Raw genomic sequence first — 1,153,433 nt, forward strand, 5'->3', positions numbered from 1 at the left:
ACGAGCAAGAGCACTCCTGTTATGAACACATTTCTGATCTACCCATGGCATCCATCTTAGATCACGGAAGCCATTTTGTGTTTCTTGCCCTCACGTAGACAATGGACACGCAGTGACCCCTATCACCTAAGGACACGTAGGCTTTAGCCGGAGATTCACCTTGCTAGCGACACGTGCACCTTAGAACAGAACACGCCATGGCCGCATGACTCAACAGAAGTGGCCTCCTCTGCCTGAGGCCAGTCCTGCTATACTGGTTCTCGTGTTCGTTGGCCTGATCATGATTAGGCGGCCGAATCTGGTAGCCTTGCCCATTTACGACCCACAAACATCTCTAATCCTGCTCTGCTCCTTTCCTTCTGGGCCTTTATTAGGGGGAGGTAACGAAATTTACGATGAGGCGGTCCGGGTCTTGAATGAAAAGTCGACATGGGATTATGATGGAATAGTGGGAACCCCTCGTTCGTAATGTTTTGACATCAGATATTGTTGACGATTCCTGTGCAAACGCCAAATATTTATTGTTTAAGATACAAAGGTTTTGGACTGTGCTAACATGTAAAGAATTTGCCTGAAGCCCAATATTCAGTATATAAGGAGCAACCCTCTTTGTACAAATCGAACAGGCTCCTAGACACTGCCCGTGTGTAGTTTCTGTGACTTCTGTGTCCCTGCAGTAATAAACCTTTGGTCTTTGACGCCACCATCGAGAAGCCCGTGTTTCTGTTTATTTGTGCACCGAGACAGGTAGAACTCCGGGGTCTTTGGGTGTTATCCCTGACACCTCTGGACGGAACCAAAAAGTCCAGAACTCCAATTGGCGCCCAACGTGGGGCGACGTCATTCGGTACCGGTCCAAAAGCCTGAAGAGTTCGAGAAGCTTCGTGTGAAGACTCCTGAGGGAGGCGCCCCACTTCATCGATCCCGGCATATCGCAAAAGTGGCCCGACGTTCTCTTCCACGAGGGTTCCCGTTCAGACGGCTGCAGTGGTCCGTTGCCTTGGCCGTCGCCCTGTCTTGGACCCGAGGTGCAGTCCTTAGTACGGCGAGACGAGATGGGTTTCTCCTTGGTGACGTCTTCAGTGCCTCAGTTAAGTATTAAGTGGTTGCTAGTTGGTTACTTCGTAAGGGTTGTTCCTGTTAGGATAAAATCCTTTTTCAGTTCTTGGTTTGGTTTGGTTTCGTAAGATTATCACTGGTTGTTCTAGTTACGATAATCATTTGGTTTAGTTTGGGTATCGATACATTTGTTCGCTTTGGTAGGCCTAAGTTCTTGGTTCGAGTGCGCACCTTTGTTCGTGTTTTTTGTTTGTTCTGTGTTCCGGGTTATAAAATGGTAAGTCGGAAAAATTGTATGTTGTCATGTTTTGGTTGCAACAGTGATTCCCGGTTGGAGGACTCATGTCTGGTTCCTCCGATTGGGACTCCTCTTTATGATCTGTATTGTAAGTTTGGAGTGGGTCCTATATCTTATAATGAGGTATGGGTCCGATATACGCAGAAAGACGGTGTCCTTAGTTGGCCACTGCATGGTAGTTTTGAACCCCAAGTTCTTGATAATTTAGAAACGAAATTGTTCAAGAAGAAAGCCCGGCCGGCAATGTTTGATTCTCTTCGTTATTGGCGAAAAGAATCTAAACAGAGAGAAATTAAAAAGTTGAAGAAAGAACAGAAAGAGCAAGAGTTGACTTTAGAACAGGTTGCTAAACAGCTGCAACTCAACGAGTCTGAGAAAGCAATGGAGGTGGCCAACAGAGAGCGTAATTTTGCAATAGACAAGTGCTATCCTGCCTTGCCATCAAGTACAGCTAAGATAGTAGAGGACCCTGAAAACGATCCTCTGTTGTCTTACTTGTTACGGTCACCCCCACCGTATGCACAGGGTGCTACGGCTCCACCTTTACCTAATGTTCAATTACCGGTTGCTGGACAACCTGGTGCTCCTGCTCCCCTGAATCAAGCTCCTGTACCTCCTGTAGTCAATATTAATGTTCCTTCGGCACCCCCTCTTCCAGGGTTGCCGGCTTCTTTACCTATACCTGTATCACTTACACAAGCTAGTTCACAGGCTACTTTGCCCGCTACTCCTACTGATCCTGTTCTATCTGTCCCAACTGCTACTTTATTCTCTGTTTCTGCTAGTGTTATGACTCCGCTTTCTGTTCGTCGGAGAATCACTGATTCTGTCTCTAATATTCTATCTCCCTTCTATAAAACTCTGATTAAGACTCCTACCTCTGACTCTGTGCAGAGACGTAGTCAGCTTCCCAGTGCTGAAGAACGGGGAATATTAGATTTCACAGCTCTTAGATGGATTTCAAAAAGTGGAAGATATAGTACTAGAGATGTATTAGATACATTTATGCAATGGAAAGAACCGACACAACGATATGTGTTCGATGAAATGTGCTCCCTTTTACGTGAGGAATTGGAAGAGGATGACTCTGAATCAAATCTAGACGAATTAATTAATGTTCAGAAAGAGTTTGCTGCAGGTACGATAGTTGGTCAAAATATAAAAGAAGCGATGGAACTGATTTTAAGTTATAGGAATGACCCATCCCTTCGTTCACCGAGGGAGTTAGAAAAACGTAGTACGAAGCAGAATCGCCAATATCCGATGAGGGAGGTTCCTCCAATTTGGCGCGAAGCTGTGCAAGCTGATGTACCGAATGGTATTGTTGCCGCTCCGGCCCAATTCCAGAGAGTGTGGATACACATTCCGTGGAAGCGAGCTGAAGTATTAGCAGTAAAGCAGGCCTTGCCTGATCCGCGTAAAAACCCAGCCGGATATTACAAGGAGTTAGCACAGACAGTTGAGGCTTGTGTGATGAATCTAGCGGACATTGACATGTTATTTGGGAATGTAGTTCCGCAACCAATTTGGGCTAAAATTCGTAAAGAGAATCATCCAGTTGCCCTAGGTGGTGATTGGGCAGCCATAATTGCAGCGGATGGTCAGCAAATAGGTGGTTCCAAACCCGAACCTCAAATTGCTAATTTACCCGGTAGAATAATTGAATTAATGAAGACTCTGATGCCAGCATTGCGCGTTAACTGGGACAAGTTGTCCGCATGCAGGCAAAAGAAGGACGAAAGTGTTTCCGACTTTTTCACAAGGTTCGAAGAGACTTTTGTGGATCATAGTGGTCAGGATATGAGCACAGAAGGAGGACAGAGACTATTCGTTGATAAATTTGTACACAATTTGTTGCCCGAACTTAGTAATAAATTGAAAGATTCCGAGAGTGCATGGGCTGTCTCTACGACTGCGCAAATACTTGCCACTGCCCAGTACTATGAAAATAGGGATAAGGAGGAGAAGGAAAAATCAGAGAAGAAGACAAAAGATTTAAAAACTAAAGTTCTTTTACAGCAAGCATATCCGCCTCGCACGAATCAGACTAATACGCAGCAAGGTTCATATCAAAGGACAGATTATGGTTCTCAGAGACCGCAATACCAGTGGAACCAGTGTGCATACTGTAAGAAGGAAGGCCATTATAAGAATGAGTGTCCAGTCTTAGCGCAGAATAATGCTGCGGCAGCTCAGAGAGGTCGTGGTGGTTATATACAAAATTCTAGGGGTCGAGGACGAGGTGCTATGCCTCCACAAACGAACGATCGCCCTTCTAACCATTTTGATCAGCGATATAGTCAGTCTGCTCAGCAAAATAGATCTCAGCAGTATCATGTTGAAGACTATTGTGAAACTGATGAAGGATTTCAGCAAAATGAGAACTAGGACAGCCAAGGACAAAGAGAGGGAGTAGTATCAGTTCCAGTAGATCAGAGTGGGCCTTATGTCGCAGTAGCAACATCAGGTGTAGTCGAACAGTTTCTGTTGGATACTGGTGCAGCAAAAAGTTCTATCATACATGAGAAACTCCCTGGCGCACCTTTGTCTGGCTTAACAAATGTTTCAGTAGGTTTTTCAGGCGCCCCTGTTTACAACCCCGTATCTGGTCCTTTGTCTATTTCTGTTGGACCCCGTCAATTGAAAGCTCCCTTGATTTTGACGACAGGTTGTAATGAAAATCTGCTTGGTTTAGACTTGTTAAAACGCCTATATGCGACCTTGCACTGTTCTCCGGAAGGAGTACAGCTTACATTGGGTAAAAGAATCACCTCTCTAATGTACTTGTCGATGGATGCGCTCCCACCAGAGCTGCGTTCTCTCCCTGATACTCTTTGGGCGACTGGTCCTAATGATGTAGGTCTTTTAGAAATTCCACCATATGTAGTTACTTTGAAAGCGAATGTAAAATTTCCACGAATTCCACAATACAGAATCTCTAGTGAAGGTGAACGCGCACTTTTATTAATTGTGCAAGATTTGATCGATAAAGGTGTAGTAGAAGAAACTAGAGGGAATGTCTGTAACAGTCCTGTCTTGCCAATTCTGAAACGTACAGATCCTTCAAAACCTCCAGTATATAGGTTTGTAATAGATCTTAGGGAGGTTAACAAGATTGTGATTCCACAGTTCCCTGTAGTTCCAGACATAACTGCATTGTTAACGTTGATTCCTGCTACAGCCACATGGTTTTCAGTTATCGACTTGAAGAATGCCTTTTTCAGCATTCCGATAGCCGAGGAAAGCAGGGATATTTTCGGCTTCTCTTTAGGAGGTCGAAGCTTCAGGTTTAAACGTGCTCCACAAGGGTATTGTGAGAGTCCGTCCATTTACAGTCAGGCATTAAAAAGTCAGTTAGATTCCTTTGTACTTCCTCCTGGTTCTGCTTTAGTGCAGTATGTAGATGATCTTCTAGTAGCTGCCGATGACAAGGAAACTTGCAAAACAGCTACAATTTCGTTATTGCATCATTTGTCTAATTTGAATCACAAGGTGTCACCTTCGAAAATGCAATATTGTTGCCAAGAAGTGACCTACCTAGGTCATCTCTTGTCAAAGGAGGGAAGGAAGTTGACCCCAGAGAGAATAAAATTAATTACACAGATGAATGTTCCTAGCACACAGAGAGAAGTACGTGCCTTTTTAGGTATTACCTCATACTGTAGGCAGTGGATCCCAAATTTTTCTCTTTTGGCAAAACCGTTGGTAGCTTTGACTGGGAAAAATGTTCCGAGTCCAGTGCCATGGTCTGCCGAATGTCAGGAGAGTTTTTCTGAGTTACGAAATGCACTGTGTTCAGCTCCTGTGTTGGGTACTCCTGACTACAGTAAGCCATTTACGCTCTATGTTCACGAGAGAGAAGGTTGCGCGTTGAGTGTTCTGACACAGAAATTTGGTGATAAACAACGCCCTTGTGCGTATTTTTCATCAATATTAGATCCGGTAGCTAGAGCGTTGCCTAGTTGTTTGAGAGCTACAGCGGCAGCTGCGGCTTCCATTCGACAATCTGCTGGTTTGGTCATGAACAACATGCTAGTGGTTATGGTTCCTCATGCTGTGGACACACTCATGAACCGAACTAAGACGCAACACCTTACCAGTGCTAGATTATCTGGCTATGAGCTGACACTGCTAGCGAGTCATATTCAGATCAAAAGATGCAATGTATTGAATCCAGCAACATTGTTGCCGACTAGTCAAGAGTCGAGTGATTCCGAACCACATGACTGTTGCTTTAGAACCGAGGAAGAGACAAAAGGACGAATTGATCTTAAAGACACTCCGTTGTCAGATCCGGATGGCACGTTGTATGTTGATGGGTCTTGCTTTAAATTGGAGAACGGTGATGTAACTGCTGCCTATGCAGTAACGACTTTGAGTACGATTGTGGAGACTGCAAGAGTGAGTCAGAATTCTGCCCAAGCTGCGGAATTAATTGCGCTAACGAGAGCGTGTGTTTTATCTAAGGGAAAGAGAGTGAATGTGTTCACAGATAGTCAGTACGCGTTCGGCGTGGCCCATAGTTTTGGCCGTTTGTGGAAAGAGAGAGGTTTCATTACGTCCCATGGGACTAAGATTCAACATGGTCAGCTAGTTAATGACTTGTTGGAATCTCTAACCTTGCCGACTGAAGTTGCAATTGTGAAGTGCAGCGCTCATAAAGCAATCACGGATGATGTTGGTCGTGGGAATGCTTTTGCTGATGAGACTGCTAAACAGACAGCTAGAAATATGATGAGTAGAATGTATGTTGCAACATCTGCAAGATGGATTTCTGAGTCTGGAATGTGTGAGAACACAGTGGAAAGCGTGAAAGAAATTCAGAAAGAGGCGATTGAGGAGGAAAAGCTTGCATGGAAGGAGAGCACGGGTAAATTGGACTCGAGTGGGTGTTGGCTTGACTTATCGGAACAACAGCGTTGGATGTTGCCTGATGCGTATGTGCTTGCAGTAGTAACGATGGCACATGGAGCAGCGCATATCAGTTCTAAAGGGATTTGTAAGATGTTGGCTCCAGTCTGGAAGAATGATGGGATTAGTAAGTGTGCAGAGAGAGTGGTGAGAAATTGTATGGTATGCCTGATGCATAATCCGGGCAAGGGAATCCCCACACCTGCAGGTCACTTTGCTCCTCCATCTTGCCCCTTTGAAGTGATTCAGTTAGACTTCATTCACATGGATCGTTGCAACAATCTAAAGTACGTCCTAGTGGTAGTTTGTGCTTTCTCCAGATGGATCGAAGCATATCCACTGAAGGACAATACTGCTTTGTCCACTGCCAAAATTCTTCTCAAAGAATACTTCCCTAGGTATGGCATGCCACGGATTGTATGGTCAGATAACGGAAGTGAGTTCGTAGGGAAAGTTATGCAGAGTGTGTGTGCCGGTTTAGGGATAAAACAAAAGTTCCACAGTGCGAACCATCCCCAGTCTGCTGGTTTAGTTGAGGGTTACAATGGCACCCTCAAGCTGAAACTCGCTAAAATACAGGCATCCACAGGTTTGTCCTGGCCAGATGCACTACCCTTGGCTTTGTTATCAACGAGAGCAACTGTACATTCTAGAGTAGGGCTTAGTCCATACGAAATAGTTTTTGGTCGTCCCGCCAATGTGTGGGGGGTGCCTAGGCCAAAAGAATTTAGACAGCTGGAATATCCAATGTTGATTGATTACCTTTTCGACTTGACTGCTAAATTGAGCCTTATTCACCAACAGGTTTTCGATGCATTGCCAAAGCCACCGGAGAGTCCAGGTCATCAGCTGAAACCTGGGGATCAAGTCGTCATTAGAAATTTTGCAAGAACGAAAAATCTTCAGCCCAGATTCGTTGGCCCCTTCCAGGTGTTATTGACGACGAGAACTGCTATTCGTGTGGCCGGACGGAAGAATTGGATACACACGACACACGTCAAACGTGTGCCCCTGCCACTTCCTTACGACAACTGGGTGAAGAAAGGAATCGGTGCCTCTGAAGCAGAACAAATACCCAGTTTCATCCCTTTCAGCGATGCAGAACGGATCACTGATACATCAAACTCTGGCTCTCCTCCTGAAACTGCTCTTTTGAACCCTGAACATTTGCCATCTGCATCAAAAGAACATTTGCCATCTGCGAATGTGAACATTGCAACGTCGGCTGAAAATACATTGTTTCCAGATCAGACAGCTCCTGCAAAACTGAGATACAATTTACGATCTCGCAATATGGACAAATAAAGCAGAAAACTGCCTATTTTCACATTTGAATTTTTTGATACATTGCCTCCAGCCAGGAAGTTTGCTATTGTTTTGTTGTTTTAAAATTGCCTTGCCGTCTGGGTAGCCGTAGGGTCGTGGCTGTGTGCCTAGTTGAATCTGCGGGGGTCAGACACAAGGTCGATCTTTCTGTTAGTTCTGGGAACTCCCAGGGCTGATAGAGGCATTTTCATCTACGTACACATCATCAGTGGTCGCGAGCGGATTGTAGAAGATGGAGCTTCCTGAGCTGCAACGAGAGAATGTAATTTATGTCCGCAGAAATAGACTGTACAGAATACTTCACAGCAAATGCTTTCTAATGCAATGTGCAGTTACGTTTTTAATTGTTTTGATAACGTTGGTGGGTGGAATCGTCTTTGGTGTGCATTTGATTTTTATGCCGGTAACTACAGTACCCCCCCTTGATCCTGCTACTTCTACTGTTTCTTCTAGGCATTCTTTTCACTCGTTTCCTGAACACGAACAAGCTCGACGCTCAGAATTTATTAACAATACATTTGTACAGCTCTTGCATCAACACCAACTGATGGTTAATACTACAGACTGCTGGGTGTGTGGTTTGATACCCCACACTATGGATAAAGGCATTCCCTATCTAGTCTTGCCTTTTAGCTATAATGGATCATTTCAGGCCTTTCAGACCATTTTTTCCTATGCCCTTGAGACCTATCCTCCGCGTCCACCACGTTCCACTAAATACAACTCAGCCAACAAAGCTTTAGTCCAGGGAATTATTGACATGATTAAAGACGTCAATAATACTCCATCTTACCCTAGAGATGAATTACGGGTATATTTGAGTTGGAACTCTACAGAGTATCGCCTTAGTTTGGGAGAAAGCAAGCGTAAAAGCTCCACTCCAGTCTGGGTCGTGCCTCACCGAGGTCAGGTCTGTTTGCAAGGAAATGGGAGAAATCCGAGAGCTCAGCTAGGGAGGAGTGAGTGCATTGAGACTTACGTGTTTCCTTCTAACTCTTCCCCTGCCTTCCTTACTGCTAGGGGTACTTACTTCATCTGTCAAGACAGAGCGTATACATGGCTGCCTGCTGACTTCTCAGGTTCATGCTATATTGCTCGATTGTTGCCTCCGACATACACTGCTTCTTCAGATTATCACAAGACCAGAGTAGCAAGAGGTGTCTTCAGCAAGGAAGATACCGCTGGTCAGGAAGCTGGAGACTTCTTCAAAGGTTTCCTTCCGTTTTGGGGGCCTATGGCCAATAGTAGAAATCTACGTCAGCTAACACGGGTAGTTGAATCTACTATTACAGAAACTGCTGGTGCCCTTAGTAACTTGACAGCTGAGCTTCAGGCGGATCGTCTCATGACGTTGCAGAACCGTATGGTTCTAGACGTAATACTTGCAGATCGAGGTGGGGTATGCAGAATGATCCAATCGAGCTGCTGTGTTTTTATTCCCAATAATGCTCCAACCGTCTATGAAGCGATCTCTAAGCTACACAAGATTTCCGACTCTATATACGTAGACAAGGGAAACTGGTCCTTCATGGAGTGGTTTTGGACTCTGTTATCAGCGTGGGGATGGAAGGTTCTGATGGTCATTGGTGTCATCCTAGTATTTCTGTTCCCATGCTGCCTGATTATCCAGTGTGGTCCCGCTTTGTGTAGTCTTTGTGCTGCAACATGTTTCAGAAAACCACCTGCGTTTGGAGAAAAGGCGCGAGAAAGAATGATGATGCAACAACATGTCACGGACCTAATGAGCATAGAGATAGACTTGGACATAGAGTAATTGCCTACGTAAGGGCAAAAGGAGGGTCTGAGGTTCCGTGACAATTTGAACCCGTGTTTTCAACATTGTCGTAAATACATAATTTTGGTATCAGTGAACCGCAAATGATCCATTTAGCATATCCTGGTGTTTTCGCTATGCTACGAGCAAGAGCACTCCTGTTATGAACACATTTCTGATCTACCCATGGCATCCATCTTAGATCACGGAAGCCATTTTGTGTTTCTTGCCCTCACGTAGACAATGGACACGCAGTGACCCCTATCACCTAAGGACACGTAGGCTTTAGCCGGAGATTCACCTTGCTAGCGACACGTGCACCTTAGAACAGAACACGCCATGGCCGCATGACTCAACAGAAGTGGCCTCCTCTGCCTGAGGCCAGTCCTGCTATACTGGTTCTCGTGTTCGTTGGCCTGATCATGATTAGGCGGCCGAATCTGGTAGCCTTGCCCATTTACGACCCACAAACATCTCTTATCCTGCTTTTCTATCTTCTGCACCTGGCTCTGCTCCTTTCCTTCTGGGCCTTTATTAGGGGGAGGTAACAAAATTTACGATGAGGCGGTCCGGGTCTTGAATGAAAAGTCGACATGGGATTATGATGGAATAGTGGGAACCCCTCGTTCGTAATGTTTTGACATCAGATATTGTTGACGATTCCTGTGCAAACGCCAAATATTTATTGTTTAAGATACAAAGGTTTTGGACTGTGCTAACATGTAAAGAATTTGCCTGAAGCCCAATATTCAGTATATAAGGAGCAACCCTCTTTGTACAAATCGAACAGGCTCCTAGACACTGCCCGTGTGTAGTTTCTGTGACTTCTGTGTCCCTGCAGTAATAAACCTTTGGTCTTTGACGCCACCATCGAGAAGCCCGTGTTTCTGTTTATTTGTGCACCGAGACAGGTAGAATTCCGGGGTCTTTGGGTGTTATCCCTGACACCTCTGGACGGAACCAAAAAGTCCAGAACTCCAGCCCCCTTTCCTGCAAACCAGCCGAGGGTACGGGTGCTGGGGCCAGGGGTCCACTGGGGCCCAGCGAGGCTCTCCCCAACTTGATTTGGGTTTGGAAGATGGTACCAGGCCCAGCGCTTGAGCTCTCTCCGGCGGGCTCGGGGTGTGGGAGTCCCCCACCCTGCAAGCTATCCGGAGGTCTGGGCGTAGGGGATGGGGGTCCATCGGGACCTGGGTAGGCTCTGTCTGGGCTGTCTAGGGTTCAGAAGCTGGGACTGGGCCCAGAGCTGCAAGCCAGCCGAGGGTCCGGGCGCTGGGGATGGTAGTCCATCGGGGCCCGGGGAGGCTCTCCCCGGCCTGGCTAGGGTTCAGGCTGGAACTGGGTCCGGGGCTTGAGCTCCTTCTGGCGGACCCCGGGTGTGGGTGTCCACCTTCCTGTAAGGTCCAGGCGCTGGAGATGGGGATCAGGGCCAGGGGAGGCTCTCACCAGCCTGGCTAGGGTTCGAAGCTGGGATCGGGTCCAGGGCCTGAGGTCTGTCTGGGGGGACCTGGGGTGCGGGAGCCCCCTGTCCTGCAAGCCAGCCTAGGGTACGGGTGCTGGGGACAGGGGTCCACTGGGGACCGGCGAGGCTCTTCCAGTCCTGGCTAAGGTTTGGAAGCTGGGACCGGGCCCGAGGCTTGAGCTCCGTCTGGCGGGCCCGGGGGTGCTTGAGTCCCCTGTCCTGCAAGCCAGCAGACTGTCCGAACGCTGGGGACGGGGGTCCACAGATGCCTGGGGAGGCTCTCCCCGGCCTGGCTAGGGTTCGGAAGCTGGGACCGGACCTGAGGCTTGAACTCAGTCCTGCTGGTCCTGGGGTGTTGGAGTCCCCCATCCTGCAAGCCATCCGAGGGTCCAGGCTCTGGGGACAGGGGTACATCAGGGTCCGGGGAGAGCTGGCTAGGGTTTGGAAGCTGGGACCGGGCCCAGAGCTTGAGCTCTGTCCGGCAGTCCCTGGGGTGCAGGAGCCCCCCCATCCTACAAGCCAGCCGAGGGTCCGGGCACTGGGGAGAGAGGTCCATCAGTTCCCGGGGAGGCTCTCCCTGGCCTGGCTAGGGTTCAGAAGCTCGAAACAGGCCCAGGGCTTGAGCGCCATCCGGCGGGCCCCGAGGTGTGGGATCCCTGGTACTGTAAGCCAGCTGAGGGTCCGGGCGCTGGGGATGGGGGTCCACCAGGGCCCAGGGAGCCTGGCTAGTGTTTGGAAGCTAGGACCGTGCCCAGGGCTTGAGCTCTGTCCGGTGGGACCTGGGGTGCGGAGCCCCCCGTCCTGCAAGCCAGCCAAGGGTCCGGGTGCTGGGGACGGAGGTCCTTGGGGGCCCGGGGAGGCTCTCCCCTGCCTGGCTAGGGTTCTGAAGCTGGGACCAGGCCCGGGGCCTGAGGTCTGTCCAGCGGGCCCCGGGGTGCAGCAGCCTTCCGTCCTGCAAGCCAGCCGAGGGTCCGGGCGCTGGAGCCTGGGGTCTACCGGGGCCAGGGGAGGCTTTCCCCAGCCTGGCTAGGGATTGGAAGCTGGGAACAGGCCCAGAGCTTGAGCTCCATCCGGTGTGCCCCGGGGTGCAGGAGCCCCACATCCTGCAAGCCAGCTGAGAGTCCAGGTGATGGCGATGGGGGTCCATTGGGGCCCGGGGAGGCTCTACCCGGCCGGCTAGGGTTCGGAAGGTGGGACCATGCCCAGGGCTTGAGCTCCGTCTGGTGGGCCCTGGCGTGCAGGAGTCCCCCATCCTGCAAGCCATCCGGGGGTTCAGGGGCTGGGGACATGGGTCCATCAGGGCTTGGGGAGGGCTGGCTAGGGTTCGGAAGCGAAGCTGGAACCAGTCCCGGGGCTTGAGCTCCATCCGGCTGGCCCCGGAGTGCGGGAGCCCTCTTCCTGTAAGTCACCGAAGGTCCATGCGCAGGGGACGGGGGTCCATCGGGGTCCGTGAAGGTGAAGAACCTCAAAGGAGGATTCCGGAAAAAACAAGAGAGGAAAGACAGCGACGTAAGACAGCACAGGTCAGAGAGAGGAAGGAAACTAAAGAAAGGTTTAAGAATAACAAAACACGTACCTGTGCACCTTTTTCTTTTCACAGAGGGCTCTGGTCCAAGGAAGTGCTGCACCTGTGGAAAAGAGGAGAAGCTACTGAAAGTACAATACTAGGAAGTTTTTAAAAAAAAACTAATATTCTGGCCTCTTACACTCAAAATAAATCTCTGCAGTAACACTTTATTAAAAGGACCTCGAAAGTTGTATAATCATTTCTTCCCTCCGTTACTCTTGCGCTTGTCTAAGACCACCCTTCTGGTTGAAGTTCACAACCCACTGAGTGAACTGTTGAGGGCCTCAGGTCTTTCCCACAGAAGCAGCAGAAGCCACACGCATTATCATACAGGCAGGCAAAACATGGACAGGCGCTGAGCAGAGCAACAATTGTGTCCAAAAATAACTGAAACTGCTATACAGATCTGAAAAAATACTTCCGGCCACTCTATCCACTCTACTGTCGTCCACCTTTTTCCCAGTTCAGGCAGTCTACAATAGCCACCTCAGTAAATTTGTTTTGAGATTTAGACAGAAGCGGCCACTGTCGTTGCAGGCACCAAACCACATCCCCACATAGTGCCTTTGGAGTTTCGAATCAGTGACTTAGATGGATCTCGTCCAAATCCTTTCCAAACTGATTGCCAGAGTAAAGGATGACCAACAAGTTGACCTTGTGAAGATGTTGCCAAGACTATTTCAAGACATTGGAAAACTCAAGGACTGATATATTTGTCTACACATTGGCGAAATAATTCAACACTTTTGAGCCATAACTTAATATTCAACAATAATCAATAATCTTCTCCAGTAATATATTAAACAGTCAATTGAGAGGCCTACAAAATGTGCATATGTGTGGACATTCGGTGTTCAAACTTAGCCATACAGGGCAAGTAAAATAATGCACTGCAAGTGTTTCCTCAGCTGCTCATGGTTTACAGGGAGAAATTTGTCATACAGGGCATCCTGAAAATTGGGACGAGTCGCTCATAACGATCTGTCACATGATGTGTGCAGCAAACCTGATGCTTAATAAAGACAAAAAATAAATTTGGAAAGACACCTCTGAAGCTTGCTTCAAATGGCTGTTTCTTTACTTGTGAAGGTGTGAATGCACCCTGATCTAGATAAAATTGCATCCTTCACCTCATACTCTGCACCCAGCAATGAATCATATCTTCTCTCCTTTCTAGGTCTGGCTATCTATTGTGCCGGATATATCCTTAATTTTGGCACAATCAGAGCACTGTTGATACAGCTCACAAACCTAGAAGTAATCTTAAATTGGTGAAGAAGTGAGAGAATTTGTAAGAATGTCATGCAGCAGTAAACCTGGCCTATTTCAATACATCCTTGCAAGGGATCTTCTCCTATTTTTGTAGCAACTAAGTATAGCTACTCGACCCTGAAAACAAGTTAGGGTATGGAATATTTAGTAGGAAACACCACTGCTACATTTCCAAAGTGAATTCTAAGGGAAGAAGTCAGACCAATTCAGAGCAGATTTCCTCTGTTCTCCAATATTGGGGGGAGTACAGATGTGGCAAGCAGGTGAGTTTAATACAAAAGGAAACAAATAAACACTGTCAGACTAATAACACCAAATGGTCACTTCCAGTTGACTCGTCTGTGTGTGCATGTATAGGATTTATGTAATGTTAAGCTAGCAACGAAACGCTTTTACACAATAGGGGTCAGAGAAGATAGACACATGAAGGAGGGAGGGGGAAGACACATGAAGGAGGGAGGGGGAAGCCAATCTTACCTTCCACCCAACCCAGTGCACAAGTTGGGGTTGGACGCGGGTGGACAGATTCCACCAATTAATTTTAGAGTCCCCTTAACTCAAAGCTGAGTAAAGCTCAGTGTTCTCCTTCTTAATGTGAAGATGCACACTGACAACTCATGCTCTGTTTTTGTTCTCCTGTCCCATCAAACACATTATTACCACAGTTACAAAGCCTGATAAGAGGAGGGATTGTGTGGTGCTTGGTCTGGAGACCCAAACCTCCATAGACTCCTACTGTTCTTGAAAGTTTGCATCTCCATTAGTATCAGAGTAGTGCTGAAGTGCACTCTTTAGCAGTGCAATGCCAGCATTTGCGCTGGAAATGCTGCCCCCGCCTCATCCCTTTTGCCTAATAAACTAGCATTGGCATAGCCAATAGGTCTCGCTTTTCTTACCTTATAAGTATTTAGTTATGCAACACAATATTCTTTGTGCAACAACAAACTGTTGCATGGCTAAACACTTATAAGGTCCCAAAGGCGAGACTTATTGGCTATGCCAATGCTTGTTTTGTTTGCAGTGGAGTGCTATTGCTGTTTTTATGACCTTGTGGCACTGTAGAACTAGTAATGGGAAATAGGTTACGTGGGAGGTGAGGTGAAAAATAAGTGACACCAGTGGAAAGAGGAATTAAAAAATAGGGAAGGAGTTGTGGATAATGAGTAGCAGGAGAGAGCGTAATACCAGAGGAGGATATGTGTCCGAGAGACAGAGCGAAAGAGGATTTAGAGAGAAGTGTGCACGAGTGACAGGGAGAAAGGTGTGGGTAGAGATGAATGGGACAGGGGAGAAGGAATATGAGAGGGAGTGGGAAACGGGGCAGCTGGGAGTTTGTGAAGAAGAGATTAGAGCAGAATGGATGGAAGAGCTAAGGTGAGTGTCACTGGAAGGATTCTTGGAGGGAAAGAGGACCCTGATCTCACAAAACAGGTTTTTATCCTGGAACCAGAGACAAAACAATAGATGCGAGTTGTGTACAGCACTGATAAACTGGCCCTGAAGCAACAAATACTTTAACTTCACGATCTGCCTGTAGGCTCGAACTAGTATAAATATCAACAGCAGTACAGTGCGCTCATCACATTATGTACTGTGGTCTCATCTGAGGTAGACACACATTACGCTGTATCTACAGAACAGTTCCTGCAGGTTGGTTAAGTTCACAAAAGCACTTTTGCAACCAGGGAGCTTTCACTCAAAAACCATAAATAAGCTATTGCTATTTGTTTAAGGCCTTGAGGTCATTTCTGAAGGCAAGTTGATAGTAATAACGAGGCATGAAAAACATGAAATTCATGTAATTTAAGACCTCCTAAGAAACGAATTGCAAGAGCCAAAATGTCGCATAAATAGATGGAAACTTGGAGAAAGAGCAATGCATTCAGGAACTTTGTAAGTGAAAGACAGCTAATGAATGCGTATTGAATCTGCATGTCTTTTGCATGAAACCCGACGTTACTGGGGGTGGGAGGTTTGGTGCGTGTTACATATTATAATACATTATTAAAGAAAATAAATGTGGACAAAATATTTGGGTATTTTAACCTTGTCCTGTTAGCATACTCGTCTGAAACTAAAAAATGCAGTTTTCGTAAAACCTAAAATCAGACCACCTAAAGAAATATGGTGAAAATGCACAATGTGTAAACTGCACAGAACCCAAACACTAGCGTAAAGAAAGCATTTTGTCTGCACTGTATCAGGCTGTACCGAGAAGGGGAGCTGTAGCTGGGGCCTTACCTCCATATACAGGGACCACCTGTGCAGGGCATATTGTGCTTCATGGCATGGGCCAAGGAGAGGGAGGTAGAAAGGGACAGTCTCTGCTGCGGCTGCAGCCAGGCTCCAGCCTCATCCAGCCACCCTGCTATCACAAACAAGCAGCTCTGATAAGAGAACGACAAGGGAAGTGCATGATAATGAAGGAGGGCTGGGGAGATGAAAGGCTTGGACAGAAGAATGAGTTAAATGCAGATAGAATAAAAAAAAATGCAGGGGCAAAGAAACAAGTAGCTGCACCGCTCCTGTGACCCATTACCCCCACCCTTCGCCCATGCAGATCGAAGCTAGATGGCTAAAAAGAAACAGGCATTGACCTTGGAGGGTTGGTGGGGGCAGAACACACTAGTTTATTAAAAATGTTATCTAGTCTAAGGACAACAAGCCCAGGAGTTGTGTGCTAACGAGCGCTCATATAAAATTTTTAAAAAGCACGCGATCGGCAGCAAAAGTGAAACAAGCTGCAGCGTCACGCCTGGTGAGTGGTGTGCAATGTGCACGCACCATGACGAGACAGAAAAGCCAGATGGCGCCTCTGCTCATCACTGTGCGCATTACCGCAGGCTCTATGTCAGACAAAAAGCTGTGGTCGGCTTTTCAAAGCCCACTCACTAAATGTCTCGCCAGAGTAGCGCATGCCTGTCTCAGGCGAGACTTAAAAAGTAATTGCCTCACTCTTCACAACAATCAGTCATGTTAGAGTAGGGGCCACACTCTTAGGGCAGTCTGTACATCTGAAGCACTGTAACAGAGGCAGTCAGCAGCTGTTATCTGGAATATTTTTCGTTTTTCATTTCAAAATTACAAAAAAATGTTTTACCTTATTTTTTGCCCCACTAAAATGCACACATTGCAGTTGGTGGTAGAGAAAAGAAAACAGTTAGAAAGAATAACCACAAATTCACTTTTTTTTACTGGTTACACCACAGCCAAGCAGCACCAAGTCTTATGTTGTATTACATTAGGGTAAGTAATAGTGACATGAAATGACTTTAAAGTTTTGTTTTCACACGCGATGATATTTTTAAATAATTACGAGGGAATACCTGATTTGCGAGGCACTCCCCCCTGATTCTTACTTCCGGCTCACTTCCCCGGTCCACCGCGGGTCCCAATCCCAATTGTGTGGAGGGAAGCAAGTGCCGGTTGGCAGTCTAGTCATTTACTGATTGACACATAAAAAGGCAAGCAGAGCGGAGCACGTAGCAGATGTGCGCAGCGGGCGCGCCGGCGGTGCACCGAAGGCGCGCCAAAGGCAAGCCCGTCTGAGCCCGTCCACGCCAGACCGAGCCTTGGGCCCAGAACCCCTGCCTCTCTGCTCCTCTCCAATACTCACGAGACAGACTTCTTCAATTCAGAAAAACCCCTACTTCAACATGTAAACATTCCATCATTCTAGAGAACATGCAGCAGAAATGTTCCTATTGCCCTTATGAACTATCCTTAAAGACAGGAAACAAATTGAAGGGTGAGAATTCGTTGAACATGGGACTGCTTAATTGTAGATCCATGCCAAAGCACACCACAGAAATCGCCATGCTACTACAAGATAACGCACCTGATGTGCTATTCCTCACGGAAACTTGGTTGGTACCTAGCTCAGACCCAGATGTAGTTGAAGCGCTTCCCCCGGGCTATCTGATTCAGCGTGTCGATAGAATAGGTAGGAAAAGGGGGAGGGATCGCCATAATCTACAAAAACCACCTAGTATGCCGCATTCTGGGCAACCCCCTCTCAGATTGCAAAAATGCCCATTTTTCCATCACGCTCACCCCCTCTGTCACATTTACCGGTATTCTCCTCTACCACCCCCCGGGAGCCCTGGGACAATTCTGTAGCTCGTTGCTTGAATCAGTGGTAAACTTAGCCAGCACTACTTCTAAATTTTTTTTTTTTAAAACAGGTTTTATTTGTCATGGTTCACATAAACTGCATAGCTCCATAACCCGGAGACTACTGCACACATCAATCATGCAATAAAAATGACATTGACATTTCTGAAAATGAATGAACCACATTAGAACACACACCCCCAAAATGCCCCCCTCCCCCCGATTACGCCGATGTCACCAGAGAAAAGTACAATACCTCCGGAGCGAAACAACAAACCCTTCCGCCACCCAACACAGTCCGGAGTCCACACACCCATCAATCCGGCAAGCGAACATCCTTCTCCAGAGGCGGATCTAAATCTAGTCCCCGGTAGTCTGCCCACCTTTTCCAAAATTTATATAGTGCTTGCGGGGGCACCCCCTGGCAAGAAAGACCGGCTGCTCGAGCCCCATACAAAAATCCACCCCATTCCTTCACGCAGCCAATGACGGGGCCAGAGGCGCCTTTCAAGCCCTGGCAATGTCCCTCTTTGCCAAAGTGAGACCTAATAACAAGAGGTGAGGCTTATATCTATTGCCCCTAACTTCCTCCAGAACTTGCAGCAGGGCTAGGCACAGTGCGTAGGGAAGCTTGCGGCCCAATACCTCTGTCAGGCAGGAGAACACCCCTCTCCAGAAGCGATGCAGTGAGAGGCAACTCCAGACTGTGTGCAAAAGCGCACCATCCTCCCGCCGACACCAGAAACACTTGGGGGATTCGATCATTCCTGCCCTCCACAACCGCATTTTAGTGAAATATACTCTATGCAGTTATTTAAATTGTATCAACCGCATGCGCGTGTCTATTGTCACCCCCGTGGGCTTGCTAAAGCCTCTGCCCAGTCCTCCTCCTCCAGTTCACCTACGTCCTCCACCCATGCTGTCTTTAGCCTCTGCAGATTCGTGGAGCAGTGAATAACCAACGTCTGATATATGCGAGAGATCTTGCTGTCCAGTAGTTCCCCCATGAAGACCTTCGCTTCTTTGGGGCTAAAACCAGGGAGAGACTCCAGACCCTCCAGACAAGGTGCCAGGGCATGTCGGAACTGCAAGTATCGAATGAACTGGGATAGTGGCATCCCATATTAGTCCTGCAACTCCTGGAACATAACGTCCCCCACAGCCGAAATACCTATAGAGTCCAATCCCCTGAAGCCCTGCAAGGCTGCCAACTGAGGCAAACGCCCATTGCCCCAAAGAGGAGTCTCCCGGGTCAAGACATTTCACCACCCCATCCTGCCCTGAACTTGCCTCAAGACATGGAACACCACTTGCGTGGCCGGGGGCAGAATCTTACGAAGCGGTGCAGAATATAATAGCGTGTGCAGAGATTTGGTGTACATAAGATGCTGCTCAACCGCGTAGGCTGGGTCCCCCCTATACCCGTATCACCAGTCATTGAGGACCAACAGATGTACGGCTTGGTAATAGGAGAGAACATCCGAGTAGCAAAACCACCGGTGTAGGTAGATAAAAAACAGGTGCGTAGGGCCACCCTCACTGCGCCCCCTTCCCACAAAAACCCTCCCAGTGTTGAGTTAACCTGCCGGAACCATCGAGGTGAAATCATGGGGGTATGGTTCTGTAGTTGATACAGGAGAGGGGGAAGCACCACCATCTTGAAGATGGCCGACCTGCTGTAGATGGCGAAGGGCATGCGGGACCACACCTTAAGGTCTTCCCGAGTTCGATCCCACATCGTGACCAGATTGCGTTCCCCGGACACTGCCGGTACGTCTGACAAAAAAAAATAAAAATACGCACCCCCCAGAATCCACAATGTGGAGTTGCATGGGTTTATGTACAATCCAGAGGTCTCCTCGAAGAGTTGTAGGATACGCAACAGCCATGGCCCAGACCTGTCCAGAGCAGTAAAAAAGAACAAGACATCGTCTGCGTAAAGTGCTATTATGTCTGTGACACCCGGCGCCCATTCAAACCCCCGGAGTTGGGCATCGATGCGCACCCAGGCCGCCAGCGGCTCCATTGTGAGCGCAAAAAGATAAGGAGAGAGGGTACAGCCCTGGCGCGTGCCCCTCTGGATGGAGAACGAGCGAGAAATCGCCCCTCCCACCCGCACCGAAGACGTTAGATCAGTGTAGAGCAGCTGCAAATAGGCCAAAAAGCACGGGCCAAAATTGAGTTTCCTCAGCAGAGCAAACAAGTACACCCAGCTCAGGGAATCGAAGGCTCTATCCATGTCGGCCAGCAGTAACGCTACTGGCTCTCCTCAACTTGCGCGCGCCTGATATTATGGCGAGTCGCCCTATGAGGCATAAATCCGGCCTGGTCTGGGTGTACCAGTGCGGTGATGTGTGGCCTAAGCCGATTGCCCAACGCCTTGGCTAAAACCTTAGCGTCCACATTGAGGAGGGAGATTGGGCGGTATGACGTATGCAGCTCCAGGGGTCTACCCGGCTTGAGCAACACCACCACCTCCGCGTGTCTCCAATCTGGGGGAAGCAGGCCGCGATCCGCGCCTCCTCCACCACCGGCTGAAAATGTGGGGCCAGCTGTACAAAAAACTGTTTAAAAATACTCACTGGGAAAGCCATTGGGGCCAGGAGCCTTCCCAGGATTCAGCTCTCACAGAGCCGTACCCAACTCGTCATCCGACAGGGGCCTATCTAGTTGGTCCCGCACCTCATCCGAGACCGCAGCTGCGAGACATTCTTTTGGCGTGTACAGGTCCTCATAATATGCCGCAAAGCTTTCTGCAATAGCAGGGGGCTCGAGAATCAGCACTCCCACAGGATCACTTGTCAGAGGCTGGGCGTGCAAGGTGCCTTGGCAGAGGCGGTGGAGCATCTTGCTCGATTTATCCCCCCATTGATAGTCCCTACTAGGCGTTGCCAGCCAAGCCTGACGGACCTCATCCAGCAGAAGGGCGGCATATTGGTGCTGAGCCAACACTACTAGCTGTCTGGCCGGGCCGCTGTCTGTCTCTCTACCTTTATGTTCCAGTGCCTCCACTTCCGCCTCTCGATGCACCAGTTTCCTCTGTCGCTCCCGCCGCGCCGTCACACTCCATGAGATATCTACCCCCGCAGCGTGGGTTTTAAAGCCTCCCACAGCACCGCTGGAGATTCGACCGACCCCACATTTGTCACCAGATAATTATCTATCTCTTTGGTCAAATGTTCCCTGTAGTCCTCCTTCTGCAGCTGCCACCCCGACATACGCCATCTAAGTGGTGCCTCCCTGGGCCAATCTGGAATGTAAGGACAATGGGCAAATGATCCGACAGGCCTCTGGGCATAATATCAGCTGACAACACTCTGTGTACTAGCCCCCTGTGGATAAATATGTAATCCAACCTCGAGAAGGAACCATGTGTCGTAGAGAAGTATGTGTAGGCCCGGCTAAGGCCATGTAGGTATCGCCATGTATCCACCCAATCTAGCCCTGTCACCAGGGAGTGTAACTTGGTGGGGGATCCTCACACCCCGTCTGCATCCCCACTCCTCCATCTATCCCGACCCAACTCCATCACATCATTCCAGTCTCCCCCCACAACAGAAAGTGTATCTGGCATAACCTCCCATAGAGTCAGAAGTAATTCCACTAAGGACCATTGTACCAGCGGTGGAGCATACACACTGTCCAGCGTCAAAGTATACTCCCCAATTGTACCCAGTACGAAGACATATCTTCCCTGCGTATCCGACCAAAATCTCTCATGTGCATAGGGGACCCTGCGACGGATTAATATCGCCACACCCCTAGAGGCCCTTGTGAAGCCTGAATAAAATACATGGTGATATCAATACCGCTGTAGACATAGGGCTTTAGTACCCAGCAAGTGTGTTTCCTGTAGCAGGAGCACGCCGGCCCTCGCTCGTTTGGCATAGTTAAGAATGGCCCCTCGCTTTACCTTGTCCAGTGCCCTACGAACATTCCAGCTAACTATGCGCAGGGAACCAGACATTCCAAATGACTTATACCTTTGTGGCATGCGTATGTGTTCCCCGGTGTGTGCGATAAGCTGCAAGCTACCAACATGGACGTGCAATCAAACAAATAGAACAAACCTCCACCCAACAACCCCCCCACCCCATACCTCATGAACATGTAAGTATCTGTCGCGGCCGGATAGGAACCAAGCCCCCAACCGGGGATATGAGCCATACCTCCCAATGGATCCCCAACTGGCCACCCATAGCCCTCGGGCCTTACCCCGTCCTGCCCATCACTGTGTGACCAGGTGCCCAGCCCATAACATTGTGCCTGTTTGAACATCAAACTACAGTCTCCAGATTCTCAGCCCCTGCCAGTTCCATGGATCAGTCCGCCAAGGCCTGTCCTCTGGTGTCAATTCCCTCTGCCGGAGGGAGGTGACGGTCAGCGAATGACGCCTGGACCTCAATCTCCTGTTACCCCTCTGTTGGCCTTGGAGGCCCCCCCGGGCCACCTCGCTCGACGATGAGTCCGATTCCCTGCCTGGTGGCGTGTGAACTCGCACCTTCACAGTCTCCTCATTCCATTTAAAGATTTCCTCCGGAGAGTCAAAGAAATGCGTGCGAGATTGGTTAACTACTTTCAGGTGGGCCGGAAACAGCAATGCATATTGGAGTTTAAGGTCCCGGAGGCGAGCTTTGGCCACCAGAAAGGATTGTCGCTGCTGCTGCACCAGACATGTGTAGTCTGGGAATAGGAGGATACATGCGTTATCACAGGTCAGGGATTCCTTAGCTCTGGCCTGCTTCAGGATATCGTCGCACGTCCATATAATTTAGGAACTTGGCAATGATTGACCACGGGCGGGCCCCCTGCGGGGGATTCTGCATTAGGGCTCTATGAGCCCGCTCCACCACGAAGCAGCGAGAGAGGGCATCTGGGGGAGCCAGCCCTCCAGCCACAGAGTCAGGAAGTGCTCCATGCTGTCTCCCTTGCAGCCCTCCGGAAATCTCATGAAGCGAAGGTTGTTTGGCTGGGCCCACCCTACAGCATCCTCAGTCCGCAGCGCCAGACCTTTCTGAATCTTCTCCATGGCCTCGACTTTTTTCTTTAAGGTCGTGAAGTCATCCTCCACCTCCGATATGCGGGTCTCGGTCGCCGTAATACGTTCCACTGCAGTCCTGCCTCAACAGCATGACATCAGAGCCCACGGCCCCGATCTTAGCGTCCAGCATATCTCTGGGCTGGGTAATGGCCGCCAGGAGTACCGCATTGTCTGGTACCTGGACCTGAGTCCCCGCAGTCCCTGCAGCAGCAGTTTTCCACTGCCTCAAATGCTCCACTGGGCGGCTCGTCCGGGGGCAGCACGCACCCCTATCACCAGGCGGCACCGGGACTCCCGGTATCCCAGAGCAGGTGTCAGATCATACGAGTGCCTTGGGGCGCCGCCCCTCCACCACCACCGCCGCGGCCTGGCGTGACCGCCGAGAATAGGATGTCCGCAGGGGCAGGTAGGAATAATGTGAGGAGAGTTATGCAGGTGCCCCCAGAGCTGCCGCCAAAGCTCCCGGGTCCGCCAGGCTGCCCGCGGCTGCCTGGAGCTCCACAATATTGCTGCCGTCTCTCCTCTGCCTCTTACACCCGGGGACTCCGCCGCCACAGTCCGGATCCGCCACCAGTGCTCACCTCCTCTCCCTGCTGGCCGCCATGTCCCAGCGTCCCCCAGCACTGCAATCCCGGGGGTGGTCCACCGCCCGAGCAGGAATCCGGGCTCCGACCCTCCTACGGCACTCCCACCTGCCACGCCCTCCTCCAGTCCCCTCCTCGGGGCGGGCTGAGCACGGGATCCCCCGGCTTCACCTGGGATGTCACGCCGCTAGGCCGCTGCCGCTCGCAGCCCTCCGGTCGCCACCTCCGCACCTCCTGCAGCTCCCTCGCACATGTCAGAGAACCCCTTGGACGCTCTAGGGTTCTCCGGTGCAGGGCACATCAAGGCTGGTGTCCATAGGCAGGATATTTGTAAAGGATATTAGCGGGCTGGTCGGAGTGCGATAAAGCCGCGACCGCCATCTTCGCCAGCGAAGCCACGTCCCCCACTTCTTCTAATTTTAATCTTCTAGGAGACTTTAATCTGCATTTCAATAGCCCCCAGGACACAATAGCCAACAACCTTGCCCATGACCTTGCAGCATACGAAATGGTGCTAAAGGTCCATCAAGCCACCCACACTAAAGGGCACCTCCTGGATCCAATTTTCTCAAATATTACAGAACTAAAAGGAAAGAAACCCGCCCCCTCCCCTGGTCAGACCATTTCCTAATCCCTTTCGAATGGCAGTAAGTGTCTCCTTGCCTAACTGTGCTAATCTACCGTACCCAAGCCCGCCAATGGTCTAAATTAAGTTCAGAGGATTGGACACAGGAATTGCAAGCCACCGTACCTCTGCATCACCCTGACCTCGTAACAGCTAATCAAGAGTTCCACACATGGATCGAGAACTCATTAGACATAGTACTACCTAGAAGATTCATCATACAAAAAGAAGGTTCAAACAACTCTTCCTGGTTTAAACCTGAACTCCGTAAACTAAAACAGCGATGCAAAAGACTCGAAAGAATATGGTGGGAAGACTTCTCAATGGATAAGAAATCTGACTATATGGCATCTATCATTACCTATAAAGCCGCACTTAAAACAGCACAGGCATCTTACTATGAAGAAAAAATATCATCCTCCTCCAATGCACCCAAAGAAATCTTCAGGATCGTAAAAAAACTCATGAAAATCCCAGATCCCCCCTGGCTCCCGACCCCTCAGGCCTCCGTTGTGAGGAGCTTGCAGACTTTTTTCTCCACCAAGATTCAGCTTATATTGAACGCCCTCTGACCTGCGGATAAGGAACATCTCACCGGGCAGTTCGGATTAGAACCCCAGAAAAATGCCCCCAATATCGAATCCTTCGTCCCACTCACGGAGGAACTTCTTCCCCCATTTTTAACATGATCAAGAGCGGCTCCCCGTTAGACCCGCCCCATTTGACATTCTAAAGACCGCCATGCCCGCTTTAACCCTTCCCACTGTCAATCTAATCAACACCTCTCTAGAATCGGGCTTAGTCCCCCAGGACTGGAAGATTGCGATGGTCAAAGGCTTGCTGAAGAAATTCCATCTAGATCCCAGGGAGTTTGCCAACTACCGTACCATCTCCCTTCTCCCTGGTATCAGTAAGGTCGTGGAAAGACATGTGAACCGCCAACTCTCTGCTTATCTTGAAACCTACAAATGACTCTATTACTCCCAGACGGGTTTTCGTCCAGGCCAGGGCATGGAGACTGCACTAGTGGCAGTGGTGGAGGAGTCCAGAAAGATCTTGGACACCGGAGGGTCCGTAGCCATCATCCTCCTAGACCTCAGTGCAGCCTTCGACACGGTGAATCACTGTAACCTGACATACCGGTTCGAAAGACTAGAAGTGACAGGGAGGGCCCTTTCCTGGTTTAAGTCGTTCCTCGAGGGAAGATACTTCCAGGTGTTTGAAGGTAGCACCTATTCCCGCACACTACCTCTGCAATGTGGGGTTCCCCAGGGCTCCTCCCTGAGCCCTACACTTTTTAACATGTACATGTCCCCGCTGGCTTAGATAGTCTCACCCTTTGGCATTCCGCTTATCAGCTGTGCTGACGACACGCAGCTCGTGGTGGCACTGAACCAGGCGGAGCAAGATCCACAAACTTGAGCTCCTGTCTCAAAGAAGTCGCCAGCTGGATGACTGCGTCCCATCTTAAACTCAATGGCAACAAGACAGAGCTCATGCTGCTGGGTAACCAAGCAATCTTCAACCCACACACGCTGTGGCCATCATGCATGGGACCCGCCCCAATCCCTAAAAAGGAAATAAAGAGCCTGGGCTTCTGGCTTGACAACGAGCTCACTTTTAGAGTCCAAGCCAAAAAAACAGCTGCCAGCTGCTTCGGCCTCCTGAGGTCAACGTGCAGAATACTGCCCCTCCTACTCTAGAGCTCCAAAAAAATCCTAATCCAAGCTCTCATTTTGTCGAGATTGGACTATGGAAATGTCCTTTATTTAGGTGCCCCCACCTCAGTGATCTGCAAACTTCAGGTAGTACAAAACTCGACAGCGAGACTACTTACAGGTACTAACAACCGCTCCACAGCCAAACAAGCCCTAAAAACACTCCAATGGCTCCTGATGCAAGAGCGAATACACTTTAAAGCTCTCTGCATCATTCACAAAAATCTGCAGGGAAAGGTCCCCCCATCCTCAACAACCTCATCAAACCCCATAACGCATCCAGGAGCCTTCGCTCCAATGATCTATATTTAGCTGAGGTCCCCAGAGTCAGGAAGTCCCGCACCTGAGGACTCCTTTTCTCCTACAACACTTCCAAACTTTGGAACTCCATGCCTCTTCCCATCCGCCAGGAAATCAACCACCTCTCATTCCGCAAACAACTGAAAACATGGGTCTTCCCATAATACTCCATCTGTTTCTCACCATACGTCCGCAGCACTGGGATGCCCCCGGGTAGCCATGCGCAATATAAGAGCATATCCATATCCATAATTTACCACAGACCATTACCAAAGAAAAGTATCCTTCTTGGATATATTAGAATTATTCACAGCATCACACTTCAGCTGTCAACAGCAGTAAGGGAATTAAGCACAACATTATACTTTAATTTTAACTCGGCCGTACACTAGAACAACTTGGCTGTACATTTGAACTTTATACTTTAACTTTTTTAACTCTGCCGTACACTAGAACTTGGCCGTACATTTGTACTTGGCCGTCTCAGCCACCAATGTTCCACTCCACTGCGCACATTGTGCCGGTAGGCCCCAATGCGCTACATCCAACACCTGCACTACTTGACATCCAGGGCACCCCTTACTGCACCGGCCCACTGGGGTACCTGAACACAGGCAGCCTCCCCAAGATTCTACTCAGTCCATACGTTGTGGGTTAGGGCAGTAGAGTCCAGGACTACCAGCAGGTCAGTCCGTTCTCCCCGCCGACCCACTGCCCATGTGGAATCTACCCTCTCCTGGGCTCCCTCGAATGGCAGGACCTCCATTGTTGTGCATCCCTCTTTGTTGTTAACTGTCAGTGATCCTCCTCCGTGCAGTCTTGCTCTTCTGCCGGGTGGTTGGTGGTTGAGGATGCACCTGTCGCCAGGCTTGTGGTCCGAGGTGACAAACAGAAAGAAACCCCCCAGGGCACAGCCTTAAATACCCGCTAAGTTTTGTTTCTGCTAAGTTTCATTTCTCCATTTTTATTTTTGTGGAAAACCTTAGGTTCTAGCAGGAGAGAGTTGGTACTCCACAACGATCTGCATCCATGCGATAATTTTAGCTTTTGTGCCAAATAACTAGGGGTATTGAAATTTTAGCCATTATGAGTTATGCACTCAATTTTTATTTGTATTTTTACCTCATAAGGGAGCCAGTTCAGGGATTTCATGTCCTGGGCGTATGTGCGTGTTCCTTTTTGTTCTTGTGACGAGTCTGACAGCAGAGATGATAGAAGCCTTAGAGGGGCCAGCTTGTGTCTAGGCAAGCCACAGAGTGTAGCACTTCCATAATCCAGCCTGGGCAAGATGAGAGTTTGGACATCAGATTTAAAGTCGTCCTCGGGGAGCAAAGGTTTTAGTTACCTTAAAATGCTCATCTGATAATTCGCTCCTTTGGTGGCAGTAATTCTCAAAGATCCCGCAGAGTCTATAATGTGAGGAGAACAGTTGAGGGACGTTAGATGCTTCAGCCTTAGGTCAATGATGAGATTGTAGTTAATTGGGGTAGTAAAGAGGAATTGCATTTTGGCAGCATTGAGTTTGAGATGGTTGAAAGTGAGCCAAGTCTGGGTATTTTGTAGAATAGTGTTGAGGGACATGATATCTTCTGGGGAGGAGATTTTCAGATACAATTGCATATATGTAATAATGAATGTTAAAGGATGTCAAGGAGTTTGCTAGAGGTTTCATGAACAAGTCAAAGAGAGTGGGTGAGAGGGCAGATCCCTGTGGGACCCCAAGGGTGAATACAGGGGGCTTGGGCAAGAATTAATTAACCATGACTCTTTTATGAAGGAATGAGGTAAACCAGTATAGGGCGGACGCTGAGAAACCCATCCTCCACTCAAGTAGATTTAGTAGACTGTCGTGTTTGACAGTATTGAATGCAGACAATAAGTCAAGGAGGATAAGAAGACACAATTTATTCAGGACCAGCATTTGGAATTTGTCATCCACTATGTGAGTGAGAGTTTATTCTGTGTTGTGACCTTGATGGAAGCCGGATTGACATTGGTCAAGGAGTTGGAAATGAGCTATGTGGTCACAGAGTTGGATCTGGAAACATTTTTCAAGAAGCCATGCCAGAGTGGGAATGTTGGACATTGGGCGGAAATTGTTAACGCCTTAACCGCGGCGGCAATTCTGCTGCTGCGCAGGCTTTCATAAGGGTCGGCGGGGCTGGGACGGCCAACGGTCGTTCGCAGCACCAGGTAGGGAGTGCTCCCGTCAGCTGTTGGCCAACGGGAGCATGGAAGGGGTTAAGGTCTGAGTGATCTTCATTTGTTTTTTCAAAATAGGGGTTGTTGGCCCTACTTTTAGACAGTTAAGGATAGTGCCTTGGAGGAGCAAGGCATTGACGATCTTGGTCCTTAAAGGAAGAATAGACTATTTGATCTCTTTGAAGATATTCAGAGGTAAAGGGTTGATGAAGCGCTATAAGCATGTAAATGTCAACTTCATTGAGGGGTGTGAATGTGTGGCAGGAGGCATTGTTTTTGGGGAATACCCATGGTGAACAGCAGGATCAGCAGTCTGTGAGGGATGCGGCAAGAGTTGTGAGATAGCCGGCAGGATCTCACTTGCTGAATGCCAATCATTTTTAAATATTTCTGTTTTACCCAAGAAAAAGGAAGCAGGCTTCGCAGTTTGGGAGCATGTTGGCCCAGGTGCCAAGAGGGTTTGCTAGGTTAAGCGATTGTTGCCGACAATTACAAAAACAATGTGGGCCAATTTCAAGCTTGGTCAAGCTGGGTTCTAAAGAAGTTGACTTTAGAGCTTCTGATTCTTTTGTTATATGTGTTTCTCACTGATCTTAAGTGTTTTAGGTGATCCATGGAAGGGGAAGATCTCCATCTTCTTTCAGCTACTCTCAGATTGCGTCTCTCAGTGTTAAGGTTGTCATTGAACCAAGGTTTGGAGACTTTGATGGATGTGTTTTTTAGCTGAAGGGGGGCGTTCGAGTCAAGGATGTTTAAAATAGAGGTATTGTCGTGCTCTGTGAGGTTGTGAACATCTACCATGTCAATCTGGGGAGTCATGGAGTTGTAACTGAGGATAGATAAGTCATTAGGGTTTATGTTCCATAAACTTTTTCCATTTTTTGGGTTTTGATAGTTGAGCTCTTTCAGGATCACATCCGCATTGATGAAGAAGGTGTTACGGTAGTGGTCTGTGCAGTCAAAAGGTACAGTGGAATCCAATGTAATGTTATCCGTTTTTGCAATGATAAGGTCTAAAGTCTCCCCTGTTACAGATTTGGCTCAGCTCAAGGTTGGATAGAAAGGATTTGAAGTTGTACACTGCATGGTAATTGCAGAAGATATGTGGCACAATATGTTTGGAGCAGGTGCTTAATTCAGCTAAATGAATATATGAGTAAATGAATGAGTGGATATGAGGGTGTTGCCACTTTCACTCATGTTTCATTTCATTTCCAAATGCTTACAGACAGGCAAACACTCTTGATAATAAGTATAACAACTGCCCATTACACTGCTTAGGTAAATTTTCCAGCAGCGAAAGTCCTTTGGCATTATCATTCAATGCCCCCCACCCCACCCCAAAAAAACCTGTTCTGGCTAGCCATTGGGAGACAAGGTAAATTGACTGTGCCGCTCTTGGTACTTAAGCCTTGCCATGGGAATATGCTACTATAATGGTGAGAGCTGATGGCAATATTTGAACTTTGAGGATTTTTTTCTGAGTAAACATAAGTTCATGGTTTATATAGAAGCTGATCACAATTCATCTGAAACAGACTTATTAAAAGGGTGGTCTGGCAACTTAATTCTGATATTTAGATCTGATGAATGCTTGCTCACCTGCACATTCAAATTATAAACCAATAATTTAGGAACTGCAAGATGTCCTTATATATGAAGCAGGGCTACTAAATGGCACAACAGCATTTTATTTTCTTCAAAACACTTATTGGCGGTTTATGAACACAGAAATGATGTGTTTTTGTTGGCTTGAAGGTCTCTCATGGATCTAAGTTTAATTGATGCTGTGATATAATATTTACTGTGTTTATCAACTCTACAATCAGCATTTGGTTCTTATAAATGAATATGTATTAATCAGTGGCGGCTCACCGAGGAAGTGCTGCGGGGTGGTCGGGCGGGGCCGGGGGAGGGCATGGTGGGGCGGTAGTGGAGTTCGATATATGGCAGACAGGAGTAAGGTAGGTAATGAAATAAATAAAACAATTTACCTTGCACGTGCTGCATGGCCTAGTTGGCCTCGACAGAAGCAACTGGCTGTGACTTCCTCAAGGATTTATAAAAAAACTGTGGTGTTAAGGTTTATCATCTTACCCAATAGAGAATTGATCTAAGAGCAATAGTTTCTGATATAGGGCTAAAATTAAACTCTGTGTACAGTGTTATGTTATGTTAGTGGCATTTGTAAAGCACAATCTGTTACCCGAAGGTGCCCTGGCGCTATCAACAATCCTTCCACTGAAGCGTACTTAAGAAAAGGGAAACTATACCCCAAAAAGTAAGGTATTTAAAGCTTTCCTAAATGTCAGTAAGTCTGTACTATTTCTAAGATTGAATTGGAGGGCATTCCATGCCTTGGCTGCACCATCCAAAAAACTCCTACCTCCCCAGCTGGCTTTTTTTGAAGAAGGGACTGTTACTAACTTTGCTCTCAGGGAATGAAGTGGTCTTTTAGGGACATACCACTGGAACTGCCACTTCAGGTGGTCAGGACCTAAACCCTGAAGGGCCTTTTAGACAGTACAAAGTGATTTGAACTGCACCCGTTTCTTGACGGGTAGCCAGTGTAGTCTTCTAATATCCCCGGAGACAGAGGCAAATTTAGCAGTCCTAGTAAGCAGTCTAGCGGCCGCATTCTGAAGAAGTTGGAGTCTATGCAGAAACTGCTCCTGCATTTCAGGTAAAGGCTGTTACAATAGTTCAGCCTTGACATTGTTAGAGCGGTGACTACTGTCAGTTGACTATCCTTAAGTGGCAACAGTATCATTTTATTACATGTTCTAAGAACAAATGACGTGGCTGAAACTACTGCATTGACTTGGTCACCAAAACTGAGTTTGTCATCAATCAAGAATCCTAAGTTTTTTACTTTCCTAGTGGGGATCGGAAGTGAACCTAGAGAATCCGGCCACCAACTTGGGTTCCAAAACTTGAGGTCATTGCCAAACAGGATGACCTCCGTTTCGCTGGAGTTAAGTTTTAGACAATTTTGGGACAACCATTTACTCACTGCTTCCATGCAGCCATGGAACCGTTTTGCCGTCCTCATTTCCTGCCCTGGTAGCAGTGACACTACAAATTGAGTGTCATCTGCATACAATTTCAGAAGAAACCCAAAGGATTTGATCAGGGGGGCAAAGGAGGACACATAAACATTAAAAGCTTGGGGCTCAGGAAGGAGCCCTGAGGAACTTCACAAGGCAAAGAGAAGGGTTTGGCACAGAATTCACCAAGTGAGACTGTTTGCACTCTGTCCGAGAGGAAGGAGTTCCCATGCTTTACCCCAGACTCCACACCCCCACAACCGGTCCATCAGCAAATCATGATGGACCATGTCAAAGGCCATGGACAAATCCAACAGAATCATGGTGGCCTTACCTCCAATGTCAAGTACACCCCTGATCTCTTCTGTTGATTTTAAGAGAGCGGACTCCGTACTGGCCCCTCTCTGAACCCATATTGCGTAGGATCCAGTACTTGCGCTTCTCGTAGATATGTACTTAATTGTGCATTCATAGTTTCTCTACCAGCTTAGCTGGGAGAGGGAGACGCGAGACGGGCCAGAAATATTACGATCCTTAGGGTCCAGACTGGGCTTTTTAAGCAGTGGTAGTATTAATGCGATTTTCCAGGCTTTAGGGAAATAACCTTTCACAAACATCGCATTCATCATGGAAGTAAATGTCAGAACAATAGGTTCAGGGGCCAGTTTTAATACTGCAATCGGACATGGATCGTAAGGGGAGCTTACTTTAGTTGACATCAAGGACTTATGAATATCCATGGTGGATAAGGGTGCGAACTCTTCAAAAGCAGGATGGGGGCAAGACCCAGGCTTATATCTCTCCATGATGTCCAGTGTCCCATCCGTTATTGGACCATTGAATGTGGCGAAAATGGCCTCCACTTTATTAAAGAAGAACCCGGCTATTTCATCACAGAGACCCTGATTCAAGGAAATACTAGGTGCACCAGGGTGCACCAAGCTAGTAACTGTTTTAAAGACTTCTTTGGCTGAGTTTATCGCAAAGTTAATGCTGTTAGTGAAGAACTCTTGCTTGGTTTTAAGAAGTAACTGTTTATAGACCATCAGGCTTTGTTTATATGCTTCTTTTTCTGCGCCCTTATACTCTTTCCTCCACTTCCTCTCTAAGTGTTTACACTTTAATTTTTGATCTATAATTTCCTGTGACTACCAAGGGGCGGAAGGCTGTGCCCTGTTAGAATATAAATCTTTCTTGGGAGCTAACTTATTGCCGGCTGCCTCCAGTCAGTTCGTATATAGAGTAGTCTCCTCCTCTATATCTATGGGCATTTGAAATAACATAGAGTTCAACAATTCTTCTAACTCTTTGACCTCAAATGTATTCCATGCTCTAGAAACCCTCTGTTTCTTAGCTAGCTTACCCACCTCATGATAGTAAGATGCGGCTAGCTTGAAGCAAACTGTTGCATGATCTGACCAGGCAAGGGGTAGCAGACATGTCAAGGAAAGGTGCGAGCTGTTGAAATAAATACCATCCAACGTGTGCCCTGCCAAATGAGTAGGCCCCACAACTTGCTGCTTATGATTTACACTAATCAATAACTCTAATAGAATGGCCATTTCTGGGTCTGAGTGTGCCTCCAGATGGGAATTAAAATCACCCAGTATAGTATAGGAGCTGGCACAGAGTCGCTTTTCCAACAAATTTCCCAACAATGTAAAAAATTAGCTCCTAAGGCCAGGTGGCCTGTAAAGGGAGTGCTCTTGAAGGTGAGATGATGGTAGTAATGGAGGCTAAAGTCCAGTGCCTCACAATCTATATTTGATGCTGTACCAAAGGTCACATTTACTGTAGTATGATAAGTGACTGCTAGTCCTCCCCCTTTTCTATATGGCCATTTAGAGTATGACAGGAATAACCTGGGGGCGTGGCCTTGACTAAGTCTGGACCAGAAGCTTAGTCAGTCCATGTTTTTGTAATAAAAGCAACTTTTATTTCCTACTCCTCAATTAATCTAGCATACTCAACACTGTGCTTCACCAAAGATCTAGCATTCAGCGAAATACACTTTAACCCCTGTGATTGTGATGTGCCTTTCCTGTTCATACTAGGTTGCTCTTGAGTCTTAATTGATTGATCCAATAGTTCTGGTAGCATAGAGTTACACTTAGGGCATGATACCCTGGTGGTAGAAGTCCTAGTGCCAGGACTAATGCTTAGACACCCAGCCGTTCTACCTGTCCCATTAAGACTTTGTACCAAATTCACTGGTGTAACGTAATATGCTTGCTTAATCTGCTCCAAAACGGGCAGGGGTGCGAGCGCTGAGTGCGGGACGAGCGCGGACGGGCACAGACGGGCTTGTCTTTAGCACGCCACGGGCGCGCCCGCTACGCACGTCTGCTGCGCGTTTGTGCCAGCCTCTCTAAATATACATTCAGGGGCGAAAACACTAGCCCGCTGACCGTACTTTCCCCAAAATGGCGGCCCCGCTATGCCCGGTGCGGACCCACGGTCTTGACGGGAATATAACTTCAGGTAGTGCAAAGTGCAACTAGCTTCACAATTTTAAAATCATATAACAATTTTTAAAAAGATGAATGCGCAACAAGCAGCTCATGTGCAAAATGGCAGGTTTAGCAGAATTCATAAACGTCACTCGCGGCTCAAGCCTCAGGAGAATGTAGAGTTACATGCTCGTGCCGACCTCTCTAAATGTACAGTCAGGGGTGAAAACACTAGCCCACTGACTGGTCTTCCCCCAAAATGGCGGCTCCGCTTTGCCGGTGCGGACCCCCGGTCTTGGCGGGAATTTAACTCCAGGTAATGCAGAGTGCTAGAGGGGTACCTGGCCCGAGCTCCAGCAAATTACGGAGGAAATTATTCTCAACTACTTGGAGTGGGCGGGCATTCCCAAAATCCCATGGGTCTGCACCATACATTCTGGCTGGCACTGCCCTTTGCATATATATTTTTAAAATAGCACTAATACTTCTGGCACCAGCCTGATGTCTAAACTTTAAAACTACTCCAGCCAATTGTCTCAACACTAGCATGGCCTTCTATATTTGGCTGCCTCATTGCAAATTCTCTGTAAATCGAATACCCAGGGGGCTTGGCCGAGATGGCGGCGAGGTAGGATGCTTCTTGCTGTCTCTCCTGCACGCCGCCTCCACAAAGCACAATATCTGAGCACTGCACAGTCCCTGACTCACTGGAACATAGAGATCCTGGTATTGCACTGCTACAGGGGGCTGCAGAGCTTTGGAGCGGCAATCGGTGGTTCCGTGATAGTTGGCGGCGGTCCACGGTCGTGTGGCTGCAGGGTTGGGCTCCCGGAAGCCGCCCTTGCTCCCGAGGAGCTCGACGGTCACTGGAAGCACCGGGCGGAGGCCTAGCAGAGGAGCGGTGCAGCACGAGACATTGGTGGCACCCCCCCCCCGTGGCCCAGCTGTGACTACCAAAGCGGAGGTGGAAGTTGGAAAACAAAAACCACCAGAGGGCAGTGTGAGCCTTGTCATGGGATTGGGAGGCCTCTACTGCAGCGTAAGCCCTGAGGGATGTCCTTGCTGCACCGAGCAGCAAAGTTTCTGTCGGTCCGGTAGCGAGGAGAGCACTGGAGCGTGGTGATCCCCGGATGGCAGCAAGCCTTAGTGATTGAAGGAGATAGAAGGCAGTGGGGTCAGAGCAGCGGAGGCCTAGCTAGACCTGGGTCATCAAGAGAGGCAGGTGGGCTAGACAGAGGGCCCTGGAGTGCTGCCTCAAAGAGCTCCAATCACAGCGCAGATAGAGTGGAAGACACTGGAGGATAGCGGGAGACCGGCAGCGGGCCTGAGACTATACAGGCCGGCCCACGTAAGTTTTGTTTGTCCTGGTTGCAGGAACATATGGTGCACAGATCAGAGGGGCGAGCTTCCGGCTCCTGGGATCCCAGACCAGTGGTGATTGCCTACAACAGAGCAGAGCAAGAGTGAAAGAGTGGTGGAGAAGCAGCAGCCCTGCAGGGCCTGCAGTACCGAGGCCCCAAGCATAGAGGCGGGCCTAGCCGAGGATCGTGGAACTGCAGCGCAACTCTCAAGACAGGCAGGGGAGAGTCTGCACCAGCTCGAGGTGCATCAGGCCCCATAGAGCAGATAAGGCTTGGCGGTGCCGGACACACCCGGGGTGGCCCCAACTGAGGCCAGAGGGAGGCATCTCGAATTATAGCAGGCGCATTGACACTTGTGGCAGGGTCCTAAGCTGTGGAGAACAACTGACCCTCAGTGATGGGAGTGCAGCCTAGAGACCTGAAGTAGGTGATATCGCTGATTCAGTGCCACATTTCAACGTCACGGCAAGGGAGAGACTACTGGCAATGGGGGCCCCACCCTGAGTCCCGGACACAGGAACACTAGGAACAGCACAATCCCGCAAGGAAGGAAGAGGAGCCGGACCCCAGCCTAGCCTGAAGTGGATGAAAGTGCACAGCAATGGCTGCGGGTAGGGGGAAGAAAGACCGCTCTCTAAAGGACATGCGAACGGGGCCCGTAGGCACCCCAATAACAGACCAGCAATCAATGGAAGACACTCCACACATCCCAGGACCTACTTCAGCAGAAGAGCCAGTAACCAGAGCGTTCCAGGAGTCCCTCTTCTCGTCACTCAAGAAGGATCTCCAAACCGTCAAAAAGGATCTAACATTAGAAATCAAGGAGATCAGAAGAGATACAGATGACCTGGGAGATAGAGTGGTGATGCTAGAAGATAAAGGAGACACCTGGGAGGAAAAGGCAGAGTCCATGCGACAGGAGATCATTCGCCTCCAAGAGCAACATGTCGATCTAAAAGCACATCTAGAGGATCTTGAAAATCGTTCCAGAAGGAATAACGTTCGGATCCGAGGAGTGGCATCAAAGGCAGAGGGAAGTGACCTCTTTGGATTTGTGAGAGACTTCTTCAACCACATACTTGGTAACCCATATGACACTGGTCTCAAAATGGACAGAGCACATAGAGTGGGTGCCCCCCAGCTCAGACAAAGCGCCTCCGGCAGACATTCTGGTCTGTGTGCATAATTGTCAGATAAAGCAAGACAAAATACGCAAAGAACGGGCGATGCACCCCTTCTCATTTTGAGACCAAGCCCCTACACTATTTCAAGATCTATATGCATTAACACTGCAAAGGTGCAGAGATTTTCGCCCAGTGACTACGTACCTGGGGAACCAGAATATTGCTTACTCATGGGGCCACCCCTTCAGACTCATTTTCCGCCGGGAGGGAAGACTTTGACAGCTGCGTTCATTGAAAGAGACGTGCCGGCTGCTGGAACTGGCAACGCCAGAAGAATACAGAGACAGGAAGCAGGGATCCCAGACCCGCAGAGAGCAGAGGCCGTGCTATCAGAGACAGAGGTGCCGCCGCAACTTGAGCAAGCCGGACTTAGCTGAAATAGCAAAGGGACAACAAGTAACTCTAGTATCTATCCCGTCTGCTCTGGCAAAAGCCAAGGATAATTGAGCGCACACAGTGTTGGTCTCCCCATGGAGTCTTCTTTTGCTACAGCGGGTGGCGGAGGGAGCGGTGAGAACTTGGCCACACTATGGTCCCCATGTATTACACGTACTTGATAGAATGATGGTCTTGGGTACAGCTCACTGACAGTCGAGTAGAGAAAGGGAGCTCAGATTGACAGCAGGTTTTACCTCTACTTATGCAGTCCTCTAAACTTAAGATTCTCTCACTCAACAATCCGATTAAACGCCAAGCTGTGTTATCATATTTGGAGCAGACAAAAGCGGACATTTACCTGTTATAAGAAACCCACCTTCTAGCCAGAGACTGTTACAGACTCAAAATAAAGGCATTCCACACACAGTTGTTCTCTTCTAATATAACCAAAACAGGGGGAGTAGCCATCTTAGTTTCAAAAGATTTTAAAGGTAGGGTGATCCAGAAGGATGCCGAGATCAACATCAGTTTACTTACTTATCGCTAAGCAAACTTCCTCAGAAACAACCAAACATGGACGGTGCGCTTGCCCGTTGCACCAACTTGGCTGAGTTCTTCCACCAGAAAATACAAAATATATACTTGACTTTTCCTTCTACTCACAACCAACAAAATGTTGCTCCTTTTACTGTACCAGTGTATGGTACCCAAACAGTACTGGAGCTAATTCCCCAATTGGATCTTGAAACAATAGACACCATCATGGCTCGGGTAAAATCGGGCTCCCCAAGAGACCCAGTGCCTCCCTGTGCTCTGTCCTCAGTCACCGGAAATATCCTTCCAGCAGTCCTTCATCTGGTCAATACCTCTGTCTCCTCTGGAGTGGTCCCCACCTGTATGGAAATGCGCAATGGTGAAGGCTCTTCTAAAAACAACTAACCTAGACCAGGATAACTTAGGGAATTATCGCCCCATTTCCCTCCTCCCAAGGCTGATTAAGATCTTGGAGAAGCATGTCAACTCAGTTCTGGTAGAGTTTTTAGAATCTATCAATTTACTTCACCCCTCGCAGACTGGCTCCCGTCCCCAACATGGAACTGAAAGCGCCCTATTAGCAGTGACCGAGGAGTCCAGGAGGCACAGCAGCAATCATTCTCCTGGACCTCAGTGCTGCATTCAACACCGTTAACCACGATACACTGATCCTCAGACTCAAGCGTCTGGGAGTGACAGGTGGTGTCATCAGCTGGATTCAGTCTTTTCCAGGAGAACGATCCTTCCAGGTCTTTGAAGTAGACATTGTATCCAAACGCATGTTCCTCAGTTGTGGTGTGCCTTAGGGATTTTCCCTGGACCCCACACTGTTTAATGTCTATATGAGTCCTATGGCAGAGATTTTCCATCCATTTGGCATAAAAATTGTTACCTACGCTGATGACACTCAGCTTGTGGTGGCATTAAACCATCCAGAGAAGTCATCCAGTGACCTTGGAGGCTGCCTAGAGGAGGTAGCCAAATAGATGGAACTCTCTTGCCTAAAACTCAATGGGGACTCGCCATCTTTTAATTCCGAGCGGCTTTGGCCCAACTGTCTTGACCCTGCCTCAAAACCAAAAAAACAGATCAAAAGCCTAGGCATTTGGCTGTACCGCACCCTGAGCTTTAATTACCAGGCAGCAAAACTATTGGCCACTTGTTATGACCTGCTAAGGATGTTATGTAAAATACTCCCTCTCCTCCCATTTCAGCCAAGAAGAATTATGGTCCAGGCTCTCATTCTTTCTCGCCTGGACTATGGGAACGCCCTTTATTTAGGAGCCCCCCCCCCACTCCACTACCTACAAGCTACAGATCCTCCAAAACTGTGCAGCTCGCTAGCCCTTCCACATCTTGCAGTGATTATCATGAGCTTCAAAGTGCGAGGTCTTCATTCGCCCGCAAAGCGGTGTGCGCTTCTTGCCTTGTTGAAGGAAGCCAGGTGTGATGTTTGTCTACTGCAGGAGGCTCACATCATGCAGGCGGACTGGAAGCGACTCCGATCCCAGTGGTTTGACAGGGAATATTTTATTGGGCAGGTAAAGAAAGCAGGAGTGGCGATTCTTTTGGCTGTGCACTTTTAGGGGAAAGTGGTGAGAACTCACAGGGAGATTGCAGGCCGCCTCTAGGTTTTGAGGGTGCTAATGTAAGAGAGGGTACAAACATGATAGCCTCGGTCTACAGCCCCAACGAACATCAAGAGGCCTTCTTGTGAGACACTATAAGCTTGATTCTGGAGTCTCCCAATGAGGACCTCGTAATTAGGGGATTTCAACCTGGTTCATGTTGCGGAACAAGATAGATCGACGCTACACACAATGGTACACACGGGCTTGATCTCTGACACGATGCTTCAGAGACTGAGGGCGGCGGGTCTCACACACGCCTGGCACCATCGCTTCCAGACAGCACAGGAGTACACCTTTTTTCTCTGCGGCCCATCAAACGTACAGTGCATCAACCTTTTTTGGACTTCACCTCAGGTTACAGCGTCCACTGACAATGTCTCTATTGGAGTGGCAGCGCTCTCGGACCGTTCGCCAGTTATCTTGACATTGCTTCTCCTTGGCGGTGCCTCGCAGCAGAGCTCGTGGCACTTAAATCATAAACTACTTACCTACGCCGCTAATATTACTGGACTCCGAGGCACTATCAAAACATACCTGGATGTAAACAACGTGGGCTCGGTGGGGATTGATGTGCTCTGGGATGCCCTGAAGGCTGTCATCCCCGGACGCTGCTTCGCTATCGCTGCGGGCCTGAATAAGGACCGCAAGGTCAAGAGGGGGGAATTGGAGGACCAAATCCAGGAACCAGAAGAGGTGCATCGCTGTTTGGGGGCGGTCCAGACCCGGCGCATACTCATACAGATGAGGAAGCAACTGCGGGCACTAGACCTTGACCGCGCCGAGTGCGTCCTGCTCCATACCAAACAGCGATATTACAAAGGAGGAAACAAGGCGGGGAGACTCCTTGCACATGCCCTGCGGGCTGAGACGGCAACACGTTGAGTCACGGAACTCATGACTGAACTTGGTGAGATCCTGCATGCAGATGGAGACATAGCGTCTGCATTTGAGGCCTTCTATGAGGCTCTTTACACAGCCGATAGCCTGGATCCCACTGTTGCCAGGGAATACGCGCAAGAGGCGCTAGTGACCTAGCCTGTGTACTCGGTTGCATCCAACTTGGAAGTGGACATTAGCCCAGATTAAGTTTTGCGGGCCATCCAGGGCCTCCCGGAAGGTAAAGCACCGGGTAAGGATGGCTTTTCGGTCGACTTTTATAAAATCTTTGTGTCAGACCTCTCCTCTCTCCTGGCACGGTTATTCAACACCTTTAGCGCTTCTGGGAAACTCACCCCGTCGATGTACATGGTGGAGATAGTGGTCCTCCCCAAACCGTGAAAGGACCCTGCTCAACGTGGATCTGAAGATCTTCACCAGTATTTTGGCATCCAGACTCACTCCTCATATGCAGGGCCTGGTGGACCCCGACCAATCGGTCTTCATCCCGGACAGCAGTTGCGAAGATGGGACTCGATGACTTTGCCATGTACTGGACAAAAAGCAACGTACCCAGATCCCAGTGATACTTCTCTCGGTGGATGCCAAAAAGGCCTTTGACCAGGTCCACTGGACTTATTTGCAACAAGGGACAGATTCCGGAGCTGGGTGAATTGTGTGCACCACGGTCCACAAGCCCGCATCCGGGTCAATTGGGTTGTCTCCTGCCCCTTCAGGGTCAGACGTGGCACGCGGCAGGGGTGTCCCCTTTCCCCCCTCCTTTTTGCACTCTATATAGAGCCATTCGCTGAAAGGGTCCGTCAACTCCCTACGGTCACTGGGATCCGGAAGGGGTGCAGGGAACACAAGCTCTCCCTATACGCGGACGACGTGCTCCTTTTCTTATCGCATCCAATTGCTCTCTCTTCCCCCTCTGCTGGCAGTGGTTGAGGTTTTCAGCATGGCGTCTGGATTTAAAATTCTCTTGAAAAAGACTCAGGCTTTGAGTCTCACGTTTCCAGCGGCGGATCGACACCACCTATCGCTTCACTTCCCATTTACTTGGGCGGCTACTGATATCACATACCTGGGGCTCTGGGTTTTCTCCACCACCGCGAAGACTGCTCAGGTGAATTATATGGAGGCCCTGAGCAAACTGCGCCACGACCTGAATAGTTGGAAAAACCAAGCCCTCTCTTGGTTGGGCAAGATTGCGGCCGTCAAAATGACGACTTTGTCCCGTCTGCTTTACATCATGCAGAAGCTCCCCCTCTGCCCACCGCCCATGACGCTGGTTCAAATGCAGCAACTTATCAAAGGCTTCATTTGGGGGAGAAAGAAACCGCGCATGGCTCGACATCTCACGTATCTGAGGCAGGATGAGGGTGGACTCGGAGTTCCACATCGAAGATGCTACTACGAAGAGGTGCAATTGCGATGGATGATCGAATGGTATCAACTAGAGTCAGAAAAACTCTGGTGGTTTATGGACAGGGTGGTCGCAGGGATCCACATTTGGAAGGTCCCATGGATACCCAGACGTCATCAACCGCTGGGTGCGTACCTCTCCCCAGTCCTGTGAGCCACCATGCAGGTGTGGGACAGTGTCCAAGAGAAGTGTTGGCTGTCCTCGGCTATCTCACCCTTGACCCTTTTTATTGGGAAATCAGATTCCCCCCCCCGGCACTTGTGGGAAATGCCTACCTGAAATGGCAAGATGCAAACTGTAAGCGTGTAGACGACCTTTTTGACGAACGGGGAATCCTGGCTTTCCCCAGGTTAGTGTCTCATTATGGGATCCTGAAGGACGCGCACTGGCAGTGCATGGCGCTGCGCCATTTGGTCACTCAATCCCAGGTCTGTTTGCATGCTAGTCGGCTCCTCATAACATTTTAGATTTGATACATCACCCGCACCTCCAACAAATGTCTTCTGTCAGATATTTACGGCTTTCTCAACAAGGCAGGAACCCAGGCCAAGTCCTCGGCGCAGAGTAGGTGGGAGGCGGAACTGAGTCAGGAGTTTTCCCCCAAGGAGTGGGCAGATATTTTTCACAGGGCCCGGGCATCCTCGTGCAGCACCTCAGGGAAGGAAATGCTCCTGAAAATTGCACATTATTGGTATTACAACCCGGTGAGGGTCGCTCAATGGAAGCCCTGTTGCAGTAACCTCTGTTGGCTTAACTGCGGGCAGGAGGGTACACCGTACCATATTCTATGGTCTTGCCTGAATATACAGGCATTCTGGGAGACTATTCAGCCCATAGTCGATCAGGTATACCAGCAGAACTCCCCATATTCCCTACTAATATCTTGCTGGGGCTACCCAATCCTCTCACACACTCTCTCCAGTCTTGTAGGGGCAGGGTGATCACTTTAGCACTAGGGGCAGCCAAGCAGGTACTCCTGGAAAAATGGGGTTCGACCGCCATCCTGAACAAGTTAGATTGGCTGCGCAAATTGTGGGACGTTGTGAGGATGGAACGGATTTCAGCAGGGATCAACCACACACTGCCCAAATTCAACAAAACCTGGTGGTCCACGGTAGCTTACCTATCCTCAGACTTCATAGAGCTTACCTGCCCTCGCTATCTATGTGTCCTGAGATTCCCCACACCACACATAAGGGACCCGCCGCCTCCTCTGAAGGTCACTCAGCCCTAGATCCCTACCGAGTCACATCATAAGATTTGGGCGGATACCTGTCCTCTATCCTCTCCGTCTGTCTCAGTATTCTCTTTGCTTTTTTCACTTTCTCTTTGCTTCTTTCTTGTTCTCTTTAATAAAGTTTGCTTTTGATTAAGACGTTTCCCCACCAGCCGGTGGTTGTAGGTGGGTGTAATGTTTAAGATTGCAGCGTACTCAATAAAACGATTTAAACCATAAAACGAAGGAGTTGGTCCTCCAGAGGGCGCGAGCCCTTGACAAAGTGTCATTCCAGAATGCATCATGTTCGCTATACCAAGATGTAGCCCAAGCCACACTTGCTCAGCGCCAGCAGTTCCGACCAGTCACGCCAGCTTTAAGAGACCCCAGGGTGAAATACCCATGGACTTACCCCTTTTGTTTAGCTTTTTCACTTGACAACAAGAACTATCACTGCACGGAATTGTAAGAGACAGCGGATATACTGGGGATCGAGGTGCCCACCCAGACGAAGGCGGTGGCATAGAGAGTTGCGGAAGCTTATGCAAGCTCGAGGAAACAGGGGGGCCCTGGCTACAGCAGCGGAGGGCAGGCAAGAACACTACGGGATGATGTCCTGGATCTCTGTTATTCGCCAGCTTTGTTTCGCCCAGGGAACCCGGATAGACTTGCGGATTGTGGGCCTTTGTAGGGCCCTTAGGAACTTGCCAGTCTGGCATCGGCCACCCTGACTCTTACAATGAGGCTGCGGGGGGAAAGGTTCACAGTTATCAAGCCATCAATAACACTTAAAGTTATTGTCAGCTAATATTTTATTTGTGCTGAAGTGGCTGTTCTATGGGCCTTGGAGGCAGAATTTGGACAACCCCAGATATTGCTCCAAATGAGGTTCTCCTCCGTGCTTGAGAACCCCCAAGCTCAAAGTTATGGTTTGTATATGTTAATGTTCATTTTGTTTTGGTTTTGCAGTACTTTCTGTGCTTATTTTACGTTGCTTTGGTGGCATGGGGGAGGGGGAAGGGTACTGAGGGTAACGATCCCAGGGGCAAAGTTGACAAGTTTTGTGGTGACTGATTGGGATTAACTGCTTAATGTGGAACGTAAAGGGTCTTAACTTCCCTAACAACGGATCTGGAAATTCCTAATTGACCACCAGATTAAAATAGCTGCCCTGCAAGAGACACACCTCCCACGTAAAGTGGAACAACGGCTGAAACATAGGGCCTACCCACAGATCTTTCATTCCTCGGCACACACTAAACACAATGCGGTGGTGCTTCTTTTTCACTCATGAATCCCATTTCTCCACCACGACACTAAAATGGACAAAGAGGGGAGGTTCCTGATGGTCAGGGGTGAAATACGGGGTAGATTGTGCATCATTGCCACAATTTATGCACCCAACGCAGGGCAATATGATTTCCTGCGCTCTTTCTTAACCTTGCTGGAGGGATTCGCAAGGGGCAAAATCTTATTGATCAGAGACTTCAACCTGATATGGAATCTGGCCCTTGGCACTACACACTCCCATAGAGCAGCGGGTGGGGCGGTTTAGCAAACCACTTAAGGCAGCATTGCAGGGGCTGGGGCTACTAGATGCTTAGAGGGTTGCCCATCCCGCGACTCCGGACTATTCCTTCTTCTCGCATTCACTTAAGACATACTCTAGGATCGATCCTGCATTCATTAGTCAGTCCCTTCTCCACACAATAGCAGGATCCCAGTTCCATCTGATCTATCTGACCATGCTCCCCTAGAGCTGTCCTTGATTGGGCCGCCCGTGCTCTGAGCTTGTCAGGTGGTATTTTCCCAACTTCATTTGCAGAGACCGGCTTCTCAGGGATGAGTTGAGAAAGGCAATCACAGAGTATTTTGACTTTAACGACCTGGAGCAAACTTCCCTGGCCAACAATTGTGATGCCTTCAAGGCACATATACGGGGAAGTATATCAAGCTAGACGCCACCCTAAAAAAATAATGCAAGGGGGAACATCTTCTCTTCGAGGGGAAGCTCCGAAAGGCCGAGAATGACCACACGTCTATTCCCTCAATCCAAACCCTCAGTAAGATTGTGCAGGTTAAGGGGAAGCTTCAGGCTATTTACACTAATGGGGCTGAAAAGACCCTCTTGCGATTGCAGGCTCAGTTAGGAGGGGGAAACAAGGTGGGATCCTTATTGGCACGCCAACTACGAGTGAGACAGGAAAATTAGTACATTAAGCACATAATGGGAAGGGAAGGGAATTAGGGAAAGCCAAGGCTTTTGGGAAATTCTATCGTTCTTTGTATACATCAAATCCGTTAGACGCAAAAGTTCAGGACCAATGCCTAGAGGCTCTGGACCTACCCCAGGTCCCAGCCTCCACAAACGAAGACTTAAGTAGATCGATTTCTGCAGAAGAGGTCCAAAAGGCAATATACTCTCTAAAGCTCCAAAGCGCCCTGTGCACTGATGGTCTATGTAGGAGAGTAGGATCTGCTTACTATGATGACCCCCACTTTTTTGCTGGTGTTTCACTGTTTTTCGACTTTAGTCTGGCTGGGGCCCTGCTAACCAGGACCCCGGCCTAGCTGCTTCCTCTCTAAATTGATTGCATGTACTATAGGTACACTCCAGTTTGGTTACTGGGGTACCTTTGCGAGTCCCTTGTATATGGTACACTAGGTACTAAGGGCATAGGTACCCCAGACACCTACCAGGGGCTGCAGCATGTATTATGCCACCCCTGGTAAGCTTTCCAAAATGACACCACACAACTGCTACTGCAGCCTGAGTAAGGTGGTGTGTGCACCCCTTACTAAGATATAGGTTACCTATATCTACCTTATTTTTTTGTAATTTTTTTTTATTGGCAGTCAAGTTCGAAATTAGTACAGTACAAAGGAGAAAACAATGCTGTTTTAGCCGACATGTCAGGATAACACTACAGTTCCGACAAGACGCCTTTTATATAGAACATTCCCCCAAACCGGTCCCTCCCCGTGACCCACCCCCCTAGTCAGTGTGCCGTAGTCTTCTCTCTCAAGTATCCGAGTGCTAACATAGTCACCTCCCTGATAGGAACCGTAGTAAAAGGTAAGTAGTGCATATCAATGGGGGATCCGATCTCTCAGAACCTCTATCGTTACTTGTAGTTAGTGTGTGCCTCACTGGAAGCGGGGTACCCCTTAAAACAGTACCCCTATCGCGTCGCCACTCCCTCATCCTCGCTCAGTGCGCTCTCAGGCTGCTGGAGCGCAACCACCAGGGCCTCCCACGTTCTAGCCACCTCCAATGCCTTGTCATTATCTAGGTTCCTGGCCTGTCGCAGCCGCAAAGTGCTCTCCGCTTTCGCCCACCGCTCCAAAGTGGTCCACCAACGCAAGTAGCTGGGTCCCTGGCTAGATTTCCAGTGCATGGTGATCTCTCGTTTGGCTAGTATCAAGCCCAAATCGTAAAATTTACTGGTAACGCGAGTACGGGGGGTGTGAGGGAACCATAACAATAGGCAGGCGCCCATTTCGGCGTTGATCTGCCGGTCCGTGACAGCATTCAGGCAGGTCATCATCGCCTCCCAGTAACCAGCCAGCTCACGGCAGGTCCAAAACATGTGCGCGAAGTCTGCTTCCGCTGTCTTACATCTAGGACAGAGCGAAGATGCACCTTCAAAATATTGCGAAATCTTAACCGGCGTTAGGTATGCTCGGTGTAGGGTGAAAAACTGGATCAACTGGAACCTGGCGTTCCTAGTGCCCTTCCATGCCCGCCGCAACAGCTGTGGCCATGTCGCCTCAGGGATCGGTCGCCCGATATCCCCTTCCCACATGACTCTCAGCCCATCCAGGGGCCGCAGGGTTACAGTCAACAACCTCCGGTAAAGGCAGGTGACGGCCTTGTAAGTGCCAGCAGCCATGACCACATATTGACAGCACTCTGAGGTCGGCAGCTCGGTGAGCCCACTCTTCCAGTGTCGTCGTATACCGGCCACTAATGAGGCGTGTAGTAGATAGTCACCTCTCGGGAGATCGTAGGTGTCCCGCAACTCCTGAAACGTGAGCAGTGACCCATCTTTGTAAAGGTCACCGAGCATCTGCAAGCCAAGCTCCTCCCATGTCGCCAGTGCAGACCAGTCGCCGCCGTGTGGAAAGGCCGTGCTCATCCCTAGCGGGATTTCAGGGGCATAAGGGCGAGTGGTACCGGAGCGCCTATGGCAACGAAACCAGCAGCTACGAATCGTACGTTCCTCCAGTGTGAGCTGGGTGAGGTCCAATTTCTGGCCTAGGATTATAAAGGAGATGACATGTCTCGGGAATAGTCTGCCTCTGGACCTCGGAATTCTAAAGCCACTGCCTGGGTGAGCCACTGCAGTTGCGCCGCCAAGTAGTACCATTGGGAATCCGGTGCCGCATGTCCCCCGTCTGCCCTGGGGCGCATCAACGTGGCCAGGGCAACTCGCCGTCTGCCCGACCCCCAGATGAACCCAGAGGTTAGGGAGCGGAGTCTGTTAAAAACCGACGCAGGGATCCAGATCGGCAGAGTGCGGAACAGATATAGCAATCGGGGAAGTGCTACCATCTTCAGTAACGCCACTCGTCCCGCGACCGAAAGCGGCAGCGTCCGCCAGAATCCCATGCAGCCCTGCAAACTCCGAATTGCTCTGTTGACGTTACCCTCCAAGAGTGCCAACGGCGAATGGTAGATGTGCGTACCTAGATAAGGGAGGCAATGGTATTCCCATCGTAGTTCGCCCTCCGGTTTCTGAGTCATCTGTCCCCGGCGCCAGCGGGAAGAGGCAAGATTTCCCCCAGTTGACTCTCAGTCCTGAAAGGTGGCCAAAATCCGACAGCAAGTGCTCGGCCCCACGCAGGGAACCGCCTGTGTCCGCCAAAAACAGCAAACAGTCGTCTGCATAGAGAGAGATGTAGTGGGTGTCGGCTCTCAGAGGAAAGCCTGCATACGCTCGACCCATACGGGCGTGAGCTGCCAGTGGCTCAATAGCGAGCGCAAATAACAGGGGGGACAGGGAGCATCCCTGTCGAGTCCCCCGACCTACCGTGTAAGGGGCAGAGATGGTGGCCCCCGTCTTGACTCGGGCAGTGGCCGCGGCATAAAGCAACGCAGTCCACTTTACAAAGCGCTCACCCAGTCCAAAGGCCTCCAGTACCCGGAGCAGGTACGGCCACTCAACGCTGTCAAATGCTTTCTCGATGTCACTCGAAAGGACAGCGGCACCCGGGCGAGCAGCGGCATCGCCCCCCATGATCCGAAGCAGCCGGCGCACACAGGTGGCGGTGGTGTGCTGGGGGGAATAAAACCCGCCTGGTTGCAGTGTACCAAGGTGTGCATGTGGGCCAGAAGCCGCGTCGCAAGGACCTTGCTCTTATAGTCCGTTGTGAGCATGGAGAGAGGGCGGTAGGCCGAACGGCAGCCCGCATCGCCGGCACGCTTCAGTAAGGGTACCACCAAAGCCTCGCGAGTAGTCGCCGGTAAGACCCCGGTGTCCCAGGCCTCCCGATAAACCGCCTGCAATCGCGGCATCAGTACATCCGCGTAGGCTGCATAAAATTCAATCGGCAGCCCATCTGTGCCAGGGGTCTTGCGGCGGGCCATGTGTTTGATGGCCACTCGGATCTCTCCTTCAGAAATATCCCCGCCCAGGCGGTCCGCGTGTTCCGGGTTGAGCCGGGGCAGCTGCGCTGCTAACAGGAACTCTTCCAGCTCCACCGGGGCACCCGGCATCCTGCTCCTATAAAGGTGCGCATAATACGTGAGGAATTGATCGTTGATCTCCGACTGAGTATAAACCATGTGTCCCTCCGGGGCGGCCAGCGCCACAATCGGAGTGCCACGGGTCCCAGGGCTGGCCAGCCACGCCAGCAGTGAGCCCACCTTGTCACGCTCAGCATGCGCTCGAACAAGAAACTCCTTATAGTCAAAGCAGCGCAGCTTTTCCATTGCTGACGCCACTTCCTCCCGTGCGGCCGAAACCGCTCCGTGAGCCTCAGGAGTTACGTTACCGCGCCGTTCCTCCTCGCGTAAGCGATCCTCGCTTCGCGCAACATCCTGCAGGAGGGTCTTACGCATTCCCGCGGTAGCCGAAATACAGACGCCCCGAAATACCGCCTTAAAGGCGTCCCACTCCAGTGCCCTACTGGAAGCTGTGCCCACATTAGCATCGAAATAGCCTTCCACCCCAATGCGTACATCGGCCTTAAAGGCCGGGTCCTCCAACGCCAATGGGTTTAACCGCCATGTCGGGATAGCTTGACGTCGCCTCATCCATTGGACCACTACCAAGCAAAGGTTATGGTCGGATATCGTTCTAGCCAAATATTCGCGGTGGCGGACCAAGCACTGGGCATCCGGTGAGCAGAGAATGCTGTCAAGGCGAACATGCAGATCGTGCGGGGGGGAGTAAAAGGAAAAATCCCTCTCTGTAGGGTGTTGGGTCCACCATGCATCAACTAGGCCCCAGCTACTTTGCCACTCTCTCCTACTCTTCGTTAGTCTGTGAGCTGCCGCCTGCGCCAGTGGTGGGTGAGATCTATCTAATTCCACATCCAGTACAGAGTTAAAATCCCCCCCCAGCAGGACCGTGTTGGCTAGGACTGTTGCCAATTTCCCAGACAATCGCGCAAAGAAGGCAGGTTGTTCCACATTCGGGGCGTAGACGCTGCAAAGCGTCACGTCCCTCCCATCTAGGCGGCCCTGTACAGCCACAAACCTCCCCTCAGGGTCGACCACAGTTACCAAAGGCTGGAAGGGAACCCCTACCCGTACCCAAATCAAAACCCCCCTTGCAAAGGCCGAGTATATTGTGTAAAACAGTTGTCCCCGCCATCTGCGCTGCAGAGCCCGCCCCTCTGTTTGGTCAATGTGGGTTTCCTGCAAGAAGGCAACCTGAATCCCCCTACGAACAAGATAGGCATGCACCTTATGACGTTTCAGCATGGAATTCAGTCCCCTCACATTCCAGGTCACACACTTCAGCTCAGGTAAGGTCCCCATTCACAGTAACAAGTACAGTTCCGAATAAAGAAAAAATCTTAGGCACACTGACAACACCCCAAAACCAGAACCCAGAGACCACCCAACAGTCCCGCATCCCACCCATCCCCAGAATAGGTCCCAAACAATAGAAACCCATCCAAATATCTAAATCCCAAAAAGAACAGTCCCTGGTAACTACCAGAGTCCCACAATAGGTGTGAGATAGGGGGGTGGCCTGTTGCTATTTCCAACGGACCGCAAGCTACACATACCTCCCGATCGGCCCTCCCCAGCGCGCCCTAGGCTCCCCACATCCCCACCCTATCTCTGGCAGGAGCCATTGCATAAGGTAGCCGCCCAACAACAGTTCCCCGCCCGCCCGGGTGACATGTCCCCACCCCAAACAGAAATCAGGAACACAGCAGCCTATACAATACCACTTCGGTGGGGGCATTAGGATCATTGGTCCAGCAAATCATCAGCAGTTCCAGGTGTGACATGGGGCGGCTCGGGGCCACCAGCACCCGACTCCTCCAAGGCCGCCTCGTCAGTACCCCCACGGGAGCCCGATTCCACCGCAGACGTCGATCCCACTGTCTTGGAAATGGTAGAGACCGCCCGGAGGGCATCCCTGCGTTCCAGCTCAGTCTGTGAGAGAGAGGGTGTCCGAGCGTTCGGCGGTCGTCTCTTGGGTCTCCTGTTCCGCCTAGGTCTCGGTGCCGCCCTCCGCTGTTCCCCAGACATCAGATGAGCATCCGCGCCGGTCCTGTACAATTCCAGCCAGTCCCATACTTCGTCGGGAGAATCGTAGAAGGAAGATTTACCGTCCATCATGATCCGCATGCGGGCTGGGAACAAGAGAGAGTAGCGGATACCCTCCTCCCGAAGAGCCTTCTTGACCACCAGAAAGGTTGACCGCTGCCTCTGAACCTCCAAGGAATAGTCCGGAAAAATGGAAACCTGGGCGTTGTCCACCTTATAGGGCCCCAGTGCTCGCGCCTTTTGCAGGATGAGATCACGATCCCTGTAGTGCAGCAAGCCTGCCACCACCGGCCGAGGGGGCCGACCCTCAGCCGGGGGCCGAGCCGGCACCCGGTGGGCACGTTCCAGAGTGTAGAACGGCGTCAGACCCTCCGGGACCACCACGTCACGCAGCCAGGACTCCAGATAGCCCAGCATGTCTGCCCCTTCAATCTTTTCCGGCAGGCCTACCACGCGTATATTATTGCGGCAGTTGCGTCCTTCTGCATACTCCGCCCTCTGTTCCAGCAGATGCACCCGTTGCTGCAGCTCCCCCAGTGAGGCCTCCGTCGCCTTGGCCGCGGGCTCCAGGGCGTCCATCCGAATCTCGGCCCGCTTGACCCGGTCTGCCAGTTTGCCGTGGTCCGCACGCAGAAGTCCCAGATTCGTGGATACCTGGCCGATGTCATGGTGCAAGGCCTCCCTGGTGTCGGCGATGGCCTCCAAGATCTGCTCCAGTTGGCCCTGCGGCAGGCCCGTCGCCGATCCAGTGTCCGTTGTGGAGTCCTGACTGCTCGCCGCTCCCCCTGCAGCGTCCAGGGGAGGTTTTAGGCGCTTCCCCATGATGGTAACCGGTCTCGTCTCTCCCCGATATCAGGTGCAGTGCGTCCCCCCAGGTAGGTCTGTCGAGGGTGCACGCCAGCGCCGGCTGTCCAGCACACAAGCTCGCAAGCCCAAGGGACATTCCTCGTGGCACACACGTGCTGGCGCCGAGGGCCTCCAAGATCAGCAGCCCACCGCTAGCACCGGGCCAACGTGCTCCTCAGCCCAAAACAACAGCCGTGAGGAGCCCCCCAGGGCGAGCCGCCCCTCTGAGTCCAGGAGCGATGCGCCCGGCAGGCGGCAGTCAGTATGTCCACTGCAGTACGGCGGCGTCAGTGGCAGGCAGCCTTGGCCCCAGCCACGAGAGGGCCGAGGATAAGCGCACCAGGCGAGAGCTGCTCCTGGGATGCGGGCCCCGCTATGTCCACAGGCCCCCAGATCGGGCCCCAGCTCCCCACGTCAGTAGCAGCCAGCAGGGCCCCAAAGGATCGGGCCACCTCGGGGGTCTGCAGCGCCGGCCCATCAGGCCTCCCGTTGTCGGCAGGGCACTCCGGCGTCCAAGGGCAAGTGTCCAGTGCCGGCAAAGCACTCTCTGACAAGGCCGTGCAGGTTTGTGCCCTCCCCGATCCCGCGTCCCGCGTCTGGCGCCCGGCAGGCCCTCGGGGCCTCAGGATGTGTCCAGCCCTCTCACCTGTGGGCGTTACTAGTCCGGCCCCTCCGGGCACCACTGCAAGGCAGCCCAGGTTCCGCCGCCGCTGAATGCCCGCGATTCCGGGGCTCTGACCTCCTTGTTGGCCGGCGGCCGGCCGGCCCCCACCACAGGCCGGCCTCCTGCGCAATAGAGGTCGGGGATGCGGCCGATCACACAGGCCGCAGAAGATGGCTGGCGCCGCCCACGAGATCCCGTGCGTGGCGCAGCTCCACACGGCTGCAGGGTCGACCCCTCCACCACCGATCAGGCCACACTGTCCGCGGGAGGAGACGCGGGTAACCCCAGGGCCCCAGGGTCGTCAGGATAAGCACTAGCAGGATTATTAGGGGAGGCCGCCTCGGAGCTCAGAGCTCACCCGTCCATTTTCTTCGGCAGCCAAGCCACGCCCCCACCTATATCTACCTTAAATCACTGCCCATAGAAACCTATCAGTCACCCCATGGCAGGCCTTATCAATCCTGAAGGCAGGGTGCTTGGTTTCGTGGGAGAGGGTGCCCATGCATGAGTGGGGCCCATCTGCAGCCTTCGGAGTCTATCCTCTGGGGCTGTTCTGTGATGCAGACAGACCATATACTCTTAAGTGCATTATAACCTTGCTGTAAATGCTAACTTTGGAATGGCTGCATGGAAACGTGTCGAGTTTGGTGTCAAACACTTTGGAATCCTACCCCCTCACCAGATCTCGCGGCGGGGGTAGAATTCCCCCCTTCTAGAGGGAAAGACATGGACTCACTGGTCTACCCAGCAATAGTTTAAAAGAACCCGGGCATCACAAAATGGATGCTGCAGCCACAGAAACTGCAGCAGGGGAGGCCTGGCCAGAGAGTTCCTGTTACAGGAAGGTGTAACCACCTCCCAGACAGACTTTAGTGTATTGGGGCTGGGTGGGTGCACTCTGAGAGTGCTTTGAAGTCTGCACTGGGGGCACATTTGGTGTACCTGTGCATAGCCAGTTTAAACCAGTTGCAGGGGCTACCAGCCCCTGCTCTGGCGCGAAACTGGAAAAAGGAAATGGGTGAAGCCACCCCTCTTTCCAGACCCTCCCATAGGTGGGTCTCCAGAGTATGTCCAACCTCTTTCTTAGGTATAAGTAAGGAACCCCTGGCAACAGGACTTTAGATTAGACGTGGACAAAATTCTGCTACAGAAATCCCGGAACTTCAACGCTCTACTAAAGACTAGAGGACGGAAGAATCTCCCTTGGGGTCAAGGAGTGACTCCCCTGCTTGGCAGGCACCAACAAAGCATTTGCCAGTCTGCATCTCCAAAGCTCCCAACAGACTCCGAAGTACTTGCAAACCAGGAAGAGGATTTCCAGACTTCTCAGAGGCTGACCCAAGTCCCCAGCAAAGGTGAGACCCGCAGCCCTTGTGAGTGATGGGAAACCGGAACTCCTCAACATCTCTTGAAGTTGTGCTTTGGGTTACTTGTAGCCCAATCCCTGAGCACCATCTGCACCGAAGATTGTGGGCCTGCACTCCATGAGTGTTCTGTGAGTCCGCTTCTTGTATTTTTGCTCGAGGCTCCTTTACGATCATTAGTCCATTGACTGGTGGGTCCCTGTGAAGGCAACTCTGATTTTCCTTGGGCTTCTCTGGTTGCTCCAGATGTGCCCTCACTCCCCACCATGTGGTGAGTTTCTCGGGCCCTGCTGGTCCACACAGAAGTATTTCTTTACTTTCTACATGAGTGGCTGTTGCCAAGGCTTGTTGCCTCCAATACGGGCACCAACATCTCAGCACTCGACATCCTTTGTGGGACAGCTCGATTCCAGATCCTGGTTGTAGTTAACACCTCCTGGTCCTCGTGGCTGAAGAGTCAAACTTCACCTTCTCCACCTGAAATCACCCGACATCGGTTGGCATTCGACTATCGTGCCCCTGGTCACTGGCAAGTGACCCAGACTCTGTCCCCTCTGCTTTCAGATTCTTCTCATCTTCGATCCAGGCTTGGATCCACCAGGACACTTTCCTCTTCGACGGCAGCAGCACTTTGAAGCAGATCGCCATTGGAAACTACGACGATTCCTGACACCAAAAGACACATTTGCACCTGGCTTCCCTTGGTGAGGTAACTCAAGAACTCCGGTGCTCCCGTGGGTGCTGGCTATAGAACCCCTTAAGTCTAAAGGGGTTTGCTTAAAGTCCTCTCCTAAGTGTCCTTTATCTTTAAATCCCCAACCGCGACTTTTCCTATAGTCGCCAACAGCGTCCCGCAGCTGTGTTCTCACACTGCACACGTCCTCCGTGGGTCCCCGGTGTCATTACCTTGGGTGGTTCCTTTTGGGCCCAGCGGTTCTACAGGCTCTAGGCCTTTTGTCTAGTCAAGTCGTGGTTCTTATACCACTTTCTTAATATATGGTTTTGGCCCCATGGTCCTCAGCTGAGCTTAGAGAAAAGAAAACAATATGCAAAAAGCTAGAAAGGATCTGGCGATTGAATTATCACGAACTGGATAAAGAGAGATTAAAAATTAGCCTTAGGTCATATAAAGAGCATATCAGGAAGGCCAAGAGTGATTTTTATACAGATAGAATTGAGAAGGCCAAGAACTCAGCAAAGGAACTTTTCGATACGGTGGTCAGTTTAACCTCCCCTAAATTGGTGGCTGTGCCCCCCAATATCGAATTCTGTGAATCACTGGCTGACTTCTTTTTGAATAAAGTTCAAGTAATTTTTTCCACACTTGAACAGCAGGTGAACTTGAGCAGTGCGGAGGAGTCCCAAAGGGCCCCCCCGGCCGGGACCTTGGAGGAAAAATTTGCTGCCTTCAAGCCAGTAAACTCTCATGAGGTTTTAAAACTTTTGATGGAAACCAAGTCCGGCTCTCCTCAAGATCCCTGCCCCACGTCAATTTCAAAGCTGGCAGCCGGCACTATTGCAGACTCTCTAACTGGTATTTTTAATTTAATGTTTGAAAAGGGCGACTTTCCCACAGTGTGGAAGCGGGCATCCATCCGTCCACTCCTCAAAAAACTCTCGTTGGACATTATGGACCCCAACAGCTATAGACCAATAGCCAGACCTACCTGCAAAACTTGTTGAGAAGATCATGAACTCCCAGCTCCGCTCCTTTCTGCGTTACGCAAAGGGTTTAGACCCGGCTCAACATGGGTTCAGAGAAGGACACAGCACTGAGACCGCCCTGATCAAATCTACAGAGGAGGTCCGGAAGATGCTTGATGATGGGGCCAAGCAGTGCTGATCCTTTATGATCTAACAGCGGCCTTCGATACGGTTCACCATGCTTTGTTGGTGGACCGGTTGGAGGGCTGCGGGATCCAGGGGCAAGCACTCAACATTCTGAAGGCCTTTCTGAAAGACCGGGTACAAGTGGTTGCTATGGGGGACGTCGAATCAAGACCTTTCGAACTCCCCGGGGGGTCCCTCAGGGATCCTCCCTTAGCCCCACTTTATTTAATATCTATGTATCCTCTCTTGCTCCGGTGATCTGAGCCTTCGGGTTTGAGTTAACCTCTTACGCAGACGACACCCAGATCGTGGTCTCGGTGCTTCCGGAGAAAGAGCTGGTGGTGGCAGCCAGGTTTCAGGAATGCATGTCTGCAGTCAGTTCTTGGATGGCCAAAAGTTGCTTAAAACTCAACTCCTCCAAGACTGAGGTGATTGTCTTTGGGTCCAACTTAAATCTCTGGAGTCCCAGATGGTGACAACTGACATGGGAGATCCGCCCGCTCCAGCTCAAAAGGTAAAAAATTTGGGAGTCATTATAGATAGCCAACTTTCTTTCAAACCCCAAGTTATGGCGTTGACCTCGTCCATATATTGGCTCCTGAAAACCATTAGGAAAGTGCTTCCCTTCCTACCTGAGGGAAGCAAAAAAACGGTGGTGACGGCACTTGTTCTCTCACGCCTCGACTATTGTAATAGTCTCTTCCTCGAGGCCCAACAGGGAGTGTTGAATAAACTTCAGGTTCTACAAAACGCGGCAGCCCGCCTCATTGGAGGTTTGCCCAAATTTGCTTCAGCTACCAAGGAACTGGAGAAATTGCATTGGCTCCCGATGCGGAAGAGGATCATGTTTAAAGCCCTCTGCATTGTCTTTAAGGCACTGCATGGCTTGGGTCCAGTGTCTCTTCAAGATCATTTCCAGTGGTATAGACCAGAGAGATCTCTGAGGTCTGCCAGTATGGGACTGATCAAAACAGCTCGGATCAGGAAGGTACGCTGGGGGGGCAGCAGCTTTGTCCGAGGAGCAGCAAAGGCATGGAACTCCCTCCCCCTGACCCTTAAATCAATCACCAATCTGCTAGCTTTCAGAAAACATCTCTTTACCCTCTAGCCGGGGAATCTTAATCTCAGGGAGTTACCACTTCAGCGCCAGGACACCGGTTGGTATTAGTGCGCTTTATAAGTGTTATAATAAATAAATAAATAAATAAATAAATACACCTCTAGGGCTCAACCTATATTGTGCTAATTTACTGTGTACTTTTGAGTTTACTGTATGTACTTTTGCCTCTAGCCTCATAAAAAGACTAGTGGGATGTGTTTAGAATAAATACATATAGTTTATATATATACTTAGTGTGGTTCTCCTTTCATGTTGTCTTTCACGAGATTTTAGACTTATAAAACAAGCTGCTTTACATTCCTCCAAGACTATCCATAGCTACCACTAGGATAGCTTTCAATAAAGGTTGTCTTTTAACCTATCATCAATAAGGGTCGTTTGGACTGGTGCAAGGTGCTCACTAGAATAGTGGACAGCATATGCCAAGCCGACTTCTCACAGTCTCAATGCCCACTTCTATCATACATTTGCGCCGAAATTAGTCCCCCGTCTAGTGCTGCTCTTCAACGATATACCTGACATGCAAAAAGTGACCTCTTCTATGGGAGAGGCTCTGATCTCCGTCATCCCCAAACCGGGGAAAGACCCCACTAGCTGCGCCTCTTACACGCCTATTGCACTCCTGAATTTGGACGCCAAGTTATATTCTGAAATATTGGCCTCGTTCCTGGAGCATGTTATGCCGACGCTCCTGCAGCCAGACCAGGTATGCTTCATCAAGTAGAGGCAAACTCATGATAACCACCGGAGGGTAGTTTTCATTATTGAGAAGGCACAAAGGAAGGTCATACCTGCAGTTCTTCTCTAGCTCAACGCAGAGAAGGCCTTTGACCGGGTGGACCCGTAACGGTTTGGTTTTAATGAGACCTTCATTGAAATGGTATAGGAGGATTATTTTGCTCCGAGATCCAGGGTCTTGGTAAATGGGGTTGCTTCAGAAATCTTTTAAACTTTCCCGGGGAACCAGGCAGGGGTGCCCATTGTCCCCCCTGCTATTTGCGCTCCGCATCGTACCTCTCGCGGAATGAATTTGGTTCAATACAGACATAGGGGGGGTCCTGTTTGGCACAGACGAACACAAGATCTTTCTGTTTGCAGAAGATGTGCTACTTCCAGTCATGAGACCGCAAACTTCTCACCCAGCGATTCAATCTGAGTTTGCCTCCAATGAACAGGCCTCGGGATTTAAGGTGTACCTCTCGAAACCCTTCCTTCTTAACTTAACCGTGCCTAAGGAGTCCATGCGGATTATTGAAGAGGCATCCCCTTTCCAGAGCGCACACAAAGACATCGCATATCTCGGCATCAAACTCACCCCCAAGCTAGAACACCTTTACAGAGCTTATTACCGTCTCTTGCTGCGCCAGATTATTGCTCATCTGTCTAGATGGAGGACGGTCTATCTCTCCTGGATAGGGCGAGTCAATGCCATCAAAATGAAAGTTCCTGCGCACTTGCTGTATCTTTTCCTGAGCTGAAAACAATGATTACCAAGTTTATTTGGCAGGGGCAGGTAGCGCGACTTTCCAACCGCAAGTTAACTAGGTCGAGAGAGGAGGGGGTTTGTCCCTACCAGACTTCTTGGGGTACTATAGAGCAGCTCCACTTAGAGTGATTACGGAGTGGTACCTCCGAGAATTGAAAAAACGTTGGCTCCACATGGACCAACAAATAGTGGGTCGGAGGATCTGGGACCTCCTGTGGAAACAGAAACACAAACAACCACGCAATGACTACCACCTTAAGGGTTTTTGATAAGCTAGCTAGATCCACAACCTTACCACCTTTCCTTCCCCCTACACGCCCATCCACTTCAACTCCGAGTTTCCTCCGTTGCTGCGGGGGGGTTATTTGAGACTTGGCTGGAGGGTGGCTGTCTCATGCTCTCTCATCTGTTTGAGCAGGGAAAATTGATGTCCTTTGCAGAATGTGTTAGAGCCTTTTACCTTCAGCCCTCTGAAGAATATCACTACATGCAACTTAAGCATTGGGTCCTACAACCACAGATACGGCAGGCCGCCACAAGGGATTTACTTCCAATCAAAAAATGTGGCAGTTAGGAACCTCTACGAGGTGGACCATCTCTTTCCTATATTCACTCATAGTGTCTTTGTGATCCCACCACACCCCTAGGCACCAAAGTTTCTGGGACTTAATCTTAGCCACCCCATTGGAGAGGAAACAATGGATCTCACTATATAGGGACACCCCCAGGTATAATCACTCTATGTTTTTAAGAGAGGCTGTTGGACCTGGCCCTTTTTGGCAGGTTCACCCCGAAACTTTTTGCTTTTTCCTAGCCTGTTCTGTAACCTGGTGTTGGTGATTTTAGGCCTCTGCGCACTTTTTCACTGTGGTACAGTGTAAAGTGCGTGAGCTCTCTGTGTATGTGTGAGAGTGACCTGCCCTCCCATAGGAATGCATGGGGAATATGTGTGACCATGGTATTTCCTGATGTGTGGGGAGTGCAGGGTCGAGTTTGGTATGTGCGAACTCGTGAGATTGAATGCTGCGTAATGATGTATGCGGTATGAATGTGTCTAGTGTGGAAGTGCCACTTCTAGACATCGGTGTGCGTGTGTAGTGAGTATGCTGGCACGTGATTGGCTGGAGCCTGGCTCCAGGAGTCTGGGTGGGTCTGCCCATTGGTGAGTGTTGAGATTAGCATGCTGATGTGAGGGGAGGGGTGCACCTGGGTCCTGAATAGGGCTGGGCTTTCCCCACACAATGCTGGCTCCCCCCCCGTGGTGCGACTGATGACCCTAGCCTGACTAGTGAATGGAAAGGGTGGCTGGGGAAAACAAAACCAGCTGCGACTGGTTTCTCCCCCACCCTGCACCCTGAGACAAAGGGATTTCCTGTATAAAAAGGGGCTGTGTCCCCATACAAAATGTTCTTGTTTCTGACTTGAATCCTGCCAGGGGCGTGCTGCTGCTTGGGCCCAGGGGAAGGCTTGCCTCCCTGGGCCTTGCCCAGCCCCTGGATACCTGATGGACTTGGAGGCTGGAGGACTTTCCTTTTTCTTGGGAGCTGCTTGCTCCCTCCTTTGGTGCCCAGGACTTTGTGGGTCCCTCCTGCCCTCTTCACCCATGAGGGCTGTGTTCCTGGGACCCTCCTTGTTGTAGGGGTCATTTTCTGGGGGCCTTTGGTGCTGCCTATGCCCCGAGTCCCTGGGAAGTGCTTTATATTGTCCTTCAGCGCTGAGAGCCCTGTATTTTACTTATAGCGCTGGGAGCGCTTTACTTTTCCCCAAGCGCTTAGTAGCGCTTTTATTTTTATTCTCGAGGGTGCCCACCCCTCGTTTTGCACCTCGAAGAGTCACAGACATCGGCCCGGGCCGCGATCAGCCTCGGAGCGGCCGCGCTGTGATTGGCTCACTCTGGGGGGGCTCGACGAAGAAGCAGCGCAGTCATTGGCTGACTTTTGGAGGCTCGCCCCGTGAGGCCGCGCTGGGATTGGCCGAGCCTGGAGCAGTGGCGCGTCAGGAGGGGATCGTGCAGAGAGCAGCGCTGGGATTGGCTCAGCGCTCACCCCTGGGTGGAAGACGATACTGCTGCAAGAGAAGAGGCCCGGGGAGATGTGAAGATGGCGGCCGAGGCCACCGACGGCAGTGCGGGGCTCCCAGCAGTCCCTGGAAGCCCCGCAGGAGAAACGCCACCGCCTCCCAGAGAAGAGTAGCCTCCACGAGGACGGAGTCATTCAGTAGGGCTCCGTGGGGGCTGCTGTTGGTCCTGTTGAGGGTGCAAGTTGGAGCGGCCCCATTTGGCAGTGGGCTGCTCCCCGTGTATTATCTAGTTGAGCCCCGTGTGGCTCTGTGGGGGGGCTACTATTGGTGCCGGAGAAAGGCACGGTGACGGTGGTGTAGTTAGGGCGGCCCCAGATGGCAGTGGGCCGCCCCAACAGTTTTATCGAGGCTCGAATGACTCCAATGCTGGGGCACACTTTATTTAAAAGGCCCATGTCCCTCACAACGCTCTACAGTAAGTAGGGGGCATTTCTTTTGATCACGAGTCCCCAGAGGGAGGACTCCATCGGTTGGGGGCATATGTTGTGTCAGAGCCTCTGTGGCTCCAACCTGAGCAGAGTTTCATAGCCTGTGGGGCTCCAACAGATGGCGCAGTTCTGTTCTAGGGGCTAGTGAGAGCCCCTGTCGCAGTTTTGTAGCCAGCTGCCCAGCAATTAGTGGGCAGTTGCACCATTTAGGCGCCAAGGGAGAGAGAGTCCTTGTGTGGGACAGAGATGGCACAGAGGTGCCAGGCCTTCTACAGCTGCGCAGCACTTAGTGCCAGCTGCAATGTTTAGGCCCTGTTGGTGTTCCCAGCTGCCCAGCAATTAGTGGGCAGCTGCAATGTTAAGGTTTGCGCCGGTGGCACACCCCTGACTGGCGCGCCCTGACATTCGGGACACAGGGCTTTTGTGTCCCCTTATTGGATGGCCAGTTGGCCAAGGGGGCTGGTATGTGGGTAGGGCGCAAGGTCCTAATGTGATTTTTGCACCATGTGATTTTACAATGTTTATGCTAGTGATTGCCTAAGGTGATGTTTGCGCAATGTGATTATGAGGTTATTTTACCTATATAGGTTTATGCTAGTGAGATGTTTTCACTATGTGAGTTACACCCCTAAATGTGATTTATTCTTAGGAGGCAGAGTCTAATGTGTTTAGACTAGTGAGAGATTGCCTACTGTATTTTTACTGGTTAGGCCTAAATGTGATTTCTGCGTAATGTGCTTTGCCTTTATGCTTGTGTTATTCTTCAAAATGTGCTAATGCTTAGAAGTTTGCTTTGCCTAGTATAGTTTATACTAGAGAGGTTATGTGTCCATACGTGATCTAGGCCTATGGTTATTAGTATTGCGTAGTGTGTACCTACCTTCACCAGTGGTTACTGGTTGGGTTCTATAATTGTTATTTTGTGCTACACTTATTCTATATTTTAGAAGTGCTATTTCTGCTAAGTGTTGATTCTGACAGTGGCCCATGTGGCCCTGTCGTGTGTAAATACTCCCTTGTGAATATTGCCCGTGCCAGTTGGCACCATGTATAATGTGTGATTACTATCTGATGTGTTTTGACAATACAAAAGTTATTTTTCTATAACCTTGTGTGGAGTTCCTTTTGTGGTGTGCCTAGGATGTTGTTGCAGTTGTGTGCGTGCGCAAATGCTTTACACATTGCCTCCGGGATAAGCCTGTCTGCTCATGCCAAGCTAACAAGGGGGTGAGCAGGGGTTGTCTTGGCGTGTGACCCCCTTGCCCTGACTAGAATGGTGGTTTCTGCCTGGCTAGGGCGTCAGCCTTAGTCAACCAGAAATCCCAGTTCTAACAGAGGCTCAATATAAAATGATATACAAATGGTATCTGCACCCTCAGAAGCTACACACTATCTTCCCTAACTCCTCTGATAGGTGATGGAGGGGATGCGGGCCACTGAGGGATTTCAGACATATCTGGTGGGACTATCCACGCATCAAGCCATTTGGGAAGGAGGTACTTTCCCGAATCAAACTGATTCTGGGCTATCCGAGCCCGGACATGCTAGAACACTCTCTTCTGGGGATTTGGGATCCCAACCGAAAGCGCCAAACGCAGGGGGATCATTCCGTCATGTGGCTGTGCCTCTGGGCCGCTAATATGGCTGTGGCGGCTGCATGAAAGAAAGTGGAGGCCTCCTCCCTTACCCAATGGCATGCCAGGTTATGGCACACACTGGCAATGGAAAGAATGGTGGACATTGTGGAGTACTCAAGGAAGGGGTTTGACTATGTTTGGGCTCCCCTGGTTGAATATCTATCGGAGGGGCTGCCTTTATTTGCATGCGGGCCACGACTGCAAGCTCTCCATCTCTTTAACATCTAGAGTATCCGTTGGCTACCCTGATTTGCTGGGGGGTGGGTTCCTGAGGCCATAGAGACCTCCTCTCTCCCTAGCCCTGCCTTCACCCGCAACCACATCTGAACATTCTTTGACCATGACACCATAGTTTGTATATTTGTGTTTATTGTTTGTGAGTTATGGGGGGGAAGTGGAGGGGGAAAGGGAGGGATGAACGCCAAGGACTTTTATGACCTCCCACGAGAACTTGTTGACAATGTGAGGTGTTCGTTGGTGACCAGGGAGGTTCATGCTGAGCATATTAAGGGCTTGTTGAGTCCTAAGTACACAAACCATATATGATACACTAGCTTTCTGTACCTCTCAGCATATACAATGCATTGATGTCTCCTTCCACGGTTTGGTTTTCTGTGTACTGTTTTATCTTTGAAACCAATAAAAATATTTTTGACGAAAAACAAAACTCAGTGCTGCGCATACCGGCCCATTTCATTGCTTAATATAGACCTAAAGCTCTGCACAGGTACTCTGGCGCAGAGGCTGGGTAGCTAAATGCCTGATCTGATTGACCCCGATCAGGCGGGCTTCATCCCCAACAGGCAGAAAAGTGACAATACCAGGAGGGTCCTACACATAGTAGAGAAGGCATCCAGAGGTCTGGGAAGTTACATGATGATGACAATAGAAGCTGAAAAAGCATTCGATAGGGTCCACTGGCCCTATCTGGAACAATTCTTGTCGCACTATGGACTTGGGGAGTGTTTCCGCACTCAGATTTTAAACTGTTACCGCTTTCCTTCAGCCACTCTAAGAGTCAATGGCCATCAGTTGGCTCAACTCCAGATAGCCCAAGGCACCCGGCAGGGGTGTACTTTGTCACCCCTGTTATTTGCACTATACATGGAGCTGTTGGCCCATAGAGTACAGACAAACCCACAAATTCCGGGAGTCCCATTTGTGGGTGACAACCCTACTATAAGCCTTTACATAGATGACGTCCTAGTGATCCTTCAGGAAGCTGACATGGTGTGAGGGGCATTCCTTATTGAATTGGAAGACTTTGGCAGGGCATCTGGGTTTAAAGTAAACGTAGATAAATCGGTGGCCCTTAACCCTCTCTCTCTTTCCAGATATTTTATATACTTAAGAGAATACATCAATTTCAATGGTCCCCTGATACAATTTGCTACCTGGGAATCCAAATAGCCGTGTCCAAGCATGTTGGAAGTGGAGGTCCCTGTCGCTTACCACCGCCACCAGATGCTGGAGCTGTGTGTCCCCGACCCCCGCTTCAATGTTAGGCTAAGTAAGGACACCGTCTGAGATAGCCCTGCTCACCCCCTTAGTAGCTTGGCACGAGCAGCCAGGCTTATCTCCAAGCACGAGTGTTCAGTATGTGCAACCACACCCACAGTAACCCCATGATGTCATCACAAATAGACTCCACACGAGTATTGATACAAATGAGTATAACCTTTTTATGAGCAATTATACGCTAAGACCACACAATACAAAATCAACATATAAGAATGGGTAGTATTCTTTTCAGTGGGTTGGCCGGTTCTAATCTCAACCACCACTTCTTAACCAACAGTTAAGCTCACTTCTAACTGTTTCCCAAAAGGTTAGGCAGGTTGTATTGTTAGAATCAAACACGTTGCAAAAGGAAACAATACTGCATTGCGTAACGATGTTCTCTTATACTGTGCAACAGAGAAACAATGCCATACATAGCGCCACAGTCATGTACTTGCAAGTTAAGGAATAATGCAATGTGTATCACCATCAGCATGCTCTGTACCAGGAAGAAACAAAGAATGCGTCATGCTACAATCCTGTATGGTGCAATAAAGAAATAATACATAGTCAAATCTATATTCACATATCTCACATTCCTATAGACTTTGTCTCATAGTCTACACATACTACAATTGGACCATATATAATAGGGAAAACAACGTAAACACTATATATTAAAAATGATGTCAAATACATTTATTATTTGTTTGCATACAAAATATTACATTAAAAAAGCCCATACATCCATACATTTGATAACACAAGAATTGATAAAAACACAATGCATTAAAAAGATTGATCACAGTAAGCATGAAAACATAGAAAGAGTGAAACAACTAAAAGCTAGACAGAAAAAATTGGTCTTAACCATTTACACCTTCGTCATCACATAATATACCAAGCACGGAAATATGCCATTTATAATTAGCCTTTGTTCACCAGTGCTCAATGACTGGATTGTGTATCAAAATGTAGCGTTGACGCGTTTCGATGGGAATTTGTCTTATAAGTCCATCTTTATCAAGACCTGTATTATATACACTCTGTCTTATGTTACACGTTTTCATGCAGTCACCTTCTTCAATTGGTGAGACTTCCCTGCTTACACTTCTTAATTCATCTGTGCATTGAGGGAATCATTAGAATCCAAGACTTGATCAGGGCACCCTTGCATTAAAACTTGCAGCTTAATATGGCAGAAATCACGGTGAGCAAAGTCCGATCTTATTTTAGAGATGGCTTTGTCCTGTTTAAGAAGTCTATCTTTAGCCCAGAGAATGTTTGCAGTGCACTCGCAATCTTATTCTTTGATTAATCACTGTGGATGTATGACATTACAACGCATGCTTTTACCATGCATGCCTTTACAACACGGTATTTACAACGCATGCCTTTACAACGCATAGCGCTTTGGGGTGCTGGATAGTGAATAGTTTAATTTACTATTCCAACTCCAGTCCCCGTGGATAGTAGGGAAGGTTTTGGATAGTAAATTAAATCTATTCCCTATCCTAGAGCGCCCCCCAGCGCAATGCGTTGTAATGGTTTGCGTTGTAAATACCGCATTGTAAAGGCACTACGTTGTAAAAGTTGCGTTGTGAAGGTTGTTCACCATCACTGTAAGGTGCTTGGTAATTGCTAGGCGTAGAATATTTGCTCTCAAAGCCCTTTTATAATTAGGGTCCAATATACGCAATCTCCGGCTGCTCGCACCGACCGTCCGCTCCCTCTGGTTGATTTTCGTGTCTACATAACCATCAATAGCTGCCATGAGATGATATCCATCTCCTAATGGTCCAAAGAAGTCTCTCAAGGCTCTTTGGTGACTACAATGCCACGATGTCCGTCATGGTACAACTCGATGACCTGTTGCTTCAGTCTCTCAGGTATGAAGATTCTCGAGCCTCTCAGTATTATGCCTTCTTGTGTGACTGATAACTCATACTGTATGTTTTTGGACTTTTGGAATTGAGTATTATCAGCCAAAGGCAGAGTTCATCATCTCCATGACTGGTTTTCAGTGAGTTCTTTTACAATAGTCAGGTTTTGATCTGTGTTGGTGGCAGCAGTGGGTTGGTCCTCAGACAGGGCTGCTGGTGGTCTGGACTTCGCAATAAAATAAAGATGTACCTCAGCTATCCTGGATGTCGAGTTAAGACGATGTAACCGCGCTTACGAGAAGTAATCGTCTGGCTTCTGATCCTTCCTAGGTTTGCGTACAATGTCATACTTATACTTTTGCAGCTTCAACCCCCACCTTTCGACACGAGGAGGCATCTAAGCTTTTGGGTTCCCAAAAATAGTGAGTAGCGCCTGGTGGTCCATGATGACAGTAAATCTTTTCCCAAAGAGGGATACATAAAAATGTTCACACCCAGAGTCTCCTTCTACGGCTGAGAATAGGAACATTCTGTTTCAGACAGGCTTCGACTAGCATAGACCACAATGTATCTCTGCGCTACTAGCCCCACCGGGCTTGCATCTACCGTGACTTTAGTATGTAGCTTAAGCCTTAAGTTGGCCATTTAAGTTGACTTCTCAATTGCATGATTGATTAATTTGAAACTCTGATCGCAGTCAAAAGACTACTAAAAAAGAACATTTTGCTTTGTCAAGTATCTCAATGGGGCACTCACTGTGGCAAAATTGTGAACGATCTTGAGCAAAAACTGGCCATGCCTAGAAAGGATCGCAGCAGGGTGAAATCTGGGATTTAGGGGGGGGCAAGGAGTTGACAGTGCTTGCACGTTGTCTGGCTTTTGAGTCATTCCTGCATCAGAGAATGTATGCCCAAAAAAACAGAAGTTTGGTTTTGCGCAACTCACATTTCGCTGCATTCAAACTGAGACCTGCATCAGCAAGTAACTGGCACACTTGAGAGAGGGCTTTGTCATGTTCTTTCTGGGTTTTCCAAAGAGAAGTAAGACATCACTGTAACTGAAAGCATGTGCTGCAGGTTGGATTATTCTATGGATAACATCCTGAAATATTTCAGAGGCTGACGACACTCCAAAATTCAGTCTCATGTATCTGAACAAAACAAAATCAGTGGAGAAAGTGATAATCTATGTGCAATTCTCTTATAACTCAAAATGGTTGTACCCTTTGTTTAGATCAAGACTGGAAAAGACTGTAGCTTTATGTGCAGACCAGGGTGTCTCTCCCTTTCAATGGCTCTGTTTGGCTGGCACATATCAACACAAACGGGCACTGCTCTATCTCTGTCCTTTATTGGTACAACTTCTATGGGTGACACCCATAATGTGGGGCCTGTGGAATGCTCAAAGATCTAAAGAATTGAGAGGACCTGCACAGCTGCTAGGTTGATCCAAATTTAAACCACTTGTGATGGTCTGTGGCGTGCTACCAGGGATGACGCTGTCTGTACCGGTCAGCGTGTTGAACGAAAGACTACTACCCAGCTTCCCCTGGCTAGAGGAAGACTCCCCGGTGCACAGCACTTAAATGACACACTGTCTAAATGTTCAAGTATAGTTCATCAAACAGTGTAATCCACACAGTTTTGCTGTTTCATATACTTTTTACTTCAAACTCATTATCTTCATGAGTACTTGATAAATGTTTTCTGAGATAAGTTCCATGTAACATGACATCCAGTATTTAACAGTCCCAATGCATTTCGGGCTGTGGACGAGCCCTTCCTCAGGGGAATGCTCTACAACAAAAAGAAAGTAACCTCCTATCACTAAATGCTTCATAAGAAAACTAAACAGTAATGAATAGCGTCACTGCAAGCTAGTGCATATCATGCCAACACACTAAAAATCAAACTAATTACAGCCCTTGGGGTGAAAGTGCAATAATAAAACAAAATGTGAACATCGGGTGCATGGCTTTAAACAGCGATGTGATAACGTTAAAAAGTACATTTTAAAAAACACAAACTCAAACGACACTCAGTAGAAAATGATAAACCCACCGCCCCAATGTGTGTGTTTTAAGTCGTCTGTGAACGAAAGTTCACCCTTCACCATCAGCTTTAATCCAAAACTGGCTCCGCTGAAGCACTCCCATGCAAGTTAAACTATATCGCCTCAAGCCGTAAAGACGCGGCAAAGCTGTGACTAACACGAGGAAAACTCATGCCTAGATATTAAACAAAATAAGCGGTCCCCTGTGGGGGTACTCACACAACTGGACTGGTTAGTTAATCTCCGTGTGCTGTTCGGTTCGAAAATTACGCGAGGGTCTCAGTGTGATTAGTACACCGGCGGCAGGTGCCGTAACCATAGAAACAGGACTATAGACCAAGTACCGCTAGCGCCATGTTGGAAAGGTCAAACTATACTAGAGTGACGTGCAGTGGAGAAATCACATTAAACAACAATAAACACTAAACATAATGCTGTACACAGCTGGCAGATGCAAAGGCCAGCAATTTAAGAATAATAAAACATGACTAAAAATGAAATGTAATGAAACAAATATAGACTAAAATAAAAATAGCATGTGGCAGTAATTTCAGAAAAAACGCAGTTAGTGCCCAGTTTATAGGTAGCACAGGAATTCCATCCTGTCATTTAATCCATGCGGCTGCATCGTCGCCAAGAGTCGGATCCAGAAATTCTCTCTTTTCAGTAGAGTATTCTTGTTGTTATGAGTCACTGCGACTTGTTCCAATATCAAGTATTTCAACTGGGCTACTGTATGGTTATGTGCCAGAAAATGTGCGGCTACTGTTGACCTAATGTTGCCAGTTCTTATGTTACTTTTGTGTTCTAGTAGTCGTACACGTATTTTCCTCTCTGTGTGGCCAACATAACATTTCCCACATGGACATTTCAGCATGTAAATAACGTTCGAAGAATTGCATGTGGCATTGACTCGCAGTTTGATTGGGTGACCCCTCATGGGGTGATTCGTGACATTACCTGGTATGCAATTGTTACAATTGCTACAATTGTAGCATGGTCTCAAACCTTTGAATGTCTCTACTTTCGTCTGATCTTTAGGTTTTGACAACATCTCCTTAAGGTTGCGTCCCCTTGTGTAGGCAAACAAGGGAGGCTGTGCAAACGCTCCCTGAAAATCCGGTTCCAGACTTAATAAAGGCCAATGTTTGGTGATAATGTTGCGGAATTGGTTGCTGATGACTGTGTATTTGGACACTACCACCATCCGAGTGTTCTCAGTTTTGCATTTGACCTGCAACAAATCATCCCTGTTGGTATTCTCACAACGGGCCACGGCCTGATCTAATGTCTGTTGCGGATAACCACGTGCTTTGAACCTCTCCACCATGTTGGTTATTTCTTGTTTGCAAACACTATCTGTGGAAACTATGCGTTTCACACGCAACAGTTGAGAGAATGGTAAGTTGAGTTTCAAACCTGGTCTGTGAAAACTTTGATAGTGCAACGTGGAGTTACGATCAGTTCACCAAACATTGGCCTTTATTAAGTCTGGAACTGGATTTTCAGGGAGCGTTTGCACAGCCTCCCTTGTTTGCCTACACAAGGGGACGCAACCTTAAGGAGATGTTGTCAAAACCTAAAGATCAGACGAAAGTAGAGACATTCAACAGTTTGAGACCATGCTACAATTGTAGCAATTGTAACAATTGCATACCAGGTAATGTCACGAATCACCCCATGAGGGGTCACCCAATCAAACTGCGAGTCAATGCCACATGCAATTCTTCGAACGTTATTTACATGCTGAAATGTCCATGTGGGAAATGTTATGTTGGCCACACAGAGAGGAAAATACGTGTACGACTACTAGAACACAAAAGTAACATAAGAACTGGCAACATTAAGTCAACAGTAGCCGCACATTTTCTGGCACATAACCATACAGTAGCCCAGTTGAAATACTTGATATTGGAACGAGTCGCAGTGACTCATAACAACAAGAATACTCTACTGAAAAGAGAGAATTTCTGGATCCGACTCTTGGCGACGATGCAGCCGCATGGATTAAATGACAGGATGGAATTCCTGTGCTACCTATAAACTGGGCACTAACTGCGTTTTTTCGGAAATTACTGCCACATGCTATTTTTATTTTAGTCTATATTTGTTTCATTACATTTCATTTTTAGTCATGTTTTATTATTCTTAAATTGCTGGCCTTTGCATCTGCCAGCTGTGTACAGCATTATGTTTAGTGTTTATTGTTGTTTAATGTGATTTCTCCACTGCACGTCACTCTAGTATAGTTTGACCTTTCCAACATGGCGCTAGCGGTACTTGGTCTATAGTCCTGTTTCTATGTTTACGGCACCTGCCGCCGGTGTACTAATCACACTGAGACCCTCGCGTAATTTTCGAACCGAACAGCACACGGAGATTAACTAACCAGTCCGGTTGTGTGAGTACCCCCACAGGGGACCGCTTATTTTGTTTAATATCTAGGCATGAGTTTTCCTCGTGTTAGTCACAGCTTTGCCGCGTCTTTACGGCTCGAGGCGATATAGTTTAACTTGTACGGGAGTGCTTCAGCGGAGCCAGTTTTGGATTAAAGCTGATGGTGAAGGGTGAACTTTCGTTCACAGACGACTTAAAACACACACATTGGGGCGATGGGTTTATCATTCTCCACTGAGTGTCGTTTCAGTTTGTGTTTTTTAAAATGTACTTGTTAACGTTATCACATCGCTGTTTAAAGCCATGCACCCGATGTTCACATTTTGTTTTATTATTGCACGTTCACCCCAAGGGCTGTAATTAGTTTGATCTTTAGTGTGTTGGCATGATATGCACTAGCTTGCAGTGACGCTATTCATTACTGTTTAGTTTTCTTATGAAGCATTTAGTGATAGGAGGTTACTTTCTTTTTGTTGTAGAGCAAGGCCCTGAGGAAGGGCTCGTCCACAGCCTGAAATGCATTGGGACTGTTAAATACTGGATGTCATGTTACAAGGAACTTATCTCAGAAAACATTTATCAAGTACTCATGAAGATAATGAGTTTGAAGTAAAAAGTATATGAAACAGCAAAACTGTGTGGATTACACTGTTTGATGAACTATACTTGAACATTTAGACAGTGTGTCATTTAAGTGCTGTGCACCGGGGAGTCTTCCTCTAGCCAGGGGAAGCTGGGTAGAATGCTCAAAGATGTAATGTTTCAAAAGTGCTGCCAACTCTTTCTCCACAGCTTCTTGCAGATGAAAAGCAAATCTGAAGTGCTGCTGGGTAATCAGACAAATGTCTACGTTGATATGAAGCTGTACTCTCATTGCCTTTAGCTTTCTCAAACCGTGAAACAACTACGGAAAGTGGCTTATGATCTCAGGCTGAGAAAAGAGGTTTTGGTTAAGAGAAATTATCCCATATCAGCCGCTGTGGCAAAAATGAGCAGACATGCACCCAAGTGTGTTCCTTTTAGGAAATGGATGGTGGCTCTTACCAAAGTCGTTTTGTGCTGCATTGCCGCTGTAAAGGATCCTTGGCTCATTAGAGTGAGGCACGGCACAGGTGAGAGACTGTTGAACTTTTCCATTGGCATCATATTGATCGATGCCCCCCTGTCAATGATGAAGGATATGGGGTGACTGTTTACCTTCAATGTCATTTTGGGACAGTGTCCGAAAGAAGTTTGGCGCTCTGTTTAGTGAGGTTTTTTTTAACTGTGATTTATTTCACAGTCAGCTTATTCCCCGTTAGCACATGCCCATCCTTGCTAGAGCTCAATAGCGACCTTGAGGAAGCTTTGTACGACGAACTTGATAATGATTTATTTTACTTGGTCGGCCCTTGTCATAGCTGATGTTGATTTTTGGTTCTGTGGTTGTGGCAAGAGTGCTTCTGGTACATTCTCGCGTCCATCTTTTTCCTTTACCGTGACACACTTGATTTGTACTTAGCTCAATGCACAGTTATGAAGTGGTTCCCTTTCCTACAGCCTTTACAGATTTGTCCTAGAGCTGGACATTTACCTTCATGGTTAAATGAAAATTCAATCAGAAGCATAGTTTTATTTTTATCGATGACGTCAACTTACCTGCATCTGTTGTGTGCTTGCGCTTGCTTTTCATGGTCAATGCTTATTCATTGTGCACTGCCCTTGCGTCCATGTGAGCAGCTTTTCATTTTGCTCGTTCTTCTGCGCTCACGGCCATTAGCATTTTCTCTAGTCTGAGTATTTCTCTCAACATGTGCCTTCTGGAAAAACTCTACAAGACAGCCATCCATGATTCTAAGACTCATGGCTTATTTATGGGAAAAGCCATAGAACTTGCAATGTTTGATAAGTAAGTCAAGTCTTCCACCGAACTCATCCATTCTTTCACCCGTCTGTTGTTGTGCTTTACTGGAGATATACCTTTCATAATCAAAATTCAGCAATTGATTGAACTTGACTCCCAGCACTTCTTTCACCTTTAGGAATGATGTTGCATAGGTCTGTGAAATGTTCTTTACCGCTTCTTTCACTCTATCACCTGCAAGATTTTTCAAATATTTAATCATTTTCTTCTTATCTTCTTCCTCTACTTACTCTATGAAGACATCAAAGGTTTCAATCCATGACGTCCATGTACCACCAAGGTTTGGTTTCTTCGATGTGTCAAACGGCGGTGGTGACTTCAAGAACATGGCTGCATTATATTTCATGCTCCATTCTGCCATCATTTTGCTAGCTTGTGTTGTTCAGATGATTTCACTTCATAGAGCATAAGTTACAGAAGCATGAGTACTTTAATCAACTCTGAGTGCAAGTATGGTCTCTTTTCTTGTACCTTGTTGGCATTAAGGTTATATTCTTGCTTCGTCTGACTAGTTGCTTAATGTTTGGAGTGCAAGACAGCATCTCCGCCGACAACCTCACCGGCAGTATTGGCAGGCATTTTGAATATGCTCCTCTCCAGGGCCTTCGATTGCTTCTGCAGCCGTGTACGGGCTGGAACACAACTTTGACTCCACTTGTGCCGGGCGCAGACCACTTTTCATTGATTCTGGGCACACATGGCATGCACAAGCAGTTTGCTGTACTGCTGCAAACTCTTAGGTGAAGCAGTTTTATTTTCCATCTGCACGTAATCCCCTACTCATTACCAATTGTAGAGTCTTCCCCAGTCCTGGAGCATACAGATACATTTCTCTACCCATGGGAGCTGCAGTTAAACATATCTTCATCCAGTCACACTCTGCATATTATGTCAGACTTCCCAGAACCACATCCTAACACCCCCCCTGCATATCACATAGTTCCTGTTCAGAGTCCACCCAGAACCACAAGGAGCCTTGTGTGTATGGCATCAATAGACTACAGCAGGCATACACTCGCCAAACTCTTCGAAAAGGTTTTGAATGCATGCACGTTGCAGCCTTGATGATACACATTTTAAAATTGTTGAGCTCCACCCCTGAGGCTGCTGGCTTCTTCTTGACGAAGATTGCTACCTGTCACAAGATTTGGCCCTCAAAGCAAAGAAGGAAAGGGCAGGATCCACGGTGGGGAGTCCTTCGTCTTTTTTTCGCCGTGAAGAGGGCCGACCATGACTTCATCTGGGGGCGCCCAGCGAGGCATCATATAAGGCACCACGAAGCGAAAGTTCAGTATCTTTTCCTTCCAACATATTGAATCAACCAGCCACCTATTCCTGGATGAAGAAGGAATTGGCAGTGGAATTTTCTTGCAGCAGAAGAAGGCGGCAATCCAAAGTTTGGACTGATTTACTTAACTTGCCCCATGGAGGGGTGTTGATTTGTGTGGGCACTTGGCAGGTAGGAGGGGGACTGACCTGCTGGTGGTCCTGGACCTTTCTGCCCTACCCCAGTATGCCTGGAGTTGAACATTCTGTGGGGTTTTGCCTGGTGACAGGTACCACGGCAGGGATGGAGCGCTATGCGGTGCCCTGGTGTATGTGAAACTTCTGGTATTGCCCATCCCTCCGAGTGATGGAAGGGAAGGTGACATTATGCCTTTGGTTGAGTGCGTGGGCGATGAAGATATAGAAGGGGCCTGCTGGCACTTTTTGCATTCTGCAGTGTTCTGCTGTAAGGGGCGGAGACAACTGTTTTATTGCTTGCATACTCTGAGCTGTTCTGCTGATATTGCCTCTTCTATTCTCATAATGTCTTTATTTATTTATGTATTTAATGCGATTTTATATAGCGCAAACTTTACCCGAAGGTGTCAGAGCACTTTACATAAGAACCAGTTGCAAAACATAAGGACTAAGGATTACATGCGTTACATAAAAGATACAAACAGAAAAAATTGCAAATGTTCAAGATGTAAAGTCACACAAAGAAGAGATATAAACAAAGAAAAATTGCAAATGTACAAATAGTAAAGTCACTCAAGGAAGAGATACGAATGGATATACTCTAAGAGTCACATAGGAATGGTAGAGAGTACAAAGGTCTACTGCATATACTAGTGATTAGAGTTATCTCTATATACATAGGGAAGGGATACGAATGAATATACTCTAAGAGTCACATAGGAATGGTAGAGAGTACAGAGGTCTACTGCATATACTAGTGATTAGAGTTATCTCTATATACATGGAGAAGGGATACAAATGGATATAGTCTAAGAGTCACATAGGAATGGTAGAGAGTACAAAGGTCTACTGCATATACTAGTGATTAGAGTTATCTCAATATACAGAAAAGCAGAGTGCATGCTGAAGTGTAGAGTTGTAATAATGGATGGAGACACATTTTGCATTGCTTACACAATCACTGATCTGTTTTGCTGATTCTCATTACAATAATGCCTTTGACTGATCTTAGGTCATGTATTCTCATCACAATAATGTCTGCTTAACTATAGCTATCATTCCTCACTGATGCTATGTGAATAAAAGGCTTCGCCCTTAGTTAAACCACACTAACTACAGTTGTTTATCTCATTGGGGGTCGGTTCAGTGAGGGGGCAGCGATTTGCACGTTGTGAGCGCACTAAAATTAAGCATCCTTTTAGCTTAGACCCGTAAAAGAATTTTTTTAAAACATGTTATTCTGCTTTGGAAGCATTCCACAAGATGGCGCCTTCACACAACAGTGCAAGTGCTGTTGCCAGCCTGGAATTAGACAGTTGTCGCTTCCCATTGGTAGTTGGAGTGAGAAGAAAATCTTACATAAGGTTGGGATTTAGATTGCAGTTACCGCAGTTATCAGCTCTCTGCTTCGTTCACATCTCTGGGGAAAATGGCTGGAATAGGACATTTGTTTTTCTGTTTCCTCTTCTTGCTGAACCCACTTGTTTCCGAGAGTGCCAAGATTCTAACGTTAGCGTTTGTAGGTAGGTAAAGATTAATCAGTGCCTGTAAGTATAACGTGGACAAGCAGCAAATTGTATGCCAGTATCAAAATAAAATTGTATTTCACAGTGTAATGGCATTGTTGGAGATTTATAAATACATTTTTACTAATCGAATTAAAACTTGTAGCTACGTTTTGAATGGTTGAATGCACGTGAGTTTCAGCTGAAACATACCCAGGCACTCCCTTGGTGTTCTCAGCCCATCTCAGTGTCATGCCCTGGTGTCTGATAGCGCCTAGTGAATTTGCTGAACAAAGCTGTTTGAATATGTTATTATCTTAAAATGTTAATGTGTTGAAAGTTAAGCCATAAGTGAATATTTGTCCACCCGAGCCCACTAAACAACTGCTATTCAGCGCCAAGATGCCTACGGGTGAATGAGCGCTTTACGTATACACATGTTGTGCTATGTTATATAAGAACATTTAAACGTTGTTCAAATACACATTTGGATTTTTAATGAGAGAATGCGAGGAAATGTCTCAAAGTTGGAAATGTGAGCCTTTATTGCAAGTGAATGCGTGGTTTGTACTTTGACTAAAAAGTGAGGAGTTGTGTGATTTGTTGTGAGGTTTAACATTTGGGTAGAGTAAGGTCTCTTCTGATCACCTCTTCTTTAGAAGCACTCTCTTGAATTTCTCTGCTTCGCTCCATGCGTACGCCTTGTCAAACGTTCACCGCAACATTTTTGGAGCACCTTTCAATCTTCCAGTGCAGCACCAAAAGTCTTCTCATATAGGCCCCTCTATAAACCAACACACTATCTGTCAAACACAGGTGTAAGCAGTGCTTAATTTGTGCAGGAGCTTTCAGGTGCTTAGCACCGGCACTTTTTTAACAGGGCTGGAGCTATTGAATTTTTCTCCCCATTGAGATGAGCTCAATAATTATTAAAAAGAAGTTTACCTACTTGTCCTGTGTCCTCCACCTTCCGTTCGGATTCATGTTGTGTCTGGTATGTCTTCAAAGGATGGCCCACCCAGAACCAGGCATGATGACTGCACCACGTTAGTGATAACAGTAATTCACGCCTGCCTTTCAAGGAGCATTTTCTTCTGCATTCGTTAATTATTACGCTTGAGGGCAGGCTGATGGGTGAGCTGCGGGCAAGGCAGGCTGGGTCCTGAAAAGTTCCGGTCTCTCCAATAAACTTAGTGGGACATCGTCAAAGTAATTAAAAAGTGCGTAGCTGCTTTCTGTTAACAACTCGCACGCACTTCAATGAAAACCCAGAAGCAGACCATAAATTATTCCTTTTGACTTGTCGTTTGCATTGCATGCTGATGCTCTTGACCTGGGGCGCACAAAAACACATTATTTGCCAGCGATCTAATGGAGCCAGTGCCACGGAGACTGCAGGTCGCAGGTAAGAGAGAAGTAGATAGTACTCCAACAAATTGCTATTAAGTAATCTTGAACAGTTTTACTATTGTGTGTCCTCTTCACCAATTTCTTTGCAGCAAATAAATGTATACGTTAACTCTCAACTCTGCTTTTTCAAGCTCAGCACCTTGTGACTCCACGGCCCCTTTCCTCTGCCACACCGACCTCCCAAATTATGGGTTCCCAGAGTAAATTTCCAGTGCCAGTGGTTTTCTGCATATGTTAACCGGCATGTTTTTCTTTTTGCAGAAACTGCAAATGAAAAAGGGCAGGTTACAATACTTGTCTGCAGCTGCAGTATAAGTTTTAGGCAGAACCCAGTGACACATTTTTGGACACGAGTTCCTGCAGGTTATCTATGTTCCTGTTTCTATGGCAAATGCGTCCACTGTAGTACCCCTGGCTCTTGCATCTCCATTCTTGTAGTAACCTTAGATGTAAATCATGCAGTTGAATGATTATCAGACAGGCCTTGTGCGTGAACACTCACAGATATTTTAAATCTGCACATTCATCTCAAAAACCCGGTCTGTGACACGTTTCACGTGGCAGTTTCCATCTGCACTGCTTCTCCACTAATACAAGGCAACATCACTACACTCTTCAGGCAAGCTGCTTGGAGAACCTCAAGGCTCCAGTGCTCATGGCTACTGATGGAGTTAAAATGAGAATTACTTTTTCCAAAAACAAGTGGTAGTTTCATATTGAAAAATTGTTCTTTTGAGCCTGAAACTAATTTAAACAGCAGAATGTAAACAATGCACGCTATATTACTTGTGTTTTGGCTAAATAAAAGAATACCACTATCACTCTCGCACGCATATTTTTCACACACACTTTGTGTCCCTGTCATGTAATTCACACTACCGCACCCACAGCTATCTTCTGGCTGCCTGGCCACTTCATCGTCCGGCAAAGGGATGAATTAGCGCTGTTTCAGTTTGAAGTAATTTGTAGCTGCATTTCCCTGGAATTCCTCAGGAGGCTGGAAGGGAAAGGGTTGGTTTGCTGTTGCCTTGAACATTCGTCACCACTTTTTCTTAAAGTTTACCCAATTTGAAGTTTGGGATAGTTAGAGGAGACTGGAATGTTTTGTTTATGTCCATATGGAATAATGCTAAACAAAACCGGACATTGCGTGGCGATGAACAATTTAGAGGACCTTATTAAGCAGGAATTAGATATGAGCAGCAATTGCAAATAGAGCTCAACTGCAACTTTTGTCAATTAGGTATTGGTGCAGTTCACCTAAAAACCATAGATTGTATAAATATTTTTGCATCCTGACAGCGTACGCAAAACAGGCACCAACTCCGTGATTCTTGATGACACAGGAAGCTTTTTATTCCATATTTACAAGGTCAGACGCGTTTCGGCGGTACAACCACCTTGGTCACTGCATTTCGAGCACTGTTTAAATGCTTCTACATATATACAAGTAGATTCTCCCTTGTTTTCCCAGGCAACCAGAAAGTCAGCCATAGACAAATTGATATGCCGCGCTACAGGGTAAGCCAGGTCATCATTGGTTATAGATGTAGATGTAGATGTAGCCGTACTTGTAAAGCGCACTGATACTCCTGAGTGTCCTGGCACTGTACTCATACCGCTAGGGAACCCTTCCTGGTTTTTCCCCGTGAAATGTCCATTCCTGGGCATCCACTCAGAGGGTGGCAGTGATCCCTAAGGTGATGGGGAACACACAGTGTTGTTTAAATGCCCCTCACACACCAACAGGCCCCTTGGTGTCATGCTTCATCATCGGGGCCTTCGCATCCCTCTACGGGATGCGGCGTGCTACGACTAACGGCTACGTAGGAGCACTAAGTAGTGAACTATGTGAGGGTGTGTGTATATTAGGGGAAGAGTGTGAGTGAGGTGAGGTGAAAAAGTGAGTAAAAAATACCTGGCACGTAGGAAAACAATTATTTATTATGTCCTCGGCTGGTATTATTAAAAGGTTCAGAATCTGGTTGATAATATACGTACTAGGGTATATCAACCATCAGGGTGTCAACATGTTTCGGAGCATAAGGCTCCTTCTTCAGGACGCGGATATGCACTCTATCCTCACCTTACTCACATGAAAGTGTGAAAGTGTTTGAAAATTAATAAAAAATAAATGTGTAATGTACCTATCAGTGTTTATAAATAGGTATGTTCGTTGCGCCCAATTGGCGTTTGAAAAAACCTGTGAAAAAAAGACATAATAAATATACTAGTCGGATGTCCAGGAACATAGAAAACATAATAGTCGGATGTCCAGGAACTGAAGAAGAAATGTCTCTCCTAATTAAATAAGGGTAAGCAACAGAACATAAATGGGGGTCTGGTACCCTGTAAAAGAAGACACTTGAGAAGGACATGTAAACATAAACACACAAACATACATCTTAAACGTAATCTCCCTTGGTGGATGGAGGGAGAATGTGGTAAGGGTAAAGGCTTACTTATTTTCAAAATTCAGATGGCTTCATGAGCCTATACGTGGTATTGGGGGTATCTTCCCTCGTTGCCTGGTGAACAACCTAAAAGATAGTAAAGGCTGCATTGTAGGTGGTGGAGTGGAACAAACAAGACTACAAAGGGTAAAAGGGCACCATCCGTGTGGCAATTGCAACAGCTGTCACCTTACCAAGAAGAGCCAAACTCTCACCTTTACTAATGGCACTAGTTGGGAACAACGTACCTTTACGAACTGCAATAGTAGAAATGTGGTCTACCTGATCACATGTCCCTGCAAAAAGGAGTATGTGGGAATGACCACGAGACAAGTCAAAGTAAGGATTAATGAGCACAAAAGTAACATTAGGTGCAAGAAGTCAACAACAAAAATGTCAGCCCACTTCCTTGAACTTCAACACTGTGTCAATGAGTTGCACTGGACAGTGATCGAACAGCTACCCTCAGAGATAGGGTTGTTGGAAAAAGAGCAACGTTGGGTGTTTCGTCTTGGCACAGACACCTCAGGGCTCAATGACTCAATTCCTTGGAGCCAACTACGCTAACTCCGGAATCTGTATTCAGGTTTTGATGAATGACCATATAACAAGGTGTTACCTCCTTTAGTATATTTGCACCCATTTTTTATCTATCAGATTACCCATACAGACCTTATATCTATGATCCAATATATAGGATTATGTCCGAAGACAGGGTCACCATTATGGGTTCTGTACTTTTAACGCCCCAAAATGAACTTTGGCGTTATTTCCCATTATATATTTTTTGACCATCTCAAAAATTTCCTTTTGACAACTTAATATTCCCCAAGAGTAGTGAGGCGACTTATCACCTTCTTTCATCAGTATATTTTCAAGGATTGCTTGCCTTTCCTTGGATACCCATTCACACAATGCACCCGGCAGAAAAGATCCGTCAATCGGTACTGCCCATGCGCGAGAGCTCAGTGTTGCACTCTCGCGCATGCGCTTGCTGCCCTGGGTTCAAGCGTGCGCATCTGATGATGCGCTATCCCCTCTGACAGACGCAGTAACGCCCAGCGCAATCCCTCATGGATCGCGTCAACACCGGAAACGGCAGGGCGTTTGCTGCCGTATTTGGGCATACTTCCGAGATTCATTACCCAATTTGTCTTCACTAATTACCAGAACGAAGAGTATAAATAGCCAGTCTACTCACCTACTGCTCACTTCATCGGAGCCGCGTTGAGGGGAAGGCAGGCGATTGAACCATGCAGTAACCGTGAGTGGGGTTGTCAGAAACGATGAGGCGCCTTGTGCATCAGCAGCCTTATATATATTTTTCTGTTTACCCCTTCTATCCACCACCTACAATGCAGCCTTTACTATCTTTTAGGTTGTTCACCAGGCAACGAGGGAAGATACCCCCAATACCACGTATAGGCTCATGAAGCCATCTGAATTTTGAAAATAAGTAAGCCTTTACCCTTACCACATTCTCCCTCCATCCACCAAGGGAGATTACGTTTAAGATGTATGTTTGTGTGTTTATGTTTACATGTCCTTCTCAAGTGTCTTCTTTTACAGGGTACCAGACCCCCATTTATGTTCTGTTGCTTACCCTTATTTAATTAGGAGAGAAATTTCTTCTTTAGTTCCTGGACATCCGACTATTATGTTTTCTATGTTCCGGGACATCCGACTAGTATATTTATTATGTCTTTTTTTCACAGGTTTTTTCAAACGCCAATTGGGCGCAACGAACATACCTATTTATAAACACTGATAGGTACATTACACATTTATTTTTTATTAATTTTCAAACACTTTCACACTTTCATGTGAGTAAGGTGAGGATAGAGTGCATATCCTCGTCCTGAAGAAGGAGCCTTGTGCTCCGAAACATGTTGACACCCTGATGGTTGATATACCCTAGTACGTATATTATCAACCAGATTCTGCACCTTTTAATAATACCAGCCGAGGACATAATAAATAATTGTTTTCCTACGTGCCAGGTATTTTTTACTCACTTTTTCACCTCACCTCACTCACACTCTTCCCCTAATATACACACACCCTCACATAATTCACTACTTAGTGCTCCTACGTAGCCGTTAGTCGTAGCACGCCGCATCCCATAGAGGGATGCGAAGGCCCCGATGATGAAGCATGACACCAAGGGGCCTGTTGGTGTGTGAGGGGCATTTAAACAACACTGTGTGTTCCCCATCACCTTAGGGATCACTGCCACCCTCTGAGTGGATTCTATTTTGTTTATTCATAATGCCTAGGGAGACTGAATCCACTTCCCTCTCTCTCCCCCCATTTGTTGTATCTTCATTCCTGGGCATCCCCAGGGTGCAACCAGGCATCCCTAGCGCTGTAGGGGGCCGTTGTGGAGACTAAGCAAGCTATTGCCCGGAGTTGCAGCGTGGGACCCACGCTTAGAGTAGGCACCGAGGCGAGAAATCAGGTCCGAGGAATTATGAGCCCAAGATCCGCCGAGACCAGCCAAGGCAGGAATTGAACCCTGGTCCCGGGCCAAACCTCTGCATCTGGGACTGCCGCTCTAACCATTGAGCCACACTTCTCCTCAGGTGTTGCAGTATGCGTATGTGCACTGGGTGAATGGTGCTCCCTACATAGAGTTTATTACAAGTGCATTGCAGTATGTATATTGCAAAATCAGTTTTGCAATTGTAACTGCCGCGGATATTGTTTTGGTGTTTGTCTGAATGGCATTTTCACTGATTTTGTGTTAGCGCCATGTTTACAGGCTTTACACCTACTGCACTTGACAAATCCTTTAGGTGTCTGTAACCAGTTCAGGGGGTTGGTTATTGCTGGTGCGCTTTGTACCAGCTGTTGACGCATGGTCTTAGCCCTGTGGAAACTGATAGAGGGTACTTTGGGACAGGTAGGGCCCAATACCGGGTCATTCCTAACTGAATTCCAGTGTTTGTAGAGTATTTGCCGGAGTCTGGTGTGGTATGCATGGAACCCCGTGATTAATCTCGGGGTGTCAGTGAGCTCTGTGTTCTTCAATTCTCTGTTGTCATGTTTGAAAAGTAGATCTTTTCTCGTTGTTTTCTCGCTCCTGCTCCTAGCTTTGGTCAGTGTTTCAGACTTGTATCCTCTCCTTTCTAGTCTATCAAAGAGTTCTTTAGTGGATTGGTCCAGGCCCTCCTCTGTGCTGCAGTTATGCCTCATCCTGAGGCATTCAGCATATGGTATTCCCTCTTTGACACTGTGATGGTGAAAACTGTTAGCATGCAAAATTGCATTCCCTGCGGTGGCTTTTCTATATGTTCTGGACTGTAGTTGATTGTGCTCAATATATAGCTCTATGTCTAAGAACTGTACGTTGGTCTTACTGGTGTGGCTTGTAAACGACAGGTTAAGGCTATTGTTATTCAGCTCTTTAGAAAACATTTCTGCACTTTCAACAGTCCCCTGCCATAGCACAAAAATTTCACCGATATAACGGACATACAGTGCTACCTTTCCTTTCATAACACTTTCATGCTCCACCATGAGTACTTGCTCCCCCCACCTGCCCATATGCATTATATATAATATTACAAAGAATCACGTCTTCTTCTCTGTGGTGGGACCAAGGCTGCTGCTGTATTTAGGGAGCAGGGGTTGCGAGACATTACGGTATGAGCGGATATTGCGAATGCGAACCTCCGTTCCTGTGAGTGCATTGCATTGATTGATGCTTCTTTTTTGGAGGGTCCTGTCCGACTGCAGCAAGGAAGAAGGGGTTGGGCAGTCAGGTGTGAGTAAGTGACATTCCAGAATAAGCATCATCCGAAAGGAACAGCAGGACTTTAATTTCAGAGTTTATCCAGGTCCCCTTGCTGCCAGCACTGGACTCGAGACAAGAGCTCTGTCTTCGCATGGCTCTCTACCCACTGCCGGACACCTGCAGGGGTTCTGCAAGTCAGATCCTGACAGCCTGTGTATACAGGAGCTAATGGGGCCTTGATGGTCTTCCTGTGGGCCAGGGATGTGGAGGTGAGATGTCATGGGTGTGTGGTGCTCAGTCTTCCACCTCTCTGGGTTGATGTGTGGTGTTTTCAGATTTACACCCCTGTGGGTGACAGGCACCTCCTCAGGATCTTGCTGTGCCACAGCTGGTCTCATCTCTGCTTCGATGACACGCAGCTAGTGACTGACCCTCAGCCACAGATGCACAGTACATGGTATAGACTGACTGTCCTGTCGTGCATCCTTATGGCCATGCACATGGCTCATTTCCTGACCTTTCAATCTGAAGATTTTGGTTCTAACTAACCCTGGGCCGAGCTGGCGGAGCGGCACTACGCGGAGGTCTACGGAGTTGGGGACCAACTCCGTGGAAACTCCGTTCCGCCGCCCACCTCCATCTTCCCTAGGAAGAATTCCATTAAATATACAGTAAAGGTAAACAAATAAACACCTGGACTGCGGCGTCCCCGGGCTACCGTCCTCTTCCTCGGTTTCACGATGATCTGCGCTTGCGTACCTATTTCTCGCAAGGAATGCGCGGGCGCGCGTGCATTAGCAGATTATTGTGAAACGCAGAGGTAGAGGAGGACGGCAGCCCGGGAACGGCCGCGGTCAAGGTAAGTGTTTATTTTTTTACCTTTCATGTATATTTAATGTAATTCTTCCTGGGGGGGTGGAGGTGGGGGCTGGTCAACTCCGCTCTGCTGCTGAGTGTGTGGAGTTGTGCCTACTCTGCGTTCTCTGCGGAACGCGGAGTAGGCACAACTCCGCACACTCCACAGGCGGAGCGGAGTTCTCCACCCACAGTTAGTTCTAACTTGTCAGCGTCAGGAAACCCTCCCGTGTGAGTTGTGAGCTATACCAATACATAGAGCCAGGGATTTAAGTGAGATTAAAAAGAAGGGGGGGTCGTGTCTCAAATGGGCGTGGCTGATGTAATGAAGTGCGTGGCTTAAAAACACACAAGCTAAAATTCTGTGAATAGCATAGTCTGCCATCTGACATATATTTTGCTGGTTCTGTCATTACATCCAGATATATAATACAACAAGTAACTTGACACCTACAACAATACAGCACTATTAGCTTTGTCAATGGTTGTTAGTTGTAAAATATTAATAAGCAACACTGTGGCTTCATTGTCTATAATATTGAAAATGCTTCGGTTCAGAAATGAAAAAAAATGTGAAGGAATTATAGCGATTCTCTTCGAAGTTACCCCAAAGGCAGTGAAGGGTGACACTGTTGCGAAATGAGGTTTTTTTTTTACCCTGAGGGTGAGGGCAAACATGGAGAGCCCGATGGGGACCTGTCTCAGCACCTGCTTTTTAGAACCTCCGGTGCTGAGCACGGGAAGGACCCGGCCCACTTAAAGCCCTGCACATAACATAACATAACATTACAACATACAACTATATCACTCATACACATTAATGCTTTAGTGTGTGCTTCATCACAGCTACGTTTTCGACATGATACCTCTGGAGCACCCCCAAGCCTCCTGGCCCAGTGCCAAGCTCTTCCATAAGCTGCTCTATAAATCCTAACAAGCACAGTGAACAGAGCACGCTCCTGCTCATCCACCGCCAGCGCTTTGGAGCCTGTACTCAGGTATGAGGCGCTATACAAATGCTACAATATAACATGATTAGATTCTACAAATCCCAGTTAAAGGTTTACGAGCCTTCAAATTTGCCCAGATTGAAGATATGAAAAGCCCGGGTTCCTCTACCAACTTTGCTCCTTCTACTATTCATCCTAAGTGCATTTGTAAGGTGCACTCATGCACTACTCGCCTCGTTTAGACACCTGTAAAATACTACTAGGTAATGCTCGGTGATGGTAAATTTGTGACTCCTTAAGGTGTTTTAAAGATGAGGAAAAATGCGTCATAACACGCACTAGGAACATAACCACGTTATGTTATTTAATATTTATAGAACGCTTTATCACCAACGTAGCTTGGAGCTAAATGTGACTGACAGGAAAAGCAACACAACCTATGAATCCCTTACATTACACTGAGCAAGGGCGTAGCTTTTGGGGGTGGAGGGGCGGGAGGAGGGGGGCGGTGGTGGCGAGTGGTTGGGTTTTTACATCCCCCTTATGAATGTTTGTTTAATAAAGAGTAAATAGTTCGGTACACAATCTTTCAGTAGAGTATGGTAAGGTATCTGTAGGATTTCACCTGGAATTTCTAAATACTCACTCAGACAAAAAGACAAACACACTTTTCTCTGTTTTGAAAGTCTTAAAACATAGTTATTTTACAAGATACTGTTTTGTTTTCAGAACCTCTCACAATCTGCACTCCTTTCACTTTCCACTAGCCGCTGCCTGTAAGCCCTCCTCATGCTCTGCTTCTCATAAAATTATTACCATGATATGCCGCGTGATAGACGGGAAATCTGTAGCTCACCCCACACCCCTCCACCCCTAGTCTTAGCGATCAAGGTACACCCCTGACGTTGAGGGAAGCAACATTGTTGGTTTCCTGTGCAGACACTAGGAAGAGACATCATCCAGAAAGAAAGCCACAGCCTCAAGCCAGAGGTTAGGGTCGACCACCGCGGTTACATCATTGGCACTGAGCAAAGATATGCAATATTGTTTCAAAGTTTCTATACTTTTGAATTAGGGGCGCAAAAGCTCAGGGCCATATATTTATGCGCACACTACGGTCAGTATTAACACATTTCTCAAAGCATGCACTAACGGGGGAGGTTTGTGGTAATTAGGTTAGTCCACATACTTCTTGTGGCATTAAAAGTGAGGTAGTAAGTGATTTCTAGAGGGATTATTTATGAGAGCCGTGCGTCATTTTTGCACCATGTAAAGTGGTACATGCGTGAAGTAGGGCTCTCATTTCGAATTATGAAGTCAATCAAAGTCACCCTGCACGGCTTTGACTGGCCTAATAAATTATGAATAAGGTGACAGCACAAATTGCTGCGCCCTTACTCTGCGCCCTGTAGGGGTTCCATTGGCATTTCAGTGGGTTTTCCCATGCAACTTCCATGAAATTTAATGCTGCCCCAGATTTACAAACTCATGTAAATCTTTCGGGGAAAGAGGCAAATCCCTACACTTCTCAAGGTAAGACGTAACAAAGAGAAAGATGTTTATTTTTTTATCGTTTCTTACTCTTTGGTGTTTTCCGAAACCCATGCAAACTTGTTTGGAGAGGTGTCAGAATTCCAAATTGGGTGGTATTTACCACACCTGGTAATTACTAGGTGCATTAAATACCTCCCCCTTTGTTAAGTTCCAACAGCCAAAGGTGCTGGAACTTAACAGGGAACAACAGTGCACCAGTTATAATTTAAGCACCAAACTCTGCATGTTATTCCCCCAAAACTCTGAAACGAGTTTACGCATGGGACATAATTAACCACTCAACTTTTAATCGGATCACCTCATTTCTCAGTGGCAAGCGTTTAACTCACAGGAGCCAAAATCCCTATTTTAATGTTTGCCGACGACTGTCTTATAGTATCGAAAACCCCGAGCGGGTTGCAGAAGGCTCTATTAATTTTTGAAGATTTCTGCGTTGCCCGTGGTCTGGAGGTTAATGTTCTTAAATCAAAGTACATGTCTTTTAATGCATCTAATACATATAAGGGTAATGTACGAATGAGCAATGGTCCCCTGGAGAAGGTACAGGCATTTAGCTACCTGGGTGTCTGCATCCAACAGGATTTATCCTGGAGGCAGCAGATTGAGATGGCTTCCTTGAAGCATTGCCAGCTCTCCGGAGCTTTTAGCCTAGAACACTCCAGGTCCTTGACCAAGCAAATATCACCAGTGCTATCGGTTTACAATGGCAAAGTGGTTAGTTCTACTTTGTATGGTGTAGAATTGTGGGGAAATGGGAATTTAAGGGGGATATTAGTCTCAGAAAATTCATTCCTCAGGAAATTAATAAAGCTACCCCAGAGTACCCCACTGAGCCCCCTATTTTATGATTTGGGCCTTTCGCCAATTGCTTTAATTGCATCCTTCCGCCCAATTTTATATTGGAGGCGGATTTGGATTACGCCTGAACTGGTCATATACACCAGGGGGTTGATGGATGTAATAAAAAGTGACGGTTCCCGGAAAATCAAGTGGCTAGGACATATTCAGAGTGTTATTTTTGATTTAGGCCTAGGAGAACTGTGGGAAGACCCATCAAATGCTAGGTTCCCACCAAAGAAGGTACTTAAGAACTTATATTGGAACCATGTGGCCTCAAAAGCCTTCAGTAGCACTCCTTCCCACTCTCTCACTGGATTGTTCTTGGAAATTAAAGAGCGGCCTAAATTTGAGGAATTTTGGGATACCATCACGAAGCTCCTTGACCGTAAGCTCTACTTTCAATTAAGAGTAGGAAGCTTACCAGTAAGGGCGTTGTCTAATAGGTGGACTAGCGGGGGTAAGGTTGCCTGTCCAGCTTGTCTGGCTATTCCCAAAAGTATTGGCCACCTCCTGTTTGAGTGCCCAGTGTACGCGGCACCTCGTCGGAAGTGGCTACACCCGATGTGTAGGCTACTGGGCACTAGTAGTGGACTAGTTGCAATTAGGATTATTCGTACCTGCTCAAACATGACTGTGTATATAGCGGTGGCGAAATTTTTAGGCTGGGCATGGTCAATTAGAGGCCAATTGTTGAAAGAATAATCAGAATCATGTAAGCCAAGTATCTTCGTTAAACCATTGTACAATAGTATCGTCCATACCTGTATTGGTTATGAATTGACTGTATCTTATGTATTTTATGAATTTTTATGATCTGGAATTTTAACTTAGTTTTATTCATTTTATGCATGTATTTTTTTATATGTGGAATATGCTTTTATGACAATCGTCGAATAAAGCTTGCTTGATTGATTGATTTCTACAGGGATTATTTAAGAGAGCCGTGCGTCATTTTTGCACCATGTAAAGTGGTACATGCGTGATGTAGGGCTCTCATTTCGAATTATGAAGCCATGCAAAGTCACCCTGCACGGCTTTGACTGGCCTAATAAATTATGAATAAGGTGACAGCGCAAATTGCTGTGCCCTTACTCTGCGCCCTGCAGGCGTTCCATTGGCATTTCAGTGGGTTTTCCCATGCAACTTCCATGAAATTTAATGCTGCCCCAGATTTACAAACTCATGTAAATCTTTCGGGGAAAGAGGCAAATCCCTACACTTCAAAATGTAAGACGTAACAAAGAGAAAGATGTTTATTTTTTTATCGTTTCTTACTCTTTGGTGTTTTCTGAACCCCATGCAAACTTGTTTGGAGAGGTGTCAGAATTCCAAATTGGGTGGTATTTACCACACCTGGTAATTAGTAAGTGCATTAAATACCTCCCCCTTTTTAAGTTCCAACAGCCAAAGGTGCTGGAACTTAACAGGGAACAACAGTGCACCAGTTATAATTTAAGCACCAAACTCTGCATGTTATTCCCCCAAAACTCTGAAACGAGTTTACGCATGGGACATAATTAACCACTCAACTTTTAATCGGATCACCTCATTTCTCAGTGGCAAGCGTTTAACTCACAGGAGCCAAAATCCCTATTTTAATGTTTGCCGACGACTGTCTTATAGTATCGAAAACCCCGAGCGGGTTGCAGAAGGCTCTATTAATTTTTGAAGATTTCTGCGTTGCCCGTGGTCTGGAGGTTAATGTTCTTAAATCAAAGTACATGTCTTTTAATGCATCTAATACATATAAGGGTAATGTACGAATGAGCAATGGTCCCCTGGAGAAGGTACAGGCATTTAGCTACCTGGGTGTCTGCATCCAACAGGATTTATCCTGGAGGCAGCAGATTGAGCTGGCTTCCTTGAAGCATTGCCAGCTCTCCGGAGCTTTTAGCCTAGAACACTCCAGGTCCTTGACCAAGCAAATATCACCAGTGCTATCGGTTTACAATGGCAAAGTGGTTAGTTCTACTTTGTATGGTGTAGAATTGTGGGGAAATGGGAATTTAAAGGGGATATTAGTCTCAGAAAATTAATTCCTCAGGAAATTAATAAAGCTACCCCAGAGTACCCCACTGAGCCCCCTATTTTATGATTTGGGCCTTTCGCCAATTGCTTTAATTGCATCCTTCCGCCCAATTTTATATTGGAGGCGGATTTGGATTACGCCTGAACTGGTCATATACACCAGGGGGTTGATGGATGTAATAAAAAGTGACGGTTCCCGGAAAATCAAGTGGCTAGGACATATTCAGAGTGTTATTTTTGATTTAGGCCTAGGAGAACTGTGGGAAGACCCATCAAATGCTAGGTTCCCACCAAAGAAGATACTTAAGAACTTATATTGGAACCATGTGGCCTCAAAAGCCTTCAGTAGCACTCCTTCCCACTCTCTCACTGGATTGTTCTTGGAAATTAAAGAGCGGCCTAAATTTGAGGAATTTTGGGATACCATCACGAAGCTCCTTGACCGTAAGCTCTACTTTCAATTAAGAGTAGGAAGCTTACCAGTAAGGGCGTTTTCTAATAGGTGGACTAGCGGGGGTAAGGTTGCCTGTCCAGCTTGTCTGGCTATTCCCAAAAGTATTGGCCACCTCCTGTTTGAGTGCCCAGTGTACGCGGCACCTCGTCGGAAGTGGCTACACCCGATGTGTAGGCTACTGGGCACTAGTAGTGGACTAGTTGCAATTAGGATTATTCGTACCTGCTGAAACATGACTGTGTATATAGCGGTGGCGAAATTTTTAGGCTGGGCATGGTCAATTAGAGGCCAATTGTTGAAAGAATAATCAGAATCATGTAAGCCAAGTATCTTCGTTAAACCATTGTACAATAGTATCGTCCATACCTGTATTGGTTATGAATTGACTGTATCTTATGTATTTTATGAATTTTTATGATCTGGAATTTTAACTTAGTTTTATTCATTTTATGCATGTATTTTTTTATATGTGGAATATGCTTTTATGACAATCGTCGAATAAAGCTTGCTTGATTGATTGATTTCTAGAGGGATTATTTAAGAGAGCCGTGCGTCATTTTTGCACCATGTAAAGTGGTACATGCGTGATGTAGGGCTCTCATTTCGAATTATGAAGCCATGCAAAGTCACCCTGCACGGCTTTGACTGGCCTAATAAATTATGAATAAGGTGACAGCGCAAATTGCTGTGCCCTTACTCTGCGCCCTGCAGGCGTTCCATTGGCATTTCAGTGGGTTTTCCCATGCAACTTCCATGAAATTTAATGCTGCCCCAGATTTACAAACTCATGTAAATCTTTCGGGGAAAGAGGCAAATCCCTACACTTCAAAATGTAAGACGTAACAAAGAGAAAGATGTTTATTTTTTTATCGTTTCTTACTCTTTGGTGTTTTCTGAACCCCATGCAAACTTGTTTGGAGAGGTGTCAGAATTCCAAATTGGGTGGTATTTACCACACCTGGTAATTAGTAAGTGCATTAAATACCTCCCCCTTTGTTAAGTTCCAACAGCCAAAGGTGCTGGAACTTAACAGGGAACAACAGTGCACCTGTTATAATTTAAGCACCAAACTCTGCATGTTATTCCCCCAAAACTCTGAAACGGGTTTACGCATGGGACATAATTAACCACCCAACTTTTAATCGGATCACCTCATTTCTCAGTGGCAAGCGTTTAACTCACAGAGCCATTGTGTTGTCCGAATCAATGTATTGATTTTGCAAGCTGAATCAGCTCAGTAGATATCCCTTTTTATCATCTACTTTACTGGACATACCAAAAAACGAATAACAATCCTTGGACTGTTACATTTCTTGGTCGCTTGACCATTTTGCTCCAATTACCTACAAATTTGTTTCAGCCACATTCAGTAGTCACAATCTAAGGAAGGAGTACCATATACCCGGTAGGCCAAAAACGGAACTCTTTTACAGTCACTTACACCCTGGGGTAAATGAATACACCCTGTCTTGGCACAGTGGTCCCAGACACCAGCTGCATCATGGAAGAAGGCAAACTTCTTCTTGGTCAGTCTTTGAATGCCCCTCTCCCTCTGGGCGAGTAAAGAGACCCAGTCACAGCAGTGTCCAGAGACTCAAGGAAGAAGATACTAGTAATTTTGACATGCATTTAAATGAAATTAATAAAAATGAACCCTTTGGGCAAGGTACCTCACTTGCTTTACCACTCCAAGTGAACTATTTTGCTTAGTGCATGCCAAGTTTCATGTTTGCCTGTCTAGTGTGTGCGAAAGGGATTGTTGGTGTGGGAGTGGATTCTGTTATCAGTGGGATTTTTTTTCCCCGCACGCCGCCAGATGGCCATGGCTGCAGCGGATTTTACTGCACTTCGGATGAACTTTAAACCCCTATGAATCCATATACTTAAGTGCTGGCCCTGTGGAGCGTGAATTATCTCTACCTCTTACCATCTTATCTATTCAACACTCAGATCAACGTGGCTTATATACCTGACTTTACTTCAGCTGTGTCGAGTTACTACCCCGACCCCTGAGTTGAACTCTCCAGTTTACCGATTTCTTGACCACCGGTAATCATCTTAGAGGTCCTAAACCCAGGCACATCTTTTCTTGTGTCCCTCACATGATTTGACCGCCCTGATGAACGTGTGACCCACACCTGGGTTAGACAACGGAACGCGCGTTGGCCCTGGAGAACCACGTGCCTCCATTGATTCCACCTTCCCCAATAAGAAGACATTTTGTTTATGGACTAATGAATGAATAACTTTATTGTGTGGTTACTTAAAACCATTACATTAAGACCAAAGTATAAAATTACAAAAGTTAAAATCGAAGATATTTCTGCAGGCAGACATTTATGAAAAGTTCACAGGGTTCCGAAGTGCACACACAGTCGGGGACCTGGAAGGGCCACCCAGTGTCCCGCCGCAAAGTCTCTAGTCCTGAGCACCCTTGGCTGCCATCAACTCAGTCCGGGTCTGTTGTATAAACTTTCCGAACGAGGCCATCTGTTTTACTGTGCTCAGGGTGTATAATTGATGGATTGCCTCCTTGACTGTGCGTGACCCCACGTCCCTGAGGATGGGCCTGAGGTAGAGGGTGTGGGGTGCACGTAGGGCAGGGCAGCAAAATAGTAAATGGGCCAATGACTCACGTTTGTAATTGCAGAGTCTACATTCCCGAACTCCCGTGCCAGCATTTCCCGGATGATATAGTTCTTTGAGGGGGAGAGGGTGCAGTCTGTAGGCTAGGATCTTGTGGAGGGCTGGAAGGCCCACGGCCTGCATGAGATGATTTCGAGGGTTATACGCGGTGTGTGGCAAGCATAGGGACTCATGAAAGGGTCTTTTCGCAAGAGACTCAAGGTCCAAGTCTCGGGAGCAAGCACACACTTGCTTTTTAATCACATATTTGATGGTCGTGTAGTTGACAAGGTCTGGGTTCCACGACTCGATCGCAAGGTTATGTTGGGTCTTTGCTGATTTAATGGTAGCTGACCAAGGGTTCCCGGGTTCCATGAAAATGTGTTTCAGGACGGCCTTCAGTGTGTTATCACGTGCCGCTGTTGTAAGGTAATAATATTTGCTTAGGGCTGCCATCTCTTCCAGAATTTGTTGGTTGAGTGAAAATTCCAGGCGTATTAAAGTGTTTCTTATACATTTTGGTAAATGGTACAGTCTCTTATATGCCCCGCATTGAATTTTTTCCAACTCCTTGTTCAGTTTACCCGGGTACGCCTGTTGTGCGTAATTGAGGGCCGGCATTAACTTGGCCTTGAGGACTCTTTGAATAGCCGTTGATGATGGGCTGTGTAAGGAGGCTTGTAGTTTGCATAGGGCGAAGGTGATGGTCTTCCCTTTACCCTGAATTTTCTTTAGGTGGGTGCCACACAACCCCGATTCATGGTAGCAGACCCCCAGATACGTGTATTTCTGTGTGCTGTCCAAAGTCAAATGGCCGAGTCTCCATTTTGCTCTTTTTGTTTGGGGATAATGTCCGAAGATGACTATTTTTGACTTGGTCGGATTAACTACCAGCTTGTTTTTGTTGTTGTATATTGCCAGGGCGGTAAGTGCCTTTTGAAGCCCTGTTTTTGTATGATCCAGGATTACAAGGTCATCCGCGTATTGCATAAAATGAATTTTGGTTGCCCCGATCTTTGGCGTTGCTAAGGCGGCCCCCAACAGGGCTATCTCCATGTCTGCTGTGTACAAATTAAACAGCAGAGGTGCCAACACGCACCCTTGTTTTAAGCCACGGTTCGTGTCAATCTTGTCAGTTGCAGAGTCACTTGAGAGTTTAATTCTTACCCAGGTGTTTTGATACAAAGATTGTATCGCTCTTAGCAGAGAGGGGTCGATGTTCCAATGGACCAGTTTTCTCCATAGGATAGTGCGATCTACTCCATCGAACGCAGCTGAGTAATCGATGAAACAGGCGAACAATGGGAGACTTTTGCGCAGCCGAGCTCGATTAGCTAGGTAAGAAAGTGCAGTGATATTGTCTACAGTCGAAGACCCTGGTCTAAAGCCGGTTTGACAGAATGGCAGGAGGTTTTCTTTGCTTGCCCAGTCTGAAAGGTCCGTCAAGATGGCACTGGCGTAGGCTTTGCCCTCGATGTCCAAGAGGGCGATCATGCGGTAGTTCATTGGATCCGATTTGGTCCCTTTCTTGTGAATTGGGTGCAGGAGCGAGCCTCGCCATGAGTCAGGCACATCCCCCGTTAGCCAGCAGTCAGTGTATAGATAGGTCAGATTTTCGGACCAGAATTCGATGTTTGATTTGAACAGATGGCCTGGGAGTCCATTGGGGCCCGGTGCACCGTTGGGTCTAATTTTTTAAAATATTTTAGACACTAGAGATTTTCCGGGAGGGGGCGTGGTATCGATTATTAAAGCCCAATTCTCTCTTAGTGTGGGCATATCGTATGGCTGAGTAATTGGTCGTTCTTCGTTATAAAGCGCTTTTACGTGAGAGACCCAGACTGATGCCTCGAAAGAGTTTTCTCTGTGGTTTGTACGACGACCGAGGAGACTTATGTAACTCCAGAACTCTTGTGATTTCCCGGGGCTCAACAAGTCGAATATTTTCAGCCACTGAGCCTCGCAGTAGTTACGCTTTGCAGCCCACACTTTTTTGGAGTGGCTCTTTGCGGCCTACTGCAGTTGAGTTTTGTTTATGATTGTACGGTTTTTGCTGAGGGCTTTTCGTTTTTTATTTAAGTCCTTTGCACTTGCTTTGATTTCTGCATTAAATCCAAAGGCCGTCGGGGGATGCCAATAAGTTGTCCTTTGTTTGTCCCCGCTTCCCCGGAGTTTTGCCGCTAGAGTCACGGTGATTCCGTCCCATATTGCTATTGCGTCTTGGCTGTGTTTGCGCGGAGGCCAACCTGCCCACGAATTTGCCCAGTTGTTAAAAGTTGCGATGGCTACCTGTCCCCATTTAATTCTTCTAGGCAACTTTATTCATTCTTGGCCATCCGTTGCCCCGATGCATTCGAGCCTGTGGCGTGGTTTCTCTGATAAGTTCATAGTGATTGTTAGGGCGGCATGGTCGCTGTCATTGCGTTGGTGAACAGTGAAGTTTGTCATTTGGGCTTGGAGTTTATCGCTTAGGATGATATAGTCGATCGTCGTTTGATTGTTGTACGTGGGATCGACCAAGGCTCCCGGGGAGTTCTTTAAGAGCACTGTATGCGCCGTCGCCCGTTTGTAATTTTTAAAAAGTTAATTCAGTACTTTGGCGGCCTCGCGCTGTGGGTTTTGTTCACTTGAGACCCCTATGTTGTGAATGTTGAAGTCTCCGAGGATAATGCAGTCTAATGATGAGTGGCGTAGCAGTAAGGTTTCTAGTTGGTTTGCAAGTGTGAGCAAGTTGGCTGTGTTCTCCTGCAAGTTATGGTAGATGTTGATTAGTAGTATTGGAGCAGTGCAGTTGGTGGAGTGGGGGACTTTCAGGATGCCCGCCTGAAGGGTGTCTGGTTGGTTATGGAATTCCATGAATTCTATGTTCAACGAATGTTTTATGTAGACGCAAGTCCCCCCTGAGGGTCTTCCAAATATGTTGTTCTTTTTTGCTGCTTTGCCGTATTCTGAGTATCCTCTTAGTGACAGCGGGTGGGTCAGCCAGGTTTCCTGTATGCATATGATGTTTGCTTCCTCCAAGAATTTCACCGCGGCTTGGTTTAGTAGCAGCTTTTTGAGTCCTGCGACATTCCACGTTAATATTTTTAAGCTCTCAGTAGTTCTCTTTTTGTTTAAAGGTTTTGCTCGCTCGGTGGGAGTGTGTTGATAAGATCAGGCTAAATTTGCGGAGCAGAGTGTGTTAGGAGCTGGAATTTAGTGCTAATGATAGCCAGGACCAATCTTTGCTTGCGTGACTCCTAGTTATGCACAGTCGATTTCCTTGGCTGGGGTTAGTTGTGATCTTGATTGGGGTTCCATTGTTTGAATTAATGTTAGTGCTGCCTTTACACCCCTGGAGGACAGACACAACTTTTGGCCGATGGATGGAAGTAGTATTTGTGCTGCCAGTCTCGCCCTGTACCTGATTGTCCAGCTTAGAGTATGGCATCAATGTTTTTAAAATTGAGGGATATTTTTGTGCCGGCTTTGTCTTTATCTTTATGCCCCAGCTTTCCAATAGAGAATGTTGGCACCTCAGTGCCTCCGCCAGGTCTGGGCTGATGAAAGTTAATACCGTTGTTTCATTTTTTTCCTCCGCATCCGGGGGCAGGAAAGAGATGGTTTCGATGTCCGCGGTTTTTATGCCTTCCAGTCCCGGGATGTTTGCGCAGAGTGTTAAAAGATTGCTGCGGTTGAGGATATCCCATTTTCCTTGCAATGTGTATTCTGGATATAGCAGTATTTTCCGATCCCTCACGCTTGCATAACTTGCAGAGCTTGCGCTGGCCTCGTTGAGCCATTTTTTTCCCTGCGTCCCAATTGGAGGTAGTGGTGTCGAACCAGGCTGGTAAGCGTTTATCTGGTGTTTTGGCCCTGTTGTAGATTGAGATGCCTCCAAGAGGATTAAGCTGGGTGCGATGTTCTTCCATAGCCTGTTCATGGCGTGCTCCGGTTTGAGGCATGTTAGTCCAAGGGGGGCACTCTGGGAGTCTCCAATGATGTCATTGGAAGTTTTTGAGTTATCAGGGTGTGATGCTCCACTCGGTGTGAGCTTAGTTTGCGCAGGGTGCTCAGAACTTGTTTGGCGGGGCTCCCGCTCGTGTGGCGTGGCTTTATTTGCTTCTTCGTGGTTGTGTTCCTGCGATTGATGCGCGTGAGCTGTGGCGGATTGGGGGGCCGCGAGGAGAGCTGGCAAGCCTGGATCCGTTGCAGAAGTGTCTGTGTGTGGATTTCCAGTGGTTAGTTCGCTTACTTCTGCAGATTGCATGGTGGCTGCCAGGTTGGGTGTTTCATCTGTTATGGTGTTACTGGAAGGCTGCTTATCAGGCCGTAGCCAATTATAGATAACGCTGGTGGCATATGCATTGTTTTTCTTCTCCTTGTTGAGTTTTCTTAGTTTTTTCTTGTTTTTCCTTGACAGGTTTTGTGACTCTGGGCTGGGCAATTTGGAGGTTTGTTGAGAGACTTGGTTTTCAGTCTTGTTCAGGGTAGCCCTTGTTCCGCAAACGGTGGACGTTGCAGGCGAGGCCATGGGAGCAGGCTTTTCCGAGCTGCTTAAGCAGGGGATTGCTGGACCATTATCCATAGAGTGTGCCTGGGCGGAACCCTGTGTAATTCAAAGCTTGCTCTCCTGGCAGTTTTTTTGTTTGCTTCACCCTTAAGGTCCTCTATTAATGTAGACATGATGTTTGGTAGTTTTTCTAAGCTGTGCAGGATCGGGCTGCAGCTACATGACTCTGGCTTGAATTGTGTACTGTCCTGTGCTCTGCGTATCAGAGCATTCAAGTTGTCCAGTTTTGAGTCTATCTCAGAGATCAAGTTTGCCACTATTTGTAGTATATTGATCTGGACGTCGAGCTTGTCTGCGTGCATGATCGCTGCTCCTGTCATTGAAAAAAGGGCTTCGCTTATCAGTGATAGGTGATTTGTGTTAGCGGAGGCACTGTCAGGGAGCGGGGGCATGGCCGTTTTATTGTGTTCCGGGGAACCCGGTCTTGGCGATTTCAATAGATGATTTGAGGCCCTGTCGAGTGGTTGTCGGGTTGCTCCTTCCATTGTGGCGAGGGTGCCGTTGGCCGAACCTGTGTGCGTCGCTATGATGGAGAAATGTGGTCCTTTCTTGTCGACATAATTGCTGTCTGAGGTGTCATGCGTGTTCGCGTTAATTGAAGGAGGTGTGCTCCGCTGACAGTCCTCTGGTGGGAGGAAAGTCGTGGCCATGGTGTTTGATTGAATGGGCCCGAGCGCCACCCTGTCTGATGTCGTGAGTTTAAGGGGGTTCCACTCTGGAGCTTAAATATTGTTGGTGAGAGGGGAATCCTGATGGCCCGAGGACTTGCGAGTGGTGGACTCGGCCCTTCCTCCGTTGCTTTAGCCGTGGTTAAACTGTCCGAAGTCCTAGGGCAAGCAGGAGGAGAGATTGTTTTGGGGCTCAAAAAGCTTCTTATGTCTCTATTTCCCGTGGGGCAGTTTGAGCGTTCTTTGATACTAGGCCTGGGCTTGTGCGCGTTTAGCTTCTCAGGGCTGTAAGACTTCCCCGTGGTGTCAACCGGGAGGTGAGCTGTGGGAAAGTGAGCCGGTGGTTCCACGGTAAAGTCGATGTGAGGTCCCGGGAAAGTTGGAGTTGCTCCAGTCGCTCCCGCTGTTCCTGAGGGTTCCCCATCCCAGGGCCCTGGGCCTTGATGAGTCCCCCCTAGTTCTGATACCGGAGGGTAAAATAGCTTCGCCTTCCGTCTCTTGGCGGAGCTGTGGGGCCGGGTCCTCTCCTGGGATTGAATTAGGGTAGAGTTTCTGGTCCTTATTTTGGGATTGGTTTGAGTGACTTGCCTGGGCAGCTGCTGTTTGGTTAGTGGGACCCACGTAGTAGATGGAGTCTGTGGTATCTCCTAGGGTCTCCTGCTAGGTTAAGGGGTGCCCTGGCTTCCCTGGCTTCCCTGCTGCAAATCCAATACTTGTGCTGGTAGGCAAGCGCCAATTACCCAGGGGAAGGACCAAGCTGTGTGCCGAAAACTATGGGCGTCCCCCTGATCCCCTGGTCGCAGGAAAGATGTTGTTCAACTTCGTGTAGGTGACGTTCTGCAGCTCTGGGTGTAGGTCTCCTGTGTACCGGCCGCTGCTGTGCGGGGAGTTGTAATTTGGAATTGTAGTTTTGGAAGCTTGGAGCTCTGGCTCTGGCCTGCCGCTAGGCGCTGTGGCTCCCGTAGCACCCGTGACCCCGGTTGATGAGGGCAGTACTGTACTTAACGCCCCCTAGCCTCCTGATCCTGTGGAGGGTTGTGGGGAATGGAGGGGGTGGCGCCGGCAGGATCTGTCCCGCACCTAGGCAGCCCTAGGCAGCCCTGACCTCTAAAAGCGGTCCTGCCCCCCCCCCCGCCGTGCTCCTGATGCACCCGGCCACCTCCTGCACCCAGATCCCGGGCGAGAAGTCCGCTGCACCGGCAGCTCGCTCTGGGGCGGGGGGCGGGGGCGGTGGAGGCACGGGCGATGAGGTGGTGAGCGCCTGTGAGTACCTGTGAGCCGGGGGCCGGGGGCTGTGATGCCACTTTGCTTGTTGGCTTGCTTGGCTTGCTTGGCCGCTTTCTATGGCTCTCGCCGTCCGCCGTCCGCCGTCCGCCGTCCGCCGGCGACTGCAGGTGAAACGGTTCCGCCGCTTTGCTTTGCTTGCCCCTTCTCGCCTATACGCCTTTCGCCAACCGCCGACCGCCGACCGCTGTAACAGGCGATCCGCCGCGGCCGCGGCTGATAGCAGCAGATAGCTGCAGGTTAGTGGCAGCGGCGGTGGTGGTAAATGTTCGCCTTTCCGCTTTTCCACTGGGCGGTGGCGGTGGCGGGCTGTGGCTGAGGCGGGCTGTGATGGCTCAGACTCCGGCTCTGGCGGCAGGGTCTCCCCGGCGTTTCTGGCGTCCTGGCTTTCCGCTTACTGCTGCTGCTGCTGCTCGCAGGTGGGTGAGGAGGGCAATCAGAGGCCGGCGCAATACTCCATGAGGGGGCTTCGGAGCCAGAGCTCTGTGGGCGCTTTCCAATTGTTTATGGACTATATCAACCCACTAAATTAATGAGGACTTGATGTTTATCATGTACTCTATGTCTAGTTTTAACCGATTCTTGTATTGGAACGTTTATGTATCTTGTGTCTTTGTAATGTTTAACTCATTATGAGGTCTTGGAGTACATGAGTATGCCTGGGTCTGTGGTTGTTTGAGTGTATTGAGAGAGTGCATGTGTGGGACTATCTATATGTTTACCTACGTGGGAATTGCATTATGTCATTTGTCTTTTTTAGAACTTTGATAAAATGTGATGAATAAAAAGTATATCTTTTTTCAAATATTTTTTTCCTACTCTGGGGAAATGTTTCTGTTTGTATGGCAAGGTTCTAACATATCAGTGACTTTTGAGCGCTTTATAAGCATTTTACAGGCAGTGTGGGTCTTCTCAAATTGTAAGTGGGAGTTGATTTAGTTTTTGCTGAGGGGTAATCCCTCATATGGTTTCTGTATTAGTGCAAATCAGTGCAAGGTTCAAGAATGTTTGAACAAACAAATGTAATGCTTATAGTCATAGAGCAGTCAGAATTTGGAGTTATGTTTTGTGAACTGTGATTACACCCTCCCGATAAGATCATTAAAGCACAGCACACAAAATAGTGATATTATAGGGTAGGCAAGAGATGCTATTTTTCTGTACATGCAGCTGTAGTCTGACCTGACTTGACAAACAAAGCGATTTCAGGAGGTGCCCCACACTTCAATTATAGCAGATGTATAATCGACAAAACAAAGAGCGCTCTATCACTGTCCCAGGTCACCAGTTTCTGCAGAAACATTCCAAACAGAAAAGCCCCCTTAGAATCTTATGACTTTGCTCAGCCCTCCAATGTTTTATCAGTATTTGATTTATAAAAAGGCTCTGGGGATCTAGGTGCAATGCCTGGCTTGCTAGGCTCGGCTTTGTTTGGGCTCGCTAGTTTCAGTTGCACAAGGGTTGAGCCAGAGCCGGACATGTGGTCTAAGTCAAGCTCGGTTTCTGCTTGGCTCGCCCACCTGTAATGCATGTGTAAAGGTCTAGGTATCTGTAGATCACAAACATAGAGACCAACAGAGCACTGACCTGATTAGCTACCCAAAAGTATTTATACTTATCACACAACCTGACACTAAAGTTGACTTCACAATACTGTCTTGAGTGCCTTCCATGAAAAATCACACTGTAAGGTCTCTCTGCGCTTTCATGATTCTAGACTCTGGAAACCTTTGATGTTGTCATTTCTTCTTGAAATAGACTTTGAAAGTCTTGCAAACAGTTGAAGCCTCACCGCTCCTGCCAAGCTTAGGGATCTGAAATAGTATAAGTCTTGTGCCTACAGTAATCATGCAACCATCTAATGCACCCTGCTCTCTCCTCTTTTCCCTGTGGTATTCATTCGGGTGCAACATGGTCGAATACAACACTGACATGACAACTGGTTAACAGCAACGTTTGTTAGAAACTGAGGAGCAGGGGAGAGGCCATCTACAAGAACAGAGACCGAAAAGCTCTGTAGCTTGCAGATGAGAAAATCAGATAATGGTGACGTTTTTGGGCAGCATTTTGAGATACTAAAGAAAGAAATCATCGACTTTCACACACACTGGAAAGGCCAACATGAAACTTGGAACGCAATAAGCAGAATTACCCGAAAAACAACCTTGACAACGCGGTCAAAACACTGCAATACATTTACATTGCTGTTTTTACAACCATTCGTTACAACGACTTGCACTGGAGGGCGCTCTAGACTAAGGAATAGTGTGATTTACTATTCCAACACCTTCCCTACTGTACGTACACTGCAGTTGGAATAGTAAATCACACTATTTCTAAGTCCAGTGCCCTCCAGTGCAAGTCGTTGTAACGACTTGCGTTGTAAAAACAGCGATGTAATGTACCGCGCTCTAAATGATCGCGTTGTATCATCATACATCGGAATTACCCACTTAGAGTGGCAAAGCAAGTGGGGGACCTCGACCAAGGGGTTCATTTTCATTGATTTCATTTAAACGTATGTCAACATTGCTAGCATCTTCCTTGAGTCTCCGGACACGACTGTGACTCGGTCTCTGTACTCGCCCAGAGGGAGAGGGGCATTCAAAGACTGCCCAGGAAAAAGTTTGCCTATTCGCGTGATGCAGCTTGTGTCTGGGATCACTGCGCCAAGACAGGGTGTAGTAATTTACCCAAGGGTGCAAGTGCCTCTGTCAAAAGAACTGAGTTTTTTGGCCTCCCAGGTATTTGGTACTCCTTCCTTAGAATGTGGGATATTCTCTGTTCAGAGGATTCAGGGGTAGAAGCTAGGGGCTTAAAGGACATGTTCCCAATAGTGGAGGTTACTAAGGGCTATGAGAAGGATAGTGGTTTAGTCAGGCAGAGCAGTCACAGAAAACAGTAGATAGTGACTAGATGCAGACCTGAAAGTGAAAATAGGTAAAGCCCACAGGGTATGATTCATAAAGTTATTTGCGCTCTTTAATCTGAAAATACCTGTGTTTACAAATGAAAATGTACATTAATGATTTTAGAAAATGTGATTTTACACTCGTAAAAATATTTACTCCACTAGAAATTCTGCCATAATGGAGAACTGTTTGCATGAGCAGATCTGCTCACAGTAGCAGGTTTGTGGGCACTGCAGCATGGGGACAGCTACAAAAGGCAGTGAATATCCACAAACTCGCACATTTTTAGTAATTAGGCCTTGAAAAATCTGAAAATTGTTACTAAACCTGCAGGTTTAGTAACTTGATAATCTACTCGACCTAACTGTAATGTACTCGACCTGTAAACTGGTCTTAAATTGTGTGATCCTAGGCAAATATTACACTTTACAGAGCTGCCTTTTTCTTCATTATCTCGAGAGCACCTTCAAAAATATGAGTTTAGAATTTCTGCTGTACAAAAGGCCCTCTCTTGCTTGATTTAATAAACTGGAGGCACATTTATCAAGGGTTTGCATCACGTTTGCATTACACATTGTGGTGCATGTGCGATGCAAACTCTAAAATGTCATTTATCAAGCCACGCAAGGCCACTTTGCATGGCCCTGTGTGGCTTGATAAATCAGCAGTAATGCAATGCAGCGCCGCGCAAATTGCTGTGTTGCATCACTCTGCCCTGGAAAGGCATTTTGTAGGCATTGCGTGGGTGTTCCCACTCAACTTTAATGATGCATTCTCAGATTTACTATTACTGGTAGACTTGGGAATGCGCCAAAATGGTACGCCTTCCCAGGTGAGGTGTAAAGAGGAGAAATATCTTAATTCCTCCTTTGTATTTCCTCTTTCTATGTGTGCTGTAGTCTGCAGCACACATAGATAGAAGACTATGCCTCAGGGGATTGTTTTGGTGCAGGAAGGTGCCCCTTCCTGAAACAAAACCAATCCTGCATGCAAGACAGGCATCCATGTACCATTTAGCAAGGGTGCCTGCATTGGCGCTAGGCAGCCCATTGCACGCGATTGCTTGGTAAAGGACAGGAATGCACTGTATTGTAATAAATACAGCACATTCCTGCCCTTTCCCCGGAACACAGCACAGCAAGGTGACTTGCTTAGCTGTGTTGCGTTACTTTTACATAAATATGGCCCTAAATGTTTTCTCCAAATATAATACAAATCTATCACTGGCTTTCCGAAGCTCGGAACTACGAACACAGTACATTCCCTTAATATGGGGCGAACTCTACTTTAGCGGTGAACAGGATTGACATATGCTGCATCGTTTGCTGTTTCTTCGCACATTTGCAGATTAATATTGCCTATGCACATCTTTGAATGATTATGCTGCTGCTGTAGGAGTGACAACTCATCCTCCTTTTTGACCTACTAAACTGACGTTTTATTCTAGCCCCGACGAAGTCCCCTTGGGGACGAAATGCGTTGGCTGAGGCCTTTTAACGTTTACAATAAAGGAATTTTTCCAAATCACTTTGCTGTTACGGACCAGTTCTTTCGGTGCACCATCCTTCACTTATACAATTTGGTATCTACCTTGGCAGCGGAGCTTTTGTGCGGCTAGCCCCGGATGTGATTTGCACGATCATCAAAATACTTTCTACTACGAAATTTGAGTGCGAACCCAGGTCAGCCGCAGCTTTCTTTTCTTTGATATGCCTCAGGGGATTGTTTTGGTGCAGGAAGGTGCCCCTTCCTGCACAAAAACAATCCTGCATGCAACACAGGCATCCTTGTACCATTTAGCAAGGGTGCCTGCATTGGCGTTAGGCAGCCCATTGCACGCGATTGCTTGGTAAAGGACAGGAATGCACTGTATTGTAATAAATACAGCACATTCCTGCCCTTTCCCCTGAACACAGCACAGCAAGGTGACTTGCTTATCTGTGTTGCGTTACTTTTACATAAATATGGCCCTAAATGTTTTCTCCAAATATAATAAAAATCTAGCTCACAAATAAGGCACACTTGACCCCTGACGTGCCTATTAGTACACTAATAGCATTGCCATCAGGGCAGGGGCAAGAATGTTTCTCAGTTCATCTGTAAAAACTCACTTTTAACAAATATATTACTAACGCATGATGTGGTAGTGCACTGTCATTTACAGGCAGCACATTTTCTATTGAAATAGCCACAAACCTTCGCACTAAAATGCAGTTTTACTGATAAAACTTTACAGCATATAAACAATATTTTTGTGAAACTGGGCTTCAGAAAAATGATTATCATTTGCTCATCACCAAGTAAAGTGTTCTTATTTGTTTTCCTCCTATCAAAATGTTGTTTTATATCACAGAGTGTTACAAAAATGTGCCTTTACACGTAGTTCACTTAGCAGGTATTTAAATGTTGTGTCTATGAAAAACACCTGACAACCTACAGCCTTTCATTTCACACTCTTTGACGCTGGGATCTGAGTGAGGACCAATGTGCCAAAGTCTTGAGAGGAAAATCGTTGGTATATTCTTGGCACTTTAGGGATCTCGGTCCCTGGACCAGGCATTCACCATTGTGAAGTCCAGAAGTGGTGCTCTGTTAATCAAGAGAAACCATCAAGTTTAAACTGTTTCTGGCTTATCAGGTAAGAGATCAAATGGCAAATGCTCCACATAAAGATCTAGTTGTCATCTATATTTATTTAATCTCATAAACATTATTAGCCTCAATTTTATTTTCACAATTTAGGAGCCTTTTTCATACCATCGCATCACCATCTGCCCTGTCTACTAAGTGCTTAGAGTAAGTTTAAACACACTGGTCAGGTGCCACATGAGGGGGACTAAAAACTAGGGGCCTTATTTATGAAGGCCTTGCGCCACCGGTGCGTCACTTTTTCCCATGTTAAAAGTGGCGCACCGGCGGCGCACGGCCTTCATAAATAAGGCCATAGGGGTTTACTTCGATTCACTTCCACTTCTATAGCATCTCCATAACATCACATTTCGATGTGCTCCTGTTGGAGCTGAGGCCCGCTAATGTAATTATCCTCTATAAGAGACCGTCTATCTTTTGGAATCACCTTATATCTTCAGGAAAATAGCCCATAAAGAACTAGTAGGTGTTGGTAAAGGCCTTTAAACCCCCTTTTGCACCTGATGGTATTAGATGGCCTGATATTGTCTTCGATGTAATTTCCAGTTATTTTGGATGAGTTAACCAAAACAAACACTGACAAAAGTCCTTTTTTTAGGGGGAACATATTTTATTAGTTTGAAGCAAGTAATTTCACACATGGTGTGTCAGCGATATGCAATACGATCAATAGGCACAATGGTATCAGAACAACAGCATTCCAATAGGAAGAACACATTGATCAGCAATCGATAATTAACATTCCTAATAGAGAATGAACCTACTAAGCAACCCAACAATCCCACCTCCCTCCCGGGCTAGTTAACTAGAAAGGACCTCCCCCATCCCACCCTAGAATCAGTACTAAATAACTGTGCAGCCATCATCCACCTATGACTAAAGACCTTTCTAAGAGCACAGTAACTTTTTGCATTTTTTCTTTGGTCTTAATCTTTTCTGTCTCCTAGACTATTTTCTTGGTTTTAAATTCTGGCATCTATGGACATTTATCCATGAATGAAGAATTTTATTGACAACAAGGGATATATGGTGGCACATTAGTAGCACAATAAGAGTATACATTTATCTATGGACATAGATAAGCTAAACTCAAGCATGAGATATAAGATGGTACATCTATAATGTGAAGTACAAATTGAATTATAGTTGTTTGAGAAACATTCTGGAGGGCTGAGAGACCGTAACCCACTTTTTGCTGCATAGGCTTCTTTAGGTTTAATCCATAATACATGGCTTCCTGACGAAGGCTGCTTGGCCGATATGCGCATGGGGAGATGGGAATAACAAGCCATGATGAATAAGAGAAATCAATCCATACAAATCGCATATTTCGAAACAGCACTTTGCTAATAATGATGAAGCATATTTGTATATTTAATCATGTGTATAATGTCATTTGATGAATAATAGAATAATTAATCTCTATGTGGGATCTAAACTTTAAAATGTTAATGAATATTTTGGTTAAATATACAAATATTGTACAAAATAGAAAAAAACAAGGAAGGTTGAATGAGAAAGTATGAATGTGTGATAGGGTCCTTTCGTTACACAGCAATGAACAATCATTTTTAATTGAATTGTATATAGAATGAAGTATATATATTTATAAAAATTTCTTTCTTGTGCTGATATAATAAACTTATCAATTTCTATTTTGTTATTTGGGTTTGGTATTTTAATTTTTGATAGCACCATTTTGAGCATGATATTTAAAGATATAGTTTACTAAGCATTTTCTTCTACAATTTCACACTCTCTGTACAGCACGATTTTCTAACAGTTCACTGTACAAAATCCTTTACTTTTCTTCCTCGGACTTCGAAGTTATTTGAAAGAAGACATAAACTAACTTTTGGCCTCTGTCACTGAGCTCAGGGCAGAAAGGGCCAGTAGGCTCTAGAAATTGTACACCCTGCTAAAATCTGACTTGCCATAGTGAGTGAGCAAATAGATTTTCCGAGGCCTGGTAAACTGCTATGCAAATTATTGGAGATAAAAAATATCTGTTTCTAGGATGAGAATACGAAAGGAAAACACCCAAAACTATTAACATAACTAGGAGAAGCAACTTCTCAACATGGAAACATATATTCACCATGGAAAACAAAAAGAAAAGGGTAAATATGGAAGTTAACGTGACATTTTCCCATGTGAAAATGCACACATTCACATCATTGCTGAAGATCAAAGAAACAGTGACATCAGCCTACCAGGAGGTACTGGTACCCAAGTAAAACAAGCATAAAGAATGGATCTCCACTGAGACTATCCACAAAATCCAAAGTAGAAAGGAAAAGTAAGCTACCGTCAACACCAGCTGAACAAGAGTAGAAATGCCAAAACTCAAGGTGAAAGCACCAACACCATCATGGAAGCAAAGAGAAGCTTAAAAGCAGACAAGTGAAGTTAATCAATGGGCTTGCCACAGAAGCCCAGGAAGCAGCAAGCCATGGAAACTTGAAAGAACTCTATGACATACCAAGGAAACTCTCTGGAAGATACAGCAAGCCAGAAAGACCTGTTAAAAACAGCACTAGGAAGACAATCATAGGTAACTAAGGTCAACAATGAAGATGGGTGGATCACTTTGAAGAACTGCTGACCCAACATGTACCTCAGACATACAGCCAGCTGACAAGGACTTACAAATCAACTGCAGCAGGTCAACCTATGAAGAAATACAGCAAGCCATCAAACATCTGAGAAATGGGAAGGCAGCAGGACTTGACAAGATTCCTTCAGTGACATTGACATGCTATACCCCATTTTGAAAGGATCTATAACGAGGAAAAGGTGCCATCAGACTGAAACGAGGGATATCTCATTAAAATCCTCAAGAAAGGTGACCTGAGTAACTGTACAAACTATGGAGGGATGACTTTTTTACCAACCCCAGGCAAAGTGTTCAACAGAATCATCCTGAACAGAACAAAGGAACAAGTGGATGTTCAGCTGTGAGACCAACAAGCTGGCTTCCGCAAAGTTATATCCTGCACAGACCAGATTGCAATACTGTGCATCATCATTGAGCAGCTGATGGAATGGAACTCCCCCATCTATGTCAACTTATTTATTTTATTTATAGGTTTTATATAGCACTAGCTAGACCCAAAGGTATCAGAGCTTTTTACTTATCATTCTGGGTTGTTACATAGAAAAACATTAAAAAAAGACCGATCAACAACATTAAGGTATTATCAAAATAAACGTGTCAAGGGAATAGATTATGCAGTCAAGAATGTTACAGGACATTAAAAACAGGATTAAGGCGAAGGACAAATATTAATCTGAAAAAACATCAGAATCAGATGCCTGCCTATAAGGTCTGAAAGGATTGTGTGACTTAATTGGGAGCAAAACATCGTTAGAATGAGTATTAAAGTATTTGTTGGTCAAAGGAATTTAAGGTCCCGTTTGAAGCATGGAAAGGATGGATTACATCAGAAGTCACTAGGGAGTGCATTCCAGATCCTAGGAGCATTACCAGAGAATGAGCATTTCTTTTTCAGTTTGGGAGGGATGAAAAGAAGAGTTGGAGCTTCTCAGCGCCCTGGCTTGTCCTGCTTTGTAGAGTTTGGAATCAAGGTAGTTTGGGCTATGTGTATGAAGGACTTTGTAGGTGATGCAAGCAGTCTTGAAGATACATCTACCTTCGATGGAAAGCCAATTGAGGTTATTTAAAGCTGGAGTAATTTGATCAATTCATTTAACACCGGTTACTTGCTGAGCCGCCATGTTGAGAACTGTTGTAAGGGAGGCAAGGTGTTTTTTTGGAGTTTCTGTGAGGATGGCGTTGTCATAATCCAGTTTTGAGACGACAAGGGACTGCACTATCATCTTAAACTCATCCGGCGAAATAAATGGTTTGATTTTCTTGATATTTTTAAGAGTGTACAGCGCTCTTTTTGCTGAGTTGTTGATATGGTCTTTCATTGCCAGATTTTTGTCTAGAAGATGCCCAAGGACTTTACAGAGTTGAATAGTGTAAGAGCACAATTGAGGGCATCCAGGTTAATGAGACAATCTTGGATTGGAAGAGGGTTGTTTTTCGAGGACCAAAGTATTATGTTCGTTTTGTTGAGGTTCAACTTTAAGCGGTTGGTGTTAAGCCAATATTGTACCTTGATTAATGTATTATTCAGATGAATGGCGTCACTCAATGAAGTAATGTTGTAGTAAAGCTGGGTGTCATCGGCATAAAGGTGATATTTTACACCTGCTTGGTTCAGGATAAGAGTAAGGGGTTCCATGAAGAGATTGAAAGATAATTGAACCTTGGGAATATCATAACATAACGTGTATCTGTAAAGCGCACATTTACCCCAACGAGGACTCTTGGTGCTGAATAAGATGTTTATTGTAACTTAACATGACTAATTTTATCGATCTCAGATGGATGGAAGGCTGAGTGGACCCACCAGGATTTGAACCTGTAATCATGAGATCGAACACTGGCCCCTGCAGTGGATGCATTAGTCCACTGAGCCACAAGACCCAGCTGGGAACTGGTGTTGATTTCAAGAGGCAGTTGTTGATTTTTAAATGTTGTGAGCGATGTTGCAGGTATGAAGTGAACCAGCTAAGTATGGACTGTGCCATTGATACCACTACGGTTCTTGAGGGTCTCAATCAATGCAGGGTGGTAAACAGTATCAAAAGCTGCAGATAAGTCAAGTAGGATTAGGAGGCAAGTGTCACCTTCATCAAGGGATCTGCGAATATCATTCGCGATATCTAGCATAGCAGTTTCTGTGCTACATCCTTTCCTGAATCCTGACTGGATGGTGTCAAGAAGATGGAATTGCTCAATATGGTGGTTGAGTTGTAGAAGGATGCATGTCTCTATTGTTTTGACTGGGAATGGGAGGCTAGGTATAGGTCGGAGGTTATTGAAGTCATTGGGGTCAGCCCCTGGTTTTTTCAGTATGGGTGAGAATTGGCCAAGTTGGAGGGAGTTAGGTTCAAGACATGAGGAGAAAGAAGGGTTGATGGTTCTAGTCCTGAATGGGGCGATGATATTGTTGAGGTTTTGCACTAATCTGGATGGGAGGGGATCATTTGACTGGTAAGTGGGCTTCAAGTTTGAAATTATATGCAGACTTCCCTCTCTGTCATGGGTTTGAAGTCAAACCATCATTTTTCAATCGACAGAATCAGAGTGGACAATAGTTTTTCTTGGGTCCATTTGTCCAGAAGTAAAGTCTGGGGTGGGAGCAACCAGTGGGGAATGTGAGTCAACAGGATGGGTTGTTACTGAAGACAGATTTTTGACTAGATTAATGGACTGCTCAATTGTTGCTACTTTGTCAATAAAGAAGTTGTCAATTTCTTCACAATGCACATAAGCGGCTGTCATTTTAGGGGGGAGGTAAGGGTTGTTTGCTGTTCGATCATGTTGAAGAGCTCCCTGGGTCTGTTCTTAGCTCAGTCAAGTTGGTTACGAAAAAAGGTGGCTTTTTCTCTAAAGATGTGTGTTAGAACTGGGGGTCTCAAGTTGGCAGAGGTATGTACCTTTGACCAAATAGGGACCCTTGCTTCTAGTCAGGGTAAGGGGGATACCCACTTTAGCTAACACCTGCTCTCCCCCTTGGTAGCTTGGCACAAGCAGACAGGCTTATCCTAAAGGCACTGTGTAAAGTATTTGTACCAACACTCACAGTAACACAGTGAAAACACCACAAATGGACGCCACACCAATTTAGAAACATAAAATATCTTTATCTAAACTAAACAAAACCAAAATGACAAAAATCCAACATACAAAAACTCAGTAGAATGTCTTTAGAAAAGTTGTTGCAAAAATAAACTTGTAGATGATGAAATGCAACACTTTACTCACAAAGTACCTGGGATGCATAATGTAAAACAAACAAAAGGGTCGCAGAGAAGGTGATGCGTCAATTCTTCCTTCGGTCTGGTTCTGATGCAACAAGATGGCGCCTCGATGCGTTGAGACGATCCAGTGCGATGCGAGAAAATGGCGTCTTTACTGTGATGCGACAACATAGAGGCGATGTGTGCATGCCCGATGGCCGCACGGCGAACTTGGTGGTTTTATGAGCCGTGACAGACCCTGCGACACACTTCTCCGTTGATGCGACAACACCCTCGGTGAGAGTGACACGCTTCTCTGGTGTTGTGGTGACGATCAGCAGCAGCGCGCTTCCTCAGCTTTGCAACAGCCCTGCAACACACTTCTCCCGTGATTAGGCCCGGGTGGCAAATTCCGTTCCGCTCGCGGAATTTGTGGAATTAGGGTAATTTCGCGTTCCGCGGAGAATGCGAAATTGGCCAAAATTCTGCGTTCCACGACTTCGCGAAATTTTTTGCTTGTTCGCGTTCTCAAATGCATGTTCGCGAGATATTTCCCCCCGAGCACGCTTACAGCGATTGCGAACAGTAAAAAAGCATCGCAAACAAGCAATTCCGCGGGCTCACGGAATTTCTGCATGTTCGCGGATATTTTTGACCGTTTCGCGGAGATTTGCATAACTCGATTGCGCAAATTCCGCCCACCCCTACCGGTGATGCGATGGCACCCTCTGTGCGGCGGGACTCTTCTACTGTGAGGCGACGGCGAACACCAGCAGCGGCAACTGGCTTCCTCGATGATTCGATAGCGGCTGCTGCGGCAGCGTCACGCTTCTCTCTCGTTGTGTCGCACTTCTAGCTCCCCACAGCAAAAAGGCCTCACACACAGTTACTGGCCCTCCTGGCAGACTGGAACTCCCAGCAAGGAAGTTCAGTGAAGCTGGGGGTGAAGTCCTTTTGTGCCTCGGACTTTAGAAACAGGAGGCCAGCTCTTTTCAGGCCCTTGGAGACTTTTCTTCACATGGACACAGCACACAGCAAAGTCCTTCTTTAAGCAGGGGACACAGCACACAGCAAAGTCCTTTAGTCCTCTCTTCAGGAGAAACAGCAAACTGCAGGCCAACCCCAGACACACAGCAAGGGCAGGGCTTCTCCTCAGTCTCTCCAGCTGATTTTCTTTGGCAGGAATTCCTCTTGATCACAAAGTAGGCTAACTTTCAGGGTTTCAGCTCTCATATTTATACCCCAAAAATCTTTGTTTTCTAAGTGTGAGGGATCCTGGACCCAGTCCAAACCAGTTCTGGGTGCACTCTGCCAGTGCACAACTTCTTCCTTTTGTCAATGTGGGCCAGGGTCATCAGACGCACCACAGGAAGTGGAGCCAGCATTGTAGAAGGCAGGCACAGCCCTATTCAGGCCCAGGTGCTACTCCTCCCATTAACTCCAAATGCAGATTGGTCTATTCAACCTAGTGCTGACTCACCCAGACGCCTGGAGCCACCCCCAGCCCCTGACACTTTCAAACCAGACAGTCAATCCACAAACATGCAGAGGCACACAAAAAGGTTGAACAAGAAAATAGCCAGTTTGTAAAAGTGCTATTTTCAAACACCGAATTTAAAAAACATCATTCCTAAAAGATGTGTTATTAAATTCTGAGTTCAGGGATACCAGATTACAATTTTCTATCTTGCACCTATGGGAAGATATGCAGGTAAACATGTTACACAGCATTCTCCATTCTGTCCTATGGGCAAGATAGCCTTTCAAAAGTGAAGAACGAATTTGGCAGTATTTCACTATCAGGACATGTTACCCACACTAGTACATGTCCTACCTTTCACATACACTGCACCCTGCCCAGGAGGGTACCTTGGGCCTACCATAGGAGTGTCCAATGTGTAAGAAAAGGGAAGGGTAAGGCCTGGCAAGTGGGTACACTGGTCAGGTCGACATGGCAGTTAGAAAACTGCGCACAGGCACTGCGGTGGCAAGCCTGAGACATATTTTCAGCGCTACTCATGTGGGTGGCATAATTAGTGCTGCAAGCCCACTAGTAGCATTTGAATTACAAGCCCTGGCACACTCAGTGCACTTTACTAGGGACCTACTGGGAAAACAAATATGCCAATCATGGATAACCAAGCACAATAACAATTTACACAGAGAGCATATGCATGTCAACCAAGCACAATAACAATTTACACAGAGAGCATATGCACGTCAGCACTGATCAGCAGTGGTAAAGTGCCCAGAGTAATATAGCCAACAACTACAGGTCAGGATAAACAAAGGAGAAAGAAGCAAAAGGTTTGGGGATAACCCTGCAAAAAGAGCCATTTCGAACAATGGGTTTCTTATAAGAAAGCCATGCAGATCTTGCAGTGCGAGGTGGATTGGAGAGGGGTACTGTTTCCATATTCTTTCTGATAGTCTTAGCTTTCTCCTTTCATTTTTGAGGTCGGTGATGAACCAGGATTATGATTGTAATTTTCTAGATTGTTTTAGTTCAAACCATGCAACTTGGTCCAGCACATCAATCATCACTTCAACTTCAAATTCAACATCAACTCCATCGACTATGGGAAGACATCCAACAGCGTGGACAGAGAGACCCTTTGGAAACTACTCTGCCACTACAGTATGCCAGATAAACTCAAAAGAATCATCGGGTTCTCTTATGAGAGAATGACCCACAAGATAGTCCATGGAGGACAACATAGAAGCCTTCCAAGTGAGGACCACCAGGGTTGTTTACTCTTACCTTTTATCTTCCTGCTGGCCATAGACTGGATCATGAAGACATCAACAGCAAGGAGAAGAAATTAGATCCAGTGCACACCCTGGACGCAGCTCGATGACCTAGAGTTTGCAGATGACCATGCCTTACTCTCCGATACACATCTGCAGAGGCAAAAGAATACCAACCTCATGACGGGGAACATCCATTACGACGCGGTTGTTACACCGTGCTACCATTACAACGCGGGCAATACACCGCAAGTCTTTAACACGACTTGCGCTGGAGGGCGCTCTAGGCTAGGAATAGTAGATTTACTATTCCAACACCTTCCCTACTGTACGTAGGCTGGTGTTGGAATAGTAAATCTTACTATTCCTAAGTCTAGCACCCTACAGCGCAAGTCATGGTAAAGACTTGCGTTGTAAAGCCCGCATTGTAATGGTAGTGCGGTGTAACAACCACGTTGTATTGACATACAACCCCTCATGACAGCCACATCAGCACAACTAAGACTCAACAGCCACAGGGGAAAACCAAGATCCTGAAGGCAACAGCAGTCACTCTTGCAGACGATGCATTGGAAGAGGTTGAGGCATTCACCTACCTGGGTAGTGTCATACACATACAGGCTGGCACAAACACCAACATCAAGGTAAACATCGGCAAAGCAAGGGCTGCTTTCATTCGGCTAAAAAAGATCTGTAGCTCCAAGGGCCTAATGCTGCAAACCATAATCAGGCTTTTTAACACCAACGTAAAATCAGTCCTTCTGTATGGAGCATTAACTTGGAGGATAACAATGACCACCACCAACACACTCCAGGCCTTCATCAACACCTGTCCAAGGAAAATCCTCCAAATCCATTGGCCAAACACCAATCACAACAACGACGTATGGAAGAAATCATGAAAAGATGCTGGGGCTGGATAGGTCACACCCTCCTCAAGCCCACATCAAGCACCACCAGGGTTGCCCTGACATGGAACCCTCACGGGAAAAGGAAATGAAGAAGGCCAAGAAACCCGAAAAACAAAAAAGAGGGAGTGAAGAGGTAATGCTCAAAAGAGCAAATTAGGTGGCTACGTCCTCCTGTAGTCAATATATAAGAAACAAAAGGATCCACCCTCAGACTGAAGTATGACCGTGTTCTACCAGACTACACGTGTTTCCTACAGTGGTGGAAAGCACACAGCTTTGATTAAATACCCCTGACACACCAAAAGGACCCTTGGTGTCATGCTTCACCATAGGCCAAGAAACACCTGGATCCCAGGCGTCGAGGCTGATTGCAAGGATAAGGTTATACCTGGAGTCACATTTAAAGAAAAGCCCAGAACCGAGAAGCCTGAGGAAAGTCTTGGTTGACGCCCAGAGGAGGGGTAGTAGGTGTAGATAAGTAAAGTACATCATTGTTGTATGAAAAAATATTTATGTATGTGGGTACTTTTCCTGGGTAATTCTGAAAATCATGGAGATTATAAAAAAGTCAGAAATGTACTCACAGTGTAGGTTTAATATTTTGAGTACATTTCCAACATTTCTTTCACACAGACTACATGACTTAATGGAGGAGGATTGGATAATGTATGAACATGGAGAGAGAACTTTTCTAGAAGCCAGTACTGTAGACGGAATTTTCTGTAGTCAAATGACTCATAGTAATGCAGACAGGTAAATTAATAGAGCTATAATCAGAACAAACAAATCCCTCATCTGAGAATATAAAGTTTAAGTATTTTAGCATAAAATAAGGCTACATATGACTCTCAGTTGAAATAGCGCATCTCTTGTGAGCTGTAGAAATGAAATCCTCGCCTCTCATTCTGTCATAATTTCAGGCGCTAAGTCTTAGATCCCACATTATTTGTTGAAGTGCTGCCCCACACAGTAAATACTAACACAGTGGGATATGGTATTTACCAACTGCAGGATTACCTCCTGTTAAATTTGGGGGTCTAAAATTGGCATAGGTAGGTACCTGTGACAAATAGGGACCCTTACGTTTAGTCAGGGTAAGGGGGTACACTCCTAAAATAACCCCTGCTCACCCCCTTGGTAGCTTGGTACGAGCAGACAGGCTTATCTCAGAGGCAGTGTGTAAAGCATTTGTGAACACATACAGTAACCCAGTGACAACACTACAGATCAACACCACACAAGTTGTAATATAAAAATAAGTATTTTTATATAGACTTAACACAAGACCACAACCGACAAAAATCCACAATACTGTACTTTAAAAATGGTAGAATTAGCTTAGTTCTCTTTAGATGGTAAATGCGACGCTTTGAGTTCAATGTACATTTGGATGTGTAACGTTATACAACGAAAGTGTTGCAGGGAAGGTGACGCGTCGTTTGCTGACACGCAGGAACAGTGATGAGTCGGTTTCTTACTGCGCTTCTGTGGTGATGCGGGTCGTAGCGCTGTGATACTATGAAGATCCAGTGCGATGAAAACAAAAAACAAAGATGGCGCCTTCTCCTTGATGTGACAAGATGTGTGCACGCCCGACGGCCGTGCGGCGACTCAACGATTCTTCTGAGCCGTGACAGGCCCTGCAACACGCTTCTCCAGTGATGCGAGAAGCTTCTGCGAGGTGATGCGACAACTGCAGCAGCGACACCCTTGTTCAGTGATACGACGACAGCGGCGGCGACACTCTTCTCCAGATATGCGAGACGCTTCTGCGATGCGATGCGACAGCTACAGCGGTGACGTCCTTGTTCAGTGATGCGACAACAGCGGCTGCAGCGGCGACATGCTTCTCCGGTGTTGTGAGACGCTTCTGCGATGTGATGGGATGCAACAGCTACAGCGGTGACACCCTTCTTCAGTGATGCGACCACAGCGGCTGTGATGGTGACACTCTTCTTTGTGAGTCGCGCTTCCAGCCCCTTGCGACACGCAGTCCCTCAGAAAGCCCAACACAACTGCAGGCACTTCCAAAGAACTCTTGGGGAGCTGGGGGTTGAAGTCTGCTGTCCCTGAGACTTCAGCAGGAGGCAAGCTCTTTCTCAAGTCCTTGGAGATCCTTCACAAGTTGATGAAAGTACACACAAAGGGGCATATTATCAAGGGATTTATCTCCGCTTTTTTGGCTTTCAAAGCCAAGAAATCGGAGATAAAATTATCTTCCTATTACCTAGCTGTCGCTAACACCAGTTAGCGACAGCTAGTAGGAGATAGCAACCATCTTGGGCCCCGCTTTGTATGTCAGAGATATTTATCACTAATGACATGCAAAGTGGGCGTGCCAAGATGTTAGTGACTGGAAACAGTCGCTAACATCACTATCTCCTATTACCAACATTTGGAGATTTAGCGCGAATATCTCCAAAAGCTAACACCTGCCCTGAGCAGTTCTTAGCCATGTTATCCAATGGGAGGTGGATAACATGGCTAAGAGCATTAGCTCGGTAATGCATGAATATCGCTGACTTTACAGCGATATTCATGCATTTCGGCCGATTTTTATCACTTAGGAGATAAACCTTGATAATAGCAAGGCTCCTAAGCGATAAAAATCACCGCAACACGGCGATAAAATTATTGCCGCTAAGCCAACATAGCGATAATTATCGCTAGTTGTTGGTAATATGCCCCAAAATTCCTCTCTCCTTTCTTTGGCAGTCAGGCAACCACTGCAGGCCAATCCCCAAAGCAGCACTTTAGCTTAGGGATAGTCTCTCCTCATTCTCTCTGGTTCCTCTCCTCAGCAAAGGTTTCCTCTTGTTTCCCACAGTTTCTCTTTGTTCTCTGAAGGCAGAGAGGCCTTTGCCTAGTCCAAACCAGTTCTGGTCAGTCCTGGAGAACTCTGTTTACATGACTCCTTCTTTCTTTTCACAGTGCAGGGCAGAGACATCAGACGCACTACATGAGGTGGAGCCAGCATTCTGGAGGGAATGCACAGCCATATTCAGGTCCCAGGTGCAACTCCTCCCACCCATCTGTATGTAGATCTCTCTATTCAGCCCTGTGCTGACACACCCTGTCTCCTGGAATCCCCCAGCCCCTGTCACTCAAACTCCTGACAAGGAATACACAACCTAGCAGAGGCAGGCTTGGATAGTTAGACAAGAAAACAACTACTTTCTAAAAGTGGTATTTTCAAACACAGAATGTTAACAGCAACTTTACTAAAATATGTATTTTATCATGCTGAGTTCAGGCATACTAAACTCGAATTTCTACCTGGTTCCCTGAGTCAGTTAGGATTATAAGATGTAATAATCAAACTGCTCATTCTGGCCTATGGGGAACAGGTAGCCTTGCAATAGTGAAAAACGAAAATGGCTGTAATTCACTATTAGGACACGCCACACACATCAGGGCTTGTCCTACCTTTTACCTACAATGCACCCTGCCCTTGGGCCTACCATAGGGGTGTCTGATATGAAGAAAGGGGAAGGTTTATGGACTGGCAAGTGGGTGCCCTTGCCCAGTCAGCATGGCAGTACCAGACTGCACACAGGCTCTGCAATGGCAGACCTGAGACACATTTTACAAGGCTGCTTCCGTGGGTGGCACAACCAGTGCTGCAAGCCCACCAGCAGCATTTGAATTACAAGCCCTGGGCATGCTCAGTGGACTGTACTAGGGTCTGACAAGTAAACCAAATCAGCCAATCATGGAGTCACTAATCCCCTACATCAATTTACCATAGGGAGCACATGAAGCAACAGCAAAAAATGAAAGGGAGACCCACGCCAAGGTGCCAGGTCTAACATGTGTGTCCTCCAGCTGAAATGTGGGGAGAACTACCCTACCTCCTGGGAGTTCTCATCACTAAGGCGGAAAAATCTGGTCGGACCATCGGCATTGGCTTGTTCTGTACCAGGGCAGTGTTCCACCATAAAATCCATCCCATGTAGGGAAATGGACCATCTCAACAGCTTTCAATTCTCACCCCTCATCTGCATCAACCATCTGAGGGGCCTGTGGTCAGTCTGAACCCAGAAGTGAATCCCAAACATGTATGGTCTCAGCTTCTTCAGTGCCCAGACCACAGCAAATGCCTCACGCTAAATTGCACTCCACCTCTGTTCACGTGGAAGTAACCTCCTACTGATGAAGGCTACTGGTTGATCTAAGCCCTGCTCATTCATCTGTGGCAAAACAGCCCCCACACCATGCTCTAAAGTGTCTGTCTGAACAATAAATTCTCTGGAGAAGTTGGGTGCCAGGAGCTCAGGCGCCGTGCACATGGCAGTTTTCAGGGCCTTAAAAGCTTTATGACAGATGTCAGTCCAAATCACTTTCCTGGGCTGCTTCCTGGAGGCCAGCTCTGTTAAGGGTGCAACAATGCTGCCATATCCCTTGACAAACCTCCTGTAATACCCAGTGAGTCCTAAAAAGGCTCTCACCGCTGTCTGGGTTTTGGGGGGCTCCAAAGCCAGGATGTTTTCAATCTTCCACTTGGTCGCTCCCAACCTGGTGTCCCAAGCACACCACTGAACCCTGCTCGATCTGGCACTTACTCGCCTTGATCGTGAGGCCTGCCTTCTGCAACACCATCAAGGTGGCGCAGATGTTCGTCCCAACTGGCGCTGAACACTGCGATGTCATCCAGGTAGGCGGCACTGAAATTTTCCAGTCCAGCCAACACCTAGTTTACCAACCATTGAAAGGTGGCAGGGGCACTCTTCATTCCAAAGGGCATAACCCGGAACTGATAGTGCCTATCTGGTGTGGAGAATGCTGACCTTTCTCTTGCCCCATCAGTCAAGGTGATCTGCCAATACCCAGACATTAGGTCAAAAGTGCTGAGGTACCGTGCAGCCCCTAGCCAATCAATGAGGTCATCAGCTCTGGGGATGGGGTGCGCGTCAGTCCTCATGACTGAATTGAGCCCTCGGTAATCCACACAGAATTGAAGTTTTGGTGTGGAACCTGGTGCAGCAGCCTTTGGGACCAAGACCACTGGACTGGCCCAAGGACTGTTAGAGGACTCAATTACCCCTAACGCAAGCATCTTTGAAACCTCATCCTTGATGCAAGCTCTCACCCTGTCAGTCACCCTGTAAGTTTTGTGCTTTACAGGAAGACTATCTCCAGTGTCCACATCATGGAATCACCAATCAGTGACACTGGGGATCAGGGAGAACAGATCAGAACACTATCCCAGCAACTGGCGGCAGTCATTCTCTTGCTCAGGGTGGAAGAGAGGTTCACACCATCCACTGACCCATCTTGCTCTGTCGCCGACAGGAGGTCAGGAAGAGGCTAGGTCTTCTCCTCCATTCTAGCATCTGTCGCTAAGAGCATGCCCACTTCGGACCTCTCCAAGTGGGGCTTCAGGCGATTGACATGCAGGACCTGCAAGGGGTTCTTGGGAGACCGCAAGTCCACCAAGTAGGTAACAGGACTCTTGCGCTCCACCACCTCAAATGGTCTGGTCCACATATCCTGGAGTGTGCAGGGCTCCACTGGGGTCATGACCCACACTTTCTGACCTGGCTGAAGCTCTACCAGAGTGGCATTCTGGTTGTACCACCGCTTCATCTCCTCCTGGCTAGGCTTCCAGATTCGTCTCAGCTAGTTGCTTGAAATGCCTAGTTTGGTTCCTGAAGGCCAACATGTAGCTATATACATCCTGAGGAGGTTTCCTGGGAGATTGCTTCCAGACTTCCTTCACCAAACTCAGAGGTCCTCTCACTGGGTGACCATAGAGAAGCTTAAAGGGACTGAACCATAGGGATTTCTGTGGCACCTCACGGTATGCAAACAACAGGCATGGTAAGAGGACATCCCACGTATGCCCATAGGTTCCTCAAAACCCATAATCATGCCTTTCAGGGTTCGGTTAAATCTCTCAACCCATTTCCTTGGGGGTGGTAAGGAGTGGTAAACTTGTAGGTTACCTCACATTCCTGCCACAGGGACTTCATATACTTGAAATTAAGTTTGTACCTCGGTCAGACACTACCTCTCTAGGGAATCCCGCTCGGGAGAAAATACCCACCAGTGCCTGTCCCACCACGGGGGCCGTCATTGTCCTCAGAGGTATGGCTTCCGGGTACCGGATGGCATGGTCCACCAAGACCAGGATGAACCTGTTGCCCATGGCTGCCTTGGGGTCCAGTTGGCCCACAATGTCAATACCCACCCGCTCAAAGGGGGTGCTGACCACAGAGAATGGCTGGAGAGGAGCCTTCTGCTTCCCCCCACTCTTTCCACTTGCCTGGCAAGTCTGACATGTCCTGCAATAAGTGTCTGAACTCTTGCGCATTTGGGGCCAATGAAAGTGGGTGACAAGCCTCTCATAGGTCTTGTCCTGCCCCAAATGTCCTGCTAATGGCACATCATGAGCCAGCCCCAATAGGAAGGCTCTGAAGCGCTGGGGTACCACCAGCACACAGGCTGACCTAGGTTCAGCAACCTTTGGCTCACTATACAGGAGACCATTCTCCCAGTATATCCAATGTGATCCAGACTGATCACCTGCTGCCTGGCTTGCGGCCTGCTGCCACAAACCCACAAGAGAAGGTCATTCTCTCTGCTCCTTGCAGAACTCTTCCCTGGAAGGTCCTCCTTCCTGCTGCCAATGGTTCAGCTCAGGCAAGTCCCCCAGTTCAGCTACCTGTGCCCCTGTAGACTCCAGGGCATCCCCCTCAGGGTCAGCCTCCTCCTGGACCGTGGGAACTTTGGGGGCTGGTTTCCCATGTCTCCTGCCTTCTCTCTTTAAGGCAGGTACCTGGGCCGCCCTCTCAGGCTCTAGGTACTCTTGGGCACCCTTACTGGCTGTCATGGACCATGTGGTTACACACGCCCAGTCAGGCAGACCCATCATCTCCAAATGAGCACTTTGCTGCACCTTCGCCCAAGGTGAGCTCTCCAAATTGTTCCCTAACAGTCAACAGGCATGGCAGGCCTCACAGCTACCTGAAGAGTGCCAGAGACCCCCCCACTCAAAGGGAACCTGAGCCACCTTGCAGTGGCTCTCTGTGTTGTCAACAGCAACAACTGGGTAAAATGCATTGGGAGCAACCTGCTCTTGAGACACCAGGTGACATTTGACAGCTGTCACACTGGCCCCTGTATCTCTAAGAGCCTCCACTCTATGGCAATTGATGGTCATCCACTACCTTTACTTATTAGTGTTATCCGGCAGTTGGGTCCTGGGGACTACCTCCCAGTCTTCTTATGAGACAAGGGACATCTATGCGGGACCCCACCCACCTTGGACACTCATCTCCTCCCCCAGGGCTATACTCGCCATCTGCTGGGGTGGAGCACTAGGGGATGCTCTCTTTCCAAACTGGGGGCACCGGGGATCATTCTTCTTATGACCCAGGTCCCCAAACTTTTAACACCTTGCCAGTGGCCCTGAGACTGCAATCCAATCTATTACTTGTTAGTAAACCTCTGAAAATTCGGTTGTTCACACCAGAGTAGACCCAGCTTAGTCTTAGCTCTTCGCGTACACACATCAGCGCCAAGACGCCTCAGCATTCGAGTGCTTAATAAGCCCCATATCATCATCATCATCATCATCATCAAAACCTCAGGGGACCCCTAGGAACAGGGTTACTTGTCAGGCCCCTTGTCTTCTCTCAGGGGGAGGCTGGGAACCTTTCCCTTGGTGATTACTTTGGGGCCCTCTCTGGAACTCCCTCTGTTTACCCTTTTCCCCCCACTCTTCTACTGGGGACCCTGCCCACCTTTGGCTGAGTCTCCCATGTGACCCTTGGTGACCCAGGTGCTCACCCAGCGCGCTGCCTCTTCAGCAAGCTTCCTAGGGTTAGTCAACCTACTATCAATCAGGTGCTGGCATAGCTCTGGAAAACAATTACTTGACAAGTGCTCCCATGCAATTAAATCAAAGAGCTCCTGAGAATCATTACATTTTCTACCCTTCACCGAACCATCCAATGCTCAATGCTCCGCTAAAGAAAGTGACATATTCTACCCAGGTACTGCCCTCCAACTTCTTGCAACCCCTGAACCTCTGCCTACACAGTTCGGGTGTCAAACCATACCTGGACATCAATGCATTCTTCATGTGGCTATAAGAATTATGGACTTAGGAAGGCAAGTCAAACAGTGTATCCCGCCCCCCACTAAGGAACTGTCCCCACAACCCCGCTCCCCAATCCTTATCAGGGACCCGGTGGGAAGACATGGCTACCTCATAGGCTTTGAACCACTGCCCAATATCATTCTTATGAAACTCTCTCACCACATCCTTTGGAATATACACCCTAGCTTCCACAGGCATTGACGGTGTGCTGCCACCAGAGGGAGTCATTTCTAAGCTCCTGGCTTTTAATTCCATCTCCCTCAAACTTTTCTCATGCTTCAACTGCATCCTCTTTTCCTCTAGGGCCAATTTCCTAGTTTGCAAATCAAATTCCAACTGGCCAATTAACTTGAGCTTGGTCAGCTCCATCTCATGCATCCTACACTTTTCCCTGTCCTCCAGCTCTTCTGGGGACAGACCTTTGGCAGAAACACTGCTACCTACTGCGGAGATGGCTCTCCTCCGCCCTGGACCCAATCGTCTTTCAGCTGCTCATCTGCATCATCATCCCCTTCCTCATTCTCAGGGGTTTTCCTTGCTTCTATACAGGACCTCAGAGCTTTTTCAAACTCATCCTTCTTGGTGAGCCCGGTTATTACAACTTTAAATTTCTTGCAGAAGTGCTTCAGCTGCCACACATGGTAGCATTCTAGTTTCTCCTCTTCCCAATCAAAACCAACAGACGCTATGGATGCTGCTTTCTCCATGGTAGTTACAATTGGCAGTTTGCAAAAATAGAAAATCCCAGGAAAAACAATCTACCAAAGGTATGTGGTCGCGTTTTAGTCTGCACTCACTAGTAGTGGTCACCAATCTCTGTACATGAGTCACAAATGCAAGTCCAGAATCCCCACCACTGACCACCAATGTTAGATTTGGGGGTCTTTAGTTGGCATAGCTAGGTACCTCTGACAAATAGGGACCCTTGCATCTAGTCAGGGTAAGGGGGTACACTCCTAAATTAACCCCTGCTCACCCCCTTGGTAGCTTGACACGAGCAGACAGGCTTACCTAATAGGCAGTGTGTAAAGCATTTGTGAACACATACAGTAACCCAGTGACAACACTACAGATGAACACCACACAAGTCATAGTATAAAAATAAGTATTTTTATACAGACTTAACACAAGACCACAAACGCCAAAAATCCACAATACTGAACTTTAAAAATGGTAGAATTAGCTTAGTTCTCTTTAGATGGTAAATGCAACACTTTGAGTTTAATGTACCTTCGGATGAGTAATGTTATACAACGAAAGTGGTGCAGGGAAGGTGATGCGTCAGTTCCTGACACGCAGGAATGGTGATGCGTCAGTTTCTTACTATGCTTCCGTGGCGATGCTGCTCGCAGCGCCGTAATGCGATGAAGAGCCGGTGCGATGAAAACAAAGATGACGTCTTCTCCTTGATGCGACACGATGCGTGCACGCCCGAGGGGCATGCGGCGACTCAACAATTCTTCTGAGCCGTGACATGCCCTGCAACACGCTTCTCCAGTGATGCGAGACACTTTGGCAAGGCGATGCTACAACTGCAGCGGAGACACCCTTGTTCAGTGATGCGATGACAGAGACTGCGGCAGCGACACTTTCCTCCAGTGATGCAAGACGCTTCTGTGATGCGATGCGATAGCTACACTGGGGACACCCTTGTTCAGTGATGCGAAGACAGTGGCTGCCGTGGTGACACTTTCCTCCAGTGATGCGAGACGATTCTGTGATGCGATGCTATAGCTACAGTAGCTGGAGGGGTAAAGTTGCCTTCAAGGGATGTGATTAAATTTAGAACTTATTCATTAATAAAACTTCAATTGGGAGGAAAAATCAATTGTCCTCATGAGTAATTAAAACAAGAATCATTTGTCAAATCACATTTAACAAATCTTAATACATACACAACATATAAACAACAAAACACAAAGGTGTATATAAAAAATACATTTTATCAAAAGATTCTTAAATCAGCAATAATTCAAGAGAGCAGGAAAGGAAATGCAGGTACACAAATATTGATAAACTAATAAATGGCACAGCAAAACCTAAAAAAACATCTATCCCAACACAAAATGACTCAAACACTGTAGGGATAAGATGAAATGTCGACGTTTCGGTCTCCTAAAGCAAAGTTATCGAGACCATCCTCAGGACTGATGTCAATTCTACACTGCTAGAGCTGTATTGTAATCTGAAACATAAATGTTTACAATTACATATTTATCATTATTCAGAAAAATTAATACACCCAAGTGACAAACCTAACTACATAGATACATGTACTACTGATATTGAACATACAAAAATCATTGGGACTTACAGATAACAAACAGAGACACCTTTTGCGTTATTTAATTTAAAGAAACCCAACACAATTTGCTAACATTTCATAACATTTGAGAAAAGATTATGGATTCCAGTTTGGACAGTACTTATGCAAGAACTGAATTAGTCAGAGTTCGTTTAAACAAAGACAACTGATAACATGACCAGTAGGAAAGATTTTTAGTACAAAAAAACGCTAGTTTGACAAGTATTTGGCAAAGTGACATCACTTGATTCATGCACTAACATTAATCGAATTCTAGGCATTGGGAGAGATGATTTAAAATCCAGCAGGCCTAAAAAGGTCACTACACTTCCCAATGTGTAGCACAACTACTATAAACATAATAGATACGGATGCTTGACAAACGTACCGGGGGAGAGACAGTTGCCAGGGTGGAAGTAATCGCAGGGGAATTTGAATAGCCAGAAATGATACCTAAATAAACCAAAAGAGTTTCTACTTAGTGCCAGCGAGGTTGGAAATATTATTAATCTGAGTGCACATCAGGTATACAGTACCTGGGGATAAAGAAGAACCAAGCCACAAATTGATGACAGGGGACAAGATGGACCTTCACAGGAAATGTATAGTTGTAACTAAACGATAAAAGCACTGAAAGAAATGGACAAGGCCGTCAATATGTTGAAAAGTATTTATACCGCATTCATTTAGCTTCAAATCAAAAAAAGTTGTGACAGACCTCTGGTAATGGCAATATGGGCTTAGAGTGCGAAGTCCTCGTGATGTCAAAAAATAGATGTATCAAGAAAACTGATTGAATCTAGAAAAATGAAAAATCAGTAAACTACCGAACACATTTGTGAAAGCATACCGAAACTAATGATATAACGCTGAGAAGGAATAACTACCTTAGTCACAGCAGCAATATCATGGACTAGGACCTCGGGACGCTTCAATCAATTGTTTTAGCAGTCTCTGAAGTGAACGATAAAGAAAAGGGGGGCAGTCAGCGTGAGAGAAACGAGCTAAGTTAAACAGCGCTGTACTGGAGTGCAAATGCAGCGCATTTTGCTTACCTAAAAAATCCAACGGGTCGGGATCAGTCTGACCGGCAGCACTGCTTCTGACGAAGTAGTCAGTGATCTGCCGCCATACAATTTAAAGCGCTGTTTGAAGCGCGAGAGAGGACTGCATGCCTGTCTCTCTGCGCAAGAATTCAGTCGCCATATTTGAAGGGTCAAAAAACGAAATACGAACGGCGGCCAAAGCCTGTGTTTAATCGGGCATGGTTGCCATTAATTCGGGATATAAAGTATTAATTTAGAAACAAGAGTGCCTTGATGAAAATACAGAGAGCCCTTATAATGCATTCAACAATATTTTAAGGGGGAAACAAACATGGTCAATTTCGGGAATAAGGAATACCCAATTTTAAACACAGTGAGAAAGTCTTCAAAATAGTAAATCGTACGTTGGTAAAGCATCCACATTTTTTTAACAAATATCAAGCACCTAATAATGAAATAACAGAATATTAGAGAGATTTAACATCTAATACAGACAAGTCATACTAAATGGGCTTTCATAATGTCAGCTTCGGACCTAGAACAGATTGCAGAGATCAACACATATAGAGATGGAGAGGGAGGCATGCCAAGGCATGCCATTCAGTTGCAGAATTAAGGCCCCTTTTAACTGTGTCTGTTAGGCAGATTAGTTTGCCTTCTCTTAGTGAGAGAATTCTATCGACGTTGTTTTGTCGTATGCTTGGTCGAATAACTTCAAGTACCCACCAGACCATGTCGGTCTCTTTGTGGCCAAATTGAAGGTAGTGTTCAACCAAGGGGGCATTCTCTTTCTTGCAGCGAATTCGCGACTGATGTTGTAAGACGCGCTTTTTAATGGGTTGTATGGTTTTGCCCAGGTAATGGAGTAGGCAGGGGCATTGAATGCAATACACCACATTTGTGGTATTGCAGTTAGAGAAATTCTTGGCTGTGAACTTCACACCATTAATCGTACATGTTTTAATAGTCTTGGTGGTGGCACAAGCCACACAATTATTGCATTTATAATGACCTGTTAGCGGAGCTAGTTGCCTCATATTCTCAACGATATTATCTTGTGGAGTGTTATCGTATGCATGGATAAGCCTATCCTGCAGATTTGTGCCACGCTTAAATGAAAATAATGGTTTTTGTGCCAGTTCAGGTAAGGTGTGAAGCAGATTCCAATGTCTGGAAACAATTTTCTTGATTGCATTTGAGTGCGTGCCAAATGTTGATACACAGACAATATTGGTTTTGTTTTGGCGTTTGTTGACAGTCAACAGCGCCTCACGGTCATTATACCAAGCCCTCTTCATCGATTTTCTTAGAAGTCTTGAAGGATAACCCCGCGCTTGCAGTTTCTCCTTTAATTTGCGGGCTTCGCAAAAGTAGTCATCTTTGTATGAACAGTTCCGCCGTAAACGGAGGAACTGCCCGAATGGCAACCCATCTTTCAACGCCTGAGGGTGATGGCTTGTATAGCGCAACAGGGTATTTCTCGCTGTTTTTTTCGTAAACAGGGTAGTGTACAATCGGTTATTGGCATCAACTTTGATCGTGATGTCCAGAAAAGGCATCTCCACAGTGTGGTGTTCCAACGTGAACTGTAGATTCATGTTTCTGGAGTTGAGCCATGAGTGGAAATCATGCAGTTGTTCAACGGATCCTGCCCAAACCATGAACACGTCATCTATGTAACGCAGCCACTTCAATATATTTGTAGCGAAGGGATTAGTGATGTGCCAAATGTATTGATCTTCAAAGGCAGCGACATAAATGTTCGCTATATCAGGAGCAAAAATCGCGCCCATAGCCACTCCTTTTCGTTGTAAATAGAACAAATTTTGATATAGAAAGAAGTTTTCACACAAGGGGATTCTGATACATTCTAGAATGAAAGATGATGGAACAGAATGGGGTCTCGGTCTTGATTCCAGAAGAATGTTCAGTATATCCAATATTTCAGTTTGGGGAATGTTTGTGTACAAACTTTCTATATCCATTGATACAAGTATGTTAGTCGTAGGATCAAATCTAAAATTCTCGACTTCATTGATGACAGCTGTCGTGTCCCTAATGTAAGACGGCCGCTCGATCGCGAACGGTCTGATGAAGAAGTCTGAGTAGGTGGCCAGGGGCTTCAGGATAGAATTACAGCCCGAAACGATGGGGCGACCTGGTGGATTAACAAGGTCTTTATGCACCTTAGGGAGCATATAGATCACAGGCACCGTTGGAGTTTTATTGACCAGAAAGGAGGCCTCCTTGTCATTCAACCAACCTCCGTCGAGGCCCAATTTACTTAGAGCTTGAATTTCTAATGTCAGTCTTTTAGTTGGATTACTTGCGAGTTTCTGATAGTGAGTGGGAATAGAGAGCTGTCTCATCATTTCCAGATGGTATTTGGACTTTTCCCACAGAACTATGCCACCACCCTTATCTGCTGGCTTGAGCAAAGCCTGTGGTAGCTTCTGAAGATTTTGAAGTGCTAATTGATGTTCCTTAGGTAAATTGGACTTGTATTTACAGGGGTTTTTAAATAGAAGTTCGATTTCAATAAGTGTGGCATTTTCAAAAGTGATTATGTCTTTGTGCACCATCGTGTTAGATGGATAAAAAGTAGATGGATTCCTAAGTCCTGTGACTCCTGTTTTGGGATCTGACGGATTGTTCGCAAAAAAGTTTTTTTAGCCGAACTGAACGGAAAAAACGGTACAGTTCGAGTTTAGTTTGAAACAGATCATTTCTGTATGTAGGGACAAAACTAAGACCATTAGAAAGAACTGCCACTTCTTGTTCGGATAAATTATGTAATGACAGATTGAAAATAGGTATTGTTAAGTCCTCATCTACCACTCGTAGTATTGGTTCCGGGTCCGGCGGAACCCCGGAGTATATTGTACTAAAAAACTTTTTTGCGAACAATCCGACAGATCCCAAAACAGGAGTCACAGGACTTAGGAATCCATCTACTTTTTATCCATCTAACACGATGGTGCACAAAGACATAATCACTTTTGAAAATGCCACACTTATTGAAATCGAACTTCTATTTAAAAACCCCTGTAAATACAAGTCCAATTTACCTAAGGAACATCAATTAGCACTTCAAAACCTTCAGAAGCTACCATAGGCTTTGCTCAAGCCAGCAGATAAGGGTGGTGGCATAGTTCTGTGGGAAAAGTCCAAATACAATCTGGAAATGATGAGACAGCTCTCTATTCCCACTCACTATCAGAAACTCGCAAGTAATCCAACTAAAAGACTGACATTAGAAATTCAAGCTCTAAGTAAATTGGGCCTCGACGGAGGTTGGTTGAATGACAAGGAGGCCTCCTTTCTGGTCAATAAAACTCCAACGGTGCCTGTGATCTATATGCTCCCTAAGGTGCATAAAGACCTTGTTAATCCACCAGGTCGCCCCATCGTTTCGGGCTGTAATTCTATCCTGAAGCCCCTGGCCACCTACTCAGACTTCTTCATCAGACCGTTCGCAATCGAGCGGCCGTCTTACATTAGGGACACGACAGCTGTCATCAATGAAGTCGAGAATTTTAGATTTGATCCTACGACTAACATACTTGTATCAATGGATATAGAAAGTTTGTACACAAACATTCCCCAAACTGAAATATTGGATATACTGAACATTCTTCTGGAATCAAGACCGAGACCCCATTCTGTTGCATCATCTTTCATTCTAGAATGTATCAGAATCCCCTTGTGTGAAAACTTCTTTCTATATCAAAATTCGTTCTATTTACAACGAAAAGGAGTGGCTATGGGCGCGATTTTCGCTCCTGATATAGCGAACATTTATGTCGCTGCCTTTGAAGATCAATACAGTTGGCACATCACTAATCCCTTCGCTACAAATATATTGAAGTGGCTGCGTTACATAGATGACGTGTTCATGGTTTGGGCAGGATCCGTTGAACAACTGCATGATTTCCACTCATGGCTCAACTCCAGAAACATGAATCTACAGTTCACGTTGGAACACCACACTGTGGAGATGCCTTTTCTGGACATCATGATCAAAGTTGATGCCAATAACCGATTGTACACTACCCTGTTTACGAAAAAAACAGCGAGAAATACCCTGTTGCGCTATACAAGCCATCACCCTCAGGCGTTGAAAGATGGGTTGCCATTCGGGCAGTTCCTCCGTTTACGGCGGAACTGTTCATACAAAGATGACTACTTTTGCGAAGCCCGCAAATTAAAGGAGAAACTGCAAGCGCGGGGTTATCCTTCAAGACTTCTAAGAAAATCGATGAAGAGGGCTTGGTATAATGACCGTGAGGCGCTGTTGACTGTCAACAAACGCCAAAACAAAACCAATATTGTCTGTGTATCAACATTTGGCACGCACTCAAATGCAATCAAGAAAATTGTTTCCAGACATTGGAATCTGCTTCACACCTTACCTGAACTGGCACAAAAACCATTATTTTCATTTAAGCGTGGCACAAATCTGCAGGATAGGCTTATCCATGCATACGATAACACTCCACAAGATAATATCGTTGAGAATATGAGGCAACTAGCTCCGCTAACAGGTCATTATAAATGCAATAATTGTGTGGCTTGTGCCACCACCAAGACTATTAAAACATGTACGATTAATGGTGTGAAGTTCACAGCCAAGAATTTCTCTAACTGCAATACCACAAATGTGGTGTATTGCATTCAATGCCCCTGCCTACTCCATTACCTGGGCAAAACCATACAACCCATTAAAAAGTGCGTCTTACAACATCAGTCGCGAATTCGCTGCAAGAAAGAGAATGCCCCCTTGGTTGAACACTACCTTCAATTTGGCCACAAAGAGACCGACATGGTCTGGTGGGTACTTGAAGTTATTCGACCAAGCATACGACAAAACAACGTCGATAGAATTCTCTCACTAAGAGAAGGCAAACTAATCTGCCTAACAGACACAGTTAAAAGGGGCCTTAATTCTGCAACTGAATGGCATGCCTTGGCATGCCTCCCCTAGGTAGGAGTTCTGTTCTCCATCTCTATATGTGTTGATCTCTGCAATCTGTTCTAGGTCCGAAGCTGACATTATGAAGGCCCATTTAGTATGACTTGTCTGTATTAGATGTTAAATCTCTCTAATATTCTGTTATTTCATTATTAGGTGCTTGATATTTGTTAAAAAAATGTGGATGCTTTACCAACGTACGATTTACTATTTTGAAGACTTTCTCACTGTGTTTAAAATTGGGTATTCCTTATTCCCGAAATTGACCACGTTTGTTTCCCCCTTAAAATATTGTTGAATGCATTATAAGGGCTCTCTGTATTTTCATCAAGGCACTCTTGTTTCTAAATTAATACTTTATATCCCGAATTAATGGCAACCATGCCCGATTAAACACAGGCTTTGGCCGCCGTTCGTATTTCGTTTTTTGACCCTTCAAATATGGCGACTGAATCCTTGCGCAGAGAGACAGGCATGCAGTCCTCTCTCGCGCTTCAAACAGCGCTTTAAATTGTATGGCGGCAGATCACTGACTACTTCGTCAGAAGCAGTGCTGCCGGTCAGACTGATCCCGACCCGTTGGATTTTTTAGGTAAGCAAAATGCGCTGCATTTGCTCCCCAGTACAGCGCTGTTTAACTTAGCTCGTTTCTCTCACGCTGACTGCCCCCTTTTCTTTATCGTTCACTTCAGAGACTGCTAAAACAATTGATTGAAGCGTCCCGAGGTCCTAGTCCATGATATTGCTGATGTGACTAAGGTAGTTATTCCTTCTCAGCGTTATATCATTAGTTTCGGTATGCTTTCACAAATGTGTTCGGTAGTTTACTGATTTTTCATTTTTCTAGATTCAATCAGTTTTCTTGATACATCTATTTTTTGTCATCACGAGGACTTCGCACTTTAAGCCCATATTGCCATTACCAGAGGTCTGTCACAACTTTTTTTGATTTGAAGCTAAATGAATGCGGTATAAATACTTTTCAACATATTGACGGCCTTGTCCATTTCTTTCAGTGCTTTTATCGTTTAGTTACAACTATACATTTCCTGTGAAGGTCCATCTTGTCCCCTGTCATCAATTTGTGGCTTGGTTCTTCTTTATCCCCAGGTACTGTATACCTGATGTGCACTCAGATTAATAATATTTCCAACCTCGCTGGCACTAAGTAGAAACTCTTTTGGTTTATTTAGGTATCATTTCTGGTTATTCAAATTCCCCTGCGATTACTTCCACCCTGGCAACTGTCTCTCCCCCGGTACGTTTGTCAAGCATCCGTATCTATTATGTTTATAGTAGTTGTGCTACACATTGGGAAGTGTAGTGACCTTTTTAGGCCTGCTGGATTTTAAATCATCTCTCCCAATGCCTAGAATTCGATTAATGTTAGTGCATGAATCAAGTGATGTCACTTTGCCAAATACTTGTCAAACTAGCGTTTTTTTGTACTAAAAATCTTTCCTACTGGTCATGTTATCAGTTGTCTTTGTTTAAACGAACTCTGACTAATTCAGTTCTTGCATAAGTACTGTCCAAACTGGAATCCATAATCTTTTCTCAAATGTTATGAAATGTTAGCAAATTGTGTTGGGTTTCTTTAAATTAAATAACGCAAAAGGTGTCTCTGTTTGTTATCTGTAAGTCCCAATGATTTTTGTATGTTCAATATCAGTAGTACATGTATCTATGTAGTTAGGTTTGTCACTTGGGTGTATTAATTTTTCTGAATAATGATAAATATGTAATTGTAAACATTTATGTTTCAGATTACAATACAGCTCTAGCAGTGTAGAATTGACATCAGTCCTGAGGATGGTCTCGATAACTTTGCTTTAGGAGACCGAAACGTCGACATTTCATCTTATCCCTACAGTGTTTGAGTCATTTTGTGTTGGGATAGATGTTTTTTTAGGTTTTGCTGTGCCATTTATTAGTTTATCAATATTTGTGTACCTGCATTTCCTTTCCTGCTCTCTTGAATTATTGCTGATTTAAGAATCTTTTGATAACATTTATTTTTTATATACACCTTTGTGTTTTGTTGTTTATATGTTGTGTATGTATTAAGATTTGTTAAATGTGATTTGACAAATTATTCTTGTTTTAATTACTCATGAGGACAATTGATTTTTCCTCCCAATTGAAGTTTTATTAATGAATAAGTTCTAAATTTAATCACATCCCTTGAAGGCAACTTTACCCCTCCATTTAATCACCCAAGCCCTCAAGGGTTTATTTGGGTTGCTCACTGTTTGTTGATCATAGCTACAGTAGCGACACCCTTCTTCAGTGATGCGACGACAGCCGCTGCGGCGGCAACAGGCTTCTTCTTTGTGAGTCGCGCTTCCAGCCTCTTGCGACATGCAATCCCTCAGAAAGCCCAACACAACTGCAGGACCTTCCAAAGAACTCTTGGGGAGCTGGGGGTTGAAGTCTGTTGCCCCTGAGGCTTCAGCAGGAGGCAAACACTTTCTCAAGCCCTTGTTGATCCTTCACAAGTTGATGAAAGTACACACAAAGTTCCTCTCTCCTTTCTTTGGCAGTCAGGCAACCACTGCAGGCCAATCCCCCAAGCAGCACTTCAGCTAGTCTCTCCTCAGTCTCTCTGGTTCCTCTCCTCAGCAAAGGTTTCTTCTTATTTTCCAAACGTGATCTAATTCTCTAGGGTCTGGGTCCCCGTTTTTATACACAGTTTCTCTTTCTTTCCCTGAAGGAAGAGAGGCCTTTTCCTAGTCCAAACGAGTTCTGGTCAGTCCTGGAACACTCTGTTTACATGACTCCTTCCCTACTGTCACAGTGCAGGGCAGAGACATCAGATGCACCACAGGAGGTGGAGCCAGCATTGTGGAGGGAAGGCACAGCCCTATACAGGTCCCAGGTACCACTCCTCCCACCCATCTGCATGTAGATCTCTCTATTCAGCCCTGTGCTGACTCACCCTGTCTCCTGAAATCCCCCAGCCACTGTCACTCAAACTCCAGACAAGGAATACACAACCTAGCAGAGGCAGGCTTGGATAGTTAGACAAGAAAATACCTACTTCCTAAAAGTGGTATTTCCAAACACAGAATGTTAAAACCAACTTCACTAAAAGATGTATTTTATCATTCTGAGTTCAGGCATACTAAACTCGAATTTCTAACTGGTTCCCTGAGTCAGTTAGGATTATAAGATGTAATAATCAAACTGCTCATTCTGGCCTATGGGGAACAGGTAGCCTTGAAATAGTGAAAAACGAAAATGGCTGTAATTCACAATTAGAACATGCCACACGTCAGGGCTTGTCCTACCTTTTACCTACAATGCACGCTGCCCTTGGGCCTACCATAGGGGTGTCTGATATGAAGAAAAGGGAAGGTTTAGGGACTGGCAAGGGGATGCACTTGCCCAGTCAGCATGGCAGTACGAGACTGCACACATGCTCTGCAATGGCAGACCTGAGACACATTTTACAAGGCTGCTTCTGTGGGTGGCACAGCCAGTGCTGCACGCCCACCAGCTGCATTTGGATTACAAGCCCTGGGCACACTCAGTGCACTGTACTAGGGCCTGACAAGTAAACCAAATCAGCCAATCATGGAGTCACTAATCCCCTACATACATTTACCATAGGGATCACTTGCACTGTGGCACCGGACAGCAGTGGCACAGTGCCCAAAGCATCTAACACCAGCAAAAACACATGAGGCAACAGCAAAACATGGAAGGGAGACCCACGCCAAGGTGCCAGGTTTAATACCTCCGCTTTCCAAGTTCTGCACCATGGAATCGGGATTATATAGCAATGTAGAATTTATCACTTGCAACCTAGCATGAGTCATCATGGACATTATATGTCCAGCATAAGTATGACTTAGTAGCTACAATGTGACAATAACAGTTAAAAGCTTCTTTACTCTGTTCCATATTCAGATAACATGACTTTGCAAGACAGGCATCAGCAGATACAAATGTAGTAAGAAGACCAGTAAGAATGATATTAGTAGATGCGATTTTTAATAGAAAATCATATATTTTAGGGCCTGCTTGTGGACTGGTTATCAGCTGATAATTGTACTTTCTTCTTTATGTAGTCTTTACTTTGCACACCCCAATTTACACAGTGCACAAAGTGACATGAAGAGCATACTTTCCTGGACTTCTGTACCTTACAGTGAGAGTCAGTCAGAGGCGCTCACTATTATGAGCCCAGTATTAGTATTGTAACATGGACTTAATGGAGGATGAAAGGCTGCATTAACATGGAGAAAAGGTCTGTGGAAATCCACTATGATCTGGCCTAATGGGACCAAAAAAACTGTTTTGCCAGCCCTCTACGTTATCACACAACTCATAACTGCATTGAATATACTACAGACCCTTAATTAAGTGTGAAAATGGGTGAATGGCTGGCACTGTATAGTGCATTATATTATTAGAACTTTGGAATTAATTGATCTCCATTGAAAACAATGGAGTGCTCCAGGTTTCCAATAGCCAGTAGAAGCCCGGAGCTCCAACATTCCAATGTTTGTTCACAGCTGCTGCTGTGAAGAAAGGCCTCAAGGAGCCCGAGGGGATTTCATTAACCTTGGACTCTGTGAGGCCTTTGTTTTATAAATTAAAACCCCCTAGGGGGGGAATGTTCAAATAGCCTTAGAGCCCTCGGTAGCGGGCTCTACCGGCCATTAAAGGACCGCTCACTTGTTAAAAGCCCTCATCTTTGGCTATGGCCTTTGACGCTGGAGCAGGCCTTTAATGGTGGGCTCTATAATAAAAGAAAACAACCTGGCAGCTGGGCACTTCTCACCTTCCCTCCCATTTATTCCAATGTTATGTCATGTTAAGTAGATTTATAAAGCACATACCTGGCCCAAAAACAGGGCTTCCTAGACCTAGACCTCGAAGATAGATAAGCTGTAACAAACTGCCCAACAGAAAGAGCAGGCAATAGATGGAGAAGAGCCATGTCTTCAGGCATTTCCTGAAGTGTAGATGGTTCTCAATGTTTCTGAGAGGAAGAGGTAGTGAATTTCAACAGAACAGGGACTTTGACAAGAAATAAGTGACCTCCAGCTCGGGCTCTCTTAAAAGGTAGGCCAATGGCCGGATAAAATCGGCTGAGCGAAGAAGGTGTGGGGGGAGGTTGCACAGAAATAAAACATTGGACAAAATGGGGCCCCTAGGAATACAGAATCTTTTGAGCAACACACAAGGTTTTAAAGAGGATGCACTTTCCCGTTGGAAGCCAATGTAGTTTGTGGAGAAGACCAGAGACATGGCAAACATTAGGGAGCGAAAAGAGCACCCTGGCTGCTGCATTTGGGGCAAGCTGGAGTCTTCTGACAACAGACTTGTAAGTTCCTAGGTATGCGAAGTTACAATAGTCTAGCTGTGACAGAATTACTGCCTGAATGATTGATTGTCAGATGACAGAGTCAAAGAGGCCAAGAATGGGTTTTAGGCTTTTCAAACACCCTAAACAGTTGCCTGCTACCGATTTAGCTTAAGCCTCAAAGGCCAATGGGGCTTTCCATGATAACACCTAGATTTTGTAAGGAGGTTTTGGGCCATCAGATTAACATAAAAGAGAAGGGTGCAAGTGGGAGTTATCAAAAGAGTCTAAATTGAGGGAAATTCTTTCAATGAAGCAGGTAAGTAGTTGCTAACTTACAGGATATGACAGTGTCAGCAGTAGAAATATAGACAACAGGAAAGGACTGTTAATTGTAAGACTTGGTTTTTTCACATTCAATATTACATGCGTAAGTGTGTCATAAAACCAATGACATATACTAAAATGTATTATGTGAGAGTGGTTTCACAATCTGCATGACTTATGATAATGTCAAGTTACATTTTATCTTATTTAAGGCCTCATTCACAACTCGGCAGACGAGTTACTCGGTCTCAGTGGTGATGGATATCTCTTCCCCCGAAATATAAATCACATTATTTCTTACGGGATTTATATTTCAGCGGATTGGATGTACGTCATTGTTGTGACGGAGTAAACTGTCCGCCGAGTTCTAAATCAGGCCCTGTAGTGTCTTTTTACAGCACAGACCTATTTGCTTAGGCAGTGAAGCATTGCACATATACGTAGGCAGCGGGTGATGTCCAATGAAGTCATGTTTATAAAATATATAACTGTGAGACTGAAAATGGTGTCAAGTTACAATGCCCAAAAGAGGTATTTCTATTAGCAGTGTGCACTTTATCAAGTAGCCATACGCACTTGTTAGTTTATCTAGGGGCTTGGAATCAGCGTTCATATTTCACATAAAAAAGTTATCAGCTAAATTTGGTTGAAAGATATAGTTATAGTGGAAATGTTTTGGTAGTAGAGGTGCATTGAACCCTGTGCTGGGATTCAGAAGGTAAGAGGCACCTGTTATGGTGTAGCAGGAACTGCATGTACGTTTGTAGCTTACATAATGATTTGTTTTTAAGAAGGGGAGAGTTTTAAGTTCAGTGAAAGATATGCTAGAGTCTTGAAGCATGAAATTGAATTGCTTGGCTCCTGGTTATTTGCTTCCTGGGTTCCAGTCTGACTTTGTTTTGATGGAAAGTCTTCAAGAGGCCACTGGGAATGCTTGGTTGGTTAACATCAAGGTAGTCTGTTTTAAAAATTAATCATTTTTTAAAATCAACCAAGCCAAGTTTACTGTTGAAGTAAAGCTGGCAGAAGGGAGCCATATAAACCCCTCCTGAGTGGGAAGAGGTGTACTTAAATGTATTTTGGCCAAAGATCATAAGGGTGGAAGCACAGAAAGAGGGGCTACAGCCGAAGCTGGTAGCCTGGTTAGAAGTTCATTACCCATTTGATGTGGAAAACACCATGACCTGAACTACAGTCAGAAATTAGTGCCATGTAACAATGGAATTTTTTGGAGGAGGAGCCACAACTGAAAATAGGCAATTTGTGATTTTCTGTCCTTGTTGGATTTAATAGATAGCTGGGAGTCATTATAAAATCCTGACGATTTTGTGCAGTGTGGGATAAAGCCAACTATATCCATCTCCGTGATGCAAGATTAATTCTGTAGGTGTATTTGCTGTAGAGCGGTGTGTACTAATGTTTGGTGCAGCCCTAACTGGTGAACAACATTCTAAGACATCCCATTTAGAAATAGAAGTTAGGTATGGAGTGGAAGAAAGACAAAAGGACCCCACGTCCAAGTGACAGAAAAGAAGACCTGCAAGTCTCACACTAGATGAATTGGTGTCTTCCTGCTAGAAATGTGGAGACTCGAAGAAGGTGTGTATCTCTGTACAGAAGAAATGAAGGCTTGAATGGAAAGAGTATCTTTGATTTGTCACCAAGACATTGCAAACATTCTAAACCTGGGGTTCTTCCCGACTTGTCTTACCAAAGCACACACGCCTGAATGCAATTTTCAAACTTAGGCAAAAGATGTGAAGTAACTGAAACAAAATTCACACTCAATGGAAATCTCTGCAAATGTCCCAGGTGTTGCTATATGCAGAGACACAGTGGTTGTCATATCTTTAGGAGCCCCCATTAAATTCCCCACAATTTAGTATCTAAGGGACAGATGTATGACGCGCAAAATAGCGCCTCGCAAATTGCGACTCATTTGCGAGTCGCAATTTGCGGGGTGCAATTTGCCATTACAACAGTGTGTTTAACAGTGTGTTTAACACTGTTTGCGATTCCCAACAGGGTGGCAAATTGTGAGGTTCATTAATATAAATGAGCCTCTCGCAATTTGCGAGCTTATTGGGAATTACAGGCCACTAAAGGAAAACGGGATGCATTTAAAAAAAAAATCATTTTTGTTAAATTTTTTAAGGGCAGGTAGTGTTCCCTGGGGCCACTGCCTGTCCTTCAAAAATATTTTTAGAGACCGTCACATAGTAAAAGGGGTCCCCCGGGGACCCCTACCAAATCGTGACTGCATTACCACCCTCTTGAAAATGGTGGTAATTTGTGAGAGTTTTGCAACCACAATTGAGGTCACGAAACATTTGTACATTGAATTGCGGACGCAATTAGGAAGGGAACGTCCCTTCCCAGTTGCGACTCGCAATTCCTAAATAGCAAGTCACAAATTAATTCCGACTCGCTAATTAGGAATTGTACATGGCCCTGGGCCGTTTTGCATGCTTAAACGGGTCTTAAACTGTTTGCGGATGCAATTTAGGGTCATACATCTGACCCTATGTCTCCGCCTTTCAGCTGCAGGAGAGTGACCAATACACTTTCTCTGTCCGGTAGCAGAATGGATCCAATTAGGGTCCAGCACTCTAGCTGCCTCAAACACACCATGCGTATGCCACGTGGCTTATATACTGACACGCCTAACAGACACTCTATATGTTAGCACAAAAGACTGAGCAAGCATATAGAAGAAGAACTTTACACAATTGGAACAGTAGGCCTTTACTCCAGTGATCTAGATAAAAAGGTCTGGTAACACTATTGATCCTTACAAAACACAGTATATACTAAACCAGATGACAGGGGTGGCAGTTTTCTGTCTCAAATGAGGGCATGCGTGATGTGCCCCTTTAGGTTGCAGAACCAGTGCAGGACTTCTCATGGTCATGGACTGGTATATACCTCTGCACACTCTGGATTAGTCTGACCAGGGCCAAAATCAAAACTTAGAATACCTTATACAAGGAATTGAGTATTCAGGGCATGGCAACACACCCCTTTACTATGGGAACTTCCCTGTTTACCATGCAGTGGACATTTCTGTCCTAAAAATCCCTCGCACAGATGCCCGCTCAATCATATCTCTCAATCTGAAATTTCTTGGAGAATTAAAAAAAACTCAGAAATGTACTCGCAATTTAGGTTTAACTTTGTGAGTAAAATGCTATCTTTTTTTCAGCAATTGAACTAAATTACTTACTGGAGGAGAACTGGACAATGTGTGGAAATGGAAAGAGAACCCTATAGGAGTCAGTACTGTAGGTTGAACTTTTTCTAGTCACATGATTCATAGTAAAGCAATCAGGAAAAAGTAGTAGAACAATAATGAAAACAAACAAATCCCAGATCTGAAAATATAAAGTGCAAACATTTTAGCACAAAGTTAGGTTACATATAATCCTCAATTGAAGAAGCACCTCTTCTAGGAGCTGTACAAGCTTCAGGCACTAATTTTTAGGTCGAACATTCAAGACCTCTTGCATATACTTTAGTATATACTTTAGTAGATACTTATATGTGTATGTACTTTGTGGGCGCTGGAGATCAGCCCTAGGACTCGTGTGCTTCTCCTTAGGGACTTTTTTCTGTTCAACTGCCTCTATTTAACTGTCTTGATAGAAAACGGCCAGCAGATGTCAGTAAAATACCAGAATTGCTTTCTGTTGTGGGACTTTCTGTTTTTAAATTTTTCTGGTAACTTCCTCCATTTAACTTTCTTGATAGAAAACGACAAGCAGAGGTCAGTCAAATACCAGAATCACTTTGGTATTCTCTAGATTCCAGTCCATGGAAATTGTTTTCCACGAGCACCCGTAGACAATAATATTTTTTTCAAATCTTTTATTTTCAGTGATATGACCACCAAAGGCCCTGCTTTTCTGTTAAAAACAGAGCTTTGGACTGTACCATTTCCCGCTTAAAGGCAATATTTCTCTCCATGTTTTCCCATACCTGGGGTGTCACTTAGGTTGGTGCTTACTTTCCCTCCATGTTAAAGAACAGTAGATGTTTTTGCACCCAGGCTAATGTGCTTTATAGCTAATTTAAAAAAGACAAAGGAGCGTCTTCTTATATCAATATACTATGTAAATGTTTTAATTGCATTAGTCCCAAGAACAGTCTCCAGGCCATTTTGTAAATTTGAAGTCCACTTATTTCACTTTTATTCCAATATGCTTCAAAACATGTACTCATCTACCCTGTACAATGATTTTGACAGTCAATCACAATGTTATTCAACAATACATATTCATATTCATTATACAAAGGTCTTGACAGCTACTAAACAAATACCTTGACAGCCAACGCGTTTTGTCTCTTTACTGGCCGTCATCAGGGCTAGATTTCAGATCTGTACTCCTATCACTATTTTGACACTGTGAGATCCCTCATTCAGGCCATTCCTTGCTCCTCCGAATTTCAATTCTCTGGTCGTATAATTCAGTTTATATTTCTATTCTCCCAGTTTCTCTTTTTCAACCTAATTGCAAGCTCAGCGTGGCTCTTACAACGATTTTTTCAATGTTTTTCTTACTCTTCTTTAAGACTTGTATTAGTTGACATATTCTTCCAGAAACAACAGTCTTAAACAATCTTCATTCTCAGTCTTTATGTTTATTCTTTCTTTCCAATCCACACATTACTCTTGAATTCCTCAATCTGCATTCTTCTGCCACGCGTTTGTATCCCCGAACAGCCAGTCTGATAACTCCTGCTAGTGCACACGTGTTAGGCCCTCTTCGTGCTGGGTATATTAGGACTTGCTTTATAGCTAAATACATATAAGGTTCCAAACGTGAGACCGATTGCATTGCAAATGCTTTTTTAGAAAACTGAGGCTCAGTCTTAGGTTTCTGTTGAAATAATACCACACACAGGAAATCCTAACAGTGTAGAATGTGGTATTTACTGGATGCAAGACTACCTCCATTTCCCAAGTTCTACACCTCGCAATGGGGATTATAAAGCAATGCAGAGTTTACCACATGTAGCCTAGCATGAGTCATTGTTGTATGTCTTAGGCAAGAACTTGCTTTGTGTATTGAAGAGTAACTATGGCTTAGTAGCTGGAATGTCACAAGACTTTTTAAACACAACTAACCTCTGTTCCAGATTCCGATAGCATGACTTGGCAAGACAAGCATTGGCAGATTCTAATGTAGTAAGCAGATCAGTGGGGGGAGGAGGGTTATATTAGTAAATGTGTTTTTAACATTATTGTTTAACAGTTGATCAACATGGAGGAAAAGACCGTGGTTAAATCCGCTATGTTGTGCCAGCACTCTACATTATCTCCCAACTCATAATATAATTCTATGTAATATATGCCCTTCAGTGAATGAGAAAATGAGTAAGTGACTGGTCCTGTATAGTGCATTATACAAATAAAGCTTCACCATGCCCCGAACAATCATAGGGAAACCACTCTGCAAAACATGTCACAGCAACAATTGGTATGAGAAACTGACCTGGCAACTTCCCACTTCCTGCCTCTTCCCTCATTTAAACCCATCCGAATAAAATAACAAAAGGAAGGTGAAGGGTGTTAGTGGGAGCTATGGAAAGAGAGGAAAAAAGTTGAACTGAAGTAAATTCTTACAATGGAGCAGGGAAACAGTTGTAAGCTCCCAAAATATGACAGGGGCAGTACAGTAAAAGTATAGACAACAAGGAAGGACTATCCACTGTCAGACATAATTACTTTTTCAAATTCAATCCTACAAATATAAATGTGAAATGGTGAATGCCTGTTCCCAATAAAAGTTGGAGATCTTACCTAAGATCACCTTTCCTGGAACTCCGATTGTATCCCAAAGAAGGATGAATATACATGGAACTTTACCAAAAACCCATGGCCCGCAATGCCCTCCTCAATTACAAAAGTTTCCATCCTCGAGCCCTCAGGGATAACCTCTTGGTGGGCCAATTTTTAAGGCTCAGGAGAAATTTTTCTGGATCGATCACATACCATGAACATGCTAAAAATCTCTGTGAGAATCTCTGTGAACGTGAATATCCTTCTCATTTGGTGCGCATCGCTAACAAGAGGGCTTGCAATAACAGCCAAGAAGCACTGTTAGAGACTCACACTAAGGCCCCCTCTGGTTGTCTGATGTGTGTAAATACCTATATTCATCTTAGTGCCAAGGTTAAGAAGGGTATCAATTCTAATCGGCATATTCTGAATAAGTACGAGAAGGTGTGTGAGAAACCCTTGTTTGCCTTTAAGCGCAGTAAAAACCTGAGTAACATCTTGGTCCATACTAGACCACGTCAGGCTTCCACTGAAGATATTCCATAGCTATCTGGACAGGTACAACCATACAGGGTCAGTTTCCTTGTAGTACATGTGTGGTTTTTTATCTCACCACACATACTGTACAACTAGACTTAGGACTCAAAACTCCCTGGAAGCTGACCAATCATACTAACTGTAAGTCAGAGGTGGTTATTTATCTGATACACTGTCCCTGCAATATGAAATATGTAGGTATGACTACCCGCAAGGCCAAAACCAGGATGATAGAACACAAGAGTTCAATAAAACAACAAAAATCCAACACTAAACTAACACTCCATTTCTTAGAAGCAGGACACACAGAGGAGGACCTTAGATAGGTGGTTGTAGATAAGCCCCATTACCACAGAGACATGGGCCCCTTTGATGCTAATCTGTTTCACAGGGAACAGCGGTGGGTGTTTAGGTTGGGTAGTCACCAGATGTGTCTTAATGATGATATACCGTGGTGTAGCATCAAATAGATGTGTCTCTATGCCAAAATTCTGCACATACACGAGTACGGTGCCCAGTATTACACCACAAAGCAACATAACAGAAAGAACCAATAGAGGTGAAAAAAATGGCAAGAGAAGTGCAGAAAGAAGCAGCAGGGCTGCATAAGGAGGCACGAGGAGTGAAGAAAGAAGAGAAGTGCAGAAAGAAGCAACAGAGGTGCTGAAAGAGGCAAGAGAAGTGCAAAAAGAAGCAATAGAGGTACACAAAAGGCAAGAGTGGTGCAGAAAGAGGATGGGTGCAGAAAGAGGGAAGAGGAGTGCAGAAACAGGCAAGAGAAGTGCGGAAAGAGGCAAGAGAATTGCTGAAAGAAGCAACAGAGATGTAGAAAGAAGCAAGAAAAGTGCAGAAAGAGGCAAGCGAGATACAGAAACAGGCAAGAAAGGTACAGTAAGAGGGAAGACAAGTGCAGAAAAAGACAACAGGGGAGTAGAAAGATGCAAGACAGGTGCAGACAGAAGCATAGAAAGTACAGAATGAAGCAACAGGGGTACAGAAAGATGCAAAACAAAATCAAGGGTTAGGGAGTGAAGAGGTAGTGCTCATGAGGGTACTAAGGTGGATGCATCCTCCGCCATGCAAAGTATTTAGAAAACAAAAAGATCCACCTCGAAGAGGTTTACTGTATGTCTAGAAATTTAAGGCATACACAATGTTTGTTAAAATACCCCTCACACACCAAAAGGGCCCTTGATGTCATGCTTCATCATCAAGGTCTTCCCACCCCGCTGCGGGACGGGGCATGCTGCGACTGGCGACTACGCTGGAGCACTTTGTTATTGTAAGTGCTATGTGAGATGGGTCAGTTGTGAGTGAAAAGGGTCAGGGGTGAGTGAAAAAGTGATATTAAAAAATACCTGGCCTTATGGATTCAAAAAAACTTTATTTGGTCATAGGCTGGTACTGTTAAAAGGTGTGGGTCGGAGAGATCTTGCTAGTAATGTACAGATTCTCCTTTGGATGTCAACATGTTTCGAAACTAGAAAAGCTTCTTCGTCAGGACAAGGTATGATCCCTTGGTCACTCACTAACGTTGCTATCAATATGTGAAGAGAATGTCGATTCTCCAATTAACATGAAGAGAGAATCTTGATTTCATTAAAGACATACGGAGGCTAACATTATGCAAATACTTTTATTTGCTGCCCAAACATGCAGCCCTTTAAAGAATACTATTACATCACAATAAATAGAACTTTAACACATAACAACTAGGATGAGCAGGCTCCTATCTTCCTCGTGGGCTGCGATGACACAGTGAAGAAATTTCATCGAAACAACTATTCCTTAAGATTGTTATCTGAGAAGGAACAAAAAAATATCATATAGTGAAAAAGGTAAGAGACAATAATTGTATTTTCAGATATAATGAGAAAACATTAACATCAATTAACCCAAACCTCTCAGGGAGAGGAGGGTGGGATAATGTTAGCCTCCGTATGTCTTTAATGAAATCAAGATTCTCTCTTCATGTTAATTGGAGAATCGACATTTCATTACAAGACCGGAGGCTACCATTATGCATGTTTAAAGCCATGCAAAGCTGCACCGCTAACATGTTCTATCGGTCTCAAGTAAAACTTCGAGAAGGTACTTGCATTAGACCAATCTGCGGCTTTAAGTATTTCGGGCAGAGAACCTCCAGCCCAAAAGACTTTGCTAGCCATTGCACCTCTAGAAGAGTGAGCACCAAACCTAGATAGATCTACACCTGCTTCATGCATAATCAGGCGTATCCATCTTGCTAAAGTTGCTGATGACACTGGCCTAAAAGGTCTAACAAAGGATAAAAGTAGTTGATCACATCCAGGAGGTCTAAAAACTGAAATCTTATTTTCATAACACCTCATGCAATTAACAACACACAATTTTTCAAATTCATGAAAGAAGGGATAGAATATAGATTCTGACATTGTTTTCGTTCTTTTCCAAATGTCGAAATGAACACCTTCAGAAGAATAAAATCTGTAGGAAAGATCAAGAGCTTTAATATCAGACACCCTCCTGAAGGAAATTAAACACAATAGTGTTGCTAATTTCATTGAAATTCTTTTAAGGGAAAGTAACTGATTAACAGGCCAGGACATGAAAAGGTTAAAAATAAGATTAACATCCCAAAGGGATTCATAGCGAGCTCTAGGAGGTCTCCTAAGTCTAATACCCTTCATGACCCTTTTGATTAGTGGATTACTTCCGATAGCAAGGTTATTAATCAAACAATGACCTGAAGAGATGGCTGACCTGTAACAGTTGATGGTTCTAAAAGAAAGACCTGACTCAAAAAGATGAGCGAGGTAATTAGCTACGTATTGTAAAGGACATTGAACGGGATCCAAATCCCTTTCAAGGCACCAACCAGACCATTTGTTCCAAATTCCTCTGTATCTCTTTCTGGTTCCAGGGGCCCATGATTCTTCCAGTAAGCTTTTAGCTTCTCCCGAAAGTTCAGAATATCTCCCTGAGTCCCTGATATCCTCCAAACAAGAAGGTTCATTTTCCCCTCCAAGACTAAAGGATGTTCTTCTCCGTCTGGGCCTATTAGAAGACCCGGGCAAGAAGGGATTAACCATGGGAAGTCTACCGCCAATTCCATTACACCGGGGAACCATACGTGGGATTTCCAAAAGGGAGTCACCAGAATTATGTTGCATGATTCGAGTCTCACTTTCCACAACAATCTCTGAATCATTGAGAAAGGAGGAAAGGCGTAGCAGCCCTTCGTCCCTTCCCAAGGTTGGAGAAAGGCATCTACTCCCGACGCGTTCGGGTCTGGTCTCCAGCTGAAGTATTTCTGAACTTGATTCGTCAGTCGGCTGGCAAATAGATCTAACAGAATTGGGCCCCAAACTTCTTGAATTAGATGAAAAAATCTGGGATTCAGCATCCAATCGCTGGAATCGTGGAGAAAACGTGAATTCCAGTCTGCTCTCAGATTCAACGAACCGGGAATGTAATCTGCCCTGAGGGTGATTTTGTGTTCCCAACAGAAATACCATATTTTCTTTGCGATAACGGAGAGACTTTTGGATTTCGCGCCACCCAAACGATTTATGTAAGAGACGGCTGAAAAATTGTCCAAACGGATTAAAGTGTTGGAGTTCTTCAGAACTTCTTTGAAACTCATAAGGGCATTTAAGGCTGCCAACATTTCTAAAGAGTTTATGTGGAGGGATTGTTCTGAAAAAGACCATCTCCCACCGGTTTCTAGGTCGTTCAGACGAGCACCCCAACCACGGTTGCTCGCATCTGATTCTAGGATAAAATCTGGTACATTTCCAAATATAGCTTTTCCATTCCAAGCTTGGAGGTTGTTTAACCACCAATGCAGGTCTTCTCGAGCATCTTCTGAAAGGGGAAGAGAATCTTCGTACCAGAGACCTTTTCTCAGGCCTTGAGCTTTCAATCTCTGTAAGCCCCTGTAATGAAGTGGGCCCGGAGAGATTGCTTGAATTGAAGATGAAAGGAGACCCAAAACCCTGGCTAGGTCTTTCAAACGGATAATATCTTTTGAAAGGACGTAAGAGACGTGTTTCCTGATCTTGACAACCTTTTGGTGGGGAAGAATCAGGTTGGATAGAATAGTGTTGACTTTGAAACCCAAGAATTCTATTTCTTGAGTTGGGGTTAAAATAGATTTTTCCAAATTTATGATAAAACCCAAGTCTCGAAGGAGATTCATAGTGACATCTAAATGTTTCAGAATTTCTGTCTTGTCTTGAGACATGATGAGGATATCGTCTAAATAAATTATAAGACGAATCCCCCTTTCCCTTAGGTAACTGACCACCGGACGAAGAACCTTGGTGAAGCACCAAGGGGCTGAAGATAAACCGAAGGGAAGACATTGGAACTGGTAGAGAGTTCCTTTCCAAGTAAATCGGAGATATTTGCGAGAATTCTCGTGCATGGGAATAGTGAAATAGGCATCTTTCAGATCCAATTTCACTAACCAGTCTTTGGTCTGAAGGATGTCTCTCAAAAGATGGATACCCTCCATCTTGAAGTGTCTGTAGATTAGAAAATTGTTCAGATTCTTTAAATGTATAACAGGTCGCCAGCCCTTGTCTTTCTTTTTGACTAAAAAAATAGAACTCAGAAAGCTTTTTGTTAACTCTGAAAGTGGAATTTTTATAATAGCCCCTTTCTCTAACATTTGGGAGATCTCTGTCTCTATTAATTTTGAATTTTCCTCGTCTAGAGTTAGTTCTCTGGGAGCTCTTTCCTGAAAGGGTTCTTCCCAAAATTCTATTTTGAATCCCACAACAGTTTCCAAAACCCATGGATCTTGGGTAACTCGAAGCCAATTCTTTTCGAATTGTCTCAATCTTCCTGCCACCTTTAAGGGGATAGAAGGGGTTAACCTTACCGTAGTTTGCTTGATTGGATGATCGAGGTCTGCCACCACGGGATCTTGAGCCCCTTCCTCTTGGTGAATAGAAGTTTGAGCTTCCACGGAAACCTCTATAGGGACGATAGCCTCTGTTATCTTGATAAAACTGGGACCGGGATGAGGTGCGGCTGACAGGTTGTCCCCTTCTGTCAGCCCTTCCAAAAAGTGGTCGAGTGCCAAAGACTCTACGCATATTTGATTGTGCCCTACTAAAGGCGTTGAAGGTGGAGACATACTTCCCAAGTGTTTTAACCAAGTTGTCTCCAAATAAGAGCCCTTTGGTGTTGGACATATCTTCACTAGCGGAGAGATCAGCTAGTTTCGGGTTCATCCTCAAGAGAACAGCTTTTCTACGTTCGCTAATTAGATTCGTGTTGGCATTGCCGATAAGGCAAACGGCGCGTTGTGACCATCCTCGAAGTACTTCGATGTCTATAGGTGAGTCATTAGCTTTAGCTTCTTCCGTCATGTCCAGAAATTTAGAAAGTGGTCCCATTACATCAAGCAGTTTATCCTGAGCCTGTTTAAGGCATCTTTCGATTCCTTTTCTAGGATCCCTTCCTGATTTGAACAGGAAGGTGATTAGCTCAGGATCAAGGTTAGGTGTATTACAAATCTTGTCCTCCGAAGAGGGACGAGAGCATTCATTCCTTAAGAGATTACGGGTATTGATATCAAGGGGCTTTCTAACCCATTGAGATAGGTATTTCCCAACATGATTCATAGGCCACCATTCAGTGCTACGAGGATGACGGATTGTAGTGGGGTTAAACATTTCCCCACCAAACGGATCTTTGACTGAGGTAGAAGTAGAAGGTTGTTCTAAATCCTCGTCAATATCTTCAAAAGAGTCTTGAGGGTCAAATATAAATTCGTCACAGTCATCATAATCTGTTGATTGACTTTCCAAATAGTCGTTAAAATCATTTGTCCCGTAGAGGGTACCGCTTTCTATTGTGCCGCTAGGGACACCTCTTCTCCTTGCCTCAAGTAATTGAGGTCTATCTATTGTGCTGCAAGGAGCACCAATGACTCTTGTGGCGCGAGGGCCACCAAACTCACGTGCATTTTTGGATGCTTTAAAAGAATGATTTTTCTTTTGGAGTACTTTTCCAGAGAATATGTACAAGTGATTTAAAAAAAATACAATACCTATGTGGTACTGGTATTCTAAAGCTCCTTCAGTATTTCTGAGTATAAGCCTGTAAATAGAGAGCACAATTAGTTCGGCGCGCTCCCAATGCGCAAACACTGATCACCTAAGGAAGAAAGAGGTGATGCAAAGTGAATATGTCTACAGTTAAACATTGGTGCCATGACCTGTATTGGTAAAGGAAGGGGGATACAGCACACACAACAAAACAAACATAAAACAGAAAGCACACACCCTATATGATGATTTCAGAGCTGTTTTTTTTGGCTAGGAGGAAGTGAGATCTGTTCAAAAAACAGTACATACTAGAAACATAAGGAGTCAATGCTCCACGAGCCTCCGGGTTGAGAGGTGGGATGACACTTTCATCTGTGTATGGGAAAAAACACAAAGGGGAAAAAACAAAGTCTTGCATTATGGCTCCTTGGGGAAGAAAATGCCTCCAAAAACAATAGTTTCTCAGAGGGAAGTAAGTGTTCTCCCCTAGACGGCTATGCGGTACTTACATTAAGTTGTGTAGTCGTTGCTTCCTCTCTCGCCATCCCACGGATCCGTGGTGTGGACGAGAGGAAAAGTCGTGGCATTTTTATACACTGCTTGATTGATTAATTCTTGTGAAATCGTTTGCACCTGGCCGTGTCACGTGTTGCCCGAGGCAGGATAAACACTAGAATGTCCCATACGGTTTTACGGGGGTTGTATTGGGGCCATGTTGGTGCTACAAGGTTTCTGCCTCTTTAATCGTAATTGTAGTGGAGTCCCAAGGCCATCGAAAAGGTCCGGCCCTGTACGCCCGCTAAATTTAGATGCACAAATACGTTAGAGGGAGTTGTAGTCACTCGAGATACATACACTAAACCCGGCGGCCATGTTGGCAGGAGGAAGTGCTAGAGCGTAAACTCTAGTAGCGGGTAACTCTGATTGGATGGTTACCGCTGCAGGCTTACGGACCTGGTGTGTGCCCCGTCTTGATCAGAGGTTAATGATGCTAAACAGGGGTGCCAATGTTTAAACAGGAGTGTAAAAACGATGCTGCTGCAATCAAGGGTGTAATTCACAATTAAAAATAAAAATAAAAATAAAGGTAAGGTATAATACAGATCATGGTGACTTAATGGATTATCCACAGTCAATAGCGATAAAGCGGATGGCCCAACATCTATAGGTAGAGATTGTAACCTTATGATGGATGATGAAAGTCCCGCCTGCCTGACTTTCCTCATATATAGTGATGGTAAAAAATGTTAGTAATTTATTTACGAGGGTGTAGTCCGCCAACAAAATAGATCCAGGAGCCAAAGAAGGTGTTGGGTGGTTTGGAGGACTAATTCCTAATAAAATTTACAGATTGGCTGTTTTTCGGGTACATCAAATACATAGATAATACTAGTGCCAGCGGCGGTGATTGGTAGTTTTGAGGAGTGACTCACAGTAAAATATATACAATGGCAGTGGAGTGTTAATTTAGTTGTGCCCATGGAATGTCGTCATTGAGCCCAGTGACATATGTGCCAAGGCGGACCCCAATCCTAACAGCGCAGACTGGGATGAACTAGCTACTTTAAGGAGGACCCAAATAAAGACGGCTTTACATGGTCTTCTGATGACCGAATACCTGAGGGTAAAAGCTGCCCCACCAGGCCTAATAGTCCGCAACAAGCCTTTCATCTTTACACACGATGCAGCCTTCAAAAAAGATTGGTCTCTGATATCTTGGCACTGTACCAGGGATTGGTTAGTCAGCAACCAGACTAACACAAGAACTAAAAATCGACATACAGAAATTGGAGGTACAAATCAAAACTTACCAGTCCACCACTGCATTGAAAAAAACTAGAAGAACTAAACCAAGAAATGATCGATTTTGAGATCTCACTCAAAAAGAATTTATATAAAAAACTAAAAAAAGACACCGATGTTTTCAGTCACGAACGGGTATACCCCTACATCAAGGAAGACTATGTGTCCAAAAGAAACAACAGTGAACAAGGCCCAGACTCAGACCCTAGCTCCAACGACTCTAGACCCAGTAGAGGCTGCAACCCTAGGAACCAGGGGGGAGGAGCCAGATTCCAAAGACCATACTTACCAAGAGGGAGAGGCTGGGACCATTACCAAGGCCCCCCTGGTTACATCTACTATCCCCCAGGCCCCCCTGCCATGGGCAACCCTTACCCACAATGGAACCAAAACCCACCGCCGGAATATGGCTATTATGGTCCACTGCCTTTTTTAGGCCAATGCCGCGGACCACGAAGAGGCAGAAACCGGAGAGGCAACCAGGTACATTGGAACCAAAATCTGGAAGACCCACCACGGGATTCAACGCGAAGCATGACAGCATCCACTCATCAACTGTCAACCAGCCTGTCTGATCTCCAACTTATGGAACCACAACTAAAGGTCTTGGAGAAAGGCCTGGGTTTTGTCCCCACGAATAAAATGGACAGATTTAAAATCTGCCAAGAGATGAAAGAGGTCATACGCAAACTGACATTACGTGCCTTCTTCAAGGATTCAAAAAAACAATCTTACAATGGATGAACATCGAATGGACACAGAATTACGACAGAAATCCACCTTCACTCCACTTGATTCTGTCTTACCCGTGGAGATATTAACTTTTGAGAAAGCGGTCATGGAGGACCTAGCTAACCTGACTGCTAATGAGGGAGAAACCTTCCAAAACACCTCACGGTTGGAAAAAGAAACCCTACATGAATTGGCAAATAACTCTGAGGTAGCAATCAAACCAGCTGACAAGGGTGGGGCAATTGTCATCCAGACCCTGAAAAACTACGACAATGAGTGCAGAAAGCTACTCAATGACCAAAAGAACTATGAAATCTTACGTGATGACCCTACTGAGGAAATCCAAATCCAAATCCTAATAATGATAGAAGAGGCGACTCCTTACAACTGGATATCGAAAAAGGAAGCTGAGTTTCTAATCCAAAAGACACCCAAAACACCATACTTATACACAATTCCAAAGATACCAAGGAAGCAGTTTATCCACCAGGTCGTCCGATCGTATCTCGCATAGGGTCCATACTCGAACCCCTCTCTAAATTCGCGGACGCCTTTTTGAGATCTCTAGTCCAAAAAACTAACACCTACTTAAAGGATATAAAGGCTGTACTTCAACTTATTGAGGACCTTCCCTTTGACCCTGTCAACAATTTACTACTGGGACTGGATGTCGAAAGCTTATACACTAGTCTACCCCACAACGAAACACTTGATATAATTGAGGAAGTTCTGTTCGACACCCTGGAACTACCACACACCTAGAAATGTTGTGATGGAATGTATAAGCCTGGCACTAAAAAACAATTTCTTCCTCTATGAGGGGGTCCACTACTCACAGAAGCATGGGACCAGCATGGGTAGCACCTTTGCTCCGAGCCCGGCTGGTCTCTATGTACATCATTTAGAGTGCACACGGATTCTACAAGAACAAAACTTTTTCTACAACCACTTGATTACCTGGAGGTGGTACATTGATGATGTCCTTGTAATATGGAAGGGAGACGTACAATCAGTTGAAAATGTCATGGCATGGTTGAACCTACAAGACAGGTTCCTAAAATTCACCCACACTGCGTCCAATGAAAATATGGTATTTCTAGATCTTAACATCTATCCAGACCAAGGAAAACTGAAGACCAACACTCACTTCAAACCCACGGCCAAAAATTGCCTCCTACTGTACAATTGCTTTCACCCGAGACACTTGCGAGACAATCTCCCTTATGGACAGTTTCTTCGTCTTCGTAGAAACTGTTCCGATGTGTCTGAGTTTAGGATACAAGCATCTGATTTGGAACAAAAACTATTAAACAGAAATTACCCTGTAAAGATTGTACAGAAAGGTCTAAAAAGAGCTAGGAACAACAACAGGGAAGCTCTATTAGAGAGCCTACCACCAAAGGAACCAGAGAAACACCCTATCTGTGATACTACCAATAACAATAACTCTGACAAGATCTCTAAAATAGTCAATAAACATTGGAAAATCCTAAATTGTGGCACCCTTGATTTCTCCAAACCTATGTTTTCACACAAGAGGGGTAGGAATCTGAGGGACATATTGGTTCACACTAGACCCAAGGTCATGAAAGGACAAAACTCTTGCAAGACGAGATTACAATCAGTGCAGGGACATCATCCTTGCGGCTCATGCAGCACATATGAATTAACCAAGAAGAGCAAGAGCATAAAATTTGCAAATGGCACATCATGGGAGCAGAGAACCTTCACGAACTGCAACAGCAAAAATGTTATCTACTTGATCACCTGCCCCTGTGGCAAAGAGTACGTAGGAATGACATCGAGACCGGTCAAGATACGGATCGGTGAGCATAAAAGTAACATTTGATGCAAAAAAAGCACGACCAAGATGGCCAACCACTATGTAACAATGGGTCACAGTATAAAAGATCTGCAGTGGACTGTGATTGAGCAGATCCAGAATGAGAGAGGCTTACTTGAAAAGGAACAGCGTTGGGTGTTCCGCCTTGGCACATATGTCACTGGGCTCAATGACGACATTCCATTGGCACAACTAAATTAACACTCCACTGCCATTGTATATATTTTACTGTGAGTCACTCCTCAAAACTACCAATCACCGCCGCTGGCACTAGTATTATCTATGTATTTGATGTACCCGAAAAACAGCCAATGTGTAGATTTTACTAGGAATTAGTCCTCCAAACCACCCAACACCTTCTTTGGCTCCTGGATCTATGATGTTGGCGGACTACACCCTCGTAAATAAATTAATACAATTTTTTACCATCACTATATATGAGGAACGTCATGTAGGCGGGACTTTCATTATCCATCATAAGGCTACAATCTCTACCTATAGATGTTGGGCCATCCGCTTTATCGCTATTTACTGTGGATAATCCATTAAGTCACCATGATCTGTATTATACCTAACCTTTATTTTTATTTTTATTTTTATTTGTGAATTACACCCTTGCTTGCAGCAGCATCGTTTTTACACTCCTGTTTAAACATTAGCACCCCTGTTTAGCATCATTAACCTCTGATCAAGACGGGGCACACACTAGGTCCGTAAGCCTGCAGCGGTAACCATCCAATCAGAGTTACCCGCTACTAGAGTTTACGCTCTAGCACTTCCTCCTGCCAACATGGCCGCCGGATTTAGTGTATTTATCTCGAGTGACTACAACTCCCTCTAACGTATTTGTGCATCTAAATTGAGCAGGCGTACAGGGCCTGACCTTTTTGATGCCCTTGGGACTCCACTACAATTACGATTAAAGAGGCAAAAACCATGAAGCACCAACATGGCCCCCATACAACCCCCGCAAAACAGTATGGGACATTCTAGTGTTTATCCTGCCTCGGGCAACACGTGACACGGCCAAGTGCAAACGATTTCACAAGAATTAATTAATCAAGCAATGTATAAAAACGCCACGACTTTTCCTCTCGTCCACACCACGGAACTGCGGGTTGTCGAGAGAGGAAGCAGCGACTACACGACTTAATGTAAGTACGGCATAGCCGTCTAGGGGAGAACGCTTACTACCCTCTGAGAAACTATCATTTTTGGAGGCATTTTCTTCCCCAAGGAGCCATATTGCAAGACTTTGTTTTTTCTCCTTTCTGTTTTTTTCCCATACACAGATGAAAGTTTCATCCAACCTCTCAACCCGGAGGCTCATGGAGCATTGACTCCTTATGTTTCTAGTATGTACTGTTTTTTTAACAGATCTCACTTTCTCCTAGCCAAAAAACTCAGCTCTGAAATCATCATATAGAGTGTGTGCTTTCTGTTTTATGTTTGTTTCGTTGTGTGTACTGTCTCCCCCTTCCTTTACCAATACAGGTCACGGCACCAATGTTTCACTGTAGACATATTCACTTTGCATCACCTCTTTCTTCCTTAGGTGATCAGTGTTTGTGCGTTGGGAGCGCGCCAAACTAATTGTGCTCTCTATTTACAGGCTTATACTCAGAAATACTGAAAGAGCTTTAGAATACCCGTACCACATAGGTATTGTATTTAAAAAAAAATCACTTGTACATATTCTCTTCACATATTGATAGCAACATTAGTGAGTGACCGAGGGATCATACCTTGTCCTGACCAAGAAGCTTTTCTAGCTTTGAAACATGTTGACACCCAAAGGAGAATCTGCACATTACTAGCAAGATCTCTCCGACTCACACCTTTCAACAGTACCAGCCTATGACCAAATAACGTTTTTTTGAATCCATAAGGCCAGGTATTTTTTAATATCACTTTTTCACTCACCCCTGACCCTTTTCCCTCACAACTAACCCATCTCACATAGCACTTACAATAACAAAGTGCTCCAGCGTAGTCTACAGTCGTAGCACGCCCGCCCCGCAGCGGGGCGGGAAGACCCCGATGATGAAGCATGACACCAAGGTCCCTTTTGGTGTGTGAGGGGTATTTTATCAAACATTGTGTATGCCTTACATTTCTAGACATACAGTAAACCTCTTCGAGGTGGATCTTTTTGTGTACAGAAAGATGCAACAGAGGTGCACAAGGAGGCAAAAGAACTGCAGAAAGAGGCAAGTGAGTTGCAGAAACAGGCAAAAGAAGTACAGGAAATGATAACAGGGATGCAGAAGGAAGCAATACAGGTGCAGAAAAAAGCAACAGGGGTAGCAAAGAGGCAAGAGAAGTGCAGAAAGAAGCAAGAGAGGTGCAGAAAGAGGCAGGAGAGGTGTACAAAGAAGCAAAAGAGGTGCATACACAGGCAAGAGAAGTGCAGAAACAGGGATGAGAATTGCTGAAAGAAGCAACATAGGTGTAGAAAGAAGCAAAAAAAGTGCAGAAACAAGCTAGAAAGGTACAGAAAGGGGGAAGACAAGTGAAGGAAGAGACAACAGCTGTGCAAAAAGAAGCAAGACCAGTCCATAAAGAGGGAACAGGTGGGCAGACTGAGGCAAGAGATGTGCAGAAAGAGGGAAGAGGGATGCAGAAAAAGGGAATAGGGATACCGAAAAAGCCAGGGGTGGAGAAATTTGGAAGAGAGGTGCAGGAAGAAGCGAGAGCAGTGCAGAAAGAAGCACCAGATATGCAAAAAGAAGGAAGAGGGGTGCAGAAAGAGGTAGAAGAGGTGCACAAAGAGGCAAGAGAGGTACATAAAGAGGCAGGAAGGGTGCAGAAAGAAAGAAGAGAAGTGCAGAAAGAGGCAAGAGAATTGCAGAAAGAAGCAACAGAGGTGTAGAAAGAAGTAGGAGAAGTACAGAAAGAGGCAAGTGAGGTGCAGAAAGAAGCAAGAGCAGTGCATAAAGAACTAACAGAGGTGTAAAAAGAGGCAAGAGGGGTAGAGAAAGAGGCCAGAGAGGTACACAAGGAGGCAAAAGAGGTACAGAAAGAGGCAGGAGGTATGCAGAAAGTAGTAAAAGAAGTGCAGAAAGAGGCAAGATAATTGCTGAACGAAGCAACAGAGGTGTAGAACGACGTAAGAGGGGTTCAGAAAAAAGCAAGAGAGATGCAGAAAGAGGGAAAAGGGGTGCAGAAAAAGGCAAGAGGATGGAGAAATTTGGAACAGAGGTACAGGAAGAAGTGAGAGCAGTGCAGAAAGTACAGAAAGAGGTACAAAAAGAAGCAAGAACGGTGTAGAAAGAGATACAAGAGGTGCAGAAAGAGGCAAGAGAGGTACAGAAAGAGGCAGGAGGGGTGCCAATATAAAGAAGAGAAGTGCAGAAAGAGGCAAGAGAAATGCTGAAAGAAGCAACAGAGGTGTAGAAAGAAGCAAGAGAAGTGCAGACTGAGGCAGGTTAGGTGCAGAAAGAAGCAAGAGCAGTGCAGAAAGAACCAACAGAGGTGCAAAAAGAGGAAAGAGTGGTGCAGAAACTGATAAGAGATATTCACAAAGAGGCAAGAGAGGTACAGAAAGCAGCAAGAGGGGTGCAGATAAAAGGAAGAGAAGTGCAGAAAGAGGCAAGAGAATTGCTGAAAGAAGTAACAGGTGCAGAAAGAAGCAAGAGAATTGCAGAAAGAGGCAAGTGAGGTGCAGAAGGAAGCAAGAGCAGTGCAGAAAGAACCAACAGAGGTGGAAAAAGAGGCAAGAGGGGTACAGAAAGAGGCAGGCGAGCTGCACAAAGAAGCCAAAGAGGTACAGAAAGAGGCAGGAGGGATGCAGAAAGAAGGAAGGAAAGTACAGAAAGAGGCAAGAGAATTGCTGAACGAAGCAACAGAGGTGTAGAACGATGTAAGAGGGGTACAGAAAAAAGCAGGAGAAGTGCAGTATGAACCAACAGAGGTGCAAAAAGAGGCAAGAGAAGTGCAGAAAGAAGCAACAGAGGTGCAGAAGGAGGCACGAGGAGTGAAGTAATAAGGAAGAGAAGTACAGAAAGAAGCAACAGAGGTGCTGAAAGAGGCAAGAAGGGTGCATAAAGAGGTAAGAGAAGTACAGAAAGAAGCAATAGAGGTACAAAAAGAGGCATGAGTGGTGCAGAAAGAGGAAGGAGATGTGTAGAAAGAGGCAAGAGAGTTTCACAAAGAGGGAAGACAGGTGCAAAAAAGGCACGAGGGGTGCAGAAACAGGAAAGAGAAGTGCAGAGAGAGGCAAGAGAATTGCTGGAAGAAGCAACAGAGTTGTAGAAAGAAGCAAGAAAAGTGCAGAAACAGGCAAGAAAGGTACGGAAAGTGGAATTATGAGTGCAGAAAGAGATACCAGGTGTGCAGAAAGAAGCAAGACTGGTGCATAAAGAGGGAACAGGTGGGCAGACTGAGGCAAGAGAGGTACAGAAAGAGGGAAGAGGGTATAGAAAAAGGCAAGAGGGGTATAGAAAAAGGCTAGAGGGATTGAGAAATGTGGAACAGAGGTGCAGGAAGAAGCGAGAGCAGTGCAGAAAGAACCAACAGAGATGCAAAAAGAAGGAAGGGGTGCAGAAAGAGGTAAAAGAGATACACAAATATGCAAGAGAGGTACAGAAAGAGGCAGGAAGGATGCAGAAAGAAGGAAGAGGAGTGCAGAAAGAGGCAAGAGAATTGCGGAAAGAAGCAACAGGGGTGTAGAAAGAAGCAAGAGAAGTGCAGACAGAGGCAGGTGAGGTGCAGTAAGAAGCAAGAGCAGTGCAGAAAGAACCAACAGAGGTACAAAATGAGGCAGGAGGGGTGCACAAAGAGGTAAGAGATATGTACAAAGAGGCAAGAGAGATACAGAAAGCAGCAGGAGGGGTACAGAAAGAAGGAAGAAAAGTGCAGAAAGAGGCAGGAGAATTGCTGAAAAAAGCAACAAAGGAATAGAAAGAAGCAGTATAGAAGGTGGTAAGTGAGGTGCGGAAAGAAGCAAGAGCAGTGCAGAAAGAACCAACAGAGGTGCAAAAAGAGGCAGGAGGGGTGCAGAAAAAGGTAGGAGATGTGTACAAAAAGGGGGAAGACGAGTGCAGAAAGAGACAACAGGTATGCAGAAAGAAGCAAGACCGGTGCAGAAAGAGGTAACAGGTGGGCAGACTGAGGCAAGAAAGGTGCAGAAAGAGGGAAGCAGGGTGCAGAAAAAGGCAAGAAGGATGGTGAAATTTAGAACAGAGGTGCAGGAAGAAGCAAGAGCAGTTTAGAAAGAACCAACAGAGGTGCAAAAAGAGGCTAGAGGGGTACAGAAAGAGGCAGGAGAGTTGCACAAGGAGGCAAAAGAGGTACAGAAAGAGGCAGGAGGTATGCAGAGAGAAGGAAGAGAAGTGCAGAAAGAGGCAAGGGAATTGCTGAAAGAAGCAACAGAGGTGTAGAAAGAAGCAAGAGAAGTGCAGACAGAGGCAGGTAAGGTTCAGTAAGAAGCAAGAGCAGTGCAGAAAGAACCAACAGAGGTGCAAAAAGAGGCTGGAGGCGTGCAGAAAGAGGTAGGAGATGTGTACAAAGAGTCAAGAGAGGTACAAAAAGCAGCAGGAGGGGTACATAAAGTAGGAAGAAAAGTGCAGAAAGAGGGAAGAGAAGTGCAGAAAGAGGCAAGTGAGTTGCAGACAGATGTAAGATCAGTGCAGAAAAAACCAACAGAGGTGCAAAAAGAGGCAAGAGGGGTACAGAAAAGAGGAAAGAGAACTGCAAAGAGAGGCAAGAGAGTTTCAGAAATAGGAAAAAGGGGTGCAGAAAGAGGACACAGATGGGCAGACAGAGGCAAGAGAGGCGCAGAAAGGGGGAAGGGGCAGAAAAAGGCAAGAGGAATGCAGACATTTGAAACAGAGGTGAAGAAGCCAGAGCAGTGCAGAAAGAACCAACAGAGTTGCAGAAAGAGGCAAGTGGGGTACCGAAAGAAGCAAATGAGGTGTAGAAAGAGGCAACAGAGATGCAGAAAGAGGTAAAAGAGGTGCAGTAAGTAGAAGAGATTTGCAGAAAGAAGCAACAGAAATGTGGAAAGAGGCAAGAGAGGAGCCGAAGAAAGCAAGATTGGCTTGCACACCATTAGTACCAATTTAACACCCACATTTAGCAATAACAGGTGACCATTTTAGGTTTCCAAAGGGCCTTCCAATACGCTGTAACACTTGCCGCTGCATTTTTGGTAACGTTTGAGTCATTTGAGCTAGAAACAAGTCTTTTTTTGTTCAAATCTCCAGATTAGGGAGCAGATGATGAATTATGTGGCTTATGCAGAAAATGTGTAATTGTGCGAAAGTCGGTGCAGCCAAACAGTCACATAATTCCAGTGGTCCTGCTTATTCCTCTGACTAGGTCCACAAGTGCTCCCCAGTGATTCCTTCTTTTTTGTCTCACTGAGTTCATAGTTGAGCTTCTATGGAAACAAGGAAGACTAAACCTGAGGTTACCTCTCCACAACACAGACTACCATACCACAGAATTACTCACCATAACACATAATCCCACTCTACATGATTCCTATGAAATAAATACCATATATTTTCTATCCATATAATTTCACTGCACAATTTACTACATAATTCCACTACACACAACATACAACCACTCCACTCCAAAAAACATTATTAAAAAAACATTTACTTTTACACCAATAGCTCTACCGCTCACAAATGCGAAACCTAATACATTGCAAACACTTCTTTAACTAGTAGTTGTGTTTTCAGGGTGGTGGAGAAAGGGTGCTGGGCCTCAGACCAAAGCTCAGGAATTTTGCTACGTAGGACTTAAAGGAGGTACCAAGAGGACCTCTTGGCCCCCAAAGTACCTCAAGAGTAAATTGGACTTCATCTCCCATCCCGTAGTCTGACAGGAGGCTGGTTTGCAGAGTGGTGCAGAAAGGGGGGCATGGCCTCCGAAGGCGTCTTAGCAATCCCACTGTGAGGAACCTACTGGAGGTAACAAGAGGGGTAGTTGGCCCCCAAGGACATCCTAGGGGGCCAACTCCTCCTCCTATTACCTCCAGTAAGTCCTACACAGCAGGATTGCTTAGAAGGATTGAAAAGAAATCTACTTTTAGAAAGGCTTTAAAAACGTGGCTGTTTCGACTGAATTAACTGTTTCTGAAATGTTCTGGTTGTATCTTTTTGAGTATACCGTTTTTTTCTAGGAAACTGCGCCGGGACACTTCCGTTGGAGGTAGATGTGCGCTATATAAGTGTTTAATAATAATAATAATAATAATAATAATAATAATAATAATTGCTAAGTTCTCATAGCAGGCCACGCCCCCTTTCCCCACCACTCTGCAAACATGCTTCCTGGTGTGCTCTTGGATGGGTATTAAAGTCCCCTTAGCTGCTAGCGGTCCTTATGGGCCAACTAGCCTACCTGATACTGTCAGTATGTCCCAGACAGTGGGATTTCTGAAAGGTGGCACAGGCCATGCCCCCTTTCTCCACCACTCTGCAACCGTGCCTCCTGGAGCGTTCTGGGTTAGGGGATTAAGTCCCCTTGAATACTGAGGGTTCCTAGGGGCCAGTTTTCAGGGGATGAAGTCCACTTTAGTCCTCACCAGCAGTGCACCACAAGGCGCGTTTACAGAGTGGTGTGAAAAGGGATGTGGCTTCAGACCAACTCTCAGCAATCCAGCTGTGTGGTGCTTACTGGAGGTACCTGGTGGGCTAGTTGTATTTAAGGGGACTGAATCCCTCAACTTAGAATGTGCCAGGAGGCATGTTTGCAGAGTAGTGCAGGAAGGGGGCGGGGCCTCCGGCGAGATGCCAGCTTTAAAAAAAAACAAATTGTTAGAAGGGGGCTGTGAGGCCCCCTTTTTTCAATATTTTTTGGGCCCTGAGAATCCCATCCCCCAGGGCCTGCCACATTTAGGAAAAACAACAAAAAATGGGAAGGCGGCTGCACAGCCCACCTCCTGAGGCCAAATTCGACCCTGAAGATCCCATCCCCTGGGGCATGGCCACATGTACACATTTTTAAATTATTAATTGAGGGGGGCTGCATGGCCCCCTCCTGAGGCCTTTATCTGCCCCGGAGACCCCATCCCCTGGGGCATTGCCTCTTTTCTTTTTTTTATTTTATTCAGGAGGGGGGTCACGTGGCCCCCTTTCCCTGGGCTACTTCTGGCCCGGGAACCTGTTTGGCCTCCTTAATGGGGACTGTGGGGGGAGCCCCAATGTCCCCACGGTCCCTGCCAGTTCCCCTTCTCCTGCAGGAGCCAGCATTGATTTTGGGCAAGGGGAGCTGGTAACATGCAGCTCCCCTTACCAAAAAGCAATTCTGCCTTGCTACTTTGAAGCAAGAGCAGGTTTCCTGCTCTCGCTTCAACAAAGCAAATCAGTGTTTGCTATGACAGAGCGGGACCCATGCTCCCACCCTGTCATAGCAAACTACAATGTCAAGTGCTCCGCAGCACCAGGCTGAGGTGCGCGCTGTCCCCACTGCTGTTTGCTCTGGCGGTGGAACCTCTTGCGGCGATGGCTAGGAAGGGTGACTACTACGAGGGTCTAGCTCACGGAGGAAACCGCCATTTTATCTCGCTGTACGCGGACGATCTACTCCTCTTCCTGGAGGATGCCGGTGAAGCTGTGGAGGGAACAGAAAGACTACTCGCGCGCTTCGGCAAGATATCCGGCCTGAGGGTCAACTGGGCCAAGACCTGCCTGTTCCCCCTACGTAAACACCAGGTACAGCCCTTCCTCCGGCCGCTCCTCAGATTGTGAGCCTGTCTGCTTGGAATACCTGGGTTGCATATATTCCACGAAGAGGCGGACATGCTGGGGGGAAATGTAGGCCGCTGTCTCCGTACTTTAAAAGACAATATGGCCTTCTGGGCTACTCTCCCGCTGTCAGTAACGGGCCGCATATCCCTGCTCAAGATGATAGTCTTACCCCGGTTGCTATATTACTTCCGGACATTGCCCGTGTGGGTGCCAGCTGCGATTTTTCGGCAGTTGCGTTCAATGATTATTTCCTTCTTGTGGGGCACGGGCAGACGCCGAATGGCACTGTCCACGCTGATCTGCCCGAAGGATGAGGGAGACCTGGCAGTCCCAGACTTTGAACTCTACTACCTGGCAGCCCAACTTCAGACCCTAACGCAAGAAATTGCGATGGTGTACCGCGGCCCAGAGCATGAACGAGACAGCGGCACGCCCCATCATGTGCTAGCCTTCATAGCCCTACGGCAGCGATTATCACTCAGGGACCTCTTCTTGGAGGAGAGAACTTTCCGCCAGTGCTGGAACCGGTCTTCGAGACGTGCGGGGATTAAACACCCATATGCGCCTGAGATCCCCTTGGGCATGATAACAGCACTTCCGCACGGGGGAGACTGGTCGCACTTGCACGGCTGGGAGGAGGCAGGACTGCAGGTGTTAGGGGACTTATTCGAAGATGGGACACTGACTCCATACCAAACGTTACAAGAGCGCTATGGCCTCCCGAGAGGCGACTACCTTTTGCATGCGGCAGTGGTACGAGCCATACAGGCTCACTGGGGTAAGGGGCTCGAGGAGCCACCGACGGCGCTGGCCTGCCAGTACACTATGATGTCGGCAGGCACCTGTAAGGCAGTTACATGCCTTTACTCCAGAATGTTGAGAGAAACCCTGCAGCCTCTAACCACTCTGAAGGCCAAATGGGAATTAGACCTGCAGACAGAGATTCCTGAGACCACGTGGATGCAACTGGTAGGACGCGCTAGAAAGAGCACGAGGAATGCACGTTTCCAGCTAATCCACTTTTATATTCTCCACAGGGACTACCTTACTCCGGGCAAAATACAGAAATACTTCGGAGCGGAGGAAGCAACCTGCCCGCGCTGTAATACATTGGGAGCAGATCTGACTCACATGCTCAGAGGCTGCCCTCACTTGCAGGACTACTGGAGGGAAATTGGCGACACACTGAACGAAACAGCGAACAGGGACCTCAAATACACTACAGCCGTCAGTATACTGCACTGGTTCCCGCACACACCCAAAAATAAGATGTCCAGCAGGTTCATTGATATGGGCCTCCTCTTGGCCAAACGAGAAGTGACAAAAGCGTAGAAGTCGAAGGCAGGCCCAACTCATCGGAGGTGGCTGACTGAGTTTTTTAAATGGGCGACAAGCGAGAGCACGCTCAGGTACCAACTGGCACGTAGAGGGGTGGACGAGAGAGCTTTGGAGGCGGCGATGGAGTGGGAACTCTTGGTGCAGGCATTGCACGATAGCACGATAGACAAGGCATGCTGGAGGGGTTCTTGGATGTATATATATATATATATATATTTTGTACTCCGTCGCCTCGCCTCGCTACGGGATAACACCAGCCAGGGCAAAAAAGCTCTCGGACACGGACCAGTGAAGTTTCCTTTTCTGTTTATTTCAGTGCAGGTAAGTCAATGACGTTTCGGCTCCACGAGCCTTGTTCACATTCATATATATATCAAACACCAACGATAGTTGGTTCAAGAAAATTATAGCGTGGCATCGATACATAGATGATCTTTCCATTATTTTTGAAGGATCTATTGAAGAAGCTGAAGTCTATGTAGAAATGTTGAAGGACAATGAGGTGAATCTGAGGTTCAGTGGAGAAATTAGCAAGTCAAGTGTGAATTATCTGGACTTAACTGTATATATCGAGGAAGGACAAATACAGACTAAATTGTTTCGGAAAACAACAGAAGGGAATTCGACATTATTTGCCACAAGTAATCACCCCAAAAAACTGATCAATAATATCCCATTTGGAGAGTTATTAAGACTCAACAGAAATAACTCTGACATCAAAGAATTTCATAAGTCAGCCAAATGTAGTATGGATCGTTTTAGAACTCGTGGGTATAGTAAAGGGGTCCTGCTACAAGCTTTAAATAGAGTTAACAACTTTAAACGCGAAGATCTTTTGAAACCTAAATCTAAAAAAAATTCAGAGAATACGTGTTTTAGACTTATAACTACCTTCTCTGATCATGCAGGTGATTTGAAAAGGATCCTTAAAAAACATTGGAGCATCCTATTAACTGACAATAGTATCAAGGAAGATTTGCTGACTAATCCGCAAATCACTTTTCGGAAAGCCAGAGCTTTAAAAGATCATTTGATACATAGTCATCATGCCACAGTTATTTCAAAACCCAAATCATTGCAACCACTAAAGGGTTTTTATCCCTGTGGTAAGTGCAAAGCCTGTAAAATGAGTAAACGAACCTTAAGCTATAAAATCCCAGGTATTCAGAAACCTAAAAAAATCAACAAATGTATCACCTGTTCAACACCATATGTGATTTATTGTCTATCATGTCCCTGTGGGCTGCAATATATTGGCAGCACGATAAACCCAGTTAAACTTCGCATATTGGAACATATGCGTGCGATCAATAACATCGATGAAGCGTACCCTGTTGCCAGACATTTTAACAAAGTTCATGGGCACAATAGGGACCTATTGGCCTATTTCTGTCTGGATCATATACCCATACATCCTAGGGGGGAGATCGCTTGCAAAAGTTGAGACGTTTAGAGTCTCGCTATATTATTGATCTTCAAACTAAGAGTCCATTTGGTCTAAATAACCATGAAGAATTGGCATCACACTTGGGTTAATGGAATATGTTCTCTTGTTCTGCAATATCTAACTTCTAATATTTGCTAAAATGAAATGCTTTAATGATTCTGATGGGTTGTTTCTGATTTTATGTATACATGCAATTATTATTATTTATTTTTTTTCACAAAAATTTTTATTGAGAGAGTAACAGAGAGCAGTACAGTCATGAGCATATACCAGGCATGGTTCAAATATTAACGAAAGCAAAGCAAAACAAAAAGGGAACAAAAAGGGAACAAAAGGGGGATGAAGTAAATAAAGAAAATAAGGAAATTAGACATTGCATCAGTACACATTGAAGGTGTCACAACAACAAGAGGTGCGAAATAATCGTACAATCTATTAAGACCAGCATCTTGGGAAGAGGAGCAAGAAGTTCTGTGAAAAAGTATGTATCAGCAATTAAACTTATGGGGTACTGAAAGGGCGCTATCGAGAGATGTGCATGTGAACAACAGACAATCATGGAGGCTTGAAAAGGTCGAAGTGAGCATCGAGTGAGGACCATAGTTTCCTATGTGGGGGACGCCATGGTGTAGAGGCAAGCTCTATATTATCGGCTCCTCTAAGATTTGAGATCCAGTTGAGCCAATGGGGGAAAGAGGCTTTACCTGTGTCCTTCCAATTATTCAATATGATTTTAACCGCCGCCGTCAGAAGTAGGTCAAGTAGGGCTTTGTCATTTTCATTGAGACTGACGGCTTTGGTAAAACCCAGGACTAAGGTTGCAAATTCTCTTGGAAGAGAAATATGTAGGACTTTGGCAATGAACTCGAAGATTCTATCTCAGTAGGCGGTTACTCGAGGGCATTTAAATATTAGAGGTTCAAGGTCCCCACCCTCCGCCGTACAATTCCAGCAGGAATCATCGTCTTTGATGTTGTGCAAGAAGAGTCTCCTTGGTGTCCAAAAGGCTTTGTGGAGTAGCCAGAATTTAGTTTGGGATAGAGTAGGGCTAATTTTGTGTCGTGTGGTTGACTCCCATATTCTGGCCCACTCTACTTCCGAGGTTGTTGTTCAAGAGTATGAATCCCAGAATGACTGTGTGGAGTTAGTCAGGTTGGACCTCTGTGGGCGGATCATTTTGTATATTTTGGACACCTGATGGCCAAGACTATTGAGTGTGTTTAGGTAGCCAGGGAGGGAGGGGGTGATGTCGTTCAGATCTGCTTTGGTGAGTGCCACCTTGAGGTGCAAGAAATAGTAGAATTCTATGTGTTGGAGTTGAAATCTACTTTGTAATTCGCAAAAAGTGAGTGGTGTCGAACCTTCAAATAGTTGGTGAGGGAAGTGTATTCCTCTCCATATCCAAGTAGGGTTATTTAGTGGTTTCCCTTTGTATATTAGTTTGTTATTGTGCCACAACGATTCCCACTTCGATTTACGGAATTGGTGAGGTAAAAATTTGCTTACATGAAGGAGGGCTGCTTTCGTGTGTTTGAAGATGGTTCCTGAGTTCAAAGTGGGTTGTAGTTTGGTGGTAAGAAGGGCGGAGGGATCAAGGCCCTGAAGAAGGGATTTTTCCACCGATAGCCACACCGGGGTGTAGTCTGTGTGTGGAGCCAGAATGAGCCCTGTCTGGCCAAAAAAGCAGTTTGATAGAGCTTAAAATCCGCCAGATTGACGCCTCCCAAGGTTTTATCAAGACGTAGTTTTTTCAGGCTAATTCTGGCCTTTTTCCCTTGCCAAAGGAAGGAGGAAATCAGTTTGTCAAGCTTCGAAAGGAATTCTTTGGAGAAGGTAAGGGGTAGCATTGTGCTCAGGTAGTTGATGAGTGGGGATATCATCATTTTTATGGTTTCTACCCTACCCCACCATATGATAAACCGTGGGGACCAGCCATCAAGGATTCTTTTAAATGTTGTCAGTGTGGTTGTCTTGTTATGTTTGAGTGTACTCAGTAGTTTATCGGTGAATTCTATCCCTAGGTATTTTATAACTTCTGTTTGCCAAGCTAGACCCGAGTCACCAAGGACTTCTTTGGTGGTGAGGATGTTTAGTGGTTTGACTTCGGATTTGTCCTTGTTTAATTTATACCCAGATAGGGCCGAATATTTGCTGATTGAGGTCATGAGTCCCTCGATTGATTTGGCTGGATTTTCTGTAGCAATCAATATATCGTCAGCATATGCTGCTAATTTTATCTGAGTATCTCCGAAGGAGACTCCCTGAATGTCTTCATTCCGTTTGATGTCAGTTAGAAGAGGTTCAAGGCCAGAAGGAAGAGTGCCGGTGAAAGTGGGCAACCTTGTCTAGTACCTTGGTGGAGGCGAAATGGGTTGGAAAGGGTGCCGTTGAGTGCTATTCGAGCTGAGGGGGAGGAGTATAGGGCCATCACCATTGTGATGAAAGAGTGACCGAGGTTGAATGAGCTCATACATTGTTGAAGAAAGGACCACGAAACCTTGTCGAAGTCTTTTTCAGCGTCCAGGGTGATCGCGACCATTGGAGATTGACAGGTTTTAGCTTTCTCTAGTATATGGCACAGGAGTCTGGTATTGTCGTTCGACATCCTGTGTTTCAGGAAGCCAACTTGCGACGGGCTTATCAGATTGGGGAGAACAGCGTTTAATCGATTTGCTAAGATCTTGGCATATATCTTGCAATCAAGATTTATTAAAGAGATGGGGCGGTAGTTTTTGGTTTGGAGAGGGTCTTTCCCTTCTTTAGGGATTACAATTATTGTAGCCTCACTCATTGAGGGTGAAATACACCCACTGGACGCGGTGAATTGAAAACAGTTTGGAGTGTAGGGGTAAGTTGGTTTTCAAAGGCTTTATAAAAAGAAGCAGAGAAGCCATCCGGGCCGGGGGCTTTGTTGCTTTTCAGAGTTTTGATGGGCACAGAGATCTCTGTTTTACTGATGGGGGACCCTAATTGTAGTTTGTCAGTTTCTGATAATTTAGGGAGGTCGAGAGACTCAAGGTAATCGGTGCAAGCTGCTATGTCCAGCTGCTTGTCATTCTTGTAAAGCTCTTCATAGAAGGTTTTAAATGTGTCTAAGATTTTTGTCTGGTTGGTGTGGGTGTTATTTGCGGGGTCTTTTATTGAGGATATGGTTGATAGCTTTTGTTTGTATTTGAGGTATGAAGCTAGCAATTTACCCGCTTTATTCCCTTCGCACAACTTTAAGGCTTTGAAACGGTTGACCCATACACCCGCTCTTTTACTAGTGATGGCATTGTATTCATATTTCTTTTTGGTTAGGAGGTCGAGGGGGTTGGTATCTTGGGGGTTGGCTTTGTGTTGGGCTTCTAGGGTTCTGATTTCTAGTTCCAGTTGTTCCAGGTCTTTGTTAAGTGCCTTGTTGGCTTTGTCTCTGACATTTATAATGACTCCACGGATCGTGGCTTTTAGAGCGTCCCATAGGGTGTTAGGCGCGATATTTGGGGTATTATTAAGTAGTAAGTATTCCTCAATGGCGTTTGCTATCAGGAGTTTGTCGTCGGGGTTGGTTAGGATTTCCTCATTAAAGCGCCATCTTCTAGGAGGACAGATCGAGCGGGAGCCGGCAAGCTTGGTGTGGATACATGCATGATCGGAAACCAGTTTGGGGGCAATGTCGGTTTCTTCAATCAGGTGTGTGAATGAGGTGGAGATTAGGATAAAATCAATACGCAAATAGGAGTTGTGAGGAGCAGAGTAAAAGGTGTAGTCTCTCCCATCGGGATTCTGGAGCCGCCATGAGTCTTTAAGGCAGTAACGTTCACAGAGACGTAATAGGGCCTCATGCGAGCATGAAGGGTGGAATGAGCATTTAGACTGTCTGTCCAAAATGGGATCGAGGGGCAGGTTAAAATCGCCCCCCACTATCAGAAGGTCGTCTTGTGGGATATGTTCCATTGACCGAGAGACTGAGTCCCAAAACTCGGGGTCGTCGGAATTAGGGCCGTAAATGTTCACTACGTGTATGGGGTCATCCTCTCTGCGTAGATGGGTCACTAATAGTCTACCTTCTGTGTCGTGAGTGTGTGATAAAAGTGTCAGATTGGATTTTTTCGATAACAGGGTGATTACTCCACCTTTTTTGTGTGGCGCAGGAGAGGACAGGACATGGGACGACCAGTGGATGTTAAGGAAGCGCAAGTCATCCTCTGATAGCTTGGTTTCCTGCAGAAGGACGATATCCCCTTTTGTTTTAGCAAGATAATCAAACACTTTCCGCCTTTTTACAGGATGATTAAGTTCTTTGACGTTTAAGGAGATTATGTTAAGATCGTCTGTTAATGAGTTGGTGTTAGACATTGGAATAACACTTTACCGCTAGATGGAGAGCTGGCGGAAAGACGTGTGAAGAGCGAGTCGTAGTGACAGATTCATGCGCATTGCGTTGGGAATGTAGGTCAAGTTTTAGTGTGAAACTTAAAAATAGGCTGTATACGGCGGTGTGTTGAGATGCAAGCCTACAGACAGGGAAGGGGATACAATAGGGAAGCAAGCGGACTTGGTGTGCTGGGTTGTGAATGTTATCTCTGTATAGAACAAACACCACTAAAAACATAAAACAATACAAAATGAAGTAAAAAGTTCTTAAACTCTGACGTGTTTTAACTCCTACATACTCTCTCTTTTTCAATTCCCCCAGGTGATCCCTCCCTCTCCCCCCACCCTCCCCCCCCAAATACGTACGTAGGGAGTACGACGACAGTACTGTGCTACGCAAAACAGGAGTAACAATAACAGTAGCAATTACATATTAACAATCCCAAAGTTGAACGTAGTTGGATTGTATATCAAACAAGCAAATGTTTCAGAGTAAATTTTGTTAACATAAACACCATTAAGCGAGACATACTTAGGTATTGGCCTAATTTTGAAAACAAGTAGGTAAAGATCTGTTTTGTAAGGCAATGAAGCTATGTAGGCAACGACCTACTCGACATTTGAAACGCGCGATAACACGCGCATAGTGTACCTGCTAAATTAACCTACCCACATCAAAGACGAAGTTGGTGGAGTATTAGATCTAGGAATGTGGGAGCTACCTGGAAGTGAGTATGTTGTACTAATTGTAACAAGCTGCGCAGAGCAAGATTCAGTAAGAAACACAAGCAGTCTTCCATTACAAGAAGTCACTGGTTTGGCCCAGGAGGCCTAGACTATAAACTCACGGTACTGAGGACTCGGTGAGACTGAATGTCGGGTTTTATGGCCGGAAGACAGGAGCCGGATAAAGTTCTTTGATGAGAGGTCCATCATGAGACAGCCGGCGCGATTCCGCAGGGGAAATAACAAAAATCAGTGAACCTAATGGGCTGCGTCGTGTTGATTCGGACATGTGGCCTTTCTTTTGTTGGACAGTCCATTTGATTGGCCCATTTCTTGAGTTGGGCAGTCTTCGAGATGGCGTGCAGGTCTCTCGGGTCCGTGAAGAATCTTGGGCGACCAAGATTCTTACATGCAATTAATTTTTAAGGATTTACAAGTTGTAGTCTATGATCATTTGTAGTTTGTGAAATAAGCCCATCTATTAGCGAGATTGTGTTGAGTTCTGCGGCTGCAAAACACTATCTTTGAAGCCCATTCAGGGCTAAATAACTGAAACATTAATATGTATTCATTTCATTCTGAAATTGTAATGACATATTTGTGATTGTAAGCATTCACTCGATTTCGTTTAGAATGTTTATTAGAATTACTTGTTCCAAGATGGCGAGACTACATTTTTAGATGTCCCTCTTCTATGTTCATGAAACTCTGATGAAGTAGACAGCTTGAATAATATTTTAAAAATGGCCGCGGTGCGTTATGTGGTGCAATAGAGAAAGGCTAAGTGCCGAAACGCGTCTTTCTGGTGCTTGAAGGTTTCATTAAAAACTACTGGAAACCTCCCCCTCGTGAGTGCTTTCTTCTTTCTTGGCGGCTGGGTTTACCGCATTTTGAAAGGATCTTGGGAGCTCATATATATATATATATATCCGCAAAAAAGAGACCGGGAAGTGGTGGGAAGTCAAATCACTAACAAGGTACCTAGAAGTTGGGAGAATTCCCAGAGGACTCAGAATTCTAGTAGCCCCCACCTATGAGGACCCCGACCCGGCCATGTTACAGAAATGGGCAGATAACAGTGCCAAATCCTCGGAAAATATGCTGAATATTTTGATTGAATTTGCAGTAAGTGATAGACAAAGAATGATATCGCGCATTAATGAAATAATGAAGTTACTCGAACAAAAACCAAATCAAGATGAAATAACCAAGAGCCTCAATGAAATCAAAGAAAGAGTTCTTAAGCTTGAAGCTGAAATCAAAGAACGTAAAGCGATAAAATTCCAGCGTGACCGCAACGACTACATGAGCGGAAGAATTTATACATTCGCTAAAAAATACGACCAAATAAGAAAACAACCCCCCAAACCACATACAAGTGAAACGAATTTGACAATGGTAGTGAGTGAGAATGAAATCAGCTCTGAGTATGAAACTGATGGGGAAAGCAACTACAGCACCGGCACTAGTTCAGTGGGCCCACCACCAACTCCGGCACAAGAACTGGCTTTTTTACGAACACAGCGCCTCAGAACGCTGAGGCCCCGTTTCCCATCGAAACAAGACTCAGGAACAGACAGAGGGAAAACACACAACAAAAACCAGAAACAAAAACCAAAAGCCGGAGAAGAAAAAACCGACGGTGGAGAAAAACAAGGCCAAAATCGACAACAGAACAAACAACAAAACAGACGACACAGACGCCGATAATGGAAGTACAAAATGAAATAGACAATACAGTCATCAATCTAACAAACATGGAATTTAATGCACAAGAACTCTCAATTTTATCCCTTGGACTTTCGTATTGCTCTAACACAAACTTTGATTATGCTCAGACTCGCATTGATTTATTTCAATATGTTCGTAAACTGAAACTGCAAAAATACTTTATCAATACTAAAAAACGTCCAATCATAACAGCACAAATGGAAGACTCAGACCGAAATCTATCAGTGGCTAACATGGAAGCTCTACAAACTTTAATTGATTTGGAACAAGAAACAGTAGGTGATGGTATCACACCAAGTGGAGCAGCCGCTAGGTCAGAACTTAACATATATGAGGCAGTCAAAACAACATTCAAACCCAAATCACAATTTATGCCTTTGATGCCCAAAGACAACTTAGATCTATTCTCAGACAATGTCATAAAAGACCTCAAAGACCTGTCACTACAAAGCACAACAGAGTATTGGACAGAAAATGAAGACCACAGAAGGAAATACAACAGCCTCATGACAAGAATCAAATCAAGATCAGATGTCGTGGTCAGATGGTCAGACAAGGGGGGCAATGTAGTACTGTGGCCCCTACAAATGTACAACATGGAAGCCCTTCTTCAACTCCAAGACAAAGACTGTTACATACGGGTAAGCCCCACCCACAACGTGGGCATTCAAGAAAAGTATCACAACGAACTTTACAGATGGAAAGGAATGGGCCTCATCAGTAAGGAAGAGTTTAATTACCTGAAGAATGACTACCCGGTGACACCTCAATTGTACTTAATTCCCAAGGTCCATAAAAATGAAGAAAAACCACCCGGGAGGCCGATAATATCAGCAATTGGCAGCCTCTTTGAAAAAACCAGCATTTTCATTGACTCTTTCCTACAACCTGAAGTAAAAAAGCTCCCGGCCTACATTAGAGACACGAGTGATTTTTTGTCTAAAATCTTTGACATTGAATGGCATGACAACTACAACTTCATGACTTTGGATGTCCAATCGCTGTATACCAGCATCAGACACAACGATGGACTCAAAGCAATGAAATACTACTTGGGCAATAGACCTATTGAACTATATAAACACACAGAAATGCTTTTAGAAATGGCTGAGTGGTGTCTAACAAACAACACGTTTATCTTTGATAGATTACACTACAAACAACTACAGGGATCAGCCATGGGAACCTGCTTCTCTCCCAGCTATGCGAATCTGCATATGGGCTGGTGGGAGGAGCGGGTACTAAAAGTCCAGCACGCAGAAACTATGACTAACAATGTAATGATGTACAAACGATACATTGATGACATTTTTATCCTATGGCAGGGCAGTGTTGATGAGGCAGAATGTTTCGCTTTGGCGCTAAATGAAAATGCCCTAAATTTGAAATTCACTTGTAACATCAACGCTGTAAGTATCCAATTCCTCGATCTGGAGCTATATGTGCACAACAACAAAATACAAACACGCACATACAGAAAACCTACCGCAGGAAATTCCCTACTACATGCGCACAGCTTTCATCCCACACCACTCAAACAGTCCATTCCCTATGCCGAGTGCCTGAGAATGACTCGGAATTGCAGCACCACTGAGGGACTATCCAGTGCTAAACAAGAACTTTTTTCAAGACTCAGAAAGAGGGGATACACAGACAGCACTTGCCAGAGGGCCGAAGAGAAATGTAAAAACTTAAACAGGAAAGACCTAATTTTCCCCAAACCTGTGGCGAAACTAGGGGACGAGAACAACAAAAACCCCCCAAGACTCATAACTGGGTACAACAGATACCATAGTAACCTAAGAAAAATCCTGAGAAGACACTGGCCACTAGTTCGTAGTGATGCAAGCATAGGGGACATAGTGGGAAAAAGCCCCTCGATAACATTTCGAAAGGCAAAATCAATGAGGAATGAGTTAGTCTGCAATGCGCCAATTCTCAAGAAACCGAAAAATTGGCTAGATTCTCAGAAAGGGTTTAGAAAATGCTTTAAATGTAAGGCTTGCACGCATGGCATCAACACCACCACAGTGCAGGTTCCATTTAGGAAAAAACCTTTCAGCCTGAGGGACTCATTCACATGCAAGACAGACTTTGCAATATATGTGCTGGTATGCACATGTGGCAAAAGGTATGTAGGGTCTACAATTCATCCAGCTCATGTACGGATTTTACAACACTTGAGAGCGATCGCCAACAATGATCCGGCGTATCCTGTGGCGAGACACATACATGAGGCTCATCAAGGCAATGCCAATAACATACAATACTTTGTTATTGATAGCATCCCCAGAAACCCAAGAGGAGGCAATCGCCCATTGGCGTTACGCCGCCTGGAGTCTAGGTATATCCTACTCCTAAACTCCAAGATCCCATTCGGCCTGAATGCGGATGAAGCCCTTAGTGTCCACCTGTAATAACGGCATCACCCTATAACCTCTTCTCTCCTAGTACCATTCGTAGAACATCTGCAGTTCACGTACTAACAATCTCACGGGTTTACACTTGGGCGCACCAGAGCACACTACTAGTTATGTCCATGCTAGTAGCACAAATCACATTTTTCACACTCACTTACAATTATAATTTATTTAGATCCACGACCACGGCTCTGTAATTTCCACCACCCCATGTCCCATAGCTACCTAGTTTTTAATGAGAACTAACCCTAGAGAACTTGACTCCCGAACATGCCCCTCTTTGTCTTCGCCCACTAGGGCAGCATTTAACGTTATGTTTGCTTCATGAACTAACGACCCAGAAGTAAGCCTTTATGCAACACGGCTTCTTTTTCTGGTGCCTTTGTGAGTAATAATCATTGAGGTAAACACACAAGCCACACATCGACTAGCAACGGCTCTTTAACTTAGAGGCATGAATAAACAACTGTATACATAATACTCAGTACAATGTTAGCTAATCTACGCGCACTTGCACATCAGCCAGCTACTTAAAGAGAGGGAAACCCATCATGTCAAAGGGGACCGCCCGCGCTAAACTTTCCCGGTACACTTACCTTGTCTCTTGAGACACGCACTCAGCGTCCACACGAGGCTTCAGCGCTACACTGGCATACAGGCAAACCAGATGGGCTACCACTAGGGGACCTTTATTGGGAACAACTATGGGAAGCAAAGTATGTTAACTGTAGCATGTTGTGGTAATTATTACTTCTATTTTCCGTTTCACTAAGTAATGTCACTGAGGTTGAAATAACGACCTTATGTCAGCTGTGAAGTGAACATGCTGTACAAATAGGTCATAATTATGATGACACACAAGGGTTGGGTGTTAATCGTAATAGTAGTAATGTGTATAAAGCGAAAAATGAATTCTGTAAAAAATGCTCGTCTTGATGCAAAATGTTAAAAAAATTTATAAAATGTAAAAATATAAAAATGCAACATGAAAGGCACAAGACAGGTTTGGCCACATTGTAACCATGGCAATATCCAGTCTCAACCTGTACTGTAATTGAATGACACGCCCATTATTCAGTGTATATATAAACGCCCTAAATTCTAATGCAGATGTAGTGAACAAGGCGGCAACGCCGAAACGCGTCTAAGCAGACACTGATCAAGAAATAAAAAAGTTTGGATTCAGACCCACGGAGTCAGCGCCTTCTTCAATCGCACGAGTTTGGTTTAAAGGAATATATATATATATATATATATATATATATATATATGTATATATATATATATATTCCACAACTCTCTTCTTCCAAGAGAATAAGTCAGCACTCACAAAAGTTCCTTTCCCAATCCTTTTATTTTGTTGTCATTACTCCATATATATATATTTATCCAACAGGGCAACTACATTCGTAGCCACAAACGGATAGTACACACGAAAATCTTCAACCTGGATGCTTTTATTGAGCAGACCCCCTCTGACAGACGCGTTTCGCCTCACGGCTTCATAAAAAATAATATTATATATACGCGTCAGGCTTCATTATGCGACACGAGGACTGTAATCACAGGAGGACGGAGTGTAGCTTTTACCCTTACAATTGCTGCGAGGAATATGCTTGTGACAAGCTGCTGGAGTGTGCTGCCTTGTCTGCGGGCAACTTTGGAACTTTGAAAATGTACACGGCGGCCGGGCCGTGGAGGCGCGCACCACCCCCTGCCATAGGGGGTCACGAGTCTCGGAGACTCCCGAGACTCAAGTGGACAAGCAGCAGGGGATTGATGGCTCACCCGCCCCTCGGGCCCATCCAGGGCACCTAATACAGTTAAATTATCGTGGCGGGCACGCACTGCATGGCCCATAAGCCTTTGCGGGTATTCACCTGAAAGCAGCCCATTTGAGGGCGGTTAAAAACATAAGGTGGGTGTGTCCACTCCACAAATCTCCTGCCGAGCCTCTGATGAGGGCATTAGCCCAGAAGCGCATCAGGCTTCATTATGCGACACGAGGACTGTAATCACAGAAGGACGGAGTGTAGCTTTTACCCTTAAATTGCTGCTAGAAATATGCTTGTGACAAGCTGCTGGAGTGTGCTGCCTTGCTTGCAGGCAACTTTGGAGCTTTGAATATATATATATATGTATATATATGTATATATATATATATATATATATATATATATATATATATATATATATATATATATATATATATATATATATATATATATATATATATATATATATATATATATATATATATATATATATCGTTCCTTGTGTTCCTCTGGTCTCGGACGGGGCACTGCTTGTAGCTGTGCTTGATCTCGTGGCAGAGTAAAGCCGCAAATTATTTCCAAAACTGTCACCCTCACGAGAAACAAAGTAGATCGCACTCAGGATTATTTAACAAATGCTCAGTTGCTGACATCATTTCCTGCTGTTAATCGCTAAAAGCATTATGGTCATAGTAGTGCAATATGGAACCATTCATTTTGTTAAAAAAAGTTCGTGAATGAACAAAAATAAATCAAAAACTAGATAATGTAACATTATAGTCCGAGAGCCGTATTTTAGAAAAATATGTGGTTTTGTTAAGGTTCTTTTTCCACATTCGTACTTTGACTTCAAAGACATTCTATTTTAACATACTTATGTTACTGCGGTGTATAAATTAGTATTTGGACCTCCATTTGATATACATAAAAGCCTCCGGTGGCTGGCCAAAAGGCTATGGATTATAAGACCTTTCCATGGATTTAATGTTGTGCCCCGATTATATACCTCAAGTGCTGTTTTCGTGAATAAAATTATATATTTTAGCTGTAGCTGTTTTCGTGAATAAAATTATATATTTTTGCTGTACCTGGCTGGTTCATCTCCTTCCATTGGTGTCACGCCGCCCTGTGCCGTGCCAAGCTGTGTGGAGCTGATTCTGTATATATATATATATCTATATATATAGAACACCAAGTCCTGGCCACACCAACATGCTGCAAGCAATGTTTTCAGGAACGGACCACCACTCAGGTTAAATTTTCTTTAAAGTGCGTTTATTGATCCATTCTTCCCAACATGACGCACTTCGACCGGGTCTCCCCGGTCTTGATCACATGACATGCTTAAAATCCCGCGGTGTTTAAATACTCAATGTATCCGTGTTTTCCCTCCAAACAATGATCATAAAGGTAAACGAAAGACTATTGTTTTATAAGGTAAATGTTTAGAAGACATCCATCATTACATAATATTCCTAATGTAAAGAGGTAATCAAAAAACACCACTCCTGAATATTTACATAGTATTGTTGTAAAATCAAAAGTGTATAAATCCTACATCAATGCAAAATAAAGGGCAAGTGCCCAAATCTATATTCAGCACTGTCTGTCTAATTAAGATCACACAAGGGAAATAGTAACCAGAGTATTTAAACAAAGAATTACTAATAATGACCAAAGTGCAAATGTGTATCGGTCAACTACAAATTTCATAGCAAACACGATAAAATAAGAAATGATCCTAAAATAGGGCTAACGGATGCATTATAACTTTCCTATAGATAGATACAGTAAGGTGCAAAAAACGACAGATGTACAAAACTATGCTTCATAGGGGAAACAGGAATTGTGGAAGTAAACAGTTCAAGTAAACATGTGCATCCAATGTGCATATTATTGGTACTACCGAACTCCAATACCACACAAATATCAGATAAAAAGCAGTAAAACCAGGAAACTAGTAAAACCAGTAAAAACCACAGTAAAAGTGATGCTAAAATCCAATAAATAACCAACACATACACACTGTACAATGCACATAAAAATTATTTAAATATTTCCAAATACCTAAAAAATCATTAAAGTAAATTCAATTCATCTCATCATCAGCAGCAAAAATGGATTTGTATACTTAATTTCATCAGTGTAAGCACAACAATCAAATATAAATATATATATATATATATATATGAGAAGCAGTTGTAGCCCAGAGTGGTGTCGGCGCTCTATTTTCAGCGTGGTGCAGTTTTCTACGACTGAGCCAGTCGTTTTGAATATAGCTGCAAGTACCCCAAGGGGGCAATGAAAACGCACTCTCCACAGGGACTACCTTACTCCGGGCAAAATACAGAAATACTTCGGAGCAGAGGAAGCAGCCTGCCCGCGCTGTAATACATTGGGAGCAGATCTGACTCACATGCTCAGAGGCTGCCCTCACTTGCAGGACTGCTGGAGGGAAATTGGCGACACACTGAACGAAACAGCGAACAGGGACCTCCAATACACTACAGCCGTCAGTATACTGCACTGGTTCCCGCACACACCCAAAAATAAGATGTCCAGCAGGTTCATTGATATGGGCCTCCTCTTGGCCAAACAAGAAGTGACAAAAGCGTAGAAGTCGAAGGCAGGCCCAACTCATCGGAGGTGGCTGACTGAGTTTTTTAAATGGGCGACAAGCGAGAGCACGCTCAGGTACCAACTGGCACGTAGAGGGGTGGACGAGAGAGCTTTGGAGGCGGCGATGGAGTGGGAACTCTTGGTGCAGGCATTGCACGATAGCACGATAGACAAGGCATGCTGGAGGGGTTCTTGGATGTATATATATATATATATATTTTGTACTCCGTCGCCTCGCCTCGCTACGGGATAACACCAGCCAGGGCAAAAAAGCTCTCGGACACGGACCAGTGAAGTTTCCTTTTCTGTTTATTTCAGTGCAGGTAAGTCAATGACGTTTCGGCTCCACGAGCCTTGTTCACATTCATATATATATCAAACACCAACGATAGTTGGTTCAAGAAAATTATAGCGTGGCATCGATACATAGATGATCTTTCCATTATTTTTGAAGGATCTATTGAAGAAGCTGAAGTCTATGTAGAAATGTTGAAGGACAATGAGGTGAATCTGAGGTTCAGTGGAGAAATTAGCAAGTCAAGTGTGAATTATCTGGACTTAACTCTATATATCGAGGAAGGACAAATACAGACTAAATTGTTTCGGAAAACAACAGAAGGGAATTCGACATTATTTGCCACAAGTAATCACCCCTAAAAACTGATCAATAATATCCCATTTGGAGAGTTATTAAGACTCAACAGAAATAACTCTGACATCAAAGAATTTCATAAGTCAGCCAAATGTAGTATGGATCGTTTTAGAACTCGTGGGTATAGTAAAGGGGTCCTGCTACAAGCTTTAAATAGAGTTAACAACTTTAAACGCGAAGATCTTTTGAAACCTAAATCTAAAAAAAATTCAGAGAATACGTGTTTTAGACTTATAACTACCTTCTCTGATCATGCAGGTGATTTGAAAAGGATCCTTAAAAAACATTGGAGCATCCTATTAACTGACAATAGTATCAAGGAAGATTTGCTGACTAATCCGCAAATCACTTTTCGGAAAGCCAGAGCTTTAAAAGATCATTTGATACATAGTCATCATGCCACAGTTATTTCAAAACCCAAATCATTGCAACCACTAAAGGGTTTTTATCCCTGTGGTAAGTGCAAAGCCTGTAAAATGAGTAAACGAACCTTAAGCTATAAAATCCCAGGTATTCAGAAACCTAAAAAAATCAACAAATGTATCACCTGTTCAACACCATATGTGATTTATTGTCTATCATGTCCCTGTGGGCTGCAATATATTGGCAGCACGATAAACCCAGTTAAACTTCGCATATTGGAACATATGCGTGCGATCAATAACATTGATGAAGCGTACCCTGTTGCCAGACATTTTAACAAAGTTCATGGGCACAATAGGGACCTATTGGCCTATTTCTGTCTGGATCATATACCCATACATCCTAGGGGGGAGATCGCTTGCAAAAGTTGAGACGTTTAGAGTCTCGCTATATTATTGATCTTCAAACTAAGAGTCCATTTGGTCTAAATAACCATGAAGAATTGGCATCACACTTGGGTTAATGGAATATGTTCTCTTGTTCTGCAATATCTAACTTCTAATATTTGCTAAAATGAAATGCTTTAATGATTCTGATGGGTTGTTTCTGATTTTATGTATACATGCAATTATTATTTTTTTTTTTTATTTCACAAAAATTTTTATTGAGAGAGTAACAGAGAGCAGTACAGTCATGAGCATATACCAGGCATGGTTCAAATATTAACGAAAGCAAAGCAAAGCAAAAAGGGAACAAAAAGGGAACAAAAGGGGGATGAAGTAAATAAAGAAAATAAGGAAATTAGACATTGCATCAGTACACATTGAAGGTGTCACAACAACAAGAGGTGCGAAATAATCGTACAATCTATTAAGACCAGCATCTTGGGAAGAGGAGCAAGAAGTTCTGTGAAAAAGTATGTATCAGCAATTAAACTTATGGGGTACTGAAAGGGCGCTATCGAGAGATGTGCATGTGAACAACAGACAATCATGGAGGCTTGAAAAGGTCGATGTGAGCATCGAGTGAGGACCATAGTTTCCTATGTGGGGGACGCCATGGTGTAGAGGCAAGCTCTATATTATCGGCTCCTCTAAGATTTGAGATCCAGTTGAGCCAACGGGGGAAAGAGGCTTTACCTGTGTCCTTCCAATTATTCAATATGATTTTAACCGCCGCCGTCAGAAGTAGGTCAAGTAGGGCTTTGTCATTTTCATTGAGAGTGACGGCTTTGGTAAAACCCAGGACTAAGGTTGCAAATTCTCTTGGAAGAGAAATATGTAGGACTTTGGCAATGAACTCTAAGATTCTATCTCAGTAGGCGGTTACTCGAGGGCATTTAAATATTAGAGGTTCAAGGTCCCCACCCTCTGCCATACAATTCCAGCAGGAATCATCGTCTTTGATGTTGTGCAAGAAGAGTCTCCTTGGTGTCCAAAAGGCTTTGTGGAGTAGCCAGAATTTAGTTTGGGATAGAGTAGGGCTAATTTTGTGTCGTGTGGTTGACTCCCATATTCTGGCCCACTCTACTTCCGAGGTTGTTGTTCAAGAGTATGAATCCCAGAATGACTGTGTGGAGTTAGGGGCGGATCATTTTGTATATTTTGGACACCTGATGGCCAAGACTATTGAGTGTGTTTAGGTAGCCAGGGAGGGAGGGGGTGATGTCGTTCAGATCTGCTTTGGTGAGTGCCACCTTGAGGTGCAAGAAATAGTAGAATTCTATGTGTTGGAGTTGAAATCTACTTTGTAATTCGCAAAAAGTGAGTGGTGTCGAACCTTCAAATAGTTGGTGAGGGAAGTGTATTCCTCTCCATATCCAAGTAGGGTTATTTAGTGGTTTCCCTTTGTATATTAGTTTGTTATTGTGCCACAACGATTCCCACTTCGATTTACGGAATTGGTGAGGTAAAAATTTGCTTACATGAAGGAGGGCTGCTTTCGTGTGTTTGAAGATGGTTCCTGAGTTCAAAGTGGGTTGTAGTTTGGTGGTAAGAAGGGCGGAGGGATCAAGGCCCTGAAGAAGGGATTTTTCCACCGATAGCCACACCGGGGTGTAGTCTGTGTGTGGAGCCAGAATTAACCCTGTCTGGCCAAAAAAGCAGTTTGATAGAGCTTAAAATCCGCTAGATTGACGCCTCCCAAGGTTTTATCAAGATGTAGTTTTTTCAGGCTAATTCTGGCCTTTTTCCCTTGCCAAAGGAAGGAGGAAATCAGTTTGTCAAGCTTCGAAAGGAATTCTTTGGAGAAGGTAAGGGGTAGCATTGTGCTCAGGTAGTTGATGAGTGGGGATATCATCATTTTTATGGTTTCTACCCTACCCCACCATGTGATAAACCGTGGGGACCAGCCATCAAGGATTCTTTTAATTTTTGTCAGTGTGGTTGTCTTGTTATGTTTGAGTGTACTCAGTAGTTTATCGGTGAATTCTATCCCTAGGTATTTTATAACTTCTGTTTGCCAAGCTAGACCCGAGTCACCAAGGACTTCTTTGGTGGTGAGGATGTTTAGTGGTTTGACTTTGGATTTGTCCTTGTTTAATTTATACCCAGATAGGGCCGAATATTTGCTGATTGAGGTCATGAGTCCCTCGATTGATTTGGCTGGATTTTCTGTAGCAATCAATATATCGTCAGCATATGCTGCTAATTTTATCTGAGTATCTCCGAAGGAGACTCCCTGAATGTCTTCATTCCGTTTGATGTCAGTTAGAAGAGGTTCAAGGCCAGAAGGAAGAGTGCCGGTGAAAGTGGGCAACCTTGTCTAGTACCTTGGTAGAGGCGAAATGGGTTGGAAAGGGTGCCGTTGAATGCTATTCGAGCTGAGGGGGAGGAGTATAGGGCCATCACCATTGTGATGAAAGAGTGACCGAGGTTGAATGAGCTCATACATTGTTGAAGAAAGGACCACGAAACCTTGTCGAAGTCTTTTTCAGCATCCAGGGTGATCGCGACCATTGGAGATTGGCAGTTTTTAGCTTTCTCTAGTATATGGCACAGGAGTCTGGTATTGTCGTTCGACATCCTGTGTTTCAGGAAGCCAACTTGCGACGGGCTTATCAGATTGGGGAGAACAGCGTTTAATCGATTTACTAAGATCTTGGCATATATCTTGCAATCAAGATTTATTAAAGAGATGGGGCCGTAGTTTTTGGTTTGGAGAGGGTCTTTCCCTTCTTTAGGGATTACAATTATTGTAGCCTCACTCATTGAGGGTGAAATACACCCACTGGACGCGGTGAATTGAAAACAGTTTGGAGTGCAGGGGTAAGTTGGTTTTCAAAGGCTTTATAAAAAGAAGCAGAGAAGCCATCCGGGCCGGGGGCTTTGTTGCTTTTCAGAGTTTTGATGGCCACAGAGATCTCTGTTTTACTGATGGGGGACCCTAATTGTAGTTTGTCAGTTTCTGATAATTTAGGGAGGTCGAGAGACTCAAGGTAGTCGGTGCAAGCTGCTATGTCCAGCTGCTTGTCATTCTTGTAAAGCTCTTCATAGAAGGTTTTAAATGTGTCTAAGATTTTTGTCTGGTTGGTGTGGGTGTTATTTGCGGGGTCTTTTATTGAGGATATGGTTGATAGCTTTTGTTTGTATTTGAGGTATGAAGCTAGCAATTTACCCGCTTTATTCCCTTCGCACAACTTTAAGGCTTTGAAATGGTTGACCCATACACCCGCTCTTTTACTAGTGATGGCATTGTATTCATATTTCTTTTTGGTTAGGAGGTCGAGGGGGTTGGTATCTTGGGGGTTGGCTTTGTGTAGGGCTTCTAGGGTTCTGATTTCTAGTTCCAGTTGTTCCAGGTCTTTGTTTAGTGCCTTGTTGGCTTTGTCTCTGATATTTATAATGACTCCACGGATCGTGGCTTTTAGAGCGTCCCATAGGGTGTTAGGCGCGATATTTGGGGTATTATTTAGTAGTAAGTATTCCTCAATGGCGTTTGCTATCAGGAGTTTGTCGTCGGGGTTGGTTAGGGTTTCCTCATTAAAGCGCCATCTTCTAGGAGGACGGATCGAGCGGGAGCCGGCAAGCTTGGTGTGGATACATGCATGATCGGAAACCAGTTTGGGGGCAATGTCGGTTTCTTCAATCAGGTGTGTGAATGAGGTGGAGATTAGGATAAAATCAATACGCGAATAGGAGTTGTGAGGAGCAGAGTAAAAGGTGTAGTCTCTCCCATCGGGATTCTGGAGCCGCCATGAGTCTTTAAGGCAGTAACGTTCACAGAGACGTAATAGGGCCTCATGCGAGCGTGAAGGGTGGAATGAGCATTTGGACTGTCTGTCCAAAATGGGATCGAGGGGCAGGTTAAAATCGCCCCCCACTATCAGAAGGTCGTCTTGTGGGATATGTTCCATTGACCGAGAGACTGAGTCCCAAAACTCGGGGTCGTCGGAATTAGGGCCGTAAATGTTCACTACGTGTATGGGGTCATCCTCTCTGCGTAGATGGGTCACTAATAGTCCACCTTCTGTGTCGTGAGTGTGTGATAAAAGTGTCGGATTGGATTTTTTCGATAACAGGGTGATTACTCCACCTTTTTTGTGTGGCGCAGGAGAGGACAGGACATGGGACGACCAGTGGATGTTAAGGAAGCGCAAGTCATCCTCTGATAGCTTGGTTTCCTGCAGAAGGACGATATCCCCTTTTGTTTTAGCAAGATAATCAAACACTTTCCGCCTTTTTACAGGATGATTAAGTTCTTTGACGTTTAAGGAGATTATGTTAAGATCGTCTGTTAATGAGTTGGTGTTAGACATTGGAATTACACTTTACTGCTAGATGGAGAGCTGGCGGAAAGACGTGTGAAGAGCGAGTCGTAGTGACAGATTCATGCGCATTGCGTTTTGGGAATGTAGGTCAAGTTTTAGTGTGAAACTTAAAAATAGGCTGTATACGGCGGTGTGTTGAGATGCAAGCCTACAGACAGGGAAGGGGATACAATAGGGAAGCAAGCGGACTTGGTGTGCTGGGTTGTGAATGTTATCTCTGTATAGAACAAACACCACTAAAAACATAAAACAATACAAAATGAAGTAAAAAGTTCTTAAACTCTGACGTGTTTTAACTCCTACATACTCTCTCTTTTTCAATTCCCCCAGGTGATCCCTCCCTCTCCCCCCACCCTCCCCCCCCAAATACGTACGTAGGGAGTACGACGACAGTACCGTGCTACGCAAAACAGGAGTAACAATAACAGTAGCAATTACATATTAACAATCCCAAAGTTGAACGTAGTTGGATTGTATATCAAACAAGCAAATGTTTCAGAGTAAATTTTGTTAACATAAACACCATTAAGCGAGACATACTTAGGTATTGGCCTACTTTTGAAAACAAGTAGGTAAAGATCTGTTTTGTAAGGCAATGAAGCTATGTAGGCAACGACCTACTCGACATTTGAAACGCGCGATAACACGCGCATAGTGTACCTGCTAAATTAACCTACCCACATCAAAGACGAAGTTGGTGGAGTATTAGATCTAGGAATGTGGGAGCTACCTGGAAGTGAGTATGTTGTACTAATTGTAACAAGCTGCGCAGAGCAAGATTCAGTAAGAAACACAAGCAGTCTTCCATTACAAGAAGTCACTGGTTTGGCCCAGGAGGCCTAGACTATAAACTCACGGTACTGAGGACTCGGTGAGACTGAATGTCGGGTTTTATGGCCGTAAGACAGGAGCCGGATAAAGTTCTTTGATGAGAGGTCCATCATGAGATAGCCGGCGCGATTCCGCAGGGGAAATAACAAAAATCAGTGAACCTAATGGGCTGCGTCGTGTTGATTCGGACATGTGGCCTTTCTTTTGTTGGACAGTCCATTTGATTGGTCCATTTCTTGAGTTGGGCAGTCTTCGAGATGGCGTGCAGGTCTCTCGGGTCCGTGAAGAATCTTGGGCGACCAAGATTCTTACATGCAATTAATTTTTAAGGATTTACAAGTTGTAGTCTATGATCATTTGTAGTTTGTGAAATAAGCCCATCTATTAGCGAGATTGTGTTGAGTTCTGCGGCTGCAAAACACTATCTTTGAAGCCCATTCAGGGCTAAATAACTGAAACATTAATATGTATTCATTTCATTCTGAAATTGTAATGACATATTTGTGATTGTAAGCATTCACTCGATTTCGTTTAGAATGTTTATTAGAATTACTTGTTCCAAGATGGCGAGCCTACATTTTTAGATGTCCCTCTTCTATGTTCATGAAACTCTGATGAAGTAGACAGCTTGAATAATATTTTAAAAATGGCCGCGGTGCGTTATGTGGTGCAATAGAGAAAGGCTAAGTGCCGAAACGCGTCTTTCTGGTGCTTGAAGGTTTCATTAAAAACTACTGGAAACCTCCCCCTCGTGAGTGCTTTCTTCTTTCTTGGCGGCTGGGTTTACCGCATTTTGAAAGGATCTTGGGAGCTCATATATATATATATATATATATATATATATATATATTCCACAACTCTCTTCTTCCAAGAGAATAAGTCAGCACTCACAAAAGTTCCTTTCCCAATCCTTTTATTTTGTTGTCATTACTCCATATATATATATTTATCCAACAGGGCAACTACATTCGTAGCCACAAACGGATAGTACACACGAAAATCTTCAACCTGGATGCTTTTATTGAGCAGACCCCCTCTGACAGACGCGTTTCGCCTCACGGCTTCATAAAAAATAATATTATATATACGCGTCAGGCTTCATTATGCGACACGAGGACTGTAATCACAGGAGGACGGAGTGTAGCTTTTACCCTTACAATTGCTGCGAGGAATATGCTTGTGACAAGCTGCTGGAGTGTGCTGCCTTGTCTGCGGGCAACTTTGGAACTTTGAAAATGTACACGGCGGCCGGGCCGTGAAGGCGCGCACCACCCCCTGCCATAGGGGGCCATGAGTCTCGGAGACTCCCGAGACTCAAATGGACAAGCAGCAGGGGATTGATGGCTCACCCGCCCCTCGGGCCCATCCAGGGCACCTAATACAGTTAAATTATCGTGGCGGGCACGCACTGCATGGCCCATAAGCCTTTGCGGGTATTCACCTGAAAGCAGCCCATTTGAGGGTGGTTAAAAACATAAGGTGGGCGTGTCCACTCCACAAATCTCCTGCCGAGCCTCTGATGAGGGCATTAGCCCAGAAACGCATCAGGCTTCATTATGCGACACGAGGACTGTAATCACAGAAGGACGGAGTGTAGCTTTTACCCTTAAATTGCTGCGAGAAATATGCTTGTGACAAGCTGCTGGAGTGTGCTGCCTTGCTTGCGGGCAACTTTGGAGCTTTGAATATATATATATATATATATATATATATATATATATATATATATATATATATATATATATCGTTCCTTGTGTTCCTCTGGTCTCGGACGGGGCACTGCTTGTAGCTGTGCTTGATCTCGTGGCAGAGCAAAGCCGCAAATTATTTCCAAAACTGTCACCCTCACGAGAAACAAAGTAGATCGCACTCAGGATTATTTAACAAATGCTCAGTTGCTGACATCATTTCCTGCTGTTAATCGCTAAAAGCATTATGGTCATAGTAGTGCGATATAGAAACATTCATTTTGTTAAAAAAAAGTTTGTGAATGAACAAAAATAAATCAAAAACTAGATAATGTAACATTATAGTTCGAGAGCAGTATTTTTAGAAAAATATGTGGTTTTGTTAAGGTTCTTTTTCCACATTCGTACTTTGACTTCAAAGACATTCTATTTTAACATACTTATGTTACTGCGGTGTATAAATTAGTATTTGGACCTCCATTTGATATACATAAAAGCCTCCGGTGGCTGGCCAAAAGGCTATGGATTATAAGACCTTTCCATGCATTTAATGTTGTGCCCCGATTATATACCTCAAGTGCTGTTTTCGTGAATAAAATTATATATTTTAGCTGTAGCTGTTTTCGTGAATAAAATTATATATTTTTGCTGTACCTGGCTGGTTCATCTCCTTCCATTGGTGTCACGCCGCCCTGTGCCGTGCCAAGCTGTGTGGAGCTGATTCTGCATATATATATATCTATATATATAGAACACCAAGTCCTGGCCACACCAACATGCTGCAAGCAATGTTTTCAGGAACGGACCACCACTCATGTTAAATTTTCTTTAAAGTGCGTTTATTGATCCATTCTTCCCAACATGACGCACTTCGACCGGGTCTCCCCGGTCTTGATCACATGACATGCTTAAAATCCTGCAGTGTTTAAATACTCAATGTATCCGTGTTTTCCCTCCAAACAATGATCATAAAGGTAAAAGAAAGACTATTGTTTTATAAGGTAAATGTTTAGAAGACATCCATCATTACATAATATTCCTAATGTAAAGAGGTAATCAAAAAACACCACTCCTGAATATTTACATAGTATTGTTGTAAAATCAAAAGTGTATAAATCCTACATCAATGCAAAATAAAGGGCAAGTGCCCAAATCTATATTCAGCACTGTCTGTCTAATTAAGATCACACAAGGGAAATAGTAACCAGAGTATTTAAACAAAGAATTACTAATAATGACCAAAGTGCAAATGTGTATCGGTCAACTACAAATTTCATAGCAAACACGATAAAATAAGAAATGATCCTAAAATAGGGCTAACGGATGCATTATAACTTTCCTATAGATAGATACAGTAAGGTGCAAAAAACGACAGATGTACAAAACTATGCTTTATAGGGGAAACAGGAATTGTGGAAGTAAACAGTTCAAGTAAACATGTGCATCCAATGTGCATATTATTGGTACTACCGAACTCCAATACCACACAAATATCAGATAAAAACCAGTAAAACCAGGAAACTAGTAAAACCAGTAAAAACCACAGTAAAAGTGAAGCTAAAATCCAATAAATAACCAACACATACACACTGTACAATGCACATAAAAATTATTTAAATATTTCCAAATACCTAAAAAATCATTAAAGTAAATTCAATTCATCTCATCATCAGCAGCAAAAATGGATTTGTATACTTAATTTCATCAGTGTAAGCACAACAATCAAATATATATATATATATATATATATATATATATATATATATATATATATGAGAAGCAGTTGTAGCCCAGAGTGGTGTCGGCGCTCTATTTTCAGCGTGGTGCAGTTTTCTACGACTGAGCCAGTCGTTTTGAATATAGCTGCAAGTACCCCAAGGGGGCAATGAAAACGCACTCTCTCGCCTCAATTCAAGTGATAGCGGTTTATTTAGTAACCAGTACCCAACGCGTTTCGCTTCTTACAAAGCTTGCTCACGGGATGTTGAGCCAGTTTCTAAGTCCTCCTTTTAAACACCAGGTCATGTGACTTCCTCTGTTGGTGGTTCATGCATGCTGGTTAATGTAGTTCATTTACATTATAGTCACCAGTATACACTTATCTGTTATAGTTCACAGTTTGCGGCAACAGGGAAGAGGGGAGAGGGTGAGTGCATTTCTTAATTTGAAGACATTATTTTATAAACTCCTTGGTGAGTGTATTGTTTTATCCTTTGGGTTTTTCCAATGAGGCCATTGGATAGCAGTTTACGGGGTCCTCCTTCTTGCACCCAGTTAGATCAGTTCTGTTCTTACATTCAGATCTGGTGACTATAATGTAAAGAGAGTGCGTTTTCATTGCCCCCTTGGGGTACTTGCAGCTATATTAAAAACGACTGGCTCAGTCGTAGAAAACTGCACCACGCTGAAAATAGAGCGCCGACACCACTCTGGGCTACAACTGCTTCTCATCAAAGAAACCGAGTGTCTGGCAGCCTCCGCGAAAAACACTGACAGCGTGATTAATTGTGGACATCAATCACTTTCAGGAGAAAGAAAGTGCGTCTTACCGGAGAATCGGCAGTAACATCCCGTCAAAAGAACAACAGCTGATCGACTAAAAGGGTGCAATGGAACACAACGGAGCGGAGCAGAATTAATATGCACGGAGCCCCGGATATCCATAACAGCACGAACAAACCGATCTGAGCTGCAAATAAAGTTGAGGGTACAAACGCACGGTACTGAACAAACGACGACCGGTAAGAACATTTCTTTCTTTCTGTCTCCTGCAGATTGCATTTACGAGTTAGCAACTGATTGACATTTCACACTATAATTAAGACGCTATCACACGCGGAACTAGCGCCCTTCAGAGATACAATAATAAATCTCGAATAATCACATCCAGTCCCCCACAGTAATATTGCTGGCAGGCAAATGTGGTAGACGAGCTGCGTGGGACAACGAAAAATAGTAACAAACACGCACAAAGGATAAAGTGAACGGGCTCGCCTCATTGGATAGCGGTTTAACCCAAAAAACTAAACAAACAAAGTAACTATGGAGCAAAGAGATGCGCAGAGAATAGCAGATATAGAAGAACTATTCTCCGGGGTTACTCCTTCAACGACACGCAGAGAAAGGGGCCAAACAGCAACACCACCAAATACAAATAGAGAGAAACTTAGACTTTGGGAACGCCTCTCTAAAAGAGAGATCAATAAGTGGTGGGAGCTTCTCACTCTCAAAAAATATATCGAAGCTAGAAGAATATCGAGGGGACTTCGACTTACTTTAATGCCAAGTCACCAAGACACATGCTCTGAACTCCTGCAAGAGTGGGGTGAACACCTACTGAACTCCTCAATGGGCCTTATGACAATATTAATCAAACACCTGGAGAGAACAGTAAACCGAATTAAAGGAGAACTGAAAACACTGGAGGATGAGGTGGAATCCCTGATGCTAGATGAGGAACTGCTGAAACTGAAAACAGGGATCATCAAAAATCTGGAAAGACAGGAAAGCAGAGTGAAGATGAGGAAACAATACAAATTCCTACGGGACAAGGCAGATTTTGAGGAAGGCCGAATCTTCACCTTCGCGAAGAAAACAGACAAAGAAAAGAAACCAACTCAACGCCAGACAACACAAGGCGATGAGACATCTAGCTTTGATTCCCTCTCAAGCCTGGAAGATAATGCAACGGAGGAAACAATTACACCATCAGAAATAGGAGAAAAAAAACCCAATTTTTTAATCGAGATGAGAGAGGCAGTGGAGAACCGCCAAAAAAGAAATGACCCACCGATGAGGGGAAGAGGCAGAGGGGCCCGAGGACGGGGAAGAGGAGACAAACAAGAAGGGGCCGGAGGGGCCAACGCAACCCCAAAAGAAGATGCATGGTCGAAAACCCGTCTGAGACAGCCACGAAAGTGAGCACAATGGATGACCCCCCACAAGAATTGAATATCATGAACCTCTCGAGTAGGGAATTAACACCAATGGAAAATAACATCCTAATTAGGGGCCTAAACTTCTGTCCTACCTCCCATATCAACTCCACAGAAGTCAGGATTGACATATACAAATGCACAAGAAAACTTAAATTGGCAAAGATCTATGCTGAAAAATCAAAGAAAGAAATAAAAAATACAATAGGCAAACAAACAGAACAATTACTAGTGGAAGACCTTGAGGGTCTAAACACATTAGTAACTATGGGAACTACTACCCTCTCACAAGAAGAAGAAGCAATGATAACTCTGGAGGAGGTGCTACCGATCCAAGGAGCCAGTGAGAGTGGCCTGAGGCACAAATCAAAGTTCAATCCACAGTTGCCACCAGGGAATAAAATGGACCTTTTTCAAGAACTAGTGGTAGAGGACCTCTACAAACTACAGCCTACCAAGATCAAGAACAACTTAACCAAAAATGAGATGACCCTACTAAAACAACTAGAAATGGACCCGCGAATAGAGATCAAACCCGCAGACAAGGGGGGCAACATTGTCATTATGGACAAAACGGAATATGTGGCAGAGGCCCAACGTCAATTGGAAGACATAGAATGCTATGTAGAATTGGAGAAAGATCCAACTAAGGAACTACAGCTCAACCTACAAAAGAAATTATCAGAATGGCATGCTCAAGGCCTAATTGATGATTATGAACATAAATACCTGGACAATAAAAATCCGGTAACACCCACCTTCTACCACCTTCCGAAGGTACATAAAGACAAATACAAACCCCCGGGAGGACCGATAGTGTCAGCCAAAAACTCTCTAATGGAGCCTATATCCAATTACATTGATAAATTCCTGGCACCCTTGGTTAAACAACTACCAGTATACCTCAAAGACACGACGGACTTGCTACAAAAACTCAAAACAATTACCTGGTCAAAGAAGTACCTACTAATAACAATGAACGTGGTGTCATTGTACACCAATAATGAACACCACATAGGGATAAAGGCCTGCAAGTTCTTCCTAGCAAAAAGGAATATCCAATACAAGGACCACAATAAGATGCTGAATGAAATGATCCACCTGTGTCTGAACCAAAACATCTTTCTGTTCAATAAAAAGCTATATAAACAGACAAAAGGATGCGCCATGGGCTTCTCCTTCTCGCCCAATTACGCAAACCTGACGATGGGATGGTTTGAACAGCATTTAGCGTGGCATACAAACAACTATCAATGGAGCACAAAGATCATCCTATGGCTTAGATCAGGGGTGTCAAACTCAAATTCATCGGGGGCCGCATCAGCAGTTTGGTCACCCTCAAAGGGCCGGTTGTATCTGTGGACTATGTGTCCACTCTTTATTATCATAAATTATTGTCACTGCATTCAATTATTACTGTTTTTTGTAATAATAACTAGCTCTTAAAGCAGAAACATAGTCAGAATAATGGCAAGTAGATATTCAAATGTACAATTATTGTACAATTTATTGAAAAATGATTTTTGGTAACAGACAGTAATTTTTTTTTTAAACATACAAATATTGCCAAACACTGTTTATTACACATATGGCAAACACAAGGCATTAACTTTTTTTTAACTTTTCTGAGTAGATGGCTGACATCGTTTTCCTGAGGTCAGTCCATCGATGTCTGGCGTTAGGTCTTGTGCTGTAGCAATCCGCAAAACAGCATGGAGGTTATCATCAGTGATGCGTGATCTGTGCTTGGTCTTGTTCAGATTCATGATTGAAAACATCTGTTCACATAGATAGGTGCTCCCAAACATGGACAGAACACGTGCAGCTTGAAGTCGGAGCTGTGGCATCAAAGCAGGGGGGAGGAGACGGTAAAAGTCGTCGACTGTCGCATCCTGGAACTTCGCTTTCAGGCTGCTGTTGCACTGAAGTTCAATTAATTCCATTTGAAGGTGATGTGGTGCACTGTCAACATCGATGTTGAAGGGATTGGCAAAGCTGGTAAAGGTTAAGTGTTGTTGTTTAAAGTCAGAAAAGCGTCGATTGAATTCATCAATCAGCCGATTCACTTTGGTACCCAATCGAGCACATGAAAAAGTACCTGGGAATGAAGTTGAGATGCTCTGGCAGACAGGAAAGTGGGCAAGACTGTCTTTTTCAAGCTGTGACTTCCATAGGCGCAGTTTCTCCTGGAAAGCTGTTATTGCCTCATACATTGAGGTTATGACTTGTTTGCGGCCCTGCAGCCTCAGATTCAGATGGGCGAGATGCTCTGTTATGTCACACAACATGGCAAAATCGCACAGCCAGTTTGGATCTGACAGTTCTGACAAGGGCTTTCCTTTACTTTGCATAAAAAGAGTAATTTCTTCCAAAAGCTCAAAAAATCTCTTGAGAACGGTGCTCCTACTCAGCCACCTTACTTCTGTATGGTATGGCACATCTGTATGTTCCATGCCCACCTCCTTCAAAAATTGTTGGAACTGACGATGATTCAGACCCCGTGCACGCAGAAAATTCACTGTTTTCGTGACTGTGGACATTATGTTATCCAGTTGCAGAACCTTGCCACACAGAGCTTCTTGGTGGATAATGCAGTGATAAGTTATCAGCGGCGTGTGGCAATTACTGTTTTTCATTTTCTCTTTTAACAGTCCAACCAAGCCATTTCTCTCTCCACACATTGCTGGAGCGCCATCAGTAGTAAGTCCCACCAACTTTTCCAAAGGTAATTTCATTTTATTTACGGATTCCTCCACTGCGTTGAAGATGTCCCTCCCAGTTGTTGTCCCATACATGGCGACCACATCCAAGAGCTCCTCACTGACAGACAAGTCTTCCTTCACACCTCTTACAAAAATAGCTAGATGAGCTGTATTAGTATTGTCAGTGCTTTCATCAACAGCTAATGAAAATGCCAGATAACTGCATGCCTCTTCAGCCAACTTTGTTTTAAGATTACAGGCTAGGTCCCTGACTCGGTCTGTGATGGTGTTTCTTGACAAGCTGACATTGTTAAAAGCCTGTCTCTGCTCAGGGCACACCTGTTCACATACCTTCAGCATACACTGCTTCACAAATGCACCTTCTGAAAAGCACTTTGAAGCTCGCGCAATTTCTTCAGCCACAAGATAGCTGGCTTTCACTGCTGCATCATTTTTTGCTGTCATTTTTGCAAAAATATTCCGTTGAGAATGCAGGCTACCTTTTAATTCTTGGGCCTTTTGTTGCTTTTCCTGGTGGCTAAGGTTAGCAAATTTGGCTCCATGTTTGGTCTCAAAGTGCCGGCGTAAATTGTATTCCTTCATCACTGCCACTGCCTCATAGCAAATAAGACATACCGGCTTGTCTCCATTAATCACAAACATGTATTCACTTTCCCATCTCTCCTGAAATTGCCTTCCCTCTGCATCAACTTTTCTTTTCTTGGACATTTTTCGGTTATTTGATTGTAGTTTATGGTCCCTATACCACTGTAAAGTGACATGGAAGTGGTCAGTATATCCAAAGTCTACCGCTCGACTTTTAAGCTGAAGCAGAATAATAAGCAGAACCCCCCTCCCCCCCCCACATACATCATATGACTGTGTACTTACAGTACAGGAGAGAAGGGTTCAGGCAGCCGTTGGATCTGTCACAGATCACCGGATGGCATGCGCTCAACAAGTGCAGGTTTCCTGAATGCATGGAAAGTGGAGGCTTCCTGTGTAGAACGGCCGGCGCTGCTAGAGCCGGCGCTGCTAGAGGGCAGACGTTCTCTGGCTTGTAGGCTGCCGCGCATGCGCTGAAGAGGCGGCTTTCTTGTGTCAATAACGCTAGAGGGCAGACGTTCTCTGGCTTGTAGGCTGCCGCGCATGCGCTGAAGAGGCAGCTTTCTTGTCTCAATAAAAAAAAGCGAGAATAAAAGCGAGAATAAAAGGTGAAGGCTGGCGGCCGGCGGCGGCTACACGGGCCACAGGACGAGGTCTGGCGGGCCGGATTCGGCCCGCGGGCCTTGTGTTTGACACCACTGGCTTATATTCATAGATGATCTGCTCATTATTTGGGATGGTTGCAAGGAGGATTTTCTCAAATACTTTGACAATCTAAACAACACAGCAACCAACTTGAAATTCACTGTGGAAATGAGTGCTGAAAGGGTGGTATTCCTGGACACAGAGATCTACATAAAGAATGGCACTATACAGACCACGTTGCATCGAAAAAAGACAGCCACTAACGCGATTCTCCATGGGGAGAGCTTCCACAATAAGAAATTGAAAATGAGCATCCCCTATGGAGAGTTCTTACGTTTCAGACGCAACTGTTCGGAGGATGAAGAATTCAAGCTCCATAGTGCCAATGCGGTCACTAGATTCTCGAAAAGAGGATACCCCAAGAAAGCGGTGGAACAGAGCCTTAAAAGAACACAGGCACAAGATCGTAATGAACTCCTCAACAAACCAGAAAAAACTCCAGCATAACAGGAAGTGATCCGACTAATCACCACCCACAGTGCGGAAAATAACAAGCTGGCGAAAATCATTCAAAAATATTGGCCAATCTTGAAAAGTGATCTGACTCTAACACGAATCATAGGCGACCACCCAAACATAACATACAGACGCACAAGAAACTTGGGAGACCAGCTGGTCAATAGCCACTACAAAGAAGTGCAAAAAACTGAGTGGTTACAACGAAAGGGCTTCTTCCCATGCAGACACTGCAAGGTGTGCAGGATCGCGAAAGCAACTAAGGAAATTGTTATCAGAAAGGGTACGAAATGGACAATACCACAACATCTAACATGCAAAAGCACCTACGTGGTATACCTAATTGAGTGCCCCTGCAACAAAAAATATATAGGGAGCACCACCTTTGAATGCAAGAAGCGAATCCTGGAACATACCAGGGCAACAACGAATAAGGATCGCAGTTACGCAGTGGCAAAGCACATGGAGCAAGCACACAGCAATAACTGGGAACTCTTGAAATTCTGTGCAATAGAACAAGTTCAACAATCGGAGAGAGGAGGTGATCCACTCAAAACACTGAGACGCAAAGAATCCAAGCACAAAATAAACTTCAGAACCTTGGAACCGACAGGTTTGAACTTGACTGAAGAACTCTACGTTCATCTCTAATGTATTGGTGTTGATACACCGACAACTGTCCCCTCCAACAATAAACAAACGCCCACCAGAGGGCTATACACACAGATCTGAATGTAAGAACAGAACTGATCTAACTGGGTGCAAGAAGGAGGACCCCGGAAACTGAAATCCAATGGGCTCATTGGAAAAACCCAAAGGATAAAACAATACACTCACCAAGGAGTTTATAAAATAATGTCTGCAAATTAAGAAATGCACTCACCCTCTCCCCTCTTCCCTGTTGCCGCAAACTGTGAACTATAACAGATAAGTGTATACTGGTGACTATAATGTAAATGAACTACATTAACCAGCATGCATGAACCACCAACAGAGGAAGTCACATGACCTGGTGTTTAAAAGGAGGACTTAGAAACTGGCTCAACATCCCGTGAGCAAGCTTTGTAAGAAGCGAAACGCGTTGGGTACTGGTTACTAAATAAACCGCTATCACTTGAATTGAGGCGAGAGAGTGCGTTTTCATTGCCCCCTTGGGGTACTTGCAGCTATATATATATATATATATATATATATATATATATATATATATATATCTCTGCTTGAGCCCAGGACCTCCCGCGCTCCAGCCAAAAGAAGCCGCAACTCCAGTCCAAGTTTTTTAAAGAAACTGATAGATTTATTGGTTAAATCAATACAGCATACTTCACAGCGTAAAACCAACGCGTTTCGTGAGCTCCCTACTCACTTGATCACGGTTGTTACAAACACTGTTTGCTGAGAACAATTTAAAATGGGAGACCCTCCTACCATCGGTCACATGATTCCAGCCTTAGGTTTTCTTTCACACTATGGCCTTCTGGGACTTGTAGTATTTACATTAAAAAAGTTGTTTCGTGTTATTTTCACAAAAGAACAAATTGTGCATCACTTTTTTCACTATTGGTTGTCAATTCTAAAACACTAATTTTATGACATTTACCAACAAGATTTCTCATGTACTGGAAAAACTTAAATGTAATTTAAGGCAATTGAAATTAGAAACAATTTTTCAAAAACTTCTAAAGGCCCTCTGGTGGGCTGACTTAAATATGTAATATCTTTAAGACTCACATATGGTTAATTATTCCTTGCAATTGGAAAGATAGTTGGTGTCTCCAGTACTTTGTAATAAAGAATTATTATTTCAACATATAATTTCTCATGGTATTCAAACAATCACTTATTTTTTTGGGTCTAAATACATTTGACCTGTTTGAGGCCCTCAAGTGGGCTGATTTATGTGAGAGTTTTTGATAGTAACACAAAATTAGGTACATTAAGAATTTGGCCCAGAATTCGGTTTACATGTATATTATGCCGTGGTTACAAGGAGGGGAAAAATCCATTATGGAGCATGTCAAGAGAGGCTTTCATTATTCTTAAATATGTACATAAAGTTCTTCGGACTGGTTCAGACCATACGGGGTCATCGTTCGAAAGTCCAAGATGTGGCGTGATTCTTTTTGGCGTAGCAATTTTTCTCGATGTCCACCCCTTTCCGTTGGGGCCAATGTTTCCAATCCCAGAAATTTTAGAAGTCGCCAATTGCCATTGTGATTTGTCTCCATATGTTTGGCCACAGCATTGCCTCTGTCCTTGTTGGTTGTGGCTCTAGTATGTTCCAAGATGCGCTTCTTTAGCTCACAAATTGTACTTCCTATATAGCGCAGCTTACACGGACATTCAATCAGGTAGACTGTATACTGGGTTTTACAAGTGATTAGTTCTTTAATTTTCCAAATTTTTCCATTAGTCATCTCAATTTGTTTCGTTGGTTTTGCTATCTCACAAACTTTACAGTTATAGCATTTGTTGAATCCAACAGTTTTGAGCCAAATTGTTTTTTCCGGTTTCATAAAGTGACTATGAATCAGTTGGTCCTTCAGATTTTTTGTTCTGCGGTATGTAACCACTGGGTGGTCTCCCATTTTCTGACCAATTGTTGGATCTAATTTCAACAACTTCCAGTTTTTTCTGAGAATCTGGACAACTTCTTTTGCTTCTTTGCTATAATCCAGTATCAGTCTTATAGGTTCTTCTGTTTCTTTTGCTTTGATTTGTGGTTTCAAACATTCTGTTCTTGGTTTTTCGTTAGCTCTTTCCCAACATTTTTTTGTCAGATTCTTTCCATATTTCCTCTTTCGGAATCTCTCCATTGTGATTGCACTGTGCTTCTCCCATTCTATTTTTTCGCTACAGATGCGTTTCACACGGAGAAATTCACCATATGGTATGCTTGATATTAAAGCAGGCTGATGGAAGCTGGTGGCTTCCAATGTTGAGTTTGTGGCTGTTTTCTTCCTGTGTAAGGTAGTCTCTAGTTTGTTATTTTGGATATATACTTCTGTATCCAGGAAGGATATCGATTGCCTGCTTTTTGTGTATGTGAATTTTAAACCTCTTGTGCTGTTGTTCAGAAGCTCAAAGTATTCTTCAAATTCACTCTCACTTCCCCCCCACACTATAAACAGATCGTCAATAAATCTCTTCCATTGTACGATGTGTTGGGTGTGTTTCACATTTTGCTGATTCCAGGCTATCTCCTCCTCCCACCAACCCATTGCTATGCAGGCATAGCTTGGGCTGAATGAGAAACCCATCGCCGCGCCATTTCGCTGACGATAGAGTTGTTCTCCAAAGAAGAAGATGTTGTTTGAGAGTAACAATTTGATCATATCATACAACATGTCGTTATGTTCCTTATAATGTATGTTTCGTTTTTCCAGAAAATATTTGCAAGCCATCAATCCTAAGTTGTTGTCAATATTTGTATATAATCCGATGACATCCATGGATATTAGCCAATAATTATCCCGCCAAACCAACTCAGATATGGTACACAAGAAGTCTGTCGTGTCTTTCAGGTAAGATTTTAAGTTTTCCACATAAGGTCTTAAAAAGAAATCAACAAAATTCCCCATTGGTTCCATCAATGAACCATTTGCAGACACAATCGGTCTCCCTGGTGGTTTCGTGGGGTTTTTGTGGACTTTAGGCAGAAAGTACATAGTTGCCATCCGTGGAAAGTCAACTGTTAGATATTTTCTTTCTTCATAATCAATTAGATTACTGTTTTCCCATGTCAATAGTTTTTGATCTAACTCTCTCTTTAGTTGATCTGTTGGATTCTTCCTTAGTTGTTCATAATACTCCGGGTTTGACAGTTGATTTAATGCTTCCTCCGTGTATAAATCTTTATCCCAGATTACGACATTTCCACCCTTATCTGCCATTTTTATTTCCACATGTTTGTCATTGATGAGGGTTGTCAGTGCCAATCGTTCTTCTGGAGTCAGGTTATCTTTGAATTGCATTTTCGGCATATTATATAGTTCCTGTATGACCGTCTCCTGGAAGATGTCAATTTTATTACCCGGGGAGAGTTGCGGGTAGAATTTTGACTTAGCCTTCATTTTACTTGTCCCCGCTCCCATTTGTGGTATTGCTGTTGCCAAATTTATTTCATTTTCCTCTTCAGCATTCAAATTCAGAAGGTTTAGATATCCATCAGCGTCTTTTACAGTTAGGTCTGAGAATGGTTTCATGAGGATTCTGTTGATTTGTGGTTTGTTTTGTCTCTCTAGAAAATGTTTAGCTAGTTTAATCTTTCGAATATATAGATACAAATCTATCCTAGTTTGTGCTAAATCCATTTTTCTTGTGGGACAGAAATTGATGCCCCTTTTAAGTAGAGTCGTTTCCGCTGGTGTCATTACCCTTTTGGATAAGTTGACCACTTGCAGTTCTTCCATTATTTGCCCCTCTTCTGTTTCATGCCCCTTGTTTCCGGGCCACTTTGTGGGTTTTGTACATTTTCTCCTCTTGCCTCTTCTGGTTTTTTTTGATATTGTTGTTGTGGTTGGCTTTTTTGTCTTGATTGCCAAAATCTGCCGCGGCCTCTTCCTCTTCCTTGCATTTGTCTGGGCGCCCCCTGCTCCTGTTCCCACTGCCGCTGTTGGAGTACGAGGCGCATATCCCCTAAAAAACGTTTCTGTTCTTCATCCAAATTAGAATCTTCATCTATCAATTCCGTTGATGTAATTGAAGATAGGCTAGAGGATGAGACGATTTTAGTTTGTAATGGTTTCTTGTAAAGATCAAATTTTCGGGCAAATGTGAAGATTCTCCCTTCTGCGTAATCATTGGCATCACGTACAAATTTATTGTGTTTTCTCAGTCTTACAGTTTCCTCATGTTTCTCTATTTGTTGTTCTAAATCTTCTTTAAATTTGGTCATTTCTTGGTTTAATTTTAATGCCTCCAATTCTTTTTCCACTTCCTTTAGTTGTTCCTTTATTTTCTCCAGGGCAATTTCAATATGCTTAACCAAAATCTTTATTAGGCCCAGTGATGAATTTAGAATATATGCCCCCCATTCCTGTAGCAGCTCGTTAGTTACATCCTGCTGGCTGGGCATCAACATTATTCTTAGGCCTCTTGGGACCCTTTCTGCTTCCAGATATTTACGTAATGCAATGGCCTCCCAGGATTTATTGATTTCTTTTCTGGTTAGCTTTTCCCAGGCTCTGATTTTACCTTTTACATCATCCTTCGGTGTATCACTCTGTTTGGCTTGAACCTTCTCCATGTTCCCCTTGTCGAACATACTAGTAACAAGTTCCTTTCTTTTAGCCTCTCTTTTCTCCATCTCTATAATGCTGTGAATTGCTGTTTTTATTTGATTACTGTGTTTGTTATTTCGTTCTGTTTCTTTTGAAGACTGCCGGCTTTTCTAAAACAATTAGGCTAGTTCTGATTTCCACATTGGATATAAATGTTGTTGGAAGAAAGCCGGCAGTCTTCAAAAGAAACAGAACGAAATAACAAACACAGTAATCAAATAAAAACAGCAATTCACAGCATTATAGAGATGGAGAAAAGAGAGGCTAAAAGAAAGGAACTTGTTACTAGTATGTTCGACAAGGGGAACATGGAGAAGGTTCAAGCCAAACAGAGTGATACACCGAAGGATGATGTAAAAGGTAAAATCAGAGCCTGGGAAAAGCTAACCAGAAAAGAAATCAATAAATCCTGGGAGGCCATTGCATTACGTAAATATCTGGAAGCAGAAAGGGTCCCAAGAGGCCTAAGAATAATGTTGATGCCCAGCCAGCAGGATGTAACTAACGAGCTGCTACAGGAATGGGGGGCATATATTCTAAATTCATCACTGGGCCTAATAAAGATTTTGGTTAAGCATATTGAAATTGCCCTGGAGAAAATAAAGGAACAACTAAAGGAAGTGGAAAAAGAATTGGAGGCATTAAAATTAAACCAAGAAATGACCAAATTTAAAGAAGATTTAGAACAACAAATAGAGAAACATGAGGAAACTGTAAGACTGAGAAAACACAATAAATTTGTACGTGATGCCAATGATTACGCAGAAGGGAGAATCTTCACATTTGCCCGAAAATTTGATCTTTACAAGAAACCATTACAAACTAAAATCGTCTCATCCTCTAGCCTATCTTCAATTACATCAACGGAATTGATAGATGAAGATTCTAATTTGGATGAAGAACAGAAACGTTTTTTAGGGGATATGCGCCTCGTACTCCAACAGCGGCAGTGGGAACAGGAGCAGGGGGCGCCCAGACAAATGCAAGGAAGAGGAAGAGGCCGCGGCAGATTTTGGCAATCAAGACAAAAAAGCCAACCACAACAACAATATCAAAAAAAACCAGAAGAGGCAAGAGGAGAAAATGTACAAAACCCACAAAGTGGCCCGGAAACAAGGGGCATGAAACAGAAGAGGGGCAAATAATGGAAGAACTGCAAGTGGTCAACTTATCCAAAAGGGTAATGACACCAGCGGAAACGACTCTACTTAAAAGGGGCATCAATTTCTGTCCCACAAGAAAAATGGATTTAGCACAAACTAGGATAGATTTGTATCTATATATTCGAAAGATTAAACTAGCTAAACATTTTCTAGAGAGACAAAACAAACCACAAATCAACAGAATCCTCATGAAACCATTCTCAGACCTAACTGTAAAAGACGCTGATGGATATCTAAACCTTCTGAATTTGAATGCTGAAGAGGAAAATGAAATAAATTTGGCAACAGCAATACCACAAATGGGAGCGGGGACAAGTAAAATGAAGGCTAAGTCAAAATTCTACCCGCAACTCTCCCCGGGTAATAAAATTGACATCTTCCAGGAGACGGTCATACAGGAACTATATAATATGCCGAAAATGCAATTCAAAGATAACCTGACTCCAGAAGAACGATTGGCACTGACAACCCTCATCAATGACAAACATGTGGAAATAAAAATGGCAGATAAGGGTGGAAATGTCGTAATCTGGGATAAAGATTTATACACGGAGGAAGCATTAAATCAACTGTCAAACCCGGAGTATTATGAACAACTAAGGAAGAATCCAACAGATCAACTAAAGAGAGAGTTAGATCAAAAACTATTGACATGGGAAAACAGTAATCTAATTGATTATGAAGAAAGAAAATATCTAACAGTTGACTTTCCACGGATGGCAACTATGTACTTTCTGCCTAAAGTCCACAAAAACCCCACGAAACCACCAGGGAGACCGATTGTGTCTGCAAATGGTTCATTGATGGAACCAATGGGGAATTTTGTTGATTTCTTTTTAAGACCTTATGTGGAAAACTTAAAATCTTACCTGAAAGACACGACAGACTTCTTGTGTACCATATCTGAGTTGGTTTGGCGGGATAATTATTGGCTAATATCCATGGATGTCATCGGATTATATACAAATATTGACAACAACTTAGGATTGATGGCTTGCAAATATTTTCTGGAAAAACGAAACATACATTATAAGGAACATAACGACATGTTGTATGATATGATCAAATTGTTACTCTCAAACAACATCTTCTTCTTTGGAGAACAACTCTATCGTCAGCGAAATGGCGCGGCGATGGGTTTCTCATTCAGCCCAAGCTATGCCTGCATAGCAATGGGTTGGTGGGAGGAGGAGATAGCCTGGAATCAGCAAAATGTGAAACACACCCAACACATCGTACAATGGAAGAGATTTATTGACGATCTGTTTATAGTGTGGGGGGGAAGTGAGAGTGAATTTGAAGAATACTTTGAGCTTCTGAACAACAGCACAAGAGGTTTAAAATTCACATACACAAAAAGCAGGCAATCGATATCCTTCCTGGATACAGAAGTATATATCCAAAATAACAAACTAGAGACTACCTTACACAGGAAGAAAACAGCCACAAACTCAACATTGGAAGCCACCAGCTTCCATCAGCCTGCTTTAATATCAAGCATACCATATGGTGAATTTCTCCGTGTGAAACGCATCTGTAGCGAAAAAATAGAATGGGAGAAGCACAGTGCAATCACAATGGAGAGATTCCGAAAGAGGAAATATGGAAAGAATCTGACAAAAAAATGTTGGGAAAGAGCTAACGAAAAACCAAGAACAGAATGTTTGAAACCACAAATCAAAGCAAAAGAAACAGAAGAACCTATAAGACTGATACTGGATTATAGCAAAGAAGCAAAAGAAGTTGTCCAGATTCTCAGAAAAAACTGGAAGTTGTTGAAATTAGATCCAACAATTGGTCAGAAAATGGGAGACCACCCAGTGGTTACATACCGCAGAACAAAAAATCTGAAGGACCAACTGATTCATAGTCACTTTATGAAACCGGAAAAAACAATTTGGCTCAAAACTGTTGGATTCAACAAATGCTATAACTGTAAAGTTTGTGAGATAGCAAAACCAACGAAACAAATTGAGATGACTAATGGAAAAATTTGGAAAATTAAAGAACTAATCACTTGTAAAACCCAGTATACAGTCTACCTGATTGAATGTCCGTGTAAGCTGCGCTATATAGGAAGTACAATTTGTGAGCTAAAGAAGCGCATCTTGGAACATACTAGAGCCACAACCAACAAGGACAGAGGCAATGCTGTGGCCAAACATATGGAGACAAATCACAATGGCAATTGGCGACTTCTAAAATTTCTGGGATTGGAAACATTGGCCCCAACGGAAAGGGGTGGACATCGAGAAAAATTGCTACGCCAAAAAGAATCACGCCACATCTTGGACTTTCGAACGATGACCCCGTATGGTCTGAACCAGTCCGAAGAACTTTATGTACATATTTAAGAATAATGAAAGCCTCTCTTGACATGCTCCATAATGGATTTTTCCCCTCCTTGTAACCACGGCATAATATACATGTAAACCGAATTCTGGGCCAAATTCTTAATGTACCTAATTTTGTGTTACTATCAAAAACTCTCACATAAATCAGCCCACTTGAGGGCCTCAAACAGGTCAAATGTATTTAGACCCAAAAAAATAAGTGATTGTTTGAATACCATGAGAAATTATATGTTGAAATAATAATTCTTTATTACAAAGTACTGGAGACACCAACTATCTTTCCAATTGCAAGGAATAATTAACCATATGTGAGTCTTAAAGATATTACATATTTAAGTCAGCCCACCAGAGGGCCTTTAGAAGTTTTTGAAAAATTGTTTCTAATTTCAATTGCCTTAAATTACATTTAAGTTTTTCCAGTACATGAGAAATCTTGTTGGTAAATGTCATAAAATTAGTGTTTTAGAATTGACAACCAATAGTGAAAAAAGTGATGCACAATTTGTTCTTTTGTGAAAATAACACGAAACAACTTTTTTAATGTAAATACTACAAGTCCCAGAAGGCCATAGTGTGAAAGAAAACCTAAGGCTGGAATCATGTGACCGATGGTAGGAGGGTCTCCCATTTTAAATTGTTCTCAGCAAACAGTGTTTGTAACAACCGTGATCAAGTGAGTAGGGAGCTCACGAAACGCGTTGGTTTTACGCTGTGAAGTATGCTGTATTGATTTAACCAATAAATCTATCAGTTTCTTTAAAAAACTTGGACTGGAGTTGCGGCTTCTTTTGGCTGGAGCGCGGGAGGTCCTGGGCTCAAGCAGAGATATAATATGTTGCGGTTTGGTTCTACCGCGCGAAGCAACGCACTTGCCAGTAGCGCCTAAAGTGAGAGGAGAACGGAACCATCTGGGATATATATATATATATATATAAAAGATATACATTCTTAAAATGTGAGGATCAGTGATTTTCCTTTTTACTTAGAATGTAACAGGTTAAAGAAAATTGTACAAATCCTCTCCTGTATTCAGTCTATTGGGCATCTTCGTATATAACCGTATAATATATTGGCTCTAATTGGTGCAATTTTTTCTCTCTGTTCCCACCCCTAATTGATTTGGGAACTGCTTCAATCACAAAATAACAAAGATCTTTAAGATTATTTTGATGCACCAATTTAAAGTGACGGGTGACTGGATATGAAGAATCCGAATTTACAATCGCCCACTGGTGCTGCAATATATGGTTAAAAACAGGGAGTTTTGTACTACCAACATATTGAAGTTGACATGTACATTCAAGCACGTAGACTGCGTGGTCAGTTTTACATGAATAGAGGCCTTGAATTATGTGTAACGTAGCAGAGAAGGCATCCATAAATTCCTGTTTATTGACCCCAAACTTACAATACCTGCACAAGCTGCATTTGTAAAAACCCTTTCTGTTAGTCAGCCAATTGCTCGTGCTACGTACTTCTGGATTGGTTCTAACAAGAGCATCTCTCATAGAGGGAATAGCAATAGTCATCCTCCCATTTGGTCTCATTAAGCTTCTCTAGAAAATGTCCAGTATCCCTAATGTAAGAAGGGAGATTTTCAATGTACTCATGAAGAAAAAAGTCCACATATTTGGACATGGCCTCTAATAAGCTTCCTTGTGCTGAGATTATAGGGCGACCGGGAACTGGGGAAATTTGTTTACGTACTTTTGGGATTAAATACATAGTCGGAATAATGGGGTGTTCAGTTCTCAAAAAATTGTGTTCTTCTTTACTGATTAAGCCCTCACGCTTCCACTGAGCCAATTCTTTAAAGACCTGCTCTTTAACCAGGGACAATTCCGCAAAGGAGGCTTTTTTATAACAACAGATATCACTCAGATGTTTCATAGCCTCCTCCATATACATTGTACGGGACCAAAGGACTATATTTCCACCCTTGGTAGGTTTATTCACAATTATATTTTTGTCATCGCTGATTTTTTTCAAAAGGCGAGAATATTGCTGCTCTACATACTGCCTATGTTTATTTTTCTGCAGGCATGACTTATGAAGAGCTTTGAGGTCATCAATAATACAGTCCCCAAAATATCTATGGCATCCCTAGCCATCATTGGGATAAATGTGGAAGGTGGACGAAAATGTGTGAGGGCTGCCCTCGTAGTGATAATACCCAAACTCTGGAGATCATCCTGTGTATTAGAGGACAAAACATAATTACAATCAGCCAATGCATTCACTGTTTTTAACACAGGAACATCAGACCCTTGAAACTGCAAACTCGGTTGGTTATCAATATTAATAGATAAAGCTTGTGCATTTGCATTATTTAACTTATGATATTTTAATAGCTTTAACTTTCTAATAAATTTGAATACGTCGACACGAGATTGGACATATTTGAAACCAGACTTAGGGCATGAGAGTCCCAAAGCCAAAAGTTGCATTTCTGCATCCTTCAAATCCAAGTCAGTCAAATTAATAACAGTATTAGCAGCCGCTGTACTGTTCATTCCAATCTATGGTTCCCCATTCCTCTTATTATTAGAGGAACGGAACCCTCCGCGCTTTGCGCCCCTGTTTGCTCTGTTCATTCCTCCTTCGGCATTTGGAATTCGGGGTATTCTCGGTCGTAATGTTTGCCAACGGTCCTCTATTATAAACCCCAATTCCTCTGATGGGCGATAATTAGATGGCATTTGCTGTTATTGGTTTGCCTCAATGACATCTGATTCTGCACCTCTGATAATTGTGCTAGCTTCAGAGTCTGAGGACACCATATTATGTTGTCTGACATTGGTTTGTGGGTGTTGCACTTTACCACTCATTGCATTGTATATATGTACTTGCATTGTATGTATTACTGTCATGAGTGACGTAATATGTGAGGTCATAAGCAGTGCATTGCAGGCCATAAGTTAGAGTTAGCTCAGGTAACTATAACTGCTGAATTTCACTGGTTTTGCACAAGTGAAATGTGAGCCTAACTATAACATTCCTGTTTTTTTTCATTCTACTTCCTAACTGTAACCTTAGAAAATGAGAGTGTAAGTGATTGCAACAATGTTTCCTTGGGTGTTTGACTGGGTGTGTGAGTGTCTGAGCGGGTCTGGTTTTACCTGCATAAGTGTCTCACTGGGTGTGCCTGCGAGTGGGTGTGTGTGTGAGTCTCTGAGTGGGTCCATGAGTGGATGTGTGAATGTCTAAGTTGGTCTGTGAGTGATTGCTAAATCATTGGAGTGGGTCTGTGAGTGTTTGCATGAGTCTCCAAGTGGGTCTGTGATTGGATATGTGTGTCTATCTGGGTCATTAAGTGAGTGTATGAGTGAGTGGGTCTGTGAGTGGTTGTGTGAGTCTCTAAGTGGGTCTGTGAGTAGTTGCATGAGTCTGAGTAGGTCTGTGAGTAGGTGAGAGAGAGTATGATGGGTGCATGAGTGTCTGACTGGGTCTGTGAGTGGGTGTGCATGTCTCAGTTCATTTGTGAGTGGTTGGATGAGTGTCTGAATGGGTCTGTGAGTAGCTGTGAGAGTGTCTGAGATGTTCTGTGAGTGGGTGCATGAGTGCTTGAGTTTGTTCTGCTCATTCTCTTATAATTTGCTGCCTTTTTCTGCTTGTTTCTGACCTTTATTTTGCCTCTTTCTGTTAGTTTCTGACCTCTACTTTACCTTTTCTGCTTCTTTCTGACCTTTATTTTGCCTCTTTCTGCTCGTTTCTGATCTCTATTTGGCCTCTTGCTGCTTATTTCTGGTCTTTATTTTGCCTCTTTCTGCTCGTTTCTGATCTCTATTTGGCCTCTTGCTGCTTATTTCTGGTCTTTATTTTGCCTCTTTCTGCTCATTTCTGATCTCTATTTTGCCTCTTTCTCCTTGTTTCTGACTTTTATTTTGCCTTTTACTGCTATTTCGTGACCTTTATCTTCCCTATTTCTGCTAATTTCTGACATTTACCTTGCCTGTTTCTGCTCTTTGCTGACCTCTATTTTGCCTTTCTGCCCATTATTTTGCCTCTTTCTGCTCGTTTCTGGCCTCTATTTTGTCTCTTTCTGCTTGTTTCTGACCTTTATTTTGCCGCTTTCTGCTAATTTATCACCTTTATTTTGAGTCTTTCTGCCAATTTCTCAACTTTATATTGCCTCTTTCTGCTCAATGCTGTTCTTTATTCTGCCTCTTTCTGACCTTTGTTGTGCCTCTTCTGCTCTCTTCTGACCATTATTTTCTATTTGTTAATAGGGGATGGGACTATGCGGCTTCCCTCCTGCAGCTGATTTTGGTCATTGTGACCCCATCCCCAAGGGACTCACCTTTTTGCAATGGGATGGGGCTTGCGGACCCCTCTCTGGAGCAATTTTGGCCTGGGGACCCCATCCCCTAGGGCCTGGCATTTTTGCAATGGAGGAGGGCGAACCATGGAGTGTTTGCTGTGACTTGGCGGAAACCGTTATGTCCCAGAGGTGGGCACCCGAGGACATAGCAGGAGCTGGCTTGGGGGGTGAAAGTCCCCAGGACCATTCCTGGCTCCAGGAGGGGGGCTGTGCAGCGCCCCTCCTTTGATGTAGTAGGGCCTGTCCCAGGGAGGTGGTGGTCCACAGGGCCAAGAATGGTCCGGGAGGTGGGGGCACTCAGCCTCCCTCTAATTTGAAACATAAAACTTGGCCTTGGGGAGTTTGTGCTCCCCATAGCTCGGGGGTCTATCATGTCTCCCCATTAAAAGAAACTATCACTGGGAAGGTGGCAGTCCCCAGGCCCTGGGTGGTCTGCGCGGACCCCTGCAACACAATATAAGCCCTGGGAGGTGGTGATCCCTGGGGCACAAGGAGGGAGGCCCGAGCGCCCCGTCCAATAAATTACATTTAAGGCTGAATGCCCCAGGGGACCTGGCCCAAACGGGTGCTAAATAATAGAGAAGCACAGGAGCCCATGCTTCTTTTTGTTTTTAGCCATTAATGCCCCGGGGATGCCATTCCCAGGGCCGGCTCGCTAGCCATGTATCAGGGTTCCCGTCCCCCAGACATAGCATTATCTCTTACCACACCAGTGCGGGCAAGGTAACCTGTGTCAGCGCCTGTTTGGCTGGAGCCTTTTTGAATCTCCTACCGTGCCAGGGCAAATAGAATGTCTCCTCCCAGTGGGTGGGGGCTTTAAAAATGCTCCCGCCAGCAGGATATGTTTCCTCGTGGAGAGGCTGCATGCCCCACTCCCATATTTTGTGAGATTTGGCTCTGTGGGTGGCCTCCCTGGGGCCTATAATGGCTTGCGGAGGAGGGCCCCTTTGGAAAAAAAGGCCCGGGTGATCGGGCCCCAGGGCCTAATAAGGCTCGTGAGGGTGCCACTTGGCCCCCTCTTCCCTTGTAAATTCTTAGGAACCTGGGGGATGGTGTCCCCAGGGCGTTATGATGTTTGGGGAGGGAGCCAAGCAGACCCACTCCCTTTTAAAGAGATATAGCTCTGGGAGATGGGGTCCCTATGGCCTCTTAAAGGCTCTGGGAGGGGGGCTCTGCAGCCTCTTCTCCTTAGAAAACCACAGCTCTGGGATGGATGGGAGTCCCCAATGCCTTTAAAAGGCTTGGGGAAGGGGGGGGGGGGTCGCAGGTCTCCCTGCCCTAAAAAAAACAGCCCTGGAGGATGGAGTCCCTCAGGCCTAATAAGGCTCAGGGAGGGGGGTCACTTGGTCTCCCTCCCCTTTAAAAAGAGGCCCCCGTGTTGGGATACCAAGGGCCCAATGAGGCTTGGGAGGTGGGCCTCTCGGCCTCTCTTGCCTTGAAAATATATAGGGTCCTGGGGGTTGGGTACCACAGGGCAAAATGCGGCTCGAGGAAGGGGGCCATGTGGCCCCTCCCTATAAAAGTGCTGTAGAGGGATTGGGTCCTTAGGGCCTTTTAAAGGACCAGGGAGGGGGGCACTTGGTCCCCCTTCCCTTTACAAAACATAAGGTCCTTGGATATGGGTTCCCCAGAGCCTAATGAGATTTGGGTCGGAGGGCTGCTTTGACCCTTTCCCCTTTTAAAAAAAAAAGGACCTGGGGGATGGGATCCCCTGGCCTAATACGGGAGGGGGGGTCACTTGGCCCCCCCTTTAAAAATATAAGTCCCTATGCTGGGTTTGCTGCAGGCCCTGTGACCAACTCATTGCTGCACATGGCCGAAGGGGGATTGGCTTTATGTATGGTAATACAATATTACTTTATGGTAAAAAAAACCTCTAGAAATTCACTGAAAAAACTAAAGGTTTTCTTGATGATCTCTCATATTAACAGATCAGCATGAAAACGTTTCATGAAGGAGCTGAGGTGGATGAATCTTTTTGTAAAGGTTTGTGTAGATTCTGCAAATTGTGACAAAGTTACTATTACAAAAAAAACAACTTCTTCTTATGGCACCTCTGGCCTAACTATACAGTGGTGACCGCACTGTTTAATATGGTGGGAGACACTATGAAAATACCTTTCCAAGATTAAGATACTACTTTACATAACAAGCAATCTTGTGCTAAAACTTTGCTACAAAGAATTAGATTTCTATAAATTATAGACGTAGGAATGCTGCAAAGTCTTGGTAATTTGAGGCAGCAGCACTCTAGATAATTCTCACAATTTCCACATTAAAATAATGTGTTAATATCCTCATTCTATTGACCAAAAGTTGCAAAGTGATTACGCCTCAGAACATGGTTTTATTCTAGCATAAGGGCTTTAGTGCACAGTTAATGTTTCAGAATCGACCATGAATACACGCATTATACTGTATTCCAGTAATCAGGAATAACAGGTTTTGCCATATTGGATACCAGAGAGTTACACAAATGTATAAACCAAGACATATTGAAGGTGTTTGTGATCCTTTTTAAGCAGTTAATGTGGCGACCCATCTTCAGGAAAAATTATTGAAATAGTGTCCACAACCCTGGAGTACAACAAATTCCCACTTGCCTAGGGTTGTGATAAGGCACACAAAATAACCCATGGTGTTCAATAAATGCATGATTAGAAATAAATAAAAACATTAATATAGTTGCAGAGCAATTGAATGCATGTCCACTAAAATTCTGAAATTACAAAGTCCTTTTGAAGCTACGTTTTCATAAAATGAAGTAAACATTTTATCTGTAGGCAGTATATATAACATGTAGCTAATATCCAAATATGTTTTTTAACCTGTATCATTTAGGAGGAAGTCATTACCTTCTGATGAGTGAGATTTCGCAAATTCTTCAAGAGAGCGGTCATGAAGTCACAATGTTGCTGCATTCTGGAAACATCAATATCGCAGGTATATGAATTCTCTTTGAGTATGGATATATGTGTCAACATTTATAGTATTTCCGTAAAAACCATTGTGTCTTACACTATGACAGTCATCTTTCCAGTATTAATTTGTTTATTCCCATTAGGAGAAGGAATTTAAAAAGGTAGAATATTCATTTTGAGTATGTATTTCAGGAGAGGTATATGCTTTGGCTTATAGTCTTATCAACTAAGTTTGAGTGTTATGAAATCACACCAATGTTATATCTTAGTGATAGTCATCAAAACCCCATACATATCCGGTGCTAGGCCTATGCCTTAAATTTGAGGTGGTCAAATTCAATGAATATCCTAGTTATCCCACATCGCAATAGGACTGCTGCTGAGGGCGGATCCCCCTCCCTCTATTTATTTTTAACTCCCTCCTCTTCTTTTCATATTTTTTCGGAGGGAGTTTTATATATCGCAAACTTGACCTGAAGGTATCAGAGTGCTTTACATGAGCACCAGTTACTTTACAGACGTACACATTCATTTTTAGTAGGCATGAGGAGATTAAGTGATTTGCCCAAATAACAGGACATTAGCGTTCGTGCCAAGACTCAAACCCGGTTCTCCAACTTCGAGGTCGACCGTTGGTGGCCATGTGTCCTCTATGCAATAGTGATATTAAACCAGTGCCTCCTGTATCACCAAGCCAGAGATCTTAGGCCACCAATGCTTATGGCATTTGGCGTTCGGACCCTTGGACATGTTGACATGAGAAGGAGACTTGATCTTGGCAATATGGAGTGGAAAGATTATGTGGATTAAGGAGAAACTCATTCTGAGTGACAATGGGGGTAATACCTTGGTTGCTGAATTTGCATTGGCTGTCTGTATGTCTGCTTTGTAGACATGGATGTCTTTGTTAAGTGGGTTGTGGGCTAGTGCACAATGTCTTATGCCATGATATCCTTAGGGAGTGGTGAATAGTGAAGAGACACTCTCAGTATCTTATTGAGCTACACAAATGTGTTCAGGGGAACAAGGTCCAACAAGAGTAGATGATATGCCTTAAATCCCAGAAGCCGACCTTGCAAGCTCGAGAAGAGGCTTCACCACAGGCATCTGTGATGGGTGGTGATCCTTATTCGCACGTCATCACAGACAAAATGCAGGCTATATATAAAATGCCATCTTTGAAGCAAAAAGCACTTTTTGGGAAACCCTCAAAGGTAAAATGGATGCAGTGGCGATTAACCTGGGTCTTCTGAAGGACAGTCAATGATAGTTAGCAGGAATAGAAGCCCAAATAGAACAGAAAGTCTTGAAGATCCAAACACAGTCTTCGACATTAACTCTAAAAAATGCAAAAACTCATAGATAGAGTAAAATTCATTGAGGAAAGGGTTGAAGATATTGAGAGATGTGCCAGGTAGAGTAAGATTCATATTGTAGGGTTGCCTGAGGGTGCAGTGGGATGAACATGTGCAAATATCTACAGGGCTGGCAGAAGGACCTGGCCGCACAACATAAATTGTCTCCTTTCTTATCTGTAAAGTGGGAATACAGAGTCCTGGCCTGTGGCAGTGTTAGTCAAGTTGTTACACTACAACAACTTTGTTATAATCGTAATGGAAGCCAGGACCCAACAACACTTCGCTGTTGACAAACAAAAAGTATTTATATTTCCAGACTGCACACTGGTGGTGCAAAGTCGGAGAGAAGGAGGAACTTCAGGTACTGGCAAAGTTCTGGTCCTGCCATATTCACATCAGCAAAAGGGGTCACAGAGAATAATAAGCACATAAGCAAGCTCGAACATGGGATTGCTGCAGCTCATCACTCAGAAGCTGGTAGCATATAGCACACTTGAGAATCAAAATGGGAAAGCTACTAAAAACTTGATCAGACAAAATGGAATAGGTGGATTTACTTCAAATGGGCATGGATAAATCAGCACAATACAATCTCTTAACATGGAATGCCTTGGGGTGAGGGTAATGTGGTTAGGAGCCATGAGGTACATACATATTTGGAGAGAAGAGAGGGGTACACTTTGTCCTATTGCCAGAAGCACACCCCACCGCCACAGAAGGGAACAATTACAGCATAAATGGCAGAGGCAGCTGTTTGCAATGTGTTCCTCTTCTCTTCCCTGGGGAGCAGTGCTTAATTTGAGCATCTCATGGTTACTATGTAGGGAGAGCTGTGGGGCTGCAGCCACAGAGGCTGACTCCAGAGCATGGGGCACACAGTTTGTTCCCCGGCAGCTCAGATCAGGACCATAGAACTCTGGGCAATAGCTCACCTAATCTCCCCAAAGGCCCCCAGGGTTTTGAAAACTTAAAGGATGCTATGTTTGAGCTTTACACATATGGATTATAGGATCTGTAGATCATAGAGTCCCTCATTGCTGCTCAGTGCAGAAAGCTTCTTTACCCCGCAAAGTCCACCAACACCATATGGGCTCTAGATGTTGCTTTGTACGGAGTTGTGCACAAGTGGTAAAGAGGCCTGCCTATTAATTTAAGTGGGTCATATTGGGGAGTCTGGTTTCCAACCCTGAGAGAAAGGCTCCAGGTTCAAACAGATGTAGGGCGCGCAGCCTGGGGGTCACCAGACGGGAGTGCTCAGTCTTGGTGAGGTGGCGTATAAGTGGCTGCCAAATGTGTTCGAATCGTATGTCCATGTGATTAAGACATGCTGTGAGTAATTCTAAGGCCAGAACATTGTACAACCGAAGAAGCAAAGCTGCAATGGGGGGAGGGTGGGGTATTTTCCAACAGGTGGCAATGAACCGTCTCGCCACCCCCAGCAGCTCTAGGATCACATGCCATTCTGCGTTAATAATGGCTTCCAATGTGCCGGGTTTAATGCCCAAAATCGCTAGTGACGGGGTAGAAGGAACCGGAAAATCCACCACTTCTTTAATGTGACTGAGGACCTCCTTCTAAAATAGCGTGAGACCAGAGCAAAAGCACCAAATGTGCAGAAAGTCCCCTCCATCTTTCTGGCACCTCCAGCAAAGCATTGGGAATTCGATGGAGGCGAGCGGGGTATAATACTATCATGTCATCAGTTTGTATGCTGATTCGCACTGTGGTGTACTGCGGTATACCTTGGGGATGTCCCTCCACAGGCGGGTCCACTCCTCAGGGGGATGTCATCAACCAGATCCGAGGCCCAACGCGTCTGATAGCCATGAGGCATGGGTTGTTGAGAGTGCTGTAAGACAGTGCAAGTTTTAGAAATCAGACCACTTGACCCCTCAAACCTACGAACCAAGGATTCAAAGGTGGTGAGCGACAGAATCGCCTCCTGGGCATATGTCAGGGAGCTAAGCCAACGTTGCAACTGATAGTATTGCATGCACGCTCCTTCCGAGAGGTGGAAGGTATGTTTGCATTGCTCAAACGTATGGAGGGCGGTGCCCTGAAAAAAGTCCTGGATAACTCGCCGTCCTTCTACTGTCCAGGCAGCAAAGGCCTGAGGTTGTAAGGCAGGGGGAAACATAGGGATGTGTGTTAGAGGTGTGTTGGTGGAGGGAAACATTGTTAGACCCAGTGGTACTGCCAGTCTATCCTAGATCTCCAAGACCGTTCTCTTTGGAATAGCTATGTAATCACTGCTAGGACGGACTCCACATGTGAGCCAGGCTAGGTCCCACAAGGGTCTACAGGATACCGCTTAGTCCAAGTGGAACCAATGCTTCTTGCTTTCGGGAACTATCCATTCTGATATAAACCAAAAGTGGCAGGCGCAATAGTATTCCAACTGGTTGGAACAGGCAAGACTTCCCCGGGACCTGGGAAGCATGAGAATCTTATGAGAGAATCAAGGAAGAGACGTCCCCAAAATAAATTTGGTAAATTTGCGCTGCAGGGCCAGAATATCCGCTTGTGGTATGGGGGTGGGTAGGGTTTGAAAGAGATAACGAATTTTAGGAAGAAGTGACATTTTAATGGTGTTGATTCGCCCTAACCATGCCGGGGGAGGCCCTCCCATCTGCGCATTTCCTCTCCTATGGACTTCCTATATCTGGGCCAATTGGACAAAGTCCAAGACTAAAGTGGGGGAGTCAGATCCAGACCCAAGTAGCAAATCAACCCATTGGTCCAATGCACCGCAACCAAGTCCCGCAGTCCCTGGACTTCAAGGGCCGAAGGTGTAAGATTGAGGGCGAAGGATTTTGCAAGATTGATCCGATAGCCGAAGGCAGCTTCAAAGGACCCCAGGAGCGCCACCACCACAGGAAGGGAGGTCGATGAGAAAGACAGGGAGAGCAGAAAATCATCAGCGAAGAGAGAGGCCTTATGCTCATAGCCACCCATGGGGATACCCCGTATATCCTGATCATGACATATAGCAATGACCCGGGGCTCTACCACAATGGCAACAGTAAGGGGGAGAGCGGGCATCCCTGTCGAGTACCGCAATGGATAGGAATAGGGGCTGTGAGAAGACCATTAAAACGAATGCGAGTGGTGGGCTTCGAATATGGGGCCATCAGTTTATCCCAGGTCCCAGACCAACTTTCTGGAGGACGGCCCTAAGAAAACCCCAGTCCATGCTGTTGAACGCCTTTTCGGCATCGAGAGACACCAGGCAGGCAAGGATATTTCGGAATCGCACTTTCTCCACTACATGAGCTATCCGGCGGATATTGTCCGCACCCTGACAGTGACGAATAAACCCCACTTGATCAGGGTCAATGAGACCCGGAAGATGAGGATCCAAATGATTCACCAGGAATTTCGTGAAGATGTGGGCATCTGTGTTTAATAAGGCAATAGGGTGAAGGGAAGCAGGCAGGGGCGGGTTTCTTTCTGGACTTAGGGATAAACACTATTTCCGCCTCATTCATCATGGGGGAGAGACCCACGCGATCAGTGAAGCTATTAAAGAGATGAAGCCTTTGGTCCCAAAGTTGCGGGTAAAAGACCTGATAGAAAGTGACCGTCAGTCCATCAGGGCCCGAGTTCTTGTCTAACAGAAGCTGTTTCAGCACTTTAGCTATTTCTGTATGGGAAATAGGATCATCAAGTAATTTCGTGAAATAGGGATCAATAGGATCCCAGGGGCAAGAGTCAAGAAAAGCCGTAATAGAGTCCGGGGGACAAGGAGCATGCGTGTAGAGGTCCTTGTAGAAGGTCTCCAATGTAAGGGCTGTTATCCCCCTCAGAGATAGCCCAACCATCCGGTCGCTTGAGCTTAGCAATGGGAGTTCGGGCAGCATGAGCCCGAAGACGCCAAGCACGGCACGCCCCCATGTTATCCCCTCCCGAGTAGATTTTCTGTTTGAGATTGACTAAAAGCCGCTCTGAATTGTTGGCACGCTGTAATCGGAGTTGTCCGCGAAGGTCCGTGAGGATCCGCTTGTTGCGAAGGGACGGATGCAAGTGGTCCCTACGTTTTGAAGCTTTAATATCCCTAGAAAGGGTAGACTCAACCAGACACGCCTCCCTAGACCTGTCGATGGATATTGACATGATGACCTCCAGAATAGTGGCTTTGAAAGCGTCCCAGTGGACGTCTGCAGGAGTATCAGAAAGAGAATTGGCGAGGAAGAAGGCCTCAATCTACCTGCCCGCCACATCAACACGGTCTCGGAGGGCATGGAGGGGCATTCTCCACCAAGGAAGTGGTGCTCTACAAGTATCAGGAGGTTGGAGTGTGAGCAGGACGTGTGCGTGGTACGAGATGGATATGTCAGAGATCTCTGCGCTGCACAGCGCGTGGACCAGGGGAAGCGAAAGAAAGAAGTAGTCAATACGCGAGTACGAGCGGTGCACATGAGAAAAGTAGGAGTAATCCAGAGAATCCGTGTTTAATTGTCTCCAGGCGTTGACCAGACCAAAGTTGGTGATGGCATTCGGCAGTGTCGCTGAGATCGCCTCGACAGTATGATGTGTTTGCGCAGGGCTGACCCATTCAGGGTTCCAAACCAAATTTAAATTGTCCCCATGGACAATAGGCATAGAAAGTGAATGTAGGAGGGCCCCCAAGTGCAGGCAGAAAAATGCGTCTTGATACTGGTTATGTGCATATATGTTAACGAAAGTGCAAGAACCCCTCCCCCAAACCATGTGAACCTTGAGAAACCTCCCCCATCATCAGCCGTACACCTGAGGGCTGCTGCTCGCCAGCCTGACTTAAAAATAATAGCCACTCCACTAGTCTTGGAAGGAGAGCAGGCCCAGTATTGGATGGGGTATCTAGGGTGGGACATAAGGTGGGTGTCAGAGGAAAGCAGGTGGGTCTCCTGAAGGAAAACCACATCGGGATCCTGGTGGAACAAATAGCGTCGCATCAGTGAGGCTTGTTAGGTGAGTTCAGCCCCTTCACGTTAAGAGAGAGGAATTTAACTAGGTTTGTCAAAGTACAAACAGAGGAATATGTCGCACCTCTTCCACCCGGCAGGATCCTAAGCGCCCCCGGCTACCTCCAGCAAATACCCATCATAACGAAAGTGTGAGAAGGACAGCCCAACTCCCCAAACCAACAAGACCCTAGCAGGTCTCAAAAGGGTAACCCCCAGGGAGTGAGAGAGGTCGGCCCCCCGGAGCCACGCAGCAAAGGGAAGAAGGCATACAGTCAAAAAGGAAAAAGCAAAAGATGAAAAAGAGGCAAAAGCAGAGGACCAACTGGGCCCACAAATCCAAGAGAGAACCCACAGCGTGCCCCCAGAGGATCGCAATGTCACAATCCCTAGCAGAGGCACATCCAAGAGAGGACGATACATAGAGAAAGGGAAAGAGAGTAGAGAGAAAATATAAACGAATGACCAACTGGGCCAGGCAAATATAGAGTCTAACTGGAACAGCCCAGGATCACTCAGGAGGGCCGTTCCGAAGAAGTCACTCTCCTGTGGGACTCCGATGTGGGGGGGTGGCGGACACACAGAGAGTCAAAGGTCTCCACCACCTGCATCCCGTGGGTAGTGAAATAAGAAAAATTCAAACAGGCCACTGGGCCTAAGCTGTGAGAAGCACCAAGCATAGGGCGCGGGTGAAACCAAGCAGCAGAAAGTCATTCCACCTGAGGTGGCTAGGTACTAAAAGGTGGTGGCCACTCAGAAAGCAGATGTGGCTTCTTATGGGACTCTGATGTGGTCGGGAGGCAGACACTCAGGCAATCTACGGTCCACGCAGCTTGCATCCCATGAGAAAGTAAAGTGAACACAATTCTATCAGGCCACCGGGCCTAATCTGTAAAAGGTGTCAAGAGGAAATTAAAAGCCAGTTCAAGTTGTGAAATGTCATTCGGCTGGAGGCAGCAGTTTCATTGAAGCAGGAGAGCCACTTAAGGAGCAGATGTGGCTTATGATGTCTTGTTTGGTTTGCGACGAGTCAAGCACCTGCAAGTGGCGTCTAGATCGAGGAGAGGAAGCAGTTGACTACTCCGGGCGGAGAGCGCCAGCCCCACTCTATCGGGAAGATGGGAGATCCTCTTTCTCAGGGTCCACAGGAAGGCAGAGGAGCCATTGCGCCTCTCTCAGGGACCGACAAATGTGTTGTTTGCACTCCCAGGAGAACCTCAACACAACTCATATTTAACATCAAGGTCTCTAAATTTGTCCGTAATGGGCTTAAACTTCTTCCTCCTTTGGAGTGTAGAGGGTACCAGGTCTTGGAAGATTTGTATCGATAAGCCGTTATAAGAGACCAATTTGATCCCCTGCACCTTTTTCAAAATGGCCTTCTTGTCTGTGAAAAAGTGGACCTTTGTAAGGATATCTGGGACAAAGTCAGGGCTATTACAAGAGCCAAGGACCCGATGCACCCTATCAAGCAGAAGCGGGGAGGCATCTTCTTTCTCCCAAATGGCATGCAGGAGGTTTGCCGTGTATGATAGAATGTCCTTCCCTTCCATTCCCAGTGGAACCCCTCTGATGCAAAGGTTGTTCCACCTACTGCGGTTTTCCAGGTCTTCCTGCTTTAGTTGTAGGGTGATATTTTGATCTTCGATTTCAGCCATCCTTTTCCAGCGGTTTTCGATGTCTTCCATCCTGGTGTCCATCGTGCGTTCAAGGCCATCAACCCTGTCGCCTATCTCCGTGACATCCCTCCATATATCTTGGAGCCCAGTCTCAAAATCCTGATGAGGGAGCCAATCTCATCCTTAATTTCCTACAGAAAGGATGACATAAAGGCTTTAGTGATTAGCACATCGGATGTGGGTTACCCAGACGGCTCTGCTGAAAAGTTAGGGTCCTCTTGGGCTTGAGAGTTTGTCTTGTACCAGCGGGAAGTAACAGGATTCTCTCGGGAGGCCGAAGAGTCAGCATCCTTGTTAGCCCTAGGGTTGGAGGGCATGACAGCGATCCCAGTCAGAGCCAAGGGCCCAGAGACAAACAAAAAGAAAAGACACAGGAGGTGGATCCTGGAAGAAGCGGCAGCAGTGCAATGTAAGGCAGGAGACCGCCCCTTTGCGCTATAAATGTTCCATGGAGTTTTGAGCTAATGCAAAAGAACACCGTGCAGTTGGCCGGACCAAAGGCAAGAGGGGCCCCAAGCAATCACCACAGCAAGACCGCAGGGCTACCCAAGGCCAAGTCCGGGAGGCAAAAGCAGGTGGGTAGCAGGTTACAGGTGCCACCCCGCTAATATAAGCCTGTAGTGCTGGGGTACGGTCAAGGATTCTCAGGCATCCACAGCGGCACCACCAGTGTAAAGACAGCTAAGACAAAGCGTCCTGCACCCTCTGCCGTGGGGATGCACTGTCATAGAACTGGGGTAGTCAGTACGTTCAAGAGCCTCATCTACCAGGTCACTCCAATTAACAGCGCTCTGTGTCCCAGGACAGTGCTACCGAGTGTCACTGTGCTCGCCCAACCACTAGCAGAGAGTCAAGGTTCAGGAGCCACATATGCCAGGGCCCAACAGAATAACCACAGGCGTGATGCAGGGTCCCAATCATGGGCAAGTAAGGGTTGTAAACGCAGAAGGGAGGGCCCCTCCGGCAAACAGCCACAGTGCCCCAAGCGTAAACGGGACCCCCAGTCGCGTGACAGCAGTCTCGGTTCCGCAGGGGAAGTAGCACAGCAGGGGTGAAGGCAGTAGAAGGCTTACCCGCTGTCCCCAGGGCCCCCGCAGGTGAGCACTAGGTCCACACCGACCGCAATCCTCTCCAACCGTGGTCCCTCGGTGGATCCAGGGGCATCAAAATCGCCAACCAGGCCTCCCGGCAGCACAGGGCGGAGGATCCACCAGGGGCAGGCAGGACAAGGCAGAGCTCCCACGGCCGAGATCTCCAGACAGAAGCAAAGCCGCGGGGTGAGAGAAATTCAGGCTGCAAGAAGGCCGCAAGAGGCCAGGCGTCACGAAGCTGAGGGAGCGAAGCCAGTAGGGCCCTTCCAGTTACCGGTGGAGGTAGGCAACGTGTCCCGCAAACTCCAGCGAGTAGTGTTCCTCCGGGCACGACATGCGCCATATAGATTTCCCACGGCCGCCTCCAGGGCTGGGCAGCCGGAGCAGCAAGGGAGCCAAAAGGCACTGGGGGTCTAGGGGCCCCCCAGATGTTTTGATATTCCCAGTGCCGGGGGCTCCACCGCGGAAGCCAATCACTCTTGGTACATAGAGATAGGGCCAATACGCAGCAGAAGGGCCTCCCCCCTGGTCATTGCCCAAGATGGCGGCCAGGGGTATCCGAGACCCAGCCGATCGGAGACCACAGCCGTGCAAGGCTCATAAGGCCGGTCTCCGCCAGGAAATTCAACATCTCAGCGTCAGGACAGTAGGCGACAAGCCCTGAAATTAACAGCAGTTGCAGGATATGGCAGAGCAGAGTCCCGGAGAGAGGTGTCTCACTCCATCCGTGCCGAAGCCACGCCCCCCCATGACCCGTTTCAGAATGTATATTTTATGTTATTGTGTTTTTTGATTGACATGCATGCAGTATGGTAGATACGTTTTTCAGCTTACAGTTCACTGTTTTTATTCATGTGCGGGCGATTTCACTATGTGTTGTTTTATGCAGTGCCCATCAGGGTTGTGATGAAATACTATTTAAATTGTAAGTAACTAATCACCTCGATTGTTCTTTAGAGTTGAGTTCTTCATTCCTGTAGTTAAGTTGTTTCCCACCTTCACACGAGGGTTGTCTCAGTGCGTGTTATTTACCCATGGTTATGTTAATGCTACGCGTCCTTATTTCTGGGGTGGAAATACGTGTTAGTCTTATTTCTACAATTTACACTGTAGACAATTACATTGTGGGTGCCCTATGGGTACTAGACCCATTTATGCAAATCTATTTGCATACCCTTCCTTGAGGGTTATGTATGGTGTATAAATCACCCTGTGCTACACATATACATTTGTTTGTTAAACGGTGTGTAAGTCACCCTGTGCGGCACGTTTGTTGTACGGTTTGAAAGTCACCCTGTGTTACACGTATACATTTATTTGTTAAACGGTGTGTAAGTCACCCTGTGCTGCAAGTTTGTTGTACGTTGTGTACGTCACCATGTGCCACACACATTGTTTTCTGCCCCTAGGTCATAGCGGCTGTATGAGTAGGAGTCAACCTTCTTTTCATTTTCCCCTAAACTCTTATACATAGAATATTGTTGGGTGAGGGTGTCCCCTGTTGTTTCAGGTTTATTCACTCACCCGTGTTTTTGGGGACATTCTTTCGGGTGTCCTTCACCCATTTCCACTATGCTTTATATAAATTTATAGAGGAGGAGGATGTGTGAATGTGTGATATATTATATTATCCTGCATTTTTTTATCCATGCATCTCCTCTATGTTTCTTTATTATTCATGTATATTTTCCTATGCATTTTCTTCTTGTCTTTGTACTTCCTTCTATATCATCTACTTTATTTTCTCTTGTATATTTTCTTGTTTATCTTCTGTGTATTTTCTTTCATGCTCACTGTTTTTCGTTGTATCGATGCTGTGATTATTTCATTTTTGAAGTCTATACCTTCTTGCATTTTTAGTTACGTTACTTATTTCTCTTTCTTGGACCTTATATGAGTTTGGTGTTTCATTTTTGTGTTGTGGAAGAAGGTAGGATATGTAGTAATCTGTATTGTAATTATCTTGTTACTTTCCCCCTAGCTGCTCAGCCAGTGTGAATGTGCTGCTTGGAATGTTGGTGTGGTGATGATAGATGAAATGTTTGGGTGCCTGGGAACTTAAGTTTGACAGTTGGAGTATGGGATGAGCAGCAGGCAGACTGCTCCTGGTGGGGCTGCTCTACATGATCTTTACAACTTGTAACTACAACTTAATAAATCTACTTGAAGTACATCTCGTCTGCTGGACATCATTACTACACTTAAGATGAGGAGGAAAGAAGTTTGAAGAAATCCCAACAGCCCATATCAAAGCAAAATATAACAACACGCACATTGAAGTCATGTCCACTGAAAAAGAGCCACCTCCTGTGTCACAGAGGGATTCAAGAATGACAGGAAGAGCACAGTCATTGCAGCACATTGCAGCACAAACCGCTGGTATATCTGCAGCAACAAAAGCCTCTGGTAAGGGCATGTGCCACAGTTGCCACAGTTGTTGTGAAGGGTCTAGGGCCTGGTAGAATGGCTGCCATCAAGGTCTTGACTATTGGAGGATTGAAAGTAATCTCCATCACTGACAACTCTCCAATTCCACACAATGGATGCCAGCCACAGAAAGCTCGGGCGATGTAAAAAGAAAATAAATCCAGGAAAGTCTAAATCCAGGGATAGCCAAAACATTAGTCTTTAGTTTCTGAAGAAAAAAAGACCTAAAAGTATATGGATGACTTTTTCATTTAGCAAAGCACGTGAATAAAGAAATTCTGTCTTACATAACTGACACAAGACAATAAAAAGAGAGAAGCAAATTAAAGTTACCTCCTCTGTATAAGGAAATACTTTTGCTTTCATACCTTATTCATTCAAAGAATAATACTGGAATCTGTTCATTGTGTTTTCATTTTTGACATGCTGCATAAATATATTTATTTTTATTGGTATTACATAATCTCTCACATTACAAATAGTAATTCAAAATTATTTGTAAAAAAAAAAACAAGAGTTAATTATTAATTAAATGCACATTAAATATTACTATTACAGCCTCCCTAGCCATTCTTATAGCTTTGGGGGCCTTGGATAGTCTGAATTGCCATACTTGTAGGAGTGTGATGGTTAGTTGTTGTATTGTTACTATCATTTGCAGCATGACGGGCAGTGTGTGGTGCACACTGCAGTGGCCTCCTGATAGTAGCCCCCCACTTACTTTTTTTTACAAATCAACCACTGCTGGGGCGTTTGGTGTGGATCCACCCGTGGGTCCTCTTTCTGCTACACCATCAAACGACTCCTAAGGATGTTATGTGTGTAGATTCGGGTGTTAAGAAGACAGAGAACTACAAATACTGACATCATATCTCCCCAACACAGTGCAAACTGCTATTCCCCCTGCCACTGTTCCCTACCGGCCGCTACTGTGAAATACGCAGTATTTCACTATCAGGACATATAAAACACACCAGCACATACCCTACCTTTCACATACACTGCACTCTGTCCATGAGGGTACCTTGGGCCTACATTAGGGGTGACTTAAATGTAAGAAAAGGGAAGGGTTGGGCCTGGCAAATGGGTGCACTTGCCAGGTCATCCTGGCAGTTAAAAACTGCGTGCGCAGACACTGCAATGGCAGCTCTGAGACACATTTAAATGGCTACTCATGTGTGTGGCACAACCAGTGCTGTAAGCCCAATAGTAGCATTTGATTTACAGGCCCTGGTACACTTAGTGCACTTTACTTGGGACTTACCAGTAAAGTAAATATGCCAATCATGGATAACCAATCATAATCATAATTTACACAGAATATGCATGTTAGCACTGATCCACAGTGGTAAAGTGCCCAGAATCCTATAACCAACAGAAACAGGGCCAGAAAAATAGGCAAAAGGCAAAAAGTTTGGGGATAAACCTGCAAAAAGGGCCAGCTCTAACAGGCAGTAAAAGGTGAAAGGGGTAACAGGGAGGTACCATATATGGAGTGGGGTGCCATATATTAAGGTGGAAGAAACAGCAGGTGGTAGCCTGTTTTTCTTTGTCCAGTTGCAATGTAACTGGGGGGTGTACTGTGGTTGAGACTTTCGATTCAGGAACACTAACTCCTGCTATACCCTCTAATAATTGACATCAATGAATGGCAAGTAAATCTGGAGATAAACCTCTATTTTATACTGTGCTTTATGTACTAATAGAAATGTACAAGGCCACCTTGTACATTTCTATTAGGCATTCATAATGAGTAGGGATATGTGGGGATCTCAGGTGTTGCAAGATGCCGTGGATAGTAAATGTCTTTCATGATATGTTACAGAAGGGAAGCCGATTGTGTCACGCAGCATGATCAGGTGTTGAGGTTGGGGTGAGTCAAGATATAGGGGTTTGATTAGGGTATTTCCTATCAAGGACCTTAACCTAAGTATATCCAAACCGTCCTGGAGAATATGGATAGTGTCACATCCTGACTGTCCGTATCTCCAGAATTTTGAAGGGTGTAGTAGGCCTAATGTTAGTAATTTTCTGGGTTCTATTATCAATCCTGAAACAATTTAAACAGATAGAATTTAATTTGAGATTCCCTCACTCCAATTTTCAAGTATCTCTGTCCAGGTGTTGTCTGTAAAATTCTCTGCCATTTGTCCCTGATATTTGGGTTTGTAGTGCAATGATGTACCCGTAGGTTGTAAGTTCCCACCATTGCGCCCTTGCATTGTCCCCAATGTTTTAGGTATTGTAAGATAGGAGAGTCCTTTATGTCCCAGGGTGGTGTCCCTAGTCTACTGCAAAGTTAGTGTCGTAGTTGGAGGTATTTCCATTACTGATTTTTGGGTATATGGAATTCTTCTTGTATCACCTCAAAGGGTTTTAGTTCACCTTGTGACAGGAGTTGATCCAGAGTAGGGATGCCTGCAGGCCTACATACTTTCCAGTGAAGCAGTCATCCTCCGCACAGATGTTAGCATTATTCCATGTGAACGTGTGCATATATAGGCAAGCATCAGTCTGAAATAGCTTATAGGCATGTGTCCAGCACTTCACCATAGAATGAACTATAGGGTTTGGTATTAAGGATTAAGGAGCCTTATGTTTGTGTAATAATTGTAAACCTAGAACATTGGATGTAAGTTTTTGCTCAATGACAACCCATAAGAGGGTGGTGGAGGTTTTTGGATTGTGACCACATATGGGTTAAATGGGACAGTTGTAAGACTGTATGGTAGTGTTCTATGGATGGAAGTCTTAGGCCACAATGCTTGTTGTGGGCTATCAGTTTAGAGACTTTATAAAAACAGCTGTCCCAAATGAATGTCTTGATGTCTTCATGAAATGTTCTTAGGGTTGAAAGTCTGATTGGAAACTGGGGGGCATCATCACTGACAAGGACTGGAACACCGTTCTCACCACCTACTGACCCGAACACATCAACAGACACTCCAATGCTATAAAGAATTCCTACAATCGAATTGGAGTGTTGGTAATAGCTATGATCGTTGATTGGGATAGGAGAGGTATTCATGCATGGCAATGGATACATTAATATTGATTTTGAAAAAACAGAAAGCTGAGTAAAAGACCAAGAGAAAGGAAAGAATAAAATGGAAGGTACAGCAAGCATGATCATGTCCGTGTGTAGGATTCTGCCCTGGTTAAATAGCCAGTGGGAGGTTGCAGTATGTTATTGCCCTTTGCAGTCATACCCATAACTGTGATCTGAATATGTCACAATATTTGTTCTTCCACAGTCCTGATCACCTTTTACTTCTCAGCTTGCTTCCTGAACAGTTGATCCTGCAGGCTACCATGACAATGTTGGTATCTGTCCACTCAGTGGCAAGTCTTGTCTTTTCTTGGTGGTGGTGTAGTTTACATGCTTGAGTCCTCCATGCTGTTGAGGAAGTCCATTAAATTATCTGGCTTTCTAAAGACTCTAAATGTTCTATATATCATTACCCACATCTATGTCTACTCCAAGAATCTATACTTAATACCCCATTTTCAAAGTGTTGGTCTCAAAGAAAAGAAGATGTTATAATCTAGCAAGTGATTAATGCATCCTCTCTATTGTTGCCCTTGCCTTGATACTCAGTCTATGTGATGTCATCAGAATGTTGAGGAGGGTTTGAGTGGAAGAAGGAATCAGTTGATGTGGAAGGGCTGAGCGGCAAGTAGACTGATCCTGTTCTGAATGCAGCGACGTGCCGAGAGCCACCTGACACGCCGTCACCTACGTACTGCCATCTTAAGATTGAAGTTTTGAGATGGTATGACTTGTCTGGCGCTACGTTGTTGTCCGGGACAGATTAACTTCTTCAAGAATTGTCGGTGGCATTTTTCAACAGCGGCGTGATTAAGAGAACAGGTGATTTTATCCACGGTTACCAGTAAGCAAGCAGAGCCACATGGAAGATTATTTGGGGATGGTGATCCTCTGGTGAGAAGTCGCTCACTGGTCATTTTGACTGTTTTACTAAACTTCTCGAATGTGTCATTTATGTTTTTGCCATGATGTCCATTGTCATACTTATACATTCTTTGATTATTTCCCATGCCTATGAAGCTTTACTATGTTGTGTTGATAGTATTCAAAGTGTTGAGTCAATGTTATCATATGTATGTCATCAGCAGTATAAGGTGCAAGTCCTGAAATTATCCCTAGGGAGTATGGTTTATCCCTAGTCCTGCTAGTGGATGCAGAAGAGGGAGTATGTTTTTTTCTAGTCCTGCTAGTGTACGCAGAAGAGGGAGCATTTTTTGTGTCTCGAGTCTCGTGCGAGTGTGTGCAGTAGAGGGGTTATCCCTAGTCCTGCAGATGTATGCTGTAGGGGGAGTATGCTGTATCCCTAGTCCTGAAAGTGCGTATGCAGAAGAGGGCTTATCCCTAGTCCTGCAAGTGCGTGTGCAGTAGAGGGGTTATCCCTAGTCCTGCAGATGTATGCTGTAGGGGGAATATGTTGTATCCCTAGTCCTGAAAGTGCATATGCAGAAGAGGGCTTATCCCTAGTCCTGCAAGTGCGTATGCAGAAGAGGACTTATCCCTAATCCTGCCGCTGTTATGTAGTTTTCCCTAATTTTGCTACCATGTGCAGTAGAGGGGTTGTCCCTAGTCCTGCCACTGTTCTTGGTTGTGGGTGACATAGGTCTGTCACCCTTAAGGCAATGTGTATCTTTACCCCTTGTGGTTGTTATGAGAGTATATGTTCTCTCACTGTTTGCAGTATAGGGTTTATCCCTAGTCCTGCCGCTGTTCTTGGTTGTGGGTTGACATAGGTTCGTCACCCTGTAGGCAATGTGTGCCTTTACCCCTTGTGAATATGAGAGTATATGTTCTTTCACTGTTTGGGAATATGAGAAGACTCCGAAGCTTCTCTGGATTTACCGTTGTTTGTTGGGGTTTGCGTAGTACCCTGTGTTTAGGGGTTGTAAAATAACCCTTAGAGTGTCACTCCTTGGAGTGTTAGGTGTGCGATTTGAAGAATACAACAATTTTTTGTTTCTCTCATCTTTTCTAGATGGAATGGGGATGTGGTGTTTGGCGATGTTCTTGAAGATTGATGTTATTCTTGAAGCTTTATGTTATTTTTGAAGCTCGTTGACTTTTCGTATGTGTGTATGTTCACATTCACACATTTATTTATTATCAGTCATATTGCATGTATGTACTATGATCTCTCATGCTACTATTTTTACAATTTTGATGAAGGGGGGATGTGTTATAATCTAGCAAGTGATTAATGCATCCTCTCTATTTTTGCCCTTGCCTTGCTGCTCAGTCTATGTGATGTCATCAGAATGTTGAGGAGGGTTTGAGTGAAAGAAGGAATCAGTTGGTGTGAAAGAACTGAGCGGCAAGGAGGCTGCTCCTGGTGGGGCACTGAGTGAAGCATAACTTGGATCCTATCTAAAGAATATAGCTGTGATCCTCATATACATCACTGGACTACATATCTTTCTTTCAACTGTAACAGAAGACTTTCCAATTTACATTTGTTTCTCTTGAAACGTCAGCTTTTATTTGAATCTTTTGCCTGTCTAAGTCATACAGACCATGTTTACAAGCTGCTAGTAATATCTGTCAGGTTGTTCATGATAAAGGAAGCAGGCTAAAATTGGTTTGTCCCTGTTGGGTGTTGCGTAGCTTTAGAAAAGGCCAGAAGACAGTGTAGCAGTTCTATCAATAAGCCTTTCATAACATCCTTTTCCAATTTTTTAGGGATATCACAGAATATAATGTCTCTCCAGGCTCTGTCTTCCATATTGATCACTTTCTTTCTAAGTTTCCAGATATCCAAGTCCCAGGTGACCAACTGCTGTAGTTGATTTTCAATCACATTCACTCTTCCATCCATCCCTTCCATCTGGTCATGGAAGGCTACAATTTCAGCTCATATAGATTTCTTTTCCATGGTGAGGTCATTCATTTTCATGTCCATTGCTCCTGAACTTTTCTCTAGTACAGTATTTTTTTCAAAATATTCTCAATGGTGGCTTTATGTCTTTCTGGCGCAGAGACCACAGCCCTGCCACTCTCCCACCCCACTCAGTAGAGGATTCATCCCATTCATCTTCATCCTGTGGGCCCGAAAGGGTTTATTCCTGCCAAGGTAGTATGGTTCTTTTCTTTCTAATGCTATGAGTTGCAGCCATGCTAACTTTCTCACCTTACCCCTCACCCATAAACAACAGCCGTTAATCAGGGCATATACTATACAATGTAAGGACCTTGGGGTGGGAGGGTATTCATTGGTGGGCTGCGGTAGTGCTGTTCACTGTGAAGCATGATTGTTATTGGTGGCACCCTTGTGTCTCCCCGATGTATGCACCTGGTTGTTTCATCCCTCAGGGGATTCTGGAATAGCAATTTCTAGTTCTTGGCCACCCAGTCATGGAAAATTCAGCACCATGGTGGTGTTTCACTGACTGTGAGGGGTTCGTAGAATGGAAGGGTGCAAGCATATTGGTTAGGAGGATGCTGTTTCATGCTACTGCTCTCCAGATCCAGTCCCTGGTCAACACACCTTGCTTAAGCCGCATGGTTGTGTCAGGAGCAAAAACAAAGGCCTAATTAAGGAAAGAAGGGATGGGAGCACTGCGGTTAGCGCTATTGTCCACTCCGCATGTCATCGATGGTATCTGTTTGCCCACAGGTTGAGCATGTTACATACGTACCTGGTGCTCAATACCGGTTATCAGTCGAGGGGGCTGTTGGGGATGTGGCCTGGCGCCGATGTAGTCAAGAGCTCCGGCTGACATATCGCCCGATGGCAACTATCCTGAGCCCCGGGCATGTTAATTTTAGGAAAACAGTGAGGCGGAATGTCCCCAGGGCAAGGCTCCTTATAGTAAAAAGAAGCGACTGAAATCAAACGTGTGAAATCGTCTGACTTTACTAAAAAGGGAACCGCACAATGAAAAGCAAGATGGTGGCCATGATGCAGAGAGGCTGAAACCACTGAAGCCTGAAAAACAAGGAGAGAAACTAGAGGGGCTGGCCGGCGTTTCGGAGGCAAGGAACAGATTCCCAGTGACAGCAGAGGTGTGCCCCAAGAGCCGACCGACGAGAGCAACGGCCGTGGAGTCGAGCAACTCACTGCAGGGCAACAGAGGGACCTGTGTGCACCGCTGCGAGGCAGAGGAGCCTGCACCAGAGACAGCAAAATTGCAGGGTTGCTCTTTCGTACACGGGAGCCCCGTCGACACTAACGCTGGAGACCTGGCGACCCCGTCGCTGGTAGTGGAGATTAGCATATCCAAGTAGTGGGAGCGAAACCTCTAGTAGAGTCCTCTGACAGAACGTACCGGCTTAAGGGCCAGCAGTGGGCCTGGGATTGCAAGGCCTGCAGAGTGAAGGCCCAGAGGGGAGCATGGATTTCTAAGTTAACGCAGCCAATAAGATTACGGCGGATCTAGATGAGCGGATTCCCGCATTGGATGGCAAGAACGGCTTCAAACCTCTGTAGCACTGAATAGCAAAGAGTGGGGAGGAGACAAGGCTGCAGACGAATAGGCGGCAGCTCGAGGCCGGCTATGAGATCTGCAAAGACTGAGGTGAGGAGTGCTGATTTGGAGGTGTCCAAGGGAGGGCAGAAAAGATTGAACAGGCTGGAAGAGTACAGCAGGTTTACGTGAGTGGAGCAGCATTTAGAGTGCATCCTGCTTCATAGGCCAGGAACTCAACAAGCATAAGCCCAGATTAGGCCTCTGTTGTGGGCCACGAGTCTGCATTCAGCTGTGCATCAAGGGGCAAAGCAGAGAGCAGCCGGTTGATGCATAGAGGGGCTGCAGGCGCTTCCTGAAAACCAACGGCGCTGTCAGTAAATAATCACACTGTGGGTGCAAAGAACCATCAATAGAGATGGGGAACTTTTCTAAGAAAAAAGGATATTGTGCCCTCAGCATGGGGGGAGCCGGAACCCAGTCGGATAATACATTTGAAAGCATGGAATCGGGGAAGGACACCACTGCTACTCGGCCTACCTTGATGGACATCATGCAGGCCATTCGGACCTCCAGGGAAGCGCTAGAGACGAAAATAGAAGCAATCGGAACAGATCTGAACCTACTGAAAGATGACCACCGCAAATTAAAAGAAAGAGTGGAGACCACCGAAAAGACACTTAATAGGATAGGATATGTGCTTGTAGAGCACTCGATTGCCATGACGTCTTGGTACTAGTGTATGTGAAAGGGAGTACAGCCTGTATTACCAGGGGGACTAGGTGGAGGTAAACAGCCATGTTTTCAAATCCTTACTAAAGAGCTGCTGATTGGATTGAAATCTCATGGCCACTGGCATTTTTTTCCACAGCTTTGCTGCACAGTTCGATAAAGTCCTAGCACTCCATCTTGATGATCTCCCTATGATGATAACAGCCTTACAAAAATCGCTCAGAGAGGTAGAGGCCAAGGTGAAAGTTCTCAAAGTAAGGGCAGAGGAAAGCATGGGGAGATCTTGTAGAAATAATCTACGCATAGTAGGAATACCTGAAAAGACTGAAGGAACGGACATGGTACAATTTCTTGAAGACTGGATCAAAGCTCAAATAGCACCAGAGGGTCTCTCATCTTTCTATGTGTTGGAAAGGGCAAGTAATTGACCCAGATGGGAGGTATGTCATATTGTCAGGAAGGCTAGATGATAAAGATGTAACATTGGGTAGAATTTATGGTCCAAATACAGACCAAATCTCATTTCTGACTCATCTTTCCAGAACGTTGGCTCCGTCACTGACGGGTTCAATAATTTTAGGGGGGGACTTTAATTTTGTTACAGATGTGGAGTTAGATCATTCCCACACTCTTCTCCCAGACTCTCCCAAGCATAAAATAGCAGAAGCACGAAGGCACAGGCAGCAGTGGTGGGAGTTAGTGGACACCTGGAGGGCGCAACATCCAAGGGACAGAGATTATTTATTTTACTCGACACTGCACGAGTTACCTGTCAAACTAGATTCCATACTAAGTTCCTCTGATGTACATGAATGTGCACAGATAAGCGAATACCTAGCCAGAACAATCTCGGATCATAACCAGTTATTGCTGGGACTGGTCTGGTTCCGAGAGAGGCCCAAAATCCCAACTTGGCGCCTTAGGCCTGAAGCATTACAAGATCAAGTCTTCCAAGCGACAATCCGCATGGCTATCGGACAATATTTTGAGGAGAATGACGGCACAGCGACAAACAAATTAGTAGAGTGGGAGGCCTTTAAGATCATAGTAAGCGAGGGTTGCATCTTGGAGGTGGTGGGAGTACTGAAGGTGTTTCTGAGGCCCACTCTAGTGGCTGAGAAGAGACTTTGAGGCCTTTAGAAAGAATGACCTGTTAGGAGAGAGAAGCAGGGGGAGCTCCTGACAGCCAAAGTAGCAGTAGCTGAACAGGTAGAGAGGCTGTGTTGCTTCGACTATAAAAATTATATGGTTTGAGCTCTGCTGAAAGGGACAAATCTGGGGCTTTGCTGGCCTGGCTGGCTAACCCGGCCAGGAGAGTTTTGGATATACTAGAGCTGAAGGGCCAGGAGGGAGAGATCCATCACTGACAACAAGATATCAATGACACGTGTCTGGAATATTACACAAACTTATCTGAAAGTAGGCTGTCCCCTACAAATGAGCAACTAGTAAAATGTATAGGTGCTATTGAGCTGCCGGCAGTGTCGGAGGAAGTAGCAGAGACCCTGGGAAGAGACATAGAGCTGAGTGAGGTGAGGGGGGCCATTAAGGCCATAGCCAGGAACAAGACGCCAGGGACAGATGGACTCCCTGCGGAGTTCTACTCCACGTATATCGAACTGTTGGGTCCCAGAATTGTAGAAGTATAATTATTCTGCTGCTGAAGCCAGGGTAGCCAGCAAACGACAGAATGGCATATAGATGGCGCTCTATGCTAAACTTGGACTATAACATATTAAGTAAAGTTCTGGCCACTAGCCTTCTCCCACATATGACAGCACTTAGACATCAAGACCAAGCAGGCTTTATTTCCACCAGAAACACAGCATTACCTGTAAGAAATCTACTGCATATCCTCGAGGCCAATTCCAATTGCAGAGATGAGGCGATCATCTTTGCTGTAGGTATTGAAAAGGCCTTCGATAGCCTTGAATGGACTTATCTATTTCAAGTGATGGGGAAATTTGGATTGGGGCCTGAGTTTGTTGGGTGGACAGCCCTATTATATAAGGATTCCACAGCAAGTGTTAAGATGGGCAGACTAGTCTCCAATGCTTGCCGAGTAGGGAGGGGAACGCAGTAGGGATGTCTGCTGTCACCCCTGCTGTTTTCTTTGGCCATGGAGCCACTGGCGATCAGAGCCAGGACAGGGAATCATTATCGAGGTCTAGAAATAACCGGGCAAACACATCATATTGCACTGTAAGCTGATGACCTGTTGCTGTTCTTGGCAGATGCGGGAGGAGCCCTTCAGGTAGCTAAGAAACTCCTACAAAGATTGGAGAGGGTGGCGAGCCTCAGGGTGAACTGGACAAATCATGCCTCTTCCCTACCAAGGAAGGCAGGGTAGGACCACAGGAGAAGGAGGGCGTCCAGTGGGAAACCGGTGCTTAACATATCTGGGTACTCAGATATACCACACCCAAGGAGTTCTATTGCAAGCTAATGTAGGGAGAGCCTTGAGGGGCGCAAAAGCTAGCTTCGACTTCTGGGGGACCCTAACTATATCAGTAGTCGGCAGAGTTGCCCTATTGAAGATGGTGACTTTACCAAAGCTCCTATACTGTTTTGGAGTGTTGCCAGTTTTGATCCCGGCGCAAATGTTTACTCAACTAAAGACACTGAAGTGGACGGCTAATAGAATAAGAGGGACAGTAGCACAGGGGGGACACAACGCCAAGCCTGAGGCTGCTGTCACGAGTGCTGTTGAGACTCCCTATTCAAGATCAAGAAATTTCCACAGAACTGAAAACAGCTTGAAAGGTTTGGAACAGGAGCTTACGAAGGTCTAAGACTAAGTGCCCCTATAACCTGGAGATCCCACTGATTATTTGCGAGGCGTTACCTCATGGAGGAGACTGGCAAATACTGGAGGCCTGGGGAGAGTTTGGAGCGTCACAATGGGAGACTTATATGAAGAAGCCACCCTGATCCCATTTAACAACTTTAGGGAGGCATATGACATTCCAGGGAGGGATTTCTTGATGCATACTGCCCTCACAGCAGTGATACAAAAACACTAGAGGGGGGGCTCACAGAACCACAGACTTTGGCAGGATGTCAATGTGTGATAACAGCAGCTGGAACCTTTAAGACGGTCACCTGCCTCTACAGGCAACTCACGCATGAGACGCTCCCTGCTCTGAGTAAGTTGCATCAGAAATGGGAGGAAAACCTAAGTGAACTAATAGAGCAAAGAGCATGAGGAGAATGTATGGAAAGGGCATGGAAGAGTACCAGAAATGCTAGATTGCAATTGGTGCATTTTTACATTTTGCTCAGAACCTACCTCACTCTGGGCAAAATCAATAAACATTTCAATATACAAACAGCAGCGTGCCCACGCTACAATTTAGGAGTAGAATTCCTGCATATATTCTGGAGCTGCCCAAAACTGGGGCATTTCTGGGAAGAAAGATGTGACGGGAAAAGAAGTGGCAGTAACACCTGCGTATTTTCTACTACACTGGTTCTCCATACGGCTAAAAATAAGGTGACAAGTAAATTCCAGGACCTCGGCCTGGTATTGGCAAAAAGAGACATTACCAGTCACTGGAAATCAAGAGGGGGCTCTAATATACTTTGATGGAAAAAATAATTAATTAAATGGGCAGAATTTGAGGGGGCAGTAAGGCTGCAAATAGCCAAGAAAACAGGGAGCAAAAGAACTCTGGGGACAGCTAGAGCATGGGCAGCACTGGTGGAATTATTGAAGAACCCAGAGAATGAGGTAGAGGAGGACCTACCAGGGGAAGACCATGCAGGTGGAAGCTGAACCTCACAATTTAGACAACAAGGGATGATGAGCAGGAGAACATATATACAATGGTAGCAACTCCTGAGACTGACAAGGTAAGTTCGGGGCTCATAAGGACAGTTAGTAGAGCAAATGGATATTCATCCCCGTATTAGGAAAATAGGAGGTGCCTACACACTAAGTATGAGCGCAAAATCCGTTACGCTCGCGGATTTTGCGAATTTTCGGTAAATTCGCGATCCGCGAACTCCCGCGAATTTACCGCGAATTCGCAAATCCGCGAGCGGCGGATTCCGGGGGCAAAAGTTCAAGCCTTGCTGGCCTGTTGTAACTAATTTACGATGGCGCCGGCAAGCTGCCAGCGCCATCCTAAAATAGTTACTAAATTAGCTTCAACAGGAAGCTCTAATAGATAAGATAAAGCAGGTGCTCGAGCGCCGAGCACCTGCTTTATCTTATCTATTAGAGCTTCCTGTTGAAGCTAATTTAGTAACTATTTTAGGATGGCGCTGGCAGCTTGCCGGCGCCATCGTAAAATAGTTACAACAGGCACAAAACGGTGGCGTCTTCTTGAATAAATATGAAGGGCAGGGTTCATTCTGGCACGACGGTCCTGGCACAAAAATTAAACCTCAACCGCAAGCACTTACAGATATCAATTAAGCATGTGCCCTAGTTGAAGCTTAAATTCAGTGACTCATTCATCGGCCCAAAAAACAATCGTGAGTGTTGTCAAGGCTGGGCAGATGTGCCTTCTTCCCAAATATACCATCGAAAATCAGCTGTGATGCTGGACAGAGGCCTTTGCATCCTTGACTTTCACGAGCGCAATCCTCGTGCTGTTCCTGTGGCCAGGAGTTTCTGTATCTTCATCTGCTGCTCTGATCGGTCTCTGACCTTTTATACACACAAGAGGCATGTGCACTCGCATGGAAGCCCCGTCCGTTTGGCCCCGCCCACACACTCGTGGTGTGCACCGTCTTCCCGCCATTTACCCACTATGATAGCTCACTCAAGGGACCCCTGCGCCCTTCGGCGCGATTGCATAGTAACACACACCTGGTCGCTGTAGACAACTCTCTGGCACTTTGGGTAGCTGTAGTGTAGTAAAAGCACTATACATTTACCCAACGAGGTAGCACTTACTGATTATCCAGTAGAAAGTACTCCAGTTGAGTAGAGGTATGGCACAAAACGGTGGCGTCTTCTTGAATAAATATGAAGGGCAGGGTTCAATCTGGCACGATGGTCCTGGCATGGAAGCCCCGCCCCAAATCCGCCGATCCGCAAAATCCGCGGATTTTGCGGATCCACGATCCGTGAATACGCAAATCCGTGAATCGTGGATCCGCAAAATCCGCCCATGCTTACTACACACAACACACCTGGGGGGAGGTGAGGGAGAAGGGGGCTGACAGGGACAGTTTATAATGTTAAGAATATACTTTTACTAAATGTTAAGTTTAAATAGTAGGGAATTAGGCAGATTGAATGTGATGTAGCTGGTAGAGCCCTTACTAAGTGATTGTGAGTGGTAGAAGACTTAAACTGATAGCACAACACACCATTCTGCCATGTCATTGTATTGAACGTGTGACTGAATATCCGCATCTAGAAATATTGTTCTGAACTGTTGGGAACTACCCGAATGTATACTCAAAAGATTAATAAAAATCTGTTTAAAGAAAATCAGTCACGGTTGCTGCCCGCATCAGACCGTGGCATCGGTGGCCCGATTTCAGGCTTCCAAAATTGACAAAGGAACAAAAAAGAAGTTCCTGCCTGTTCTTCAGAGGTTCATTTCCCCTTCCCAGTCTTTTTGATGAGTCTTATGTGGTGTAAGTCCCTTCCTCCATCCATCTATGTTGGCACACTACCTAGTTAACTTAGGCTAGGACAGTACTCACCTGGATCATGAACCCTCACACACCTAATGTTTTATGCTATATCTTCAGGCTCCCCTTATACTACTGGAAAGCATCCCTGGTACATCCTGCTGAGTACTGCTTTTCTTGAATGGTTGTGAACTATGTGAGCTGCACATTATTATATAGTCTAGTTTTAGGAGGACATGCAGTAAACTCCTACTCACACTCCCCACTCTTTGCATACTCATTTAAGTAGCATTAGAAAGAATGACAGTGTGAAGGGATCCTGCAGATTGGAGGACACATATCCCACTGCTTCCACACGGAATTCTGTAGCAGGAGCATTACGCGATGGAGCAAATGCAGCTACTCTCAGTACATATATGTTTTTCGCTCTGCCAGTGGCCAAAGTTCTACTTTGAGGAGAACGTGTTACTTCAATAAGAACATTATCGATATTGTCCCTCATCAAAGACACCCTGACAGTTTTAAATTGATTGGGCTCAAGGATACAGATCTAAATTGGCTTTCTTCCTTTTTGGATGGGAGAAGCCTAGAGGTTTGGATGCCTCCTTTTTCTTCCAAAGCTGTGAGCGGACGGTAGGAGTGCCTTATGTTATGTTAATGTTATGTTATGTTAACAGGGTGCTTGTATAGCGCACGGCTACTCCGAGGAGTGTCCCGGCGCTGGAGGATCCTCCCAAGTCGAGGAGGGGAGCAGATGGAGAAAGAAAAACAGACCCGATGAGTCCAGAGAAACAGAGCAGGGGAGGAACAGACTTATTGCTGAAACAACCAGGTTTTCAAGTCCTTCCTGAAAGTCAGGAGATTGGAGCAGGACCTGAGCGCAAGAGGAAGATCGTTCCACAGTTGGGGCGCCAGATGTTTGAAGGCGCGGCCGCCGATGCGAGCTCGATGTATCCTAGGGGTGACTGCCCTAGCTTGTGACGAAGAGCGAAGGGATCTGGATGGAAGGTAAAAAGTGATCCACTTTCGAAGATACCGGGCACCCAGACCATGCAGAGCTTTAAAGGCGATGGTCAGGGCCTTGAAAGCGATCCGCTTCTTAACCGGCAGCCAATGGAGGGTTCTAAGGAGCTCCGACGCCCTGGCCCTTCTGTTAAGGCCGAAAATGGCTCGGGCTGCCGAGTTCTGAACTACCTGTAGACGAGATGTAAGATAGTCCGGAAGGCCAAGGTATAGAATGTTGGCGTAGTCCAGGCGTGAGCCAATCAGGGCCTGCACTGTGGTCCTTCTGTGATCGATGGATAGGAGGGGCAGGAACTTTCTCAGCATTTTTAAAATCGCGAAGCATTTACCGGCCAGGCCCGACACTTGTCCCCTAAGAGAGAGGCAGTTGTCGACCTGGATTCCCAGATTTTTCGCCGATCCAGAGTCATTGTCAGGTGGGAACATGGCAGCCGGCCACCACTCCTTCCACCTGGGATCGGCCGGGCAGCCGAAAAAGAGGACCTCCGACTTTTCGGAATTGCACTTGAGGCAGTGTCGGTTGAACCAGTCAAACACCGCCCCGAGGCAATCCCGTATAGATGGTCCGTCAAAGTCGTGGTCCTTGTCACAGGTGAACAGGAGCTGTGTATCGTCAGCATACGATACAATCTGGGCCCCGAAACCCTCCGCGAGTGCCGCCAAAGGCGTCATGTAAATGTTGAAGAGTGAAGGGCTCAAAATAGAGCCCTGCGGGACTCCGACCTCCAGAGGTGGCATTGCGGCGGAAAAAGGTGGGGCCCAGATAGTTTGTTGACGGTTAGAGAGGAAAGAACGGAACCAGTTGAACACCGTACCCCTTAAACCTACCTCCCAGAGTCTTGTAAGGAGGAGGTTGTGGGGGACGGTGTCAAAGGCCGCCGAGAGATCGAGCATCACCAACATGACTTTTCCTCCCTTATCCAAGATGGACTTAATCACTTCGGTGACCTCGAGAAGAGCGGTTTCAGTGCTCAGGTTCGATCGAAAGCCTGACTGGGATGTGTGAAGAATATCATTAGCCTCAAGAAAGTGGGACAGGGAGGTGTGGACATGTTTTTCAACCACTTTTGCGAGGGCGGGCAAAAGGGAGATGGGTCGATAATTAGCGTGCAAGTCCGGATTTAGATTGGATTTCTTTAGTAGTGGTAAGATCAGTGCATGTTTCCAGGACTGCGGGACTTCCCCTGTGCTCAGAGAGAGGTTGAGGATCGGGTTGATGAGATGGTTGAGGATGGGGGCTAGTTGGGCAAGGATTTTGACGGGGCAAGGGTCCCAGGGAGAGCCGGATTTCAGCTTACTAAGGAGATCCAGAGAAGTCTGCAAAGACATATCCGGGAAGTTCCAGAGGGAAGGTTCTGATGTGGGAGATGGCGGAACCAAAGAATCGGAAGAGGAAGTATGAATCGTATTGGTAATATCAAAAGAAAGTTGGATTTTTTTAATTTTATCAGCAAAGAAGGCAGCCAGCTCGGTGATCCAGGACTTGGAGTGCATGATTTTGGGGTTCGTCCAGGAAGGGGAAATAAAGTCCTTGACAATCCTGAAAATTTCTTTGCAGGAGTTTGTTGCCTCCTCAATACGGCTGGCCAGATATAATTTTTTATTTGTGGTGATGTCACGATGGTAGTCTCTAATCAGAGATCTATATAGTTCTTTGCAGGTGGCGTCGTAGTGTTGGCGCCACTTCCTTTCGGCTATTTTGCACTGCCGGCGTTTGTCTGCCAGGGCCGAAGAGAACCAAGGGGCAGAAGATTTTACCGAAGATGATTTGGCGGATGTAGGAGGGGCAAGGTCTGAGAAGCGTTGGGTCAGCCAGCCCTGTAGGAGGTCGAGGTCCGTATCCAGCGAGCCAGATAGCCTGCAAGGATGTGCCTCGAGCTCCTTTAGTATCATTGCTGGTGAGACTCGGTGAAAGGCTCTCGAAGGCTGGACCTTGTCCCTATGTCCACAATCAGAGTTCTTTCTAAAGGAAGAGATTGTGAATTCTGCCAGGAAATGGTCAGACCAGAGAACCGGGGCAAGGGCCGTGACCTCTACTGGAACAGTTGAGAACACTTGATCTAATATATGGCCTTTGGAATGGGTGGGGGACTTGAGGTGGGGAACCAAACCTAAGGGTAAGGTGATGTCATTAAGTTTAGTACTATGAGGGTCATCTGTTTTATCTAAATGAAAATTAAAATCGCCCAGGAGCAAGCAGTGGTTCGATCTCAGGCATAGAGAGGAAGTCAGAGAGTGGAGATCTTCGAAGAAGGTGCCTATGGGACCAGGAGGCCTATAGACCAGCAGTCCTATACAGGACTGCTGGGGGGATAGCGATAGGGAGAAGGCCAGTGTTTCACTGCCATGAATTTTGTCAGAGGGAAGGATAGTGCAGGTGATACGTTTATTGATAATAAGAGCTACTCCACCCCCCTTCCCACTGGCTCTGTCTGCCCTATAAATCACGTGGCTCGGGGGGATGGCGGTGGCTATGTCTGGGCCGGAACCCTCTCCCAGCCAGGTCTCAGTCAGAAACAGGCAATCGGCTTTAGAATCCGTGAGCAGATTGAAAATATCAAGCGCGTGCTTGGCTAGGGATCTAGTATTCAGCAGCAAGCAGCGAGTACTGACGGAAGGAGGGGTGAGGGAGGCAATCCGGCCCAGGTCCGGTAACCAGCCACAGCCCGGGCAACAGATGTTGGAGCGGGGAGGTTTAGGAAAAACTTTTGAACAGGAAGTGGGTGGGGAGTTGAGGGACATAAGAACAGCTTTGGAGTAGGATAGCATCTTGCTGGCAGGGCGCCCGTCCTGGCCAGCGCCCGGAAGCCTCCGGGACGCTGACGGGCGCAGACGGGCTTTCCTTCGGTGCTCCTTAGGCGCCTCCGCAGCGCGCGTCCGCTGCGCGGAGGGAAGTGACCTTAGTTTTAAGGCGGAGCTTGCCGTCTGTGGCAGGACTGCGCCACTAGACTGCGGCCCGACTGTCTGCCTCCCCCAATATGGCCGCCACCAAAAACGCGCGTCTGCGGGTCCCGAGGGAAACCCCTGACAGCCAGCTGAGCCGTCAGGAGGCTGGGGAGACCGCAGGCAGGGCAGCGCGGCGTCACCAGAGAAAGTGGCAGAGGTAGGGTGAAAGCGGAGCAATTTTTTTAAGCAAACTCAGGTCACCCGGCTTTCCGCCTCAGGTGCCTGTCCAAGAGAAATGTGCAAAGTGCAGAGGGGAGGATAAGAAAACACAGAGGCTATTAGTCAGCCAGAAATGATCATCAAAGATAAAAACAGTCACAACACAAATTAAAAAGTTAAAAGCAATGTTTAAAAACGCTTTTGTTCAGCGCAGCCCCTTAGGGCTCGGCACTTAGTTCTACTTTGTTCAAAGTATACCGTACACCTTTGACAATTTTGGAGGAGTCTGCGGTAGTCAAGGTATTCTCTTATGCGGATGACACCCAGCTTCTCTTCTCCTGTGGTAAGGGAGACGAATTAGCTGGAGAAGTGATTAAAAATTGCCTTTCTAAAGTGTTTAATTGGTTGGCCTTTAAAAATTAAAATGTCACCCAGACAAAACTGAGATTGTGTTCTTTGGAATATCCTCACCAGATATATAGAGATCCTTTTGGCGCCTAAATGGGTACTGTAAAAAAAAACCTGTATTAGGTTCAACAGTGCCCTCTCTTTCCATTCACAGATTAAAGCTGTGACAGGCTCTTGATTTAGGCTGTTACGGACCATGAAACAAGTGCGACCTCTGCTCTCTGAGGATTTTAAGAGAACAGTAATCCAAGCATTAATAACCTCCAAATTGGATTATGGGAATGGTCTCTACCTGGGCCTCCCTGATTACCTCCTGGGTAGCCTTCAGGTGGTGCAGAACTCATCCACACAGATTCTTCTTTTTTCTTAAATTTTATAAATGTTTTTTTGATAATGATAACACAGAATACAAAGTGAAACAATAAGCAGTGGGGACCTCATCCCGGCGCATATATAAGTAATAATACAACAGAATGTGAGTGAACCAATACAGCCTCACCCACATGTGAGTGGAATCAACAGGATACATGTCACTTATAAGGTTGTAGGGCTTTGTTCGCCGGATACATTCAAAGACACAGGATGGAAGAAGTAGCCGCTCACCACACAAGGTTATAAGGTGGGGGGAAGAATAAGTATTGGGGGAGAAACGAAAATAGAAGGGAAAAGGGGAATAACAATTGAATAACATGAGAGCTCTATGTTTCACACAACACTAGACATAGCGTGTTACGTATTCATTGTAATGTTACACCAATTAATAATGCCACCAGGTGATATGGATGTGAGTTCCTGTTGAGAAGGAGACAGTGTAGTGGCCAAAGGGTCCGAGGGTGGGCAGGTGGGAGAGAGCGGCTAAATAATTGGACCGCAGGTGTGGTTGTGTGTAGGTGAATGGTTGCGCATAGGAGGGGAGACACTTCCCAGGGCAGGTGGGAGTGAGTGAGGACTACGAGGGAGTAGTGGTGGATGTAGGGAGAAGTGAGAACATGAATATTGTTTCCACATCCATGAATGCATCATGGATGAGTGCACTTATCAGTCAGAGCACACAAGGTGGGTGGTCATCAGTTTTGGCCTCAACAGAAAGCAAATATGTTTCCATTTCTTTGCCACCCATGCAGGAATTACCCCTTATGCGTAGCAGTCTTAGGGTGAGTACCCTCTCCCTGGTCCATATCATCAAGGTTTGAAGCCAGCCCTGAATTTCTGGTAGAGCAGGGGGCATCTACGCCATAGCAAAGTTATGTTTAAATAGGACAAAGACCAGGTCAAAAAATCAGTGCAGGTATTTGTCACCCTTTGAACAGGGGCGCACTCCGAATAAGCAAGATTCGGTGGTGGGATGACAATTCCGCTACTACAGAGTTGACCTCCTGCCATACCTGTGACAATAGTGTGCAAGCCCATACCATGTGTATGCAGTTCGCATTCGATTAAATGCAGCGGGGACATACTGGGTAGAGTTCCTGACACGTGTGGATGCGGGCTGGGCAGAGGTAGGTGTGGTGGATGTAAACTGCGTGAAACAAAACCTAGGATTGCAAGAAATATTCTTGGTCATTTGAATAGCGCAAGTCCAGGCTGCGCCAGTAAGTGGATGTGATAGCACTGACTCCCATTTGGTGCTTGTCCTTGAGGTGTGAGTGAGTGGGGTAGGATTAAGAGCAGAATACAGAACAGTGATGGCAAGGCGTGGCATGACATGTAGTGTCGGAAGTCAACAATGCATTCAATGCCTGTAGTGTAGGTAGTTCAGTCTCCCCAGCGCCTCAAGTCTTGCGGACCACCCGTTGCACAGTACAGTACTTTAAAAACTGGCCAGCACTCAACCCGTATAACTCAACTAATTTTTGGAATGCATAGAGTTTCCCCTCATTAGAGAGATCGCTCTCTTGTGCAATTGCGACAGCAGTCCATGGGGTCATATCAATGTGTCTCAGAGACCTTCGTAGTAGCAGCACATCCTAGAAGGGGATCTAGGGGGAGTATGAGAAGAGTGAGCCCTTGTCATGTAAATATCGACACCAGCAATAGCAGACCACTGTCATTTGTTGACATACTAGCACAGAGCAAATGATTTGGTCAGAGAGCCAAGAGTAGGTGTTAATGTCCCTCAGTATCGCACACACTAATAGAGATTCAGGATAGTTCGGTATACTCAACTAAGCCAAGGGCCTTTGTAGTTGGGCTGTAGCATAATACAACTTGAAGATGGGTGCTTCCAACCCGCTCTCAAAGAGCGGATGTTGCAGAACAGACAGCGCAACTGGGCGATGGCCTGTGCCCCAAATCGATTCGAGTAACAAACCATTAAGATCTCTAAAAAAGCTCTTGGGGAGCACAATGGAAGGGCCGCAAAATAGTAAAGCAAGCGGGGAAGTACCAACATTTTGGCAATAGCGACCCTACCCAGCGGAGATAATGGAAGTGAACACCAACAAGGAAGAGAGCTTCTTATAGACCATATAGCCTTATCAAGATTGCCCTCCTTCAGATCACATTCAGAGTGGTTTATCGTTATGCTGAGGTACTTGAAGGGGTAATAGCACCATTGAAGGTGCAAGTCTGGACATAGCACGTGATCCTGGGTCGGACACGCACTAGAAGTAACACACAGGATTTAGGCCAGTTCACCCATAGGCCAGAAATCATGCCATAGTTATCTAAAATTTGTATCAGATCCGGCAGTTCACATCCCACTGAAAAATGAGGGCATCATCAGCATATAGTGAGATTACGTAGTGCACATCCCTCTTGCCTATGTCCCATTTGACAGCACACTGGCATAGCTGACAAGCCAAAGGCTCTATGGCGAGGGCAAAAAGAGAGGGGACAGGGGGAAGCTCTGTAACATGCCTCTGCTGATAGGAAATTTACCAGAGATAACTTGTCTCGTTTTAACACATGCCTCAGGCTTGGCAAAACCCTCATTTTGGTAAGGGGCGGGAATAAATATCCCCAGCTTAGGGTATCGAAGCTTTCTCTATGTCTAGCGACACCGCAACCCGGACAGGAGCACCCTCTGATGTTCTATGCAAGAGGCCTAAGAGGCGACATACATTCAGGAAGGCGCTGCGACCTGGGATAAAACCAGATTGATCTGGGTAAACCAGTAACTGGTCCTGGGGAAGGAGACGATTCACCAGAATATTGCCCAGAATCTTAGTCTATGTTGAGCAAGTATAAGGGGCAATATGAGCGAATGTCCAAAGGATCTCTGCCGGGCTTAGGCAAGACTACTATAAATACCCCCAAACTGAAAGATGCTGTCACTGAGATGAAATTCATGGTATCCTGACTCACAGTGGAATCTATATCTATAGAGGAGAAGATGCAGAACACAGAGCAAGGAGGAACAATTTATGATTCATCAGCTTCCCGAAAGGAGTAGAGGGGCTGACTACGGAGAAATTAATGGAAAACTGCATTACCTCCTGACTGCCCTGGGACAAAGTATTGCCCTGCTTCATTCTAGAAAGAGCCTCTAGGTCACTGACATAGCACCCCTCTACAGGTGCCCCAACTTGCCCCCTAATCATGAGGGGTGGCTCCTCCTTTAAGGTGAAGGAACGTTACCAAACAAAAGAATTTCCCTAAGAGATGGAAAAATAAAATGTTAATAAAGTTTATTTATTACCATTTTATTTTTCAAAACCCCGTGCTGAGTATGGGTCAGTGTGGGGAGCGGGGCTTTCTGAATTCTGCTGCTCCCAGTCAGGCAGCAGCAGAAAGCATAGATGGGCAGGGCTCTCTAACCCAGCTGTGTTTGACAGCCGGGTTAGTTAGAGACAGCATAGGACTCCAGTGTCCCTGGGAGTGCCGAAGGAGACCAATCCTTCGAATCCTGCTGCTTCTTTCCTTCTGCATGAGAGCAGTGCCATGATTGGTTATTGCAGTTTCCTGGGTCCCGGGTTGGAGCCTGCCTAGAGAAGATCCGAGTGAGGAGGACGTTGCCAGTAAAAATGTTGTACTTAATTTTTACTTTTATTTTTGTCACCCCGCTCCAGCACCCTCCTTACATGCCAGCCGCCACTGCTTATCACCAAAATATTAAATTACAGAAACAGAGATACAATACTCAAGAGTGATAGGATGATGGAAAACTCTTGTTCCCAGACTACACTTGGGCTGTTCAATGAAAGAGAAAAACTTTTAAAGCCATCAAGATGCAAGCATTGAACTTGAGGTACCTGCTGATGTTTCAGGCCAGGCTTAAAATTATCCATGAGTCTTGCTCTTTATTCAATGACTAACCTGAAACTGCCTGGGACTGGATGCTGGAGAAATAGGATTTAAAATTACACTTTAAATATCCTGTTGTGGAGAACTCCTTAGCGGGTGGGAGGGGAATGGACAGCCCCCTGGCAGAGGAAAGCTGAGGAGGGGGTGACACTTGCATTGATGCATAGAATCACAAATAGGGATAATGGAGCAGTATGACTCGCAGACTAACCTTCCTCTTGATGGTAAAGTTGTGGCCAGGGCCTGATCACCCGACACTTCTTTACCCCAGAGCCTTAATGTAAAAAGGATCCAGGCTCCAGGCTCAGATTGACCCAATAGATCATTGAAGCATTACATTAAACACTCTATACCTTGATATGCGGCTGTGCCACCACTTCTCTCACTTAGTTCATCCCTGAAGATGACACTTTCCAACGCACTCGTTACAACGCGTGTCATTACAACACATTTTTTACATCGCAAAATCCATTAAAACGCATGTCGTTACAATGCATGTTGTTACGGCGCATAATCTATTACAACGCAATTACTATTCTAACTTCACTGGGGCGTTACTTTGGGAAAAGCGTTGTAATGTATTATGCGATGTAATGACATGCATTGTAATGGATTTTGCGATGAAACAAATGTGTTGTAATGATACGCGTTGTAACACGTGTGTTGTAAACGATGTTTCCCTTCATCCCCACTTGTATTTTTTGTATTTCTTAGATATCTAGTAATGTGTTATCCTTAACTGCTGCAGCATGCAGGGGAGGTCTCATGTTTTCAGTAGAAGCCAGTTGCAGGTGTTAGATGTGGCTAGTTAGAATAACAGCTGCTTCTGTGACACATGCATGGGGTGGGAGGTGGTTAGGGAAAGTTGGTATCCATAGATCTGTTAGTTGTCACAGCGCTCTCATTCTTTGAAGTTTAAGATTTACAAACACCCCAGAATTGGAGTTCCCCTAAAATACCATATGCCCTTAGTCCTCGTGTCTATAAATAGGGCAGACCCACCAGCCTAATCATGATAGTCCAGAGAACTTCATTTGAATAATGTTGTGGAATAGTAACAGTATCAATGATCACATTACAAAAGAAAACAGAGTACTCTATGAATGGCATGTTAAATGGTCTAGGGTGCGGCAATACTGCTTCATAAATCCCTTCTATTGGTGGCCGTCCAAGTCACTTACAGGACAGATTAATAGCAGTAGATGGTTGGATGAATGGAAAGCACAACAGTTTTATCAGCATTTACATTCCCCAAAAACATGCACTCTAGTATCCAAACTACCACGTATATCACTTATAATAGGTGGAGCTTTCAATGCAGTCATGAATCCAACTGTCGATTGAGCAGGCACCAGAGATGCAAAACCAAGAGGTAGAGCATTACTGGCATGCTGAACAGCTCCATAGGGCTGTAAGATGGTTGGTGTGTATGACCCCATAGAACCAGAGAATATACTCATCTCTCAGCATTCCACAGAACTATGTCTAAACGCCCTCCCCTAGTATGTATACAAATCCTCCACAATATTCATAAAAATTGGGACTGCAGCACAGGAATGCACCAGAGGTGCCTGCTCAAAGCAACGTATCGGAACTATGCGAAATGCTTGCAATTTCTAGCCCAGGAATTGAAGGCATACTTTGAACTTTGTGATGAATTAATGGAATCCCCTGGGATATAATGGGTGGCAGGAAACATGGCAGCATGATAGGGCAAAAGCTCATTTGAAAGGGAAGGAGTGGGAGAAAACTCATTTCATATCTGTCTGGAGGCAAGAGTTCTTAGCCTTAAGCAAGAAAGTCTCACCAACCACAAAGAAGAGATCCCTTGGCAACTGGAGTCTGATAAGACCTCCTTATGAAAATACTACCTGGAAGAAGTCGGCCAATGGTGGGTACAAAATGGGGCACAAGTCTAGAAAATGACTCTATTTGCTGGCAACCAAGAATGTTGCCTCCAGGAGTGATCCCCAGCATAAAAGAGCGAGATGGGACAAAAGCAGACACTACGCTCTGTCTTTGCCTCTTACTACCAAATCCTCTACACACGGCGAATGATCAGAACATGAGAGATCACTTTCCACATCGGACAGAGATGAGCTTGTGCAACCCCTCATGGAAAAAGAGCTATAGATAGCCATTAGCAACATGCATTCAGGCAAAGCTCATGGACCTCAGGGGTCCCCACTCAAATATCATAGAAAATTGAAATAGCTTCTCTGTCCTCCTCACTACATCCATATCAGGAAGTCGCAGACAAAGGCCATTCTGACTCGAACATGACCTACCAATAGCAGAAAACACCCATAAGCCCAGAGTCACCCAATCTCCCTCATTAATAAGGAGATCAAGATCAGCAAAAGATTAAGGCACCCGATCACTAGGCCTGTGTGGAATCCAGCTGCGACCGCCCACATTGAGAAATCTCACCGGGAGAAGCAAACAATTTCTTCTCGTGGGCGCTCACCAACTTAACGTTGCCAGTGGTGTAGCTAGAGTTTCTGGCGCCCGAGGCTTTCTCTCAGATTGCCGCCCATGGCAGGTAGTGGGGGGTGCTGGGGTTCAAGTTACTTCTTACTATTTATGAACTGCAAGTAACAAAAGGATCTGTGTTCAAAGCAGTAACCCACTCTTACCTAGCTACATTCTGTCATCTCTTTATTACATGATGTGCTTTGCAGGCACATTAACCATCTATACTACTTTGAGTCAGATCTGGGACTACACAAAACAGAAATCTCTCCAAGAAATACTTTAACCTCCAGGGTTATCTCACCAGTTATTATCCCCTGATATTTACTGGGCACCTCTGTAGCAGATGTCTTAACCCTATAAAAATATTAGAAAACCCAGCCTTGGCAACCAATTAAGTATGAAAGATCTACTAACATGCTTCTCCTTGTTACCAATTTCTTTGTGGCAGGGTTTTAAAAAATGTGTAAAATTAGTTGAGGCACAGATTTTTCATTGGGATTGCGCTATTCTTTTAGCACAACCCTAAAGCAAAATCTAATCTGTTAAACCTCATAATGCGCTTAAATGCACTCATGATATACTTAATAAAAACAAATGTGTGAGATCATAATGGCTGATGTTGCTTCTTGTGATGTTACTACTGTGATGCCACATGTGATGTCATACATTGTGACATCACAGACTCCGATGGCACACAACATAATGTAACTTGCATACTGACTAACTAGGTTAGTTCCCTTCAAGTGCTGGAGCTGCAAGAAAGTCCATAGCTTCAAGGCATTCCATTTTAGGAAGGAATTATTTACGCAAAAACAAAACCTGCTTTGCCGATTTTTTCTAAAAATTACTCCCCATTACTTTCAAGAGTAAAAAATACAATTTACATATTTTTCCCCACAGCGCAGGCAGTTTCATCCTTTCTCATTCACATGCTTTTCAAAGGCCTGCACTCCTGGTAAAAGAACTGTATACCTTTTGTTGTTGCTTCAGAGGTCAGTGACTAAACAGTCAAAACTGCGAGAACTACTCTTTTCTTACCTCCCCGGACACTAGCTAATGTAAATGTTAATCACCTTATAAAGGGGCATATTCTCAAGAACATGTGATAACCATTGCAAACGTTACTTAACGCAACTTCCAACATCGCAGTCTATCGCGGGAAAATTATGCCGTGTTAACCAATTATTCTCAACACGGCGGTACCATGCGATAGTCTCCAGATGAGGCGTCAAATTACCGTGTTAAAATCAACGCCACGCCTCAAAAATGCGAAATACCAACGCAAAATATCTTGCGATGAAGCCAATCGCAGTACAAAAAGCAGGGAAAACCAGCGACAGGACTGAAAATCCCACGCATCTGGCGGGAAAATGCACCATAAAAACTATAGAAACAACACACCAGAAACAATCCCAAGTGCGTAGCAACATGGATGCACCCTGATCGAGCGTAGAGGCAAAAGCGAACCCCACAACCCTCACAGACCACTAGCAAGGAGCAACGGGGACGGGAATGAACAAGGAGAAAAGGGAGAGGAAGATGGGGTGCAGTCCACAGCAAAACCAGATCAGCGTCACGGAGGTGACAGAACACTACCATCAACTGGCCCACAACTAGACTGCCGTGAATGCAGTCGGAGTGTCAAGGAGGCCAATAGAGGAGTCCAAGAGGTAATCTAAAGCAGGCTCCAAGCCGCTGCCAACAGGAAGGCAGAAACGTCGACAGGAGGTGGGAGTCCTGCGCCACACGAGGAGCTGGAGCAAACCGAGGCCACAGTCATCAGTGTGGAAACAGTGCAAGGAGTCGGGAGTCCGGACACAGCTCGAGAGGACCTGACACAACATCAACAGGGTGAGTAACGACTAGAGACTGGGGGGACAGGGACATGGGCACAATGGCACACATGCACAACGGGGTGTAGCACACTGCACACCCACAATGACCTTGGATCATGTCCCTGTTCCCCGTGGCACACTGCAGCACACACACATAGCAAGAACAGCACACCCACAATGACGACCACATGGTATAGTGAGCAAAGCCGACACTGCAGAACAAGGGACACAACTGGCTCCGCACATGCACAGAAGCATGCCTACTACATCTGACAGAGCTGGAAACTGTGAAATAAATATGTACGCATACAACCTCACATCCATCATGTAGTCCAATTGTACACTGTCCCGCAGCAATATTCAGCACCTCCACAATGTACATTGTCATACAGTCTGTATGTAAACAAGAAAAATGCGCCAAAATACATGTCTACACAATGTCCCCTTCACATTGCAGAGGGGCACACAACACCTCCAGCAGAGCACATAAGTCAACACATCTGTGATGCCAGAGAGGACCACCACACCTACAACACCAGCACCCTACAACTTCGCATGAACATCCCACGCAACCCACCACCAGGACCCAGGCAGCCAAGCGACTTAGAGGAGAACACAGACCTGGCAACAGACCACACAGCAGGAAGCACCCACAAGCACAGCTGGCGCATGACACTTCACCCACTCACACATGGCACCCCAATGCCAGGTGTCAGCACGCCAAAAGGAGGTGGCGGCACAGGTGTGGGTGGGGTCCGAACCCATGGAAGGTGAACTAGATGACAAACATTGGTGTCTATTATCCTTCAGGGACCCCCTACACCCCACAAAGGAGACCCACACTGCCATAGAGACACATGCAGATGCACATTCACAGTACAGTACTACACCCAGGGGCAAGCAAACAGCAGTCACACACCCACGTTACGTACGATGGCCCAGGCCACTCCCCTTTTGAATTGAGTTGGTGAGGACCAAGCTACATGTCCAGGCTCTAAACCGCTGCCTGCGGTGAGATGTCTGTGTCTGCTGTACAAAGCACAATGTAATGTTGTAGGGCCCAGGGCCCTCATGCTTACAACAATACCACAGGGACACACGCAAGTATAATGTTGACCTGGCCACAGGCTTATGTGCCAGGCCCCTTTATTGGCAGGGCCACATGTACAGTGACGCATGTGCTGGATGTGTGTGGGGTGAGTGTAAGCCAGCCCGCACGGAGTGCCTGGTGCTGGAAGCAACTTGAACAGTGGACAAAAGTGCAACGGAAACAGAAAACACCTGCATAACAGAGTCAACTGCTGTGCAACATGGAGGGAGACGGAGCAAGTCCAGCGGTCACCCAACATGCAAACAGAAGTGTCGGTGAGTCGCAGTGCACTGAGGTTCGGGCACTAGAGCTGAGCGTGCTCATGTGAAGAAAACATCTAGGATTGTGTCCCTTTGAGGTATCCCAGATGCAGATGCAGTGGGGTGTGTTAGATCTGCATCATCTCCCTCATCAACGTCCCAGGTCTCCCACACTGCTTGAGGTGACATTGCTGAGCAACCTCTCCACAGCACACAACTCAATCAGTAAAAATCCATGGGTTGTGGTGCACTGAGTCAGTGGCACCTGGAGTGCTGAGCAGGGGATCAGGCAGAAGATGGCATCTACGACAGGTGCGAGCAAATCCGTCAGTCTGTCAGTACCACTCTGGCAGATGGCGGTTGGAGGTGGTCCTGGTGATGGTGGCGTGTGCCTCCTGTGGTGATGCGACGTCTGGGCCGGTCAGGACTTAATTTGATGTGTGAGCTCTGGTGGGCCGCAGTTGAGGCCAGAGGTAGGGGACAGCGCAGGACCACAGACACATGGTGTTGATGACCCCAGAGCCATCGCCTCAGAGGCCATCTAACATCTCAGAAGGAGGGGTCCCGGACCTGCACAGAGTCCGTGGCCCCGGATGCACAGCGGGCGGCACAGGCACCCTGCCACAGGACAGTGACTTGCGGTGCACTGAGGTAGGGCCACGCGGACTGGGCGGCTCCTCTTCAATGTCGAAGGTGAATGTGGCGTAGGGTTGCGGGGCACAGTCGAAGGTGTCCTCCAGGGCATGATGCGGAAGGTCTGATTTTATCCGGAAGCAGAAAATGGTGGGGTGAAAAGTGACAGCCTCATTGCCAGAACCAATTTGGTATCAACTACATGAGGATGAAACTAGCCCCTAGTCCATAGACTCAGAAGCCACCAATGTACGACCAGTGAGTGTCCATGAATGTCGGGGAACAGACTTAGTGGCACCGGGGCTAAGAGGGGATGCAGTCTGCGATAATGCTGGTACACTGATATGAACTCCGCCATTGCTAAATCAAGACTCTGTGACCTACTGCACTGCAGTGTAGGCCGGAGGGAGTGGTCAGCAGTGGCCCACAGCCATATGTCATTGGCTCTCGATGCACAGAGTTAGTGACGCCTCCGCAGATGTTGTTAGTGTTCGATCACCTCCGTAACGATGATCCTTTTTGCTTCTGACTGCAAAGCATCATCCTCTTACACCTCTCCTTGCATCCAATATGTACTTTGCCATTGAGAAATCCTATGTTAGAGGGCTTTATCCTCTGGGCTTGTTGAGACGAGCAGTGTAACAAGGGAGTGCTCACTTGCACACCTCGTCTTCAGCCAGTTTGTGTTTTCCGGATCACCGACAGAGAGCAGACGATGTGTGGAGTCAAGCTGCTGGGCGGGCTGAGGAGTCGCGGATCCGAGACGCTGTGACACCGCGCCACCCCCGGTGAGCAGCCATCACAACGCGGGCATTACCACGCGCTGCCATTACGACGCTGCTTTTATAACGCAAGTTGTTTCAATGACTTGCGCTGGAGGGCGCTGTTGGAAAAGGAATAGTTTAATTTTCTATTCCAACACCTTCCCTACTGTAACGTGGGCTGGAGTTGGAATAGAAAATTAAACTATTCCACTATCCAGCACTTACAGCGCAAGTCGTTGTAATGACTTGCGTTGTGAAAACAGCGTCATAATGGCACGCGGGGTAAAAGCCCGCGTTGTAATGTCATACAACCGCCAGCCCCCCGCACCCACCATGCAGCCGTGCAGATTGCTCCAGCCCTTGCCCCCAGCCATGCCGCCTGTGCAGCCTGCGCCAGCCTTGGTCCCCAGCCCCTCCAGAGTGTGGGAAGCACAGGCAGACGGGCCAACGGGGCCGACCGGCCAACCGGCAACTACTGTCGGTCTCCAGTGGGACACTCAGGAACTCGAGTAGTTCCTCCAGGATTCTCAGCCGGCCTGCATTGGGCACAGCTCGCCCAGACTCCGGCGCACTAAACAGGGGGTCGTGACGGCCATTGCACCAAGGAGAAATGGCGAGGCAGAACCCCTGGGGGGCACTTCAGCAACATCAAGATCAAGATAGCAGCTGCTAACGGCCCCTGCCCCCTCCCCCGCAGGAGTGCTATACTAGGAGGTGGCCGAGCAGCAGATTGAGTCACAGCGGGCAGAGAGCTGAGTGAAGTGGAGTGAAGCCCGGAGCCTGGAGAAGGTGGAGGGGCCAGAGGTTCAACATGCGGCCAGGACTCTGAGGCCAGGACTCAATAACCAAAGTGAGTACAGTAACTGACAATACCCGGGAGCATCAAAGGGAGAGGGGAAGAAAGGAGAGGATAGGTGAGAGCCCGGATTTTGTGGTGCGGGGTGCAAGGAGAGAGGGAGAGCAACTACCTCCACCTCGGAATTGGCTCAAATCCAAAAATCATTTTCGATGCTTCTAACTCGGATTTACACAGATTTACAGCTAGAAGGCGACTATGAGGTCCGGAAAAGAAAAAAACTTGCTAATAAATCTAAGATCACATAAAAAACAACAAAAAGAAAACAAGAGGTAGAAAATGGGGAAAGCAGCAAAGGCAGCAGCCAGCCTGGGCAAAAAACAAAAAGTGGGAAGTTAGAAAAGAAAGATACCAACGAAGCCAAGAAGACCCTGATCTTCCCTCAAAACATCCTTACCAAACCTTTAATTCAAAAAATCTCAACAACACAGGAAAATAAATCATTATCAGAATCATTATCAGAAGAAGGAACAAAAATGGAAGCAAAAACAGACACAATAGCTACCTCGAGCTTAGAACCTGACACACTTAATCTAATATGCATAAAGGGCTCATCGCTGCCAAGAAACCTCAACTTATTTCAGCCCAAGATATGCACCAAGTTTTCATTTCTAAAAGACCCAGGGACCGTAATATTCTCAAAAACAGGAGAAATAAAAGGGGTGCAAACTCCTTTGCAACCAGGAAACAAGGATCAACTCCTGCAACCCCCAACAAATAGCCAAACAAGGGGAACAAATGAAACGGTTATGTTAATTCAATCTGAAAAATCTCCCCAAACCAACGGAAGAGGAAACTTCAGCAGGAGTAAACAACAATTTCAACAAAACCCAGAAAATATAGAAGAAAATGACAAGCTAGAATAAATTACGGGGCTTACAAACAAAAAAGATAACGGAAACATCAGTCATGAAGAACAAATAAGGGCAATTGAAATTGAGCAAAGGCAGGTGAAGCAGGAAGTGGCGGTGAACCCTCACAGCCTTTAAAGGCTGTCATAGAGGGGAGAGAGCTTGTTATTCCAGAAATGGAACAGCTGGGTAGGTTGCAAATTAGAACAGACACCAAATTTATTCAAACACTCCGCCAGGCCGAGGAGACACAAGCTGCCTCTAAAACATGCAAAGCATTGCAAAAACTTAGTCCGAGAAAATCGACCGACTCCAGACTTCACGTAACCACCTTCAGCAAAACGGCCAACCAGGAAGAAAACAAACCAAGGGAGCAAAAAACGCCAAATAAAAGCTCCATTACTCCACATCAGCCAACTAACGAAATACAAACCTTAACACCCCAAACGTCTTAAGGTAAATCTCGAGACATTAGAATACCAGAATGGAGTGAGCCGCTCCTTCAAGAAAGTAACTATAACCTTAACGGCGATATGTCTTTCTTAGCATCACAAGAATGGGAGGAACTAGTTGCATCGTACAGCCACGACCCAAACATTCTAACAAATTGTGCAAACCCAGAAACTGAAGAAAAAACAATAAGACCCAGGACTCGATTTGGGCTGCACTATTGAGTACTATGCAATATTCAACTGCAGCATTGCTATACCAATCTCACAAAATGGACCTCCAGTTAACAGTACTTCAAACATTAGCTGACTTTACGTCAGGGATTGACCGGAAATTAGCCGACTTGAACGGCCTAATTAAAAGAGGGCAAGAGGAAGCACTCAAGGATAGGTTACAACAACAAGAATGCACTTGCACTCCAATAGATGACAAACTACTCACGCTGCCATTATAACTGGGTGATTTTCTATATATATCATGAAACCAAAAAATGAAGTCCAGAACATAGTGAGTGACAACCCGCCCGCCTTCAGGGAAAAGGAATTAGAACCTGAAGTCTTGGAGACAATAAAAACATCTAGAGATCCTTCCCCAGAAGGGAGAGAGAACAGAATAACAAAAATGAATCATTTGACAAAGACTCCATGACAATGAACACCCGGCGAAAGAAAAAAAGGAAAGGAAGGAACAAGAAAACAATTTTCCAGAGCAAGCACCAAGCAAAACCGCTGCTTCTGCTCACGGTCTCTCCAGTACAAGCAGTGGAAGAAGGATCTAGGGAGCCAACGATGACACAGCTAGGAGATTCCTCCCCTTCACAAAAAACCCAAAGAACGGAGAGTGGCACTAACGAGGCACCAAGTATAACCCCTGGTAGAGAACATATAATAAACACTAACCTCCCGAGTTACAAGGAGATTCATCGCAAGAAAAACGCGTCTAGCAAGGGCCTATAAACTAGCAAAGCATTAACCCAAGTCGCCCAACATACAATAATGAAGCAGGGTAGCCATACACAGGACGAATTAAAAGAGCCTCATCATTCATTAAGCACAATTTTCCAACATGGCGCAATGGCGCAGAACATCACTGGGAAATCTAAGGAGACGACGCCAAGGCTGCAACGTAAAACCGACCGTAGGACAACAGCACCAATAACATAAGGTCAGAAGAGCACATTAAAAATAATGGGGATCCCCCTAAGAACACAAACTACGAATTTTATAACAAAGAACAGATGGATACCATAATCTTTTCTCCCCACTACAAATCAAGGCGTTGAGGAGGTATTTTAAACAGAGGAAATTTACTAAGACTTCTGCAATCAATTCCCAGCCTCGTGAATATTAATACCCTGGACCTACTGTCAATTGAATTCCAGGCAAACAGCAGTCAGGCCAGTCTGGAGGTTACAAAAACCAGATGGAAAATGCCAGAGATAGCAAGGAGAATAATACAGGAACTAAATACATTCCAAAGTTGGGGGATAGTCCTGACACCAGTGCCAAAACCACCATACCCAGACCCTTTTTTAAGATCAGCTACTAACAACGAAAACAATAAGTCTTCACCAAATCTAAAAGGAGCATGGGACAGCTCTTCAAATTCAGGTCAATCGGCATTAACCCGCTTATCACCCACGAGCAACTGGCGGAGCATCCAACGAACAATAACATCGGCTCAACCAAATTGACATGGGAAGTCTAATTTTCAAAATCCACAATTGGCAAATAATGAGATTACCATGTGTATTTGGAACATAAACGGTTTAGCATCTAAATTAAATGATGAAGAAGTCCTAAATTACTTAAAATGGTTCGATATCATCTTTTTTTCAGGAAACCTGGGAAGAAAAACCCCCCGAGTTACAAAGTTATACTTCTAGCTTTATTCCGGCAATAAAGAGGATCGGCTTTGGGCATCGATCCGGGGGCCTACAGTCCCTATTTGCAATAACCCGAATAAACGAACCCTTCCGATAAAGATCAGTATGACTCCTCCAAGTTGCGTTCATGCCTCAACAGTAAAACTGTTCCTGAATCAAATGGCACAAAAGGTAATAATGATAAACATTTATGTACATCCAAAACACAAATTAAAAACAGCTAAAGAACTGATTAAAGAACTAAAAAGAGTAATGGATGAAGAGGACACCAAACACATCATCATGGCCGGTGACTTTAACACACACCTCCTAGGGGGAGATTATGACGATGACACCGCCCAGGAACTTACAGATGCGTGGGGAATTCCAGCCAGGGCCCCATAAAAAAAGTGAAGCAAACACGGTGCTCCAAACTTCTTATTCAGGAACTGGAACACTTAACCTTAAGATCAGTAAACAGTCGCTTCAAGGAGGACAACCCACCAGCTCCCACATATCACTCAGTAAAAACATCTTCCCATCTGGATTTTACTTTTATGTCTTTATCCTTGTTCAAAATAATAGCAACTTTCAAAATAGGCAACAATGTATCGAGTGACCATATGCCACAGGAGCTGACGCTAAAAACAAAGACAAACTTACTACTGGAGGCTGATAAAAATATAGTTTCAGTTGAAGCAATAAATCTCAAGCGACTAAGATGTAACTCCACCAACATGTAGATAGTATCAAGCACAGCAAAAAATATACTAATTCGTGCTAAGGAAAACTCATAACACCCGATGGACAGTTGGGATAAATTCATCAGGTCACTTGGAGACAAAACTCCAACTGGGACCAATCAGAAACAGAGCAGCAAGGCTGTCAACTTAACAAAAATGGCTACGAACCCTGTCTCAAAAAAACCGAAACAGATCATAAACAACACCTTAAGGCAACTTCGTAAATCACTGGCAGATCAAAAACTTCAGCAACCTCTCCGTGAATCTAAGGCTTTCTTAAAGCGAAGGAGATGGGACAGGAAAAGATCATTGAACAACGATCTCTGGGCTAAACTACTTTATGAATCTAACATGAAAAATAGCGCCAAGTTTTGACAATCTATTAACAGACTACAACGCCCAACCCATCCTGGTATAAACTCTAACATCTCTGAAGCGGCCTGGGTCGACTTTCTTTATAATCATTTTAATGAAACCAACTCTACATTTGCTCTAATCGTTAGCCCGTGCACTGAGAGAGTGATCAGTTCGACGAAGGAGATATAAAACCAAAACCACGTCCATTTAGACGAAAAATTCTCCCAAATCTCCACCCAACTACAAAGGGAAACGGACTTAACACTGACCCAAAGTAACGTTACAAGTACAAAAGAGAAGTCCAATAGCCTGGAAACAACCTTGATTCAGAAACAAATGGCAAAGGGAAGACAGGCAGGGGTACCCGGCCCCAATGGCATTCCGCCAAGGTTGTACAAACATGATCCTGAATTTTGGAGCAATGAACTAGAACCTGTCTTCAAATATGCACTTGAAACATCCATAATTCCACAGTCTTGGAGAGGCTCAATCATAGGCCCGATTTGCAAACAAGGGAAGAGGTCTGAGCCAAAACACTATCGATTGATAGCCCTCATAGACAACGAGGCTAAATATTTTGCGGGGCTAATTTTAAATGACCTAACAACTTGGGCTTCAGATAACTATATTATTTCACTAACTCAAACCGGGTTCCGACAAGGTCAGGGGACAATAACAAATATTATGGCCCTAACTTTACTAATAGACGCAGTAAAACAGGGGAAATACCCCCTGTTTTTCTGCTTCATTGACTTTACAGCCGCCATTGACCATGTGGACAAAACAAAGCTCTGGCAACTACAAGGGATGGGAATACCACCTCCGCTTCTGGACCTGCTAAGGAACCTGCACACAAACACTTGGATAAGGATAAAGCTTGGTGAAGTGACTCATGTATCAAAAGAAATCCCTACCTCAAAAGGGTTAAAACAAGGGTGCGTCCTAGCCCCGTCGCTTTTTAATCTTCATCTTGCGGACTTACCAGGTGAATTGGAAGAGTGTAAGAATAACGTACCAAAACTAGGAAATATAACCTTAGCAAACCTGTTATATGCCGACGATTTGGTTCTGATAAGTCAAACCCCTATTGGATTACAGAATCTACTGAATTTGACCCACAGCTTCTCAGAACGGAACGCCCTGAAAATAAATTCCAGCAAGACAAGAATAATGGCAGTAACTAGGAAGAAAATCCTCAATTGGTTCCTAGATGGTCATTGCTTAGATCAAGTACCCAGCTAAAAATACCTAGGATTAATATTAGACTAAAACAACTCATTCAAACCACAGATAGACTCCGTGTGGAGGAAAGGGGTAATGGTATATTTGGCTATAAAACCTCTACAGAAGCATCTGCCGGACCTAACACTAGATTCCTGAATAAAAGACCTGCAAGCAAAACTTCATCCTACAATAACATACGGTAGCTCAGCAATGAAGGGCAAAGATGCAATAGCTGTAGAGAATACAATAACTAACGCATATCGATCCATCTTTCACCTCCCTAGGTATGCTTCCTCGGCCCAAATATGGTTGGAGTTTGGGCCACAAAAACAATGAATCGAAAGTAGGGGAGCATACGTAAAATGCTGGCATAAAACCAAAGAAGCGGCAGAAGGATCTCTGAACAGCCAAATTCGGACAGAGTTATTCCGCCCGACAAAATCACCAGCTAGAGAGTACCTGCAGGACACAATCAAACTGTTAGGACTGACAGATCTCTGGAGCATTACAGTGTCACACTCTGTATTAAAAAAAATGTAACAAAGGTATCCAAACAATTTTCTGTCGCAGAAGATAAAAACAAGCTATCCAAACGATCTCACGGTTGGGTAGTACTGAATACATACAAAGCTTTTAAACCGCAATCTTACTTGAAAATCGGAATAAAAACAATCACAAAGGAAAAATTCTTAAAACTCCGCTTGGGAATTGGTGCAATTAATCAGTTTCTTCCCCCTTGGGAGAGAAAAGGCGGAGATCAGCCTTTGTCGCCTCTATGGCTGTGGACTGGAAGACCTACTACATGTTATTTGCACCTGCAATAACCTAAGGGACATAAGAATAAGCCTATTAAAACCTGTGTTCAATCAGTACGGAGTTAGGACCTGTAGACAAGCGGCACTGCTGTGTTTCAACCCAGAGAGAGTGCAGCTAGATTTTCTACTAACAAAGTTTTTCGACATAACAGCTAATAGACTGAAAAACTTACATACGTTGCCCTTGGAACATTCAACAACAGAAGCTGTTCCAAACGGACAAATCCATCAAATAGAACAAGTGGGAGAAAAGTCATTAACGGAGCCAACGTCCTAAAAACTCTTCCTATTTTCGTTAAATTTAAATTAGTAACACGTGGTAAAAAAGGCTTTCCACTGTGATCTTCATTATAATCATTCCGGAGGGGTTTCTCCTGACGAAGAGTTGCTAGTTGTCAACAGAAAACAAGAGTTAAGGCAATGACATTGAGGAATCTCCTATGTTGGTCACGGCCCTCTTTACAACAACACTGCGACCCACTGGAAAAAGGATAAATGGCACATTGGAAGAGGCCAAATAACTGTGGCAAGCACCCTCCTCCATCTCTTTATGTCTCTATTTTTAATGAGTAACTGAAATTAAATATGTGGACTATATAAATGCATTTTTAAATATATATGAACAGATGTTTTATAATATGTTTTAATGTACGCAATGGTTTTAATTAATCATACATAATAAATAAATTCTACAAATTCGATGCTCAGTTCCAATTGTGCGACCAACTCGACCGCAGTGTAGGCGGTAGGCGTTTCCAGCAAGGGGCCACGGTGGCTTGTGATGCCATACATAGACTTGGTGTCACCACATCGAAGGTAGTATAGTGATGTAAAGTCTGCATTGCCATGTGTACCTGGCCATTGCATGATCAAGACTCAGTTCCAAATGTGTGACCTACTCAAGCTTAGTGTGGCCCTGGAGCAGTAGTCCGCATGGGCCACAGACATGTGTGGTTGTAATGCTATGCACAAACTTGGTGGCACCACATCGAAGAGAGTATAGTGACTTCAGCTCAGCCATACACATCGTCCTCAACCATAGTGTAATCAAGACTCAGTTCCAAATGTGTGACCTACTAGAATGCTGTGTATGCCGATAGAGTACGTCAACGAGAAAGGAGTTCTGCGGGCCTTGCTCGTGGAGGACATGACAGTCGTAGCAGATTGCCAGGGTCGCGGCCCTCAGACCTGGAGCTTGCACCGGCACGTGGTGGGCCCTCTTCAACACACGCCGGTGTTAGCAGGTAGGCATTGAGGTCTGGGTGCGCAGGTGCGGGTACGACTGGTTCGGGGACCAACAGCAGGAGCACAGGATAGAAGGCAACCCCGCTCACGGTGACGGCGCGGCCTTGTGGTGGGGTGAGAGGCGCCGCCCTGGCAAAGACGCTGGGCATTCGGAAAGACACCCTATAACTTTATAATTATGTACCTATCAGTACCTAATTTTTGGGGACACAATGTTGTTTCCTTAAGGTTTATATTTGAGTTTTTAACAACTAGGACGACTCGAAAGTTTAAAGGCTGTAAGTCGTCCCATTCGTCCTTCCTCTTTGTCTATGCCACAACCGCAACAGAAAAGAGGAAGTAGGAAGTACTCTTCACTTCCGGGGGCAGAGCCAGCACAAGGAGGCTACACGCCGTTAGCGGGTAAGATCCACTCCAAGCCCACACGAGCGCTATGAGTCTTGATGGACGTGAGCAAATCTAAGTAATGACTGCCTACTCCCTACTTTACTACAGCTTCGGAATAACAATTCCGCCCTCCCGATGAAGCGCGCATTTCAGGCACAAGAGGTAAATAGAGAACTGCAACCAATATGTCTATAAAGTATTTACGGGTTATAACGAAATAATGGATGTTATTCTACGCACCATAATTTACAGCTAAGGGGTGACTCATTTAACACATGTCTACATCGATCCAGGCTTGATATTGAACCTGATTGCCATACATTCTTAAACAAAGGGCAATAACAACAGAGTCCCTTGTCAACATATAGTAACTTGCTCTGTTTGAGATCGTAAAACTGTGTCCTACAAATCAAAATTGTCCTAACCTCTCCTGAGCACTTTCCAGTTATGTGAGAGGCCAACAGCAACCTCACAAAAACAGCTTAAATAGAGCGTGTATATGTGTTTAATTACATGTATATATTGTATTTGTATTTTGATTTTTGTGTTTTCACAAACTACAGGTATAATGTAACCTTGCCAAGAAACACAGTGGAACACAAGACCCACTTTATTTACTACACAAATAGTGTAAGTACAATCTTTTTCGTCCTGATGAATGCCCCTTAGACCCGGCTGGGCATAATGGGGCAGAAACATGTCGACCTAATTTGAACAGAGGTATAGAGGTCCAAGTAACACGATCCACATATATACCCTTTATTTTTAACATTACTTCTCATCCATATCTCAATTAAAGTGTTTCATTTTGGATGAGAGTTTTTTACCCACTTTTTATCTGTATGTGGTACAACATCTATCCCTGGACACTACTGCGTCTTCCAGTGGTTGCCTCAGGCTTGAGGCTTGCATACAACGAAATAAAAACCCAATGATGATGCAATAACGCATTAGTGAAGGCGGAGAACCAAGATAAACCGCCACCGTTCCCACAATGCGTGTATGAGGGCTTTTTAAGAAGGATAGAGAACCTTGGTAACGCAGTTACAAGTTGTCCATTCCCCCCTTCTCTTTGATTTTGAGTACTTATACGAGGAAACTGAGTGGACAAATCATTTTCCTCTTCCCTACCTGGTGATTTGAGCATTCGGAAAGAGAACCATGCCCAGAGCTATGCGCATTTTATTCACACCCCTACGCTTGCCTGGTATACGCCAGGGCAGCCCACTCCGCTCACTCTTATGGGGGGACGTAACAAGCTACATTTCCACTTTCCTCCCCACTGGCTGGGGTGACATGGTTGCGTCCACTGTCCACTACACTCCATACACCAGCGGTGTGTGTCGACTGGATATGTGTGTGGTCTGCACACTGCCGTGTGGCCATCACATCCACTTCACACTTGGAATTGTGTACATTCTCATTCCTGGGTCACCTGCCTCCTTTGCACATGCCTGGTCCCAACCTCTTCCCACATCCTGCTATTGTGTGGCTGAGGTGCCATGCCCTTGATGGCTAATGTACATGGCTGGCCCAGGTTCCCAAAGTAAGTTGTGCTGTCGTGTCTGTTGGGTGTGGATGTTGTATGTGAGCTTGTGACATGTGCATTTCCTGTGTTGTGAGTTGCATGATTGTGGAGTTGAGGTGTGTGGTGTGTTCATTTGGTATTTGCCAATGAGCAGGGCATTTCCGCGGCTGCCCTCCTGGTTGCCCAGGTTGATGATGGACTGTCGTAAGGTGTAGGGCTCATGCACACTGCCTGGGGGGTTGGCGGCAACGTTGGCTGGGATTCCCCGGTGGTCCAATATTGCCTGCACATTGGTGGGATACGTGCGTTTTCTGTTGCGCTTATTGTGTGCAGTGTTGCCAGGGGGCACAAGTAGGACATGTGTGCAGTTAATTGCCCCCTTACAAGTGCAGGAATGCAGTTGTGGCATAGATGCATTGCTTGGTCTCCAGCTGTTCCTGAGCATTGTGTGGAAAGTATAGATAGTGAGGTACCAATCTGATGGTGTCATCCATGACTGTTGTGAGGGTCTTGGATTGGGCTGGCTGTGTGACTCCTCTGACTCGTGGTTGGAGGGTACCAATGGCCAACAGGTGCATCACAGCCAGCAGCTTGGTCTGCGGTGGGATGTTGGTTGTCCGCTGTGTTGGTACCATCAGCCTATGTGCAATGGTGGTAAGGAGGCAGAGTATGGTTGATCTTTTGTGCCTGTGGTGGGCTATGACATTCTCTGGTGTTGGGTCGGTGAGGTTGGTGCATTTTTAGAGGATCGCTGACTTTGTCTGCACTGCCTCGGTGTTGGGGGGGTTGGTAGGGGTCCGGAGGGGTGGGGACTGGTCCTGGGGGTGGAGGCAGTGGGTGTTGTGGCCCTCTTGGGTGTCCGGGCCGCATGTTCAGTGGCTCCGTGGCATCCTTTGATCTTCAGGTGGGGCTCTGGGCTGGCCTCCCTTTTGTGGTGCCGGCTGTGGTCCGACTTTACACCAGGTCAGAGCAGGTGTTAGTTTCCTGCTGCTAGCGCACCTTATCGCCTGTTTTGGGATCTTATCGCCAATCTGGCGGGTTGTTGAAAATGTTGCGGAGTGGTGTTGTTGTGGCTTTTTGCTCGGGTACACCTACTCTGCATCTCATTAGCAATAGTTGCGGGGGACATCTGTGGTGATGTTTTTTGCGGCTGCTATCGCAGGTAAACTGGTGCTATGGGCGGTTGGCATCAGCTTGTGAATGGGGTGATACATTTATTGCGACTTTGGCTGCGATAAAGTGCCATTAACTTGGTGATAGCTCCTTGAGAATATGCCCCAGATTACCCAGATTACAAAATTGGTGCAGAAGTCAAGGACCTAGTAAACACCACATAAAATGCACATAATGTTGCAGAATAGAACATTTATTTCTGCAGTTATCTTTTTATACACTTTTGAACCCACAACCGCTATTAAAGGAATTATGGTCAAGGCATCTCACACATAATATTTATTCACAAGAGGTCCACCACCCGGATACCCCTTGAAAAACGGAGGGACCCCTTAGTGGCCCAGGAGCTCCGCATCCTGAAACTGATATTGCAACGTTCCCATACTTAACGCTCTTTCCAAGCACATGTGTCAGCTGGAAAGGCAAACGTGCTTAAGAAACATCCACGCCCCCCTGACTTTGTGGGCACATGCAACGACCATTGCTTGTGCCAAACTCTGTATGGAGTCATTAAGTTTTACAATGTCTCTTCCCTTCTTGTCTTAATTAATCTTTTAATGTCTGTTCTATGCACCTTTAACTCGTACATTTCTTAAATCCTTATGTGTTGATCCTAGCAAAAAAATAAAATAAATGAAGACATTTGAGGATGGGAAAATCCCAGGTAGTTTAATATCCATCAAGGTGCTTAGCCAAGAGCTCATGAAGCTTTGGTATGACAGAAGGCTACTATTCCTGAATATAAACCAGAGCAGTTGTTGTGGTTGTTGGAGCCTGTGGCTCACAGGGCCCTCCAGGACAAGTGGATTGTATTTGGAGGCCTAAGTGATGCTTACACAAAATCGCAAGACATGGGGGAAATGGGGGAAATACTATAGTCTAATAGACAATTAAATTGCTTTGGCAGTTTCTGCACTGATTACTTAAATGAACTGTTTTATTGGGATTGCACTGTGTACTTTTTAATGCTTAACGTTTTATTTTTCCAAATCATTATGATAAAGTCATCCTTTTTGCCCTGAAAATCCCCATTGTTTTACTGATACTGGTGGTTACTGACTCTGATTGTACCCTGGGCTCTACTAACTAGGCCCATATCCAGTGTTCAGTTTAAAAGGTATATGGTAATTAGGTGTAATTATTGCTTGTACTGACAACCTACCTGTAAGTCCCTAGTATAGGGTAGGGCATGTAGGTTTAGAGCCCAATATTAAAAACCAGCCCTACCTTTCAGGCTGCTTTTACAATATAACTATGTCCAAATTAGGAATTAAGGGTACTATCAAAGTCTTAAACTACATTATTATTACATATTAGTCACCCCTAAGGTCTGGCCTAGGTGCTCCAAGGGAAGTGTGCATGTTAAAATAGGCAGGGGCATTATAAACAATGTTTTATTTGCCCTGTTGAGGAGAAAACTGCCAATTTCGTTTTTCCCCATTGCAGTATATTAGCTCCATAGACTAGCATGGAAAGGCTTTATTCAACATTAATAAAGCCTATCTTTTGACAGGAGTGAGCTGAAATAATATTTTAAAGTATAAAAGGTTGGATTGATTATAACTGTTGAAGGAAAGTACTTTCAGAACTGCTTTCCTAAAGTTACCTAACATCAGCTCTGTATTAGCCTCTTTTAATTGGCCAGCATTTGACAGGCTGAGCCACGCTGCCTTAGTGAGGTGTGAACAGGCCTGCGCTGAGACAAAGGAGACATCTGGTAGCAGGAGATCTGCTGCCAGGAAGGGAGCTGGATAGCCAATCTGGTCTTCGAAGGGGGAAAGACACTTAAGACAGGACCCAAGCCCACACCGAATTCCTGCACCCCAGCCAGATGGTAGCCCCTGTAATTGAATTAGGAGAGGGGCTGGAAGGTGAGTGTGAAGGAAAGTCAGCTAGATTTGTCGGTTGGCTTAGCCAGACCTGAACCTCTAGGAGAGATTTTCTCCATTTTGGTTTTTTGTTAACAGTGCTTTCTGGGAAAGGAAAAGGCCACACTTCAGGGGAAGTGGTGATCACAGATGGTGGTACTCATTGGTGACAGTCTCCAGATTTGCCCCACAGAACGATCCAAAGCTCTTCACCGTCAAAATGAGAAACAAGACCTCCAGGGATCATGGAAGCATTGCATTGAAGCAAGCCACCCTCTATGAACTGCAGCCAGGGCTGACTAGGAGACTCGTTCTACATTGAGAGAAAAATTCCCAAAAAGTAACTGAGTTAGAAGGTAAAAACTTGTTTGGGCCCTACCACTCTTGGTTTCCTACTCGCGCCCTATAGCGGTTGGCCCGAAACTTTGACTTTGTCCCGGTCAAGCACGACCAGATGTCCTTGGTGGTGCTTTCAGGCACTAGAAACGGTACAAAAAGGGGTGGTGATGGACAGAGCATCTGAACCAATCAAACACTCACACCCAGTCAACAGATCTGGTTTAATCCATCACCGTTCTTTAGCCCACTCTGCTACCCCAGTTCAGACATGGCCATATGCAAATCAGTCTGACCCTGTGCCTCATGGGAACAGTCCAGCCCTAACTGCCAAGCCATGCCTTCCCTGGACGGGAATCAAGCTTCCTAGGACTGGTTTCTGGCATTTCAGCCGTCTTCAGCCAGGCTTGCTTGAATCCAGTGGCAAAGTGAGCAAGGGACTCAACGTCTGAGCATACCCTGCTAACTTATGTCGAACAAAGCGGTACAAAAGAGGGTGGTGATGGATGGAGCATCTGAACCAATCAAACACTCACACCCAGTCAACAGATCTGGGTTTAATCCATCACCGTTCTTTAGCCCACTCTGCCACCCCAGTTCAGACATGGCCATATGCAAATCAGTATGACCCTGTGCCTCATGGGAACAGTCCAGCCCGAACTACCAAGCCATGCCTTCCCTGGACCGGAATCAAGCTTCCTAGGACCGGTTTCTGGCATTTCAGCCATCTTCAGCCAGGCTTGCTTGAATCCAGTGGCAAAGTGAGCAAGGGACTCAACGTCTGAGCATACCCTGCCAACTTATGGTGAACAAAGCGGTACAAAAGGGGGTGGTGATGGACGGAGCATCTGAACCAATCAAACACTCACACCCAGTCAACAGGTCTGGATTTAATCCATCACTGTTCTTTAGCCCATTCTGCCACCCCAGTTCAGACATGGCCATATGCAAATCAGTATGACCCTGTGCCTCATGGGAACAGTCCAGCCCGAACTGCCAAGCCATGCATTCCCTGGACGGGAATCAAGCTTCCTAGGACCGGTTTCTGGCATTTCAGCCGTCTTCAGCCAGGCTTGCTTGAATCCAGTGGCAAAGTGAGCAAGGGACTCAACATCCGTCTGAGCATACCCTGTTAACTTATGGCGAACAAAGCGGTACAAAAGGGGGTGGTGATGGACGGAGCATCTGAACCAATCAAACACTCACACCCAGTCGACAGATCTGGCTTTAATCCATCACTGTTCTTTAGCCCACTCTGCCACCCCAGTTCAGGCATGGCCATATGCAAATCAGTCTGACCCTGTGCCTCATGGGAACAGTCCTGCCCGAACTACCAAGCCATGCCTTCCCTGGACCGGAATCAAGCTTCCTAGGACTTGTTTCTGGCATTTAAGCCGTCTTCAGCCAGGCTTGCTTGAATCCAGTGGCAAAGTGAGCAAGGTACTCAACGTCTGAGCATACCCTGCCAACTTATGGCGAACAAAGCGGTACAAAAGGGGGTGGTGATGGACGGAGCATCTGAACCAATCAAACACTCACACCCAGTCAACAGATCTGGGTTTAATCCATCACTGTTCTTTAGCCCATTCTGGCTCCCCAGTTCAGACATGGCCATATGCAAATCAGTCTGACCCTGTGCATCACGGGAACAGACCAGCCCGAACTGCCAAGCCATGCCTTCCCTGGACCGGAATCAACTAACTCAGCAACCTAAGCGCTATGAGCTTGTGGGTGGGCGGCAGCATCTAGCATAGTCGATTGTAAACAGACAGCAATGTCAATGCATAAGACCTCTAACTCATCCTGCAAAGCAGAGCCATCGCTGTAAAGAATCGAATCTGTATTAGGCAGTGGTGTGACAAAAAGGTACGGAGTGGTGGTAACGGTCATAATTTGGGTTCAGTCATTATGCTCACCATCCTTAACAGTGGGGAGATGAGTAGTAGGGTTGAGAGTGGTATATAACAAAATATTAATAATAATAATAATAATAATAATAATAATAATAATAATAATAACAATAATAATAATTTATAAAGCGCCTATCTACACCGACTGGTGGGTCCCTGCGCTACAGAAAACAGCTACATGCAGGATAGGGCCAGTAAGCGTAGCTCACATCAAGTAAAGCCAGGTTTTCATGCCTCTTCGGAAAACACTTTCAGATGTTTCTGCACGCAACAAAGGCGGTAGTGTGTTCCAATTTTTGGCTGCCAAATGAGCAAGCACCCATCCTGGCCCTTTTGATTTGTGGAACTTTGAGCACATGCGCTCCTGTCGACCTCAACTGACGAGTAGGATTGTAAGGGGGCAGGAGATAATGCAGGTAGCTGGGTCCTTTTCCCTATAGACTCCGGTGACAAAAGCATGAGGCTTTAAAAATTATTATTTTATCTCAGTATCATGAGATTTCTGTCTCCAAGAATGGCCTGTCTATAATGTGTTTGGCAATGGACCGGGAGATGCCACTTACTAGAGCGAAGAATCAGTGCAGCAACTGTATGTGGGACTATAAGACACAGTGGGTGGCCCAAGACCAGGGCCAGACTGGCCGTAGCGGGCGTCGGGCATTTCCCCAGTGGACCACCAGGGTTTGGGCCGGTTTTGGGCCCCTGGGGGGCCGATTTTGTTGCAGGGCCATTTCTGCAATATCGGCCACTGTAATAAAATCGGCCCAAACTTGCCGTTGCAAACAGCTCAACCCGACCCCAACCCCCTGGGGGCCAGCCGAGCACTTTGCCAGGGCCATATTTGGTTCCCAGTCCGGGCCTGCACATGACTATAACTGCACTAAGACAAGGTGGCATGCCATGGGTCACAGGACCCAGCAGGGCAGAATAGTAGCCCACTGGTTTGGCTTTACTTGAAAAGGGCTGTGTGAGAACACCACAGTACAGTTCTTTGCGCTTATGACAATCGAGGGTGAATGGTTTCTGGTAATCAGGGTTGGTAGAGGTAAAGATGTCCACTTGAACGGGTCTGGAACTCTGTCACCAAGCAGTGCAAACAGTAATATGACCATGAGTGTTAAATGTGGGCTGCACAATCAACAGTATCCTGCAGCACCCTGAAACTGATGGACTTCCTGCTCGGTAACTGGCTTGAGAATGGCAAGCACCGCATGCACACAGTCAGGGCTCATGAATGTGGAAGCCTAGGAAATGGCATGACCTAGATATGTGACTCCTGGAAGGCAAACCTGAAGCTTAGAAACTGAACCTTCTGGCCTTGCTTAGCAAGTTCGATAAGCAGCACAAGAGAGTCAGAACAGAGACTTCAATGGAGGTGAAGGCAATCAAAGATCGTCGTGTACTGCATCAGGACAGAGCCCACTAGGAGATCAATATATTGAAGATCCTCCTTCAATATCTGGGAGAGATGGTAGGACTATCACAATAGTGTATGGTGAGCTGTGTCCAACAAAGCTGGCAACTTATGAATGTGAGCTGAAATAAGAACTGAGAATAAGAATGAACAGGAATGGAAAAGAAAGCACAACAGAGTCCCACAGTAGTAAAGTGTGTAGAGCTTGTGGGCATAGTGATAAGAATAGTAGTGGGGTGGAGATCCACCATGGTGTGGAGGATGACACGTGTTCACAGCCCTAAGGCCCTGCACAAAAGAATATTGCTAGATGCCAGCTGGCAAGGGGTTGTGGTACTTCACGAGGAGTATAGGAGTGTTACAGGGAGACGTGTAGAGGACCAAAAGGGCCTGCTTTAGGAGAGACCCAATAAAGGGGCGTATGCCCTTTATGGTTTCCATGGGAAAATATTGCTGTAGTTTACAGAGAAATGGAGGATCTTTATGGAAGGTAATGTGGACAGGGCAAGCAAACTTGAGTAGCCCAAATTCCTTTGGATGGGGAGACCACAAAGTAAACCCTCAAAGAACAAAAGAGGGAGAAAGAGGTAGTAGTGGACTCAGCCTCCTTAGGAAATTATGAAAAAACACGGGAAATCCACCCTTCATTCATTGGAAACCTTCTTCTCAGAAACAAATATACTATCCTTTCAGTAATTGCTACATGTATTACCTGGGAAAAATGTTGAGTTTCTTTAGGGAAAACAATATGTTTTCTTAAAATAACCCTCACCCACCAAAAGGTGTCTTGGTGGCATTATCGGGTTCTTCCCGCCCTACTGCAGGACGGGGTGTGCTACGATCGACGGAGACATGGGAGCACTTCTGTGTAGTAATACTATGTGATATTCTGAGAGTGGAAGGATCAGAAGAAAGAGTGAGTTTAAAAAATACCTGGCTAACTGGAACCTAACTTCATTAATTACTATAGCTGATATGGATAAAATGGGGGGAGGAGAAATATGCACTATAATGAATGGACTTTTCCTTGGTCTACATGTTCCAAGCCTTCCCGAGGCTTTTTATCAGGACCAAAATAGATGATCCCTCTAACCACTTCTGGTTAACCTACTTGGTAGCCCTGATCAATGTCAAAGGACAATGGGCATTTAGACATGCATTAATACAATATCCAATCAGCACAACTTGTCTACGCAGTATTGCCGAAACGCGCTTAGCTTACATCTACCGCATTGCCTCCATCAACTTTACATCTATTGTGTATTTACTGTTAATGTTGGAATCATGCTCTGAATAGGATGAATTATTTTATCTAAATTTTATTTTTGTATACGGATTTGTTAATGTCACTATATATAAATTGATATGAATTTAAAAAAAACAACAAAACATGAGATTTGAAAAATAAATAATAATATATATTTTTATAGAAATAACTGTGCATTATTGATCACTTGATAGATTAGAATAGGTGGTTACTTTCATGCTGTGTACCTGGATTATATTGTCAATTATTGAATTAACTTGCTATAGTCCTTTACCTATTGTATTATATAAGCATTTGGCAGGTAGTACTTGAGCGCTGACGTTGGCGAAAGGCTGCCTGCTGTGCCATCCGTCCCTGGTTTCCCTACCGGATGAAGCCGGTTCGAGGCCAGTCTTGTTAGTTGCATTCTCCCAATATTTTTCAAAAAAATAACCACTTCATTATGGATTTATCCAAAACCAATTTTAGTGATGTGGCACATTTGTTATAAAAGAGCTGAAAAAAAGTGGGTTTCTTCCCTTGTTAAAGGAACAGGGAGGTACTGGGAAGTTAAAATTAATGGTAAAAAAATGAAAATGAAAATAAAATGTGCTAGCTTCCCAAATCAGTGCTAGTTGATGCTGGATCAGCATAGGTTATTTGAACTGTATTATCCTGCAAACTGCATGTTTGTATGGTGAAATGGCTTAAAATCGCAGTACTTTGGTAGATGGGGTCTAGTTGAGTTGGCCCCAGGAGGTATTATCATTCAGCCCTCTTGTGTGCATACTGAGCCGAAAAACCCAGCGTTGTTCCTTTTCAAACAAAACGGTCTCTCTCTTGACTTGTTCTATCACTGTTTATTGCAGGTCCTGTGTAGTGTTGTTTTTCTCCATATAGTGTGCAGACATTTTGGTTGTTGCCTTCTTACACCTTACATTGCTACTGTGTTCGCATATTCATGTTTTCACTGAGCTTGTGGTCATCCCAAGATAGTGGAGACCGCTTGGGCACGTGATCATGTAAAACACACTTTTCATGTAATAGTTTTAAAAGTTCTGTTGTTCCCATACTGAATTGTCATTGAAGGTGATGTTTCTACTCTTCTTGTTCAGGTGACAAACACTGCAGTTTCCGCAGGGGTGATGCCCTTTAAGTGGTTGCAAAAACAACAAGTGATGGACTGAATGTGGATCAATGTCACACACTCCCCCAGTCAAAAGATCTGGGCCCAAATCCATCGTTTTTTTGCACTCCACACCACCCTGGGTTAGACAATGGCGATATGCAAATCAGCTCTGACCCTGTTGCCCCATGGGAACAGTCCAGTCCGAACTACAAAAGCCATGTCCTTCCCAGAACGGAATCAAGCATCCGAGGACCGGACCGGTTTCGAGGTAACACCTCTCTTCAGCCCGGCTAGCTTGACTCCAAGTGGTGTGGAGTGCCTGGGACCCACGTCTGGGCATCCCCAGCGCACTTAGGGCGGCAATTGCAAAAACAACAAGTGATGGACTGAATGTGGATCAATGTCACACACTCCCCCAGTCAAAAGATCTGGGCCCAAATCCATCGTTTTTTTGCACTCCACACCACCCTGGGTTAGACAATGGCGATATGCAAATCAGCTCTGACCCTGTTGCCCCATGGGAACAGTCCAGTCCGAACTACAAAAGCCATGTCCTTCCCAGAACGGAATCAAGCATCCGAGGACCGGACCGGACCGGTTTCGAGGTAACACCTCTCTTCAGCCCGGCTAGCTTGACTCCAAGTGGTGTGGAGTGCCTGGGACCCACGTCTGGGCATCCCCAGCGCACTTAGGGCGGCAATTGCAAAAACAACAAGTGATGGACTGAATGTGGATCAATGTCACACACTCCCCCAGTCAAAAGATCTGGGCCCAAATCCATCGTTTTTTTGCACTCCACACCACCCTGGGTTAGACAATGGCGATATGCAAATCAGCTCTGACCCTGTTGCCCCATGGGAACAGTCCAGTCCGAACTACAAAAGCCATGTCCTTCCCAGAACGGAATCAAGCATCCGAGGACCGGACCGGTTTCGAGGTAACACCTCTCTTCAGCCTGGCTAGCTTGACTCCAAGTGGTGTGGAGTGCCTGGGACCCACGTCTGGGCATCCCCAGCGCACTTAGGGCAGCAATTGCAAAAACAACAAGTGATGGACTGAATGTGGATCAATGTCACACACTCCCCCAGTCAAAAGATCTGGGCCCAAATCCATCGTTTTTTTGCACTCCACACCACCCTGGGTTAGACAATGGCGATATGCAAATCAGCTCTGACCCTGTTGCCCCATGGGAACAGTCCAGTCCGAACTACAAAAGCCATGTCCTTCCCAGAACGGAATCAAGCATCCGAGGACCGGACCGGTTTCGAGGTAACACCTCTCTTCAGCCCGGCTAGCTTGACTCCAAGTGGTGTGGAGTGCCTGGGACCCACGTCTGGGCATCCCCAGCGCACTTAGGGCAGCAATTGCAAAAACAACAAGTGATGGACTGAATGTGGATCAATGTCACACACTCTCCCAGTCAAAAGATCTGGGCCCAAATCCATCGTTTTTTTGCACTCCACACCACCCTGGGTTAGACAATGGCGATATGCAAATCAGCTCTGACCCTGTTGCCCCATGGGAACAGTCCAGTCCGAACTACAAAAGCCATGTCCTTCCCAGAACGGAATCAAGCATCCGAGGACCGGACCGGTTTCGAGGTAACACCTCTCTTCAGCCCGGCTAGCTTGACTCCAAGTGGTGTGGAGTGCCTGGGACCCACGTCTGGGCATCCCCAGCACACTTAGGGCGGCAATTGCAAAAACAACAAGTGATGGACTGAATGTGGATCAATGTCACACACTCCCCCAGTCAAAAGATCTGGGCCCAAATCCATCGTTTTTTTGCACTCCACACCACCCTGGGTTAGACAATGGCGATATGCAAATCAGCTCTGACCCTGTTGCCCCATGGGAACAGTCCAGTCCGAACTACAAAAGCCATGTCCTTCCCAGAACGGAATCAAGCATCCGAGGACCGGACCGGTTTCGAGGTAACACCTCTCTTCAGCCCGGCTAGCTTGACTCCAAGTGGTGTGGAGTGCCTGGGACCCACGTCTGGGCATCCCCAGCGCACTTAGGGCGGCAATTGCAAAAACAACAAGTGATGGACTGAATGTTGATCAATGTCACACACTCCCCCAGTCAAAAGATCTGGGCCCAAATCCATCGTTTTTTTGCACTCCACACCACCCTGGGTTAGACAATGGCGATATGCAAATCAGCTCTGACCCTGTTGCCCCATGGGAACAGTCCAGTCCGAACTACAAAAGCCATGTCCTTCCCAGAACGGAATCAAGCATCCGAGGACCGGACCGGTTTCGAGGTAACACCTCTCTTCAGCCCGGCTAGCTTGACTCCAAGTGGTGTGGAGTGCCTGGGACCCACGTCTGGGCATCCCCAGCGCACTTAGGGCGGCAATTGCAAAAACAACAAGTGATGGACTGAATGTGGATCAATGTCACACACTCCCCCAGTCAAAAGATCTGGGCCCAAATCCATCGTTTTTTTGCACTCCACACCACCCTGGGTTAGACAATGGCGATATGCAAATCAGCTCTGACCCTGTTGCCCCATGGGAACAGTCCAGTCCGAACTACAAAAGCCATGTCCTTCCCAGAACGGAATCAAGCATCCGAGGACCGGACCGGTTTCGAGGTAACACCTCTCTTCAGCCCGGCAAGCTTGACTCCAAGTGGTGTGGAGTGCCTGGGACCCACGTCTGGGCATCCCCAGCGCACTTAGGGCGGCAATTGCAAAAACAACAAGTGATGGACTGAATGTGGATCAATGTCACACACTCCCCCAGTCAAAAGATCCGGGCCCAAATCCATCGTTTTTTTGCACTCCACACCACCCTGGGTTAGACAATGGCGATATGCAAATCAGCTCTGACCCTGTTGCCCCATGGGAACAGTCCAGTCCGAACTACAAAAGCCATGTCCTTCCCAGAACGGAATCAAGCATCCGAGGACCGGACCGGTTTCGAGGTAACACCTCTCTTCAGCCCGGCTAGCTTGACTCCAAGTGGTGTGGAGTGCCTGGGACCCACGTCTGGGCATCCCCAGCGCACTTAGGGCGGCAATTGCAAAAACAACAAGTGATGGACTGAATGTGGATCAATGTCACACACTCCCCCAGTCAAAAGATCTGGGCCCAAATCCATCGTTTTTTTGCACTCCACACCACCCTGGGTTAGACAATGGCGATATGCAAATCAGCTCTGACCCTGTTGCCCCATGGGAACAGTCCAGTCCGAACTACAAAAGCCATGTCCTTCCCAGAACGGAATCAAGCATCCGAGGACCACACCACTTGGAGTCAAGCTAGCCGGGCTGAAGAGAGGTGTTACCTCGAAACCGGTCCGGTCCTCGGATGCTTGATTCCGTTCTGGGAAGGACATGGCTTTTGTAGTTCGGACTGGACTGTTCCCATGGGGCAACAGGGTCAGAGCTGATTTGCATATCGCCATTGTCTAACCCAGGGTGGTGTGGAGTGCAAAAAAACGATGGATTTGGGCCCAGATCTTTTGACTGGGGGAGTGTGTGACATTGATCCACATTCAGTCCATCACTTGTTGTTTTTGCAATTGCCGCCCTAAGTGCGCTGGGGATGCCCAGACGTGGGTCCCAGGCACTCCACCCCACTTGGAGTCAAGCTAGCCGGGCTGAAGAGAGGTGTTACCTCGAAACCGGTCCGGTCCTCGGATGCTTGATTCCGTTCTGGGAAGGACATGGCTTTTGTAGTTCGGACTGGACTGTTCCCATGGGGCAACAGGGTCAGAGCTGATTTGCATATCGCCATTGTCTAACCCAGGGTGGTGTGGAGTGCAAAAAAACGATGGATTTGGGCCCAGATCTTTTGACTGGGGGAGTGTGTGACATTGATCCACATTCAGTCCATCACTTGTTGTTTTTGCAATTGCCGCCCTAAGTGCGCTGGGGATGCCCAGACGTGGGTCCCAGGCACTCCACACCATTTGGAGTCAAGCTAGCCGGGCTGAAGAGAGGTGTTACCTCGAAACCGGTCCGGTCCTCGGATGCTTGATTCCGTTCTGGGAAGGACATGGCTTTTGTAGTTCGGACTGGACTGTTCCCATGGGGCAACAGGGTCAGAGCTGATTTGCATATCGCCATTGTCTAACCCAGGGTGGTGTGGAGTGCAAAAAAACGATGGATTTGGGCCCAGATCTTTTGACTGGGGGAGTGTGTGACATTGATCCACATTCAGTCCATCACTTGTTGTTTTTGCAATTGCCGCCCTAAGTGCGCTGGGGATGCCCAGACGTGGGTCCCAGGCACTCCACCCCACTTGGAGTCAAGCTAGCCGGGCTGAAGAGAGGTGTTACCTCGAAACCGGTCCGGTCCTCGGATGCTTGATTCCGTTCTGGGAAGGACATGGCTTTTGTAGTTCGGACTGGACTGTTCCCATGGGGCAACAGGGTCAGAGCTGATTTGCATATCGCCATTGTCTAACCCAGGGTGGTGTGGAGTGCAAAAAAACGATGGATTTGGGCCCAGATCTTTTGACTGGGGGAGTGTGTGACATTGATCCACATTCAGTCCATCACTTGTTGTTTTTGCAATTGCCGCCCTAAGTGCGCTGGGGATGCCCAGACGTGGGTCCCAGGCACTCCACACCACTTGGAGTCAAGCTAGCCGGGCTGAAGAGAGGTGTTACCTCGAAACCGGTCCGGTCCTCGGATGCTTGATTCCGTTCTGGGAAGGACATGGCTTTTGTAGTTCGGACTGGACTGTTCCCATGGGGCAACAGGGTCAGAGCTGATTTGCATATCGCCATTGTCTAACCCAGGGTGGTGTGGAGTGCAAAAAAACGATGGATTTGGGCCCAGATCTTTTGACTGGGGGAGTGTGTGACATTGATCCACATTCAGTCCATCACTTGTTGTTTTTGCAATTGCCGCCCTAAGTGCGCTGGGGATGCCCAGACGTGGGTCCCAGGCACTCCACACCACTTGGAGTCAAGCTAGCCGGGCTGAAGAGAGGTGTTACCTCGAAACCGGTCCGGTCCTCGGATGCTTGATTCCGTTCTGGGAAGGACATGGCTTTTGTAGTTCGGACTGGACTGTTCCCATGGGGCAACAGGGTCAGAGCTGATTTGCATATCGCCATTGTCTAACCCAGGGTGGTGTGGAGTGCAAAAAAACGATGGATTTGGGCCCAGATCTTTTGACTGGGGGAGTGTGTGACATTGATCCACATTCAGTCCATCACTTGTTGTTTTTGCAATTGCCGCCCTAAGTGCGCTGGGGATGCCCAGACGTGGGTCCCAGGCACTCCACACCACTTGGAGTCAAGCTAGCCGGGCTGAAGAGAGGTGTTACCTCGAAACCGGTCCGGTCCTCGGATGCTTGATTCCGTTCTGGGAAGGACATGGCTTTTGTAGTTCGGACTGGACTGTTCCCATGGGGCAACAGGGTCAGAGCTGATTTGCATATCGCCATTGTCTAACCCAGGGTGGTGTGGAGTGCAAAAAAACGATGGATTTGGGCCCAGATCTTTTGACTGGGGGAGTGTGTGACATTGATCCACATTCAGTCCATCACTTGTTGTTTTTGCAATTGCCGCCCTAAGTGCGCTGGGGATGCCCAGACGTGGGTCCCAGGCACTCCACACCACTTGGAGTCAAGCTAGCCGGGCTGAAGAGAGGTGTTACCTCGAAACCGGTCCGGTCCTCGGATGCTTGATTCCGTTCTGGGAAGGACATGGCTTTTGTAGTTCGGACTGGACTGTTCCCATGGGGCAACAGGGTCAGAGCCGATTTGCATATCGCCATTGTCTAACCCAGGGTGGTGTGGAGTGCAAAAAAACGATGGATTTGGGCCCAGATCTTTTGACTGGGGGAGTGTGTGACATTGATCCACATTCAGTCCATCACTTGTTGTTTTTGCCCTTTAAGTGGTGGCATGAAGGTTTGTGATGTTTCATCCTTCTTTAGTTTTCATGGTCTGGTGTGAATCACCATGTCTCAGAGGCTTCTGCCCCTTCTGTGGGAAAACATTTGTTTTCTTAATTTTAAATTCCCACAGTTCAGGACCAGCGAATGTTCATTGATTACCTTAGTAACCTCATTTGAGCCTGTGTTATATGTAGTAATGTAAATTGTTCGTTCTTCCTTTGGTTTCGTGGTCTTGTCTCCAACAAAGCATCCCTGTGGTTGTTCTTAGTACGCTTTATGGCTTTATTTACCACTTTGATGGGATACTTTCTTTTCTCCAGTTTCTGGCGTAGGTCCTCTGCTTGGTGTCTGAAATCAATAAGGTCAGAACAGTTGCTCCTCAAACGCAGGAACTGACCGAAAGGGAAATTGTTCCGCAGATGCCTAGGATGGAAACTGTCATATAGGAGGAGAGAGTTCTTTGCAATTGCCTTTATGTATGTAGTGGCCCTCAGGCTCCCTTCCTGTGGGAAGATGTTGAGATCCAGGAAAACCAATTCCTGGTGCTGGTGAACTTCAGGAAATAATTGTGGATATTCAACCAGATCATGAATTTGTCTGCTGTTTCTTTATTTCCATGCCAGATGACGAGAACGTCATCAATGTAACATCTCCATATGCACATATGTGGCAGGAATGGGTTACCGGGATGGAGTATCTTATGTTTCTTCAAGTGATGGACATACAGACCAGTTACACTGGGGGCGAAGGTGCTACCCATGCTGGTCCCGTGTTTCTGGAGATAAATTGTATCCTTATATTTGAAAAAGAATTCTGTGAGTGCCCACTTGCAGCAGTCCATGTGACGATGTGGCGAGGAGTTTGATACTCCCAATCAATCTCAAAGAGGACATCCTCTAGAATGCGAAGGTTTTCATCATGTGGGAGACTGGTTTAAAGGCTCGCCACATCCAAACTCATCAAAAGTTCCTTGGTGGGATCAAATTGTGTATCCTGTAAGAGTTTCAAGACGTCTTTATTATCCTTCAGATATGTATCTGTTTTCTGTATCAGTGATCTCAGGAAGGGGTTCGCGAATTTAGAGAGGGGCTCAAGTATCAACTCTATGCCGGACATAATTGGTCGTCCTGGCGGGTGGGTAAGATTCTTGTGAAGGTTGGGTATTGTATAAAAGTATGGTGTCACCGGTGTTTTGTTGATCGGGAAATCTCCTTCTTTACTCGAGATTCAATCGTGTGTGCGTGCTTCCTCCATCATGCTAGTGATCTTGACTCGTATGGACTCTGTGGGCTCGTTTTCCAAGATGCCATAGTTGCAGGGATCTTGTAGAAGCTGTTGACATTTTTGGTCATAGGTATCCGTTGATTGAATCACAATTGCTCCCCATTTGTCTGCAGGTTTTAAGAATAGCTCTTCATTATGTTTATAATTCCCTGATAGCCTGTTTTCGTTCTTTGGTGGTGTTTTGGAATACATGGTGAGTGTCAGGGTTAATTGCCTCTAGTTCTTTCATTACCTCCTTTTCAAAAGCCAGAATTTCCACTGGCAGCATCGCATTGGGGAGTGTGAAGGTGGATTTCCACCTTAACCCTGTTTCATCCTCCTCCATAATCACCCTAAAAAGGGTTCGGTGGGTAGTACTGGTATTCTTGGTGTGGGTTATGCCAATGATTGGATGGGGCTGGTGGGTCTTGTGTTGTGGGCGGACTGTAGAAGAATGGAACCCGGTATGCTGGAGGGCCTTGGTGAGTGCCCCATCCTCTTGCCTCTCGCGAGTGCATTCTTCTTCCTTGACTCCTTCTGCCCTGGTGGCTTGCCCCACTGTTTCTGCTTGAGCCCGAGCTATTTGAACCTGTGTCTGAGGTGTCCACATCTGTATTGAAATCCTGCTGTCTCATAGATGGGATGTGGTCCTCTCGTATGTAGGGATAAATCCGCTCATAACTGAACCGCCCAGTGTCCTTATTTAATTTAATGAATTTGCTTTTCTTCAGAGTGGCTTCAAATTCATTCATGGTTTGGTATAGCTCCTCTAGACGTTTTTAAATTGAACTGACTGACTGGTAGCTTTTGAGATGTACTTCGATGGTCTGTATCCCCCTCTTTAATTCCTGTGCAATCGTGTGGCAGTTTTTATTATCAGAATAAGCCAGTCTCGTGTGCAGTGACAGGATATTAAAGACCAGTCCTTCTTGAAAGTTTTATCATTAGTAAAGATGAAGGGTTCATTTTTGACTATCAATCCTTGAGGGGCCGCATTTACCCATAAGTATTCGGCCATCATGAAACCATGGAACACAGTCTAAATCTGGGTTCTTCGTAGTGTTGTGAGCTCATCCCAGTCATTGTTGCCTACATTCGGGTCGGGGTCGTTAAGTCCCTTGAAAGGACTGATGGTAGCCAGGATCTTTCCACCTCCTCATCGGAGAAGGTGGGGCCTGTGATTTCTGTCATACTAGAGTGTGTGTGACTGATCTCTCACCGAGAAACCAAGTAAAAACAGAAATATGGGCAAATGGTACCCTTTTTGTGATCTGAAATAATCGGCGAAAAACTCTTACAGCTGTGCGCTGTCGAAAATAACTCAAAGAACAAAAGGGGGAGAAAGAGATAGTAGTAGACTCAGCCTCCTTAGGAAAATATAAAAAAAACACAAACCAACAGGCACACTTTCCAAATAAGATTTTATGTCAAGTCCAGCATCTTCAGGTTACTCCGCTACTTATATGGAAAAACGGCTGTTCATCTTATCATTGGGGGAAGTGATACATCCCTGTAAATTGCTGCTTTCATTTTACACCAAAGGGCCATGGCGCTACAGTTTATCCAATGCTTGAGGGCTAAAACAAAACATGTGTTTTTCTTTTATGGGGCCAAAAGGGACAGAAAAAGGTTCAGATAGTGAAAGACTCATAAGAGTTTCAGCAGAGCCCTCAACAACTATGTTAACATCTGATGGTGGTATTTTTCTAGCTCCCACTCGTAAAATGCCCCTTCCAAATACGATTCCTTAATGTTTAATAAACTCATTTAAAGATTTGGAAAGCCATTCTGAATGGTTTTATGATGGAGCACGCTATGCATTTACCCCTCATGTCTTTACAAAGCAGCCACTATCACCACTGCGAGGTTACCATGTGCTACTTTACCACACAAGTCGTTAAATGACTTGCTTTAGGGGATCTGGACTTTGGAATAGTATAAATTACTATTCAAACTCCAGTCTATGCAACTATAGGGAAGGTGCTAGACGTAAAAGTCCAAACCCAAGTCCAACAACGCGCCCCCTACAGCAAGTCATTGTAACAACTTGCACGGTAAAAATAACGTGTGGTAACGTTGTTGTTGGGCTAGTGACTTTGTTGTCAAGGCTGGTTTCCCATTCAGAATCTTTAAATGTGTTTAGTACATTTAACAAAGTGTTTTAGCTGTTGAAAACCCTCAGATTTACTGAATTTAATGGTTTGTGACCATTAAAACAGTTTGAACATGAGGAGGTCTTCAGCTGAAAGAAACTTTATAGGAAAAAGGCAAATTTATCATAAGGGTTTCAAACCATAGGCAAAATCCTTCCTGGTTGCTTTAAGGTACAGTCCAGAAAGACCTTCCCTTCCTTAGGTAGAGAAATAGGTGTAGCAGGAAGTTCACGGGTCATCTTGCTAATCTTTTATTGGCCATCTTGCATTGGGTTGATAAAAAGCCCCGTCCTAAGAAAAAAGAGAATCCAAAATGCGGAAGGGGCAAGGAATGCTTGTCCGAAGCATGGAGTAGCAGCTACCCTAATAGCCACAGAACATGCCGACCCTAAGACTGTGCTGCACCTGCATGGATTGAGGCTAGTTATAGGGGGAAACAACAATTACAACACGGTCATTACACCGTGATACCTTTACAACACGGTTGTTACAACAACCGTGTTGTTACAATGCAGTATCATTACAAAGCAAGTCGTTACAACGACTTGCTCTAGATGGCGCTCTAAACTGAGGAATAGTATAATTTACTATTCCAACACCTTCCCTACTGTTGCACACAATGGAGTTGGAATAGTAAATTATACTATTCCTAAATCCAGCGCGCCATCTAGAACAAGTTGTTGTAAAGACTTGCATTGCAACGGTACTGCGTTGTAACGGCCGTGTTGTAAAAGTGTGCAATATATTGACTCACGTTGTAAAGAGACATGTTCGTTATAGGTGAACAGACCCAAAGCCATGCCCAATACACCACAAGGACTGCAGCAAAGCATCACTAAGCAGGGGTTTGAGGAAAGTCTGATCGTACCTAGTAAGCAAGATCTCCAAGGTCTGCTGGCTAAAGAATATCAGACATTTCTACATAATAATAAATAAAAGCAAGCATCGGCAAAGCCAGTAGGTCTTCATAATACATGTGAATGTATTTTAGCCATATTGCCTAGTCACACATCTGCTGTTCAGTATGGCTGAAAGTCACTGAAAGTCCAGAATCACAGGATGTTGAGCCGATGCCAAGTCTTTTAATGCCCATGTTGAGTTCATTGTCCCACTCCTCCTAACACAAAAAAGTGATAGGATGTGCCCTGTGCTGGCCGCATCATAGCACCTTTTTTCAGTGACTTTCAGCCATTCTGAATAGCAGATGTGCTGCTAGACAACATGGCTAAAAGCTTTGCCAATGCTTGTTTGGTGTTGATGAGGTCTTGCTGAACAAATATGAAAGTGATAGTGAGAAACAGTTGAGGAGCTTTGAAGTGAACCGATGATATGACATGAATGCCAGCTCTGCCGACAGAAGAACTGGGGAACCAGGTTTGAATCTTGGATGCAGCTGAACAAGCTGTGATTCTGGGCAATTCACTGTTCCCCCTGCCTACAACAAATAATGTGCTACTATGTGATGTAACTGGTGAGCACTCAAACTGCTACAATACCAATGGATCATGCAAAAAATAAATAAATAAAAGCAGCAGCTATGAGAGGTAGTGGGAGGACGGGTCAAACAACACGGGAGGAAGCAACAATGAAGGGGAACAAACGCTTCAATCAAAACAGAATCTGCAAAAAAAATGAATATGTCATTGTTTAATGTAACTGTAGGGCACTTAAAGTGGTCCATTGCCAATGAATGGTGTTCGCACTATGGCAAGACAGAGGACTGAGTGAGAGAAAACATGAGAACTCGATTGGACTGCCTGAACACAAATAAACATAGGGGCAGATTTACAAGCCCCTTGCGACACTTTTACGCCGCTGTTGCGTCACTTTTGTGATGCAGCAGCGGCGTAAACAATGCACCACGTAGGGACTTATTTACAACGTGACGCATCTAGGCAGATGCGTCACGTAGTAAAGCCCTGCGCCACATGAAACCTGCGTCAGGTTTCATGTGGGCGTTCTGTTGCTGGGTGGGCGTTCCCTCGCAGGAAAGCTCCGTAAAACTGGCGTAGTGAAATCTACATCATTTCACTGAGTCAGTTTTACGACGCTGCTGCGTCAAATCCTTACACCTGCTTGAAGCAGGTGTAAGGAGTGACGCACCACGTTGAGTATGGGTGGCCCCTGTGGATTGCAGGAGTTGGGTCGCGCTTGCGACGCGACTCCAGCAATGCGCCGCCGATACGCCACAAGATGCGTCACGCATCTTCCCTTCTTTGCACCATGGTACGCCGCATTGTAAATGCCACTGACAACGAAAGAGATGCCAGTACTGATGATATTTATTCAATTATCACACTTAACATCCACACTAAGAAAACTAATTCAAAATGGGGTATTTGCTTATTACTCGCACTTTTATTTTTCAAGATTAACAGTTATTACAAAAATGTTTTTATTTTTTATAAAAAGAGAAGCATATAAGAAATGAGGACACATCAAAAGAACCACATTCAATAGAAACTTCATACATTCTACACCTTCAATCATATCACTATCAGCACAACATTCACCACATTCATATCTCCATCATACATACCACATACTACCACTATAGTAAAACAAAGAATATACTAGATCTGCACAAATTATACAATCATTTAGTACAATTTAAAGAAGATACATTCCTATCTGTTGATGAATTTAGAATCATTCATTAGAACTTAATACAGTAGAAGGTAATGTACATAGGATGGTGAGGAGCCAGAGGGTGTTACTGCCCCCTAGATACCCAAGCAGACCAGTAAGACAATGGCCTACGCGTTTCAAATCCCCTATTGTTCGTCAGGGATTCTCATCAGGGCCTCAGACACTGTAAATATAAGGAGAAAAAAGACATAACAGAGAATATTTTAATGAAATAGTGAAAGAAAAAAGTTTTTTTAGAATTGCACATCAGCAGTCTAATAGTATAGGCATGCATCTAGAGAACAGTCATTATGTATGAGCCATTCAAAAAAAGACGGATGGTTTTGGGTGTAGAAACACGGGAGGGGCCAGATGGGAGTTAAAACACATCTAAAAAATACTTACTACACAATTGCCTGATTATGTGATCTACGGAAGTCATAGACTGGAGGCTTCTCTAGAGTGAAATAACCTGAAAAATCAGAAAACAGCTCTATGAGGTTCCCGCGTACGTACATTTCGACAAGGAGCAAAGAAATAGTGGCGCCAAAACTATTCGAAGTTGCAAAGAGTACAAATGGCTCAAAACCAGATAAACATTCCTAGAAGCCATGTTACTAGGAGTCCTATCTGGCATCAACTAAGCACTAAACGTGACTATTGGCTAGACCCTACACTGGTGAAAACTCATATGGAGGCAGATACCTTGAGAATTGTAGGCAGCCGCCGAAAATGAAGAACTGTAGCGTGGATAAAAATGGGAGAGGGCAGGACGCTTCGTGAGTTAACTTGGTGTTATTTATCACCTAGGTCGGCATCCCTGAAGGGAATTATATCTGTGGAAGGCAAAAAGATTAAATAAGTCACCCTAACCTTTTTCCGCTACGAGGTGCATGAACAGAATTAAACATTAGCCTCACCTTCGAAGATAGATAACGGTCTCAGTAGCGTATTGTGGAGGCAGCGTCAGCACATACCAATTCAGTCGGCGTGTGCTGAAAAAATGGAATAAACACGCCCAATGTCAATAATTGTGCTGTACCGTGACCCTAAGGACACTCGGACGTGGCTAAGACCAAAAATGTCCGGTGACGGATGTTTTACCTTAGGACTTTAATCCAGCGGGGCTACTATAAACTCTGTGGATGAGCGGCCCGGCACTGCTTTTTCACGCAGGCGCGTTAATGGAATCCTGGGCGGTGATCAAAAGGAAGCGTCAGCACATCCCAGATAATCGGAGTGTACTGCAAAGGAATAATAAATACTATTAGGAAAACCTTCACGAGGTTATCAGACTTGTCGGGCGACTAGAACTTAGAGAGGTTAAGAATAAGGCGGGAGGACGAGCGAATTACCTTGAGGAGTCGATCTCACACGGTCTCTCCACAGTCTGTCGGCGTGTAGCGAAGCACTATTCTCTCGCGCAGTCGCGTTTTGGAAAACCAACGGTAGTCACCTTTATACGGGGCAGTGTGCTGGTGTAGCCAATGGGAGGCTGTGAAGTATTAGAAGAGTGCGGGAGATGAATGAAACGAACTGTAGCACAGTAATAAATAATGAAAAACGGGCAAATTTGTAGTATTGTCTGGATGTGTGTCCAGATAACAGGGAGGACCTGTTAAAATGGCCACCGAGTCAATAGTTCCAAGACACGGTTCCTAAGAACCAAAAAGAAGATGACATTCGAATGTACATTGGTCAAAGTTTGAAAATTTCCGATAGCTCATTCAAACCTGACACCGCGGTGTCAAATTTGACAATCAGCATTGCCTCCCTTTTGGACAGTTTGAGGCTCAGATCCCCGCCTCGGGGATCTCTTTCTATCCTTGATATGACTGTCCATTTGAATTCATTGAGACCATGTTGCATCCTGGTCCAGTGGTTTACCAAAGGAGCGTTCTCAACGTTTCTTTTTAATCTGGACTTGTGCTGTGAAATGCGTTGTCGCACTTCCTGCTCGGTTTTGCCTAGGTACAGGCAATCACACGGGCATATGATGCCGTACACTACAAGTTTCGATTTACAGTTACTGAATACCTCATGTTTCCATGAGATACCCTTGTGCTGGAAGACCGTACCCTGTATCGTGGTGTCACAGCAGAGGCACGTACCACATTTGTGGTGGCCAAGTACAGGTGCTAATCCCCACATTTGGCGAAGGGAAGGTTGAGTTTGTGACGGCATTGCTGCTCTAACCACATGGTTTGCGATGCTATTCTCTCTTTTAAAAGCGAAAAGCGGAGGCTCTTTTAGGCTCTCGTCTAAATTCTTCACCAAATGCCAATTCTGACCAATGATTCGTTTTAGCTGATTGGCATTGGGGCAGAAGGTGGTTACGCAAACTTGGCGCTTTTGTTCTGTTTTCTGTTTTCGCTCCAATAATATCTCGCGGGGTGTCCATCTAGCTCTTTTCATGCAATCTTTGACAAGTTTTTTGGGGTACGCTCTATCGCAGAGTTTAGAAACTAATTTTTCTGCATGGTATGTATAATCTCTCTCATAAGTGCAGTTTCTGCGTACTCGCAAAAACTGCCCGTGCGGCAAGTTCTCTTTTAAACTTCTGGGATGATTGCTCTGAAATAAAAGAGCCTTATTGCGGTCTGTGGGTTTTACAAATAACGTTGTCGCCAGTTTGCCAGATTTTGAAAAAACCTCCACATCCAAGAATGGAATCTTCGTTTCAGACTGGGTGAGGCTAAATTGTATATCAGGTGTTCTGGTATTCAGCCATAGGTGGAACTTAGTCAGATTGTCAAGGCCTCCAGTCCATACCATAAAAACATCGTCGATGAAACGATACCATTTCCCAATAAACTGTCCAAAGGGATTGTTATTATGTATGTACGAATCCTCGTACATTGACATAAAAAGCACCGCCAATTCGGGGGCAAAGGGACATCCCATCGCCACCCCCTTTACTTGGAAATAGAATTCGTTGTTGAAACAGAAATAGTTTTTTTTAAGCGCACATCCAGACAATACTACAAATTTGCCCATTTTTCATTATTTATTACTGTTCTACAGTTCGTTTCATTCATCTCCCACCCTCTTCTAATACTTCACAGCCTCCCATTGGCTACACCAGCACACTGCCCCGTATAAAGGTGACTACCGTTGGTTTTCCAAAACGCGACTGCGCGAGAGAATAGTGCTTCGCTACACGCCGACAGACTGTGGAGAGACCGTGTGAGATCGACTCCTCAAGGTAATTCGCTCGTCCTCCCGCCTTATTCTTAACCTCTCTAAGTTCTAGTCGCCCAACAAGTCTGATAACCTCGTGAAGGTTTTCCTAATAGTATTTATTATTCCTTTGCAGTACACTCCGATTATCTGGGATGTGCTGACGCTTCCTTTTGATCACCGCCCGGGATTCCATTAACGCGCCTGCGTGAAAAAGCAGTGCCGGGCCGCTCATCCACAGAGTTTATAGTAGCCCCGCTGGATTAAAGTCCTAAGGTAAAACATCCGTCACCGGACATTTTTGGTCTTAGCCACGTCCGAGTGTCCTTAGGGTCACGGTACAGCACAATTATTGACATTGGGCGTGTTTATTCCATTTTTTCAGCACACGCCGACTGAATTGGTATGTGCTGACGCTGCCTCCACAATACGCTACTGAGACCGTTATCTATCTTCGAAGGTGAGGCTAATGTTTAATTCTGTTCATGCACCTCGTAGCGGAAAAAGGTTAGGGTGACTTATTTAATCTTTTTGCCTTCCACAGATATAATTCCCTTCAGGGATGCCGACCTAGGTGATAAATAACACCAAGTTAACTCACGAAGCGTCCTGCCCTCTCCCATTTTTATCCACGCTACAGTTCTTCATTTTCGGCGGCTGCCTACAATTCTCAAGGTATCTGCCTCCATATGAGTTTTCACCAGTGTAGGGTCTAGCCAATAGTCACGTTTAGTGCTTAGTTGATGCCAGATAGGACTCCTAGTAACATGGCTTCTAGGAATGTTTATCTGGTTTTGAGCCATTTGTACTCTTTGCAACTTCGAATAGTTTTGGCGCCACTATTTCTTTGCTCCTTGTCGAAATGTACGTACGCGGGAACCTCATAGAGCTGTTTTCTGATTTTTCAGGTTATTTCACTCTAGAGAAGCCTCCAGTCTATGACTTCCGTAGATCACATAATCAGGCAATTGGGTAGTAAGTATTTTTTAGATGTGTTTTAACTCCCATCTGGCCCCTCCCGTGTTTCTACACCCAAAACCATCCGTCTTTTTTTGAATGGCTCATACATAATGACTGTTCTCTAGGTGCACGCCTATACTATTAGACTGCTGATGTGCAATTCTAAAAAAACTTTTTTCTTTCACTATTTCATTAAAATATTCTCTGTTATGTCTTTTTTCTCCTTATATTTACAGTGTCTGAGGCCCTGATGAGAATCCCTGACGAACAATAGGGGATTTGAAACGCGTAGGCCATTGTCTTACTGGTCTGCTTGGGTATCTAGGGGGCAGTAACACCCTCTGGCTCCTCACCATCCTATGTACATTACCTTCTACTGTATTAAGTTCTAATGAATGATTCTAAATTCATCAACAGATAGGAATGTATCTTCTTTAAATTGTACTAAATGATTGTATAATTTGTGCAGATCTAGTATATTCTTTGTTTTACTATAGTGGTAGTATGTGGTATGTATGATGGAGATATGAATGTGGTGAATGTTGTGCTGATAGTGATATGATTGAAGGTGTAGAATGTATGAAGTTTCTATTGAATGTGGTTCTTTTGATGTGTCCTCATTTCTTATATGCTTCTCTTTTTATAAAAAATAAAAACATTTTTGTAATAACTGTTAATCTTGAAAAATAAAAGTGCGAGTAATAAGCAAATACCCCATTTTGAATTAGTTTTCTTAGTGTGGATGTTAAGTGTGATAATTGAATAAATATCATCAGTACTGGCATCTCTTTCGTTGTTTGTTGTATAGGCTCAGCCTTGCTGATTAGAGCCAACCCTATTCTTGTTTCCACATGAGTATAGCTGGCGTTTGCCCGCGAGGTATTTGTGTTTCTCCATTACTTTGGAGTTTGAGTATATTCAATAGCTCATTCATATTCTCTGTGATCTAGTGTGGATCTATTGACAGCATCTAGATCTAATTTCTAATTTCTTTTTCATAATTCCTCTCTCTCTTTTTTATAATTTTTATATTTCTTACTTTTACTATTTCACTTCTTCATTTTCCTTCTTTGGGTTTTTAAGTGATGGCAGACAAGGACACGTTTGCCTATAGTGAAGAGCACATCAGTAGTCTACTTAGGGATCCACCAGTGTTCGCTTCAGTCTCCCTCAGTGTGTCAGCTACATCCCAGAACGAATCAGAGAAATTATTGCGTCTGAAAAAGAAGCAAATCAGAACTGATCTGCATGGTCACTTCCTATTACAACATCTTAGGGAAGGGACCATTCCAGCTGGTCTTCAGATCAAAAATATTCCGGTGATCTTCACCGAGGATCCAATCTTCAAAAAAGGTTTCTCCTTCATCGAAACCAAATGTAGTAGGGACCTTATGGTCCTTACAGTCGAGACAGCAGTTAGACTTTCCAGAATTGAGCTCGAAGAAATAGAGAAATTAGAAGCTGAGATCAGCACTAATTCAACAATACCAGACGCGAAATCCTTATTAGAAAAAGTGGAAAAGGAAATCCAGGAGGTCAAGGATTACACTGTAACACAAAAATCTAATCAGTTTGAGAAGGATAAAAAGAATTTCTCACTGGAGAACATTTATCCATACTTACAACCTGACTTTTATACTAAATCGGAGTCCTACAATACCTAACAGGTAATCAGGGTAGGTCCAGGAAACACTTCATTTCCTTTGGGGAAACTTCTTCATCCTCGGGTAACGATAGTGATACGAGTGGCAATACCAACCAATCCAATAGAAATAGAAACTGGAATTCCAATCAACAACAGCGTGGACAGGCCCAAAACTCTTTTTTAGGAAGAGGCCAGACGAGACCGAGAGGCCGAGTCAGATACACAATCCCATTGGAAATGAAGACCCGTCGACAGCACTACAAGAACTAAATAGGTCTCCCATTTTTAATCTCTCTCAACGAGTACTAACTAAAGCAGAAGAGAGCATACTGTCCAAGGGGTTATCCTTCGTTCCTTCAAAAAGAACAGATTTTGTTCGCATGAAGACAGAATTCATAGAATTCTGCAGAAAACTAAGACTAACGATGTTCTTCCTGGAAAACCCTGTACCACCGATAACAGAGGTAACAGGCTTACGTAATAAGTCGACATTCTGCCCACCCGGAAATAAGATCCCCAAGGAATTGATAATTTTTTTAAAAAGCGTCTTGTCGGCTATTTCACAAATGGAAAAAGAAAAAAGATTCATTAAATTTAATACCACGAGAGAGGAGATGTCTGCTTTAACCACCTTAAAAAATGACTCGACGGTCGTGATAAAGCAAGCCGATAAAGGCGGATCCATAGTACTATGGGATACTCAAGACTATACGAATGAAATACGAAGACAACTAGAGGATCCCTCTTGTTACCGGAAAATTGATAAGGATCCTACAAAGGAATTACAAAACCAACTCTTTGCTATCATCCAAGAGGGTTTTGAGCAAGGATTCGTTGGCAAGAAAGAATGCGAATATTTACAGATCAAGCATCCTAAGATCCCCATGTTTTATGCACTACCAAAGGTGCATAAAGACCAGAGTAGACCGCCAGGGAGACCCATCGTGGCAGGATGTGGTTCTCTCCTGGAACCCATTGCAAACGTGGACTGTTTTTTAAAACAATTCATGAACCAAGTGGTCTCATACCTACAGGACACTACCGACTTTATTAACAAGTTGGAAAATATAACCTTTTGTGAAGGGACTGATTTGCTAGTCACTCTCGACGTGACATCATTATACACGCAAATCCCTCAGGGTGAGGCATTGGCAGTGCTCTCCTTCTTTCTAGACTCACGTCCTAGACCTATGCGCGTTCCAACACAGTTTTTGGTAGACCTGGCATCTTTTGCGCTTAAAAAAAACTATTTCTGTTTCAACAACTAATTCTATTTCCAAGTAAAGGGGGTGGCGATGGGATGTCCCTTTGCCCCCGAATTGGCGGTGCTTTTTATGTCAATGTACGAGGATTCGTACATACATAATAACAATCCCTTTGGACAGTTTATTGGGAAATGGTATCGTTTCATCGACGATGTTTTTATGGTATGGACTGGAGGCCTTGACAATCTGACTAAGTTCCACCTATGGCTGAATACCAGAACACCTGATATACAATTTAGCCTCACCCAGTCTGAAACGAAGATTCCATTCTTGGATGTGGAGGTTTTTTCAAAATCTGGCAAATTGGCGACAGCGTTATTTGTAAAACCCACAGACCGCAATAAGGCTCTTTTATTTCAGAGCAATCATCCCAGAAGTTTAAAAGAGAACTTGCCGCACGGGCAGTTTTTGCGAGTACGCAGAAACTGCACTTATGAGAGAGATTATACATACCATGCAGAAAAATTAGTTTCTAAACTCTGCGATAGAGGGTACCCCAAAAAACTTGTCAAAGATTGCATGAAAAGAGCTAGATGGACACCCCGCGAGATATTATTGGAGCGAAAACAGAAAACAGAACAAAAGCGCCAAGTTTGCGTAACCACCTTCTGCCCCAATGCCAATCAGCTAAAACGAATCATTGGTCAGAATTGGCATTTGGTGAAGAATTTAAACGAGAGCCTAAAAGAGCCTCCGCTTTTCGCTTTTAAAAGAGAGAATAGCGTCGCAAACCATGTGGTTAGAGCAGCAATGCCGTCACAAACTCAACCTTCCCTTCGCCAAATGTTGGGATTTGCACCTGTACTTGGCCACCACAAATGTGGTACGTGCCTCTGCTGTGACACCACGATACAGGGTACGGTCTTCCAGCACAAGGGTATCTCATGGAAACATGAGGTATTCAGTAACTGTAAATCGAAACTTGCAGTGTACGGCATCATATGCCCGTGTGATTGCCTGTACATAGGCAAAACCGAGCAGGAAGTGCGACAACGCATTTCACAGCACAAGTCCAGATTAAAAAGAAACGTTGAGAACGCTCCTTTGGTAAACCACTGGACCAGGATGCAACATGGTCTCAATGAATTCAAATGGACAGTCATATCAAGGATAGAAAGAGATCCCCGAGGCGGGGATCTGAGCCTCAAACTGTCCAAAAGGGAGGCAATGCTGATTGTCAAATTTGACACCGCGGTGTCAGGTTTGAATGAGCTATCGGAAATTTTCAAACTTTGACCAATGTACATTCGAATGTCATCTTCTTTTTGGTTCTTAGGAACCGTGTCTTGGAACTATTGACTCGGTGGCCATTTTAACAGGTCCTCCCTGTTATCTGGACACACATCCAGACAATACTACAAATTTGCCCGTTTTTCATTATTTATTACTGTGCTACAGTTCGTTTCATTCATCTCCCACCCTCTTCTAATACTTCACAGCCTCCCATTGGCTACACCAGCACACTGCCCCGTATAAAGGTGACTACCGTTGGTTTTCCAAAACGCGACTGCGCGAGAGAATAGTGCTTCGCTACACCCCGACAGACTGTGGAGAGACCGTGTGAGATCGACTCCTCAAGGTAATTCGCTCGTCCTCCCGCCTTATTCTTAACCTCTCTAAGTTCTAGTCGCCCGACAAGTCTGATAACCTCGTGAAGGTTTTCCTAATAGTATTTATTATTCCTTTGCAGTACACTCCGATTATCTGGGATGTGCTGACGCTTCCTTTTGATCACCGCCCGGGATTCCATTAACGCGCCTGCGTGAAAAAGCAGTGCCGGGCCGCTCATCCACAGAGTTTATAGCAGCCCCGCTGGATTAAAGTCCTAAGGTAAAACATCCGTCACCGGACATTTTTGGTCTTAGCCACGTCCGACTGTCCTTAGGGTCACGGTACAGCACAATTATTGACATTGGGCGTGTTTATTCCATTTTTTCAGCACACGCCGACTGAATTGGTATGTGCTGACGCTGCCTCCACAATATGCTACTGAGACCGTTATCTATCTTCGAAGGTGAGGCTAATGTTTAATTCTGTTCATGCACCTCGTAGCGGAAAAAGGTTAGGGTGACTTATTTAATCTTTTTGCCTTCCACAGATATAATTCCCTTCAGGGATGCCGACCTAGGTGATAAATAACACCAAGTTAACTCACGAAGCGTCCTGCCCTCTCCCATTTTTATCCACGCTACAGTTCTTCATTTTCGGCGGCTGCCTACAATTCTCAAGGTATCTGCCTCCATATGAGTTTTCACCAGTGTAGGGTCTAGCCAATAGTCACGTTTAGTGCTTAGTTGATGCCAGATAGGACTCCTAGTAACATGGCTTCTAGGAATGTTTATCTGGTTTTGAGCCATTTGTACTCTTTGCAACTTCGAATAGTTTTGGCGCCACTATTTCTTTGCTCCTTGTCGAAATGTACGTACGCGGGAACCTCATAGAGCTGTTTTCTGATTTTTCAGGTTATTTCACTCTAGAGAAGCCTCCAGTCTATGACTTCCGTAGATCACATAATCAGGCAATTGGGTAGTAAGTATTTTTTAGATGTGTTTTAACTCCCATCTGGCCCCTCCCGTGTTTCTACACCCAAAACCATCCGTCTTTTTTTGAATGGCTCATACATAATGACTGTTCTCTAGGTGCATGCCTATACTATTAGACTGCTGATGTGCAATTCTAAAAAAACTTTTTTCTTTCACTATTTCATTAAAATATTCTCTGTTATGTCTTTTTTCTCCTTATATTTACAGTGTCTGAGGCCCTGATGAGAATCCCTGACGAACAATAGGGGATTTGAAACGCGTAGGCCATTGTCTTACTGGTCTGCTTGGGTATCTAGGGGGCAGTAACACCCTCTGGCTCCTCACCATCCTATGTACATTACCTTCTACTGTATTAAGTTCTAATGAATGATTCTAAATTCATCAACAGATAGGAATGTATCTTCTTTAAATTGTACTAAATGATTGTATAATTTGTGCAGATCTAGTATATTCTTTGTTTTACTATAGTGGTAGTATGTGGTATGTATGATGGAGATATGAATGTGGTGAATGTTGTGCTGATAGTGATATGATTGAAGGTGTAGAATGTATGAAGTTTCCATTGAATGTGGTTCTTTTGATGTGTCCTCATTTCTTATATGCTTCTCTTTTTATAAAAAATAAAAACATTTTTGTAATAACTGTTAATCTTGAAAAATAAAAGTGCGAGTAATAAGCAAATACCCCATTTTGAATTAGTTTTCTTAGTGTGGATGTTAAGTGTGATAATTGAATAAATATCATCAGTACTGGCATCTCTTTCGTTGTTTGTTGTATAGGCTCAGCCTTGCTGATTAGAGCCAACCCTATTCTTGTTTCCACATGAGTATAGCTGGCGTTTGCCCGCGAGGTATTTGTGTTTCTCCATTACTTTGGAGTTTGAGTATATTCAATAGCTCATTCATATTCTCTGTGATCTAGTGTGGATCTATTGACAGCATCTAGATCTAATTTCTAATTTCTTTTTCATAATTCCTCTCTCTCTTTTTTATAATTTTTATATTTCTTACTTTTACTATTTCACTTCTTCATTTTCCTTCTTTGGGTTTTTAAGTAATGGCAGACAAGGACACGTTTGCCTATAGTGAAGAGCACATCAGTAGTCTACTTAGGGATCCACCAGTGTTCGCTTCAGTCTCCCTCAGTGTGTCAGCTACATCCCAGAACGAATCAGAGAAATTATTGCGTCTGAAAAAGAAGCAAATCAGAACTGATCTGCATGGTCACTTCCTATTACAACATCTTAGGGAAGGGACCATTCCAGCTGGTCTTCAGATCAAAAATATTCCGGTGATCTTCACCGAGGATCCAATCTTCAAAAAAGGTTTCTCCTTCATCGAAACCAAATGTAGTAGGGACCTTATGGTCCTTACAGTCGAGACAGCAGTTAGACTTTCTAGAATTGAGCTCGAAGAAATAGAGAAATTAGAAGCTGAGATCAGCACTAATTCAACAATACCAGACGCGAAATCCTTATTAGAAAAAGTGGAAAAGGAAATCCAGGAGTTCAAGGATTACACTGTAACACAAAAATCTAATCAGTTTGAGAAGGATAAAAAGAATTTCTCACTGGAGAACATTTATCCATACTTACAACCTGACTTTTACACTAAATCGGAGTCCAGACAATACCTAACAGGTAATCAGGGTAGGTCCAGGAAACACTTCATTTCCTTTGGGGAAACTTCTTCATCCTCGGGTAACGATAGTGATACGAGTGGCAATACCAACCAATCCAATAGAAATAGAAACTGGAATTCCAATCAACAACAGCATGGACAGGCCCAAAACTCTTTTTTAGGAAGAGGCCAGACGAGACCGAGAGGCCGAGTCAGATACACAATCCCATGGGAAATGAAGACCCGTCGACAGCACTACAAGAACTAAATAGGTCTCCCATTTTTAATCTCTCTCAACGAGTACTAACTAAAGCAGAAGAGAGCATACTGTCCAAGGGGTTATCCTTCGTTCCTTCAAAAAGAACAGATTTTGTTCGCATGAAGACAGAATTCATAGAATTCTGCAGAAAACTAAGACTAACGATGTTCTTCCTGGAAAATCCTGTACCACCGATAACAGAGGTAACAGGCTTACGTAATAAGTCGACATTCTGCCCACCCGGAAATAAGATCCCCAAGGAATTGATAATTTTTGAAAAAAGCGTCTTGTCGGCTATTTCACAAATGGAAAAAGAAAAAAGATTCATTAAATTTAATACCACGAGAGAGGAGATGTCTGCTTTAACCACCTTAAAAAATGACTCGACGGTCGTGATAAAGCAAGCCGATAAAGGCGGATCCATAGTACTATGGGATACTCAAGACTATACGAATGAAATACGAAGACAACTAGAGGATCCCTCTTGTTACCGGAAAATTGATAAGGATCCTACAAAGGAATTACAAAACCAACTCTTTGCTATCATCCAAGAGGGTTTTGAGCAAGGATTCGTTGGCAAGAAAGAATGCGAATATTTACAGATCAAGCATCCTAAGATCCCCATGTTTTATGCACTACCAAAGGTGCATAAAGACCAGAGTAGACCGCCAGGGAGACCCATCGTGGCAGGATGTGGTTCTCTCCTGGAACCCATTGCAAACGTGGACTGTTTTTTAAAACAATTCATGAACCAAGTGGTCTCATACCTACAGGACACTACCGACTTTATTAACAAGTTGGAAAATATAACCTTTTGTGAAGGGACTGATTTGCTAGTCACTCTCGACGTGACATCATTATACACGCAAATCCCTCAGGGTGAGGCATTGGCAGTGCTCTCCTTCTTTCTAGACTCACGTCCTAGACCTATGCGTGTTCCAACACAGTTTTTGGTAGACCTGGCATCTTTTGCGCTTAAAAAAAACTATTTCTGTTTCAACAACGAATTCTATTTCCAAGTAAAGGGGGTGGCGATGGGATGTCCCTTTGCCCCCGAATTGGCGGTGCTTTTTATGTCAATGTACGAGGATTCGTACATACATAATAACAATCCCTTTGGACAGTTTATTGGGAAATGGTATCGTTTCATCGACGATGTTTTTATGGTATGGACTGGAGGCCTTGACAATCTGACTAAGTTCCACCTATGGCTGAATACCAGAACACCTGATATACAATTTAGCCTCACCCAGTCTGAAACGAAGATTCCATTCTTGGATGTGGAGGTTTTTTCAAAATCTGGCAAATTGGCGACAGCGTTATTTGTAAAACCCACAGACCACAATAAGGCTCTTTTATTTCAGAGCAATCATCCCAGAAGTTTAAAAGAGAACTTGCCGCACGGGCAGTTTTTGCGAGTACGCAGAAACTGCACTTATGAGAGAGATTATACATACCATGCAGAAAAATTAGTTTCTAAACTCTGCGATAGAGGGTACCCCAAAAAACTTGTCAAAGATTGCATGAAAAGAGCTAGATGGACACCCCGCGAGATATTATTGGAGCGAAAACAGAAAACAGAACAAAAGCGCCAAGTTTGCGTAACCACCTTCTGCCCCAATGCCAATCAGCTAAAACGAATCATTGGTCAGAATTGGCATTTGGTGAAGAATTTAGACGAGAGCCTAAAAGAGCCTCCGCTTTTCGCTTTTAAAAGAGAGAATAGCGTCGCAAACCATGTGGTTAGAGCAGCAATGCCGTCACAAACTCAACCTTCCCTTCGCCAAATGTTGGGATTTGCACCTGTACTTGGCCACCACAAATGTGGTACGTGCCTCTGCTGTGACACCACGATACAGGGTACGGTCTTCCAGCACAAGGGTATCTCATGGAAACATGAGGTATTCAGTAACTGTAAATCGAAACTTGTAGTGTACGGCATCATATGCCCGTGTGATTGCCTGTACATAGGCAAAACCGAGCAGGAAGTGCGACAACGCATTTCACAGCACAAGTCCAGATTAAAAAGAAACGTTGAGAACGCTCCTTTGGTAAACCACTGGACCAGGATGCAACATGGTCTCAATGAATTCAAATGGACAGTCATATCAAGGATAGAAAGAGATCCCCGAGGCGGGGATCTGAGCCTCAAACTGTCCAAAAGGGAGGCAATGCTGATTGTCAAATTTGACACCGCGGTGTCAGGTTTGAATGAGCTATCGGAAATTTTCAAACTTTGACCAATGTACATTCGAATGTCATCTTCTTTTTGGTTCTTAGGAACCGTGTCTTGGAACTATTGACTCGGTGGCCATTTTAACAGGTCCTCCCTGTTATCTGGACACACATCCAGACAATACTACAAATTTGCCCGTTTTTCATTATTTATTACTGTGCTACAGTTCGTTTCATTCATCTCCCGCCCTCTTCTAATACTTCACAGCCTCCCATTGGCTACACCAGCACACTGCCCCGTATAAAGGTGACTACCGTTGGTTTTCCAAAACACGACTGCGCGAGAGAATAGTGCTTCGCTACACCCCGACAGACTGTGGAGAGACCGTGTGAGATCGACTCCTCAAGGTAATTCGCTCGTCCTCCCGCCTTATTCTTAACCTCTCTAAGTTCTAGTCGCCCGACAAGTCTGATAACCTCGTGAAGGTTTTCCTAATAGTATTTATTATTCCTTTGCAGTACACTTCGATTATCTGGGATGTGCTGACGCTTCCTTTTGATCACCGCCCGGGATTCCATTAACGCGCCTGCGTGAAAAAGCAGTGCCGGGCCGCTCATCCACAGAGTTTATAGTAGCCCCGCTGGATTAAAGTCCTAAGGTAAAACATCCGTCACCGGACATTTTTGGTCTTAGCCACGTCCGACTGTCCTTAGGGTCACGGTACAGCACAATTATTGACATTGGGCGTGTTTATTCCATTTTTTCAGCACACGCCGACTGAATTGGTATGTGCTGACGCTGCCTCCACAATATGCTACTGAGACCGTTATCTATCTTCGAAGGTGAGGCTAATGTTTAATTCTGTTCATGCACCTCGTAGCGGAAAAAGGTTAGGGTGACTTATTTAATCTTTTTGCCTTCCACAGATATAATTCCCTTCAGGGATGCCGACCTAGGTGATAAATAACACCAAGTTAACTCACGAAGCGTCCTGCCCTCTCCCATTTTTATCCACGCTACAGTTCTTCATTTTCGGCAGCTGCCTACAATTCTCAAGGTATCTGCCTCCATATGAGTTTTCACCAGTGTAGGGTCTAGCCAATAGTCACGTTTAGTGCTTAGTTGATGCCAGATAGGACTCCTAGTAACATGGCTTCTAGGAATGTTTATCTGGTTTTGAGCCATTTGTACTCTTTGCAACTTCGAATAGTTTTGGCGCCACTATTTCTTTGCTCCTTGTCGAAATGTACGTACGCGGGAACCTCATAGAGCTGTTTTCTGATTTTTCAGGTTATTTCACTCTAGAGAAGCCTCCAGTCTATGACTTCCGTAGATCACATAATCAGGCAATTGGGTAGTAAGTATTTTTTAGATGTGTTTTAACTCCCATCTGGCCCCTCCCGTGTTTCTACACCCAAAACCATCCGTCTTTTTTTGAATGGCTCATACATAATGACTGTTCTCTAGGTGCATGCCTATACTATTAGACTGCTGATGTGCAATTCTAAAAAAAACTTTTTTCTTTCACTATTTCATTAAAATATTCTCTGTTGTGTCTTTTTTCTCCTTATATTTACAGTGTCTGAGGCCCTGATGAGAATCCCTGACGAACAATAGGGGATTTGAAACGCGTAGGCCATTGTCTTACTGGTCTGCTTGGGTATCTAGGGGGCAGTAACACCCTCTGGCTCCTCACCATCCTATGTACATTACCTTCTACTGTATTAAGTTCTAATGAATGATTCTAAATTCATCAACAGATAGGAATGTATCTTCTTTAAATTGTACTAAATGATTGTATAATTTGTGCAGATCTAGTATATTCTTTGTTTTACTATAGTGGTAGTATGTGGTATGTATGATGGAGATATGAATGTGGTGAATGTTGTGCTGATAGTGATATGATTGAAGGTGTAGAATGTATGAAGTTTCTATTGAATGTGGTTCTTTTGATGTGTCCTCATTTCTTATATGCTTCTCTTTTTATAAAAAATAAAAACATTTTTGTAATAACTGTTAATCTTGAAAAATAAAAGTGCGAGTAATAAGCAAATACCCCATTTTGAATTAGTTTTCTTAGTGTGGATGTTAAGTGTGATAATTGAATAAATATAATCAGTACTGGCATCTCTTTCGTTGTTTGTTGTATAGGCTCAGCCTTGCTGATTAGAGCCAACCCTATTCTTGTTTCCACATGCGCATTGTAAATGCGGCGCATCTGTGGTGGCGGAAGGAGCGAATTGCATGACGCATCTGTTCTGGCGCATCCCTGCTGATTTGCAGAGATGCCCCAGAACATGTACATAAGTACATGGCACATGCTTTGGGGGATGGCTAAACACATGGAAAGGCATGACGCATATATGCCGCAAACAAATGGGAACAAAGGATATGACGATGGAGCGAGCAAATGGTAGGCCTGAGGATGGCTTAAAACTCACAGATTGAACACAACATGTCTCTTGGATACAGCGCATGTGCTGTCTAGCTAAGACCTAAAAATCAGTACATCATGATTTTTACTTCGCAAACATGTACATTGACATTTAATGCAATTTAAAGTAAATAACATTTACCATGCTTACAAATGCAACATCACATTGTTTTTAAATCTGCAATGCAGTCTATTTTTACAGTGAATGAGTAAGTTAGAATTAATCAGTAGAGTCGTTTATCAAAATAATGCTAAAAGATCCAAGCTGTCTCTGCTGGCAACACGGTATTTTGACATTCTAATGTAACCACAAATACATAGAATGCAAACCTGTAACTACACAGATTCAGAATTACAGTGTATTGAAACAAATGTGATGTAAGTGTTACTCTAAGTAAATGGCATACAATATAAAAATACCCCATAAATGTAAACCTATGTAAAGGATTCATTGTAAAGCATAGAACAGCTGGACAACAAGATGGGTCGTGGGGGAGCCGATGTCAAACAAATCTAGCTCTTGTTTTTAGCTGACGAATGCTATATTGACTTTTGACAGTACGAGTTCAATTCAATTATTTCTTTATTTTCCTACTGATTATAAGGACAATTTAGTACTGTTTGCTGCTGTTGAACATTGCCGTGCATACATAGTATAGGGCAAATCTGCAGGTCTCCTTACTTTACTTTGATGTTTCTTACACCAAGTGTCAAGTGCAATTCTTCATTGGTGGGTCATTTTGAGCTCAGTTAAACGTAATATATAACATCCCCGCTTAAAGCCTGCTTCTTTCGATTTGTAATACATAATTTATTGATGCTACACAATATTTACTTGTAGGATTGTAAATTATATTTCGTTTTTTATGTATTCATTTGGGAGGATAGATTCTTACACATAATGATTACTTTCCGTATTTTAGGTATAAGTGAACATGATCAAAACTCGTCCAGCAGCTACAAGATTAAGACTTTTTCGACAGGAGAGGAATCTGAAGCAGCCCTCCGAACATTATATGCTGAGGACCAAAAAAAATTTCTAGAAGGAAGGTACGGAAGACAGTAAAACTTTCAATGGATATAATATTTACAGTATAATATATAACCCAATGTATGCTTACTTGACTATATTTACGATCCACTGGGGTGTACCTGTTGATAATACTTACTATTAGATTGTATAGACAGTGTTACACTTTTGACAAATATGCATCAAGAGACATGTCTAGATTTAAACATGCATTCTGGTAAATGTGATGCAGAATAGTGAAAATATTTTACCGAGGACTTCGTGGTTGTGGGAATTGCGCATAGGTTTACTGATCTTATCAACAACTTATCTTGTTCAGCTGAGAATACGTGTGTGGTGAAACGATGCCAATTGCAGCAGTGACGTCTATGGAAACAGCCTATCCTGCATGTGTGAGATGGGGTCTCCATGTGGTGACAGGACGATCAGTGAATGAAGTTGGTGCATAGATGCAATCTGCTATGAAGGTGTGAGATGAGGGTCCCTGTGTGGTGAGAGGATGAGCAGTGCAGTGTCTTGAATATGTGTAGCAAGGTCCCCCCTTTTAATGATGGGTGCATGACCAGAGTAGGAAGATTGATGTATAGAAGCAGTCTTCTATAAATATGTATGATGTGGTCCACATAATGTGATAGGGTAACCAGGGCAGGGGAAGGGTGGACAGATGCACTTCGCCATCAGTGTGTGAGAGTATCCTAAGTATGTGAGCTGGAGTGGAGTTCCCAGTGTGGCAAACAGATGACTTGTATAAGAAGTGAGTGTAGGGCTGTGCTCTGCCTTCAAATCTGAAAGCATGAGATGCGATCAGCTGCGTCTCCTCCATTAAGATGGAGGCACGCCCCCACTGTATTTCAAGCAGTGGATAAAAGAAAATGAAAATGATAATAACACTAGGTTATTACCATTACCATTTTATTTTATCAGTTTACAGGATGGGGAGGGGCTTGGCTGTGTCACAGCCAGCACAGGGGGGGAGTGGTGGGCACTTAAGTGGGCAGGACTTATTGGTCAGCTGTCTTGGTACGGCCAAACCGTCTTGCGCACTCTGCATGTTCCAAACCAGCCTGGTGAGGAACTACAGCGCTCAGACCAATCACATCGTTGCATTGCAGCTGGGGGAACATGTTTGTGCTTCCTGCTTCAAGCAGGAACAGAAGAGGATGGCATGAGAAGAGGCTGCGGTTGGGGAGCAAGGTACGTAATATTTTTTTTAATGTATTTTCCTATACCCATGATACTTGGTGGCAGCCGCCACTGGATGAGTTTCCCTTCTAAAGTGATTTTAGGACAGGTGCAGGAAGGGGTTGTACGGCTGCTTATCTGCCCCTTTGTGATTGAGGAACTTGGAATACAAGGGGCTGTCCTTTCTCTTGTCTGGGCCCCAAGTTGTGTGCATGTCAGGAAAAGTATGTGAGATGAGTTGAATGAGTTTTACTGATTTTTTCTGTGGTAATGATCTTGAAGTATTTTGTGTTGTATGTGAATGTGTGTGAATGTTGATTTGTATAAGGAGGTGAGGTGTTTCCCCTCTCTTCTTCTGCTGCATGCTGTGTGTACCAACTCAACACAATTGGCAGTCATCCTGGAGGAGGGCACACAACACACTCTCCAATGGATACAGAACGTCAGTAGGAAAGAAGAGGAGTGACAAGGGATAGACATATACAGATGGGCACAAAGAAGGCAGAGAGTATATTTCTCCTGCTATGACCATGCCATATGACATACTTAGCGGACTAATATTACTCATTGCATGTGGAATATCTATTATCCTGCCATTGAGATGTCAAGAATCCACTTTTGTGTTTCTGTAGTTGAAACTTCGTTTTCAGGTTAAAAGAACCTTGATCATTAACTGCTCTGTGAACTAGACACCGACCACTACATCTTGACCTTACATTATTGGAAGCCAGTGCAGGGATTTGATATATGGTGACATATTGGTTATACAATTCAGTAATAGTAGTAGTCAATACAGAGTTTGGCAATACTTGTAGGCTATCAAACTGATAGTGAGCCAATTTCAAATAAGGCAGCTTCTGTAATGTAGCCCCAAAAATATATAGCTTAGACCATTCTCAGGTAAAAAGTATGATGGTTACTTTAATTATTTCATTGAATAGTGAGAGAGTATCCTAGATTATGAACTGAGGGAACAAGTCAAGGGGGGTCCTGAAGGCTAGTTGGCCATCAGTCCATAAAACTAGTCCATGGAACAGCCTGATTTATACATTTTTATGGCACAGAACAGTCGGAACACCATGTCTAAACCTTGAATGTTCCGACTCTGCAAGCCCTACCAGGCATGCCTTAACCACGCATGTGTGTGGTTAAGGCAATGCGCGGTCGGGCTTGCTGATGGACGGAAGCCAGAAGCAGGGAGTGTTCCACGGTACGGTAAGTGGGCCTGGGCCGTGAGTCAAGGTACTTTTGTGGAATGTGGATCGGGGTTGTTTTGTGGGCTGGGGTGGGCCAGGTTGTTTTAAATGGGGAGGTGGGTCAGGGTACTTTTGTGGGTTGGGGGTTTGGGTTGTTTTGTGCACTCGGGGTGGGGCAGGAATGTTTTGTGGGTTGGGGATGAGTCGTGTATCCTTTGTGGGCTGGGGGTGGGTTGGGAATGTTTTGCGGGCTGGGTGGTGAGTTGGGAATGTTTTGTGGGCTGGGGCAGAGGCGGGGGCAGCATAGCTTTGACAGACGGAAGCAGGAAGCAGAGAGAGATACGCAGTGAGATAAGTAAGGCTGGGGTACTTTTGTGGGCTGGGGGTCAGGTTTGTTTTGTGGGCTGGAGGTTGGTGGGGGGTTGTTTAAGTGAGGCTGGGGTGAGTTGGGGTAATTTTCTGGGCTGGGGTGGGTCAGGGGCAGATTGGCGGACTGGGAGGTTGGTTGAGGGTAGTTTTGTGGGCTGGGGTTGGGTAGTTTTCTGGGCTTGGGGTCAGTCGGGGTAGTTTTCTGGGATGGGGTAGGTTGGGGTAGTTTTCTGGGATGAGGGTTCTGGGCTAGTCTTCAGGGCTGGGGGTTGGAGGTGGTTTTCAGGGCTGGAGTGGATTAGGGCTAATGTTCAGGGCTGTGGGTGTGGGGCTAGTTTTCAGGGCTGGGGCAAGTTTTCAGGGCTGGGAGTCACGGGTAGTTTTCAGGGCTGGGGGGTCGGAGGAGGTTTTAGGGCTGGGGGAGTGTTGGGGTAGTTTTTTTAACTAGGGGTTAGGGTATTAGGCTTCAGGGCAGGGGGAGGGGAATGGGTAGTTGGGTCGTTTATAGGGTTTAGGGGAGGGCTGGCAGTATTAGGGTTGGGTCAGGGCTGGTCAGGGGCAGGTTAAGGGACAGGGTTCAGGGACAGGGACTTGAGCTGCGCCAAAAAGAGTGGAAATGGAGATCAAAATACTCCACTAAAGATAAGGAGCAATTTTCTATAGCTCGCAGAGAATATAAAAAAAACATTTTGAACATTAAAGCGGCCTATTTCTCTACCAAAATACTAAACTCTGATAATGAATCCAAAGAAATTTTTAAAATAGTGAATGATTTATGTAACGATGAGAGAACCTCACCCACCCAGGCCCCTACTCAAGAGCTATGCAACTCCATGAACAACTTCTTTTTGGATAAAATCTCTCCCATCAAAGACAGCCTCCCTAATTCTTCCAGTTGGGAACCACTGGACAATACTTTCAATAACCAATCTACTCTAGTTGCCCTCCAACCTATCTGTCCTAAAATACTTTCGGAGCTAATGACCCGTGTCCATTCCGGGACTCCTAACGACAGCTGCCCAACACATGTCTTAAAAAACATCTTTTCCGCCTTGCCTCAGAGTGTATTCCCCTTCCTTAATGAGTCTCTCGCTCAAGGCAAGGTTCCCAGCGCCTTCAAGAACGCGATTCTCGTTCCCCTTATAAAGCAACCAGGGCTGACCCCACAAACCCCTCTAATTATCGCCCCATTTCCCTTCTCCCCTTTCTGGCCAAAATATTGGAGGCCCGTTGTGTCTAGATGCCTCTCAAATTTCATTGAACGCTCTGACTACTTAGAACCCAATCAATCCAGCTTTCGACCGGCGCACTCAACTTAGGCTGTGATATTCGCAGTCCTGGACACTCTCAGAGCAAACGCTGACAGGGGTGACCACCAGGCCCTGAGGCTTCTGGATTTGTCGGCTGTGTTCAACATAGTCGACCATAACATCTTGTTGAACCGTGTCGAGCAGGATGGCCTGCGAGGACCCGCACTCAGATAGATAGATTCTTTTCTTGCCGACTGGACTCAATCGGTCAGGCTCTGAACTTTCACTACTCCCAAACTTACCTCCACCTGTGGGGTTCCTCAGGCCTCTTCCCTATCTCCGCTATTGTTTAATCTATATCTTAGACCCCTGATTCATTCTTTAAAAAATAGGAAGATCACTATTTTTAATTACGCGGATGAACTTCAGCTTATCATCCCACTAGGTTTCCCGGTCTCTGCGGCTGAGTTCCAGGCGACCATGTCTCACATCCAGCGCTGGATGGACTTGAACCACCTGAAACTCAACCTAGGCAAGATGGAACTAGTGCTGCCTGGGAAGAGCGAGATCAGCTGGGGTCCGCTTTACTGGCCGGCGAACCTGGGGTCTCCCACCTCTCCTTCCCTCTCGGTTAAAAGCCCAGGGGTTATTCTTAATGCTGATCCCTCGCTCAAAGGACAGGTAGGAGCAGTAATCTCTTTCAGTTTTTTTCAACTATGGAAAATCAAGAAAATGGCCCACCTGCTGGCACAATCAGCCCTCATACAGGTGGTGATCGCCCTGGTACTTTCGCGGCTCGATTTTTCGAACGCAATTTACCTTGGCCTGCCATCGGGCCTATTAAAACGGTACAGATTGTTCAGAACCAGGCAGCAAGACTCATTCTTGAACAGCCTAAATGGCAGTCAGTTAGATCAGGACTGTCGAAACTCCACTGGTTACCGATTGCCCAATCTCGAGCCTTTAAGACGGGATGCATAGCCTTCAAGGCCCTGCACAGCAACAGCTCTAGATTTATTAAAAACATGATCACTGAATATGAACCCTCACGTAATCTCAGTCCAGCCCACCTCCATCTTGTAACAGTCCTCTCATTCAAACGGAAACAGAAAGGAGGATGCTGTTTCTCTTACCCGGCCCCCAACTTCTGGAACTCTCTTCCGCTGACACTCAGGAGCTGCGACAATCTCCTGGTCTTCAGGAAAACCCTGAAGACTTGGTTGTTTGAGCAAGCCTATTCATAGTTACTTGTTATATTAACAACTTAACATAACATATTAACATAACATAACAGGGTTTTAGGAATTAGTGCGGGGGAGGGCACAGTGTGGAGGTTGGGGGCGGTCAGGGTTTTTCCACCTCAGGGCGGGAGGAGGGCAGGGGAGTTTGTGGCTAGGGTGGGGGCACCCTTAGCCACACATACCCCTTTACCATGCATGCCATTCCCATGAATATTTGTGGTACAGGCATGCGTGGTAAAGCAATGCGTGGTACAGATGCAGTCGTTATTCAGAACGTGTTTTTTAGGTATGGGGGTTAGGGATTTCGTTGTTCCGTCATACAACCATTTTCCACACTTTTGCAAGATATGATCCAGCCCCTAGATACTCTAAGGGACATATTTATGAGAGGCATACATTGGTTTCATACCATGCACACTGCACCTGTGTGACACAAGCCTCTAAGTCAGATTTATGAAGCCACGCAAAGCCACATTGTGTGGCTTTGAATAGCTTCATGAATCTGAAGTAAGGCAAATCAGTGTAAATCACTTCATTACATTACTCTGCGCAAGGGAGGTGTTCCACGGGCATTGTGGTGGATGTTCGCACACAAATCCCATGTGTTCTTGACACCTTCCCAGATTTACCAAACCTAGTAAACCTTAGAATGCACCAAAATGATATGCCTATCCAGGTGAGGGATAATGGGGAGAAATATCCTTATTTCTTCTCATTTTTCCTCTTTCTATGTGTGCTGCACACAGTTGTCTGTGGCTTGGGAATGTGGTAGATACCACTTCCGTTCCTCCTGGTGGTTAAAAACCCAGACGCCCGAAAAATCTGCAGTGGCTAAAAATGATCGCGGTGTTGGCCAGAGGTTAAGGGGACTTTGACAACACTTCCTCATCACACGCACAACACGCAGACTGAGGGCTGTTCTGCACTTGTCTGCCTGAATGTAGAAATACATGATCCAGATTCCATGGGGCTTCCCCATGCATGGCAAAACTGATCTCAACATAAAAACACAGGATAGACACATATTCACCCTAGACACGTGGTAGGATGGCATGCAAGCAACAACTTGATATCGCGCTTTTCCTTAGCACATTGATCCCACAGTCCTGCATAGAAGAAGGCACCGCACTGGAACGTGGCCATTGGCACTATTTATGTTGGGAATAGATAAATTAGGGCATGATGGTAGCAGCGCCCCTTTGGTGTTGCCAGCCACTCTGCTCCACTAGAGATTCTTCGCTGCTTCAAAGTATAAAGAGGGAAGGGGGAATTATGTTGGTTAATATTTTTGTTTGTAGTTTTGTTTGTTGTGCGATAATCACTCTTGACGATTATTACCATACCCACCATACCCACACCCTCACCCCTTCTTGATGACCTGTAGCAAGAATGCCGTCTTAGACACCCATATATGCCCTAATATTATTATATAATCTTAGTGATTGCGAGACTTGTAAGCCGGTTCCTCGCTCTATTTGAAAGCCGTTCCCCATATGAGATTGACCGATTGGCCTATGCACAGCGTGTGACTGCTGCCTCCTGTGTATCCGGAATTCAATACAAATAAACCCCCCCCCCCTTCCCCTGTATCTCCCCCCCTCTTGTCTTGATAAAGATCCGCGTGACCACCAATCGGGGCACACTAGGATCGAAACGTCGACGCATAATATTGGTCAAGAACCCTCCGGGAACAGTCACAGTCACCATCTGTCTCCTTGGAATATTAATTCAGAACTCTGACCGCCAAAATATTTCCCCTTGCCCATTTTCCCATGTATAATTTTGTATATATTTGTAAATAAGTGTCACTGAAATTGTTGCACTATTCACTTTGTTCACCAATAGTCACTTCTTCACTTATAATTGGAATTGAAATGGAATGAAGTAATTCCGGTATTTTAATGTGACTTTGTTTTTTCATAAAAATACTTTGAATTTTATTTGTTGTCAGAGAGGTTTTCTCTTAAAAAATTTGTTTGTTCTTATAATTTGTTTTTTCTTAAAATTTGTTATCTTCTGTTATGAGCTAACCTAGCCTTCACGTAAAAGCAATTGATTGACCCGACGGAACCACTTTTGTCTTTAACCATACATGCCCAGGTTCTGAGGGACACAGGGTTACCCCTTTCTGGTATACCTACCCTGACTGTGGCCTTAAACATATAGCACAAAGCCTTGGAGTGAATATGCTTTGCAACTGTAATCCAATGAAGCTCTTGGAGAACGTGTGAAACTGAGGCGTGCATTGGGAGCCCAAAGAGAAGTCTAGCCACTGAGTGCTATATCATCTGTAGATGGCGAATGGATGCCTGATCTATTCCCAAGTTCTGTTGTGTAGTTCCTACTAATCTGTAGGCTCTGAGCATTTGTTGGACAACATAAACATTGGGGGAGGCGCCTAGACTGTTTCCTGGCACCCCCGCAGAATATATTGGTCTAGAGAACAGTTAGCACACAGTGCCACCATAAGCCCTCCCAAACCTTACCAATGAGTGAATGGCTTCTAGCAACCACTGAACAATCCTGACCCCTCAGGGATCGTGGAAACAGATCAGACTCTTTTACTCTGTCACTCGTGCTTATTTGTGCACAGAGAAATCTACAGAGAATACACAGTGGGACATTTTCAATATATTTTTTGAACCAACATTATTCTTGTATAGAATACATGTGCTGTGATAATCAGTAGACAGAAGTAGATGAAAGTGATTACAAGCATCAAAAGAGTGAATAGTAGATATAGTTCTACCATGGTGCTAAAACAGTGTATATATGCAGGCACATACACAAGGTTGTAATCAGGCATACTCCTACTATGCAAACCCTACTTTGCATACCTAGTGTGTGTAGTTGTGAAGCTAAGAATCTCTTCCATGGACGATCCAACACCATTACCTGGCGGAAGAGAATGTAGGAGCCTGTCTTGGTCAAGAACTGGACACCCCTCATGTAGATGTCAGACTGCTGCGTGGTGAAGTCTCAGCATGCAGGGACCCTCTGTATCAGCTGAAGTGCCTCCTCTGCTAATCTTTTGGGATGCTCATTATCGATAATAGAAAGCATCCTTGTGATGTACCTATAGACTAGCAATGTTATGGATATGTAGATAGTACCGCCGCCCCGTGGATGAAGATAGGACAACATTTGTGCATCGTGTGTAAAAAGGCCTTGTACATGGTGTTGCTATCCTTTCGGCTGATTGAGGAATCTTCCAGATGATTATTTTCACCATCGTGAGCACAGCCAAAGAAGCGGCAGTAACTTTGATCACCTGAGACTTCATTTAAAAAAAAATTTTTTTTTTATTGTATTTTAGACAAACAAACAAGTGCAATTTATATCAGAGATATCTGTACACTCAGCATCATGGTGTGAAAAAGAATTACTTTTTGGAGAGAATCTCCTGCTTCCGATTATGCATTAGAAATTATGGAAGATACTGTTCATAGTATATTGTCGACTCCCAAGTCATCTTAACATCAATCAGAGTTTCTGGTAGTAACGTCTCCCTCAACATCATATGATTGCAACTATCCATTCCTCAGTGTATCAAATAACACTAGATGCAATCCTAGTCCCTCTCGCTTATCCCTCCCCCTCCCCGATGGCGTAACAATGATTTGTAAACAATGTTTAATGACATGTCACAGTTGTGCTATTCTCGCCATCTCCATCCCCGTATCACTTTTAGCGTGGGTTGCCAGTTGCATTTGCGTGATTCCCTCACATTCTGCCCATTTAAGAAAGTCAGTACGACACCTCTGAAAACTAGGGCCCTTCATGGTCCTCCAGTGGGCTGTTATTTCACTTTTCGCCAGTAAAAGCCCCAGGTCTATAAATGTACTTGTTATTTTATTCTTAGAGGTATGGGGGAACCAGTGCAGTAAACAGAGGCCCATGCTTGGTTCTATGTCCCTGTCTGTAACAGGATACAAAAGAGCAACCACTTCTTCCCAGAATGTGCCACATTGAGGACAATTCCACAGCATGTGACAGAAATCCACCCCTATTGTACTGCAGCGCAGGCACCTTGCTGAGGTCACATTAAAATATTTATACGTTTTTTCAGGTGTAAGATATGCTCGATGAAGAATAAAGAAATGTACCAGCTGGAAGTGTGCGTTCTGAGTGCTTTTCAATGCACTTTTCACCAGTCCCGCCCATGCTTTCTCAGGAATTTCATCACCTAGGTCTACTTCCCACCGCCGCAGCGTACCAGTGGGGTCAGTCGTTCCCTTGTCATTCAGCGATATAGAGAAGTAACTGCCTTGATGGTGCCAGCAGCCTGGACCACATACTGACAAACCATGGAGGTGGGCAGTTCGCTGAGTCTCATTTTCCAATGCGCCTGGATTGCCCCTACAAGCGCAAGGTGTAGTAAGTAGTCTCCCTGAGCCAGTTCATATCTGTCTTGTAATACCTCAAATGGAATCATGGAGCCATCTTCATACAAATCTCCTATGGTGGTCAACCCTCCCTCCGCTCATTCCCCCAGCGCCGCCCAGTTACCGCCATGCGGTAGAGCACTACATACCACCAACGAGACTTCAGGGGCATACGGATGCACTATTTGTGCCCGTCTTTGACTCCTATTCTAGCAGAGCTTAAATGCCCCCATCTCTCGAGTCAGAAAGGCGGCTGGGAGTGGTAATTGTAATAGTAGTTTGGAAAGTGTTTGTCTATGTAGTTTATTCCTCTCCCCATCCTCATCACTGCAGAACGATCGTGCCACCGACTGAGTAAGCCACTGTAGTTGAGCCACCAAGCAATACGATTTAAAATCAGGGACCACCAGTCCACCCTACGATCGTGGCCTCATTAGTGTATTGAGAACTACTCTCCGTCGTCCCCCAGCCCAAAGAAACCCAACCACCATCGACTGGATTTGCTTAAAAACCAATGCCGGGATTCAAATCGGCAGTGTTCTGAAATAATACTATAGTCTGGGAGCGCTACCATCTTGAGAATGGCCACTCGTCCAGCTACCGAGAGTGGGATCGTACCCTAAAACTCAATACAACCCTTAAGCGCTCTAATGGCCCTGCCCACGTTACCCTCCAATAGGTCAGTTGGAGTGTGATAAATGCAAGTGCCAAGGTACGTCAGGCATTGTCGCTTCCATCGTACCTCCTGCGTATATTCACAGCCCTCAGACTGCAGCGCCGCAGGGAACGGGCAAGTCTTTGTCCAATTTACCTTCCGACCGGTAACCTTGCCAAGGTCTTCCACCCTCTACATCCGCCAAAAATAGAAGGAGATCATCAGCATATAATGCGATGTGAGGAATTTGCTCTTGTACTCTCAATCCTGAATAGTGCAAGCCCGTCCTAACCCATGCCACCAGCAGCTCCATGGCTAGGGCGAACAGCAGAGGAGAAAGGGGACAACCCTGTCTCGTCCCTCGACCCACAGAACAAGTGTCTGATATCACCACTCCCATCTTCACCCCCGGTGTGACCTGTCTATACGACAGAGATGTCCAATCTACGAAACCGTCCCCAATCCAAATTGTCGCATGACTTGGAACAACTATGGCCATTCCAAGCTATCAAAGGCCTTTTTAATATCTATCACCAATACGGCAGCAAGAAAGCCCCCTGGTTCACCGACGAACTCAAGGACTCCAAGAAGAACTGCCGCGCCCTCGAGAAAGCCTGGCCCCACGACCAGACCACAGACAAAATGACCGCCCTCAAGCACGCCACCCGCAAGCACCACCAGCTGATCCGCACCACCAAGAAGACAGCATTCAAAGAACGACTGGACAACAACGCACACGACAGCAAGGAACTCTTCAGCATCGTCAAAGAGCTCTCCAACGCCAGCGCCGGAAACAACAACATCACTCCGTCGCAAGACCTCTGCAACTCTCTCGCTTCATTCTTCCACCGCAAGATCGCCGACATACACAACAGCTTCAGCGCACCAACCACACACCCAACCACCGAACCAACGCCCCCCACCACCACCCTCTGCAACTGGACCCCGGTCAGCACCGAAGACACCACCCGCACGATGAACACCATCCACTCCGGGTCACCAACCGACCCCTGCCCCACCACGTCTTCAACAAGGCCGACTCCATCATCGCACCCCAACTCCGGGACATCATCAACACCTCCTTCCACACCTCCACCTTCCCGGAGAGCTGGAAGCACGCCGAGCTCAGCGCCCTCCTGAAGAAACCCACAGCGGACCCCACCGACCTCAAGAACTTCCGCCCCATCTCGCTCCTCCCTTTTCCTGCCAAAGTCATCGAGAAGACCGTCAACAGACAGCTCGCCACCTTCCTCGAGACAAATGGATCCCTCGACCCCTCGCAGTCCGGTTTCCGATCCAACTACAGCACCGAGACCGCCCTGATCGCAGCCACCGATGACATCAGATCCCTGCTCGACAATGGGGAAACTGCGGCCCTCATCCTCCTGGACCTCTCTGCAGCGTTCGACACTGTCTGCCACCGCACCCTAGTACAGCACCTCAGCAACATCGGAATCCAAGAAAAGGCACTGGAGTGGAGCATCTCGTTCCTCGCCGGACGAACCCAGAGAGTCCGCCTCCCCCGTTCAGATCCAAGCCCACCGAAGTCATCTGCGGCGTACCACAAGGATCATCACTCAGCCCAACCCTCTTCAACGTCTACATGAGCCCCCTCACGGCCATCGCACACCAACACAACCTCAACATCATCTCCTACGCCGACGATACCCAGCTGATCCTATCCCTCACCAACGACCCCGCCGCCACCAGGTCCAGCTTACACGAAGGGATGCAAGACGTCGCCGAGTGGATGAAGAACAGCCGCCTGAAACTGAACTCAGACAAGACGGAAGTCCTCATCCTGGGACCATCGCCCTCCGCCTGGGACGACTCCTGGTTGCCCCCTGCCCTGGGCACCACTCCCAAGCCAACGGACCACGCACGCAACCTGAGCGTCATCCTGGACTCCTCCCTCTCGATGGCCAGACAAGTCAACGCCGTCTCCTCATCGTGCTTCAACACCCTGCGCATGCTCCGTAAGATCTTCAGAAGGATCCCCACCGAGACCAGGAGGACCGTCACCCAGGCACTCATCACCAGCCGCCTGGACTACGGGAACACCCTCTACGCCGGAACCACAGCCAAACTTCAGAAAAGACTCCAACGCATCCAGAACGCCTCCGCAACGACTCGTCCTGGACATCCCCCGACACAGCTACATCTCCGGCCACCTAAGAGACCTGCACTGGCTCCCCGTCAGCAAGAGGATCACGTTCAGGCTCCTCACCCACGCACACAAGGCTCTCCACGACCTGGGCCCCAGGTACCTCAACGACCGCCTGACCTTCTACACGCCCACCCGCCAGCTACGATCGACCAGCCACGCCTTAGCCACCGTACCACGCATCCGCAGAGCCACCGCCGGAGGAAGATCCTTCTCCTACCTGGCAGCCAAGACCTGGAACTCCCTCCCCATCCACCTTCTGCTGACCCAGGACCATCTCTCCTTCAGGAAGCAAGTCAAGACCTGGCTGGTCGAGCAGTAACGGACCCCTCTCCTCCAGCGCCTTGAGACCCTTCCGGGTGAGTAGCGCGCTATACAAATGCTATGATTGATTGATTCTTTGTGGTAGGTGTCTACTTCTAAGATAGTAATGAGGCACCGAACATTCTGAGCCGTATTCCGTGTAGGTATAAATCGCGCTTGATCTGTGTGTGGTAAGTGGACCATATATGGGAGTAGACAGGTCGCCAAAATTCGACTCAAGATTTTATAATCCGATAGGCGGTCCTGTCATGGGGAGGCTTACCCGGTTTTAGCAACCACATAATTAACGCCTCTCGAGTGGTGGCAGGCACAAGGCTCTCTTTCCTTGCAGTTTTATACAGTGTCACCAACTTAGGGGCAAACAGGTCAACATACGCGCTAAAAAATTCCACCAGGAGACCATTCACGCCACAAGCCTCTCCCAGGGTAATGTCCTGACCCAGTAGCTCCACCCTCTCACGATCTAGCACTGGGAGATCCGCCGCCTCTAGGAACATCTGAATAACCTCTTTGCCAGGGGCCACTTTGCTTTGGTATAAAACAATATAATAAGCAAAGAACAGGTCATATATCCCCTTCTGCGTATAGCGAGCTTCCCCATCTGGGGCACAGAGTTCTAGAATGAGCGTCCCTCTACGCGCTGGGTTAGCTAGCCATGCCAACAGCGCCCCTGATCAATTGCGCTCTGCACGCGCCTGTGCAGCGTATTTTTTATAGTCAAAGCAGCGTAATCACTCCACTTGTACTGCGACCTCCTCTCTCGATGTCATTAAGTCTCGTTGGCGATCTGGGCACTCAGGCCTCTCCCTCTCAGTATCCTGCAACTTTTCATCCGCCCTCTCCAAATCTTGCAAATGTACTCTACTCACTCCCAACTTACACGCTATGCAATGTACTCATACTACACTTTTGAAAGTGTCCCACGCCACCATTAGCGATGAGGCAGTACCACTGTTTCTCTGAAAACAATCAGTAATGCCAGTTCCCACCACTTTGCGAAATGCTTGATCTTCTAGCAATTCTTGGCTCAAGCTCCAAGTCTGAATTTTGGGTCGACCAGGCAATAAAGTCAAATGTAATAATAATGGGTTATGGTCAGACAGCATTTTAGTTAGGTATTCACTATGTTGTACTACAGCATGTATATCAGGAGAGCAAAGCATCACATCAAGTTGAACATGGAGGTCGTGTATGGCAGAAAAGTAGGAATAATCCCGGACAGTCGGGTGGTACGCCTTCCAGGTGTCTATCAGACCCCATCTATTCTGCCATTCCTGCCTGACCTTTTGAAAGAGCTGGAGTAGGTGCGTCCGGGAGAGGAGGATGAGATCTATCTAAGTGGACATCCGTAACAGAGTTGAAATCCCCACCCATTAGCACTGACCCAGTTAAGAAAGAAGCAAATTCCCCAGGCAATTGTGTGAAAAAGGCTGATTGTTCTGTGTTTGGAGCATATATGCTGCCCAGCACTACATCCCTGCCATTTAGCCACCCTGCAACCAATATATAACGACCCTTGGGATCCTTTAGTTGTTGAGTGGGTTGAAATGGAACACCCGCCCTGACCCATATCAGGACCACTCGTGCAAAGGCAGAATGCGTTGTGCAAAAAATCTGTCCTCTCCATCTACGCTGTAAGGCCACATCTTCCTTTGGCGCTATATTTGTTTCCTGAAGAAAAGCCAGTTCGAACCCCCTACGGACTAAGTATGCATGTAGCGTTTGTCTCCGTATCATGGTGTGCATACCCCTGACATTCCAATATAAGCATTTCAATTCAGATATCGAACCCAAGGTGTTGAGCCACGCTGACTCCACACAGCTAATTTTAAAAGGCTACGCCACATACTCTGTAACATTCCCTTACTGTTAAAGAAACAACTCCAACAACCCCACCCCAGGACAAGCACTAAAAAACTAGTCCCCATCCAAACTATTCTAAACTGATTTCCTTCTAGTAACTACAGAGGAACAATGGGGAAAAGTGGCTGCAGTTTGTCAATTACCAACAATAAGATTACGAGGAAAAGACCACACCCATGCCCCAGGTTGTATAATATACTGGTTGTGCCACCTACAGAAGCAGCTTGTAAAGTGTGTCTCAGGCCTGCCATTGCAAGGCCTGTGTGCAGTCTAGGAGTGCCATGTCGACTTGGCAATTGGACCCACTTGCCAGTCCCTAAACCTTCCCTTTTCTTCCTATCAGACACCCCTATGGTAGGCCCAAGGGCAGGGTGCATTGTAAGTATAAGGTAGGACATGCCCTGGTGTGTGTAGCATGTACTAATAGTGAATTGCAGCCATTTATGTTTATCACTATTGCAAGGCTACCTGTTCTCCATAGGCTAGAATGGGCAGTTAGATTATTACATCTTATTATCCTAACTGACTCAGGGAACATGGTTGAAAATCGAATTTAGTATGCCTGAACTCAGAATGATAAAATACATCTTTTAGTAAAGTTGTTTTTAATATTCTGTGTTTGAAAATACTGCTTTTAGAAAGTAGGTATTTTCTGGCCTAACTGTCCAGGCCTGCCTCTACTAGGTTGTGTATTCCCTGTCTCGAGTTTTGAGTGACAGGGCTGGGGGATTCCAGGAGACAGGCTGAGGCAGCCCAGTGATGAATAGAGAGACCTGCATCTATATGGGAGGAAGGAGTTGTACCTGGGACCCGAATAGGGTTGGGCCTTCCCTCTACAATGCTGGCTCCACCTTCTGTGTTGTGTCTGATGTCTCTGCCCTGCACTGTGAAAGAAGAGGAAAAATCTTGTCAACAAAGAAGTACTCCAGAGCTGTGCCTTCCCTCCCCTGTGCTGGCTGCACCTCCTGTGGGGCGGCTGATGTCTCTGCCCTGCATTGTGAAAGGAAGGAAGGAGTCATGTAAACAAAGTGCTCAGGAACTGGTTTGGACTAGGCAGAGGCCTCTCTGCCTTCAGAGAACAAAGGATTTTGGGGTATAAATATTGGGACCCAGTCCCAAGAACTTTAGATCACTTCTGGGAACAAGAAACCTTTTGCCAAGGAGAAGAACCAAGGAAGCTGCAGGAGTTTGGACTGCCCCTCTGCCAGTGTGCTGTTTGCTGGGTTGGCCTGCAGTGGTTTCTTCATTGCCAAGGAAAAGAGAAGGAACTTTTTAAGGACTTTCATCATCTTACAGAATATTCTCTAAGGGCTTGAACTTGTGCTTGCCTCCTGCTGAAGTCTCAGGGACAAAAGACTTCATCACCAGCTCCCCTCAGAGTTTCCTTGCTGGGAATTCTGTTTGCCAAAACCTGCGTGTCGCTGGGAACTGGAAGCGCGACGCATCAAGAATAAGTGTGACGCTGACGCAGCTGAAATTGTCGCATCGCCGGAGAAGCGTGCCTTTGCCGCATCTCCCAGGAAGCGTGTCTTCGTCAAAGCTGTCTGCTGTCGCATCATGGGAAAAGTGTGACGCCATTGAGAGAGTCGGAGGATTGAAAAAAACAAGGACCCCTTGAACAATAGTAATAACTCCTAGGGCAGGGATAGCAATGTGTGAATAAAAATTCCTAGGCAGTTAAGGTATTGAGAAACAAGTGACTTAAAATGACAGCGAAAGAAGGGATAAGAAAAAATATGTAAAAACAGCCATAGTTTTAATGGACATAATTAAAAATCATATAGAATACTGGACATCAGAAACCATATGATGAAAAAACAGTAATTTAAAAATTCATACAATTTATACACAAAATGAATCATAAAACAGGAACACACTGAGCAAAAATTCTACAGTTATCGTTGGTGTTCTGGAGCAGTGGCGAAATGAACTCGACGCGCATTTCGGCGTAGAAAAAACGCCTTCTTCAGGAGCCACACATTCAAGTTGTTTGAAGACGATCACACGATTTGTATCAATATGCGCAGAATCAGCAATTTGATATTAACAGTAACGCAATTGCGAAAGGTTTAAGCCTGAAATAAAAGTATTCACACAGAAGGCGAGTCGGGTCCCTCCTTTACTGTATAAAATGACATAGACCGTGATACATCTTAAAATTCCCTAAGGTCCTGGGGCAATATCTTCATCTCCGGTATATATAGGGTAGCGTCGTTTGGATTAGTCAAAGGTACAATAGCACTTGAATTTTTTCATAAAAACAAAGGAGCTTGTTTCCCCCTCAATGCGAACCTTTAAGTTGGGCAGTAGTATTTCTTCCGTAAGAACCGGATGTATATCGCGGTAGATATTTTTGAAGTACAACAATCGGCAATAAATGTGCCTTCTGTAGACAGTCAGACTTCTATCATATATGACGGCAGGATGGTGCTAGAGAACACGGCAGAGGAAAGATGCCTCTATTCGATGGTGAGCGAATAATACATTGAGAGAGTCGCCATCGCATCACCGGAGAAGAGTGTCGCAGGGCCTGTCGCGGCTCCAAAGTACAGAGTCGTCGCAACAAATCCAGGGCATCTACATATCGTCATCGCATCAAGGCCGCCATATTCTCGCATCGCACCAGGATCATTGCATTGCATCGAGGTGCCATCTTGCGCATCGCAACTGGACCGCAAGCCGAGAACCTACGCATCAACCCCGCACCGGTTAGGATCACGACGCAACCGCGACTCTGCGCAACCATAGAGGCACAACGCGTCATTGCCTCGAATCACAGAACCAACGCATGTCCCCTTTTGCGAGCCTTTTGTTCATTTTTGCGTTACACATCCAGGTACTTTGTTGAGAACTTTTTCGCATTTATCATCAACTTGAACTAAGCAACATTTATCATCTTTAAGTCAACTTTAAGTATAGTATCGTGGATTTTTGTCGTTTGTGGTTTTGTGTTAAGTCTGTATAAAGAATACTTATTTTTATAAAACCTGTGTTGTGTCCATCTGTAGTGTTTTCACTGTATTACTGTGTATATTCACAAATGCTTAACACACTGCCCCTGAGATAAGCCTGTCTGCTCGTGCCAAGCTACCAAGGGGGTGAGCGGGGTTATTGAGGAGTGTAATCCCCTTATTCTGACTTAGAAGTAAGGGTCCCTATTTGGACAAAGGTGAATACCATTGCCAACTAGAGACCCCCAGATCTAACACATATAATACCAATAACCAGAAGCCCATAGCTCGTCCAACAACCTGCAAGGAAATCAAATCAATGAGACATGATGAACAATTTAAAACAATATCATAAGCAGTTCCTGGTGTGACATGTGGCATCTGCAGGCCACTTGCCTGGGACTCGTCTCGGTCCGTGCCTGCAGCTGATTTATCCATTTCTGTGCCAGTCCTCGAACCTTTTGCAGGGTCCCGGAGCAATTCTGATACTGCACGTAGCACTTCATTTCTCTCCCTCTCTGTCTTGGAATTGCTGGGCGCGTTCACAGTGACCGGACGCCACCGCGGCCCTCGTCGGCGCTGTGGCAATTGCTTCGGGGTTATACTAGTCCCAGTGTACCCAGCCTGTCTCCTGCCTGTCTTATATGTTTCCAGCCAGTCCCATTCCTCCGACGGATCCTCACAAAAGTGCGCTGTACCAACCAGGATAATCCGCAATCTGGCCAGAAACATCAGTGAATAATGTAGCCCCTCATCGCAGAAAGCTCTTTTGACAGCTAGGAAAGACACCCGGCGGCGCTGTACCTCCAGTGTATAATCCGGAAAGATGGAAACCTTGCTGTTGTCCACCGTATATGGCTCGGCCTTGCGTGCCGTCTGCAGAAGATGGTCCCTATCCTTGTAGTGGAGGAGCCTGGCCACCTCTCGACGCGGAGGTCGACCCGGCACCAGTGGGTGGGCCAGAACTCGATGAGCGCTTTCCTGTGTGTAGAACTGGTCAGCCCCTCCAGTGCCACCTTGTCGAGGAGCCAGTCTTCCAGATGGGGGACCGTGTTGGACCCCTGAATTCCTTCCGGAAGGACCAATACTCAGATGTTGTTCCTGCTATTTCTCCCTTCGGCATCCTTGGCTCTTTTCTCCAGCACCAAAAGTCCTCGGGTGACTTCTCCTACCTGGTCAGTTATGGACTTCTGCGCCAGCTCCAGAGTCACCAGGGAGGTCTCGGCCTGTTTCACTCTGTCCGCCAGCTTGGTGTGCTTGGCCCGCAGCAGCCCCAGGCCCACCAACACTGTTGCAATGTCCTGGTGCAGGTCCTCCCTTGTATCAGTGATAGCCTGGAGTATACAGGCCAATTGCTGTTGCACCCCTTCCTCCCCCGGTCCTTCAGGAGAACTCAGCCGTTATTCCTCCTGACCCACGTCTTCTTGATCCGGCGGAGCCATCTGAAACTTCCCTCTAGGCTTTCCCATAGCGCAGCCTTGAATCAGAGTTGCTTCTTCAGGTCAGAGCACTCCCTTCCTGCAGCGGTGCGCTTACCGTAGCATGCCCTACCAATACTTAATAAAGTGGTATTGGGTCCACAACTACTGATCTGTCGGGGTCTTCAGGCCACCCACTCCACCAGAAGAGCAGCAGGATTCCCAACCCTCAATGCAATACAATCAAACAACCATTCAGTGGTCCAGTACTAATTTCTGAAGTCCCGGGGGGCCGCCAGTCTTCCCATGGTATGTTTATGCAGTCCAGAGCCTATGCGCAATAAACAAGCTCGGGTTTCTGGACTACCCAGGCTTTTAGCTGTATCGAGTAGACCCCAGGAGTAGCATTATGGAAGGCCCTTACTAGGTCCAATGCGCAGTTCAATAAAGGGCGCAAGTGCCAAAACTCACCTACGAGCGCCCTCGATGCTATCAGGTCTCAGATGGGGGGCCTCCTGCGAAGCAAGGAGGCCACCCCAAGGCACTCCAGGAGCGGATTCCGTCGAGTTAATCTCTGCCGCCCCCACAATCGCTCGTACAAGAAGCCCACCACGAAGAACAGTGGCTCAGGATCTCAGGCCATTGCCAGTCTCTGTGCGTCTGCTGCTGGGGCATATACAGGCACTTAGTTTTCAGCCGCAAGCCCCCCACGCACTCATCTCAGATCAGGCTTGCGACCCCCGTTGCAGCTTGGGCATCTTGACCTCTGCGCTCCACGTCAGCTCACCTGCCGCGGCCTATAACTGCGCAGGGCCATCGCCGCTTTCAGGCACCTCAAGGCAGCCAAGCTCAGCACCCCCAGGACTCAAACGGGGGCCCCCCGTGCAGCAACCTGGGCAGTCAGCCCAAGCCAGGAAACACCGCCATACGGCGGCGACGATCGTCGGCATTCGGTCTGTTCACCACCGCCTCCTCCGGCCGCTCTTGCCAGGGATTTAACACGGGGAGCAGCAGTCTCTGGCTGCGAGTCATTTCCATTCGCGTAGCTGCCGCCGCAATAATAGGCTCGGGCACTCACTTCCCAGTCGCTGGTCACGGGACAGCCCCTACGCATTCCTCTTTCAGGCCGGCGCCATGTTGCCTTCCCCGGCCTGCAGTCCCTCACAGCTGCTGCCGCAGCCACACACCTCAATTCGGCTGGAAAACGGTTGCGATCAGCCCCTCGGAGTCCCACACTGCCTTGGGAGCACTCGGTGACGACTTCCTGGGGTTAGGACGGTTGTTAGAGCGGATAATTCACGCAGCCAGTGCGGAGCTCGGAGCTCACGCGTCTGCCTCCATCAGCCTGCAAGCCAAGTCCCCCACCTTAGGCTTCATGGAGTGATTCTCATCCAAAACAAAGTCCAAATTCTTAACCTTGGGGGACAGGTGAGGGAGAGTCACTAGAGATTACTGCTAATGTTGTGAGTCGCAGAGATGGGGATTATTATTTTTTTTAAATTCTTTTTATTGAATAATGAAAGAAACGACATTCGTTGTTACAATCAGATGGGATAAGTCAAGTTTTTACATAGACATACATACATAGTGCTATTGTACATTATAATACTATGAATCCCATTGTAACATCATCTATGGCGTGTCTGGATCTTCGAAAGAGGGAACAATTGGAGGGACACAAATATTACCACGGTATACATTCCATTTGTTCCATATGTAAGACCATTTGTTAGGGCATTCTCTTGCTACATATACAGTTTTTTCCCTTGTCATACACCATTCCATGTCAGCCATGTCAGCCTTCCATGCCTCCACTTTGGGCGGTGCACTTGCACCCCACAACTTAGCAACATTCCTTTTGGCCACCATCAAACCCAATGTGACCCATGTTTTGTCTTTATGTTGGTGGGTTCCCAAACATTCAAACATTCAACAGACATCTTTTGGCCTCGATTTCCATATCCAGTCCGAGGACTTCGCTAAAACAGTCAAGGATTCCCTTCCAGTATTTCTGAATGTACACACATTCCCACAGAGTATGCATGAACATACCGGCCTGGCCACATTGCCTTCTGCACCTCTAATCGAATGTCCTACCCATACTGACTAACTTGGACCCCGTGACATATATTCCACAGAGGATCATGATTTAACCCAGTCGTAGTCGGAAGGAGATTGTGACCTCTTGAGGCCACTGCTTCCTGCCACTCCTCATCATCCAGCTCCATTCCGTCCTCTTCCCAGTGCTCTTGCACCAGTCTAAGGGGTTCTGGGGTGTTATTAATCAGCTTTTTATAAGTCAGGGATACCTCTTTCGTACACATAGAGCAACCTATCTTCTAGCGGGGAGGCCTCTGGGAGAGATTCTTCCTTGGGTTACTGTGATGCTAGTGCGTGTCTCACTTGCAAGTATCTAAAGTATTCTGTGTCAGCCAACTCATATTCTTGTTGCAGGGTGGCGAATGATACCATTTCTCCCCTCTTCCAAAGGTCGCCTATCTTTGTGATCCCAATGATGTCCCACTTATCAAATCCCTTAGTTTTTTTCAGGGTGCCCAGTTGCTCCGAGTCCCACAGAGGAGTAGTTTGCATAAGCCTCTGATCCCAACCCAAGCTTCTATTGACTGCATGACACACCGGTACCGAATGCTTGGTTGTCCCCGTCAGGGGAAATTTTCTGGGTTTAGAGTAAAGGGCCATGTTGTTGTTACCACCTGCCTTGTCCCCCAGTTCATACAGTCTCCCTGCTTTATCTCTACTCTGTGTCTTAGCCATGTCATTAGCAATAGTTTTACATTCGTCTCTCTTGAGTTTTAGGGCATGGATTCTCTCTTGTGTCATTGGTCCCTCTGTTTCCTGCTCCATAAGGAGAATTTTGTCTTTTAGACGGGCTAGGTCTTTTGTCCTTTCCTTTCGCACACCGGCAATCAGTGGAATTGCTTGGCCCCTTAGTACTGTTTTAAAAGCTTCCCACAGGGTTTGGGATGACCGCACCAAATCTTTGTTTTCCAGAAAGTAATTTTCAATAGCTTGCCACAGTTGGCCTTTGACAACAGGGTTCCGGAAGTACCACAAATTGATAGGTGCTATTCTCCCCACCCTTCTCTCTCCCAGGACGACCTTAGCCTATAGTGGTAAGTGGTCAGATATGCCACGGGCCAGGTGCCTAATTTCCCTAATATTTCCTATTTGAGACGCTGGAGTGAGGACATAATCTATTTGGGATTCGCTATTGTGTGCCTCTGAATAGAAGGTATGTTGGATAGGTTCGGGTGGTACCCTCTCCATGTGTCAACTAGGCCAATTGCAACTAGGAATTCATGAAGCCAACAATGTGAGGGGCTTATATTGTGGGGAGGACACCGGTCAATGGAACCAGATACAACAGAATTAAAATCTCCGCTTATTACCAGCTAACCCTCTGGGAGTGACAGTGTGATTTTGCCTAAGTCTTTGAATGTTTTGCCCTGTAACCCTGGCGGGACATACATTGTTACTAGCGTGAGTGACTTCCCCTACCACTGCCCAGAAATTGCAGAATATCTGCCCATCAAGTCCGTCCAGGTGTGGTTTATTGACAGTGGAAAGGAATTTTTGTTATCATAATACCCACCCCTCTGGAGCCCTTGGTAAAAACCGTAATGAACCACTAGCCGGTATCCCCATCTACTCATTGCTTTACATGAGTTGACAAATAGGTGCGTTTCTTGGAGGAGCACCACATCAGGGGCTTGTCACTTAAAATATTGTAATACGATACTACATTTTAATTTGTCCCGAGCCCATTTAAGTTCCAATTTAGGAGCTTAAAATTTGTATCCCAACGTGTCCGCATTTGTGTAGTCCTATTTTGCGTATCCCATTTCTTGTCTTGCTTTACTCAATGTCGCACTATCTAAGAAAACATTGAACAACCCAACCAGAACCTAACTACCCCTTTCCGTGCTTCCCTGCAGGAAAGTCACAACTATATATTGGTTCCCCTGCGTGTCTCGTAGTCTGCAAATGCTAGGCCTCTCCAATTCAGGGCGCAGGGGCTCTCACGAGGGTCTGCTTCACTCGTCTGTGTTGTCTTGCTCGTGACCAATAAGCCAATCCGGGCCGATAAGTTGCGACTTTGGTAGTGTTCTGTTTGATCCTTACAGGTCGTAAATGCACCCAAATTCATGTTCCGACCACACACAATGCCCACGTCCTGACTGTGGAGCTGAGCCCGCAATAACATCTTTGTGCAATCTACCCAGTACGCACGTATCGCAGTGGATCTGGGTTATATCTCATTGAGCACACTGCCAGGTCCCTGACTTTCAAATAAATCCCCCAGACCTATAGCGAATGTCAGCCCCAGAGCATGTTGTTGCGAAAGTTTAAGTTCCGTGCATAGGGAGGCAGATGGGCCGGTTTTTCACAGGGTGCCCAGTACAATTGGAGCCCTGTGTCTGATTCTGCATCTAGCGCTCTGCCTCATTTCAGTGGCGTCCCCTCCACCGGAGTATTGTGGGTGCCAGTGTGTCCGGTAACTCCCTGAGGATCAGAGGATCAGGGAGAAGCTCGGATAAACAAAGTTGGGTGCTTCGCTCTCCATGTTAGAATTGGGGGTCTCTAGTTGTCAGAGGTGGGTACCTTTGTCCAAATAGGGACCCTTGCTTCTAGTCAGGGTAAGGGGGCTACACTTCTAAACAACCACTGCTCACCCCCTTGGTAGCTTGGCACGAGCAGGCATGCTTATCTCAGAGGCAGTGTGTAAGCATTTGTGAACAAATACAGTAATACAGTGAAAACACTACAAATGGACACTACACCAGTTTAGAAAAATAAATAATATTTACTAGACATAACACAAGACCAAATGACAAAAATCCACAATACTGTAATCAAAAATAAGTCTTGGTAGAGAATAGCTTAGTTCAATGTAGATGGTAAATGCAACATTTTACTCTCAAAGTACATTGTATGCGTCACCCAATACAAACAAATGGGTCGCAGGGAAGGTGAGGCGTCGGTTCCCTGCTTCTGGGGAGGTGATGTGTCGGTTCCATATTGCAGCGCAGGGGAGGTGATGCGTTGAGCCCTTACCAGAGAGGAGGTGATGCGTCAGTTTCTTACTGCATTCCGGTAACGATGCGACAAGAATGTGCCTCGATGTGATGCGACGATCCGGTGCGATGCGACAAATTGGCGTCTTTCATGTGATGCGACAACGTTGGATGCGATGCGCGTACGCCGGACGGCCGTGCGGTGAACTCAGTAACTTCTGAGCTGCAAAAGGCCCTGCGACAACCTTCTCCAGTGATGCGACAGCGACCTCTGTGGTGGCGACACGCTGCCCCGGTGATGCGAGGCACTTCGTCATTGATGCGACGGCAAACAGCAGCGGCGGTGGCACACTTCTTTGGCGATGCGACGGCAGCTGCTGCGGCAGCAACATGCTTCTCCTCGTTGAGTCGTGCTTCTAGCTCTCAGGGACATGCAGCCTTCTATGAGGTCCCTAACAACAGTAGGCACCTCTCTGCAGGTAGAATCCCCAGCAAGAAAATTCAGGGGAGCTGGTGGTGAAGTCTTGTTTTCCTGAGACTACAAGCAGGAATCAAGCACACTTCAATCCCTTGGAGATTCTTCTTCAAGGTGATGAAAAGTTCACAAAAGTCCTCTTCTCCTTTCCTTGGCAAATAAAGTAACCACTGCAGGCCAACCCCAGAAATAACATAGCTCAGGGGCAGTCTCCTCCATCAGCTTTCTTGGTTTCTCTCCAAATATTCGTCTTGATTCCCAGAAGTGATCTAAAGTTCTGGGGTTTGGGCCCCAATATGTATACTAGTAAATCCTTTATTCTCTCGAGGCAGAGAGTGTCTGTACCTAGTCCAGTTCTGTCTTCCCTGGTGCAGCTTCTTGGCAAAAGGTAGAGACAGCATTGTTGAAACCAGAACGGGCCCATGTAGCTGAAAAGAAATCTCTTCCCCCTACTCTATTCTATGTAGGATCAGGCAAGTGAAAGGAAATCTCCCCCCCCCTACTCTCTATTCAACCCAGGTCCTATTCAGCCAAGCCCTGACTCATCAGACTGCTAGAGCTAAAACCCTCTCCAGCCCCCTGTCACTCACAAACCAGACATGGAATACACAAACCTAGCAGAGGCATACTGGATGGCTAGGCAAGAAAATACCTACTTTCTAAGAGTGGTACTTTCAAACACAGAATGTAAAAATCACCCACACAAAAAGATGTATTTTAACATTCTGAGTTCAGTCATACTAAACTCTTTTTTCTAACTTGTTCCCTGGGTCAGTTAGGTTTATAAGATGTTATAATCAAACTGCCCATTCTGGCCTATGGGAACAGAGGCCTTGCAATAGTGAAAAACGGCTGTAAGTCACTATCAGGACATGCCACACACACCAGGGCATGTCCTACCTTTTACTTACAATGCACCCTGCCCTTGGGCCTACCTTAGGGGTGGCTAACATGTAGAAAAGGGAAGATTTAGGGTTTGGTAAGTGGGTGCACTTACTAAGTTGCCATGGCAGTACTAGACTGCACACAGGCTCTGCAATGGCAGGCCTGAGACACACTTAACAAGCTCCTTCTGTGCGTGGCACAATCAGTGCTGCAAGCCTACAAGCAGCATTTGATCTACAGGCCCTGGGGACGCATGGTGCTCTGTACTAGGGTCTAACAATTAAATCAAATAACCAATCATGGAATCACTAATCCATAACACAATTTACATAGAGAGACTATGCACTTTAGCACTGATCAGCAGTTCTAAAGTGCCCAGATTCATATAACCACCAACAGGTCAGAAAAAATACAGAAGGAAGGCAAAAAGTCCTGGGATGACCCTGGAAAAAGGGCCAAGTCCAACACAACCAACTTCCAGCCTAAAGCCAGGGTAGACTAATCAATACCTTGATAGGCTTCCCTGCTTGGGGCGATAGAACATGGACCCTGGCCTGCAACTGCAGGGGCACACTTGAGTTCTACGCCAATCTGAACCTATTTAGATCCCTTTGTCAATACTCTCAAGTCCCACTAAGCTAACCCATGGAGAACCATTTTCCTCACCTGAGGACACCATCTGTACAGCACCTAACCTTAGCTTGCTCACAGGTGTGTCCCAACAGACATGTGCCCATATCAAAAGCAGAAAGATCCATTTTGTATTTTAGCCGTATACATCATTTCAGGCCACCAAGAGCATAAAAGTCAGTATTCCCAAAAATATCCTTTTGGCCTTAGTGCAAAAAGTACATAAAGTACCAAGTTACAATTCATAATTTTTCCGATATGCATTCATTAGAAGTAAAGAGACCTGTGCAAAACTGCAACATACAAAATCCACGAAGAACAGTGCAAAAAATGTGTATGGATAGCATGCCGGTTTAGGCCAATCTTCTGATATTCAACTATATCGGCTAGCATAAGAGTCAATACTCATAAAGTCATCCTTCAGGCCTTGGTGTAAGAGATACATAAAGTGCAAAGTTGCAATATCCATTCATTAGAAGTAAAGTGACTTGTGCAAAATGCAAAGTACAAAATAAATGAAGAACAGTTAAAAAAATACATATAAATAACATACCAGGTTAAGTCAATCTTCTAGTCTTCAATTATATGGGCTAGCTATCACTAATATTTTTACAGCTCAGCACAAAAGTCAAGAAGGTTTATACCTTTCCTTAAGTTTATTGGGGGTTTACCTGGTGGAGCGAGCTAGATAGGGGTTCCCAAATAACTAAACCCTTCTTTTTGGCTTGGATGCCCTTTTTAGAGTAAATAGCGTTTTCAAGGTTACATGATGAATATAGTCGGGCCAACCACTGTGAGAATAGCGGATGACGTGGATCTATCCAAGCAGATGTTATACATAGTATGTAGGTAGCCATAGCGATACAAAGTAAGGCCCCTCATCTCTTCCTATCAGCCGTATCTTGTATACCCAGCAATATTGTCGTAGGGGTAAGCAAGATATCTCGAGATAAAACTAGCCCGAGAAAATCTTGTACCTTAGTTAGCAATGGCCCAAGTTCTTTGCAAGTGGCAAACATGTGGACTAGTAGGGGTGTAGTTATTCAGTCTGCCAATTCCTAAAAGCTTGCGCACGGCGGTAAAGACCATACAGGTTCCCATGAGAGTCTTGTGGGTCTTGAATCCAAACTTCTTGTAGTATTCAAATTCGAGTTGGCGCCACAAACACCCCCAAGCATCTGACCCAAGTAAAAGTTCAAACGGAGACGAGAGTCCCAATTTCAACATTAGATGTTGGTCTTGTACCAATACTGGGCATGTCTGTAGAACTGTGGCCCGGTACTATCATCTTAAATTTGGAAGTGCCCGGCCCCCTCTTTCCCGGGGAAGGTATACAAATTTAAGCGATCTCCTTGGCTGCAAATACGCCCATATAAATTGAGAAAAGACAATCAAAAGTCTGCAGTATTATATTAGTAAATTCAAGAGGGATATTTCTAAAGAAATATAGGATTTGGGGAAAAAAGATCATTTTTAGGACATTGCACTAGCCCACCGTGAACAGATGTAAATTATTGAGCTGGTTCAATGCCCTCTTTGTCTCCACAGCCAGTGGATCTAATTTTTCACCCACTAGTAAATCAGTTTCGGCCAAAATATTCACCCCTAGATACTTTGCCTTAGAGATAATTCTATTATCTGTCCAATTGATTTTATTGTTAACAATAATCTGGGTCTTTCCTTTGTTTAGTGCATACTCCATAACCTCTCCAATGCCTGGAGCCTCTAGTTCTATAGCTAATATAGCTTTCTCGGGTCACAAATGCTAATTCGTCCACATATGCCATGATTTTAGTTTGTAGGCCGTGTCTATATATAGCTGGGATTTCTTGATTATTTTCAAGATTTTTTATAAAAAGGATCGATATACATTGCAAAGAGCAGCGGGGAGCAGGGGCAACCCTGCCTGGTCCCACTTGTGATTACAAACTGCTCAGTTAATTGCCCATTTATCGATACTCTAGCTGTAGGGTTCAATTATAAAGCCTTAATGGCCTGAATAATCCCGGGCCCACAATTAATTCTCTGCATAAAATACCAAAGAAACAGCCAGGAGACCCGATCGAATGCTTTTTCAGCATCAGGAAGTATTAGCGTCATCGGGTCTCCTGTAATCTGTGCTGCATCAAACAGAGTGGTCCTCCAGATGTGGTCTGTTGTACTTTTTTGGGGGACAAACCTATGCTCCACTGAAAGGCAAGATTTTCAATTTTATAGTCGGGACACAAGGATTTTGGAGTAGATTTTAGAGTCTTCGTTGATAAGTGTAATTGGATGACAAGAGCCCATTTCTAAAGGAGATTTATCTTTTTTTAGGAAAGATATTGATCTTGGCTATCAACCATGATGAAGGATGGATTGCGCCATTGTAAATTTGGACCACCAGGGTTTTAAAAATATGTCTAATCTGGGAGGAGAAAACATTATAAAATTCAACCAGTTTAGAGTCAGTGCCTGTCGCCTTGCCATCTGATAAGCTTGTCATTGCCGTGGCAATTTCTTCCCAAGAGGGAGGATCCTCTAATTGAACACGATCCTCCGGGCCAAGGCATGATAGAAATGCTGAATCAAGAACATTGTCAATCTCTTCCTCCCTGGCATCCTGTGAGTCAGCACCCTCTTCTGTATACGGGCCTTGATAGAATTCACGGAAGGCTGCTCGTATTTCTTTCGGGTTACTAGTGGTCCCTCCTGCAGAAACATTATTTGTAAGATGGTGCCTAGTTCCTATGGCCAACTGGTGGCCAATTTGCTTGCTGCATTCATAGATCTTTTCGCGTGCAGTGGCCCATTTTGCAGCAGCTTTCTCATCCAAAATTGAACCAATTTCTACTTTAATGGCTGATGTTTCCAGTTGTGCTGGTTTAATTTCTTCCCCCATCTGGACGGCACCAATACGTTTTTCCTCTGCCTTTGCTAGCTTTTTTGGAATCTCCAAGATTCATGATTTCTCTTGTTTACTCTTCCTAAGAGAGAACTGTAGTGTCTCCCCTCAAATGCATGCTTTCAAGGCATCCCAAAAAACCATAACTGGGACAGAGACAATATTTCTTTCAAGGAAGTCCTGGATCCGGCCTTTCATATGAGTTTGATAATCCATATCACACAGTAATGCTCTCTCAAAGCTCCAAGACGATACTTCCTTGCAGAAAGCCAAGCCCTTAATATTTAAAATTAAGCAGTTGTGGTCCGACAAGAGTCGTGGGATAATATCAATGTTGCTTTCCCGATTCAAAGAAGGCAACGCTAAAAAGTAATCTAGTCTTGCAAAAGAATAATGTGGTGCAGAATAAAAAGTATACCCCGGCTGGTTCGGCTTTAGGCTGGACCAAATGTCCACAAGCCCAAGTGTATATAGTAGAATCTTTAAGGCCTGTAAGACCTTTGGTTTCTGACCTGTATATCGCGGTTGATTATTCATCCCCCAGTTATTGGGTAAATTGATGTTAAGTTAAGGTCTCCGCATAAAATAGCTGGGTAAGGTCAATGGGCTAACTCCCCGCAAACCCAGTTAATTACCCCGGAGTCATCAACTATACTCCCGTATATTGAGCATAGGGTGAAAGAAAATTCAGAGGTTAGCAGGCATTCAGCTAAAATCCATCTCCCATAAGGGTCAGATTTAGCTTGAGTGGGCTGGAGCAAGCAATTACGTTGGGTCAAAATAGCTACACCTTGTGCTCGCTCCCTGTGATGTCCCCCCAATTCAGCTATATCCCATCGTATTTAAAAGATGTATCTGTGATACTTCAATATGTAAATCATGGAGGCAGACTACATCAGCCCCCATCGAGCGCAAGCCTTGAGAAACCTTCTGCCTCTTTCGAGCATCATTTAAGCCGCAAACATTCTTGGAAACAATTCTGACCTGCATTAAATTTGTCGTATTAATCATCGCTAGATTCTTAAGTAGCATACATAAGAAATACATCAGAAATATATGTCAAGCAAAGCCAATACCACAAAAAAATCACCCAGCAATAAGAGACGAATTTTCCTAAAAATAAAAAAGCACCACTTCTTGCACTTTCTATTTCTTCAAGAAACAAATTCGTACTAATAGTGGCACGGAGACAAAAAACATAGAAAACCATTCACAATGATTTTCAGTTTAGCAGGATTCCTAAGGAATACTTGTGCTCCCAGTTGCTGAAAGGGGTAAAATAGCTGGCGAAGGCGCCACTTATGTTCCACCGTAGTACGGCAGAAATCAGGCTGTGTGAAAAAAAACACTTGCTCAAAGCCCTTCTGAGAATTTGGTTGAGCATGTTCGTAGACCATCTAAGTAGAAAGTTTTCAAAGAACACCAAAAAAGCTTGGGTTTCTCTCCCCATTAGCATGTTGTGAAGGGAAAGAGGTAGGACCGATGGATCTCATGCTCCCAATTCCACTATGTATGATTGGAAAAGGCCCCCTTCAGATGTTTTACGATATACCATTGGGGATCTTCACCCTCCACTCATTCGGGGATGCCTATTAGGCAGAGGTTATTTCGATGCTGTCTGTTCTCCTAATCTTCCATTTTCTACATGACGTCTGTCATGCAAGATCTTTAAAGAAGGTGACTTTGGCATCCAAACTTTCGGTGCAGCCTTCAATCATGGTGACCCGCTCCCCGATGTCTGAGCAGATTTTATAAAATTTTCTAAGACCTCCTTGCATCTTTTTGGCTGCCCCTTTAGCTTGTCTACTGTCTGAACGCACTTCTTCCTGAAACTGTTTGATCGATAATAATATAGCTGTCAAAGAAGGTTCTTCTGATTGATCTGATGGAACTCTCATATTCTCTAAACCTGGGATCTTACCAGATTCGTCACCATAGGGGAACGTAAATTGTGAGCCAGAATAATCCCATTTTAGCTGATTAGGCTTCTCAAACGTTTCTCCCTTTCCTTGCTAGATGTAGTTTTCTGGCATTGGACCATGACAATTTCTTTAGAACAATTACTACAATTAGTGTCAGATAGGTCCCCATCGCTTGAGGTGGATGAGCTATCTTCAGCCGCAGAGTCTGAACCATCCGACACTGAAAGAAAATGTTCGCCTGCCAGTTCGGGGGACAGAACACCCTAAGACACCTGGGCGCTGGAATTGCCTTTATTGGTAGAAGTGAAGCCACAAGTTTTCTGATCCTTCCCATTGGATAAAGACACAGCCTGAGCTTTAGAGTCCTTGGCAGAAACAGTCAAAATAAGAGCTGCAGGTTTGAGACTTATGTGCTGATGGTAGCCACAGTTGAAATCACTTGTCTCTGGGACTCCACTGTTTGTGTTAGCTCATGGCTTTCCAATTGCTGCATAACCGATTGCTCCTGCAAATTAAGTTGCCCCACGTTATTAACAGCTGGTTCTGTAAGTTCAACACCTCCCTCTGGGTTTATCATTATTTTTCCCTTGGGGCCCTAAGAACTCGTAACAGGAAACAGTTTGGCAATTGAAGGTTTGGAACCCATGCCATCTTTTAACGCTCCCCCCAAGCAGATCTCCCTGAGGCCTTTTTACTGCCCCCAGCCTCCCGTTTACATCTCAGCATAGTGTCCCCATCAGAGGTCGGTGTACCCATGTTGGGGAGTCTGGTATTGCCTGGAGCAGTCTTTGTCTCTGTCCCCCTAGCACCACGGGCAGCCATGCTTTGCCCTAAATGACGGTAAGCCTCCTTTAGAGCCTGAAAAGTGTCCGCGGGGGTCGCAGAGCAAATCAGGAGAGCGGCTGCAGACCAGAGCAAGAGAAGATCCATAGCCATTATCGAGGCCGTGTTAGTTCGCGAGACACTCGTGATGATACAGGCACGCGCCCTGTTTGGAAAGCGGCAGCGGCTTCTTCTGAGCAGAGACAGAGACTTGTGAGGCAGCGTCCCCAACCGAGGCAGCATAGCCGATGGGCGAGTTTCCTCGCGGCGTAGGAAGCAGTGTAGCGGAGTGTTACACAGGCGCCCTATTCCTCTCCCGTTAGTGGAACATTCCTGTGATAAATATGCAGTTGCAATGGGACAGACACTTATAATATGGCACACCTATAACTAGCATAATGCCTAAGTTAGTATACAACATGTTTATTTTCACATGCTGACTAAAACAAATGTCTTAATAAACACTGTTGTAGTGACCTGTTGGCTACGTTCATCCCATGTCATAGCGTAAACTCACCTATCCAGGCCTGTGACATCATCTAGCCCAGGGGTCTACTACAGACTCTGTTGTGTGACCTACTTCTGAGCAGTGCAAAAGATTCTGAACTGAAGGCTAAACATAAATACCAATACCGCAAGCAGAAAACTTGCTCTTTGATTGAATGAAAATGTTTCTGATTCTGGCAAACCTGTTCTCTGGCATGTGGTGGCACTAAGGCATTATGTGTGCCATGAATAGCTCCAACCACATATGGCAGACCCTCCAGCTTTTCGCGATTTTGCGATTCACGAAAAAATCGTGAAATCAGGGGACTAGCGCGATGGCCGCGATATTTACATTTGTGGCCACGATATTTACAAAAAAAGTTTATACCGGGAGACAGCAAAACAAACAATGCCCTTTTATTGACTGTGTGCGCCGTCCAATATCTGCTTTCTCCTGGCCAAGCTGTGAGAGGCGATCAAGAAGAACAATACATGCACAGCTTTCATCAGTCGCTTTTTTTCTCAGAACAAGTCTGCAGAAAATCGGAGCCTTCATCAGCAGCAATTAAGGAGAAAAATAACCACTCGTTAGGTTGCCAGATATTTTCTTCAGGCGTCCACAGCCACTTGGATGTTTTTGAAGTTGCAGCAGTTTGAATTCTAAGCTGACCTACAAAAGCATCTGGCTACACAGGATTTTGAATCATTTGGTGGTTTTACCTGCCCTTGTTGTAACAGCACATTCTGTTTTGCCAACATATCTTCGTTCACAAGGATATTTTGAGGAATGAGCTGCTGCGTGGCTGTTGTGTTTAGAGAGGTATTTTATTTTGAAAGCTTCAATGCTGTCTATTAAGTTAGAATTAATCTTACTAAAGATCCGATGATGAACAGTAATATCAAGCAATTACATAAAGGGGCAAATCTGTGAATATGCTTATCGTTTTCATTAAAATCGGATTTCATTTATTCATTTTGTAGGCGAGTGCACTACATGAAAATCTTAAACTTCTGCAGTTCACTAATTGCGTGCTTATAAATGCTGTGATTTGTATCCTGGAAATATATTAAATAGACACAGGCATGTATACACACAGATAAATTCACAAAAAATGCCCTTGAAATTTCATGCAAGCCAACAAACATACAGTCACTTTTAAATATGCACACACATACAGACAAAAATAAATCGATTTGAAAAAGAAAGAAAGATTTCGGCTGCCACGTTCCCAAGCTTATCCAGGCAACAATTGGATATAATGGAACATGCAGTGGAGACTGCATCCCTTATACCATAAAGTATGGAACCGGGTTGAACCCCCACATGACTAAGCATTAAGTATATCCCATCGATGAAAAGTACTGTAGGAACCCACACACTTCAGTGCCCCCCATCACAAATATAAGATGCCAGAAAAACCCTGGTATGCAGCTGGTTGACTCCGGGGCATGGTAGACTGAGGCACCCAGCCTTGAAAACCGACCTGGTGGAGTAGTGCACGCCTTTATTATAGATACATACTTGTAAAACCTTTGGCCTTTAGCACTAATGTCTGGAAAATTGTGCTGTAAAACGAATTGTCTGGCTACATTTAACAATGGTTTAGGGCACCCATTCCTCTACTGCAGCCCAGAATGAGGATGAGCTGTCTAGTGGCACTCAACTGTGCTGTGGGGCCTGGTATCTAAACATTTTCAAGAGTTGCTCGTAGCACCGATCTCAGCCCTGTGAAGAGGAGACTGAGCTCACCTAGTTGTGGCTATCACTCACTCTGGCTCTGAGGCAAACACTCCTCTTGGCCCACCGGTGTAGCACATTCTGGTTGGGCCCAGGAGGTAGAGGTGCCCCGGCAGGTGTGCATACATGGATGCCAGAACACCCCATGGAGAAATAGGGCCCCCTCTCACAAGATGCAGATAGGACACTTTAAACATGCCTATTTCATAGCGGAGTACTCAGGTAAATCAGTTTAAATTGATTTAAGGCTGAAAAGGAATGATTACGAGTAAAATAAAGTGCCGCAATAAAGCTGGTTAATTTCCATTTTTTTACCGCTAAATTTGCAAATCTGTGCCGCAATATCCTGGGGGGTCTGATATGGTATGCGACCCAAACACAAAAAGTCCCCCTTCGCATTGGATAAATCCTGCTGCTGTGAAAACTGGATGATGCTGTTGATGTGTCTAATCATTGAAGAAAGAACTTCTTGTAGCACACCACTAAAACTTGGTTGTGATATTGCACCAGATACTGGAATCGTGGATTGGAATGATGCTGTGTCAGCAAAATGTAGTGGTGCCATGGTTTTGTCTATTGGTGTTATTGATGTGGGATTCCATTTGTGAGCCACACCATCTGGCTCCAGTTGATGACGAGTCACTGATAATTTGACTATACAACCTTATTCTTTCGGACATATCTCTTTCCTCCATGCTGTCAAGGTCTAGAACTGGACATGTGAAAACTGATGTTAGTGAAAATGTTGACAGACAATTATTGGTCAAATGCAATAAACATAGTAGCAGATGATTGAATGGTATATTTCTTTGGCAGTCATGTTTGGGGACTTGAACATAACATTTCCTATTGCAAATTATCTATGTTGACACAATACTTTTATTTTTGTCATTATAAAATTATGGTAGAAGAAAACAAATCCCTTCATAGAGTTGACATATACAAGACCTCTTGATGAGTTATTTGAGTTGTCTATAAGTTGATCTTTCTATGAGATTTATGAGTTGTACATTTATTGAACTAAAGGTGAAGAAATGAAGCAGGGTAAAAATAAAAAAAGCAAACCAAAAAGTGAAGAAGTCAGTCATGGTGAATGAAACCATAGTTCGAGAGCCAAAATTGTTTGAAGTCCAATGTCCAAAATACTATTGGCATCAGAAGGACACAAGTGTCCAGAAATATTCCACGGAGTGAATGGTAGGCACACAGTGGAGGAAATAGAGTCTGTGTTTCTTGCTAGTGGCGGCAGAGGTATGGCCGTCCTCACCTCCTGGTAATATGTGTGGGCGTCCCCTCCTGAGGGTGATAGGGAGATCCACAGTTGCATGGCCTGGGGTGGCTGCAGGTGGTTGATCCGGTGCCTGGGCCTTCCTTCCAGTGGCTGTGGCAGATGTTGATGGGCCAGATGTTGTAGGACCACAGGAAGAGGCAGATGGTGCTGGGTTAGCTGGGAACATGGGTGTAAATGCTCCGCAGGACCCCAGTCAGGGAGCCCATATTGAAGTTGTGATGCTCCATCTGGACTTTGTCAGTGGTGATCTGGGTGAGGGTGACCTCCGTGGCCTAACTATGCTGGCTCATAGAATCTCTCCCACTACCCTGTGCCCTTGGCCTAGTGTGTCCCAGCCGACTGGATCCTGGGTGAGCTAGAAATGATGGGGCTGTGTACTCAACATTACCCAGGACTAGGGAGCACACGACCGGTGTTGCAATAGTAGGAACACAGGAAGTGGAGGCTTCAGTTAGCTGAGGTGTTACAGCTGGGGTAGGAGGTGTTGGTTTGAGCCCAGTAAAACTCACTCGAGCTGTCCAGATGGACCAGGACCCTCATCGCCATCCCCATTACCGGGAGTGTTGTTCTCACTGACAGCATGATCATGGGCTGGAGTGGAATTCTCTTCAGTGGCAGATTCCTGCACATGTGCTCTGGCAGTTGAACCTATTGAGAAATTGAGAACATTTTCACGCAGAAGAAAGAAAAGGTAGAGATTATTATGATGATTGCTTTCAATGCAATTGATCATATTAACCTAACTTTTTCTCAAATGCAAACTGTACCACTTCAAATATGTAGTTAATAATATGTCCTGAAATGTTTATGAAGTGATAAGGAATTATACCTATCATCTCCCCACCATTCAACTCAACACACTGAAGAGGTGAAATGTGTAATGGACAATTCCAAGTCCTAGCTGACTTGGAAAAAGACTTTACACAACTTGGATGGATGTTTTGCAGTAGCAATCATGTGAACAGTGAGAACTCAATGTTTGCAATTCCCACGTATATGCAGCATAGTAATTTTCATACCTTTCAATTTGTGGTTTAACACAGTTTTATTTGTGAAACTCATGACATCAATCAATTAATCAATCATGGGTTTGTTGAGCGCGACTACTCACCTGTAAGGGTCTCAAGGCGCTGGGGGGGGGGTGAAGCACATTGTCCTGGCCATCAAGGAGGAGGTCTATCAAAGAGCCATGTTTTGAGGTCCCTCGTGAAGTTGGGGAGTGATGTCGTCTGTCTGAGGTAGAGCGGCGGGCGTTCCAGGCTCTGGCCGTGATGAAGGAGAAGGAGCGGCCTCCCGATCCGAACTTCCTGGTGTGAGGGGCCACGGCGTGTTGAGAGGAACAGGACAGCATTCAGAAAACAGTACAAACCATTTTCAGAAGAGAGCATTGAATGGGGATTGATCACTACATGACGCTTTACCATATGTGGAAATATTTTAGACAAGAGAGAATGAGCAATGTGACATAGCAATATTCTTCTGACAAAACAGTAACAGAGCATTATTTCAATGACAACTTCCCAACACTTTCAAAATGGTTAGTAGAACATACCTGTGGGAAACATTCAGTTAAATGGGACAGACACTTACAATATTACTTACATGTGGGTAATTGATTATTTTGTGTTGTAATACTTATAGGAACCATGTCATCATGTGACATGTAATGGAGATTGACACCTGTATTCTTAGAAGCAACACAATATTTGGACTCCCTCCATCAAGGACCCACCAGTAGAGTTTGCCAGCACACTGTGAAATCTAAATCTGCTCGGTGGGAACATGCCACTGTGACAGCTATGAAGTACTAGTCTCCAGTATTGGAATCCGCCACGTCGGCAGCAGTGAGCCACGATCGCAGCAAGAAACACTCTGTCGACGTGGACAGCGAGTCAGTCTGCATGCATCTAAACATGGCAGGAAAACACCAGTGACTTGGCGGAGTGCTTGGGACTGCCACAGCAGTGGGACGGCGGTAAGACCATCAAGAACTAATCAGGCCCTAAGACTGTTAAAAAGATGATAGAGACTAAGACCTTCCGTAGTTCTCAGCCTTCAACAATGAGAATCCTTATTTAAATAAGACCCTAGGTATGACTGATACATGCCTGTAACAGTTAATTTACACAGTTTTAGTAAGCTGTGACAAAGTTGGCTAACACATTCCAGGCTAAAGTCAGTTAATGAGCACCTGTCCCAAATTTGTGAAAATATAGGTTTTAATTACTTCCTCCTGGGTCTTTACCCATACAAATCGAAATGTTTCCTAGCTGCAGTAGGCTATGTAATTAATAACGAATGGCAGACATAGTCTGCAAAGGTAGCTGCTGGAAGAATTTGTAAAAGAAGGCTTAAGTCTTCTCCAACATGCTCAGTTGAGAACATTCACACAGCTAAACTAGGATTTACAAACACTACTTTCTGGAACTGGCAGCTCCTGAATGAAAGTGCAGTTTTTGCACCATGTAACCTAACTTGCACTCAAGACAACAATGAGTAAAAAATAGGCCACCTATGCCCCGTGTAGTACAAATAGAAGAAGGCCCATTTTCTGTAGCAGAAACTCCACCTTTCACATAGCTCTTGCATGGAGTCATATCCCTTCCCATTACAACCTTTCAATTCTGTGAGTGTCAAAACACATACTCTGGGGTTAGTATAAGAAACTGAATAATAGTTTTGTTCATTCTGTGTGGAATTTACTGTTTGAATTTTCCTGCCTCTCATAGGCATTCATAAGCTTCACCTGGATGCACAAACCCTCTACGTCCCCCCTCCTGTGTGCTTCCATTTTCAACCCTTTGAAGCCAGGTTTAGGCTGCACATTATCAGTTGCAGCTGTTTCTTTCATCTGAACTAAGCAAAACGCTTCTGAGAAATGGTTTCTATTTAATATTACCTAATGAAACCTACTGTGGCTTGACCCAAGGATAGCTACATTTGTTAACAGTAAGGAAAACAGTGAAATGTGGAATAACCTTACACCCCCTCCGCACACAGTGTTTGATACCATTCTGCTACCACAAACAGACACAAAAACATGTATTTTGATAAATTAAATATGCTAGGTTCTGTGTTGTTTAAAAAAAAGTTCCTTTGATCTAAGTGGCAGAAACATGTGATCTCCAAACAGCTGGCACTTCATCAGGGATTCAAAGCTTATGCAAACTCAGTATCCTGCACATTTTCAAATCTCTCGGATGAGGCATATTGACTGATCTGAAAGAGACTATTAGTTATGGATTCCTTACCTCAGAATTAGCCCCAGGCATTGGACTGGATCTGGAAAAATGTTTCTTCAGCAGTACCTTTGCGCGTCATTAGGTGGTGTCGGTTGTCTCCGCATTCGTTGCTGGCATCATGATCGCCCAGAATGACATCTCGGTATCTACTTAAATGCCGTCCTTGTGCGCTGACATCAGTTCCTTCTTTTTCTGCGCCAGCCAGCGCAGATTCGGAGAGAGCGGTACCCTGAGTCTTTTTTGACTAGAGTTTTTTTAACTTTTTGTTGACTTCTTTTTTTTTTGGAGTCACTCAACTCCTGGTGCACAGAGGGATGTTACATCGACAGACCGGCTTCAAACCTTGTGACATCTGTCACAAGTTGATATCGGTCAAGGACCCACATCTCGTGTGCCTCTGGTGCCTGGAGCGTGACCACGACCCAAAGTCGTGCTCTGACTGTTGGGCCATGAACCCAAAGTCTTTGCGGGTAGGGTCCCAAAAGCATCTTGAGGCCCGGCAGTCAGCTCCATGCCACTCGAGGTCCCGGTGAAGAGGGAGGTCGTGGCACCGGTCCTGGCATCACCACCATCACTCCTCTTCGAAGTCTTCGGGTAAGTCGAAGCACAAGAAGAAGGCAAAGAAGCACTGCCGCTCTTCCCCCTTCTTCCCGTCCAGCGGCCGACGCGACAGGACTTTCTGGTGTAAACTTGGTTTGCAGACCCACCTCTGAGGTTGGTATTGCTGGGGTTTCTACTCTATGGTAATGAATTCATATATAATAGTCTCTTTTGGATGAACAAGTTACTTACCTTCGATAATGATATAGCTGTGAGAGACATATATAAGCTATGGATTCCTTACCGCCCCTCCCATCCTCCCCGTTCTGCAAACTGACTTCTTGAGTAAGGGATTCCCTTTCAGTGTCCTAGTTTTGTGCACCAGTGGTCAGTTTCTTGCATGGCTCTGCGCTTCTGGCATGGAATGTCGTGTAAAGTACTGACGTCAGCATGCAGGGGCGGCATCAAAGTAGATACCGCGATGTCATTCCAGCGATCACGACGCCAACAACAAACGCAGAGTCGACCGACGCCACCTACCGACGCACAGGGGTACTGGTTAAGAATTCTTTTTCCTGATCCATTCTGATGCCTCTGGGTAATTCTAAGGTAAGGATTCCATAACTAATATATCTCTCTTACAGATATATTGTTACCGAAGGTAAGTAACTTGTTCGTTTTAAAATTGTATTTGGACTGAGTCCTTTATGTGTCCACTATTTGTTTTCCAGTCTTTTTGTCAGTTTCCCTGAAATCCTACTGCGTATCAGTTGTGCCATTCTAATTTTCTTTCTAGTGAAAAACCAGCACAAATAACAGCACAGAGTTCAGAAATCCAACCACAACTCAGTGTCCTGAAACTCTGGCATACTTCTTGGATTTGAATGTCTGTCTGTACTGAGTGAGTCCTGGGCTGTGTCATTTTAACAACTGAGTGTTCCCCAAGTATGGCCAGTGTTCTGGTGCATAAGTTGCTTGGAAGAGACAATACTCATCCCCCTCCCATGGCATCAATCAAAGTGAAACAGTTCCTAAGACTGCTGTAGCCGAACCAAGACTATTGTCAAGCAATGCATTTGCCAATCGTGATGTCTGCTCTTTATAAGGAATGAATACCGGTAATTAAAACATCATCCAATTCCTTGCAAAGTATCTGGTTTGACCAAAATCAGCACACAAGCAATACCATCATCCATGGGTACCTTGGAAATCCAGGATCTGCTTCAGTGCCTCTATTTATTTATTTCACCTGCAATTGCCACCCAGTCAAAAGGGCAAAGCTGTTTTTCCTTTGAACATTTGTATTCAAATGGTTCTGATACTACTGCAAAAAACATTTCGATGTTATGGTGATTGCTTAACACCATCACCAATTGGGAAAAAAATAAATAACTTGCCTAATCATCTTCCAGCCTGAAAAAAGGGAAAAGACTGTTCCTGCTTTTCCACTATGACAGAAAGAGAAGTAATATGACATGGACTATTTTATCATCCCTTTTCATTTTTGCTTTTCTCGCTTAACCACTTTTATTTGGAAACCAACTATACAGCCTGGTTAGCCTATTTTATCAACATGCATGTATTCCTAAATATCATTTACAGCCAATGATTTTAGATACATAGATCATTTTAAAATGTCTTAAAAATTTGAATTAAATTGGATATTTTATATTTTGTGTGCCTTATTTTTCATTCTATGTGATATTTTATCAAAACTGCGATGTATTTTATTCAAAAGATTTTTTAAATGTTCAAATGCATAACATTTAATGCTTTTTAGATTATTATGTCACAAAATGAGTCTAACTTAGTCCACAGTTCAAGGATTTTGTGAATACAGACAGGCTTCTCAGGCCTAGGATAGTTATTCTGTTCTCATTCCGTACTAAGGGGCTTATTGTGATGTCGGGCGCAATTGCTTCCTGCCAACACAACTCGGTCCTGGGACCAAGCAACACCCGGTTGGCTGTCCTGACCAACTCATTTTAATGCGACCAAACATGGTTAAGTCGTATGCTCCCTTCCCTCAATGGGAGCTTGTGCTATGGCCATACACGCATGGTAACAAGAGCCCCCTTTGAGGAAAGGGAGGCGCAGTTCATCCCTGCATCCCGTTGCAGGCACCTTGTGGCACTGTGTGCAGGGATCAACAGGGGGCATCGTAGGTGACCCCCTCAGCCTCCAACTCGAGGCCATGTACCCAAGAGGGCCCTGCTGAAGGCCCCCAAAAACGCCTTCCAAAATGGTATCCATGTCGGGCAGGACAGCATTGAAACGATGTAGAAAACCATGCATCGTAATCTCAAGGGCAGAGAGATCTGCCCTTGAGATTACTAGCCGGTTTCCAACTGGCAGACAGGCTCTCTGAGCCCGTCGGAAGCCAGCCGGAATGACCTGCCAGTTTACTTTCTGGCCACCTCCATCATAATGAGACAATCTGAAAGTAAACCGAGCGGCCCGTTACGATACGGTCTTGATGGCTCTGACAGCAGGTCTGATTCTTAATGGGCTGCCTAGTAATTGGCACCATAGTGTTTATTATAAAGGGGGAAGTTGCTAACACACACACAAAAAGTAATGATATCATCATAGCCAGCTGCCCTTTGAATCGTTTATATTAATCACAGCAATTTTAAAATGTTGACTAGTGTGTGAGCTACTGTTTACTAAGATGGAGGCTTAATGTCAAGATGCGGATCTAGCGGACACATTATGCACTATATTAATTCAGCTTACAAAAGGTTTGTTGTCTCCAACCCCTATTTGTTTGTTAAACAGGAAGATAGGACAAAGTTATAAAAAATTACCTGAATCCGAGTATTAGGTGGGAGATATCTTCATTCCAGAAACATCACCAGAGGTCATGCCAGATTGCGGAGAAACTACTGTGCTCTTAGCTGGAGAGCAGGGTTCTGTGTACTAAATGAAGGCACGTGTCCTTTACCTAGAATTCACATTTCTGTGTTCGACTCGGCTGAGCTCTGATATTAAATAGCTGTAGCTAACTATTTATAGGTATTCTGTGCAGTTTCACTTAATAAACTGTCAAAGCAACAGGAAATGATATAAAACAGTTGTAAGAAGTAATACCACCTATCGTGACCAAGGCCGTAAGGCTTAAAGGCGTCTGTGTGCAGACTAGGCACTGTTTAAAAAATCCTTAAAACTTTAAAAGTTCCCGAATGCGACGTTTCTTTGATAGAAAATTGAAGTTTCCTGGCTGCTGGCTGAGCCGAACGTCTGCACCCGCTGTTGTGCTGCTCCGGTGAATCCAGCCACATTGTTGAAAAAAATAAAATATATGCCTCAATTAAAAAGGTTTGAAACTTGTCCGGTGTAGAGTGGCGTTCCTGAGATCAGAGGCACCTTTGACAAGATGTGTTACGTGGCGGCCTCAGGCGCGGGGAATGCACCGCCGAGCCACTGTGAAATTGGGTCTGCTTGGGTGGAAAATTCACAGCCAGTTTGCAGTACACAGGACTTTTGAATACCGGCATCCTCCACAGAGATCTGGGGCCCACCGGAGGGCTGTGCAAAATATTAATTAAAGGCAGGAGTCACATTGAAGGCATTTTGACGGACCCCACTGGAGGGGAGTGATTGAAACTACAGCAACCAGTATGCCTCACTGGAGAGAGCATATGATAAAAGGGAAATGACGCTGTGAGTGATTTTCATCACTTGCTGCCGCCCCATGATTAAGAAGCATGTTGCTTTGAAATGCGTAGGGGACTAATTTACCGGCTTTGTGATGGAGATGCCTCAATTAAAAAGGTTTGAAACTTGTCCAGTGTAGAGTGGCGTTCCTGAGATCAGAGGCACTTTTGACAAGATATATATATATATATATATCCACGGATTCCTCTTCAGCTCAGGAAAAAGGATGACAAGCCACACCACCAGGTACCGGAAAGATTGTTTATTTCAGGGCATAAACAGACGCGTTTCGAGCTCACGGGCTCTTGGTCACATGACCACCATATTTTTCAACCTTACTTAAGTAGTGTAAAATAATGAAAAGGAAAGAAAGTTTCCGTGTTTACAAACACCACACGGAAACTTTTTTAATGTGCAGTTTCTAAAAATAAATAGAATGTAAATAATACACATTTCCCAAACGTTTGGTATTAAATTATTACAAACACTCAGTGGGTTTTAAACTCCGAAGACAGGCGAACAAATCGCATAATGGTATAGTACCCATATTGCCTTGTTGAGAAGACCGGTTTAGAGAGAAAGAGGGAGCGAGAGGAGTTTAAGAGAGGTATGGATAAAAAATGATTGGTAAGTTTAAAGTTAAAATAACCAAAAGTAAGTAGGAGGAATTGCAAAACATTGATTGATCTAATCAAGTCGCTTGGGTCTAGTACCCATTGTATAATGCCTCCATAATTAAGTATCCATCTCATGATTCAGTATAAGTCAGTAGGTGGCTAAAGTCTTTATCTAGTCAAAAAAGGTGTGGTATTAAACTATTTCATAGTTGAAATTTTCCCAAAATATTCTATCCCGTGCTCATAGTCGTACTTAGATATTTCTTGTGTAGCAGTAGTGCTCATAACAGTATTCACTATCAGTGGTTTGTCGCTTCTTATCAGGACGGAGTACATCACTATAGGGAAAGTAAAAAATGGAAAAAATGGAAAAAATCATTAGTTCAATTATGAACGTGACACATATAAATTATTAAGACTTGATAGCATTTGTCACATCGCTCGCCTCTCTCGAAATTTCAAGCTGTCTAATTACCATAGTTCATCAAAATACATTTGAAATTGTGTAAACCAAACATTATTAGAATCTAAATCATAATTTTTAAAAGAATTATTGAGGTATATGTCATAGAATCGGAGTATCAATGAAGGGGGTTTGGGAAGCTCTCAGTTTACTTAATTACAGGTGTACATACATCTCCTCGTCAATGTTCATCCCAAAAGGTACGATACATCCTGCTTGTAATATGAATTTGGACTCTGCTCTGCGCAATGCTGTTAGACGGTCCCCTCCTCTGATATGTTTGGGGATCGAATCAAGAGCGAAAAATTTCGCTTTGGTCCAGTCTCCATCGTGGTATTGGTGGAAATGTTTGGCCGTACTATATGCGAAATCTTTGTTCGTGATTGCACGCCAATGTTCCAAGATTCTCTTCTTCACAGGGAAAGTAGTTGAGCCGATGTACCATTTGCCACAAGGGCAGGTTACTACGTAGATGACATAGTCAGTGGTACATTGGATGTTTTTGGTGATTCTCCATTTTTTCTTTATTCTTTTGAGTTCAACCTCCCTTACATTGGTACTGTGGCTACAGGCCTTACATTTTCCACACTTGAAAAATCCACCCTTTGCTGCCAGCCATATTTTTTTCTTGTCTAAGTGACTTTGCACTATAAGGTCTTTGATGGATCTGCCTTTTCTGTATGTTATGGAGGGGTGTGGGTCTAATCTTTCTTTTAACACTTTGGCCTGTAAAAGGATATCCCACCTCCTTCTTATTATCTGGCTGAACGCAAATGATTGTGTATTGTAGGTGGTTATCAGTCTTATAGGAGATTTGGGACTTGGTTGTCTGGCTCTAGAGTCTTTAAATAGTGCATCCTTTCGGTCAATGAGGGCTACCCTATCTTCACCTTTTTTCAGCATGCTAGCGTGATAACCCCTCATTTTAAACCTTTCATGCATTGTTTTCTTGTGTTTCATGTATGTCTCATCTGTGCTGCAATTTCTCTTGGCGCGCAAAAACTCGCCAAAAGGGATTGCCCATCTGAAACTGGGGGGGTGACAGCTTTTGGAGTGGAGCACAGAATTTCCTGCTGTTGCTTTCCTAAAGATCTCTGTTTCAATCTTATTGTTCTTGATATTGAGTTTTATATCAAGAAAATCAATTGTTTCCTGGCTATGTTGCATGGTAAATCTCAAGTTCAAGTTGTTTAAATTGAGTGCATCCACAAATTTGACTAGCTCATTTTCACTTCCCTCCCACACAAAAAAGACGTCGTCTATATAGCGGAGCCAGACATTCACGCATGTAGTCCAATGTTCCAGGTCATCACTCCTGAGCACCTGCTCCTCCCACCAGCCTACCAGTAGGTTGGCGTAGCTGGGGACAAAGCAGGTGCCCATCGAAGTGCCCTGGATTTGTTTGAACAGAGACCCATTGAACAAAAAGACATTTTCTTCAAGACACAATTCGATCATTTGGAGTAGCATTTTGGAATGGGCTTCCAAATGTCTACTTCTAGTACTCAGGAATTATTCGCAAGCCTTCAGGCCATCCCTATGTCGAATGGAAGTATATAGGCTTTCTACGTCTAGACACACAAGCCAAAAATGTGACTCCCAATTGATATTCTCTACTTTTTGTAGAAAGTCTTTAGTGTCTTCTAAATGTGAAATCAGATCTTTAACATAACCTTTGAGAAAGTGGTCAACATAGTGCGAAACATTTTCTAAGAGGCTGTTTATGGAGGACACAATTGGCCTTCCAGGTGGTTGCGTCTGATTTTTATGGACCTTTGGTAACAGATAAAAGGTCGGAGTGGTGGGATTTTCATTGATGAGAAATTTAGGTTCATCCCAACTCAGTAGTTTGTTCTTCTCCCAATCACGGATATTCTGGTGTACCCTATTTAGTAGTTTACTCAAATAGGAGTGGTCCACTCTGGTGTAGCATGTGGTGTCAGATAGTTGCCTCATAGCTTCTTTTATGTACATTTTCTTATCCCACAAAACTACATTTCCTCCCTTATCTGAGGGTTTGATGACGATAGAATCGTCGTTCTTTAGCTCATTTAATGCCACCCTCATTCCTGGTGTAATGTTCTGTTTGCCCAACGGTCTGTTGAGAAGTTTCAACATGTCACTGTTCACTAGATCATGAAATAGGTCTATGTTGTCCCTGGGTAACTGGGGTCTGTATCTAGATTTGGGTCTGAACGGTGTGGTTACAGTAGAAACATTTACTTCTAAGTTGGTAGATGATAAATCATCAGGTGCGGAGACAATATCAGTGCCCTCTAGGGTGGCAGGGACCTGGGATTGTGTCAGATCTATCCTACCTTCCTCATGCAGGGTATATATATATATATATATATATATATATATATATATATATATATATTTAACACACAAAGAATCGCCCATTTGAGGAGCCTCGATGGAAGTTACCAGCTTTTAATGCAGAATTGTAGCAGCAAAGTATAGCACCAATGTCTTGCTTCTGAATAACGCCCAACGCGTTTCGAACATGGAAGTTCTTGGTCACGGGCTCAGGAAGTGAAACAGCAGTCCTCGTTCAGAACTTATGATAAGTACTTGTAGCTCCGCCTCCAGTGAAGAGTGCCGCTAGGCATGCTGGAGCCTGTAGTTCTGACGCGTGTTACCCCAGTGGGTGCTGCCAACAATCACCAAAATAATCCATTAAAAAACCTCTTGTAGGTGAAGATAGGCATAGTGATCACAATGCCGCTTTTGTACCATATTCGTGCTTGCCTTATTTCCATCAATGCGCTCGAACCTATGACCTATGGCAGTTCAGCGCTTGGAAGGTTCGAGCGCATTGATGGAAATAAGGCAAGCACGAATATGGTGTCAGTGATGTCATGAGTGATGTCACTGACCATGTCATGAGTGATGTAATATGTGACGTCATCAGCAGTGCATTGCATGCGCAAGTTATAGTGAGTCCAACTAACTATAACGTGGGAATTTCAATGGTTTTATGCGAGTAAAATTTCCAGCTAACTATAACTGGTGTGAAACCTATGGTTTTTTCAGTGAATTTAATAGGTTTTTTTAAATGCTAATTCCTAACTATAACTGGTGTGAAACCTATGGTTTTTTCAGTGAATTTCATAGGTTTTTTAATAGCAAATCTCTATAGGTATGAAATGTAATATTTTTTATAATGAATTTTATATTTTATAATTATGTAATATATTCTTTTTATGTTTATTTTTATTTTATTTTTTATTTTTGTGCCCTGGAGCGCTCCCGGAGCGCGTACCGATGCGCTCACCAGTGAGCGCAGTGTTACAGCGCGCCCCAGGGCGCGTACCGGTGAGCGTCCCGTTAGCGCTATTGCCGCGAATGAAAACAACATCGTGACGTATCGCGTAGCCGCGTGATGTGTCATATGACGCACGGCGTAACCGCATCCGGAAGCACCCGAGCGCATATGATCGTGCAATGTAAGCGCCGCCGGGCGCGCCCCTGGGCGCGACTACGGGCGTGCCCTGGGGCGCAACTATGGGCGCGCACCCGGGCAGGCACCGGGGCGCGTAGCGTAATCGCGTCGGGTCATGTGATCTGAAAATAACACTTTTCATTGGTTCAGATCAGTTTTGGTTTCCAAATGATGAAAGCCCGGATCATGTGACTTGAAAATAACACTTTTCATTGGTTCAGAACAGTTTTGTTTTCCAAATGATCAAAGCCCCCACCTTTTTCCCTCATTCTCACTTTGTTATTTGAGTGAGGAAGACCTGCTTTTTCCTTACAGAGATGGCAACAGTCATATCAGCAGCTGGAGCATCTGCCCCACCACCACCACCACCACCATCAAAAAGACCACCAGAAGATCACATTGGTGGTCAAGAAGAAGAGGAGGAGGATGATGAAGAGGAGGAACAGACAAGGGTCTTCCTGCCTGAAGATACTCCCCCATACAAACCCAAAGAGCACTTCATATGGGAGTATTTCAAAATCCAAAGGGGTTTCAAAAAAGTCAGCGCTGCGCAGGTGACTTGTCTGATCTGTGGTGCTGAGCTGTCCAGGGGGAACCCTAACAAAAAATATTCCTTTGGGAATCATACGATGATTCGGCACATGATGCGTTTGCACCCTAACAACTATTCTGCAACAGAGGTAAGGGACCTATGCAGTAGGCTACCCCAATCAACAGCCAGACCCTCAACATCGCAAGAACCCACTCCATCGGGTCCAGAGGCAAGGGAGACAGTCCCAAATATACAAACAAAGTTTGGGGATTACAAAATTGTTTGTATATATTGCAACAAAACAATTAATTATGGTCAGCAAAGCATCACACTAATTAATGTTGCTATGGATAACCACAAATGCCCGAGGAAACCATCATTGTTCCTGATTTTTTTTGTGCTCCAGTTGAGCCATTTTCAATTCCCTGTTTTTTGTTTCTCCCCAAAGAAAATAAAAATATAAAACTGTTCAGAAAAGCCAAAAAAAGTAAAAAAAACAAAAGACAAAAACAAATATAAAACAACAAAAAGAATTAAAAAAAAGTTCTTTTTAGAACTACCTCTAATTTATAAAAAAAAAACATTTTTAAAAAGCTGTCATTCTTTTTTCTCAACGGTACGCGTAATGGTACGCTCCCGGTACGCGTACCGGGGCGCGCACCCAAAAAAAAAAAGAAAAAAAAAGAATGAAGGAGTGAGCATGAGGGAAAGGGACAGAGAGTGTTATGTTAAGAGAAAGAGAGCTAGAGGGAACAACACAACGGGACTGTGTATTAGATAGTAAAACAGTGAGGGAGGATTAGAAAAGAGAAGTGACTCTAAGTAAAGAGCGGTAAAAGAGGGTGGATAAAAGTGAATAAGGGTAAGACATGGGGAGTGACAGACAGAAAGGAGAGAGACAGTAAAGGAAGGAGTGACTGAAATGGAGTGAGTGAAGCAGCAAACAAAGGTAAGTGAGGGAGTGTGGGTGAGTTGTAGGGAGTGAGCATGACGAAAGAGTATTGATAGATTGAGGGGAGAGAGACAGCGACGGTAAGAGAGACAAAGTGAGGGAACGGAAGTGAGGAACTGTGAGGACAGATGGACTGAGAGAAGGAGTGACAGGAGTGAAGTAAATGATTAAGGGAAAGGGAATGAGTGAGGGAGCAAAGGAAGGGAACAGAGGGTAAGGGAAGTAAAGCAGGAGGACTGAAAGAAGTTGAATGTGCGAGGGGAGTTAGGGAAAGGGGAGTAAACATGGAGGATAAGAATAAGTGAAGGAAGCAGAGTAAAGAAATAGGAGTGAGGTAGGGTGAGAGAATAATATTGAGGTTAAAGGAAAGGGTGATGACAAACTAAATTTTTTTAGTCATACTTACCATATAATTAATGTAACTTTAATTACATTTTTTTACTACACTTTGTATCTGTGAAAGAGAGAAGAAAAAATAAGTTATAATTAGTAAAATATGTATTTTAAAATAAAAGATACAAATGAAGAGGTTAAAAATCATAACAGTGTATTAGGAAATAAAGTAAGAGTGAAGGACACAGAAAGGGAAATAAAGTAAGGTAGAAGGACAAAAAGAGGGAAAAGGAAATAGAAGATGAGCAAATTACTAAGAGTAAGGCATATAGATTCACTGACAGAGAGGAAGAGAAGAAGTGAGAAATGAACTGAAGGTAATAAAGATACTAAAAGAATGTGAGTTAGCAAAACTAAATCAGGAAACAGGAGTAAGGAAAAAGATAATGACTGTGAGGGAAAGGAGTCTAATTAAGGATGCATTTAGAAGAATGAGGAATGGAAGATAACTGAGAGTAAGTGAAGGAGAGTCATAGAGTGAAGGGATGAAAGGAGAGAGGATAATATAGAAGGATTGAGGGAAAAGGAGTGAGGAAGTTAGTAGACAAAGAAACTAAGGGAAGGACTGAGTAAAGTGGAGTACAATGAGTGAGGAAAGGAAATGAGTAAGGGAGCAAAAAAAGGAAAGAGAGGAGAAGAGGACTAAAACAGTGGTACTGAGAGAAAGTGATTCGGTGATGAAAGTAAAGAGAAGGACACTGAAAGATAGGAAATGAAGGGTAGTAATGGAACCAGAGTAAAAGAAATGGGATGAAGAACGATGAGAGAGGAGCAGTGAAGTTGTTGTAAGAGAAATGATAGAAGGTAGATAAACACAAGTAAACATAACACAAGGAGAGTGAGGGACTGAGGACATAGAGGTAGTGAACGGAAAATAGAGAGAAGAGGTCAAAAGAAAGGAGCAAACAAAGATAAGCGAGGGAGAGTGGGTGAGTTATAGTGATAGAGTGCGACAATACTGCTCAGTGAGTAAAGAGGAATTACTAAAAGAGCAAAGGAGGAAAAGACGGAAAAGGGAAGTAAAGCAGAGAGACTGAAAGCTGAAAAGTGGTGCAAGGGAGAGAGGGGATGCAGACAGTTGAAATGAGAATGAGGGGTTGTGAAAGAAGTGGAGTAAACGAATGGGTGTGAAACTGAGTGAGAGAAAGGCAGTGTGAGTGAGTAAAGAGAGCTGAAAGAGAGAGGAAAAAGGAAAGTGAGTGTGAGACAATGGGAATACAATATAAATTATACAATACAAACTGTAGAATAATTTATGCAACATGTTAGATAGTTTATTTTTGCTGTTCTCTGAACATATTGAATTTCACTAAAAACAGTGAGTTCAAACTATTCATCATATTTTTCAATGACAAAATTGAGACCATCATTCGAAACCTAAGCATCCCCCCCACTCTGGTCGACCCCAACGGCCCTGACATTGCCATCATCGACCATGGAGCAGCGAGCCAAGGGTGCCAGCCCATGGACCTCCTGTGGGAATTCCCCCCATTACTGAGGTGGAATTTAACAGACTGGCTCATGGGATTTCCTCGGGCTCTCCTCTCAACCCCATCCCCCCTAAAAACTGGAAGGTATCCGGAGAGGAACTCTTCCCCACTCTTTGTAGGATTTGCAATCAATCCTTGAGCAGTGGCCTAGTTCCTGCCCTTTGGAAGCAGGCTCTCATTAGGCCACTGTTGAAGAAACCCTCCCTGAATCCTGAGTGTCTACAGAATTACCGACCAATCTCCCTGCTACCTTTCCCGGCAAAAATTGCAGAGCGCTGGGTGAGTTCGTGCCTCTCCAAACACCTTGAGCAGAATCATTTTCTGGACGAAATACAATTTGGCTTTCGTCCAGCCCATGGCACTGAAACAGCTCTACTCACTGCCATGGAGGACCTTCGTATGGGTGCAGACAAGGGCCAGGTAGCAGCCTTGATCCTACTGGACCTGTCTGCCGCACTCGATACGGTCAACCATATGATTTTGCTGGAGAGACTAAAAGAGGCCGGTGTGGGTGGCACTGCCCTGCATTGGTTGCACTCCTTCCTGCGGGATAGGAAGCAGGCCGTGTCCCTCCCCCCGTATCAATCGGCCTTCTCCCCGGTGACCCACGGGGTGCCTCAAGGCTCATCCATAAGCCCGATTTTATTTAACGTGTATTTAAAACCTCTGATTACGTTAATAAAATCCCACAGGCTAAGAGCAATTAACTATGCCGATGACACTCAGCTCATTCTCTCCTGGGAGGGTGAGGAATCGATTCCTCTGGAGTCGTTTCATGACTGTCTGCGAGACACGGCTTGCTGGCTACACAAGAATTCCTTACAGTTCAACGCCGCCAAAACCGAGGTTCTGTTCTGTGCTGGAAGTCGGACCCCCCGCCCGTTCCCAGCTGAATTTTGGCCCCCTGAAACTCTGGAAAAACCACAGCCAGTCACCATCGTTCACAATCTGGGTGTTATGATAGACAATAAGCTCACCATGGAAGCAAAGGTTGCGAAAACAGTGCTCACCTGCACTGCCCTTATTCGGTCACTCCGCAAGATCTTTCCACTCCTTCCCTTGCAGGCCCGGGCCTTAATAGCCAGGTGCACTATTCTCAGTCGCCTCGACTATTGCAATGCGCTGCTGCTCGAGGCTCCGTCTACGTTGTTAGACAGACTCCAAAGAGTTCAATCAGCTGCTGCCAAACTGGCCCTGGGATGGCCTAGGAGATCCTCGGCCACTGCGGCAATGGCTGAGTTTCACTGGCTCCCTATGAAACAGCGAGTTGCTTTTAAATCTCTCTGCCTTGTTTTTAAAGCTCTGCACGGAGTTGGGCCCGCTCCTTTGCAATCTATGTTTGAATGGTACATTACAACCAGAGCCCTCAGATCCACAACAGCCTGTCTTGTTAAAGTACCAAGATTTAAAAAAGTCAGGACAGGAGGAAGATCTTTCAGGGTTACTGCATCAAAACTCTGGAACAGCCTGCCTTTGGATGTCCGTCAAATAACCAAACTTCTCCCTTTTAGGAAACGGGTCAAAACCTGGCTGTATCCAAAATGTTAACCACCAATTACTCAACTGTTGTCTCCCAGTGCATCCTTCTTAAAGAGTTGTCTCAGCGCCAGGATACCTGCAAGGTGATAGTTGCGCTTTATAAATGTTTTAAATAAATAAATAAATAATATGACAGCGGAAAAAAAACACAATCAAAAAGATTGTGTTAAAAAAAACATATAAACTTACAAATCACATATCTACACTAATCTTTGATTCACTTACTTTTCCTTTAGGCCAAATAGTACATCATGAAGGTCCTTTACGTTGGAAGGTACTCTGCTGTTCTCTAAAAATTCCATTTCATCGACTCTCTAGAAAAAAAGCTCCAAGAACATCTGAAATATGTTTCAATGTTTTCATATACTCCTTCTGTTCAGTCATGACTCTTTCCTCATTCCTTCACCTTTCTTTAAGGCCAAATAGTGTCAGATGTATCAGTATATTTTCAAATTAGTTAAAACAAACTCTAAAATTACCGTTTTCCCGACGTTCTGAAAGAAAGGCTCAAACAACATTTTCACAATATTTAAATATTCATAATTCCATCTCTGGCTCTCTCATGTTGAACATTTCCTATAATACTGATATCACTTACTATGCGATCCACTTACCATACCTTTATGAGAACTATAATTTTTATATTATCTTCATCACTGTTACTCACAATATAATTTTAAACAGCAAATTAACTTTTATTAACAGCTCCCGTCTTCATAGGGCAATTACCTTTACTAAAATTTTGGTTCTAAAAACACTAGGTATGAATTTTTTAAGTCAAAAGGCAAACGTTGTTTGAAAGTCAAATGAGTGTCATTACAGTGGGTCCAACCTTTACGACATTTTAAATAGCATGTGTAATGCCCTGATGTTGTTGAAGGACCGTCATGATAAATAATAGCTACAGTTGCAAAAGTTCTTCCTGAAATTGATAACTGAGAAGCCACAAAATTTTTAATAGAAGTTGTCAATTTACTTCCATCAGGTCTACTTCGTTGGAACATTAAAATGACATACTGACCATAATTTTGTATAAATAATGTGGACAGCATTGCAGACTTACATTGGCTACACACCATATTCTGATCAGCTGCTTTAACTAGATTATTAAAAGACACTGATTTGCAGTCTGGTAAAGTCAAATATATAAATCTTTCAGTGTCTATTGTAGTACTACTTGATAAACTACAGTTGTCGCAGTCATGCTGCCATTGATAAGAAAGGCTAAAAAGATTTTTTATATCTACACCTTCATCTTCCAATACATCAAACATATACATTAAAAATTCCTGACAATCCTGCTGAATATTCTGTGAAAATTGATTTTGACCAGAACATATGTCTAGAAGATTTTGAATTTCTGAAACGCTTTCTATGTTTGCTCTATCACTGCTACATTTCTCAAACACAGAATTCAATAAACAGCAGAGTGTTTCATCCCGATTTTCAACAATCTGTTCTTGTAAATTTTGAAGAAAAAAAACAACTTTAACCACCACATTAGCATAGCAGTTGACACCAGAACTGTTTTCAAACTGAAATCAAACAACATCTTCAACAGAATCCTTTTTCCTTCTGCTTACAATTACAGTTTCATCTACTTTTTGTCTTTTTGCTACTACCTCACTGCAATTATTCTCATTTCTTCTTTTTCGACCTACCACACGTTTTTCAAACAGAGGATATTGAGGCAAATGTGGAGCATACTCTCTTCTTAACCTATTATATTCTTTAACACAATCTAGATCTGCACAAATCTTTGTTTCATCACACTCAATCAAGTACAATCCTGATAAAGTTCTGCCTCGTGATAATGCCACATATACCATACCCTCTTTAAACGCAGAACTTCCAATGTTCACCAAAGCACTATCTACACTTAAACCTTGAGATTTATGAATTGTCACCACATATGCCAAACAAACAGGAAACTGTTTTCGGCGAACATATAAGTCTTTCACAAGCAAAAATCTAGCTGAACAACGACAAATTTGTTCTATTTCGTCAATGCCATCAAATTTAATTTTTAAAATTTCAATTCCATCTCTATTTTTGTAATTTACAAAATCAACAACATGACCCATTGCTCCATTTACCAGACCTCTTTCAACATTTAAATTCCTTCTCGAAATGATACGACAATTTAAACACACATTCAGAGTCTTTTCAGAACCAGCAGTTTTGGATATAGTCTTCTCTAATGAATCCAATTTTGATTTCAAATTTTCTGACAAAATAATTGTTGCTCCCATATGCTCTATTTTATCTATAGCTTCCAGTTTCACAATCTCTTCATTTTCTAACTTTAACATTTTGTTGTTGAAGATGGAACATTCTTTCAGAGTTGGCATCAAACATATCCCAGATTTCTTCTCGTTAATTTTCTTAAAAATATTCTCTGGAAGAATGTTTTCATTTGGGTACAAATCTGAAATGAATCATGCATGTAAAGCTTCTTTTCCATGCTGACTTACTTTTCCGATTCTTACATATTTTTATAATCTTCATCCTTTGCCTGTCGCATATTCTGGAGTAGTTCTGCATATTTGAAATTTAACCATATATTAACGTTTCCAATGCTTCCTAGGCACTTCCTGGTATCTTCATGCGTGACCATTTTAAACACTGGTTGTCCTTTCACTGGAGTCAACTGCAGTAGATCTCCAAAAACAATAATGTGTTTCCCTCCAAATAACACATCATACTCTGTTCTAAGAATTTCTTGCATTCTCAAATGCACAAAAGCAAGCATTAGATTTGAGACCATGCTTACTTCATCAATGACAAGAAGTTTCATTTTCTTCAGGACTCTGGAAACTTCGGAACACGCATCTCCAGATAGCTTGTGGTATTGCAATTTGTTATCATGCTCGACTGGTAGCATCAGTAAACGATGAAAAGTAATCCCTTTAATGTTATGAGCTGCCAGCCCAGTTGGAGCGGTAACAACACAAGACAGCGGTGATTCAGTCCTTTTCTGCAGATAAGTTGCAATTGCTTTAATCAGAAAACTTTTTCCAGTTCCCACTTCTCCACTCACGTACAGTCGGACAGGCTTAAATGATGTACATGAGCACTCTTTTTTCTCATGACTAAATCCATGTTCAATGTGTTCTGTGACTTCGTCATATATCTGTTTCTGCTCAAGGTTTAGTTGTTTCACCAAATCTTCTAAGTTAACTACATCCTCTTGAGCTTGTTCCATAGCTCTTTCCACCTCATCCATGGCAGTGGCAGCTTCATTTTGAATAATTGGTCCTCCAAGTGGATCCTGACTCAATGAAGCAGAACTCTGACTGTCTTGAGAACTGTCTCTAGCAATCTCTACAGCAATTGTGGCTTCTTGCTCTATTTCTTCGTTCAACATTTGCAGATAATTTGGAAAAACAGGACATTCTATGGTATCCTTGGTTGCATTAAAAGAATCTTCGTAACAGAGAAAATCTCCAAGTAGTTCCTCTTCTGTACGCCATGGCTCAAAGAGTTGCAAAAGAGCTAAATAGTAAAATTCCCTTTTCTCTGGATTTTCGCAACTCATTTTTCGATGATTAATCAAATGGCCTTTTCTCTGCTTCACTAGACATCCTTCACAGCCAATGACAGCATATATTCCATTATTGATATCTTCTCTGATGTTCCTCTTATAAATATATCTTTGCAGAACTTCATAGAGACAAGCGTTCTCAAGGTAAGGACTTCTATTTGGATAGTATGTATCCAACATGTTTGTCTTCAAAATATCTGTACTTTCTGGTTCTTTCTCCGCCAAATACTCTATTTCTTGTACAGATTTCAAAACTCGGTTTCGTGTTGCAGCAAGACCTAGACTCACCCAAATGATGGTTCTAGATTTGGCATATAGACTTGCTGATGACAATCGATCAGAACATTAATATGCTCCAATTTCTCGATGTGACAACATCTTCAGACTGTAACTGTATAATTTCTTGCTTAGACTTTTTTCATGTGAAATATCCTCCCACATTTCCTTCAGTTCTGTCTTTTCTTTTTTTGTGATTTAAGACGTCACATATCGAGCCACAGCAATAGAGTTGTCAGCAAAGAACTGAATATCCATGTTAGCATTCCACATGGACAAAATCACTGGGTTGTAGTCGTTGATGTACTTGGACTCTTCGTTTCTTTTTAAATTGTATGTATTTTTTGGTGATTTCCTCGTCACAGTATGTCGCAGAGAAGACATCAAATTATTTACTCTTCCTTTAGAAATCACTGGTCGTGGAAACCCAAAACTACATTTTGTGTAGAACTTGTCCTTGTTTCTGAATTTTTGACGACAGTACTTTCCACAACGATGGGATTGAAAGCGTAAAACTTGTTGCCTTAAACTGTTTTCTTCGGTAGTTTTCGGAACAGCACATGTTGAATACTCTTCAATGAACCTCATCACTGTCTCATCCGAATCTGTTCCAAATTTGGGTGCATCTTTAATCCACAACAACATATGTATGTGAGGAGCACCTCTCGCTTGATACTCCTTTCTCTAAAAGAAATCCAAAACCTCTCCAAGGGGAGGATTTTTTTGTTGGTAATAAAAGACATCATAGCTTCAAATCTATGACTGAAATATCTGCATACATTCTCTGGATCCAAAGAACACAGCTCTCCAGCAGTTTTGAATTCTATATTTTGTATATTTGCATTTGCCTCTAGTAGAAATTGAAGTAAGTCGTCCCATGCATACTCGGCACAACTAAGAGTGAGGAACCATGTAGGAGTTCCTAAGTTTCTTAGCATACATTTCAATTCCCCATGACGACGGTACCAATACTCATTTGTACCACGCTGACATGCCATGAGATTGATTAGATGAGATTCCAAAATATTATCTTGCAGATTCACTTTCTAAATAAAGTCCCTCGCCGAAACATTTTGCAGATGTGCTCCACTTTTCAGTATATGGTTTACTGCATAGGAAAGCCCAGACAAGTCACTTTCATACAGTAGATTAAACAAATAGGGAATGCATTGACGAAACCTTGGATCTTCAGCATATAATCTTACAGTTCGATATTCAGATGCAGGAATTTGAAGTGGTCGATCGTCATATCGTACACCTCGACCTGTTGGAAATAAATGTGGAAAACAACGAGCTTCCAAACTTTCTTCCCATACACTAATGGGACTTCCTTTTGCTGCTTTCTTTTGAAACAAGTCAATTGCATTCCCCATCACTTCTTTGGAATGCAAAGGATGAACAGTATAATGTTCATATATTTCTTCACTTCTAGACACATCAACTTTTTCAATTTGGCCAGCTGAACAATCACTGTCTTCATCTGCAGCTGTTTCCTCTGCTTCAACACATACATGTTTGTAGTACTCATTGTTTTTGACCAAATACAACGTTGCCTTTTTGACTTTCCTAACATCCACTAAATCTTGCCAGATTTTCTTACTCTTTGTCGGAACCCCATTAACTAGAATAACCAGAGGTTCCTCTTCCACTTTCTCTACACCAATGGTATCAATATTTTTCTTGAAATCTAGAGGAAAATAAACAACTCTTCCCTTTAATCCTCTCTGTAAATCTGAAGGAGGCAATTTCCCTATCTTAGGCTCCACGCAAACAATAGCCTGAAAAGGATGGACACATTGAATCAAAATAGACTCATATGTATTTAAATCCATCAATTCAGGAGGAATGTCTACCAACTCCAGATTATTATGAACAGCTCTAGCAGGCATTCTGTTTTGATTTAATTTATCATAACAATATTTACAAATACGCTGATCAGAACTCAAATCAAAACAATTCTCCACCCACAAATAAGTTGCAAAATCCTTCCACTCATAATTATTTATCTTTTCACTTTTTACGTATAAATCAACTAATCTAGTTTGATGCTTATAATGAGTTCGTCGACAACACACACAAGTAAAATTCGGCCTTTCACTTGATTTCACCTTAAACCTGGTAATTTCCTGGTCAAACTTTTCTGTATTTGAAATCTGTACATTGTCTTCCACATTACCTTGAATTTCTGTGTCAATTTCTACACTGTCCTCTTTTTCACCAAAATAACAAATCTCAATTTCTTCACAAATCTTCTTCACATCTAATTAAGTTCCATGAAAAAGAGCACTGTTTAATTGTTTAAGCTTAAGTGCTGGACTTTTTGCATAATACAACCTTCTCACTAATTTCTTCATTTTGTTATGATGCACTGCTAACAGCCTAAAATGATGAAAAACACTCTGACAGACTTTTCTAGAAAGACAAGCCAGTGAATGCCCTTGCAACCCTGTGTTTTCTCTCACTCTGCAAGGATCTAAGTCTTGCAACATCTTCATTTTCTGTTTTAGACTTTTCTTACTATATGTACGTAAGAAATTACGAAGCAAATCGATTGATTCCTGTCGCACACTACAAATACTACTACACTTCCAAGTGTACACTGGACCCTTAGTACGTCTTCCTAAAACTTCATCAGTTAACACCTCTTCTGGTTCTCTAGGCACAAGTTTCTCTTTTTCAATCGGACAACCGTCTTTCACCTCATATGCTCGACCACTGGTGTCAACTGCATGCACTAAATCATTCTCCTGGAAGTAATTCTCCTCATTAAAAAATGGCTCACAACTTGAACTGTGCATCCATTCTCCTGAAAAAACTTTACAAAAATGAGTCCGATTAATTACTCTTTTCCATCTACTGTTTGATTTGAAAACATCAATTGTCTTGTTAAGTATCCTAATTCTATTGATTATTAAAATAAATATTTTTTTTTAACTTCAAAAGCCTGATCAACAATCTTCTCTACACTTTTCTTTTTCTTATAAAAAAGCAGCTCTCTGTTTACCTTTCCTAATGTTTTTTAACAAATTTAAAACCACCCTATTGCGAAACATTCGTTTACGAATGTCTCTAAACTGATTCTGCCTTCTATTCCTATACATATTATTCTCTCCTGCTCCAGTAGTAACATTTTTTGAGGGCCTCTCCTTCCTTTTCAAATTTGCTCTCTCCTTCTCTTTTTCTACATTCTGTCCAACATTTTTTTTTTATCTACATATGTTCCGTAAGAAAGACTTAGTTGTCTTACCAGGAGCTTTTTTCCTGTTTTTTGAAGTATTTGTTGTAGAGGAGTGCTGTAATTCCGTTGCTGTTTTTGATTTTTTCTGCTTATCATCTTTCCTTCTCCTCTGCCTTGAGGGCATATTTCCTTACTCTTGAAATCTTGATTTCAATCTGTGGTAAAGAAAGAAATAGCACATTATAGACCACTATTACCAAACAACAAAGCAATGACAAAAAGCAAACGGTCTATTCAGGGTTGCAGATGAGGTGAGGATTGTCTAGGGGTGCAGAGGAGGCGAGGCCTGTATTGAAGAGTGTAGTGGAAGAGAGGTCTGCCCAGGGGTACAGAGAAGGTGAGGCCTGTGTCTAAGAGTGCAGTGGGGGATAGGCTTCATGAAGCCTACTCCACTGCACTCTTAGACACAGGCCTCACCACCTATGCTCCCCAGGAAAGGCCTCTCTCCCACTACAGTCTTGAACACAGGCCTCACCTCCTCTGTCCCTCTGGACATGCCTCACCTCATCTGCACAATCTACTTCCTAATCTGAGGTAACACAGGTGACATCATTGTGAAAGTTTCACATTTATTTCTTTAATCATGCAGACACTATTTATTCCTTCTCAAAAATGTAAAAGCCATTCATTTTCCCCAAAATCGTTTTTCACATCACATTTAAGAAACACAGCACAGGTCCTATGTACAAGCATTCCATGTCACTACTGAAACTTCACAATTTCACAAAATACAAATCCCCTATATTGCAAATGTTCATACCAAGCATTATCAAAAAACATGACACAAACCAACAGCAAAGAAGCTCAATCTGCTTCCTAATCTGAGGTAACACAGGTGACATCATTCTAAAAGGTTCAAATATATATTTTTAATCATGCAGACACTATTTATTCCTTCTCAAAAATGTAAAAGCCATTCATTTCCCCCAAAATCATGAAGCCTAGTCCACTGCACTCTTAGACACAGGCCTCACCACCTATGCTCCCCAGGAAAGGCCTCTCTCCCACTACAGTCTTGAACAAAGGCCTCACCTCCTCTGTACCTCTGGACATGCCTCACCTCATCTGCACAATCTACTTCCTAATCTGAGGTAGCACAGGTGACATCATTATGAAAGTTTCAAATGTATTTCTTTAATCATGCAGACACTATTTATTCCTTCTCAAAAATGTAAAAGCCATTCATTTTCCCCAAAATCGTTTTTCACATCACATTTAAGAAACACAGCACAGGTCCTATGTACAAGCATTCCATGTCACTACTGAAACTTCACACTTTCACAAAATACAAATCCCCTATCTTGCAAATGTTCATACCAAGCATTATCAAAAAACATGACACAAACCAACAGCAAAGAAGCTCAATGAGCTTCCTAGTATGAGGTAACACAGGTGACATCATTGTAAAAGGTTTAAATGTATTTCTTTAATCATGCAGACACTATTTATTCCTTCTCAAAAATGTAAAAGCCATTCATTTTCCCCAAAATCGTTTTTCACATCACATTTAAGAAACACAGCACAGGTCCTATGTACAAGCATTCAATTCAACTACTGAAACCGCACTATTTCACAAAATACAAATCCTCTTTCTTGCAAATGTTGATACCAAGCATTATCAAAAAACATGACACAAACTAATTGCAAAGAAGCTCAATGTGCTTCCTAGTATGAGGTAACACAGGTGACATCATTGTAAAAGGTTCAAATGTATTTCTTTAATCATGCAGACACTATTTATTCCTTCTCAAAAATGTAAAAGCCATTCATTTTCCCCAAAATCGTTTTTCACATCACATTTAAGAAACACAGCACAGGTCCTATGTACAAGCATTCAATTCAACTACTGAAACCGCACTATTTCACAAAATACAAATCCTCTTTCTTGCAAATGTTGATACCAAGCATTATCAAAAAACATGACACAAACTAATTGCAAAGAAGCTCAATGTGCTTCCTAGTATGAGGTAACACAGGTGACATCATTGTAAAAGGTTCAAATGTATTTCTTTAATCATGCAGACATTATGTATTCCTTCTCAAAAATGTAAACGCCATTCATTTTCCCCAAAATTGTTTTTCACATCACATTTAAGAAACACAGCACAGGTCCTATGTACAAGCATTCAATTTCACTACTGAAATTCAACCATTCTCAAAAAACGACACAAACCAACAGCAAAGAAACTCAATGTGCTTCCTACTCTGAGTTAACACAGGTAACATCATTTTGAAAGGGTCAAATGTATTTCTTTAAGCATGCAGACACTATTTATTCCTTCTCAAAAATGTAAAAGCCATTCATTTTCCCCAAAATCGTTTTTGACATCACATTTATGAAACACAGCACAGGTCCTATGTACAAGCATTCCATGTCACTACTGAAACTTCACAATTTTACAAAATACAATTCCTCTATGCAAAGAAACTCAATGTGCTTCCTACACTGAGTTAACACAGGTAACATCATTGTGAAAGGGTCACATTTATTTCTTTAATCATGCAGACACTATTTATTCCTTCTCAAAAATGTAAAAGCCATTCATTTTCCCCAAAATCGTTTTTCACATCACATTTAAGAAACACAGCACAGGTCCTATGTACAAGCATTCAATTCAACTACTGAAACCGCACTATTTCACAAAATACAAATCCTCTTTCTTGCAAATGTTGATACCAAGCATTATCAAAAAACATGACACAAACTAATTGCAAAGAAGCTCAATGTGCTTCCTAGTATGAGGTAACACAGGTGACATCATTGTAAAAGGTTCAAATGTATTTCTTTAATCATGCAGACATTATGTATTCCTTCTCAAAAATGTAAACGCCATTCATTTTCCCCAAAATTGTTTTTCACATCACATTTAAGAAACACAGCACAGGTCCTATGTACAAGCATTCAATTTCACTACTGAAATTCAACCATTCTCAAAAAACGACACAAACCAACAGCAAAGAAACTCAATGTGCTTCCTACTCTGAGTTAACACAGGTAACATCATTTTGAAAGGGTCAAATGTATTTCTTTAAGCATGCAGACACTATTTATTCCTTCTCAAAAATGTAAAAGCCATTCATTTTCCCCAAAATCGTTTTTGACATCACATTTATGAAACACAGCACAGGTCCTATGTACAAGCATTCCATGTCACTACTGAAACTTCACAATTTTACAAAATACAATTCCTCTATGCAAAGAAACTCAATGTGCTTCCTACACTGAGTTAACACAGGTAACATCATTGTGAAAGGGTCACATTTATTTCTTTAAGCATGCAGACACTATTTATTCCTTCTCAAAAATGTAAAAGCCATTCATTTTCCCCAAAATCGTTTTTGACATCACATTTAAGAAACACAGCACAGATCCTATGTACAAGCATTCCATGTCACTACTGAAACTTCACAATTTTACAAAATACAATTCCTCTATGCAAAGAAGCTCAATGTGCTTCCTACACTGAGTTAACACAGGTAACATCATTGTGAAAGAGTCAAATTTATTTCTTTAAGCATGCATACATTATTTATTCCTTCTAAAAAAATGTAAAAGCCATTCATTTTCCCCAAAATCGTTTTTGACATCACATTTAAGAAACACAGCACAGGTCCTATGTACAAGCATTCCATATCACTACTGAAACTTCACAATTTTACAAAATACAATTCCTCTATGCAGTAAAAACTTTTTACCAAGCATTATCAAAAAGCATGACACAAAGCAACATTAAAAAACCACAATATGCTTCCAAATCTTCTCCATAATAATAATAAATAAATAATAAAGAGCTTATAAAGCGCACAGTAACGCCATCACGGCGTGTCCCCTCGCTGGTGGAGCTAATAGCACACCCAGACCTCATTCATAACCCCCGTCCCTACAAAATGTACAGAAGGGTTTTGAGCCTAGACTGAAACGCCGACTCACTGCTTTCCAGTCTCATAGCAGGAGGAAGTTTGTTCCATTGCTGAGCGGCTTGAAGCGAGAAAGATCGCCCGCCCATTCTGGCCTTCCTTACCCTCGGAACTGTCAGCAGCCCAATGCCCTCCGAACGGAGGGCCCTTGGCGGCTCATACCGGTTGACTAAGTCCCGGAGATAAGCGGGAGACCTGCCCCAGACAATACGGTGAACGAACAGAAGGCATTTGAACAACACGCGTTTCCTCACTGGCAACCAGTGAAGGGCATCCAACGCCTTCTGCGAGTTTGCTCTCCTCGGTCTCCTCAGCACCAGTCTGGCGGCGGCATTCTGGATGACTTGCAGGCGACCTAAGCATCCCTCGGTGGACCCGAGGAACAAAATGTTCCCATAGTCCAACCGAGAGGTCACCAGCGCCTGCGTCATCGTCCTTCTAGCCTCTAGAGGTAACAGATCTAGTGTTTTATTAAGGGTCTTCAGTACCCCGAAACACTTACCCACAAGGCGCCTTATGTGGCCCTCAAAGGAGAGAGTGGGGTTAACCCATACTCCCAGGTTCTTAGCTTCCTCACAAGGTGTGGGGGTGGGACCCAGACATGGAGGCCACCACTCTGCCGACCAGCTGTCGGTCTTCCCCCCCACTAGCAGAACCTCTGTTTTTGAACCGTTGAGCTTAAGGCAGTGGGAGTCCATCCAGCCAGGCAAGGCCTGCATACAGGCCTTAAAGTTGGAGGAAGCAGTGGCTGGATTCTGCGATAAAGAGATCAGCAGCTGGGTGTCGTCGGCATAGGATACCAATTCCACCCCAAATGCCTGAACCACTTTAGCCAGGGAGGCCATATACAGATTAAAAAGAGTGGGGCTCAAGGCTGAGCCCTGAGGCACTCCCTGGTCTAGTGGCATCTCTACAGATCGACAGGCCCCTTGTTGTACTTGGAAGCATCGTCCTGTCAGGAACGACTGCAGCCAGTACAAAGCGGGACCTCCGACCCCAGCCTCGCTAAGACACTGTAGCAAGATGGAATGAGCTACAGTGTCAAACGCTGCGCTGAGGTCGAGCATGATCAAGGCCATCGTGTGCCCTGCGTCTCTATCAACTCTCTATCTATATTAAATGAATCATTACTCACCTTTACAAATGCTTTAGGAGATTGAGAACAGTGTCAGACACACACACCAATATCTCTTTAGCAGAGCAAAAGGTATGTACTCCAGCCACTGCAACCATGAATGGCACAGAGAACCTCTAATTCTACACACATATTCCTCATGGTAACCAATCAAAACTCTTACCTCTCCATTTTCAAATCAACACCCTTCCCCCCCTCAGCCCTTTCTACCTGTTACCATAGCAACTCCCTCCTCACTGAGCTCTCAGGTTTAAAAGTTTATTCTACAATGTTGCAATTCAACTTAGCAAGGATGTTTGACCTCTTAATACCCCAGCTTATCCTGTGCAATGTTTCTTTAAATGACTTTTTCTTAACCATTCAAATTGCTTCTTTCACAAAACAAAACCATGCACCCTAACTTTCAGTTTTCAACTATCTGAATCCACCAATCATTGCTTGTGATTCAAGAGCACTGAATCTCCACTTTTTTTTTTTTGCAAACTCCTACTGTTCTAACTGCCATTTGATTCCCACACGTCATTTGACTGCACCAGAACCTCCTCTTACCATGTATTCTGTCTGGATTAGTGGACATAGCTACATCCACTGGGCTCAAAGGTATGCAGCTACCAGAAATTTTCACAACCTTGATTTACCAAATGTGAACATTAAATGGATTGGCCAGAGAGGATTGAGATGTCCTCAATTGATACCATTGGTGAAAACCTTTTTGCATCCGCCACACCCTCACCTCATAATTCTGCACTGTGGTGGAAATGACTTAGGCACTTTGACTGGGGTAGGTCTGGAAATGCTTTTAAAGGACACCTTTGAACAATTGATGGCACTTTTTCCTCAAACTGCCTTGGTATTTTCCAACATATGCCAAAGACAGAAATGGAAGTGGTCTAAGCAATTTTGTCCACAATTTGAGAAAGCACGGAAACATGTGAATAAATCTGTTTCTGCTTACAGGAGAGACTATGGAATGGGTTCAATATACAACAATAACTTGCGTTGCAACATGCAAGATATCTACAGAGGAGATGGTGTGCACTTCTCAGATGAGGGGAATAGAATATTCCTCCTGAATATAAGACTGTGCATTGGAACCTACTTGTAGGTACATAAATCAGCCACAGAACCCAAAAGCTCTTTTCAGGGCTACCCTACCTCTGATCACTCAAAATAATTATTTTTCTCTAACTTTTTTCACTGTTTTTCACCGCTCCCCGGTACGCTCCCCGGTACGCGTAGCGGGCGCTTCCCCTGCGAAATTTTTTAAAATAATTGTTTTTTTGGGCCTATATGGGCCTTGTAAGCCCTTCTCAGAAAACCTAGGGTGTCAGGGAGTGTCTACCGTGCCCCCTTTTACCCATTCCCAACGTTGTTTGTCCTCCATCTTGTGTCTCAAATCTACGGAAACACAAGATGGAGGACTCCCGTAGCGCTGCCGGTACGCGTACCGGGGCGCGCACCGGTAAGCGCTCCTAAAAAATTTTTAACGTTAATTTACATAAAAACCTCTGTAGAGATGTTCACCAAATATAGAATAGGCCATACCACATACCAGTCCCTACCATTTTCCCAAATTTGGTGGAATTCCATTGAGCCATTTGCCCTGTAGCCCTGTCTAAATATCCTGAGGTAAATTACATGACAAAAACACATATGAAGAGTTAGGATTTACAACCAATTAAAATGTTACTTTCATTTTCTACTATTTTTTCCTGACATTTGATTGGTTATGTACATGAATATAAATGAAAAATGAGAGGGAAACACGGCCATTTTGACTACACCTACCTGAGGTACATCTTGAAAGATTTTTCTCCATTTATCTTCATCACCTTTTAATAAGGTAAGTTGTTAATTTGTAAGGGGCACTTTAAATTAATTTATAAAAACTTTTCTGATAGTTATTTACTGTCCCTCTGTTATAGTTATAGATTGAGATAGGCTTCTCTGTTATAGTTATGGATTGAGTTAGGCTTCTCTGGTATAATTATGAAATTACTTAGGCTTCTTCACATACACTTTTTTGATATTTCTACTTCCTGCTTGATACCATACACTGCCCAAAGATAACTTCACTGTTAAAAACTCAGAAGTACCTGTCTCAACTTAAACCCAACACTGCCCTAACTCTACTGATATATTTATTTTTAATGCAATTTACAGCAAGAAAATGGAAGGAGAAGCAAATATTTCTTTCGAAATAGTTCTTCAAAACAATCCTGAGGAAGACTTTGACTTTATGGATCAGTCTCTAGACGAAGAGTTAGTTAATTGTGTGGAAGAAATGGAATCATGGACTGAAAATGAGGACATTCCTGACAATATAATGTTGGAAGTGTTTTTAAATTTTGAAAAATCAGAGCAATACATTTTTATTTAATAATTAAAAATTGTTCTACACATTATTCTTTTTTATATGTAATTCATGAAATAGTACCAAAATGATTATAATATAAAGTGAGACTTATAGTATACTGTGCAACTTTTTTGTGTTACATAATAATTTTGCTCATAGTTACTTCCTTTCTCCCACTATATTATCTCCAATGTGTATTTGACATCTCTTTTTCATCTCCTGCCTCCATGTTGTTTCTGCTTTCCTGAGAGACTATGGTATAGATTCCATATACCACAATAACTTCTGTAACAACATGCAAGATATCTACAGAGGAGACGGTGTACATTGAATTTAAGACTCTGTATTGGTACCTACATGCTGGTACTTAAATCACCCACACAACACAACAACTTTATTCAGAGCTACCCTACCTCTAAGCACTTTAAATTATTATTTTACTGTTTCACTGGGTTTTCCCCATGTGTGGGGATGAGGTGTGTGTGGGGGATGTGTGGGGTGTGTCTGTGAGGTGTGTGTGTGTGGGGGGGGGGTGAGGTGTGTGTGTGGGTCTGTGGGGTGTGGGGGTGTGGGTGTGTAAGGTGTCTGTGTGGGTGTGGGTGTGTGGGGTGTTTAGGTGTGGGTGGAGGTGTGGGTGTGTGAGGTGTGTGTGGGTGTGTGTGTGGGGTTTGTGCGTGTGGATGTGTGTGGGATGTACTTGTAGGTACCTAAATCAGCCACAGAACCCAAAATCTCTTTTCTGAGCTATCCTACCTCTGATCACTCAAAATAATTATTTTACACTAACTTTTTTCACTATTTTTCCCCATGGTACGCTCCCTGGTACGCTCCCCGGTGCGCGTACCGGGCGCTCCACCGCGAAAATCGAAAAAATTGTATTTTTTTATGTTCCGCGGGGCCCTTTTATGGCCCCCACATCAAACCTAGGGGGTCAGGAGGGGTCTACCCTGCCCCCTTATGGTCATTTCCCCCTTTGTTTTTGCCATCTCTTGTGTCTCGATCCTACCGAGACACAAGATGGTGGCCGCTCCGGACTGTTTAGAATGTTGACAGACACCCGAGAGCCAATCAGCTTTCCGCGCGCGAACTCCCGGTACGCGCACTCGCGGTACGCGCCTGGTGCGCTCCCCGGTGCGCGTACCGGGGTGCGCCTATAGATATATATATTTTTTTGAACCTAAATTACTCAAAATCCACTGGAGCACATATCTTGAGACATAGCAAAGGCACATCGGGCTACCAGTCCCTACAATTTTGCCAAATTTGGTGGAAATCCATTCAGCTGTTCGGGCTAAAAGTGAGTCCAACCGCCCTATGGAAATTAACATGGAGAAAACACGTTTTGGGACCCCCCTTTTATCTCGGCCCCCGCTTGACGAATCCGCCCCACACTTTCAGGGAAGGACCGGAGTGCCGCGAGGCAAATTTGAGGACAATTTCAGGCAGATTCCTCAACCGGCGCCAAAGTTATTCCCAATAGAATGTTGCGATTTCCCTATGGAAAACAATCCTAACTATAACTACCTACTGGCGACCGCCAGTAGGTAATATATATATATATATATATATATATATATATATATATATATATATATATATATATGTACAAAAACCTTTTTTCTCCCGTTTTCGAAGAAATTCACAGGCTACTTCTGATGCTTAAGTAATTTTATTTAGAGGCACGAAATCAGCAGCTCCCTACCGACGCGTTTCTCCACTAAGGCTTGGTCACGGTAAATGTGATCATTTGCAAAGTGCTATTTACATATTCAACTCATAAACATGAAAAGAGGACTTTCCTTAGTCATTCCGGACCACTTTTGTAGTCGCCATCATGGAATGATCAGAATTCAACAACATAAGTATTGCCACATTATGCCTTACAAACAATAATTATAGCACTACATTGGCTAATATTTTAAATCCATTCATGAATGAAACTTATTTGAGTTTCGCCCAAGTGGGCAATCATATAAAACTAATGCACAATATAAAACGAAAATAGACAACAAATTATGTAGAAAACATTTTCAACATAAATCTTGCTCATGTGGGCTCATTGAGCTACAATAGTTCATTCCTGAATTTATGGATCTTGCCCTAGTGGGCTATTTGCTCGTGGCTGTCCTTGTTCAAAAAACGATTTTTAAGTCCTCCAGGTCTTATTTCATGTTCCTATATGAAAGAAAGATGTGTCTTTTAAAATCCAATATACCTAACATATTTACATATTAAAATTTACAAAGAGATGTCAAAACCGATTACAATTCACAGTTCATCCTAAATGGACTGCCATTTCTTCACTACAGTTCATCCCAATTGGATGTCAGGTCTCAAAATCAATAATGAACTTCGATTCCAAAATTCTCAACTGTCGCAGTCTATCACCCCCTCTTACATTATCTTTGACTGCATCAAGTACCAAAAATTTTAATAAGTTGTCATTTTGGTTATGGTGTGTCTTGAAGTGGCGGGCAACAGGGTACTGTTCGTTATTATTCCTGATAGCTCGTTTGTGCTCCAATATCCTAATTTTTGCCCTGTGTTTGGTGCTTCCAATATAGAATTTCCCACAGGGACAAATTAAACAATACACACAGTATTCAGTATTGCAGTCAAAGTTACCCATGATGGAAAATTGCCTGGAACTATTGGGTATTTGCACTTTTTTACAGTTGGCACTTCCTTTACAAGCCTTACACTTCATACAGCACTCAAATCCAACCCTACTCTTGGTTTGAGTTCCCTTTTTGGATGAGATCATGTTTCTGCTCAGATTGTCTTTTAAAGATTTCCCCTTGCGGAAAGTGATCTGTGGATGTTCCGTTATATGTTTACTCAGAAACGTATCCGTGGTTAAGATTGGCCAATTTTTAGTCAATACTTTTCTCACCATGTGCGCTTGCCCAGAGTAGGTAGTGACAAATCTTACTTTCTCCTCTTCTTCATTCACAACTTTTTGTTTGGGCACCAGTAAGTCAGTTCTTGCTACTTTGTCTACTCTAGCAACAGCCTGATTGATAGTTTTTGCGGAGTAACCTCTTTCTTTGAACCTATCAATCATCAAATGTTTCTCGTTTTCAAAATTAATGCTGTCACTATTGTTTCGTTTAGCTCTTAGCAATTCACCGAAAGGGATGCTTTGGATAAGGCTGTAAGGGTGAGCACTGGTAGCAAACAACAAACTATTCCCAGCAGTCTCTTTTCTGTGAAGGCTGGTGGACAGTTTGCTGTTTTTGACCTCAACCTCAGTATCAAGAAAAATGACTTTCTCCCTGCTTATGTGAGAAGTCAATTTAATGTTAATCTCATTGTTATTGAGATTGACAATGTATCTCTTGGCACTCGCTTCATCTCCCTTCCAAATGCAAAAAATGTCATCTATGAAGCGAGTCCAGAGTATCACCCTTTCCCCCTGGTCACACTGGCTGCTGGACACCTGCTCCTCCCACCAGCCCATGAATAAATTCGCGTAGCTGGGGGCAAAGCAGGTGCCAATCTTAACCACGGATTAGTCTCTGAGTAAACATATAACGGAACATCCACAGATCACTTTCCGCAAGGGGAAATCTTTAAAAGACGATCTGAGCAGAAACATGATCTCATCCAAAAAGGGAACTCAAACCAAGAGTAGGGTTGGATTTGAGTGCTGTATGAAGTGTAAGGCTTGTAAAGGAAGTGCCAACTGTAAAAAAGTGCAAATACCCAATAGTTCCAGGCAATTTTCTATCATGGGTAACTTTGACTGCAATACTGAATACTGTGTGTATTGTTTAATTTGTCCCTGTGGGAAATTCTATATTGGAAGCACCAAACACAGGGCAAAAATTAGGATATTGGAGCACAAACGAGCTATCAGGAATAATAACGAACAGTACCCTGTTGCCCGCCACTTCAAGACACACCATAACCAAAATGACAACTTATTGAAATTTTTGGTACTTGATGCAGTCAAAGATAATGTAAGAGGGGATGATAGACTGCGACAGTTGAGAATTTTGGAATCGAAGTTCATTATTGATTTTGAGACCTTACATCCAATTGGGATGAACTGTAGTGAAGAAATGGCAGTCCATTTAGGATAAACTGTGAATTGTAATCGGTTTTGACATCTCTTTCTAAATTTTAATATGTAAATATGTTAGGTATATTGGATTTTAAAAGACACATCTTTCTTTCATATAGGAACATGAAATAAGACCTGGAGGACTTAAAAATCATTTTTTGAACAAGGACAGCCACGAGCAAATAGCCCACTAGGGCAAGATCCATAAATTCAGGAATGAACTATTGTAGCTCAATGAGCCCACATGAGCAAGATTTATGTTGAAAATGTTTTCTACATAATTTGTTGTCTATTTTCGTTTTATATTGTGCATTAGTTTTATATGATTGCCCACTTGGGCGAAACTCAAATAAGTTTCATTCATGAATGGATTTAAAATATTAGCCAATGTAGTGCTATAATTATTGTTTGTAAGGCATAATGTGGCAATACTTATGTTGTTGAATTCTGATCATTCCATGATGGCGACTACAAAAGTGGTCCGGAATGACTAAGGAAAGTCCTCTTTTCATGTTTATGAGTTGAATATGTAAATAGCACTTTGCAAATGATCACATTTACCGTGACCAAGCCTTAGTGGCGAAACGCGTCGGTAGGGAGCTGCTGATTTCGTGCCTCTAAATAAAATCACTTAAGCATCAGAAGTAGCCTGTGAATTTCTTCGAAAACGGGAGAAAAAAGGTTTTTGTACATATCGAGGGTGTCCGGCACCCGCACAAGCTCGCCGTGACAAGAGACTAGGAACAGCCGGGAATGGTTGTCAGTTTATATATATATATATATATATATATATATATATATATATCATAACGGAGTTCCAACGAGCTCGCGGGTCCAGAAAAAACACCAGGGTCCAATCCTTAAGTCAAAATAACCAGGTTTATTAACATCATAAACCAGTCGTGACGCGTTTCGCGCTTCACAGAGAGCTTGTTCACACAACTTCAGTTAATAAAGCTCATCCTTTTAAAAACGTCACCTACAGTGTGAACTTTAAACCCTATAGAAAGAGGACTGCGCTTTTCAACACATTTGTGCACCGTCTTGGAGTATGTCTATACATTACATGATGCGAATCAAAACATGTGCATTTAATCTAAGTTCCTGACACTGATCAAATGTGTATATCACCTCTAATACGTTTCCAACTGCCCTAAATTCTCTGATTCGGAGAGACATTCTAAAGGACATGAACCTCGTGGTGCTCGCCATTCAATAACTGTAGTGGTGCACGTTGGACCTTGTAGTTTAAGGGCCGCCATTCGGGAAATAGACTTGATTAAGCTTAGTGATGCAAGTGACTGAATTCGAGGGGCAAGGGTGCTAAGTACATATGTGATCGTGTTTTAGACCTAGTGTGCTCTCCCCAGTAATTACATGCGCTATCATTCTCGTATGGTATCTATAAATGTGGTATGATGCAATCGGGCATATAATATCGGCTATTTAGTGTCGTGTGCCACTGCATTCAGTGTGATCAGAGATGTGTCGTGGCTGGTTAGTGCCACACATTACGGCTGATTAGTGCCTTTATTCTCTGAATGTGACGGCCACTAGGACTTGCTGCTCTGCTAGTCATTTGCTGTAAATCAGGTACCATGGGTACTATTTGGGATGTCATGGGATCCTGCATGCTGGTTCTGCAATGTCATCTTTACTACTAATGTATGGTGAGCAACTTAGGGTCTGAATGTGTGTACAACATAGTACCCTCTGTAACGGACGAATACCATATAAACCTCTTGGTCATAAACAAAACATAAGTGCACATGATGAATAATATAAATTAAAAACAATACATTGGATAGAATGTAATCCACACAATGAAGAAGAAATAAAAGATGAAACACAGAGAAAGGATTAGGGTACCAGTGCTGCAGTCCTGAGACAACGTCCCTCCCTTCCTTCCTGTGAGAGAGAGAAAGAAGAAAATAAGACATCTGTGTTAGAAGAGGTTTGCACTCTTAGTTCAATACATTGTAATTAATTGGCAATAATCCTCCATGCACATCTGTCAGCTAGCATACATGTTAAAAACATACTGTTAAACTCCAATAATTGTATCCTGACAAAACCCAGCATGTCTGGAAAAGATGGAGAAGAAAGATTCATTGATTTTGTAGATGTATGGCCATCTCTTCATCCATGTTGTGCCCTTTCGGATATCTAGTGCATATGCTTATTATATATCTAGATTCCTTTTGCCTGAGTATTAAAGTGTAGTTGCCACGCCTTTGGTATTGCCAGTGGAAAAGGTGTGGTGCCGCGGCTAGGGCGACTGACTATGGAATCTGGGGATCACGGTTCGATCCATGGCACTGGCGGCAGATTAGCCCAGCACCATGTGACTCTGGGCAATAGCTTGCTTAATCTTCCCGACGGCTCCCAGCACCTAGAGACCCTTACGGGTGATTGTGCGCTTTACAAATGTGGATTATTATTATTATTTGGTGAAAGTACACCTGCTCTACAATGAAAAATGAAAGTTTGTTAATATCTGAAAAGTGACATGACTCAAAGTGACGTGCTATCGGGTATTGTTTATCATTCTTACTTATGGCTCTAGTGCGCTCAAGAATGGGTTCCTTTGCCGTATGGGTAGTACTGCCCACGTACTTGAGGTCACATGGGCAAACGAATACATATATAACAAAGGTACTAGTACCGGTCAAGAATTGAGTTATAGTTTTCATGCTGTTGGTACTGGGATTCCAATATTCTTTGACCATATGGCTGTAATTACAGGCTTTGCAATGTCCACATGGGTAAAACCTGTTTAGATCAAGAGCGCAAAGCATTGGATGTTCTAACAGAAAGGCTTCAGGCAAAGGCTACCCACGAAAATGTACAGAGAAAGCAAAGAACAAACCAAAAAATCCAACTAGAGAGCAACTCATCTTCAAAAGTAACCAATCAGAGAAAGACATCAAAATGTATCTCCATTTTATATTAATTGCTGCCTTCAAAAGGCAAGATGGCACAGTTAGATCTTTAATGAAAAAATACTGGCATTTAATAAAAAGCGACCCAATCTTAGGGGCCGTTGTCCCACACAGGTCAGGGGTTATTTTCAGGACAACCAAATCTATGAGCTGATGAGAAGTAACAAGATGGTAAGGAGAATATGTCTCAAACAATGTACAGACTTCAGAAAATGTGGCAGGTTTAAAGCGTGCCAGAATGGCAAGAATGTCAAAGAGTATACATCTCCATTTTTGACAACTATGAAGTGAATAAAAGGGAACTATAACTGTAAGACAGATCACGCAGTCTACAGTCTCCCAAGTGCAATGATGTAGGTGGGTAGCACTGCACTTCCAGTGTATAAAAGAACACTTGCACCTGTGAGCTATAAAGAACTTGGATAGAACACATTTGTAGATGTCATAAGACTCTCTCCGGTAAGGTAAGATTTTAATTTGCACATTTTTGTACATTGCACTTTTAGGTAAGACGAGGCAAAGAAAGATGCAGGCTAGGGTAGGCTGCAATGCGAACAAATACAATAATTATTTGATATGACATAATCAGCCCACTGGGGCTTTATGGGGAATAGGGAAACATACTATAACAATGCAATTGAGCACAATTAGGTTTACCCACTTGGGCATTACTTGGATCAATTCAGCGCTTATGTCAAAGTTAATACATTTATTTATTTTACATTGGTATTCATAGGATTCCCATGTTGGTGTTGTTTTATAACAAGGATTTATTTTTATCAAAGAAATTATGTCTATGATGTGAAAATATGAAATTCAGCTTCATTTAATTTGTGCAACTAAATAATGAGGTGTGTTAAAATGTGTGAATTGTCATTAATAAGTCAAGGCATGATAAATGCATAAGTATGTGTGCCAATGACTGATGTCTTCTATATCATTGCGTTTTAATGGGCAGTCTAATATTAGAGTTTATGATGATGTCATAGGAAAGGCAATATAAATATGGTCACACAATGGCGTCTCACTAACTATGAGCAAGGCAGTGAGACAGCCAAACCGCTTCACGGTACATGAGCATGTAAACAAATCTTTACTTTAACTTTCCAGAAAGCATCGGCTTCCTTGTTCAAGTAGTGGTGAGGCACTGAAGGGAGAATGTATATTGTCGTGTAGTTTCCACTAATCCGTAGGAACTACATATTTGTGGATGACATAAACTTACGGGGATGCCAGACTGATTCCGTACACGTCCGCAGTATATGTTGTCCTTTGGTCCATCTAGCTCACAGTGCCACCGTTAGCCCCCTAAACTTAGGAAGGGATCAAACAGTTCTGGCAACCACTGACATTGAAGACTATGTTCCCTCAAGAACTGTGGAGACAGACCTAGAACATTTCGCTCAGCCACTTGCGCTCTATTTTGCTCAGACAAATATACAAAGAACACACAAAGCAATGTTTTAAATATTTATTGTGGTTCTTGTATAGAACATATGTACTGCAATGATCAATAGACAGAAGCAGAAGAAAGTTATGGGAACTGTCTAAACAGTAAATAGCACAAAAAGTTCCACCATTTGTTTTGGACAAATTATGTAGGCATACATATACAATACTATAACATTCTAGCCTACTCCAACAATCCAAACTCCCTGTCTTTGGTGAGAATGTATATTTTGCTTAGACACCCACCTCTGGATGATCTAACCCCTTTACCTGATGGGTAAGAGTATAGGACCCCATCTTGATCACAGACTGGAAACCCTTCATGGAGATGTCAGGCAGCTGCTAGGCAAAGGGTTTCAGCATGCAGGGACACCCCAATGTCAGCAGAAGTGTCTCCTCTGATTGTATTTGGGAACAAAAGGCTATATTTAGAAAACAGCATCCTTGCCTTGGGCAGTGATTGTTATCAGTCCGCCATTGTTTGCATTCCAGCTATAGCTGTGCCACCATGTAGATGAAATAATAACACATTTGTATCATGCACATGAAGGCATTGCACATAATGTTAAGGCAGTGTGATAGCGTTCACATTAAATTCTCTGTGTCAGCAAGGTAGGTGTTCATTAGGAGTAATCCAACTGTCATAAATGCAAATGTGTGTCAAAAGGAAAGGCAAAGAATCATGTATATGTATTTCCTACCAGGCCTGACTCAGGCATATGACACAGGTTGCCATATATTCTTATATTTCATATCGGTACCCTGATATAGGTCTAGGGAACATCGTACACTTTCCCTACATCATCTCCCCCTCATTTCATATGAACGAGCCTTATAAGGATATAACTCCACATAAGGACAGACTTCCTTGTGTGGACATAACGCCTTATAAGGACTGTAGCCTTTTATGGACTAAACCTTTCACCTAGCTCCATGCGGAGGGTGGGTTTTTCCCAATCAATAGTGCTAAGACGTCATCCTTAGCACATATGAATAATTTATGAGTACACTCTACAGGAGGTCCACTTAACCTCTCCCATCGACGCGCAAGGTTTAATCGCCAACCTCATCCTCATACTGAACAATGGGGAATATATTCACATAGACTGTATAAATACAGCACCTCTTGCTATCAGTAGTCAGGAGGGAACCGAGACTTCAAGGCCGACCCACTGACCGAAGACGCTGCGGCTCCAGCTGACAGTGGTCTGATGATCCCTTGCAGGGTGTCCAACTCAAGTACAGGACGAGGTTCCACACTCTCACTATTCTGTTATGGGGGTTCGACTAAATCCTAGTGGGATTCTTGGCACTTAGACTTAGGGTCTTAGACTTAGGCTTTTTTGCTCCTACTCACATGCTAGGTACACTTAGGTACATCTAGACAGGCATCTTAAGAATACGCACTTTATTTTATAAATGCATTTCATATGCATGTATGTGTTCGTGACTATTGCAAAATGGTTGAACAATACTATTTCTTCTTATTCACTGTACTGCTGGTTCTATATCTCTGCTACTGTATTACAGTTGTAGCAGTGCACTTATTTTACATGAGAAGAACTACGGTACAATAAATTCTTATTGTAAACACGCTCAACTGTTTCGTCTGTGTATCTCTCTGAGAGCAAAACAAGCAAGCTTGAGTGACTGGATGAAAAGTAGTATATTGTTTCCAGGAGTCTGAGTTTATGATGTTCTGAATTGCAAAAACATATCTCTGTGATAACAGGAGATTATAGTAGCACTACGAGCTAGCTAATGCGAAAACATAGGCTGACATATTCGGTGCGGGGGTACAGACTCAGTTTGCCACCAAGCCCACAGTATATGTGATCGGTAAACAGCCCTAGGTCCTGCTTGAGAGGGTACTATCGGAACTACACTAATATATATATATATATATATATATATATATATATATATATATATATATATATATATATATATATTGTTGTATGCTCTTGCTTGCCACCTTCACACGAGAGTCACTCGTACAGAGAGCATGACCCACAAGCATAGGTCAATTGAATAGGTATGAAGGTATGAAGGAATGCTGCTTGCCGTCTTTCACTGTCTTAACACCAGCTGCCTGACGCGTTTCGAATTTCTTCTTTTTCAACGGCTGTTTGGTGAAGAAATGCACATCCGGTCTCCGCTTTCAATATAAACATAATGGCGCGCCCTGATTGGGCAGTTCAGGATGAAGCTGCGCCTTGCATTCTGGAAGTGGAAGTCCGTGGGGAAATGCGTCCCTTCTGTGCACATGTTAACACTGTTAAAAGTCCCTGGATGGGCCCCGGCCGGCAGAGTCCTTCTAAATCTTTTGCTTTCTGCCCCACACGACAGTGACATGTAGTTACATGTCACCGTGGCCCCCAACTGTAGTTGCGGTGGTGCACTCTCGGCGGCAAGGCAGCCGCCTTAAATAGTATGCTCTTGCTTGTCACCTTCACACGAGAGTCACTCGAACAGAGAGCATGACCCACAAGCATAGGTCAATTGAATAGGTACGAAGGAATGCTGCTTGCCGTCTTTCACTGTCCTAACACCAGCTGCCTGACGCGTTTCGAATGTCTTCTTTTTCAAAGGCTGTTTGTTGAAGAAATGCACATCCGGTCGCCACTTTCAATATAAACATAATGGCGTGCCCTGATTGGGCAGTTCAGGATGAAGCTGCGCCTTGCATTCTGGAAGTGGAAGTCCGTGGGGAAATGCGTCCCTTCTGTGCACATGTTAACACTACATGTCACTGTTGTGTGGGGCAGAAAGCAAAGGATTTAGAAGGACTCTGACGGCCGGGGCCCATCCAGGGCCTTTTAACAGTGTTAACAATGCAAGGCGCAGCTTCATCCTGAACTGCCCAATCAGGGCGCGCCATTATGTTTATATTGAAAGCGGAGACCGGATGTGCATTTCTTCACCAAACAGCCTTTGAAAAAGAAGAAATTCGAAACGCGTCAGGCAGCTGGTGTTAAGACAGTGAAAGACGGCAAGCAGCATTCCTTCGTACCTATTTAATTGACCTATGCTTGTGGGTCATGCTCTCTGTTCGAGTGACTCTCGTGTGAAGGTGACAAGCAAGAGCATACAATATATATACATATATATATATATATATCTCCTGAACTCCGCCCGATGAGACTGCCGTCTCACCCCTGTCCGTTTTCCTTCCAGACAGCTCACACAAAGGAAAGGCGAACAGAACAGACCCAGATTTCTTCGTGCAATTAGTGGTTTATTTAAAAAAATAAAGCCCAGCAAGTCCGCATGACGCGTTTCGCCTCCGACATGAGGCTTGGTCACATGATAACGTTGCGGAAATCAAAGAGGATACTTATACAATTTCTTCAAAGGGTTTAGGAGGAGCCACATAGCATCCACCCTGCTTGTTTTAACCCCTTCGACTCCAAAGCTATGCATAGTCGTTTTGCAAAAAATTGATGCAGAATTCATGGCCTAGTGCCATATAGTTATTGTGTCACAATTGTAGATATCCCGACAATACATATTCTGTGCAAATTACGCATGATAATGTATATATACACATAATATACAACTTGATAATGTACACAAATCAATATATTCATATATATATACACATAATGTTATTATCAAAAATATTCAATATGTTTAGCAAAAATATAACCAAATGCATAACTATACACTTTGAATTCATTTTATACTATCTACATATTATATACAATGCTAGACCAGTGTCAAAGCATGTGGACCAAAAAGTAATCCAATTTGATCTTTTTTTTAAAAAAACTGGCATATGTACTACTGAGTCAAGATGTGGCCTGTGAAAAAAGATCACTGCCCAATCACATCTCATTTGGAACAATAACTGTACATCAAGCCTACTAATAGGCGTACATTTCTTATACTAACGCATAGCTTCTATATTTCAATTGAAATTGCCACAACTCTAATTCATATGGATCTATTATTTTTAATTGTATATCCTCAAAAAAACTTGCACCCTTGTGTGTGTAAACAAATATTATAGTGCAAAAGTGGTGTTCAAATTCCTTTTCATATATAACAAAATTATATAATGAACCTTTGGGAGAAGGACTAGATTTTATCCGACCTTCTATTACCACTAGGGGCCTAATGAGCGCCTTGACACCCACCTCTGGAGATCTTATTATGTTTGTTTTTATTCATTTGGCACCAGGGAACTGTATATCTACGTGAGATTAAACCCACCTTTTATGGATCACTTTACAGGTAAATAACTGAGACAATATATATATCAAGAATTAGAGGCAAGTATAAAGATCTTCTCTCGCGTTCATACCGTGTGGAGTCTTGCTATCCAATTCTAATTTATACCTCGTCTCCAACAACCGAAGCTTAGCATTTCTGTCACCCCCTCTCTTAAGAGGGAGGACGCAGTCAATGGCATAGTATTCTAAGGAAGCAGGATCACTTTTGTGTACACTTTCAAAATGACGGGCTACCGGGTATGTCTGGTCTTTGCCCACGATAGCCCTGATGTGCTACAGTATCCGCTTGTGCACCGGCAGGCGAGTACTACCCACATACCGGAGAACACACGGGCACTGCAGCACATAAACTGCAAAATCTGTTTTGCAGGACATTCTCTTTCTTATTTTCACTGGCTCTTTTTTGAATGGTGCAACATATTGTGTCTTGTTGCACCCGTATTTGCAAGCCTTACAAACTGCACACTTTTTAAAACCGCCTCCTAAGGCACCCCAAGTATCCGCGACTTGTTTCTCAAGGAAGTTGTGTACCAACCTGTCTGCCATGGACCCAGATCTTCTAAAAGTTATATCTGGTTTTCCGTGGATGTATTTACCGATAATCGGATCACCTGTTACTAGATTCCAGTTCTTATAGAATATCCTGCGAATTTCTTTATGCTGTCTGCTATACTTAATGATAACCCGTGGCTTGATCACTGACTCTTCCGGCTCATGTATCATAGGCTTATCTTTGATTTTCACTGCCAATGCCTCTTGCCTGGTGATAGAATTAGCTCGGCTAATGGCTCTTTGGACAGTTTTTGCCGAGTACCCACGTGCCAAAAAACGCTCTCTGCTCTCATCCTGTGCTGATTTGCAATCTCTCTCTAAACTGCAAATACGCCTTATTTGCAGCATCTCCCCGAAAGGAATGCTGCTGATTAGATGTTGCGGATGTTGGCTAGAGGTGTGCAAAACAGTGTTCCCTGCCGTGGGTTTTCTATGCATTCTTGTGGCTATACCTGTTTCCGTTACAAACACCTCAGTGTCCAAGAATGCAACTGATTTAGCGTCAATGTGAGAAGTGAACTTCAAATTGAGACTGTTATTATTTATCACTTCCACAAACTCTGTTGCTTCAACCACTGTACCACGCCATATCAAAAAAAGGTCATCTATATACCTCAGATATAGTAAAACATGTTTCTTCATTGTTTCATTCAGTGCCCCTCTGAGGACCTGTTCCTCCCAGAGCCCCATGTGCAAGCATGCCAGATTCAGGGAGAAGCAGGCCTCCATTGCGACCCCTCTGACCTGCTGATATAGCTGGTTGTTGAAAAGAAAAACATTGTGTTCTAAGCATAGCTCAATCATAGATAACAACATTTTGAGAAATTCATAGGTCTCTGATTTAGAAAAAATTCCCCCGCTTTGAGTCCATCTGAATGCTTAATCGATGTATACAATGATGATACATCTAACGTCATTAGCAAACAATTGTCCTGCCAAACTACATTGTTCAACTTTCTAATGAAATCAGAAGTATCTTGAACATATGAGTCCAAACCTTTTACCCAGTCCTGTAAAAAAAAGTCTATATAGCGCAAAATGTTCTCAGTTGCGCTGTTTATAGCCGATATGATCGGACGTCCCGGCGGAGTGTTGATATCTTTGTGCACTTTTGGTATTAGATAAAATGATGGTATCACGGGATGATCATTTTTCATGAACTTGTATTCCTCATTTGACAACAATTTGGCACTTCTCCACGCCATCAATTTCATGTTTTGCTCTTGCCATGCTGCCTTTACCAAAGTGATGTTACTTTTCTTATAGCAAGTGATGTCAAGCAGTTGCTTCTCAGCCTCAGCAACGTACATTTGTCTCGGCCATAAGACAATGTTCCCGCCTTTATCGGCCTGGCGTACTATCACATCGTTTTTCTTTTCAAGTTTTTTGATTAGAGTTTGATAACATTGGTTCTTTTTGTTTATAACTCTCCGCTTATTGTTTGTAACGATGTAAAGTTGTTTTAACTCTTTGGTAACAAGTTCATAATATACCTCCAAATTATCGTGCACCGAAACCGGTGTAAAGGTTGATTTAGGTTTGAATGGGGTTTGACTTAAAGCACAGTCCTCAGAAGATGTGATTAAAGGCAAGTCATTCGATACCATATCCTCTTGTTGTAAATCCCATATTGCCTCAAATGTATCGCGTTCTCCTGCTACCAACAGAGAAGGGCTACTCAATGCTTCCGTTGGTTTCTTTCTTTTTGGTTGTTGGAGAAAAAACTTTTTAAGTTTTAATTTTCTTATGAAGCGATGAGAGTCCATTCTTGCATCCGCGTAGTTGAAATCCATTGGTGGACAATAGGTTAACCCCAATCCTAAAATGGTTTCTTATTTTGGGGTCAAAGTGATATGTGTTAAATTTATGATAGATTTTTTGCTGTATGCTGTTAATTTGCCTTTTTCTTTGATTTGTTCCAACAGCCCCTCACGGTTTGTTTTGCACTGGGCTGTGTTGAGGCTGCGGCACTTTCTCCTTGCGCGCCGCTTTTGGTTGGCACGATTTTGTTTGCCTGTGTCTTGCCTTTCACTCTTGGTCTTAAAGTGTCGCGCCGGTCTTGACACAAGCAGCTCACCTCCTGTGCTAAAGACAGCTTGACAGACCCCACCGTGGAGGGCCCTGCGGCCTCGTTTTCAGTTTCACTCCCAGAAGTTAAGCTGGCATCTGTGGATGAAACCAGTACATTTCCATCTTCCCCTGTAGTTTGTCTGGTTTTCCTCGCTCGAGCTTTCACGTTCTCATACTTCTTAGCATAAGTGAAAATTTGTCCATTGAGATAATCAAGACGGTCGCGTTCAAATTTAAAGGCTTTACGTTTCTTTATTATCTCTTCATCTTTTTTAACTCTTTGTGCCATATCACTTCTCATTTTATTAGCTTGTTCACTCGGTCCAAAACCCGCTATTTCTGTTTCTATTTTCTCGATTTCCACTTGTATTTTCAGGCGGTCATGTTCAGCGTATTCAACTAGTACCCCCATCAATTTAGCGGAACAATCAAGATTTATTTCTGCCCATGTCGTGAGCATTGCGGGATCTGGCGTCTCATAACTTGGTGCAAGGCTTATTCGAAGGCCTCGTGGGACTCGACCAACAGTTAAATATCTAGATAAAGACTTGTGTTCCCACCACTTAGCCTGTTCCAGATTTCTTCGTGCAATTAGTGGTTTATTTAAAAAAATAAAGCCCAGCAAGTCCGCATGACGCGTTTCGCCTCCGACACGAGGCTTGGTCACATGATAACGTTGCGGAAATCAAAGAGGATACTTATACAATTTCTTCAAAGGGTTTAGGAGGAGCCACATAGCATCCACCCTGCTTGTTTTAACCCCTTCGACTCCAAAGCTATGCATAGTCGTTTTGCAAAAAATTGATGCAGAATTCATGTATATATATATATATATATATATATATATATATATATATATATATAATTAAAATTCCACACTCAAAAGACGTGAAGCTTATAACTTTTATTTAAGCAACATCGGACGCAGGACAAGTTTCCTCTGAGAACCAGCCTTCGGCACACTCTGAGATGCCATTTTGTAAGGTGTTCAAATAATCTCAATGTCTCAATCTCAATAATCTCAATGTGATTAGTAGATTAGTATACAATAAACATAAACAAAATCCTGTCTCAGTTACAGATTTCACTACTCTGTCATGGATAATGATCACATTATTGCCACAGAAATGTTTAAAACAACATTATAGCAGAGTTCCACTGAGATCAGGAGAGCACTTAATTCGGGAACTTGAATGAAGAAGTTATGGGCTCCTCTTGTAGCAGCACTAAAGACTAATTTACACGGTAAATACGATTCTATGGAGCTTCATCTTTGCCACATTTACGTGGAATCTGATATGATGTTGTTTTGGACATTTTTGCTGCCTAATAGTATGCAGGTTCGTGGACAGAATTGTGTTGAAACAGTTATACTTTTAAAATCATTGTGTTTTTTTTCAGCCTATGATCGCGGTATTTGTAAGGCTGCTCAGGTTGCTGTATAAACTTGATTATAAATCTTGTGGTTCATACATTGCAAGCAGAAATATAATTTTATACTGAACAAAAGGTTTTATATTCGTATGTGGTGTTAGGAAAGAAGGATAGGCCACATGGGCTGATATTATTGCACTGACCATCTAATTTAGTGTAACTGTAGGGCATTTAAATCCTAATTTTCTGCCAGTTATTTGTTATGTTTAACACGGGTTGGAAAGAACCAGTTGCACATTTCAAACTCTATGACATGCGATTTATATTCAATATTTATGTTGTGTATGCATTTTATATATATGATTGTCTTGTGGCATTAATGTGATCATTATCCATGACAGAGCAGTGAACTTTTTAATGAAGAAATGTTTTTGTTTATGTCTATTGCATATAACATTGTGAGTATTTAAACACCCTATAAAATGGCATCTCACATGTGATCAAGGCTAGTTCCCAGCTGAAATATGTCCTGTATCTGATGTTGCCTGAATAAAAGTTACAAACTTCACGTCTTCGAGTGCCTGGCCCCTCTTATTTTGAGTGTGGAATTGTCGATATGTATTAGGCGCCGCGCGGCCCGCCTCCCCCATTAAAAAAAGTCCGGGCCGTGGCTCAAATCAACACAGGGAAGGGGGCCATTCGACCCCCATCAGAAATAAAGAAGAAAATGGGAAAAAATGCAGGACTGGCAAGTCGCCAGAGGCCCTGCCTGCTTTCTCCACCACTCTGTAAACGCGCCTCCTGGCACAGTGCTGGGTGAGGGATGAAGTCCCCTTGGGTGCAGAGGGTCTTTGTGGGCTAACAAGCCCTCCTGTTACTTTCAGTAAGGCCCACACAGCGTTATTGCTGAGAGGACTTTGAAGGCCATCCTCCCTTTCTCTACCACTTTGCAAATGCACCTCCTGATTCACTGCTGGTTGAAGGATGAATTCCCAGTGGCTCCAGATGCTCCTTGGGTCCAACAAGCCCTCCTGTTACCTCAAGTAAGTCCCATATAGCAAAATTGCAGAGAAGTCTTCCAAGGTCACACCACTTTTCTCCGCCACTCTGTAAATGTGCCTCCTGGCACACTACTGGTTGGAAGAAGAAGTCCCATTGGCTGCAGAGGGTCATTGTGGGCCAACAAGCCCTCCTGTTACCTCCAGTAAATCCCACACAGCGGGATTGCTGAGAGGACTTTGAAGGCCATGACCCCGTTCTCCACCACTTTGCAAATGTGCCTCCTGGTTCACTGCTGGCTGAAGGATGAAGTCCCCTTGGCTCCAGAGGGTCCTTGGGGCCAACAAGCCCTCCTTTTACCTCCAGTAAGTCCCACACAGTAGGATTGCTGAGATGTCTTTAAACGCCATGCACCCTTTCTCCACCATTTGGCAAATGCGCCTCCTGGGGCACTGCTAGTTGGGGGATGAAGTCCTCATGGATGCTGATGGTCCATGGGGGCCAACAAGTCCTCCTGTTACCTTCAGTAAGTCACACTGACCGCGATTGCTGAGAGGACTTCAGAAGCCAAGGCCCTTTTATCCACCACTCTGCAAACACTCCTCCTGAAAAACTGCTGGTAGGGAATGAAGTCACCTTGGGTCTAGAGTGCCCTTGGGTGCCAACAAGCCCTCCTGTTACCTCCAGTAAGTACCATATTGTGGAATTGCTGAGAGGTCTTCGGAGGTCACGCCTCATTTCTCCACTACTCTATTAACGTGCCTCCTGGTGCACTGCTGGTTGAGGGGTGAAGTCCTCTTGGATGCTGAGTGTTCTTTGGGGCCTAGAAACCCTTCTGTTACCTCCAGTAAGTCTGACACAGCAGGATTTCCTAGAGCTGGTCAGAGCACCCACTGCACAACACAATTACTAGTTAAAAAAATTGAAATTAACTTAAAAAAAACAAAGGTTACAGGGACGTTATTGTTAGGAAACAGAATTTTAAAACCTTAGACATTCACTTAAAAAGAGAGGTTACAGGATCATTATAATTAGGAAATAGAATTAAAAAACCTTAGAAATTCACTGAATAAACCAAAGGTTACAGGGATATTATTGTTTGGCTCAGATTTCACTCGTACAACTCCAGTAAAAATTAGCAGTTATAGTTACCTGAGCTATAACTATAACTTATGGCCCCACATTATACTACTTATGACCTCACATATTACATCACTAATGACATGGTCAGTGACATCAATGATGACATCTCAAGATGACATCACTGATGGCATAATCCATAGAACAACTCACACACCCACTCACACCCCATACAACCTCTCATATGCCCACTCAACCACTCACATACCCATTCACAGACCCATACCAGTACTCACATACCAATTCACTCTTCCATATAGGCACCCACTCATTCACTTGTACAGCCACTCACACACCCATTCACTCACTCATAAAACCACTGATACAACCAGGCACGCTTCCATTCAGCCACTCAATTAGCCTCACACTCACCCATACAACTACTCACACACCCAAGTAGTTGCGTACACAGTTGCTCACACAAAACTCACTCACCTATACAGCCTCTCAACACAGCCACTCACTTACCCATACAAGTACTCACACACCCACACAACCACTTACATACCCACTCACACATCCATAAAAACACTCACACATCTGCTCACTCACCCATATAAACATTCACATTAACACTCACTTTCTCCAATTCAGCCACTCACACACCAACTCAATTAACCAAACTCCCACTCAAACAACCCCTCACTCGCCCATACAGCCACTTACATGTTGAGACCCTCCCTCATTCAGCCATTGAAACACCCACTCACTCACCCACAGTCTCTAAACACCCACTTACACACCTATGGAATTACTCACATTGCACTTCAGTCACCCATATAGTGACTGACACACCCACTCACTCACTCACCGTCCTGAGCGTCCTGAGCTCCTCAGAAGCGGTCGCTCCCCACGCTGCTCCCTGCTCTGACCTGGAATCTGGTATCTTAGCACTATACTGCCAGATTGATCTTTGCTCTTTGCTTGTGAAATCAACAGCGCTTAGCTCGCATTGCTACTGGTTTCATTTGTGCCTGATTGCTGATTACATTTTTTCATAGCGCTATATTGCTGAAGTAATTTATCATATCGCTATACTGCCAAAGTGCGCTCTAATTAATAATCAATTGCGCTCTGCTGCCTTTGCCTGTTTAATCGATTTGTGCCTGATTGTGCTGGAGCCATTGCCCATTTCCTAGCCATTATTCAGGTTGTGCCCCAATATCGTCGTGGTAGGCTCTTGGCTTGCTGCCATTTTGTTGTTTGTTGTTGTGCCTCCCAGCCCAGCTCTCCACCCCGCTCCCGCCTCCCAGCTGCTCCTCCCTCCCACTGAAAGTTTAGGCTCTACCGTCCTGTTCTAGCGCTGTGACCGTCCTGAGCTCCTCAGAAGCGGTCGCTCCCCACGCTGCTCCCTGCTCTGACCTGGAATCTGGTATCGTAGCGCTATACTGCCAGATTGATCTTTGCTCTTTGCTTGTGAAATCAACAGCGCTTAGCTCGCATTGCTACTGGTTCATTTGTGCTTGATTGCTGATTAAATTTTATCATAGCGCTATATTGCTGAAGTAATTTATCATAGCGCTATACTGCCAAAGTGCGCTTTAATTAATAATCAATTGCGCTCTGCTGCCTTTGCCTGTTTAATCGATTTGTGCCTGATTGTGCTGGTGCCATTGCCCATTTCCTAGCCATTATTCAGGTTGTGCCCCAATATCGTCGTGGTAGGCTCTTGGCTTGCTGCCATTTTGTTGTTTGTTGTTGTGCCTCCCAGCCCAGCTCTCCACCCGCTCCCGCCTCCCAGCTGCTCCTCCCTCGCCCCTCCCCACTCCATTATCCACTTATGACAGATGCTTTTGCGCGCAGGGTTCACGCGCAGCGATCGCGCCCAATGCGCGCCAAAGGTAAGCCCGTCTACGCCCGTCCGTGCCTGGACCGCGCCCAGCGCCAGACCCCCTGGTCCCCGCATAATCCACTCCGCCCGCATAACATACGACGCCGCAACCCTCTCAGCCCTTAACCCCCGCCGCCCACCAAACTGCTACCAAGCCGCCCCAGGACACACTCATGGACCCTTCACCTGCCACTCCTGCAAATTCGACTGCATCAGCACCCACACCAAATCCACAGACTCCAATCAGAGCTCCGACACTAACCACCTAAAGTGCATCCTGCTCAACACCCGCTCGGTCCACAGACACGCCATTGAACTCTGGAACCTACTCGACACTACATCGCCGGATGTCGCCTTCCTTACAGAAACCTGGATGAACGCCTCATCAGCACCCGACATCGTCATAGCCATCCCGGACGACTACAAGATCATCCGAAAGGACCGCACAAACCAAACAGGAGGAGGCATCGCCATCGTCCATAAGAACTCCATCCGCATCACGACCAGTTCCGACGACTACCTCTCTACCGCCGAACACCTTCACTTCCAGATCCACACCGACCCCGAGACCACACTCAGAGGCACCCTCATCTACAGACCACCAGGACCCCGCACACAATTCAGTGAAGACATCACTGACTTCATCAGCCCACACGCCCTCCCCTCCGAGGACTACATTCTACTGGGAGACCTCAACTACCACCTGGAAAAGAAAAACGACTGCAACACCACCACCCTGCTGGACAACCTGGCCAACCTCGGACTTGAACAACTCGTCAATACCCCCACCCACTATGCCGGACACACGCTCGACCCAATCTTCACCTCCAGCAAGCACATCTCCTTCGATCACACCACAGCTCTCCACTGGACGGACCACAGCTGCGTTCACTTCAACTACAAAAAGACCACGACCCACAACCCCCCACAACCTATTCCTCGAAGAAACTGGAACAAAATTACTACCGACCAGCTCTTCACATCGCTTCACCAAAACCCCCCTGCCAAATCATCGGACCCAAACCAAGCAGCCAACAACCTCACACAATGGATCACCCACAGCGCCGACAAACCAGCACCCTTGAAAAACCATCAAATCAAGCAAGGTAGCAAAAAAGCCACCTGGTTCAACGATGACCTTAAGAAATCCAAAAAGTTTTGTCGCACCCTCGAGAAAGCCTGGAGAAAAAACCCAACCACTGACAACCTGACCACCTTCAAGAACGCCACCCGCAAACACCACCAACTGATCCGATCCACCAAGAAATCAGCATTCAAGGATCAACTTCACAACAACGCCCACAACAGCAAGGAACTATTCAATATCGTCAAAGGATTTACCAACCCCACCGCCGGCACCAACGACATCACTCCCTCCCAAGAACGCTGCGACTCCCTAGCCTCTTTCTTCTACAACAAAATCGCCGACATACATAACAGCTTTGAAAACCAGTCCGGAGATCAGTCCACTCCACCCATCTCCGAACCAAAACCCCCTTCTAACAACCTTTGCGCCTGGAACCCAATCACCACTGAAGACACCATCCGCCGGATGAACTCCATCCACTCAGGATCGCCAACCGACCCATGTCCCCACCACATTTTCAACAAAGCAGACTCCATCATCGCACCCCATCTCCGAGACATCATCAACTGCTCCCTCATCTCCGCCACCTTCCCGGAAAGCTGGAAGCACGCAGAACTCAGCGCCCTTCTGAAGAAACCTACAGCAGACCCCACTGAACTTAAGAACTACCGCCCCATATCGCTCCTCCCATTCCCTGCCAAAGTTATTGAGAAAGCCGTCAACAGTCAGCTCGCCGCCTTCCTCGAATCCAACAAATCCCTCGACCCCTCACAGTCCGGCTTCCGAGCCAAACACAGCACTGAGACCGCCCTCATCGCAGCAACAGACGACATTCGAACTCTACTGGACAACGGAGAAACAGCTGCCCTCATCTTACTTGACCTCTCCGCAGCCTTCGACACAGTCTGTCATAGCACCCTCATACAACGCCTCAGCAACGTCGGAATACAAGGAAAAGCATTAGACTGGATCATCTCGTTCCTCGCCGGAAGAACCCAGAATGTCCGCCTCCCCCCTTTTAGATCAGAGGCCACCGAAGTCATCTGCGGCGTACCACAAGGATCATCACTCAGTCCCACCCTCTTCAACACATACATGAGTCCTCTCGCATCCATCGCACGCCAACACAACCTCAACATCATCTCCTACGCAGACGACACCCAGCTGATCCTCTCCCTCACCAAAGACCCAAACACCGCCAAAACCAACTTACATGAAGGAATGAAAGAAGTAGCCGAGTGGATGAAGAACAGCCATTTGAAACTGAACTCGGACAAAACGGAAGTCCTCATCTTAGGATCATCCCCCTCCGCCTGGGACGACTCATGGTGCCCACCGGCCCTGGGAACCGCACCCATACCTACAGACCACGCACGTAACCTGGGCTTCATCCTGAACACCTCCCTCTCGATGACCAGACAAGTCAACGCCGTCTCATCTTCATGCTTCAACATCCTACGCATGCTCAAAAAAATCTTCCGCTGGATCCCCACCGAAACAAGAAAGACGGTCACCCATGCACTGGTCACAAGCCGACTGGATTACGGAAACACCCTTTATGCCGGAACCACAGCCAAACTACAGAAAAAACTCCAACGCATCCAAAACGCCTCAGCTAAACTCATACTGGACATCCCCCGTCAAGCTCACATCTCCGGCCACCTGAAAGACCTTCACTGGCTCCCCGTCAACAAGAGAATAACGTTCCGTCTCCTCACCCACGCACACAAAGCCCTCTACGACCTAGGACCCGAATGCCTCAACACGCGACTGTCCTTCTACACCCCCACCCGCCAACTACGATCGTCCAATCAAGCCCTCACCGCAATTCCGCGCATCCATAGATCCACCATGGGGGGAAGATCCTTCCCCTACTTAACGGCCAAAACCTGGAATTCTCTCCTCACCCACCTCCGCCTTGTACAGAACCACCTCTCCTTCAGAAAGCAACTAAAAACTTGGATATTCGATAAGTAAGGTACCCCCTCCTCCCCCAAGCGCCTTGAGACCCTCTGGGTGAGTAGTGCGCTATACAAATTTCTGAACTTGAATTTGAACTTGAACTCACCAATACCGCTACTCACACAGCATTTCACTCACCCAAACTGCTCCTCACCCCCACTTATACACCCATACAGCCACTTCCACACCCATACACACAAGGATACAAACAGTCACACAGCTACTCCCTTGATATATGTTAGAAATAGTATCACTCAGTAGTAGTGCACCTAGTAAACTAATTTAACTTTTGTATTAGGTTAGTTTAACATGCATAAACTCTTAAAAACATTTACACTCTCTTGATTATGTCATCAATGATGTCATTTAAGATGTAATCAGTGATGTCACTGACCATATCATGATTGATGTAATATGTGAGGTCATAAGCAGTGCATTGTGGGGTCATATCATATAGTTATAGCTTAGGTAACTATGAATACTGAATTTCATTGGTTTTGTGTGAGTGAAATCTGAGCCTAACCATAGCATAGATATAACCCATGTTTTTTTCAGTGAATATATATACAAGAGCAGTGAAAACACCTCAAACACTTTACATGTATGAGTAACCCCATGAATTTAGAAAAATAATAAAATATCAATTAAAAAATGACTTAACATAAATATCTAAATATGTCTTTTAAAAACTAAAAACAATTAATTAATTTACATAATTAATACAAACATAATTAATAAATAATTGTTATTTAATTATTAATTAATTAACTTCTAAAGCTGTACCTCTTGCAGTCTGCACCTAAAAAAATCCTAAAGAAATAGCTATTTTATAACTTACATACTTAAAATAAATAATTAATTACCATTTTTTTAAACTAATTGTTAATTAATTATTAATTAACTTACCAAGCTAGGCCCCTTCCAAACCAGGATCCCAAAATTAAAATGTAACTCAAATAAATGATAGCACAATTTTCATGGTTGATAATTGAATAATTAATTAACAAATAAGAATCAGTTGTTAGTTAATTATTATTTAATTAATAGCCCAACCTATACCCCTACAAACCCAGTGGTCTGCACTTAAACCATAACAAGAATATACAATTATGGCACAGTTTACATAACTGATAGTTAATTAAGTAATACTTATAAAATAATAATTGTCTGTTAACTAATTATTACGTAAATAACTACCCACCTTATAACCCTCAAACTTAGCAGCCTGCACCTAAAATGGAACTAAAATAAATCAGTGTTACATAATTTACATAATTAATAACAATCACATAACTAATTAAAAAATATTAATTAATTCATTCACTTCCCTCCCTATCCCACTACAAACTCAACAACCCGCTGCAACACAACAAATTACTATTAATAGTTAAATATAAAATTCTAAATCACTTAAAATAACAAAGTATATTTAAAAAATGAATGATGAATACACAAACAATAGTAACACATAAAATTAATATATGAACAAAAACACATGAAAATAATTAAAAACGAGATTTTTGCACCCATATAACTGAAAACGATAGTAAAAACAAATATATTCTTAAAAATTATATTACATATCTAAAATAGTGATATTCTTGCCAACAATATTTTTGTGTCACGTTATTTTTTTTCCTGAATTTTTCTGTCTCCTGATATTTAACCCCTTCGCTTTTAGGCCTTGCCCTGTCCTTAGCCTTTTTTGGGCTATATGGGGTAGTTTGCGCTTAGGCCCCTGTAACTTTTTGACCACATAATGTATCCACGCCAAATTTGCATCCTTTTCTTTCAACATCATGGGGATTCTAAAGGTATCCAGGGTGTGTAGATTCTCTTGGAGGGGAGAAGTGTGGCTCACTGGTTAGAGGAGGCAGACCCGGACGCTGAGACCAGACCCGGGACCAGGGTTCAATTCCTGACGCGGCAGGGTCTTGAGCCCAAAATGTCCACTGACTCGGTATTTCTCGCATCGGTGCCTACTCGAATCACAGGTTCACACTCTGCAACTCTGGGCAATAGCTTGCTTAATCTCCACTATGGCCCCCCGCGGCGGGATGCCTGGCTTTCACCTTGGGGATACCTAGTAGCGGCTATCTCACAGGGAAAAACCAGGACGGGTTCCCAATGCAAAGCGCTTTCAGACCTGGCAGTGATATTGCGCTATATAAAAACCTATCCATCCCTCCATCCACCCAGAAAGTAGCCAAAATACAGCAAAAGGTTTTTTTTTGTTGGAAGAATTTTAAAAAGGGCACCAGTTGAAAGCATCTGTTTTTTTCCTTCAAATGGTATCAACAAAGGGGTTGTGGTGCTGAAATCACCATCTTCCCAGCTTTCAGAGACATGCAGACTTATGTCAGAAAAACACATTTGTTCCCACAGTTTTGGCATTTTTCTGGGACACAGCCTATTTTTGCAATTTTTTTGTGCTTTTACCTCTTTCCAGTTAATGGTAGAAACAGGTATGAAAGCAGTAATGGATACTGGAAAGCTATACATTTTAGAAAAGTAGACACAATTCTAAATTTGGAAAGGGGCCATTTGTGTAGATCATTCAAGGTTTCTTTATAGAAACTAACAGTTAAATATAGGAAAAATTGAAAATGAGCTGAAAAAAACAGCCATTTGTGTCAACGGTTGACCTGTAACTTCTTCTAATTATGAAAGCTGTTTGAAAGCAATACACCATTACCTCTGCTGGACCTTTCTGGTTGCGGGGATATATAGGACATGTAGGTTCACCAAGAACTAGACGAACCCAGAGCCAATAGCTGAGCAGCGTCTTGCAATGTTTTTTTATTATGTGCCGGGTATATAACAATTATTTTGGGCAAATGTATACATGGAAAAATAGGTATGAAAGACACCTATGTATTTCTGAAATGGGAACAAAATATAGAGTTTAGAAATAGTAGATATTTGCACATTTCCAAAATTGGGAGTACCCAAACTAGCATGAGAATTATAGGTCATTTTTCAAAATGACTTATTTTTTACACATTGTCTTTCATTTGGAAGGCAGAAATGCATCCAAAGTCAATAGGTAATAACAGTTACTCTACAATTCTGTGTTAGCCTAAGTCTCCCGATAAAAATGGTACCTCACTTGTGTGGGTAGGCCTTGTGCCCACGACAGGAAATGACTCAAAACGCAACGTGGACACACCACATTTTCACAATGGAAAATGACCCTTTTTTTGCAAAGTGTCTAGCTTTTGTTTTTGGACCCCAGCTCTGCCGGCACCTAGGGAAAACTAGCATACCTATAAATCTTTGAAAACTAGCCACCCACGGGCATCCAGGATGAGGTGACTTGACTGGCTCTCACCAGGTTCTGTTACCCAGAATCCCTTGCAAACCTAAATAATTGTAAAAAATACACACATTTTCCTCACATTTCTGTACTGGAAAGTTCTGGAATCTGCGTAGATCCACACAATTCCACCAACACCGTGTTTCCCAAAGTCTTCTGAGAAAAATGGTACCTCACTTGTGTGGGTAGGCCTAGTGCCGGCGACAGGAAACGGTCCAAAACGCAACTTCAACATACTCCCTTTTCACAGTGAAAAATGATCCTTTTTTTGCAAAGTGCCTAGCTGTAGTTTTTTAACCCTAGCTCTGCCAGCACCTAGGGAAACCAGGAAAACCTATAAATTTTTTAAATCTAGACACCCAGGGATATCCAGGATGGGGTGACCTGACTTGCTCTCACCAGGTTCTGTTACCCAGAATCCCTTGCAAACCTAAATCATTGTAAAAAATACACACATTTTCCTCACATTTCTGTACTGGAAAATTCTGGAATCTGTGTAGATCTACACAATTCCACCCACCCTGTGTTCCCCAAAATCTTCTGAGAAAAATGGTACCTCACTTATGTGGGTAGGCCTGGTGCCCACGACAGGAAACGGCCCAAAACGCAACTTCAACATACCCCATTTTCACAGTGAAAAATGATCCTTTTTTTGCAAAGTGCCTAGCTGTAGTTTTTTAACCCTAGCTCTGCCAGCACCTAGGGAAACCAGGAAAACCTATACATTTTTCAAATCTAGACACCCAGGGAAATCCAGGATGGGGTGACCTGACTTGCTCTCACCAGGTTCTGTTACCCAGAATCCCTTGCAAACCTAAATCATTGTAAAAAATACACACATTTTCCTCACATTTCTGTACTGGAAAGTTCTGGAATCTGCGTAGATCCACACAATTCCACCAACACCGTGTTTTCCAAAGTCTTCTGAGAAAAATGGTACCTCACTTGTGTGGGTAGGCCTAGTGCCGGCGACAGGAAACGGTCCAAAACGCAACTTCAACATACCCCATTTTCACAGTGAAAAATTATCCTTTTTTTGCAAAGTGCCTAGCTGTAGTTTTTTAACTCTAGCTCTGCCGGCACCTAGGGAAACCAGGAAAACCTATAATTTTTTTAATCTAGACACCCATAGAAATCCAGGAGCGGGTGACATGACTGTCTCTCACCAGGTTCTGTTACCCAGAATCTCTGGCAAACCTAAACATTGGTCACAAAAAAACACATTTTCCTAACATTTCTGTGGTGGAAAGTTCTGGAATCTGCATGGATCCACAACATTCAACCCACCCCGCGTTCCACAAAGTCTTCAGAGAATAATGGTACCTCACTTGTGTGGGTAGGCCTAGCGCCCTTGACAGGAAACGGCCAAAAACGCAATGTGGATACACCACATCTTCACAGTGAAAAATGACCCTTTTTTGGCAAAGTGCCTAGCTGCAGATTTTGAAACCTAGCTCTGCCGACACCTAGGGAAACCTAGCAAACATATACAATTTTGAAAACTAGACACCCAGGGGAATCCAGGATGGGGTGACTTGACTGTCGTTCCCCAGGTTCTGTTACCCAGGATCCCTTGCAAACCTAAAAAATTGTCAAACAAAACACATTTGTCTCATATTTCTGTGGTGGAAAGTTCTGGAATCTGAGTGGGTTCAGAAGATTCCACCCACCCCGCGTTCCCCAAAGTCTTCCAAGAAGAAAGGTCCCTCACTTGTGTGGGTAGTCCTAGTGCCTGCAACAGGAAACGGCCCAAAACGCAACATGGACACACCACATTTTCACTGTGAATACTTACCCTTTTTTACAAAGTGCCTAGCCGTAGTTTTTGAATCATAGCTCTGCCGGCACCTAGGGAAACCTAGCAAACCTAAACATTTATTACAACTAGACACCCAGGGAATCCAGGATGGGGTGACTTGACTGGCTCTCACCAGGTTATGTTACCCAGAATCCCTTGCAAACCTAAATAATTGTAAAAAAAAACCACACATTTTCCCCACATTTTTGTGCTGGAAAGTTCTGGAATCTGTGTAGATCGACACAATTCCACCCACCCCGTGTTTCCAAACGTCTTCTGAGAAAAATGGTACCTCACTTGTGTGGGTAGGCCTAGTGCCCGTGACAGAAAACGGCCCAAAACGCAACGTGGACACACCCCATTTTCACAGTGAAAAATGACCCTTTTTTTGCAAAGTGACTAGCTTTAGTTTTTTAATCCTAGCTCTGCCGTCACCTAGGGAAACCAGGAAAATCTATACATTTTTCAAATATAGACACCCAGGGGAATCCAGGATAGGGTGACTTGACTGTCTCTCACCAGGTTCTGTTACCCAGAATCTCTGGCAAACCTAAACATTTGTCACAAAAAACACATTTTCCTCACATTTCTGTGGTGGACAGTGCTGGAATCTGCGTGGATCCACAAAATTCCACCCACCCCGTGTTTCACAAAGTCTTCCGAGAAAAAATGGTACCTCACTTGTGGGGGTAGACCTAGTGCCCGCGACAGGACATGGCTCATAACGAAACATGGACACACCACATTTTCACAGTGAAAAATGACCCTTTTTTTGCAAAGTGCCTAGCTGTAGATTTTGAAACCTAGCTCTGCCAGCACCTAGGGAAACCTAGCAAACATATACATTTTTGAAAACTAGACACCCAGGAGAATCCAGGATGGGGTAACTTGACTGGCTCTCACTAGGTTCTGTTACCCAGAATCCCTTGCAAACATAAAGAATTGGCCAAAAAAACACATCTTTCTCATATTTCTGTTGTGGAAAGATATGAAATCTGTGTGGATCCACAAAATTCCACCCACCCTGTATTCTTCAAAGTCTTTCAAGAAAAATGGTACCTCACTTGTGTGGGTAGGCCTAGTGCCTGCGACAGGAAACGGCCCAAAACGCAACGTGGACACACCACATTTTCACTGTGAATAATTACCCTTTTTTTCAAAGTGCCTAGCTGTAGTTTTTGAATCGTAGCTCTGCTGGCACCTAGGGAAACCTAGCAAACCTATACATTTATTAAAACTAGAAACCCAGGGAATCCAGGATGGGGTAACTTGACTGACTCTCACTAGATTCTGTTACCCAGAATCCTTTGCAAACATTAAAAATTGTCCAAAAAACACATCTTCCTCACATTTCTGTGGTGGAAAGTTCTGGAATCTGTGTGGATCCACAAAATTCCACCCACCCTGCATTCCCCAAAGTCTTTTGAGAAAAATGGTACCTTACTTGCATGGGTGAGTCAAGTACCTGCGACAGGCAAGGACCCAAAACCTATTGAGACGACATCAAAATTACCTATCACAAACCAACCCGGTTTTGCAAGTGGGGTCCCATGAGTTTTTGGCCCTGGGCTCGGCGGCCATCTAGGGAAACCTACCAAACCCATACGTTTCTAGAAACTAGACACCCGGGGATGTCCAGCGAGATATGGCTTGCTTGGGTCACCCAACATTCTCCTACCCAGAATCACCTGCAAACCTTAAATTGTGCTGAAAAAATCACCTTTTTCTCAAATTTCTGTGGTGGAAAGTTCTGGAATCTGTGTGGATTCACTGAATTCCACCAACCCCGCGTTCCCCAAAGTCTTTCAAGAAAAATGGTTACTTACGTGTGTGGGTGGGTCAAGTACCCGCGACAGACAAGGGCCCAATACCTATTGAGGCGAAATCAAAATTACCTATCACAAACCAACCTGGTTTTGCAAAGGGGGGTCCTATGAGTTTTTGGCCTGGGGCTCGGCGGCCATCAAGGGAAACCTACCAAACCTACACATTTCTGGAAACTAGACACCCGGGGGAGTCTAGCGAGGTATGGCTTGCTTGGGTCCCCCAACATTCTCCTATCCAGCATCCCCTGCAAACCTCAAATTTCATTGAAAAAGTAACTTTTTTCTCAAAATTTCTGCGTGGGAAAGGTCTGGAATCTGCGTGGATCCATACATTTCCTCCCACCATCATAAAATGGTACCTCACTTGCGTGGGTGGGTCAAAGACCCGCGACAGGCAAGGGCCTAAAACCTATTGAGGAGACATCAAAATTACCTATCACAAACTAACCTGGTTTTGCAAGGGCTGTCCCATGAGTTTTTTCCCCGGAACCACTCCGTCATAACCACCGAATGGGTTAAAACTCAATATTTTGTCCAAACACCAGCTTAATGATGTCAACATGCCTTGGCGCTGATCTTCATTTAAAAAATAAAAAAAAACATATCCTACTAACTAAAAAAATGAAAAGTACATCTTCTTAGCCTTTAAGTGCTAGGACGAGCAGGACACAAACTTAGCACCGGAGAGGTTGTGCTAATGATGCGTCCATCTTTAGCACTGAAGTGGTTCATAAAAGGAAGAGAGGCTATCCAATGAAATTGAATCGTCTGGTCTTTTATCTGAGTCTAGTGGGAAGAATGGGAAGGAAACAGCATAGTGCAAGGCAGTAATCAACATTAAAAATTATAATAAAAGAGTTAAATCATTTGAGAGCTCTCCATTTCCATAATGAAACCAGTGGAGTTGTTGATTCTGGCATCCCAGTAATAGCCTGGTAATTGTTACTATCTTAAATACTATCTGAAATAGGGCATGTACTTAAGCAGACTGATTAGGTTCCGATTGATGCACAGGGAAATTACATCATCTCCATAAACATGCGTTTAAGTTGCCTGGTATCTCCACATAGCCATGGAGAAAGCTCCAGGTAAAGGGCTGTGCATTGTGATCTGATGGATAAAAGTAGGTTATGAGGGGAAGAATTGTGTTCAGAAATTTCAGTAGTAAGTAGGAAAAAAGAAGTTAACGTAAGTAGCTTCTAAAGTTTGTCTTTTGACTTAAAGGAAGATCGTTAAATCCTGAGTTTGGAGGTAAATAACATCTTATTGAAGGCTGTAAAGAGAAAAAGGAGGGGATAGACGACTCCCTGTAGATGAACTTGGATTGTGTCATCTGAGGCGAGCAGGGAGAAGCATTGCATGGCTGCAGAAGTTCGTTTTAGCAGTATTGCCATTTACACATCCTGAAGTGAGTTTTCTTCAGACAGCTGATAGGTAATTATGGCACTCTGAGTTAAGGTACATGCTTTACAGTGGCAAACATTTAGACAGAATGATTGTATCTTGGAGAGGGATGGAAGTAGTGATTAAAGTCTGAACCCCTCATTGAAAGCATCGGACTGATTAAAGGGTCTTTATCCCATAACCAATTTGCGTGCCAAGTGACTTGGATCCATTTTGATGTGAAGGGATGGTCATAGGAAGTGTTTGAGGTTTTTAATGCATTTTGTAGAGTGGCGCTATATTAAATGAGGATTATTGTCTGAGTGTTTTCAAGGAGAATTAGTCTTTGCTGTAAGGGGAGGACTCATTCACACTCTAGAAATGAGAACATTTACTTGAAAAAAGGGGAGGTTTGTTTACTCTGCTGTTTTCTGTTTCCGGCCGGTATTGTTCTAAGCTCTAGGAGCAAGAGCAAATTCCTGAAATCAATCAATCAATCTGGATTTGTAAAGCATGGCACTCAACTGTGGTATCCAGGCACTGAGAGTATTGCAACAGGGGGCACAGATGAGTCCTTTCCTGAATCCCAGCAGAGAAGATGAAGTCTAAAGGTGAAGTGGTAGGTTGTTCAAAGACTTTCCTGCAAGGCTGGAGAAGGAGCCTCCTGCACTGTTGCTGCTACGGATGTGGGGCGTGGGCGAGGCAGAGGTAGCTGGATTGCAGGTGGAGTGAAGGTGGAAATTCAGTTGGTGGTTGATGTACTCTGGCCCTTGGTTGTGGAGGGCTTTGACGGTGTGGATCATTATCTTGAACTGGCATCCCTTCTGAATGGGGAGCCAGTGAAGCTTCTTCAGGTGAGGGTAATTTGGGTCTGCTTGGGGAGGTCTAGGATGAGTCTGGCCGCCACATTCTTTTTGACCTGTTGTCTCTTGAAGAGGTGTGTGGTGATTGCTGCGTAGAGTGCATTGCAATGGTCCATTCACCTGGTGACAATAGCTTGTGAGACTGTGCATCGAGTTCTGATGGGGAGCCACTTGAAAATCTTGTGGAGCATGCGGAGGGTGAGGAAGCAGATGGATGAAACTGCATTGAGCTGTTTTTTCATGGTGAGCTTACTGTCCAGGATGATGCCAAGTTTGTGGGCCTTGTCTGTCAGAGTTGGTAAGGGACCTTTTTCGGGGGACTAACAGGCTTCATTCCATGGGAAGGTGTTTCCAAAGATCAGCCCTTATGTCTTGTCTGTGTTGAGTTGTAGGCAGTTTTTCATCCATTCGGCCATGTTCGTCATGCTCCTTTGGAAGTTTGTCAGCATGGCGGAGGGGTCTTCTGATAGTGAGAGGATGAGCTGGTTGTGTAGGTGTAGGATATGATGTTTAGACTATGTGATCTTACGACATTAGCCAACTGAGTCATGTAGGTGATGAACATAATGGGGCTGCGGGATGAACCATGAAGGACGCTGCAGGTATAGGTATTATTTTCAGAGGTGTACTGCGGGAGGCAGATTTTCTGAGTTCTATTTGTGAGGAATCAGGCACTCCACTTACGGGCGTTTCCTCAGATTCCGATGTTGTGCATGCTTTTGATTAGGGTGTGGTGTGATACTGTGTTAAATGTTACCGAGAATTTGAGGAGGATCAGGGCATAATTGCATATTCTGGAGACATGTTAAAGAATCACGTCTTTAATACATATACTTGAAAAGAAATGTGGGTCCTGCGCAGATTAGTTCCAAGACTACCTGAGTGGGGTAAATGTTACCATACAAGGAAACCTGGCTAAGTACACTTTGGGATACTCTATTGAATGGAATAATTAGCATGTTGTTCTTACAGTATTGGCGTATGGTAGTGAGCATTACGTAGTTTTTAGATCGCAATGCTTGCTGTCTCCCTGCGAGTAAAGGAGTACCTTGGTTTATTTTCAAAGATATCAGTGTATGTCGAGGCCCATGCAGCAAACCATTTAGAAGCTGTTACTTCTTGAATATGTCATAATTTCATTGTAATAGGTATTCAACTGCAACATTATCTGCACTGTACTTTGAGGTTCTAAGTATTTAATGGAGGTATTAGAGCATTACATTCACCCAGCCACCCAACTGCTCCTCTAAACCTTCCCTACTAAGCCGCCTACTGTCTCTGGACTGTCTCTGAACTTCCTGACTGCCCATAGACCCCGATTCTACATATTCCTTGATTGCCCTGTAAAGACCCCTGCGCCAGATGTACGACCTGCCCAATAGTGCCTCGCAAATTGCGACTCGCAATTTGCGAAGCACTATTTGGCATATACAACAGTGTGTTTAACACTGGGTGCGATTCCCAATGGGGTCGCAAATTGCGGGGCTCATGAATATTGATGAGCCTCTCGCAATTTGCGAGGCCATTGGGAATGACAGGCCCTCCCAGGGATGGTGGCCTGCTGGGCTCAGCAGACCATCATGTCTGGGACAGCTTTTAAATAAAGCAGCTATTTTTTTATTAAATGAAGTCCATTTTCCCTGAAGCAAAAGGGGGTGCATTAAACAAAAAAAAGAACGTTTTTTGTTTAATTTCCTAAGGGCAGGCAGTGGTCCCAGATAACACTGCATGCCCTTAAAAATAATATTACATGCATTTGCAAAGGGGAAGGGGTCCCCTTCCCATTTGCGAATTCATTAAAACCTACTTGAAGTAGGTGTTAATTTGCGAGTGTTTTGCGACCGCAATTGCGGTTATAAGACATTGGTACATAGCTTTGCGGTTGCTATTAGGAAGAGAACTGCCCCTTGCTAATAGCGAGTCACAAAATACTGTTTGTACATGGGCCCATGCTTTTAGCATGCACAAACAGGTCTAAGACCCGTTTGCGCACACTAAAAAGCATCGTACATCTGGCTCCATGTGTGCTGCATTGGCACCAAAATTCTGATCATGTCATAGGCATATGTATGGACGCTGTAAATCTCTTTGCATAGTAAAGCATTCCACTGAACACCAGGTTTAAGTGGACACTGTAAAAATAACTAAACAGAATTTTAAAGTTGCTTTTATCGAAAAGTATATTGTATATGCATGTTAGGTTAAAGCTTATAAGATTGAGAATGCATGTTACATATTTCTTTATTTTTATTCCTCCTAGATTTGTTCAGAGTGATATTCTGGGAATTATGAGTCACTATGCAAGCCAGTGCAACATTCTGTTGAACCAATCAGAAATCTTCAACTCCCTACAGACTGAGAAGTATGATATTGTAATAGTTAACAGCTTTAACCCTTGCTGTTTCCTGTTTGTAGAAAAACTGGGATTGCCTTTTGTTTCTGTCTTTCCTACATTCTGTATGGATGCCCTAAAAATTGGCATCCCTAGTCCCCTTTCTTATGTTCCAGTTTACACTTCTCAATTAACAGATCGCATGGACTTCTGGGAGCGCATGAAGAACATCTTCACGTATGTTCTTACAAAAATAGTCGATCATCAAATACATGGAATTTTTGACAAAGTCATTGAAAATCATTTCCAAGAAGGAGTCAGACCAGTTTTTTCTAAACTTTACCAAAAAACGGAACTCTGGATCTATAACACAGACTTTTCCTTTGAATTTGCACGTCCTCTTTTACCCAACATAATTTATGTTGGAGGGATACTGGCAAAGCCAGCAAAGCCAGTTTCTCAGGTGAGTCATCTGCATATGTTTTACTATATCCCTTTCCTTGTGAAAGTCAGCAGCAATACAAACAAAAATATTAGTCATGAATTACATTTCATATTACAGAAAATATGCATTATAATGCCCCTTCTTTTTTCAGATTTATATATAGTAATTTCTGGGAGTTAGCTTATTGAAACACTCAAAATTATTAATTAATCTTTATCCCTAAATATCAAAGTTGTATTAACAGCCAATTGCTCAGAGGTCATGACAGCGGTCATGATATAGCCTGCAATACTTAAATACAAAAATGCTTATTTCCATATTCGTGTATGGGCTGTACAACGTGCACTTTGTGAATTGATCTCTAGGCGTCCTTGGCACTATGCAGACCATGTTGTTGGGGGTATTTGTAGCACACTTAGGGGGATATTCTCGAGAACGTGTGATAATTATCGCAAAATTAGCTTAACGCAGCTCTTCACACCGCGGTCCATCGCGGGAAAATAACGCTGTGTTAACATTGTATTCTCAACACCTCGGTACCATGTGATCGTCTCACGATAATGCGTCAAATGACCGCGTTAAAATCAACGCGATGCCGCAAAAATGCGAAACACGAAAAAAGCGGATATGTCCCAAGCTGCGATACAAAAATCCGCGTAACCAGCAACAGGCCTGCTATTCCCAAGCGTCATGCGGGAAAATGCACCATAAAAGCGGAGAACAAAAACAGTGAGATGACAATGTACGAGTACAACCCCGCATCCGTGATGTAGAACAGATGTTCATTGTCCTGCATCAAATAGTCATCGCCTCACAAACGGTCACAATGTACATTGACATGCAGTCTGCATGTAAACTGCGCCAAAGCGGAAACATACATGGAACTCACTGTGAAACCGCATCTCTCCTTCACACTGCAGAGGGACAATCAACACCTACTGCAAACAGACATTTCATGTCTCTGATCAATCAAGTATGAAAGCATGAACAAATGTTGGGGCAGTGACGCCCCCTTTTTATTTTTATTTTTTTTATTTTTATTGATTTCAGATTACAGTGAGCCAGACTTCGTAAAGCAATATATGGACACAAAAGTACATGGCATAGTTCCCATGTTTACAACCAATTTAGGATAACACAGATTAATAGTGTCGGACCTCCATGATAGTCCCTGCACAACACCACACTTTGGTCTAAAATCATTATTATGAGTCTCAAACGGCTACCAATTACGGAAAGTTTACAGCATTCTCGTCTACACCAGGTGTCTCGCCAAAAATGTCATGATTAGTCAAATCTATCAGGATCTAAAACAGCTATAGTATTCTAACAAAGTGACTCCCCCTTATGTACATGTTGCTCATGTTGTGGAAATTGAGTCACAGGGTGCATCCCTGCATTATGGTGGTACATATTTGACCCCAAAAGAAGCCCTGTTGTCACTTATAGGTCACAAATGACAGCCTATATGTAAAGATTTGGGACACATGTGAAACACTGAAGAGTGGGATACCATACTATCTGTGACACACAGAACTGGCATTTTGAATATGTGACACCCTAAACAGCCTCTCTGTACAGAGGTGACACACACACCATCTATTATCAAATTATGACATTGTTAGCACTACATGGCGCACTTACACTTGTGTGAGTGATGTGCTTGTACAGATGAGTGACATGCACTCAGGGAATGTGTCTTGGAAGCATGCTGTGTCTGTGGTCATTTTGTGCTGTCCCATGATTGCTAAAGACTGTCACAGTGTGACGTGCTCATGTGAAGGAATTTTCAATGATGGTGTTCCTACGGGCTATTCCTGCTGCGGCTGTAGTGGGATGTGGTCCACCTGCCTCATCTTCCTCATCATCGTCCAGTGCATCTGGCACTTGTATCCATGGGGCATTGGTTCATACACATATGTTGTGCAGCACACAACATACAACGATCATCTTGCACAAAATGTCTGGGCTGTACAGGAGCCTTCCACCTTTGATGTCCAGGCACCTGAAAGGGGACTTCAACACGCCAAATGTGTGTTCCACGATGCCCCTGGTGCATTTGTGGGCCGCATTGTATTGCCTCTGGACCTGTGTGTTTGGGGCTCGGAGAGGTATCACCATCCAAGCGCAGGGTGCATAGTCTTGATCACTTTTTAACTTACGTTTACCTGCTGCTCAGCCAGAATGAGTGTGGTGTGGCATGTTGGATGGATGAACTGGTGGATGTCTGTGAGTGTCAGTTGGGTATGGGCTGAGCAGCAAGGTGGCTGCTCCTGGTGGGGTTTCTTCATTTATTGATGTAACAACTTAATAAAGAATCTAACAAATCTACGCTAGAAGTTCGGACTTCCTTTTGATTTCAACAATCAACTGTGATAGTGCAGAGAGACATGAGTCAATAGTTCGTTCTACATGATGGGTCGTCAGGCTCACTGGTACATTGATGTGTGATATATGTGACTTTGTGATTCCTGTTTGACATGTACTTCTTGTAGCAAATGTGCTGCACCAATGTGTATTACGTAGCCTCATTGCTGCTCCTCCATCCCCCCGGGCCTATTTACAATTGTGCGTAGCGTAGTTGCATCATTTGCACTCCTATGGTACACCATTGTCATGCCTGTTTGCGCGTGTCCAGAAGCCTGACAACGACACAGTGATGTTGTGCGCTGAAGGTGGGCGGCCACTTGTGTGTAGGCCTATGGTAAGGATAGGTGGGACACAGATGTAGAGTTCACGGCTGGCTGAGCTCACCATGCAGTTGAGGGTAGACCTTTGGCTTATGCTGCGGTAATAGTGACACACACAACATTTAGCATGTATAATCCCTGACCCCGAGCGGACTTGCGCTCCCTCATTTTTCCCTTCAGCCGAGCCCGCACTCCGGGACATTGTCCATTGAGGGGCAGGTGGCGCTGACACTACAACAGAGACACACACATTAGTTACTCCCTTGGCAAGGCCTAAACTTAACCTCACCCTGAGCTCCGGGTTGATTAACCACACCCTTACCCTGAATTTTAATATGCAAATCCAGTCCGCTTATGCGAACAGGGGTGTAAAACACAGCTACAAGGCCCAGGTCTACCCCACTGCCTGAAGTGACATGGTTGCGTCCGCTGCACACAGCACAATGTAATGTGGTGGGGCCCGGGGCCCTCAGGCATACATAATGACCACACAGACACACTTAGATAGTTTGTGGGACTGGCTACGGGCATGTGCGCCCGGCCCCTTTTATTGCCAGGGTCACATGTCCAGTGACGCCTGTGCTGGATGTGTGTGGGGTGAGCATAAGACACCCCTTAGGGGCTGTTTGGTGCTGGCAACAACTACAACAGTGATCAGACAATCAGAAGTTCAAAGTTCAAACAGCAAGGGTCCATGACTTGAGCTGCACAAAGTTAGTGGCTTCGGATGTACAGCGGACGGCACAGCCACACCGCCACGGGACGGTGACTTGCGGTGCACTGAGGTAGGGCCAAGTGAGCTGAGTGGGTCGATGTTGAAGGTGAATGTCGCGGAGGGTTGCGGGGGACAGTGGAAGGTGTCCTTCCAGGGCATGATGCAGAGGGCAGAAGCCAGCAGAAATAGGCAAATGGAGGAGTGGAATGCTACAGCCTCATTTTTACCACCAAGTCAGTACATGATGATGAAGACAACCCCCAGGCCATAGACTCAGATGTCACCAATGTTCAACAAGAGAGTGTCCATGAATGTCGGGTCACAGACTTTGTGGCACCAGAGCTGAAAGGGTATGCAGTCTGCGATGATATAAACTCTGCCATAAATAAATCAAGACTCCGTTCCAAATGTGTGACCTACTCGACCGCAGTCAGCAGGGGCCCACAGCTGCGTGTTGTTAGCTCGCGATGCACAGAGTTAGTGACACCAGAGCAGTTGTTGGTAGTGTTCGATCACCTCCGCAACGATGTTCCTTTTTCCTCCGGACTGAAACGCTTTATCCTCTTACTCCTCTCCTTGCGTACAATGATATGAACTCAGCCATTGAGAAATCAAGACTCAGTTCATTATGTGTGACCTACTGGACCGCAGTGTGGGCCGAAGGCAGTAGTCAGTGAGGGACCACAGACATGTGCGGTTAGAATGCTATGCACAGAGTTGGTGGCACCACATCAAAGGACTACAGTAATATCAAACGTCCCATGAACATATGAACTCGGCCATCAAGATATCAAGACTCAGTTCCAAATGTGTGACCTACTTGACCGTAGTGTAGGTGGCAGGCAGCGGTGGAGTACGTCAACGAGTAAGGAGTGCTGGGGGCCTGTGTTGCAGAGACCAGCGATGGTCTGAGGAGGCTGCCAAGGTTGCGGGCCTCAGGGTTGGAGCTTGCACCGGCACATGGTCGGCCCTCTTTGACACATGCCTGTGTTAGAAGGTGAGCAGTGAGTCCTGGGTGCGCAGGGGTGGGCAAGATGGGTTTGGGGATCAGCAGCCCGTGGTGCAGCAGGCACACAGGATCACAGGCAATACAGCTCACAGCGTCGGCCTCATGGCGGGGGAGAGGCGCCGCCCTGGCAGACATGTTGGCCAATCCGGAAGAGAACCACGCCCAGAGCTACGTGCTTTTTATTCACACCCCACTCCGCTCACGCTTACAGGGAGGGATGTAACAAGCTACATTTCCGCAATCTTCCCCACTGCCTTGAGTAACATGCTATTGCGGGGATTCTGCTCTTACACAGAACTGTGCACCGAGACCCAGGACCTCAGTGAATTGTGGAGTACCAAAAAACTCACGTCAGTACCTAGAACCCCCTAACCGACAAGCATCAGTGTCTCATTAGCTCTCCGTCCTATAGCGAGGCTACCAATGATTAGACATCCCAGAACATGCGACTTAGGTTACTCTCAGGAATGGTGGGAATCAAGAACACTCTTTCGTTTGTCATTCTCATACCAGTCCACAATGTGAGTAAATAGAGACACAGAAAAGTTTAAAATGTTTATTTTAACGACGTGCTCTAAGATGCAGTATTTTTGTTAACATAAGCAGGCCTATGATGATAAATAATACGATCAGTGTTCTAGCTGGCTTGTAGTCTGAATCGTGTGGTTTTACTGGGCTTAAGGGGAAACAGGGTGTCAGTGCAGATAGTGATTCAGTTGTTGAAGTTGTTGATGGATTCAGGTAGGTTTATGCTGTGTGCTCTGGCCTGTGTGTTGTGAGTGCTGTAGTTAAGTCTTTCTATGAGATGTTGTTTTAGTTTTGGCAGGTTGGTCTGGCTGTGTTCGATTGAAGGTTGTGTGTGGCAGGAATGCTGAAACTGTTGATGGTGTGGTCTGCCTAGGTGACTGGTGTGGGCTTGCTGACCAAGATGTTGTTGAAGAAGGTGAAGATCGGGTCTAAGAGGTGTCCAGCAGAGTGACACAAGGTCTTCAAATAGAGCTGGTGAGTTTGGGTCAATGGTGTCTTCAAGGTGGAAGTTCATATCTCAGAGGATTTTGCCGGAGTCTATGATGAGGGATGCAACGAAATCTGATATAGTATTGGTGAAGCTTGTGCATGGTCCTTATGGTTTGTAGATGAGGTTGCCATTCAGGGCGAAGTTGGCTGTGATGTGAAGTTTAAATAAAAGGTGTTTCATGTTGCTGAGAGATACAACTGTGGTAGAGATGCAGCGGATGACATCCTTCAGGATGATGGCAATTATATCTCCAGGATTTTGCTGTCTGTCCTGCCTGGAAATTCTGTAGCCAAAAGGGATGGCTGGGGTAATGTTGTGTGCTGATGTAGGGTTCAGCCAGGTTTTCTGTGAGCAAAAGCAGGTCTGGTGTGTGCGTACAATGTGTGCTTGTGAAGCAGGCCCCAGGTTTCTGTGGCCTGTTTGGAGAATGAGAGAGTTTAAGGAGCATGGATAAGAGTGCAGTGTGTTGAGTGTTGATTGGTATGCGGCTGGTGAGTGTTGGTATGAGTATTGGATGCTTTCAGAGCAGGCCACAGTGACAGTGGAATTGAGCTGCTCCGAGCAGGAGCATGGGAGAGTAAATGAGAACTTGCAGGAGGGGTAGACAAACGCTCCCTCAGTGTTTTGTGGTGCTATGCATTAGGAGTGTGCTGAATGGCAGAAGGAGTTTAGAGCACGGAGGGTCATGGTGGGTTTGCGGAGGGTGGGAGGACGGCCAGGGTTCCTGAAGCTGGGCACAGGTGAGGACGGGCGCGGGAAAGATACATTTGGTGGATGTTCTCTGGGGAAGGCCAGTGCCTCCTGTCATCTTTCCTCCTCAAGCTCACCTATGTTTTCCTGCCAGCATTCTCATAGCCTCAGGAAGGGGGGTCAGGCATGTTATTGGATATTTTCTTATATGTCATCAATCAATCAATCAATCAGTCATTTGTGAGTCGCACTACATACCCATGAGGGTCTCAAGGCGCTGGGAAGGGGGGCGCTACTGATCGAACAGCCAGGTCTTGAGCATCCTCCTAAAGGTCAGCAGGTCTTGGGTCTTTCGTAGGCTCAGTGGGAGGGTGTTCCATGTCTTGGTGGCAAGGTGGGAGAAGGATCTCCCGCTGGCGGTTGTTCTTCGGATGCGTGGGACGGTGGCGAGTGAGAGGTCGGCGGATCGTAGTTGGTGGTTGGGGATGTAGAAGGAGAGCCGTCTGTTGAGGTAGGCCGAGCCGGTCTTGTGGAGTGCCTTGTGTGCGTGGATAAGGAGCTTGAAGGATATCCTCTTGCTGACGGGAAGCCAGTGCAGGTCCCTCAGGTGGGGGGTGATGTGGCCGTGGCATGGTATGTTGAGGTTCAATCGTGCCGAGGCGTTTTGGATGCGTTGTTGTCGTTTGATGAGCTTTGGCGGGGCTCCCGCGTAGAGGGAATTTCCGTAGGCGAGTCTGCTGCTGACGAGGGCCTGGGTGACAGGCTTTCTTGTATCTGTCGGGATCCATCTGTAGATCTTGCAGAGCATGCAGAAGGTGTTGAAGCAGGAGGAGGAGACGGCGTTGACCTGCTTGGTCATTGAGAGCGTTAAGTCGAGGATGATTCCCAGGTTGCGTGCATGGTCGGTGGGTGTCGGGGCTGCTCCCGGAGACGTCGGCCACCAGGAGTCGTCCCAGGCTGAAGGGTTGGTTGGCTGGTCTTCATCCAGTCGGCGACGGCCTTCATTCATTCATGGAGGTTGGCTTTGGCGGTGATGGGGTCTTTGGTGAGGGAGAGGATCAGTTGAGTGTTGTCGCCGTAGGAAATTATGTTGAGGTTGTGCTGTCGGGCGACGTGTGCGAGCGGGTCAATGTAAAGTTGAACAGTGTCGGGCTGAGGGAGGATCCCTGGGGTATGCCGCAGATGATCTTGGAGGCTTCGGACCGGAATAGCGGGAGACGGACGCTCTAGGTTCTGCCGGAGTGGAAGGAGGTGGTCCAATCCAGTGCCTTGCCTCGGATCCCTGCGGCATGGAGGCGTTCACGTAGTGTGCAGTGGCAGACTGTGTCGAAGGCGGCGGAGAGGTCTAGGAGGATTAGTGCTGCGGTCTCGCCGTTGTCCAGCAGGGTCCTGATGACGTCGGTGGCAGCGATGAGGGCGGTCTTGGTGCTGTGGTTGCTGCGGAACCCTGACAGGGAAGGGTCTAAGGTTCTGTTTTCTTCGAGGTAACGGGTTAGCTGTCTGTTGACGATTTTCTCGATGACCTTGGCCGGGAAGGGGAGCAGAGAGATGGCCCAGAAGTTCTTGAGGTCTCTAGGGTCAGCCTTGGGTTTTTTCTCTGCATGTTTCCAGCTCTCTGGGAAGGTCGCGGTCTCGAGGGAGAGATTGATGACATTGCGCAGGTGGGGTGCGATGGAGCTGCTTGCTTTGTTGAAGACGTGGTGCGGGAAGGGATCTTACGGAGCTAGCAGGGGGTTGTGGTCGATCGTGTGCAGCGGGTCTGTTGTGTTGCTGTCTGTTGGTTGTTGAAGCTGTCGTGGATGTCTGCTATCTTGCGGTGGAAGAAGGTGGTGAGGGAGTCGCACAGGGCTTGTGACTGCGGGATGTTGTTGGTGTTGGAGCTGGGGTTGGAGAGTTCCTTCACAATGTTGAAGAGCTCCTTGCTATTGTGTGCATTGTTGTCGAGGCGGTCTTTGAACGAGGTTCTCTTGGCGGCCCTGATGAGGTGGTGGTGGTTGTGGATGGTGTCCTTGTGCGCTGCGTGGTTGTCCAGAGTTTGTTTGCTGTGCCATTTCTTCTCTAGTTTCCGGCAGGCTTGTTTGTAGGCTAGGAGTTCTGGGGTGAACCAGCTGACCCTCTTGCTGGTGTCTCTGTGGGAGGGGTTTCTTCAGCAGGGCGAGGGTGTTGGCGCAGTCTTCAATCCAGCATCTGAGGCAGTGGGCAGCGTCGTCGGTGTTGGAGGGTTCGGTGGGTGGGCGGAGAGCGAGGTTTGCTTGTAGTTGGTCTTTGGTGATTTTGCTCCAGCAGCAGCGGGGCATCTGTTGGGTGCGGTGGTGTGTGGTGGTTTTCTGAAAGGTGAAGTGGATGCAGCGGTGGTCGGTCCAGAGGAGTTCGGTGGTGTGGCTGACGGAGACGTGCGGGCTCGAGGAGAAGACGGGGTCGAGCGTGTGGCCGGCGGAGTCGGTGTGCGTTGTGACGAGTTGCTTTAGTCCGAGGTTGGCAAGGTTATCGATCAGGGTTGTTGTAGTTGTTGTTCTCAAGGTGAAAGTTGAGTACTCCGAGGAGGATGTAGTCGGTGGAGGTCAGAGCGTGCGTGCTGATGAAGTGGGCTTGGAGTCTATGCAGGCAGTCAGCAATCTGCCTTCTAGGGGTGACAACTCTGGTAGGTCAGTACCTGGTGGGATGACCGCCATTAGTACATGTCTGATTTGTAACTATCTATATGTCTCTGAGACTTCCATGTCATATTCTGTTCGGGAATCTTCTAATGGCTTGACGGTTCCTTTTGACTATAGGTCTCCCACTCTCAAGACACTAATCACTTCCGTTTTGTCAAACCCCAGACATTTAATCAAGGTACCTAGTCTTTCTGTCTCCCATAGCGGCGTGGATTGAGTCACTTTATTTCGCTATATCAACCTATTAGTCACTTGGTGCCAAAGATTAACCGTTTGTTGCGTTGGGCCTGTTAAAAACTGATGTGTGTGATTTGTATATAACTCTTGTCTATAGCCTCTGGGGCCCATGTGTAGACTAATCATCTGGTATGCAGGGTCACTGCGTGACCCGTGTACCCATTGATCGATCAATGCCAGTAGTGCTGCCTAGAAAAACATTCAGATGTTCGACAGGGATATCCCTCCATCGTACCATCCCTTCATAGGTTTCTGTATGGCTATGCGTGGAGGTTTCTCGTCCCTGAGTAGTGTTCTCATCTCACTCTGGTGGTAAAGTATGTTACCAGGACTGGAAATGGTGTGTTTTGCCGGATACATAGAAATCGTGGCAGTGCCATCATTTTAAAAAGGCAGCTCGGCCTAGCAGGGTTATCGGCAAAGGTCTCCAGTGCCGGATATTGTTTTTCAGTCATGATCGGGGGCCTAGTAGATTGTACTTATAGAAATGGGCTAGATCCGTTGTAGCATATATTCCTAAGTAGCAGAAACTTTTCTGAACCACCATCACTGCACAGTCTGGCAGCAGCATTGGGGTGTATCCGTGGAGGATTAATAGTACCGATTTGGACCAGTTGATGGTATAACTGGAGTATTTCTGAAAATGTGTGAAGATTTTGAAGGTTGTTTCCGGTCCAGGGTAGGCATGGCTTGGCAGTTCGGGCTGGACTGTTCCCATGAGGCACAGGGTCAGACTGATTTGCATATAGCCATGTCTGAACTGGGGTGGCAGAGTGGGCTAAAGAACGGTGATGGATTAAACCCAGATCTTTTGACTGGGTGTGAGTGTTTGATTGATTCAGATGCTCCGCCCATCACCACCCCCTTTTGTACCGCTTTTGGCCGCCATAAGTGTGGCAGGGTATGCTCAGACGTGAGTCCCTTCCTCACTTTGCCACTGGATTCAAGCAAGCCGGGCTGAAGACAGCTGGAATGCCAGAAACTGGTCCTCGGAAGCTTGTTTCCGGTCCAGGGAAGGCATGGCTTGGCGGTTCGGGCTGGACTGTTCCCATGAGGCACAGGGTCAGACTGATTTGCATATAGCTGTGTCTGAACTGGGGTGGCAGAGTGGGCTAAAGAACGGTGATGGATTAAACCCAGATCTTTTGACTGGGTGTGAGTGTTTGATTGATTTAGATGCTCCGTCCATCACCACCCCCTTTTGTACCGTTTATAGAGGAATGCAGCAATGCCACATAGAGCAGAATGTTGTCCGCAAATAAGGAGATTTTGTCCTCCCATTCCTCGGTCCAGCGCATCCCTCGGATCAGCGATCCACTTATTCAGGTTGCCAGAGGTTCCAACATTAATGCATAAAACAATGGTGATAGGGGACACCCTTGTCGTGTTCCTTGCTTGAGAGGAAAGATATGTGAAGTATGGCCATTCACTGCTACCTGTGCTGGAGGTTCCGCATATTGAGTCTAATCCATGCTATGTACTGGAGTCACAGCCTAACCGTTCCAGTACTGCAAAGAGATAAGGCCATTCGATGGTGTCAAATGCCAAGCCAGCCTCTAGTGACAGGACACCAGCATCTTCCTTAATTGTACCCATCCTCTCCAGCACTCCATGAAGGCATCACAGTTTAAGTGCAGTGTTTCTCCCTGGCATAAAGCCAGATAGGTCTCGATGGACCAATTTAATAATGAACGTTAGGAATCCAGTTGCCAGTAATTTGGCCAAGCTGTTAACCTCCTCATTAAGCAGCAAGATTGGATGATAAGAGCTGCAGAGTTCAGCTGGTTTTCCCTGTTTGTGTATAACTGCAACAGTGGGCAGTCTTTGATCTTTGACTTAGGTTCCCCTGATGTCTACTGTCTTTGTACATCTGCCATAGATAGGGTGCTATTTTCAAGCCCATGAGTTATTGGGAGGCTACTTGGCCCCATTGCTTTCTCTGGCTGTATACTACAGATCACACTGATGAATTTGTTGTCAGTAATGTCAATGTCTAGTAATGTTTTATGTTCTGGAGTTAGGGTAGGGGGAGGTTTCTGGGCCAGTAGTTCTTTGGAATCATCAGTTGCCCTGGAGACCGTAGGTGAATATAGGTGCCTAAAATGTGCCGCAAACACAAAGGGTCTCTAATGGTCTCTCCCTCGTCAGTCCTAATGAAGGCCACCCATCTGTCAGCCCGTTTGCTCTTGTCTAACCCTGCCAGTAGTTTCTCTGCTTTATCTCCATTCTCATATAGTTCGTGCTGCATCGCCCTGTAGCTGTTTTTGCTGCCACTGTTATTAGGTTCCTGTACTCTTGCTGCTTAATGGCCAGGGCATGTCTAGCAGTTTACTTATCTGAGACGTGTATTTGTGCTTCCCTCTCTAGAATCTCCTTCTCTAGTTCCGTCAGTGCAGCCTTCCTGTTTTTTTTATGGCCGACCGTTAGGGAGAGTACCTGTCCTTTAATTGCTGCTTTAAATGCTTCCCAGAGAATCTGTGGGGATTTTATAGAATCGTAATTTTTGTGACAGTAATACCAAGTGTTAAGGGTGATTGTTTTTCACATCTGTGTTGTGCCCCGCGTGTAATGGGCCCATAATGGGGAAAGGACCGATATTCCTTGTGCGAGATGTCACACTTCCTCGAAATTGGATACTAGGTCTGCTAATATTCGGATATAGTCTATTCGTGATTAACTATTGTGTGCCCCTGAGTGGGATGTGATTGTTAAGTGTATGGATTGTGTGTTCTCCAGATGTCTGCTAGGCCCACTGCTGCAAGGAAGCCTGTCAGGCTAGAGCTGGTGCCTGATAGGCCCCTTGGGAGTTAACAGTCTTTCTGCCCGCATAGCACAATGTTTGGGTCTCCACCTAGTATTAAACCCCCATCTCGTAGTTCAAGGATTAATTTGCTCAGCTCAGGCAGGGCTATTTTCTGTAGTGCTGGCAGGAAATAGATCAACAGAATAGTGAGACTTCGCTCAGCAGACTGCAGGTGGTCCAGTTCCTAACGTGCCCCCTAGAACTGCCTCCCGTCCTCTTCGCTTGCAGCTTCATTGGCTTCTTATACGCCAACGGGTAACATTCAAAGTTTGTAGTACCATCCATAAGGCGCTATCTAATCTTGGTCCCACTAATCAATCGGAGAAATGCAGACCATACCTTCCCTCTAGGGCTCCAAACATCTTCTGGAGGTCCCTCATGTTAGGAGGGCAAGACTAGGGGGAAAGGCCCTTTCCTATCTTGGCCCCCACTACTGGAACGAGCTCTCTCTGCAGTTAAGACAGTGTCCTGACCATCTACAATTTAGGAAGCTGCTCAAGACCACCCTTTTCTTTTTCTGATCTAGCCGCAATATCGCTTCACCTATGCTGCTCATCTGGAGCGCAGAGATACTCCTTTGGGAGTTGATTCTGGCGCTATATAAACAAATAAATAAATATCTGCCCTGTGGGTCTGTTCAGGATCATCCCACCATAAAGGGGAGGTGTCTGCGTAGAAGTATTCCTATCCTGAGCCTGAGGTGAATCCTGTGTGAGCAACCAATGCATATCCCCATATGTTTAATGCTTTACAGATGTTACCCACGAGGTAGGTCTCTTGTAGTAAGTACTAAAATCCAAATGGACTATGGTTTATCGCACTCCGTGTGATTATATTTAATTAGGTTTTCTCCAGGTGGTGGGTCCCACGTCGGTGAACCCTCCTGGGCATGGACATGAGGGTGATTTACAATATTTTATGATACGTGTTTCCTTCTGTAGAAGTAACGTCTCCAAACCGGCACTCCTTGTTTAAAAGTTTCAATAAAGTTTCCTAGATATCTTTTAATTGATTTATCCATGGGTTAATTTTATTTTCTTATCCGTACTATTTCATTCATAGTACAATTTTTTACATTTCATATTAGTGTGCCCGATGCATTTCAGACGGAAGCCCTTCATCGGGGGACTTACTGTTGTTTTAATAAAAACCGAGTGTATCTGGATATTTTTATCGTGCAAGTGATCGAAAAATAGCATGCGTAAATACGTGCAATATAACGTACGAGGGAGCGTACCAAATGTTGAATGTGTTCAAATCAATCCTCCTGGTACATTTAAATTTTCCTCAAATATCGCGAGCACCTACAATGTGCATAAAAACATATCCGTTGTAATCTATGATGTCACGCAGATGAAGTTATCGGAATCTAATCTCAAGAATAACGCTTACCGTTACTTCGGTATATGTGTCCAAAGGCCGGTGTCCATATTCTTGTGTAAAGTCTCGCGTGAAGCGTGATTTTGTCAAAAAAAGTTCCGATCACGTGGTCCTAGACGTGAAAAAAAGACTACCTATGGTGTGTTTGAACCTGCTGTGCGCGTGAAACTTCTAATGTAGTAAGACCACATCTGTGCATATCGTTTGATAAATTTAAGTACTATCGCCCTTTTGAGTTCCTAATCCATTAACATTCCAGGATGGTAGTTAAAGGGATCGGTCTATAGTGTCAGGCGCCATTGGGGTTTTGATAATGTGTATCTCTTGCCAACCCTTCAATAGTGCAGTAGTAATAATGGCTATAGTACAGAGGTTTTGTTATGTGCTGTCGCCTTGTTGTGGTTTGCCGCTGCAGTGTGTCATATAGTCATGTTTGTGTATGTCGTGTCTTAACTATTGAGCACATTTTACCCCATTTCCCTCCCCAGCTTATATAAATGATGTGCTTTGTAATTCCCATAGTAATTTGAAGAATCCCATTACCCCACCCTGCCTCCCTGCATGACATTCATAAACTTCCCACCTCCCCAACAGTACAGAGCACCTGTTGTCTCTCTCCAACCGGAACTAAGTGGACCTGGGTAGAACCCTCCTCCCGTCCACCCCTATTCTTATTTGCTGTAAAGGCGCAGTGCCAGTGACATATATGCATTATAATCTCTCTGTATGTCGCTCCCTCCCTCTGTCTTCCTTTCTCCCTCTGTCTCCCTCTGTCTCCGTCTCTATCTGTCTCCCTCTCTATCTGTCTCCCTATGTCTGTCTCCCTCCCTGTCTCTCCCCCTCTGTCTCCCTCTCCCTCTCCCCCCTCCTTCCCTCTTCCTCCCTCTCTGTCTCCCTCTGTCTCTCTCCCTCTCTCTGTCTCCCTCTCTCTGTCTCCCTCCCTCCCACTCTCTCTGTCTCCCTCTCTCTCCCTCTCTTTATCTGTCTTCCTCTCTGTCTGTCTCCCTCTCTGTCTGTCTCCCTGTCTTTCTCCCTCTCTCTCTGTCTCCCTCTCTCTCTGTCTCCCTCTCTTTATCAGTCTTCCTCTCTGTCGGTCTCCCTCTCTATCTCTCTCCCTCTGTCTCCCTCCTACTCTCCCCCTCTCCTTCCCTCTCTCTGTCTCCCTCTCTCTGTCTCTGTTTCTCTATATATCTCTCTCTGTCTCCCTTCCTCTCCCTCCCTCTGTCACCCTCCATCTCCCTCCCTCTAGCTCCCTCCCTCTGTCTCCCTCCCACTGTCTCTCTTCTTCTGTCTCCATCCCTCTGTCTCCCTCTATCTCCCTCCCTCCGTCTCCCTACCTCTGTCTGTCTCCCTCTCTCTGTCTCCCTCTCTCTGTCTTCCTTCCTCTCCCTCCCTCCATCACCCTCTGTCTCCCTCCCCCTTCCTCCCTCTGTCACCCTCTGTCTCCCTCCATCTCTCTGTCTCCCTCCCTCTCCCTCCCTCTGTCCCCCTGACTCTGTCTCCCTCTCTCTGTCTCCCCCTGACTTCCTCCCTCTGTCTCCCTCCCTCTGTCTCCCTCCCTCTGTCTCCCTGACTCTGTCTCCCTCCCTCTGTCTCCCTCCCTCTGTCTCCATCCCTCTGTCTGCCTCTCTCTCCCTCCCCCCGTCTCCCTACCTCTGTCTGTCTTCATCCCTCTCCCTCCCTGTCTCCCTCCCTCTCTGCCTCCCTCTTTCTGTCTCCCTCTCTTTGTCTCCCTCCCCCTCCCTCCCTATGTCACCCTCTGTCTCCCTTCATCTCTCTGTCTACCTCCCTCTCCCTCCCTCTGTCTTCCTGACTCTGTCTCCCTCTCTCTGTCTCCCCGACTGCCTCCCTCTGTCTCCCTCTCTTTGTCTCCCTCCCTCTCCCTCCCTCTGTCTCCCTGACTCTATCTCCCTCCCTCTGTCTCCCCCTGACTGCCTCCCTCTGTTTCTCTCTCTCTGTCTCCCTCCATCTGTCTCTTTCCCTCTTACTCCCTCTGTCTCCCTGACTCTGTCTCCCTCCCTCTGTCTCCCCCTGACTGCCTCCCTCTGTCACCCTCTGTCACTTCACCCTGCATGTGTGGCAGCCCGGGCTGGGACAGCTTCCTTGGCGCGCGCACACACAGCCGCACCCATGTACTTCACAGGTCGTTAAAAGATAATTAACATGTTAATAAAGCATTGTTATATTTCACGTCTTCTCACTCACTGCACTGGAATCGCCCGGCCCCACAGAGCAGAGTCTCTCAGAGTCGGGCTGGGCTGCTGCAACCTGCAGTGTCTGCTGAAACACTTTAAAGAAAATGCAAATAATGTCTGCAATGTCCGGGGGCCGCGAGGGAAGGCTTGCTGGGCAGCTGGCGGCCCGCGGGCCTTACTATGAGTAGCCCTGTATTAGAGCCTCGTAATTACAATCAGCAATGTTGGGGGTTTAATGTAGTTCTCTATACCAAGGAAGAGACACCGAGCTGCCGCCTTCCATGTTCCCCTGTCAGTGTTAGTTACCTTCCTCGCTGTTACATAGTGCCGCCCTTTTTCCCCCGCTGACGTCACTCTCCGCTTCCCAGACATAGGCCACCGCTGCACAGCAAGTGCTCTATGGTTTCCAAATCACGGCCACTCAATTATGCAGTGAGTCATACCATTGCAGCCCATAGATTCTCACTCACCCTTGTGTCCCTGCGACGCCCCTGCTGGTCCTACGTTCAACGTTCTCTCACTGCTGCAGGCAACTTTAGGAAGATTCCCGTTCCCTTGCAGTATGGGTGTAGTCATCGCGGGCGATCACTTGTCTGCCTGTGTCTTTGGCTGGGTCTCATACATCTTTTGTTCCCCTCCGGCGTCATTACTCATTAGCAGTTGCTGTCTGAATGGGCGCGAGACCGCCATTGCTCATCCACTGGCAGTCTTGTGCGCTTTATGGCACAGCTCTCGTTGGGATCCCATTACTGTGCTCCCCGGCTTGTGCACGCCGGCAGGCCCCGCTCTGGACTTGGGTTGTGGCGCCTCGATAACGCCTTTATTTTCCCCTCAGAGGAGAGACGTAGACCATCAGACATCGTCAGAGTACTATCAGCACTGCGTCTTTGGATTTATGGCCAGATAATGGAGGGTATTGGGCTAGGGTCCTGGGAGCTTTGCTAGTTGGCTGCCATTTCCTTTTGTTGCTGGCCATGCCCTCGCCTGTTGAACTTTCTTGATGTGTCATCTGCACTCACCTTGTTGGACTCTAACAGAAGAGAACTCAAAGAAATATGACATTCACAAAAGCTGATCTTTTGGCCAATCTCACTACCTTGAGAAAATATCCCAAAGAAGGTTTAAAAAGTGAACTGTAAAAGGGGTTGCAGGCCTTAAAAGATGAGATACGCCCTAAAGTAGACACTTTGAGATTGGACAGGCATTCACTGGGGACGAGGACCCTAGAATAGAAGGCAAAATGGAGAACTACAACTCAACTTCTCAGAATATGGAACAAGAACTGTAGAGACTGATAAGAACATTGGACACCATTAGAGTATGCACTGTCCAATGAAAATTGATCTTGCCTTGCAGGCAATTGATAAATTCTTTAATCTCAAAACGTTTAGAACGGTTATATGAGAAACAGGTAGTTTTGTTTTTCCCAAATTTACAAATGCAGCATCCACCACAAACGTAGAACCCATTAGGTTTCTCTGGGAGCCATGTTTTGTTGTACTGCTTGGATCTAACATAGCTTGGGTATAACGTATGCCCAAGAATTAAAGAATGTATCAATTGCAACACTACATTCACCATCTATGTACTCATATGTTCATGTGGGAAAACATATGTTGGTAGTAGTATCCGGTTTTTAAAAATACGTGTACAGGAACATATAAGGGCAATCAAGAATGGTGATTTAAAGTATACCATGGCAAATCACATTTCTACAGAACATCCGAATGAAAGAACTATCAAATTCCATGCCCTTGATCATATCTAAGCTAATGACAGAGGTGGCAATAGAGAGTTAGATCTTAGACAATTGGAATCAAAATGGATTTGTCGCCTGAGAAGTGTTCAATATGGGCTCAATCAAAATAATGAATTCCATTATTTCTTGTAATAAGAATTGTCGAAAATCTTCAGCAAGTCCAACTGTATTCTCGTTTGGTATATAAAATTATTGTTTTGGGTCCTAGCTTGGATATAAAAAATGTTTCCATTTGTTATAAATTCATTTTTGCAAATGTCAATGCTTCCTACTGCGCTTATAATATGTAGTCAAAATGAGAACATCATGGCAATCTAATGACACTTTTATTTGTCATCAGTTCATCTATTTCTCTGTGTAACTGCTATTATAATGTGTAGCTGAAACGATAATACTATGTCAATCTAATGACACTGTTACTTGTCATCATTTCATCAATTTCTCATGCCTAACTCTGACCATTATTCGATTTATTAGAACTACAGCAATCATTTTTTATTTTTTTTTAAAGTATTTTTATTGCGGAACTGATACACGGCCATTTAGCCCACAACCCGGAGGTCGGGTGGCAAATTAGATACAACATATACATGCTGGCCCAGCAAAAAGACCGATGCGGATAGTCTTCGCCCTGTGGTTCAGTCCTGCTTTTACTTTTGTTGTAAATAAGGAAAACCTGAGATGTAACAACCCAATAAAACGGCCCCCTCCCCCCTCCCCTAATGTAGCAAAGCCCACCCAACAAGTCGAAGGCAGGACAGCATAGACATAGGATCAAATGTTCGTGGTATAGGCAGTATGTGTTGTCCGCCCATCAACCCCTTCCTCCCCCCCGCCATCAGTGCAGTAGCAGTTCAACTGTGAGCGTGTTGGAGGAAACTAACTGGAGTATGTAGGAGTATATTAGAAGTCTATCGCATTACAGGGACGCAGGAAGTTCAGCGGCGTCACTGTCCGTGTCACTAGGGGAATTGTGATCTCGCAGGGCTTGTACCAATGTTTCCCATGCCTGCGCAGAGTCCAGCGCTTTTTCATTCTGCTGCCGCCTCGCCAGTTGGTAACACAGGGTGCTCTCCCCCTCCGCCCATTTGAGTAATTCAGTGCGCCATTTAGTGCCCGTCGGACCAACTCGTGCCTTCCAGCGCCGCGTTATTTCCCGTTTTGCCAGGATAAGTCCCATGTCTATAAACTTGCTGGTTACCCGCGTCTTGGGGGTATGCGGGAACCAGTGCAGAAGAGTCACTGCAATGTCAATCTGGAGGGTTCGCCCCGTTACCTCTTTAAGGGTGTCCCCAACCATCGTCCAGTAAGAGGACAAGGCAGAGCAAGACCATAACATGTGGGTCAGGTCCGCTCCGACTGTCCGACACCTCGGGCAAGCCGCAGTGTCAGAGGCAAAGTACTTCCGTATTTTCTCCGGCGTGAGATATGCACGGTGCAGAATGTAAAAGTGGACCAATTGGAACCTAGCGTTGCGCGTGCTCTTCCAGGCCCGGCGCATCAGCTGAGCCTATGTGGTCTCCGGGATGTGTCTCCCTATGTCCGTCTCCCATTTGACCTTAAGCGCCTCCAGTGGAGTCATCTGCTCCTGGGTCATCCTAGTGTATAAGCACGTTACGGCTTTAACCGTTCCGGCTGCCATTATCACGTATTGGCATGTCAAGGACAACGGTGGTTCCTCAAGGCCGGTCCGCCAATGTGTTTACAGCGCTCTTGTGACCGCCGCGTGTAGTAGGAAGTCCCCTCTGGAGATGTTGAAGCGATCCAATAGTGTCTGGAAGGGTAGGAGTACTCCATCTTCATACAGGTCCCCCATGACCTGAATACCCGCCTCCTCCCAGGTACGCAATTGGGACCAATCGCCGCCGTGGGGGAGCGCAGTAAGCATTGCCAGTGGGATCTCGGGGGCGTATGGGTGGCCTATTCCCAGCTTGCGCTGAGCACGATTCCAGCACATTCTAATAGTGCGTTCCTCCTGTGTGAGGTCCCTCACTGCTATCTTTTGCCGCAGTGCGATATAAGAGAGAACGTGCCGGGGAACACCCAGGCCTCTCTCCTCCTCCGGTCCTCAGAATTCCCTCGCCACCTCCTGAGTGTAAATCTGTAGTTGGGCAGCTAGGTAGTACGTCTCAAAATCTGGGACCGCCAGCCCCCCCTCCCCTTTTGGTCTCATAAGGGTCTGAAGCGCCACCCTGCAGCGGCCCGATCCCCAAAGGAATGTAACCATGAGTGATTTCAAGTGCCTGAATTCAGCCGGTGGAATTCATATCGGTAACGTTCTGAAATAATAAAGGAGTCAGGGAAGCGCCACCATCTTGAGCAGCGCTATTCGTCCCGCTACCGACAGCGGCAGAGTAGCCCAGAATGACATGCTGCCCTTCAATGCCCGGACGCAACGAGATATGTTGCCCTCTAGGACATCGGCGGGGGAGTGGTAAATATGGACTCCCAAATATTTAAAGCAGCTGGGCGCCCATCGAATCGCCCTAGTTGTGTCAGGCCGGGGTTCTCCGTTACGAACCGGGAACAAGCACGTTTTCAACCAGTTCACCCTTAGGCCCGACAACGCACCAAAAGACGTGAGTACTGCATCGGCGGCAGCCAGTGCCTCCCCAGCATCTTCCAGAAATAACAGCAGGTCAACCGCATAGAGGGAAATGAACTGCTGCCCCACCATGGTGCGCAGCCCTCCGTAGTGGGCACCGGTGCGAAGCGATAGCGCCAGGGGCTCCACTGCCAGTGCGAACAACAGAGGAGACAGTGAACAACCCTGTCTCGTGCCGCGCTCTACCGAGTATTGCGGGGAGATCAACGGGCCCGATTTCACTCTCGCCACTGCCGAGGCATAAAGCACCGCGGTCCAGCGCAAGAAACCTTCCCCCAATCCAAACGCACCAAGCACTCTATGGAGGTAGTCCCATTCTAGGCTATCAAAAGCCTTCTCCAGGTCTATCGATAGAATCATGGGCTGGGAAGCCTCTTCATGGCTATCCTCAAGCAGGCGAAGCAGACGGTGGATGTTCATGGTGGTGTTACGCTTGGGGATAAACCCCGCTTGGTCTTTGTGCACCAAGGAGCCCATGTGCCCCAACAACCTCGACGCCAGGATGCTGCTCAGTATCTTATAATCCACCGTGGGCATCGACAGCGGCCTATAGGACGCCGGATCACTAGCCTCCCTACCTTGTTTGAGCAGGGGTACCACTAGGGCTTCCCGCATCGATCCCGGGAGGTATCCCAGGTGCTTTGCCTCTTTGTAGATCAGCAGCAAGCGCGGGGCTAGGAGGTCCATGTAGGTGGCATAAAACTCAACCGGGAGTCCATCGAGACCCGGGGTTTTGTTGCGTGCCATCCGCTTGATGGCGCTGCGGATTTCCCCCAGCTCCACCTCTCTCCCCAACGCCTTGGTGTGTTCGGGCTCCAGGGTAGGGATAGGCAAATCTTGCAGGAAGGTGCCAGTGGGGTCAGCATCCCCGTCCGCCCTACTCTGGTACAATACCTCATAGTAGTTCGTGAGGCAGTCCAGGATCTCCGGCTGGGTGTAGACCTCCACTCCCACTGTGTCGCGCATGGCCACTGTGGGAGAGGTTCGCCTCGTAGGGTTAGACAGCCAGGCCAAGAGCGCCCCCGATTTATCACCCTCCGCTAGCGATCTAGTGAGGAAGGCCTTGTAATCAAAACTGCGCAGCCTTTCAACCTCCACTGCTACCGCCTCTCTCGCGGCCGCCACTCGCTCCCGGAGTTCCGGTCTGCCGGGGCGTCTTAGCTCCAGCTCTCGAAGAGTCCGGTCTGCTTTGTCTAGGTCCTCTAATAGGACTCGGCGTATCCCCACTTTCTTAGCTATGCAGTAGCCTCTTACAACCACCTTGAAGGCATCCCATTCGGTGGCCCTGGCCTCAGTCGTACCCTCATTTTCCACGAAGTGGTAGCAATCCTGTCCTCCAGTTCAGTCCGAAATACCTGATCCTCTAACAGCTCGGGCCGCAACCTCCACGTTGGGACGCATGGGGCGCTCGGGAGCCACCTAAGGTCGGCCAGCAGAGGGTTGTGGTCGGAGATGGTCCTTGTTAAGTACTCGGATCTCACAGCCGCGGACACCAAGTCTACCGACCCCAACAGAGCATCCAGCCGCACATGTAGCTCGTGCAGTCCAGAGAAAAGAGAGTAGTCCCGGGTGTGTGGGTGTTGGGCTCGCCATATGTCTGTCAGTCCCCATTTAGTCTGCCAGTCCAACCTACCCTTAGCTACTCGGTATGTAGGCAATGTCACCAGGGAATGATGAGATCTATCGAGATCCACATCCACCACCGAATTGAAGTCGCCCCCAATCAGAAGCGGCCCCGTCATGTAGTGGGCCAGCGATCCCGAGAGCGTCGCGAAGAAGGCCAGTTGGTCCACATTGGGCGCATAGACACTACAAATGTTCAGCTCTCTCCCCCCTAATTTACCCGCAATAGCGACAAACCTCCCCTCTGGGTCAACCGTGTGTTTCGTCACCTGCAGGGGAACCCCGGCTCGCACCCAAATCAGTGCTCCCCTAGCATAAGCCGAATATGTGGTGTTATAGATCTGTCCCCTCCATCTACGTTGTAGGGCTAAACCCTCCGCCTTCGTGAGGTGCGTCTCCTGTAACAGCGCAATCTGAACACCCCTACGCTTCAGGTAAGCGCGTACTTTGTGACATCTGGACATAGTGTGCAGCCCGCGTACATTCCAAGTAATGCATTTCAGGTTGGATAGTTCAGCCATTGTCCCATTGCGTTCCTGTGTGTCCCCCCCAACTCCCTCGAACAGGATAAGATACAATAATCGCTCTGCACCGATGGCGTCCCTCCCCTGTAACCAAAACAATTGAACCCCTAACCATGACTTCCCCCTCCCCCCCAGAACAGGACCCAGAGATTGCCCCCCAGCTCCCATCCAAACCATGTTCAAAAACTAGAAAACTAACCTGACGGTAGCCACCGCAGGTATGCCTTAGGGGCAAAGGAGGGGGCCGACCACCGATAGGAGGGCCCTCCCGCACTCAGGCCACCTAGTGGCGATCGAGCCATAAGATATAGGTACAGGTCCTGGGCTTATCCCCAACCCATGTAACAACCAGTTATTCAACAGTCTCAGCAGGGGTTGTGTAACTCTATACAGCACAGCTCTCCCAGCTCCGCCAGGAACGACTCACCCAAGCTCACCCTCGGCCATCAAGCAGTTCTTCCGCTGTATTTGGGGTGACCACAGGGAGGGTCACACTATCAGCCTGAGAGTCCTCCGTGTCTGAGTGTTCTCCGCCACCTCCAGGCTCCGGTTCCTCGGTCATTGGTTCTCCTTGGGAACCCGATATGCTGGATAACATCTCGAGCACTCCACGCCGTTCCGCCGTAGTCACGACATTTGAAGGACGGCCAAAACCACCTTGACGGTTGCAGACCCTCTTAGATCTCCGTTGCAGTCCAACCTCTGAAGTAGCTTGGAAAGAAGAACCAGGTCCATCCTTGCCAGCCCTATAGAGTTCCAGCCAGCTACACGCCTCATCAGGGGTGTCAAAGAATTTGGTCTTGCCATCAAGGATGATGCGGAGCCTCGCCGGGAAGAGAAATGAATATTGAATACCCTCGTTGCGCAGTTCGCGTTTAATTGCCAAGAAGGAGGTCCGCTGACGCTGAGTCTCATAGGTGTAGTCCGGGAAAATATTCACCTTGCTGTTGTCCACCTGGTATGGCCCATTTTTCCTGGCGTTATTGAGGAGCAGGTCCCTATCGCGGAAATGCAACAATCTCGCCACCACTGGGCGCGGTGGGCGTCCCTGTTGAGGCGGTCTGGACGGAACTCTGTGCGCCCGCTCCAGAGTGTAGAAGGAGGAAATCCCCCCGGGCGCCACTTCCGTCTTGAGCCAGTTTTCTAGATAGGACACCATGTCACCATCTTCAACTTTTTCCGGCAGGCCCACCACGCGGATGTTGTTCCTTCTGTTGCGCCCCTCTGCCTTCTCCGCCCTCCTCTCCAGAGCATCTATTGTTGTCAGTGCATCCTTCATGACGACTGCCAATGTCTTTTGCGCCGGTTCTAGGGTTCCGACCGAGTCCTCTACTTCCTTGACCCTGTCCGAGAGCTTGCCATGGTCAGCCCTGAGTAAGCCCAAGCCCGTCACCACCTGGGCAATGGCTTGCTGGAGTGCGGACCTCGTATCTGTTATGGCTGTCAAGATCTTGTCCAATTGCCGCTGAAGACTCGGGTCAGTTGGCATCTCCGGGTCCAGCTGGTCACCCTTGTCCGGTAGTTCCATGTCGGAGGTGGCCTGCGCATTCCCCTTAGAGCCCCTCGGTTTACCCATGACGGTCCCAAGCACCAGCCACGAGACAGACTGGTATCTCAAGAAGTGGCGTCGCCCAGCACTCGGATGGCTCCCTGCCGGTTCACGACCCTGGACCAGCCCCGGCGCGATTCCCCAGCCAGCGCCCTACGCGTCGGCCAGGAGCAACACAGCCGCTCCCTGGCTCAGGTCAAGCAATCAGTGGGCATCCTGGTCGGGTCCCTTCATTCAGGACAAGGGGCTCATCAGCAATCGACCTCAAGTAACGCCAAGAATGAAGCCTCCTCTATGGCCACGTGGTTCAGGGCTCTCTGTGTCCGTATGTATAATTGTCTCCGCCACGTCCAGCCTTGCAAGGGTCAGGACCTCGCCCTCGTCGAGGTAATATGCAGACGTGGAGGGGAGACGGGCTCCTTACTGGACTCCCTTCGCCGCTAGTTACCACCTCCGTCTTAAGCCGCCTCCGCCGCCATCTTAGATCACAGGCCTCCTTCCCCAGCCCTGCCGGTTCACGCGATCCTGGTGACCAGCTCGAGCCCACCACGCTCTCTCTCACCACTCTTCAGGCCAGGCCCGGAATTTAGGTCTTCAACGGGCACGGAGTTGCAGGCAGCGGAATCGGAGCCATCTCAGGCCCGGCGGGGGCGCAGGAGGGTTTTCCCAGCTCCGCTGTCCCGCAGTGCCCCGGGGGGACCCGCCGGTCGGCCACCGCAGTCGGTGATGTCCTCAGAGCGCTCGGGGCCGCCGGAAATCCAGGCGACCGGCTCCCGTTGTGCCCCACCAGGAACAGGGGGGGGAGAGCAGGAATCCTCCCGATCCGTGACCCACGAGAGCCGCCGGGCACTCTAAGACCTCCGGGCCAGAGCGGGCGCCATGATGGAATCGGCGCCGCTCGCTCCACAACCGCTCGGTCAGGCTCCGATCCTGCACCTCTCGCGTCGCCGCAGCTCTCTGGTCGCGGCTCTCCGCGTAGCGCCCCTGCTCTGACCCCCGGTGTAGGATCGGGGAGCCCCTGGAGCGATTAAGCAGGATTAATGTGGCTCCATCGCGGTGCCTAGCGCTCAGGCGACCTCCGCCATCGGCGCCTTAGCCACGCCCCTAGAACTACAGCAATCATGATGGTCCCCTTTGGTTAAATGGCTGATTTCACGGCCATTGCAGCATTACAAGAATGCTTGCACGTTTTTGACTCATTGGTGAGGATCTTAGTGTTGTAATATGGTAAACAGTCAAAATATCGACTACAAAATATCGAATGGACATAATATTGAGTTTAAAATATAGAATGGACAAAATATCGAATGCACAGAATATAGACATCAAAAATATCGTTTTTAAGGTAAGTAATGTAATATCGAATGTTAAAAATATAGAAAGTAAAAATCTCGAAGTATATAATATAGCTTATTAAAATTATCGAATTTTTAATAATGTCGAATTTTTTATAGTGTTTTTATGTTATTATATGTGTGAAAAGTGTGTATTTATGTTATAATTTATTTTAATTAATGAATTTAGTTTTTTAAAATTTTTGCGTAATTTAATTCTGTAGTGGGTTGTGGGTTTATAGGGGAATAGGGTGGGAAGTAATTTAATTATAATTAATTAAATATGTAAATTTATTTATTGGTATTCATTTTTAATTAATTGTTAATTAATTAAATTTTAATTGGCGATTAATTTTAATTAATTGATTAATTGCTAATTATGTTAATTTTACTAATTTATTTTCTGTAGCGGGCTGTGGGTGTATAGGGGAATAGGGTGGGAAGTAATTTAATTATAATTATTTGAATATGTAAATTTATTTATTGGTATTTATTTTTAATTAATTGTTAAATAATTTATATTTGGTAATTAATTAAATTTTAATTGGCAATTAATTGTAATTAATTGATTAATTGCTAATTATGTAAATTTTACTAATTTATTTTCTGTAGCGGGTTGTGGGTTTATAGGGAAATTGGGTGGGAAGTAATTTATTTATAATTTAAATATGTAAAATTATTTATTGGTATTTATTTAGAATTAATTTATTCATAATTACTTAAATAAATCAATTTATTTAATTGTATTTAATTTGAATTAATTCTTAATTAATTTTTAAATCTTAAATTATTAATTGTTAATTTGTAATTAATTAGTAGTAATAGGTAGTTAATTGTAATAATTAATTTTAATTTGTAATTTTAATTGATTAATTATTATATTATATTAAATTGGTTATTACTTTTAATTAGTTTTTTATAGATATTAATTAATATTTTTTTAAATAATATATGAAGTATTTACTTTCCCTACTGTTGCACTCTCTGGAGTGGGAATACTAATTTTAACCCCTACGCTATCCAACGCTTTCCCTACTGTTGCACTCACTGGAGTGGGAATAGTAATTTTTACCCCTACGCTATCCAACGCTTTCCCTACTGTTGCACTCACTGGAGTGGGAATAATAATTTTTACCTCTACGCTATCCAACGCTTTACCTACTGTTGCACTCACTGGAGTGGGAATAGTAATTTTAACCCCTACGCTATCCAACGCTTTCCCTACTATTGCACTATTTGGAGTGGGAATAGTAATTTTTACCTCTACGCTATCCAACGCTTTCCCTACTGTTGCACTCACTGGAGTGAGAATAGTAATTTTTACCCCTATGCTATCCAACACTTTCCCCACTGTTGCACCCACTGGAGTGGGAATAGTAATTTTTACCTCTACGCTATCCAACGCTTTCCCTACTGTTTCACTCTTTGGAGTGGGAATAGTAAATTTAACCCCTACGCTATCCAACGCTTTCCCTGCTGTTGCACTATTTGGTGTGGGAATAGTAATTTTTACCCCTACGCTATCCAACGCTTTCCAGACTCTTGCGCCCACTGGAGTGGGAATAGTAATTTTGACCCCTACGCTATCCAACGCTTTCCCTACTGTTGTACTCACTGGAGTGGGAATAGTAATTTTTATCCCTACGCTATCCAACGCTTTCCCTACTGTTGCACTCTCTGGAGTGGGAATAGTAATTTTTACACTTCCGCTATCGTACGGTAATAATATTGAATATTATTTAATTATATTATGTTACTATATATATATGTTTTAACAAATATGATTGTAATTTTTTTTTTTATAATTTATATTAATTATTTAATTATTATAAGTTAATTTAAGTATTTTTAAGTATATTTTAGTAATTAATTTTTTATATTAATTTAATTTAACACTGTTTTTAATAAAGTTGATATTTTTATAAACTATATTTTTGTAAACAATATTTTTTACTCGATATTTTTGTACTTACCTGTTTGTAGATACAAACTCGATATTCTGTCTGTCGATATTTTGTCAACGATATTTTTGCTACTCTATATTATGTCCCTCGATATTATGTCAGTGATCCTTGTAATATATGTTCTTTTGGATTTTTCACGTTTAGATACGCCTCTTAGGTGCATGGTTTCAGTTTTTGTGTGTCGTCCCATTTCAAAATGGCCGACACGCTTCACGGCTTTTTCGGGATCTGGTTAATTTAACTTTTTGCGAGGCCAAACTGTATGGTTTTTCTTTATTGATGGGCTCACTTTGGTTCCAGCACAGGTTTTTATCCTCTAAGGTAGATTTTAGTGAAATGAGGACGGACCGTTCGTAAAACTAGATGTGTTCGTTGTATATATAGAACTTTAAGATGGCCGACAAGGTCCTTTTTGTCCGTAACCATGACAACACAAGTACATCCGGGGTCATGGCTTACGGCGTACTCGTCACTTTCCTAATCAGGTGTTTCTGTTTCGATAATTAATTGGCACTATAAAATGTGCCGGTTTCATAGAACCTATTCTGGTGCTGTAAAACCGCGGTTGCTGTTTCTCGTTTCTGACTACCATGCCATATACTGGTAAGTCTGGCCAGGAGTTGTGGGTATTGGAGGTGTATTTTGTCCATGGCTTTTCAAGTGAGGGAAACTCTTAGTTGTAACGTCGTTGTATTTTTATCTGCTATGACAGCTATGTAGCGGTCTTTTTGGCTACTATGCCACATATTGGTGAGCCAGGGCAGGAGTTGTGGTTAACTGGGTCTCTATTATGCCTTTGGTTTCTAAAGTCAGGGATATTACCAGTCATAAAATTGCTGTTTTCCTTATCTGCTAATAAAGTTATGTATTGGTTCTTCTGGCTACTATGCCATAGATTGGTGAGTCTGGGTAGAAGTTGTGGGTAATCAGGCCTGTATCTTGCCTCAGGCTTTTTCGAGCTAGGGATGTTTCTAGTTGTAAAATTACCACTTTGCTCACATGCTATGAAAGTTGTGTAGCCATTGTTTTAAACCTTAGGTCCTTTTGTAGATTATTAGAATTGAATTAGCACCTGATTAATTTTGGTCTTTTAATCTTTCGTTTTTCGCAGTTCACACAAGACACAGCCAGAATATGACAGGTATTTTTCTGTGCTTGGGTTAAATTATTTTGGTACTCTTTTCTTGATTAAGACAAGTGACGATTGGACTACATAATCTTGGATAATGTGTGGGACTTACCTGGGTCTCTATAGCGCAATACTCCTTTAGATCATACAGGATAGAGCTATGCCCCAACTCTGATAATTGAGGGATATGGTTGCACAATGCTGGTCAACGTGCAGGGGCCTTTAAATCTATATTATTTATAATGTAGATCATATATACAAGATTGCTATTAGGTAAATTATATTTTGACAAAACGCATTTCATTCTTCTCTCCAGAACACAAAGAATTTTATTCCTATGTTACAGATATATGAGTAACAATTTCGTATTCGAACTAGTACATACAGTTTACGGAGGTATGTGTCATAGTTAATCATATTATGCAAATAACTAAGTTTAGAATATGTAACTCATATGTATATATATCTGTTTTAGTGTTTCTTGTAACAGTTGTCACAATGAATTATGTTAGCCTCTTGAAGAAATTTGTCAGAGATATTATCTCGGATGATGGTTACCATACACTGATAAACTATTCACAGAAGTATGCCTTCCTTTTCACATGGTCAGCGACTAGCTGCCGCCTCCCCCCCAATCCGGCACCCAATACCCAGGAACGTGGACACGAGACGTCTTTACTTTTTGGAAGGCGGGCGCTAGTCGCCCGGCCGTATTTATTAAAGTATGAAATTAAAAAAGGTTTTTTAATTGCATAATCAACAATTAATACAAAAATCAGCAGGACATTTAGATACACAATTCTTATCAACAAGTTTGAGAGCCTGACCTTAACAAAACTCTAATACATGTTGTTTCCTAACTTAGACTAAACATCCTAATCTTGATTTTTGTACATTTCTGGCCATATGGCAGGGTCACTACCGGTGTCAGGTCCTACAAGCTGCGCCTCCCCTATAGATGTGCGCATGCGCAGTGTTACCCCGGGAATTGCCCGGTCTACGCCCTGAACTCCATTTACCCACTAAAGGAGGGCCCTTACTCTGCGCCGGTGGCGTCATGAGTCCACGCGCGCGGGGTGGCTACCAGCCTAAGGAAAGCGTGAACTACTCCTACCCGCGCTCCTTTGCCTATTACCTTGCCCCTGGAGTTCTGGGAGTGGCCCGCAGGCCCCTCCCCCTGGGCGGGAACCTCCATAGGATGATGCCCGCCCCCTCAGACCTCAAATATGTGCTCACCGATAATGACCTTACCGCATGCCCCATACCTAATAAATACGACGACCTATGGGAAAAATTCTAAAGGACAGCTACACTGGCTAATAAATAACAGTATCAACGTATAGCTACAAAGGGAAAAAAGGCCTAAAGAGACTTGTATCACATATAATACACTTCACACATCGTTTGCTAAAAGGGGAAAAAATTCCTAAACAAAAGCATCACAAAATATACCAACAGTTCCATCTCTACTACCCTGTGAGACCTGTGGAGCGTACCTCCAAAACTTACCATTCAGCCAGACATAAGAACTGCTACAAGACTTTTTGTTCCAAGGGGATGGTGGGTGGGAAACAAAGAAGCCCCGAGCGCGGGGCACACCGTTTCAGCGAGGGAGCGTCCAGGGACAAGGGGGTCTCCTGGGCGCTCCCCACCTCTTTATTCCCGAGGGGCCAGGCGGCCCCTCCTATAGCCCGCCCCCCCTGACCCGGACCCACTACCTAGGATCCGGGTCAGGGAGGCCGCCGGCCAATCGGCGGTGGGCCGCGCCCCCCAGGGCACGCCCCCACCGCCGAATGGCAACACAAGAGAAAGGGGGGGCGACGGTCGCCGTGCCGCCATGCGTGCGGGGGGGCCGAGGGCCCCCCCTTTTCAATCGCTCCAAATGCATTTTTGTTCTCCATCTGAACTTGAAATGGATTTCATAATGAATTCCAAAATGTGACCTAACTTGGACTGGCTTTTTGAAAATGCCATTTGATATTGAGAGATGTGCTTGTTTTTTAATTCTGTAAATATTATGTATATATATTTTGGGTGTGCAATTAGTTTATGTTTTATTTTTAGCCCTGAAGAAGTCTCGTTTACGAGACGAAACGCGTAGGCTAAAAGAAAAATTACGTGTACTTTTGGATTGTATCTGTTTGGATCAACCAATAAAGAATTTAATACGATCACCACTAAACTCCGGACCTGTTCATTGCGAAATTTTCTCTTTCACAACGAGGTTGGTGTTGTTGCTTTTTCATCTCTCTTTTTTGTCCTTAAAGGGACTCTTTTTTGATATTTTGAATGTTTCTATTTACATGTGGCATCTAGCTTTGTGGTATTTTTGGGGAATGCGTGCCTCTGACTTAATGGGTATTATTGGGGCCAATTTCCTCTGACCTGTGGGATCAGGCAGGTGCTCTGTTATGGGATAATAAAGAAAAAGGCAGCTCCATAAGACAAAATATTTGCCTAGAATCACACAATTTGAGACCATTTCACGAGTCTAGTACAATACAGTTAGATCGAGTAGAATATTCAGGTTACTAGATCTTCAGGTCTAGTAACATTTTTATGATTTTTCGAGCCCTGCCAATGTTGTACCACTATAAGGCAGATGGATAGCAGTCCTTCCTTGATAGCATTTGGGCTGAGCACAGTATCGTTGGTCATCTTCCACATGTCCCACCTGGTTATTTGTAACCAGTGGGAGCTTGCTTTTGTTTGCATGCGGTGTTCAAACTTCATTTTTTTTTTTAAATAAACATAAGCAAAAGCAACATTCGGTTGCTTATAGATTTGCCTGAATTAACATTTTCACAACATATTGATTGCCAAGCTGAAGGATGAGATCTTAGAGAAAATGGAACAGAAAGATTGGAGCCAAGTACTTGAAGACATCAATGCCAGACTGGACAACCACGCCAAGGACGTTCACAAGCGCAAAATAAGGAAATTTAGGCGCGATGCAATTGATTATAAGTTAGACGAAGTCTACTCATGGGCAGAGGCTTACGCCCAGAAAAGATTCTATAAACGATCTGGCAATACCTCATCTGAAGAGAGTGTAGTTCAGGACCAGGATTTATCATTACAAAGACCACCAGTACCAGTGATTCCATCACAAGCAGGCACAGTAACTGATGAGGCCGCTACCACCTCGACTGATAAACCGTCTTTTTTGGCCGAGGGCCAATCTTCAAATCTACCACCGGACAAAACGGTCCAATTAAGAGAAAGCACCTCCAGGGGGGACAAATCAAAAAAAGTCACTGAAAGTGGGAGACCTCAATGCAATCTGAAACGGGCAACTAGTAGTTAACATCTCTAAAAGGAAATTCAGTGCTGAAGAAACAAGAGTATTAAACAAAGGGACTTCTTTTGTTCCCATATGCACTTCCAGCTAATTTACCCGCAAACTCAGATTAAAATGGTTCTTCTTCTCCACTATGGCTAATCAAGATCAAGGTAAACCACCTGAAGTGTATCGTCCAAAAAGCAAATTCATGTCGCCATTATCTCACAAAAGTCTAGATAATTTTGAAACATTGGTGAAAAAGGATCTGGAACAAATTAAATACACCAAACCTAAGCATACCAACTTGACAACAAAGGAGTCACAGATCCTGAATGGTCTAAGACAAGACAAGAGTATAATTGTTCAACCAGCAGACATGGGCGAGCTCTGGTGGCAATGGACACTGAGTTCTATGAGCACAAAGTGAATCTTCATGTTAACGACGAGGAAACATACATGAGGTTGGATACAGACCCAACCATGGTATTCATGGAACTTCTGGATGACATTTTAACTAAAGCCGAGAGCACAGGTCTGATCAACGCAAATACAAAAACAATTCTACAGACCACCACACCAAAAACACTGCATATTTACATGCTACTGAAGATACACAAGCATGCAACAAACCCTCCATTTCGTCCGATAGTAGTAGGATGCTGGTCCATACATGAACCCATTGGACAGTTTGTGGATTATCATCTACAACCATTGGTACAGAGCTGGGGCACATATGTCAAGGACACCAAGGATTGTCTCTTGAAATTGGACTCACTTGGTCATCTTCTTGACAATCAAATGTTACTTTGCACCTTTGACGTGGTGGCACTATATAAGTCTATCGCTCACAATGAAGGTCTTGAGGCGGTGGAATGGAGATTACTAAACACTTCAATAGATGAAGATTTTGGGGTATTCTTGTTGGAGTTACTTCACTTTGCAATGTACCGAAGTTATTTCACCTGGAAAGAAAACTACTACCTACAGGGGACTGGTACATCGATTGGGTTTCCCGGAGCCCCATCGTATGCCAATACGTTTATGGCATACTTTGAGGACACACATTCTGCATGATCACAGATGGCTAGAGAATACTGCATTATACATGCGTTATATAGATGACATATTAGTCATTTGGAAAGGCAACAGAGCAATGCTTGAAGACTGCATATGCGACCTGAATTTGTGCAATCCCAAGATACAGTTTACTCATAACATACAGTCCGACAAGATTCAGTTTTTGGATATTGAGATCCAGCTAACAAGTAAAGGATTGTCCACCACTGATTACCGCAAACCAACTGCTGTTTACAATGCATTACATTATTCAAGTGCGCACCCGATCACCCTCAAGAACCACCTGCCAGTATCACAACTTATCAGAATAAAAAGGATAACGTCTGATTCAGCACTCAGTCAAAATCTAATCAAGGAACAACTTGATAGGTTCAAAGAGAGAGGATACCCGGATGAGGTTCTTTTGAGAGAGAAGCACAAGGTAGAACAAAAAAAACGTGAGGACTTACTCAAGAAATCAGTTGATTCCTTGAGTCAACGAGAGGTATTTGTCCTGAAGCAATCAGTACAGGCCACCAAAATCAAAAGAATAATCAGAAACAGGTGGGAGATTGTTGAACAAGAACCTGACTTTGCGACCTTATTTCACGGAAAGCCTATGTTTGCGCACAATCGCTCCAAGAATTCACAGGAGCTTCTCAAAGCTAAAACCACAACAAAAACCTATTGCTAAAAGGGCATGCGAAAATGTTGGAATTGTGGCCATGCAGCAACAGGAAATAAAATTGATTTACTACACACATCGGAATGCAACACTGAGGGTGTCATATACGCCATTCAGTGCCCATGTGGATTGGTCTACGTGGGAAGAACTTCTAGAAAAATCAAAACTCCAATCATCGAGCAGAAAAGCACTATTCGCAACAAAAACCGAAATTCAAGTTTAGCAGCACACTGGGGGAATGCATCACATACCATTCCGCAGATCAGATTTACAGTTTTAAAAAAGGTAGATGACATTCCTGGGAAAGATTTCAATACATCCATAGCACGCAGGGAAACATTTTGGATAAAACATTTAGGTACCACCACACCGGGGGTCTTAATGACCATTATGAACTTCTGTGCTTTATATAGATACTGGTCTCTGCATTTTATATAGCATTTTCTATAGTACCTGTGTAAGTCCAGCAACCTGTTTTTGAAGTGAATGTACAGGATTTGCACATGTTTCTTTCACTCTTAATATTACATAGGATTCACACCTCTAGGGGGCATTGAATCTTAATTCTTCATCAATCTTTTATTGTTTACACAGGCTCAGGTCAGTTTGGGACTATCAGAAGAAGAAAGTGGATCTGTCTTATATAGCTTTCAACTTTTTCACTAGTCTTTAAAGCACTTCGGCGCTTTTCCCAACAGACTCGGATTCTGGTAACTTTGTATCTCATCTTTTACATTCGGTGAGATTTCAGATACCCATTACATAGCTTTACACACATTTGTAAATGTGTATCTTTCGGTATCAGGTTCTGCATCGTTACAACAGTTCGGCGCAATAACGTTTTTTTTAGGTCAAACAACGGTATGGACCAGGCGTCAGGATGTTCCTATTTAAATAAACGCGAACGGACGTACGGATATGGCGTCTGTGACTCTTGACGGAAGGAGACTTGTCATCGGTCGGTTTGGAATCGCGGAAGGTGAGGGCTGCATTTAGTATCATTGGCAACGCGTCCTTTTTGAATATTTTTTAACCCACGAGACAGCGGGTTCACACGGGTATTGTTATCTGTATTTCAGAGGCAGCCTGCGATGATAGAGGACTTGGTAAGCGAGCCCGGTAGTACGAGGCATTCCTTAATCGCATTTCTCTATGCGTGACTTGAGTGGGCTAAGCCTTGATTTCACTTTCAGTGATCGGCCGGTGAGTGGGAGAAACGGGTGGACGAATTGGGATACGCCGTGTATTTATTTGCAGAACATCAATTCCAGAACTCAGCAGCCGCTGGACTGGGTAAGCAGTGGTTCCTTTGAAAGCGTCTCTTATTTAATACATTTTGGTCAACGGCATGTCCTGATATATATTGGGTTCATTTTCATTTATTTACAGAAGTGCGTTTTGTCTTTTGCACCTAAGTGAGTAGAGTTTTTGATTATCCCATGTTTTTAATATCAGTTCACAGGTCACGCCATTGACAAGCCAGCCATGGGTTACTTTAAGTTTCACTTGGTCACTAGATAGGGTCGAACACCTCCTGTTGCACTCCTGTTTATGTTAAAACGGGGGATAACATCTTTAATTTACACATACATGTTTCTGAAACAGGGACAATGTTGTGGCACACCCGTTGGTTCTTCTTCTCCACTATGGCTAATCAAGATCAAGGTAAACCACCTGAAGTGTATCGTCCAAAAAGCAAATTCATGTCGCCATTACCTCACAAAAGTCTAGATAATTTTGAAACATTGGTGAAAAAGGATCTGGAACAAATTAAATACACCAAACCTAAGCATACCAACTTGACAACAAAGGAGTCACAGATCCTGAATGGTCTGAGACAAGACAAGAGTATAATTGTTCAACCAGCAGACAAAGGGCGAGCTCTGGTGGCAATGGACACTGAGTTCTATGAGCACAAAGTGAATCTTCATGTTAACGACGAGGAGACATACATGAGGTTGGACACTGACCCAACCATGGTATTCATGGAACTTCTGGATGACATTTTAACTAAAGCCGAGAACACAGGTCTGATCAACGCAAATACAAAAAAAATTCTCCAGACCGCCACACCAAAAACACTGCATATTTACATGCTCCTGAAGATACACAAGCATGCAACAAACCCTCCATTTCGTCCGATAGTAGTAGGATGCTGCTCCATACATGTACCCTTTGGGCAGTTTGTGGATTTTGGGGTATTCTTGTTGGAGTTACTTCACTTTGCATTGTACCGAAGTTATTTCACCTGGAAAGAAAACTACTACCTATAGCGGACTGGTACATCGATTGGGTTTCCCGGAACACCATCGTATGACGTTTATGGCATACTTTGAGGACACACACATTCTGCATGATCACAGATGGCTAGAGAATACTGCATTATACATGCGTTACATAGATGACATATTAGTCATTTGGAAAGGCAACAGAGCAATGCTTGAAGACTGCATATGCGACCTGAATTTGTGCAATCCCAAGATACAGTTTACTCATAACATACAGTCAGACAAGATTCAGTTTTTGCATATTGAGATCCAGCTAACAAGTAAAGGATTGTCCACCACTGATTACCGCAAACCAACTGATGTTAACAATGCATTACATTATTCAAGTGCGCACCCGATCACCCTCAAGAACCACCTGCCAGTATCACAACTTATCAGAATAAAAAGGATAACGTCTGATTCAGCACTTAGTCAAAATCTAATCAAGGAACAACTTGATAGGTACAAAGAGAGAGGATACCCGGATGAGGTCCTTTTGAGAGAGAAGCACAAGGTAGAACAAAAAAACTGTGAGGACTTACTCAAGAAATCAGTTAAAACCTTGAGTCAACGAGAGGTATTTGTCCTGAAGAAATAAGTACAGGCCACTAAAATCAAAAGAATAATCAGAAACAGGTGGGAGATTGTTGAGCAAGAACCTGACTTTGCGACCTTATTTCACGGAAAGCCTATGTTTGCGCACAATCGCTCCAAGAATTCACAGGAGCTTCTCAAAGCTAAAACCACAACAAAAAGCTATTGCTATAAGGGCACGTGAAAATGTTGGAATTGTGGTCAGTGCAGCAACAGGAAATACAATTGCTTTACTACACACATCGGATTGCAACACTGAGGGTGTCATATACGCCATTTAGTGCCCATGTGGATTGGTCTACGTGGGAAGAACTTCTAGAAAAATCAAAACTCGAATCATCGAGCACAAAAGCACTATTCGCAACAAAAACCCAAATTCAAGTTTAGCGGCACACTGGGGGAATGCATCACATACCATTCCGCTGATCAGACTTACAGTTTTAGAAAAGGTAGATGACATTCCTGGGAAAGATTTCAATACATCCCTAGCACGCAGGGAAACATTTTGGATACAATATTTAGGTACCAACACACGGGGGGTGGGGGGGTCTTAATGATCATTATGAACATCTGTGCTTTACATAGATACTGGTCTCTGCATTTTCTATAGTACCTTTGTAAGTCCAGCAACCTGGTTTTGAAGTGAATGTACAGGATTTGCACATGTTTATTTCACTCTTAATATTACATAGGAATCACACCTCTAGGAGGCATTGAATCTTAATTCTTCATCAATCTTTTATGGTTTACACAGGCTCAGGTCAGTTTGGGACTGTCAAAAGAAGAAAGTGGATCTGTCTTATATAGCTTTCAACTTTTTCACTAGTCTTTAAAGCACTTCAGCGCTTTTTCCGACAGACTCAGATTCTGGTAACTTTGTATCTCATCTTTTACATTCGGTGAGATTTAAGATACCCATTTCACAGCTTTACACACATTTGTAAATGTGTATCTTTTGGTATCAGGTTCTGCATCGTTACAACAGTTCGGCGCAATAACGTGTTTTTATGTCAAACAACGGTATGGACCAGGCGTCAGTATGTTCCTATTTAAATAAACGCGCACGGACGCACGGATATGGCGTCTCTGACTCTTGACGGAAGGAGACTTGTCGTTGGTCGGTTTGGAATCGCGGAAGGTGAGGGCTGCATTTAGTATCATTGGCAACGCGTCCTTTTTGAATATTTTTTAACCCACGAGACAGCGGGTTCACACGGGCATTGTTATCTGTATTTCAGAGGCAGCGTGCGATGATAGAGGACTTGGTAAGAGAGCCCGGTAGTACGAGGCATTCCTTAATCGGATTTCTCTATGCGTGACTTGAGTGGGTTAAGCCTTGATTTCACTATCAGTGATCGGCCGGTGAGTGGGAGAGTCGGGTGCACGAATTGGGATACGCCGTGTATATATTTGCAGGACATCAATTCCAGAACTCAGCAGCCGCTGGACTGGGTAAGCAGTGGTTCGTTGAAAGCGTCTCTTATTTAATACATTTTGGTCAACGGCATGTCCTGATATATATTGGGTTCATTTTCATTTATTTACAGAAGTGCGTTTTGTCTTTTGTAGCTAAGTGAGTAGAGTTATTGATTATCCCATGTTTTTAATATCAGTTCACAGGTCACGCCATTGACAAGCCAGCCATGGTTTACTTTAAGTTTCACTTGGTCACTAGATAGGGTCGAACACCTCCTGTTGCACTCCTGTTCATGTTAAAACGGGGGATAACATCTTTAATTTACACATACATGTTTCTGAAACAGGGACAATGTTGTGTCACACCCGTTTTAGCAATGGTCACCATCTTGGCTACAGGGGACTTTCTCACTTTTATTCACTTCTCCATCATGTGCAAATGCTATTGCCATTGTGTACTCAAAATACGTCATGCATTCAGATAACACCTGAATTTGTTTTCTATTTATGTTGTAGTGTGTATCTGAAGGAACAGAATTTTCTATTCTTTTCCACCAATTTGTCCTTGAAAACACCCTTGAGAAAGGGTTGAAATAACCCGAAATGCATTGGGATTTTTTGTTGAATTTTGTATTTAACGTGTTGTGATAATGGTAATTCACGCAAATCTATAAGCAACCGAATGTTGGTTTTGCTTACGTTTATTTAAAAAAAAAAATACAGAAAGTTGTTTCTTTCAAACCTAGTGTTTATTGCATTTGAAGAAATATAAATTATGTGAGTGCATGTTTTTTTATCTTTATCATAGTGACACATCCTTATGGGACAGTTAACCACATTTTCGAACCTTAGAGACCAGGCTGTGCATCTCACAGACCTGGGGTTTCCCAGGCCTCGACATTGGTGATTCATAGCACAGGGGTTAGGGCTGTACCCCCTCAGTGAGATAGCAAGCTAACTCAGATATATGTATTGTTCAAGTCATTACAATCCAGATTAAGGCTTGTTGCACAAGGTGTGCGGGTCCACCAACATACAAAGCAAGGTCACCACATTGCCAGTAGAATCCATCAACGTGGATGTGTCCCATTTCAGGTCCGGTATATGCAGTATCACGCCACAGTTTTCGTTGCTGCCGAGTGGAATAGTTCCTTTGCCTCTGAAACACAGAGAATAAAGTGTAAGTTTTTGTACAATTAGGGGTTGTCCATTCCCCTCCAAACATGTGTACCTAATGTTCTCAGTACCTCAGACTTCCTAGCACTGGGTGTCTATGCTGCAATTGGACCCCCTCCTATGAGACTGATTTCCCCTCGGTTGATCGAGGTGAGTGGCCCTGCACTGGAATTCCATGCCAGGGGTCAACTTGTCATTAAAGCACAAGTTAAAGGTCACCCTGGGACTGCAGACAGAGGCAGGAGCGGACTGTTTGTGCACTGGTGTGGTGGTCTTGCTACCTCCAGCAACCTCTTCTCTATGAAGTCCCGGGTCCAAACAGTGTCCTCCCACATAGTGCCCCTTCTGTGCATCCTGTCTAACTTCGTTTGGATGTCACTAGATTCAGTGAAAAGGTACAGTGTGGTAGGAGCAAGATGGTAAAAAATAAATATATAAATCCAGTACTTGCATAGCTCACGAATCACCTCGAAGGGGTATCTCGGTGCTGGGGGCCGTTGGGAAGATTAAGCGAGCTATTGCTCAGAGTCGCATGGTGCTGGTCAGACCCCTGCCGCTGGTGCCAGGGATCGAACCGTGATCCCCAGCGTCCAGCGTCAGTCGCCCTGGCCACGGCACCTCACAAAACCTAAGAGGGAGCAGGACATAAGTGATCATTCTCCATTTTTAACTTGGTTGGATCGTTCCGGACGCCGACAACTTTCGTGGGGTGTTTGCTCTCGGAAGAGCGTTTCAGACATTCTTTAAATGCTGGCTGTTCTGCTAATTTGTTACCTCCATTTTTGCTTCAATTACCTTAAAGCTTGTGCTACGGCTGGCAGGAAGACGGCAGCGGAGCTCGATTATGTCGACCAAGGGTGCCAAAAGCAGCAAAGGCAACAAGATCAAAAAGCTACCCAAGCCGCCCAAGCCAGCGATGTTCTCGGGGACGCTGTGGCGACGGGCAATCTATCCAGAGGTAAACGAGAGGCCAACAGTCTTAAAAGGACTGCAGGGAGACCCAAGGGTGGAGGAGCTATACAAGAAGGTGCAGGCTCTCAACCGTCTAGTGCTAAAATGTTTCCTGGAGTTAAGGCACCACCCCTCACATAAGACCTTACCTTAGACTCCACACTCCCCCCTGAGAGTGAGCCTGATAGCTCATTACTAGAAACACAAAGGAGCCTGAACCCTAATCAACTGTCTACTACCTTAAAGGAAAACTGTGCCTCCGAACGACCCGAGGTAACTGCACCTCCAGCAGGAAGACACAAATGGCACAGAAGGATTGCTAGACCCTAGTAATTTATCTTCCAATCCAGCCCCCATGGAAGGCGCCACCGGAACCATGGCAGATTTAGGAACAGCGGCACCATCAGCTTCAGCTACCTCAGTCTTGGGCTCTGTTCCGATAAAATGTGCATCCAAGACAGGGCCAAAACTCCTAGCAGTCGGCACTACTAACTAAATTCTCAGTCTAGAAGCTAATCCTGGCCGCCAAGCTCCTTGGACTCCGGTGCTCAGTGGTGAAAATGTTTACTCTGTATCGGATGGCTCTTTGACGACTACAGACAAAGACAGAACTAGCTCAAGTGAAAATAACAGCATCGTTCCCTCCAAAGACACTGGAACCACGCAGCACTAGAAAAAAACAAGAAACATGACAAAAATACGCAGCTAGCTCAAATGGGTCTACTCAGACTCTCAGATGTCTTATCCCCTCGGCAAGGAAGCAGACCAGACATCGTTCTGGGAAAACTTGACAACTTGAAAACTACACCAGAATCCATGGCAGAACCCTCTTTTGCTTCTATCCTAGGTTCGATCAAGGAATTCCAAGAAGAGGTTCGCTCTGACAATCCTTCAGCCAAAGGGGCCGCCAATAAACTACAAGGGGGCCTAAGAAAGCTTAATAAAATATGCACGTAATAGTAGCAGCTCACCCGGATAGAAACCCAGGGCTTTCCTGGTGTTCTTCGGGAACTTTCTTCTTAGACAGCTAGTCTATGACCAAGCCCAACCGAATTCACAGAAAGGGGCTAATGGGGTAATGTTTTTTGCCAAACCTGATTTTTGCCACTCAACTGTAGAGCGGAGATGGTGCTTGCGCCAACCAATTGCCCCCTTCCAGCAGCTGGGAGCCCAAGTGTTTTTAATGAACCCTGCTGGATTGAAAGTCATTTTAAACTGAGCCTCCCAGATTTTTTTGTCTGAGATCAAGGCGGGCGAATTTCTGGGGGAAGTTAAGGCAAAAAAAGGGCTGAGTTAAAGGTCAGATGTACCTTATCTGGTTGATAGAAACCCACTAAGTTTAGTAATTTACTGGCACATGCATCAACATTGCCATTTGCGATTCCTTATTTGCGAAAAATAAGGAATCGCTAATAAGGAATCGCAAATGGCAATGCATGAAGAAATTGACAAATAAATTGCGATTTCTTAAAATTCCTTAATTGCGACCATTAGTACATTTTGAACACACACATGCCCCAAGGGCATGTGTGTGTGTAAAATGTAACTTTGAAAAATGCACTTTAGTGCATTTTTTTAAGTTTTCGCAAATTACTATGAAGGTCAACTTCATGGTCATTTGCACCCCTTATTTGCGAATTTGCAAATTTTAAAAGTTTGATGCATGCATTTAAGGAATCTCAATTTTAGATTCCTTAAATGCAATCGCAATTTAAGAAAACGCAATTTTGCGATTTCTTAAATTGCGAAAAATAACAAAAATGATAATGCATCCCAAAAGTGGGAATTGCATTCGCAAACGGCCGAATTTTGGGATTCGCACCATTTGCGAATGCAAATTCCCTTGATGCATGTGCCCCTATGTGCTAGTCCTTTGTAATGCCTTTTCCTCAACTTTTCTGACTCTTTCTGCTACTATCTGCTACTATCTGTTCTGCTAGGCACATATACAGGGGCCTTTGGCAGGTTAGTGCCTAGATGGGGTAGCCTTCTTCTTTCGGTCTTTGGTTTTTGGTGTTTTATTTTACTTTTTTTTCTTTATTGGCTCTGTTCCCCCTCTCTCTCGTGTTTATTCACGTCTTTTGTGTATTGATTATTGCCAAACTTTCCTGGCTGTTCTACAAGGTGTGGCCTTGCGACGAGGAATCATTATTGACAACCATCACTCGGGGTTCTCCTGATTGCTCTAATTCTCAGGGGGTGGGATCTGGAGGGGCGGGAGGATAACTGCACTGTGGTGGAGGGATCAATGACACCTGTAACTACTGTATAGGTTAGAGTTAGCGTGAAACTACTTTTGAAGTTAAGACATTCAAAAATGCAAAAAAGAGAGGAAAAGGAAAAGAAAAAAAGAGAAAGAAAAATGCGCAAATTGAGTAAACATGCGGCATTGGCAGAGAAAAAACTCTTGGGGCATCATTGCATACAGGATAAAATTATCTGTATAATCAATAATAAGGGGCACATACTTTTTATGTTGGTTAAACCTGATTATTTGAAGAACAGAAAAACTTTTTGTACGAATAACAAAAAAAACACTTAAATGTCTTTAAATATTTGTGGCCTGAACAATGCCCTGAAAAGACAGAAGGTGGCACAGGGCTTGCGCTCACTGGGGGCCGATATAGTTACCCTCCAGGAAACACATGTAGAGGGATCGCAGAAACATCTACTGAACTCATTGGGGTACAGGGTCATAGGAGGGCCTGCACAGGGTGCAAAGATTTCAATTTACCTAGTAACTGGAAAGAAAATGATCAATGGCTCTATGTAGGTAGAAAGCCCAAAGTATATCAAGCCATATTAAATGTAATACAAACTCATGGGCTTAGTGATGTGTGGGCCAGTTTAAAATCTACCCAACCGATATATACTTACTTTTCAGCCCACACCTCTCCCTAGCAAGACTAGAGGCCAGATGTAGGTAGCCCTTTACCGGTCGGTAACGGCCGAAAATCGTTTTTTTTCCGTCCGTTAACGACCGGTATTGAGCAATCGGGATGTAGGTGACCGAAAATCACCTAAATCGGTAAATTTACAGATTCGGAAAAGTTACCGAATCGGTAAAATACCGAATCAGAATATATATCGAATCGGTAAATTTACCGAATCGCAACGGTTTGCGAATCGGTAAATTTACCGAATCGGTAAATTTACCGAATCGATAAAATACCAAATTGGTAATTAAGAAGTGGTAAAATTGAAGATTGAGATGTAGGTAAGCTCTTAAATACCGATTTTGCTTTAAATTCGGTATTTAAGAGTCTGTATTTACCATGGATTCAAATCAGGTGGTAACCAGGTGCAGCCTATAAAAATGGACCCAAAATGCAATTCTGTTTGCACAATGGCGGCTTTTTATGTCATTGCAAGACGGCTACGGCTACAGGAGGCAGGAGAGAGGGAATGACAGAGACAGGAGCAGGTCTACAGGCAGAGGGTCCCCTTGTTCATGCTCACAGAGGCAGAGATACTGCAGAGGTACAGGTTGGCCCTAAACACCATCTTGGAGCTCATCAGGGACCTCCAACCACTGTTGCAGCACACTACCCCAAGGGCACATGCTATTCTACCCCATGTGCAGGTGCTGTGCAGCCTCCACCTGCTTGCGTCTGGGAGCTACCAGAGCGTGGTTGCTGCGGTAGGTGGGGTGACCCAGAGCAGACTGTCAAGGTTTTTCCACACATTCCTTGACGCCATGTTACAGAGGATGGAGCATTACATATCTTTTCCTGCTACCCATGCTGAACTGGTTCAAACAAAATCTGACTTTTACCAGATGGCTCGATTTCCTAATATAATTGGCTGCATAGATGGCACGCACATTCCCATTTGTCCCCCTGCTGCCACAGAATATATCTACAGGAATAGGAAGTCCACCCACACCATCAATGTGCAGGTGATTTGCAATGCAAAGTGCGCCATCACTGACATTGTGGCAAAATTCCCTGGGAGTACCCATGACTCCTATATTTTTCAAAACAGCGGCATCTATGCACGGGTGACTGCAGGGGAATTTGGTGAAGGATACCTCCTAGGTAAGACACAGTGTCTGACCCCCATAATACCTATTGCAGTGAGAAGTACATGTATGCATGTGAGTAATGTATTCCCTTTTTCTTTTAGGAGACAGTGCATATGCCCTCCGCTCCTTTATACTCACCCCTACCTCAACCTCTCAACACCCAGCCAAAGGAGATATAACCGGGCCCACAAAAGCACACGGAATGTCGTCGAACGGACCTTTGGTATCTGGAAAAGCAGATTCAGATGCTTGCACAAGAGTGGAGGTGCAAGGAAGTATACCCCCATCACCTGCTGTAAGATAATTGCTGCCTGTGCCATGTTGCACAACCTTGCTGTGAAGAAGGGTACTGAGGTGGAGTTGACAGACTACGGGGATCATGACGACGACATTGCTGTGCCTGAACACAACCTGCTGGAGTGTCAACACCAAGTGATGGCAGATACAGACGTGAGGAGATCACACGCAACTATTTCTGAGTAAGTAATGAGACACAGACAGGTTGTGTATGAGAACAACGTAATTTAATGTTGCCACAACGTTCAAGCACTGAAGTGCAACAATATAAACATTATAAACGTGGGGACTGTATGCCCCGGGTTACTTCACCCATGACCGGCAATGTCACTTGCGCCCGCGCTTCCCTGAGCCACTGGGATGTTGGTCGCTGCTTTCAGCATGCCCTGCAGCCTCAGCTGGGCGCCTGCTACTCCTACGTGGCTCCACTACAGCGCTTGCCATGCTGCTGCAGCTACTACTGTCTTCTGCCTGTGCCACATCCAGGGCAGGATTCTGTGCAGTGTGTGAAATCAGCATAGCCTCTAGTGCACTTGTGATTCTGGCCATGCCCCTGGTGACCTCGGCCGTATTCTGTGTCAGGCTTTCCTGCATATTAATGCCCCTACGGCATAGCTGGGATGTGGCAGTGGCCAGACGATTGATGGCCGTATTGTGGACACAGGCATCCCTGCGCCTTGTGTGTTCCAGGCTGTCTAGTTTTGAGCAGAGCTGGGTAATCCCTGCAGCAATGTCCGCATTTGTTTTTGCAACCTCCTTATTGGAATCAACAATGTCACTCATGCCCTTCCCCATGTCTCCTATTTTCTCATTCAGGATTCGGAATTGGCAATGGCAGGCCTGAATGGATTTTCCCTGCATCCGTTGTATGCGCACCATGCTCCCCTCCAGCCCACGGAACACAGTGCTATCTCCACATCCACCTGCACTGCTGGGTCTGCGTTGCCTTCTGCGCGAGGTGACTGGGTCATTGGTGGACTGCAGTGCAGCAGGACTCACATCTACAGTGACTTGAGCCTCACCCTATGCTGCCTCCATTGCTGGTAGTGGGGCCACGACACGCCTGTCTGGTGGGGTTGCAGGAGCGGACAGGAACAGTGTTGGGGAGGTTTCTGGTGAGAAAACCAGGGGAGGGGATTGTGAGAGCTGTGGGGAGTGCAGCAACTCTGGGGTCTGTACTGTCTCATCTTCATGGGAGATGCCAGTCGTGTCACCTTCCTCCTGCGAGGCTTGTACTTGGCTTAGCCCTGCTTCCTCACTCTCCTCCCTCGCTGGTGCAGACCCTTCTGTTTCTGTGGGTCGACTGGCTGATTTTGCACCTAGGTATAAATAAGCGTATATCAACTGTGTGCTACTGTTTCACAGTCACTACAATAAATGCATTACACATTTCACTTTCATTTATCTGCATTACTTTCAGTGACTTGCTGATGTCTGCGCAGTTACACATGGTCTTACATTGGCTGACTACATTTCCCATAATGCATTGCTCCTGTATAGTACTAGCAGTACTGGACTGGGGTTGGCTTGTCCACAAAGGGTAAAGGGAAGCAGGTTGATATGGGGTGTCATGCTGCGCATGCGTCTTACCTTTTTTAGTTGCTCTGGCTGATCTGTCCACATCTCCGAGTCCCACGACGCTATCTGGCTCAATGGTTGAGGCCACCAACTCCTCCAGGTCAGTCAGGGGGGGGCGCTGGGTTCCTGCCTCCACTGGTGACACCAGCCTGCTTGTGTATTTCAGACATCTTCTTCTTGGTGAGGCTCCTGATGTCATAGAATCTTTTTTTCAGATCCTCAATGTTCCTGGGTGTGACTCCCACTGCATTAACTTTTTCTGCAATTGCCAGACAGATTTTTCTTTTTGCAGACTCAGGAACAGTGAGGGAGTGCCTGCCAAATAGTTTGCTGTGCACTCTCACAACCTCCTCCACAAGTACCTGCAACTCCATGCTGCTGAACTTAATCTTCCTCTTCCTTTCAGCCTTCTGACTTTCACTGCTGCTTGCCATTTTTGTTTTTGTAAAGTTTCAACAAAACTCTCCCTGCTGCTCTGTGTCTCTGCTCTGCTCTGACTGCCTCTCCAGAACCTTCTAACTAGTTGCAGCTGCCTGTGTAGCCACTTCCTGGTAGGGAGGGGGAGGGTGGTAGCACCTGATTGGCTGTTTTCTTAAGTTTCACTTTTGCTTGCTTGCCGATTCGGAATTTACCGATTCGGTATTTACCGATTCGGTAATTACCGTTTCGGTATTTCCCATTCATTCCTATGGGCCTTTTGGCCTTTTGGCCCATAGGAATGAATGGGAAATGGGAAATGGGAAATACCGAATCGGTAATTACCGATTCGGTAAATACCGAATCGGTAATTTCCGAAAGTCGGATACCGATTTTTACCGATTCGGTAAAAAATACAGATTTTTTCCCTACATCTCATTTACCGATTTTTGAATACCGAATCGGTAAAATTCGGTATTTAGGAATCGGTAAATGACATTTACCTACATCTGGCCCTTGATTACTTTCAGATTTTTTCCTCTCTAGTTCGAAACTGCTCTATAGATATTGCCCCACGATTTATCTCAGACCCTAACCCACTCATCTTAAACATCATGGGGGTGGGTATCAGCGGGGAGACCCCGAATTGGAGCTTTGAAAATGCTTTACTCTATGTTGATGGATTTCGAACGCACATGCAGGGGTGGATCCAAGAGTTTCTCGAGCTAAATATAGGGTCTTCCACAGTTATGATGGTTTGGGATGCACTGAGGGCGGGCATCCCTGGGGAGACTCTATAAGGAAAAACAAGGCAGAAAAGGAACAGATCTCGAAATTTCAAGATAAGATGAAAAAGGCAGAGAAGAAATTAACACTGGCAGTTCAAACGGGGGCTGAAATTGAAGTTGTTCAACTTGAAGCAACAGTCAGCAAGGCCGAAATTGGGTCAATATTTGCAGAGAAGGCGGCCGCTAAATGGGCTTCTGCGCAAAAGAAAATCTATGAATGCAGCGACTGCATTGGCCATCAACTGGCTCTCAGAACCAGACAGCAGGTGTCTGCTAGTGAAATACTCTTGATTCAACTTAATACAGGTGAGACTTCGAATGACCCAATTAAGATCCAAAGGGTATTCTGCGAGTTCTATCAGAATCTCTACTCTGAGGAGAATATTGGGCCATCAGATCTGAGAGAGGATGAGATCTCTGAATATCTAGACAAAATCAGCTTATCCAAACTCAGTGCAGAAGTTTATGACCAATTAGAGGATCCTCCTCCTACCTGGGACGAAATAGCTAAAGCGTTAGCAAGTCTACCTGATGGGAAAGCGGCTGACGCCGACTGATCCTGGTTGAGTTTTACAAATTCTTTGCCCCAATTTAAGTGTTCTTCTCACCTTACTAGTAGTTTCTATTTTCAATGGGGTTTCTCCACCTGCTTCCTGGTCCAGTGCTAAGATTGTAATATTCCCCAAGAAGGATAAGTCACCACTCGAAATGGGTTCTTACAGGCCAATTACTCTAATTATTTGCGACTCCAAGATATATGCTAAGATCTTTGCGACTAGACTATCCATGGCAACATGGGTTCATCCCCAAGAAAGGTACTACTGAACACATTCGACGGACCATCACACTACTTGACGCAGCTCAGATTTCAGGAGACCCGATGTCACTAATTTTACTTTATGCTGAAAAAGCGTTTGACTGGGTCGTCTGGCAATTTCTGTGGGGCGTCATGAGAAGGATATGTTTCGGGCCTAAGGCAATTCAAGCCAATCAAGCTCTTTATCTTAATCCCACAGCTAATATCTCAATTAATGGGAAACTGACGGAGCAGATTAAAATCGCACGGGGTACTCGCCAAGGGTGTCTGTGCTCGCATGTATGACGTTACAACGCATACTTTTACCACGCATACCATTACAACGCGGTTTTTACCACGCATACCATTACAACGCATAGCGCTTTGGGGTGCTGGATAGTGAATAGTTTAATTTACTATTCCAACTCCAGTCCCCGTGGACACTAGGGAAGGTTATTGGATAGTAAATTAACCTATTCCCTATCCTAGAGCGCCCCCCAGCGCAATGCGTTGTAATGGTATGCGTTGTAATGATCACGTTGTAATGGTAGTGTGTGGTAAAAGATTTGTTGTAAAGGTTGTATACCCCGTGCTCTCCTCTGCTCTTCGCACTTTATATAGGCCCTTTCATCAAAGCAATAGAAAATAACCAAGCTATTCGTGCGGTGAGCAGATTTGGATTGGACACTAAAATCTTGGCCTATGCCGACGACCTGGCTGTAGTGACCCCCGATCCTGAGAATGCAGGTATAGCACTAGAACAAGAGGCCCAAGAGTTTGGGAAAATTTCGGGGTATGCTCTTAATAAAGGTAAAACTTAGATCATCTTAAACAATGAAATCGATTGGGTGGACAGTCGGGTCGTTCAGAAAGCTAAATATCTGGGGTCATCATTGTCACAAACAACAACTTGATTGTAGAAGAAAATCTGATCCCGTTGGCGGTAGAAACTAAAAGAGCGCTTAACCGGATAAATAATTTACACGTAACCATCGTGGGGAGGAATAATGTCATCAAGATGACCTACTTGCCTAAATTACTATATTTCTTCAGGGCTATCCCTCTAGAGATCAGCAAAATAATGTTTAAGAGATTTGAACAGCTCTTCTCTCAATTTATCTGGGCATACTCTCAACCGAGGCAGGCTTTTAAGCTGCTTTCCCTCTCCAGGGAAAGAGGTGGTTGGGCGCTCCCTAACCTTAGACTTTATTATTGGGCTTCCGTTCTGCAGTATAGCATGAAACTGCTCCAAGAACATTCTTACATTCCAACCACAGGACTCCCGTCTCCCTTTCAACTATTACTTGGGGAAGAGGCCCAGGGATGTCTATGGCGGCAATTGACACTTGGATATTACAAAGGGTCAGATTTAAGACCCTGATAAGTACATACAAAGTTTTTTCCAACATCCGCAGAATTTATGGGCTTGGCAGACTGAACTACTATTCCCCCATTACCAATAACACCAACTTACTAGCAATTTTTGGGAAATCCTGTCTCCAAGAATGGTATAGAGCGGGAATCCTAAAATTAGGAGATCTGATTACTACATAAGGCATTAAAAAATATACTGATCTTAAAACTCACTATTCTCTGAGGGAACTGGAGGCCTTTAAGCATACCGCCATAAGAGATTCTTTTGGCTCAAAAGGCCGGCTGGCCTGCTGGGTTCTCAAAAGTGGATCTTATCAATGAATTAAAAAACCCCGCTCTACCCCATATTGGATATAGTTTTGCCACATTAAATAGCCTAATGCCAGATGATATGCTTAATATAGCAAATAAATGGCAGGCAAAGCTGAATATTCCCTATAATCCCTTTAATCGGGCTGTGCAATCTGCCCAGAGTGATTTGCTGTCAGCCAAACTGCAGGCACAATTCTACAAGACCGCCTTTTTTTTGTATATCAAACCTAGTAGAGTTGCTAAATGGGGAACAGGAAAAGGGACGCTCTGCCCTAGATGCTCAGAGTTCAGCGCAGATTCGGTACACATGTTTGGGGTGGTTGTCTGATATTTTTTTCTACCTTTGTATCCGCTTTTGTATTTTCATAAAAAAAAAGAGAAAAGGTACAATGCTGTGGGGTTGATATCATACTAGGTGCCTCTTACTATTGTTCTATGGAGTTCCACTCTATTAAGTTGAATCTTGGCCCTGATCCCACTTATGTACAGATGGGCCAGGCATTTTGCTTTGTCCGGGGCTATCGCTTTGGATAAGTAAAGCCTGCCTGTACCTATGGCGTGGGGTATAAGTGAACATATGTAGTATGATTGGTTTGTTGTTTGAGTGCTTACAGTGGTCATATGTTGTTACCAGGTGTTGTGTAGTAGTGCACTATGTAGTGTGTGAGAAATGCTAGTGTTTGGTTCAGTACATGTGCACGTGAGGTGAGAGAGGTGTGAATGAATAAGTAGAGTCTATGAGGTTAGGCATACCTCTAGCCCTAGAGGGGCTCGAGAGCACCCGGCTAAATAGAGTGTGTAAAAAAATACGTAACTTAAAAACATTGGTAGGCTGTAGGATCTCCTTCAGAAGGGATGTCTGTCATCTGGGCACCCAGCGGTGTCTTTCTCTTCTTGCTACAGTACAAAAAAACGTCTCTTTACAAAATGGATGCAGATTTCAATTTGTAGTTCATGTTACTTGAGCAGATGGCCTGGTGAAAAGTTCTTTTCAAAGCTTTGAGCAAAGGGGTGGTGGACCGCGACAACGATGGTGCACATGCGGCTCAAACGCAGACCTGTAGGATAAGAGCTGTGCCCTGTAGGTTAGCTTGGAAAAACACATTGTTAGCAGTTGTTTAGAAAACTCCTGCATTTACATTTTACCTTTACACTTGATGGTTTTGCTGTAGATGAATTTCGCTAATGGCTTACTGGAAGGAGGTGCTCGGATTTTCAGGGAATGGTGAGTTTTAGGTTGATTTTAGTGCTGCTTGTATTTATGTTCCTTCTGCTCCGTGCTAGGGTAGGGACAGTTCTCTTACTCTGTGGGCTGGTCTGTTTTAAAGGTGTGGTGTTTAAATCACTGCTGAGGTGTCCTTTTGACCTGCATGTGCTGCGTGTAATTGTGAGGCGAATGGGAAATTTGATTTTTAGGCCAATGTTTCCGTTGACATTGCACATCCCATGGGTCTCTGCACTTGGCATGGAGCAAGGTTTTCTCTAATTGGAAGGAGTTGCTGGGTTAAGCCCTTCTTCTGGAAAGGGTTAAGAATTTTGGGCTGCTTTTAGGCTTGCTTGAGCAGGTGTTGGTGGGCGTTTACCTATGGTCTACCGGAGGTAGCTGGAGGGTATACTGGATACTGGAGGGTCATTTGTGGAGCCCCCCGTAGGGCCCTGCAGGGAAATGTCTGGAATTGCAATTGTCTGCAGCATTTTTCAATGAGTTGTCCGTCTCACTGTGGACTTTGTGTGTGTGTCAATATGTGGGTAATGCTAATTAACTCAATGGATTTTTCCTATGAACTGCGGTCATGTGAATTTGGTTTCTTTGGAGTTCTGAGGACATTGTAGCCCTGCCCATGTTGAGGATCATGATGCCATAGTATTTGATTGTTGGGGAACTAAAGGAGGGACTCTGTTTGGTGGAAAACCCTGAGGCACCCTCCTCAGGGTTTAGACTTAAATAGCCCACCCAAGTGAGACTTACATAGCACACCCAAGTTGGACTTACATAGCACGCCCAATTTGGACTTGGGTGAGTGGTCCTAGGTGCCTATCATTTATGCACAAGCTGGGGGCAACACTGCTCCTTCATCAGACTGTCCTCCCCTGGGGTGTGTTCGGCTAACCCACCACAAGGCACCAATAGCAGTGGGCACCTGGATGAAAAACTCTAGAGTGGATTCCAGGTCGACATAGCATGGCCTTACTAAAGGCTGGCTCTGAATGGAAGGTAAGTCAATGGGATTGGGACCAGTATGAAAAGGATAGGTTGTACAGGGAGATGGGTTTGGACTTTACAGCACACTTGATTGTGCTTGTGCATTGCCACCACACCCTGCCACAGCTGTGGTTCCAGTTCCTGCTGGACTTGTTGTGGATGTTGCCCTGTGTTCGGCAAACTTCCCAGCCCTTGTGGTGGTGGGGTGGCTGCAGCCTGATTACCTTGTAGCTGATTGTGCACATTGTTCTGAGCTTGATTTTGGGAGTGGATGCTCTGTAGGGGCTGTCCCAGTACTATTCCATTCTGATCATGGTATATTCTTAGACGGCAGTGGTTAGCCATGTAGCCCATTTTGTGACAGTAGTGGCACTCTAAGAAGCTGGTTTGGACACAGCCTTCCTAACCTTGGCTGCTAGAACTGGGCAGATACCATCTGGGGTCTGGAGGTGGAACTCCCCTTGAGACTGATGCCATCTGGACCTTCGCATCCAATGCATCCCCTGTAGGGCTGTCCTTTTCAACTTATGTTGGACCAGTTTGATGTTTCTCCGGTCCTTCTCCTGCTTTTCCCTGTCCTTCTCCTTTCTTTTCCACTAGTAGTGTGTATCTCCCACCAAGGTTTAGTGTATAGCCCTACTACACCATCCAACCCAGTCTGGATCTCAGTGGCTAGTCCCCTGTTGAGGATGTTATAATAGGGTGCAACCTGGTCACCTCTGTCGGTCAAGGGCTCTCATTCTATCTAGGAATTCAGTCAAGGTTTTCCCAGCCTTCATGCTATCATGCTATCTGCCATTATTCTCTGTATGTCCAGGCAGTCAGGGAATATCTTCCACAAGGCTGTCCAGATCTGGTGTCTGAATGAGTTAAATGCAACCTCGTCATGCTTGGTGTTGATACACATGACTGTGGGGATGCGGGCTAGGGAGAACACAGTGTTGGTCTGCTCCCTAGTGACGCTGCTGAGCAGACTTTTGATGTCACCTATAGCTAAGTTTATACCTGCGGTGTTTTTTTCAAAGCCTGAGAACCATTTTTCTGCCCCGTCCATCAATGGGGTGCTTTGTTCCTAAGCCCTTCTTTGTCCATCTCTGCCCACGGCACATAGATGGTTCTTGCTGTACCTTTCTACAGTAGCAGACAAATTCTAGCTCGGGTCGGCTCAGTCAGCTTCTCCCCAATGTAGCCCTTCCACTGTCTCAGGCATTCCTGCAAATTGGGATAGTTCCATTTCGGATCCCCCTTCCATGTTGAATTCAGTCCTCCATAACAGCCATATCCTCTGTCTCGAAGGATCCCCATTCTGGTCAGGGACAATCATACTGGCCTTCCCTTTTGGTCCATTAGGCCAGAAGATGGCAGAAAGGTCATGCGGAGGCCTTGAAATCTTATGTGGATACTATCTCTTGAGGCGTTGGTCTGCCTGACTGGCGCGTTCAGGGGGAGCGGTAGATGTCCGTGCACACGTAAAGGTGCCTTACTACTACTTCTGTATCTTAGCTGACTTCCAGTCAGGCTTTCTTGACTTCTTATTTCCTTGTCAGTTCCTCTCCTATGCCAATGGTCAAGTGATGTGTGTGCTTCAGTTAAAGGGCTTCCTTCTGACTCTTCCCAGAGCTCGTCCCTATGTAGGGTCCAAGACCTAGCCCCGGTTACTTCCAGAGGCGGGGGAGTTGTTCCCTTACCCTGCTGGGCTTCCCCAGTGAGAGCTCTCTCTCTCTCTAGCCTTAACTCACACCTTTCCTCCAACTCCCACCTGTGTTGCCTCCATCGCTGAGTGCTGCATGCTGTTCTTCTAGGCAGTGTTTTGGCCTCAGATTTACTCCCTGGTTCTTCTTATGCACCATAGACATACCTTGGGGGATTATAGCCCATGCCTCCCCCTTTGGAATCAGATTGTGAAGGACTGGGGTTCCTGTCCTCCTCTCCACTGGTGGAATCCCCTTCCAGGAGGGCAACAGACTTCCCTCTGATGCTCTGGTGCCCTGTAGGATGATCAGGAACATGTGCTCCCTGCTCAGACCTGGCTGGCTGCGATATTTAAAATGGTATACTTTCACTTTTGTAATTTAAAAGTACCCTTGGAATCATCCTTTTACTTCAAACTGGACTCATAATTCATATTTAGAATCAGTCTCATTAGAGCACATTTGCTTAGAATAATCTGTGCTATATCTTATCATTGGTTTCAGCGAAGGAGCCTGGCACTGGACTGAGGCAGAGCTGATTGCGTCTGGGCTGGTTGGCCACTCCCCACCCCTGGTCTGGTGGTTTGCTGCCCATGTCACTGACTATGCCATGAATGATATAATATGTGACGTCATCAGCAGTGCATTGCGGGGGCGCGAGTTATAGTTAGCTGAACTAACTATAATGGCCGAATTTCTCTGGTTTGGTACGAGTGAAATGTCCAACTATGACATCCCTGAAACCTGTGGTTTTTTCAGTAAATTTCGAATGTTTTTTAAATGCTAATTTCTAACGATAACGTCCCTAAAACCTGTGTTTTTTTCAGTGAATTTCAAAGGTTTTTTAAATGCTAATTTCTAACTATAACGCCCCTGAAACCTATGGGTTTTTCAGTAAATTTCAAAGGTTTTTAAAATGCTAACTTATAAGTATATTATTTATAATACCTATCTTTTTTCTGAAAATTGCTAGTTTTTTAATGATATTTTGTAACTGTAATATCCTATAATTATTTTCTCTTATTTTTTCCTTTTATTTTAAATATGTAATGTCTTATGTCCTTTAAAATATATATATATATATATATATATGTTTTTTTCTTTGCATAAATAGTGGAGTCGCGTACCCACGTGTACCTATTACGGTGGATGACCGGATTCAAGCCGCCATATCTGGTCAGGAGAACTGATTCCTATTAACCAAACGGGGTTCAGAGAAGGGATCGGAACAACTTCGAACATTTTATCTATCACAATGGTTGCTGAAAGATGCCAGCGCATAAAACAGGACTTGAACTTGTGCTTTATAGATCTGCAAGCTGCCTTCGACAGTGTGGATCCGAACCTCTTATGGGCAAAACTGAGAGCATGGGCGATACCTGAGAGCATTTTAAGGGGCCTGTTATTATTTTACTCTGAAACATGGATGCAAGTAAAACTAGGGGATGGATCCCGCTTATCGAAAAAAGTGTTTACTACAATCGGTTTAAAACAGGGTTACGTCCTGGCTCCACATTTATTCAACCTATTTATTTCAGATCTTCCTGGTAAACTAAATAACTGCAATGCTCACTCTCCGAAATTAGGCACTTACAACTCACGCATCTGGCATATGCAGATGACATTGCGCTTCTGAGTTTAACAAAAGTTGGACTGTCCAGGTTGTTATCAGAACTTTCAGATTTCCTGACTACAAACAAGCTTGCCCTTAATTCATTAATTCAAAACCCAAAACAATGTTAATTACCAACCGACGATCAGTACATCACAATATCCGTTTAGAAGGAAAACAGTTGGAAAGGGTATCCAATTATAAATTCCTGGGATATTATATTGATGATAAGTTTGACCTAAAAGACCAGAAAAATTATTTGACACAAAGAGCAGGGGCCTTAATATTTGCACTTAGCACTTTGTCAAAAAAATTGGAAGGCCCATCGTTAAAACCGCTTCTAACTGTGATTGCTAGCAAAGCGCTTCCCACCTAAGCTTATGCAAGTGTAGCAATGCATGGTAAGGATTCTGTATTTCTAAACAACTTAATTACTAAAATTTATAAAAAGGTCTTCCAACTTCCCAGTTCAGCCTCACCAGCGCAAATGCGCTTAGAATTCGGTCTAATGAACGAATCATTGGGAAGACTCTATACATGCATCAAGGTGTGGTACCGAATTAAGAAAAATGCCGGTGAAAATAATCTCAATACATTTCTATGGCAGGAATTGGAAATGCAAAAAAAATCACAGGCAAATAAATTCCTGTCCCGTGCATTGGAGCTAACATGCTCTTCCAATTTATGGGATAAAAATTTGCCATTTACTTCATTCAAACATGCATTAAATAAAGCTGCCAAATTTCATTTGTTGATCACAGATAAAGACATTTTTTCACATCGTTTCCATTCATGGACTGTGATCAATAGTTACAAAACACTTACTCCGGCGGCCTATTTGGACACAACTTACTCTGTTTTTATCAATAAAAGATTGATGGCCTTGCGCTTCGGCAAATTTCCAACTCTTGCCGATGAGCCTTCTTGGAAACACATTGAATCTGTTGTTTGTCGTCTCTGCGGTAAAACAAAGTAAGATTTAATTCATATAATATGCCATTGCAAGAAGCTGAACCGGGAGCGAGTGTTTTTCTTAAAGAACATCTTTCTGGCTAAGAGACTACGCACATGCAGGACAGCAGTCATTGGTGGCTTAGACTCAACAGCTCCCCAAATAAACTGTAAGATGATAAAGTTCTTGCTGGTCTTTGAAAAACGCTTGAAAGCAAGCCCGCCAATGATAATTTAACATCTTTAAGACTTATTAGGACAGAGGACTAACTCTGAAGCATGCTTTTTCTTTTATCATTTGGAACTCACTTTGTTGAAATTAATCCTTGTTTAACTTCTCTTTTTATGTTATCTTACTTTTAATATTGGCTGAGTATTGTAAAGAAAATTTGTTATGGTTTTAATTAACTAAACAATAAAGACTAAATTCAAAAGCCGTCATATTGCTAAAATCGAAAAGGATGTGCATTTGGTATGCAACGGGTGTGCAGTGCCTGGCCCCGCGTAATGTGATATACGTATGGGATTGCATCATGTGTGTGTTTGGTATGCGACGGGTGCGCGATGCCTAGCACCGCGTAACATGATATACGTATGGGCTCACATCATGTGCGTGTTTGGTATGCGACGAGTGAGCGGGGCCGGGGCCCGCGTGACGTCATATACGTGCTTTGTAGCATCGGGTGCGCATTTGAAAACTATATCTATATAACTTTAATATATATATGAGGGCAAGAGATGATATAAACTATTTATAAAAATAGTATATTTGTACTTGTAATAAACGTATATTATTGTTAAATATATTTTCGCGAAGTTGTGTCGGGTGCGCGCTGGTTGCGCGCTGGGTGCGTGACTCCCATGTGACTTTAAGAGAAAGCATTTGATTGGTTCTTAAGGTTTACCATTCTAACAGTTGAAGGACCCTACCCATTTTAGTCATTCTCTCTGCAGCATCACAGGAGAGACACCTGTTGTGTTTTTTGGAGCTAGATTGACAATATGTTGGTGTTTGCTGGAAAAGTTTGGCAATGACTTACTCAAATCTACATATAGCTCATCCTTCTGATGATAAAGACTTGGATCCACCTACCAAGAAAAGACCGGAGTGTATTGTATGGAAGTTTTTCACCATCCCAGATGGTAAAAAAAAGGTAAATGCTCGATAGGTGAGCTGCACACTTTGTCCCAGGATTCTTTTGAGAGGCAGTGACGAGAAGTGTTCGTGTCCGACTTCAATCATGTATAAACATTTACAAACTATACATCCTAGACATCTTGCATGGGAACAGCTGATCCCAGCACTACTGGAGCCTCAAGCTCTGCATCTTGTGGTCCATACATTTGTGTAGAGTTTGCGACCCTAGAACAGCATTGCATGAAATGCAAGATGATTTTATGTTGTGTATGTTTGACGTTTTTTTTTTGTTGGAATGACTATATCATTCCAAAAGTTAAAGGTTTTGTCTGTTGTCTTTTCCGTTTTCCGTTTTTTTCCGTTTTCAAAAAACACCCAAAAAATTGACAAAATAGTTTAAAAAACACAAAAAAATTAAAAAAGAAGAAACAAAAAGAGTGCTTTTCAGAACTACCTTATTTAGTTAAAAAAGAAAAATAACTGCATTCTAATGTGTGGGTGATTGCTTGGGTATATGTGTAGAGCATTATTGATTGAAAGAGAGCATGGGTACTGATAGAGAGATGGCTGGACTGCATAGGTAATGCACAGGTGATTGTAGCAGTGCATGTGTTAGTGCCTGGGTCATTGCATGAGTACATGGGTAGTGACTGGATGATTAGAGTACTGCAAGGAGAGTGCATGGTGAATTTGTAAGTGCTTGGGTTTTGGTGGAGTGATTGGTTAAGTACATGGTGCTGACTGGGTGATTGGAGGAGTGCATGTGTACTGACAGGGCGATGGCTGGACTGCATACGTAGTGACAGGGGATTGTAGCAGTACATAAGATAGTGCCTGGGTTATTGCATGAGAACATGGGTAGTGACTGGATGATTAGAGTACTGTAAGGAGAGTGCATGGTGAATTTATAAGTGCTTGGGTTTCGGCGGAGTGATTGGATAAGTACATGGTGCTGAGTGGGTGATTGGAGGAGTACATGGGTAGCGACAGGGCGATTGCTGTACTGCATGGGTAGTGCTCAGGGGATTGTAGCACTGCATGAGTTAGTGCCTAGGTCATTGCATGAGTACATGGGGGATGTATGTCAGTACAACGCGATCTTTTAGATCGCGGTGCATGACAACGCTGCCATTACAACACAAGTCGTTACAACAACCTGCGTTGTAGGGCGTGGATTGTGGAATATTATAATTTTATATTCCAACACCAGTCCACGTAACAGTAGGGAAGGTGTTGGAATATAACATTACAATATTCCTTATACAATAGCGCCATCCAGCGCAAGTCGTAGTAACAACTTGCGTTGTAATGGCATCGTAAAGGCAACGCGGTGTAAACACCGCGTTGTAAACGATGTTCCCCGTACATGGGTAGTGACTGGATCATTAGAGTGCTGCAAGGAGAGTGCATGGTAAATTTATAAGTGCTTGGGTTTTGACAGGGTGATTGGATAAGGACATGGTACTGTCTGGGTGACTGAAGGACTGCACAGGGAGTGACGGGGGATGGCTGGACTGCATGGTACTACCTGGGTAATTGAAGGAGTAAATCAGGAGTGTTTAAATTGGTAGAGGACTGCATGGGTAGTGCTCAGAGGATTGTAGCAGTGCATATGTTAGTGCCCGGGTCTTTGCATGAGTACATGGGTAGTAACTGGATGATTAGAGTGCTGCAAGGAGAGTGCATGGCAAATTTATTAGTGCTTGGGTTTTGGCGCAGTGATTGGATAAGAACATGATGCTGACTAGGTGATAGGAAGAGTGCACAGGGAGTGACAGGTGGATTGCTGGACTGCATTGGTAGTGCTCTGGGGATTGTAGCACTGCATGAGTTAGTGCCTGGGTCATTGCATGAGTACATGGGTAGTGACTACATGATTAGAGTTCTGCAAGGAGATTGCATGGGGAATTTATAAGTGCTTGTGTTTTGACAGAGTGATTGGATAAGGACATAGGTTGCCTGGGTGATCGGAGGACTGCATAGGTAGTAACAGGGAGATTACTGGACTGCATAGTTAGTGCTCAGAGGATTGTGGCAGTGCATGTGTTAGTGCCTGGGTGATTGCATGAGTACATGGGTAGTGACTGGATGATTAGAGTGCTTCAAGGCGAGGCATGATGAATTTATAAGTGCTTGGGTTTTGGCGGAGTGATTGGATAAGGACATGTGGCTGGCTGAGTGATTGGAGGAGTGCATAGGTAGTGACATGGACATTACTGGACTACAGAGGGAGTGCTCAGGGTATTGTACCGGTGCATGTGTTAGTGCCTCGGTCATTGCATATGTACATGGGTAGTGACTGCATGATTAGAGTACTGCAAAGAGAGAGTGCATGGTGAATTTATAAGTGCTTGGGTTTTGGCAGAGTGATTGGATAAGAACATGGTTCTGTCTGAGTGACAGGAAGACTGCACAGGGAGTGACAGGGGGATTTCTGTACTGCATGGCTAATACCTGGGTAATAGAATGAATAAGTCAGTAGTGTGTAGGTGGTAAGAGGACTGCATAGGTAGTGCTCAGGGGATTGTATCAGTGCATATGTTAGTGCCTGGGTTATTGCATGAGTACATGGATAGTGACTGGATGATTAGAGTACTGCAAGGGGAGTGCATGGTGAATTTATAAGTGCTTGTGTTTTGACGGAGTGATTAGATAAGTATATGGTGCTGGCGGGGTGATTGGAAGATTGCACAGGGAGTGACAGGGGGGATTGCTGGGGTGCATAGGTAGTGCACTGGGGATTGTAGCACTGCATAAGTTAGTGACTGGGTCATTGCATGAGTACATTGGTATTGACTAGATGATTAGAGTGCTTTAAGGATAGTGCATGGTAAATTTATAAGTGCTTTTATTTTGGCGCAGTGATTGGATAAGTACATGGGGCTTATTGACTGACTGCAAGAGTGCACAGGAAGTGACAGGCAGATTGCTGGTCTGCATGGACAGTGCTCTGGAGATTGTAGCACTGCATGAGTTACTGCCTGGGTCATTGAATGAGTACATGGGTAGTGACTGGATGATTAGAGTGCTGCAAGGCAAGTGCATGGTACATTTATAAGTGCTCTGGTTTTGGCTGAGTGATTGGATAAGGAGATGGTGCTGGCTGGGTGACTGGAAGAGTGCACAGGAAGTGACAGGGGGATTGCTGAACTGCATGGGTACTACCTGGTTAATTGATGGAGTAAATCAGTAGTTTGTAGGTGGTTAGAGGACTGCATAGGTAGTGCTCAGGGGATTGTAGCAGTGCATATGTTAGAGCCTGTGTTATTGCATGAGTACATGTTATGTTATGTTATAGGAGCTTATAAAGCGCACTTCTACCCAAGGGTGTCTTGGCACTACACTCTGACTCACAGGAATCAAACGGGTGCCTATAACCTGAATAACCATGTCTTCAGCCCATTTCTAAATGAATGGAGCTCCGAGGCATTCCTGAGATGCATCTGCAAGCTGTTCCAGGCTTTCGCCGCACAATAAGAAAAGCTGTTGCCTTCCCAACTAGCCTTTTTTATTTGGGGCACAGCTACTAATCTGGCTTTGGCGGAGCGCAACGCACTACCCGGAATATACCATTTAAAGCATCTCCACAGAAACTCCAGGCCACTGCCCCTGAGTGCCTTAAAGACAGTGCAAAGTGCTTTGAATTGTGCTTGTCTTGTAACTGGCAGCCAATGCAGTTGCCGGAGTCCATCTCTAGCACGGCAAACCTTGGAATGCCTGTTAGCAGTCTCGCCTCTGCATTTTGTACTAGCTGTAGTCTGTACAGATTTTTTTTTATTTCAAGTACAGACTGTTGTAGTAATCCAGGCGCGACAAAATGAGGGCTGAGACTGCTGCCCTGAAACCATCGGCTGGAAGGAAAAATTAGATTTTTCTCAATATCCTAAGGATGTAGAAGCAGGTAGATACAACTCCGCTAACCTGGTGCCCAAAATCAAGTTTCTGATCCATGATCACACCCAGATTTTTAGCTTTACCTGAGGGAGCTGGTAGCTTTCCCATAACTTCAGGCCACATGTCAGGTGTCCAGATATTGAGATTGTTCCCAAATATAATGACCTCGGTCTTGCCTGCATTCAATTTCAGGCAATTGGAGGCCATCCAGCCAGAGATGTCTTTCAGACAGTCATGACATCTCGAGGCCATAACATATTGGGTCCCTTGCTGTATGGACAACACAATTTGTGTGTCATTTGCATAGGATGTGAGTTGCAGACCAAATGATCTAATAATTGCTGCCAGTGGGCTGACATAAATATTGAAAAGCGTGGGGCTCAGGGAAGACCCCTGCGGCACCCCGCATGGGAGGGCAAAAGGCTTAGATTTGTCCCGTCCCAAGTCTACAGTTTGGATTCTATCAGCCAGGAAAGATTTCAGGAGGGTCCAGGCCCTGCCTTCCACCCCCACCTTCGAAAATCGGTCCATCAGCACACCGTGATGGACCGTACCGAAGGCTGCCATCAGATCCAGTAAAATCAGGACAGCCACCCCTCCCTGATCAACCGCAGCTCTAACCTCCTCCGTGGCCTTGATAAGGGCCAGCTCCGTGCTATGTCCCGCACAAAACCCAAACTGCGTGGTGAGGAATGCTTTGGTGCTCTGAAAAAAGGAGCTGAGTTGCCTACTGATAGCCTTCTCCAGCATCTTAGCCGGCAACGGGAGTCGAGATATGGCTCTGTAATTGTTGGGATCAAATCAAATCAAATCAAAATAAGCTTTATTCGATATTACCAAAGAATATCATATAAGCATACAGTAACAGGAAAAATAATACAATACATTTAGACAATTTCATTCAAATAAAAAGATAAAGAAACAGACGATCATCATTTAAAAAGAAAAATCAAAATAACCAGTGTCAACTTAAATAAAAGAAAAAAGGTTAAAAAGTCTAAAAAGAGGAGTAAATTTAGGTAGGACCTTGCAAAGTTCAACAACACTCCATGATTGCCAAGTCCAATCTAATCGAAAAACAGTAGGAGAAGGTCCCAAACATAATTAGTTCCCATCCACCCCCGGGTTGAGATGGTGAAAATGGGGGTTAGGATTAGTTATTACCACTCCCAGTATTTCCCGAAAAGATCATGATGTAGAGCGATCCTGTAGGGTATGATTTCGAAAAAGGGGGAACACCAGGGATTGAGGGATAAAAGTCATATAAGTCCCATATAGATATTGGGCCGTCTGTCTCTTGTGGCGGCCAGGTTTTCAAGTAAGGGACAATGTTTGTATCTCTGAATCTCACGAGTACCAGGTCCCCAGGAAGATCCTTATGAAGGGAACCCAGCCAGTCCACCCTCCTGACGCTCCTTATTGCTCCATATAGGTGACGAGGCAGTGGCCTATTTTTTGACAGCCAGAATTTGGTTTTGTTAAATAAGTCATGTTGACTCTCCATTTTTCCAGGGGGAAGAGCAGGGACGCCAGCAAGTATGCACACGAATGGGGCTGCTTCTGGTGGTAGATGGATTGTTTTAATCTTATCATGAAGTGCTCTAGGTGCGGTCAACTGGGGAAAGGGGACACTTGGAGAGTGTTTGGTTACTTTTTGCCCCACTGTACTAGGTCCAGTTAATTGTATTTGACAGCTTTTATCCCGTTTAATGCCTTCGTGAGTAGGAGGTGACTTTGGACGGTTAAATGTGTCACAGTGTTTGTCAGCCGACAAATTTGACTTGATTGCTGACTCTAGTCCAGTAAGCCTATCCCCTAACATGTTAATTTTTTCCAACAATGGGGCTATCAGAGAGCTAAGCAATTTTTCAATGAGCGGTAATATATCTGGTTGTATAAGGTGGCTGAAGGGATCTTGGGCCTCAGCAGTCGATGGAATCGTTGGAGAATTAACAATGCGTGAGCCTGGAGGCGGTGTTTGAGTCCTTTTCACCGATGAACCCTGGGGGGGTGCGATATGAGGACTACAAGTTTTATTAAATAATGTGGGCTGCTCCGAAAGAATGGAATTAACTGATAGTGTGACGTCGCTTTGGGGCGAAAGGGGGGTTTCTGATGGTGCATAGGTGGTTTGACATAAGAGGTTTAGCTCGTCTAGCCATGAAAACTTTTGCCCAGTTCCTGCAACACTAGCTGGGTGATCCACTTTAGAAGTCATGATAATAAGGGAATACCAACAGATGCATAGGAAATAGTCTTTACCTTCGTGATGTAGTGTCAGGTGTGAAAACCAAAGGGGGGTGGCCCGCCCCGTCCTCCTCAGGTCCTCTGAGGGCCACAGAGGGCCCGCCCTTTGCCCGGGCTTAGCCCGGCGTCCCGCTCGCGTCCCGCGAGGGAGGGCTGTCGCAGTTTTAAAGCGCCTCCTGGCGCTTGTGGCAGGTCACGTGGTTTTCCCTGGGCTGCTGGGGATTGCAGTCCCTTAACCTGCCCTCCTCGCTATGGCCGGCGCTTCCCCAGATGGTCGTGGGGGCGGGCAGCGGGAGGCAGGCAGCAACCCCAGCAGTTGAGGGGTCAAAAGGATTCAGCAGCCCTCCGCCCGGGCTCCCCTACGGCGATATCAGGCAGTTCCCGGTAATGCTGGCAGGTTCGTTTTTGTTGGGATCATTTTTATCCAGATTAGGTTTTTTTATTAGAGGGAGTATTGAGGTGGATTTCCACCTCCTGGGATATACGCCTAAGTCTATAATGGTGTTAAACAAGGGCGTAAGGGTGGTTTCAACGACCTCAGGCATATTTTTAAGTACTGCGACGGGGCAGGGGTCCTTGGCAGAGCCAAACCGAGATGCCCGTAAAAGGCTTATGACCTCTGAGGCATGTAGCGGACTAGAACCATCTAATCTACCTGAGGTCAACATCACCCTCAAATCAAGGCTGGCTGCCGCATCACCCCTATCCCCTTGAGCCTTGGAAAAGGAGGAGAAGATCTCTTCCACCTTGTTCTGGAAAAAAAAGCTAGAGATTCACACAGTGCAGGGCTACAGTGTGAGATGGGGTTGGTGGGGATCGTCAGATTCGAGATAGTCCTAAACAGTTCTCTGGAAGATGACTTGGCCTTCTTTATCTGATCTGCGAAGTACGCTTTCTTAGTTTCTAAGAGTAATTTCTTAAAGTTAGTGAGGCTTTCTTTATACTTTTCTTTATTATTAATGCTATACCCTTTCCTCCATGCCCTCTCTAGTCTCTGGCAATCTGTTTTTTGCTTTTGTAGTTTAGCTGAACTACATGGGGTAGTGACTGGATAATTAGAGCACTGCAAGGAGAGTGCATGGTGAATGTATAAGTGCTTGTGTTTTGATGGAGTTATTGGATAAGGACATGGGGCTGCCTGGGTGTTTGGAGAAGTGCATAGGTAGTGACAGGGAGATTACTGGACTGTGTAGGTTGTGCTCAGGGGATTGTAGCAGTGCATGTGTTAGTGCCTGGATGATTGCATGAGTGCATGAGTAGTGACTGAATGATTAGAGTGCTGCAAGGAGAGGCATGATGAATTTATACGTGCTTGGGTTTTGGCGGAGTGATTGGATAAGGACATGGGGCTGGCTGGGTGATTTGAAGAGTGCATGGAGAGTGACAGGGGATTGCTGGACTGCATGGGTAGTGCTCAGGGGATTGTAGCACTGAATGAGTTAGTGCCTGGGTCATTGCATGGGTGAATGGGTAGTGCATGGATACTGAGTGGTTGCAGAATATGGAACCAGTCAATCATTGCTCATGTAGTTTTAAAATCCCATATTCACTACCTTTGCACTCCTGTAATCGGTCAGGACCTCTCAAAAGTTCACTAACTATACATACAACTGTATAAATAGAATCTGAACACATAGATGAGTCATTACATGCTATCTAGTTAAGTAGATGAGTACAACATGCCAGAAAGGGTAATATGTGGTATTAACTTTTGAGCTACATCTTGACCATTCAATTTTCAAATATGCGACATCATTAAACTATACCGCTCAACAGACTTAAGAAAAAAGGGTAATTAACAACACCTTTTATGAACAATTTTTAAACCACACTTTTATTATACATCTTCAGCTTTGTATCTAAAATTATGTGGCATCATTCAACTCTACCTTTGATCACACAAAAAAAAGAAGCATAATTTCCAGCACCTTTTTTCACTATCCTATCTTAAAATATATCACATCAATTAACTTTATCTTCTATACAAACTAATAACAGAAACCTAATTATTACCACCGTATAAGATCATCTTTTATACAACACAGTTATGCTTCATCTTTACCTAAGTATCTATAATTATGCAGTATCATTCAACTATACCTTTGTAGAGAGAATAGAAAATGAAGGCTAATAAACTACACTTTACATGAACATTTTTCAAACCACACATTTGTACTGCATCTTCAACCATCTATCTAAAATATGTGCATCATTCAACCATACCTTTGAACAGACTTTAAAAACAAGCTTAATTAATAACATCAGTAATCATCTTAAAAAATACACCTATTGCTGTACAGACTCTTTTTTAAACAACATTCATCTACAATGACTCTAATTCCAATATACATCTCTACATTTAATAATATATTTCAAACAACAGAGTTTCGAAATATTTTCAAATCTTTTTTTAAATAAACCTCAAAAATGTATAACTCACTTTGCAAATAACTGTGCTGAATGAAAAATCTCACTCACTCAGACAGGATTTCTTTTACACACAAGCAATGTAATGCACCAGACTCAGGAAGGCAAAACTAGTAATGGCAAGGTTTCCTTCTCTTTCTCCATACAAATACACATAAGCAACAAATAACATTACTTCCCAGAGATTTTCAAATTGTAAAACACATTTCCATTGGTTACAGATAATAACCCTTATTCTTCACTCTTTCTGCTTAATGCCACTTTCCTTAGCAACAGGTCATGGAGCATTCAACTTAATTGACAGGTCACAAGTTCACCATATGTTCAAGTTCACCACACAATGTTGCAAATGGAAAGAGCAGGTGGGGTTGGCTTTGCAAAACATGACCTTATCCTTTCTACTGTACCTTTCAAAAATTTTTACTGACCACTAACAAACATGCTTTTTAAACAAAGTCCCATGCACCCTATTTTTTGGTGTACAACGTTCATAAACAACTAACCATTTCTCTGCTTTTTTTAAAACAGCATCTTGTCCACCCTTTTAGATACCTCTCATTCTACCAACTGACTACCTCAGCTACAGACATCTTTTGATTACCTACAGACATCCCTTCAAGATGCTTTCTGTGTGGATTGTTGGGCACAGCTCTGTTTTCTGGTGCAAAAGGTATGCTGAACACAGAGTTATTGACAAGAACCTACCTTTGCAAAATGTAGACAATAATGGATTGGACAGAGACGTTTAAAGTGTCACCAATTGATGCGTTGGTTAAAACCTTTTTGCATCTCCAACCCCCTGACCTCATGATCGTGCACTCTGGTGCAATGACCTAGGCACATTGACTGGGGTAGGTCTGGAAATGCTAATGAAGGACACCTTTGCAGAATTTATGTTATTTTTCCCCCAAACTGTCTTTGCATACTCTAACATATGCCAAAGACAGAAATGGAAGTGGTCCAATCAGTTTTGTTCTCAAATTAAAAAAGCTAGAAAAAATGTCAATAAAGATGTTTCTGCTTACTTCAGAGACCATAGGATGGGCTCCATTTATAACAACAATCTACGTTTCAATATGGATGCATCTACAGAAGTGATGGAGTAAACTTTTCTGTTGAAGGGAACAGAGTGTTTCTCAACAACTTGAAGCTCCGCATCCACACTTACATGTAGCTACAACAATCTCCCAATGAAAACAAGGGCTCTTTTTAGAGCCACCCAATAACCCAACTTATAGCATAGGTTTCCATAAAAAAATCTTAATTATTTTTGCAGAGAGTCGTGCACCCTGCGTGATTAATGCAGCCGTGCACCCATGGTGTTCAAACTTGGTCCAGAGCTGAGAGGCGCACACCCATCGCATTCATACCAGAGGGCCGCGCTGAAAGGTGCACACTCATCGCCTTCACACCAGGGGTTGTGCTGTGAGCTGCTCACCCATGGTATTATGCCAGGTTTTGGTGAAATATTTAATTGGTAGTGTTCCTATCCAAAACTGAAAGAAGTGTTTTCTGTCAATGGGCTTTGTTATGAAGTCCCAGAAGTCTTTATACATTGGTTCCAACTTGTGCCCCAGGAAGATACTGGTCAATGGTGAAGGGTTAGAAGAACACAAGTTATCAGCTCTAATCATTGCCCAGTATGCTTCTTTAAAAGCTTTTTTGGGGGGAAACATGTTGTTTTGCCAGATCTTCCCACAGACGTCTCATACCCATGTTCACTAAGGTTGATTGATTGATTGAAACAAGCTTTATTTCGATATATTGCACATATCTTAAAAAGCATTACAAAAACACATATATATTAAATGTTAAAAACTCAGTACAATATTAAAACATTTCATTTCATTATTTACATGAAGACGATATGGACATTGGTACGGGATAGTCAGCTGGCTATTAGGGTACTGTTGATAGCCTCAATGATTGAATCCACCATGCCCAAGCCAGAAATTTAGCAAGACAGAAAGCAAACAGAGGGCAGGAGTCAGATCTTAAAATTCGTAGAGCCTCAAGATGGGATCTAGTTCCGAGACTCCGGTACAAAGGCTTTAGCCAGATACGGCGCGGGGCAAAATAGGCTGGGCACACGAAAAGTAAGTGGGGCACAGACTCTAGCCTACTGTTACAAAAAGGACAAAATGAAGATAAATGCCACAATCCCCTCCAGCTGGCAATCAGTTTTCCCACTGGCAGTAACCCCAACCTGAATTTGATATATAGTGCCCTGTCCCAAGATTTAGTAATCAGGTCTAAATATGGCTCACAGTAAGGGACATCCTTGATCAAGAGAAATTCGACAGAAGTTCTACAGAGTTTGGAATTACAATTTCTGGTGTCCATCACCCATGACCAATATAGCGTCTTTAATGTCTGTTTGGGCGGGGCAGATCTATTAGCCCACGCGTCCTCAAGGCCAAGTTCGATGAGAAGGCACTTGACTTCCTTGAGCCAACGGATTTTGGACCAACCAGGTGTTAAGAGTAGTTCCCTTAGACCATCAGCATAGCTAGAAAATTCTGGTACCCTCCAGATGCGTGCCCAAAGGAGGAGGGGGCGCAACCTCGCCATGTTCACTAAGGTGTTTTCACCCTCTGTAACCAGCTAATCTTGTGAGAGGTGTCAGTATCTCTAATGTCTTTGAGTGCTTGGGCAGAGTGAGCTAACTCCGGGGTGGACCATAGTCTTCTCCAACAGGCTAATGGTCTAAATCTAGCGACCGCTGCCAGTGTGTTAGACCCTAGATCAAAGTATAGGGGTGTGAGTGGAGTACTTTGGGAAATACCAACTAGACCTCTCACAAATCTGTTTTGAGCCAGGACTAATGGGGACAGATTCTCAAATCCCCAGAGTTCTGCACCATAGAGGATAGAAGCCATAACCTTGTTACTATATATCTTAAGTACAGGGCCAACGGGCTTAGTCTGGGAGAGCCTATGTTATTTCAGAAGAGCTCCTGCTAGCTGGGAGTGCCATTAGATCTATCTGGGGTTTCCAGTCTAGTTTCCGGCCCAAAGATATTCTAAGGTAGGTAAATATATCCGTTTGTTCCAGTGGCTTCTTATTCATACCAACTCTTGCTTTATGTTTGTGCAGAACCATAAATTTAGTTTTGTCCACATTTACCACTAACTCGTGTGCTTTGCAGAAAGACTCAAAACGACTTAGTACTCCCTGCAACCCAGCTTGAGTTTTTGATAGAATTAGGGTATCATCAGCGAACATAAGTATTGGGACCTTTAAGCCTGCAACAGAAGGAGCATCAGTAGAGTGCGCTGGGAAATAATTAACCACCCCGTTTATAAACAATGAAAACAGGGTGGGAGCCAAAACGCACCCTTGGTGTTCCCCTTTTAAGATTGGATTGGGTGATGTTTCCTTGCGATCTCCAGTGGACCTGTTCATAGTTAGATTTGTGCAGTTTAACTACAAGCTGTATGAGCTCTATAGGTAGCCCTAGATCTTTAAAATGGCCCAGAGCTTATTTCTCTAGACTGTGTCGCATGCAGCTTTGAAGTCTACAAAGGCAGCATAGATGATGTCACCCGGTAGTAGTACAACACCCCATTAGATTGAAACAAAATAAAAGACTTGGGCGATTGTACTTACGAGGGCCCTAAAGCCTGCCTGAAATGGGGATAATATATTGTTCTCTGCTATCCAGATATGGATTATGTTCAGTACTAGGCTGGACAAAGGGCCATATGTAGGTAATCTCTATTTACCGATTCTTAAATACCGAATTTTACCGATTCGGTATTTAAGAATCGGTAAATAGTATGTAGGTAAAAATTCGGTAAATGTTACTGAATCGGTAATATTCAGTATTTAAGAATCGTTATTTGGCCTATCATTCATTCCTATGGGCCTGAAGGCCCTTAGGAATGAATGGGAAGCCATTCACCATTACTGATTCGGCAAATACAGAATCGGTAATAGGGGGAACATATTCAAGGGTGGCAGGGTGTCACATTGACACCATGTTGCACCTCTGAATCGTGTATGTGTGCAAATGTGACACACATACATGCCCTAAGGGCATGTATGTCTGCCACAAGGCACTTTTAAAAAAGCACAAAATTGCTTTTTTAAAGGTTTTCGATGTTTACCACCAACTTGTAGTTGGTGGTAAATAACGAATCCTTAAATCAAAAATGCACTCACTTGAGTGCTCCCTACATAGGATTTTAGGATTCGGTAATTTACTGATTCGGTATTTTAAGGAATCGGTAATTTACCGAATCCTTAAGTTACCAAATCGGTAAATTACCGAATTCTAAAATCAAACCACTTACATTAGAAAAAGCTAAATACCAGTCGGTAACGGCAAATTTACCGATTTTTGGCCGTTACCGACCGGTATTAACCTACCTACATATGGCCCTTAATCTTTTAGGTAGAGTCAATTAAATTGATTGGTCTATAATTGCTAGGGATAGAACGATCCCCGTTTTTATAAATGGGCAGTATTTCGGCTCCTTGTCAAGAGTCTGGAATGGAAGCTCCAAGGATATCAGATTGGCAAGTATCTGCATATACTGAAGCCAGTTGTCTATATTGAATAATATAATATTATTCAATATAATAATATATTGAATAAAGACAAATCCCAGGGATACAGTCAGGGCGGGGGGGCCCTACCCTTTGGCGCTGAATTCATGGCTGTTTCCATTTCACTTATAGTAAAAATATCTATGTTGGGCACTTGAAATGGAGAGTCGTTCTCTCCAACTGCAAATTGGTCCTCAAAAAGAAAGAGACCCACTGATCTGGTGCTATGTGATTTTGGTGTATGTGGCCCGAACCTCCTCAGCCCCTCTTTACCAGCTGCCAAAATGATTGCATATTTTTAATTTTTCTAGCCTGTAAAAGTTCTACCCACCGTAATTCGTCCCATTCCTTTTTTTGCTGCTGTTTGTGTAGATTTATACTTTTTGCGTGCTATTTTAATTTTACCGATGTCCTTGGATTTGATTGCCCGGGATAATTGCTTATATGCTTCCTTACATACCTTGTTGTACCAGTGGTCATGTTTAGGTGTGGGCCTCTTAGTTTTTTTGTGAGGTTTGACAAAGAGATACCTAATCTTGTCAAACATGGCCTCGTGGACTTGTGTTATGTTGGAATTGATTTCACCCTGATTGTTAAGTTTGTGTAGACCATCTAGTGTGCTCGCCACCACTTCCTTCATGGTCGCAAGGGAACTTTAATTTTCAACAATCCTAGACCATTTGACCCTCCTTATGTCGTTACTTATGATAGCATCAGCGGTCTCACTTTCATTGGCTATGGGCAAGGGTGTTGTGTGGCCTGATATCTTAAGTTTTAGCAACAATGAGTTATGGTCACTTTCGTTCCTCGCACAAACCTCCATATCAACAAGAGATGGCCAGTTCTCTACATTGATAAGGATGTAGTCGATACGACTGCTTCTCAGACCATTACTGTATGTGTGGGATCCTTGGCAATCAGAAGGTGTTCTACCATTCACTGCTCTGACTCCCCTTTCTAAGCTAATTGCTTTGAGGTGCAGCGCTGCCTCTGTCCTTTTTTAATCCGTGGCATCTCCAGTTGGGGAATACCCCATTGGGCATCTTCGTCTGCACTAAGGTTGCTATTGATGCAGCGAGGCTCCAGAAATTCTCTGTAAAACCATCCCCTTATCCCAGAGAGCTATTGATACATTACTCATCAGTGGGGCCCATAACACTGCAAGTTACTCATATACACATTTACCCTGCTCCGAGGATTCGGTAAAAACCAAAGGAGAGCTGCTGGATTATAGCAGAGTGTCTAAATTAATTCTAAACTTTGTACATTATATACATCTGCAGTTTATTTCTATTACCATGGTTTAATTTTAAGAAATATTTAAACACACCACCATTATTTGTCAATGGATCTGCTAGTAAAAGTTAACTAAAGGACAACAAGACCAGCTTCATCCTCCATTGATTTAATTTTTATTTTAGAGACTATATCTCCTAGCATGACCTCTCTTTTATTTAACTTTAATTAATAGTCATTTAAACATCAGTAGCCTAGAAAAGAAAAGTGATAACATTCAAAACATTTATATTTATTAACATAATAGTTCAGAAAATAAACGGAAACATCATATTACCAAGATTTCACAACACGGACATCAGCATAAGAACAGAATTGTTCCCAAAGACCACCTCTCTATTCTCTCTCGATGTTCACCTCCAATAAGGACTCCTCACCCATTCAAAAGTTAAAGTTCAGAAACATTTCAAAGTCCTTGTGTCATAGAAAAGATTAGCAGTCCGGCAGCATGTCGGGGTGCAAAGATAACATCGAAAAGCAAGCTCCTTTCATACTTCCAAATGTCATCTTTAAAACCCTTTTTCACTAACTTATCTATCTGAAAATTGTAACTTTTGGGGTCTTAGACTGTCATGATTGGTCAAGTCGAGGGGTGGATGAGCATAACCTCATCACCTTATTTTTCATATTTCCGCAAAGTCATCATTATGTTTGAAAAAATAAAGTCGCTATTGTCCTTAGCAGTTTTCTCCAACTTGTGTCCTTTAAGTGGATAGTTGAGATGATTTTCCCATGCTCACAATGCTGACATTCAAATTTGTTTGCACCCATTTGGGTAGCAGGCACACTGTCCTTGACCTATTCTGCACAGGCACAGGCTTCTCACGCTCTTCTCGAGTTCAGTCACACATGCGTACTTCATCGCAAACTCGGAGTCGCAGACAGCATCCATTTTAAGGTAGGCCACAATGGGAACTATCATAGAAACAAACACAAATAAACGTTCATTTTTTAAATATAGCCCTTCTGTTTACCTCCCCCATTCTAAGGTAACCCGATTAGGTATTACCTGGCAAAATAAGCAACACATAAGCATGGTTTATTCACCATTCTCCATCATTTATGCCACAATTAAAAAAGCATATTCATGTAAATTTCAGTTAGTTTATAACAAATGCGTACAGAATAAACATGACAACTTCACTTAATTAGTAGATTATGGTTCGTAACACCTGCAAATTAGTATCCCATGTGTGTTTGTGTGTGTGCATTCTATTCTGTTGGTTAATTTCAAAACCACATGATTCATTCATGTTACTGTTATGGTGAAGTCACTTCACGAGGGGTATGCAAATTTGTTTGTTTCCAACCTCGCTCCATCAACTCTCTCTTTTGGTGATTTATCACCAAATAACACCCATAATTTCGCAAATTTATCTCAACATGTTTCAAATTCTTTCAATTAGTATGAGTTATACTCTAGTTTCTTCTCATTTCTTTCTATCTTGATAAAGCTTCTCTTTAAACTCTTCCATCTCAATATCACCTTTTTCACATTCTCTTTCTTGTTTCTCTTCAATTACTTTCTTAATAGATCTTTTGACATTCCTTCTCATTCTAAGTTTACAACTTAATCTTAAAATTACAATCAATACTATTATTATTGTTACTGGAATTAGTACATTCCCTATAATAAACGTACCTATTTCATAAAACCAATTTTTAACTGCTGAAAAACTTCTACCAAGTTTCTCAAGAACACCGTCAACCTCCAGTGGTTCAACTTCCTTATGCAACTCTGTAAGATTTGTAATATATCTTTCAATGTTTTGACTTTTGTCTGGGATGTAGGTACAGCAATGTTGTACCTTTAAAATTCCACAAACACCTCCTTCTTTTGCCAAAATTATGTCAAGAGCAAGTCGATTTTGCATCACCATAGCCCTCATAGCAACCATTTCATTGTTTACCATTAAAAATCCTCCAGCTGTGTCTGTTGACAAATGATCTACTATTGTTGACAATCTTCGAATTCTGTTTGCATTAAAGGATATACCCACTGCTGGTATCAGTGCTCCAAAAACATCACCTATTATTTCTATCACAATTTCTCTTCTTCTACGACTTAAAATCAAATTGCCGGCAGGGCGTACTCGCATAAGAGTGACACAGCGTCTGGGCCTACACCCCAGAGAGCGACCCCGTGTAAATGAATAAGCTCTAGAAGCAGCCTGATCTGAGCTATAACCACCGCTTTTATAAGGGAACAAACATGAAAAACAATACCCCCCAGCCTCCCACCCTCCCTTAACAACTCCCCACCCATTCCCACCCGCATCAGCTTCTACCCACACCCATCACCCTCCAGGATCCGCCAGTTCTACCAAGTAGCACTCAAACAGCAGGCGTAGCCCCGGCAAGTTCCAAAGGGATGAGTTGTAAGATTTATAGATATTTCGGGCAAGTCACTTCTCGAAGGTCTTTAGAAAGGAGTTGTAGGAACGGACTCCAGAGTTTAGCATTTTCAGAGCCCTTCCCATCCATGCCCAACGAGAGCCGTTCAATGGCTAGAATGTGCCAGAGCCTTTGAATTCAATCTCGGGGGTCAGGTACGGCCGGGGAGCCCCATTACGCCAGGAGGACTTGTCGCTCAGCCAACAAAGCCAAAGCAATCTGCCTACCCCTCATCGAGCGCAAGGGAAAGAACTTAGGATTGGGAAGCCCCAACAGCACATGCTCAGGCATCCGGAGGAATGTAATCTGAAATGGAGCGTCCAACTCATCTAATACCATGTTTCAATACTGCCCCAGCTTCGGGCAACGCCACAGCAAGTGCACCAATGTCCCTGAAAGCCCACACCCCCGCCAGCAGAGGCCTGACTTAGTAACATTCGATGCCTTGACACGCGCTGGAGTATAGTACCAATAGGCCGCTACTTTGTAGACCGACTCGGTACCCGCAGTGGTAGAGGCTGTGTGCTGTGCGCGATAGAAAACGTGCTCCCACGCTTTTCTTGTCAGGGGGCACCCCAGCTCTGTTTCCCAGCGGACTTGCGGTTTTGTATGCTGCTTCTGAGGATGGCGGATAATCATCGCATATAGCGCCGAGATGAGCATCCAGGTCAAAGAGGGAACCCACCCTCTTACAGCCCTCCTCTCATCAGAGATGGAAGACTGGGGACACGCATCCCGGCGGAAAGTCCAGGTTGACCACGATAGGGGTCATTGGAGACGGATAGGTAGTCCACCCCTTTCGCTGCGCCAGTTGGTCCCATGCCTTTAGGGTCGGGGAAGTCACCGGGGAGGAATACAGACCCCATACCCTATGCTTACGCGGCAACCACAACTCCCGCCATATGTTACAACCCGCCACCGTTTGGTCCATAAAGTTCCAATGCTTACTAGACAGTGGCCTATTCCATTCTACGATGTATCTAAGACAGGACGCTTGAAAGTACGCTGTCAATAGGGGAAAGCCTAGACCACCTGCCGCTTTCGGGGTAGTATCTATGGACAACGCCAGCCGCGACCTTTTATTGTTCCATAAGAACCTATTGAGGAGCCCCTGTAGCTTCCGCAAAGTACCCGGTGGGGGACTCAAAGGCAGCATTTATAGGAGGTACAATATACGGGGGAGTACAGTCATTTTTATCGCAGCCAGCCTCCCATACCAGGCCATATTGAGACGGGACCAGTCTGAAAGGGTTTTGGTGACATGATCAACAAGCAAGGTATAATTTAGGGACAACGTTTTAGCAATAGATGGGGCCAGTCGGACACCCAAATATGTAATATCTGAGTGTACCCACTGGAAGGCAAAGTCCTGCCTCAAATCAGGTACTTCTGCATCAGGGACGGAGATATTAAGGATTTGTGATTCTGAAAAGTTACCTTTAAATCCCGCTACCTTCTGGAATTCGAGGAGTTCCGTCGATAGACACCGCAGAGAGGAGTGAGGGTGGGTTAATGCTAGGATGACATCGTCCACATACAGACTAATCTTATGAGTATCCGCCCCGAACTTGATCCCGGAGATACCGATATTAGACCGAACTCGCTGGGCAAAGGAGCTCCATATAGAGCGCAAAGAGTAACGGGAAAAGGGGACATCCCTGTTGCGTTCCCCTAGTGAAGGGGAAAAGAGCAGATCTGCCACCATTCACACGCACTGCCTCCTTAGGGGCCGCATAGAGGCACTGGATCCATCGTAAGAAATTGTCCCCCACCCCGAACACCGTCAGAACAGCAAACAGATAGTCCCAATCTACGCGGTCAAAGGCCTTCTCTGCATCGATAGAGAGCAAGAAAGCCTGCGTCCGAGAGCGATGAACCAAATACATGAGATGGAGCAACCGCTTAGTGTTGTCCCCCCCCTTGCTGAGTTGGGATAAATCCTATCAATAACTCCATCCATTAAGGGGCTAAGCCTCGCAGCCAGCACTCCAGAGAATAATTTGGCATCAATGTTGAGCTGCTAGATCAGCCTATACGAGCCACACTCTGCAGGGTCCTTCCCGGGCTTGAGAGTGACCGTGATTGCCGCCTCTGCCATGAGTCACTGACCCCGTATCAAGAAAGGAATTAAAAAGGCGGGTTAGGAGAGGAGCCAGCTCCACGCAATAAGTTTTATAAAATATGGCTGCGAAAGCCTTCTGGTCAGGAGATTTAGCTATGTTCAACCGCACAATAGCAGATATGACCTCCTCGATGCGAATCGCCGAATCTAAAGCTTCCGCCGACTCCCGATAGAGGGATGTAATGCCACACCACGCAAGATAATCCACTATTCCTCCAGAAGCCGCATTCTCCCTCCTATGTAAGGTCTGATAGAACTGATGAAAAGTGCTCACAATGGCTGCATTAGTGGTTTGCTCAATTGCCTGAGGGTCCCTGATGGATTGGATAGTGGTTAATTGAGTGCGCGCCCGCAACCTGTGCACAAGCATCCTTCCCCCTTTGTCCCCACAGAGGTAGAAGTTGTACTGCAAGCGCAATAAGGCATGTGCAGCCCTATCGGGGTCAAGGTGCTTTAGCATGCGCCTTTTCGTCTCCAACTCCCTCCATAACCTTGGTGCCCCAGTCCTCTTATAGATCGCTTCCAAGCCACTTACCTCCTTCTCCAACTCAGCGCGCTTCTCTTTTCACAGGCGAAAATACGTCGCTGCAAGCGCTATAAATTCTCCCCGCACCACCAGTTTCAAGGCCTCCCAGATCAATGCTAGGGGTGTATGCCCTACCGCATTTTCGGCAAGGTAGTGAGTAATAGTGTCATGTATCTTCGTAACCATCGAGTCCAAGTGAAGCAATGAGTCGCGGAGGCGCCAGCCAGCCGGCGGCGGCCGAGCGCGGCTGGAAGTAAGTACCACAGAGATAAGTGCATGATCTGATAAGGAACATGGCACAATGTCTGCTGCTAACAGATGAGGCAAAAAGGAGGGTGTGGCCAGGAAGTGGTCTATTTATTTATTTAATTTATTTTTAGTGTTTTCTATAGCACGAACATGACCCAGCACAGGGTATCAGAGCGCTTTACAATAGCATATAAACAACATTCTTAACTTTACATGTTACTAGCCATAGGTGATTACGTATTAGCAAATCCGTAAGAGCTAACATAACCAAAAAGTTCACATATAGATTTCTATAAAGTCTTTGGAACTTAAATGAGATAAAAACTAGTATAACATTTCAATCTAGTACAGTGAGTTGCTTGTGTGGAAATTCTACCAGCCAGGCAGAATGAAATAAAAGAAGTACAATTATAAGGATTTAAGGGAGACATTTCCTCATATAAAACGATTTTGCTTCCTTTTTAAATTTTGCGATGGTTGGAATTCTTCTCAACTCCGGGGGGAGGGCGTTCCAAATTCTCGGTGCCGCCCCTGAGAATGCTCGGTCATAAGTTCTTTTCTTATGGAAGCGCGCTGGTTTCAGTAGTAGATCAGCATTGCTCCTGGAGGAACGGGACCCTCCCGACAACGTGAGTTTCTTGGCGAGGTAGACTGGATATTTGTTGTGAATTGCTTTGTGTGTGACACATGCCAGCTTGAACTGTATTTGTGCTTCGAAAGGAAGCCAGTTGAGAGCTTTCAAGTGGGGGGAGATATGGTCAACTTTTTTGGATCCCGCTATGAGTCTTGTGGCTGCATTAAGGCATGCTTTCAATGGGGCTGTTGAGATCTTAGGGAGCCCGGCTAAGGTTGTGCAACCGTATTCAATCCTTGAGATGACCAATGCCTGAACTGCTGTTTTGAGGTCTGCTTTGTTTAAGAAAGGCTTTAGTTTTCTTAAGTAGCTTAAGTGGAACCTGGCGTTTTTTGCCATTGTGTTGATATGTACAGACATATTAAGGTTTTTGTCCAGAGTGATACCCAGAGATTTAGTTGACTCCACAATCTTCGGAGTGCACTTTAGAGCTGTGATGAGGTTGGACCATTCAGCAATCAATGTTTTGCTTTTTTTAGGAGTAATCAGGAGGAATTCCGTTTTTTGAGGATTAAGTTTTAGGTGGTTCTTGGTTAGCCATAGAAGTGTTCTTGCTAGAGCAATGTTCATTGTCTTTAAATCATCAGTCGACGCAACCTTAATGTACAGCTGAGTGTCATCAGCATACATATGGTAAGCAATGTTAGCTTTTTGAAGTATTTCCGTAAGAGGTTCTACGTATAGATTGAAAAGTGATGGAGATAGCGTTGAGCCTTGAGGAACTCCTATAGTATTGTCAGTTGCGTTTGAAAGGGTTTGATTGACCATTATTTTTTGTGATCTATTCTCCAGAAAGGAGCTGAACCAGGATAGCACTGTCCCCTCAAATCCCATCCTGTTTTTCAGTCGATCGAGGATATAGGCATGGTTCACCGTGTCGAAAGCTGACGACAGGTCCAATAAGATTAGGAGGCATGTTTTATTCTGGTCCAGAGCCAGTAAAGCGTCATCTACTATGTGCAGAATCGCAGTTTCTGTACTGTGATTTGGACGGAAACCGGACTGGCAGTCATTTAGAAGCTTGAATTTAGAGATGTGTAGGCTCAATTGATGTTGGACACATTTTTCCAGAATTTTGGCCAACATGGGAATATTGGTTACCGGTCTAAAGTTGTTCGCATCTAAAGGGTTCTCAGTCGGTTTTTTTAGGAGTGGGATGACTTGTCCTGTTTTTAAGCAGGCCGGTATTTGACCTTGAGACAACGAGGCATTAATGATCTTGGACCAGGCCGGGATTAGCAGGTGATTTATGGAGGACCAGCATTTCGCCGGAAGGGGATCATTGTAATGATTGTTAGGTTTCGAGGTCGCCATGATTTTTGAAATGTCTAATTCGCTGACCTGTGTAAAGTCTGACCATCTCGCACTGTTTTTGGGTTCGGCTGATTCTGGTTCAACCGGCACCTTATCTCCCCAGTCCTTCTCCAATTCAATGTCATCCGCTGCTTTTTTGAGTTCCCTCTCCAATGAGTTGGCTTTGTTTGTAAAGAAGATCGAGAAGTCTTCGCTGTTTAAGCAAGTTTTGGCAAGGACTGGAGCTATTTTGGCCGCCTTGTTTGATTGATCTTTAAGTAGATCGAATAGTTTCCTTGGTCTATTAACTGCATTGTCCAGTTCTTTCCTGAAGAATTCTTTTTTAGATTTAATAATGCTTTTATTATACGCTTTCCTGGATTGTCTCAGTAAGGTTAGCTGGGGTGAGGAGGGATGTTGTCGCCATTTACGTTCCGCTGATCTCAGTGACCTTCTTTCTTCATTTAGGGCACCGTTGAACAATGGGTTTTTGTCTTTGTCTGAGAATCTTTTTAGTTTTAGCGGGGCTATGTCCTCAATTATGCTGGACATTGTTTCGTTGTAATGTAGCGTGAGGTCGTTGACGTCCTCCATGCTCATGGGTGGCTGCAGATCAATATTGCATCGTGCCGCTAGGTTTTCCATATTAATTTCTCTGGTGTCCCTAGACCATTTTTTAAGTTTAATAGTTTGTGTAGATGATTTAGATTTTCTGAGGGGGATTTCGAAGGTAATTATGTGGTGGTCTGACCAGTCGCAGGGTGTGATTGCAATGTTCTCAATAGATTTCTCTTTAGCTATGATCCAATCAAGAATAGATCCTTTATTGTGGGTGGGGAGATGACATCCTTGGACTAAGGATTGGCTATCCAGGAAGGATTTTAACAGGGTGATTTGATTGTCATCATGATCTTCCCAATGCATGTTGAAGTCTCCTAAGAATATATCGCTCGTCTGCAGATTAGAGTTAGAAGTTATGATTTCTATCAACTGGTCTGTGAATTTGGTCTTAGTACCCGAGGGGTGGTATAAGGCATGTAGTTTACAGTTCAGGTTATTTGCTGCTCTTAAGGACATGCCTAGATATTCACACGACTCTAAAGGCTCAGCTTGTATTTTTGTTATGGAAATGTCAGATTTATGTATACAAGCGATGCCACCACCTTTTCTGATGATTCTGTCCTGCCTCAAAATCTAGTAGTTAGGGGGGACCAGTAGGTCTAGGCAGGGCGACGAAGAGTCAGAGAGCCATGTTTCCGTTAGAATGATTATGTCAATGTTATGGTTAAGAATGAGATCAGCTATGTCTGCCGCGTGTTTATTTGCCGATCGACAATTGAGTAGAGCGCAGCGAAAATGCTTCTGCTCAATGCTCAAGGGTGGCAGAGATTCTTCAGGCGTTAATGCCACTCTCCTAAGATTGTTGGCATTGATCCATCTAGTATTAGCCTGAGAGTTTCTACAGGCTTTCGTTACTATAGTTTGAATATTATGGTTTTCTTCTAGCTTAGTTTTAGTGGTAGGCCTGGGTTCATATGTGGATACAATAGATAATAGCTCACTATCAGTCAGATAGTTGAGTTGCGTGCGAGGACGGTAAATTCTGTTCGATAAAGCCAATGGGGTGGAGCTTTGTTTAACATGCGTTTCATGGTGGGAAGAATGAAAAATCTCCATTTTTGCCAGCCATTTTTCAGACAGGCACAGTAGGTTTTTCATATCTTTAATAGCGTCAAGCATAGCTTTGTAAGTTTTACGAGATTGGGCACTGAGGTTTAAGAGATCATTATTAGTTTGATTGATTCCGAACCTAGCAGAGTCTGAAAAATCAGGTGTGTTAGTGGGTTGTGCCGAGGGTGTCTCTCTAGGAGGTTTTATTTTAGTTATCCCCGTAGGCTCTAAGCATATTCTGTTATGTTTAGGGATGGTTCCTCGCTTCTCCTTGAGGTTCCTCAGCGCTCCATTTTTGCTGACTTGAACTTGCTCCGTCTGAGCGGTTTCCATCATGCTAACAGTTCTCGCTAGTGGGTCGATATCAGTGTTAGTGGTAGGCTGTGAGCTCAAGACCAGATTCGGGGGCATTGTTGCTAGTTGAGTGTTATTGTCCCTGTCTACCTCTTGATTGTAGTCATGACAAAGACGTTGTACTAAGTTGGGTGGGATGGTTTTAGACCATAATGCAGAATCAGACTGTTGTGTTTCTATCGCTATGTCGGCATCAGAGTCCTTAACGCTCAGGTTGTTGTCATCCTGACGTACTAACTAAACGCGCGTATGTCTTATGTGCTGCTGAATAGTAGGTGTAGTCGCGCTCCTGGGGGTGCTGAACGTGCCATACATCATGCAACCCACCCTCTAAAAGTCACTGCTTCCCCCCCGTGACATTGCCCCCGCCTGATGGGACCTCTGCTCCGATCTGTCCACCCCCGCCTCTATTACAATATTCAGGTCTCCACCCACAAGAATAAGGGCGTCCGGCGACTCCAACTCCTGTGAGAGGGCCGCATGCTAGAAGGACTCCTGCTCGACATTTGGGGCGTAAATGGACCCTATTGTGAATTGCATCTCCCCCCATTGCAAGCGAACAGCCAAATATCTACCTTTAATGTCCACCACCTGGGAGATAACTTTGCAATGCGCGCGCGTGCTAAACAGAATGGCCACCCCATGCTTCTTATTCAGATCCGAGGACCAAAGTTGGAGCGGGAAGCGCTTGTCTGCCATGCGCCTGACATCCTTAGAGAGGAGGTGAGTCTCCTGCAATAGTCACACACCACCTTCCACATTCTCCAGGAGGGAGAGGATAGCAGCGCGCTTCACTGGGCTATTTAGACACCTAACATTGAGGCTCACTACCTTTAGCTCCCTACCCACCATAGCAATGAAAGGGATAGGTTCGCGATGCACGTCCCATCACCAAAGCCCCTAATGTACCAGATTGTCCCATCTGATCCCTGGATCTTTGCCCAATTCCCCCGAAACTGATGCGGAGCCCCCAAAACAACCCTGAACCCCAAACCCAAACCCAAATAACCCCACCCCCACCCCAGTCACATGAAAACCCAAAAGGCCAAAGAGCTCAAAGTTCGCAAAAGAGAAGAAAAAACAACAGTCTGTTAAACAGGCCCCAATAGCAGGGGAACATGACGCCATCATCTCACGCTCCCAGCTCCTGATACAGGACATACCACCGCCCAAGTACATAGGCGTTCTACCACACTGCATCCTAGAAATGTCTGCCTCCGGCGCCAGCTACAAGCCCAGCTAGTACCGTGCCGTTGGGCCTCAAGAGACCCCAGACGTGTCGGAGACCAAGGCCACAGAGGCAACCGCAGCCCCTCTCTCCAGCAGACTCGCAGACAAGTCAGGCTTTGCAGCTGAAGAGGGCTTCCGGACATGTTGCCACTCCGTGGAAAGCCGGCACTACCTGTTAGCCCACCTGCCTTTCCTAGGTGTGGAAGCAGTCCACTCCAGTCCCAAGATGTCGAAGGCCGATTCCAAGGAGCGGACCTGGACCAGCTTGACCTTGAACTTAAAGATTAGCCGGAACGGGTGTCCCCATGAGTAGGGAATGCCCGGCTCCCTCAAGTGGTTGGTGATGGGCTTAAATTCCCTGCGATTGACAGAGGTGGAGGGGATTGGGATCACGGGCGTTCCAGAGGATCGGCTCCTTGAGCTGAAAATCATGGACACACACCAGTATGTCTGGGGAGGGCCCTGGCCCCACGTGGCAGACCAACACGGTGGACACGATCCAATTGAATGTCCTGGATTTCCTCCTCGCCAAGGATCTGGCGGAAAAGTGCTCCCACGTACTCACGCAGATCATGCCCCTCTCCTTTCCATGGCACCGCCCTAATCCGGATATTGTTCCGCTGAGATCTATTCTCCAAATCCTCGGCATGCGCCTGAAGGTCCAGATTCTGCTCTGTGAGGTGAAGCACGTCTTGTTGGAGTTGATGGATGTCCTCTGCCGTTCCCAGGTCATGCTCCTCAAGAGTCGCCACCCGCTCCCCCACAGCGTCCACATCGCGCCTCATCTCGCGCCGGTCTGATGTAAGTTGTGAGCGGAGCTGTAAAATGTCCTCCATGAACAATTTCAACATGACGGCCTTGATCGCCGGAGCCTCACTATTGTCAGAGCGTGGGGATTTTTTTAGCGGGTGGCGAGGCCGACTGCCCCACTACTGTCTGAGGTACATCCTTCAGGGTTTTATCCTTTTGATTTCTGGCCGCCACCATCTTGCACCTTGAGGGGGCCCGTGCCCAATACGCCAATGCCCAATATGCAGAACTGGGACAGAGGCGCAGCCAATGCTCAGGGGCCCAGCCAAGAGCCCACGCGCTCGCCCCCACATGCAAGCTCAGGTCCACAACAGATCTCCCAGGGGGAGAGGCGGGGGAAAGCAGGACCACCTCGTTTCCAGGGCTTCAGTCAGTGTCCCAGTGGCCCGGCTGTCCGCCCAGGCCACTGTAGCCTTTTGTCAGGGGGATAGAGACAGCACAGGCCAGGCAAGGTCAGTAGGCCACCCAAATCACAAGGGCACAGTCCGTGGGTGGGCCCCCGGTACCCCGCCGTACAAATCGTCTAGGCCCCAGTCCAAAAGCAGGGGCAGGAGGCACACCGCTGCAGGAGCCCGATCAAGGGTAGGCCCCAAGCTCACCACCAGACACTGGGCTAATGCCTGCCGTCCGCCCGCATCAACGCTCCTCTGCTGGCCAGGGCTCTGGGGGTAAGGCAGCCATGAGTCTCCCACGCTTCAGCCAGTACCACGCACCAGAGCAGTCGCCCCCAAAGCCAGCCAAAACAAAGGCCCCCCGCCGATACGCGGGCCGATATCAGTCCAGTCCCCCGGCTAGTCCACACCCAGTCGTTTGCAATGATACAGTCTGCGAGCGCCTGGGGGGGGGAGGAAAAGCCGTCCGCTTACCTCCAGGCCCGCTTCGTGCCTCCAGAGCAGTAGGCCTCTTCTAGCCAACAAGGCCTCCATCGGTAGCAAGAGGCCGCTCACACCCCCAACACCGGGGTCCCTGCGCCAGCTCCCCCGTGTAGTCCCCGCGCCGTCCGCCGGTCTGCGGACCAAGCCTCAGTCTTCCTGGGAGCCGCCCCCTCGCTCCTCACCTCTCTCAGCGTGGGCCGGTGCGTACAGGGAAGTCAGCCTCACTCGGGTCCCACATGCACGCCCGCGGGGGTTTCAACCGCCGCCTCCTCGATGGGCGTCCGGACCGCTCCGGGAGCCCCAACTCCTCTCGGTCTGGCCGCGGCTCCACACCTCCACGAGCAGCGCTCCAAGCTCAACAGTGGCCGCCCGCCTCCTCCGGCGCTTCAGACTCAGCGCCACACTCCGCACCGCTCGGACAGAGCCGGCAACGCTTAGCCGCCGAGGCACCGTTCCTGCTAATACATGCCACCGCTCTCTTCCTGCCACGAGGCCCTGCGGGCCCGAACTCAGCCAGGACCTCACCGCACAAATCCGCTCAGTGCCTGCACGGATCACAAAAATAGGGGCCCCAATGGCATCAGGGCAGCTATGGGACACAGGGCCACGCCGTTGCCAGCGTGGATGGGGACTAGCCGGGGTGAAAAACAAGGCGAAATATCTGGCAGCGACGGAGGGACAATGAAGTACGTCCTACTCCGCCGCCATCTTGGCCACACCCACCATGAATCCCATTAGTACCTCTATCTACATGGAAAATTTTAGGAAAGACCAGGCCTACTTAACAGGAGCCGTGCCAGTGATCAGGCAATCTATAATAAGCTTTGTTCCCACTCAAAAAGTAAATCCCAGGAAAGACTGGGTCATTGGCAACTTTAAATCTCCAACCCCCTTTTAGGATATATGTATCTTCACATTGACTCGCTCCCACAAAATAACTATCATACACAGTGTTATCTCTACGAATACATAATTTCCCTAATAATGGTGTATCTAAATTTATAGCCACATTCACATTATGTCCTTCAATGTTATCATCATCAAATGTCCACATTGTAGATTTAGTTTGTTTCACTTTTTCCCTCCTTTTGTATTGACTTCTTCTATCTTCAACCATATCTAGAAAAGCTTTTTCCTCATTTCTCATTGTACAAGTCAAATTATGTTTATGCATAATCATGTGTCAATTCTTGTGTTTCCAAAAAATATTCTCCAAACACCTTTGCAGGCCTAATTTGATTCAATTCAGCTACAATTTTCAATTTTGCAAAAACATCATCAGAATTTGAATAATAATACTCTAATGTTCCTGTTCTATAAAATAAACTTGTTAATACACTACATGTAACTCCATACTTTAATGGAAGATGGTGATAAGTCACACCCTCCGATACTGATGCAGGTAATTTTACACAGACGTAGCAGTCACTGGCATCCATGGTTCTCACATACTTAGATAATAACCTCAAAAATGTATTTCAAGAGAAATCACTGATAGAGCTATCATGGTGAACTTCAGTCTTATGCACATGTATTTTTTCACCTTTTGATTCATTATTCTTTTCTTTCATACTCTCATTTGTTTTCATCTTTTCAAAGTCTGGTCTAGAAGGAATAATAATAGCTAAAATCAACCATACCAACATTAAGAATCCAGTACATAATAAGCACATTCTACACCATTTTCTAAAAATGGAACACTTCAATTTAGTTACTTCATTAATAGCCTTTTTTTTTACACAGCAATTTTCACAATCTTCTGCACCTTTATATTGTCTCTCTTTAAACCTTTACTTTACACTTACAGTGTTCTTTCCACCAAGATCTTAAAATCTTATTTTCGTTTATGCTTTACTCTTCCACAGTTTTCCAAAAAATGTTAAGTATTTCTTTTCTTTCTTTGAGTCACAGTTTACTCACTTTCTTTGTCTTCACCTTGGCAACTCAAATTTTCTTGGCTGCTATTTACTTCACTTGTATTTCTGATTTGGTGTTCTCACTCTTTTTGGCCTTTGCACTATCTCTATTGTCTTTCCCAACAACTCTTTTGACTGGTTATTTCATTTACTTGATCTTCTGGTTCTTATGCTTTATTAACTTTCAGTCCATCAGCTCCTTTACGAGCTCTTTTTGTTTCAGGTTTGACAGTGTTACGTACCACTCTCCAAGCTTTTTTTCTCGAACTCCTTAACTGAGTTTCATCATCACTGTCATTGGTTTCAGTTTCAGATCTTTCTACAGTTTCATTTATGGTGAACTTTATGATATCTGGTTCTTTCTCTGGACTAGTTTTCTCTTTGGTCAGTACTTTCACTCTGTTAGGAACTTCTCTATAGCTGGTACTTTGAAGCTCATCCTCATCGTGAGTTTTGTCCCTTTCACCAGTTTCAAGATTTCGGTTCCTGCTTTCCGAGCTTTCAGACTGTCCTTCAGTATTTTCTTGACTACCAGTTTTATTTTCACTTTGCTCAGTGTCCTTACTGGTATCAGTTTCTACCAAATCTCGACTTACAGGTCGATCTTCAAAATTTGGTACTTCAACAGTTTCACTTTCTCCTTCAGACGCAGAACTAGCATCTGATATCTCCAGATGTCGACGAACAGGTCGAGCTTCAGTATCTCGAACTCTTTCTGGTTCATCTTCTGAATCCAAATCAGTTGTGCTTTCACTCTCGTCCTGTGGATTTTCAAACTCAGGCACACGGATGGTGTGGCTGGCATGTACCCATCTCGTTACACCAGCATATTTAACTGCAGTCGTGCTAACCAGAATGACTTGTCTGGGCTTCTGCCAGCGCGGCACTAAACAGTTTCTTCTCCTGTGAACTTTTATCCGAACCCAATCTCCAGGAACTAGATCATGAGCTGGATGTTTTTCTTTCAAGTTTGCTTCAGTTCCCACCTGATGGAACACAGAAGTTACCATGTCAGACAGATTTTTGCAGTAATCCAGTATGATATCATCATTAATAGTCAACAGTTTATCAACTGGCACAAATGCTTGTCTCATCACTCTTCCCATCAGAATCTCATGTGGACTTAGTCCTGTCTTTTTATCAGGTATGCTCCTTAAGGTCATCAGAACAAGTGGTAAAGCATCAGGCCATTTCAGTCCAGTGGCCAAACACATTTTTGCAATTCTGTTTTTTATTGTTCCATTCACTTGCTCAACTACCCCAGAAGCCTCTGGTCTGTAAGCATGATGCAATTTCTGATGAATGTACAGTGCTTCACAAATCATCTGCATTAACTCGTTCTGAAAATGTGTTCCACGATCTGTCTCAATAGTTACTGGAAAACCGTAGCGTGGTATTAGTTCACTCAACAACAGTTTTGCAACAGTCACTCCTCCATTTCTCCTTGTAGGAAAAGCCTCCACCCACCGAGAAAACAGGTAAATAATCACAAGTACATATCGAAGTCTGTTACAAGGTGGTAGCTCAATAAAGTCCAACTGCATTCATGTGAATGGACCTCCCTGCCGTCCTATGGTTCCCAAACTCACAACTGTTTTTCTTCTCGGATTCAATTGTTGATAAACAAGACATCTCTGGCACAAGCTTTCAGCAATCATCTTAAACTTAGGATTATACCATGTCTGTCTGAACATCCTGATCATGGCGTCCCTTCCAATATGAGCTTGACCATGGTACATTTGGCCATGTTTGAAATCATATTATCAGGTATTACTGGTCTTTTTCTTTATAAACCCAAATGTCATCCTCTTCTCTCTGTCCACATCCTGCTTTTAACCAGATGTCTTTCTTTTCCTCACTAGCTTCTTCTTGCATTTGCCTCACTTCTGGCCAAGTCTCAACTACTGTGGTTAGCATCAAAGGACTTGAAACATGTTCAGCTTATCTGTCCCGATTTATAGATGCAAGATTTTAAGCACAGTATTTTGCAATTGAATCAACATACCGGTTGCCTCTGGTGACATACTCATCTCCTTTCTTGTGAGCTGCACATTTCACAACAGCAATTTAATCAGGTAATTGAATTGAATCTATCAACATTCTCACAAATTCAGCATTTCTAATGGGGGATCCTGCAGAAGTCATATAACTTTTTTGGGACCACAGTTGGCCATAATCATGGACAACCCCAAATCCATACTGACTATCAGTCACTATGGTGACTCTTATCTCTTTTCCCAGTTCACATGCCCGAATTAAAGCAATTAATACCGCTATTTGAGCAGAACGAATTCCTTTCAGACAACTTGCTTCCAGGACATCTGCTACTGTACATACAGCATATGCACCACTCAGAGCACCTTCATCTGTTCTCAGGCATGAACCATCAACAAACATTACATATTCAGATTCAGGCAATGGTTCATCTTTGATGTCAGCCCTCGGTTTGGTACAGTATTCAAGAACATCCAAACATTTGTGATCCACTTCATTTCTTACTTCAACATTCATAACATCAGGTAGCAGTGTATATGGATTCACATTCACACAACGTGAAATTGTCACATTATCTACACCTAGGATTGTCTTTTCATATTTTGTCATTCTGTTATTGGTAAGGTACTGTGTCTTTGTCCTATTGAGGAGAATCTCCACTGAAGGAGGTACATATACCCTTAAAGGAAATCCCATCACTATACCTTCACTTTGTTGAACACTCACACTTGTGGCAGCTACTGCTTTTAAACATCCTGGCAATGCTCTTGCAGCTGGAGCCAAAACAGCTGAGAAATATGCAATTGGCTATCTCAGTTTTCCATGTCTTTGAATTAGAACTGACAATGCACAACCTTCTCTCTCACTGCAATACAGTTCAAACTCTTTTTCATAATCGGGCATTCCTAATGCGGGTGCTTCACATACGCTTGTTTTCAGTTGCTCAAAAGCTTCCATTTCAGTTTCATTCAACACTATGGGATCTTTTACATCAGCTTTTGTCAATCTCTGTAAGGGTTTAGCTATTAGTGAGAATCCACTAATCCATTGTCGACAATAACCTACCATTCCTAGAAACATTCTCACTTGTCTCTGTGTTTTTGGAGGCTGCATTCCTTGTATCATTTTAATTCTCTCTATAGTAACTTGTCTAATTCCTTTAGCAATCTTGTGAGCTAGATATTGCTCTTCTTTCTGACAAAACTGTAGTTTTGATGGGGACACTTTATGTCCTTCTACTGCCAAATGATTCAGTAATGCAACAGTGTAGGAAACACATGCATCTTTTGTTTTTTTATGCCACCAACAGGTCATCAATGTGTTGAACCAAAACTGATTCTCCAGGCATGCTTAAACTCTCTAATGATTTCTTTAGCAATTGATTAAAAATAGATGGACTCTCATTCCCCTGAGGAACTCGGAACAATGCCAAAATACGGTCCCAACCCGGAATGCAAATATTGGCTGGCTTTCAGGATGTAATGGAACAGTGAAGAACGCATTACACAGACTGTATACCACTCTGCATCATGTGGAATTTGGTATAGAATTACTGCTGGGTTTAGTACAATTGGACAACATGGGAAAACACCTTTATTGACCTTTCTCAAATCCTGTACTATTCTGAATGCTCCTTTAGGCTTTTTCAGTCCCATTATAGGTGAATTACAAGGACTAATTTTTATCTCCCTCAAAATTCCTTGTTCAATCATTTTGTTTATCCCTGGGGTTATTCCTTGAACTATTTCAGCTGTCATTTTGTACTGAGGAATGTTTGGGTAACTCACTCCTTCCTTTACAGAAACTTTCACAGGATCTACATTTTTCATTAATCCAATATCTTCTCCTGTGAAATCCCACACTTGCTCTTTGACTACCTCTTTCAATTCAACAGGTATCTTTCCTCGATCAAACACAGGAAACATAGTATTCTTTTCTGATTCTATCAGTGACATAGTTATTTTATACAGGCTATCCTCATCTGGGGTTTGAAGCTCAATGCCATCTAGTGAACAGTAAATGGCACAGTTCATTTTACCCAGAATGTTCCTACCAAGAAGGTTAACAGGCCTACTGTCACACACCACAAATCGGTGCATGTCTTTGACATTTCCAATTTCTACTTCAACTGGTTTCGTTAGGGATGTTTTGATCTGCCTATTTGCTACACCTACAACTTGGATGTGTTCTCCAGAGAGAGGAAGATTTTGAACTTCTACTGATCTGACAGTAAAACAGGTAGCACCTGTGTCCACTAGGAAAGTCACATTTACATCATTCACCTTTCCATTCACAAAAGGACCAGATTGTTCTACCTCTAGAGTAGCACAAAGTACGCACTCTTCTCCCTCTCTCAGGCACCGTCAGAAGCTGTCATCCAACTCACTCCCATCTTCCTTCAACCAATACTGCGGACTCACACTCACTCTTGGTGATCTTATTACCTGTTCTCCTCCGCAGAATCCTGTATCTGCACTGTATTTCTGTAGGTTTACACTGTGTGGAAGAGGAGGTTGTGGCACTTGACTTTGTTGAGTAACTTCCTGCTGCTGTGGCGATGGCTGTTGAATTACCTCATTCTGTACCTGCGGATTCAATGATGTATTTTCGGGATTAACCTTTGGTGGATACTTACACTCTTTCCTCCAATGCCCTATCCTGCCGCAATTATGACAAGGATATTTTTTCTTAAGCTCATCCAGATTTCCATTACTTTTGTTTTATGTAAATTTCCCTTCATTCTTCCCTGATTCCCTTCTGCATTCTTGTGTTCTAATTGAGCTACTTGATATTCAGCTACTTTTACTTGTGCCCACATGGCTTTCTCTTTACGCTTTCTTTGTTTAACCTCAATCTCATCACTACAGTATTTTGCATGTCATAAAACCTCATCTACAGAACAGGATTGCCATCCCATCAAATTATGCTTAATCATGTCCCCTATTTCTGGTCTTAATCCAAACACAAAGCGATATACAAAATGACACTCATAAAATGCATGTACTGATTCTTTTGGTTCTTGCAATGTCCTGTCAATCTTTACCCAACCTGACTCTTTTGGTGGGATTTTATTTTTCAAAAACACTATTACTTGTTCATATTTTCACATTACTTCTGGTCCAGGAGCACCTGTTACTTTATCTCGTTGACATTCAGTTTTAGGACAATCCACTGTGATTTTACACTCGGACCATAGATCTGCTGGAAATATGTCAAACAATCCATCTAAATCCACTCATAGCACCTTTGAAACGTTTACAAATCGATCCACCTGTTGATACCATTCTACTAGCTTTTCTCTTAGTCTGGGGAAATCATTAGTGAATGGCAATATATCCTATCTAGACCAAGGAACATGTACATACCCTCCTCCCGGTATTTCTCTCATAGGAAATTCATTTACTACAGGTTCTTTTTCTCCTACTGGGAATGCTAATGTTGATTTATCACTGCTTTCTTCTCTTTTCTTTGCCCATATCGCTTTCACTTATCAACATTTCTCAGCAATACAATTAATTCTTTTATTTGGGTTATTCTTCCAGCAGTATTCATGTTTTCAATGTCTTTTTCTGTAAACTCTACTCTGTAATGTTTCTGTAGCGTTTTATGCTTTACAAAGTCTACATTTAGCTCACTTGCTAATCCTTCTAATCGGTCGTGCATATTTTTGGCTTACCAAGTAATGCTTTTACACATAACCATTAATTCATCATCTTGATATGTTTTTAACCTATCTGTTCCAATTGTTCCAATTATTAATTCTTCCCTGTCGATTTTTAGTCTAGCCACATCTACTACTTTTGGTTCATGTTCTTTTACTTTCAAAGTTTTAATCCAGTCAGTTAATTCCTGTTCTGTCGGTCCTACTGGGGTTTGTGACAAATATAATTTCTCTATACTTTTCTCAGGAGTCACAGAATCAGATTCCGCACCAGTCGGAAACTTATACGGTTAGGTTAAAAGTTTTAGGTTGAAAGTCAAGTTGGGCGGTGTCATATGGCTAGTACGCCTAACCTCAGACAAATCTGGATAAACCTTTTCTCTCACTTTTTGCAAACGCTGATTCAAAGGAATTGTTAAGGACGGTTCTTTTATTTTCAGATTTTCGAACACTGGAATCACAGGACCTATTGTTACAGGGAAAGTTACAGCTTCTATATTTTTAGTGAGTTCCTGTATCTTTTCAGTCAATTCATTAGTAGAACATATATATTCAGAAGTACTTGGTTGTTCTTCAGTTCGCCTCTCTACTCTAGCCACATTCCCACTAATTTAATCATTTTGTTTGGGTGTACCGGTAAGTCTAGTTTCTATTAATGGGGCATTAGAATCATATCTCATTTCTACTCTTTCTGGAAGATCTCTGAAATTTGAAAATCGTCTTGGGGTTTCAGCAAGCCTATCCTCCATCAGTGGAGTATTCGGGGTTGTACTTATAGAACTCGGTTAATATGGTGGTGGTCTTCTATTTAATATCTCCTCCAGCACTGCTTCCTCTGATTCACAATCCTTATAACCTTTCCTTTCTGTCTCCACATTATTTCTTTTCTCCATGTATTTCCGTCCTACCACTTCATCAACCATTCTAACTGGATACATCCCATCACACATATTAGCATTTCTCCATCTCCGCATTCTATTCTCATGAGTTTCTCTCCAAAATCCACGAAATCTGCCTTTTGGTTCTATGAATTCTCCAAACCGTTCTTGCTTCAAATCAGGCATATCATCTTCGCACTCAGCCAATGCTTCGAATTGAGTTGGTCTAGGTCTTGGTTTAAGCTTCATCATTTTGTCTCTCAAATTTCTTAGTACGGCAAGACAAAAAGGTTCCTACTTCTGGATAAGTTAACGCACCATCATTTTGGTATATCGAGCCCAATTTTCTAACCATATACGTGTATGGTAGCCATATTTTGTCATCATGTACGATGCAGACGTTTTAGGCGGAGGAAGCAATTTTCCCTTTCTTGTCACTATTGCCTTATCCTTTTTAAACACATTTTTCAATTTTTGGAACCATGTAGATTTTTCTTACTCGGCTTCGTAATAAAACTCAATTTTTCTAACGATTTCCTGACTTTCAAAACAATCGTGTACACTTCCGCAAACTGCTTCGTTATACCAACCTATCACAGCGCGGTTCACACTAACGCACCAATCAGAACAAGATATGTTTTGCTTACGCACAACCAATGATTTCACTACCTTGGCTGATGCACCAATCCCAGCGTGACACTTTTAACGTCAGCCCTACTCTGGCTTCTGCAGCTTCAACTGGCCCCTCCTTTACAAAATGTATCGGCACACAGTATTTACATCTTTATACAACTAAAACCAGTTAGTAACCACATAAAACAACTCCATTCGTCTGTTTCGCTAAAACCAATGATAGTTTCCTCAATTACACAAGTATTCTGTATTTCCAGTAGACAGCGCTTACCTTTTCTCTACCACAGAATTTTCTTTTGCCGATAAAGTAGCACTTCCCTCTATCTTACCCTTCTCTCAAGCTTAAGTTAAACTCTATTACTCTCCTAGCAATAAGTTTTAGTTGGAAAATCCATTCCTTTGCTTAAGTCCAAGATTTTATAGGTTGCCTTCGCTATACATTCACCACATGTGATGTGTGACTTCACTTGCCACACTTCCTCTGCCTGTAGACAGAGTGACCAGCTTCCCACTTTCCAGAAGCCTTTTCCAGACTACATATAGACTCAACATATGTTAGTCATAAATTCTGTACATCACAATTCTGTATACTTTGCCCTATACATTATATATCCTAGTTAACCTATAGCAACCCCTGCTCTGCCCCCAAGTGATTAACTGATGCAGCGAGGCTCCAGAAATTACCCTGCTCCGAGGATTCGGTGAAGACCAAAGGAGAGCTGCTGGATTATAGTGAAGTGTCTAAGTTAATACTAAACTTTGTACATTATATACATCTGCAGTTTATTTCTATTACCATGGTTTAATTTTAAGAAACATTTGAACACACCACCATTATTTGCCAATGGATCTGCTAGTAAAAGTTAACTAAAGGACAACAAGACCAGCTTAATCCTCCATTCATTTAATTTTTATTTTAGAGACTAAGGGGTCCATTATGATGTCGGGCGGAGGCAATCCGCCCGACATCCATTGCCCAATTCCCCTCCGCCACATTAGGATGGCGGGGGGGACCACTGCGGTGCAAAACACCGCCCGCCTGTTTTCCGCCCCGGTCACCTTGCGGCCCGGGCGGAATGTGTTACATATGGTGGCGGTGTCTGTTAGACACCGCCAACCATATTATAATGAGCATTTTGTCAGGCCTTTCCGTGGCGGCAATGCCGCCACGGAAAGGCAGGCGGTCTTTGGTTTGGGGGCCCCCTGCGGGCCCCCCTGGTGATGGCCGAGGGGATTGGTGCAATGGGGGGTACCTGTGGTACCCCCCGCATTTGCATACACCAAGCAGCAGGCACCACGGGGTGCCTGCCGCTTCGTGTATGCAAATGCATGCATTTGATTGTTAGATTGTGGCGGGCGGTGCAGTGAGCACCGCCCGCCACAATGTTAAAATGAGGATTGCGCCCGCCACTGTGGCGGGCGCATCCTAATGCACATTTCGGGACCCCCGCCCTCGAGGCGGGCGGTCCCGTTTCCCGAGAGGGTGGCGGGCGGGCTACGCCCGCCCGCCATCCTAATGGCCCCCTTAATCTCCTAGCATGACTTCTCTTTTATTTAACTTTAATTAATAGTAATTTAACCAACAATAGCCTAGAAAAGAAACGTGATTACATTCAAAACATTTATATTTATTTACATAATAGTTCAGAAAATAAACGGAAAAATGATATTACCGAGATCTCAGAACACGGACATCAGCATAAGGACAGAATAGTTCCCAAAGACCACCTCTCAATTCTCTCTCGATTTTCACTTCCCAAAGTCCTTGCGCCATAGAAAAGATTAGCAGTCCGGGGTGCAAAGATAAAATCAAAAAGCAAGCTCCTTTCATGCTTCCAAATGTCCTCTTTTATAGCCTTTTTCACTAACTTATCTATCTAAAAGTTGTAACTTTTGGGGTTTTACACTGTCCTGATTGGTCAAGTCGAGGGGTGGATGAGCTTAACCTCATCACCTTATTGTTCATATTTCCGCAAGTAATCATGATGTTTGAAAAAATAAAGTCGCTCTTGTCCTTAGCAGTTTTCTTCCGCTTGCGTCCTTTAAGTGGATAGTTGAGATGATTTTCCCATGCTCACGATGCTGACATTCAAATTTGTTGGCACCCATTCGGGTAGCCAGGCCACACTGTCCTTGACCCATTCTGCACAGGCACAGGCTGCTTGCGCTCTTCTCGAGTTCAGTCAACCATGCGTACTTCATCGCAAACTGGTAGTCGCATACAGCGTTCATTTTAAGGTAGGTTGCATAGGCCACAATGGGAACTATCATAGAAACAAACACAAATAAACATTAATTTTCTAAATATAGCCCTTCTCTTTACCTCCCCTCATTCTAAGGTAACCTGATTAGTTATTACCTAGCAAAATAAGCAACACGTAAGCATGGTTTACTCACCATTCTCCATCATTTATGCCACAATTAGACAGACAAAAAGCATATTCATGTAAATTGTGGTTAGATTATAACAAATGCGTACAGAATAAACATGACAACTTCACTTAATTAGTAGATTATGTTTCGCAACACATGCAAATTAGTATCCCACGTGTGTTTGTATGTGTGCATTCTCTTCTATGTTGGTTAATTTCAAAACCACACGATTAATTTATGTTACTGTTATGGAGAAGTCACTTCACGAGGGGTATACAAAAATTTTAGTTTCCAACCTCGCTCCATCACTATCCTCATTATCCAGAGGCTCAAATGTGGTGTTAAAATCGCCTTCTATAACTAAGTTATAACCATCACTCATTGTGTCTAAAAAATGACAGAGTTCAGAGATTGTCTTGGATGATCTTCCTCCCACCATACCCCTGGCGTACACATTAACAACAAGTAGGTTAGGAGCGTATTTGGGCTTGATGAGTATTGCCAAATTATGGGGTTGTCGATCTCCTTTTCTTCGATTTTATAGGAGGAGCTCTGCCTTACCCAGATTGTTAACCCTCCTGAGGGTCTACCTTTTCGTCCGCCTATTGCTGGCTTTGATAAATGTAAGTAGCCAGGTTGGTAGGCTGGATTAAGTGCCCAGGTCTCTTTAAATGCTATTATTTCCTGATTATCTATAAAAAATTACCAGTCCAGTGAGGTTGTCTTAGACAACAACCCTGCTATGTTCCAGGCGACTAATGCCATTAGAGAAGTGTCTTGATTACCAATAGGATGACACGAGGTATCCTCCATACCATTTCCCACGTTCAGAGTCACTGGCACTGTTACCTGTGGTGCAAGATGGGTTGCCCTGCGATGTTAATATGGGCCTAAAGGGATCTACTACATGGTCGTTCCCGACAGTGCTGATGTTGGAAATTGATCCTATGCAATGACTAAAATCAGCCCCTGTTTGTATGGCTTCTGACGATCTAAGGGAGGGGAATGAATTCCTTGAACTTCAATCCATGTTTTGTAGAGACAAGTCCCCAATACAACTTAACGCTGGGATGTTAGATGTTCGATTGGAGACAGAATCAAGGGGATCAAGTTTCATCCTGATATTTGTGGGTATCAAGTGAGATGTTCTTAAGTCAAAAGCCACCAGATTCTTTACCAAAACTGAAGAAGCAAGTGTAAGGCACACATAGTCAGAATTGTTACCCACAGATGGGTATCTTATGGCGGAAGAAATATCTTCCCTAATTATGGATCTGCACTTACGCACATGTCTCAGCCACTTGGTAGACGTTAGACTAGAGTTTTTTTTGGTACATTAATCAGAAAGCTTTGTCATTTAGAGGAACGGGGCAGGGGTTTGTCGTAATGACTAGCTCTGGCAGGTGGGATTACTCCGAGTTGATAGCTAGGATGAAGAGGTTTGTGGGGTGCTTTTCTATTGTCTGCAAAATGTAGGCTATGGTCTCCTTGCCCTACCCCAATATTAGTAGGGATGTGCTGCAAAGTGCTTGGACCAATAGGTAATTGTTTGTTAGTTGTTACGAATTGCCTTGTAGCATTGTTTTTGTTGCTTAGTCTGCCTGTGTTCCCATTAAGGGGATCACTCGTTTTGAATACTTGGGTTCTGATCTGAGCTTCATTGGCTGGTTGGGCAGAACAAATGCACAATTTAAGTGCTGTTGAAAGTATGTCTATCATACCCTTGAATAGACTGACTTTGTCTATAAGCTGCTTTGTCTGTGCCTTTAGGTCAGCTATCTGACCTGTAAACTGGTCAGCAGCACATGAACGTGTACTCCTGCTAATTGGCCGTCGTGTCTGGCAGGTTCGGCTTCTGACCCCTTGGTACCCAAAGGGTCACAAGATTCCTCTATGATTTCTATTAGGGGTAGGAATCTATTTGTACATACAATGGCAGGCTCGATGACACTTATATTGGCTGAACTGGGACTTGACAAAAGAGGGTTGTTACTCGCTGTAAGCAAAATGCTTTCATGAGCAGGCATTTGTTGGCCCTTCAGAGTGGATCTTTTAAACATGTTTGGGATTGAAGGAATAACTTTTGGGGAGGTGATGGTAGTGAGGGGCAGTGCATGGGACACCTTTGGAGCACTCTCGCTCGAATCCAGTGGGGCAAGTAAAATCTCCTCACAATCATTAACCAAATTGTCAATACGATCCATGACACTGTTTTTTTACACATTTATTTGAATGACTTTTTTGCTTTCTTGCATTTCCCCAAACCCCCCCCACCGCCAGACAGCCCGCTGCTTTCCTTTTCCCCATTGGGTTGGTCCAGAGGTTGTTGGACTAAGGCAGCGTTGAGTTGTGATGTCAACTGTGGAATATAGCTGTCAGAGACTAAAGATTTAACATATAACCAGGTCGTGCAACAGCATGCGGGATTAACACTTGCTGCTCCTTTGGCCTACAGCCAGAGCAACTGACAAAGATAAGTATAAATATCGATCAAATAATGTTGGTGTGGAGGAGAGACAGTACCTTGTGAGTCCAGGAAGGCAGTTTGGAGAGCTAATGTCAGAGGGGTGGCCCTGCCCTGTCTCCTCCTGGCACAGAAGGGCACAGACAGGCCAGCCCTTGGCCCGGCACGCCCACGCACGTCCTGCGCTGCAGGAGCCCACGGTCGTATATTTAAAGCACCTCCTGGCACTTGCTGATGATAGGGGTGGCCGGGCACCATGATAACAGGCAGGCAGGCTGGGCGCAGTAGTCCCCCTGGACTTTGGAGCAACCGGAGTGCAGCTGGTGGCTGATGAAAGCGGGTCACGTGCTGCAGGAGCCCCAACTGTATTTAAAGGGCCTCCTGGCGCTTGCCAATGACTTGGGCAGCTGGGCGCCGCGATAACAGGCAGGCAGGCTGGGAGTTGTAGTCCCCCTGGACCTTTGAGCAACCGGAGTGCAGCTGGTGGCAGATGAAAGCGGTTCCCGCGCTGTGGTAGCCTGCGGCCATATTTAAAGCACCTCCTAGCACTTGCAGATGACAGGGGCGGCCGGGCACTGCTATAACTGGCAGGTAAGCTGGGCACTGTAGTCCCCCTGGACCTTGGAGCAACTGAAGTGCAGCTGGTGGCAGATGAAAGCAGGTCCCACGCTGCAGGAGCCCGCAGCCATATTTAAAGTGCCTTCTGGCACTTGCTGACGACGGGGGTGGCCAGGCGCCGCGATAACAGGCAGGCAGGCTGGGATTTGTAGTCCCCATGGACCTTGGAGCAACCGGAGAGCAGCTGGTGAAAGATGAAAGCGGGTCTCCTGGCAGAAGAAAGCGGGTCCCCCGCAGGCCCCCGCAAATAAATTGGCTGTGCCCACGGCACCTGAACCACCCAGGGGCTTTTTTTAAACGAAGCGCGGGAGACCGTGCTTCATTTTTAAAAAATAATTTCGGGGGATTCGCGACCCCCTTGCGATTCCCGCCAAAATTATTTACACATTTTTTTTTTTGGGCCTTGTGGGACTGTTTAAGACACGATGGGCACAACCTGACTCTCCCTAATCGTTACTTACCTTCTGAGAGTGCGGCTCAACTAGGAGTAATCTTTTCCTTTCATTAATGCGGCCATCCTGGTCGCGAGCTGACACCACCGCTGATGTTGCGGATCCGTTGCTGGTGACTTTTCAGCGCGATACGGAGCAGGAGGTGTTTGTTGGCACTGGGGGAGTGCTGGGTTGTGAACCGGAATGTTTTTAATCTATTACTGCAATCTGCCAGCAGCCCACTGAGGAAACAATGTGAATGGACTTCCAGTCCCATAATGCCTATTGATGTGCTCACTTGAGCGTGTTTGTGTTTCAAATGAAAGGGAAGGATCTGGAACTTCAAATGCTGGAGGTTATTTGCAGTTTACCTTTGATGAAGAGCGCATGCTCGAAATGTGTTAGGACTGTTTAAGCGATGAGATGGACACAACCTGACTTTCCCTAATCATTACTTACCTTCTGAGAGTGCAGCTCAACTAGGGGCAACCTTTTCCTTTCCTATATATATATATATATATATATATATATGTATATATATATATATATATATATATGTATGTATATATATATATATATATATATATATATATATATATATATATATATATATATATATATATATATATATATATATATATATATATTCACTGAAAAAACCATAGGTTATAGACCATATATAGTTAGGAATTAGCATTTACAAAACCTTATTTTACTCACACAATACCAATGAAATTCCATATATAGTTAGTTGCAATAACTATATATCGCGCACCCGCAATCCACTGCTGATGATGTCACATATTACATCATTCATGACATGGTCAGTGACATCACTGATGACATCACTGATGACATCTCAAATGACATCACTGATGACATCACTGATGACTACATCCAGTGACTGTATGTTTCTGTAAAGTTAAAATATGTCTTACATATTGCAGAATGAGTGGATGTATAAGTGTCTGGACGAAGGATTTAGTAGGTGCATGACTGACTGTATGAGTGAGTGATTAAATGTGTCTCACTGAGTGCATGGGTTAGTGACTAAACTGTCTTAATTTGTGCATCATTATTTCTGTTGTTCTGTAAACTGCTGCATGTGTTGATCAGTAGCTATATGAGTAACTATATGAGTTATTGATTGGTTGCCCAATTATTTTTATGGGAGACTGAGTGTGTGTGTGGCTGGCTGGGAGGTGTGTGACTCTGTGCAGATCAATGTGTACTTGTATCAATGATTGTATAAGAGAGTAAGTATGTGTTAGTATACGTTTGAAAATGTTATGTGCTCTATGTTTAACTGTATAGATTAGAAAATGGAAGTGTGATTGATTCTTTACAGGACTGACTAGGTGTGTGAGTAACTCCATGGATGAGTGGCAGAGTGTGAGTGTCTGTATAGGTGTATGAGTCCATATGATAGTGTTGTAAAGATGAGTCATTGTATGTATGAATGATTGTATGGTTGAATGAGTGAATGTGTGTGTAGAAGTAGGAATCAGTGAGTGCGTATGTAGTAACTAGTATTGGTGTGTCAATGGTTTCAAAAATTATACTCTGTATTTAACACTGGGTGTAATAGAGGTTATATTAAAGTGTGAGGAGATGCATTGTATTGTCACATGAATGATATCATCAGTGATGTGATCATTGATGTCAAATGAGATGTCATCAGTGATGTCATCAGTGATGTCATTTGAGATGTCATCAGTGATGTCATCAGTGATGTCACTGACCATGTCATGAATGATGTAATATGTGACATCATCAGCAGTGGATTGCGGGTGCGCGATATATAGTTAGTGCAACTAACTATATATGGAATTTCATTGGTTTTGTGTGAGTAAAATAAGGTTTTGTAAATGCTAATTCCTAACTATATATGGTCTATAACCTATGGTTTTTTCAGTGAATTTTCAAGGTTTTGTAAATGCTAATTCATAACTATATATGGTCTATAACCTATGGTTTTTTCAGTGAATTTCAATGGTTTTTTAATAGTAAATATCAAAAGTTTTAAAATGTATTCTTTTTTAAATCGAAAAATATATTTTATATGTTTTTAATACAATTTGTTTATGTATTTTTTTTAAAATATTTTTTTTGTTTCGCTCCCGGTCCGCGAACCGGGTAGTTTCCCGTTAGCTCAATTTGCTGCCGCGACCCGGTCTGCGAACCGGTAAACGTTCCGTTTGCGCAACTGCCGCGTTAGAAAACAACATGGTGACGCGTCGCGTAACCGCAACGTATCGCGTTGTCGCGTAATGCGTCATATGACGCGTCGCGTTAGCGCACCCGGAAGTGCTCCGGTACGCGAAGCGAGGCGCGAAGCGCAGCTTCCCGGAAGCGATCCGGGACGCGGCGCGGAGCGCGTAACGTAAGCATAACAGGTCATGTGACTTGTTAATAACACTTTTCATTGGTTCATTTCACTTTTGGTTTCCTAATGATGTAAGGCTAGGTCATGTGACCTAAAAATAACACTTTTCATTGGTTCAGAACTATTTTTTTTCCCAAATGATGAAAACCCCTCCTTGTTTCCTCACTCTGACTTTCATCTTTGTGAGAGGAAGACCTTTTTTCATCACTTAGCAATGGCAAGTGTTGTAGCTTCAGCTGGTGCACCCCCACCACCACCACCACCTCCTAGGAAGAGAGGACCACCTCCTCAGGTAATCCTCAATCAAGAGGAGGAAGAAGAGGAAGAAGAGGAAGAGGAGCAAGAGAGGAGGCAGTTTTTGCCAGAAGAGCCTAGGACGTCCCGTGTCAAAGAGAGTTTCATTTGGCAATTTTTTAAATATCCCGGGGCCAAAAAAAAGTGAATGCCCGGTATGTAACTTGCCTTATCTGCAAGAAAGATCTGTCCAGAGGGACAAATAAAAAATATAGTTATGGCAATTATACGATGCATCGCCATATGGAGAGGTGGCACCCTATCAACTACAGTGCTGCGCAGGTACGTGACCTGCAGGATAACCTCCCTCCTGCGGCCTGAAGATCAAATGTAGAGGAAGTGACGGGACCAGAGGCGAGGGACATGGTCCCAAATATACAGATGAGGTTCGGGACAATCAAACAAGTGTGCGTGCGTTGCGGTCAGTTGATTTGCTACAGAGAAAGTAGCATCAATTTAATCAACTTAGCAATTGATAATCATGATTGTCCAAAACGCCCCAGAGAATAAATTATCTTTTTTTTGTTGCTCCTGTTGAGCCCTTTACAATGAATCGTTTTCGTTTCCCCCCCCAAAAAAACAAAAAAAATATAAAACTGTTCAAAAAATACAAAAAAAGTAAAAAAATGTTCAGAAAAATAATAAAAAAATATAAAACAACAAAAATAATTTTAAAAAAAGTTCTTTTCAGAACTACCTCCCCTTTATAAAAAAATTGCTAGAATGTTTAGCACTCTGGCAACCTCTATTTTTTTTTAAAAAGAAGAGTAAGTATAAGGGAAGGAAACAGAGAGTAATGTTAAAAGAAAGACAGCTATAGGGAGTAACACAGAGATACTGTTTAATAGATCTATTTACCGAAGAAAAGATGGAAGAGGGTATAATTGTGAAAAACAAAATAGATAAGGAAGTGAAAGAAAAAAAGGAGAGTAGAAGAATAATAAACAAGAGTTTCTTAGAGAATGTGAGTGAATGTTCAAAATAAGATTAAAACATGTGGAATAACAGAGAGAAAAAACAGAAAGCAGAAAAGAAGAAGTAACAGAAAAGGAATGATTGAAACAGCAAAGAAATGTAAATAACATAGGGGCATATTATCAACATAGGTGATAAAATTATCGCTGCTTTTATCGGCAGAAATCTGCCGCTAAAGCCGCTTTTGCGGCAGAAAACTGCTGCTAAAGCCACTTTTGCGGCAGTTTTCTGCCGATAATCGCTGCTTTTATCGGCAGAAATCTGCCGCTAAAGCCGCTTTTGCGGCAGAAAACTGCCGCTAAAGCCGCTTTTGCGGCAGTTTTCTGCCCATAAAAGCAGCGATAATTTTATTGCCTGTGTTGATAATATGCCCCTTAGTGTGCTTGAAATACAGGGAGAAAGCATAATGAACAAGTAGTGAAAGAGTGATCAGTCAGAGACAGTGAGAGTAATAGAGACGGAGTGAGTGAACAGGAGTGAGGAACTATGAGAACAGAGGGACTGAGAAAAGGAGTTGAAGGAGTAGAGTAAGTAAGTAATAGAGAAAGGAATGAGGGAAGTAGCAAAGGCAGGAAACTGAGGGTTAAAGAAATGAAGCAGTGGAACTAATAGAAGTTAAATGTGATAGAAATGTAACGAAAAGAGTACAAAACATTTACCTTATAATTGTCGTTAACTTAGTCACTTGTTATTTTTATACTTTCAATCTGTGAAAGAAAGAACAAAAATTTGAAAAATATTAAAACGTATTTAAAAATTAGAAAAGACAAGGGAAAAGATTGAAGGACAAACAGTTTTTCAACAACTTTGACACTTACAGAAGCCTCTGCTTCTCCATGCCCCCTACACAGTCCTAAATATATACATTTTAAACTAACAGTATCTTGTTGCAGATGAAGTGAGGCCTATCTTGCAACATGGTGCATCTTTTGCATCACTGCTGCATCACAAAAGTGACGCAACAGCGGCACAAAAGAGGCGCACGGCCATCATAAATCTGCCCCTAACATTTTAAATGATTGATTCAGGATGCTGATAAGGTGTGGCCTATCCAGGGGTTTGTTTGAGGTGAGGCCTACTCAGGGTTACAGATGAAATTTAGACTTGTTGAAGAGTACAGAGGAGATAATACATGTGCATGCCTACCAATGAAGTGAGTCATGTCCACTGCACTCTTTAACAAAGGCCAGACCTCCTCTGTCTCCCTGGACAGGCCTAAACCTGATCTGCACAATGTGATTTGTAATGTTAGGAAACACAGGTGATGTAATTGAAAAACGTGCAATTTCTTTTGCTCATTTCACAATCACATCACTTGTGTTTCCTTTGCTTAGGTATCTCATTGTGCAGATGTAATCCAGCATATGAAAGAGTACGCAGAAGTTCAGCACTGCATGCAACAACTTTGACACTTACTGAAGCCTGAGCTTCTCCATGCCCCCTACACAGTCCTAATTATATACATTTTAAACTGACGGTATCTTGTTAGAGATGAAGTGAGGCCTATCTTGCAACATGGTGCATCTTTTGCACTGCTGCTGCGTCACAAAAGTGACGGAACAGCGGCACAAAAGAGGCGCACGGCCATCATAAATCTGCCCTTAACATTTTAAATGATTGTTTCTAGATGCTGATAAGGTGTGGCCTATCCACAGATTTGTTTCAGGTGAGTCCTACTCAGGGTTGCAGATGAAATTTAGGCTTGTTGAAGAGTACAGAGGAGATAATACATGTGCAGGCCTACCAACGAAGTGAGTCATGTCCACTGCACTCTTGAACAAACGTCAGACCTCCTCTGTCTCCTGGAACAGGCCTAAACCTCATCTACACAATGTGATGCGTAATGTTAGGAAACACAGGTAATGTAATTGAAAAACGTGCAATTTTTTTTGCTCATTCCACAATCACATCACCTGTGTTTCCTTTGCTTAGGTATCTCATTGTGCAGATGTAGTCTATCATATGAAAGACTACGCAGAAGGTGAGCACTGTATGCAACAACTTTGACACTTACAGAAGCCTCAGCTTCTCCATGCCTCCTACACAGTTCTAAATGTATATCATAAATACAAAAAGTACAGAATTAATTAGACATGTTAAATGGTTTATTTTTGCTGTTCTCAGAATATATCAAATTTCACTAAAAACAGTGACTTGAAGGTATTCATCATATAACAGCGGGGAAAAAAAGCACAATCAAAATGATTGTGTTTAAAAAACCCATATAACATAACCAATCAAAAATCAGAACTCCTTAAAATTAACTTACTTTCCATGACGTTGAAGGATATCCTATGAACAGCTTACACTCTGTTGTTTTGTTATTATTTTCAGCCCGCCACTTTCTGAAAGAAAAGCTCCATCGTTTTGACAAATATGTTACATACAATAAATGACTTCTCGCTCTCTACCGCACTTTTCCACAAGGCCAAATCGTGTAAGAGCCATTTATAATTCTTGGAATTCTTCTAAGCAAATCCCGTCATTTTCTTTTTCCGCAACTTTCAGAAAGAAAACGTTCAAGATCACTCTCACAATCCTGTACTAGTAATATCTCACCCTTCTTGCTCACTCATGTTCCACATTTCCTATGACACTGATACTGCTTACTATGAAGCAGACTTACACTACCTCTATGACTACTACAATTATTTAATTCTCTACATCACTTTTAATCACAAAGCAATTTAAAACAGTACATAAAATTATATCAACTCCTAGAATCATTATAGGCCAGTTACCTACCCTAAATTCTTTCTTCTGAAAACAGAAAGTAAGAATATTTTTAATAAGATGTGTAATAAGTGGATGTTGTCAAAGGACCATCATGTCATATAATAGCTGCAGTTATTTATTTATTTATTATTATTTTATTTAACGATTTGTAGAGCGCCTGGTGACCCGAAGGCATCCCCGCGCTATATTGATTGTGTGATCCAGAGGAGAGGGGAGAAAGAAGGAGGGAACTTTATTTTGGAAATAAAAGCGTTTTCAGTTTTTTTCTGAAGATCAGATAGCTAGGTTCCAGCCTAAGGGTACGGGGGAGGGAGTTCCACCCGGCGGATGCCTTCACGGAGAAGCGTCGGCCACCGGTCCGTGTCTTCTTGTATCTGGGGATGTTAGCCAGGCGCTCATTCTCAGATCGAAGGGATCTGGGGGCCTTGTAGGGAGTAACCAAGTCACTGAGGAGCGCAGGGCCAACGCCATTCAGCAGTTTGTGTGCAGTGCACATGGCCTTAAATTCCACCCTTTGACGCACTGGCAACCAGTGTAGGGCCTTGATAGCTGGTTTGGCTGAAACTCTAGAGGGAAGGTTCATAAGTAGTCGGGCTGCTGCATTCTGTGTGCGTTGAAGTTTAGCCATGGTAGCCTCTGGGGCCCCCAAATATACCATGTTGCTGTAGTCCAGTCGCGCCAGTATTAAACCTTGGACTAGGAGTTTCCTAGATTCGGGCGGGAGTAAAGGGAGTATCCTGCGGGTGGTGCGCATAAGCCCAAAACAGGTACCTGCTGTTTTGGATGCTTGCGTTTTCATCGAAAGCTCGGGTTCCAGCCAGACTCCTAAGGTCTTAATTTCTTGTTTCGGGGTGGGAATTTCCCCGAACACGTCTGGCCAGACCGATGGGGGGATAGTAGCCCATTGCTTGCCCATGAGCATAACTTCGGTCTTTGACCCGTTTAATTTAAGTGATGATTCACACATCCAGTTGTGGATTTCCGTGAGGCAGTTTGCCAGATTGTCCGGGTGGTCGTCCAGTTGGGATAAAGAGACGACCAGCTGCGTATCGTCAGCGTAACTCACTATTTTAATCCCGAAGGGGGTAACCACATCTTCGAGGGGGGCCATATAAGCATTAAAAAGCGTGGGGCTTAATGACGACCCCTGGGGGACCCCGCTCGTGAGGGGGAGGGTGGTCGAATGGTAAATGCCATCCCACACCTGGAACGAACGCCCAGTAAGGAAGGACTCTATCCACCTGAGCGCCGCCCCTGTGATCCCTGCTGCCGCCAGCCGATGGAGTAGGACACGATGGTTAACTGTGTCGAAGGCTGCACTAAGATCCAGGAGGATCACTGCCACTGACCCTCCTGAATCCAAAATGCGCCTTGCCTCCTCGATGACGGCAAGAAGGGCGGTATATGTGCCATGGCCAGGGCGAAACCCAGTTTGGGACTGCCGTAAGATGTTATTTACCTCAAGGAACTGTGACAGTTGTCCATTGACCAATTTCTCGGCCAATTTGCTAATGCAGGGAAGAAGTGAAATTGGCCGGTAGTTCGCCATATCGGCTGGGTCCAGCTGGGTTTTTTTTAGAAGTGCTTTAACTACTGCACTCTTCCAGCTAGAGGGGACCGAGCCTTGGGCGAGCGAGCTATTTATAAGCTCGGTGATCGTAGGCATGATGACTGGGGCTACGGTTTTGAGAAATCTAATAGGTGCGGGATCCAGAGGTGAGCCGCTTTTCATTTTGGCCATGGTTAGGTCTACCTCGTTCTGAGTTACTGCCCTAAACGCCGCTAGTTGAGGGCGCAGGCTGCTTCCTGTCTGACTGGTGGGTGTTTCATTATCCATGTGACATGATAGACAAGGAGGGGGAAGGGAGGCTAGAATGCGGGCGATTTTGTCATTGAAGTAGGTAGCCAGTTCATTGCTTCGGTCTACCGGGGGGTGTTGGAGGATGAAGGAGCTGGTAATTTCAATAGCTCTTTTACGATGAGGAAGGATTCCCTTGCTGAGTTGGTGGAGTTTTTTATCCTTGTATAGTAGTGGGAAGCTTTGGTGTGTTTCAGAGTTGATTTGTATATTCTCACTGATTTCTGGTAAGCTTCCTTGCTGGCGTGCTGCCAGTCTTTCCTCCATAGCCGCTCAGCTTTCTTGCAATTTTTGCGTAGCATCCGGAGTTCCGGGTTGTACCATGGGGCGGATCCTGGTTTCCCTTTTTTATCCTCCCGGGTTCTAATAGGAAGTATGGAATCAAGGGATGTAGCGATCCACTCCCTGAATTTACTGTCAGCGATAGCCGGATCTTCCGAGTGAGCAGGGGTAGTTGACTTCAGGGTTCTGGCCCAGTCTTCTGTGGAGAGCTTGGACCATGCCCTGTCCCTGGTATAAGTGGGAAGTGTATGGGGTTTCCTGAAAACTCCTGGCAGATGGAGGGAGACTAGGAAATGGTCCGTCCAGGGGAGGGGGAGGGACTCTATAACTTGCATGGTGGAGATGTTAGTGAACACCGGGTCCAGCAAGTGACCTTTGTTATGTGTAGCTCCGGAGTTTAGGAGGTGGAGATCGTAGGCCGCCAGGTCTGTGATCAGGTCGGCTGCCCCTGTATCCAGAGGGTCATCAAAGTGAATATTCAGGTCTCCTAGTATCGTGAAGTTGGTAGTGGAGTGGGCCTGCGATGCTACAATATCTAGGAGAGCACTGGAAAAAGGGCCTGAGTGACCGGGAGGGCGATAGACTAAGAGGCCTGATAGCGAGTTAGTCGGTGCCAACTGGATCGTAAACTGTAGGCTTTCAGAGTCAAGGATGTGCGCATCATAGGCTTTGCAGGGGAGATGGTCCCGATAGATAATGGCCACACCGCCATCCCTACCGGAGGGACGAGGTAGGGACTGAATAAGAAAGCCCGGGGGGGTAGCTAGGACCATATCTGAGACCGAGTAATCGGAGAGCCACGTTTCCGTCAAGAACAGAACGTCGATCTCATGGTCTTCTATAAGATGATTAATTGACAAGGCGTGTTTGGGGAGAGAGCGACAGTTCAGAGTGGCCAATTTGAGGGCTGAGGGCATATCGGGTCGACTAGGGAGTTTGAGCTGGACTGGATGGCAGAGGGTGCAGCGAGATCATGAACATAGTTACATGAAGTATCGATGGTGGATCTGAGACTTAAAAGGTCCCGACGTGAGTAGCTTACCTTAGGGGCAGCTTTGTCCGACAGGGGTTCTGGCCCTAGGCCCGGCCGTGCGCGGACGGGCGCAGACGGGCTTGCCTTAGGCGCGCCTTCGGCGCGCAACCGGCGCTCCCGCTGCGCTCATCCGCTGCGCTGGTATGGCCGACACATTTGTAACAAGTGTTATGGGCGTGGCCTCGCAGTGGGCGTGGCTCCGCCTTCGAACCGCGATGGCGGTATGGGTGTTACCCTGTATCAGCGCAGAATGCCGCTGTCTCAGGGGGTGTCTAGGAGGGCTGCTCAGCGCGTATAAGCAGGCGCTAACAGTGCAAGTCAGGTAAATGCTTTTTATAATCAGAACAATGAAATAAGAGGTATTTAAAACATGAAGCAAAAATGCAGTCCTCCGGCTTTCCGCCTCAGAGGATGAACAAACAATAGTGCGTCGCGCTTTCAATCAGCGTTTTGTAGTTTTCCTGGTGGGCGTGGCCTCGCAGTGGGCGTGGCTCCGCCTTCGAACCGCGATGGCGGTATGGGCGTTACCCTGTATCAGCGCAGAATGCCGCTGTCTCAGGGGGTGTCTAGGAGGGCTGCTCAGCGCGTATAAGCAGGCGCTAACAGTGCAAGTCAGGTAAATGCTTTTTAAAATCAGAACAATGAAATAAGAGGTATTTAAAACATGAAGCAAAAATGCAGTCCTCCGGCTTTCCGCCTCAGAGGATGAACAAACAATAGTGCGTCGCGCTTTCAATCAGCGTTTTGTAGTTTTCCTGGTGGGCATGGCTCCGCCTTCGAACCGCGATGGCGGTATGGGCGTTACCCTGTATCAGCGCAGAATGCCGCTGTCTCAGGGGGTGTCTAGGAGGGCTGCTCAGCGCGTATAAGCAGGCGCTAACAGTGCAAGTCAGGTAAATGCCTTTTAAAATCAGAACAATGAAATAAGAGGTATTTAAAACATGAAGCAAAAATGCAGTCCTCCGGCTTTCCTCCTCAGAGGATGAACAAACAATAGTGCGTCGCGCTTTCAATCAGCGTTTTGTAGTTTTCCTGGTGGGCGTGGCCTCGCAGTGGGCGTGGCTCCGCCTTCGAACCGCGATGGCGGTATGGGCGTTACCCTGTATCAGCGCAGAATGCCGCTGTCTCAGGGGGTGTCTAGGAGGGCTGCTCAGCGCGTATAAGCAGGCGCTAACAGTGCAAGTCAGGTAAATGCTTTTTAAAATCAGAACAATGAAATAAGAGGTATTTAAAACATGAAGCAAAAATGCAGTCCTCCGAGTTAGAATTTTTTTTCTAAAATCAAAGACTGTGTAGCCACAACATTTGAAATTAAAGTTGAAAACTTATTTTCATCAGGTTTATATAGTTGGAATTTTTAAATGACATTATAACCAAAAGTTTGTTCAAAATATGTCGACAGCATTGCAGACTTACATTACCTCTACTCCATGTTTTGATTGGCTGCTTGAATTAGCTTATTAAAAGAAACAGTTTTTCTGAACTCTTTCACAGTGCAGTTATTTTTCCATGACGTCAAGTGTTATGGTAAGAACACCGTTTGCTTTGGGAAATACTCTGTTGTCCTTTAACTAATCCGTGCCCACCACTTTCTGTAAGAAAACCTTCTTTTTTTTCAGGAACTACTTAAAACTGAAAAATAACTTTTGACTCTTTACTACACTTATCCTCAAGGCCAAATAGTGTAGGAGCCATTAGAACCTCTTGAAATTCCTCAGAGCAAATCCCGAGATTCTTTCCCTAAAATGTTGGTTGTAAAAACACCAGGTAAGAATTTTTAAGGTCAAAAGGCAATTTTTTTAAAAGTTAAAACAGAATCATTGCAGAATGACCAGCCGTTTCTAGACTTCAAATAAGCTGTGTAATGTCCTGATGTTGTTGAAGGACCGTCATGATATATAATTGCTGCAGTTACAAAAGTCCTTCCTGATATTGACAACTGCGAAACCACAACATTTTTCATTAAAGTTGTCAATTTTGTTCCATCAGGCCTACATCGTTGGAACATTAAAATGACATACTGGCCATATGTTCGTATAAATAATGTGGACAACATTTCAGACTTACATTGGCTACACTCCATGTTGTGATCGGCTGCTTTTACTAGCTTATTAAAGGACACTGATTTACTGTCTGACAAAGTTAAATATATAAATTTTTCTAAGTCTACACTAGTAGTACTTGATACCCTACAGTTCTCGCAGTCATGCTGCCATTGATAAGAAAGGCCAAACAGGTGATCTACATCTACACCTTCATCTTGCAATACATCAAGCATATACATTAAAAACTCCTGACAATCTTGCTGAATATTTTGAGAGAATTGCGTTTGACCTGAACATTTGTCTAACAGATTTCGAATTTCAGACACACTTTCTATTTTTGTTCTATCAGTGCTACATTTCTCTAACACAGAATTCAACAAACTGCAAAATCTTTGATCCGAATTGACCACAATCTCTTCTTTTAAATTTTCTAGAGAAAACAAAACATTAACCACTACATTAGCATAGCAGTTGACACCAGAACTGTTTTCAAATTGAAAACCAACAACATCTTCAACAAAATCCTTTTTCTTTCTGCTTATAATTTCGGGTTCATCGACTTTTCGTCTTTTTGCTACAACCTCTCTACTATTGGTCACATTTCTTCGTTTCCGGCCTACCACACGTTTCTCAAACAAAGGATATTGAGGCAAATGTGGCGCATACTCTCTTCTTAACCTATTGTATTCCTTAACACAATCTAGATCCGCACAAATGTTTGTGACATCACACTCAATCAAGTACAATCCCGATAAAGTTCTGACTCGTGACAATGCCACATATGCCATACCCTCCTTGAACACAGAACTGCCAATATTCACCAATGCACTGTCTACACTTAAACCTTGCGATTTATGAATTGTCACCGCATATGCCAAGCAAACAGGAAACTGCTTACGGCGAACATATAAGTCTTTTACAAGCAAAAACCTAGCAGAGCAACGACCAATTAGCTGTACTTCCTCAATGCCATCAAATTTAATGTTTAAAATTTCAATTCCATCTCTATTTCTGTATTTCTCAAAATCAACAACATTACCCATTGATCCATTTACCAGACCTCTTTCAACATGTAAATTCCTTCTTAAAATGATACGGCAATTTAAGCACACATTCAGAGTCTTTTCAAAACCTGCAGTTTTAGATATAGTCTTCTCTAATGAATCCAATTTTGATATCAAATTCTCAGACAAAATAATTGTTGCTCCCATATGCTCTACTCTGTCAATAGCTTCCAGTTTCACAATCTCTTGTTTTTCTAAATGCAACATTTTGTTGTTGAAGATGGCACATTCTGCAAGAGTTGGCATCAAACATATTCCAGATTTCTTCTCAGTAATTTTCTGAAAAATATTCTCAGGCACAACGTCTTCTTCTGGATACAAATTTGACAGTAATCGTGCATGTAAAGCTTCTTTCCAATGCTCGGTCACTTTTCCGATTCTAACATCTTGTAGAATATTCTTATAATCTTCATCCTTCGCTTGACGCATATTTTCACGCAGTTCAGCATAATTGAAGTTTAACCATATATTGACGTTGCCAATGCTCCCTAGGCACTTCCTGGTATCTTCATGCGTGAGCATTTTGAACACAGGTTGTCCTTTCACTGGTGTCAGCTGCAGAAGATCACCGAAAACAATGATGTGTTTGCCACCAAATAACACATCATACTCTGTTTTGAGAACTTCTTGGATTCTCAAATGCACAAAGGCAAGCATGACATTGGAAACCATGCTTACTTCGTCAATGATAAGAAGTTTCATTTTCCTCAAGACTCTTGAAACTTCACAACAAGCATCTCCAGATAACTTGTGGTATTGTAATTTGTTATCATGCTCCACTGGCAGCATCAGTAGACGATGCAAAGTAATACCTTTAATGTTATGTGCTGCCAGTCCAGTTGGAGCGGTGACAACACAAGACAGCAATGACTCAGTCCTTTTCTGCAAATAACATGAAATTGCTTTAATGAGGAAACTTTTTCCAGTTCCCGCTTCTCCACTCACGTACAGTCGGACAGGCTTCAACGACGTACATGAGCACTCTTTCTTCTCATGACTTAATCCATGATCTATTTGGTTGGTAACTTCGTCATATATTTTCCTCTGCTCAACGTTGAGTTGTCTTTCCAAGTCTTCTAAGTTAACCGCATCCTCCTGAGCATGTGCCATGGCTCTTTCCACTTCAATCATGGCAGTGGCAGCTTCATTTTCGATAACTGGTCCTCCTAGTGGATCCTGACTCAATGAAACAGAACTCTGACTGTCCTGAGAACTGTCTCTAGCAATCTCGGCTGCAATTGTTGCATCCTGCTCGATTTCCGCATTCAACATTTCTAGATATTTGGGAAAAACAGGACATTCTATGGTCTCCTTGGCGGCATTGAAAGAGTCTTCGTAACAGAGGAAATATCCAAGCAGTTCCTCTTCTGCACGCCAAGGCTTGAAAAGTTGCAAAAGTGCTAAATAGAAAAACTCTTTTCTTTCAGGAGATTTGCCACTCAATTTTCGATGGTTTACCAAGTGGCATTTTCTTTGCTTGACCAGACATCCCTCACTTCCAATTACAGCATACACTCCTTTATCAATATCTTCTTTGATGTTCCTCTTGAATATGTAATTTTGTAGAACCTCATACAGACAAACATTCTCGAGGTGACTGCTTCTATTTGGATAATATGTATCCAACATGTTGGTCTTCAAAATATCTGTACTGTTTGGCTCCTTTTCCGCCAAATACTCAATTTCCCGTACAGGTTTCAGAACTCGATTACGCGTTGCAGCAAGACCAAGACTCGCCCAAATGATACTCCTGGATTTGGCATAGAGACTTGCTGAAGACAACCGGTCAGAACATTCGTAAGCTCCGATTTCTCGATGCAACAACATCTTCAGACTGAAACTGTACAACTTCTTACTGAGGCTCTTTTCATGGGAAATGTCCTCCCACATATCCTTCAATTCTGTCTTTTCTTTTTTGGTGATGTAAGATGTCACCTACCGAGCCACAGCCATACAGTTATCAGCCACAAACTGTATATCCATGTTAGCATTCCACATGGACAAAATCACTGGGTTGTAGTCGTTGATGTACTTGGACTCTTCGTTCCTTTTCAAATTGTACGTATTTTTGGGTGATTTCTTCATCACATTATGTCGCAGTGAAGACATCAAACTGTTCACTCTTCCTTTAGAAATCACCGGTCGTGGAAAGGCGAAACGACATTTTGTGTAGAACTTGTCCTTGTTTCTGAATTTACGACGACAGTACTTTCCACAACGATGGCTTTGGAAGCGTAAAACTTGTTCTCTTAGGCTTTTGTCTTCCTTTGCCTTTGGAACAGCACATGTAGAATACTGTTCTATGAAACTCATCACTAAGTCATCCGGATCTGTTCCAAAATTGGGTGCATCTTTGATCCACAGCAGCATATGTATATGAGGAGCACCTCTTGCTTGGTACTCCTTTGTCCAGAAGAAATCCAACACCTCTCCAAGAGGTGGATTTTTCTTGTTCATGATGAAAGACATCATAGCTTCAAATCTATGATTGAAGTACCTGCATACATTCACTGGATCCAAGGAGCACAGTTCTCCGGTTGTCTTGAATTCGATATTTTCAATGTTTCCATTTGCCTCTCGTAGAAATTCAAGTAAGTCTTCCCAGCCATACTCGGCACAGATGAGAGTGAGGAACCATGTGGGAGTTCCTAAGTTCCTCAGCATACATTTTAAATCACCATGACGACGGTACCAGTACTCATTATTACCACGCTGACACGCCATGAGATTAATCAGGTGAGAATCCAAAATACTGTCTTGCACATTGACTTTATCCATGAAGTCACTGGCCGAGATATTTTGCATCTGTACACCACTTTTCAAGATGTGGTTCACTGCATATGACAGTCCAGACAGATCGCTTTCAAACAGTAGATGAAACAAATAGGGAATGCATTGACGAAACCTAGGATCTTCTGCATACAATCGTAAAGTCCGGTATTCAGAAGCAGGAATTTGATCAGGTCGCTCAACATATCTTCCTTCTTGACCTGTTGGAAATAGCTGTGGGAAACACCGAGCTTCCAAACTTTCCTCCCAAACACTAATGGGACTTCCTTTGGCTTGTTTCATTTGAAACAACTCAATAGCATTCCCCATGACTTCCTTGGAATGCAAAGGATGAACACTATAATGTTCATATATTTCTTCATTTTTAGAGGCTTCTACTTTCTCAATTTGACCAGCACACAAATCGCTATCCTCTTCTTCACTTATTTCCTCTTCTGCAACATATACATTCTTGTAGTACTTATTGTTTTTCTTCAAATAAAATGTTGCCTTTTTGACTTTCCTAACATCCACTAAATCTTGCCAGATTTTCTTACTCTTTGTCGGAACCCCATTAACTAAGATAACCAGAGGTTCCTCTTCCACTTTCTCCCACTCCAATTGTATTAATGTTTTTCTTCAAATCTAGAGGCAAATAAACAACTCTTCCCTTTAATCCTCTCTGTAAATCTGATGGAGGCAATTTCCCTGTCTTTGGCTCCATTCGTACAATAGCCTGAAAGGGATGGATACTTTGAATCAAAATAGATTCATAAGTATTTAAATCCTTCAATTCAGAAGGAATCTCAACCAATTCCAGATTATTATAAACCGCTCTAGCAGGCATCCGGTTTTGATTTAATTTGTTACAACAATAAGTACACACACGTTGATCCGATCCCAAATCAAAACAATTTTCTACCATCAAGTATGTTGCAAAATCCTTCCATTCACTATTATTTTCACTTTCACTTTTCGCATATAAATCCACTAACTTAGTCTGATTCTTATAATAAGTGCGTCGACAACACACACAAGTGAAATTAGGCCTCTCACTTGATTTCACCTGAAACGTGGCAATTTCTTTCTGAAAATTATCTGTACTGGAAACCTGTACACTATCTTCCACATTACCTTCTTCTTCTGGGTCAATTTCAACATTCTCCTCTTTACTTGCAAAGTAACAAAACTCAATTTCTTCACAAATATTCTTCACATCTACTTCAGAACCATGCAAAAGAGCAGTGCATAATTGTTTAAGCATAATTGCTGGACTCTTAGCATAATACAACATTCTAACTAATTTCCTCACTTTATTATGATGCACTGCTAGCATCCTGAAATGATGAAAAACACTCTGGCATACTCTCCTGGAAAGACAAGCCAGTGAATGACCATGCAAACCTGTCACTTCTCTCACTCTGCAAGGATCTAATTCTTGCAACAACTTCATTTTCTGTTTTAAAGTTTTCTTATTAAATGTCCGTACAAAATCACAAAGCAAATTGATGGAATCCTGTCGCACACTGCAAATACTACTACACTTCCAGGTATACACTGGTCCCTTAGGACGTCTTCCTAAAACCTCATTACCTAACACCTCTTCTGCCTCTGTTGTCACAAGCTTTTCTTTTTCAACTGGACAACCATCTTTCACCTCATAAGCTCGACCACTGGTGTCAACTGCATGCACCAAATCATTATCCTGGAAATAACTCTCCTCATTAAAAAATGCCTCACAACTTGAACTATGTATCCATTCTCCTGAAAAAACTTCACAAAAATTACTACAATTAACTGTTCTCTTCCATCTACTATTTCTTTTGAAATCATAAATTGCCTTGTTTAGCTTCCTAATTCTATTGATTATCAAAATAAATAACTTTCGCTTAATTTCAAATGCCTGATCAATAATTTTCTCAACTTTTTTTTTTCTCTTATAAAAAACACTTTCTGTTGACCTTTCTTAATATTTTTTAACAAATTGCCAATTATCCTGTTGCGGAACATTCGTCTACGAATGTCCCTAAACTGATTTTTCCTTCTACCACCATGCACAGAGTTATCTCCTGCTCTAGCAGTAACATTTTTGATTGGCCTTTCCTTTCCATTTAAATTGGCTCTCTTTTTCTGGACTAAAACATGTTCTGTAGTACTACTTTTTTTTCTACAAATGTTTCTTAGGAATGATTTCGTTGTCTTACCCGGAGCTTTCTTGGTGACTTGACGAGTTTTTATTGTAGAGGACTGCTGCAAGCATTTAGTAATCTGCTGTCTTTGACGTTTTGTAGCCTTTCGGGTTCTTTCTTTAGATGGCATAATGTAGTTTTGAAATGATCTGCAGTTGAATCTGTGGTAAAATATAATAAAACATGTTATTAACCACTATTACCAAACAGTAAATCAATAACAGTCGTCAAAAAATTAACACACTACTTGTCAATTTTACATACAATAATTTTTAGTGCATTGGCAAATTTAGTAGTCACAAATAGTAGCAAAGAAATAGAATGATTCTACATTTGACCTTTGCTCTTATATATGTGAATCTGAACTAATTTTTATCAGCATATTTCCCTATTTTATTAAAGACACTTCACACAAGCTGTTTTTGAAGATGTGTTTAATTTTAAATGAAACGGTTAACATGTTTACTTTTCATTTCCAGTAACTTTTAAAAATAAATGTTTATAGTTCCATCGGCTCGAGCAGGTAAGCTTCCCACCCTATGTCATACAATTCTGACAAATCGGCATCCTCATCATGTTCTTCATCATCCTCAGGATTTAAATCATCCAAGGGATCTACTTCCACTGATGTTTCAATCACAATTTCAATTATAATATCGAGATCAACAGATTGCTCATTATCACTCATGCTTGATGTTGTCGTTATCTTTAAAGAAAGAGAACAACAATGAGATGTTGCAGAGTAAGAGACAAATCTCAGAGACTATAATTGTAAAATTGTTTAACAAGAGTAACATTTTGCAGATATTATTTAACCATGTCCAGCGATGCTGAGGAGGTGAGGCCTATGTCCAATTTTTCAGTGAACAGGACTCATCTCTTCTTAACCTTGGATAAGCCTCACCAACACTGTGTCCCCTGCTAATACTTAAATTTAAAGGAGCAGATTTATGTTAACTGGCGCATCCCAAGGGATGCACCAGTTAACGTGCGCCACTGCTCTGCCACCCATGATGTGCCTGTGGGGCAACAGGGTCAGAGCTGATTTGCATAAAGCCATTATCTGACCCAGGGTGGTGTGGAGTGCAAAAAAACGATGGATTTGGGCCCAGATCTTTTGACTGGGGGAGTGTGTGACATTGATCCACATTCAGTCCATCACTTGTTGTTTTTTGCAATTGCCGCCCTAAGTGCGCTGGGGATGCCTAGACGTGGGTCCCAGGCACTCCACACTACTTGGAGTCAAGCTAGCCGGGCTGAAGAGAGGTGTTACCTCGAAACCGGTCCGGTCCTCGGATGCTTGATTCCGGTCTGGGAAAGATATGGCTGTTGTAGTTCGGACTGGACTGTTCCCATGGGGCAACAGGGTCAGAGCTGATTTGCATAAAGCCATTATCTGACCCAGGGTGGTGTGGAGTGCAAAAAAACGATGGATTTGGGCCCAGATCTTTTGACTGGGGGAGTGTGTGACATTGATCCACATTCAGTCCATCACTTGTTGTTTTTTGCAATTGCCGCCCTAAGTGCGCTGGGGATGCCCAGACGTGGGTCCCAGGCACTCCACACCACTTGGAGTCAAGCTAGCCGGGCTGAAGAGAGGTGTTACCTCGAAACCGGTCCGGTCCTCGGATGCTTTATTCCGGTCTGGGAAAGATATGGCTGTTGTAGTTCGGACTGGACTGTTCCCATGGGGCAACAGGGTCAGAGCTGATTTGCATAAAGCCATTATCTGACCCAGGGTGGTGTGGAGTGCAAAAAAACGATGGATTTGGGCCCAGATCTTTTGACTGGGGGAGTGTGTGACATTGATCCACATTCAGTCCATCACTTGTTGTTTTTTGCAATTGCCGCCCTAAGTGCGCTGGGGATGCCCAGACGTGGGTCCCAGGCACTCCACACCACTTGGAGTCAAGCTAGCCGGGCTGAAGAGAGGTGTTACCTCGAAACCGGTCCGGTCCTCGGATGCTTGATTCCGGTCTGGGAAAGATATGGCTGTTGTAGTTCGGACTGGACTGTTCCCATGGGGCAACAGGGTCAGAGCTGATTTGCATAAAGCCATTATCTGACCCAGGGTGGTGTGGAGTGCAAAAAAACGATGGATTTGGGCCCAGATCTTTTGACTGGGGGAGTGTGTGACATTGATCCACATTCAGTCCATCACTTGTTGTTTTTTGCAATTGCCGCCCTAAGTGCGCTGGGGATGCCCAGACGTGGGTCCCAGGCACTCCACACCACTTGGAGTCAAGCTAGCCGGGCTGAAGAGAGGTGTTACCTCGAAACCGGTCCGGTCCTCGGATGCTTGATTCCGGTCTGGGAAAGATATGGCTGTTGTAGTTCGGACTGGACTGTTCCCATGGGGCAACAGGGTCAGAGCTGATTTGCATAAAGCCATTATCTGACCCAGGGTGGTGTGGAGTGCAAAAAAACGATGGATTTGGGCCCAGATCTTTTGACTGGGGGAGTGTGTGACATTGATCCACATTCAGTCCATCCCTTGTTGTTTTTTGCAATTGCCGCCCTAAGTGCGCTGGGGATGCCCAGACGTGGGTCCCAGGCACTCCACACCACTTGGAGTCAAGCTAGCCGGGCTGAAGAGAGGTGTTACCTCAAACCGGTCCGGTCCTCGGATGCTTGATTCCGGTCTGGGAAAGATATGGCTGTTGTAGTTCGGACTGGACTGTTCCCATGGGGCAACAGGGTCAGAGCTGATTTGCATAAAGCCATTATCTGACCCAGGGTGGTGTGGAGTGCAAAAAAACGATGGATTTGGGCCCAGATCTTTTGACTGGGGGAGTGTGTGACATTGATCCACATTCAGTCCATCACTTGTTGTTTTTTGCAATTGCCGCCCTAAGTGCGCTGGGGATGCCCAGACGTGGGTCCCAGGCACTCCACACCACTTGGAGTCAAGCTAGCCGGGCTGAAGAGAGGTGTTACCTCGAAACCGGTCCGGTCCTCGGATGCTTGATTCCGGTCTGGGAAAGATATGGCTGTTGTAGTTCGGACTGGACTGTTCCCATGGGGCAACAGGGTCAGAGCTGATTTGCATAAAGCCATTATCTGACCCAGGGTGGTGTGGAGTGCAAAAAAACGATGGATTTGGGCCCAGATCTTTTGACTGGGGGAGTGTGTGACATTGATCCACATTCAGTCCATCACTTGTTGTTTTTTGCAATTGCCGCCCTAAGTGCGCTGGGGATGCCCAGACGTGGGTCCCAGGCACTCCACACCACTTGGAGTCAAGCTAGCCGGGCTGAAGAGAGGTGTTACCTCGAAACCGGTCCGGTCCTCGGATGCTTGATTCCGGTCTGGGAAAGATATGGCTGTTGTAGTTCGGACTGGACTGTTCCCATGGGGCAACAGGGTCAGAGCTGATTTGCATAAAGCCATTATCTGACCCAGGGTGGTGTGGAGTGCAAAAAAACGATGGATTTGGGCCCAGATCTTTTGACTGGGGGAGTGTGTGACATTGATCCACATTCAGTCCATCACTTGTTGTTTTTTGCAATTGCCGCCCTAAGTGCGCTGGGGATGCCCAGACGTGGGTCCCAGGCACTCCACACCACTTGGAGTCAAGCTAGCCGGGCTGAAGAGAGGTGTTACCTCGAAACCGGTCCGGTCCTCGGATGCTTGATTCCGGTCTGGGAAAGATATGGCTGTTGTAGTTCGGACTGGACTGTTCCCATGGGGCAACAGGGTCAGAGCTGATTTGCATAAAGCCATTATCTGACCCAGGGTGGTGTGGAGTGCAAAAAAACGATGGATTTGGGCCCAGATCTTTTGACTGGGGGAGTGTGTGACATTGATCCACATTCAGTCCATCCCTTGTTGTTTTTTGCAATTGCCGCCCTAAGTGCGCTGGGGATGCCCAGACGTGGGCCCCAGGCACTCCACACCACTTGGAGTCAAGCTAGCCGGGCTGAAGAGAGGTGTTACCTCGAAACCGGTCCGGTCCTCGGATGCTTGATTCCGGTCTGGGAAAGATATGGCTGTTGTAGTTCGGACTGGACTGTTCCCATGGGGCAACAGGGTCAGAGCTGATTTGCATAAAGCCATTATCTGACCCAGGGTGGTGTGGAGTGCAAAAAAACGATGGATTTGGGCCCAGATCTTTTGACTGGGGGAGTGTGTGACATTGATCCACATTCAGTCCATCACTTGTTGTTTTTTGCAATTGCCGCCCTAAGTGCGCTGGGGATGCCCAGACGTGGGTCCCAGGCACTCCACACCACTTGGAGTCAAGCTAGCCGGGCTGAAGAGAGGTGTTACCTCGAAACCGGTCCGGTCCTCGGATGCTTGATTCCGGTCTGGGAAAGATATGGCTGTTGTAGTTCGGACTGGACTGTTCCCATGGGGCAACAGGGTCAGAGCTGATTTGCATAAAGCCATTATCTGACCCAGGGTGGTGTGGAGTGCAAAAAAACGATGGATTTGGGCCCAGATCTTTTGACTGGGGGAGTGTGTGACATTGATCCACATTCAGTCCATCACTTGTTGTTTTTTGCAATTGCCGCCCTAAGTGCGCTGGGGATGCCCAGACGTGGGTCCCAGGCACTCCACACCACTTGGAGTCAAGCTAGCCGGGCTGAAGAGAGGTGTTACCTCGAAACCGGTCCGGTCCTCGGATGCTTGATTCCGGTCTGGGAAAGATATGGCTGTTGTAGTTCGGACTGGACTGTTCCCATGGGGCAACAGGGTCAGAGCTGATTTGCATAAAGCCATTATCTGACCCAGGGTGGTGTGGAGTGCAAAAAAACGATGGATTTGGGCCCAGATCTTTTGACTGGGGGAGTGTGTGACATTGATCCACATTCAGTCCATCACTTGTTGTTTTTTGCAATTGCCGCCCTAAGTGCGCTGGGGATGCCCAGACGTGGGTCCCAGGCACTCCACACCACTTGGAGTCAAGCTAGCCGGGCTGAAGAGAGGTGTTACCTCGAAACCGGTCCGGTCCTCGGATGCTTGATTCCGGTCTGGGAAAGATATGGCTGTTGTAGTTCGGACTGGACTGTTCCCATGGGGCAACAGGGTCAGAGCTGATTTGCATAAAGCCATTATCTGACCCAGGGTGGTGTGGAGTGCAAAAAAACGATGGATTTGGGCCCAGATCTTTTGACTGGGGGAGTGTGTGACATTGATCCACATTCAGTCCATCACTTGTTGTTTTTTGCAATTGCCGCCCTAAGTGCGCTGGGGATGCCCAGACGTGGGTCCCAGGCACTCCACACCACTTGGAGTCAAGCTAGCCGGGCTGAAGAGAGGTGTTACCTCGAAACCGGTCCGGTCCTCGGATGCTTGATTCCGGTCTGGGAAAGATATGGCTGTTGTAGTTCGGACTGGACTGTTCCCATGGGGCAACAGGGTCAGAGCTGATTTGCATAAAGCCATTATCTGACCCAGGGTGGTGTGGAGTGCAAAAAAACGATGGATTTGGGCCCAGATCTTTTGACTGGGGGAGTGTGTGACATTGATCCACATTCAGTCCATCACTTGTTGTTTTTTGCAATTGCCGCCCTAAGTGCGCTGGGGATGCCCAGACGTGGGTCCCAGGCACTCCACACCACTTGGAGTCAAGCTAGCCGGGCTGAAGAGAGGTGTTACCTCGAAACCGGTCCGGTCCTCGGATGCTTGATTCCGGTCTGGGAAAGATATGGCTGTTGTAGTTCGGACTGGACTGTTCCCATGGGGCAACAGGGTCAGAGCTGATTTGCATAAAGCCATTATCTGACCCAGGGTGGTGTGGAGTGCAAAAAAACGATGGATTTGGGCCCAGATCTTTTGACTGGGGGAGTGTGTGACATTGATCCACATTCAGTCCATCACTTGTTGTTTTTTGCAATTGCCGCCCTAAGTGCGCTGGGGATGCCCAGACGTGGGTCCCAGGCACTCCACACCACTTGGAGTCAAGCTAGCCGGGCTGAAGAGAGGTGTTACCTCGAAACCGGTCCGGTCCTCGGATGCTTGATTCCGGTCTGGGAAAGATATGGCTGTTGTAGTTCGGACTGGACTGTTCCCATGGGGCAACAGGGTCAGAGCTGATTTGCATAAAGCCATTATCTGACCCAGGGTGGTGTGGAGTGCAAAAAAACGATGGATTTGGGCCCAGATCTTTTGACTGGGGGAGTGTGTGACATTGATCCACATTCAGTCCATCACTTGTTGTTTTTTGCATTTACAATGCAGAGCACCATTGAGCAAAAACAGCACAGATGCGTCACGCATCTGTTCCACAAAAACGGCGCATTGCACGAATCACGTCGTAAGCGTGACATGTCTACTGCAATGCACTGGGGCAAGCCACACATTGCATGGTGCATCACTCCTTATGCCTGTTTCAAACAGGCGTAAGGATTTGATTCAGCAATGCCATAAATGTGACTCAGTGAAATCTTCTTAATTTTACTGTGTTAGTTTTACAGGGCTTTCATGCAAATGACTGGCCACCCTACAACAAAACGCTCACATGAAATCTGACGCAGGTTTCATGTGGCACAGGACTTTACAGCATGACACATCTGCCTAGATGCATCAAGTTGTAAATATGTCGCAACATAGCAAATCTTTTGCACCGCCGCTGCGTCACAAAAGTGACGCACAGCGGCGCAAAAGAGGCACACGACTATCATAAATCTGTCCCTAACATTTTAAATGATTGATTCAGGATGACGATAAGGTGTGGCCTATCCAGAGGTTTGTTTGAGGTGAGGCCTACTCAGGCTTGCAGATGAAATTTAGGATTGTTGAAGAGTACAGAGGAGATAATACATGTGCAGGCCTACCAATGAAGTGAGTCATGTCCACTTCACTCTTGAACAAAGGCCAGACCTCTTCTGTGTCCGTGGACAGGCCTAAACCTCATCTGCACAATGTGATTCGTAAAGTTAGGAAACACAGGTGATGTAATTGAAAAATGTGGATTTTTTTTTCCTCATTTCACAATCACATCACCTGTGTTTCCTTTGCTTAGGTATCTCATTGTGCAGATGGAGTCTAGCATATCAAAGAGTACACAGAAGTTGAGCACTGTATACAACAATTTTGACATTTACAGAAGATTCAGCTTCTCCATGCCCCCTACACAGTCCTAAATGTTTACAGTTTAAACTGACGGTATCTTGTTGGAGATGAAGTGAGGCCTGTCTTGCAACATGGTGCATCTTTTGCATCACTGCTGCATCGGTTTCATGTGGCACAGGACTTTACAGCATGACACATCTGCCTAGATGCATCAAGTTGTAAATATGTTGCAACATAGCAAATCTTTTGCACCGCCGCTGCGTCACAAAAGTGACGCACAGTGGCGCAAAAGAGGCACACGGCTATCATAAATCTGTCCCTAACATTTTAAATGATTGATTCAGGATGACGATAAGGTGTGGCCTATCCAGAGGTTTGTTTGAGGTGAGGCCTACTCAGGGTTGCAGATGAAATTTAGGCTTGTTGAAGAGTACAGAGGAGATAATACATGTGCAGGCCTACCAATGAAGTGAGTCATGTCCACTTCACTCTTGAACAAAGGCCAGACCTCTTCTGTGTCCGTGAACAGGCCTAAACCTCATCTGCACAATGTGATTCGTAATGTTAGGAAACACAGGTGATGTAATTGAAAAATGTGGAATTTCTTTTCCTCATTTCACAATCACATCACCTGTGTTTCCTTTGCGTAGGTATCTCATTGTGGAGATGGAGTCTAGCATATGAAAGAGTACGCAGAAGTTGAGCACTGTATTCAACAATTTTGACATTTACAGAAGATTCAGCTTCTCCATGCCCCCTACACAGTTCTAAATGTTTACAGTTTAAACTGACGGTATCTTGTTGGAAATGAAGTGAGGCCTATCTTGCAACATGGTGCATCTTTTGCATCACTGCTGCATCACAAAAGTGACGCAACAGTGGCGCAAAAGAGGCACACAGCCATCATAAATCTGCCCCTAACATTTTAAATGGTTGATTCAGGATGACGATAAGGTGTGGCCTATCCAGAGGTTTGTTTGAGGTGAGGCCTACTCAGGGTTGCAGATGAAATTTAGGCTTGTTGAAGAGTACAGAGGAGATAATACATGTGCAGGCCTACCAATGAAGTGAGCCATGTCCCCTTCACTCTTGAACAAAGGCCAGACCTCTTCTGTGTCCCTGGACAGATCTAAACCTCAACTGCACAATGTGATTCATAATGTTAGGAAACACAGGTGATGTAATTGAAAAATGTGGAATTTCTTTTCCTCATTTCACAATCACATCACCTGTGTTTCCTTTGCTTAGGTATCTCATTGTGCAGATGTAATCCAGCATATGAAAGAGTACGCAGAAGTTCAGCACTGCATGCAACAACTTTGACACTTACTGAAGCCTCAGCTTCTCCATGCCCCCTACACAGTTCTAAATGTTTACAGTTTAAACTGACGGTATCTTGTTGGAGATGAAGTGAGGCCTATCTTGCAACATGGTGCATCTTTTGCATCACTGCTGCATCACAAAAGTGACGCAACAGCGGCGCAAAAGAGGCACACAGCCATCATAAATCTGCACCTAACATTTTAAATGATTGATTCAGGATGACGATAAGGTGTGGCCTATCCAGAGATTTGTTTGAGGTGAGGCCTACTCAGGGTTGCAGATGAAATTTAGGCTTGTTGAAGAGTACAGAGGAGATAATACATGTGCAGGCCTACCAATGAAGTGAGTCATGTCCACTTCACTCTTGAACAAAGGCCAGACCTCTTCTGTGTCTCTGGACAGATCTAAACCTCAACTGCACAATGTGATTCGTAATGTTAGGAAACACAGGTGATGTAATTGAAAAATATGGAATTTCTTTTCCTCATTTCACAATCACATCACCTGTGTTTCCTTTGCTTAGGTATCTCATTGTGGAGATGGAGTCTAGCATATGAAAGAGTACGCAGAAGTTGAGCACTGTATTCAACAATTTTGACATTTACAGAAGATTCAGCTTCTCCATGCCCCCTACACAGTTCTAAATGTTTACAGTTTAAACTGACGGTATCTTGTTGGAAATGAAGTGAGGCCTATCTTGCAACATGGTGCATCTTTTGCATCACTGCTGCATCACAAAAGTGACGCAACAGTGGCGCAAAAGAGGCACACAGCCATCATAAATCTGCCCCTAACATTTTAAATGATTGATTCAGGATGACGATAAGGTGTGGCCTATCCAGAGGTTTGTTTGAGGTGAGGCCTACTCAGGGTTGCAGATGAAATTTAGGCTTGTTGAAGAGTACAGAGGAGATAATACATGTGCAGGCCTACCAATGAAGTGAGTCATGTCCACTTCACTCTTGAACAAAGGCCAGACCTCTTCTGTGTCCCTGGACAGATCTAAACCTCAACTGCACAATGTGATTCATAATGTTAGAAAACACAGGTGATGTAATTGAAAAATGTGGAATTTCTTTTCCTCATTTCACAATCACATCACCTGTGTTTCCTTTGCTTAGGTATCTCATTGTGGAGATGGAGTCTAGCATATGAAAGAGTACGCAGAAGTTGAGCACTGTATTCAACAATTTTGACATTTACAGAAGATTCAGCTTCTCCATGCCCCCTACACAGTTCTAAATGTTTACAGTTTAAACTGACGGTATCTTGTTGGAGATGAAGTGAGGCCTATCTTGCAACATGGTGCATCTTTTGCATCACTGCTGCATCACAAAAGTGACGCAACAGTGGCGCAAAAGAGGCACACAGCGATCATAAATCTGCCCCTAACATTTTAAATGATTGATTCAGGATGACGATAAGGTGTGGCCTCTCCAGAGGTTTGTTTGAGGTGAGGCCTACTCAGGGTTGCAGATGAAATTTAAGCTTGTTGAAGAGTACAGAGGAGATAATACATGTGCAGGCCTACCAATGAAGTGAGTCATGTCCACTTCACTCTTGAACAAAGGCCAGACCTCTTCTGTGTCCCTGGACAGATCTAAACCTCAACTGCACAATGTGATTCATAATGTTAGGAAACACAGGTGATGTAATTGAAAAATGTTGCATTTATTTTCCTCATTTCAGAATCACATAACCTGTGTTTCCTTTCCTTAGGTATCTCATTGTGCAGATGGAAACTAACATATCAAAGACTACGCAGAAGTTGAGCACTGTATGCAACAATTTTGACATTTACAGAAGATTCAGCTTCTCCATGCCCCCTACACAGTCCTAAATGTTTACAGTTTAAACTGACGGTATCTTGTTGGAGATGAAGTGAGGCCTGTCTTGCAACATGGTGCATCTTTTGCATCACTGCTGCATCACAAAAGTGACGCAACAGCGGCACAAAAGAGGCGCACGGCTATCATAAATCTGCCCCTAACATTTTAAATGATTGATTCAGGATGACGATAAGGTGTGGCCTATCCAGAGGTTTGTTTGAGATGAGGCCTACTCAGGGTTGCAGATGAAATTTAGGCTTGTTGAAGAGTACAGAGGAGATAATACATGTGCATGCCTACCAATGAAGTGAGTCATGTCCACTTCACTCTTGAACAAAGGCCAGACCTCTTCTGTGTCCCTGGACAGGCCTAAACCTCAACTGCACAATGTGATTCATAATGTTAGGAAACACAGGTGATGTAATTGAAAAATATGGAATTTATTTTCCTCATTTCAGAATCACATAACCTGTGTTTCCTCAGCTTAGTTATCTCATTGAGCAGATTTAGTCTAGCATATCCAAGAGTACGCAGAGGATGAAGACTGTATCCAACAGAGCAATGTACATTACTCACCTCCTTTGACACTTACAGAAGCCTCAGTTTAATATTTCTCAGTTCAATATTTATTTAAAGAAGCAGACACGAATATGACCTTCTCATAAATGTGAAAAGCGTTTTTTTTTTTTAAAAAAACGATTTTCTGGTCATAATTTGAAAACACAACACAGGTCCTATGTAGAAGCACATCCTATCAGTACTTAAATTAGCCAAGCACACATGGGGGCGTATTTACAAGGACCTTACACCACGGGGAAATAACTTCAATTAAAATGGGGAAAATAACATCAAAGGGACTCAAAGGCCTTTTAAATATGCCCCAAGCAGCCTATGAAACTCTAGCAGTACATATCAAGAAACTTAAATGACTTCAATAAACGTTTTTAAAAACATCAAGTAAAGCAGTTATTCAACTACATTCAAGGGGAAGTGACTTAAAATGCCCTAACACACATGAAAGCGTATTTTGAAGGCCCTTGCACCATTTTTCCATCACTTTTAACATGGCTATGTAACTCAAAGAAACAAAATCTAAATTTGCCAAGCACACATGGGGGCGTATTTACAAGGACCTTGCACCACGGGGAAATGTCTTAAATTAAAATGGGAAAAATAATATCAAAGGGACTCAAAGGCCTTGTAAATATGCCCCAAGCAGCCTATGAAACTCTAGCAGTACATATCAAGAAACTTAAATGACTTCAATAAACGTTTTTAAACACATCAAGTAAAGCAGTTATTCAACTACATTCATGGGGAAGTGACTTAAAATGCCCTAACACACATGAAAGCGTATTTTGAAGGCCCTTAAACCATTTTTGCATCACTTTTAACATGGCTATGTAACTCAAAGAAACAAAATCTAAAGTTGCCAAGCACACATGGGGGCGTATTTACAAGGACCTTGCACCACGGGGAAATGTCTTAAATTAAAATGGGAAAAATAATATCAAAGGGACTCAAAGGCCTTGTAAATATGCCCCAAGCAACCTATGAAACAAAGCAACATTTTAAATACACATCTTTCTTCATAATTGTCTCCCTAAAGCATACTATTCTCTATGTAAATTAAATGAATTTTTTCTCACCTTAGCAAATATTTTTTGAGTTTCAAAACAGTCTCAGACACACACCAATTTGTCTTCAGCAGAGGAAAAGGTATGCACTCCAGAGGCTGCAACCAACAATGGCACAGAAATGCTGTAATTCATCACACATATCTCTCATGTCACCCAATCAAAACTCTTCCCTCACTTTTTTCAAATCAACACCCTTCCCCCTTCTGCCCTTTCTTCCTTTTTTCCCATAGCAACCACATCCTGAAAGACCTCTCATGTTTGCAAGTTTCACACAACAATGTTTCAATTGAACTCTGAACTCTCAGTACACCTGCGTATCCAGTGCAATCTTTCATAAAACGATTTTTTCTTGACCATTCAAATTACATCTTTCAAAGAACTCATCCATGCACCCTAACTTTCTGTTTTCAGCAATCAAAATCCACCAATCACTGCTACTGATTAATTACCTCAGAAACACCACAGTTTTTTTCATTACATACTCCTACTGTTCCAACTGCCATTTCATTACCACACTTCATCTGACTGCAGCAGAACCTCCTCTCACCATGTTTTCTGTGTGGATTGTTGGACATAGTTATATCCACTGGGCTCAAAGGTATGCTGATAACAGAAATTTACACAACCTCAATTTACAAAATGTGGAAATCAACTGGATTGGCCACAGAGGATTAAGATGTCACCAATTGATACCATTGGTGAAAGCCTTTTTGCATTTGCCAAAACCTGACCTGTTAATTGTGCACTGTGGAGGAAATGACTTGGGCACTTTGACTGGGATAGGTCTGTAAATGCTTTTAAAAGACACCTTTGACCAATTGATGGCACTTTTTCCTCAAACTGCCTTGGTATATTCAAATATATGCCAAAGACAGAAATGGAGGTGGTCCAACCAATTTTGTCCACAAATTGAGAAATCGAGGAAGCATGTAAATAAGTCTGTTTCAGCTTGCAACAATAACTTGCGATACTACATGCAAGATATCTACAGAGGAGATGGAGTTCACTTCTCAGATGAGGGGAACAGAATTTTCATACTGAATTTAAGACTATGTATTGGTACCTACTTGTAGGTACCTAAATCAGCCACAGGACCCAAAAGCTCTTTTCAGAGCTACCCTACATCTGATCACTCACAATTATTATTTTACTCTAACTTTTTTCACTAATTTTCACCAAAGTACGCTTACCGGAGCGCTACCCGGTACACGCACCGGACGCTAACCGTGCAAAAATTTGAAAAAAAATGGTTTTTTTTCCGCACATATGGGCCTCCTCAGCCACCCTCAGAAAACCTAGGGGGTCAGGATACGTCTACCGTGCCCCCTTCTACCCATTCTCAACATTATTTGCCCTCCATCTTGTATCTCAAATCTACCGAAACACAAAATGGAGGACTCCCGTAACGCTGCCGGTTTGCGTACCGGGGCGCGCACCGGGAGGCGCTCGCTCAAAAAAGGTGGGAAAGTAATATACAGAAAAACCACTGGAGACACTTTCACCAAATATAGATTGGCTCATACTACATACCAATCCCTACCATTTTCACAAATTTGGTTGGAATTCCATTTAGCCATTTAGCCTGTAGACCTCTCTAAATACCCTGAGGTAAATTACTTCACAAAACACATCTGAAGTGTTGGAATTGACAACCAATTAAAATGTTACTTTCATTTTCTACTTTTTTTACCTGACATTTGATTGGGTATGTACCTGAATATATATAAAGAAAGAGAGAGAAACACAGCCATTTTGACTACTACTTCCTGAACTACATTGCAAGAGCATTTTCACTGAAAACTTAAACTTGTTTTTAAAAGGTAAGATGTTATTTTATAAATTTGAAAACATTTTCAGATAGTTATATACTATCCCTCTGTAAGAGTTAGACATTGAGAAAGGCTTGTTTATTATAATTATGGATTGATTTAGGTTTCTGTGGTATAATTATGAATTTACTTAGGCTTTCTCACAGGCACTTTTTAATAGTACTACTTCACGCCTGAAACCATACAGTGCCCATAGATAACTTCTCTGTTATAAACTCACAAGTACCTGTCTGAACTTAAACCCAACAGTGCCCTATCTCTACTGATATATTTATTTTTTATGCAAATTTCAGCACAAAAATGGAAGGAGAACAGAACGTTTCCTTTGAAATTGTCCTAGAGATGAACAATGAGGAAATCATTGAACCCATTGACTTGGAATTCATGGATGAATCACGGGACCATGAACTTCTACAATGTGTAGAATCTGTGGATTTCTTACTTCATTATGGGGACGGTCAAATGTTGGAAGTTATGTTCAGTCAAAAAGAAGACATTTCGGACAGTCAAATGTTAGACGTTCTATTACATTTTGAAAAAGAATCAGAAAAATAAATTTATATTTAATAATCAAAAATTGTTCGAGTCTTTAATCATTTTTATATGTAATTCATAAACTAGTACCAAATTGATTATAATGTAAAGTCAGACTTATAGTATACTGTGCAACTTTATATTATCTCCAATGTGTATTTAACATCTCTTTATCATCTCCTGCCTCCATATTGTTTCTGCTTTCCTGACACACTATGGTTTGAATTCCATATTCCACAATACCTTCTGAAACAACATGCAAGATATCTACAAAGGAGACGGTGTATATTAATTTTTTAACTCTGCATTGGTACCTACATATTGCTACTTAAATAAAAAAAACGAAATAAAAAACAACAAAACGAACAATCAATAAACATACAATATTTAAAAAGTCTATCATTCTTTTTTCCTTATAATACGCTCCCCGGACCGCTTCCCGGTGCGCGTACCGGGCGCTCCCCACGCAAAAAAAACCTCCACATCAAACCTAGGGGGTCAGGGAGGATCTGCTATGCCCCCTTATGGTCATTTACCCCTTTGTTTTGGCCTCCTCTTGTCTCTCGATCCTACCGAGAGACAAGATGGCGGCCTCTCCGGACTGTTTAGAATGTTGACAGACACCGGAGAGCCAATCAGCTTCGCTTCGCGAAGTTCCGTTACGCGTCAGGTACGCGAACCGGGGCGCTGCCCGAAGCGCGCTTACAGATATATATATTTTTTTTAACGTTAAGTTCTCAAAATCCACTGGAACACATATATTGAGACCTAGCAAAGGCACATCGGGCTACCAGTCCCTACAATTTTGCCAAGTTTCGTGGAAATCCATTCAGCCGTTCGAGCTAAAAGTGAGGCCAACCGCCCTATGGAAAATTGCATGGGAAAAACGCGTTTTGGAACCCCCCTTTTTTCTCGGCCCACCCTTGACCAAACCCCCCCAAATTTTCAGGGGCTGCTCAGAAACATAATGTTCCATTTTCCAGAAAATTTCAGCCAATTCCGTCCTCAAACGCCAAAGTTATTCAACATAGAATTTTCAAAAATCCCATAGAGAAAAAATTCTAACTATATATACCTACTGGCGACCGCCAGTAGGTAATATATATATATATATATATATATATATATATATATATATATTTCACAAAAGGGGTCCTGTGCTTAGAAGACGCCACTCCCCAAAGGTCATTCATCGAATTTTATTTGCAAACAGGCAGCTTCTTACAGAGATTGTTCAATGACGCCCTGACGCGTTTCGAAGCAGTAGCCTCTTCCTCATAGGGCAAAAAGCAGTTAGAATGCCGCTGCACGTTACAACCTTTAATCCCTTTTCTGCACGCCGCTCCCACTGGGTACTCTCACAGCATGCTGGGTGTTGTAGTGCTGTTGTAATTAGGCACTAACCTTCGTGTTCACTTTATTCAGTCTTTTTTAATCCCCTCCAATGGGGCTCCGTTAGGATAGTTGTCTGTTTATTAACGCGACCTTTGTGCCGCTATGCCAGCATAATTCAGGCATGTAGACCCGTTTCTTCGTTGATCGGGCGGTGCATCTTCCCACGGCCGGACTGCCGCGTATTAACATTTCACAAAAGGGGTCCTGTGCTTAGAAGACGCCACTCCCCAAAGGTCATTCATCGAATTTTATTTGCAAACAGGCAGCTTCTTACAGAGATTGTTCAATGACGCCCTGACGCGTTTCGAAGCAGTAGCCTCTTCCTCATAGGGCAAAAAGCAGTTAGAATGCCGCTGCACGTTACAACCTTTAATCCCTTTTCTGCACGCCGCTCCCACTGGGTACTCTCACAGCATGCTGGGTGTTGTAGTGCTGTTGTAATTAGGCACTAACCTTCGTGTTCACTTTATTCAGTCTTTTTTAATCCCCTCCAATGGGGCTCCGTTAGGATAGTTGTCTGTTTATTAACGCGACCTTTGTGCCGCTATGCCAGCATAATTCAGGCATGTAGACCCGTTTCTTCGTTGATCGGGCGGTGCATCTTCCCACGGCCGGACTGCCGCGTATTAACATTTCACAAAAGGGGTCCTGTGCTTAGAAGACGCCACTCCCCAAAGGTCATTCATCGAATTTTATTTGCAAACAGGCAGCTTCTTACAGAGATTGTTCAATGACGCCCTGACGCGTTTCGAAGCAGTAGCCTCTTCCTCATAGGGCAAAAAGCAGTTAGAATGCCGCTGCACGTTACAACCTTTAATCCCTTTTCTGCACGCCGCTCCCACTGGGTACTCTCACAGCATGCTGGGTGTTGTAGTGCTGTTGTAATTAGGCACTAACCTTCGTGTTCACTTTATTCAGTCTTTTTTAATCCCCTCCAATGGGGCTCCGTTAGGATAGTTGTCTGTTTATTAACGCGACCTTTGTGCCGCTGTGCCAGCATAATTCAGGCATGTAGACCCGTTTCTTCGTTGATCGGGCGGTGCATCTTCCCACGGCCGGACTGCCGCGTATTAACATTTCACAAAAGGGGTCCTGTGCTTAGAAGACGCCACTCCCCAAAGGTCATTCATCGAATTTTATTTGCAAACAGGCAGCTTCTTACAGAGATTGTTCAATGACGCCCTGACGCGTTTCGAAGCAGTAGCCTCTTCCTCATAGGGCAAAAAGCAGTTAGAATGCCGCTGCACGTTACAACCTTTAATCCCTTTTCTGCACGCCGCTCCCACTGGGTACTCTCACAGCATGCTGGGTGTTGTAGTGCTGTTGTAATTAGGCACTAACCTTCGTGTTCACTTTATTCAGTCTTTTTTAATCCCCTCCAATGGGGCTCCGTTAGGATAGTTGTCTGTTTATTAACGCGACCTTTGTGCCGCTATGCCAGCATAATTCAGGCATGTAGACCCGTTTCTTCGTTGATCGGGCGGTGCATCTTCCCACGGCCGGACTGCCGCGTATTAACATTTCACAAAAGGGGTCCTGTGCTTAGAAGACGCCACTCCCCAAAGGTCATTCATCGAATTTTATTTGCAAACAGGCAGCTTCTTACAGAGATTGTTCAATGACGCCCTGACGCGTTTCGAAGCAGTAGCCTCTTCCTCATAGGGCAAAAAGCAGTTAGAATGCCGCTGCACGTTACAACCTTTAATCCCTTTTCTGCACGCCGCTCCCACTGGGTACTCTCACAGCATGCTGGGTGTTGTAGTGCTGTTGTAATTAGGCACTAACCTTCGTGTTCACTTTATTCAGTCTTTTTTAATCCCCTCCAATGGGGCTCCGTTAGGATAGTTGTCTGTTTATTAACGCGACCTTTGTGCCGCTATGCCAGCATAATTCAGGCATGTAGACCCGTTTCTTCGTTGATCGGGCGGTGCATCTTCCCACGGCCGGACTGCCGCGTATTAACATTTCACAAAAGGGGTCCTGTGCTTAGAAGACGCCACTCCCCAAAGGTCATTCATCGAATTTTATTTGCAAACAGGCAGCTTCTTACAGAGATTGTTCAATGACGCCCTGACGCGTTTCGAAGCAGTAGCCTCTTCCTCATAGGGCAAAAAGCAGTTAGAATGCCGCTGCACGTTACAACCTTTAATCCCTTTTCTGCACGCCGCTCCCACTGGGTACTCTCACAGCATGCTGGGTGTTGTAGTGCTGTTGTAATTAGGCACTAACCTTCGTGTTCACTTTATTCAGTCTTTTTTAATCCCCTCCAATGGGGCTCCGTTAGGATAGTTGTCTGTTTATTAACGCGACCTTTGTGCCGCTATGCCAGCATAATTCAGGCATGTAGACCCGTTTCTTCGTTGATCGGGCGGTGCATCTTCCCACGGCCGGACTGCCGCGTATTAACATTTCACAAAAGGGGTCCTGTGCTTAGAAGACGCCACTCCCCAAAGGTCATTCATCGAATTTTATTTGCAAACAGGCAGCTTCTTACAGAGATTGTTCAATGACGCCCTGACGCGTTTCGAAGCAGTAGCCTCTTCCTCATAGGGCAAAAAGCAGTTAGAATGCCGCTGCACGTTACAACCTTTAATCCCTTTTCTGCACGCCGCTCCCACTGGGTACTCTCACAGGGCGTCATTGAACAATCTCTGTAAGAAGCTGCCTGTTTGCAAATAAAATTCGATGAATGACCTTTGGGGAGTGGCGTCTTCTAAGCACAGGACCCCTTTTGTGAAATGTTAATACGCGGCAGTCCGGCCGTGGGAAGATGCACCGCCCGATCAACGAAGAAACGGGTCTACATGCCTGAATTATGCTGGCATAGCGGCACAAAGGTCGCGTTAATAAACAGACAACTATCCTAACGGAGCCCCATTGGAGGGGATTAAAAAAGACTGAATAAAGTGAACACGAAGGTTAGTGCCTAATTACAACAGCACTACAACACCCAGCATGCTGTGAGAGTACCCAGTGGGAGCGGCGTGCAGAAAAGGGATTAAAGGTTGTAACGTGCAGCGGCATTCTAACTGCTTTTTGCCCTATGAGGAAGAGGCTACTGCTTCGAAACGCGTCAGGGCGTCATTGAACAATCTCTGTAAGAAGCTGCCTGTTTGCAAATAAAATTCGATGAATGACCTTTGGGGAGTGGCGTCTTCTAAGCACAGGACCCCTTTTGTGAAATGTTAATACGCGGCAGTCCGGCCGTGGGAAGATGCACCGCCCGATCAACGAAGAAACGGGTCTACATGCCTGAATTATGCTGGCATAGCGGCACAAAGGTCGCGTTAATAAACAGACAACTATCCTAACGGAGCCCCATTGGAGGGGATTAAAAAAGACTGAATAAAGTGAACACGAAGGTTAGTGCCTAATTACAACAGCACTACAACACCCAGCATGCTGTGAGAGTACCCAGTGGGAGCGGCGTGCAGAAAAGGGATTAAAGGTTGTAACGTGCAGCGGCATTCTAACTGCTTTTTGCCCTATGAGGAAGAGGCTACTGCTTCGAAACGCGTCAGGGCGTCATTGAACAATCTCTGTAAGAAGCTGCCTGTTTGCAAATAAAATTCGATGAATGACCTTTGGGGAGTGGCGTCTTCTAAGCACAGGACCCCTTTTGTGAAATGTTAATACGCGGCAGTCCGGCCGTGGGAAGATGCACCGCCCGATCAACGAAGAAACGGGTCTACATGCCTGAATTATGCTGGCATAGCGGCACAAAGGTCGCGTTAATAAACAGACAACTATCCTAACGGAGCCCCATTGGAGGGGATTAAAAAAGACTGAATAAAGTGAACACGAAGGTTAGTGCCTAATTACAACAGCACTACAACACCCAGCATGCTGTGAGAGTACCCAGTGGGAGCGGCGTGCAGAAAAGGGATTAAAGGTTGTAACGTGCAGCGGCATTCTAACTGCTTTTTGCCCTATGAGGAAGAGGCTACTGCTTCGAAACGCGTCAGGGCGTCATTGAACAATCTCTGTAAGAAGCTGCCTGTTTGCAAATAAAATTCGATGAATGACCTTTGGGGAGTGGCGTCTTCTAAGCACAGGACCCCTTTTGTGAAATGTTAATACGCGGCAGTCCGGCCGTGGGAAGATGCACCGCCCGATCAACGAAGAAACGGGTCTACATGCCTGAATTATGCTGGCATAGCGGCACAAAGGTCGCGTTAATAAACAGACAACTATCCTAACGGAGCCCCATTGGAGGGGATTAAAAAAGACTGAATAAAGTGAACACGAAGGTTAGTGCCTAATTACAACAGCACTACAACACCCAGCATGCTGTGAGAGTACCCAGTGGGAGCGGCGTGCAGAAAAGGGATTAAAGGTTGTAACGTGCAGCGGCATTCTAACTGCTTTTTGCCCTATGAGGAAGAGGCTACTGCTTCGAAACGCGTCAGGGCGTCATTGAACAATCTCTGTAAGAAGCTGCCTGTTTGCAAATAAAATTCGATGAATGACCTTTGGGGAGTGGCGTCTTCTAAGCACAGGACCCCTTTTGTGAAATGTTAATACGCGGCAGTCCGGCCGTGGGAAGATGCACCGCCCGATCAACGAAGAAACGGGTCTACATGCCTGAATTATGCTGGCATAGCGGCACAAAGGTCGCGTTAATAAACAGACAACTATCCTAACGGAGCCCCATTGGAGGGGATTAAAAAAGACTGAATAAAGTGAACACGAAGGTTAGTGCCTAATTACAACAGCACTACAACACCCAGCATGCTGTGAGAGTACCCAGTGGGAGCGGCGTGCAGAAAAGGGATTAAAGGTTGTAACGTGCAGCGGCATTCTAACTGCTTTTTGCCCTATGAGGAAGAGGCTACTGCTTCGAAACGCGTCAGGGCGTCATTGAACAATCTCTGTAAGAAGCTGCCTGTTTGCAAATAAAATTCGATGAATGACCTTTGGGGAGTGGCGTCTTCTAAGCACAGGACCCCTTTTGTGAAATATATATATATATATATATATATATATATATATGGAGTCAACAACTCCCAGATGATTTGGCAAAACAGAGAAATGGACGCTTTTCTTCTCTCTTGAAATGGCAGGTAATTTTATTTTCAAAAGATTTTCAAGTGAACTGCAAAGTGCAAAAATAACCCAGGCGCGTTTCGGCGATTGCAGTTGCCTTGCTCACTGGAATAAAGTGCATAGTGACCCAACATGAGTTAAAACACCACAAGCCAATCCGGTGTTTGGAAGTCACATGACCTTTAGACAAACAACGTAAAAAGACTCCATACACCACGCTTAATCCAACAAGGACACTGGCGATACTGATTGTAAAATACATTTAGAACACTCTATCCAAAATGTATGAAATCTAAATGGCAGAGGTTTCAATGTTACTTGATTTGACAAATAATAACTGTACGAATACATGGAGACTGTTCCATTCGGGAACAATGATATTAACAACGTTATTATAGATTATCAAAATTTGCAATTGAATATAATATTCATGAACAAAAATATCCTTACTGCATAATACAAAGTCCTATTTCTTATCTGAACTTCAATTAATGAATATATCGTGATTAATGAAATTGCATTTTACAAACAAAACACGAATTATCCCCATAATTCGAAAGCTAACAATTTTTTTACAAAAAGTAAACACCCTATCTAAATGATGACTTCCAAAAAGTGCTAGTGCTGAAGTGTATTGTGCATAGTACATTTTTTTGTTTTTTAGACTTATAAAGATCCAAAACTAAATCAACCCCAATTTATATATATTGACATGGGACTTATCCTGAAACGTCCCAAGATCCCAGCCGGGATCTATTTAAATGGGTTGAGGTGTTGGGCAGAGAGAAAGTGGGAAGAGCGATTAACTAATTCACATTGTGATCTTCCTAACAAATAAAGTAATTATCCTTGATTAAAAATAAGTATGATCGACAATCGATCTCTATTAATAAAGGATATTTACCAACATGTATATTTAGAGCAAAGGGTTGGAAATTCATGGAACGAGTTCAGAAACCAAAACACTTTCGAATACATCTCAAATTGAGACCAAACTTACATTCCAATGGGTGAGGTAATATTAGTCATGACAAAAACAGTCAATAGATCCGTGCAAGTACGCCAATAAACAGCATAAAACCAATCATTCATAAAAATAATTCATCAATTCATGGTAAAACACACATAAATTGACCACAAGACTAACCTAAAAACAATTGATATAGAAATTACTAAAAACATAATTTAAATGGATTTAAAAGTCAGAATATAAGACCTTAAAAAACCATAAAAACCACTATTTTATGTATAGACACCTACTGATCAGTCAATCAAATAAAACCTCTGGCACTATAAATAATAATGCAGATCCTCGCAAATATTTAGCCCCCTCGGGTTTTTAGTGTCGAGCTCAATGATGTATTTCGTTTCAAGTTGCCTGAGGGTCCTTTCCCTGTTGCCTCCCCTCTTATTCTGTGGAACACTGTCAATTACAAAATATTGCAGAACATTGAAATTGTTATTGTGTTCTTCTTTGACATGTCTGGCAACAGGGTATGATGGATCTGAATTGACCGTCACCCTCAGATGCTGTAAAATACGTGCATGTACTTGAAGCTTTGTGCTCCCCACACATTGCAGTCCGCAAATGCATTTTAAAACATAAACGGCATAGTCAGTTCTGCAAGTAAAATGCCCGCTTATTTTGATCGGAACCTCCGAAAAGGCATTGGAGTATGAATTAGTGTTGACTCCAAACTTGCATGCCCGGCATGTACTGCTTTTAAAAAAAACCTTCTTTGGGGACAACCAATGGCTCTTATTATAAAGCTCAGGGCTAGTTTTCACTAAATCACTTCGCATAGAGTTTGCCTTGCGGTATGTAAAATTAGGTTAACTGGGTGAAACTCCTTGAAGAGCAACATCAGTTAAGACTATTGGCCATTGGGTGTTGATAATTTTCATAATGGTTTGTGACTGCCTACTATATGTACATATAAATCTACAGGAATTCACTGATGATTTGTCTTGATTGGTAGAGGGGTCAGTTAAAGTGCAAGTGCTCATCACAGTTTTAGATGAAACTTGTATTAGCTCGGACCTATCCTTATTGTTTGCCTTTTCATCGCAAGGTCCAGTTTGTGAGAGTCATAGCCCCGCTCTAGCAATCTGCATTTAGCTGTTGCTTGGGCCTCCGTCAAGGCCGTCCTCGAGCTGCATGCTCTATGAATTCTCAAAAATTCCCCATAGGGCAGACTTGCAATAGTATGATGTGAGTGGAAACTAGAGGCATGCAAAGTGTATTTCCCGCTGTGGGTTTCCTATATAGACTAGTTTCAATTGTTTCATTGTGTATCTCCACCCTGATATCCAAAAATGTGGTTGAAAACAGATCAATATGGGATGTAAATTGTAAGTTAAGGTCATTTATATTTATGAGATTCACAAATGCCTTTGCCTCATCCTCATTCCCGTTCCAAATTATAAACATATCGTCTATATATCTCCACATATGCATAACATGTTGTTCATAAAGTACCTTGTGCTTCCTCCTGAGGACATGCTCCTACCACCAGCCTACATGTAAACATGCATAGCTGGGGGAGAAGCATGCCCCCATCGCCACGCCTTGCTTTTGCTTGTAAATCTTGCCATCAAACATGAAAACATTATTAAAGAGACACCACTGTATCATTCCTAAAAGCATTTTGTTATGTTGATACATATCGATACTCCTATTCTTAAGATAAAAATGTATGGCATTGAGCCCGTCATCATGCCTGATGCAAGTATAAAGCGAGGCTATGTCCAACGTTAAGAACTGATAATCATTGGCCCACGGCACAGTATTTAGTCTAGATAAAAAGTCCCTAGAGTCCGGTAAATAAGTCGGCAATGCTGTCACATGTTCCTGGAGGTAGTAGTCCACATATCTGGAAGTGCATTCAAATACACTGTTTATCGCTGATATACTAGGTCTACCTTGCAATGGGTCTAGACCTTTGTGTACTTTGGGAATTAAATAAAAAGTGGAGAGAGTAGGGTGTTCTTTTTACAAAAATGTAAATTCATCTTTACTGATCAAACCCTCTCGCTGCCACTTCAACAGTTCATTTCTATAATCCTCATTAATTTTCTTTACTGCGACTCCATTGCTCAGTTCATAACATTGTGTATCATTAAGATGTTTAAATGCCTCTATCCTGTGTGACTCCTTGTCCCAAAGAACAATGTTACCTCCTTTGTCCGCGTTGTTAATTACCACTGAGTCGTTATTCTTCAGTTTGGTCATCAATTGGAAATACTCTTTACTTTTTCCACTAGGTTTCAACTTGGAATTGCATGATTTTCTGTACAAGGATTTTAACTCATCCGTAATACGTTCGTGGAAATATATATATATCGATATATATATATCTATATGTATATATTCACAAATTGTGTTTCTGCGTCGAGGCTTGCTCGCTTCCAGCGCCCGCCCAAACAGCACAGACACGGACCTTTAATTCAGTGCTTGTCTTTATTTGTAAAGTTGCGTGCTAGTCGCCATAACGTTTCGGCTCTGCCTGGAGCCTTGTTCCACATGCTACGGGATGCAAGCAACAGCAGATCCACGAGCCCACTCGATCAGGTTAGCAGAATTATTGTTTATTTCACTGCAACAAAAATACGAGTTCTGACCATTGCAGATCTTATCCTTGCCCATGACCTTGACCTACTCCTTCTAACAGAAACTTGGTTAAAGAACAATTCTGCACCAATCCTGGACATCCTAATCCTCCCTGGCTATGACATCGTTAGAGCCATGTGACCGGAAAGATCGGAGGGAGGCATAGCCTGCATAGATGCATAAACCTAGTGGTAACTCAATCACAATCTATAGACCTTGACACGTGCGAATACCTAGGCATAAACATTGCGAGCAACAACAGTCCCCTATGTAAATTACACCTGGTTTACCACCCACCGGGCAACAATCTTGCATTCACCGAACAAATCATGGAAATCATCTCTTCCAACATGGGGCAACACTGCCCCCAAATCAACCTTGGTGACTTCGATTTTCACTGGAATGACCATAATGACCCCACAGTTAACAGCCTAAAAACCTTCCTAACTGACCTCAAACTTGTCCAATTCTGTGATAGCCCAACGCACATACTGGGTGAAACACTGGATCTGGTCATTGCAAGGCAAAACTCCATCATACTTAAATCGATCATCCCTTGTGACTGGATGGACCACCACCGCATCTCCTTCCTCATCACTGAACCAACGCAAACACATAAACTCCAACTGAAGAAACCAAAACGTTGGAAAAGAAATACTACGACATTAACTACAGTGACCTAACATCCCTCACCAACAATTTTCTATCACCACCAGCGGACCTCACAGATGTACATGAACTCACAACCCCCTGCAACAATTCTATGACTAACATTCTGGACACAGTGGCGCCCCTTCAACTTAAAAGGCCCTCCTCTAAAGACTCCAAAACATGGTACAATGGGAGTCTAAATGACCAACGCAGCAACCTAAGACTAGCGGAAATGACCTGAAGAGTAGCACCGTTCCTAGAGCACCTTAAACAACTAAGATCAAGTAGGAGGAATTACAACAAACACATTAGAATCTCTAAAGCTAATTTCTTCAAAGATTAACTTAACAATGCTAGAAAACAATTCGAAATTATTAAACTTCAATTCGCTCAACTTCACACCGACTCCTCTGTAGGCCCCAACCCGCAACCCAACTGCAACACTTTTGCCGCCCACTTCTTAAAAAAATAAAAAATGATAGAAAAAGAGTTCCTTACAGCAAATGAACAACTCTCATTGTCGCCCCACCTAACCCCATCGGGCCACAATCGGCACAAACACCTATCCAGCATGATCTTACCCTCAAAAACAATGCATCTTGGAACACTTTTAAAATCTTTGACGAAAATGACATCCTCAAGTTAATAACAACACCCAAGCCGTCAAACCACTTCTACGATCCTCTTCCAGCCAACATCTTCAGCGAGATCAAAACTGCTCTTATACCCATCTGGCATCTGGAGAAAGATAGTGAATGCATCTCTATCACAAGAAACCCTTCCAAGCTGTTTAAAAGAAGGACAGGTAACCCCTATTCTTGAAAAATCCCACAGCTGACCACACAATTCCAGATAACTACCATCCAATAGCCACTATTCCTACACTAGCAAAACTACTGGAGAAGTGCTTCCTCTCCCAAATATGCAACTATTTAGCCCAATTCCACCTTATTGACCAGTTCCAATCAGGCTTCAGGCAGAATCACAGCACGGAAACAGCCATGACCCGCATTGTCGATGACGCACTCCTAATACTAGATCAAAACGAATCCTGCCTCCTAATCCTCCTAGACCTATTATCAGCCCTCGATACGGTCAAACATATCAGTCTCCTAGACCTACTTGAACACAGAATGGGTTTATCAGGATCTGTCCTGATGTGGTTTGCCTCCTACTTATGAACCAAACTCAAAGAATCAAGATTAACCAATCACTGTCCTCGAACACACAGGTCACCCTGGGAGTCTCTCAAGGTTCCGCGTTATCTCCTACCCTTTTCAATCTATTCATGGAACCCTTAACCGAAATTCTGAAACTCTCCAAAATCCACTGCCACATGTACGCGGATGATACCCAACTATACCTAAAAATGTCATCGCCGGATGACATCCGCCTACTCAACACAACTTTACAAAAAACCCACATCTGGTTAACAAAAAGCCACCTCAAACTCAATGCGCTCAAAACAGACTTTCTCCTAATGTTCCCACCACAAGGACAAGGTGACTTGGATGAAACACCTAACAGCCCTCCAATGCAAACCTCACATTATTAATTCCACAAGATCACTGGGAATAATACTTGACAAGAATCTCAACATGAGGGAACACCAGAGGAGCCAACTTTCATATGAGCATTCTCAGAAAACTAAAACCCTTCCTCAACGACAACAACCTAAAAATAGCTGTTCAATCATTAGTTCTACCCAGAATAGACCATGGGAATATAACCTTATGTGGGCTGCCGAGATCCAGTCTGGCTCCTTTAAGAGCCTCACTCAGCGCAGCTGCAAGACTCATCTCTGGATTCAGAAAGAACAACCACATCACCCCGGATCTAAAGGAACTGAAGTGGCTCCCTTATGAGGAAAGAGCACAGCTAAAAATTGTACGAATTGACGCACAAAGCCCTGCATCTCAATACACCAAAGTGTCTAGCCAATAAACTCGAATTATCAGGCAATAGCAGAACTCTGAGAAGCACCAACACCCAGCTATTGAAACCACAAAAGTTGAAGAAAAAGAAAACCTACACAAGCACCTTCTCTGGCCTAGCACCGAGGATATGGAACGCCCTGCCTCAAGCAATCAGAATGAACGCCTCCACCACCTCCTTCAAAAAGAATTCTAACTACTTCTAATGACTAAAACTCTCTCCTGATTCCAGCCCTGAGGCAAGTTGATACCAATCAGAAGCTGCTCATCTACCAAGATACGTGATGATCTCTAAACGAGAATGACTAACACAATCCTGACCTTCAACGAGAACTTACATGATCTTATCTTAGATACTCATTTATATGTGACTAGCGGTCAACTTTTTTTTTAATGTAACTTATGTAAAGCGCTCTGATACCTTCATTGGGTCTTGTCCGCGCTATATAAAACTTTATAAATAAATAAATCAAAATAAGACCACGTCCGTGGTCTTGATCACCTGACCCCATCCTGGGTCGTACATCATTTAACAGTTTTAATTGTGGTCATACATACCATGTGACAATAGACATAGAAAAAAGTGTATATACAATTGTTTTTTGCGGAAAAAATGCAACATAATGGATTTAATGAATTGTAATTTAAAGGATGTTACTTGCACATCGGATTTACTCTTTGCTCATTAGGATGTTGGTGCATGTTGTGTTTTACTCCGCAATCCCAGAAATCGTGATCTCTGTATGGAGTGTCAGGGGTGAGGTGCTCGAGTGCGTCTCAGTTGTGGGTGGTGTGTTTGTCAATTATGAGGGTATAGTACGCGTGAGCGCACCCCGGTGCCTTGTCAGTGTTGCTTCATTCGTCCCCGTTAGCTAGTGCTGGTATAGTACCGTTGGTCAATGAGTTGAACAGCTATGGGTTTATTTCTTTCAATAGTGCAACTAGAAATTACGATATCACAGAGTAGGAAGGATACCGGGGTCGTCCATCAACTCTGGGTGCACACACGTTTATCATGGGTGAGTGAATCCCTTGTACATCACTGACGTTGTCTCCTCCCTGCAATAAAAATACCAGTAATGCTTGTTAATATATAGTAACAACATTCAAGTTCGATCTCTAGGTAGTGGTTAGCAAGAAACTAGTATCCATGATACATTGGTTTGCCATCCAAGAGACTATCAATGCATTCTTGACAGAAGGTATAAAGCAAATGTACCCAAAACATACAAATTGTTGCAAAATAGTGGTCATACATATACAGCTGTGAAATATTACAAACAGAATAAGGAAGATTGTCTGGGAGAGGAAGGTAAGGGGAGGGATGGGGATTGAATGGGGGTGGGGGAAGCCTGAGGCCAGCTTGGAATGATACTTGTTAATCACAATATTTTCACATATGGGAATACATCTCATCATCTAAGTTCAATCCTCCTGGGAACTTGGTACAAGCTTGTAATATAAAGTGTGACTCTAATCTGTGAAGGGCCCCTATTCTGTTACCACCTCTGGGATTAAGATTCACGCAATCAAGGCCAAAGTATTTGGCCTTGGTCCAATCTCCATTGTGTTTGACTGTGTAGTGCCTCGCTGTGTTGTAACTGTGTTCTTTGTTTATTATTGCTCTCCAATGTTCCAAGATCCTTTTCTTGAACCCCTTAACCGCGGCGCGAATTTTACCGCAGTGCGGGAGAATTAATGAGCGGGCGGGTCTTCGAAGTCCAATGAACATGTGCCGCACCAGGGAGGTAGTGCTTGCGTCAGCTGCTGGCCGATGGACGCACCGAAGGGGTTAAAGGGAATGTTGTTGAGCCGATATACCATAGGTTACATGGGCACTCTATGACATAAATGACAAAATTGGTGTTGCAAGTTATCAATTTAGGGATCTTCCATGGGGCTTTGACCTTTCCTAGAGTAATTTCTATTACATTGCTACTGTGTCTGTAAGCCTTACAGTTTCCACATTCCGGAAGCCTTTGGCTTGTTTCAGCCAATTGGATTCCTTGGCTTGTAAATGGCTATGCACTAACATGTCTTTGAGGGAGGTGCTTCTCCTGTAGGACATGGATGGGTTGAGTCCTATCTTGTTCCTCAATATAGGGTACTGTCTCAGGATCTCCCACCTGTGTTTCAAAATTATACGTACTTGTTCTGCTTGGCTACCATATCTAGTGATGAACCGGACTGGTTTGGTGGTCTCATGATCACTATCATCATTATCACTAGCCTTGGGATGGATGTAATCTTTCTGGGGTCCCCTCACTCGGGCTTCTGCCTGTTTAATTGCCTTCGTTGGGTAACCTCTCTCCCTGAACCTCACTTTCATGGCCTGTGTGGTCTGTTCAAAGGCTGTGGTTGTGCTGCAATTCCTCTTAGCCCTAAGAAATTCGCTGTAGGGTATTCCCCACCTAAAACTAGGTGGATGACTGCTTGCCGCATGCAGGATAGAATTTCCTGCAGTTTTCTTCCTGAACAGATTGGTGAAGATAATACCCTTCTCATCAGATAGTTTCAAATCCCAAAAATCTATAGTTTCTTTGTTGTAGTGCCTGGTGAATTTCAAGTTAACATCATTTTCATTAAGAAGATCAATAAACAGATTATGTTCCATTTCGCTCCCTTCCCACACAAAAAAACACAACATCAATATATCTCAGCCATTTTTCGACGTTATAAATCCATTTTTCAGTTCGGTCGTTCCAGAGCACCAGCTTCTCCCACCAGCCTACCATAAGACTGGCATAGCTGGGGGCGTAGCAGCTGTTTGTAATGATCTTTTCAAACATGAATACATTTTCTTTCAAACATGTATTGATCATCTCTAAAAGCATGTGTGTATGTTACAATAGATGGATGTCACATGATTTAAGAAAGAATTTGCAAGCCTTGAGTCCGTTGTCATGTTTAATGCTAGTATAAAGCGAATCTATGTCCAGACATACTAGCCAATGGTTGTCATCTATGACTATTTCTCTGATCTTGTATAGAAAGTCATTAGTGTATTTCACGTAAGAGTTCAGTTTTTTCACAAAGGGGAATAGAAAGTGGTCAACAAAGGTAGACGTTTTTTCAAAAAGGCTGTTTTTCAGGAGACTATTGGTCCCCAGGGGTTCCTGTGCGTTTTTGTGGACTTTGGGCAGTAGGTAAAATGAAGGTGTTATTGGTGTTTCATTCCTAAGAAACCTCCTCTCATCCCATGTCAATAGTCCCCCTTCGTGACCGTCATCTAGTCTGCCATGGTATTTATCTTGCAGTTGACCCAGGTATTTTTTATCCACTCTGCAGTAGCAATATGCGTTGTTAAGTTGCCAATAGGCCTCTTTGGTGTACATGGTTCTGGTCATAAGGACCACATTGCCCCCTTTGTCAGACGGTTTTATAATCAGATCCTGGTCTCTTTGCAGGATTTGTATGGCTTCCCACTGGGTTTTGGTAATGTTCTTGTTGCATTGTGTTGTATGTATTAGTTTCTCAAGGTCTTGTGCAACTAAGTTGCTAAATATGTCAATGTTGTCTTTGGATGTCATTGGTACAATTTTTGAACTGGCTTTAAACTCTGTTGTCAGGGTTTCTCCTGTTTCTATTCCAAAGGAGTCAAAAGGATCAGTCACTCCTTCCTTGGGTTTCACTTCTGCCTCATCCTCGAGGTTAGTCATCAAATGTAGCATGGGTATGTCTTCAGTAGTCAGTCTACTGTCTGTGCTTGGTGTGTTAGGTTGTCTTGCCCTTTCTGTTCTCATACATTTTTTATCATGGTGTCATTTATGCAACTTGAATTTTCTTTCAAATTTGTAGAGATCAACCCTTGTTTGCGTAAACTCAAAGCTAATATCGGGACAAAAGATGTACCCTAGCTTCAGTATATTTACCTCTTTTTTCGACAACGTTTTGTTGGTGGGGTTCATTACAGTTAACTCTGTGGTATTGTCCTCTAATATGGTTTCTTGTTCGTTTGGCCTCGTGTTTCCATGCCAACTTTCCTTGCACTTTCTTCTTCTGATCCTTCGTTTCCGATTTTGTTTTTTGTTCCACGTCTTCTTCCTCTCATTTTTCCCCTGGTAGAATGTTCTTTCGTCACTTGCAGGAGGCGGAGTTCCTCGGAAAAATAATGTTGTTCATTTAGGCTTGATGAGAGGCTGTCTGTAGATTCCTGATCAGAGCTGAGGTCTGTGTTAAATATATATATTCCAAGGTTTCTTCACTAATTACGGACCCCCACTCCAAGGGCATGGAAGAAAACAGCACAGCCAGGTCACTGCAGGTTAAAGGTAAGTTATTTTTATTTTCATTTCAAGCCACTGACAGTGCAGAGCAAGACCTACGCGTTTCGGCCTGAGCCTTCAACAGGGTCATAGAGCATAAGTGTATAAACAAGCCATAAAATTACCTCCACAATTTAAAGAGACACATACCCATTTGTTATATATTTACAACATTTCTTCTAATTTTTAACACTTGCTGCACAATTCAATCAATGAAATGAGAGGCAGTAAATCATTTACTAGACTCACAAATTGCTATTCCAACTCTTCATTCATGTTATGTTTAGTTGTTGCATGTCATTTGTTTTATTTTAAGTTGTTATTAAGTTCCAATCACGGGAAAGTACCTGTATATTCACAATTTGACTAATCACCTCACTATGTGTGTCAATGATACTTAACAAATACCTCTAATAACTATTGGTGAAATGTTTACATAGGAGAGGAGATAGAGATTTACTGCTAATAGGGTTCTAACGTGTATTCTCTATTCATTCTGGTCTTGGTAGGGGATGAGAGAGTGTCCAAAGGTGTTGTAAATAAGTTTAACCCCTTGCATGCGGGGGTAATTTCCCCCGCTGTGCTGGGGGCGGGGCGCGCACAGCGCCCCATGCTCATGACGAGCTTAGCTCGTCATGAGGTACAGTGCTCAGGTGCTCATGACGAGCTGAGCTCGTCACGGCCACACCAGTTCCCATGGACCGTTCAGCACAGCAGGGGAATTATCCCCGCATGTGAGCGTTCCACAGGCCATGACGAGCTCAGCTCATCCTGAGCACCTGAGCACTGTGCCTCATGACGAGCTGAGCTCATCATGAGCACAGAACGGGTTAGGAGCAATATGGCCTGATAATATCAAGGGGCCAGGAGGGGTATAAAAAGAGATATATGTGTGAAAGAGAATGCAGGAAAATATGTAAGAATGTAAAGGAACATAAAAAGATGCACAAGGATATAAGGAAAAATACAAAATGTACATTAAAAAGTAGATATGGGAAACTCCTCCTACGTTCCAAGCTTTCTGTCTGTAAAGGGTTGCCTAATACATGTCAGAGGGCAATATCCTTTTATCTATTTGTATTATTATAATTTCAAATATTATTTTAAATAAATAAATATATAAAGATCCGTCCAGGATCAACAAACAGTACCTTGATGTTTACAGTGCTATTGTGCTAATAAACAGTCCCTTGATGTGTAAAGTGCTATTATGCTAATAAACAATACCTTGATATTTAAAGTGCCATTGTGCTATAAGCAAATATCAGGACCATATTCCTATATTAAACCCTAGATGGCATGGTATTCAATCATTGAAAACTACCAGCTTTTATAAACTGAAAGGACTGTAAACAATGTAAATAACAGCAGTAATAAAATAATTTAGTTAAAAATATGGATATTCCCAATGTGTAAAGTACTGCATGCTAGTCAACAATTAAAACATAGGACACAGCTATTTGTCCAAACATTGCTTGCAGTAAAAAGCATAACTCTAATAATTAGGAAAATATTCTGGAAATTCAGAATGTTCTTAATTAGTGCAAGTTGATATTTGCATATTACATATGCAGAGGAGTTTACTACTACACAATGTTCCATAATATCATTCGATATAATCCTTCATATCTCAGTTATATATTAATTATGCCCACTCTCCCAAGTCAGATAATATCTTTCTAAAACTGATTCATCAGGAACTTGTGAGATGTAAACAGTGTTAAAATCATCAGGCTAACACGTCAAGTGCTATATGAGATTCTTGGAATGAAATCTAAAAACAATCCACCTTGATACCTCATTGTTATATAAACGTAGTGCTCTTTACATGAATACTCTATCTCCAGATGGTCCGAGATAAGAGCTACCCCGGGAGTAAATACTACTTATTAAATCATTGAGATTCCAATAATTCTCAGGTGTCAGGTTAAATGTGGATGTATAGTTCAGCATTGGTATTTATCCCATTGGAAATCTCTGTGCCAAGTCGGAGGACCTTTTTCCACTCTTCACATCATAGTTCTAGTTCCGTGTTACCTCCTCTTGGTTTTTTTCTCTACCTGTTCAATACCATAGTATGTCACGTTTTCTGTCTTGCAATCATGTTTCTCCCATATATGCTTTGTCATGGCATACTGGTAGTCCTTATTTGAAATTGCTCTTAGATGTTGCAATATGCGTAGTTTGAGCTTGTTGATGGTGCTGCCCACATATTGAATCCCGCATTGATATTTCAAGATGTAAACTAGGGATTGTGTTTCACAGGTAATCTCTCCTTTATCTTACTGTTTGAGCCGTAGATGGTTTTATCGTTGCTCTGATTTTTGCCATACCTACAAGCTTTACGTTTTGTACTTTTGAAAAAACTTTGTGTAGTGGCTAGAAGATATGTTGCTACATTGGTCTGAGCGTCCAATGGTCTCATGTAAGTGCTTGTCAGAAGATCCCCCAATGGAGGTGATTTGCTGTGTGTAATATATGGTTTTTCCTAAAGTACTTTCTTTAGATGTTCGTCTGAGTAGGACCTTCCAGTTGGTCCTGAGTATATTCTCAACTTTAGCACTTGATGTATTAAAGTTGGTTATAAATCTCACTTCTTGTCCACTTTTTCCTTTAGTCTGATTCTGGTCTGTGTTAGGTGTTAATGACATTTCTCTTTTCTTTGCACTGGCTCTACTTGGAGCATCTTTTAGAACTCCATCGGGTATCCTCTGTTCAAAAATCTCAGATACATTTCTTTTGCTTGATGTTTAAAATCTTCCTACTCTGAACAGCAACGTATGACTCTTACAAACTCCCCATATGGGACACTCCATTTTAAAGGTAAAGGGTGTCCACTGTTGATATGGAGTATACTGTTTGTGCTGGTAGGCTTTCTGTACATTTTACTGCAGATTTTGTTGTTTGTGTTAATGTATACTGTGGTGTCCAAGTAGTTAATCTCCTGATCTTGTATGTCAAAGGTGAATTAAAGATTAAAAGCATTCCGATTCAATGATTTTAAGAAGTTTTCAAAGTCTACTCTTCCTCCTTCACATATTAGGACGAGGTCATCAATTAATTGTACCCAAAGTATTATTTGTTCCCTCTTCTCTTTGTTTGACTCCTTCCATACTACCTCCATTTCCCAGAATCCCATGAATAAATTAGCATAGGTTGGGGCAAAATATGTCCCCATGTCTGTCTCTTGGGTTTGGAGATCATACTTGTTAAAAATAAAGGCATTATGGTGCAAACAAAAATCTATCATTTGCATCAACATGTCCAAATGTTCCCACAAGGAGACTGAACGTGTTCTTAGAAAATATCTGCAGGTCTCCATGCCATCATGATGTTGGATTGAAGTGTACAAAAACACTACATTCACAGTAGCCATCAGATAGTTTGGTTTCCAGGGGAGCTCTTTGATCCTGGTGAGAAAATCTTGCAAATTACGTAGAAAAGATGGTAGGTTTTTCACATAGGGAAAAAGAAAAATATCTATAAATCTTGATGTGTTTTCCAATAATGCTCCAATTGAACTGACTATTGGTCTGCCTGGCAGGTTATTTAAATGTTTGTGCACCTTAGGTAAAAAAAATTGTATATGTATATACATATATTCACTGAAAAAACCATAGGTTATAGACCATATATAGTTAGGAATTAGCATTTAAAAAACCTTATTTTACTCACACAAAACCATTGAAATTCCATATATAGTTAGTTGCACTAACTATATATTGCGCACCCGCAATCCACTGCTGATGATGTCACATATTACATCATTCATGACATGGTCAGTGACATCACTGATGACATCACTGATGACATCTCAAATGACATCACTGATGACATCACTGATGACATCTCATTTGACATCAATGACCACATCACTGATGATATCATTCATGTGACAATACAATGCATCTCCTCACATTTTAATATAACCTCTGTTTCACCCAGTGTTAAAAACAGAGTATAATTTTTGAAACCATTGACACACCAATACTAGTTACTACATACGTACTCACTGATTCCTACGTCTACACACACATTCACTCATTCACCCATACAATCATTCATACATACAATCACTCATGTTTACAACACAATCATATGCACTCATACACCTATACAGACACTCACACTCTGCCACTCATCCATGGAGTTACTCACACACCTAGTCAGTACTGTAAAGAATCAATCACACTTCCATTTTCTACTCTATACAGTTAAACATAGAGCACCTTACGTTTTCAACCATATACTAACACATACTTACTCTCTTATACAATCATTGATACAAGTACACATTGATCTTTACAGAGTCACACACCTCCCATCCAGCCACACACACACTCAGTCTCCCATGCAAATACTTGGGCAATCAATCAATAACCCATATAGTTACTCATATAGCTACTGATCAACACATGCAGCAGTTTACAGAACAACAGACATAATGATGCACAAATTAAGACAGTTTAGTCACTAACCCATGCACTCAGTGAGACACATTTAATCACTCACTCATACATTCAGTCATGCACCTACTAAATCCTTCGTCCAGACACTTATACATCCACTCATTCTTCAATATGTAAGACATATTTTAACTTTACAGAAACATAGTCACTGGATGTTGTCATCAGTGATGTCATCAGTGATGTCATTTGAGATGTCATCAGTGATGTCATCAGTGATGTCACTGACCATGTCATGAATGATGTAATATGTGACATCATCAGCAGTGGATTGCGGGTGCGCAATATATAGTTAGTGCAACTAACTATATATGGAATTTCAATGGTTTTGTGTGAGTAAAATAAGGTTTTTAAATGCTAATTCCTAACTATATATGGTCTATAACCTATGGTTTTTTCAGTGAATTTTCAAGGTTTTGTAAATGCTAATTCCTAACTATATATGGTCTATAACCTATGGTTTTTTCAGTGAATTTCAATGGTTTTTTAATAGCAAATATCATAAGCTGTCGAATGTCAAGTACGTGGTAAGAATTTTTTTTTTCGTGTTTATGCACACTGATCTGCTTTGATTGCTGCCCCCCACCCCTCATTTCTATTAGGAGTACTCTCTCTTTGCAGATAGTGAAGGGTAGTTAACGCAGCCCTTTCCCCCTTTGTAATCCGTTGTGCCTGCTTCTCTCTCCATTTGATTGATTGTTCTCTTTGGTTCATTCTCTATTTACAAACAAGCACAGAGTCGCAATACTCTGTTTAGTCTTTGCAGATAGCGAAAAATCGTGTAAAAAAACAAAAGGAATCGAGCAAAATCAGTAGGCCACTAATGGAATCTCTTTTGACCTCGCTAAAATAGAAACATTAGGAACAACCTGTTGAAAATAGCAATGCGTATGTATATAAGCGGCGTTCATTTGTGTTCACAGTACCCCTTGTTGATTGTTTCAATCGAGCATTGAATTGTTCGAAGTTAATTCTCTTAACGATCTTCTCTACCTGCAAACGAGGAAGAATAGGAATATTCTATCTCCCTTTGCAGATAGTGAAGGGTAGGTAACGCAAGCCTTTAACACGTCGTACCTATTTCATTCCTCATTGATTGATTGATTGTCCGAACATTGACTGTTTGGGAATTAGTTCTTTTTGGAGGTATTCCCTGTTTGCAAATAAACGTAGGAAAATCTTTGCAAGTAGTGAAAGGGTACGTAATGCGGACCGTTCTCCCCCGTTGTAATCTGTCATGCCTATCTACTCCCCACTGATTGATGCACCTTTTTCACCCGGACCATTTACTAGAGATACGTCATCTGGCCCGACCAGAGAGCACCCCTAGTGAAAAGGACATATGCAATAATAACGAAGTGATCACTGTATCCTGTTAACAGAAACTTTACCATGAAACAACCTGGAAAGAAAAAAATAGGAAAACGAAAATCAGTAGGCCACTGATGAACATGAACTTTTATTAAACAACGAACAAAGAAACGATAACATAACGTAATGATAAAACCTATTAATGTCCTAGAAACAAGAAAACGTTAAAATATGCCAGTGGTGAGAGACCAGAAAAACAGTAAGAGAAACCAAATCACCCCTCGCTGTCCCACCGCCTGCCACGCCAAAAAAATCGATAGACTAGGGAAAATGCAAGTCAGTAGAACATCCACCCCCACTCTGGAAACTTCCAAGGTGGGGCAGGGTTCCGGCTACGCCCAGCCGGGAGCAGCCCATATAAGGCAGGTCCTGCTGCCACGCCTCGGCCAGGAGATCCTAACGTAGGGTGTAGCCGGAGGAGAGGCCGAGACCAGCGGGACCCGGCCAGGGGATTGCCTTTACAACGCTGAACAGTTGCAGGGGGGGGGAATGTCTCCTCGACCCTCCCCTCTCTCTCCCAGTCCGGCCGCGGTGGCCCTTGAGAGTTGCAGGTAGTCCCGCCACATGCTCTTCCGGTCCGACCACCAACGGTCGGGGGGCCGAGGCCGACGGGATCCGGCTGCAGCCGATAAACCAAGAAACCCGTTCATGGGGCCAGAGCCAGGGGCGTCCGGCCGACATCCACCGGAAGCCCGGCCCGAAGACGGACGGGACACTTCTTTCTTTTATAATGGCTGCGACAACACTGGAGGGGGATGTCTTGCACATGCCTCCGACCCCCCCCTCGTCCTCATCGCCTGGTCCGGCCATAACAAATCTCAAGCGAGACGCCGTGGGGTGCACTGGGAGGGAGAGACGGTGCGAACAGGCCTCTCCCGCCTCCCCAGGTGGAGGCTTCCCAGCTGCACCCTCAGCGCTCCAGGCGGTGGCATCCTAACAACTACAGTGCTGCACAGTTTCGGAACGACCTAGATAACGGTTCTTCCACTGTGGCCATGCTGCAACGTCTCGCCCGGCAGGGTGGAGCCCGTCCGCTCATGTGACCCCGCGATCGCCGGTAGCTGCCGAACTCTCAAAATGGCGGTCGACCTGGCAAGAGCGGGCCCAACATAAAGAAATGGCCCGGTCACTGGTTGACTCCACCACCGTAGTCCTCCACGACCTTGAAGATTCTAGAGGAGCCGCGGGAGTCTCCGACCCCCGATGGGGAATGACTGCCATGATCGCCCGTGGAGTGACGAAACTGTATCCGCGGGACGTCGGCGCTCCCATGCTGGCGCCAGCCTCACTTTGAATTACTACAATCCTGCAGACCTCACTTCCGGTGAAAGCACAGTGTGACCCGGTAGGAAAAATTATTGCACCCCCTCCCCTTTTTGACTGATAGTTCAAACCACCGATCCTTTCCTTTGCCCTTTTAACGGAACTTTGGACTGCCTCCCCCTCTTTTACATTTTCTAGAGAAAACAAAACATTAACCACTACATTAGCATAGCAGTTGACACCAGAACTGTTTTCAAATTGAAAACCAACAACATCTTCAACAGAATCCTTTTTGTTTCTGCTGTGACCCTGCTACAGCACAGGCATTGTCCCCAGCAGTAATTCTGCAATGCCGGTAAGAATAGCTGTGGTGCCTACTGGACTCACTCACCCCCGCGGCGCCCCACGCCGTTTTTTGCTGGGCGGCAACTTACTAGACATCACTTTCGTGCCATCTAGATTTCAGCGCGTTCTGCTGCCTTGGAACTATTCGCACAACAGACCGCTACTGACAAGAATATTTCATTATTGGTGCTGTCAATTTCAATAAATCTATTGGATAATTAAAAAGAAATTGCCACGGTCTCTTCGTTGTTTAAATGTTTTTACTGTTTTTGTTTTGTTGTATATATTTATATGTTATTAAAGTTTTATATTCCTACTACTTTGTTGGAGTGCTATATATTTTTAATGTGACACATAATTGTAAAAACTTTGATGTACAAAGAGTCATTCCTGGAATCTTCCGCTTCAGGCTCGGTCCCCTCCCCAATCACAATACAGGATGGTTTTCAGATAGTAGGAACGCGTGTGCTGTGACGGATCACATCGGGTGTGGGCCTTGATCTACTATAACTCCTTTGAAGAGGGGTGATTCTTTACAGCTGGGGCCATAAACTACATCTGCAGGGCTAGCTGATAGCCTAGGACCGGCCTGGACATTCGGACACAGAGGAAGAGGAGTGTCAGAGGGTGCGGTAGTGAATAGGGCGAAAGGGAGGTGTCGGGCGGGCACAGAGTGTGATTCTCAGGGAAGAGCAGCGCAGATGGGGGAAGGTTTATTGCCCATGCATAAGACAGAGAGCGGTGGTGACCAGTGCCTGGGGGAGATGCTTACGAGGGTGAGGAGCCATGCTACGAATCGACAGCGTGCAGAGAGTGGGTCTGGTCAAGACATCTAAAATGGCTGCCGTGCACGACAAAAGTGTGGCATTTCAAAAAAGGCAAGATGGCGCAGACAATGTTTTTCAACACTTCCTCATTTCCTTCGAATCGAACGTTAACAGACGTTGGGGCATATTACCAAAGTTAAGCGATATTTATCGCTAACGATGCTTACCAACCAATTTTTTACCACTAAGCATCGTCAGAAATTATCGAAGATAACCCTTACTATTATCAAGGTTTATCGCAAATGCGATAATAAACGGCCGCAATGCATGAATATCGCTAAAAACTCAGCGATATTCATGCATTACCGAGCTAATACTCTTAGCCATGTTATCCACCTCCCATTGGATAACATGGCTAAGAACTGCTCAGGGCAGGTGTTACTTTTTGGAGATATTCGCGCTTAGCGCGAATATCTCCAAAAGTTGGTAATAGGAGATAGATATCTTGCATGTTGTAATGCAAGTTATTGTGGTATATGGAACTCATACCATAATCTCTCAGGAAAGCAGAAACTGATCCTTTTGGGACCGCCTAAAAAGGCCTAGGGGGTGAGGAGTACTCTACTTTGCCCCCTTTTCACGTTCCGAACTATTTTATTTTACTCTCTTCTGTAATTACACAAAATACCAGCGATAAGATGCATCGGAGACACACACTGAGAGAAAGGAGGCCGGAGATGAAGAAGACATGTCAAATACACATTGGAGATAATATAGTGGCAGAAGGGAAGTAAATATGAGTAAACTTACCATGTAACATAAAAATGTTGCACTCTATACTATAAGTCTCATTTTATACTACAATCACTTCGCTACAACCTCATAAATTAAAAATAAAAATAAATAATGTCTCAAACAATTTTTGATTTCTAAATATAAATTTATTCTTCAGAATTTTCTAAATTTGAAACAACTAGTAACATGTCCTCATCAGTAATTTCCTCTTCAATCATCTCATCTGGAATCTCCTCATTAAAAGTCTGCAATGATGATTCTTGTAACTCTATGGTCTCCAAACACTCGATAAATTCGCCATCAAGAGATTGATCAAAAAAATCATTCAAGTCATCTCCTCCTTCTGACAATATTTCATTATTGGTGCTGTCCATTTCAATCAATGTAGTGGAATCATTCAAGTCATCTCCTCGTGACAATATTTCATTATTGGTGCTCTCAATTTCAATCAATGTAGTGGAATCATTCAAGTCATCTCCTCCTTGTGACAATATTTCATTATTGGTGCTGTCCATTTCAATCAATCTAATGGAATCATACAAGCCATCTCCTCCTTGTGACAATATTTCATTATTGGTGCTCTCAATTTCAATCAATGTAGTGGAATCATTCAAGTCATCTCCTTGTGACAATATTTCATTCTTGGTGCTGTCCATTTCAATCAATCTAATGGAATCATACAAGTCATGTCCTCCTTGTGACAATATTTCATTATTGGTGCTCTCAATTTCAATCAATGTAGTGGACAATTCAAAAGAAATTGCCACGGTCTCTTCATTGTGAGCCATTTTATTTTGAAATTGCTTGCTGTAAATTGCAGAAAAAAATAATCACTTTCATTTATCGTTTTTAGTAATACATAATATAAAACTAACTTCATCAAGTATTTAGTATAACAGAAGGACTGCAAATAAATAACAGAAAACATTTTTCAAATTATCTTCAAGTGTACAACATAGTTCCCCTTACAAATTAACAACTCACCTTTTTAAAAGTAGCAGAAGTGTTAGTACTGTGTAAATCAAACACCAGAAATTCACCACCAAAAATTCCTCACAAATGTACCTCAGACAGTAGTATCACAAAATGGCTGTGGTTTCCTCTCATTTGACATATATACATAACCAATTAACTTTCATCACACACAAATACAAAACCAAAGTAACATTTTAATTGGTTCTAAATTTCAACACTTTCAAATGTGTTTTCCCCATGCAATTTTCCATAGGACATTTACATACGTCTACAGCCTGAATGGCTGAACGGAATTACACCAAACTTGGCAAAATGGTACATCAAACCTAAGAGGTCAGGAAGGATCTACTATGCCCCCTTATGGTCATTTCCCCCTTCGCTTTGGCCTCCTCTTGTCTCTCAATCCTACCGAGGGACAAGATGGCGGCCGCTACGGACTGTTTGGAATGTTGACAGACGCCGGAGAACCAATCAGCTTCGCAAAGCTCCGTAACGCGAAAAGTACGCGAAGCGGAGCGCTGTTACAGATATATATCTTTTTTTCAACGTTAATTTCTCAAAATCCAGTGGAGCACATATATTGAGACCTAGCAAAGGCACATCGGGCTACCAGTCCCTAATATTTTGCCAAGTTTCGTGCAAATCCATTCAGCCGTTCGATTATTATTATTTTGTTTTTTTTTTGCCCCGCGGGGCCCTTTTAAAACCTCCACATCAAACCTAGGGGGTCAGCGAGGATCTACTATGCCCCCTTATAGTTATTTCCCCCTTTGTTTTGACCTCCTCTTGTCTCTCGATCCTACCGAGAGACAAGATGGCGGCCGCTACGGACTGTTTGGAATGTTGACAGACGCCGGAGAACCAATCAGCTTCGCTTCACAAAGCTCCGTTGCGCGAAAAGTCCGCGAACCAGAGCGCTAACCGGTCCGCTGTTACAGATATATATCTTTTTTTAAACGTTAATTTCTCAAAATCCACTGGAGCACATATATTGAGACCTACAAAAGGCACATCGGGCTACCAGTCCCTACAATTTTGCCAAGTTTCGTGCAAATCCATTCAGCCGTTCGGGCTAAAAGTGAGGCCAACCGCCCTATGGAAAACTCAATGTTAAAAACACGTTTTGGGACCCCCCTTTTTTCTCGGCCCCACTGGACGAACCCCCCCCAAATTTTCAAGGGCTGCTCAGAAACAAAATGTGCCATTTTCCTGAAAATTTCAGCCGATTCCGTCCACAAACGCCAAAGTTATTAGACATAGAATTTTCAAAAAACCCATAGAGAAAAAATCCTAACTATATATACCTACTGGCGACCGCCAGTAGGTAATATATACATATATATATGTGTGTGTGTGTGTGTGTGTGTTGCAATGCAGACTGTAGTATTCAGTTGCCTTTTACTCTCATAACTGCTCCCAGTAGTTACGTTGCATATGGTACATGTGATCCTACATAGGACAGGATTAGAAGGACACTCAGGGCAGTACATGCAACTCTCCTTTTGTATTTTTCTTTGGACACAGACTGTACATCTCCGACAAGGAAAATGTTTTTGGGGTGTTTTGAAGAACACATTCAGGAAAGTGGTAAACTTTCAATCTAGCTTCATCCTTAACTACCTTGCTTCTTGGAACAGTTGCTTTTTCCACTGCAAGAAGGCTTACAAATACAGACTGCTGAAACTGTACAATGGTCATCTTGGTATCTGTAGAATATTCGTTAAAACAGCGTAAGCATTGAAGAATGCCAAACTAAATAAATGAAAAGTTAAATTATTGTACCAGATGTATGACTTTCAAACAGCACAATAAGGCACCATCTTTTGATCTGCTCTAGCTACACCTCCCATGTGTATAGTAGAATTCACACTGGTTTGTGCATTTTTCCTACCTGACCCCAAAAAGTCACAGATGAAGTGCTTTCATTTTGAATACTATACTATACATTGAATAGTTGTCAGCATGCTGACATCTCTTGTGTCTGAAAATGTCAAATCAAGTAGCTCAATGCCACGCAGGGCCTTCTCTGACCCCCTCTTTGATGTTTCTTGCACACAAGCTCTTTAGGGTAACGTTTACAGTTAGAGCCAATTGTGCCACATGCTACAGTGCCCACTTTGATACATTTTTAAATAATTGCACTCCTATGTTAAATTAATTAAATTTGGTGGCATATAAATGGTGACCTTTAGGAGAATAGGTGTTTTGGCAAGTTCCCACCAAAAGTGAAAGGACAACTTGGTGAGTCAATTGAAGAATCCTTACCAGTCTAGACACTGAAACTAGATGCACTTCCAATGGCACTTTTTGACAACATACACAGCTGAATGACAACATAATTTATTGCTAGGTCCGCAAACCAGATATCCATTGAACACAGCTGTATTTTGACCTGGAAAATAGATCTCTGAGACAGGATATTCTTGATGGTCAAGGACAGGCCGAATCTTAGAGACAGATATCATGGCAACTGGGTAGCATGGTCCACAAAATAAATAACCCACTGCAGAAACAAACACACATCTCTGCTCAAAAGATTAGTAGACCGAATTACTGAATGTCTTGTAGAGGTTTATTTGAAAACCATCTGTACTTAGGCTTTTCCTCTAGGGATGAACTTTCTCTAATGTCTTTTTTCACAGTTAGCCTATTTAGATCATATGTATGCCTATTTTGGAGGTTTTGTTGACAATAATCATATTTAGCAACTCTTTTCTTTCCTATGGTTATATATGGTTATAGAGATCTTCTCTTTGAATAAGTTATAATCAAAATTCTTGAATACAGTTGTTACCTCAGTCTCTTTAGGTAGGATGTTCTAAAAGATACTGATACTGATACTAGTAATTGTTGCTTTATGTATATTGAATCTCATCTATGCACCTAAGGTCTTAAAGCGCTGTTGAAATTATATTACTTTTTTATTTTCTGTGCTTGTATTCATAGGTGAGGTCTAAGAGTAACAATGTTATAGTAACCATATTGAGTTGTTTTTTCTCGTTTTATAAATATTTGTATTAGAAAACATAGCCTGTACAAGGGATCAAAGGATCTTAAACAATTGGTAAACCACCGCAAACAGAAAGCAAATAATAGAAAGTAAGCAGCGATGATATGATAGACAGCCATCAAAACAATAAAAATCCAAATCAAAGGGAAGCATTGTGGTAATAACATCAACTCTAAAGAACATTGTCTTGGCCAGACAGCTTCTCACCTGTCCAATGCCTGACTAGATTCCAAATCCTACTCAGCCTCGGTCTACCAACATCATTCTTTAACGGAGACATTTTCAGGAAACAGATATTCAAATATTCTCACCACCAATTCAGGGACAAAGGGCTGCACTTGAGAGCCAGGAGTGTGCTAGCCAGAGGGATTGAAAAAAAATATAACCCCACCACGTTTTGAGGGATAACCAGTGAATGTCCCAACAGTTTCTAGTCTTACATGATTGATAAGTTCAAAATACTGTTAATGTTATCAGTATAAACGTAGAACAGGACAAGAGGCAAAAATATGAACCGCATCAGCTTCCTGGGCCCCACAGTGAAAACAGGTTCAAGTTCAAGTTCAGTGATTTGTATAGCGCACTACTCACCCAGAGGGTCTCAAGGCGCTTGGGGGAGGGTGGGTGTGTTACTTATCGAATAGCCAGGTTTTCAGCTGTTTTCTGAAGGAGAGTGGTTCGGCTGGGAGACCGGCTTCTGGTGCTTCTCCTACTACGGGGCTCGACTGACAGAGTCCTCTAATAGCCGGTCTGGCTTCGTCGGGGCTGGGTATCCTCCTGGTCCGTCTTGGCACCTCCACACACAGGACCGTAGACAAAACAAAAGAAATGCAGTACGTGAGGTGATTTTCCTACACGGACTTAAAATCAAGGAAAGGGAGTGAGGAGTTTGCCCGACCCGTGCTCCGACTCTATGTACAAGTGAGGGGACGGGGGGTGCTCATGGTAGGGAGACCGGGACAAGGGGAAACCGCTATGGTACAACGGGACCGCCCTTCCGTCCCACCCAGCCCCTGATCTTGCTACGCACCTGGGCAAGCCACACACCTCCCCCGGGTGAGTGGCTGGGCGGCTCGTGGGACCGGTGGCCTCCAGGTGTCTCCTCTGGTGACAGGACCGCTTCTCCAGTCTGCAACTCCTCTCTCCTACTCGCTTCCTTCTTTCGCCGTTCTTTCTCCTCCTCTCCGCTCCGGGTGTACAAGCACACCTCGTCTCCCTGTGCTTCCGCATTTGACGGTGTTCCGTCGTCCTGGAACCCCGCCCACTCGTCCTCAGCCTGAGAGTTAAAGGGCCAGTCTCTTTCACCTTCCCGGCATGATGCAGTCTCTGATTCAGACCCTCGGTAGTCCATCTGCTGAGGGAGACAAGAGGGGGTGATTGAGGGTTTTCTACGAGCCCCATGGGATAGCTCAGGTCCGGTTCCCCTAACGGGCATCACAGTCGGGGGCACCCCGTTACAGGTATAAACAATGAGATGTCAATGGAAGTGGCACCGGTACAGTCGAGCACAATAGTTTTAACAGGCAGCACAGCGCAGTACAAACGATATTAAAAGCGCACTTTGGTACACTAGCGCTATGGTATATTTATGCTCAGCAAGGTAGGCAATCAGGCAATCTAGCGAAGCTGTAATCTGGGCAATAGTGAATATGGGAGCAAAGGCAGATAGCAGACTAGCGTTGAAGCGCTACGATACCAGGAAACAGCAGTCATTAACTCTGATGTTCATGACCCAAAGGTGGTGGGGAGTATATTAATACTTTTTATGCGATGGTCCTTTATTCATGAAAAGTTTATAGCACTCTGCGACAGAAGATTTCTAACACTCATATCTTCAGCCATTACCTCCATGTCCAGAAGCCTGCTCTGTTTATGCGCCTCCAGCTTAAAAGGATCAATCCATTGATCCTGTGGAGCAGAATAGATTAGCGTATAAACCAAACTAATGTTCCCCTTCATGTGAGCTATTGTTACCAGATCTAAGAGAGTGTTTTGAGAGCAGCTAATCTCATCTATACTAAGACTGTAAATAAGATGTTGAATTTGCAGATACCTTTAGAAACCAACAAAGAAAAGGAAAACTGCTGCTGCATTTTCTCAAAGGAAAGAAAGACATCCTCCTTAAACAATAGTACCAGAGTAAACGTGTAGCCAGCTCCCCGCTCACTGGGAAGCAATGGAGGACACTAAGAGATAAATAAGGGTTAAATCCTAAATACGTATGTTGATTGATCAGTTGAAGTGTAAAACCTTTAAGGTCTTGAACCGGGTTCTTTTTTATTTTACATTATTGTGTCAATTATGCCAACACCTAGAACAATCAATTCCCCAAATGGAGGGTAATCATCAAACATATGACTCTGCTCCCACATCCACCAGCCGAGAACCAGACAGAGTCAAGAAAACAACGAGACAAGATAATAGAACTGCAGGGCAGGGAGACAGACCCCGCCTTTATCCTTAGGCAGCTGAAGGAGCAGTATTTTGCAGCAAATCTTCTTATTACTCCAAATAAACTTCTGCTAACAAGACTCTATCTTATTAAACAAGGCCATAGAGAGAAAAAGAGGGATACAATGGAAAAAATAAAGATACCTGGGAAGAATAATTATTTTAATAAGATTTCACCTGCCGATTAGGCCCAGATGCAGGCAAATCCACGTATTGCAGACATTAATTGTATGTTGATAAAGTTTCTGTAAGTTATATTCAATAATCTCCTTGATTTGAACCGTCAATTCTTCCCCATGATAAGTTGCTGAATGTACCCATCACGGGAAACATTGTTTATATTGCATGCGCTACATCACATGTGACTAGAACGCGGTTGTTACAATGACCGCATTGTTACAACGCAAACTATTACGTCGCAAATCATTTCTACGACTTGCTGTAGGGTGCCCGCTAAACTAAGGAATAGTATATTTACTATTCCGGCACCTTCTCTACTGTTGCACACGCTAGAGTTGGGATAGTAAATTATACTATTCCTTAGTCCAGCGCGCCCCCCTAAAGCAAGTCGTAGAACGACTTGCAATGTAATGGTTTACGTTGTAACAACATGGTTGTTGTAACAACTGCGTTGTAATCACATGTGATGTAGCTCATGCGATGTTACATCACAAATTCACCCATCGCTTATCCTGGGCTGGAGGAATAGCATTAGACAAAACCTGTGTTTTATCAGGATTGGGCTTGTATCCTGGGGAATTGAGGGGGGTGTAGGGGCCCCTAGGTCGTGTGCGGAAGCCAACTTGAATTGCAAGATTCTGAGTTGGAACATAGCAGGTCTTAGAACGAAAAGTGCTGAACCTAGATGGCTTGACTTTCTTAAAGATCACGATATTGTGGGTCTACAAGAGACATGGGATAGGGAAAATAATTTTGGGATGGACGGATATAAGTCCTACCATGAGCCAGCATGGCCCTCGGTCTTGGGAAGAGTAAATGGTGGCCTTTTAATTTTAACATCTCTAAAGTTGATAGGGACTCATTGTATTGTGGACACAGGCTCCATAAATTGTTTGGCTGTAGAAATTATAACTGCCAATTCAAGGAAATTGTTAATTGTAAATTTTTATAATTCATTTGAGTCTAAATTTCAAAATGAATGTTTATTTACTTTAAAATGTTTTTCTAGAGGATTATAGACTTAAGCAATCCACTTTTGATTCTATTGTCAATTTGGGAGATTTTTATATGCATTTATGTAGGAAGGATTGTCACGTTGTAGACCATTCGGGATCAGAGGATTCCCCTAATTGCCACTTTGAGCACACGCTGCAAGGAGAAGGTCTGGGGGATTTCTTGGCAGTAGCTGATCTTTGCCAGCCAAATACAAATATTACAGAGGAGAGGATCCCTACCTTTAAGGCAAGAGAGCAGGGTTCTATAATTGATTATATATTTATTTCCCCTGTATTGCTTTCTCATGTGGTTTACTACAGTGCTCAATGGTCTTATTCAGTGACCACAATCCCGTTGTACTTGAGTTAGGTGGGGTACTTGGAGTAAAAGGTAAACAAGGGCAATCCTCCACTCACATTTGTCTAAAGACCTCTGGTCAGGGACGTAGGCTAAAATGGACTAAAGTAATCCCAGACCTTTTTCTTCAAGACCTAATGCGAAATGCTGAAGAGTTTTGACATTTGTCTTAACACTATAAATGTGGGGGCAGAGGTCATACTGGCATTTGAAGACATCTGTGTTCAGGTGGCATCTGGCTTAACATTGCCTAGTAAAAGATGGACTGAAATGGGTTAAAAATGGTTTGATAATAACTGCTTAAAAGCACACCAAAAGCGTATTTCTGCCCTGAAACAGGTCCCTAGAGATCGCTCTTACATAGCTCAGCTGAGGCAGTCTTATAAATGTGCGATGAACCGCCGAAAAAATGAAATTAAAGAAAATGCATGGAATGACTTGCTATTTGTTGAGGTCCTTAATGATAGCTCCAGATTCTGAGCCATAGTTAATAAACTATTTTTTACAGGACTTAATACCAGTGTCTAAACCTGCACCTATTGGCTGAGAAATATACAGTTGGCCTTTATGGATCTATCTTCAGCTTTTGATCTAGTAAATAGATCAAAGCTATGGGGAACATTGATAGGTATTGGGATGGATCGCACCTAGTTTATTTTTTAGCATATCTCCTTAAGGATCTTTATGCCAGGGTCAGAGTTAGCCAAGATGGTAAATGCACAGGGCACATTAAAATAGATAGTGGTGTACATCAGGGCTGTATTTTAGCCCCCTTGCTGTTTACCGTTTATATAAATAATTTAGGCATTTCCCTTAGTACTGCTAGTTTAGATATTCCACATGTAGGAGACAGGGTTCTGCCTGCACTCCTATACGCTGATGACACAGTCTTGCTGGCCCGCACAGCGATAGGGCTAAAGAGGTTCCTGGATTCTTTTGGGTCCTTTATGCAATCTTTGGATCTAAACGGTAACAAAACTAAATCACATACAATGACAATGGGGCAGAAGCCAAAAAAGCTTAAATCCTTTTACTGCGAGGGGATAGAGTTTACAAGCGGTTTCCTCTTTCTCTTACCTGGGTGTCCTATTCAATGAGAGGGGCTTGTGGGTTTGACCTTTGACCCCGCTCCCTCGTTCCCGCTGCTGCATCCCTGCGGCCGCCCCCTTGTTCCCCATTGGATACCCCGCTCCCGCTTCCCAGCTGTTCCTCCCTCCCTTCCCTCCTCTTAACTGGCTGCTCAGTGGCGTAGAAGTGACCTTTAACCCTGCTCGCAGGCAGGTCGCTCCCTACCCCACCACACAGCCGCCAGCTGACTCGTTGCTCCTGCATACCTGCCGCCGCCGTTTCCCGCTCCCTCATTCCCACCTCTGCGTCCCTGTGGCCCCACCCCCTGTTTCCCATTGGATACCCTGCTCCCGCCTCCCAGCTGCTCCTCTTATGGAGGCCGCTCAGCCAGTCAGCACCTGGACCGCGCCAGAACCCCTGGACCCCCGCGAACGCCACAACACCAGACTCCTCTACGACGACAGCAGCCTCTATGCACTCAACGCCGGCCGAAACCACACCTGCTTCCAAGCCACACCGAAATGGACTCATGGACCTTTCACCTGCCACACCTGCAGCTTCACCTGTGACAGAAGCACCAAACCTCCAAGGACCGGACCCAAACACCTCCGTTGCATATTCCTCAACACCCGCTCCGCACGCAAACACGCCGTCGAGCTCTGGGACCTACTCGACACCTCCGGCCCAGACGTGGCCTTCCTGACCGAGACTTGGTGGAATGACTCCTCGGCGCCCGACATCGCCATAGCCATCCTGGATGGCTGCAAGATCACCTGCAGGGATCGCGCCAACGGAATCAGAGGAGGAATAGCCATCGTCCACAAGTCCACCCTCAAGGTCGCCACCCACGCAGACGACACCCTCAACACCGCTGAACACCTGCACTTCCGGATCCACACTGACCCCACCTGCACCCTCAGAGGAACACTCATCTACAGACCACCCGGACCCCGAGCATGATTCAGCGACTCCATCGCCGACCTCCCCAGCACCCACGCACTCGCCTCCACAGACTACATCCTCCTCGGAGACCTGAATTTCCACAACAAGAACGCCAAAGCCACCCTGATCGACAACCTCGCCAACCTCGGTTTCAGACAACTCGTCACCACACCCACCCATGCCACTGGCAACACACTGGACCCCATCTTCTCCACAGGCACCCACGTTGCCTTCGACCACACCACCAAACTCCACTGGACCGACCACCGCTGCATCCATTTCACCTTCAGCAAACCAACCACGCACCACCGCACCCAACAGCTGCCTCGCCGCTGCTGGAGCAAAGTCACTAAAGACCAGCTGATCACCGCCCTCGCCCAGAACCCACCTACCGACCCCACCAACCCAGATGACGCAGCCCGCAACCTCAAAGAGTGGATCGACGACTGTGCCAACACCCTCACCCCACTCAAGAAACTGTCCAACAACCACGCCAGCAAGAGAGCCACCTGGTTCACCGACGAGCTGCAGACCTCCAAACGTGCCTGCTGGAAACTGGAGAAGATATGGCTCCACGAACGCACTTCGGACAACCGCGCATCCCACAAGGATGCCACTCACAGACATCACCACCTCATCAGAATAGCGAAGAGATCCTCCTTCAAAGGCCGCCTGGATAACAATGCACACAACTGCAAAGAGCTCTTCAGCATTGTAAAAGAACTCTCCAACCCCAGTGCCAACGCCAACAACATACCACCTTTACAAGAACTGTGCAACTCACTAGCCATCTTCTTCCACAGAAAGATTGCTGACATCCATGACAGCTTCAACACCATGACCGCCCCGACTACGCCAGACCCCACCCCCCTGTGAACACCACCAGCGCCAACCGCCTGACCTCCTGGACGAGACACGCAAGGTCATGAACTCCATCCACTCAGGATCTCCATCAGACCCGTGCCCACACCACGTATTAAACAAAGCAAACGCTGCCATCGCACCCCAACTACGGAAGGTCATCAACAACCCCTTCGAAACAGCAACATTCTCGGAAAGCTGGAAACACGCCAAAATCAATGCCCTCCTCAAGAAGCCCAAGGCGGACCCCAAGGACTTCAAGAACTTCTGGCCCATCTTCCTGCTCCCGTTCCCAGCAAAGGTCATCGAGAAAATCGTCAACATGCAGCTGGCCCGCCACCTGGAAGACAACACCTTGGACCCGTCCCAATCCTGGTTCAGACTAAACCACAACACCGAGACAGCCCTCATTGCTGCCACAGACGACATCAGGTGCCAACTAGACAACGGCGAAACATAAGCCCTCATCCTCCTGGACCTCCTTCCTGGAGCCAGAATCCAAGAGAAGGCCCTTGACTGGACCACGTCCTTCCTCTTCGGCAGAACCCAGAGCATCCGCCTCCCGCCCTTCAGATCCGAGGCCACCGACATCATCTGCGGCGTCCCCCAGGGCTCATCCCTCAGCCCAACGCTGTTCACCGTCTACATGGCCCCCCTCGCACAAGTGGCCCGCCCATACGACCTCAACATCATCTCCTATGCCGACGACACCCAGCTCATCCTCTCCCTCACCAAGGACCCGCACACAACCAAAACCAACCTCCACGAGGGAATGAAGGCTGTCGCCGACTGGATGCAGAACAGCCGTCTGAAGCTGAACTCGGACAAGATGGAGGTACTCATCTTCGGACCCACCCCCTCAGCCTGGGACGACTCCTGGTGGCCGACCACATTGGGAACAGCACCGACACCCACCGACCATGCACGCAACATAGGATTTGTCCTCAACTCCTCCCTCTCCATGTCTAAACAGGTCAACGCCGCCTCCTCCTGCTGCTACAATACCATCCGCATCCTCCGCAGAATCTACAAGTGGATCCTGACCGAAACAAGAAGAACGGTGACACAGGCCCTCGTCAGCAGCAGACTGGACTGTGGCAACACACTCTATGCAGGAATCCCAGCCAAACATCTACGACGACTACAACGCATCCAAAACGCCTCCGCCCGACTGATCGTCAATTTCCCCCGCCGCAGCCACATCACCCCCCACCTGAGATACCTACACTGGCTCCCCGTCTACAAGAGGATCACTTTCAAGCTCCTCACCCATGCACACAAAGCACTCTATAACGCTGGACCAGCCTACCTCAACAGCAGACTCAACTTCTACACCCCGACCCGCCAGCTCCGCTCCGCCAGCCTCGGCCTCGCCGATGTCCCCCGCATCCAAAGAACAACCTCCGGAGGCAGATCCTTTGCCTACCTTGCCGCCAAGACCTGGAACACCCTCCCTACCCACCTACGTCAGACCCAAGACCTACTCGCCTTCACAAGACTCCTCAAGACCTGGCTCTTCGAGCAGTAGCGGCACCCCTTCCCCTCAGCACCTTGAGACCCTCACGGGTAAGTAGCGCACTTTACAAGTGTTCTAACTGATTGATTGATTGGGTTTCGCAGCAAAAAGCCAAAAAACTTGCGATGTCATGATCCATAGCAGCCAACCAAGGATTTGCATCCTGACTTGGAGCTATAGATCTAAATGTATTGCTATAGCAAGGTATGGGCCTGCGATTTGGGGATATAAATCTGCAGCGGGCTCCAGATAGATACATTTCTAAGATACCTCCTGGCGTTTCACCCCTACCTATGTTATACACCAAGAACTGGGCATTGGCTTTGTTGCAGACCTGATAGGTCTGGGCCCTGTGGCAAACTGGATAACGATCTGGAATTATCCAGAATTGACATGGAATAGATAAATTGCTATGGACTGTGTCACCTTGGAGAATGCAAGTAGAATTCAATGGCTCCAACATGTTAAGTCATCTTTAGATAAACTAGGACAACCTGAAATTGTTGTCTCTCCTGAAAAGATAGTGAGAGAGACCTTGGTATGGGTTAAAAATGCAATTTTTAAATCTATTTTAGCACTCTGCGGCCGTATGTCAATACCAGGAAATTACGTTCTAATTTCCTACTTTTCCTGGAAACTCCAAGATTCAAACGAACTCGTACTGGAGGGAAAACATTCGAGGTTTGCGCCACTCAGTGTTGGAACAAGCTTCCGGTTGCCTTACGTGCATGCCAAACAGAATTGGCATTCCGAAAGTCTCTGAAGACTCACCTTTTTTCCACCTAATGCTTTCCTCTGTTCCTACACCCCCTGTTTCCAGATTTATCAGCGCCGGGACGCCCCTTTGGGGCAGCTGTGCGCTTTATAAAACACACAAATAAATAATAAATTGGCTGTAGAGAGAGAGGCAATGCACAAAGGAGCCAAGAGGTAAATAAGGGTACCTACGGGATAGCCCTCCACTCAACAGACATCAATATCAAAAAAATCCCTGTACCCTGGACATTAGCATTCATCTAATAGGCATCCAATTACTATTTTCTGGAAAGAACTGTACTGTTTAGATCCAGTCTTGCACCCTCTCTATATGTAGTTGGGTATATTCTATCTCTGCCTAGCTGTCCAAATCAAACCATTGTTTGTAGCTAAAAAGGGGAGATTCCGGAAGGAATTCAACTCGACACATCCCCAGATGTCTGCTCAACTGAGACAGTACATCCACCCACACCTGAAAATGAATAGAGTGAAAAATGTGTGGTGAAAAAGAATGACACATCACGGGCGAACAACCCTTGGGGCCCTTGGCAGATGTTACCAGTTTACAGCCCCTTTCTCATCATCGGTTGACATTCCTTTTCAAAGTAAGATGAAGGAAAAGAGTGTCCAAAATAAAACCATACGTGTTATGAAAAAGGACAGGTGCAAAACAAAGGGCTCAAGGAATCGCTCCCTGATGTGACAACAAAAGTGATTAAAATCAGCAGACACACCAATAATACACCTTTATTAATAGATCTGGTGTGTACTGATGAAATAAAAAGGCTGGTAGCTTAAAGGCGCCTTGATACCTTCGGGTTTAGTCTGCGCGGTATAAGTTGCATAATAAACGTCGCATACCAATACCTGTAGCCAACATGTTTCACTGCCTTATGCACTTTATGGTAGATTCGTCAGGGCTCACTACTGGGTCACTGCACCAGTGTTGGACATCATCATTATTGGAACTGTCGGGTTGAAAACACAGCCTTAGTTAAAACCACCTACGGACCACACTCCTAGCATTCAAAATATGTTTGCATACTGTTCGTATAGAAAAAGACCAAATACCCTTGTACCACCACGTCCTCTCGTACCAGCTGGCAAGGGATAGCTCTCTACCCTACTGTCGATTGTCGCATCAATCTAGAAGTAATAAACACGTTGTCACATATGTTGAGCGTTGATATACGGCAAACACATTCACAGGACAACCCCTGTTACTGCATTGCTACTATTCATTATAAAATCAACCATGTCTCTCTTACATGCTGGCTCATATTGCGTTGTTCAGAAACCATGTTAATTGCCAGGTCACGGGACTGTTCAAGGAACACGTCCGTTGAGGAACAATTCCTTCTGTACCTGAGAAACTGGCCCACCGGGAGATTATCCCGTAGGGCCCTAGGATGGTATGAATTATATAAAAGGAGTGAGTTCGTGTCGGTCAGTTTCTGATGTACCCGGGTGCTCAAACCCCCATCTTTCCCTGCCTCAATTTCAAGGTCTAAGTAGGTAGCGTTGATATGGCTGTAAGTCCAAGTGAATTTCAGACTATGGTCCTGCAAATTCAGCCAAGTCAGGAACTCTTGCAAGGAGAACGACTGGCTATGCGTGTCCAACTCAGCCGCTGACTGCAACGATGGGATCGATTTCTGGATCCTCTGAGTGTTTAGGCCACACAACAAACATCACAGGATGGCAAGTGGAGATTAGGCTCATCCTTACTAATGCCGTACAGCCGCAAGACACTAGTGTTTACTTTTGGGTGTCTACTGGTTGTCCGTTTGGAAAGGGCGCTATTTTGTAAGAGCATACGGGATTGTTAGAAACTCGTGTTTATATTGTGTATCTATACAATTAAACATGAGGTTTGTTATTTGCATGGCTTGAACTCCTTTTCGCTTTGCGTTAAAATTGAGGAATGGCAGTGATTTGCACGTTTGTGACTCCGTTCAAAGATGGCGCCCGCAGTAATCTCCAGGGTCACATGATGTTTCATCACGTGACCGGGGGCAGCCTGGGTCCGGGAAACTTGGTTTGTTTTAAAAAACGGACAGACATGAGCCTAGGCGTTCCTGGGATGATTCAAGGTCCTGGTTTAGTACCCGTACGATGAGGAGTTGGGGGCATGAAGAATGATAGTTTGTGTCGTGATTTGTGCTTGGCGTGCTGAGGCTGACACGCGTTTTAAACTCAGCAATAATAATAACAACGGCTGCGTGTCGGAACCCTGATGAGTGAATCTTTTGAGTACAGGGGTAAAAGACAGGATACAACATGAGACTATAGGCTGCTGGGAGCAATGTGCAGCATGCGTTTGGTCCATTCACTATGGGTCCGTGGTTATGGAATGAATGTGAGTTTTTTAGCCTGGCAAATAACATGGTTTCTGAACAACGCAATATGAGCAAGCATGTAAGAGAGACATGGTTGATTTTATAATGAATAGTAGCAACTCAGTAACAGGGGTTGTCCTGTGAATGCGTTTGCCGTATATCAACGCTCAACATATGTGACAACGTCTTTATTACTTCTAGATTGATGCAACAATCGACAGTAGGGTAGAGAGCTATCCCTTGCCAGCCGGTGCGAGAGGATGTGGCTGTACAAGGGTTTTTGGTCTTTTTCTATACGAACAGTATGCAAACATATTTTGCATGCTAGGAGTGTGGTCCGTAGGTGGTTTTAACTAAGGCTGTGTTTTCAACCCGACAGTTCCAATAATGATGATGTCCAACACTGGTGCAGTGACCCAGTAGTGAGCCCCGACGAATCTACCATAAAGTGCATAAGGCAGTGAAACATGTTGGCTACAGGTATTGGTATGCGACGTTAAGCTACCAGCCTTTTTATTTCATCAGTACACACCAGATCTATTAATAAAGGTGTATTATTGGTGTGTCTGCTGATTTTAATCACTTTTGTTGTCACATCAGGGAGCGTTTCCTTGAGCCCTTTGTTTTGCACCTGTCCTTTTTCATAACACGTATGGTTTTATTTTGGACACTCTTTTCCTTCATCTAACTTTGAAAAGGAATGGCAACCGATGATGAGAAAGGGGCTGTAAACTGGTAACATCTGCCAAGGGCCCCGAGGGTTGTTTGCCCGTGAGGTGTCATTCTTTTTCACCACACATTTTTCACTCTATTCATTTTCAAGTGTGGGTGGATGTACTGTCTCAGTTGAGCAGACATCTGGGGATGTGTCGAGTTGAATTCCTTCCGGAATCTCCCCTTTTTAGCTACAAACAATGGTTTGATTTGGACAGCTGAGCAGAGATAGAATATACCCAACTACATATAGAGAGGGTGCAAGACTGGATCTAAACAGTACAGTTCTTTCCAGAAATCAGTAATTGGATGCCTATTAGATGAATGCTAATGTCCAGGGTACAGGGATTTTTATGATATTGATGTAGAGAGAGAGCCGACAGAGATTCTGAAACCCACTGTGAAAGCTTACCTTTTGCTAAAAACTGTTTTACAGATAGAACCTTACCTGACAATTGTTACGAAGCCTTTCCACCGTTTTCTCTTAACTAGATTTCGCCTCAACCTCCTTCATTGTCTTTTAGCAGATGTGCAGAGATGGAGTCGGGTAAATGATCTAGGCCCCTGTACATGTGACAACTTTTCGATACAGGATACCATGCACTTCACAATGTTTTGTGCTCATTTTAGCTCCATGCAGAGAAAGTTTTTAATCCAAATTTTAAAGGGGAAGGGTTTATGCAAGTCTTACATGCCTTGTTATATTAGCAGATGATAGTTGACCCTTGGGAGATCTTTAATGTTACAAATTGTTCAGTGGCGGCTGTTAGGCACAGGGAGAAAGGGTGCTAGTCATTTTAAATCATGGCTGATTATATACTCTCATACAAATTCATTTTACTAAATGTTTTTATATTTGTGAAAAAGTGACGTAGGATGATGTTCTATTGATTTATTTGCTGATTGACTTATGAATTACTCGTGTTCTTTTATTTTGTACTTTTACTGTTATATAATTGGTATATTTTGTCTATCCCAAAATGTATTATGATTTTTATCTATTTGTATTGTTGGTATGATAATTGTTCTCTGCTGTGTCCTTTTATGGCTTTTATTAGCGGAATAAAGTGGTTTTGACCCACTGACAGTCACTAGCTATCATATCTTGTACCCTGAGACTTCACGAAATTCCTGTGTGGCTGGCTCAATAACCCTTATTGCCCAAGCTATGATGGATGATGGACCTTCTTTTGGCTCATGCAGACGGTCGATTTTGAGATCATCTCACCTTCACTGCAACTTGATGATTCGCAGCCAACTATATGATCCCTTCCTATATCCTAAGCTTAAAGTGATTTGACATTGCACTGTAGAAAGAGTTTCCAGTGATTGATTTATTGCCATCCATCCCAGGATTTCTTTACCCCAAAAGAGGTTAATGTTAGGTATTTTTTTTGTCTCAGGAGTATACATTTAAGTCCTGATGATGATCCCAACATTATAAAGTGAGAGCAAAACGTTGTTGACATATAGTACCATGAATATCGCAAATGTCTTTTGTCTAAAAATTGATCGCATTGGTACTTCAAATAAATGGTGACAGAATTTGTTCATTATTTTTACAGTCACTAAAAAATGTCTGAGCTGTAAAATAACTTTCAGTCTCTTTGTTATTTCCCACTTTATTACGTCTGTGTGTTTTTCTGTTTGGATTTTTTTGACATAAAACTTATTTATCTTCTATGATAATTGTTCAGTGTGATTTCATATTAAGTGACCACCTGTTACTTTACGAATATTTTTACCCACGTCCCATATATATACCTTTCGGTTTCCTTATCTATGAAAACAGGGCCCTTCTTTTAGGGCATAGCATGGGGGTAGGATGGAGTGGGAGGGCTCCCCAGTTTGGGGACCTGGGAAATGGGGAAGAGGGGTCATTTTTAGAAGCCTGGGCCGGCGGTTTTCTTTTCTGGTTGAAGGGGTGGAAAGGGTTGAGGGTTTTAAATGAAGAAAAGTTGTTTGGCGGGCAACAAAGTGATAACTGATTTGTTGGACCAGATTCAGTGGGAGATGTGGCAGAAATGTGACTGGCTGAGGGTTAATTTGTGGATTTTGATATTCAGTGATAATGGCTGGTGATAATAGGTGTCTTGGCCAACAATTTCATATTGTTTCCTACAACATTAATGGGGTTAAGGCTCCTCACAAGAATAAGATGGCCGGGAAAGAATTATATACCATCAAGCCACAAATTGTCTGCCTTTAAGAGATGCATCTATCCCCCGCAGAAATTCAATTGCTAAAGAGACTTGGCAGTAGAGTCCTATATACCTCTTGTTTTACCTCTGCTCAGAGTGGTGTTGCATTGTTGACCCGATCCAGCAAATGAGGGGTCTTGAGGCAAAAGGTCAACTCTTGTGGTCATTGGCTTCTTTCAACATCCAGAAGGATAGCATGTGTCTTACTATCTGTGTAGTCTACAGACCGAATAATGATGACCCGGCAATCGTTGACTTCTTGTTGGCTGAGTTCCAACTTTGGCCATCTGCCTTCATTCTTTGTGGAGATTTTAATGTCACATTATGCCCGTTAAAAGATTTCACAAGGCCTCTTGAGTCCGGCATTTTGGGGGAAGCATCAGCTCAGTGGGGGATTGAAACAACTCATCTCATCATATGCACTAGTTGACCTATGGCATTTTGAGAGAGTCAATGAACCTGGCTTTACATTCTATGCCACCCACCATAAAACGTATAGATATGTTCCTAGTGAGCAATACGTTGATCTCGCTATTGATTGTGCTTAATCCAAGATATATCTGATCACAATTATCTATATCTGCTCATTTAATCAAGTGGCCTATTTCAGCCCTCTGGACTTCAAGGATGGATATGTGAGCGAAGACTACTCTAGGAAGAGAATTACATTCGCTCTATTATAGTACTGTTATGTGTGTTTCTGGAGGTCAACATCGACTCGGCAGCTAGTACAGTTGCCTGGACGGCACTTAAGGCTTTATGTCAGGGACTTAGAGTTCAGTGTACGGTCCATTAAGGGTGGAAATATTGGAGAAGACCGAGGCACTCCTAAGCCTTAGCACTTTGGATCCTAGTTTGGAACAAAGTGCAATCCCTGGGGATGGGCTGCAGTTTGAATCTCACATGGAATGGTTTGCTGTCTTGCATGCCTCTCTCAAGACAATTAAAAAAAGCTGAGCTCAGCAAATGCCAAGCTTCATTAACAGTGAAGAGATGGGTTGGCTGCTCTATAGAGAGGGCTCCCAGCAGTTCTATTAGAACCTTTATCAAGAGGACTTTTTTCCCTCTACTGATGTTTTGTGCCAATGAGTTGGGCGGTATTCTCATTATAAGCTGAATTACACCCAACAGTCTAATTTAGAAGCACCCATAATTCTCTCTGAGAGAGAAGTTGCTAACAGCTCCCTAGCTAAGGGTAAGGCCTCTGGACCCAATCCAATTCCTTTGGAATTTTATGGGGTTTTCTCGCATATCTGGGCCCCAGTTCTTTGGGATTTGCTTAATTCCTTTAATACATCTGGTCAGGTCTCTGGGTCTTGGGGTGAGATGAATATTGTCATCTTTCCTAAAAAAGGGAAGATCCTACTCTTTGTGGTTCATATTGTCCAATTTCTTTATTCAGTGCTGACTTGAAGATTTACACTTGCATCATGGCAAACAGGCTCTCATTGATTATTTCAGGTTTGGTCAATATAACCCAGCAAGACTTTACCCATGGACGTGATACAACCTCACACATCAATGTGGCTTTCACTGCCCTAGAGGCCACCTCTGTTGAAAAGGGCTCATTTGGTATGATCATTCTTTACACTCTGAAGGTCTTTGACCAGTTCTTCTGACCTTTCCTCTGTCTGGTCATGGAGCCTGCAGGCTCGACTCTGGCTGTATACCTAGAGTCTGTCAACTTTACGTCAGCCTGACAGTGCGGATTCCCTGTTGAGGATCTCTCTATGATTCCATTAACATTTCTCAAGGCACCAGGCAGGGCTGTCTTCTCTCTCCTCAGCCTTTCATTGTATACACCAAACCTTATATTCAATCTCTTTAAATGGCCGATGATATCCATTCTTTGACAATACACTGATTTGAGGTGAAGGCTCTAGCTTATGCAGACGAAATAGCATTTCTAACTTTCTCCCAAGATATTTACGTTTTCTAAGCATTACAAGACAATTTGTGTCATTGAATGTCAGAGTGTTTGCTCAGTTTCTTTGCTTTCTTTATGCAATTTATCTATATCACTGTATGTTTTCTTGCCATATAACATGTCATTAGCCCTCTTGTGAAGCGTTTTAGAGTGTCCTAGGAAGGAGATGGAGTCTTTTTCCCCCCATAAAAAGATATCTCTTATCTCTTAAATTGTTGGCTATCTACTCATCCTCTAACAACTCTGGATCCATGTCCTAGAATCTGGTTCTGGGAATATAACCAGGGTTTTGTTATGATATAGTGATGATGGTGTGGCCTGAAATTAGGATATGTTTGATGGTTGATTCAACCACAGAGTTTAGCAGGTAGGAGTCAACAAGTAAATAATTTATCCCTGATAGATTTGATGGAGGACAGAGAGGAATGTGAATTTGTTGCCAACCGGGTCGTGAAGTTAATGTACGGAGCAATATTGTGCCTTTATATGTGGGCTTTGGATGGCCTAAATGTACATTTTGATTGTTGATCTAATACCACATACATTGGGAGATTTAAAGTGTCTTGCTAAATGATTGCCAAAACCCAAGTTAGGATCATATATATGTATAGCTCACTTTCCCTGGGTTTAAATCTGGTAATGGTCCACCTCTCTTCATCAACGTGTTTTGCAGGAATGACGGAGAGCCTTAATGTTTTGATATTAGTTTAATCACTCCATTTATTTTGCCCTTGGTGTTAGAGGATGTTATGTTCTGAACCCAGTTTATTCTTATGGCTAGGCCATTCTCTAACAAATTGTAAATTCTTGTAGGAAACTATTTCAGCCTTTATCCTAGCACAGTTATAAAGGAGCTTTGTTTCTTCATTTGGTATTTGGGGCGTTTGAAAGTTAAGTTTATAACTTTTATACCAGCCATTACTTTTAAACTGGTGTGCTTGGAACAAGCATGGTGACATTGGCTCTAGAATTGCTTAACTGGCCAGTTTTCCCCTAATTCCTGTGTCTGAAATGGTGTTGTATTTATATTGATGTATATGATATAATTGGAGGCAGAATTCCTTCCTCCAAATGCCATTCCCTGAGTGTGTACTATATTAAGACCAACATGGGTATGGATAGGGGTGGGCGGATTTTGCGCAGTTGCGCTACGCAAAACTACGCAAAATGGTAAAAAATCTCAACGGCAATGCGCAGAGTTCCGCGAACACACGGAATGGCTTGTTCCGCCCGTTCGCGATGCTTTTTTCCTGTTCGCGAACGCTGTTTGCGTGCTCAGGGGGAAATATCTCACGAGCACGCATTATGAAAGCGCGAACAAGCAAAAAATTCAGCAAAGCCGCGGATCGAGGAATTCGTGGCAATTCCGCTTTCTCCACGGAACGCAAAATTACCCAAATTCCGCTAATTCCGCAGGCGGAACAGAATATACCATCCAGGTCTAGTATGGATATTCTTAATAAGACTTGATTGGGAGTAGAAGAGCTTAGGTAGAGATTAGAAGTGAATAGAGTAAGAAAATAACAGATAATATAAAATAAAGGCTTTTAAGACTCTGCACACTTTACCACTGCTAACCAGTGATAAAGTAACTGTGCTCTCTCCTTAAAACATGGTAGACTTGGCTTGCACCCAATTGTCATATTTAATTTACTTGTATGTCCATTGTAAACTGGTACTACATGAGCCTACATGAGCCTCGGGCCTGTAAATTAAATGATACTAGTGGGCCTACAGCACTGATTATGACCCCCTTCAAGTTGCCCTTTAACCATGTCTCAGGCCTGCCATTGCCTGGGAAAGAAACCTTTTGCAAGCTCAAACCTTATTTTTTAATACGTACAAGTTATTCCTAGGATAGGGCCTGGACAGCTCAGAGGATAGGGTATAGGGCATTTAAAAATGTTAGATATGTACTTTTGATTTTTACATGTCCTGGTACTGAAAATTTCTTAAATTCATTATTTAACAATTGCAAGGCCTACCTCTCGCATAGAAATACATTGGAGTGACCATATTACATCTAACAAGCTGTAACTCCCAAATGGGGACAGGTAACCAGTTCATGTTTGGTGTCTTTGGAATTGTAATGAAAAATCCTCTCTTATGGTAAAGTTGGATTTTAAATTACAATTTTGAAAATGCCACGTTTAGAAAGTTGTCATTATTCTGCCTCACAATTTAGTGCCCACATCCTTTCTCTGGTTCACATGACTGGGTGTAGCTGACAGTTGGGCTTTGTGAATTCACCTTGACAGCTAAAAACAATAGAGAGGTTAGATGTGCCTGTTTGGGCCATCATTGGCAGGATGGGAGGGCAGGGCTGAGCACAGCCCTGCTTACAGTTGAATAGGCTGTGCCCTTTCTCCACACAAAGAGCTAGATACCAGTACTTAGTCTGGAGCCAGGGCAGGGGAGGCAGGAACCCAGTGCACTCCAAAGGAAAAGCTCTAGAAGCTTCTACCACCTCCTACAGGAGAAGCTGCACTTAAATCAGGACCCCCGGCAAACCCTTGTCTTGCCAGGCAGCTGGCAACAGTGGCGACAGTAGTTAATCCTGAAGTTAATAACATCATTAACTTGTCTCTGCAGTCTGCCACAGTGCCTGAGGAATGGAAACAGGCCAAGCTACTACCCCTGTCAAAGAAACCCTCACTGAACCCAGATACCCTGGCTAGCTATCGACCAATCTCACTCCTTCCAGCCATGGCGAAGGTTTGTGAGAAGGCAGTCTTTAAACAGCTGTTTGTGTTTATTGAAACATTTGGTGCTCTTCACCGGCTCAGTCCAGTTTTAGAGCCTCATACAGCACCGAGACTGCTTTGGTTGAGATAACAGAGGCCATTAGGGATTGTTGTGATTCTGGTGGCAGAGCAACTTTGGTTTTATTGGACCACTCTGCCGCATTTGATATGGTTCCACACCGGCAGCTTCTAGCTCGCCTGTCTAATATTGGAATCTCAGGCCAGGTATGGGACTGGATCGAATCTTCTCTGGCCAACAGATCCCAACAAGTGTGGGTACCGCCTTTTTCGTCTACACCAAGAAACATTACTACAGGTGTCCCTCAAGGCTCTACGCTGAGCCCTCTGATTTTTAATGTGAATCCACTGATATATTTGGCGGAAGAATTGGGTGCCAAAATTATAGCTTACGCAGATGACACCCAGCTGCTTTTCACATGGAAGAAAGATGAGGCCTTCGTGGAAACAGCTAGAAACTGCCTGATGGAAGTTTTCCACTGGCTGGTACGGGCCCAACTCAAATGTAATGAGGAAAAGTCGGAGGTCCTTCTTAATGGGACCTTTCCACTGAATTTTCGGGATGACCTGTGGCCCGTGGGCATCCCCAAGCCAAAAACCTAGGGCAGTCCAGCAAAAAAACTGGGAGTTTGGTTTGGTGAGGGCCTAGGATTTCATACTCAGCTGGCAGGCAGGAGTGTGCTTTGGTACATTGAAACTGCTTAAGAAGTTTTTGCCGCTCCTGCCAAAAGCGGCCAGAGAAATGGTGACCTGTGCTCTCATCCTGTTGCGGCTTGATTATGCCAACTCCCTTTACATCGGCCTTCCCTGCTACCAGATAAAGAAATTGCAGACTATTCAGAACGCGGACGCTCGAATGCTATTAGGCATTCCATCAACGTTCGGTATCAAGCAGTCTCTTCGCAACTTGCATTGGATACTTGTTGACCAGCGTATCTTGTTTAAGGCACAAACCATTACCCACGGTGCCCTCTACAAGTCTGGACCCTGTTACCTTAGAAGGCGTTTCAATTTGTATTCGCCATCCAGGCATCTCCGGTCAATGGGTCAATGTCTTGTTGCCATTCCAAGTTACCGCCTCGCCAGAATGGGAGGGAGCTCCCTCTGTGTAAGGGCGGCCAGAGCCTGGCGCAGCCTGCCCTTTGAGCTCAGGAACTACCACAATGTGAGGACATTTAAGAAGCAATTGAAAACCCTATTTTTTAATTAAGCGGTTTAGCTGCTATTTTCACTTCTGTTCACCCGCGCATTGGTTTATCACGCCGGGACACTTCCGGGTATCTGTGAGCGCTATAAATGCTTGGTAACATAACATAACTTAACAGGAGGCACCTGTTATAAATATTGGACCTTAGACACAAACGCTTCAGTGCACTTCTGGAACTGTGAAAACTCTGCCAGGAAAAAGGACTGCTGTTATATTGAAAGGTCTGTGACCCTGCTGGAATGCTGAATGGCTGGACTACTGCCTTGCTGCACTGCTCTCTTGCTGGAATGCCCCCGTCCACCCTGCTGCCGTCCTGCCTGAGTCAGAGGGATTGGACCTGCCCCTGAACCCAGGACTCCCAGACTGATTGCTAGCCTCTTGTTCAGAGACACAAGGATATACCAGGTTCCCTTCCACCTGAAGTGGCAACCAGATCCAGATGGATCACATTTCTGATCCACAAGGGGTGCCCCTCAGGTCCTGGACCCTTGGTGTAGCCTCAGAGAGTTTGAATTGAAGTTTTGGAACTTTCCCATCTATAAAAGGGCCCATTAATGCCAAACCTTTTTACTCGCAGATCCCGCCAACACAAAGCTCGCAGGGAGCGCCACCATAAAGCTCCGGCCTACACGATGCGACTATTGGACTACAGGAGGTAACCCTTAAACCCCATGGAGACTAGGGCAATAATGTGTAACAGACAACAGTGTCTCAACAGTTATACACAGTACAGTTAATTTACATTGGAATGGATCCAGAGGGAAGGAAGCCAAGGAGACAATAAATCAACAAGACTGCAGCGTATTTCAAATGTTACTCATTTTAGACATATTGTAATTCATATGTACAATAAAATGAAGAGGAAGCACTGTGTTACATTAAATGGCATGTGACCAAAAATATACAGTGTGTCAGTACTCGTGAAATTCCGGTGACGACGCAGGTGACACGTGAGTGGGTATATACAGCGGCCGTGGCGGGCGCAAAACAAACAATAATTGAACTTTTAAAGTTCTTTACATAGTTTGAGATACCCCAACAATTAATGCTTTATGAATACAAGAAATAGGACAGGGTATCCACAATAGAGAAGCGCCAGGGGTTCCGCTGTGGAAGTGTATGGCGTTTCTGGCCAGTAGGGAAGTTAGGCCATCATCTGGACTTGGTTACAAAATTTACGGAGACAGTGTCATTGATCAGAAACCGGGCTGTATCCGGAGGGGCAAGGAATGCCCACAGTAAATATGGGAAGGGGGTACCTGGCAGTTCCAGGATACCCACAGTAGATTTGAGTTCAGGGGCTGGCGGAATCAATCTCGCTCCGGGATTAGTCAGGCAGGGGACGACAACAGATTCTTTGAGCTACAGTGATGGCCAATCGATGATGCCTAGCCTGCTCTTTGTGCTACATCAATGAACGTCCGTGGCATTTCACTGCTTGTCACGGACCCCTCCACCGCAAATAGAACTCTTTGCGATGGACTGGAAGGTAAATTTTCAGTAGGACTACTCTGGTTCCTGTATCTGACCCTTTCCCCATTGCAGTCAGCCTGAACTTGTGACTATTTACCTGTTTCGCATGACCAGATAGCCACGAGTGGCACTTTGGGCTTTTTGGCACTATTTTCACTTAAATCTTTAAAATTGCATACCTACGGTTCTACTGACATAATTTTTGTCAGTTTGGCTTTGTTTAATATATTACATTATTCCCTAGTTGTCTAAACTGGTTTGATATTTTTCTTGTGTTATGTTTTCACTTTATCACTGCTTAAAGTGCTACATAAATACCTTACACATTGCCCCTAAGTTAAGCCTTACTGCTCTGTGCCAAGCTCCCAAAGGGTTGAGCAAAGGTTAATTTGGGGTTTGCTTGTGCCTCACCCTTACATGGATTATTTCACCCCCTCAACTAGTTTTCTCAATTTCTCACACCAACAAACACTTGTGATGCACAAGGTCATTTGCACAAGAGGTGTATTTATATTGCAAATGACTGTTGATTGCACCTAAATGCAGTGGTCCTCCTGAGGACACTGTATAATACCTTCACCTATCCTAGATTTCTGTGGATATAATCTTTTTGAGAGAGTTTCGGGTCCAACTATTTGTTGGACTGTGGGTTCATTGATGGAACAAGGTTGTGGAGCTAGGAAATGTGGAGCAGTGCAGTGTGGTGTGTTAAGGATACTCTTCTTGTGGAATTTGTTGTGTGGCACAGACAGCTTTCTGATTGGAGTGTGATACGCCTTGGTGTAGCAGATATATCTTACAAGCATGCAAGAGCGATAACATAATTAAAGTGTATTCTAGGTCATTCCTGATATTCAGGTCCTTCGGGTCTTTCCTGATCACCACCATTTATGCTTTTTTAAGGTTGTATTGGTTTTAGAGCTCTGAGCAATATCATGTACTTTGCTTAGCTTATTTAGAATATCTTCTAGGGTTGTGTTACTATCTATCACGTCCTTCAATGGGAATTCAGAATTAGGTGGACCCGGTTTTGTTCTTTTGAAGCTTGATTTCTGATCCTTTTTTGTTTTCTTTATGCTCTTTTTTTTATTCCATACAAAATCATCCTTAATTGAATGATGGGATGACTGCAGGCTGGATTATTAAAAGGATCAGATGAGGATGTTAGGAATGATGCACTCAGGTATCATACTCTTTCGTAGGTCTCTGTCCTACCCCTGAGATTGAGACACACTTTCTTCAGAGATGGGCCAAACGGATCTGCAGTGCCAGGATGTGTATTTACGATCTGTAGATTCATGCTGGAGTTCTCTAGACAGCTCACGTTTGTCAGGGTTTTGTTCATTTATTTATTCAGCTGCCAGTATTTGCTAATTACTGCACATGAAAGTCAACAGCTGGTCCAAAGGCATCATACTCCCAAGCACCCATCAATACAAACTATCTGGGCACTGGGAAGGCTAGTCAGTAGTTTTGGGTTTACCAACTTATTTGGTATCCATGGTCAGCACCTACTTATACCAAACCCACTCACACGCCAGAAATTAAGCTGTGAGTTACCCCCCATCCCCCAGGTGGCTGCTGGGAGCTGGAAACAGAGTCTGGTCGACAGTTGGGAAGCAGATGATAATGGTGCTTTATTAGAGAGCTCGGATTGAGAGATTTGGGATGCTGTTGGGCCAGCTCGGGGAGGACGCGCTGAATCATTTGGCAGATACAGGCGGCGCCGTCATTGTCCTTACAGCGTGTTTAATAGGACCAAGATGAAGTCTGTGTACATCCATTGTTTAACAAACATCCAGCCAGTCAACCATGTGCATTTGCTATGTTGCATGTCAGTACTGATAATGTTTTGATGGCATATGGCATATGAGGCGTCTGGTGGCCGTTCAGGAGGAGGGGTTGATGGAGCTCACAAAAGAGCCATCCTCTTCCCAGGCAACAAGACCCCCCACCTCCAAGTCACGAGGACTAATAATTTTACAATATAAAAGTAAAAGAAAAGCCAAATTAAAAAAATAAATTACAAACATGAAAAAAACAAGTATTCAGAACACTATGAAAAGTGCAAAACTTTCCCTCACTTATCCCATAGCCACATATTACAAGGCAATCTCAAAATGGCAGCTACCTACTATTTTCAGTGGATTAGCAAAGAAACATTGGATGATGATGAAGCCTCTCAGGAAACAAAATGCACAAAGCACCCTAAAACAAAAACAGCCATTCACCACATAGTTGTGCTCAGAACAAAATAACTATATTGTGAAGTTACCGTCACAAATCAGTGAAAGAGAAATGGGGTATAACGAAAACACCAACAAATATAAAAGAGAATACTCAAAGCATTACTGTAAACCATGGTAAAGACAAACAAAAACATGTTTCAAAACAAAACACGCCCCAAATGTTTCTGAAAAAATGTAAGTAAATTCCATTAACAATTGACAAATCTCATACCAAAGAAAAGTACACATTTGCAGAAAAACAAACAGTGAAAGCAACCCAAACATAAAGACCTGTCGACTAACAAACACATCACCCAAATCCAAAAGGCATTCGAGTAAATAAATAACAATCTCACAACATTTCAAACAATTAGTGGCAGATCCTCTGCTATGGCAGGGGAGAGTTGCCCCCCGCAAGCACTTTGAAAAATGAGAAAAATAAAAGGATAATAAAATGGGTTTAAAACCAGTTTTATAATTGGGTTTTTTCCTTGTGCTGAGGCTTGGGGAGGGGCCAGAGTGGTGACAGGCTGGGTGGGGAATGCTGGGCACAGCCTTCACTGGGCATGTGGATTTGGCCCGCAGTCCCAGGCCGGCCAAACCCACATGCGCAGTGAAGCAGTCTCGAACCCAGCTGCATTGCTGAGCTGAAGAGAAAGCAGGTACAGAGTCCCAGACTGTCGTGGAGCTCAAATCCTCGGCACTCAGGCCAATTCCAAAGTTACTCTCGCATGAGAGCAGCTTCAGGATTGACTGCAGGATAGGCCGGAAGCCTGTGCCCGCCTGCAGTGAAGAAGAGAACAAGAGCGCAAAGCAATACTGGAGGGCAGCAGCAAAGTTTTGTTTTATTCTTTTTCTGTTTCTCTCCGTCGTCCCCAGCCACCCTGCTCCACCTTGCCCCCACCTATTTTACCCGATACAAGCCACTCCTGCAAACAATACTGTGGAACAATGCTAACAGGCCACAGCCAAGGAAAATATATTTGCTCCAAACAACTAACCTCACAGAGAGAAATAGGAGGGATGAAGAAGTAACTCTCACAACTGAAAGCCAGATCAAAATGAACCAGAAGGCTGCAAGGATACCACCTACATTTCAGCTCTGATGGGCTAAGCTTGGGTTACATATTTGTCCCTTGTAAATGGTGCCTGCCTGCTCTACATTGCTCACTTTGCATTCTGGTGATTGCAGTCCTGGCCCTACATTCAAAACTACTACATTCCAAAAACAAGCAAACAATGATGTGAATCAAGCACTATGGAACAGGCTGTGAAAACACACTGCACAACCCAATCCCATGTAAAATACCAGCATTTGCATGGGGAGAAAACTTATGCAGGAAACTGCTATCCCTGTCCTCTAAAAACAATCTGGTGGTATAGTGAATTTCTGCGCATGGACTCAAAGAACAGCTCAGTCCCCGGGTGCTGGGTTTGGTTTGAAATTAAAAATAAATAGTTGTCATCTTGAGGGTAGTGACCCTTAGTCGGAGGCATGGCGCTCCCTGACTGACATAAATAAATCCATGGGGTAAAAATTTCTTATCTCTACCCACTCCGGGTGCAGATCGGCATTACAAAATGTCTGATCTGCACTTAGGAGGACGCAAAACAGAAATAAATAGTTGTCTGCTCAAGAGGAGCAGCTCCCTGCCTAAAGGTCACATCCCCCTACCACATAAAGAACAAAATCCCTGGTGTCCTGGGCTTTCCCCCACCCACAGAAGCAGGTTGGCTTAAAACACGGCCAACCTGTTCCTGAGGACTCAGACACCAAAAGTTAAAAATGCCCCCCCCCCCCCCAGGGGAGTGATCCTCAGCCAGTGGGCTATTCTCACCACATAAACAACTGAACTACTGGTTACTAGTGGGAGTCTGCCCCATGGAGGCAGCCCAGCCTCAAAAACCAACCTATGTATCCCCAGGGCCGCAAGCAAAAATAAATAAATTGCCCCTTTAAGTGATAGCAACCATTAGCTAGGGGGCTGCTCCATTAATAGATCTACCCTGGTGGTCAAGTGGGCCAGTCATGCTGTGAGATCAAGTTCCCACTCACTACCCTGCAGCAGGATTGCATAAAAGAGAATCACCGGGAGGAAAGATACACACTTACCTCCCTATCCCCTCAGTGTGTCTCTTCCTGCCCCCAGTCAGCAGATCTTACCAAAATAAAATCTTGACCCGCTAGAAGATACAAAAAAGGCTTCCAGTATGTTGGCAAGCAGTATCATGTGGTCGGTGCGTCCTGAGCATGCTGACATCATGATTTCACTGCAGGAGGGGTCAAGAGTGGCATCCCCTGTGGGGGGAAAGGGGGAAGAAGGTGAGGACGTGTCTGGCATGTTCTTAGGACCCAAGATGTTAAGCACCTCCCTGTTTGTGGGTACAGGTATTCCCAGCTGAGTGTCTAGAACTAGTTTTCCAAGTGTATTGATCTCACCATCTAGGACCCTTCGGTCTCTCTTGTGCATCCTCAAATAAATAAAATATTTGTTGTATGTTTACTGTTGCTTTACTCTCTGGTTAAATCTATTTGATCAGGCTTAATGACATCTGGGAGCCAGTTTTGAGCCTTTACAGAAGAGGGTAGGATGTTCTGTCTAGGAGGCCATTTTTGGTTTTAAGTAGAGGTTCTATTACTGCTTTCATGTATGTGTGTGGTAGTATTCCTTCGACATGGGCTTCTGCTTAAAATTCAGCTAGTTGTGAAACCAAAGATATTTGTGTGTCACATAAAACTCTGAGGGTGCTCCGCTGATCGTTTCCATTGCCTCCAAGATACATGGGGAGAAGTTCTTGGTGCTTTGGACGATGACATCTGGGCCAAAGCCAGAATGTCCCCCCTGGCTTCTGGCAATCGCAGCTAAAATCCACCTTATAGATTTCAAATACTCACACCGTACAAGTAAACCAAAGTTTTACAAGATTTAGCAATATACCGTTTTATACGGGTTGAAATGCCTAATGACTCGCTTTACCAAAACAAATGGAAGACTTCTAGATCAAGGTGTTGTCTACTTGGCTAATTTTGAAAAGGATTCTTTGATCTCTGGTGCATCTAGCATCTCCTAGATTTATTACCTTATGTTTCGCACTAGTCAGCTTTGTTTGCTCAGTCTGTTGAATAATGTTTATCATATAGTTGTCATACCTCACAAATGCTTCATTCACTTCATTTTCTCTATGTGTTGCCTCATCCATGTCCCCACTCATTGTAGTTATCAGATAAGCCAATATGTCTGAGTTTGTTAGCCATGACAGTCATCGTCTGGCTTTATCCCCTGCCACATGTGCCATGAGTAAGTATTCTCTGTAGCCAATGTGCCTCATCCTTTATAGAAATTCTGTATTTCCCTCCATGTTTGCATGGGAGCAATTACCAAAGTATACTTGTTCCAAAGGTTTCAGGCCATTTCCAAGTCTGCTCATGTTTTCCTTGAGAGATTTCCTAACTATGTATTATGTTCTTTGCTGTATTCCTTAATTATAATTTCAAATGCTTCCCATTCTGTCTGTGCGCTGCTTGTGGATCCTGTTTTCTATTTTCTAGAAAGTAATTCAGTTTTGTACTGTTGATTGTCTCTTAGGGGCACTCCACTTAGCAGGTCAAAAAGGAAAAAAGATAATGATAATAACTCATTGTTATTATCATTTTACTTTTCCATCCTTGCTCAGTGGTTTGAGGTGGGGCTGCTCTTCTTACAGAGCAGGGTGGGGGAGGAGTGGTTTGCCCACTCAAAGTGTGCATGACGCTTTGGCTGGCAGCCTCGGGCTGGCCAAACTGTCATGCGCAGTTTGCATGTTCTCCACCCAGGCTGCACTACAGCCTGGGTGAAGAACATGCCCAGGCTCCCATTCCCTGTCTGAGCGCCGAACCACGATGCTCAGACCAATGACAATGCTGCAATGCAGCCTTGTGATTGGCTATGTGTAGGCTGGGAGCCGGGTGCTCCCTGCCCTGGAGTCCTGGAAGCAGGCGAAGAGGACCGAGAGGTGGCGGTGGTACACAGGTAAGTGTTTACATATTTTTCATTCCCTCTCCCCACGACCTACTGCCATTAAATACCAGCTGCCATTCTTCTCCGTGTGTTGTATCTTCTAATGCTGATCCATGAGTATTATGAGGGAATGATAGTGCTCTTCCGCATGTTAGTGTAATCAATAAGGGATTATGGTCCGATAATGTCTAGAGGTACTCAGCATCAGTAATAGTGAGTTTGATCTGTTCCACACACTGTGTTTCATCAAATTTACGATGAAGCTAACACCAAACACCAGCTAAACACCAGCTATTCATCTACATCTAAGTGATTTACCTGTCTTTTAAGTGCCCTATCCTGGGAGAGGTGTAGCAGTGTATGCTTGCCTCACAGGTATCGTCCCCATCCCATTCTGTGTTGCAGAGATTCTGTGAAATCACAGCACTAAGCTTAGGATCTTAGATCCTTAGTAGGCAGGGACTGAGTTATCCTACCAACTTAGCACCCATGAGGCCGGTACCGACTAGCTCTAGTGTTTGCCCTCCAACTCACTCACATAGGAACAAGTGATTAGACACCCCAGTAGATAACACTCCTGCCCTCTCAGGAATTGTGGTGACAGGACCCACCCTTTCACTCTCACACTCATATTTGTCCACAATAAGATCTGATGGAGACACGAGAAAAGTTTAAAATATTTATTTTAACTATTGTGCTCTAATATGCAGTATAGTGCTACTATAAGTAAGAAGATGCCTAAAACACATACGGTCAGCATAGCAAGTAATCCATAAGTCATAAAAGTAGCTGTCTTTGTATAAGGCAGGGTAAACTAATCCCCCTCCACTTCTACAGAATCAAAGTGATTATATATCAAAAGATCTCTGGGTGTTTGTAGCATACCCCCTATCTAAGCATGCACAGATGGAGGTTCTACATCTCAGGTGTAGTCGCAATCTCGTCTGTTTATTTGCCTGTCTATGAATACCTATATGACAAAGAGCCCGTGTTCTGGAACAACAGCTGCATGTGTGTTTTGCCTATGTGCTACAGCTTGACCAAAACACAATAACAAGGGGCCTTGTTATTTGACCCTGTGTACAGTGTTCAGACTAAATCCAAGGAAAATACAGAACACAAAAATAACAGTAGGTTCTGTGTGAACATACAGAGTGGCACAAAGCAAAATACGTATGTGTAGTAGCATGTGCAAAGCAAAGTAAAGATTGCAGCGTGCTCACGCTAACATAGGAAAAACAGCTATGGGCCTGCCCGGGATATATGACACCCTTCACTGGGTCAGGATGGTAGCACCAATATTGATGACAGATTTCAGGTGATAAGCATGCTCAAAGCGTTAGAACAGCAGTGCAGTCATTGTTATATAAAAATGTGCTAATGAGTAATTGCGAATTCCCCAACATTTGTTTTTTTTTAGCATTGTAATGTCCCAAAACGTGCCGTCAGGCCCCATAACGCGTGATGCCAGCTGAGAGGCCAATGACTCCATTATTATATTCGCTCCGGCAGAGAGACAAATATCAGCAATCCAGTCGAGCAGGTCAAAGAAACAAACATGCTCCTCAGTGCCAGATGTTGATAAGACCCTCATGGGGTAACTTGTGTTGATTTTGATGAAACTGAGATCCAGAAAATGCTTTGCTGTTGCACAGGAACCATTTACGGACACTGGCCATAACTCTGGGTTAGGAATCTTGCATGCCCAAGGAACAATCCTATGGCCACTAAGGGACTCATAAACAGTTAACAATTGAGGGCAACTTGTAACGGGGTAGTCAGGCAGAAGTCCAGAGCCTACTGAAAAGGGCATCGGATGCAACGAAACGCAGGTTTCATGCACGTTAAGTTAGCTTAGCGAAAGATTAAACAGAACTCTGTATCCAGATTGTCCAGGGCCATTACTCCAAAGAGTGGTAGCTTGCGCTCACGGTACATGAGCATCCATTGAAGAATAGCAGGAGCAACACTATGATGCCCAAAAGCAGGAAGAGCAGCAGCGGGAACTCACCTAACACAATCGAAAAATAGAACGTATAAAAGTAGGTGTTACTCCAAAAATAGTTTGAAATGAGGCCACAAGACCAAAGCCCACGAGTTAAAAAAGTGGGGCAGGCCCATGGTATCAGTCGCATTAAATATTTGATGAATCAGTTCAACAAAATGTAGGGGGAGATTTGTGTTTAACAATGTCCTCACCACCTGCAGTTCTAAGGTTTTGCAAGCCGAAGTGAGAGCAGCTTCTTGTTGAAACAATAACGCTTTGAGTGTGCTGAGCTTATTGAAATCTGTTTTCAAGGTGGAAAGGGATGGCCAGATTGAACTATCAACACTCTTGTGCTAAGAAGGAAACAGGACGTTGTTGCAGCAAGTGACTAACTGGGAAACGGTCACCATATACGGGATTTCTGCCCACTGACAATAACAGTCCTGATTATTTAGGGCAAGATAGCTTCATTCAAAAGCAATGAGAGAGTGGAATAATTTCTGGAACAGGAGTTCATTTCAAATAATAAGCCAAATTAGGGGTAGACACATTACAGGGGCCATGAATCTTTACGTGTTGACAAACTAGAGAATGACTGGCAGTTGAGTCACATTCCTCACCTGTAAGAAAAACATCTCTCTCATCCATTGACAACAATATGTAAATAGTATATTTTGTGTATATAACCACTTCCAAGAGGTTTGTATCTACCAACTGGGAAGTGTTTCATTAAAGCAGTGAACTGAAAAATAGCGAGGTAACTAGATTACTCTGTGTATTAACTAGACTTCAGATGGTGTTTCTGCTATTATGAAGGGAAGCTGTTCAAGTTCCTCAATGTGTAACATGGTATAAATAGTGTCTTTCATAGCCATTGATTTTTGTCTACTTGTTAAATTAAAGGGTAATAACAAAGCGGTGGAATTCAGGTTGTGGCGAACCGTGGGTGCAGTGCTCCGCTCTGTCCACGGAGGGTGCATAGTGTTGCCTACTTCGCGATCTGCAAAGTAGGCGTAGTAGGCGGGCTACGCACATGCCATGGAGGAGCGAAGTTGCCCGCCAACCGCCTCCCCCCGGAGTAAATGTTGACAGTGTTCGGGTGCATTAATTGTAAATATCGGGGATTTGATATACTTGATTTGAACCCAGATACGGAGTTTAAAAAATGAGCATGACAAACATTAGTGTCAACTGGCCATGTTAACCACCTACCCAAAGCCATAACTGAAGAATGAAAGGTACCATTTTGTATCATACTATTTAGTTGGCCTTCAGAATTTGTATAAGATTTCCAATCATCAAAAGGGGCAAAGGAGGGAATAGTTAGAGTATTCAAATATTTAATTGTAGCCAATCCTAGACAACTAGTCTGTTGGATCATGTCATTTATAAAAATTAATTGTGCGGGTATGAGACACGCATGAAAAAGAGATTCTGTACCTTGGACCTGCCAGGACAGTGCCCCAAATCGATTTCAAGTCTACATTGTTTGTTTGTATAAGCTTTATTCGAGACAATTCTCATAAAAGCACATTAATCAAAATATTTACACAAAATACATAATACAGAATAAAAAAATTCATTAAACACAGTACAGCTCATACAACATTACTGATAAAACAATATATGCCAATACATAAAAACTTTAAAAAGGATTTCCTAATTACATACGACCCCCCAAGAACCGTCGTCTTATCGCCCAAGCCCAACCCATGTATTTGGCGACACCCATAACTATCGAATCCTGCTGTGTTGTGCATAAAATTCTTAGGGCCACTGAACTTTCACGTGTCCCCAAGTTTTTACATACCGGCGAGAGCCATTTCCTCCTTGGATTCACGTAGGCTTCACATGAAAAGAGAAAATGGCCAAGGCTCTCCTCGGCAATTTCGCAGGCAGGACATAGACTGTTAGTGGATCTGTGCCAGCCAGATGTCAATTTATTAAGAGGGATAGATCCTGACCTCAGCTGGAAGACAAGTTTCCTGTCCATTGGTACCGTAACATTATCCCAATAGTTTTCCAAGACAGGTGAAATTTTAATCTCCAGGAAACGGCCAGACATAGAATCTGCCCTATTGTCATTCAGCATCTTACCGCCCACCCAATCCCAATATTGTTTTTTAAGAGCTTCTTTACTTGGGAAGGTTTCTCCCTCGGGGTTGTTCCAAAGATTTGAAAACCCTAGATTTTCCAACATGGTCTTCAGATGTTTTAACCATTTTATTTTATGGAAGACGTCTTCCTTGATGATCCACAGAAAACTCTCAGCGTACTGTCTTATTTCCGGAGTCGTCCAAAGGCGTCTCCAGTAAAGAACTGGCCGCAATCGAGCTCTGTCGATAATCGTGCGTCTACCAAGCTCCAGGAACAATGGGATTAGGGGGGTGCTCTGTGGAAGTCCTGTAATTCCACGCATGAACTTGTTCTCGGAGGTCTGAAGAGCCGTCAGACCATTCCAAGCCCATAGTTCAGCGCCGTATAAGGTAGCACCCAGAACCTTCGCGTCATACACCGTCAGGGCGGGTTTTATAGGTTTTGTTTTTGATTTACGGTGTTCCCCCCTTAGGACACCCGATAGCTGCTGGTGCTTTAGGACTACTTTGTTCACGTGATGCGTCCAGCCAGTCCCCCCCGCAATCTGCACTCCCAAATATGTAAATTCATTGACTATATCGAGCCTGCTGTTATTTAGGGTAATTTTAGGAAAGCTTCTGCGTCCAGCAGAGAAGGCCATTAGTTTAGTTTTTCCTACATTTACCTCAAGCCCGTGCTCCAAGCAAAAAGCATCAAAAATGCTTAATGCACGTTGCAGCCCCATAGGAGTCTTAGACAGAATAAGAGTGTCGTCAGCGAACATCAGGATCGGGACCCTGGTGTCCGCTAACGATGGGGCGTCAACACTAGCCCTCAACATTCTCTCGACTATCCCGTTAATGAATAACGAGAAAAGCAGAGGGGCCATGGAACATCCCTGCCTAACACCCCTTTCAACAGGAAAGTCCACCGTTGTCTCGCTACTTCCTCCCCATTGGACTCTGGCAAAATTGGATTTGTGCAGTCGCATGATTAAAGTTAGCAGTTCTGCAGGAATCCCCAACTTTTGGAGCACCGACCATAGTTTGTACCTGGGGACTAGATCGAACGCAGCCCGCAGATCAACAAACGCGACATACAGGCTGCCCCTCCCCAGCTCAACGGTCTTCCACCGCAATATAGTGAAGCGAAAGACCTGGTCGATGGTACTGGTAGCACGCCTAAATCCCGCCTGGTATGGCGAGAGGGCGCTGTTATCTTCTACCCAGTCCATTAGCTGGTTGGTTACCATTCTCCCGACTATTTTCTGCACGGTGGCTATTAAGCTTATAGGCCTGTAATTAGCAGGCAATGAGCGGTCGCCCTTCTTGTGGATGGGGATAATGGTTGCACATTTCCAGGTGTCTGGAACCACTGCCCCCTTTGCTAAAGCATTTGCTACAAGCAGGATGTATCTCGCCCATCTGGCCACATCATATTTAAAAATATCGGGGGGGATACCATCTGGGCCTGGCGCCCTCCCGCATTTCGCAGAACTAATGGCAATTACTACTTCACTAAGGAAAAAAAGATCTTCGATTGCGTATACCGGTGTTATTTCATCAGCTGTCACAGACTTATTACTTTCCGCATACTGGGGCCCAAAATAATCAACCCAGGATTCCACTGATACATTATTGTCGGGTTTTGCTGGGCCCGCACCACTACCCCACTTGATAATTTTCCAAAATAACATTGGGTCTTTATTATCAGAGGCTTCTTTTAGTTGGGCCCAGTGATCTTCGTCCCATTTCTTTTTTGCACGATAAATGGCTGCTTTGTACAATTTCCTATTCTTTATCACTGAGGCACGATCCCTGTTCCTTATCGCATGCCCCAAATCTAGACGTGCTGCTCTACAATGGTTATCGAACCACCTACCCACTTCTTTAGTTTTCTTCCCTTTTCTTTGCTTTATGAAAAAACATGGTCTTAAAGCGGAGAATAACTTATTGTGGATTTCTGTGATAACGTTGTCCCCAGGAGCCACTAGGGCTACTGCTTCAATCGCAGAAATTGCACAGTCTACCTTGTTAGTTATATATGTCATAGTGACTTCATTTGCTAACACCTTGGGCCATTTTAACCTTCGCTCATCATTGCTTAACAGAGGAGTTTCGTCATGTGTCTCATTAGGATTTCCTGAACCTGTATTCCACCACTTGTGTGACACACATAGGGGGTTGTGATCACTTTCAACCCGGGGCCTGATTGCCATGTCAACAACCCCATTCCACAGCTGGAGACTACACAGTATATAATCGATTCGGCTCCTGTTAATACCATTGTCAAAGGTAAAACTGCCCTCCTTATCACCAGGTGTCCTACCATTGAGGGCTCTTAGACCGTATTCCAAACATATTCCATTTAATAGGAGAATCTCTTTAGTCCATTGCTTCACAGGTTGTAAGTTTAAAGAAGGTACTCCCCATAGATTGTCCTCTTCACACTCGATGAGGACGTTTGTACAAGTCAAGGGTTCAAAAGTCCTGTTTAGGTCCCCAGCAATTATCTTTACATTACCCTGGGAATTGACCTCCATAGCGTCGGACAACAACTCGATTGTAGATGAGTTTGTTACTTTACCACCTCTCACATAGACATTGTATAAATCTATTGGTGGACCATTTACAACAGAGATTCTAAGGGCTTGTAAATCACTATTTCCCAGGTCTAGGATTTTTATATCAATGTGCAAACCCTGTCTAACCCACACAGTTAGGCCACCCTTTGGCCTCCCTCTTCCCCCTTTTGTGGCAGGTATATAGTAATTCAAGTAACCTAAGCAAAAGAGTGGATCACAAGCCCAGGTTTCTTGAAAACAACAGATGTCAAAACCACTTATAAAATCCACCCAAAGTTGGGAGTCCAACTTGCTAGCCAATCCGGCGACATTCCAAGACAAAAAGGTGCCAATATCTACATTTGACCCATCCCTGGCTTTGACAAGTGGAGATTCATGGGATGACATCGATATTCCCATTAAGGTGGCCAGCCTTTCTGGGTCATCTACTGTGGCCACAGGTAAATCATCCATTACAGGGTGTACGACATTTGAATTTAATGTTCCTAGTCTAGAACCACCTTCGTCGGTCACACACCCGGCCTCAGTGCTATTCTCCTTAATGTCTGTAGCAATAATATTACCACAGACATCACCTGGCGCCTCTACTTCTTTTGTAATTCCACCCACGTTGTCAATACCAGTATGTCAATACCCCCACCCTGAGTCCTGCCATCCTACATGGGGATTATTGTGTGTATGTGGGGTATAATTAAAGCTAACATGGGGAGGAGGTAAAGAAATCACTGGCCATAGCGCCATTGGGGGGACTATGGGCTCGTTGAGTAGACTTGTAGTTACACTAGTTGATCTGGGGTAAAAAAAGGTGAGGTCCACAATACCAATACCGCCCTTATTTGTTCCCCATCCTTGCCTTGTTATCCACCCCACCACCCTAGGATCTTGAAAATTAACCACTATACAGTCCCCCCCCAGGGTTTTTGGTGTATAACCCATCCAGTCTATTCTCCTTGCCCCTATTATTAACCCATCAATGTCACCCGGCAGAGGACGATTTTCCTTTAACCAGTGCATGGTCTTATTTTTAAGCATCTGGAAATTTTCTCTCTGCCCTGGGGGTAAAGATGGTACATTGATGAGAACTGCCACATAGGGGAAGGAGTCTGGGGTAAGATTGATCGGGGGTTTTCTATGAGGTGGCTTTTGCAAGGGCGTTGGGATAGGTTTGGGAACTTGGGGAGGAGGTTGGGGGGCTGGTTTCTGCACCTGTTTATTATTTGCTAGGGGCGCAGTTGTGGCTTTAACAGCCGACTGGTTAACACTGACCCTATTTCCTACCCCCGTGGTGTTAGGAGGTATACGTGTATTGGTAGTTGTGTTTACAGGTGTTGGTACTTTACCCACTTGTTGGCACGAAGTAACCACAACGTTTACAACAGCCGGTTGGTTTTGTGGCTGGGGTAATGAGGACTGTACGGGATGTGTTGAATTCGACTGCGATGATTCAGAGCCCGTATTCACTTTCTCAACCCTAACTAAGGGTTTTGCGGTGACTTTAGCTGGGGGTTTATTTTGTTTAGAAGGTAAAGGTGAGCCATTTCTAGGATTTCTACCCTTGTCCTGTGTGTGGGGGTTGTTTACAACCTGAGGATTTGAGCTTATTTCCAACCTACTCGTTTTAATCAGGGATTTAGTAGAATAGAAATTATCTAAAGTTGCTTGCTCAAAGTGGTTTAACCTATCTGTGAGTTTTGCAATTCTATCCTCAATGGGAATAAGTACCAGTCTAAACATTTTTTCCAATTCTGGAAGCACATTTGCGAATAGTACATCGTTAACATTACTTGATGCTTTTGGAACAGAACAAGATTTGTCCACTTTGTCTTGGATATCCTGAGAAATAGGAATAGTTGATGTTACACATCCTGTTCTTTGTACTGGTTCTTTAACTGGATTCCCAATGTTGACAAGTTTATGTAACTTCCTGATTTTTGGTGGTGGTCGGACCATTTTCATACACTTTTTAACAGAAGCTGGACATTTCCTTTTGGCCCCAGTTTTGGAATTAGCCGATACAACATGAGGACCCACATCAGTATGCAATAGTGGGTGAGATATACTACCACTGATATTATTTAAATCTGCTACGACAGTCTTAGTAGTTTTATCTCCCGGGGCTTCAGAGTCTCTGTTTGTAACCGGAATGCTCACTGATGATAAAGGGGTTACCAGAGTGGGATAGACTATATTTGGGAACTTGTCCGTAGAGTTCTTGAGTATTTCAATGGAAAGCCTACGCTCGGCACGCTTCTCTGCCAAAGTTAGTTCTTTGTCTAATGCCAGTGAGCGATTAAAAAAGAATTTGTCTAGAGGACCAATGGCCAAGGGGCCAGAGTCCGTGGGAAGAGACATCAAGTGGCTGGTTACAGGACTTGTATTTACAGCAGTTGCCATAATAGTAACGAAACAATACAAGGGAAACTATGTCACTTACTATGGTAGATGGAGTGTCACAATGACATGGGGTGGTGGCCCAGCCCGGCCTCCTTCGGCCCCGGACGGCCACAGACGGTCCCGCCCTTGTCCCGGGCTTCTCCCGGTCGCTCCCGCTCGCTCACGCGAAGCGGGGCTACTAGTCTCCTTAAAACTTGGCTACTGCGTGATAGGCGGGGGGCGTGGCCAGCGGGGAGAGCAGCCCAGGTGATGGTGATTGGGCGCGCAGGGGCTCCTGGACGCTGGAGTCCCCTGCCTATGCTCGCAGCCCCGCTGGTTACTCGCCTGTCCCCGCGCTCCTCCTGTGGTCACTGGATCTGCCTCCTGGCAGGCGACGCGAAGCGGGTCCGGCGAGTCGTGAAGAAATCCACAAGGGGTCAGCAAAGAAAGGGAAAGTCCGCCGTATTCCTCTGGCGTCCTGGCACTAGAAGTTCGTTTTCAAAGGGGTCCCACAGGCACAAGGTGAGATCAGGATTTTAACCACTGTTGGCGGGGGGGCGTGGCCAGCGGGGAGAGCAGCCCAGGTGATGGTGATTGGGCGCGCAGGGGCTCCTGGACGCTGGAGTCCCCTGCCTATGCTCGCAGCCCCGCTGGTTACTCGCCTGTCCCCGCGCTCCTCCTGTGGTCACTGGATCTGCCTCCTGGCAGGCGACGCGCTGCGGGACCCGCGAAGCGGGTCCGGCGAGTCGTGAAGAAATCCACAAGGGGTCAGCAAAGAAAGGGAAAGTCCGCCGTATTCCTCTGGCGTCCTGGCACTAGAAGTTCGTTTTCAAAGGGGTCCCACAGGCACAAGGTGAGATCAGGATTTTAACCACTGTTGGCGGGGGGCGTGGCCAGCGGGGAGAGCAGCCCAGGTGATGGTGATTGGGCGCGCAGGGGCTCCTGGACGCTGGAGTCCCCTGCCTATGCTCGCAGCCCCGCTGGTTACTCGCCTGTCCCCGCGCTCCTCCTGTGGTCACTGGATCTGCCTCCTGGCAGGCGACGCGCTGCGGGACCCGCGAAGCGGGTCCGGCGAGTCGTGAAGAAATCCACAAGGGGTCAGCAAAGAAAGGGAAAGTCCGCCGTATTCCTCTGGCGTCCTGGCACTAGAAGTTCGTTTTCAAAGGGGTCCCACAGGCACAAGGTGAGATCAGGATTTTAACCACTGTTGGCGGGGGGGCGTGGCCAGCGGGGAGAGCAGCCCAGGTGATGGTGATTGGGCGCGCAGGGGCTCCTGGACGCTGGAGTCCCCTGCCTATGCTCGCAGCCCCGCTGGTTACTCGCCTGTCCCCGCGCTCCTCCTGTGGTCACTGGATCTGCCTCCTGGCAGGCGACGCGCTGCGGGACCCGCGAAGCGGGTCCGGCGAGTCGTGAAGAAATCCACAAGGGGTCAGCAAAGAAAGGGAAAGTCCGCCGTATTCCTCTGGCGTCCTGGCACTAGAAGTTCGTTTTCAAAGGGGTCCCACAGGCACAAGGTGAGATCAGGATTTTAACCACTGTTGGCGGGGGGGCGTGGCCAGCGGGGAGAGCAGCCCAGGTGATGGTGATTGGGCGCGCAGGGGCTCCTGGACGCTGGAGTCCCCTGCCTATGCTCGCAGCCCCGCTGGTTACTCGCCTGTCCCCGCGCTCCTCCTGTGGTCACTGGATCTGCCTCCTGGCAGGCGACGCGCTGCGGGACCCGCGAAGCGGGTCCGGCGAGTCGTGAAGAAATCCACAAGGGGTCAGCAAAGAAAGGGAAAGTCCGCCGTATTCCTCTGGCGTCCTGGCACTAGAAGTTCGTTTTCAAAGGGGTCCCACAGGCACAAGGTGAGATCAGGATTTTAACCACTGTTGGCGGGGGGGCGTGGCCAGCGGGGAGAGCAGCCCAGGTGATGGTGATTGGGCGCGCAGGGGCTCCTGGACGCTGGAGTCCCCTGCCTATGCTCGCAGCCCCGCTGGTTACTCGCCTGTCCCCGCGCTCCTCCTGTGGTCACTGGATCTGCCTCCTGGCAGGCGACGCGCTGCGGGACCCGCGAAGCGGGTCCGGCGAGTCGTGAAGAAATCCACAAGGGGTCAGCAAAGAAAGGGAAAGTCCGCCGTATTCCTCTGGCGTCCTGGCACTAGAAGTTCGTTTTCAAAGGTATTATGAAGGGAAGCTGTTCAAGTTCCTCAATGTGTAACATGGTATAAATAGTGTCTTTCATAGCCATTGATTTTTGTCTACTTGTTAAATTAAAGGGTAATAACAAAGCGGTGGAATTCAGGTTGTGGCGAACCGTGGGTGCAGTGCTCCGCTCTGTCCACGGAGGGTGCATAGTGTTGCCTACTTCGCGATCTGCAAAGTAGGCGTAGTAGGCGGGCTACGCACATGCCATGGAGGAGCGAAGTTGCCCGCCAACCGCCTCCCCCCGGAGTAAATGTTGACAGTGTTCGGGTGCATTAATTGTAAATATCGGGGATTTGATATACTTGATTTGAACCCAGATACGGAGTTTAAAAAATGAGCATGACAAACATTAGTGTCAACTGGCCATGTTAACCACCTACCCAAAGCCATAACTGAAGAATGAAAGGTACCATTTTGTATCATACTATTTAGTTGGCCTTCAGAATTTGTATAAGATTTCCAATCATCAAAAGGGGCAAAGGAGGGAATAGTTAGAGTATTCAAATATTTAATTGTAGCCAATCCTAGACAACTAGTCTGTTGGATCATGTCATTTATAAAAATTATTTGTGCGGGTATGAGACACGCATGAAAAAGAGATTCTGTACCTTGGACCTGCCAGGACAGTGCCCCAAATCGATTTCAAGTCTACATTGTCTTTCCAATAATCTTGGCCTCTTAAGGCTCATTCTTCAATAAAGGAAGCTGCACAGATCAGCTTGGTTTGAGTAAGCATATATTCCTTCATGGTAATAGGAACCAATTTCAAAAAGTGTGATTTCGGGTCTGATGAATTATAACCTGTGAAATATGTGAACTACATCTGTTGCGTTTTTGAGCTACCCTGAGGTGGAGTTGTGCAATGCTCCCATTGAGTATAACTATATGGGGGAGGCTGTACACTAGTCCTCTGCAGAAAATGATGCCCGTAATGTTGATAACAGAACAAATGATCATAGTTAGCAGAATTTAAATATAAATCCTCAGAGTGAATGACAGTGTATTATTGCAATTCAGAAAACATAGAATTCACAGTATCAACATCCCAATCATCTGAATGACAATATGAGGTACTATGACATCACCCATGGAAACATGGAATACATATGGTATTTGAAGGGTTTCCGTAGGGCCAAATACATCGAATGGTACTTTATACCATACAATTTCATCAGAGAATGTGGTGCCAACACCCGGTAGACCAGTTCCGCAGTAGATTGTTCTGGAAGGTAATGGCCGTTGATCAAAAAGAAAAAAACTGTCATGAACCCAATCCACTTAAAAAAAATATCATGGAACATACGATGCAGATATATATCAAAGGCGGAACCAGATAAGTGCGTTTTAACCAAAATATTAAAACATACATTTGTGCAAGTAGTAAAGGAAAACAAAAGACAACGAAGACCTGTCTGAAGAAAAATTATCTTAATCAATATAATAACCAGGGGAACTCAGTTGAAAGAGAGGAGGATTTGATTCTTGATGGGCAGTTAGTTCTTGGACCGCAAATGGGGCATCCACTGGCGGATCCAAATAAATAATGTCCATTACTGAATGTGTAGCATGTGTAACAGGTATGAGGTCAAGTGAAGTCTCGAGATCCCCCTCCTGTACCAGGGGAGAATCAGCAAGGATGGTGCTATGGGCTGTAAAGCAACATTCTGTGGTGGAAAACATTTGAGGAATATTATTTAGGATCACCCATATGGTGAGTCTTGACATGTTCAATGGAAACAAGGTGATTATCCTTGTATCTGGGAGATGGAGGCAAAATTACAGTTTGAATACCCTGTAGTCCAAGCACTGGGACAGGAGCACTGTAGGAGGGACCAAATTATTTCATCTAAACTAAATCACCAACTTTAGAAGGCCATCCGGTAACAGGAATCTGAACTGCTGCATCCGACTGGAGAGAAGAAGGCAAATAAATGACTTTTAGCCACCAGAGTATCATGACTTTTCTGTTGATGCTGCAAGACAGGACAGTATTTATCTATGTCAAAGGTTGAGGCAGCCACCACAACGTCTAGACCATCAAGTTCTGGAATATACATCTTTATGCCAAAGAGCATTTTGTAAGGGGTCCGCCCACCCAGAGATCTTTGCCGGAAGTTATTAAGCTCTCGCTGTACCTCATAAAGATGAGTTAACGAGCCACGGCCTGTACCCAATACCCTTGCTGTTAAAGACTGCTTTAAGTCATGGTTCATCCGTTCTACAACAGAATTGCCCTCTGGCCTGAAAGGAGACGAGAAATGCAACTGCGCACCCATCGATGCCATGGAATCACAGTACGCCTTAGAGGCAAAAGCCAGGCTCTGGTCTGAATATAAAGCACCACAGGCATAAGTACCCAAAAAGACTTGCAAATCCTTAACAATAGTTTGAGCATCAGCCCAGCGCCGTGGTCAGACCCAAAGGAACCTAGAGCAAGAATCTACTGCAACCAAATTATATTTTAATGCATTATCAGAAACAAGGGAACTGCAATGATCCAGATGAACACAGCTAAAAGGCTGATTAGAAATATAAAGTAGAACCTTAACAGGATGAAACACGTTGTCTTGGCCTGAGTGCATAATATTGACAAAACATTTATAAACAAATTGAAAATGGGGCGGCATATCACCCCATCTCCGGACGCACTGTCATAATATATACCAATGATACAGTATGTTAATCCAGGTTTGCTCAAAGTTAGGCAAAAACACCACCACTAAGTTGATGCCCGAATGCACCTCCCTCATTCTCCCTCATATCTCTCACTTGTATTGCACCTTTAAATCCCAAATATTGGTTATCATAAATATACATACGAGCCTTCTCCATTGGCATTTTCACAATGTTTAAGGTTATAGTGACCAGTGTAAGATGTCTCTTTTGTGACGACTGATGAACTTTGGAAATCGTGAATAAAACTTTTGATGAACTGAATAAACTTTGAACAATCCTGGATTAACTTAATGTATCATTGGTATATATTATTGCAGTGCGTCCGGAGATGGGGTGAGAAGTCGCCCCATTTTCAATTTGTTGTTCACAATACACGTGGCTTAGGGCAGACAACGATACCGGGCTAGCACGTGAACAAACCCAAAAAAGGATAACAAAGTTGATAAAAGGAAGTAACTGGTGTCCACTCTGTCAACCCTTTTTTGATTGATTCATTGCCTGCCTCCTCAACGAGTTAAGCACCCACCGATTAAAGACGTGAATGGACTTCCACGATGATGTCACACGAGAGACTTTTTGAAAAGAACCTTGCCTCAGAAGTCAATTTCTTGAACTACTCTTTTTGGAATTGCCTGTAACAGATTTTGATGTTTGCACTGTGGCGTTTATGTTATTCTAACTAATATGTTTGCAAGCACGCTTTCATTGATTATACAACACTGTGAAGTTTAACTTTTAACATAGAGCATGTCACTTGAGTTACCACCAGTATTGATGTTATAATTATCAACAGGATGGGTGGGGGAGTTTAGGTTGAAGCCCAGAAAAGATCGTATACATATGATTAGTGTGATTAATTTGAATTGGGATGCTGAAAATTTAGGCACCTAATGTTGTCACGCTTAGTGCATTATGGGAGTTTGAGTATTGCGTTTTTAGCCAGGACCGAGTATGTAAGAAGCCACATGTAGGGATTGTATTAGTTCGCAGAATGGTTGGTTAAATATCTAGGATTATTACAGGAAGAAATGGGTGTTGACATCCGGATGAATTACAGTTCACGGAGATAACGTGGGTAGGAGCATGGTAACAGTTCAAACTGAAAGTGATGGGATACACAGGGGTAAGAGAAGAGAGTGACCCTCGAAAGAGAGGCGTCACTGGAGGGCGGGGATACAACTTCAGGTGCTTTAAAAACAGATTACAGATAGAATTTAGTATGCAAACCACTCATGAAGTGATTGGAAGCTTACTTTGAAGGTAACTATTTGGATGGATTAGACATGGCTCCTGTGTTAATTATAACGGAGAAGGCTTGTATGTATACTTATGATAACTAATATTTGGGATTTAAAGGCGCAATACAAGTGAGAAATATGAGGGAGGTGCATTTGGGCGTCAACTTAGTGGGAGCGTTTTTTGCCATGATTAGCAGGAAAATGTTAATGGTAGGATGAGTTATGTGGCAAAGACTTGCAACATGTTGAATATGAATGAACAGGGGCAAATGGTTTAACATCTTTGTCATTTAAACATTGTTTCTTAAATTGTAGAATACCCCTGACAAAGGGCCATATTTAGGCCCAAAATGATTGGGTTACCAGGATGAACTAATGAGGATTGCTTACACACACTGCCAGCTACTGATCAAGGCCTGTTGGCATTTTCGCAGCATTTAAGGTTATAGTGAGCAGTGTAAGATGTAAAAATTGTTGGATCATTCCACTGAATCAAACAGGATTCCACCAATACCAGAGCTGTCTATTGAACATAATGGCTATTTCAATGTAACATGATCATGCGGCCCAGACTCGCTCACTTTTGCATACGTTTTTTATTGATTTTAAGGCAGCTTTTGATTGAAGCTCACGAAATCAGCTCCGGAAGAAGTTAAAATCCTGGGGGTTGACGATTGGGCTCTTGAGATCAATACAGTTATACACACAGGAGCTTGGTTACGAACAAAGCTGAGGGATGGGAGCATCCTGTCAAGGAAAATTGTCACCACAGAGGGCATACAACAAGGGTGCTTTATGGTCCCCTACTTTTTATTTGTTTATCTCTGATCTCACAGGAGAGCTGGGTAAAGTTATCTCACACCCCCTCAATCCTCTGATTGGGGAGGTTTAAACCCTTTTTTAACTTACTTTACTTGGATGATCTGGTCCTGCTGAGCCACGCTCAAGTGGGTTTACAGAGGTTGATAAATGCTCTGTTTAAATATACAAAGCAAAATAAACTTGAGGTGAACCTTGAAAAAACTAAAATTATTGGAAGGAGACAAAACTTAAATTGTAATCACACTTAAATGGATGATCCGAATATGTTGTATTGTTTTATGTAGGTTGGACTATAAAGGTTTTTATTAATAATGTAATAAACTATCTTATTATAATTACATTGTATAGAGTAACATAGGATGATGTAAACCTGTTTATACTAAGAAAACCTTTTATGTGTCAATAATACCACAATAGCACAACGTTTTGTTTTATTTCCTGTTTTATCTAGGAACTGGAAGAATTCATTGCAACTTCAGGAGATGCTGGTTTTATTATAGTTGCTCTGGGATCAATGGTATCATCAGTCAGGCATTTAGAAGTACTGGAAGAGATGAACGCAGGACTTGCTGTTATGCCCCAAAAAGTGATTTGGAGGTACCTACCATCTAAATGGCCTACCGAGCTTAAATTGGCACCTAATGCCAAGATACTTGACTGGGCGCCCCAAAATGACCTATTAGGTAAGACATGCATGTCCTTTTTAAAGTTTAAATATCTTTATGGAAAAAAGATACAAAGCAGTGCAATTTAAGTCAGTATTATCACACCAATAGAAAGTATTAAAGACTTTACACATTTTTTCTACAAAAAAGCACAATCTGTATTGAAACAGATTTGTGACAATTATATTAGAAAGCAGAAAAGAGCACTTCAGGTGGAGTCCAGCAGTAATGATGGTAGCGTACCTACAGTGTCCACCGGTGATGCATGCGTCAGTGGCGTAATGAAAGTTGAGGGGGGCCCCCTGAAAAGTACATCGAGGGGGCCCCCTCCCCAGGCCACCACCTACCACTTTTGCAGAGGAGGCCCCCTGGAGCGTGAGGGCCCACCCTGCACCGAGGAGGCTGTGGGGGCTAATCTTATGCCACTGTGAAGAACACCAGTAAAAAACAGAACAAATTCACTTTGCACTGACATAACAACAATAATTAGCCCATAGTAAGCTTATTCTATTTTGGCCACAGCACAAAAATAGAAAAACCTTCTCATGTGCCCCGGCGGTGAAGTCTGTGGGACTGGCAGGTTTTTGTGCCCAGGGAGGTCTGTGGGACTTGCAGGTTTCTGTGCCCAGGGAGGTCTGTGGGGCTGACGGATTTCTCTGCCTGAGGAGGTCTGTGGGTCTGGCAGGTTTTTCTGCATGCGTAGGTCTGTGGGACTGGTAGGTTTCTCTGCCTGGGAAGGTCTGTGGGGCTGGCAGGATTCTGTGCTTGGGGAGGTCTGTGACATTGGCAGGTTTCTCTTCTTGGAGAGGTCTGTGGGGATGGCAGATTCTGTGACTGTGTAGTCCTGTGGGACTGGCATGTTTCTGTGCCCGGGGAGGTCTGTGGGACTGGCTGGTTTCTGTGCCTGGGGAGGTCTGTGGGGCTGGCAGGATTCTGTGCTTGGGGAGGTCTATGGGGCTGGCAGGTTTCTATCCCCGGGGAGGTCAATGTAACTGGCAGGTTTCTGTGCTTGGGAAAGTCTGTAGGGCTGGCAGACTTCAGTGTCCGGGGAGGTCTGTGGGGCTGGCAGGTTTCTGTGCCTGAGCGAGGTCTGTGGAACTGGCAGGATTCTGTGCCTTGGGTGGTCTGTGTGGCTGGCAGGTTTCTCTGCCTGTGGAGATGTGTGGGACTGGCAGGTTTCTCTGCCTGGGGAGGTCTGTGGGGCTGGCAAGATTCTGTGCTTGGGGAGGTCTGTGGGGCTGGCAGGTTTCTGTGCTTGGGGAGGTCTGTGGGGCTGGTAGGTTTCTGTGCTTAGGGAGGTCTGTGGGCCTGGTAGGTTTCTGTGCCCGGGGAGGTCTGTGGGCTGGCAGGTTTCTGTGCCCGTGGAGGTCTGTGGGACTGGCAGGTTTCTGTGCCTGGGGAGGTCTGTGGGACTGGCTGGTTTCTGTGGGCTGGGTGGTCTGTGGGGCTGACAGGTTTCTGTGCTTGGGAAAGACTGTGGGACTGGCTGGTTTCTGTGCCTGGGTAGTCTGTGGGGCTGGCAGGTTTCTGTGCTTGGGGAGGTCTGTGGGACTGGCCGGTTTCTGTGCCCAGGGAGGTCTGTGGTACTGGCAGATTTCTGTGCTTGGGGAGGTCTACGGGACTGGCAGGTTTCTGCGCTTGGGGAGGACTGTGGGACTGGTAGGTTTCTGTGCCCAGGGAGGTCTGTGGGACTGGCAGGTTTCTGTGCCTGGGGAGTCTTATGTGACTGGCAGGTTTCTGTGCTTGAGGAGGACTGTGGGACTGGTTGGCTTCTGTGTCTGGATGGTGTGTGGGGCTGGCAGGTTTCTGGGGTTGGGGAGGTCTGTGAGACTGGCAGGTTTCTGTGCCCAGGGAGGTCTGTGGGACTGGCAGGTTTCTGTGCCTTGGGAGGTCTATGGGACTGTCAGGCTTCTGTGCTTGGGGCGGACTGTGGGACTGGCAGGTGTCTGTGCCCAGGGAGGTCTGTGGGACTGGCAGGTTTCTGTGCTTGGGAAGGTCTGTGGGGCTGGCAGGATTCTGTGCTTGGGGAGGTCTGTGGTGTTGGCAGGTTTCTCTTCTTGGAGAGGTCTGTGGGAATGGCAGATTCTTTGACTGTGTAGTCTGTAGGGCTGGCAGACTTCAGTGCATGGGGAGGTCTGTGGTGTTGGCAGGTTTCTCTTCTTGGAGAGGTCTGTGGGGATGGCAGATTCTTTGACTGTGTAGTCTGTAGGGCTGGCAGACTTCAGTGCATGGGGAGGTCTGTGGGGCTGGCAGGTTTCTGTGCTTGGGGAGGACTGTGGGACTGGCAGGTGTGTGTGCCCAGGGAGGTCTGTGGGACTGGCATGTTTCTGTACCCGGGGAGGTCTGTGGGACTGGCTGGTTTCTGTGCCTGGGGAGGTCTGTGGGGCTGGCAGGTTTCTCTGCCTGAGGAGGTCTGTGGGTCTGGCAGGTTTTTCTGCATGCGGAGGTCTGTGGGACTGGCAGGTTTCTCTGCCTGGGAAGGTCTGTGGGGCTGGCAGGATTCTGTGCTTGGGGAGGTCTGTGGTGTTGGCAGGTTTCTCTTCTTGGAGAGGTCTGTGGGGATGGCAGATTCTTTGACTGTGTAGTCTGTAGGGCTGGCAGACTTCAGTGCATGGGGAGGTCTGTGGGGCTGGCAGGTTTCTGTGCTTGGGGAGGACTGTGGGACTGGCAGGTGTGTGTGCCCAGGGAGGTCTGTGGGACTGGCATATTTCTGTACCCGGGGAGGTCTGTGGGACTGTCTGGTTTCTGTGCCTGGGGAGGTCTGTGGGGCTGGCAGGTTTCTCTGCCTGGGGAGGTCTGTGGGACTGGCAGGTTTCTCTGCCTGGTGAGGTCTGTGGGGATGGCAGGATTCTGTGCTTGGGGAGGTCTATGGGGCTGGCAGGTTTCTGTGCCCGGGAGGTCAATGGAACTGGCAGGTTTCTGTGCTTGGGAAAGTCTGTAGGGCTGGCAGACTTCAGTGCATGGAGAGGTCTGTGGGGCTGGCAGGTTTCTGTTCCTGAGCGAGGTCTGTGGGTCTGGCAGGATTCTGTGCCTGGGGTGGTCTGTGTGGCTGGCAGGGTTCTCTGCCTGTGGAGGTCTGTGGGACTGGCAGGTTTCTCTGCCTGGGGAGGTCTGTGGGGCTGGCAAGATTCTGTGCTTGGCGAGGTCTGTGGAGCTGGCAGGTTTCTCTGCCTGGAGAGGTCTGTGGAAATGGCAGATTCCGTGCCTGTGGAGGTCTGTGGGACTGGCAGGTTTCTGTGCTTGGGGAGGTCTGTGGGGCTGTCTTGTTTCTGTGCTTGGGGAGGTCTGTGGGACTGGTACGTTTCTGTGCCCGGGGAGGTGTGTGGGGCTGGCAGGTTTCTGTGCCTGGGGAGGTATATGGGACTGGCAGGTTTCTGTGCTTGGGGGTGACTGTGGGACTGGCAGGTGTCTGTGCCCAGGGAGGTCTGTGGGACTGGCAGGTTTTTGTGCCCAGGGAGGTCTGTGGGACTGGCAGGTTTCTGTGCCCAGGGAGGTCTGTGGGGCTGACGGATTTCTCTGCCTGAGGAGGTCTGTGGGTCTGGCAGGTTTTTCTGCATGCGGAGGTCTGTGGGACTGGCAGGTTTCTCTGCCTGTGAAGGTCTGTGGGGCTGGCAGGATTCTGTGCTTGGGGAGGTCTGTGGCGTTGGCAGGTTTCTCTTCTTGGGGAGGTCTGTGGGGATGGCAGATTCTTTGCCTGTGTAGTCCTGTGGGACAGGCATGTTTATTTGCCCAGGGAGGTCTGTGGGACTGGTTGGTTTCTGTGCCTGGGGAGGTCTGTGGGGCTGGCAGGTTTCTCTGCCTGGGGAGGTCTGTGGGACTGGCAGGTTTCTCTGCCTGGTGAGGTCTGTGGGGATGGCAGGATTCTGTGCTTGTGGAGGTCTATGGGGCTGGCAGGTTTCTGTGCCCGGGGAGGTCAATGGAACTGGCAGGTTTCTGTGCTTGGGAAAGTCTGTAGTGCTGGCAGACTTCAGTGCCCGGGGAGGTCTGTGGGGCTGGCAGGTTTCTGTGCCTGAGTGAGGTCTGTGGGTCTGGCAGGATTCTGTGCCTGGGGTGGTCTGTGTGGCTGGCAGGTTTCTCTGCCTGTGGAGGTCTGTGGGACTGGCATGTTTCTCTGCCTGCGGAGGTCTGTGGTGCTGGCAAGATTCTGTGCTTGGTGAGGTCTGTGGAGCTGCCAGGTTTCTCTGCCTGGAGAGGTCTGTGGAGATTCCGTGCCTGTGGAGGTCCGTGGGACTGGCAGGTTTCTGTACTTGGGGAGGTCTGTGGGACTGGTACGTTTCTGTGCCCGGGGAGGTCTGTGGGGCTGGCAGGTTTCTATGCTTGGGGAGGACTGTGGGACTGGCAGGTGTGTGTGCCCAGGGAGGTCTGTGGGACTGGCAGGTTTTTGTGCCCAGGGAGGTCTGTGGGACTGGCAGGTTTCTGTGCCCAGGGAGGTCTGTGGGGCTGACGTATTTCTCTGCCTGATGAGGTCTGTGGGTCTGGCAGGTTTTCTGCATGTGGAGGTCTGTGGGACTGGCAGGTTTCTCCACCTGGGAAGGTCTGTGGGGCTGGCAGGATTCTGTGCTTGGGGAGGTCTGTGGCGTTGGCAGTTTTCTCTTCTTGGAGAGGTCTGTGGGGATGGCAGATTCTTTGACTGTGTAGTCCTGTGGGACTGGCATGTTTCTGTGCCCAGGGAGGTCTGTGGGACTGACTGGTTTCTGTGCCTGGGGAGGTCTGTGGGGCTGGCAGGTTTCTCTGCCTGGGGAGGTCTGTGGGACTGGCAGGTTTCTCTCCCTGGCGAGGTCTGTGGGGATGGCAGGATTCTGTGCTTGGGGAGGTCTATGGGGCTGGCAGGTTTCTGTGCCCGGGAAGGTCAATGGAACTGGCAGGTTTCTGTGCTTGGGAAAGTCTGTAGGGCTGGCAGACTTCAGTGCCCCGGGAGGTCTGTGGGGCTGGCAGGATTCTGTGCCTGGGGTGGTCTGTGTGGCTGGCAGGTTTCTCTGCGTGTGGAGGTCTGTGGGGCTGGCAAGATTCTGTGCTTGGCGATGTCTGTGGAGCTTTCAGGTTTCTCTGCCTGGAGAGGTCTCTGGAGATGGCAGATTCCATGTCCGTGGGACTGGCAGGTTTCTGTGCTTGGGCAGGTCTGTGGGGCTTTCAGGTTTCTGTGCTTGGGGAGGTCTGTGAGACTGGTAGGTTTCTGTGCCCGGGGAGGTCTGTGGGGCTGGCAGGTGCATGTGCCCAGGGAGGTCTGTGGGGCTGACGGATTTCTCTGCCTGAGGAGGTCTGTGGGACTGGCAGGTTTTTCTGCATGCGGAGGTCTGTGGGACAGGCAGGTTTCTCTGCCTGGGAAGGTCTGTGGGGCTGGCAGGATTCTGTGCTTGGGGAGGTCTGTAGCGTTGGCAGGTTTATCTTCTTGGAGAAGTCTGTGGGGATGGCAGATTCTTTGACTGTGTAGTCCTGTGGGACTGGCATGTTTCTGTGCCCGGGGAGGTCTGTGGGTTTGGCTGGTTTCTGTGCCTGGGGAGGTCTGTGGGGCTGGCAGGTTTCTCTGCCTGGGGAGGTCTCTGGGACTGGCAGGTTTCTCTGCCTGGAGAGATCTGTGGGGATGGCAGGATTCTGTGCTTGGGGAGGTCTATGGGGCTGGCTGGTTCTATGCCCGGGGAGGTCAATGGAACTGGCAGGTTTCTGTGCTTGGGAAAGTCTGTAGGGCTGGCGGGATTTTGTGCGTGGTGTGGTCTGTGTGGCTGGCAGGGTTCTCTGCCTGTGGAGGTCTGTGGGATTGGCAGGTTTCTCTGCCTGGGGAGGTCTGTGGGGCTGGCAAGATTCTGTGCTTGGGGAGGTCTGTGGAGCTGGCAGGTTTCTCTGCCTGGAGAGGTCTGTGGAGATGGCAGATTCCGTGCCTGTGGAGGTCCGTGGGACTGGCAGGTTTCTGTGCTTGGGGAGGTCTGTGGGGCTGGCAGGTTTCTGAGCTTGGGAGGTCTGTGGGGCTGGCAGGTTTCTGTGCCCGTGGAGGTCTGTGGGACTGGCAGATTTCTGTGCCTGCGGAGGTCTGTGTGACTGGCTGGTTTCTGTGGGCTGGGTGGTCTGTGGGGTTGGCAGGTTTCTGTGCTTGGGGAGGACTGTGGGACTGGCAGGTTTCTGTGCCCAGGGAGGTCTGTGGGACTGGCAGGATTCTGGGTCTGGGGAGGTCTATGGGCCTGGCAGGTTTCTGTGCTTGGGGAGGACTGTGGGACTGGTAGGTTTCTGTGTCTGGATGGTGTGTGGGGCTGGCAGGTTTCTGGGCTTGGGGAGGTCTATGAGAATTGCAGGTTTCTGTGCCCAGGGAGGTCTGTGGTACTGGCAGGTTTCTGTGCCTGGGGAGGTCTATTTGACTGGCAGGTTTTTGTGCTTGGGGAGGACTGTGGGAACGCAGGTGTCTGTGCCCGGGGAGGTCTGTGGGACTGGCAGGTTTCTGTACCCTGGGAGGTCTGTGGAGCTAACAGGTTTCTGTGCCTGGGGAGGTTTGTGGGACTGGCAGGTTTCTGTGTCTGGGGTGGTCTGTGGGACGTGCAAGTTTCTCTGCCTTGGGAAGTCTGTGGGTCTAGCAGGTTTCTGTGCTTCGTGAGGACTGTGGGGCTAGCAGGTGTCTGTGCCCAGGAAGGTCTGTGGGACTGGCAGGTTTCTGTTCCCTGGGACGTCTGTGGGACTAACAGGTTTCTGTGCCCGTGGAGGTCTGTGAATTTAGCAGGTTTCTCTGCCTGGGGAGGTCTGTGGGGCTGGCAAGATTCTTTGCTTGGGGAGGTCTATGGGGCTGGCAGGTTTTTTGTGCTTGGGGAGGTCTGTGGGACTGGCATGTTTCTGTGCCCGGGGAGGTCTGTGGGACTGGCTGGTTTTTGTGCCTGGGGAGGTCTGTGGGGCTGGCAGGTTTCTCTGCCTGGGGAGGTCTGTGGGACTGGAAGGTTTCTCTGCCTGGCGAGGTCTGTGGGGATGGCAGGATTCTGTGCTTGGGGAGGTCTATGGGGCTGGCAGGTTTCTGTGCCCGGGGAGGTCAATGGAACTGGCAGGTTTCTGTGCTTGGGAAAGTCTGTAGGGCTGAGAGACTTCAGTGCCCGGGGAGGTCTGTGGGGCTGGCAGGTTTCTGTGCCTGATTGAGGTCTGTGTGTCTGGCAGGATTCTGTGCCTGGGGTGGTCTGTGTGGCTGGCAGGTTTCTCTGCCTGTGGAGGTCTGTGGGACTGGCAGGTTTCTCTGCATGCGGAGGTCTGTGGGGCTGGCAAGATTCTGTGCTTGGCGAGGTCTGTGGAGCTGGCAGGTTTCTCTGCCTGGAGAGGTCTGTGGAGATGGCAGATTGCATGCCTGTGGAGGTCCGTGGGACTGGCAGGTTTCTGTGCTTGGGGAGGTCTGTTTGACAGGTACGTTTCTGTGTCTGGGGAGGTCTGTGGGGCTGGCAGGTTTCAGTGCCTGTGGAGGTCTATGGGACGGGCATGTTTCTGTGCTTGGGGAGGACTGTGGGACTGGCAGGTGTCTGTGCCCAGGGAGGTCAGTGGGACTGGCAGGTTTTTGTGCCCAGGGAGGTCTGTGGGACTAGCAGGTTTCTGTGCCCAGGGAGGTCTGTGTGGCTGACGGATTTCTCTGCCTGAGGAGGTCTGTGGGTCTGGCAGGTGTTTCTGCATGCGGAGGTCTGTGGGACTGGCAGGTTTCTCTGCCTGGGAAGGTCTGTGGGGCTGGCAGGATTCTGTGCTTGGGGAGGTCTGTGGCGTTGGCAAGTTTCTCTTCTTGGAGAGGTCTGTGGGGATGGCAGATTCTTTGACTCTGTAGTCCTGTGGGACTGGCATGTTTCTGTGCCCAGGGAGGTCTGTGGAACTGGCTGGTTTCTATGCCTGTGGAGGTCTGTGGGGCTGGCAGGTTCCTCTGCCTGGGGAGGTCTGTGGGACTGGCCGGTTTCTCTGCCTGGCGAGGTCTGTGGGGATGGCAGGATTTTGTGCTTGGGGAGGTCTATGGGGCTGGCAGGTTTCTGTGCCCGGGGAGGTCAATGGAACTGGCAGGTTTCTGTGCTTGGGAAAGTCTGTAGGGCTGGCAGACTTCAGTGCTTGGGGAGGTCTGTGGGGCTGGCAGGTTTCTGTTCCTGAGCGAGGTCTGTGGGTCTGGCAGGATTCTGTGCCGGGGTGGTCTGTGTGGCTGGCAGGTTTCTCTGCCTGTGGAGGTCTGTGGGACTGGCAGGTTTCTCTGCCTGGGGAGGTCTGTGGGGCTGGCAAGATTCTGTGCTTGGCGAGGTCTGTGGAGCTGGCAGGTTTCTCTGCCTGGAGAGGTCGTGGAGATGGCAGATTCCGTGCCTGTGGAGGTCTGTGGGACTGGCAGGTTTCTGTGCTTGGGGAGGTCTGTGGGGCTGGCAGGTTTCTGTGCTTGGGGAGGTCTGTGGGACTGGTACATTTCTGTGCCCGGGGAGGTATGTGGGGCTGGCAGGTTTCTTTGCCTGGGGAGGTCAAAGGGACTGGCAGGTTTCTGTGCTTGGGGGTGACTGTGGGACTGGCAGGTGTCTGTGCCAAGGGAGGTTTGTGGGAATGGCAGGTTTTTGTGCCCAGGGAGGTCTGTGGGACGGGCAGGTTTCTGTGCCCAGGGAGGTCTGTGGGGCTGACGGATTTCTCTGCCTGAGGAGGTCTGTGGGTCTGGCAGGTTTTTCTGCATGCGGAGGTCTGTGGGACTGGCAGGTTTCTCTGCCTGTGAAGGTCTGTGGGGCTGGCAGGATTCTGTGCTGGGGAGGTCTGTGGCGTTAGCAGGTTTCTCTTCTTGGAGAGGTCTGTGGGGATGGCAGATTCTTTGACTGTGTAGTCCTGTGGGACAGGCATGTTTCTGTGCCAAGGGAGGTCTGTGGAACTGGCTGGTTTCTGTGCCTGGGGAGGTCTGTGGGGCTGGCAGGTTTCTCTGCCTGGGGAGGTCTGTGGGACTGGCAGGTTTCTCTGCCTGGCAAGGTCTATGTGAATGGCAGGATTCTGTGCTTGGGGAGGTCTATGGGGCTGGCAGGTTTCTGTGCCCGGGGAGGTCAATGGAACTGGCAGGTTTCTGTGCTTGGGAAAGTCTGTAGGGCTGGCCGACTTCAGTGCCCGGGGAGGTCTGTGGGGCTGGCAGGTTTCTGTGCCTGAGTGAGGTCTGTGGGTCTGGCAGGATTCTATGCCTGGGGTGGTCTGTGTGGCTGGCAGGTTTCTCTGCCTGTGGAGGTCTGTGGGACTGGCAGGTTTCTCTGCCTGCGGAGGTCTGTGGGGCTGGAAAGATTCTGTGCTTGGCGAGGTCTTTGGAGCTGCCAGGTTTCTCTGCCTGGAGAGGTCTGTGGAGATGGCAGATTCCATGCCTGTGGAGGTCCGTGGGACTGGCAGGTTTCTCCGCTTGGGGAGGTCTGTGGGACTGGTACGTTTCTGTGCCCGGGGAGGTCTGTGGGGCTGGCAGGTTTCTGTGCCTGGGGGGGTCTATGGGACTGGCAGATTTCTGTGCTTGGGGAGGACTGTGGGACTGGCAGGTGTGTGTGCCCAGGGAGGTCTGTGGGACTGGCAGATTTTTGTGCCCAGGGAGGTCTGTGGGACTGGCAGATTTCTGTGCCCAGGGAGGTCTGTGGGGCTGACGGATTTCTCTGCCTGATGAGGTCTGTGGGTCTGGCAGGTTTTTCTGCATGCGGAGGTCTGTGGGACTTGCAGGTTTCTCTGCCTGGGAAGGTCTGTGGGGCTGGCAGGATTCTGTGCTTGGGGAGGTTTGTGGCGTTGGCAGGTTTCTCTTCTTGGAGAGGTCTGTGGGAATGGCAGATTCTTTGACTGTGTAGTCCTGTGGGACTGGCACGTTTCTGTGCCCAGGGAGGTCTGTGGGACTGGCTGGTTTCTGTGCCTGGGGAGGTCTATGGGGCTGGCAGGTTTCTCTGCCTGGGGAGGTCTGTGGGACTGGCAGGTTTCTCTGCCTGGCGAGGTATATGGGGATGGCAGGATTCTGTGCTTGGGGAGGTCTATGGGGCTGGCAGGTTTCTGTGCCCGGGGAGGTCATTGGAACTGGCAGGTTTCTGTGCTTGGGAAAGTCTGTAGAGCTGGCAGACTTCAGTGCCCCGGGAGGTCTGTGGGGCTGGCAGGTTTCTGTGCCTGAGTGAGGTCTGTGGGTCTGGCAGGATTCTGTGCCTGGGGTGGTCTGTGTGGCTGGCAGGTTTCTCTGCTTGTGGAGGTCTGTGGGACTGGCAGGTTTCTCTGCCTGGGGAGGTCTGTGGGGCTGGCAAGATTCTGTGCTTGGCGAGGTCTGTGGAGCTTTCAGGTTTCTCTGCCTGGAGCGGTCTCTGGAGATGGCAGATTCCGTGCCTGTGGAGGTCAGTGGGACTGGCATGTTTCTGTGCTTGGGAGGTCTGTGGGGCTGGCAGGTTTCTGTGCTTGGGGAGGTCTGTGGGGCTGGCAGGTTTCTGTGCCCGTGGAGGTCTGTGGGACTGGCAGGTTTCTGTGCCTGGGGAGGTCTGTTTGACTGGCTGGTTTCTGTGGGCTGGGAGGTCTGTGGGGCTGGCAGGTTTCTGTGCTTGGGGAGGACTGTGGGACTGGCTGGTTTCTGTGCCTGGGTAGTCTGTGGGGCTGGCAGGTTTCTGTGCTTGGGGAGATATGTGGGACTGGCAGGTTTCTCTGCCTGAGGAGGTCTGTGGGGCTGGCAAGATTCTGTGCTTGGTGAGGTCTGTGGAGCTGGCAGGTTTCTCTGCCTGGAGAGGTCTCTGGAGATGGCAGATTCCGTGCCTGTGGAGGTCTGTGGGACTGGCAGGTTTCTGTGCTTGAGGAGGTCTGTGGGGCTGGCAGGTTTCTGTGCTTGGGGAGGTCTGTGGGACTGGTACGTTTCTGTGCCCGGGGAGGTATGTGGGGCTGGCAGGTTTCTGTGCCTGGGGAGGTCTATGGGACTGGCAGGTTTCTGTGCTTGGGGGTGACCGTGGGACTGGCAGGTGTCTATGCCCAGGGAGGTCTGTGGGACTGGCAGGTTTTTGTGCCCAGGGAGGTCTGTGGGACTGGCAGGTTTCTGTGCCCAGGGAGGTCTGTGGGGCTGACGGATTTCTCTGCCTGAGGAGGTCTGTGGGTCTGGCAGGTTTTTCTGCATGCGGAGGTCTGTGGGACTGGCAGGTTTCTCTGCCTGTGAAGGTCTGTGGGGCTGGCAGGATTCTGTGCTTGGGGAGGTCTGTGGCATTAGCAGGTTTCTCTTCTTGGAGAGGTCTGTGGGGATGGCAGATTCTTTGACTGTGTAGTCCTGTGGGACAGGCATGTTTCTGTGCCCAGGGAGGTCTGTGGGACTGGCTGGTTTCTGTGCCTGGGGAGGTCTGTGGGGCTGGCAGGTTTCTCTGCCTGGGGAGGCCTGTGGGACTGGCAGGTTTCTCTGCCTGGCAAGGTCTGTGGGGATGGCAGGATCCTGTGCTTGGGGAGGTCTATGTGGCTGGCAGGTTTCTGTGCCCGGGGAGGTCACTGGAACTGGCAGGTTTCTGTGCTTGGGAAAGTCTGTAGGGCTGGCAGACTTCAGTGCCCGGGGAGGTCTGTGGGGCTGGCAGGTTTCTGTGCCTGAGTGAGGTCTGTGGGTCAGGCAGGATTCTATGCCTGGGGTGGTCTGTGTGGCTGGCAGGTTTCTCTGCCTGTGGAGGTCTGTGGGACTGGCAGGTTTCTCTGCCTGCGGAGGTCTGTGGGGCTGGCAAGATTCTGTGCTTGGCGAGGTCTTTGGAGCTGCCAGGTTTCTCTACCTGGAGAGGTCCGTGGAGATGGCAGATTCCGTGCCTGTGGAGGTCCGTGGGACTGGCAGGTGTCTGTGCTTGGGGAGGTCTGTGGGACTGGTACGTTTCTGTGCCCGGGGAGGTCTGTGGGGCTGGCAGGTTTCTGTTCCTGGGAAGGTCTATAGGACTAGCAGATTTCTGTGCTTGGGGAGGACTGTGGGACTGGCAGGTGTGTGTGCCCAGGGAGGTCTGTGGGACTGGCAGGTTTTTGTGCCCAGGGAGGTCTGTGGGACTGGCAGGTTTCTGTGCCCAGGGAGGTCTGTGGGGCTGACGGATGTCTCTGCCTGATGAGGTCTGTGGGTCTGGCAGGTTTTTCTGCATGCGGAGGTCTGTGGGACTGGCAGGTTTCTCTGCCTGGGAAGGTCCGTGGGGCTGGCAGGATTCTGTGCTTGGGGAGGTCTGTGGCGTTGGCAGGTTTCTCTTCTTGGAGAGGTCTGTGGGGATGGCAGATTCTTTGACTGTGTAGTCCTGTGGGACTGGCATGTTTCTGTGCCCAGGGAGGTCTGTGGGACTGGCTGGTTTCTGTGCCTGGGGAGGTCTGTGGGGCTGGCAGGTCTCTGTGCCTGGGGAGGACTGTGGGACTGGCAGGTGCATGTGCCCAGGGAGGTTTGTGAGCCTGATGAATTTCTCTGCCTGAGAAGGTCTGTGGGACTGGCAGGTTTTTCTGCATGCGGAGGTCTGTGGGACAGGCAGGTTTCTCTGCCTGGGAAGGTCTGTGGGGCTGGCAGGATTCTTTGCTTGGGGAGGTCTGTAGCGTTGGCAGGTTTCTCTTCTTGGAGAAGTCTGTGGGGATGGCAGATTCTTTGACTGTTTAGTCCTGTGGGACTGGCATGTTTCTGTGCCCGGGGAGGTCTGTGGGACTGGCTGGTTTCTGTGCCTGGGGAGGTGTGTGGGGCTGGCAGGTTTCTCTGCCTGGGTAGGTCTCTGGGACTGGCAGGTTTCTCTGCCTGGCGAGATCTGTGGGGATGGCAGGATTCTGTGCTTGGGGAGGTCTATGGGGTTGGCAGGTTTCTATGCCCGGGGAGGTCAATGGAACTGGCAGGTTTCTGTTCTTGGGAAAGTCTGTAGGGCTGGCAGACTTCAGTGCCCGGGGAGGTCTGTGGGGCTGGCAGGTTTCTGTGCCTTAGTGAGGTCTGTGGGACTGGCAGGATTTTGTGCCTGGGATGCTCTGTGTGGCTGGCAGGCTTCTCTGCCTGTGGAGGTCTGTGGGACTGGCAGGTTTCTCTGCCTGGGGAGGTCTGTGGGGCTGGCAAGATTCTGTGCTTGGGGAGGTCTGTGGAGCTGGCAGGTTTCTCTGCCTTGAGAGGTCTGTGGAGATTGCAGATTCCGTGCCTGTGGGGGTCCGTGGGACTGGCAGGTTTCTGTGCTTGGGGAGGACTGTGGGACTTGCTGGTTTCTGTGCCTGGGTAGTCTGTGGGGCTGGCAGGTGTCTGTGCTTGGGGAGGTATGTGGGACTGTCAGGTTTCTGTGCCCAGGGAGGTCTGTGGGACTGGCAGGATTCTGTGTCTGGGGAGGTCTATGGGACTGACAGGTTTCTGTGCTTGGGGAGGACTGTGGGACAGGTAGGTTTCTGTGCCCAGGGAGGTCTATGGGACTGGCATGTTTCTGTGCCTGGGGAGGTCTATGTGACTGGCAAGTTTCTGTGCTTGGGGAGGACTGTGGGACTGGTTGGTTTCTGTGTCTGGATGGTGTGTGGGGCTGGCAGGTTTCTGGGCTTGGGAAGGTCTGTGAGACTTGCAGGTTTCTGTGCCCAGGGAGGTCTGTGGGACTGGCAGGTTTCTGTGCCTGGGGAGGTCTATTTGACTGGCAGGTGTCTGTGCCCGGGGAGGTCTGTGGGACTGGCAGGTTTCTGTACCCTGGGAGGTGTGTTGGGCTAACAGGTTTCTGTGCCTGGGGAGGTTTGTGGGACTGGCAGGTTTCTGTGCCCGGGGAGGTCTGTGGGGCTAACAGGTTTCTGTGCCTGGGGAGGTCTGTGGGACTGGCTAGTTTCTCTGCCTTGGGAAGTCTGTGGGTCTAGCAGGTTTCTGTGCTTCGTGAGGACTGTGGGGCTAGCAGGTGTCTGTGCCCAGGAAGGTCTGTGGGACTGGCAGGTTTCTGTGCCCTGGGACGTCTGTGGGACTAACAGGTTTCTGTGCCTGTGGAGTTCTGTGGATTTAGAAGGTTTCTCTGCCTGGGGAGGTCTGTGGGGCTGGCAAGATTCTTTGCTTGGGGAGGTCTGTGGGCCTGGCAGGTTTCTCTGCCTGGAGAGGTCTGTGGGGCTGACAGGTTTTTTGTGCTTGGGGAGGTCTGTGGGACTGGCATGTTTCTGTGCCCGGGGAGGTCTGTGGGACTGGCTGTTTTTTGTGCCTGGGGAGGTCTGAGGGGCTGGCAGGTTTCTCTGCCTGGGGAGGTCTGTGGGACTGACAGGTTTCTCTGCCTGGCGAGGTCTGTGGGGATGGCAGGATTCTGTGCTTGGGGAGGTCTATGGGGCTGGCAGGTTTCTGTGCCCGGGGAGGTCAATGGAACAGGCAGGTTTCTGCGCTTGGGAAAGTCTTTAGGGCTGGCAGACTTCAGTGCCCGGGGAGGTCTGTGGGGCTGGCTGGTTTCTGTGCCTGAGTGAGGTCTGTGTGTCTGGCAGGATTCTGTGCCTGGGGTGGTCTGTGTGGCTGGCAGGTTTCTCTGCCTGTGGAGGTCTGTGGGACTGGCAGGTTTCTCTGCCTGCGGAGGTCTGTGGGGCTGGCAAGATTCTGTGCTTGGCGAGGTCTGTGGAGCTGGCAGGTTTCTCTGCCTGGAGAGGTCTGTGGAGATGGCAGATTGCGTGCCTGTGGAGTTCCGTGGGACTGGCAGGTTTCTGTGCTCGGGGAGGTCTGTGGGACTGGTACGTTTCTGTGCCCGGGGAGGTCTGTGGGGCTGGCAGGTTTCTGTGCCTGGGGAGGTCTATGGGACTGGAAGATTTCTGTGCTTGGGGAGGACTGTGGGACTGGCAGGTGTCTGTGCCCAGGGAGGTCTGTGGGACTGGCAGGTTTTTGTGCCCAGGGAGGTGTGTGGGACTGGAAGGTTTCTGTGCCCAGGGAGGGCTGTGGGGCTGACGGATTTCTCTGCCCGAGGAGGTCTGTGGGTCTGGCAGGTTTTTCTGCATGCGGAGGTCTGTGGGACTGGCAGGTTTCTCTGCCTGGGAAGGTCTGTGGGGCTGGCAGGATTCTGTGCTTACGGAGGTCTGTGGCGTTGTGTGGAAAAGTAAATTTTGCCATGTTATATGTGCCTACGTGTTCCCCATGTTATGTCATATGTGCATGATCGATATGCATGTATTCCCCTCTGATCGATTAAAGACGCAATTACAGTTGTGTCCATCTCTAGTATGCCAGTTTCCAGTTTTCGTGAATATAACGAATATCAGGCCTATGTAATCCTACGTTGCCACATTTTACAGTGTGCACGTTAATTCATTGAACAATCCCCGTTTCTAGGCCTCAAAAGGGCCCGGACTCAGATTCAGCTCCTGTCTCCTGAACCCTCGCTGAGGAGCGATACAGCCCCCACCTGTATCCCTGACCCTTCACTTACTTCCTGCCTCACAGTGCCCGGCTCGGCCTGGCTCTGCCTGCCAGTCTGCCAAGAGTATGTTATGATTCTAGTTATCAGTCCAGCCCTCCTTCTCTGCATTCCTAAGCTACTGAATCGCATCAATAGTTTCAGTCATCGTCTAGCCTTTACGTCTCCATGTAAGAGAAATACTGTATTAATGGTCATTTAATATTCCTCAACACGCACTACATGTAGAATAATGCATGCACCAGTCTTAATGTCTGTTAGCCTTTGCCCTGATAACTTTTGGATTCTATCAACATGTTCTCTAAACATCAGATACTAGATAGTGTTTAGGTACATGTCGCTCTGACTCTCCAGACTTCAGTCTCTCCTTCTAGCTCAGAAGTCATAGCCCCCAGTTTCTCCCTAGTAACACGTCATTGCCAGCTTGCGCGCACCACTAGGTTAGAGGTCCCGGCTCCTTAGGTAGCCCCCTCCATGTTTCCGCCCCATTTATGACATATTCCGTTACGTTTACCTCACATGTCTATGTATACGCCCTGTTCACGCCTCTTGTTACACCTACTTTCACCCTTATCTTTCGTGACTGTTACAAGCCCCACCCACTGTTACGCCTACTGTATGTATTGTAATGCAATTGTTTTAACTATATATGCTTGTGCACTGTTATTAAAAAAGTTATCCCTTTAGCGCGCTCATTCCAGCTCCTGCCCGACAGCTGTCGGGGCCCCCCTGTTGGCTAGCCATCCCAGATCTTGCCCGTGCAGGTTGTCCTGTTCCTGTCCTTTATGCTGTATTAAACCTGCAAACTCCTACTACCTCGAATCTTGACTCTTATTTATTGAGCTATCTGTTATTGTTATATCCAGTCAAAAATAGAGGTATTATTTATTTATTTACCACATAATGGCGCCCGAACAGGGACTTGCCCTTTCCCCACGCGCCGGTGAAGCCACGCAAGCCCCCTGATCCTCTGCAGCCGTGACGGAACCATACCGTGCACGTGCAGATATTTCTGCTTCAAGTATCCCTCAGGCCCACGGAGGAGACGGAGGTTGCGGTCCAGCATCCAGACGAGGCGGTGGAGGAACGCGGCGAGTCCCGACCAGAGCCCAAGCCGAGAGTCCAAGGTCCGAGGTATCCGGAGGCCCACCCGTAACAGAAGTCCGAAGTTCGTCCGTCCGTCGTCGAAGCAGTCCAGTCCAGTCCGAGGCCTTCCGTTCTTGCTGCCCGGTGAGTACCGTTGCTGGGGTAGTATCTAGACAGGGTCAATTGCATTGTCTCTGGTCCGTGGGTTTGGGTACGCAGATCCAACACGAAGTGTCCACTTAGGTGGATGCGGGTCCTGACGTGTCTCTTTATGAGACCGGTAAGTTTCGTACTGTTTCAGCAGTGCATCTAGTTTCTGTTCTAGTCCGTTCTGTTCTCGAGAAATTCATGTATTCTGTTTTCAGTATTCCAGGTAGTGTTTTGTCCGAACTGTTATCCTAAATGTCATTCATGTATTTCAATGTCGTGGTATGAAAGTGGTGTAATTATCGTGTTCATTGTGTATTGTATTGTGTCTAGACTACAGTTCAGTCATGCCGCTGCTCTCAAAACTACGTCAGTTAAAAACTAGAAAAGGTCTGTTAGAAGAAGCAGTTCCTGTCCCGCCTAGGGACAGTCCAGGTCATTTTATGTATCAAAAGCATGGCATAAGTGCCATATTATATCTAGATTTATGGGTGGAGTACACCAAACAGTTAGAAGAAAAATATAGATGGCCCGTATCGGGTACATGGGATGCCGAGTGCATCATGCGAGTAGAAGAAGTATTATGGAAAAAGAAAGCCAGACAGTCACAGAAAGATGCCATCGAGTTATGGCGCAAAGAATCTCATAAAAGAACCGAAAAAGAAATCAGAAAGTCAGAATTAAGTAGAGAATCCTTAGAAAGAGCCCAAGAAAGGGAATTAATCGAACTAGGTGAACGAGTTAAAACCGAACAGTCAGACAGACAGAGAAATGCCCTCATCAAGGGTATGTATCCTCTTCTTGCCGAGGGCTTGCCAAAAGCAACCCCGGAGGCATCCAGTAATTTTCCGCCACCCTTAGTTCCGACCAAGCTACGTCACAAACAGACCGCAACTGATATTTTTCTCTCGTCCTATTTGGACGACACAGTCCCAGAATATGCAAATCCTGTTCCACCAGCTCCTGTAAATAATGTAATTCATGGTCCTCCAGTCACCGGGGCACCTGTTGCAGTACCTGTTACGGTACCCCCGGTCCAGCCCGTAGTACAAATTCCCGCCACATCAGTCACTCTGCCAGCACGAAGAGTATCAGTCGACGATTCCAGTATAGGGGCCGCGGGAGGAGGTCCTCCTGGTACCCCGCCGCCAAATAGACGTTTAGGAGCAGTCGAGTTACATGAACGTGCGTTACAGCGTACGCCCAAATATAAGTCCATTGCAGAAATCAGGCGACTTCTTACTGAATGCTGTTATGATCCAGTCCCAGGCGAGGATAGTATGGTTATATATTCCGTACGTATAAGGCAGGTGTCCGAGTATTTGGTCACCCTACCGAATATGAAAGAAGATCTAGACAGAATGTATCGTTTCATTCGTACAGGACAAGATCCAGAAAGTATTGCTGAAGTCATGTCTCTCAGGAAATCTGAGATCCAGTTTATGCTATTAAAGTTCCTGATCAATTGTTTAATAAGGGAACAAGATTCCCCGACTAAAGATCCGACCGAAATGAGAATTCTGACAAAGTGGAGTGATAATATAGCCGAGGGTAAGCACAAGACACTCAATAGTATTGAGAATATGTACAAGAAAATTCGTAAAGAAATAATAAGGTTACACGAACAACGCAAAGAAGCACAAGTAAGCGAGAAAGAAAATGACTCTTCTACTGAAGAGGTAGACGACGAGAATCCCGCCAGAATAGCGTATGTCGGTAAATCTAGAATTCCAGACCGACATTTACGACTAGAACACAAGAAAACTGTTCCTCTTCCAGCACCAGAACAAGGTTCCCTAGAACAAGTATTTCAAGCTACCGATCAAATTCTGAAATCACGAATCGGTTATAGTGAATTAAGTACTATGCATGAACAAGAACTAGCCCGATCAGCAGTCCAATGGATTACTGATTCTACCACTTTTCCAGACGAAATAGTGGCACAAATGTTTCTGAAACTGCCCCCAGCCGAGCAGCGACTGGTGGGTATGTATATGATCCAACACCTCATTACACTGTATGAGGGTCAACATTCTGATCCAGGTCCGTTACATGATGTCCTGAACGAGTTACTCCAGTATAGATGGAAAGGTTTAGGTACCGATTTAATTAGTGTCATTCTAGAACAGCGCCACAAATATAGAACGTTTTTAAATCCGCATTTTGTTCATGTCTCACCTCCAGAAAGTAAACCGTTTTACATAGACAGACAGCATCCGTTACGAGAAGTACACCCAGTTAGGACACCAGATGGTGAAATGCAACGAGTATTTGTTTACACCCCAGTTACCAAGATGGAACTCTTAGAGATGAAGAAATTAATTCCCTGTCACGACAAAGATCCAGCAGGGTTCCACCGAGAATTAAAAGACATGCTCCGTATGGGAGAATACACGTATCCAGATATTATTAAAATGCTAAAAGTCCTGTTGCCTGCGGGCATATACGAAAAACTCAAGGAAAAGGATTGGGAGGTGGGAGAGAAAAAGATCGATTGGACAGCTCTAGAAGCTGAAGATAAGATACGAGTACCAGGTACCGGTCTTGGAGATAAATGTAAAGAATTACCTGAACTATTAATACAAGTTTTGCCTAGATTATTAGCCACTAAAAAGGAAGACTGGGATGCAATCTCAGCCTGTAAACAGAAACAAGACGAAGACACTAGTGATTTTTATTCTAGATTTGAGAAATGCTTCATAATAAACAGTGGTTTGAAGACGAGTAGCGAGTCATACCCTCATCTTTTTGTTACTAAACTAGTCGAGAATTCAAGTCCACAAGTTAAGAATCGAGTTTTGAAAGTCGAAAGTACATGGCAAGCTAGTACTCCGTCCCAGATGTTACAGATGCTCCAGTATCACCAGAATAGAATCAGAGAAGAGCAAGAACACGAGAGAAGACGTATGAAAGACACGAAAATGAAAGTACTAGTTGCACAATCTGTTCCTCAAGACAGTCACAAGAGGGGTCCGAATCAAGCCAGTCATCCTGCAGCTCCCGTTAAAGGGACATGCAATTATTGCAAACAGCCAGGTCATTTTATAAACGAGTGTGCAGTTCTGAAACACAACATAGCCACTGGTAAAACTAAAGAAAGACCACGTCCGCCTAGACAAGAACAAGTTTCACAGACTTCTCAGCCACAGAATGCACAACAGACAGTTCCAGCACCGCAGCCTATCGCTGCAACACAGCAAGTTATACAGCAGATGTACCAGTATGCTCAGTCAGAGTATCCAGAGTATCAAGCGTATTCATGAAACAGCCTAGAGAGGGAGGTAGGCTTGCCTCTCATCGAGATTCCTGTAGATCAAGAAGGTCCCTATGTTCACAGTCAAGTATTAGGGAAAGACAGAAAGTTTCTGATTGATACAGGGGCAAGTAGGACGACTATAAGTCACGACGAGGTTCCAGGGGCTCCGCTCTCAGGCTCTAGAAATGTTTCCCTTGGATTTTCAGGAAAGCCTATTGTAAACGAGATTTCTAAACCAGTTACTCTAGAAGTAGGTCCATTGTCCCGAACTACTGATCTATTGCTTACGAAGTCATGTCCAGAAAATTTGTTAGGTATTAAGACACTGAAAGAATTAGGTGCAGTTATTTGCTGTTCCCCAGAGGGAATACGTTTGTTTTTACGTGACTTCAAGGGTCACTATGTTTTACGAGATTTTGATTCGAGATTGTCTAATGTTCCGCAGCATCTATGGTCGCAAGGTCCAACTGATGTTGGTTTTATGCAAATCACACCCCATCCTGTGACTCTCAAGCAAGGTATAGTCCTGCCAAGAATCAGACAGTACAGATTGCCACCTGAGGCTGTAGCAGCCTTATCCAAAATTATTGACGAGCTCATTGCTCAAGGAGTAGTTGTAGAAACTGACTCCAATGTATGTAATTCTCCTATCATTCCAGTCATGAAACGTACTGATCTTAATGCACCTCCAGTATATCGATTAGTGATTGATCTTTGAGAACTTAATAAATGTATCATCCCCCAGTATCCAGTTGTTCCAGATATCTCATCTCTATTGACAGCCATTGATTCTGAGGCTACATTTTTCACAGTCATAGACCTCAAAAACGCATTTTTCAGTGTCCCCATTCATCCAGACAGCCAGTACCTTTTCGGATTCTGTTTAAATGGAAGGAGCTATAAATTCACACGAGCTCCTCAAGGTTTCACAGAAAGTCCTAGTATTTACAGTCAAGCACTTAAGAGACAACTAGACAATATTCACATGCCAACTGACACTGCCCTGCTCCAGTATGTCGATGATCTACTGATCACAGCCCGTTCTGAACGTGCTTGCGAGCGAGCATCACTTACAGTCTTGTATTTTCTAGCCGAGATGGGGCACAAGGTGTCCCCTTCGAAGCTTCAATTCTGTGTCCAGCAAGTGATCTACTTAGGCCACTTACTGTCCAAGTGGGGTAGGCAGTTGACACCCGATCGTATCCAGTTAATAGCGAGTCTTCCTCAGCCCAAGACCCAGAAGGAGGTACGTGCTTTTATCGGCCTTACTTCTTATTGCAGACAATGGATTCCTCAGTATGCATTTCTAGCCAAGCCACTGATACAGTTAACGACACAGGAGGCAGCCGTATCGACTGTCCTCCCTTGGACATCTGAACATACACTTAGTTTCAATGAATTAAAGAAAGCTTTATGCCAAGCTCCCGTTCTAGCTACACCGAACTACAGTAAGCCTTTTACACTTTTTGTCACAGAATGTGATGGTACAGCATTATCTGTTCTCACACAAGATCAAGCCGGACAGTACAAGCCCTGTGCTTATTTTTCGAGCACACTAGATCCAGTAGCCCAGGCTCTGCCTGCGTGCCTCAAGTCAGTTGCAGCTACAGCACTAGCTATCAGACAAAGTGATTCCATAGTGTTAGGACACTCCCTGACAGTACAAGTTCCACACTCCGTGGAAGTTCTTTTAAACCGAACACAGACTCAGCACTTGACAATTGCACGTTTGACAGGTTATGAACTGACACTGTTCCAGCCACACATAGAAATCAGACGCTGCAACGTTTTAAATCCTGCTACACTGTTACCGTCAGTTACTTCAAATCCTGCCACACATGACTGTGTGGAAATAGTTAACACTATGACTAAGCCAAGACAAGATCTGACAGATATTCCATTACCAGATCCCCACCTGACACTTTATGTGGATGGTTCATGTATGAGAACAAGTACAGGAGAACTAGTAGCCGCGTATGCAGTGACTACTGACACTGAAGTTATTGAAACACACCGTATTGACACCCTGTCTGCTCAAGCAGCAGAGCTAGTCGCTCTGACACAAGCCTGCATACACGCCAAGAACTTGAAAGTTAATATTTACACAGATTCACGCTACGCATTCGGAGTTGTACACGACTTCGGAGTGCTCTGGCAGGAGAGAGGTTTCATGACTTCTCATGGAACCAAGATTCAGCATGGTCTCCTTATTCAAGCTCTGTTAGATGCAATACACTTACCGACAGCTATCGCCATCATGAAGTGCAAAGCACATACGAAAGTCACTGACATTATTTCCCAAGGTAATGATCTAGCAGATCGAACAGCCAAGCTTACAGCTCAGACTCCAGACATACCAGTTAACAAGACACCGACATCCACTCTAGAACAGACTACTTGTATGACAGTTAAGGACCCTACACAAGATGTCATAGATATCCAGTTACATGCTACTCCCGAAGAAATCAAGAAATGGTCTGAACAAGGAGGGGTCCAGACAGATCAGGGATGGTTGACGAAGGGTAAAGCCACATGGTTTCTCCCCGACTCAATGGTTCAAGTCATTATCAATACCGCACATAGTCCAGCACACTTAGGAGAAAAAGCCATGTTAGACAGTATCCAGAACATTTGGTTCAACAAGCATTTACGAGCTGCAGCCAAACAGAAAGTCCGTACCTGTATGATATGTTGCCAGTTCAATCCAGGTAAAAGTGTCCCGGTGGAACAAGGTGGGTTCCAACCCCCTGACCACCCTTTTGAAGTCCTCCAGATGGATTATATTCAGATGGAGCGATGTCGAGGTTTCAAGTATGTCCTTGTAGTTGTATGCGCTTTGTCCAGGTGGACAGAAGCATATCCAGTCCCAGATTACACAGCCGCGACCACTGCCAAGCAGCTGGTTCGTGAATTCTTCCCCCGTTATGGACTCCCTAGGGTCGTATATTCTGATAACGGCCAGCCATTCTCATCCGAGCTTATGAAACACGTTTCCCTTTTACTAGGGTACCAGTGGAAGTTCCATTGTGTACGCCATCCAGAAGCAGCCGGTCTCGTAGAGAGACATAACCAGACCCTAAAAATCCGTATCGCCAAAGTTTGTAAAGAGAAAGGTGTAGACTGGCTAGTAGCTCTGCCAGTCGCCCTATTTTATATGCGCATGATCGCACATTCCAGATCAGGTCTGTCCCCTTATGAGGTCGTATTCGGCCGTCCCCCGAATATGTGGGGTACACCCAGACCCCGAAGTATTACAGATGTTTCCAGTAATATGCTGACAGATTACCTAGCTTCCTTGATGTCTGCCCTACACTCTTGTCGTTCACAGGTTGCCGCCGCATTTCCAGACAATACCGAGGTGAAACCGCATGAAATCGTTCCAGGAAGTCTAGTGCTTGTCCGGAATTTTGATCGTTCAAGTCCGCTGGAGCCTCGCTGGAAGGAGCCGAAGTTAGTCCTTCTAACCACCCGCACAGCCGTGAAGTTGGAAGGCAGGAAAAGCTGGGTGCATCTGTCTCACGTCAAGAAATTTCACGGACTAAGACCTAAAACTTTAAATAACACTTCTACAGATACTATTCTTAAGGACTGTCCCGCCAATGACATTGATTCAAAACCTCCCCTGTTAGAGGAAACTCCGCAGCAGGAGTATAAAAAGATGCTTCGGTCTAGTAAAATAAGTCAGCCAGTTTAATTGTCTAAGTCCTCCCCTAGGTGAAACGGTTAGACAGGTATCTGACATGTATGAAATAGACCCCCATAGTGAGAGAGTTAGTCAAAACTCAATCCGATGTATCGTTTTTCTAAGTTTTATATTGTTTCTCAGCTTGATGGTTACCTGCACGAGCTCTGCATTTCATTTATGTTTTCCAATTTCTCATGTAAATAAGTATTCTAATGCTACAGTAGAGCACACGTTTAGTGATCTGCCTCCTCATGAACTATCCTATCGTCTTGCTATGCGCAACAATTCATTTATCCGTATGTTACATTATTCACACCAGACCAGCAATGCCACTAATTGTTGGGTGTGTGGTCGACTCCCCCCTTTCCAGACACCGAAGGGAGTTCTGCCACTGTTTCCTTATCCGTTTTCACATAATGGCTCATGTGGAGCCTGGTCCATGTTAACGTCATCTTCAAATGATATGTCCCTTCTGAATAGTACATGTTTTCCAGACAAGCAAGGTCTTCCCCACAGAACAGGGTTAGATCTAGAAAATGAAGTTTATAATTTAGGTAATTATTCTTCGAAATTCATGGTCCTGAATGTTCAGTCTGATCCTACTCCAGACTTACCTGCTATTTCAGTACTACCAGTCAAAGGCGAATTATGTGTCAGAAATAATGGTTCCGTACATGTAGGACATAGTGATTGTACTACTATTGTCAAGTATAGTGACAGTGGGAAATCTATTTTCAAAGCTTCACGCCATTCTTATTTTGTTTGTGGTCAGACCGCATATGTTCGTCTGCCCCTCGATTGGGATGGAACCTGTTACATTGCCTTCCTACTGCCACCAGTTTTTCTAGCCCCATCTGATTATCATAGAAACACACATCTAGTACACATTAGACATAGAAGGGAGATTGAATCCCCGATTGTCGATCAAACTGAAACTGCTCTAGAACAGTATACAGATTTCAATAGAGGTTTCTTTTTCTTTATAGGACCTATCCAGAATAGTAAGTTAATCCGTAGATTAACCAGAACCCTTGAAGCAGTAGTGAATGAGACTGCCTCTGCTCTAGGTAACTTAACCGAAGAGCAATCTGCTATGAGATTTGTCGTGCTCCAAAATCGTCTCGTTCTTGACGTCATACTGGCCGATAGAGGAGGAGCATGTAGAGTCATCGGATCTAGTTGCTGCATTTTCATTCCTAATAACGCGCCGTCTGTTTATTCAGCTATAACCAGACTCCATAAAATTGCCCATCAGTTACACCAGAATCCAGGCACCTGGACATGGTCCGGTTGGTTCTGGAGTATAATTTCTGCCTGGGGATGGAAAGTATTGTCATTTCTAGGTATTGCAGTAGCGATCATATTCAGTTGCTGCCTCTGTATACAATGTGGCCCTGCGATTTGCGGCATTTGTGCTACCTCTTGTATTCCTAGTCCCAAGTCCCGTCCTAAGTCCCGTTCCAAGACAATTCGAGACGAGCAAATGATACTGTATGAAATGATAGATGGTATCATGAATATTGATGTTTCCTGATGGAAACGTAGGGCACAAGGAGGGAATGTGGAAAAGTAAATTTTGCCATGTTATATGTGCCTACGTGTTCCCCATGTTATGTCATATGTGCATGATCGATATGCATGTATTCCCCTCTGATCGATTAAAGACGCAATTACAGTTGTGTCCATCTCTAGTATGCCAGTTTCCAGTTTTCGTGAATATAACGAATATCAGGCCTATGTAATCCTACGTTGCCACATTTTACAGTGTGCACGTTAATTCATTGAATAATCCCCATTTCTAGGCCTCAAAAGGGCCCGGACTCAGATTCAGCTCCTGTCTCCTGAACCCTCGCTGAGGAGCGATACAGCCCCCACCTGTATCCCTGACCCTTCACTTACTTCCTGCCTCACAGTGCCCGGCTCGGCCTGGCTCTGCCTGCCAGTCTGCCAAGAGTATGTTATGATTCTAGTTATCAGTCCAGCCCTCCTTCTCTGCATTCCTAAGCTACTGAATCGCATCAATAGTTTCAGTCATCGTCTAGCCTTTACGTCTCCATGTAAGAGAAATACTGTATTAATGGTCATTTAATATTCCTCAACACGCACTACATGTAGAATAATGCATGCACCAGTCTTAATGTCTGTTAGCCTTTGCCCTGATAACTTTTGGATTCTATCAACATGTTCTCTAAACATCAGATACTAGATAGTGTTTAGGTACATGTCGCTCTGACTCTCCAGACTTCAGTCTCTCCTTCTAGCTCAGAAGTCATAGCCCCCAGTTTCTCCCTAGTAACACGTCATTGCCAGCTTGCGCGCACCACTAGGTTAGAGGTCCCGGCTCCTTAGGTAGCCCCCTCCATGTTTCCGCCCCATTTATGACATATTCCGTTACGTTTACCTCACATGTCTATGTATACGCCCTGTTCACGCCTCTTGTTACACCTACTTTCACCCTTATCTTTCACGACTGTTACAAGCCCCACCCACTGTTACGCCTACTGTATGTATTGTAATGCAATTGTTTTAACTATATATGCTTGTGCACTGTTATTAAAAAAGTTATCCCTTTAGCGCGCTCATTCCAGCTCCTGCCCGACAGCTGTCGGGGCCCCCCTGTTGGTTAGCCATCCCAGATCTTGCCCGTGCAGGTTGTCCTGTTCCTGTCCTTTATGCTGTATTAAACCTGCAAACTCCTACTACCTCGAATCTTGACTCTTATTTATTGAGCTATCTGTTATTGTTATATCCAGTCAAAAATAGAGGTATTATTTATTTATTTACCACAGTTGGCAGGTTTCTCTTTTTGGAGAGGTCTGTGGGGATGGCAGGATTCTGTGCTTGGGGAGGTCTATGGGGCTGGCAGGTTTCTGTGCCTGGGGAGGTCAATGGAACTGGCAGGTTTCTGTGCTTGGGAAAGTCTGTAGGGCTGGCAGACTTCAGTGCCCGGGGAGGTCTGTGGGGCTGGCTGGTTTCTGTGCCAGAGTGAGGTCTGTGTGTCTGGCAGGGTTCTGTGCCTGGGGTGGTCTGTGTGGCTGGCAGGTTTCTCTGCCTGTGGAGGTCTGTGGGACTGGCAGGTTTCTCTGCCTGCGGAGGTCTGTGGGGCTGGCAAGATTCTGTGCTTGACGAGGTCTGTGGAGCTGGCAGGTTTCTCTGCCTGGAGAGGTCTGTTGAGATGGCAGATTTCGTGCCTGTGGAGGTCCGTGGGACTGGCAGGTTTCTGTGCTTGGGGAGGTCTGTGGGACTGGTACGTTTCTGTGCCCGGGGAGGTCTGTGGGGCTGGCAGGTTTCTGTGCCTGGGGAGGTCTATGGGACTGGCAGGTTTCTGTGCTTGGGGAGGACTGTGGGACTGGCAGGTGTCTGTGCCCAGGGAGGTCTGTGGGACTGGCAGGTTTTTGTGCCCAGGGAGGTCTGTGGGACTGGCAGGTTTCTGTGCCCAGGGAGGTCTGTGGGGCTGACGGATTTCTCTGCCTGAGGAGGTCTGTGGGTCTGGCAGGTTTTTCTGCATGCGGAGGTCTGTGGGACTGGCAGGTTTCTCTACCTGGGAAGGTATGTGGGGCTGGCAGGATTCTGTGCTTGGGGAGGTCTGTGGCGTTGGCAGGTTTCTCTTCTTGGAGAAGTCTGTGGGGATGGCATATTCTTTGACTGTGTAGTCCTGTGGGACTGGCATGTTTCTGTGCCCGGGGAGGTCTGTGGGACTGGCTGGTTTCTGTGCCTGGGGACGTCTGTGGGGCTGGCAGGTTTCTCTGCCTGGGGAGGTCTGTGGGACTGGCAGGTTTCTCTGCCTGGTGAGGTCTGTGGGGATGGCAGGATTCTGTGCTTGGGGAGGTCTATGGGGCTGGCAGGTTTCAATGCCCGGGGAGGTCAATGGGACTGACAGGTGTCTGTGCTTGGGAAAGTCTGTAGTGCTGGCAGACTTCAGTGCCCAGGGAGGTCTGTGGGGCTGGTAGGTTTCTGTGCTTGAGTGAGGTCTGTGGGACTGGCAGGATTCTGTGCCTGGGGTGGTCTGTGTGGCTGGCAGGTTTCTCTGCCTGTGGAGGTCTGTGGGACTGGCAGGTTTCTCTGCCTGGGGAGGTCTGTGGGGCTGGCAAGATTCTGTGCTTGGGGAGGTCTGTGGAGCTGGCAGGTTTCTCTGCCTGGAGACGTCTGTGGAGATGGTAGATTCTGTGCCTGTGGAGGTCCGTGGGACTGGCAGGTTTCTGTGCTTGGGGAGGTCTGTGGGGCTGGCAGGTTTCTGTGCTTGGGGAGGTCTGTGGGGCTGGCAGGTTTCTGTGCCCGTGGAGGTCTGTGGGACTGGCAGGTTTCTGTGCCTGGGGAGGTCTGTGGGACTGGCTGGTTTCTGTGGGCTGGGTGGTCTGTGGGGCTGGAAGGTTTCTGTGCTTGGGGAGGACTGTGGGACTGGCTGGTTTCTGTGCCTGGGTAGTCTGTGGGGCAGGCAGGTTTCTGTGCTTGGGGAGGTCTGTGCGACTGGCAGGTTTCTGTGCCCAGGGAGGTCTGTGGGACTGGCAGGATTCTGTGTCCAGGGAGGTCTATGGGACTGGCAGGTTTCTGTGCTTGGGGAGGACTGTGGGACTGGTCGGTTTCTGTGCCCAGGGAGGTCTGTGGGACTGGCATGTTTCTGGGCCTGGGGAGGTCTATGTGACTGGCAGGTTTCTGTGCTTGGGGAGGACTGTGGGACTGGTTGGTTTCTGTGTCTGGATGGTGTGTGGGGCTGGCAGGTTTCTGGGCTTGGGGAGGTCTGTGAGACTTGCAGGTTTCTGTGCCCAGGGAGGTCTGTGGGACTGGCAGATTTCTGTGCCTGGGGAGGTCCATTTGACTGGCAGGTTTTTGTGCTTGGGGAGGACTGTGGGAACGCAGGTGTCTGTGCCCGGGGAGGTCTGTGGGACTGGCAGGTTTCTGTACCCTGGGATGTCTGTGGGGCTAACATGTTTCTGTGCCTGGGGAGGTTTGTGGGACTGGCAGGTTTCTGTGCCCGGGGAGGTCTGTGGGGCTAACAGGTTTCTGTGCCTGGGGAGGTCTGTGGGACTGGCTGGTTTCTGTGCTTTGTGAGGACTGTGAGGCTAGCAGGTGTCTGTGCCCAGGAAGGTCTGTGAGACTGGCAGGTTTCTGTGCCCTGGGACGTCTGTGGGACTAACAGGTTTTGTGCCTGCGGAGGTCTATGGATTTAGCAAGTTTCTCTGCTTGGGGAGGTCTGTGGGGCTGGCAAGATTCTGTGCTTGGGGAGGTCTGTGGGGCTGGCAGGTTTCTCTTCCTGGAGAGGTCTGTGGGGCTGACAGATTTTTTGTGCTTGGGGAGGTCTGTGGGACTGGCATGTTTCTGTGCCCGGGGAGGTGTTTGGGACTGGTTTCTGTGCCATGAGAGGTCTGTGGAGCTAACAGGTTTCTGTGCCTGGGGAGGCCAGTGGGACTGGCAGGTTTCTCTGCTTGGGGAGGTCTGTGGGACTGGCAGGTTTCCCAGCCTGGAGAGGTCTGTGGGGATGGCAGGATTCTGTGCTTGGGGAGGTCTATGGGGCTGGCAAGTTTCTGTGCCCGGGGAGGTGTGTGGGACTGGCAGGTTTCTGTGCCCAGGGAGGGCTGTGGGGCTGACGGATTTCTCTGCCTGAGGAGGTCTGTGGGTCTGGCAGGTTTTTCTGCATGCGGAGGTCTGTGGGACTGGCAGGTTTCTCTTCCTGGGAAGGTCTGTGGGGCTGGCAGGATTCCGTGCTTGCGGAGGTCTGTGGCGTTGGCAGGTTTCTCTTCTTGGAGAGGTCTGTGGGGATGGCAGGATTCTGTGCTTGGGGAGGTCTATGGGGCTGGCAGGTTTCTGTTCACGGGGAGGTCAATGGAACTGTCAGGTTTCTGTGCTTGGGAAAGTCTGTAGGGCTGGCAGACTTCAGTGCCCGGGGAGGTCTGTGGGGCTGGCTGGTTTCTGTGCCTGAGTGAGGTCTGTGTGTCTGGCAGGGTTCTGTGCCTGGGGTGGTCTGTGTGGCTGGCAGGTTTCTCTGCCTGTGGAGGTCTGTGGGACTGGCAGGTTTCTCTGCCTGCGGAGGTCTGTGGGGCTGGCAAGATTCTGTGCTTGGCGAGGTCTGTGGAGCTGGCAGGTTTCTCTGCCTGGAAAGGTCTGTTGAGATGGCAGATTGCGTGCCTGTGGAGGTCCATGGGACTGGCAGGTTTCTCTTCCTGGAGAGGTCTGTGGGGCTGACAGGTTTTTTGTGTTTGGGGAGGTCTGTGGGACTGGCAGGTTCCTGTGCCTGGGAGGTATGTGGGGCTGTCAGGTTTCTGTGCCATGGGAGGTCTGTGGGGCTAACAGGTTTCTGTGCCTGGGGAGGCCAGTGGGACTGGCAGGTTTCTCTGCTTGGGGAGGTCTGTGGGACTGGCAGGTTTCCCTGCCTGGAGAGGTCTGTGGGGCTGGCAGATTTCTCTGCCTGGAGAGGTCTGTGGGACTAGCAGGATTCTGTGCTTGTGGAGGTCTGTGGGGCTGGCTGGTTTCTCTGCCTGGAGAGGTCAATGGGACTGGCAGGTTTCTCTGCCTGGGGAGATTTGTGGGGATGGCAGGATCCTTTGCCTGGGGAAGTCTGTGGAGCTGGCAGATTTCTGTTTTCGGGGAGGTCTGTGAGGCTGGCAGGTTACTGTGCCTGGGGAGGTCTGTGGGACTGGCTGGTTTCCCTACCTGGGGAGGTCTGTGGGGCTGGGATGTTTCTGTGCTTGGGGAGGTCTGTGGGGCTGGCAGGGTTCTGTGCCCGGGGTGGTCAATGGAACTGGAAGGTTTCTGTGCTTGGGGAGGTCCTTGGGGCTAGCAGACCTCTGTGCCCGGGGAGGTCTGTGGGGTTGGCAGGTTTCTGTGCCCGGGGAGGTCAATTGGACTGGCAGGTTTCTGTGCCCTGGGAGATCTGTGGGACTGTCAGGTTTCTGTGCTTGGGGAGGTCTTTGGGGATGGCAGGTTTCTGTGTCTGGGGTGGTCTGTGGGACTTGCAAGTTTCTCTGCCTGGGGAAGTCTGTGGGTCTAGCAGGTTTCTGTGCTTCGTGAGGACTGTGGGGTTAGCAGGTGTGTGTGCCCAGGAAGGTCTGTGGGACTGGCAGGTTTCTGTGCCCTGGGACGTCTGTGGGACTAACAGGTTTCTGTGCCTGTGGAGGTCTGAGGATTTAGCAGGTTTCTCTGCCTGGGGACGTCTGTGGGGCTGGCAAGATTCTGTGCTTGGGGAGGTCTGTGGGGCTGGCAGGTTTCTCTACCTGGAGAGGTCTGTGGGGCCGACAGGTTTTTTGTGCTTGGGGAGGTCTGTGGGACTGGCATGTTTCTGTGCCCAGGGATGTCTTTGGGACTGGCAGGTTTCTCTGCCTGGGGAGGTCTGTGGGGCTGGCAGGATTCTGTGCTTGGGGAAGTCTGTGGGACTGGCAGGTTTCTCTGCCTGGAAAGGTCTATGGGGATGGCAGAGTCTGTGCCTGTGAAGGTCTGAGGGACTGACAGGTTCCTGTGCCTGGGGAGGTCTGTGGGGCTGTCAGGTTTCTGTGCCATGGGAGGTCTGTGGGGCTAACAGGTTTCTGTGCCTAGGGAGGCCAGTCGGACTGGCAGGTTTCTCTGCTTGGGGAGGTCTGTGGGACTGGCAGGTTTTCCTGCCTGGAGAGGTCTGTGGGGCTGGCAGATTTCTCTGCCTGGAGAGGTCTGTGGGACTGGTAGGATTCTGTGCTTGTGGAGGTCTGTGGGGCTCGCAGGTTTCTCTGCCTGGAGAGGTCAATGGGACTCGCAGGTTTCTCTGCCTGGGGAGATTTGTGGGAATGGCAGGATCCTTTGCTTGGGGAGGTCTGTGGAGCTGGCAGATTTCTGTTTTCGGGGAGGTCTGTGAGGCTGGCAGGTTTCTGTGCCTGGGGAGGTCTGTGGGACTGGCTGGTTTCCCTACCTGGGGACGTCTGTGGTACTGGGAGGTTTCTGTGCTTGGGGAGGTCTGTGGGGCTGGCAGGGTTCTGTGCCCGGGGTGGTCAATGGAACTGGAAGGTTTTTGTGCTTGGGGAGGTGTGAGGGGCTAGCAGACTTCTATGCCCGGGGAGGTCAGTGGGGTTGGCAGGTTTCTGTGCCCGGGGAGGTCATTTGGACTACAGGTTTCTGTGCCCTGGGAGATCTGTGCGACTGGCAGGTTTTTTTGATTGGGGAGGTCTGTAGGGCTCGCAGGTTTCTCTGCCTGAAGAGGTCTGTGGGGATGGCATATTCTGTGCCTGTGGAGGTCAAATCAATCAATCAGGAGTTTGTTAAAGCATGACTACTCACCCGTAAGGGTCTCAAGGCGCTAGGGGTGGGGGCGGGGGGGGGGGGCAGCAGATTCCATTCCATCAAGGAGGGGGTCTGTCGAAGAGCCAGGTTTTGAGGTTTCTTGTGAAGATGGGGAACGATGTTGCCTGTCTGAGGTGGAGCGGAAGGGCGTTCCCTGCTTTGGCCGCGAGGAAGGAGTAGGAGCGGCCTCCCGATCTGGTCTTTCTGGTGCGGGGGACCACGGCGTAGGAGAGCTGGGCTGATCGTATGGTCCTTTGGGGTGCGTGGAATTTGAGCCGGCTGTTCAGGTATGCTGGTCCGGTGCCGTGGAGGGCCTTGTGTGCATGGGTGAGCATCTTAAAGGTGATTCTCGCCTCGACGGGGAGTCAGTGGAGTGTGCGCAGGTGCTGGGAGATGTGGCAGTGTTTTGGCAGGTTGAGGACCAGAGGTCTGTGGGGCTGGCAGGTTTCTGTACCCTGGGAGGTCTGTGGGACTGTCAGGTTTCTGTGCTTGGGGAGGTCTTTGGGGCTGGCAGGTTTCTATGCCCGGGGAGGTCTGTGGGACTGGCAGGTTTCTGTGCCTGGGGAGGTCTGTGGGGCCAGCACGTTTCTGTGCCTGGGGAGATCTGTGGGACTGACTGGATTCTCTGCCAGAGGAGGTCAGTGGGACTGGCAGGTTTCTCTGCCTGGAGAGGTCTGTGGGCCTGGCAGATTTCTCTGCCTGGAGAGGTCTGTGGGACAGCCAGCTTTCTGTGTCTGGTGAGGTCTATGGGACTGGCAGGTTTCTGTGCTTGGGGAGGACTGTGGGACTGGTAGGTTTCTGTGCCCAGGGAGGTCTGTGGGACTGGCAGGTTTCTGTGCCTGGGGAGGTCTGTGGGACAGGCAGGTTTCTGTACCCTGGGAGGTCTGTGGGACTGTCAGGTTTCTGTGCTTGGGGAGGTCTTTGGGGCTGGCAGGTTTCTATGCCCGGGGAGGTCTGTGGGGCTGGCAGGTTTCTGTGCCTGGGGAGGTCTGTGGGGCCAGCACGTTTCTGTGCCTGGGGAGATCTGTGGGACTGACTGGATTCTCTGCCAGAGGAGGTCAGTGGGACTGGCAGGTTTCTCTGCCTGGAGAGGTCTGTGGGCCTGGCAGATTTCTCTGCCTGGAGAGGTCTGTGGGACAGCCAGCTTTCTGTGTCTGGTGAGGTCTATGGGACTGGCAGGTTTCTGTGCTTGGGGAGGACTGTGGGACTGGTAGGTTTCTGTGCCCAGGGAGGTCTGTGGGACTGGCAGGTTTCTGTGCCTGGGGAGGTCTGTGGGACAGGCAGGTTTCTGTGTCTGGGGAGGTCTATGGGACTGGCAGCTTTTTCTGCATGGGGAGGTCTGTGGGACTGGCAGGTTTCTCTGCCTGGGAAGGTCTGTGGGGCTGGCAGGATTCTGTGCTTGGGGAGGTTTGTGGGGCCAGCACGTTTCTGTGCCTGGGGAGATCCGTGGGACTGACTGGATTCTCTGCCAGAGGAGGTCAGTGGGACTGGCACGTTTCTCTGCCTGGAGAGGTCTGTGGGGCTGGCAGATTTCTCTGCCTGGAGAGGTCTGTGGGACTGGCAGGATTCTGTGCTTGTGGAGGTCTGTGGGGCTGGCAGGTTTCTCTGCCTGGAGAGGTCAAAGGGACTGGCAGGTTTCTCTGCCTGGGGAGGTTTGTGGGGATGGCAGGATCCTTTGCTTGGGGAGGTCTGTGGAGCTGGCAGATTTCTGTTCCCGGGGAGGTCTGTGAGGCTGGCAGGTTTCTGTGCCTGGCGAGGTCTGTGGGGCTGGCTGGTTTCCCTGCCTGGGGAGATCTGTGGGACTGGGAAGTTTCTGTGCTTGGGGAGGTCTGTGGGGCTGGCAGGGTTCTGTGGGGTGGTCAATGGAACTGGAAGGTTTCTGTGCTTGGGGAGGTCTGAGGGGCTGGCAGACTTCTGTGCCCGGGGAGGTCTGTGGGGTTGGCAGGTTTCTGTGCCCGGAGAGGTCAATGGAACTGGCTGGTTTCTGTGCCTGGGAAGGTCTGTGGGGCTGGCAGGTTTCTCTGCCTGGGGAGGTCTGTGGGACTGGCAGGTTTCTCTGCCTGGCGAGGTCTGTGAGGATGGCAGGATTCTCTGCTTGGGGAGGTCTATGGGGCTGGCAGGTTTCTGTGCCCGGGGAGGTCAATGGAACCGGCAGGTTTATGTGCTTGGGAAAGTCTGTAGGGCTGGCAGACTTCAGTGCCCGGGGAGGTCTGTGGGGCTGGCAGGTTTCTGTGCCTGAGTGAGGTCTGTGCGTCTGGCAGGATTCTGTGCCTGGGGTGGTCTGTGTGGCTGTCAGGTTTCTCTGCCTGTGGAGGTCTGTGGGACTGGCAGGTTTTTCTGCCTGGGGAGGTCTGTGGGGCTGGCAAGATTCTGTGCTTGGCGAGGTCTGAGGAGCTGGCAGGTTTCTCTGCCTGGAAAGGTCTGTGGAGATGGCAGATTCCGTGCCTGTGGAGGTCCGTGGGACTGGCAGGTTTCTGTGCTTGGGGAGGTCTGTGGGGCTGGCAGGTTTCTGTGCTTGGGGAGGTCTGTGGGACTGGTAGGTTTCTGTGCCCGGGGAGGTCTGTGGGGCTGGCAGGTTTCTGTGCCTGGGGAGGTCTATGGGACTGGCAGGTTTCTGTGCTTGGGGAGGACTGTGGGACTGGCAGGTGTCTGTGCCCAGGGAGGTCTGTGGGACTGGCAGGTTTTTGTGCCCAGGGAGGGCTCTGGAGCTGACGGATTTCTCTGCCTGAGGAGGTCTGTGGGTCTGGCAGCTTTTTCTGCATGGGGAGGTCTGTGGGACTGGCAGGTTTCTCTGCCTGGGAAGGTCTGTGGGGCTGGCAGGATTCTGTGCTTGGGGAGGTATGTGGCGTTGGCAGGTTTCTCTTCTTGGAGAGGTCTGTGGGGATGGCAGATTCTTTGACTGTGTAGTCCTGTGGGACTGGCATGTTTCTGTGCCCGGGGAGGTCTGTGGGACTTGCTGGTTTCTGTGCCTGGGGAGGTCTGTGGGGCTGGCTGGTTTCTGTGCCGGGCGAGGTCTGTGGGGATGGCAGGATTCTGTGCTTGGGGAGGTCTATGGCGCTGGCAGGTTTCTGTGCTTGGCGAGGTCTGTGGGACTGGCAGGTTTCTGTGCTTGGGAAAGTCTGTAGGGCTGGCAGACTTCAGTGCCCGGGGAGGTCTGTGGGGCTGGCAGGTTTCTGTGCCTGAGTGAGGTCTGTGGGACTGGCAGGATTCTGTGCCTGGGGAGGTCTGTGGGGCTGGCAAGATTCTGTGCTTGGGGAGGTCTGTGGAGCTGGCAGGTTTCTCTGCCTGGAGATGTCTGTGGAGATGGCAGATTCCGTGTCTGTGGAGGTCCGTGGGACTGGCAGGTTTCTGTGCTTGGGGAGGTCTGTGGGGCTGGCAGGTTTCTGTGCTTGGGGAGGTCTGTGGGGCTGGCAGGTTTCTGTGCCCGTGGAGGTCTGTGGGACAGGCAGGTTTCTGTGCCTGGGGAGGTCTGTGGGACTGGCTGGTTTCTGTGGGCTGGGTGGTCTGTGGGGCTGGCAGGATTCTGTGCTTGGGGAGGACTGTGGGACTGGCTGGTTTCTGTGCCTGGGTTGTCTGTGGGGCTGGCATGTTTCTGTGCTTGGGGAGGTCTGTGGGACTGGCAGGTTTCGGTGCCCAGAGAGGTCTGTGGGACTGGCAGGATTCTGTGTCTGGGGAGGTCTATGGGACTGGCAGGTTTCTGTGCTTGGGGAGGACTGTGGGACTGGCAGGGATCTGTGCCTGAGTGAGGTCTGTGGGACTGGCAGGATACTGTGCCTGGGGAGGTCTGTGGGGCTGGCAAGATTCTGTGCTTGGGGAGGTCTGTGGAGCTGGCTTGTTTCTCTGCCTGGAGAGGTCTGTGGAGATGGCAGATTCCGTGTCTGTGGAGGTCCGTGGGACTGGCAGGTTTCTGTGCTTGGGGAGGTCTGTGGGACTGGCAGGTTTCTGTGCTTGGGGAGGTCTGTGGGGCTGGCAGGTTTCTGTGCCTGTGGAGGGCTGTGGGACAGGCAGGTTTCTGTGTCTGGGGAGGTCTGTGGGACTGGCAGGTTTCGGTGCCCAGGGAGGTCTGTGGGACAGGCAGGTTTCTGTGTCTGGGGAGGTCTATGGGACTGGCAGCTTTTTCTGCATGGGGAGGTCTGTGGGACTGGCAGGTTTCTCTGCCTGGGAAGGTCTGTGGGGCTGGCAGGATTCTGTGCTTGGGGAGGTCTGTGGCGTTGGCAGGTTTCTCTTCTTGGAGAGGTCTGTGGGGATGGCAGATTCTTTGACTGTGTAGTCCTGTGGGACTGGCATGTTTCTGTGCCCGGGGAGGTCTGTGGGACTGGCTGGTTTCTGTGCCTGGGGAGGTCTGTGGGGCTGGCAGGTTTCTCTGCCTGGGGAGGTCTGTGGGACTGGCAGGTTTCTCTGCCTGGCGAGGTCTGTGGGGATGGCAGGATTCTGTGCTTGGGGAGGTCTATGGCGCTGGCAGGTTTCTGTGCCCGGGGAGGTCAATGGAACTGGCAGGTTTCTGTGCTTGGGAAAGTCTGTAGGGCTGGCAGACTTCAGTGCCCGGGGAGGTCTGTGGGGCTGGCAGGTTTCTGTGCCTGAGTGAGGTCTGTGGGACTGGCAGGATTCTGTGCCTGGGGAGGTCTGTGGGGCTGGCAAGATTCTGTTCTTGGGGAGGTCTGTGGAGCTGGCAGGTTTCTCTGCCTGGAGAGGTCTGTGGAGATGGCAGATTCCGTGTCTGTGGAGGTCCGTGGGACTGGCAGGTTTCTGTGCTTGGGGAGGTCTGTGGGGCTGGCAGGTTTCTGTGCTTGGGGAGGTCTGTGGGGCTGGCAGGTTTCTGTGCCCGTGGAGGTCTGTGGGACAGGCAGGTTTCTGTGCCTGGGGAGGTCTGTGGGACTGGCTGTTTTCTGTGGGCTGGGTGGTCTGTGGGGCTGGCAGGATTCTGTGCTTGGGGAGGTCTGTGGAGCTGGCAGGTTTCTCTGCCTCGAGAGGTCTGTGGAGATGGCAGATTCCGTGTCTGTGGAGGTCCGTGGGACTGGCAGGTTTCTGTGCTTGGCGAGGTCTGTGGGACTGGCAGGTTTCTGTGCTTGGTGAGGTCTGTGGGGCTGGCAGGTTTCTGTGCCCGTGGAGGTCTGTGGGACAGGCAGGTTTCTGTGTCTGGGAAGGTCTGTGGGACTGGCAGGTTTCGGTGCCCAGGGAGGTCTGTGGGACAGCCAGCTTTCTGTGTCTGGTGAGGTCTATGGGACTGGCAGGTTTCTGTGCTTGGGGAGGACTGTGGGACTGGTAGGTTTCTGTGCCCAGGGAGGTCTGTGGGACTGGCAGGTTTCTGTGCCTGGGGAGGTCTATGTGACTGGCAGGTTTCTGTGCTTGGGGAGGACTGTGGGACTGGTTGGTTTCTGTGTCTGGATGGTGTGTTGGGCTGGCAGGTTTCTGGACTTGGGGAGGTCTGTGAGACTGGCAGGTTTCTGTGCCCAGGGAAGTCTGTGGGACTGGCAGGTTTCTGTGCCTGGGGAGGTCTATGGGACTGGCAGGTTTCTGTGCTTGGGGAGGACTGTGGTACTGGCAGGTGTCTGTGCCCGGGCAGATCTGTGGGACTGGCAGGTTTCTGTACCCTGGGAGGTCTGTGGGACTAACAGGTTTCTGTGCCTCTGGAGGTTTTTGGGACTGGCAGGTTTCTGTGCCCGGGGAGGTCTGTGGGGCTAACAGGTTTCTGTGCCTGGGGAGGTCTGTGGGACTGGCTGGTTTCTGTGCCTGAGGTGGTCTGTGGGACTTGCAAGTTTCTGTGCCTGGGGAAGTCTGTGAGGCTAGCAGGTTTCTGTGCTTCATGAGGACTGTGGGGATAGCAGGTGTCTGTGCCCAGGAAGGTCTCTGGGATTGGCAGGTTTCTGTGCCCTGGGACGTCTGTGGGACTAACAGATTTCTGTGCCTGTGGAGGTCTGTGGATTTAGCAGGTTTCTCTGCCTGGGGAGGTCTGTGGGGCTGGCAAGATTCTGTGCTTGGGGAGGTCTGTGGTGCTGGCAGGTTTCTCTACCTGGAGAGGTCTGTGGGGCTGACAGGTTTTTTGTGCTTGGGGAGGTCTGTGGGACTGGCATGTTTCTCCTATAGGAGTGATGCCAAAAAAGGAACCAGGGCAATTCCATTTAATCCAGCATTTGTTGTGGCTGGAAGGGAGTTCTGTGAATGATTTCATTGATGAAAGGGAGGCTACTGTTTCTTATTCATCAGTTGATGTGGCCATATCACTGATAGTGACCGCGGGCACAACCACGATGATGGCAAAATGCGACATAAAGTTAGCTTTCTGGTTGCTTCCAGTCCACACGGATGATTGAGATCTTTTTGGCATATATTTTAATGGTAAATAGTGCATCGACAAAGCATTACCAATGGGCTGTTCTTGGTCTTGCGCATTGTTTGAGTGCTTTAGCATGTTTCTACAGTGGTTGTTCTTGGAGCGGACGGTTCACCAGCTGGTTACACACAACCTGGATGACTTTTTCTTTGTGGGCACCTCAGACTCCACAGACTGCCATGCAGCTCTGGACAGTTTCCAAGAAACTGGGCAGGGCACTTGTGGGAAAGAGACCTTCACACCTTCACGTGTGGCTGTCTGCGGGAGTGAGGGAAGACTTTAATGGCATTCCTTTGATGCGGGAGGGTGACATGTTGTAGGATGTCACACATTTTTCCGATGCAGCGGGCAGCAAGGGCTTTGGCCTGTATTGGCAAGGGAAATGGTGTGCTGGACAGTGGCCTGCAGAGTGGGCTGGGGGGGATAGGAGTCCGCATTTTTTTTATTTTTCCCCCTGGTTGTGGCAGTCACACTTTGGGGGGAAAACTTGGTGCACAGGAAGGTGACTTTCAGGATTGACAACATGGTGGTTGTTGAGATTGTAAACCACCAGTCTGCCAGAGATGAACAGGTTTTGAAGTTATTGAGGGTGTTTGTTTTGGTTTGCTTACGTTTTTATATCACTTTTAGAGAGTTGCATGGGCCAGGAGTGGACAATGACATAGCGGATGCCTTGTCTCGTTCACAGTGGGGGAGATTCCGTGGGTTAGCCAAGGACGCAGACAGGACTACGACCCCCATGCCGCAGCAGTTGTGGTACGTAGTCAACACAGGATGTTGCAGCTGGTTTTAGGGTCCCTGGCAAAATCCACAAGGACAGCTTATAGGACGGCGTGGGAGGAATTTTTGCTCTCTGGAGCCAGGCGGCAGTCTTCACTGGAGCATAAAAGGGAGGATGTGATACAGTTTATGCTGAATTTGATTGATAAGGGACTTTCTAGGGTGACGATTGAGAGTAAACTAGCAGGAATTGCATTTGTTGGAAAGCTGTCGTGGGGCTATGCGCCGTCCGCAAGAGCAATCGGTTTGCGGATGTTGGAGGGGTGGGCTCGGGAGCAAGGCCAGGTAGGCTGATTGAGTAACCCTTTGTCTTGGAATTTACTGGGTAGGGTGCTTCAGATATTGCCAAGGTTATGTACAGACGGTTATGAATTGTGCCTTTTCTCCCACTGATGGTTTGTATGTTTTTGGGGTTTTTTCGTGTGTCAGAAATGGTGGGTATAAAATTAGGGGGCGGGATTCAATGGGAGGATGTGGCGACTTATCAGGATAGAGTTTGCATATGGCTGCGAAAATCTAAAACGGATCAGATGGGAGTGGGGAAATGGGAGTCTCTTCAGACTTCCAAGCCACAGCTGACTTGTCCTTGCAGGTGGGAAGCGAAGTGGAGGGCTTTGGCTGGTGGCCGGGCTGGTTTAGTTTTTGTACATGCGAATGGACATTGAGCTACGGCATGTTAGCTATTGGCAGTTTTGAGAAAAGCGCTTGCAGAGTTGGGGATTGACGGCAGGGTTTTGGAACGCATTCCTTCAGGATTGAGGCAGCATCTGAGGCACATAATAGGGGTTGGAGGTGAGGGGACATTATGAGGTTGGGTAAATGATCCTCGGATTGCTACCAGTGTTATGTTCGTGGCGCAGCAGGGGGGATTTACGGGGTTTTGTTATTTCTCCTGCTCATTTCATTTTTCTTCTTTCAGGTTCGGTGATTGGTCCCCTCGCCTGGGAGATAACAATCTGGATAGTGGGACATTCATTTGTGAAGTGGGCACAGGTCCAGTCCCGCTCTAGTTATTTTGGGGAAAATTTGTGTTTTAATAAAGATTTAGTTAAAGTTTTCTCGAGGGGAAAGGGGGCATGCGATGGAAGGAGCTGGTGCAAGTTTTGAATTGCATGTTGGCGGCTGGTAGGTGCCCCGTCATTTTGTTGATCTATCTAGGGGAGAACGACATGGTCAGGGAAACAGGGTTAGGTGTAATGAGGAGTATGAAGCGGGACTTGGCCTTGATAAAGCGGCAGTGGTTGGGTTGTTCTGTTAATTGGACAGAGTTTGTTCCCCGTAGAGTTTGGAGAGGAGCCGTTAATCCTGGAGCAGTAGACAAGGCTCGGATAAAACTCAATACCGAAATGATGCATTGTTGTAGGCACCTGGTTTTTGCGAGGATCACACATAGGGACATCAGATATGACACAGCGGAGTTTTTCAGGGGTGATGGAGTTCACTTGTCATGGATTGGCATGGATTTGTATCTGCTGGAAATCAGGGAGGTTTTGGCCAGGATGTTGAATGTTCAGCGGCGCTAAAGGACAGGAAAATGGGGAGGCAGCGTTTCCGCCTACTCTCCCGCCTTTTCCTGGGTGGCGGGGTTGTTAAAAGCAGGCCCAGATTGGCTGAAGTTTTTAGTTAAGTGTTGGTAGTTTGTGAGAAGGGGGCAGGGAAAGGGGAGGCAGGTAGGCTAAGTTTAGACTAGATGTTTGGTAGTTACAGTTGCACAAAGACAGGTAGGGGTTTGGGTCATTGGAGTGCAGGATTTGTAAATGCAATATTGTGTAATATGGTTGTTATGCAATGTTAATTTTGTTATCGGTAGGGTGGGGGATTTGATGTGGGTATCGTAGGGGTGGGGTGGAACAGGGGGTCAGGTAATTTATGTATAGTGAAGTTTTAGTTTTGCAAGGCAGTTGCCAGTGTTGATCATTGTGATATGAACCTGTTTCAATAAAGTGGCCTTTTACACATACAAAAATTGGTCTCGGTTTGGCTTACCCCCCTCCCTCCCAAGAGGGATTTGGGGGGCAGCCGAACCCAGTGAGGTCTGCCCCCGGACCGATTGGGAGGGGGTGGGGCGAGCCGATTAGCGGCCATTTCGTGGTTGGGCTACATTGGGCATAGCTCAACTGTAGCCCAAAGTAAAAAGTAGCCCAAAGGGTTTAAGTGGGGCTTTTGCGCGCTCCCAGCTACCAATTTAGGTATGGTGAACTGGTGGCTGGGAGCGTAGGTGGTGTTTAGCGTTTTTCCCCTCCCACCCTCCCATTTTTTGGAGGTTGGGGTTTGATTATTTTGGGGTTTGGATTTTTTATCTTGGGACTTTTTTGAGGACAGGTGCATAGGGTTTTGCTAATTGTATATATTTGTCGCTTGGAACAGATGCAGGCTGGGTTGTTGAAATTTGGCCAAGATTGGCTGAAGTTTTTTAGTTAAGTGTTGGTAGTTTGTGAGCAGGGGCAGGGAAAGGGGAGGCAGGTAGGCTAAGTTTAGACTAGATGTTTGGTTGTTACAGTTGCATAAAGGCAGGTAGGGGTTTGGGTCATTGGAAGGCAGGATTTGTAAATGCAGTATTGTGTAATATGGTTGTTATGTAATGTTTATTTTGTTATCGGCAGGATGGGGGATTTGATGAGGGGATCATAGGGGTGGAGGGGAACAGGGGGTCAAGTAATTCATGTATAGTGAGGTTTTAGTTTTGTAAGGCAGTTGCCAGTGTTAATCATTGTGATATGCACCTGTGGCAATAAAGCGGCCTTTTACACACACAAAAATTGGACTCGGTTTGGCTTGCTCCCCTCCCTCCCAACACAATCTCACACTTGGACGATTCTGTCGGTCACACCCCCTGCTGGCATCTTCCTGCAACGCGCTCCTTCTCATGCGACCAAAGCCACCACGTATCTCTGCTCCTAGACCGCCACCCTCCGGTACCTAGAAGGCCAGGCCTCCATGTCTCTGCCACTGCCACTCAGACGAGGGTCCCAAGGCAAGGGCCCCCATCAATCTACACAACAATGGTCGCCTCGGTTTCACTCCGTTGCCTGCCGACCCCCAAGACAATGACGCAGGGTCTGCGTCGATCCACGCGGCTGCTCTTCTTGCGCCGTCTAGTGTCCGTCGGAGGTGAATCGTCATCGGAGTCCGGAACTCCGCAACTGCTGGAATTAATGATGGAGCACCTCCACCCACTCCCTCTGTGCGGCAAATGGATATTTTATCGGCGTTATGGGGGTTCACGACGGGCAGACACCGGAGCTTGCTGTATAACTGTTGTCACTAATGCCAAGCTGTTCCTAAGTTTGACAATCAAGGGAAATGAAGTTCATTAAAGTTAAGGGATTTGCTTACAGTCAAACAGTTTGGTTAAGTGAGGAAGCCAGGTTTTGACTTGAGCCCAGATGTCCCCAGCCTCACAGTCTGCAAGTCAGCCACTGCAAATAACTCCTCTCGCCAGTTAACACTTGAGAATAACGTGTAATGATTTCAGGGGCTTAATTAATGAACTGAGCTCGGTAGAGCCGATATGCAAAGTATCACATTACATTTAATGTTCAATAAATCGTATGTTGTATAGCACATTGTTCTAAACATGAGGAAGTATGATTTATTAGCAAAGGGGGAAAATGCAGATACAATAACGAAGCACTCTACAAGAATTAATTTACAAGAATGAATGTGTGTTTCTGCTCTTCCTCCTAGTAAGTTAAGAGTAACAACAGTTAGTTAATCAGCAATACCAAGAGGTCATGGAGATCTAGCTGAGGATGCATGTGTCCATTGGTGTAAGGAGGCTGGCAGTGATTACAGTGATCCAGTCTTGCAGTACAAGTACAGCTATTTCAATGAAAGGCAATGCATGAGTATTCACAACACAATGCACTTGGCTACAGAGCAGAGAACTGTGTGTCAGAATATCGAGGCAAAATATATTGTGCTGCAAAATATCGATTGCCATAATAGTTTAGACCGTATGGATGTGCAGAAGGATGAGCCTGCACTACGACGGAAGACAATCTGTTTTGTCACCCTCTAACCCTCATTTTACAGCAGTAGTTCTCAAGAGCCTAGAGACTATTTCAGCTTAAAGTGCACGCAAACATGAAAAAGTCCAGTCTCTCGTGCTGTTGAGTGCCATCTCACCCCTTTGTCTTTGTGATAAGCTTGTGTCGTATACTGTGCTGCTGCACAAACAGTGTTGATTTCGTCCTCTTCCACTGACAGTATCAGACCCCTACATGTTCTCCTTGGAGCGATGAAACAACCTTGGGGTGAGCCAACTCTTGAGTGACAGCTGTGAAAACTAAACAGGGAGCTATACGCACACTGCACAGGTACACTACCCATCAGAAGCACTGAGCACCAGATGTACACTCAAAGCGAACCTACCACAAAGACACACACCACCCGGCACATCTAAAGGCATGCACGGCACCAACAGCTACACTCGTAAAGCCTCCTCTGTGCACTCTCTCGAAGACCGAGTATACCGGCACATAGGGCACCCTGTATATCTATGTATATGTGCAGTATCCTGGTGCACAGACACACTCAGAACATTGGAAACACACACAAAGTGCCTCTGTAGACATCCAACACACCGCACTTTGCTTCTACTCCGAAAAGCCCACTGTATATTTTTTTGCACATACAACAGCCCACTCTGCACACTGACACATGCGTCAGCATCTTAATGGAACACAAAGAACCTGCCACACACATCATGCCAATCACATACACATATGTCACATCCTCTGAACAAACATACATATAGGCATCCCACACCACATAGACATGCGCACACGTGATGACCCTAATGCAAGCACGAATACTCACCCAGTGCCAACCAAAATTAAAAAATATCACCCACACAAAAAACCACGCTTAATTCACAGGTACACAAAGGGTCCACGAAATACAATGCGACCACACAAACAACGCTATCCACACATACATACCACATGCTAAACAAACACACATGGTACCATCCACATTTAAAATACCCATGCAAAACACATATTATCGCCCTCTATACAACAAACATGTACACCACAGCATCTTCTGAACACTCACTGCAGAGAGGATTGCTGAGGCAACAGTGTCAATTTAATGTTTTCCGAACTACCTGTTTCAAATAACCAATTATGCTTGCTGTGCTTCTCATCTGCCTTTCCGATGATGCAGGGCCGAGAAGGCTGATATTGTGAGGACCCTTCAACACAGAACTTGTCACTCACTGACAATTCCCATCGCAGTGTCTCATTGGCTGGATGCGCTCATGGCTCTCTCATGCCTTCTCTTTCACACCTGGATGCGAAACAAACAGCAGGTAGCGGTCTACGCCCTCCCCCCTTGGACTGCCCTCTTTATGCACAATGTCACCACTCTTTGCTTTAGGAAGTAAGATTAAATGATAAAAACAAGGAGACCATTAGGGTAAACAGTAGTTGGCAGAGTTTTTTTTAATGAACTCTGTGTTCCAAGTGGAGCACAAAGATACACAACTCAGCAAACTCCACCAGTGGAGTATACAGTCCACTCCTCCAGCATATAAGCAGACATGAAGTTGATGTCCCTGTGAGACACCTCTTCCTGGAAGAAACCCACTCTGGTAAAAATCCAGATTAAGGCCTTAGCCACTGCAGGTGCAGTTGCAGTCCTCAGAGGTGTCGGAATCTATACGCCCAAGACTGTTAATGCCCACCCTCTCAAAGAGCAGTGACAGGCAAGGAAAGAAGGGGTCTTTAAGCCTCTATCCTGTCTTCCCATTTGCATGACAGGGCAAGTAATTCCTACAGAGAGCATCTGAGGAAATCTCCAACCTAGGCCAATAAAAGTGGGGGACAACCCTTGTAAAGTTCTTGTCTTGGCCACAATGTCATGCCAGGGGTATGTTGTGAGCCAGCTCCAGTAGGAAGGAAGGCCCTATAGCATTGGGAGACCACCAGGGCCCTTGTTGTTCCATGGAAAGGAGCCTTAGGCTTACTATAAAGGAGGTGGTCCTCCCAGGAAATGTGATGACTTCCAGAGGTATCACCTGCTGTTTGGGCTTCAGCCTGTAGCCTTTTGCCCTCCAGGGAAGTACACTTTCTCTGTGCCCTACATAACTCCTCCTTGGTGGGTCCTCCTTCCACATTCCGGCCAACAAGCTCTGGGTGGTCACCAAAGAGAGAAATGCCCTCCTCAATGGGCTCTGGGGTGGCCACCTGGCCATCCACCTCAATTGGGAGACATTCAGGACCTGGTTTCCCACACTTGCTGTCCATCCCTTTCTTAACAGCTGACCGGGTCATTCTTTCAGGCTCCTGCCCTTTTTGACTCACATCCTGGGTAGCCCTGGACCAGGTGGTAGCACATATCAACTCTAGCAACTGTAACATTTCCAGATTTGCCTTGAGCTCCACTTCCTTCCAGGTAATGTGCTCAAGGCGATTACCCAACAAACAGTCCACAGGAATGGCAGGGCTCACTGTAAGTTTCAGAAGACCTGACATCCCCCCTCAAATAGAACAAGTGCCACTAGATAGTGACCCTCCCTGTTGTCAGCTACCACAGCCTGGCATTGGGTATCACCTGCTCTAGGGACACCAGCTGACTACTTATCATAGCTATACTGGCACCTGCATCCCTCAGAGCATCAACACATTGCCCATTGATGGTAACCCATTGCCTATACTTTGCAGTATTTGATGGCACAAGAAGTTTAAGAACCATCTCACTGTCACCCAGGGACACTAGGGTAACAACAATGAACTCCCTGCCCCCCAGTTACTGTGACAAACTACTCTACCCAGCACCATGCTCACCATCTCTGTGAAGTTTCCTCCAGTGGGAGGTTGTGCTCTTGTTTATTTATTTATCATTTATAGAGCGCATCGTATCATCCCCAGGGGGATCTCACGGATCTTGGGATCCCTTATATACTCAAAGCACTCATAGAACTTGTGATTCTATTGCTGACTCTTGATTCTGGTGACCAAATTAGGAATTGGACCCTTTCTCCTGTAAGTTGTTTTGGGGGCCTTGAGAGAACTCTTTCTTTCCTCCCCCCTCCTTCTTCTGGAGGTAACCTTGCCCACCCTTTTGGGATTCTCCCACAGATCCTTTCTTGGAGACTCTGGTGCTGACTCAGATGTCTGTCTCCTCAGCAACTTTCCTGCGGTCAGTCAGCTTGCAATCAACCAGGTGTTAGCGCAGCTCTGGAAAACAAATATCAAGCATGCCCTTCTTCAAAATAAAGCTGTACAGTGCTGAATAATGATGAACCTTGCTAGAGTCGTGTGAAAACAATAGACAGCTACTTCACTCAGTCAATCGTGCATGCTTAATTTCACCAGGAGTGCAGAGAAATAGAGAGACGGGCGTTTTCAATAAAAGTTGTTATTTATTGAGCAGTCTTCTTTCTTATGCAAGAGAAATGAGTTGACAGAATTGCAATACTTATCATGAAGTAAAGTGCGTACAGTAAAAGGAGTATTATGAAATAATACTGTAAAAGCATTGATATGGTTTCTTAGCCATATGATACTTTAAAACGGATAAAATATATACATACATAAAAACATTGACTAACGTACTCAACTGGTGCTTCTAAGATACGCCTACCCCGGTGTACCTGACCTAAGCCTAATACGTGGAAAGGAGTAAGTAAATTGCAGTTTAAGTTAAGTTGGTTTTTGCCAAGAATCTGAATCAAGAATTCTCTCAAGGTTTTAATCAGCTCCGTACCTTGGTTCTAGAATGAAGGAGGTCTTGTATCTCTCTCTCAGGACTCGATCTCCCAGCAACCCGCAAGGGTGACTGGAAACACCGGAGCTGGAATTTCTCGCAAGGAGAAAAGACAGCGTCTCTCTCAGTGCGTCAAATGGGAGGGTCGGCTTCCTTCGGCTCTCGCATCAGCTGGGCGTCGGGCAAGTAGATTGCCGCTCTGCTCCAAACCACCGTGTGTTTGCTTAAGGCAACGTTGGTATATTTATACCTGGAAGGTGCCGGGTTTGACGTAAGGTTGGACATAAGACGTCACTAAGAACTAACAGTTCTTTCTGGACTCCAGGAGTTCTTGTGCAAATCAAAACAAAAGCAGGGGGAATTCCCGGGCTGGTGGAGGCTTGGTTTGTTTAAAGAACGCGTTGTACTTTCTAGGAGTGTATGGGAGTAGCCTTGCCGTATTTGGACCGCATTGGCTATGACTAAATATGGACATGATTCTTATGCCCTTATAAGGATATGTTTCGTTATAACCACAAAAGGGCATGAATCAGGGATATCTAATTAGGGTCCTAGATAGATTCACAACACCCACTCCACGTATTAATGTCCATCATTACTAAATACTAAGCAATACAAAACATATAACGATGCATGTGTGTTTTCCAACCCACCCCAAAATACATAATTTGCATTTGAAATGGTATATGGTAAATACACGAAAATGTATACTGTACGTTTTTCAAGCAGTGTTATCATTCAGAAAATGCATATATAAATATCAGCTGAATGAATTTCGAAATTACATTTATGAAATGGCTCTTAATACAGAAAAGAAGGTCGAGTCCATTTCATCACATATTTAACACAATACTGTACATGTGCTAGAGGCTGAGGTAAAATATTGTCTCTAGTGTTTCTAAAAATAGAAGCTCTGTTCTCTAAGAATAGTTCTACTTTAAGCAGAGTACCATGTGCCAAAAAAAAAAAGGTAAATATTTTGGAAGTGGAAAAATAATTTTGCTTTCAGGGGAAAAAAATAGTTCCAATTGTTTTCAGTACTGTTGTTTATCAAAAACTGAAGGCCGAATTCAGAGTTCAGGGAACTCTGTGTTCTCGTTGTTTTAAAAGTTATTCTCGTTGTTAGGAGAGAATATCATATCAGACAGGCTTGCGAAAAATTGGTCTACAACAGTAGGTGAAAGTTCGACCAAGTTCGAAAAGGCTGAAATAGTGCATATATGAGAATCATTGCCATCATCGATTTCTACATCAGCAATGCTCACAGAAAGTTGTACCTGTGTGGTGCTGCTTTCATCTCATACTTCACCGCCACCTAATCGTAATGGTGAAGTCTCAACGAATGCCGTCATCAGAATAGGTAGCCGCTGGGGACAACACGTTGCATGAGCCGTTACCGAACCAAGCAAAGTATCGATATCCATAGGTACTGCTGATGGTAGTGTAAGACAGACGTCCAACACGCATTCTTCTCCGCATAGCAGACATCGAAGCACAGGTAAGATGCAATCTAGCCTGATTGGTCTGAATGAAAGAAACCAATTTGTATTCAGATCTCTTAGCCGGGCTAATCCGAGGACTCTAGTGATTCGGTCTCGGTAGCGAATTGCTAGGATCGTTTCTTCCATCGTAGCTGGAGTTTTGTTTGTGGCTTGGCTTGCCATATCAGAGCAGAAGGAACAAAAATAAAATTCCTGCTACACGTCCCAAAAAAAGAGGCAGGCCGCCAAATAACGAATTCACAAAATTCGGGAAAATGCCCAGAACTGTTTCAAAGGGTGCTAACAGTCCCGAAAAAATTGTCTTAAATACATGTGCGATGCCACTGGTATCAAACATGTTTAAGATTTGATCTAACATTTCTACGAAATGCACGGGGCAAATTGTCGATAATAGGGAATGTATCTCTGTCGCTGTCCTTGCAACTTATAGATCATACGTCTGTTTGGACGAGGTTAAAGGTACAGTTGTCTGTAAAAGAATAGACTTCATTCTGCTTAGAGTATCAATTCGAATAGAAGAGATATTCAAAGAAGGCCATATTGCCGCCTCCATGTCTGGATTGCTGTTTGGATACAATACTTGCATACAGCAAATGACCCTGGAAGTAACGGTTACGAGATAGGCTTTTTCTGGCACCATGCCACAACAGCTGTGGTCACTTATTAGAACATAACTGCCGTTGGAAAGCTGTCTGAAAAAAGGCTCTATCTGTGTTGCAGGAGTGCCATGCAGGAGACATGAGAGGTTGGTTGATGAACCCTCGCAGGCTCCATGCAAGTTAATACCTTGACACAGAAGTGTACCGCTTAGTGATTTTTTACAATTGTTACCACTAAGGAATACCTCTTTTTTCCATTCACTATAACATTTGTGTGTATAAGGTAAATTCCAGGTTGATTTGATGTATCCTTTACCCAACATTTCATACAGGCCTGCTGGTATATATTTTTGGCAATACTTAAACTGGAAAGTTGTTATCGGAATTGTAATTGTTCCGTGTATTATCCATTCAATGACAGGTCTCTCTGATATTGTCAATGGTAATCTCTCAAGTTTTTCAATGCTCAGAATCGTATAGTCTGCTCCTTTTCGTGCCAAACTGATTTGTTTATCAGTAAGGTTAAAGATAGAAAATAATGACGTTATGTTGATTAGACGCCATGGCACGTAGCCTGAACGCAGATTTTGCAACGTCCAGCCAAGTTGTACAATAGAACGCAATTGGGACTGACCATGTTGTAACATTAGTAAGTCCTGCTCTATTATATCAATAGCAGATGATACAATGCTGTCCAGTGAATATATTCTGGAGGACAAAGTCGTTAAACCATTGTCCACCACAGAAAGTGATTTTTCCAAATTTATACGATCAATTTCTCATATTTTTTCTGCAGGTTCAATTTGCGTTACTTTCCAAGCTTCGTTGTGAGCAGCGTATATATCGGCGTATATGAAACGTTTTTGACGCTGTTTGCGAGGTCCCAGTATGAAATCTTGCAGGTCAGCACCGTCTTTAAGTAAAGTCAAGTGTTGCTTAATTTCAGCCAGTGTGGATTTCTGTAGCCACTCAAGGGATAGTTTCCCCACACTGTATGTTGTAACTATCCCTGGATGTTGTCCCTGGGAATATCTTGGGTCTGGCCTGTTCTGTTTTAACCCCTGTGTTTTGTTCAGGAATCTATCTTGACAGTTATTAGTGTCTGTGGGCCAGATCAACCATTTTTTCCAATCAGGATTTGTTCTGTTTTGGTGTAAAATATGGGATACGTCTATCTCCACATCTGTAGTGCTATTACTATCAGGTATGGGCTTCGGAATAGATGGTTTGTTTAAGTCTTTTATCTTGGCTAAACCAAGACATGTTGTTTGCTGAATGGTGTCATTCAGGAATATTATCTGTTCTGGGATCATGCAGGCTTTAAATAATGCTTCTAGACCTTGTACCTGCCAGTATTTTGTGCCTCAGAGGGTTTTTGTTTCAATGTTGTTTTTCCAAAATTCAAAACCAAATGTAGACATTTTATCATAAAATGTTTCAGAATAAATCACTTTATTTGTCAACATTGTTTTCATTCCTGTCTTATTTAACATTTTAAAATAAAACGTTTCTGGATCACTGTTGTTAAACCCTGAGAAGTATTGGAATTTCTCATAAATTGTTTTCGAGCTGACTTTTGGCGGAGTCGGACAATGTTCCCATTGGTTATAAGTAAAAACATTTCTAGGTTGAGCAGATTTATGCAAATAGTGATGACCAAAATGATTATAGCAATACATTTCTTCATAATTTGACGAACCCTGTAAATAATCATGTTCTGTGAATTTAGCTGACATTACTAAATCTGACATCATATTATTAATATTTTCAAAGTCCCAATCATCAGAGAAAGTACTTGGTGTCACAAAGTCACTTAAGGAAACCTTGAACTGGTGTGGATATTTCAAGAGCTCAATCGGGCCATAGATTTTATAATCCGTTTTGTCCCATGCTACCCCACCGGGTATTGGATTGTTTGTGATGTTCACTGATGACAGTTCTCTTTTCTCGATGTGAGAGGATCTGTGTGGCTTTAGGACCAAGTTGATGTTCTGACTTGCTGTGTCCATTGTACTATATTTTCCATCAATAAATCTACCCAAACATAAAACCATGATGAGCCAAAGCAGGAGAAAAAGTACACCTAACACATTCCATAATTCAATCCATGGTGAAATCAGATACGTTTCTTTTAGTTGATGAAAAAGTTCAGTCATGTTTCTTTGAAAGTTTTTGTTGCTGGCGTTTCTTCATGCTCGCTTGGATCTTCAGAAAAGTCATCGAAATTGATGAAGTAGCCAGATGCAGTTCTGTCAATTGTTGGAATTGCTTCCGGATTTTCATTAGTCTTTGGATCTTTCTTTGTTTCATTAGCATAGTCTGATACTACATCATTGTAGACTGGTGTTTCTTGACGAACTGTTGCAATTTGGGTTTCAAGAGGCACAAGTTCCATGGCTTTGTTGCATAGTCCTTTTTTGTTCACTGCAGGTTTATCAAAATTGATTAGTCTCTCAGTTTGAACCTCTTGGATTGTAGCAATATTTGGTCTTCTGCTATTTCTTGGGAGTCCACTGGGCCTACTACTTATTATTGGCCACATGATTGTGGTTTTACCAGGTCGATGGATACAACTCAGTTCTCCTTTTTACCAGCAAGGGGGCGGTAGTACTACTGATCTTGTTCTGCTGACAGCTAAGACAGGTACTGCTTTTCTGTAAGAAGGCCCAAATTCCTTCTTCACCGCGATCTTCTCTCTGACTAGATCCCCAATCTTTGGAATCCAGACAGGTCTTGCTGGGACAGGTGGTGTCTCTTCAGTGGTCGTTGGCTTTAACTTTATGTTACTTAGGGCCCAATGTAGGTCACCAAATACTGGTCGGTAACAGCCGAATTCGGTCGTTACCGACCGGTATTTGGCGATTGAGATGTAGGGGCCATTATTTTACAGAATCGGTAAAATTACCGATTCGGTAATTTTACCGATTCTGTAAAATACCGAATCGGTAATTTTACCGATTCGGTAAATCCCAGATGTAGGTAGCACTGTTTACAGTGCTACAGGCCTTCAGAATTTGGTATTTTATCACCCAATACAATTGGATGGTAAAATACCGAATTCAGGTGTACATGCACATCTGTGCATGTACACCTGTGCCATGTGACACACAGACATGCCCTCAGTGCATGTATGTGTGCCACATGACACACAAGCCTGGAATTGGGGTGCTACAGGGTGTCAAAGTGACACCCCGTTCACCCTTGCAGGATTCGGTATTTACCGAATCGGTAAATACCGATTCAGTATTTCCCATTGATTCCTATGGGCTTCAAGGCCCATAGGAATCAATGGGAAATAGCGATTCGGTATTTACCGATTTGGTAAATACCGAATCGTACATAATCGATAATTTATTAACTACATCTGCCTGCTTCTGATTTACCGACTCTTAAATACCGAATCGGTATGATTCGGTATTTAAGAGTCGGTAATTCGGAATTACCTACATCGGGCCCATAGACTTCTTGTTTCATTTAAGTCCTGTAAAACAGCCAAACGGTCTTTGATATCAAAGGCTTTTTCTTTTACCACTGAAGTCTGACAATATAAGTCCTGGATTTGCATTCTAGTGCCGAACAATAGTTCGTAAGGAGTGATACCCTTTGGAGAATTTCTTGGCAGATTGTTAAGACTACGTTGGACACTTGTTAGATGTTTGACCCACCCATCACCTGAACCCGATACCCGCTAAACGCAGGACCCTGGTCAGAATGTAGCATGCCAATTGCGTATGTGCCGATAAAGACTCGCAAATCTTTTATAACAGGTCTGGCGTCAGCCGAGCGCCGGTGTCTACATCTAAAGTGAATCTAGTCTTAATAATTATGGGACCGCCTTTTTCCATCTGGATTTTTGTATATAGATGGTCTGATGCTTTCTAATAAAGGTATCTGAGCTGGTGTCTCGTCTGGTTCACCACTGCAATCTCTATTGCAGTTCTGACAGTCCATTGCAAAGTTGTAAACTTGCACGCACATCCCCGGCCACCAGTATTGTGATTGTAATTCTATTACAGATTTCAAGATCTCTTGGTGCCTCAGACCCTGTACCATGTGTGCTTCTTGAATCAAGTAAGCCCTCCGGTTCGTGTTTGGAATTACTCTATCCCCCACTCCAGGGATTTGAGCAAAAGGAACGGAGTTTGCATCAATTATGTATTTATTTCCGAGTGGATAATTTAGAGGTAACGCCGCATAGTTGCCTTTCATTGAGGCTTTTACTGCGAGTAGCGTTTCACCGTCTATTTGCTTTTCAGTACGCTTTTTTGTGACTACAGAAGCCGGTTGAACCGCTGCCGCTGTGGCTCTGTTAGCCAATGAATTCCCTGCTACGTGAACGCCATCACGTTGAGGACTCAGTGTATGTATCACGTGAGTCTTTCGTAGTTCTTTCTGAAAAAGAACTACTTGTTCCCATAGCTTTTTATGCTTTATTGTGGCACCTGTCTCATCTTTGTAACCATTTTTGATCCATGTCTGCATGTCATTATTGTAAGACCCGACGCAGTAATGCGAATCGCACACTATTAGTGTGGGGAATTCGCGATCGGCATTTTCAAGCGCCATCTTTAAAGATCTTATTTCAGCTCGCTGAGCTGTACAGTTTCTGAGTGATTCCGTTCTGGTGATTATCGGTCTGAATTTACCAAAGCGCCAGCGACCTTTAACAATCGTGCATGCTGCATTGTAGGATTTTTTATCCACATCGTAGTGTTGTGCAAATCTGTCCATGTAGATTACACAGGTGTACAGTTCGAGAGGCAGAATTTCGATTGACAGAGGATATTCATGTTCGTATTCTAGATCGTCTAGTTTTTCATTTTCGGGTCAAAAGCGTGTTTCAGGTCTTCTGCAGCAAGAGAATTTTCCCATTGTATCCATTTTGGATCTAATGCCACTGCATTTGGAATGCGTGGTCTTCTCACTGCCTCAAGGGCTGATACTGCTGTTAAAACAGATATGCTCTTGCCTTGGGCTAGGGCTCTTTCTTTTGCTACAGTAGTTTGAACCGCAGTTAGAATTTTTTCAGTTGAACTGAATTTCATTTCAGATTTTGTGTACAAGTGTGATTTGTAAGCTATTGGTACCGTTTCTCCCTCATTAGAGGTCAGGTACGTGAATCCGCATCTTCCTGGGATGACACGGATTACAAGGTTGCGTACGTTTTTGCGTGTTTGCAGTTTTGTTTTAGTTAACATGTCTGTTTGTAATGATCTTAACATTTCTGTGTGTTTCTGAGTCCAATTAATAGGTTTGAAATCAGGTTTTATTAATTCATAGAGAGGTTTAACCCTCTCTGCATCATTTAGAATGTATGTTCTTCCGAAATTCAGGAAACCTAGTATTGATTGTAAATTCTTCAGCGTTTTTGGTGCTTGGAATACAGCACACTTCTCTAAGAAGTTGTCTGCTAGGCTTTTGCCTTCACTTGATAATTCATATCCTAAAAACAGGACTATTAGATGAGCAATTTGTGACTTTTTAAAGTTGAATTTATACCCTTCAGCTGCAAACCCAAGTATTATGGTGTTCACTCTTTTTAAGTGAGTCTCCAGGTCATCATCTGTGAGATAGATGTCATCGACATAAGATAATGCCTCATCATCATATATTTGTAGTAACTCTGTTACCCTTGCTGAGAATAATCCTGGGCTGTTCTTGAATCCCTGTGGGAGTCGAAAGAATTGATATTTGTGACCCCATTGTTGAGAAAGCAGTCAAATACCTGCTTTCAGGTGCAATGTTTTGACAAAATAATCCATTAGAGATATCTATTGTCGTTTTATATTTTTTGCGCACGATGTTATTCATTAGTGCTGCACTGTGTGAGTTTTGTACTGCAAATGTTTTGCAGCAGGAGTTTAAGTGTCTGTAGTCCAAAACTAGACGATATGAATCGTCTGGCTTGGAGACAGGAAACAAAGGATTGTTCATTTGTGAGGTGCATGTTTCAATCACCCCCTGATATTCAAGTTGATCTAAGATCTCCCTGACTTGCTTTTTAGCTTCTTGTTTAACTGGGTACTGCCTTTGTGCAGTAGGTTGACTTTTTAACTGGATTTTGTGGGGAGGAGAATCCTCATCCCATCCTACATGATTTTTATATAATACAGGAGCTTGGGTCACTGCCCATTTTATTGCAAATGTGCATTTTTTATGAATTGGAATGTGATTTGAGAAGGCAGGCATAATCATTTCTTCGCCATGAGGGCACTCCCTGACAAACTCTGGTGGCCAGTCTCTCTCACAGGATGTCATAGCCTTTCGAAAGGTTATCCCAAAAGAGACCCCTTACTTTCCTAGTTTTGTCCCCCTCTATACGCAATGTTATTTCGTATAATTTATGGGGTTTGCTAACTCCGGTGTCTGCAGTTTCCACCTGAATGTATTCATTCGTGTCCACTATCTCCAGAAGATTCATCAGGATCTTGCAAGCTATGGTTACTTCTGCTGCGCTGTCTAGCATTGTCTGGGCCCACTCTCCGTTTTTCAGTTGTGTCCTCAAAATCCTCGGAATGTTTTATTTTAACACTAGCTACCTTCTTCTTTGGAAATTGTAATTTTTTACTTTGATGAGCAGGTTCCTTGTCTTTGGACTTGACGTGCTCTTCCTTGTGTTCTGACCGTCTATCTCTAAGGTTGTATCTTTTCTCAGAGGGCTCCCTCTGGGGAGACTTGCTTCCTCGGTCTGGAGATCTATCTCTCCGTTGAGGAGACCTTCCTCTGGACTGAAACCGTTTTTCTCTGGGAGTGGATTGTTTATTACCCTCCCAACTCTTTTTTGGAGCGTTGAGATTATTTTTAATAAATGTTTTTTCAGGATTTTCAGTTAGTTGGGGTTTTACTGGTTTCCCACCCAAACTATCTCTACCTAGTTCTTCATAGGATTTTTCTATGATTCTGGCAAGTTCAAATGGTTGTTCTGCTATATCTGTTTCTTTCAATTTCTGGCGGATTGCCACAGATGCTGCTTCTCCCTTTATGTTGGCTAATAATATAGCCGAGACCTGCTTGAAGTCTTTCAATAATTTGATACCTAGAGTTAAAGCAGGTTCTGGACCGTATTCATTTTGAATCTGTCTTAGCACATCTGGTATTATCGCCATAGACGGAACACCATGTTTTTTTGTGTATATCGAAGCAAAGACTGTGCTCCAAGTGTCACAGTCCTCCACATGTGGTGCGATCCCCATTGGAAGACAGATAGTCAGAATTCTGTGTTTCTCATGAGGTATAGTATCAGGAAATACTGCCTCTATTTGAGTGATTTTATGTGCTAACCAGAATGGAATTTGTTCCCGTTTTGCGGGTATTTTGCCAATGGCTGATTGTATGTTCTGTGGTGTGATTTTATTTGTGTTCCCCTGGTGAGGGGTCTGTTGTGGAATTTTTATTGCTGGTTGGACTGTTGAAGTCCGCATGACATATTGGACCAATTGTCTATGTATTTTAATTAGAAGTTTTAGCTGAGCTAAAATTTCCCGGTCTGACATTTTTTCAATGTCGGGATGTAGTGTGTAGCTGGCTAGAACCGGCCACATGGCTCCTGGTCTACCTAGTGGACCGAGCCTGGTGATGTGATTTTGATGTTTTAGGGCGCCATTAAACCAGAGCAGATGCTCTTGGTAAGTTAGTGGGATTTCAACGTCCTCGAAAGGAGCGAATTTATCCGGAGGTTCCTCTATTTTGTAATAGTGGAAGGCTTGTGTCACAGCGTGTGCTGCTGGAAAATGTATCCATGAATAGAATACCTCTATCTGCCGATATTCATGGGACTCTACCACAAATATGACTGTACCACCTCTTGGTGATAGTCCATTTTCTATAAGTTTAAGAGTTATAGTTCTTCTTACATTGACCGGAATGATTATAGCATTCGGATCTTCATCTCGGAGACTTGTGTCATCCGCTAGGAGTTAAGCTGCTATTCTAGCTTTCTCCCTTTCATCGTCACTTTTGGTCATTTTTACTAACAGAAAGCTTTTTGATCAAGTTTCAAGGAAACAAAGATTAGGTGCTAAATATTTTGGAACACTGTATCCTTCAACGAAACCAAAAACTAATACATAGGAATCTCTTCCTACTAAGTTCCGGCGGATATTAACCTTTTACCCACTCCAGCCGTCTTTTGGAGTTTTTACGGGAAAAAGGGGTCTGTGTGAAAAGCACGACTGAGTTACTCTAGTGTCTTGCGTTAGATTATCGCCTTACCAAACGTTGGGTGCCATGTAGTGATGTGGAATGATGTGGTATGGAGTGAAGTGGAAATATGTGTATTTTTAGGATTATAATTATGTGGCATGGAATGTTGTAGGGTTAAATTATTTATAGTTGAATTGTGTGGTGTGGAATTATAAGCAGGGGTGTAACACAGGCCCCAGGGGCTTAACACAGGTCCCCGCAGCCCCCGTGTTGTCGGGGGTTCCAGGGGCCCTCTCAGCTGTGCCAGCAAGCACTACACATCAGTGACTGTCTGGGATAGGTAATTAATGAATATAGGTAGGTTATGTACCTTACGCTCGCTCTAGGCTTTTCTTCATAAATGAAATGGATTTTTTTTTTTTAAATGGTAATGATGCACACTGCGCAGCGTGCATATGTCTCCACCGCCGTGTTTGCGCGGTCTTACTCTTCACCCTTAGGGTGGGGCTGGTGACCAATTGTCATGCGTATTGCTGACTGGTGAAGCGAGGAGGCATCCCAGAGTCCAGAGTGGAGACAATTGAGAGGTAACATGCGAAGGCAACCGCCGGTAATAATTTAATTTTTTCTCTGGCTTGCCTTGTTTGCCCTGTCTTCTGCGGCCCGTGCAGGTGAGTCTGTCTGTTCCCCCAGTCTATGCCACGCCCCCGCAGACAAGTGCACCCTACCCAAAATAAATTGTGACGACCACTTGTGTGCGTAAGGTCTCCAGTTTAGAGTGAAGTCGTTTAGTAAAAGAAAGAGGCCTTTGGTACATGAAGGTTGTTTGGAAAAGAGGGGGGTTATACTACACATTAAAGATTAAAGGTGCGTGTCATCAGTTTCACCTGAGATTTATGTTGATTTGCGGATTTTACAGAAAACACAAAAATCGGCTTTGAAGTTTGTGGGCACAAGAAAATGTACCCTTCACCTATGAATTTACACCTTCGTCTGTGACTTTGGGAGAAGTTTCCCGGTTTCGCCCGACTTTATCAAGGCAAAGTGATACCCACTTCCCCTCCAACACTGACCCAATTTCTTTTGTCATTGATTTCTAGTTGCCGAGTGATGTAAGTTCTGAAGTGACGGGTCCAGCTGAACTGGACATCAGGGTGTGATTGGGTGGAGTGGGGGAGGGTTGGGGCAGAGAGGGTGAGGATTGGGGCCGTGGTGGCAGTGGTGCTACATAAATTGCAGCTTGGAGAAAAAAATGGTTTCTAGCTAAGACAGATAAAAGTTACTAAAATACAGCAACATGCATTGCTGCACAGTCAAATGCTCTTCGCTAAAATTGACAGACCACCTTTCAGTTACTCTCTGCTGTTTGGTTGTTAAACTGAGACTGAGGTGAAACGTTTGCCAGAACAGTCTTAAAAGGTGTAAAATAAAAAAAATGAAGTATATGTATCACAAAATGTGCAGCATAAAACTGCATAATTTGCCTTTTCCTGCAGCATAATTTAGTACCTGCACCATAATCCTCATGGCACTGCATACCATGTACTTCCCCTCTGTTTACTGCTGTCGCTAAGAGCCACCAATCCTACCCCATTAATATAAAAGGAAAAAAATTAACATTTACAGCCTTTCTACATTACGAGGCATGTTCTACCAGAGGTTGCACGTGACTTCTGTGGAAACAGGCACCAGCGCGTATAACTCTCTTCTCTTTCTGGACTTTTTTTTAACACCAGCACAACCTACCTCACGTGCGACCTCTGAACTGTGGGGCGCTCCGTGCACTTTTCCACCCTGAAGCCGTTGTACTCCGCTCAGTAGCAGTAAAAGGATCAATGTTTCTGGTCCATAAATGTCTCCAAATCCCTGACCCTGTGGGTGTGACAAGATCACCCAGCATCCTGCCCCAGAAACCTGCCAGCCCCACAGACCTCTCCAGGCAGAGAAACCTGCCAGTCCCACAGACTTCCCCAAGCACAGAAACCTGCCAGTCTCACAGACCTCCCCACGCAGAGAAACCAGCCAGCCCCACAGACCTCCCCAGGCACAGAAACCTGCCAGCCCTACAGACCTCTCTGGGCACAGAAACCTGCCAGCCCCACAGACCTCTCTGGGCACAGAAACTTGTCAGCCCCACAGACCTCTCCGGGCACAGAAACCTGCCAGCCCCACAGACCTCCCAAGCACAGAAACCTGCCAGTCCCACAGACCTCCCCCAGCCAGAGAATCCTGCCAGTCCCACAGACCCTCCCAGGCAGAGAAACCTGCCAGCCTCACAGACCTCCCCGGGGACAGAAACCTGCCAGTCCCACTGACCTCCTCTGGCAGAGAATCCAGTCAGTCCCACAGACTTCCCCAAGCACAGAAACCTGCCAGTCTCACAGACCTCCCCACGCAGAGAAACCAGCCAGCCCCACAGACCTCCCCAGGCACAGAAACCTGCCAACCCTACAGACCTCTCTGGGCACAGAAACCTGCCAGCCCCACAGACCTCTCTGGGCACAGAAACTTGCCAGCCCCACAGACCTCTCCGGGCACAGAAACCTGCCAGCCCCATAGACCTCCCCAAGCACAGAAACCTGCCAGTCCCACAGACCTCCCCCAGCCAGAGAATCCTGCCAGTCCCACAGACCCTCCCAGGCAGAGAAACCTGCCAGCCTCACAGACCTCCCCGGGGACAGAAACCTGCCAGTCCCACTGACCTCCTCTGGCAGAGAATCCAGTCAGTCCCACAGATCTCCCCAGGCATAGAAACCTGCCAGCCCCACAGACCTCCCCAAGCACAGAAACCTGACAGTCCCACAGACCTCCAAGGGTACAGAAACCTGCCAGCCCCACAGACCTCCATAGGCACAGAATCTGCCATCCCCACAGACCTCTTCAGGCAGAGAAACCTGCGAGCCCCACAGACCTCCCCAATCAAAAAAACCTGCCAGTCCCACAGATCTCCCCGGGCACAGAAGTCTGCCAGCCCCTCAGACCTCCCCAAGCACAGAAACCTTCCAGTTCCATTGACTACCCCGGGCACAGAACCCTGCCAGCCCCACAGACCTCCCCAAGCATAGAAACCTCCCAGTCCCACAGACCTCCCCAGGCAGGGAAACCAGCCAGCCCCACAGACCTCCCCAGGCACAGAAACCTGCCAGCCTCACAGACCTCCCCGGGAACAGAAATCTGCCAGCTCCACAGACCTCCCCAAGCAAAGGATCCTGCCATCCCCTCAAACCTCCCCAGGCAGAGAAACCTGCCAGTCCCTTTGACCTCTCCAGGCAGAGAAACTTGCCAGTCCCACAGACCTCCAGAAGCACAGAATCCTGCCAGTCCCACAGATCTCCCCAGGCACAGAAACGTGTTGGCCCCACAGACCTCCCCAGGCACAGAAACCTGCCAGTCCCACAGACCTCCCCGGGCATAGAAACCTGCCAGCCCCAAAGACCTCCCCAAGCACAGAAACCTGACAGTCCCCCAGACCTCCCAGGGTACAGAAACCTGCTGTCGCTAAGAGCCACCAATCCTACCCCATTAATATAAAAGGAAAAAAATTAACATTTACAGCCTTTCTACATTACGAGGCATGTTCTACCAGAGGTTGCACGTGACTTCTGTGGAAACAGGCACCAGCGCGTATAACTCTCTTCTCTTTCTGGACTTTTTTTTAACACCAGCACAACCTACCTCACTTGCGACCTCTGAACTGTGGGGCGCTCCGTGCACTTTTCCACCCTGAAGCCGTTGTACTCCGCTCAGTAGCAGTAAAAGGATCAATGTTTCTGGTCCATAAATGTCTCCAAATCCCTGACCCTGTGGGTGTGACAAGATCACCCAGCATCCTGCCCCAGAAACCTGCCAGCCCCACAGACCTCTCCAGGCAGAGAAACCTGCCAGTCCCACAGACTTCCCCAAGCACAGAAACCTGCCAGTCTCACAGACCTCCCCGGGGACAGAAACCTGCCAGTCCCACTGACCTCCTCTGGCAGAGAATCCAGTCAGTCCCACAGACTTCCCCAAGCACAGAAACCTGCCAGTCTCACAGACCTCCCCACGCAGAGAAACCAGCCAGCCCCACAGACCTCCCCAGGCACAGAAACCTGCCAGCCCTACAGACCTCTCTGGGCACAGAAACCTGCCAGCCCCACAGACCTCTCTGGGCACAGAAACTTGCCAGCCCCACAGACCTCTCCGGGCACAGAAACCTGCCAGCCCCACAGACCTCCCCAAGCACAGAAACCTGCCAGTCCCACAGACCTCCCCCAGCCAGAGAATCCTGCCAGTCCCACAGACCCTCCCAGGCAGAGAAACCTGCCAGCCTCACAGACCTCCCCGGGGACAGAAACCTGCCAGTCCCACTGACCTCCTCTGGCAGAGAATCCAGTCAGTCCCACAGATCTCCCCAGGCATAGAAACCTGCCAGCCCCACAGACCTCCCCAAGCACAGAAACCTGACAGTCCCACAGACCTCCCAGGGTACAGAAACCTGCCAGCCCCACAGACCTCCATAGGCACAGAATCTGCCATCCCCACAGACCTCTTCAGGCAGAGAAACCTGCGAGCCCCACAGACCTCCCCAATCAAAAAAACCTGCCAGTCCCACAGATCTCCTAGGGCACAGAAACCTGCCAGTTCCATTGACCTCCCCGGGCACAGAAACCTGCCAACCCCACAGATCTCCCCGGGCACAGAAGTCTGCCAGCCCCTCAGACCTCCCCAAGCACAGAAACCTTCCAGTTCCATTGACTACCCCGGGCACAGAACCCTGCCAGCCCCACAGACCTCCCCAAGCATAGAAACCTCCCAGTCCCACAGACCTCCCCAGGCAGGGAAACCAGCCAGCCCCACAGACCTCCCCTGGCACAGAAACCTGCCAGCCTCACAGACCTCCCCGGGAACAGAAATCTGCCAGCTCCACAGACCTCCCCAAGCAAAGGATCCTGCCATCCCCTCAAACCTCCCCAGGCAGAGAAACCTGCCAGTCCCTTTGACCTCTCCAGGCAGAGAAACTTGCCAGTCCCACAGACCTCCACAAGCACAGAATCCTGCCAGTCCCACAGATCTCCCCAGGCACAGAAACGTGTTGGCCCCACAGACCTCCCCAGGCACAGAAACCTGCCAGTCCCACAGACCTCCCCGGGCATAGAAACCTGCCAGCCCCAAAGACCTCCCCAAGCACAGAAACCTGACAGTCCCCCAGACCTCCCAGGGTACAGAAACCTGCCAGTCCCACAGACCTCCACAGGCACAGAATCTGCCATCCCCACAGACCTCTTCAGGCAGAGAAACCTGTGAGCCCTACAGACCTCCCCAATCAAAAAAACCTGCAAGTCCCACAGATCTCCCAGGGCACAGAAACATGCCAGTCCAATTGACCTCCCCGGGCACAGAAACCTGCCAACCCCACAGACCTCCCCGGGCACAGAAGTCTGCTATCCCCTCAGACCTCCCCAAGCACAGAAACCTTCCAGTTTCATTGACCACCCCGGGCACAGAACCCTGCCAGCCCCACAGACCTCCCCAAGCACAGAAACCTCCCAGTCCCACAGACCTCCCCAGGTAGGGAAACCAGCCAGTCCCACAGACTTCCCCAGGCACAGAAACCTGTCAGCCTCACATACCTCCCCGAAAACAGAAATCTGCCAGCCCCACAGACCTCTCCAGGCAGGGAAACCTGCCAGTCCCACAGACCTCCCCAAGCAGAGAAACCTACCAGTCCCACTGGCCTCCCCAGGCACAGAAACCTGTTAGCCCCACAGACCTCCCATGGCACAGAAACCTGACAGCCCCACAGACCTCCCCAGGCACAGGAACCTGCCAGTCCCACAGACCTTCACAGGCACAGCATCTGCCATCCCCTCAGACCTCTCCAGGCAGAGAAACCTGCCAGCCCCACAGACTTCCCCAAGCAAAGAATCCTGCCAGCCCCACAGACCTCCCCAGGCAGAGAAACCTGCCAGTCCCAAAGACCTCCCCGGGCACAGAAACATGCCAGTCCCACAGACCTCCCCAAGCACAAAAAACCTGTCAGCCCCACAGACCTCTCCAGGTAGAGAAACCTGCCAGCCCCACAGACCTCCCCAAGCACAGAATCTTGCCAGCCCCACAGACCTCCCCAGGCAGAGAAACCTGCTAAATCCACAGACCTCCACAGGCACAGAAACCTGTTAGTCCCACAGATGTCCCAGGGCACAGAAACCTCCAGTCCCACAGTCCTTCCTGGGCACAGACACCTGCTAGCCCCACAGTCCTCACGAAGCACAGAAACCTGCTAGACCCACAGACTTCCCCAGGCAGAGAAACTTGCAAGTCCCACAGACCACCCCAGACACAGAAGACAGCCAGTCCCACAGACCTCCCCAGGCACGGAAACCTGTTAGCCCCACAGACCTCCCCGGGCACAGAAACCTGCCAGTCCCACAAACCTCCCCAGGCACAGAAACCTGTTAGCCCCACAGACCTCCCAGGGTACAGAAACCTGCCAGTCCCACAGACCTCCCCGGGCACAGACACCTGCGTTCCCACAGTCCTCCCCAAGCACAAAAACCTGTCAGTCAAATAGACCTCCCCAGGCACAGAAACCTGCCAGTCCCACAGACCTCCCTGGGCACAGAAACCTGCAAGTCTCACAGACCTCCCCAAGCCCAGAAACCTGCCAGCCCCACACACCATCCAGACACAGAAACCAACCAGTCGCACAGTCCGCCCCAAGCACAGAAACCTGCCAGTCACATAGACCTTCCAAGGCACAGAAACATGCCAGTCCCACAAACCTCCCTGGCCACAGAAACCTACCAGTCCCACAGTCCTCCCCAAGCACAGAAACCTGCCAGTCCCATAGACCTCCCCAGACACAGAATCCTGCCCGTCCCACAGACCTCCCTGGGCACAGAAACCTGCCAGTCCCACAGACCTCCCCAAGCACAGAAACCTGCCAGCCCCACAGATTACCCAGGCACAGAAACCAGCCAGTCCCACAGTCCTCCCCAAGCACAGAAACCTGCCAGCCCCACAGACCACCCAGCCCACAGAAACCAGCCAGTCCCACAGACCACTCCAGGCACAGAAACCTGCCAGTCCCACAGACCTCCACGGGCACAGAAACCTGCCAGCCCCACAGACCTCCCCAAGCACAGAAACCTGCCAGCCCCACAGACCTCCCCAAGCACAGAAACCTGCCAGTCCCACGGACCTCCACAGGCACCGAATCTGCTATCTCCACAGACCTCTCCAGGCAGAGAAACCTGCCAGCTGCACATACCTCCCCAAGCACAGAGTCTTGCCAGCCCCACAGACCTCCCCAGGCAGAGAAACCTGCCGGTCCCACAGAGCTCCACAGGCAGAGATACCTGCCAGCCACACAGACCACCCCAGGCACTGAATCTTGCCAGTCCCACAGACCTCACTCAGGCACAGAAACCTGCCAGTCCCACAGACCTCCCCGGGCACTGAAGTCTGCCAGCCCTACAGACTTTCCCAAGCACAGAAACCTGCCAGTTCCATTGACCTCCCTGGGCATAGAAACCTGCCAGCCCCATAGACCTCCCCAAGCACAGAATCCTGCCATCCCCACAGACCTCGCCAGGCAGAGAAACCTGCCAGTCCCATAGACCTCCCCAGGCAGAGAAACCTGCCAGCCCCACAGACGTCCCCAGGCACAGAAACCAGCCAGTCCCACAGACCTGCCCGGGCACAGAAACATGCCAGTCCCACAGGACTACACAGTCAAAGAATCTGCCATCCCCACAGACTTCTCCAAGAAGAGAAACCTGCCAACGCCACAGACCTCCCCAAGCACAGAATCCTGCCAGCCCCACAGACCTTCCCAGGCAGAGAAACCTGCCAGTCCCACAGACCTCCGCATGCAGAAAAACCTGCCAGTCCCACAGACCTCCGCAGGCAGAGAAATCCGTCTGCCCCACAGACCTCCCTGAGCACAGAAACCTGCCAGTACCACAGACCTCCCTGGGCACAAAAACCTGCCAGTCCCACAGACCTCCCTGGGCACAGACACCCGCCAGTCCCACAGTCCTCCCCAGGCACAGAAACCTGCCAGCCCCACAGACCTTCCCGGGCACAGAAACCTACCAGTCCCACAGACCTCCCCAAGCACAGAAACCTGCCGGCCCCACAGACCTCCTCAAGCACAGAAACCTGCTAGTCCCACGGACCTCCACAGGCATGGAATCTGCCATCTCCACAGACCTCTCCAGGCAGAGAAACCTGCCAGCTCCACAGACCTCGCCAAGCACAGAATCTTGCCAGCCCCACAGACCTCCCCAGGCAGAGAAACCTGCCAGTCCCACAGGACTACACAGTCAAAGAATCTGCCATCCCCACAGACTTCTCCAAGAAGAGAAACCTGCCAACGCCACAGACCTCCCCAAGCACAGAATCCTGCCAGCCCCACAGACCTTCCCAGGCAGAGAAACCTGCCAGTCCCACAGACCTCCGCATGCAGAAAAACCTGCCAGTCCCACAGACCTCCGCAGGCAGAGAAATCCGTCTGCCCCACAGACCTCCCTGAGCACAGAAACCTGCCAGTACCACAGACCTCCCTGGGCACAAAAACCTGCCAGTCCCACAGACCTCCCTGGGCACAGACACCCGCCAGTCCCACAGTCCTCCCCAGGCACAGAAACCTGCCAGCCCCACAGACCTTCCCGGGCACAGAAACCTACCAGTCCCACAGACCTCCCCAAGCACAGAAACCTGCCGGCCCCACAGACCTCCTCAAGCACAGAAACCTGCTAGTCCCACGGACCTCCACAGGCATGGAATCTGCCATCTCCACAGACCTCTCCAGGCAGAGAAACCTGCCAGCTCCACAGACCTCGCCAAGCACAGAATCTTGCCAGCCCCACAGACCTCCCCAGGCAGAGAAACCTGCCAGCCACAGACCACCCCAGGCACAGAATCCTGCCAGACCCACAGACCTCACTCAGGCACAGAAACCTGCCAGCCCCACAGACCTCCCCGGGCACTGAAGTCTGCCAGCCCTACAGACTTTCCCAAGCACAGAAACCTGCCAGTTCCATTGACCTCCCCGGGCACAGAAGCCTGCCAGCCCCATAGACCTCCCCAAGCACAGAATCCTGCCATCGCAACAGACCTCGCCAGGCAGAGAAACCTGCCAGTCCCACAGACATCCCCTGGCAGAGAAACCTGCCAGCCCCACAGACCTCCCCAGGCACAGAAACCAGCCAGTCCCACAGACCTCCCTGGGCACAGAATCTGCCATCCCCTCAGACCTCTCCAGGCAGAGAAACCTGCCAGCCCCACAGACTTCCCCAAGCAAAGAATCCTGCCAGCCCCACAGACCTCCCCAGGCACAGAAACCTGCCAGTTCCAAAGACCTCTGAGGTTCCGTGACGATTTTACTCGTGTTTGTAAACATTGTCGTAAATACATAATTTTGGTATCAGTGAACCGCAAATGATCCATTTAGTATATCCTGGTGTTTTCGCTATGCTACGAGCAAGAGCACTCCAGTTACAAACACATTTCTGTTCTACCCATGGCATCCATCTTAGAACACGGAAGCCATTTTGTATTCCTTGCCCTCACATAGTCAATGGACACGCAATGATCTCTCTTCATTAAATGACACGTAGGCTTTAGCCGGCGATTCACCTTGCGAGTGACACGTGCACATTAGGCCAGCAACGCTGTGGCAGCATGACTCGGCAAGAGCTGCCTCCCCAGCCTGAGGCCAGTCCTGCTATACTGGTTCTTGTGTCCGTTGGCCTGATCATGATTAGGCGGCCGAAGCTGGTAACCGTGCCCATTTACGACCCGCAAAAATCTCTTATCCTGTCTTTCTTTCTTCTGCACCTGGCTCTGCTCCTTTCCTTCTGGGCCTTTATTAGGGGGAGGTAACGAAATTTACGATGAGGCGGTCCGGGTCTTGAATGAGGAATTGACATGGGATTATGATGGAAAAGTGGGAACCCCTCATTCATAATGTTTTGACATCAGATACTGTTGACGATTCCTGTACAACGCCAAATATTTATTGTTTAAGACACGAATGTTTAGAACTGTGGTAACATGTAAAGAATTTGCCCCGAGCAGAATATTTAGTATATAAGGAACAACCCTCTTTTTACAAATTGAACAGGCTCCTAGACACTGCCCGTGTGCAGTTTCTGTGACTTCTGTGTCCCTGCAGTAATAAACCTTTGATCTTTGACGCCACCATCGAGAAGCCCGTGTTTCTGTTTGTTTGTGCACCGAGACAGGTTGAACTCCGGGGTCTTCGGGTGTTTTCCCTGACACCTCTGGACGGAACCAAAAAGTCCAGAACTCCAATTGGCGCCCCCGTGGGGCGACGTCATTCGGTACCGGTCCAAAAGCCTGAAGAGTTCGAGGAGCTTCGTGTGAAGATTTCAGAGGGAGGCGCCCCACTTCATCGATCCCGGCATATCGCAAAAGTGGCCCCGACGTTCTCTTCCGCGAGGGTTCCCGTTCAGACGGCTGCAGTGGTCCGTTGCCTTGACCGTCGCCCTGTCTTGGACCCGAGGTGCAGTCCTCAGTACGGCGAGACGTGACGGGTTTCTCCTTGGTGACGTCTTCAGTGCCTCAGTTAAGTATTTTGTGAGGGTTGCTCCTGTTTGAATAATCCTTTTAGTTCTCAGTTCAGTTCAGTTCTGTAAGATTATCACTGGTTATTCTGGTTACGATAATCATTCTGTTCAGTTCAGGTATCGATACATTTGTCAGTTCTGGTAGGCCTAAGTTCTCGGTTCGAGTGCGCATCTTTTCTGTTTGTGTTTTGTTTGTTTTGTGTTCCGGATTATAAAATGGTAAGTCGGAAAAATTGTATGTTGTCTTGTTTCAGTTGCAACAGTGATTCCCAGTTGGAGGACTCGTGTTTGGTTCCTCCGATTGGAACTCCCCTTTATGATCTATATTGCAAATTTGGTGTGGGCCCTATCTCTTATAACGAGGTATGGATCCGCTTCACAGAGAAAGATGGTGTCCTTAGTTGGCCACTACATGGTAGTTTTGAACCTGAAGTTCTCGATAATCTAGAAAGAAGGTTGTTTAAGAAGAAAGCCCGGCCGGCAATGTTTGATTCTTTCCGCTATTGGCGAAAAGAATCTAAACAGAGAGAAATTAAAAAGTTGAAGAAAGAACAGAAAGAGCAAGAGTTGACTTTAGAACAGTCTGCTAGGCAGCTGCAACTCAACGAATCTGAAAAAGCGATGGAGGTGGCCGATAGAGAGCGTAATTTAGCGATAGACAAGTGCTATCCTGCTTTGCCATCGAGTACGGCTAGGATAGTAGAGGACCCTGAAAAGGATCCCCTGTTGTCTTACTTGTTACGATCACCCCCACCGTATGCACAGGGTGCTACGGCTCCACCTATACCGAATGTTCAATTACCGGTTGCTGGACAACCTGGTGTCCCTGTTCCCGCTCCCCTGAATCAAGTTCCTGTACCTCCCGTGGTCAATATTAATGTTCCATCGACAACCCCTCTTCCAGGGTTGCCGGCTTCTTTACCTATACCTGTATCGCTCACACCTGCTAGTTCACAAGCTATTTTTCCTGCTACTCCTACTGTTCCTAATCTATCTGTTCCAACTGCTACTCTATTTACTGCCTCTGCTAATATTATGACTCCGCTTTCTGTTCGTCGGAGAATCACTGATTCTGTCTCTAATATTCTATCTCCCTTCTATAAAACTCTGATTAAGACTCCTACCTCTGACTCTGTGCAGAGGCGTAGCCAGCTTCCCAGTACTGAAGAAAGAGGAATATTAGATTCCACTGCTCTTAGATGGGTTTCAAAAGTTGGAAGATATAATGTACAAGATGTATTAGATACATTTATGCAATGGAATGAACCGACACAACGATATGTGTTCGATGAAATGTGTTTCCTTCTACGTGAGGAATTAGAAGAGGATGACCCTGAATCAAATCTAGAAGAATTAATTAATGTTCAGAAAGAGTTTGCTGCAGGTATGATAGTTGGACAAAATATAAAAGAAGCGATGGAACTGGTTCTAAGTTATAGAACCGACTCATCCCTTCGTTCACCAAGAGAGTTAGGGAAACGTAGTACGAAACAAAATCGTCAATATCCAATGAGAGAGGTTCCACCAATTTGGCGTGAAGCTGTGCAAGCTAATGCACCGCTTGGTATTGCGGCCGCTCCGGCACAATTCCAGAGAGTATGGATACATATTCCATGGAAGCGAGCTGAAGTATTAGCAGTGAAACAGGCCTTGCCAGATCCGCGTAAAAATCCTGCAGGGTACTACAAAGAGTTGGCTCAAACGGTTGACGCTTGTGTATTGAATCTTGCTGACATAGATCTGCTATTTGGTAATGTAGTACCACAACCAATTTGGGCTAAAATTCGTAAAGAGAATCATCCAGTGGCCCTAGGTGGTGACTGGGCAGCTATAATTGCAGCGGATGGTCAACAAATAGGTGGTTCCAAACCAGAACCCCTAATTGCTAATTTGCCTGGTAGAATAATCGATTTAATGAAAACCTTGATGCCAGCATTGCGCGTTAACTGGGACAAATTGTCCGCGTGCAAACAGAAGAAAGACGAAAGCGTCTCAGACTTTTTCACAAGATTCGAGGAGACTTTCGTGGATCATAGTGGTCAGGATATGAGCACAGAAGGAGGCCAGAGATTATTTGTTGATAAATTTGTGCACAATCTGTTGCCAGAACTTAGTGGTAAATTAAAGAATTCTGAAAGTGCGTGGGCTGTCTCTACGACTGCGCAAATACTTGCGACTGCCCAGTACTATGAAAATAGGGATAAAGAAGAGAAGGAAAAATCAGATAAAAAGACGAAAGATTTAAAAACTAAAGTACTTTTACAGCAAGCTTATCAGCCTCGCACGAATCAGACTAATATGCAGCAAGGGTCATATCAAAGAACGGATTATAATTTTCAAAGGCCACAATACCAATGGAATCAATGTGCTTATTGCAAAGTGGAAGGTCATTACAAAAATGAGTGTCCAGTTCGGGCACAAAATAATGCTGCGGCAGCTCAGAGAGGTCGTGGTAGTTCTATGCAAAACTCTAGAGGTCGAGGACGAGGTGCTATGCCTCCGCAGACGAGTGATCGCCCTTCTAATTATTTCGACCAGCGAAAGGACAATCTGCCCAACAGAATAGGTCTCCACAGTATCATGTTGAAGACTATTATGAAGCTAGTGAGGAAGGTCAGCAAAGTGAGTACTAGGACAGCCATGGACAAAGAGAGGGAGTAGTATCAGTTCCAGTAGATCAAAGTGGGCCTTATGTCGCAGTAGCAACATCAGGTATAGTCGAACCGTTTCTGTTGGATACTGGTGCAGCAAAAAGTTCTATCATACATGCGAAACTCCCTGGCGCACCTTTGTCTGGCTCAACAAACGTTTCAGTAGGTTTTTCGGGCGCCCCTGTTCACAACCCTGTTTCTGGTCCTTTGTCGATTTCTGTTGGACCCTGTCAATTGAAAGCACCCCTGATTTTGACGACAGGTTGTAACGAAAATCTGCTTGGTTTAGACTTGTTAAAACGCATGCACGCGACATTGTACTGTTCTCCAGAAGGAGTACAGCTTACGTTGGGTAAAAGAATAATCTCTCCGATGTACTTGTCGATGGATGCGCTCCCACCAGAGCTGCGTTCACTCCCTGATACTCTGTGGGCGACTGGTCCTAATGATGTAGGTCTATTGGAAATTCCACCCTATGTAGTAACTTTGAAAGCAAATGTCAAACTTCCACGAATTCCACAATACAGAATCTCTAGTGAAGGTGAGCGTGCGCTCCTACTGATAGTGCATGATCTGATTGAGAAAGACGTTATAGAAGAAACTAGAGGTAATGTCTGTAATAGTCATGTACTGCCTATTTTGAAACGAACTGACCCTACAAAACCTCCAATATATAGGTTTGTAATTGATCTCAGAGAGGTTAATAAAATTGTGATTCCACAGTTTCCTGTGGTTCCAGACATTACTGCATTGTTAACGTTGATTCCTGCTACAGCAGCATGGTTTTCGGTTGTCGACTTGAAAAATGCCTTTTTCAGCATTCCGATAGCCGAAGAAAGCAGAGATATCTTCGGTTTCTCTCTAGGAGGACGAAGCTTTAGGTTTAAACGCGCTCCACAAGGCTATTGTGAAAGCCCATCCATTTACAGTCAAGCATTAAAAAGCCAGTTAGATTCCTTCGTACTTCCTCTTGGTTCTGCTTTAGTACAATATGTCGATGATCTTCTGGTGGCTGCTGATGACAAGGAAACTTGCAAAACAGCTACGATTTCTTTATTGCATCACTTGTCAGATTTGAATCACAAGGTGTCACCTTCAAAAATGCAATACTGCTGCCAAGAAGTGACCTACCTAGGTCATCTCTTGTCAAAGGAGGGAAGGAAGTTGACCCCAGAGAGAATAAAAGCAATTACACAGATGAATGTTCCTAGCACGCAGAGAGAAGTACGTGCCTTTTTAGGTATTACCTCATATTGTAGGCAATGGATCCCAAATTTTTCTCTTTTAGCAAAACCATTGGTAGCCTTGACTGGGAAAGGTGTTCCGAGTCCGGTACCATGGTCTGCAGAATGTCAGCAGAGTTTTTCTGAATTGCGAAATGCACTGTGTTCAGCACCTGTATTGGGTACACCCGACTACAGTAAGCCATTCACGCTCTATGTCCACGAGAGAGAAGGTTGTGCATTGAGTGTTTTGACGCAGAAATTTGGTGATAAACAACGCCCTTGTGCGTATTTTTCATCAACGTTAGATCCGGTAGCCAGAGCATTGCCTAGTTGCTTGAGAGCTACAGCCGCAGCTGCAGCTTCCATTCGACAATCTGCTGGTTTAGTAATGAACAACATGCTAGTGGTTATGGTTCCTCATGCGGTGGATACACTCATGAACCGAACCAAGACGCAACACCTTACCAGTGCTAGATTATCAGGTTATGAACTGACACTGTTAGCTAGTCATATTCAGATCAAAAGATGCAATGTATTGAATCCAGCAACATTGTTGCCGACTAGCCAAGAGTCGAGTGATTCCGAACCACACGACTGTTGTTTCAAAACTGAGGAAGAAACCAAAGGACGAATTGATCTAAAAAACACTCCGTTATCAGATCCAGATGGCACGCTGTATGTTGATGGGTCTTGCTTCAAATTGGAGAATGGTGATGTGACTGCTGCTTATGCAGTAACGACTTTGAGTACGATTGTGGAGACTGCGAGAGTGAGTCAGAATTCTGCCCAGGCTGCAGAATTGATCGCGCTAACAAGAGCGTGCGTTTTAGCTAAGGGAAAAAGAGTGAATGTGTTCACAGATAGTCAGTACGCGTTCGGCGTGGCCCATAGTTTTGGCCGTTTGTGGAAAGAGAGAGGTTTCATTACGTCCCATGGGACTAAGATTCAACATGGTCAGCTAGTTAATGACTTGTTGGAATCTCTAACCTTGCCGACTGAAGTTGCGATTGTGAAATGCAGTGCTCATAAAGCAATCACGGATGATGTTGGTCGTGGGAATGCTTTTGCCGATGAGACTGCAAAACAGACAGCTAGAAACATGATGAGTAGAATGTATGTTTCAACGTCTGCAAGATGGATTTCTGAGTCTGGAATGTGTGAAGACACAGTGGAAAGCGTGAAGGAAATTCAGAAAGAGGCGACTGAGGAGGAAAAACTCGCATGGAGAGAGAGCACGGGTAAATTGGACTCGAGTGGGTGTTGGATTGACTTGTCGGAACAACAGCGTTGGATGTTGCCTGATGCGTATGTGCTTGCAGTAGTAACGATGGCACATGGAACAGCGCACATCAGTTCAAAAGGGATTTGTAAGATGTTGGCTCCGGTCTGGAAGAATGATGGGATTAGTAAGTGTGCAGAGAGAGTGGTGAGAAATTGTATGGTATGCTTGATGCATAATCCTGGCAAGGGAATCCCCACACCTGCAGGTCACTTCGCTCCTCCTTCCTGCCCCTTTGAAGTGATCCAGCTAGACTTCATTCACATGGATCGTTGTAATAACCTGAAATACGTCCTAGTGGTAGTTTGTGCTTTCTCCAGATGGATCGAAGCATACCCGCTAAAGGACAATACTGCCTTATCCACTGCCAAAATTCTTCTTAAAGAATACTTCCCCAGATACGGAATGCCACGGATTGTATGGTCAGATAACGGAAGTGAGTTCGTAGGGAAAGTTATGCAGAGTGTGTGTGCCGGCCTAGGGATTAGACAGAAGTTTCATAGTGCGAATCATCCCCAGTCCGCGGGTTTAGTCGAGGGTTACAATGGCACCCTTAAACTGAAACTTGCTAAGATACAAGCATCCACGGGTTTGTCCTGGCCAGACGCATTGCCTTTGGCTTTGCTATCAACAAGAGCAACCGTACATTCTAGAGTAGGGCTTAGTCCTTATGAAATAGTTTTTCGTCGTCCTGCAAATGTTTGGGGGGTACCTAGACCAAAAGAATTCAAGCAGCTGGAATACCCAATGTTAATTGATTACCTTTTCGACTTGACTGCTAAATTGAGTCTTATTCACCAACAGGTTTTCGATGCATTGCCAAAGCCACCGGAGAGTCCAGGCCATCAGCTGAAACCAGGTGACCAGGTGGTCATTAGAAATTTTGCAAGAACGAAAAATCTTCAGCCCAGATTCATTGGCCCTTTCCAAGTCCTACTAGCAACGAGAACTGCTATTCGTGTGGCCGGAAGGAAAAACTGGATCCATACGACACATGTCAAACGTGTGCCTCTGCCACTTCCTTACGACAACTGGGTAAAGAAAGGAATCGGTGCCTCTGAAACGGAACAAGTCCCCAGGTTCATACCTTTCAGCGATGCAGAACTGATCACGGATTCACCAAATTCTGACTCTCCTCCTGAAACTGCTCTTTTGAACGCTGAACATTTGCCATCTGCGAACGTGAACATTGCAACGTCAGTTGAAAATACATTGTTTCCAGATCAGACAGCTCCTGCAAAACTGAGATACAACTTGCGACCTCGCAATATGGACAAATAAAGCAGGAAACTGCCTATTTTCAGATTTGAATTTCTATACATTGCCTCCAGCCAGGAAGTTTGCTAATACTTTGTATTGTTTCTTTTTGTTTTAAAATTGCCTTGCCGTCTGGGTAGCCGTAGGGTCGTGGCTGTGTGCCTAGTTGAATCTGCGGGGGTCAGACACAAGGTCGATCTTTCTGTTAGTTCTGGGAACTCCCAGGGCTGATAGAGGCATTTTCATCTCGTACACATCATCAGTGGTCGCGAACGGTCGTAGAAGATGGAGCTTCCTGAGCTGCAACGAGAAAATGTAATTTATGTTCGCAGAAATAGACTGTACCGAATACTTCACAGCAAATGCTTTCTAATGCAATGTGCAGTTACGTTTTTAATCGTTTTGATAACGTTGGTGGGTGGAATCATCTTTGGTGTACATTTGATTTTTATGCCAGTAACTACAGTACCTCCCCTTGATCCTACTACTTCTACGGTTTCTTCTATGCATTCTTTTCACTCATTTCCTGAACACGAACAAGCTCGACGCTCAGAATTTATTAACAATACATTTGTACAGCTCTTGCATCAACACCAACTGGTAGTTAATACTACAGACTGCTGGGTGTGTGGCTTGATACCTCACACTATGGATAAAGGCATTCCCTATCTAGTCTTGCCTTTTAGCTACAATGGATCATTTCAGGCCTTTCAGACCATTTTTTCATATGCCCTTGAGACCTATCCTCCGCGCCCACCACGGTCCACTAAATACAACTCAGCCAACAAAGCTTTAGTCCAGGGAATTATTGACATGATTAAAGACGTCAATAATACTCCATCTTACCCTAGAGATGAATTACGGGTGCATTTGAGTTGGAACTCTACCGAGTATCGCCTTAGTTTGGGAGAAAGCAAGCGTAAAAGCTCCACTTCAGTTTGGGTTGTGCCTCACCGAGGTCAAGTCTGTTTGCAAGGAAATGGGAGAAATCCGAGAGCTCAGCTAGGGAGGAGTGAGTGCGTTGAGACTTACGTATTTCCGTCTAACTCCTCCCCTGCCTTTCTGACTGCTAGGGGTACCTACTTCATCTGTCAGGACAGAGCATATACATGGCTGCCTGCTGACTTTTCAGGTTCATGTTATATTGCTCGATTGTTACCTCCGACATACACTGCTTCTTCAGATTATCACAAGACCAGAGTAGCAAGAGGTGTCTTCAGCAAGGAAGATACCGCTGGTCAAGAAGCTGGAGACTTTTTCAAAGGTTTCCTTCCGTTTTGGGGGCCTATGGCCAATAGTAGAAATCTACGTCAACTAACACGGGTAGTTGAATCTACTATTACAGAAACTGCTGGTGCCCTTAGTAACTTAACAGCTGAGCTTCAGGCGGATCGTCTCATGACGTTGCAGAACCGAATGGTTCTAGACGTAATACTTGCAGATCGAGGTGGGGTATGCAGAATGATCCAATCGAGCTGCTGTGTCTTTATTCCAAATAATGCTCCAACAGTCTATGAAGCGATCTCTAAGCTACACAAGATTTCCGACTCTATACACGTAGATAAGGGAAACTGGTCCTTCATGGAGTGGTTTTGGACTCTGGTATCAGCGTGGGGATGGAAGGTTCTGATGGTCATTGGTGTCATCCTAGTATTTCTGTTTTCGTGCTGTCTTATTATCCAATGTGGTCCCGCTCTGTGTAGTCTCTGTGCTGCAACCTGTCTCAGAAAACCACCTGCATTAGGAGAAAAGGCACGAGACAGGATGATGATACAACAACATGTCACTGACCTAATGAGCATAGAATTAGACTCTGACTCTGACATAGACTGAGTAATTGCCTATGTAAGGGCAAAAGGAGGGTCTGAGGTTCCGTGACGATTTTACTCGTGTTTGTAAACATTGTCGTAAATACATAATTTTGGTATCAGTGAACCGCAAATGATCCATTTAGTATATCCTGGTGTTTTCGCTATGCTACGAGCAAGAGCACTCCAGTTACAAACACATTTCTGTTCTACCCATGGCATCCATCTTAGAACACGGAAGCCATTTTGTATTCCTTGCCCTCACATAGTCAATGGACACGCAATGATCTCTCTTCATTAAATGACACGTAGGCTTTAGCCGGCGATTCACCTTGCGAGTGACACGTGCACATTAGGCCAGCAACGCTGTGGCAGCATGACTCGGCAAGAGCTGCCTCCCCAGCCTGAGGCCAGTCCTGCTATACTGGTTCTTGTGTCCGTTGGCCTGATCATGATTAGGCGGCCGAAGCTGGTAACCGTGCCCATTTACGACCCGCAAAAATCTCTTATCCTGTCTTTCTTTCTTCTGCACCTGGCTCTGCTCCTTTCCTTCTGGGCCTTTATTAGGGGGAGGTAACGAAATTTACGATGAGGCGGTCCGGGTCTTGAATGAGGAATTGACATGGGATTATGATGGAAAAGTGGGAACCCCTCATTCATAATGTTTTGACATCAGATACTGTTGACGATTCCTGTACAACGCCAAATATTTATTGTTTAAGACACGAATGTTTAGAACTGTGGTAACATGTAAAGAATTTGCCCCGAGCAGAATATTTAGTATATAAGGAACAACCCTCTTTTTACAAATTGAACAGGCTCCTAGACACTGCCCGTGTGCAGTTTCTGTGACTTCTGTGTCCCTGCAGTAATAAACCTTTGATCTTTGACGCCACCATCGAGAAGCCCGTGTTTCTGTTTGTTTGTGCACCGAGACAGGTTGAACTCCGGGGTCTTCGGGTGTTTTCCCTGACACCTCTGGACGGAACCAAAAAGTCCAGAACTCCACCTCCCCGGGCACAGAAACATGCCAGTCCCACAGACCTCCCCAAGCACAAAAAACCTGTCAGCCCCACAGACCTCTCCAGGTAGAGAAACCTGCCAGCCCCACAGACCTCCCCAAGCACAGAATCTTGCCAGCCCCACAGACCTCCCCAGGCAGAGAAACCTGCTAAATCCACAGACCTCCACAGGCACAGAAACCTGTTAGTCCCACAGATGTCCCAGGGCACAGAAACCTGCCAGTCCCACAGTCCTTCCTGGGCACAGACACCGGCTAGCCCCTCAGTCCTCATGAAGCACAGAAACCTGCTAGACCCACAGACTTCCCCAGGCAGAGAAACTTGCAAGTCCCACAGACCACCCCAGACACAGAAGACAGCCAGTCCCACAGACCTCCCCAGGCACAGAAACCTGTTAGCCCCACAGACCTCCCCGGGCACAGAAACCTGCCAGTCCCACAAACCTCCCCAGGCACAGAAACCTGTTAGCCCCACAGACCTCCCAGGGTACAGAAACCTGCCAGTCCCACAGACCTCCCCGGGCACAGACACCTGCGTTCCCACAGTCCTCCCCAAGCACAAAAACCTGTCAGTCAAATAGACCTCCCCAGGCACAGAAACCTGCCAGTCCCACAGACCTCCCTGGGCACAGAAACCTGCAAGTCTCACAGACCTCCCCAAGCCCAGAAACCTGCCAGCCCCACACACCATCCAGACACAGAAACCAACCAGTCGCACAGTCCGCCCCAAGCACAGAAACCTGCCAGTCACATAGACCTTCCAAGGCACAGAAACATGCCAGTCCCACAGACCTCCCTGGGCACAGAAACCTACCAGTCCCACAGTCCTCCCCAAGCACAGAAACCTGCCAGTCCCATAGACCTCCCCAGACACAGAATCCTGCCAGTCCCACAGACCTCCCTGGGCACAGAAACCTGCCAGTCCCACAGACCTCCCCAAGCACAGAAACCTGCCAGCCCCACAGATTACCCAGGCACAGAAACCAGCCAGTCCCACAGTCCTCCCCAAGCACAGAAACCTGCCAGCCCCACAGACCACCCAGCCCACAGAAACCAGCCAGTCCCACAGACCACTCCAGGCACAGAAACCTGCCAGTCCCACAGACCTCCACGGGCACAGAAACCTGCCAGCCCCACAGACCTCCCCAAGCACAGAAACCTGCCAGCCCCACAGACCTCCCCAAGCACAGAAACCTGCCAGTCCCACGGACCTCCACAGGCACCGAATCTGCTATCTCCACAGACCTCTCCAGGCAGAGAAACCTGCCAGCTGCACAGACCTCCCCAAGCACAGAGTCTTGCCAGCCCCACAGACCTCCCCAGGCAGAGAAACCTGCCGGTCCCACAGACCTCCACAGGCAGAGATACCTGCCAGCCACACAGACCACCCCAGGCACTGAATCCTGCCAGTCCCACAGACCTCTCACAGGCACAGAAACCTGCCAGTCCCACAGACCTCCCTGGGCACTGAATTCTGCCAGCCCTACAGACTTTCCCAAGCACAGAAACCTGCCAGTTCCATTGACCTCCCTGGGCATAGAAACCTGCCAGCCCCATAGACCTCCCCAAGCACAGAATCCTGCCATCCCCACAGACCTCGCCAGGCAGAGAAACCTGCCAGTCCCATAGACCTCCCCAGGCAGAGAAACCTGCCAGCCCCACAGACGTCCCCAGGCACAGAAACCAGCCAGTCCCACAGACCTCCCCGGGCACAGAAACATGCCAGTCCCACAGGACTACACAGTCAAAGAATCTGCCATCCCCACAGACTTCTCCAAGAAGAGAAACCTGCCAACGCCACAGACCTCCCCAAGCACAGAATCCTGCCAGCCCCACAGACCTTCCCAGGCAGAGAAACCTGCCAGTCCCACAGACCTCCGCATGCAGAAAAACCTGCCAGTCCCACAGACCTCCGCAGGCAGAGAAATCCGTCTGCCCCACAGACCTCCCTGAGCACAGAAACCTGCCAGTACCACAGACCTCCCTGGGCACAAAAACCTGCCAGTCCCACAGACCTCCCTGGGCACAGACACCTACCAGTCCCACAGTCCTCCCCAAGCACAGAAACCTGCCAGTCCCATAGACCTCCCCCGGCACAGAAACCTGCCAGCTCCACAGACCTCCGCGGGAACAGAAATCTGCCAGCTCCACAGATCTCCCCAAGCAAGTGATCCTGCCATCCCCACAAACCTCCCCAGCCAGAGAAACCTGCCAGTCCCATTGACCTCTCCAGGCAGAGAAACCTGCCAGCCCCACAGACCTCCACAAGCACAGAATCCTGCCAGTCCCACAGACCTCTCCAGGCAGAGAAATCTGCCAGCACCACAGACCTCTCCAGGCAGGGAAACCTGCCAGTCCCACAGACCTCACCAGGCAGAGAAACCTGCCAGTCCCACTGGCCTCCCATGGCACAGAAACCTGACAGCCCCACATACCTCCCCAGGCACAGGAACCTGCCAGTCCCACAGACCTTCACAGGCACAGAATCTGTCATCCCCACAGACCTCTCCAGGCAGAGAAACCTGCCAGCCCCACAGACTTCCCCAAGCACAGAATCCTGCCAGCCCCACAGACCTCCCCAGGGAGAGAAACCTGCCAGTCCCAAAGACCTCCCAGCACAACCAAATTTTTCAGTAACCAATCCTCAAAGGCTCCCACCATGCGGCCCTCGCACACCTCTTTGTCCAATTCTTCTTGTACTATCGCAGGATGTGCTTTTGCCGATTGTAAATTGTCCGGCCACCTTCTCGTCCTAGGTCCCTCAAAACCCTCCTGAAACCCTACCTGCAAACTTTCTGCAGCCGCCTGGTTATCATAATCCTGTAAGGCTGCGATTAATCTGTCTGTTCTAACTGGCGTACGAGCCCTTTGGCCCAGGCCCCTTAGCCCCTCGCCCGCCCGCGAAAGTCCACCTGCCTTAAACCGGTTCTCTTGTTGCTGCCCCTGCCCGCCCGGGAAGCAATTATCAAAGGCATGTCTGCCTCCACATTTCGAGCAGTCATGCCAAGATCTACAAACTTCCCGGGTGCAGGGTCCCTTATTAAAATCCCAGCAAGCCCCCCCTGATCGAGTCTGTCCTCTATTTGTACCCCCCACCCCTCCCTGGGTGGGTCACCCCTGAAAGGCCTGATACACGAGAGGTAGCCCGCTGGCCGTGAAAACAGTCTTACCCGCCGTGGACAGCCCCATTGGGTGTAGCCACAGGTCGGTATCTAATCTCCACTCCGTCTGGAGTGGTTTAAAAGATAAAATATCCGCCTTAAACTGAGTAGGACGAAAAATCCTATTTATTAGTTTTTGGTTTTGTTCAACGTTGAAGGATACAGTGTTCCAAAATATTATGCACCTTATCTTTATTTTTCCTTGAAACTTGCTCTGCAAAACGTTCAACAAAATGTCGAATAGTGACGAAGAAAACAGTAGAGATGCAGTAAATGCAAACCAACCAGGTTTTGACATTACAGGTTTCTGACATGACGACCCAGATGCTATAAACTTCCCGGGAAATGTGCGGAAAACAATAGCTATAAAGCTTATAGAAAATGGCCAATCAGCAAGAGGTGGTAGGGTAATTTTTGTCATAGAGGCACATGAATATCGGCAGACAGAGGTATTCTTTTCATGGATTATCTTTCCACAAACACATGTGTTCCACTTCTATAAGATAGGGGAACTTCCAGCGGAATTCGTTCCTTTCGAGGAGATTGAAATTCCACTAACTTACCAAGAACATCAGCTTTGGTTTAAAGGTGCCCTACAACATCAAAATCACATTACCAGGCTCGGTCCACTAGGTAGACCAGGAGCGACATGGCCGGTACTAGCCAGCTATACACCACATCCTGCCATTGAACAAATAACAGGTCCAGAACTATTAGCTCAGCTAAAACAATTAATTAAAATCCATAGACAATTAGTACAATATGTCATGCGGACGTTAACAGTCCAACCTGCTAAAAGAATTCCACAGCACACCCGTCATCAGGGGAACACAAACAAACTTACACCTCAGACTATACAATCAGTCATTGGTAAATTACCCACAAAAAGGGAACAAAATCCATTATAGTTAGCTCAAAAAATTACTCCGATCGAGGCAGTATTTCCCAATAGTACACCTCATGAGAAACACAGGATTCTAACAATCTGTTTAGGATTGCACCTCACCTGGAGGACTGTGACACTTGGAGTACAGTCTTTGCTGCAATCTACACAAAAACACATGGTGTTCCGTCCATGGCGGTAATACCAGACGTCCTGAAACATATTCAAAATGAATACGGGGAAGAGCCTGCTTTAAGTCTCGGTATGAAGTTACTGAAGGATTTTAAACAGGTCTCGGCTATAATATTAGCTAATATTAAAGGTGAAACAGCATCCGTGGCAATCCGCCAAAAACTAAAAGAACTTGATGAACTTGCCAGAATTATAGAAAAATCCTATGAAGAACTAGGAAGAGATAGTTTGGGAGGGAAACCAGTAAAGCCCAAACTAACAGAAAATCCTAAAAAAGTTTTTATTAAGAATACTCTCACTACTCCTAAAAAGGAGTGGGAAAATACTAGACAGACACTTCCTAAAGAGAAGCGTTCTCAATCAAGAGGTAGATCTCCTCAAAAGGAGCCCTCTGAAAAGAGGTATAACCTAAGAAATGGGGATAATTTAAGAAAACCTGATAGATATCAAGATACTGATACACGTTCCTCTCGTACCTTTCAGACTTCCTCGCAGAAATCCAAAAGAAGAGGACGATCAGAACATAAGGAAGAACGTGTGAAGTCCAAAGACGATCAACACGTTAATAAGAAAACTCAATTCACCAAAAAGAAGGTAGACATGCCGAGGATCTTGAGGACACAACTCAAGAATGGGGAGTGGGCCCAGACAATGCTGGACAGCGCAGCAGAGGTTACCGTAGCTTGCAAGATCCTGAAGGATCATCTGGAGACAGTGGACCTGAATGAATGTATTCAGGTTGAAACTGCAGATACCAGGGTTAGTATACCACAAAAGTTATATGAAGTCACACTCCGAATAGAGGGGGACATAACTAGGAGAATAAAAGCACTCTTTTTGGGAAAAACTATCTAAGGGTTATGACATTCTTCTGGCTGAAAAAGACTGGCTACCTGAATTTGTCAGGGAGTGCCCACATGGCGAAGAGATCATTATGCCAGCCTTCTCAAATCATATTCCTATTCATAAAAAATACACCTATGCCAGAAAATGGGCTGTGGCCCAGGTACCAGCATTATATAAAAATCATGTGGGATGGGATGATGATTCTCCTCACCATAAAATCCAGATAAAAAATCAACCAACTGCTCAGAAGCAGTATCCAGTTAAACAAGTATCTGAAAAACAGGTCAGGGAGATCCTAGATCAACTTGAATAGCAAGGGGTGATTGAAACATGCACCTCGTCCATGAACAATCCTTTGTTTCCTGTCTCCAAACCAGACAATACATATCGTCTAGTTTTGGACTACAGACATTTAAACTCTTGTTGCAAAACGTTTGCAGTACAAAAGACTCACAGTGCGATGGCGGCCGCTACAGCAGCCGAGTGAGAAGCTACGCGGCGTCTACCTGAATTTCGACCAGGCTCACGGTCTGCCTTGCCATTCTTCTCCGGCGCGCTGTCCCTGCTCGTGTTCCCGGGATCGCCGGTCTGTGACCCGTTTTGTTCTGTGTAGTGCGTCGGGGGAAGGAGGTTTCCTCCGGCCGAAGCCAGCCCAGCTGAGACGTGTACAGCGGAGGATCAGCGGAGCCGGTAGGGCGGAGGTCGTGGGAGAGCAAGAGAGCGAGGCGTGCTGCACGCCGGATATGCCGGAGATGTGGAGCTGTTGAGCCACTGGCGCTCGGTCTGGAGCACGGCAAGCCGGCTGAGAAAGGAAAAGAGGATTAAGAGCTGAAACAATGTTGCAATGTTGCAAGTCTACATGCGTCTGGGTTAAATTTACAGCTGAGCAGGTTTGACTCTATTTTTCTTTCTTTTGGTACCGCCTGGGTCTGCTTGGAATTGCTTGCGGCAGTATTAACAGCAGCAAATTAACTTTGAAAATAGCTAGTACCTGGAATACTGCCATATGACTTTAGTATAAAAGGAGAGGCATATTCAGCTTGGCTTAAACCTATTTTATAGCTATATCCTGATAACCCTGTTGAATCTGCAATCCCCTAACAGTCTGCATGTAAAATCATGGCGCCTAAAGGAAGAGGGGGCAGAACAAAAGCAGCAGCTAGCTCAGCTAATCCAGACAACCCAGCCTGTATGACGCCTAATAATTCTGAAATTGCCACTACAAGATCAGCAACAGAACTTAACTCTCTAGACAGACCTGTTCCGGAGACCCGTGCCCGCCAACAAAATGAGGTCATTAAGGAGCCAGTAATACCCGATTTATTCAGAAAGAAAAATGCAATAATTCCAGCTAAGAATAGCACGCACACATCTTGAGACCTTATTAAAGGAAAGGTGCAAGGAGCACAAGGAGCTCCTGAACCGTTGGGTGCGTTATTATTATTATTATAGAGGCTTTTGTAGCGCGCTCTGTTACTAAATAGTATAGTATCCTGGCGCGGAAGAGAAGGGGACAGATCACAGTAAATGCAAAGGAGAAACAGCCATTAGGCAGTGATGTTAAAAAGGTGGGTTTTTAAGCCTTTCCTGAATGCCATGATGGAGGGGGCTGTTCTCAGCTGCAGAGGCAGGGTATTCCAAGCTCTCGCTGCTCTAACAGAAATGGATTGTCCACCAAGCCTGCTAAATTTGAACTTTGGAACCGTCATTTGGTGAAGACTGCTTGATCTGAGAGGGCGGTTGGGGACATAGAGGGAGAACCTCTTTCTCAGATAGGTTGGGCCTGTTAGGTGTAGTGCTCGGTATGCTAACACAAGGATCTTGAATAGGATCCTTTGAGCCACTGGGAGCCAATGAAGATCTCTGAGCGGTTGGCGGACGCTGGATCTTCTAGGTATGTTAAACAGCAGCCGAACCGCCGCGTTTTGAATGACTTGGAGGCGGTGAATCAGATAGGCTGGAAGTCCACAGTAGAGCGCATTCGCATAATCCAATCTGGATAATATCAGGGCGCGAATGACCATCTCCTTGGCTGGTCTCGGAAGCAAAGGAAGAAATCTGCGCAAGGTTTTAAGAGTAGAGAAGCAGATTCCAGTGAGTTTTTTCAGGTGGTCTTCAAATCTGAGATTGTTGCTAAACCAAATTCCTAGGTTTTTTACAGGTCCGCCTGTGGTTTTGGGGCTAGGAAAATCGGTGGGCCAGAGAGAGTCATAGAAGTTGACTGGAAAGGAGCCGTACAGCAGAACCTCAGATTTGCTCTCATTACACTTGAGTTGAGCCAGGTTATCAAAAAATCGTACTGCTAACCTCTCACCTACTCTTGCAAAATCTGGTGGTGGAGGACCTCCCCTCCCTGAAGAAGATATCGATAAGGATGTAGCCGCGCTTTGTCAAGCAGTGGAGGAGGTCAGAGTCTCACCACGAGTTAATAAAAGGGGCACCAGAGAGGAAAATGGAGCAGCTCCAGCTTCAAATGATGCTGAATCTATTGGATCGGGTGGTCAATTTTACTCGATGTCTGATCTTTCATTAGCATCTGATGGCGAGATTGGGGAGGATGCAATTAATGAAGGGCACTCATTCTTAAAAGACTGGGCTGATGATGGCAACCAAAATTCAGATGAAGAATTACCTGGTTCTGATTATTTGGGGGATGAAGGAACTCCAAATACAGTTCGCAACGCCACAGAGGTACAGAACTCCCCTTTGGTTGACAATTTTGCTGCAGTTGCTCAACCACAGTGGGAATGTGCTGGGGTGGCCCCTGAATCTCAACCTAAACTTCCTGAATTTTTGGAAGGAGATGAAGAAATCACACTTAAATCTATTTATAAATTGCAAACTTCTATGTACAGGTTAATTATGGCTCATAGAGAGGAGACTAAGGCAGAAGGGCTCCGAACTCAAGGAGCTGTACGAAAACTGCAGAATGTCGTACGTCGTTTAGCCAAATCCAGCAACGAAACTATCTCAAGAGTAAACGAGACCGAAGCTCGTATTTCTGTTGTCGAGGATGATCTCTCTACTCAGAGCAAGTCAATCAAGGGTTTGGAGAATACCAGGCAAGATATTGACTGGAAGCTGACCGACCTGGAGAATCGAGCACGGCGCAATAATTTGCGCATTTTGGGGATTCCAGAACGATCGGAGGGAAGAGATACTCGTCGCTTTGTTGTGGACTTGTTCTCGGATGCTTTTTCAGATCTCCAGGGATGGGTCTGGGACAAAGAAATTATAAGAGCTCATCGTTTTCCCTTTAATCAAAAACCTGATCAGGGTGGGGAAAATAAGAATCCAAGAGCTATTCTTATTTGCTTGCAAAATTATCTGCTCCGTGAGATTGTATATGACTTAGCTAGACCTTTAAAGACTGGAAAGGGATCGGGGCATGAGTTCTTTGTAAGGCCCGACTTTTGTTCAGCAACTGTGCAGCAACGTTGGAGGCTTAAACAGCTAATGGCCCCAATCCAATCTAAAGGGGGGCAAGTATTTTTATTAAATCCTGCAAAACTCAAGGTGGTACATAAGGGGAAAACCACTTTTTTTGTGTCCGAGGTTAAAGCACAGCAATTTCTAGATGGAATGTAGTAGAAGATAGGATAAATGCTATATATCCTCATTAGGTTTCTACTTTCTTGGGTCTTTCAGTTCTCTTTTCTTTTCTTTTAGAATGCTGGGGGCTAGATATAATTTGCGTCTGGTTGGGTTTGGGTAGAACCGCATAGCTTACTTTCACTTTCCATCAATGAGGGCTCCTGCCCTTAAGCTTCTGGTGGTGGGGTCTGGGGAGGAGGGTGGGGTGGGTGGGACGGTTTGTGGGGGGGGTTGGAAGGGAAAGGGTGGTGCGTTGGGTGCAGGGAAGTACAGCGGAAGGATGCTCAGTTTCGTTGTTTTTGAATTTTTCATGGTTAAGGTTAAATCCAGGAATGCTGTGTTATGGCAAATGCAAGATTAAATGCGGTACTATACTAATACAAGATGATGGCTAAATTCTCGATTTGCTCTGTTAATGTGTGTGGGCTAAATGATAGAAGAAAAAGGGGTATAACAGCCCAGGTGTTTAAAGCTATGCGGGCTGATTTAATATGTATACAGGAGACCCATATTTATTGGTCAAATAGGGGATGGTTTAAGGACCTAGGAATGGAGGTTGTGGGTTGTTCCCGTCAAAGCTCCATGATAAGGGGGTGGCTATTTTAAAGAGGTTTGGGTTGGGGGAAGTTAAGAGAGTTAAAGAAGACCCGCTGGGGCGATGGGTTATTGTCGAGCTTAAATTTGGGGGAGTGTTCATTACCATCTGTTCTCTCTATGCTTCTACTGCTGACGACCCCACAGCTCTTCATCAATTAAGTGTGGAGTTGGCTTTATGGCCACCTAGGTTAATACTATGTGGGGATTTTAACCTCCACTTGGATGAAACATTTGATATTTGTGGAAACACTACATATGTGGGTAGAAAAAAGAATATTTTTAAAGCAGTTAAGGGGATCACTCAAGAATATCGCCTGATAGATGTGGGTTTTGAGAAAAGGGGGGGAATTTATGGATGTACTTTCTTTTCTGCCCCGCATCAAAAGCACTTTAGGCTGGACTATTTTTTTGTTGCAAAGAATTTTTTTAATGAGTTGGTACAAATAGAATATAGAGTGTTACCTAAAATTGTTTCGGACCACAACCCCATTATTTTTAGCTTTGAATCAACCATACCACCTAGCTCTCGGTCTTGGTCTTTTGACCGTAAGCTCTTGTTTGATGCATCCTATGCTGAGCATATGAATATTTGGATTCCCGAGTACTTTACTAATTACAGGGGCTCGGCCTCGCCAGAGATAGTCTGGGATGCATTTAAGTGTGGGGTTCGAGGAGAAACATTGAGCTACTCAATAAAAAAACTGAGGGAGATTTGCGATAAAGAAGAAGCTGAGATGAATAAATTGAGACTATTAGAGATTCGCCTTATGCAGGCCTGTAAAAAGGGCTTAGTTACAGATAATATCAGTAAGGAGCTATTGGCTCATAAGGTTAAGATTCATCAGGGATTTGCCTCAGAGTTTGCTCAGCAACTTGCAGCTTTTCGAACAGAGGTTTACGAGGTGGGAGAAAACTCAGGAAAACACCTGGCTAAGAGGGCAAGGCAGAAAGTCGTATTTTCTAGTATTGATAAAATCAATGACATGGCAGGGGCGACTGTTAATAATCCTGCAGATATACTTAAAGTGTATTGCGATTTTTACTTAAACTTTATACTGAGGATTTGGTAGGGGATTGCACAGATCAAATAACTCACTTTACTGATCAGGCCCTGAATGGCATCTTATCTATACAGGAGAGGGAGAAGTTAGATTTGTCCATTACGTGGAAAGAGATTGAGGTGTCATTACTGTCATTAGCTTCTGGAAAAGCTACAGGACCCGACCTCATTCCTCTTGAGTTTCTTAAACATTTTCAAAGTAAGAGTAAGTAGGAGTAAAGTAAGAGTTGAACTGCTGGATTTATTTCAAAGAGCCCAACAAGGTAATGCCCCTCAGTCATGGCACGATTCGATAATAACAGTTTTTCTCAAAAAGGGCAAACCTCCCCTGCTACCGTCATCCTTTCGCCCCATTTCCCTCATAAATGCTGAGAGCTAAATTTTCTCCAAGATTCTTGCCTCATGTTTATCTAACATCATATGTCCATTGTCTCCAAATATCAACACGGTTTTATCCCTTCCCGATACACCGCGGATCATATCCGACGGGTGATTACGTTTTTGGATTGGTCCCAGGCAAGCAAGTCCAGTGTTGGACTCATATTCTTAGATGCTGAAAAAGCTTTTGACCGGGTTGTTTGGAGATATCTATGGGACATGCTAGCCAGGAAGGGATTAGGTCCAGGGTTTCTAATGGCATTAAAAACTATGTATATTGCCCCAAAAACATATATTCGAATTAATGGCCAGTTGTCACCTTTTTTTTCTATCACTAGGGGCACCCGTCAAGGATGCCCCTGCTCACCTTTACTTTTCGCACTTTATATCGACTCCCTAATTAACCGCTTTATTATGGAACAAAGGATTAGCCCTATCTGCTTAGCTAATATTAATTATCGCGCATTGGCTTACGCTGATGATATCGTCATAACAACCACCGATGTACAGACTGCTCTTCCGGCAATTACCGAACTTGCCAAACAATTTGGGTTATTCTCTGGGTATAAACTCAACTTGGAGAAGACCCAGATATTATGCTCTGGAGATAATCCACCTTTAAATATCCCTATTATTTCAAAGGTTATATATTTAGGAATTAAGATCTCATTGCCCATAGATAATAAGATAATTTTATTGCACAGTTAATAAAAACTCACAATTTAAGATGCACAGCTTTAAAAGAAGTATGTATCAAGAATAAAAAATTAATTGGTGGAAATTAAAATTATGTAAAGATCATGTTACAATTTGCATTTTTAATATTGTTCGTTGGAGCTGTGGACCCAGGGTTTTATACTCAGAGGCACTGTCTGTCTGTTACTCAGTTTCCTCCTTTTGTGTCTGCTTAATTCTCTCCGCCACGACGTCAAAGAATTTTGTAAATCAGCAGTTCAATTGGGTCTCCTGCGGGTTAAAACATAGTTTAACTGCTTGTCTACAAGTTCTAATGCCCTTTTGGTTCCATATTACGCGAAGTAAGGATCTCCTTTTGTCCATTAAGGTTGGGCAGATACAAATTATATGGATTAGATCTTCAGGTCCTGCACTGCAGAGTCGGCAGGTTTTATCATCCCGATTCCTTTTCCATGGGGCCAAATGAGGGTGAATTGGTACTATACCGAGACGCAGCTTTAGAAATTTTTCTTTAGTCTTCTGTTTGAATCCATGGTCCATGTATGCTTGGGTCTTTAATATTTTGTAATCGTTTAGGACTGTCCATCCATGTGCCCTTTTTGCTAGAGTTTCCTTGTCTTCTAATAGCGAAGTTATTTTTGTAACCTTTGTTACTAGCTTTTTAAAACTTTTGTGATCTACTGGAGTATTCCAGAGGTTAGTCAGTTCAAGTCTTTCTAATGATTCCATCAAATACTTCCTTGCATAAGATCGTTCTCGTCGCTGCAGCTCGATCCAGAGGTGGGCACTAAAGGTGCCCTGCTCTGCGTTTCTGATCTTGTGCCAACATTTTATGAAGCTGCCCCTTCTTTCCACTGTCTGTTTTTGAACCCCGAGCTCCAGACGGATTTGGGCAGGAGATACGTGGCTAGGTAGCCGAAAGATGGTTCTGTACGGTTTACTGATCACTTTGTCGAGGGTAAGTGCATCTTTTCCGAGAGTTGACTCACTCCCGTATGTTAGCGTCGGTTGAAGGCGAGCTCTCAGTACTTGGAGAAGCGGGTCGAGCGGATAGTCTGGTAATATTTTCTTTAAGGGGATCATTGCGAGATAGGTCATGGTGCCTTTTCGATGTAATGTCTCTAATTGCGTTTTAGACGAGCCTCTGCTGTCTACTAGGACTCCCAGGTATTTGTAGTACGCTACATGGTCCAGTTTGCGTCCGTCCAAGTACCAGCTATTTTTTCTGACCTTCTTATAGTTAACAGCCATAGTTTTTGTTTTTTTTAGGTTGATTTTTATTCCATTGCGCTGTGAGAATGAGCTGGTGGTGTTTAGAAGATGCTGAAGGCCAGTGGGAGTACGACTTATTAGGACCAGGTCATCGGCATAGAGGAGATTGGACAGCGTGATGTCTCCCAACCGTGGGGCATGCGATTTTGTGCTGTCCAGTTCCCCTGGGAGGTCTGCCAAAAAAAGATTAAACAAGGTAGGGGCTAGGACGCACCCTTGCTTCAATCCTTTGAAGGTGTTAATTCGCCTGGAGAGGTGCGTCCCGTCTCCCAGCTTAATCTTGACCCAGGTGTTGGTATGAAGTAAAATTAGCTGCTTCAGGAGGGGTTGCGGTATCCCCCATTTTTCAAGCTTTCGCCAAAGTTTGCCTCGGTCCACATGGTCGAAGGCTGAGCTGTAATCGATGAAACATAGAAACAGCGCGCTCTTTCCTGCTTTGGACGCGTCTGTCAGCAGAGTTAGCGCCATGAGATTGGTGGTAGTTCCTTGTCCTCTGCAAAACCCTGTTTGATTTGCCGGGATTGTGTGTTTTGATGCCGCCCAAGATGTCAGTTCATCCAATAAAATGCCAGCATAATACTTAGCTTCTATGTCCAGTAGAGCGATCAACCGATAGTTGGAAGGATCACTCCTGTCTCCCTGCTTGTAAATTGGGCTTATGGTTGATCCTTGCCAGGATTCCGGGCAGGTTTCTAATTCCTGTATGCCCACAAAGAGTGGTGCTAGTGTGCTACTCCAGAAATCGATATCGTATTTAAATATTATTGGCGGTATCCCATTTGGCCCTGGTGCACCTTCCGATTTCCCCTTCTTTATTTGCGTTTTTATCCGATCCAGTGTTATGTTGATTTTTTCCCCTATGAAACTTGTTGGTGTGGCGTTGTTATTTGCCCCGTCGTTCTTCTTATGGTCATTTTTTCCCATTGTACTTTCCGTGGGGTTTCCAGACCCTTGTTCTTTCTTTCCTTTTTCGTTGTCCTTCTTTTTATTCTCTGTTTCTTGTGTTAACAGGGCTATGGGGTTAGCTTCGTCGGTTAGGTTAAAGTGATTGTGCAAATACTCAGCCCAAGCTGCCTCTGATATGTATGAGTTTATTCCTTGATGGCCTGGCCGCTGCAAACTGTGAATTGTTTGCCAAAATTTAGCGCTGTTTTTTAGTTTCGAATCGTACTTTATTTTTGCCCAGAGTTCATCGTTCGCCTTTCTTTTGATTTCCCAAGTTGCCTTTCTTAGGCTTGCTTTTAAACCGCGTAGAGCGTCCTGCAAAGGCTCTTTTTTGGGCTGTATACGGAGTTGGTTCAAAGTTTGCTTTATGTTCCGTTTAAGTCTTTTTATCTCCAGTGTGTTTGTCTTTCTCGATGCAGACTTGGGAAGTTTGCATTTGGATAGCCTTGGTTTTGTTGCATATTTCATCCCGAGAGTCTGTGTATACCACTCCCAGGCCTCTATTGGGTTTACAGCCAAATTTCCCTGAACCAAGAGCTCCTTCGCGTTTGAAGACAGTTCTTCGATGTTACCTTGTTTGTATTTTATGAGTTTGAAGTCTGATGTATATTCGGACGAAGCGCATGCCCTGACTTCCGTGGGGTTCTCTCTGATTATCCTTAGTACGATTTCTTGTGGTAGATGGTCACTTTGATCACTAACACCCAGCTTAAATGATTTGATGATGTCAAATAGAGGGAGAGTTGCAAATGTATAGTCTAGGTAGGAGGAACTTGTTGCCGTGTGGTAGGTTGATGCTGGCGGGGTGTCTTCTTTGTTCTGGCCGTTCAGCGCCCCTAGATTTAATTGCTCTAATTCTTTTAGGAGTTGGTTCGAACACTTGGTTTGTTTAGTTGAAGGTGGTCGTGCCTGAGTTGGTATTCCCCAGGCTCTGTTAAGTTTGTGTACCAGTTCTTCATCCGTTGCGCTTCCAAAAAGAAAGAGATTAAAGTCTCCTGCCAAGATTAGATTTTCAACTTCTCCCTCGTCCAAGATTCTTGCTATCTCTTTGACCAGCTCTCTTGCACCTTTCCGTCTACACTTCGGGTGTATGTAAGAGTTGATTATTACAAGGCGGTGGCACTGCTTTCTGGTGTTGATTGTTATGACAGTCGCCTGTGTGACGTTGGGGGAAATGGATTTAATCTTTATTTCCTTCATTGATCCTACTGTGAGGATTGAGGCAAAGATCGTCAATCCGCCTGAGCTATGGCCAAAGGGAGAGGTCCTGGTAGCTGGGATGATTTGTGTCATGTAGCCTTCAAGGGCTATCTCAGCTTCTTCCCAGGTTTCTTGCAGTAGTATCAGGTCAAATGTCCTCAGGTATTTTAGTGTTTCATGATCGTCCAATTTATCGTCAGGCCATTGATATTCCAAATACATATTCTGAGGTTGTTCAATATTGTGTGTGTTGAGGGCTGGACGGGGGAACCTTGTCATTGCCCACGTCTGTTTGTTATTGTACGCTGTATTATATCCAGATTAGGAACTGTTGATTTCGTTATTACCGTTTTGATATATGATGACCTCCCTTTGTCGGCCTGGCGACTGACTGAGAGCTCCTTTTAGAATTGATGTAGCTTTAAGCGAGTGTTCTTTTTCACTCTCCTTTAAAAGTGGTGTTGGGTAGGCTGGCTTTCTACCTAGTTCCAGTCTTATTCCCCAGTGAGCGAATTTGTCAAGTTCTCCTAGAATCCGGTCGACCAGATCGTTAGACGCCCATGTTGTCTTTGTGTTTTCTGGTTTGGTGTGGTCGAGTGCAGGTTGGAATTCGATTAGAAGTAGGTCGGTTGAGATAATACCTTCCAGACCCTTGACCCTTGATCGATGTAATTAATTTTAATATGTTTCCTCTGTTCAAAATGTCCATGCGGCCCTTAGCTTTATACTCAGGAGTGAATATTAGTATGTTTGTCTTCTTTGATGGAATGGCTCTGGGTATTCGGGCAGCGGTTTGTTCGGGATAGATGACCCCGGTGAGGGATTGATCATTGTTGATGTCAATTGTGGCTGAGGTTACACTTATTTTGGGTTGTTCCAATTCCTGCTCAAAGGCCGGCTGACTCGCATTTTGTGGCGTGGCCCTTGGCCAGCTGTCGAAGTGGATCCTTATTGTGCTGCATAGGTCGGACTCTTGGTCGAATCTTTCCTGCTGGTGTGAGCCTAGTGCTTTTCTTCCATCCTCGTGCCCAGGGAGTTCTGTTGCCCATAAAGAGAATACCCAAAGCAAACATAAACCCTGTGATATCCCAAATTAATAGTTTATTACAGCGTCTAGACCATCTACACTTATCATTGCATGGTAGACTCAACATTTTAAAAATGCTGATCTTACCGAAAGTGCTATATATGTACCGCTCTATACCGTTGGAATTTCCTCCTTCCTGTTTTAAAAGCTTAGAAAGGACCACCTCTAGGGTTTTATGGGGTTATAAACGTCATCGGAAAGCTCTAAAAAAGATGATTTTGAGTAAGGAGTGTGGGGGATGGAGCGTTCCTTATTTTTTTTATTACCTAGCAGCAACGCTCCAATTTATCAGACCTCTTATAATTGGTGATAGAGCACCTATTCCTGCTTGTCAAACTCCACCTATTTTTTAATTGATCATGGGCGAGAAAGCGAAAGGTAGCTTTCTTAAGGTTGTCGAGCCAAGCTACCACAAAAAGACAAAGTTTAAGACGCTGAAGTCAGCCTTTGGAGTTTGGCAAAAAGTACGGAAACATTTGTCTATATCCAAATTAAATGTTTATACCCCTTTAGCGTCGCCTGGGCTCCTGCCAAATATTTTCTGTGATTTAACGGTTTATAGGTGGGAGCGGAAAGGATTATGATATTTGGGTGATTTATTTAGCAACGGCCAAATATAAATTTGATTCAAGAATTTGGGGATGAGATGGAACAATGTCAGTCGAAATGGGTTAGTAAATTAGGCCTCCCTGGTACAGATGTCTTGTTTTCTGTTAAATGTGCTTCAGAATGTCTAATTACAGGGATGATGAAATCTCAGCATTTTATGTGCATACATGATCTTTACTATACTCCTAGTAAGGTCGTTAAGTGGAGTACTACTACCGGAACGAACTGCAGCCGCTGCGGGTTCTATGCAGCTAACGATTTGCATATGTTCTTTCAATGCCCTAAACTTAGGGTTTTTTTTCAACAAATTGAATGCTTTCTTGCTGTGGTCCTTAAGTGTGACATTACAGTAAACACCGAGATGGTGTTACTAGGATTGGACTCTTCTATCTCTAGATCAAAGCCAGTAACTTATTTTTTGTTTATTTGTATGGCAGTGGCTAGAGCTTGTATTACTAGGGAGTGGATCAATTCAGATCCTCCTTCTTTTTTTACTTGGCGTGAAAAATTATTGTTTATGTATAATATTGAGTAAGCTAAAAGGCATCAAAAGAAGAGCCTTGGGGGAGAAAATCTGGGCTCCAATTGCTGACTGGATTTATTTAATTTGTGTGACTCTATAAATTCCTTTTTTTGTATGTATTCAAGATGAACTTTTTGCTTGCTTATTTGTACTGCTGTATTTCCCTGTAATAAAACAATAAAACTTAAAAAAAAAGACTCACAGTGCAGCACTGATCAATATTATTGTGCGCAAAAAATATAAAAACACATTAGATATTTCAAACGGTTTCTTCTGTCAAAACATTGCACCTGAAAGCAGGTATTTGACCGCTTTCTCGATAATGGGGACACAACGACACTTTTGTCGTCTCCCCTTGGGATTCAAGAAAAGTCCAGGGTTATTTTCAGCCAGAGTAACAGAGTTACTACAAACGTATGATGATGAGGAATTATCTTATGTCGATGACATCTATCTTACAGATGATGATTTAGACAGGCACTTGAACAGGGTGAATACCAGAATACTTGCTTTCACCTCTGAGGGATACAAATTACATTTTAAGAAATCAAGAATTGTCCACCTCAAGGTCCTATTCTTGGGTACGAACTTTCAAGTGAAGGCAAAAGCCTGGCAGCAAACTTTTAAGAAAAATGTGCGCTGCTCCAACCTCCAAAAACGCGGAAAAACTTACAGTTAGTTCTAGGATTCCTGAAATTCGGAGAAAGCGTTAAACCTCTCTACGAACTAATCAAACCTGATTTCAAACCTACTAATTGGACTCAAAAACACACAGAAATTTTGCGTTCAGTGCAAACAGACATGTTAGCAACAACACATTTATAGACACGCGTAAATGAACTCAACCTTGTAATCCGAATCATCCCAGGGAGATGCGGATTCACATACCTAACCTTTAATGAAGGTGAAAAGGTACCAATAGCTTACAAATCACACTTGTACACACAAGCTGAAATGAAATTCACTTCAACAGAAAAAATTCTGACAGCTTTTCAAACTGCAGTAGCAAAAGAGAGAGCCCTCGCACAGGGAAAACGCATAAAAGTTGTTACTCCGATACCTGTCTTAGAGGCAGTGACAAAGGCAAGCATTCCAAATGCAAAAGCTCTACATCCAAGATGGATACAATGGGTTCATGCTCTTGCTGCGACAGATGTTGAATATGTTTTTGACCCTTACTTGAAGACACAAGAATTTCTCCAATACGAACAAGAATGTCCTCTGCCCACTGAAATTTTGCCTCTAGTACATTATGGCTGTATAATATATACAGACGGATCAGCCCAGCCCGCAATTGGGGGTAAACAAGCTTATAGTGCTGCGTGCGCAATTGTTAAAAGTCGCTGGAGCAATGGTAAATTCAGACCTATGGTCAATCTCTCGGAGACTGTACAGCTCAGTGAGCTGAACTACAGGCTTTCAAGATGGCACTTGAGAATACCGATCGCGAATTCCCCACACTCATAGTGTGTGATTCGTATTACTGGGTCTAGTCTTATAATGAATATCTGCAGAACTGGGTTCAAAATGGTTTTAAAGACGCAAAAGGTGGCACAATCAAGCATAAAATGCTTTGGGAACAAGTAGTTCTTTTGCAGAAAGAACTACAAAAGACTCACGTGATCCACACACTCAGTCATCAGCCTGATGGCATTCACGTTGAAGGGAATTCATTGGTTGATGAAGCCGCAAAGGCAGCTGTGCAAACGGTTTCTGGGGCTGCAATAACTCGTTCAAAAACAAAAATAGACGGTGAAACCATGCTCGCTGTCAATGCCACAAGCATAGGCAGCGGAGCTGCGTTACCTCTAAACTATCCACTCGAGTATACATACATAATTGATGCAAACTCGGTTCCTTTTGCTCGAATCCCTGGAGTGGGGGATAGGGTAATCCCAAACAGGAATCGGAGAGGTGCTTTGATTCAAGAATCACATATGGGAGAGGGTCTGATACATCAAGGGATCTCTAAACCTCTACTAGAATTACAAGAGATGTACTAGTGGCCAGGGATGAATGCCCACATTTACGTATTTGGAATTGATTACGATGACTGTTACAGAGATCACAGCTTGGAGCACCACCAGATTCCTGACTACAGTGTAGAGAGCCCGGTGCAGACACCATTGTTAGATAGCATCAGACTATCCACGCTCAGACGTCCCTATGGACAAAAGCGGTCCCAAAAGTATTAGGAGAAGTTTCATTTGGACATCATTTGAATGTGGCCTCAGCACTCGGCTGACGCCCAAACTGTTATAAAGATTTGCGGTTCTTTATCGGCACATACGCAATTGGCACACTACATTCTGACCAGGGTCCTGCGTTTAGCTCTCGAGCTTACAAGGAGGCCATGGTCAGCTTGGGCGTTGCATTGCGGTACTCAAGTCCATTCCATCCTGAGGGAAATTTGGTTGTGGAAAGAAAAAAACGTGACATAAAGCAATCTATACCAGCTAGGGTATTAGGTTCGGGTGACGGGTGGATCAAACATCTAATAAGTGTCCAAAGTAGTCTTAATAATCTGCCAAGAAATTCTCTGGGTGGAGTCACTCCATATGAAATCCTTTTTGGTACTAGAATGATGGTTGAATACCTCAATCGTCATACTTCAGTGTTGGAACAAAAACTCTTTGATATCAAAGATCGTTTGGCTGTTTTACAGGACTTAAATGAAACAAGTCTAAGGAACACCATACAAAAGCCAATAACCACTGAAGAAAAACCACCTGTCCCAGCAAGACCTGTCTAGAGTCCAAAGATTGGGGATCTGGTCAGAGAAAGAATAGTGGATAAGAAGGAATTTGGACCTTCTGACAGAAAACCAGTACCTGTACTATCAGTCCACGGATCAAGAACAGTGTTACTGCTGCCCCTTGCTGGAAGAAAGGAGAACCGGTTCGTATCAATTGACCTGGTAAACCCACACCATGTGGCCGATAATAAGTAGTAGGCCCAGTGGACTCCAAAGATGTAGCAGACGACCAAATCTTGCTAACAACCTAGAGGTTCAAACTGAAAGACTCATCACCTTTGAAGAATCTGCAGTGACAAAAGAAGGACTATGCAAAAATGCCATGGAACTTGTGCCTCTTGAAACCCAAATAACAGTTCGTCAAGAAACTCCCGTCTACAATGAAGTAGCATCTGACTATACTAACATGTGAAGGGAACAAGCAGCTCCAGCGATTTCAAACAATCCGGATGGGATACCAACTATTGACAGAACTGCCTATGGCTATTTCATCAACTTTGATACCTTTTCTGAGGGTCCCAGTGAGCCTGAAACAGCGCCAACAAATAAAACTTTCAAGGAACAATTATCGGAACTTGGTCACCAGCTTGCAAATATATATCTGGCTTTACCACGGGGTGAATTTTGGATTGAGCTAGGTGTACTTTTTTCCTACTATGGCTCATTCTTGTTTTAAGTTTGGGAAGGCTGATAGATGGAAAATATAGTAAAATGGACACAGCAAGTAAGACCATCAACTTGCTCCTGAAACCACACAAATCACCTCATCGTGAACAAAGAGACCTGTCATCAATAAACATCACAGCCGTTCCTCTACCAGGTGGTATAGCATGGGATAGAACTGATTATGACATTTATGGCCCTGTCGAGCTGCTGAAGATTCTACACCAATTTAAGGTTTCCTTGAGTGATTTTGTTTCACCAAGTACACTTTCTGATGATTGGGACTTTGAGACTGTTAATAACATGATGGCAGACTTAGAAATGTATGCAACATTTTCAAAACATGAATACTTAGAAGGTTCATCAAATTATGAAGAAATGCATTGTTTTAATCATGTTGGTCATCATTATTTACACAGATCTGCAAACCCTAGATAATTTTTTACTTATAATCAATGGGAACATTGTCCAACAAAGGTAACTCTAAAACATTCTATAGAAAATGTCCATACTTTACACAAATAACTGTCAAGATAGATTCCTGAACAAGACACAAGGGTTAACAGTAACTCGGCCAGATCAAAGATATGTCCAGAGACAACATCCCGGGATAATAACAACTTACAGTGTAGGAAAACTGTGCCTTGAATGGCTACAAAAATCCACACTCCCAGATGTAAAACAACTCTTAACTTTACTTAAAGATGGCGTTGACCTACGAGAATTCTTACTTGGACCTCGCAAACCACGTCATAAACGTTTCATATACGCCGGTATTTACGATGCTTACAATGAAGCATGGAAAGTCACGCAAATGGAAACAGCTGAACGAACACGAGAAATTGATTGTATTAATTTAGAGAAAGCTATCTCTGTAGTTGACAATGGGTTAACAACTCTGTCATCCAGAATTTATTCTTTGGACAGCATCGTATCCTCTGCCATAGACATAATGGAACAGGACTTGCTAATGCTACAACATAGCCAGTCTCAATTATGTTCTATAATGCTGCTAGGCTGGACATTACAAAACCTTCATTCTGGCTATGTGCCTTGGCGTCTAATCAATACTATGTCATTGTTTACTGTATTTAACCTTACAGATAAACAAATCTCTTTGGCACAGAGGGGAGCAGACTATACGGTGCTGAGCATAGAAAAACTGGAAAGACTACCATTAACCGTTTCTGAGAAACCAGCCATTGAAAGGAGAATACATGGCACCATCACGATACCAGTGACGATTTTCCAGTTTCAGTATTGCTTAAAACACTTACCAGCAGGCCTGTGTGAAAGGTTGGGTAAAGAGTACATAAAGTCGACCTGGGATTTACCATACACACACAAATGTTGGAGTGGGGGTAAAGGAGGTATTTCTTAGTGGTAAAAACGGTAACACAACATTGAGCGGTACACTTCTTTGTCAAGGCATTCATTTACATGGAGCCTGTGATGGTTCTTCAAACAACTTATCATGCCACCTGCAGGGTTCCCCGGCAGCAGTGATAGATCCAATTTTTAGGCAGCTTTCCAATGGAAGCTTCATAATGCTGAATGATCACAGCTGTTGTGGAATGATGCCAGGGACAGCCTATATCGTTAGTGTGTCAGCCAGGGTCACTTGTATGCAAGTATTGTTTCCTAAAACTAAGACAGACGGGGAGTCGCCACTATGGCCTTCACTGAACATCTCTTCTATACGAATTGATACTTTAAGCAAAATGAAAGCCATTCTTTTACAAAAAACTGTGCCACTGACCTCGTCCAGAGAGACGTATGATCTGCAAGTTGCAAGGTCCTCTGCGGAGATACATGCATTATTATCAAAAAACTGCCCCATACATTTCGCAGAAATGTTAGGTCGTATCTTAAACATGTCTGATACCAGTGGTATTGTACAAGTATTTAAGGTGATTTTTTCGGGAATGTTATCACCCTTTGAAGCAGTTCTGGGCATTTTTCCTAACTTCATCCACTCTGTGTTCGGCAGCCTGCCTCTCATCTTGGGTCTCATAGCAGGGATACGATTTTTATTCCTCCCGCTCCGTTATGGCAAGTTCAGTCACCAGCGATACCCAAATTACCATGGAGAATGCTCTTCAGGCAATGCAGTATCGTGAACGCATAACACAGATCCTTGGTTGGCTCGTTTGAGAGATCTAAATACCACATGGTTCCTGTCATTCAGAACAATCTGGCAAGATTGCATCTTACCTGTTCTACGATGCCTGCTTTGTGGAGAGGAAAGCGTGTTAGATATCTGTCTAACACTTCCATCGGCAATGCCAACGGATGTTGACGCATTACTGGGTCCAGTAACGGCTCATGTATTGTGTTGCCCCCAAAGGCTACCAATCCTCATGACGGCATTCATTGAGATCTCACCGGCAATTCCAGCTGAAGGTGTGATACGTGGACCAACAGGCACACAGGTACCATTTACTGCGTACATTGCTAATGCGACTGACGCTGACGGCGATGCTTCTCATCTGTGTACATTTGATCTACTTAATGAAGTGGTTCAACTTTCATCTACTGTGGTAGACAATTTCTTTGCCAGCCTTGACAAATGAATGTTTTCTCCTGACACCGAGAATAACTTTTGAAGTTAGCACACAGGGTTTTTTCAACTATGAAATTCGACCTTCACTTTTTTCAAAATAAAAGCTTCTAACTTTGAAACTCTATTCTTCTACGATTTGACTTTTTTCAAAACACAATGAACTTTGGCACAAAGCAATCTGCTTAAAGTAGAACTATTCTTAGAGAACAAGAATTCTTTGAATACCTCCTAGAAACAATATTGACCTAATCTGCAAACCAGAACAAAAACTGTTTGTATATTCCGCTATGGTATGGTCTCGACTTTCTATAACTATGAGCCATTTCATAAATGTAATTTCGTGATTCATTCAGTTAGCATTGCCAAATATCATATCATATGCTTACAATGAAATCATTGCTTTTAAATGCTTTCAGTACAATGCTCATTTTTCGTGTGCAACCATTTTAATTGCATTTTGTATGTATTTTGGGGTGGGATTGTAAAAACATGCTCTAGGTTATATATTTTAGTGCTTGAACTTAAGTTGAACATGATAAGTGGAGTGAGTGTTGTATAACATTTTAGGACCCTATTGTAATTTTCCCGATTCATGCCCTTATATAGGTATAAATCACCATCCTTATATAGGCATAGAAATCATAATCATATTTAGACATAGTTCATGCAGTCCCAATACGGCAGGGCTACTTCCACTAGTTCCGAAAATCCACAACGATTTCTTGGAAAACTCGGCTTCAGCAGCTAGGGACTTCCCCTTGCTTGAATACTGACTTGTCCAAGAACTCATGGAGTTTTCAAAGAACTGAGACTCTTTGATGACGTTATTATGTCCACCTATAAGTCAAACTCGGTACCTTCAAGGTATAAATATGCCCACACTTGCCATAACAAACACACAGTGGTTTGGAGCAGTTCGACTATCTACTTGCCCAACGCACCCTGCTACAGCAAGTGCTGAAGGAAGCCGGCCCTCCAGCAGACGCACTGAGAGAGACGCTGTCTTCTCTTCTGCCGAGAAATCCAGCTCCAGTGTTTCCAAGCTACCCTTGCGGGTTGTTGGGAAATCGAGTCCGGAGATTGACCTTCTTCATTCTAACCCAAGGTACAGAGCTGATTAGACTCTAAGAGAAATCTTGGATAGATTCTTGGCAAAGAATACTAAATTTATGCTACACCTCACTTACTTCTTTCCTCGTACTAAGCTTAGGTTAGGTACATCGGGGTAGGCGTATTGTAGAAGCACCAGTTAAGTACTTTTTAGCCTCTGTTATTTATGTATGTATTTATCTATGGTCTAGGAACCATACAATGCTCTTACAGTATTATTTTATTCTACTCTTTTTACTGTATCCGCTATATTTTGCACCTAGTTTTACGATTGTAGCAGTTCATTTCTTATGCTTGAGAAAGAAGACGGTTCAATAAATCCTTTTATTGCAAACGCCCGTCTATCTATTTCTCTGCACCTCTGGTGAAACGAAGCATGCACAAATGACTGAGTAAAATATCTCTCTATTGTTTCCACAACTCTGAAGATCAGTTTTATCTTGGGAAACAAAGTTGTCATGTTTATGCGGTTGTCAGAAACTAAATCCCTTCTTGTGAACTGGAGAAAGTGTCTAGTGACCTCTGAGCTAGCTGGCACTCACAATTAAGTTTAATATATTTTGATAGAGACTTAGTCGACATAAGTCCTACATCACATCTGTAGGATATATTATTCCAATGCGCAGAGCCTTTTGGGAATATAGGATCTAAACTACAAGGCTTGGTCACTCCCATGTAAGGCAGCCGTTTGATTTTTAACTCCTTACTCTCTAACTTGTTCTTGGGCTCCACTGTTGTTATTACAACTTCTTTTTTTGGCCTCCATACCATCCCCTGTGCACCCTGAAGCCGTACCTGCGCCTTCTGTGCCCACTCTCAAAGTCTTAACCCTGTCACCCATGTTCCCGGACTCCTTACCTGTGTCGTCTGTGCCCACCCCCACATCTAAAACATACTTTCCCTTCCACCGCATACCCACCTCTGTCCCCTCCTTGAACCCCCCACCAACGCCTACTGATACCATGCTGGGCCGTAATCCACCACCCGGTTTACCTGACTCTAAGGAAAAAGCCTGTCTTCCTGCAGTCTGCCTGCCAATGGGGCCGGACGTTCGTCTCAACGCAATGTCTGACCCGTGGGCTCTGCCAGGCGTTGTGACACCTGCAAAACACTAGACAAAGCATTGAGTCGCCCTCCCCACTCCCTCATCCTCAATTTCCCACACCTCGCTCTCATCAAGGCTGTCATCCTCGTAATATTGTTCCTCATGCTCCCTGAAACCTCATGACTCTCAACCGGAGGTCCTGACTGCACCCTCATAGCCCCACTCAAATGCCGTTCATCTGAGCTCCTGCGTCCACAATGTCCTGAGGACCGTTGGTGCCCAGTCGGTGTTGGGGTTGGCGAGCCCGCCTGGGTCCTACTTATGCCGGCTGTGCCGTGATCCCGTGTAGGTACTGGGTATGCTGCGCGAGGCTCCACCCTCCCTTCTCCTTGGCGCCTTTGATCCGCTCCCAGCTCTGCGAAGTTTGGCACCCTGTGCTGCTCCACTGCCTGAAAGAAAAATGAATAGTCTGGTGTGCTAGGCCTACCCATCCTCTCTCCCCCATACCAGCTCCTTTTTCGACCTGCCCCCAGTGTTCTCGCTGCCCACGACTGCCCCACCATGCTAAGATCCACCGTTTCCTTCTCAGCTACATGTTCCTCTTCCTCATCACTCTATTCCCAACCTGCTGTGCCCCGGACCCCTCCCAACTGGGCCCAGCCTCAGCCCTCAACGATTCCCTACCCGATCCCTACCCAGCACACCCGCTGGCCACCACCCCTGATTGCCATTGCACCCTACCCCCAGGCCCTCCAACCTCCTTTTTTGCTGGGTAGCCCTTCTGCAGGCCTACCCCATTCCCCCGCACCTCCTCAGACCAGGAGGAGAAAATGTCCAGACCCTCCCAGTCCCTGATACTCCCGTCCATCTCCAATTCAATGGGAGAAACCTCTCCCTCATCTTCTATGACCCAGGCACTACTCCCACCCGCCCCTCCCCCAACCTCTCCCTCCCCCAGAACCACCTCAACCCCCCCCCAAACTACCACTCCCCCTCTTGTCCAGCAGGGTAGCCTGACCCAGTATCTCCGTGCTCCCCTTTGCTCCTGTCCTACCTAACATCACACTGCTTCCATCCCAAAACCATTGGGGCTGCCTGGGCCTGAGGGCCCCCCTCCTCCTGTGGGTCCCTGCCTTTTCTCCCTTTCCCACCTCTTTTGCTGCCCACTGGAATTTCAATCGCCCTTCTAGGGCTCCGGGACCCCACCCTTCCCCGTCTTTCTCTGCTCCCTCGCTACGCATTGCGGCAAACCACTCCCCCGTGGGCCCCGCTCCAGCTACTTCACGCTGGAACCTCAAACAGGAAGGAAGGCTCCGGCTCGACATCTACATATGGGGCCTCCTGCCATACGAGCGGGCCCACACCTTTGGAAATAGTGCTGGGGAACGTGGGACCCACCCTCCAGCCGGGCTCATCTCCTTACTGCCTCTGCCACCTTCCCCTTCCTGCCATTCCGGCCCTCATAGATCCCAGAAGGGGCCACGCCTTCCCCGTACGTGCGGCCCTGTACACTCACCTGCTCTTTCTTGGCCTTACGGGGGTGAGCGGCTGCCATCCCCTCCACCCCTACCAACGCATGCCTCACGCCTCACTGGGTGCACGCTCCCTGAGGCCTCTGGCATTAAATGGTCAAGCAGGCGGGCCTCACTGAAAAGTCAAACCTCCTCCAACACTCGATAGTCTTCACCTTCCATGACGATGTTTCTACACTACCCACAACAAGCACCACTACTTCAAACACTACCACAGAAAAACGCTAAAAATCACCTTCGCTCCCAGCCACCAGGTCACCAAACCTGAAATGGTGGCTGGGAGCGTGCAAAAGCCCCACTTAAACCCCCTGGGCTACTTTTTACTCTGGGCTATAATTGGGCTATTCCCAATGTAGTCAGACCACAAAATGGCTGCTAATCGGCTCGCCCCACTCCCTCCCAATCTGCCCAGGATCAGATCTCATTGGGTTTGGCTGCCCCCCAAACTCCTTTTATGGGCGAAGAGGTAAAAGAGGTACTCCGAGGCCTACTCACGGGGCGCGCCACGGGAGGAGGTGAGAAGGTAGGCCCCAGTCGTGGGGGGCTGTCTCCATCTGCAGCAGTGCGAAGGTGATTGAGAAGGTAGGCCCCAGTCATGGTGGGACTATCTCTGTCTGCAGCGGTGCGAAGGGGATTTCTCATGGCCCCCTCCTCTCCTGTCTGAGTTGCTGAAGCTGCTTAACGACCTCGGGAGGGAGGAGGTTCTCTCTTGTGCCTGAATTGAGATACCTTGGGCCACAGATACTTTTTCAAGGGGCCCAGGAATCTAGCACCTCATAAGGTCCCTCACAGCTGGGCTCCAGAGTGGGGGTGAAATTCACTGCCCTGAAGACAAAGGCCTAAGAGTAACACCACCAGTAAAGGACAGGGGGGCACAAGAGCCCACTATTAAGAGACAGTCACAACTGACGTCAGGCCACCAAGTACCTAAATCGATGCTCCAAATGAAACTTGACAAATTCACACACAGCTTAAGCCAGATGCCCCGGTGGACAGGGAAGGTTAGATGTGACGAAAAGCAGTGGTTGAGGAGGGGCCCCCACACTACAGGACATAATGGAGGCAACCCAGAGTGTCCATTCCTCACTGGAAAAAAAGATTGACACATGCAGACCTCTGTAAATTAGGTGAACGTGTGAAAACTTCAGAAGATTCCATTGTAAGCCTTCATTCCTCTATCAAGGCACATGAAAATCAAGTAAAAGAACTTCAGACTGCATCCCCAGCCCTGGAGGCTAAGTTAGAGGATTTCAAGGGGTTTACATGCAGAAATAACATACGAATCTTGGGACTTCCAGAACGAGCGGAAGGCCCAGCAGAGGACCTATTTGTAAGTATGAGCAAATTTTGTGTATTTGTGTCTCGCAAATTCGCGTGAAAGCGTACTCACGGTCTGCAAAATACGCGAACTTTCATGAGATTGCATATTTTTTTATTTTTGCAAGTTCGCTGGATTTTTTTTCACCGCGGCTACCGCGAAGTTACCCATGCGGTAATATATGGGCGTGGCCATCTTGTTTTCACTGTTCGCGTTGCGTATTTCCGTTCCCGGTCACTAGTTGAATGCTCGCGTTGTGCATTTCCTGTTCCGGGTCGCAATTGCGTGTTCGCATCCGTTTTTGCGTGCTCGCGAGGAAAATATCGTTCAAACTTACCCACGTGGTTGCAATGGGCGCGGTCATCTTGTTTTTCATTCATTGCTATGGTTCTGGGCATGCCTTTTCTATCCTGCTTCAATCTTTGTAATCCTTTGTTTGTTTGAACTTTTTTTTTCTTTTTTACTCATTATCTATCTCTATTTTTGCACATCTATATTTTGTTTTTTTTTCTACTTTTTGTTGCTTTAATAACTACTTTTTTCTTAGCTCTCTCTCTTCTTTTATTTACTTTTTTTCACTATTGTTTCCTATTTTTCCTTTCTTTAACCCAGGACCATGGCAAAGGGAGCCGGCAAGTCCAGGGGGAAGAGTCCCGCACCCCACAGCCGGCACCCTTGCGGGCGTTTAAGGGGAGCGTCTGTAAGTCCCAGGGAGATCTTCAGCGCGGTGGAGGTGGCCGCACTGGTCTTCTGTGTGCAGCGCCACCTCCTCAAGACCATCGCAGCAGGCGGCAGGCCCGGTACCGGATACGGCCTCCGGGAGCGTCGCCAGCTACGGTGTAATAACACTTTCACTTTCAGAGGCGACAGTATTACAGACATGCATCATTTCTAAAGTGCCTACTCTGAGTCTCTGTTTCCAGGATAATAATTAGCACACAGCAGGCCAGGGCCATGCAGACGGTCAAGGCAGGCACCACTGAGTGAACCAAACTCCATGTAGCATACCTCTTTGACACAGACAGACAAAGCAGATCTAATTTTATACAGTAAGCCACATAGCCACAATTTTACATGAACCGCTGTCTGGACTCTGGCATAACACTACACTGGCTCGACCACTCCATACCACGACTAGACAGACATGTAGTTCTGCTGTGGTTGTTGTTGACTTGTTTACCTGTTTGCCACTCACAAAATGGCCATAGTTCTTCCGTAAATCGACTATGATGATCCATCCATCCCAGTGAGTGACTGTAAAGATGTTATGTAACTTTGGTCATCATGACTCATCATCATCATGGTGTTGGCAAACTCAATGTTGTTAATGCAGTCACAGTCTACACACAGTGAGTCCAAGGACATTTTCCATATTAAAAAATGCAACGTAGTGGCCCCTGCAGTAGAAGTACAATTTGCATTAAACAAGGTAAACAGAGTAGACTTGAGTTACATTTAGTGTGTAAAAGATTAAATAATAACAGAACACATAGGATTCATTTCATGCACAACAAACATAGAGCAATTGCTTTCATCAGAGCCAGACAGACAGTGTTGTTCACTGCATGCCATCTCGTCATTCATTACTGCCTGGATGCCGAAGATGTCGGCTGCAACTCTTTGGGCCTTCTCTTGGGTATGGAAAGATACCCAAACTGGCATGCCCAATCTACAGACAGAAATGCAAAAAATTTGAAAAGGAATCCAGGGACATACAAGTAATCCACAGAAGAAAAAAAGAAAACAGGCCCGTCCTGGTGCACACATGGAGGAGAAGGCGTCTATTAAGAGAGATACGTGAATGGAAAGTGGAAAGCCACAGATGGGGAGGTGCCTTGTGTGCACAGAGCCCAGGCGGGTAAGAGAAGGTGATGGAGGAATCCCAGTAAAGGCACTAAGGAGGACACAAACCAAACCTGTTCCCTATAGTGTGCAGCAAAGACAAGATCCTGCTGGGGAATCCCCTCTACCTCTTACTGAGAACACATGGCACAGGCCACGAACAAGAGGTATAACAGGAGGCCATGCCAAGACCCATAAATAACACACCAGGCAAGGCAGAAGTTGGAAACTCCTATCCACAGTAGGTGTGTATGGGTAGGCGGATTTGAGCGGACAGTTAGAGGGCAAAAGGACATTGGCACCTACTGCACAAAATCACTGGAAATCATTTTAGAAAGTGAAGATGGAATCCCAAACTGGGGGGGGCAGGCAGTCAGATGAAACCCTGCTGAGTAAAAAGGACCTAAACGGACTGGTTCAGAAAACAATGGAAATAGGACTTAAAGAGTGAGTTACTGGAAATCCGCTAAGGACTAATGGAAGCAGTATACCCCTTGAGATTAGACATTGACCATTTGGGTAATACAATGGAGGAATGGGTTTGAAAGTGGCCTCATTAGAAGAATAGGAAACTACTCACTTACATGAAATTAAGATGGTAAAAGAACCAATAGGCATGCTATTTAACACATGTCAGGATCTGGAAAATTGTGCTGTAACAAAAGGATACGCAACATAAAAGAATAAGTGAAAGGAAACAATCTTGAATTCTAGGTCAAACTCCTATTTGCCCAGATTCTGAATAATGGCAGATTCTATAGCTCAACCACAAGATATGCTTGCTAAAATGTCCTATTTTCTCCACAAAGATTTACTGCAAAGAGTATTCCAATTCCAAGGACCTATAACATACAATAGTTGCAAAAATATTCCGCTTTAATACCTCTTGCAAAATACCCTCTGGAAGAGAAAGGCCTTCAGACCCCTGGTGAGCGCAATCACAGGTCAAAATATCAGATTCTTCTGGACCTTTCTGTGAGGCCTGCAATTTCAAAAGGACATAGCAACTCATGACATTACAAAAGTGGGGAAAGATTTCAAAATACTGGGCATAGTCATGGTGGATGAAGCCAATGTCAACTAGAGGAACAATATGCGTGAGGAACATGACAGACACATATCGGACCGGCAAAGACAATGGAAATGTTCGATGAGAAAACAGAATACAGCGTTGACCGAGAAAATGCATAGCGGAACACAGAATGATAAGAAACTTTGCCCCTGAAGACTAGACAAAACTGACTCATCGGATCATTTAAAAGCTTAAAAACAACCATCAGCTAAACATGAAATTTGTGAGTGAGGTGAAGAGGAGAATGGGCCCCATCTTCTGAGAAAAGACATACTTTGACCACAGGGTGCTATAGACTCGTGCTCAGGTTGAAACTCCATTTAGAAATGTTTTTTCCTGAAGTTCTGGAGGGGGTGAAGAGGTTGTTAAAAGTCAAGTGTTGGTGCAGAAGGAGAAACTAGAGATGGAGATACAGCACCAACCAGCAAATGAAACTCTACTAGGACAACAGCATTTGTCGTCCGACACAATCAAAGTACTATCACTTAATGTACCTAGCTGACACAATCAAAGTACTTTCATTTAATTTACATGGCTAAACACCCCACAAAATGCTCTGAGTCAATGCTGTGTTTGAATCGTAAAATACTAAAAAATGTGCAGTAGACACATTTGAAAAAGGGAAATTCAACATGTTTCTCCTTGGAATACTAGCCCACAAACGTACATGTCACAGAGCACACTATAACATGCAAGGATGATAATTCTGAAAAGAAACAAAGCTGGTCTAACAATTGTGGAAACCCTATCTGACCAACAGGCAAGGAGCATTATGGCTCCTAAAAAAGCCAAAACTCGACTACAGAGTATCTTTATTGGCCACAGTCTTCAACAGCATCAGGATCAACTGATGTTCATAGAACCCAGATAAAACAACCGTCCACACACATTCCAACATTCCAAAGAACTTGGAACCTAGAATGTAAAATTCAGAATGATGACTACATCACCACGTTTGCCAAAGGGAGGAGGAGAGGTGCCAAAACACTGGCTATAGCCACAATTTACATCCCAACCTCACGTTAAGATACTTTCATGCAAAATGTGCTGCACAAGGGGAAAGGATTTATGGAAGGCATAGTTTTATTCGTAGCCGACTTCAACCAAGAAACTGATCGGAAACTGGACAGATCATGAATGAGTGGGAGCGCGGACCTCGAAAATAGCTTTTGTAGAAGTGGGGGAGGGGAGATGTACCTGACCTGGGAGTGCAGGATATGTGGCGGACCCTACATCAGGATGGGTTTCATTACAGAACATTGTGGAAAACAATAATGACTTATCAAAATATCTCCAAAATAATATTGTTTTTAAAAATGTCACTATCTTTTACGTAACTAAAATATTCTAGTTTTAACAATATTGAAAATACAAATATCGAAACAAAACATATTGTGCACTGCAGAGATATATAGACAGTAGCATAAATTAAAAAACATATCAACTACAATAATATTGTTAAAAATAGGAAAAAACTACTTAAATTATAAACATTCTTATATTAAAAGTGATAAATATATAAAAATATGAATTTAGTACACAAAAAATAATATTGTATAAACATGTAAGAAGTAATATATTCAACATACATTAACTAAAAAAATGAAAACAACCTTCAAATACAAAATAATTAATTCAATAAAACAAATCAAACCATAACAAATATATAGTAATATTAGCACCATATAACAAATAGGCACATTTCAAAGTAAAACAGAAGCACTAATTAGTGTCTACCACAAACAGCAATAACTGAAAAACAAAATTCAATCTACCCACGAACTGACCAATAAGAATAATCATAAAGCAAACTAACTAATACACATATAAGCATAATTATTCAAACAGTATAAACAATCATAAAACCTCATGATTTTTAACAGAACATATATAATCAGTGCAAGAAAATAACACTGTCAGACTGCATGAAGAAAAGCCAGAAGGAAGATGTGAAAAAGATTACCAAGCTCCATCACAAGTTAAGTTAAAAGATTAAGGGGCTGATTATGACTTCGGCGGTCATGGGACCACAGAGGTGTTTATGGTGGTCCGAGCGCCACCTCCGCGGCGGTCTGACTGCCCAATTTACGAGTTGTGAGGTAGGACCACCACAATACCGCCACCACTGACATTTGAGCTACCGCAGTGGCAGAGGTATGGACAGCGACAGTCAATGGTGTTGGTGCCTGAGTTGGCACTGCAAGGGTATTACGACTAGCCTTTCTGCAGATGTCGGTGAAAAGGCAGGGAAAGGGCCATAGAGAAGGGCTTCAGGGCAAGCAGCCCCCACTATGTCATACATGTCTGTGCATACTGTTTGCCATGCACCATATGGTGCATGCAACAGTGCGCTTGATTTGCTGGCGGCGTAGAAGTGCGCTCAGCATTGGCTTTAGGTTCTCTTCTAGAGCCAAAGCATGCTGACACCCTGGCTGCACTGCCACAACACAACCAGCCCGCGGGAATGTTGTAATGCGGTTGTCCGGATACTGCCGCCTTGGTGGTGTTCTCCTAAATGCCAATGTGGTTGGCTGACGGTGTCCCCGCCAAACTCATAATCAGCCCCTAAAAGTTCTGCAATGTAACCTAGCATAATTTTAAAACCCTAATTGAAAAATAATTTTAAAACTCTCTCTTTTGTTATGTATATCACTTCATAAGTACTAAAAATCCACTTCTACAAAAATGAAGCATTGCACACCGAAAAATGCAACTTCACACTCATACACATGGACAAACGCTCATTCAAAGTAAGTAAAATAAACAAACTTATAAAAATAAAACAACTCTTATACATTAAAAATAAATATAAAACCCCATTAGCCCCTAAAGCAAGCAAACCTGCATGCTTAAAATGTAACTAAAAAGCACTTTTCCACAAAGAGGACAGAAAAGCCTACATGACCCACATCTCAACGACATCAATAGAAACTGAAATAAAAACATTGCAACTTAAATCAACAGCTCATGTGCAGCACAAGTAAAATTGTCAAACAGTTGAATGCATGTTTACACTATATTTGCAAACTAAATTACTGTTCTAACATAATAATTAATTTTATAATTAAACTATTATCAGACAGAATGGCATAAAGAGCAACTGCTTTCCCACATGGGGGACACACGCAGCCTGGAAAGATCAAGCACCAAGAATGTGAATTGGAAATGCAATAAAATATGATAAATAGTACATTAATTATGGGAGGGCTACAAACAAAAACAATATTATAATTAAAGTCACAGAACTTAACCATAACAGAGATAGAATGAAGCCACAAACGTCAAGATTTAAAAGAGGCAAGCACCAGTTACCAAGAGCACACTACTTACATTTTAAAAGATATACTCTCTAAAGTACCTGAGCACCTGAGTCATCTATCAGCAATTCCTACTTTAAAACGACTAATATCACATACTGAAAAGCCAGAAGTCAAACCCCTGCTGCCCATTAAATATATCAAGACTCACAGAATTCAGGACACCTAACCACTGCACCTCATGATGTACTCTTCCTTCTACATGACGATCACAATAATGAGAGGGAATAATTATATTTGCAACAAAAAATTCACACAGATATACTCCATACATACCTCTCATTTATTTACTGCCGCAAAACAAACAAAGCGCAAATTTTGTTTTCAGAGTTTTATATAGCGCAGACTTGCCCAAAGGTTTCAGAGCGTTCTACATGAGCACCAGTTGCGTTATACACGGATACATGCATTTTTGTTAAGCACAGGGCAATTAATTGATTTGCCCAGAATCACAGGATATTGAGCGTCATTGCCGAGACTCGAACCTAGTTCCCCAGAGTTGAGGTCGACCATCCTAACCGTTATGCCACATCCTCTCCCCTTTTTTACTTTTACTTTTTAAAATTTACTATGAACTCTAAAACAACATCAAAAGAAAAATGAATAATTACTCTTAGCACAACATTTTAATAGACTTTGAAAAGGCAATGATGCAAACAATACTTAAACTATACCCACACACAGCCGTACGAGGTTGCTGTAACTACTACAAGCAAAGCATTAGGAGACAGCTCCAGAAATCTTCACTCAGTGTAACGCATGCTACAAAGAGCCAACTTACCTCTGAGATTTAGATGGTAATAGCTCTGGCATAAGTACCTCTGACAGATGTAATTAACCGCTGCAATATGCTAATGGAATCCCTATTTTACCAAAAGAATGAACAAAAATGAAGTCCCCTAAAGGTCTATTTTGAAGACCCCTGAGTTGGTAGCCTGTACCTCTCTAGACACAAGCACCAATACACATTCAAAATACCATGGGGGAATGCCTACGACAGCACCATTGGCTAAAAAAGCCAAATTTAACCAAAAAGTTTTCAAAAAATGAACAAAAATTAAGTCCATTAATGGACTATTTTAAAGACCCTTATGGTGACAGACTGCACTGCTCTGGTCACAGACGCCAACACAAATAACAAATACCAAGGTGGAATGTCAATGACAGCAGCATGGCTCAACAAGCCAAAACCAACAATGCAATGGAAAGATGGCATAATGCCTTCCAATTCACACTAGGAGGGACCCAACCCTGCAGATTCATGGAAGCCGTCCAATAAGAATAAAGCTACCATCAACTAAAGATACAACAATCAGTAAACCAAATGAAACATAAAGTAAGTGAACAAACCAGGGAAATGTTTGAAATGCTGCAATTCAGAGTCTGACTTTTTTTTAATAACAAAGGAGCACACTACCTAGGAATGATAGCTAAATCACTGTTATAAACCACCTATCTATTTATATACTCACTAGTAATGGGCAACAAACACTACCACTATAACATAACCATTTTTAAATACATTTTGCAATAATATTTTTTATAAATCATTCCAAACATACTAATAAATTATAAAACAAGACTGATGAAAATACATTATTTTAATTCTTAATTAGCAGTATTCATACAAACATAAAACTGATACAATATTAAAAATAAACACAGCAGCTCACAGTTAAATCACACACATCAAAAATAAAACGTTTACATTCGAATAAAATTATAATATGTGTGCATATTAAAATATTATATTTACCACCCATTAATAAAAATATCATACTTACAGTTGCGTAGCTGCAGTTCTTGATCCGCATCAATCTTCCAAATATTTAATCTACAAATAAGTCAAAATTAAATACTAATTAAATTAAAAACCAAATGCAAAAAAAATGAAATGTCCAAGCTAAATCTACCTATGTAATCCACAGTCATTAGGAACCACAAAAAAAAACAAATTATTAACAAAAGTGCTCCTTGAAAAACAAAAATTCCAAGGAAATACACCTACAGAGTAAAAAATACTGGTAGCAGTAAAAAAAGGCCACAAATGAAAATTTAAAAAAACACTATTTTCTAAAGAAAACAACAGAAATTAAAAAAAGTTATTGAAACCAGTTAAAAAAAGTATGTAGAAATGTTTTTCAAATGTTTAAAACATGCAAAAAAATTAACAAACTTTAACTGTAGATGTAAAGTGTCAAATAAAAACAAATCATTGTATTATAAAGTACTAATTAATATTTTCCAAACAAATGTATCATATTAATATAAAAATGCAAACTAGTATGTTTATGAAATATACGTGTAAACAAGTATAATTTGTCTATTTTTGAAAATATTTAAAAATATCTATGTGGTAAAACTTTTTCAAACCATACATTATCTGTAACACTATACAAAAAAGTTAAAAATATATTGTACCACTGTAATGAGAAAAAACGTTTTTAGTACAGTATGAATGTGAAATAAAATGCAAACGTATGCATTAAATAAAAATTCTTTTAAAATAAAAATAAAACATGTACAGGCTTTGACATGTGTTGTTACTATAATATACAAACAAATGCAAAAGACATAGAACTAAAAATGGCAAAACATTTTGTGGATGTGGTTTACTGTTACAAAGTGAGATGACACTGGTAGGTACAAGAGGAATCTTTATTTCTGGCAAAGGGGTGTGTGGGTATGGGGGTGAGGTGGGGGAAGATCAGACCCATTTTCTACATTCTGTTTATGGGGAATCTCTAAACACTCTTATGCTTAAAATGGATCTATGCATTATGTTACCTGGCGTAGACAGTGAGGGTAACTCGGTACCGACCTTTACTGGTAGGAATTGTGCCACGGTTATCGACTACCTCATTGCCTCCTCCAGTATTACAGCTTTGTGTTCCTTACCTGTAATAGTAGACCCAGCCTTAAGCGATCATAACTGTCTAACAATGTATCTCTCCTTATGGGGGGATAAAGTAAAGGCGTCACATGGTGCAGTGACAGATGTAGTTCCACATAGACCTAATGGCCCTAGAATTAAATGGGGTAGGCAAAATGAGGAACGTTTACTATGTACTATTGTGTCTGCCTGTATAGATGAGGTGGAATGCTGTCTTGAACCCGAAAAGGATAATGCTGATATTCTAGCTAGCTTCGACATCATTAATAAAACATTGCACAAATTTTAACTGGAAGGAAACCAAAGGGCCCTAGGATTAACGGGGGATGGTTTAACAGGGAATGTACTAACTCCTTACAAAAACTCAAAGTTGCTCTTAAGGGTAAACCCAGGGATAAGGAAGCAGTTAAAACCCTTAGAAGGGAATACTCAATTCATCTGAGGGATAGAAAACAGGAACTAAGGGAAGAGGCCTGGAACAACTTGACTAAGGCAGTGGATCTTAAGGATGCCAAGCTTTTCTGGTCCACTGTCAATAGTCCCTTCCTCCATAATGAAGAAGCCCCGGTAATGTCTGCTCAGGTGTCTGAGGAACAATGGGTGGCTCATTTTACTAGCATTTTTAACCCTGAAGGACTAGTTGTAGAGGGTGATAGGGAGACCGTGGCTTTTATCCCCCTACCTCTTAATATCACAGTCTCTGAGGTGGATGCCGCCATCCGGGCCAGTAAGGGGGGAAAGGCGCCGGGCCCTGATGGGGTACCCGTTGACCTTTATAAAGCCGAGGTTTCTATCTGGAGTCCATTGTTAACAAAGGTTTTTAATGCAGCTGCAATGATTGCGGCCCCACAGATCTGGGGGGAATCAATCATTATCCCGGTGTATAAAAAAGGGGAGAGGGGGAGGCAAAAAACTACCGCCCGATTTCTCTCCTCACTGCTTCCCTAAAAATTATGAGTAGGGTATTACTGAGTCGTCTGGAGGAATGGGTAGAAGATAAAGGGATCCTTGCGGATTCTCAGTATGGATTCCGCAAGGGGTTAGGCACCATAGAACAATGCATTAATTTAGATCTTATTATATGCAAATATACAAGGGCTAAACAAGGCTCGTTGTTTCTTTGTTTTGCCGACCTGACCAGTGCCTTCGACCTGGTTGATCATGGTCTTCTGTGGTCAACCTTGTTGGACATGGGTGCTCCAAAGGATATTATCTATTTTTTGGCCCAACTTTATAGGAATCTGACGGCTAAGATACGCTACGGGCAATCGGGGGAGTGTACACCCAGTATCAAAGTAGGTTGTGGAATTAGGCAGGGATGTGTCCTTGCACCTCTTCTTTTCTCCCTTTTTATAAACGCAATTGAGGCGGAACTACGGACCATCAGTGCAGATGCACCGACTGCTGACGGCCTTTCCATCCCAATATTGCTTTACGCGGATGACGCGGTTTTGCTCTCACAAACACCTCTTGGGTTGCAAAAACTTATGAATAAATTTGCAGATTTTATTAATGGGAGAAAATTAAAAATTAATAATTCAAAAACTTTTATAATGCCCTGTGGGAAGAAAATTAAAAACTTAAGGCCCTTTACAGTTATGGACCAAACTATAAAAGTGGTGGACAAATTTTGTTATTTGGGTATCACCTTTAACAGAGGGGGGATGTGGACACCTGAAATGATTAATGTAAGAGCCAAAATGGCCAAGTGTTCTTTTGGCATATTTAAGTTCGCATCCAAGTTAGGCTCAAGACGGATACCAGACATGTTGTACTTATACCGCCATAAATGTGTTGCTCTGGCCCTATATGGCTCAGGAGTGTGGGGCCATTGTAATAACAACATGCTCCAGGTTGAGGAAAACAAATTTGTCAAAAAACTCCTGTGTTTACCATCTTCTGCCTCAACAAAGCTGATCCATCAGGAGGTTGGTCTAGAACATCTATCTGACTTGATCAGATTAAGACCCCTGTTAGTATGGAGATCTATATGGATTAAGGAACAGACTGGTTTCACAAGAAAAATTATTTTAGACTGTCTTCATATGGACAAATGTTCCCGCATCCCTTGGCTTAACTATATTATTCGAACATTTAGTGATGTTTTTAATCTTACTGTGCGTGATAACCCTTTTTGTGTTTTAGATATACCGAAGAGTGAGCTTAAACATGAATTTTTGAGGGTTAGCATGGGGAAGCGTAACGCAGCTATTGCCCAGTTCTCTACACATGTTTTTTATGACAGATACACTAAGGAAGAAATGGGGCTTTCAGGATATCTTAAATTGGTCACTATCCGATCCCACCAATATGTATTGACAAGATTACGGATGGGGATTGTTCATTTGCTTGTCGCTTATCCTGTAATGAAGACTTATACTACTGCCCCCTGTCCGTGTGATGGGACCACAAAACAAAGTACGGAGCACTTTTTATTGTTATGCCCTCTTTATCTTCACCTCCGAAAAATATATCTGAAACCGCTTTTTAAAAAATATAATGTATCCACTATTGTATCGGCCATGGGGCTTTTATTTGGACTTGATTCACAGGACATCTGTTTTTTTACTGCTGTATTTATTTTAAAATCGATTTGTTTGAGGAAAAGCACCCTTTTTGATATGTGATTAACTTAAAATTTGCTGTATCCTCATGTTTTATCACTTATGTATGTATGTACTTTTATGATCATTAATCAATGATCGAATAAAGTTTTTGAATTTGAATTTGAAATTTGAATCTTTATTTCATCTCTACAACACCACCGGTTCCTGTCAGCTGGAGTCAGCTGTGGAATGTTCACACAACAAATTCATGGTACATACCTACTGGGATAGGATGGGAGGGGAGACAGAATGTACCAATACATTAATTAAAACACACATCCTTTACATAGGGTGACCAATAAGCTGTAAGGAAAAACAAGGAGGAAAGGAAAAGAAAACTTGGAGGGGGAAGGAAGTGAAGAAGAAACTTCAAGTCTAGAGGAATACATCACTTTGGAGAGATAAGTCACACACAGGAGTTAACACTAAGAAATAAACTCACTTTGCACTGTAATCATTATACCACACTGTTGTGAATTGACCTTACCGGGAGGAACCGCTGACTTCCTTACTCGGGACCTGTCTGCTGCTCGTCAGGCCCGCTGCGCGGGTCCCGCTTCGCAGTTTCAAGGAACCTGCACAGCAATTGGGGGTGATCTCTGAGGGCATTAGAGGCGAGGGCAGGACTTTTGCAGGGCTGCGAGCAGTGCGGCAAGGACTCAATTTCCCAGGAGTCTCTGCACGATCTAACCAACTGCACCTGCTCTCCCTGCTTGCCCCGCCCCCCCCGCCCGCCACGGAGTGAAAAGCCCAGTCCCTGTTGTCATCGTGGGACACTGTTGTGAATTGACCTTACCGGGAGGAGCCGCTGACTTTCTTCCTACTTACTCGGGACCTGTCTGCTGCTCGCCGGACCCGCTGCGCGAGTCCCGCTTCGCAGTTTCAAGGAACCTGCACAGCAATTGGGGGTGATCTCTGAGGGCATTAGAGGCGAGGGCAGGACTTTTGCAGGGCTGCGAGCAGTGCCGCAGGGACTCCATTTCCCAGGAGTCCCTGCACGATCTAACCAACTGCACCTGCTCTCCCTGCTTGCCCCGCCCCCCACCCACTTCCGCATCCTTATATCCGACACAACTAGCCGCTACGCGGGAGCGTCCCGGGAGAAGCCTGGGACAAGGGCGGGCCCTTTGTAGCCCGTTAGAGACCGTTAAAGACCTGCCGGGCCCCCCCTCTAAAAACGACCATCACCCAGGACTAGCTTCCAAACTGTATGTACCTTTTCTTTTGTCCTAAAACAATACTAGGGATATTTATAATTATTACTCACTGTTTTTATCTTAACTCTAGTATTTCTTAAATTTGTATTATGTCTACACGAGGAAGTAGAAGCAAAACCGCTGCTAAGGAAGGGCAACTTATAGGTCCTATAGATAGCTTCATCACCAGAGCTAACTCGTTTATAGATCAGAGTATTTCGCTCATGGAACGTAGAGTGTCCCAAGATTTAGCTATCGCAGAAAGATCCTCCATGGGTCACCTGGCTGATGCAAGAATGCCGGATCACCGTAGGGACTCTAGACGGAGTGAAGGCTGTGGTCAAAGGCATAGCTTACCAAACACAGTTGATCTATCGGTCTCACAGCTTTCTGAAACACAATTAACTTTGGATCTAGAAAAGACCCCAGATTTAGTGATCCAAACTACCCCTGAAGAGATAAGGCAGTCAAGAGGGAGGAGAGAGGGAGCGATAAGGAAAAAAAAACCTGTAGGCCCAACTAATCAAAAAACTAAAAAACCCAATAAAGCTCCAATTAAGACAGCAGAGAAGCGCCCATGTACCCCTTTGATAGGAGATCAGGACGTCCACACGGTGATCATACATCATACACCACATGATACCCCGGCCCATATTAGTGTAGAAATCGCAACCGGTTCACCATCAAGAAAGGAGGCAGACAATAATTCCAACACCCAACTGCTAACAAAAATTGGAGACTTACTTAAGCAAATATTTACACCATTAGAAGTTAGGCTGTCCAAGATAGAAAAAGTACTAGCCGAACTCTCAACCTCTATAAAAGCCAAGCCAAATCAGGGGGTACAAAAGGCTGGGGGAGGCAAGCAACCCTCCTCTACTCCCACTGCCCAAAGTAAAAAATCTATTCTCCCAGGAGCAGTAGCCAAACCAATTCAAACCATAGCGGCCAAAAGTAAGATAATAGAGAAGCCATTAATTAATACTCCAAATACCATCACTAATACTAACTTGGAACATAATACTACTGGTCCAAAAACACCAGCAATACAACTGAACAGAGGGTGGGACAGAGGACCTTCTGATGGAAGATTTTCCGTCAATTTGCCGCCAGAAGCTAGTCCCTTCGTTGTCGTAATGACTGGCGTCCCAGAACTGGCAGATCAAAATTCTGAACCAATTTGGTCACTAAAGAACAAGGCTCAACATTGGCTCAGTACGAACCGGTCACTTCCGCCCTATTGCTCAACCAAGATTCTGATGGTAAGAAGAGCTCCTTGGGTAGGGCATGGTAGGAAAACAATACAGGGAGACTGCGTCCTTATTACCTTTGAAGATCCTAGATTGGTTGACCATATCTGTTCATGGGAACTACTGGCGATATAGGAACAAAGCGCCTCTCCTTCTTTTACCCCCCGAGACACCGTAATGGCTACCATTACGATGGATCTTAGCACACAGTGGGCCCTCGATATCGGGGTAGAGAGAGGGAAGAGTGGGGAGGACAACATCAGAGGGATTCCTATAGAGAGCCACCGTGTTGGGAGGGCTGGAATGGCATCCCAACGATGAATAGATATAGTGGTCTTGAGTCAGTCGATTGACCATCACTGGCAGAAGACCATCTTAGGCCAAAGTCAGTGGAGCTGGAGCTTACCCCTTGAACCACAAACAGGTGACGTTCCCAACAAGGACCTCCAAGCCTTAGGCGTTGTTTCTTGGAACATCGCCGGTCTTCGCTCCAAGATTGAAGATGGGAGTGCCATGAGCTTCCTAGGTAGACAACAAATCATCTGCCTTCAGGAGACATGGTCATTGATGGAACTTCACCTCTTGGGATTTAGGACGTATTTTTCTCCAGCACTGATAGGGAGCATGGGCAGGCCTAAGGGGGGATTAAACATTTATATAGCAAACACTATCCAGCAATTAAAAATAACTACTGTTGAGCTGGATGTTAATTTCCAGCTTCTCTCCCTTTCCTTACCCAAAAATGAGACAGTTCTGCTTATTAATTTCTATAACAACTTGGAGGAAGGAGAATTTTTGAGGGTGGTATCAAATCTTAATGAGAAACTCTCTAATTTTAGACAGGCCAAAGGAGGTAAAGGTGCTGTTTTTTTCCTGGGGGGGGAATTTTAATCTACATCCCTGCCCACATTTTGGAGAAAAATTGTGGTGGGATGGCGAATGAGCAGGATAACCCCCATACCCACTTCTGCCATACCAAACTGGGTACTGCTATGAATGATCTATTATCAGACTTGGATCTCCTAATAGTCATTAACTCGAACTGTAACACCAAGCAGTTAGAGTCAACATACGTGGGGAGGGGATATCACTCAACAGTCGATTATATCCTCCTATCGGATGGACTGTCAAACAGGGCCAAGCATTTCGAGGTTCTACCAAATACACTAAGGGGCCGATTCTGATCCTGGATTTTTATTTTCCATACAAATAGGATTTGTATTTTTTTCCATACAAATTGTAAAAGTCCCTTCCAACCCGTGTAGTACGATTTGTACGGGAAAAATACATACAGATCGGCCCGATCCTTACAAATCGGATCGGGAAAAGCTGTACGACACAGACTTGTAAAAAAGACCATACAATTTGTAAAAAGGCTGTCCAACCCGTCAAGTACGATTCGTACCGGGTTGTCAGCATACGATTTGTATGGAAAATGGCCTGTATATGGGGAATGACTCTTACCGGGCAACGAAGCGAACCCCTATATGCCTCGTACCCTGGTATGACTCGTTCTGGGGGTATGACTCATACCGGGGTACAGGTCGTATAGGGGTATGAGGCGTACAGGGGTCCCCCACATGCGAGGCGTGTATATGGTGCGTACCCCAACATCGCGCATGTACGTACCGTACGTATGCGATTTTGGGGTATGGTGTGTACATATGCGATTTTAGGGTACATACGCGATTTTGGGGGACGGTGCGTACGTACGCGATTTTGGGGTACATATGCGATTTTGGGGTACGGTGCGTACGTACGTGATTTTGGGGTACATTCGTGATTTTGGGGTACGGTGCGTACGTACGCGATTTTGGGGTACGGTGCGTACATACACGATTTTGGGGTACGGTGCATACATACGCGATTTTGGGGTACGGTGCTTGTACGGGTCGTACACGACCAGTACACCTTCATCGCGTATGTACGCACCGTACCCCACTTCCCATGTCATCCGTACGCACCGTACATATGCACCGTACCCCTGTATTCATGGGGTGTACGACGCGTACATGAGGGGTCTGTCTCGTACTGTTTTCGGGGCGTACAAGGTTTTTCCGGCACTTTTTGGCTCTTGTAAAAAAAGAGCCGTACCGAGTGCCGTTTGTACGAATCGTACTTGCCAGGTTGTAAACTGCTGACGGGAATACATGGGAACGTCGCGTACAGAGCAATCGGAATCGCTTGTATATATGAGTTGTATGGTCTTTTTTACAATTTGTATGGAGTGCGTCTATTTGTACGGATCGTACTTCCTAGGTTGTAGGGGCCTCCTTACAAGTACAAGTTGTAGGGGGAAAACGCTCTATACCACGATTTGTACAGCGTTTTTCCAGGATCGGAATCGGCCCCTTAGTGACCATTCGGCCCTTAGGTTAGAACTGAATCTAATCCATCAACAATCCCTTACCTTAACGATAGCAAAAGCTCTGAGCCAGAATAAACTACACATGGGTCAGCTAAATGGGTACACCTTAAAATGGGGGAAGATAAATCCTGGGCAAATTACTGAAGAGCTGATTAAATCAGCCTATCCCCACATCATAAAATGCCTAGATTTAACGGTGACAGCGAGGAAGTTCTAAGTAATTTCTCCATAATTCTAGCCACTATTAAGGGCCTTCTTACAGCAAAGCCAAAAGCAGAAACATCAAATAAGAAAGGTTGGTTTAACCATAGCTGTACTTTGGTACACTCTAAGCTAAAAGTGGCCTTGAACAATGATGCTAGAGATCCACAGCTAATTGCCACACTCAGAAAAGAATACCTGTTCGTGCGGAATCAGAGAAAGGCCGAACTAAAACAGGTTTTGTGGGACGAACTACATAAAAGTGCCCTAGATAAAAATAGCGAGCCTTTTTGGAGAGTAGTAAGGTCCCCATTCCTGGTTGACGATAATCTTCCTAAAATCGAAGTGGCTATAGAAGAAGGAGCTTGGGTATCCCATTGCTCAAAAATCTTCCCGAAAAAAAAACCAGATATAGAAAGTGATGATGTAACCCACTCAACCATTTCCATAGAATTTGACATCTCTGAGGTACTTCTGGCCCTAAAACTAAGCAAAAATGGAAAAGCTCCGGGGCCCGACGGAGTCCCGGTGGACATTTTTAAATACAATGTGGACCTCTGGGCCCCCATACTTACCAGGGTATGTACGGCAGCCGCAAAAAAGGGGCTGTTGGAGTCTTGGACCAAGTCCGTCATGGTCCCAATTTATTAAAAGGGAGACCGCCAGGAGCCTACTTGCTACCGCCCTATTTCACTGCTGGACTTGCTGGGCAAGGTAGCTGGCAGGGTCATCCTTGAGCGACTCCAGCAGTGGGTAGAAGAAAGGGGTGTTCTGTCCGATCTACAATTTGGTTCTGGGAAGGTTTCGGGACAGTAGAACAGGCCCTAAATCTATCCATGATCTTGGGAAAATATATTCACGCAAAACAGGACAAGCTCTACATGGTGTATGTGGACCTGTCCGCAGCTTTTGACTGCGTGTCCCATACAAAGCTCTGGTCAGTATTGTCACAAATGGGAGTGGACCCCCCACTTTTAGACTTTTTGAGGGAATTATATTCCAAGGCTTCCGCGAGAGTCCGCTTTGGTACGAAGGGCGAGTTGTCGGCACCTTTTGGACTAGAGTGTGGAGTCAGGCAAGGATGTGTCCTGGCCCCCTTTTTACTCTCCCTCGATACAAACAGCTTGGAGGCGGAGCTTCTAAGGGGGGCCCAGGACCTCCCACAAGGAAAACAACGCCTGATTCCCGCTCTGCTCAATGCAGACGACACCGTCATACTGGCACGTACCCCGCGTGAATTACAGAAGGCACTCTCCAGGTACTCGGATTTTATGGGCAGTCTTGACCTCCACATTAACATTAAGAAGACCTTCATAATGGTGGCAGGCAAAGGGAGAAAACGGCCCAAGGATATATTCCTTAATAATCAAAAACTTGAAGTGACGCCACAGTATCCCTATCTAGGTATTACAATAGACGAAAAATTAACCTGGAAAGCGGCAGTCGAGGCCAGGAAGCATTGTTTTAGGAGAGCAATAGCTGCCCTGATGTCCTTCTCACAAAAATTGGGCAAATGGTCGCCTGTGGAACTACTGAAAATCTACAATGCTAAATGCCAGACAACAGCACTGTACGGGGCTGGCGTCTGGGGGCATGTGGATGTTAGTGCTCTACAGGTTGCAGAAAACTCATTTCTAAGATTCCTCCTTGCAGCACCAAGACGAACTTCTACATACGCGTGCCACACTGAACTATGCATATAACATATAGAGGACCTGGCAAAAATCCAACCGTTGCTATTGTGGCGGCGTATTTGGACCTCTGATAAAAACACGTTAACCAAAGGGATTGTGGCAGACTCAATGGCACTAGATCATTCGGCAAAAATAAGATGGCTCGTCTATATTAGAAATTTCCTCACAGACCTAGGCCTAGATACATTTTACACCACACCAGCAAAGATCAGCGAGATACCTAAGAAAGATCTGAGAGCAATGGCCCTGATGGACTAAGGCTCGCCAGCGAAATAGGGAAAGCCTCTGTCGACCACGCAATTATGGTCCAGACTACCATCACTATCCAGCCTTATCTAACGCTTGAAATTGGTATTTTCGATGTATTTCTATTAAACAGATTTAGATTAAACCTTTTTCATCGGTTAGTAGCTCTTCCCATGACGAATACTTGGGAGCCAATTTTAGGTCTTTGTCCTTGTGACGATAAATCAGTGCAGACCACCATACATACTGTACTGTTTTGCAAGTTTTATCATGATCATCGCAAATTTTGGCTGCTATCATTGTTAAAATCATGGGGTTTCAGACAGTGCCGTCCTGCCATGTTGCGCCTTCAGTTTTTAGAGTCTGAATCTATTTGTTATCATGTTGTTAACTTTTTGAAATGTATTTTTAAGCACAGAAAAAATTTGTAAGGAATACGCCCAAAACATAGAACAATGAATTTAATGAAATGTGAAGTGATATACTTTTTAACTATTCCTCTTTAGTTTTACTGTATAACTGATTTTTTGCTTATTACTGTAACAATATGGATAACACTGCTTTTATGGATTTCTATTATGAAATACCGAATAAAGAATTTATTATTATTATTATACCACACAGGAGATAATTTAGTTCTCTGAGATCTCCTTGGAACGCAAGGCACAGCATCCCCCAACACTCTTTCCAGAATGGTTCGCGCCCTGGGGATGTCAGTGGGCCTGTGTGAAACACTTTTGTCGATACCCCAGGTTTGACCATTTTCAAGATGGACAACATTTCTGACTACCCTGGCTATCCTGATGGATTCACAAAATCTGGAAGAATCCCTCCTGTGTGGTTTGTGGCCCATTCCTCTTCTTAAAACACCCTGGGTTTCACATGCACAGTCTGATCATACCTGTTTTTGTATTTGTCCTGGTGTTCAGAAACCATCCTAGATATTTCACTATGGTCCACCACAGACATACCCTTTTTCATCAACCATGAAGCAGACAACCTGGTCCTAGGAGCTCAGCCCTTCAATGTCATGAAAGGAGAAACCCCAGTAACACACATAGGTGTGGAGCAATACGCCCATAAGGTGTCCTGCAAGGCAGGAGCAGCAGGAGTACCTAGTAATTCCACTCTTTGTAAATACTCTTTGATCATGCAGTTCATTCGTTCCACCAATTCATTTACACAAGAGCAATACAAAGTGGTCGTGTGAGGAGCAATGTGAAGATCAGACAAAACCAATTTCATGCATGCATTCTGACGTGAACTGTAGGCCATTGTCTGTCATGCAGATGTCAGGAATTCCTTCTTCAAAGAATGCTCCTTTCAAGAACTGGATGAGATGTACACATGTACACATTTTAAAACCACCTGGGTGTGATAATCCACCAACAGAATTAAATGCTCATGCTGCACTATGCGATTGAGGGGGCAATTATATTGAGCGCTATTGTGGACCAAGAGCTATCCTGGACCTCCACAGGTGACAACTGAGGCTTCCTGGTTTGGTGGGTTTTTTCATTCTTTCTGTAATCCATGCAATCTCTTACCTTGGTCTCAACGATGGTGTACATGCCTGGCCACCAGTAATCTAGGCGTATTTTGTTTTTGGTGAGACTACACCCTAAATGGCCCATATGAGCCAACTCCACAACTCCCTTAGCTTCTTAGGGTGAATAATTTTCTCCCCCCTGCACACTGTACCGTCTTGTATGCATAACTCCAACCTCATATCCCAGTATTTAGACATTAATGCTGGAACTTCGTTTTTAGTATTCTTTAAAAGAATCCATTTCCTTATCATGTTTTACACAATCATCCCACTCTTTCCTATTTATGATCCTTAATTCAAGTATGACATCTTTATGCTCCACAATGTTGGTATCTTCATCAACTTTTGTAGGAGAACGGGACAAAAAGTCTGCAACCACATTCTATGCTCCAGGTAAGTATTTGACCTTGAAATTGTACCCTTCTATTCCCAAAATCCATCTTGCAATCCTTGGAACCCTGCATGGTGAAGGCACACATTAAGGGCTTGTGATCTGTATGCCCCACATGAACAATTGGAAATCCATGACAGCCCAAAAGCAAGCAAGCTCCTCTTTCTCCACAACCAAATAGTTATTTTCTGCCCCTTTTAGAGCCCAAGAGGCAAATGCAACAATTTGCCCCTTACATCGACCCACTGTGTTAGACTAGCCCCCAAACCTTTGTTGCTTGCATCAGTGCTCCATACTGTGGGTCTAGTGGGTCAAATCTACCCAATGAAGGGGCTGCAATGATACCAGCCTTCACAGAGATAAAGGCACCATGACACTCTTTATTCCACACGAAAGGGACCTTGGATTTAAGTACCATCCGTAATTGTTCCCCAGTGCTGGCATAATTTCGTGCAAATTTTGAGTAATATTCCAACATGCCTAAAAAGGATTTAAGGTCTTTGACACTGGTTCGATCTGCTGTATTTTAATCAGCTTTTACCAAATTTAACTTCGGTTTTTTGCCATCTTGTGAAATGGTGTGCCCTAGGTACTCTACCCACCCTTATGCGACATTTCTCCTTCTTCAAGGTGAGCCCTGTCTTCCCTAGATTAATCAACACCCTTCTAAGCATGACAGTGTGCTCCTCCACATCCATGCCCAAGATGAGAATGTCACCTTGAAAACAATGTCCCAGGCATGTCTCATAATCCTCTGAAAAGTGGCTGCAGCAGAGGCCAACCTTAAAGGCATATGTAATAACTGGAACACCCCTAGAGGAGTCACAAAGGAAGTAAGGTGGCATGATTTGGGATGTAGCTCAACTGGGTGGTAAGCTGAGGAGAGATCTAGAACACTGAAACAACGTGTTCCCTTAATTAAAGTTATAACTTCATGGATGCGTGTCAAGGGATGTCTGTCCACCCACAAGTTCTCATTGAGATCCTTTAGATCAACACAAAGTCTAACGTCCTTATTGGATGCTTCAGTTTGCAAGGACAATCGGAGCAATCACTGTCAGCTCTCTATTGGTTCACTTACACCTGAAACTAACAATCTGTCCAATTCAACTTTCAAGAATGCATGCATTATGTGAGGGATAGGCCTTGCCCTATATACAACGGGTTTAGCATTAGATTTAAGTCTAATGCAATGTTGGTAAAAAACATTAGGAAAATCTCTTCAGACCTCCTTACCCCTTACAGAAGGATCAACTTAAAGAACTTGAGCAGGACTGTTAGGATCTGACTTCAATCAATGAATCAATCAATCAATCAAAATCATTTTATTCGGTTTTTGCATCAAACCATAAAAGTAGTCTAAAACAATATAGAAAAGCAACATGGATGGCAGCTCATATTTTAAGGGTCACATAATACATACTATACATACTTAAAACACAATAAGATAACATTTAACATAAAACCGGGTCATAAAAACACCTAACAGTCTCTTGGGGCCATGAACAATTAGTCACAACAGGCTCTAAGTCTCACTGCTGATTTTAAAATACTAAGGATAGATAGAATACTGTCACCAGATAACATTTGTAAAAATATAAAAGCTAGATGCACTTGCCTAAAATCCAGTAATTTCAGGGTTGGAATAATGACATTTTTCCGGGGGAAAAAATTACAAAACATTAAAAATTGAAGCACGTCCTGTGGAGACTTACCGTCGCAGCCACAGGACCATAAGCTCTGACCTCTACTACACTAATGTGGCTGAGCCAGCAGAAAGTGGAAGAGGTCAAATCGAAACCTAGTTAGTAATGAAATGATCATGGCTACTAAAAGGCCCTAATAGATATGGCTCAGTAAGTTTTTCAGAATAACAAACCTACAAACGCTCGGTTTCCTCAGCTTGCACCCTTCCCTTTCGGCAATCCTCCAAATAAAAGAGGTCTCCTTTACCCAGCCCAGGTCATTTTTGTGCACGGATTTTGGGTTGGAGAATAGTTCTTCTCTTCCCAACCACTCAAAGCATTTCTTGATGTAGGTAAGCCACAGGATATAGCGGGTACGATCAAGACTCATACACTCCTTTAGAATTAATTTGCGTAGGGTCGGGCTCTCGTGCAACCATAACTTCAGCCACAATAAAAGAGGCCGAAGGGCCAACAGATCTGACAGATAAGAGACCCCCAGCTCCTCATGAACCATATAGCTTGAGGTACCCTGCGGCACACGTAGAAGGTGTTTAAGAAAGTTATTTTCAACCACTTGTAATTCATCCATGGTGATGTAGCCCCAAATTTCACTTCAATAGGAAATGTTTGCAATGCACTTTGCCTAATATATCTGCAAAAGTGCTGCAATCGATTTCCTATCCAGTTTTGATGCAAAATTAAAAACAGAGGTGTTAGCACGTACTCAATCTCCCTCCTTACTCCATTTTAAAGGCCCCTATTTCATTTTATCATCTATCAGAACCCCAAAGTAAGAGAAAACCTCTGTGCGGGGAACCAGTGCGGCACCAACCCTAAACTGGTACCGCTTTTTTGTACGAGTTTCCACCTGCATCACATAACATTTGGAGTTGTTTATAGACAAATCCAAATCTTCCATGAAAGAAGAGAAAGAGTTAAGCAGGGATTGTAACCCTCTGGCTGCCCTGGCCATAAGGACTGCGTCGTCTGCGTACAGCAAAACCTGCCAGCCACGCTGTCCCACATGGGGGCAATCTATCTTAGTCTCCAACAATGTGCTCTAATTTATTAATATATAAATTAAAGAAAAAGGGAGCCTGGATACACCCTTTGCACACTTTTCTTTTAATTGGTTGGGAACTGGTGCAATACCTTAAGGTCTTGTGAGTAACAAACCTCGGCCTTGGTATCGTTGAGGAGATTATCAAGAAAATTAATAATATTGCCATCCACCCCATGGACAGCATGGTCTGCCAGAGGTTAGTTTTATTCAAGCGATCAACCGCGGAAGACATATCCATAACGGCCAAATAGATGGTACCAGGGCGGGCGACTGTATACTTGTTGAGGATCAGATGTTAATTAAGACCTTGGGCCATGGTTGAACGTCCAGCATGAAACCTGTACTGGATATCAGTTAAGATGTTATTTTCATCTGTCCAATTTGTAGTAGTAGATATTTATTAAGCGCATATTTCACCCTTAGGTCTCATAGCGCTTTGCCAAACACAGGAAGCTAGGGGGAGGAAACAGAGTTAAAATAGCCATGTTTTGAGATCCTTCCGAAAATTTTTATGGTTTGTTTCCTGGCGAAGTCATAGTGGCAGTGAGTTCGATAGCTCTGGTGCAGTTTTAGAAAAACACATATCCCCATTTTTTACAGTTCGAACCTTGGGGATCCTCAGCAAGGGCTCGTTGGATGAGCAGAGGGAGCGGCCTGACAAATATTTAACCAGTTTCTTAGCTAGATAGATCGGACCCTGGTTGTTCAAGGTTTTGTGAGTCAGGCAACATAGTTTAAAGGAGACCCTCTTCTTTATTGGTAGCCAGTAGAGGGTTTTAAGGCTCGGAGCAGATGAGGATCGGGAAGGCAGATTCAGGACCAATCTAGCCGCTGTGTTTTGCAACACTTGTAGTTTTGACAGGAGTCTTTCATTTATGGACGCAAACAGCGCATTGCCATAATCCAATCGGTTGTTTATTAAGCCCTGTACAAGGGGCAACCGAGAGCAGAGGGAAACCCATTTAAAGATTTTCCTTAAGGAGCGCATTATTCCGTAACTGGTATGGACCAAGGAGTTGATGTGGTCCGTCATGGAGAGTTTGTTGTCCATGAAAACTCCCAGATTACGAACTGTTATTTTGGGCAAAGGGCACGGTCCCAGTGAGGAAGGCCAACAGTCCGTGGTCCATATGTGTTGTGCGTCTCCAAAGAGCATCATTTCTGTTTTGCTTGTGTTAAGGAGCAAGTGATTAGCTGACATACATTCATTTACTGATGACATGCAGTGTTTAAATCTGCGTAGTGTGTCAGTAGGATCTGGGTCGAGAGTGATCAACAACTGCGTGTCGTCGGCGTAGGAGACTGTATCAAATCCATAGTCTCTAATAATTTTGGCCAGGGGTGACACGTAAAGGTTGAAAAGTGTGGGACTTAAAATAGATCCCTGGGGGACGCCTTAATCAATAAGTTGACTCTTGCAACAGAAACCCCCTATTTGAACTTGTATAGAGCGTTCCGAAAAGTAACTAGCCATTTCAGGCCCTCGACACCAAGCTCCCATAGACGTTCCAGAAGGATGCCATGCGTGATGGTGTCGAAGGCCGCCGACAGGTCGAGCAGGATGAGAATAGCTGACTGTCTGGCATCCAGGGAAAGCCTGATATTATCAATGATCTCTACCAGAGCTGGCTCGGTACTATGACAAGACCTGAAGCCTGATTGGGATGGGTCGAATAAATTGTTTTTTTCCAGATATGCAGATAATTGCTGGTTTACTGCTGCTTCCATTACCGTGCCAAACAGGGGTAGGAGAGAGATAGGTCTATAATTGGCATGTTGTTTGGGGTCAGCTGTTGTTTTTTTTAAGATTGTTCTGATAATAGCTTTCTTCCAGTGAGCACGTACAGTGGATTCAGAGAGTGAGAGATTCAAGATATGGGTTAAGTTGGGGATGAGTGCTGGACCAATTTTAGATAGGATCTGTGTGGATGCAGGGTCAGTTGGTGAACCAGATTTCATCCTACTGAGTAGAACCGAGGTGTCTTCTTCTGTAAGTTTCTTAAATTCTTTGGGAGAATAAGTGTTATGAAGTGTGGTTTTGTTCTAACTATATAGTGTGTTGGTGATCTGTGGAAAACCTTTGCGGATATTGTTTATATTATTTACAAAGAAAGTTGAGAGTGCGTCCGCCCACTCCTGTGAGATGGTATGTGTTGGTGTATCCGAGGGAGGGGGTGAATTCCTTCACAATTTTGTAAAGTTCCTTGTGGGAATTGGAGGCTTGATTGATACGTACTCCAAGATAGAATTTTTTGGCAGTGGCTATGTTATCCATGTATTGTTGGTGTAGTGTTTTGTATTTATGCCTATCTATTTAACTTTTTGTGTGTCTCCATTTGAGTTCTGCCTTTCTAATGGCTACCTTAGTGCTTTTTAAGTCATAAGTGAACCTGGGGGATAGTTTTTTGGGGCAGTTTGTTTCCTTCTTCGGGGCAATAGAGTCTAAGGATTTGACAATGGCTGCATCAAATTTTTTCGCAACCTCATTTACGTTAATCATTTCAGAAGGGGGGATGGGGACAAAGGTTGTCAAAAATGTTTCCAGGTTAAGCTTGTTCCATGGTCTACTCGGCTTCTGCTCTTTCTTTGGGGTAAGTTGAGACAACATTTGGCCCCAGTTGAAAGCTTATGAGGTGATGGTCTGAACATAGGATGGGGAGAATTTGATTGATGTTTATGTGATGTGAGTTGGTGAATAGCAGATCTGGAGTGTGACCAGCGATGTGGGTAGGGCCTGTTATCAATTGTTTTAGGCCCAGTGAGGCCAGATTGGTGATCAGGTCTCGTGTATAGGGGTCATTTTTGAGCTCGGCATGATGATTAAAATCTCCAAGGAGTATAAACTTATCTGTCGTGAGAACATGTGGTGCAATAGTTTCCGTTAGATTATTTGAGAAGTGGGTTTTATTTCCTGGGGGTCTGTACAAGAGCGCACCTTTCCATGTTTCACTTCTTGTGCCTTCTATTGCAAAGACACAGATTTCACCCCAGTCAGCCTGGACAGCCTCTACGGTGTGTAATTTGTTGTTTGCTTCGAATGCAATGGCTATACCTCCTCCTTTCTTCCCTATCCTATCATGCCTGATCATTCGGTAGTCGAGGGGGAGTGCTGTTGCTACATCAGGCTGTGAGGACTCGTTTAGCCATGTTTCAATAAAAAAGCAGAGGTCTGGCTTCTCCGATTCCAGTAGAGACCAGACTTCAAGTGAGTGTTTGGGGAGGGAGCGTGCGTTACAATATAGTGCCTTTAAAACTCTGAATCTGGCTTTGGACCGGTGGGCAGTGGGAGAGTGGTGTTGTGTACTACTGGTACGACTGCCTTAGTGATGTATAGGCACTCTGGAATATTGGTAGTAGAGGAAGGAATGGTGTTTTTTTTTTGGGGTACAAGTTTTGTTTAAGGACTGTAACTCCTGGCTGGTATATTTGATGATGGTCATCACTGGTATTGATGAGGGCTAAGATATGACCATAATGTTTAAGGGAAAAGACAAAAAGGTCAGAGGGGCTGGCGCCTGGCGACGGTCATGCGCGGACGGGCACAGACAGGCTTGCCTATGGCGCGCCGCCAGCGCACAGCTGTGCGCATCTGCTCTGCGCACTCCCTTTTGGCTGCAGGAAGTGGGCGGGACTGCCGCAGTGACTAGAGTGCTAACCTCACCTTGGAACTGTGAGGGAAGGAAAATGGTGGAGTTGGTCCCCTCTGCACAAACGGCACCAGCCGCGGTGGACCAGGGGAGACTACAATCGATGCGGGGTGAGCGGTGCAATTTAAAATCAAGTCTAAAAAGCAATATAGTTTTTAACAATTTTTAAAACAGGCAAACAAAGCACGGATGTCACCACAGCCAAGTCAGGGCTCTGGTCTATTGCCCTCATACTGCCTGCGTCTGCTGCGCATCCGCTCTGCGCACTCCCTTTTAGTTGCAGGAAGTAGGCGGGACTGCCACAGTGACTAGAGTGCTAACTCCACCATGGAACTGTGAGGGAAGGAAAATGGTGGAGTCGGTCTCCTCCGCGCAAACGGCACCAGCCGCGGCGGACCAGGGGAGACTACAATCAATGCGGGGTGAGCGGTGCAATTTTAAAATCAAGTCTAAAAAGCAATATAGTTTGTAACAATTTTTAAAACATGCAAACAAATCACGGACGTCACCGTAGCTGAGTCAGGGCTCTGGTCTATTGCCCTCGTACTGCCTGTGTCAGCTGCGTGTCCACTCTGTGCAAGCCCTTTTGGCTGCAGGAAGTGGGCGGGACTGCCACAGTGACTAGAGTGCTAACCTCACCTTGGAACAATGAGGGAAGGAAAATGGTGGAGTGGGTCCCCTCCTCGCAAACGGCATCAGCTGCGGCAGACCAGGGAAGACTACAATCAATGCGAGGTGAGCGGTGCAATTTCAAAATCAAGTCTAAAAAGCAATATAGTTTTTAACAATTTTTAAAACAGGCAAACAAAGCACGGATGTCACCGCAGCCAAGTCAGGGCTCTGGTCTATTGGCCTCATACTGCCTGTGTCTGCTGCGCATTCGCTCTGTGCACTCCCTTTTAGTTGCAGGAAGTGGGCGGGTCTGCCACAGTGACTAGAGTGGTAACCCCACCATGGAACTGTGAGGGAAGGAAAATGGTGGAGTCGGTCTCCTCTGTGCAAACGGCACCAGCCGCGGCAGACCAGGGGAGACTACAATCAATGCGGGGTGAGCAGTGCAATTTTAAAATCAAGTCTAAAAAGCAATATAGTTTTTAACAATTTTTAAAACAGGCAAACAAAGCACGGACGTCACCGTAGATGAGTCAGGGCTCTGGTCTATTGCCCTCGTACTGCCTGTGTCAGCTGCATGTCCACTCTGTGCACTCCCTTTTGGCTGCAGGAAGTGGGCGACACTGCCACAGTGACTAGAGTGCTATCCTCACCATGGAACTATGAGGGAAGGAAAATGGTGGAGTGGGTCCCCTCCTCGCAAACGGCACCAGTCGCGACGGACCAGTGAAGACTACAATCAATGCGGGGTGAGCGGTGCAATTTTAAAATCAAGTCTAAAAAGCATTATAGTTTTTAACAAAACAATCAAACAAAGCACGGACGTCACCGTAGCCGAATCATTGCTCTGGTCCATTGCCCTCTTACTGCCTGTGCCAGTTAACCTGTCTACAATAACACAGGCAACCACCTTTTTTTTACTTTATTTATATATTTTGCAACCAATCCACATCTTATAAGATATAGAAGGTACATCACAACAACACGGAGACCACAAGCAATGTTAGGTAAACAGATGTTCTGACAATAATAGACAGCAGTGCAGACACACACCATACATATGCAAATTGAGTAGTAAGGGGGCGTTAAACATTACATCAAGGCCTTATCCTGTTATGGGACTGTGGGAAACAAACTGGTGTGAGTACAGGAGATTAGCTCCCCCCTTTCTTGACATCTGCAGTATGTGTAACTTCAGTTTGCTCTTGTGTAGTGGTGAAGCAGAGGGGTGCAACGAAGGGCCCAATGGGCTAGTGGAGCTAGGCTAGGTCCCAATTCAGTTGGAGGTGGTGTAGTGTCATTGAGGCTTAAGAGGCCAGGCTCATGAGTTGTAGCTGACGAACGAAGCCCAGATATCTTTGGGTCTAGATGTCGTGGGCATTAATTCCCAATATACCGCCAACATCTCCTGGCAGTAAGAGATGTCCTGTATCTACCTGTTTACTTTGAGTGCACCTTTTCCCCACGGTATTGCAATGCGCCACTTGGCAAGGAGGAGCATCATGGCCATCAGGCGACCCGTGCCGGGAGGTGCCTCCGCCACATGACCCAGCAAAGCTGTGAGGGGAGTGCAGCTAAGTTGAAATCATGTCACTTTTTGTATAATATCAAATACTTTGTGTCAGAATTGCAAGATAGGCCGGCATGTTCATGCTAAATGGAGGATGGAGGTCTGCACTGGGGCGCATCTCCAACATGTGCCATCTGGTCCCAGTGCAATTTTGTGTAGTTGTATGGGCGTGTGGTACAGCCTATGTATGTACTTGAAATGGATGAGCCTGAGGTTATAGTAGGGTGGAAGGCGGAGGAGCTCGGCACAGCAATATGCCCATTGTTTCTCAATAGGGGGTGGGGTTAGATCTCTGCTCCAATGTTCCAATGACGAGGGTGTCGTGACCGGCGAGGTGCGCTGTGTCATGTTGTATATACGAGTAATACGTTTCGTGGGTGATGGCTGAGTTAGGATGTTTTCTAGAGTGTCTAGTGGGGCTGGCGTAGGTAGGAAGGTGGAGTGAAGCTCTTAGTTGATAATATGAAAACAGCTCCAGGATGGGGGTCTGAGCACTGTACGGATTATCTAGGAATTTATTGTCTGGATAGAGGTCATTAAACGTGTCTAGTCCTACTGACGTGCACATTGAATAGAGCTAGTGTTCTGCATAACAAGAATGCTATGGTGGTGTGTGAGCTATATCGTTGCAGCATATAGTAATGGCAGCTTTGCACGACATCGTAGACCCTCCCATGCCCAGCGCAGTGTCTCCACTGTGTTGATTTTTTCACTCGGTCTTTTGTATGCAGAGTAAAGTGCTGCTGGTAATGGGATGGGTGAGGCAATGTCTTTTTCAATCACAACATTACGCTGGAAGGGCGAGGGGTGCAACCAGAAGTGTAGGTACTGCGCCTGTGCGCTTAGCGAGTAGACCTCAATATCTGGTGCTCCGAGTCCCCCCAGTTTGAGCGGCAGTGTCAGCACCTCCCAGGAGATGTGAGGTTGTTTTCCGGCCCAAGGTGAGTGATAAGGAGAGAGCATAATTTTCGGGGAAACGCTTGTGTGAGAATGAGGGGCATATTAACCAACAAATACAGGCGTTTGGGCAAAATTAACATTTTTGCAATAGCAAGTCTGACGGCTAAGGACAGCGGCATCTTAGCCCAGATGGCAATTTTGGTCTCGAGCCAAGTTATCAACCAGCCATAGTTCAGGCGCCATATTTCTTGGAGGTCCATACTGAGCCATATTCCCAGATACTTTACTGCAGCATTTTCCCATGTCAGGGGGAAGGCCAGCGCAAGTGTTATAGGGGCAGGTGTTAGGGCAAGTAGAATTGATTTGGCCCAGTTTACCTGTATGCCCTTCATGTAGGTATACAGTCAAAATATTGAGTAAAAAATATAGAATGGGCAAAATATCAAGTTAAAAATATAGAATGGGCAAAATATTGAATGGACAGAATATAGACCACAAAAATATCTAATTGAATAGCAGTAATATCGAATTCAAAATATAGAATGGACAAAATATCGAATGGACAGAATATAGACAACATAAATATCGAATTTTAGGTAAGTAAGTTAATATCGATTTTCTAATAATATGTAATTTTTTAAGTGTTTTTTATGTGTATGTGTGAAAAGTGTATATTTATTTTATCATTTATTTTAAGTGATTAATTTTATGGTATTTAATTTTTGCGTAATATAATTCTGTAGCGGGCTGTGGGTTTATAGGGGAATAGGGTGGGAAGTAATTTAATTATAATTAATTAAATATTTTTATTTATTTATTGGTATTTATTTTGAATTAATTGTTAAATAATTTTTAATTGGTAATTAATTGGAATTAATTGATTAATTGATAATTATGTTAATTTTATTAATTTAATTTCTGTAGCAGGTTGTGGGTTTATAGGGGAATAGGGTGGGAAGTAATTTAATTATAATTAATTAAATATTTTAAAATATTTATTGGTGTTTATTTTGAATTAATTGTTTATTCATTTTTAATTGGTAATTAATTAAAATATAATTGGTAATTAATAGTTATTAATTGATTAATTGATAACTATGTTCATTTTATCAATTTATTTTCAGTAGCGGGTTGTGGGTTTATAGGGGAATTGGGTGGGAAGTAATTTAATTGTAATTAATTTAATTTTTAATTTATTTTTATTGCTATTTATTTTGAATTAATTGTTAATTATTTTTCAATTGTTAATTAATTAATTGGTAATTGGTAATTAATTTGTAATAATAGATAATTATTGTTTAGTAATTAATTTTTTTGTATTTTTAATTGATTAATTATTATATTATATTAAATTGGTAATTACTTTTAATTAATTTGTAATTGGTATAAAATATTAAATTTATTTTTATTCATATATGAAGTATTTACTTTCCCTACTTTTGCACTCACTGGAGTGGGAATAGTAATATTTACCCCTACGCTATCCAATGCTTTCCCTACTGTTGCACTCACTGGATTGGGAATAGTAATTTTTACCCCTACGCTATCCAACGCTTTCCCTACTGTTGCACTCTCTGGAGTGGGATAGTAATTTTTACCCCTACGCCGTCCAACGCTTTCCCTACTGTTGCATTCCCTGGAGTGGGAATATTAATTTTTACCTCTACGCTATCCAACGCTTTCCCTACTGTTGCACTCTCTGTAGTCGGAATAGTAATTTTTAACCTTCCGCTATCCAACGCTTTCCCTACTGTTGCACTCACTGGAGTGGGAATAGTAATTTTTACCTCTACGCTATCCAACGCTTTCTCTACTGTTGCCCTCCCTTGAGTGGGAATAATAATTTTTACCCTCCTGCTATCCAACGCCTTCCCTACTGTTACACTCACTGGAGTGGGATAGTAATTTTTACCCCTACGCTATCCAACGCTTTCTTTACTGTTGCACAAATAGTACCTTTTTACCCCTACTCTATCCAACTTTTTCCCTACTGTTGCATTCTCTGGAGTGGGAATAGTAATTTTTACCCCTACGCTATCCAACGCTTTCTTTACTGTTGCACTCTCTGGAGTGGGAATAGTACATTTTTAACCCTACGCTATCCAACGCTTTCCCTACTGTTGCACTTTCTGGAGTGGGAATAATAATTTTTACCCTCCCGCTATCCAACGGTTTCCCTACTGTTGCACTCACTGGAGTGGGAATAGTAATTTTTACCCCTACGCTATCCAACGCTTTCTCTACAGTTGCACTCACTGGAGTGGTAATAGTAAATTTTGCACTCCCACTAACCCACGCTAAAAATATTGTATATTTTTATTAATATTATGTTTATATATATATATATATATATATATGTTTTTAAAAATTAAATTGTATGTTTATTTATTTTAACTTACATTATTTATTTATTAATGTTATGGTTATTTAAGTATGTTTAAGTTAATTATATTTATTATTTCATTATTTTTCAATTACTTTTAAGACCTAAAAAAATCGATATTTTGCCTATCTATATTTTTTACAACGATATTTTTGATTCGATATTTTTGTACTTACCTGTTTGGAGATAGGAGTTCGATATTTTTGTATTCTATATTTTTTACTCGATATTTTGCTACTTCGATATTTATGTCATCAATATTATTTCAGTGATCCCTTCATGCCACCAAACAACAGGATGTCCCGTAGTATCGGGTTAAGGTTAGATTCCCTGTCTCGTATATAGAGTGTGATGTCGTTGGCATACATCGATATTATCAGGCCCCTGTCCGAAAACCCCTGTCCCCTAGCCTTGTGATGTTGTCTCAACCTGGCCGCAAGAAGCTCCATCACTATTGCGAATAGCAGGGGTGAAAGATGACATCCCTGCCTGGTACCGCGGGATACAGGAAACAGGTTCGATATGAGATTGTTTATCTTGAACCTGGCTGTAGGTCAAGGGTAAAGTAGTTGGATACATTTAAAAAAATTAACACTTAGGCCCATTCTAGGAAGTAGGGTAAAAAGAAATGGCAATTCCAAGGAACCTTGTTGGCATCCAGAAATGCCGCCAAGGCAGGTAGGTCAGGGTCTATTCGGTGCACGAATGAGAAAAAAGTGCGCAAATTATGTGAGGTAGAGCACCCTGGTATAAACCCCGATTGGTCTGGTCTGGCAACAGTCGGGAGAAGTGGTTGCTGTCTATCTGCGATCAGTTTACAAGTATCTTTGCGTCTCATTTATCAGAGACAAAGGGCGATAAATGTAATACATATTGGCTTGTTTGCCTGGTTTTAGAATAGTAATTATCACTGCCTCGTGCATTGTAGGGGGAGGGAGCCACTGTCTAGTGATTCCTGATAAACTGCTAATAAGTGAGGGGCCAGTTCTTCAGCGTACGTTTTATAAAAGGAGAGTGTCAGCCCGTCGAGACCAGGAGCTTTGTCACCAGGCAGACCTCTAATTACTCAAATAATGTCTTCTACTGAGAAGGTTCATCAAGGTATACAGGATAGTCAAGTGAGCCACAGGTACAGGTGTGTTAAAGAACAGTGCCTAAGAGCAATGTGTAGTGTTAACCGCAGGATCAGTTCGAGCAGCGTGGTGCGTTGCATTGCAGCCTGGAAGTAGTTTGCCATCAATCATTGTCACTAAGTCCTGCTTCTTTTTTGGCGGTGTGTGATGGGCAAGGTGAGTGCTGCCCGGAGCAAACATGTTTGGCATATTGAAGAGATTTGGCATCAGTGAAGAAGTGGGCCTGGCTGTCGTATGAGATCTTGAGCTTGGCCGGGTACCACATTGCGTACAGGATCTCTGCACACTGCAGGAGGCGTTTAGTAGGGAGGAATTCTTTGCGTGCCACCTGGACCAGGAGGGTGAAATCAGGAAAAAGGGAAATATTACTGCCCCGGTGATTAATGGGTCTGTGGTCTCTAGCTGCTTTTAAGACTGAGTCCCTGTCACGGTAGTTCAAGAGATGCGCCAATATGGGCCGGGGCGTGCTGCCAACTGGTGGTCTAGGACCCAGCGTTCTATGTGCACATTCTACCATGAACATGCCGATAGTGCAGTCAGGAACAGTTCACGCAGCAGGGATTCGACGTATGGCTCTAGTTTGGGTATGGCTGTGGCTTCCGGTATTCCAGCTATGCAAAGGTTGTTGCGCCTAGAGCGAGCTTCCAAGTCCTTGTTCTTCGCTTGGATTACGGACAAGACTTTTTCCAGATTGAGAACATGCTTCTTGGACTCAGCTTGGATTTCGAGAGCTTCTGTCGCACGGTTTTCTAATTGAGTTATAAGGGTGTGAGAAGCACTCAGCCTTTCGACAAATTAATCCACTGGTGCCGCGTCTAATGAGGGTAGTCACTCCTTGGTAAAGACATAAGGTTATTTCGGGTTTAAACACCCGAATAGACGCACACTGTTCACCTGGTGACTAGCACCTTCTAAATATAAGAACACGTTTTACAAATATACAAAAAGTCAATTGGTTCTTTTAGTACATCATTTTATCCTTTTGTTGCTTATATGCACTTTCATCAGTGTCAATTATTTCAACATATTAGTATTACATTTGCTTTGACATGTAATGATACAATAATAATAATAATAATGATAATACAGCATTTTATATAGCGCGAACAGCTACCTCACGAGGAGGTGTCCCGGCGCTGAAAAGAACACAGTTAACCAAGAGGACTGCAGTGAAGATGCCTAGTGCGGTTGGGTAAAGAGCCAGGTTTTTAGTAGCCGCTTGAAGCAGATTTCAGAGGGGGCTTGCTGAATTGCTGGGGGCAATGTGTTCCACAATGTTACAACATTTGCCGAAAAAGTTCGACCCCCCAGTCGAGCCCTTTTCACTCGAGGGGCAGCAAGCTGAACGCGGCAGTTGGAACGTAGCGTTCGAGCCTGGAAGTATCTCGGGATCCGAGCTTTCAAGTATTTAGTACAGGTGCCAAACAGAGATCTGAAGGCCAACGTAAGTGCCTTGAATTTGACTCTGCTGGCAACTGGTAGCCAGTGAAGTGATCGAAGATACGGAGAGACTGAATGCTTAAAAGGAATCCTCATTAACAGTCTCGCAGCCGCATTTTGGACCAACTGAAGTTTTTGAATTAAGTATTTTGGTAAGCCCAGATAGAGGCCATTGACGTAGTCCAGCCTAGATGTCACTGTGGCATGGATTACTGTTTTACGGCAGCTCTCTGGTAGCAGTCTCAGGATCTTGCGAAGATTCCTCAGTTTGCTCAAGCAGCATCCAACTACTTGATGGATGTGTGTTATAAAAGACAGACTGTCATCCCATCGCATACCCAGATTTTTTGCCGTTAGGCTGGGTGAGGGGGCTTGTCCCATTTCCGCTGGCCACCATAGCTCTGGGGGTGGAGGGAGGCCTTTCCCAAAGAAGATCACTTCGGTTTTATTGCCGTTGAGCTTTAATTTATTCGTATTCATCCAACAGGCCACATCTTGGAGACAGCCCTTGAAACTCGAGAAGGACTCCTCCGACACCTCTGAATACAGAAATACCAATTGGGTGTCGTCGGCGTATGAAATTGCCTTAACACCCCAATTGGCAATCAACGTAAAGAGTGGGGCGAGGTAGATGTTGAACAAGAGGGGGCTGAGTGCCGACCCTTGGGGGACGCCACAACTGAGGACTTTGGGAGTTGAAGATACAGATCCCAACGCCACCTTCTGTGTTCTCTGGGACAGATACGAATATATCCACCCCAGTGCCTGGTCACGGATGCCTATCTCAGCTAGTCGCATCAAGAGTCTAGCATGATCAACCGTGTCGAAGGCGGTCGACAGATCCAGGAGTACCAGCATCGCTGAGCTTCCTGAATCCATCGACCAGCTTACTGACTCTGCCACCTCAATTAGTGCGGTCTTTGTGCTGAAGCCTGGTCGAAAACCTGATTGCGTCTCATGCAGTATCTTGTTGTCTTCAATGAATTTACTCAGCTGGCGCTGTATTATTTTCTCAAACATTTTTCCCGGTGCTGCTAGCAGAGAGATCGGGCGTAGATTGCTGAGGTCTTTAGGATCCCCATTAGGTTTTTTTTAGCGGGAGGAGGGTTGCATGTTTCCAGATGTTCGGGAATACCCCAGAAGCGATGGACGTATTCCAGATCTGTTGTAATGTAGGGGCCACAGAATCAGCTATGGTGCACCAGAGTTTAGGGGGACATGGATCGTCCGGGGAGCCTGATTTGCAGCAATTTAGTTCTTGCCTAGCCGCCGTCAGGGATATCGCCTGGAATTGAACTAGGGTTTCACACGCCACCTCTTTGATGGCTAGATCCGTTTTCACTGTTTTTTCCTCTGGCCCAAAGGACTCATGAACGTGTTTAATTTTCTGGTAAAAAAACTCTGAGATGTTTTCGCACAGAGTGGTTGACGGGGGGACCTCCCTCTCAATACATATTGGTTTGTACTTTTCATCATAATATGATCATTTTTGACACAATTTCACTGTTCTGCCCAATGCATTTCGGTACTCTAAGGTACCTTCATCAGGGGCCGATCTGCAATCAGAAATAAAAAACAAATAAATGTAAGTGTGGTGTAGTGTTTAAACGCCCATGGGTTTTGTGTTTAATATATTATATTGGTTCATACCTGTGTATACTGTTACTACGCTTGAAATACGCTGTAAGTAATAAGAAAGGGGTATGACATATGATCAGTCAATGACTAACTTTCACCATTACTACAAAAAAATGTTAACGGCTTCCTCAAAAGGTGCTTACCAGATTCCTGGTTACTATTCTACTGTCGGTAAGCTGCCGAAGACAAATAAACAAGAATGAAAATTCCTCTTACTACTTGCCATTTAGTCTCGCACTGAATGTACCACTATTTACACAACGGATTTTTTACACAACGAATTCATACCTGTGTAGCAGTCGAAGTATGATTGTCCTACGAAAATAGATGTTAACATAATGAGTAAATCCATTATTCATAACCTAAAATTCAACAAATGAGGACCAAAGAAACACGTACCTCTACCCTTTAGAAGTACGATCTGCGAGATAAATCAAAGAAACATGGTAAGCGTCCGAATTTCACTACTATTTCAACAGTATAGAGCTTGTAAGAAAGCCACACGTTAGCCGTGTTTACCTGAATATTTTCGTTCACCTCTCACTCAGTACCGATTTGTTCAAGACAATTCCAAAACCGCCGACAAAAAGTGGATAGTTCTTATCGCGTTGTTGTGCATTCCTAATCATGAAAATCAAAGACGGACTACCGTTGTTATTCTCGTTCTAAACACCACTTAAACTTCCGCCATCTTAGAGTGGCTCGATGATCATTATATACTATGATCATGCTATGATTACTGTATATAATAATCACTGTTGTAATGAAGCTTCAACTATGAGGGCTCCAACTGTTCTTATTATTAAACTGGTTGATGTATTCAACATAGCGAGTACCACAGATTAATACTATCTCGTAGTAGATATTCTCACCTCGCATCTCAACATAAATAATATTAACCGGCGTTGCCTATGTTCAAACTACCGAAAGGGCTGTGGACTTGTGTTACGATATCTACGATGAAGATGATATTTCACGATGAGGATGTGTAATATGGTCTTGTGATGTGATGATGTGTTGTTCATCCATGCAAACAAATACAGTGACAACAAATTGCACATACATTGACATTAGAATATTTACTACAAATTCACTTATTCATTTGTTTCACGAAATCACAATCAATCTGATGTCTATAAAAAATGATGATACATGGTTATCTTGCCCCATATTGATTTGACTACAACATCAATTTCTGCCTACTATGATGTGTCCATTATGTTTAAAGGTAACATGATAAGTCGTACCTATCATTAAGACCAATTGGGGTCATGGTATTTAGGGATTTTATCCAATATAGTTCACGCTGTAGTAGTCTCTGATGATTGTCTATGTCTGAACGTATTGCTACTTGCTCTATTACTAAGACTCGAAGTTGGGCAATAATATGGTTTGCATCCCTCCAGTGTACTGCTAAAGGTGACGCTAAGTTTGAGTGACGAATCCTACTTTTGTGCTCTGTTAGTCTGATTTTTAACTTTCTTTCGGTTTTGCCTACGTACATCCTTCCACACAGGCATTTGATTCCGTAAACTACATTCTGTGTGTTACAGTCGCTTGTGTGTTTAAGTTTTATTAATGCTCCCATTGTAGGGTGTGTGAATGTGTTTCCAGTTAACACATTATTACAGTGTGTACAATTATGGCATTGTATTGTGCCTTTGTATATTGTTGTTGGTTGTACTCGTAGTTTAGGTTTTAGTAGTTCTCTGAGGTTAGGACCTCTGGTGTAAGCATGCGTCGGTTTTGCCTTGAATATGTCTTTGAAGTCTGGTTCTGTGGATAGTAGTTCCCATCTCTGATTGATAATTTTCTTGATGGCTTTCGACTGAGTAGTATATTTAGTTACAAATACCAGGTTTTCACTGACTGTCTTGCTTTTGGGTCTCAATAATTCTTGTCTATCCATCAGTAATACTTGTTCCATTTTTTCTTGCAATGCAGCTCTAGGATAACCTCTTTCTTCATATTTTTGTGCTTGTTCTAACAATTTAAGTCGACATGTGTTTGGATCAGAACAAATGCGTTTAATCCTTATGAACTGTGAAAATGGAAGGTTTGTTACTAGACTCCGCGGATGAAAACTAGTGTAACTCAAAGCGTTATTGCGGTCTGTTGGTTTGGTGTATAAATCAGTCTCAAAACCAGTTGATTTTTTTATGATTCTAACATCCAGAAAGTCAATAACTTGATTATCGATTTTGTTGGTGAATTGTATCCTGGGATTAACCTGATTGAGTTTCAAGATCAATTGTTCCAGTGCTTCTGTTGTGTTATCCCAGATTAAAAATATGTCATCGATAAACCTGCAATACAACCTAATGTGTTGCCAATCTTCTGTGTTCATCAAGTTTTCGGCTTCAAATTGGGCCATAAAAACGTTTGCATATGCAGGGGCCCCTGCAAAACCCATCGATGTTCCGGATAACTGGGCAAAAAGTTGTCCTTTCCACTGAAAATAGCTGTTATGCAGACTAAACTTTAAAAGTTGTAGTAGAAATACTTTGTTTGTTGGTAAGTCGCCCATCTGTAGTAATGCCCATTCAGTGGATTCTAGTCCCGATGAATGGGGAATTGAAGTGTATAACGCTACTACATCAATAGTCCATAGAATCCAGTGCTCTTGAAAATCATGTTCAATGGTAGACAGTTTGTTAAAAAAAATCTGTGGTATCTCTAACATAAGAATGCCAACCTTGCACAAATTGCTGTAAGAAGTGGTCTAGGTACCGCCCGAGGGGGTCAAAAATAGACCCACACCCCGAGACGATAGGTCTGAATGGAGGATTGGTCAAGTGTTTATGGACCTTTGGAAGCATGTATAACTGCGGACATCTAGGATGGTAAGTTGTTAGGTAAGCTTGAGTGTTCTCATCAATCCATTGTTGGTCAACAGCTTTTTGCAATAAATCTTTTAACATTTGTTGTAATCTTAGTGTAGGCTCAGAATCCAGCAGAAGGTATGTGTTAGTGTCTGTTACATGTTCGTACACTTTATGTTCATAAAAATGTGTGTCCATTAGTACCATCGCACCACCTTTGCCCGCCGGTTGGATTATGAGGTTTTGGTTCTTTGCTATGTTCTGGATGATATGTAATTCTGCCTTAGAAAGATTACGTGCTCTGTCCTTTTTAAAATCCAGTGTTTGTATATCTTTCTTAACCATGATTTCAAAGGTGTCCAACATTTTGTGTGACACTGGTGGATGATAGACACTTTTAGGTTTAAATCGATGCTCATGAGTATCTTGAACTCGTTCTGTTTGGTACACTATGTTTGTAAAAAAGTGCCGTAATCTTACATTTCTCATGAACCGATAAACAGCTCCCTCTGTTTCCATCTCATTAGCATGGTTTTCTAAGGCATCTAATCTGGTGTTGTGCGAATCCACTTGATGCTTCACTGAGTCCAACCTGGATGTGAGCCTGACAAGTTTAATTTCAATAGATTTTAGATTTGTGCGTACTTCTAGCATGACAGAATGTAAATCTTCCTCTTATGGGCCTCCGCTAGGTTGAGATTCAAGGTCAGGCTCAAAGCTAGAGTCCATAGTGCAAGTGTGCCGCTTATTCTCAAATGTGATCTTGGGTTGCTTTGAGTAGTTTTTCCCCATGTTGTATGCCAGCATTGTTACACACAGCAACGTCTCTTGTCCCAGCGCCGTGCGGTGCCACTCTTAAGCAGCATGAGCAAACAAGAGCCTCTCCAGCAGAGGTCCAGGTGGGGCAGACGCCAGTGCTAGGCTCTTAGGCAGCGTGTGATGCGGTGGCATACAGGCCCCAGTCTCAGCGGGGATACAGAGTGCTCAGGAACCCTTTGCACCGGCTACCCTGTGCTCTGACCCAACACCTGCCTCTGCCTCCACTAATGCCACAGAGCAACCATAGGTACACAGGGCCCTCAGACCAGTGGGCAGCGCACAGCGCCCTCAGCTATCAGGGAGGGGCAGCAGGCCACAGCCCCAATGTCACCAAAGGGTCGGCCCACATGCACACAGGCCCGTGGAAGCCCGTAGGCCTGAATAGGTACTCACTGTTGGCCTGGAAGGTCTCCTACCAAGCATCCTAGGTGATTTCTGATGGTGACACTACTCCTCCGTGATCCGCCTCGCCGCCGTGCAGGTACACTAGGAGGGACCAGTATCTGGCGAATGAGCTGTCGCACCTCACTCCTTCAGCAGGAACAGCTTCTGTCAGGAAGTGCCTCACCCGCCGGCAGGGCCTCACCAAGGCATGTCCCAGATGCATTCACACTCACATGCTAGGGCGTCCAGGTCCGCAGCTATAGCACGGGGCAATGCCCCCGGCCGCGATCTCCGCCACAGCCTCCCTGATCCTACCCATCACTCCTCAGGGCATTTGGGGCAGATTGCCGCTCAGATCTAACAGGGTCAGCCCCAGCCGTACAGCACGTTGATTACATGGCTGCAGCAGCAAATCCTCCGCGAGTTGGTCCGAGCCGCCTTTGTGGCGTCACGTGGCCCTCCTCGCTGCCGGACCTAGGCTTAGCACTCCCGGCCATGCCAAATCCTTACCAGAATAGTCGATGCACTCCGCAACTTGAAGATAGCAGATTAATTGCAGTGGCCCGAGGTTTCCGATGACATGGGCCGCCAATCCAGGGAGGCTCGGCTAGAAGGTAGGGCTGCAGGGCGTCCGCACCCGCAGCAGTGTCAGTGAGTCGCAGGTCATTTCTTGCGCATTCGGCAGCCCTGGGCTTCCAAAGCGGGCTCGTTCAATGCAGCGCAGTGTACAGAGTTCGGCTCCGATCGTTTAAGGGCACGATTTCTCAACTAATGGCAAGATTTTGTAGGATAGAAAGCCCGGCCGGCAAAGCACACTTAACAAGTGGCCATCTTGCTGCTCGACCAAGCCACGCCCCCCACATCCAACCACCTTAACCACTGAGTCCAACAAAGATACGGGTCTGTAACCTAGGGTACTATCCCTGTTACCCTTTTTTAACTCTGGAACTATATTGGAGGTGGCTCAGGAGTCAGGGGGACCAGATTTAAACGCTGCATTAATAACTCCATGAGAACAGGTGCCAAGAGGTTTACGTCGGATTTATGTAAATCCGGCAGCGTGCCATCAGGGCCCAGTGCTTTGTTGTTAGACAACCCAAGAATACCTTTCCTGAACTCTTCAACTGATACAACCATGAGTTATTTAACCTCCACTACTTCAGGTAAACTGTTCATGTCTGAGGGGCATTGAAACATAACCTCAAAATGGTGCACCCATTCCTCCTCTTTTATAAGGGCTTCCACCACATTACATGTGTTCATATTTTAAAAAGGGCTGTTAATATTACCCCATAACTTGACACTACTCTTCATGATACTTGCCTCAATTAGCTCACTCCATAATTCCTCCTTCATTGCTGCCTTGCGTCTGGCTGATTCTGCTTTACACTCCCTTCTTTGGGTTTTAACTAAGACCATATCCCTTAGACTCTCGCCCAAGGCTTCTTTCAGGTTCCTAGGAGCACTGAAACAATCTGAATCAAACCATCTGGGCATCAAGATAGCTGGTTGCCGTGAGGGAACACTGAGAAGATTTGATATTGCAGAAGAGATGACTTTAAAGGCTTCTTCAATTTCACCCAGATCTGTTAATGGGGCAGTACACAGGGCTAGCTCAGTATCCCAGTACAAGAATTGGCTTGGTAGTTTGGTTTGCCCTGTTCCCATCATGCACTGGGACAGGAACAGACTAATTTGCATATGGCCAAGTTCTGAGCTGGGATGGTGCAGTGAGCTAAAAAACGGTGATGGATCAAGCCCTGATCTTTTGGACTGGGTAAGAGTGGTCTGCTTAATTCAGGCACTCTGTTCATCACCACCCCCTTTTCTGAATCATTTTGTCCACCATAAGCGTGGAAGGATATACTCAGATGTGAGTCCCTTGCTCATTGCACCATCAGGATTCAAGCAAGCCGGGCCGACGACGCCTGAAATGGCAGAAACCGGTCCCCGGAAGCTTGTTTCCTTCCCAGTACAAGAATTGGCTTGGTAGTTTGGTTTGCCCTGTTCCCATCATGCACTGGGACAGGAACAGACTAATTTGCATATGGCCAAGTTCTGAGCTGGGATGGTGCAGTGAGCTAAAAAACGGTGATGGATCAAGCCCTGATCTTTGGACTGGGTAAGAGTGGTCTGCTTAATTCAGGCACTCTGTTCATCACCACCCCCTTTTCTGAATCAGTATCACAGTGGGCGTGTAAAGAGTCGTAAAATGACTCCGGAGTTATCTGAGCCCATTTTAACCTTCATCTTCAATCCGTTACTTTCATTACCCCACTCCTCCCTACCCCCTGGGTGGAGACCAGGGAACTCCAACTGATACGCACACATAGGGGATTATGGTCACTGTGGATACTTGCCTTGATGGAAAAACCTGAAATCATCTCAAGAAGGGGCAATGATACAAGAATACAATCAATGATAGAACCTCTGCCACTTCCTTCAAAAGTTGGGTTGAGAACCTTACTGCCTCAACTTTACCCTTCGCACATAAACAACCCAAATCAATAAGATTTGTTTTCCTTGGATCCCCACATGGATGAATATTAAAATCCCCAGCTATCATAATGTTTCCACAAACTGCCTTAAGTTTTTCTCTTAAAAAGGAACCCAACGAAGATATATAACAAACTTCTGGGTAACATGAAATTGAGTTATAAATATTCACAAGTCCCACTTTGCTAGACTCTTTACGAAATATCACTGATTGTAAGCAGTGATTATCTATAGGCAACGCTGACATGGTACAATCTAATGCTAAAGAAACATAAATTAAGAGGCCGCCCTTTGATCTTCCTGAACTCGAGGGGACAGCCTGAACAAAAAAACGGACTTGTAACCCTCCAAATGGAAATGAATTATAGTTACCCAAGTTTCCTGTAAGCAAATGATGTTTAACCTTTGTATAAAAAGAAGCCATGAAGGATCACACAACTTATTGGAAATCATGCAATATTCCATGATATGAGATTAGAACCCTTCACACCCCTGTTACTATAGCCTAGCAAGAAACTGTCCTGCTGGCAGTTAAAAGTCCTAAGTTCCCGAGGAACTGCCTCACTCAGTCAGTCACAATCGTCCAAGGTGCCCAAAGGTGCAAAAACTGTTCGGTAAAACCAGGGTTGACTGGGCAATCATCTGCCCCACGTAAGTCCTGATGAACACAATGTGAGTTATTACGGGGCCCTGTGACGTTAAAAAGCCTTGGTGAAATGGGGAACTGCAACTGTCCTCCGACTGAGGCCTCCCTGTTAGGGAGTGTAGTCCGCCAGCCTGGAGATTCAGGTTTATAAAAAAAGCCAAGATGGAGGGCCTTAATAATAGATGACTGCAGGCCAATGGAAGAATCAATACGAGAAAAGAAAGAGTCCAGAATCCTTTCTACCTGAAAACTTTTCTGTTTAATAAATACATTCTTTTTTCTCTCTGCGTCAATTGGTTTTCACTGCTTAGAACATATTGCAATCCCAGCGCTTGGACGCCTCCGGGCAACTATTTCGCGCTTTATAAAACGCATTTTCATTTCATTTCATTTCATTTCACAACATGCACTTTGTTAAAATTAATGACCAGACAGTCACCCTTGTAGAACTTTATGGACCCCCCTACCCAGTTCACCCTATGCAACATGTTTATATATTTTCCTGCCCTTAAACCCAATGTGGTTTTATGAGACAAACAGTGCATGACTTTGTTCTTCAGTTGGCAAAAATCTTCCCTAGCACCTGATGGAAGGGATGGCACGTTCCCCAAAACTACAACATATGGCGTTGATTTTGTCAGGAGTTGAAGGTTAACTAAAGTCTGGATGAAACTCCTCTCTCCTCCACTTGCTATTGCACCCTTATTTGTATTCCTGGGGTGCAAATGATCCTGCGAGTAATCCTGGGTGGGAACCCTGCACACCGATTCTGTACATGGCGCCATCTTAGTTTTGTGCAGGGGGCAACGACAATGGCCGAGGATTCAGAGGATTCAGAGGGCGGAGAGTATTTGCCCCCATTACAACTCTTGAAGGTACCAATTGCTGCTCCCAGTCGTGTATTTGTGGGTCCACTAGGGTAGATCCCTCTTTTGTAATGAGGCCCACCTATGACCTTGGTCCCGTTCAACTGCCTCCCCCCTAGATAAAAAACATTGTTTAAGTTCAGCGAGTTCATAGTCCCCTCTCTATGGAGGAACAAAATCGTAAAAGGGGAACACGTTTTGTGTCCAAGATAGCCCTTACAGATCTCTGTAATAGCTCCAAAGCTGCCATCATCTCTCCATTAGTGAGTACTTCTTCTGTGGGTGCCTTATGGTGGATCCCCTCATCCCGGGTTGACTGCTTAACAGGGCGGCTATTAGCTGACTCCTGGGCAGGGGGTAAGTTGGCTCCCCTTGCTTTAATGACCAAGATAGTGGGAGAGAGGGGTATAGATTGACTAACTACCCGGCTACCTATGCCCCCTGATTCCCGCATGGGAAATACATCAGGTAATACTGTGGGTTCAGGAGTCATCTGCTCCTTTGGCCGATTAACAAGGAGGTGGCTAATCGGGGAGTGGGAAAGGCGCTGTGTTACCATCTCTATCTCCTTGTCAAGGACTCCAGCCACCCTTAATACCAAGCATTAAAAATGCTATAGGTCTCACCTTTTATTAAGTTAAAGCCATTCGCTTTGCTATACAATACTATTAGCAAAGCAAATGGCTTTAATTTAATCAAAGGCAAGACCTATTGCATTTTCAATGTTTGTTATTACTTTCAACCATGCTGCACAGTACCAGCGCTGTTGTTGTTCCAGAACAGACACATTGACAAAGCTGAATAGCTCTGTTATTTGGCTTTGACAAATGGTTTTGTGCCATGTTCTGCAGCAGCCATTCTGCTGTACAACATGCCTTAATGTCTAACCCAATAGTTCTCGCATAGACTGGACCTACTCCCTTTGCCAATGCTTGTTTCAGTTTGTTCTAAAATTGCAGATTGCTCCCCTCAAGCACCTCACAGAATTATAGAGGGTGTTGATTCTATCTGCAGCTGAGCATTGCACGTCTCACGCACTGATGTGACTTTCTAGCAGCACCCAAACATTTTTTTTAAATATATGCGCTTTTTTAGTTGAGTCAGGGGAGCTGGCGATATCATTATTAAAATAGCTTACCCAGACTTTCCTTAATTGTGCATTATTTTGCAGAACAGCTTTTTGTGTCAACCTTGTTTAATGTGTAATAAGTGTATGCACCGAATAGAAAGCACTGGTTTAGTGCCTATGAGAATTAAAAATAAAGCATTAAGCTGTGATGTAAAATGGGAGAAAGAAAGAGATAACCATATGAGGCTAGATGTAGGTAATCAAAATGTATCAATTCTTAAATACAGAATTTTACCGATTAGGTATTCAAGAATCGGTAAATGTGATGTAGGTAATAAATCGGTAAAATTTACTGATTCGGTAATATACCTTATTACTGAATCGGTAATACCGATTCGGTAATAAGGAATCACCTTCCCATTCATTCCTATGGGCCTGGAGGCCCATAGGAATGAATGGGAAGCCATTCACTATTACCGATTTGGTAAATACCGAATCGATAATAGGGGGAGCATATTCAAGGGTGGCTTGACACCCTGTTGCACCCCTGAATCATGCATGTGTGCACATGTGGCGTACATACATGCCCTAAGGGCATGTGTGTCTGCCACAAGGCACTGAGAAAAAGCAAAAAAATGCTTTATGTAAGGTATTTGGTATTTACCACCAATCTGTAGTTGGTGGTAAATAACGAATCCTTACAGCTAACATGCACTCTCTTGAGTGCCTCCTACCTAGCTTTTAAGGATTTGGTAATTTACGGATTCCTTAAAATAAGGAATCGGTAAATTACCGAATCCTTAAAACCTGCCACCTACATTAGAAAAGGCTAAATACCGGTCGGTAACGGGATAATTACTGATTTTCTGCCATTACGGACCGGTATTTAGCTACCTACATCTAGCACATAGTGGCTGAACTTTACAATGTAAAACTTTGAAACCTTGCAGCAGTCCCGGTTGCCAGTTGACCACATTGTGTGATCCTAGGCAATTACTGTTATCATAGTGCCTTCTTTTCCTTCATCACAAAAGAGCATCTTGAAATACATCAGTGTTAGATTTGGGGGTCTCTAGTTGGCACAGGTAAGTACTTATGACAAGTAGGGGCCCTCTCCTCTAGTCAGGGTAAGGGGTACACTCCTAAAATAACCCCTGCTCACCCCCTTGGTAGCTTGGCACGAGCAGACAGGCTTATCTCAGAAGCAGTGTGTAAAGCATTTGTGAACACATACAGTAATCAAGTGACAACACTACAAATGGACACCACGCAGGTTGTATATTTATAAAAATAAGCATCTTCTATATAGAGTCACCACACGGCCATAAACAACAAAAATAATCCGCAATAATATTAGAAATCAAGAGTTCTTCTTATAAATGCTTAAATCAGAGTTCTGTGTGAGTTCGGAGCCCTGTTCGGCTACAGCGTTGATAAAAATAACACAGAGTCTAACAATTCCAGCGGACCACGTCGATACGGCCCCACTCAAGGGTAGACAGACTCGGTCACAGTACCTTTACTTAATGCGGCCGGCACGGGCATGCGAGCCAGGTTCGGCATTCGGCGCGTTGCAGGAAATAAAGTGCTGCAGGATGCGTTGTCCCTCGATGTGGTGCCAGCAGCGGCCCATTGACGGAGTCGGTGGGTCCAAGGCGTACGTTGCAGGGCGAGACGGTGCTTCGTTGTGGTGCTTGCAACTTGCGGTGCAGCGACAAAGCCCGGAGTTCGGGAGCTGGCGTCGATCAGTTCGGACAGCGGAACGAGTCGGGCGGTGCGTCGCGAAGCATGCGAGCGGTGCCCAACTCTTATGCATTCACAGGACTCGAAGTCAGCAACAGTGACCGCGTCGGTCAGACCAGTACGAGTTGGTGTTGCGAGGCGTTGCACGTCGCGGTGTCCACAGGTTCCGGTGCAGGCAAACGCTCGGTGACAGCTTTAGGACGGAGTCTGTGAGCTCAGAGCTTATGTTGAAAGATGCGGTGCCTACAGGACACCGGACCGGTCTTGAGAGTCGGTCACAGCTTCCTGCCTCTGTAGCCACTGAAACAGCGTATCCAGCAGCAATCCACAAAGGCTGTTGAAGTCTACTGGTCCTGAGACTTCGGTCAGGAGGTAAGCTCTTTTCCAAGCCCTTGGAGATCCTTTACAAGTCGATTAAAGTGAAGAGTCCTTTCTCATTTTTTGGCACTCAGGCAACCACTGCAGGCCAATCTCCCAAGAAGCACTTCAGATTAGGGATAGTCTCTCCTCAGTTTCTTCAGGTTCCTCTCCTCAGCAAAGGTTTCTTCTTGTAGTCCAAAAGTGATCTAATTTCTTGGGATCAGTGTCCCCATATTTATACCCCAAAATCCTTTGTCCTCTGAGGGTAGAGGAGCCTTTAGCTAGCCAATACCAGTTCTGGAGCGCTCTGTTTACATGACTCCTTCTTTACTTTCACAGTGCAGGGCAGAAACATCAGATGCCCCACAGGAGGTGGAGCCAGCATTGTGGAGGAAAGGCACAGCCCTGGAGCACTTTGTTGACATGATTTCTTCTCTCCTTTCACAGTGCAGGGCAGAGACATCAGACGCACCGCAGGAGGGGGAGCCAGCATTGTGGAGAGAAGGCACAGCCCTATTCAGATCCCAGGTGCAATTCCTCCCTCCCATCTAGATGCAGATCTCTCTATTCACCACTGGTCTGACTCATCCTGTCTCTTGGAATCCCCCAGCCCTGCCACTCAAACTCCAGACAAGGAATACACAACCTAGCAGAGGCAGGCCTGGATAGTTAGACAAGAAAATACCTACTTTCTAAAAGTGGCATTTTCAAACACAGAATGTTAAAACCAACTTCACTAAAATATGTATTTTATCATTCTGAGTTCAGGCATACTAAACTTGAATTTCTACTGTGTTCCCTGAGTCAGTTAGGATTATAAGATGTAATAATCTAACTGTCCATTCTGGCCTATGGAGAACAGGTAGCCTTGCAATAGTGACAAAACGAAAATGGCTGTAATTCACTATTCGGACATGCCACACACACCAGGGCTTGTCCTACCTTATACTTACAATGCACCCTGCCATTGGGCCTACCATAGGGGTGTCTGATATGACGAAAAGGTAAGGTTTAGGGACTGGCAGTGGGTGCACTTGCCCAGTCATCATGACAGTACCAGACTGCACACAGGCTCTGCAATGGCAGGCCTTAGACACATTTTACATGGCTGCTTCTGTGAGTGGCACAACCAGTGCTGCAAGCCCACCAGCAGCATTTGGATTTGCAAGCCCTGGGCACACTCAGTGCACTGTACTAGGGTCTGACAAGTAAACCAAATAGGCCAATCATGGAATCACTAATCTATACATCAATTAACAATAGGGAGAACATGTGCACTTTAGCACTGATCAGCAGGGGTAAAGTGACCAGAGTCATAAAACCAAGAAAAACAGGTCAGACAAAATACAGGAGGAAGGCAAAAAGTTCAGGGATGACCCTGCAAAAAGGGCCAAGTCCAACACAACCCCCTTACAGCCAAAAGACAGGGTAGACTAATCACCACATTGATGGGCTTCCCTGCTTTGGGAGCTAGAACATGGACCTGGCCCACAACAGCAGGGGCATATTCCAGTTCCACGCCAATCTGAACCCATTTAAATTCCTCTATCAATACTCTCAGAGCCCATCATGCTAACCCATGTGGAACCCTTCTCCTCCTCGGTTGACACCATCTGTGCAGCGCCAAACCTTAGATTGCTCACAGGTGTGTCCCAACAGACAGACAGCAAGCTACAGCGGCCACTGACAGTAGTCAGTGATGAGACCCATGCCCTATGCCTCTCAGGGCTCTCAAACCTTTGTGCAGTCAGAGAGTGGGGGGGGGGAACAAAGCGATACAAAAGAGAATGATGGACGGAGCGTTTGAACAAATCAAACACTCACACCCAGTCAACTGATCTGGGTTTAATCCATCACCATTCTTTAGTTCACTCAGCCACCCCAGTTTAGACATGGCTATATGCAAATCAGTCTGACCCTGTGCCTTCTGGGAACAGTCCAGCCCGAACTGCCAAGCCATGTCTTCCCTGGACCGGAAACAAGCATCCTGGGACCGGTTTCGGATTCATAATCCTCATCAGCCAGGCTATCTTGAATCCAGTGGCCAAGTGAACAAGGGACTCACGTCTGAGCATACCCTGCCACACTTAGGGCGAACAAAGCGATACAAAAGAGAATGATGGACGGAGCGTTTGAACAAATCAAACACTCACACCCAGTCAACTGATCTGGGTTTAATCCATCACCATTCTTTAGTTCACTCAGCCACCCCAGTTTAGACATGGCTATATGCAAATCAGTCTGACCCTGTGCCTTCTGGGAACAGTCCAGCCCGAACTGCCAAGCCATGTCTTCCCTGGACCGGAAACAAGCATCCTGGGACCGGTTTCGGATTCATAATCCTCATCAGCCAGGCTATCTTGAATCCAGTGGCCAAGTGAACAAGGGACTCACGTCTGAGCATACCCTGCCACACTTAGGGCGAACAAAGCGATACAAAAGAGAATGATGGACGGAGCGTTTGAACAAATCAAACACTCACACCCAGTCAACTGATCTGGGTTTAATCCATCACCATTCTTTAGTTCACTCAGCCACCCCAGTTTAGACATGGCTATATGCAAATCAGTCTGACCCTATGCCTTCTGGGAACAGTCCAGCCCGAACTGCCAAGCCATGTCTTCCCTGGACCGGAAACAAGCATCCTGGGACCGGTTTCGGATTCATAATCCTCATCAGCCAGGCTATCTTGAATCCAGTGGCCAAGTGAACAAGGGACTCACGTCTGAGCATACCCTGCCACACTTAGGGCGAACAAAGCGATACAAAAGAGAATGATGGACGGAGCGTTTGAACAAATCAAACACTCACACCCAGTCAACTGATCTGGGTTTAATCCATCACCATTCTTTAGTTCACTCAGCCACCCCAGTTTAGACATGGCTATATGCAAATCAGTCTGACCCTGTGCCTTCTGGGAACAGTCCAGCCCGAACTGCCAAGCCATGTCTTCCCTGGACCGGAAACAAGCATCCTGGGACCGGTTTCGGATTCATAATCCTCATCAGCCAGGCTATCTTGAATCCAGTGGCCAAGTGAACAAGGGACTCACGTCTGAGCATACCCTGCCACACTTAGGGCGAACAAAGCGATACAAAAGAGATACATTTGCATATAGCCAGGTTCTGAACTGGGATGGTGCAGTGAGCTAAAAAACGGTGATGGATCAAGCCCTGATCTGTTGACTGGGTACGAGTGTTCTGATTAACTCAGATACTCTGTCCATCACCACCCCCTTTTGGAATTAGTCAGAGAGTGGGGGGGCAGTAGCCCCAGTTGCTTGGCATCCTTTGTTCACTCTCCCTCCTGTCAGATCAGGTATAATATCCTGACACTGACCCACCAGCCCCACACCTGTACCCGGCGGCTGGACCAGAGACTGGGGTGGCCTCCCCCACACCCAGTCCTCCTCCTTGGGGCTCTGTACCCTCCCACCTGGAGCGTTACCCCCTTCCAGAATTGTCAGGGTACCTGTAGCAGGTGTCCTGCACAATCCGCCCACCAGTTCCGGGGTTCTATCCTGCAACTGGACTACCAGGTCAGGGGTACACCCTGAACCTGGCCCTACAACCTAGCGTCTAAACATTCTAGTTGAACTGGTGTCAGAGGCGAGGACTCCCTCCCTCTGCACCCCCTTCCAGAGTACTGTACCCTCCCACTTGGAGTGGTACCCCTAGAAGCTACATCGGTCAGGACACTGATTACAATTGCCCCTTCCTCCAGCTCAGACAACACCTGAACCTGGCTTCCCAACCCAGGGACCATCCCCTGCGGATGAACGCACCAGGACTTCCTTGGGAGCACATATGTCCCCCGAGGGTGACACATAACTCATGCGTCGTGTGACAGTCTGCCTGGCGCAGATCTCCCGACCCCTGTCCATCTGACAGCGCGTGAAGATCCCCCAGGACAGAAGTGGTGTCACCATGGTCATTCATTGGTGACGCAGCCCTTCTGGCTGGCTCCTGACCCACTGGTTCTTCCACTGGGGACTCTTTCACCCTCTCACCCTTCAATCTGGACTTCTGCACCCTCCATTTAGGAGCAGCACTGCCAGACACCAAAACTGATGGAGGCCTGCTTATAGACACTCCCAGTTTACCAGAAACTAGGGGATCCCCCTCAACGGGCGGCCCATCAGGATGGCCTAGGCTCCCCACCTGGTGTTCCCTTAAAGAACCATCCAGGAACTGAGACTGGGTTTCGGGCACCTTGCGACACGCGGCCCCACACTCACTCCTTCTCCACTGAGACAGGACGTGAGCCCCTACACCCCTCCCACTACAACGGGACTACTCTACACCACTTCTACCACTCTGGGTCGGAAGATACCTGAGCCACTCCCCACAGGGTCATTCCCCAATGCCTCTCCAGACCCTCTGGGATCCACCAAAAGGTCTGCCTCCAATGTGAGCTCCCTGGGGTCAGAGAACTCACTCTTCAACAGGTGTTTGCATAGCTCTGGAAAACAGAGACTTACAATATGCTCTCCCACAATTGGATCACACAGCCCCCCACAGGGGTTAACCAAACTATCCTTCACCTCACCATCCAGTGCCTCGCACACGTACTCCACACCACTCTCCTGAGATTGGTAAGACAGTATCTGACTGTCTCTGTTATTCAACCCACACTCTTCTGGGCAGTCCTCACACTCACATACCAGGATCTCAACCATGGGGGAACCCCTCTCCCAGCACCTCCCATCTAGAGTCAGTAGAGTGTCCTTCCCACCACTAGGACCATGAACCCCTGCATCAGTTTCCCCGTTCTCCTCAGGGACACTGCACACTACTGGAGCTACCTCATGTCCTTGAACCTCCTGGTGTATGTTAACCCCTTCCTTCAAGTCAGGCGCCACATCTCTGGGTGTATGTACTGCTTCCTAAGCACTAGATAACTAAATTGTGCTGCCACCATCTAAGCTGGACTCCACCTCCAACTCAGCCAATCCCACTTCCGGAGCTACACACTTTTTGTTTTCAGCTAAGGCTTGCTCAATTTCCTTGCACTCCCAGTCTAGCTGCCTCAGCCTCCGGTCAGGAGCACGAATCTAATTCCTCTCTTCACAAGCCAATATTTCACAAAATGTTTCCTCCTCAGGGCCACTGCCCTCTTGGTATTCTGGCTGGGGATCCTCCCCCTCAGACTCCTCCTCAGTATCATCTGTTAGTGTTCCTTCCCAGCGTAGTACCTCATAGCTGTACAGGGCTGCCTCAAGATCCTAACTTGTGGATCTCCTCTTCACAGGCAGCCCCCTCTCCTTGCAAAATACTTTTAGCTCCCCTGTTTTGTAGATATACAGGTTACAAAAGTTGACTTCCATTTTGAAGAGGTACAACAGGTGCAGCAACTAACCAGAGTTCCAAAACCCAAATTCCAAAGGGAAACAGGGAAAAATAGTATGTGATTGTGTTATGGTCTGCACTCACTAAGTAGTGTTCACCAATGACTGTATATGAGTCCAAATGCAAGTCCAGAATCCTCACCACCGACCACCAATGTTAGAATTGGGAGTCCCTAGTTGGCACAGGTAGGTACTTGTGAGAAGTAGGGGCCCTCTCCTCTAGTCAGGGTAAGGGGGTACACTCCTAAAATAACCCCTACTCACCCCCTTGGTAGCTTGGCACGAGCAGACAGGCTTATCTCAGAGGCAGTGTGTAAAGCATTTGTGAACACATACAGCGATCCAGTGACAACACTACAAATTGACACCACACAGGTTGTATATTTATAAAAATAAGTATCTTTTATATAGAGTTACCACAAGGCCATAAATGACAAAAATAATCCACAAACTATTAGAAATCAAGAGTTCTTGTTAAAATGCTTAAATCAGAGTTCTGTGCGAGTCGGTAGCCCTGTCCGGCTACAGCATTGATAAAAATAACACAGAGTCTAACAATTCCAGCGGACCGCATCGATACGGGCCCACTCAAGGGTAGACAGACTTGGTCACAGTACCTTTACTTGATGTGGCCGGCACGGGCATGCGAGCCGGGTTCGGCGTTCATCGTGTTGCAGAAAAGAAAGCGTTGCAGGACGCGTTATCCATCGATGCAGCGCCGACAGCGGCCCATAGACAGAGTCGGTGGGTCCAAGGTGTATGTTGCAGGGTGAGACGGTGCTTCGTTGCGGTTCTTGCAGCTTGCGGGGTGGCGACAGAGCCGGAGTTCGGGAGTTGGCGTCGATCAGTCCGGAGAGCGGTACGAGTCGGGCGGTGTGCCACGAAGCGTGCGAGTAGTGCCCAACTCCTATGCGTTCACAGGACTTGAAGTCAGCAACAGTGACCGCGTCGGTCAGACCAGTACGAGTTGGTGTAGCAAGGCGTTGCACGTCACGGTGTCCACAGGTTCCGGTGCAGGCAACGGCTCGGTGACGGCATCAGGACGGAGTCTGTGAGCTCAGAGCCTACGTTGTTCGATGCGGACGTTGTTCGATGTGGCGCCTACAGGACACCGGGCTGGTCTTGAGAGTCGGTCACAGCTCCCTGCCTCTGTAGCCACTGAAACAGCATTTCCAGTAGCAGTCCACAAAGGCTGGTGAAGTCTACTGGTCCTGACACTTCGGTCGGGGTCAAGCTCTTTTCCAAGCCCTTGGAGATCCTTCACAGGTCAAATAAAGTGCACCACAAGTCCTTTCTCCTTTCTTTGGCAGTCAGGCAACCACTGCAGGCCAAGCCCCGAAGCAGCACTTCAGTTTAGGGATAGTCTCTCCTCAGTTTCTTCAGGTTCCTCTCCTCAGCAAAGGTTTCTTCTTGTAGTCCAAAAGTGATCTAATTTCTTGGGATCAGGGTGCCAATATTTATACCCGAAAATACTTTGTCCTCAGAAGGCAGAGGGGCCTTTGCCTAGTCCAAACCAGTTCTGGAACGCTCTGTTTACATGACTCCTTCTTTCCTTTCACAGTGCAGGGCATAAACATCAGATGCCCCACAGGAGGTGGAGCCAGCATTGTGGAGGAAAGGCACAGCCCTGGAGCACTTTGTTGACATGATTTCTTCTCTCCCTTCACAGTGCAGGGCAGAGACATCAGACTCACCACAGGAGGTGGAGCCAGCATTGTGGAGGGAAGGCACAGCCCTATTCAGGTCCCAGGTGCAACTCCTCCCTCCCATCCAGATGCAGATCTCTCTATCCACCACTGGGCTGACTCATCCTGTCTCTTGGAAACCCCCAGCCCTGTCACTCAAACTCCAAACAAGGAATACACAACCTAGCAGATGTAGGCCTGCATAGTTAGACAAGCAAATACCTACTTTCTAAAAGTGGTATTTTCAAACACAGAATGTTAAAACCAACTTCACTAAAATATGTATTTTATCATCCTGAGTTCAGGCATACAAAACTCGAATTTCTACCGTGATCCCTGAGTCAGTTAGGATTATAACATGTAATATTCTAACTGCCCATTCTGGCCTATGGGGAACAGGTAGCCTTGCAATAGTGAAAAATGAAAATAGCTGTAATTCACTATTAGGACATGCCACGCACACCAGGGCTTGTCTTACCTTATACTTACAATGCACCCTGCCCTTGGGCCTACTATAGTGGTGTCTGATATGAAGAAAAGGGAAGGTTTAGGGACTGGCAAGTGGGTGCACTTGCCCAGTCATCATGACAGTACCAGACTGCACACAGGCTCTGCAATGGCAGGCCTTGGATACGGTCAGGAGCACGAATCTAATTCCTCTCTTCACAAGCCAATATTTCACAAAATGTTTCCTCCTCAGGGCCACTGCCCTCTTGGTATTCTGGCTGGGGATCCTCCCCCTCAGACTCCTCCTCAGAATCATCTGTTAGTGTTCCTTCCCAGCGTAGTACCTCATAGCTGTACAGGGCTGCCTCAAGATCCTAACTTGTGGATCTCCTCTTCACATGCAGCCCCCTCTCCTTGCAAAATACTTTTAGCTCCCCTGTTTTGTAGATATACAGGTTACAAAAGTTGACTTCCATTTTGAAGAGGTACAACAGGTGCAGCAACTAACCAGAGTTCCAAAACCCAAATTCCAAAGGGAAACAGGGAAAAATAGTATGTGATTGTGTTATGGTCTGCACTCACTAAGTAGTGTTCACCAATGACTGTATATGAGTCCAAATGCAAGTCCAGAATCCTCACCACCGACCACCAATGTTAGAATTGGGAGTCCCTAGTTGGCACAGGTAGGTACTTGTGAGAAGTAGGGGCCCTCTCCTCTAGTCAGGGTAAGGGGGTACACTCCTAAAATAACCCCTACTCACCCCCTTGGTAGCTTGGCACGAGCAGACAGGCTTATCTCAGAGGCAGTGTGTAAAGCATTTGTGAACACATACAGCGATCCAATGACAACACTACAAATTGACACCACACAGGTTGTATATTTATAAAAATAAGTATCTTTTATATAGAGTTACCACAAGGCCATAAACGACAAAAATAATCCACAAACTATTAGAAATCAAGAGTTCTTGTTAAAATGCTTAAATCAGAGTTCTGTGCGAGTCGGTAGCCCTGTCCGGCTACAGCATTGATAAAAATAACACAGAGTCTAACAATTCCAGCGGACCGCATCGATACGGGCCCACTCAAGGGTAGACAGACTTGGTCACAGTACCTTTACTTGATGTGGCCGGCACGGGCATGCGAGCCGGGTTCGGCGTTCATCGTGTTGCAGAAAAGAAAGCGTTGCAGGACGCGTTATCCATCGATGCAGCGCCGGCAGCGGCCCATTGACAGAGTCGGTGGGTCCAAGGTGTATGTTGCAGGGTGAGACGGTGCTTCGTTGCGGTTCTTGCAGCTTGCGGGGTGGCGACAGAGCCGGAGTTCGGGAGTTGGCGTCGATCAGTCCGGAGAGCGGTACGAGTCGGGCGGTGTGCCACGAAGCGTGCGAGTAGTGCCGAACTCCTATGCGTTCACAGGACTTGAAGTCAGCAACAGTGACCGCGTCGGTCAGACCAGTACGAGTTGGTGTAGCAAGGCGTTGCACGTCACGGTGTCCACAGGTTCCGGTGCAGGCAACGGCTCGGTGACGGCATCAGGACGGAGTCTGTGAGCTCAGAGCTTACGTTGTTCGATGCGGACGTTGTTCGATGTGGCGCCTACAGGACACCGGGCTGGTCTTGAGAGTTGGTCACAGCTCCATGCCTCTGTAGCCACTGAAACAGCATTTCCAGTAGCAGTCCACAAAGGCTGGTGAAGTCTACTGGTCCTGACACTTCGGTCGGGGTCAAGCTCTTTTCCAAGCCCTTGGAGATCCTTCACAGGTCAAATAAAGTGCACCACAAGTCCTTTCTCCTTTCTTTGGCAGTCAGGCAACCACTGCAGGCCAAGCCCCGAAGCAGCACTTCAGTTTAGGGATAGTCTCTCCTCAGTTTCTTCAGGTTCCTCTCCTCAGCAAAGGTTTCTTCTTGTAGTCCAAAAGTGATCTAATTTCTTGGGATCAGGGTGCCAATATTTATACCCGAAAATACTTTGTCCTCAGAATGCAGAGGGGCCTTTGCCTAGTCCAAACCAGTTCTGGAACGCTCTGTTTACATGACTCCTTCTTTCCTTTCACAGTGCAGGGCATAAACATCAGATGCCCCACAGGAGGTGGAGCCAGCATTGTGGAGGAAAGGCACAGCCCTGGAGCACTTTGTTGACATGATTTCTTCTCTCCCTTCACAGTGCAGGGCAGAGACATCAGACTCACCACAGGAGGTGGAGCCAGCATTGTGGAGGGAAGGCACAGCCCTATTCAGGTCCCAGGTGCAACTCCTCCCTCCCATCCAGATGCAGATCTCTCTATCCACCACTGGGCTGACTCATCCTGTCTCTTGGAAACCCCCAGCCCTGTCACTCAAACTCCAAACAAGGAATACACAACCTAGCAGATGTAGGCCTGCATAGTTAGACAAGCAAATACCTACTTTCTAAAAGTGGTATTTTCAAACACAGAATGTTAAAACCAACTTCACTAAAATATGTATTTTATCATCCTGAGTTCAGGCATACAAAACTCGAATTTCTACCGTGATCCCTGAGTCAGTTAGGATTATAACATGTAATATTCTAACTGCCCATTCTGGCCTATGGGGAACAGGTAGCCTTGCAATAGTGAAAAATGAAAATAGCTGTAATTCACTATTAGGACATGCCACGCACACCAGGGCTTGTCTTACCTTATACTTACAATGCACCCTGCCCTTGGGCCTACTATAGTGGTGTCTGATATGAAGAAAAGGGAAGGTTTAGGGACTGGCAAGTGGGTGCACTTGCCCAGTCATCATGACAGTACCAGACTGCACACAGGCTCTGCAATGGCAGGCCTTGGATACATTTTACAAGGCTGCTTCTGTGGGTTGCACAACCGGTGCTGCAAGCCCACTAGCAGCAGTTGGATTTACAAGCCCTGGGCACACTCAACGCACTGTACTAGTGTCTGACAAGTAAACCAAATAGGCCAATCATAGAATCACTAATCCATACATCAATTTACAATAGGGAGAGCATATGCACTTTAGCACTGATCAGCAGTGGTAAAGTGCCCAGAGTCATAAAACCAACAAAAACAGGTCAGACATAATACAGGAGGAAGGCAAAAAGTTCAGGGATGACCCTGCAAAAAGGTTTGGGCTAGACAGCCAATATGGCGGTCGTCTTTCACTAGAGCTCTGACACTGATCCCCTAACTATCCTGCAAATTACCCGTTGGAGGTGCTCTGGTGTTCCCTGAGTGTGGGGACTGGTGTGCGGACACAGAGGGGAGCCTGTGAGACCCGGAGGCCCTTACCTGGAGAACGCTGTGGCTTGACTATTGCGGGGCGGATCCCAGGGCCTTGGGCGCGAAACGCGACAGGGGCTCAACGGTCGCTGGCGAGCCCGGAGGAGACGTCTTGGCATATCTGCAGCCACCAGACATCAACCTAGTGCTGCCTTGACGGAGCCTGATGCCCCCGGCATAAACACATGGTTGGAGTGACGGGTGGGACCGGCTGTGCCTGTATCCCGGGGCTGCGGTCAAGGCGCGGTCCCGTGAGGCTGAAGGACGCGCGGGGAGTCGAGACTGCGGCCGGGGTGCCCTGGCCTGGAACTGCTGAGGCCTGTTGTGCGGGCCCGAGCGGAGTGTCGGGGCAGAGAGCTGTCGCGACGGCTGCCGCTGGTGAGAGGGCCGGCTGGGGAGGCCCCCCGCGTCTTTCCGCATTCCAGGAGAAAGGAGCAGTGCACTAGGCATCGCGCCGTGGGGACAGACCCCTGTGGCGGGCTGCGGGCCGGCCCGGCTGCCACTTGACATAGCGCCCCAAGTGAGGAGAGCGGCCCTGGGGGCAGATTGAGGACCTGGGAGGACTTGGTGTCGCCTTATCCTGAGGAGGACAGAGGCGCCTGGCAAGCTGTTTAAGAACTGTGGCGGCCATTTGGGAACCCCGGAGCCAAGAGGGGATGCCCATATGTGCCTGGAGGTGCTGACAGTAACGGCGATCTACAACCGGGCACCAGCAAACTAAGTGGAGGACTGGGCATGGCTCCTGATTTGGATCGTTGACCGACGGGGACCCGGCCTGCAGGCTCTGGAAGACTGTGGCAGTCATACTGCGGGGTGTGCTAAGTGTGGAGTGAAGGGCCCTTCCCCATTGGTGAGACAGTGACCACGGCGCAGCGTTGTGTTGGCTGCGGCAGCAGAGGGGCAATCTGCGAGTAAGGAAAACAGCGCTCCTGGTGGGTTGACGGCATCTGCAGGCGCTGTGCAGTTCCCGACTGGTGAGGCTCGGGCGGTGCTGGCCTGCCATTTTACGCCCTGTATGCCATTTCTGGGGGCAGAGACTTATCAGGTGCAAATAAAGAGGCGGCGGCGCACTCACGGCGAGGTATACACAGCGCGAGGAGAGGAGGCACAGAGTGGTCGGAGGTCACTGGGCCGTGTGGCGCACCAAGTGTTCTGTGACGTCCTGGGTGTGCTGAACCACTTCCTAGGGCGCAGAAGAGCACACCATCTGGGGGCTTCATTGGAGTCCTGACTGACACTTGCTAGTGAAGCGGCCATGGAGAGGTGGTACCCGGGGGCAGCGGCGACGACAGTTCCCGGCGAACTGGGGGGAAGCGAGTCCATCACACGTGTCCCTTTCGGACCCTGTCCCATTGACCAGGGGCGTAACCCCTGCCAATGGCGGCACTTGCCCTGGGGAGTGTGCAGCCCTGTCGATGCCGTTGAAGGACCGGTGTGCCCAAGACACCTTAGTGGAGGATTGGGAATGAGGAGTTGGTGATTGACTGTGCTTGACCGGCTTAGTGGATGCCTACCGTGCAGCAGCTGGTAATGAGCAGGCTCAGGGATAAGTCACAAAATAAACAGCAAGCAGCTGACGGTCTTGGCTCCTCACAAGGGCATCAGAGTGGTAGCATTGAGCCGGCGGCGGCCCTCGCAGCTAAGATGGACTCTGTGTTGGCGGCAGTGGAGCGCATTGGCACTACTCTGGAGCAAACTAAAGTGTCATTGGAGGCCCGGATCGATACAGTCACGTCCGACTTTTCTCTTGTCCAGGCTGACCATCGCAAGCTGTCGGAGTCAGTTACCGCGCAGAGTCAGTTGCTCCAATAACTGCAACCTGTGGTGCAAAACCACGCTTAAGCGCTCCAAGATATAATAGACAGGGTTCATGTGCTGGAAGATTGCATCAAGGATGCGGAAGGGCGCTCTCGGCGTAACAATGTCCGGGTGGTCGGACTTCCGGAGGGAGAAGAAGGAAAAGACCTGGAGCAGTACACTGAGAACTGGTTGCAGGAACTCTTACCCCTGGGGATGTTGTCCCCGCATTTTGTGGTAGAAAGAGCGCACAGAGTGCCAGCGCAGAAGCCTCGGCCAGGAGCTCGGCTTCGTCCGTTCCTCTTCAAACTCCTCAATTATCGAGATCGGGACGTGGTGCTCCACGAAACCAGGAAACTGGATGATCTCACAGTGGGGAACAGCCGTGTGATGTTCTTCCCTGGTTACATGGCATGTACATGGCTGTGAAGCGACAACTGAGGGAACTAGAGCTGCCCTACTCCTTGTTGTTCCCCTCTCGCCTTCGTGTGGTCTCGAAGGAGGGTGCCCACTTTTTTGATGCCCTATCGGACATCTGGGACTGGCTGGAGGAGACGGGGCAATGGAAAGGAGCAAGACCTGCAGGCTCGGAGGAGGGTGGGTGGCAGGAGCAGCGACTGAGGAGGCGCAGAAGGAGAGGGGCCCGTCAGGAGAAGATGCAACTGGAACGGCAGGAAGCACTTGAGGCGGTTGCGACCCTGGGAGCAGTGAACAGTGCTACCCTCCTGGACTCCCAGCCACACAGTGACCTGGAAATGAGTGGCTCCTCGTCCCCATCCACGGTGATTTCTGAAGACATGAACATGCCTGTGGTGACACCCCAAACGGCTGACCAGCTTATGTGACAGAACAGTGGACTATGGCAGCTACGCAGGGCCTCTGTCTATGAATATTCTACTTTTTGTATCCTTATAGAAATGTTGATGTGCGCGTTGCTGCAATGTGTTCTATGCCAAGTGCGTTTGCGCTGTCATGCAATATCATACAGTTAAACACATGCGGCTGTGCCTGCTGGTCCATGATTAGAATGCGCTGCGCAGTCAGTGCATTCGCAGGCTCTCCCGCTAGTGGCCCACACCGGCCCTGCACGTTTAAACTACCTGTACTTCCTCGTGCACCTCTTGAATGCCCAGGAGGTCTGTGAAAGGGGAGTAATGCAGCTGGGTTGCTGACAGCACACTCACCCTGACAGCTTCTGCGCTGGACTAACACTTTCTAGGAGGTGGATCTTCTTGAGGTTTGGACGTGTGTCCCATTGGGGACTCGCCCTTTTAGTTACGCTGTTTGTAATTGTTCTCATGTTTCAGTTGCGGCACACTGATACCCCCTTCCCTGATGGTGCCCGTAGGCCCCCCTTCGAGGTGCTCCCCCGGTCTTGTGTGGGTGCAGCGCGTCCAGACACATGACACACACTAACATAATATCCGTGTTATGCACACCCCGTCATGCCGTTATTCAGTCTTCTATCTGCAGCAGCATGCGGTGGGGATTGCCCTTCTCCAGGAGACCCACACGACCCAGATAGAGCTCGACAGACTCCGCAGGTGCTGGAGGGGGCAAATTTATGGCACGGCCTTTTCTGCAAATGTGCGTGGCACGCTGGTATGGGTGAGGGCGGGTGTCCCCTTCATTTGTAAAGAAGCAAAGGTCGATCAGGAGGGGAGGTACACCCTAGTGCGGTGGTGGCTGAATGGTCAGGAAGTCCTCCTAGGATCCGTTTATGCCCTGAACACAGACCAACCCTCCTTTCTGGCGAGCTTGAATCAGGTCCTTCATTAGTACGCTGGCCTCCCCTGGTTTCTTGGCGGGGGCTTCAATATGGTGCTGGACGTGCACCTAGATCGGTCTTTCCCTCCCCTCCGAGCTGCAGCGGTGATGTCCAATGCACAAGCGTTCCGGGACTCGTTCTCACACTGGGAGATACATGACCTATGGCGTGCGCAGCATCCAATGGACAGGGTATACTCCTATTACTCATCAGTTCACGACTTGCATGTCCGGTTAGATAGGATGGTCGGCACCCAGTATTTGCTCCCACTCCTTGCCAAAACAGAGTATCTGGGGAGAACACATTCTGATCATAACCCCCTATGGTTCCAGATTAGTTGGGAGGCGGACCGCCCACCTGTACCTACGTGGAGGCTACAGCCCGCCGCGCTGGAGGATGCAGAGTCCCGCTCCTTGTTGGGCACGGCCATCCTTGACTACTTTGAGGTCAACGAAAGGACTGCGAGTAATGCCTGGGTAGAGTGGGACGCACACAAAATAGCCATCCGGGGGCATTGTATGGGGGCCACGTGGAACATACGCAAAACACGCTCTGCTTCCCTGGCGCGCCTGGAGGCTGAGCTTCTGCGGTACGAGCGGGGGGTGAGGGGACAGGTGAGCACTCACGCACACTGAGCGACCTCCGCGCTAAGCATGCGGTTCTTCTGGAGAAACTGAGGTGCCATAATTATGCGGCGCACACGGCTAGAACGCACGCCAGGGCGGACAGAGCCGGCCGGCTTTTAGCCTGGTTGATACAGAGAGAAGGACGTGGTGTCCCGATAGGAGCTCTATGCACAGCAGAAGGGGGGATGGTGTACATGCAACGCAAAATACATCGTGCTTTGACCGGCCACTATAAGCAGCTCTACAAAGCTCGAGGTACTGGCCCCAGACACGAGCTGGAAGGGTTCCTAGATTCTGTTACCTTGCATGTGGCCTCTGAGGAACAAAGGGATGTGCTTAGTGCCCCCCTCACGCTGGAGGAAGTGGGAGAAGTGATTCAGGCAATGGCATCGGGAAAACCTCCAGGGCCGGATGGCCTGCCCGCCGAATACTGCAAGGCAAACGGAGATACCCTTACGCCCTTACTCCTTCAGCTATATAACACAGCAATAGACGAGGGCTCGTTACCTCCCTCCATGCGGGAATTTTTCCTGGTCTCCTTGCCCAAGCCAGACAGGGACACCACAGCCTTGGGTTCATATAGACCATTGGCAATGCTCAATGTGGACTATAAGGTCTTCGCGAAAATACTCACGGAATGGCTAGCGCCGGTGGTCCCCCACTTAATACACTCTGACCAAAACGGGTTTGTGCCAGCGAGATCCACGTCCTTGAACCTCAGGAGGTACTTCAGGGTGGCGGCCGAGGCAAAGCGGGAGTGGCCCAGGACGGGGTACCTGATATTAGAACTGGAGAAGACCTTTGATTGCCTGGAATGGGGTTACCTGTCCGCGGTACTAACGCGCTATGAGCTTGACATAGAATTCCTGCAGATGGTGAATCTCCTCTACAAAAACCCGGTAGTCTGAGTGTGGCTGGGCCCCTACATCTCAGAGGCGGTGGCGGTGGGCCAGGGCACCCGGAAGGGATGCCTCCTGTCCCCGTTATTGTTTGCGCTGGCTATTGAACCTCTGGCGGCAGCCATGCGGCAGACTCTAGGGATGGAATCCCTTTGAGCGATGCAACCCATCAGGTATCGCTTTATGCGCATGATCTGTTGGTGTTTGTGAGGGATGTGGGATGCATACCGGAACAACTAGCCCAGTTGCTGCATCAGTTCGCAGATGTCTCGGGGCTCCGGGTGAATGCGGGTAAATCCTGCCTTTATGCGTTTGGCAGAGGGGTAGAAGAACTGTGGTATTGCCTTTAAGGCACGAGAGTCCAATGGAAGGCTGACACCTTTAGGTGCCTGGGGATCCAGATCTACCGTCAGCCGGCTCACCTATTTGACGGAAATCTGGGATGGGCGGTTGCAGCGCTCAGGTCTCAGATATGCTTTTGGTCCACGCTCCCGCTGACGATCACGGCCAGAGTGGCCCTTGCCAAAATGGTCATGCTCCCCCGACTCCTGTACTATTTTGTTAATCTGCCTCTATTTGTCCCGGCCTCCTTCTTTTCCATGCTTAATGCGGTCCTGCAGGACTTTATTTGGGGTACGTCCCGGCACCGACTGGTGACATTTTTCCTGCCAACAGATAGGGGGTGACTGGCCGCCCCCTGTTTCGAACATTACTATCTGGCCGCGCAGCTCCAATGGGTCGCCCCCTGGTTGGCGGATAGGGGTACAGATGATACAGCCATAGACCTGCCGCCATATTCTCTAGAGCGAGTCACCAAACTCTTTCACCCACTGGCAGCACCTGAGCAACCCACTCCGCTACTGCTGGCAGTGGCATATAAATGCTTCCGTAGAGCCATGTTGCTCACACGTAGGGTACTTCCGTACGTGCCTGCTATACCTCTGGAGGGTTCTCCTGGCGGCGAGGGGGTCCTCACACGCCCCATGCTAGAGCAGTGGAGGGAGGCAGACGTTCAGACGCTTGGTGATCTGTACAGAGATGGAGCGCTAGCGGCATATGAGACGCTGGTCCCTGAGGACGGGCTCCCCCCGGGGTGTTCTTATTACATCGCTCCCCAGTAGCGAAGCTGACGGCCCGGTGGGGCGATGTGGCGACGGAGCCTGAACAGCATTTAACCATGCAGTACCTCCACGTCATGGGAAGGGGCAAACACCAGGTCCGCTGGTTTGCTGCGTCGTTACGGACGCACATGGCGCCCAGTTTGGCCCCTCTCAGAGGTAAATGAGTGCAATCAGTGAGCTGCTTAGGAAATGCACTGGTCGTACTATATCCTTTGATTGGCCTGAGTACATTTTACACCATTTCAGGAGAACCCCCAAGGATAAGGTGTCGTCCCGATTCTTAGACCTGGGGATGGTGGTGGCAAAGCGCCTCCTCACGAGGCGATGGAAGGCGCGTGACCCGCCTGGCAGGCGTGGACTTCCTCCCTTCAGGCATGGGGATGGGCGGAGTGGACTGCCATATGCAGAGAGGAAACGCTGGGGCTCCGAAAAGAACCCATAGCGGAGCGCTGGGAGCACATGCTGAATACCTTACAGTTGCCAGATGGGAAGGCGGTGCGAGCTGTGTAGAGGTTTAGGAGGGCGCCCTTCGGGGTTGAGTGTACAGTGGGCTGTTCTTCTGCCCTGATAGTTTGTTAGGTACAACTATTGCTCCACCGGGGCACACAGGTTTAAAGTGCAGGCGCAGCTGTGGCTGGGGATGCGTTTGCGCGCGGGGGGCCAAGGGGAAAGGGGGGAGGGGGGTTAGTATGTGACTGTGGTTTTGCCGCTGTTGTGTCAGTTTCTTTAATGTTGTTGTACAAATATTACTTTTGTATGCAAGTCCAGGTCGGGGGGGCACACCCAAACCCTTGCTACTTGTACAGGGCCCAGCGCGAGGACAGTCATGGACAATTCTGGAGTTTTGCCTGCTTAGGCACTCCACGATCTAGCCCGCTTCGGGCGATTATCCTCTGTCTCTGAGATACCACAACTGTGTAATCGTGACCCCAGCATGTAGTGTTACTCTCTATGTGAATGCTTAATTGACATGCCCGGATAGCTGTGCTGAAATGGTTGACGTTCATACTGTATTATGAAACCCTAAAATGCCAATAAACAGATTTGGCAAAAAAAAAGGTTCAAGTCCAACAATCAGCTCACTGTGTAAGCATGTATAAGGAGGGGGCTTACCTCTAGGTTCACAAACAGCATGGTTGTCACGGCAGAGAGGGCATACATGGTTTCATGCGTGTGTTTGGAACCTGTCACTTCTAAGAGCCACCTCGGTGCAATGATATAATCTAATACACTAAAATGAAATGCCTCGCGTTGTAAAGGATTGCACACCAATAACAAGAGTTCTATTTTTGTGTGTTTGTGTGTGTATGTACGTGCGTGCGTGTCTCTATGCTGTTTTATATAGTGCACACTTAAAACGAAGGTATCAGAGCACTCTACATGACCACCAGTTGCATTATAGATGAACACATTCATTTTCTAAATATTTTTTTAAGCACAGAGAGATTTCGTGATTTTCCCAGAATCACAAAATGCTTGAGCCTCCCATCAGTAGTAGCCAATGCTCAACTGAGATCGCTAGAACCATAGTCTATGTGGCCATGAACGTTTCAGAAGAAGCCATTCTTTCTAAGCTTCCAGAGACAAGTCAGTGCAGTTGGCCCTGCCAAAGTAAGACACCAGAGCTAGGACTGGATCCCAATATGGAGCTGGTGCTACAGGCACGGATCTTTTGGTAGAAAAAAAGTTAACCATAGAAACTATGAAGGATTAAAGAAGCATTTTGGCATAATTGTTTGGAAAAACATCCAATACGGGTTTACAAAAGGTTTTATCTTTCTTCGGTTTGAGTTTTTGGAATATTGGTATCCTTTCTGGAATCCTCTAGTCACAATACAGTGCAGAGTGGCCGGTGCTTTGCTTCAGAACTAAGTGCCTTTCAAAATGCAGCAGTGGACCTCACATTGTACTTCCTGTTCCTGTGTTCCACATGTTCCTGTGACGTAAATAGATCTGCCCCTTGAACATTCTGTTTTTTGGGGGGAATTACACATGAGGGAGATCTGAATTTGACTCCCAGCAAAGTTGGGATAGGATAGGCTTAAGTTCCCTTCCCCTATTTAATAGTGTGCACAATTGTAAAAAAAAAAACCACACGAAGTATGTAATCCCAGACACCAAAATGAAGAGGGGCTGATGCCCAGACAATGACATGAGCCTCTGTGGTTTATTTAGACTCAGATGTCTTAAGTGAGAACCGTTCAGACATTGCGTATAATAAAATGAGTAACAAACCCATGTCTACCACTCTGGATACATTTGGCAAAACAATCCAAATAAAAATGCTCTTTATATTTGTATCGCTGATGCACCGAAAAGTAGAACGGAGACGTATACAGCCGACAAAAGCAGTTCTGCGACTTACAACGACATTACCTACAGCTCAGCACACAGCCCTATGCATTGCACTCAACTCGTTTCTCTTACTGCCATTCACCACTGTTTTGTTTTAGCCATTTAATCCTATTTTTCCAGACAAGTCTTGCTCCTTTTCTTACCCAAGCCCCCATTTTCCCCAGTAATGACACTGCCTTTTTTGTTGCCTCATGCCTACGTGTTTTTTGGGCTTGGCATTCTCTTCGACTCACATACTAGTCTCTCCTAGCTATCTTCGCTCCACTATCTAGTTTCTTTCACCCCTCTATATTTCTAAGTTTCTCCTTGCCCACCTCCCCTAGTTACTCGCTATCTCGTGCCTGCCCTCTCCATGCCCTCCTTGGTTTCGTGCAGTGCCACCCCTGCATGCCAGCCCTTCTGCTCTTGGCTCCACCCAGGTTTGTCACAATCCTCCCTAACGTGGTGCTTCGATCTGCTTCTCATCCCTCTCCACCTTGGTACCCCGTACACTGCCCCTTCTAACACCCCTGGGCTCCTCTAGAGCGGGTTGTGCCCCCACGCCTGTGGGGCTGACGGTGTGTGGAGTTATGCTCACCCCGTCCGTTTCAGTCACAGTTCGTCTGTGTTTCCCGGCGGGCCATGCCCCCCGACCTGGTTGAAGGAGGGCTCCTTGGAGCTTGGAGGGGGGCTCTTCGGAGCTTAGCCCCTCTAGCCCTCCGGCCCGAACCAGTCACAGGAGGAAGTTAGACGCCCCCACACAAGAGTCGCAAACAGGAGAAAAGGCAAGAGTTGGGGAAACTTCCAGCCCCCCCGGGACAACGGGGCAGCTGACAGCTCCTCACAGCCCGTCACAGGGGGAGGCCCATTCCGCAGAGAGCATCCCAAGGAGGCACCGGAGCACGCCGCCTCACCGAGCACGCGACGGAGAGCCCACAGGAGTCTCCATGCGACCCCTTGCTGACAGGACGACACCGGCAGCTCAAGGGCAGAAACACCCCGCTCCCCACCAACAGCAAACAGGCCCTGGGAGAGGCACAAGCAGCCGGTGCCACGGGGGACAAACACACTGCCCCCCCCCCCGTAGCTCGACATGAGCAGCCGCCCCACAGGGGGACAGTACACAACCCCCCCCGGAGCTCGACACTAAGCCTGGGCGTAGTATGCACAGCAGCACTACACGTAGCTTCACGTAGTATACTTTGAACTTCACGTAGTACACATAGTCTGCGTAGCGTAGCTGATGACACAGTGTACTTGTCTGCACTGTGAAAAAATTGCTAAATAATTGCAAATGGCATCCCGCACAGTGCCAGTTATGATAAAATAAGTATCTCTATCTTTATAAGCTAATACTTTCACAAAAGTAAACGGAAAAATTACCAAGCAGTGAGAGAGGTGATGATTTTGGGATCCTCCCTAACCTAGGGGGAGTGCCAAACAGATGTCTTAAAAAACAAAAAAGCACAGCTTATTGAACGATTTGGTGGTAGTCCCATCCTCTTAGGGCCACCCCAAGCACAGTTATTGTCAAAAAAACATTCCCAACCAAAGGCCCTGCAAAGCATTATGGGATGAGATTAGCAGTGGGCAGTGAATATTATATAGTATCCAATATCAAAATAATTCTACAAAGAGCTATAGTTCAACTGGTGGTTACTAGATGTCCCCCACCTCGAAGCAAACAAACAAAGTTTCAAAGAGAGCAAGTGCAGACCTCGTGATTTCTTGTCTTTATTGGGCCATGTGTTTTGAACACATGGACCCATAAAGATAATAAAGCTTTCACGACGCGCGGAAGGCAGACGAGCCCGTCCAAGTGGGCCGTCTCAAAAAGAGAAAAGTATACGTCACAAAAAGCTCTTTTCCAATGGCTGGCCACCGTTTAGCAAAGCGGTGACGCCAGCCAATGGAAAAGAGGGGCGGGGCTTAAAGCCCTTTACAGAAGTTACTCTATATCATTAAATCCCACCAAGCGAGCTGCACATGTGCGCAGCCACAATAGCCGAGACCTAAAAAGGAGTCCATGGTAATTACGGTGCTGGTTGTCGCCTTCTCAGGTAACAACGCCGCCTTACGTTTCCCCACTAATGGTCTGAAAAATGAACACAGCCTGCTCTGCACTCTCCTACTGAGGCCTGCTGAAACAGTGACAGTAACAAAAACTCCTACCACTGCTGCAGAATCGTAGAGGGATATGTATACATAATTAGAAAGGGTCAATGTAAAAATTAAGTGCTACTGGAGTTACAAACATCTAATCATGAGGCAAAACCAATAAAAATGCTTCGGGGTAACATGAGGTAACACCGTCCTTCCCTACCCGAGTCGTCGTTCTTAGCTGGATACGAGTCCCTCACTTCGTCTCGCCTTGCTGCACCATATTACTTCAGTGGTTTCCAGCAACCCAGGTAATCCAGTCGGGTAGGTATACATGTACAATAGAGTATCCAAGGAGGGTGGCCCAGCCCAGCCTCCTCCAGGCTCTGACGGGGGCGGACTTGTGCGTCCCGTGCCGCAGGAGATCAGTTGCGCTTTTCATTGCGCATGGCGTGGGAGACTCCGCCTCCTCTCACCCTGCTGCTGCTGCCTTTTTTCCGGGTGCATCGAGTCCCCCTACTGAACATGGGTGAGTCTTGGCCACACTTCCACTTAACTTCCCGCGCCGAGGGAGATCAGTTGCTCTTTTCAGCGTGCACAGCGTGGGAGACTCTGCCTCCTTTCCTCCTGCTGCTGCTGCCTTGTTTCTTGGCACGGCGAGTTCCACTCCTGCACATGGTTGAGTCCTGGCCACACTTCCACTTCACTTCCTGCACCGCGGGAGATCAGCTGAGCTTTTCAGCGCGCATGGCGTGGCAGACTCCACCTCCTCTCCTCCTGCTGCTGCTGTCTTGCTTCCTGGGACAGCGAGTCCTCCTCCTGAAAATGGGTGAGTCCTGGCCACACTTTCACTTCACTCCTAGGGTCTGACTTGATTCCAAGTTCTTTTTGATGTCTCCAACCCAATAAGTTAGATCCCTTCTGCGTGAAATAGATTTTACCCACAGTACTTCTTCCCTTGAACCCAGTTTCAATGGTTGTCGTACCCAACAATGGTATGGAGTCTACATTGAAACCACCCAGTTTAATGTCTGGTGTTTGGAGGACCTTGTGCAAATCAGGAAATAATTCAGAATAGAGATTGATATCCACCAAGGTGTATGGTGAGCATGAGTCGTCCAACAACCTAACAGGTCTTTTATCTAATGTAATGCTACAGGATGGGAAACCCATTACTTCATCCCTGCTCTGTAGTTGGAAAACTAGTTTAGAATTGGAGAATTGTCTTGTTTAACAACCGACAAAGGTTTAGTATGTAGCTCCTTGCAAACCCTTGCCAAGTGACCTCTCTTAATGCATTTGTGGCATACAACTGTTTTAGCTTGACAAGCAATATTATTGGATAAGTAACAGTAGCTGAATGCGGAAGCTGAGCCCATCAGCATGAGAAATGCCAACAGGCTGAAAGAAACTCAACTGTTAGCGTAGGAAATCAAATGTGTGAGACGTAGTACCAACAAAGAAACAGCTGTGACCATCAGCGAGAAAATGCAAAAACAACAATTGATGGACAGAATGCAGAACAATGTCATACATTCACCCCAGTACAGAGATCTGGGCCTAAATCCATTGTTTTATTGCTCACCATGCCTTTCCAGTTTGAACCCAGCCATATGCAAATCAGCCTTGACCCTGTGCCCCATGGGAACAGTCCAGCCCGAACTGCCAAGCCAGGTCCTCCCTGAACTGGAAACAAGCATCCAAGGACCGGTTTCGGGCTTTCAGCCCTCATCAGCCTGGATAGCTTGATTCCAGTGGCATGGAGAGCACGGGACTCACATCTGAGCATACCCGTCCCAATCGGGGTGACAAAGGAAAAAACAACAATTGATGGACAGAATGCAGAACAATGTCATACATTCACCCCAGTACAGAGATCTGGGCCTAAATCCATCGTTTTTTTGCTCACCATGCCATTCCAGTTTGAACCCAGCCACTGGAGTCAAGCTATCCTGGCTGAAGACGGCTGATAGCCAGAAACCGGTCCTAGGATGCTTGATTCCAGTCCAGGAAAGATATGGCTTGGCAGTTCGGGCTAGACTGTTCCAATGAGGCACAGGGTCAAGGCTGATTTGCATATGGCCATGTCTGAACTGGGGTGGTGTGGAGTGCAAAAAAACGATGGATTTAGGCCCAGATCTCTGTACTGGGGTGAATGTATGACATTGTTCTGCATTCTGTCCATCAACTGTTATTTTTGCATTTGTCACCCCGAGTGGGATGGGTATGCTCAGACGTGAGTCCCATGCTCTCCACACCACTGGAGTCAAGCTATCCTGGCTGAGAACGGCTGATAGCCAGAAACCGGTCCTAGGATGCTTGATTCCGGTCCAGGAAAGACATGGCTTGGCAGTTCGGGCTGGACTGTTCCCATGAGGCACAGGGTCAAGGCTGATTTGCATATGGCCATGTCTGAACTGGGGTGGTGTGGAGTGCAAAAAAACGATGGATTTAGGCCCAGATCTCTGTACTGGGGTGAATGTATGACATTGTTCTGCATTCTGTCCATCAACTGTTATTTTTGCATTTGTCACCCCGAGTGGGATGGGTATGCTCAGACGTGAGTCCCATGCTCTCCACACCACTGGAGTCAAGCTATCCTGGCTGAAGACGGCTGATAGCCAGAAACCGGTCCTAGGATGCTTGATTCCGGTCCAGGAAAGACATGGCTTGGCAGTTCGGGCTGGACTGTTCCCATGAGGCACAGGGTCAAGGCTGATTTGCATATGGCCATTTCTGAACTGGGGTGGTGTGGAGTGCAAAAAAACGTTGGATTTAGGCCCAGATCTCTGTACTGGGGTGAATGTATGACATTGTTCTGCATTCTGTCCATCAACTGTTATTTTTGCATTTGTCACCCCGAGTGGGATGGGTATGCTCAGACGTGAGTCCCATGCTCTCCACACCACTGGAGTCAAGCTATCCTGGCTGAAGACGGCTGATAGCCAGAAACCGGCCCTAGGATGCTTGATTCCGGTCCAGGAAAGACATGGCTTGGCAGTTCGGGCTGGACTGTTCCCATGAGGCACAGGGTCAAGGCTGATTTGCATATGGCCATGTCTGAACTGGGGTGGTGTGGAGTGCAAAAAAAACGATGGATTTAGGCCCAGATCTCTGTACTGGGGTGAATGTATGACATTGTTCTGCATTCTGTCTATGAACTGTTATTTTTGCATTTGTCACCCCGAGTGGGATGGGTATGCTCAGACGTGAGTCCCATGCTCCGGGAAACCCACTGCGGGTAGCTGTGCGCTATACAAGTACAAAAAAAAAAAAAAAAAAACATGTATGACATTGTTCTGCATTCCGTCCATCAACTGTTATTTTTGCATTTGTCACCCCGAGTGGGATGGGTATGCTCAGACGTGAGTCCCATGCTCTCCACAACAGTGGAGTCAAGCTATCCTGGCTGAAGACGGCTGATAGCCAGAAACCAGTCCTAGGATGCTTGATTCCGGTCCAGGAAAGACATGGCTTGGCAGTTCGGGCTGGACTGTTCCCATGAGGCACAGGGTCAAGGATGATTTGCATATGGCCATGTCTGAACTGGGGTGGTGTGCAGTTCAAAAAACAATGGATTTAGGCCCAGATCTCTGTACTGGGGTGAATGTATGACATTGTTCTGCATTCTGTCCATCAACTGTTATTTTTGCATCAGCGAGAAAATGACAAGAAGGCAGCTGGAAAAGGAACACCAACACTGCCAGTAATTCCCTTAAGATGGTGACTGGAAGCGGGTAAACAGCAACGCCCCCACCCGCTTGCTGTCATGAAGAGCTGAGGAGAGGGTGGCCCAACAGCGTAGATGACCTCCCATGCTGCGGCCCTGCCCAGGGAGGATGGTCGAAGTTGCAGAGGCAGCTGACGGAATGGAGCAGAGGTATCTCTGACAAGCTGGCACTGGGCCAATGCACACCAGCCTCCCACTGGCAGAGCTGGCAGCAGGGATTGCTGTAGAAGCGTCTCTGAAGAGCGGGTGCCGGGCATACGCACACCGCGTTCCTGCTGGGAGTGCAGGACAGCGAAAGACACAGAAATGCCGGTGTCAGTCTACAGAACACAACGTTAACGATGGGAGAGCAGGACACAGCGGCGTCCACACACAGGGTGGCATAGCTGGCAGCAGCACTTCTCCCCACCCACTGTAACAAGGGGAGCCGGACCCCCAGGAAAGTGGGTAACAGCAGTTGAAAGAGGATACAGCAGGAGGGCAAGGGCAAGGCAACACAGACACACGCTACTGCCTTAGGTACTAGGAAGGCACACTGTCAGTAAGTAGGATTAAATTGAACCACTTCCTGAGCTTGTCCACCTGTGAATACATTGTTCAGTAGAGGGGAAGGCATAGAAGTCAAACACCACAGTGTCACTGCACAAGTAGGGTAAGGCTGCCACTGGAGAAGAAGTTGGGAGTGGTGGTGAACCGTCCCCACACTGTAAATCATCACCAGTGTTACAAAGTGAGATGGCATCGGTAGGTACAAGAAGAATATTTATTTTATCTCTGCACCACCACAGGTTCCAGTCAGCTGGAGTCAGCTGTGGAATGTTCACACAACCAAGGCATGGTACATACTAACTGGGATAGGACGGGATGGGAGATGGAATGTACCAATACATAAATTATAACATTTACTATTCCCACCTCAATCTAAATATTTTTGGGAGATGTTGAACACTAAATGGGTTAGACCCTTTTAAATAAGGTGTTGGACATTTAAAGGATTACATTTACTGTTCCTACTCTAATCAACAATTTTGTGGAGGGTGTTGGACACTAAAGGGATTGCAATTATCATTCCCACGCTACTTTAAAACATTGTGGGGAAGGTGCTGGACATTAAGGAATTTCACATATTAATTATCCCCACTCCAATCTAAAACATTTTTTGGCAGGTTCTCGACACTAAAGGAGTTACATTTACTATTCTCACACCAACCTAAACCATTTTGGGGAAGGTGCTGGACTTTTAAAGAGGTTATGTTTACATGTCCCACTCCAATATAAACCATTTTAGGGAAAGTGTTGGACATTGAAATAGTTACATTTAACAGTCACATTCCAATGTTAATCATCAGTTCTTCTGCCATGAAAAGGCTGGTGACAAATGATGGATTCAGATGAGGACTGAATGATTAACAGTGGCTGAGATTAATGTAAGCATTCCATCCATCAGTTTGTTTTGTTGTCCTTTCAGCTGGCCATGATTCTGATTCTGTCCCAGCCCATACTATTGCTCCCTACATCTCCCTTGAGCAGGACTTTCAAGGTTCAGGTGGAAAGTCCTAGTTGCCAGGGAACCCTACCCAGTCCATGGATGCAACTGCCTCCCTCTAACCCTGTTTCAACCCCCTTGCATAGCATTCTGGGACAATATAACATGGCATTGTCAAGTTTTCTCTGTGCAAGGCTCCTTTGAGGGCCTTCGCTCCACCCCTAAAAGACATCAATGCCAGCTACCTTCACACAAAAACTTCAATGGGGAGCTTCTCACATGTTTGGTTCCGAATGTCTGGCTTTCTCCTTTCGTCAGATAGTATGACTCACCCACACTAAAGGTCTAAAACCAGGTGACCAAAAAGCAAAAAAATCCTGGCGTACTAAATGACCAGAACACATATGCAACAAACCCAATGCCTAATTTGCATACCTTTGTAAAAAAAAATAATGTATCACAGTGAATAGCCCTGCCTTGTATTACACTGCATCGAGGAGGCGTGGGTGTTCCTCTGCATCCACTCTTGCATTTTTTAAAATGTGTTTATTTTGTGTCAAAGGTATAAAAAATGCAATACATTACCTGATCCATTTCCTACAATCCCCCAACTCGAATACATATTCCTAAAGTAAATCAATGTATTTAGAAAACCTGCTGCAGTACTGTAACCCTTCCATTTTTTGACAACAGCGACATTCTCCCCTTCACAGATTTTGGGAACTTCACTAAAGCTCCTACTCTTTGGTAATATAGCTCTTCCTTAAATTTCACCTGCTTCATCTTATAAATCCATGAATAGAAGGACGAGTTTCTACCAATCTCCATTTTTGATTTGGACTCTAGGGATGCAAAGAATATTAATTGCTCTGACGAACAGGTAGATTTAGTGTGACGTTAATGCCAAAAAGGGCTCCTGGTGGATCTGGAACTAGGGAGACCTGGAGATCGGTTCTAAGCCACTGAAAGGCTCTCTTTCATAAATCTGAGTGAGCTGGGCAGGTAAAACATACAGGCAACCAATCACCTATATCTTGTCTACACCTAAAACATATCTCACATACAGAAAGGAGCATTCTGTGTAGGTGAGACAGCGTATAATAAAGCAATCAATTAAAAAGAAGCCTTTTGTTTAAAATTGGCCCCTCTGATGGCTTTATGGGCCCATTTTTATACAATTTCTAGGCATTCATTTTGATCTTACACCCAGTGGAGGACTGTATTTTATTCAAAGATGTTGGTACAATGTTAGCGTGTAGCTCTTGCTGTAATATACAATACCAGTTACCCCCTCCCATTACTCCACCGACATATTATGACTGGCTAATCAAGGAGGCTACTACATCTCCTGAAGGTTAAATCTTTTGTAAAAAAAATTAAGAAATTGCAGGTAGAAAAAAAATAGATCTGAATTACCCCAGTACTTTTGGGGAACCTTAATCATTACATTGGAGAATAAAGAGAGAAAAAGTGGAAGAATCATCTTGACTAACGCTATTCGTCCAATGACTGAAAGCGGGCCATTGTCAAAGTAGATTCTGAGCTTTTATATGAGTTGGCAAATATTTTAGTTGATAAAGCTGCATAAAAGCATGGAATTCCCAAATATCTAATGGAACCTAACCTCCGAAATTGGGATCGCATATCGATGGGTAGTACTTGGTCAGAACAGTCGAACAAGGGGGCTTCAGACTTTGTATGGTTAATTCTATAACCCTCTAAATCCGAAAATGTTTTCATTTTGACGAATCTTCTCACAACATTTTGTTCTTCTGCATCCAGATAGAGAATCAGATCATTAGCAAACAATTCAGTTTCGGTGCCCCCTGCAAAGGTGCCCAAATTTGGAGATCTTGGCGCAGAAATCAATCAATCAATCAATCAATCAATCAATCAGAGCATTTGTAAAGCGCACTACTTACCCGTGAGGGTCTCAAGGTGCTGGGGGGGGGGAATGTTGCTACTGCTCAAAAAGTCAGGTCTTGAGGAGTCTTCTGAAGGTCAGCAGGTCTTGGGTCTGCCGTAGGTAGGTGAGGAGGGTGTTCCAGGTCTTGGCGGCGAGCTGAAAGAATGTTCTGCCGCCGAAGGTCGCTCTTCGGATGCGTGGGACCGTGGCAAAGGTGAGGTCGGCGGAGCGAAGCTGGCGGGTGTGGGTGTAGAAGCTGAGTCGTCTGTTGAGGTACGCTGGTCCGGTGTTGTGGAGTGCCTTGTGTGCGTGGGTGAGGAGCTTGAAGGTTATCCTCTTGTTGACGGGGAGCCAGTGCAGGTCTCTCAGGTGGGGTGTGATGTGGCTGCGGCGGGGGATGTCGAGGATCAGGTGTGCAGAGGCATTCTGGATGCATTGAAGTTGTTTCAGGAGTTTGGCCGAGGCTCCTGCGTAGAGGACGTTTCCGTAGTCCAAACGGCTGCTGACGAGGGCCTGGGAGACTGTTCTTCTCATTTCAGTGGGGATCCACTTGTAGATCTTGAGGAGCATGCGGAGGGTGTTGAAGCAGGAGGAAGAGATGGCGTTGACCTGCTTTGTCATGGAGGGGGTGGAGTATAGGATGACCCCTATGATTGCATGCGTGGTCGGTAGGTGTTGGAGCTGTTCCCAGTGCGGTCGGCCACCAGGAGTCATCCCAGGCCGAGGGGGTGGATCCGATGATGAGTACTTTCGTCTTGTCTGAGTTTAGCTTCAGTAGGCTGTTCTTCATCCACTCGGCTACAGCTTTCATTCCTTCGTGGAGGTTGGTTTTGGCGGCGTGAGGGTCCTTGGTGAGGGAGAGGATCAGCTGGATTCAATAAAGAGTACAAACCGCACCGGGGACATTGGACAGTACTGGCTGGTGCCACTACTAATTCTCAAAGCTCCAGCTGTATGCAAATTTATAATGATTTTTTCTTCTACCATGTAGCATTAATTTTACAGAAGCCATACCAGTTTAGAGAATAAATTAATAAACAACAAAAGGTACCAGAGGGTCTCAAAAAAAGCGCCCAGAAGTATAAAGAAGTTACCCAAGGCACCCGCACCTCTAAATTGTTACGGCACAGGAGGCTCTCAAAGGATGAGGAAATTACCCATCAGTCACCATACGGATCCGCCCTTCATCATTTGGGATTTTATCCGGACCACCCGTCTGAGAAAATCAGTGCCACAATCAGAGGTCAACCCGGTGGAAAGGGGTCCCTCAGAAAGTGTAGACACTAACAGTGTGGTCTACCACTCGATGTTAATGAGTGGACTAAGAAAATGGGACTGGGGTGTGCAGTGCAAGAAAAAGTGAGTGAGAAAGAAAACCAAGACAAAATGTGTATTAAAATTGGTTTAGAAAAAGCACAAGATAATATTGATTCTATGTGTGCCTTAAATACCAAGATTAAAAATATGTGCGACCTTAAGCAGTCTAATTATGTAGACTGCCTGAGGTAAGGGTGGTCGACATGTTTCTGCAATATAGGGACTATTACGTCCTTGCATTCATCAGGACCAAAACTAAACAATTAGAGCTACTGCACAACGTGAACTAATAATAAGTGAAGTGAAAAGAGTGACACAAGGAAATGTAAAACAAGTGCTCGCAGTCACCTGAATAATCCGAGTGCCCTTACAGTCTGTGTCGATCACTGTGGAAAGAAAAGAGGTAGGGGGTTTGGGTATAACTATCAATATCTCATGGACCATGAAGTAAGTCCATAATCTATGGATCAATCTTAAAATCACACTCAAGAAGTTGATCTAAACGCTCTTAATGTTAATAGAGCCAAATGTTATTCATTTGGAAAGAGACTTCAAATGCCAAATGTCGTAAGTCCTTACCTTGATCTGTAAGGTAGACTAGCCTCACCCCACCTGGCAGCGGCTCAGGGGAAGATGAAGCACTGCTCTAAAAAAACGTGTGAAACACATGTTAATCACAGTATGCACACAACAAAACAGAACACTTCTCACTATCGATAGCCGGTTGTAAATGGGGCTTGCATCTATAGTAAATGACGCCATTCCCCGGAGTAACGGAGAAAAGGCTCCGCCACATCCAAAGAACTCGTGCCTAGATGCAGCAGCATAGCGGGAAATGGAGGGGCTCGTCTTACCTATCCGTCGGTACTCCGAGGCCGGCGTCCTGGCCGACTGGGGAGGTACCGGACGGCAGGCGCGAGGCTGTTTATAAAACGCGCTGCCGTTGGTCACATAGTCACGTGGGTCGATTTAGCGCACATTGTCATTGGTTCTGGTGATATCAACAATGCTAGGTGCGCACTCATTGGCTACCTAACCAAAGACCAAGAATGGTCATTGGTCGATTATCGGGCTTGTAGTAAAAGAGAAACCACGTGGGGAACGAAGGTAAACATAAACAAGCACGTCACGAGCGAGGTCAAATGTGGGAAAAATGTTTGGGAAGATAAACAAATAAATCCCGTATCACTATTGCTGGCACTATTCAAAAATCATCGTCAGGACCACCGTAATTGATGTACACAAGCAAATTGCACTGGAAAGGTAAGAATAACTGCACAGTGCGTTGTCACATAGGTGTCAGCAAAGTAGGTGGACAGATGTAGAACCCTCAAGGAGGTGTAACTCAGACCAGCTTATGTATTGTCAAGTCCAGCTATAATGACTTTGAATTAGATGTTATACTGAGGAACATCGGTTTAAGGTATCATCTGAGAGTAACTCATACAGTATAATGGACAAAACATTTGAGGTATGGTATCAGGCCAGTGTGTTTATATGAAGGGGGACGGATATATGTATCCAACTGCTAGTAATGGTATATCAGTGGCAGTAGATAAAAACAGTAGCACGGTATTTAATGACCTGTTGATATCGAGAGAAAAATTAGAGAGAAAAATTACAGTGTGGACCACGGGATATCATCGTTAAGACCCTCTTTATGTGTCTTAAGTTTTAGTACCCATCTTTGTTCTTTTTTCATAAGGTACTTAGACACATCTGCTGTATGTGTAGGAATGAAAGGTTGTTCCAAAACAGTCCACTGAAATTCGGTGGCTAGATGTTTAGCCTCCAGAAAGTGAGCAGTTAGTTTTGTGGCCTGTCTGGCACAGCGAATGGTGCTCTTATGTTCTGATGTCCGTATGCGGACCTTCCGTGTGGTCATGCCCACATACTTATGGCCACAGGGGCAGGTAATTAGATAGATCACATGATCACTGTTGCAGTTAGTAAATTTAATCTGCTTCCAGGGTCTTGACGTGCCAATATCGATCTCCAATGATTTTGTAGTCTGAGCACACACCTGACAATTACCACAGGGGTGGTGTCCCTGAACAGGAGGGAGATTCCACAGTGAACCTATGGCTCTTGGTAGATCTTCACGTGGTCTGGTGTGCACCAGTTTATCTCTAAGATTCGGGCCCCTCTTAAACGAGACCAGGGGGCGAGGAAGGGTTAAACGTCCCGAATTCAGTATTGGCCAGTGCTTTTTGACCATACTCTGAATACTGTTGGAGAGATTGCCAAAGGTATGAACAAAGGTGAGGCGATCCAGAGTAGCCTTAGGAGGCCTCGGTTCCAGCAGAGCTTCACGATTATTGTTCATTGCCCTTTTCATGGACCTTTGCACAAGTCTTGGGGGGTATTTGCGGGCAACAAGCTGCGTGCTCAATACATTGGAATGTTTCTTACAAGCTGCCTTTGTTGAGCAGTTCCTGTGAACCCATAAAAACTGGCTGAAGGGGAGGCTCTCCTTCAGTGCTTTCGGGTGGTTGCTGTCGAAAAGTAGCAAGGAGTTCCTTGCCGTGGGCTTCCTGTAGAGCTCAGTTTGTAGGCCCTCTGGTCTAGCAGTGATCAAAAGATCAAGAAAAGCCAATTCATGTTGACCAATTTCGATGGTAAACTTGAGGTGGTTATTTATGCTGTTCAGCCAACCCAAAAATTCCAAACAACTATCGCTCGACCCTTCTCCACACAACAAAGACGTCATCGATATACCTTTTCCAGGTCTTAAGGTTATCGATGAAAGGATTCACGTCATTCAGTACATGATTTTGTTCAAATGAATGAACGTATAGGTTTGCTAGGCTGGGAGCATAAACGCTCCCCATGCTGGTACCCGATGTTTGAAGGTAAACCTGTTCTTCGAATTGAAAAAAATGTTGTTTCATGGCCAAAGTGGCGCAGGCCATAATAAATTGGACAGGAGTGATGCTGTTCATTTCCCTGGCATCAAGTAGTTGGTGCACAACGTCCAATGTCTCATCCTGAGGGATGGAGGTATAAAGTGCCTCTACGTCAAAAGAGACTAAGAGGTCAGTGTCCATATCAAATTCGATGTCTGGTATTAGTCTAAGCAAATCCGTATTGTCCTTGAGATAGGTGGGCATTTCCTGCACCATCGGTCTCAAAAAGTGATCCACAAAGGTGGAGAGGGGTTCCAGGGCTGATCCTATCCCAGAGATTATGGGACGCCCTGGAGGCGGTCGTAGCTCTTTATGAACCTTTGGTAAGGTGTAGAAGTATGGCATCTTCGGGTGTTCTGTGCATAGGTACATAGCTTCAGCTGGTGTGATCCATCCCTCCGAGGAGGCTTCTTCTACCAGTATTTTGATGTTCCGTTTCAGTTCATCAGTAGGATCATGGTTCAAAGGAGAGTAGGCATTTCTCATGTTCAATTGTCTGAGACACTCAGCTCGATAAACTTCAGTGTCCAGTATGACAATCGACCCACCCTTGTCGGCTGGTTTTATTGTTAGGTCCTTGTTCTCGGTCAAAGATTTGAGTGCTAGATGGTGTAGTTTGGGCAAGTTATAAAAAACTTTATGTTTAGCAGTAAAGAGGTCATCCATCTCTTTCTCAAGTGCCTGTTCATAGGCCAAGACCTGAGGAGGCATTAAATGAGTAGGAGGAGTAAAAGTTGACTTGCATTTCAGTCCTGTATTGACGTCGTCCTCACTCTGCAAGGAGGCTTCTTTTTCCGCGAAGAAGAAATGCAATCTGATCTTCCTCAGAAACCTTGCAAGTTCCAAACGGGTCTCAAACTCATCATTATGATGGGTGGGCACAAAGCCCAGTCCTTTGTTAAGGGCTTCTTCCTCAGTGGGAGTCAGAGTATATCTGCTCAAGTTCATAACTATACTGGGGCTGCACTGCTCTGTCCGGCCTCTTTGTTCTTGGATGTGTTGCTCCTCAGTGTCCTCCCTTCCGTCGAAGTTGATGGGGGACGGAAGTGAACTTGAGGTTGTGTGTTCCCTCTTCTTCTCCCCCGTGATCTGCCCCGGCCAAACCCTAAAAAAGGCTGCCCATTGGGGTTATTTGTTGGAAAATTCCCGGGGAAGTTAGTCATGTTCGGTCCCATCGGCTGTTGGAAAGGACCCGGTTGTTGCGGTGGGAAGAAAGGATGCATGCCTCCAAACTGCCAAGGGTTAGGTGGCCACCATTGTTGTGGCTGGTTGCCCCTCCAGTTGTTTCTAAAATTTCTTTTGCCCTGCCCTCGGCCTCGTGTGTTGGAATTATCGCTGCTGGTATCACTCCCTGAGGAGTTGTCACCGGAACTCGATGTACTATACGATGAACCCTTTCTGCGGCCCGTGGTACTAAAGTCTGGGGGGGTATAGGTATCACTTGAATATGGATACACTCTCTCAAATTTAAACTTATCAAGGTCTTTCCTAAATTTATCCATTTTAACCGTTAGTGTGTGCTCTCTGAAATCTCTGTTGTTTTTATTGGAGTCATCTAAGTTTTTATTGAAAACCTTAGAGGTTATAGTGGTCTTAATTTTAGATTCCAGGATTTGAATCTCTATGAGCAAGGTATCAGCTATGCGTTTGGAGGTTTGGATGATAAGAATCAGCCAGTCTCTGGTACACCTCCAGGCTATAAGAGCCCAGTTTTTCAAAAACTCCTTGTCATTTAGACAGCTGTTTCTGTCGTCACCATGAGCGAGGACGAGTGGGGTAAACTGCTGGGCTTGAAAAAATCCCAAACTAGGACAGCCTTACACGGCACAATCATGGCCCAATATCTGCGCAATGATTGTGCTCCAACAGGACTAATAGTGACCAATGCACCCAGGTTGTTTCTAAATGACAAGGAGTTTTTGAAAAACTGGGCTCTTATAGCCTGGAGGTGTACCAGAGACTGGCTCATTCTTAGATATCAGAACATAAGAGCACCATTCGCTGTGCCAGACAGGCCACAAAACTAACTGCTCACTTTCTGCTAAACATCTAGCCACCGAATTTCAGTGGACTGTTTTGGAACAACCTTTCATTCCTACACATACAGCAGAGGTGTCTAAGTACCTTATGAAAAAAGAACAAAGATGGGTACTAAAACTTAAGACACATAAAGAGGGTCTTAACGATGATATCCCGTGGTCCACACTGTAATTTTTCTCTCTAATTTTTCTCTCGATATCAACAGGTCATTAAATACCGTGCTACTGTTTGTATCTACTGCCACTGATATACCATTACTAGCAGTTGGATACATATATCCGTCCCCCTTCATATAAACACACTGGCCTGATACCATACCTCAAATGTTTTGTCCATTATACTGTATGAGTTACTCTCAGATGATACCTTAAACCGATGTTCCTCAGTATAACATCTAATTCAAAGTCATTATAGCTGGACTTGACAATACATAAGCTGGTCTGAGTTACACCTCCTTGAGGGTTCTACATCTGTCCACCTACTTTGCTGACACCTATGTGACAACGCACTGTGCAGTTATTCTTACCTTTCCAGTGCAATTTGCTTGTGTACATCAATTACGGTGGTCCTGACCATAATTTTTGAATAGTGCCAGCAATAGTGATACGGGATTTATTTGTTTATCTTCCCAAACATTTTTCCCACATTTGACCTCGCTCGTGACGTGCTTGTTTATGTTTACCTTCGTTCCCCACGTGGTTTCTCTTTTACTACAAGCCCGATAATCGACCAATGACCATTCTTGGTCTTTGGTTAGGTAGCCAATGAGTGCGCACCTAGCATTGTTGATATCACCAGAACCAATGACAATGTGCGCTAAATCGACCCACGTGACTATGTGACCAACGGCAGCGCGTTTTATAAACAGCCTCGCTGGGGTACCTCCCCAGTCGGCCAGGACGCCGGCCTCGGAGTACCGACGGATAGGTAAGACGAGCCCCTCCATTTCCCGCTATGCTGCTGCATCTAGGCACGAGTTCTTTGGATGTGGCGGAGCCTTTTCTCCGTTACTCCGGGGAATGGCGTCATTTACTATAGATGCAAGCCCCATTTACAACCGGCTATCGATAGTGAGAAGTGTTCTGTTTTGTTGTGTGCATACTGTGATTAACATGTGTTTCACACGTTTTTTTAGAGCGGTGCTTCATCTTCCCCTGAGCCGCTGCCAGGTGGGGTGAGGCTAGTCTACCTTACAGATCAAGGTAAGGACTTACGACATTTGGCATTTGAAGTCTCTTTCCAAATGAATAACATTTGGCTCTATTAACATTAAGAGCGTTTAGATCAACTTCTTGAGTGTGATTTTAAGATTGATCCATAGATTATGGACTTACTTCATGGTCCATGAGATATTGATAGTTATACCCAAACCCCCTACCTCTTTTCTTTCCACAGTGATCGACACAGACTGTAAGGGCACTCGGATTATTCAGGTGACTGCGAGCACTTGTTTTACATTTCCTTGTGTCACTCTTTTCACTTCACTTATTATTAGTTCACGTTGTGCAGTAGCTCTAATTGTTTAGTTTTGGTCCTGATGAATGCAAGGACGTAATAGTCCCTATATTGCAGAAACATGTCGACCACCCTTACCTCAGGCAGTCTACATAATTAGACTGCTTAAGGTCGCACATATTTTTAATCTTGGTATTTAAGGCACACATAGAATCAATATTATCTTGTGCTTTTTCTAAACCAATTTTAATACACATTTTGTCTTGGTTTTCTTTCTCACTCACTTTTTCTTGCACTGCACACCCCAGTCCCATTTTCTTAGTCCACTCATTAACATCGAGTGGTAGACCACACTGTTAGTGTCTACACTTTCTGAGGGACCCCTTTCCACCGGGTTGACCTCTGATTGTGGCACTGATTTTCTCAGACGGGTGGTCCGGATAAAATCCCAAATGATGAAGGGCGGATCCGTATGGTGACTGATGGGTAATTTCCTCATCCTTTGAGAGCCTCCTGTGCCGTAACAATTTAGAGGTGCGGGTGCCTTGGGTAACTTATTTATACTTCTGGGCGCTTTTTTTGAGACCCTCTGGTACCTTTTGTTGTTTATAGGTTCTTTGGGGATTGTATCCAGAGCTTGGTCTTTAAATCTCCCCTAGGTCCTCCCCCACCGTAGTGTTTTTGTAGAGAATAAATTAAACCTATGCAAAATGCAAATAAAATCTCCCATTGAACTAAATCGAAAGCTATCTTAGCATCTATCATGATGATCGCCGCGTTGCCACTGTTGTTTGCAAAGTAATTGATAGCTTGTAGCAGGAAGTTTGTGTCATTTGCAATTGATCTCCCTGGTAAAAAGCCACACTGGTCGCTATGGACAACTTCTTGCATTCAGGGTGGGTTTTCTTGAAACAATGCTCTTTGTAAGTAGGTCAAAGTCATTGTCAACTGGCTAATAGGGCGAAAGGAACCGAGCAAGTCGGCACTTTGTCCTTTTTCAAAAAGGTAACAATGATGGTCTCCTTGAAGGAACCAGGTATCTGACAGCCCTCAAGTATTTTGTTAAACAGCTTAACCAATATTTCCGCAATTTGGGCCATGGATGTTTTATACAACTTGGTGAGCAATCAATCGCTCCCAAAGGCTTTTCCATTGGGAGCGGTATTAATAGCTCCCTGGACTTCAGTAAGCATAATAGGAGCCACTGTCTGAGGTAGCATTTCTCTACAGAGAGTACGCAGGTTGATTGCTCCAAGGTAATTGCTGTTTTCTTTGAGGGGTCAGTGTGTGGGAATGCATATAGCTTAGTATAGGGTGTAAGGAAAACCCTAACTATATCCTCAGCATGGTCTACCGTCTGACCCCTGTCCTAGTCATTCAACGATTTGATGGCTATGTTATTGCTCCTTTTCTTTACTGACCAAGGCTGAAACCTGCCAGCATGTTTATTCTCTTCATAGTATTGCTAAAAGCATGTGTTCTGGTTAACTATTGCCTGGGATTCATAATGATATTTTAATCACAGTCTGGCTTCCCTCAGCCTGAACTCAGTTATCAAGGAATAAATAGCATGACAAATGCATTTGTGTTGCTTGGTCTAAATCTTGCTAAAGTGCCACAGATGTGTCCCTCCTTAGCTTGGATATGTTAGCAATGTAGGAAATAGCTTTGCCCCTAATGAAAGCTTTGCATGCCCTTCCGGATTAAAAATGTAGAAGCTGAGCCTGTATTCTACTAAAAAATATGCACGATTGGATTGCATGACTGCTACCCACCCGTTATCGGTTAGCAAGGCCTTGTCTAACGCTCATCGTGTTTACTCAGCCTGTTCAATATTCACCCTTAGCTCTATCACCAGGACAGAGTGATCTGAAAAGGGATGTCAGTATGTGAGACTTCCCCCTAGCCCACAGATTTGAAATAAAAAAACTAAATGTGGGATGAATCCAGCTCAATGTCCTGTAAGATATTAAACTCATCCACCCAGCACCAAAAAGCCTGGAAGTGGAAGAAGAGCAATATAGAACTCTTCTAGAGCAGTTATACCATCCTTAATAGGGCCATAAAAGATGTTTATATGGAGGGATTCGTTTTCTATTTACATACTCACTATAATCCACCTTCCTTAGGGGTCCCTAATAATCTGATACACTTCTTTTGCGTAGTTAGAACTGCTACCCCGCTGACTGCTGCCCCATCAGATGCCAAAAAGGCTTTGGGAATGAAACTCTGCACTTTAGGTGGTGCTGTTTGTGTCATTTCACAATAATTTAGCCATATGTACAAATATGTGAAATCTGCCTGAAAGTGCACTTTCGCTGCATTGATGCCTACTCAGTCCAGTGAGATGTTAAACTGATGTAAAACATGCATGCTGAGTTTGAATATGCAGGTCCCATTAACATGCATGTACAGCTTAGGGGCCATCTAGGATTGTCCTATTTCTCTGGTTCAGCTCAGAATCAGATTCCAGGCTATTTCCTCCTGCTGAACCAAGTTAATTACTCTACTACTAAAAAAGGTCTCCCCTAACAAAAGGAACAATAATCAGAAATATCAGTGCTTGACTCAGAAGGAAGGGCTAGGGAAGCAAATGTGCATCTGGTAATTAGTTGCCACCCTGCACCTCCATCAGGTCCACTGATGGAAGGAGGAAGCCAGGCATTCAGAATCAAATACAGGAGCCCCCATGGCATTTTGGTGTGAAGGTAGCTGGCAGTTATGTCTGCTAGGGGTGGAGCTGAGGCCCTCATAGGAGCCTTGTACAGAGAAAACTTGACAACACCATATCGGGTTGTTCCAGAATGCCATGCAAGGGGGTTGGAACAGGGTTGGAGGGAGGCAGTGGCATGCTAGGACTGGATAGGGCTCCCTGGCATCTACAACATTCTACCTAAACATTAAAAGCAACTGCACAATGTAGTGTAGTTCCTATATTCCAAATAGGCTCTGCGCATTGGAATAACATAAACGGCAGTTTAGACGTAGGACTGAGGTCATCAAGGTCTCTACTGAACATGTTAGACTTCGTTAGGTTTGCCAGCTAGCTCAGAGGTCACTAGAAACTTTCTCGAATGTTCAGGAAGGAGTTAATTTTCCTGATTAGACAAGAAGGGATTAGTTTCTGACAACCGCATAAACATGACAACTTTGCTCCCCCTAGAATAAGGAGTATTTCTCCAAAGTCGTGTGAAAACAATAGATAGCTATTTCACTCAGTCAATCGTGCATACTTAGTTTCACCAGAGTGCAGAGAAATAGAGAGACGGGTGTTTTCAAGAAAAGTTGTTATTTATTGAGCAGTCTTCTTTCTCATGCAAGAGAAGTGAGTTGCCACAATTGCAATACTTATCATGAAGTAAAGTGCGTACAGTAAAAGTAGTATTATGAAATATTACTGTAAAAGCATTAATATGGTTCCTGAGCCATATGATACTTTAAAACGGATAAGATATATACTGAGGTTCTGTAAATTACGAATTCGTTCATACTCAGCCTCCATTTTGTAGTCACCGCCATTTTATATTGCCCCCACTCAGGCAGCGCGGTGAACGCAATGCTTTTGTCGTTTCTGCATTCAAGTGTCAGGTGGCTCTTTTGCTTATGTTTACTAACGAGTGTCAGGGTCTGGCCGAGTACACTAATTCCTGTCTGAGCTGATTAATCCCCGTCCAGACTATTTGTAGGTTCGCACCATTCTTTCATTTAAGTTATCTTATCTGCTGTCCTTGGCTACACGTCTCATGCATTCTCCTGTTTCACGACTGTCCTTGTAAAACATACAGCTGTGTTTTCTCTACTCGTAAATCGAATTGTGTGGATTCGCTTGTAATTTGTTTAAGGGGTCGAGTGACAAATACAACCGGGAACTTGAGTTACTTTGAGCTTAAAGCATTGTTGGCAAACGTTTGTTCATGTCTCATGCTCTTGTATGATTGCATTTTGCATTGTATTGGTCCGTATATAAACTTGTGCGCCACGGAGTTAAGTGGCAGTCTCTTTTGAACCTCGTTTTGCTGACGATTTCTAAGACCACTGTACTAGCTGCAGCTAATGATTACCATCTTCTACGCCAGACGAAGAGTCCGTGTCTCTGTTTCTGACAAGGCAGGTGAATCCCGGGGATTTAGGCGTACCCTGCGCCACCGGGCCTTAAGGCTGCGGTTATCCAATACTTACATAAAATTATTGACTAAACGTACTCAACTGGTGCTTCTAAGATACGCCTACCCCGGTGTACCTGACCTGAGCCTAATACGTGGGAAGGAGTACGTAAGTTAAGATAGTTTTGCCAAGAATCTGCATCAAGAATTCTCTTAAGGTTTTAATCAGATCCGTACCTTGGTTTTAGAATGAAGGAGGTCTTGTATCTCTCTCTCAGGGCTCGACCTCCCAGCAACACGCAAGGGTGACTGGAAACACCGGAGCTGGATTTCTCGGCAGGAGAAAAGACAGCGTCTCTCTCAGTGCGTCAAATGGGAGGGTCGGCTTCCTTCGGCACTCGTATCAGCTGGGCTTCGGGCAAGTAGATAGCCACTCTGCTCCAAACCACCGTGTGTTTGCTTAAGGCAACGTTGGTATATTTATACCTGGAAGGTGCCGGGTTTGACGTAAGGTTGGACATAAGACGTCACTAAGAACTAACAGTTCTTTCTGGACTTCAGGAATTCTTGAGCAAATCAAAACAAAAGCAGGGGGAATTCCCGGGCTGCTGGAGGCTTGGTTTGTTTAAAGAACACGTTGTACTTTCTAGGAGTCTATGGGAGTAGCCTTGCCGTATTTGGACTGCATTGGCTATGACTAAATATGGACATGATTCTTATGCCTTTATAAGGATATGACTTGTTATAACCACATAAGGGCATGAATCGGGGATATTTAATTAGGGTCCTAGATACATTCACAACACCCACTCCGCGTATTAATGTCCATCATTACTATATACTAAGCAATACTAAACATATAACGATGCATGTGTGTTTTCCAACCCACCCCAAAATACATAAATTGCATTTGAAATGGTATATGGTATATATACGAAAATGAGTATTTATACTGTACGTTTTTCAAGCAGTGGTATAATTCAGATAATGCATATATAAATATCGGCTGAATGATTTGCCAAAATTACCTTTATGAAATGGCTCTTAATACAGAAAAGAAGGTCAAGACCATTTCATCACATATTTATACAATACTGTACATGTGCTAGAGGCTGAGGTAAAATATTGTTTCTAGTGTTTCTAAAAATAGAAGTTCTGTTCTCTAAGAATAGTTCTACTTTAAGCAGAGTACCATGTGCAAAAAAAAGGTAAATATTTTGGAAATGGAAAAAATAATTTCGCTTTCAGGGGAAAAAATAGTTCCAATGTTTTCAGTAGTGTTGTTTATCAAAAACTGAAGGCCGAATTCAGAGGTCAGGGAACGCTGTGTGCTCGCTTGTTTAAAAAGTAATTCTCGTTGTTAGAGGAGAACATTAAATCAGACAGGCTTGCGAAAAATTGGTCTACAACAGTAGGTGAAAGTTCGACCAAGTTTGAAAAAGCTGCAATAGTGCATATGAGAGAATCATTGCTATCATCGATGGCTGGATCAGCAATGCTCACAGAAGGTTGTACCTGTGTGGTGCTGCTTTCATCTCGTACTTCACCGCCACCTAATCGTAATGGTGAAGTCTCAACGAATGCCGTCATCAGAATAGGTAGCCGCTGGGGACAACACGTTGCATGAGCCGTTACCGAACCAAGCAAAGTATCGATATCCATAGGTACTGCTGATGGTAGTTTAAGACAGACGTCCAACACGCATTCGTCTCCGCATAGCAGACATCAAAGCACAGGTAAGATGCAATCTTGCCAGATTGGTCTGAATGAAAGAAACCAGGTTGTATTCAGATCTCTTAGCCGGGCTAATCCGAGGACTCTAGTGATTCGGTCTCGTTAGCGTATTGCTAGGATTGTTTCTTACATCGTAGCTGGAGTTTTGTCTGTGGCTTGGCTTGCCATATCGGAGCAGAAGGGTCAAAAATAGAATTCCTGCTACGAGTCCCTAAAGAAGAGGCAGGCCGCCGAATAACGAATGCACAAAATTCGGGAAAATGCCCAGAACTGTTTCAAAGGGTGCTAACAGTCCCGAAAAAATTGTCTTAAATACATGTGCGATACCACTGGTATCAGACATGTTTAAGATTTGACCTAACATTTCTACGAAATGGACGGGGCAATTTGTTGATAATAGGGTATGTATCTCTGCCGCTGTCCTTGCAACTTGCAGATCATACGTCTCTTTGGACGAGGTTAAAGGCACAGTTGTCTGTAAAAGAATAGACTTCATTCTGCTTAAAGTATCAATTCGAATAGAAGAGATATTCAAAGAAGGCCATATTGCCGCCTCCATGTCTGGATTGCTGTTTGGATACAATACTTGCATACAGCAAATGACCCTGGAAGTAACGGTTACAAGATAGGCTTTTCCTGGCGCCATGCCACAACAGCTGTGGTCACTTATTAGAACGTAGCTGCCGTTGGAAAGCTGTCTGAAAAAAGGCTCTATCTGTATTGCAGGAGTGCCATGCAGGTGACATGAAAGGTTATTTGATGACCCTCGCAGGCTTCATGCAAGTTAGTACCTTGACACAGAAGTGTACCACTTAGTGATTTTTTACAATTGTTACCACTAAGAAATACCTCTTTTTTTCCCTTCACTATAACATTTGTGTGTATAAGGTAAATTTTTAGGTTGATTTGATGTATCCTTTACCCAACCTTTCATACAGGCCTGCTGGTATATATTTTAGGCAATACTTAAACTGGAAAGTTGTTATCGGAATTGTAATTGTTCCGTGTATTATCCATTCAATGACAGGTCTCTCTGACATTGTCAATGGTAATCTCTCAAGTTTTTCAATGCTCAGAATCGTATAGTCTGCTGTAAGGTTAAAGATAGAAAATAATTACGTTATGTTGATTAGACGCCATGGCACGTAGCCTGAATTCATGTTTTGCAACGTCCAGCCAAGTTGTACAATAGAACGCAATTGGGACTGACCATGTTGTAACATTAGCAAGTCCTGCTCTATTATATCAATAGCAGATGATACAATGCTGTCCAGTGAATAAAGTCTGGAGGACAGAGTCGTTAACCCATTGTCCACTACAGAAAGTGATTTTTCCAAATTTATACTATCAATTTCTCGTATTTTTTCAGCAGTTTCAATTTGTGTCACTTTCCAAGAATCGTTGTAAGCAGCGTATATACCGGCATATATGAAAAGTTTTTGACACTGTTTGCGAGGTCCCAGTATGAAATCTCACAAGTTAGCACCGTCTTTAAGTAAAGTCAAGTGTTGCTTAATTTCAGCCAGTGTGTATTTTTGTAGCCACTCAAGGCATAGTTTCCCTACACTGTATGTTGTAACTATCCCTGGATGTTGCCTCAGGGAATATCTTGGGTCTGGCCTGTTCTGTTTGAACCCCTGTGTTTTGTTCAGGAATCTATCTTGACAGTTATTTGTGTCTGTGGGCCAGATCAACCATTTTTTCCAATCAGGATTTGTTCTGTTTTGGTGTAAAATATGGGATACGTCTATCTCCACATCTGTAGTGCTATTACTATCAGGTACGGGCTTTGGAATAGACGGTTTGTTTAAGTCTTTTATCTTGGCTAGGCCAAGACAGGTTGTTTGTTGAATGGTGTCATTCAGGAATATTATCTGTTCTGGGATCATGCAGGCTCTAAATAATGCTTCTAAAACTTGTACCTGCTAGTCTTTTGGACCCCAGATGGTTTTTGTCTCAATGTTGTTTTTCCAAAATTCAAAACCAAATGTAGACATTTTATCATAAACATTTTTAGAATAAATGAATTTAGTATTTGTCAACATTGTTTTCATTCCTGTCTTATTTAACATTTTAAAATAAAATGTTTCTGGATCACTGTTGTTAAACCCTGAGAAGTATTGGAATTTCTCATAAAATGCTTTTGAGCTGCCTTTTGGCGGTGTTGGACAATGATCCCATTGGTTATAATTAAAAACATTTCTAGGTTGAGCAGATTTATGCAAATAGTGATGACCAAAATGATTATAACAGTACATTTCTTCATAATTTGATGAACCCTGCAAATAATCATGTTCTGTGTATTTTGCTGACATTACTAAATCTGACATAATATTATTAATATTTTCAAAGTCCCAATCATCAGAGAAAGTATTTGGTGTCAAAAAGTCACTTAAGGAACCTTGAACTGATGTGGATATTTCAAGAGCTCAATCGGGCCATAGATTTCGTAATCCGTTTTGTCCCATGCTACCCCACCGGGTATTGGATTGGCTGTGATGTTCACTGATGACAGTTCTCTTTTCTCGAGGTGAGAGGATGTGTGAGGCTTTAGGACCAAGTTGATGTTCTGACTTGGTCTACCCAAACATAAAACCACGATGAGCCAAAGCAGGAGGAAAAGTACACCTAACACAATCCAAAATTCAATCCATGGTGAAAATCAGATATACAAAAAATGTTATACCTCGGCACTCTACTTAAGTAGTATCAAAGAAGTAAATACTTCTTTGGGAGTTGTCCCCTGTCTTGCCCCAGCTAATGAGTCAAGACCACCTTCAGCTTTAAAGATACAATACTAATAATTATGAAGAGAACATCATAAAACACATTGTAATTCAAAAATGTTTTAATAAACTATTTCAAGAAAAATGTCCATGTAATTTTTCATAATATTGAAACCATGTTATTTGTATGGGCAAAATCCAGAAATAGACCAAAATGTGATGTTCTCTTATGAGACATAGTGCAAACAGAAGACACGTGAACCGGAATAACCCAATAAAGAATATAGTGAAAAGGTGTTGTTAGAAAAACAGAAACAGAGCAAAGAAAAAAGTGACATTTCTTTCCGAAGCTTTAAACGAAATAGTGTGCTCAAAAAGAGGTCAGATCTTAGTGATATGTGGCATTCCATTTTAACAAAAAATTGCCAGAGTTAACCAGCCCAGAATTTTTTTCCTCAAAATATATAACAATACAGGTACCTTGAAGAATCTGTAATTGCATGTTTTCAAGACCAATCGTGGGTGTTTGTTTGATAAATAAACAAGTATCTCTGAAAGAAAACAAGAACTTATTTGTTGTGTCCAAATTATTTTTCATTAAAGACAAAGAAAAATTAACCAGTTTTGGAGCCGGACCTCAATGTGATTACCTTTAGTTAGGTGAATCTATTTATTCCCCATCTCGGCGGTAGATATGTTCTAATTGCAAATTTCATAAAAGTTCAACTCTGCAAATACATTTTGAGAGTTACGCGGTTATATTGAGTAATAATCCCAATGGCAGTCCTATTTGATTAATAAAGCAGTTAAAAAAATATCATCATGCAAGTGATTACATATAGAAACCGTGGTTTCTCTAAAGTGTCACAATTCAAACATGTCCGATACAATCGTATATTTAGCGATCGTATCCCCTACGTGAACAAATTCATGATTAAAAAAAGTAGCAGGCATATCTATATATATATGCACAAAAATTAAAGTGCATATTTCTATTGAATCCGAAACTAACAATTTCTTGGATTGTTGGAGAATATCGGCAACATGAATTATCGCTAGTTTCTATGCGGTCCAAAAATATTTGAGATCGTTTGTCGTAACCGTTATTCAATTAAAAGGTAATTGTTTAAAATCTTTTTATGTTCCCTTTGTCTAATAAGAGATCCTTTAATGTAATCGTTACCTGAAAACAGGGTGGTCTTTATAGACTAAATGATTCCTGTTCATTCACCAAACATAAGAGTAAGATCGCTTCTTTGACTTTCTCTAAGGTAAAGAACATGAAGGAAAGTTAGTATGTCTTTTTTTTTTTAAATGTATGGTAGCCTGATCCGAGTCCACATTATCAAGAACTGGTTTATGTTAACCCACCAAATCATTACTTGAGTTCCAATTTTTGCCGTGGTAGCATAGGTGACTACTTCTTTGAGCTTCTCTTTAGGTGACGATTTCCGTATTCTGTATAACCTTTATCTTGGTTACTAAGTAAAAACAGAAAGAAACAATTTGCCTTCGGGATAATATTACATTACAGGCAAGACTGGCTTAGATAACCAAGTATTCCTAATCAGGCGGAATTCGTGCCTCTCAACATGAGCAGGTCAACATGCATCAAGCATTGATCACTTTCACCTGTCTCATATTTAAGTTTATAAAATCGGCTTGTGTTGACAAAAAATTATTTAAAGCTTTCTCAGCTTGTGAGCGCTTTAGCAAAAAAAATTATAATATACGTTCAGCCACAGTATATACAAACAATTACGTGACTGTTTAGGTTAGCATGTATATTTAATGGCAAGTCTGCTTACCCAATCTTCATTTAGTGTTGTGGACATGAGAGCTATAGTAGGCTCCTGATGTCACCCATTCGAAAATCGAAGAGAAACAAAAAAAGGAAATATTTAGCGTTGGTCAATATCCCGACACTTTAACATGCTTAAAACTCTAGCAATCTAATGTATTGGACTTCTTTTGTCCAACATTTTACCTAAAAAACGGATTGTCAATCAAAACTTACTTTACAAGCCGTTTCGCGGCATTTCGTCTGGCGTCTTCCGGAAAGGAAAAGAGGACACCCGAGCCCGGCCGTCAATCCCTTTATATGTATGTTCATTTTCAGCAAAAGCGAAGAGGGGTTTCCAATGCAAAGGAACCATATCGATGGTAAACATCGATGATGCCGCTATAACCTAATCGGCAGACATCTTGTAAGGATGTGGTACCATGTAAATTCCTATATTTACCTTGTATCGATCTAAAGGAAATAATGTGTTTTCATAAAAAACTAAGGCTAAACATTCGAATTCCCATATGTATAAACTTCCATTTTTGAGTAGTTGACTATTTTATGAATATATATAGTCAATGTGCCTATTACCATTGTGTAAAAGGCACTAAGCTTAAAGCGTAATTGATCCGAGCTGGAACTCTAGGTGCCAAGAATGTATATTCAGTATCGGCAAAGACGTAAGTCACCATTGTGTCTATAGAATGCTATGGAGTATATAGAGCATAAGAAATGTTAGTAAGTGCAGATTATACGAGAGATTAGAGCAGATTATTAATGATTTGTTTGGTTAAGGGCATGATATTGTTAATTCATTGATAGATAGTCAGACTCTTGAGGCGGAAGCCGGGAGTCAGGCAGGAATTCTTTTTTAACTTTTAATCTGTTGTTACATGGATATTGATTACTAAATCTGTGTTACTTGTGTGAAATTTAAAACAATTACTTATACGGCACGATCTCTGTGCACTTTTAAAATCCCCCTCACTTCCCCCTACCTCCAGTCGTTCTACCCGAGGGTCCACACGTCCTCAGGTGGACGATTTTGGGTCACTAGGGACGCGGGTTCAGGATCTCGAGCGCTCTGATACAGGCGCCATCTTGAGGGGAATCACGGTCGGCGGACTAGTGGTGAGGGCGATTTGGGCCACCCACTACATAAGGACCGGCCGTGAACAAGCATTCATTGATAGATAGTCAGACTCTTGAGGCGGGAGCCGGGAGTCAGGCAGGAATTCGTTTTTAACTTTTAATCTGTTGTTACATGGATATTGATTACTAAATCTGTGTTACTTGTGTGAAATTTTAGAAAATTACTTATAGCACGGCACGATCTCTGTGCACTTTTAAAATCCCCCTCACTTCCCCCTACCTCCACTCGTTCTACCCGAGGGTCCACACGTCCTCAGGTGGCCGATTTTGGGTCACTAGGGACGCGGGTTCAGGATCTCGAGCGCTCTGATACAGGCGCCATCTTGAGGGGAATCACGGTCGGCGGACTAGTGGTGAGGGCGATTTGGGCCACCCACTATAACATGCCCTCCCTAAATCGTACACGCAGCGGACGAGCGCAGCGGGCGCGCAAGAGGTAAGCCCGTCTGCGCCCGTCCGCGCCAGACCGGCCCTAGGGCCTAGTACTATGACCCCCCCACCATCTACCCTACCAGAGTACTCCAGGGACTCCCTGTTACAACTGAGAGAGTCTATTTCTCCCTTATGTCTGCATTCACTTACACCTGATGGCCCTTATAAGCATTGCCTTCACTGCCCATATGTGTTCTCTACTCAGGTATTACATCGCCCACACCACACCACACCATCTTTAACATGGCACTGCTAAATTGCAGATCCCTGCCGAAACACGCACTGGAAATCAACATACTTCTTGAAGAACACAAACTGGAGATACTGTTTCTAACTGAGACATGGCTATCTCCAGATTCTGACCCTGACATTGTCCTAGCTCTGCCCTCAGGTTTTCTCATTCAACATCTTGATCGGAGGCAGGGAAAAGGGGGTGGGATAGCGATAATACATAAGGAGAATCTCTCCTGCCGAGTTCACAGCAGTCCTATACAAGACTGCGAAAACGCATTTTTCACCATTCAAGTTTCCCCTTGTAAATCGCTTTCTGGACTCCTAATTTATCGCCCCCCAGGGGCAGTTGGACAGTTCTGCAGCTCACTCACGGAAACATTGTCCTTGGCCAGCACTCTCCATAATTTTATGATTTTAGGGGACCTAAATATCCATTTCGATAATAAAGAAGATAGTCGAGCCACGGAACTGACACTGGACTTGGCAACATCACAGCTTTTACTTGGAAACCATCAACCCACGCACTCCATGGGGCACCTTTTGGACCCCATTTTCTCCAATATCACAGTTCTTAAAGTACACGCACCAATCCCACTCCCATGGTCAGACCACTCTCTTATCCTGTTTAATTGGCGGTTTCCGACCACCAACCATCACAGACTAGCTTCCTGTAAGCTCACACGCCCATGGTCAAAACTGAACATAGATAACTGGAAGCATACGCTGGAATCTTCCCCTCTTACATTCGGAGCAGACCCCACGGAAGCGGATACCATGTTTACTACATGGATTGAAAACTCTTTGGACGCAGTCCTCCCAAAAAAACTCACCCCCAACTCTCGCGAAAAAGCCACCTCGCCTTGGTTCACTAAGGAGGTCCGCCTCCTAAAAAAACTTTGCAAGAAGGCCGAAAGGGCATGGAGGAAGGATTATGACCCCAGCAGGAAACAGGACTATAAACTTTCGATACTAAACTATAAAGCATTGAAACAGGCGCAAACTGCCTTCTTCGCAGAAAAAATTAAATCCTCTACAAATTCATCAAAAGAGACCTTTCAAATAATGAAATTTTTTTTAAAAGTCCCCGACCCCCCCTGTCCGATAGCCCCCTCGGTCAATCGTTGCAATGAGCTTGCCGAGTTCTTCGATCAGAAGATCCAAAAAATCTTGAAGCATCTCCCCGCTGATAGCCCGACTGATTTATCGGAGCCTCCCTCATTAGTAACACAGCAAGTTGAGCATAGATTGGATAGGTTTGGTCCCATCACAACCAAAACCCTCTCTCCTATCTTTCAGTCAATCAAAAGCAGCTCCCCGCTTGACCCTGCCCCACTACATATTCTAAAATCAGTTGCACCTTATATTTTGGCCCCTATAGCAAACTTGATTAACATCTCTCTGTCACAGGGGATCGTACCCCTGAGTTGGAAGAAGGCAGTAGTCAAGGCCCTTCCAAAAAAAAACAATCTCGACCCTACGGAGATGAATAATTTTCGGCCTATCTCTCTTTTGCCAGGTATCAGCAAAATTTTATTTATTTATTTATTTATTTATTTCAGGTTTGTATGGCGCTGTGAATCGATTCCCGAAGGAATATCTCCGCGCCTTAGGCCACAACCAGAGAACAGAAAAACTCGTCAACATTTTAATGAAATCGGCAAGAGATCAGTCAATTAGAGATTTGAAGAGGAATGTTTTAAGTTTTTTCCTAAAAGGGAAATGTTCCCTACATACTCTAATTTCCTTCGGGAGTAGGTTCCACAACTTTGGACCCGCTACCGATAGGGCTCTTCCCCCCTTTCTTGCCTTCATGGCCCTGGGAACACATAGTAGTTCCTGATCTCCTGATCTCAGGAATCTGGACGGTACATAAGGGATAAATTTCTCAGTGAGGTAACCCGGACCAGTTCCAGTCAAGCATTTGTGGATGACGCAGCAGATCTTAAACATCACCCTCTGCTTAACCGGAAGCCAGTGCAGTTTGGCCAACAGTGGTTTTGAGGGAGTGCGGGGCGGGACATTCAGAACCAGTCGTGCAGCCGTGTTTTGCACAACCTGTAATCTAGCGAAGATGCCCTCGTTGGCAGCTAACATTAACCCGTTGCAGTAGTCCAGCCTGCTTAAAACTAGCGAAATGGCTGAGAAATGTATCAATCGCCAACTATCGGGCTACCTGGAAGAAAACGACCTACTTAAACCTTCACAAACGGGATTCCGACCTGACCAGAGTACGGAGACGGCGATGATGGCGGTGGTTGAAGAGGCTAGGAAGATCATTGACGCAGGGGGATCAGTGGCAGTGATCCTCCTGGACCTGAGCGCAGCCTTCGACACTGTCAATCACCTTACGCTGCTTCAGCGATTGAGAGATCTGGGCATCTCAGGACTTGCTTTATCTTGGCTTAAGTCCTTTCTGTATAATCGGTCATTTCAGGTAGCTGAGGGCAATTTTAGCTCCAACACAACCCCACTTCTTTGTGGTGTCCCCCAGGGCTCTTCCCTGAGCCCGACACTTTTTAATGTGTACATGTCCCCACTTGAAAAAATCGTCACCCCCTACGGTATTAAGCTCCTGACATATGCTGATGATACCCAGCTTGTGGTATCACTAAGCCAACAGGAACATCCCTCCACCGATCTGCACTCCTGTCTGAAGGATATAACCAGCTGGATGGGCAGGTCCAATCTTAAGCTTAACAGCAATAAGACGGAGATCCTGGTTATGGGCAATCAGTCACATTTCCGTCCTGAGACGCTGTGGCCGCCATGTATGGGCACACCCCCAACCCCAAAGTCCGACATCAAAAGCCTTGGGATTTGGCTGGATCAAGGCCTAACACTTAACACTCAAGCCAGGAAAACAGCCGGGGCCTGCTTCGGCCTCCTTCGCACCGCGCGAAAAATTCTTCCACTGCTGCCTTCACAGTCCAGAAAGCTCCTGATTCAGGGCCTTATACTGTCCAGACTGGACTACGGAAATGCACTTTATCTTGGCGCCCCAAAGAAAGTGACAGCCAAACTGCAGGTTGTACAAAATACTGCCGCGCGGATTCTTACGGGCACCAACAACCGCTGCTCAGCGAAGCCGGCTCTCAGGTCACTGCACTGGCTGCCAATACTCGAAAGGATGCACTTCAAGGCCTTGTGTATCACCCATAAAATCTTGCATGGCAGAGCCCCTCCTATCCTAAAAGACTTCATCACTCCACATAAAACTAAGAGAACCCTTCGTTCAACACATCTTCACCTGACGACAACACCCAGGATCAAGAAGTCCCGATCAGGAGGATGCTTGTTTTCGTACAACGCCTCCAGACTTTGGAACGCACTTCCACTGGACATTCAGTCCCAGCCCAATCTTCTCTCCTTTCGCAGGCTCCTGAAGACCTGGCTGTTCCCTTAAATCCACTCATCTGTCTCCACCTACTCTATCATTAGCGCTGGGACGCTCACGGGCAGCCATGCGCTCTAGAAATCCGCAAATAATAATAATAATTTACAGGAACATACAAAGTGCATTTTGGCAATATCATAATCTATATATTAGAATGTCCCAAACACTAAGAGGAGCAAAAAAGCAAGGTATTTTTGCCCGAGCAATTACATGTCTAATAAGCTTTTTGTATTTATACGCTTATCTGGCTTTCAGTATTTGTCTACGTTTTATGCATATTATTCACAAAACAGAGAATACATAAGCAATATAATTTTCAGTTGGTTGATTACGGTTCATACATTCACTTTTTTCATGTACATTTAACAAAAACTCAAAATGTGTATGGCAAATTATAAAAAACATTAAGATATTTTTATGAAACATAACAAGTATAATTTCGTTTTTCCTATTTGTACATGTATATGGCAATGACAACAGAATATTCAGAATTCTTAGTACAGTACATGTCAGGCTAGTATTGCATATCAGTCCCTCAAGAATACATGTAGTTCTTTGTCAAAATTGAGACCTAGCTCCACTGCCCGTAAGCGAATTATCCATTCAGCTTCTGGTTTTCTAAGGGTGGCTGTACGGTCTCCACCCCTAGGGTCGTTGTAGGCCTGTGCTAGAGCATGACATTTAATATTGGTTATACATGTACCCAGAGGGACCCTGTTAAAATGCACTGCCATAGGATAACTGTTGTTGTTGTTTCTGATTGCTCTTATGTGTTCCTGTATTCTTTCTTTTACTGGTCTTATCATGCTTCCCACATAAATTAATTTACAGGGACATATAATACAGTACACTATGAATTTTGAGTCACAGTTCATGAATTCCCTAATGTGATAGGTAATGGCTGTGTTGCACCTGAATTCCTTAATGCCATTAAGTGCAAGGGAACACACGTTACAACGGGCACACTTAATAAAAAAAATTGCGGTTTCCACGGTAACCAATCCTCTGTCTTTTTGCTCGGTGGTAAGTAACTGGAGCATAGGATATCTCTTAGTGTTTTGTTCCTCCTATGGATTATTTTCCGCTTGTTGGTGAGAAAGTTGCTGAGCGACTTATCCAAGGTCAGTAAATGCCAATGTTTGGCTATTATCTTATATATTGCATGACTTTCCACATGATAGTCAGTGATAATACCTATTTTGTTGTTATCTAGGGTTTTTTTGTCCTTCTGTTTAGCTGATTTTTTCAATAATGAGTTCCTAGATGTTTTCAAAATGCGGTTCTTAGCTGGTTCCAGCATTTCCAAAGGGTAACCCCTGTCCATGAAGCGTTCCTGTAAATTTTCAATTTCTTTGAGAAATACATCGTCTTCGCTGCAGTTGCGGCGAATACGAGTCATTTCCCCCATAGGTATAGCTTTTACTTGGTTTCTCGGATGTGCACTATCCGCATGCAATACTGCATTGCATGCTGTTGGCTTCCTATAAAGCTTGGACATGATTTTATTCCCTTTAGCATAAATGACAGTATCTAGATATTCGATCTCTGACTCACTGAAATTAGAAGTAAATTTTAAATTGAAATAATTGTCATTTAAATATTCAGTTAGTCTAGAGAATTCCAGTTTACTACCTGCCCAGATGATAAAAATGTCATCTATGTACCTGCCCCAGTATACAATATGTGTAGTCAAATCAGGTGGGCCATTTGTCCATAGATGTTTCTGTTCAAATCTTCCCATGTATAAATTTGCAATTGATGGGGGGAATTTAGAGCCCATTGCTACACCCATGGCTTGTTGGTACCAGGAGCCTTGGTGTATGAAAACATTGTTTTGCAAAACCAGCTTTGTGATATCTATGACCATTTGAGTGTGTGCATATAATGTTGCATCCCTTTGAAATAGAGTATCTGTTACAGCTTGTAATCCCTGCTCCCAGGGAATGCTGGTATAGAGTGCACATACGTCTAGGGTTGCAAAAGAAAGTTCAGAGGTCCATTCTATGTCATTCAGTTTTGTGAGGAGGTCACCAGTGTCTCTAAGATAGGACGGTAAGTTGTGCACAAAAGGCTGCAGAAAGATATCTACGTATTCTGACAGATGTTCCGTGGGTGTCCCTATCCCCGACACTATTGGTCGGCCGGGAGGGAATCTGTCGGTTTTGTGGACCTTGGGAAGTACGTAGATGCAAGGTGCCTTGGGTGAGGCAGCATGTAAATATCTTGCTTCTCTATCCGTTAAGAGGCCCTGTTTCTTCCAGATCGTAATCTGAGATCCTATTGTGGCAGAAATGTCTTTAAGAGGATTACCTCGTAGCTTAGTATAGGCCTGTGTGTCTTGTACCTGTCGATCTATCTCTGCCACGTAATCTTTTTCTCTCATTAGGTCTATGTTGCCGCCCTTATCAGCTTCCTTCACCACTGTATCTGGGTCAGTTGATATATTTTTAAGAGCTGTTTGTTCTTGTCTCGTTAGGTTATGTTTGTAATGTTTATGTTTCCTGATTAGATTATCTTCTAAGGAATGTAAGTCCTCAGTTACAGCTTTGTGAAAGGCATCAATCATATTATCCGATTGGAGAGAGGGGATGAATGTAGATTTATCCCTAAGGCCCCACCTTTTTAATCTGTTCATGGCGGACCTAACCACAAGGTTGGATGGGATTAATGCCCACCCGCCGCGGCTAGGAACATTAAGGCTGACACATCTCTCCTATGCTGACGACGTGGTGCTCCTAAGTCAGACAAAAATAGGTCTGCAACGCCTCCTGCATGAACTGGCAGAATACACAAAATGCAATCTTCTTGAAATAAATAGCCACAAAACAAAGATCATTATACTGACTCGTCGGCGTAATACGCTGCCAGTCTTTGTCATAGACAATAAGAAACTGGAAGTTGTGTACACTTATAAGTATTTGGGAATACAACTGGACAGACGCCTTAACTTTTCTTTGCACTTCGATGCCATCGGAAAAAAAGGGAATAGCCCTGTTACATGCATTCAACAGTATTTCCAAGCAGCTAAAAGGCTCTTTTTTTTAATCCCCTTCTGACAGTCATTAAGGCTAAGTTACTCCCTACAATAGGCTATGGCAGTGTGCTACATTATGGCAGAAGTGCACAGCTTCTTGACAAGATTCAAATTAGAGTCTATAAGCGGGTATTCAGTTTACCGTCCAATGCCTCACCTGCGCAGGTCCGACTGGAGTTTGGCCTACAATCTCAAGAACTGCAAAAAAAGTATGAGACCATAAAATTCTGGTATGACATATGGATGAACAGGGAAACAGAAATCAACCTTGCCACGTGGGAAGCAATGCTAAATAATCCCAACTCTCAGTATGCCAAGTATCTAAAACTGTCCCTCAAGACTACAGAACTTGCAGGTTTGTGGCAAACTAAGCTACCGGTACATCATTTAAGCTAGTTGTTAAAAAAGCTGCAAATAGGCACTCGCTGGTGAACGATAAGTCGATCTTCAGTCACCGAGCACATGCCTGGATGCTAATTCAATCATACAGCGTGCTCAAACCCGCAGCATATCTTGGGTTTTCCTTTTCTTCATATGTCAAATCGAAATGCCTCAGCTTAAGGAAGGGTAATCTGCCGACAAACGCAGATAAACATGACTGGAGGAAACCTGACACCAAGGAGTGGGATCTATGTGGCAATGCAAAACAAGACTTCATCCATCTACTTTGCATCTGTCCTGCACTGGATCAGGAAGGACGGCACTGGCTTAAGGCAAAGTTTATTAAACATGGAATAAGTACCTGTCGTTCCGCCGTTATGCAAGTCCTGTGTGCAGCAGATCCACAATTTATCTGCAGATCAGTTAAATTTGTCATGAAGTTTGAGAGCAAAAGGGGTGTCACTGCATAAAGCTGAAAATTGAGATCATGCCGCTAATCTGAGAGTACATAATTCCTATTTTTACTATCATGCAAGAAGTTGCACCCGCCATTCTTCCTTGCCAGTCAATGGATACAGTGGAGGAAGATGAGTCAAACTCACCGTTCCACAACTAGTTAATGGACATCATAAAATCAAATTGACTAGGCACTGGACGTTCTTTGATAAAATTTTGTTTATTAATGTTGCTAAGTCTAAACTATGAATGCAAATTGACTAGTTCTAAACCGATGCTATTAATATATGTTTTTATCTTTAAATTTTGTAATGGTTTTTACCAACTATACAATAAAGTTTTTACGTACGTATGTTAACCTAAGGCCACTATCTATGTTAAGATTGGAATCTATTTCTAATTGTTCTATAACATCTGACATGGAAATGGTATTGTCATTTAAAGATAGTAAGATGTGTGTGTTCAAGACTTCATTGATGGTCTTCCTACATGGCAGCACTTGTGATGTTTGAGACACAATCGGAGTCGGATTTTCTGTATAGAATTTTTTTAATTTAGCCTTTCTTGCACATTTAAACATATCCACATGTATTTTGACAAAATCAGGTAAGGCAGTGGGACAAAAACTTAAACCCTTAGAAAGTACTTTCACATCACATTTGTTAAGATTAACATCAGTTAAGTTTATAACACTTATTCAATTGGAAGCAGCAGCCGCTTCGCTTCCATTATTTAACTCCTTGTGTGAAGTTTGACTCAATTCTTTGCATTGCGGGCCACTGAACGGGTGTTGGTCGCCCCTTCCCGCCCGCTTGTTGCGCTTCCTGCCCCTTCGTGTCTTTTTGTGGTGTCCCGATTGAAATAGTTTTTGGAGCCCTGACGGAAGCGGTTCATCTCGTCTAAAAAAGATGATGTTATAGGATCTGTGGTGGTACCCTGAGCGATAGTTTGCTCTGGTTCCTTTGTGATACTACTAACGCTAGAAAGGTCTGACTCACTAGTGGATGCTACGACCACAGGTCGATTTGTGGCCGTGTTGTTCCCTCCCTGACGTGGTTTGGTTTCGTCGAATTTCTTCGCGAAAGTAAACACCCGTCCATTTTTGTAATCATTTTCATCTCTGCGGAATTTTCTCATCTTTTTGTCCTTGATATACAATTGATAACTGCTCAAAATCTCCTTTAATACTTTGTAATTGTTTTCGGTTGGATCAGGCAAATTCCTTAATTTCCAATTCAAGTTGTGTTATCTCCACTAGGAGTTTGGTATGTTTCCATTCAGCGTGACGAATCAAAAGATCCATCATTTTGTGTGAGGATCCCAGGATTAGTTCTTCCCATTCAGTCAACAGATTTAAATACAGATCGTCGAAGGAAGGGAATATAATGACCCGTAGTCCTCTTGGAATTTGTCTAATGTCCAGATATCTTTTAAGGGTGGTGTCCCACCATCTGGACAGTTCTTGCTTTTTGAGTTTTTCCAACTTAATGAATTTTTGTTTAAGACTTTCTTGATCACCAGTCTTCTGTTGTTTATTTGTGTTTGAAGTAGAGCCTGTAAGTAATTCTGAGAAGATTGTATCTCTCTCATCATCAAAGTCTGACAAAATCAAATATGGCTGGGAATTGTCTGGTTTAACTATCAAGTAAACACAGGCTTAGGATGTCCCTCAAGTAAAGTTATCAATCACAATGCAAAGAATTGGGTGCCAACTACCACAAAAAGTTTCACAAAGAACAGCACAAGTAGTGGTGGTATAGATCGTCGCTCTGTCCAATTCTCTACTCCCAAATGTTTACAGAAAATTAGTTTCAACAGATCTCATATTATTTTCATAAGAATGGTGCCCCTCAAGGTAAAAATGACACCCCACTACCATGGATATCAGCTTTCCTTTAGAACCAGAGGTCCATAGGAAAAATTTATACAAAAAATTTTATACCTCGGCACTCTACTTAAGTAGTATCAAAGAAGTAAATACTTCTTTGGGAGTTGTCCCCTGTCTTGGCCCAACTAATGAGTCAAGACCACCTTCAGCTTTAAAGATACAATACTAATAATTATGAAGAGAACATCATAAAACACGTTGTACTTCAAAAATGTTTTAATAAACTATTTCAAGAAAAATGTCCATGTAATTTTTCATAATATTGAAACCATGGAATATCGTGATCATAAAATCCTTCTATGCTGTAATTCCACGCAAAGGAAGATGAAACAGGCAGCTGACACGTGTTTCGTTACTGAAGTAACTTTCTCAAGGGTGCAACATAAAGTAACTTGCATGAAATCTTATAAATCAGTTATATGTTTCACAAATATCAGGTGTTATTCGTATGGGCAAAACCCAGAAATAGACCAAAATGTGATGTTCTCTTATGAGACATAGTGCAAACAGAGGACACGTGAACCGGAAAAACCCAATAAAGAATATAGTAAAAAGGTGTTGTTAGCAAAACAGAAACAGAGCAAAGAAAAAAGTGACATTTCATTCCGAAGCTTTCAACCAAATAGTGTGCTCAAAAGGACGTCAGATCTTAGTGATATGTGGCATTCCATTTTAACTAAAAAATACCAGAGTTCACCAGCCCAGAATTTTTTTGCCCAAAATATATAACAATACAGGTACCTTGAAGGATCTGTAATTGCATGTTTTCAAGACCAATCGTGGCTGTTTGTTTGATAAATAAACAAGTATCTCTGAAAGGAAACAAGAACTTATTTGTTGTGTCCAAATTATTTTTCATTAAAAAAAAGGAAAATTAACCCGTTTTGGAGCCGGACCTCAATGTGATTACCTTTAGTTAGGTGAATCTATGTATTCCCCATCTCGGCGGTAGATATGTTCTAATTGCAAATTTCATAAAAGTTAAACTCTGCAAATAAATTTTGAGAGTTACGCGGTTATATTGAGTAATAATCCCAATGGCAGTCCTAATTGATTAATAAAGCAGTTAAAAAAATATCATCATGCAAGTGATTACATATACAAACCGTGGTTTCTCTAAAGTGTCATGATTCAAACATGTCCGATACAATCGTATATTTAGCGATCGTCTCCCCTACGTGAACAAATTCATGATTAAAAAAAGTAGCAGGCATATCTATATATATATGCACAAAAATTAAAGTGCATATTTCTATTGATTCAGAAACTAACAATTTCTTGGATTATTGGAGAATATCGGCAACATGAATTATCGCTAGTTTCTATGCGGTCCAAAACTATTTGAGATCGTTTGTCGTAACCGTTATTCATTGAAAAGGTAATTGTGTAAAATCTTTTTATGTTCCCTTTGTCTAATAAGAGATCCTTTAATGTAATCGTTACCTGAAAACAGGGTGGTCTTTATAGACTAAATGATTCCTTTTAAGTTCATCCAACATCTATCGCTCCCAAGTTCAAGCCTCGCAGGGAGCTGGCAATTTTTTGGCTTTAGGGTATGTAAATATTATAAATGCCCCCCCCCTTTACGGTTTGGGTGCCCTCGGAATAAATAGAAATATGCACTTTAATTTTTGTGCATATATATATAGATACAAATTTAGACGGGACAAAGAGGACTACATAAAACGGAAGGATTTTTACCTTCTCAAGAAAATATGATGTGGTGAGGAAGAATGCAGGAAAGGTGCCTAATCAACCCACTTTTGCAGCACAACAGTCAGCGAACTCTGCACCCGAGACCCCTTCAGTCTCAGGGTCGAGTGTATACACGGAAAGTGGTTCAGAGGAAGGCGATGAAAGCAGCAACGCCATTAAACCGACGATAGGGGAAGAACTGGAATATATACGGCAAAGTAGGCGGGAGACCCTACGCTCTGCAACAATAGCGCAACCGGCACAAAACGGCGCACGAGGAGCAGGCGGGAGAGGAGGGCCGCCCAGAGGAAACGTGACAGTACGAGGAAGCTGGAACCGGTGTTCGTGGAAAAAGAAAAACAAAAATCAGAGTCAATGAGGGAAGGAAGAGACAATATGGTGGAAGTCGGAACGAATTCAAATACCATCATAAATTTGTCTGAAGTAGCCCTCACAGTGGCGGAGAAGCAACTACTGTCACTGGGTTTATCTTTCTGCCCAGAATCCAACTTCCAATACACAAGAACTAGAGCTGACATCTTCCTGTTTATTCGCAAATTAAAGCTCCAGAAATTCCACAAGTTGCAATCGAGGGGCAAATTGAAAAATATAACCACCGTTGACACAGGAAATAAGAATATCAATTTGGTGTCAAGTGACTTTAAAACCCTAGCTGGGGCTCAAAGTATCATTAATACATCCAGCATGGTACCCCACAATACAGCATCTCAGGACAGTGAGATTTCCTTAACACCATTTCCAGTTCTGACCACACAAGAAGTAAGAAGCCTGGGTAATACTAAACCGGAAACACCTTTCAAAACCAAGTCTAAGTTTGTGCCAATCATGATAAAGTATTCGATAGATGTCTTTAACGAAATTGTAGTGGCACAAGTGAAAAAACTGAACAGGAGAATCCAATCAACAAAAAGACATCGTTCTAATGAAGAAATTAAATACGTTCTCTTGGTTGACAAATTGAAAAAGGAAAATAAGGTCGTAATAAGGAATTCGGACAAAGGAGGGAACATTGTGCTGTGGCCCCTCTCTAAATATCTTATTGAAGCAAATAAACATCTAGGAGATTCTCAATGTTATGTCAACAGCACACCACTCAACTACAAGGGCATGCAAGATGACCTATGTACCGAATTACTGGCCTGGAAGAGCTTGGGGTTACTAAACAATGATGAGTTTAAGTTCTTAAAAAAAGAATTCCCCAAAACACCGGTAATATATTTTATACCGAAGATACATAAGGACCGTGCGAAACCTCCTGGCCGTCCTATAATTGCAGCATGTGATGGCCCACTAGAAAATCTTTCTAGGTACATCAACTATTTTTTACAGGAGCATGTGGTGGAGCTGGAATCTTTTATCAAAGATACAGGAGATTTCCTATCAAAAATTAACAAGATTAAATGGCAAGATGGATACTATCTAATCACCCTTGATGTTTCATCATGTACACTTGCATTAGGAACCAAGATGACCTAAGAGCAGTGAAACATTTCCTAGGCAAAAGGAATATGGAGTTTGCAGAACACAACAGAATGCTTATGGACCTATTGACTTTTTGTTTAGAACACAATTATTTTCTGTTTAACAAACAAATGTATCGCCAAGTTCAGGGGGTAGCTATGGGGGGCCAGTTTTTCCCCCAGCTACGCTTGCCTCTTTATGGGCTGGTGGGAAGAGATGGTCCTCAGGAGGCAATACACTGACATATATACAGACAAGATTGTTTCTTGGCTAAGATACATAGATGATCTGATAATTGTGTGGAAAGGTTCCCGGGAAGAAGCCATGGATTTCATTGAAGAGATCAATGTTAATGACATTAATTTACAATTCACGCACAATATAAGTAATTGTCAGGTATCCTTTTTGGATGTATCAGTAAATATAGTGGACAATGAGGTATGTACAATGTTGTTTAGAAAAGAAACAGCAGGGAACACGTTGTTACACGCAACAAGCGCACACCCCAGACACCTTATACACAGTATCCCGTATGGGGAAATGCTAAGGCTGCGCAGAATATGCAGCCAGGAGGATGAACTCAAAAAGCATCAGCAGGAAAGTAAGGCCAGGTTCTTAGAACGGGGCTATGGTGCAAAAGTGATTGATGCTGCAATTGCCAAATCCAATGTTAAAATAAGGGAGGAGCTTATAGCAAGTACGGGCAATCGTAAACAACCAGAGATTGATAATGCCCAAGCAACTCAGGACTCCCCTAGGCTGATTCTGACTTACAATAGACAGCATAAGGATTTACGTAAAATCATACAGCGCAATTGGCATGTTGTAAAGGATGACCCTATAATAGGTAGTCATCTTCCTGAGTTTCCTGCAATCACATACAGGAAAGCCACCTCCATGGCTGATATATTGGTAAAGAGCAGCCCTGAGTATAAGGACACTACAGGTTTGTCATTGGCACGTAAGGGATTTTATAAATGCCCTCAATGTAAGGCATGCACATATGGAGTGAATAGGACCTCTTACATTACTGCCTTCAGTACGAAACCACAAAGCATTAAACATCATCTTACCTGTAAGAGCGAGTATGTGGTTTATGTGTGAGTGCAGTTGCAACCTGAAATATGTAGGGAGTTCCAAGTTACCAGGCCACAGACGGATATTACAACATATAAGGGCAATTAACAACAATGACCAGAGTTACCCTGTGGCCCGACATTTTCATGATGTGCATGGTGGCAAACCCAAAGACCTCCGATATTTCCTGTTGGACACTGTACCGATACAGAGGAGAGGAGGGGACAGAGAGGGGATGCTGCGCAGGTTGGAGACTCACTATATTCTTTTATTAGATACCAAGCAACCTAATGGTTTGAATATGAGTGAGGATCTGTACACATATTTGGATTGATACACATAGAAATATGTGACTAGATTAGGTACTGTGACCGCTAATGTTCCAATCTCAACAAACTTTTTTGAAGAGTATGCCATCGGGTTCTTCAATATCACTGTCAAATTATGTATAAAACAAATGAAATATAGGATTTTTTAAGAATGTTCTTATTGTAAATAGAAAAATATATATATTTTTTGGTACTATGGCATATTATGGTAATTAGATTTTAAGATTTCTTAATTATTTATGGATGAATTAATGGATAACCTGAAGGTATACATGATTAATTGTGGGAATCATTCATGATTATAAATATGGAATCTTAACATCTAGAATAAGGAAAACCTGTTTTCTTATGACTTAAGTTAGTATAAGCTATGGTGGTCTCTGGAGCAAAGTGGCAGCACATCAATGCCTTGATGACTTTTTATGTAATTGGTTAGAAACAAAATCTTATTCAATTTAACTTATTTTAACACGGTTAGGGAGCACTGTTTGCTTGTTTGTTTAACAAAAAATCCAAAAAACATCTTAAGAAAGAACTTAGTTATGGGGTGGGTTCTAGGGATACACTTTATATGATTTCATAGGCATTGGATTAAATACATACAATGATGGTTGAAACATTTGATGCTAAATAAGGTGGGCTGTTTGATACCGGAAAAAGGGTAGGTGTCAATGTTGGATGTAACACAGTAAAATAAGCAACTCATAAATATGACATTTACAATAGAATATATGTCAATTGATACTTAGGAGTTACGGACCAATGCATTTAAGCACCGATGTCACTTTAATCATTGTTGAATAGAAACTTTTGGATTATGTATTTTTATACTTATATGTATTTTTACATTTATGTTTGGTGAAGAAATACTGATAGAAATTGGGATCATGTATTTTACAAAAATGATAAAAGGAAAAAATACTGATAGTATTTCTTTTATGCCTATTGCAGCACTGTCACTTTAAAATGAGGTGTATCTCACAACACTGTTGTCATGTGATCAAGGCAGGGATCTGCCGAAACGCGTCGTGACGATATGGCAAGCACAAAAATAAATATCTAAACTTGCACTGAACCTGGTTCTTCCTCGTCTTTTCGTCTCTTTGAAGACGAGCCTTGCAGCATATATATAGATATGCCTGCTACTTTTTTTAATCATGAATTTGTTCACGTAGGGGGGGACGATCGCTAAATATACGATTGTATCGGACATGTTTGAATCGTGACACTTTAGAGAAACCACGGTTTCTATATGTAATCACTTGCATGATGATATTTTTTGAACTGCTTTATTAATCAAATAGGACTGCCATTGGGATTATTACTCAATATAACCGGGTAACTCTCAAAATGTATTTGCAGAGTTTAACTTTTATGAAATTTTCAATTAGAACATGTCTACCACCGAGATGTGGAATAAATAGATTCACCTAACTAAAGGTAATCACATTGATGTCCGGCTCCAAAACTGGTTAATTTTTCTTTGTCTTTAATGAAAAATAATTTGGACACAACAAATAAGCTCTTGTTTCCTTTCAGAGATACTTGTTTATTTATCAAACAAACAGCCACGATTGGTCTTAAAAACATGCAATTACAGATCCTTTAAGGTACCTGTATTGTTATATATTTTGGGAAAAAATATTCTGGGCTGGTGACATCTGGCATTTTTTAGTTAAAATGGAATGCCACATATCACTAAGATCTGACGTCTTTTTGAGCACACTATTTGGTTTAAAGCTTCGGAAAGAAATGTCACTTTTTTCTTTGCTCTGTTTCTGTTTTGCTAACAACACCTTTTCACTTTATTCTTTATTGGATTTTTCCGGTCCACGTGTCTTCTGTTTGCACTATGTCTCAAAAGAGAACATCACATTTTGGTCTATTTCTGGGTTTTGCCCATACGAATAACACCTGATATTTGTGAAACATATAACTGAATAATAAGATTTCATGCAAGTTACTTTATGTTGCAGCCTTGAGAAAGTTACTTCAGTAACGAAACACGTGTCGGCTGCCTGTTTCATCTTTCTTTGCCTGGAATTACAGCATAGAAGGATTTTATGATCACGATATTCCATGGTTTCAATATTATGAAAAATTACATGGACATTTTTCTTGACATAGTTTATTAAAACATTTTTGAATTACAACGTGTTTTATGATGTTCTCTTCTGAATTATTAGTATTGCATCTTTAAAGCTGAAGGTGGTCTTGACTCATTAGCTGGGCCAAGACAGGGGACAACTCCCAAAGAAGTATTTACTTCTTTGATACTACTTAAGTAGAGTGCCGAGGTATAACATTTTTTGTATAACTTTTTCTTATGGACCTCTGGTTCTAAAGGAAAGCTGTCATCCATTGTAGTGGGGTGTCATTTTTACCTCGAGGGGCACCATTCTTGTGAAAATAATATGAGATCTGTTGAAACTAATTTTCTGTAAATATTTGGGAGTAGAGAATTGGACAGTGCGATGATCTATACCACCACTACCTGTGCTGTTCTTTGTGAAACTTTTTGTGGTAGTTGGCACCCAATTCTTTGCATTCTGATTGATAACTTTACTTGAGGGACATCCTAAGCCTGTGTTTAATTGATAGTTAAACCAGACAATTCCCAGCCATATTTGATCATGTCAGACTTTGATGATGAGAGAAATAAAATCTTCTCAGAATTACTTACAGGCTCCACTTCAAACACAAATAAACAACAGAAGACTGGTGATCAAGAAAGTCTTAAACAAAAATTCATTAAGTTGGAAAAGCTCAAAAAGCAAGAACTGTCCAGATGGTGGGACGCCACCACCCTTAAAAGATATCTGGACATTAGACAAATTCCAAGAGGACTACGGGTCATTATATTCCCTTCCTTTGACGATCTGGATTTAGATCTGTTGACTCAATGGGAAGAACTAATCCTGGGATCCTCATACAAAATGATGGATCTTTTGATTCGTCACGCTGAACGGAAAAGTACCAAACTCCTAGTGGAGATAACACAACTTGAATTGGAAATTAAGAACATGAATTTGCCTGATCCAACCGAAAACAATTACAAATTATTAAAGGAGATTTTGAGCAGTTATCAATTGTATATCAAGGGCAAAAAGATGAGAAAGTTCAGCAGAGAGGAAAATGATTACAAAAATGGACGGGTGTTTACTTCCGTGAAGAAATTCGACGAAACCAAACCACGTCAGGGAGGGAACAACATGGCCACAAATCCACCTGTGGTCGAAGCATCCACTAGTGAGTCAGATCTTTCTAGCGTTAGCAGTGTCACAACGGAACCAGAGCAAACTATCGCTCAGGGTACCACCACAGATCCTATAACATCATCTTTTTTAGACGAGATGAACCGCTTCCGTCAGAGCTCCAAAAACAATTTCAATCGGGACACCACAAAAAGACACGAAGGGGCAGGAAGCGCAACAAGTGGGCGGGAAGGGGCGACCAACACCCGATCAGTTGCCGGCAATGCAAAGAATTGAGTCAAACTTCACACAAGGAGTTAAATAATGGAAGCGAAACGGCTGCTGCTTCCAATTGTATAATTGTTATAAACTTATATGATGTTAATCTTAACAATTGTAATGTGAAAGTACTTTCTAAGGGTTTAAGTTTTTGTCCCACTGCCTTACCTGATTTTGTCAAAATACATGTGGATATATTTAAATTTGCAAGAAAGGCTAAATTAAAAAAATTCTATGCAGAAAATCTGACTCCGATTGTGTCTCAAACATCACAAGTGCTGCCATGTAGGAAAACCATCAATGAAGTCTTGAACACACACATCTTACTATCTTTAAATGACAATACCATTTCCATGTCAGATCTTATAAAACAATTAGAAATAGATTCCAATCTTAACATAGATAGTGGCCTTAGGGATAAATCTACATTAATCCCCTCTCTCCAATCGGATATTATGATCGATGCCTTTCACAAAGCTGTAACTGAGGCTTACATTCCTTAAAAGATAATCTAATCAGGAAACATAAACATTACAAACATAACCTAACGAGACAAGAACAAACAGCTCTTAAAAATATATCAACTGACCCAATACAGTGGTGAAGGAAGCTGATAAGGGCGGCAACATAGTCCTAATGAGAGAAAAGATTACGTGGCAGAGATAGATCAACAGGTGCAAGACACACGGGCCTATACTAAGCTACGAGGTAATCCTCTTAAAGACATTTCTGCCACAATAGGATCTCAGATTACGATCTGGAAGAAACAGGGCCTCTTAACAGATAGAGAAGCAAGATATTTACATGCTGCCTCACCCAAGGCACCTTGCATCTACGTACTTCCCAAGGTCCACAAAACCGACACATTCCCTCCCGGCCGACCAATAGTGTCGGGGATAGGCTCACCCACGGAACATCTGTCAGAATACATAGATATCTTTCTGCAGCCTTTTGTGCACAACTTACCGTCCTATCTTAGAGACACTGGTGACCTCCTCACAAAACTGGATGACATAGAATGCACCTCTGAACTCTCTTTTGCAACCCTAGACGTATGTGCACTCTATACCAGCATTCCCTGGGAGCAGGGATTACAAGCTGTAACAGATACTCTATTTCAAAGGGATGCAACATTACATGCACACACCCAAATGGTCATAGATATGACAAAGCTGGTTTTGCAAAACAATGTTTTCATACACCAAGGTTCCTGGTACCAACAAGCCATGGGTGTAGCGATGGGCTCTAAATTCTCCCCATCAATTGCTAATCTATACACGGGAAGATTTGAACAGAAACATCTATGGACAAATGACCCACCTGATTTGACTACACACATTGTATACTGGGGCAGGTACATAGATGACGTTTTTATCATCTGGGCAGGTAGCAAACTGGAAGAATCTATGACAAAATACCGACTACAAAAATATCTACCTACCAAAATATCGCAACAAAAATATCGATGACAACAATATCGGGATCCTATCTCTAACAAGGTAAGTACAAAAATATCGAAAAAAATATATCGATGTCAAAAATATCGTTTTTTTTAAAAATATCGTTTGTTTTTTTAAAAATGTTTTTTATTGCAGATACATACAGTGCATAATCATTCTTATCCACATTCCTGCTTTGACATTAACAAGGCATAGGTCGTTATATAAGACATTACACAGCCGTCAAACCCGTATCCCGGAGGATGGGGGGCGTTATTCGTAAAAGCGATATAAGTATAGTAAGAGAGAACAAATGCAACTATGTAGCAGGAAGTCCTTGCATCCGCTTTTCTATTTTTACCCCCCCCTACCCAATCCTCAACTCATAAACCGTTATAACCCCAGGAGGCCACAGCACAATATCAATACAGTTTTTCTAGAATGGTTGTATCCCTTTCCCCACAAGGCAGTATCCCACCCATGTGTGCCATCATCAGTTAGTGACCATATGTTCCAGACCCCTTATCCCGCCCTCTTCCGTCTAAGTGTACATCATCATTTTACAGTCGAAGTGTTCATCTATTACAGGTCTTTCTGCTCTACCCATCCACCATCTCGGGTCCCTCCACTTTCCTCATGGCCACTGGCCCGCTCACAATCGCTTAGGTCCTTTCAGAGACCCCCGTCTAGGCCATGATAGCGTCTCCATTTACCCCATACTTTGCGGAATTTCCTCGGACAGCCTCTCGCTTTATATGTAACTCTTTCTGCCGCCATGTAGGTATCTAAACCCTTCCTCCATTCCCCCACCCGAGGCATGTCAGCCTCTCCCCACTTCTTAGCTACGTCTCTTTTGGCCACCACCAAGGCCAGCACCAGAAATATTAGCTGTGGGCGGGGCAGATCTATGTCATTGGTCATTCCCAGTAGGATCAGCTTCGGTTCCAGTGGAATGTCTATCTCCAGTATTTTACTTAGTTCAGTAGTGATCTCGCTCCAATAGGCCTTTATATGCGTGCATGACCATAGTATGTGTAGGAAAGTCCCGTTCTCATGTCTGCATCGTACGCAGCTAGGGTCTGACACCCTCCCCATTTTACATAGTCTTATCCTGTCGTAATATACCCTGTGTAAGATCTTAAACTGGATTAATCGTAGACGCGATTTGATTGCTACTTCTCTAGGGTGCATCAGCACTCCCCCCCAGTCCACCTCATCCATTTCACCCACTTCCCGCTCCCACGTGTCTCTGAGGCTTACCAGTGTGTTCGGTCTATTATTCATGATTGTCTTGTAGGTTAAGGAAACCGCCCTCTCTGAGATCTTTTCTTGCAGTAAACGGCCCTCTAACGGTGCGTATTCGGGGAGTGTCTCCCTCAGTGTCTCTTCCGCCATGAAGGCGTGTCTGAGTTTTATGTATTTAAAAAGTTGAGAGTGTCGTAGCCCAAATTCGGCCTGCAGGGAGGGAAAGGGTTCAAGGTGCCGTTTTTAACGACGTCCCCTAGTGTGGAGATGCCGATATCGTCCCACCCCCGGAACCCCTTCCTTAAGCCATGAGCATTCCCACTATGGCGTCTGCTTCGTAGCCCTGTGCGTCCATCCGGTGGCCTTCGTGGCTTTATTCCACGCCTCTAGTGTAATCCTTGTGGCCGCCAACAGTGTAGCCTGTCTCTTTCCCTCATATATGTAGTGTAGGCTTGAGTGCGTGCCCATTTGGTACCGTTCTCAAGCATAAGTGGGGTGAGTGGCAGGCGCGTGGATCCAGTCATTAATGGGAGCTAGGTGTTCCGCCCAATAATAGGTCTCCAGGTCAGGAAGGGAGATCCCCCCTCATATTGGTGTCTCTGCAGCGTTCTCAGTGCGACTCTGGGGTGTTTCCCCAGCCACAGAAATGACCGGAGGTCCGCATGTATGTTTAGTAGCGATTTGGATGGTATCTGGTAATATTAATTTTGGAGGGCGTAGAGGAACTTTGGGAGCAATATCATTTTAAACATCGCTGCCCTACCAAGTAGTGTCAGGGGGAGAGATTGCCACCTATCTGCATCAGCTTTGGCGTTACGCACGATCCGTGCAATATTACGATCATTGGAGGTATCACTGTCAGCAGTGATAAATATCCCCAGGTACTGGAAGCCTATTTCGGTCGTCGGTAGGTTCTGTGGCAGCCTAGGCCATTCCTTCCGTCCTCGGGGGTCATAGAGTACCGATTTGTGCCAATTAATCTGATACCCTGACCTTGCGCCATATTTTGCCAGCTCATCGAACAGTGCCGGTATTGAGCTCTCAGGACGTGTGATGCAGAGGAGGACGTCATCTGCGTAGAGGGACAGTTTCTCACCTCCTGCGTCTGCTTGGCTGATATAGAACCCCGTGATCCTCTCGTTTTGTCTGACTGCAGAGGCCATCACCTCGATTGTTAGGGCAAACAGCAGGGGTGACAGGGGGCATCCCTGCCGGGTTCCCCTTTGTATGGAAAAAGACCTCGACATCACCCCATTTACCCTTACTCGAGCATCAGGGCCTGCATATAGTAGGCCGATTTTCCTCCTGAACTTGGGTCCAAACCCCAGCCGCTCTAATACTCCCTCCAGGAAGGGCCAGTGGACAGCATCAAATGCCTTTTCGGCGTCAAGGGATAAGAACCAATGTGGGTCGGCCCTATCTTTTACCACGTGTAGCCAGTTATGCGTCCTTCTCAAATTATACCTGGTGGCCCTTTCTGGGATAAACCCTGTCTGATCCATGTGTATCAGGTCTGGGATGATCCTTCTCATACGTGACGCCAGTATGGTTGCATATACCTTGGCCTCCATGTTTAGCAGTGAGATGGGGCGGTATGAGGCGCAGTCCTCCGGGGGCTTCCCAGGTTTATGGATCGGGACAATCGTAGCCTGCCTCAGGTCTAGAGGGAATTGCCCCTCGGCCTCTGCATCCTGGAACATGCCCAGCAAATGCCGCGGTAGGAGGTCAGCCATGCTCTTAAAGAGTTCCGCAGGAAAGCCGTTAGGGCCCCCTCCATCTAGGTACATGTATAACCAACATTACATTTCATGCTCTAGCACAGGCCTACAACGACCCCAGGGGTGGAGACCGTACAGCCGCCCTTAGAAAACTAGAAGCTGAATGGATAATTCGCTTACGGGCAGTGGAGCTAGGTCTCAATTTTGACAAAGAACTAAATGTATTCTTGAGGGACTGATATGCAAAACTAGCCTGACATGTACTGTACTAAGAATTCTGAATATTCTGTTGTCATTGCCATATACGTGTACAAATAGGAAAAACGAAATTATACTTGTTATGTGTCATAAAAATATCTTAATTTTTTTTATAATTTGCCATACACATTTTGAGTTTTTGTTAAATGTACATGAAAAAAGTGAATGTATGAACCGTAATCAACCAACTGAAAATTATATTGCTTATGTATTCTCTGTTTTGCGAATAATATGCATAAAACGTAGACAAATACTGACAGCCAGATAAGCATATAAATACAAAAAGCTTATTGGACATGTAATTGCTCGGGCAAAAATACCTTGCTTTTTTGCTCCTCTTAGTGATTGGGACATTGTAATATATAGATTATGATATTGCCAAAATGCACTTTGTATGTTCCTGTAAATGAATTAACAATATCATGCCCTTAACCAAACAAATCATTAATAATCTGCTCAAATCTCTCGTATAATCTGCATTTACTAACATTTCTTATGCTCTTTATACTCCATAGCATTCTATAGACACAATGGTGACTTACGTCTTTGCGGATACTCAATATACATTCTTGGCACCTAGAGTTCCAGCTCGGATCAATCACGCTTTAATCTTAGTGCCTTTTATACAATGGTAATTGGCACATTGACTATATATATTCATAAAATAGTCAACTACTCAAAAATGGAAGTTCATACATATGGGAATTCGAATGTTTAGCCTTAGTTTTTTATGAAAACACACTATTTCCTTTAGATCGATACAAGGTAAATATAGGAATTTACATGGTACCACATCCTTACAAGATGTCTGCCGATTAGGTTATAGCGGCATCATCGATGTTTACCATCGATATGGTTCCATTGCGTTGGAAACCCCTCTTCGCTTATGCTGAAAATGAACATACATATAAAGGGATTGACGGCCGGGCTCAGGTGTCCTCTTTTCCTTTCCGGAAGACGCCAGACGAAATGCTGCGAAACGGCGTGTAAATTAGTTTTGATTGACAATCCGGTTTTTCGGCAAAAAGTTGGACAAAAGAAGTCCAATACATTAGATTGCTAGAGTTTTAAGCATGTTAAAGTGTCGGGATATTGACCAACGCTTAATATTTCCTTTTTTTGTTTCTCTTCGATTTTCGAATGGGTGACATCAGGAGCCTACTATAGCTCTCATGTCCACAATACTAAATGAAGATTGGGTAAGCAGACTTGCCATTAAATATACATGCTAACCTAAACAGTCACGTAATTGTTTGTATATACTGTGGCTGGTAAACAACCTTTACAACGCAACTTTTACAACGCACTACCATTACAACGCATTTTTGACAACGCAAAAACTTTTACAACGCATACCATTACAACGCATGTTTTTACAACGCAAGTACTTTTACAACGCATGCCATTACAACGTAAGTATTGGTAAGTATATAATTATATTTAATATTTTATATGTTTTTTTTTTTTTTAACGTTTTCAGTATTTGGGTAAAGGGGTATTTTTAGGGTTTAGGGTCAGTTTTTAGTTTATGGGTAAAGGGGTATTTTTAGGGTTTAGGGTCAGTTTTCAGTTTTTGGGTAAAGGGGTATTTTTAGGGTTCAGGGTCAGTTTTCAGTTTTTGGGTAAAGGGGTATTTTTAGGGTTTAGGGTCAGTTTTCAGTTTTTGGGTAAAGGGGTATTTTTAGGGTTCAGGGTCAGTTTTTAGTTTATGGGTAAAGGGGTATTTTTAGGGTTTAGGGTCAGTTTTCAGTTTTTGGGTAAAGGGGTATTTTTAGGGTTCAGGGTCAGTTTTCAGTTTTTGGGTAAAGGGGTATTTTTAGGGTTCAGGGTCAGTTTTCAGTTTTTGGGTAAAGGGGTATTTTTAGGGTTCAGGGTCAGTTTTCAGTTTTTGGGTACAGGGGTATTTTTAGGGTTCAGGGACAGTTTTCAGTTTTTGGGTACAGGGGTATTTTTAGGGTTCAGGGTCAGTTTTCAGTTTTTTGGTACAGGGGTATTTTTAGGGTTCAGGGACAGTTTTGGGTTTATGGGGTACAGGGGTATTTTTAGGGTTCATGGACAGTTTTGGGTTTATGGGGTACAAGGGTATTTTTAGGGTTCAGGGACAGTTTTGGGTTTTTGGGGTACAGGGGTATTTTTAGGTTTCTGGGTTAATTTGGGTTTTTGGGGTACAGGGGTACAAGGTAAAAAAACTTAAATTAAATAAATTAAATTAAATTAAATTATATTAATTACATTTATTTTAATATAAAATATTATATACTTACCAATACTTACGTTGTAATGGCATGCGTTGTAAAAGTACTTGCGTTGTAAAAACATGCGTTGTAATGGTATGCGTTGTAAAAGTTTTTGCGTTGTAAAAAATGCGTTGTAACGGTATGCGTTGTAAAAGTATGCGTTGTAACGTCATACATCCACTGTGGCTGAACGTATATTATAATTTTTTTTGCTAAAGCGCTCACAAGCTGAGAAATCTTTAAATAATTTTTTGTCAACACAAGCCGATTTTATAAACTTAAATATGAGACAGGTGAAAGTGTTCAAAGCTTGATGCATGTTGACCTGCTCATGTTGAGATGCACGAATTCCACCCGATTAGGAATACTTGGTTACCTAAGCCAGTCTTGCCTATAATGTAATATTATCCCGAAGGCAAATTGTTTCTTTCTTTTTTACTTAGTAACCAAGATAAACGTTATACAGAATACGGAAATCGTCACCTAAAGAGAAGCTCAAAGAAGTAGTCAGCTATGCTACCACGGCAAAAATTGGAACTCAAGTAATGATTTGGTGGGTTAACATAAACCAGTTCTTGGTAATGTGGACTCGGATCAGGCTACCATTGTTTTTTAAAAAGACATACTAACTTTCCTTCATGTTCTTTACCTTAGAGAAAGTCAAAGAAGCGCTCTTACTCTTATGTTTGTTGAATGAACTTAACAGGAATCATTTAGCCTATAAAGACCACCCTATTTTCAGGTAACAATTATATTAAAGGATCTCTTATTAGACAAAGGGAACATAAAAAGATTTTAAACAATTACCTTTTTAATGAATAACGGTTACGACAAATGATTTTAAATTGTTTTGGACCGCATAGAAACTAGCGATAATTCATGTTGCCGATATTCTCCAATAATCCAAGAAATTGTTAGTTTCGGAATCAATAGAAATATGCACTTTAATTTTTGTGCATATATATATAGATATGCCTGCTACTTTTTTTAATCATGAATTTGTTCACGTACGATCGCTAAATATACGATTGTATCGGACATGTTTGAATCGTGACACTTTAGAGAAACCATGGTTTCTATATGTAATCACTTGCATGATGATATTTTTTTACCTGCTTTATTAATCAAATAGGACTGCCATTAGGATTATTACTCAATATAACCGAGTAACTCTCAAAATTTATTTGCAGAGTTTAACTTTTATGAAATGTGCAATTAGAACATATCTACCGCCGAGATGGGGAATAAATAGATTCACCTAACTAAAGGTAATCACATTGAGGTCCGGCTCCAAAAATGGTTAATTTTTCTTTGTCTTTAATGAAAAATAATTTGGACACAACAAATAAGTTCTTGTTTTCTTTCAGAGATACTTGTTTATTTATCAAGTCACGATTGGTCTTGAAAACATGCAATTACAGATCGTTCAAGGTACCTGTATTGTTATATATTTTGGGAAAAAAAATTCTGGGCTGGTGAACTCTGGCATTTTTTAGTTAAAATGGAATGCCACATATCACTAAGATCTGACTTCTTTTTGTGCACACTATTTGGTTTAAAGCTTCGGAAAGAAATGTCACTTTTTTCTTTGCTCTGTTTCTGTTTTGCTAACAACACCTTTTCACTATATCTTTATTGGGTTTTTCCAGTTCACGTGTCTTCTGTTTGCACTATGTCTCATAAGAGAACATCACATTTTGGTCTATTTCTGGGTTTTGCCCAAAGGAATAACACCTGATATTTGTGAAACATATAACTAAATAATAAGATTTCATGCAAGTTACTTTATGTTGCAGCCTTGAGAAAGTTACTTCAGTAACGAAACACGTGTCGGCTGCCTGTTTCATCTTCCTTTGCCTGGAATTACAGTATAGAAGGATTTTATGATCACGATATTCCATGGTTTCAATATTATGAAAAATGACATGGACATTTTTCTTGAAATAGTTTATTAAAACATTTTTGAATTAAAACGTGTTTTATGATATTCTCTTCATAATTATTAGTATTGTATCTTTAAAGCTGAAGGTGATCTTGACTCATTAGCTGGGCCAAGACAGGGGAGAACTCCCAAAGAAGTATTTACTTCTTTGATACTTCTTAAGTAGAGTGCCGAGGTATAACATTTTTTGTATAACTTTTTCCTATGGACCTCTAGTTCTAAAGGAAAGCTGACATCCATGGTAGTGGGGTGTCATTTTTACCTTGAGGGGCACCATTCTTGTGAAAATAATATGAGATCTGTTGAAACTAATTTTCTGTAATCATTTGGGAGTAGAGAATTGGACAGTGCGACGATCTATACCACCACTACCTGTGCTGTTCTTTGTGAAATCAGATATGTTTCTTTTAGTTGATGAAAAAGTCCAGTCATTTTTTCTTTGAAAGTTTTTGTTGCTGGCGTTTCTTCATGTTCACTTGGATCATCAGAAAAGTCATCGAAATTGATGAAGTAGCCAGATGCAGTTCTGTCAATTGTTGGAAGTGCTTCCGGATTTTTATTAGTCTTTGAATCTTTCTTTGTTTCATTAGCATAGTCTGATGCTACATCATTGTAGACTGGTGTTTCTTGATGAACTGTTGCAATTTGGGTTTCAAGAGGCACAAGTTCCATGGCTTTGTTGCATAGTCCTTTTTTATTCACTGCAGGTTTATCAAATGTGATTAGTCTCTCAGTTTGAACCTCTTGGATTGTAGCAAGATTTGGTCTTCTGCTATTTCTTGGGAGTCCACTGGGCCTACTACTTATTATTGGCCACATGATTTTGGTTTTACCAGGTCGATGGATACAACCCTGTTCTCCTTTTTACCAGCAAGGGGCGGTAGAACTACTGATGTTGTTCCGCTGACAGCTAAGACAGGTACTGCTTTTCTGTAAGAAGGCCCAATTTCCTTCTTCACCGCGATCATCTCTCTGACTAGATCCCCAATCTTTGGAATCCAGACAGGTCTTGCTGGGCAGGTGGTTTTTCTTCAGTGGCTGTTGGCTTTAACTTTATGTTACTTAGACTTCTTCTTGTTTCATTTAAGTCTTGTAAAACAGCCAAACAATCTTTGATATCAAAGGCTTTTTTTTTCACCACTGAAGTCTGACAATCGAAGTCCTGGATTTTCATTCTAGTGCCAAACAATAGTTCGTAAGGAGTGATACCTCTTAGAGAATTTCTTGGCAGATTGTTAAGACTACGTTGGACACTTGTTAGATGTTTGACCCACCCATCACCGGAACCTAATACCCTCGCCGTTATAGATTGCTTTATGTCACGGTTTTTTCTTTCCACTACCGCATTTCCCTCTGGATGTAAGGGAGAAGAGTACCGCAATGCAATGCCCATGCTGGCCATGGCCTCTTTGTAAGCCCGAGAGCTAAACGCAGGACCCTGGTCAGAATGTAGCATGCCAATTGCGTATGTGCCGATAAAGACTCGCAAATCTTTTATAACAGTTCTGGCGTCAGCCGAGCGCTGGGGCCACATCTTAAGAGAATCTAGTCTTAATAATTATGGGGACACATTTCTCCGGCTGGATTTCTGCGTATAGATAGCCTGATGCTTTCTAATAAAGGTGTCCTGGCAATAGTCTGGTCCGGTTCACAACTGCGATCTCTATTGCAGTCCTGACAATCCATTGCAAAGTTATAAATTTGCAAGCTCATCCCTGGCCACCAGTATTCTGATTGTAATTCTATTAGAGATTTCAAGATCTCTTGGTGCCTCAGACCCTGTCCCATGTGTGCTTCTTGAATCAAGTAAGCCCTCCGGTTCGTGTTTGGAATTACTCTATCCCCCGCTCCAGGGATTTGAGCAAACAGAACGGAGTTCACATCAATTATGTATGTATTACTGAGTGGATAGTTGAGAGGTAATGCTGCATAATCACCTTTTAATGAGGCTTTTACTGCCAGCATGGTTTCTCCATCTATGTGTTTTTTAGAACGCTTTTTTTGTGGCTACGGAAGCCGGTTGAACTGCTGCCGCTGTGGCTCTGTTAGCCAATGAATTCCCTGCAACGTGAACGCTATCACGTTGATGACTCAGTGTATGTATCACGTGAGTCTTTCGTAGTTCTTTCTGCAAAAGAACTACTTGTTCCCAAAGTTTTTTATGCTTTACTGTGGCACCCGTGTCATCTTTGTAACTGTTTTTGATCCATGTCTGCATGTCACTATTGTAAGACCTGACGCAGAAATGCGAATCACACACTATTAGTGTCTGGAATTCGCGATCGGCATTTTCAAGCGCCATCTTAAAAGCCAGAAGTTCAGCTCGCTGAGCTGTACAATCTTCTAGAGATTGAGTTTTAGTGACCAGTGGTCTAAATTTTCCTTTGTGCCAACGACCTTTAACAATCGCGCACACAGCACTATATGTTTGTTTACCCCCAACTGCGGGTTGTGCTGAACCGTCAGTATATATTATACAGCCGTAGTGTTCCAGAGGTAGGATTTCGGCCGGCAGAGGACATTCATATTCATATTGGAGAAATTCTTGTGTTTTTAAATTAGGATCAAATTCGTATACTACGTCTGATGCAGCGAGAGAATGAACCCATTGTATCCATCTCGGATGTAGTGCTTTAGCATTTGGAATGCTTGCTCTTGTTACTGCTTCTAGAGCAGGTACTGGTTTAACGAATATTATTCGTTTACCTTGCGCGAGGGCTCTTTCTTTTGCTACAGCAGTTTGAACCGCAGTTAGAATTTTTTCAGTTGAACTGAATTTCATATCAGCTTGTGTGTATAAGTGTGATTTGTAAGCTATTGGTACAGTTTCTCCCTCATTAGAGGTCAGGTACTTGAATCCGCATCTTCTTGGGATGACTCGGATTACAAGGTTGCGTACGTTTTCGCGTGTTTGCAGTTTTGTTTTAGCTAACATGTCTGTTTGTAATGATCTTAACATTTCTGTATGTTTCTGAGTCCAATTAATTGGTTTGAAATCAGGTCTTATTAATTCATATAGAGGTTTAACCCTCTCTGCATAATTTAGAATGTATGTGGTTCCGAAATTCAGGAAACCTAGTATTGATTGTAAATTCTTCAGCGTTTTTGGTGCTTGGAGTACTGCACACTTCTCTAAGAAGTTGTCTGCTAGGCTTTTGCCTTCACTTGATAATTCATATCCTAAAAGCAGGACAGTTAGATGAGCAATTCGTGACTTTTTGAAGTTGAATTTGTACCCTTCAGCTGCGAACCCAAGTATTATGGTGTTCACTCTTTTTAAGTGAGTCTCCAGGTCATCATCTGTGAGATAGATGTCATCGACATAAGATAATGCCTCATTATCATATATTTGTAGTGACTCTGTTACCCTTGCTGAGAATAATCCTGGGCTATTCTTGAATCCCTGTGGGAGTCGACAGAATTGTTTTTGCGACCCCATACAGGAGAAAGTGGTCAAATACCTGCTTTCAGGTGCAATGTTTTGACAAAAGAATCTATTAGAAATATCTAATGTTGTTTTATATTTTTTGCGCACGATGTTATTCATTAGTGCTGCACTGTGTGAGTTTTGTACTGCAAATGTTTTACAGCAGGAGTTTAGGTGTCTGTAGTCCAAAACTAGACGATATGAATCGTCCGGCTTGGAGACAGGAAACGAAGGATTGTTCATTTGTGAGGTGCATGTTTCAATCACCCCCTGATATTCAAGTTGATCTAAGATCTCCCTGACATGCTTTTTAGCTTCTTGCTTAACAGGATACTGCCTCTGTGCAGTAGGTTGATTTTTTAACTGGATTTTGTGGTGAGGAGAACTCTCATCCTATCCTACGTGATTTTTATATAATGCAGGGGCTTGGGCCACTGCCCATTTTCTTGCAAATGTGTATTTTTATAAATTGGAATATGATTTGAGAATGCAGGCATAACCATTTCTTCGCCATGAGGACACTCCCTGACAAACTCTGGTGGCCAGTCTTTCTCAGCTAACAGGATGTCATAGCCTTTCGAAAGGTTATCCCAAAAGAGACCCCTTACTTTCCTAGTTTTGTCCCCCTCTATACGCAATGTTATTTCGTATAATTTATGGGGTTTGCTAACTGGTGTCTGCAGTTTCCACTTGAATGTATTCATTCGCGTCCACTGTCTCCAGAAGATTCATCAGGATCTTGCGAGCTATGGTTTCTTCTGCTGCGCTGTCTAGCATTGTCTGGGCCCATTCTCCGTTTTTCAGTTGTGTCCTCTGTATCCTCGGCATGTTTTATTTTATTACTGGCTACCTTCTTTTTTGGAAATTGTAATTTTTTACTTTGATGAGCAGGTTCCTTGTCTTTGGACTTGACGTGCTCTTCTTTGTGTACTGACCGTCCTCTTCTTTCCGATTTCTGTGAGGAAGTCTGAAAAGATCGAGAGGGACGTGTATCAATATCTTGATATCTATCAGGTTTTCTCAATTTATCCCTATCTATAAGGTTGTATCTTTCCTCAGAGGGCTCACTTTGGGGAGACTTGCTTCCTCGTTCTGGAGATCTATCTCTTCGTTGAGGAGACCTTCCTCTGGACTGAAACCGTTTTTCTCTGGGAGTGGATTGTTTATTACCCTCCCAACTCTTTTTTGGAGTATTCAGATTATATTTAATACATTTTTTTTAGTATTTTCAGTTAGTTGGGGTTTTAGTGGTTTTCCACCCAAACTATCTCTACCTAGTTCTTCATAGGATTTTTCTATAATTCTGGCAAGTTCAAATGGTTGTTCTGCTATATCTGTTTCTTTCAATTTCTGCAGGTATGTTGTTTCATCAATTGTCAATTGAACTAATTCTCTATATGCCTTAGTTAATTCTTTTAGTTTAACTAAAAGTTCTTCGCTTGAAATTTTTCCTATGTCGGAATGTGGTGTGTAGCTGGCTAGAACCGGCCATGAGGCTCCTGGTCTACCTAGTGGACCGACCCTGGTGATGTGATTTTGATGTTTTAGGGCGCCATTAAACCAGAGCAGGTGCTCTTGGTATGTTAGTGGGATTTCAACGTCCTCGGAAGGAGCGTATTCATCCGGAGGTTCCTCTATTTTGTAATAGTGGAAATCTTGTGTCACAGCGTGTGCTGCTGGAAAATGTATCCATGAATAGAATACCTCTGTCTGCCGATATTCATGGGCCTCTACCACAAATATGACTGTACCACCTCTTGGTGATAGTCCATTTTCTATAAGTTTAAGAGTTATAGTTCTTCTTACATTTACCGGAATGATTATAGCATTCGGGTCTTCTTCTCTGAGACTTGTGTCATCCGCTAGGAGTTGAGCTGCTATTTTAGCTCTCTCCCTTTCATCTTCACTTTCCCCCATTTTAATGACCGAAAGTTTTTTGTTCCAGATCAAGTTTCAATGAAACAAAGATTAGGTGCACAATATTTTGGAACACTGTATCCTTCAACGTTGACTAAACCAAAAACTAATACATAGGAATCTCTTCCTACTAAGTTCCGGCGGATATTACCCTTTCGGCCACTCCAGACGTCTTTTGGAGTTTTTACGGGAAAAAGGGGTCTGTGTGAAAAAGCACGACTGAGTTACTCTAGTATCTTGCGTTAGATTATCGCCTTACCAAACGTTGGGCGCCATGTAGTGTAGTTCCTACATTCCCAATAGGCTCTGCGCATTGGAATAACATAAATGGCAGTTTAGACGTAGGACTGAGGTCATCTAGGTCTCTACTGAATATGTTAGACTTCATTAGGTTTGCCAGCTAGCTCAGAGGTCACTAGAAACTTTCTCGAATGTTCAGGAAGGAGTTAACTTTCCTGATTAGATAAGAAGGGATTCGTTTCTGACAACCGCATAAACATGACAACTTTGCTCCCCCCGAATAAGGAGTATTTCTACAGAGTCGTGTGAAAACAATAGATAGCTATTTCACTCAGTCAATCGTGCATACTTAGTTTCACCAGAGTGCAGAGAAATAGAGAGACAGGCGTTTTCAATAAAAGTTGTTATATATTGAGCAGTCTTCTTTCTCATGCAAGAGACGTGAGTTGCCACAATTGCAATACTTATCATGAAGTAAAGTGCGTACAGTAAAAGTAGTGTTATGAAATAATACTGTAAAAGCATTAATATGGTTTCTGAGCCATATGATACTTTAAAACAGATAAAATATATACATACATAAAATCATTGACTAAACGTACTCAACTGGTGCTTCTAAGATACGCCTACCCCGGTATACCTGACCTAAGCCTAATACGTGGGAAGGAATAAGTAAGTTAAGATAGTTTTGCCAAGAATCTGCATCAAGAATTCTCTTAAGGTTTTAATCAGCTCCGTACCTTGGTTTTAGAATGAAGGAGGTCTTGTATCTCTCTCTCAGGACTCGATCTCCCAGCAACACGCAAGGGTGACTGGAAACACCGGACCTGGATTTCTCGGCAGGAGAAAAGACAGCGTCTCTCTCAGTGCGTCAAATGGGAGGGTCGGCTTCCTTTGGCACTCGCATCAGCTGGGCTACGGGAAAGTAGGTAGCCGCTCTGCTCCAAACCACCGTGTGTTTGCTACGTTGGTATATTTATACCTGGAAGGTGCCGGGTTTGACGTAAAGTTGGACATAAGATGTCACTAAGAACTAACAGTTCTTTCTGGACTTCAGGAGTTCTTGTGCAAATCAAAACAAAAGCAGGGGGAATTCCCGGGCTGCTGGAGGCTTGGTTTGTTTAAAGAACGCGCTATACTTTCTAGGAGTCTATGGGATTAGCCTTGCCGTATTTGGACTGCATTGGCTATGACTAAATATGTATAAATCAATGTGGAAAGGATCACTGGTCCTGCATAACCAAGGTCTGCAGGTGGATCGGTAGGTGTCTCCCAAATAAAAGACCCTCATACACGTGTTTTTTCAGAGTCGTGTAGCGGTATATGATGTGTCCCCGCTTCTTGTAACACGTGTCCGTGCGTAATCCTTGGGTCAGTTTTTGTTTGCACCCTCCGCCAGGAGGTTTACCATTGGTTAAAACAGTAGTGATGGTTAAGTTATAACTTATTCACCATCACTACTGTTTTAACCAATGGTACAACCTCCTGGCGGAGGGTGCAAACAAAAACTGACCCAAGGATTACGCACGGACACGTGTTACAAGAAGCGGGGACACATCATACACCGCTACACGACTCTGAAAAAACACGTGTATAAGGGTCTTTTATTTGGGAGACACCTACCGATCCACCTGCAGACCTTGGTTATGCAGGACCAGTGATTTCTATTTCTATTTCTATTTAAAATTATTTATACAGCGCACGTACACCAGCGGTTTCATGGCGCTAAACTGACAAGGAGCTAAACATGAGGGGAAAGCTCAGATTATTAATTAAAAAGATTTAGCAAAGAGATGGGCCTTAAGCTGTTTCCGGAACAGTAGGTACGAAGTAGAAGCTCTGAGCTGCAAAGGCAGTGAGTTCCAAAAAATCGGAGCAAGAGTCGCAAATTTAGAGCCTCCCCATTTCTTTCTCCGGAACCGTGGGACCGTAAGGAGGGATTGGGTAGAAGACCGCAGTTCCCTGGCGGGGACATAGGGAACAATCTCAGATGAGATGAAAGCCGGAGCCGTGCCCAGTCGCGCTTGGAAGGTGATAGAGGCAAGCTTGAACTGGACACGGGCACAGACAGGAAGCCAGTGTAGGGACTTTAGGAGGGGAGTGACATGGTGGGATTTAGGGAGTTTAAACACCAGGCGCGCCGCCTGGTTTTGGATCTGCTGCAACCGCCGAAGACTATATGCAGGAATACCTGCATATAGGGCGTTGCCGTAATCCAGGCGGGACACGACCATGGCAAGAGTAATCAGTTTAAGTGCATCAAATGAGAAAAAACGGGACACCTTGCGTATGGTACGCAGTGCCAGAAAGGAAGAAGAGACCACGGAGCTGACCTGGGAGTGAAGGGTGAGTTGGGGATTAAGCTTGATGCCGAGAGTTTTAACTGAGGTTGCGGGGGCAGGAGGGGGGCCAAGGGAAGGGGGCCAGAAGATAGGGGACCAGGGGCTGGATGAACCACCCGTCAACACCAGCTCTGTTTTGTCTGGGTTGAGTTTAAGATGATTGTGGTTCATCCAGTCACGGATGTGAATCATGATGGTTTGAAAATTAAGAGCAGAGTCGGGGGAGGAAGAAAGGTTAAAGACAAGCTGGAGGTCGTCCGCATAATTAAACACGGCGACCTCCATTTGTTGCAGTGAAAAGATAAGAGGGGAGATGTATAGGTTAAATAAAAGGGGGGAAAGGGAGGAGCCTTGGGGGACCCCGCACTGAACACTACAGAAGTCCGCAGTGAAGTCACCCAGGCGGACAGCCTGGGTGCGGTCCCTCAGGAAGGAGGATAACCAGACCAGCGCCGTACCCTCGATCCCCGCCGCCTTGACACGGGAAAGCAAGATGGAATGATCCACCGTGTCAAAAGCGGCTGAGAGATCGAGGAGGACCAGGGCCTGAGGTTGATTGGTATCCATACCCTCCCTGAGGTTGTCAAGGACCGACAGCACTACGGACTCCGTAGAGTGTGCGGGGCGAAACCCGGCCTGGCGGGGGGCGAGGACCCCATTCTTCTCCACGAAAGAACTCAAGGCAGAAGTAACATGGCGCTCGAGAACTTTCGCCAGAAACGGCAGGAGGGAAATGGGGCGAAAGTTGGCTGGAACTGAGGGATCAGCGCCCGGTTTTTTCAATATGGGGACAATGACGGCGGATTTAAGTGAGTTAGGTACCACGCCCTGAGAGAGAGAACTGTTAAGAGCGTGGAGAGGAAGGTCAGGACAGCTGAGGAAGATGTGACGGAGAATATGGGCCGGGCAGGGATCTAGTGGAGAACCAGATTTGACGAGTGGGATTATAGCAGTCAAAGATTCTTGAGTTAGAGGTGGGAGGGCAGTGAGGTATTCCTTAGGGGAAGGGCACTGAGGGTCCACAAAAGAGGGGGAAGGAGGGGGGATGTTGGTTTTAATAATGGCAATTTTTTGAATAAAGAAATGATTGAGAGAGTGACAAAGATCCTGGGAGGGAGTGGGTTTGAGGGAGGTTCTGTCTGAAAACGCCAGATTATGGATAATCGAAAAGATTTCCTTCGATTTGTTTTCGGCTGCGAGTATTTTGGAGGAAAAATAGATGGTTTTTGCCTCCAAGATGTTTTTTTTGTAGAGAGTCAAGATGTTAATAAACTCTAGTCGCAAAAAGGGGCAATAGTTTTTCCTCCAAGCTCGCTCCGCCCGGCGAACCGCTAGTTTAGTGGCTTTTAGATCTTGATTGAACCACTGATTGGCATCCTTCTCTCGTTTGGTTGAGACTCGCTTCAAGGGGGCAACCGAGTCACAGCCTGCAGAGAGCCATAGATCAATGGCCTTGACCTGGGAATGAATAGGCATATTTTTCAGGGAGGGAAGGGAAGTGGTGAGTAGGGAAGCTAGACTGTCCTTTCCACATCCTTTCCACATTGATTTATAATTATTGAAAGGAGATTGAAAGGACCTCTACTCTCTCTCCCTCCACCGAATGATGATATATGACTAAATATGGACATGATTCCTATTATTATTATTATTATTATTATGCGTTCTTATATAGCGCTCGATTACCCGTAGGCATCTCGGCGCTTGCCTTGGGAACCCGTCCTGGCTTTTTTCCCTGTGAGATACCCGTACTGGGCCTCCCCAGGGTGAAAGCCAGGCATCCCGCCGCGGGGGGGCTGTAGTGGAGATTAAGCAAGCTAATGCCCAGAGCTGCAGAGTGTGAACCCGTGATTCGACTAGGCACCAAAACGAGAATTATCGAGTCCGTGGATATTTGGGCTCAAGACCCTGCCGCGTCGGGAATTGAACCCTGGTCCCGGGTCTGACCTCTGCTTCAGGGTCTGCCTCCTCTAACCAGTGAGCCACACTTCTCCACTTATGCCTTTATAAGGATATGATTTGTTATAACCACATAAGGGCATGAATCGGGGATGTTTAATTAGGGTCCTAGATACATTCACAACAACAAGAGAAAGCTAGGGAGCAAGACCCTGGACCAGGACAATGGCCAGCTGAAAGGACAACAAAAACAAAGTGATGGATGGAATGTTTAAATTAATCTCAGCCACTGGCAATCATTCGGGCTGCACCTCAATCCTTCCTTTTCACCCACTATGTCACCTTGGTTTGGACGCAGCCATGTGCAAATCTGTCTTGCCCCTGCTCCAATGGGAACAGTACTACTTGAACTGCCGTCCCAGGTCCTTCCTGAATTGGAACCAAGGCTAGTTTTGCCCTTATTAAGGCTCATTAGTCAGGAATGGCTTGGTTCCAGTGGCACAATGAACACAGGACCTACGTCTGGGCATACCCATCACATTTATGGCATCAAAACAAGGTGATGGATGGAATGCTTGAAATGAATCTCTTAGGAAGAGGTGTGGCGCCGCGGCCAGGGCGACTGACTCCGGAATCTGGGGATCGTGGTTCGATCCCTGGGGCTGGCGGCAGATTAGCCCAGCACCATGTGACTCTGGGCAATAGCTTGCTTAATCTTCCCGACGGCCCCCAGCGCCTAGAGACCCTTACGGGTGATTGTTCGCGCTTTACAAATGTGGATTATTATTATTATTATTATTATTATTATTATTACTATTATATTATTATTATTATTATTATTATTAGAAACTGTCAGTCCTCCAGGCCACATTCCAATCCATATTTTTTCACCCACCATGCAACCTGATTTTGGACCTAGCCATATGCAAATCAGTGTTGAACCTGCTGCATTGAGAACAGTTCATCTTGTACTCCCAGGCCAGATCCTCCTTGAACTGGAACAAAAGCAGCCCAGGACTGATTTCACCCTTAATAGAGCTAATCTGCCAGGGGATGTTACAACGACTTGCTTTGAAGGGCGCTGGATTTAGGAGTAGTATAATTTACTATTCCAACTCCAGTCTACGTACAGTAGAGAAGGTGGTGGATTGTAAATTATACTATTCCTTGTCCTAGAGTGCCATTTAACGCAAGTCGTTGTAACGACTTGCGTTGTGAAAACCGCGATGTAATAGCATCGCAATGTAATCCCTGCATTGTGAACGATGTTTCCCCTGCCAGGCATAGTTTGTTTCCAATTTGGGCTGAATTGTTTCCATTGGAGCAGGGTCAAGATTGCTCTGCATATGTCTGGGCCCAAGCTGAGGTGGTATGGTGTGCAGAATAACTATGGAGTAGGATACAGCCTTAGTAATTACCATTGGCTGACAATAATTAAGACATGCTATCCATCACTTTTTTGTATACTTTATTGTGTCATCCTAAGTGGGACGAGTATGCCCATATGTGGGTCCTTTGTACACTGTGCCACTGAAACCCAGCTATACCTGGTTGATGACCCCTAATAAGGGCAAAGCAGGTCCTGGGTTGCTTGTGTTCCTGTTCAGGGAGTAGCTGGCCAGACAGGTCAGGCTTGACTGTTTTGATTGGAGCAGGGCCATGACTGGTTTGCATTTGGCTGGGTACAACTTGAGCTGGCATGGTGGGCAGAATAGCAATGTACTGTGATGTGGTTCCTAGTAACTATTAGTGGCTGAGATGAATTCAAGCATTCCATCCATCACTTTTTTGTAATACTTTAGTGTGGTGCCCTTTACGGGATGGTATGCCTGGATTTGGGTCCTGTGCACACTGTGCCACTGTAATCAAGCCATACTTGGCTCATGAGCGCTAAAAAAGACTAAACCGGTCCTCGGTTGCTTTTGTTCTGGTTCAGGGAGTACCTGGCCTGACAGTTTGAGCTGGACTGTTCCCACAAGAGCGAGGTCAAGTGGAGAAAAAAGGTGGACTGGGAAGTGGCCTGAGTAATTACCAGTGGCTGAGATAAATTCAAGCATTCCATCCATCACTTTTTGATACACTTTAGTTTGTCGCACTCTGTGGGATGGGTATTCCTAGATGTGGGCCCCGTGCACACTGTGTCACTTGAACCAAGCTATTGAGGGGGAGGCCACACACAATTTTTTGAGCTGGGGAACCGCACAGACAACAGACAGTGCACTACACTGGACCATCAGTTGACACTAGCTCGATGCAGCATAATGGGGAAACCAAGGTTCTCACAGAACACGACGGGACCAGAAACCACACCGGAAAACCTACCAAATACCTGCGCCTCATCAAGTCACCAGCGACCCCCTTGGATACATAGTGGTCCTCTACCACGTTGTGCTACTACTATTGGTCATCGACCAGTCCTCAAGCATATCCCCTATCCGGCTCACCCATCAAGACATTGAACCTGCGAACTTGCCGCCGACCGTTGAGACCTAGCAGTTTGGCCGATGCCCGGTGGATCTACCTTGATAGCTATAGAGGAGATGGGCTGTTGGCTTCCCCCTCGGCCGTCCCTTACCCAGCCGGACTTTGGACAGACTTTCCTTCATCTCTCCGCTGTATCTCCCTCCTCCCCAATCTACTCCTCTCCACTTTGCTGCTACTGACCGCTGCTCTCTCCTGTCCTGGCCCTTAGTCCCCACCCTGCTTATCTTTGAATTTTCCTTAATCATTTCAGAGCTAGTTATTTTGTCCAATGCCCGATGGAGCTACCTGGTTTAGCTATAGGGGAGACAGGTCGGGGATTCCCTCCTTGGACGTCACCTACCCAGTCGGTCTTTCGCCAGACTTCCTTTCGTCTCTCCTGTCATCTCTTCCCACATCCTACCTCTATTTATGTCTCTCCTTCTCTCCTCTCTCAAAGTATTGAGACTGAACTATTTTGTCTGATGCCTGATGGAGCTACCTGGTTTAGCTATAGGGGAGATGGGCCGTGGACTCCCTCCTTGGTCGTCACCTACCCAGTCGGCCTTTAGACAGACTTCATTTCGTCTCTCCTTGTTGTCTCTTCCCCTATCCTCCCTTTCTCACCTTCCCTGCCCCCAACCCTCTACGCGCCATTTACTTTGCCCTCCATGTTCTTTAAATGTTTTCCCATTGAGACCTAGCTATTTGGCCAACGCCCGGTGGAGCTACCTGATGGCTATAGAGGAGATGGGTTTTGGGACTTCCCCCTTGACCGTCACCTACCCAGCCGGACTTTGGGCAGACTTTCCTCGGTCTTTCTGCCGTATCGCCCTCCTACCCCTTTACCCTTACCCCCTTCCCCTCTACACTTCACTTACCTCATCTTCTATGCTTTTGTAATTGTTTGTCTAGCAACTGATGTAAATTGGAACTGATGTAATCTTGTAATTTTGTGGAACCTCATGTAAAGCGCTCTGATACCTCCGGGTCTAGCCAGCGCTATATAAAACTCTTAAAATAAAATAAGGGCTAAACTGGTTCTACCGTGCTCGTGTTACAGTTCAGGGAGGAACTAACCTGGTAGTTTGGGCTGGGCATGGGCAACACTGATTTGCATATGGCTTGGTTCAAGCTGAGCATGCATGGTGTACAAAATAGCAATAGCCTGGGATGTAGCCCAAGTAATTACTGGTGGCTGAGATGTACTCAAGCATTTTATCCATCACTTTTTTGTACACTTCAGCTGGAAGGCAAGCAACCCAATGCCCCTGATGCACTAAGGACTCTGTGCAGCTGACTTCACAAGACCAGATGGGTCTCATCTGGGCCAGTGATTCAGGCCCCCTTACATATATACCACTGCTAGTCGATATTAGGAAGGGACGCCCTAAACATGCCCCTTTCTAATACCAAATCACAAACCCATTTTACAATTCGGTAATAGGTTATCGAATCTCAAAATAGGGTTTTGTACATATAGAAATGCTTTTTTTGTGATCGCAATCGGCCCGATTCTGGGAATCAGGCCATTTGCGAGTTCAAAAAAATCTATGTACATCTGGCCCTTAATGTTTTAATCTGTGCTCTGATTATCAATATCTGCTGTAACTTAATTTCCTGCTGATTAATTCAGTTCTATTTAACAACAAGGGGTGGTGATGGACAGAGTTTCTGAATTAAGCAGAATACTCTCACCCAGTCAAGAGATCAGGGCTAGATCCAACACCGTTTTTTAGCTCACTGCACCATCCCAGTTCAGAACCTGGCTATATGCAAATTAGTCTGTTCCTGTCCCAGTGCATGATGGGAACAGGGCAAACCAAACTACCAAGCCAATTCTTACACTGGGAAGGAAACAAGCTTCCGGGGACCAGTTTCTGCCATTTCAGGCGTCGTCGGCCCGGCTTGCTTGAATCCTGATGGTGCAATGAGCAAGGGACTCACATCTGAGTATACCCTTCCACGCTTAGGGTGGACAAAATATTTAACAACAACTGATTAATTCAGTTCAGCTGCTTTTTTCCACAAGACTACTCATTGTCTGCTGTTGATCTTCCTGAATTCTACTTTGTCTTTGTGCTACCTATTCTTGCACAAACCCCCGAATAGCTTTCTTCACTGCATACCACACTATGCTGCTAGTGGTAGACCCTTAATAGTTATACATGCCTTCATATCTATCCTGAGTTCCTGCAAGTAGGCCTTTTCCAGCAACAAAAGTTTAGAAAAGTACATTTATAATTATGTTGCACATTATTGGCAAGTTCTCATGCTAGTGATTAAAGGGCATAATCTGAACTGCAGGCTAGGTAAAAACAAACTGTTATATCTTTAACCTTTTACTAACCAGAAAGAAATCTTTTGAGTATTGACTATAGAAAAGACAGCATATACTCATGTATTCAGATTCCTCCGTCTTCATTAGTCAATTAGCTTTAAGATATCAATTAATGATGACAAGCCCGTCTCTTTTTAGGCATTTGGGTGAGACCTATGGTATTGGTAGTATCCTTGACTTGACTCTGCTTACAGTTAAAGTCATGTGTAAATACATAATACCCAGATAACGAAAGGAGGACTTCCAAAATCTCTGAGTACATTCTTGGATCCACACACACAAAAAAAAAGTAAGATTATCAAATTCACGCCCCTGTTCTTGGTGGCACGTGCTTTGTGTTGTAAAACTACTCTCACCCACAAAATGCAGCATGCTTCTTCATAGGGCTTGCTAAGCAGCACCGTCGCACAGATCAACGCCTGGGGTGGAGGAAAAGAGAAGGGGAAGACAATACAAACATAAAATTGTAGGGATCCAAAATAGAAATATTAGTGAGAACATAGAATCTAAAACTGGCTAAGAAATATCCACCTATATACTTTATTCATGGATTTCCTGGTCAGTATTAAAATAAATATAGGATGCACTGCATATTTGTTAACATGTTTCAGCCGATTGGACATAGCCCTTACATGGGTCTTTACGGCTTTAATCAGGATCTATGCTCCCCTATATTCCCCTACTTTCCAACCTACTGTAGTAGGTTTGAGGATAGACACACTCCGGTTCTTGGCTGCTTAAACACACTACAGTAGTACCTGTAAATGAAAATGTTGCAGTCATAATCACAGTTTCACGATGAGAGACCTGGCTACCTGAATTGTACAGTCAGATAGCATGCATAGGTTCTTTCTTAACACAATAATGAAACTCATTCATTCTTTCCAAGAGTAGTTACCTCTCGGGGTCTGGTTCACATAACACCCTAGATAACATGAATACAGGTTCTTTCTTTTATGAACCTGAATGTTACATTTCTGCTGCTGGCTTTTCTATCTCATACAAATAGTTCATTTATCGCTATAGAGTCCCACACCAATCACCACCCCCTGACCAGTGGGAATATAGCTAAGACAGACGTGGGACACCTGAAACAATCTTGACTAAATCTTACTGAATTTCTCAGTAGTTGAAGCTCAAAAAGGCACAGGAGTGATGTGGCTCCCTGTAGTCAAACACTAGTTACATTAGGAAATAATACACATAATTATAAGCATTGTCCAGCAATCCCCCCACCACCCGGGCACGTTTATTTATCTATGTATTCTCACGGTCAAGTATGGGGCACTAGTACACTGCATCCCTTATGTTTCGGTGGTCTCCAGTAGCCAGAAGGTCCAGCCCGTCTACATGTTTATTTTTATCGTCAGGATTTAAAGCATTGGTGCAATGAGGCTGGTGTAATTCTGTTCTCTCTAGTCTCCGGTAGATCGGCCCCTCCCCACGCTTTCCTTACTATGGCAAGGTGAAGCCGTCATCCCTGTTCTTTCCTCCGCATGCCATGTAGGTACTGGTCGTTTCACTCTGCTTTACTACATCATGTGGTCTTCCATTGCAGTCACATGATCGAGATGGCCATGGGGCTAGCGCAGGACGTCTTTTCTGTCCTGCCCTTCTTCATCCACCATCTTGAAAGTATAAGGCTTAAGTTCTTGCAGTAATATTCTCACCGGCATTCTAATCGTTTTTTTAAAAAATAGTACAAATTTGGAGCTCATTCCCAATGGATTTTGAATGAAAAGAAAGTACCATTGCCAGTAGATAATATCTGTATCAAGATTACAGTTTATAATGTACTCATCTCAGGGCAGTGTATCAATTATAGTCTTTTGTTTAATATATATCGAAGGTACACATGTTAATGTTCTAACCAAACTTGTGTGTTGGGTCAGACTCGGGTAGGATGAAACCGGGGAATGCCCTACCTAAGTAGCAAACTTGCCTCAAGTGTATGTATGGTATACACCCCCTATTTGATCATTGCGGGCACATTCCCCATCCTAGGCTTCTGTGTAAACGAACAGTGCAGTCTGAGTATTGTAGTATTTAATTTCACAGGGGCACTCATACCTGAAAAGTGTCAGGTAACATGTGTGAACAGGTCTGTTAGGATCCACAACCTATTGAGTAAATTCCACAGAATGCTGTTCTTTAAACCATTGTCATTGCTCCGGATCCTTTAAATCCATTTCTGTTCCCTGAGTAGCAAAATCCTTTTGGTGTCTCACACTGTATTCGGGATATTTGGTTTATCTAGCACTGTCCAATGGATGCTGTCCACTGTGTGTTTTTTCTCTAGGTAATGTGTAGTAAATTTCTTCATTGCTTTCTGACATCTGATGTTGCTCTTATATTCCGTAAACCGTATCTTGAATTTACGGGTTGTCATCCCTATGTATAACAATCTACAGCGACATTTAATTAGGTAAATTACATTTTCCGAGTTGCAATTAGTATATTTCTTCTGCACCCATGGATATTTCAAACCTACGAATATACTTTTAGTGTCTTTGGTGAGGTTGCAGACATCACAAGCGCCACATCTAGTATGGCCTGTTACTGGTGGGAGGTCAAAGAATCTCAGAGATTGTCGTTGTTTCACGCGATTGGGCCTAGAGTGTACTAGCAGATCCATCATGTTGGCACTTCTCTTAAATGAGAATAAAGGTTTATCAAGATTAAGACAATTAGAGTTCAAAACGCGCTAGTTATTAAAATATTATTTAATGCAGTGTTAAATGTGGTAACGCAGATTGTGTTTGTCACTCTCTTTTTTTCTGTGTTTTCCAAATTTGCTTCCCTATTACAAATGGATGCTCTTGTCTGAGCTTTCCTTATCACCCTATCTGGATAGGCTCTCTAGCGGAGTTTGTCAGAAAGTTTGATTGACTCCTTTCCAAAGTCTGTCATGTCTGAAAAGTTCCTCTAAAGACAGAGAAACTGGCCCACCGAGAGGTTCTCCTTTAAAGATTTGGGGTGAACGCTATTGAATAATAGAAGTTTGTGAAAAACTTGAGTGGTCATCTTTCCTTCCCTGGTTACAACCACCAAATCTAAAAACAGAAGTTTAATTTGTGTAATGGTAGATGTAATATGGAGTAAGGGCTTACGACTATTTAGCCAGTGTAGGAAATTGTTGATAGATAGTTCTTAGTTCTTCTCCTCTCCAATCAGCAGAACATCATCTATGAAATTGCACAGACCAAAAACTTCTTTGAATTTCAGGAAACCATCTACTTGCAAACCTATGGGACATTCATGGGGTGTGCTTTCGCCCCTAGTGTGGCCTGGCTATATGTGGCAGCCGTTGAGCAGCAACACATGTTTATCTATGACACGCCCTGGACGGATCATATTAAACTCTAGCGCCGGTTTTTAGATGATTTTCTGCTGATTTTGAGAGGAGACCATCCGATTACACAGAAGCCTAGGATCCGATACGGAGTGTATACCATTCATACACTTGAGGTAAGATTACTACTTAGGTAGGGCATTCCCCGGTTTCATCCTACCCGAGTCTGAACCGATACACAATTTTGGTTAGAACATTTACATGTGCTCCTTCAATATATTTTTTTAAAACACTAAAATTGATACACTGCCCTGAGATGGGTACTTTATAAACTGCGATCTTGGTACAGATCTTATCTACTGAAATAATGATGCTTTCTTTAAATTAAAAATCTATCCGGAAAGAGCACCAAAACTACTATTTTTAAAAAAACTATTAGAAAGCCGGCGAGTGTATTACTGCAAGAACTTAAGCCTTGTACTTTCAAGATGGTGGATGAAGAAGGACAGGACAGAAAAGATATCCTGCTCTAGCCCCGTAGCAGTCCCACTCACCGCAATTAAGGACCACGTCACCGGGAAAGTGGAGTTGGAACCACCGGTACCTACACAGCACATGCATGGAAGCTGAGAGACGTGCGCCTCATCTTGACGAAGTAAGGTGAGGGTGGGGAGGGGCCGACCTACCGAATACTAGAGAGAACACAATTACACAGGCCTCATGGCACCAACACTTTGAAATCCTGATGGTAAAAAAAAAACATGTAGACGGCGGGACCGTTTTGCAACTAGAGAGCACCTAAACATATGGGCCGTAATGTGCGAGTGCCCCCATACCTGACCTTGAGAACACATAGATAAATAAACGGGCCCAGGGGGCCGCCGGACCAAGCTTGTAATTATGTGTATTATATCCTAATGTAACCAGTGTTTTACTGCATGGAGCGGCCATCGCTTCCGCGCCTTTTCGAGCTTGAACTACTGTGAAATTCGGTAAGATTTAGTCAAGACTTATGTTCCAGGTGTCCCAACCCTTTCTTAACTATAGTCACACTGATCATGGGATGGTGATTGGTGTGGGTCTATCTTTATAGCGATAAATTAACTATTTGTATGAAATAGAAAGCCAACAGCAGAACTGTTACATACAGGTTAACAAAAGAGCTTGTATTCATGTTACCTAGGGCGTTATGTGAACCAGACCCTGAGAGGTAACGACGCTTAGAAAGAATAAATGAGTGGTATGAGTGTGATAAGATATACCCTATGCATGCTGTCTGACTGTACAATTCAGACAGCCAGCTCTCTCAGCATGAAACTATGATTATGACTGCTACATTTTGATCTACAGGTACTACTGCAGTGTGTTTAAGCAGCCCCAGGCCAGAGTGGGTCTATCCTCAACCTACTAAAGTAAGGTAGGAAAGTAGGGGAATATAGGGGATCTTAGGTCCTGACAAAAGCGGTAAAGACCTGTGTACGGGCTACATCCAATAGGCTGAAACATGTTGAGAAACATGCAGTTAGGAGGGGTGAGGGACTACTACAAATCCCTGACACCGCCATCCTATATTTATTTTAATCCCGACCAGGAAATCCAGGAATTAAGTATATAGGTGGATATTCCTGAGCCAGTCTTAGATTCTATGTTCTGCACTAATATTTCTATTTTGGATCCTTACAATTTTATGGTTGGGTTGTCTTCTCCTTCCCTTTTGCTCCACCCCAGGCGTTGGTCTGCATGGGGGTGTTGTTTATTTTATTTATTTATTTATTTTAGTGTTTTATTGAGCGCAAACTTGACCCGTCAGGGTATCAGAGCGCTTTACAGGATATATCACGGTGTACAAACAAAGTCAATATGTAGAAATGTACAGAAACTGTATAGAGGGATGGGGAGGGGCAGGGGTGTAGGGAACATAGGGGATATTGGGGATACAAAGGTAAAATTGCAATCATAATTAGATTTAGTAAATTCTCTGCGGGCAGGGTTGGTGATCTGGGACAATCGATAGTCTTAGAAACATCAGATTTGTGGTCAGGCATGGCAGGCATTAGGCAAGGAATTTACCCATGATGAACATTTTGGCCTCCTTCTTGAAGCGTGCTAGAGAAGGGATTCTTCGGATGGCGGGTGGGAAAGAGTTCCAGATTCTAGGTGCTGCCCCGGTGAATGTCCTATTATAGGTTCTTTATTTCTGAAAAAAGGCGGGTTGGAGGAAGAGGTTTCTGGCGGACCGGGAGTTCCTGCTTCCTCCAGATACCTCTAGTTTTTGAGCATGATAAGCAGGGTAGTTTGAGTAAAAGCCTTATGTGTGATGCATGCCAATTTCAGCTGAATTCTGGCCTCTAGGGGGAGCCAGTTCAGTGATTTCATATGTGGAGAGATGTGGTCAAATTTCCAAGTGCCGGTGTGGAGTCTGGCGGCCTCGTTGAGGCAAGCTTTTAAGGGTGCTAGGGAGATCTTGGGTAGACCAGTGAGGGTGGAGCAACCATATTCCAGTCTGGAGATGACTAGTGCTTGAACTGCCATTTTTAGGTCTGGAGCCTTAATGAAAGGCTTCAGCTTCCAAAGGTAGCTCAAGTGGAATCTAGCTACTTTAGCCATTGAGTTGATGTGGTCCCGCATGTTCAAGTTACAGTCTAGGATTATGCCCAGGGATTTGGCAGAGTCCACAAGGGTCGGCGGGCAGTTTAGGGCTGTGATGGCCTTGATCCACAACTGAATCTCGGGGTTGGCTTTAGAGGGGGAGATTAGGAGGAATTCATTCTTTTTTGCGTTGAGGTTTAGTTGGTTAATGGCTAGCCATTGGACAGTCAATTTCAGGGTCTCGTTCAGGGAGAGGATCTCCTCAGGCGAAGAGATCTTGCTGTAAATTTGGGTATCCCAGGGTTGATCCTTGGGGGACTCCAACCATGACCGAGGTGGGAGCTGATAGGTTGCCGTTGATGAGGAATCTCTGAGAACGATTATGGAGGAAGGACCGCACTATCCAGACCCATCCTGAGATTAAGGCGTTCGAGAAGTTTATCGTGGTTGACCGTGTCGAAGGCGGAGGAAAGATCTGGGAGGATTAAAAGGCAGGTCTTGCCTTGGTCTAGAGCTTGGAGGGCATCGTCCACAATGTGGCGCTTAGTGGTTTCAGTGCTGTGCCCCGGTCTGAAACCAGATTGGCAGTCATCAAGTAGGTGGAAATTATTAATGTGCTGACTTAGTTGCTGCTGTACACATTTCTCAAGTACTTTGGCTAGTAGTGGGATATTGGAGATGGGTCTGAAATTTTCGGGGGAGGATGGATCCAGGGATGGTTTTTTTTAGAATAGGGAGGACTTTGCCGGCTTTCAAGGGGTCCGGAAACGATCCCTGTTGTAGAGAGGCGTTTATTATTGCAGTCCAGCAAGGAACAATGGATTGAAAGACAGCAGTATGGCAGTTGGACGGAAGCGGGTCATTAAAGTGATTGTTAGGTTTTAGGGTGGAGAGGATTTTGGAGATGGAGTCTTCGTCATAATATTCGAAGTCAGACCAACGGGCTTGGTTTTTAGGAGAGACCAGAGAGTGTTGTGCGGGGAAAGGGGCGGGTCCAGAAGTGGTAGTGAATAGGAGGCGGTACTGAGTTCAATTCCTAAAGCCGTGGATTTATCAGCGAAGAAAGAGGAGAATTCCTCTGACGATATTAGAGATTTGGGGGATTCTTTCGGTGTTTTAGCCAGTTTGTTGGATTGGTGTTTGACCAGTTCAAAGAATTTACGGGGTCTATTCTTGGCGTTGCTAAGTTCAGATCTGAAATATTCTTTTTTGGAATTGAAAATGTGCTTAGTGGAACAGTTTCTCGCGTGGCGAAGAAGTTTAAGATGTGTCGCAGAGGGGTGTTGTCTCCATATTCTTTCCCATTGGCGTAAGGACCTCCTCTCCATGTTGAGGGAACCAGTGAATCAGGGGTTCCTGTCTTTGACTTGTGTTCTTTTTAGCTTCTGAGGGGCAAGGCCGTCCAGAATGATCAGCATGAATTCCAGTACTCCTACTTCTCTTTTGTGTGTATATTTGTAGGGAAGGTTGATGTAGGAGTTTACCCTTTTCCTCCTTAGTTGTGTGTGATCTACATGTTTTAATCATCCGCATTACTAGCATTCAGGCAGCAGATATACATAGTACTGTGCCCCATCTTTAGGCTAATTATTACCCACCACCCCAACATCTGATCTATATTAAATAATTTGATTATTGAAATTAAATATTAAAATCAACGCTCTTTTAATAGTAGCCCCTGAAGAGCTATCTATCACTACGATTGGATCTCTGCCATAGGACAACATGGTCAGTTCCACCTTCCCCCTTTGTTTGTTAGCCTGTATGTAATTCCAAAAATGTTAAGAAGCTGTTTGAAAGGGGAAAGGGTGTATGGGACTGAGAGGGAAGGAGACACTTGTTCTAGTAGGCTGGGTGATGGAAACGTGGACTTGACTCTCCGAGTTAAGGAATGGCACAGCTTCACAAGGCAAATTACAGAGCACAACCTATCTGTTGAAACAGAAAGGCAGTAAGTGCATGATGACCAACAATGATCTCACAAGACACACAGACTGTTATGAACACAGTGAATGCACACATGGTGAGGTGAGGAGCTGCACTGAAACTAGCCCCCAGGCACATATGGAACATTGCCTGAGAACTGAAGAAGGGCTGTACTCCACAGGAAGCACAATTGGTCTTGCAAACAGAGAAGGGTGTCCAAAGGAAAGTCAATTCACTGGTTGTCCAAGAGGGACACAGAAGAAAAATCAAGGGGACAGACAAGGGCAAAACAACAAAGATGAAGGATTGAATATGGTGGCGAAATAGTACGAAAAGCCAGAGACTCTAAACAAACAATGTTGCCAGATATCTATTTGTCACATAGCCCTTTATAGAGCTATGCCTTATCTGTCCTGGAAATCAAATACTGACCCTGTAGTGGCTGGTGACTGTAGCAGTGTGTTTTCAAATTAACACAGAAAGTTTATCTCCTCGATGATTGTAAACTCTATTGGCCCATTCTCTATGTGCAATGTTTCCTAACTCTTTTGTGAGGTATTTTCCCAGTGTCCTGACACTATTACTGAGACTGTAGTTTAAAATCTCCTACATAGAATTATGTCCTTCCCCACTCCTATTTCCAGGAGGCAAGCAATATCAGGCATACAAAGGTAAGATTGCAATCATAATTAGATTCAGTAAAAAAATAAAGGACCTTTCACACTAGAATGTAGACACTTAACATTAAAGGTAATTATATAGGTTTGAATCCTTTCTGGGTATACAGGTCATCCACACACCTTGGTTTTTGTTCATGACTGGATGCTTACCTGTAATCTTAAACCGGTTCTTGTGCTGTCTGAGATAAGAGCGACTGTTTCTAGAAGCCAGAATGTCACCATACACTGGAATATTTAGTAGGCAAGTGCTCTCGAGAAGATGCCACCTTCTCAGGAGGAAAAATTAAAATCATAAAAAAATACTTTGCGGATGAAGCCTTCCTATGGATGCAGAAAACCAGGAGTCCAGTATCCAGGTGAGGAAGTCCTAAGACTGAAAAGTCAAGATCAGCAAGTGAAGGGAGCAAGAAAACATGCGATGCATCGTCAAATCAGACTGAGGCATTTAAATAGGAAAAGAACAGGAAAAGGATATGACATCAAGCACTACATTACAGAAAAACATAATAGACTGGGAGAGTCAAGAAAACCCCAAGGAAGAAGCAGCCATGCTAAAAAGGGAAAATCTGAAGTTCACCAGCTGTGGGGTTACCTTAGAAGGCAACTGAAAAACCTCAGGCAAATGATTTCCATTTTTTGAGTTTAAGAGAGAAGAAGCAACAGCCAGAAGACTGAGAGGAAACAGGCCCAATAGAGAGACTCTGCAAGCCCGCACCTTTAGGCTTTATATGGCATATTCTGAGCCAATGTAACCAATTGGCCTGTAACATAAAAAGACGTCCCCCTGGCATATATGTGAGTCACCCCTATAACAGGTTTACTGAGCCCTAAGGCAGGTTGCAGCATATTACACAGGCAGAACATGTGTTTTACGTGTTCTGACTGTGGAAACACAAAACTGTTGTTTTTACTGTGGGAAAACTCGGTCTCCCCATTGGCAAGTACCCAGTTACATGCCAACCCCTCAGATATGCTAACTCAACAATGGTGCAACCAAAGTTGATACACCAAGGTATTGAACAAATATTTGCATTAAGCCTGACCCGATGCCAAAGTCAGAATTAATGTAACTTATTGCTGTGTGCAACTTTTGTAAAGTTGCCGCTTTGATGCCTGTAGTCTCCCTCGCCCTCAACGGTTGCACATGGGGGTTTGTCTCTGAGACAGCCTTTTGCCCTCCTGGGGAGGCATGCTAAGGACTCCCAGGAAAGGTTACAATAGAAGCCTGTACAAGAGAGAAATGTTACCTCCCTCGTCCAGGAAGCCACGTGGGAGAAGCCGCCTTTAAAGGGCGATTCGGAACAACTTCAGAAAAGTGCTGCTCTATTGTTTAGGTAGATAGGCTGATACTCGGGATAGGGAAGGGTAGCTCTGTTGCCAAACTGGTTTTACAGGGGCATGTAGCCCCCTTGGTAGCCACATCTCTGTGTTGGGTTAGAAAGCTCTGGACACTGAGAGAGGCATACTGCCATGTTGTAGGGGACCGAATGGTGGATCCTGGGATAGCCAGATGCCACACATCCCAGGAAGTGGTCATCACGAGGAATGGGAAATTAGCTGCCCATTGACTACTGACTAGTGGCACTTTCTGAGCAAAAAAAGGGCATCAATAGAAAACACAGAAATCAGATCTCGACTGGACTGAGAGAGGACCGAGGAGAACTGCTTTGCTGCACTGAGGACAAGAGGCTGCACCAGCATGGACTTCCCCAGCTGACTGATCCTGGCAGGTAGCAAAGGAGAAGAAACTGTGCCTGTTGTGTCCTGCTTATGGGGATGCCATCTCCAGAGCCCAGCTGAAGCAAGAGACTCCAAATGTCAGTTGTCTGACCTCCTGTTTGCAGCGCAGGGCCAAAACAGCTGAAGAAGCCTGCTGGGGCAAGTTGGTAGCCCAGAATATTGAGGCCGCCACCAGTGGCTTCAGCAAGCACCAGAGACCACAGCCCAGTGCTCAAAGTTGCACCTCAGTCCGCTGGATGAGGTAGAGTTGTTAGAGAGTAGCTTGGCCACCCAGAAGATGCGCTATTGCCCAGGGAAGGATTTGGCTGTGACTATGGATCAGGTAGCCCAGTTGTTACTGGACTTCTACCAGGACCAAGAGGACTTCGAGGGACACTGAGCCCGTGGTCAGGAAGGTGTCACTCCCTCCGTGGACCAAGGTTGGTTATCTGGCACCCATGCAGCAGAGAGATCTTAGTATGCAACCATTTCATCATCTCCTGCATATTGTTTTGCTCCCCCTTCTTCATTCCTTTGCTTTCCTGGCACCTCTTACCATGCAGTCTGATATCTCATGGGGCTGGTCTAGCCAGTAGAAGAGTTCTTCCCACTCTCTTCCTATTGGAGGTTTGGAACTATATCCAGAAAATATAGAATATATGTATCTTAAATACTGTATATGTTTTATCTACTTATTTTATTGTATTTTACGCTATGGCCTGCGATGATGTGGATAGTTTTATGGCATGAAAGCCGAAAAAAATCCAAAATATAGCTTCTCCTGTCCCACTAACCCCTTTGACATATCACATGATAACATTTACACATAAGTTCCTTTCTAAGGTATTATCAGGTCAAATCTGGAGCCTCATTTATTGAAATAAATATTATGGGGCTTTCCCCTGTAGCATAAATTGCTAGGACACATATGTGACATTCTAAAAGGATCCATGCAAATGAATTCTCATATTTGATCCTTGATTGTTAAAGTGATCAATAGTGCCCTAAATCCTGGGAACAAGACCCTAAATTCACGTTGTCTCTTTGCAGTCTCCTAAGTGAGATCCAGAAATACTGTGAGAGAAAATTCATGCTTGGTTACAAATCTTCTTTTTTTATCTTGCAATAGTGAGGACCAGTTCTTACATTTCTAGACCTGAAAGTAAGCAATGATGGTCCTGGGTTTGCTGCTTGTTTTAGACATAGCTGTAGGCATTCATTGGGCTCTTGCAGCTGCTAGATCGACCTAACTCTACTCCACCTAATTCATCACCTATAAGTTTCAACAAGAGCGCAACAATCCAGGTCATCATATCTATCACCCTTGCCTCTGCAGCCTCAGGAACTTCAATTATAATTATGTTGGCATGTCTGCATCTATCCTCACACATGTGACTTAGAGTATTGATCTTGAGACTGTGCTCTTTTTGCAACTTTTTACTGCCTTTGGTTTCTATCAGCATACTTTTAAAGGAGGACTTAGTGGGGTCAATCCTACTCTCAGCAGTTAGAATAGCCTTCCTTGACAGTGGTCTGGATTTAGTAGGCTGTACTTACCCATCTACGGGTTGCATTTTAGATTGGAGAACTGGATTCAGTAGGGTATATCTCTGCTTGTATTGAAAACAATATACTCCTGCAGCCTTCAGAATACATTGTCCATAACGAAACTGATCAGGGATATTCAACCCCTGTAAATTGTTTTTATAAGTAGGCTCTCTATTGGATGGTGGTTGTGGAGTAGGGTTTTGTCTTCGAAGGGACCTGAGAAGTGGTGTCCCTTAGGCACCAACCTTTCTAGAAGAACTTTTGAGTCATCCTCCCTCATTTGCTCTTGTACCTGTAATTGGCAGGCTGTTTTATTTGACAACCCTCCCTGATTTTCAGTAGTGATTGGAGCTTCTGGGACGTCTCAAGTGAGTTGCTTTGATGAAGAATTGATGGCAGAAGACTCTGAAAGAGGTCTACTAGATATTACCATCTTATCCTCTTCAGAAAGGGAATTGGTTTTCAGCGTTAATTGTTCATTTATTCTCGACAAGGTGATTTGTTTGGCTATATAATCAGTTTTCTAGCTGCCTGTGTACGATCTTTCTCTCCTTGCATAACATTTCTTCTTTCCAGTACAATTGTGTTAGCGTCTCTTAGGTCGGATGCTTGCTACCTGGGATCCATATTATTTGGGCTGATCGAGGAGATGCATTTTGTGAGCCCTCCTGTTGGACTACTAATGTTTTTGATTCGGCCCTCTCATGTTCTACTCCCACTCTGGCCCCTACCAGAGTTAAATGAGATCAACTGAGGCCTTTGGTTTGCTATTTACTGGTCACAGCGGCTGGCTAGGGCATCAACAATGTTCTAATTATGCTGATGAGGATTTGTTTAGTTGAGCAACTTATCTAAACCAGGTCGTGACTGGAGTTAATCACTTGGCATCCAAATTTCTAATAGTATATGTCTAAATAGGCTTACTTCATCAATTCTATTTAATGAAGCCTTTGATAACCAGTTAATGAATAAATCAGCTTGAGTTGTATCTACAGGTAAGTCACTTCAAATGCCTTTATAATTCATTTATGAAACTGTGAAATAGCATACTTTTCCTTTGAGTCTATTCTCCTTTACCATTGTAAAGATGTTAAGAAGTAAGATTTATGATTTATGAATACTTTGTTGTGACATGCCTCATTGGTCATGCCATAAATCCACCTAATGAAAATTGTTTATATGTCTTTATTCTGATTTAAAGGCTGAAGGTTATTTATAAAATTAACGTCTTTTTTTCTAAATGGTTACATTTCTTTTTAAATTAAAACAAAGTTAATCCATTATTTTAAAATGAAATAATTGTTTCTAATTTGTATATTATTTTTTTAACACTAAAATAATTTTAGGTATATTTTTCAGAAACAAAATGAGTTAATTTCTTTTAACATTATTTCCTAAAGCATTCTATTTGAAGTTCCTACCTCTGTTATTTCCTAAAAGAGGGTCTTGCGGCACCTGTGAGTGGCCAAGGGTTGTACTATGCTTACTCCAGATCTGAGCTTTTGGGTTTCTTTTTGCTCTTTAGTAACTTTAGCACCTTCCTATTCAGTTTGAGTATATGAACGTGCTTACTCTTTTTTTGGATGGGTTCTTTTCCCTCCTTAACCCCTTCCCTAGCCCTCTCTTAACCCCCCCCGCCCCTTGTCCACTTCAAGCCTCTCGCCTCTAGTAGTAAAAAAGATTCTAGACACTCCCCACTGTTCTCCCACATTTAGTTCTCAGACGTATAACTATGGGTGTGGAGGTCTCCACAGTCGGGTGGCAAAGGGGTAGGTTTAATATTTTAGTACTACTACATGTAGTAAAAATGCAGTTTGTGAATTGCCTCCTTAATTTTATGCTTGATCTCACACAGGACAATGTTTATAGTTGGGTGCCAACGGAAAGTTTCTTTACTACCCCAGCTGGAGATTTACTCCTACTGGAGGATTCTCCACCCACACAGAATAGTGCAAGTTTAAATCACTATTAACCACTGAAAACAAGAAGCTTTCTACTGTACATCAGAATGAGCCTACAAGCTAATGTTTCTTAATTCTGATATCTTGCATGTGATAATTTGAAATAAACATGGTACATATGGCATATTTTGATTATAGGGCACCCTAAGGTCCGGCTAATGGTTACCCATGGTGGAATGAACAGTTTGATGGAATCCATTTATCACGGCGTTCCTGTTTTGGGGATTCCCCTTTATGGAGATCAGTTTGACAATATGGCTCGAGTCGTGGCAAAAAAATTTGGCACTACAATTCCTGTTGAGCAGCTCACCGCGCAGAGATTTACAATGGCAATGAAGCAACTCATAGAAGATCCAAGGTATATCAAATGTGTTACAGATTGTTCTAACAATTGCATATATTTGATTTACAGATCAATACTCAGACCTACACTGCTATTTGATAATTCGATGTGTGTTCAACAGTTCTTCTCTACAAAATAAAGTCATGATGCAGTTATTAATACAATAATAATAATAATAATAATATTACAAGAAAATAAATAATACCATTTATAAGTATTAAGTTCATATATTTATTCAAGTCAGAGATTGGTTACTTAGAACAGATGCAGGAATCAATGCAAGCCTTTATATATGACAAATTGACACCGATTATAAGGAAAATTAACTAGCTTGGATAAATAAAGAGATAATCATACGTGCTGGTATAAGCTTGGCATTTCCTTTGTGGGCCTTGTCTGAATGTTACATTACAGGGTTTATCCCGACCAGTGGCGGCTGATACAGGGCAGTGGTAGTTGGGCGGGTGGCTGTGTTTAAAAAGCAAGAAAATTCCACTTACCTGTCCGACGCCTCTCCTCCTTTCTTCTGCTGTCGGTGACGCAGAAAAAGGAAGCACCCAGGCTTCCAGGCTCCCCTAGCCAATCCCCTAGCTAATAGCAGCGCTGTGATTGGTCTGAGTGCCATGGCACAGCGCTCAAACAGGAAGTGGGAGCCTGGGCATGTTCTCTACCCAGGCTGTGTATTACAGCCGGTGGAGAACATACTAAGTGTGCATGACTGTTTGGCTGGCCCAAGACAGCCGGCCAAACAGTCTTGCTCACTTAAGTACACATATCACTCCTCCCCCTGCTGGCTGACAGCCCAGCCCTGCCACGCACCTTAAAATACACACACAACTGGGCCAGTACTGTAAAAATAAAATGATAATAACATTGTGGTATTATCATTTAATTTTTCTTGTGGGCGTCACTCCTCTGCCTTAGCGGAGGAACCGCTGCTGATCCTGACCATCTAATACATTTCCGTTACCCCTAAGGAAGTATGGCATTCCAACGTATCCTTCAGAGTGTAAAAAAAAGACTTGTGTGCCCCATGAAAACTCCAATGATCTTACCCAGAGGTAATTCAAATTAGGAATGCAACATTACCTGTCAGAGACACAGATGTTTAAGTAACTTCACTTCACTCATTCTCCAAAGAGAGCACACACAAGAAAACTGAAGTAGTATTTTATTAATATCTGTTCTAGTGGATAGTGGATACAAATATATTGCACATATTTAAAGCATTGTATTTATCAGTGAACACAAAATATATAATTTAAAAACATACATCAAATGATGCTACCTGAATTCTCTTCTTACTAAGTTCTGGCCCATATTCCTTAGCACTGAAAGGTCTGTCATCGTGGGGGGTGCATCACATGTGTAGCGTAGCTGAAAGAGGAAACAAGGCAATCTGTCTCTCGTAAGGACAAATTACACTTATGCGTTTCCATTCTACAACCTCGATGTAGAAATAGCAAGCTACCTATAAGTGTCAAGTACTAGACTATGTGAACATCTCTCAATTTTCGGCCTTGTGTACCCAAAGAGAGGGTTCAACTTCCTGAGAGCCATAGCTCCATCATACATTTAATATAAACATGAATAGTGCCAAGTGTCTCCTTAACAGGATCCCATTTAAGAGCAAAAAAACATGAGGGTAAAACATTTTCCTAAGTAGTCTTGGTGATTCTTGGTTACGGAACATGGAAGTTACAGTGTCACCAAAACTACTCTGAACCTGAACGGACAAAAAGCCAGGCAAAATATCTTTCGAAATAGAGAAACCGAATAAGGTATGCAGCTGCAGGCAAGGTTAGAACAATTCTGGGACAGAAAGATTTCAAAGTAGGCGATGAATGTGACAAAAAGTAAAGCAACAAATGCATTGTGACACATGAATCTAAAGTCAACATCTGTGTGTGGGCCAGACAGGACATGACTTCACAGGAAAAAAGTTGGCACCATCTTCAATTGGGAACTGTAAGAAAATTGCTCTTTGTGTATGGTCCCTCCCAAATGTTGGACTGATGCTGCTGGATTTTTTTTACTCTGAGTGTGCACTGAGGCCTGCTAACCAGACCCCTGTGCCCGTACCCTGACCCTAAAACACATATAATGCATTGGCTTATACCCAATTGGCATTAGCTGACTTACGTATAAGTCTGTAGTATATGATGCCCAAGGTACCATTGGCAGGTAAGTTAGCGGGTACCCCCAGGGATTGCAGCACTAGTTGTACCACCTTTATTGTGACACAGGCAAAACGAGTCTGCTAGTCTGCCACTGCGGACTGGAAGAGCAGTTTGAAACTGCCAGCCCTGGTTATGCCATTTAAATTATTTCAGAGCCAGACGTCCCCCTGGCATATATGTAAGTCACCCCTATAACAGGTTTACTGAGCCCTAAGGCAGGTTGCAGCATATTACACAGGCATAACATGTGTTTTACGTGTTCTGACTGTGGAAACACAAAACTGTTGTTTTTATTGTGGAAAAACTTGGTCTCCCCATTGGCAAGTACCCAGTTACATGCCAACCCCTCAGATGTTCTAACTCAACAATGGTGCAACCAAAGTTGATACACCAAGGTATTGAACAAATATTTGCATTAAGCCTGACCCGATGCCAAAGTCAGAATTAATGTAACTTATTGCTGTGTGCAACTTTTGTAAATGTTGCCACTTTGATGCCTGTAGTCTCCCTCGCCCTCAACGGTTGCACATGGGGGTTTGTCTCTGAGACAGCCTTTTGCCCTCCTGGGGAGGCATGCTAAGGACTCCCAGGAAAGGTTACAATAGAAGCCTGTACAAGAGAGAGATGTTACCTCCCTCCTCCAGGAAGCCACGTGGGAGAAGCCGCCTTTAAAGGGCGATTCGGAACAACTCCAGAAAAGTGCTGCTCTATTGTTTAGGGAGATAGGCTGATACTTGGGATAGGGAAGTGTAGCCCTGTTGCCAAACTGGTTTTACAGGGGCATGTAGCCCCCTTGGTAGCCACGCCTCTGTGTTGGGTTAGAAGCTCTGGTCACTGAGAGAGGCGTTCTGCCATGTTGTAGGGGACCGAATGGTGGATCCTGGGATAGCCAGATGCCACACATCCCAGGAAGTGGTCACCACGAAGAAGGGGAAATTAGCAGCCCATTGACTACTGACTGCATCTGCCCTAGTGGCACTTTCTGAGCAAAAAAAGGGCATCAATAGAACAAAGAAATCAGATTTCGACTGGACTGAGAGAGGACTGAGGAGGACTGCTTTGCTGCACTGAGGACCCAGCATAAAGAGGCTGCACCAGCATGGACTGCCCCAGCTGACTGATCCAGGTAGGTAGCAAAGGAGAAGGAACTGTGCCTGTTGTGTCCTGCTTATGGGGATGCCATCTCCAGCGCTCAGCTGAAGCAAGAGACTGCAAAAGTCATTTGTTTGACCTCCTGTTTGCAGCGCAGGGCCACAACAGCTGAAGAAACCTGCTGGGGCAAGTTGGTAGCCCAGAATATTGAGGCCCCCACCAGTGGCTGCCAGCAAGCACCAGGGACCACAGCCCATCGCTCAAAGTTGCACCTCAGTCCGCTGGATGAGGTAGAGTTGTTAGAGGGTAGCTTGGCCACCCAGAAGATGCGCTATTGCCCAGGGAAGGATTTGGCTGTGACTATGGGTCAGGTAGCCCAGTTGTTACTGGACTTCTACCAGGACCAAGAGGACTTCGAGGGACACTGACCCCGTTGTCAGGAAGTGTCACTCCCTCCGTGGACCAAGGTGTAGCCACAGGAGGACCCCTATTGACCTCTTCGCATCACTAGCATCTTTGAGTATCTTCAGCATTATATATTACTTGCATCAGGACCACTTCCATGGGGGCCTACAGTAAAGTGATAAAAGTGTCTGGAACTGACCGAAGACAGCTTTTCCTACCAAGGTAACTGTTTCTGAGGACGTTACTGGTCTCCATGACTGGCTTCCTGCCAGAGCTGGTCACCCAGAGTAACTCTGACCGACCTCAATAAAAATAGCTAAAGTTTTTGTTCAAAAAGTATTTCCATCAAATTCATTGAATTTGGCAATTCTGGTTTGCGGTTGAGTAAAAAGTACCTATTTACTGTACTTTGTAAAATCTATATCTCTGGAATCCTCTAGTGAACATTTATTCATTGTGGGGACTAAAAATACAATGTACTTTTATTAAATTGATGCCAGATTTCTTCAGTGGCTCATTTATTTTTTCTACTGTTTTGTTGCAGTTTAAATGTTTTACACTTGCTCCTTTGTGTAATCCTTGCTCCTTAGAGCCACATCTACCTACGGTTGAGCTAGAGGGTTTAACAAATGAAACCTACTTGCCTTAAAGGTGTTGGTAAGTGTATTAAATTATGAGGTCATACAATTCCATATAATATACCCCATTTCCTCCCATTGGTGCCTGTTAGTGGGATCGAGAACATTTGTTTAGCAGTACCATACATTTGTTAGAGGTTTTGAGACCCTTGAGAATCCACCAAAGTGGACACCTAGAAAAACAATTCCTGTGCACGTCAAACAATTATGAAATGTTGAAGAAAGTTGTGGCAATATTTCCTGATTGGTTCAAAAGTTTTGACAAGGTTTAAGTAGCCACTTTTTCAGCCAGGAAGCATGGAGCTCACCATGGCTAACCTTTCCTCTATCAAAAAAATGAGCTGATGGTAATTTGCAGAGACAGAAAGATCAACATGAGGGCCAAGGCAAGAATAAATGAGCTGATCAGGTCCCATAAATCTTGGGAGGAAGCACGCAGAGCACGTCCAAGTCTGGAAGAGAAATTACCCCAAGGTAGTGGGGAAGAAGATTGTGTGGAGAAGCGTAACAACAGTATCCTGGGTGGAGCCAGTGTGGACGGTAAGAGCTTACACTCCTACACAAGGTCAAGGTGACTTCCAGAGCAGGCTCTATCACTAGTCAGAGGTTCCCTTCAGAGGACATTGCAGCTTTGGACTTGGAGTAGAGGGCTATAGCTCTGGCTGAGGAGATTGACCCTTGAAGAAATATGGGTCAGGCTGGGCCTTGGGTCCATGGTAGATGGTGGAAGAACTGTAGCCAAAACTCTTTGCTTTGACCCCTGAAAAGATAAGGCAGAATGTTAAGTCAACATGGAAGGGGGCAACACAGGCTTGGGATCTGTTTCTTGACGCTTCAGTTAAGGCACTAGATGGTTTATCAAAGGCAACAAAGTAGACACATTTCAAGGGCTCCAGCATCTGATGGACTCTAAGCTGTATCGCCACAGGGAACTGCACAGTCAGCTAATAAGTGGGTGTGTACCAGGGTCATCACAAAGTCCCTGGGAAGTGACAAAAAGAAAAGTGGTCAGGCCCCCTGTGAGGGAAGACGGGGTACCAGGAGAAGGGGGTACCTGTAGAAGAAATTTGACCCCTCAAAGGCCGGCGTGTGTTTTTACTGTAATTTACCAGGACACAAGAGGGGAGATGCAGTGTGCACCAAAAAGGCACCCATTAATGAGCAGGCAAAAGGGTTGGCTAGTGTAGCGATAGGGTGGGAAGTGTACTTGGAAATCTGAAAGGGTACACAGAGGCCCCCATAGTGTCCATGGGTGGGGAGAACATTTAAACTTTGGCCCACTGGCTTCCTCCTCACATGGAGAAGTATAGGGAGTGGCCAAAATTCCATGGGGTAGAGGTGAAGGCTCATAGGATATAGGTGCAAGTGTAACCATGGTGATGGCCAATCTGGTTTACCCAGCCCTGATCCTTCCAAAGCAGGTGCACAAGATTGTCAATCTTGACAATATCACATAGGCCCATCCAATAACTGTGGTGGACTTTGAGTGGAGATGAGTTACACACTCAAAGTAGGTAGCTGTGCCCCCTTTTATTCCAGTAGAACATCTGCTGGGTCTGGAAACTTCTGCTTGATCAGAAGTGGAAACAAGGACATATGCATCAATACTGGGTCTACCTGACTTGGTGAGTATTGCGACCAGAGGACAGAGGTCCTGAGGGAGAATCAAGGGATCCTGGAGCCTGAAACTATGGACTAGGTCCTTAAGCTAGGAGAATGAACAGGAAGGCTGACTAGATTCCACAAGTCCACAGGCACAGAAGTAGGCCATCCCTCTGGAGGAAGGCCCGGGGAAGAGCCTGCTCCTGAAAACCTGCTTGACGTGACAAAATTCTAAGAAGCTGTGGGTCCCTCTAGAGAGGACCTGAGCAATAGATAAGGACATGCCTACTCTGGAAGACCTTTGGCATGCAGCTGTCAGACAGGAGCAGGGGCATACCAGTGGTACCCATAAGGTATTCAGAGGAGAGGGACTTCTGTCAGTGTGCCAAGAGGCCCCACACCAGGAGCAACCAGAAGATAGGTGGTCCCCCAGCAGTACAGAGAGTTCTTCCTTAACCTGGTCAATTGTATCCCCTTAGCTGAACACCTGGCGAGACCAATACCTGGGGAAAACTGGCCAATCACTTTTTCTGGACCCAGATGTGTGAGAAGGTAAATGAGAATTGTCACTCCAATCTCACCTGCAAGGCTCCCTTCATACCATTCCAATTGTTGGAGAATCCCATTGAGAGGGTGGGGGTTGAAATGATTGGTCCCCTAGACCTTTCAACAGCCTCAGGGAACCGATTCCTCCCAGTGTAGTGGACCATGCCACTAAGTACCCTGAAGCTATTCCCCTTAGAACAGTCAATGTCTCTGCAGTGACTAGAGCCCTCCTGGAATCTTCAACAGGGTTTGGTTCCCTAAAGAGGTAATCTCAGATAGAGAAGCACATTTTATGTCTGCCTAGCTGAAAGTCATGTGGGATAAGTGTGATGTAACTTACAAGTTCAGCACACCCTACCATCCCCAAGAAAATAGTTTAGTTGAGAGGTTGTACAAAATCATAAAAAACATAAAAAGCATGGCCATAGGTTTAAAATCATAAAAAGCATGGCCATAGGTTTGCCTACAAATCTCAGGGGGGGGGGGGATTTCCTCCTCCCATAACTGCTATTTGCCTAAAGGGCAGTCTCCCAAGAAGGAGTTGGCTTTAGAGCTTCTCTTTTACACCATGTATGAGGCACACTCAGCTTCCTCGGAGAGTTTTGGTAGAGACTCCTCAAGGAACCCAAGCAGAACACAGTGGAGTATGTGCTTGGCCATCGCCATCGCTCTAGGATGGCTCAGTACATGAAGAAGGTGAATAGAAATGAGGGGGCCAGCCAGAAACTTGTGAAGCACTGGTATGACCAAAAGTCCTCCATGCAAGCCAGGATAGTTGGTGTGGGTCTTGGTGCATGTGCCACCCAGAACACTGCACGATAAGTGGGCAGGGCTGTCGTAGAGAAGAAGGGGAAAGTCACCGACTTGGTAGATTTGGGTATTCCCAGGAGCCTTCATAGGGTCAGCCATGTGAACAGGCTCAAGTTGCACCACAACAGGGTAGACATCATGATGCTGAAGGTGACAGATGGGGGAGAGGAAGCGGCGAGTGAACCTCTACCAGACCTCTTATTCTCCAATGCTGAAGATGGTAATATGGTGGGAGTGGTTCTCTACACAGGCCAGCAGCAACGGGACTGTTTTCTCTGACCCAAGGTCCGACAACATGGCATGCCCATGATGTGGAAACCGGTGACAGCTTCCCTGTCCAAAACAAAATATACAGGCTGTCCGACAAGGTCAAGCCAATATCAAGGCTGAGGTCACCAAGATCTTGAAGCTTGGGGTGAATGAGCACTCATGAAGTCCATGGGCCAGCCCAGTGGCACTGGTATCCAAGCTCAATCCAAGAAGGGAAACCTGAGATGAGGTTCTGTATGGACTACAGGGGCCTCAGTGCAGTCACTAAGACTGATACCCAGTTCATATGTTATGTTATGTTATGTTACAAAGTCTCTTTTATAGCACACGGCTGCCCCGAGGGGCGTCCCGGCGCTTTGGCAAAGAGACATACAGCTAAGAAACACAACGCAACATCCCCGGAGGTCCCGTCAGAAAAATTATACCGAAAAGAGCCAGGTCTTCAACTCCTTTCTGAAAGCAAGAAGGTTGTTTGATTTCCTCAAGGAGACAGGAAGCTCGTTTCAGCAACGCGGGACCAGGTATCGAAAGGCACGCCCTCCGATCCAGGCTAATTTAATCGGAGGGACGACAGCTTTGGCCAACAAAGCCGACCGAAGCGACCTCCTAGGGACATAAAAGGCCAGGCGCTTCTCCATATACTTAGGACCAATAGAATGGAGGGCCTTGAATGCCAAGGTCAGCACCTTAAAGGTAATTCTTTTGGCAATGGGCAGCCAATGCAATCTCCTGAGAAGTTCTAAGGCTTTCGCCCTGCGTGGGAGACCAAAAATGGCTCTTGCAGCCGAATTCTGCACAATCTGCAATCGGGCCAGCAGATATTTAGGCAGCCCGATATACAGGGCGTTCGCATAGTCTAATCGCGAGCCAATAAGAGACTGCACGATGATTTTTTTATGCTGCAAGGACAGCAAGGGGAGAAACTTCCGAAGCATTTTCAAAATGCCGAAGCATTTCCCCGATAGACCGATGATTTGAGGTCTAAAAGAGAGGTTGTCATCACATTGCACCCCGAGGTTTTTAACTTTCACAGCGGCCTCAGCAGGCGGAGACATGTCCTGGGGCCACCAGGTCTTCCAGTTAGGGTCCGGCGGACAGCCATAGAAGAGCAACTCCGACTTGTCGGAGTTGCATTTCAGCCCGTTCCGCCGAAACCAGTCGAAGACCGCACCCAGGCACTCCCCAATCAAACCACCATCAAAAGCCTCACCCTTTTTAGATGTAAAAAGGAGCTGGGTGTCATCAGCATAGGATATGATCCGGGCACCGAAGGACTCCGCTACCGCCGCCAGAGGGGCCATAAAGATATTGAAGAGGGTGGGGCTCAGGACAGACCCCTGAGGAACCCCCACCTCGAGCGGCGGCATTTCCGGGGAGAACGGAGGTGCCCAGACCACTTGTCGACGGCCGGCCAGAAAGGACTTAAGCCAGTTCCACACTGTCCCACGAAAGCCGAACTCCCAGAGTCTAGAAAGGAGAGCGGCATGGGGGACGGTGTCAAACGCCGCCGACAAGTCCAGCATAACCAGAATTGCCTTCCCCCCCAGATCAAGCGTCTCCCTGATGGCATCGGTGATCTCGAGCAAAGCTGTCTCCGTGCTATAATTAGCACGGAAGCCCGATTGGGAATCATGTAGAATGTTATTGCTCTCTATATAGTTGGAAATAGAGAGCTGGACATGTTTCTCGATCACCTTTGCCAGAGCAGGGAGAAGGGAGATAGGCCTGTAGTTAGCATGGACTAAAGGATCCAACGTGGGCTTTTTGAGTAGTGGCAAGATCAGGGCATGCTTCCAGGCCAACGGAACTTCGCCCGTAGTCAAGGACAGATTCAACAGCGGATTAAGCATACTGTTGATTGCAGGTGCTAATTTTCCTAGACATTTCGCTGGGCAAGGATCAAGTGGTGAGCCAGACTGGAGCCGAGAAAGAAGGTCGAGGGAGGAAGCTACAGATAAGGAAGGGAAGTTAGCAAAAACTGTACTTCTATCCGCAATGGACGAAGAAACGGTGGCCCGATGACTGGAAGATGGACCGAGATCGGCATCAGAGAGAGAGTCCTGAATGGACTTGATTTTGTTAATAAAAAAGTCCCCCAGCTGACTGATCCAGACCTCAGAATGCGAATGCGAGGGGGAGTTCGAAGAAGGGGCAATGAACTCCTTTACAATCCTAAAGAGCTCTTTGCTCCTATTTTTTGCCTCGTCAATTCTGCGCTCCAGGAAAACCTTTTTTCCCTCGAGAATATGCTTCCGATAGCTCCTCCCGGTATTTAGATTTATCATCCGGGGCGTATTTACGCCGCCACATTCTCTCAGCTTTCTTGCATTCCTGGCGCATTTTTCCCATAGAAGGAGTAAACCATGGGGCCGAGGAAAGTCTGGCCCCAGATTTAGCTGGTCTCCTCGGGGCCAGCTCCTCAAATCTAGCAGCCAGCCAATTTTGGACGGAATCTAAGTCTTCCTCCAAACTGCCCAAAAGCCGACAAGGATGAAAACGTAAAGCATCGGCCAGCATTTCCACCGAGACCTAAGGCAAGGCACCGATAATGCCGCCTGTAGATCGTCCAGAAAAGAGCCAAAAGGCCCAGGAGCTCTATAGACAAGAATCCCCATGCACGTTTGACTGGGAGAAAGCCTAAGGGTAAAACCTGCTGATGAGCTCATTGATAGGTTGGCGGCAGCTAAATATCTGAGTATATTGGACCTGACTTCAGGTTACTTGCAGATAGATATGAGCACAGATTGCAACACTGATTGTGCAACCCACTTAAATAGCCCATCTTAACATGTGACCATCCTCTGTCTTTCTCTTGCTGCATAAAATCAAGAAAATCGCCAACATTTTTACCTTGGAGGCCCTCATCCAAGTGGATTCAGTCTTGTTATCTCAAGGATCGACTGTGCCAAATCCCTGTATGCTGAACTACCTAAATGCCTTGTTAAAAGGCTCTAAATGGGGCGTGGTCTCGCTGGGAATGCAGTGAGACGCACGTCGCGGGAGCTCCGGCCAGCCGCTGCTATTTGAAGCAATTATAGTGGAGTTGGGGGCTCACTGACGCTGCTCCTGTGGGTGCAAACTCAGCGAAAGGTGAGGGGCACCTGTTGCGGAGAGGAGGACTGAGTGGGGGCAGCAGCAGCAGTGAAAAACAAAACTACAGCGCTGTGGCCTCCGGACCGAGTGCCCGCCATTTTAAGGCGCCCAGACCTGGATCCTCCTGACGGCCGACGAGAGCTGCTCCCAGACACTCAGGGGCCCCCCTGGACCTGCACAGCCTCTGGGCAGATGGTGGAGCGGCTGGGGCGCTCACCCCGTAGCGGATGGTGATTAGGGTTGGCCCGGAGCGGCCGAATGGACCTCTGACCCAGACCTGAGATGCCATTTTAATTACTGGGCCTGAGACATCCCCCGGCGCGATCCGCCATTGACTGCCTTCCCCAGCCCCGCAAACACATCGTGGGAGCTGTGGAGTGATGGTGGTGCCCGTATTTTGGTAGGAGACGATGACAGCAGCCTCTGAAGTGTGCGTGGGCCCCTTACTTTCGGGGGCTTATCGCGGTGGGGGCCACCATCTTACATGAGTCAGCCCTGAAGCGCCCGATCCTGTGAGTGGCTGCTGCGAGGCACGGTGCACGGGCCTTGGGAAATGTTGTGAGCCTTGTGGGGCGCTCCCTGAATGGACGCTTCAGCTGCCCTCCGACACACCCCGACCTCCTGAGCGGCTGGGAACACCATCTTGGGCCTCATCCGCTCCTCTGCCATCGGCGGGAGGCGGGAGGAGGTGAGCATGAATGCCTGGAAGATCTGGTGGTGGACTGGACGCTGGACCCCGCCAACACACACATGCTGCGCAGGTGAGGAGTAAGGGGTGGGGACGCAACTTGCTGACTCGCCTCTCCATGTCCCCCCCTTGTTCCCCGCGCCCTGCTGCCCTATGTGGCCCCATCGCCCTGCACCTGCCTCTTGCCTGGCTTGGCCAACTCAGAGCGCGACTGTCCCAACGGCAGGGGCCCCTGATGACCGGCCTTCCTGACACTGGTGACTTCCCTGAGGGAGTGGGTGGGGCTGGATCCACGCGGCCTGGCCTGAGTTATCTGCATGTCCTGTGGCCTCTAACCATCCTCTTGTGAACCTGGGAGGGCAGGCGCATTCAGGGGGGCACACCACAAGCTCGGAGCATCCTTAGGACGTGGACACAGAACCTGCAAATATTGGGGCCTCCTCTGAACTGATCCCAGAGGACTGCCTCTTCTGCCTGGACACTGCAGCCCCTTTGCAACCTGTTCTGGTAGCGCCTTTACAGTGTAACACGTGCCCCTTAGCACGGGCAGATACAGCAGACTGGCGGAGGCGATTGTTGGCTGTTGCCCCTTGGTGGGGCTGGACAGATCTGCGTGGCCCCCGGCCTCTGGGTTGTCACCTCCCGGCTGGGTGAGGGAGCGGCTGAGCGCGACCTTGCATCTGTCCCTGACCTGGTAGCCCTACCACCTGTCAGCCCTCTGGATAGCGCACCTCTTGAGCAGACGGAGAGCTGAGGAAAGAATGACCAGGTGAACAGTGGGCCTACCCCCCAGATCTGTTACACGTCGCTCTATTCACTGCTGAGCTTGATGAGATGCATTATCTCCATCAGCCGGCGCTAGGCAAGCGCACCTGACGCCCAACCTTGATCTCGTACGACCCCTCGACCACCCACTGGTCCCAACGCTTGGTGCTGCTGTGAGCCACACATACACAGGAGATGACATGCACAAAAGTGGGGAAGGACTCAGCGGCGCCCCCCAAAGACAATCCTGGTGGCAATCCTTTACAGAGCTGGCATAAGGCAGGGGGAATCCAGGGTCTTCCGTAGCATGGATGACCGCTTCATCAGGGCTGGGGTTCGGATTGGAGAACACCTTTTCATGCTTTGTAATGTGTATGCGCCCAACCAGATGCAGGACTCCTCTCTCCGAACCACCTTGAGGGAACACGTACCACAGGACGATCCCTCGCTAATATTAGGGGGGTACTTCAATTTGGCGTGGGACCCTCAAATAGACCGCAGTGAAGCCTCCTTGCATGAGACGGGGGCCATGTATTCGGCCCTCAGTAGACAAATAGCGGATCTTGGTTTGCTGGACTCCTGGCGCTACCATTCTCCTGAGACACGCGATTTTTCGTATTACTCACACGTCCATCGCTCGTACTCGCGCATAGATTATATTTATATCTCTCACGCCCTGATCAGCGATACACTTTCAGCATCCATGTCCGCAATCTTGCTCTCTGATCACGCTCATGTTGAACTTCTCCTGCAGGACCCAGCCGCTTGTATATCCCATGCCCCACGATGGCATCTGCTGCCGCACATTCTACAGGACCCAGTGGATGTGGAGAGCATATGGACTGCCATTGACTCTTATTTTGCGACCAATGATATCCCCAAAACACCCTTCCCTGTAGTATGGGATGCCTTGATGGCTACATCCGCAGTCATATCACATCCCTGGCAATTGGGCGGGCTCGTGAGGCCCGTCTCCTGGAGGATAATCTCTCCAAGGACATTAAAGATCTAGTGAGGCAGGACCAGGGACACCCCACACTTGCACGTAAACGACGCCTTGCAAACCTTAGGGGGCAACTCCGTTCTCTCCGCACCAACAAGGCTGAGAGGGCCCTATTAGCGTTAAAGCAGCGACATTTTGAGGGGGGACAAGGTGGGGGTAGGTTGCTGGCGAAATGCCTTAGAGCGCGCACTGCGAGGGCACACATAGCTAACATCCAGCTCCCTGATGGTGAGAGGGCCACCGCAGAAAGGGCCAAACACGAGGCATTCCAGGCATATTATTGAGCCCTGTACGAGGTGGACGAGCAGTCCCCCGATCAGATCAAAGTTATCCCAGACCAATGTCCCTGGAACCCACTTAGTCCCCGCCACGCCAATCAGTTGGAGTAACCCCTGACAAAAGAAAAGTTGGCGACGGCACTAAAGGACCTCCCTCTTGGTAAATCGCCCGGATGGCCTTCCATAGGTCTTCTATAGCCTGTTCCTAACACAACTCCAACCCTATCTTCTGCGGCTGTTTAATTCTTTCTCTGACACGGAGGGACCAACGCCCTTCATGGGAATGGCATAAATAGCCCTTATTCCCAAGCCAGGGAAGCACCTCACATTGTGCTCATCCTTCCGTCCTATAGCCCTCCTGAACAAAGACGTTAAAATCTATACCTAAATGCTGGCCAAGCGCCTCGATTCCCACATGCCTGGCCTTGTAGAGCTGGATCAGGTCGGCTTCATCCAGAATCGACAGGGAGCAGATAATGTACGCAGAATTGAACATCTTGTGGGGAAGGCATTAAACTGGAACATACCAGCATGCCTTCTATCACTAGATGCGTAGAAGGCGTTTGATCGGGTTGATTTGGCCTTCCTACAAGCGGTACTGAAGAAAATCGGACTAGGCCAGAGCATGAAATCTAGGATCATGGCCCCTTATCTCTCCCCGCATACTCGGGTGCGAGTCAATGGTCTGCTAACGGACCCCATCTCCATACACAGGGGCACGCGGCGTGGCTGCCCTCTGTCCCCTCTGCTGTTTGCTCTCGTGAGAGAGCCTCTAGCTGTGATGATTAGGCAAGCTGCGGACATACATGGCCTCTTCCTTGGGGGTCGGCAGAACAAAGTGGCGCTCTTTGCCCATGACCTCATCTTTACGCTATCTCGTCTGCATACATCCCTCCCTGCATTACACTCCTTGCTGCAGTCCTTTGAGCGGGCCTCTGGTCTTAAAATTAATAATGGGAAGTCTTGGGCCCTGAATCTTACGACCCCTGAGGAGGAGATACCGATCCTGCAAGCACTCCTCCCACACCAGTGGGCCACTAACTCCATTCGATATCGAGGGCTCCAGCTGACCCCTTCTCTTGCCACATGGAACCAAATTGGCGGGAATGTAGGAAAGCTGTCTTGAAAGACCTGAGGGGTTGGAAATCCCTGACCCTCTCCTGACTAGGCTGTCTAAACGCTATAAAAATGTTGATACTCACAAAAATACTGTATTTGTTCCAATGCCTACCCACCCCTATCCCACAACACCAGATCCAGAGCCTTCAGCAAGATCTCACCAGTTTCATATGGGGCGGGTGTAGGCCACACTTTTCCCACAAAGTCCTCATTCTCCCGCGGGATAGAGGGGGGCTAGCGTGTCCCAATCTACTGGGATACTATTGGGCATTCTTCTTCGTATCGTTTTGGAATGGACAACGACTGAAGATCTGGTTTCATTTGGATAGGGCGGTAACCGGACGAACCATCTGGGAACTCTCTTGGCTCCATCGGACTGCGTGCTCTCGCAGCACTTATTTTGCTGTGCCCACTAAGAAATGCTAGATATATGGGAGAAAGTGGCAGTATCTAAGGGGCTAACGACCTTCCCCTCCCCTCATGCTCCCATTGCAGGTAACCCGCTATTCCCTCTGGCCCTTAACCCACAGGGATTTTCACAATGGCTGAAAGGTGGTTGCAGAACCATCAGTGACCTGTACGCTGCGGGCACACTCAAAACATTTGCTCAATACAAAGAGGAGTTCCAACTACTGGTGGGAGCTAGGCTCCAATATGCACCGCTGCGACATTGGTTATCCTCGCCCGAGATGCAGCAGGCTGCCAACCATCCATTAACCTTCTTTGAGCGATTGGTACACTCCGTTGATGAGTCAAAGGGTCTTATCTCTCAGACGTACCAGATCCTGCAACACCCACCGCTAGTAACCATTCACCCATACCAGCGCCAGTGGCAATCAATGTCCCCCACGGAAATTACGCCAGCTCAGTGGAGCTGCCTGTGGCGAGACATACCGAAGGTCTATCGCAGTATATCGCAGCGAGAAACTGCGTATAAGATCATGACGCAGTAGTACTATGCACCCTCTCGTTTGCACAGGATGTTTCCCACTTCCTCACCATTGTGCTGGAGATGTTCGAATGCTTCTGGAGACTTCGTTCACATCTAGTGGGCTTGTCCTCTCCTAACCCTGTTCTGGAAGGAAGTTCTTAGTCATATTAAGGAGGCACTGGGCTTTCCTCTGCCTGAATACACAGCCACGGTCCTTTTAGGCCTTAAGCCTGACAACCTAAAAGCGCTTACTCGTAGTGACAGACACATAGCTCTCCATATGCTAGGAGCCGCTAAGCAACTAATAGCGCTATACTGGAAAAAAGCTGAGACCCCCCAATTTCTGCCTGGTTTGTGCGCCTATGGCACGTAGTGACTATGGAACTCTTCACAGCGCGACTGCAGTCCCACGACACCCGCTTCACCAAAATCTGGAATCCATTAGTTACATATCTCTGTAAAATAGAACATGTGCGTCTCTTGCCCCCGAAACTCCGGGCCCTGCGCCTATTTGAAGATGCTGTAACTCCACCTGATACCTGATAGATTGCCTGAACAACCATAATGGCCCTGCTCATAGCCCCGCATGACCAGTATACCGGCCCATGACCTGGCTAGTATACAACATTGGCTCCCCTTGCTCCCCCTCCCGCTCACCTGCCCTTTCACCAACATCGTCTCCCCAACATAGCTCCCTCGCTATAGGGGCTTTTCTCTCTCTTGATCTTTTTACTCCTTTGCCGCTACCTACCTGTCTGCTCCTTACCACTTTCTTTCCGTAGGTCTCTTGCCTACAACCTCTGTCCTTTTTTTGGTTAGGTTATTGTCCAGGTTAACTATGGGTCTTCAAACTCACCCACGAATATAAATCTAATGCTACGCTACATGCATCATGCAGCCGGCCCAACAAGGGTTGTAGGCGACATGCTGTGTACAAGCTGTTCTGATAAGCCTCCCCGAAATCCCTCGAGACACTTCTGAATTGCGCAGCCGGCCTCTACATAGGGTTGTGGGCCCAGTGCCATGTGTACCTAGACCTCCATTTGTTTTCTATATGAAAATAAAAACAGATTTAAAACAAAAGGCTCTAAATCATTCAGAACCAGGCAGCACATCTGTCAGAAAGTGGCTCTGTTTATACTGGACCAAAGTAAGGTACAGTGACAGTGTGCACAGAGTCTACAGTCCCCAGAGGTATGGCAGAGGCTAAAGTTAGATATAACCTTATTCTCTAAAGTGGTAGCTTGGTCGAGCAGTAAGGCTGTATCAGAGGACAGTGCAAAGCATTTGTTGTGCACACTCAGTCAGCAAATGGCCTTACACACTCAAGAACTGAAATCTAGGCCAATTGTTTTGTATATACAAATATATAGTTGTTTATTTTAGAACCACAAGTAGGTATCATAAATACTTTCTCAGAATGAGATTTTGCAATTGAATATTTTCAAATAGCAATATACTTTTAAATGCAATAGTTACAGTTGTTGCAATATGCAACACAAGTTAAACACAAAATAATATTGAGCTCAAAGGGAAGTTTTAAGTAAATGCAATAAAATCACTTTACTAATGTTTTTCTTACTCAGGGCTGGATCCTGGATTCAGCCCTGGTGCATTTCCTGTAAACAGTTGAAAGAAATCATTTTTTTGTTACACATGCAATTTTTAAGGATTTTTTGCAAGTTTTGAAAATCGACACTTATAAGAAATTTTGGCAAAACCCAGGCAATGTATTCCTATGGAGGAAAATTAGGTTAACAGTAAATCACGGTTATAATTACTTTACAGGTACAGTGCTGGGCTCAAAGATACAGCACTGGGATCTCTCCTGATAGCACACGGCTGTGGGAGCTGGGCTCCTGGTCACTTACACAGGGCAAGTGGGGAAGTAAGATAGGATAGTTGCTGCACTTCCAGTGGCACTCGGGTGGTTGGGTGCAGGGTGCTATTGGGCCTTCGGGTGCCCAATGTAATTCAGTAGGAATTGTCCACTCAGGCACGGCCTGGGCTCAGCGGGTGCAAAGTGTGCTGGATTCGTGGTTCCTGGCTGCCACCAGGGTTTGTTGTTGTTTGAGCAGAACCACTGCTCGTGGGAGTCCCAGTCTTTAGATGAGCAAGATATTCAGGTCCTTTGGGGTTTTCGAGGTTGCTGACCACAGGAGACGCCGAGATTTAGCAGGAGCAGGTAAAAGGATCAACAGGCCGGTAGGGCTGGGGCCAGTCAGTTGGTGTCGTCCTCTTGTTAGCAGCTGCACGGCAGGTCTTCTTTCTTCTTGTTCTTCTTGTTTCAAAATCGGGATCTGAGGAAGGAAGTTTCAGGGTGCCGCTAAATACTAAATTTAGGGGCGTTACAGGTAGGGCAAGGGCAGGGACCAATGGGTCCCTGTCCTGGGGTGAGTACACTCCCTATCCTGCCACTCTCCAGTGGGAGGGGTGCAGGAGCCTAGCTCTGATTGGGTAGGGCTCCCCATTCTCAAAATGGCGAGAGCCCGGAGTTGTGTTTCATCCTTGCCTCCCCTACCTGGGGGGGGGTTGGCAGAGGCTGGCACACCCCATTTCCTTCCTTTGTTTTTCCCGCCTGTCTTCCCACCAGAGTGGGGGTCAGAACCGGTGGGGGCCAGTTGCTGAGTACAGCAAGTGGCCTGGTGAAGCTCACAAAGGTGGCATGCCTTTGAAGCTTCCCCTGCCCATCCTGGGGGATGAGACCTAGCACCTCGTCCCAGGATATGCATTGTTGCAGGCCCCAGAGAGAGGAGGGCTCTCTACCCAGGGGTCCAGCAACATGTCTGCTGGGTGGCAGCCTAGGCAGGCTCTCAGTCCAGACACGGGATGTGGGTTGGTTTCAGGCGGCAACTCTAACTTGCCCTCTGCTGTGCATTGTACATTAAATCCCACACTGGCATAAGTGCTGGTTTGATGTGCTGAGAAGTTTGATACCACACTTCTCAGTCTTCAGTGTAGCCAATATGGTGCTGTGGAGTTCCTAATGACAACGTCCCAGCACCATATACTCTTAATGGCATCACTGCACTTACAGTGCCCAGGAATGGCCCTGGGTACTGTAGGGGCACTGGGCTCATGCACCTGTGCCCACACCACTGGCATAGTGCACCCAGCTAGAGGGGTGACTGAGGTATGCCAGGGCAGTGTGTTTGTGGGCATGACACACAGGGATGTGTGCCATGTCGACTCTCTGTTTAGTTCTGCACCAAGACACTCAGGCAGTGTGTGTGTCAGGGTACAGGGCCTCTAAGGGTGGCACAATATGTGCTGCAGCCCTTAGGGGCCTTCTCTGGTCACAGTACCTAGGGTACCATTTACCAGGGGCTGACCTGTAGCCAGAGATGCCAATTGGGTTTAGGCTTAAATGCAGTTTTAGGGAAGGAACACAGGTCCTGGGTACCTGATTAGCAGGAACCCAGGGCACACTCAAAGTACATCAGCAATTCAGCAAAAAATGGGGGCATGCCATGCAAGAGAGATGGCACTTTCTCACAACGATTATCCATAAACCACCTAAACATTATCATATCACTCCACGCATGAAAAATCTCCATTGGCTGCCTGTGGAACAAAGAACGATTGAAAGTAGGATAAATCACTTTCAAAGCTTCTATAATAAAAGACCTTCTTTTATCACCTCCCGACTACATAAATACACCTCTACATACTCATTACTCTCTGTCCACTGGAACTATATGTCTATTCCCAAGTTCAGGTTTAAGAGACAGGATAGAACCAGTTATTCAGTCATTGCTCATAACCTTTGGAACACCTTCTCCACTGAAATAAGATCAGCATCTTGCTACTTAAAACTCAGGAAAGCATTGAAAACCTGTTTATTCAGGCAAGCCCACACTTAAACTGATGTCCTTGTATCTCTCCTGGATAATAGTATGATATATTTTTCATTCAAACTCCCCGGCAAACCCATGAAGCCCAAACTTATCTCACCCATTACCAACAGAGCTTGGAGACTCATCAATGACTCCAACTTTCAAAACCATTCCCTTGACACAAACATCACCCCTAGTGACGACGCCTCCATCTGTACCAACGCCACTCTTCTAGAAACTGGAATTCGCCAAACACTAGACAAACTAGCGCCCCTGCGGGTGTTAAGGGAAAAAACAGCTAACAGGGAAAAATGGTACACCCCTCTCCTTAAAAGCCTCAAAAGGGAATGTCAAAAAACCGAACATCGATGGAGACAAACAAAAGATTCGGAAACCAGAGTAAACTATGTCACCAAACGGAAACAATACATCTCAGCCATCCGAGACGCAAAAAAAGTATACTTCAGTCAACGAATCCATGATAACCAAAACTCCACAAAAGAACTGTTCAAAATTGTAAAGGAGCTTAGCAATCCCTCCAGTACCTCACAAATCCTCTCCCCTTCAACTGAGGCTTGCGAACGCATTAGCACCTTCTTCATGGATAAAATTAATAACATTTACTCCACCTTCACCCCCTCACATACCTCAAATTCACACGATAACCCTGACGAGAACTCACCAGCATCAGACAACGGCAATTCCCAACAAGACACAGGCAATTTTCCATGTCTAACGAGTTTTCAACCATTCTCCGAAACCGAGGTACTATCGGTACTACAAACAATTAAATCTGGCTCTCCTGCGGACCCATGCCCCCACTTTGTGTTCTCCAAAATCGCACCAACGCTCTGCCCCTCCATTACCAAACTTTTTAACCAATCACTCACTACTGCGTCTTTTCCTGAAGTTTGGAAACACGCATCCGTGACTCCCCTTCTGAAAAAAGCCGGATCCGACATCACCAATCCAGAGAACTATAGGCCTATTTCCCAGCTCCCCTACCTCTCCATGGCTTTGGAAAAACTGGTGAATACACAACTGTCCCGATATCTGGAAGACAACTCACTCCTGGACCCCACCCAGACCGGCTTTAGAGCCAACAATAGCACCGAGGCAACGCTGCTGGCAGTGTCGGACGGTGTGAGATGCATCACAGATCAAGGGGGATCTGTGGCTCTGATGCTGCTCGACCTGTCAGCGGCGTTTGACACGGTGTCACACGACTGCCTTTTAAACATCCTCCTAAGCAAAGGAGTGCAAGCTACAGCTTTAGGCTGGATTAAATCATTTCTCAGCAATCGCAGCCAAGCAGTTCACATGGGCCAATTCCATTCAAAACCCTACCCCATCAGCTGTGGAGTCCCACAAGGGGCCTCACTGAGCCCCACTCTCTTCAATATCTACGTTTCATCTCTGGCAGACATTGGAAGAAAGTGGGGCATCGGCATATGTTCCTATGCCGACGACACACAGCTGATGGTGAAAATGGATGAGGGATCAGAGACAGCTAAAGAAAAGCTACACGGCTGTCTCTCCGAAATGGCAGACTGGATGCGCAACCATTGCCTAAAGCTAAATGCCGGCAAATCAGAGATACTTCTGTTTGGAGGAGCTAAACTCACATGGAACGCCACATGGTGGCCACCCTCACTGGGATCAGCTCCCATCCCGAAACAGCATGCCAGAAATCTCGGCATTATCATGGACGATGCCTTGTCCATGAAGGACCACATCCGTTCACTTTGGGGTAAAGGATTCGCAATACTTAAACTCCTGGCAAAAATCTTTTCCTGGATACCCATGGACTGTCGACGTACTGTCACTCAAGCCCTCCTAGTCAGCCGCCTGGATTATGGCAATGCCCTGTTCGAAGGGATGAACGAACAACTGTTCTCCCGCCTACAGGTCCTCCAGAACCAGGCAGCCAAATTGGTATGTAACAAAGGCAGGCGAGACTCGGCATCCGCATGCCTCAAAAGACTTCATTGGCTACCAATGCGCCAGAGGGCCACCTTCAAACTACTCTGTCATGCACACAGAGCCCTTCATAAAACGGGCCCCACCATTCTCCAAGGGAAAATTGAGTTCTACATCCCCAACAGGAACCTAAGATCGAATCACCTGGCGCTGGCTAAATCTAAGCGTGTTTACAAGGCAAGGACCGGCGGACGCGCCTTCTCATACCTGGCTGCCAAAAGATGGAATGAGTTACCTGTAGACCTCAGACACACTATAAATTACCTTCAATTCCGCCAAAAACTAAAAACTCACCTTTTCCCTAAAAACTAACTCCCCAATTCGGTCCTCTGTAGTTTCCTTTTTTGATTTACAGCGCCGTGATGTCCCAAGGGATGAGTGTCGCGCTTTACAAAAACCATAAATAAATAAATAAATAAAATAAATAGTAGCGCACCCTTGTATTACCTCTGTTCCCCCTCAGTGCCAGGAGACCATTCTGGTGACCATGCGCTTTACAGTTGCATTAACATAATATAACAATATTATATTGATATTGTGTCAGGAACACCTGTGTCATATTGTAATCTGCAATTTGGTGCTGACAGACACAAGATTAAAACACGTTGAAAAAATAGGGCATGTAATCTAATTCTGTCATGGTTTTAAGTCATACATTGCTTCGTCTCGCCAAGAAGTTTTCTCTATATTTTCCCAAAATGTAATGCTCTTTCTCCTTAAACCTAAAATAGAATCCACTACTTAACCAGTGGAGTCATGTGAACTCTAATCATTGATCAGAAACATAAGGAACCTTATTCCTTGTGTTTCCCTCTGGGTTCGGAGTGCTTTCAGAGACCTCACTGATATTACCTCTTGGTACCTTATGCTTTATTGTTGTCTAAAAAGATAGGCCCCTTTCCCCAAAATTCATTTTAGTCCGAGGGAGAAACAGTATTTATCTTCATTATCTGGAAGAGAACACTCCACACACTGTGGCACCAGGGATGTGCTTACCTTTCCTCTTGCCTTACCACAAGCCTGGAAATCTTGACAGTTACAGCATTATTGTTTATATTTATCCACATCCACTGCCCTTAAAATGCCTCAACAATCTTCCTTATAAGCATCCGTGTAATCAAAAGCAACTCTTGTATGCCAATTATACCATATAAATTGCACCCTGTCACTGATAACCATTTTTTTTTACTTTGGATGGAGTCCATATATATTCAATGAGTCTTAGCCAAACCAGTGACCAGAGTTCTTACTCTGGCTGCTCCTCATCCCGTTGATGAAGATCTTCTTGGGAAGTCATTGCCTCTATGCCATAAAAAGATCAAAACTACCTGCAGGATCTAGTAGATGCATTAGACCCAGGACATACAGAGACAGCAAAATGTGAGGTCACTTTTAAGGGCACCGTTAGACCTGGCAACCTTGGGTGGTTGTTCCCCAATCCTTTTGCCTTCACCCCTTCTGTTTCACTGAACTCATTTTTGTTGGCTCTAGGACTCTGCTCAATTTACCACTGCTAACCAGTGCTGAAAAACTTGTGCTCTCTCTCCTTAAACATGATTGGCTTACACCTATTAGTTTACTTGTAAGCCCCTTGTACAGTAGTACTAAAAAATCTCAGGGCCTCAAAATTAAATGCTACTAGTGTGCCTGCAGCATTTATTGTGCCACCCACTTAAATAGCCCTTGAAAACATGTCTCAGGCCTGCCTTTGGAGCCTGTGTGTGCAGTTTTAAACTGTAATTTCAACCTGACAAGATAATAATTTGCCATACCTAAACTTAATTTTGTAATAAATATACGTCGCCCCTAGTGTGGGCCCTTCACAGCCCATTGGGCACGGTGCATTGTATTTTAAAAAGTGGGACATGTACATTTAAGTTTTACATGGTCTGGTAGTGAAAATCACTCAAAATAATTTTTTACTATTGCAAGACGTAACTCTTTAATTTGATAACATTGAATTACCTTATTACATTTAAGAAGAGAGAACCTTTGTTTGGGAGCATATAGAATTATCATGTTTGGCGTCTGAGGGGGGTAATTTAAAATGCTGTTTAAAGGTAAAGTCGGATTTTAAGTCCCAATACTACAAATGTCACTTTTAGAAAGTTGCAAAAAGGTGAATGTTTGCATTGTTCAGCATTTTGTCCATCATTTGGTCCTTTTGCATTTGTCGCCCTAAGTGAGAAGGGTATGCCCAGACGTGGGTTCCGTGCATAATGAGCAACTGGATTCAAGCTAGCCTGGCTATCAAGGGTGATGCCACAAAACCGGTCCCAGGATGCTTGTTTCAGGTACGGGGAGGACCTGGCTTGGCAGTTCGGGCTGGACTGCTCCCACTAGAACCAGGGTCAAGACTGATTTGCATATGGCTGGGTCCAAACTAACATGACTTGGTGAGCAAAAGAACGATGGATTAAACTAGATCTTTCCGACTGAAAGTGAATGTTTGCATTGTTCAGCATTTTGTCCATCATTTGTTCCTTTTGCATTTGTCGCCCTAAGTGGGAAGGGTAAGCCCACACATGGGTTCTGCGCTCACTGCGCCACTGGATTAAAGCTAGCCTAGTTGATGAGGGGTGATGCCCTGAAAACGGTCCTAGAATGTTTGTTTCCAGTCCAGGGATGGCCTGGCTTGGCTGTTCAAGCTGGACTGTTCCCATGAGGAACAGGGTCAAGACTGATTTGCATATGGCTAGGTCCAAACTGGGGTGGAGTGGTGAGCAAAAGAACGATGGATTAAACCCAGATCTTTGTGACTGGGGGTGAATGTTTGCATTGTTCAGCATTCCGTCCATCATTTGTTCCTTTTGCCCTTTTAGAATGTTGTCATTTTCTAGCCCCAACAATTTGGTGCCTGCAGCCTGTTCCTGGTTCATATGACTAGGTATAGTTGGCAGTTGACCTATGTGTATTCCTAAAAAAAAAAAAAAAAAGAAATGTCAACAATTTGAGAGAGAGGGAAGGAGAAGGGAGACTCTCAATCCCCCGGGTCAGTATATGTCAAACAACAGAAGAGTGTCGTGAGAGATAAATATTTCAAGCACAGTAGCAGAGGAGGAGGAAATGCCCCTATTAGTTCTTATTGGAAGTCATTAGGGATTTCTTTTGGAAGCCCTCACTCACCACCCTGTGTGGTGACATGCTTCATCATCGGGCCCACCAGGAGAAGCTGAATGCCTCCTTGGTGTGCTACAACGCCAGATTACTGCGGAGCTGGTTCTTTGTGACAATTGTGTGAAAAGAATGTGGATTAAAAATGTCTGAAAGCTGTACCTACCAAAAATACTTTATTCCGGGGTCAGCCAGACATGATTAAATTATATGTGTCGGGAAATCTGCCAAGGGCCAGGAGCTGAAAATACCAAAGTGATGGTTATTCTTGGCATGTGTAAAAGACCGGCAGGGCTGGGTGCAGTCATGTGCAGGGCCTACAGGAAAACACCTGGCCGTCAGAAAGGCATGTGATGGGCCCTATTGTACCCGTGTCATTCTTCGGCCATCAGCCGATCTGAGCAACCCTTCCCCCCCCCGCCTCTTGCCATGGGTCGTCCTGATGACCAGTCACCTCGAGCGACGCTCTGCACTTCCAGAGATGTCACTTGTGTGAGGAAGGGTTACACGTGCAGGGCCCCAGCAGCAGCGTAGCAAGGAGGTAATGGGCCCTGGCGCAAGCAAGAGAATGCCCCCCCTCCTTTGAATACGGCTATTATCAGGGCTCTTGGTCCAGGTGCCAATGAACATGCTTCACCATTGGTAGCTATGCCGCTGGGCGTAGGGGAAGCCGTTTACTTTTCCACCTTGCTACGCAATTTGGCTTAGATACAGGACCGAGTCTGTTACATGTATGCATCATACGGGGCAGGACACCTTTTTACCCGAAGGAGGGGTGATAGACCTGGCAGCTTAATGGGGGGTCCCCTGACTTTTTGTCTCTGCCTGGCAACTTGATGTGGTTTCCCCTGACTTTTTATCTCTGCCTCACGTTATTTTTGCCTGTGTGCTGGACATTGTTTTTGCTGGTTTAGGTGCTCTGGGCAAAGTTCACGTGCTCCCTGAGTAAATTGTGATTTTGAGTAGTTATCCATGATTACCATATATGATTTACTGGTAGTTCCCTAGTAATGTGCAAGGTATGTACTCAGGGCCTGTAAATCAGAGCTGTGTGAATAATAACTGCGTCAGCCCGTGCCTGAGGTGCATCATCAGAGCTGTGTGAATAATAACTGCAACAGCCCCGTGCCTTAGGTGCATCATCAGAGCTGTGTAAATAATAACTGCGTCAGCCCGTGCCTGAGGTGCATCATCAGAGCTGTGTGAATAATAACTGCGTCAGCCCCGTGTCTGAGGTGCATCATCAGAGCTGTGTGAATAATTACTGTGTCAGCCCGTGCCTGAGGTGCATCATCAGAGCTGTGTAAATAATAACTGCGTCAGCCCCGTGCATGAGGTGCATCATCCACATTGCTCAGGTCACCCAAATTCCTGCACTCTCTACCACACTGCTTTCAAGAACAGCATACTCTTGCACACACTCTCACTGCTCACCAATTCAAAGTTTGCCAAAAATTTTAGGCAACGCATTGGCATACACAATGCCAATAACTCAAACTTTAATGCTGCGAGACCTATTGCATTGTAAATGCTTGTTAACATCACTAGGCTAAGCAGGCAAAAGGCCTGTTCAGATTAAAGTATGAGGACAGTTCGAAAACTATGCAGTTGTTTTGACACAATTTGCCATGTTTGCCATGATATAGAAAGCTTTGCCTGTGCACTGCTTTCCTTAGAATAGGCATATAATAACTAAAGCATATAACATACTTCTACCTTTCCAGCCCTTATTTTTTGCATCCAAACGGGTGTCAGGTATCTCTTTATGTTGTCTGTGTACAGCAGGTAGTAGCATGACATAGAGCATTGTATGCCCCGGTTATCTAGCATCAGTGATAGAAGTAGGCGAGATCGGAAGGGCACGGCGTGCCCCTACTTTTAAAAATTATTTTAGTCTGTTCCCCTACTTCTTTGTTTTAAAACAGTGTCCCGGGACTGCAGGAATAGCCATACTTTAACATGACATCTTTATTTTTCAGCCAGTGTGATGCACCGTGCACATTGAGGAAGGCCTCTGCAGTGCCCCCGGCCTCATCCCCTTCCCCTCTGGGTCTGGGAGCCTCAAAGTGACACTGAAAGGGCCATCAGTCTTAGCATGGCGCGTAAACTGCCACCTCTGATGGCCCTGCTGCTGCCGCGATTCACCCCTCATTTAGTGAGGACGCCACTTGCAAGTAGCAAAGCAAAGCTGCAGTGATTTACAGCTCATTACTGCCGAGGCTACCTGCCTGCTCCCACTGTGACCAATGCAATGGTAAATAATGTTTTTAATTAGGAGTTTTTGTTTGCAGTGGAGTGCTTATCGTGCCGTTTGTTGTGTCGGTTTCCTACTTGATAAAACGTATCAGAATGAGTGGAGTATCATTTCATTTATTAACTGTATTATAACAGTGCTAGCCTGTGTGCTGTGAAAGATGCAAAGGACTTTTTGTTTGCGATTTAACCTGCATTTTTATGAGCGATGTGGAAGGGAGGGCGAACACAGTTATGAGCATTGTTTATTAAAATAATGCTTTTTTTGTTCTTGATGTTAATATGACGTCAGGGCATCTCTTCACTCCTTGTGAAAACAAAATAAGTGTTGACTAGAACGGGAAGCAATTGAGTGTAGGTTTTTAGAAACTAATTGTTAGCAAAACCTCACCTGTGAATCCTAATGATAAGTAAACTTCACTAATTATTAATATTTGGAATATAATGAGCAGAAACAGGTCCAAAAAGGTTTATGTAGCTAACAATGTAACACCAAGCAGGTGAGTCATACAAATAATAATACTGCAAGACTATTACATATTTCGTGGAAGATTGATTAAAAAGCATACTATTGAGCTAGGCAGCACAAACACTAGTTATTACAGCGGTTAAAAACGTAAGCAATAAGGAATAACATGGGCACTGAGTAGCGGAATATAGTATTGTTATAAGAGTACAATACGTGCAGGACGATAAGCAGCTGAGACACAGATAGTAGCGTGAGATGGGTGAAGGACCCCAACCCTGCAGGGACACAGATACAGTGTGATCTTCTTGTGATTGGTATAACTTTACGCGAGGGTATCCATGATTTTATAAATTAAAATTAGTAACATAGTTTTGTACTTAAAACTAAAACAATTACCATTTTAACAGTCTATTGCAATTAAAAATCAGACGTAAATCTCACACGTCTTAAAAGGCACAGATATGTTTTTTTCAATATCATCATCAATTTCTTTATTTCGGCAGTATTCGCCATAAAAGATATCACAACATTGAACAGATAAAACCAATACAATAGCGATGAGAAATCCAAATCACAAAAGTGGAGGCAGAATAGAATAGCAATTACCCATATAAAACATAGCTTAATTCCAAATTGCTTTAGTCATAAATACAATCTGTCATAACTAGTAAAAGACAACCCATCAACCACCACATCAGTTGCTAGGAGTAAAATGTATACCAGTAAGTTTAAGTCTAATCAGTATTGGTTAAAAACCTTCGCTTGTGCCACATAGCTTCCAGAAATTTCTCTACAGCAAAGACAGTCGCGGTTGATAGATCTGTTTTAAAAATCCTGTATGCCTGCATACAGTGTATAAAACTCATATTTTTGCAAATGGGTACAATCCACTAGCCTTGGCATAAGCTGGGCAAAAGAATAATATATGTAAATCATTTTCCAGCTCATAGTTGCAACCAGGACAATTTTTTAAGGAGGTTGGGAACCATTTGCTTGTGAAGTTTCTGATCAGCAAGGTGCCGTACCTCCATTGCAAATATAGTTTCCTGGTGATTTTAGGATAAATCTCATCTAAAACATGCCCAAATTGATAGCAGTCTTTAGTCTTTAAAAATAGTTCTGAAAGGGTGCCAGTTTGTGTGCCATGTATAGAGGCCATAATTTTACTTTCATAATACAATTTTGCCAGATGCTTACGTGTGACCCTGATACATGCGGTTTCCGGGTCGGACCACAGTGAGTGGAGTCCCAGCGAACGAAAACTGACTTTAACATAATTAAGCCATGGGGTTTTCCCCATGTTCAGGAGGCTTTGAATTTCCTGTAGCTCAAGCCTGTAATTCAATAACTCTGGCGCTGACAAAAGCATCCGCCAAAAGGCCAGAGGCTTCAGTCCCAGGTCCTCATCTATTGGTCTGAGACCCATATCAAGTCTCAGAGGTAATAGTGGAGTACTCGGGGGCATAGCCAAGAGCTGCCTGAGAAATTTATTCTCAGTAACAACCATCTCTTGTCTACACATATGACCCCAGAGTTCGCCACCATACAAAACAGCTCCCCTAGCCTGAAGTCTGTATATCTCTATGGGGGGGGGGGCAATCGGTCTAATGGTTGATTTGTTCATATTTACAAGCCTAGTAATGCCTCCCGCCAGCTGGGCCAGCTTAAGTTGGGCTTTAATTTGGTGGTGTCCCCACGTGATACTTTCATTTATGGTCACCCCAAGATATTCGGCAAGCTAAGGGGCATCACTGTGTGATACCACGTTCAGATGGGCGATTACCCCGTTGACATAGAGGCAAAACAGGGTCGGTGCCAAAACACAACCCTGTCTCACCCCACTGTCAACGGGGAATCTATTTGATAAATCACCATTCCTGCCACATCTGACCTGTGCATAATTCTCTGTGTGGGGGCGTAAAATTATGTTTAAAAGTTGGGGTGGGATTCCCAGGTCTGAAAGCACAGACCAAAGTTTCCCCCGTGTGACTAAGTCAAAGGCCGCAGGGAGGTCTACGAAAACAGTGTAAAGGCTACTGCCCTCAGATTTCACAGTTTTCCTGAATAAAAGGGTCAGACGAAAGATTTGATCCGTATTGGATAAATTTTTTCTGAACCCTGCCTGGTATGTGCTCAAGACTGAGTTGTCATATATCCAGTCCTGGAGGCGGTCTAGAATCAGCCTTGCAAAGATCTTTTGTGGCACATCAATAAGGCTGATAGGCCTGTAGTTGGCCGGGAGCAGAGGAGAGCCCTTTTTAAAAATGGGGATAATCTCCTTTCCCAGCCAAGTACCCGGCACCTCCATCCCCCCAAGACTGCATTGTAAATGATTGTTAAGTAGGGAGCCCAGATCTTAGGTTCGTGTTTAAATAAGTCTCCAGGGAGCTTATCCAGACCTGGGGCTTTTTCGGCCGCAAGTTTTGATATTGCGGCACAAACCTCCACCTCAGTGAATCCATCCCAATCTTTTTGGGGAGTAGGATTTAGTAAAACACCTACTATATCCCCCACTGGGTCAGAGTTAGGTTTCTCATACAAGACACGAAAATGGTCCTCCCACACCTTCGCAGCAATAATTGCCTCAACTGCAGGCGTCGGCTCACCAGACCCAGTCTTCACAATTTGCCAGAATTTACGGGCATCCCTGATTTTAAGAGCAACCAACATAGTTTCCCAGTTTTCATGATCCCAATCAACCTTGGCGCATTGGATTATGCGTTTATATTCTAATCTCCTGGCTTTTATTACCACCTTGCTGCTGTTTTGCTTTATGGACGTTAAAAGATCTAATTTAGCCTTTCTACAGGCGGCATTATACCAGGATGCTCTATTGCCCTTGGATACCTGTTTTGTCGCCGGGGGGATTAAGCACCTGTGCTACTGTACTAATCAATTCCCGGTGTAAGGCCCCAATTTTGTTGTAGTTCTCAGCAGGTTTGGATTGGAAAGCTAAATCACCAATACCCTCAAGTACTGGCACGACCCGGGCATAAAGCTCCGCAATCTCATTGGGACTTTCTGCTAGCTTCGCCCATCTGGCAACATTGACCAACACATTGGGCCCGATTCACAGAATGAACTTAAGACTAAATCCTAAACTTACTCCTATTTGGTATTCACAGAATGCACTTACTACTTTCGGGATTCACAGAGTGAACTTACTACTTTCGGGATTCACAGAATGAATTTACTACTTTCGGTATTCACAGAATAGATTTAAGACTACTAACTTTACGTCCGCACTCAGGCCCGAAATTCCGGCCGGAGGCGGAGCTTCTGGCTTAGGGGCGGAGCTTGCAGCCCGGAGGCGGAGATTTCAGCTTGGAGGCGGAGCTTCCGGCTCGGAGGTGGAGATTTAGCCATAGCTGAAATCTCCACCTCTGGGCCGTAAGCTCCGCCTCTGGGCCGCAAGCTCCGCCCTCAAGCCGGAAGCTCCGCCTCTGGGCCGGAAACTACGCCTCCGGGCCGGAATTTCCGGCCCGAGTGTGGACGTAAAGTTAGTAGTCTTAAATCTATTCTGTGATTACCGAAAGTAGTAAGTTCATTCTGTGGATCCCGAAAGTTGTAAGTGCATTCTGTGAATACCAAATAGGAGTAAGTTTAGGATTTAGTCTTAAGTTCATTCTGTGAATTGGGCCCATTGTTATCTACAACGCCAGGCAGGGAAAATTCCAGGATCAGCGCGTTATGGTCGCTATCGTATCTTCTAATGACCATAAAATCACTGACCTTGTCCCATGCACGTGATTCTACAAAAATATAATCCAGATGTGACTCCTGGCCAAATTTATTATATGTAGGTTTGGGGGGGATGTCTGAGTGTATACGTCCGTTGCAGGCCCTGATTGAGTGGTTAAGCGTCAGGGCCATGATTTGAACAGCTAACTGTGTCCAAGACCTAACCGGTGAGCCCGCTATTACAGGTATTGCCCACTGATCATCCTCTTCCATAGAAGCGCCGTCCATCAAACTTGGTAATGGCTCAAAGTGGGAGTTAAAGACACCCCCTACCACAAAAAATGAGCCTTGCGGAATGGTTTTCAAAAATAGGGAGAGCTCATCAATGGTTTGAGATTCCTTTGTTATATTGACCGGTCTGGAGTACACATTGACCAATGCAAGTTTAAATGCATTCGGCCATTCCAAAAGCACACATTCGACATCATCGGACTGTGTGTTCAGTGTCCTGGCCTTGCATCCTAAATGGGACCCCACCCAGATACTAAGTCCCCCCAGACGGGCGTCCCCCCCCCATTTAGCCAGAATTGAAAATGTGACAAATCCACTATGTGAATTGTCCTCTCTGGCCCAGGTTTCCTGGAACAGACACACGTCTCGCTTGTCAATGAACGACCCCCACTCCGCACATGTCATTTTGTTACTCAACGCTGCAAAATTCCAAGACAGAATTGACAGACAACCGCGAACAGCAATGGACGTATTACTTTTAGTCAGGGGCCTCGGGGCTAGTATCATTGCGGTCGCCAAGGGAATATCTATGGTGTTTAGACCTTCTACTGAACTGCTACACTCAGTAGAGCCAGGGAATGGGTATTCCAATGGCCTTGGGTGATTGATCTCCTCCTGATGGAGTCCTTGAGGCCTATCTATACTGGAACAAATTGTAGCCACCCCAGATTGTAAAGAATCTTTAATTAAATGTCCTGGTGACTTGGGTAAACCTGGTGCCCCCTGCTTATGTTGTAGTCAGTCGACCGAGTCCAAACAGCTAAACCTGCTATAATGCAAAAATTGGCTGGGTAGGTAGGCGTTATAGGGTTTTTTCCAATTCTCCCTGCTTTGTCCTCTTAGTTCTACTCTGGTCCAGCCCTCTTCTGACCCCCCCGGTCCACACCGATTCAGGTGGATAAAAGGTGGCCAATGGAAGGGCCTGGATTGATGTGTCAGAATCACCTGGCGGCCAGTTACATATGTGGGAAACAGTCCTTGGGTCCCTGAAGTTTACCAGGACACACTCACCACTGATGTTTTTATTAGTAATGCCCACCCAGGGTACCCTACGAACCATCAGAATTTCACTAGAAATCCTAGGGGGGGAGTGGTCTGTATTTATTTAGCCAGCTGAACACTTTATTTTTCAATGATGCAAATGGTTCTTTAATGGAAGCATCAAGCTCAGGTACTCCAGTTAGGACAACCACCAAAGGATCTGCATCAGGAGGTAGGTTGATTACCATTTTCTTAATCAAGGTATTACCTGTCCATACTTGGTGTCCCCCTTGCGAATTTGGTTTGTTAACCACCATGGGAGCATTAGCAGACGGGGTAGGGTGGTCGTTCCTGCGTGGCGCACTCTGAGCTGGGGGGCAGGAGGTTGCTAAGATCTGAGTGTTAACTACGGGCGCAACCCCCTTTCTACCCTCAGGCTTCCCCTGTATGCTTTTAAGTGAGTTTAAATAATCCGCAGTTACCCCCGTGGCTAGTTCTATTTTCGCTAATCTAGCTTCAATTTGCCTAAATCTTGATTCTAAAGGACTAAGCAAAGACTTAAGGACTAAACCCAAATTATCATTTGCTGTGTATTCATCATCCACCTGCGGGGCTCGGGTTTTTAGATTTTTTAGAGGTGGAGCTAATTGGTTTAAAGCCTGGGAAGAGTTAACATTGGTAGTTATAAGGGCAGGCTCCTTATCTTTTGCCATGGCCATGTTAGCTACAGTCCAGAGTGTTTAGCAACCTTCGCCTTATTACCCCCTGATGTTAGGGCCCCTCGTTTCCTTTTGGGCACTGCCCCTACTCGATTCCCTCTGAATTGGCGGTTATTAATCTTAGCCTGGATGTCAACTGGGGGATTAGCGCTGGTGTTAGATGTTACTGTGGACTCGGGACTAGCGATTGGGGAATCTATATGTGATGTGGCACGGCTCTCCAGATTTGGCGGAGTAGTTATAGCCAAGTTAACAGCAGGGTGAGCCGCCTCTCTAATTGGAGTACCGCATTTGCTATATGACCCAGAGACGATCTTTTAACATTGTCAATCCCCCGCTCTAGGGTGGTAATCTCATGCGATAGGAGAGAACTAGCTCTAATTAGAAAATTGTCCATTGTACCTACAGTGTGAGTAGCTGAGGACAATGCTTTGCTCCTAGTCTCTCGCCCCGTCATGCTGCAACCCAACGTTTACCAAAAGACCCACAATTTAAAACAAAATCCAGTTCTTAACACAGTTACAAATAAATGTGGTCCAATAGTACATGTAAGTTTAGGTTTCAGTTAGGCCAAGAGGGGTGGCCCGGTCCGGTCTCTACCGGTCTATAACGGGCTAGAATGGGCCCGCCTTGGCCCGGGCTTCGCCCGTGCACGTTCCGCGTTGCGTAGGAGGTGCTTGTTCATATAAAACAGGCAGGCGGGCTAATTACAGGAAGAGGCACCAGCTGTCAGCAAAGTAGGAATGCTGGTCCTCGCAGTCCCGTAATCCCAACCACAAAGTACAAACTTGCCCAGTTGTTCCACAGCTCAGTCCCAGCAAGAGCGCCAAGTAGGAGAGTCCCATGAAGATCCAAAGTGCAAAATGCGGCAGGCAGCGAGTGGCTCCCGCAAAGCGGGGGCCGCGAGGCGTTTAAGGCTGCAGGCAGGTGGGCTAATTACGGGAAGAGGCACCAGCTGTCAGCAAATTAGGAATGCTGGTCCTCGCAGTCCCGTAATCCCGCAACAAAGTACAAACTTGCCCAGTTGTTCCACAGCTCAGTCCCAGCAAGAGCACCAAGTAGCAGAGTCCCACGAAGATCCAAAGTGCAAAATGCGGCAGGCAGCGAGAGGCACCCGCGAAGCGGGGGCCGCAAGGCGTTTAAGGCTGCAGGCAGGCGGGTTAATTACGGGAAGAGGCACCAGCTGTCGGCAAACTAAGAATGCTGGTCCTCGCAGTCCCGTAATCCCGCAACAAAGTACAAACTTGCCCAGTTGTTCCACAGCTCAGTACCAGCAAGAGCGCCAAGTAGCAGAGTCCCACGAAGATCCAAAGTGCAAAATGCGGCAGGCGGCGAGTGGCAATATAACTTCATCACATTTATGTGGAATTTACTAACAACTTAAGAGTTACAGCTGCTCTATCATCAGCACAGGCCTGATTCACCCTAAACCCTAGGAAAGATTCCACTTGAGCAAATAAAACTCTCTTAATTTTGTCATCATTTTGCAAGCCAGAAACCATAGTTGAACGTACAGATAATTGCCAAAAAGCTGGTATCACCGGGTCATAAATAGTCTAATTGTTCACTTTTCCACAAAAGGGTATAAAATGCTAGTGCTCTTAATCCAACATAATTTATTTAAGGCATTTGTAGAGCGCATCTGTCACCATTGCAGGCATCCTGGCGCTAAATAGATCAGACGAAACGGAAGTAGTCACGGAGAGTGTGAGCTTTCAGGCGGTAGCCATGGGAAATAACCAGGTTTTAATCCTTCTTCTGAATGGGAGGAGTTCAGAGATGTGCCTAATCTCAGCAGGGAGAGTGTTCCAGAGTTTGGCAGCTGCCACTTCAAAGGATCTACCTCCGGATCTAACTTTCTTAAATCTGGGTACGACAACCAGCTTGGCCTCAGAGGATCGAAGCTGTCTGGTAGGAGTATACCAGGCAAATTTCGATTGTAAAGGGCTGGGCCAGTTCCATGGAGAGCCCTAAAAACTATGCAGAGGGCCTTGAATTGTATCCTCTGTCTCACCGGCAGCCAGTGCAATTTACCCACGGCGAACGGCCCATGAGGGAGTAGCAAAAGCAAAGGTCCTTGATCAAGGGGGTCTGGATCATATAGTGTAACCACAAATGTTGATAAGTATCCAAACTGCCCCTCAATAATGCAAAGCTCACTCAATGTATGCGAAAATACTGAGCGTAGCTATAATGGAAATGTGTACTAACTAAGGTCCAAGGCTGCTTTTGAACGGTGTTAGTGGACAAAGATGATACCAAAGGGGATGATGGGCGGAGCGCTTGAGCAAATCAAACACTCACCCGCAGTCAGCTGATCTGGGTTTAATCCATCATCATTCTTTAGCTCACTCCGCCACCCCAGTTTATACCTGGTCATATGCAAATCAGTCTGACCGTGTGCCTCATGGGAACACTCCAGCCTGAACAGCCAAGCCATATATTTCCTGGACCGGAAGCAAGCATCCTGGGACCGGTTTCTGGCTAATCAGCCGTCATCAGCTGGGCTAGCTTGAATCCAGTGGCAAAGTGAGTAAGGAACCCACGTATGAGCATACCCCGCCAACTTAGGGCGAACAAAGCGATACCAAAGTGAATCAAGCTATCCTGGCTGAAGAGGGGTTAAACCCCAAAACCAGTCCTAAGATGCTTGTTTCCAGTCCAGGGAGGACCTGGTTTGGCAGTTCGGTATGGACTGTTCCCATTGAGTGCAGGGTGCAGACTGATTTGCATATGACTGGGTTCAAATTGGAATGGCATGGTGAGCAAAAAAACGATGGATTTAGGCTCAGATCTCTGTACTGGGGTGAATGTATGACATTGTTCTGCATTCTGTAAATCAATTGTTCGTTTTTCGCTTTAATGGACAAAGATATTGGATGCCATGCCTCACCTGTAGCCAGTCACGCAAGTGTGCTTTTTTAAACACATAAAATAATCTCCACTCCTTACGAAATGCAGCATTATACCCACGATGCACAGTTTTGTATGCATATTTTTATCCCAATCTACTACGGACGATGTGTAACAGAATATTAAACGATGATAAAGAGCATATGACTCTATGAAGAGCACACAGTTGCGTGGTTCAACTGCAGATTTTTTTTGTTTAAAGCGTCATAGTCAAACTTTCTATAGTTAAGTGTGATAAGTTGGCCTGGCATATGATGTCCACTATTCTAGTGGGCACCTTGCACCAGTCCAAAGGACCCTTATTGATGGTAGGTTTAAGGTCAACCTTATAGAAAGCTATCCTAATGGTAGCTGTGGAGAGCAGCCTTCAGGCTAAGACTTGGAGGAAAGTAAAGCAGGTTGTTTTACCAGTCTATAATCTCTTGAATAATCAAATGAAAGAGCACCAAACAAAGTATATATGAAAACATATGTATTTATTCTAAACACAACCCCTCTAGTCTCTTTATGAGGCTAGAGGTCAAAGTACAATACAATGACTTAATTTAGCACACAGTAAATTGCACAGTATACGTTTTGACCTAGGGGCCCAACAAACCATATACTAAGAAAGTGGTATAAGAACCACATAGAGCATAGAGACAAGGCCTAGGGCCTGTAGAACCGCTGGGGCAACCAGGAACCACCCAAGGTAGGGACGCAGGATACCCAAGGGGGACGCATGCAGTGTCTAAACACAGCCGCAAATCACCAATGACTTCTATGGAGGAAATCAGAGTTACAAATTTAAAGAATAAGGACACTTAGGGGTAAACTACGATGGAATCCTTTTAGACTTAGACCCTTTGAGAGTCAAGTCCCATGGGAGCACCGGAGTACTCATGTTACCTCACCCAGGGAAGACGGGTGCATAGGTGTCTTTTCGTGTCGGGTTTTGTCGTCGATTCCAACAGAGAGCTGCGAAGAAGTGCTGCAGGCGACCAGAGGAAAAGTGTACGGGTAGATCTAAGGGTGGATCGGAGATCTGAAGAACCTGAAAGCAGATGGGACAGAGTCTGGGTCACTAGCCAGTGACCAGGATGGAGACGAGAAGATGCCGGCCGATGTCAGGTGCTTTCAAGTGAAGGAGGTGAAGCTTGACTCTTCAGCCACGAGGTCCAGGAGGTGTCAACGACAACCAGGAGCTGGATTCAAGCTTTCCCACAAAGGATGTCGAGTGCTGCAGTGGTGGTATCCGGATTGGACCCAACAAGCCTTGGCAACAGCAACCCATGCAAGATGACAAGATTGGCTTCGGTGCAGACCAGCAAGGTCTGAGGGACTCACCCCTCAGTCCCTCAGACCGAGGGGTGAGTCCCTCGGTCTGAGCTGGCGGGGGGGGGGTAGTATTCCAAAGTGTTTGACACCAAACACATGTTTTGATAAAGCCAAACCAAAGTTAGCATTAACCGCGAGGATTATAATGCACTTAAGAGTATACGGTATGGCAATATCATAGAACAGCTATAAGGAGATGGTTCTGAAAGCTGCAGAGGGTCTCAGCTCATGCTAGGGCACCCTCTCACACAAAACCAAGCACTCTGCCTTCAGGATTGATAACGCCTGTCATAGGAGTGACTTATAGGTTAATATGTGTCTATATATATAGATAGATATAGGGATACTATATCTAAGTAAGGGGTGCTTACACCACCTTACCCAGGCTGCAAGTGCAGACCTGTGGTGCCATTTTGGAAGGCTTCCTAGGGGTGGCATAACACATGCTTCAGCCCCTGGTAGGCCTCTGGTGGTACCTATGCCCTTGGTACCTAAGGTACCATATAATAGGGGCTCACAAGGGTCACCCAGTAACCAATCTGGTATGTACCTAAATTACATACAATCAATTTAGAGAGAGAACAGCTAGGCTGTGGTCCTGATTAGCATGGCCACAGCCAGACTAAAGTCAAAAAACCAGTGAACCACAGCAAAAAGTGGGGGTAACCATAGGAAGCAGATCCTACTCTCCTACATTAAGTATTTGCAGACAATGAACCATCTTTTGCTTTTTCGCTAACGATAAACAGATTACATTTCATAAACTCTATAAAGTACTATATCCCAATCTACACAAGCATCTCAGGGGCGGATTCTGTGTAACCCTCTACTATCATAAAATAAGATCTGCTTGTTACATCAATAATTAAACCGGAAGACTTGTGTTACAACGTTTCTCCTCTATTTGTTCATTTTTGGGTGGTTGAAAATGTAAATATTAGCATTTGTACAGACAGCCCAGAGGCTGTCACTGACTCCATCCTACATTACCCATATCCTCCCACTCAAATGTATTAGGCAGTGCTGCACTGGCATCAATACCTAAGTGTTGGACCTGGCCCTCTTTGGTAGGTTCACCCCGAAACTTTTTGCTTTTTCCTAGCCTGTTTCTGGAACCTGGTGTTGGTGATTTTAGGCCTCTGCGCACTTTTTCACTGTGTTACAGTGTAAAGTGCATGAGCTCTCTGTGTATGTGTGATGAGTGACCTGCCCTCCCATAGGAATGAATGGGGAATATGTATGCCCATGGTAGTTCCTGATGTGTGGGAAGTGCAGGGTCGAGTTTGGTATGTTTGAACTCGTGAGATTAAATGCTGCGTAATGATGTATGTGGCATGAGTGTGTCTAGTGTGGAAGAGCCACTTCTAGACATGGGTGTGCGTGTGTAGTGAGTCTGCTGGCACGTGATTGGCTGGAGCCTGGCCCCAGGAGTGAGCCTGGGCCTGCTTGTGGATTGACTGTCTGGTTTGAGGATGACAGGGGCTGGGGAGCCCCCAGGAGGTTGTCTGAGTCAGCCCGTGGATGAAAGGCTGCATCTGCTGCCAGGGAAGTGGGAGGAGATAGCACCTGGGAGTGAATGAGGCTGTGCCTGCCTGCCACAATGCTGGCTCCACCTCCCGCTGGGCGGCTGTCGCCTCTGCCCCTCACACTGAAAGGAGTTCCCTATAACCAGTTCTAGCTGGTTCTCACACTGCCTGCACCCTTTAGACGAAGGATTTTATAGTATAAAAAGGGGCTGTGTCCCCTTCCAAAATGTTCTTGTTTTCTGACTTGAATCCTACCAGGGGCGTGCTGCTGCTTGGGCCAAGGGGAATCCCTGGGCCCTGCCCAGCCCCTGGATACCTGATGGACTTGTCCTGGACCCCTAATGGACTTGTCTTAGACCCCTGAAGGACTTTTTGCTGGACTTTGCTGCCCAGGACTTTTGGGGACCCCTTTGCCTGGCTCTCCTGCCCCCTTCACTCATGGGGGCTGCTTTATTGCTTATAGCGCTGGGAGAGCGCTTTATTTGGTCCCATAGCGAGCGTGTCGCCGTCACGCAATTTTCCGTGAGGATTGGCAGGTGCCTACCTTGCGACTTTGCCGGTTTATTTAATTATTTTGCGAGTGCCCACCTTGCTTCTCTATTTTATTTTAATTTCGAGGGTGCCCACCCCTCCTTATTGCCCCCGTTTGGTCACCGCCGGGCCGCAGAGAGGAAGTCAGGCACTCGTGGTCGGGACGGGGGCAGAGCCTGCCCTCGAGCCGGAAGTCCCTCCCGCCGGCCAGAGAGGGAAGCCTTGGTTCGTCGTTGCCGGTCTCCCATGCAATGGAGGGACACCGGATATGTGCCCGAGGTATTGCCGCCTGAAGCCGGGCTCCCCGGTGCTGAGGGAGCCCCGGACAAGTGGAAAGGAGCCGGCAGCCTGAGCGGGAGAGGAGACACGCCGTGACCCATGGAAGAGCCGGTGAGTGCCTGCGAGATGCGGGGGGGGGGGCTGTCGGTGCACATTGCCGGTGCCCGCCCCCCCCCCCCCCCCAGGTGGAGCAAGCTTCCTTGTGGAGGGGCGCTGAGAGGCCCCGGCGAGGCCTCCGTGTTTGGAGCTCCGGGGGCATATTTGTTTTGAGAGCCCCATGGGGCTCAGGGCGCCACAATCGTTGAGAGCCCATGGGGCTCGGGGCAGAGTTGGTGCAAGCAGGGCGGCCCCGGTTGGCAGTGGGTCGCCCCAACGTTGAGTAGAGCCCACGAGAAGGCTCTGGGGGCATTCTTTAGTGTAGAGCCCCGAGGCTCCCTGCCCATGGTGTTGTAGTTCGAGCCCAGAGAGGCTCGTGGCCGCATGTCTATGGTTAGAGCCCTGAGAGGTTCAGAGGGGGCATTTTATGGTTTTAAGAGCTCCAGCATTTGGCCACAGTACTTGTCGTAGAGCCCTGAGAAGGGCTCCAGAGGTACATTCAGAGCCTCGAGGGCTCCATGGGGCATATTTGTTTAAGAGCCTGTATGGCTCCAAAGTTTGAGGCATGTGTGATGTCCAGAGCCTGTGTGGCTCCAACGTGCGCAGTTCAGAGCCTGTGGGGCTCCAACAGAGGGCACAGATTTATTCTAGGGGCTAGTGACAGCCCCTGTCGCAGTTTGTCTCACAGCTGCCCAGCAATTAGTGGGCAGCTGCACCGTTTAGGTCTTGTGATTGTTCCCAGGTGCCCAGCAAGTAGTGGGCACCTGCAACGTTTAGGTTTTGTGCCGGTGGCGCACCCCTGACTGGCGCTGCATGGCAGCGCGCCCTGACATTCTGGACACAGGGCTCTTTAGTAAGCATGGGCGTAAAATCCATTTTGCTCGCGGAATTTGCGGATTTTTGGTAAATTCGCAATCCGCGAACTCTAGCGAATTTGCCGAAAATCCGTCAATTCGCACGCGGCGGATTTTTTTGCTTGGTGATACAATATTGCGGCGCGCGGCGTGGCGCACGGCGTTCACTTTCCGTCATTCAGCGTTTGCCGAGTTGTTTTTCTCGATATTTTGCGAGTGCTGCGCCATTTTGGATCTTGCTTCGGGATCCCACGGGAGTTGGCGCCCGCGAATACGTAATCACGGCTTGCAACCTTACCTTGCACAGCACGCATCGCGAGAGTTCGCAATTGCAAACACGTAGGTGCGGCGGGCAGGAACAATCTCGCACTCGCGAAATAGAGATTTTGCAATTCTGCACAAGAAATCCACCAGCAAACAGCATAAACCTTCAGAAAATGATGATTTTTATCAGAATCACTCCTCAGGTTGACATTTGCCTGCACTTTTTTTTGCAAGGAGTCCATTTTTGGGGGGGGGGGAGGAAGGAAGTGCCCCACAGTCTCCAACTTCCTGTTCCTGTCCAGCAGGGTCCTCCCAGTGCTTTCTTCATGTGCTGGTCACTTTCATTTGGACCTTGACCTGGAAGGATTACTTTTTGTGGGTGCTGCTGGATATTTGGATTTGAGGCCTTTTTGACTTTCTTTGGATCACCTTTGGATTAGAAATCAACTTTCACAAGTAAGTTTGTTTGGGGCATTACAGTTGCTGCAACTACAATTTTGGAACTTTTTCAGAACATTAAATAAAATATATTGTGGGTAGCCACAGTATCCAGTAGGACCAGGGTTGGTTATGGGTGCATGATACAACTGTTTAGTTGAATTTAAACATAATTGAGGCCATGGATGGGCTGGGATTGTGCTTAATTTTGTGTTTTTTGTCGATTTTTTGGGGCCTTTTGCCCAGGGGTAGTGAGTGGTGCATGGACTGAGTCTGCCTGTGGGGTCTTTTTAATGTAAACATCCTGGATGGCATTGGATTGTGGTGATTTTTGTGTGTTTTTCGGGGTGTACTGTTGATTTGGACTGGCCATGTGGGTGGTGGTGGTGGCCATCTTGAGTGCTGGTACAGGCAACATGTGCTTGGGGTGCAAGGGGCCATTTCGAAGAGAGGCAGTGTCTGAGGCCTGCACTTATTTTGCCTAGCTTTCATCCATTATGCCCAGGGGTAGTGAGTGGTGCATGGGCCTAGTCTTTCTGTGGGGTGTCTTCTTGAATTTAAACACCATTGAGGCCATGGATGGGCTGGGCTTGTGCTGAATTTTGTGTTTTTTGTCGTTTTTTTGGGGCTGCTGGTGGGGCATTTTGCCCAGGGGTAGTGTGAGTGGTGCATGGGCCTAGTCTTTCTTTGGGGTGTCTTCTTGAATTTAAACACCATTGAGGCCATGGATGGGCTGGGATTGTGCTGAATTTTGTGTGTTTTTTGTCATTTTTTGGGGGCTGCTGGTGGGGCCTTTTGCCCAGGGGTAGTGGTGCATGGACTGAGTCTGCCTGTGGGGTCTTTTTAATGTAAACATCCTGGATGGCATTGGATTCTGGTGATATTTGTGTGTTTTTTGTTTCTTTTTGGGGTGTACTGTTGATGTGGACTGGCCATGTGGGTGGTGGTGGTGGCCATCTTGAGTGCTGGTACAGGCAACATGTGCTTGGGGTGCAAGGGGCCATTTTGAAGAGAGGCAGTGTCTGAGGCCTGCACTTATTTTGCCTAGCTTTCATCCATTATGCCCAGGGGTAGTGTGAGTGGTGCATGGGCCTAGTCTTTCTGTGGGGTGTCATCTTGAATTTAAACACCATTGAGGCCATGGATGGGCTGGGATTGTGCTGAATTTTGTGTGTTTTTTGTCGTTTTTTTGGGGCTGCTGGTGGGGCCTTTTGCCCAGGGATAGTGTGAGTGGTGCATGGGCCTACTCTTTCTGTGGGGTGTCTTCTTGAATTTAAACACCATTGAGGCCATGGATGGGCTGGGATTGTGCTGAATTTTGTGTGTTTTTTCGACTTTTGGGGTGTATAACTGATGTTCCTCTGTCTTCCATTGCTTGTAGGTGCACAAGAGAACCACCAGTGCCAGGAAGAAGTCCTGCTGCGGTGTGTGCAGCACAACGTCACGTGTGCGTGTGGCCACAGACAACTCTGCAACTTGTGCAACTGCGGCCTGCTGTTCAGAGTGACATCTGAAGAAGATGGCCCCAAAAAAAGTTGCCCGTAGCTCCTCTAGCAAGAAAGTTGCCAGTAAGGAGCAGAAGAAGCAAGTGGCGCCACTTACCAAGGAGACTGGTGTGATGACGACCGCCAAATTTTTTGGGATAAAAAAAAGTACGCCTGCAGCAGCAGCGGGGTCTGCTGGGGACCAAGCTGGGAGCAGCACCTCCGCTCCATTGGGCTCAGTGCCACCACCACCACGCCAACTTAGGTCCAAGTCCTTGAGTGCTGCAGAGGCAGCCAGTATAGTTGTTCAATCACCATCGACCAGTGATGTTGGCTCATCGCAAGAAAGTAGCAGCAATGTCCCTCAATCAACACAGGTTGTTGTAACTCATCTGACGAGTGTTGAACAACCACAGCCGCAACAACAATCACATGTGCAAGTACAAGCCCAAGTACATGTGGAAGGAGAGGCGGCGCAAGGAGAGGAGCAAGCAGAGGTGCATGGAGGGGCACAACAAGTGGCCACAATAGTTGTTCCTCCAGAAGTAGGGGCACATCTGGAAATCGACAATCAAGCCGAGGTATCATTCGAGGAAGCCACTCCTCCTGATGATCATTCATTGTCTTCCACATCCCGAGCAAGGAAAAGATCAAGGGTGTTGGTGTCTACATCTTCTTCAAGCCCACCTCCTTCTGATGATATGGATCTTACTTGGGAACCAGCACCACTGCCGTCTGAGAGTGAGGTTGAGAAGGCACGCCATGATCTGACAAAGGTAGCTAAGCGTAAAAGGAAGGTCGTCGAAACTCTCATAGTTATGGAGTGTGATGGCGCTCAACAAGAAGTGGCATATACTCCTGCTGTTGAAGACTCTCACGACGACGACGCAGTCATCATCACTAACGTCACTGAAGCCCCAGCGGGCATGCAGCAAACAGACATTTTGACCCTAGCCTGACAAGCTGCTGAGCGTGATGATGAAGTCGACGAGGAGGCAATGGGAACACCAGAATCATTGATGTTAACTAGTACACCACAACCTACCGCTTCCATATTTCTTACTCGCCAGAAGGGACCTCCATCCACCTCGACCTCAATTAGTGGTGGTAAAAGTGCACAACATAGTAAAGTTCAGCAATACACATCCTCCACTTCATCTGGCATTAGCAGCATGGCCACCACCAGTATCGCCTCCTCCAGCCCCCACAGACATTTCAAGTCTGCAGTTTGGGACTTCTTTAGTGTTTCCACAAAAAGGGAAAACATAGCCATTTGTAGCATTTGTAAGCTTGCACTTAGTCGTGGTAAGCTTGGTACCAACTATGGGACTGGAGGCCAGAGAGGTCATCTTGAGAGACAGCACGCTGTCCAATGGTTTGCGCACCTAAAGGAGATCAAGGAAGCCCGAATTGCAAGTCGAGAAAACGTTGATGTTCCATCTGATGATGACGAGGAGGAAGAAGTGTCACACACTTCACTTACACCCAGTACCCCTGGGAGCCACACTAAGAGTGTGGGACAGAGTGAGACACCAATGCGAAAAAGTTCATCAGCGAGCGTAACTGGGTCGAAGAAGTCATCATCATCATCCCGTAAAATGGTCCAGGGCAACATTAAAACAATGTTTTCTTCAGACGCGCCATATGACCGCAACCACCCAATGGTGCGTCTGTATAACACTAAGCTGGCTAAAATGCTAGCGCTGGATCTTCTCCCTTTTTCTTTTGTAGAAGGGGTTGGTTTTCTCAAAGTAGTGGCAGCGCTCTGCCCTAAATGGAAGGTTCCTAGCCGGTACTATTTTGCCCGAGTTGCGGTTCCAGCACTACATGAAGATGTGCTGGAGGTGATTGGGGCAGCTTTGCAGAAGAGTGCTGTTCACACTATACATCTGACAACAGACATGTGGACCAGTGGCGCAGGCACTGATTACATGTGCATCACTGCACACTGGGTCTCTTTTTCAGGGGTTAAAGCAAAGCTAAACGCAGGTGCTGACCTGGACCAAGTTTTTAAAGCTGCTCGGAAACATGCAACACTAGCCATGTTTGGCTTGGAGCTACGTCATACAGCAGAAAACATTTTGAATGAGTTCAACACAAAGGTGTTTCACTGGCTGTCTCCAAAAAAACACGGCATTGGTTATGTTTCCACGGATAATGGCGCCAATGTAGTTAAGGCCATGGAACTGGGTGACTATTTCAGAGTGCCGTGTTTGGCGCACTGTATAAACCTGGTTGTGAAAAAATTCTTGGAGAAAGACAGTCCAGCATGCCAGTTAGTGGTCACCTGCCGAAAAATGTGCAACCATTTCAGCCATTCTTTTAAGTCCCAGAAGCATCTGAGGAGCCTGCTACATGAACGTCGAATGCCAGTGAAAGCACTCATCCAGGAGGTGCCAACACGTTGGAACTCAACCTTCTACATGCTTGAGCGTCTGTATGAGCAGTTTACGGTACTCGATCAGTATTTCTTAACAATGGGTACAGCTGTGAAGGAGGACCTGAGGTTAAATGCGGCGCAATGGGTGCTAGTTAAAAGCCTGACAGACATGCTTCGTCCTTTTGAGGTCTTCACGCGTGCAGTCAGCAGGGAGGACTGTAATTTGGGAAAAGCTATCCCATTGTTGCGCATGCTGGAGCACAAACTGAAGGTGGTGTCTTCAAAGTTTCAAAAAGATGAAGAAAAGCAAGAAGCTTTTGTTTTGGCGGAGAAATTATTAGAGCGTCTACTTGGCGATGAACGTCTTCAAAAGATCCACTCAGAACAGCATTACATTTGTGCTACTATTCTGCATCCACGCTACAAAAAGGCGCTGGCAGGCTGTGCATTATTTCCTTTTGGTGATGAAGATGTTAAAAAGTACAAACGTTGGATAGCCTGGTCAGCCATCAGGTTTGAAAGAGAACGGAAGCAAATTGAAGGAAAAGGCAGTACATCAGCAGGCCATCCCCAGTCAAAAGACTCCACTTCTGCACCTGTGGCTGTGGCAGAAGTGACCTCTCAGCCGTTAAACACACCGGCAACCGCATCATCTGCACCAGACACAACAGAAATATCGGGTGATGAAGAGGATTGGCTAGCTGAGATTGGTTATGGTTCTCAAAAGGTCAGAGCAAAAATTCACCAAAGTGGAGGAACCGTGGAAAACTTTGATTCGATGGTGCAGGACTATCTGAATGACTCAACAGAGGTCTATGTTAATGCTGACCCATTGGCGTATTGGCATGGGAAAAAAGAATTGTGGCCAGAGATCACCCGCCTAGCTATACATTACTTGTCTTGCCCACTCGCAAGCGTGTCTTCTGAACGTGTTTTCAGTGCTGCTGGTGGCATTGTAACTTGCAAACGGACCCGCCTCTCGCCCAAAAATGTGGAGATATTGACAATGATCAAGATGAATGAGCACCTCATACCACCAGATTTCAAAGTACCAAATCGCACGACTGAAGAAGACGAGGAGGACAGCAACTTAGATGAGGGAATTTCTTCTGTGTTAGGTGACACTGACCTACTCCTGCCTGAATTCGCAGAGTATGAGGACGAACTCTTCTTCCCTGACACCGAGGCCTGAAAATGAGCCAATGAATTCAGAAATTTTCTTTTTCGTACTTATTCTCTTTTATTCCTGTGTTTCTGTCTTTCTTTGTTTTGCACAAGTTAATATAATTAAAACTTTTACCACATTTTTGTAATTTTTCTTTTTGGCTGTTTGGGGGTCTTCTACTTGTTTTCGCCTGGGTTGACGGCTCTGGGGCCATTGCTGGGAAGGTCTAATACCGGATAAAACTGGTTTAAACAACATCCATGAGGAAAAAGGTTTTGGCTTTTCTGACTTTTCGCTCAATGTAGCGTTTTCGGGGGCCTGTTTGGGGGGCTTCCTGGTGTTTGTGGGTGGGTTTTGGGGTCTGGGAGCACTGCTGGGTATGGATAGTTTAGATAGCAAGAGGTTTGAAGGAAATCCATGAAGGCAGAGGGGAGTTAGGGCCTAGCTGCAGAGCGCGCGCTGAGTGATTTTGGAACTTTCAGAATTGTGACTAAGTCCACATTTTTGTACTTTTGCTTTTTGGCTGTTTGGGGGTCTTCTACTTGTTTTCGCCTGGGTTGACGGCTCTGGGGCCATTGCTGGGAAGGTCTAATACCGGATAAAACTGGTTTAAACAACATCCATGAGGAAAAAGGTTTGGGCACTTTTTGTAACTTAGGGTTCGTTAGGGTTAGCCCTAGCAGCAGGATTGCATGTGTTTCGGGGTGTTCTTGATTTATGCAACTGAGTTCTGGGGTTTTAGAGCACTCGTGGGAATGTGTAATTTTTGTTGCAAGTGATTTGAAGAAAATCCATGGTGGGAAAGGGGGGATCACTTACTCTGTGAGAGGCACTTAGTGTTGAAAACATTTCGCCATTTAGACTTAAAGGAAGAAAATTACACAGACTTAAGTTTCAGGAAAACAAACTTACTGTTAAAGCACCACTCACCAGACTCAAAAGCAGTAGTATGGTGGGAAAGGGGGGATTTGGCATAGTTAAAGAAAGCCTTTGCCACTATTCTTAACTTAGGGCTCGTTAGGGTTAGCAGTATTTCTATTGCATGTGTTTGGGTGGGGGGGTTTCGAGTCTTGGAGCGATGCTGGCTATGGATACTTTTGCTTGCTTGCAAGTGGTTTGAATACAATCCACGGTGGGTAAGGGGGTATTTGGGCCTACTTTTACTTTCAAAGTACGTTTTGTCACCAGTTTTCTGCTAGGCCTCGTTTTTTGAGATCTGATTGGGGGTCTTCTACATTTTTGCCACTGGCTTTAGTAAGGGTCTGGGTGGGAGCACTGCTGGGAAGGTCTAATTTTGTTCTAAAACACAGTTTACAGTACACCTAGCTTGAGGGGAAAGATCCGCTAAATTAATTTGCCCATACTTATTTATCCTTCAAAAGGTGACTCAGACAGAGTACGCACTTTCAAAAATATTGTACTGTCTATTAGGAAAATCAAAGTGTGACTTTTTGCACTACACAGCGTACATACCTTATATTTATTTATCAGCGGTGTTGTAATAGCACTTCCTGTTTTTCGTTCAATAATTACAGGCCGGGTTTCAGTCTGTGCAAGGGGAAAAAAAGGATGGAGTCAGGCTTCACATTAGCGAGCCGCAATTCAGCATTCACCAGGCAGGCAGGGACAGGGTGTCTTCTGGTCACCAACATTGATGGACGAAGCGTCAGCTGGAATGGAGGAGTGCCGCTAATAAGAGGAATTGTTTGCTGCATGCAACTTACTTACCAAATTCAACAGGACAACTACAACAACATACAGATACAGTATCCATTGTTTTCTTCTATGAGTGTGACTGCATTTCTTGGATCTCTCTCTGCTTCTAAATTGATCCCTACAGCCATTCTATAGGTTTTACTTCGGCTAATTTTTAAACCTAATTTAATGTAAGAAGTGTTTCTCTGAGTGCAGAGATAGGCAAGTGAAAACGCTGCAGCCCTGTACTGTCGCATTCTAGTACTACTTACTTTTCAGTGACAATGCATGCAGTAGGGCATGCACTTCCTTTATGTCACTTAAAAGATTTATGGTTAGCTTTGTACCCAAAGATTTCTTTATCTTCAATTATTGTTTGTCCATGCTGTGCTTTTTTTTTCTCTCAACAAAACCTTCCCAAAAAGAAACCCCCATTCCCATCCATTTTCCAAACCCTAACCCTCTTCCCCCGGGCTGTGTGGTTTTGCTTGATGTGTGACTAAATGACATCAATAATTCCACACACTTGCTGGGGAGGATAAGGTCATAGCAACAGGCTGGTGAAGGAATCCGAGGATATATTCTAGACTTACTCAGCTTCAGTACTATTTCTTGTAGTAGTAGCCAATGTCAAAGAAATTCAACGCAAGTACTAGTTATACTTTCAATACTTTACCATTTGTTAGGCTCTGTGTGGCACTGTTCTAGTGTACTGTCACCTGCTATATTCTCTATCATACCGTTGTAATGCTACAGTAAGGACAAACCAGGTTTCATTTTCTTTTTTTCCATAGGCATGCAACTGCCACTGTGTCACACCACTAGTACCACCGCAATGAGGACATTTCATAAGCCCAGGATTGCCAACCTTAATCGCCATTTCCCGTGGAGCCAGCCCTGGGCCTAGCCCTACTTTCAAACACAAATTACAGGTAAGATAAGCGTTTGGTGGGAGGTAGTATAATGGAGTATTAGGACTAGACGAGAGATTGACGGTAGTACTACTAAAGTCCTACTACTAAAGTCCTAGGACTCTTCAGGAAAACAAACTTACTGTTAAACCCCCACCCACCAGACTCAAAAGCAGTAAAAAACAGGTATGGTCAGATAAAGTTTCAAAAAGTATATTTTTGTAGCCCTAACAAAATAATCTCCCTCAAGACCCTCCCTAACCCCAACGATTGTCTTTCAAAAGTCCCAAAAAGAACCCAACTCCCAAATCCCACCCCCCAAAAGTCTCTAAAAAAGGGGCAAGGGACACTACGGCAGGATGCTGTTCACTGTAGCGGCCAGGGCATCATACTCCTTGCGGAGGGTGGCATGGTCGAAGTTCTTATAGGTTAAGACCTCCTGCTCCAGGTAGGACACTCTGAGGGATAAGCGGCGCTGGCATGCCTTGCAACTCCTGTGGGGGGCAGCTGATGTCTTTGCTGCTCGGCGGTGGCGGTTGGCTTTGGTAGCCCACCTCCGTACCGCTGGAGCACTGCGCTGGCTGGCAGCCCGTGGGGGCACGGAGGAGGATGCAGCTGTCCCAGTGGATGTTGTTGTTGTACCGGTAGACTGCGTGTCCTCCTCCTCCAGGGCCACCAGCCGCCGATATTCGGCGACAGTGGCATCCAGCCTCCGTTGCCGGGCCATTCCAGCCAGCTCCCTCCTTGATGGTCTGTTTGATTTGGAAGGAGCAACTATATGAAGAAAGAAAGACATAGTCTGTAACCAATGCTCCTTAAGATTAACACAAAATGATTGAGCAGAAAGTTGTGTCACAGTACAAGTAGCAAATTGAAAGCACAGTACATAACTATTGAGGACAGTATCTATCTAACCTCCAACTTCTTCATCCTTGCTCTAACATTAGTGGTAGTTTAAGGAACAAATTCTACGAGCACTATGGACTTCCATTACAGTCGACTATGACATTACACCAGTCTTATTCTTCTTCTTCTCTCTTGTTTAGGAAAATTGGTACGTTATCTTATGCAAGCCGGCATAATGCCAGCGCAGTGAACTTGCACCAGAGAAAAACAGACGCACCCCATGATGAGTGAGACAGACTTGCGTTACTGTACCGGTCCAGTACATGCAGGTGGTGAAGCTCTTACTTTTCTATTACGGGTGGCACTGAGAATACTCTGTTAAAAGGGCTACTGCTTAATTAATTTAGCTTTCACCCTACAGTGCAAATGAGTACTAGAAAAGGAAAATGAAGAAGCTAAATAATCCGATTATCTATCACTTCACATGGGATGTATTTGATGACATATGGGATGACTTTAGGTGCTTTGCTTATTATTGAGTGAACAGTGATACACCCACACATGAATGACGTACTACTACTAAACTAAAGTTATTAAGAGAGGTAGGGAGTGTCCACAGTAATAACCGGATATATGCTGTGCTTGCAGTTGCAATACAAACTACTGCTACTATTCTTGGTAGTATTTGGACAAAATTACAACTTCTTTTCCTTGCCTTTCCTACACTGGAATGGACGTGCGGGTGCGGTGTTACATGCTCTTCAAAGTAACACTTAGTTCATCCAGTGACCGTCTACTCTCTCTAGATACACATATGCTATCTAAGAGTCAGATAATACCATGATCCAGGCATCCATCCATTCAAAGTATATGCACACTTACAGTTTCTGTTTCACCCACCCATGCTGTTCTCCTTCCACCCATCCTTGCTTCATCATTCACCCAGCCATGCACCATACCATATTCTTTCCTTCCCACCCACCTCGGGGACCAAGCAAACACATATCTTTCTTCTTTGCCAGTCATCATTAATTTTCTCGTCCTTCCGCACTTACTTACACCCTTCTTTCGCTTTCCGCTTATCCCATCCATCAAGTTCATCTCAGATCCTATTGGGATTCTTCTCGCCAAAAACTTCACACCTAAGTCGAAGTACATTTAGAGGAGGCTACTACCTGGTTGATTTATAATACACCCGTGCAGAAAGCACACTATGCAGTCTTCAATCTCAATAAGTAAGGAATATATAGCTTACCTCTGCCCGCCACCACCGTGTGAACCCTCACAGGCACGTCCGGCACTTGCACCGCCTCCTTCCCAGAGTTGGTCCCCTCGTCCAATACCACCACCTCCGCGCTGGCCCCGCCACCAGATGTTCCACCTACAAAGTACATTTAAGAATGTTAGAATACACCACTCACTACTATATAATATTTGGTCTAGGAGGAATAAAGAAATGTGAAAAAAACAGAATACAATGTAATAATTTGTGACTGTCTACTCTAAAGTAAAAATGTCCCTTTTTCCAGGGAAGGCTGTTGTCTTGCTGCACTTTTTGGCACAACTGATGAATGCTTGCTTTTTATTTTTAACACGCACCACTTTTTCTCCTAACAGACAGAAGCTTGACTTCTAAGAACACGAGCAGGATCAAGTTCAAACCAGCTGAGAGCTCGGCTCGACCACAAGAAATGTGTCCAATTTATCGTCAGCACTAAGCACTTTTCCATTTTCAGTTAAACGTTTAGTTTTATGACAAAGTTGGTTTTAATAAATGTGTTTACTTTTAATAAAGCTTTTAAACTTAAATAGACTCTGTGGTTTTTGGTTCTCCAGACTAGAATGGATGAGCTAAAGGTTTTGGAATTTTTGCAAGCATGAGTCCGTGCCTCTGACACTTCTTGACTCTGACTCCGTACTCTTGTCCTGCGTTGGATAATCTAATCATCATTGGGGATCAATCATCGGTGACTTTGGGAGCTAAATGACTCTGCCACACTATCTAGTCAGTAAGGAGATTGGGGGTTCAACTACAAAGTCTGTTATCACTGAGGTATGTGGAAAGTCTAACAGCACCTATTATTTTTTTTTTTTTGTTAAATAATTTTTATTGCAGTCATGCCTGTACAGGCCCATACATGCGCAAGCAGTTTCATAAAAATGAGCAGATATACAATATTAATTGGTGGTCAGTACACAGCCGTTATGCCCACAACCCGGGGGTCGGGCGGCGATGATATCTCTGCGCTCACATGCCCGACGTCCAGATCAAAGGAGTAATCGGTGTCCGGATCGTGTGCATGACTACTTTTACAGTCCTACTTAACTTAGGCGCTAACCCCCAACTCCCACCCCCTGCGCAAAAACCCCGAACTCCCCCCCTTGTCCCACCCCATTCACCACCACCCATCTAATGCACTTATAGCGTTCGTTCCTGGAGTACTAGTGCCTGTCCTCCTGTGTACCTGATGCTCTCGGGGCCTCAGCTAGTCTCTGTCTCCCTTCCTGCCTCGGGGGCCTCTTCCTCCTCATCTGCCTCGTTGTCCCGGAGTGCCTGTACCATTACTTCCCAAGAGGTCGCCGCATCTGCCGCTGTCTGGCTAGGGGACCTGCGCGCAATCTGGTATCTATAGGAGCTGTCAGCCGCCGCCCACTTCAAGAATTCCCGCCGCCACCTCCGCGGAGTTGGCCCCATCCTCGCCTTCCAGTTCCTGGTGATCTCCCTCTTAGCCACCATCAGTCCCATATCAATGAACTTGCTCGTGAGTTTGTTTTTGGGGGTATGGGGAAACCAGTGCAGGATGCACTCCGCTGGTCCATAGTCTACGGTCCTTTCAGTCACCTCGTTCAGCACCACCCCTATTTCCTGCCAATATCCCCGCAGGGCCGGACACGCCCACAGCATGTGCACCAGTTCGGCCCCCTCATCTAGGCATCGGGGACAGGACGCTGTTTCCGCACCAAAATATCGCCTGATCCTACCCGGGGTCATGTATGCCCTATGTAATATGTAGTAGTGGATTAGTTGGAATCTAGCGTTTCTTGTGCTGTTGCGGGCCCTTCGGACCAGCTGCGCCCATGCCGTGTCTGACATGTCCTTACCCAGGTCCGCCTCCCACTTGGCTTTCAGAGATGCAAGAGGAGGAATGTGCTCTCTTATCATCCGATTGTAAAGGCATGTTACTGCCTTGAGTGTTCCCGCCGCCATCATAGTGTACTGACACGCTGCTGCCGTCTCGGGCTCCTCAAGCCCCGTGCCCCAGTGGGCCTGCATTGCCCTGGTCACCGCCGCGTGTAGCAAAAATCCCCCTCTCGGGATGTCAAAGCGCTCCATTAACTCCTGAAACGGGAGCAGCGCGCCATTTTCGTACAGGTCTCCCACCACTTGCACTCCCGCTTCTTCCCATCCTTGCAGATGTGACCAGTCCCCGCCATGCGGTAGGGCTGTTAACATGCCCAGAGGGATCTCCGGTGCGTACGGGCGCCGAATTCCGGCTCTCCTCTGTGCCCGGTTCCAGCATTGGCGGTATGTGCGCTGCTCCAGCGATAAATCCCTATCGTCCAGCCGCTGTTGGAGAGTAATATAAGCCAGGACGTGCCTGGGCGTTCCCCGCAAGATGTCACCCTCCGGACCCCGAAACTCCCTTGCCACCTCCTGCGTGAAGACCTGCAGTTGGGCCGCTAGGTAATAAAGCTCGAAGTCCGGGACCGCTAATCCCCCCTCATCTTTCGGGCGAGAGAGCGTGGCCAGCGCCACTCTACACCGTCCCGCTCCCCAAATGAATGTCGTGATCAGAGATTTAAGTAGTCTAAAGAAGGAGCCAGGTAGCCAGATCGGGAGCGTCCGGAAGTAATATAATAATCTTGGCAGTGCAACCATCTTCAGCAAGGAGATCCGGCCAGCCACCGATAGCGGCAATGTGGCCCAGAAGGTCATGCAGCCCCTCAATCCACGCACACATCGCCCCAGGTTGCCCTCTAGCAAGTCTTCCGCCTTATGGTAAATTTGGACCCCCAGGTACTTAATACAGGCAGGCTCCCAAGCTACTTCCGATCGGTGGTGCGGCTGGGCAACGCCCTCCTGCAGCGGGAACAAGCTCGTCTTGGGCCAGTTAACTTTCAGGCCCGACATCTTTCCGAAGCTCTCTAGCAGCGCCTCCGCTCCCTGCAAGTCCTCAACGCCGTCATGGAGGAACAGCAGTAGATCATCGGCATACAGCGATATGAAATGTTGCCCGTCTCTGGCCCGCACTCCACGGAAGTGCCGCCCAGTCCTAGCCTGAGCCGCCAGCGGTTCTATAGCCAGTGCAAATAGCAACGGCGAGAGAGAGCAACCCTGCCGAGTGCCTCGTTCAACCGGGTATCGGAGGGACACCGTTGATCCCACCCTCACTCTCGCTATCGCCTCCGCATAAAGGACCTTCGTCCAATGAATATAGCCGGTCCCCAGCCCGAACCGTTCCATTACTGCATAGAGGTAGTCCCACTCTAGACTGTCGAAGGCTTTTTCGATGTCAACCGAAAGGACCAGTTCCGTCCCATCTCCGCTGTTCAGCCCGTCCATGAGGCGGACAAGCCTTCTGATGTTGATCGTGGTGTTGCGCGTTGGGATAAAACCATTCTGGTCTTCGTGCACGAGGTCCGTCATGTGTGGCAGGAGCCTCGCTGCCAGTATGGAGCTCAGGATCTTATAGTCCGCGGTGAGCATAGAGAGTGGTCGATAGGACGCCGGGTCACTACTCTCTCTACCGGGCTTCAGCAGTGGGACCACCAATGCCTCCCGCATTGACTGCGGTAGTTGGCCCGCCGCCTTGGCCTCTTTATAGACGGTCAACAGTCTTGGGGCCAGAATATCTAGATATTTGCCATAGAATTCTATGGGGAGCCCGTCTATTCCCGGCGACTTGTTTCGTGCCATGCGTCGCACCGCCGACCTGATCTCCCCTAACTCAATGTCCGAGCCCAGGTCTTTCGCCTGCTCTGCCTCTAGCCGTCGTAGAGGTGGGCCCGTCAAGAAGGGTTCTGCCAGACCCGGCCGGTCTCCTGGGGCACTCTTATATAGGCCCTCGTAATACTCCCGGAAGCCGTCAACTATGCCCAACTGAGTGTGCTGTACTACACCCGACGTATCCCTCAGTTGGAGTATGGGAGTGCACCGTCTAGTGGGGTTCGAAAGCCACGCCAGAAGGGTGCCCGCCTTGTCTCCGTCCACATGGGAGCGCAGCACATACCTCTTAAAGTCAAAAGCTCGAAGCCTCTCCACCTCAACTGCTACCGCCTCCCTAGCCGCACAGAGTGTCTCCTGGAGTTCAGGGTGTCCGGGCCGCTCCTTCTCCGCTTCTCTCAACCTAGTATCCGCCTTAGCTAGATCGCCCAGCAACACTTTTCGCACACCTACATAGTCTTTGATGCAGATACCCCTCACCACTACCTTAAAGGCGTTCCATTCCATCGCCCTGGAGGACGCCGTCCCTTCATTTTCCGCGAAATATGAGGCCACCCCCTCCGCCAGGGCCGCCTCGAATAGGGGGTCTTCTAAGGTCTCAGGCCGTAGTTTCCAGATCGGGATCCTGGGTGTCCCCGCCACCCAAGCCAGCCGGATCAGGAGTGGATTATGGTCAGAGATCGTTCTCGACAGGTACTCCGATCCCGTGACGTATGGCAGCACCCCCCGGGAGCAGAGTATCGTGTCCAATCGGACATGCAAGTCGTGCAGTCCGGAGAAGAATGAGTAATCCCGGTCAGCCGGGTGCTGCCCTCTCCAGACATCCGTCAGTTCCCAACTCTCTTGCCACTCCCTTCTACCTCTGGCCAGCCTGTGTACCGGGGAATCATGTAGGGGGGGATGGGACCTATCCAACAAAGGGTCCGTAACGGAGTTGAAGTCACCCCCCAGCAGGACCGGGCCCGCCAGGGAGTGAGCCAGCGTTCCTGATAGTGTCGTGAGGAAAGCCAGCTGGTCCGAATTCGGGGCATAAATGCTAGCTAAGACCACATCTCTACCTTCCAGCTTCCCCTCCGCCACCACATACCTCCCCTCCTGGTCCACCCATTGGCGCGTGAGCTGGAAAGGTGTGCCTGCCCTAATCCAAATTAGTACCCCCCTAGCATATGCAGAGTAGCTGGTATAAAAAACCTGTCCCCGCCACCTTCTCTGCAGCGCTGCCCCCTCCCGCCGTGTAAGATGCGTCTCCTGCAGCATGGCGATGTGCACTCCCCTCCGCACTAAATATGCATGTACCTTGTGTCTGCGCTGCATGGTGTGTAGGCCCGCACATTCCAGGTAATACAGTTCAAGTTATTCACATTAGCCATTGTCCCAACGATCTGGTCGACACATTTCCTCCTGTTCCCGCCCTGCAATGGTGGTGGTGCCCCCCCTTAACAAAACGAAACATCTCAGCAGTCCTACCCGTGGTGTACCCCGGGTCAATAACTTCAAAAAGGGTAAACAATCCCCAACTGTGGAACCCCCCCCCTCCCCCAGAACAGGCCCCAATACCAAGATATCAGTCCCCATCCAAACTCCCACACCTGATCAACCCAGGTCTTAACTACACAGCCGTAGCCGTGGGTGCCTTAAGGGCCTACGGAGTGCGGCCTTGTCCAGAGGGGGGCTGCGCCGCCTAGCTCCTCGCTCCCTCCCCAATTCCCCATGTCCTCCCTGCTACGAGTGCCCCGGTGTGCCCCGGAGCCCGCTATATATTTATGCATGGGTCTCCCTCCCAGCTTCCCAAACATTACCCATAGTCTTCTGCCAGCAGTTCAGACATTCAGGATCTCGTCCGCCGTCTGCGGCGTCACCAGCGGCTCTCCAGTCCGATGAATCCCAGAAAAGTCCGATTCTGAGCCTGAGGCCGATATAAGAGCGTCCGAGTCCATGGCCCCCCCAGAACCGGGGCCCTCCGCTCGACTCAGCTTTCCCACTTCCAGTAGTGTGGCCTGCCGTTCTGCCTCGGTCTGGGAGGCCGTTGGTCCCATCTTCCCCTGCCCTCGTTTCCTCAGCCTCCTCGACCTCCGCGGCCGCTGCGGCGAACGCCCCCGCTCCTTCTCCCGCTCCTCCTGTGCTCTGGCGCCGTCCGTTCCAGCTTTGTATGTCTCCCACCAGTCCCAGGCCTCCGCTGACGTGTTAAAGAAGCTCACCTTGTCGTCCACCACCACTCGGAGCCTGGCTGGGAAAAGCAACGAGTAGGCTATCCCCTCATTCCGCAGTTCCTTCTTGATTGTAAGGAAGGAGGCCCGCTGCTTCTGTGTCTCGAAGGTGAAATCCGGGAAAAGCGTGACCCTGCTGTTCGCAATCTGGAAGGGGCCATCCTCCCGAGCTCTCCGCAGGAGCAAGTCCCTATCCTTGTGATGGAGCAACTTGGCTATGATCGGTCTGGGTGGGAGCCCGGGCTTGGGAGGCCCTGAGGGGACTCTATGTGCACGCTCCAGTGTGAAGAATGATGAGAGCCCTTCCGGCGCCACCACTGTTTTCAGCCATTCCTCCATGTAGGCAACCATGTCCCTCGCCCCCTCCGTCTCCGGTACGCCTACGATCCGCACATTGCTGCGCCGGCTTCTGTTTTCCGCGTCCTCCGCCCGCCTTTCCAGGGTGCGTATGCGGTCCAGGGCTTCCGTTAGCTTCCCTTCCATCACCTTGTGAGCCGGCGCCAGGTCCTTGATCACCGTTTCAGCGTCCTTGACCCTGTCTTTCAATTTATCGTGGTCCGCCCGGAGCAAGCCCAGTCCCGACGCCACTTGCGCAATATCGTTGTGGAGCGCGTCTCGAGTGGCCGTTATGGCTTCCAGTATCCGGTCCTGTAACCGCTACAGGTCCGTCTGCCCGGCGGGGCCCCCCTCCGCCGCATCAGATGGCTCTGCCTCCTCCGCCTTGGTCCGCGGCTTCCCCATTGTGGCTGACTTCGTCCTGCTCGGCCTGCCCGGTTGGCTGAGACCCCCCCGGGTCACGGCCTCGCGACCTGTCCCTGTGCGCTATGGGGTCGCGCTTTCGCAGATGTCGCACCCCAGCAGTGGCGCCTGTCGTGGTCCTCGGCCCCCGGGGGCTGTGGACGTTCGTTCTGTCTTCCCTCGGGCCTCAGCCACGTGGCCGGCTCCTGTGCGCCACGGGATCCCACTGCTCTGTTGCCGCACTCCAGAAGCAGCGCCTGCCGTGCAGCCCTCCCCCTGGGGGACTATGGTATACCGTCTTCCCTCTTCTGGGCTAGCGGCTCAAGTGTGGCGCGCCATCGGGAGTTTGGCGCTGTCGGGGGGACCTCCGCTGGCCTGCAGGGCGTCTCCGCTATGTCTCCAACCACCATTCACTCTTTCGCGGCGGGGGGGGCGACGAGAAAAAGGAGGCGGGGGGCGGGGGGGGCCCCGGGCCTTATTACATCAGTTCCCGTTCCTCGTGGCCCACCTCTCAGGGCTGCCCCCGCTCACCCGCCATCAAGTTCGGTGCCCAGGGCAGGGTCGTAGATCGTCTCTCCGCTCTCCTGGTTAATGAAGCCGCCTGGGAGCTCCGCTGGCAGTGACGTACCTGGCGGCCCTTTCTCCTAGCGGTCGCGGTCGCTGCGCACCGCAGCCGAGGGTCAAGGAGCTCCTCCCGCTGCGGGGGGTATCGCCGTCGGGACCGTCCGAGACGGCGGCCGCGCCCCCACCGTGTGCTTCGGGTGTGTGGACCGCTGCGCAGCCCTCGATCAGTCAAGGCTCCGTCGCGGCCGCCATCTTGCTCGCCGCCGTCTCTCCCTTCACTCAGGCGGCCGCGGCCGATCTCGGCGCTGCAGTGCCGCCAGCAGCTCAGACCTCGCCCAGCCGGTCTCCCTCAGGTCCGCTACCGGCTCCGGGGCACTTGCGGGTCCTCTGGCCCCGTTTTCAGGAGTATTGTGGGGAAAGAGGCACGGAGCTCCGGGCTCACGCCGCCATCTCCCTCGGCGCTCAAGCCACGCCCCCCCTAACAGCACCTATTATAATTGATAAGCTAAGCAATGCATTATTTAGTGTCCATAGTTCTGTTTGTGAAGATTTGTCCCTGCAACAGTAGTAGAATGGATTGTCCTACTATCCAAACCCAAAGTAAAGTAGTATCTTATTCTTTCTTGGTGGTCATTCACCTTTTTATTGTTGGCAATTGTCAAAGCATAAACATTTAGAATACTTGAAAAGACATTATGGACAATCCCAGAGGACTGCATAGAGCTATTGCTGACTAGAATGGGAGTCCAATGGAATTTCCAAATGTGCAATCTTAGTTAGCTACACAGACAGACTAATAAGAATAATCTAGTAATACCACAGGGAGTCATAGTCGAGGCAGGATAAGAATTTAGATCCAGTCTACAAGAAGATCAAAGACGATTTAGAAAAAATCGAATGAGGAACGCTAGGAAAAAATAGGTACTCTATATTAAAATTAAAACTTACTGGGGCCAGCAAAGGAGCCCTCGCCTGCCCGATCCTGGCCTGCATCCTGAACAGCACCCTCCTCCTCCTCCTGTGTCCTCTTGCCCCTGGGGGGAGCTGATGTACAACATGAAAGAAAGAAAGACCAGAAAACATGGATAATATTTGTCAACCAAATCAAACATTTCAAAAGAACAATAACAAAATATTTTGGCGAAATAGCAAATAGACAACTATTCCACGGGATATATTGACCGATCTCATGTGGTCTACTACGTTATTAGCATTGCTTGATTTGCGGACCGTTGACTTGGAAAGTTCCTATGTAACTCAGTAAACAAACCATTAAAAAGGTTTGCCTAGGCCTGGCAGGCAGCAGTCCGCAGCACGCAAAGTGACAGACAAAGTCCATCGTGCTTGCAGATCAGTGAATACTCAAACTATCAATCCACCGACCACCACCACTATTTCTTCTTATAGCCATGTGTCTAAAGGAAGGACTGGACTTGAGTCTGTAGGGGCTGATTTAGAAGCCCCTTGCGGCTCTTTTGCTCCATTGTTGTGTGACTTTTGTGACGCAGCGGCAGAACAAAAGAGGTGCCATGGTGCGGCGTATATTGACAAAGTGACGCATATGGGAGATGCATCACGTTGTAAAGCCCTGCACCATCAGGGGGCGTTCCGGCGCAAGGGAGGGCGTTCCTGCGCAGGAACGAATCCTAAAAGTGGCTGAGGGAAATCTACAAGATGTCAATCAGTCACATTTAGGACAATGATGCGTGACTCAAAGCCTGCGCCTGCTTGAAGCCGACCTACGGCTTGATGCAGCATTGGGGAGATAGGGCACCCCAGAGCATTGCTGGAGCTGCGCCATCGTTGGCACGCAACTCCAGCAATGCGCCGCCTTTACGGCACAGATGCGTAAGGCTTCTGTGACGTTTTGGGCCCATGGTGCGCCACATTGTAAATACGGCGCAACATGGGTGGTGGTGGCATGGCGCACAATTACTGGCGCATCCCTGCTACTTTGCAGGGATGCGCCGGTAATTGAAAATCTGACCCTTAGTGTCTAGCATTACGCAGTTCTTTACACTACACTCATACATAATTTCTCAGGCCAATGAAATGAACACAAAATAGAAAACAAATAAGCATAGTAGCAAGGCTACTGAGAAGGAGAGCAGTGCACCTGAAATGCATAGAAGATTTTGAAATATAATTTACCTACAATGTAATCAGCAGCATTATTGCTCTTGGTAAAAAACAAAAATTTGCAATATAATAACACACAGAGCGGGATAAAACAGAGTAGTGATGAAATAGATAGAAATAGCTACTACTACTCACCAAGCCCGGGGATCTCTACGCCGAGCACGTCCAGCAAGTCACGTTCCCGGTCCATGAGATCCGTCCAGCGGTGGGTGGCCTGGTTATAGGTGCGCCGGACCCCAGAGTGTTCAAACATGGCCCGGCACACCTTCTCCCACCGCTTCCGGCGCTCCCGGATCCCGTAGCCGGTAGCGATCCTGCCGCCTCCCATGATGGTCTTGGGGAGGCGGCGCTGGACGTGAAAGACTAGTGCGGCCACCTCCTCCGCACTAAAAATCTCCAGAGCTACAACTGTCTCCCCCCTCAAACGCCCGCACGGGAGCCGGGCATGGGGTGCGGGACCCTTCCCCTTTGCGGGCTTCTTCCCGGCTCCCTTTGCCATGGTCTGGGCAGAAAGGAAGCAAAATAAGAAAGAAGAAATAGAACAGGGAAGAAGAAAAGAAAAGCGTTTCAAAAAGTAGTTTAAAATTAACAAAAAGTAGCAGAAAACACAAAAATATAGAGCTAGAAAAATAGAGGGATAGATAATAAGTAAAATAGATTAAAAAAAACTTCAAACAAGCAAAGGATGGCAGAGATTAAGAAAGGATACAGAGAGCATGCCCAGAACCATAGCAATGAATGAGAAACAAGATGGCCGCGCCCGTTCACGACCGCGTGGGTAAGTTCGCACGAGATTTTCCTTGCGATCACACGCGAACATGTACGAGCGAGCCGCATACTTTGTGAGATTACACATAGCGCCCGGAAACGGAATTACGTCACGCAAACAAGATGGCGGCGCCCATGTACGACCGCTAGGGTAACTTCGCAAACGTTGCGCTACAAGCGGCTTGCGAACATGCAAAAAATCACGCGAACAAACACGCAGCAAAAAACAAATCGTGTATTCGCACGAATTCGCGGCTTCCAAAATCGATCTCGCACGGATTCGCGCCCCGCAAATCGCGCGAAATTGCAGAAAAACGATTTTTGCTAAACTGAAAGCAATCAGCAGGTGCAAAAGTTCAATCTTAACATTAGTAACCATTTACTCTAGTGCTTCCTGAGGGGCCCCTCCAGAGTTCAGTTGCCTATTTGCAACTATTCTATGACCCTGCTCTGACCCTCACAGCAGGCTCATAGAATAGCTACAAGTAGGCCATAAAGGTCCTGTGAAAAATAATTGCACTGCAACAGAAAGCAAATTACAGATAAGGAAGGAAGCAGGTGCCAGCCAGACTGGAAGTTTAAAAATCAGTGACACATTAATCAACCCCAAATTAATTCATGGCAGTTGAAGCAGGGCAGGTGTGCTTGCTTTTTTTCACCCCCATAATCTACAGTGATAAACCAACCAGAGGGTGGCAGTGAGGATGTACCAGAGGGTGGCATGGGTGTACCAGAGGGTGGCAGTGGTGAAACAGAGGGTGCTGTGAACCTGTGATGATGAACCAGACGTAGAAACAACATAGTCGCGGCCGTTGCGAGCCGAAAAGTAAGTTCGCAATTGCGAACTGGTAAACAAACCTTGCGAACTGGCAGAAACCCTTGCGAACACAAAAAAACACAAAAATGCGCAAATTTGCGAGAGTTCGCGGATTTTGCGGATTGCGAATCCGTAAATACGCAAGTTCGCGTACGCCAGATTCGCAAAATCCGCCCATGCTTACTCTTTAGTCCCTTTATTAGATGGGGGCTGGTATGTGATTTTATTTAGGCGCAATGTGATTATCTATGTGATGGTATTTGCCTAATGTGAGTTTTGCGCAATGTGATATGGTGCTAGGAAATGTAATGCATTTAATATGATTACGCACCTTGATCTTACACCTCTGAATGTTTTTAGGCATCATGTGTTTTTGCGCTATTGAGTTATGTTCTGGCACCTCTGAATGTTACTATGCATCATGTGTCTTCCTTGATTTTACACCTCTGAATGTGTTGGTTTATGCATCATGTGTTTTTCCTTCCCTGCACCTCTGAATGTGTTTTTGATGCATCATGTGCCTTGTTCTTACACCGCTGAATGTTTGTTTTATGCATCATGTGTTTTTCCTTCCCTACACCTCTGAATGTTGTGATGCATCATGTGTAATGTGTTCTTGCTTATACCCCTAATTGTATTGTGATATTTAGGTGGTTGTTCTTTCTAGTACAGGTGGTCCTAGTGAGGTCCTGGTCCCCTGCGTGACATTCTCGTAAGGTGGTTAGGGTTGCGTAGGTGGTACTTACCTGTTACCAGTAGTTACTGGTTGTGATTTATAACTGTTATTTTGTGCTATACTTATTCTAAGTTCTAGAAGTGATATTTCTACTAAGTGCTGATTCTGACAGTGGCCCATGTGGCCCTGTCCTGTGCATAATCCCTTGTGAATATTGCCCGTGCCAATTGGCACAATGTACATGTGTGACTTCTATCTGATGTGTTTTTACAATACAGAAGTTATTTTTATATAACCTTGGGTGGAGTTCCTTTTGTGGTGTGCCTAGAATGTTGTTGCTGTTGTGTGCTGGGGTAAATGCTTTACACATTGCCTCCGAGTTTAGCCTTACTGCTCATGCCAAGCTACCAAGGGGGGTGAGCAGGGGTTATCTTGGCGTGTGACTCCCTTGCCCTGACTAGAATGGTGGTTTCTGTCTGGCTTTGGCGTCAGCCTTAGCCTACCAGAAATAGCCAGTTCTAACACTAAGGATATCATAGTAGTTGTTATGAGTAGAAATGTATAGTTTGGGTGTTGGTTCAGTCTAGAAGCTCTGTGCTCGCAGATCTAGCAGTCAATGCTTCTTCTCCAACAAGGACCAATGCTTAGCTTAATGTGTCCACTGATCCCTTTACTGAAGAGACAGGCTACTTCAGAAATATCATCACACTTGCCACCACAATTCCTCCGTTTGAACAGCACATTTTCTCTAACGACCTAATTGATGAACCTCTGTACAGCAATAAGAAGAAGCTCATATATACCCAAGCGGAAAAGAACTAAAAAATAGGTGTACAGTGACAAATTCCCAGCACAATTCTAACCTTTCTAATGGCCGAGTTGCAGGGCTCGGTGCTTTAGTCCTGCTGGTTTACTTGTAGGTGTGCAGACCGGCTGTATTTTTCTCCCTGTTAGTGTCCCGACCGGCTGTATCTCTCTCCCTTCCACTGCTCCACAGGCACATAGGTTGATTGGCAGCCAGCCTTTCAGGCATTTCCGGTTTAAACCGAAAGCCGAAGGCACAGAAGCAACCCAAACAAGATGGATCGCCGAGCTATCGAAAGTCTATTGCTGCAGAACTAATGTATCCTGAAGCTGGCGTTATAACGCAAGTTGCAGAATTTATATGCTGTGTGTGACGTACTGTAGGACAAACAGCTTTAGCACCCAGTGCATCCCATATTCTCATGATGGTGGTGAGAACTCTTTTAGGAAAGTGTGGCTCCTGGGTCAAAGCAAGCAGAAGAAGATCAAGGTAGTATAGAGAGAAATAGAACACACCCATGCAAGACCGGCATAGATAATTGCCTATTCTGCAGGTTTATGACAGGCACGTACTTTCTCAATTTCTGATAGTGCACCCCACGTGCAGGGCTGAGACATCAACATTCACACAAACCCTCCCAAGTCACGGGAACAAAGATGGTGTCGGGCTGTCCAAATGGGCCGTCCTTAAAGTGGAGAAGGCGGTAACCCAAAAGCCCCATTGCCAATCACACGCCAGTGTTTAACATAAACGCTGACGCAAGCGAATTAAAAAGAAGGGCGTGGCATAATGTCCCCTTCTCAAACCGTATCGATTCCAAAAGGCCCTCACATGGCGAGTGCAGCGCATTCAAGTTGGTGTTGGGCTGTCCATATGGGCTGTCCTTAAAGTGGACAAGGCGGTAACCCAAAAGCCCGATTGCCAATCACGCGCCAGCGTTTAACATAAACACTGACGCAAGCCAATTGAAAAGAAGGGCGCGGCCTAAAGTTCCCTTCTCAAACTGTATCGATTCCAAAATTCCCTCGCATGGCGAATGCAACGCATTCGCGCTGCTAACACCAGGTGAGACCTAAAAAAGGCTTCACTGAGGACTTTGTGACTTGCTGTACATCTGCTCTCCACCTAGCCAGAACTGAAAAATAGGGGGACAGCGGCGGCTGTAGCAGAGGCCCTAAGCTGACCCAGCCTCTCCTGGAAATTGTTCTCTGTGCCTGCCCAGAGGTCCCCGGACCCTCCTTTACAGCTCTGCTCATTTCTCTGTACCGGGGCCTGCAAGAAGAGCCTGGACTGCTTCTGAAGTCCACAAACATCACGTACGTTGGGAAATAAAATACCTGGTGCATTTTTTTCAAATAACCGGAAAATGTTGCATGTCTTATCTGCTGTTTTATTGTTATTTTTTTAAAGTGTACCACAGCTTTGTCTGTGTTTAGGGATGTGGTCTATTAAAACAAGCATTTGCAATGCAATAGGTCTCGCATTACTGAAAGTTTGACCTATTGGCGTTGCAAATTTTAATGCAACACCAAAAGCAGAAACTTTCAGTAATGTGAAGTCTATTGCATTGTAAATTGTTGCTTTTTCAGGCAAAAGGAGATTAAATGATTTGCCCAGAATCAAAAGATGCTTGAGCCTCCTGCCAGACCCGAACCTGGTTACGTTAAATAAGAAGACTAGGAAACAAATGGCTTATGATTCCACTTCTAAGCGTATTTGTAATATTCTATGATTGGAAACATGTCCCACATTGTAAATGAATTAAATGTTAACAACTTATATATTAAACCTCAAATAAACATGTTTATCAATTGTTTGATTAAAATATAGTTATAAGCTGTAACTGGTCAGTGAAATGTCAAACATACAAAAAATTGGTATGTTTTGTTATTTCTAGCCACATCTCTGACTCCGCCCACTGATCCAATCCTCTGTTTATTCCCCCCCTGATTCTCCGCCCACAGTTCCCCTACTTTTTTTTCCCCACTTCGACCACTATCTAGCATGGGCTTTTGAATGATATAAGCACTAGTGGGATTCTGTTGTTTTACTTTGTCCAGGAGAAGCCACTGCATCCCTAGTCCATAGTACTAAAATTAAGGATTAAAGAGGGCAAAAATCTGGCTTCTAATTCAGTACTAACAAGCACTGACTTAGCCAGCTTTCCCAATGTCTTTTTTGAACTTATTCATGACAAAAAACATTCCAAGATGGCTGTCATGCGTGCAAACCCTGGGCAGCCACCTTGGAATAATAAAGTAAAAGAAGCATTTCAATTTGGCCACCATGCCTATGTATGCATATACTCACACAGGATCAAACCTATTTGAAGATGTCTAATGGTAAATGGAGCATGGAAGGTCCATACGCATCTCGGGAAACCCCTTTATGAGCTCTAATGTATGCAAGTTTCTTAGATCAACAACAGAAAGATACAACTCATCTAGTCAAAACACAGTGAGACTCAAATGCTCCTTTGGCAGACCAAACGCAAGAATAGGAAAGAAAGCCATTGAGTAAGGAGCAAGGAACTGAGAGTTAGGGTGTCTGTAGGCGAGACATCTTCTATTTTTATTTTTCTGTCTCCTTCAACTTATGGGTCAGTGTTTCATGTATATCTCTTTTCAGCAAACACTGAGCAAATATGGTTGTTTGGGAATAAATCAAAGATGTGGTTTTGCCTTCCGTTCCTTTATTGTTCATGCATTTCGGGGAGCTAACACATAATCTCTTGTTTTCTTTAAAAAAAAATTGTTATTCAATTTAAACATTGGTAACTGTGCACAGGCTTTTCAAAGTGGGGGTAAGTAAAGAGTTATGGCATGTGTTATTTCTAATTTAAAGTGTTGTTGTTTATTTTTGACAAATAAAGAATCATTTAGCGAGCTTGTTGCTTTCATGATTAAACACCGGAACAAATGTGGATCAGGTGGTTGTCTGCTATCCTCTTGGCAGGTGAAACCGAGTCTCAGGGTGAGCTCTGATCATTGACCACTAAGGCTTAGAGGGGTTAATTCCACTGCTGCGAGTTGGTACATTGCACTCTGGTGTGGGGCCGTGGGTTCTCCCGTGGTAATGACATGGGCTATTCTGTATCTTTCTCACTCCGTCGAGCCTGCTAACCCAGGCTTGTAGGTAGTTCTTTTTCCTCAATAAATAACAACACTTCGTCTCACACAGGGGCTAATGGTCTTCTGTGTAATCCCTGTTTCTCTTCCTTGTGCAGCACCATACTCTCACCCCTACCCACTTCTCAACAGTTTTGGCCCATCTCCCCATGGAATGGGCCACTGGCATTTTCCGAGTCAATGCATTGGCTCTCTTGGCAAATGATACTGCAAAGTCTAGGAATCTATTGCTTGCTTTCTTTGTTTTTGGATGGAGAAATCAACCCAGTGAGCAAAAGTCTAGGGGGTACAAGCCTGTCTTGTCTATCCCACATATCTGTTGTTTTTTAATATTAAAGTGTCTTTTGCATTGAACTAAGCAGTGTTCCACCCAGGGTAGTTCATCATGATCAAATTGGAGAAACTTCAGTCCCAAATATTAAGTCTTTACTGTTATATGTAGAAACCATTCTTAAACTTACCTCTTCATCATTCTAGGCCAAAATGAACATGATTGAAAAAGTGCACAATTTAGCAAAATGACCACATAATCCCAGGCTGCAAAAACATAAAGCAAGGAGGTAGTTGTTGTAGGAGAGTAGGGTCTGCAATCCTATGGCCACCCCAGATTTTTGCTTTTTGCTTCACTGGTTTACGACTTTCCCTGGCTGTGGGCCTGCCAATCAGACCGACAACCTAGCTGTTCTCTCTCTAAATTGACAACCATGTACCTTAGGTGCATTTACCAATTGGTACTGGGCCACCTTATCAGTCCCTGTACAGTATACCTTAGGTATCCAGGGCACAGGTGTACCTAGGACCTACCAGGGGCTGAAGCCTGTATTATGCCACCCCTGGCTGGCCATCTAAACAGACACAACTGGCTGCATGACAGCTGTGGCAAGGTGGTGTAAAAACCCTTTGCTTTAGATATAGTTCCCTATATCTAAACCTAAAATGGACACATATACTCCTATCAGTCACTCCTATGGAAGGCCTTACCAATCCTGAAGGCAGAGTGCTGGGAATTATGTGAGATGGTGCTCTGGCATGAGCTGAGCCCGTTTGCAGCTTGCGGAACCAAGTCCTAATAGCTGTTCCATGATAACGCTATACCATATACTCTTAAGTGCATTATAATCCTTGCGGTTAAATGCTAACTTTGGCATAGCATTATCAAAACATGTCGAGTAAGGTGTCATACGAATTGGAATACTACCCCCTCGCCAATTCTGGCGACGGGGGTAGCATTCCACCCTTCTAGAGGGACACGACATGTATGTAACTGTGAACCCCGGTTAAAGTTAACTCGAGCCTTAGCATCACAAAATGGATGCTGCCACCACAGACACAAGTCTGACCTCCTGCTGCTGGGAGTCCTTCCAGCGAGGGAGGCTTGGACAAAGGGTTTCCTGCCTTGGGAGGTGCTAGCACCACCCCAGACAGGATTTTGTGTATTAGGTAGGCCAGGGCTGAAAGGAATGAGACATGCCTGGGGCACACAAGGTGCCCTGTGCATACGACGGTTCAAACCAGTTGCTGGGACACTCCAGTCCCAGCTCTGGCGGGAAACTGGACAAAGGAAAGGGGGTGTAACCACCCCCCTTCCTGGTCCCACCCAGAGGAGGGACCTAGTCGTAGTGCAGCCCCCTTTAGCTGAATAAAGGTAGGAGCTGGTCCCATTCCCAGTTAGATTAATCTTGACAACTTCCACAAAGAACTCTTGACCTTCGACCTCCTGGACATCAGAAGACTGAAGAATCTCCCCTATGGTCAGGGAGTGACCATCCTGCTTCGCAGGCACCATCAAGCTCCTGTGCGGTTTGCTGCAAGTCCTTCCTTCCTGGAACCCGACGACCCAGCTCAATGAGACCCGGACCTCCAGACCCCTCTGACCTCTACCCACATCCACAGCACAGCTGGGAGCCGTGGGTGCGACGAGCAACGTGGAGACGGCCATCTCGAAGAAACCTGCACAGCGCTTCCAGCACGACCCCCGAGGGATCCTCGAGTGAGTGCCCTGGGGTCTGAGAAGCCCCACACCGACGCAGCTCCTGCACCAAAGACCAGCCCCCCAGCATCCACGTGATCTGCGTGGGGCCCTTTTGCCTGGTTGCTGCTTTTCCTGTTGTCTGGTCCCTTGCCGGCTGGCTCGTGACCTCTGAGACGACGACCCGAAGATTTCGACACTGCTGGTCTGGTCCCCCAGACTGGCCCTTGCTTCCTTGTAAAAGAGAAGTACCCCGGACCCTCCTGGTCCGCACCAGACGCCATCTTTGTTCCACCGCGTGGCTTGCATTTGCCAAGGCCTGTTGACCAGATCGACGATCCAACACGGCCAACAGCAGCAGACTACGTGGGACAGCTCGTGCCTCCAGCCTGGTTGTGAAGAACAGCTCCTGGTCCGCGCAGCTACAGAGAGAAGCGACCCTTCCTCCACCTGAACGCGGCAACAGCACCTGGTTCCCTCCTGGTTCCAGCACCGTCACTGGCTAGTGACCGAGACTCTGTCCCCTTCCCTTTCAGGACTTCTCCTTCCTAGTTCCATCCTTGGAACCACCGGACTCCTCCATCTGGCTGCCTGCCAGCAACTCATTGTTTCAGGCATCACCGGGATCAACGCAGCAAACCCGACGCCACTTCAGCCCTATGCACCCGCAGCCTGTGGGTTAGGTAACTAAAGCTTCTAGGTGCTGAAGTCAGTGTCCACTATCCTAGTGTCCAGGTCCACTGTTGTTTTCCGTCCATCCAGCCGGGTTCGTCCGGAATCCGTAACTTTGTAAACTGTAGCATCCATAGACGTTGGTACGCATCCCGCGTGAGAGTTTCCACTCTGCACGTGAGTCCCGTGGGCCTCCTGCTCCTTACTTACCTAGTTTGTAGCATAGTCCCAGCGATCCTCCCGCCTCTGGATCTCCTTACAGTACTTTCTTTCTTCGCATTCCATTGTTCCTAGTATATGGTTTGTCGTGCCCCTAAGGCACACGTGTAAATATTGTGCGAACTCGTATTTCTTTCGTAGTATTGTCATGTGCTTAGCCCTCTGATCTCATAAAGAGTTCAGAGATGTATGTTAGTTAATAAATATCTGTTTATTTTCATAACAACCTGTGTGGTGTCCTTTCATCTGGTATTCAAGGGATTATATTGTGGTAAAACAGCTGGCTTCACATGCCAAAAGAGTTTAGCCTAAGACTGCGTGTTCCATGCTACCATTAGGATAGCTGGTCTATAAGGTTGACTTACAACCAATCACCATAAGGGGTATTTGGACTGATACAAGGTGATCACTAGAACTAGTGAGCATCATATATCAGGCCAACTTCTCACAGTTGTATGCTGCTTAATTATGATTATAGAACGCATAATTATCAGGCCTAGGTTGTACATACAGAGCCACCTGACACAGTATGGTCCACTGATTACAATGGAATAGATCCCTGTGAGATCATAAAATACAGATGGAAACTCCTTGCGCCATTACGTAAGAATAATCCATAATATTGATTTACAAGCACCACCTCTTGAAAACGATAGAAACCTATCTAAGCTATCTTACCTATCTAAACCTATCTAGCTAAGGAGATAAAATCAACTGACATTTTAAGCCCTTTTTGGACGCCCTAACTGTTATATGTTCATCCTTGTCTGGCAAACACATAGATTTCCACAGGCACTTCTGGGCCAATCAGAGATTGATCTGTCCAAGTGCCGCCTTCATCCATCTCCAATTTCAATGCCTGTACTGCTAAGTACCTTGAGACCCTCACGGGTGAGTAGCAGTGCTTTAAAAGTCCCTGATTGATTGATTGATTGTTTGGTAAGTTGATAGTATCAGCACCTTGAGCTTTATTGATGCAATCAAGAGTCTTTTTTAGAAAGAAACCGAGACAGCTTCTCGTGCAATCCCTTTGTAAAAGGCTATGTTCTTCGAGGTTAAACCATGAGCCTAGGTGCTGTACAGATACATTCTCTGATCAGATGATAGATAATGTACCGAGAAAATAATTTTCTGGTCCATCAATTTCTTATTTAGTAAAACAAACAAAACAATTCAATTAGTAGCCTTCCAACCTTCGTGTACTATATGTTAGTGTACACCACAGACTTTTAACATTGTTTTTATAAATATATCAAGGACAATATATTAAGATTTGGCTTTGACCATCTGGGGGCATTACCATAACACAACAAGGCTTTTGGACTGATTTGCCTCGATTTCCATCAAGCCAGTCTTTTTTCTTGCCTATGTCAACTAGCAAAAAAAATCATCTAAGATATAGCAAGAAATTGTGGCCCTTGTCATATGTCGTGTACTGACTAAGGTGAACAATCACATCTGCTTTTGCTGATCTGAACTCGCACAGTGGCATTTTTAGATAGTACAATTAGAAAAGATAGTGTAACTTTTTTACATGTACTAAAAGTAAGCATTTCAAATGGTGGAGTGACACTGTATATTTTTTCTTTTAGTTACAAGTTAGCGGCCACAGCTCAGAGTAAAATTCACCGATCTGAGCCCCTTCCACCCGACCAGAAGTTAGTTCGATGGATAGAACACATCATCGCGTCAAAGGGAGGCGCTCACCTACGCCCATACAGCTTCCAACAACCGTGGTACCAGCAATGTTTGTTGGATGTTATGGCCTTCTTATTTACATCTGTCGCTGTGGTTATCTACATTTGTGTTAAGCTGCTGAGAACTGTTCTTTCAAAGCTGCTTCGACAAGATAAGCTAAAAAAGCCCTGATATGACAGACTTTTTTTGATATGTGCTTACTTTTTAGATTATCCTGTCACAGTCAATAGTAGTTCAGTATAAAATGTAAGTAGTTTAAAAAATATATGTAGAGGATGTTTTTTTACAATTAACATTTGACTTTTTTTATAGTACATTCTTTGGGTTCAATTTGCATGTGTGTAGTACTTACATGCACAAAAAGCAATTCTGTGAGCAGATGTCCTTGATTCTGGTTCACTACATCTGGGGACGTTTCCGCTCCCAGATCAGACAGGTGTTGACGGTCTACCAGTGGTCGGTCAAAGGAGGACGAGGACAGCCTTACAAAATGGGGATATTCAGAAACAGTTTCCAAATAGCCTCCTGTCCTTAAAAAAGCAATTTTACTAATGGCAAGTCGTGGAGTAAGTGGAACTGTTTAGAGTAGTTTAAAGAAATGGTGCACCCTCTCAGTCCATGGAAGTGTAGTCTAAGGGTTTACTCTACGGGGGAAATGCTTTGGCCTTGTTGAAAAAATCAAATAAAAATGTACTATGTGCCGAATCTAGTTTATTGGGCAGTCTTCTGAATAAGCATTGTGAACTGGGAGGACGGGAAGATATCCAAAGTTTGTGTAGATTTCCATGTGTAGTCCTTCGTCATTTTCCTTTCAGTCGGTCCTTTGGTTTTTAAATAATTATGTTTAGCTAGACTGGCATAGATTTTGCTTGGCAGTGGTTGAAACGTGTGACAGATGTAGGAAACTAGGCCAGCGAGGAAGAAATGATCTGTGTTTTCAAGATTCAGCACCTTGATTGTACTGCATTGTTGATTGTCAAATAAAGACTATTATGATTGATCTGAACTAATATATTCCTTATTTGCTGTCATTAAACCACCCAAACCTTGCTCTGTAGCTTACATAAGCAATGTCTTGGAGCCTAAGAGGAGTTCTTAGACATACCCTCCAGTGGATCCAGGGACCTGCATCTCTGCCTAGTGAATGAGGAGATCCACAGTTCTTTACAAGGTCCTTCAATGAAAGCACCCTTGATTATTTTTGCAGTTCACAATGGCTGTCTTCTCACACAAGTACATTGTATGTTTCTCTTTGTAAACAGAAAAGCACATATGTCCCAGCTCGTAAGCTGACTTCTAGTCACACATCAGTAACACCTCGGGCGGGAGGGCACATTAAAAACCCTTGGGAGCCAAAATCAAATGCGGAAAAGGCTTCTTTAATGAAGCAGGTGCAAATTCAAATTAAACAAACAGTGGCGCTCGCCTTACAAATAATAAAAGCTCGGCCTCACTGCTAGACATTGTACCAGCTAACCACCCCATTACACATAAGGCTCCCTGTCTAACATGAACTCTCCAACCTCTTCACTCCAAACTTCACCGTGCAAAAACCGTTCCGTGTCCTCCAACACTTTCCTTTTTTGTTTCCCTTCCAACTGTATCTTTAAACTGACAATCTTGCTAAAATAACGTAAAACCTGTTCAACTACCCGCACCTCTGCACCTGATCATCAGCGACAAATCTGTTAAACGAACCCACCCACACCAACAACCTACCTCATCAAAGACGGCCAAACTTCTGAACCAGTGATACTCGAAGTACAGCCCAGGACCTCTTGCAGCCCTCCCGACCTTTACATTTGCCCCCCTGGTGAAAAGTTGCGCAAGCTGCGGTTTACCTGCTGAGCACTAATATTCAGATTTTTTTTTTTAAATAAACAGTCTTTAAATAAACAGTCATGCATCTATTTGCAAATCAAATGAAGCAACTACTGTGGTGTCCTGCACTACTTAACTTTATTTAACCTGTACAAAAATGTTTGCCCGTTTATTTAACAATTTAGACCTTTTTACGCAATCCCTGACTACCTAAGACCTCCTACCGCCACAGTGAGGCCCTCGGTCAAACCACAGACCATAGTTGAGGCCGCTCCGCAAATGTTCACCCATGACCTAAACGAACAAACATTAGAAATGCAATAGGTTTCGCTTCTTTTTTTAGTTAGTAATGCATTGTAATGGCAAAGTCTTTAACACTTATGTGATCACTCCACTGCCGACAAAAACACATAAGTAAACAAGCACTAGCGACCAATGTCCACAAAAAAAGGAGAGGGAAAGTTGCGGGCAGAACAAAAGTGGATGCCGGTGTGCATGCATGTCTGTCCTTTAACTCTAAACGCACATGCACTAAAGTGGATGCTAACAAATCACCTGCTTATAGAAAGAAAGCCACAAGGGCCCAATGTACATATATAAGCGTTGTAGAAGGAGTGCTATTTAAAACTTTACTCCCCCCAAAAAGTCCCCAACAAATATTAGAACAACTGACCGAATTAAACTTGTGCAGCTGAAAGATGTGCTTCAATTGCAAGTGCATCAACACAGAAACCCTATATGTATGGCATGTGTAAAGTGCATTACCTCTTTGTAAGTCTTCCTCGCCACATAATCAATGAAGTGAGCTTCAGCTCCACACCAGAACCCTCCACTGTAAAAGTTAGCCTCCCATCCATTCCCAACATGACCGACCCATATCACCCTTGACCTCTATAAGAGATAAAAAGTATTCCTCTTTTGGAGCAAGGACTCGTAGAGAAGAGACTTGCTCGGACTCAATCACTCAATCATGTAACCTTTAACCCTGTATTAACCTCTTATTGTGAAATTTAATATGCACAACAAAAACTATACTTAAGAAGAAGCTTGCCTATGTGTTTTACTAACCAGTAACTCGAGTGGGGGGCGTGGCTTAGCCAGCTGCAAGATGGCCACACTCTGAGTGGGCTCTGCCGGCCAAACCTTTCTATCCGACATCATCCCGCGGACTGTGGTGGCCTTGACCCTCTGCATCACTAGGGTCCAGTTGATCATCACGTTGGCGTCCACCCTCACCCCGGCACCGAGGAACTGATGGCGACACCAGCCTGCGTGTGACAGCCGGGCATTCCCGGTGGTGCGTGGCCTGGGGCTTCAACGCGGTGCTGTGGAGATACTATCCTGCCTGGATTGCATCACCGAGGTTGGGGTGTCTCGTCGCCGGTTCCTGCTGCCCATCGGATGTTATGGCGTGGCAGGATGGTGCGGTGTGTGTGGCGGTTGACTGCGGGATTTAAAGTACATGTGGTTGCATCCCTTGCTGGTGAGCGCTCGTCTTAGCATTCCCCCCCCTCACAGCCTCTCCCGTTTGCACCCGGCACCACGTCTCCCCGCTGCTCTCCGCCCCACATCCCCCGGTTCGCGAGCCCTCCGCTGCAGCATCACTATCCTGGCTTCAACACCTCAAGGCCCTCTGGCTTCCCCCTTGCTGCAGGGGGTTCAAACTGTAACTGCTTGCTCTTCTCAGGGGTGCCGCTTCAGGTGCTTCTAACCTCCAGGCCACCTCCTGTTTCATTTACCGCCCCACGGCCTGATCTCCCAGAGCTCCATTCTCGAGTGGGGACTCGAGCCTGATCCTCCTCCCCTCTCCTAAGGATGCCCATCTCCTAAGGATGCCCGGCTGTGGAGCTGCATTGCCTTTCATTGGAGCTGGCTGCTTTGGTGCCTTGCCCGGCGTGGGCCACATTCACGGCTCCTGCTTGTGTCAACCTGTGCCGCTGGTTTGCCTCCTTACTTTGTCACAGCCCCTTGTCTGGGTCCCTGCTCTAGCTGTGCTCACCCATCATCTCCCCCACAGTGATTACACTTCTTAGCGGCTCTCTAGTGCCGCGGACTTCCTACCTGCATCTGTCCTGGTGTGTGGTCAGGGGTGGCTCGGCGGAATGGGGCGGCTCAGCCATGGGAAAGGCGGACCCCAAACAGTCCAAGCTGGCACTTGACCAGCGCAGATCGACTCAACAGGACGACGCTACTTTGGACACTGGTGAGCCTACCCCCGCATCAGAAAATGGTCTGACGCGAGAAGGTTACCTTAAAACGATCATGCTGGATGTAAAGGCTACAGTTTCTGGCATCGCTGCTCAGCTCGACCAGCTGGTGGCCCGTCTGGACACAATCAAGGCCAGGGCGGACTCTCATGATGCCCAGCTGGCTCAGGCTGAGGCGAGGGTCTTGGACGTTGAGGACGATATTCCTGGTGATCATCAGTGGTTACTCCAGATGGATAAAGTGCTGGAACCTATAAAAAAAAAATGAGAATTTGGATGCGCGTTCCCGTAGGAGTAATCTTCGCATCACAGGTTTGCCCGAATCCTCCAACATCACCAAAATGGAGGACTTTGTCGAGCAACTACTTTGAAATCTCTTTGGCAATGTTTTGTCCTCCGTATTCATCGTTGAGCGGGCGCACCACTCGTCGGGTCCACGGCCGGCCCCGGCCTGCCTGCCTGCTTGCCCAATCATTGCTAAATTGCTTAACTTTAGGGACTGTGATGCGATCCTCCGCGCCACCTGTGACAAAGGTGAAATCCGTCATCAGGGAAACTCCCTTGCCTTTTACCCAGACTACATGATGGCGGTGGTGGCCGCCCAACGCGAATTCCTCCCAGCCAAGTGGCTGCTCCAGAAACATGAAGTCTTCTACTCCATCGCCTATCCGGCCAAACTGCGTGTCAAAAGCGGTGCTCATATGCACATTTTCACTGAGCTGAAAGCTGCCCTAGCCTACGTGAAGAAACTGGATTAGCAGTAGCGCTTACCTCCACCTAGTTCAGCCCCGAAGATGGGGGTGGCACGAGTGATAATGACTGACTCTCACCATTACTCCCCTCTTGACTTTACCTTTTATAATTGATGATGGCCCCTGAATGCTCATTGCTGTTTATTTTCTGCTATGCTGTGTTGTGATGTACCCTTGGTACAGGGGGGGTGGGGGGTTGCACTGTATGTTCTTTTTTACTACAACAGTAATTGTCCACCTTTTTCCGTAGCTTGGCCATCCTGTCCATGTGGCAGGGGTGTACGTCTAGCAGAGCCATGCCTCCTTGGGATGACTCCCTTTTGTTCATATGACTCTTCTTTCCCCAGTTGGGGTTTCCTTGGGGGGTGGGGCTGGGGTCTCAAACTGATTGGGGGGTTGGAGTGGGTGGTTGGTTTGGGGGGTGCTATGCACTTTGGTATTGTCTCTTTTTGATACTCCTTTTCCCAGTTGGGATTCTTCTGGGTGGGTGGGGTTGGTTTCTATACCTAATTGGGGGGGTTGGTGAGGGTGGTGGGGGGGTTCATTGGGGTTGTTTTCTCTTTTTCGTGGCCTGTTGGTTCCATTATGTTATGATCTTTTCTGTAATATGTAATTTGTTACATTGAATTCCGCACTGCACATCCCTTCCCAACCACATCTGGCTCCCTTGTTACATCTTTCTTCATCCGCCATTCGCTTTCCTGGTGCAGCGATATGATGGACATCACACTCTGGACGTGGAACGTCCGCGGTCTCAATGACTATCATAAGCCCGTTTAGTACATGCCCACCTCACCTGTCACAAGGTTGACAACTGTTTCCTACAGGAGACCCACCTGCTGCCCGCTATGTCCTCCAGGCTTCTCTCTAGACACTGGGGCAAAACTCATTCCTCCTTCTATTCTTGCTATTCTCGCGGGGTTTCCATCCTATTGCGTAAAGGGCTTCCCTGACATACATCTCAGATCATTGCGGACCCTGGGGGGCGCTTTATTATTTTTTGCAGCACGCTCCTTGTCCAACCTCCAATCCTTGCAGCGATATACGCCCCAACTCCGATGACCTGGAATTCTTTGCGCAGGTTTGGCAACACATCTCTTCCCTGGGCCATGCCACACTGCTTTGGGTGGGGGTGGGGGGCGATTTCAACATTATACCTTCGGCCACCCTTGATCGCTCTGGGTCCTCGCTAACCATGTGCCACCTCTCTCCTTCATTCCATACTAACCGACAACTCACTTCTTGATGCGTGGAGGCATACCCATCCGGGGGCGTGCGAGGGCACTTGCGTTACGGGCTCTCTAGGCTGCTGATCCTGCCTGGACCTCTGGATCACCACTCCGGACGCCTTCGCGTGCGTCATATCCATAGAACATATGGCGTATACCCTCTCTGACCATGCTCCTGTCCGCCTCAGCTTGCTCCGCCCACATTCACCGCAGTGTATGTTTGCCTGGCAGCTGCCTCCTAATGCGCTCCGGGACTCAGTGTTCTGCGATGAGATCCAAACCGCAATTGTGAACTATTTCGACCTTAACACCAGCTCTGTTTATTCCCTTCCACACTTTGGGAAGGCTTTAAGGTAGTGATTTGGGCGCATGTACCTCTTAGCAGGCTGGAGTACTGCGCACTATTTGGGGTTCCCTGGAGTGATTAGAGAGAGAAATCAAGACTCTTGACTCTTCACATTCTCTCTGCCCTAACCCTGACATCCATGCGCAGTTCCGGGCAAACTTTCTGACTTTAATGATGAGGCTAACAGGAAACTTTCCTTTCTGGGTAGGGAGGCAAGGCGCGCCGTTTTGGTGAGGGGGATCGCCCGGGCAAGACTTTAACTAATCTTCTATGCCAACCTCACGCTGCCTCTTATATTAAAGTGCTCCAGGATGGTGGCCCAGACAGAACGACCTCTCCCGAGGAAGTGATGGCCTTCTACTCTCAACTCTACACCACTGGGGCTGTTCCCTCGCGCGACGTCCTTGACCAATACTTCGACACTTTGGAGCTCCTCTGGCCTGGTAACAGCCACCGGGAGTATCTCAATGAACCCTTCTCCAAGGAGGAGATCCTGGCTTCCACAAACGGTCTACCGGGTGATAAGGCTCCGGGCTCCGACGGTCCTCCTGCATCCTTTTACAAAGCCTTTGCGCCCCTACTGGTCCCGCATCTTGCCCCTATGTACAACGACTCCTTTGAGTGCAGCCACTTCCCTCCTTTACTTTGTCTCCCGAGCTCCGGGACTCTTATCTCCCTCTGTCCCTCATTAACACCGATAAAAAGATCTTCGCTAAGCTGTTGGTCTCCCGCCTCCTTCTGCTCATGCCCCTGATAGCCCTCCCAGACCAGTCCAGTTTTATTCCGGGCCGTGCCACGTCACATAATCCCGGACTATATTTGCTGTTCTCCATCAAATCAACCCCGCACTCCCAAGCCGTGCTGCACTCCTGGACGCTACCAAAGCTTTCGTTACTCTTGAGTGGCCCTTCCTCTTCTATCTTCTCCCTCGCTTAGGCTTTAGCCCGGTGTTTCTGTGCAAACTCCACCTTCTTTATTCTCTCCCTGCGGCTTGCCTCCGGATCAATGGTCTGATCACGGAGCCTAACCCCGTCACTGGGGCACGAGGCATGGTTGTCCACACTCACCCATGCTTTTTGCTGTAGCTATGGAGCCCCTCGCTGCTAGGCTCCGGCAGCATCACACCCAGAGGGGTCTTGGCTTTGCGGCTCGAGCCTTGGTTGCCTCCAAGTACGCGGACAACGTCACACTCCATGTCCGCAACCCCTAAGAGAATCTTGGCCCCATGGTCCAGGAGGTGGTACGCTTCGGGGTTCTATCTGGGATTCAGGTCAATTGGGTTAAATCTATTCTCTTCCCCCTGATGGACACCACTATTCCCTTCTCTCCGGAGTATCCATTTGTATGTGCATTGGGGCACACTAGATATCTGGGCATTTGTCTCAGCAGGGACGTGGACGAACTCTGGAGGGCCGATTTCGGACAGGTGGTCGACTGACTGGAAACTAAGATCCACCGTTGGCGGCGCCTGCCCTTGCCTCTGGCGGGGTGCATAGTCATCGCTAAGATGGTGGTGCTCCCAAAGTTTTCTTTATTTGTTTCTGAACATTCCCATCCCCCTCACTCTACTCATTTTTTTTGTAAACTTCACACCCTTATTATTCCTCTTGTCTGGGCCGGGCGTCAGCCTAGAATCGCTTACAATATCCTCACGCTTCCCTCATCATTAGGCGGACTGGGAGCCCCAGATTTCAAATTATACGGCCTTAGCTCCCTTATGTACCCTGCACCCTGACCTCCTTCATTCGATCCGTAACTGGATGATGCTATGCCTACTCTGTACATTACTATGTGTTCCTGTAAAGCGCTCTTGATACACTAACGGGTCAAGTTTGCGCTCTATAAAACACATAAATAAATAAATAAGCATTCCAGACATCTCCAAGCACACCAACACTCATTCTGGCTGAGCAGTTAGGGAAGAGATACATAGGCATGGGGAAAGGCAAACCATACATCATAACACAGATCTTGCCTTTTTTGGAATCTAGGGCCCACTAGGCCACCAAGGAATTTTTTGGGGGAGAGTGACCCCTTGGGCAAGGGTCGCTCTCCTTTGGGGGCTGTGTCTCCCCATGTTTGGCCCACAAGACCACCAGGGATTTGTTCGTGGGGAGTGGCCCCTTGGGCAAGGGTCACTCCCATTATGGGGGCAATGTCTTTTTGGCTGTTTCTGCTCCCCCGGGGGGCAGATTTCACCTTTTTTTTTTTTTAAAGTTGCCCACTGGACCACCAGGGAATACTTTGTGGGGAGTGGCCACTTGGGCGAGGGTCTCTCCCCTTCGGGGCTGTTTTTGGCTGTCTGCCCCCATTGGGAGGTGGGAGCAGATCTTGCCTTTTTTATCTAGGGCCCACTAGGCCACCATTTTTTTTTAGGGGAGATTGACCCCTTGGGCAAGGGTCGTTCTCCGTTGGGGGCTGGGGCTTGTCATGTTTGGGCCCACTAGACCACCAGGGATTTGTTTGTGGGGAGTGGCCCATTCGGGAAGGTCGCTCCCCTTTATGGGAGGATGATTGTGGCCATTTCTGTCCTCTTTGGGTGGCAGATCAGCTGTATGTTTTTTAGGCCCATCTGCCCCCAAGGGGGGGCAGAAGCCACTAGACAACATGGGTTTTAACATTTTTGTGTTAGGGAGTGGCCTCAAGGGCAAGGGTTGCTCCCCTTTTACAGGGGTGAATATTTTATTTATACTTTTAGGCCCACCCACCCTTAGCTTAGCTGGTAGATTGTGTCTGGACTGGTGCATTATTTAAATATGTGATTGTAATGGGTTTTTTTCTCCTTTTTATTCTAGTGTAAAGCTTTTGATTCCTATTTGTGCTTTTGGCAGTGGTTGTTCTGCAGTTTTGCGTAATTGCATTTATTTGGTAAGAAAAACATTTTTGTTGTGTTTACTCCAAATGAGTATTATTGTCATGCATGAATGAATTTTTTTGTAACGGGTGTCATAATGGCAGCATATTTGTTAGTGTTCAGAGCATGAAATTCTTTGTGATGTGTTTTGCATTGTCGTATGTGCCATTATTTTTTCTTTTTCTTTTTTAGTGAGATTTTGTTGATCCTTACTGTGTCTGTGCAGAGTAGGTGGTGGTGAGTCTAGCTGCTTCTGTCAAGTGAGTGGTATAGTGTTGGAATATTTCGGTCTTTGTGATAAAGCTACATTTTGTTTATTTCTTTTTTACAAAGGGTTTGTTGTTCTTGGCTTGTTTGACAAGTTAACTTTCTTAGTAAGCATTATGGCTAGCCGTTAAATGACTGCTCAGCAGGTGGTTGGTGTACTTCTTGAATCTTCCTCTAAGCAGGATTATGAGACTGACAGCGTGTCTGAGGGAGAGGAGGGAGGAGAAGATTCAGGCAGTGAGTTTTCTCTCCACATAGAATTTTTATTTTATTTTATTTATTTATTTAATGCATTTTTATAAAGCGCTGACTTAACCCGAAGGTGTCAGAGCAGTGTACAATAGAACCAGTGAGAGAACTGTTACAAAAATGGAAGAAACAAAAATAGCAGGCCATAGAATCAAAACAACGCAACACAATATCAAACACAGTAAGCACAGAATGTACAAACAAAAATATATATATATATGACAAATTTACAATGACTAATGAATTTCCTGGCGAAAAATAGCAGGCCATGGAGTCAAAACAACGCATGCAAAAGGAACACAATATCAAACACTGCAAGCACAGAATGTACAAACAAAAATATAAATATATATGACAAATCTACAATGACTAAAGAACTTCCTGGCGGGGTCTGAGAAGGAGGGAATTAGTTCTGAAAGTGTCTTTGGAATAGAAGAGATTTGAGGTCCGCTTTAAAGATCTGGATGGAGGTGATGGCACGGAGCAAAGGAGGAAGCGAGTTCCAGATTCACATCGCATTACCTGAGAACGATTGCACCATCAATTTTTCCCTTTTGAAGGAGGGGGTGCAAGCAGGAACTTTTCCGCATTCCGAGAAGGGCTTGAGCCGCCAGACAATTTCAGTTTATTCGCCAGATAGCGAGGGGAGGAAGAGTGCAAAGCTTTGTGGGTGATGCACGCCGTTTTGTAAGTAGCTCTAGCCTCGATGGGAAGCCATCGGAGAGAAGACAGGATAGGAGTGATGTGGTCACTTAGGGGCATATTACCAACCAATAGAGATAATTTTTGTCTCTAACTTGTTTAGAGACAAAAATTATCGCCGCACATCGGCGATTTTTATCGCAGATAAACCTTGCTATTAGCAAGGTTTATCGCAAATGCGATAAAAAACGGCCGCAATGCATGAATATCGCTGAAAAGTCAGCGATATTCATGCATTATCGAGCAAATGCTCTTAGCCATGTTATCCACCTCCCATTGGTTAACATGGCTAAGAACTGCTCAGGGCAGGTGTTAGCTTTTGGAGATATTCGCGCTTAGCGCGAATATCTCCAAAAGTTGGTAATAGGAGATAGCGATGTTAGCGACTGTTTCCAGTCGCTTACATCTTGGCACGCCCACTTTGCATGTCATTAGTGATAAATATCACTGACATGCAAAGTGGGGCCCAAGATGGTCGCTATCTCCTACTAGCTGTCACTAACTGGTGTTAGCGACAGCTTGGTAATAGGGAGATAATTTTATCTCCGCTTTCTTGGCTTTTAAAGCCAAAAAAGCGGAGATAAACCTCCTTGATAATATGCCCCTTAGTTTGGACCCTGAAATGAAGCTAGCTGCTGAATGGAGGACGGATTTGAGGGGGGAGAGGTGAGATTTGGGAAGGCCAGTCAGAAGAGAATTACAATAATCTAGTCTAAAGAGAACTAGCGATTGGACTAAGGTTTTTAGCTCATTCTCCGGGAAGAACCGACGAATCCCCCATAGAAGGCGCAGCTGATAACCTGCGCTCTTGGCAATGGAGTTGATGTGTGAGATTAGGTTGAGTCTTTTGTCAAGTATGACACCTAAGGATTTAGCACAGTCAACAATGGCGGTTTTACTGTTGAGTAAATTCAAATGATCCATCCAGGATTGAACAAGAGGCGGGGAGAGAGAGCTAGATGAGTGGAGGAATTCCGTTTTGGTAGGATTGAGAATGAGTTGGTGAACTAACATCCAGTTGTGAATAGAGTTGAGAGTAGAGTTGAGTAGAGTTGAGTAGTGAGAGATCATGAGAGGTAGACACCTTGAGGTAGATTTGGGTGTCATCCGCATAGAGATGGTAGAGGATTCAAGATTTGCTTAGGAGGTTCCCTAATGGTTCAAGATAGAGATTAATCAGAGTGAGAGCAAGGATACAACCTTGAGGGACGCCTTGACCAACCACCAGTGGAGACGAGAGACTGTTCGCAATCTTGATCATTTGGGATCTGTCTGAGAGAAATGAGGCAAACCATTTGAGTACTGTGCCTTCCAAGTCCATTCTCTGTTGAAGAGTATTAAGGAGGGTGTTGTGATTAACAGTGTCAAAGGCTGCAGAGAGGTCAAGAAGAATCAGAAGGCACGATTGCCCCGAATCGAGTATATGCAGCGCATCATCGATCACTCGTAGCAGGGCTGTTTCAGTGCTGCAATTTTGAATAAAGCCAGACTGGAACATGTCAAGGAGATTATTGTCCATAATGTGTTGGGAAAGTTTTTTTGCAATGCATTTTTCTGTGATCTATGAAAGAAAAGGGAGATTGGTGATGGGGCAGAAGTTATTGAGATTGTTTGCATCTGCAGAGGTTTTTTTTAGAAGGGGGTAACCTGTCCTGTTTTGAGGACAACTGGGAGGGATCCTTGACTGAGGAAGAGATTAACTGCCTGGTCCAATAGGAGAGAGTGTTGGTATAGAAATCAATGGCGATGACACTGTGTATGGGGTCAGAAGAATGGTTGGAGGGTTTGGTTTCGAGGATGCATTTGAGGAGATCATCTTCCGAGATGGCGGCAAAGTTCTGCCAAGTGACTAAGGATTTTCGCTCCTCAATGGGGGTGGGGTGGGTGACCTGTTCCACCAGAGATTTTACCTTTTGATCAAAGAATGTAGCGAACTCAGTTGCTTTCTTTGAAGCATCCTCAGGTTTGATGGTTTGGGAGAACAATTTGGGTTTTTGATGAGGTCGAAAGGTTTTTTGGGTCTGTTTTTAGCTGAATCGAGGAGGGATTTGAAATGTGATCTTTTTTCCTGGAAGATGTGCTTGTGGTATTTGGATCTTGGTGAACGCAAAAGAGAGAGGTTGGAGGTGGATGGAGATTGTCTCCAATGTTTCTCCAAAGATTCTTATGTTTTTCCTTTTGTCATAGAGAGCTTTATTGAACCAAGGAGCTGATGGGGTGGGTCTTTTCCTTTTGCTTTGGAGTGGAGCAACCTTGTCGATTTTGAATGCAAGGAATGAGAGGCAATGGGGGGTGAGATCGTTGACATCCGTATTGGGGTCTAGACTAGGAAGTGAATGCATAGCAGAATCACATAGAGTCCCAAGATCAATGTTTTTTGGGTTGCGGAACCAAGTAGAGGCTCTTTTAGGTTGGCCGAGAGTTATGATGCGCGAGAGGTGAAAACGGAAGGGAATGAGGAAATGGTCTGACCAGTCTACACGGATGGAGGAAGCAGTGGTAAGCTGGTCTGATTTAGAAATGACAAGGTCCAGAATTGATCCCTTGGCGTGTGTAATTTCCGAGCAGTGTTGGACAAGATCGTTGGCTGAGAGAAAGGTAGCAAGCTTGTTGGCAGCCGAGTCTTCCACGGAGCCCCAATGGAGATTGAAATCACCTAGGAAGATCTGCTTGTCACTTTGTGAATATTGGTCACTAATGAAGTCAATGAGTTCCTCCATGAAGGAAGAGCAATTACCAGGCGGGTGATAGATGGCATGGAACCTGAAGGGTGAGCCATGATGAACTTGGATTTCTAGGGAAAGGCATTCAAAAGTGCGAAAGAGGATGGTGGGAAAGGCTTTGATTTGAAGCTTTTCTCAGTGCGGATGAAGCTACTCTCGGTGTGGATGAAGCTACTCTCAGTGCAGATGAAGTACCTGTTTTAGAGGAGGACACTGCTGTGCCGATGGTGCAAGAGGCATCTGAATTGCAGCCTGAGGCTGCTAGGCTTCCTACTGGAACTGCTGGACTCTGGGTTGATCCAAACATGATGCAGCCGGTGCTGCCTGCCTTCAGTGGTGATGCAGGGTGTAGAGTGGATTGTGACATTTTTTTGCCTATACAGTTTTTTCAGTTATTTATGGATAATGTATTTTGGGTGAGATTGTTGAGCAGGCTAATTTGCATGCTGTACAGTTTTTGAGGGAAACACAGTCCCAGAATTAGGCCCCATTCCAGAGCTACCCGTTGGACTCCCACAAATCTGGAAGAAATGAAGAAGTTTTGGGGTTTGAGTTTATTGATGGGTTTGATAAGGAAGTCGTCCATGGCTTCATATTGGTCTACCAGTACCTTGATGGCAACGGCCATATTTCCTGCAATTATGACTTGTAATCAGTATTTACTTTTGATTCGTATGCTGCATTTTGTTGTTAATGCTTTGGCGTTGCCACGAGATCACCCTGATTGTGACCGTCTTTTTCTTTTTTGTTTAACTTTGTTTTATTAAGTTTCCGCTGCATTAGGTATGGTACATTACAATAATCACATGCCCCTGTTGTACAGTCATCGCTCAAATACCCCGTCCCCTCCGGACCAGGAATTGTACAGGCCAAAAAGTCGTATGGGAGTATATTGCCCACAAGAGTTCGTATGGGGCAGGCTTTAGCAGTCGATGTACCCAATCAGCCCATGAAGTAACAACGCCCCCCTTCCCTCCAAAACCCCCAAAACCCCCAACTCCCCCACCCATCCTCCACCCCTTCCCTCCCACCCGGTGTGTTGCTAGTTTGCCCTGTGTGGGTGTAGGACCATAATGTCTGTCTTAACTCATCATGCAAGGACGCTCTTGGCTGATGGTATGAAGGTAAGCCGCAGCAGGCAAAGGTACTTTGGGCAGGTGATTTCAATGAATTCTGTGGTTAGCAGGGACAGGAAAGACTGCCAAACAGTAGTAAATGACACTGATGATTGCGTGAGGGTTGCCTGAATTCGTTCTATACCCAATATATACCTTTTGGGCCAGCCTGTGTGTGAGGGACGCCTCGAAGTACCCCAAAGCGAGAGGATGTGCTGAACCGCCGCTCCCATTGCCAACCCCATTTGCTTTCCTCTGATGGATTTTAAGGGGAAGGTGGGTGCATTCGGGATACCCAAAAGAGTGGAGGCCGGAAATCGAGGAATGTCAGTGTCAAAGTGTGTGTTTTTGTCATGTAGAACCTTTGTCCAGTAGTCTCTCACTTCTACGGAGTCCCACAGTAGGTGGGTTAGAGTCCCCGTTTCGTCACAGCCCCTCCAGCATGTGGGGCTCCGCTTGGATTGCCTTTAGTTAGTCGGGCAAGCGTCAGGTATCAATAGGAAGAAACCTTAACCGCTGTTTATTTACTGGCCGTGTTTCTGGCTGTGTGGTGTGCTCTGTAAAATATATCCCCCACTCTTTATCCGTGAGGCTTCTCCCTAGCTCGGATTCCCATCTTCTCTAACCCGCCGAGAGGTGTGGAAATGGCTCGGGACTGATCTTTTTATAAAGATCCGTAATCGCCTTACTATCAGTCTTTTTCGGGAAGAGCCATTTCTTGAAGGCCATGAGTCGCCTTCCCACTAGGAGCCGTGTGTCGGGCTGTGTCAGCCAGTGTCTGATCTGAAACTATTGAAAACGCAGTGTGGCAGATAGGTTGTACATGTCTATTAGGTCATTGAGTTGGATGTAGCCATTTAGGTCAAAAAGGTGTCCCGCTGACCTGCAGTCGGAAGCCCTCCATTGCTCGAATGCGTGAGGCTTCGTCCCCGGTGGAAATGCAGGGTTGGTAAACAGTGGTGTGATAGGTGAGGGGAAAGTTGTAAGTCCCCCTCTGACCGCCACCGCGTCCCACACTCTGAGTATCGTGCGAGCAATGGGAGACCTCTTGAGGTATGCCGGTCTATCCGATCGTTTCAGGAATGGTATCTTCCAAAGCGACATCTGGGCCATCGCTCTGTCCTGGAAGAGCCATCTCTTTTCCATTCTAAGAAATAACATAGCTGTGTCGCCTGGAAATACCTCAGTAGGTTAGAAATCCCCAGGCCCCCCTCCTGCAGTGCCCGTTGAGGGAGATCTCTATGCATCCATGGGCGCTTCCCCACCCACACGAACTGCTGTATTGCGTCCTGCAACTTCTTTTGCATTCCTAGCGGTAGAGTCACGGAGATGGTCTGGAATATGTATAGGACTCTGGGCAGTAGGGACATTTTGATCGCCGCTACACGACCCAGCCAGCAACGAGAGCAGTTGTTGTCGCCATTTACTCAGGTCTCCCTGGATTTGAGAGTAGTGATCCGAATAGTTTCGGTCGACAGTCTGCATTGTATTGGTGTCAAGGTCATTCCCAGATAGGGGATCGAGGTGCGAGAAGACAATCCCCCGTATGTCAAGGTTCCGCTAGCGGACTTGTGAGTATTGCGGCCCCGAGGGAGGATCATGGACTTACCCGTATTCATTTTGAACCCCGATACTTTCCCAAAAGCCTCAATTTCTTTCAGGAAGGCTGCTATGGACTGCTAGGGATTATCCAGGGTCGCCAAAATGTCATCGGCATAAAGGCTGATGGTATGTGGTTCGCCCCCAAATGTGATCCCGGTTATATCGGGGGTGTCCCTGATTCTTTGCGCAAGTGGTTCTATGCATGGTGCAAAAAGTAAAGGCGAGAGGGGGCACCCCTGTCTAGTGCCCCATCTAATGTCAAACGGTTGTGACCCGATGCCGTTGACGCGGACAGATGTCCGGGGCGCATCAAAGCAGCTGGCAACCCAGGCTCTGAAGCAATCACCTATACCAAATCGTATGAGCGTCTTGTCCAGGAAGCCCCAATCCACCATGTCAAACGCTTTCTCAGCGTCGACAGAGAGGAGCACCACATCAGAGTTGTTATAGTGGGCTTTGTCTATGACATGTAGAAGTCGTTTGGTGTTGTCACTGCACTGTCTATTTGGGATGAATCCCGATTGGTCGAGCTCTATGATGCCAGGTAAACACAGTTCCAGTCTAGCTGCCAAGATTCCCGTAAAGAGCTTGAGATTGAGATTGAGCAAATATATAGGCCTGTAGGCGGCGCATTGCGAAGCATCTTTGCATTTTGGCTTGCGCAGTACTATGACATTGGCCGCCAGCATGTTGGGGGGGGATGGATTAAATAATTTAGTCAATAGGGGCGTCAGCTGAGGACAAAATGCTTTATAAAACCAGGTGGTGAAGCCGTCCAGCACCGGCGCTTTCAAAGGCTTTACACGTGATATCGCTGCTATCACTTCCTCCGTCCGGATAGGGGCATCTAAGGAGGTAGAACTCACCTTGTTGAGCGCCGTGACCGCTGCCTCGTTCAGATAAGCTGCCCCCTCTTTGTCTAGAGATGGATCTGCGCTGGAGAGTGATGCATATAAGGCCTGAAAGGCTTACCCAATTTTAACATCATCTTGGAGCTCCTGCTCTTTATTGCCCTGGGTAGTGGTGATTTTAGACCTCTGGACCCTCGCCCTAAGTTTGCTTGCTAGCAGTCGCCCTGTTTTATCGCCTCCCACATAGTAAGGGTGTCGCAGCCAAAGGGCCACGTATTCTGCGCGATCTAGATCCAATTCTGCCAGTTGCGCCCTTGATGCTTTTAGCTGTCGCTAAATCCTGGGGGCCCCTGTGCAACTGTGTACTCTCTCCAGTTCCGACACTTGTGCTGAGAGCATTTCCCTTTTATCCCTACGGTCCTTAGCCTCGGCCGCCGATGTTGCAATGAGGTCACCCTGCACCACCACCTTAAATGCTCCCCAAACCGTCGTCACCGGTACATCAGGTGTTTTGTTAAGTGCTAGGTATTCTTTTATGTGTTTGTGCAGTTGTTGTGTAACCCCTGGACGCTGTAGGAGGGCCTCCTGCATGAGCCATCAGCCTCTCTAAGTTGGCACGCGTGGGACAGTGATCGTGAGCGTAACCACGTCTTGGTGTGAGAGGGCCGTGGGGACTATGTCTACGATATCGTTGCAGCAATATCAGGGGACCCCACGGAAATGATCTAGTCGAGCATAAGTGTGATGTACATGAGATTAGAAGGTGTATTGAGTAGTGAGGGGATGTGCCTCCCGCCAGATGGCCGAAAGGCCTCTGCTAGCCAACCATTTCCTTCCCTCTAGGGAAATCACCCCTGTGGCGCCATATTGGTGACCTTTTCTATCTTTGGCTTGGTCCATCAGCAGGTTGAGATCGCCAACCACCAGTGTGTACAGTGTCGGTAGGGTAAGGGCGTCTGATAGGGCCCCTTTGAGAAAAGATTCTTGCCCGGAGTTCGGGACGTATATAGATCCGATGACTAAGCACATGTCCCCCACCCGCACATGGTAAGCTAGGAGTTTGCCTTTCATTTCTGCAACCTTCTCCCCCACTTGGCCTTGAAAGTGACTAGTCAAGAGAATGGCAACTCCCTCTTTTTTCTCATTAGGGGAAAAGTAGAGTTGGCGAGGAAAGGCTCTGGAGTGCATTCTGGGCCAGTCCCTGGAGAGGAGGTGTGTTTCCTGTAACAAGCAGATTGAGGCGCCCGAGTTCTCCAGGTAAGATAGCACCGCCCGCCGCTTGACAGGTTTATTTAGCCCCTTTACATTCAGGGTAATGACTCTAAGGGCGTTGACAGACATGGTTTCCGTGTATGTGGGAGATAATACTCCTCGGGGGTTGCCTGGGTTAGACGAGATACGTAATCCCCCCAGATGTGTGACACACCGGAGCCCTCCCTGTCCCCTGCCACCCCCCACTCCCTTGCCCAAATCACCCCCTGCAACAAGCCCCCCTCCTCTCCTCCCCAACATAGAAACTTTTGACTTGCGCCCCTCCGCCCCCACCCTAACCCCAACACAAAGACCCCCACAGTGTGTCATAGTCCCAGGCCAGGAAACTAGTATCGCAGGCCTGTGATGAAAGTTCCTTGTTGGGCGTGTAGCTGAGGTGACCCCATCGGGCCCCCTCCCGCCCCCCTCACAGGACCAGCGCTGTCGTAGTGCATTTGTTTTTCCCATCACTCGAACAAATCATTCAGTTGGCGATATGTCCTTGGACACCCCTTGGATGGCCATGGCCCGTTCTTGGGACATAGTGGCGGAATCTGGTTTCAGTTCCACAGCGGGCTATCTTCTCCGACCTACTCTTTGCCACCTTTCCCGTGAGGGTTTTTGGGACGGTCTTGTTGATGATGGACCTTCATCCTGTTCAATGCCTAGTAGGGCTCAAGTGTCTTGAAAGGATCGCAATTGTTGCAAAGTTCCGTTCCTTTTGAAGATCAGTCGAAATAGGTGTCTCCATGAGTATGGAATCCCCTTGGCCCGCAGGAACATCGTGGCGACTTTGAACACCTTTCTCTTTTGAAGTGTAAAGGCCGACAGATCCTGGAAGAGTGCCACTGGGTATCCCTGGTTTTGGAGAGGTTGCTTTTGTCGAGCTTCACAAAGGATTCTCTCTTTCAGAGGGAAGTGTGGTAAAAAGGCTAAGAAGTCCAGAGGCGGAGCAGGGCACGTCACACCAGTCCCACTCTGTGTGCCCTGTCGATGCGGATGTCAAAGGCCGCATGTTCCCCCAAAATCTCTCGGAACAGGCCTTGTAAGTACCCGGTGATGTCCGCCCCTTCTGCCTTAGATGGGACGCCTCAGACCCGTATGTTATTATATCGAGATCTGTTTTCGAGATCCTCAGCATGCGCTTGTAGGTCTACCTGTTGGTCCCGGAGGCGGAGAAGTTCTTTCTGGAGCTCTTCCATTTCCTCGCGTCTGGTCTGATCCGAGTCCTTGATTGCCGCCACCCTCTCTCCCAAACTGTCCACTTTGCGGCGTATCTCCCGGACCTCCCCCGGCAACTTCCTGCTTTAGTGCTTGGAAATCTTCCCGCAAGGAATTAAATAGGGTCTCTAGAAATGACTTGGTGATGGGTACCTCCCCATCTCCTGAATTTGGATGGGCCTTTGAGGAGCATGTCCGTAAGCGTGCGCTCGCCCTTTTTCCTTGTGCTGGACATTCTAGGCCAATGTTCTTTGGACCTGTGCCCACCTTGGTCTGTTGTACAAAGGGGGTGGTGATGGACGGAGCATCTGAACCAATCAAACACTCACACCCAGTCAACAGATATGGGTTTAATCCATCACCGTTCTTTAGCCCACTCTGCCACCCCAGTTCAGACATGGCCAGATGCAAATCAGTCTGACCCTGTGCCTCATGGGAACAGTCCAGCCCGAACTGCCAAGCCATGCCTTCCGTGGACCGGGAACAAGCTTCCGAGGACCTTTTTCTGGCATTTCAGCAGTCTTCAGCCCGGCTTGCTTGAATCCAGTGGCAAAGTGAGCAAAGGACTCACGTCTGAGCATACCCTGCCAACTTATGGCGAACAAAGTGGTACAAAAAGGGTTGGTGATGTACGGAGCATCTGAACCAATCAAACACTCACACTCAGTCAACAGATCTGGGTTTAATCCATCACCGTTCTTTAGCCCCCTCTGCCACCCCAGTTCAGACATGGCCATATGCAAATCAGTCTGACCCTATGCCTCATGGGAACAGTCCAGCCCTCCTTGTTTCGGTTGTGATGTGTCAAGCTGTGGGATTGGGGAACTCTGCGTGGTCTTCGGGGGGACCCCTCTTCACCCCGGGGGACCTTGTGGCAGTGTGGGCGAAGAGGGGGAGTGGCACCACCAATCCCGGGCCCTTTTTCGATGGTCCCGGCGTCCCCGCTTCTCTGCTGTTGCCGCTGACTTTCGGCCCTGTGGCTGTGCTTATGTCGGTTCCCCAACGCCAGCCTCCGGCTCCCTCGGGCTCACCGCTTCAGTCTCTCAGTGCCGCCTCTCAACTGACTGTGCCCCAACTGGTCCCGCCGCTGGCTCTGCCTCTGTGCTGTGGGTCCAGTGTGTGGGGGCCTGTCACTGGCCCTGTTGTGTTCCAGGCATGGGCCCCAAAGGGCCAGCGCCGCTGCCACAGACTCTCTCGGGCGGAGCGCCCAGGGCACTTCCTAATGGAGTCGCTCGCTCAGGTTGGTGCTAGGGTCTGCTCAGGGGCCTCGGCCCGGCCGCCCCGTCTCCTCACTTCTCTTGTAGGCCGCAGGAGCCGCTCCCCTCTTGCTTCCAAGAGGATGGAGTTCTGCGGGTACTCTTCGGGAGTCAGCGCCTGGATCTCAGCCCCTCTGGTGTACGCCTATCTGCCTCGGCCTCTATTTTCACACCTCCGGGCAAGGTGCACCCTTCCTCCCACTCACTGTCTTCGGGGGGTCGCAATCGGGCTCTCGCTGCTCCGCAAGGCTGCTGCAGTCGTGGTCAAGCAGCTCTCCGATGCGGGCGACCCTCTGTCGGCAGGCTCGCCCGACCTCCTAGGCTCAGGTTCTCCTTCTCTGGCTCGGCTGTCGTCTGCTCCGGCGCTCTCCTTGTTAGGGCGCCATTTCGTGGTGTCCGGGGTCGGGCTCTTCAAGGCTGCCGCTGCTTCTCCCAAGCCCCAAAAACACCAGTAGAACAGGCGCTAGGTCTATGATTGTTTCCCCGTGCTTTGATGGGGAAGTTTTAGGCAGGATTTGGCCGGCGAGGGGAGCCCGGAATAGGGAGCCTCTGGAATTAGCGTCCTCCTAGGTCGCCATCTTGGCCATGCCCCCCTGTGACCGTCTTTTTAAGATCCGGCCTGTTCTTGATCACTTTGTAGATCGATTTTCAGAGATCTATACTCCAGGGAAAGAAATATCTATTGAGGAGTCTTTGGTCCTGTTCAAGGACCATTTGTTTTTTAGGCAGTACATTCCTAGTGATGGAGCGAGGTGGCAAACGCAACATTTTGTGTACCCCTCTTAAAGTCAATGTCCCATAACGTTAACATTTACTAAAGGTATGTTTTGTGAAATTAATCAACCATAGAATAAGATGCACACATTTTATTATACACGGGAGTACTACTTTTGCTTGCATGTTGCCATATAATTAATTCATATGTATTGTTATTGTGTTATGAATTAATGCGCAGCTTTAATATAAACAAACGCAGACTAAATGTGCCTATTGTATACGTTTTGTGCTAAGAAGTGGTCGATTATGTAAGTATAAAACGCATTTGTGTGGCTTATTTGCTAGGTAACAACTAATGGGGAAACATTAGTATGGTGGGAGGTAAACAGAAGGGTTTTATTTCCATAATTAATATGAATTTGTGTTTGTTTCTATGATAGTTCCAAAAGTGGCCTCTGAGGCCTAAATAAAAGATGGATGCTCGGGTAAACTGTGAGCAAGAGCTGGACAGCGCAGGCGCGACAAAAGCCTGCAAGTCAGAGTGAACTGCCTGTACTCAAGGAGGTTCAAGACTACCTTGGCCCGGAACCTAGGATGGATGCCAAACATGGACGATTGAATACTGTGATCATGGGAAAAGGTGGCGATGTTTCAACTGAGGAAATAGCTAAGCTATGGACTGTCCTAAAACAAAGACCCTTTATTTTCTGCTGAACCATCGAGAAAATGATGTTGTAATGGTGAGATGATGCTCACCCACCCCAAATGTGTCCAATCAGAGTTTGAATAAGTAGTGATAGTTACTTTTTAGATAGATTAAGTTAGGAAATTAGGGTATAAAATCCCCTGGTTTTGTCTAGAAGGGGTCGCTTTTTCGATTTCTACTGGAAGTGCTGCCCGACTGATGACCCATTCCTGGATGTAAGATCTTTATGAACTATATTTGTTTGCTTTGCAGGACTGAAGGATACGATGAGGGTGTTAGTTAGGGATGTTAGGAGAGAATGATTTTGGAACTATCTGTTCTTTGCTAAACTTAAACTGATTTCTAAAAATAAGCAATTTTCCAGAGCTCTAAATAAAATGATCATTTTTTAAATAAAGTTTAAGATGTTACTGAATAAAGTATTTATTAATGCATAAATGTCAGACATAATAAAGTTTTGCTTTTAATAAAAATGGGAAAATGGATCTTTAAAAGCTGGTCTTGTGATTTTCCTACGCCTAATTTTCTTTCTAGCAGATCCATTGCCACTATGGTGGTGCATCTGAATAGTTAAAATGTTTTGAATAAAACCATGGTAAAGTGTAATAATCCATAGGTGTAAATAATAACTGATTTAAATAGGTTTTATACACTCCACCAAATGTTACAGCATTTCTCCAGTGTTGAAGCCTTGAAGCCAAGTGTAAGTGAACAAGAGTAAACGTGCAGTGTTATGGGCCCCACTGACGAATGGTTGTGTGTTAAAAGGTTTCAGGGAAATGGTGAGTATTGATTAGAAATGATTTCTGGAGCCGCGCTGTAGCAGTTATATCTTGGTAGCAGAGTAGTGGTTGCTAAGGAAATTAGCTCGGATTATGTATAAAGTACTATATACAATTTGATGCATAGATTTATGACTAACATCTGTCGAGTTTGTATTACGTTATATGTAGTTTTGAAAAGGCTTCCAAGTGTTGCATGAAGCCAGTGCCTCTGTCTGCAGACGGAGGAAATGTGGCAAGGTAAAGTCGCACAGTGCATTAGTCTGTTTCAAAAAAGGAGTATCGCCGAATACTGCGGTGGTATCATCTCATATCACTGTTTAGGGACAATAGGTGTGAAAGGATAAATGTATAGTATGGACAGTCTATGATATTTCAGCCTTCAAGCATAGGGATCATTGCGTATCCTGATTAAAACGTACTGCTGGGAGAGTAATAGATCTTAACCCGAGCTTGGAAGAAGGGTAAAGGAGCGGCGTCTACTTTACTAACGATAGAGGAATTCTGTGGTGGGTTAGATGGAGGCGCTGCCTACTAGTAATACAGAGTTCAAGTGTATATGAATAGAATTTTCCGTATGAACGTGTGTAAATGATATTGCAATACTCGTTCTGGTGAAACTCTGAGATTGTCTCTAAGGAGGCAAAAAAGATCTCTGTATGTGCTTTCCTGGAGAAAAGAGTTCGTTATTGCCTGATAGAAGGGTAAAATAGGGTTGTGCTATTTTATCAACAAGACTAAAATTCTGAGGAGATAAGCGTTGTCTACTCCGGTTACAGAATACCTGAGTGATTGAGAAATCTATCACTTTATTAGCGAAACAGGCAAATGGAATTGTTTTGTGTAAGTTTCTAACTGATTTTGTAAAATATCTTGTAAATACGGCTTCTTGAAAAAACTCTGTAAAGGAGGGGGTCAGTCGGCGCTGCAGAAGCCGGAGCGCTGGTGACGTCAAAAGTGTCGCGCTGGGATTGGTCCATGTGACCGAGACAGAGTAGAGCTGATTTGTGCATCACAGAAAGCAGCAAAGGCTACTGGTTAAGCACTATAGTGACGTATCGTGTTCTAACTGGTGCATTAGTGCGAACCGCGCTGTGATAGGTTGGTGTTACGGAATCAGCAATAGAATAGTACGCGATCTTTTGAAAGCAGGAAAGTTTACCGAAAATGTCGTACTATTATTATGATGATGACAAGAAGAAACCTTCATGGTTTAAAAGGCTGAAAAACATGTTTGTAAAAGACAAAGAGGTAGTTACGAGAGAGGGAAAAATACTTCCTTCACCGAAATCACCTGCTTCCTATATTTTATCGAAATATGGATATCATACGTGTGTTTGGTTGGAGAATTGGGTACAGTATACCAAGGATGATGGTGTATTAGCCTTTCCAGAAGGAGGATCATTTGATTTGGCCATTTTGAGGAATTTGAGAGACAAAATGATGAAACTGGAACCGAGACCCAGACCAACTCAATTTGAAGCGCTGGTTGAGTGGGAAGATGAGATGCATCAAATGGAGAGTGAGAGGTTAAGTAGGCATCTTAGACCAAGAGGTAGAGGTAGAGATTTGTGGGGAGAAACACATGAGACTAGAATGCGAAGATGGAGGAATGGAAATATGTGTGATGGCATGTATCCAGTCAGATTGGTAGAAGAATATGAGGGACGGAAAAGTACGGAGAAGAAAAAGAATACTGAATTAGGAAATCAAAGTTATGGTGAAAGTGAATCAGAGGATGCTGTTTTAGAAGAAATATTAAATAGAAGACCGCCCCCATATCAACCCAGTTCTTTATGGACTACACCAAATGCCCCGATGGCAGAAGAAAGAGTTAATGAAACGCCAAAACAACTATCACATTTCAGAGATTTTCCTAAAAGAGTAGAAACAAGATATGTCCCGAGTACACCGATAGGAGAAGCTAGAATTACAGGTACTCCTGTACAAAGTAATGATTCACACAGAATTGTGTTAAGTGCGGAAAGACAAAATGATGAACAACCAAATATGTCTGATTTTGAGCGTTCTGCACATGAATTGATTCAAACCCTTACTAAAAATATGGAAGCTGTAACTGTCCCAGTAACAATAGGACCTGTAATACCAGTATTTGAAGATCAGAAAATAAAAGAGCCACGATTAACTATTCCATTACAACAAAGTCTACAGAAAACAAAAGGGGGTACTTATCCTGATTTGTAGGAAATAAGACAGAATATAAGTGTAAATCCACCAGAGTTAACTTTTAATCAAAATTTGTCATGCGGATACCCGACAGGAGCAGAATCTGACTCTGCCACTCCAGAGAGAAGTGCAGACAAAATAGATTTAACGCAAACACCCATGGGACCATCAGAAAGAGAATTGAGTGAATAGATAAAAACATTAAAATTAAAAGAGCAGGAGTCAAAAGTGTTGGATGTGGCTAAATTAAAAGTGGATATGGAAGAATTAATAATTGGAACGATTGGGACAGACAGATTAAAAACTTACCAGGATGATGAGCTTATGTTTTTATGTAAAAGCATAACATGGAGAGCTAAGACAATGCATGATCAATTAGATGAGGTGACAAGTGAATGTGGAATAGAATTTTCAAAAATAAAATCTTTGCAGAAAACCTATCAAGTAGATTTTGCAGAAAGAGATATTGAAAACATGAACACTGTAGGAAGACTAGTTCAGATAAAAGATTTGATTGTGATGTTGCGCAAATGGGGTGATGTAGGTAAATGGAGAGTCAAGTGGGCAAAGAAGAAAGAAGAGAATAGTGATAACTCCACATTAGCTTTCCCTATTAGAGAAAAGGGAACTGTGGCAACTGAATTTCCTATGAGAGAAATTCCTGGAGGAGGATATGTACATGTTCCTTGGAGCAGACAAGATATATTGTCATTTACGAATGATTTCCCCAGATTAAGAGAGAAGCCAGTAGAGTGGTATCGACAAGTTGACAGATTTGTAAAGGTATCAAAGGTATTATGGATTGATTTGGATGGGTTGTTTGACATAGTGTTGCCAACAGATTTCTGGACAGAATGTAAAATATCTGTGGATTGGCCAAGGGAGGAGTATGCCAGAGATGAGAAAACAGGAGCTCCATCACCAGACGTGATGAGAAAATATGAACAAGTGATAGTGTGGTTGAAAAAAAAATACCTCCCAAAGAAACTGATTGGGTAAAGATAGAGAGGACCACCCAGGAGCCAAAAGAAACTGTGCATTCATTTTATGAAAGGTTATTGTTAGTTTTCAAACAATATAGTGGTTATGAGGAATTAAATGAAAAAGATATGAGCCATTTTGTGTATAGGTTTGTATATGGATTAAGACCGGAAATTTCAGACATGATTAGACATAGCATGATGGATTGGCAGTCAAGCTCAGTAGATAAGGTACTGAGACAGGCAAAGTATTGCAGTGAAGAAATTGATGCAAAACAGATGAAGTTGAAAGAAAAAGCCATAGTAAAAGTAGCAGAACAACAAGTAGCACAGATGGAGAATAAGAATGCAGGAGATCAAGGTGGGTTTAAAAGCAAATCTAAATTGGTAGGGAATATTGACGAAATGAAAAAGAAAATGCCATGTTTCAATTGCGGCAAGGTAGGGCATTGGAAATGAGAGTGTAAATGTACGCCTAGAGTTAATGGGGAACATACATCATTGAATTCGCAGGTGCAGTTTGAGGTAAATCAGCAGCAACCGCAACAACAGCAGATAGCAAATCAGCAAAGTCAGGTGCCGCAACCGCCACTGCCATACAGTGGGAATCAGCAGAGATACAGTGCAGAGACAGGATTCAGCGGAGGTGAGCAGGTAAAAAGACCGCAAAGAGTAAATGCGTGTTCTCAATATTGGTTGCAAGAAGAGAATGGCAGTGAGCCGGATGAAAGTTTCTGACGGTGCCTGAGGGAGGAAGAAGAGTGTATGCTTGGAGCCACTCTTGAGGTAGATCAGTCAGGTCCATTTGTGAGCGGAAAAGTGAATGATGTGGAAATAACTTTCCTAGTGAACACTGGTGCTACCCGTTCTACTGTTAGATCAGTGGAAATTCAAAATCTTCCTCTCTCGGGTGAGACAATCCAGGTTGTAGGTGTAGCTAATAGACAAATACATACTCCTTTGACAAAACCAGTTGAAATAGAGATTGGGACATACAAAGATATGCATCGGTTTGTGGTGTGTGACAGCAGTCCTGTTAATTTGCTAGGCAGAGATATACTGTGTAAAATGAACTGTGCCATAAATTGTTCACCAGATGGCATAAAATTGCAAACCCCAGATGAAGATAGTTTGTATAAATTGACAATGCTCATGATTGAGGCAGAACAAGATAAACTGTTTCCTGTTTTTGATAAAGAGAAAATTCCTGTTGAACTGAAAGAGGCAGTCAAAGAAAGCATATGGGATTTCACTGAAAAAGATATAGGGTTGATGAAAGGGGTTGATCCTGTGCAAGTGTCTGTAAAAGAAGGTGCAAGCTACCCAAATATACCTCAATATGAAATGACTGCGGAAGTAATTGAAGGAATTACTCCAGTAATTGACAAAATAATTGAGCAGGGAATTTTAAGAGAAATTGAGAGCAGTCCTTGTAATTCACCAATTATGGGATTGAAAAAGCCAAACGGAACATTTAGAATTGTGCAGCATCTGAGAAAAGTTAACATAATTGTTGTCCCATGTTCTCCAATTGTTCCGAATCCAGCAGTGATTCTGTACCAAATACCTCATGATGCAGAATGGTATACTGTGATTGATCTACGCAATGCATTCTTTGCTGTTCCATTGCATCCAGAAAGTCAACCAATTTTTGCATTTCGTTTCCAAAATCGTATCTTGGCATGGTGTAGAATTCCGCAAGGGTACACTGTGAGTCCATCGATTTTTAATCAGCTGCTAAAGAAATCATTAGAAAATGTGAGCATGCCTGGAGAGTCTGCATTAGTGCAGTATATTGATGATCTTTTGGTTGCATCAAAGACAAAGAATGCCTGTATAGCTGATACTGTGGCATTGTTAAATCATTTGGCTGAGGAAGGACATAAAGTGTCCCCATCAAAATTACAGTTTTGTCAGAAAGAAGTACAATGCTTAGGTCACAAGATTGCTAAAGGAATCAGACAGGTCACAATTGAGAGAATTAAAATGATACAAGGAATGCAGCCACCCAAAGCCCAAAGACAGGTAAGAATGTTCCTAGGAATGGTAGGTTATTGCAGACAGTGGATAAGTGGTTTTCATTGATTGCAAAACCATTGCAGAGATTGACAAAAGCAGATATCAGAGACCCTATTGTTTTGACCAAAACAGACATGGAAGCATCTGAACAGCTAAAAACTAAGTTGTGTGAATACCCAGCTTTGGGAATGCCTGACTACGAAAAATAATTTGAACTGTACTGCAGTGAGCGAGAAGGATGTGCTTTGTCAGTATTGATTCAAAGGCATGGGAGGATGAGAAAACCAATTGTGTATTTCTTAGCTGTTTTGGACCCTGTTGCAAAAGCTTTGCCAGGTTGTTTGAAAGCAGTAGCAGCAACAAGAGTAAGTCTGGAACAAAGTGAAGGAATTGTGATGGGATTTCCTGTGAGTGTGTATGTACCTCATTTAGTGGAGATTCTCCTCACTAGAGCAAAGACACAATACATGACTAACAGCAGAATGACTCTTTATGAGAAAATAATTTTGGGAGCTGAAAATGTGACAGTTGCAAGATGTAAGAATGTCAACCCATCGACATTGTTACCTGACACCATTGAAGCAGAAGTGAAGGGTGAGCTTGATCACAAGTGTTTGGATGTTTTGGAGTATTGTACAAAACCTCGTCCAGACATTAACGATCAACCTTTACTAGAATCAGATTTTGTAATGTTCGTGGATGGATCATGCTTGAGAACATAGAGTGGTGTTCTAAGTGCTGCATATGCTGTTTGTACAGTGGCAGAAGTGTTGGAAGCATCTTGTCTGAAAGGAATTCATTCTGCTCAAATAGCGGAATTGATTGCTTTGATACGAGCATGTGAGTTGGGAAAAGAGGTGAAAGTAACCATAGTGACTGATAGTCAATATGGTTGTGGAGTTGTTCATGATTATGGACAGCTTTGGTCCCAAAGAGGTTATTTGACATCTGCAGGAACACCTATACGGAATGCTGAGTTTGTGAAGACACTGATAGACGTGATTCAGTTACCTGAGAAATTGGCTGTGGTAAAGTGTTCTGTTCATGAGAAGGGTGAGGATTATATCACTCGTGGGAATAGCTATGCTGATGCAATTGCGAAACATTGTGCAAAGAACCAAATTTCAATCAATCGAGAGAAAAATCAAAGAACATGTTCCAAGTCCTTTAATGCTAGCCACTGTAGTTGAGACTTGGCAGGAAGTGAAACAGATGCATGAAGAGGCAGAAGCAGAAGAACAAGATATATGGTTAAAATCAGGTTGCAGACAAAAGGAGGAAGATGAAATTTGGGTTTACAAAGATGAAAGACCAGTAATGCCCGATAGCATGATTTCAGATATGGCCCAAATGTACCAGGGTCAGGCCCACATTGGTAGAGATGCTATGATTCGTCTCTTTAGGCAGACTTGGTATAATCCTAAATTCAGAATGATTGCTGAAAGCCTATGTCAAAGATGCTTAGTCTGCCAACAATTTAATCCAAACAGAAAAACTGTTGTAAGTTTGGGAACCATAGGACGGGAGGGTGGTCCATTCACAAGAGTTCAGATGGATTTTGTTGAGCTACCTCCATGCAACAGACTCAGATACGTTCTTGTGATAATCTGTTTGTTCTCTCGAGGGGTAGAAGCTTTCCCCACACGGAGGAATGATGGATTAACTGTTGCTAAATTGTTCTTGCGTGAAATAATACCACGCTTCGGGTTTCCGGTGACCATTGAGTCGGACAGAGGCCCGCATTTTCAAAATGAACTTATGCAGATGATCTGCGACGCTCTGGACATTCGCCAGAAGCTGCATTGTGCATATAGACCTGAGGCTTCAGGAGTAGTTGAACAGGTGAATGGAACAATTAAAAACAGAATTGTAAAAATGTGTTTGGCACCAGGAATGAAGTGGCCTGATGCTTTGCCACTTGTTTTAATGACACTGAGAAGCATACCTGACAGAAAAACTGGATTAAGTCCACATGAGATCTTGATGGGTAGGGTGATGAGACAGGCCTATGTATTTATTTATTTTATTTATTTGTTGCCATTTATAAAGCGCAAACGAATACCCGCAGGCGTCTCGGCGCTAGATAATTCACATAACTTCAGCTCGTTATTAAATGCTCCAAAGGATTTTTGATGGAGGTTATTGATCAAAAAGCCATGTCTTTAATCTCTTGCGGAACTGGAGAAGTGAGAAGCTTAGTCTGATATCTTGAGGCAAGGTGTTCCATAATTTGGATGCCGCAACCAGAAATCGGCGGTCGCCCCAGGATACTGTTGTAGAACGTGGGATCACTAGATGGTTAAGATTAGTGGAGCGAATCTGTCTAGAAGGTTTGTAGGGTATCAGCTGGTCCTTAAGAAAGTGCGGTCCTTGATCGTTAAGTGCCTTGTACACTATACAAAGTGATTTGAACTTGATCATGTTCCGGATCGGCAGACAGTGGTATTTTTTAATGGTATTTGATATGGCCGCAAATTTGGGTGTTCCAGAGAGCAAACGTGCTACGGCATTTTGTATTGCCTGTAGCTTTGTCATGACCCTAAGCTGAGCATTTAAGAATAGGCCATTACAGTAGTCAAGGGACGATAGGACCAAAGAGCTGACCAGTGTTTTAGTAGCTGCCACTGGCAGGAATGGGCTAATTTTCCTGATCATTCGTAGTTTGTGATGGGCTGAGGTTGCTACTTTGTTCGCGTGATCCATGAAGTTGAGCCCCTCATCAAAAGTGACTCCCAGGTTCCTGACCTTAGCTACTGGACTTGGGAGTGCTCCAAAGGCTGGTGGCCACCAGGATGGTGACCAAACTGGTGAGAGGGGTCCGAAAATTACTACCTCTGTTTTTTCGGAGTTGAGCTTAAGGCAATTTGTTGCCATCCACTCTCCAATTTCCAGAATTCCATTTTGGAAGCGTTGTGCCACCTCGCCTTCATCCCCTTTGATGGCCAGTACCAGTTGCGTATCGTCCGCATAGGAGGTTAGGCTCATCCCATGTGCTCTGATGACATTAGCAAGGTCCGACACGTAGATATTAAATAGGGTCGGACTAAGGGATGTACCAGTTGATAAGTTGTTGACAATTAATGATGACATCATACTGGACTACTGCAAAAATCTGTCTGATGTAGTAACTTCTGTGCTCCACCAGGTGGGAACTGAATCAAATTCCAAAGAGAAAAATCCAGCTCATGATCTAGTCCCTGGGGACTGGGTACGAGTGAAAGTCCACCGCAGAAGGAATTGTTTGGTACCAAGGTGGCAAAGACCACGTCAAGTTATCTTGGTTAGTACTACTGCAGGTAAATGTGCTGGACTGAAAAGGTGGGTTCATGCTAGTCACACCATTTGTGTGCCTGAACCTGAATACCCATATGACGGTGAAAGTACAACTGACTCTGATTCTGAAGGTGAACCAGAAAAGAATCCAGATATTGAAGATAGACAGAAACGTCGACATCTGGAAGTATCAGAAACCAGTTCTGCGTCTGAAGGTGAAGGTGAAAGGGAAATTTTTGAAATACCAGATTCAGAATATCAACTTGAAGATCGAGAATCGGTAAAGACAAGCACCAGTAGAGACGCAAAAGAAAGTAAAAAGAAAGTTGCTGAACAGGAGGAAACTGAAAAGCAATCTGAAGACTCTGAAAGCAGGAACGGAAATCCTGAGACTGGGGAAGAGGAAGTAACTCACGATAAGGATGAGATTCCAAGTACCAGTTATGAAGGTGTTCCTAACAGGGTAACATAAGAGAAAACTAAATCTGATGAAGATAGCAACATTCTGAAGATCATAATAAATGATACAGTAGAAGATACTGAAAGTGAAACTGATGACAGTGCAGACAAAACTCCATTAAGAAAAAGCACAAGAAAAAGAGCATGGAGAGTGGAGCATAACACAATAGAGCCAAAGACTAAGAACATTTGTAAAGGAGACAAATGGCCTAAAGGAGCTGGTGGATTGAGATTCAAAATAGCGAACAAAACAAAAGAACAAGAGGACCAAGTAAATGAGATCACCAGCCAAAAAGAAACACTGGGAAAGAAAATAGAGACTATTCAAAGTCCAAAAAGAGTAAGACGTCCAAATCAGAGGTACAAATCACCTGAGTGGACATATATTGTCCTGCCACCAATTATTGAGGTTAATAGCAGTCAAGAAAACCTGTACAACCCAAAGCCAATTGGGAAAAGCGAGTAAAGAAGTCAACTAAGGAATAGAAGATAGGTGCCCAAAGTATATGATATTAAAGTAAAAAGTCTGAAGTCCTGTGAGACGGATATTGTAAATATAGGAGAGGTCAGAGTTGACAAATGGTCGAAGAAAACTTGTTAGAAAAATCTAATTATAGTATAATTTAGAATAGTAATTGACACAAGGTCGAAGAAAACTTGTTAGTGCGTTGAGTGGGGTGTGCAACTTGTAGGTGACATAAGGTCGAAGAAACTGTGTTAGGGAAAAATAGCAATGAACAATCATAAAACGAAATGTTCTATTTTTAGAAAATGGTGCAGATGTTTTACAATATGTATGGGGTCGTTGATTATATTGTGGATAATTTTAGCTATTGTGATTTCTTTCCAGAGCAATTTAACAAAATTAAAACCGAATGTGAGTTCAATTAAGCCAGTCGAGAAAGAAAAGGTGCATGAGACTCATGTGTACAGGCCAGAGTTGCATCAAGATAGATCTATAAGTGACTATACTAAAAATACTTTTTCAAAGCTGTTACTTGAGTACATTAAAACTATGAATGTTGATGACTGTTATGTTTGTGTAAAATTGCCAGCAACAGTGTCAGAAGGGGTGACATATCACCACCTTCCTCTTACCTATGGAGTAACTTGTAGTGTAATTGCAAGTTTGTTTTATAAGACTGGGAAATTGGAATACCATTATTCCAATGTAGATGAAATATTTGCAAAATTAAAAATTGATAGTACGTTGAATAAAAGGAAACCAGCAAAAGAAATGGGAGAATATTTCTTAGAAGTAGATGAATTAACACATGAATATGCATTTAATAATAATTTGACATGTAAAATGAGAGTTGAAGAGAAGGCATTTTTAAACATGGTTGAGGAAAGAAGAATTGCTTACAAACGTAATGAGAAAATGAAACATGCAAAGTCTAAATATTTTACATTTGATGATGAGGATATTGAGGATAAGAATGTGAATGTAGCCATTAATATAGATGTTCCAATGTTGGGAAAATTTTGTATTAGAAGAGACAATTCAATGTATGACAATTATTTTGTGGGTGCAAGTCAATGTCAAAACACATATAGAATTTTAGGGGGTTGGGGATTTAAAGGAAGAGATGATCCTGTTTTTCCTGGAATTTATTTCATTTGTGGGAACAGAGCTTATTATAGGTTACCAGACCATTGGTATGGGACATGTTATGTGGGTTTGGTCTTTCCTAAAAATGTTCATGTAGATAGAAGCACTAATGGAAAGCATGAGATAGGTAAAGTTCTAAGTCGTAAGAGAAGAGAAAGTGTGTTAGAAATAATAGGTGATGTATTTGGAGCACTGATACCAGCAGTGGGAATTTCGTTTAATCCAAATAGAATCAGAAAATCGTCTACAATAGTTGATCGATTATCAACAGACACAGCAGGAGGATTCCTGATGGTAAATACTGAAATGGTTGCTATGAGAGCTATGGTTATGCAAAATCGACTTGCCCTTGATATAATTTTAGCAAAAGAGGGAGGAGTCTGTGGGATTTTAAAGGTGCAACATTGTTGTACTTATAGCCCAGATAAAAGTCAGAATATTGAAAAGTATATTATAAATATTACAGATTTGCATAAAGAAATTGAACCACTGGAGGTTGAAGGTGTCCTTGAAAGGCTGGGTAAAAGTTTCTCAGCAATTAAGCACTGGTTCCAAGAAATAGGTAGCTCAATTATAGGTAAAATACTAATACCGATAACAATCATAGTGATAGTAATTTTCATGATAAGATTATGCTGTATATACAAAGGTAGAAGAGATTTTAGAAAGTCAATAAGGTAAAGGAATGAGGAACAGCAGGCAAGAATGAGAGAAAAGAATTAAATAGAAATGGAAGAAATAAGAGAAAGATTTTCAAAGATTCAAAAGAGAAAGAAACAAAAGTATAGATGACATTAAACAGAAGAATTTGAAACATGTTCTGCTAAATTTTCCAACATTTTGAGAGTTATTTGGTGATAAAATCACCAGATGAGGGAATTGATGGAGCGAAGTGGCAAACGCAAAATTGTGTGTACCCCTCTTGAAGTCAATGTCCCATAACGTTAACATTTACTAAAGGTATGTTTTGTGAAATTAATCAACCATGGAATAAGATGCACACATTTTATTATACACGGGAGTACTCATTTTGCTTGCCATATAATTAATTAATATGTATTGTTATTGTGTTGTGAATTAATGCGCAGCTTTAATATAAACGAACACAGACTAAATGTGCTTATTGTATACGTTTTGTGCTAAGAAGTGGTCGATTATGTAAGTATAAAACGCATTTGTGTGGCTTATTTGCTAGGTAACAACTAATGGGGAAACATTAGTATGGTGGGAGGTAAACAGAAGTGTTTTATTTCCATAATTAATATGAATTTGTGTTTGTTTCTATGATAGTTCCAAAAGTGGCCTCTGAGGCCTAAATAAAAGATGGATGCTCGGGTAAATTGTGAGCAAAAGCTGGACAGCGCAGGCGCGACAAAAGCCTGCAAGTCAGAGTGAACTGCCTGTGCTCGAGGAGGTTCAAGGCTACCTTGTCCCGGAACCTAGGATGGGTGCCAAACATGGACACTTGAATATTGTGATCATGGGAAAAGGTGGCGATGTTTCAACTAGAGGAAATAGCTAAGCTATGGACTGCCCTAAAACAAAGACCCTTTATTTTTCTGCTAAACCATCGAGAAAATGATGTTGTAATGGTGAGATGATGCTCACCCACCCCGAATTTGTCCAATCAGAGTTTGAATAAGTAGTGATAGTTACTTTTTAGATAGATTAAGTTAGGAAATTAGGGTATAAAAACCCCTGGTTTTGTCTAGAAGGGGTCGCTTTTTCGATTTCTACTGGAAGTGCTGCCCGACTGATGACCGATTCCGGGATGTAAGATCTTTATGAACTTTATTTGTTTGCTTTGCAGGATAAGATGAGGGTGTTAGTTAGGGATGTTAGGAGAGAATGATTTTGGAACTATCTGTTCTTTGCTAAACTTTAACTGATTTCTAAAAATAAGCGATTTTCCTGAGCTCTAAATAAAATGATCATTTTTTAAATAAAGTTTAAGATTTTACTGAATAAAGAATTTATTAATGCATAAATTTCTGACATAATAAAGTTTTGCTTTCAATAAAAGTGGGAAAATGGAACTTATAAAAGCTGGTCTTGTGATTTTCCTACGCCTAATTTTCTTTCTAGCAGATTCAATGCCACTATGGTGGTGCGTCTGAATAGTTAAAATGTTTTGAATAAAACCATGGTAAAGTGTAATAATCCATAGGTGTAAATAATAACTGATTTAAATAGGTTTTAGACACTCCACCAAATGTTACAGCCTTTCTCCAGTGTGATTCACCAAAAGCCTTGAAGCCAAGTGTAAGTGAACAAGAGTAAGCGTGCAGTGTTATTGGCCCCACTGACAAATGGTTGTTTGTTTAAAGGTTTCAGGGAAATTGTGAGTATTGATTAGAAAGGATTTCTGGAGCCGCGCTGTAGCACTAGCAAGAGGGCACGTTATGGAATTAAGCTGTATATGTTGTCTGAGAGTAAGACAGGATATATTTTTAATTTCCGTGTGTACACTGGTAGAGATTCCACTATTGACCCTCCTGGTTGTGTATCCACTTTTGGAGTTTCAGAGAAAATTGGGTGGGATCCTGCTAGAGGTCTGTTTAACAGAGGCAAACATTTATAACTGCTGTGCAATTGTTTAAGGAATTGTTCAAAGTGGACACTTGTGCTTGTGGCACAATCGGCTCTAACTGTAAAGTTTGCAAAAAACTTCAGAGAGGACAGTGCAGTTCCTCGCGTAGTGATAACCCACTAGCTGTGAAATTTGTGTACAGGAGGGATGTGTACATGCTGACTACCATCCATGATGAGAGTACTTCACCTGTGGCTTTGGGGTCAGATTGCTGAAGTGTGCAAACCTGTGTGCATTTTAGACTACAATAAGCACATGGGTTGTGTTGATAGAGTAGATCAGAGGTTGGAACCTTACACTGTTATTCGTTAGGCTTAAATTTGGTGTCAGAAGTTGGCCATCCATCTCTTCAATTTAGCAACTTTCAATGGTTTTCTTGTGTTCCAGGAGTGTTCTCCTGCGTCAAAGTTGACTTTTGTTCAGTTTCAGGAGTCTGTGATAGGCAGCCCTGTTGTTGTGGAACAGGCAAGTGTTCCTAGAGTGGGAGTGGTGTAGGATGTGGCTAGATTGAAAGATCACCACTTTCCCTGATTTAATTCCTCCATGTCCAAAAAAACAATCCCTGTAAGAGATGTAGAGTCTGCTTGCGAAGAGGTGCGCGGAAGGAGAGTTGTATGCACTGTGCCGATCCGATTGTCCTCCTAATCCTAGGCTGAGTGTGCCCACATGTTTCAGATTGTATCACACTCAAAAGAGTTTTTGGGAGTAACCATGAGTCTAATAGTGTACTGCCTGGTCTGTGTAGTTGTTCAGTTTATTGTTTGACAATAGATGATGTCTTTAGTTCCTGCTGTTGTTTTTGTAGTTATAGTTTTGTATTTAGTAGCAATTTGTTTGTGTTTTCTTTGTTCATGTATGACGGTGTGCGTGGACTGGCGCTTGGCTGGCAGTGTGCGTAGACTGGAGCTTGACTGGTGGTGTGCGTGGACTGGCACTTGGCTGGCAGTGAGTGGACTGGAGCTTGGCTGGAGGTGAGTGGACTTACGCTTGGCTGGCGGTGTGCGTGGATTGGCGCTTGGCTGGTGGTGTGTGTGGATCGGTGCTTGGCTGGCGGTGTACGTGGATTGATGCTTGGATGGCGGTGTGCGTGGATTGGCGCTTAGCTGGTGGTGTGCGTGGACTGGTGCCTGGCTGGCGGTGAGTGGACTGGCGCTTAGCTGGCGGTGTGCATGGATTGGCGCTTAGCTGGCGCGTGTGGATTGAGGCTAGGCTGGTGGTGTGGGTGGACAGGTGCTTGTCTGGCGGTGTGTGAATAGTATCACAACAAACAGAGGAAAGAGGGTCATAGGGAAACAGAGTTTAAAGACCTGCTACTGGTTCACTTCCCCAGCTACACAATATGAACAACAAAAAGAACCTAGGAGATCTATAGGCCAAATCTTTTGGCCCGACTGACTTATGATTGCACTTATGTCAGTGGGTGCTCCAGTCACCATAGGCTATATTCTAAGGAACAAGAATCAAGGAGCAAAAGTGCAGTGAACTAAGAACACAAAATAAGGGGCTAATTAAAAAACTGGTCAACATGATCCAGATCATCTCATTATAGATCACCATCAAACAGACCAGGTGATCAGTCATATCATTTGGCAGTCCAAACTGTGACCTGGCAAGTCCCTTGATCATCGAGACCTTCTGCCACACAGTAGGTTGTTGATACTGGATCAGGTCCACAGTAGGCTATGAGCCACCAATTATTAATCAGTTAATGATGGTAGACACAGATAGTGAAAACATAGTGCAACTAACCAAAAGTGGTGAAGTAAAATAGGGTGATATGTCTTAACAAATAACTTTAATTAAAAACAAGGCACATCCCCTAATTAAAAAAACGAGAACAGCACAAAAGACAGTGTCAAACAAATAACTGTCGCATTATGGGCCAATATATTTCTGCCTATCGGGCAAGACGTCCCTTGGCTTTCATCAGGGCCACTGCTCTTAAATTGTTGCTACTGTTGGTAATGGGGTGAACTAAATCATACACCAAACAGCTCAGTGAAAAAAAATATATATAACTGTTTAGAACGATACAACCTCTACCTATATTTATGTTCTCTTCCTCCTTGTCAGTGGATCTCAAATGTAATCCAGCAGTGTGTGAATAGTGACTTGCTGCTGGCCACTACACACACTGCTAGCCAAACGCCACTCCACACAATCAGTGAGCTGGTGTGGTTGCTGTGTCAGGAATGTGGGCGTGTCAAAATGATGGGCCCTTGAATGGCGCTGTCTTCTGGTGTGAGTGTTGTAATGTGCTGGCCCGCGGCTGGCGGTGTGAATGGTTTTGTATGTGTTACATGGATGAAAGGTGTATAAATGGCCTGTAAAGAGGTTGGTGCCTAGTCACAGCTTTACAGCTCACGAGCTGTGACTCAATGGTTCAGTTTCTCGTCCTTTTAATTATTAACAGTGCATTTCTTATTTGTGGAATCTCTGTTTAATTCAACTATATATACTGAACCATCACTCACCCTCATGCCAAATCCAACTAGTATGTATGTGTGCTTGAGAAATATTTGGTTGTGTAGAAAAATAATTATTTTCTGTTTTTGTCAAGCAGGGTGTACCTTGTCCCTTTTTGTGAATGTTGTAATGTGTTGGTTTTGTGCCTGGTGGTGTGAATAGTCTTGTGTGTATCCTGTATGAAAGGTGTGTGAATGGCCTGTAAAGCGGTTGGAGCCTTGACGTGGCTTTACAGCTCACGAGCTGCGAGTCATTGGTTCAGTGTTTTGTCCTTTCAATTATTGACAGTGCATTTCATTTTTGTGAAATCTCTTGCTAATAAAATTGTATATACTGCACCATCACTCGCCCTCGTGCCAAATCCAACCAGTATGTGTGTGTGCTGGAGGAATAAAAGGCTGTGCAGTAATTGTCTTTTTTAATGTCCTGAAAACCTCAAAATGTTCCTGTGACATTTTCCTTGCATTATTGTGCTCAAATTTTCACGCTGCATAACGTAACACCAAATTTCCAACCCCCCAGCATTTCTCCAAGTATCCCAATAGAAATGGTTCCTCACTTGTATGGGTGGGCCAAGTACCCGTGGCAGGGAAGGGCCCAGAGCATATTGATGCGACATCAAAATTACCTATCACAAACCAACCTGGTTTTGCAAGGGGATCCCATGAGTGTTTGGCCCTGGGCTCTGAGGTTATCTAGGGAAACCTACCAAACCGACACATTTCTGGAAACTAGACACCCGGGGGATTCCAGTGAGATATGCTTGCGTGGGCCCCCCACCATTCTACTACCCAGAATCCCCTGCAAACCTCAAATTTCACTGAAGAAATTACTTTTTCTCAAATTTCTGTGTGGGAAAGTTCTGGAATCTGCGTAGATCCACAAATTTCCTCCCACTCAGCATTCCCCCAGGTCTCCCTATGAAAATGGTACCTCACTTGCATGGGTGGGTCAAGGACCCGCGACAGGCACGGGCCCAAAACCTATTGAGGCGACATCAAAATTACTATAACAAACCAACCTGGTTTTGCAAGGGGGGTCCCATGAGTCAGCGGCCATCTAGGAAAACCTACCAAAACCACACATTTCTGCAAACTAGACACCCGGGGAAGTCCAGCGAGGTATGTCTTGCGTGGGTCCCCCAACATTCTCCTACCCAGAGACTCCCGCAAACCTCAAATTTTGCTGAAAAAATTACTTTTTTCTCAAATTTCTGTGTGGGAAAGTTCTGGAATCTGCATGTGTGAACAGTTGGCCTGGCATATGCTGTTCACTATTCTAGTGGGCACCTTGCACCAGTCCAAATGACCCGTATTGATGGTAGGTTTAAAGACAACCTATATAGAAAGCTATCCTAGTGGTAGTTGTGGAGAGCAGCCTTCAGGCTAAGTCTTGAAGGAATGTAAAGAAGCTTGTTTTACCAGTCTATAATCTTGTGAAGGACCAAATGAAAGGAGAAACACACCAGGTATATATAAAATATATGTATTTAATCTAAACACATCCCTCTAGTCTCTTTATGAGGCTAGAATAAAAAGTACATACAGTAAACTTATTTAGCACATAGTAAATTGTCACAATATATGATTAGCCCTAGGGGCGTCACAAACCATATACTAAGAAAGTGATATAAGAACCACGATAGACATAGCGACAAGGCCTAGGGCCAGTAGAACCACTGGGGCAACCAGGAACCACCCAAGGTAGTGACACAGGAGGCCCATGGGGACGCGTGCAGTGTCTAAACACAGCCGCGAATCCCCTTTGATTCTAAGGAGAAAGTTGCAATTAGAATTGTAAGGATTAGGGACATTTAGAAGTGGACTAGGAATAAACCCCTTCAGAACTAGGCAGTTCTAGAGTCAATACCCACATGAGCACCGGAGTACTCGAGTTACCTTACCCAGGGAAGCCGGGTACATAGGTGTCTTTTCGTGTCGGGTTTCGTCGTTGTTTTCTATGGCGAGCTGCGGAAAAGTGCTGCAGGCGACCAAGTGGAAAGTATCTGGATGGATCCAAGGGTGGATCGGAGATCTGAAGAAACTGAAAGCAGGGTGGACAGAGTCTGGGTCACTAGCCAGTGACCAGTAAGGCGATGAACAGATGCCCACCGATGTCCGGTTATTTCAGGTGCAGAAGGTGAAGCTTGACTCTTCAGCCATGAGGAGCAAGAGGCGTCGATGACAACCAGGAGCTGGATTTGAGGTGTCCTACATTGGATGTCTAGTTCTGCAGTTTCAGTATCCAGATTGGACCCAACAAGCCTTGGCAACAGCAACCCACGCAGAAGGCAGAGATTGGCTGTGGAGCAAAAAAGCAAGGTCTGAGGGACTCAGCCTTTGGGGGGAGTCAGGGCACATCTGGAGCAACCAAGGAAGCCCAAGAAACAAAAGAGTTACCTTTGTGGGGACCTACCAGTTGACAGACCAGGGATCCTGAAGGGGCCTTGAGCAGAAATGCTAGAAGCGGGCTCACGGAACACTCGTGGAGTGTAGGCCCACAATCTTCGGTGCAAATGGTGCTCAGGGCTTAGACTACAGGTATCCCAATGCACAACTTCGGGAAAGCTTGCGAAGTTGATGCACTAGCAAATGTGCACTGTGTCCAGGAGCTACGGTCCCATGTATCTCGTGAGGCCTGCAGGTCTCAGCTTTGCTGTTATCTCGTGTCGGCCTCTGAGATGTCCGAAAGTCCATGTCCTGAGTCGCAAATCCTTCGGGATCCTTGGAAATGCAGACCGGCAAGATGCTTCTTTGGTGCCTCTTTGAACAGGGGAGTCACCCCTTCCCCTTTTTCCAGTTGCGCACCATAGCAGGTTACACCCCTTCCCCTTTTTCCAGTTGCACACCATAGCAGGGGCTGAGCACCCCTGCAACCGGTTTGAACTGGGGTACGCACAGGGACACCAAGTGTGCCCCCAGCACTGTCTGAAAAGCATTCTATGAATGCACCCACCTAGCCCCAATGCACTAAAGCCTGTCTGGGAGGTGGTTACACCTCCCTGTGACAGGAAACCTATTGTCCAGGCCTCCCCTGGGTGTGAGTGTTTGATTGATTCAGATGCTCCGTCCATCACCACCCCCTTTTGTACCGCTTTTGGCTGCCATAAGTGTGGCAGGGTATGCTCAGACGTGAGTTCCTTGCTCACTTTTCCACTGGATTCAAGCAAGCCGGGCAGAAGACGGCTGGAATGCCAGAAACCCGTCCCCGGAAGCTTGTTTCCGGTCCAGGGAAGACATGGCTTGGCAGTTCGGGCTGGACTGTTCCCATGAGGCACAGAGTCAGACTGATTTGCATATAGCCATGTCTGAACTGGGGTGGCAGAGTGGGCTAAAGAACGGTGATGGATTAAACCCAGATCTTTTGACTGGGTGTGAGTGTTTGATTGATTCAGATGCTCAGTCCATCACCACCCCCTTTTGTACCGCTTTTGGCTGCCATAAGTGTGGCAGGGTATGCTCAGACGTGAGTCCCTTGCTCACTTTTCCACTGGATTCAAGCAAGCCGGGCTGAAGACGGCTGGAATGCCAGAAACCGGTCCCCGGAAGCTTGTTTCCGGTCCAGGGAAGACATGGCTTGGCAGTTCAGGCTGGACTGTTCCCATGAGGCACAGGGTCAGACTGATTTGCATATAGCCATGTCTGAACTGGGGTGGCAGAGTGGGCTAAAGAACGGTGATGGATTAAACCCAGATATTTTGACTGGGTGTGAGTGTTTGATTGATTCAGATGCTCCGTCCATCACCACCCCCTTTTGTACCGCTTAGGGACAATGGTGGCTGGAGTTGCATCTTTCTTGGTGCAACCACTAGTCCAATGTCTATTCTGTTTACAGATTTTATACCATGGTTTCTTTTGGCCTTTTCCTTTCTTAGAAGATTGGGAATCCCCATCATTAGAAGCTTTTTGGGGGTCTTGTGAAGACTTCTGGTCTTTACCTTTCTCCCCACCCTTATCATGATCTTGCTTCTTTTGGTCACCACCTTGGTTCTGTACCGTCTGCTTCACCCTGGTTCTGACCCATTTGTCTGCCTTCTTTCCCAATTCTTGGGGAGAAGTCTGATCAGAGTCTACCAGGTGCTGATGCAACAGCTGATTTTGACAGTTATTAAGGATCTGCTACCTCAAGATCAAGTTATACAATCCTGTATAATCACATACTTTACTGTCCAGTAACTATCCCTCCAGAGCCTTAGTTGCACAATCTACAAAGTCAACCCAGTCCTGAGTCTGTGTCTTCTGGGTATCTCTGAACTGTATTCTATACTGCTCAGTGGTTAGGCCAAACCTATCTATTAGAGCTCTCATCAGGACCTTGTAACCATCAGTATCCTCTTCTCTTACAGTGAGGAGCTTGTCTCTACCTTTGTCTGCAAAGGAGAGGCACAAGATTGCTGCCCACTGCTCCTGGGGTACCTTCTGTACTTTGCAGGCCCTTTCCAGTGCAGTTATCCATTAGTGGATGTCATCCCCACTCTGGTAGGGAGGGATAATCTTGTTTAAGTTTCAATGGTCATAAGACCTTTCCTTACCACTAGGGAAGTTGCTGCCAACATGGGGCTCTAGCCCCATCTTTTTTCTTGCTTTTCAAGCTCCAGGGACTCTCTTTCTAAGGTGACCTTTTATCTCCTTATCCTCAGTTGAGCTTCTTCAAGCCTCAGCTGTCTGTCTTTCTTATCTGAGGAGGTGTCCCTCCTGTGAGAATAGACAGAAGTCCCTAAAGATGTGTCAGAATGATCAGATTCCACTGAAGGTGATCTGGGTCTTCTAGGCACACCCTCAACTCTTCCTGGTGGGACAAAGAGAGGACCATTGTAGCCTTCCTCATCTCCAGTTGGAGCTGGATTGTCCAGGTCTAGGTCATTGTCACCTTCCTGGCCAGCATCAGAGTCTAGGTCCTGGTGGTTTCAACCACTGGGCCCTTCTTCCTCTGCTGCCCCCGGCCCACGGCCTACCCTTTCAGGCTCTGAGGCCTGTCTAAAGTCATCAAGCAGCAATGCCTCTATGAGGCGTTGGGTATTGGGATTTTGTCCTGGCTTCAATTTTCTCATAGCACACAGCCCTTAACTCTTGAAAAGGGAATGTGTCATATTTGGATGTCTGTACTTGACTGACATCTGGCAGAGACCCACTAGGTTCTGTCCTTGAAGTCATGACTAGTGAGGTGTGGTGTATGCACTATCTACACTACTTGTTTACCTACCAAACCTCTCTTGAGTTGTAGAAAGGGTGTGTTTAAGCCCTTGACACACAACTCTAAGTTCAGTAGAACTTACTGTATTTAAGCTTGTAGTATATGTACCTCTGGTACCTTTAGTGGCTTTCAAATGATCACACACTTGAGATTATCCGCAAAAACAATGGCAAGCTGGAATCCCACATGCTGCACACCAATGTGAGAAGTTGGCCTGGCATATGCTGTCTACTATTCTAGTGGGCACCTTGCACCAGTCCAAATGGCCCTTATTGATAGTAGGTTTAAATACAACATATATAGAAAGCTATCCTAGTGGTAGCGCTGGAGAGCAACCCTCAGGGTAAGTCTTGAAGGAATGTAAGGCAGCTTGTTTTACCAGTCTATAATCTCGTGAATGACCAAATGAAAGGAGAACCACGGCAGGTATATATATAAAATATATGTATTTAAACTAAACACATCCCTCTAGTCTCTTCATGAGGCTAGAAGCAAAGGAACCTACAGTAAACTTATTTAGTACACAGTAAATTAGCACAATATATGATTAGCCTAGGGGCGTCACAAACCATATAAAGTGATATAAGAACCACGATAGACATAGAGACAAGGCCTAGGGCCTGTAGAACGGCTGGGGCAACCAGGAACTACCCAAGGTAGTGACACAGGAGACCCACAGGGGACGGGTGCAGTGTCTAAACACAGCCGCGATTCACCATTGACTTCTATGGAGAAAGTTGCGATTAGAATTTTAAGGATTAGGGACACATAGAAGTGGACTAGGAAAAAACTCCTTCAGAACTAGGCAGTTCTATAGTCAATACCCACGGGAGCACCGGAGTACTCGAGTTACCTCACCCGGGGAAGACGGGTGCAAAGGTGTCTTTTCGTGTCGGGTTTCGTCATCGGTTTCCATGGCGAGCTGCGGAAAAGTGCTGCAGGCGACCAAGTGGAAAGTGTCCGGATGGATCCAAGGGTGGATCAGAGATCTGAAGAACCTGAAAGCAGAAGGGACAGTGTCTGGGGCACTAGCCAATGACCAGGAAGGCGATGAGAAGATGCCCACTGATGTCGGGTGATTTCAGGTAAAAAAGATGAAGCTTGACTCTTCAGCCACAAGGACCAGGAGGCGTCAACAACAACCAGGAGCTGGATTCCAGCTGCCCCACGTTGGATGTCGAGTGCTGCAGTGTTGGTATCCGGATTGGACCCAACAAGCCTTGGCAACAGCAACCCACACAGAAGGCAGATATTGGCTTTGGAGCAGACCAGCAAGGTCTGAGGGATGTACCCTTAGGAGGGGAGTCAGGGCACATCTGGAGCAGCCAGGGAAACCCAAGAAACAAAAAGAGTTACCTTCGTGGGGACCCACCAGTCGACGGACCAGGGTTCGTAAAGGGTCCTCGAGCAGAAATGCTAAAAGCAAGCTCACGGAGCACTCGTGGAGTGTAGGCCCACAGTCTTCGATGCAGATGGTGCTCAGGGATTGGACTACAAGTAGCCCAATGCACAACTTCAGGAAAGCTTGGGAAGTTGATGCACTAGCAAATGTGCACGATGTCCAGGAGTTCCAGTCCCACGTTTCTCATGAGGACTGCAGTTCTCAGCTTTGCTGTGATCTCGTGTCGGCCTCTGAGATATCTTGAAGTCTGTGTCCTGAGCTGCAAATCCTTCGGGATTTGGCGAGAGCCTTGGAAATGCAGACCGGCAAGATGCTTCTTTGGTGCCTGTTTGAACAGGGGAGCCACTCCTTGGCCCCAAGGGAGATTCTTCCATCTTCTAGTCTAAATAGAATGTCGAAGTTGCAGGATATATATTGCAGAGTTTCGCCCAGGTGTAATCTAAAGCCCTAAGGATTGGGTTCCTATACTTATACAGTATAGTTTAGCGGTTGGACTTACTCTAGGGTCCCACCTATGGAAAGACCCAGGGTGGGGGTGTTTGCACCCCTTCTCCTTTGTCCAGTTTTGCACCTTAGCAGGGGCTGAGCACCCCTGCAACCAGTTTGAACTGGGGTATGCAAAGGGACACCAAGTGTGCCCCCAGCACTGTCTGAAAAGCATTTTATGAATGCACCCACTCAGCCTCAATACACTAAAGCCTGTGTGGGAGGTGGTTACACCTCCCTGTGATGGGAAACCTATTATCCAGGCCTCCTCTGCCAGAGTTTCATCCAGCAGCAGGAGGTCAGACTCGTGTCTGTGGCTGCAGCATCCTTTTTGTGATGCTAGGGCTCTTTTAAACTATTACTGGTCTATAAAAATGGTATCTCACTTGCGTGGGTGGGTCAAGGACCCGAGATAGGCAAGGGCCCCCAAAACCTATTGAGGTGACATCAGAATTACCTATCACAAACCAACCCGGTTTTACAAGGGGGGTCCCATGAGTTTTTGGCCCTGGGCTTGCAGCCATCTAAGAAAACCTACCAAACCCACACATTTCTGGGAACTAGACACCCGAGGAGTCCAGCGAGGTATGGCTTGCATCGGTCCCCCAACATTCTCCTACCCACAATCCCCTGCAAACCTCAAATTTTGCTGAAAATTATTTTTTGCTGAAATTTCTGTGTGGGAAAGTTCTGGAATCTGCGTGGATCCACAAACTTCCTCCCACTCAGCGTTCACCCAGGTCTCCCGATAAAAATGGTACCTCACTTGTGTGGGTGGATCAAGTACCCACGACAGGCAATGGCCCAAAACCTATTGAGGCTACATCAAAATAACCTATCACAACAGGAAATGGCCCAAATTGTACTGTGGAGACTTGAAAATTACCTATAGGAAAACTACCTGGTTTTTTTGGGGGGGGGGTGCACCTGAGATTTTGGCCCCAAGCTTGGTGGCCATCTTGGGAAAGTACCAAACCCAAACATTTCTGAAAACTAGACACCCGGGGAAGTCCAATGAGGTATGGCTTGGGAGGATCCCCCAACATTTTCCTACCCAGAATACAATGCAAACCTCAAATTTAGCTGAAAAATCCACATTTTCCACATATTTTTGTGTGGAATCACAGTGCCGGCAAAAATGTCCTACCCCACAGCGTTCTCCTTAGTGGACCTGAGTAAAATGATACCTCACTTATGTGGCTGTCCAATGCAGAATTGGCTAAAAACTTTTTTTTTTAAATGTAGTGCTTATAATTCTCGGTGCTATACCCTTATTCCCTATGTTTTTGGCGCTTCCCAGTCACAGGCCCTTGCCCCACCCACACAAGTGAGGTATCATTTTACTCTGGAGACTCAGGGGAACGCTCTGGGGTAGGACATTTGTGCCGGCACAGTGATTCCACACAAAAATATGTGGAACATATGTTTATTTTCAGCTAAATTTGAGGTTTGCCCGGGATTTTGGGTAGGCAAACGTTGGGGGATGGGTGGAAATTTGTGAATTCACCCAGATTCCAAAACCTTTCCCCACAGAAATGTGAGGAAAATGTGTTTTTCATGACAATTTTTTAGGTTTGCAAGGGATTCTGGGTAACAGAACCTGGTGAAAGCCAGTCAAGTCACCCCATCCTATATTCCCCTGGGTGTCTGTTTTTAAAAAAATTATAGGTTTACTAGGTTTCCCTAGGTGCCGGCAGAGCTAGGGTTCAAAAACTACAGCTAGGGACCTTGCCAAAAAGGGTCATTTTTCGTTGTGAAATTGTGGTGCATCTTTGTTGCGTTTTATGCCGTTTACTGTCACGGGCACTAGGCCTACCCACACAAGTGAGGTTCCATTTTTCTCAGAAGACGTTGGGAAACGCGGGATGGGTGCAAATTTGTGAATTCACCCAGATTCCAGAACCTTTCCCCACAGAAATGTGAGGAAAAAGTGTTTTTTATGACAATTTTTTAGGATTGCAAGGGATTCTGGGTAACAAAACCTGGTGAAAGCCAGTCAAGTCACCCCATCCTATATTCCCCTGGGGGTCTGTTTTAAAAAAAATGTATAGGTTTACTAGGTTTCCCTAGGTGCTGGTGAGCTAGGGTTCAAAAACTACAGCTAGGGACTTTGCCAAAAAGGGTCATTTTTCGTTGTGAAATTGTGGTGCGTCTTTGTTGCATTTTATGCCGTTTACTGTCACGGGCACTAGGCCTACCCACACAAGTGAGGCACCATTTTTCTCAGAAGACGTTGGGAAATGCGGGATGGGTGCAAATTTGTGGATCCACGCAGATTCCAGAACTTTCCACCACAGAAATGTGAGGAAAATGTTTTTTTTTTACAACATTTTAGGTTTGCAAGGGATTCTGGGTAACAAAACCTGGTGGGAGCTAGTCAAGTCACCCCTTCCTGAATTTCCCTGGGTGTTTTGTTTAAAAAAATATATAGGTTTGCTAGGTTTCCCTAGGTGCTGTAAGAGCTAGGGTTCAAAAACTACAGCTAGGCACTTTGCCAAAAAAGGGTAACTTTTCACTGTGAAATTGTGTTTTGCTCTGTTTCCTGTTGTGGGCACTAGGCCTACCCATACAAGTGAGATACCATTTTTCTCAAAAGACTTTGGGGAACGTGGGGTGGGTGGAAATGTGTGGATCCACGCAGATTCCAGAACATTCCAACACACAAATGTGAGGAGAATTTGTTTAAAAAAAAAAAAAATATATAGGTTTTCAAGGGATTCTGGGTAACAGAACCTGGTGAGAGCCAGTCAAGTCACCCCATCCTGGATTTCCCTGCATGCCTAGTTTTTAAAAATGTATAGGTTTGCTAGGTTTTCCTAGGTGCCGGCAGAGCTAGGGTTAAAAAACAACAGCTAGGCACTTTGCAAAAAAAGGGTAATTTTTCATTGTGAAAATGTGGTGTGTTCAGGTGCATTTTGAGGCGTTTCCTGTCATGGGCACTATGCCTACCCACACAAGTGAGGTACCATTTTTATCAGGAGACTTAGGGTAATGCAGTTTTGTTAAGCAGCTGTTATGAACTATTGACTTTCAAGTGCATTTCTGCCTTCCAAATGAAAGACAATGTGTAAAAAAGAAGTCATTTTGAAAAATGACCAATCATTCTCATGCTAGTATGAGTATTCCCAATATTGGAAATGTGTAAATATCTACTGTTTCTAAACTCCATATTTTGTTACCATTCCAGAAATACATAGGTGTCCTTCATACCGATTTTTACATGTACACATTTTCAAAGAATAATTGCTATATACCCGGTACATAATAAAAAAACGTTGCAAGTCGCTGCTCAGTTTTTGGCTCTGGGTTCGTTGGGTTATTGGTTAACCTACAAGTCCTATATATCTCCACAACCAGTAATGTCCCGCGGATGTAACGATATATTGCTTTCAAAGAGCTGTCATAATTAGAAGAAGTTACAAGTGAAAATGGTGACACAAAAGCTGTTTTTTCAACTAATTTTCAATTTGGCCTATATTTAACTATTAGTTTCTATAAAGAAACCAAGGATCTACACAAATGACCCCTTTCTGAATTCAGAATTTTGTCTACTTTACTAAAATGTATGTCTTTCTAGGATCCTTTATTGCTTTCATACCCATTTCTACCATTAACTGGAAGGAGGTTGAAAGCACAACAAATAGCAAAAATCGGCTATGTCCCAGAAAAATGCCAAAACTGTGTAAAATAGTTTGGTTTTCTGAGAAAAGTCTGTCATTCCCTAAAAGCGGGGAAAATGGTGATTTCAGCCCCACAAACGCTTTTTTGATACCATTTGCAGGGAAAAACCCAGACACTTTCATTTGTAGCACTTTTTTCCCATTTTATCCAAAAAAACAAAATTTAGCTATATTTTGGCTAATTTCTGGCTCCCGTCCAGGAGAATCCCTAAACCCTGGGTACCTTTAAAATCCCCATGATGTTGGAAGAAAAGTTCACAAATTTGGCGTGGATACCTTATATCAGTGGTTCCCAAACTTTTTTGACCCATGGCTCCTTTGACCTAATTGGCAGTTGGCCGTAGCTCCCCACCATTTTTTTTACCCGCGCACCGGGGTGCCGCGGCGCACCCTTTGGGAACCACTGGTCTACAATAGAATCAAGTCTAGACGTGATGAAGGATTCAGAGAGTAGCCATCACTGTCATAGAACTTTATTTGCAATTTTTAACTTCATCACCATCCCCCTTGCACCCTTTAACCCTCTGCCTTACACCCTTCTCCCTCCTCCACCTTGCACCCTTCTCCCCCTCCCCCTTGTACCCTACTCCACCTCCGCCTTGCACCCTTTTCTACCTTACACCATTCTTCCCTTTGCCTTGCACCCTTCTTCCCTCTGCCTTGCACCCTTCTTCCCTCTGCCTTGCACCCTTCTTCCCTCTGCCTTGCACCCTTCTCCCCACTGCCTTGCACCCTTCTCCTCTCTGCCTTGCACCCTTCTCCTCTCTGCCATGCTCCCTTCTCCCCTCTACCTTGCACCCTTCTCCCCTCTGCCTTGCACCCTTCTCCCCTCTGCCGTGCACCCTTCTCCCCTCCTCCTTGCACCCTTCTCCCCTCCTCCTTGCTCCCTTCTCTACCTTGCACCCTTCTCCCCTCTGCCTTGCACCCTTCTCCTCTATGCCTTGCACCCTTCTCCTCTCTACCATGCACCCTTCTCCTCTCTACCATGCACCCTTCTCCTCTCTGCCATGCACCCTTTTCCCCTCTGCCTTGCACCCTTCTCGGCCACCCCCTTGCCCCCTTCCCTCCCAATGGAGGGGGCTGCCACCTGGAACAAAGGCACCATTTCAAAAGCATGATGGACTCCCCGTGCCTAAAAATGAATGTGTCCGTCTGTAACGAAACTGGTGCTAATGTAAAGCGCTCTGATGCCTTCGGGTGGAGTTTGCGCCATATAAAACTGCAAAAAAATACTTGGTAGGGGGGCCTTGTGCTGCTTTTGGGGAGCATTGAAACAGATGACGTAGTAAAATTACAAAGAGCACGGCGCAAGAGGCTTTTCACATCACCATAAATTCATAAACAGCCTCTGAAGACGTACAACCAGTAGGCGCTTTATATGAAGCTGTGTGTGGTCCGCGTTGCGCAGTGTGCCTACATGAAACATTGGAGATTGGGAGGGATTTATGAGACCAGATTGAGGCCCTCGCCCAGGACCATATATGTAGGACGACGAGGCCACACAAGGGATTCACAGGAGGATTTCCTCGAGGGAGCAGCGCAGGAACACAAAACTGAAAGACCACACACCACACTCTCCAACATGCAGCAGTCACGAGTGAGGACCCCTCAGCGAGGAGTGAGGCAAGACAGAAGCTGGCAGAGTGCGGCTGCATCAGGGCATAAGGCGCCCACCCAACGCTCTCCACCAGGTCTCTGACCCTCTACCCACCCAACGCTCTCCACCAGGCCTCTGACCCTGCACCCACCCAACGCTGTCCACCAGGCCTCTCACCCTGCACGCACCCAATGCTCTCCACCAGGCCCCTGACCCTGAACCCACCCATCGCTCTCCACCAGGCCCCTGAACCTGCACCCACCCAACGCTCTGCACCAGGCCCCTGACCCTGCACCCACCCTGCACCCACCCACCAAAAGCTCTCAACCAGGTCCCCCACCCTGCCCCCACCCACCCAACGCTCTCCACCAGGACCCTGACCCTGCACCCACCCACCCAACGCTCCCCACCAGGCCTCTCACCCTGCACCCACCCACCCAACGCTCTCCACCAGGCCCCTGACCATGCACCTACCCAATACATCAAATACAACAGCAAGTCTCCGAAATAAATATCCAAAGCGATTACGTTGAATGCACATAGCCGGAAAAAAAATTAAATACGTCCAATAATAACCTTACTAAATTTACTAGTCCCTTACTAGTTAGAGTCCAGTTTCAAACAAGTTGCCACACAGAGTTAATCAGATAACAGTTAGTTCATCCAAAGAAATAATAATTCTCAACTCAGAATCTGAAGTATGATTCTGCACTGTAGGACGAAGCACCCAGGTCCCACATAGACATAATTGAATTGATGAGCATAACCATGAATTACCATGGAGTGGAGACTGACGCTATTGCAGCAACAATACATTCTATTTTACTGCTTAACACATGGCCCCATGCTCCTCCTACTGCATTCTTTAAGAATAAGGCGTCAGGTTTAATTTTGCCTCATGTTCTGATTTGGCAAAAAAATAAAAAGTGCAGTGCTGTAATGAAAACACTTACGGCTATTTTGCCTAGCAATAAAAACAGGTAATATTGTGTTTGGTTCCATGAAGACTTAAACCATTATTTACAATACCTGCAACGGTCCCAGACAATGTAGCAAATACGCACTGCTAGAGAAAACAGTAGTGCTTGTTCTATTTAAGGAATGACATATGCGTACCAAAAAAATTAGGTTTGAAGGAGTTTACAGAAAATGATTAATTATTATAGTGAAGTTGTACTCAGCAGGAGTTCTGAGCTGAAAATCTCAAGTCATTTGCACAAAAGCTGACATTACTTTTTTTATTTCCATGTTACTAGGAGACCCGAAGAGCACCAGTCATGTTACACAAGGATACATTCATTTATTCTGTTTTGGTAAGCGCTGGGAGATTAAGCGATTTGCCCAGAATGACACAGGATTCTGAGCTGACGTCGAAGGTCAAACCCGGTTCCCCAGCTCGAAAATTGGCAGCTCACAGTTTCACTGCATTCTGAGGATAATTATATTTTTTTTCTCAGACCCACATCCTGCGCAGCGGCGCGGCGCCCCTGGCTTCCCTTCACGGCGCACCAGGGCGCCGCGGCGCACACTTTGGGAACCACAGCCTTATATGGTCAAAAAGTTACAGGGGCCTAAGTGCGAACTACCCCAAATAGCCCAAAAAAGGCTTAGCACCGGAGGAGGCCTAGCAGCGAAGGGGTTAAGCTAATTAATTTAGAAGATCGCAAAAGAATCTCGAGGAGGAAGAGAGTGGTCAGAGAGGGTTGCTACGGAAGCATTGGTGATAGAGAGGTCATCTGTTCTGTCCTAATTCCTGTCCTGAAGCCTTTGGCCGCCTGATCTTCCCTTGGGGACCCTTCCACACCCCTTGGCCATTGGGTTGGTTTTCACACCATACTTGGTAATTATAACTATTTGTCTGTTTATGTGCCTATGTCCTTTTCTCTGTATCCTCTCCTTTCATGCATCAACATTGAGTAGTAAAATTGAATGTATTTGATCATTGATTTATTGATTCAACCTTCCTTAAATAGACGGAGACTGGTCTGTATTTTGTAAGTGATTCATATGAAATTAATCTCTTAGATAAAGAAATGTAAACACTTCCGGACTCTGTGATCATTTAACGTTTACAGGTAAATTGATCTATGTAATTTCACCATCCACTAATGGTCCATTGACCAGAGGAAAGAACTTTTTGAGGAAGGGAAAGATTGGTTAGGAGCCAGAAGTAACTAATCTTGGTATGGTAAGAAATTCATAGAACATGACCCCAGTGGTTATTGACAGGTTATAGTGAATTGTGTGTGTGGGCCCAGGTGAGTATATAGTGTTGGATTACTCATTGCTGGGAAGCCGCTTGATCACCTCCTCTCTGACTGAGATGTTGAAAACTAATGGCAGTATGGGTCACATGATTCTCCCCCTCTAAATTCCCCAGAGACCACCTGCCAATCCCATTTCCCGACTCCACAATCCACCCGAAAAGTCCAGGGGTGCTTTGCCGAAGCCCACACCCCTAAGCCCCCAAAGTCCTGTCAAATCCATGCATTTAAGTTAGAAAACAGAGTTATGATCGTCATACAAATGTTTAAACGCTATATCCATATTTTGGAGCATATTGCATTGTAATGGATTTGCACTTGAAGGACTTCTAGTGCACTGCGTTCTTTTGAAGTGTTCGCGAGATAGACGGTATCAGCTTATGAACGGTCCTTTCCTGTTTGTGGAGTGAGTATTAAAGTTTAGTTTACCACTGCAAAATGGCCTCCGTGTGTTTTTCACCATGTCTTATCGGCATAAAGTAAACCCCGAACTGCATCAGGATCCATTCAAAAGAAAATGACAACATAAAGCTCTTCCTGTTTCGTTTTTTATCACACCAGCCAGCACTGTCAAAATAAAATTTCCAGTGTACTGCAGTGCCATAATTCATAGGTAATGTACTCATAAATCAAAAGTTATTGTCAGAAGAGTTTTATTAATTTGGAAATAACGTTTATTTATTTGTGTTTAAGTTAGCATAACTAGACTGCAAAAATAATATACTGAGCCTCTTGATTGTTTACATTGACATTTTAAAGTTGCTGAAGAAACATGACTTTCAAAGTTGCACGATGTGCATGTTTTTCTTCTGTGTTTTTCCTTTCAATAAAGCAGCCGCAATGGGATTCGTTTCATGGTGATGTTTCTTGTATCACATTTAACTGTGTACCTTTGGAGTAAAGCTTGTCGGAGATGTTCTTACATGTTGCAATTATGAAAGCTGTTGCCGCCTGCAGCCAAAATTGTTTGTTTATTCATTTTAAATTGTCTATTGTTCAGTCATTCAAAGTAATTTTCCTTGTACCTAGGTTAAACGGGATCATTATTAATAATCTGAGTGGTCTCTAAAGTATTATGTTTTTCACAACAACATTTCTGCGATTTCAGATGGGTATATCTCATGTATTTTAGCTAATACAGTCCAACTGTACCACCTCATGCTATGCCAAGAAAATTATCTTTCACTACTTTTCTGGGATGTGTGCCAGACTTGTCTGGGACTTTTCTAAGATGTTCACCTACATTTTATGCTATGATATGTGCATTCGCAAAGCGCTCGATCCCCCGGGAGGATATCTTGGTGCTGATGAGGAATATTGGCTTGTCCTATGGTTAGGCTAATGAAAGTCTAGAGTCATGCGTTTAGCTTCTTGCAGATGTCGAGAATTGAAGATGCAGTTCAGATGTGTAGCAGCAGGTCATTCCAGGCTTTAGGACCAGTTGCGAGAAAGCCCACTGTGAAATGCAAAGAAGTACAGTGAAATGGAGTTATATCAAAAAGGTAGATTTATTCTTCAGTTCAATCAGGACAGGAACATTTGATGATGAGATAGTTGTAGAAGTATCAGCCCCACTGGGAGCAGCATCCATGCTGCTCAGCCCACATACGGCAACTGACTATTCATTCAGTCATACACACAAGAACCTTCTGTGACCACTCACACAATGGCTCAGCAGCAGAGTACAGAACACAGAGAAAGGACTATACATAAATGAGAGCAGGATACCACTCATCTTACCAAATTGTTGGTATCTATATCGATACTTCGTAAATTTATATTGAGTCCAAGCTAAAGTCATAATAATTATTTCGACAGTCCCCTATTAATGGAAATAGTCCAATTAAACTCTTTTAGGTTTAGCAGTCATACTATGAGGTATAAAACTACATCTGTCAGGTCCGGAACTTTTTCTTACGACCTTTAGACGAGTAGATGTTTCCCTTTTCCGGGTCTTGAGGGTTCTGGTTTGTCCAAGGTAGGGGCGGCCTTTCTTGTAACCATGGTGCTGCTGACAATACAACATCAGAGCAGACTGTGCCTCCCCGAAGGAGTACCCGAGAGGAAAAACCCCTAAAAGGAAAAACCTCTGGTGGAAGCAGTGACTCCAGAATCCAGGCAGCTGAACACATCAACGATGGTAGGAAGCAAGGTGACAACAGACCTGGGTAAGAGAGAACCGTGAAAAGGAGGAGCCCACTGGAAAACACCAAACTGGAGCAAGAATCACCAGTAGAAAAATAACAGGAGCGAAGAATGCCAATAAGGGTGAAGAATCACCAACGGTAGAGAAGAGACACCAACAGGAATGAAGAGTGTTGCAACTGATGGAGCAAGGTGGAGAAACAAAATTTTGTATACCCCTCGCAAAATAATGTCCTCATAACTATAACCTTTATTAATTGTGTGATGTGGAAACATTAATAAACATAGTATAGAATGCACACACAAATACACGTGGGAATACTAATCTGCTTGCATGAAAAACTATAACTGACTAATTTAGTAAAGTTGTCATATTGTTTACTAATGCAAAGCTTTAATTTAATCAAAAGCGGCATAAATGTACTTTCTGTTTATGTATTTTGTGGCAAAAACATGAAGACAGGTGAGCATATTACGCATATGTGTTGCTTATTTTGCTAGGTAACAACTAATAGGGAAACCTTAGTATGGGCGGAGGTAAACAGAAGGGCTATATTTCAATAATTAACATTTATTTGTGTTTGTTTCTATGATTGTTCCCATTCTGGCCTGTGAGGCCTAGTGAAAATATGGCTGCTTTATTAACTGTGAATAGAAGATGAACTGAGCATGCTCAGCCCAAGTACAAGTTTGAATGTGAGCTGCTTGTGCCTGAACGAAACCAGTTCATGGACAACATGCCCTGGAAGTCCTGATGACTGCCAAAAAGAATGGACGTTTGAGCTACTGAACGTGGGAAAAGTTCATGGAGTTGCTAGTTGAGGATGTGACTAGGCCAAAGACTTTCCTAAACAAAGGACTCTTTAAAATTCAGCTGACACAACGGAAATTGAATATTAGAATGATGAGGTGATGCTCATCCACCCCAAATTGTCCAATCAGAAATCGAGTTTATGCTGATAGTTACTTTTGGAGATAGATAAAGTTAGTGAAAAAGGTATAAAAAGTGCTGATTTTCCTTAAGAAAAAACTCTCTTCCAATTTCCTCCTGAGATGCTGTCGGTATGCTGATTTTCTTGAGATGTAAGACTTTGAATAATTGTCTATATTCTTTGAATGAGAAATGAGCTTAGATGAGGTTATTAGTTACGGAAGTTAGGAGAAGATGAATTTTGGGAACTATTTGTCTTTTGCTAATACTTGTGTTCTGAAATCTAAAATAATAATGTCTATTTTCGAACCTCTGAAATAAAAATGAATATAACTGATTGAGATAAAACTTTTACTCTTTTAAAATCATCTTTTGAATAAAGAAATAAACAAAGCGAAAAAAGCCTGTTAGACATGCTAAACTTTTCCATTAATAAAAATTTGATAAATGGAGAACTAAGCTGGTCTTGTATTTTCCTAGGCCTAATATTTTACTAGCAGATTCGTCGACCATAATGGTGGTGTGTCTAAATAAAATGTTTTGTTAATAAAAACCATGGTAAAACTCCTTAAAACTGCAGGTGTAAATAGTATAAATAGTTAGTTTTAATTTAGACACTCCGCTATGTTACAGCAGCCCTTCTTTGAATCTCACCGCCCCATGAAGTAAGATGGAAGTGTTTTGTTAGTAGCTCACAGTGTTATGGGCCCCACTGATGAGTAAATGCATGATATGGTGATTCAGGGAAAGGTGATATGATTTTAGAAATTATTTCTGGAGTAGCGCTGGATCACAACGCAAGAAAGATGAGGATCCAGCCCCTTAAATACCCAAGAACAGGAAGTGACTTAACAGTAAGCAGAACCACCATCTTGGTTTGGAATAGGAAAAGGAAAAAGATAGAGAAACCACCATCTTAGAATGGTGAAGAAAAAAACACCCAAGGAATTCTGGGAACCAGGCAGAGGAAAGGGAAAAAGAACAGGGAAGATGGCCCCTGAACAAGACTGCAGGCAGCTATGGATGATATCAGGTGAGTATAGTTTGGCCATAGGTAGACCGCCATTTATATTGGCGGTGTGCACTTGAGGAAATAATTGCAGCAAAGCTCGTCTTAGTGCCCGGTGTCCTGAAATAGGTGCCGCAGGTCGAATTACGGCCCACGGCAGTGAGGCAGGAGAAGCTTTGGGTCGGGTTACAGCCCGTAGTGTAACAACATCTTATACCTAATATGTCATGAGGAATCCACAATTACAATATTGTAATTGCTCTTATCAACCTGCAATATGTAGAAAATGTTTCTGTGAAGTGCAAAGATATCAAAATATAAAGGTAAGAATTTTGAGTTGACACACAAATACCTACAAAGTCATCATTTAATTATCATTCCATTTACTCAAAGCACGACTTTTCATAGCAATAATCATTTTTGATGATAATTAGACGATCCCACATTTCTTACAGTATAACATTCAACTTTTAATACCAATACAAAAAAGGAAATAAATAACCCCAAATAATATTAACATAATGTAAAATAAAAAAATGAGTACAATACATTTGAACAATTAATTACAACACATAAGACATGGGGTTGCGAAAATATCAGCACATTCTTCATCCAAAACACTATACTAGTATCCATAATGTTTCGTATGGTTCTCATATCCTCATAGAAACTATGCTGCCATATTGGAACAGGTAAAACATAACCTGTAAAATAATATTCAAGCCATTCACCATAAATGAAACATATATCTTGCTTACCAACAGACTACAGTCATCTTAAGAGTCCCACGGCGAGGGATTTCTGCTGAAAATCACGACTTCTGTCTTGTCAGTTTTCAGTTTAAGACAGTTGGTTTTCATCCAGTCAGCGATTTTGGTCATGCAAGCAGGAAACTTGGTCTAGGTGTTACTTTTATGGGACTGAGCGGTAGAGTATCAGTTATGTGTCATCAGCCTAGTCTAGTCAATGGGTGCAGATGATGCTGGCAAGCAGGATCATGCAGGTATTAAAGAGGGTTGGGCTGAGTAATGCGCGTTTTGGTATGCCACAGATGAGGTTGCGAGCTTTCAAGCAGAAGGAGGCCAAACTAAATGACTGGGATAGACCACTCAAGAAAGATCATATGCAGCAGAGCACAGGTCTTCGGATTCCAGTTTCATGCAGTCGTTGGATGACTGACGGGGTGAGATACTGCTTGGAAAGTCATAGAGATGCCTAGGAGGATGAGAGCAGCTGTGTCTTCAATGATCATTTGGATGTCTTCTGATGTGGCAATGACAGCTGTTTCTGTGATGTGGTCAAGTCTAAAACTGCATTGATTGGCATCAACGAGATGTTTTTCATTTTAGTAGTTGGTTAGGTGTCTTTTGATCAGCTTCTACAGGAGTTTGGCCCGTTAGAGTAGCAAAGAGATGGGTCTGTAGTTGGCTAGCATTGTCGGGTTGGCGGATGGCTTCTTGAGGGGTGGGGAACTGTGGATTGTTTCCAGGCATCTGGATAGGTGGCTGTTGGGATGAAGGTGTTCAGGATCAGTGTGAACAGTTGCAATTTCATTTGGATGCCACGCTAGTCTTTGGGCTGGTAGGGACTACAAATGACCGAGCTGACGCGTCCTTGCAGCACTACTTGAACGAGGTTGAACTGGATGCCCTTTAAAGCTGATATTTTGTAAGTTTTAATGTTGTAAGTACACTTATGTGTTCATTATGTTTGCCTTTCTGCAAATTCTGAATGCCTAGTCGGTACCTGCCTGTTAAAACCGGTCTACCATTTCATTTGGCTGTCACACTAGTCTTTGGGTTGGAAGGGACTACAAATGAAAGGGCTGACACGTCTGTACATCACAGCTTGAACAAAGTTGGGATTACAAATGACTGGGCTGGTGCATCTGCACCACTGGCGCATCAAAGGCACTCCCAAGCCAAGACCATCTGCTCCCATCCATGTCCAGATCTCGCCAAGGGCTGGTACCCTAGGTCCTTTCACATCAGGAAAGTCTCCAGTTTTACTGTATTCAAGTAATGAAGTTCTGGCTCTCAAGTTTGATGGTATGAACAAGCTTTGTCACACCCTTGAACAGCACAATGCCCACACTGTAACCTGACTCTTACAAATGCCAAAATTCAGAACCTTCCCAATGTAAGGTCTGTTTTAGTTCCTAGAGATTCCTCACATTAATTTTTTAACTGTACCTTGATTAATGCAAGATCATTAATTAAGCACAAAATTACACGTTTTACTGACAGATAAGTTAGATCAAATGTTTGTCACGGGAACCTGGGTGGATAATGCACCTGGTCCTGATTTGGCTCAGGCAGTCCTGTTTGGTTACACGATTGTTAATGTACATACAGTTAGTAAGAGATAAGGTGGGTTGGCTATTGTTACATGTGACTATTTTTCCATATGTAGCTCTCAGGATGTAAGTAGTTCTATCTGTGAAACTCTTTTCTTTCAAATAGAGCTCATGAAACATCACACCTTTTGAGGTTCACTGATATACTGCCCACCTGGTCCCAGAGCATGCTTTGTATCAAGTATTAGCACTCTGTTAGAATCTAGTTTTAAATCAGCAGATTTCTTGGTGCCGGGGAATTGCAATTTCAGTCTTGAGAAACCAGAGGATAATGACACTGCGTTTTTGATTGTTTCAATGACTAGGTTAGGATTACACAGCTGGTCAAATTTCCCACTCACCTGGCAGGACATTTATTAGACGGCATATTCTCTGACAATCCACACCTTCAGGTACTGGACTCTCTAACACTTCTGTGGTCTGATCATAAAGCTGTAATGTTTATGATTAATGAACCTAGATCTTTTCCACGGAATAGCTGTATCCCCCAACTTACCAAGGGAAGGACCTGGCAGGAAGTCAGCCCATCTGCCATACATTCTGCTCTAATAGTTACCTTGTTTGAAACTAAGTCCAGTCCTATGGCAGATCTTGACTCAACCATACAGAACTACTCAGCCTGGTTAGAAAGGGGCGATTGACATCCTCGCACCAGAAAATGTTTCTATTAATCACAGGAAAACTCCCTCAGAACCATGGTTCTCTAAGAGCTTGAGAGTCCAGAATCATTTGTGCAAAAAGAAGGAGCAACTCTGGAGATCTAGTATAGATGATAGAGAGATTTATAAGCCATCAATTGCAGAATATAAAAAGCTGATACTAGAGGGAAAAACTAAATAATCCTCCAGTAAGATACTACCATCTATTAATTTGGCAAAAGACCTTTCAATACTGTGAAAAGCTTCGCTAAAATGCTTGTGCCCAAAAGCAACAGCTGCAGCCAAGAATTTTGGAATACCGTAGCCAACTTTTTTCAGTTAAAAGTAAAAGAAGTTTATGACTTGTTTGTAACAAATAGTTAAACATATGCCACTGCCCGACAGTCCAGGTAGGGCATTCTTCAATTCCTGTTTTTGATAAATTCTCCATGCTTAGCACAGAGCAGGTCACTAACCTGAACAAAGCCTTAATCTGGATCTCCATTAGACACTTGCCCTCCAAATATTGCACCTTTTGTTCCAGAAATCCTAAGCACTCAACTGACCACGATTTGTACCTAAATAATGAACACTGGTTACTCCCCCCCCCCACACCTGATTGAAGAAGGCTTCCATGCTACCTTTAATAAAAAGACAGTCTTGATCCACTACAGCACAGTAGAGATAGGCCCATCTCTATGTATTTTTCAGCTAAACTGCTGGCGAAAGCATTTAACACGTAACTTAAGACATTCTTTGACATTTGTGGCTTGCTGGACTTCACTCAATATGGATTCAGGAAATCACATAGTACGGAGGCAGCATTGATAGCTGCTTCGGAGGAGCCGAGGTCCATCTTATATGGAGAATGCAAGGCTGCACTGAAGCTACTAGATCTCTCAGCGGCCTTTCATATGGTCAATCATACCATTCTGATTGACCGGCTTGCTAAGTTAGGAATAAGCTGCCTTGTCCGCAGCCTGATAATATCCTTTCTATCTGAAAGAGTGCAACATCTTGCATTAGGAGATTTCATCTCTCATCGGTTTTGCTTGCTATGTGGGGTGGCTCAAGGTCCCTTTAACCTTTAGACCTTCAGAAAACAGTGGTCATCACTGTTTTCCTATACATACTGTACTATGAGAACACCTATTTATGGGCATCAAAAAAAGATTCCTTCATAAACTTCTGATGCTACAGAATGCATCTGCTCAACTCTTGTTGGGCACCTCAAAATATCAGTCTGTGTCTCCGGACTTGATTCAGCTATACTGCCGTCCAGTGGTAAAGAGGATAGCATTTAAGGCTCTATGCATAGCTTTTAAGGCACTGCATAAAATTGTCCCTTGCTATCTCCAGGACAGATTCATTTGGTATGTTCCATCCAGAAAACATAGCTCCTCAGAAGCTAACTCTTTAGGGCTCCCAAGGACCAAACAAGCATCATGGTGGGGGCAGAAGCTTCCTGCTGAGGACGGCAAAGATATGGAACTCTGTATCCATGGATGTAAATTACTGCTCAGACCTCCTGTCCTTCAGGAAATCTCTTACATCTAATTAAATCGAATCAATCAAACTGATGGGTTGCAGTCATTTGACAATGATCTGGTGGAGGCAAGTGTCAAAGGGCCCAGAGTGTGTGGTCTGCATGGTGAAATCAGTTTCTTCCATGGTGATGGCTGGCCAGGTCTTTATTGTGTTTCCTTAGTTGATATGGAAAGGCGCACTGCAAGGTCAGCCCTGTCTGATTGGGGATCGAAAGTGTCTTATAAGTTAGCTATCTTGTAGCACAAGAACTGGGACAGTTTGGTACATAGGTGCTGCGAGGGAGTAAGCTTGCAGTTGGGGAGGTAAAATCTTTCACGATGGCAACGATCTCTTTGCTGCTGTTAGTGTTGGCATTGATTCGGTCTGCGAGTGTCGATTATTTGGTAGCTTGGATCTTCTGGTGGTAGCGTCTGAGAGATTTGAAAGTGTTCCTGTCCTTGTTGTCCTGGCTCCTTCTCCATCAGCACTCTAGTTGTTTGCAATGGTATTTGGTTATCCTAAGCTCCTTCGAGTACCAACAGGCATGTGATTTGGATCTTGTGGTTTTGTTGGATTTCAGGGGTGCCACGGTGTTAGTGCAGGCAGTGATCCAGTCATTTAGATGGGACATGGAGTTGGGAAGGCTACTACTGGGAAGTGGCTGGTGCTCCAGAAGGTCAGGCTGCTTCCGAAACCTTGTTCCAGTCTCCGCAGGCGGGTCTTGTGGTGGCTGTTTTATGGTGATATGCTATGGGAAGTGTGAATCTGAAGGGGGTGGTTGGTTGAGGTGAACAGGCTGGTCTTGTTTACCATGATGCAGCTTAAGGTGGAAAATATAGGGTCCAGTCGGTGTCCAGTGGCGTGAGTGTGTCCTTACACTTGTTGGTTGAGGCAATGGTTTCCCAGGTCTTCGTGTAGGGGGGTGGAGTTAGGTTCAGTGTTGTCTTCTAGGTGGTAGTTAAGGTCTCAGAGCAGGGTGAAGGTGCTTGAGTTGAGAATGAGTAGTGAGATGAAGTCCACAATGTAGAAGAGTAGGATGTGCTTCTTATAGTTACTCCCCACTTTTTGCTGATGTTTCACTGTTTTCGACTTAGTGTGGCTGGGATACTGCTATACAGGACCCCAGCCTAGCTGCTTTCTCCTCTAAATTGATTGCATGTACTTTAGGTACACTCCAAATTGGACTCTGGGGTACCCTTATAAGTCCCTAGTATTTGGTATACTATGTACCTAAGGCATAGGTACCCAAGAGGCCTTCCAGGGGCTGCAGCATGTATTGTGCCACCCCTGAGAGACCACTCAAACTGACACCACAGGTCTGCTACTGCAGCCTGTGTAAGGTGGTACATGCACCCCTTACTTAGATATAGGTTCACTATATCTACCTTATATCACTGCACATATAAACCTATCAGTCACCCCTATGGCAGGCCTTATCAATCCTGAAGTCAGGGTGCTGGGTTTTATGTGAGAGGGTGCCCATGCATGAGCAGAGCCCCTCTGCAGCCTTCGGAATCTATTCTCCGGGTTTGTTCTGTTATACAGCCAACGATATACTCTCAAGTGCATTATAACCTTGCGGTAAATGCTAACTTTAAAAAGGCTGCTCAGATACATGTTGTGTTTGGTGTCAAACACCTTGGAATCATACCTCCCCGCCAGTAACTGGCGGGGAGGTATGATTCGACCCTCCTGAACGGACGCATATGACACACCGGTACACCCGGTACCAGCTTTCTCGACCTGGGCATCACAAAATGGATGCCCTCCTGCTGCTGAGCCGAGCTCGAGCAGGGGAGGCTGGAAAATAGGCTTCCTGTCACAGGGAGGTTTAACCACCTCCCAGACAGGCTTTAGTGTATTGGGGCTGGGTGGGTGCATTCTGAGAGTGCTTTAATGTCTGCACTTGGAGCACATTTGGTGTCCCTGTGCATAGTCCAGTTCAAACCGGTTGCAGGAGCTATTGGCTCCTGCTCTGGCGTGAAACTGGACAAAGGACATGGATGTAACCAACCCTTTGTGCTAACCCTCCCATAGTTTGGTCCCCAGAGTTTGTCCCACCCCTTCCTTGGGTATAAAGTAGGAACCCCTGACTCTAGGACTTTTTTTACCTGGACTAAACTCTGCTACAGAAACCAAGTACTTCGTCGATCTGCACGACGCTGGATGACTGAAGAATCTCCCTTGGAGTAAAGGAGTGACACCCTTGTGAAGCAGTCACCAAAACGCATCTGACCGGTTTGCATCTCCGAAGCTCCTGAGGACTCCGAAGATTTCTGCAACACAAGAGGTGGGTTCCCAAGGTATCCGAGCCTGATCTGCGCTCTCAGCAATTCTGACGCTTGTATCCCTAGTGGGGACCGTGCAAGCCGAACCCCTGTGCACTGTGCTCTTTTGCAACAGCATATGCTTTCGGTTGACCCCTGAGGCTGTGCTTTGGGCTAGTTGTAGTCCTTCCTGACCCCGAGCAGTGTTTCCACTGAAGATTTCCAGCCTACACTCCACGAGTGTTCAGTGGACTGATATTTTGTGATTCCTCTTGAGGTCCCTTCACGATCCCTGGTCCGTTGGCTTTGCTGGCTGCTCCAGACATGCCCTGTTTGGAGAGTCCCCAGGACCTTGCTGGTCCTCACTGAAGCTGATTTCCTCTGACTGCATGGGTTACAGTTGCCAAGGTTTTTGGTGTTCCATCCTAACACTGACCCCCCCAGCACTCGACATCCTTTGTGGGACAGCTCACTTCCGGTCTCTGGTCATGCTCGAAGTCTCCTGGTCCCCATGGCTGCAGAGTCAAGCATCGTGCCAACTCACCTGAAGCCCCCAACATTGGTGGGCATTCATCTACCGAGCCCCAGGTCACCCTGAAGTGACCCAGACTCTGTCCCTTCTGCTTTCAGGTTTTTCTCACCTCGAATCCATGCTTGGATTCCACCGGACACTTTTCCTCTTCATGGCAGCAGCACTTTTCAGCATCATGCCATTGAAAACAACGAAGATTCCCGACATCACTTGACACCTATGCATCTGGCTTTCCTGGGTTAGGTAACACAAGTACTACGGTGCTCATAAGGGTGCTGGCCTTAGAACCTTCTATGTTTGAAAGGGTTTGCTCAATGTCCTCTCCTAAGTATCCTTATTCTTTAAAATTCCAACTGTGACTTTCCCATAGGGTTGTACGGAGCTCGCTCCTGTGTTCTCACACTGCACCGTCCTCCATGGGTCCCCTGTGTCACTGGGTGGTTCCTTGGGGTCCCAGCGATTCTATGTGCTCTAGGCACTGTGTCTAGTCAAGTCATGGTTGTTATACCACTTTCTGAGTATATGGTTTGGTCTCGCCATGGAGTCCACTGTGTATTTTGCTATTTGCTGTTGTTCTAGTGATTTAATATTGTGTGATTTGTTTTCTAATCTCATAAAGAGGTTAGTAGAGAGTGTTTAGTAATAAATACATATATTTTATATGTTCCATGGGTGGTTCTACTTTCATTTGGTCATTCGGGAGGTTCTGACCTGGTAAAAGAAGCTGCTTTACATTCCTTCGAGACTTAGCCTGAAGGCTGCTCTCCATAGCTACCACTAGGATAGCTTTCAATAAAGGTTGTCTTTAACCTAATCATCAATAAGGGTTGTTTGGACTGGTACAAGGTACCCACTATAATTAGTGGGCAGCATATACCAGGCCAACTTCTCACACACAATAGTGCTGGCAAAACTGGTGCATGGTCCTGTAGATGAGATTGCTGCTCAGGGTGAAGTTTGGCAGTGATGTGGAGCTTCAAGGTCAGGTGTTCCATGTTGCTTCGGGTCGTGTCTGTAGTGGTGGTGCATCTGATTCAGGTCTTGAAGACAATGCGATTCCACCTCTGGGCTTGTATTGTCTTTCCTAGGTGACAGTCTTGTCCAGGGGAGGGATGGCCATTGAAATTTCGGAGCAGATGTGGGGTCAGCCAGGTTTCTGTGAGGGAGAACAGATCAGGTAAGTGGTCACGAAATAGGTCCAAGATCATGGTGTGGTGGGTGTCTGGCATGGGTGGTTGTTAAGAAGGTATTGGATGCAGTGCGGTGTGGTGACTGGTGGGTGTAGGACAGTGCAGGGGAACTTGCAACTGGCGCAGGAGATGAGGCCTTCGATATTGCAAGGTGTGGTGTCATGCTGCAGCAATGCAATGAGCAGCATCTGGGGTTGAGGGCATGGAGGGTGATGGCTGGGCATAGGTAGGCGAACGGACGAGCCTGGATGGATGCAGAATCTTGCCTTTGGTGTGCCTTCAGCAGTGTGGCTGTGCTCCAAGCCACCATTTATTAGATCTTGGAGCTGGGAGAAGAGTAGGGAGTGGAGGGCAGGGCTAAGAGGGGGAACTGGAATTGGAAAGCAGGGGAGCACTTCAAGCCAGAGGCCAAAAAGTTAATAGGAAGCACATGGCCAGGCCAAAAAGGTGAGAAAACAGTAAAAAAGCTGTTAGATGGTGAAGGAGCAAGCCATCAGAAACAGTAAAAACAGAGGAAAAGGCAAGGCAGACACCCCAGTACTGAGACACGGCGAAGGCAGAGGCACGTAACAAAGCAAACAGAGATAGAATGCATGCAGCAATAAAAGACACCAGTAGAGAAAGTGAAGCAAGAGCGAGAAGTGAGAGAGATAGCAGAGAGTGACAGTGGAGAACAGCTGAAGAGGGAGGCAGGAAGCTTCACATGCATTGGTGCGGGTCCCAAAGCGGCCTTGCCTGATCAGAGGACAAGCCGGTGCAGGTATGTCTCAAGTGTGGAAGTAGAGGCTCCAACTTAAAGTCTGGTGCAGGCCGGTATAACCATTAGGTAGGTCTAGGAGGGGGAAGGAGAGCAGGAGGTGGTGGGTGTGGCTGGGAGGAGGTATTGGAAGCGGGAGATTGAAGAACGGCATAGGTGGGAAAGGTAAGCAGTGCGCAGGGAGCCTAAAAGAGAGGAGAAAATTGCCAAAAAAGAATGTAAGGGGGTAAAATGGAGAGAGTGTAAACAAGCAAGATGAGAAATAAAGGAAAAATAGGCAAGAATGGAAAATGATGAAAACAAGCAAGAAGAGCAAATATGATCTAAGAAAAGTACCAAGAATAAGCAAGGTAACCAAGAGCCGAAAGCGAGAAACAAGAGTGAGGAGGATGAGTGGGCAGAGAGAAAGAGTTACGAGGAGTGAAATTGTACAGTGAGAGAGTAAAAAACCTAGTGATAAAGGCACAAAAGCAGTGAGATTCGGAAAAACAGGCCATCAAAAATACTGCAAAGACAGAGACAATAGGCAAGGCAGACCGACAAGATCAGAGACAGGGCAAAGACAGAGGCACTAAACAAGACAAACAGAGATAGAATTCAAGTAGCAATACAAAGCGCCAACACTATTGTTTGTGCTGTGGAACAAGCTCTATTTTGTAAGACTGAGCAAAAACGAAGGACTCTGCGATTTTGGTATGTGACTTATCACAGTTTTCGTCTTAAACGTAGAGTGCACCATGCTGATTTCCTAAAGGCCGAAACGGCATGCCCAGCAACTCCTGTAAGCAAAGGTATATCTAACTTCAGCCGAAGTAGGTAATTTTGTTTTGCAGTTGTAGTCTGTACCACAGATGTGTTTCTTAAACATAAGTCATTGAGATACTTACATATCGTTGCACATTCGGAGTGGTATTGTGAACCCCAGTAACGTGACCATAACCTATTTTAGTGAGTACTGTGTGACACTGTGAAAAAATCTGAGAAAGTTATTGGTGAAATTCAAAAGGACGAGCTTAATACAATAGACAATAATTTAATCCAGGCTCTCTCTTTTGTATGGTGTCAATCACGTTTCGTCCCTCTCTAGTTATGGGGTCTCTTCAGGACTGTGTTTCTGAGGACAGTACAGCACAGACACGTATCCATGTAGGATCCAGGATGTCATTTGACAATGGTGCACAGGAGCGATAATTATCCGGACATTGTTCAGTTCCGCCGAGTACTAATTGGGATGGTGTGGGTTTCTAAAACCCACACCGTTGGTTCCACGCGTATCTATTCACGCTTATGGTGATGACCCAAGTTGGTGTCACCTGTCCTGCTCTGGATTGAGTTAGCTTCCGTGTGTGTCAAGAATCATGGTAATCTTGACTATGATTGAATGAGAGCAACGATTTTAGTTGCAGACTATGTAAAAGGGGGCGAACGCGAGGGGCCAGCTACTACATGCCAGCTGCCGCGCGGTCACTCTAGGGCGCTAATTAAAACTGGGAATTTTAAATTGTGTTGAACTCTGTGTTTTAAATTCACTTACTCATTTACCGAATCGTGTGGGGCATTGACATTGTATTGGAACATTGCCTGTCATCCTCCTAGCAGCCTCAGCCAATCAGACAGAGCGGGGCGGAGCTTTGAGGCGGGAACAGGGTACAGGTGTGCATGAGTACGCGGGAGCGCAGCGGGAGTGCCTTTGGTGCGCCAAAGGCAAGCCTGTCTGCGCCCGTCCGCGCCCGCCCGGGTCCAGGGGCCACAAACCCTGACCAAATGTTGGTTTATTCCTCTGATGAAATCAGATCTCTCGAGCAATACAAATCCAGGTTAGCGCCGGTAATGGCGGACCAGATTAGGTCACAGGAAGAGCTTTCCATGAATAAGCGGATTACTCTGCCTCTCGGTCAGAAGCGTACTCTACGGTAGCAGCGGAAGCGCCCACTAAATCAAACTCGACTTCCCTTCAGGTTATGTACCTTAATACCCGCTCGTTGGTGAAGCACCAACTTGATATCTTTATGCTGCTGACGTCTGCGAAACCTGACATCTTGCTGCTCTCTGAGACGTGGCTTACCCCTGAATCGACTCCGGATATTTTAGCTGCACTTCCCTCCGACTATTATATTCTATTGGTTAATAGGCCGGAAGGGAGGATGGGAGGGGGCGGCGCCGCTATTATAAACAAAAGTTATACGTTTAACAAACTGACACCCCTGACTCTCCCTGAGGCTTAGAATATGGTCCTTAATTTTGACACAAACTCAGGATCTCTGGCGCTGGTGCTTATGTATCGCCCCCCTCAGTCTATGCCCTCCTTTCCTATCGCTCTGAATGAGCAGATAGCCAACCTTGCCATGATTTGTGCTAGAGTCATGCTAATTGGGGATCTGAATTATTGGTTCAATGACGAAGGGGGTGGGACTCATTCTGCAGAACTGACTGAAATGCTGATGAATATTAATCTGGTCCAGCATATTTTGGCCCCCATGCATGTAAAAGGCCACATTTTGGATCAAATATGGACGTGTAACATGGAGCTGTCGTCTCCTCTTATTTCTCCATGTATTTGGTCAGATCATCATTTAATCGAATTCACAGCTACCTTTAAAGGTAGAGTAAAGCTCCCGAAGGTAGCGGGAGGCATGACCAGAAAATGGAGAACTCTTGCTACTCAGGAATTCATGTCTACATTGGCTAGCTCCCTTCCCCCTGCTGACACCAATATCAATGTTGATGCCATGGAAAAGGGTATTTCTAACTGGTTACTAGCGGCCAGCGACATCCATGCTCCACTCACCAAATTTTCCCGGGTGAGACAGGCCGATGCCCATAAATGGTTTACTATTGAACTCAAATCTCATAAACTACTCTTGCGTCAGGCAGAAAGGAAATGGAGGCATAGCAATACCAGTGAGGCAAAACACCTTTACCTCATAGCTCGTAGGGCATATAAAAAAGCCTTATTGGCTGCTAAGACCTCATACTTTTCCACTAAGGTGTTGGAAGCCCCCAACAAACCCAAAGAAATATTTAGGATTGTGAATGATCTTAGAAGCGAAGATAGAATCTTACCTGGCCTGGCCTCTACCCAAGAACGGTGCAATGCACTGAACAGCTACTTCGGGGAAAAAATTGAAATCATTAGGGCAAGTATCCCCTCGGTAGCGCATGAGGAACCCCTAGGGGCTAACCCTGATAACACATGCATCATGGATCAATTCACAGAGATCGGACCTGACACCTTATCTGAATTACTGTCTCGAGTCAAGTCAGGCTCTCCCAAAGACTGCTGCCCTCCCTCGATTCTGAGGGAAATATTCTCTGCCTTACCTCATAGCCTCCTTCCCTTTCTTAATGAATCCTTGAGTAGGGGGGAAGTACCCACTACTTTTAAAAAAGCCGTCTTAGTCCCTCTGCTAAAGAAACCAGGAGCAGATCCTTCTGTTTTGGCCAACTTCCGCCCGATCTCGCTCCTTCCCTATTTCTCAAAAATTCTGGAGGCTTACGTGGCTAGGTGCCTTTCTAAGTTCATTGAAAACTCTAATTATCTAGAACCAAACCAAGCCGGATTCCGGCCTGCCCATTCTACGTAATCGGTAATTTTGGCAGTGATGGACACTCTTAGAGCCAACGCTGATAAAGGTACCCCGCAGGCACTCGTGCTTTTAGATCTATCTGCCGCGTTCAACACGGTCGATCATAACATCTTATTGCACCGTGTCGAACAAGCGGGGATCTGGGGCACAGCATACGGGTCGATAAAATCTTTCCTAACAGGCAGAACTCAGGCAGTGTGTCTGGGGAGTTACATGGCCCCTGACTTGACCACTTCCTGTGGTGTCCCCCAGGGCTCATCCCTGTCCCCACTGTTGTTTAACCTATACATCCGCCCTTTGATTCACTCACTGAAGGCCAGGAACATCACGGTATTAACTATGCTGATGATCTTTAGTTGGTTTTCAAGCTAGACTCTCAAAATGCGGCGGCTGATTTCCAAGCCACAATGCTGCATATTCAAGGCTGGATGGATCGGAACCAACTGAAGCTCAACCCCGGGAAAACCGAGTTTGTGTTGCCGGGGAAGAGCCTCGCCAGTTGGGGATCTCATTTCTGGCTGGGCGATCTAGGTCCTCCCCCCATCCCGTCTCCATCGGTGAAAAGTCTGGGAGTGACTATAGATTCTGACCTTTCTTTGAGTGGCCATGTGGGAGCAGTGGTTTCTTCCTCCCTGTTCCAACTACGAAAAATAAGAAAGATCGCTTACCTGCTATCCCATCAAGCTCTGGTCCAGGTGGTGATTGCGCTGGTACTCTACTTTTTCCAACTCTCTGTATACCGGCCTTCCCGTGGGCCTGGTTAATCGCCTTCAGATAGTTCAAAATCAGGCGGCAAGATTGATTTTGAAGCAACCGAGATGGCAGTCCGCCAGGGAGTTATTGCGTTCCTTAAACTGGCTACCTATGGCGCAACGTACGACGTTCAAGTCAGGCTGTATAATTTTTAAAGCTCTTCACTGCACTAGCCCCAAATTTCTTAAAAGCCTTATCACGAGATATTCCCTTGCACGCAACCTTCGTTCAGCCCATCTCCATCTCTGGTCCACCCCCCCCAATTAAATTTAAACGACAAGGCGGGCGTAGGTTTGCATATCTGACCCCCAAGCTTTGGAATTCCTTTCCTCTCTCAGTCTGGAACTGTGACAGTCTCTTGGGATTTAGAAAGGCTCTGAAAACTTGTCTCTTTGCGCAAACTGGCTAAACGGGATCCCTATAGTTATTAGTGTATGTATAGCGCCAAGAAACCTATGGTGTAAGTGTGCTTAACAAATTCATCCTAACATAACATAACATAATATTGCTCAACTGTTTTTACTTAAGCATACAATAATACATAGTAAGGAGAAGCTTTAGTTGTTTTGATATATTTTTGGTAATAGCCCTTTGAATTAATGCACAATCTGTTTAAAACGTACATCTACAACTCACACAAGATGCGCTCAGTCTCTACTGTGCTTTACTGAAGTAATGTTTACACTTAAAAAAGGGTGTACTATTTTGTCACGTCTTTTCCAATTGCACCATTTCCTACTGTTAAAATGTTTTTGTCAACATTCACAAACAAGAAGAGGTGCCTTAGGAAATTCTTCTGTCTGGCGATTGGGATGCCTTTACATTGATTTACTCGGTATTAATGTTTTCCTAATTGATTTGGGTACCAAAACATTATTACATCCCTTTCCGAAACGGGATTCAGAAGGGACACCCTAAAACATGGGTACTCACAAACTTTCTCTCGGGGGCCAAATTTACAGTGTGGTTTGTGTCCGAGGGCTGCAGAGGTGGGGGCGGGGTCAGTGGGGGAGGGGGCGGGCTAGATCAACAACAAAAAACTATGACCATGAGGTTGATCACAGGTCCCTGCAGCAGTTGCCTTCATCCACTGAGCCACCAGACCTGGCATACACACATCACTCTCCCTTCCTCCCTCCCTCTCTCGCTCTCTCTCCCTCCCTCCCTCTCTCCCTCTCTCGCCCCCTCTCTCCCTCTCTCGCTCCCTGTCTCGCTCCCTCTCTCTCCCCCTCTCTCTCCCTCACTCCCACCCTCCCTCTCCCTCCCTCTGTCTCTCTCTCACTCCCTCTCTCTCTCTCACTCCCTCTCTCTCTCACTCCCTCCCTCCCTCCCTCTCGCTCCCTCTCTCTCACTCCCTCCCTCGTTCCCTCTCTCCCTCCCTCCCTCTCTCCCTCTCTCTCTCACTCCCTCTCTCTCTCTCTCGCTCTCTCTCTCCCTCCCTTTCCCTCCCTCTCTCACTCCCTCTCTCTCACTCCTTCCCTTGTTCCCTCTCTCCCTCCCTCTCCCACTCCCTCGCTCCCTCCCTCTCTACTTCCCTCCCTCGCTCCTTCCCTCTCCTTCCCTCTGTCTGTCTCTCACTCCCTCTCTCTCCACTCCCTCTCTCACTCCCTCTCTCTCACTTCCTCCCTCTCTCCCTCTCTGACTCCCTCGCCCTCGCTCCCTCTTTCACTCTCTCTCTCACTCCCTCTCCCTCCCTCCCTCTCTCCCTCCCTCTCTCACTCCCTCTCTTGCTCCCTCTCTTGCTCCCTCTCTTGCTCCCTCTCTTGCTCCCTCTCCTGCTCTCCCTCTCTTGCTCCCTCCCTCCCTCTCTTGCTCCCTCTCTTGCTCCCTCTCCCTCCCTCTTTCGCTCCCTCTCTCCCTCCCTCTCCCTCTCTCCCTCCCTCGCTCCCTCTCTCGCTCCCTCTGTCTGTCTCTCTCTGTCTCCTTCCCTCTGTCTGTCTCTCTCTCACTCCCTCCCTCACTCACTCCCTCCCTCTCTCACTCACTCCCCCTCTCTCGCTCCCTCCCTCTCTTGCTCCCTCTCTCTCTTGATCCCTCTCCCGCTCCTCACTCCCTCTCTCGCTCCCTCTCCCTCTCTCGCTCCCTTTCTCTCGCTCCCCCTCCCTCACTCCCTCTCCATCCCTCCTTCTCTGTCTGTCTCTCTCTGTCTCCTTCCCTCTGTCTGTCTCTCTCTCACTCCCTCCCTCTCTCACCCCCCCCTCTTTCACTCCCCCCTCTCTCACTCCCCCCCCTCTCACACTGCCCCTCCCTCTCTCACTCCCCGTCTCCCTCTCTTCCTCGCTCTCCCCTCCCTCACTCCCTCACTCCCTCGCTCTCCCACTCCCTCTCTCCCTCTATCTCTCGCTCCCTCCCTCTCTCTACCTCCCACTGTCACCCTCTGTCATCTCACCCTTCCTGCGTGTCAGCTGGGGCTGAGACAGCTTCCAGGTGCACACACACACACACAGCCACCCAAGCACTTCACAGGTTGTTAAAGGCCATTTTTCATGCTAATGAGGCTTTGTTGTATTTCACCTCATCTTAGGCCCCTGCAGCTCCACTCTGGCTATGTGGGAATCACCCGGCCCCCACAGAGCAGCAGAGACTCTCTGAGTTGCGCTGCAGCAGACACTCTTTAAAAAAAAAAATACGTGGGTAATGATGTTTGCAAGGTCCGCGGGCCGCCGAGGAAGGCTTGCCGGGCCGCCCCTGGCCCACGGGCCGTACTATGAGTACCCATGCCCTAAAAGTTCGATGCCAAATAGCGATTCGGTATGTAGTCACCAACCAAAATTGTGATTTGAGGCCATATGTATCAAGGAACCAATTTGCGATTCTTTAATAGCGATTTTTAAGAAATCGCTATTTCAGAATCGCAAAATGGTATGTATCAAGAAAATCGCAATTTTTTAGCGATTTCTTGATATTCCTTAATTGCGAATTCGCAAATTGCGAATTCACAATTAAAGAATACTTTCCCATTCATTTCTATGGACCAGTAAGCCCATAGGAAGGAATGGGAATTTTTTCACAATTTACGATCCACAATTTGCTAATCGCAATTTGACAATAATTTCAAGGGTGCAGGGGTGTCCAAAGGAAACCCTGTTGCACCCCTGAAATATGCATGGGTGCACATGTGGTGCACATACATGCCCTAAGGGCATGTATGTGCGTCACATGGCACTTTGAAAAATGCTGAAATGTGCATTTTTCAAGGAAATCGCAACTTACCACCAACTTCTAGTTTGCGATTCCTTAAAGGCATTTTGCAAATTTTTTTGGCTTCATACATTGCATATAAGGAATCGCAAAATTTGTGATTCCTTAAATGCAATTGCAAAATATGGAATCGCAAATTTTGCGATTCCTTATTTTGCACCAGATTTTACTTCATACATATCATTTTGCTAATTTGCATTCGCAAAGGCTGACATTCTGCGAATTTCGGCCTTTGCGAATGCGAATTTCAATGATACATATGGCCCTTGGTAACATGTTCCCAAATCGCAATTTGTGTTAGCTACATACCAAAAGGCCTATTGCCATCACGAATGGCCCAAATTAGTAAATCGGACCCTTTGCGGATACAAAATAGCCTCAGTAGATTTGACCTCACTACACTATCATGTTGCCTTGTTTACAGAGATGTATAGATAAACAATTTATGGAGAATAGTAACTTTTCTTTTTCTCTTAATTCTTTGAGAATAACCCATTGATGTAATATAAAATCTAAAATGTAACTTTTACTATATGTATGCAGTATCTACCTTGTTCTTCTGAAGTATTGTTTGGATTAAAAACTTTAATGGTAGTTATATTGTGTGGCATTTAAATTTCATCACAGTGAACAATTCTTACCTTCAGGCCAGCACTATCACTACTTTGTACATGCACACGCTTTCTGGTAATCTATGCTTGACATGATTCTTTACCATTTATTAGTTACATTCATATGTGAAACGTTGTACTGGTTTATAAAGTAATTTGATCGCTAGTAAGTTGGTTGATGTCATCAATAATGTCATTTGAGATATAATTGCTGATGTCATCAATGAATTGACCAAGTGATGCAATATATGAGGTCATAAGCAGTGCATGGCGGGGGAGCAAGATATAGTTAGCTCACTTAATTATAATTGTCAAATTTTGGTTTAAAACATTAACTTACGATTGATATTATCACCTAACTATAATGAACCTTTACCCTTTGTTTTTATCGGTGAATTTCTAGGATTTTGTAAACATTAGTTAAGGTCTTTTTCTCATACCTAATTATAACATTACTTTGCCTATGTAATTTTCAGTGAATCCCTTGTCTCTTTTAAAACATAAGTTATGATATTTTTCAACACTTAGGTATAATGGCACTTTACTCTTTGTTCTTTTCAGTTCATTTTTCAGTTATTTTCTAACATACAGCTGTAGTTACCATACGTAAGATGTCAATTTAATTTTTTAGTACATTTCTAGGTTGTTTACGTAAAGTTAAAGCATATTAGTTAATCTTAAGTATAAAGTCACTCTTGTCTGTAGGATTCCTCTACATTTTCAATAGTGTCTTTTAATTTCTCAACTGAATGACTAATATTTAGTTTTTTTTACTTTGCACAGGTATTGAGATACTCTCCCTGGACTTATAGAATGAATATAAGGGTCCCAAGGGAATCACAGGTGGATTTTACTTCCATTTGAGCTTTTTTCATCGACACAATAAATTAGGATGTTTTGTGTTGTTTTCTGAAGTTTTCATGTTTTTGGGTGTTACGGTACCATAGTACCTGAATATAGTAATGCAGACCCATGACACAAAGAGTCATGACAGCCGATTGGATGAAATCACTGTCTCGCTCCATTTAAAATAAGTTCACATCCTTTCAATCTCATTTGGGATTAGTACTTGGGTGTGTCCAGATCTTGTGCTGTGCCCTGCTCTTTTTTTAGGGGGGACACAAATGTTTGGAGAGGAATTTAGCTCTAAAAAGAATTGAATCTGGAGGGGAAAGACCCGCGGACCTGAAAGATGAGCAGGAGGAGACCCCAAGACCATTAGAGAGTCTGTGGTGTGGAAGTTTTTCTCAATTTTTCTGGGATAGAAGAAAGTGTCAGCAAAGATTGTGACACACAGTCTCTGCCACAAGGTATTCAGTAAGGGTACTGGCAACAGTACTCCTTCAGTACTTCTGGGATGAATAAAACAGATGAAGGGATGGCATCCCAGACACCTATCTCATGCCGAGCAAAGTTGCGCAGAGGAGGAAGGGCCTACATATGCTGCTGGATCCTCCCTTAGACCTTAAGACACTGTTCCACCTCAAGTGCAGCCGAGGCATATTGATGTGAACCCGGTTTACCAGAATATGGTTCTCTACTGCAGCAAGTTCTCCAAGGTGGTTGTTTTGAGGAAGCAAAGTGTGTCTATTAGGGAAAGGTTGCCCATGAACTCCACTAAAATATATATATGTTTTTAACACCAAGTTGAAATGCCCTTATAGTTTATGTTAAATCCCCTAAAAATGTTTTTAAAAAACCCAATAAAAGTATGAAATAGTTTACAAAAACACCAAATAGGGTCTTTCTGGAGCCACCTTTATTGGTTTAAAAATAGACAAATGTAGTGTTATTTGTCATGTCTCACTGTTTATGTTACTCTATAATAATAGTCTGGTATAGCAGCCTGTACATAACAATAAAAGGTAAGTCTACGGTTCTAAATGTAAGCAAAAAGAAAACATATGATTAATTTTGTCTTAAATAATTACAATATCATGCTGTGGCAAACTATTAATTTATGCTACATGATAACAGAATGCACTTATTTATACTTATAGTTTGATGTAGTAACAGATACTAATCACACACTATGGCATAAAACCAGAGAGAGCGGGCTTTTAATGGCTGGTAGACACTACTATGATAGTATTGACAACAATTACAGAATTCCACTCTAAAAGTGTGAAATGCGAACAAAGCAGGTGTCAGGAATATACAAAAGCTTTACAGCCCCTTGCTCCTGCGAAGTTTGAGTGCCTTTTGAATATTTTGCTAATTGATACAGGTAGTTACTAACACACATGCTCACACAAAGAGCTATGCTACTGTCCAACATAAAGGTATACGTCTAAAGGGAGTCTGCTCTCCTTGAAAAGTTGTGCACAGGGTGTAGCCCACACTGAGCATGTACTTGACCAACCTTCTGGTATTGTTTCAAACACAAGAAGTCAGCCATCCACAAAGTGTTCACTAGAGGGTCAACACTATGCATAGTAGGGACAAGGCCACCTGATGGGGCTTGGGTGGCAAATGGGCTCTCCGTGAAGAGTTGTGTACAGGACATAGGCTGTGCATAGTATGGGCTTTAAAACCGAAGGGTACATGGAATTCTAGAGGTAAAATGCTCTCTGTGATGGGTAGCACATAAGGTGAAGACCCTGCACAACAGTTACTAGGCCACCTATATGTGGTTCAATGCCCTTGAATGATAAAATCTCTATGTTGGGTCAGTACAGAGCAAAGTCTGTGCGAAATATAGTGCATAAGTTTCTCAGTGGGTGTGTGAGTGAATGTATTAGTGTCTGAATGTGTGTGTAAGTGGTGCATAGGTGAGTACGTCTGTGAGTGAGTGCACGAGTCTCTGAGTGTGTGTATGAGTAATTCAATGGGTTTGCGAATGGGTGCACAAGTTTCTCAGTGGGATTTTCAGTGGGTGCATGAGTTTCTGAGTGGGACAGTGAGTGGGTTTGTGGGTGTCTGAGTGGATCTGTAAGTGGCTGTGTGACTAAGTGGGTCTGTGAGTGGTTGCATGACTATCTGAATGGGTCTGTGACTGGGTGTGTGAGTATCTGGGTGGGTCTATGAGTGGGTGTGTGAGTCTCTGAGTGGGTGTGTGACTGGTACCGTGAGTCTCAGTGGGTCTGTGAGTGCATGCGTTAGTGTCTAAGTGGGTCTATGGGTGGGTGCGTGAGAGTCCGAGTGGGACGTTGTGTGGATGCACGAGTCTCTCAGTGGGTCTTTGAGTGGGTGCGTGAGTGTCTGAGAGGGTCTGTGAGTGAATGTGTGAGTTGATCTGAGAGTTGATCTGAGAGTGGGTGCATGAGTGTCTGAGTGGGTTTCTGTCACAGTGGACTGTGAATGAGTGCAACAGTGTCTGAGTGGGATTCAAATGGGTGCGTAAGTGTCTAAGTGGGCCCATGAGTTGGTGAGGGAGTGCCTCAGTGAATAGGTTAGTGGCTGTGTGTGTCTAATTCAGACTGAGGGTGGTGTCTGAATATATATGTACTTTTTATTTTTTCAGGGATATTCAGTAAGTTGTTGTGACGTATATTTGTGAATTTGTTGTGACTTTACACAGAGGGGTCACGGTCGCATAGAATTTGCGGATATCGCAAGTGGAAAAGAAAACACTTTTTCAACATATTATACTCATAAGGGGTCCTCAAAGACCCCTACATTCCTCTCATGGGGTCAGAGCACATCCAACCTGCCCCCTTATGCCACTTTCTGTCATTTGGTTTGAGACCCTGGGGAGTGTTTCGATAAGGTAAAATGGTGACTGCAAGTCTCTGCTCATGTTTCGGCCAGCCAATCATGGCATTCCTGTTGGTGTGGGCATTCATGATTTGTCACAATTATCCGCAATCTTACATAAAGAAATTAAAATTTCCTTAAATTTCTCAACAACTACCATACTGATTTGCACCAAATAACCGAACGAGTGAACTGCAAACCAATATCTACCTTTCTGCCAAATTCGGTGTAATTCCGTCTAGTGGTTCGGGCTGCAGGTGTGTCTAAAAATTCTACGGGAAATAACATGGAAACACTTTTTTGAACCCCCCTTTTTCTCCAGCTGACAGATCACCATGAAACTTCCTGCACCAAACTGCGGCAAAGTTATAGGCACATTATATATATATATATATATTACCTACTGGCGGTCGCCAGTAGGTATATATAGTTAGGATTTTTTTGAATAGGGATTTCTGAAAATTCTATGTTGAATAACTTTGGCGTTGATGGTCGGAATTGGCTGAAATTTTCAGGAAAATGGCACATTTTGTCTCTGACCGTCCCCTGAAAGTTTGGGGGGGTTTCGTCAAGTGGGGGCCGAGAAAAAAGGGGGTCCCAAAACATGTTTTTAACATTGAGTTTTCCATAGGGTGGTTGGACTCACTTTTAGCCCGAACGGCTGAATGGATTTCCACCAAACTTGGCAAAATTGTAGGGACTGGTACCCCGATGTGCCTTTGCTATGTCTAAAGATATATGCTCCAGTGGTTTTTACGAAAATTAACTTTGAAAAATATATATTGGGCTACATTGGGCTATATATATGTTAGAGCCCAAATGTAGCCCAATGTAGCCCAATGTAGCCCAAAGATGGCCACCAGAGACAAAAAAAACAAATGTAGCCCAAATATCAGCCAGATGTAGCCCAACTATAGCCCAATGACAGAATGTCCCAGAGTGTTCTAAAGAACAACTAGAGCGCTAACAGTCTTACTTTTGACAAAAGTATGGCACACCTGAAGTCATCTTGATTGGAATAAAGTGTAAACACTTAAAACATTTAATTTGCAAAGGAACAAAATGAGGGGGTTCATTTTGCCATAGAAAATATGATTAGTGCTGAAGAAAGAAAAATTAGGGCACATTTTGAGTGACTTCTCAAATCCTCTTATATTTCATTAAAACAATTCTGATATGCAGTCTCCCAAGATGGCCACCAGAGACAAAAGAGCTCAAATGTAGGCCAAATATCAGCCAGATGTAGCCCAACTATAGCCCAATGACAGAATGTCCCAGAGTGTTCTAACGAACAACTAGAACGCTAACAGTCTTACTTATGACAAAAGTATGGCACACCTGAAGTCATCTTGATTGTAATAAGGTGGCAACACTTAAAACATCTAATTTGAAAAGGAACAAAATGAGGGGTTTCATTTTGCCATAGAAATTTTATATATATATATATATATTCACTGAAAAAACCATAGGTTATAGACCATATATAGTTAGGAATTAGCATTTAAAAAACCTTATTTTACTCACACAAAACCATTGAAATTCCATATATAGTTAGTTGCACTAACTATATATTGCGCACCCGCAATCCACTGCTGATCATGTCACATATTACATCATTCATGACATAGTCAGTGACATCACTGATGACACTGAATCGAGCAAAATCAGTAGGCCACTAACGGGATCTCTTTTTGACCTCGCTAAAATAGAAACATTAGGAACAACCCCTCATGACAAATACAAAACTAGTGAAATGAACTGAACTCCACACAATGATGGCTGCAAAACAGCTCGGCTCCGCCACCCACCCCGCCCAAAATAACGATAAAGAGCGGCTGCCATGATTGGTTGCGGAATGGCCACGACGGAGCTACGAAATGGTACTGCTCTCATGCTAACCCCAGCTTCAGTCTGAAACATCCAGAAACACTGTAGACTACCAATTCGATCAGTTCCGGTAGCGCCCCAATGTAACCCGGTAGAGAAGAACTAGCCCTCCCCTCTTTGACTGATGGTTCTTGTTGCCTGTCCCTTCTGTTGTCATTTAACAGAACTATTTAGCCTGCTGAAAGGGGTTGTGTTCCGACCGCTGGTTGGTGGAGACATTTTGACTATATTCTGGACCTGCGTTATCGCGTAATGCGTCATATGACGCGCCGCGTTAGCGCATCCGGAAATCATCCGGGGCGCGCAGCGCGTAACGTAAGCATAACAAGTCATATGACTTGTTAATAAAACTTTTTTTGAACGTTAATTTCTCAAAATCCACTGGAGCACATATATTGAGACCTAGCAAAGGCACATCGGGCTACCAGTCCCTAATATTTTACCAAGTTTCGTGCAAATCCATTCAGCCGTTCGATTATTATTATTATTTATTTTTTTTGCCCCGCGGGGCCCTTTTAAAACCTCCACATCAAACCTAGGGGGTCAGCGAGGATCTACTATGCCCCCTTATGGTAATTTGCCCCTTCGCTTTGGCCTCCTCTTGTCTCTCGATCCTACCGAGAGACAAGATGGCGGCCGCTACGGACTGTTTGGAATGTTGACAGACGCCGGAGAACCAATCAGCTTCGCTTCACAAAGCTCCGTTGCGCGAAAAGTACGCGTCCTGGAGCGCTGCCCGGTCCGCTGTTACAGATATATATCTTTTTTTAAACGTTAATTTCTCAAAATCCACTGTAGCACATATATTGAGACCTACAAAAGGCACATCGGGCTACCAGTCCCTACAATTTTGCCAAGTTTCGTGCAAATCCATTCAGCCGTTCGGGCTAAAAGTGAGGCCAACCGCCCTATGGAAAACTCAATGTTAAAACCACGTTTTGGGACCCCCCTTTTTTCTCGACCCCCTCTGGACGAACCCCCCCCAAATTTTCAGGGGCTGCTCAGAAACAAAATGTGCCATTTTCCTGAAAATTTCAGCCAATTCCGTCCACAAACGCCAAAGTTATTAGACATAGAATTTTCAAAAAACCCATAGAGAAAAAATCCTAACTATATATACCTACTGGCGACCGCCAGTAGGTAATATATATATATATATATATATATTCACAGAAAAAACCATAGGTTTGAGACCATATATAGTTAGGTATTTGCATTTACAAAACCTTAAAAATTCAATGAAAAAACCATAGGTTTGAGACCATATATAGTTAGGTGAATATTTTAATCATAAAAAACCAATGAAATTCCATATATAGTTAGTTGCACTAACTATATATTTCGCGCACCCGCAATCCACTGCTGATGATGTCACATATTACATCATTCATGACATGGTTAGTGACATCACTGATGACATCACTGATGACATCTCAAATGACATCACTGATGACATCTCAAATGACATCACTGATGACATCTCAAATGACCTCACTGATGACATCACTGATCACATCTCATTTGACATCATTGATCACATCACTGATGACATCATTCGTGTGCTAATACGATGAACCTCTTCAGACTCTAATATAATCTTAGATACACTCAGTGTATACAGACACTCACACACTGTCACTCATCCATGGAGTTACTCACACACCTAGTCAGTCATGCAAAGAATCAATCTCACATCCATTTCCTCAACTATACAGTTATACACACCTTACTTATTCAAACATATACTAACACATATTTACTCTCTTATACAATCCCTGATACAAGTTCACAATGATCCATACAGCCACTCACACATTCACTGGCTCTCATGCACAGTTATTTATATGTGCCAACTCTCACATGTACTGTGTTTTACATATGTACTTACTATGACATGTAGCATTGAGATATCCATTCACTCATCAATACACTCATGCACACAGTCAACCGCCCATGTAGCTGTTTCCACATGCACTCTTAAACTCATACACCTAGTGAATCAACTGCTCACACATCTATGCACAGAGTCACACACCTCCCAGCCACCCCCACACACACTCAATCTCCCATACAAATACTTGGGCAACCAATCAATAACACATATAGCCTCTCGTATAGCTAATGATCAACACATGCAGCAGTTTACACCACAACAGACATACTGATGCTCACATTCAGACAGTTTAGTCACTAACCCATGCATTTAGTACGACACATTTATTCACTCACTCATACAGTCAGTCACGCACCTACTAAATCCAGACACTTATACATCCACTCATTCTTCAATATGTAAAACATATTTAAACTTTACAGAAACACACAGTCACTGGATGATGTCATCAGTGATGTCATCAGTGAGGTCATTTGAGATGTCATCAGTGATGTCATCTGTGATGTCATTTGAGATGTCATCAGTGATGTCATCAGTGATGTCACTGACCATGTCATGAATGATGTAATATGTGACATCATCAGCAGTGGATTGCGGGTGCGCGAAATATATAGTTAGTGCAACTAACTATATATGGAATTTCATTGGTTTTTTATGATTAAAATATTCACCTAACTATATATGGTCTCAAACCTATGGTTTTTTCATTGAATATATATATATATATATATATATATATATATATATATATATATATATATATATATATATATATATATATATACATATATATATATATTACCTACTGGCGGTCGCCAGTAGGTATATATAGTTAGGATTTTTTCCCTATGGGATTTTTGAAAATTCTATGTCTAATAACTTTTGCGTTTGTGGACGGAATTGGCTGAAATTTTCTGGAAAATGGAACATTTTGTTTCGGAGCAGCCCTTGAAAATTTGGGGGGGTTTCGTCAAGGGGGGGCCCAGAAAAAAGGGGGGTCCCAAAACGTGTTTTTAACATTGAGTTTTCCATAGGGCGGTTGGCCTCACTTTTAGGCCGAACGGCTGAATGGATTTGCATGAAACTTGGCAAAATTGTAGGGACTGGTAGCCCGATGTGCCTTTTGTAGGTCTCAATATATGTGCTCCAGTGGATTTTGAGAAATTAACGTTTAAAAAAAGATATATATCTGTAAGCGCGCTCCAGGCAGCGCTCCGGTCCGCGGACCTTAAGCGTACCGGAACTTCGCGTAGCGAAGCTGATTGGCTCTCCGGTGTCTGTCAACATTCTAAACAGTCCGGAGCGAACGCCATCTTGTCTCTCGGTAGGATTGAGAGACAAGAGGAGGCCAAAACAAAGGGGGAAATAACCATAAGGGGGCATAGTAGATCCTCCCTGACCCCCTAGGTTTAATGTGGAGGCTTTAAAAGGGCCCCGCGGGGCAAAAAAAAACAAATTTTGTTTTTGTTTTTTTGCGTGGGTAGCGCCCGGTCCGCGAACCGGGAAGCGTTCTAGGCAGCGTACTACAATGAAAAATGAATGATAGACTTTTCAAATGCTGTATGTTAATTGATTGTTGGTTTTGTTGATTATTTTTTATTTTCTTTATTTTTTAAGCATTTTATTTTATTGTGATTGTAAAAACAAAAGGTCCCATATGACGCCAACACATGCCCTTAGGGCATGTATGTGTGCCATATGCCCCCAAATTTCTTTTTCAGGGGTGCAGCAGGGTGTTCTTGAGACACCCCTGCACCCTTGGAAAAATTCCTAATTTGTGATGAGCAAATTGCTAATCGCAAATTAAACCTTCATTCCTATGAGGCTCCTAGCCCATGGAAATGAATGGGTAACTTGCAATTAGGAATTTGCTCATTGCAAATTAGGAATGGTAAAGAATTGCTATTTATTCCTTAAAATTCGCTATTTAGGAAATGCAAAATAGTTTGATGGTACATATGGCGGTTCATCTGTAACAAGATAAGAAGCTTAGGGATAGATTTATGATGACTGGTGCATCACCAGGGATGTGTCAGTCATCCTGCGCCGCTGTTCCGCCACCCTTGGTGTGCTGCATTTACAATGCGGGGCATCATGGGGCAAAAATGGCACAGATGCGTGATGTATCTGTGCTGTAAAGGTAGTGATTGCTGGAGTTGTATCGCAAGTGCGATGCAGCTCAAGCAAGGCTCAGGGGTGCCCCATCTCCACAATGTTGCATCAAGACCTATGCCTGCTTAAAGCAGGTGCAGGGTTTTGACGCAGCTTTCTCCTATCTGATTGTAAATACGGCACACCATGGGTGGCAGAGCAGCGGTGCACGTTAACTGGTGCATGCCTGGGGATGTGCCATTTAACATAAATCTGCCCCTTTACATTTGAGTATGTGCAGGACACACAGAGTCGGTGAGGCTTATCCAAGGTTAAGAAGAGATGAGTCCTGTTCACTGAAAAATTAGACATAGTCTTCACCTGATCAGCATTGCTGGACATGGCTAAATAATAGCTGCAAAATATTACTCTTGTTAAACAATTTTACTATTATAATCTCTGAGATTTGTCTCTTACTCTGCAACATCTCATTGTTGTTATCTTTCTTTAAAGATAAAGACAACATCAACATGAGCGACAATCTGCAATCAGTTGATTTTGACCTCATCATTGAACTTGTAATTGAAACATCAGTGGATGTTGATCCATTGGATGATTTAAATCCTGAGGATGAAGAAGAGCGTGATGAGGATGCAGATTTGTCCGAATTATATGACATAGGGTGGGAAGCTGACCTGCTTGAGCCTATGGAAATATAAACATTTATTTTTAAAATGTATAATTAATAAAAAGTAAAAATGTAAACCGTTTAATTTAAAAATAAAGACACCTTCAAAAACAGGTTATGTGTAGTGTCTTCAATAAAATATTAAAATATGCTCATAAAATTAGATCAGATTCACATATAAAATAGCACAGGTAACATAAATATAAATGTCATTTCTTTTCTGCTATTTCTGTATTGTAAATTTGCCAAGGACTAAAAAATCTTCTATTTAAAATGTCAAGTAGTGTGTTAAGTTTTTGATCACTGTTATTGATTTACTGTTTGGTAATAATGGTTAATAACATTTTTTATTATATTTTACCACAGATTCAACTGCAGATCATTTCAAGATTTCACCATGCCAACAATAGAAAGACAGAGAAAGGCTGCAAAACGTCAAAGACAGCAGGTGAAACAAAATAAGCAGCAGTCCTCTAACAAAAAGATTTGTCAAGTCACGAAGAAAGCACCGGGTAAGAGCACAAAATATTTCATAAGAAATATGTGTAGTAAAAAAAATATTACTACAGAAAATGTTTCAGTCCATAAAAAGAGAAGCAAATCAAATGGAAAGGAAAGGCCAATCAAAAATGTTACTGCTAGAGCAAGAGATAACTCTGTGCATGATAGTAGAAGGAAACAACAGTTTAGGGACATTCGTAAACGAATGTTCCGCAACAGGATAATTGGCAATTTGTTAAAAAATATTAAGAAAGGTCAACAGAAACTGGTTTTTTATAAGAGAAAAAAAAAAGTTGAGAAAGTTATTGATCAGGCATTTGAAATTAAACGTAAGTTATTTATTTTGATAATCAATAGAATTAGGAAGCTAAACAAGGCAATTTATGATTTCAAAAGAAATAGTAGATGGAAGAGAATAGTTAATCGTAGTAATTTTTGTGAAGTTTTTTCTGGAGAATGGATGCATAGTTCAAGCTGTGAGGCATTTTTTAATGAGGAGAGTTATTTCCAGGATAATGATTTGGTGCATGCAGTTGACACCAGTGGTCGTGCTTATGAAGTGAAAGATGGTTGTCCAGTTGAAAAAGAAAAACTTGTGACAACAGAGACAGAAGAGGTATTAGGTAATGAGGTTTTAGGAAGACGTGCTAAGGGTCCTGTGTACACCTGGAAGTGTAGTAGTATTTGTAGTGTGCGACAGGATTCCATCAATTTGCTTTGTGATTTTGTACGGTCATTTAATAAGAAAAGTTTGAAGCAGAAAATAAGGTTGTTGCAAGAATTAGATCCTTGCAGAGTGAGAGAAGTGACAGGTTTGCATGGTCATTCACTGGCTTGTCTTTCCAGGAGAGTATGCCAGAGTGTTTTTCATCATTTCAGGATGCTAGCAGTGCATCATAATAAAGTGAGGAAATTAGTTAGAATGTTGTATTATGCTAAGAGTCCAGCAATTATGCTTAAACAATTATGCGCTGCTCTTTTGCATGGTTCTGAAATAGATGTGAAGAACATATGTGAAGAAATTGAGTTTTGTTACTTTGGAAGTAAAGAGGAGAATGTTGAAATTGACCCAGAAGAAGAGGGTAATGTGGAAGATAGTGTACAGGTTTCCAGTACAGATAATTTCCAGAGGGAAATTGCGACGTTTCAGGTGAAATCAAGTGAGAGGCCTAATTTCACTTGTGTGTGTTGTCGACGCACTTATTATAAGAATCAGACTAAGTTAGTGGATTTATATGCAAAAAGTGAAAGGGAAAATAATAGTGAATGGAAGGATTTTGCAACATACTTGATGGTAGAAAATTGTTTTGATTTGGGATTCGATCAACGTGTGTGTACTTATTGTTGTTGCAAATTAAATCAAAACCAGATGCCTGCTAGAGCAGTTCATAATAATCTGGAATTGGTTGAGATTCCTTCTGAATTGAAGGATTTAAATACTTATGAATCTATTTTGATTCAAAGTATCCATCCCTTTCAGGCTATTGTAAGAATGGAGCCAAAGACAGGGAAATTGCCTCCATCAGATTTACAGAGAGGATTAAAGGGAAGAGTTGTTTATTTGCCTCTAGATTTGAAGAAAAACATTAACACAATTGGAGTAGAAAAAGTGGAAGAGGAACCTCTGGTTATCTTAGTTAATGGGGTTCCGACAAAGAATAAGAAAATATGGCAAGATTTAGTAGATGTTAGGAAAGTTAAAAAGGCAACATTGTATTTGAAAAAAAATAATAAATACTATAAGAATGTATATGTTGCAGAAGAGGAAGTAAGTGAGGAAGAGGATAGCGATTTGTGTGCTGGTCAAATTGAGAAAGTAGAACCCTCTACTAGTGAAGAAATATATGAACATTATAGTGTTCATCCTTTGCATTCCAAGGAAGTCATGGGGAATGCTATTGAGTTGTTTCAAATGAAACAAGCCAAAGGGAGTCCCATTAGTGTTTGGGAGGAAAGTTTGGAAGCTCGGTGTTTCCCACAGCATTTTCCAACAGGTCAGGGAGGAAGATATGATGAGCGACCTCATCAAATTCCTGCTTCTGAATACCGGACTTTGCGATTGTATGCAGGAGATGCTAGGTTTCGACAATGCATTCCCTATTTGTTTCATCTCCTGTTTGAAAGCGATCTGTCTGGACTGTCATATGCAGTGAACCACATCTTGAAAAGTGGTATACACATGCAAAACATCTCGGCAAGTGACTTTATGGATAAAGTAAATGTCCAAGACAGTATTTTGGATTCTCACCTGATTAATCTCATGGCGTGTCAGCGTGGTACTAATGAGTACTGGTACCGTCGTCATGGTGATTTAAAATGTATGCTGAGGAACTTAGGTACTCCCACATGGTTCCTCACTCTGAGCTGTGCCGAGTATGGTTGGGAAGACTTACTTGAATTTCTACGAGAGGCAAATGCTAACGTAGATAACATCGAATTCAAGACACCCGGAGAACTGTGCTCTTTGGATCCAGTCAATGTATGTAGGTACTTCAATCATAGATTTGAAGCTATGATGTCTTTCATCATGAATAAGAAGAATCCACCTCTTGGAGAGGTGTTGGATTTCTTCTGGAGAAAGGAGTACCAAGCAAGAGGTGCTCCTCATATACATATGTTGCTGTGGATCAAGGATGCACCTAAATTTGGAACGGATCCAGAAGACTCAGTGATGAGTTTCATCCAACAGTATTCTACGTGTGCTGTTCCAAACGCAAAGGAGAAGAAAAGCCTAAGAGAAAAAGTTCTGCGTTTCCAAAGCCATCGATGTGGAAAGTACTGCCGTCGTGAATTCCGAAACAAGGACAAGTTCTACACCAAATGTTGTTTCGGCTTTCCACGACCGGTGATTTCTAAAGGAAGAGTAAACAGTTTGATGTCTTCGCTGCGACATAATGTCATGAAGAAATCACCTAAAAACACATACAATTTGAAGAGGAACGAAGAGTCCAAGTACATCAACGACTACAACCCGGTGATTTTGTCCATGTGGAATGCTAACATGGATATACAGTTTGTGGCTGATAACTGTATGGCTGTGGCTCGGTATGTGACGTCTTACATCACCAAAAAAGAGAAGACAGAATTGAAGGATATGTGGGAGGACATTTCCCATGAAAAGAGCCTCAGCAAGAAGTTGTACAGTTTCAGTCTGAAGATGTTGTCGCATCGAGAAATTGGAGCTTACGAATGCTCTGACCGGTTGTCTTCAGCAAGTCTCTATGCCAAGTCCAGGAGTATCGTTTGGGCGAGTCTTGGTCTTGCTGCAACGCGTAATCGAGTTCTGAAACCTGTGCGGGAAATTGAGTATTTGGCGGAAAAGGAGCCAAACAGTACCGACATTTTGAAGACCAACATGTTGGATACATATTATCCAAATAGAAGCAGTCACCTCGACAATGTTTGTCTGTATGAGGTTCTTCAAAATTACATATTCAAGAGGAACATCAAAGAAGATACTGAGAAAGGAGTGTATGCTGTAATAGGAAGTGAGGGATGTCTGGTCAAGCAAAGAAAATGCCACTTGGTAAACCATCGAAAATTGAGTGGCGAATCTCCTGAAAAAAAGGAGTTTTTCTATTTAGCACTTTTGCAACTTTTCAAGCCTTGGCGTGCAGAAGAGGAACTGCTTGGAGATTTCCTCTGTTACGAAGACTCTTTCAATGCCGCCAAGGAGACCATAGAATGTCCTGCTTTTCCCAAATATGTAGAAATGTTGAATGCGGAAATTGAGCAGGAAGCAACGATTGCAGCCGAGATTGCCAGAGACAGTTCTCAGGACAGTCAGAGTTCTGCTTCATTGAGTCAGGATCCACTAGGAGGACCTGTTATCGAAAATGAAGATGCCACTGCCATGAATGAAGTGGAAAGAGCCATGGCACATGCTCAGGAGGATGCGGTTAACTTAGAAGAGTTGGAAAGACAACTCAACGTTGAGCAGAGGAAAATATATGACGAAGTTACCATGCAAATTGATCATGGATTAAGTCATGACAAGAAAGAGTGCTCATGTACGTCGTTGAAGCCTGTCCGACTGTACGTGAGTGGAGAAGCGGGAACTGGAAAAAGTTTCCTCATTAAAGCAATTTCATGCTATTTGCAGGAAAGGACAGAGTCATCGCTGTCTTGTGTTGTCACCGCTCCAACTGGACTGGCAGCACATAACATTAAAGGGATTACTTTACATCGTTTACTGATGCTGCCAGTGGAGCATGACAACAAATTACAATATCACAAGCTATCTGGAGATGCTTGTTTTGAAGTTTCAAGAATCTTGAGGAAAATGAAACTTCTTATCATTGACGAAGTAAGCATGGTTTCCAATGTCATGCTTGCCTTTGTGCATTTGAGAATGCAAGAAGTTCTCAAAACAGAGTATGATGTGTTATTTGGTGGCAAACACATCATTGTTTTCGGAGATCTTCTGCAGCTGACACCAGTGAAAGGGCAACCTGTGTTCAAAATGCTCACGCATGAAGATACCAGGAAGTGCCTAGGCAGCATTGGCAACGTCAATATATGGTTAAACTTCAATTATGCTGAACTGCATGAAAATATACGTCAGGCGAAGGATGAAGTTTAGAAGACTATTCTACAAGATGTTAGAATTGGAAAAGTGACCGAGCATGGGAAAGAAGCTTTACATGCACGATTACTATCAAATTTATATCCAGAACAAGATGTTGTGCCTGAGAATATTTTTCAGAAAATTACTGATAAGAAATCTGGAATATGTTTGATGCCAACTCTTGCAGAATGTGCCAAATTCAACAACAAAATGTTGCATTTAGAAAAGCAAGAGATTGTGAAACTGGAAGCTATTGACAGAGTAGAGCATATGGGATCAACAATTATTTTGTCTGAGAATCTGAAAACAAAATTGGATTCATTAGAGAAGAGTATATCTAAAACTGCAGGTTTTGAAAAGACTCTGAATGTGTGCTTGAACTGCCGTATAATTTTAAGAAGGAATTTACATGTTGAAAGAGGTCTGGTAAATGGATCAATGGGTAATGTTGTTGATTTTGTAAAATACAGAAATAGAGATGGAATTGAATTTTTAAAAATTAAATTTGATGGCATTGAGGAAGTACAGCTAATTGGTCGTTGCTCTGCTAGATTTTTGCTTGTAAAAGACTTATATGTTCGCCGTAAGCAGTTTCCTGTTTGCTTGGCATATGCGGTGACAATCCATAAATCGCAAGGTTTAAGTGTAGACAGTGCATTGGTGAATATTGGCAGTTCTGTGTTCAAGGAGGGTATGGCATATGTGGCATTGTCACGAGTTAGAACTTTATCGGGATTGTACTTGATTGAGTGTGATGTCACAAACATTTGTGCGGATCTAGATTGTGTTAAGGAATACAATAGGTTAAGAAGAGAGTATGCGCCACATTTGCCTCAGTATCCTTTGTTTGAGAAACGTGTGGTAGGCCGGAAACGAAGAAATGTGACCAATACTGGGGAGGTTGTAGCAAAAAGACGAAAAGTCGATGAACCTAAAATTACAAGCAGAAACAAAAAGGATTCTGTTGAAGATGTTGTTGGTTTTCAATTTGAAAACAGTTCTGGTGTCAACTGCTATGCTAATGTAGTGGTTAATGTTTTGTTTTCTCTAGAAAATGTAAAAGAAGAGATTGTGGTCAATTCTGATCAAAGATTTTGCAGTTTGTTAAATTCTGTGTTAGAGAAATGTAGCACTGATAGAAGAAACATAGAAAGTGTGTCTGAAATTCGAAATCTGTTAGACAGATGTTCAGGCCAAACACAATTCTCTCAAAATATTCAGCAAGATTGTCAGGAGTTTTTAATGTATATGCTTGATGTATTGCATGCTGAAGGTGTAGATGTAGATCAGCTGTTTGGGCTTTCTTATCAATGGCAGCATGACTGCGAGAACTGTATGGTATCAAGTACTACTAGTGTAGACTCAGAAAGATTTATATATTTAACTTTGCCAGACAGTAAATCAGTCTCCTTTAATAAGCTAGTAAAAGCAGCTGATCACAACATGGAGTGTAGCCAATGTAAATCTGAAATGATGTCCACATTATTTATACGAACATATGGCCAGTATGTCATTTTAATGTTCCAACGATGTAGGCCTGATGGAACAAAATTGACAACTTTAATTAAAAATGTTGTAGCTTCGCAGTTGTCAATATCAGGAAGGACTTTTGTAACTGCAGCAATTATATATCATGACGGCCCTTCAATAACATCAGGACATTACACAGCTTATTTAAAGTCTAGAAATGGCTGGTCATTCTGCAACGATTCTGTTTTAATTTTCACAAAAAAATTGCCGTATGACCTTAAAAACTCTTACCTGGTGTTTTTAAAACCAAAATTTTAGGGAAATAATCTTGGGATGTGCTCTGTGGAATTTCAAGAAGTTCTAATGGCTCCTACACAATTTGGCCTTGAGGATAAGTGTAGTTCAGAGACATAACTTCTAACCATAAGACTGGACGTCATGGAGAAATAAGTGCACTTTGAATGAGTTCAGAAAAACTATTTCTTTTTATAAGCTAATTGAAGCAGCCAATCAAAACATAGAGTAGAGGGAATGTAAGTCTGCAACGCTGTCTACTGTTTTACATTGCTTTGTGATTGAAAGTGATGTAGAGAATTAAATAATTGTAGTAGTCATAGAGTTAGTGTAAGTCTGCTTCATAGTAAGCAGTATCAGTGTCATAGGAAATGTAGAACATGACTGAGCAAGAAGGGGAAGATATTACTATTCCAGGATTGTGAAAATGATCTTCAACATTTTAATTCTGAAAGTTGCGGAAATGCCAAATGACGGGATTGGCTTACAAGAAATCCAAGAGTTATAAATGGGTCTGACAAGATTTGGCCTTGTGGAAACTTGTGGTAGAGAGCAAGAAGTCATTTATTGCATGTAACATGTTTTTAAAAACGATGGAGATTTTCTTTCAGAAAGTGGCGGGCTGAAAGTAATAACAGCACAAAAGAGTGTAAGCTGTTCATAGGACATCCTTTGACGTCATGGAAAGTAAGTTAACTTTAAGGAGTTCTGAATTCTGATTTCTTATGTTGTATGGGTTTTTTAAACACAATCATTTTGATTGTGTTTTTTTTTCCCCGCTGTTATATGATGAATACCTTCAAGTCACTGTTTTTAGTGAATTTTGATACATTCTGAGAACAGCAAAAATAAACCATTTAACATGTATAATTAATTCTGTACTGTTTGCATTTATGATGTATATGTAGAACTGTGTAGGAGGCATGGAGAAGGTGAGGCTTCTGTAAGTGTCAAAGTTGTTGCATGCAGTGCTGCACTTCTGCGTATTCTTTCATATGCTAGACTACATCTGCACAATGAGATACCTAAGCAAAGGAAACACAAGTGATGTGATTGTGAAATGAGCAAAATAAATTGCACGTATTTCAATTACATCACCTGTGTTTCCTATCATTACGAATCACATTGTGCAGATCAAGTTTAGGTCTGTCCAGGGAAACATAGGAGGTTTGGACTTTGTTCAAGAGTGCAGTGGACATGACTCACTTCATTGGTAGACCTTCACATGTATTATGTCCTCTATTCTCTTCAACAACTCGAAATTTCATCTGCAACCCTGAGTAGGCCTCACCTCAAACAAACCTCTGGATAGGACACATCTTATTGGCATCCTGAAGCAATTATTTAAAATTTTAGTGTCTTGCGACACTTTTCTGAGACAACAGCAATGCAAAAGATGCACCATGTTTTAAGATAGGCCTCACTTCATCTGCATCAAGATACTGTTAGTTTAAAATGTATATCTTTAGGACTGTGTAGGGGGCCTGGAGAAGCAGAAGCTTCTGTAAGTGTCAAAGTTGTTGAAAAACTGTTTGTCCTTCAATCTTTTCCCTTGTCTTTTGTAATTTTTAAATACATGTTTTAATATTTTTGAAATGTTTGTTCTCTCTTTCACAGATTGAAAGTATAAAAACAAAAAGTGAGTAATTTAACGACAATTATAAGGTAAATGCTTTGTACTCTTTTCGTTACATTTCTATCACATTCACCTACTATTAGTTCCACTGCTTCATTTCTTTAACCCTCAGTTTCCTGCCTTTGCTACTTCCCTCATTCCTTTCTCTATTACCTACTTACTCAACTCCTTCCACTCTTTTTCTCAGTCCCTCTCTTCTCATAGTTCCTCACTCTTGTTCACTCACTCCGTCTCTATTACTCTTAGTGTCTTTGACTGATCACTCTATCACTACTTGTTCATAATGCTTTCTCTGTGTAGTTGAAGCACACTAAGGGGCATATTATGAACACAGCCAATAAAATTATTGCTCTTTTTATTGGCAGAAAACTGGTGCAAAAGTGGTTTTAGCGGCAGTTTTCTGCCGCAAAAGCAGCTTTAGCGACACATTTCTGCCAATAAAAGCTGCAAAACTTTTATTGCCTATGTTGATGATATGGCTCTATGTTACTTACATTTCTTTGCTGTTTCAATTAATCTTTTTCTGTTATTTTTTGTTTTCTGTTTTCTATTTTTTCTCTCTGTTATTCCTCATGTTTTAATCTTATTTTGAACATTCACTCACATTCTCCAAGAAACTCTTCTTTGTTAATGTTATACTCTCTTTTTTTTTCTTTCACTTCGTTATCTATTTTGTTTTTCACAATTATACCCTCTTCCGTCTTTTCTTCGGTAAATAGATCTATTAAACAGTATCTCTTCTTTACTCCCTATAGCTGTCTTTCTTTTAACATCACTCTCTGTTTACTTTCCTTATACTTACTCTTTTTTAATTTTTTTTTGGTTAGCTCCCGGTCCGCGTACCGGGAAGCTAACCCGGGAGCGAACCAAAAGAAATAGAGCTTGCCAGAGTGCTAAACATTCTAGCAATTTTTTTTGAAAGGGAAGGTAGTTCTGAAAAGAACTTTTTTTAAAATATTTTTGTTGTGTTATATTTTTTTTTTATTTTTTGAACATTTTTTGTTTTTTTTGTATTTTTTTGAACGATTTTATATTTTTTTGGGTTTTTTGGGGGGGGGGAAACAACAAAAAACAGGCGTTGAAAAGGGCTCAACAGGAGCAAAAAAAAAATTACTGGGGGCGGTTAGGGCAATCATGGTGTTCATACGCCAGGTTGAGTGCATTGATGCTCATGTTGCCACACGCTAACAACGCACGACAGTGCATACAAGAGTGTATCATGTGGCCAAAATTTTCTTGTATATTTGGCACAGTTTCCCGTGCCTCTTCTGGTGTTAATGAAATTGGTATTCTTGGTCTGGCCACAGGAGTTGGTCTTGGATTGTCCTGCATATCCCTTATTTCCGCCCGGCTGTAATTGAGCGGATGCTTCCTTGTCATGTGCCTGTGCATTGGGTGATTCCCGTAACTATATTTCTTGTCCGTCCCTCTGGATAATTGTTCTTTGCATATGAGGCAGGTGACATACCTCGCATTGACTTTTTTTTTGGCCACGAGGGATCGAATAAAACTGCCAGATGAAACTGGCTTTCTTTCTGGAAACCCGGGGCACCTCTTCTAAGAACTGTGGTTCTTCTCCCTCCTCATCCATTTCTTCCTCTTCCTCCTCAGTGTTGGTCATGACCTGGGGAGGTGGTCCACTCTTCCCATGAGGAGGTGGTGGTGGTGGTGGGGGTCCACCAGCTGAAGCTACCAATGAAGCCATTTCTCATATAGTAGTAAAGGTCTTCCTCTCACAATGATGAAAGTCAGAGTGAGGAAAGAAGGAGGGGTTTTCATCATTTGGGAAAAACAATACTTCTCAACCAATGAAAAGTGTTATTTTTAGGTCACCTGACCTAGCCTTACATCATTATGAAACCAAAAGTGAAATGAACCAATGAAAAGTTTTATTAACAAGTCACATGACCTCTCACGCTCATGTTACGTGCTGCGGTACGCGCCCCGGTTAGCTTCCGGGTCGCTGAGCTTCGCGCCTCGGTCCGCGCCCCGGGACACTTCCGGGTGCGCTAACGCAGTACGTCATAAGACGCATTACGCGGCAACGCGATACCGTCACTATGTTGATTTCTTACCGGTTCGCGGACCGGGTCGCGGCATCAAATTGAGCTAACGGGAAGCTTCCCGGTTCGCGGACCGGGAGCGAAACAAAAAAAATATTTAAAAAAAATTATTAATAAACATATAAAATATATTTTTGGATTTAAAGAAGAATACATTTTACAGCTATAGATATTAGCTATTAAAAAACCAATGAAATTCACTGAAAAAACCATAGGTTATAGACCATATATAGTTAGGAATTAGCATTTACAAAACCTTGAAAATTCACTGAAAAAACCATAGGTTATACACCATATATAGTTAGGAATTAGCATTTAAAAAACCTTATTTTACTCACACAAAACCATTGAAATTCCATATATAGTTAGTTGTACTAACTATATATCGCGCAACCGCAATCCACTGCTGATCATGTCACATATTACATCATTCATGACATGGTCAGTGACATCACTGATGACATCACTGATGACATCTCAAATGACATCACTGATGACATCACTGATGACATCTCAAATGACATCACTGATGACATCACTGATGACATCTCAAATGACATCACTGATGACATCACTGATGACATCTCAAATGACATCACTGATGACATCACTGATGACATCTCAAATGACATCACTGATGACATCACTAATGACATCACTGATGACATCACTGATAACATCTCAAATGACATCTCAAATGACATCACTGATGACATCTCATTTGACATTACTGATCACATCACTGATGACATCATTCATGTGATAATACGATGAACCTCTTCAGACTCTAATATAACCTTAGATACACTCAGTGTAAACACAGACTCGCAGATTGTCACTCATCCATGAAGTTACACACACACCTAGTCAGTCATGCAAACAATCAATCACACCTCCATTTCCTTAACTATACAGTTAAACACACCTTACTTATTCAAACATATACTAAAACATATTTACTCACTTATACAATCCTGGATACAAGTTCACAATGATCCATACAGCCACTCACACATTCACTGGCTCTTATGCACAGTTATTTATATATGTCAACTCTCAAATGTACTGTATTTAACATATGTACTTACTTTGACATGTAGCACTGAGATATCTATTCACTCACCAATACAGTCATGCACACAGTCAACCACCCATACAGCTGTTTCCACATGCACTTTTGAACCCATACATCTATGCAGAGAGTCATACACCTCCCAGCCACCCATACACACTCTCAGTCTCCCATACAAATACTTGGGCAACCAATCAATAACCCATATAGTTAATCATATAGCTACTGATCAACACATGCAGCAGTTTACAGAACAACAGACATAATGATGCACAAATTAAGACAGTTTAGTCACTAACCCATGCACTCAGTGAGACACATTTAATCACTCACTCATACAGTCAGTCATGCACCTACTAAATCCTTTGTTCAGAAACTTCTACATCCACTCATTCTTCAATATGTAAGACATATTTTAACTTTACAGAAACATACAGTCACTGGATGTTGTCATCAGTGATGTCATTTGAGATGTCATCAGTGATGTCATCAGTGATGTCATTTGAGATGTCATCAGTGATGTCATCAGTGATGTCACTGACCATGTCATGAATGATGTAATATGTGACATGATCAGCAGTGGATTGCGGGTGCGCGATATATAGTTAGTACAACTAACTATATATGGAATTTCAATGGTTTTGTGTGAGTAAAATAAGGTTTTTTAAATGCTAATTCCTAACTATATATGGTGTATAACCTATGGTTTTTTCAGTGAATATATATATATATATATATATTTTTTATTTTTTTTCACTGAAAAAACATGATTGGTCAGTGACATAACTGATTACATCACTGATTACATCACTGATTACATCATCCACGTGCCAATCTAATACACCTCATCATTCACTAGTATAACCTTTTCTTACTCACTATAAAATTTAGAGCACCATGTTTAAACAATTGACACACCAATACAAGTTTCTAAAAACCCACTCAGTGATTTATAGATCTACACATACATCTAAATACTTACCTATAGATTCACTCATACATTCTGACAAAGATCAATAGAACACTATTAGATATACTTATACACCTATATCAAACATTATACACCAGCACACATCCTATTCACTTATGCAGTCATCTTACTCACTTATGCAAATAATTGATCATACTTACATTTACTCAGCTACACACTTATACAAACACCACTATATTTATTCATACTAATAGTAACTCATACTTAGCGTGTTATAAAATCACGATTACAAGTATACAGTTTTCCATACAGTCACTCAATCACTGACTCATATGCATACTTATATATATACAACAACTGTCACATACACTGCCTTTTATATTTCTACTTTGTTGGACATGTATCATTGAGAAATATTTTACTCATCACCACACCCATAAAGAGATACACTCACCCAAGCAACTGTTACCACGTGCAGTCTTAACCTCATATACCTACTAAATCAACTATTCACACATCTTTGGACAGTCACATACCTCCCACCCAACCACACACATTCACTCTCCCATACAATTACTCACTTAACTAATTAAAAACTAATATAGACTTTCACATAGCTAGTAACCAACTTATACAGTAGTTTACACAACAAGAGACAGATTGAAACAGATATTCACACAGTTTAATCACTATTCCATATATTTACCGAGAGACTTTAAATGAGTCACTTAGACAGTCGATTACAGTGCTAGTAAATTCTCCATCCAGACACTTATACATCCACTCAGTCTTCAATGCAGATTGCTATATATGTAATACTTATTTAAATATTGTACCAAACCACATTCACTGGATGATGTCATCAGTGATGTCATCAGTGATGTTTTAGGTAAAAACATATCCCTTGTGTCTAGTGGGGCATTCCTGGTGCACGATCGCGACACTGTGCGCGATCGTGCGCCAGGAATGCCCTGCATTGGGACATCAGGGGAGAGGAAACACTGTTTCTCCCCACCCAATGCCTCAAGGCACCGAGAAAAGGCCCCCCCCACCCCACCAGAGAACCAAAACCTACCTGCTCACCCTGGACGCGCTGGAAACAAATGGTTTCCAGCGCGTCCAGCGCTTCCTGATGACGTTGGCGCGCGCTGTGCGCGCTGACATCATCAGGAAGCGTGGGGGGCTCGGGGGTGGCAGCGGAAACTCTTTCGCTGCCTTCCCTGTTGGTGTGGGCACAATCGATGCCCCAGGGGGGAGCGCCAGAGTTAGCCCCGGGGGCTGTACTGATGACGGAACGGTTCCGTCATCAGCACAGCCCAACTGATGCTGATGATGGAACCGCTCCGTAATCAACATCGAAGGGGTTAAATGTTTTTTATATAGAATGTGTTTGTATAGTAATAGAAAAGTATAAGTTTTAAATATATTAAAAAACATTTATTTATGTTTATTTTTTACATATATTGTTTATCACCATTAAAATAAAGTTATCATGCCTGAAAAATCAAGAAAGAGAAAAGGAAAGCTAAAGGACAATTATTGAAAGAAAATTCAACAACATGTACTGGATGACCAACATCACGTGGGTAAAAAGAAAAAACTTTCCAGTAAGACAATAAAGGAATTCATTAAAAAACTTTCAAAGCCTAGAAACAATGTGCAGAATGTGCAAACTACTGAGAATGGTTCGACCAGAAAAAAGAAGAATGCTTCGACCAGAAAAAAGAATATGAATAACAGGAAAGGAAAAAAGGAAAATTTACATTCTAAAGATTTGATGTATGGTAAAAGAAGGCAAAATCAGTATAAAGAAATCCGTAAAAAAAAATTGTATTAATAGAGTGGTTCTTTATTTGCTCAAAGATGTGTAAAAATATAGAAAAGGGCACTATTTTATAAAAAGAAGAAGCATATTGAATGCATTGTTCAAAAGGCTTTTGAAGTAAAAAGGAAACTATTCATTTTAGTTTGAAACAGAATTCGATCACTAGATAAACCAATCCATTTGATGAAGGCCAAAAGTAAGAGGAAAAGAGTAATTAACAGAACCGATTTTTGTGATTTTTTTGGGTGAATGGAAAGACAGTTCAAGTTCAGAGCCTTTTTTTAATGAAGAGAGTTATTTTCAGACCAATGATTTATTGCATGCAGTTAATACCAGTGGTCGAGCTTATGAGGTAAGAAATGGTTGTCCAATGGAGAAAGAGAAAATGGTTCCCAGAAATGCAGAAGTGGTGTTAGCTGATGAAGTTCTAGGCAGATGTCCTAAAGCCCCAGTGTACACTTGGGATTGCAGTAGTATTTGTAGTGTACGACAAGAATCTATTGATATTTTATGCAATTTCGTACGACAATACAGTAAAAAAAAGTGTTAAACAAAAGATTAAGATGTTGCAAGGACTAGACCCTTGCAGTGAGAAAAAATATTGGTTTGCAAGGTCATTCTCTTGCTAGTCTTCCTAGAAAAGTATGTCAAAGTGTTTTTCATCATTACAGGATGTTAGCAGTACATCATTCTCAAATGCAGAAGTTAGTCAGAAGATTGTATCATGCAAAAAGTCCAGCACTAATGTTAAATGAGTTGAACAGTGCTCTTTTGCGTGGGTCAGTATCAGATGTGAAGAAGGTTTGTGATGAAATTAAGTTTTGTTACTTTGATCCTGAACAAGAGAGTGCAGAAACTGACGCATTAATAGAAGAAAATGTTGAAGAGAATGTGAAACATACTAGTACAAAAAACTTTGAAGAACAAATTACAAAGTTTAAGGTGATTTCAGGTGAAAGGCCAAATTATTCTTGTATTTGTTGTTGGCGAACTCACTATAAAAAATCAGTCTAGGACTGTTGATCTGTATTTAAAAAGTGAAAGAGAAAATAATGATAAGTGGAAGGAATTTGCAACTTATTTCTTGGTAGAGAATTGTTTTGATTTGAGTTCTGATCAGTGTAATTGTAAATATTGTTATAATAAATTAGATGAGAATAAAATGCCCACTAGAGCTGTCCAAAATATTCTAGAGTTGGTAACTATTTCTCCAGAACTGATAGATTTAAATACCTATGAGTCTATTCTCATTCAATGTGTGCACCCATTTCAGGCTATTGTCCGTATGGAGCCTAAAACAGGTAAATTGCCTCCTTCAGATTTACAGAGAGGATTAAAAGGAAGAGTTGTATATTTACCTGTGGATTTAAAGAAAAATGTTGAAACTATTGGTGTAGAAAGTGTAGAAAATGAACCACTAGTTATTCTAGTTAATGGCTTGCCTATTAAGAGTAAGAATATCTGGCAAGAATGAATGGATGTAAGGAAAGTGCAATGAGTACTACAAAAATGTGTATATGGGAGAAGAAGTAATACTTTTAGCAGAAGATACTGAAACGGCAAGTGGACAAATTGAAAAAGTGGACATGTCCAGAAGTGAAGAAATCTATGAACATTACAGTGTACATCCACTTCATTCAAAAGAAGTGATGGGGAACACTATTGAGTTATTCCAAATGAAAAAAGCAAAGGGAAGTCCCATGAGTGTATGGGAAGAAAGCTTGGAAGCTCGTTGTTTTCTGCAGTTGTTCCCAACAGGAATAGGAGGACGATATGATGAACGACCAGTGCAGATTCCTGCATCTGAATATCGGACAACAAGATTGTATGCAGAAGATCCAAGATTTCGACAATGTGTCCCATACATATTTCATCTTTTGTTTGAGAGTGACTTGTCTGGACTTTTATATGCAGTCAATCACATATTGAAAATAGGAGTACATCTGCAAAATGTTTCTGCAAAGGAATTTATGGATAAAGTACACCAGGGAGATGATCATTTAGAATCTCAGCTGATTAATCTGATGGCATGTCAGCGTGGCACCAACGAGTATTGGTACCGTCGTCATGGAGAACTTCAATGTATGCTAAGGAACTTAGGAACTCCTACGTGGTTCCTTACCCTAAACTGTGCTGAATACGATTGGGATGATTTACTTGAATTCCTTCAAGAGGCAAATTCGAATATAAAATTATTGAATACAAGACACCTGGAGATTTGTGCTCTTTGGATCCTGTTAACGTATGCAGGTATTTCAATCATAGATTTGAAGTTATGATGTCTTTTATCTGCAATAAAAAAATCCTCCTCTTGGAGAAGTTGTGGATTTCTTTTGGAGACAGGAGTATCAAGCAATACACATGCTGATATGGATCAAGGATGCCCCTAAATTCAGAACAGATTCGGATGATACTGTTTTGTCTTTTATTGGAGAATATGCCACATGTGCTACACCCAAAAGCACGAAAGAAATCAACAAGAGACAACAAGTCCTACGATTCCAAAGCCATCGATGTGGAAAATACTGTTGACGAGAGTACAAGTCTAAGGAAAGGTTTTATACCAAATGTCGTTTTTGGATTTCCACGTCCTGTAATATCCAAAGGAAGAGTAAATAGTTTTATGTCAGCTATGCGACATACAATCACAAGAAAGTCTCCAAAAAATACCTACTATTGAGAAGAAGCAAAGAATCAAAATACATAAATGATTACAATCCCTTTATTCTGTCAATGTGGAATGCTAACATGGACATTCAGTACGTTGCGGACAATTCCATTGCTGTTGCTCGATATGTAACGTCCTACATTACAAATCAGAAAAGACAGAATTGAAAGAAATGTGGGAAGAGATTTTTCACGAGAAGTCTAAGTAAGAAATTTTAGAATTTCAGTATGAAGATGTTATCCCATCGAGAAATCGGAGCATATGAATACTCGAATATTTAGCAGAAAAAGATCTGGAAAGTACAGATATTGTGAAAACAAATATGTTGGACACATATTATTCAAATAGAAGTCATCATCTTGAGAACATATGTCTCTATGAAGTGTTGCAAAACTACACTTTTAAACGGAATACTACAGAAAACATCAATGATGGAAAATATGCAGTGATTGGTTCCGAAGGATGTTTGGTGAAACAAAGGAAAGGAAATTTAATTAATCACAGGAAACTGAGTTGCGACACTGCTGATAAAAGGGAATTTTACTATTTAGCACTTTTGCAACTGTTCAAACCGTGGCATTCAGAATTGGAATTACTTGGAGAGTTTTAGAGCTTTGAAGATTCCTTCAAGGCTTGTAAAGATACCATAGAGGGCCTGATTCTGATTCTTGTTGGAAAGCTTCCCGACCAAATCGGTTTGGAAATGGTTTCCGACCCATTCGGATCAGGAGAGTCTGACCTACGGAGTACGATGCATCCGGCTGCTTCCAGATATGATTTTGTTGGACTCCCATTGACTTCAATGGGAGCATATGCTCCTAACCGCACCATAATTGGGCTCTGGGTCAGCAAGACACGTTCCCGATACGATTTGGAAGGAGCAAATGCCATTAGGACGCATTCCTAACCGCATCAGAATCAGGCCCTAGGTGGGAATGCTTTCCTAACCGCATCGGAATCAGGCCCAGAATGTACTGTTTTTGCAAATTATGTGAAAATGTTGAACGAAGAAATTGATCAAGAAGCTACGATTGCAGCTGAGATTGCTTGAGACAGTTCTCAAGACAGTCAAAGGTCTGCTCCACTGAGTCAAGATCCACTAAGACAACCAATTGTAGAAAATGTAGCAGCAAATGCCATGCATGAATGAGGTGGAAACAGCAATGCATTAAGCTCAAGAAGATATTATGGACTTAGCAAACTTGGAAGAACAACTAAATGTTGAACAGAAAGAAATATAGCAGCAAGTGAGGCAACTGATTGACCATGGATTTCTTGATGAAAAGAAAGATGGCACATGCACATCATTTCAACCTATCCAAATGTATGTGAGCGGTCTAGCTGGAACAGGAAAAAAATTCTTAATTAAAGTAATCACCAGTTTTCTACAGAAAACAACGGACTCACATTTGTTTTGTGCTGTAACTGCTCCAACTGGGTTGGCAGCACACATCATTAAAGGAATTACATTGCATGGTTTACTTATGCTACCTGTGGAGCATGAAAACAAATTGGAATATCACAAGCTGTCTGGGGAAGCTTGTTATGAAGTTTTAAGAGTGATAAAGAAAATGAAACTTCTGATTATTGATGAGGTACGCATGGTCTCAAGCTTAATGCTTGCTTTTGTGCATTTAAGAATTGAGCAAATTCTTAAAACAGAGTACGATGTCTTATTTGGAGGAAAACATGTCATAGTTTTTGGAGATCTACTGCAACTTACTCCCGTAAAAGGACAACCAGTATTTAAAACACTTGCGCATGAAGACATCAGAAAGTCTTTGGGTTGCGTTGGAAACGTTAAAATTTGGTCATATTTTGAATACAAAGAACACATTATAAATATGTGACAGGCAAATGATGTTGATTATGGAACTATTCTTCAAGATATAAGAATTGGAGTCCTAACAGAACATGGCAAACAAGCTTTGCAGAGTCGATTACTTTCCAATTTGTTTCCAAATTAAAATATAGTTCCTGAGAAAACATATATGAAAATGCAGAAAACAAATCTATAATCTGTTTAATGTCAACACTGCGTGAGTGTTCTATATTCAATGAACAACTTTTGAAGCTGGAAAATGAAGAAATAATAAAAGAGGAAGCCATTGACAAAATAGAGCATAAAGGAATCACTATTATTTTGACAGAAAAATTGAAAACAAAATTGGATTCTTAAGAAAAATCAATATCTAAAACTGCTGGTTTAGAAAAGAATCTATATGCATGTATAAACTGTTGGGTAATTTTATGGTTTAAATCTTTTATTGGGTTTTCAAAACAGGAAAAACAAATAGACCACATTTCCCCATCAGATGCAATAGTGCTGGTTCTTGCATTAAAACCCCTAGGGCGTAAGGTGACAAATATATTGACAATGTCATAAATGTAGGGGTTTTGCAATGGGGAAACCCAATCCGCACCCCCCTCCTTGTCCACAAAGCAAAGGAGTAAGTAAAAGAAAATTACCACATCCCTAATGGGAGGCCATAGGTCAGACATCATTCCTTAGTCTTACGCCTGTGCGGCTGAACTTTAGGTTCCTCGAGTGGAGTGTTTGCAAGGCGAAGCAAGCGTAAATAGCGAGGGCAGCTCAATTCCCTAAACTCCCCTTTGAGTAGAGTCAAAAATGGTCGCCAAAGTGCTGCGAATTCCTCTCCCCTCCCCTCTTTTGCTAGAGTTAACTTCTCCATCCCCAATATCATCCACAACCTGTGGAGCCAGCCAGTGTGTGGGGGAGGTTGAGTGGTCCTCCAGTGCGCCACAATGTTCTGGACCAACAATGGTCCCATGCAAGGATAAAATACAGTATCAATAAATATAGACGCCAATCCAATCTATATTGTAGAGTGACATGTCCAGCCGGACAGAGGTCATTCAAGTTTACTTAATAAACAAGTATCCAAAATATAACAAGAATACCTTCCACAATGCCCCTGTGAGGTACACAAGCCTGTGCCCAACACTTGCGGGGTGAGTACAGTTGAAGAAGTGATAGAAAGGGTTTAAAGGCAAACCAACGTTTTTCTGTTTACACATTCATTGTACAGAAAATATCAAATTGCACCATTACATCAATTTAACAATCAAATATGTTTGTATAAGGTGCATGAGCGAGTCGACGGCGTTTCGGTTCCCCTAAAGGATAATTGGAACCATCATCAGGACAAAAATAAATAATTGCCTTATAACAGGGAATACCTCCATGAACGCCGATTCAGGCCTACCCTGGCGCCGTCCGGTTGCGACTGTGTAACACGGACTCCGGCAGCCCTTCATTCGGCAATTTGAGGTTTAGTGTTATAAGGAAATTATTTATTTTTGTCCTGATGATGGTTCCAATTATCCTTTAGGGGAACCGAAACGCCGTCGACTCGCTCATGCACCTTATACAAACATATTTGATTGTTAAATTGATGTAATGGTGCAATTTGATATTTTCTGTACAATGAATGTGTAAACAGAAAAACGTTGGTTTGCCTTTAAACCCTTTCTATCACTTCTTCAACTGTACTCACCCCGCAAGTGTTGGGCACAGGCTTGTGTACCTCACAGGGGCATTGTGGAAGGTATTCTTGTTATATTTTGGATACTTGTTTATTAAGTAAACTTGAATGACCTCTGTCCGGCTGGACATGTCACTCTAAAATATAGATTGGATTGGCGTCTATATTTATTGATACTGTATTTTATCCTTGCATGGGACCATTGTTGTTTTAGAAAATTGTTCCCCGAGGTCCCGAGCAGACTGATTTGGGGTCCCTTGTTGTTACAAAAAACAATGTTCTGGACGGCCGCCCCTAGCGCAATCGCTATGAGTCTCCCTCTCCTGGACTTCAAGGGGTACATCAATGCATTAGGGAGTCCAAGCAGAACATAAGCAGGGAATCTGGGAAGTTGGGTGTCCAAATGGGAGTCTACTTCATCTAGGATCGAGTTCCAATAGGGTTGTAAGCGGTCACAGCTCCAGAGTAAGTGCTCTAGTGTGCCAAGTTCCCCACATCCCCTCCAACAGCGGTCACTAATGCGGGGGTCTCAACGGTGTAAGCGGTCCGGCGTGTGGTACCAGTAGGTGGCCACTTTGGTCATGGTTTCTGTGAGACCAATGTGGTAGACCGAGTGCCTGGCTCTATGGTATATGCCTTCCCATTCCTTGTGCTTGAGTAGTCTCCCCAGGTCCCTCTTACACCTGACCCTCCCTGCGTTGTATGTGTGTATGTTGGTGAGGAGGAGGTGTTCGTACAGGTCGGAAATCAGTTTTTTATCTGAGGTGCGTGTCAACAGCCACTTTTCATACGGGGTGAGGAGGCGTTGTGCGCCGGGTTTGATCGTCTGCTGTAAGGCCCAGGGTCGGACCTGTAGGTAGGGTAGGCGGTCCGCCTCTAGTATGCCATAGTCCTCCTTCACCTTCTGAAAGGGAAGGATGCCGTTTAGATCGAACAGGTCTCCCAGGGCTCTACAAGGCGAGCGTCGCCAGGTAGCAAACGCCTTGGGGTCCAGACCCGGGGAGAAGTCAGGGTTATCGAAAATGGAGTCATGGGGGAGGGGAACGAAGTGAGATCATGTTTGACCACTACTCTGTCCCACACGTCCATCACGGTGCTCGTGATCTGTGATGCATAGAGATTGGGAGGCCTATGACATCGCGGTAGAAACAGAACCCCCTGAAGGGGCCTGCCCGCCACCGCCTGGTCTTGGAAGAGCCAAAGCTTGCCCGACTCCAGCTGGTGCCACTCCACGAAGGTGCGGAGTTGCGTGCCTTGGTAGTATAAGGCGAGGTCAGGCACCCCCAACCCGCCGTGCGCGGGGGGAGTATTGCGATCGCGTGCTTAAAGCGCGGGCGGCGACCGTTCCAGACAAAGCGGGCCAGGTCCGACTGTGTCCGCTGAAGCCAGCCCGTGGGGGGGCGCAGAGGGAGGGTCTGAAACACGTAGAGGATCTGCGGCAGCAGAGTCATTTTGACGGCCGCTATCCGATCCAGCCAGGAGAGCGAGTGTCGCTTCCGACTTCCTGAGTTCATCGCTGAGGCGCGAGCCCAGTCTGGTATAATTGGCTTCCGTAGTGGCCTGAACGGTGGGGGCCAGCAGAACTTCCAGATAGGGGATAGTGGTGTCGACCATTTCAGATCAAACTCGCTTTTGGCCTCCACGAGCGTGTCCGGTGACAGGGATATGTTCAGGGCCTCTCATTTCTCTATATTAATTTTAAGACCCGAGGGTAGCGCGAAGGTGTGGAGCTCAATAAAGAGCACCCGGAGGGATTGCATTGGGTCTGTCAGGGAGAGCAGTATGTCGTCTGCATATAGACTGATCTTATGCACATCTCCGCCAAAGGGAATGCCTTTGATGAGGTTGTGGTGCCTGATCCGCTGCGCCAACGGCTCCATATAGAGGGCAAACAGGATTGGGGAAAGCGGGCACCCTTGCCTGGTGCCCCTGCCAATTGGAAAGCGCAGGGAGGTATGCCCATTGACCCGGACCGTGGCGTTAGGCTGGCGGTAGCCGTTCAGTATGCGGTTACGGAGAGTCTCTCCCACCCCGACTCGCTGCAGCACCAGCTCCAGATAGGGCCAGTGCACTCTATCGAATGCCTTTTCGGCATCAATGGTGAGCAACATGCAGTCAGGCCGCGTCCGCGACCCGGCCTCGTTGAGGTGGAGGACTCGTTTAGTGTTATCGCTGGTCTGTCTTTGGGGAATGAAGCCTGCTTGGTCAGGTTCCAATAACTCCTGCATATAGGGCGCCAGCCTATTCGCGAGGATGCCGTGTAGAGCTTAAGGTCAATGTTTAACAGAGAGATCGGCCTGTAGGAGCTGCACCGGGAGGGATCCCGACTGGGCTTGGGTATAACCGATATCGCCGCTTCTTTTAGATCCGCGGTGATGGCACCGGGCTGGTCGAATATATTGAAGAGGTCCTGCAGTAATGGGGCCACCTGATGACAGAGGGTTTTATTGAAGGCCGCTGAGTAGCCATCAGGGCCCAGCGATTTCCCCAGTTTGAGGCGAGATATCGCCGAGATCACCTCCTCCAGACCAATGGGTCGATCAAGGAACTCCGCTTGTGCTTCGTTCAAGGACGGGAGGGGCGCTCCTCCTAGGTAGGCTTGGCCCGCCTGCGCGTCAAGCGGGTCTGCGGCATATAAGTCACCGTAGAAGTCCCCAAAAGCCGCGGCGATGGCGGCGTCATCAGTAACAAGGTCACCCTGACTAGACCGGATGGTTCGAAAGCCCTGTCTTTGGCGTTGCTCTCGCAGTTTACTCGCCAAGAGTCTCCCGCAGCGATCCCCCCCAGAATAATACGCATGTCGTAGGTGTAGGGCTGCGTATTCCGCCACATCTTGGTCCAGGGCCGCCAGCATCTTCCTCTCCTTACAAAGTTGGCGCCACGCCCGGGCCGGCCCGGTGCACTGGTGCATCTGCTCCAGCTCCGCCACACGCTGGGTGATTTCCGCCCGTTTCTGAGCGCGGTCTCTATTGTTAGCTGTGGCGATAGAGATGAATTCTCCGCGGAGGACCGCCTTGAGCGCAGCCCACTGGGTGGCCATGGCAGTGTCCGTGTTGGCATTATGAGTAAGAAACTGGGCGATGGTGGTTTTGATCCGCTCCACTATGGCAGGGCTCTGGAGCAGGGCGTCTCGTAGGCGCCAATGTCGCTGTGGGCCAGGTGTGGTTGGGAAGAGAAAAGAGGCCAGCACCGGAGAGTGATCCGAAAGAGAGGTCGGGAGGATGTCGACATCTTTTGCGCGGAGCACCAGCTGTGAGGAGCACAGAAAATAATCAAGTTGTGCGTAAGACTTGTGGACGGCTGAGTAGTGGGTGTATGCTGTGGCTTGTGGGTGGAGGTGCCTCCATAGGTCAACAAGGCCCAGGTCGGAGAGGTGAGCGTGGCCTGTCCCGGAAAGTGCCCCCACTTGACCAGAACGTTGGCCTGAACGATCTGCTGTGTTATGGAATACTAAGTTGAGATCGCCTCCTAGCAGCAAGTGTGATTGCGTGTTAGCTGTGGCCGATTCTAGTGCTGTGTGTAGGAATTTCTCTTGTCCCTCATTGGGTGCATATATGGTGCCCACTAGGAGCGTCTGCCCCGCAATGAGAAAGCAGTGGATCAGCAACCTGCCCCTGATCTCCGCCTCCTTCTGCATAACCTGCCCCTCAAAGGATCTAGACACTAGGATCGCCACCCCCGCTATCCTTCTTGGTTGCCGACGAGAAAACCTGCAAAGGGAAGGACCGGGACTTAAGTCAATGGTGATCTTTTGACAGTAAATGTGTCTCCTGTAGGAGGCAGATATCTGCAGCCGAGCGCTTCAGGAGGGAAAGTATCGCTCGGTGTTTGATTGGGTTATTAAGTCCCCTCACATTGAGAGAGAGGATATACATCCTAAGTAGTTGATTGGGACGGCACCGTGCTGCGCTCGATGTGTGGTAGCCAAAGAAAGTAAAAAAAAAAACTGTGGACAAGGAGGACCCCCCCTTCCCCCCAAGACCCCAACTCCCAAACCCTCCCTTCCCCCCTCAATCGCATCTCAACCACCCCCTCGCCTCCCGCCTCCTCCCCCTCCTCAACCCCCCCTCTCCTAGCCCCAGGACCCACCCAGATCCCCCCCTAACCCCAACTGGTAACTCCCCGAGAAACTCAAACCCCAAGCTAGGAATCATTGTCCCGGACCTGTGCAGTCTCTCTTCAGGCCCGTGGTGTCGTCTCGAAGTGGAGGAAACGTGTGACCAAGGAAACCTCGGTGGCCCCCCGTCCCACTACCCCCCGCCCCATGCTGGGAAAATGCATTCAAACCCCCCCATCAGCGCTGCATCATGTCCCAGTGGAAGTGTCTTTGGCGACCTCCTGGACCGCCGCCGCGTGCTCTTGAGCCATGGTTGCGGGGTCTGGCTTGAAAATGCTTTTGGGGGAGCGCCGCCGTCTCACTCGCTGCCAGCCGTCGCCCGCCCTGTTCCGAGAATCCGCCGGGGAGGATCACATGGATGGGCTCTCCTCTTCGTTGTCAGCCCCCAGGGTGATGCCCAGCAGCACACAAGTGTCCTGGCGGGATCGTAGTTGATGGAGGGTCCCCTTCCATTTGAAGATGAGCCTGAAGGCATGGCCCCAAGAGTAGGGAACCCCCTTGTCCCTCTAGAAGGTCGTGGCCACCCTCAACGCTCTCCTCTTCTGTAGTGTGATAGCTGACAGGTCCTGAAAGAGCTCCACCGCATAACCCCGGAATTGAAGAGGTTGTTTCTGCCTTGACATTCTAAGAATGGAGTTTTTTTAGTGGGTAGTCAGGCAGGAAAGCCAGGATGTCAGGCGGCGGAGCCGGAGCCCGGTGAGCTAGGCCCACTCTGTGTGCTCGGTCTATCCGGACCTCGAAGTCTTCCGGCTCCCCCAGTATGTCTCGGAACAGCTCTTGCAGGAAGGCCGTCACGTCCCTCCCCTCCGATTTAGATGGCACCCCTCGGACCCGTATGTTGTTGCGACGGGAGCGGTTTTCAAGGTCCTCAGCGTGCGCCCGCAAGTCCGTTTGTTGGTCCTGTAGCCTAATGATCTCCGGTTGCAGGAGTTCGATCTCCCCGCTTCTGCTGTTCATCGAGTCCTCCACTGCAGCCACACGTTCTCCAAGGTCGTTGACATCGCGCCTGAGCTACCTGTGCTCCCCCGCCATTTCCTGTTTAAGCATCTGGAAGTCTTCTCTGAGGGAGCTGAAGAGGGTCTCCATGAAGGCCCTCGTGATGGGGATCTCCCCCTCTGGCTGCACTTTGGGGTGCTCCTCCGGCTGCCCCTGCTCCGGGCTCTTCGCTCCCTTGGGGGTGCCTCTGGCCAGCATGTCGGGGATTGTTCGTCTTCCCCTGCGGTTCGACATGTCGTGACCCCGGCGCAATGTGGCCGTGGCTTCCCCTGCCGAGGAGGCCCGTTAGTGTGTCGGTGCTGGGGGGCCCGATGCGTGGGAGGGAATGACCATTTGAGCCCTACTTTGGCCCCTCTCCTGGAGTGAGTCTGGGCTGGGTGAAAGGCGCGCAGTCCTGTGCGGCATGCCCACCGGCCTTGTAATCCCTCTACTCCGTGAGCTCCGCCTGGTGGGCCCCGCCGTCCCTGGGCTTAGTCACTGCAACCGATGTGAGGGCCCCTCGCCCCCTGTCTCCCAATGTGCCAAAGGTCTGGTTCTTCCTGATGATGCCGGGCTGGTCCCTGCAGAGCCTCCCCGGGGGCTCGACTGTCGCCCCCCGAGGCCTCGCTCCCCTCTGTCAGGCTGCAACTCGCGCCCCTGCGGGCCCACGGGCTTGCCGCTCAGGATCCATTGCCCTTGTGCCTGCAATTGGACCCTCTGGCCGCTCCCGGACTCTCGCCTCAGCTGCGTTATGGGGCTCTGGGCATCGGGGCCGGGCAGGCCCTGCTAGGCCTCGCGCCGGGGGCTCGAGTTTCGCCCCCCGAGTCTGTGCTACCCCCATGGGCAGAGCTCCAAACTCCGCCCAGGGGCCTCATGGAGACCCAGCGCGGCCTCGTCACTCAAATGCCTCTGGGGTCCCTCCTCCGTCGGTGCTTATCTCCGCTGCTGCCAGCCGCCCGTTTCCGACTTGCTGCGGCGCTCTAGGCCTGGTGCCGGGAGGGCCCCCTCACTCCTCCCGCCGGGGGCATGATATCCAGGCCCCCCGAGCCTGCCCTACACCTTGCTCCTCACCTCTGTGGGGGGCCCCCTTGGCAAACGCTCCCCCGTATCATCCGACAGCTGCACTGACTGCTGGAGGGTCCGCTCGCGTAGGCCCGAGCCGGGGCCTCGATTAGTGATCTCCGGGGCCGCTCACCACCACGCCTCTGTTGGCTCTGCGTTGGCGGGCACCAGCTCCGTTCACCGCCCGGTCCGTCCCGACTCCATCCGGGCAGTGGTCGTCTGTGGGGGCGACTCTCGACTGGACCCCAGCCAGCCACTGACTGGGGAGCAATCTGGCCGTGGGTTACCAGTGAGCTCAGCCGCCTCCCCGGTGCTTCTCCGGCCTGCTCCGACACACGCCGCCGGAGCTGGTCCCAGGTGCCTTGCCTGCCGCAATCCGCTCTCCGCAGGGGAGCCAAGTGCTTGCAGCTCCAGGAAACGCCACTTACAGGGGCAGATGGGGGGGCTCAGCTAACTGTAAGGGGGCGCCAAGGGGGTCCGGGACGAGGAGCCACTCGTTTAGACGTCCGCTCCGGCAGCCATCTTGGCCATGCCCCCCTGTCGGGTAATTTTTAGGCGTAATTTGGATGTAGAAAAAGGTTTAGTTAATGGAGCAATGGGAAAAGTTCTGGATTTTGTTAATTATCGGAATAAAGATGGAATTGAATTTTTAAAAGTTAAATTTGATCAGATTGAAGAAGTAAAAAAAACAAATTGGTTGTTGTTCAGTTTGTTTTCTGCTTGTTAAAGATTTATATGTCCGTAGAAAACAGTTTCCACTTTCTTTGGCATATGCAGTGACTATTCATAAATATCAAGGTGTAAGTGTAGACCGTGCTTTGGTGAAAAGTGGAAGTACCGTGTTTAAAGAGGGTATGGCATATGTTGCTTTGTCCCGAGTCAGAACTTTATCTGGTTTGTTTTTGATTGATTTTGATGACACAAAGGTTACTGCAGATGCAAACTGTGTAAAAGAGTATAATAGGTGAAGAAGAGAGTATGCTCCCAATTTAGGTCAATATCCTGTATTTGAAAAGCGTGTGGTAGGTTGAAAACAGAAGATATGAGAATATCTGTACTGAAGGTATAGAGAAGGAAAAAAAACAAGATAATGTTGTGATTGCAAGCAAAAAGAAAAAGGAAACTGTTCAAGAGATTGTTTGTTATCAGTTTGAAAATAGTTCAGGTATCAACTGCTATGCTAATGTGGTGGTCAATGTTGTTTTTTTTCTTGAAAGTTTGCAACAGCAAATTATAGAGAATCGGGAAAAAATATTTTGGGCCATATTATCAAGCAAGGGCTATACATTATTGCCGCTTTTATCGGCAGGACACTGCCGCAAAAAGCGGCGATAATGGGCTTGATAATATGCCCTTGTGAATTCCCATAGAAGCCCAGGTTCTGGTGTTAACCTGGGCTTCTATGGGAATTCACAAGGACATATTATCAAGCACATTATCGCCGCTTTAGCGGCAGTTTCCTGCCGATAAAAGTGGAGATAATGTATCGCCCTTGCTTGATAATATGGCCCTTTGTTCCTTGTTGCATTCTGTTTATGAAAAATTGAGAACTGATCAAAGTAAAATGCAAAGAGTTTCTGATATTCGTAATCTTCTGGATATATGTTCTGGTTCTACACAATTTACACATAATATCCAACAAGATGCTCAGGAATTTCTAATGTATATGCTTACCGTATTGGAAAATGAAGGCATAGAAATTGAAAATCTTTTCGGCCTTTGTTATAAATGGGAACATCAATGTGAAAATTGTATGTATACATGTAGCACTAACATATACACTGAAAGATTGATATATTTTACATTACCAGTCTGTAAATCAGTGTCTTTCAACAAACTAGTTAAAGCAGCAAATCAAACCATGGAGTGTAGCCAATGCAAATCAGAAATGTTATCAATATTATTTATAGAAAGATATGGACAATATATAATTTTAATGATGCAATGTTGTACAGCTGATGGAAGAAAATTGGAAACTTCAATTAAACATTATGTAGCAACTCAAGTATCAATATCAAGAAGAACTTTTGAAGCAGTAGTAATTATTTTCCATGATGGTCCTTCTACAACATCTGGACATCACTCTGCCTATGTAAAATGTGATAAGGGATGGACATATTGTAATGATTCTCAATTGGTTTTTAAACAACATTTGCCTAGCGAATTACCAAATTCCTACCTAATATTTTTAAAGCCAAAGTTTTAGGAACATATTTCGGCCTCTGAAGAATTTATTAATATGTATTAAAATGATTCCTATTGCACAATTTCAATATAAAGGATTTCAAGAAAACTTTTTGGCCCAGAGGAAAAGTATATATCGGAATTAAGGACTTTCTCTTGCACATTCTGTCAGCATATATTTTTAAAGAACATTATTTACAGTGTATGAAAATTAAAAATAATTGTTCATTGTATTATTATTTGAGTTCTTTCATATTCAAGACATTTTTCTTACGAGAAAGCATTTTACATATGTTCAGAAATAGTTGGGTATATGATAAATATGTTAGATGTAGTTTTTCTTTTTTTTTTAAACAATCATATTGATTGTTATTTTTTTGCTCACTGTTATGTGATGAGTGCGATTGAAAGCACCGTTTCTAGTAAAATTCAATATATTCTGAGAACAGCAAAAAAGGCAAAGAAAATAGTTTAAAAAAGTTAAAATTATGCTGTGTTGTAAAAAATATAATATTACATATTATAATTGTATTTTTTCTTCTCTTTCACAGATCCTAATTCTAAAATATGACATTTTCAAAAAGTTAAATTATAAAATACAACTGAAAAAAATGTGTAGCGTTTTTTATTTCTATTACTGTGAAGGTAAGTTTAACTAAGTATTCATATACACAATGGCCTGTGTTTGCACACTGGTGAAGAAAGGGGGGCTGGACGGAGTAGATATGTGTGGAAAGGTGCTCTGTGGGCATTTTAAGTTACGGGATAAAGTTGCCTTGAATCATGAGTGTCGCTGGGGGCCAACTAACCCACCAGATATGTGCAGAAAGTGCCAGAGAGTTGTATTGCAGAGAGGTGTAAAATGGGACTTGGCTTCTGACCACCTCTCTGCAATGCAGCTGTGTGGTGTTCAATAGAGAGACATGGTGGGCTAGTAGGACCCATGGACTTTCAGGATTAAAAGAGACTAAATTCCTTAACTTAAAACATGTCACAGAGTGTCTTTGCACATGTCACATGAGGCACTATCCTTTCCCTTCACCACTATATAAACATGTCCTATCACTTTGCCAAAACCTAAGTACTTATAAATTTATCTTGTTCTCTCTTTGCAGTACTGAAATTTCTCCACTTATTACTCATATAGTTAAGGATTGGCCTAGCCATTAATCCTACTACAAGTTAATTTCTTTATATACTATGCAAGTAGATATTAATACAGCCTTCAAAACTCCCAGTTTATACCTATGTAGTTTTTGAATCACCCTGTCATAGGATATCGTGTGACCTGAATTGTGAGGTTAGCAAACTGTGGACGTATGTCCAGATGTTCTGAGGACGAAGCAGCAGCAGAGGTGCTTGGAACTGAAGCTGGAGGGTTTTCAGCCAGTCTTCTGCATTCCTCCTTCGCCAAGTACACAGGGTGCTGCGTCTCAAGATGTTTAAACATACTTGCGGTCCTGCAAGAGTACTTTTTCATGGGGTCACCTCTTGACTGGACCCTTTTGCAGCTTTTGCAGGTGACTTTCACTGCATTCACTTTTTTTTGCCCCTCCGGTATTGAAAAAAAGTTCACACCACTGATGTGTATCTCTCAGGACGTGGAGGTTCTTGAACAAATTCATCATCCGAAGAGTGGTCAGATTCAGATGCTGTCCTGAAGTCATTGCAAGGAATAGCAGGTGTGCAATTTAAAAAAAACAAAAGGTTCTTCTCAGTAGAGAGTTGTTCCTTCAAAGAAGATCTAAGAAGAATGATTGAAAGGGTGGGGTTCTTCAATAGTTAGAATAGGAGGGATTATGAACTAATCAAATCTCATTTTTTTCAGGTCACATGGGGTCCACGCACCCTGCGCACAGGCAGCACGCACCCAACGCGACTTCGCGAAAAAGCATTAAAGACTAATATAGGTTTATTAAAAGTAAAAGTTTATTATTTTTATGATTAGCTCAGATAATGTCTTGCATTAACATTTATATTAAATACATATATATATATTATTAGACCTTAAAAAATTTCATGGGAGTCGCGCACCCACCGCGTCGAACACGTATATGACGTCACGCGGAAGCACGCGAGCGTCGCGTAACATAAAACGTATATGTCACGTAGGCACCTGGAGTCGCGTACCGGTCGCATAGTAATCGCACAGGAAAATACGTACTCATCGCACCCTATGTGGATCTTACACAACAATCGTAAAATGGCAGCTAGGTTCCGCGCAGTGATCCAGAAAGGTACACTTTGGGTGCGCTACTCCCCCAAAAATGTGAAGAAAAAACACAATACAAAATTATTATGAATATATTTTAAAAAATATAAAATAAAAAAACAATATTAGAGTTTCAATATTTTTAAAACCTGGTGGGAGGCAGTCAAGTCACCCCATCCTGATTTCCCTGGGTGTCTACTTTTCAAAAACGTATAGGTTTGCTAGGTTTCCCTAGGCGGTGGCAGAGCTAGGATTCAAAAACTACAGCTAGGCACTTTGCCAAAAAAGGGTAATTTTTCACTACGAAATTGAGGTGTGACCACGTTGTGTTTTGCGCCATTTCCTGTCGCAGGCACTAGGCCGACACACACAAGTGGGGTACCATTTTTCTCAAAAGACTTTGGAAAATGCAGGGTGGAAGGAAATTTGTGGATCCACGCAGATTTCAGAACTTTCCACCACAGAAATGTGGAGAAAATGTGTTTCTTTTGTCACTTATTTAGGTTTGCAAGGGATTCTGGGTAACAGAACATGATGGAAAGCAGTCAAGTCACCCCATCCTGGATTCCCCTGGGTGTCTACTTCTCAAAAATGTATAGGGTTGCTATGTTTCCCGAGGTACCGGCAGAGCTAGGGTACAAAAACTACAGCTAGGCAATCTGCTAAAAAAGGGTCATTTTTCACTGCGAGATTGAGGTGTGACCACATTGCGTTTTGCGCCGTTTCGTTTCGCGGGAACAAGGTCGACCCACACAAGTGAGGTACCGTTTTTATCGAGAGACTTAGGGTAATTCAGATTTGTAAAGTAACTGTTATTACCTATTGAGTTTTCATGCATTTCTCACTTCCAAATGAAATACATTGTGGAAAAAAGAGGTCATTTTGAAAAATGGCCAATAATTCACATGCTAGTATGAGTACTCCCAATTTTGAAAATGTGCAAATATGTACTGTTTCTAAACTTTATAATTTGTACCCATTCCAAAAATACATAGGTGTCTTTCATACCGATTTTTCCATGTATTCATTTTCCAAGAATAATTACACTATACCTGGTAGATAATAAAATACCATTGCAAGTTGCTGCACAGTTTTTGACTCTGGGTTCGTCGGGTTCTTGGTGAACCTACAAGTCCTATATATCCCCACAACCAGGAAGGTCCAGCAGATGTAACGGTATATTGCTTTCAATGAGCAGTCATAATTACAAGAAGTTACAGGGGAAAACGTTGACACAAAAGGCTGGTTTTTTCAACTATTTTTCAATTTTTCCTTAATTTAACTGTTAGTTTCTATAAAGAAAACTTAATCGATTTAGACAAATGACCCCTTTCTGAATTCAGAATTTTGTCTACTTTTCTAAAATGTATAGTTTTCCAAGATCCATTATTGTTTTCATACTCATTTTTACCATTAACTGGAAGGAGGTTGCAAGCACTAAAAATAGCAAAAAAAAGGCTATGTCCCAGAAAAATGCCAAAACTGTGTGGAAAATGTTGGTTCTCTGGGGCCTAAGCGCGCACTACCCCAAATAGCCAAAAAAAGGCTTAGCACAGGAGAGGAAAAGGCCTAGCAGCGAAGGGGTTAACCACTTTCTTTTGTCATCAAGACGTATACATAACTGTATAGGAATGCAAGGGGAGTAACAGGATGTTTGCAGCAGTTTATGGATACTGACTGGGGAATTGTATGCCTGAGACACAAGTGTGTAGGTGGTTAGATGACTACATGCATAGTGCAAAGGAGTTTGAAGCAGTCCATGTGCTAAGGCCTGGCTCACTATATGAGTACTTGGAGACTGACTGGATGATTAGAGTAGTATAAGGAGAGACACTGGATACATTTACAATTGTTTGTGTTTTACTGTAGTGAATAGATTAGTACATGGTGCTGAAAGTGTCACTAGAGGAGTGCAAGGAGTGGCAGGGCAGGAGCCTCAGCTCCCGCCCTGCCATAGCAAACAGCAGTGTCCCGGGGGTGGGCACCCCAAGACACTGCAAGAGCCGGCCCTGGGGGGGTGGCGGTCCCCAGGGCCCTCGACGGCTCCAGGAGGGGGGCCACGCGGCCCCCCTCCCACACTATAAAAAGCCCCTGGGGTGGTGGTCCCTGGGGCTTGGGGGGGCTTTTTGACGTTTAAAAATAAATACATTGGGGGGGGCCCTGTGGGTCCTTGTGGGACCCCTTAAGCAGGTCTAGAGGGTCAGGGTATTTCTACCCTGCCCCCTTCATACGTTTTGCACCCTTGTTCCACTGATTTCTTCAACCTCGCTTCTACCAAGGCACAAAATGGCTGCCAGCACTTCCTGATTTGGAGTGTTGACAGCCAGTTGACAGCCAGTTAGCATGCAGTTCGTGATCAGAAGGGTGCGCGCAGGGTGCGCGCAGCTATATATATATATATATATATATATATATATATATATATATATATATATATATATATATATATATACATATATATATATATATATATATATATATGTATATATATATATATACATATATATATATATATATATATATATATATATATTACCTACTGGCGGTCGCCAGTAGGTATATATAGTTAGGATTTTTTCTCTATGGGTTTTTTGAAAATTCTATGTCTAATAACTTTGGCGTTTGTGGACGGAATTGGCTGAAATTTTCAGGAAAATGGCACATTTTGTTTCTGAGCAGCCCCTGAAAATTGGGGGGGGGGTTCGTCCAGGGGGGGTCGAGAAAAAAGGGGGGTCCCAAAACGTGTTTTTAACATTGAGTTTTCCATAGGGCGGTTGGCCTCACTTTTAGCCCGAACGGCTGAATGGATTTGCACGAAACTTGGCAAAATTGTAGGGACTGGTAGCCCGATGTGCCTTTTGTAGGTCTCAATATATGTGCTCCAGTGGATTTTGAGAAATTAACGTTTAAAAAAAGATATATATCTGTAACAGCGGACCGGGCAGCGCTCCAGTTCGCGTACTTTTCGCGCAACGGAGCTTTGTGAAGCGAAGCTGATTGGTTCTCCGGCGTCTGTCAACATTCCAAACAGTCCGTAGCGGCCGCCATCTTGTCTCTCGGTAGGATCGAGAGACAAGAGGAGGCCAAAGCGAAGGGGGAAATGACCATAAGGGGGCATAGTAGATCCTTCCTGACCTCTTAGGTTTGATGTACCATTTTGCCAAGTTTGGTGTAATTCCGTTCAGCCATTCAGGCTGTAGACGTATGTAAATGTCCTATGGAAAATTGCATGGGGAAAACACATTTGAAAGTGTTGAAATTTAGAACCAATTAAAATGTTACTTTGGTTTTGTATTTGTGTGTGATGAAAGTTAATTGGTTATGTATATATGTCAAATGAGAGGAAACCACAGCCATTTTGTGATACTACTGTCTGAGGTACATTTGTGAGGAATTTTTGGTGGTGAATTTCTGGTGTTTGATTTACACAGTACTAACACTTCTCCTACTTTTAAAAAGGTGAGTTGTTAATTTGTAAGGGGAACTATGTTGTACACTTGAAGATAATTTGAAAATTTTTTTCTGTTATTTATTTGCAGTCCTTTCTGTTATACTAAATACTTGATAAAGTTAGTTTTATATTATGTATTACTAAAAACGATAAATGAAAGTGATTATTTTTTTCTGCAATTTACAGCAAGCAATTTCAAAATAAAATGGCTCACAATGAAGAGACCGTGGCAATTTCTTTTGAATTGTCCACTACATAGATTGAAATTGAGAGCACCAATAATGAAATATTGTCACATGGAGGAGATGACTTGTATGATTCCATTAGATTGATTGAAATGGACAGCACCAATAATGAAATATTGTCACAAGGAGGAGATGACTTGAATGATTCCACTACATTGATTGAAATTGAGAGCACCAATAATGAAATATTGTCACAAGGAGGAGATGACTTGTATGATTCCATTAGATTGATTGAAATGGACAGCACCAATAATGAAATATTGTCACAAGGAGGAGATGACTTAAATGATTCCACTACATTGATTGAAATTGAGAGCACCAATAATGAAATATTGTCACGAGGAGATGACTTGAATGATTCCACTACATTGATTGAAATTGAGAGCACCAATAATGAAATATTGTCACAAGGAGGAGATGACTTGAATGATTCCACTACATTGATTGAAATTGACAGCACCAATAATGAAATATTGTCACAAGGAGGAGATGACTTGAATGATTTTTTTGATCAATCTGTTGATGGCGAATTTATCGAATGTTTGGAGACCATAGAGTTACAAGAATCATCATTGCAGACTTTTCATGAGGAAATTGCTGATGAGGACATGTTACTAGTTCTTTCAAATTTAGAAAATTCTGAAGAATACATTTATATTTAGAAATCAAAAATTGTTTGAGACATTATTCATTTTTATTTTTAATATATGAGGTTGTAGCGAAGTGATTGTAGTATAAAATGAGACTTATAGTATAGAGTGCAACATTTTTATGTTACATGGTAAGTTTACTCATATTTACTTCCCTTCTGCCACTATATTATCTCCAATGTGTATTTGACATCTCTTCTTCATCTCCGGCCTCCTTTCTCTCACTGTGTGTCTCCGATGCATCTTATCGCTGCTATTTTGTGTAATTACAGAAGAGAGTAAAATAAAATAGTTCGGAACGTGAAAAGGGGGCAAAGTAGAGTACCCCTCACCCCGTAGGCCTTTTCAGGCGGTCTCAAAAGGATCAGTTTCTGCTTTCCTGAGAGATTATGGTATGAGTTCCATATACCACAATAATTTGCATTACAACATGCAAGATATCTATCTCCTATTACCAACTTTTGGAGATATTCGCGCTAAGCGCGAATATCTCCAAAAAGTTATACCTGCCCTGAGCAGTTCTTAGCCATGTTATCCAATGGGAGGTGGATAACATGGCTAAGAGCATTAGCTCGGTAATGCATGAATATCGCTGACTTTTTAGCGATATTCATGCATTGCGGCCGTTTTTTATCGCATTTGCGATAAACCTTGATAATAGCAAGGTTTATCTTCGATAATTTCTGACGATGCTTAGCGGTAAAAAATTCGTTGGTAAGCATCGTTAGCGATAAATATCGCTTAACTTTGGTAATATGCACCAACGTCTGTTAACGTTCGATTCGAAGGAAATGAGGAAGTGTTGAAAAACATTGTTTGCGCCATCTTGCCTTTTTTGAAATGCCACACTTTTGTCGTGCACGGCAGCCATTTTAGATGCCTTGACCTGACCCACTCTCTGCACGCTGTCGATTCGTAGCATGGCTCCCCACCCTCGCAAGCATCTTCCCCAGGCACTGGTCACCCCCGCTCTCTGTCTTATGCATGGGCAATAAACCTCCCCCCATCTGCGCTGCTCTTCCCTGAGAATCACACTCTGTGCCCGCCCGACACCTCCCTTTCGCCCTATTCACTACCGCACCCTCTGACCCTCCTCTTCCTCTGTGTCCGATTGTCCAGGCTATCAGCTAGCCCTGCAGATGTAGTTTATGGCTCCAGCTGTAAAGAATCACCCCTCTTTAAAGGAGTTATAGTAGATCAAGGCCCACACCCGATGAGATCCGTCACACCACACGTGTTCCTACTATCTGAGAACCATCCTGTATTGTGATTGGGGAGGGGACCGAGCCTGAAGCGGAAGATTCCAGGAATGACTCTTTGTACATCAAAGTTTTTACAATTATGTGTCACATTAAAAATATATAGCACTCCAACAAAGTAGTAGGAATATAAAACTTTAATAACATATAAATATATACAACAAAACAAAAACAGTAAAAACATTTCAACAACGAAGAGACCGTGGCAATTTCTTTTGAATTCCTGATGAGGACATGTTACTAGTTCTTTCAAATTATGAAAATTTAGAAGATGTTGCCTGGGGGTGGGTCGTCAGTAGCAGTCTGTTGTGCGAATAGTTCCAAGGCAGCAGAACGCGCTGAAATCTAGATGGCACGAAAGTGATGTCTAGTAAGTTGCCGCCCAGCAAATAACGGCGAGGGGCGCCGCGGGGGGTGGATTGCCAGTAGCGGTCTGTTGTGCGAATAGTTCCAAGGCAGCAGAAAGCGCTGAAATCTGGATGTCACGAAGGTGATGTCTAGTAAGTTGCCGCCCAGCAAATAACGGCGTGGGGCGCCGCGGGGGTGAGTGAGTCCAGTAGGCACCACAGCTATTCTTACCGGCATTGCAGAATTACTGCTGGGGACAATGCCTGTGCTGTAGCAGGGTCACAGCAGAAACAAAAAGGATTCTGTTGAAGATGTTGTTGGTTTTCAATTTGAAAACAGTTCTGGTGTCAATTGCTATGCTAATGTAGTGGTTAATGTTTTGTTTTCTCTAGAAAATGTAAAAGAGGGGGAGGCAGTCCAAAGTTCCGTTAAAAGGGCAAAGGAAAGGATCGGTGGTTTGAACTATCAGTCAAAAAGGGGAGGGGGTGCAACAATTTTTCCTACCGGGTCACACTGTGCTTTCACCGGAACTGAGGTCTGCAGGATTCTAGTAATTCAAAGTGAGGCTGGCGCCAGCATGGGAGCGCCGACGTCCCGCGGATACAGTTTCGTCACTCCACGGGCGATCATGGCAGTCATTCCCCATCGGGGGTGTCTGCGGGGGTCGGAGACTCCCGCGGCTCCTGTAGAATCTTCAAGGTCGTGGAGGACTACGGTGGTGGAGTCAACCAGTGACCGGGCCATTTCTTTATGCTGGGCCCGCTCTTGCCAGGTCGACCGCCATTTTGAGAGTTCGGTAGCTACTGGCGATCGCGGGGTCAAATGAGCGGACGGGCTCCACCCTGCCGGGCGAGACGTTGCAGCATCGCCACAGTGGAAGAACCCTTTTCCGGGCGCTTGGAGCGCCGAGGGTGCAGGTGGGAAGCCTCCACTGAGGAGGCGGGAGAGGCCTGTTCGCATCGTCTCTCTCTCCCAGTGCACCCCACGGCGTCTCGCTTGAGATTTGTTATTGCCGGACCAGGCGATGAGGACGAGGGGGGGGGGTCGGAGGCATGTGCAAGACATCCCCCCCCAGTGTTGTCGCAGCCATTATTCAAGAGAGAAGAAGTGTCCCGTCCGTCTTCGGGCCGGGCTTCCGGTGGATGTCGGCCGGACGCCCCTGGCTCTGGCCCCATGAACGGGTTTCTTGGTTTATCGGCTGCAGCCGGATCCCGTCGGCCTCGGCCCCCCGACCGTTGGTGGCCGGACCGGAAGAGCATGTGGCGGGACTACCTGCAACTCTCAAGGGCCACCGCGGCCGGACTGGGAGAGAGAGGGGAGGGTCGAGGAGACATTCACCCCCCCTGAAACTCTTCAGCGTTGTAAAGGCAATCCCCTGGCCGGGTCCCGCTGGCCTCGGCCTCTCCTCCGGCTACACCCTACGTTAGGATCTCCTGGCCGAGGCGTGGCAGCAGGATCCGCCTTATATGGGCTGCTCCCGGCTGGGCGTAGCCGCAACCCTGCCCCACCTTGGAAGTTTCCAGAGTGGGGGCGGATGTTCTACTGACTTGCATTTTCCCTAGTCTATTGATTTTTTTGGCGTGGCAGGCGGTGGGACAGCGAGGGGTGATTTGGTTTCTCTTACTGTTTTTCTGGTCTCTCACCACTGGCATATTTCTAACGTTTTCTTGTTTCTAGGACATTAATAGGTTTTATCATTACGTTATGTTATCGTTTCTTTGTTCGTTGTTTAATATAAGTTTATGTTCATCAGTGGCCTACTGATTTTCGTTTTCCTATTCTTTTCTTTCCAGGTTGTTTCATGCTAAAGTTTCTGTTAACAGGATACAGTGATCACTTCGTTATTATTGCATATGTCCTTTTCACTAGGGATGCTCTCTGGTCGGGCCAGATGACGTATCTCTAGTAAATGGTCCGGGTGAAACAGGTGCATCAATCAGTGGGGAGTAGATAGGCATGACAGATTACAACGGGGAGAAAGGTCCGCATTACGTACCCTTTCACTATTTGCAAAGATTTTCCTACGTATATTTGCAAACAGGGAATACCTCCAAAAAGAACCAATTCCCAAACAGTCAATGTTTGGGGAAACAATCAATCAATGAGGAACGAAATAGGCACGACGTGTTAAAGGTTTGCGTTACCTACCCTTCACTATCTGCAAAGGGAGAGAGAATATTCCTATTCTTCCTCGTTTGCAGGCAGAGAAGATTCTTAAGAGAACCAACTTCGAACAATTCAATGCTCGATTCAAACAATCAAGAAGGGGTACTGTGAACACAAATGAACGCCGCTTATGTACATACACATTGGTATTATCAACAGGTTGTTCCTAATGTTTCTATTTTAGGGAGGTCAAAAAGAGATCCCATTAGTGGCCTACTGATTTTGCTCGATTCCTTTTCTTTTTTTACACGATTTTTCGCTATCTGCAAAGACTAAACAGAGTATTGCGACTCTGTGCTTGTTTGTAAATAGAGAATGAACCAAAGAGAACAATCAATCAAATGGAGAGAGAAGCAGGCACGACGGATTACAACGGGGGCAAAGGCCTGCGTTAACTACCCTTCACTATCTGCAAAGAGAGAGTACTCCTAATAGAAATGAGGGGTGGGGGGCAGCATTCAAAGCAGATCAGTGTGCATAAACACGAAAATGTTTTTACTTACCACGTACTTGACATTCGACAGCTTATGATATTTGCTATTAAAAAACCATTGAAATTCACTGAAAAAACCATAGGTTATAGACCATATATAGTTAGGAATTAGCATTTAAAAAACCTTATTTTACTCACACAAAACCATTGAAATTCCATATATAGTTAGTTGCACTAACTATATATCGCACACCCGCAATCCACTGCTGATCATGTCACATATTACATCATTCATGACATGGTCAGTGACATCACTGATGACATCACTGATGACATCTCAAATGACATCACTGATGACATCACTGATGACAACATCCAGTGACTGTATGTTTCTGTAAAGTTAAAATATGTCTTACATATTGAAGAATGAGTGGATGTATAAGTGTCTGGATGAAGGATTTAGTAGGTGCATGACTGACTGTATGAGTGAGTGATTAAATGTGTCTCACTGAGTGCATGGGTTAGTGACTAAACTGTCTTAATTTGTGCATCATTATGTCTGTTGTTCTGTAAACTGCTGCATGTGTTGATCAGTAGCTATATGAGTAACTATATGGGTTATTGATTGGTTGCCCAAGTATTTGTATGGGAGACTGAGTGTGTGTGTGGGTGGCTGGGAGGTGTATGACTCTGTGCATAGATGTGTGAGCAGTTGATTCACTAGATGTATGGGTTCAAAAGTACATGTGGAAACAGCTGTATGGGCGGTTGACTGTGTGCATGAGTGTATTGGTGATTGAATGGATATCTCAGTGCTACATGTCAAAGTAAGTACATATGTAAAACACAGTACATGTGAGAGTTGACATATATAAATAACTGTGCATAAGAGCCAATGAATGTGTGAGTGGCTGTATGGATCATTGTGAACTTGTATCAGGGATTGTATAAGAGAGTAAATATGTGTTAGTATATGTTTGAATAAGTAAGGTGTGTATAACTGTATAGTTGAGGAAATGGAGGTGTGATTGATTCTTTGCATGACTGACTAGGTGTGTGAGTAACTCCATGAATGAGTGACAGTCTGTGAGTGTCTGTTTACACTGAGTGTATCTAAGGTTATATTAGAGTCTGAAGAGGTTCATCGTATTATCACATGAATGATGTCATCAGTGATGTGATCAGTAATGTCAAATGAGATGTCATCAGTGATGTCATCAGTGATGTCATTTGAGATGTCATCAGTGATGTCATCAGTGATGTCATCAGTGATGTCATTTGAGATGTCATCAGTGATGTCATCAGTGATGTCATTTGAGATGTCATCAGTGATGTCATCAGTGATGTCACTGACCATGTCATGAATGATGTAATATGTGACATGATCAGCAGTGGATTGCGGGTGCGCGATATATAGTTAGTGCAACTAACTATATATACGAATTTCAATGGTTTTGTGTGAGTAAAATAAGGTTTTGTAAATGCTAATTCCTAACTATATATGGTCTATAACCTATGGTTTTTTCAGTGAATATATATATATATATATATATATATGTGATTTCACTTTTGATTTTCCCAGCAACTACTGAAATGATTTACACAATTTAACCAAATGGCATGACTCTGAACCAAGGGCTACCTCTTTGCCAAATTTAATGTAATTCCGTTCATCAATTCAGGCTATAGCTGCGATTAAAGGTTCCTATGGGAAATTGCATGGGGAAAACATGTTTTGGGACCCCCCCTTTTTTCTCCGCCCCCGCTTGCCGTATCACCCAGAGACTTTCAGGATAGGAGCGGACTGGAGCAGGCCATAAGTTTAGAACATTTTGCGTAGATTAGTCAACCGGCGCCAAAGGTATTGGGAATAGAATGTTGCAGATTTCCTATGGACAATAGTTCCTAACTATAACTACCTACTGGCGACCTGGATACTGGATTCAACAGATCCACAAGCCCACACATTGGGTATAGTTGGTTTATTTTTAGTTGGATAAAAGAGAATGCATTTCGACCACGTCCGTATATATATGATAAGAATTCAGTCTCAATGCAATTCCTCGCAAGAAATGTGATACGGACTCCAGGATAGGTGCTTCTTCAGAATTGCTTTATTACAGACATGAAGCGATTCGCCCACCTCAAAGCAAGCCCATTTGTGTCTGTATCCCGTTTTTTGTGCGGAATTGCATTGGGACTGAATTCTTATCATTGAATCCTTTGCAAAGGCAGCTATTACTGGTACACGGACCCCCTCACCCTAAGCAGGTCAAGAGGCTTTCAGCTAATTTGGAGATATATATATCCGTGCACCAACAGCATTTCCATTATTGGCTGGCCCCAAGCTGAGGGAAATGTTACAGCAGCCATTTTGTGCATTGGCACTCAGTTCTCAGGGGGGGGAATAACATTTAAAATTGATAGAAGGGGTCAGAGTGGAGGTTCCCTGACCCCATGGTCTGATGGAGGGTCTGTGAGGGACCCCTCTTGGGCAAGAAATTGTCCATAAATGGTTTATTTAAGGGAAAAGGGTCTATAGATCCTCAACGCAACCCCCTGTGTGCTGTGAGGCAGATCTGCAGATCCAGACAAAACAGTCCCACTCACAGTCCCACACACCTACTCACACACTCACTCAACAAGGATTTACATTACCTGTTTAGAGCTCTCTTACAAATCGGCATGCAGCCTTTTTATTTTTCTTCTGTCAAAACACCATTTTCTTTTAATTATAAATGCCGGTGAAACACAGAGAATGAAATGCCTTTCTGAGCTAGGAACAAAAGTGACAGAATTTTTTTACACTCTTACATTTCATTGTTCCCTCACTGGCATTAAAAAATTCAAAACGTCGTTTTAAAAACAGCATTTTAGGCTCCTATGAAAGTGCAAGATCTGGGTAACTTTGCTGTGCTGTTTTTTTTTGTACATTGTTGCTGTTCGTGAGCAGAGTAGGTTTGTCTTGACGGATTTCAAAGTTGTTTCTCTGGATTTAGTGATTAATGTCATCTTCAGCGTCTGTTTGAAGATTCCAGCTATTTTGGTTTGGGGACCTCACACACTACATGTTTTGCAAATACATAACTGCTGTTCAATTTTCTAGAAGTTTGTTTTGGTATTTCATAAAATCCTGAACCATTTGGGACTTCCAAAGATACTGCCTAAATGTTTCTTTTGAATACAGTCTACAAAACATGTAGGTCCTGCTGATCTAATATTGCACTTGATATTTGTAGCTTTTTTCAAAGTTTCCTATTATGGATGATGGGAGTCCAACACAGGTCCAAAAGGGATGGATTCACTGCAGAATTTCTAAAAAACACTATGTAAATCATTTTCATTTACATTTATTGTATGTAAATGCATGCTGAACACACAGTGCTTGTAAACATGAGCTGAAAACTATATAAATGTGTCAATATGATGCTTTTTGGATCATAAAATTGTTTATGGCAGTTTTTATCACTGGAATGTAGGCATCAAAGGCCCCATTTGCCTTCGAGTGGTAAGGTGTTTGTGACAGGGTGAAAGATGTTTTCAGTGGTTGCATGCACTGAGGGTAGTTATTCAAGGGGCTACTGCTGTTTAAGTGTCAATGTAACCACCTTTAAAATCGTTATAGAAATAATGGTTCTGTTTCTTTGCTCAAGCCATCTCTCACTTGAGATTTGTACCAATCAAATTATTTGTTTCTCTAAATATAAACTCTCCACGTGGCTATTCTTACCAAGTCCCTGTATTGCAATAATCGTGACTTTCAAGAACAATTTTTGTGGACATGTGCAGTGGATGTCAACTGATCACTTGTATAGTAGAATATTAAGTGTGTACTTTATGAGCAACCCATCAGTATCACTCAGCACCAGTGCAGCTCCACCTGAGCACCACCTGAGCATCAGTCAGCACCAGCAAAGCACCACAAGAGTACCACTGCAGCATCAGTGCAGCACCACCTCAACACCCGAGCATCAGTGCAACACCACCTGAGCACTCACTGCAGCAACACCGCTGCATCTTTTCAGCACAAGTCAGCGTCACTCAGCACTACTTTAGCACCACTTCAGCACCACCTGAGTATCACTCAGCAGCACCTCAGCACCACCACAGGACCCCCTCAGCACCAGAGCATCAGTTCAACACCTCCTCAGCACCAACTCAGCACCATGCAGCACCATCTCATTATCAGCAGAGCACCACTTCAGCACCAGTGAATGTCAATCAGCAGCACCACCTAAGCATTACTCAGCAGCACCTGAGCACCAACACAACACCACCACAGAACCACCTCAGCACCAGCACAGTGACCACCATAGCGTCACTCAGCCCAAGCACAGCACTACCTCAGCACCAAAGCACCGCCACCTCAAGGACCACTTCAGCACTAGCACAGCACCACCTCACAACCAGTACAGCACCACCTCAGAATCAGCGCACCAGCACAGTCTCACTCAGCACCAACACAGCATCACTCAGCAACACCTCAGCACAAGTGCATCATCTCTTGAGCATCAGGCAACACTATCACAGCACCACATCAGCATCAGCACAGCACCACCTCATATCAGTGCATCCCTAACTCAGCACCAACGCAGCCCACCACACAATTAGCACAGCCCCACCTCAGTACCAGCGCAGAACCACCTCAGTACCAGTGCAGCAGCAACTCAGCACCAATGCAGCACCACTTTGCCATTAGCACAACACCATCTCAGCACCAATGCAGCATCACCTCAGCACCAGTGCAGCTCCAATGCAGCTTCACTCATCACCACCTGAGCCCTGAGCATGGGTGCAGCACCGCCAGAGCACCACCAAAGCATCACTCAGCACCACCTTAGTCTCACTCAGTACCACATCTGCACAAGCACACCACCACCTCAGCATCACTCAGCACCACCTCAGCACCCGTGCAGCACCACCTCAGCACCACTTCTCTACAAAATTCTGTTACAGTTAATACAAATTAATTAGTATCCACATAATTCTACAGCACTCCATGCCACATATTTCCACTATACAACTCCAACTCCACACAATTCCACACCACACATTTCCACAAAAAACAATTCCAAAACAACCCATCTCTCCGTCACACTTGCACCAACCCTGTCATCTCTCCACAACATACTCACTGCCCTTCTCATCTCTCCATCTCCCTCACACTCCCTGTCTCTTCTCTATTATACCTGCTCACACATGTTACCCTCCGGTTACTCATCGCACTGTGCACTAGTCCACCTCTTGCCTCCCTCTCTCCCATTTGTCCCTCTCTCTCGTACCATCTCTCACCCCTCTCTCTTGCTCTCTCATGCACTCTTCCTGTCTCTCTCATGTGGTTCACTTGAGGTCTGTGAACACAATCTCTTTGTCACGCCTTTTCAAGGTTTTAGTCCCTCATACCCCTGCTCTTCTCCTCTCCTTCGGGTGTCTTCTGCCTACACAGATGCTCCCTTGTTACGTGTATATGGCCTGTTGTCCACTTCTGTCTCTCTTTTTCACACACTCTTTCTGCTCCTCTGTATACAGTTTATGAACTACTTCACACACAAACTACCTATCTCTCTCTATCTCCCTTTCTATCTATTATGTCTCCATGATCTATTCACCATGCAACAAATTCCCTAAATTCCACTACACAAATACACTATACACCACACAATACCACACGCACAATTCCACATTAGGAGTTTCAATCCAACCCACATAATTCCACTCCACTCCACACCACACCACATCCATTCCACAACTCTCCAAACAAAAACACATAGGTAAACAACATTACCATTTACAATGCCAATAGCTGTAACTCTTGCAAAGGTGAGACCTATTGCATTGCAAATGCTTGTTTTCTCTGCTCTGCTACCTTACTTTGTGGGCCTTACTGGGCCATAGCCTGGTGCAGTGGGTTATGGCAAGGTGGCGCTGTTCACTGATCCTGGTACCTTACCTCATGCTGCAGGCCTTGCGGGGCATTGGGGACATCAGTGTGGTGCAAAGAGCTACTAATGTGTAGTGCTGCTTGCCTTGGAAAAGCCACTGTAGGTACGGTTTGAGTGGTGGCTGCTCAGATTGTTTTCATCATAAAGGCCCATTTCATATGCTGCTCATGGCATTCCTCTCGGGTCTCAGTGAGGCGCATTCATCATTGCTGCGTTGTTTCTTGAGCCTACCCTGGCTTGTGCTGACACAACCTCACTTATGGCTGCATGAAGGGAGGCGAGGGTGCTCCCACGTGGACCCCGAACGATGATGATGGGCTTAAGAGCGCCTGTCTGCCTTTTGTTGTCTAGGGGGGCATTGCTGGCTTGTTCCTAATGTCGAGTGGCGTGCCTTGTTATAAGGCTGTTGAAACCTGTTGGGGCCTCTTCACATATTGTATATATACAAATCCTCTGCACATGTTTAAAAGTAAATACATAAAGTTTCATAAAATATCACAATGATGCTTGTCTTTGTATTTTCAGATGTCTTTAATTCAAGTTCTTAAGCCTTCTTAGCCAACACATTTTTGTGGCTGTTACAGGGGATTACCCTGCGACATCTTCAGGGCTGAGGTCAGTTTCAAGTAGTCTCTTAGTTCCGGTGATAATTCCAACTCGGACCCGGACACTAGAACATTTTCAGCATGACACTACAGCACTCACCACAAGGAGAGGAATCCAGCACCCTATCCCTTGGCCCTGAGAACAGTTGAGAATGGGGGAGCGCCATTGTGCCCCCATCCCTGGGCCAGATGGCCAGAGCAAGGAGGGGGGAGTGCCGTTGCAATTCCCCACATGGACCAGCAGCAACATGCCCATCTGCCCGCAGGCAGACCAAAGTGAAGTGTTGGCTCCTGCGGCAGCACACCAGGTTGATGGTAATGTGAGGAGCTGAAGAGCACAGCCAGTAATGGGCTCCCAGGGCTGCTCTCTAATGCTGTGAAAGGCTGTGGAATGCCTGGGTGGGATCAGGCTCCCCATAGAAAAAGTAAAGCAAAAAAGAAAAAGAACACACAAAGGAACCAGTCACAGCTCTCCCAAATGCCTCAAGAGAGCCTCTGTTCACAAGTTCATCAGTCGGCGCGAGGATGGTTTGTGGCCTGTTGTGACCCAAGGAGAGTGGGGTCAGTACGAAAATGCTGCTAAGGTGCGGTGAAGCTGCAGGAGCAGAGCAGGCTCCCCCCAAAAGAAGTGTCAGAGCCCCATCCATGAGTTAGGTGGGACTCTGAAAAGATAACCCTTCAAGGGGTCCATTTATAGGGGTGGGCGTAGTGTGGGTAGTTGGGCTACGCAAAGCTTCGTGAAGTGGGGAGGAAGCTACGCCCAACCGCACACTTCGCGTAGCCCCACTACGCGCCGGCTGCCTCCCTCCCACCCTCTTCTACATGCGTAATTCAATTTAAAATAAAGTAAAAGTAAATTAAAAAGGACTTACCTGATATGCGGCGTCCCGGGGCTCCCTCTTCTGCTGTCGCACCGACTTCTTCCAGCCAAATGCGCATGCGCAGGTGCCCGCACATGCGCATTTCTTGTGAGCCCCGGAACGCAGCATATCAGGTAAGTCCTTTTTAATTTACTTTTACTCTATTTTAAATTAAATTAGGCATGTAGAAGAGGGCGGGAGGGCGGAGGGTGGCGGGCAACTTCTCTCCATCCACGGAGTGTGCGTAGTGTTGCCCACTACGCCTAGTTTGCAAATCGCAAAGTAGGCAACACTACGCACACTCCATGGACGGAGCCAAGCACTGCGCCCAGGGTTAGTCCAAATGTCTACCAAGATTCCTCCAAGATGGAACTTTTGTTCTACAGTTGGGAAGGCTGTGCCCTCTGGGGTGAAGATTATTGCTGCAACTAGTTCTGGCCTGCAAGTGTTTAGTATCAGTTTTCATGTTGAGAGACACCCTCTACGGGTGAATGGGGGAAAGCACTCTGGTGTGTTTACTAGAATAAGGTCCTTTAGGCACTGTGCTTAAAAAGCAGTATTGTATGTTGAAAGTTTTTCAAAGTGTATGCTTCAAGCACCTTCTACCTTCTTGGTGAATGATTATAATTGCACACTAGTGTGATTATAAATATGAGTAAATTGCGTTATTCATGTTGACAGTTATGATGAGTGCACCACATTCCCCTTCATGCTTAGACATTGATTCTTGATAATGCTGTATTCAAATAATGAGACTGAGAGCTACTCATGATTAAAGCTAGCATGCTTTATTGCTACTTTTAGTCATGGTTATTTGTAATTATTGCATTTATTCCAATGGTGAAATTCTTGCTGACATAATGAGTGAGACAGCCACTTGCTTTGGTGCCAGTATTAAGTGCTCTTACTCCTAACTACGTTCAACCCAGGGCATTTAGAGACAAGATAATGTTTAAACACATGAGTGGTGGTACTAGCCCCCCTCCCCCCGTAGGGATGGGTAAGAATGATTATGCAATGTCATCTAAAAGTAATTCCATCAGCGTATGTATATTTGTAAATTGCTGTATATTATTGAGTAGTGTGGGTGTAATAAACATATGTTTTCCTTTTTCAAAAGAAAAAGCAAAGACTGAACAATCATTTATTGAGTGTTATTATTGTGTATCGGTGAATGATGATTACTAGTCCACACCGCCTCCCTTGAGTAGACCTTGGACTCATCGTCAATGTGTCTGCTCTGCTCTGTGAGAGTCAATCGCTACAATGGGGTGTTTGCTTCCCAGTGGAGGACAAATGTAGACCAATTACTTGTATAAGCCAAACAACTAAGGACACATTTTCTAACATGTTGTGTGCCATCAGCTCCAGTGAGGGAGACTGCATTGCAGACAAGGCTGTGCATGTGATATGATATGATATGATATAGACATTTAATATAGCCCACAAATCACTCCCGAAGGAGTATCTCAACGCTGCACTGCTAAGAGAAAAGAAACTTCCTAAACAACCCGGTCTTCAAACCCTTCTAAAAGGAAATAAAGTCTGAGCAGGAGCGGAGACTGTTCCAGTGATAGAGGGCAGTGTAAGAAAAAAACACCCCCCGCCCCAATTTGAGGTCTGAACTCGAGGTATAGTCAGAAGAGCCTTTTCCGTTGGCCTAAGGCATCTCAGGGTCGGATGGACAAGTAGGTCGGTGGGATTTGCGAAGTGCCTTATGTGTGTAACAACAGAGTTTAACAAGTATTGGTAATGCAGCGGTTTCGCCTATGTGATGTTTTTATCAATCATCATCCCGTACAAAGGAAAGAGCTCCCTGACAAGTAACACAGGAGTGGGGAGGATGTGGTGCAGTGGCTGGAGCTGCAGACTTGAGAGCTGGGGATCCCAGTTCAAGTCTGTGCAAAGCAACATACTGTGATTCTGGGCAAATCACTTAATCTCTCTGGGTGACACGTTGCTGTATAAATCTGCTGCCAGAGGAGAAAGCAAAGTGGTACAAAAAGGGGTCGCAAAGCAGATGTTAACAGTATGTTGGATATGGGAAATTGATAAGAAAAGCAGAGGAGGAACGAGAATTGTTAAATGCATGAAAATATGCTACAGCCATCAGAAATGGAGGAAAGGTAAGTGGCAGGCACCAGAACCAATGCAAAACCAGGAAAGAGAGGGGGCGGGATGAAAGAAGAAATACGTATATATTAAAACAATAGATTTCACAAGTTCAGTGCAAGTGCTGTGCAGGCGAAACCTAAAAATGACCAGTTTTCTGAATGGCAGCCAATGGAGCTTTCTTGACATATTTGGACCTTCCTTTTCATGTCATTACCCAGGCAGCCAGCTGAGGAGGATTTGAGTCTATCCTTTAGGTCCCTCTGCACTCAACACTGTTTGTGATGATGGGCAAGGTTGAGCAGAAGCAGCAGAGCAGACTTGCATTTGAAGGTTGCAGGGTCGAGGGCGCTCATCTGCAGTTAGCAGGGCTAACATTGAGACGTCAGGGGTAGACACTGAGGCTTTGCTTCTTGATCCTAATATAGGTATTGCATCGATATAGGGAAAGACTGAGTCTGTGACTAGCAGACTCACTGAGCACATGCACGGACACAACATATGACATGGCTTTGCAAGGAGGAGGATCTTGTATATAGAAGATACTGATGAGAATATATCCTGGCTTGAAAATGTTTTGCAGACAATTGCAGTGAATAACAAGAATTCAGATGTCTGCTGTCGTCGCATCAACATCCGGATGGGGGGTTTTAATTCAACTAATATGGGGCACCCTGATGTCATTGTGAAAACACTGTTGTTGGACCAACTGGGCAGATATTAGATTTCCATGGCTTTCTTGGGCGAGCGGACCCATTGTTCACTGAGCCAGATGCTCCCTCCTGGAGAGCCCCCATAATCTCTTATTGTATGACTTCTCAAATTTCGAGGCCAGTTTCAGTGCTTGATCTTGTCAGAGAGAAGGGTCCCTCCCGGTATCAGAGATCGAAGATCTCTATATACGCTTGCTGTACAGGAGGCCAGGCACAAATTCCTTGATCTTAAGCGCATTGTACACTTAAAGGCATAACAAATGCTGTGTTGTACCTAGCTAGATTGCAGGTGGAACTGTGGGACAGAGCAGGGTTCTTCTCAACAGCAGCAGAGGTGACAGGCATGCAAGAGGTTTTTCAACCCATGTGGGGCTTAGCCTGAGTCTGATTTGGGTTTCAGAAGAGGTTGGGGATGGTACCCCACCAATAAGTGATGTGGGGTAGAGTCACTACAACTATCCCTTTATAGGCACATATACTTGACAGTGAAACCTATGCTATTAGTCTGTTATGCCTATTTTCCTCAATGACTAGTAATTTGTCAATTTATGACCATAACTACCACAATATGGTAGAGGTTTGATGATGTACTAAATAATCCTTTTGGTCTACCATGAACACCATCATGGTCCCGCCCCCATTTTGCATCACTAGATGATTACCCAAAAGGGTTTGGCTTTTGAGTTTGTGGGCACCATGGCACTACAACTTGGGGATTTCAGTGTGGGTGGGGGGTGTTTAAGGATGTGAGTTTGATAATACCAATTTTGGATCCATGCAGTGCACGACAAGAGAATCACAACATCAGTGCAGTATTATACTGGTAACAACAACACATTATACACTACCAACTCAGTCTCATGCCCCCAGGTAACCAGGCAATTAAATTATTGTTCTGGAATACCAGGGGCCTCACAATGGGTTCAAAGTGAGACAGGTTTTGGCATATCGAGAATGCCCTAAAATAGATATTTCCATGTCGCAGAAACTATTCTCCCATATGCTCAGCCACATTAGCCAAAAGATGGAGAGCACATCAGAATTTCCCAAAATAAAGCTGCCAATCAAGGAGGTGTCTGCATTCGAATCCAGAAACATTTTGATTTAAGCTAAATCAGTGCTTGACTAACCGGAGGGGCTGGTATGTTCTCATTGAGGGGATACTATTCGTCTGGGAACTTGTGCTCCTAAATATATATATACTTCGAACATAGTCTGTCCGGGGTACTTCAGGTATATATATGCTCCGTTAAGATGCTCTGATACTGAGACAGTGATATGCAGTGGTGATTTTAATTTAGTCCTTGGCCCTGAGTTAGATCGCTCGAGTCCTGTTGGACCTAGACATACACAGGCAACGTTGACACTTAGTGAAATTATGGATACATATTCCTTAGTGGCTAGATGGCGACACAGACACCCCACAAACACAGAGTTTTCTTTCTATCCCCCGCAGCATAACTGGCTTCATGCATAGACCCTGGATGTTGGATCGTGGATGACATTTCACCATAGGACATTGTCTATTCTTTCACCTGTGAAGTTGAGGCTTACCATGCTGTAGACCCAACCTGGATAACTTAGAGACAGCAGACACTCTACATGACTCAGTATTTCACGATGAAATGGGACATCCATCATAGAATATTTTGAATTTAACAAGGGTTCTGTATCATCCGTGGCCACCCTCTGAGAGGCTTATTAGATTGGAGTTTTGTATTGGCTCCGTGCAATGAGTCAGCGTTTCGAGTCACACTCTTGCTCCTTTACAGCTTCTTTACTCAAGGCCAATGGGCACTAATGGGTTAATGTATTACTCTTTCCAGGTAGGTCTTTGGTATGTGACAGAGATGTCACCTGTCTCTGCTATTGTCTGCACTGGCTACGGACCCACTGAACAGGAAGTTAAGAATGCCACCTTCAGAGGGGTCTGCCTGTATAACGCTACACATTTATTTTGTTCGCAGCTCAGCAGAGAATGTATCCACTCTGATCCGTGAGGTGATAAGAAATGGTAGATACTCCGGAATTCAGGTTAAATTGTATAAAACTGAACTGTTCCTGCTGACAGATTATACTGATACACTGGAGCTATAATTCCCGATTCATTGGGTGAATAACTCTTGTGAAATACTTTGAAATAATTATACATAGAGATCAGGGGAACAACTAGACCCAAAGTTTGGAGGGGCTAATAGGGGTGGCCGACATTGCTTGCGGGTGGGGTTGCAGGCACAGGGCAGGGGGGGGGGGTCCTGCGAGGTGGGGGGGGGGTTACACAATGGAAAACATTAAAAAAAATTAAAACTTACCTTCCCGCCGGCCGGGTCACATGTCTCTGATCCTGCTTTCGATTTTAGGAATAGGAAGTAGGCAGCCAGGCTCCTTCCTCTAAGCCAATCACAATGCTGCAATGCAGCGTTGTTATTGGTCTGAGCGCCATAACATGGCACTCAGCCAGGGGCTGTAGGGGTGGGCATGTTCTCCACCCAGGCTGTAATCCAGCCTGCAAGGATGGGGGGGGGGAGTGCGTATGATTGTTTTGGCAGCCCGAGAGTGCCAGCCAAGCAATCATGGCACACTTGGGAGTAGGCATGCCATTCCGCCCCTGCCCTGCTCCCTGAGCAGAGCAGGCCCAGAAAGAAAACATGAATTGATAATAAGTTGTAGTGTGTTTTATCTAGGTACCTGTATCGATATTCCTATTCTTTGCCCTTGTCCGGTTATAAATCAATAATATCCCTAAAACAGCATAGAAACCCTTTTCATAATTCAGTCATAGCGCATGCTGTCACATTAAGCAAGCCTATTCCTCCAGCCCCCTAGAAAGCACACCGAGTTCTTAAACAAATCCAAGCCTCCAGCAACCTGGGAAATCCCCGCTGCTTTGTTTTGATTTCGTCCGAGAACTCCTGTAAAGCACTGTAAGAACGACCAGTTCTTAGTGACATCTTTATTGACGTCTTATGTCCAGCCTTACGTCAAACCCGGCACCTTTCAGGTATAAATATACCAACGTTGCCTTAAGCAAACACACGGTGGTGATGAATCTGGAGCAGCTACAACTTGCCCGAGAGCCCAGCTGATGCGAGAGCCCACAGACGCTGCCCCTCCCTTTTGACGCGCTGAGAAAGACGCTGTCTTTTCTCCTGCCGAGAAATACAGCCTCCGCCGTTTCCAGCCTACCCTTGCGGGTGACTGGGATACCGAGTCCTGAGAGAGAGATACCAGCCCTCCTGCCTTCTAATACCCAGGTACTGAACTGACTAAACCCTTACAGAGAATTCTTGAGTCAGATTCTTGGCAAAACAAACTTAACTTAAACTGCTACTTACTTACTCCCTCCCACGTATTAGGCTTAGGTCAGGTACACCGGGGTAGACATAGTTAGAAGCACCAGTTGAGTACGATTAGTCAATGTATATATGTATGTTTCTATTTTATCCATTTTAAAGTATCATATGGCTAAGAAATCATATCAATGCTTTTTCATAATCCTGCTCTTACTGTATGCACTTTACTTAACTATAAGTATTGCAATTGTAGCAATTCATTTCTCTTGTATGAGGAAAGAGACTGCTCAATAAATAACACCTTTTATTGAAAACGCCCGTCTCTCTTTTTCTCTGCAATCTGGTGAAACTAAGTACGCACCTTTGACTGAGTGAAATAGCTGTCTTTTGTTTTCACACGACTCTAGAGATATACTCTTATTCAGGGAGAGCAAAGTTGTCATGTTTTATGGTTGTCAGAAACTAAATCCTTTCTTGTCTATCCAGGGAGGTTAAACTCCTCCACGCTTATTCGAGAAAGTTTCTAGTGAACTCTGAGCTAGCTGGCACAAAACTTGAGTCTAATATAGTCAGTAGAGACCTAGTTAACCTCAGTCCTACGTCTACACTACTGAAGATATTATTCCAATGCGCAGAGCCTATTGGGACTATAGGAACTACACTACATGGCGCCCAATGTTTGGTAAGGCGATAAATCTAATGCAAGACGTTAGAGTAACTCAGTCATGCTTTTTCACACAGACCCTTTCTCCCGTAAATACTCCAAAGACGTCTGGAGTGGGTAAAAGGTTAAAATCCGCCGGAACTTAGTAGGAAGAGATTTCTATGTATAGTTTTTGGTTTATTCAACGTTGAAGGATACAGTGTTCCAAAATATTGTGCACCTAATCTTTGTTTCCTTGAAAACCTGATCTGCAACAAAAAACCTTCCTGTCAGTAAAATGTCAGACGGTGAAGGAGATAGGGAGACAGCTAGAATAGCAGCTCAACTCCTAGCGGAAGACACAAGTCTCCTACAGCAAGACCCGGATGCAATACTCATCCCGGTCAGCATAAGAAAAACTATAACTCTTAAACTAATAGAAAATGGACTGACATCGAGAGGTGGTACAGTCATATTCGTAATTGAGGCACATGAATATCGGCAGACAGAGGTATTCTATTCATGGATAAACTTTCCAGCAGCAAACGCTGTCACGCAGCAAACGCTGTCACACATGAGTTCCACTATTACAAAATAGAGGAACCACCGGATATCTACACTCCCTTCGAGGAGGTGGAAATCCCACTAAAATACCAAGAGCACCTGCTCTGGTTTAAAGGCGCCCTAAAACATAATAATCACATCACCAGGCTCGGTCCACTAGGTAGACTAGGAGCAACGTGGCCGGTTCTAGCCAGCTACACACCACATCCAGACATCGAAAAAATGTCAATACCAGAACTTTTAGCACAGCTAAAACAACTGATTAAAATACATAGACAATTAGTCCAATATGTAATGCGGACTTCAACAGTCCAACCAGCTATCAACATTCCACAGCTGACCCCTCATCAGGGGAACACAAACAAAATTACACCACAGAACATACAGTCATGTCTGGGTAAAGTACCCATAAAACGGGAACAAATTCCATTCTGGTTAGCACAAAAAATCACTCAAATAGAGGCAGTATTTCCGGATACTACCCCTACTAAGAAACACAGAATTCTGACTATCTGTCTTCCAATGGGGATCGCACCACATGTGGAGGACTGTGACACTTGGGGCACAGTCTTTGCTTCCATTTACACAAAAACACATGGTGTTCCGTCCATGGCGGTAATACCCGATGTGCTAAAACAGATTCAAAATGAATACGGTCCAGAACCTGCTTTAACTCTGGGTATGAAATTACTGAAAGACTTCAAGCAGGTCTCAGCTTTATTATTATCTAACATAAAAGGAGAAGCAGCATCTGTGGCGATCCGTCAGAAATTGAAAGAAACAGATATAGCAGAACAGCCATTTGAACTTGCCAGAATCATAGATAAATCCTATGAAGAGCTAGGAAGAGATAGTTTGGGTGGGAAACCAGTAAAACCCCAACTAACTGAAAATCCTGAAAAAATATTTATTAAAAATAATCTAAACACTCCAAAAAAGAGCTGGGATGGAAATAAACAATCCACTCCCAAAGAAAAAAGATTCCAGTCCAGAGGAGAGTCTCCTCGGCGGAGAGAAAGATCTCCGGACCGAGGACACAAGTCTCACCAGAGAGAGCCCTCTGAGAAAAGATACAACCTTAGAAATAGGGATAATTTGAAGAAACCTGATAGATATCAAGATGTTGATACAGGTCCCTCTCGATCTTTTCAGACTTCCTCGCAGAAATCGGAAAGAAGAGGACGGTCAGAACACAGGGAAGAGCACGTCAAGTCCAAAGACAAAGAACCTGCTCATCAAAGTAAAAAACTAGAATTTCCAAAAAAGATGGTAGCCAGCATTAAAATAATCAAACATGCCGAGGATCCTGAGGACACAGCTGAAAAACGGAGAGTGGGCTCAGACAATGCTAGACAGCGCAGCAGAAGTGAGCATAGCTCGCAAGATCCTGATGAATCATCTGGAGACAGTGGACACGAATGAATACATTCAAGTGGAAACTGCAGACACCAGAGTTAGCAAACCTCATAAAATATACAAAATAACATTACGTATAGAGGAAGATAAGACCAGGAAAATAAGGGGTCTATTTTGGGATAACCTCTCCAAAGGCTATGACATCCTTTTAGCTGAAAAAGACTGGCCACCGGAGTTTGTCAGGGAGTGCCCTCATGGCGAAGAAATGATTATGCCTGCCTTCTCAAATCACATTCCAATTCATAAAAAATATACACTTGCAAGAAGGTGGGCAGTAGCCCAAGCTCCTGCATTATATAAAAACCATGTTGGATGGGATGAGGACTCTCCTCCTCACAAAATCCAGTTAAAATGTCAACCAACTGCACAGAGGCAGTACCCAATTAAGCAAGAAGCTAAAAAACAGGTCAGGGAAATTTTAGATCAACTTGAATACCAGGGGGTGATTGAAACATGCACCTCTCAAATGAACAATCCTTTGTTTCCTGTCTCCAAGCCAGACGATTCATATCGTCTAGTTTTGGACTACAGACACCTTAACTCATGTTGCAAAACGTTTGCAGTACAAAACTCACACAGTGCAGCACTAATGAATAACATCGTGCGCAAAAAATACAAAACAACATTAGACATCTCTAATGGATTCTTTTGTCAAAATATAGCACCTGAAAGCAGGTATTTGACCGCTTTCTCAATAATGGGCTCGCAGAGAAAATTCTGTCGACTCCCGCAGGGGTTCAAGAACAGCCCAGGATTATTCTCAGCAAGAGTAACAGAGTTACTACAAATATATGATGATGAGGCATTATCTTATGTTGATGACATCTATCTAACAGATGATGACTTGGATACTCACTTGAAAAGAGTGAACACCATAATACTTGGGTTCGCAGCAGAGGTTTACAAATTCAACTTTAAAAAGTCACGAATTGCCCATCTAACTGTCCTGTTTTTAGGATATGAATTATCAAGTGCAGGCAAAAGCCTGGCAGACAATTTCTTAGAGAAATGTGCTGTAATCCAAGCACCAAGAACGCTGAAAAACTTACAATCAATTCTAGGTTTCCTGAATTTTGGAAGAACTTACATTCTAAATTATGCAGAGAGGGTTAAACCTCTCTATGAACTAATAAAACCAGATTTTAAAATAATCAATTGGACTCAAAAACACACAGAAATTTTGAGATCATTGCAAACAGACATGTTAGCTAAAAAAAATTGCAAACACGCGATAACACACGCAACCTTGTAATCCGAGTCATCACAGGAAGATGCAGATTCACGTACCTAACCTCTAATGAGGGAGAAAAGGTACCAATAGCATACAAATCACATTTGTACACAGAAGCTGAAAAAACATTCAGTATTAAGGAAAACATTGTACATGCGGTTCAAACAGCTGTAGCAAAAGAAAGAGACCAAGCTGAAGGCAGACGGATTACTGTTAGAACAGCAGAATCAGCCTTTGAGGCATTAACAAGCCCATGTAATTTACCTACTGTGGCATTAAATCCAAAATGGATACAATGGGAAAATTCTCTTGCTACAGACAAAGTGAAATACTATTTTGACCCGGAAATGAAAAAATTCAAAAATCTAGAATATGAAAGAGAATATCCTCTGCCAATCGACATTCTGCCCATACAACAGTACGCCTGTGTAATATATACAGACGGACATGCACAACCCTCAGTTTGGGGAAAACAAGCCTATAATGCCACATGCGAGATTGTTAAATACGTGTGGCGCGGAGGTAAATTGAGACCTCCGGTAACAAAATCACACTCTGTAGAGAACAATTCAGATAAACAAACTGAAGTAATAGCATTAAAAATGGCGCTAGATAATGCCGATCGCGAATTCCCGACACTAATAGTGTGCGATTCGTATTACTGCGTCAAATCATACAATAACGACTTGCAGAACTGGGTTCAAAACGGTTACAAAGATGACACAGGTGCCACAATAAAGCAAAAATCGCTTTGGGAACAAGTAGTTCTTTTACAGAAAGAACTACCAAAGACTCACGTGATACATTCATTGAGTCATGAATGTGATGACGTTCACGTTTCAGGGAATTAATTGGCTGAGACAGCCACAGCGGAAGCAACTAAGCTGGCTTCCGTAGCTACAAAAAAGCGTTCAGGAAAATACGTAGACGGGGAAACGATGCTGGCGGTAAAAACGTCATCAAAAGGCGACTGTTCAGCGCTACCTGTCAACTATCCACTCAATTATACATACGTAATCGATGTAAACTCCGTTCCTTTTGCTCAAATCCCTGGAGTGGGGGATAGAGTGATTCCAAACACAAACAGGAGAAACTTATTAGTGGCAGACGCACATATGGGTGAGGGTCTAAGACACCTCAAGATTAAGGATTCTCTTAAAAATTTACAATCAATATACTGGTGGCCAGGAATGAGCCTGCAAAACTACAAATTTGCATTTTACTGTCAAAACTGCAACAGAGACCGCAGTGGCGAAATGTCTGGAGTACTACCAATGCCCTTCTTTTAGAGATAACAAGAATACCAATACAAAATACCCAGAAAAAATGCATCCCATTAATATTATTTAAGACTAGTGTCACTTAAAATGTAGACCCCAGCTCTCGGCTGACGTCTGAACTGTTATAAAAGGTTTGCGAGTCTATAGCGGCATAGACGCAATTGGCATGCTACATTCTGACCAGGGTCCTGCTTTTAGCTCTCGAGCTTACGAGGAGGACATGACCAGCATGGGCATTGCATTGCGGGAATCTTATCACTTCCTTCCTGAGGGAAATGGGATGGTGGAAAGAAAAAACCGAGACATAAAGCAATCTATAACGGCAAAGGTATTAGGTTCGGGGGCTGGGTGGGTCAAACATTTAATAAGTGTCCAACGTAGTCTTAATAATCTGCCAAGAAATTCTCTAAAAGGTTTCAGTCCATACGAACTATTGTTCGGGACTAGAATGCATATCCAGGATCTCGATAGTCAAACTTCAGTGGTAGAAAGAAAATGCTTTGTTATCAAAGATCGTTTGGTTATTTTACAGGACTTAAATGAAACAAGAAAAAACCTGAGCAACATAAAGTTGAAACAACAGCCAACAGCCACTGAAGAGAAACTACCTGTCCCAGCAAGGCCTGTCTGGATTCCAAAGTTTGGGGATCTGGTCAGAGAGAAAATCGCGGTGAAGAAGGAATTTGGGCCTTCTTACAGAAAAGCAGCACCTGTCTTAGCTGTCAACGGAACAAGATCAGTTGTACTACCGCCCCTTGCTGGTAAAAAGGAGAACCGAGTTATATCCATCGACCTGGTTCAACCACAATCATGTGGCCAATAATAAGTAGTAGTCCAAGTGGACTCCCAAGAAGTAGCATAACACCAAAGTTTGCTACAAATGAAGAGGTTCAAACTGAGAGACTAATCACATTTGATAAACCTACAGTGAATCAACAAGGACTATGCAACAAAGCCATGGAACTTATGCCTCTTGAAACCCAATTTGTAACAATTCGTCAAGAAACACCTGTCTACAACGATGTAGCCACAGACTATACTAAAGAAACAAAGACAAATCCAGAAGCAATTCTAATAATTGACAGAACTGCATCAGGCTACTTCATCAATCTCGATGACTTCTCTGAGGATCCGAGCGCACCTGAGGAACAGCCGACAAAAACAACAACTTTTAAAGACAAGACTAAGGAACTCTTTCATCAACTAAAAGAAACCTATCTGATTTCCCCATCGATTGAATTTTGGGTGGTGCTAGGTGTACTTTTCCTCCTGCTTTGGCTCATCATGGTGCTATGCTTGGGACACTTCATTGAAGGAAAACATGTTACAATGGACACAGCAAGCCAGAATATCAACCTGGTCCTAAAGCCACACAAGTCTTCACACATCGAGAAAAGAGAACTTTCTTCAGTAAACTTCACAGCAAATCTGATACCCGGCGGGGTAGCATGGGACAAAACAGATTACGATATATATGGCCCGGTCGAGCTCTTGAAGTATCCTCATCAATTTAAGGTTTCATTAAGTGACTTTGTAAAACCGAGTACATTCTCTGATGATTGGGATTTTGAAAGTAGTAATGATATGATGTCAGACTTAGTTATGTCAGCAAAATTTACAGAACATGATTATTTACAAGGTTCATCGAATTATGATCAGATGTACTGCTACAACCACTATGGTAACCATTATTTGCATAAATCTGCTCAACCTAGAAATGTTTTAAATTATAATCAATGGGAACATTGTGCAACTCCACCAAAAGGTAGTTCAAAAACATTCTATGAGAAATTCCCATACTTCTCAGGGTTTAACACAAGTAAAGCAGAAACGTTTTATTTCAAACTGTTAAATAAGACAGGAATGAAAACAATGCTGACAAATACAAAATTATTCTATGCAGAAACATTTTTTGAAAAAATGAATACATTTGGTTTTAATTTTTGGAAAAATAACATTGAAACAAAAACGATCTGGGGTACTAAAGATTGGCAAGTGCAAGGTATAGAATCATTATTCAGAGCCTGCATGATCCGAGAACAAATTATATTTTTGAATGACACAATTCAACAAACAACCTGTCTTGGCCTAGCCAAAATTAAAGACTTAAACAAACCGTCTATTCCAAAGCCAACTCCTGACAGTAATAGCACTACAGAGGTTGAGATAGACGTATCCCATATTTTGAACCAAAACAGTACACATTCTGATTGGAAAAAAATGTTGATCTGGCCCACAGACACAAATAACTGTCAAGATAGATTCCTGAACAAAATACAGGGGTTCAAATTGACCAGGCCAGACCCTAGATACTCCCAGCGACAACATCCAGGGATAATAACAACATACAGTGTAGGAAAACTCTGCCTTGAATGGCTACATACATCCACACTGGCGGAAATTAAGCAACACTTAACTTTACTTAAAGAAGGTGCTGACTTGCGTGATTTCATTATGGGACCACGCAAACAGCGTCAAAAACGTTTCATAGCGGCCTCTATATATGCAGCTTATAACGAAGTTTGGAAAGAAACTCAAATTGAAACAGCAAAGAAAATACGGGAAATTGACCGTATTAATTTGGAAAAATCACTTTCTGTTGTGGACAATGGGTTAATGACTCTATCTTCCAGAATATATTCACTGGACAGTATTGTATCATCTGCAATCGATATAATAGACCAGGACATGCTAATGTTACAACATGGTCAGTCCCAATTGCGTTCTATTGTACAGCTTGGCTGGACGTTACAAAATCTGCGTTCAGGCTACGTGCCTTGGCGTTTAATCAACACAACGTCACTATTCTCTATCTTTAACCTTACTGATATACAAATCAGCTTGGCACAAAAAGGAGCAGAATATACAATTCTGAGCATTGAAAAACTTGAGAGATTACCATTGACAATGTCAGAACGACCTGTTATTGAATGGATAATACATGGAATCATAACTATTCCGATAACAACTTTCCAATTTCGATACTGCCAAAAGTATATACAGGCAGGCCAGTATGAAAGGTTGGGTAAAGGGTACATCAAGTCATCATGGAAATTACCTTACACACACACATGTTATAGTGAAAAAGGACAGAATGTATTTCTTAGTGGTGATAATTGTGAAAAATCACTAAGTGGTATACTTCTGTGTCAGGGTATAAATCTACATGGGGCCTGTGAGGGGACTTCAAATAACCTTTCGTGTCACCAGCTTGGCACACATGCAATTCGAATAGAGCCATTCTTTAGACGGCTTTCGAACGGGAGCTACATTCTAATAGTGGACCACAGATGTTGTGGCCTGGTGCCAGGAAAAGCTTATCTGGTAAGCGTAACGTCCAGGGTCACTTGCTGTATGCAAGTATTGTATCCCAACGACACTCCAGACAGGGAGGGAAAAATTTGGCCCAGTTTGAAAATCTCTTCTATTCGAATTGATACTTTAAGCAGAATAAAGTCTGTTCTTCTACAGACGCCAGTGCACTTGACGTCATCAAAAGAAACGTATGATCTCCAAGTTGCAAGGACAACGGCAGAGATACATAACCTTTTATCAACAAATTGCCCCCTACACTTCGCAGAAATGCTAAACGAAATCTTAAACATTTCTGATACGAATGGTATCGCGAGTGTATTTAAGACAATTTTTTCGGGACTGTTGACACCTTTCAAAGCAGTCCTGGGCATCTTTCCTAATTTTGTCCATTCACTCTTTGACGGCCTTCCACTCCTGTTGGGACTCGTAGCAGGCATTTTATTTTTGATACTCCTGCTTCGTTATGGCAAGCCATGTCACAGACAAGACTCCAGCAACAATGGAAGAAACGATCCTAGCTATACGCTATCGGGACCGCATAACTAAAGTCCTTGGATTAGCCCAGCAAAGAGATCTGAATATGACCTGGTTTATTTCATTCAGACCCATCTGGAAGAACTATATCTTACCTGTGTTAAGATGTATGCTGTGCGGAGAAGAATGCGTGTTAGACATCTGTCTCACACTACAATCAGAAGTACCATTGGATACAGATACTTTGCTAAGTCCAGTAAAAGGCTCATGCATCGTGTTGTCCCCAGTGGTTACCCATCCTGATGACGGCATTCGTTGAGACTTCACCACTGCGATTGAAGGGTAGTGAAGTGCAAGATGAGAGCAGCATTAACCAGGTACGACCTTCTGTGAGCACTGCTGATCATGTCATCGATGATAGCAATCATTCTCACGACTGCACAGTTGCGGCATTTTCCAACTTAGTCGAACTTTCACCTGAAGCGGTAAACTGCTTTTTTGAAAGTCTGCCTGAAATGATGTTCTCCCCTGAACAGAAAGAATAAACTTTTAAGCAAACGAGCACTCAGCGTTCCCTGAACTCTGAATTTGGCCTTCAGCTTTGAAAAACAAAAGCTACTGCAAATATTTGGAACTGTTTTGACTTCTTCCCATGAAAAAACTAATTTTTTTTTCCCCCGATTCCAAAGTATTTACCTTTTTTTTGGCACTCATCCTCTGCTTAAAGTAGAACTATTCTTAGAGAACAGAGCTTCTATTTTTAGGAACCCTAGAGACAATATATTACCTCAGCCTCTAGCATATTTACAAATAACTGTATTTATATGTGATGAAATGGTCTCGCACTTTTCTTTTCTGTATCAAGAGCCATTTCATGTGTAATTTTCGCAAATCATTTATGCTGATATATATGTGCATCCTTACTGAATGATTACACTGCTTGAAAGCGCACAGTACCTATACTCATTTTTCGTGTATTTCGCATATGCCATTTCAGATGCAAAAAATGTATTTTGGGGTGGATCGGTATACACATGCACCGTTAGATATGTTTACCATTGCTTAGTTTAGTAATTATGGACATGAATTCGTGGAGTGGGTGTAGTGTGTTTTATCTAGGTACCTGAATCGATATTCCTATTCTTTGCCCTTGTCCGGTTATAAATCAATAATATCCCTACAACGGCATAGAAACCCTTTTCATAATTCAGTCATAGCGCATGCTGTCACATTAAGCAAGCCTATTCCTCCAGCCCCCTAGAAAGCACACCGAGTTCTTAAACAAATCCATGCCTCCAGCAACCTGCGAAATCCCCGCTGCTTTGTTTTGATTTCGTCCGAGAACTCCTGTAAAGCACTGTAAGAACTACCAGTTCTTAGTGACTTCTTTATTGACGTCTTATGTCCAGCCTTACGTCAAACCCGGCACCTTTCAGGTATAAATATACCAACGTTGCCTTAAGCAAACACACGGTAGTGATGAATCTGGAGCAGCTACTACTTGCCCGAGAGCCCAGCTGATGCGAGAGCCCACGGACGCTGCCCCTCCCTTTTGACGCACTGAGAAAGACGCTGTCTTTTCTCCTGCCGAGAAATCCAGCCTCCGGCGTTTCCAGCCTACCCTTGTGGGTGACTGGGATACCGAGTCCTGAGAGAGAGAAACCAGCCCTCCTGCCTTCTAATACCCAGGTACTGAACTGACTAAACCCTTACAGAGAATTCTTGAGTCAGATTCTTGGCAAAACGAACTTAACGTAAAGTGCTACTTACTTACTCCCTCCCACGTATTAGGCTTAGGTCAGGTACACCGGGTAGGCGTAGTTAGAAGCACCAGTTGAGTACGATTAGTCAATGTATATATGTATGTATCTATTTTATCCAATTTAAAGTATCATATGGCTAAGAAACCATATCAATGCTTTTACAGTATTATTTCATAATCCTGCTTTTACTGTATGCACTTTACTTAACTATAAGTATTGCAACTGTAGCAATTCATTTCTCTTGTATGAGGAAAGAGACTGCTCAATAAATAACACCTTTTATTGACAACGCCCATCTCTCTTTTTCTCTGCAATCTGGTGAAACTAAGTACGCACCTTTGACTGTGTGAAATAGCTGTCTTTTGTTTTCACACGACTCTAGAGATATACTCTTATTCAGGGAGAGCAAAGTTGTCATGTTTTATGGTTGTCAGAAACTAACTCCCTTCTTGTCTATCCAGGGAGGTTAAACTCCTCCTCGCTTATTCGAGAAAGTTTCTAGTGAACTCTGAGCTAGCTGGCACAAAACTTAAGTCTAATATAGTCAGTAGACACCTAGTTAACCTCAGTCCTACATCTACACTACTGAAGATATTATTCCAATGCGCTGAGCCTATTGGGACTATAGGAACTACACTACAAAGTATTATCATTTTATATTTCCTTTCCACTGCTCGAAAGCAGTGGAGCAACACTCCTCCGCCATAGCGGAGGTGCAACCACTGGGGACTAACACTGGTCGCATACAGTGCAACAGTCTTTTTTGGCACCCCTTACCCCATTTCCTCCTTTTCCATAAATTCCCTCACTACCACTCACCAACAATGGACTTTATCTCTCTTTAGCACCTTTCTGAAAAACATTACTTTTTTTATAGCCCTACCTACGGTTTACTCACAATCAGTTCTGTGATCTGCATGGTACACATTCTTTGTAGCAGGCACATTAACCCTCTGTGCTGTTGTGTGGATAGTGTGAAAGTAGGGTAAGAGGAGTGACTGCCGGGTGAGTGAGGTGACCATATGAATTTAGGTGCGGATGTTAGTGTAGAGTGGAACAAATTAGTGCATGGTAAGTAATGGGCTTGTTTGAGTAAGATTGCATATTGAGCAGTGAGGGGGACAGGTGAGTGAAGTTTCACATGAGTGCATGGTGAGTAGTGTGCTTGTGTGACTGCAGGGTGAGGTATAGGGTGAAGAGCGCAAGTGCATTGTGATTGCAGAACGATCACTGTGAGTACCGGGTGAGCGAGTGAATGGTGTAAGTGCATGATGATCAGTGTGAGTGCATTGTGGTTGCTGTGAGTGCAGGGTGAGTGTGAAAGTGAAGGGCGAGAATGAGGAGTGTGTCTGGGAATGCACCCTGCATTGAGAAAACACTAGAAGTAATTCAGCATGTTATTGATGGCGGCCTGGGCTTTAAGATACAAGATAAACTATTGCTATTATGGCATTAATCATGGATCGAGGGTGGGGGAAATAAAAAATGTGCTAATCCTACAACAAGTTTCCAGTCTTATGATTAGGGTTGCCAGCTCATTATTTTGATGTCCCAGACAGTACAAAAACAAGCATAGGCATAGCCAATAGGTCGCACCTTTGGGACCTTATAAGTGTTTAGCAAGATATATTTGGAAAGAAATTGTGTGTTTGTGTGCGCTTGAGCAAGAGACAACAGAAGACTAGATACAGAGATTTTTCAAAAAGAGCAGCAAAGAGACGAGGGGAAATGGTGAGAGGAAGAGTGAAAGAGATAAACAGAGGAGCATAGAAATAAGAAGAGAAAGGGTGACAGAGGAAGTGTAAAAGGGAGAGAAATTAATATATAGGAAAGGGGAATTGAGTAGAAAATACATGAAAACTAGCGCCCATAATGTGAGAAGTTGGCCTGGCATGTACTGTCCACTATTCTAGAGGGCACCTTGCACCAGTCCAAATAACCCTTATTGATGGTAGGTTTAAGACAACCTTTATAGAAAGCTATCCTAGGGGTAGCTGTGGAGAGCAGCCTTCAGGCTAAGTCTTGAAGGAATGTAGAGCAGCTTGTTTTACCAGTCTATAATCTCATGAATGACCAAATGAAAGGAGAACCACACCAGGTATATAAAAAATGTATATGTATTTATTCTAAACACATCCTTCTAGTGTCTTTCTGAGGCTAGAGTCAAAAGTACACAAGTAAACTTAATTAGCACATAGTAAATTAGCACAGTATACGTTTTGCCCTAGGGGCCTCACAAACCATATACGAAGAAAGTGGTATAAAAACCAAGAGGGACATAGGACAAGACCTAGGGACTGTAGAACCGCTGGGGCAACCAGGAACCACCCAAGGTAGGGATGCAGGAGACCCATTAGGGATGCATGCAGTGTCTAAACACAGTCGCGAATCACCATTGACTTCTATGGAGAAAGTGACTTATAAGTTTATATGTGTCTGTATATATAGGTAGATATAGGTATACTATATCTTAGTAAGGGGTGCTTACACCACTTACCCAGGCTGCAGTAGCAGACCTGGGGTGCCATTTTGGAAGGCTTCCCAGGGGTGGCATAATACATGCTTCAGCCCCTGGTAGGCCTCTGGGTAACTATGCCCTTGGTACCTAAGGTACCACATACTAGGGACTCACAAGGGTAACCCAGTAACCAATCTGGAGGGGTACCTAATGTACATGCAATCAGTTTAGAGAGAAAGCAGCTAGGCTGGGGTCCTGGTTAGCAGGGCCCAGCCAGACTAAATTCGATAAATCAGTGAAACACAGCAAAAAGTGGGGGTAACCATAGTAAGCAGATTCTACTCTCCTACACATAATTCATCTGAAAGCCTTGTGGCTCTTCTGACGCAACACAACCTTCCCATGGGCGCGTCATAATCCCACTGTGCTCTGCAAGTAAATGGGTATAGTGTGAGGGGACTGGGAGCATGATGTACAGCAGAGAAATGGTGAACCACCCACGGTCCCACTGGACCCTCCAGCTGAACTGGTCTGCGCCATTGTAAGGTGCCCCCCAATTACTTTGTAAAACACGTACACCAACCACAGGCAGCTGTACGCAGAGCACCGGTTTCACCAGGTAAAGGGGCAGTGGGGGACTTACTGGGTAAGATGCAGTTGGAAGCCCCACTTGCTACCTGTGAACTTGTTCTCCCCCAACAAATGAACATGTGTGAGAAATAGAGTTACCAGAGGGAGTGGGGGGCATAAGAGAGGCGAGGAGGTGGAGTATGCAGGGCAGTAGAGATCCTTCACCACCCTTAACTATGCTCCCGGCCACTTACTGTCTATACCGACAGTCAGCCCGCAGCCTGGGTGTGCCCCTTCACGGCGTGAATACGGAACGCATACACTATTCTTATGCTTTTTTAAATTAACCTGGCGTCTAGTTCCTGGTATCGGGTAAATACAAGGATCTCATCCTGCCCCCGCTAAGGCTAGCTCGACCGCTCTGTCGACCCAGCCCCACCCTTTCCACATCCGTGCGTGGCCTCACTCCCATGTGGTCTCCTCCCCCCACCAAAGAGCTGGACTCACTCTTCCAAGAAACTCACACCAACCTCAGAGTAACGCTCTAAGTTACCCGTCAATACCTATTCTACCATACCTAGAGCGACCAGCTGAATCTGCCCAGCCAATTTTGCCCCATATACCGAGCCAATTTACATCCTGCTAACAAACTAGAACGAGGAAATTATATTCAGGGTGACCAGAATTCCAAAGCAAAAACTGGGACATTTTCCTCACTAGAACAATGACAAAAATTTAGCTCCAACCGAGTGCACATGACGACAGTGCTCCTTAGCAGATAATTAACAGAAGAGGCAGTAAGAACAGAAATGAAATGCAATTTTAAAGCCACTAACATGCCTGTTAATTAAATTACTTTCTTATAAACAGCTACCAACTATCTCTGCTTTGCAAAACAGAAAAATATGCCTCCCACCATTCTCCATCGACCCTCTCTAAAACCGGGACATGATGTAAAAATTTAGTGAAATCTGCCGGGACAGCTGATGAAAAAACGAGTCTCTCTGGGCAAATCCAGGACGCCTGGTAACCCTAATTATATTACCCAGATGGATGACCGATACTCCCTTTTCGGCCAATACAGCAATGCTGTTGTTTCTAAGCCCCCGTATATTGGGTGTACTGAGGAAAATTAAGGGATTAACCCGCATTACACTTTTGGGCAATTAACGAATGCGGCATTAGTACCTGTTTCCTCCTCCTGAAAACCACAGACAGCTCCGTCTTGGCCAACTGTACTAGTACACAAAGTAATAATGATGTACTCTGTTTTTTTAGAAAACTACCACAAAATAAATTCATCGTCCGATATGGGTATCGTTATAAGCCAACTTCGCCAAAGCCCCCTCCCGAAAACCCACCATGCCACACTCCGTCTCGCTCCTTTCGACAACGCTCCTGAGGCTAGGGTAAGGTCCAAGGGGACAAAGAGGTGCTATGAGGGCAAAGCAGGCATAGTGAATGTGTGGGAGAATTCGCTGAGTGTTGGATTGAGGCACCGAGGGTTTATAGAGGGAACATGGTGGCCTGGGGGGTGGGGAAGAGATAGGGTTGAAACACGGGCAATGCGGGGTGAAGGTTTAGGGTCAAGGAAGTAGTGTGCAGTGCACTTAAGTTTGAGGTTCAAACCAGGCAGTGAGGGCTGTGAGGGTGCAATGAGGGTCAGACAGGGACTGAGAGGACTATAATAGGGCAGTTAGAGATGAGGTGAGACAGTGGAGAGATTTGTCTAGAGGTTGCAATGAAGGTTTCAGTGAGGTTTGGAGGTGAATGTGTTGTAGTGAGAGGTTTAGTGAGTGCGGGAGAGATGGGTGTGTTTCAATGAGAGCTGTAGTGAATGCTAGAGTGGCAGGTGTAGCAATGAGGGTTTTAGTGAGTGGTACAGTGGGAGTGAGTTGGAGTGAGTGCTGAACAGCGTCAGGTGATTCCCCATTCCTCCTGTACAGCACTGTGCGCTGAACTTTTACCTGTCCCTTTCGTTCCACACATGTCTGAATTACACTGCCTCAGGGCATCCCTGACACACATTCTTGACACACAGGTACTCAGGCGGCAGACGCAGCCTTGTGACACGCTTTGGGAATCAGGCGTGCCTGTGAGCTTGAAGCCTTTCGCCACCCCTGGTGTGCAGTTTTTCTATATGTGTAAGCGGCGCGTCAGCAGGGATGATGAAGTGGATCGAAGCTTGAGGCTGGTGCTCTTCAGCGCCGTTCCAGGCTTGTTGGTCTTCCTGCAGCGGGGGCCTCGTGAAAGAGGGGAGAATCTCCTGTATACTTTCAGAATCATCTATCACCGGATCCATAGCACACACACACACAGCAAACATTGAAATAACATTGAAATAACAAGCCCGGGCGCCTCGCGCTGAAAGGAGGCAGCAGGGGAAGGGGAGAGAGGAGGGGGCTTGCGCTTCCCTCGCGGAAGCGAGAAAACATATGTTGCCAGCGGAGTTGTTACTCAGTTAAACAAAACTCCAGATAATCTTCTGGATGAATCCCAAAAAACTTAGTCCGCTCCCAAACAAATAGGGCGCTCCAGTTTTGATGATAAAAGGAACCACACAAACAAGTCAGAGCAAATAAATAGATATGAACAAAGCAACAAGAGACCTCATTGGGCTGTACTTAAAGACACGAACATAAATCAAAAAAAGGTCCCCTCCATTTGTGTCACAACACCAACCACCAATGCAACCACAGGGAAAAGTATCACCATATTGTCTGACCATCAAACCCCGGGAAAAAGTGACCAAAAGAACCACAGGCAAATAAGAATAAAGGCTGATAGTCATATGGATGACCAACCGAAACTCAAAATACACATTGACATTAATGGCACGCAAGCATCAAAAGAGATTGTAAATGTGGAAAGAATAGGTCCATGCCCTGGACCAGTGATTAAATCCAGTGGGCACCGCCAAGAACAGGCGGAATCTAACATATTAGGCCATGAGGCAAAAGCCACGACAAATACGCCACTAGTACTAACTCAGAATGAAATGTACAATCAAATAGGGCAAAATCTCCACCTCAATGCAAAGGGTTACGATGATCAGAAATCTACTAATAATGAAAAAGCCCAGATCAGTAGCAAAATACCCTCTGAGATGCAACTAGCCACAGCGGGGAAGATACTGTTTATTCCCTGTTACGAGCCTCAAGGCATCCAAGACTTCTTAAACCGAGGGAACATTCTCCACCTCACATCCTCCATCCCCAGCCTAAGCCACCTAACGTCGGCTGACCTATTATCAATCGAATTCGTCACGTTAGGAGAGAATGCCCTCAGGGAAGGCACACTTACCACCTGGAGGAGCCAAGAAGTGGTAAGAAGCATCCTCGCAGAAGTAAGTAAATTTGAAGAGTGGGGAATTTCTCTGAAAGAACAAACAAAAAAGGGCTATCAGTCACCCCTGCTAAAAAGATGTAGAAAAAGAGAAGACTACACTACCCTGACCACTCATTCAATATTACATGGTGCCAGGGGGGCTGAAACATCAATCAATAGTCACCAGAGACAAATACAGGGCGTTAATGGCAATTGAACCTATTATGAACCTGGTAAAATTGAAGAAAACGTTATAAAACTGCTCTCCTGGAACATCGCAGGAGCAAAAAACATCCTAAATCATAGCAGGAAAACAGCTACCTGGGATCAATATGACATCATAGCGCTGCAGGAAACTTGGTCAACTGAGCCAATTGATGTACCAGGAAGATTATGTTTCCATGAAAACGCGACACGCTTTCAGCGCTATGGCCGCGCAAGGGGAGGTCTATCTATTTATGTTTCCACCTCATTAAAGATCAATGTCTTGCAAATGCCTGCCTCAGCAACGGATATGCAAATCATTAAGCTGGAGAGCATAATTAAATGCGTGGCAAGGACAATCGTCCTAATCAACATATACGCCCACCCGAAAAAACTGCAAAAAAAAGAACTGTTCCAACGTGTAGTTAATGTTGTAACTTCCATCCGTCTCGACCACCCAAGTTGTGAGATCATTGCTACGGGTGACTTTAACTCCAATCTTTTGCATCAATCGGAGGAAGAGGACAATATCTCAGTGGCAAATGAAATGTGGAACGTCGAATCCGAGCATGGGAGAAGAGTCAAAATAAGGAAAAATGTTAATCTAGAGTGGGTTCTACCACATGAGAGTAGGCTTTGTAGGCCCAATGCAGATATACGGCCGGCCAGGAACCCACGCCGTGCATGGTACTGCAGAAGAGTTCTGTGCTCAAACTAGGGTGCAGGTCTTTCATACCTGTTTAAAGCAGAGCTGTTAAACCATATTGTCGCAGGTGCCTGACCGCAAGCCTACAGTTATGTTGCTAAAATCCTGAGAACACAGAACTGGTATCATAAGAATACAGAAGTGGCATCACAGTGGACCAGGTGTTTTCTTGGGTGGTTGGCAATGGTTGACCACAAATTATGAACAAAGAACATTTTTAATGTAAGTTTCTCGCAACATATATAAGAAAGCGGAACTTTGAAACAGATGGTTATCATGCCAAGGTGCTGTCTTGGTTTCATTTGAGTAAGCTTGGAAAGTTTCATAATATAAAAATAAAGCAAACAATACTACTGTAGAATGAGAATGTACCAGCTGGTCCTGTGTAGGTGTTATATAGGCTATTCTTGTAACTGTGGAAAGTTTCTCTGGTTGGCCAGGCTGCCTCGCAGTGCTGGGCTCAGGAGAAATGCATGTTTGAGATTAGTGGGGCCTAGTAAATTTTATTATTGATGAGGATAAAATGAGGCAACGGCCTTGGGCCTTTATGTAGATATATCAATGGACTTGTGAGCTATTATGGCACTTAGTGACTGTGAAAGGTAAAAATGGTCAAGATAACACATCTCCCAGGTTTTAACTGGTGGGGGCTATATAGGGAGTTTCATGCTGCATGGGTAGAGCAGAATGTTATGTTGGATTTCACATGGTAACACTTGGTCCTCCTTCATTTCCCTCCTCTTGTTCATTTTTTAACAAACTTCTCACTGAGTATCTTGGTGACTCTTGCCCAAGCCGTGGCATCCAAGGTGTGTCATTAACGCAGCACTTGTATTTGCCCTGTTGTTGTTCCCTTAGTTCGACATATTCTCCATCTGACCTGTTAACTATTTAGGAATATTCTCCATCTGACCTGTTCACCAGACATTCATATCGAGCAATGGCAAGGCCCTCTCTCGTGGTGTATCTACCTGGAGGAAGTGGGGGAGCTGTGGGTATGTCATAATAGGCGTCAGGTGCTGTGAGCTCACTCATTTGTAATTGCGTCCCAGTCCCGCCCCCTGGAGCACAGTCCATGTCCTCATACTGTGTTTTCTGGTAAATCCCTGTGCTAGCATAGTTCATAACTACTACCTTGGTGCCAAATATTTTTACATACTTAATTATCAACTGTATACCGCAGCACACCAGCATCAACACGCAGCAAATAGTTAGACACATTTTCAAGATAGCAGATAGCCATGAAGGCATCCAGTCAAAGTTAAACCAATTACGAAAGACGTCTGCTTCGGCACCTCCCTCCTCACGCATCTTCCTCCCCAAATTGTCCAAGTCCTCAATAGCCTTGGTGAGCGTTCCGTTGTCGGCATCGTTAGATGGAATGAACGTGCAGCAGGTTGCTCCTATTTTAGCACAGACTCCACCATCCATAGTAGTCAGTTGATCTAGAACATAGCGATGTTCTAGAACCATATGTCTCAATGGTTGTAATTCTTCACTTATGGCATTGTATCTGTCTCGGCTGCTGTTGACGAGCTTCATAAGCTCGTAGAGGGTTACCTGCAGCCACCGGGCATTAGCTGATGTTTGCATATCAGCCACAGGCCCCTGAAAAACACCTGGCTGTCGTTGAAAAGGCGAAATTCCTGAGGAACCTCGCCAAAGGTGTCGTTAGCAAAATATTAAGCACTCCTTTGGTGCCGGTGGAGCAGGGTGACATCACCTGTCATCGGGTGGGTATATACTTGGGAAATATTGGATGCCGGGACAGCCAGATGCAGTTCGTGCACAGTGGCCATGGTGCACAGGCCGTTCTATTAAGGAGGTAACTGGAGATAAAGGCATTCTCCCATTGCCCAATAGATGTCCATGAGGCTGGAGGTGCCGTCTTGGAGGTCCAAATTAAAGATCGTGTTATTGCAACCAGTGTTGCCGCCCACAGGAATTTCACCATTGCCTAGGAAGCAAAGGAGAGGAGATTTTAGCTTGTATGTTCTTTTCCATTTATATGTTGTGCCCTTACCAAAGGTATACCTTCTGGTTTCCCTTGCCCAAACCTCTTTGCACTCAAAGTCCCAATCGGTATCCCCCTCCCAGTCTGTCACTACAAAAGGTGTTCCTAAGGAGGCTGCCTTACAGGTCAGGTTGTGTGGACCCTGCCATTTGTGGTTAAAATAAATATGGGCCCGTAAACGTAGCACAGTCCTGTACTGACAAGGGTATTGGGCAGTGTGAGAGCCTTTGCTGTCTATTCTTGGATCACATGTTGCTGCGGGTGATGGAAATGCGAAATATCCTAACTTCTCAAAGCTATGCTCCCAATGCTGTTTCAGGGAGTTAGGTATTTTCATCCTATATACAATCTACATGTCCCTCTCAAATTGTTGTTCATCAGTCCAGCTCTGAATGTGAGATAATTAGGAGCTGGATCTGACCATGTATATGGCAAAGAAATAAGTGGAGGAGACATTTGGCAGTCAGTGGTGGGATTTTTTGGGGAAAGACCAATTTGTCCAAGCCTACAGCATGTGGGATGTCTGCACACATGTAACACGACTCCTGTGTGACCTTCTTCCCTACTGCAGTCATTTCCCGGTACCACATGATATCTAACAAGGCGTTAAGGGCTCCATGATCACTTGTTGATCGGTCAGGATCTGGGGAATGGAAGGCAGTCATGGGATGCTGGTCGGCAATGTAGATAACTGTGTCGTGAAGAACGGTGGCACAACTTGTTGCTGTCTGTTTAGATCTTGTAGGGGTGCGGCGTTTTGGCTGATAGACCCGGGGTAATGCAAAAGCGACTCTACGTATTCTGTTCTGGGCTATTCTGTGCCTGCGGGAGTTCTGGGAGTTGTGGTGGCGGGTGTTGTGTTGGTGGCCTGAGAGCGGGGGCCTATTGTTGGGTCCAGGGTGCTGTCCCATGTAGTATCACTGCCACCCGGGACGGAAGTTGGGAGTCCGGGATGCCTACTAATGTGCGCATTGCTAGTGTCACTGTCAGGGTGTGTTGGACCTAGTGTGTTGTTTTGCGCATCTTGTCGGCTATGGGTGAACTTTGGTACAGGGGGTGGTGTTGTAGATGATATGGCATTGATGCTAGCTGCATTTTGAGGAAGGTAAACCTTTACAGTGATGTAAAAAATTTACAGATTAAATGTTGCTAGTGCCACTGCAACAAGGATACAGCATATTAATACAGAAAAAATACATATCTTTGCATTGCGGCTGCTGTACTCATGGAGCAGCATTCGAGTGTCATCTTTGTCTTCATCGACAGTGGAAGGGAAGCCACTGTCTTCATTCAGGGGGACCAATGGCATGTCATTTCCTTCTTTTAGTCCATTGTCCGGTGCTGCTGAGGTGCAGGGTCGAGTCTGATATTGCAGCAATGGATCTATGCCTTTTTCTCAGCTATCCGAACAGCAGTTGGTGAGGAATCTGTTACAGCGTACGGTCCGTCAAATTTTGGGTCCCTCCAGCGTCGTACATGTATCCAGATAAATAGCAAAGTTCCAGGACGGATTGGTGGGAGCTCAGGATCGATGGGGCCCTTCTCCTACCTCTTGGATACCTGGGTAGAAAGAAACTGCGCAGCGCGTGTTAGTATACACATATAGTCTTAAAGCTCTGCTTTAACAATCTCAGAGGATGACTCACTATCTGTTTTGGGCCTCGTGGAGGGGACAGTTACATTTATGGATCGTCCGGTGACAAGCTGATGTGGCGTGAGGTGGTAATCCAAACTAGGAGAATTTCTTAGTGAAAAGAGGGCAATTGGGAGACAGTAGAGTAATTTCTTACCAATTGTGGTGCTTATTTTGCTTATTTTATGTGCAGTTTAGCAGATTCCCGGGTGAGGTCCTGCATCAGAAGACGTGCAGCACAATTTTGAACTATTTGGAGTTTTCTGATGGTCGTAGCAGGAGCGCCCAAATAAATCACATTGGCATAGTCCAGCCGAGAAAGAATCAAGGCTGGCACCAACAGTTTCCTAGCATTGAAAGGCAACTGTGGTAGAACCTTTCTTATTATTTTGAGGATGCCATAACAGGCGCCTGCTACTTTACTCGCCAGTACCCCAAAATTCAGGTTGTTATCCAACCAAACCCCAAGACTTTTGATATGGTCTTTAGGGGGAGGCATAGAACCTAGGCAATTTGGCCAAAAGGCGCTGGGATCCAAGTTGATAGGTTCCCCAAAAACATGAGCTCCGTTTTAGCAGCATTCAGTTTTAAAAAGGAGCTGTCCATCCATTATTATTATTATTAGGGATATTTGTAAATCGCATGGTTACGCAGAAAGCGTGTCCCCGCGCTGGAACTGGGGCTTAGAGACAGAAGGGGGGGGAAGCCTAATTAACCCTGAAAGAGATGCGTTTTAAGTTTCTTTCGGAAACTTGATTCTGAGGGGTCCAGGCGAAGGTTGAGAGGTAAGTCATTCCAACTTTTCGCCACCAGGTAGCGGAAGGACCTCCCTCCCATGCGAGTCCTGCTAACCCTAGGGAGTCCTGCTAACCCTAGGGACTTTTAACAGGCCTCCGTGAGAGGAGCGCAAGGCGCGTGATGGTGCATACCTGGTGATAAGGTTATGGAGTGGGGCTGGCGCGTTTCCAGCAAGAATGCGATGGCAAGTGCATAGGGCCTTGAATGTGATTCTGCTTTTTACTGGCAGCCAGTGAAGGGTCTGAAGGGCAGCTTTGGAGTTGGATCTTTTGGGGAGATTAAGGATAAGGCGGGCTGCCGCATTCTGTAACACCTGAAGGCGGTTAGTTGCCTTACAGGTTGCTCCCAGATACAGTAGGTTTCCGTAGTCCAACCGTGATGTGACGAGTGCATGCACCAGCGTTCTATGGGCGGACGTAGGCAGGAGAACAAGGACCTTCCGCAAGCTTTTCAAAACACTGAAGCAGACACCCGCCACCCGGTCTATCTGGGGTCCAAAGGAAAGGTCCGCGTCGAGCCAGATGCCTAGGTTTTTGACTTCCTGTCGGGGCGTTGGGGCTTCTCCTAGGCATGGTGGCCACCACGCCGATGACCAAGCAGACGGATTCTTCCCTACTACGAGCACCTCGGTCTTGCTGCCGTTAAGTTTGAGGCAATTGGTGGACATCCAGGTTGCTAGTTCTTGCATGCAGATTCTGAAGCTGTCCATAGCAAGGGCGGGTGCACGGGAGAGGGAGATCACCAGCTGCGTGTCATCGGCGTAGGACACAATTTGCAGCCCATGCCCTGCAGCAATGGAGGCCACTGGGGAGACATAGAGATTAAAAAGAGTAGGGCTCAGGGACGATCCCTGGGGAACTCCCTGGCCCAAATCTATGTCCCTAGAATAGTGGTCGCCCTGGCGGACCTGAAAGCTCCTCCCAGTCAGGTAGGATTGGATCCATTGGAGTGCAGCTCCTGATATTCCTCCATTATTCAGACACTGTAGCAAGGTGGTGTGGGCTACAGTGTCGAATGCTGCACTCAGATCCAATAGGATGAGGGCCATAGTATGACCCTCATCCGCCCCCTGGCGTAGGGACTCCACCGCTGTCAGGAGCGCAGATTCTGTGGAGTGGCGGGGACGGAAACCAAATTGGGTGTCGTGAAGTAAGGCAGCCTTATCCACGAAATCCATAAGTTGCTGATTGACCGTTTTTTCTGCCACTTTGGCCAGGTAGGGTAGAAGGGAGATAGGTCTAAGATTATCTAGTTTGTCAAAACTGACGTTCGGTTTCTTTCTAAGGGGTAAGACCACCGCTTTTTTCCAGTCGTTGGGCACGGTCTTGGTGCTGAAAGATGTGTCTAGTAGATGTCTTATGTAGGGTTCCAGTACCACTAAACTATCTGTTAGGCGTTTGGGTGTAGTGGGGTCGCGTGGAGAACCCGACTTCACAGATCTGCAGATTTTTAGAAGTTCGTCTGAGGGCGGGGTGACAAAGTTGGTCAGTCTTTGTCTATCCCCCATGTCCTGGGGCTTTCAGCAAATTCTAGCCCGTTAATGGGTTGAGTTGGGAAAGCTGAATACATTTTTGTTATTTTTTCAGAGAAGAAATCGGCGATCTGATCGCAGGATTCAGGCGAGCAGTCTGCTGGGGTAATTGCAGGTTTTCCGCTTGAAAGAGTTTTGTAGATCAGAAAAAGCTCCTTCATAGAGTTACCAGCTTCGCTGATTCTCGCTGTATAGTAGGTTGACTTGGACTTTCTGATTAGTCCATGGTAGAGGCACCTCACACTCAGGTAGATGTCCCTGGTTTCTTTAGAGGGTGCCCCCCGCCAGTGTCTTTCTGATCTTTTCAGTGCGGCTTTCCTGACTCGCAGTTCGTCATTGAACCAGGGGGCTGTTTTTTTAACACGGCTGCCTGTTTTGGCTTTTGAGAGGGGAGCGGTGGAGTCAAGAGCCTCATGAATGCGCTTGCAAAGATTGGTGTTAGCCGTGTCGGCATCATTCCCTCCGGGGTTTCCCCCTTTAGTTAGTGCCTCGCAAAATTTGGATTGGGAGAAGGTGGCCCATCTCCTCCTAAGGTGGTAAAGTGCCACTGGTGGCGGAGTTTTTCTTCCAGGAATACGTATGGAAAAAGGTACTAAATGGTGGTCGGACCAGGGGATCGGGATAGGGGTTGAAGCTTCTATTTCATTCCAATTAACAAATATAGGGTCGAGCAGATGTCCTAATTGGTGAGTAGGACCCTTAACAATTTGGCTCAGTTGAAGGGCTCCTAATGCCTGACAGAAGTTATTGCTGACGCTATCAGAGGGATCATTGAGATGTAGGTTGAGGTCTCCGAGTACCAGAAATTTTTCTTTGCATAGTGCCGTCTCTATGATACCCTCGACCAGGCTCTCTTCGAACCTGGCCAAAGGTCCCAGGTGTCTGTAAAATAGCACGCCCTTCAGTGTGCAACCATTATTCACTTTGATGGTGAAGCTCCCTGCTTCACTATCTAGGATGGGGGAGTGATCTAGTTGGCAGCGTAGATTTTCTTGGGCTATGATTGCAATTCCACCTCCTCTTCCTTTGGGTCTATCCTGTCTGTGCATAGTATAACCCTCTGGGAGTGCCTCAAGGGCATCCGGAGTGGAACCTTCGTCAAGCCAGGTCTCAGTTAAAAACATAAGGTCCCACCGTTTCTCTGTGAGTAGATCATGTAGATCTAACTTATGTTTCCGTAACGAGCGCACGTTGAGTAATCCATGCAGACACTCTTTCCAGGTAATTTGCCAGGCTGGCACTATTTTTGTTCAAGGGGTTAAGGGACACCACCAGCTGAGTGTCGTCAGCATAGGTAACAATCCCAACTCCAAAGGGCTTAACTACATCCGCGAAGGGGCGCATATAGACATTAAAAAGCATGGGGCTTAGAGAAGAGCCCTGAGGCACCAAACATCTCAAAGGCATCCTATCTGAGAAGACATTATCTTCAAAGACCTGGAAGGACCTTTCTGAGAGGAATGACTACAGCCAGTTCAGGAGCGTACCCGACACCCCGCATTCTCTTAGTCTTATTACCAGGAGTTGGTGGTTGACCGTGTCGAAGGCCACGCTAAGATTAAGTAGTATAATAGCTGCGGACCTTCCGGCATCAAGAATTTTCCGTGACTTCTCAATAACCACTAGTAAGGCTGACTCTGTGCCTTGGTTGGGTCTTAAGCCAGTTTGCGAGGGGTGTAAACAGTTATTTTGTTCTAGAAATGTAGAGAGAACCGAATTAATGTATTTCTCGCTAATTTTGTCTGTCCCAGGCAAGAGTGAGAGTGGGCGGTAGTTCGCAAGGACCTCGGGTCCATGGATGTTTTTTTTAGCGGGGCTCTGACCATAGTCCGTTTCTAGGAGGAGGGGACCGTCCCGGTCGAAAAGGAGGAATTGATAAGTTCCAGGATAACAGGAGCAATAGCATCGAGGACCTTGTTAAGGATAGTGGGGGCGGGGGGCACTAGCACATGGGGAGCAAGATTTCAAATAGGCAAAGTAGATTTTTAAAGTTATTAAATACATGGGGGGAATTATGTCGATAGTGGGGACAGGGAGTTCAGTAGGGTGTTCAGACACATCGGACCCTGTTGGCATTGCTAATGGGGAAAAGGTGGAGTAAATGTCTTCAATTTTCCTATGGAAGAACAGTGCCAGATTATTACTTCTTTCATCTTTATCCTCTGAGGATAAAGGGGGTACTGGTGGTTTTAGAAGGGACTTAGTGATTTTAAAAATTTCCCAAGGGGAATTGGCAGTGAAAAGAATTTTCTTTCCATAGTAATCAGATTGAGCAGTTCTAATTTCTGTCTTATAGGCTCTCCAGCCAGCTCTATATTTATTTTTTTCTGTTGTGGAGAAACCCCTTCTCCAATTTCTCTCCAAGCGCTTACACACTTGTTTCATTTCCCTAAGTTTGGGGGAGTACCATGGTGCACAATGCTCTACTTTTTTGCTGGATATCCATTTTTTGGGAATTAGGTTATCTAAAGAGGTCTCCAACCACTGGTTGACATTAATGCTAGCAGATTCCGGGTCGCTCCCGAGAGCCGGCCTCGTATTATTTAGAGTCGATGCCCAGGACTCTGGGGATAGTTTTGCCCAGTTCCTATTCCATGTTTTTACCATGTGTTCAGTGTAGAGTGTTAACGGGGATCCCATGACAATGGGGGTGCCTTTCTCTACAGCGGATGCTGCTGCAGCAAGAGCTTGCTCACATGGATAATGGCCTCTCATGACAGAGTCCAGCATGCCACTGAAGTAGGCAATGGGATTATGGCCCATGGGATATTTTAGCTTGAGCACTGCAGTCATGACTTGGCTGTTGCAGTGAGTGAATAGGTAGAATTCTTTTGTGTAGTCAGGTGAGTCTAACACTAGTGTGTTTTATTTAATCTTTTAACTGCCTGAAGGATGCTCTCATCTCAGGTGTCCAGTCTATTTCGGTGTGTCTGTCTTTGGCCATTTTACCAGCTTTGAGCAAAGGGGTGGTGATTGTTGAGAAATCAAAGACCCATTGGCGGACATAATTCACTAGTCCTAGGAATTTCAGCATGTCCTTGACTGTTTGTGGCTCTGGGGTGTATTTTATTGCCTCAACTCTATCTGGCGTTACTTGTCTCCCTGATGCTCACAGTAATTGACCAAGAGAGTGTACCTCTTTTTGGCAGTACTGAAGTTTATTTTTGTCCACTTTGTAACCTCTTTGTGCTAATGTAGTAAGCAGAGAAATGGTGTGCTTCCTGCATTGTTATTCTGTGGGACTGCAGAGCAAGATGTTGTCTACATATTGCAGCGATGTGCTGTCACATTGGAAATTTGATAAATCTTGTTTGACAACTCTGTTAGAGATGCTGGGAGACTCACAATAACCTTGTGCTAACCTTCTGTACGTCATTTCCACATTTTTTTAATGTAAAGGCCAATAGGTACTGACTGTCTGGGTGTAGGGGGACGCTGAAAAACGCATTTTTCAGGTCACTGACGGAAAAGTACTGCGCATCCTGGGGTACATTTGTGATGATGACAGAGGGGTTTGGGACGAGGGGAAACTCTGTTACGACTATGTTGTTAATGGTGCGAAGATCATGTACTAGCCTCGTTTAGTTGGCCTTACCCTTGCACACCGGGAAAAGACAGGTGTTACAAGTGGAAATACAAGGGTATATGACTCCCTGATCCAGCAGGGCTTTTATGGTGGCGGCAATACCTTCCTCTGCTTCTTTAGATAACGGATACTGTCTAATTCTGGGTATGATGGCACCTGGTTTGAGTGTTATTTTGAATGGTGCAGCAGAGTGAATAAGGCCTATGTCATTTGAGCCTGTAGTCCACAAATGTGCCAGTACTTGAGCCAAATCTGCTTCACGTACAGAGACATATTTTGTTATGGCAGTGGGTGTTCTCATTTCCACTGTCACTGAGAGGGGCACTTCATTCAGATAGATGATCTCACTTTTTGAATAGTGTTCGGGGGGTCCAAAGACTTGGTCAGCTGAGATATCCCTGACTAAGCCTCCTGGCTCAATGAAGATGACACAAGCCCAAGTACGAGCATGATTATCAAATGCTTGAAATGCTCCGTATGTATGTGTTATTTCAAGGGCACATATGTCTAAGATCAGGTGCTTGTCAGATATCTTAAAACTTGATGCTTGGGGCCTGAAAAGGAACTCTTTGGGTAGCTGAACGGACCAACATTTTAATTCTGGAGTGGTGGCAACCATTTTATGGACATCCACTGAAAAGGCGTGCTCATTCACTAGACGTGCTCTATGCTGACTGCTCAAGGAGGAATCTACAGTGACTGCTTCATTCTAGCCAGTGGTGTACCTGGTATTGAACAGATCATTGTTCCGCTCTCATAAAAGTGGATGTTCATGTTTTATTTTGCTATGAATTCACATCCTAAGAGATTCACTGGAGATCATGGTGAATAGAGCATTCTTTGTACCACCACATGGCCTCCTATCTGTATGGGTTCTAGCTTAGTGAAAGGGACCCTTGCTATTGCCCCAGAGAATCCCTGTGTGTCCGCTATCTGATCTAAAATGGGCAGTGGTCCGCCTGTAATACAGGAGTATGTAGCGCCTGTGTCAATGAGAAAGCTGTATGTTTTATTGTTTATTGTGACCAGGACGGTGGGGTTATCTCCACTGTTCATAGTGCATGATAAAACTGGGCACACAAGAGTTGTTTGTGGGCTAACTTAAGCAGTGTATCCTCCTGCATGGTATTGCTGAATAGTGCCTTGTGTGAACATATTGCTTGGTGTTGTCACCGTGCCTCCTTGGGGCGCAGCATTTTACGTTTGGGGTATCACCTGGTATGTATGTGCCTGCTGTTGCTGTTGCATTGGATCTTGCATCTGCAGGAGTGGTATCTGGGCTTGGGCCATTATGGGTGCTTGGAGCTGCGCTTGCTGCATGTTTTGCTGTTGGACTGGTTGGGCATAGGAGTAGAGCATTTCGGGCTGGAGGGGCTGTGGATGCATCTGCTGTTGCTGGAATTGTGGCGGTGCTTGTTGGGCGGGACCCATGGACTGTTGATTTTGATCTTGAATTCTAGTATGGCAATCTCTTTGTATGTGGCCTATTTTGTGGACCTATTCCCCGCATGCTTGTGTTCCTATTGGTATTGTTTCTGTTGTTGTAGTAAGGTTGTTGGTCATTGCTGTAAGCCGGTTGTGCTGGCATGTATTGTACGGGGGCTGTGCCTGCATGTACTGTACGGCAGGCTGCGGCTGGGTCTGTACGAATTGTACAGCAGGCTGTGTTTGCATCTGTTGCGGGGCAGGCTGTATGTTGCCTGCGAGTTCATTCATGGCAGCCTGGGGGAATGTGGTGACTGCTGTCATCTGACTGTCAGGTGCAGCTAACATGACTGTGTTTGGTGTTTCCTTTTTATTATTAAGTTTCTGTTGCACCAATTTTGCAGCTGCATTCTCTATAGCTAGCTGTCTATCCTTTTCCTTTTCCTGCTTCTTTTTGCAGAAATGAATAATGTGATCTTGTATCTCAGGCCATGGTTTTGCTTCCATTGCAACAATTCCATCCATCTTATCTTGAATGTCAGATGGGAGCCCTCTCATTACCACATCGGTGAAAAACCTACTGTTGCCTCCTGCCGCGTTCCATTTGTCTCCTATCTCCTGATGCCATTTTTCCTTCAGTTTTGAGATGTGATTAGCAGGGTCCTCATTTGGTTGCAGTGTCTGTGACATGAGGGACCCAATGTCCGGGATATCTGGAAACTTTCTTCGTAATTGGGTCCAGACGTGAGCTCTTATTTTGTTAAATGAGTCCCCATCGTATTGCATCTCTGTTATAGTTATTTTGTCATTGCTGATACTTTTAAAGATGTCCTCTGCTTCCTGTCCCATGATGGAGATGAGCAGACTCTTCATATCTCCTATTCCTAAATTTCTACCGGCCGTGTTCTTTTCCAGGGCTGCTATCCATTTGCCAGTGCCCTCGGTCAAAAGGTGGAGCTGTTTTTTCAAATGTTCTTTGTCCATTTGGCTCCACGGAAAATAGACAGGCGGGGCATTGGCATGTTTGAACAATAGGGGCATTTGGCGTGGTGCTCTAGGGGCCAATAGGTTCAGAGATGCATGCAAGGTGGGGTCATAGTCATTTGCGTATTTCTGCCACACCTTGAGACTGGCTGCCATATAAGCATTGTCCCAATTTTCTTCTTCCTCTCTATGCATGATGTAGTCTTGGGCTGTGGCCAAATGTTGGGGATGAAAGGACCCTCCTCTCGGCCATGGGAATGTTTCTTTGCTAGTGCATTCTGCCAAATTATCAGAGAAAGGTGTGCCATGAAAGTCAGAATCCTCTCTCAGTGTCACCATTTCATTAGGTGTTAAGTTGATATATGAGGATGGCCTTTGTTGAGCAGAATCAGACTGCGTTTATTTCTCTGTCTGACAGAGCGTAATGATGCTGTACCTGTGACATCATATTGTTGTGCTTCGATTTAGATACCCGTACATAGGTTTCCCGAATCATGCCCTTATATAGGCACAACTCACATTGCCCTTTTTTAGGCATAGAATCCAGTCCTTATTTAGGCATCAGCCATGCTATCCAAATACAGGCATGGTCAACTACCTCTGTCCATCCAATGTCACAGCGAGTTCTTGGAAACCAGACCCTTAAGCCATTGGGACTTGGATTATTGATTTCTCCAAGAGCTCATTTATTATGCATGAACAACTATTCCTTAGGGGTTCATTGATGACGTCTTCCTCTGCCCGACTTTACGTCAATGCTAGCATACCTAGGAACGTTCCAGGTAAATATACCTTCACTTACCATGGCAAACCATGGCTCAGCTGCACAGTTCGATACGGCTTGCCACGGCAAGTTCGGAAGGAATCCGAGTCCCCGCCTGACGCACTGACCAAACGCTGTCATCCTGCTTGCAGAGAATTCAATTTCTAGTGTCCTGACTCTCTTCGCGGGGTGTTAGGGATTGAGATCCGGAAAGAGATTCCCACCTCTCTCATTCTAAGGTATGGAGCAGACTAAAACCTAGAGGGACTCTTGGCATACAAACTATAGCTTACCATACTATAGAAAACAGCATCTACTTCTTACCTTGTACTACACTTAGGTTAGGTACACTGAGGTAGAACTATTTAGAAGCAGCAGACGAGTATTCACATTTTAGCCTGAGTTATTTATGTATGTATTTTAACGAATATATGTCATAGCTACACGACATGCAATTACAGTATTATTTTATCTTACTGCTAATGGTGTATGCATTATACTTTGCATTCTGTCTTACGATTTTAGCAGTTCATATCTCTTGCATGAGAAATAAGAGTATTCAATAAACCCTTTTTATTGAAAAGCCTGTCTCTCTATTTCTGTGCAACTCTGTAGAAACGAAGCATGCATGATTGACTCACTGAAACGGTTATCGATTGTTTCCACGACTCGGAAGATATTGTTCTGACTCTAAGGGAAACAAAGTTGTCATGTTTATGCGGTTGTCAGAGACTAATCCCTTCTTGTTTATTTGAGAAGTTTCTAGTGACCTCTGAGTTAGCTGGCACACAAAGGAATTAAGTTTATTATACTCGATAGAGGCATACTGACCTCAGTCCTATGCAAAAAGTATAGTGTTTATTATTCCACTGCGCAGAGCCTATAAGGGAAATAGAAACTACCCTGCATGGTACCCAACGGTTTGGTAATGCACTAATTTAGTGCTAGATACTGAAGTAACTCAGTTGTACTTTTCTCAGAGACCCCTACTCATAATACTCCATAAGATGTCTGGAGTGGGTAGGGATAATATCCACCATAGCTGAGTAAGACGAAAATCCTATGTATTAGCTGTTTGGTTTTTTCAAAGTTGAAGGGTACAGTGTTCCAAAAATATTGTGCACCTTATCTTTGTTTCCTTGAAACTTGCTCTTCATTTTTCATGAAACAATGTCTGTTAGCGAGGGCAATAACACCGGGACCGGTAGAGCTCCGACCGACCAAGTCACAACAGCTTTTAATCGTACAGGTTTTAATGAAACTGATGATGATGCAATTCATATCCATGCAAATTGAAGGAGAACGATCACTCTAAAACTTATAAAACATGGCCTACACCAAGAGGTGGTAGAGGAGTTTTCGTAATAGAGGCACATGAATCTTTTCAGACAGAGGTATTCTATTCATGGATAGTATTCCCAGAATCAAATCCAGTAACACAATTGTTTCACTTCTACAAAGAACATCAACCACCTGAGGAATACATTCCAATCGAGGATGTTGAAATTCCACTCACATACCAGGAGCATAATCTCTGGTTTAATGGCGCCCTAAAACATTACAATCATATTACCAGGCTCGGTCCACTAGGTAGACCAGGAGCAACATGGGCGATTTTAGCCGGCTACACACCTCATCCTGACATTGAAGCAAATTACTTAATCAAATACAAGAATTAATAGCATTACACATTTAAACCACAACTGTCTGGAGTTCCTGAAAAGGACTCTATTAAACACAATCCTAAATCTTCAAAAGAGAAGTGGGAAAATAACAAACAACATTCAAAAGAGAAACATTCTAAATCCTGAGGTAGGTCTCCTCAAAAGGAGCCCTCTGAAAAGAGGTATAACCTCAGGAATAGGGATAATATAAGAAAACCTAACAGGTATCAGGATACTGATACACATTCCTCTCGTACCTTTCAGATATCGGCACAGACATCCGAAAGAAAAGGGCGGTCAGATCATCGAGAAGAACGCATGAAGTCCAAAGACGATCAACACGTCCAGAAAAAAAAAAAAACTCAATTCTCCAAGAAGAAGGTAGCAGATCAGACATGCCAAGAATTCTGAGAACATAACTCAAGAACAGAGAATGGGCTCAGACAATGCTGGACAGTGCAGCAGAAGTAAAAATAGCTCACCAGAACCTGAAGGAACTTCAGGAGACAGTGGACTTGAATGAGAACAAACAAGTAGAGACTGTAGACCCCAGGGTTAGTTCTTCACAAAAGTTAAATGAAATAACACTCCAGATGGAGGGAGACATACCAAGAAAAGTGAAAGCACTCTTTTGGGAGAGATTTTCAAAGGGTTATGATATACTTCTAGCAGAACAGGTCTGGCCACCAGAATTTGTCAGGGAGTGCCCACATGGCGAAAACATAATTATGCCATTCTTCTCCAACCATGTTCCAGTACATTTAAAATATACTTATGTCAGGAAATAGCCAGTTGCCCAAGCCCCAGCATTTATATAAAAATAATGTAGGATGGGATGAGGACTCACCTCACCACAAGATCCAGTTAAAAAATCAACCTACTGCACAAAGGCAGTATCCAATTAAACAAGAAGCTAAATAAACAGACCAGGGAGATCTTAGATCAACTTGAATATCTAAAACATTTACAGTGCAAAATGCACATAGGACAGCATTAATGAATAACATTGTGCGTAAAAAATATAAAACCACATTAGACATTTGTAACGGTTTCTTTTTTCAAAACATAGCACATGAAGGTAGGTATTTGACAGCTTTCTCAAAATGGGGACCCATCTTCACTTTTGTCGACTCCCACAAGGGTTCAAGAATAGCCCGGGGTTATTCTCAGTAAGAGTAACAGAGTTACTACAAATTAATGATGACGAGGCATTGTCATATGTCGATGACATCTATCTGACAGACGATGACCTGGATAGGCACTGGAATAGGGTAAATAACATTAAATTGGGCTTCGCCTCTGAAGCCTACAAAATCAATTTCAAGAAATCAAGAATTGTCCACCTCAATGTCCTTTTCCTAGGATTTGAACTTTCAAGTAAAGGTAAAAGCCAGGCAGCTAACTTTTTTGAAAAGTGTGCGCTGCTACAACCTCCAAAAACGCTGTAAAACTTACAGTCAATTCTAGGTTTCCTAAATTTTGGAAGAACTTACATTCTAAATTACGCAGAAAGGGTTAACCCTCTCTACGAATTAATCAAACCCAATTTCAAAATCAAAAATTGGATACTAGAACACACAGATATCCTGCGTTCACTTCAAGCTGACATGTTAGCAAAAAATCACTTACAAACACGCGCAAACGTGCGCAATTTACTGATCCGAATCATTCCGGGTCAATGCGGATTCAGCGACTTAACTTTTAATGAAAGTGAAAAAGCACCAATTGCATACAAATCACATTTGTATACAAAAGCAAAAATGCACTTTACATCAACAGAAAAAAATCTGACAGCAGTTCAAACCGCTGTAGCAAAAGAAAGAGCTCCAGCTCAGGGGAAACGCATAATTGTTGTGACTCCAGTACTAGCCTTAGAGGCAGCTACAAAAGCGAGCATTCCGAATGCAAAAGCTTTACATCCAAAATTCTCTTGCTGCAACAGATGTTGAAAATATTTTTGATCCTTATTTAAAAACACAAGCATTCCTGCAATACGAACACGAATGTCCTCTGCCTACTGAGATTCTCCTTCTTGAACAGTACAAATTCATAATTTATACTGAAGGATCAGCACAACCCGCTACGGAAAGTAAGCAAGCTTACAGTGCAGCATGTGCGTTCGTTAAAGGTTTTATGTGCGATGGTGAATTCCGACCGATGGTCACAAAAACACACTCTCTAGGAGATTGTACAGCTCAGCAAGCTGAACTACAAACATTCAAATTAGCACTTGAAAATACAGATTGCGAATTCCCCACACTTATTGTGTGCGATTCTTTTTACTGTGTTCGATCACATAATGAATATTTACAGAATTAGCTTCAAAATAGTTTCAAAGATGCAAAAGGTGGCACAATCAAGCATAAAATGCTTTGGGAACAAGTAGTTCAGTTGCGAAACGGACTACAAAACTCTCTCGTGATACACACGCTGAGTCATCAACATGATGGCGTTTATGTTGCAGGGAATTCATTGGCCGATGAAGCCCATAAGGCGGCTGTGCAAACGCTTCCGTAGCTGCGATCACTCATTCAAAAACAAAAATAGACAGTGAGATATTATTGGCTGTCAAGGCTTCAAGCAAAGGCAGCAGGGCAAAGTTACCTGAAAAGTTTCCACTCAAATACTTGTATATAATTGATGCGAGCAACGTTTCGTTTGCTCGAACACCTGGAGTGGGGGATAGGATAATTCCAAACATGTAACTTAGATTAGGACTAATTCTAGCAGAACATGACGGGATAGCCTCTGCCCATGCAGGTGTTTCCGCCACAGTATCATTATTAAAACAGAGATATTGGTGGTGCGGTATTAGGAAACAGACCTAAAACTATGTTTTGGAATGTGAAATATGCCAGAATATGAAAGTCTCTAAAGTGAAACGTCCTGCGCAGACGCCCATGTTAATTTCAGATAAACAATTGGCGTGTGTTTACCTGGACCACTGAGGTCCCTTGCAAAGGGATGGTAACTATAAATATATCATGGTCGCAGTGGATTTGTGATCAAGGTTCCTATGGATGTGGCTTCAGCACTCGGCTGACGCTCGAACTGTTATAAAAGATTTGCGAGTCTTTATCGGCACATACGCAATAGGCACACTACACTCCGACCAGGGCCCTGCGTTTAGCTCTTGAGCTTACAAAGAAGCCATGGCCAGTTTGGGTTTAGCATTGCGGTACTTCTCCCCATTCCATCCTGAGGGACATAAAGCGGTCTATAACAGCTAGGGTATTAGGTTCATCTTTATGGGGTCCAATGCTCATTAAACAATTTGCCAAGAAGTTCTCTAGGAGGTGTCACTCCATATGAGGTCCTGTTTGGGACAAGAATGTGGGTCCCAAAACTCAATTACAGAGACACAGTGGTGGAAAATAAACCATTTGACATCAAAGATCGTTTGTTTTACAGGACTTAAATGAACTAAGATCGAAACAAAGGAACGTGTTCCTGAAGCGAACCACTACTGGGGAAAATCCTGCCGTCCCAGCAAGGCCTTTCTGGATCCCAAAGCTTGGGGATCTAGTCAAAGAGAAGATCGCGGATAAGAAGGAATTTGGGCCTTCTTACAGACAAGCAGTACCTGTCCTTGCCATCCACCGATCAAGATCAGTACTTTTGCCACCATTTGCTGGAAAAAAGGAGAAAAGATTTGTGTCCTTCGACCTCATCAAACCACACTATGTGGCGATACTAAGCAGTAGGCCATGAGGGCTCTGACCAAGTAGCAGACGCACTCCTTTAGCTACTATCCAAGAGGTTCAAACTGAAAAGGCTCATCACTTTTGAAGAGTCAGAAGTGAGAAATGAAGGACTAAGCAAGAAAGGCTATGGAACTTATTCCTCTTGAAACCCAAATAACAGTTTGTCCTGATACACCTGTCTACAACAACGTAACACGTGATCAACTGGTTACAGCAATTTCAACAAAGTCTGATGCAATTCCAACCATTGACCGCACTGCCTCTGGCTATTTCCTCAACTTTGATACTTTTCTGAGGATCCCAGCGAACCTTAAACAACGCCAGCACAAAGAACTTTCAAAGAACAAGCAACTGACTTTTTTCATCTCCTGAAAAAGACTTATCTGGTTTCACCATGGATCGAACTATGGATTGTTTTTGGAATACTTTTTTTTCTGCTTTGGCTAGCTTTAGTAATGACTATGAGTATGCAGATGAATGGAAGGTATATTCAAATGGACACAGCAAGTAAAAAAGTGAACTTACTTCTGAAACCACACAAATCATCCCATTGTGAAGCAAGAGACTTGTCATCAGTGAACATCACGGCCGTTCCTATACAAGATGGTATAGTTTAGGACAAAACTGAATATGACATATTCGACCCATCTGAACTTTTGAAGATTCCACACTTATATAAAATTTCATTAAGTGACTTTATTACCTCTAGTACCTTTTCTGATGATTGGGACTTTGAGACTGTTAATAACATCATGTCTGATCTAGAAAAATCGGCTGCATTCTCTAATCATGATTATTTCGAGGGTTCATCAGATTATGAACAGCTTTATTATTACAACCACTATGGTCATCATTTCCTGCATAAATCTGCAACACTTAGAAATGTATTTATACATAACCAATGGGAACATTGTCCTACACCACCAAAGGGTAGCGCAAAAACATTTGCAATGAAGTTTTGGTATTTTTCAGGGTTCAGCATATCCAATCCAGAAACGTTTTATTTAAAAAACGTGAACAAAACAGGAATGAAAAATATGTTAAACAATACAAAACAGATTTATTCGAGACAGGGTTTCGACTTTTGGAAAGACATAATTGACACATAATCTGTCCGGAGTACAAAAGATTGGCAAGTGCAGGGGTTAGAAGCTTTGTTTAGAGCCTGTATCATCCCACAGCAAATAATGCTTTTGAATAACACTGTCCAACAAACGTCTTGCCTTGGGTTAGCCAAGATCAAAGACATGAACACTCCGTCCATACCTGCATCTGAAAGTAATAGCACTACACAGGGGGAGGTCGATGTAGATACTATTTTACATCACAACAGATCAGATCCTGAATGGAAAAAAATTGTTGCTCCGGCCCATAGACAGAAACATCTGTCAAGAATGATTCCTTAACAAAATACAGGGTTTTACTTTCAATAGGCCAGACTCACGCTATGTTCAAAGACAGCATCCATGGGTAGTAACAACATACAGTGTAGGAAAATGATACCTTGATTAGTTCGAGAAATCTACACTAGAAGATGTGAAACAACACTTTTCTTTACTTAAAGAAGACGCAGACTTTAGGGATTTTTTGCTAGGTCCAAGAAAAACACGTAAAAAACTTTTCATATATGTCGGTATCCATGCTGCTTATAATGAAATATGACAGCTTACGCAAGCAGAAACTGCTGAAAGAATACGAGAAATTGATCGTATTCATTTAGAAAAATCTCTCTCTGTAGTCGACAATGGGTTAACGACTCTGTCATCCAGGATATATTCATTGGGCAACATTGTATTCCCTGCCATAGACATTATGGAACAAGATTTGGTCATGCTGTGACAAGGCCAGTCTCAACTACGTTATATTCTGCTATTAGGCTGGACGCTGCAAAACCTGCGTTCAGGCTATGTGCCTTGGTGTTTTATCAACACAACGTCTCTGTTTTCAGAATTCAATCTCACTGATAAACAGATCGAACTGGCACAAAGGGGAGGAAAGTATACAGTGCTGAGCACTGAAAAACTAGAATAATTGCCATGAGTGGATCATTCATGGCAAAATAACTCTGCCTGTTCAACTTTCCATTTTCAGTATTGCCTCAAAAATATACCAGCAGGCAAATATGAATGGTTGGGTAAAGAATACATCAAAACATCTTGGGATTTACCTTACACATACAGATGTTGGAGTCGGGCGTGAAGTGTTTCTTAGCGGTACACACTGTGAAAATGCACTAAGCGGTTCTCTCCTATGTCAGGGTATTAATTTACACTGGGCTTGTAACGGTTCCACTGCAAATTTGTCCTGTCACCTGCACGGTTCACCAGCCGCAGTGATTAATCCAATTTTTGGACAACTTTCAAATGGAAGTTACAATATGTTTAGTGATCACAGCTGGTGTGGCATGTTGCCAGCCATCCCATATCTAGTAATGGTTACTTTCAGGGTCACTTGTTGTATGCAAGTCTTGTTCCCCAAAATATACAACGTCAGGGAGTCACCTATATGGCCTTCAGTGCTTTTGACCTTGGCCAAAGAAACCTATGATCTACAAATTGCAAGTACTTCGGCTGAGATACAGGCTCTGTTAAGTACAAACTGCCCTGCACATTTCACAGCAATGTTGGGACGGATGTTAAACATGTCTGATACGAGTGGTATTGTACATGTATTTAAGAACATATGTTATGGGCTGTTAACATCTTTTCAAGCAGTCCTCGGAATCATTCCAAACTTCGTGCACTCGGTGTTTGGTGGTCTGCTGCTAATTCTAGCACTCGTTGCAGGAATCCTGTTTCTATTCCTTCTACTATGCTACGGCAAGCCAATCCACCGGCGTCGCTCCCAGTACTGTGGAGAAAGCTCTCCTGGAAAGGAAGTGTCGTGAGCGCATACTACAACTTTTGAGTTTACCTAATCTACGAGAGGAAAATACCACATGGTTTCTGTCATTCAGACCAGTCTTGCAAGATTGCATCTTACCGTTCTATGCTGCTTGCTTTGCAGTGAAGAATGCATGCTAAACATCTGTCTAACACTCCCATCAGTCATGCCAATGGATATCGATACACTGCTGGACCCGGTAAGGGAAGGGACGATGCAGAAGAAGTCGGCAAGTAATGCACACTGTTCCCGAGGAAAGAAAACTATTTCCACAATATTAACAACATTCTTATAGTTTCAAACTATATTTGCATTTATTGATGCAGTAAACTTCATAAATCATATTATTGAATCATAATACCATAAGTGGTTCAAAGTTATACATTATGTAATACAATTCATTTTCATTGTTGCATTTGGTTTTTCAATTTTCTGTGCTATAACATATCATAGCAAATAGAAATATTAAAACAAAGGGCCTATTTACAGAGAATTAATCATGAGAAAAAATCCCTTCTTCCTGTAGATGTTATTCTTCATTTCTTGCGGTCCAATGTCCAATGCATTTCGGGAAGACGTTTCCCTTCATCAGGGGCAATATCCTATGAATACTGGTACAAAGGATTTTAGGTATCTAATACATATGGCTGAACACAAATCCAAGTTCACAACAGGGGATGCCATGTTGTGTTAAAATTAGAGACCTTATACCCCAGGAGTCAAAAGAAACCAGCAAGATAATCCACCATAAGTGTGGGTGTGTCTGTCATGCTTCAACATGGAATATACCCAAAAATACGAGTTTAAGGAGAACATGAAAGTACTAATAGTTAAAGTACATGTGTGTGTGCCCTGCGATGGTCTGATGAGTAGACAATCTTACAGTACCATTGCTCATGCAGTCTAATGAAACCAAGTGTAGGCACCTGAATCAAGCGATGCTAAGGTAGTTGTTCTTCAAAGTAGTCAAAATCCCAATATGTTGAACACGTCTGCATGGTATCCCTAAAGCAAGGTTCAGACGGGTATATCAGTGAATAAAGGCGTGTACCTCTTGCTGTCTGTAGCTATAACTATGCCCATTGTCTCGAATGCTGTTAATTGATATTGCATCATCTAGACATATAAATATGTCATGCACATAATCTCTATGTGGGTAAAAGACTGATCAATGTTCTATACTAGTTGTGACGATTAAGATATGCCAGGTATACCTAATATTGCCGATAATTTTCACGTGCTCTAATGAATAATCCGCTATCAATCATAGTACTGTGCTTGGACGCCCCCGGGCAGCAATTGTGCTTCACAAATCCACATACAATACAATACAATACAATACAATACTGTGAAAAATAGATAATCACGTACCTCACTGAGACCTATCCAAATCCCGATGGGGGACACGCTGTATGCTCGATGCTCTTTCGGTCTCCTAGCAGTTCTAAAAAAATTCAACAAATCGTGACCTGTACTGTCAAGCTCTATGAGGAAAAGCATGTGCATCTGATATAACGAGGCTGATACCGAATACAGGAAAAAACCCTTACCTACATTGTTAGTATGCCGAATCAAGGATTCCACCCAAAACCTCCACGGTATAAAGTTTGAGTTCTTCCTGCGAGTTTGCGCGGAAGACTACAATAGGATTCTAAACTAGTGCCGATGTTAAAAATAAACGAAGGTCAATAACGAGAGTCATCTTGTGTTATTTAGAGGTGAGGAGGGCCAATTCATTGAGATCGTGTATGTAATACAGACTGCAATGGAATGTTCCACTAAATGTGTATCTTGTTTCAGTGGGAAATAAATCAAACTGTAAACGCGATCAACTCGTAAATAAACAAGAAGGCGGAATCCGTTTTCCACTCCTGCAAATATGTCTGCTATGTATTATGGGAAATGTAGTGTCCCAAGGAGACTGATAATGCTGTCGTAATTCTGGGATTAAGTTAAAACAATCTCATTCTATACTTAAATTTTCTGGTCACCCAAACGCTTCATCTGTGTGCAATATAACTTGATTGTTTAGACTTACAAGGAAAAACCCCGTGCTGCGGGAACCAAAGTCCTCTTTAAAGTACGATGCAACAATCAAAGCTGGAACCACTGTCATAACGCCGGTGGGTTAGAATCAGTCAGAGCTTGACCGTATAAAGAAATTAGGTAAATACAACCCAAATCTGTGTCAATGTGCATGCAGTGTGGAGGTAACAGTGGGAGAACTATAGAGTTTCACTTATGTCAATATTGATTGCGTCTTTAAAAGAGTCCTCCTATTTGACAAACATTCTCAATTTGTGTAACATGTGCTGAAATCATGTACATATATAAATGCATATTTTTCAGTCAAAAGGATTACTTGTAAAAATCAAACAGCATCACAGACAATTGAATATAATCAATAGACACTGATGTTAACACATATTAGAATCATGTGCATATCTGCACTAAATAGTAACATAGCGATAACTAAACTAGGCCTATATGGACCTATTGATACATGTAGATATTTAGCATAATGTCAAATGATGTGCTTGCTATGTATTATTACTACTTAGCCCATTAATGTCTATGCACCTGAGAATACGATACCATATCCAATCCTTTAAATGTAAGTTGGTGTCCAACATGAATTTGTTGACTGTACTACTGCGTAGATGTATCTCCTTAGACCCGTAGGTCTTCAATGGTGTTCTTGGGTACCATATGTTCTACCAGCCTGGTGTGTAGAGGGATGACTTTATTAGTATTAATATAATGATATGCCCTAAGTCCTAAAGGATGTTGTGTTGTATTACAGAAAGCAACTGAAATCTAACCTATCGTTCCATCCAACCGGCATAAGTGTTTTCAGGTGATCTATCCAATATGTTTCCCTCTGGAGTAATCTCTTTGTGTTATCCTGTCCCTTGATTTTAGGTACAATTTCCACTATTTGAACACGTAGTTGTGCTATATTATGTTGTGCTGCCAACCAGTGATTAGCAACTGGGGCTTATCTGTTATGTGTTCTTATCGTACTTTTATGTTCTGTTAATCTTATTTTTAATTTTCGTTCTGTTTTTCCAATGTATGCTCTGCCGCATGGGCATTTTAGACAAAATATACTAAATGCATGGAATCACAATCGCCTGAGTGTCTTAGTGGGATCTTCTTTCCAGTGACCGGATGGGTTAAAGTATTGCCCAATGTGATGTTGTTGCAATGCATGCAATTGAAGCATCTAGTTGTGCCTTTATCGTTGTCCTGTTGGGACAGTTTGGGTGGTATTCTGATCATGTCCATCAAATTTTTACCACGTGTGTATGCAAATGTGGGTTTCTCTTCAAAAATCCCATTAAATTCCGTCTCATTCCGTAGAAGATCCCACCTTTTGTTGATGATATTCTTGATTTGATTGGAAGATGTTGAAAATTTCGAAACAAATGTAAATGCTGTGGTTGATTTTCTGACAGTTGAAGTCAAAAGTGTACTCCGATCTTTTGTGGACAATCTATCCATACTTTGTTGTAAGATCTCTGGAGGGTACCCTCTCTCCTCAAATTTGGTAGCATGTTTTTGCAATTTTCTTTCCAGCGTATCATTTTCGGAACATATTCTTTTTATTCGCAGGAAATGTGAATATGGGAGGTTTGTTATGAGACTCCTAGGATGTAAACTGGAGTACATCAATGTACTATTCCTTTCTGTGGGTTTTGTGTATATGTCTGTTGTCAATTTATGAAGACCCATGTTCTTGGAAATTAAAACATCCAGGAAATTAACTTCTGATGCACTGATCATACTGGTGAACTCTATTCTGGGATTTCTGGAGTTGAGTTGGTCAATTAGATTCTCCAATGTACTTTGCTCTTTGGACCAAATGAGAAAAATGTTGTCAATGTAACGACAATATTGTATTAGACCATCTGTCCAGCTGTTGTTAGTCAGTATATACTCATGCTCAAATTTCGCCATAAAAATATTAGCGTATGTGGGCGCTCCTGAAAATCCCATGCTGGTCCCTGTGAGTTGTGCATAAAATGTGTCTTGCCATTTGAAATATCTGTTGTTTAAACAGAAATGCAATAATTACATAAGAAATTTACATGTAGTAGTGCCCATTCTGTGGCCTCCATTCCTTTTGTGTGTGAGATACATGTGTATAGTGCCGTCAGGTCAATGGTACAAAGTATCCAGTTTTTATCAAAAAATTCTTGCATGATTTCAAGCTTTTTGAGAAAATATGTGGTATCCTGAATGTATGTGCACCATGACTGCACGAATTGTTGAAAATGGTAATCCAGATATGTTCCCAATGGCTCAAAGATTTACTCACAGCCTGATACAATCGGCTGGAAAAGTGGATCTGTGGGATGTTTGTGGATCTTAGGAGTCATGTATAATTTTGGTCTTCTTGGGTTATGTGATGTGAGGAAAAGTCTGATTTGAGAAGTGATGACTCCTGTTTGTTCTGCTTCTGCCAAGACTTCTTTTGACATGTTTTGCAATGTCAGAGTGGGGTCTGCGTCCAAAATCATGTATGTGTTGGTGTCTTGCACATGGTCATTGACTTTCTGTTTGTAGTAGGAAGTGTCCATTAAGACTAACGCACCACCCTTTTCTGCAGGTTTTATGGTCAAATTCTCATTCTGGACTATGGATTGTAAACTACGTCGGTCATGGTAGGTGAAATTAAAGTTCTTGCGTTTGTTGTTATTTAATTTTTGCAAGATCCCGTTTAATGGTATCTTCAAAAAAATCCAACATTTTGTGAGAAGTTGGTGGCAAAAATGTACTCTTCGGTTTGAATATACTCATCTGTTCTTCATGTTTGTCAATTTTTTCCTGGATGGCATTGGAAAAGTAGTGGCGCAAATGAAGTTTCCGCATAAATTTATACAGCGCTACATTTGTTTCCAATATAAGAAACATATGATATCCCAACAGGTATAATTTGGAGACAGTTAGTTCAGATATGTATACAACATTATCACAAGGGGATAAGGAGACTCTCTTTTGGTTTTTCACATATGTGCTGGTAACATCATATTTATTAATTGGGTACAAGGAGAGTAAAACACTTGTAGGTAACCCAAAATTGTACTTGGTGCTTAGTGCGAGTGAGTGAAGGCACGGTAGCAAAACAAGTGACAATAAACAGCGACGGCGGCGCAGGTTGACTGGTGATCAATATATACAGTGAATGCAAACAATATGGTTCCACGTTTGTTTTGAGATAGACTTGAATGAGAATATGCAGGTATTTATGCTGGAACCATTTGGACTGGAGCGCCTATGTTTGCGCTTGACGGTCGACGGCGTTTTGATCCCATTTAAGTCGGGATCTTCTTCAGGACTTGGGTTAATTGCAGTGCTGTAGGGGGGGAATGGACGGGAATTAATCGAGGGCAGAGAGAGAAGCAGGGTTGGGGTGCGGGGAGTGGGCGGTGTGTGTGGTATGGAGGAAAAAAGACTAGGTGACAAACTTATTAAAGCGGCCGTCAGTGAGTGCTCGAAGGATGGAATATGGTGACAGAGCAGGTGATGAGCGATCCAATATGATCTGTTGTATCATGCGTGAAGATCGCGCACAAGAGGGGGACGGGCGGGGTGTGAGTTAAGACCACGCCAGGAAACGAGAATGTGGTGGGTCAGGTGCTAGTGGGGTGGGAGTGCTAGGGCAGACGAGCGATGCGTGTAGTGGAGAAACCGCAAGCCCTCGGTGATGCGTGGAGCATGATTGAGGTGGCAGTAAGAACAGCCCGGTAGTCTGGTCAAGGTAAAGGGCTGTGAATCGCTGGAAAAATAGTGTGTGGAATCGGCGGGAAAGGTGTGAAGAGGGATAAAGAGTGGGGGTGACACCACAGAGAGGAGACCAGGTGATAAAACCACCGTGAGAAGGGAGGCGGCACACAGGGAGGTAAGGACACGTACCTATGGCAGCGAGAGTCCGATGCCAGGTCCGAGTGGTCGTCGGATCGATCAATCGAGGAGGAAGCCTGGGGGGGAGAGGAAATGCATGAGGGCCCGAGGTGGGGGTATGGGGCAAGAGGGAGAGCAGAATGTGACGGACTTACCAGGTCCGGTGGGTCATCCGGGATACCCTGTGAAGTACCGGTCAGTAGATCCGGCGCGGGGAAGGAGTCCTCGATCCAGGTGGTGATCGGTGGAGACGAGAGTGAACCTGGGGGGAACAGGGAACTAGGTCAGGCTAAAAATCGTGTCCAAGGGTGAGGGGGAAGGGGGAGCCATGAACGGCGTAGAACGTACCTCGTAACATAAAGGCTTCGTGAGGAATGAATCCGTGTAGGCGTTGCCGGGGAGACGACAGGCGAAGCCGGAAGAGAAAAAGGGGATTGGCCTAGGGGCGGGGCTAAGTGACGTGGAGGGAATCCGCTGGAGCAATAGGGCGGTAGCCGGCAGAGTGGGAGGGAGGGCCGGATAATTGATTACCTAAAATGCGGAACCTAGCGCGCGGCAAAGGAAGGCAGTAAAGAGAATGAATGTGTGTCAACGTAGCGCTTGGTGCTAGGAAGTGTGTACAAACAATACAGACTCGTTGGAGGAACACACAATGTTGACAAATGGCTGCTATATAATGTGCCATCCAGTGGCATAAATGGCTAATATTAATCAATTGCAGAACAATTAGCAGATGTAGACCAAACATTTAGATATACATTTGGTGTAATCACTTCTGTACATATGGCAAACATGTCAATTATAGTGAAGCCGATCCCCATGGTGAACATAGCTAGGTACATGAACAGTTACTCAAAGGACAGCTGGCATGGACGGGGTAAGTAGAATAGGGAAAAGGAGTATGGCAACCCTAGATCGAGACAAAACTTTGTGATACAACTTGAATAAGGATAAGGAGTATATTCAGGGATCAAGGGCGACAGGACATGACAAAGGAGGAATTGAACCCATTTAGATGGTGATGGTACTATTCCATTCATCAATAGTGTTCAAACCGTGGTGGACAGAGTCGCAAAGGGTCATCCACTTACATTCGCATTTGTTCAACAGTGGTTTTATGTCCCCTCCCCGTGGGGGGAGTGTGATCTGTTCTGCCACTTGCCACTTAATGTCCGTATCCCTATGGTTCTCTCCTAGGTAGTGGCGAACCAGTGGTGCAGTCATCACTTTGCAGTTTAGCCTGCTCTTGTGTTGGATGATCCTGTTTTTGATGGGTTGGGTGGTTTGGCCTATGTAGATCAAGGCGCAGGGACATTATGCGATCTGCAGTTGGTGTGTGTCTTCAGGGTGTGGGATCTATTGCCAAAGGTGAATACTTTGGTGTTAATTGTGATGTCGCACAGAGAGCAATTTTGGCATTTGTAATGGCCCATTATGGGAGTCCCCAGGCAGCTGTGATAGTGTGGTTGTGTGTACTATTGTCTGGCCATGTAATGGCGTGTACCAAGTGAGATGCTATGTTATCTCCACGTTGATAGGAAAAATGGGTTCATCTTTGAATGGTTCCAAAGGACGTAGTATGGACCAATTGTTTTTGATGATCTTCGCCACTTTATTACTGCTGGGGCTGAATCTGGAAATGAATGGAATTCTTTCCATTGGTGGTTTATTTTGGGGCACAAGTAAATGTTCTCTGTGGTTATACCACGCTCTCTTGCGAGCTCTCGAAATGCGTCTCTTGGCGTATCCTCTGGTGATGAGTTTTTTGGACAGAACTTCGGCCTCCCGGAAGTAGTCTTTCCTCCATTTGCAATTCCGCCGGAAGCGGAGAAATTGGCCATATGGTAATCCGTATCTCAGGCCGCGCGGGTGGTAGCTGGAATACTGTAGGAGTGTGTTCCTCTCAGTTGGTTTTCTGAAGAGGAGGGAGCCCAACTTGCCAACTTCCGCATGTATAGTGACATCTAGGAAGGGGAGGTCGTTGTTTCTGTCATCATATGTGAAGTGAAGGTGTTCTTGTGACTGATTTAACCATTCCATGAAGGAAGCAAAGTCATCTTTGGTTCCTTTCCATAGCAACAAAATGTCGTCTATGTAACGACGCCATAGACTGATGTGGATGGAGAAGGGGTTGATGGTATGCAGAATGTGCATTGTCTCCAACTCGTGCACAAATAAAATCACAAAATTCGGGGCAAAGCAAGCCCCCATGGAGACCCCCTTGATCTGTAGATAATAGGTACTCCGGTAGAGGAAATAGTTGTTTTGTAGGGCAATTCTGAGGAGGTCCATGATAAAGTCTGTGGGTATCTTACTCGGCCTAGGTCTTTTCAGTAGAAGAGATTTGATCACCTGTAGTCCTTCCGCATGGAGGATGTTCGTAAAAAGCGATTCGATGTCCAACCGTGCCATCAGTTCAGTTTCAGTGTCAAACGGTTGGTCTTCGTTCATGTTGATAAGATCTGTGGTATCTCTAATAAAAGTGTCAGTCAGCGGGACAAATTCTTTCAAAATGGTGTCGATGTACTTCCCAATAGGTTCAAGGATTGACCCGCACCCGGAGACAATAGGGCGCCGGGTGGGTTCACGGCGTCCTTGTGGATTTTTGGGAGGATGTAGATAACGGGGGTTCGAGGATGTGGGTTGTTCAGGAACCAGAATTCTTTGTGTGTAATGATGTTTCTTGATTCTGCATCTTGAGTCACATTTTGTATTTTGAGTTTGATATCTTGAAGGGTGTCCTTGTGGAGTGGACGATAATGACCGGTGTTGTTTAGTTGGCGCATGATCTCCTTATCATAATTATCAGCTTTCATCAAGACGATTCCACCGCCCTTATCGGTGGGCTTGATGATAATGTCCTTATTGTTTTTGAGGTTAAGGAGAGCTTGTTTTTCTGAGCATGAGATATTGGATGGGACGTATTGAAACTGGGATTGGAGTACGGCAATGTCATGGAGTACCAGACGCTCAAATGCCAGAATTTCAGCGGGCATGGAGGATGATCGAGGGTTAAATGTGGATGCTGGGTGGAATCGTTGAATATAGGGTTCAGTGGGTTCAGGTTCATCTTTGAAGAATTGTTTTAATCTAATGCGTCTGGTACTCCATGACATTGCCGTACTCCAATCCCAGTTTCAATACGTCCCATACAATATATCACGCTCAGAAAAACAAGCTCTCCTTAACCTCAAAAACAATAAGGACATTATCATCAAGCCCGCCGATAAGGGCGGTGGAATCGTCTTTATGAAAGCTGATAATTATGATCAGAAGATCATGCGCCAACTAAACAACACCGATCATTATCGTCCACTCCACAAGGACCCCCTTCAAGATATCAAACTCAAAATACAAAATGTGACTCAAGATGCAGAATCCAGAAACATCATTACACACAAGGACGCCGTGAACCCACCCGGACGCCCTATTGTCTCCGGGTGCGGGTCAATCCTTGAACCTATTGGGAAGTACATCAACGCTATTTTGAAAGAATTTGTTCCGCTGACTGACACTTTTATTAGAGATACCACAGATCTTATCAACATTATCAAAGGCCAACCGTTTGATACTGAAACTGAACTGATGGCTGGGTTGGACATCAAATCGCTGTATACGAACATCCCCCATGCGGAAGGACTACAGGTGATCAAATCTCTTCTACTGAAAAGACCCAGGCCGAGTAAGATACCCACAGACTTTATCATGGACCTCCTCAGAATTGCCCTACAAAACAACTATTTCCTCTGTTGAACAAATGCGAATGTAAATGGATGACCCTTTGCGACTCTGTCAACCACGGTTTGAACACTATTGACGAATGGAATAGTACCATCACCATCTAAATGGGTTTCATTCCTCTTTTGTCATGTCCTGTCGCCCTTGATCCCTGAATATACTCCTTATCCTTATTCAAGTTGTATCACAAAGTTTTGTCTCGATCTAGGGTTGCCATACTCCTTTGCCCTATTCTACTTACCCCGTCCATGCCGGCTGTCCTTTGAGTAACAGTTCATGTACCTAGCTATGTTCACCATGGGGATCGGCTTCACTATAATTGACATGTTTGCCATATGTACAGATGTGATTACACCAAATGTATATCTAAATGTTTGATCTACATCTGCTAATTGTTCTGCAATCGATTAATATTAGCCATTTTGCCACTGGATGGCACATTATATAGCAGCCATTTGTCAACATCGTGTGCTCCTCCAACGAGTCTGTATTGTTTGTACACACTCCCCAGCTCCAAGCGCTACGTTGACACACATTCATTCTCTTTACTGCCTTCCTTTGCCGCGCGCTAGGTTCCGCATTTTAGGTAATCATTTATCCGGCCCTCCCTCCCACTCTGCCAGATACCGCCCTATTGCTCCAGTGGATTCCCTCCACGTCACTTAGCCCCGCCCCTAGGCCAATCCCCTTTTTCTCTTCCGGCTTCGCCTGTCGTCTCCCCGGCAATGCCTACACGGATTCATTCCTCGCGAAGCCTTTGTGTTACGAGGTACGTTCTACGCCGTTCATGGCTCCCCCTTCCCCCTCACCCTTGGACACGATTTTTAGCCTGACCTAGTTCCCTGTTCTACCCAGATTCACTCTCGTCTCCACCGATCACCGCCTGGATCGAGGACTCCTTCCCCGCGCCGAATCTACTGACCGGTACTTCACAGGGTATCCCGGATGACCCACCTGACCTGGTAAGTCCGTCACATTCTGCTCTCCCTGCTGCCCCGTACCCCCACCTCGGGCCCTCATGCCTTTCCTCTCCCCCCCAGGCTTCCTCCTCGATTGATCGATCCGACGAGCACACAGACCTGACATCGGACTCTCGCTGCCATGGGTACATATCCTTACCTCGCCGTGTGCCGCCTCCCTTCTCACGGCGGTTTTCTTACCTGGTCTCTGCTCTGTGGTGTCACCCACACTCTTTACCCCTCTTCACACCTTTCGCTCCGATTCCACACACTATTCCTCCAGCGATTCACAGCCCCCCACCTTGAACAGACTACCGGGCTGTTCTTACTGCTGCCTCAATCATGCTCCACGCATCACCGCGGGCTTGCGGTTTCTCCACTACACGCATCGCTTGTCTGCCCTAGCACTCCCACCCCACTAGCACCTGACCCACCACATTCTCTTTCCTGGCGTGGTCTTAACTCACACCCCGCCGGTCCCCCTCTTGTGCGCGATCTTCACGCATGATACAACAGATCATATTGGATCGCTCATCACCTGCTCTGTCACCGTACTCCATCCTTCGAGCACTCACTGACGGCCGCTTAAATAAGTTTGTCACCTAGTCTTTTTTCCCCCATACCTCACACAACCCCCACTCCCCGCACCCCAACCCTGCTTTTCTCTCTGCCCTGATTAATTCCCGTCCATTCCCCCCCTACAGCACTGCATTTTACCCAAGTCCTGATGATGATCCCGACTTAAATGGGATCGAAACGCCATCGACCGTCAAGCACGTACATAGGCGCTCCAGTCCAAATGGTTCCAGCATAAATACCTGCATATTCTCATTCAAGTCTATTCCAAAACAAACGTGGAACCATATTGTTTGTATTCACTATATATATTGATCACCAGTCACCCTGCGCCGCCGTCGCTGTTTATTGTCACTTGTTTTGCTACCGTGCCTTCACTCACTCGCACTAAGCACCAAGTACAATTTTGGGTTACCTACAAGTGTTTTACTCTGCTCCTTGCAGTGCTGTTATAACTGCAGAATTACCTTGTTTTTACCTCTCCTTGTACCCAATTAATAAATATGATGTTACCAGCACATATGTGAGAAACCAAAAGAGAGTCTCCTTATCTCCTTGTGATAATGTTGTATACATATCTGAACTAACTGTCTCCAAATTATACCTGTTGGGATGTCATATGTTTCTTATATACTTCCTACCCCAATCCCAACGCGGTTGAAGGGTCTACTCCTGTTGTGTATACAACATTTGTTTCCAAGGCATTCATGTCACTGGTGGGAACGAAGGACATTCCTTTGTTTAGAATCGTGGTTTGTTTTTGTGTGAGTGACACTGAAGATATGTTGATTATCAGGTTACATTTTTCCCGCTACGAAGTATTCTTCCCGAGTGCTCGCCTCTAGAGAATCTAATTGACCAACTCAACTCCAGAAATCCCAGAATACAGTTAACCAGTATGATCAGTACATCAGAAGTTAATTTCCTGCATGTTTTAATTTCCAAGAACATGGGTCTTCATAAATTAACAACAGACATATACACAAAACCCACAGACAGGAATAGTACATTGATGTACTCCAGTTTACATCCTAGGAGTCTCAAAACAAACCTCCCATATTCACATTTCCTGTGAATAAAAAGAATATGTTCCGAAAACGATACGCTGGAAAGACGATTGCAAAAACATGCTATCAAATTTGAGGAGATAGGGTACCCTCCAGAGATCTTACAACAAAGTATGGATAGATTGTCCACAAAAGATCAGAGTACACGTTTGACTTCAACTGTCAGAAAATCAACCACAGCATTTACATTTGTTTCGAAATTTTCAACATCTTCCAATCAAATCAAGAATATCATCAACAAAAGGTGGGATCTTCTACGGAATGAGACGGAATTTAATGGAATTTTTTAAGAGAAACCCACATTTGCATACACACGTGGTAAAAATGTGATGGACATGATCAGAATACCGCCCAAACTGTCACAACAGGACAACGATAAAGGCACAACTAGATGCTTCAATTGCACGCATTGCAACAACATCACAATGGGCAATACTTTAACCCATCCGGTCACTGGAAAGAAGATCACACTAAGACACTCAGGCAATTGTGATTCCACGCATTTAGTATATTGTCTTAAATGCCCATGCGGCAGAGCATACATTGGAAAAACAGAACGAAAATTAAAAACAAGATTAACAGAACATAAAAGTACGATAAGAAAACATAAGAGATCAGCCCCAGTTGCTAATCACTGGTTGGAAGCACAACATGATATAGCACAACTACGTGTTCAAATAGTGGAAATTGTACCTAAAATCGAGGGACAGGATAACACAAAGAGATTACTCCAGGGGGAAACATATTGGATAGATCACCTGAAAACACTTATGCCGGTTGGATTGAACAATAGGTTAGATTTCAGTTGCTTTCTGTAATACAACACAACATCCTTTAGGACTTAGGGCATATCATTATATTAATACTAATAATGTCATCCCTCTACACACCAGGCTGGTAGAACATATGGTACCCAACAACACCATTAAAGACCTACGGGTCTAAGGAGATACATCTACACAGTAGTACAGTCAACAAATTCATGTTGGACACCAACTTACATTTAAAGGATTAGATATGTGATCCTATTCTCAGGTGCATATACATTAATGGGCTAAGTAGTAATAATACATAGCAAGCACATCATTTGACATTATGCTAAATATCTACATGTATCAATAGGTCCATATAGGCCTAGTTTAGTTATCGCTATGTTACTATTTAGTGCAGATATGCACATGATTCTAATATGTGTTAACATCAGTGTCTATTGATGATATTTAATTGTCTGTGATGCTGTTTGATTTTTACATGTAATCCTTTTGACTGAAAAATATGCAGTTGTATATGTACATGATTTCAGCACGTTACACAAATTGAGAATGTTTGTCAAATAGGACGACTCTGTTATTGACGCAATCAATATTGATATAAGTGAAACTCTATAGTTCTCCCACTGTTACCTCCACACTGCATGCACATTGACACAGATTTGGGTTGTATTTACATAATTTCTTTATACGGTCAAGCACTGACTGATTCTATCCCACCGGCGTTATGAGAAAAGGTCGTATGACAGTGGTTCCAGCTTTGATTGTTGCACCGTACTTTAAAGAGGACTTTGTTTCCCGCAGCACGGGTTTTTCCTTGTAAGTCTTAACAATCAAGTTATATTGCACACAGATGGAGCGTTTGGGTGGCCAGAAAATTTAAGTATAGAATGATATTGTTTCAACTTAATCCCAGAATTATCCCAGACAGCATTACCAGTCTCCTTGGGACACTACATTTACCACAATACATTGCAGACATATTTGCAGCAGTGGAAAACGGATTCCGCCGTCTTGTTTATTTACGAGTTGATCGCGTTTACAGTTTGATTTATTTTCCCACTGAAACAGGATACACATTTAGCGGAAAATTCCATTGCAGTCTGTAATACATACACGATCTCAATGAATTGGCTCTCCTCACCTCTAAATAACACAAGATGACTCTTGTTAATGTCCTTCCTTTATTTTTAACATCGGCACTACTTTAGAATCGTATTGTAGTCTTCCGCGCTAACTCGCAGGAAGAACTCAAACTTTATACCGTGGAGGCTTTGGGTGGAATCCTTGATTCGGCATACTAACAATGTAGGTATGGGTTTTTTCCTGTATTCGGCATCAGCCTCGTTACATCAGATGCACATGCTTTTCCTTATAGAGCTTGACAGTACAGGTCACGATTTGTTGAATTTTTTTAGAACTGCTAGGAGACCGAAAGGTAAGAGCATCGAGCATACCGCGTGTCCCCCATCGGGATTTGGATAGGTCTCAGTGAGGTACATGATTATCTATTTTTCACAGTACTATGATTGATAGCGGAAAATTCATTAGAGCACGTGAAAATTTTCAGCAATATTAGGTATACTTGGCATATCTTAATCATCACAACTAGTATAGAACATTGTTCAGTCTTTTACCCACATAGAGATTATGTGCATGACATATTTATATGTCTAGATGATGCAATATCAATCAACAGCATTCGAGACAATGGGCATAGTTATAGTTACAGACAGCAAGAGGTACACACCTTTATTCATTGATATACCCGTCTGAACCTTGCTTTAGGGATACCACGCAGACATGTTCAACATATTGGGGATTTTGACTACTTTGAAGAACAGCTACCTTAGCATCGCTTGATTCAGGTACCTACACTTGGTTTCCTTAGACTGAATGAGCAATGGTACTGTAAGATTGTCTACTCATCTGACCATCGCAGGGGACACACACATGTACTTTAAATATTAGCACTTTCATGTTCTCCTTAAACTTGTGTTTTTGGGTATATTCCATGTTGAAGCACGACAGACACACCCACACTTATGGTGGATTATCTTGCTGGTTTCTTTTTACTCCTGGGGTATAAGGTCTCTAATTTTAAGACAACATGGCACCCCCTGTTGCGAACTTGGATTTGTGTTCAGCCATATGTATTAGATACCTAAAATCCTTTGTACCGGTATACATGGGATATTGCCCCTGATGAAGGGAAATGTCTTCCCGAAATGCATTGGATATTGGACCGCAAGTAATGAAGAATAACATCTACAGGAAGAAGGGATTTTTTCTCATGATTAAATCTCTCTAAATAGGCACTTTGTTTTAATAATTCTATTTGCTATGATATGCTATAGCATAGAAAATTGAAAAGCCAAATGCAACAATAAAAATGAATTGTAGTACATAATGTATAACTTTGAACCACTTAGGGTATCATGATTCAATAATATGATTTATGAAGTTTACTGCATCAATAAATGCAAATATTGTTTTAAACTATAAGAATTTTGTTAATATTGTGGAAATAGTTTTCTTTCCTCGGGAACAGTGCGCATTACTTTAAGACTTCTTCTGCATCTTCCCTTTCTTTACACTTACGGTGTTAGCCAACACACGTATGTAATGCAGCACCCCAAAGAGATGAACGTAGCAATCTGATTATTGTGATTAAAACATTAGACAATTTAGGGTGTGCACCTCGTTACCTAACTCTAGGACCCGGTAAGGGCCCATGCTATGTGTTGTTCCCAGAGGCTACCAATCCTGATGACGGCATTCATTGAGATCTCACAGATGTAAATTGCTACTGCTGAGGTACAAGAGGAAACAACGGGCACGCAGGTAACATCGGACACGAACATTGCTGATGCTTCCAATGCTGAAGCCGATGCTTCGCATCTATGTGCGGTTAATCTTCTAAACGAGGTATTCCAACTCTCACCTACATCGGTAGACGATTTTTTGTCTACAGGAATAGAGGATTTCATGTTTTCTCAATTCCCATACACTGACTTTTGAATCAGTACACAGTGTACCGGGAAGACTCTGAATTTTGCCTTCATTTTTTAAAACAAAAGACAAAACTTGGAGCTTTGTCCAATGATTAAGTTTTTTTTTTCAAATTTGAATTTTTCTTTTTATGGCACAGTAATCTGCTTACAGTAGAACTATTCATAGAGAACAGAATTCTTTGCACACATCCAGAGACAAATTGTCAACTTGTCAAACAATTTCATTTATGTGACCTGGCATGAAATGGTTTCAAACTTTTTCTTCTGTATTTAAGAACTATTTCATCATGTGAATATATTTATGTTCATTCAGTTACATATGTAACCATATGCTTAGAATGAAACATTGCTGTAATATGTACAGCACCATTGCATTTCATGCATAGCAACAGTTGTAATGCATTTTAAATATGTTTTAGACGTGTTTTTAGCAACTCATGTGTAACACTATTTTTAGTATATTTAGCATGTTTAGCATTTAGTAATGTCGATCATTTGAAAATGGAGTGGGTGTTGTGTTTCGATTTATATACCCGTCCATAGGTTTCCCGAATCATGCCCTGATATAGGCACAACTCATAATGCCCTTATGAAGGCATAGAATCCCAGTCCTTATTTAGGCATCAGCCATGCTATCCAAACACAGGCATGATCACCTACATCCGTCCATCCCACGTCACAACGAGTTTTTAGAAACCAGACCCTTAAGCCATTGGGACGTTCTCTGCTTGGATTATTGATTTCTCCAAGAACTCATTTATTATGCATGAACAACTATTTCTTAGGGGTTCATTCATAACCTATTTCTCTGCCCAAATTTTCATCAATGCTAGCATTCCGAGGCACCTTCCAGGTATAAATATACCTTCACTTACCATGGCAAACCACGGCTCGGCTACGCAGCTCGATACAGCTCGCCACGCCAAGTTTGGTAGGAATTTGAGTCCCCGCCTGATGCAGTGACCGGATGCTGTCATCTTGCTCGCAGAAAATTCAGCTTCCAGTGTCCTGACTCCCTTCGCGGGGTGTTAGGGATTGAGATTCCCACCTCTCTCATTCTAAGGTATGGAGCAGACTAAATCCTAGAGGGACTCTTGGCATAAAAAATATAGCTTACCATACTATAGAAAACAGCACCTACTTACCTCATACCACACTTAGGTTAGGTACACTGGGGAAGAACTATTTAGAAGCACCAGACGAGTATTCACATTTTAGCCTGTGTTATTTATGTATGTGTATATGAATATATTTCATTGCTGAATGATGATTCTATTGCAGTATTATTTCTTCTTACTGCTTATGCTGTACGTATTATATTTCCCATACTGTCTTGCGATAGTAACAGCTCATATCTTTTGCACGAGAAATAGGACTGTTCAATAAATCCTTTTATTGAAACGCCTGTCTATCTATTTCTGTGTAACTCTGAAGAAACTCAGCATGCACGATTGACTGAGTGAAACTGTTATCTATTGTTTTCACAATTCTGAGAACTGTTCCGTTTCTAAGGAAAACAAAGTTGTCATGTATATGCTGTTGTCAGAAACTACTACCTTCTTGTTTATTCGAGAAGTTTCTAGTGACCTCTGAGTTAGCTGGCACACAAAGTAATTAAGTTTAATATACTCGATAGAGGCATACTGACCTCAGTCCTATGCAAAAACGATAGTGTATATTATTTCAATGAGCAGAGCCCATCAGGGAAATAGGAACTACACTACAATACAGTTTGTCATCTGGCATACCACGCATCCCTAAAACTTACAATTGTTCTATTTCTGTCTTTATTTCCCTTTTAGATTTTGCTCCTTCTTTGTCATGGGACAATTGTTCATGGGACAGTGCTTTTGTGTTGACCGGTAGGTTGTGAAAGAGGTTCATGTAAATAGTAGGGGCAAGCGTATGGGAAGTATTTGAAATGTACTCTTCAGTCCTGTGTGTTTCAGTCCCACCCTGTGTCATCTCATGAGTCTTTCTGTGCAGTGTCGGATGTGACGGTGTGCCTGGCCCTGCACTTTCCTGAGGCCTTGTGATGGACACATCGTTCACTAGCTTTGTAAGGTTCTTAATCTGCCAAGATACTCATTCCATTTTCGCTGACCTGCGCCTTAGGGCCTCAGCATTACCAGGGGGACTAGGTGACTGCTTCTTTGTATCATATTAGTGCTTGGATCCCTAAATGAGGTGCCATTGGGACTTGCATTCATATCCAAGTCACCTCTACATTTATTTATTGTTCCTGAGAAAATATATTATCAGGTAGGCTCTGTCCGTTATCCCTAGACTGCATGTTAGTAGTTGGTCAATCCAAAAATAAGGATCTGTCCTCATATTTTAAAGTGGCGGCTAAGGGTGATTTCTTATTAAGTTGACATTGTGGACTTGGGCGGCGCTGGTCTGTAGTAAGGGACAAGGTGTTGGGGTGAGTGGGAGTCGCTGGCTTTGGAACGGAGCAAGAGATATGCTCAGGAGACTGGTGTGATTTGTTAATCCATTGTGTTAGTTCTGATTCCGTAATTATTTGGTGTTGGTCCTGCATTTCAGTCCCTTATTCTTTGTGAAGACTGCTGGTTGGTCATCAGGTAGGAAGAGTTGCTGCTCGCCACTGGGGGATGTGTGAGGACTGGGGTGTGAGGTGTGCGAGGTGGAATGCGAAGCACACCACCTGAATATCGACTGTTAGCAGTCTATATACTATTGCAGTCTTCATGCTGGTCTAATTGTTGTGCTAAATTGTTATTTGCTGGTGTCATTTTAAAAATAAAGTGTGCCTTGACCTGACTGGGCAACTCTGTCAATTTCTGGGCGGTGAGGGACGGTGGTGTTAAGGTGCAATCCATCGTCTGACCGCTTTGTGAAGGGAGGGTGTCCGGTGGACATATGGCAAAGTCGCCTACTGCTGTTTTGTTATTGGATGTGGGCGCTAAATCTGCATTACTTGAGAAGAGAGGGACATTGTAGGAAATGCTGTGTGACAATAAGAGGGGAGAGTACAAAAAGCACAGGAAAAGAAAGCACACATTGAAAAGGGAGCCTGATCAGGAAACCATGAAGTAGTAGAAAGAAACGGAACCACGGAGATGAAGAATCAGTTGTCAAATATACAGATGAGATTAAAAAGAAGTGCAAAAAAAGTGTCAGAAGTCAAGCTTTTAAACCCAACCTAATAGAAATAAGGGAAGCGGTGCAACCACAATCAGGACCCAATGATTATACCAATATCGTCACAACCAATTATAAAAGCTATAAACCACAATCAGGACTTGAACCTGGAGACACAATTAAAACCAATACAACCACAATCAGGACTTGTACCTGGAGACACAATTAAATGTGACGTGAAAGTTCTCGGACTCAAACCGTGAACATATTCGGCCTCATACCGGGATACCCACAAAAAATTTAAGCACAAGACGTATTCAACCAAAAGCGACACTGTAACATCAGAAGCAAAAGGCGAGAACCGTGACCACACACAGACGTAGAGGGCGGTGGTCGTGGCAGGACAGACTACTATAGGGGACCAAGGAGCAGGCAGGGGCACCCCAGAGGGCTCACCCCTCCCAACCACACACCAGGGACCGGAGCAAATTCAAGGAAAAAATGAAAGGTCCCTGACTTACCCAGCAGTCGGTGGTGGTGGAGAGGCGGGGGGAGTCTGGGGTAAATCTGCCAGAGCGTCCCAGGTCCGCGCTGTAGACAAGAACAGTCCGCACAAGGTTTTGTGGTCGCCAGGTGATGAAGGGTAAATCTAACCCTTCTGTGGTGGTCACTAGTCACTGCAACACTGTTTATCTAAAAATAATGAACAGGCGTGTGAAACGAAGGTCTAACGTTGAAGTGACACTTTTATTCATTAAGTCATTAACATAGCAAGATATATATATTCATCAATTCATTAGTTTAGAGAAAATATTTAAATCACAATTTCCATCAGGCAGAAATAGCAACATAAAATACGTACTCATAAACGTGCAAGTGCCTAGAAGGTAAACCTGAAATGAGAAAACTAACCATCAAGAATTACAATTTTAAAGTACATTAAATGCAATGAATTGGATGAGGATGAAAAACTGAGAAGAAGAGAAGAGACAAAAAAAGTAAAAATGTTAATCTAGACTGGGTTCTACCACCTGAGAGTAGGCTTTGTAGGCCCACTGCAGATATACGGCCGGCCGGGAACCCACGCCGTGCATGGCACTGCAGAAGAGTTCTTTGCTCAAACTAGGGTACAGGTCTTTTATACCTGTTTAATGCAGAACTGTTAAACCACATTCACGCAGGTGCCTGACCGCAAGCCTACAGTTATGTTGCTAAAGTTCCTGAGAACACAGAAGTGGTATCATAAAAATACAGAAGTGGTATCACAGTGGACCAGGTGTTTTTTCGGGGTGGTCGGCAATGGTTGACCGCAAATTATAAACAAAGAACATTTTTAACGCAGGTTTCTCGGAAAATGTATAAAAAAACGGAACTTTGAAACAGGTGTTTATCATGCCAAGGTGCTGTCTTGTTTTCGTTTGAGCAAGCTTGGAAAGTTTCATAATATAAAAATAAAGCAAAGAATACTTCTGAAAGAATGAGAATGTACCAGCTGGTCCTGTGTAGGTGTTATATATGCTATTTTTGTAACTGTGGAAAGTTTCTGTGGTTGGCCAGGCTACCCCACAGTGCTGGGCTCAGGAGAAATGCATATTTGAGATTAGTGGGGCCTAGTAGATTTTATTATTGAAGAAGGTAAAATGAGGCAGAGGCCTTGGGCCTATATGTAGATGTATCAAGGGAGGTGTGAGCTATTATGGCTCTTAGTGACTGTGAAAGGTAAAAATGGTCAAGATAACACATCTCCCAGGTTTTAACAGGTGGGGCCTATATAGGGAGTTTCATGATGCATGGGTAGAGCAGAATGTTATGTTGTGAACCTCCTTCACGGTGTGTAGTTGTGCAGCCATACTGCTTGTTTTAAACACAGTGTATGCGTGCAGCTGGCAAATACAGTGCAAGGTTTCCCTTTTTGTTTCGTATCTGTCTGCTTTAAACACATTGTATGCGTGCAGCTGGTAACGTAGTGTTCTTTTTAAATTTGGACGAATTATTGAGCATTTCTTTCAATTAATTTTTTTTAAATGCCATCTGTAATTTTTGTTGCCACATGCAGCTGGTAACAATCAAACCCATTGCAATTGTATTTTGGGCGAAATGCAGAAAGAAATAATACTGATCTCAACTACAATGCGACTTTGTAATTTTTTTCCCTATGTGCAGCTGCTACCATTAAAACCCATTGCAATTGTGTTTTTGGGCAACATACAGTGGACAATATTGATCGCAACTGCAGTGCAATTTGTTCATATTGTCACTTTTTTTTCAAGCCTAAACTTTATTCACAACAAATGGAGACTCAATGCAACCCGTTCACACCACCACACACTTTCTGTCTCAGCCACTCTTTTTTTTTTACAATAAAATACGTGCGCATTCACACCTTCATAAACATTGCAACAAACAATAGGAACCGTTCACACTACCACAGACTTCCTGGCTCGCATGCACTCTTCTTTCTTTTAGGAACAAGGTGCATGTGCATTTCAAGGAGCTTCCAATAAAGTCTGTAAATTAGCTTCACAATGGCGTCCTTGCTCACTTAACCCCACTATTACCAATTACTTTATAGTTAATATTTTGCCACATGGTCGGTAACTTTTCTTTCCCACACTTTTCTTTCCCCTGGACAAGACACCTTAGCTCCGCAGAGCATTTTAGTACTTTAGCGCTTTCTGCGCTGTGTTGTAGGTACTTTCGCTTTTTTAATCTCCCGTTTTGTATTTTGGTTCATTTGTTTTAATTATCCCCTGATTTTATGGGCATTCTACCACTTACCTGCACCATAATTGTCTGATCACCGCGGCTTCAGCGGGTCCGGTCCTGGGGCTTCCGATTTCGGCGAGTATCGGCCGACATCTTGGCAGTAGAGGGGATGTTTCTTGGGCGCCATTTTGAGCGCTCTAGTGCTCCGCTAGCCACACGGTCATCCTACTTAAACCAGACTGCCTAGCGCGCAGCGGTAGCGCGCAGCGGGCGTGCCTCTATCGCGCCTGAGTCGTGCCAGAGTCCTGCCTGTCTGCGTCCGTCAGCGCTAAGGAGGCACGGAGCACTAGAGACTCTGTGCATTTTGTTGATGGCAGGTATGTACACCAGGGTGGACCTCCTCAGGCTTCGGAGCCTCCCTAGATCATGTAAACGTGCTCCCCTTGATACACTTTGTGGCCCTTTTAAGTGCCCATGCGGTATGCTGTCACTTCCTCAGTGTACTCCTATTGTTGGGTAATGCTCCGGTAGTTGTTCCACCTACTATCTCTCAGCCCTCCTGTGACTTAAAAATCTACCATCTTAATGTCAGATCTTTAGTCAAGCACCACCAGGACATTTTTGACTTGTTATCCGATGAGACTCCTGATATTTTCTTTATGACCGAGACTTGGTTGCAGGATGAGGCCATGGCTGTGCCTAATTTAGCACTCCCATCGGAATATTCTATTTTTATGCACAATCGAAACTCAAGAGGTGGAGGGATTGATATGGCTATTAAATCATGCTATCCCTGTACCTGGAAAACTCTGGACATAGCCGGATGTGAAAGTGCATATTTTTGCATCACGATTAGTCATCATTTCACTATGTCTGGTTTGCTGATCTATAGACCTCCAGGTAGTGATATGTCTTTCAGGAAAGCTCTCCCAGACGCTGTAAGTTCTCTTGCGCCGGGGTCGGCTAATTTTAGTATTATTGGGGACTTAAATATCCATTTTTATACTCCCCACTCTCCTGCGATTAGCAGTATTCTTGCGGACCTGGAGGCACTCCAGCTTTCTCAGCTGGTTACCTTCCCCACTCATTGAGGGGGGCATATCTTGGACCCGATATTTAAGGTTCTCTTGCCAAGACCTATAGCCTGGACTGATCATCATCTGATAGAATTCCACCTCACGGTTAAGGATCGTCCTTTTAAAGTATCAGACAGAATCATCTTCAGACGTCCCTGGAAAAAACTTAAACTAGCTGACTTCCATCACCTTCTCAGTGGTCTCCCGCTAGCCTCCTTTGAGGATGTCGAATCTGGCTATGACCTGTTTTGTGAATGGGTCACTAAAGCCCTTGACTCCTTGATTCCTGCAGCCTGGAGTAAGAGTCGATCGTTAGAACCTAGTCCCTGGTATAACGACTCTCTTCGACTTTTAAAGAGAACGTGTAAGCAAGCAGAAAGCGCCTGGCGGAAGTCCTATGATGTTGAGGGGAAAACTTACTATCTAGCACAAGTTAAGAGCTATCATAGAGCTGTTTGTAGGTCACGGGCAGCCTACTATTCTCATGAATTTAATACCAGCTCTAATCCCACGAAGTTGATCTTCAAAGTGTTAAAAGACCTTACAGCCAACACAGTACCTGTGGCTGAGATCTGCTCACTTTCACATTGCGAAGATCTTGCGGTCTTCTTTGGGGAAAACGTGTTTAAAATATATCGCTCTTTTCCTAGTACTAGTCTGACAATGGAGGATCAGAGCTCCATGCCTAGCGCCAATTTGGCCCTATCCATACTTCCTGACTTATCGGATGAGGAGTTTGACAAGCTGGCAGCCAAAGTTAAATCTGGGTCCCCTGCGGACCCTCTTAGACCTGCACAATTTAAAGAACTAGCATCGGTATGCCTATCCCCTATACGCCAACTTATACATCTATCTCTCTCCTCGGGCCTAATTCCACCTCAATTCCAAGCTCAAGTTACCCCGATCTTGAAAAAACCTGCACTGGACCCTCTCAAACTGGAGAATTATCGACCTATCTCCCTTCTCCCCTGGGTCGCGAAGGTGGCAGAAGCCCATGTCAATAGCATTCTTTCTAACCACCTTCAGTCTGCTAACATCCTGGACCCTTCGCAAAATGGTTTTCGTGCTGTTCACAGTACCGAGACCGCTCTTCTCTCCATGACAGAACACCTGCGCTCCGTGCTGGACTCGGGTCAAACTGCGGCACTGGTATTACTCGATCTCAGTGCCGCGTTTGACATTGTTTCGCACGCTATACTTTTGCAGCGTCTGGGAGAAGCTGGGGTCAATGGTGTGGCACTTGACTGGTTTTGGTCGTTTCTTACTAACCGTACCTTTAGGGTCTCCACTCCTCCATTTGAGTCGAAACCCTACACCAGTGATCAGGGAGTCCCGCAGGTTTCGGCACTCAGCCCCACGCTGTTTAATCTTTATGTGCAGCCGCTGGCTGCTGTCGCCAAGCGCTGGGACCTGACTATGGTCTCTTACGCTGATGACACGCAGCTGGCGGTCGCACTCAGTGGGGACTCAGATCCTGAGGCTACTAGATTCCGTGAGGGTCTCAGTGCAGTGGCTGGCTGGATGACGTCCAATTGCTTACAGCTTAACGCTAAAAAAAACGAGGTCCTGATTGTGGGCAAAGCAGAGCAATCTCTGGGGCGACAGATGGTGGCCATCAGAACTAGGCCCTATCCCCACTCCGGCAGCTGAGGTGAAAAATCTGGGGGTGTGGTTGGATCCCTCCCGCAGCTTTTCCACCCATACAAAAAAGGTAGCAGCCACCTGCTTTGGGATCTTACGCGGTCTAAGGCCGATCTTGAAATCTTTTGACGCCCCTACTCGACAGCTGATTATTCAGGCTGCCATACTATCTAGACTCGATTATGCGAGCTCTCTTTTGCTTGGAGTCAACTTGGTGGAAACTACCAGGCTGCAGCGCGTTCAGAACGCGGCTGCAAGGGCACTGGTAGGTCTTCCTAGATTTTGCTCGGCCAAGGAAACCATCCGTAAGCTTCATTGGCTACCTCTGATTCGGAGGATTGAATTTAAGACTTTGGGGTCCATTAGGATGGCGGGCGGATTGCCCCCACCAGGCAGGCGGTAGCCACCGCCGGCTTGGCGGGGGCAATCCGCCCGCCATCCTGACTAAAAATCCCCCCCGCCATATTATCATGGCATGGTTGGCCGCGGCGGATGGAAAGACCGTCCGCCGCTTTTCCGCCCCGGTCGCCTTGCGGCCGGGGCGGAAAATGGTTTATATGGTGGCGGTGTCTATTAGACACCGCCAGCCATATTAGGATGGGCATTTGCGAATGCCTTTCCGTGGCGGCAATGCCGTCACGGAAAGGCATGCGGAGTCCCCCTGTGGGGGCCCGTTGCGGGCCCCCAGGGACTCCGTGGGGGTGGGGGGTGCACGGGGGGGGGTACCTATGGTACCCCCCTGCATTTCAATGCACAACATGACAGGCACCTCGCGGTGCCTGTCATGTTGTGCATTGAAATGCACAACGTGCATTTTTTAGCATTGTGGCGGGCGGTGCTTTCAGCACCGCCCGCCGCAATGCTAAAAATGCGGGAAGCGCCCGCCACTGTGGCGGGCGCATCTTAATATGTAAAACAGGACCCCCGCCCTTATGGCGGGTGGTCCCATTCACCGGTAGGATGACGGGCGGACAAAGTCCACTCGTCATCCTAATGGACCCCTTTGTGTCTATCTTTCAAAATTTTGAAACAATCTTCGCCTCAGATACTGAAACACCTCATTACTCCCTACGCTCCTTCTCGGCAGTTGAGGTCTTTGGGGCAAAATTTAGCTGTCGTCCCACGTTTTAAGAGAAGCAGAGCAGGTGGTCGTTCTTTTAGAGTTCTCGCACCCAAACTGTGGAACTCTCTTCCTGCCCATATTCGTGCCATGGATGAGTTACTAGCATTTCGGAAAGCCGTAAAGACTTTCATTTTTCCCACTGGTTCTTAGGGTTTCTTCTGCTTGAATTATTCTCTTTCCCTGACTGAGTTGTGTTTCTTCCCCAGATATAGCGCTGGGACGCCCCTTTGCTGGGGCAGCTGCGCGCTCTAAAAATGGAAATAACATAACAAATAACATAACAGTCAGCTGGTAACAATAATGCTTATTGTAATTGCATTTTAGTTTTCAACATAGCCATAACTTCCTGTTTTGGCTGGCATCTTATTGTTTCTTTTACATTTGTAAGAATTATTGAGAATTTATTTCGATTTAATATTTTTTAATATGGTTAGTAATTTATTTTTGCCATGTGCAGCTTGTGACAATAATTCCCATTGCAATTGTATTTTGGTCGACATGCAACAAACAATAATAGCGAGCACAACTTCAATGCGACTTGTGCATATTGGGGCAGATTTACAAAAAAGGGACGCATATTTAGAGTTGCATCACTTTCCCTGCGCCACCGTGAAAAACCCTTGCGCCACCATGGATGCGCCGTATTTACAATACAGCGCATCATGGTACAAGGATTGACGGATGCGTCAGAAATTCAGACGCATCTTTTGGGGCAAAAGTCACGCATTGCTGGAGTTGTGCCGCAGCACATGGCAATTCCAGCAATGTATTTTGAGGCCTGTTCCCAATACACTGCCTCACTGCTTCAAGGAGGCATAAGGTTTTGATGCAGTGGCATCCTGGAAGTGACGCAGTGAAGTCTTGTAGATTTCACAGTGTCACTTTTACAAGGCTTTCTTGCGTGGGAACGCCCACCCTGCATACATTATACCTGATGCAGGTATAATGTGACACAGGGCTTTGTAACATGACGCATCTCCCTAGATGCATCCCGTTGTAAATTGGGCGCATTTTTTACGCCACCACTGCATCACAAAAGTGACGTAATGGCAACGCAAAAGTGTTGCAAGGGTCTTGTAAATCTGCCCCATTGTTTTTTTCTTTTTTTACAGGCAAAACCTTTTTTTACAACAAATGGAGACTCAATGTAACCTGTTCACACCACCACAGACTTCTTGTCCTACCCACTCTTGTCTCTTTTAACAATAAAATATGTATGCATTAACACTTTTACAAACATTCCAACAAACTATAACAACTGCTCACACTACCTCAGGCTTCTTGGCGCCCAAGCACCCTTCTTTCTTTTAGCAACAAGGTGCATACGGTAAGCAGACATAATATCGACTTTTTTATATCGACATGACAGAATATCGAAGTTTTTATATCGATGGTAAATTATATCGAATGTAAAAATATCGATAGGAAAAATATTGTTTAAAGTATGTTTAATTTTATATTGAAAGTAAAAATATAGTCAGACAAAATATCGTTGTTTTAAAATATCGAAAAATAGTAGTAATTAGTACAAAATATTACTTTTTAGCAATGTTAATAGTTTATTAATAATTAGTAAATTTAATGTGTTAAAATTGTGATTTTTATATATAATTTATAAAATCATATATATTTTTAGGAGCGGGATGTAGGGTTTATAGGGATAAGGGTGGGGAGTGTTTTAAAAATGTAAATATTAGAATAAAAATAAATGTGAATTTTTAAAAATTTTAAATTTAAAAAAAAATCATATATATTTTTTAGCACGGGATGTTGGGTTTATAGGGGATAAGGGTGGGGAGTGTTTCAAAAAATTAAATATTAGATTTAAATGTATCAACAAATTTTAATAATAAAAGAAAATTGAAAATTTTTAAAAATATTAATTTTTAAATTTAAAAATATTTGTTAATTAAAAAAAATTAAAAAAATTATTTATAATTTTAGGGACGTGATGTTGGGTTTATAGGGGATAAGGGTGGTGAATATTTAAAAAAATTAAATATTAGATTCAAATTGATCAACAAATTTAAATAATAAAATAAAAATCTAAAAAATATATATTTTTTTTTAATTTTTAAAAATGTTTAATTTAAATTTTTTAAAAATATCATATATATTTTTAAGAACGGGATGTTGGGTTTATAGGGGATAAGGGTGGGGAGTCTTTAAAAAATGTTAATATTACAATAATATGGCTAAATAAATTACAATTTTTTTAAAATTCATATATATTTTCTGAAACGGGATGTTGGCTTTATAGGGGATAAGGGTGGGGAGTTTTTAGAGCATATAAACAATTACAATACATATTTTCAAAATTTATTTTAAATAAAATACATTGAATTTAAAAAAAATAAAAAAAAAAAATTTTTTATATTAATTTTAAAATTAATATTTTGATTTTTTTTTAAATAATGTTATTTAATAATAAAAAGAAATAAATAAATTTAACATTTAGTAGTGTGATATTCGGTCTTTAGGGGATAAGTGTGGGGATTGTTAAAATACGTCTAGAAATGGAATTATTATTTGTTAATATATTAACAATTTTTGAAAAAAATATATTATTAGTTAATATTTGAATATTTTGTAAAATTTTATAATAAGAAAATAAAAATATTTATAATTTCATTATAATTGTTAAAGTTATATTTGTAAATAAACATATTTTAATATTGACATTTATAAAAGAAAGACATAAATCCACATTGACTAGTGCAATATTGAGTTTATAGTGGGTAAGTGTTGGGAATTTTAAAATATTTAGACAAATTGAAGTAATATTTGTTAATTAATTTAAATACTTAAAATTAAAAATTTTACTGGAGTGGGAATAGTAAAATATATTTAATTAGTGTCCAGCACCTACCCCAATTTAATGTAGACTGGAGTGGAAATAGTAAATTATAATTAATGAGTGTCCATCACTTACCCCAATTTAATGTAGAATGGAGTGCGAATAGTAAATAATAATTAATGAGTATCCAGCAGTTACCCCAATTTTATGTAGACTGGAGTGGGAATAGTAAATTATATTTAATTAGTGTCTAGCACCTACCCCAATTTAATGTAGACTTGGATGGGAATAGTAAATTATATTTAATTAGTGTCCAGCACCAACCCCAAATTATTGTAGACTGGAGTGGGAATAGTAAATTATAATTAATGAGTGTCCATCACTTACCCCAATTTAATGTAGACTGGAGTGGGAATAGTGATATATATTTAATTAGTGTCCAGCACCAACCCCAATTTAATGTAGAATAGAGTGGGAATAGTAAATAATAATTAACCCCTTCGACGCTCATGACGAGCTGGGCTCGTCATGGCGTAGCCTCCTCGCACGCTCATAACGAGCCCAGCTCGTCACGTAAAGTGCGGTTTCGCAAAACCCAGCGTACGAGCGGAATTCCGCCCGCATGCATGCGGTTAATGAGTGTCCAGCAGTTACCCCAAGGTAATGTAGACTGGAGTGGGAATAGTAAATTATATTGAATTAGTGTCCACCACCTACCCCAATTTAATGTAGACTGGAGTGGGAATAGTAAATTATAATTAATGAGTGTCCAGCACTTACCCCAATTTAATGTAGACTGGAGTTGGAATAGTAAATTATATTTAATTAGTGTCCAGCACCTACCTCAATTTAATGTAGACTGGAGTGGGAATAGTAAATTATAATTAATGAGTGTCCATCACTTACCCCAGTTTAATGTAGACTGGAGTGAGAATATTAAATTATATTTAATTAGTGTCCAGCACCTACTACAATTTAATGTAGACTGGAGTGGGAATAGTATATTATAATTATTGAGTGTCCAGCACCTACCCCAATTTAATGTACACTGGAGTGGGAATAGTACATTATATTTAATTAGTGTCCAGCATTTACCCCACTTTAATGTAGATTGGAGTGGGAATAGTAAATTATATTTAATTAGTGTCCAGCACCTACCCCAATTTAATGTAGACTGGAGTGGGAATAGTAGATTATAATTAATGAGTGTCCAACACCTACCCCAATTTAATGTAGATTGGAGTGGGAATATTAAATTATATTTAATTAGTGTCCAGCACCTACTACAATTTAATGTAGACTGGAGTGGGAATAGTATATTATAATTATTGAGTGTCCAGCACCTACCCCAATTTAATGTACACTGGAGTGGGAATAGTACATTATATTTAATTAGTGTCCAGCATTTACCCCACTTTAATGTAGATTGGAGTGGGAATAGTAAATTATAAGTAATTAATGTCCAGCACCTACCTCAATTTAATGTAGACTGGAGTGGGAATAGTAAAATATATCTAATTAGTGTCCAGCACCTACCCCAATTTAATGTAGACTGGAGTGGGAATAGTAAATTATAATTAATGAGTGTCCAGCACCTACCCCAATTTAATGTAGATTGGAGTGGGAATATTAAATTAGATTTAATTAGTGTCCAGCACCTATCCCAATTTAAAGTAGATTGGAGTGGGAATAGTAAATTATAATTAATGAGTGTCCAGCACATATTTCAATTTAATGTAGAGTGGAGTGGGAATAGTAAAATATATTTAATTAGTGTCAAGCACCTACATCAATTTAATGTAGACTGGAGTGGGAATAGTAAATTATAATTAATGAGTGTCCAACACCTACCCCAATTTTATGTAGACTCGAGTGGGAATAGTAAATTATAATTAATGAGTTTCTAGCACCTAATTCAATTTAATGTAGACTGGAGTGGGAATAGTAAATTATATTTAATTAGTTTCCAGCACCTACCCAAATTTAATGTAGACTGGAGTGGGAATAGTATATTATAATTATTGAGTGTCCAGCACCTACCCCCAATTTAATGTAGACTGGAGTGGGAATAGTAATTTATATTTAATTAGTGTCCAGCATTTACCCCACTTTAATGTAGATTGGAGTGGGAATAGTAAATTATAATTAATTAGTGTCCAGCACCTACCCCAATTTAATGTAGACTGGAGTGGGAATAGTAAATTATAATTAATGAGTGTCCAACACATACCACAATTTTATGTAGACTGGAGTGGGAATAGTAAATTATAAGTAATTAGTGTCCAGCACCTACCTCAATTTAATGTAGACTGGAGTGGGAATAGTAAAATATATTTAATTAGTGTCCATCACTTACCCCAATTTAATGTAGACTGGAGTGGGAATAGTGAATTATATTTAATAAGTGTCCAGCACCTATCCCAATTTAATGTAGAATAGAGTGGGAATAGTAAATAATAATTAATGAGTGTCCAGCAGTTACCCCAAGGTAATGTAGATTGGAGTGGGACTAGTAAATTATATTAAATTAGTGTCCACCTCCTACCCCAATTTAATGTAGACTGGAGTGGGAATAGTAAATTATAATTAATGAGTGTCCAGCACTTACCCCAATTTAATGTAGACTGGAGTGAGAATATTAAATTATATTTAATTAGTGTCCAGCACCTACTACAATTTAATGTAGACTGGAGTGGGAATAGTATATTATAATTATTGAGTGTCCAGCTCCTACCCCAATTTAATGTACACTGGAGTGGGATAATAAATTATATTTAATTAGTGTCCAGCATTTACCCCACTTTAATGTAGATTGGAGTGGGAATAGTACATTATATTTAATTAGTGTCCAGCACCTACCCCAATTTAATGTAGACTGGAGTGGGAATAGTAAATTATAATTAATGAGTGTCCAACACCTACCACAATTTTATGTAGACTGGAGTGGGAATAGTAAATTATAAGTAATTAATGTCCAGCACCTACCTCAATTTAATGTAGACTGGAGTGGGAATAGTAAAATATATCTAATTAGTGTCCAGCACCTACCCCAATTTAATGTAGACTGGAGTGGGAATAGTAAATTATAATTAATGAGTGTCCAGCACCTACCCCAATTTAATGTAGATTGGAGTGGGAATATTAAATTATATTTAATTAGTGTCCAGCACCTATCCCAATTTAAAGCAGATTGGAGTGGGAATAGTAAATTATAATTAATGAGTTCCAGCACATATTTCAATTTAATGTAGAGTGGAGTGGGAATAGTAAAATATATTTAATTAGTGTCAAGCACCTACATCAATTTAATGTAGACTGGAGTGTGAATAGTAAATTATATTTATTTAGTGGCCAGCACCTACCACAATTTAATGTAGACTGGAGTGGGAATAGTAAATTATAATTAATGAGTGTCCAACACCTACCCCAATTTTATGTAGACTGGAGTGGGAATAGTAAATTATAATTAATGAGTTTCCAGCACCTACTTCAATTTAATGTAGACTGTAGTGGGAATAGTAAATTATATTTAATTAGTGTCCAGCACCTACCCCAATTTAATGTAGACTGGAGTGGGAATAGTAAATTATAATTATTGAGTGTCCAGCACCTACCCCAATTTAATGTAGACTGGAGTGGGAATAGTAAATTATATTTAATTAGTGTCCAGCATTTACCCCACTTTAATGTAGAATGGAGTGGGAATAGTAAATTATATTTAATTAGTGTCCAGGACCTACCCCAATTTAATGTAGACTGGAGTGGGAATAGTAAATTATAATTAATGAGTGTCCAACACATACCACAATTTTATGTAGACTGGAGTGGGAATAGTAAATTATAAGTAATTAGTGTCCAGCACCTACCTCAATTTAATGTAGACTGGAGTGGGAATAGTAAAATATAGTTAATTAGTGTCCAGCACCTACCCCAATTTAATGTAGACAGGTGTGGGAATAGTAAATTATAATTAATGAGTGTCCAGCACTTACCACAATTTAATGTAGATTGGAGTGGGAATAGTAAATTATATTTAATTAGTGTCCAGCATCTACCCCAATTTCATGTAGAGTGGTGTGGGAATAGTATATTATTTATTAATATTAATAAATGAATACAAATTTTGTGTAGGTAGAATTTTTCTTTTTTTAATAAAATGCAAAAAAAATTAGGAAACATTAGTATTGCATTTTTATTTCATACTAATTTCTTTTGTTACATATGTTTGAGAAAACATTTAGGGGCCGATTATGATGGCGGACGGACCTGAGTCCGTCCGCCACCATAGAGTAGGAGGGACCGTCCGCAGGGGCTGCGGCGGTCCCTCCGTGCAGATTAGGATGTGACCGCCAGGGTGGCGGTCACATCCTCAATCTTTAACATTGCGGCGGGTGCAGCTTCAAGCTGCACCCGCCGCAATGTTAAAAATGCATACATTGCATTTGTATGCAGCAAGCGGCAGGCACCGCGCGGTGCCTGTCGATTACTGCATACAAATGCAGGGGGTACCATAGGTACCCCCCATGTGCACCCTCCACCCCCCCTTCACCCAGGGGGCCCGCAACGGGCCCCCGCAGTGAAGCTCCGTATGCTTTTCCACGGCGGAAAACCCGCCGTGGAAAAGCATTTCTTTTCGGGCATCCTAATTTGGCTGACGGTGTCTAAGAGACACCGTCACCATATTAGTGCTTTTCCGCCACGGTTGTAAGCCAACCGCGGCGGAAAAGCTGCGGACGGAAACCAGGACCCACCAGCCATCCTAATGTGGCGGTGGGTCTTTGGTGGGTCCGCAGAGGATTTTCCGCATCCTCCTGGCTGGCGGTGGCTTCCGCCGGCCCGGAGGATGCGGAAAATCCTCTATCATAATCGGCCCCTAAATGTTTATTTAACATTGTTAAACTTTTTTTAAATTGTACATTTTATTACAATAAAAAAAAAAAAGATTTAAGTATGGATAAAAATTACAGAAAATTACCATTTTTTAACATAATATGCTACATTTTCATATTGTTATACATGTTGGTTGTAAATTTAGTTTTAAAATTAATATTAATAATTACATTATTAATATTATTTTTTTGAATAATATATTGAAATGAAAATAACATTTTAATACAGGTATATTTATATAATAAAATGAAAATTGGATCACACATTTTAACAATTTTTTATAATTATAATAATAAATATTATGTATTTTATAATATTTATTTTTATAATTTAACACAATATATACATTTTGTTAAGTATTTTAATACAATTTAAAAAAACTGATATTTTTTCAGAATTTATTTATATCTCATTTAGTGAAGGCATATTTTAGAAAATTATATTATATGTTTGTATTGTTAATATATGTTATTAGTTTTGGGTGTTTTATTTTGTAACCGCTTTGGGTAGTTTTGTGTCATTTGGATGAAGACTAGCTCGCGGTTGGGAGACACTTCACGTCGCTAAAGGTAAGGTTTGTTTTATATGTTTTAAGTGTGTTTACAAGTAATTTTGATAGTAGTGTGGTACTGTTTAGTGTTGTTAGAAGTACCTTAGTTATATTTAACTTATTTATATGTTGTATTTACGTATGGTGCATGTACGTGTTTTTAGCTTGTGCTAGGCTTGTTTGTATAGTTAGTATTTCGTTGTTAAAAGTACATTTAGGTGAAATATAATGTTACTAGTGGTGTTTATATGTGTTTATGTGTTGTTTTATGTGGGTGGGAATGTATGTTTTATATGTTTTTGTTGCAGGTGTTCGTGATATCGGAAGCAGTCGTTTTTTTTTAAAGAAGTGTTTGTTAGTTTTATTAACTAATGCATTTTCGGGTTTTTTATGGTTATTCGAAGGATATTCATTCTATGGATTATTTACTTTTGGCACAGTTGTATCTTTTAATTTTTTTTTGGGCAAATTTTTACCAAACTGGATGGTTTTGGTCAAGATGGATTCTACTGCACTTCGAATATGGTTGGTACGTTTTTTAACTTTTATATATTGTGGGTGGGTAATGTTATTATTATCATTGTTATGTTTTATTTTTTTCATATTTAATTAATGTGTGTATATATTTAAAAATAATTAATATATTGCACACATTAATTTAGTATGAAATAAAATATATTATTTAGATTGCTATTATATAAGTTGTGTTTTTTAGGAATGGTTTGTTTTTTTATAGTAATTTAGAGTAGTGTTTTGGCTATTAGGTTGAGGCATTCAATGCCTCTTGTGCTAGGGTACAGCTTTACTTGTTGTTCTAGGTATTTGTGCATTTGTTTTGTTTGTTTAGATGTTTTGGGAGTTAGTGCAGTAATGGATTGTTCCATTCTAAATTCTTGATAGATTTGTTCTTTTTGTAGGCATTTTATAAATTTTTCTAAACTTGGTTTAGTTCGGCCAGTTGATTGTAGGAAAGCGTTGTGCCAGCCTTCTACAGCGTTGTTAGTTTTTGATTCACCATTTATGGTGCTTCGGTAAACGTTCCACCAGGGTATTAGGAATTTTGGATTTCTTCTGTGGCCAGATCTGTGGAGTCTGCCTACCCAGGTGTCCTCAAAGTAGTCTAAAAGAGGACTTAATTTAGCTTCATTTTGTTTATAATAGGTGCTATCAATTAAAATGTTGTAGTGTTTCTGGAACGTAAGCCAGTGCTGTGAGTTTTTTAATTTGATATGCAAAAGAAGAGTTTGTTGCATAGTCGATACTTAAAGTTGTCTTTTGTAAATGTCTCCATAGACACTGGTTAAAATGATAATAGCAGCCTTGAATACAGGTATGGGGGTGTATTTTTAGAATACTTGAAAGCATTGCTTGTTCAAAATCAAGTATTATTTTTTCAGGGGAATAGTCATTAGTTTTTTGTTTGATTGTGGTTAATAATTCCATATATGTGGAATAAGTTTTATTTGGTAGTAGTGCATAAAGTAGAGGTATGTTGCAGTTTTGGTATAGGCCATGTATTGTATATAATTGGAAAAAAGGTTTAGGACAGATGTTAAAAGTCCCATCCATCATCCAATATTGGCTTTGCTGAAGTTTGATGAGATTTATATTTGTGCCAAAAATTATGACTCTTTTATCATTGCTTTCATTGTCGTAAATTATAAATGGTCGTTTGGTTAAAGTTATACTTTGATTAGGATTTACATTTATATTGCTATATGTTCGAGGAGGTGGAGTGGTAGTAGTAGTTGCTCTTTTTGTTCGGGCTATTGTTCTTTTTAGGAAAAGAATATTTGGCATTTGAGTAGTTGCAGTTTTTGGTATTTTGGGAATTTGTTCTTTTAAGATGGTGGTTGTTCCTTTTTGGGAACCTGTGCTTGCCTCTTTTATGTTTTCTAATGCCGTTCTAACTTCTATTTCTGTTACGTTTGGTGGGTGATTGTGGTCCCTAGTATAAAGTACTGTTGCTTCTCTAGTTGGTGCCTTCCATAACATTTGTTGGAGTAATATTTGCTACATTCCTAATTTAATTTCATCCCAATTTGTTTTTCTTGGGTATAAGTGTAACCCATATAGCAGAGTAGTTGTTTTCCTTTCTGGCTGGTAACAAATTCTGCTCCTTCACTCATTTTGTTGTTTGTTGTTCTACACGAAATATATGTTGTAGTTATTAAAAAAATAGTATTTGTGTTTTAAGTTAATTTAATAAAAAATCTATAGTATATACTTACGTATTTATAAAATCTGTTTTCGAATTTGATGTACTTGACTAGTTAGTTGTGGCCTTTATTTTCTGTGCTTTGTTTATCTGTTTAGAAAAAAAGCATTTATTTGTGTTAATTATTTAGAGATATTTTGTAGGTTGCAATAACATATTTGGTGAAACATTTAGCTTAAACTCAATTTATGTGTTGCAGAAAATTTTACAATATACTTACTAATTTAGTTTAATCTTTGTTTTCTGAATTTTATTCTCTGTTATTTGTCAGTAGAGTATTCTGTAGAATAAAATGTATATATGTTTTAGTAAATTGAGCATGTTAGTAATTTGAAACATTTTAGCAGTTAGTTTAAGGTTTCAATATACTTGCTTTGTTAGTTGTATCTTGCTTTTCAGTTTTTTGTTGTCTTTTCTTTGTTAGTAGAGTATTCTGTAGTGGTAGGAGAAAGTTAAAAGTAGATATGTTTTAGTAATTTGAACATGTTAGTAATGTTAAACATTTTAGCAGTTACTTTAAGGTTTGAATATACTTACTTTTTTAGTTTTATCTTGCTTTTCAGTTTTTTGTTGTCTGTTCTTTGTTAGTAGAGGATTCTGTAGTGGTAGGAGAAAGTGAAAAGTAGATATGTTTTAGTAATTTGACCATGTTAATAATGTTAAACATTTTAGCAGTTACTTTAAGGTTTGAATATACTTACTTTGTAATTTGTATTTTTGTTATCAGATTTATGTAGTCTGTTCTTTGTCAGTAGAGTATTCTGTTGTGGTAGGAGAAAGTTAAAAGTAGATATGTTTTAGTAATTTGAGCAAGTTAGTCATTTTAAACATTTTAGCAGTTATTTAAAGGTTAGAATATACTTACTTTGTTACTTGCATTTTGGATTTCTGAATTTTGTTGTCTGTTCTTTGTCAGTAGAGTATTCTGTAGTGGTAGGAGAAAGTTAAAAGTAGATATGTTTTATTAATTTGAGCATGTTTTTAAATGTTAACGTTTTAACAGTTACTTTTATGTTTGAATATACTGGCTTCATTATTTATATGTTGTTTTGTAGAATTTTGTTCTCTGTGCTTTGTTAGTAAAGTATTCTGTACTGGCAGTAGAAAATAAAAAGTAGATATGCATTAGTATTTTTATCATGTTTGGAATTAATCACAATTTAGTAGTTACTTTTATTTAGTTTAATTTAGTTACTTACTTTTAATCAATAGAATTTTCTGTTGAATCTTGGTGTTCTTGTAGGTTTAGTCGAATTTCTCCTGTTTGTGTTTTCCAGATGGTTTGTATTTAGAGTGTAATTGTTTATATAGTGGTTTGGAGTTAGTAATTAGTTTGCCATTGGTTAATTTATAATTAAATTGTTTTCATTGGTCAGTTTGTATTTTTGAATATCAGTTAGATTTATTTGTATATATTTTGGAAATGTCATATAATATTGTAGCGTTTTAAATTATTTTAATATATTTTAAACATTTAAATATGTTTCTACATTTTTTAGAATTTTTAAAAAATTGAAATTTTTATATAATAATTATATTTTATGAGAGGTGTGTATTTCTTGGTTAATGTTATCATAATATGTTGATAAATAATTAAAAATATAAATAAATAAAAAATTGATATATATAAAAAAACGATAATATTATTGTCGATAATTGTGTTTCCGATATTTTTGACTTAGGGTATACATTTTAATGTACTCGATATTTAAAAAAATCGATATGTTTGTTGTCGATTTTAGTGAGATCGATGTTTTTGTAGCTCGATATTGTGTATCCGATATTTGTGTGTGTTATTAGTTATGTATAGGATGTCGATATTATTGTAATCGATATTTTTGTGCCGATATTTATGTAGGTCGATATTGTGTCTATCGATATTATGTCAGTGATTTGGTGCATACACCTTTCGTAGAGCTTCTGATAAAGTCTATAAATTACCTTCACACTAGCGCCCTTTACCACCTAACCCAACTCTCACCCAAAAAAAAGGATTACCTGCACCAAGTGTGGCTTTTTTACTTTAGCATCCGGCTGTGAGCCTCGTGGTGCTTTCTTACTACTTTAACCACTCTTAAAAAAAAACATTTGTTCTTACTTGCAGCTGTCCGTTATTTACCTTTGCTTAACAGAAACTAAAAATTGACACAGACTTTTTGTCATACACATGCTTTTCTATTTTAGTTACAAGGTGCGTGCGTTTTTGAAACAGTGACCAAAATAAGTGATGGAAACGGTTTTAATTGTTGCCAATGAAATGCACACATAAAGTAATATCAACTGCTACCACTACCATAGACTTCTTGCAAGTGCAGCTTTTTTATTTTTTATTTCACCAACAAGGCATGTGCGCATTGTAAACAGCTTGTAATGTAAAGGTTGCTGGATAGAAACTGATAGCCACAATTACACCGAGCTTAACTACCAGCTCTCAATTGCTGCTACATATATAAAGACCTAATTCAACTCGTTCACACTATCATAGACTTCTTGTCTGAGCAACTCTTCTTTCTTTTAGCAATTAAATATGTGCCCATTCACGCCTTTAAAAAGATTACTACAAACAATAGAAACAGCAATGCATTTGCAATGCAATAGATCTTGCAATAATAAAAGTTTGAGCTATTGGAGTTGCAAATTATATTGGAACTCCAAAAGCTCAAACTTTCAGTATGCAAGACCTATTGCATTGCTAATGATCTCTGCCAATTACTGTTCAGCTATGGTTCTTTCATTGTTTGAGAGAGATGTCGGTAGTGCCCTAAATTCTGGGAATAAGGCACAACATTCATGTTGTTTCTTTGGTGCCTCTGAGCAGCATCCATGAATACAGTAAAAGAAAATCCATGTTTGTATACAAACCAGCTTCTCTTTCTAGCAATACTGTGCAACAGTTCTTTAACTTCATAGATGATGATCCTGGGTTGCTGCATTTTTCAGGCTGATCTGTAGGCACTCCTCATTCTCTTGTTCTCTTGCAATGTATTACATATACCTAATTTTACTCCACCCAATTATTCACCCATATTTTCCATCAATCGTTCGGCAATCCAGGTTGTCACATTTGCCACTCTTGCCTCAGTACCTTCCGGTACCTATATTATCCTTATATTGGAACATCTGATTTATTCTTAAGGTCCTCACGTTTGCACATTAAGATTTTGATCTGAACGTCAGACTTGACTGCTATTTCTTTTGCTTGCTTTTCTAATCAGGATAGTCTAGTAACCATCGATTTGTGATTTTCCATGAATGTAGCAAGCTGTACATCTAAGGCATTCACTTTTTATGCCAGTGCTTCCATATTGAAGCCTTGCTCTACTTTTAAGCATGGACAGGCTTTGTTTTTGACCACAGAGAATCAGAAACATGTCTAGAAATGGTAGGCTAGTGTAGACCAGTCAGGCACACACTAGTGGTTTAGTAGGTTTTTAGGGGGCACCTCTGAGGTGCCCTCTGAGTGCATTTATTAATTTAATTTCAAAATATTTATTCGACTTATCATAAAAGAATTCACAGAATTAATACATAATATAAATAAATAAAATAATCGAGATACATATCCGACTCTGTGGGATACAACCTCTAAAATACCATTACGGTCTAATACTATAAAACCAGTGGCGAAAAAAGTGGGGGGGGGAGGCAGCACAAGTTTTGGGGGCGTCAGCCTTCCACCCAGCTCTTACATGCGGCAAAGGCAGCGACTGACACTCAAAAGTGTCTAGATATGCCACTGAATAAAACCATGCTGATTTAAAAAGACTTTATAAAACAAATGTGTGACAAAGAGAAAAACATCATACATTTACCCAGCCATTGTTTTTCTTGCCCTGAAACGAAAAAGGTGCGAGGGCTTCCATTATGTAAGATCATGGGAAAAATACATAACTAGTTCCCCTGTTGCTAAGGCTCTATAATAATTCATGACTGTGCAAGGATTATAAAAGAAGGGCTTCACATCAGGTCAGGAAACCCTTGGGGTGGGCCAGGCTGAGAGGGGACCCACCTCTAATGCTTACTCATTTTCCAGCCAATCTTGCCGTCAGAAGTGGGGCTTGGTCGGGGTCGGACATCTCGACTAACTGAAGAGGCCCTGGCTAGCATATCAAAGAGCCGTAAGCCTTTGAGGCTCACCACCCTTCAATGCTGCCCCCGCTTGGGGGCAGAGCAGGCTATGTTTCTGACCCACGAGAGTGCAAAGCTCCCACTTCAGGGAGTCAGAAACATGTCTAGTGGTGGCAGGCTGGTGCAGACCAGTCTGTCACACACTAGTGATTTGGTAGGTTTTCGAGGGGTACCTCTGAGGTGCCCTCTGAGTTAATTTATTAATGAATCCAACACTGTGGGGGCTCAATATTCTGAGAAATTTGGTACCAAACATCTTAGGACTTGGTGAAGCCATCATGGATCTGTGGGACTTGTATTGTATTGAGAAGCTCTCAGCGCATGTACTCAGTATGGCTTCACTACGCACTTATAATGTATTAGAAGGGACTTAGGCACTATGAGGCTATAGTGCACCCTGCCTTAGGGCTATAAGGCCTGCTGTAGGGGTGACGTACCTATGCCTCTTACAGTGTTGGCAGGTCTGGCACACAGGGATGTGCGTCAGGTCAGCTCTTTACTTTTAGCTGCACCAAATCACGCAGGCTGCAGTGGCAGTTTGCGTTTTGTTGCTGAGGGGTCTCTTAGGGTGGCCCTTATTGACCCGCTCTGGTCACAGTGCCCATAGTACCACTGATACCTTTTACAAGGGACTTATATGTTGGCCAGAGGTGTGCCAATTGAGGAAACAAGGGAACCGTTTTGTGAAAGGACACAGGCATTGAGAACCTAGTTAGCAGAATCCCAGTACACATTCAGTCAAAGTGCATCAGAATCAGGCTAAAAGTGGGGGGTAACCATGCAAAAAGGGGCACTTTTCATACTCAATGCACCAGCAAGCTTTTAGTGTTTCATGGACCGTGTCTTTGCAGACATGCTAAACCAGTTCCTTGTAATCTACCTTGAAGATATCGTGCTTCTTTATTTGCATCATCAGTACGTCAGGTAACTTTTAAGTAGACTCTGCCACAACCAATTTTTTGAGTTTGACCAGTCCAAGGTAGAATATTTAGGTTTTTGTTTGAACAGTCAAGGTATATCCATGGACCTTTAAAAAGGTTTCTCTCATTATGGATGGAACTACCCGTTCTTACAGCAAGGAAATCCAGTGTTTCCACTGGTTTGACAATTTCTTTCAGAAGTTTGTTCGTGATTTTACTTGGTTAACCAGTAAAATAACAAGCATGCTAGAAAAGGAAATGCTTAGCCAAGGTTTCCAGGGGAACTCTAGAGCCAAAGAATCCTTCCAAGTTTAAAACAAGCCTTTACTCAAGCCCCAATTTTGAAACATACTGATACTACTGAGAAACTAATTTTTGAGACCGACGCTTCAGACTGGCTCAATGGGGCTGTTCTCTTACAGTTTTAAGCGGGTGATGGATTAGAGCATCCCGTTTTCTATTTATCTCATATCTTATCTGCAGGATCGTCATCCTTTCTTGCCGTGACTACCCACATTTTTAGGTCACAGTTGTATTTTTTCATTTTTTTTGGGGCAAATTTTTACCAAACTGGATTGTTTTGGTCAAGATGGATTCTACTGTACTTCGAATATGGTTGGTAAGTTTTTTAACTTTTATATATTGTGGGTGGGTAATGTTATTATTATCATTGTTATGTTTTATTTTTTTCATATTTAATTAATGTGTGTATATATTTAAAAATAATTAATATATTGCACACATTAATTTAGTATGAAATAAAATATATTATTTAGATTGCTATTATATAAGTTGTGTTTTTTAGGAATGGTTTGTTTTTTATAGTAATTTAGAGTAGTGTTTTGGCTATTAGGTTGAGGCATTCAATGCCTTTTGTGCTAGGGTACAGCTTTACTTGTTGTTCTAGGTATTTGTGCATTTGTTTTGTTTGTTTAGATGTTTTGGGAGTTAGAGCAGTAATGGATTGTTCCATTCTAAATTCTTGATAGATTTGTTCTTTTTGTAGGCATTTTATACATTTTTCTAAACTTGGTTTAGTTCGGCCAGTTGATTGTAGGAAAGCGTTGTGCCAGCCTTCTACAGCGTCGTTAGTTTTTGATTCACCATTTATGGTGCTTCGGTAAACGTTCCACCAGGGTATTAGGAATTTTGGATTTCTTCTGTGGCCAGATCTGTGGAGTCTGCCTACCCAGGTGTCTTCAAAGTAGTCTAAAAGAGGACTTAATTTAGCTTCATTTTGTTTATAATAGGTGCTATCAATTAAAATGTTGTAGTGTTTCTGGAACGTAAGCCAGTGCTGTGAGTTTTTTAATTTGATATGCAAAAGAAGAGTTTGTTGCATAGTCGATACTTAAAGTTGTCTTTTGTAAATGTCTCCATAGACACTGGTTAAAATGATAATAGCAGCCTTGAATACAGGTATGGGGGTGTATTTTTAGAATACTTGAAAGCATTGCTTGTTCAAAATCAAGTATTATTTTTTCAGGGGAAAAGTCATTAGTTTTTTGTTTGATTGTGGTTAATAATTCCATATATGTGGAATAAGTTTTATTTGGTAGTAGTGCATAAAGTAGAGGTATGTTGCAGTTTTGGTATAGGCCATGTATTGTATATAATTGGAAAAAAGGTCTAGGACAGATGTTAAAAGTCCCATCCATCATCCAATATTGGCTTTGCTGAAGTTTGATGAGATTTATATTTGTGCCAAAAATTATGACTCTTTTTTCATTGCTTTCATTGTCGTAAATTATAAATGGTCGTTTGGTTAAAGTTATACTTTGATTAGGATTTACATTTATATTGCTATATGTTCGAGGAGGTGGAGTGGTAGTAGTAGTTGCTCTTTTTGTTCGGGCTATTGTTCTTTTTAGGAAAAAAATATTTGGCATTTGAGTAGTTGCAGTTTTTGGTATTTTGGGAATTTGTTCTTTTAAGATGGTGGTTGTTCCTTTTTGGGAACCTGTGCTTGCCTCTTTTATGTTTTCTAATGCCGTTCTAACTTCTATTTCTGTTACGTTTGGTGGGTGATTGTGGTCCCTAGTATAAAGTACTGTTGCTTCTCTAGTTGTTGCCCTTCCATAACATTTGTTGGAGTAATATTTGCTACATTCCTAATTTAATTTCATCCCAATTTGTTTTTCTTGGGTATAAGTTTAACCCATATAGCAGAGTAGTTGTTTTTCTTTCTGGCTGGTAACAAATTCTGCTCCTTCACTCATTTTGTTGTTTGTTGTTCTACACGAAATATATGTTGTAGTTATTAAAAAAATAGTATTTGTGTTTTAAGTTAATTTAATAAAAAATCTATAGTATATACTTACGTTTTTATAAAATCTGTTTTTGAATTTGATGTACTTGACTAGTTAGTTGTGGCCTTTATTTTCTGTGCTTTGTTTATCTGTTTAGAAAAAAAGCATTTATTTGTGTTAATTATTTAGAGATATTTTATAGGTTGCAATAACATATTTGGTGAAACATTTAGCTTAAACTCAATTTATGTGTTGCAGAAAATGTTACAATATACTTACTAATTTAGTTTAATCTTTGTTTTCTGAATTTTATTCTCTGTTATTTGTCAGTAGAGTATTCTGTAGTGTTAGGAGAAAATAAAATGTATATATGTTTTAGTAAATTGAGCATGTTAGTAATTTGAAACATTTAAGCAGTTAGTTTAAGGTTTCAATATACTTGCTTTGTTAGTTGTATCTTGCTTTTCAGTTTTTTGTTGTCTTTTCTTTGTTAGTAGAGTATTCTGTAGTGGTAGGAGAAAGTTAAAAGTAGATATGTTTTAGTAATTTGAACATGTTAGTAATGTTAAACATTTTAGCAGTTACTTTAAGGTTTGAATATACTTACTTTTTTAGTTTTATCTTGCTTTTCAGTTTTTTGTTGTCTGTTCTTTGTTAGTAGAGTATTCTGTAGTGGTAGGAGAAAGTGAAAAGTAGATATGTTTTAGTAATTTGACCATGTTAATAATGTTAAACATTTTAGCAGTTACTTTAAGGTTTGAATATACTTACTTTGTAATTTGTATTTTTGTTATCAGATTTATGTAGTCTGTTCTTTGTCAGTAGAGTATTCTGTTGTGGTAGGAGAAAGTTAAAAGTAGATATGTTTTAGTAATTTGAGCAAGTTAGTCATTTTAAACATTTTAGCAGTTATTTAAAGGTTAGAATATACTTACTTTGTTACTTGCATTTTGGATTACTGAATTTTGTTGTCTGTTCTTTGTCGGTAGAGTATTCTGTAGTGGTAGGAGAAAGTTAAAAGTAGATATGTTTTATTAATTTGAGCATGTTTTTAAATGTTAACGTTTTAAGTTACTTTTATGTTTGAATATACTGGCTTCGTTATTTATATGTTGTTTTGTAGAATTTTGTTCTCTGTTCTTTGTTAGTAAAGTATTCTGTACTGGCAGTAGAAAATAAAAAGTAGATATGCATTAGTATTTTTATCATGTTTGGAATTAATCACAATTTAGTAGTTACTTTTATTTAGTTTAATTTAGTTACTTACTTTTAATCAATTGAATTTTCTGTTCAATCTTGGTGTTCTTGTAGGTTTAGTCGAATTTCTCCTGTTTGTGTTTTCCAGATGGTTTGTATTTAGAGTGTAATTGTTTATATAGTGGTTTGGAGTTAGTAATTAGTTTGCCATTGGTTAATTTATAATTAAATTGTTTTCATTGGTCAGTTTGTATTTTTGAATATCAGTTAGATTTATTTGTATATATTTTGGAAATGTCATATAATAATGTAGCGTTTTAAATTATTTTAATATATTTTAAACA

At 44.9% G+C, this 1,153,433-nt stretch overlaps 1 protein-coding gene across 1 annotated transcript; it reads left to right on the forward strand.

The window, feature by feature from the left end:
* The first annotated feature begins 74,120 nt into the window (after positions 1-74,120).
* Positions 74,121-932,749, forward strand: LOC144817969 (UDP-glucuronosyltransferase 3A1-like). Its single transcript, XM_078674945.1, has 7 exons — positions 74,121-74,266; positions 209,282-209,383; positions 298,770-298,896; positions 400,534-401,068; positions 605,147-605,378; positions 860,751-860,970; positions 931,638-932,749. The coding sequence occupies exons 1-7, from the start codon at positions 74,173-74,175 to the stop codon at positions 931,912-931,914; spliced, it is 1,587 nt and encodes a 528-aa protein (XP_078531071.1). The 5' UTR covers positions 74,121-74,172; the 3' UTR covers positions 931,915-932,749.
* Positions 932,750-1,153,433: the final 220,684 nt, after the last annotated feature.

The sequence above is a fragment of the Lissotriton helveticus genome, chromosome 2_1 (genome assembly GCF_964261635.1).
Source record: "Lissotriton helveticus chromosome 2_1, aLisHel1.1, whole genome shotgun sequence".
Lineage (NCBI taxonomy): Eukaryota > Metazoa > Chordata > Amphibia > Caudata > Salamandridae > Lissotriton > Lissotriton helveticus.

Excerpts from the sequence above, each read along its gene's own strand:
- LOC144817969 (XM_078674945.1), top strand. The coding sequence starts at position 74,173 with ATGGCTGGAATAGGACATTTGTTTTTCTGTTTCCTCTTCTTGCTGAAC. Across the intron at positions 298,897-400,533 it reads AAAAAATTTCTAGAAGGAAG|ATTTGTTCAGAGTGATATTC; the intron begins GTACGGAAGACA and ends TATTCCTCCTAG. Across the intron at positions 860,971-931,637 it reads CAACTCATAGAAGATCCAAG|TTACAAGTTAGCGGCCACAG; the intron begins GTATATCAAATG and ends TTTTTCTTTTAG.